General features: G+C 38.8%; 2 protein-coding genes across 11 annotated transcripts; one reads left to right on the top strand and one right to left on the bottom strand.

The window, feature by feature from the left end:
• The first annotated feature begins 389666 nt into the window (after nucleotides 1-389666).
• Nucleotides 389667-933029, top strand: KCNIP4 (potassium voltage-gated channel interacting protein 4). Of its 3 annotated transcripts, none has more exons than XM_058722968.1 (8): nucleotides 389667-389859; nucleotides 819296-819420; nucleotides 898746-898815; nucleotides 906613-906683; nucleotides 926771-926878; nucleotides 928951-929055; nucleotides 929665-929727; nucleotides 931536-933029. In XM_058722968.1, the coding sequence occupies exons 1-8, from the start codon at nucleotides 389760-389762 to the stop codon at nucleotides 931581-931583; spliced, it is 690 nt and encodes a 229-aa protein (XP_058578951.1). In that variant the 5' UTR covers nucleotides 389667-389759; the 3' UTR covers nucleotides 931584-933029. The 3 variants fall into 3 exon arrangements, with proteins under 3 accessions (XP_058578951.1, XP_058578950.1, XP_058578949.1); XM_058722967.1 differs by lacking the exon at nucleotides 389667-389859 and adding an exon at nucleotides 705418-705949; XM_058722966.1 differs by lacking the exon at nucleotides 389667-389859 and adding an exon at nucleotides 796288-796420 and having other exon boundaries at nucleotides 819300-819420.
• Nucleotides 929197-952803, bottom strand: PACRGL (parkin coregulated like). 8 transcript variants are annotated; one of them, XR_009259695.1, is made up of 10 exons: nucleotides 950303-950548; nucleotides 948490-948557; nucleotides 948207-948361; nucleotides 944913-944980; nucleotides 942827-942917; nucleotides 939748-939882; nucleotides 939170-939277; nucleotides 937345-937425; nucleotides 934393-934519; nucleotides 929197-933660 (listed from the first exon to the last, which is right to left on the bottom strand). XR_009259695.1 is itself a non-coding variant. In XM_058722971.1 (10 exons), exons 3-10 carry the CDS (start codon nucleotides 948539-948541, stop codon nucleotides 934463-934465), a joined length of 747 nt encoding a protein of 248 aa, XP_058578954.1. In that variant the 5' UTR covers nucleotides 948542-948557; nucleotides 950303-950548; nucleotides 952667-952803; the 3' UTR covers nucleotides 933731-934462. The 8 variants fall into 8 exon arrangements, 7 of the variants coding, with proteins under 7 accessions (XP_058578954.1, XP_058578952.1, XP_058578958.1 ...); XM_058722971.1 differs by lacking the exon at nucleotides 929197-933660 and adding an exon at nucleotides 952667-952803 and having other exon boundaries at nucleotides 933731-934519; XM_058722969.1 differs by lacking the exons at nucleotides 929197-933660; nucleotides 950303-950548 and adding an exon at nucleotides 952667-952787 and having other exon boundaries at nucleotides 933731-934519.
• Nucleotides 952804-983553: the final 30750 nt, after the last annotated feature.

A 983553-nucleotide genomic window follows, 5' to 3' on the forward strand; every position in this document is an offset into this window, starting at 1 on the left:
GGGTTTGGAAAGAAGTAAATTCTCAGAAGGTATTTGTAAATATACTTACACATATACATTTGTAAATGAGCTCTTACTTGTCAAGAAGGAGGGATGCCAGGCACCCTTTGCTCCTATCAACAAAGCCATTAAGATGTCAGGAATGAGTCAGGACCAGCATTGGAGGTGAGGAAATTTGAATGGGTTAAATCAGACTGGAAGGCAGACAGTGGGATCCCAACTGACTCACTTATTGGGGTTAACGTGCCCATCAGACCATCTTATAATTATTTTCCCTAAGTTTATCTCATAGCGACTCCTTATTATGGGATTTCAAAGAATCAGAAGTTTCTGCCCCTTCTCAGAAACTCAAGACTGATTTATATTGCTCCCATGTGTGCAATGAGCCATTTTGGCTAACAGAGCTGGGCCTCCTAGTCAACTATGTGACCATTAGAGCTGACCAAGAGTCATTTGTCTCTTTCTTAGCCTTAGCTGCTCCCTATAAAATTGAGATCATTACAGAAGAGGCTTTTCACATGGCTATATTAATAAATTTCAAACACTAATTCCCTCTGGTTAGATAGATCCCAGGTGTCTCCACTTTAATGCTGATCTTAAAGAAATCAGAGAAGTTGTATCAAAGTAACCTGATTTTACAGTTCCTTCTTTAATAAATGTGTGAATGAATGAGTGAATGAATAATGTAAGAGTCAAGTGAAATATTTTGCAGTTATGTTACCAGAAGCACAAAGAAAAAATTGAAAACCATATTCTGAAAACTGTAGGTCTTTTCAAGAGGAAAGCAAATTAATTTTTATAAAATAACTTTTCCCAGTTAGTACTTTTATGACTGATGCATCTCACCCCTGACATTTGCAGTGCTAAACAACTTGAGAGCAGATATAGTTCTTCTACTTCTTGGGCTTGATAGAGGAAAGCCATAAGACACCCAACCCACATTTGTTAAACTGAATTGAAACTAATTTATCTCATAGCAGAATAGCAAAGGTACACCATCTAACATCGTATCAAGACAAAAAAGCAAAAAATCTAATAGAAGGGATTTTGTTTCGGTTCACTAAGGGGAAGATGTTGTCTCATCCATTCTCCAAAAAAAAAAAAAAAAAAAAAAAAAAGGTTGGCAATAGATAAAGAAGCTGCACACATCCGTGTACGGTAACTTGCTACTATAAACTATAATACTTTAAAAAGAAATCACTAAAACATGCTATATCATTTATAGGTAATTATAAAATATCATTTCTAAGTAATTTTAAAAGCTGTGGACCAGGATACTCTCCATTCTTTTTCTCAGAGAAAATGTGCTGAATGAGTAAGGAAGTTGAGAGAGAAGTTTGGGAGAGACATCTCTCAGATATCTACATATTAACATGCTGAAAGCTACCATGTTACAATCTCTCTTCTTTTTCTCTCTCTTTCCTTCCGTCTCGTTCTCACCCCCTTCCTTCTTCCTCCTTCCTTCTTCTCCTGTCTTCTCCATCTCTGTGAATGACTCTATAATCTGTTTCCTCTTCCTCCCATCCCTCTCTTGTTCTCTTTTTTCTTATTTGTCTGTGTCCTAGATTGGCAGGAGTAAAGAAAGGCTTGATGTTATGACCTTCTCACAAAGAACGAGGGAGGTTGTTGGATAGATAAATGCTAGGGGAGATTGTAAAATAGTCAGTATGCCCAGAAAGACAGAAATGGACCATTTCCAGCCTCTATGAGTAAGAGATTGCCACTTATGATTTTTTTCAAGTTTTTATACAATTATCAAAGGGGACAGTCACCTCAAAAGATGACAAAATATAGCACTAGACTATATTCTTTAGGGCATAAATTTGATATATTCCTCAGGTGTCTAGGTAAAAAAAGCTGATGACATAAATTATTTACCCCAGTATATCTAGTATGGAATCATATATTATTTCCTATTAGAAACTGTTCAGACTTGAATGAAAGCTCTGAACTCTTTTATCAAAAATGCGTACATACTCATACAATTTTCATTCAATTTTATAATCTTTTTTAAAGTTTATTTATTTTGAAAGAGAGACAGTGACCAGGGGAGAGGGGCAGAAGGAGAGAAAGAGAGAGAGAATCATAAGCGGGCTCAATGCTCAGCACAGAGCCCAATGTGGGGATCGAACCAGTGAATTCTGAGATCATGACCTGAGCTGAAACTGAGTCAGAAGCTTAATGGACTGAGCCACCCAGGGACCCCCAATTTTATCATCTTTTGAAGGCTACCCATGGTTCTATCCATGCTTTTGTACTAAAATGTACACTTATTCTGGTAATTTTTTCCCCCATTGACTATATAACCAATGTTTACATGATAAAATAAAGAATCCTCATATCATCTTCCATTGCCTACAAAATGTTAATTAATTCAAATGGTACTACTATTATCCAAATAACAACCTCGCCAGCATTCAAGAAGATCCCCCTAGGTACTTAGAGGGACTTTAGAGCTTTCTCCTGACTCTGCTATTTGCTTTAGAAAGATTTCCTTCTCTCTTTTGGATCTAGTGGTTAACAGTAGCCACAGCATCTGCCATTGATGAACTATCTCCTAGATACCAGATATTTTCCAATGTGTTTTATGCACATTACCTTATTTGATTCTCATAAGAATTATATTGGGTAGGACTACTATGGACATTATTAGTTCACATCACACACATGATTAAATTGAGGCTTAGACACTTTTCAGTGATCTGGCCAAAATCATGGGTGGTAAGTGACAGAGCTGGCATAGGAAGGTCACATGGCCCGTGTCTTCGGTCTTTGCTCTTTCTAGGGTGTCCAGTGATTGAGGGAATGATCATGCAACCTTAGCTACAGAATCAAGAATGCTAAGAAATAGGAGGAAAATGAAGAGGAATTTGGCTAATTGATGTTATTGCCAGAGTTTTCTAAGTCTCTAAATGAAAAAAGAATTGCTCTTAACTTCCATACAGTGACTGCAGTCCGCGGCTATTTGTCTGTGAGTTCCAGAGCAAACACTTGTGGAAACAAATCTGTGTTTCAGCAACAAAATGAAATGGAGATTGTAGGTTCCCCTCAGGAGAAAGGTATGGAGAGTTTATCTGGGGAGTAGGCTCCAGGAGAGAGGTCTCAGGAACGATAGTATAAGAAAAACCGATCTGTGCTCAGAGACTGTGGGTGAATCTTCAAAATGTGCCCCAAAACTCATGAAATAGTAAGTTTTTTGTTAAAGGCAAAGTTATAAAAAATATGGAAAACATACTTCTTAGACTGATGAAAGATTGGGGGAATGGACCATTTCCAGGTTCACTGACACACAGGAGTTATTTTATAGAACCATTGATAGTAGACTTAACCCGATGAAATACATAAATCCTGCTCAGTATGTTTAAGCTATGTCTTCTAAAATTCTTAAATTATGGATGATACCTAGGCCCCTATATAAATTAGTTTATCTATGAAAAATGTTTTAGAAAAGGATGGTATTATTCAATAATATTTGTTATTATTTTTGTAAGAAATTATATTAACTTTTGCTTTGAACACTTTTAAAATTTAGGGCTTATCTGTTACAGATTTAATGACTCCCATAAGTAGAAAAGGGGGGATTCAGAATTCTAACCGAAATGATTATCTCATGTGGATCGTTCAGGCTTCACGGGGAGCAGTGAGGTGAGTTATCACATTCACAATGAATTTAGGAGAGGTAATCTTTCTCAGCCTCAATTTCTCCGTCCTTTTTGGGGCATAAGAAGATCTACCTAAAAAATCTCTCCCAGAGATTAGATAACTCAACAAAGTTTTTCAGAATGGTGCCCTGCCCATAAAGCATGTTTGGTATATAAATACCATTGGTATTTTTCAGGCATAGAACCTCGAAGGGGAGTTCATAGCACAGACTCATTATTTTTCCTTTTGTCTATATGTTACCTTTTTGCAAAAGCAGTATAAAAATACTCCAAGGAATTCAAGTGAAAAATTGCCTAAATTATCGCTTAATGAGATTAATGTTTTCCTTTAATCTGTACATATTTCTCATAGAAATAGAATTTTCATAAATTTCATAGCTTTATATCGTAGGTGTTAGCATGCTATCATGAGAGCTTATGTTTTGCTGAAGTTTACTTTTCTTAGACCGTTAACTCTCCCCCTCCCCCCCCCCAGTGACCTAGGTTGTCATTCTTTGCAAAGGAGATATGCATATGTAGAGAATGTGGTTTTATTTCACAACATTAGGATTATATTATATACATGTTTTTGTAATTTATTTCCTCACTTAAACTAGTATGTGGTAGGCATGCCCCAAGTGAATGACACAGACCTATAGAAATATTAGTAAATGACAGTATGGTCTTTGGCACCCGGACAACTGAAAGCCCCCTAAATATCTGTGGGTGCAGGTCTGGGGAATGGACTGAAGGAAGTCCATACTGTGGAACATTATGTGGCTATTTAAAATATATAGAGAGAACTCCTTTTGGAGATATTTATGTATTTATTTTGAATGGGAAAAGAAGGCAGGAGTTATTGAATCCATTGCCTTTCTTTTCTTTCTTTCTTTCTTTTCTTTCTTTTCTTTCTTTCTTTCTTTCTTTCTTTCTTTCTTTCTTTCTTTCTTTCTTTCTTTCTTTCTTTCTTTCTTTCTTTCTCTTTCTCTCTCTCTCTCTCTCTCTCTCTCTCTTTCTTTCGAGTGTGAGAGAGAGAGAGATTTCAAGGAGGCTCAGCACTGTGAGCACAGAGCTTGGCATGGGGCTCAGTCCCACGAACCTTGAGATCATGACCTGAGCTGAAATCAAAAGTTAGATGCTTAACCAACTGAGCCAGCCCAGCCAGGCGTCCCCCCTCAACACCCCGCCCCCGCCCCAATGCTCTCATTTTGCAGACAGGGAAATTGGGACCTGGGGCAACTGAACCATCTTTGGCCCTTGAAAGATACAGAATGCAGGCCTGGCTTGGTCCATCGCTCATTCTGTGGCCGCCCCCACCCCCACCCCCACTCGTGGCATGTCACCTACAGAGTTCACATGGCACAGAGGGCCAGCTGTGGAGGGATCTGAATACGCATTTGCAGCATGCATTAGGAAGGCTTTTAGGATGACTTCTACAGGGAGAGTTTAATAGTGCATTTCCTGTGCTGGAGACTGTGCAACACGAAAACTGCTTTTGGTGGTTTTCGGTTACAACACATAGTGTCACCCGTTGTCACGCATTTGTTCTCTGACTGATTTTCCTGGAGCAGGTCAGAGCCCTGCATTAGTTTGCTTGCACCACCATGGCAGGATCCTGAATATTTAATCACGTTGCTCTGCTGAGACGGGGGGGGGGGGGGGGGGGGGGGGGGGGGGGGGGGGCGGTATGGCAGGCAGTTCCAGGGGAGCGTGAGCGGTGAGCCCGTCCTCAGACTGCAGTTTGGAAATGAATCCGTAGGGCACACTCAAGGACATTCAAAAGGCACAGTGGATTCTGAGACATTCTTTTCCTTTAGCTAGTCAAAATTGAATTTAGAATTGGGAGACGAAGACTGGAAGATGTATTTTCAGCGTGATCTAATATTTTGCTTTATGTAAGTCAAGACAAGAACGTATAGTTTTGGGATAATGACAGCAGTTGTGTTTCGTCGTTGTTATAGCGCTTTGTTTTCCATAATGGCATACTCATTTAATCTGAGACTTGCCTCTTCCCGCAGCTCTGGTGTGACGTAGGTAATTATTATCTGCAGGGCTAGGATATGTGCTGCTGTTTAAGCATCTGGTCATGGTGTTAGTGTGGTTATAAGAGCATCAGCGGAAACTTTAGCAGGAACTTTGTGAAAGCGATTACTCACACTAAAGAGAATCATAACCTGGTATATGACAGAGTAACTTTGCTCCTCTGATCATCTAATGACATTGCGTCTAATATTTCTGTTTACGTAAGTGAGAAAATCCTTTTCTGTTGAACAAATTGAGAATATTTCCATTTTAATATCACCGTTCTCTCTTACAGTCTTATAGACTAGTTCTTTTTTATATTTGTTTTTGTTTTTGATTTTAAGCTCTTCTCTGATTTTTCAGAATTTGCATCTTTTAAAAAAAAATTACCTGTTTTGTGATAAGCAGTATAAGGCAGTTCAGTCTTGAATGAAAAGTAGGGCAAAGCCATTTATAACTGAGACTGTGTGACATGAGCCTTGTAGGTCACCTCTGTCTCTGTCAGGGGTTCATTCCATCTATATTCAGTTTTAACTGTCACTTCTACATGGATGGCTTCTAAATGTGGCCTCCAACCTTGACCTTTGTTCTGAATGCTAGATCAGAATTTTAGAATGTCCAGTATATACCTTAACATCATCTGAAACTTGATTCTTGACATCAGCCTGGGAAGTGAGAGAAACCCAGTAAAAATTCCCTAAATCAACACATCATTCATTTACATTAGGTAGGAGTTAGGGGAAAGCCAACATATTTATTGCTTCTTTCAATTTTTTAACAATTCTATACCGCCCTTCATTTAGTTACCCCAGACTCCAAATTGTCTTTTTCTGACATCTCAACTCACAAGAGAATGAGGCAGAAAGTCCCTGTGCCTAATAAAACAAAACAAACAAAAACAAACTTACCACACTGGCTGGAGTTCACCTCACTCATAATCATATTAACCAAATTGTGTAGGTATAGCATGATAATTGAAGAAGAAAGAAAGGCTAGTCTTCCAAAAAGTGTAATAGAGGAGGGAAGAGAAGTAACATATGGTTTGAATCACGGATGTGGCCTGTTTTTAAATACATGGGCCATTCTGGTAAAATGGTAGAAAAAGGCTGTGTCACCAAGCCTACGTGCGTCCATTAGATTCAGACAGACACCACAGGACTGCTTATGGTTGATGGCTTTTGCTGAAGCCAAATGAGCAATCTGATTGTTTTGAACCTGCCTATTGATTGCCTTTGATAGAATTGAAAATGCAGCTTCCTTGACACTTGTGCTTCCTTTTGAAATATGCATTACCAAGACCACATCCCAACCTCACAGCGACTTCGGGTGGCTTTGGGCTGAGCTCTCTGATAGATTATCAGAACTTTTATTGATCAGTAATTTTATCATCTTTAAATTTCAATTTACTTCTTCTTTGACTTTGCATTCCAAGAAGGTAGTTGACTTAGGTTGCTTAGATGATCAAAATTCTTTGTTTTTGAGAACCCAGGAAATACTAACTTTCTAAGATTCCTTGCCCCATGCTCAAGGATTCTATGTTTGCAGATTGAAGGTGGGGGCCACAAAATCTGGATTTTAAACAGGTAACCTGGGTGGATCTGATGCAAATAGGCCCCAAACCATACTTTGAGGAAAACCAGGTAGGAGTGTGGTTAATATTGATGTGGATAAGTTCTAGAGATCTCAATAAAGAAAAAAAAAATGTGAAAACTTTAAAATTACTATATAATTATAGGATATTGTTTTAATACTCCCAATAACCACATTTTTTTTTTAGGAGGGAGATTACAAGGCTCTTTCATAGCTGAGCAAAATGAGTCTGAGTAAATAACTTGGTATTTAATTCCAGTGTAAATTAGAATGCCAGTTCCTTACTATATATGCCTCATCAGAAAGTGGCAAAAACTAATAATAAATCATAAAGAAAATAAGCTAATATAAATTCTTTCAGGACACAGTTTTCAACCTAATTTCGTGGAAGAATGGGCCTCGGGACCCGGCAATTCCTTTTTTTTATAATCTGGGCATAAATCTGTGCCTGGGAACATGGCACCTTTCCTCCTGATGGCCCTCTTCTACTGTCCTTCAAATGTGCATGCTGACACAGAGCACATTTCCATGCCCACGATCTCGGCCATATCTCTGCTCGCCGGGACTCTCCAATATACTTTTATTTTCTTTTAAGTAGTATGCATTCATCTTATTCTGACTCTGGAGGCTTTTCATCAGTGAAACGCATCTGTTCCCAGATCCCATAACAATAACAATAAGGCTTTCACACAGGGCTCCAGGTGGGTGGAACCCCACTGAAGGAGCCCTCAGTTCCAGCTAGTACATATTTCCAATGGATTGTTTCCCTAAAATATATGCTTATGACACAAACATTTTTTACTTCTCTCTGAACACTCATGAGGAAAAAATTCTCCCTCTTAAAAACAAAAGAGCAAGAATATCATCTTCTGGAAAAAAATTTCACTTCTTCAGCTCCCCACTTTTTAAAAGACTCTTGTAATTTGTATTCATGGACCTATTTGCATGTAAATATTTGCCTGTATTAAGTATACATAATTTTTGTATTAATAGTTTTGGTCTCATTGTATAAGACCATTAAATTAGGGTAGAATACCTGAAAACTTGCATTATCTAGGTATTAATCTAGAATAGTAATTAGATGGTTTTTGGTTGGTTTAGACCTAGGCACATGAGAGAGGGACTTCTCATGCCAGTAAGTTCAATTTTGACTTGCTTTGTGTTCACAAAGCTGTTTCCAGACTTGCTGCAGAAGAGTATGTTGGCATGCTCCTTATTTATTGAAGTAGGTGAATGGTGATGTTTCTGGAATAATAATGGACCTGGCATTGGGACATTCCTCTCTAATGGACACTAGCTAGTCTGAAATTTTATCAAGACCCACTTTCAAAACCTGTGACTTTGCCGGGAGGCTCTGCTCCGCTTCTCTCTGCAGCCCCATGGTGAGCTATTTTTAAGCTGCACATGTTTGATTTTGCAACTTGTGACAATTTGAAAAGCATAACAGTGTCTGTTCCCACTGAGACACACAGAATACACCAAAATGCATTGGGAGGAGCAGACTTGCGGGGGGAGAACTCCGTGGTGGCAAGTCTTCTCTGCAATCACTGGGTACTCTCTTTCTTGAAGGAAAGCCAACCCACTTCCCTTAATCAATCAGTCATGTTTTTTCTTCCATTCTAAGGAGCAAAAGGTGACCCAAGTGTATTTAAGAATTGCTTTTCTTGGGCTTGGACTTCTCAAAAAGATCTGATCAAAAAAAAAAATTTTTTTTTTTTTCATCCAGAATGCAATGAGGAGAAATACATCTCGAAATGAGCCTGTGTGTTTGTGTTCCTCTGTAACTTACCAAGACTAGTGGTTGTAGTGGTTGCTTCAGGAATCTTCCCTCACAGGAGCTTTGGTTTGTACCACATTGCATGCCAGTTTGTCTTTAAATTAAATGTAGCAGTAACTTGAACCCAGGAAATGTTAGCAGCCTCTATACCACGTGGGGGAAAGGTGCTAAGTGATTTGCTCATCTGTAAAACCTTTGGGCTTTGTGAGCTGTTGTGAAGTTCACTCACATTTCTCCGTGAGTGACCATGGCTTTGCACAAGCATTTCTGAAACATTCAGGACACCTGTTATTTTTGAACATGCCACTTTGACTACTGATATTGTTGGAGGTAATGGTTATATTAGTCAAATTAGCTGATAATTAAGAACATTTTTCTTTTTTATTTTCAGATACTCTGTAGCATTTTTGTATTTATTGTCTTAATTTTGTACTGTGTTCTCCTAAGGATAGCATTAAACAACAATGTTTCTCCTACACACCTCCCAGTAATAAATAGATATAGGCAGTGGGTTCCCCAACAAAATCTGCCATTGTGATTGCTTTCCCTAGAGAAAAGATTGACTAGACTAGGTGCTCTGGGCTTCTGCATCAAAATTGAGCCTGGAGCCCCTGGGTGGCTCAGTCAGTTGAGGGTCTGTCTGATTCTTGATTTTGGCTCAGGTCATGATCCCATGTAGCCCCACGTAGGGCTCCACATTGGGTATGCAGCCTGCTTAAGACTCTGTCTCTCTTTACAAAGGGCTGATTTCAAGAAAGTTCCTCAACAGAACGAATGGCAGGTTATTGGTAGAATGTCCGGAAGCTACAGAAGGATGCATATCCAGAGAAGATTCCCATGCATACATGTACTCTAGGTATCTACATGGCTCATGCCTGCATCTCCTTCAAATTTTTGCTTAAATGACAGCTCAGCAAAGAGTTTCCGGATCACCCCAATTTACCTCCACTGCTGTCCCCTCCCTCATTCAGCATATTCCATTCTTGCTGTATTTTACTCTTTCTCCCTATTGTGATGTAAGTTCTGTAAATCACCGGTTTTGTCTGTTTGGTTTATTTGTGTATATTCAGAACCTAAAACAGTAATGCACCCTAGATACTAGAAAGGTATTTTTAAATATTTATTTACATTTTGAGTAAACTTTTGAGATAATTGTAGATTGACGTGCAATTGTAAGAAATTATGCAGAGATCCCATGATAAAGTATCCAGTTTGTCCCAGTGGTAATATCTTGCAAAACCATAGTAGAATATCACAGTCAGGATACTGACATTGATAGCAGTCAGAACAGTTTCCTCGTGTTGCACTTTTATATAGCTACATCCCCTTCCCTGTGTCCCTTACCATTTTCTTAATCTTTGGCATACACCAATCTGGCTTCTATTTTTATAGTTTTGTCATTTCAAGGATGTTACATAAATGGAATCATGCAGTGTGTAACCTTTTGAGGTAGGCTTTTTCCACTAAACATAATCCCCTTGAGTTCATCCAAGTTGTGTATATCAATAGCTCATCGTACTGCTGGGTAGTATTCCGTAGTATGGTAGCCTCATAGTTTGTAGCACCATCCCCTCTTGAAGGACATCTAGGTTGTTTCCAGTTTGGGGTATTAAAAACAAGAATTCTGTAAGAATTTATGTCAAAGTTCTTGTCTGAATATAGATTTTCATTTCCCTGGGATAAATGCTCAGGAGTGCAATTGCTGGGTTATATGGTTGATGTATTTTTAGAATTTTAAAGAACTATCAGACTGTTCTTCGGAGTGGCTGTACCATTTTTCATTTGCACAAGCGATGTCTGAAAGTCCCAGTTTCTCTGCATCTTTGCCAGCCTTTGGTCTTATCGCTATTTTCTTTTTTCATTTTACTCATTATGGTAGATGTGCAGTGATCCGTCATTGTACTTTTATTTTGCATGTCAGTAATGACTAATGAGATTGAAAATCTTTGTGTATGCTTATTTGACCTCTGTATGGATCTTCTTCAACTTATGATGGGCTGTGTTCCATCCTAGGTTGAAAATATGGTTAAGTCAAAAATGCAGTTAATACACCTAACCTACTGAATGTGATAGCTTAGCCTAGTCTACCTTAAACTTGCTCAGAACCCTTGTATTAGCCTACAGTTGGGTAAAATCATCTAACTTAAAGACTGTCTTAAAATAAAATGTTGAGGGTCTCCTGGGTGACTCGGTTGGTTAAGCGTCCCACTTCAGCTTAGGTCGTGATCTCTCGGTCTGTGAGTTCGAGCCCCGCATCAGGCTTTGTGCTGACAGCTCAGAGCTGGAGCCTGCTTCAGATTCTGTCTGCCTCTCTCTCTCTGCCTTTCCCCCACTCACACTCTGTCTCTCTGTCTCTCAAAAATAAATAAAACAATAACAATTTTTTAAAAATAAAGTGTTGAATATGTCATGTAATTTATTGGATACTGTCTTGAACCTGGAAAACCAAATGCTCGTGTGGGTGTGGGATGGTTGAAACCATATTGGTTACTTACTACAGTGACGGCATGGCTGACTGGCAGCTATGGCTGCCCAGTATCACAGGAGAGTATTGTACTGTGTGTCACTAGCCTGGAAAGGGATCAAAGTCAAAATCTGAAGTACAATTTTTGCTGAATGCATATCACCTTTGCACCATTGTAAACTCAAAGAATTGTAATCGAGGGACCATCCGTGTATCTTTTTTTCAGTGAAATGTCTCTGCTTGTCTTTTGTTCACGTTCTGGTTGCATTGTGTGCCTTGTACTGTCGAGTTTTGAAAGCTCTTTCTATATTCTAGATGTTAGTCCTTTGTCAGATATGTGGCTCACAAATATTTCCACCTACTCCATAGCTTGTCTTTTCATTATCTGAACAGGGTCTTTTATGGGTGAGTTTTTAAATTTGATGACATTCAATTCATCATTTTCTTCTTTATAAGTAATGTTTTTTGTGGGATGTCTTAGAAATCTTTGCCTAGCCCAAGATCTTGAAGATTTTTCTCCTAATTTTTCCTTATAGTTTTACATTTGAAGATTTTTCTGCTATGTTTTCCTTATAGTTTTACATTTAAGTCTGTAGTTCATTGTGAGGTAATATTTGTATAACGTATGATGTATTGGTCAAAGTTCAGCTTTTGCCTATAGATGTTTAATTTCTTCTGGTTCCACTTGTTGAAGAGATGTTTCCCTTCATTGACTTGCTCTTGGCATTTTTGTCAAAAATCAGTTGTGCATATTGTATGGATCTGTTTCTAGACTTTGTGTTCTGTTCCACTGAACTGTGTGTCCATCTGTCTACAATTAGCACAGTCTTCATTACTGTAGCTATCTACCTCTTAAAATCAGGTAGAATGATTTCGAGACTTACTCTTCTTTTCAAAATCGTTTTAGCTATTCTGGCTCCTTTGTACTTTCCAGTATATATTTAAAATAATCTTGTCTATATTTAAAAAAATCTTAATGCAATTTTGAGATTGGAATTTTTGACATTATGTTAAGCCTGTATATCAGAGAATTGACATCTTTACTATGTTGAGTCTCCCAGTACGTGAACATGCTGTGTCTCTCCATTTATTTAAATATTCTTTTATTTCTTTCATCAGTTTTTATAATTTTCAGAACACAAGTTTTACTCATGTTTTGTTAGATTTACACCTAAATTTTCATTTTTTGGAGCAGTTGTAAGTGATTGTATTTTAAATTTCAGCATCTGTACGTTTATTTCTAATACAATTGATTTCTCGGTAGTACGATTCAGTGTTCAGCTAGTATCCTGTGGCCTTGTTGAACTAACTGATTCTAGTTTTGCTGTCGCTGTCGCTGTTGTTGTTGTTGTTGTTGTTGTTGTTTTAGATTTCTTGGAATTTTCTCTCATTTCCACTCCAGGCAATGCCACCATCATGATGGTCCTCATAGGTGTCTCTTCTTCCACTCTTACTGCCCTCCAATTCATCCTTTAGATAGCAGATGGGTCTATAATTTCCCTACTCCCAGGAATGACTTTCCAGCACATACAGACTAGATCCAAACTCCTTACCCTGGGCTGTATGGCCCTGCACGTAGACTCTGGCTAGAAGCCCCATGTGTCTCCATGAAATCATCTCCTGTAAGTCTCTTCTGGCTCAGTATGCTTCAGCGGCCATACCCTTCTTTCTGTTCCTTTAGGATGCAGAACTCTTACTCAGCTTGGAGTATTTGTATAAACTTTTCACACCATTTGACATGTTTTTTGTCTTAAACATTTCATGGCTGACCATTAGCTCCTTATTATAATTTTACATCTCAGCTTAGTTGTCTTTTCCTAGAGATGTCTTCCCTGACTACTCACTTTCTATTCTACCAACCTGGTTTCATAGTCTCCATAGCACTTATCCACATGTGATATTTTCTTTATTTTTTGCTAATTTGTTTTCTGTACTGAGGTGTAAGCTCCATGAATACCATGTAATTTATGTAGAAATTACGTACTGAGCGCTTGTTATGTTCCATATGTGGTTCCAATGCCAGTGTTTTGTCTTTCTCCCTTACTGTTGTATCTCCAGCACTAGAATCATGTATGGAATGTAACAAGTGCTCAGTACATAATTTCTACGTAAATGAATGAAAGTATTGTATTTAATGTCATCTCTACCGTATCTTGTTTTACTCTTTAAGAAATGAACAGAATACCCAGATCCACATTTTATAGATAAGAGAATGAGGCTTTAGAATAATGAGCCCAACAATGGAACTATAATAGTATATTTCTTCTGCCTGTTTCAAACTTGATGCCGTTACTCATGGCAGATATATGTGAGCAAGAACTTCAAAACGTATGTTGCTAAACTTTGTGTATGAAATTGTTTCTATCTCAGACACTTTGAACTGAAGTTCTGAAAATTCCTGGAAAGCACGTTCCATTATTGCATTCAGATGATTATACCACTGTTTCTGGGCATGTGGGAGAGTTCTAGAAAGAGTGTGTTACCCCTAAATCTGTTTATGATTCTTGGAGTGCTTCTTTGCTTACTGTAAAAGAACATCATTTCATGCATCATATTGTTGGGAAATATTAGTTCCAACTAGGATTGTTACAACTGACAAGGAGAAAAAAAAGTCTTATCTAGGTATTTAAAAATTTTTTTTAATGTTTATTTCTGAGAGAGAGAGAAAGAGAGAGAGAGACAGACAGACAGACAGACAGTACATGAGTGAGAGAGGGGCAGAGAGAGAGGGAGACACAGAATCTGAAGCAGGCTCCAGGCTCTGAGCTGTCAGCACAGAGCCCGATGCGGGGCTCATACTCACAGATCTGGAGATCATGACCTGAGCTGCAGTCGGATGCTTAACTGACCGAGCCACCCAGGTGCCCTGTTATCTAGGTATTTGAATATGAGGGATGTGCATTCTGTGTATACTAACTCTCATGGAGATAATACTTATACAAAATAAGCAGAAACAAATATGCACCCTGGGAATACAAATTAGAGTGTAGACACATCCTAGAAACCACCCAAAGCACTCAAGAATAAAAAACAACAACAGCACCTTCTAAGAAGGCAGGCATGTAGTTTTCTGGCTTTCATAGCAACTGCCTACCTCTACGACTGTCTTTAATAGAAAAGTACTTTGTGAAAATTGCGAACTCTCACACTTGTTCTCACTATTCAAAATAAGTCAGTTGGTAGAGAGCTAGCAAGTGGCATTTTGGCCTCTTAGAAATATGGAGAAACTGAGTCTAGTCTGTTCTTTCTGTTAGGATAATGCAGTAAATTAGTTTTGGAGCTCTGTTGCCTAGAGGCAAAGTACAGGGGCTTAAGAGTTCTGGATTCCAGACTGCTGTGTTTTGAAAGAGACTGATTTTTTTATTTTATTTATTTAATTTTTTAATTTCCAAATACTTGAGCCTGGACGGTGCCAAAAACACAACCAAATTTAGGTAACAGCTTCTCTTCCACCTCTTTGCCCATGAAGTGGAATATATTTATCTGTGACAAAACAGCCTTGCCTCCATTTGGTGGTAAATGTTTAACTTCGTTTGTTTAGAGTCAGGGTCAGCTCCTCAAATGTACCTTTTTGCTGTTTAGGCTTTCTGAGTCTGATTAACACTGTATCAGGGAATTGTCTGATGTCTGACCTTGAACAGCATGCTTTTCCACTTCCTTTTTTTTTTTTGGCGGGTGGGAGGGGGGAGTCATTTTGTACAGCTTTAGACACCGAGATTCTCCCCCAGCAGGCTTGATTGCATTAACAGACTTTTTTAAAAAAATTTTTTTATTGGTACCCGAAGGGTTTCAGCCCCAGTGACCTGTCATCTGTCCCCTCACCTGCTTACATGCTGATTCATTGATGAGCTGGCATCACAGTCCCCGCCTCCCCGTGAATGGTCTGTGAGGTTGCAACTGCTCCTGGAGAGGGGATGCTGAGCTGAGCCACAGTGGGGTACTACAAGTGGGAGCCAGCAGCCTATCTGTTGCCACAGAAGAACTTGGTGACCATACTGGGAAGCAGCCCCTTTTCACCACCCTGTTACTGTTCTATCCGTATCCGGCTGCTCTAGCTTTTTAAAAGAATTTCTGATTCAGGCACTAACAGCTAATTCCACAGGAGTTGTAAGGCAGCCTGTGACATAAACTGAGACAGAAGTTTCCCCTCAGAGACTGTCTTTTTTTTTTTTTTTTTATTGGCAAAGACTTCTGGCTCTCATCAGAGGAATACCTTGTTGCTTAAGATGAGTGGCTGTAGAAAACGGTGTAAACGTGAAATACTGAAATTTGCCCAGTACCTTCTCAGACTATTAACAGGTTCTCTTCATACAGGTAATGACTTTTTTTTTTTTAATAATAGAGGCTGATAGAGTATGGTAATGAAGTTGAAACGGACTAGGAAAGGCTCACTATTTCTGTGTTGTGTTTATTTTTAATGTTGTCAATAAAATACAATTGTGAGTGTTTGCTGGGACTCACGTTTCTAAAAATGTGTGCAGTGCAGCTCTAATTTTGGGGTAGAACTGGATGCTGTGGATGTATCTTTTATGCCTTTTTGGCAGTGTTGCTGTTAAATGTGCCTCAGTCTGAGGAAGCAGTGTCTGCAGAGTAGATTTTTTTTTAATGCATGCTTGCGTGAGGGGTTTCTCCCTCTCTCCTGCTTGCTGCAGTTTGGTGGAAAACCACTTATCTGTTTTCTTCTTGCATGTATTTAGAGATTCTCTAGAACTCTTTGATCATTATAAGCCATAGATTATTTCTAGGATTTGATACCTGAACTAGGCAGTGAAAGAGTTAAGGCCATTCCTTTTGGATTTCTCAGTTGCTTGCAAAATGTGAGCAAAATGTGAAAACAGCTAAAGAGTAAAATGTCCATGAGAGCTTTGATATTTGTTTCATTGCAGTTATTTCGATAGTCAAAATTTTGCACTATTGAAATAGAAACTCTATTTAAATCTAAGTGTTGATAGCAAGAAAATATTTTTAAGATGTTCCAAAACTGTGAGCCTAAACCAGCAGTTTTCCTACCCATGAGGTTCCTAGGCAATGCCGTTATTAAGATACTGACAGGTGGGACCCAAACTACGTCCACTGTGACAATAGATATTTTTAATGGGCCATCAAACTTCTGAGAGGCGAAGCTGGCTCAGTAGCATACTATAGTTTGATTCTGCCCATGAAGAAGTATTGGTAGCTTTATTTTTTCAACTTAAATTTGTTTTCTTTAAATAACTAGAAAGAAGGGCTAGCAAGTAAACCTATACATTATGATGCAGAGGTTGAGGGATGAATTTGAGCAACATTTGCTCTAGGAAATAAACTCTTTAGTGTTAACAACAGAATTACATATATGATTCTGTCAATAATCCGATAAGGAAGAACACTTTTAAGAGAATAGCTGTGAAAATCAATCCATTTCTTGGAGAATCAAGTATTAATAAACATCAATAGAATTGTTATCAGCTGCTAATCTTCAAGCAGTGCCGATCGTGGTGACTTCTCATGCTTTGAAGAGTGATCACTGACAGTCTGTACCTGACTTTTGTTAACTTTGAGTTCTGTTGTATTTTCCACCCAGTTTTTATATTTCTGTTACCAATACATAGTCCCATCAATATGACTTCACTTGATCGATGATATTAATATATTTGCTTTAAGCTTTCCGTTCAGGATGGTGTGCCATTTGTGATATCGTGTCTCATTGGACAGTGCTCAATATGTGGTCTTTTATCTTGCTCTGAAATTAGAGAAATATTTTATAAAAGAAAGCTTTCTAAGAGGTTTCCATGGAAGTCTGTGTTTTCCTCTTTGATAAAGCAATTTTAAGGTTTTACCTGTTTCTTACTGGATTTAGGTGGATTGCTCTGCCTTTTTGCTCGGTCCATGTATAGTTTCCTTAAACTTTCATTTTCAAAGGATTTTATGAGGATGGTAAGTGGTTGCGAAGTTGTAAACCATAAATATTGAATCTAAATTACAGTGGTTATCCAATGACTGGATGGTAATTTATAATATGAAATTTATGGGAAGCTGGTATAGCAACAATTTTTCCAGACTTATTTAATGCATATTTAGAAATCAGTATAGGTGGGATTCCTTTCTGAGCCACAACAGAAAAAAAAAAAAGAACTTTGAGAAACAGGACAGATCATTATACAGTAGTAAGATAGATTTATGACCTCAGAAATGTGATTATAGCAACTTCTTTCTTGTAAAAATCTTTTCAGCTCAGGCTCTAATACTAAACATTGTAAAATCTAGCCAGAATCTTTACAACTGCTCAAAATGCAACTTGGAAAAGCCAATTTATGCATTTACTAGATGCTGTGATAATATACACTGTTCATATTGCAGAATCTAATGTAAAATTCATTAGAACACTTTCAAGTCCCTTGGCTTGTAATTAATGAAGGAGTAGGAAGCAGAGTTGAATTAGTTTAAAAATTTTGCTTTAAGGTTGGATATGCAAGCATTTGTTAATTGTATCCTGAACAATCAGCATATGTCTTTGTAGTTATCAAAATTTTAAAACAATACCAATATGTCTCGGATGATTTTTTTTTTCTTCATCTTACCAACAAGGTCTTTATTCTCGCTTTTTCCATTAAAGATGTGATCTGAGGAAATAGTGATTTTGTTTTACATTTGAAAACAGGTTAATTCTGAAATACATAACCTGTATTGTTGGGAGTTGCCTTTCATTGATATCCAGAATACACATGCCTTTATACAAACACAGAAAATTTGAAGTAAAAAGAAATTTTCATGGATACAAACTCCGCTTTGATGTGTTTTATTGGTGTTATAACAAGTTAGAGGAAAGCAGCTATTTTTTTTTTTTTTCTGAGAGCTTTTCACGTAAGTTTTGGCAATGCCTAGGATTGCTTATAAATAATTAGTAATTCATATAAAATAATCTTTGCTAAAGAGAATATAAAATGGTAACGATTTGTCCAGGTAATATTATTTTATTTTACCAGAAACATTTTACATATTTTTATCATGGCAAATCATTTTTCAAAGAATAGATTTTACAGACACAAAAATGGGCTTTATTTATGAAAATAGAAGCGTTTTAAGGATCCTTTGTTATGTATAATACTTGTCAGAGATCCATAAGCAAATACTACCTGTTAATGGCATGTCAGTGTAGTGTAGTGAAATACAGGATTAACTGTCCTAATTCCTTTTTGATTTGAGACCTGCATCTTCATGTACCATTCTATACCCAATTCTAGACGTGCTCATAATAACCAATATATTCTCACACATCTAAATAAATCAGGGTGATTTATGAGGATTGTAATATGACAATTGTAATATGACACTGGTAATTTGAATGGGCGCTTCGATAGGCAATTTGTGTACCATAGGAACATCTAAAACACCCTCTCACATAAATGCTGACCTATTAAGAAAGGGAGAATGATATCACAAGCACCAGATTTTGAACTGTTTCTTCTTGATGTGTGAAATTTACTATTGGAATGTTTTATGGAACTTATTTGGGGGTTGTTTGGACATTTATCAATTCTCTATACATAGTTTTCTTGAAAAGTCAAGATCTGTAGTCACTTTCTTATTAGCAAGTATACCCCAAACATATATCTTAGGTGGATATTGCCTAGCGCTCTTTTTCAGGCTTCAAGACAGCAAGTTACAGGTGTGGCCAAGTTTGACTCTCCACCCAAGGGAACCAAAAGCAATTTAAACCAAAATATCCTATTAAGCATTGAATTACTATTTAACTTGTGGGTTAAAGTATTTCAAATTTAATGAAGTTGTATTATTAAAAACATGAAGTAAACATTCATCATTTCATCAAGTAGAAAATTTCAGATTGAGAGAGAGAGGGTGTGCAAGCAAGCACATTTATTTCCCAAGTTTGCGTGGTTTCCAGCCTTACATTCACTGTTGAAGTTACTGTGAATCAAGCCATCCACAGGGCTAGTGATATAAAGATTGAGATATTTTTATGTTACATTTTGCAAGTGTGAAGTGAAAATAAAGGGTGAGCTGTAGAAAAATTGGAGAATTAAGAGTGCCTGTTTCTAGCTATATCTACTTTCTTTTGCTTTCCCCTCTTTCTTCCTCACGGTTACAAGTTACAGGATCGAGTCTTCAGTCACCTCTGACCCTCTCTTCTGTCCTCATCACTGCCACGTTTGAACACGGGCAGACACATCTCTTGCAAAGGATATGTTCCTGAAGACCTCATGTGTATAAAAATCCACAAAACGCAAGTTTAATTCTGGCAAAAGGTGACAGGTGTTTCTGTTTCCCAGTTCACATGGCTCTGACATGTGATGATGGAACAAGCAGTTTCTATTTGCTTGGCCTGCTGACTCTGAAATTATGCTGTTCACGATTAAATTTTTATTTTTTAATTCATTCAAATTTTGCTACAAAGTGAGATTGCACTCCTTATAGACTATGTAACACTTGCGTTACTGAAATGCACATCAAGTGTCGCCATGATCTACTTCGCTTTCTTGTGCTGCTTCTTTTTCAACGTTTTTTTTTTTTTTAAATTTATTTTTGGGACAGAGAGAGACAGAGCATGAACGGGGGAGGGGCAGAGAGAGAGGGAGACACAGAATCGGAAACAGGCTCCAGGCTCCGAGCCATCAGCCCAGAGCCTGACGCGGGGCTCGAACTCACGGACCGCGAGATCGTGACCTGGCTGAAGTCGGACGCTTAACCGACTGCGCCACCCAGGCGCCCCTTCTTGTGCTGCTTCTATTGAAACCTCCCCTCAGGTGAGAAGAGAGCAGAGAAGGAGGATGTTGTTTACAGTTGACTTCCAAGGAAAAAAATGTCATTGTGTTGCTTTTCCCAGCAGAGTATATATTTGAAACTCTATCAGAAGAATTATTTTGGCCTCTATTAACGAGTTGGACTTTCATTCAGGATCCTCAAATTCTGCCATTACAGCCAAATCTAGTTATAGGATCCCTGAACTCAGTGGGAAAAAACACCTATATATGAAGACATATACTGACTACCCTTTTCATTTCAGAAGAAAACCTGCATGCTAATGTTTAATAGCCTTGTATTTTATGTTCCTTACCATATAGTTAGTCTATGAGGTAAACTTGTAGGGCTTGAAGACTCTATAAAAGAAGACTGTTTAATCATTGTGAGAACTCCAAACTAGTCCATGATCCCATCTCAGTCTTAGATATGCTAAACTCTTCAAACTCATTTGTTGACTGATGGGCAAAATGAATCAACATGTAACGTGCAGTCTAAAAGGAAGAGCTAATATTCATAGAAGCAGCTGTTTTTGCCACTCTTGGCTAGGGTAATCAGAGCTTTCTTACCAGAAACTTCAGCAATTAGACATCAACACTTCGTTGAAGTTCTGGAAGAAATATTGAAGCTTTACATCATAGGACCAAGACTGTTGAGGATATGATATGTTGATTGTGATATGTTAAGAGTTATGTTTCCTGGCAGAAGAGAGATATCTTACTCAAGAAAAGGATTTGATAAAGGGACTGTGTATGTGGGTAGGGTATAAGGGAATCAACAGGGGTAATGTGTGCTCTGAAGCGAGCAACAGCAGACCGCTGAAGGGCCAAGGGAGGGGAGCCCTCTCTGAAGCCTGGAGAGGGAAACTGTTTTCCAGGGGCTGCTTGATAGCAGACGTGGCCTTTAGTCCAGGGACACTGCCAACTCCTGGAGACCTGAGAGGAAGGGAGTTCCCAGGGCAATAAATAAATAAATAAATAAATACATACATACATACATACATACATACATACATACATACATACATAAATGTTGCTTCTCTTTCTTCCTACCTTCAGATTTATTGCTACTGCACCCACTGGCTGACCCCATTCTAGAAGCTAGTGAGAAAACCACTCCAAGTAGGGGAAATATGCTCATGGCTGTATTTATTAGTTTATTTTAACCCACCACAGGTATTACCACTGGCAAGACTTCCTTTGTTTACAATTACTAAATTGGTTGTGTCACTTCCCCTCAGAAGATACTGAAAGTGGCTTGAGCAAGCTAGTCCTCTCCCTGGATGACTCCTAAGGTTTCTGTCATTCTATCACATCTTTCACCATCCTTGTTTATCTTTCATTTTGACCCCACAGCTTCTGTCCAAAATTTCTCTGTGTGTTTCTTAAACTTTATAAGTAAAATAAACTTATACCTTCAAACCAATTGTTTTCCGAGGAGACGCCACTGTCCTCAGTCAAATTAAATGGCACGAGAAAACAATGAAATGTTTGTTACATGAGAAGACAGTATTGTAACCAGTACAATGTGGCTATGGATTGTGTATGCTAGGTATGATGGTGGATTTTATGAGGTAAAGTATATTTCCTCTCCAAGCTCCGTTTTCCAGCTTTGAGATATAATTGTGGGTTGGTTGGTGGGGAGAGGCAAAGATCTCAGGAACTGCCTGCCCTACCTTGTGGAAGAAGGCAAATTCCAGCTGGCCATGATAGACATCAGCACCGATATAGTTTTGACAGTATCCGCCAAGCAATTTGATAAACCAACTAGTTTTTATCAAGCCTCTGCAATGAGTGGCCCCATGCCTAACATTGTCCATTTCTTCTGATTGAGATACCACAGTAACACCAGAATGTCTCAAAATGTTTTCTATTTGAGGCCTATGTTTACTTTAAGTTTTTAAAGGTGGTTGCTTAGGACCGTGCAGCAGGATAACATGTCGAAATGGCTGAGGAGGGGCAATAATCATGATAATAATCAGAGAGAACTGAGTGGGTAGCCAGGGTGGAAGAACTGTACCAAGTTTGGTTGGAGGAATAAACTCTGTAAAAAGCATTCCATCATTTGACAGCCTCCTTTATGTGTCTCGTGTCGGGCTCACTGTCTGGCTCTGTTGTGCTTCCCCTAATGTCTTTTCATCAACGGTCTTCATGACCGTAACATAAATATATTACATTAAAAATGAAAAAAAAAAAGACTTCTGAGAACGTGTCCCAGGAGAGCTGTTCTCCCTGCCCAGCGCCCGGCTGTGCTTCTGGAAGGCAGTGGCATGCACAGAGGAGGAGATGGGAACCTCATGTTGGAATTTCAGCCCTATCCCTCATCCTACAGTTGTTAAGTCACCCAGCTGCTCTGAGTTGGGTCAATTCATCTGTCAAATGGGAATATCCCTACCTATATTTCTGTTATTGTGAGGCATTTAGCAAATGGTAACTTGTGTCATTATTACTGATCTGGTATCTGTAGGATGTTCTGTTTTTGTTTTCATTTTTTTTGTTGTTGTTCGTTTCAAATTAAATTTTCCCCAAAGGTAATTGGATACCTAGTCATCCTTGTGCTGCCTGGTAATTAGAAATAAAGAGGAAGCAACCTGTATAAATTACTGCAATTTTTAAACTCTTTTGCTTTTGCTTTTATTAGTTTTTAGTAACTATAATTGCCTCTTATTCATTCAACTAACATTTATTAAGTGCTTGTTAAGGACTGAGCCTTGTGGTTTTATAAACTATTTCTTCACAATTCCTTCCTTCCCTATGTTACCCTGCCAGTAGAACCAATAAATGCAGGGCAATTAACTCAAGAAACCAACGTGTACTAATATTTCCAGAAACAGAGGGGAGCTGTCCTGTGTGGTTTTAGCCAAGAAGAGGCAAGAACAGTGGGCAACCTAAGGGAGACGATAAGTCTTTAAGATACGTTCTTCTGAAGGAATTAGAAGGAGAGGCTGGTAAGGGAGGAGCCAAGCAAGAAAGGTGAGGAAGCAGCGGGGAGGGAGAGGATCAGTGGGGTTATTTGTAGAAGGAGGAAGTTTTGCTAAAAGGTGTCGGGATCGCTGCAGAAACGACCAGATCGCTGCAGAAATCAGCAAAGACCACTAGAAGGTTCTATTACTTTTCCAGATAAATACTTCTGTGGCTTATTGAGCAATAGTGAATCTTGCATTTCTGACCTTCCCCTGGGATCTGTCTTCACTGATGTGCACTGACTTCCGTACTTTTTGAACTCTCATCAGCCCTGTATTATTTAACAGATTCAGGTGTTAGAGTCACAGCTCAAGTAGATCTGAATCTTCTAAAAGACATTTAAAAAATTAATTCTCCAGCTCTCCCCTAACACTGTCCACTCGATGGTATCTGCTTAAAAATGTAGTTTTAAGGGAGGGTATCATAAATAAATATGTTTCCTCATATAATTTAATGTGTTCCTTTCCCACAGAGAACTTATCCCAAGGTGCCACATCCAAGAAGTGGTGGGGCTAAGGTATAAAACTAGATTTTTTAGAATCCAAACTCTACCTTTGTTTCAACACACCGTTCTCCTTACTCAAACTCAAACTCACTCTGAAATGCTCTATGATGATTTTAATTCTCAGGTCAGATACCACCTTAGTGAGCCATTTCCAGCCCAAAAGAGCCCTCCCCCTGTCACCTGTAATGACTTTCTTGTATATCATCTTTTTGAAATTTATGAGGTAGATAGGGTGACCAAAACTGAGGCACTTTTCAGAGTAAAAAAGAGGCATTCCTAAACACAGCACAAATGCAATCCCGTCCCAGACAAACTGGGATATTTGGTCACCTTCCCCGGGGAAATGTCCACCATCTAAAATAATTGTGATTATTTACAAGTGTCTGCAAAACTAGAATGTGAATTCCTTTTTAGGACCATGTTTGTTTTGTTCACTCTTGTAATCCAGTGCCTAGACCGTGCCCAGCACATAATAAATGCTCAGTAAGTAGTCATCAGATACATGACTGCATTGCACACCAGTGCTTTCTAGGGACCAAGGCTACATCTTCTGCTTCTGTTTTACTGCATGTTTTCTCCCAGTTTGACAGGATTGTTATTGTTTGCCTCTGTCACTTCTTGTGATCTGGGTAGTGTCAGCTCCCCGTTCTAATCTCTGCTGTTGTTCCACTTTTTCTTATCTCTGCCCAGTTCTTCTTCCCATTATAGAAACTGTTACAGGTAATCCAGAGCCCCGTAAGTCTGAATTCTCTCTAATTGTACACAGAAGAGGTATAACTACCCATTTAAAAATAGGGGTAGGTACTGTTTACTTGCCAATTTGCTTCAGAAGTCATGTATCCTACGAGTGATTTATGTATACGTGTCTATGTATTTTCTCATTTTTCTACAGTGAGCATATTATATGTATAATGATTGCATTTGAATATTTGTCAGGTAATAAAGTAGAAATTTATAAGTTCTTCCGGTCTTCAGCTACAATAAACCTGCTCGAGATGAAAATATGCCACCTTGGATATACTATAAATTTAAGAGTATTAGAAAAATATATATTATCAGGATTTCAGTTTTCTGTTTTTTTATCTACAGTTTTCTCTTCAGCTGCCTTATTACTTTGAGAAAATTGTAAGTTCCCTTAGCTCAGTATTATCACCTCTACAATGGGAAGATTTCTGTTGTGCAAGGTCACCAGGTTAGGACAAGAGGCTTAAAGCCTGCCAAATCAGTCAAGTTCCTCTTCTATAATACATTGTTAGGATACATAGAGCCTGTTTTATTAAGGGGTATACATAGAAGAGTTTCCTACCATCTTATAATTCCCTGAGCCAAACAAGTCAAAAGGCGTCAAAGGGCTATGAAGCCAGTTCTATAAAAAGCTTTTAGAACTTTTAAAGATCAGTTTTATGCTGTGTCTACTAAAGTCCCCCAAGGGAAACTATACAGCCAACTGCTGGGCATTTACCCAAATACATGCAATTGTGCCTTCCAGTCAGGCCTTCCTAGCGTGTCTCCAAGCAGAAGCATAGTCTATGATCTCTGAAGGTTAAGAGATTTGTTGGAGCTCAATCAGTGAAAGTGCACAGCACAATGGCATTAATAAAGATATTGTTATGTATGTCATACTGCTTGTAGAAATAGTTGTGTGGAATATGTTATTGGCTCACAGGTATGTGAACTCTCAATGGGCCATAAACTCTCCATTGGTCTAACTTCTTTTCAGAAGAGAATATTGGCGGCCGAGTTACTGGAGTGATTTTTCCAAGGTCATGAGACCAGTTAGTCTTAATACTAGTCAGTCCATTATACCATCATTCCAGAAGCACATTGTTCTGTCAGCTTTACATGGTGATAAGAGCCTGTGGTAGTGGCTTGGTCTGAGAGAAATGCCTGGTCTTGGTGGCCAAGAAGTCCTGAACTGAAGTCTTAGCACCATTGGTGTTAGTAGGAGACCTCAGGCAAGTTTACATTCAGATATCCCGTGATGTCTGTTTCCTCATCAGAAAAATTCAGTGATCCCACTTCAAGCTTCCACCAGGGACTTTTTGAAGTCAGCATTTTTAAGGGCAATAGTTGGGGATCAGTATTCATTCAAACAGTCTGAAGCCCTGTTTTGGATACTGATAAACCTCGTGAAACTTAGCAGCTAAGTCGTTCAGTTGTTTTGGCCAAAGTGTGTTTGGTTTATATCGATTTAAAAATTTCAAGAAGTAAATAGAATACCTAACTTAAAGATCTCCTTCAAAAATGATACAGTGTAAAATCTGTATACTTAAAGGGTTACACTCAGTGATGCTTTTCTTTTTTCAACGTTTTTTTTTTAATTTATTTTTGGGACAGAGAGAGACAGAGCATGAACGGGGGAGGGGCAGAGAGAGAGGGAGACACAGAATCGGAAACAGGCTCCAGGCTCCGAGCCATCAGCCCAGAGCCTGACGCGGGGCTCGAACTCACGGACTGCGAGATCGTGACCTGGCTGAAGTCGGACGCTTAACCGACTGCGCCACCCAGGCGCCCCAGTGATGCTTTAATACTCTCACCAAAAATCCTCTCCGGCCTAAAATAAAAATTGCAGGCAACTTGTATATTGCTACAATATGTGCAACATATATGTTTTTGCTAAAAATTCGTGAGTATGAAGTACTTAATTTTTTTAAGTTAGTTAATAAAGCTTTTTTCTTCATCAATGGATAAAATTAGTAACTGTACCTATCCTGCCTATTTCCTGGGATACAAAATGTAATAGAATTAAAAAATAATGGGAAGTAGAAATTATCTCTTTCAGAAGTCAGTATTATGAACCTGATGATTTCTTAAATTCCTTATGAAATATTATAAGGGGATAGGAGGTGTACATTGATACTAAAATCCTATATTTAGGAAAAACCAAATTTATTTAATACAATTCATTTATGTTTTAAGACTTCAATTATGAATGATAAAATAAGATTAATCTTGGAAAGTATTTTATTATGAAATAATGAAATTTAAAATCTCAGAGTCTGTATATAAATTTAAGGATACACAAGGGCTATACTCTTAGGGTTCAGAACAAGAAAAGCAGTCGTTAGAAATGTGAAGTCAGCCCATTCAAGCCTCTAGAAATTTAGGTAAATGATACTTCTTCCTTTGTTTTTGTTCCATTTAACATACTAAAATTTTTATTTCGAAGTAAGCACTTTTTTTTTTCTTTTTTACTTACTCCAGATACTGACCTCTACATAAGGACAGTCTTGTGCTTGAAATCTGTCTTCACCGGTCATTAGCAGTATGATCTTGGCAATTTTCTTTACCTCACTCAGACTCAATGACCTCATCTGTAAAAGGGGATAATGACAGGGCCACCTTCAAAAAGATTTTGCCAAACATGCAGATAATATGCAGACTTAAGATAGAGTCTGACACAAGGTAATTGTTCAGTGACATGATTTTATAATAATAATGTGTATAAGTTCATCAGATGTTTATTGGCTTCTAGCGTGTGTGATACACTAGCAGGCATGGTGAGGCATATGAACATTCATGAGACACCAGCCCTACCATAAAGAAGCTTAACATTTACTAGAGGAATGAGAAAATACATAAAAAAATGTGAATACAGACTTTAATAAGTGAAGTGCCAGGAGAGAGGTTCAGACAGTGTGTTACTAGAATCCAAAGAAAGGGTTTCCTTCATTTTTTGGCAAGAGAGTCGTTTTAGGGGTAATAACATGTGAGATAGGTTTTAGGAGCTATGGGTTTGGAGATGCTGAGCTAGTGATTGGACTTCCCAGGAAAAGCAGAGAAACAGAGGAAGGGGAGATATAGACAGAAATATATTGCTAGGTTTCATTCATCCAGCAGATAATTGTTATGTACCTACTCTCTTCTAGGCACTATTCCGGGAACTTAGAAAACATACATCAGTAAATGATGATTTATTGCTGTCATGGAGCAGGGAAATAGATAATAATCATACTGAGTTGATTAAACAGCATGCCAGTGGGTGATAGTTACTCTGCAGAACAGCAGAACAGGGTAAATGGGTTTGGGAGGAATGTGGAAGTTGGGGCAGGTATTAGTTTGCTTCGGCTGCTATAACAAAATACTGCAGATTTGGTGGCTTAAACAATAACAATTTATTGTCCCAAAGTCCAAGATCAAGGTGTTGGCAGGTTTGGTTTCTTCTGAGGCCTTTCTCTTTGGCTTGCACATGGTCTTGTTCTTAGTGTGTCCTCACACGGCAGTTCCTCTGTGACGACATGGCTCTGACATCTTCCTGTGTATCCAGATTTCCTTTTCTTATAAGGATACCAGTCAGATTGGATGAGGGCCCACTCTAATGGCCTTATTTGATGGAATTACCTCTTTTTTAAAAAAATTTTTTTTAACATTTATTTATTTTTGAGACAGAGAGAGGCAGAGCGTGAACAGGGGAGGGGAAGAGAGAGAGGGAGACACAGAATCGGAAACAGGCTCCAGGCTCTGAGCTGTCAGCACAGAGCCCGACGCGGGGCTCGAACTCACGGACCGCGAGATCGTGACCTGAGCCGAAGTCGGATGCTTAACCGACTGAGCCACCCAGGCGCCCCCAGATTTCCTTTTCTTATAAGGATACTAGTCAGATTGGATGAGGGCCCACTCTAATGGCCTTATTTGATGGAATTACCTCTTTTTTTTTTAAATTTGTTTTAACATTTATTTATTTTTGAGACAGAGAGAGACAGAGCGTGAACAGGGGAGGGGCAGAGAGAGAGGGAGACACAGAATCTGAAACAGGCTCCAGGCTCTGAGCGGTCAGCACAGAGCCCGACGCGGGGCTCGAACTCACGGACTGTGACATCATGACCTGAGCCGAAGTCGGCCGCTCAACCAACCAAGCCACCCAGGCGCCCCTGGAATTACCTCTTTAAAGACCTGATCTGCAAGTTCAGTTACTTTGTGAGGTTAGGGGGTTAGGACTTCAATATATGAAATTTAGGGGAACACAATCAGCTCATAACAGAATGATGACAGTTTAAATTGAGTGGTCAGGATAAAGTGGTTAGGTCAAAATCCTGAAGCAAGCAAGAGAGCCATAGAGATGTATGGAGAAACAGATTCCAGGCAGAGAAACTTCCAGTGCAAAGGCCCTAAGACAGGCTTGCGTTCAGTGTGTTTAAAGAACAGAAAGGAGGTCAGTTAGCTGGGGCAGAGAAAAACCAAAGAGGGTAATTGGAGACAAAGGCAGACAAACAAAGGAGACCAGAATATATAAGGCTTTACAGGACATGGTGAGAACCTGGGCATTTGCTCTGAGTGGCACTGATAGCCACTGCAGGACTCTGAGCAGGAGTCAAATTCAATCATGCTAATCTCTGGCTGCTCTTTTGAGATGCACAATAGAGTAGGAGTCACCTGACTACAGCCCATGGGCCAAATCCAGCCCATTGCTGGGTTTTGTATGGTCCATTAGCTAAGAATTATTTCTACATTGATAAGTGATTGATAAAACCTCAAAAGAAGAAGATTTCATGACACAGGATAATTGTATGAAATTCAAATTTAGCACCCAGAAATGAAGTTTTAGCTGGACTCTACTCATTTAGTGACATGTTACCTGTGGCTGCTTTTGTGTTACAGTGGCAGAGTTGAGTAGTTATAAGGCCACCTGCTTGGCCTGCAAAGCCTACAGTATTTTCCATCTGAGTCTTTCAGGGTAAGTTCTCTGACCCCAATGCAGAGGGTCGAGGATCGAACAGTGGGGAGACTGGTGGCTCTGATCAGGACTGTAGCAGTGGAGGCCTTAGGGGGGGTTGGACAGTATTGCTACTGAGGCAGTGTGTTTGGGCGAAATGATGGGGAATGTGGATTGGGGAGAGGTTGTGGACTTGAATGCACTGCAGTTAAGCAGCTATCCTGCAGGCCTTTGAACACAGATGTGCCGCCATTACTCCAGCTTTGCTTTAAGAAGACTGATTGGCAGCTGAAGTCCATGAGGGGCTGACAGCAAAGGTCAAGTCAATAGGTATGTCTGTGGCCTGGAAATGGAAAGATGAGGATGAGCAAAAGGTAGATTCAAGAGTCCCCTGAACACATCAAGCAGCTTTTCCATTTTCTGTGCCAGTAAGGAACCTTCTGTGATAATATAGCAGTTTTGCAACAACTCTAAAAATATCTTGAAGTGCTAGAATACTAGTATTCTAATTATATACCCTTTGAGTTAAAATAGAGTTCTTCAAGTGAATCAGGCCGGATGCCTTTTACAATTTAGGGCTTTGGATGTGTAATATTGAAAATATGAACTCAAAAGAAGAGCATCAGGAAAAAAAAAAAGAAAGAAAAAAAAAAAAGAACCATCGGTAATCCATAAGTGGTCAGAGGAACTCTCAATCTGGATTTCCACCTGATTAATTAGCATTTTTTGGTCAAAAGTAAAATTCTTGAACTTTGCATTTCTATTTTGTTGTATGAGCTACTTTTATAATTTAGATCTTCAGCCTTAGTTTTAAAGTACTTCTCTAGATGTCCGTTATCTTTGCTAAGATACCTGAGTCATGTTCTTTCCAATATATACTTGGAAGATTGAAGGGTGAAAAGACACTTAATTCAACTTTATGTGTTCCTTAAATAATCTCAATTACATTTTTCACATAGAGATTTGCCTCTTCCTTAAAATAACTCTTTATCATGATAAAAGGTGGTTATAATATTAATTCTATAATCTTAACTGATATAGTTAAAGCAATGCTCAGCGTTTCATATATTATGTCCAAAGGTATCCAAGTTTACTTTGTGACATATATTTTCCAATCTTGACTTTGTCCATCTTTCCAATTCAGGTGATGATGAGTAAGGCTAAAACACAAAGCAGTCGAGATATAGGAAGAACAGAGTGGGCTAAAATCTTATAAATCTTTACGAAAGAAAGAGTTATATAGCATAAAATAGACTTCAAACCCAGAATTGATTTATTCATATATGAAGGAGTACAGCATTCCTTGAATGAATATATTTCTGTTGACAGGATCTTTCAGACATAGCTATATTCTGAATTTGGACTAGTTAAAAGAAGCGTGGAATATCTCTGCTGCAATGAGGAGAGGAAAGTAGGATCTCCTGTCCATCTAAAAATAATCATTCTTTGCCAAGAATGGAGAGGTGATTGAGTATCCTCACTAGAATTTCCAAGGAAAAAATCATTTGTGGACAAGATTTGAGGGTGACTTACCCAGATTATGATTTAACTTCAGAAATGTCACTCAAGTATATATGCAGGTAATTGAGTTAGGAAGATGGTAAAATTAATTTGCTATCTTCTGGTTTATTTTTCTTAAAAGGGGAGTCTTTCAGACTCTGAGAAGTAAAAGACCCAAGTTTCACAAATAGAGCTGGTGAAGACAATGAACTCCAAAGTGTAGTAATGGGTGGCAGTGACTCTTGAATCCATTCCTGTCATTTTTCAGAGGAACCCAAAACCCCAGAAAGCCAAGTTCATTGACTGCCCTTTAGCTAGGCATTGTTGTCTCAGTATATATTTGTGGTTGGGCTGGATTTACCTAAAAATTCAGTGGCCATGTTTGGCCAAGAACCCCTTTCTCTAGCTAAGAACCCCTTTCTCTTTCTGCTAGAGTCCAGATTATAATTCTCCCTGGTGTCTGATGCCGACATTGGTATAAGTAAGCTAATTTTCCATGGCACTTAGACTTGGCATTAAACAGCAGTTGGGTCATATAATAAGAAAGTAGCCCTTTCATAATTTCTTCCATTCTTTTGATAGAATCAGTGGACACCTTGAGCTCCTGCAAATATATCTTTATTACCACTCAAAAACTTGTGACTCTGTTTTTAACAGCAGAGCAGATCTGAGGTTCAGTCTTCAGGAGGGCAAGAGGAGTAACCTAAACTTTGAGAACATACCCACGTTTGGTTTAGAAGAAGGTATTTTCTATGGATTTATTCCATTTATGGCTAAGTAATTTTCTTTTCATGAGAGAATGCACATTTTTTATTTTACAATACTTTTATTTAACTAAAACTGATTCATTTTAAAAACATAGATCCAGAGGTTACATGGGTATAGTACAACTGGTTAAATAAGTACTGGGTGTAACACAGATACTGCACAACCATGAACAGGGTCCACAGATGACTGAGCTTTGAAGACATTTACCCAGGCACGACCACGGCTGCCATATCTGGGGATATGAGCAGCAGAGAATATGGTGAAAACCCATGGAATAAAAGCAAGAGGACAAATTCTGTTTTTTTTTTTTTTTTTTAATGTTTATTTATTTTTGAGACAGAGCATGGACGGGGGAGGAGCAGAGAGAGAGAGGGAGACACAGAATCCAAAGCAGGCTCCAGGCTCTGAGCTGTCAGCACAGAGCCCGACATGGGACTCGAACTCACGGACCATGAGATCGTGACCTGAGCCGAAGTCGGACGCTTAACCGACTGAGCCACCCAGGCGCCCCACAAATTCTGGTTTTTGATTTGTTGGGTGAGGATACTCCATCCAAGCTTCATGTGTCAAAAGTACAATGAGAAAGATTACAGTTGGAAACAGTTGATGTACTGCAGCTCGGCATTGTGAAGTAACTTTACAAAAGTGAGAACACTGTAGTCTCCAAGATGTAATATTCTAAACAATTAAGGAACATTACCCACTCATCATAACCATTAGGGGCTAAATTGCCCCAGTAATCACCATAGGCTATTACCTCTTCAAAGTTACTTTTACCCGGAAGCATACAAATCAATTTCACCCAGCAGAAAGCTTATTTGAATTACTTGTAGAGAAAGCCCACACCCATTATCCTATAGAAGAGGTAGAAAGGTACATGCTTGTGTATCCATAGATACATGCGTGCACCTGTTAACTCCTGCTTGTTATGTGAACTTCCACGTCTGTCAGAGCCAAGTTTCTGGTTATTACCCTAAGAAGAGATATAGCTATTCTGTGTCTCCCTCTCTCTCTGACCCTCCCCTGCTCATGCTCTGTCTCTCTCTGTCTCAAAAATAAATAAACGTAGGGGCGCCTGGGTGGCTCAGTCAGTTGAGCGTCCGACTTCGGCTCAGGTCATGATCTCTCACTCTGTGGGTTCGAGCCCCGCATCGGGCTCTGTGCTGACGGCTCAGAGCCTGGAGCCTGTTTCGGATTCTGTGTCTCCCTCTCTCTCTGTCCCTTCCCCGCTCATGCTCTGTCTCTCTCTGTCTCAAAAATAAATAAAAAACATTAAGAAAAAAAATAAATAAACGTTAAAAAAAATTAAAAAGAAGAGATATAGCTAAGGATCGAACACAATAAATGCAGCAAAAAAGCTCTATTACTTTAACTCAGCTGATAAGTCATTAATATTCTCCATTCTAAATCCAATTTGTTAGAATTTCTAATGCTTAAGTATTTAAATACTTTCCTTTCTGTTTTTAAATACTCCCTACGAGGCATAAGAATAGGTTCTGGTGTCTTTTAGTCTAAAAAAAAAAATGAGTTGGGATGTTTAAAACCAAATATAAAAAAGCATGTGTACAATAACTTGCCAATCAACTTCATGTAAACTTTAATTCTTTAGTAACATTGACTACAACTCAGGTAGATATGATAGGCCAAGTAATGATTTCATAATGTTTAAAACTTCTGCTGAAATCAGATGTTTAGGTAGAAAAGAAAAGCTCTTCAAAATTGGCTGTTTACTTGGAAGAGCATAGGAGAAGAGTTCATTATTCATTTATCATCAGCTCATTAAGTAGGTACAGTACATTAGAATAGCTGGCTCAAGATTAGAATGATAGTTTTACAGATAGTAAATTCAATGACACTACAGTCCCACTTGTTTTCAGTTTATTTTTTAAAAATTTTGCCAGAGGCAAAACTTAAATTTTTAGAACCTGAGATTTGGAATAAGATACAATAATATATTTTTAACTAAAATTTCACTTTTTTTGGATCTTCCATTTTTAATAAAAGTTTTCTTATTCTGATAGTTTGAATTGATTTTCTGCCTTCTTAATTAAGCATTACATTTTGTTTATATTTTTGTTATTAAAAGTCAATCCTGTGACTATTGTAATTTGGTCAAAATTAAGCTAGGTAGTGTCAGGATAGAAGATGGTATATTTTGATCAACTAAGAGAAGGAAGAGGATGTAAAGAAAATAATGTGAAGTTAACATGCACTTCTGAATCGTTTTGAGGACACACTCTTGTAATTGCAGCCATGGGCAAGTAATTTAAACTCTCTGATTTCTTCATAGAATTGTTTATTTGTGAAAAGTGCTTTATAACCTGAGAGATGCTAGATAAATGCTCTGGCCTCCAGTGATTCCCACCTCCTGGACTCACACACATTTGGCATCACTGCCCATGTTGTACCAATGTTGATCTGTGTGACTATTCGAATGTAGCAGACATGATGATGTGTCACTTCCAAAATGAAGTTGTGAAAGGTACTGTGGTTTTCATTGTAATCGCTCTCAGTGTCCGTTGATCACTTTGGGGAAGCCAGTGGTGAGGAAGCGAGGCCCCTGTCAATGGCCATGTAAATGCACCTTCTTGGAAGCAGATCCTCCAGCCCAGTCGGACCTTCTGATGCCTGAAGCCCTGGCCTCTTGACTGCTCTCTCATGAAAGACCCTGCACCCAAACCACCCTGCTAAACCACGTCCAAAGTTATGACCCACCAGACACTGAGATAAGTGGTTACCACTTTTTTGTTTTGTTTTGTTTTGTTTTGTTTTGTTTTGTTTTGTTTTGTTTTTCTTGGTGTTTTTTAGAGATAGAGATCCCAAGACTCGGGGATCATGACCTGAGCTAAAGTCAAAAAAGCTAGACGCTTAACTGACTGAGGCACTAAGAGCACCAAATGGTTACTGTTTTAATCCATTAAATTTGAGGATAACTTGTTATACAGCAACAGATAACTAGGACAGTGTTGTTGTTATCCCAAAAGTCACCTTCCCCTCCCACTATCCCTTATAAAGAGCCTATGGTCCATTCATGGTACCTGAGCTAGATAGAACAGATTAAAAAACAAAAAACAAAAAAACCAAAACTACTCATAAATATATGCTAGACTGATAAAAACAAAACATGTATTAAATATACACTGACCCTTTTTCCCCCCAAGTGATAAGTAAATTTTGATCAGAAGATTATTACCTCAGTTAAAGTTCCCAGCAGCTCTGGGAATGGGTGTTTCTTTCCCCCTTCTCAAGAGAAGAAACCAAAATTGACAGAGGTTAAGGAATGATCACAGGGCAGATGTGTTACAGAGCCAGTATCTTAAATGAGATCAGTCGTATCCCGCTTTGTGTATTAAGTAAGCATCAATCAACCTCTAAGAGAATGTCTGTGAAGCACACAGCTTTACTGCACAAAGCTTTATATTTAGGAGAATTTGTTTCCTTTACTTGAGGCTTCAGGACTGGGCTCCAGAGGGATGTATTTTCTTGAAGTAAGATACTTGAGTCAAAGGGGCATTGCTGGGGTATAATTCAATTGTGAAGGTATCTAATTTTCTTCTTGGGAGCCATTAGACCTTTACAATGAATATTTATTCTTGCAAGCCAATCGGGTTCTGTGCACTGCAGCATAGATTTCAGGCTGGTCCTCTGGTGTGGAGCTCAAAACATCATAACACCCGAGCTTCTGAGTAATGGTAGCAGAAGGGGACCCATAAATCATATAGATCCATTAATAGTTAGATAAAATGGTGAGGGATAGCCAAGAGAAGAACTGGATTCTGCTGACACTTGAAATGTGATGAAGATTCTGTGAAGCAGAGATAACGTAGGAAGGATGTCTATGTAGAAAACCATTCTACATGTGCCAGTGGTGGGGATTTTCTCCACATTTATTTGGCCTCCATTACAATTCTAAAGTAGATTCAAATCGCTTTGTGATGGGAATTATATCAGACAGCATGCAGAAGGAAGAGTCTTCCAAAAACAGGCTACTGGCTTCTGAAATATTGGTGTGGTCTCTATCATGGCAATTCAGAATCTTCTAGATCCCTGTAAGAATTCCTTAACTGTGGCTGGCTACATTTGAAAAATATTTGTTTGCCTTTATAGCTAACCATGCTTGTTAGATTTTTGGAATTCAATAAGCCCTGACTGTTCATAATTCAATATTTTAGTGACACATTTTTAGGTTTCTAAATCAGTTTTATGAGGCATGTGATAAAAATAAAATCAAAGTCTGTTGAACACTTATGGTGCTCAGTCAGTTCTGAATATGACTTGTAAGAAACAGAGTAAAAACAAAATGACACTGAGTAAGCCATTTTTACATCATTTTTATTAAAAGAAAAAGAATGACTAAACCAGTGGAAAACATAACAAGCTACTAAAACGTTTAAAAACTTTTCATTCACGAGATTCTGTGTACATATTTTATCAGATGGAGTTGGGGTGCAAAATGTAAGTTACCTATGATAGACTGTATTCTCTAAATCTAATGACATGTTACAATTGAGCATTCAGAAATACATTTGATGTGTTGGTTCTCATCCCATTTCAGATGTGTGCCTTGTTCAAATAGGTCGCAAATCCTAAGTGAGGATATTATTTTTCTACCAAGTTATAAATGGAATCTTATCTTTCTTGTTGTTTAGAGATCTCATGTATACATGTGTGTATGAAATAGTTTATTTGTTCCAAACTTGACATTAGCTCTCAAATCCAAGCAGATTAGCAGACCTTATAGCCTTCCCTCCGTGATCTCTCAATTAGAAAAACATGTTCTTCTTCAGCTCTTAGAGATTAGTTGACTGAGGCAGATTACTCAAAAAAGGTTACTGTTATTTAGACCATGCTTCTACTTAATATTTTAGAACTACCATGGCTTATTTTGAAAGGTAGTATCTTCTTTAGTTGCATTGTCCTTTGAATAATTGAAGATATATTTTGACAAATGACTATGTAACTGCTCGACCTCTTGCAAGTAGGTTCTTTATGAATGCATTTTCCCAGGCCCTTTCTTCAATCTCATATGGAAACAGTAGAACACAGATTTGACATCTGCCTGAAGTGGTTCACTGTGATCAGTGACCATGGATATCATACTGTTGGTTATCTGCCATGTCTCTCTAGATATAGATATAGATACAGATACAGATACAGTTACAGATACAGATACAGATATAGATATAGATATAGATATAGATATAGATATAGATATAGATATAGATATAGATTAGATATAGATTAGATAGATATAGATATAGATATAGATATAGATATAGATATAGATATAGATATAGATATAGACAGATGCACCTGGGTAGCTCAGTCAGTTAAGTATCTGACTCTTGATTTTGGCTCAGGTCATGATCTCACGGTTGGTTTGTGAGATCAAGCCCTGCATCTGGCTCTAAGATATAGAAGGTAACACTGTGTTTAGCAGTGCAGAGCCTGCTTGGGATTCTCTCCCCGCTCTTCCTCTCTCCCTTGCACTCTCTCTCTATCACAATCAATCAATCAATCAATATTTCAAAAAGGAAATAGATATAGACAGATGTCAATACTCCTTAATTTGTGTTTATTTATAAATTATACCCATACTCTACTAAAATATCATAGAAATTATACAAACATATAAACAGTAAAATGTAAAATAGTGTGATAGATATAAATATTTAAACATTTTTATTAACTAACAAATATCAAACTTTTTAAATTAAAATGTAAGAATGATATATATTAAATTATGTTATTTCTACTTGTATATAATAACAATGTATATAATAAGTTTAGTGAGAAAAATCATTATCTTTTCTCAGTTATTTTTGAAAATCTCAATTTTACTTTTTCTTCTTTTTCATACTTCAGTTCCAAGCTTAGTTCACATATTAAGGAATGTTTACTTTCAATGGTTGGAAAAGTTATTACATAAGCATGTATATCAACAAAGAAGAAGCACATAGTACCTCCTGCTTATGGAGTCATAATATATATTTTCCCTCCAATCCATGCTTTGATACAGCAGTTGTTAAAGGTCCACACAATTTATACAGGATGAAATTCATTTTTAAGGTATAGAAGGTAACTGATATCTGATGGCATCTTCATAATTTCACATTATCAGAGGCTCATTCACACCTGACCTGAATACATTGTCACTTCCTTTGCCTGCCATTTGACTGACGATGAGGCCTGCCAGGGAGCAGAAGCATCCCCTCTGTCGTGTTCATGTCCTGGGCATGCACTGTGAACATTGTTTGCAGTCTAAGATTTCTTTTGATGAATCATCTGTTTCTGTCGTCTCTTTTGTGGGAGTGAGTCAGAATGGAATAACCCTAAACAGTGTGTTCTATAAATCTACCTAACCAGACGCACACTAGTTCTGATGTTGCAGTATGTTGGGTGTGGACTAATGTGTGTTAGTGTCTCACTGTGTTTAGCCTGGACCATGCTAAGAATTTCTCTCCTTCCATTGAATACTTCTTTTACTTTAGTGACATACAATCAATGTGTTAAGAGTTAGTACAACTTAATTCCCTCTAAAAAATAAAAGCATTATTCATAATATTTTGGAATATTTTCTTCCAGTATTTTATTCCATACCCACTGTGGAGATCATCACTTTATGGAATAAGGAAATGATAATTATCTCATCTTTTTTGTGGAAAAAGGCTTATCTGTGCCATTGCACATAGCAATCTTCATGGATTTGGAATTTTAATACAAAACCATAAAATCATGTCTGGATGCATTGTTAATTGAGTAGATTTGCAGAGCATTTTGGGCAAACTCCTATCATAGTACTACTGTGATATTCTATCCTTACCCTTTCTCCGGTGTCCTAACCCACTCTTCCCAGCCCCAAGACTGTGAGCCCAATAAGGTTAGTGATTACATTGTTTACGTACTGTGTCTTTAATCTTAGCTGAGCATAGTGTAGATTTTCAATGGAAGGTTTTTGGATTAAAGAATATGTGAAATGGGGGCGCCTGGGTGGCTCAGTTGGTTAAGCATCTGACCTCAGCTCAGGTCATGGTCTCACTGTTTGTGAGTTCAAATCCTGCGCCAGGCTGTCTGCTAACAGCTCAGAGCCTGGAGCCTGCTTCGGATTCTGTGTCCCTGTCTTCCTCTCTGCTGCTCTCCTGCTCATGCTGTCTTTCTCTCTCTCTCAAAAAAAAAAAAAAATTAAAATTAAATACATGAAATAGAGACTAGAGGTGGTTGGGGCTACAGAGGAATATATGCTATCCTGTAAAGTGTGTAAAAGAGAATTCGAAAGCTAACATGAGATGGGCAGGAAATGTTAGGGTCTGGCTGTTTGTGTCCATGGCCCCATCCCTCTACCCCCTGTCCAAATGCATGTTGAAATCCTAATGCCTGGTATGATGGTATTAGGAGGTGGGGACTTTGGGCTGTGTTTAGGTCATGAGGGTGGAGCCCTCAGGAACGGGATTAATGCTCTTTATAAAAGAGATCCTAGAGAGGTCCCTAGCTCCTCTCTCAGGAGGCACCAGGAAGTGAGCTGTCAGTAGGTGCGGCACCCAGTCTGCTGGCACCATGGCTTTGGACTTCACAGAACTGTGGGGGAATAAATGTTTATGTTTATAAGGCTCCCACTCTGTGGTATTTTGTTATAGCAGCCCGAAGAGACTAAGACAGGGCTGTAGGATCTTGGAAGCTTTCTGCAGCTTTCCCCTTTCTTGTCCTACCATCAATTCATCCCACAGTTGTTGGGTTTGGGGTTGGCTTTGTCTCTCTCCTCTTCAATTGTTTCCTTGGGGGGTGGGTACAGCAGGGGGAGTATCACTGGATTTTGTAATGATGTAGTTGTCTTGTTTTCCTCCCAGAATTTTTGGCATGATGATGATGTTTGTTTGTTTGTTTGTTTGTTTAATTTTGTTGTTTTACATTGATGAGTGGTTGTCCAGTTTTCCTTCTTCTTCTTGTCATTCTCTTCCCTTCCCTTTTTATGTCTCCCTGGCCAGTGGGGTTTAGAAAAGTCTGGAGCTGAGGAGAAAGTAAAGGAAGAAGAAAAACCTATTCACTCCCCCTAGCTGAAGTATATCCTTTAAAAAGACCTGAAGGAATGTCTAGAGGAGTTTCCATTAATGCCTTTTATCTAAAAGACAGCTTTGGCATTTTCACTTAATGTCTGTAAAACTGCTCTGAGTAAGTACCATGTGAAACACAGAGATTAGTATTGTTAATTTAATGCAATAAGCTTCGAGTCTTTATAAGATACAATCTCCTTTTGAACTTTATGTTCAAATCAGTAGAGACCAGAGCAGAGTTTTTCCGAGGCGTATTAAGTTTGCTGCTTCATATGTTAAGCAAATAGAAGAGCCGGAGAAAATACAAATACTCGGGCTTTAACACCGGCATAAATCATACTGATGTATGGGGAAGTAGGCCTTTTTTATTTGTTTTTTTCTCATAAACTGCTAGGGAAATTGGATGAACTTCCTCTATAGATAATGGATACAGTAATGTGGAGAGATGATCTGTTGCAATGATGTACTTGGAAAGCCTCTAATGAGGTAAAGATCAAGCTCAATTGATTACTAAAAAAAAAAAAAAAGCCAAAAAACAAGTTATTATGGACAAAGTACTGTATATTTTATCATCAAGCTGTTCCTCTAAATCAGAGAATGTTACCTCAGTAAGTGCATTATGCTCTCATCTTAAAAAAGTAACAAAGCTGAGACATCCCAATTTTATTTTTATGTATTCCCTTTCAAAGGTTATCTTTTATTTTGAGAGAATGTTTGAAAGGAATGTAATATTCTTCTATAAGCAGGGACAACAGCTGTATATGTACAGTCAGAGAAATGCTTGCAGCAACATGGCGGCCAAAGAAAAACAGAGGATTTAGTCAGTGATGTTTTTGATATTACTAAATCCATCTTTTAAAAAATATATTATTTACATTTTTTAATGTTCATTTATATTTGAGAGACAGAGACACAGTACAACCAGGGAAGGGGTAGAGAGAGACAGAGAGAATCTGAAGCAGGCTCCAGGCTGTGAGCTGTCAGCACAGAGCCCAACACGGGGCTTGAACCTGTAAGATCACGACCTGAGCTGAAGTCAGCCACTTAACCAACCGAGCCACCCAGGTGCCCTTAAATCTATCTTTTATTACATAATTTTTTTTAAAAGTTTATTTTGAGAGAGGGAGAGAAAAGAGCACATATGCTCATAAGCAGGGGAAGGTCAGAGACAAAGGGAGAAAGAATTCCAAGCAGGCTCACTGCTGTCAGTGAGGAGCCTGATGTGGGGCTTGAACTCATGAACCATGAGATCATCATGACCAGAGCTAAAATCAGGAGTCCAACGCTGAACCGACTGAGCCACCCAGGAACCCCTACAATGTAAATTTTTAATATATGTATCTTTTACCATGTTTTACTATGTTAAAATTAGTTTTTACCTTCCTCCATCCATAATAATTCAAAATGACAAAAGACCCAAAGGGGCTCCAGGTATTGTCAGGGGCAGAATGACAACTTTAGGGTTATATGCACTTGGCTGCAGCTGAGTGTGCACATGGAAAATGCAGACCTGGATAAGGAGGGACTTCTGCTTCCAGCATAGTTTGGAGTAACCACACAACTTCTGCACAATGGCTGATCTGCCTTTATGATTTACCTTCCTCTCTATTGCAAGTAGCACTGCGTAATGCTTGTAAAAGAAATTCCATCATGCGCTAGGCCATCAGGCTATGTGCCTACTTATCATGGGGATACTCCATCATAAGTTTTCCTCTGCAATTTTCTTGGAACCGTGACTTACATTTTTGACATTCATGTCGATTAGCCTCTATAAAGAACCTGGGTACGTTTACTTAAAATATGGTGTTGAGGGTTCTTTGATGAAAAGGGTAGCTTTTCCTGGCTTCTTTCCAAGTTTGCAGTTGTATTTTGGAGTTAGGTTTATAACTATGTACCACTTACTATGATATTTTCAGTCCCACACATTGTATCTTTAAATGTCCATTTCTGTCTTTTATGGCTTCTCTGCCCACTATCCCCAAGTATTAAAGAGAAAGAAGAGTTAACAAGAATAAATCTTCCTCCATCATATCCAGAGAGGTTGTAGGCATGGGATAGGTCTACAGAAGTTTATACAATTTTCACTTACTATCCCTTTCCTGATCTTTGGCAGTATGCTGGCTAATAGGAGAACCAGTAGTAAATCTTAAAAAAACAAACAAACAGACAAGAACAAAACAAAACAAAATTTACTTTCTGTAAAAAGACAACAGCAGCAATTGATTGAGGGCCCACTCTGTGTCAAGCACTGTGCTGGTCCTTCATATATGCTATTTTATTTAATCTTTACAAAAAATACTGTATGGTATGCATTAATAGCCAACCGTGTAATAGATCAAGAAATTAAGCAGCAGTGAATTTAAGTCAAGACTTTCCAAGGCCTTGAATGCCAAGGCAAGTCCTTTTTTTTTTTTTTTCTTCCCTCTCTAGCTTCAGGATGTTGGGATATTAAAAATCAAATAAGGTCACAAAAATTATTGTGATGATTTTAAAATTATATGTGTAATAAAAAACTTTTTACACAAGAACAGTGCAATAAAGTCTAATGTACAGAATGTATGATAAATTAAAAAAATTAATCCAGAGTGTATTACAGATGGCTTGGTTAGATAAAGGAGCCAGACTTACATTTGTATGATGAATGTCATTTTTTAGTCTCTTGTGTGTATCTCTGGGAAGCATTTGAAACACAGGGGGATTAAGTAACCTGCCTGTGGCCATACAGCTAGTGAACAACAAAGCTAAAAAATGAACTGAGGGTTCTGACCCTAGAGTTTAATGCTTTTAATGACTCTGTTAGGCTATTTCCCTAGGTAGACATGCATCCCAAATTTTTTTACTTACCATAAGCAATTTCCAGCTTTCGACTAACAAGATAAATAGAAATATTTATTTGGCTTAACTATATTTTCACAATAAATACTTTCTCTGTTTCCTACCAGCTTTATCCCTGTTTAGGTACTAGGTTATGGAGTATTTCTTTTGGGTGCTTCTGTTTTTATTGACAGATATACCTGCTGAAGAGTGTTCCTAGAGGAGCTTAAATGTAACCGGCACACAGAATCGTAGTGCACTTCAGAACTACCAGGAATGGATGTGAACTCGGAATACCTGGGTTTGAATCCTGGCTCTGATTCGTGTGCCTTGGATTTCTTACCTACAAAGTAGTGGTGGTGTGGGAACAACATTTCAGAAGCTATCGGAGCGTGTCTTACAAAGGGACTTCAATATATTAGATGTCAGGCTTTTCTAGAATAGATTTGCTTAGAGGCGATCACAAAGTATGTGCAGAAGTACCTGGAGGGAGGTTAGTAGGTTCTAAAGGAACTTTCACTTTTAGAAATTACGCAATGTTATACCCAACGCAAAGGTGTTAGGCCTTAGAACAAGCAAGATCGTGATCATAGGTTCAAGACCCATGTGGGTCAATTTGCAACACCCGGAAGCTAGTTATAAGACCATTCCTCTGCCTTTGAAGGCATGCAGAACACAGGTAAAATAGCCTTTATTTAATCTCGCTGGCCTCTGAACAGACAGAGGCATTCACCATCACAGTGCTCCCCAACTCTTGTACCTCCCTTTCCCTCACATCCCCGTTGTGTGCCAGGGTCAGCTTTTCATAGTCAGGAGACTATTATCAAAACTCCATCTGTACACTTTGCAAAAAAGGGTTTTTTTAAAAAGAAGGTGGCAGTCAGCTCGGTGTGCACTTTAATGTCATCTGCGTGTACTTTCTTTTCTCAGAAGCATCAAGACCGAAAGTAAGTTAGAAACCAGTACTGACAAGGGCTATGCTAACAGTTTGATAACTGATTTTCAATTATTTTATATATCTTGTTGACACTAATAGCTTTTTCTTTTTCCCTGATAATTCTAAAATAGCCCTCACTCTGGCATCTTAACCTTCTCTCACTTGTCTGCCCCAAAGAAGACTGTTTGGAAACATTTTCTGCCTCGATAGCTATTATAACAACATTTTAAAATATAGTCAACATTTCTTCTCTTTCATAGGGCTTAAATTACCAATGCAGAATGTATTGACTTTATGTTTGATTTTCTTTTTTGAGCCCTAGGAACAAATTATTAAAGTTACTGTTTAAGTTTCCTATTAGAAAAGAGAAAGTACAGAGGATGTTGGTATAACCTTTCTCCTATTCCTCCTGGCTCTTTTCAGATGTAATAAACATTTATCTGTGCAATACCAGCCTGAGTGTTTTCCTTGGTTAACATTTTAGTCCTTCTGTTAGTTCTTTGTATAGGATCTGTGGGTTTTTAGAGTGAACATATGTAATTGCAAAGCTGTTACAATCATTTTTATATAGAAACAATTATTTTAGACCACAGACCAAAATTACATGAAATGTTACGTAGGAGGCCTAAGGAGAAAGAAATAGGGTCCTAATTAATGCTGCCTTTGTGCTGTTATCATTATTCTGGGTGGATTACATAATGTTACATTTATAACAGGAGACAAGTTCCTAACGCTGTTTAGCAAATCAATTTGTAGGCAGATGTGATGACATCCCATCTTTCAGGGCAATGGGCAACTTTTATTTTATTCTGTGGTGTTGGTGGGTAGGGAAGAATATCTCTTTGTGGACTGTGGGAAGAGAAATGTGTATTCAGATAGTAAACCATGTAACTCTGGAAATTTTTTTGTGGGCAAAATGAAAAATGACTATGTAGAAATAAAGAGAGGCCATATTTTCCATTACTGGAAAAGGTTTTTAACAAAAAAACAACAAATGTCAATATCTCTACAAGCTTAAGAGGCCTGTAAGTCAGAAATCCCTCAAGGCATTCCCGACTCTGGTTTCCGTTCTTTAAACTTCAGGATGGAGGTGACGATATGTTTCAAATACCAGAAAGAGTTGCACTCCGGCTAATAGCCATTGGCCCAAGCGGGGAGAGGAAGCCCTAAGAGACTTCCGAAGAGGTGCTTTGGACTCAACCCTTCTTTTGAAGTGCCTGCAAACTACTTGGATTGCATTGTATCACCCCTCACCAGGAGCTGAGAATTCTCCTTCACAGCTGGACAACTGTCCTTGCTCAGTTTAGACCTAAGATGTTCTTTGTCCCTTGGGAAATAAAGGCTTTTAGTAATTTATCACACAAAAATCGGTTGGTATTTTTTTTTTCCTTTTGTTTTTGGGCAGTGGTCTAAGATTATTACAGATCTGCTATTTAATGTTTTTTATTTTGTCACCTCTCAATAATTCAGGTATGCCCATTGTAATATTGACGATATGAAGAATCTTTTGCGTGTGGTATAGCAGAAGGAAGGTGGGAATTGGGAGTCAGGAAAAGAGTTTTTGTCTGGAATCTTTTATCCTGTGGCTGTGTTAGTAACTTTTAATTTGGTTAGTCGCAGGGTCTTTATAGGCAAGACAGATTTATTGACCACTACCACACAGAATGGAATTGCAATGCAAATGGGAAAGTGAAAATGGTACACCAATGGGAATGATAAGTATCATTATGTTTCATCACTGCAGCCAATACTAGGAAATGGAACTAGGTTTCAAGAATAGACCTTTGAACCTCTGGTTAGGGACAGGATTATCAAGTTAAAAGTGATGGATGATGAAACCCACACCCTATGAGTCAACTCTGACCTCCATGTCCAAGTTGACAGTGCTGTCTTTTTACTTCTGAGATTTTTGTTTGTTTGTTTGTTTGTTTAGTGCCAGAAGTGGAGTATATCAGTCTGCTCTTAAAATTCCCTCAGCTACACTTACTCTGATCTCCCACTGTATTCTGTGCCACCCATGTTCCCACATCTTCAGAGAAAATTTAAAAAGATGTGTGGGTTGATCAATAGCAGAAAGTTAAATATGTTGTATATTCCACCTGCTGTGAGATCGTCCTAAAAGCAGAAATTACTTTAGATGGGAAGAAAGAAAGGGCTTATATAATAGAGTCTAGAATGTATAGAAAAATCGTAATACAGCTAACTGAAGTTTATAGAATGGTTCTTCTGTGCAAGGCACTGGGATAGTTAATTTAAGAGACATGAAGGGGAATAACATATCCCTGCCTCTTACAGTTTTCAGTGTAGATAAGGGAAGAGGTATATATAAATATGGAGAATATATGCAAGTGTTATATTTGGTATGATACTGGGAGACACAGAGACAACAAAGATATTTCTTAGGAAAATCCTAGGACTTGCAATGAGGCAAACATTTGAGCTGAACCTTGTATGATGGGTCAAGTATCCATAGATAGAACTACAGGAGTGCTAGGTGAAGGATTAGTCTGAGAAGAATTTTGATGGCAGGAAAGGAACAGATACAGTAAACAAATGGTGATTAGCTTGGAGCTAGAGTATAGAGTGCATACAGGATGAAAGAGAAAGGAAACAAACTCTCCTTGGTGCTTTTAACTAAATTACTCTCATCAATTAGTTAATCTAATTTCATCCTTTTATCAGCCCATCATCTATGCTCACACTTTACAGATAAATCAGAGCCTAAAAAGATTAATTAACCTGTCTGAAAACAGAAAGCTGGCAAGTTAACATTTAGGATTTGAATCCGGGTTTGTTTTTGTTATAGTAACTATACTCTTTCTAGCATTGGGACCCAACAATAACAATAATAAATAATTGTGATTTATTGAGTGTGATTTATTGAGTACCTACTGTGTGCCATAATTTTTGTTTTCTGTAATCCTCAGAAGGACCTAAAATATAGCAATTATTATACAAATAACCAGATGAAGAAACTTGCTCATGTTTATTTGATGTATAAAAGTAACAGAAGTTAAGAGGGAGAAGGAAAAATGAGGAGAGAAAAGGGATGGGCTTGAAAACTGGCAGAGGAGTCTTTATTTCATATGAAAACTAATACAGTGATCATTAAATGTATTAGTCCAAAGAAAGCAAGATCAGAGTCATTCTTGAAGATTCATCTGTTGGTTCTATCAGGACCAAATAAAGAGGTAAGAGATCCTTAGTAAGATTTTAAAAATGGATTAATATCCTGAATAGGCAGAGAGCTCTTAAAACTCAAGAATAAGGGCAGAAAAAACCTGATTTTAAAAGATGGGAAGACAGTTTGGCAGTTTCTTACAAAACTGTAAACATACATTTGCCATATGATCCAGCAATCATGTTCCTTGGTATTTGCCCAAAGGAGTTAAAATTTTATATCTGTGAAAAAAAATCACCTTAATGTTTTTAGCAGCTTTATTCATAAATGCCCAGACTTAGAAGTAACCAAGATGTCATTTGGTAGGTAAAAGGATAAATAGACTATGGTACAGACAGTAGAGTATTAATCAGTGTTAAAAAGAAATGAGCTATTAAACTTGTGAAAAGACATGGAGGAAACTTAAATGCATATTATTAACTGGAGGAAGCCAATTTACAAAACATTAGATATTGAATGATTACAACTCTATGACATTTTAGAAAATGCAAAAATATGAGACAATAAAAAGATCAGTGGTTACAAGGGATTTGGGGGGGGGGGTAGCACGGAGTGGGGGACAGGAGTGGGATGAACCAGCAGAGCACAGAAGATTTTTAGGGCAGTAAAAATACTCTGTATGGTACTATAATGATGGATATATCTCATTACGTCATCCAAACCCGTAGAATGTACAACACAAGAGTGAACTGTAATGTAAACTGTGAGCATTGGGTGATTATGATTTGCCAGTGGAGATTCATTAGTTATAGTGAGTGTATGTACCACTCTGGTGGGGGGGGGGATGTTGATAATGGCAAAGGCTGGGATGGAGAGGGGAGGCAGGAGTGTTTGTGGGAAATCTCTGTAATTTCCCCTCAATTTTGTTGTGAACCTAAAGCTGCTCTAAAAAAATAAGTTCTAATTAAAAGGGAATGGAAAAAAAAAAAAAGTGATGGTCCAAAATGTTGGGAACCAAATTTCATCCTCAGGATTCAGGTTTTAAATATATTTTAAAGTTATTTTTAAACTTAATAGGTCTAAATTAAAATATAAACTAGTCTTGCATTCTTATCTTCTCTCTTACGTGATTAGGTAATGAGATGCTCCATTAGGCTAAATATGTGCACTGATATGCCAATCATATACACATTACCAGTTTTTAAAGAATATATGTTACTTATCTTCTCCATAACCAGTTTTTTGAGTATCAATGGCATGTAAATTTCTCTGCTGAGTATAAAATGTGATAAGATACCTGGCTTCCTAAGGATGTAAGATCTCAGCATTTCAATAAAAGTTGTTGATTGAATAAATCAATGAGTGAGTGAATCAGTCAATCAGTCAGTGAATCATTCAGTCAGTCCCTGGTTCTGGTGATTGTCTTTTGCTGAATAGTCATGTTCTCTTCTCAGTGGTATTGTCAACTCAGGAAAATGAGGTATCATCACACCTCGGAACATAAATATGTCATTATCTTCCCTGTTTATGAGAATTATGTTTTATTTTTTTAAGTTTATTTACTTTTTGAGAGAGAGAGAGAGAGTGTGACTGAAGGTGGGGCAGAGAGAGAGAGAGAATCCCACTCGAATTCATGACTCATGAGATTACGACCTGAGCCAAAATCAAGAGTCAGATATTTAACCAACTGAGCCACCTAGGCACCTGAATTATATTTTAAATAAGTCCATTTTATATGCCTTTAGTTATCAAATACCAATTAAATGGATTCATAAAAGGCCCAATGGTAGGTTTAAAAAGAATGTATTTTTATTAACAAATGTTAATAATGAGCTTCTGGTGTGTACCATGCTGATGAAATCTTCAAGCTTCAAGGAATGTTAAATTTGACTTAACATTAAGTCAGCAGTATTTTTAAACTATTTTAAGAAGTAATTTGCCATATATGTCAATCTAGGCCACAGTGTCTAGCTCATTAATTTCCTTTTTCACTTGCTTTCATATTAAAATACAGCATCTAAAACATTTTCTATAATGTCTTAGTTCCTTTTTTTGTGCTGAAATGAAGAGTTTGGTATATAGGCTCTATTCCATTTCTTATACTCACTCTTCATTATATTAAACCACCCAATTGATTGCAAAGCAGCTAAAGCTAAATTCTTTTTCAAATAGATTTTCAGGTGATATTTGTGAGGCTAATCTAATAATCAATGGACTACTTTGTGAGCTGCTGCATGAAAATTATACACATTATTTTGGAAGACTTTGGTCTATTCAGTAGTTCAGTTTTGAAAGTAAGATACTGCAAACTGACTGTTGTAATTCTTTTGCATTACCAACCGCTTACTGGAGAACACTTATCGAATCATTAAAGCCCTAAAGCACAAGAGAGGATTTAGACCAACTCTGTCATTTCACCAGGGAGACAGAGGTCATGTGTCAATACACTGAGAAAATTTAGGCCTCTTTCCCCCAATCTGGTGCTCAGGACACTATGCTGCCCCCAAGCCTGCCCATTGAGACCAAAATATGTTGTATGAAAGAATACGTATTCTGTGGATACTTTCTTTATAGACTTGAACTTTATTATGTCTTCCTGTATGTAGTATAGCACAGGTCACATTACTTAAGATAAAATGATGGGTTCTTCAAGTTAAATAAGCAACCAGCTTACCTTCCCTAGAAGTAAAGTGACACTGTGTTTAATAAAATCTTTCAATGTTTGCTTCTGGAAAGTTTATTTGATAGTTATAGGATTTTCCTTGTTTTCAATATTTATCTGTATGCTCATGCATCTTAAGTAAGACTATGTTTAAAGATATTTGATAATATATTAACAACACTGTGCTACAGATTCAAACATCAAATTATGGGCAAAGGCAAGCCAAAAGAGATTCGAAGGGATGCCAGTGGATTTCACAGGATTGTGCACAAAAACTCGCATATTGACTCACAGAAAGAGCCTCATTCAGAGTCCAGTTATTCTCATGGTACAGATAGGTCCAAAAGATATGCTTTTCTCCTTTTGGTGCTGCAGACTAGGGGAAACATTGTAGACTAAAAGAAACAGTAATAATATTAGTTTTATACAATAATTATAATCCTAATTAAAATAATTATTAAATAATGAGTTCCTGAGTACTTGTCATGAATCAGGAATTATCCTAGGGGTATATGTAACTCTCACATCAACTGTACAACCTGAGGATTGTATAATTTTCAAGAGCAGGAGTGTGCATGGAACAGGGGGCAGAGAGGGAGGGAGGGAGGGAGGGAGGGAGGGAGGGAGGGAGAGAGAGAGAGAGAGAGAGAAGAGAAGAGAAGAGAAGAGAAGAGAAGAGAAGAGAAGAGAAGGGAAGAGAAGAGAAGAGAAGAGAAGAGAAGAGAAGAGAAGAGAAGAGAAGAGAAGAGAAGAGAAGAGAATCCCAAGCAGTCTCCACACTGTCAGTGCAGAGCCTGATGCGGGGCTTGACCCATGATCTGGGATCATGACCTAAGCTGAAATTAAGAGTCAGATGCTTAACTGATTAACCCACCCATATCCTGATTTTAGACATGAAGAAATAAGGATTAGATATGTTTTGTCTTGCCTGGGATCAATCACAAAGAGTAGAATGTAGAATGTGACTCATTAGGATGATATCAAACCTATAGATCTATTGTTGTGACCAAATATGCACCCAGAAAATAATAAACCAACAGAGGTAACACCCTAATGCTCAGGAACAGCCTTAATTTTCTTTAATTAAAAACAAAATAAAAATGTTGTAAGACAAATAAAAAGCAAATAAAAAGCAAGTGATTGCAGAACAGGGTTGGAAAGACTCAGTAGTGCTTTCTACCACTGCTACTTGGTCCAGAGAAAGAGAGGGAGAGGGTGAGAGTGAGAGAGTGAGCAAAGGAGGACAGTGAGAGAGAAAATCCCAAGCAGGCTCCATGCTGTCTGCACAGAGCCCCCATGTGGGGCTCCATCTCCTGAACTGTGAGATCATGACCTGAGCTAAAGCCAAGCATTGGATGCTTAACCAACTGAGCCACCCAGATGCCCCTATTTGTATTATTTTTCATAATATTAGCTGACATTTGTTGAGCTGGGCCAAGGAATGCTTCTTGTTGAGGAGAAATAGTAACAATGACCCAAATGATTAATTAGTCAATTGAAAAGAGCTTGGGAGAGAGGGAGACGATGGTGGGCAAGTGTTCTAAGTGTGGAGAACAGATTGCATAAAGGCACAGGTATGAGACTGTTGTGGGTTCGTGTGTCCCACAAATTATATGTTGAAGTTGTAAGATCAGAATGTGCCCTTATTTGGAAATAAAGTTTTTGCAGATGTAATTAGTTAAGACAAGGTAGGGTGGGCCCCTAATCTAATATGACTAGTGTCCTTCTGGAAGGGGGGACCTTGAGACACAGACACACACACAAAGAGAGCAACATGTGAAGATGGATATAGACAGAGGGGTGATGTGAGGCATCCATAAGCCAGGGAACACCAGAGATTGCCAGCAAACCACCAGAAGGTAGAGGAGAAGCTTGGAACAGATTCTCCCTCACAGCCCTCAGAAGGATTCAACCCTGCTGATGTCTTGATCTTGGACCTCTAACCTCCAGAACTGTGAGTCTAGAAATTTCTGTTGTGTAAGCCACTCCATTGGTTCCAGTAGCCCCATCAAACCAATACAGAGACTAAGGAGTAGCAAGGAACACAGATCGGCTCATAACTCTCAGTCATTAATAAAGGGCCAATTGCCCTCTCAAAACTAGTGAGATGGCAGAGAGATGGCCAGAACATTTGAAAGCTATTCCATTCACAATAATAAACATATTAAAAAAAAAAACAAAACACCCGGACTAAAAGTTATGCACCATGATTTGCTAAATTCACTTAATGACCAAAAATTGATTTCATTGTGTTATATGGTTATTCAGCAAACAAGTATTTAGCGTCTGTGATATGCTATGTTCAGTAGGATGGTGGTCAAAGGTTTCAACTGTCAACTAAGAGTAGGGACTCCACAACTTAGGATGTAGATTTTGGAAAATATCCTGCCCTCGTGAGGCATCGTTGTCCTCATCAATTCCCCCAGTGAGAAGGGATAAATAAAATTATAGTGGTAACATATTCAGTAGACTGCATGTTTCCTCACAAACGCACTGTAATGGAACTGTACCATTATTGTTGTTGTTATTTTATCATTTTTGTTAGGGTGGGGAGATGTTCATTTTGCCCTCCTGTTCCTTTGGGCTCCTGCTTTCTCCATGCCTGCGAGATGCGTTGGCAGTTTCTGGCTCCGTTCCCTAGCTCCTCATTGCTGGCTTTTGATGGGGCGTGATGATCAGATGGCCATGATTAGTTCTTTGGCTTGCATTGCAGATTATCTATTAAGTAGCCATCTCCTCAGCCACTGAGGCATATGGTCAGCACTTCCAGGGCTTAAAATAAATCTGCATTTTAACATGTGGGATTTTATTATGCAAAAGAGAGCCCACATGGGGTCTAATCTCGTTATCATGCTGCAGACGTCTACTTGTGCATTCTGAATGGAATAGTACATTAGGCCCCAGGCCTTCCATTTTATGACATTGCATAGATATTCTTGGTGAGGGCATCATAGGAAGTAGCATCATCTCTGAGCTGTGGAAGGTGCAGGAAAGAATAGAAGGGAAAAGAGTAATTTTCTCTTTCTTCTTTTTGCAGACCATTGTTTTGTTTTGTTTTGTATTGTTTTTATTTTTATTTCATTTTATTTTTTTAGTATAATTTATTGTCACATTGGCTTCTGTACAACACCCAGTGGTCATCAGATATTTATTTAGGACCCGCTAAGCACCACCTGTTTCCCCAAGTACTTGGGGTGAGGGTGATCCAGATGGTACAGCTGTGGATGCAAGGTGTTTGTTAGGAGAATCACCCCTTCATGCCTATCAGAAAAAACACACCCCTTTCTCCTGGATGATGTGGCTGTGTCTCAGGACACCCACCACTGGGAGTGGACTATGAAATGGATTTCAGATCACACCCTTTTGACTAAGTGCCTTTGCACCAGGCACACCATTAAGGCAATTAAATGGACAATTAGTAAAGAGCATACTCAGCAGATAACAAGCACGGTGGCTAATTCTAATGGCCTGAGGGCGGCTGGGTTTGGAAGGGGTGTGTGTATCCCAGAGAAGTTTGTTAAATTTTATTCTGTACCCTTAAACTATACATTGACTGTTTCTTATGTGAATAGGCAAAAAGTAATGGTTTATGCAGCATTTGAGCCAATACCTGTGGTTTTACCTTTTAACTCTAGCCATCCTTTGTTCTAAGACTTTGGCAAACATGACTATTCTGGGATCTAAAGAGAAGAGATTAATGGCAAATAAGAGATTGCGTTGTAGAAATTAGCTCAAGTGTATCTTCTTGTATTAATAGAAACGTGTTTGAGACTTCTAAATGAGGCGTATCTTTTCAGATATGACATGTCGCCTCAGTTAATAAATAGCGCAAAGGTAAAAATAACAACAAGCAGAAACATTTAGTCCCTGGAGATTGAAAGAATTGGATTTGAAATCTAATTCCAGTTATTCCACCTACTCGTTTTGTTACCAAGGGCAAGTTACTAATGTTTAATAGGGCTCATAATAATACTTCATTATTTGGTCACTGTAAGGATTAAAAAGGGTAAAATAAGTAAAGCATTAACCACAGCCCAGCCCTTAGTAAATATTCAATACGTGGGTGCTTTTGTAGTTATGCTGCTGGTGCTTTATAAAATTCATAAGGATTTGCAACATGTAAACTAGCATTGATCAGGACAGTTGGTTTTCCATTTACCTATAGAGAGAGAGATGTGTCTCTAAAGCCATTGTTTTGTACGTGCACAATTGAGAGCATATTTACTTCTGTGGCATTGTGAAAATAACATTGGCTAACATATGTGACTGCCAAGCTCTGTCCTATGGACTCCCTAGTAAGTACCTCACAGCATCCTTATAATAATCCTGTGGATCGATTCTATTATCACCATTGTGCAGATGAAACACTGAGGCCCCAAGATGAGCACACATAGCTCTTGATCTTCAGACGCGGAATTTCAACTCAGGCAATCTGCCCAGCTTTGTGTTTTCAACATCAATGATATTCTGAATTTTAGCGATAAACAGGCTAATGTTGCCTAATGCGTGAAGACTTGGTAGAATATTTCTTTCCCGATTCTTCTCCTGAGGTCTGTAGCCAAGCTTACACTTTTCTGTTTGTGGTTCCCTTTTCCACAGCAGGCTGATTGAATTAGAAGCATGTCCTGAAATCACTGTTGCACTATATGCTAACTAATTTGGATGTAAATTAAAAAAAAAATTATAAAAATAAATTAATTAATTAAAAAAAATAAAAATAAGCACATCATACGCACAATGAGATACTCAACTGAACTTCTCTCTGTTGCCCAGCAATGGATGACTGTTCCACATTGCTTGAAGTTATGCTTAAGCACATCCTTAGGCATTATTCTCCTTGTTTGCTTCCTCTCTCCCCACTCAAGTTATTTGTACAGTGGCTGTGTATCCAATTACGTATCATCGAGTGGCAGAAGGACGACATTAATATGAATTAACTGTTTTCTGCAAGCTCTTTGGTGATCTTTGGCCTTCAATGCTGAATAAAATGATGTATCAGTTAAAATGTGTGCCTGGATGCACTTAGCAGAAATCTGACTATTGTAGCTTAACCCAATAGGCATTTATGCTCCTCACACATCAGGAAGTATAGGGACACCCTGTCAAACATTAGTGCAGCGATTCTCAAGTCCTCAGTGTCCCAGGTTCCTTACGTCTTTCTACACGGCCATCTTTTGTTTACGTCTTTTCTAGTGTATACCTCCAAGCCACAGAAAAGCTGCTCCATCTCCTAACTCACAACTTCATTCCAGTCGGCAAAGTGCCAGGTATTTCCCCCCTATATCTTTTGGACAGGATTGTACCACAAGGGACGGTGGATCAAGGGGCCTGGCACCCTGCACCCCCAAACAAAATCCATATCCTGTTAGTAAGAAGCATCAGTGTGAATTAGGCAGTTGACAGTGACTGCCATAACTGAAAACTCATACCGCAGAAGTGATTTACTGTTCAGGCAGATGTGATATTTAAGCAACTTATTTGTCCAAAATGTCCCCTATGGGTCTAGAGGGTTATAGATCAGTGAGAAGTACGACTCTCTTTCCTTATGAAAACCTGCCGCCCTAGTGCACCTGACTGGCTCAGTCAGTAGAACATGCAACTCTTGATCTTGGGATTGTGAGTTCGAGCTCCACACTGGACGTATTGATTACTTTAAAAATACAAAATAAATACATAAAATAAAAATAAAATAAAATAAAATAAAATAAAATAAAATAAAATAAAATAAAATAGAAAAGAAAAAAAACTTACCACCCAGAAGATTAGATGGATAGGCAAGAAAATAACTACAAGGGGCTATGATAGAGACATACCTATTGGAGTTTTGAGATATCAGTGGTAAGGCCGAGATGTACGAACTTTAGTTCTGGGTAGTATGCAGAGGAATATGAACCACTAATGGTAGTAATAATGACTGGTTTTTCTTGCATATTAACTATGTCAGGCATTTTAAACACATATCTTTTAATCACACCAACGTGATCTTTCTGTCTCCCTATTTACAGCCAAGTGATGCGAGGCAAAATTAAGTGGGATAACTTTCCCAAGGTCAAATAGCCAAGTAAATTCAAGAACTGGAATTGGAAGTCACTCTACCACCATAGTCCTCTTAATTTGCACTCAATACCGAGGATGCTGCGAACACTTCACTTGGCTCTTTGTTTTGTTGTTGTCTTCTTTAAAAAATAATCCAGAGGGGTGCCTGGATGGCTCAGTCAGTTACGTGTCCGACTTTGGCTCGGGTTGTGATCTCACGGTTCGTGGGTTTGAGCGCCGTGTCGGGCTCTATGCTGACAGCTCAGAGCCCAGAGCTTGCTTCGGATGCTGTATCTCCCTCTCTCTCTGCCCCTCCCCTGATCATGCTCTGTCTGTCTCTCTCTCAAAAAGAAATAATAAACATTAATCCAGAAATTTCTTTGGATGTTGCCAATGGTATAGAACCCTTGACTTATTCAGCGTTCATCATATTTCATAAATTGGATTATCCAGGATTGGCAGATTTTAGCTTGGTCACCCAATAGCACAGAAAGTCGCTGTGCTATAATCTTTTCAGTTAGGGAATGGTAAGTGACAAATATTCATATTTCTCTAAATATTATGAAATAGAATACTTTTCACTGTGTCATTCCTTTTTCAAAATATCCCATTTTAACCCCTAAACTTAAGATTTAGTCATCATTCATCTGTAATCATCTGTATTTCCAGAGATGCTGTCTTGCTGCTCGTTCTGGACAGCCCTCCGGGAGATAATGGCTTACCTGTCTTGGCTCAGGCTTTGGATTTTTTATGTTCCCTTCAGTACCTTATATGGTAGACAGAATTCTAATATGACCCCTCCCCACCCCCAGAGACCCAAATCCTTGTATAACACCCTTCCACTGAATCTGGGAGGGATCTGTGATGATAATGTCATATCACAATATCACTCCCATAATTAGGTTTTGTTACTTGGAACAGTTAACCTTAAGAAAGGAGATTATGCTCAGTAGACCTGACCTAATCAGACCAACCCTTAAAAGGGCAAGGTTCTTCCTGGCAACAGAGGTTCAAAATGAGAAAGGAATTTAACAGAAGGGAGGGTCTCTATTGGCAGCTTTGAAGATAAATGAGGGGACACAAGGAAACGACTGTGGATGGCTTGAAGGAGCTGAGAGTGGTCCCATGCTGACAACCAGTAAAGGAACAGGGACCTGAGTCTTATGACTTCAAGGAATTAAATTCTGCTGTGAACAAATGAGTTGCATAAGGATCCTAAGTTCCAGATGAGAAGAGAGCCTAGTTGGCTCTGTAATGTTGGCCCCATGAGACTGTCAGCAGAGAACTCAGTTATTCTGTCCCTGTATTCCTGACCAGTGGAAACAGAGATGATAAATCCATGGCGTTTTAAGCTACTAAATTTTAGAGAATTTATTATGCATCCATAGGTGACTAATACACCTTGGCATTGATTCCAAGTATCTAACACTTCTTCCTTGACTTCAAATGTGCATAGGTAAAGTCACGCAGGTCATTTAGTGGGTACTAGAATGGGTTTTGCTCAAACTGTACTAGAGGCATTACCATCATGGTGAGGAATAGGTGACCCAATATCATTGGAATAAGTGTGCCGACTTTTATTACTTTACAGTGTGTACTGGAAAGATTTTACCCGTGTCCTCTCATGTGCATACCTCTTAACACCCCCTACTGTTAGTACCGCAAAGATAAAAATAAACACCATAGGATACACTGATTAAAAGTCACAGTTCAGTGGAACAAGGACAAAGTCCAAGGTGAAAGAAAATTAAAAAAAAATAATAATAAACAAAATTAGTAGACCAAGCACTAAGAGTTTTCTGCATAGTGAGAAACACAATTTGATGCCCTTTTCTTGCTGAGTGAAGTAGAGTCCCTGTGGATTGGGCTGGGAAAGAAAATAGTTTTTCTATTGGTTTCCGATTCATGGAGTACTCTAGCAATCCTTTTAGTTTTCATTAACATATGAAGATTGAGTTCAGGGTTAAAACATAGTAGGCATCATTTGTCCAGAATACACAGTGGTTCTGCATGGGGCTAGTAAGGCCAAAGATCTGTGGTTGTATGCATTTTTTGTAACTGTTTGTGAAGTTGGAATAAGGCACCTTCCTGTGATAAAATATGACCCTCCCTCACTCTTGTAAATTGCTCTTGCCCATTCACATTTAGAGGTCATTAATCTTGTTTCCCTTTATGGATGGACATTCAGCACATTCCCCACAACTGATTTAACTCTCTAGTTCAGAGTGGTATAAAAAATTCACCAAGTGCAGTTGGAGAAAAATGTCACATTACAAGGGTCCAAATAAGAAGGGCTACCTTTATCTTATCTTTGGAGAAACGTAGGCATTTCCTTAAAGGCCTGTGAAAGGATCACAGGAACAAGACAAAAATAGACAATCAGTAATCATAAGTTCTTTGCCTGGAAAGGACTTGTTACATCCTACACAGCGTAGGAATTCCCTTTGCACTACTGATGAGGAAATAGTCCTATAACATATGATTGAAACCATCCTGAATGTAGGGAAACTAGCTTATAAGACATTCCATTCTTTTCATGATCCCTTTACCACCCAAGACAGATGCTTACTTTGAACATATGTTACATTGCAGTTGTGATACTTAGTTATATTTCTTTCTCATTTTCATCTCTTCCTCATGTTCTCAGTATGTAGTAAAATACACTGAATGTTTGTAGATATTTTTGCTGAATGCAAATTTCTATTCAATTCTGGCTCCAATGATGACAATTGTAGATACTGTCTACTTACCATTCACACGACTATAAAAAAGATAGTGAAAAAATAGTGCTGTGCACGTAGCTAATATTCTTTGTATGATCTTTTTTTTCTGATGTTTTTCCTCCAGACCGTTCACTTGACAATTATGTCTCTGGTGTACCTGAAGGCCATTCAAAAATAAATGTGAGTTAAAGTATCTCTGGTCACCTGGAAGCAAAAGTGCTTCAGACTTTTAAGACATAAAGTCAGGAGGGGCAGGAAGGAGGCTTCAATCTCCTGTTCTTCTTTATCTTCCATTTAAATCGGTTGAGAATGTTAAGCTATTATCAAGTCAATACTGAACAAAAGCTAGAGTATATTAATTACAACAAAAGTAACATTCCATAAAGTGTTTAATCAGGGGAAGGAAGGGTATGTCATTGAGCAAACACAAGAGAATTTAGAATAACATCAGAATCAAATGAATAAATATTTGACTTTCTGTGATGTGCAGGCTCTGTTCTCACCGATGTACATGGAAAATAAATGTGGGAAATATGACAATTCCCCTCTCTAGATGACCTTACTTTGCTACTGCAGTCAGGACAATGCATGATTACCATGATTTCCTTTAGAAATGGTCTATATGTCAACCACAGTGTTGACAAACAATTTTTCAGCCAGTTTCTGTTGTCTGTTGGATTTGTCTCTAATCGCTACCTTTCATGTTTAAAATTGATGTGAACTCCTGGCCGAACACAGGTGTCTTTCAGAAGTTGGGAATATGGAAGGTGTGTCTGATGGTTCTTTCCACTTGTGGCAAGGTATGACCATGTTTGCTAACTTCATCTCCCGTAATTTATAACAGTAGAGGTTTTCTTACACAGTTTCTTTCTTTTTTTTAATATATGAAATTTATTGTCAAATTGGTTTCCATATAACACCCAGTGCTCATCCCAAAAGATGCCCTCTTCAATACCCATCACCCACCCTCCCCTCCCTCCCACCCCCCAACAATCCTCAGTTTGTTCTCAGTTTTTAAGAGTCTCTTATGCTTTGGCTCTCTCCCACTCTAACCGCTTTTTTTTCCTTCCCCTCCCCCATGGGTTTCTGTTAAGTTTCTCAGGATCCACATAAGAGTGAAAACATGTGGTGTCTGTCTTTCTCTGTATGGCTTACTTCACTTAGCATCACACTCTCCAGTTCCATCCACGTTGCTACAAAGGGCCATATTTCATTCTTTCTCATTGTCAAGTAGTATTCTGTTGTGTATATAAACCACAATTTCTTTATCCATTCATCAGTTGATGGACATTTAAGCTCTTTCCACAATTTGGCTATTGTTGAGAGTGCTGCTATAAACATTGGGGTACAAGTGCCCCTATGCATCAGTACTCCTGTATCCCTTGGGTAAATTCCTAGCAGTGCTACTGCTGGGTCATAGGGTAGGTCTATTTTTAACTTTTTGAGGAACCTCCACACTGTTTTCCAGAGTGGCTGCACCAATTTGCATTCCCACCAACAGTGCAAAAGGGTACCCGTTTCTCCACATTCTCTCCAGCATCCATAGTCTCCTGATTTGTTCATTTTGGCCACTCTGACTGGCGTGAGGTGATATCTGAGTCTTACACAGTTTCTCAAGAGCCCCACACAATTTCAGAATCTTAGCTCTTGGAAATGTAGCATATTTATGCAAGATCTTTCCACTTCTCTGCATATTTAAATGTTCATTTTACATAATAATTTGATGGCACATGGTACATAAATTAATGAGTGGATACACAGACCTAGAGCTTGGGCTGAAAGGTTGAGAAAAAGAGATTTTTAGTCTACACTCTGTGTAGGGGAAGATGGGAGGTAAGATGAAAACCTGGGAGGAAGATTTGGGAAACTCAGGACTGAAATTGAAATCTCAGAGAAGAATTTGACAAATCTTTTCTGTGATGTGCACTGTGAGCTCATTTTTCCTCTCTTGATAAATTTTTCAGCCAACTGTCCACTTCTTAAGAGTGACCTGTAAAGACTAGATCTTCTAGAAAAATAGAATAAAATGAGGATTATGATCAAATATAGGCAGAGAATAAAGGTCCATGGAAGGTGCCCAAACTTACCCCTCATCATAATCAATCATATTGGTCTCAATTTGGATCAGAACAGGAGAAAATGATTTAAAAAATATGATTTATGATAAACTTATTTTTAGAAAAAAAAATTAGGTGAAATAATTTCCCTGGAGAATTCTGGAAACATTTGTGTGTATTATCATTCTGAAAAAAAAGTATGTGTATGTGTGTATTATGTTTTCCAGTAAGGTTAACAAATATGACATTATGGCTAACTAAGATATAATTTTTTTTTAATTTAAATTCAAGTTAGTTACCATACAATGTAGTCTTGGCTTTAGGGGTAGAACCCAGTGATCATCTCTTACATATCACACCCAGTGCTCATCCCAAAAAGTGCCTTCCTTAATGCCTATCACCCACTTAACCCATTCTCCCCACCCCCTCCAACAACCCTCAGTTTTATTCTCTGTATTTAGGAGTCTCTTATGGATTGCCTCCCTGTCTGTTTTTAAGTTATTTTTCCTTTATTTCCCCTGTGTTCATCCGTTGAATTTCTCAAATTCCACATATGAATGAAATCATATGATATGTGTCTTTCTCTGACTTATTTCACATAGCATAATACCTTCTAGTTCTGTCCAAGTTGTTGCAAATAATTAAGACATGAGATAAATAGTGGCTTAAAGAGAATGAGATTGAAAGTGTTAATATTAAATGTATATTAAAAAAGTGTGAAATTTAATTTTTGTTTTAGAATATAATTCGGAATTCATTTTGAAATCAGCTTGTTTTGTCTTATTTTTCCCCAAAACTTCCAAGCTCTTTTGATTCTACAGAAATAGGAATGGGAGAAAGGAATCAGAAGAAAATAAAATTTCAGATCTGACCTTTATCTTGTCATGTGAGACTGTGCCTTCTGAAGAATGATTCTTCAGTTTGCCATTCAGTGAGAGAATAAAGTTGTTCATGGTTAATGCAGTGGGCAATAGAATGGCGATTGATTTGTCATAATTTTAACCCATGACATGTGTTATATAATGTCCTATCCAGGGGCGCCTGGGTGGCTCAGTCGGTTAAGTGTCCGACTTCAGCTCAGGTCATGATCTCGTGGTCCGTGAGTTCAAGCCCCGTGTCGGGCTCTGGGTTGATGGCTCAGAGCCTGGAGCCTGTTTCCGATTCTGTGTCTCCCTCTCTCTCTGCCCCTCCCCCGTTCATGCTCTGTCTCTCTCTGTCTCAAAAATAAATAAACGTTAAAAAAAAACAAAAAAAAAACAAAAAAAAAACCCATAATGTCCTATCCAGTGCCAGAGGGAGTACTGTACAAAGCGAGTGGGGGCCACCATGGCTGGGTGCTGGAGAGCACATCACGTGTCACATTGTCATGCATTGTATCCACGTTCTTGTATTTACTCTGTTATCCGGCCCAGGGCTGCATACCTGGGTTCTTCAAAGGCTGTCAGATTGCAAATGTTAGTATAACAATATCTGAGAACTATTTATTTCTTTTAAGTAGTGTAGAGAAGAACATCTGATCACCAACCTAAATTTATGCTTGGGGATTTTTCCTACAGTTATTCAATACAGGGATTTGCTATCTCTACTCTAGTCATCCTACAGATTTACTTGTGCTTCTTACTTCTCCTTACTTGTGCCAACCAGGACAACAGCCTCAAGTCATTAATGAGATGGACAGGGCCAGAGAGGAATTAGGCTTAGCTGGAGTAGGGAAGTGCATTTAGTAGGACAGCAAGAAAGTAGTGGGATTGGGTAAGATGCTGGTGTGGGCAGTGGGAGCTATTTAGGCCACTTACTGAAATTGGAGTCAATTCAGTATGGACAGCATTGTAGAGTCCACGGTGTATTTACAGTCTACTATGCACAAAGCCCAGTGGGGGATTCTAATGTAGTCTTTACTCTGTAAGAGATTATCATCTGGATGGAGAAATCAAGACAAAAAGCAGATTAGGGTGATAAACATAGTGATGTGAAAATTGCTCATTACAATGCAAACTAGGTGATTTGGTTATAGGAATGAGAAAAGGTTTCATGGAGTGGGTGAGCCTTGGCACATTCCTGGAGACTGGGTGATATGGGGACAAATAAGAAAGTGCATCTGAGGTAGTGTGGACATTGACAGCAAAGACACAGAAGTGTTTTAATGCAAAATGTGTGATCAGATTATTGGAGTTAGTCATCTAATCACATAGTCATCTGCTCTTCCTTTAGTACTCAGTGGTACAAAGACTTACTGGTTGTGGCCTTTACTACCCATGGCAGGAGGAGGCAGTCTCTGCTTTTGAAGAAGGCCTGATAGGTCTCAATTGAGCAGAGCATCCTGAGCAGAAGTGAAGTGCTAATGAACAGGCCCTGGGTGGGGCTTTGTTCATGAACTGAGGACAGCACGGGGTAAAAGGCACATATGAGGTCTCAGAACACAAGCTGTCCCAAATAAAACCCTAGCTAGAATAGGTCTGCTGATCCCAGCCAGAGAACTGTTGGGCTCTGTCTTGATTCTAACTAGCTTTCTGTGGCCACATTGGCATTTCGGGGGTTTTGTAACAAGAGCAAAGTATCTCAGATGCTAGATATTCTCTTTTTGTTGAGTAACATGATCAAGTATTTTTTCATTTGGCTTCTACTTTTTAGAATATATACAATGTTGGCATTGGATTTGCTGGTCAAATTGTTCATTTCTTAAGAGAGGATAATAACTATGTATACCTATTAAAGAAACTTTTTATTACTTAATTCGGTGGTTGGGGACACAGACTTAGGAACTAGTTACTGGTTTGAATTTCACTTCTACTGCTTATTAGGGTGGACCTTTGGCAATTTGTTTACTTCTCTGCCTCAGCTTACTTATCTGCAAAATAGGATCAATAATGGTACAACCTTATGGCGTTATCTTGAGGATTAAATGAATTATTATTTTTTTTTAATTTTTTTAAACGCTTATTTATTTTTCAGACAGAGAGAGACAGAGCATGAATGGGGGAGGGTCAGAGAGAGGGAGACACAGAATCTGGAACAGGCTCCAGGCTCTGTCAGCGCAGAGCCTGACGCGGGGCTCGAACTCACAGACCGTGAGATCATGACCTGAGCTGAAGTCGGCTGCTTAACTGACTGAGCCACCCAGGCACCCCATGAATTATTATTTTTAATATACTTAAAACACTTCCTGGTTTATAGGAAACATCATATGAGTGTTTACTTTGTAAAAAATAAAATATCTCATAATTACTAATTATTATGACTTTAAAGTAAAAAAGATAATAGAGTATCTGTCATATAGTAACATTCAATAAGAATTAGCTCTGGTATGGGGCCCCTGGGTGGCTCAGTGGGTTGAGCATCCGACTTCGGCTCAGGTCATGATCTCACAGTTTGTAGGTTTGAGCCCCACATTGGGCTCTGTGCTGACAGCTCAGAGCCTGGAGCCTGCTTCCGATTCTTTGTCTCCCTCTCTCTGTGCCCCTCCCCCACTAACACTTTGTCTCTCTCTCAAAAATGAATAAACATTAGAAAAAAAAAACCAACAATTAGCTCTGGTACTCTGGGATAATTTTATTATTTAACTCAAATATTCTCTGAGTCCAGTTTCAGGAAACTATTAGTAAATGATTGCAAATTAAGATTCTTAGCAAAATTAATTATCTAGATCAATTTACAACTGATCACAGTATTTTTATTTCAGGAATCTTAAGATGTTTTAAGGAACTGTAAATCACAGTTCAAAAATCAAAGTAAAGTCTTCTACAAAGTAATGATGACATTTTAAGGACCAGAATGAAATAAAGCTAAGAACATAAGACCTAAGACCCAGATAGATTACTAAACCTGCCAAGACAAGTGTGAGAAAATGTATAAGATTAACCCAGGATTTCAGAGGACACTGAAATGCCCACAGGAAGCTGAGGCCTTACTTCAGTAGCCACATAGCAGACATGGTGTCAGGATCAGGGGAGTTTTGAATGTGGGTATAACCTCTTCAGTGTCTCCTGATTTTACCCACAGTAACTCCCTCAGCTTTCAGATGAGAAAATCAGAGCTTAGAAATAGGAAGTCTTGGGCGCCTGGGTGGCTCAGTCGATTGAGTGTCCGACTTTGGCTCAGGTCATGATCTCACAGTTTGTGAGTTCGAGCCCCACGTCGGGCTCTGTGCTGACGGCTCAGAGCCTGGAGCCTGCTTCACATCCTGTGTCTCCCTCTCTGTCTGCCCCTCCCTCACTCATGCTCTGTCTCTCTCTGTCTCAAAAATAAATATAAACATTAGAAAAATTAAAAAGAAAAAGAAACGGGAAGTCTTAAAGTCATAAAACTTTCTGTGATTCAGCCCGGCTTAAATCCAGGCCTTGCTCCTCCCAGTATGCTTCCCTGCCCACTAAACCACACCGTGCCAGCCATCCATCTAGTGTCTTCAACAGTTAGTCCATAGTGCCGTTCGATAGCATGGGTTGGTCAAGAGTTGTATAAATTTGTCCCGTTAGAATTCCCCAATTCTTTCTCTCCGAAAGTAATATTAGATTCGATTTGTCATTTATCAGGTGGAAGTTTATCCTGGTTATGTATTTGTTGTTCTAGAATCCAAAGTGACCCTGGACGTCTGTAGATAGTAATTGCATTGCATATGTTCATTCAGTTCATGGAGATGCTGGAAATGGAAAGATTGGAACATTCAATAATTCTTGCGAGATTTGGTTTGATTTTAAAACACCAGGAAAGAAGAGGCAGCTGGGTGGCTCAGTGGTTGAGCATCTGGCTCTTGATTTTAGCTCAGGTCGTGACCTCGAAGTTTGAGAGTTTGAGCCCAGTATCTAGCTCCACCCTGTCAGTGAGGAGCCTGCTTGGGTTTCTCTCTCTCTCTCTCTCTCTCTCTCTTGCTCTCTCTCTCTCTCTCTCTCTCTCTCTTACTCTGCCCCTCCCACCTGTGCATATGCTCTCTCTCAAAATAAGTAAACTTAAAAAAAAAAAAGATTAAAAAATAAAATTAAATTAAAAAACCAGGAAAGAGTCCCTGTGGTGACAGCTTAGAAGTCTCTTTTCTGATATACATTTGACCTTTGAACAATATGGGCATTGGGGCACCAAACTCCTTTGCAGTGGAAAATCAACATACAGCTTTGGAGTCTCCAAAAACTTAACTACTTAAGTTCCACATGAGTGAAATCATGTGGTATTTGTCTTTCTCTGACTTATTTCACTTAGCCTTATACCCTCTAGATCCATCCATGTTATTGCAAATGAAAAAATCTCATTCATATTTATAGCTGAATAATATTCCATGTGTACGTCATGTAGGTATAATTTAAGAAACAAAACAAATGGACAAAGAAAAAAAGGGACAAACCGAAAAACAGACTCTTAACTATAGAGAATAAATGGATGGTTACCAGGGGAGGTGGAAGGGGGGATGAGTGAAATAGGTTAAGGGGATTAACAGTATACTTATCATGATGAGCACTGAATAATGTATACAATTGTTGAATCACTATATTATGCACCTGAAAAAAAAAAAAGAACAAACACCTTAACTACTAATAGCCTACTGTTGACTACAAGGCTTACTGATAATATAAACAGTTGATTAGATATATATATCTATATATATCTATATATATATAGATATCTATATATATCTATATATATATGTATATATATTATATACATATCTTCTGTATTCTTATAATAAAGTAAACTAGAGAAGAGAAAATGTTATTAAGAAAATCATAAGGAAGAGAAGATACGTTTATAGAACTGTAGTGTATTTATTGAAAAAAAAAGTCTGTGTGTAATTAGACCTTCAGAGTTCAAACCCATGTTGTTCTAGGATCAACTGTATAGAATTAGAAAAAAAAAAAAAAAGAAAAAAAAAAAAAACATCTAAGACTTAATGAGTAAACCATTGAGAATTGGGAGACATGTATTAGTCAGGGTTCTCCAGAGAAGCATGGCCCCCCTGCCATACTTCATTTGCTGTGAAGTGGGTTCTGTGATGAGACATAGTGCCGTGTGGAATACCAAGATGGTGGATAAGGCATTATATAATACCATGGATGGTAGTTTGGGTAGAAGCACCCTATGCAGGGGAGGCAAATCCTAGCCAGAGTGTCTATTCCAATAGGAACAAAATGCTGTTTTTTCATGATGGAAGTGGTCCATTATAATCAATCTGCCCCCAGGTAGCTGATTGATCACCTCAAGGAATGGGGCCATACTGGGGACTCAGGACAGTCTCTACTGCTAGCAAATTGGGCATATAGCAGTGGCCATAGCAAGATAGGCCTTGTGATTGGAAGCTCGTGTTGCTACACCCTTGCAAAACCATAATCCCTGTCTCCATAGCCACTTTGTTCATGAATCCTATGGGCCATGATAAGGGTCAGTGGGGAGAGTATGACTGGGAGCCACAGATTGGGTCATCCCATACATTTGATGATTAAAATCTGCCTTCTTTCCTCTCCCTTTGGTGAACATTCACATTGGACACAAATATTTTCACACTTCTTACCCACTCATAGAAGCCTAATCCACATACTTCATCCCCTGACTCTTTGTCATCAATATTCCAATCATGTACCTTTAAGTCCCTGATTGTCTAGCCAAACTATTAGTCACAAGCCATGAATCAGTGTATAGTTACACATCTGGCCGTTGCTTCTTCCAGGCAAAATGAATAACCAGGTGCACTGCTCCAAGTTCTGCTTGTTGGAAAGGCTTCCCTCACCCCTGTTATTCATGGATGTCCCCCAAAAGGGTTGTGCAGCCATCCACTCTTGGATGGTTGCTACATATTGTGCAGAATCACCTGTACACCAGGCCTAAGTTTTCTCTGTGAACTGGTCACAAGACTCCTGTTAAGGTTACATGTGAAGGCTGGGAGAAACAAGGTGGTATAGCAGGAATGGGGACCATGGGCATTTGGGTCACTTATTCACATAACTTGCTTGTATCTTCAGGCCCTGCTTAAGCCCGATCGCACATACATTGCTTTTATTGAATGCTCATGTGCTGCTGTGCCTGCCCAACTTTGTGGCTCACTTTTGGGGGTGTTATTGATCCAGATAACACCCAGATGATGACAGGAAGTCCAGGTCTCATAGTAAGTTGGTGGCCCATGGATAAGTGTTGAGTCTCTAGTAAGGTCCAGTAGCAAGGCAGAAGCTGTTTATCCAAAGGAGAGGCAATTATCTGCAAAGGATAGCAGGGTTTTGATCCAAAATCCCAAGGGCCTGTGTTACAGTTTACCTATAGGGCCTGCCAACAACTCCAAACAGCATCCCTCTCTGCTGCTGATACTTCAAACATCATTGAATCTGCTGGGTCATATCGCACAAGTAGCAGAGCAGCTGGTACTGAAGCCTGAACCTGGGACAACCTTCTTTTGTTCTGGGCCCCACTGAAAACTTACAGAGTTTGGGTCATTCAGTAAACAAGCCAGAGTAACACCCGCAAATCAGGAACACGCTGCCTCCAAAACCCAGAAGTCCACCAGGCAGACATTATAGACTCGTTGTTACAGTTCAGGAAATTTGATCTGTAATAGTTTGGTTGGTTTGTTGAAACATGGACCAAAAGGTGGCCCATAGTAAATTAACTTAAAATGCTAGATAGAGCTGCTCTGGTAAACAACAGAAGGGATTCAAAGGTTTAGGAAGCTTGACATGTTGTAATGGATTTGTCAATTAATATCTGCTAGCCCACCCTACAAGAGTCCAGAGGATACACCTTTCACCATGACTTTGAGAAATAAATTTGTGAGGGGGACACCAGAAACCTTGAAGAGCTTTCTGATCACTTTTCTCCATAGGGCAGAAAACACAATGGGAACTGCTCTTACTGAATTAGGAAACCAAAATAAGGTGGGGGTAATTGGATCCTGGGGTGGCAAGAACAAAGTGGAGGCACTCAATGGCCCAAGGCAAGATGGGTGTGGTTTCCGTAATGATAGGTAGAGTCATGTAGCAATCAGAGTAGTCTGGTTCACAGAGACCTCTGGCATTGGCTCATTGATCATGGTGTTTCTAAAAATTAAAATATGGGATGCCTACTAAATTCTTACTTGATCTGTATAAAGAAAAGATTTTTAGGCCAACTGAACCAAAGTCTAACTTGAATCATACAAACAGTCATGGTCAATCCTCAGATGTGAGCCGGTTTTCATGCTCAGAGCCCCTTGAATGAAGGTGAAGTGGTCCCCTTGTGAAAGGACCTTGCCATATTAGCAAAAATTTGTTTTGTTAATCTTTTCCCATCCTTTCCCAAAGTGACCTTTGACCTTTTTACCACAGTAAGTGAGCATTGGAGCAAAGGAAATATTCAGGCCTTTCAGGGATTATTGGACACTGGCTCTGAATTGCCGCTAATTCCAGGAGGCCCAAAATGTCACTGTGGTCCACCAGAGTAGGGGCTTATGAAGATCAGATGATGAATATAGTTTTCACTCGGGTCTGTCTCACAGTGGGTACAAGGATCCTGGAACCCCTCTAGGTCCAAAATACACAATTGGAACAGGCATACTTGGCAACTGGCAGAGTGCCCAAATTGAATAAGAATTTAACCCTCTGCTTAACCCTCAAAGAACCCATGAATTTAAGAATGAAGCATTTTCTCATCTGTGTACAATGGGGTATATAATATTTTGAAGGGTTTTTTTTAATGTTTTTAAGAGAGAGAGAGAGAGAGAGAGAACAGGATGGGGGGCAGAGAGAGGGAGACACAGATTCTGAAACAGGATCCAGGCTCTGAGCTGTCAGCACAGAGCCCTATGTAGGGTTTGAGCCCATGAACTGCAAGATCATGACCTGAGCTGAAGTTGGACACTTAACTGACTGAACCACCCAGGTGCCCCATATTTTGAAGTATTTTAAATTCTGGAATTCATTACAAAATTTTCTAAAATTTGGTTATATTATCTTTGAAACAAGAAGAAATTTTATTTGCAGTTTATCAATATTCTTGTCAGATTGATGTTTTCTCGTTTAAAGTTTTGTCTGGTTAATGAAGGAGAACTCTAGAGTTTTGACATATAATTAACAAGTATTTGATGGAAAGGTAATTAATTCTTCCCAAATTAGTTAATGACACAGATTGCCTCTTTTCACTGACAATTATATATATTTGTTGATTCTCAATTTCTTAGGAGTTTCCTGTCCTATTGTTGTGCTTCAATTTTATCATTGCCATTTTACAGTTCTGTAATTAGTTTTGCTGGTATTTTTCTTCAGTTGAATAGTTAAATGTGATTTGAACTTAATATGATTAAGTCTAATGGATTGCATTTCCTGCTGCCTTCATTTGATTGGCAATGTAGAGAAATAGAAACCAATGCAGTTGAGGAAAGAATTCAAATCATCATTTCATATCCTGGAAAATCTCAGCGTCTAAATTTTCTTACGTTCTCATTTCTTGGCAATATTTCTATCAAGGACTTCAAATTCAAGTCCTAATTTATATCATGTTTTTACCCAATTAATCAGCAGAATAATTTATATTAGTGGCCTAACAAACCCCATAAAATGATTTTTTCCCTTTTTTGTTTCTTAAAAAGATAATCCTTCACTTAACCAGTGTATAAGTGAATTTAGGTTATTTTAAGAAAAAAAAATGTTATGAGAACGTATGCATAATACCTCAGAAGCTCTTGCTTGGTTTGCTATGCTATCACAAGTGACTTGTTTTCCTTGTGCCAAAAAGTCTCTCACTCAAGGATCCTTCTTTCAAGACTGGTGAAATTTTTGGGGTGCCTGGGTGGCTCAGTCGGTTAAACGTCCAACTTCAGCTCAGGTCGTGATCTCACAATTCATGAGTTTGAACCCTGCATCAGGCTCTGCTGACAACTCAGAACCTGGAGCCTGCTTCAGATTCTGTGTCTCCCTCTCTTTCTCTGACCTTCCCCTGCTCACTGTCTCTCTCCGCCTCTCAAAAATAAATAAACGTTAAAAAAATTTTTTTTAAAGTGGCAAAAATGCCTGTCTCGTGATTTCACACAATCAGACGTCCTGGGCCATAACAGAAAAAAATATGTGCGTTTAGACGGAGAGTTTTTTTTAATGAAATATAAAGAATTCCTTCCAGCTGATCTGTTTGGCTGTCAAAGCCTCAATTACAACAACCTAGAACAGAGCTTCCGAAATCCAAAGTGCAGAAATTGAAATCTCTGGTGCCGAATGTCACTTTTCTGGGACTGTGTGTGTATTTGCAGGAGAGGTTGCCAAAATCATATTAGAATTTGCCTTGTAAGGGTAGAGCTTTTACTACTGTAATAAAAATATGGAAACATTAGATGTGGCAGGATGTTACTGCACTCTTTTTTATTAGGGTTATACAATTTTCTATTTCCAAAGGATGCCTAACAAAGTAAGTGCAGTCAGAAAAAAAAAAAAAATCTTTGAACCTGGACTGTGTGTTGAATGCCATCTGAAACAGACCCAAATCTAGAAGACATGTTGCACTGCTTTAAATTACCTTTGACTCCACACTGACTGTGTCTTGAGTTGCTGATGAATTATCATTGGTCTTGATATGATCCTGACTGGGGAATTTATTACATAAGGATCTATCAGGATGGATGCAGTTCTGCTGTCTGAAAGCTCTTTTATTCTTCCAGAAAGCATTTCTTTTGGCTATTGAAATGGACCTTTTAGTTCGGCTAAATTATGATCATCTTTTGAACCTCCCAAGGCGTTAATATGTTATAGCATTATACCGTTTGGAGAATTGGATGAGTGGAGGAGGAATAATGGAAGTGTGTATTTTACTGTGGTTGTTGTTTTGAATTTCAGTGTTTTTATTTTGTCCCTGAGTTATGTAGAGGCAAGAGCATGGGCATTCAAATTATCGGGCACTATGGAATGGTACTTAGAGGCTTGGAGTTCTGGTGTCAGCCTGCCTCAGTTTGAATCATTGTTCAACTCCTTATTATCTATGTGATGACAGGTTTTTCAATAAATCTAAATTTTTGTTTTCTCATCTTTTTTTTTTTTTTTTTCAACGTTTTTTATTTATTTTTGGGACAGAGAGAGACAGAGCATGAACGGGGGAGGGGCAGAGAGAGAGGGAGACACAGAATCGGAAACAGGCTCCAGGCTCCGAGCCGTCAGCCCAGAGCCCGACGCGGGGCTCGAACTCACGGACCGCGAGATCGTGACCTGGCTGAAGTCGGACGCTTAACCGACTGCGCCACCCAGGCGCCCCGTTTTCTCATCTTTTTAAGTGAGTAAAATGTCCAGACCTATTTTGTGTCATTATGGGGCAGATTCAATGAGACGGTCCATGGAAGTTGCTTGGCTCGGCCCTTGGCGTGTCATAAATCCACGGGAGCAATTAATTATGCTGTTGGAGCCCCAGTCCCAGCAACTACTAGCTGGGTGACCTTCCCCAAAGTATTTACTCTTTTACCTGTTTGCTTATCTTTAAATGAAGATAACGGAGCATCTGGGTGGCCGAGTCGGTTGAGCGTTCAGCTTCGGCTCAGGTCATGATCTTGCATTCGTGAGTTCGAGCCCCGCATCGGGCTCTGTGCTGACAGCTCGGAGCGTGGAACCTTCTTGGGATTCTATGTCTCCCTCTCTCTTTCTGTCCCTTCCTTCCTTGTGCTCTGTCTCTCTCGCTCTCTCAAAAATAAATGAACATTAAAAAATTTTTTCAAAAAGTAAAATGAAGATAATGATGCCCCACCTGGAGAATCCTTGAGAATCAAAACTGGTAGAAGGTTCCAAGTATTTGACATTTAGTAGTTGATCAGTATAGACTAGTTATAGTACCCCTCTTCACTGCCTCTCACAGTAACAACAGAACAACAATAGCAACAACTACTATTTAAATGCTTTGAAAGTTGTCAGTCACTGTATATCCTATATAAAGACAGACACCATTGTGCTGCTTGTAAAATAATACGAGTCAGTGGCATGATTCACAGTTTTGTCAAATTTCTGGGTTCTGTGGCTTTGTATTAAGTAATTTGTATCTTTTGCCTTGAACCCATGTGCAATGGTTTCCATTAAATTCTTACTCGCCCATGATGAAAAAATCAATTTTTTGTTCTCTTTGCTGTCCAACTTCTGCTAGAAGAAAAAGTAAAATATGATCTAAAGCCTTGACTGAGGTTATATGCCTTTTCAAGGTTCTTTGGTGAACTTTCTACCTCTACAGAGGGAGGGCTTTAGTAGACCCTGGAGCGTTTCAAATAGAATGTCAATATTACATCTCATTGTCTTCTGCTCAGCAGGAAAAATTGTGGACCCAACATCAGGTGTCTAAGTACAACGTAGAACATAAAGGTTTCATTTTCTGGTGCTGCCTGGGTACTTGCAGCATTTTAAATAAGAAGAAAATATTAAATCTTTATGGATAAGTCATTTCTTTGAAGATTTTCAAGTAATAGTTTTAGAAAAAAATATTACTTTCTCATTTCTTGGCAAGAGTTCTGTCAAGGACTTTGAATTCAAACCCAAATTTACATCAGATTATTTTAAAACCCAATTAACCAACAGCATAATGTGTTAAAAGAAGCAAATTCTGATGACTGATTTCCTTGCAGCCTCCTTTCCTCTCCAGGACTCTGGGCTGTCTGTGTGGACGGAAAACAATGGATTGATTAACGTATCTGGGCACTTAACACAGAACTTTAATAAGTATGTCGAAAATTGCCATTAGAAAGGATGCTGCCATTTATGTGTTCATTTCCCAAGAGCAGAAACTCTATTACAGTGATTTGAATAAGTTTCTATGAAGTATGGAAAGGCACTGGGTTTCATGACCTGCTTGTTGGGTCAAGGAGCCAATTTGCCAGAACAACTTATTTTAAAATAACTTTATGTACGTGTTATATTGTTGTGACAAAAGAAGATGAAATTTCAGATTATTGATTTTCCCAGCTTCAGATCTCTTAGGTTGTAGGTTTCAAGAAGCTGAATGAAAGTGAGTAGGATTTGTAACTTCGATTATTATGGACTGTCCTGAAGCTTTGCCTTTATTTTTGGATATAGCACCCAGCAGTTTCTATTCTTACTAATTTGCTTCAAAATGGGAATTATCAATTTGCTACAAAAATTTGAGTTATTTCCAAGGCAATACGATATAGTGGGAATCACACTTGATTCAGCATTGGTAAATCAGGTCTTTACTGTTTTGTGAATTTAGACAAGTGATTTTATCTCTCTGAGACCCTGTAGCTTTTTCCTACGAATAAGATAATTAGGTAGATGAACTCATGGCTCCTTACATTTTAAACTTCTAAAAATCAATTTTTTATATCCTTGAGGGTATAGATTTATATCCCTTGAAGTTTTAAACTAAGTGTCACATTAATGAATGATGTGTGATAACTTCGCAGACTCCATTTACATTTCTACATTGTTTACTTATCACATTCATGGTGGCCTTGTAGAAGTCCCTTACCTTCCCCGAGTTTGTGCAATCTGAATGTAAAAATGAGAAATTTAAACAATATGGTCTCTAAAGATCCTTCCAGTTCTAATCTTTTGTTTCTAGTGTACACTTACTGAAATCAGATAAAATATAAGTTGTGTGGTTCTCAGTAATATAGGAGATAGAAAGTCAACAATACATGGCATCTTCCCTAGGAAGAGTTTTTGGCTTCCACTGAATCACACTTGTGGTCTCAGTCCATCTGAGCTGCTATAACAATACCATAGACTGGTTGACTTTTAAAAAACAAATTTATTTCCCAAAGTTCTGGAGGCTAGTAATCCAAGATCAAAGTGCCAGCAGTGTCTCTGTCTGGTGAGAGTCTGCTTCCTGGTTCATAGACAACTGTCTTCTTGCTATGACCTGACATGGCCAAGAGGTAAGGGATTCCTCTGGAGGGCTCTCTTTTCTGAGGGCACTAATTCCACTCATAAGAACTTTACTCTCATAACCTAATTACCCCCTGCAAAAGCCCTATCTCCAAATATCACCGTGGGGGGAAATAGGTTTCTGCGTACAAATTTGAGGGGGACACATTGAGTCTATAGCACATGGGATTCATGGAGCCATTAAGATTATGTATAAAATGTTTTCTTGTGTTCAGTTTTGGAGAAAAGGATTCGTAGCTCTCATAAGAATTTTGAGTACTACATAATAAATAAAACTAGATGCTCTTTTTTCAGAAATCTAGTATAGTGGGTCTTAAATTATGATCAGTGAAGGGTTAGGGGCTTAGACACTTTCAGGCAGTTCAAGAAATGAAATATATTTTCATAGTAACACTAAGATGATATTTTCCCTTTTCATTTCCATTCACTAATGAATGCACAGTAGGGTGTTTCAGAAACTCCGTGATGTATGATATCGTAACAGATTAAATGCAGAAGTAGATGTGAGAATTCAGTTATCTTTTATTAAACCAGACAGACGTTAAAGATAGTTGCAAAATGTAAAGCAGTGTCATTCTTTTCACTAATTTTTGTTTGTTTTGGAAATGAGCATATAAAAATGGTTATTTTGAAATTAATAAATATGTTTTAGAATTTGTCTCATTTTAAATTCTAATCTGCTACATATCGACAGATAAAATCCACAGAAACAGAAACTCTTTGGAGTCCTTAGTAATTTTTAAGAGTGTCAAGGGCTCATGAAACTAAAATGTTTGAGAAATACTAACCAGCCTTCATTAAGGTAGGTTAATCTGTAGTAGTAAACTAAGCCTACCTTGCTAGTAACTTTACACAAAGAGGTTTATGTCTCTCTCACCTAATTATCTAAGTAGGTGTTCAGTTAGCAGAGTAACTTCTGAGCACATGGTAATCCGGGGATCCAAGTTCATGGTGTGGCTTTGCCATGTTCAACCTTGACCTTCAAATTTGTTCTGAAGCTGACATCTCAGTCATCTGGAGAAGGGAATGAGCACAGAGGAGAAGAAATGGTTCATTGTTACAGCACCCAAGAAGCATCACTCATCATGTTCATTCACATTGCACTGGCTAGAACTGTTTCATGGCCTAAGCCAACTGCATTGAATGTAGCTCAGCTATATGTCCAGGAAGAGAAAAGAAGTCATAATCAGGAATAGCTAGCAGTCTCCCTCATACCTCAATTTTTATCTAGGTCTGCTATGTACAAGTTAGTAAACATGGGCCAACCACATAATAACTAACTTTTAGGTAAACACAGACCAATTGCAGAGCTATTAACTTTTAGTTTTCTCATGTATAAAATAGGTATAATAAATACTATAAAAGCTCCCAACTTTAGAAGGTTTTTGTGAGGGAGCCTGTGCAAAAGTGCTTAAAAATGGCTAGGTAAACATTTATCAAGTGACTGTGTAAGTCCATGACCAAAATAACGTTAAAATCAACCTGCTAGAGGAATTTAATATTTAGAAATAGATATAAACTTGTAATAACTATACTATAAGAACATGTGTCCCATAGGCAATAAAGACTGTAAACTGGGGGCATCCAGAAAGATGAGACAGTTTTTAGTGAGTGCTTTCATGGAAGCTCTTGAATTGGAAGTTCTTGAAGGGTCTTCCCAAAATATCAAATTGATGGTTCTTTGCTCTGGAATTCCATCATCCCTTCTAGATACCCTTCTCGTGGCACTTATCTGACCTTCATGTAATGCGAATTTTCTTATCTGCTTCCTTCATTAGCTTCTAGCTCTTATTATGGCCATCGGAACAGGATTTTTATCTTATTGTACTTTGTATGTCTTGAACTTAGCATGGTGCCTGGCCCATTGTGAGCCCTGAGGTAGATATTTATTAAATAGATAAGTTAGTTTCATTAAGAGAAATTGCATGGGGAGCGCCTGAGTAGCTCAGTCAGTTAAGCATCTGACTCTTGATTTGAGCTCAGGTCATGATCTCATAGTTCGTGAGTTTGAGCCCCACATCGGTCTCTGTGCTGACAGCGTGGAGCCTGTTTGAGACTCTGTCTCCCTCCCTCCCTCTCTGCTGTGTCTCTCGCCCACTTGCTCTCTCTCTCTCTCTTTTCTCTCTCTCTCTCAAAATAAATAAACATGAAAAAAGAGAGAAATTGCATGAAAGGCAAAGAGGAGAAATGGGGAAATTAAGAGTTTGTGATTAAAGAGAATCTGTGAAGTTTAAAGTACAGGCTGGTAGGTAACTAAAGAATAGCAATAATGCAGGACGTCAAGACACACAGAATCTCCATGTTAAATGAGTCCTCACTGTGAACCAACCAAGGCCATTAGAAAGAATGGGAAAGAAAGGAAAAGTGATATATCCTAAGGTCATTAAAGGTTGAGGGAGTTTCTAGTGACAGGAAAAAATGGAGCAAGGCTGATATAAGACGGTATCAACCCTATTGACAAATCATAATGGGATAGTAGTTTGAAAGTAGCACCTCAAATGCTTTTTGAATGAGCAGATGGTGGGTAGAGATGTACAGATGATGGAAAACCATCTTTCATTTCGTTAATTGATCCTCAAGGCACAAGGTGTTAGAGGAAAATCAACTCTTACTTCATCGTGAGCAGATTGAGCATGGTTACTCAGGAGTTAGGATCTTTGGAGGGCTTGATTCTACATGAAGCAACTCAGTTGGCCCAGAAGGTGGGCACACAGAGAGAGAGTGGAATAGGGCTGTCTTGCCCTGAGTAGGTGGTATGAGAGGAAGTGGTAGGGGGTTTTGCATAGAGGAGAATTGTGGAAATTGTTCAAAGAGATACTAATATTAGAAGAATAGAAGTTGTTTATGAAGTGTTTGTATAATATACTGAAGCCAGTTTTCCAATTGGAGTCCTGGCTATGATGATGTGGACCTGTCCACGTTTCTATCTGTAATGCTAAGTTCCTATTGATTTACTTTTTATATTAAGAAGAAAATAATTTATTTGCAAAGTGCCTGTTCAATAGGTCATCTTTTTAGTTAATGTTTACATAACTACTATTTTTAGTAAAAGTGTGCTATTTAAATAAACAGAATTAGGCAGATACTGCTCTCAGAGGTGTTTAGAAAAGTGAATTGGGAGATTCTACAGCATATAATTAAAGGGCATTATAGCAGCCTGTAGTTATGGCACAGTTGAATATTTTTGTGAGTTTTTTTTTTGCTGTTGTTAAAAATATCAATAATCAAATAAAAACATGGCCTGTATTTGCGTTAACTTTTTTCTCTTAAGTACATTGGTTCAATCTACAAGTACTTATTGAGTGTTTACTATGACACAGGTTTTATCCTGGATTCTAGAAATAGGAAGATAAATGCAACAAAGCTCATGCCTTTGAGAGTCTCATATTTTGGCAGGTGAAATATATACATGACAAATGAATATGTAACTTGGGATATAAGCAATCAAGCAAGAATTGCTAAGATACAGAAGTAGTATATTTACCTTCTTGAAGATAGCAGGCAGGCTTCACAGGATAGTATTACAGCATGCTTTGAAGGCTGAGCAGGAAGTTGCCAGATGAGCTAGGGACAAAAGACATTTCAGAATGAGCAGGTTACATGCAAAAAAGACACGGGAGTGTGATAAAGCATATTGTTCACGGGGGATGTGTTATTTCTGAAAGGACAGTGTCAGGAGCATAGCAGAAGATGATACTCAGCGCATTAGACAGAAGCTGGACCCACCTTTCATGTCATGCCAAGAAGTTTAGATTCTTCCTTGCGGGTTCATGGAGCCTAGTAAGGAAGCAAATGTTTATTGGATGAATGAAGAGGACATAATTGAAATATTTTAGATAAGAAAGGGTTGGAATCATGTTTGCTTATTTGTTTGCTTTTTAATCATTCTGTCTGCAGTGAGGAGAGAGGTTTGAGAGAAGCAATAAGGAAATGATTGCAATAAATGGGGCACTTGAGGACTTGAAAAAAAACCTACAGAGTCAGGGGATGGAGAGATGAGTTCAGTGCTTGGCATAGAGAGAGAAATCCATAGAAGTTATGATGAAGATCAGGGCAAACTGAAGATGGTGATGGTAAAGAAGAGGTGAGCTCGAAAGGTGTTTGAAAGAAAAACCTATTTTGCTCACGTCAGAATGTTAGTAACTCTCACATTGGAACTCCCCAGGAGGATGCTGTGTGCTGTGCCAAACATAACCCAGAACAGAAATGTTCTGTAAATTCTCTGTAGATGTCCAGTTGTTTCCAAATTTAAAGGAGGTTTTTTTTTTTTCATTTTTTGAAAAATCACTCGTGATGTCATCAATCACACTCATTTTTGATGTCTCATTAAAGGACGTCTTGGCATTTCCCCCTAATTAAGATACGATGGCAAAACCCAATAGTGTCCATGGCATATTCAAGCTAAGAACACTAGCAGTGAATTGGACTCTAGGAGGGCATCGGATAAGGACGTTTCACATCAAAGTGCCTGCAGCTGGCAGCCTTCTTGTTGCTTTGACAGTAGTATTATTACTTCCTTAAGGGGCCATAAAAGTAGACTCATTAATTCCCCAAAATAATTTTCTCGTACATTAGCCTTAGTGATGCAATATAATCAGTTACATTGATAAAGTTGATCACTGATTTATTATTCTTTCGGGGTGCTGAAACTCCCAAGTCTCATTGTGACAACTGTTGACAGTCTGCCTTCCTTTTTTTTTTTTTAATTTTTTTTTAAACGTTTATTTATTTTTGAGACAGAGAGAGACAGAGCATGAACGGCAGAGGGTCAGAGAGAGGGAGACACAGAATCGGAAGCAGGCTCCAGGCTCTGAGCCGTCAACCCAGAGCCCGACGCGGGGCTTGAACTCACGGACCGCGAGATCGTGACCTGAGCTGAAGTCGGACGCTTGACCGACTGAGCCACCCAGGCGCCCCAGTCTGCCTTCCTTTAAAATAACTTCTCTATTTCCAGCCCAGGCTGCTCTTCTGCAGTTCTAACAACAATTGGTGTTAACACCATGACATAACACCATGGTGTGTGTTGGGGGGGGGTGGGGCGGGCATTGAAGAAATGAAATTTTATTATCTCAGGTCAATTGGAACTCTTCCTTTTTAATTTATTTGATTCTATACTTCAGATTTTCTCAAAACCCACATATTCCTACAATGTTTGTGTAATTAAAAACTAAGTGTCATTTTAAATAAAGTATTTTATATGAAAATGCACTGTAAACTTGCAGGTGCTAATCAAATGCAAGTAGGTAGTCAGGTAATTATATGGCATCAAGTTTCAATGGTGATATTAGCACTACTTTCTGTTTACTTAGAAATGTTAGTCTTGTGGAGGCACCTGGGTGGCTCAGCCAGTTAGGCATCCGACTTCAGCTCAGGTCATGATCTCATGATTCGTGAGTTTGAGCCCCGCATCGAGTTCTGTGCTGACAGGTCAGAGCTTGGAGCCTGCTTCAGATTCTGCCTGTCTCTCTCTCTCTTTCTCTCTTTCTCTCTCTCTCTCTCTCTCTCTCTCTCTCTGCCTCTCTAAAAAATAAAAACATTGAAAAAAATTTAAAAATGTTACTCTTGTGTGACTCATTATTTTGGTAGTGAGACATTTGTTTCTGTTCTGTTGTCATAGAGATTACCTTAAACTTTGGGGCACAGTGGATATTAGTTAAAAGGATAAATGTAATTATGGTCAGCTTAAAAGGATATAGAAATGTCAGAAGGTAACACAACTTTGCAAGGTGATATTCCTTTAGATGGAATGTTTTGGATGGGAATTTAAGCCCAAGACCCCAGTATATAGAAATGGTTTTGCTCTCAGCCACTTACTGCTATAGTATTCTGAGTGCCTGGGTCATTGTGCTCACTGTAGAGTCCCTATTTATTTGTTTGTTTGCACATTGAACATATCAAGTACCAGCCATGAGCTGGGACTCATGCTTTTGAAGAATAACAACCACACCTTGCTTTTGAGAAACTCCTTGGGTTAGCATGGGGATACAGCCCAGCAACGTGGTGATTGCAAAACAGCAGGATAGAGGGACGCACAGGGTATGGGGTGATCACAGCTGAGGAACACGCCTACTCTCAGCTCGTTAAATCCTGTTTGATAGTCAGAATTTAGAATTTTAGAGGAGGTGAAGAAGCAGGCTGAAGGAAAGTAAAATGCACTCGTTGGGGAAATATCTTTTCCTAAAAAAGTGCAAAGGAGCCATGAATTCAATAATGAATTTGAAATGAAGTAAAGTAAGCAATGCTTAAGGAGGAAACCGGGCTCCTGTAACTTATAATAAACCAATACATACTATTCTTATGTAAAATGTATCTATTTTGGGTGGAAGAACTCAACCAGAGTCAGTTAAACAAGCATAAGCGCATACATATTCTCTCCCATTGGATCTGTAAAAGTTGAGTAAATGTCATTCTTTGCGTAATTCTGAAAGCTTTTCCTCTCAAGAATCATTTCCCTTCAACTTTTACTATATAAATGTGCTTTGCCTAAGCCATTATCATGTTTTGAAAGGTTTCATTAATGATCAACACTTATTAGACTCAGCAACCATCCAAGCAAGCGAATTTATTCTCTGCATATAAGCTGAGGGCCAAAATGAAATCAGCTTTGGAGTGAAAAGATCAACATAGAGGCCTAAAGTAAATTTCATAAAACACAATTCTTTCTAGAATATGTTTTTGCAAGTATTTTCTGGGAAATGACTTCAGGCTAATTTTATATTTTTTTTCCAGGCAAACTCTTTCTCTTGTTTTCATCTTAGATTAATAAGAGGGTAAAACTCAGAAATAATTTCACAAATCAGAAATAATTGAGTATATCTCAGGCTAATGTCAGAAAACAAGCGACTGCTGATGTAGGGAATATCTGCTACATGTTTAGCACTTCCTAATTATGCTTTAAGGCAACTGAAAAATAAGTAAGAGTTAGTGCTTATTGTGTGTGTGTGAAAGAGAGTGAGTTTGGTAATCAGAAAAAAAAAGGTCAGGAATGAGACAAAAATAAAACTTCGGTTTATAGTCAAGAATTTAACTGACTAGTGGAGATTGAATTGTAGAAATCCTGCAAGGGTCACTGTGTGTGTGTGTGTGTGTGTGTATAAGTAATTGGAAAAGTTTATTTTAACAAGGTACAGGTGTACATGAAATGTGCTGAGGAATTTGGAAATCCAGGCTTCAGTTTTCCAGCAGTTCTAGAACAAAAATTTTTTGAAGGAGAAAAAAAATTGGAATTCAACATTCAATCAGAAGCCCAAGGTAATTGCTTTCAGTCTTGCCCGAATCCACTGAACTCACTGTCAGGTGAAAACATTCAAGGGGCCATAGAGAAAGGGGCCATAATTGATAGGCAAGGGACCTGTGTATGTAATCCATTATTGGTGGAATTTGAAAATGAAGGCAGCTTATAAGGCTATATAACAGTGTCTAGAACCTGGAAAGATGTGGTCTAGGGATAAGTAAAATGAAACCCAGTTTTGGAAATGCACAATAAAAACATGGAAGCCGAGGGCAGCCAATCACGTGGAAACACTTAGAAGTGAGACACGGAGAGGAAAGCTGTGTCACTTCTCTTCTGCAGACAGTAGTTCTGCTAGGGGTTGGACATCCTGGAGACCCAAGAATTTGGGCAGAGAAGGGCTATCTGCACAGTGTGGTTTTCACCGTTGGTGAAAGTCTTGCGTGAGACCAGGATGTAGCTGCTCCTGACGTGAGTCACGGTACTCAGTACTTCCATCTTGGTGTGGTCAGGCTGCTGGCACAAAATACTGCAAACTGGTGACTTAAACAACAGAAATTTACTCCTCACAACTCTGGAATTTTGGAAGCTGAAGATTAGGGTACTGGCAAGATAGGTTTCTTCTCTTGAAGCCTCTTCTCCTGGTTAGAGACCAGCCACCCTTTCACTGTGTGCTCACCTGACCTCTTTGTGCATGCAGAGAGAGAGAGAGTGAGTAAGCTCTCTGGTGTCTCTTCTTACAAGATGCTAATCCCACTATGAAGGCCTCACCCTCATGATCTCATCTAACCCTACTCATCTCCCAAAGGCTCCCATCTCCAAATAGCATATTGGGGCTTAAAGCTTCAACATGTGAATTTGTGAGGGGCAGAAATATTTAGTTCATAACAACTTTCTCCCTTGGGTAATCATCCCTGAAAAGGAAATTTCAAAAGTAGACCACTGCTGGGTAAAATCCTGAACAGCCAGTTAAATTTGAATATCAGGTAAAAAGCAAATAATGTTTTAGTATAAATATGCCCCCATGTAACATTTGGAACAGACATATACATATAAAAGTACAAAAGTATTTGTCACTTATCTGGAATTCAAATTTCATTGGGCAGCCTGTATTTTTGTTTGCTAAATTTGACAATTTTATCTCATTTATTGGTTGAAGGCTTTTGCTGGACTAACTAACCAATTATTCATCCAGACTGAGAAAAGGTTGAGATGCACAACCATGACAGCTATGATCACTCCGGCTTTATAGATTGGTATTTGGATATTGCAATGATTTACTGTCAGAGAGACAGTAATTTTTCAGTCTCAGGCATTGACTACTGACGGTGCCCATTATTTCTTCTCTCATTTAGTCTTTGGAATGCTTGAGGATTTTGCTTTAAATACATTTAACTGAAAAGCAGAATTATTTCTCTCTGTCTTATACTTAAAACTGACTTAAGGAGAGTGGAGGGCCAAACATTTGGTGAAGACTTCTCTGTGGGCATTTTTTTTTTAATTTTTTTTTCAACGTTTTTTATTTATTTTTGGGACAGAGAGAGACAGAGCATGAACGGGGGAGGGGCAGAGAGAGAGGGAGACACAGAATAGGAAGCAGGCTCCAGGCTCCGAGCCATCAGCCCAGAGCCTGACGCGGGGCTCGAACTCACGGACCACGAGATCGTGACCTGGCTGAAGTCGGACGCTTAACCGACTGCGCCACCCAGGCGCCCCTCTCTGTGGGCATTTTTAAAAAATGTTTATTTACGTTTGAAGGAGGGAGGGAAGGAGAGACAGAGAGAGTGAGGGAGAGAGAGAGAGAGAGAGAGAGAAAGGAAGAAAGGAAGGAAGGAAGGGGTAGAGAAGGGGGTGGGGAGAAGATCTGAAGCAGGCTCTGTGCTTTTAAAGCAGAGAGCCCAATGTGTGGCTCGATTCATGAACCATGAGATCTTGACCTGGGCTGAAGTGGACACTTAACCCTCTGAGCCACTCAGGTGCCCTGAAGACCCATTGTGTTAAGGTCATTGATAGTTCATTCTTTGGTGGGTGGCTCAGCCAGCTTCCAGAATTTCTCTAAGATAAGGCTTTGAATTAGGGCAAGAACACATGTAATCAGAGGACTGGGATTTACATTCAGGTTCCTGAGTGGAACTTCATACATGTCTTCCTGCGTGGACTTCAAGAATTATCAACCTTGTCAAATTCAGCTTTCACAGCTCTCCAACTCGGATACCAATACACCCATTGCCCCAGATTTTATTGATGGGATGATAGTAACAGCAGACATCCTGATGTCCCCTAATGTGTGCCAGACTTGGGGGATTTGTTAACTTAATGTTCGATATACAATGTGGAGTTGGGTACTATTATCTGAATTTTATATATGTGGACTGGAGGTGCAGAGCAGTTAAGTAGTCTTGTAGGTACACAGAGATTGTTTAATGTGTATTATTACTTTTATAATCATCATCATCATGATTTTAGTGCTTTGAAAAGAAGAACCAAAAGCCATGATTGATTATTTAAAAATTAAATTTGTTCCTGAAAATACTGTTGGTTTGCTGCTTAATCATTTGGAACCTCAAATTGTTCAGGTTAAAATATGTATATATATATATACATATATACATATATATGTGTATATATATATACATATATATATATACACATATATATATGTATATATGTATATATATATATATACACACACATACATATATATAACATATGTACATATGTATATGTAAAGCATGGCTTAATTGCCACATTCTGTCAGTAACTTTGTCACAAAGTTAGGCAACTTTTGAACTAGCAGGAGGGAAACTAGTCTCAGTCAATTTCAGTATATTCAGGTTTTTATGAAGTCATTGGCAGGTTGGAGCATTCAAAGCCTAGAAGTTGGAAGGTGGGAAGAATATGAGGTAAATAAGAAAGTTGACATTCCATTTCCAGTGTCAAAGAATCTTCTACTTTAGTGTTTCTCCTCACTCGTTTTCACATTTTATACTTTCTCTTTTATGTATGAAAAACAGAAAGAGCTATTCATTATTTTCTAAGACTCCAGCAAAAAATATTATTTCCAGAGATTTTGCACTGACATTTTAAGAGTCAAATCTTATATCTCTTGAAAGGCGAAATGTGACAAGTATTTGGTCACACCAAGTTGATTTACGTTCAACTGACAATATTTAGCAAAATTCTGTAGCAACTTATAGCTAGGTTGCTATAACAAAAATACCACAGCCTGGATGGCTTAAACGGCATACATTTATTTCTCACGGTTCTAGGGGATGGAAAGTCCAAGATCAGGCGTTGGCAGATTGAGCATCAGGTAAGAGCCGGCTTTCTGGTTGATAGGTGGTCGTATTTTCCCAACATGTTCTCGCATGGTAGAAAAGGCAGGAGAGCTCTCCAGGTTCTCTTTTCTAGGGGCACTAATCCCAATCCCAACGCTCCACCCATATGACCTAATCACACCCCAAGGGCAGTACCTCCAAACACATCAGATTGAGGGTTAAGTTTCAATATATGTGTTTTGGCAGAGAGGACACAAACATCCCATCTTTCACAGTAAATAAATCCTTGTGAATCATAGAGTCGTTCAATCCCAGCTTAAGAATGAAAGCTAAAGGTCATACATTTGACATTCGCTCACTTTTTAGAGTCACGATAACATTTTCACTTAGAGTACAAGCATATGTAGTTCATAATACAGTGATTGCTTCTTTAACTTAGGGTCTTTAGATGGAAAAAAAAGGTAGTAGTTACAGTTCTGAAACATCTGGTATGAAAAATAACTGATGTCACCCCCCCATAAAAATCACCACCACCACCACCACCTAGGAGCTAGTTGTTACTTTCCCTGTTTTGTGTGTTAGGAACCTGACTTGGGAATTTAAATCATTCACACAAATTCACTCTTGGTAGGTGTAGGAGGCAAGATTTCAAGTTCCTTTGGTTTGTCTCGTCCTATGGCCATGGTCTTATCTACCATAATGCATCACCTCTCTGGCAGAAAAGAAAGGGTTGATAGCTGCCTGGAATGAATGGTCCAGGAGAAATGTCATTTCTGCATAGATCTTATGTTTGTATGCATTCACCTGTGATCATCCCTCCACCCTCACTAGGACAGAGCAAAGAAGCCGACTGTCTTTCAAACTCTACTCTGACTCATTATGTACTGAATGGTTCTGACCACTACTCCAAAAAGAAAGAACTGTTGGTAATTCCTAAGACAGTATTGCTCAACTGTGGCAGATGGGCTACTGCTCCTTGAACCTCTCTAGTACCAATTGAAAAGAATTTTGAGAGTAGAGGTTGGCAGAATATAAACTCCCAGGTGATGCTAAAGTGAAACTAAAAACTAAAGTTTGAGAATATGCTGAAGAACTAGGAATGAGAGAGAGAGAGAGAGAGAGAGAGACAGAGAGCGAGAGCTGAGTTATATTAGAATCCATTTAAAGTGCCATTCCATTCAACATTTGTTATTTACCATTTGCAAAATAATGAGCTGGGCTTTGTAGGATACAAACAGAAAAGATGAATAAGGCATTATTTCTGCTCTCAAAATTAGGATCTTCTTTCACATAATGCATGTCTTACATTTAATACTTTTTCTAGCTAGTAGAATGATGCCATTCCGTTTCTGGTCTATTCATACTTGTTTAGTATTCAGACTTGACTTGGTATATGATATAATTCAACATCTATAAGCCATTCAAAATTTCTAAATCTGATTTCCTAATCTTTAAAACAGAGACCCACACTCTAGCTGACCATATCTTGGGAACTATAGTATTGCACAGAACATCAGGAATCATTTACTGTTAGTACTGTACTTGGCTAAATTGAAACCTGTCTAATCCCATTTAAGTAATTATAAAAGGCTTATCATATTGAATGTTAAATAGTTATACAAAAATGTGAATGATTAAGTATTTTCATCAATTCTATTTGAAAGTTTTCTCACGTATTTAGTTCTTTTTTTTTTTTAAGTTAATGTATTTTGAAAGAGAGAGACAGACAGACAGACAGACAACATGAGTGAGGGAGGGGTAGAGAGAGAGGGAGACAGAGAATCCCAAGCAGGCTTCATGCTGTCAGTGCAGAGCCTGACACGGGGCTTGAACCCATGAAAACATAAGATCATTAACTGAGCCAAAACCAAGAGTCAGACACTTAACCAGCCAAGTCACTCAGGCACCCCTTAGGTGTTAAGTCTGAGTGAAGATGCTAGAAATATAAAAATACAAGTCAAGTTCAGAAGTTGATTTGAACTTTCTAATTAGAACTTACCCTAACAATTCAGGTATAGCTCTGCAAGTTTCAAGTTGTGATATCCACGTGACCCATTCCTTAGCACAAATTATTTTCAAGCTATTTTCTAAAGTTGATGCCTTTTTTTTTGGTTTTGGTATCTTAAACATGGTAAAAGTGACGAATTATGCAGCTTCGTAAATTCGTTTGAATCAGTTTTTTTTTTGCCCTGTCTTCCTTTATATGCAGGATTCATGCTCCAGTGATATAAATAAACATGTTAAATTAACAGTTATCATGAATACATTTTTTTGATTTCATACAAAGCTCTGCCCAGTGACTCACAGGCATATCTCCCCCTAACATCTGGAAAATCAGGGATGTGTTCCCTTTTCTATAGCACTCCGGGGACTCAGATTTTACTAGTAAAAAAGAACACATATATTTAATAAACTTGGTTTTTAATTGGGAAGGCATTATGGGTTAGAGCAGCAAAAGGTTGAGAAAGTCATGGAAGAACTGATTATAAATATCAGCCAATTATGGCCTCAATTAGTATGTTTGTAAGGTGTTTTTTTCTTACCTCAGAGATAAAATGAGTTAAAGTCATTAAAAAATGAGTAACAAGCAGTTTTTAATTATACACCATTTGTACATCTGTGAATAATTACCTGGCAATTGCTACCTAGGTGACAGTGATTGACAGGAAGCTACCCATGTTTCCAGGCAAAGGACACATCTTTAATAACAGGAAAAGACGCACACTTCAGCTGCATGAAAAGAGTGACAGAGAGCAAGGAAGGAACCAGTGCTCAAAATTGAGGGGCAAGATTTCCTGATGGGGTACCCCATTGCTAATGGCTGCCCCTAATTATGATGAGAATACCTTCAGGGTCTTCTTAGATGTGTGCCATTTGCCATTTTTATGCGTGTAGGAAGGTTATGCCCTCTTAGGTCCTTCTAACTAATTGTTATGCTTGCTTGTCCCGTAGAAGAAAAGTACTGGCACCAACCTCAGAACATTTCAGAGTGTCAACAGTAGTGAGCAAAATAGCTATTTCCTTTGTGTGATGTAACCCTAGTGGGCCATCTTCAGGCATCTATGCCGGAGGTCCCTGGATCTTAAGAAAACCAGCTTAGGTCTTACAGTCTATTGTGAAAACCAGTTTAAGTCTTCTAGTCTGTTAAAAAAAAAATGATAATAATAAGATAGCACATTTTCTTTCTTTTTTAAAAAAAAATATGAATTTATTTTAAGAGAAAGCATGCAAGTGAGAGGGGAAGGGGCAGAGAGAGAATCCCAAGCAGGTTCCGTGCTTTTAGCGCAGAGCCGAATGTGGGGCTTGAACTCACAATCCATAAGATCATGACCTGAGCCGAAATCAGAAATGTTCGGATGCTTAACTGACTGAGCCACCTAAGCACCCCAGATGGGACCTTTTCATATGAAAAGCACCCTCTTTGGTCAGAGGCAGCTGCAGATTCAACTGGAGAGACCCAGGCAACCTTAAGTGTTTATCCAAGGGTTGCAGACTGAGCCCCCAGGCTTGGGGACATGTGTAGTTTGGCTGGAATGCCATTTTGCCTTTTTACACTGAATCTGAATATCTTTGGGTGGCACATGGCTACTCTTTGCCACCACTCTGAAACTTCCTGTGTGTTGCTTTTTCCTTGGCCCACTTCACATCCTCTGTAGGCATTTGTCTGTGTTCCCAGTTTTATATATTGTGAGTCTTGGCAAGATTTTCTTTCCAGATCCTGGAATATCTGCATTGATGGGAAGAAGTAGGACGTTTGTTTGTTAAACCACTGGAGTCATGGTCTGCAACCAGGTAGATAGCTGGTAGAGTACCAAGAGAGGCGTGGGGAGGACTGATTAGAAGCCAGCCCTGAAAGATGAGGGGATGACCAGAACCCCAAACCATGGACAAGAGCATGCACAAGAGATGTGTGAACTAGAGCAAGAAAAGTAGGGTTCCCCTGGGTTCCCTTCTCAGATTTAAGGTGAATCACAAGACACTTTGGGACTAGCTGGGACATCTGTTTAGAGCTAGGTAGTTAACTAAGCAAAACATTTTTTAAACTATTAATCATTAATGCTTCCCCCCGCCCTGTTTTTGTTGTTTCTTTCTTCTTTCTTTCTTTCTTTCTTTCTTTCTTTCTTTCTTTCTTTCTTTCTTTCTTTCTTTCTTTCTTCCTATTCAAGTAACAGCATTTGAGGACAGTTTAAAAAAAATTTTTTTTAACGTTTATTTATTTTTGAGACAGAGAGAGACAGAGCATGAACAGGGGAGGGGCAGAGAGAGAGGGAGACACAGAATCTGAAACAGGCTCCAGGCTCTGAGCTGTCAGCACAGAGCCTGACGCGGGGCTCGAACTCACGGACCGCGAGATCGTGACCTGAGCCGAAGTCGGCCGCTTAACCGACTGAGCCACCCAGGCGCCCCAAGGACAGTTTTAGAAACAAGAGCAGAAGTCTTAAGAACTTTTTCTACCATCTACCATATTATTCATTTACCTGTCCTTTAGTTACTTAAGATTTCTTTCCTTTTCATCTTCACTATTTTTAGCTTTTTTTTTTTTTTTTTTTTTTTTTTTTTTTAAACTCACATTCTAATTTCTATTACAGATCTCTTTCTTGGATCTCCAGAGTTGATTACTGAGGGGCCCAGGCCCGATGCCGCTTTAGGCCAGAATGCCTGATGCGTTCTGCCTACCTGTAGTTTCTCAGGAAAACACTGAGCCCTGAACTCTTTACATTGCTTCATTTCATTCCTGCCACAATCTTGGGAAGGAGGTATTCTTATACCCATTTTACAGATGGCAAGAGGAAGTCTTAGAGAACTTTAATTGTACACCTACAATATACTCTTACGTTTTATGAATAAATTTTATAACTCTGAAGGGACTAAGGTGTCACACCTTCTAATTTGGACTTTCATCTAGCTTGGGGTACTTCGGGACTTTCTAATGAGCTGCATCCTAATCCCATGCAGTCTTTTCAAGACCAAAGTAATCATTCTGAATTCCTAAAGTATTGGAGTTTGTATGTCATGGCACTCTTCACTATCTCTGACTTACTGTGTGCTGTATCCTCTGACAGACTGAAAAACTTGAAGACAAACTTCCTCATTTTCATATCCTCTATACCGAGCAGAGCCCTGGTTCATAAGTAGGGGGTTAATTACTGAGTAGACGATGAAATGCAAGATTTGATAGCAATCTATGTATTTGATAAATACAATTCACAGAAGGAGCCTGGCCATGGGACCCAGGCATAATATTTGGTTTATTTCAGGCGCCGTTCACCTAGAATTGTTACTTCTCTTGGGCTTGAAAGGTATTAATAATCTGAACGACACCAAACTGAAATTAGAATTTGGACTGTGTGATTACATGTCTTGTAATACGAGTTAACAACTAGGATATGAACAAAGCATATGTGAATAATAAATACTGCTGATCATTTTTCTTATTCTGCTCTAAGTCAGCTTGACTGCCCTGTTTAATATTTGCTGAAACAAACACTAATTTTTTTAAGTTGTTTCTACATTAAAACATTTTAGATGGATAATCATATGTGATCTTTTTCTCTTGTTTCTTTTTTTCTTTTTTAATGTAGGAGGCATCATTATGACTCGTTTAACTTCTGAATTTGGAAACCAACATCTAAGCATTAAATGTAGGATACATGATACAGTGAAACTAGTTCTGGACTAAGTTGGTGAGGGGCAGGGAGAGGGAGGTCAGAGGCTTGGAAACTGAGCCTCACCTCTGCTCTTATTTAGTCATTCAGCAAACATGTACTGAACCCCTATTATGTTCTGGGCATCATATCAATTTAAGTGATTACACACAGATAAATGAGATCTTGGCATCATCAAGTAACGTCCAGATTAGTAGAAGGAACAAGTGAACAGATGGTAATAATATAGAATATATTAATACATATATATGTGTGTGTGTGTGTGTGTGTGTGTGTGTGTGTGTGTGTGTGTATAAAGAGGGAGAGGGATAAGGAGGGGAAGAAAGAAAGAAGAGAGAAGATGAAAGAACCAAGAGGAAAGAATGATGGACTGACTTTCCAGGTGCAGCAGTAACTGTTGAGCTGGGGAGTCACTTACCTCATTCTAAAGTCAGCTTACCTGCCAGATCAATGTTTCCTAAACTTCAGCAATTTTTGGTACCATTTTCATATATTTGATGGATCTAAGTGTTGCTTTTATACTATCTGTTTCTTTTCAGCGGACATGAAATCAATTCACTTTTTTTTTTTTTAAGTGGCATTGTCTTAACAGCATCTGTGAAATCACAGACTGGAAGAAATACTTCTTTCTTATACATTTGTATTGAATTTGGTAAAACACCCCACCCAAACCGGGAGCTCTACAGACTAACTTTTTGAATATTTGGTTACCTAGGCAAAATGAATTAATACCCATGTAAAACAAATACATTCTTATTAAAATCAACTTTATAAAACTACTTACTTATTTTTGGAGAGAGAGTGCAAGCAGGGGAGGGGCAGAGACAGAGGGGGACAGAGGGTCTGAAGCAGGCTCTGCACTGACAGCAGCAAGCCTGATGCAGGACTCGAACCCATGAACCGTGGGATCATGAGCTGAGCTGAAGTTGGACACTCAACTGACTGGGCCAAAATCAACTTTTAAATAGGGTGTTACTACCTCAAAACATCCTGTGTGCCATCATTGGCACCTGACCCATCATAATGTGGAACATTCTGGACAAGTTGTCTCTTCTAAAGTTTCTTCTGCCATTAGCATTTTAACTTCTATAAAAGTTTTGTTGTTCAAAAAAAATGGTATCTTCCTATTAGCTGTCAGGTAATTCATACTCACAGAGGCCTGAAGGAAGAGAAAACCTTTCGGATTCCCTGTACAACTTTCCTAATGTCAAAAGTTAATACAAATAATCAGAAGTCAAGGTGGGAGCTCTTCTTGCCTGTAGGAATTTGGAGATAGGAAGAGGAGGAGATTACCTTTTGAACATTTTTATTCAGACTATGGAGGATAGAAAAAGGTATTCTCTAGTCCTAACTCCACAGGAACTTTTCTTTTTTGCTGAAAACTGGTGTCTGTCATAAATATCAATATTGAATTAAGGAGGAATAGGAGACATTAAAGTAAAAAGCGGGGAAATCATCATGGGATTTGGAGAATAATTATGCTATAATTTGTTTATTTATGAGGCAATAATGATTTATTATTTAGTATTCCAAAAAGAAATTATGGTGGCATGTGATTTAGAAGTAAAGCTACTGCCGGTTAGGGATATGAGAAGAAAGTGTATTTCTGCCAATGAACAAATACAGCAATAATTGTCATTAAAGCATGCTGGGGTTTTCTCTCATTGACTTGAAGATTAAAATCACTGTGGTTGCCATCTTATTTTCTGAAACTGAAGCCCATTTTCAGATTTTCATAGCAGATGGAATATGGGGTGGTGGTATGTTTTATAAAACATATTGAATATTGTAACTGAAATTTACATTAAAAATCATGATTCCTATTTTGTAATGTAAAAGCGATATTAAAAGAAGGAATAATACACAATGTCTTCTTGTTTATTAAAAAAGGACATGTGGTAAAATACCTTTGAACTCAAAAGTCACTACTGAGGCAACTTTGTTTGCCTTTTTATTTTATTTTTTTGAGAGACAGAGAAAGAGAGCATGTGCACACACCTGCAAGGAAGGGAGGAAGAGAGGAAGAGGGAGAGAGAGAGTCCCAATCAGGTTCCACCGCCCAGCACAGAGCCTGAGGTGGGGTTTGATATCACAACTGTGAGATCATGACCTGAGCCAAAACAAAGAGTAAGAGGCTCAACCAGCTGAGCCAATCAGGCACCCCTTGTTTGCCTTTTTAGTTGATCTGTTCACTTGGATTTACTTAAGCCATAGGAAAGGACCTTCCTTCCACATCATCATTAGCCAAAGAATATTTCTAACAACCTGTGTCACTATCATATGTCCATTGATTCATTTAAAAATACTTTTGGAAAAAGAATATTTTGGCCATTTCTATGGGATGGATTTTGTCCCCGCAAAAGATATGCTGAAGTCCTGACTGCCAGTTCCTCCATGTCACCTTATTTGAAAATAGGGTCATTTCCATTTCTTTGTGTTCTTCAATTTACTTCATAAGCTTTCTATAGTTTTCAGCAGTTTTCAGATCTTTTACATCTTTGGCTAGGTTTATTCCTCGGTATTTTATGGTTCTTGGTGCAATTGTAAATGGAAAAGAAATGGAAAAACATTCCATGCTCATGGATTGGAAAATAAATATTGTTAAAATGTGAATACTACCCAAAGCAATCTACCTTCAATGCAATCCCAATTAAAATTGCACTGGCATTCTTCTCAAAGCTAGAGCAAAAATCCTAAAATTTGTATGGAACCACAAAAGACCCCAAATAGCCAAAGTAATATTGAAGAAAACCAAAGCGGGAGGCATCACGATCTCAGACTTTAGCCTCTACTACAAAGCTGTAATCATTAAGTCACTATGGTATTGGTACCCAAACAGACACATAGACCAATGGAGTAGAATAGAGACTCCAGAATTAGACTCACAAATGTATGGCCAACTAGTCTTTGACAAAGCAGGAAAGAGTATCCAATGGAAAAAAGACAGTCTGTTTAACAAATGGTGCTGGGAGAACTGGACAGCAACATGCAAAAGAATGAAACTAGACCACTTTCTTACACCATTAACAAAAATAAACTCAAAATGGATCAAGGACCTGAATGTGAGACAGGAAACCATCAAAACCCTAGAGGAGAAAGCAGGCAAAAACCTCTATGACTTCAGCTGCAGTAATTTCTTACTTGACACATCTCCAAAGGCAAGGGAATTAAAAACAAAAATGAACTATTGGGACCTCATCAAGATGAAAATCTTCTGTACTGCAAAGGAAACAATCAACAAAACTAAAAGGCAACCAACGGAATGAGAAGAGATATTTGCAAGTGACATACCAGATAAAAGGCTAGTATCCAAAATCTATAAAGAACTCACCAAACTTCACACCTGAAAAACAAATAATTCAGTGAAGAAGTGGGTAGAAGACATGAATAGACACTTCTCCAAAGAAGATACCTGGATGGCCAACAGACACATGAAAAGATGCTCAACATCACTCATCATCAGAGAAATACAAATCAAAGCCACAGTGAGATACCACCTCTCACCTGTCAGGATGGCTAAAATGAACAAATCAGGAGACTATAGATGCTGGAGAGGATGTGGAGAAATGAAAACCCTCTTGCACTGTTGGTGGGAATGCAAACTGGGGCAGCCGCTCTGGAAAACAGTGTGGAGGTTCCTCAAAAAATTAAGAATAGAACTACCCTGCAATAGCACTGCTAGGAATTTACCCAAGGGATATAGGAGTGCTGATGCATAGGGGCACATGTACCCTAATATTTATACCTGCACTTTCAACAACACTAAAATTATGGAAAGAACCTAAATGTCCATAAACTGAGGAATGGATAAAGAAGCTGTGGCTTATATATACAACGGAATACTACTTGGCAATGAGAAAGAATGAAATCTTGCCATTTGTAGCAATGTGGATGGAACTGGAGGGTATTATGCTAAGTGAAATAAGTCAGGCAGAGAAAGACAGATACCATATGTTTTCACTCATATGTTGATCTTGAGAAACTTAACAGAAGACCATGGGGGAGAGGAAGGGGGTATAAAAGTTATAAACAGAGAGTGAGGGAGGGAATCCATAAGAGACTTAAATACAGAGAACAAACTGAGGGTTGATGCGGGGTGGGGGAGAGGCGAAAGTGGGTAATGGGCATTGAGGAGGGCACTTGTTGGGATAGCACTGGGTGTCGTATGGAAGCCAAATTGACAAATTATATTTAAAAATGAAAATAGAGTCATTAATTATATGAAAAAATAGATATAACTAAAGCAGTGGTTAAGATGATGTCATGCTGAAGTAGGGTGAGCCCTTAATGAGTGTGACTGCTGTCCTTGTAAGAGAAGAGACACAGACAGAGACAACCAGGGAGGGCATCGTGTGATGGTGGAGAGAATGAAGTGCTTCAAACTAAGGAACAGTAAAGATTGTTCCTGCAAACAACTGGAAGCAAAGAAGAGACAAAAAAGCTTCTTCCCATAGGCTTCAGAGGGAGCACGTACCCGCTGACACCCCGATTTCAGACACCTAGCCTCTGGAAGTATGAGGCCATATTTCCATTCTTTTAAATCACCTGGTTTGTGGTAATTTGTTGTGACAGCCCTAGGAAATGAATATAGGCACCAACAATATGCCCTGGAACTATTTTAGACATTTGAGATACATCGGTAAAAAATATGGACAAGATTTCTGCACTGGTGGTGTTTAGATTCTTAAAAGGGAGTAAAAACAATAAGTAAATGGGAGTATATGTGAGATGATAGTAAAGAGAATCATAATTGCAGAATAGAGGTGGAAGGAGGGGAGGGTAGGTTAGCAGTATTGAAAAGTGTGGCCAGATACAGCTGACATTTAAGCAAAATGTGAAGATGGTGAAGGTATTAGCCTTATTAAAATAGGGATAGGAAGAATGTACCAGGGAGCAAGAAGCCCCTAGTACAAAGCTTAAAGCTGGAACACGCCCAGTCTTTTGGGGAGGCCAGACTTCGTGATGGCCCAAGTGAGCAAGAGCGGGAGTAAAAGAAGCTGAGGTTAGGGTGGTGACTGGGGAGCCAGATCTTCCAGGGCTTTGCGTGATTTTATGTCGAATGAATTGGGGACCCATTGGAGATTAGTCCAATGGACTAATGGACGCATGGTCTGACCGACGTTTTTAAAGAATTAACACTTGTAACCCAATTACACTTGTAATCGACTGTAATGGGCCAGGATAGAGTCAAAGGACCAATTCATGGGCTATTTCTACAATTCAGGCAAGAGATAATGCTTAGACCAAGGTGGAGACAGTGAAGGCATGAAGAGTGGTCAGATTCTAGAAAGAGCCAACAAGATCTCCTGGCAAATCCCTCCTGGTGTGAGGGATGACTCCTGAAGTTTTGGTCTCTAGAGGAATGGAATTGTCATCTCAAATGTGGGGGCAGATTGAGGGGTGGGGTGCAAAGGACATCTTTTGTTTTGGAGATATACTTTATATGCTTCCTTTCCTAATGCCTTTTATTTTTGTCCCTTTGTTTTTTGATAATGACATCATCAGTTTCATTTTTTGGTATCTAGGTTTATTGCTTTCACATAATAACTCTTTCTAAAAATTTATTAAGACCTTAATTTTTAGAGCAGTTTTAGGTTCACAGAAAAATTGGGAGGAAGGCACAGAGTTCCTATATGTCCCCTAACCCCACACATGCATAGCCTCCACCATTATCAAAACCCCCAAACAGAATGCTAGATTTGTTATGATTAATGAACTTACATTGACATATCATGTGAACAAAGTTAGCTTTATTTCTTCATTCCCAATCCCCCCATGTATTATATACATTCTCTCTCTCTATATATATAATATATATACACTCTATCTTTGTGTATGTGTGTGTGTGTGTGTGTATATGTATATATATATGTATATATATATATATATACATATATATATACACACATATATATGTACATATGTATATATATATAATTTCCAATTCTTATCTTGCTGCATTAGTTAGAATTTTCAGTATGATGTTGAGAAGTGGTGAGAGGGGACATCCTTACCTTGTACCTGACCTTAGAGGGAAAGTTTTAAGTTTCTTAACATTAAGGATGACATTAACTGTATGTGTTTTTTGTAAATAACCTTTTTTAAGTTGAGGAAGTTTTTTTTCTATTCCTAGTTTACTGAGAGTTTTATCATGAATGGGTGTATGATTTTGTCAAATGCTTTTTTCTGCATCTATTGATATTATGTGATTTTTTCTTTTTTACTGTGTTGATGCAATCAATGACATTAATTGATTTTTGTATTTTGAACCAGCCATGTATACCTGGAAAAAATCCCACTTGACTTTTGTATATAATGATTTTCATATATTTTTGGATTCAATACCCTAATATTTTATTGAGGGTTTTTGCACTCATGTGTATGGAAGATTGGTCTGTAGTTCTCTTTTCTTGTAATGCCCTTGTCTTAGGGTAATGTTGGCCTCATGGAAAAAGTTAGGAAATATTTGCTCTGTTTCTAAGATGTCTATTTTTAATGTTATTATTTTTGCTTTATTTTCCTCTGATTACTAATCTTCTTTTTCTTTTTTTTCTATTTTATAACGTCCATCTCCAAAGATTTTCCTTCCTCTTTTCCCTCTCCTTTCTTTCATTCTTTCATTCTACTTGTATTACTCTTAACTTCCTAGTTTTTAACAAACTAGTTTTTAATCAGGGAACCCATCCCATGGAGGTGGCCACACTCCGAAAGGGACAGCCTAATTCTTTATTTCCAGGAGTCACATAGATGTGCTCTCCCTCAGAGAGATGTGGAATGGCTGTGGCTTCAATGTTCCTTCCGTGTAGTAAGACCAGTGGTTGTATTTACTTAAAACCATTTGGCACCATGGAGTTTCTTTTTTTTTTAATTTTTCAATGTTTATTTATTTTTGAGAGAGAGAGAGACAGAACGTGAGCACAGTGGGGGACGGGGGACGGGGGAGGCAGAGAGAGAAGGAGACACAGAATCTGAAGCAGGCTCCAGGCTCTGAGCTGTCAGCACAGAGCCCGACGTGGGGCTCGAACTCACCAACTGTGAGATAATGACCTGAGCTGAAATTGGACATTTAACCGACTGAGCCACCCAGGTGCCCTGGCACCATGGGGTTTCTTAATGATTAAGAAATCAAAAGTCAATGATTAAGACTCCTTTCCCAGAAAATGCCCATAGGAGTCTTGAAATTAATTCCTTGTTAGCTTTTCCAATGGGTGTTATTAATGTATGTTTTTGAGATATTTAGATTTCACATAATCAAGCTTTTTGTCTTTTCTTCTTTTCCTTTCTATCGGGGGCGGGGGGATAGTCACTAATGAAAGCAGGAGTACCTCCATTTTCTATCAACTGTAAAAGAGCGGGTGAGCTTGCCTGACCAGAATATGCTTTTCTGGCATGGTTTTATGCACTGGCAGGTTGTATATCATATGCCTTAACACTTGCATCCCTCATGTCAAGGAGAGTGTTGTCTGCATAAATCCAAAGTCACACTCTAATAATCATTTTAGTTTGCATTTATTCTATTCAGCTCAAGGCTGAATTAATTTTCTCTGAACAGCAGGAGAAATGAAAGTGTTGATGCGGCCCTACCTGGATCCATTGAGAAATGGATGAACTGCTTCCCCATAGAAATTCTTCCAGAGACAAATGTAAATATGTGTACGGAACATTCCTTACCACATACATTTATGGAAATAGGTCATATTTAATGACAGTTCTTGGGCAACACTGAGGGATTTCAAGAGATTATTTCAGAGTTAGAGTATATTAGTGTATTAGTTACCTATTGTCACATGATAAATTACCTCAAGATTTAGTGGCTCAAAACAACATAAGCATTTATTATCTTTTTGCTTCTGTGGTTCAGGATCCAGGAATTTAGCTGTGTTATTCTGGCCTGGGACCTCTCCTGAGATTATAGTCCTCTCAAGGCTTGATTATCTGGAGCATTGTCTGTCAAGGTAGTTTGGTTTTTTGGTCAGTAACTTGGTGCTGGCTCTTGCCCAGAGACCCCGGTTCCTCTCCATGTGAAGTTGTCCGTAGGGCTGTTTGAATGTCCTCATGCATGGTGGCCGGCTTTACTTAGAAAGAGGCTGCAATGTCTTGTATGACCTAGCCTGTCATGCCACACACTCATTTCTATAATATCCTATTGGTTAGCATACATCAGCCCTATTTGGTGTGGCAGATGTCTGTTCATGAGAATAGAAACTGTGATGTTGACTCACTGCGGTCCCTGATGGGGTAGCAGTCCATCATAATGAATGTAGGATATCCTGGATTGAGGAAGAGGTACTAATTAGCTCTCTCTTTACAGCTCAGTGGAGTTGTCCCTGAGGCAATAGGTACTCAAGATTAGATTGATGGGGCAGCTGGGTGGCTCGGTTGAGCGCCAACTCTTGATTTCAGCTCAGGTCATGATATTACAGTTCATGATTTTGAGCCCCACATTGGGCTGACAGCATGGAGCCTGCTTAGGATTCTCTCTCTCTCTCTCTCTCTCTCTCTCTCTCCCCTTCTCCCTCTTGTGCTCTCTTTCTCTCGAAATAAACATTAAAAAAAAGGGAAAAAAAAAGATTAGACTGACAAAAACAAGACCTAGGAACACTAAAATGGGCATTTCCTCCTCCCCTAACACTCTACTTATGTATGATTTGCTTGCCATCTCTTAAACTAAGAACACCATTACCTCTACAAGGAGAAAGACTTTCCTGATATCAAGGCAAGATATACCTCCTCTGTTTTTCATAAGATCCTTTACACAGTGCTTCCCATGATTTGCACTAGCCATTTATTATGACTTATATTGTGGTCACTCTTTCTTCCATCAAGCCACTGTTCTTCAAGCCATTGGCTTTGATAAAAAGTGACAATATTATTGAAAACTTGACTAAGTTAATCAGCTTTGATGTTGCATGTCCCTTTCTGCCCCATCTATATGATTAATAATTGATCTGCCAAACATAATAACCAAGGTTTTCATTAAATGGCCATAATGTATTCGGTGCCAGTCTAAAATATGCTGATATGGCTTCACTGTTTTTATCAAATATATTCTATCTCATTGAATTAAATTAAGTGCCCACCAGAGACAACCTAAAAAGTCAGCCTCCGGCATTGACATTCTATGATTTAGTGGTTTGAGTGTTTAGCCCAACTCAGTGCAGTGTTATCAATATGGTAGTTTTCTGTACAACAATGCTGTTTTGTTTTCACTTTGGGACATACAGTGTGATAGAACCCAGTTCCATTCATTCTGTTCACATAATTTTTCAACTAAGTCCAATCCTGAAAGCCAACTTCAGCCTAAAATAAAATAAAACAGAAAAGCCTGCTGGTTTAAAAAAAGAAAACTGTCTTTTTTCTAACAAAATAAATAGAATGAAAGTGGAATGTTCACCCCCACTCTGAGTTGACAGGTCTGTATCCCACATTTTGAAAAGCAGTTATTTAAAATGCAATAATGTCATCATTCTCCTAGTTGGGTATTCTGAAGGTTATCTAATGAAAGGTTAGAGCATTGAAAAAAGTGAAATCATGCACTTGCTCTGAGTTTATTTTACTAAGACCGCAAACAGTGATTCAGATCTTTATCCTATATGTAATATTTGGAGACATTAGAGTCTTCCCTTCTTGATCGCCTCTCCCTGAATGTACCTCTGGGCATGAATTGGCCCAAGAAAAGCCCAATGACACTGAAGAATATCATTTCTCAAGAAATATATTTGGTACTTCTATTTAGCTGTTCTTAGGTTTGTAGAATCAAGAGTCAGAACATTTCTTGATATGGAAAAAAATAGCTTAAACCATTTGAAGATATAGAGAGACAATATTAGTGGCTATGTATCTGTCTTCATCAGTAATGTTAATAGGCCACAGCCGGACCCTGTTAATTCCTTGATTGCTTATTTACGTAAATGACTCTATGTTCCTATTGGTATTTATTGAATTCTAATATACATTTTGATTTCATAGAGATAAAACTCCTAATGTGATTATTTCTTCCTTTATGTTATAGGTTGAATTGTGTTCCCTCCAAAATTCATAACATCCTAACCCGCAGTACTGCAAATTGTGACCATATTTGGAAATAGATCTTTACAGAGATTATTAAGTTGAAATTAGGTCAGTAGGGTGGGCTTTAATCCAGTACCACTTATGTCCTTATAAGAAGAGGAAATTTGGACACAAATATGTACAGAGGGAAGACAATATTATGATGCAAAGAGAACATGGCCGTCTACAAACCAAAGAAGGATCTGTACAGAACTTTTTTCCCTCATGGCCTTCAAAAGGAACTAACCCTACTGGGACCTTGGTCTTGGGTTTTTAGCCTCCAGAACTGTGAGAAAATAAATTTCTGTTGGTTAAGCCACCAATTTGTTATGGAATCCTAGCAAACTAATTTAATATACTGCGCTTTTACGTCTCTGCACTCTCTCAGAGTGGAAATAATGCATTTTTCTGATTCATTTCTCCTCTTATACAAACATCCTTTACCAATCTTTATCTCATTCTTTTGCCATCTTTGTATCTGCTGTGTTGAGACAGGGAACCCCATTCTCCAAAAACTTGCAAATGACCCTTAGACTATGGCCTATCATAACCTGCACCATGACAGTGGTTTGTAGGGGTGCCTGGGTAGCTCAGTCAGTTAAGCATTTAACTTCAGCTCAGGTCATGATCTTACAGTTCATGGATTCAAGTCCTGCATCAGGCTCTGTGCTGATGGCTCAGAGGGCTCCCTCATTCACTCTCTGTATCTCTCATAAATAAATAAACATAAAAGTAGTGTGTAGTCAAAGTGATTTTAGAATCTAAAGGAGCTCCATAGTGTGGCAATGGTGGTATCTACTCAATATATTTTATCTGAAAGGTTGTAACAGTTTCTAGATAGTTCCTGCACATCACACACCATGCATGCCAATATTCTTGGCATGACATGAGGGATAGTAGAAATGGGATTATGTTTCAAATCAGATAGTTTTAGTTCAAAGTTCACCTCTAGAGGCACCAAGATGTTTACCTCACTCTTCTAAATCTCAATTTCTTCATATATACAAAGGGAATAATAAAACCTATCTTGTAGAGATTTTTCAAGCATTAAATATAATAACCACTAGGCTACTTCAATTATTTCAACTTTGGCACATAGTATGGTGTTCATTACACGAACACCTTGTTCTTGCTTTAGTTTTCAGGCCAGTATAACTCAGATTATTTTTCTATAACTCCTGTCTCTAACCATTGTTCATATTTTGATTAGATAATATTCTTTTTCTCTATTTTACCCTGGGGACATCTTGTTAAGAAAATCATCTACCTTTTGGTTACATATTGCTGTAGTTTTTCAAGGTCACTTTCAAATCTAGTCCTGTTTTATTTAGCAGTAGTAAGTTTTCCTATCTTCAGGGAACTCTAAATTAATGGGTATATCCTCTAATTGTTATCCTAATCTTTGATTGAAAGTAGACAAACAGGTAATCCTTATTTTAAACTATAAGGACTGAACTATAGTAACTGAAACTCATGAAAAATGAGAAATTGGCCAATATGAATGCCTTTCAGTTAATATCGTTCTGGTTGTACAAAGAGAGGATTACGTGTAACTCTATGTGAAAGAAGTACCTATTTTACCCTGTCAATCAACTGAAAATGTTCATATGCCTGATTTAAACATGAGTATATTTTTCTCCAAAATTTATTTTTCTCCAAAATTTATTTTTCTCCACATCCATGACCATGTATTTCCTCTTCTGTTTGCTTACAATGATTTCTCCTGTCCGTTCCCCTTCATCCTACTCAACTTTGTTCATACTTCAAAGCTCAAATTAAATGTAATCTCCCAGAAGCCTTTTCTTTAATTCACTCAGGAAAGCCAGTGTATCTGTCATCAGTTCTCACAGCACTTTGTGTATCTCATAATATGGGTAAAGCTATGGCTTTTGGCCAGGTGTGTGGTGAGGCCAAGTTTTGGCTGTTGGAAAGAGCCACCCACCCCCAGCCCATGTGCTCTGTGATGAACTGACTTCAGTTGCTGCATTCTTAGCTGTCATCTTAGCTGTCACACACTGTTCAGGGATGCTAAGAGATGCTCAGCCATATGCCTAGATTCTCATAGAGAGAGAGACTCTGTGGGAAAGAACTAGAGCCAGGGAGTTGAGACATATATATACCTATTGGACTAGCAGGGGCAGGGCAGGTGCTTGACTGCATAATGGCCCCCAAAGAGGCTTTAATCTCTAGATCCTGTGAATATATTGCATTACACATGCAGAGGACTTTGCAAATGTAAGTAAGGTTATGGAACATGATATAAAGAGATTCTCCTGGTGGATCCAATGTAATTGCATGAATCTTTAAAAGTACTAGAGAAAGGCAAAATAATGAGTCTGAGAAAGATGATGTAAGAAGGAAGCAACCTACCATTGCTGCCTTTGAATATGGAAGAAGGATCCACAGGCTCCTTCTGTGGGAATCTGAGGGTGGCCTTCGCTGACAGCCGGCGAGGACACATGGACTTCAGTCTTACCACAACAAGGAACTGAATTAAGCTAGCAGTCTGAATGATCAAGGAAAACAACATTCCCCTAGACAGCCCTGGCAACACATTGATTTCAGCCTTGTGAGATTATTATTTTTTTTTTAACATTTATTTATTATTGGGAGACAGAGACAGAGCATGAGCAGGGGAAGGGCTGAGAGACAGGGAGACACAGAATCTGAAGCAAGCTCCAAGCTCCGAGCTGTCAGCACAGAGCCTGATGTGGGGCCCAAACCCACAAACTGAGAGATCATGACCTGAGCCAAAGCCAGATGCTTAACTGACTGAGCCACTGAGGTGCCGCCCCAAGCCTTGTGAGATTCTAAATAGACACTTATTAGCTGAGCCTGCTAGACTCTTCCGACCTATGGAAAATATGAGACAATAAATTAGTGATTCTTTAGCCTGCTAAATTTATGGTAGTTTGTAATGGCAGGAATAGAAAACAAATATAGGAATATAGAGGGAAAAGTCCATAATAAAGACCACTATGGAAAAAAAATATACTGAGGACCTTAAAAAGGAAAGTACCATGAATGTAAAGTCTGGCATAGTGGACTAGACTAAGCATCCAGGTTGGAATTAGAACCTGGCAGTGGTTTTAGGCACCTTGCATAACTGTTTATGACCATCACCTGAAGCATCTCTGTTCCCCAATTCTCAGAAGCCTAGTTAGCACGTGAAGAAGACAGTTGTGGGACAGTGGAAATCATTATATAACCAGGGAGCACATCCTCTCTGCTGTGGGAATGCTTTTGAAAACTCCTCGGTAAGCACAGGTTTTCCAGTGGCTCAGAAGAAAGGCAGGCTGAAGCATGGTTGAGAGGCTAGCAGTACCATGGGCAGTGGCTTGAGTGGCACCCTGTGGGCGGCTGTGAGGCAACCATCAATGAGAAGGACTAAGAATTCAGTAGAACTGCATGGAGGCACTGCTTATATGTGAGCCATCCTCCATGTTCCAACATTCCCAGAATGAACGAATGGCTTGGGAGATTCTGGGCACAAATTAGGTCTTTGCTAATTATGTCCATGGGCAATGGAGTGTTGACATATGAACAAGCCCTGTAAATGTCTGTTCTCTACACCTGCAATCAAATCCCCCTTTCTGGGTCAGAATCCTTCAGGTACTCACTATACATTTAATGATTTTGCATTTTATCTTGAAAAAGCAGATGGACATCAGAACTGTAGAGTTTAATCAAGCACTTTGTAATGTCCTAAGCATTACATTTCCAATACTCATTGAATCCTTATAAGAACCCGCTGAGATAGGCACTTTTAAAGCCACATTTTACAAATAAGGGAACTGAGGCATGGAGAGATCATATCATTAACCCACAGTTGCCCAGCTAGTATGTGGTGGCACTGGGGTTGAATGCAGACAACATGACTCCAGACATCGTGCATCTCATGCTGCAATGGTGGACAGAATAGAGACACCCAAAGATGTCCACATGCCAGTCTCTGGAACCCATGAATATGTTACAGTGCATGGCAAAAAAAGAATTAAGATTGACCTTAAAATAGAGAGTATAACCTGTGTGGACCCAATATAACCACAAGAGTCCTAAGACGTGGAAAGGGAAGATAGTGGAGAAAGCTGGAATGATGTGATGTGATGTGGCCATCTCGGGCTTTGCAGATGCAAGGAGGTGGTAAGCTAAATAACCAAAGAAAGGGATTCTCCCCAGAGCCTCCAGAAAGGAACAGAGCTCTGCCAACACCTCCAGTGAGACACACATTAGACTTCTGACCAATGGAAGTGTAAGATAACAAATCTGTCCTGATGAAGGTGTGCGTTTTGTGGTCATTTGGTAAAGCAGAAATAGCAGACTAATACATCTGCCAACTACTGTTCTCAGGGTATGTTCCTTTCTCAGAAAGGAAACTTCCCTCATCTCTACCATTCTCAAGGCTTTGCTAAAAGTACTTACCTTATATATGGAGTCTCAAGATTAATAACTTACTCTAGTCCCTAGCCAAATGACTACTATTTAGACATTATGAAGCTGCTTTATCTAGGGATATCCTTTCTCTGAGTTCCCACATCTGTATGACCACCACCCCAGCCCATCCTCCAAATATTCTCTTTGGCTATTCATGCAAGGTTTTATCTCTCCCATAAACTTGTCCAAAGTGCTGGTTTTAATGTTTAAGAAATATTATAGACTTTCTACATATCCCCTCACACTTCCATCACAAGATAGTAGAAGGAAAGAAATTTATTGGACAGCATTTCTAGGACAGCAGAGCAGTGGCTTTCTCCAGCTTGGAAGAGACTCGGCTTCACTCATTGCTGCCATCTGTCCCCTCCTTTTTATTCTTTCCTTTTACCTCTTTCTTTCTTTCTTTCTTTCTTTCTTTCTTTCTTTCTTTCTTTCTTTCTTTCTTTCTTTCTTTCTTTCTTTCTTTCTCTTTTCTTTTTTCTTTCTTTTCTTCTTTTCCTTTCTTTTTTTCTTTTTCTTTTCTTTTCTTCCTTTTCTTTCTTTCTTTCTTTCTTTCTTTCTTTCTTTCTTTCTTTCTTTCTTTCTTTCTTTCTTTCTTTCTTTCTTTCTCTTCCCTGTCTTTTTTTCTTTCTTTTCTTTTGCTTTGTTTTCTTTTTTCTTTTTGTCTTATTTCTTTTCTTTTCTTTCTTTCTTTCTTTCTTTCTTTCTTTCTTTCTTTCTTTCTTTCTTTCTTGGTGGTGGGAAGGTAGATAACCTATCTTTATACACAAAAACAAATTCACTTTTCTGGTGGGGAAGTGGGTAACTCTCTTTGTTGTCATATGAAAACTAAGTTGTAATGGTTTTTAAAGTCAGTAAAGTATGCGTTTTATTTATTTTATTGTTTCAATGTTTATTTGTTTTTGAGAGTGAGAGAGACAGAGCACAAGCAAAGGAGGGGGCGGAGAGAGAGGGGGGCACAAGCAAGCTCCAGACTCCGAGCTGTCAGCGCAGAGCCATGTTGACATGGGGCTCGAACCCACAAACTGCGAGGTCATGACCTGAGCTGAGGTCGCATGCTTAACCGACCGAGCCACCCAAGCACCCCAGTAAAGTTAGCATTTTAAAAGAGAAGATTAAAACTAGAATGTTTTGATACTGAGCATATTAATCATACCTGGGAAGCTTTTGGCCTTGACCTGTGGTAGAGCCTGGCATTGGACTGAATCATTCAAAGATATTTCATAAGGATTCATTTCTAAAATTCACTTGCCTCTTAGTGCATTTTGCTCATTTACTCCAGGGAAGAGCTTGTCACCTCCAAGGAAAGCTTATTCACCTCTGAGCCATAATGCTGGCCTTTCTTAATATGCCACTTTATTAATTTTTTTCCAACGTTTTTTATTTATTTTTGGGACAGAGAGAGACAGAGCATGAACGGGGGAGGGGCAGAGAGAGAGAGGGAGACACAGAATCGGAAACAGGCTCCAGGCTCCGAGCCATCAGCCCAGAGCCTGACGCAGGGCTCGAACTCACGGACCGCGAGATCGTGACCTGGCTGAAGTCGGACGCTTAACCGACTGCGCCACCCAGGCGCCCCTCTTAATATGCCACTTTAAACAGCCCAGACTAACAGAATGAATGAGGACCTCAGGAGTCTGTTACTTCTGACAAGTGTGTCTATGACAAACCAGATGGCACTGTCCCCTGGAGGAGCTGGTGTTCATGTTTGTGACATACCTGGCCTCTTAGCTTCTGAGCCCTAGGCAGGGCTCATTTCAATCACGGCAAAATTTGCCTTCCAGTACCCATCTCCCATAAAATCCACCAAAGAAGGCCTGATATTCTGCCCCCAGAAACACTCTTTTAAAATTTAGAGAATATTAAAGGCATAACCCATAGACTAAGCTACCTGGGTTATAATACTTGTTTATACTAGAAGTGCTCTAATATAGTTGCAGATATAGTGGGAAGTTATTTGACAACTTTGAGGCTTTTGAAATAATTGATCAAAGTGAAAGCTGTTTCTACTCTGATCCTTTCTTTTTCTGAGTTTATCTTTCAATCTCTGTCCCATGGTGACTTTAAAAGGATTTGTCTAAATTCAGTGTGCTAAGAGGGATATCAAAACTCATCTTAATTCCTGGAGACAAGAGCGAGCTGAGCCTGCCCCTCCCGCCCCTGTGCACCTTACCAATCCACCCCAGCTAATACACCAGATCCCCAGCACCACAAGACTGGCAGTGTGCAAGTAGCCCAGACGGGCCACACCACCCCACAGTGAATCCTGCCCCTAGGAGAGGGGAAGAGAAGGCACACACCAGTCTGATTGTGGCCCCAGCAGTGGGCTGGGGGCAGACATCAGGTCTGACTGTGGCCCCACCCACCAATGCAAGTTATTCAAGACAGCACAGGGGAAGTGCTTCGCAGTCCTGCACCACTCCAGGGACTATCCAAACTGACGAAACGGAAGAATTCCCCTCAAAAAAACGTCCAAGAAATAACAACAGCTAACGAACTGATCAAAAACGATTTAAACAATATAATAGAAAGTGAATTTAGAATAATAGTCATAAAATTAATCACTGGGCTTGAAAAGAGTATAAAGGACAGCAGAGAATCTATTGCTACAGAGATCAAGGGACTCAGGAACAGCCAGGAGGAGCTAAAAAATGCTATTAATGAGCTGCAAAATAAAATGGAGGGGACCACAGCTTGGATTGAAGAGGCAGAGGAGAGAATAGGTGAACTAGAAGATAAAATTATGGAAAAAGAAGAAGCTGAGAAAAAGAGAGATAAAAAAAATCCAGGAGTATGAGGGGAAAATGAGAGAACTATGATGCACTAAAGAGAAATAATCTATGCATAATTAGTATTCCAGAGGAGGAAGAGAGAGGGAAAGGTGCTGAAGGTGTACTTGAAGAAATAATAGCTGAGAACTTCCCTGATCTGGGGAAGGAAAAAGGCATTGAAATCCAAGAGGCACAGAGAACTCCCTTCAGACGTAACTTGAATCGATCTTCTGCACGACATATCATAGTGAAACTGGCAAAATACAAGGATAAAGAGAAAATTCTGAAAGCAGCTAGAGATAAACGTGCTCTAACATATAAAGGGAGACCCATAAGACTTGTGACTGATCTGAATGAAAATGGAATTATTACGATCAATCCCTCAGAGATACAAGCAATTATCAGGGAATACTATGAAAAATTATATGCCAACAAATTGGACAATCTGGAAGAAATGGACAAATTCCTAAACACCCACACGCTTCCAAAACTCAATCAGGAGGAAATAGAAAGTTTGAACAGATCCATAACCAGTGAAGAAATTGAATCAGTTATCAAAAATCTCCCAAAAAATAAGAGTCCAGGACCAGATGGCTTCCCAGGGGAGTTCTACCAGACGTTTAAAGCAGAGATAATACCTATCCTTCTCAAGCTATTCCAAGAAATAGAAAGGGAAGGAAAACTTCCAGACTCATTCTATGAAGCCAGTATTACTTTCATTCCCAAACCAGACAGAGACCCAGTAAAAAAAGAGAACTACAGGCCAATATCCCTGATGAATATGGATGCAAAAATTCTCAATAAGATACTAGCAAATCGAATTCAACAGCATATAAAAAGAATTCTTCACCATGATCAAGTGGGATTCATTCCTGGGATGCAGGGCTGGTTCAACATTTGCAAATCAATCAACGTGATACATCACGTTAATAAAAGAAAAGATAAGAACCATACAATCCTGTCAATCAATGCAGAAAAGGCATTTGACAAAATTCAGCAATGTTTCTTAATAAAAACCCTCGAGAAAGTCGGGATAGAAGGAACATACTTAAACATCATCAAAGCCATTTATGAAAAGCCCACAGCTAACATCATCCTCAACGGGGAAAAACTGAGAGCTTTTTCCCTGAGATCAGGAACACGACAGGGATGTCCACTCTCACCGCTGTTGTTTAACATAGTGTTGGAAGTTCTAGCATCAGCAATCAGACAACAAAAGGAGATCAAAGGCATCAAAATTGGCGAAGATGAAGTCAAGCTTTCACTTTTTGCAGATGACATGATATTATACATGGAAAGCCTGATAGACTCCACCAAAAGTCTGCTAAAACTGATATATGAATTTAGCAAAGTTGTAGGATACAAAATCAATGTACAGAAATCAGTTGCATTCTTATACACTAATAATGAAGAAACAGAAACACAAATAAAGAAACTGATCCCATTCACGATTGCACCAAGAAACATAAAGTACCTAGGAATAAATCTGACCAAAGATGTAAAAGATCTGTATGCTGAAAACTATAGAAAGCTTATGCAGGTAATTGAAGAAGATATAAAGAAATGGAAAGACATTCCCTGCTCATGGATTGGAAGAATAAATATTGTCAAAATGTCAATACTACCCAAAGCTATCTACACATTCAATGCAATCCCAATCAAAATTGCACCAGCATTCTTCTCGAAACTAGAACAAGCAATCCTAAAATTCATATGGAACCACAAAAGGCCCCGAATAGCCAAAGTAATTTTGAAGAAGAAGACCAAAGCAGGAGGCATCACAATCCCAGACTTTATTTATTTATTTTTTTTTATTTTTTATTTTTTTTTTATTTTTGGGACAGAGAGAGACAGAGCATGAACGGGGGAGGGGCAGAGAGAGAGAGGGAGACACAGAATCGGAAACAGGCTCCAGGCTCCGAGCCATCAGCCCAGAGCCCGACGCGGGGCTCGAACTCACGGACCGCGAGATCGTGACCTGGCTGAAGTCGGACGCTTAACCGACTGCGCCACCCAGGCGCCCCACAATCCCAGACTTTAGCCTCTACTACAAAGCTGTAATCATCAAGACAGCATGGTATTGGCACAAAAACAGACACATAGACCAATGGAATAGAAACCCCAGAACTAGACCCACAAACGTATGGCCAACTCATCTTTGACAAAGCAGGAAAGAACATCCAATGGATAAAAGACAGTCTCTTTAACAAATGGTGCTGGGAGAACTGGGCAGCAACATGCAGAAGATTGAAACTAGACCACTTTTTCACACCATTCACAAAAATAAACTCAAAATGGATAAAGGACCTGAATGTGAGACAGGAAACCATCAAAACCCTAGAGGAGAAAGCAGGAAAAGACCTCTCTGACCTCAGCTGTAGTAATTTCTTACTTGATACATCCCCAAAGGCAAGGGCATTAAAAGCAAAACTGAACTACTGGGACCTTATGAAGATAAAAAGCTTCTGCACAGCAAAGGAAACAACCAACAAAACTAAAAGGCAACCAACAGAATAGGAAAAGATATTTGCAAATGACATATCTGTCAAAGGACTAGTATCCAAAATCTATAAAGAGCTCACCAAACTCCACACCCGAAAAACAAATAACCCAGTGAAGAAATGGGCAGAAAACATGAATAGACACTTCTCTAAAGAAGACATCCGGATGGCCAACAGGCACATGAAAAGATGCTCAATGTCGCTCCTCATCAGGGAAATACAAATCAAAACCAAATTCAGATATCATCTCACGCCAGTCAGAGTGGCCAAAATGAACAAATCAGGAGACTATAGATGCTGGAGAGGATGTGGAGAAACGGGAACCCTCTTGCACTGTTGGTGGGAATGCAAATTGGTGCAGCCACTCTGGAAAACAGTGTGGAGGTTCCTCAGAAAATTAAAAATAGACCTACCCTGTGACCCAGCAATAGCACTGCTAGGAATTTATCCAAGGGATACAGGAGTACTGATGCATAGGGGCACTTGTACCCCAATGTTTATAGCAGCACTCTCAACAATAGCCAAGTTATGGAAAGAGGCTAAATGTCCATCAACTGATAAATGGATAAAGAAATTGTGGTTTATATACACAATGGAGTACTACGTGGCAATGAGAAAGAATGAAATATGGTCCTTTGTAGCAACGTGGGTGGAACTGGAGAGTGTTATGCTAAGTGAAATAAGTCATACAGAGAAAGACAGATACCATATGTTTTCACTCTTATGTGGATCCTGAGAAACTTAACAGAAACTCATGAGGGAGGGGAAGGAAGAAAAAAAAAAAAGAGGTTAGAGTGGGAGAGAGCCAAAGCATAAGAGACTCTTAAGAACTGAGAACAAAATGAGGGTTGATGGGGGGTGGGAGGGAAGGGAGGGTGGGTGATGGGTATTGAGGAGGGCATCTTTTGGGATGAGCGCTGGGTGTTGTATGGAAACCAATTTGACAATAAATTTCATATATTTAAAAAACAAACAAACAAACAAAAAATAATAATTAATTCCTGGAGACAAAATAGCACCCAATTTCTGTTTTTCAGTAGTCCTTGGAAAAGTTGGGTTTACTTTAAATAGTGCCAGTGTATGAAAATATGTGTTGAAATAAAAAGATCAATGACAGTCATTGCTCACTATTAGAAAAAGTCAAATAGCAAAAGGACCCACAATTTACTTTGATTTGCTAAAGTTCCATTTACGTCTGACACTTGAGGAGAATGACTTTTGTGTTAAATAAGATAGAGGTGGCATTACATTTATCGCTGGATTGTGGTATTTGAGCACTTTACTCTGAGATGACACAACTCTGAGTAAAAAGTTTGATTCCCAAAATACTTAGGTGTGTAAATGTGAGCAAGTAAACTACTTGTTCTCTAGTTTGTTCGTTTATAAATGGAGACAGTAAGAACAACGATCTCCTAGAATGATAGAGGAATAGCCCTTGAAGGACTGTCTAGCAGAGAGTAAGGGTGGCCATGGTTATCATCGATGTAGTTAATAAAATACCAAGAGTACGGATTTACTTGGCACTCTTAAGTTTCTGGGCACTTATTTGGCTTGAGGCAAAGAAAGACAATTTTCATACTACAGCAAAAGATTCTGCTATTTAATTAGAACCAATATGTGTAGTAATACATCTATATTTATAGAAGTAATATATTTTACTTTATTTTTAGATAACTGACTTAAACTTTCCTGTGCACTAAATAATTATTGTAAAACCCCCCAAAAGTAACCACTTACAATCAATGAATTAAAAACTTTTCTTCAATCTCCGATTACAACACATAAGCTAAAATTTCAACACAATAATCACATATCTGTGTCTGTTACTTAATTTCATGTTTTGAATTGTAATACAGTACTATCACTCCAATAGATCAATTATTTTTTTTCACCATTTTACGGACGTACTTTGCCTGAAGGTGCAAATTTGTTGGCATGAGAAATCAATTCTATAACTTTATATAAGTTTAACTTTGTTAAATCTTTTTACTCTTGATTTTATATCTTCTCTGGGATGAAAGATACATTCCTAGTCAGGTAGGCCATTACCATTCCTGCACTCAGGGGTTATTATTATTATTTTTTAATTATTATTGAAGTAATTGACATTAATGACATACAATGTGGACATTGTATGTTGACATACAAAATTGACATACAATATAATATTAGTTTCAAGCATCCAAGATAACATTTCAACATTCTGTACTTTACTCAGTGAAGTTATTTTCAATCGCTGCTACTTAATTCTGATTCTCTTAGGGTTAGACGATGAGTGGGCCACTCAGGGCATGCCTGCCCAAATGACTGAGGTTTGGACCCAGTGATTTCATCTCAGCCGATAGGGTACATGGACTCGCAGGTGTCATGGGCTCCAAAGGACTTGCCCTCTTATTCACTTAATGTCTGTCTGTGCTCATCTCCTAACCAAGTAAATCACTTGATTGGATTTTGCATTTCCTTCTTTCTTGGTATTCAAGGTCTTGCATTTTTACCTTGTTCTTTCTTTCTTCCCTTCCTTGTTTCCTCCTTCCTTCCCTTCCTCCCTCCCTCCCTTCCTCCTCCCACACATGCTTACGTGTATTCAAAATATCTGAATAATTTCTATTATCTCTATGATTTTATCCAACTTGGGGATACAACTCCACACCAAAAGTCATCTCGCTGACACAGCAGAGTGATTCAAAACATAGAATTTAGAAAGCTAGAGAGAGACTGTAAAAGTTAGTATATAAATGCCCAAATGAGCTTATCCATCCATGTAATGAAGGAGTGATAGAAAATGTCTTAAAGCTCTTGGCAGTAGCAACAGAGGAGAGAGGATCATGAGTCTCTTGAGGATTGTTAAAGTCGTATTCTGCCCCCCGCCCTGAAAATAAATATATAGAATGCAAATGCCAAAAAGAAAAGATAATTGAAACTGAATATGTTTGTAGATGCAAGCATACATTTAACATTCATAGGAATGCAAATAGACACGGGCATTATTTTGTATCCATTAACGGGATTCATAAAATTTAAAATGGAAGAATTTAAATCCAATAATTAGTTCCCCACAGCATGTTTTCATTTATTTATTCAATTAAGAAGCATTTTTAAGCACTTCTGATGGACTATGTATTATAATTGATTCTTACTCTTCCCTCTTCATTGTAAACCTATCATTTTAGAAAAGTATTTATATCTATAAATCAACAAGATGAATATCTATAGCCACAACTTATTGTAGACTCAGCAGTAACTGATCAAATATATTTAGAAATATATTCTATATAATATGGGGATTAATAATATATAATTTCTCAGATGGTTGTACTTGAGGATTATCCATGTTTTAATACCTGTGTATCTTTAATATATATTGAAAGTAGGGGAGCCTGGGTGCCTCGGTCGGTTAAACATCTGTCTTCAGCTCAGGTCATGATCTCATTGTCCATGAGTTGAAACCCCACGTCGGGCTCTGTGCTGATAGCTCGGAGCCTGGAGCCTGCTTCGAATTCTGTGTCTCCCTCTCTCTCTGCCCCTCCCCCGCTCATGCTCTGTCTCTGCCTCTCAAAAATGAATAAATGCTAAAAAAAAAAAAAAAAAAAAAAAAGAAAGAAAAAGAAATACACTAACACATATATACAGAGAGAGGCTTGAAGTTCAGCTTATTTATTAGTTTTAGGGCTATAACACTTTGACCATAACAGTTGTGACCCTGTCTTATCTACACCATGGTATGAATAATGGCAGCAAATTTATTGTGCTATGCAGAGGATACTACGATGAATAAGTCCCTATTCCAGGGAGTCCTAGTTAGGGTGAAGGGCATGCAAAGAAATAGTTCTGAAACATTTGGATGGTGTAATAGAGGCATGGGCCTTACATATCAAAGCCAGAGCTGCATATGACCACCTGAATTTGTGAAGATTAGATTTCCATGCAGAAGAGCTGTTTGAACAAAGGGTTGAAGTGTAGTCAAGAACCGAGCAAGTAATCAGTGACCAAATGGGAAACCCATATTTCAAGCAGAAGGAATAACCTATACAAAGCCATTAACATTCAGCAAAGGATTTTTGAGCTGGTGTTTTGAGCTTTGGTAAGCTTATGATTGAATAGGGAAGGGGCATAAATATATTAGTAAGCTAATTAATTGACGGCGATTCTGCATAATAGGAAACACTGTAAAGAAAATAAAAGAGTAATGTAACGCAGAGTTACTGGGTGGTGGGGGAGGGGCAGCTGGCATTTGCTGGGTGTAGTCAGGGAGCACTTTTCTAATGAGTTAACAATTGAGACCTGAATGAGTAGAAACCACACCTGTGGTTCATGGGGGGAAAGCTACAGGAGGGTTCCAAGTGTAGAGTTCCTGGAGAAGAAATTAGCTTGGCTCATTTCATGTTCAGAAAGGAAGTCAGTTTGGTTGGAGTGATTTGAATGAGCAGGAGACTGGAAAGAAGAGGGCAGAGAGTAGGTAGGAGTCAGACAGTATAGGGCCTAGAGACAAAGGGATGGACATAGCTGTTTGTCTAGTACTTGGTCAAGAATCTAGGCAAAGCTAGAAAATAAGATGAACCTTAAAAGTCAGTAATTCAGAAAGTTTGGGCAACATTGCTTAAAACTTAGATTGTTCTGGATCAAGGATCTACGTACAAAACACAGACAGTTCTCATAAGCTCGTATTGAGCCAACTCCTTGGCTCAGCCTGCACGCTTTGCATTGTCGTCTGCTTTAGGGAGAAAGCGATACCTCAGTGTGATTGAGGCCAGGCCCTCCTAGTGGACTGAATGGGAGGACCCGGTGAGCAGGGAGAAGAAAATGCCGAGAGATGGGCAGTTTCAGACAGTTCTATTTAGATCCATATTTTTTTAATGTGATCTCAAGACCTCCTAAAACCAAATCACTAGGAATTTCTGTTACAAAAAGAAAAAAAAAAAGTACAATCCTTAATACTACTGACATCTACTTAATCAACATCTCTAGGCATGAGCATACAGCTTCTTTGTAATCAACTCATATATTTAGTATTCCCTAGAACCTTCTTTGAGTCTGCCCCTGATTTTTATAGGTTAGTTCAAAATCCTGATCTCTTAAAGTCAAGTCCCCTAGCACCTGGAACAATTCACCTTTGGCAGGCAAACAAGGTAAGGGAAGATGGTAGGCAGCTTGGTCGGAGCAAGTCTGCTCAAAATAGTTAATGAACTCACATTAAAAACCCAGACCTGCACTAGTAAAGTACAAACAGTAGGTATCATTTGATAGAAGAAGCAAGTGAGGATTGGCAGGCAGAACAGTTTGAGCCACGCCCACTTACACATCTGCCATCCGAGCTGCTCGGTGTGATTGTATTTTGCTCATGGGGTTTCCCCTGCTTTTGTTTGCATACAAAAAAAATCAATGTCTTTATGGAGCTAAATATAGTCTGTGGCACCTGTTAATACTTAATACATGGTGGCTTCTATCATTTCTTCTTTCTTCTTATTTGAATTTTTTTTCTCAGTGGAAGTTGTGAACTTGGAAAGCAGGTAAAGAAATTTCTGGAAGTAAAGTACTATACAAATAACAAATCATAATTATAACAGAAACCACATAAAAGCCCCTCTTGATTAATTTTCCCTGTCTAAGAAAGGAAAGTATAGATGACTAAAAGATGGCGTGGAACTAAAACATAATTTTCAAAAATGTGTAGTAATTTCAACATGTGTTGTTTTAACATGTGGTTAGGGGATGGGATGAGTATTCAAAGCAGGATATGGGAGATACCAGAACATTTTCTAAGGGGTCCCTGTCCCCACATAGGAGCTGAGTAAAAAGAGGGGCAAATAGATAACAGGGATGCCGAAATCATGATTTGAAGAATATTGGCAGTGAAATGATAATCCAGGTGGAGGGCTGCAGGGACAATGCCGTTAATCAAATGTACCAGCTTTATAAACTCTGATGTGTTCTGAGAGCCCTGTCCCCTGAAGTGAAGTCTAATAAACCAACCTAATATGCCTTCCAGGAACCATAATGTGGCTCTGTTTAATAGAAAATCAGCTCGGAGGATGTTTGCACGGATTCAGAAACTGTGAGAAGAAATGGAGACAGACTGAAAATCCATAATTAGTTGAGTTATGAAGTCCCACGGGTGCGTGAATGAGAAAGAACCAGGGCACAGATGCGAAGATTTGCAAATACTTCATTTACTCAGTTAAACCTCTTCAACTAAAAAAATCTCAAATCCGTCCTTTTTGTGGGGAGGTATTGTCTAAACAAAAGAGATAAAACAAGGCCTTCAGAATTAGAGGCCCTGCGATGTGTTAGTGAGGTGGGGGCTTTGTCACCATCATGTCGCATCATCCAGTACAAGTCACATTAGGTCTGCTGCCTGCTTTTGTGAATAAAGTTTTATTGGCACACCGCCATTACTCTCATTCTTACACATTACTTGTGGCTGCTTTCGTGCTGCAACTGCAAAGTTGAGTAGTTACCACAAGGAAGGATGACCAACAGAGCTTCAAATACTTACCATCGGGCACTTTATAGTAAAAGTGCTAAGAGCATGATTTTATATATAGCCTGGCATAGAGTTAAAAGTTCAAAAACTCTTGTTTGCTTAAAGTTTATTTACTTATTTTAAGAAAGGGAGTGTACATGGGGGAGGGGGCAGAAAGAGAGAGAGAGAGAGGGAGAGAAAGAACCCCAAGCAGACTCCACACCGTCAGTGAGTGGAGCCAGATGCAGGGCTCAAACTCATGAACTGTGAGATCATGACCTGAGCCGAAATCAAGAGTTGGATGCTCAACTGACAGAGCCACCCAGGTGCCCCAGGACTTTGAAAACTCTTAATAAACTGAAGGTTGATGGGGAGTGGGAGGGAGGGGAAAGTGGGTGATGGGCATTGAGGAGGGCACCTGCTGGGATGAGCACTGGGTGTTGTATGGAAACCAATTTGACAGTAAATTTCATATTAAAAAAATAAGGAAAGAAAACTCTTAAGTGGACTTGAAAAGTATACTTGCTATGTACTTTGGGAGATCATACATAATCTCCTCTGAGATTCAGTTTTTCTCAGTGTTAGAATGGATATAATGATGCCAATCTTACATCATGATCTTTGCATATTATAACCTGGTGCTTGGAGTATGGCTTGTGGGTAAAACATAATATTTCATTCTTCTGCCTCTTCTCCCTTCACTTAATGGTGGCAGGTGCTGCTTTTATCCAGAATAGTTGGTGACATGCTAACTGGTGATTTTACAGCTTTCTAAATTTTCAGACATAACAGAGATAATTTACTCTTCTAACTGAATCAGGAGTTTATAATTATGACTGTCCTGATTCAAGATGCATTTTTTTCCTTTTCTCTTTGTTTGTCTTCTTTTTCTTTCCTTTTCAGCAAAGTGTTTGTTTCTCTGTAAATCAAATAAACCCTCTTTATTTTTATATTTACCACAGGGAATCTAATTCATTTCTGCTGAAAGACAGCATCATAAAAGCCTATGATGTCTGGGCACCTTGCTGTTGAAGCAGTTTGGGAAGGATAAGGGGTTTGCCTGTTTGCTTGTTTCTTTCTTAGAAAACTTCCTCAGCATTTTACTTTTGGTCACCCCCAGTCTGCCAGGAGAAGGAAACTCTAAGTGGATGCATACAGTAGCCTGGGACAGAGTCCCCAGTGAGGTGTGGATAATGAAGGGACCAATCAAAAGAAAAGTCTTTTTTATACTTTAATAAAGTCTGTGGACTGACGGGCGTTGCCCTTCAGTGGCAGGCTTTGTGGCCTTCCCCTCAGTTTTCGGAGGGAAGCCTGGCTTTCATCCTGTGTTAATCTTAAAGCCGGCCCTCTTCCTAGAAAGTTGTACCAAAGTATTTATGAGCAGTATTGTATCAGAGATACTGTAGGTAGGACAGTTTCATATTCCCCACCGCACACCCACCCCCGTCATTCATTACTTGATGAAATCACATTAGGCACCTCTTTTCCTCTCAGAATCCCACAGGTGCCTTCCCCGCCCTCCATCCCTCCACCCCCCTCACCTTCAGGTTCCCTGCTCCCAAATCTGCCTGGAACTGGCTTTCCATACCTTCTTCACAATAACTTGGTTCTTTCTCAGCTTCTAGCTGCATACCTGGCACCTCCTGTCCCTCTTTAGTATTATTTTAGGTAAGGCTTTTATTGAGGGGAAGATGTGGTTTGTTCTGAGCAAGCAGAAGGCCACCTCTGGCTAGGCCCCATCTTTTAACAGAGTGATTCAGGGATAGAAATAGCAGCAATAACAAAAGCTTTGTTCTTCCCTGGCTCAAAGCCAGGGTGAAGGCAGCTTTGTTTTTCTTTCTTCTTTCTTTTTTTAAATTTTTAAAAATTTTTCTTCCCAGAAGAGTAGATGGGGCAAGGGGGATATCAGAACATTGCGCGCGTAATTTGATACGGTAATGACTTTAGCAACATTCTGAGTTAAATGGGGCCATCTTTATCCCAGGAAGGCGGGGCAATTCCCAAAAGCATCAATAGGAAAATAAATGCAATTGTAACAGTTGTCACCATTTATTGAGTCCGGAGACCTCTCGTGTTTATAAACGAAGCATGAATGATGTTGCTTTTGAAAGACAGTTATGGCTTATTTAAATATCTGCCCATTAGAATTAATCCAGTTGAAAACTTTTAGCGTAAAATTGCAAAATGTAAGTATGGATTGGATTAGTATGATTATAAACCAATTTACAGTATGGTCCAACTATCTGTCTTCGTTTGAAACTCCATGAGGTGTGGACCATTGTGTTACACAAGGAGCTGGAGTGAGCATTGGACAATTAGGAGAGCTAAGCCGTGGAACAACATGTCCTTATTGCCAAAGGACAAATCAGTCCTAATAACAATTGAATATTTGGGGATTTATTGAGCCAGCAATCTGAGGTGAACCTCTTAGTGCCTCAGCACAACCTTCTCTGCAAAGTGGATTCAGGGGCCCCTTCAGCTGCTCTGGTGCATCCCCATGGGCTCCTGAGGATTCTGTTTTGTAGCACCATGGAGAGGACTGAGAATCATCACTGAACACAGTGGCCAGCATACAGTAGGTTCTCAAATGTTTTTCAAGGGAATAGGTAACACAGATATTCCAAGACAGTCTGTTCCATTGTACAGGGAACAATGTACAGGGAATAGGTAACACAGATATTCTCAAGACAGTCTGTTCCATTGTACAATTGCACACCTTTTTTTTTCCTTATTGTATTGCTAAAATCATGAGTCTTAGGGTCAGATGACTTAGGTTTAATTCCCAGGTCTACCGTTTCAGTTAAATATTTGTGAGCAAGTCGATGACCTGTATAAACTGAGACAATCAGTTTATACATCTGTGAAATGGGAATAATAATAATAGTATCTATTTCATTGGGTTGTTGTAAGGATGAAATGGGATGATATGTGGCAGTAGCTTAAAATAGTTCTAGACCCATAGTAAAGTCTTCATAAATTGTTATTATTTCTGGTGTTCTAATTCACATTATGAATGTATTAGAATAGAATAGGCCATGTTGTGCCCCCAAATCAACCCTGAAGTTTCAGTTTGATAAAGCACAAGGGTTCAATGCACATTCGTGGCCTATATCCATCACTGACCATTGGGGGAGCTGCATTCCACACAATCTCTTGTCAACTCAGGCTGATCACTCCTTCCCCATTTTGAAACTGGACAATCTAGAACATGGGACTTCTTCAGTTATCCAGACAAAAAAGAATTTGCTGCAAAGTCTTGCATCAACATTTAAATACTTTGGCCTGTAAGTGACAGGTTTTACTTCTACTCACAGCATGATGGCCAGAGTTAGGTGAATGACCTCACCTGGTTGTAAAGGGTAACCTTAGTAATATTCATTGAGCAGGTTGGTTAATGTCGCTGCTCCAGTGAGTAAACTCTTGTGTGTTAATTGTGTTTGGCTATATTTCTGATCTTTTCAGAGCCCATATCTTATCTTTATATCTCCCACAAGGCCTAAATACTGTTCATAATAGATGGCTCAATAAATGCTTGTGGGAGAAAGGAGGACGGAAGAAAAGAAGAAGGTGTGCTTTATCTTATTAAACTCAGCCATTGGAGGAGGGCATATGCAAGAGTCAGAAAATGGAAAAACAAACAAAACAACAACAGCAACAAACTGTGGGTCTTAGAAAATAATTAACTGCTTTTAAAAAATGATTTTACTTTACCTACACAGAAAAATCTGAGACTGAATATTGTTGACCAACATGTGATATACTTGACGCAGGAATAAATCTGTTGCATAAGCCAGCATCTATGAACAGAAGACAGGAGCGGTGGTGTTTTTGTCTGTACCTGAAGCTAAAGTTCCTTCTCTGAATATTCATCACTTCCAGATTAATGTTAAGTGTTATTTCTCTTTCTGTTCTTGTTCCATTTCACTTGACTCTTTTGTTCCATAAATGGATTTCCCTTCAAAGACCAGAATTGTCTCATATCAAAAGCCTGAATTAGAAATGATTTTTTACTCTTCCCTACTTACTCCTGAAAGGAAAGATGGATAGAAAGGTGGCAATAGGAAGAATTTGGTAGGAGTTGAAAGACTGGCCCAGGATCAGATCTAATATATGCCAGCTGAGTTACGCATCATTTTGCTCAGAAACTAAAATCTGTTCAAAGTTACAACCCAATCAAAACAAAGCCTTTGGGAATCTAGAATCTCTAATACTACCTTAGTTTGTCCCATTTATTTACTTATAAACCTGATAAACTACCACAGTTGCTGGAACACCTGTTATCCAATGGAACAAATGGAAGGAAAAAAGGAAATTAGGAGTTGTAAACTCTAATCTGTATGAATGTGGACATAAAGGCAGTTTAACACTTTGGGAAAAACAAAGTTTCCAGATCTAGATTATCTGGGTTCATGCTCCAGGTTTTGTGTTTATCAGCCATGTGGCATTATATAACTTGCTTAAACTCTTTCTGCCTTAGTTTATTTCTCTGTGAGATAGGAGGAACAGTAGTACCTACTGTATAGGGCTCAGTGACTGGTAAGTGAGTTATTGCAAGTAAAGTGCCTATTTCTGTCTGGTACATAATTAAAGCTCAGTAAGTGTTTGTTATGACTACTGGATGCTTCACTATGTGGTCTACACAGATTATCTCATTTTATCCCAGATTTTGGAGGTTAGGCATTTTACTCAAGGTCATACTGCTAAGAAAATTGGCTGGGAGAATTAAAACCTAACATTAATCCAAAGCCTTGGCTTTTTATGGTTTATCAGGGACCTTGGTCCTAATGAGAAGGGCAAGGAGAAAGTCAGGATAATTGGCTTCTGAGACTGTTATTATTTATTTGCTATTATTTGTTTAAATCGGTGTTACTTTTTAGAGCAAATTTTGGTTTGTGGCAAAATTGAGAGCGGCTACAGAGGGTTCCCATATATCGTCTACCCGCACATGTGCACAAACCCCCCCACTGTCAACATCCCACACCACAGTGGTGCATGTGTTACAATTGATGTACCCACATTGACACATCATAATCACCCAAAGGACATAGTTTACACAACGGCTCATCTTTGGTGTTGTATACTCTATGGATTTGGAGAAAAGAATAATGACACGTATTTGTCATTATGTATCATGCAGAATATTTTCACCACCCTAAAAATTCTCTGTGTTGCATGTATTCATACCTCCCTTTCTCTACCACCAACTCCGGGAAATGGATGATCTTTTTACTGTCTCCATAATTTTATCCTTTCCAAAATGTCATATAGGTTGAAATCATGCAAATAGTAGCCTTTTCAAATTGGCTTCTTTCACTTAGTAATATGCATTTGAGATTCCTTCATGTCTTTTCATGGCATATCTGCTCTCTTTTAGAACTTCTTAGTATTCCATTGTCTGGATGGACCACACTTTATTCATCCGTTCCCCTCCTGAAGGACATCTTGGTTGCTTCCAAATTTGGACATCTGTGAATAAAGTTGCTATGAATGTCCACGTGCAGATTTAAGTTTTCACTTCACTGGATTGTGTGGTTAAGAGTATGTTTAGTTTTGGAAGAAACTGCCAAACCCTCTTCTAAAGTGGCTGCACCACTTTGCATTCATGTTAGCAATGAATGTGAGTTCCTGTTGCTACACTTTCTTGCTAATATCTGGTGTTGTCAGTGCTTTGGACTTTGGCCATTCTAATTGGGGTGTGGTGGATCACTCTTTTGTTTTAGTAATTCCAGAATAACATATGATGATATCAAACATCTTTTAATGTGCTCATTTGCCTTTCGTTATCTTTGTTTCATACTTCTAAACCTTTGTGGGACAGTGCACATGTTTTTTTTTGGCTTCCTTGCATTTCTTTTATGTCAGTACTGTGGAAACTTCCTTGGAGAACCATCTCTTCTCAACTCTTAGAGTCTAAGTTTCAACTGGAGTTGATTATGTTTCTTTCCTTATTCCAAGAATGAATACAGAAGTGAGGCCTGGCCAGTCAGAGAATTGAGTTCTCTGGTCACTGTGATTGCTTCAGGGATAGGCACTTGATTCTTGCAGCTGATGACACAGGATGAAATTTGCATTGACATTGTCAGGAAAGTAACAGGTTCTCTTTCCTGCTGAACTTCAATGTATATAAAGTTAGAGCTTATTTTGGTGTCCTGAGACTCAGTTTCTAATGTGTGGAGGGTGGCTTTGCTTGATACTACCAAGCAATTCTCTGGACCCCAGATAGGTTTCCTACAAGTTAACTCATTTCTGACACTCTACCTGGGGATGGCATCAGATCCCGTAGGTTTAGAGTTCAGTCCTACAACACTCCTCTCTCTCTCCCTTCAGATGCCAGTCTCAAGCCCAAACTGTTACCTGTGCTTCAGGCCAGCTGGCTACAGATCGGGTATTCCCATCACTTCCTCCTTGGACTTCAGATGTCAATCACAAGTTCAGGTTCTCACCTGTACATCTCCCTTCTAGCTGTAAATCAGAAATTCCAAAAATCTCTTCCTCAGGTTTGATTAATTTGCTGAAGTGACTCACTGAACTCAAAGAAACATTGTATTTCCTAGTTCACCAGTTTTATTATCAAAGGATATAACTCAGGAACAGCCAGATGCAAGAGGTGCGCAGGGCAAGGTATGGGGAAGGGGTGTGGAGCTTCTTTGCTGTTGCTACGGACATTTCTCCACTCCAGATCATGTGTTCGTCATCTAGAAGCCCTCCTAACCCTGTCCCTGGGTTTTTCTGGAGGCTTCATTACATAGGCATAACAGATTGAATCTTTGGCCACTGGTGATTGATTCAACCTCTAGCCCCTCCCCTCTCCCTGGAGAGAGGGCGGTGACTAAAATCCTGACCCTCTAAGCAGGGGGTTAGTTCCCCTAAGGACAAGCCACCAACCGTAGGTTCCCTGAGAACTTTTCAAAAGTCACTTCACTAACATAACAAAAAACACTTTTATTGCTCTTATCATAGGAAATTCCAAGGTTTTTAGGAGCTATGTACCTGGAAGAAGCCTGAGACCAAGTATGTATATTTATTATAAATCACGATGTCACAGAGCAGAGCTGGAGCAGTCAACTTGCCACCAAGAGGTGAAGGAGAAAATATCTGGATCTCATTTATTCCAGCTGTGGCATTCTGACATGTTCATTAAGTGGTTTATGATACTTGAACTTTCATTATTGCCTTGATTCTTTTTTTTAACGTTTATATATTTTTGAGAGAGAGGGAGATAGAGCACAAGACGGGGAGGGCAGAGAGAGGGAGACACAGAATCTGAAACAGTTTCAGACTTTGAGCTGTCAGCACAGAGCCAGACGGGGGACTCGAACTCACGAATGGTGAGATCATGACCTGAGCTGAAGTTGGACACGCAACCTCCTAAGCCACCCAAGCATCCCCATTATTGCCTCGATTCTTACCTTTTGTTTAGAAGTTGGTGTTCCCATCAAACCAATGTACTACACAAATCCAGTCAGTTTCTTTACTATTTTTTTATTTAAAAAATTTTTTTAGTTTATTTTTTTGAGAGAGAGGGAGAGAGATAGCGAGCAGGGGAGGGGCAGAGACAGAGGGAGAATGAGAATCTCAAGCAGGCTCTGCACTGTCAGTGCAGAGCCTGATGTGGGGCTCAAACTCATGAACCATGAGATCATGACCTGAGCTGACATCAAGAGTAGGAGGCTTAATGGACTGAGCCACCCAGGCGCTCCCACAATTTCTTTTCTATTTAAGGTATCCAGCCTCTTTCTATGGTGTCCAACTAAAGCCATCTGGTAAAGTGCATGTGAAATACCACATTTCAACTTTCCTGTATTTTAGAGGAGAACTAGACTCTTAGAAGAAATCTGACAGTTGCTGCACTGAATAGAAAAAATATTGCAAATGGAGCTCTTGACCAGACAAAGTGGACTTGAATTCCTGCTTTATTATAGAGATATTTTTCTGCATTTAGACTCTGATTTGATTCTAGTTGCCCCATTGGTTAGATGGTCTTAAAAGTGGTAGGCCCTGAAGGAGGTAATTAATGAGTGTTTCATTAGTAGAATACTAGACAAAAGCAAGCACCCTTGCTATTGCCGTAGTTCCTGAGACTATGAAAAAGTATCCTTAGTTTAAAATTTTATTAACATGAACTATTGCAGAAGACACTCCGTCTAGGCAGCTTCCTTCAGGATATTCTCTTGGCTAAGAGGCAGTGAGCCTGGCTGGGGATTGAGGAGACAGACAGTTCTCATTTCATTAGGTATTTACGCAGTGGCTATCATGGTAGCAGCCAACTCATTACAGAACAGGGCATATCAAATTATTCTGAGTCAGTAAGGCTCCAGTGATGAGATACTCCAAGGAGAAACTGGGAGGAGGAGGGAAAGAACTTTCAGAGGAGGGCATTTGTTGTTACTCTGCAAGGAGGAAGTCAAGAAGCATCTTTTCATTTTCCTCAAAGCTCAAACTGTACCCCATCTGAGTTCCCCAAAGACTCCATATTCCGTTTGCCAGGTGAGCTGATGGAAACAGAAGAGTGAGCTTCTTTCTTAATAGTAAACAGTGTGCCGAGTGTATTGGATACCTCAGTCAGGAACGAAGTGTTGACATAGTGATGGTGATATTGTGCAAAATGATTTTGCCGATATGTCCATCTGGACCCAGAATTCCACAGTTTACAAGGAAGTGAATTCAGAGTTTCTTTTACAACTTCTTTTCAGTGAGAGAATCTCCTGACTTTTGCCATACAAATCGTGATAAAGCCATTCATGGGTGGTGATTAAGTCCGAGTGTTAAGGATGTGGTGCATTTACCTCCTCCGACTGGCTCTTCTCCTCTCATACATCAGGTTAGTGATCCTCAGTGTTAGACACTGTTAGCAATGGTGTATGGCCAGGATGTTTGACATTGTTTTCAGAGTCCCCCAGGGGATGCTGGCAGCATCCAGCATTGAGCACCACCAATCTCTAGGCACTGTATCTGTAGCACTAGTCCAAATTTTTAAATATTTCCTGTTGGTTTTACCAAATGATTTTCAGGGTTATCAGTGTAGTCGTTATATTATGTGAAACTTTTTGCAAATATGATTTATGCTTCAGATCAAGATCAAGATGATGTCTTACCACTCACTGGCTGATCTCAAGGAAACCTATCAGCCTTATGGCAGGTTCATGAGCATGTATATTCTTACTCTGAAACTGTGCTTGTAGTTCATACTGAGAGGTACACTGACATGGAAGGTTTATAGCTCACAGGCTGCAGAATGTTTAAGTGTGAATGTTACTAGTAACAAAATTCTCTTAATTAAGCTGAGGCATTGAGCAATGCACATATATATTCTTAGAATAGTAAACCTGTCCAAATATGAGAGCTTGCTTCGTAAGTCAGAACTGGGGAGAAAAACCAAATTTGGGATGGGAAGGTAATGAATGTCTAAATATGAATGTAATTCCAACAAGGAACCAGAAGACTATAAGTTGTTTACCATTTATAAGGAACTGTCAGGGAGATCCAACTGTAAATTTAGAGACCTAATTTAAAAAGCACAAAATGTATGTAGGTAAAATGCATTGAAAAATTTTTAGAATGTATCATGAAAACAATCCATTTGGTATAAATATTGTCTTGCCCTAGAGACACCTGGAATTGGGCCTTTGTGTTGTGATGCATTTCAGCCTCTAAGGGAGATAAAGAGACCAGGTGTAGCTGTAGGCCTGTAACCTTATTCATTTTCAAACCCAAATTCTCAAAAGATGTAGGGACATCTTTCATAATATTTGGAAAGTGACTAGCCAAACTCTGAATAGAAGAGAGGGAGAATGTGAGAGGTCTCCAAATGTGAGACCTTACTGTAGCTCATAAAGCCCAGTCGGGTAGGACAAAGAAGAATTTTGTGCAATACACATGGGTCAGGTCATTTTGGCTGCTATATGTGATACACTCAACTCCCGGAAGCTACCTAGCCTTGGTCCCATCTGGTAGTTTGTTTCTTTACCAATATCCAGTCAGACTTATGTACATAGTTAATTCCTTCTAATATTTGCATATTTCTGATATTCTATAATTATAAGCTATCTTATGTTAATGTGGTCCAAATTTCAGATTAAATGCTAAACACCATGGGAAGAATAATGGTACACTCACATGTTCTGATTACTGTTGTTTCCTCTGCTCCAAATAATTGGTACTGATAATTGAAATTGACTTGGCTTTTAATTCTGTTAATGGTTATTTCTTATGTGCAGAAATTTTAAATTTTTATGTGGACACTTTCATTGATTTATTTTTAAATCACTTGTGATTTATTCCATTAATTTTAAGCTTAGGCAGCATTTTTCCTTCCTGAGATCAAATAATCACCCATATTTTGTTCTGTTCTGTTTGATTGACTGATTGCATTTTACTGTCTCCCTTTTTCCTCCTGCATTCTCCTATCCTCATTGTTAGAGTTTCTAATGCTGTTTTCCATTTACTAAGGACTTACTTACTGTCAAATATTGCCGTAAGCATTTTGCATCTTAAACGGCCTACCCATCAATCTTGCAGGTTGATACTATTGTTGTTTACATAAAGGTTAAATCTTGCTCAAGGTCATGAAGTAATTAATCATATATTTCTCACCCAAAGCCTTTGCTCCTAACTATTATGCTGTCTTTTCTTGCTATTTGTTGTTTTTGTTGTTCACTGAATTATCTTGCAATCCTGACTGATAGCTCATTAAAAAATTGGAATCGTTTATTTCCACATCTCTAGAATAGTACTGTAACCTACCAATGAGGTGTAGCCCAGAATTCTACGAGGCAGTGAATTTAAAGCACAGAATACAGCTTCTTTCACAAAACAAATACAACTCCCTTTCTTTTTTCACATTGTTCCTGTCGAGTTACTTTCAATCGCAAGAGACTTGGTGTCATATCTTTCAAGTCGCTTGAGCTGTCTCCCTCCAGCTGTTCCACAAACCTCATTTTCCATCCTCAGGCCAAGCACACACATATAGGCCCCCAAGATCCTACTCAATAAGCATATTATTCAGTGATAGATTTTTAAAAGCTATTTTGAACACAGATGCTTCCTATTTCACTTTGAAACCACGAGAAACGGATTCTTCGGCTCGGAAGAACTGCCTTAGTAATGACGCACTCTGTGACAATTCCTTGCTTTATTTCTTGTTTGTGGACACAGCATTAATGCTGCTCTGGAAGAAGAGTTTTCCACATCTCCATGACTAGCAGATTTGCACAAAATGCCCTGTTTCAGGTCTTGCCATAGCTCCGCTTCAGGCATGTATGTGTCGGAAAAAAAAAAAAAAAAAAAAAAAAAAAAGCCCTCTGAAGCAAGGTTTGGAAACTTGCACCAGCTGGTTTGAGTGTGCTGCGAGGCGCGGGGGACAGCTGGAACTATGACCTGGCCTGGAGATGGCTACAAAGGCTGCAGTGCTAATGGGTGACAGCGGGGGAATGCAGTGGATCATTCTATGAGCAAGGGGTTAGCCATGTTTATGCCAGTTCTGGAGACCATCATAGTTCAGGCAGCAAGCCTCGAATTGAGAATTCTAATTAAGGTCAAGAAAGACACGGGCCACTGACAGATTGTCAGCACCCGAGCCCAGTGCCCAGACCACAAAGCCGCTGGTGGCTCCCACTCTGTCTTTGCTTTTGGTAGATAATAAATGCATCACATATTTAATTCCTGCAATTTGAGGGTAAAGATAACCAGCATGGGCATTTGGCCCAGTAGTGGCCACATTAGTTAAAGATTCCATTCTTGATTTTACAGTTTCGATGTTTACACAAACACTCTGTTCCTTGCCCCACTACCTGTGGAGTAGCAGTGTCTTTTTTGTTGTTGTTGTCTGTTTGTTTTTCACGTTCTAAAAAGAGCAAACATAACTTAAATTGCAAGATGAATATATACAATGCAGCATTTTAGAGGAGATAAGAAGGATTTGGAGAATGATTGTATATTACTGCTCAGAAACCTTGTATAATATGATGATGTCCGTAAACTCATGTGCTTTTCCTTCCTAGTTCTCTTGCTTTAGTTGCTGTCTCATGTAACCATGAGATTGTGTCTTGGAGGAGAAAGTAAATGACTTCCTCACTACAGATTGTTGTTTCTTCTCTGCCCATACCAAACACCAAAAGATTACTCGGAAATTTCCTCTTAGGTGTTTGCCATCTCTTTCATTAATTTCTTTCTTGCTAAATCTCTAAACAGAAATGAAAATTATTAATTTGGCCTGCATGTTTGCTTTGTTAGAAGCATTAGAATCATGTCTTTCTCAGTGAGATTGAAGATTGAAGGTGCAGCTTTGTTTTCTAAGTGTGTGCCTTACAAAGAGGATGAACTCAAGCATGAGGTTGGATTCAAGAATTCCTAGAATACAAACAACCTTGAACAGAAGTATTGAGAGCTCCATTCAAAAGAAGTCAAAATACCAAAGTTCTTCTTTTTACCTAAGAGTGATTATTGACCCTAACTAAGCTATGTGGGCCTTTTAAAACTCCAGTCAGTCAATCGATCAATCATTCTCTCTCTGTGTCTGAGAACTATTGAGAATAAAATGAGAAATTAAAGGACAAGTCAATGTGTTTTATAGTAGAATACTTATCAGTACATCGCCATAGTTCTGAGACGAGCAATATTCCGTGGGAGAGTGAGACATTTATTGGATACTGTTGGTATTTATTTAGCTTTATATATTGTCACCTGATTTTGAGGTGAGGCTGGGGACCAATTTTGTAAGGGTAGTCTTACTGATGTACTAGTCCAAACACGTGTAGTTCTCTTCTCTATAAAACAAGAAACTAATAATAGTGTGCATCAAAGACAGCAGTAACCTATTAGAATTATGTATTAGTGAAACTTGAAAATTATGCCAGACCACGTGATTTAGGGTTATTTTAAAATTACATATATCCGTGTCATACATTTTGAGTTTATAGTCAAATAAAATCCCTAAACTTTTTCTTTTTGCTGCTTTCTTCCCTTCCTTCCTTCTTCTCTTTCTTTTTTTTAATTTTCATTTAGATGTTTATTTAGTTTTGACAGAGAGACAGAGCATGAGCAGGGGAGGGGCAGAGAGAGAGGGAGACACAGAATCTGAAGCGGGCTCCAGGCTCTGAGCGGTCAGCACAGAGCCTGACGCAGGGTTCAAACTCACCACAAGATCATGACCTGAGCCAAAGTCGGACGCTCAGCCAACTGAGCCACCCAGGCGCCCCCTTCTTCTCTTTCTTAATATGGAATGTTTGCCAGCAGGACCAGCTTAATGGGTGTTCAGCTTGCGCTGAGGAGTGAAGGGCTGGTGCTTATTTTAATGCTCTACCGTCACTCTCTTGAAATGACGAATACTTTTTAAACAAGATACTTTGAGATTTGTTTTGATATGGGTCTAGCAAAATCTGTAGCTATTCCCATTCACCAAATCAAGTGTAAGCTATCCTATCACAAACAGTTGTTTTCTTGGTAGTCCTTCCTTTCCTCCGTCCCCACCCCTCAGCGAAAACACTTTAGGATAAGGCTTCATTCCTTTCCAACTAGATTGAGTGAGACAACAGCTAGCTGGCTCTTTACTTGACTCGAGAGACTCCCTCTTTACTTCATTTGGCATTTAGGACCCGATGAAACTCATAATTTACCTTTTTAATCACATCACATGTACACTAAAAAAAATCTCCACAATGTCAGGTCTAAATTCTGCCTGATCTACAAACAGTAATCTCTCATCTTCTTAATCCTTTCTTAATTCCTGCTGTTTCCCCAAGTTTTATTTTTAATATGCGTAGTGTTATCAATTTACTGACACATGAATAGGTTACAAAATGTCTCACATTTTTTAGCATCTCTAGCTAATCAGTTCATTAATTCAATCATTCAACTATTTAACAAAATTTAGCAGACACACATTCCTTGACAAGTACTATGCTAATAATGGCAGCAAAGCAAAGGAGAACAAAACATAGTTGGCTTTTGCCCTCATGTAATTTACAGCTTAAAAGGGGATAGAGATAGTTAACAAGTAATTACCTATTTGTTAAGAATCTCATGAAAGGAGATAATTAGTAATTATGGGAGACAATTAAAGGGAACATAATTTGCCTCTGTCCCCTGACTATTCAAACCTCATACTTAGTTGAAAAACCAAGTAAATGGCTACCTTTCACATGTAACTTCTTGTTACTTACCTCCCTTGCTTATAGTATTTACAATCTGCTTATCCAACTCAACCCTTTCATTAATATTTTATTTCTTGTTTCCTCAATTAGACTGTGGTCTAGACTATGCCTCATGTGCTTTTTTGTCCTTCAAGACTCAACCCAGCTATTACCTTCTTTGGAACCATTGCCTAACTGCCCTTTTCTCCCAACCATAATGCAGTATAATTATATGTATGTATATATAATATACATATATATATATATACATGTATATATATATATATATATATATATGTATATATATACATGTATATATATATATATCTCCTTTGTGCATTCATTCTATTGGAGACCATCTTTTATTTTTTCTCTCAGTGCTTAGCTTAGCTCCAGGCTCATAGAAGGAGATGCTCAATAGCTTTTGAAGGGATGAAAAAGTGATTAGTTCTACTAAGTCTGCCATGCTTCTGAATTTAAATGTTGGGGCATATTCCAAATATGATTGCAGAATCCTGATGTATAGGATGCAATTGTAAATATTGTAATATACAAACAAAAAATAGGAATATTCACATAAACAGAAAATCTCATTCTTGACTAGGTATCTGACAATATTTCTTAAAAACAAGGTATATTTCAATGACAACTATTGCATATTATGTTTTTATTATTTATCTTATTATCAGCTAAATGTTTTAGAGTACCTCTGTTAAGGTAGAAGGCCCCTTTGGTTGGGCTTAGCTCCCTGGAGGTAAAGATTTAGAAGATAGAAGTATCCTGCATATGATATTTCAAATCTAGGTAATATAGTGTCTGATATAGGACTTGGGAAACTTAAGGTTCTAATCTTGGCCCATCTGAGATGGTATTATATACCATGGAATATCAGAAAAGGAGGTAAAGTTTTAATTCCTAATCAGCATCAGAATCTTTCCTCTTTCCTCTTTGGGTTGAGGGTGGCTTTGATGAGGTGAGAGGGGCACATCAAGGGCAATTTATTGAGAATAAGATGTTTTTTATGACTTTCCCTTACTATAACAGCCTTTGATATAACAATTGCCTATCACCCACAGCATGGTAGATACATATGGCCAATAAATACAGCTATTTGAGAGTTCATTGTATAGACAGGGTTCTAATTTTCAGTAAAATTAAATAGATGCTCATTAAATAATTTTTTATTTCATTGGCAGAGACTAGCAATTATCTACATAAAATTTATTTTACTTCTTTTTTTGTATATATGAAAAGAGAAATAATGTTGATAGTTATTTTGGTTGTTTTAATGAGGAAAAGAACTAGCTAATAAATGGTGGATATTTTAAATATTTAAAGGCTATCACAGGGAATAGTTGTTTGATTTGTACGATTGGACCTCGAAAGGTACAACTAAGACCAATAGATAGAAGCAACAAGAAACTAGATTTCAAGAAAATACAGAAATGACATTTTAATAGTCAAACGCATAAGAAAAATTAAATGCAGCTGGTCCACAAAGTCGTAAGTTCCCCCATACTTGGAGGTGTTCAAATATTGATTATGCAGACATTTAATTGAGTTAGATGAGCTATTGAAACCTGCATGATTTTGCTACGATAAGTCAAATTCTTAATTTCTTCATCTTGGTTTATATACTGGACACTTTGGTACTTACCTCATTGCTGAGAAAATTAACTGACACAATGTAGGTGAATGCTTAGTACCGTGTCAAAAATGTGCATTATCTTTAATCAATGATATTATTATTCATAAATTAAAAAGTAGTTTTTCTTCTTCCCAAGGTCTGGAGACCCTCTTTTTAGTTAAATGTCCCTTTTATCAATGAGCATTCATTGGCAATGATTTGATTTAATGTTCATCATGGTCCATTGCAGTCTTTCAAACTGACATTCATTACCGGTATTTCTTTCTTATGTGTCTCTATTCCATTATCTCAAAGTTTTGCTTTCCTTTCAATACCCTCATTTTATAAAAAATAACAGTCAATAAATTAAGCTTCTTGGAAGTTCCTTTTATGATTTCTGGAATAATGGGTTTTATACACTAATACTTTTACTATATATTCAAACACAGCTGTTTTTTATGGCAAATGCTTCCTGGAATATATGTGAACTGATGAACTTTCAAGCGTATTTTCCATTTTTCCTGACAGCCCCTCAGTGTGCTGTTTAAAGAGCAAAGAGGAAGCTTCACATCTGCCAGCCCCAGTGGTCGTCAGTCTCATGATACCATGAAATATGTTGCAATTCCTTTCCTTTGTTTCCACTTCATTTCAATTGTGTAAGTGGTAAAAGAAATGTATCTTTGATAATAAACTTAAAAAAATTCGTTTTAACATTTATTCATTTTTGAGAGACAGAGCAGGAGAAGGGGATGGGCACAGAGAAAAAGGGAGACACAGAATTGGAAGCAGGCCCCAGGCTCTGAGATGTCAGCACAGAGCCCGGAGTGGGGCTTGAACTCATGGACCTTGAGATCATGACCTGAGCCCAAGTTGGACGCTTAACTGACTGAGCCACCCAGGTGTCCTGATAGTAAATTTTTAGAACAAAAACTTGTTTTAGGAGTAATCGGAATAAGCTAAGAAAGTTGTGATTATTCCATTCATTCAGTGAAGCCTGGTGGGTAGTAACTGGGGATGTGAAGCCTGAGTTCCTGGGTCAGGCCAGATTCTGCAAGAGCAGGTTCTGGGACACGAGCATGTTGCATATGCTTTCTGAATGTGTCTCCTCATTTCTCATGGAAAATGGAGATAAGAATAGCATCTCCCTTGCAGCATTGTCATGAGGAACATGTCCATTAATACATGCAGAATACTTAGCCGGTGCCTGGTACATACCAAGAACTCAATGCTTACTTGCTGTTGCTGTTGTGTATCCCAGGAATATTTATTAAGCACTTACATTTGCCAAGTCCTGTGCTAAGTATAAGGATTTACTATGTTAATCTTTTGTCCAATGGCTATTTCTGCCTTTGGGCCACTTGCCTTCTCCAGCATGTTTGTTTTCTTCTTAAAAATGAAATAAAATGAAACTCAGTCAGTCATAGGAAATGGTCAGGCTTGCTTGGAGAAGGTAATAGATTTTGCTCTTCTATAAAAGTTTAAACCCCTTCAATTCATTCCTTTATCTTTCCTTCAAATTCCTGTTTCTCTCATCACTAATAATCAATTTCTTTCTTTCTTTCTTTCTTTCTTTCTTTCTTTCTTTCTTTCTTTCTTTCTTTCTTTCTTTCTTTCTCTCTCTCTCTCTCTCTCTCTCTCTCTCTCTCTTTCTTTCTTTCTTTCTTTCTCTCTTTCTCTTTCTTTCTTTCCCTTCCTTCCTTCCTCCCTCCCTCCCTCCCTCCCCCCCCCCTTTTTTTTTGTTTTTTGGATTTTTTTTTCTTGTTTAGTTCTTCCAACGTCTTATTCCAGCAGTGAAGTATAGTGGAAAGAAATCAAGCTTTGAAGGCTGGCAGACCTAGGATTGAATTTAGGATATGCCCCTCCTTGGTTGTATGATCTGGAGCAAGGCAAAGTCTCCAAGCTTGAGAATGGCTCTCTCTCATTTTTGGAGAGAAGGCCTACTAATTAGTTACTTTAAGGGTCAGTAAAAATGGTGTAGGTATTTAGGTCAGTACTTGGTATTTATTATTAATCCAGGCAATTTACTGTCTACATTATCCAAATTGCCATTTGATTATACTCTGCCTAGTCATTTTACTAAAATCTTTTAGTGTGTATGTATGGATTTGGATTTTGGGTTTCTTGAAGGCAGATTCTGTTACAGCATGTAAATTCGTGATCACTAGAATAATTTTGGGTAAATACACAGGGTAATTCAGGGTGGTATGAGGCAGCCCTCTGTGAATTAAACAAAATTTAAAACTTGATTACATCTTTCAAAATTGATTTTATGTTTTATTTTTTAATTTTTTTAAAATTTTTTTAACGTTTATTTATTTTTGAGACAGAGAGAGACAGAGCATGAATGGGGGAGGGGCAGAGAGAGAGGGAGACGCAGAATCTGAAACAGGCTCCAGGCTCTGAGCTGTCAGAATAGAGCCTGATGCGGGGCTTGAATTCATGGACCGTGAGATCATGACCTGAGCCGAAGTCGGACGCTCAACCAACTGAGCCACCCAGGCACCCCTCGATTTTATGTTTTAAAAGAGAAATAGACCTTTTGGGCCTAATATCTAAACACCCTGGGAAGAAACATACTCATTGAACTTTATCTTCACTACAGGTTAACTGATAGATAATGAGGGAAAAAAAAATAAAAATGAGAGTAGTTATTTACCCTCTGGCTGCCCGCTAACCATGGGGTAGGCAGATGGTCCAGCAGTACGTCCTGGTGTAATTATTTCTATATATCATATATCAGTGTCATTTATCTCTCACTCCAGTGAGTGTCAGCTATCTGCCACGCATTGTGGAGACCCCGGGGATCTGAGGATGAGTGAGGCATAGTTTGCCTTTGAAGTGGACAAGTGCAGGGAACGAATAGAAATTTAACTACACAAAAATAATCTTACAATGAAATACTTATCTGGAGTCTTCATTCCATGAGCTGGTGTTGATTTTATGTGTAGGGACCTCTTCCTGTGTCATGATAGCACAATCTTAGTTTCTCAGAAGTTCATGAAATCACATCATCTACTCATTATGTTTCTTCATCATTTCTCTCCTACACAGAGCTCAGAAAGAATGGGTAAAATAAAAGCATTTTTGCAATGGGCTTTGGTCAATATTTCAGCCATGAACATTTGTCCTTCCAACATAAATCCATATTACAATTGCATTAAAATAATACATCTTGATTTTAAATGCTGATGTTAAAATGTTTTGACTAATATAAGTTATTTGGTAAAAGGCCAAGTATATAATCTTGGCATTCTACCAAGTAGCTAGTTCCTAGGATTTGTTTATGATTATTCTCACACTTAATAGCTACCAGCTATTGAGCACTTATTATATATCATGTCCTGATACAACTGTTATATATATATATATATATATATATATATATATATATATATATATATGTGTGTGTGTGTGTGTGTATACATACATATATATATATATATATATATATATATATATATATATATTGTTTTATTTAAGCATCACTTCTACTCTATGAAGTAAATATTGCTATCCTAATTTTACCCATGAGGATACTGAGGCACAGAAAGCCTAAGTAATTTCCCAGAGTCACAAAGCTGAGAAATAATTGAGTTGGCATTTGAACACAGACTTTTTAGCTTTAGATTTATCGAATTCTAAAATCGTTGTCCCTTAAATCTGATATGCAGTCTTTAAGTTTTTATTTAAATACCAGGTAGTTAACATGCACTGTATGTTAGTTTCAGGTGTACAATTTAGTGATTCAACACTTCCATACGATACCCGGTGCTCCTCAGGACAAGTGCCCTCGTTCATGCCCATCTCTGGGGGCATGCCCATCTCCTGTTTAACCCATCTCCCTACCCACTTCCCCTCTGGTAACCATCAGTTTATTCTCTATGTTGAAGAGTCTGTTTAAAGAGAGAGGAAATCTGCTATACAGTCTTGTAACTAACAGGCTTATAAATTGTTCACAGTGCTTGATTTGTAAGCTCAGCTTTTAAAGATGATGGATATGCATTAAAATTCACTTTTGGTTTTTTCTAAGGGCAGTTTTTTCTCAAAGGGGAATATCTTCAAAGGGGGAAAATACTTCAAGCATGTACATGGGATTTATTTTGCAGTTGGGTTCTCTCTTACTAGTTATGGCAGTTACAGATTTTTAGCTAAGGGCCTGCTTTGAGACAATTCCTAGTGTTATGAATATTCCTCGAAGCTACCCTGATTTCTCTGAAATTATGGAGAAAGAAAGACAATGAGGATATTTGAAACTAAGAATACTGTGATCTGGGAAGGATATACACATTAATTTTAACATATTTGATCCTCTTTCTTCTCATCCTTCCCCAAAGACTATTCGTATCATGCTTGAGTGACTATCTAAATATGCAACGGAAACTTCTCGGTTATCTTAGCGGGAATTATATTTTTATACCAGATGCCCTGTTTACATTATTTGTATCATGTGTTCATGGTTTATTTACAAGGTGGATATAGATTTGTGTTGGAAATGTTTTCCTTTGAAAATGCATCTCTGTAGATAAATATTTTCATCCAACAGATGTGAAGTCATTATTCTAAGATTACAAATAAAAATTCCAGGTCACTGAAATTTTTAAACTGCTACTTTTGTGCTATTCTTGGCACAGAATATATTCAGCAATGATTATATTCATTTTTCTGTGGGGATGGAGTGGGAAGGGCCATGATATGGTACTACTAACATTTGAACTCTAAATTATATACATTTCCATTAATGAACCAGTAAATTTAGTTAATAAAATCACCAACTTATACAGTCATGTCTTATTATACTCTAATTCCTATCATACTAAATGACTTATCCTGCTTAGAAGTCAAAGGGAGGAAAATGCTTGGTATTCACTTCCTATTCTGTGGGTCATGAGCATAGAGTAGACAAGATTAATTGCCATGTGGATAGTAGAGCTCCAAAATTTGGGTATCATCCTGTCCAGTGCTTCTCAGATGTTTTTGACTATCACCTAGTAATAAAATATATTTTAGATTACAATTCAGCATGCACACACACAGGCACACACGTACATGTACTCACTAACTGTAGTAAGAAGTTTCAACAATAATCTTCACCTTTACTGTGCGTGATGTGCTCTGACAGTGCCTAGTCTATTCCATTCTGTCACATTCTTTTTTTTTTATTTTTTTTTAATGTTTATTTATTTTTGAGACAGAGAGAGACAGAGCATGAACAGGGGAGGGGCAGAGAGAGAGGGAGACACAGAATCGAAACAGGCTCCAGGCTCTGAGCTGTCAGCACAGAGCCCGACGCGGGGCTCGAACTCACGGACCGCGAGATCGTGACCTGAGCCAAAGTCGGCCGCTTAACCGACTGAGCCACCCAGGCGCCCCATTCTGTCACATTCTAATTCCATTCTTTCTTCTTTTATTTTGAAGTCTGAGCTTTAGTCACCATTAAATTGATTTCTTGACCCATTAGTGGACCATCACCTAGAGTGTGTATATGGAATAGTAGGTAATTGTAAGAGGTGAATGAACAAGAGGAAGACATAACAAAAGTTTGGCCTGTGTTTAGGATGGACAGACTGAAAGAGGCAGTTCTCCAAGAGAGATGATGTGGGTCTGAACCAACCAATATGAAGAATGAGAATTGAACAATTTCATTTTGAATGCCCTATGAAAAACTTTGCTTTGAGTGCATTCTATCATTTAAACCCTTTCACAACCATCTACATGTAATAGGTGTTATTTATTATCGCTGGTTCGTAGTCATAAAAGCTGAAGCTTTGAAAATACTTTTCCTACCTCCACATTGCTTATAACTGTAAAGGCCAGGCTTAGAACCCAGACTTTCATTACTGGAGCCCAAACTCTCATCGATTTCATTCCTATCTCCCTTCCATCTCAAAAATAGGCTATCTTTTATCGTGCAGAGGTCAGCGCATTTTGTTATGGATCAGTAACACACGGCCAAAGAAATGTTTGCACTCCCTTCCAGATTTCTCAGGAGAGGCAGCCATGGAATCTTTCTAACAAGAAAGACAGTTTGAATTTAGAATTGTGAATTATTCAAGTTGTCAGCTCCCTTTAAAATCACAAAATAAACCTCCCGCAGGTCTATTATTGTGTCATCTCTCCAACAAGGTGTGCGTTTTCATTTGTTTAGAAATATAATAGTGTTTCATGGAAACATTTCACAAACAGATATTATTTCCCTACAGGTCTCTACTTAATGTCAGCATGCAAGGTGACAGGGTGAATGCAGAAGATAAAATAAGTTGAATGTGCACTAGAGTTCATAACTTGAGCTCAGGTTGAGTGTCATTTCTCATGCATAAACTCTCTGCACACACATTGAAGTTGGTCATTCGATCCCTGAATGGGCTGATATGTCCTTATAAAAGTACCAATGTTACCGGCTTGCCTTTTCTCTTTCATTCTTCACCGTTATGCTCAAGAAAGGAAATCCAGTTTCTTTATAACCCTCTTGCGTGGCCCTGCCTGATACTGTAGAAAGTACTTGTTGACGTGGTGGCTGAGTTGGGAGTTCACTATCTTTAATGTAAGAATATTCTTTAAACGAGTACTTCGCAACTGTAAGATGATGAGCTTGGGAGAACTTTTAAGCATTTGATTACCTTGCATGAAACCTTTTACACAATTGCATAGAGTAGAATATCTATTCAGTACTACCCTAGGGTAAATATAGTTTTCATTTAATAGTTTTTGTTAGTCTATCCTAATAGTATTAATCTCATAAAGATGTAATTCTTCATTTTGTAGGAAGCTATTTAAAAAAATCTTGATCAGAACTTTCTTATACAAGGAAGGCTAGTTTTAAAATAAGACATATCTAGGGTTAAATGTAGTTTCTGTCGCCTGTTAATGGGGTAACCTTGGACAAGGTGTTTAAACTTTCTGCACTGAAGTGTCTTTATGAGGAAGAGAGGGCAGTGATACTCAAAGGGAGTACTGTAGATATTAAGTGAGATAAATAAAGCCTAAAGGAGTTCCTGGCTCAAGGTCAAGGCTGAATAAAGATTCATTCCTTTTTATTGGCAAACATTGTGAACGCATATACTTAGAACTCCTGTAATTTGAAAGTTACCCATATAAAATTTAGTGGTAAATAGATATTGTCACATTAACCACATAAATAGAGATATTTTATTATAGCATAGACTTACACTATTATTATTATAATTGGAATTGACACATTTAGTTGTAGTTGGGTTTGGCTGATGATTCTTGTAAAATGTAATAGACCTTCCCTTATTTAAGAGTTCTTGCATCAGAAAGTAAGCTCTATTGAATAGTGTCCAACTTAGCTAAAAAATATATTTTTCAACAGTAATTTTTACTGTATTATATATTCTTGTTCTGCTACATGAGTCAGGATAAGATGGAAACATTTAGTTAAAGTAAGTTTTTATCTCTTTGCTGAAAGCAGGTTTATAGAGAATAATAACTAGAATGTCATTGCATTCAACATGTACTGAATTATCCATTGACTTTGAAGATATACAGAATATCAGTAGGGTTTACCCTCCATAGAGGATGAGTTTTCAGACAGGAAAAGCCGGGTGGTTGAGGGGAGTTGATCCTACTGGGCCACTGCATCCAGAATTCTAAATGTGGAGGGATGCTCAAAATTTATCCATGGAAGGATAAACAAATACTTAAACGAATATATGTAATTCAATTGAAATACATTAATAAGCTGCATAGCAAGCAATTTACAAATAAGATATAAATAAGTAAGATTAAATCAATATTTAACATGGCATGAGAGAATCTGAATAGAAGCAAAGCATGCAAAGGATGCAAATTATATTCTTAATGTGTTTTTCTTGCATGAAATAAATTTAATGTGACAACTTTTCTCCAAAGTAGTTTTCTTTCTTTCAGACACATTTGCAGGTTCATCTTGTACTTGTGTTATGTTCAGACAGCACTATGGCTTTAAGTGTGTTTTTCTGTATTATCAGAAGATACAACACAACTGTGTTCTGGCTTAGTGCTGATGTGACCTTGGCTTACGACATGCGTAGGCAAGCCATCATAAGCAGCAAAGCAAAGCACCAGATTTTCATGCTTCTTGGGTTTCTACCACATAAAAGATACTTTATATGAAACAGCTTTAAATCAGTTGATCCCTTAGAATCTTTGGTGTAGGGTTGTTTAAGTTAGGGAAGGAAGAAAAACTAAGAAATGGAGGCTTGCATGAGCAGAAGCAAACATTGATGAGTAGTAGTATTTATTTATTGACTACACCATTCTATAGATCTTTACTGAGAACGTGCACTATGCAAAAGAGTAGGATTCTGAAGTCAGAACTTAAACTTCAGAAAGGTGTGATGTCACAGACGGAGAGACTGCCTCTGAATTATTCCAGCTTGGGATGTATCATCTCCATTCTGGAAGAAAGACCATCATTTTCTTTGGTCGAATACAAGATGAAGTCATTGGGTTTTCCAAGAGGTGGAAAAAATCCACATGATTTAAAAGTAGAATTATACTGGGGTGCCTGGGTGGCTCAGTCGGTTGAGCGTCCAACTTCAGCTCAGGTCAGGATCTCATGGTTCATTAGTTTGAGCCCCGCTTTGGGCTCTGTGCTGACAGCTCAGAGCCTGGAGCCTGCTTCAGATCCGGTGTCTCCCTCTGCCTTGCACTTGCACTCTATTTCTCTCTCAAAAATAAATCAACATTTAAAACATCCCTTTTAAAAGATAGAACAGTTATACTCAGGACTAGAAGAGGCTCATATTGTGTGAGGTCCCAGAAGCTGACATGACATGGGTGAGCAGCAGAGTGACCTTCCTCTCTCAGGCTCACCCACCCTTGGTCATTCACCTGAGTGACTAGAATGGCGTGTTAAAGAATCCACCATATTTAAATCCTTTCTTCTCAATCTCTTACTTTCTGTCTCTCCTCCCTACTTGATTCCCTCTCTCAGTCACATACATGGAAACAAGCAAATATGTGTTTATTTGCATGTTGGTTTACCTTAACATAAAAGATTCTGGGGTTGAGGAGCAGACAGACCTTGTGTAGAATCAAGAGGTATTCATGTTTATCTAACATGAGCTCTAAGAAGCTAGTAGAACAAATAGGTTAACTTTTCTTGCCTCTAAAATATGATAACCACGTTAAACTTATGAGTTTTCTGGAAGAATTCTCTTGAATATGCCTAAACCTCTAGTTTTGTGTTTGCATATACAATATGTAGCATACGATGTAAGAAGCAAGTAGGGTCCAAAAGAATCGTACCAAGAAAAGAATGAGAAATTCTTCCATGGAAAGTATCTTCTGAACAGTTCCCAAAGATGGAAAGGAGCTAAAAAGGTGGCCAAGGCACAGAATGGCAACTATGGCAGAGGAAGAAGTATGTGCAAAGGCATAGAGGCCAGGGAATAGAGTGTATTTATGGAATCCAATTCTGAAAGTAATAGGGGGCAGAGGAGTTAAGCCAGACCAGATCATGAAGAGTCTTGAAATCTGCAGTCTTGAGAAATTGACATTTGACAGAGATTATTATTACTTTCCTTGTAAGAGTCCAGGGTTTGTCAGACATGCCAAAATGCTTGACTAAAGTCACAGGATAAGCATCCAGCAAAGAACATGTAGGGTACAGGTAAACTCCTTTCAGCTAAAGAGATTTGTTAGTGCATAATGCAGGTTATGACGGGAAGAATAGCTTGACATTAGTTTAAAGAGCAGAATTTATCAAACTAAAGAAAAAAAAACAGGCAAAACCTCACTGGGTATACAGCTGATTGATTGTTTTTAATGAAGATAACCATAAAACTAATGTTTTAGAAAAAAAAGCATGCTCTATAAATAATAAATTCTATTACTATTATCAAAACCATCAAATGATAATGGGGTAATCAGAAAGTAAAAATATAATACAATAGTGTTTTAATTAACCTAATTAAGTCTACAGTGGTTAAAACTTTTAAGTGTTTCAGTTGAGTATAATCACTAAAGAAATTAACATATTAATATGAGATAATTATCATCATAGCACTTTAAATGTTATGGACTCAGGGGTTAGAGAACAATGTATTATTAAAGAAAGTAGTAATTTGATAAAATGAATAATCAAAATTAAATAAATTACTTTGAAATCTTCCAAAAGTTTAAAAATTTTGATAAATTACTAATCAGAGACTTATAATTCACCCCTGAGATATATTTCCAGAAACAGCTTTGGGCAGCATTTCAAATCATTTTGAGTCCATTAAGTAATTTTAGGACTTTGGTTTTTAGTCAGTGTGCAAGCCGGGTCTAATGTTTCTACTTTGGTATCCAAGTTTTTCAAGGGTTTTGGATTATTTTCAGCCAGAAGGCATTCTTAACCTAATACAATAGGTCTGTTTCTGTGAGAGACAAACTCAGAAATTTCAGTAGTTTAACCAAATAGAAATTTATTATTACTTATTTCACTTGTCTAAAGTCCAAAATTATACTCAGTTGAACGGCTGTCCTCCAAGTGGTGGCTCAGAGACCTCAGCTCCTTCTATCTTGTGGCTCCACTATGTTCATTAAGTGACAGTTAAGGCCACTCTAGACGTCATCTGTATTGGAAAATCACATGCAGGAGATTTTTATGGGACTGTTTGAAAGTGGAATGCATCGTATCTGCTCACATTCCCTTGGCTGGAATTCAGTAATGCGGCCACTCCTAGAAGTCTGGTAGATGCACTCCAATTCCATGCGCAGAAGGAGGAAAAGGCAGGGGTGGTGAAGAGCTTGTCTGCACCAGCTACTCATTCTGGAATTCGAGTGCATGGAATCTACACATGCCATGTGGGGCAACAGGCATGTTCCCTCATCCAGTGTTCAGTGCATAGCAATAAAATAGGCGACATCTCAAGAAACTGTTTTATGGCACTTATTGCAACATTTAAAGACAAGAATCCACTTTACGGTTTGTCAGATCATTTCATCTTGACGTCTAGTAGCAGCGTAGGCTTTGGAAAATCAACTGTCTTCATTTGCAATGCAGCTCTGCTGTTTCCTATTTGTGTGACATTCAGCATATTAACCTATTTAAGTTTTAATATTTTTGTTGACAAACTTAGAATTTTCACATTCCGTTTTCATTTTTCCTGGCACAAAATGCTCAATAATTGAAAACTAGCATTTATTTTTTCCAATCATATAATTTGTGATATTTTTCACACTATCCAGGCCCCGTGTACCTATTCTATTATTAACTAATGAAATAAAGTTGGCTTGCTATAAACTGTGACATGAAGATTGTAATATAAAATGTGCTTTGGGGTGCCTAGCTGGCTTAGTTGGTAGAACATGCAACTCTTGATCTTGGGGTCATGAGTTCGAGCCCCATATTGGGGATAGAGTTTACCTACAAAAAAAATTAAAAAACAACATGCCTTGACAAGTATCAGTATAAGGCAATAGATCTAGAGACTGTATGAATGTAGTCCCTTGTGGAGGTGACAAATTGTGTACATAATAAAAAACTCATGCCTGAATAGCTGCTAATAAATAATCAATGGAGGAAAAATAAGGAAGCACATTATTGGACATTAATCTCTTTTAATAGCTAGATTGTTCTTGGATATAAGAACCTATAGATAGAAATATTTTCTTTCTTAAATTCTTAAAAATATGGCCTCTAATGTAGAAAGTGTTGACTTTAATTCAAAACAGAATAAGTGATTTTTCCCCTAAACTTTTCTGTCTCAAGAAGACTTCCAGATCATCTTGAACTCTTAATTCAACAAGCGTTAGATCCCTAGCTTCTCATCTACTTATTTCTACTTATTTCAGGTGGCTTATAATTCAAGCCCCATGGCTCAGTCACCTTCATGACTCACCTCCCTGCAGTCAGCCTCAGGGCAATACCCCGTCTACCACAGGTGCCAGACTAAAACATTTACTGATTATGCAGTGTTTGTAAAAGGCTTATGTACAAAGGATAATTTTAGAAGATATATAGACAAGCTTTTTCTTAACAATCATATTTAATGGCATGTATATACATCATATCATTCCATTGTTTCATGGATAATGTTACTTAAAGCAATGCTATGTAAAGAGTGAATTGATATGAAACCGATTTCAAGAAAGTTGTTAGGTTAAAAATTGTAGATGTAATTATCAGATACTCAAATGACAAAAATCTAAGGCAACAATAATGGAAATGCTGAAGCAAGGCAGACACAGGAATAGAGTAGAATGACTGGACATAAGGGTTTGTTCTGTTTTAGAGATACTTCCTTTTGATTCCATCCTCAAATCTAGTCTTCTGTTATTCTCCATTTATTTCTTTCAGTTCCTCAAGTTGATATTCTGCCTTAGATTCCTGGCTTGAGTGTCCACTTTCAACAACTAAAGACAATCAGTCTCCTTCAAATCTCGTTTTCTCTTTCTCTAATTTTTTTCATCTTCTCCTAGGATTACGGAATTTTATTTATTGTCCCATTTAAAGACTAGCGAGGGTCTCCTAAATGTAGATAAGGATTCTGTTCCCTCAAAAGTTGGAAACCACCTTCTTTTCAAATGCCCATGTATCCTTGACAAAACTGGCTACTTTTAGAGCCACACACACACATACACACACAGACACATATTTCAGTAGATTTTTTAAAGTATAATGTAGACAGTATTCGTTGGTCCCTATATAATAAAGCCACAAATTAAAAGCAAAGCTGGAAAGCAAAAGGCCAGTATAACCAGGGTTGTGGAATCGAGACCCGAGTCTGCTTTATGAGTTCTACCACTGTAATACTTGTTCTATTACTGACTGTTCTTACCATTATTGTCCAACCAAACAGTGCTGGTGATACTAACTTGTCCAGGATACTCTTGGAACATCTGGGATGGAGAAGTCAGAGAAGCGTTGCTGAAAAGATGAAAATCAAACTGAATTTGGAGTCCAATTAGGAAATGGGGAAAAGGTAATGAGAGAACAGAATGCACAGAAAGATGAGAGATCACAGTGGACCCATACGTCTTTCAGTACTGTTATATATAACATATGCACAGAGGTTAAAAGGAAGAAGACAAGAAATGAAGTGATTGCACGAATCAGGATGCATATATTAAGACATGAAGACCCATTTTGGCAAATTTGTTTTATTGTGGTTTTTATTGGCCTATCTGCGTGACATCTCATATGCAATTTTAAAATGGCATATGCCCTGCGTATGTGCTTTAAATTTCTTTCACCCTAGAGTTTGAATGCACTACAGGATGGAAGAAGAGGCTATAGTAAATGTATTTGAAACTCTTCAGGCAGAACAAGCTAAGGGTATCTAAAAAAAAAAAATAAATAAATAAGCAGCAAAACCCTAGAGGTGAAAGCAGGAAAAAAACTCTCTGACCTTTGCCGCAGCAATTTCTTACTTGACACATCTCCGAAGGCAACGGAATTACAAGCAAAAATGAACTATTGGGACCTCATGAAGATAAAAAGATTCTACACTGCAAAGGAAACAATCAACAAAACTAAAAGGCAACCTACAGAATGGGAAAAGATATTTGCAAATGACATATCAGACAAAGGGCTAGTATCCAAAACCTACAAAGAACTCACCAAACTCCACAACCAAAAAACAAATAATCCAGTGAAGAAATGGGCAGAATACATGAACAGACACTTCTCTAAAGAAAACATCCAGATGGCCAATAGGCACATGAAAAGATGCTCAACGTCACTCGTCATCAGGGAAATACCAATTAAAACCACAGTGAGATACCACCTCACATCGGTCAGAGTGGCTAAAATGAACAAATCAGGAGACTATAGATGCTGGAGAGGATGTGGAGAAACGGGAACCCTCTTGCACTGTTGGTGGGAATGCAAATTGGTGCAGCCACTCTGGAAAACAGTGTGGAGGTTCCTCAGAAAATGAAAAATAGACCTACCCTATGACCCAGCAATAGCACTGCTAGGAATTTACCCAAGGGATACAGGAGTGCTGATGCATAGGGGCACTTGTACCCCAATGTTTATAGCAGCACTTTCAACAACAGCCAAATTATGGAAAGAGCCTAAATGTCCATCAAGTGATGAATGGATAAAGAAATTGTGGTTTATATACACAATGGAATACTACGTGGCAATGAGAAAGAATGAAATATGACCTTTGCAGCAACATGGATGGAGCTGGAGAGTGTTATGTTAAGTGAAATAAGCCATACAGAGAAGACAGATACCATATGTCTTCACTCTTATGTGGATCCTGGGAAACTTAACAGAAGACCATGGGGGAGGGAAAGAAAAAAAAAAGTTAGGGAGTGAGCCAAAGCATAAGAGACTCTTAAAAACTGAGAACAAACTGAGGGGTGATGGGGGGTGGGAGGGAGGGGTGGGTGGGTGATGGGCATTGAGGAGGGCACCTGTTGGGATGAGCACTGAGCGTTGTATGGAAACCAATTGAACAATAAATTTCATAATTAAAAAAAATTAGCAAATTTTGTTGAAAGAAGAACTTCAAAGTGCTCATAACATATGCACCACCAAAGCACATATTTGCCAGAATCGTTGACAGATAGTGGGCTCTTTCAGAAGTAGGTGGAGGTGGTTTAGTACACTGGTTTATGCTTATAAGTAATCTAGCTATTTCAGGTGGAGAGAAGTCCAGCGATCAAGACCTGAGATATGGCGGTTTGTTATACGAATTACCAACTTAGTTCTAGATTCAAATTCTCTTTTTAAATCTAATTTGCCTTATATATAATATCTATATGTTTCTAAAATATATGTTAGGAAAGGTACTTTATATCTCTAAATTAAGTTTCTGTGTCAGTAAAATTGTATGCTATATGTATACATACCCTATGGGTTTGATGTGATAATCAGGTGTTAATGTAAGCAAAACACTCAGCCCAGTGTTTGCCGGAAGTTATTAGGATTATCACAACTGTTTACCTTTTCGCTAAATCATTTTGCATTTGTTTGGGCACTCCCCATTAAATCTTAAACTTTCCAGAGTTCACAATCTCTGGATCTTCTTTCAGGGCAGTTGCACCCCTTGTGCGCCTGGGCTCCTTCCAACTCTGGGTAATAAGTGGCCCTTCTGAAAGCCGAATGAGTTGGAATTTAACCCGCCTGCTCAACATTACCTTCCTCCTCCCACGTTCTGCCATGAAACCGATGGATGTGTGCTTCTGCTCGGTTTAGCACTTGCATAATATCTTGGCAAGATAATACCAGTGCACCTGCTGCTTATTTATTTGGAGGTTTTGTCTAGTGTGCTTATGTGTGTAAGATGAAGAGCCAAACCGTTAAGGCTTGGGAAAAAGAACAACTATAGCCCGTATGTCTGCATTTCTGACTTTAATTGTGCTTTCTTCTGAACAACTGTGATCAGGTATGCATGGGTGTGCGGGCACACTGGTAATTTTCACATATGTTGAAACAGCTGGGGCTGCTCTCTCCCAGATGCATCTTCTATGAACCTGTTTGTGCCCACTGCTGGCAACCTCTCATCCTTATGAACTTTATATTACCTCATTCTTGTTTTTAAGTGTTTATTTATTTATTTTGAGATAGAGGAGAGGGGAGGGGCAGGGAGGGAGGAAGGGAGGGAGGGAGGGGGGGAGAGAGAGAGAGAGAGAGAGAGAGAGAGAGAGAGAGAGAGAGAGAGAGAGAATCCCAAGCAGGCTCTGTGCTGTCAGCACAGAGTCTGACATGGGTCTCCATCCCACGATCCATGACCTGAGCCAAAATTAAGAGTTGGGCAGTTAACTGACTGAACCACCCAGGTGCCCCTATGTTATCACATTCTCCTCACCATTGTTTAACTGTCATCTCTGAGGACTGTGACAAACCTTAAAAAGTGAGAAGGAGAGGGGATACTTAGAGGGGATTATATATGACCTATATATGAGCTGAGCTAAGAGTGTGCAGAGGTGGCTCAAGCTGCTAGGATGTACTTGACTCTTGAAGTAACCTTTATGGCTAGAACATTTAGAAAGAATGTGGAGTGTGGACGACTATTCTGAGACAAAGTAGAGTTACAGTGCTTAAGAGAAAGGGGTTTGGAGTCTGACGTGGATTGGAATCTAGGTTCAGCGGCTTATAATCAACATGACTTTGACCAAATAATTTATGTTCTCTCATCTTCACTTTTTTTCCATATAAAACATATAATAAATTAGTGATGATGGTGATGATAAAATAATACATTTGAGTATTAGGAAAATGTGAATCTTTTTTTACTCTGAATTAATGCTGCTAACTCACGGACAGACACAAACCACTGAAGTTAACCATGATTTACTGACTTATATGTCCTTCTCCCTTAGGATGTCCCAGGCTATCCAGAATACGGTCTAGGTTTTTCTTCTCTTTTTTTAGTGTTACTTCCCTACCACACATTCAACGCTCAAGTTGAATTAAAGAATCCACGAATCTCTGTTGTCTGCTTTGTTCACCTTAATATCTCCAGCATCTAGACTCATTCCTGACATGCATCGGGGAATCAGTATATTTGACTGACCTTTGCATATATTCCAGATGCTTTGCCTATGTGCAGACACCTCAGAGTGCAGAGACTTCAAATACCACTTTCTACCTTCTTTCATTTTTTTTTATTCTAGTGTAGTTGACATACGGTATTCTATTAATTTCAGGGATACCATATAGTGACTCAACAGTTCCGTACATTACTCAGTGCTCCTCATGGTAAGTATTCACTTGATCCCCACTCCCTTTTCCCCCACCCCCCACCCACCTCCCCTCTGGTAACCCTCAGTTCTCTGTAGTTAAGAGTCTGTTTGGGGGTTTGTCTCTTGTTCTGCCTTTGTTCGTTTGTTGCTTAGTTTCACATATGAGTGAAATCAGATGGCATTTGTCTTTTTCTGACTGACTTCTTTCTTTTAACCAAAATGTTTGCATCTTTTCCTCTTTCACCTATTTCACCTTAACTCCAAGCACCACCTCCCACCACATACACACACACACACACACACACACACCCCTAATCTAGTTTTTTTTTTTTTTCTGAGAAGCTGAGATTGAGACCCTGAAAAATACATTTCCCAGGATCCATTGCCAGCCAATTTCTAGGTAGGGTTTGCCAGGAGGGAACATTGACAAGGGATTGGAAGGAGGCAGGTTGGGAGGCTGGACTTTTTTATCGCCTCCAGGTTGAGTCTCACTCTCCATAAGAGGCAGAGAACTTTAGCTTCAGCCCCCAACTTCTGTGGAAATTTACTGACTCGGCTTTATTCCACCTGAGATGGAAGGAGTATCAGTCCTTCTAGCACTCAGCCACGCCCCTCTGGGTGGTCTGAAAATGTGGTCCAGCCCCCCTGTGGTCCAGTACCTGCAGTGCATGGCCCCCTCTGTGACAGATCTGACCACCAATTGCAGGGAGACCCGCCATCTGAATTTTCTCTCTCTGTCTCTCTGTCTCCCTGTCGCTCTGTCTCTGTCTCTCTCTCTTCTCTATCAGCCCGGGTAATGGTGACTGCTTCCTAAAGCTTTTGACCTCTGAGGTATATCAGCATGGTGGAGAAGACCTCATGGTCTTATTTAGCTCTCAGAACCCGGATAACCAATGCCTAGGAGCGAATCCCCTCTGTCTGAGGCACCTGTCACAGCTTCTGTTTTCCTGGCTGGACCCTGACTGATGGAACATCTTTCAGAGCTGTTCTCAAATGCCACCTCCTTTCCTGACCCCACAATGGATTCTTACCCTCCTTTAACCCCATCTAGTTCTTATTGTTACATCATTTACTGAATTTTATCTCCTTTGCTTTGTGCGCACACACACACACACACACACACACACACACACACAGCTCTTTCTTAGTCTTTGAAAACATATCCTAAGAACTTCATGAATCCTCAAGTTTCTATGATACCACCAGCTCTTTAAACTTCTATGCTTTCTATTGAGCTCTTGCAGTAGCACTCATTGTTGTCAATTTTGAGGCGGGTTGTTTCCTTTTCAAACAGTGAAGTTCCCCAGTCTTTTACTCCCAAGTGTTATTATGTTGAAATAGAAAAATTTCAATGTACTCACTAGCCAAGTTGTTGAGGACATGAGTCATTAATGCATGTGGTTTGTTAGCAAACAGATTCCACTGAAGTTTGTATTAGTCTGCTAAGGTTGCCACAACAAAGTACCACAAAATGACTATCTTAAATGACAGAAAATGTACTGACTCACAGTTTGGGAGGCTGGAAGTCTGAGATTATTGAGGTGTCAGTAGTTTGGTTTCTTCTGAGGACTGTGAGAAGAGTCTGCTCCATGCCTCTATCTTAGCTTCTGGTAGTTTTCTTGCAACCTTGGGCATATCAAGGGATGTAGAAGCATCACCTTCATCTTCCCACGATGTTCCCCCTGGATGTGTGATATGTCCAAATTTTCCTTTTTTACAAAGACGGCAGCCATCTTGGATTAGGAACTCACTCTGCTACAGTATTACCTCATCTTAACTAATCATATCTGCAACAGCCCTGTTTTCAGATAAGATCATATTCAAATAAGATCAATTCATAAGATCAGCATGTGAATTTTGGGAGATCCAATTCCACCCATAATGAAGTTACTCGTAAAAAGTGGAAGCCATAGGTATTGAATTCATGCAAGTTTACTTATATTCCAATACCACTTGTATTATATCTTTCTTCTTAGGAAGCTAGGTTTTAAAGTACTGTAGTATTGTTTCTCACCCATTTCTCTCTCATCAGGGCACCTCATTAAAGGAGAATATTTGTTAACTTGAAAGCTGCATAGCGACACTCGTAATGGCTGTAATATATGCCATCTATTGTCAAGTACTAGTCTGTCTCCCTTTCTGTTTATAAAGTGTTTGGGAGTAAGGATCATGTGTTTCTTCCTCACTGGTACCTAGAAAAATATAGGACTTTAAGATACCCTGAGGCTGATCACTCAAGTTTATGGGATAGTGTGCTCACTCCTTATAATACTTAGCATTGTTGTAACTACAAATAAAACTTCTTCCCTCATCCATTTTTCGGTTATATTAGACTATTTGGGGGAAATTTTAAAAAGTACTGCTTTTAGAATTCTGTCCTCTGTCCTGTGATCTCTCCTACCATTTATAAATTTTACTTATCTTTCCTTTCCTTAGCTCTAAGCATATGGCTGGCTCTATCACATATTAATTACTATTGTTTGCACACATCAGAAACTCCAAATAACATTAGCTTATATGAATTAGTGCTATATCTTTTTATCATGTCTACTAAGGTCAGCAGTAGGCTGGAACAGGCTGTTATCGAGGACTTGGGTTCCTTTCTTTTTGCTCTGCAAAGATTAGCGTATATTTCAAATCTTTAATTTTTTTTTTAACATTTAGTTTTGAGAAAGAGACAGAGTATAAGCAGGGGAGGGATGGAGGCAGAGAGGGAGATACAGAATCCCCAGCAGGCTCCAGGCTCTGAGCTGTCAGTACAGAGCCTGACCTGGGGCTCGAACTCACAAACTGTGAGATCATGACCTGAGCCGAAGTTGGATGCTTAACCGACTGAGCCACCCAGGCGCCCCTGTGTATTTCCATTCTTGAGCTCTGACCCTTACACATAGAGCCTAAGAAGCAGGAAAGAGGCGTGGGTGGAGGGCAAAAGGGCCCCATTTCCACAGAAGTCTAGCCTCTCTAACAAGTTTCCCCAGATGCCCCAGATGCTCCTTTTATATTTCATTTGCCACACCTAGCTTCCTTAGAGAATGGAAAAACAAAATTCAGCGTCTTGCCGGTCTTAACAAATCAGCATTCTGTTCTTAAAGCAGAAGCAAGAATAGATACCAGATTGGTAACTAGCTATTTCTGCCATAGTGATTATAAGAGGTAATTAATAAATGTTCATTGTCCATAACTGAATTCTGTTGATATGACTTTTAAAAATGTAACAGGGAATATCACCTTCCTGGATGGACGGTTATCATGGTATTCATTGTGGAGGTGGTTGGTGAGCCTGGCAGTTCCTTACTGATTTGCACAAATCTGACCTGACACAATATGGAGATAGGTTGATGCAGTGTCTTTGCGATTTGTCTCCAAGTCCTGTATGTCTGTGAGGCTACATTTGTGGGCTCCTTGATGATCCATTCAGAAAGTCTGACTCTACCCCAGCAGCAAATGTCTTTCTGGTTTTTTTTATTTTTCTGCAGAACTTAATCTCTTGATCTGCCCTCAAATGGGGGCTTTAGGTCCATTGATCCAGCTCACTGGGTCATTTGGAGGATCCACAGAAAAAGGATTCAGGATCTTTTTTGGACAAGTTATACAAATCTTGCTAAACATTAATTAAAGCCACTGTTCTTGCAGAGCTAGTTAAATCTATAGCCTAATAATAAGAGCTATCACATATTTAATTGTGGGACATTATTTAAAACTTAATGTAACTTAGAACCCTACTAGCTTAAGTTAGGCATGATTTGCACCCGAGAAATCTAGGACAAGAAGTCCAGTTCCTTCTTATTAACATGAATTGGGCTAGGCGCCAGGGAAAAGTGGGAGGAAGGCTAATAGTACTCCAAATAATTAATCCTCCTTTATATATATTTTTGGTTCCATCCTTTATTTCATCATATGTATAGTTTCTAAGACTAAAAATGTTAACATTTTCTTCTTTCTCTTGCCTCATATGCAGTCATGAGCCTATATTGATTCTATCCCTAAATACCTCCCATTGTTACTCATTCTTGTTTCCACTACTGTCTTGAATCCATCAGTTTTGTCTAATTAGTCTCCTTGATGCCAGTCTCTCCCCAGCCCTGCCTTCACACTGTGGCCAATATTAACTTAAAAATACTTTTGGTTTTCCCTCATATGTTTATTGTGGCACAAGAGGACTCTTTACAACCCGGAGCTCGACTGTAATTACCTTCTTATTTATTTTCCCTTCCCTATATGTGACTGCTGCTCCAGTGGTTACGAATGTCTTTTGAGTTTCCCTGAAATTCTTAGCTTGTTCCCACATCTTTTCTTAATGGAGACTATTTTTTTCTACCTTGAGAATCCTACCCCCTTTGTTCTAGCTAGTAAAGGAATTCTAGATTCACCTGAAATGTCACTCCTCGTTGAAGATTTTATTAACTCTCTCAAACAGAAATCAGACACAAGTTTCCTCCATGTTATTATCCCGTTTTATATTCCAGTAATTTCTTTAGAGTACTGGCTACTCTTCACCATCCTGTGAACTTCTCAAGGGTAGGGACTTTATGTTCCTTATCTCGTTATATTCTTTCTCCTCTCGTGAGTACCCAATATAGTGCCTCACACATAGGTCCTTTGTAAATGATTATTCAATAGGTTTGAGACTGCAATGGATGTCATTGATATACAAATCAATTGCTTTAGGTGCATATTGTAGGAGATGGTAGCGACGTGGATATAAAACACAAAGAGCCATGCAACACAAATAGTCGCCACTTTGGAGTACTCATATGCAAGGCTTAAGGCTAAGCAGTGCACATACTCATATTTAAGAAAGCTGCAAATGACCCTATGGAATTTTTATCTTCAGCTTATGTATCATGCCTCAGGTCATACAGCTAGTAAGTAGAATTATGACTTTCTTTCACATTTGTTTAAATTAAAGCTTATGCTCCTCATGAATATACTCTGGTGCCTCACTTATAGGACCATGGGCAGGTATGGGAGCGAGCAGGAACCTGAGTGTGAGAAGGGCAGGTGGAGGGCTTCTCAAATTACTCTGATTCTAGGGGAGCATGGAAGGGGAGTCACATACTCATCCTTCTTCAAGATGCAAGGGCTTCTCCATCTAAATCAACGATTCAGTCCTTTGAGGAGTGGGTGGTTGGAGGGCCCAGCAGGTGCGTGTGAATGCTTATTTCTGAACTCTGATTCATGCCTAAGTCTACTGAAGAAAGACCTCTCTGGTCAGCTTGCTACTTTTCATTTGAGCATATCTCTGTGATCATCTATCAACCACGTAACACAACAAAGTAAAAAGTGTTGCAGGAAATAAAATAACCACAATCTACTCGCAAAAGGGTATAATGGGGTAAGATGGAGTAGAGGGGCATGATCTTAGATTCAGGTAATTCTTGGTACACTTTCAAGTTTTTAATCCATAGATAAACTTAATAATAATACTTAATAAAGTTGAGGTGCTAGATAACAACACTTAAGATCTTAGGTATATTAATTGTTCAGTAAAGGGTATTTGATCATCCTATTTCTTATTCTCTTCCTTCCTTTTCTGCTTTTCTTTCAGAAGCTTGAGGTGATTTCCCTCCGTCAACTAAAGAGGTGAAATGCATGCGGTATGACCTTCCTATCTCCACAAACTCGTAACCTCCTCCCCAATCTGCTCTATGTCTTCTCATCTGAAATCTAGGTCCTACGACTTACCAAGACCCATTCGAAGTTGTCTTGCTTCGTTCTTCTGGTCTTATTTTTCCCTAGTCAAAATTATCTTTTCCCTCCCTTAAATTCCCATAACAATTGAGCTAAACTGTTCTTATAGGAGTTGATATATTTTATACTTCTTCCACTGCCAAATTTGAGTATTTTTTCTGAATCATCTCTGTATTTAGTACTTTCTCACTAAATATTTAAGTACTAAATGAAGAACAGGGCTACCCATTAATTTAGCATTTTGTAATTTTTACTGCCTTTCATATTTATTATTCCCTTTGGTTCTCATATCTTAGGGATATCTGTAATGGAAGTAAAAGCATTCTCAATTTGGAGATAGTAAGGACCAGAGAGGTCAAGCAGTATGCCAAAATTCACACAGTAGTGTAGTTATAGACCTTAAATAAAAATTAGATTTTTCCATATTCTCTTTCCAGTGCACATTCCATTATCATATCTGTCCCATCTGGAGAAATACTTTGAACACGTAGAAAGTACAATGCATTAAGTTGAGAAAAGTCACCTTGAGTTTAGATCAATGTTTAGTATACTGATTACCCTAACAATATATACCCTCAAGGTATTAACCCTTGAGGGAAAATACATCTATATTTAAAATAATTTAATAATGGGGCACGTGGGTGGCTCAGTCAGTTAAGTGTCTGACTCTTGGTTTCGGCTCAGGTCATGATCTCATGGTTTCTCATGAGTTTAAGCCCCACGTCGAGGTCTGTGCTGATGGTGCAGAGACTGCTTCAGATTCTCTGTCTCTGCCTCTATCTCTGCCCCTCCCCTGCTCATGCTGTCTCTGCCTTTCTGAAAATAAATAAATGTACTTTAAAAGGTTAAAAAAATAATTGAATAATAGCATTGCACAATCATGGACTTACCGAAATATCCTTTGAGGTGAAAACTGGTTATTTTAACATCTCTTATTCATTGAATCACACGTATTTAAAATATCAGACCAACCAACAAAGAAGTAATGTTTTTAAAATCTCATAAAATCTAGCTGACATTAATGAGAAATTACAATTTCAAATGCATTACCCTTGTAAGATAAATCAAAGGTAACAGTAATTAAGATAATTGCAAAAGATATTTTGGGTTCTGTGTATTTGCGCAAGTGTTGAGAGGTGGAATATAAATGTGAAAGTATTTTTGTTCACTTTGGTATCTTGAGCTCAAAATAATTTTTAGACCACAACATCTTTTTCATACTAAGTCAAAATCTGAAATTTGTTGATGCAATCTTCTCTCTGTATGTGCACACATTCTCGAATTTTAAAACAAAATACTGACTAGAGAGAGGTTTGTTGTTGTTGGTCTTCTATAAAACATAAAGTTTTCTCTGTGATTTATTTTTTTTATTTTATTTTCCTTTTGTGTTGATTAGGAAATTTTTCTCTTTTCTTCCTGATGCACATAAACACGTGATTCATTATTTGCTTCTGATATTAAAAGTCATCAAAAATTGGACCACTTTTTTACACCATACACAAAAATAAATTCAAAATAGATGAAAGACCTAAATGTGAGATAGGAAGCCATCAGAATCCTACAGAAGAAAACAGGCAGCAACCTCTTTGACCTCGGCCTCAGCAACTTCTTACTTGATATGTCTCCAAAGGTAAGAGAAATAAAAGCAAAAACGAACTATTGGGGCCTCATTAAGATGAAAAGCTTCTGTACATCAGAAATGATCAACAAAACTAAAAGGCAACTGATGGGATGGGAGAAGATACTTGCAAATGGCATATGGGATAAAGGGTTAGAAGCAAAAATCTATAAAGAACTTGCCAAACTCAGAACGCCCCAAAATAAGTAATCCAGTGAAGAAATGGGCAGAAGACATGAAGAGACACTTTTCCAAAGAAGACATCCAGATGGGTAACAGACACATGAAAAGATGCTCAACATCATTCATCATCAGGGAAATACAATTCAAAACTGCATCGAGGTACCACCTTACAGTGGTCAGAGTGGCTAAAATTAACAACTCATGAAGCAACAGATGTGGCGAGGATGTGGAGAAAGGAGAACCCACTTGCACTGTTGGTGGGAACGCAAACTGGTGCAGCCGCTCTGGAAAACAGTGTAGAGGTTCCTCAAAAAATTAAAAAGAGAATTACCCTATGACCCAGCAATTGTACTATAAGGAATTTATACAAAGGATACAGGGCTGCTGATTCAAAGGGGCACATGCACCCCAGTGTTTATAGCAGCACTATCAACAATAGCCAAATTATGGAAAGCCCAAATGTCCATCAACTGATGAATGGATTAAGAAGATGTGGTGTGGGGCGCCTGGGTGGCTCGGTCAGTTGAGTGGCTGACTTCAGCTCAGGTCATGATCTCGCAGTCTGTGAGTTCGAGCCCCATGTCGGGCTCTGTGCTGACAGCTCAGAGCCTGGAGCCTGTTTCAGATTCTGTGTCTCCCTCTCTCTGACCCTCCCCTGTTCATGCTCTGTCTCTCCCTGTCTCAAAAATAAATAAAACGTTAAAAAAATTAAAAAAAAAAAGATGTGGGGTGTGTGTGTGTGTGTATACACACATATATATACACACATATATATACATGTATATATATGCATATATATAGGGAAGGGTAGGAAAAATAAGATAAAAAAACAGGGAAGCAAAGCATAAAAGACTTAAATATAGAGAAAAAACTGAGGGTTGATGGAGGGGAGGTGGGTGGAGGGCTTGGGAGAATGGGGATGGGCTTTGAGGAGGGCACTTGTGATGAGCACTGGGTGTTATATGTAAGTGGTGAATCACTGGAATGTACTCCTGAAGCCAAGACTACACTATATGTTAGCTAAATTGAGAATAAAAAGAGTCATCAAACCATTATTAAACCCCCAAATATTACATGTCATTTGATTGGAGGAATTTCGGCATGAATGGTTATTGGAGATAAAACAATTAACACTCTTTTAGGGTAGATGTGGTTTCTAGAAGCTCTCCAAAGTGACGTAAGGAGCCATTTAGATATAATATGCACATATGTTCATTCTTAGTAATAACTCTTTAATATCAGTGGTAAATGGCTTATCCAACTCTGTAAATTAAATGATAATAATCGCCACTTAAACTCTAATCATTCATTGTGACTCTTCTAGAATTGCATATATGCTTTTATAATACTTCTATAGCCTTATGTAGCCCAGGGCTCAGCACCTTTTCAAACTAAGTACATTAAAGCTTCAATTTATTTCATTTGCATGTAAAAATGATTCACCCATAGTTGTTTTCATGGTGAATAAGCTAGATGCTAGTATGACTAAAGGGGCTGACAAGAGAGAGGAAGGAAATACTTTACTCGTCATAGATCCACAGACGACCAGAGGATTGTCACACCGTTGAGCAGTTTCAGGCGAAGTCCCAGGATTCTGTCACACTGGCCAGGCTATAACGACATGCTCATTTCTGAACTAATCATTATCCTAGGGTTCTTATTTACCATTCTTGGGTCATATGTTCACCCTTCAGCCAAGGGATGGGTCTTCCTCATAAACAGTATAGTAGGCAGTGTGATGTTCCAAAAAGCAAGGATGAATTCTTTTATTAAAAACAAAACAAAATGAAACAAAACAAACAAACAAACAAACAAAGAAACAAACAAATGATTTGAGGGAGGCTGACACAAAGGATTAAATGTTATAATGTACGTGAAGCACTTCGTACCACTCTTAGTGAATAATAACTGCCCCATCCATGACAGCTATTATAATGATTTTCTTGGTGATGATAGTATATAATTTAATTACCTTATTATTTGCTTTTTTAATGATTTTTGTCTGATTTTTCTGGCGGAACACCTAGTGCGCTTCAAACTGGCTCAGTCCCCAATACTAGTGGGACCACTGCCGTTCATAGAGTTTAAATGACCTAACTGAAAAGGGAACTTTTATGAGTTGTTCCTGAGATTATTTTTGAGGGCTAGAGGAACATTAAACAAATTCCAGAAGTTTCTTTTAGTGTTTGGTGTTAGGAAACTATTAAACAGACTTTCCCATCTTAGTGGTGTCTATCTCCTCTGTTTTCCAGTCTTTAATAGATGCTCTCTGTAACTCCCTTTTTCTTTTCCTTCCTATTATAGTGCTTACTGTCCACAGTGGGCAATGGCTGGCAAACAGACACTTTGCTCTTCTTTATGTCCCCACCAATCTTCTAAAAGGTCCTGAGGATATTGAAGATCCCCTAATGGGAAAGGTTATTTCCTTACTAATCTGTATTTCCTCAACTTGCTCCAGTTCACGTAACTATTAAGGGTGCAATCCAGACTCTAGCTGTGGCAAAGTAGCACGCTCCTTGTAATGAGTTCTATTATTTTTCCACTGTGCAATTTAATAGACCAGTAACTTTAATACAAAAAAAATGTTTCTAAGACAAATCAAAATGTAGTTCTAATTGTATCTCTTGTGTTGTTTTCCAGCATCCACTTTCCCCCCTCTTAATTATGTAGTATAATCTATTTAGTATCAATAAGAGCAAGTCCTCATTGTTCGTTTGTGGAGGCATCCATCTAAATGTTCCCTGCTACATGCAGCTTTGTGCTTGTTGGCTGAACCCTTACAGAGGATTACAGAAATTAAAGCTTGCTTTCTCTGTGAATTATCATAAAAAGAAATATGCCCAAATGTATTAACCTTCTAACATGATGAGAATCAAGTCAATCAGTGAAGTACATAAACCCAGAATGGTATACTTGCTGATGCATTCAAATAAAAGTGATATTAGGTGGTACCTTACCATTGTCTAGACATTAACATTACCACAGAGAGCTGTATTTTGTGAGTTGCCCAAATAAAATAAAGCAAAAGAAGTTGCTTAACATTAACACAGTGTGCACACTGATGAAATAACTAAGGTTATTAGGTACTAAGATTAGTTGGCTCTTAGTAATTTTGAGTCTCTGATTTTGTAAAATGAGCTGTATTTGTGAATATTTTACTTTCAGAACTTTGATCTATAATAGGCACTTATGTATTTATGAATACACTTTAAATTTTAATAAGGCTCAATTGCAAAAAAAAAAAAAAAAAAAACCCAGCTATGGTCCATTTGCTGCAAGGGCCTTTAATCAGAGTTATGATAAACATGGAGGTCCAATAATCTGAAAATCAGATGCAGAGTTCATTTTACAATTAGAATAGCCCAATGGGGTGTGACCTTAATGTCAGGACATTGTGCATAGGCAATACCAAGTGAAATAAAGGTCAATTAAGACCCCTGTGAGGTATCCTTGGAAGCCCATTTGCATTTACATTATTTGCTTGTTTTTAGAATATACATAAATTAGCTCTCCAGGGAGGAAAAACAAATTGCTATTTACAAAGAGAGAATGAAATATTCTCAAAGGAGCATCACCCGATTAAGAAGGGAAAAGTCAAAAGAACATCAAATCTACAAATAAATGCATAAACCAAGTAAGAGAAAAAAATCCATTAAAAAAATGAAGAAACTAAATACAAATTTGTCCCCTGTGGTAGAAAACTGCTGGTTATTTCTGCAACTTACATATTACTTGTTTGGGAGAATGAAAGAAAGAGTGGTACTTTTCACTCATGTGTGGAATTTAAGAAACAAAACAAATGACCAATGGTGGTGGGAGAGAGAGAGAGAAGAGAAGAGAGAGAGAGAGAGAGAGAGAGAGAGAGAGAGAGAGAGAGAGAGAGAGAGAGGTCAAACCAAGAAAAAGGCTCTTAATTATAGAGAACAAACTGATGGTTACCAGAGGGGAGGTGGGTGGGGGGATGGGTGAGATAGGTGATGGGGACTGAGGAGGGCGCTTGTCGTGATGAGCACCAGGTGATGTATGGAAGTGTCGAATCACTGAATTGTACACCTGACACTAACATTACACTGAATGTTAACTAACTGGAATTTAGATAAAACTTAAAAAAAAAAGAGGGCACATTTAAAGAGTAGACATATTAGTAAATATGGGTCATAGGAATAGAGGTTTAGTCCGAACTTTGCCCCTGATTTGTTATGGGACCTTGGTCAACTGATATATATATTTTTTCAATTTCCTGGTTTTCTCATGAGTAATATGGAATCCACACTACCTCTGCTTGTCCTGCAAGGATATGGTCCACATTGCTCCTTCTCTTCCTTAAATACCCAATAAGTCACCACCTTTTCTGTGAAGTGACTTTCATTTTAGAACCATTGTTTCTTCTCCGTCAACACTGTTGATACCTCCAGTGCATTATGGGATGCATCATTTGGGCCATTCCCCTACTGTATCCTCTGAACTCAAGGGACAGATGTCATTGGTTCTCAAATAAATCTGAGTATGAATAGTGTATGTTACCTTCATGGTAAGAGGTATATTTTACCTTCATGGAGAATGTATATACTTTGAACTGCCACTGCCTACCCCAGAGCTTGACAAAAGGTGTGTCTGCAATATATTGTTGAATACCTTTTTAAAAGTGCTTTGAAAGTGTTTAGAACTAAGCAATGCAATGTCCTCATTCAAACTGTGAAACATTTGGATTGAACAAACTCTGAGTTCCCTACTAGCACTCTTAAAAGTAGGCAATTATTGGGGCGCCTGGGTGGCGCAGTCGGTTAAGCGTCCGACTTCAGCCAGGTCACGATCTCGCGGTCCGTGAGTTCGAGCCCCGCGTCGGGCTCTGGGCTGATGGCTCGGAGCCTGGAGCCTGTTTCCGATTCTGTGTCTCCCTCTCTCTCTGCCCCTCCCCCGTTCATGCTCTGTCTCTCTCTCTGTCCCAAAAATAAATAAAAAACGTTGAAAAAAAAAATTTAAAAAAAAAAGTAGGCAATTATTATTATAATTATTTATCATCATTTATTTGCTGTTGATTCTGTACCACATAGTGTTCTAAAGCTTTATAGTCATTCCATTTAGCCATAAATAGACCTGTTTAGGTAGCTTTTATTATCCCACTTTTTATAGATGAGAAAGCCGAGGTTTGGAAAACTTGATTGTCTTATTCACAGCAGATAGTAGAGCTTATAAGCTCTGTAAATTAACCCCCTCCCCCCCCCCCCCCAGATTCCAAAGCCCATGTTATCCTCTGGTAGGTGAAAAGATGCAGAGAAAAACCCTTATGCATGTGGGTTCAAAGTAATTTTATTGACTTGATGAGATACACTGCATATAATGGCAAGGGTTTATTAGGAAATCACATCATCAAAGAATAAATGGCCAAAGTAAGAGCTGCTTATACCACTCACAAACTGCTCACTTCTTTTTTTTTTTTAATTTTATTTTTTATTTTTTAAAATTTACATCCAAATTAGTTAGCATATAGTGAGACAATGATTTCAGGAGTAGATTCCTTAATGCCCCTTACCCATTTAGCCCCTCCCCCTCCCACAACCCCTCCAGTAACCTTCAGTTTGTTCTCCATATTTAGGAGTCTCTTCTGTTTTGTCCCCCTCCCTGTTTTTATATTATTTTTGTTTCCCTTCCCTTATGTTCATCTGTTCTGTCTCTTAAAGTCCTCATATGAGTGAAGTCATATGATTTTTGTCTTTCTCTAATTTCACTTAGCATAAATTTTATAACCATAGTTTTAGCATCACAACAGAAAAGCACAATCTACATGATCTTTGCTTCACATTCCAATTCATTTATTATAATGGCATGGCTCTGAAAAGGCAAGAGATCATTGTTTCCCTTCAATCCTCACTTTTGATTGTGGCATCTAAATATATGGCATTGATGTCCTTTGTCTTTGTACCTAGATACTTTTTAATATCACCTAATAAGGTGGCACTCCCTAATGAGGCTAACGATGTGTGGCTTGTAGTTCTTTGCTAAATCTGAGTCCTGTAAAATGCAGACTGCATCTCATTTATGGTAACAAGCATGATGCCTGCAAGTGTCCAGAGTAAAGCTGATTTGTAGAACTGCCCTTGGATGCAGGGCACTCTGGTTCATGGGAAATTCCTGGCCATAGACACTTCCGGCCACAGCGTACCTCTCTAGCTACCTTTTAAAATCAGATGGCATCAGAACCACTTTCCGTCCCCAGTAGCTTCTTTTCAGACTCTCAGCCAGGAACCTCAGCATCGCCATTCAACATTCTGTCCTCTTTCTCCTTATCCCTGATTCCGAGGTGCACCTCTCCATTGCTGGTCCAATACCTGATCACTTGTGGCAGAAGAATCTCCACTCCTTCCTTTGTATCTTACCATTCTCTGCATCTTCTCTGGTTTTCTTGAGATATAACTGATGTATGACATTGTATTAGTTTAAGGTGTACAGTGTAATGATTTGATATGTGTATATAATGAGAAATAATCACAAGAAGTTTAGTTAACATCCATCAAATAGTTACAAAGTTCCTTTTTTGGGAGGGGAATGGGGACTTCTAAGATTTACTCTCTTAGCAACTTTCAAATATACAATACAGTATTGTGAACTATGCCGTGCTGTACATTACATCCTCCTCCCCAGAACTTATCTTAGAACTGGATGTTTGTACCTTGTGATCACCTTCATCATCTCCCCCACTTCCCCACCTCCCTACCTTGTGCTTCTAGAGTTAAAAAACCCAGAAGGGAAATTGAACTCACCATGTCCTAAATGTGTCAATTTAAGTCATTTGGTAAGCATTTGACTCTGGATTCTAAATTGGAAATGAGAACGAAGATGCCCAGGATATTCCACTGTCTCAAGGACATCCTCCGAACACAACCAAGTAGTATATATAGTCAGCCAGGGACTGGTGCTACTGGGATGTGAGTGGTGGATTTGAAACTTGGAACCAGTTTCCTATTCTCCATTCCATGACACCAATATACATTGTTGCCTCTAGTTTTCTGATTTTAAGATGCAAACCATTGATTATCAGGTAGCTTCAAAGAGAAGTTTTCATAAAATCACTGGATATTAAATATTATTGGAGTCATAATATAAGTTCTTTTATGGGACGTTTTTCTTCCTTTCCTTTCTTCCTTCCTTCCTTCCTTCCTTCCTTCCTTCCTTCCTTCCTTCCTTCCTTCCTTCCTTTCTTTCTTTCTTTCTTTCTTTCTTTCTTTCTTTCTTTCTTTCTTTCTTTCTTTCTTTCTTTCTTTCTTTCTTTCTTTCTTTCTTTCTTTCTTTTTCTTTCTTTCAGAGTTTATCTCCACACCCAACGTGGGGCTCAAGCTCACAACCCTAAGCTCAAGAGAGTCGCACCCTCTATGGACTAAACCAGCCAGACATTCCTATACAGGACATTTTCCTACAACCACCTTAAAGACTAAGTAGATATGGAGACAATTTTCAATTTTATTTCTGTTTTTTTTTTTTTTCCCAACATTGCATTTGACTGTCCTGATCTTTCTTGACATCTCAATGAGTGCGAAATAATGCGATTCTGGTAAAATCCACGGTGAGACTAGCCAAGGTAATTACATTGATGTTGTCACAGTATAATTTGCTGTACATTTGTATACATTTCCTGTCATGTATATTAAATGTAGAAAGGACTATTGCTATAGAGCACTAAAATTTCCATTAGCAAAGCATTCCCAAATATTTATCTAGGATAAAAATAAGAACAGTCATGTGGTCAAACATACTTCAAGTGCTGTGTACTCGAGCCACTACTAGAAAGTATGCAATGAATATATTTATCTTTAAAATGGTGGTAAGTGCTGCAGGAGAGAAATAATATTTCCCATTGCTGAAACCAGAATTTTCCTGGATGATTTTTTAATCTTGTTTTGAGTAATGTCTACTAACATATTGTAGAAGTAGTATTCTGTGGAAGATCCTTGGCGGTAAACTTATCTATAGAGTTATTTCAACATGCCTGGCAGTTTGAGAAAGCAGACATGGTAACCATTTCTGAGATCTTCTGGGAGAAAGAATGCATGCCATCTTGTCCTCGAGGAGGCTCACCTGTCTTGGGAGGTTTGACTTTTTATTCCCATGTAAACCAGGAGACCAAAGACTTGAGTCTGTGTCCCATCTCTGACACTCAGTTAGCAATTATGGGAACTGGGGCAGGTCTTCTCTAGACCGGATTGTCCTGGTCTTTAAGTTGGATATAGTGATAGCTGAACCATGTACTATTCGTTGATAAAACACTTCATAAAATGAAAGAACTATATAAAAAAGAATTGCCATTGTATTGACATCATTGTAATTATCCTTTAAAGGCTCTCCGACTTGAAAGCCAATAATCTGTGAACATTTCATATTTTTCTCAAACATCCATTTTCATTCATGTGTCGTTTTCATACATTTCTCATGCCTTAAAACAATATGTTGGCTTTCCAGATTTGCCGAACAAAACTTACTTAACTCAATTGTTTATCGAGACACAACAAACCAAAAGATACTCTTTGCCTTGTAATATTTGGGATCTGAAGTCATTCCTGGGTTAGCTAAGCATGCATTTTTATATAGCATACAGCTGGGTCCACAGACACACCTGGCCCAGTGAGCTTCCAGCCTCTGATGGACCAGTTAACTTGATCTGGAATTGAGATATGAACTCTGACAACTGTGGAATAACTGGAGACGTTGGTCCCAGTGATCCTATTTTTGTCCAAATATATAATGGAGGCCTCTCTGTTTTACATGCTTATGATAACTGGATATATTCAAAATTTATTTAAAGGAAAATATTTTCCAAACATGACAGAGAAGTCCTTCTGACATGTTTCTTATGCCTACCCATATTTGAGAATATATGTTGTCTAAATGGTTCAAGTTTCCCTGTTGTGGGCTGCACCTGATTTGGTTCTGTGTTCTTGTTTCCTTGACTATCACACTTTGCCACAATTGCATGGATTCAGCTTTGAGGTTTCCGTTAGAAAAAGTCCAATTGGGAGCATTAGACACATCAAAAAATTGAATATTGTTAAAGACCCCATTGCCCTAGAAATCTCACCGAAGGCCACAGCTGTTAAATCCATTCATGCTGGCATAATTGAAGGAAGCAGATACTTTTCACTGCTTCTATGTGTATGTGTGTGAGGTATGGTCCACAGATTTTATTGATGGTTCAGAACTCGTGCATGACAAAGACAGCACAGCTCAGTGAACTCAGTGCAGGACAGGGATGGAAGAAAAGCCCCCTGAATCACTGTTCTGGTGCAGTGATTTGGTGGACAGGTTAATGCCCCTCACTCTGTCTCTGTTATCGCAGGTAACACAGGGAAAACACCCTCCTTTGCTTCTTGAGGCATTTGCAAGGCAAGGACAATAGGCCAATACTTGAGAGCAATTCTAGTGAACAGTTAGAAAAATGTCTAGATTGTATTCTGGTACTAACTTCTACAAATTCATTAGCTACCAGAAGAGGATCTGTGTTTAATTAAATAGTGGGATGGAATAAATAAAGCCAGGCAAAATCACACCAAGACCAAGATTCATTTACACATTTCATGACCATTTATTCAGTGCCTATTGTAGCATGTGCTAGTTTCCAGGAGTATCCGGATGAAAAAGGCATAGATGTGACCATAGAGAATGATACAGTCCGGTGGGGGTGGCAGCCCGGTAGACAGATGGTGAAAGTACAGTGAAGGAAATGCTCAGGGGAATACGTGCTCTGGGGCGCGGAGGAAGGGTGGGTGGGCTTTTCTGGGGAGTTGAGACAGAGGACCGGCAATAGCAGACAGGGGAAGGGCAGGCAGGCAGAAGGAATCACTTATGCAAACGCATGAGGTGTTCAGCGAAGCACGAGATGATGAAAAGAAATGGTAGGGAAAATGGAATTTGGTTTCAATATTGGCAAAGGAGTGCTCTTGGAGCTTTGTCTCATTCTTAGAGCCAATTATTTGAGAATGTAATATTTTAAATGGTTCAGTCTGTGTCTGAGGTTTGGTTGGAAATAGAAGGTCTGCCCAGAAGACGCAGATGACTGCGGCTCTCAGCCTTGCTGTGGCTCCACGTCAAACTCAGAATAAAATACATAATCCTCCCTGTGACCTCCATGCTCCTGCTTTAGCTCAGGCCGCTAGAATGGAATGCCATAGATTGGGTGGCTTGTCAGCAACAGAAACTTATTTCTCAGAGTTCGGGGGGCTGGAAGTCCCAAGATCAGGGAGCCGGCACGGTCAGGTTCTGGTGAGATACTTCCAGGTCACAGATGGCCCTGTCTCTATATCCTTCCATGGCCGGGACAGAGGCAGGTAGCAAGCTCGCAGGTCTCTTACAAGGCACTAATCCCACTCCTAAGTATGGAGCCTAAATTATCCCCCAAAGGCCCTGCCTTCTAATACTACATTGGGAGTTAGGATTTCAACATATGATTTTGGGGGGACACATGCATTGAGGCCCTGACAACGCCTTCATCTCTTTCCCATTTACTGCACTGCTTTCTGCTGTGCTTCCGGCCACCCTGACTTTGCTGATTTTCCTGTCATAGGTCTTTGCTTTTACTGCTCCCTCAGCCTAGAACATATGTCCCGTTTATTTGCCTGTCTTGCTGTCTCCAGTATTATTCAGCTCTTGGCTCAGATGTCAGCCTCGAGAGACCTTTACTGACTACTCTCTCCAAAGAGCATCTCCTCCTTTATCCCTTTTTTTCTTTAGAGCACTTATCACTCCTTGACATTCTGTAATGCATCAAGTTACATGCTTAGCCTCTAACTTCCTGTAGTGGCTTGAACTGTGATCCTCCAAAAGATACCCATTTCCTAACTGGGGAACTTATGAATGTGACTTTATTTGGAAAAAGGGTCTTTGTAGATATAAGGAAGGTTAGGACCTGGGGATGAAGTCGTCCTGGATTTAGGGTGGGCCCTGAATCCAACGACAAGAGTGTTGAGAAGAGAAAAGGAGAAGATAAAGCTCTTGACTCTCTTGCCCTATACTAAGGACGATGATGATAAAGATAAGAGCTAATGTTAACATATGAAGAGATTTGATTTTGTTTTCTTTTTAATGTTCCTAACAATCACATGAGATGGTGAATTATTACAGTCTCACTTTGTAACTAACCGAATTGAAGCTCACAAAAATCTCAATGACATGCCCTGAGGTCACATAGCTGCTACTAAGACGCCTCATCAAGTGGAACAGGGTCTCAGATGGGACACCTGCATCTCTGTAGGCCTCGAGAGTGGTGTGGCCCGGCTCCAACTCTGTGCTCCTTGTAGATCTGTGCTTTCTAGCCTTGGCATTGGTAGTAGGGAAGAGAAACCTCCATCGGGACTGTATGATATGCAAATATTTTAGTAGGTATTTTCTCCCTCATCAGTCTTCCTGACATTTCTGTGAGGCTGCCAGTATTGGCTTCAATTTACAGGCATGAAAACGGATATTAGCACAGAGCTGAAGAGAGATGGAGGGACTGTAAAGTCTGCTTGGTTGACCCAAAAGTTCCTGATCTTTCCACCACAGACAACTTTCAGACTTTGCGCACCTGTGCTATCAGTGAGTTTATGCTGACTCTTTTGTGCCTCAGTTTGAGCTTTCAGGTGCAGTTTCTCAGAGTTCTACCACTATGCTGCACTCACCACCCTTTTCCATCCTTCCTCTCTCGCTCCTTATAAGAAGGGTTTTGTTTTTCCCATCAGTCGCCACCGGGAGCCTGAGATTCTTGCTGCTTTCTTTTCTTTGGACAGCCAAGTAGGATGTGAGCCAAAAGTTGTAAAGCCACATCCGGGGTTTTAGTGTCTCCTCTACACTCAGTCTCCCTCAGCTGAAACTTTATTTTGCTTGTATATTTTTTGACCCCACATCCCCTTTATTTTCCGACACTGCTTTTTCATTGCTTTGGGAACCCCAGGAGGCCTGAGAATAGAGCTCTGCAGAAAGATAAGCCGCCCTAAGGAAAGGTCAGTCTCCCAAGAAAAGCCTGGAAACTAGGTATTAATAAAGTATGCTTTGCTGTGGTGAGTGCAGATAACACTGTGTCCTTCACATCCTCCTCAACCTCTGTCTTCTTTGAAAATAAAAGTGTTCCCAGTTCTAGAGACTTTATGACTCCATGGTTATATCTGATTAGGGTAGGTGCAAGAAATAGTCCATAGGCAGGGACTATTCATGCTCTGTAATAACAGGAGAAAGGATCCCAGTGCTCCCTGTACAGTGTTCATTCCGTCTTCAGTTGATTCATTTTTAGATGCATAAAATGCTTCCTCTAATGTAAAAGTAGTAAACTGCCTCAACCTACTGGGTTAATTTTAAAGGAAAAAGACTAATGTCTTTCATTATTTTTTTTTTTCATATTAGTCTTTTACCGGTATTTCTGTTATATCTGATAACATCATTTCTGAATTAATTAATTGATACTTTTACTCCAGGATCTTATGTTTGTGGTTTGAAGGCAGTATCACTAAATGGTAAGGTCAGCAGCTTGTCTCCAAATAAGTGGAATTTGGGTAATCAGTCATTGAATTGACCGTTCCTAATCACACAATTCATTAACACAATTTTGCACTAATTGCATACCTATTAGTTGTAAAAATAAGAATACTTAATGGTTTGTAACATATATAGGCTTAAAAACAAAGTTTCCCCTGTCTTTCAACCTACAGAATAACCCAGTGAACATATAGAACCAGACAGGATTAAGCCACTTTTACAAACAAGGAGACAGACTCAGCCAAGGAAGGAACTTGCTTGGAGTATCTATCTGAATATTTACCTACAGTGAGAATCTCTTAACTGGTATCTTTTCTTACAATCAGCATTTCTTCCATCCTTCCATTTTGCACTGCTACCTCTGGTCTTTAGAGATGTGTTCACATTTAGAGAGGAAAGAAAACAAAAAATTCTAGGGCCAATGAAAGGAAGGAAGGTATAAAGGCCCAGTTTGTGCTAGGCCAGGCTAGCTATTTTGTGGATGCTATTTCCTCCTCATGAAAAATCCTAGTGTGCCCTCTCCAAGAGAGAAAGGGAGAATTCTAAAATCTCCACACTTAACAGCTTTTGGCAGGGTTGTATCCTTTCCATTGAAAGAATAATAATTAATTTTTTATCAGCCTGTCAAGGATGTTTAGTCTTTTGGTAACAGTTCACAGCACTAAGACGCATAGGACTGTCACATTTCTATAAACTGTAGCCAACTCCAAAGATCACTGAATAATTCAGCAGGGAAAGTTCCTAGTATATTAATGACAAGGAGATGTGAGCCTGGCTATGGATTGGGCACAGGTAGAAATCACAGTTCCTCACCAAGGGAAAAATGTATCATTAAAAGCTGGAGGAACCAAAGAGTTTCAGTTAGACATCTGTCAACTTTATTATTTGCTTCATTGCATTCCTCTTGAATAATCTAAGTGTGTTTATACATTTTACAAATATAATCAGGACCTTATTAAACATTTATTACAAATATTTCAGAATTTGAAGTGAAGATGTGGAAAAGCATTTATTTTCCAGTTTTGTATATCACCTAAAGGATACATTTTATATGCAGCAATTATTAACAAATATATATATCACATTTTTGTGACAACACATAGCTATCACTTGTGTGTGTGTGTGTGTGTGTGTGTGTGTGTATAACTGTGTCTCATGTTTGCCTGTTTTTTTATTTCTAGTCTTTTAAATCTTCAAGAACGTACTTGGGTTATAAATTATCTGAATATGCAGTAAGTGACCATGAGTGACCCTCTGAAGCATTTTCAAGTGTGGTAATGCATCTAGGTGTGACAGAGGACAGAGGAAGGGGTCTTTGGGATGAGACATAGCAATGTGGAGTTTCTGGATGAGAAAGATTGAGAACTCCATTTTCCTTTTAAGATGTTAAAAATTTATGTTTATAGCCTACTTTTGCAAAATTTCTCTGTCAAAAATTATATTTAGTAAATTCAGGATGTAGTTCTCCTGGAATGCCCTATTACATAAAAGATAGTTTACTATGTCGGTAATCATATAGAACTTTGTTTTTCCTTTCAGATTTATGAGAATCAATGTGTGGGATCATGTCTGTGGGTAGGGATGTTATGTGGTCAGGAATTTTGACCCATCAGGGACAGATGTGGTGATGAACCATAAGGAATTGTGTGACATGAGCAGTAACTAAAAAAAAAAAAAAAAAGAGCTGGCTAGAGCAGCAGCTGAAATGGTTTCTTGAGGGAGGACAGAGGCTAGAGATAAACTATTAAGAGATACTGCTAGAGATAAACTCGTAAAGAGCAATTTTTGGTGAGTTTATGGAATGGAACTTAGCATATTCTTGTGCACTGTAATCTTCTAATTAGTTGTGAGCATGGGGGTTACAATAGTCAATTTAGGTGAGGAAACTGCCCCCTTCTTCCAGTGTTCATTATTAATTTAATTAACACCCTTTGGCTGATCAAGTCTTTTGGTACTTACTTCAGTGTTGATTTTCACGGTCATCTGGCCAGCAATTAACTCTTTTCTCCTACTGGCTATGCAGGAAGGGAAAACTTACGTGTATTCTCTGCAACCTTGTCTGTGATTGGCCATGACCTTGAAAACCTTGAGATGAGATACATGGAGAAATTTGTAAGACTGTTTTACAAGCAGCCTCTCCTCCCTGCCAAATTTTCTCATAGCAAACAGGTTTAAGGGGATATATGTCCTAAAACACCAAGAATTTAAGTCGGGGAAGATGAATGGCTGCCATTGGGAACTGGGCTGCTGTAGCTGGACATTGTCTGATGTGTGGTCCGCTTGCCTGTATTGAAATGAATGTAACAACATAGATTTCACTGTGATTTAGTGCTCACAAATTGTTAGCAGTGGAAGGGTCCTCTGAGGTCACGTAGCTCAGTTTCTAGATTTAGCAGATGAGCAAAGAGAGCTCTTAAGAGATACTGCTCAAGTGTGCAAGGCCCAGCTGGAATCCTGATGTCTCAAAGCCCATTCCATTTGAGACTTTCTCTCCATAAGTCCCACTGCCCTGTGTTCAAATCTTGGCTCTACTTACTACCTGAGCAACCTCTCTCTGTGTTTCAATTTCTCATCCATAATATACAAGCAATAATAGTATATAAGGCAAGTAGCTTTATGAGGAGTAAAACGAGTTGCAATGTGTCTGACAAATAGTAAACATCATATTGTGGCTATTTTTGTGCTTGTTCTTAGCGTCTAGTATTAGAAGAAAGAGAGAATTGCATTGTGTTTCTCTAGATCGATCATTGGTTCTCAACTTGGGGAGATTTACCCCCAGGGGACATTTGGAAATGTTTTTGGTTGTCTTAGCTCAAGGTCAGAGGGTGCGCTGCCATCTATTGGTAGAAGCCAGAAACGTGGCTGAGCATCTCTCATAATGAGCTGTGTTGCTGAACATCTTATAATGAATTCTCCCTACTTTTAAAGACTGTAAGATGTATTTCCACAATGTCAACACCCTTCATTCTTCTCCAGCAATTAGTTGTTATGATCTCAGCAATTTCAGATGATCCAAGTTTTTTTCTTGACACATAAGTTTGCAAGAAGGTATACATTTTAGTACTGTGTATATTGGTTATTCACTTGGATTATGTAGAGTGTTGCTATGCATTGTTTTTGATTTCATGTTGAAATAGAAAAATAAATCTTAGGGTCAGAAGTCTTAATAGATGGTGATGTCCTTTTACAACTGTTGAAATAGAAGAAGGCTTTCCCAACCATTGACATTTATTTCAATACTGTTTTTAAAGTTTCTCCCTGCCCCAGTATTCTTTTTTTTTTTTTTTAATGCTGTATTGGTGCAAGGGGAGAGTTTTGACCTTGATGTAACCTGCAAGTATTTTTCTCTTATTTGTAAAAATGAAACATCAAATCTCACAAAATTAGATGTAATATATACCTGAGATCATGTAGAAGGTTATAGCCTTTTCAAAAAGCAGTTTCCTGTAATGCCTATGTTTATAGAGTTATAAGATCCCTTTAAAATTGTGAATAACCAGGAGAATATAGTGGCTGATAGCCCAACAGGGAGAGCTGACAGTTCCAGCTGCCTTGTGTTACATTTCATTGTGAGCAACAGTATCATATAGAGACCTCTTTACATATAAATTTTAGCATGACAAGCTCTCCCAAAGGGAGCACTTTTATAAGTGTGATACACTTTTAAGAAAAGACTATTCACACACATACACATATATGCTATATCATAGATACAGTGTGTAAATGTGAGATAGAAATATGTATATATTAAGCTGAACTAGATTTAAATCTAAAGATGCATCTCTAGATTTTTTCCCTTACTTTCTCTTTTATGTTAGTCAACTAGGTTGCAATAATGCTGTGTAACAAACTATCCCAAACTCAGTGGGCTTGCAACAGTAAATATTTATCCTCCAATTCACATTTCTGCAGGTGACTCTGGTTCAGTGGATATAGACCAGGTTCAGCTGGGAGGCTCAGGCTTGTCAGGTGTCCATATCTATGTGTCCTAGTGTGCAGTTTGAGACAGATTGGTTTTATCACAGTGGATAAGCTAGAGCACAAAAGCCAAGTCAAACCTCACAAATATATTTAAGGCCTCTTTTCAGATCCTAGTCTCTAAGGTTCTGTTGGCCAACGCAAGACACATGGCCAAGTCCAATGTCAGTGGACTGAGAAAAATATTTTTCCCGCAGTGAGAAAGAAAGGGGGATTTGAATACATATTTGTTCAAAACTATTTCCAATGATCACCTTCTTATTTCAGGTCATGGTAAATTTTCTCTGTTTCCTGGGGTTATGTTCTCTGCCTCTTCCCACCCTAAGATTTGAGGCCAGTTATCAGAAAAGCAAGCCCTGTGCCTATGCACAAGATCTGTGCCATATCATTTAGCTTGACATTCTATAGCACACATCTATGTTTTTCCTCATTTGTAATGCTATGTTAATGTATGCGTGGATGTGGTTAATTTGTTTGAGACAATAATTTAATTACAGACTCAGACATTCCACAGCATAAACAGCTTAATAGGAAAGGAAGACATAAGAATGGCTGAAAACTTCAGATTTGGTACCAGAGTGGAATTATGAAATGACACACCAATTAGGAGATGCAAATGAGTTTTAAGAAAAACAAGCATTTTGGAATGTTTTATGTCTTCGAGAGAGAGCATTAGTTAGCAAATCAGAGAAGAAAAATAGTACACAGTATTGCAGGTCATGACAGGTCTGTTTCATTCTTCTTCACTCTATCAAATTACATATTTTCTTGTCTCTTGTTCTCTCTGACTTATTTATTTAACTTTATATATACCAGGGTTCAAGCTCCCAGCAAAACAGTTAACTTTGCTACCCCTTGACATATGCTGTGCATACAAGAGGAAATCATGTAACCCCAATAGAATGTCTGTGATAGACACAATGGCCCTCAGTGACCCATCACCCTTGTACAATCCCCTCCTCTTTGAGTGTGGATGGCATCTTTGAATATGATGAGTTAACATTCCTGTGATTATATTGCATGTCAGAGCTGACCTTAAATTAGGGAGATTATCTGTGTGGACCTAATATAATCACACGATTCTTTGAAAGGGTAGAGCTTTCCCCAACTGGTGGCAAAAGAACAGGCCAGAGAGCTTCAAAGCATGAAAAGGACTCAGTGTACTGTTGACAGTTGGAGGATGAAGAAGGCCACGTGGAAAGGAATGGAGGACAGACAGCCAACGCATCAGAGCCACCCTGAGAAGAGACAGACAACGAACAAATGGGGACCAAGGACCTGTCACCACAAGGTACTGGATTCTGCCAGTAACCCGAATGAGCTTGGATGTGGATTAGTTGCTGGAATTTCTAGATAAGCACACAGCCAGCTGATACTTGGAGTTCAGTCTTCTGGGATCCTCAGTAGAAAACGAAGGATGAATAATATGAACAATAAATGAATAATGTTTTCAGCTGCTAAATTTTTGGTATCTTATTATGCAGAGGTGTAAAATGAATACCGTATCTTAAAACTTTTATACCTGTGTGTTTCTGTTTATCAGTGTCAATGTTACCCTCCTGATATGTTAAAGATGAAACATTAGCTCTGACAAATCAAATTACATAGACTTTGCTATTTTTAGATTGGCCTTGGAGTTTACTTAAGTCATTTAATCTTGCCCTTGTAAAGAAGCAGATTTAGATTTTGTGGGGTTTGAAACTTATATAATTTTAGGTCTCCCTTTAAGAAAAAGATTACATGAATAAAATATAAAATTAAGTGTAAAGTTGAAGAAAGTTTATTTAGGATGAGATATTATAAATTTCAAAATTATAAATTTTAGAAAGTTGATAAGTTACATAAATATAAAAAACTAAAACAGTAGCATATTTTAAATGTTACCTGCTTTATTGAACTGTGTAATATTTTTCTTAATTCACTTACATACTATTAGATAATTTTGCAATATTTCTTGCACAGAGAATATAAAGGTAGCTCAGATTTATAGCAGAGTTAATAGAAATTCATTTTAAATTATAAATAAGAGATTTTCCCAACCTATTATTTGTAATAATATATAATTTTTTTAAAATTATTGCCAAATACGAGACAATGTCTATTGATTTACTTTCATATCTCAAACTTTGTTGTGCATTAATAGTAAATCATCTTTAAATTGAAACACCAGTTTCTCATTGGTGTTCTTGTGTTAGTAGTATATTAAGAGTTATTTTCTCAGTATCACTAATTTGTGTTATTTTAATGTGAAATTGAGTATTTTATCCAATGTATTCATTTGATACATTATTTATTTCTCTTCATTACTTGAATTATCAATCCAAGAGCTCATACATTACTTCTGGCCAAAATATATCTCTTCTACTTATGGCCATTCCTTTTATGCAAACTAATTTGTTTGTTTTTTTTTTTTTTTTTTTGGTATTTTCTTCATGTCAACACAATTTCTAAATTGGTAATTTCACTTTTCACTTTTATCACTATTATTACTGTGTATTATTTTTGCCTTCCATTATTTTTTATTGAGATATGATTGGCAAATAACATTGTATTGTTTTAGGTGTACAGTATCATGAGTTGATAAGTATGTATATTGTGAAATATACCCCGATAAATATATTGAACATCCATAATATTTTATCATTATTATCTAAATTTTATTCCATTACTTTAATATGACATTCTATAAATGACAATAAAGGTAATTTCACATACATGCTAATCAAGATCTATAATTTCTCACTGTGTTATTGAAATGTGCTACAACATGTTTTCAAATTGCAGCTAAAATGGCATATTTGAGCTCTCAAGCTTTCGAATATTTTACAAGCTTTTCCTTTTTAAGTTTTTCTTGAAAATCTATAGAAATATATTTTTGGAGAGCCTGGTTGGCTTAGTTGGTTAAACATCTACCTCTTGATTTGGGGTCAGGTCATCATTTTGCCCTGCTTTGGGCCCAGTGCTGACAGCGCAGAGCCTGCGTAGGATTCTCTGTCTCCCTCTTTCTCTGTCCCTCCCCCACTCATTCTCTCCCTCTCTGTCTCTCTCTGTCTCTCTCTCTGTCTCTCTCTCTCTCTCTCTCTCTCTCTCTCTCTCTCACACACACACACACACACACACACACACACACACACACACCAAATAGACATTTAAAAAATAGAGATATATTTTTGATGCCTAAAATATCTTTGACCCCAAGTTGTAAGTTGCGAGCCTTGAACAGTTTTGTAATGAGAGTCCATCCAGTATTCATATACTTTCATTGCTGGGGACTGCCAGAGGCGTTCATATCACCTTTGGGTAACCTTTATATCAAGACGCCAGGGAAGTTCACGCATTAGGTGGTAGTCAACTTTGAGGAAGCCTCTCCTATCCTAGGACAATCTTCTGTAACTTGACTACACATAAAGTATGTTAAGGAACCACACAAATCGACCTGTCTATTGGCTCAGTGGAATCTTTTTCTTTTCGTGAAACTTCAAAAAGGAACCTATCCAATGACACTTGCTTTTGCCTCCTTTTGAGGATGATGTGGAAATGTGACATTGCATTGTCATTGAACAGATCCACTGCTACAGCCTTATTTGGTGCTTTTCTACAAAATTTTGCACTGCTTCCCACATTTTACAAATCTTCCTAATCCCCTTTGAAGTGAGGGATTCCTCTGCCTTTTTCTCCTCCTTCTCTGCAGACAAGATCTCCTCCATAACCTCTTGCTGTTGCTTGCAATGCAGGTTCATCAGTTGTTCAGTGGTCAGCTCTCGGCCCTGTTCCTCCACCAGCTTTGAATGTCATCCTCAATCACCTCCAGTCCCCTGGTCTTCCCAAGGACACAATTTCCTTGACAACTGGCAGCTCTTGTTCGTGAGCAAGCCTCTCTAAGTCATGTCCAAGAACGTCATGAGGCCACAGTGTTCTCCAAGCAGAATTGAGGGTTCTCTTGGTGACCCCATCCCATGTTTTGTCAATGATCTTGAGGCAGTTCATGATGTAGAAATGTTTTTTCCAAAACTTTTGGAGAGTAAGGTTGGTTCCTTTGGGCACCTCGAAGCATCACTAAAATAGTGCTTTGGTATAAAGGTTTTTAAAGTTCAAAATGACCTGCTGATCCATGGGCTGGAGGATTGGAGTGGTGTTGGGAGGGAGGAACTTAACCTTAATGAACTCGAATTCCTCGGGTAAGTTGTCTTCAAAGCCTGGAGGATGAGCAGGAGTATTATCCATAAACAGAAAGGATTTGAGGGTAAAGTTCTTTCCTAAAAGCTATTTCTTGGGGCGCCTGGGTGGCTCAGTCAGTTAAGCGTCTGACTTTGGCTCAGGTCATGATCTCCTGGTTTGTGAGTTCAAGCCCCACGTTGGGCTCTGTGCTGACAGCTCACAGCCTGGAACCTGATTCGGATTCTGTGTCTCCCTCTCTCTGTGCCCCTTCCCTGCTCATACTCTGTCTCTCAGTCTCTCTCTCTCTCTTTCAAAAATAAACAAACATTAAAAAAAATTAAAAGCTATTTCTTCACTGCAGGACTGAAGGCCTCATTGATCCACTCAATAAACAGGATATGAGTGACCCAAATCTAACATTTCACTGGCTCTCTGCACTTTGCATTTCCTGAAGGCTCCTGGATTCTCAGAATGATACAGGAGCAGGAGCTTGACTTTGAAATCCCTGCTTGCATTAGCACAAAATAAGAGGGTGAGATGGTCTATTATCACCTTGTATTCTCTTCTTATGTAATGTAAGTCCTCTTTGGCATCTTTTCCCAAAAAAAGCCCTGTCTCATCGCAGTTAAACACTGGCTCCAGCAGGTAGGACTCAGAAGCCATGAGCTTATGGAACTCGGTAGTGAATGTCTTAGCTGCCTTAGTGTCCAAACTTGCAGCCTCTCCATGCCTCACAACACTATGGATGCTACTTCTCCTCTTAAAGTTATCAAATCATCCTCCGCTTGCCTTGAAACCTTCTTTGTTTTCTGTTGATGTACCTGACAGTTTACTTAGGAGGTTGGTATACAAGGCCTTTGCTTTCTTGCAGGTAGAGTTCTTGGTCATGGTATCACCTACTAGTTGGTTCTCGTTTATCCAAACCAGAAGCGACTTTTCTACATCTTCCAGAACACACATGGCTTTTGCTTTGATATTGTCATGAGAAATGATTTTGCTGCATTTAGCCCCCTTATTTCTTCTTTCTTCTTTAATATTGTGCAAATGTTCGATGTAGACTTCTTATAAAATGTTGCAATTTCAGCCACTTGCTTACCTTGTTGGTACTTCTTGATGATTTCCTTCTTAACTTCCACCATAATCATCTCCTTCTTCTTACTACCTTTCCTTTCGACCTTTTTCTGCATGGGGATCATTGTATATGCTCACACTGGTGTTGACCACAGTACAGTATTAATAAACTCTTGTCATGTACTGTATTTAATGAAATTGGCAATAGGCAGCAGAGGAAGGAGCCTATATCTGCAGACAGACTAGACTAGAATGAAACAAAGCATTCCTGCACTTACTCTTGCATGGAAAAGCAAAGGACTGTCCATACTTGCTTTGAAGTGACAAAAAAAATACACTAGTGCCAGTTGTGGGCACCTTCCAATGTTCTGAAAAATTACTGATTTCTGCCAAACACTACGGCCTGAGACTAAGCATCCAAGCAAGATTCCACCCACAATACCACAGCAAGAATTAGACAGAGATAGAGAGAGAGAGGAGAGCCATTGGCTTAGTTGTGATCATGTGACATTCAGCATCATGTACTACTCGTATTGCAACATATCACTCATTTGTCAAGTTAAAATTTATTAGAAATATTTGCTCATCTTGTGGAACACTCAAAGAAGAAATTACTCACAATCCAAAGTTTTACTGCATATCTTAAAATCTGGCATTGTGATACCTCCAACTTTGGTTTTCTTTCTCAAGATTTCTCTGACTATCCAGGGTCTTTTGTGACTCCATGCAGACTTTCATATTATTTGTTCTAGTTTCGTGAAAAAATGTTATTGGTATTGTGTTAGGGATTGCATTGAATCTGTAGGTTGCTTTGGGTAGACATTTTAGCAATGTTAATTATGAAGTAGGCACTTTAACAAAGATTGGAGACAGCATTACTTAAAATCCTCTTTTGTTCCCTCGACAAAGTATATTTTGGACCCACATGTAAATAATTTTGGAAGTTCGGTGATTCAAGAGTGTAAAAAACATTTTCTTCATAACCTGGAGGAGAAGTATTACTCTGAGCTAAGCTTGTCACTATGGGCAGAACTTTTCAGTGTTCTTCATTAATAGATGGTTTTATCTAAGGTCAGTGTTACCCAAATGTAACTCTGTACTCAAGTGTCTCTTTTCACCAGAGATGTTAATCAGTGTTAAACTGGAAAAAACAAAACAAAACAAAACAAAACAAAAAAAAAACAAAACAAAACAAAAAAAACAAAGAAACAAAATCTCAGAATCTTTGACTGAATTACTTTTGGAAACCCTGGGTTTAACAGTTTCCTTTAATGCAGAGCTTTTCAGAGTCTTTAATGTGCCAAAGCACATCATAAATTTACTGCAGAGTGATAGAATACGCAGTTTCTAAAATTTATTTGACCACAGTAATTTTGTGGGGAGTCAGATATGCAAAATGAGCTTATTAAGACTTAGACACCCTAGATTTTCTTGTAGCACTCTTTGGGTTAGGCAGCTCTGTGGCTGTCATCCTTTTACTGTCCAGATACCTCTCATGTATCCTGTTCTGGAACACACTAGCTCCACTGTCTCCAAGTTTTCTGATTCCTGTGTTCCAAGGTATTCTTTTGATGTTGAATTATTGTTTACATCACATTTACATCAGAAAATCCTTGATTTCTAGAGGAGGCCCCTGACATGCTATAGCTTCTTTCCATACTTTGAGTTTCTGATTATCCCTGATGAGCCAGCGGCCTCCCCCTTGCACATAATCACCTGATGTGAGCCTTGATGTCAAAGTACCAGTACTCACAATTTTAGCCATGGCTCATTGTTGGAAAACTGCGATTTAAATGCTGTGTATGTGTGAAGTTGTCTATTTTTGTTGTTAAAGGTTGTCAGGTGGCAGTGTGATTTTATACCATAAACCGTAAGACTTATTTTCTTCTTTATTTGGCCATGTGCCCATTCTGTATTCTCTCATGATAACATGTGCTCTAGGATTTGTGTGAAAATGTATTTGGGGAGGGCACATGGTTTAGTGGAAAGAACATTTAGATTTTCAAATCTGAAGATCCAATTAAGTTCAAGGCCCAGCACCTCTATGTATTATAATGGTGTATGGCTATATACAAATTATCGAAGCTTTGTTGTACACCTCGAATTTATCCTGTGTAATTGGGCAAAATTGGCAATGAGATTCTCGTAAAGCAAATACAAAGGTTTCTGGAGCAGTGTCTGAAATGGAAGAGACACTCACGAATGTTAGCTCAATCCAAACATTAGTGTTTCAGTGGTCGTGTAATTTTCTGTGAGGTCTGATATAAATCTCTAAACACAGTCATTGGATATTATACACAATTAAAATGTTTCCTTAATTTATAGCACCAAGGAAACCAATGTTAAGAATTTGAAGAATCCTTGAAATTCACCCATTATCAATGTTTTCTTTCTTTTCCCTTTCAACCTTCCTTTCTTCCATCCTCCCCCTCCTTCCCTCTTTCCTTCCTTCCTTCCTTCCTTCCTTCCTTCCTTCCTTCCTTCCTTCCTTCCTTCCTCCCTCCCTCCCTCCCTCCCTCCCTCCCTCCCTCCCTCCCTCCCTTCCTTCCTCCCTTCCTTCCTTCCTTCCTTCCTTCCTTCCTTCCTTCCTTCCTTCCTCTAAATGGGGTATGTTCTGGTGGTTCTTTTAATTTTAGAAGCTGCTAGCTCCTATAAAAAAGTAATCCCAGAGTTTGGGAGGAAAAAACACTTTAGCTGTTGTGATGGAACTGGGAAAACTGGAAAACATGGAAGGCATATCTGAATGTTGTTTTTATGCATTGGATGATTTTAAGAGCTATTTGTTTTACTATGTGCTTAATGGTTTTTGTTGTTGTTGTTGTTGTTGTTCTTGTTTTTGATAATAGTTTTGTGTCCTTCATCTCACCACAGTCATGCGGGGCATACACCTGCATTACAGGAGCTTGAATGAGATCTCACGTAACTCAGGTCCCGGGACACAAGCCTTGATAAAACCGGGAGGTCATATGTGCTCTATGTGCAGCATGTGTTTCCACTTTGTGCCATTTTACTATATTGCAGGGAAAACACAGTTATAAGGCATAAAATATTGGAAACAGAAGGAAATCCTAGGAACTCCACTATATAATAAGCTGTAGCTGAGGAGGCAAGGAATAATAAGGAAGAGAAAGGAAAGGAATAATGGCTTGTGGCACTTTGGAAGTAAAAGGCTAGAACTGAAAGGGAGAGGAACACTTTTGAGCTTCCTCCCTACACCTACAGGCACTGATATGGACCACAGAAGCCAGGCTTAATTCTACTCTTCTGTATTCTCAAAATTGAACTGGGAACCTTGCATATCACAGGTGATATTTATGGAAGATGTCTTAGTTTCTTAGGGTGATATTACAAAGTACCACAATCGGGTGGCTCAAAACAACAGGAAGCTAGAAGTCCACAGTCAAGGTGTTGTCAGGGTCATACAGCCTCTGAAGTCTCCGTGGAAGACGCCTCTTCTAGCTTCTAGTGGTTTCTGGAAAACCTTGGCATTCTTTGGCTTGGAAATGCATCACTCAGGTCTCTGCCTTTGTCTTCTCATGGCCTTCTTTTCTGTGTCTCTGTTTCAGTGTTCAAATGTTCCTGTTCCTATAAAGACTCCAATCATATTGGATTTGGAGCCCACTCTAATCCAGTATGACCTCATCTTAACTGGATCACATCTGACCCTATTTCCAAATAAGGTTGTATTCACAGGTTCTGAGTAGACATGAACTTTTAGGGGGCACTATCCAACCTAGTACAGAGGGTTTTATTTGTTAGTTTGTTTGTTTCTGCAGTATGCCAAGAGCTATGCCAAAACACACACAAGTTGATAAGCTTCTGTACTTTAGGATATAAAGTTTAAAAGTATCCTACTGCCCTTTTAGTACCATGAAATTTAATGCATAAACAGTACTTAATCATGTGCAGCAATGTGCTGTGGTACCACTATTCATAAACTGATGTTTAATAGCATGTTAAAGGCAACCTTCCACAGTATCCCGTCCAATGAACTTTGATGAAGAATAGAAGTTGGAAAGTGACAAGAAAATGTTGAGTAGCTTTTACAGGAGCCAGAACCTCAATTGACTAAAGTTTGGGGAACCAAAGATTACCTGAAATATCTGTGCCAATTTAATCCTCAATGTGTGTTGCTCAGAGCAGACCCAGATTCTTCACTGAATACATATGCACTGTGACCATGGAGAAATGGGACTGTTGTGTGGCTTTAGAGGAATTCTCTGTCATTACTATGTGGCCTCAGTGTAATTTCGTAGTTGTTTTCTTTAAGTGCTAAGTAGTTGAGAGGAAGAAATGGAAGCAGCGTGGTGTAACAGGAAAAATGAAAAGGTTTATTTTAATTTTAATTTTTTATTTTTTTGCCTTGGGTGTAATAGGGCTCAATATCCACTGCCGAGATTTACTGACTTTGAATTAGTTTTTTTTTTCTTTTTTTGGGGGGGGGGCTTTGTTTTCTTTTTAAATATAGAAATTAACAATATCCTCTCCTCAGAGAAGCTGTGCTGATTAAATGAGGTAATAAATGTAATCGTGGTAGACGCATAGAGTGTCTTTTTCCATCTTTCACTTAAGGGTTGTCACTTGTTGAAGTCAAATTTAAGATACACAGTAAAACAAACAAAACGATACTAAGAAAACAGAATTAGCAAATGCAGAGATGCAGTACTGAATGGCAATTTCCTTTTTTGGTGTCAGAGTCTGCATAACACGTTAATTTATAATCATCCGTAGCTTGCAAAATCTCAAATGCCCAGCCTCAGCAGGACACCAACCAGTCTCATGGGTGTTAGCATTTATGTTCTGTTGGACAGAGTTTTTTCTTCTTGACTTTCTGGAATTAATGAAGCATTTACCAATCAATGACTCTTCTGCACCTGGGCCTTCCTTGCCTCACAGTGCCTAATTCGTGAGAGTGTATTTAGGTGAGAGTGCCAAGATATCTGTCAGGCAGGTTAAAGAAAGCTCATAGCACCATCCCTGAATTTAATCACTACTGTGGTGGATTACAAAGGCTGGAGGGTGAGATTCACTAAGAGAGATTATTTTCGAGACTGAGCTACTGGCTCCAAAGATTTAGGTTTTCAGGAATGGGGTAGAATCCATGAATAGACATTTAAAAAACACCCCAGGGATTGCTGATTTAGATAATATACAGACCTATCTTTGAAAAACTCTAGAAGAAGCAAAGATAATATGTAGTCAGAGCAGTGAGGGACCCCAAGATTGAAATACATCCCCCAAAGTAAAGAACAGCATAAAACATTGAGTTCATTTTGTTTCTTCAGTCAATTCATATGGAAGTATGGTTTGTAAATGTAGGGTCAATAAAATTAATGGGGCTTCTCGAATCTCTGTTAACATCAAACAGGATGTTTCAGAAGAATAGAGAATGCTTACAAATGAAATGATGGTGTTTGAACTCCATTTGTCCTAAATAACTGAGGTCTTTGCACTTTACAGAAAGGAGGGATTGGCAAAAATTACAGGAAAACATGATTCATAAAAAAATCTAGCAGTGATGGTGTAGCACCTTCAGGAGAAAAGAGAACCCTGATTTGAAATTATAGACTCTTGGTCTTAGTTTGGAGGTATCATCAGCATAGCAAAATACCCCCTCTAGTTTTCATGGTTCGTTGGAAATACACCCTGAAAACATCTTATTTTTCCTCATGAGTAAAGTCCCCAAAGAATGAAGCCTTTTAAGTATATTTACCTACTAATAGGAAGAATGCTGTGAGTAAATCTGGTTCTAGAGCAAGGAGTATTTAAATTATTTTCCAATGTGTTCCATTTCACAAATTTAAATATGTTGTAAATTACTAAATTAGTTTTTGGCTTGGTAAACCTATTGATTAAATGAAGCTTGGTCAGCCTGAGAGTTCCTTGAGAGCAAATTCTAGTTTTATTCTTCTCTGTAACAGAAGTTGCTTCTTAGAGATTCACTTGAGATAAGTAGTCAGTAAGTTTGAATAGAATGGATGGGGATGGAGTGGAGGGTTGTGAAACAGACTGGAATATAAAAGAATACAATGGAATGGGAAGGAAAAGGTTGAAATGAATGGAATATGGAATGGATGGAATGTGGAATGGAATGGATGGTGTGTGGAATGGAATGGAATAGAATGAAATGGAAAAGGATGAACTGGATGGAATATGGAATGGAAGAAAGTGGAATAGAACAGAATAGAGTAAGTGGACTGGCATATAGTATTGGATGTGTTAGAGTTTTGACGTTGATCAACTCTGGATGAATGTAATAGTCAGGAGTGTGGGCTTAATATCAGACAATACGGTTTTCCTTGTAGACTCTACCACAATAGCTGTAAACTCAGGCAAGTTATTAGAGTTTACTCAGCATTTATTTCCTCACCTGTAAGATGGAGATAAGAGTATCTACATCAAAAATGTTTAAATGAAATTAAAATAAAATCTATGTAATGCCCTTAGCATAATCCCTTTTATTGGTTAATGCTATATTAATGTTAGTAATTATTTAAAGGACAAGATGCCACTAATAGGACATTCCAATGTGCACTGGTATTTCTAAAGACAACATAGAGCTCTCTCTATGTCTTGCACCACAAAACCACAAGCAGGCTGTCTTCACATAAATCATTAGCGCTAACATTATCTACATGATTATTGTAAACACAGGACTGTGTTAAGTACTTTATGTGTACTTAGTCATTAAATGGTCACAGATTCTATGCAGTGGGTCCTCTTCCCATTTTATAGAGAGGAAACTCCATGCACAGACGGTAGACAACTTGCCCAGAGTCACATATTTAGTACATAGCAAAGCCATAATTCATAAATTCAGCAGTCTAGACTCTAAGCTCATACCCAACTACTCTTCTGTACCACTGTCACGATCATTTAAGTTTCCATGAAGTTTGCCACCAGAGTCATCCGTCCTCTGCTTGATCTGCTTCCATGACTTCACAAAGCTTCATGGCTACTCAGAGAATTTGCTTTATTATGAGGGTTTTTTTTCTTGTAATTTCCTAATGCTTTGTAAAGTTTGTTCCGACTTTCATTTCTTTTGCATCACTTTTGTCTTCCCGGCTTCAATTGCTTAAGTGAATGGGTTTTATAGGATTCCCTGAGGAGTAAATGCAATACCTAGCTAATACATGCCTGTAATAAATGAGGCACGTATCAAGATGTTTTTCTGCTTTCTCCGTACTATTCATCCCTACTAAACTCCAAATCAATTTTAGCCAATTTAAAATCAACATGATTTTCTGTTCTCCAGAAAGTCATTATTGATTATTTATCTTCCCATTGGATATTAAATGTGTGCTTGGATATAACAGATGAAAATGGTCTCAAATGAGGTAGGACTATTAAGCTGGTTAGCAGGCTAGACAAGCTATTGGTCCTGGACCACTTCTTTCCTTTTTTTTTTTTTTAATGTTTACTTATTTTTGATAGAGAGAGACTGAGTGCGAATAGGGGAAGGGCAGAGAGAGAAGGAGACACAGAATCCGAAGCAGGCTCCAGGCTCTGATCTGTCAGCACAGAGCCCAACACAGGGCTTGAATTCACCAAACATGAGATCATGACCTGAGCCAAAGTTGGACGCTTTACCAACTGAGCCATCCAGGTGCTCCCAGTCCTAGACCACTTCTTGATGTCATCCTCAATTTACCTTTCATATTCTTTAAAAAAAGTTAGTCAATCGTGGGGTGCCTGGGTGGTCAGTCGGTTAAGCATCCAACTCTTGATTTCGGCTTGGGTCATGATCTCACAGTTGGGGAGTTGGAGCCCTGCATCAGTCTCTGTGCTGATAGCATGGAGCCTGCTTCGGATTCTCTGTCTATACCCCTCCTCTGCCCATGCGTGTGCTCGCTCTTTCTCCCCGACCCCCTGACATCAAAATAAACACATATCAAAAAATAAAAATTAGTCAAACCATCAAGTAAACAAGCAATTTGCTTTCACTCCTATTAGTAATACTTTAGTGAAAGAGGAAGAATTAGAGTAACAAACAGGACATGAGTGAATAGTGTAAGTGTTAGAGAGCCACATGATCTAATAGGACAAGCAAGCATAACTTTGGAGTCAGGCGCACTTGAGTTTGGATCCTTGGATCTCTTCTTTGCTGCTTTGAGACTTTGCACAAGTTATTCTTGGTTGCTAGCTCCAGTTCATCAGAAAAGGGGTGAGGTGGGGTATGGAAGACAGGGTAGGGTGATCATCAGTATGTCCTGGTTTGCTCGGTATGATATTGCTGGTTTTACCGGGGGACACCCTACTCACTGGGAAACACCTCAGTGTCAGACAAATGGAGATGGTTGGCGATCTTGCAAAACTGATATGTGGATTTAGTGAGATGACAACGTGAAATGCCTGTAAACTGGGCTTTAAGCAATTCTAAGTATCATATTAATTATTTTGGCATGGGAACCTTCTGTTCTAGGTTAGGTACTGCAAAATCAAAGCCTGAGCTGGGGATTCTTGTGCAGTGATTTATTGTGTGTTGAGGCGAACACATCAGGGAGGGAAGGAGGCTGTGGAGGATAGGGCTAGGCAAAGGTGGAAGTCCAGCTAAGTTCCACCTCAGCCTGCTCCTATGGAAAATTCTGGCTTGTGAATGGTACCACAGTATCGTCCTACTTTGTGACAAAAGGGCTGGCCATTTGTATCCCCATATCATCCATCATTGGCTGTAAGCTACTCCAGTAGGATATCTTTAACCAAGGGAAATTCTCAGGAAGGGGGCACAGCTATGCACTATATACTAGAGAATGGGTGTGCCAGCCTGTGAAGAGGATCTGGGCAGAGGCCACCAGTGTCTGCTACAACTGCTCAGGAGTTTTCTCAAAGAACATTCTAGCAATCAGTTGAAGTGAAGGAACCCACAGTCATAACAGGCCATTACTTCCATAGCTTCCATTTTAATATTTAGATGTCTTACCACCTCGCTGATTTACAGACACTGTAAACATTTATGATTGGTCATCTAAAAGGGATTTTCAACTGCTTTGGAAGAAGGTACGACATTGTTATAAACAGTAATATTGTTGTATCAGGCATGTGTAGAAGAGGGTACTTTGTTTGTTTGTTTGTTTGTTTTAGTTCAGTAGCTTCCAATGGGAAATCTAACAAACTTGAGATGCAAATTAGGAAAGAAATGAAAGACGATTTTAAAATCTTGGATAATATAATATAGTAGATTCCTGTAATTTAGAACAAATGCCAAGTTAAATAGAATGCATCTTCTCCAGAGAGCTATATAATTTGGAAAACGTTTCAATTAGTCAGCAGACTTAACATTGCTGATTGCCCATCAGCAGCTGCAAAAAAAAAAAAAAAAAAAAAAAAAAAAAGGAGAAAGAAAGAAAAAAAAAAAAGGCAGAAAAAATACCCTTAAAGGCAAAGTGCTAAATTAGCTCATCAGTAAGTTGATACACATAGATTGATTTTACCCTCCTCAGATTTAGATATTTTCCAAAAAGAAAATTATATTAAGCATTGATAAATTTTAATGGAGGAAAGTGTATGCTACCTTGTGTTGGCAATATAACTGATATCCCGTTTATATTTCTAATAAATTCCCCCCACCCTACATATTTCCTGCTTCATCTTTTAGCATGCACATTAAGGGAGGGAAAATCACCCCATGCGTTCTGAAATAACTTGACGTTTTAATCAAAAGAGTGCTTTATCATAATAGAAAGGTAAGAATGTTAAATATGGGAGAAAATTCTATCATTGTAAAAGCCTATGAACCTCACCTGAAAATGGGATAATTGCATACATGGATTTGCATTTGAAATGAAGTTGCATTAAACACCATCTTCTACTTTGTTGTTCAATGCCAAGAAATATATATAGTCATTAATCTTCATATAATAATTATTAGCCTCAAAAAAAGACTCAATTTTTTTTTCAATTTTTGAATTCTTTTGCTATCTGTGTATTTTTATACACGTATTCCTATATCAGTATGACAGTGATTTCATATTATAGTTGAATGTGCCAGCAATGTGCCAGTATAACAGCACATTAGAAATAAATTTCTGAAGATATTCAGAAAATATTTGCCATACACTGAACAGTGTTACTGAAAATAGCAGTGCACCCCAGTTTCTACCCATGTCATTATTAACTCACGTCCTGTCATCCTCTGCCACATCAATGTTTGAAAGAACAGGAAGTTGTTTTACTTTGACTCGCACATTATATTGTTACTGACCATTGACTACGTGATGCATATCTACCTGAAATAGCACAAAATGACATATTTTAAATAAAGTATTTTTGGTATAACATTTAGAAAATAGGAGACCAGCAAAAATCCCACCCCCCATCGTAACTGTTTCTTTCATGTTTTGCACATTTGCTATTATTATTTTTTCAAAGGCAAGAATCCTGCTGCCTCCTAACCTGACAGTAATGACAAGTGAAAGCCACTGCAGTTTTCAAAACCACTTTCCAATTTCCCCTCTTTCTCCTCTAATTCTCGATGAGGCAAGACAAGCAGGTGGATGTTCACTTGGAAGCCTCGGATAACAAGTTCAAAGAGCAGGTGGAGGCTCCTGACTCTGTCAAAACCATATGACCAGCCCTCCTCTTCTGCTCACGGTCATGGTTCTTATCATGACTCAGAGCACTGTGCTTTGACATGAGTCCTTGAATCATAGTTTTCAAGGATTTCAATGCCAGCCTATAAACTTTGGACCTGAATGCACACCTGCCTCGTAGCCTCTAAGAAAGTATCTCTGGAGTCTTTGCATACATCCAGCCCAAATAGCCCAGTTTCTTCCCTGTAGCCTAACCCTCTGTTGTCTTCAATATGCTGAATGTGGACACGGCTTCCTGCTGACACGCAAGCACCAAGAAAACAGACTTGTTGTCTGTCCTGTTTAGAATGGTTGTTAAAAAATTATCGAGTGAATAAACAAATTGTTGAATCTACTCATTTTACTGTGATAGTTTCATTACCTAGAGGCTTCTGATAACCCTTTATTCAGTGATCTAGAATTAGTATACAATGAGTCCTGTGAACCTTTTAAGACATTTACAAAGAGTTGAGAGATCTTGTGTTCTATTACTCCCCCCCCATGCATTGATTTATTATAATATCAAAAATTATTTAACCAGATTGTCAGCAGAATTATTGTTAGTACTTTAAATATTGTGATAAGCTATGCTGTGTTTATCAGACTGTGGTTACTAACCCCATAGATCTGTCACAACATATAAAGATAAGACAGATATTTAAGGAATAGAAGTTCTAAAAATAGTTCCTAACTAAAACTGAATTGTAAATAAAGTATTCTAAAGAATATTGCAGTCGTGTTTGTGACATTTAGTTACTCTTACTTTCAGGTTTGTGTAGGACTCAGAGCTGCACATAGGACTGCATGACCCCAGTGCCCAAGGTATATTATATATTCGCCAGCAGATTTTTTTTTTCCTACCAAAATCACAGTGGGAAAAATGGTGGCTCCAGAATATTCTTTGAGATTGATCAGTGCCTCATCCAAACGGAGTCTTAGGGAGGTCAAGGAACTTGTCCTTTGCCACTTAAGATTCTGTTTGAAAGACGAATGTGGTAATGACTCCTCATATTGGAATTGCAAGGATTAAATGAGTCCAAGCGTAGGCAGTGCCTCACATGGTGCCAAATACCTAGTCCGTGATCAGTGTGTGCTGGCTATTAAGTATTACTTGGTGGATTGATAACTAGAAGAGAAGACTTCTGAGTTTCCTGACAGTTGTAAATTGCAACAGTGAGGCTGAGTAAAATCTCAGTTGTCTCTGTTCACTCGGCACAATCAAAGTGCAAGTTTCCAGGACACATCATGAGGCATTTAGCGTGTCGTAAGACCAGACATCCTCAGATTCACAAAGCAGCAACCCTCTTGTCTTGTATCTCCTAATACCTGGGATCATGCATCAGAGGCCATAATGTTGATGGTAATGCCTCTCTTGATGGTCATTCCCATCTCTTTCCACTTAACACCCTGCAGAGCAATCTCAGGATTTATTACTGACAAAGTGACATTAAAAAGTGTCATGAGCCTGGAAGGAGGCCTGAAAATATTTCATTGTAATAAACCTTCTTTGAGAGAAAATAGGAGATGAGAAGACCAGAGAGATTGATTCCTGTAAAATTCTATAATGCATTCCAGTAGTCCTGGCTTTCAGTCACCCCTCTCTTGTCAAAACAAAGTTCTCTCAGCTGTGGAACTTTTCCAGTTCCTGAACTAATCTGAGGAAGTATGCTTGAACCCCTGTCTTGAACTTATATCCTTGCTGCTCTTTGCCCCATCTCTGGGTGAGCTGTGGATGCTGGGGTTCTAGGAAGCTTTCATGTACTTTTGCACCTTATTCCCCTCCACTGTGTTTGCTCAGTTTCTGAAGATCATTGTTCTTCCCATTCTGGGACAGATTATGACCGGAGCCTAACTCATTTGTCTAGAGTGGGCTCAGCAAACAAAGACTGTGGGGCTCTGACACAGTTTGCATTCTGTCCCAGACTTCAGTTTCCATCCTCACAATTCCAAGCGAGTTGTTGCCCTGTACCCTGTTTCCAGGGTCTAGGCAGGAGGGAGGAACAAAAGCAATATGGAGGAAGGTGCCAAGCTTAGGAAAGGACAGCACAGCTTTTACAGAAACCCTCCACAGGCTTCTATTTCTCATTGGCTAGAGCAGTGTCGCATGGCCACTTGCAAGGGCAGCTGCGACAAACATGTAGTGTAGCTGGGCATCTTTGCCACACCTTTGCCACAAAATTGAGATCTTGTTTCCATGGAGGGAAGCAAAAAGTGGATTTTGAGTAGTCAATAAGGAGTGTATAATCATTAACAAAATAAAACCAGGGGCACCTGGGTGCCTCAATTGATTAAGCATCCCACTCTTGATTTCAGCTCAGGTCATGCTCTCATAGTTCATGGGTTCAAGCCCTGTGTCAGTCTCTATGCTGAAAGTGTGGAGCCTCCTTGGGATTCTCTGTCTCTGTCTCTGTCTCTGTCTCTCTTTCTCTGTCTGCCCCTCCCCTGCTTTCTTTCTATATCTATCTCTCCAGAAAATAAACATTAAATAATAAATAAAACCAAATTATTTTGTTTGAGCCACAGATGAGTTACTAAAGGAAGCCTTGGATTAAAGCAATGCAGAGAGGCACAGCCAACTATTTAATCTAAAGAATCACTGATCTGGGATCAGTGAAAGCAATGATCTCTAATAGCTAGGGGCAGCAGAGGGTGCCATTCAATTAAATACTTTCATTAATTATTTAAAAGATCCTTAGTACTTGATGACAAATGTATTAAAATTAAGTGCTCATTGGGGCTGACCCAATAGCAATTTCTTCAGAAAGTTAAAAAAAAAAAGGTTTTATTTAGGCAATATTTTTACCCCCTTGATGTGGGAGTACCTGGGAGGACACCTTTTCCTTGGAGGAAACAGAAAGCATAAATAGAAGCAGGCAGTGGCTGGACCCTGTGATATAGGGGTTAAAAGATGCAGTGTATCCTCACTAATTTTGACTAATTAGAAAGGCAGATTGACTGTGAGAAGTCTGATTGTATAATGGCTAATATGAGTGTCCTGCTGCTACATTTTATGATTATACAAATATAGTTTTAGGATCTTATGTAGTAGAAATTTTCATTTTATCCATTACAATTTTCTTGTGCAACTGATATGACTGGCTCAAGGCCAGTCTTTGAGAGACACTTCTAAGATAATTTAATGCTTTTTTAAGTACAAGCTAAAACAAAAGGATTAAAAAAATTATCAAGACATAACTAAAAATGAGTAAGTAAGAAAAGATGTCTTTTATATCACCATAACATCTAACTTTGGATTCAACTGAAATGGACATTTACACCTATAGAAGGAGCTCAAGAAACTAGGAATAGGAACTACAGGTAGTCAGAGAAAAAGAGAAGGGATGTCCTGCTGCTGGAGATGGGCTGGCCTATGTTGCTGAGAATTAACAAAGAAAAACCTGAAACCAAAGCAGGGGCTTGTGACAGAATCCTTTCTGTTCTTGTTGCCAGCTTCAGTGGGACAAGTCTGCCTAGGGACACAGAGAATGTGACTTCTCCATCACTGAGGAGAGAAAGGGGTCCAGCCCAACTCTGGAAATAATGCAGAACCCAGCCTTCTCCAAACCAGAGCTGCCATTTTGATCTTGGTTTGGGCTATATCAGCTCTTGACTAATCCAGAGTGACTGGTTTTCCTGCCTCCAGGCTCAACCTCCTTCAGTCTTCTCAACACAGTGTGGCCAGATTGGTTTTCAAAGTGCCAAACTGATTATTGTAGTTCCTGTCTCATAATATTTCAGTAGTGTCCCACTGCCCAGAGGAAAATGTCCACTCTTCCTCTAAAGCACATGTGAGGGGCACTTGTGTGGTTCAGTTGGTTAAGTGCTGACTTCGGCTCAGGTCATGATCTCACCGAGTTTGAGCCCCACCTTGGACTTGGTGTTGAGATCTCGGAGCCTGGAGCCTCCTTCGGATTCTGTGTCTCCCTCTCTGCCCCTCCCCACCTCTTGCTCTCTCTCTCCCTCTCCCTCTCTCTCTCTCTCTCTCTCTCTGAACAATAAATAAAAGTAAAAAAATAATAAAAAAATAAAACTGCTATGATGTAGATGTAACTCAGTATTTGTGAGCACGTACTGTATGTTTTATCTCAGTCTCGTCAGTTGAAAGACAGAACATCATAGGGTAATGCTACTAGAAATATCAGGGCCAGGATTTGAACGAATTTCTTCTGCTGTCCAAACTCGTACCTTCTCCAGTATGCTGCACTTCCTTGTATGAGCTAAGGTGTAGTGTATGCCCAGGACTCCACAGCTCTTTATAGTAGGAAGGATTGCCTCTTTTGTCTGTCTCTCATTGTTTATTTAAATATATATATTAGGATGAGGAGGTAAGGATAGAGGAATATCAGTAACTGAGGGACTATCTTAGAGAGTTCTTTTCAGCCTTGTATTTATTTTTATTATGCTCCATATATCAACTTAAACACACTCATCATTAATTTGGGAAATGTACATTCATTTACTACCATTGACGGGAATTTTCCTTGGAAAGAAACTGCAGCCTAAGCATTTTATGAATATCACAACCCTCAAAAGAATGATGTCCTACTAAATGAGGCTCAAAATGCTGTAGATCAAATTCTGTTCTCTTATGTACACAGATATATGTAAGAAAAGCCTAAGTGACATCAACAGCTTAAGTGCAACGTTAGTTCTGTCCCCTGAAAACACTATTGAAAATAACCTCTTTGGGCGCCTGGGTGGCTCAGTTGGTTGAATGTCTGACTTTCAATTTCAGCTCATGTTCTGATCCCAGGGTCTTGGGCTCCAACCCTGTCTCAGGTTCTCTGTGCTGAGCATGGAGCCTGCTTAGGATTCTCTGTCCTTCTCCCTCTGCCCTTCCACACACACACACACACACACACACTCTCTCTCTTAAAAAAAAAAAAAAAAAAAAAAAGCAAAACAAAACAAACCTTTGTGATTTGTAGTGGGTTATATCCAATAAGGAAAAAGCATCCCCCCAAATTGCTCAATCATTTCACTGAAACACATCTTATAGTGGAAGAGTGACTTTCTAACATTTTATTGGCAGCATGGAGCCCTCTTTGCGTCCTTCAGGAACATGTCTGGAAATTATTGATGTTTACTTTTTTTTGTTTGTGGAAAATCCATAGAGTTAAAAAAACAGGCTGTAAGCTTAGTTTCTATAAATATCACCTCCATTTTGCTAGAATCTGAGCCCCCAGATCTCATAGAAGTCTTACTCTTATTTCCAACTCATGTGACACGATGTTTGGGGTATTGGATAATTCAGGACTGTTAAAATGAACTCAGATCATGTGACCAATCAAGGAAAGGCACATCACTTCAATTTTCCTACATGCAGATGAGAATGTTATTAGATGCTTACTTATATATTTGTCTACATATTCTTCCTTCCGTACATTTATTTATCTACCCATATATTCATCTGTCAAGAAATATGCCAGTAAAAAAGAAAAAAAAATCCTGGCTAATTTGTTGCTTTAGTAATATGAAAATTGCTTTATTTTTCTTTGTACAAATATCATTTATAAGATTAATATAATTTAATTTTCGAATCAAGAACAACTTTTTCCCGGTCACTAATGATTATAATGATTAGACGGGAAATAATTACTGCTGATTTACTAAAATATGTCACAATAACTTGAGGATTGAATTGCTATTAATTAATTAAATTGTATAGCAAGTTTTCCCCACTTAAGAAGGAAAGAATCATGTTCTGTGATTCCTTGATACATTTGTCAATCCTCAATTTAGGGTGACCACAAGCACAGGGATACACATTTCACTGGGGATAACACTGTTGTATTTGTATTTATTGCTTAAAGAAAGGGAAAAAAATGCCTTTCAGGTTTTAGGAAATGAGGTGTCTCTTTGACTGACTATCTAAGATACTGGTTATTTGGTGAGGCATCTTTCATTTTCCTATGTTTATGGGGATATAGGAAGTGGTTGGGTATATTCCCTGAAGTTAAAAATGTAAGCCTCTCTACTGTCCTTTCACATTTGAGTTTATAAGTGGCACAACATACATAGTTTACTTCATTTGTATTATATCCAGTATCTAAGGTAATATTATCTGTAATATAAAAGCTCAAAGTTAATTCAGGATGTTTTTATGAATTATCTATAAAGCACCTAACTATTACTAGACATTTTAAAGAATACAGAGCTTGGGGCACCTGGGTGGCTCAGTCAGTTAAGTGTCCGACTTTGGTTCAGGTCATGATCTTGCAGTGTGTGACTTCGAGCCCCACATAGGGCTCTGTGCTGACAGCTCAGAGCCTGAAGCCTGCCTCGGATTCTGTGTCTCCCTCTTTCTGCTCCCCCGCCCCCAGCTTGCACTCTGTTTCGCTCCAAAATAAATAAATACTAAAAAAAATTTTGGAAAAAAAAAAAGAATACAGAGCTGAAGTTAGAACTTTTGACCTTCAGAATCTTTTTGTATCACTGAAAAGATGGAATACACAAAACAGTATAATGGCATGAAGTGGTTTTTCTTTTTTTCATATATTATGTCAGATTTACACATAGCTATAAGATTTGGCATAGAAATTTCCTTTTGAAATATTTTGGGTTATATTGCTCCTTTTTTAAAATCAATAGTTCTTTATAGATAGTCTCTTTGCTAGTTATTTGTCAGATGCAGCATGGGAATTTATAAAGCTAGTGAGAGGAGAAGATGAATATCTGATGGTTCCAAGCTGGATTGCTACTGGGTATATTGGAAAACAGTCTTCCAGAGGGTAAGGGCACATGACTTTCTTAGCAAAGTACCTTCTTCATGCATAGTATATGATAAAATGATGGTGGTTTAGTTCAGTTAAGACGGAAGTCATCAGGGGCACCTGTGTACCTCAGTCAGCTAAGCATCTGACTCTTGGTTTCGACTCAGGTCATGATCTTGCAGTTCATGAGTTCGAGCTCTGCATCAGGCTCTGTGCTGATGGTGCAGAGCGTGCTTGGGATTCTCTCTCCCTCTCTCTCTCTCTGCCCCTCCCTCACTTGCACTTGCTCTCTCTAAAATAAATAAATAAATAAATAAATAATAAATAAATAATAAATAAATAATAAATAAATAAATAAATAAATCAATAAATAAATAAATAAAATTTTAAAAAGGAGAGAAGTCATTCATGGATCCAACAAGTATTGACTTCATTAAGTGTCAGACACTGTGCATGGTACTAGTTTGGGCCAACGAACCAACAGTGTCTTAACTTTTATGGAGCTGACAATCTGGTGATGGAGGCAGGCAGCAAGTGATTCAAAAAATAAGTGATAGGAAAAGACAAGATGCTATGAAAGAGAATAATAGGGGGCTTACTTAGAAGGTTTCTCTGAAGAGTTGATATTTGAAATAAAACCTAAAGAATGAAAAAATTTTAAGTATGTGAAGAATGGGAAGACAGAGGAAGAGGAATAGAAGTTGTAAAAGCTAGAAGTGGAACAGAATTTGAATTGTTCACAATGTTGGGAGGGGGAGAAGGAGGAGGGGGAGAAGAAAAGTCATAGTGGCTGTACCATATATCAGAAAGGGGCATGAGACAAAGTTTGAGGAACAGTTAAGTGCAAGATGCTGCATTTCACAACCACGTGAACTATTTGGGCGGGGGGACTCCAAGGGGCTACTCAATTAATAGCACCTCATCCCTATCTCAATCTGGACAAAGTGAGACAATGCTAGGGTGAATATAGAAGCCAAAACATCTGCTTGGTGTGAGAGCCAAATGGGCCCACCCCCGGAACACAAGAATGATAGGTACTGCCAGCCTGTTCATAAGAAGGATTGCACCAAGGCCACCCAGCTGAGGGACAGGTGCAAAGGGCATCAAGCACAGCAGAGCATGCCAACCTGTTCTCTCACTTGCCAGTCAGATATGTATCATCACCTTCCTCAGGGTGTAACAAATTAAGGAGCAGGGGAGAACCAGGGTCACACCGAACCTCAGTCCTTCATAAGCAGGGAACCTCATGACGGCAGAGAGACATGGCGGGTATTATACACTTTGGCTGTTGTCGGAAATCCACTTTAAGGTTGTAAGGAAGGTGTACATGATCCTGTAAGTCATTACATATAAATAAAGTACCTTAGGGGCTTAATATAAATAACTACATAGGAAGATTATGAATATTATTTAAAACTAAATCATATCAAATCACCATTATCAATGCAATTTCATATTTACTATAGCAGAGATAAAAATAAAAAAGCAAACATCATTTACTATGTGCTAGGAAGCGTTCTGGGTGCTTTATAAGTATTAACTCATTTAAGGCACTCAATAACCTAATGAGTTAGGAGATTATTGTTTTATCCCGGCTTTATAGTTAGAGATATCAAACATTATAATATTTGAGAGTATATAGCCTGAGGTCAAACAGGTAGAGGTAGGAATTGATTTTAAGGCGTCTCTTACAGATGCATGGGGTAGGGGGAGGAGAATTTAGGGACCAGTTTGCATTTTCTTTGTCTTACGTTCTGTTTCACTGCTTTGAGTAGAGAGAATTAGTCATATCCCAAGTATGCTGTGATGGGTGAAAATCTATTTTACTTGATTCACAATTGCTTAAAAACATATTACAATATTATTGCTTTGAAAAGCATTAATAAAGAGGTTCAAAATTGCAGTGGCTACTGTTGTTCTTTCCTGGAGTCTCTGAAGGGTTAAGTGCAATTCCTTAGTCAGTTGGATTAGAACACGATAATGTGTAGACTGAAGTAAAATACCCTAATGCATATTATATTAAAATAGTCTTTGGGGCGCCTGGGTGGCGCAGTCGGTTAAGCGTCCGACTTCAGCCAGGTCACGATCTCGCGGTCCGTGAGTTCGAGCCCCGCGTCGGGCTCTGGGCCGATGGCTCGGAGCCTGGAGCCTGTTTCCGATTCTGTGTCTCCCTCTCTCTCTGCCCCTCCCCCGTTCATGCTCTGTCTCTCTCTGTCCCAAAAATAAATAAAAAACGTTGAAAAAAAAATTAAAAAAAAAAATAGTCTTTTATTTTGCAATCACCTGTCAGGTCATTTACTTCTATTAATTCAGTGTTAACTATGATAGGCACAGGTTGAAGTCATTAGTGTTTAAAATGTCTCTCAAAAGTGTGTTACATTCCCATCATCCCCGAGAGGAGGTGGACATATTGATGCAGTATCTTGAAAGACAGTGGGCTTCTAAGAAGTACTTAAATGGGCCAGGCGTTTGTCTGTTTTTTTTTTAAATAATGTTCATCACAGGTGAGTGTGGTTTTTCAATTTGCACATGTTTTCCAGATTGCCTGGAACTTCTGAAAAAGACACATCATTGAAACAATTTCCATCTATTTCATGATAGAAACTACTCTGGCAGCTGGGGAGAAGAAAGGTGGAAGATGGTTAAGAATGGAAGTGGAGAGAGCATTTTGTAAGCACTCTCAGGGGTCTGGACTAGAGATTGTGGTGCCTAAGATAGTGAATAGAGCCAAGATACAGTTGAGATCAGCATTCTGAGACTTGCTGATAGATTGGGCGATGCAAAAAAGGAAGAATTAGAGGAATCCCTTCTCTCAGGTTCAGGATATGAGGTAGATGATGATGATGATGATGATGATGATGATGATGCCGCCATTCCTGAGTAAGTGAAGACAGGAGTGGGTGGCCTGACAGATGATCTTGGGGAAATGGGATGATTTCCACATGTTAATTTTGAGATTCTTGTGAGACCTCAAAGTAAAGAACTCAAAGTAAAAGAATAATAAAAGCTAACGCTGCATGGACTACACTGTGTTCTAGGTCTGTTTTCACAGTTTATATCATGACTTCACTGAACCCTTACAGCAACCATATGTGGTCATCAGCAGGACTACTGTCATACCCATTTTACATATAGAGACAGTTATACATAAAAATGAGACCCTCTAGGTTGAAGTATACAGATCAGTGTCAGGGACTAAGAAAATACTCATTAAAATGTATCCATTAAGTTTCTTACTTGGAATACTCACTGATAATATTTTGGATGCTGTCCGATGCCCCTGCTGGATGCCGGATTGTTGAAAAAGTGCTGTATTTTGAACCTGGGTACAGAATTAGATGGTAATTAGAGGCACAGAATAGCTAACACTCTGGAGGACAAATGAATTAAAGAAGATGCTGAAATTATGACAAAAAGCACCGGCTGACAAATTCTATGCTCCAACAAGTTCACGATTCTACTTCACAAAATGATAATAGAGGGCAATTTAATTAAAAGATAATGGAATAAATTAAGACTGCTCCAGTATCTCTGTATGCCTTAAGAGCATACGTATTCCCCTCATAAAAGTCAACCCAGAAATCTTTCTTACCCAAATGGAAGCAGTCTATAAATATCACACATTAAGGTTCAACTATATTGAAACAAAGCTGGTGGAAATATTTGCTTAAGTTTTCTCAAGTAGGCATATGGCATTTTTTTTTCATTTAAAAATGAACCGAGTTAAAAGGAAAAGCGCGAACAAGTTGTCTTGTAAAATTTCGACTTCTTTCTTAACGTATTATCTATGGAGTGCCAAGAACCGTGCTGAGACATCATGCCGAGAGTTGAGTTCACCTCTTAATAGATAACCCCACGAAGGTAAAGATTCTGTGAATTCTAAATAGGATCTGTGAGAGCAGAGACCTTGTACTCTTCAGTGTAATATGATGGTTAGAAGCGAGGGATTGAGGACCCTGGGTTCAAATCTCAGTTCTACTAATTCATAGCTGTGTGGCCTTAGACACATTCTTCAACCTTCTTGTTCTTCAGTCTGCTCAATTGGTTAAAGGAATGTCATAATGGCATTTCCTCATAGGCTTGTGTATTACGTGAATTAATAAGTATGAAAAGTGCTTTGAACAGTCCATAAGAGGCACTCAAAAATTCTCAGCTGCTACTAAATCTAAACCTTATTTAGGACAGGATTCATATTCTCTTTTCTTGGGCACTAGGAAAATTAGGGGGTTGTTTGGTATCTGTTTTAGTGTCCCCAAACATGCCCCCAAGTGGCGGATAGGCCGCTTGGAATTGGCTGGTCTTCTCTGACCACATGACAATTTACAAGGGATTCTACTCGTACTTTCAGATTCAAGCCTAATTTCTGACCTAGACATAAGACCACTACACCTTCTGCACTACAAAATCTTTGCAGATCCTGAGAATCCTTCTTGGGGCTAAAGAAGTGCTGTCTTTAGCTGTACATCCTGGTACTTTGCCAAACTTAGTTCCTAAGGACCTGTGTTCTAGCAAATGAAATAGTGTCAGTCTCATAAGAAATAGGACCACTGCTGAGCATTAGAGAGCCAGGTCAAGTACACTATTGGTGATTCCATTGGAAATGCTGTTCTGCAGGTTCCTTTTATGGCCTGTCTTCTCCACCCATAGGTAGGACTTTCCACCTTCCCTAGTGAGGGCTCATCTTTTGAGTCTTATCAGGAGGCCTCACTGAGTGGACAGATTGAGAACTAAACTTGAACTGTGAGCTGCAGGGTTCAGGAAGTGATTCCTTTGCTCTGTGCTCTTCTGGTCACCGTTACTTGCTGCCACTGCTCTGTTGTGCCTCCCATCTGATGGCTGCTGTTCCCCCTCTACATGTACCCTTGATCATTAGGGAGGGTTAAATTCCCCTCCCAATGAAAATAAAATGCAATACTTTACTTTGGGTGTCTTAGAACTGATTCCTGAGGAAAAAAAATAGATAAATGGGGGGATGGCATTTTCCTTTAACTCTTCAGAGTGAGATTGGATTTGAGTCCTAAATATTCACACTTGTTAATGCATTTACCCAAGCCAGTTACTTGGTTCCATGGAAAGACAAGGAATGTTTGATGGAATGAGTGGGTGTATTCTATTTGATTATATTCAAAATTCAGAGAAAAGGCACTGTGGAAAATGTGGGAAAGTGGCAATAGGCACAGGATTTGGAATCAAAAAACCTGGGGTGGGAAATCCTATGTTCATATCTTGTAAGATGTGTGGCGTTGGGCCAGGCTCCTAAGTTCTCAAAGTTGTAGTTTTCCTATGTGTGAGTTGGAAATAGTAATGCCAGGTCGTAGAGTTTTATGTGGATTAAATGGGAATGAATGGAGTATGTCATTGTGAAGTGACATACACTAGTGGTGGCATTGTATTTGCATGACTTGATGTTTCCTCAGCCTTCAGTTAAGGGAAATTTGAATTATGTGCAGTGTTCTTCATTCAATCAATATGTCAGCAACAGGGTTAAGTACTGTGAAGAAATTAGTAAGACAAAATCCTTTGCCCTGGAGGAGAATAGGAACACATTAACTCACAATGGGCAAGATAAAAATCAATGATAAATAGAAACGTAAAATTTATCGAAAAACCTCAACTCACTGGGGTGTAACAACGAAATGATTTTATGTCTCTCCATAACTGCCTCATTTGCAATATGTGCCCTCCCCGCCTTCTTTCTATTCCTTAATGACATCTCAGGAATCTTCTAGAACTTTCTGACCAATGTCAGATATTAAACATGAGTACTTTGAAACTCCTTATCACCTTTTTTATTCAAAATACTCTACCTCCCCTCCGTGTGTGTGTGTGTGTGTGTGTGTGTGTGTGTTTTGTTTGTGACCTAGCTCCTTTGGTTTGTGACCTAGATCCTTTAGTATATGAGGCAGAGTGAAGGAGAGAGAAATATACTTCATTTCTGTGTTTATGGTTGTTAATGGGAAGAAAGTCCCCCTCTAATGTAGTTGTTTCTCAGTGTGTGGTGCTCATGGTTTTCCTGGGTGTTGATATTCAGCTTCCATGGTCCTGCCTTAATTTAGAACCCTTATCTACATTGGACTTATCAGCTCTTTAGGCTGCCCCAGAACCTCCATGATCCTTCACATGAAGGTGTGAACATGACTGAAGTCTTCTGTGACATTCTCTGAGTGTCCTATGGACTTGGAATAAGTTGTAGCCATTTTTCCCAGGCACACAACCCCATATTCTCTGCAAGTATGGGCTCCTCTTCCAATTCTTCAATCTTGGGTATTCTGCAGACTATAGCCAGGCATCAGGCTCCATTATCATGCATGTTCCTAAACTCCACGTCTTCACAGGCATAACTCACCAGGCTCTTCTCCGACTTGCTGGTGGTACTAAGGTAGACCTGTGTGTTCTGCAGCTAAGCAGCCTGTAGCAGAATAAATAGATATAAACCTGGATAGGCACCCCAGATATTGACCAGTGAGTCATGGGTGTCATCAACCAGTTTAGTTTGAGGGGCTATGAGAGAAGAGCAGGAAATTCTATCAGTCTTGTCTCTGCTGTCTTTTTTTCCACAAGTCCCCTCTTTAGTTTTCAGTGGGTCGAAGGGAAGGAGGGATTGTAGTTGACAAGACCTATTTTGTTCTTTTGGTATGCCCATGTGATGGTATCTAACCTTAGTTATAGGTGACTCATTAGAGTTGAATTATTTAGCACCTACAAGAAAACCTCTCAACATCAGAGAACAGATACAAGTATCTTTTTTTTTTATGGCAATGAAGAGGGGCAATGACTAATAAGTTTTCTGAAAATATTTAGGAAGCCTCCTCAGTCTCTCTCTTACTCCCTTGCTTCACACAGCACCTTGCTCAAAGTTAAAGCTTGTTGTAGATTTTTTGTTTGATGTTTTTCATTCATTGACCAGTCTTTTCATATGTGTCTTTATTCTCATATGCAGCAATCATGTATCAAGCTACTACTCGATGCAACTGGTCTACAAGAAGATGATAACACACAAAAGAGAGGACAGATAAAGCCCATTGAAGGAGGCACTTACAAGTGCAATGAATATGATCCTTGAGAAGTAGGAAGTTCTTACAGAGCAGAAGCACTTGTCCCTGAGACCCAGCCTGGTCAAGGGGCCTCTGGAAAACGTCCTTAGGGAAGAGATGGTTAAGCAAGAACCTGATGGTAAAATAGAAACTAGTGAGGCAGAGAAGGTAGCAATAGTTTCTAGATCAAAGAAGGGGCTTCTTCAAGTCACTGAAAGAAATTTAGAATGGTTGTAAGGTAAAGAATGGGCTGTGTTAGGTAATATTGGAAAATAAGTAGAGGCTAAATCAAGCAGACCTCATAGGTCATGTTTAGAATGGAGGTCGGAATGGATGAATGAGCGAATGAATGAGAGTTGAATGAATACTCTTCTTTCAGGCACACATCTCCCCTGAAAGGATGGATAGATAGGTCAGGTTTACCTATGCATAATGATTGAAAGCATAATGATGCTTTCAATGCGAAGAAGTGACCCGCCTACATCCTTCACCATTTTTCCTGAGGGGTGTGAGGGTAGACATTTGGGAATAAAGAAACGAAAAGTCTCTGATGGGGAGACAGCCTTTCTTTCACCAGGGCCTTTTCAGCTATAATTTAATAGCCCCTTTCTATTTCTATCCCTCCTTTTACTTTAATATTTCTTTCTCTTTTTCCTTGTGTCCCATCTCTTCTCTAACCCTCCAGTGACCCTGTGCTAATTAGGTTTGCTTATCTATCAATATACTTTTAATTCTTTTGAGGAAAGAAAAGTTATCGTCATATATTTACTGTTTTCCCCATTAGCACTGTCTTTGTAGGCTCCATGTTCTCTGTGGAAACATACACTCTGTTTGAAGTGGTTATATTTTATTGTGTGGATACCAATAATCTGATGATGTCTTTTCTAAAATATCTGCCCTTTTCCTCTGTGTACCATGGAGAAAAACATTAGGCTTGTAGCGATCCAATTGCCTTGAATTAGTGACAACAGGCTTTTCTCTACTGAACTGAAAATGTTTTCACCTTGGGAAATATAACTGAAGACATCATGTCACTGTGCCATTTTTGAAGGCATAAATACAACTTAGAAACAACATCAGTGCATGCAAATCACTCCAATGCCTTATTTCTGAGGCTCTATCAGGGAAGCTGCCTTGTCTCTAAAGGGTCAGGATGTAGCTTACAGTTAAGATTTCTTTCATTTCAGGGCTCTGACAGTCCCATCTTAGAAATATTAGGTGACTACACAAGGCTAACATCTTCACTTTTCACAGGGGCTTTCTTATTCCCCGTGATTTATGAAGCACCTTTGTTGAGAGGACCTACATCTATTTCAGGAAAGAAAACCAGACTTGGATGTGTTTACAATTTTTAGCCTGTTTTCTTGTAGCTGAGGTGCCCCATTTGCATCTCCATTAAACTTATTCATAAATCAAGCTCTCCTAAATCTTTCTCCTACCTCCGGGTCTCACAGATAGATAGAGCTGGCAACATGGACTAAGGTTTTTCTATACTATTGTTCAAGCCAAAGATGTGGTTTCTTTTCATCTCTTTTATGGTTATCTAAATGAGATCTAACTAAAAACAGCCAGGTGGCAAAGTTGAAAAAGTAGCTAGCAGGGAGTAACGAACATGATAATAAAAAATGTATTGGCCATTTAGTATATGTCATGTAAAAAGGCCAAATTTAATGTTCACAACAAGCCCCTGGGAAAAGACTATTGGTGGATGAAGAAATGTGTTCAGAACTGCTTAATAAATTGAATAAAATCCCACAGATATTAAGAGAAAGATCCAGGATTCTAACACTTGTTTTTCTGATTCAATTATACCAGCATTAAAAGATTCATATGTATATTACATGGACCCCTGAATATATTTTTTTTATTTAAAACAGGTTTATATGTTGCTTAAGTTTGAAAAAATGCACTATGCTATACTGCTTTTTTTTTAAGTTTATTTATTTGTTTTGACAGAGAGAGAGAAAGAGGACATAAGCTGGGGAAGGGCAGGGAGAGGGAGAGACAGAATCCCAAGCAGGTTTGGTCCATCAGTGCACAGGCTGATGTGGGGCTCGAAGTCATGAACCACGAGATCATGACCTGAGCTGAGATCAAGAGTCAGACGCTTAACCAACTGTGCCCCCCAAGCACCCCTATGCTACACTACTTCTTACAAAGAAGTAAGTATATTACTTCTAACAAAGAATTGTTGCACCAATCTTTCTCTTACTTGCTATGTGATAGTAGGTATTGCAAACACTCCCTGAATCTCACTTCCTCATCCGACAGCTTTAAGGGCTTGAAAGTCTCTTTTGGTAACAAATCACTCTTTAAAAAATAACCTTATTAGTCATTAGGTATATTTATACAACAATTTGTTTCATTAGTATGAGGTTGATTACTCTTGTAAGTACAAAGTAAACTACAGAATTGGTCTCATAATGATGTCTTCAATGTGATATCATTTGTCTTATTACAGGACTTGAGTATGAGATACTTGTTCTAATGAGAAAGGCCCCAAATATAAAAATGCCTCCATATATCTGAAAATATGGACATTTCAAGGAAAATTAATTCATCCTCATTTTATATATGTTGCTTTGTAGAACTTCTCTGTTCCATATCTACTCCCTAAATGTCACCAATATAAAATGTTGATGAGGCAAACGTGAGTTTGTTACGTGCCCTGGTATGGAAGAACACTGCCTGGGGAGAGGTTTGGCGATGTCTCTGAAGAGGGCCTCAAGGTCAGATTTTATTAAGAATTTCAAATTCGGCTTAAGGCTGGTCTTTCAATGAAGAGCCTTGATTAGGATTGAGTAAGGATCATGATACAACCAACCAAGATTGGTAGAAACAGCAAAGCAGAATTTTGAGCTGAAGGTTTTGTATGGTCTCAGGGTATAAGCTGTTGACTGATGCCTCCTGGGGAAGAGTTGATGGATCTTTCGGGAGGTTCCTTTAATGAACTATCAAGTCACTTGCTTGGACAAGAATCTCCTGGAACACAAAGATATGCTAACAGAGACAGCAGCATAGTGAATTCCTGTGAATGTAGACAGTGTGTTAGGGGTGGGAAATAAGTAGTTTCCATTGTCAGGGTTCATCTTGCATGTGGAGGTAGATGGCTTTGTTCTCATAGCTCATAGTGAGAAGGGTATTTAATTTTATTCTTGTCTCTACTGCTGGAGAATGAACTCTTCCATAACAGAGCCATCCTGCTAATCATTCGTGTTTCTCCACAAATGACTTGTATGTCTCCACCTGGAACAGAGTAGTACCCTAGTAGTAGAGAAGGGTTGGTGAAGGCAGCATATATGGTAATGCTATAATAGCTTTTCTCTGCTGCTCACTCCCCCCTTGCCAGATGTCCTGCTATGTACTTCCTGGTGAGTTATTTCATCCACTCTTTATAACAAGCATATGTGATTGCTTCTATTTTCATTTCACAGATCTGTCATTGAGAGAGATTGTTTTCTTTGTTTAATGAAGGGTTGTTACAACTAACTGGGCATTCTTTCAATAGATTCGTATCATGGAAGTCGGTTTACTGTGTTTATCTTTATTCACTCCAACACAAATTTTAGCATTATCCACAGATTTGCATATTATCAACAGATTTGCAAAGCTAAGAGGGAACGTTAGCCATTAGTAATGTCAGTGAGTATCTTACAGTGATGATAAAAAAACTCATTAACCAATATTTCTTTTGTCAGAGTTTTTAGCACAGAAAAATTGATTGCCATTTGATTCCCATGTATATCCTTCATGAGAATAGGTATCTCAATATTCTGGTCTCCCTGAATCAGACCCTTGAGTTGAACCCTCCCCAGCTTGTGGCTTTTCCAACTTTTTAAGTCTCTGCTGCCACACTGTGGGGAAACACAAAATAAAACATCAGCTTTTTAGATATTGTTTTCATCTTTGTATTATGGAGCAATTGTCACTTACAGTGCCTCAAATTCAATTGAAAACCAAGTGACATTAAAGTAAAAAGCATTCAGACAAAGGATTATGTTAAGTGAAGTCATTACAAATTGAGGCAGTGATGGTACTATTATTAATAGGGTTACTTTATTGACTCCTTGGGTAATGAGTTCAATTCAAAATGTGGTCACTTTAAGAGAGGAAGCCTGGCATAATGAAACAAATATAAGCTTCAATTCTTACTATATCAAAGAGACAGACCTCCTTCCTCACTTCCTTGGTTTTTAGTTTTCTTTTTTCCGTTCCTCTTTTCCTTTCTTCTTCTACTAAAATTTATTGAGTACCTACTACCCTGTGCCAGACATTATGCTGAATGGTACTAACACAAACTCAAATTAGGCTATGTCTCTGAATCTCAGTAGGGATGCCTTTTAGTCATAAAGGTATATCAAATGAAAATTAGAATATAAAGCAAGCTTGAGAGAATTCTGCACAAGATATCATGGGACTATGAAAGAACAGCTTCCAAAGCCACAGTTTGAATTATTGGCAGCGAATTTTGATACTTTCTTTTCTGAGTCAGAAATGCCATCATCCAATGACTGTGACAGCTATTATCTGCAAATGGCATGAGCTCAAGTTACCTTACTTACAATGAGACCGATTGTTGTCATCTTTGGTTGAAGGCAATTGGAATATATGGGGATTAAGGAAAAGTGATTGTTAAACAGACCCCTTCAATATAATCAGTGCATTTCAAAGTAGTTGAAAGAGCTGTAGATAAAAAGGTGGAGATCTTTTCAATCTCCTTAGAAATATGCTGCTTTTTAATCACATATATTTCATCATGGATATAATGCAATACTGGTATTCCTCATCTGCTTTCAAGCATTTCTAAGCAGGAACACCTAGAATGAGGATATCCACTAGGGCTTAAAAAATAGAATGCTTAGGGGCGCCTGGGTGGCACAGTCGGTTAAGCGTCCGACTTCAGCCAGGTCACGATCTCGCGGTCCGTGAGTTCGAGCCCCGCGTCAGGCTCTGGGCTGATGGCTCGGAGCCTGGAGCCTGTTTCCGATTCTGTGTCTCCCTCTCTCTCTGCCCCTCCCCCGTTCATGCTCTGTCTCTCTCTGTCCCAAAAATAAATAAAAAGCGTTGAAAAAAAAATTAAAAAAAAAAAAAATAGAATGCTTAGTATTGCTTCAAAGAGCCTACAAAATGACATTATAATATTCAACCTCTACTATTCCTTTAAGTCATAAAAGTGGTAGCTATTTCCTAAAAATGAGCTTTATTTATTTTTCTTTAATATACTGTTTCCCAGCATCAAGAGCCTAGAAATACCCATATCTATTTCAAGGCTTAGCAAACCTGGGAAGCAAGATTAAAATGTTCATGTTAGTTGAGGAGATTCAATAAGGGAAGGATACAAATTATTATTTTTTGAGTGTATATTATTCACAGGCATGTGTCAGACAATTTATGTCTGTTAGCACCTCAAAAATAATTTTAAAAAAAGGTTAGTGTATTAGCTCTATTTCCGAGATGAGGAAACTAAGGCTTTGAGAGGAAAAGCAACATGTTCAAGGTCTCATAACTAGTAGGTGGCAGGACTTGGGTGAAACCAGACCCATAATGTCAATTCCACCATCTGAAAGGAAGCATTTATATATTTATATCCAAATGAAAATGTACATTATTTAAATTTGTCTGAGTTTAGTTTTTAAGAGGAAGATCGTATCAGTGGTATCAGGAAGATAAATACAAAGATGTTGTTTTAAATCACATGAAAATGTATTTGCTTATCGTTGAAGTGCACATTTTTTTTTTTATTAAGGACATTTGAAATTAAGCCTTCTTCTTGGAGGTAAAAGAAAACTGTAAACTAATTTAAAAGTCAGGAATCTGAGTTCTTTTGAAGTGCAGGTTTTCAGAGCCAAAATTCATTAACATCAATTCGACGGGAAAATCAAGTCAAATAGTTTAATGCTGAGTCTTTTTATGATGTGAAGCAGATGGTTGCCGTTCATAAATCCAGGGGAGATTTATAGTCCAGTAGCAATGGAAAAAAACAAACGAAAAGTAGAAGGTGGGGAGAGTCTGTTTTGGCAGCTTGATTTGGGCTCAAGGACAAAAATCTGGCCTCCTAGGAGCAAAGGTGGGAATATGCAATGCGGTTTGCTAAGGAGGGAACAGCTTGATCAGTGGATGAGGCTGGCATGCTGCTCATAGACTGAACTTCACTTTCCACATCTGTAATGGGGATAATAGTGGTATCAAGCCATAGGATTACTGTGAAGATTGAACAGAGTAATGCATGTAAGAATCTTGATTCAGCAAATGCAAATAGCACATAGCACATAGCATTATACTTGTTTGATAAATGTTAATCTTTATTATCCCTACAGGCAATAGAATTAAGCAGACATAACACAAGTTACCTTATCACCATATCAGGTCTCCAGAAGCAGGTTTATATCATAATGGGTGCATGACATTCTAGACTGACTTAATTTTACCAACATTCAATTCTTGCCTTGTAAAAAGGGAATATTAAATACCTACTGTGCAAAGGTGTTGTGGGGTCAGATGAAAGGGTCTTTGTGAAAGGCCTTTGTAAAATGTACTCAAATGCTGGTTGTCATCATTATCTCTTTCTTCCTAGTTTTCATAGGGATCTCATCTTTAAATTCATTAGTGAGATTAATTCATCAGTGATCAGGAATAATCTTATTAATATAACAATAGTATAAATATGTTCATTAGCTGGGATTTACTCTTCTAGCTCTCTGCCATGCATACCGAACTATGATGGGGAAAAAATCTCTGAGTTCGCCAGTTGATAACACAGAACTCTGAGGGGAGCACATACAGATTCACAGTGAACCGAGGGAAGTAAAATGGCAGCTAGGGAACAGAAGCAGGGCAGGTGCATATGTTAGGAATCTATTTAGCTACGAGTAATGTAGTGTTCAACTAACAGTGACCTCAATTTATGAGCTAATGCTTTATTTTTTAACACGATTATGGGATGATGGTTTCCTAGTCTTGGATCAGCTCGTAGCAGTGCTGTCTGAGCCCCCAGGATCTCTCTTTTCCACTGCTTATCGTTTTCATCCCATACTTGGTATCTTGTGGCAGCACATGGCTGCCACAGCTGCATTGTCCATGTTTAAGGCAGGAGGAAGGGCAAAAGAATGGTACCAGCAATTTCTGTCCCTTACAAACAGAGCAAATGCTGTACCAAGATCCCCTGGCAAACTTATGATATTTCAAAGGCCAGATGATGTCAGATGGCTATTCCTGGCTGCAACCAATGCTGGGCAAATGAATATTTAATTAGGTACATGTTAAGTCTGAGCAAAATCTAAGCTTCATTAACAAGGAATATGGATGAAAGAAATTGAAGAAGACACAAAAACATGGAAAAAAAAGATTCCATGCTCCTGGATAGGAAGAACAAATATTGTTAAAATGTCGATATTACCCAAAGCAATCTATGTATTCAATGCAATCCCTATCAAAGTAACACCAACATTCTTCACAGAGCTAGAACAAATAATCCTAAAATTTGTATGGAACCAGAAAAGACCCCAAATAGCCAAAGCAATCTTGAAAAAGAAAACCAAAGTAGGAGGCATCACAATCCCAGACTTCAAGCTATACTACAAAGCTGTAATCATCAAGACAGTATGGTACTGGCACAAGAACAGACACTCAGATGAATGGAACAGAATAGAGAACCCAGAAATGGGCCCACAAACTTATGACCAACTAATCTTTGACAAAGCAGGAAAGAATATCCAATGGAATAAAGACAGTCTCTTCAGCAAGTGGTGCTGGGAAAACTGGACAGCGACATGCAGAAGAATGAACCTGGACAACTTTCTTACACCAGACACAAAAATAAACTTGAAACGGATGAAAGACCTCAATGTAAGACAGGAGGCCATCAAAATCCTCGAGGAGAAAGCAGGCAAAAACCTCTTTGATCTTGCCTGCAGCAATTTCTTAACACGTCTCTGGAGTCAAGGAAAACAAAAGCAAAAGTGAACTACTGGGATCTCATCAAAATAAAAAGCTTCTTCACAGCGAAGGAAACAATCAGCAAAACTAAAAGGCAACCGACAGAATGGGGGAAGATATTTGCAAATGACATATCAGATAAAGGGTTAGTATCCAAAATCTATAAAGAACTTATCAAACTCAACACCCAAAAAACAAATAATCCAGTGAAGAAATGGGCAAAAGACATGAATAGATACTTCTCCAAGGAAGACGTCCAGATGGCCAACCGACACATGAAAAAATGCTCAATGTCACTCCTCATCAGGGAAATACAAATCAAAATCGCAATGAGATACCACCTTACTCCTGTCAAAATGGCTAACATTAACAACTCAGGCAACAACGGATGTTGGCGAGGATGTGGAGAAAGAGGATCTCTTTTGCATTGTTGGTGGCAACGCAAGCTGGTGCAGCCACTCTGGAAAACAGTATGGAGGTTCCTCTAAAACCTAAAATAGAACTACGTTACAACCCAGCAATTGCACTACTAGGCATTTATCCATGGGATACGGGTGTGCTGATTCGAAGGGACACATGCACCCCCATGTTTATAGCAGCACTATCAACAATAGCCAAAGTATGGAGAGAGCCCAAATGTCCATCGATGGATGAATGGATAAAGAAGATGTGGTATATATATACAATGGAGTATTACTTGGCAATCAAAAAGAAAGAAATCTTGCCATTTGCAACTACGTGGATGGAACTAGAGGGTATTATGCTAAGTGAAATTAGTCGGAGAAAGACAAAAATCATATGACTTCACTCATATGAGGACTTTAAGAGACAAAAAAGATGAACATAAGGGAAGGGAAACAAAAATAATATAAAAACAGGGAGGGGGACAAAACAGAAGAGACTCATAAATATGGAGAACAAACTGAGGGTTGCTGGAGGGGTTGTGGGAGAGGGGACGGGCTAAAGGGGTAAGGGGCATTAAGGAATCTACTCCTGAAATCATTGTTGCACTATATGCTAACTAATTTGGATGTAAATTAAAACAAAATAAAAAAGAAAATTAAAATTCATAAAAAAATAAATAAAAATAAAAATTCAAAAAAAAAAAAAAAACAAACCACGAACACACCAAGGAATATGGGAAGAATGGGTAGGAATAATGACACAGCTATCAGTCCCTGTCACAATGCAGTTCTTAGAGCTGGTGGAGAAGGGACCATTCCCAATTAAAGGTATAGGAACTCCAACATAGTAAGCATGATGGCATTTCCAATGAGGTTGGAACCTTGAGTTATTTGTGTATGTGTTTTTAGGCTGAGAGACAAAGAACATATAGAATAGATGGAGATTGAATTTTGAATTAAAGAAATGGAGTGAAGAGTTTGCTTTAAGTATCAGTTCCCTTATAAATTATTTCTCTCATAATTGATGGAAAAATAATATGTGTACTTGTCATGTGCTATATCCTTAAGTGAAAATATCACATTTTTCCTAATCCAAGTATTTTTTTTTCCTGGCAAAATAAGTACTATCTACTCTGACTCTCTGGGACATTTGTCATAGTTTTGATTCTGTGTTCAGTGTTGTTCAAGACTGTAACTAAAAAAGAAAATTGGCTAAGGAAACTATATTTCTAAGCAAATGATTTAACCACCCTAAGTTTATAGGGATAAAAAGAGATTTCATGAGACACAACCTATCTGGTGAAATTCAACTCATTATAAAAGTAGTTTCTGAGAAATCTGAAAACCTCATATCCTTGCACATAAAATGGGTGTGGCAAACTTCAGAATATCTTTTTTGAGGAGAATTGAGATTTGCCTGATTTTTGTTGTTGTTAGCTTCTTAAGATGGTGCTTTTTAACCCATTAACTAATTATAATTGTTTTTGTAGACCTTGGAATCAGCATAGCAAAGAGACAGTGTACTCTTAGACTCAACAAGATCAGTTTAACAACTTTTATTTAAGAACAGTATTTGGTTCCAGCACCACCCAGTGACAAATCTAAAAATTGCACGTTATTGAGTTGGGAGGACGTCTTCGTCTTATGAAGCCATTGTCTACTATACAGGCTCTTGGCCATGGGCAGCCAGTGAGTGCTTGTAAATGTGGCTAGTTCTAACTGAGATTTGCTGTGAATAAAATGCACATTGGATGCCATTAATAATTTTTATATCGGTTGCGTATTAACATGATAATATTTAGATATATTTGGTGACAATAAATATATTCAAATTCATTTCATTTAATATCTTTAAAATTATTTTTAGTTTGGCTATTAGAAAAAAAAAACTTAAACTATATACCTAGTTGGTATCATATTCCTAGAAGACAGTGCTAACTTAGAGACTCATTTGGGTAGTTTTGTCCAGGTAGGTCATTTGGTAGAAGTGTGTGGGTAAAGAAGTTGATGTAAACCATCTAAATTTGTTCAAAAGAACGTATTGGATCATAAGTAGAGGTGGCCAGAGTGAATATACTCAGTTTTTTTTTTCTTTTCTAAGTTCATGATCACAAAGAATTAATAATGTTTGCAGATTTATTTCCTAATAAAGTACCTATATTGTGAATTCAGTAGGTGCCACGCATTTTTTAAAGAACTCTGTGCACATTTATTCACTCAATTCCCACAAAAATATTCTGGGAGGCAATTACTGTTATTTTCTTCATTTCATACAAAACAGAGTGAGGCCCATAGAACTGGTCTTGTCCAAGGTCACATGACTATCAATAGATAAAGCCAGGATTTGAAGAGACTGCATTGTTGTCCTCCTACTGAAGAGAAAATGCAGATGAAAAATAAAAACCACACTGGGCATAGAAAAACCATTTTCGGTATGTCTACCCTTGAAATTAGAAAGTAGTCACAGATTGTTGCTAAATTTTTAGCTATCGCATTCTTATCAATAAAATTCAAATGCGTTTAGATAGTAATGTGGTCATATTTAAATACTATGTTTCAGGTTGACCATTTAGCATCCTTTGCAGTGAGGAGACACCATGAGGGTCCCAAGATAAGTCAGACACATGATTTTCCTTCCAGGTATCCAGGAATTGGATCTATAAACAGATAATATATACATATGAAATATGCAGAAGAATGGCTCTCGGAGGAGATGGCATTTAACCAGAAGTTTGGAGGAAAAATAGGATTTGTCAGGCAGAAATAGGAAAAACTTGGAACGGACAATCTAGGTAAAGTTATATAATCATGAAACAGCATGGCACATGCAGAATGGTAGGAACAGTGCAGTATCGCTTGAGTTTAATATTGTGGGGAGAAGTAAAGGAGTTAGTCTAATGGGACAGCCATGAAGGTCTTTTACACCCCCATACTGAACTCAAAAATGTGCCGGCATGATGACCTGAGTAAGAGAAAATGATTCTGAATGGGAGATGATAGGTCCTGAGTTTGGTTTGATCTATTTCTCATTTTTTGCTTTCATGTTGCAATTTTATGTGATGAGATAGATGCCCTGGGGAAGGAAATCTCTGAACCCACCGTCACAGAAGTAGTTCAAGAACTTGTCTCTCTAAACTTTGAATGCTCTATGGGTCTTGTGAAGATCAAATGAATCCATATGTATGACACTGCTTTGAAAATAGCCCAGTGCCATGTAGTGTATGACTGTAGTCAGCTTGGGGCTAAATCAATCAGGTCATTTAAAGGTCTAGAGCACAGTTATTTAAAATTTAAAAAAGAAAAAAAAAAAAAACTTTTGGATGCCCTTTTTATTCGTTGTTACTATAGTGAATATTTTTAAAAGTTTTATTGGCTGTGTGACAACACAGGTGATGGTTCATTTTCCATGAGGATATTTGAGGCCACGATAGACCAGTACATTGATTTTGATTAAGATGAATGGAAAATTTGGTAAAGTGATCCAAATGCATACATATGTACACAGACTTAGACTAATTGAAAAGTAATCACAGGTTGGTCTTTTTCATGACTCTTTTAAAAAGAACTTACTAAATATACATAGGTTTTGTCTGATAATATCCCATGAGACTCCCCTGGTCCTTTCAGTCTCTGTTGAGAAATGAGAAAGACTCAGCATAGAATGCCCTCAGACTGAGTTAAAGGTCAATTAGCCTCTCTAAAGAGAGACCCCCAATCGAGACCAGCAACTAAGAGACACAGGTCTCTAATTCCATCCTCACAGCAGTGTTGCCCCGGAGCTGTGTACAGACAGGTGCAATGTCTGATGGTGACTGGATTAAGTCACCCCAGGGATGTTTAAAATGCACATCTTTGAGTCCCATAGAGGCAGATAAGGAGAGTCTGTGGAGGTGGGGCATGAGGACTGGTATTTTCACCAAACATCTTTGATGATTTGAATCTGTTTGCAAGTTTGAGAGGCTTAGGATCAGATTGTGGTTTACAGACAGTCAGTTCAATTGATCATCAGTCACTGTTCTATGGGATTCTCACTAACTACTTTTCCAGAAATCAAGAGCTGAGAGCCGTGGCTAATATAGCTTCTCCCTTAGCAAACTCTAAGATACTGCTGGCACGAAATTTGAAGCATAGCTCAGTCAATGCTGTTCTGATTTCATCTTGCAGTCTGATTTCATCTTGTCTCGGCATCCTAGGGAATTAAACTAAATCGTCTCCCTGCTGACTTGCTCCATGACCATTTGGCAAGTCTTTTCATCAGTCACTTCCTTGCCACAAAAAAAAGAGAAAAGTGGTAAGAGAGTATACCTTAAAATTTCTCATCACAAGAAAAAAAAATATAACTATGTGTGGTGAAAAATGTTATCTAGATTTATTTCAGTCATCATTTGACAATTGTGTGTGTGTGTGTATAATTATTTTGTGATCATTTCACAATTTATATATATATATATATAATTTTATATCTACATAATAATTATGTTATATACCAAAACTACTGTAACATGTCAAGCATATCTCAGTGGGGGGGGGGGGGGGGAGGGAAGGAAGAAAAAAGAAAGAAAAAGAGGCTTTCTTTTCTTCCATGGAGAAATTCTGAAATTCCAGTCACTTAGTATATATTCTGGAAAGGAAAAAAAAATATTATTTCAGCACATGATTTGAAATGAACAATTCATGTAACTTTCCAGTTTACCAGTAAGTGAACGGATCCATTCTGCATGCCTGATACTTCCAGTGTGAAGTACACCAGATTATGTTTCTTATCATAAAAATAATTGCTATTATACAATTCATGATTAATTGGGATGATTGAGGTGTATGATGACAGTTTTATTTGCATATTTACCTCAAAGAATTACAGGTGATACAACATGTATGTTTGTTTTGAATCTCTCTCCACCCCCACCCCAAAAAGCTAATTGTTATGACTGGTTTATACAGAGGGAAAGGAATATTAAGGAGAATGTGGTTAAAGGAGCCAAAATTTGTGACAAGAAATATTAGAAAGATCACTTGTTGAGAAAAATGGTGGGTATAAATTACAATTCAGTTTACATTTTGCCTTAATCTTCTTTCCCATAAAATATAATCCTCTTTAAAGAAATGAGGTACAGAAACAGCATACTTTTTTTTTTTCAAATGTCAGATTAAACCCAAATTAAGACAGTGGACTGGAATTTTATCACATCAAGTAAGCCCCAGTTCTCTTGACCATATTCATCCCTTGCCACTGGTATATGTGATTATAAAATCACTTCCAATAATAAAAGATGCTTATTCAGAAGAACTGGTAAATACAGATTCCACAAATTACAGGTATATATTTTTTTTTACAAAAAATTAGAATGCGTCAGCCACTATGTGCTTTTACATGGGTACCCGAGGACCTCTTAGGTGAAGTTAAGGGTTACAGTAAGTCCCATACTATGGGCAAAATGCAGTCGGGTTTGTACATCTTAGTTTAAATTATGCCAGCTTTCAAAGCCTTTTCATAGAAAAACAACTTCCCTTATTAAAGGTAAAACTCAAATTTCTGATTTTATAATTTATTCCAGAAAAAGACAATACTGGAGAATAGAAGTAGTGCCTTTTCAATGAGAGAGAATTTTGTAGGGAAAGTTTTAGAGAAAGGAAGGAGCATCATGGATTCAGGGGACATTGAAGAAACAATCTTGGTTAAATCAGAAGATCTGAATGGAAAAAAAGTTATAAACCTTGAAAAAAACTTTCTTCCCACTCAAAAACTGAGACCCTGTTTGCATATTCTTAGGAAAAAGCCTGACAATGGCAAAGAATTGTTTGATAATTTCTTTTATAATAACTGTGCAGTTTCAATTCATTTAGGTAAGATCTAACCTATTTTTGTGTCTGATGATTAATTCTTTCATAAAAAGAGGGCTCCCCCCTCACTCCAGTTTTCTCACTCTAAACGGTGCTATTAATTAGGGGAAAATGCTGATTTCCATTTTCAACATGTATCAGACCTTGAAATAGAGATGAGTGTGCCCTGTTTTCAGCTTCTTCTTGATAGTGAAGGGATTTGAGCTACTACAGCATTATAATTTTCATACGGAGAATATGTCCTTTATGCTGCTTTCATAATTTTGAACCTTAGTTTAGAGATCCAGGGAGAATTGGGTAGATTCCATACTTAGAATCGTCAGCAAGCCTTCTGCCTTAGGCTGCAGTGTGTGTGTGTGTGTGTGTGTGTGTGTGTGTACACGTACATTATATAAAATTCTCTCATCTATCTGTGCATCTATCTAGAGAGACAGAGTACCAGAGAGAGACAGAAAGGCAAGTTTTTTTTTAATTTTCAGCAAGTGAGAAGTTGAACCTAGTATATGAGAAAGGGGGTGCATTACAAATTCTGGAATAATGCTGGTAGCGATATTTAGGCTTATTTAATCTAGATGTTCATAGACAAAAGGTCTACATGGTATTGGATATAGACCTCCTCTCCTAGGAAAGCACATTTGTGCATTTGCAAAATGTGAGATTTGAGGGTCACAGCACTTAAACTTAACTGAAACAAAGTTGAAGATCATTGTGATCCAGGCTGGGAGGATGGCTGAAAACTTTGTTCATTTCACCAGAATGGTTTCCCGCCACCTGCTTCTTTTCTAAATGGGAAATTAGAGAAAGTTTAACATGTCAGGTTCATGAACAGAAAAATTGAGACATCTGGGACATGAATGCGAAGATGACGGATGTGATGGTGAAGGTTTTCATTCAAATAAAACCAAGGAGACAAACTCAAGGTAAGGGTATGGTGTCCATTCCCAAATGGGATTCTATAGCTTTGTTCTTACAGGTGCAAAGCCATGAAAGGCTATTTGTTTGCAGATTGTTTAAACTGAGATGTGCACAAGTTAGGGCAAGGGTGTGTGTGTGTGTGTGTGTGTGTGTGTGTGTGTGTGTGTATGCACCAGAGCAAGAGGGATCTAAGAATAAATTAGTCCACTGAGAGTGATGTAAAGTAGTGAGGCCGTTGTCAAACTAAATAGCTTTCATACTTAAATACTGTCACTGACTCAGAATTTAATGATTAACTGTAGAATTCTAACATCTTGGGAAGACACGAGAACATGAGATTATGTGGCAAGAATGTAAGGAATGCAAAAATGCATTGAATGTAAGAAATGCAGAAGTTAGAGATGAGAGGTGTTGTCTAAATGTTATGCTCTCATTTGTATTCATGTGCCTGAAAAACTTTTCTTTACTTGGAATGATACAAACAAAGCTTTGGACACTAGAATGAAGAAGATGAAGAGAAATGGGAATCATCATGCATGTTGACAATAGGGCCAAAGATGTGACTAGTGTCATCATCATTTGGGAGTCATGATATAATTTTCGACTTTACATAGTCAGCAGTTTTAACCTGGATTCCGTGGGCTTAACAGGTTTAAATTTTGACAAGGTCTCAAGTGAAATTTGAAGCCCAGATATTCAGCTCAGATGAAGGCTTACAGGCATTTTAAAAAGGATTCATGATAGTGATTTTACTGTTGAGATAAAAGAAACAGTAACACACTCTTTATTTCCTAGATTTTTTTCTCCATACATTAAGACAGGATTTAATACTGTGATAAACTTATAAATCTCTACTAACTCAGTGCCCTTATATTTGCATGCACTTTGCAGTAACTAAAGAGTAATGATTGAATTTTTTATCTGCTCCATATACTGTGTTTAGTTTAATCCCTTTGGAGCAAGGAGAGTGGCTAATGTTTTTGTTTGTTGTGTTTTTTGTTTAAGGAATGTTTGCGAATTTTTTTTTTAGTGTTTATTTTTTGAGAGACAGAGTGTGAGTGGGAGAGGGGCAGAGAGAGAGACACAGAATCTAAAGCAGGCTCCAGGCTCCAAGCTGTCAGCACAGAGCCCAATGCAGGGCTCAAACTCACGAGCTGTGAGATCATGACCAGAGCCGAAGTCAGACACCTAATCAGCTGAGCCACTCAGGTGCCGCAATGAATGTGAAATGTTCAGTTTATTGCCTTGTATATTTTGAAAATGCACATCTGGGCAAATCAGTGGGACTAAGGGGTTTTGGTAAAACATAAATCACATCCCAGGTTACAATCCTTTTGCTCACTGAGCTGCTCTCCTTGGCTTGTGAATTCTGGCCACTTCTTGAAAAGGTGTGGGAGATTAGGTGAGATCAGCAACAGGTAGGTCTCTTGATGACCCTGAGCGGATGTGCTTCAAGAGAACTTCCAGACAGTCTCTATTCAACAGAGTAGCAGACACTGCTTTGCCTGTGGGTTAAGAAAGGTGTGTTGATCTTCCTCTCTCCTTCATGTTAGATAGTCCTCTTGACAATAGGGTTGAGTATCTTATTTAAGGCATTTGACTCTTAAAGCATACTGAGGATTGTGAGTCTGTGTCCAGGCAGCCCAGTCAAAGGAATTACACACAGGAGCCCCTCTCTAGGAGAGGTGAGGGTAACAGCCTTCAAGGGGCATGTCTCTGTCTCTCCAGGTAACCGAGTAACTAAGGCTCAGGGAAGTACTCTAAGATGAAGTTGCCAAACATCAAATAAACTAATAAATGGTACATTTCAGAAACCAATTTGACTAGGCCATTTGACTCCCCAACCAGTTTTCTCTCCTATACACATGTCAGATGAAGAAGGTGATAAAAGTTATAAGTTAAGTGAAATTTTCTCTTGGTAGTTCCCATCATGGTCTCCTAGAAGCACATGTTTGTAAGATGAACACAAAGACATAAAACTCTTTAGAAGTATTGGTAGCATAGAAATTGAACACTGAAATACCTATTGGTTGGTTTTATTTGCTGTTGTAGTTGTAGCTTTTGTGGTTTGATTCTTGCATGTTGGTGTTTATAAAAGAACCCAATATTAGTGACCTTGTATATGAACTTGAAGTTCTGATTATCTCAAATTTTACTAACTTGTAAACTACTGTCTATGTTCCTGGATACTTTGTTTTCCAAAAATTTGAGACCAGGATCTGTTTTGTGAATATTCATTTGTGTGTGTATGTGTGTGTGTGTGTGTGTGTGTGTGTTTGCACACGTAAGATAGAAAGAAATTGGAACTTGGAAGATAAATCAGCTTTTAAAAGTAGTGGTTACAGTTATAAACTCTGAAATCAAAGTGGTTCTGCATTATTATGTTCTATCTCAAAGTAACTGTATAATTATCAATTTTAATAAGCTTTCTGAAAATGAAATAGCTCTGTTACACTGCCCATATGCTCATAGAAGCCCTCTATACTCAAAGATGTAAGATTCCTTATACCATACCTAAGTTATTTTCCACCTTATATAAACTTCTATCTCATGTATTTGTCAAATAAATGTAATACTAAGATATTTCTGTGAAGGAAAAAAGGGAAAGTACTTTATTCGAGTTCATTTTTCTCAATGATTTGATCTACACATCACTTGTGCTATTACACAGTTTTATTGGCTTTGAATTATTATCAGTACTTATGTAGTATTTCCAAGACTTTTAAATAATATATGCAAAAGAAAGTTTAATAAAGAAAATTATGATATTATGTAGCCTTATAAGTAAGCCAGCCCTCCCGCCTTCATAGAAGCAGTGACTTCATTGCTTTGGTAGTAATGGAAATTAATTGCCCCTTTCTTGGTTTTGAGTTTGACATTTCAGTTTTGGAATCTGTTTTCTTGTGCGTCAGAGTCACTGTTGGCTTTCCTGTCATTTAATATGCTGTCAGCCTCAAATTGTCAGGAGACAATAATTAAGCAGAAGTATTTATTTGGGATCAAAGAATTGCAACTTGGGGTACACAGATTTGGGTAGCAACCCAAATAGTGTCCCATTTGGGAGCAAAGGTCAGGGCTTTTTAAAGACAACAGGGAATGCTTGTAGAAGTTGTTGGCAAAGACTCTGATGGGTGTTGGTGGCCAGAAAACTATTCTTGGCTAAATGTAATTGGTTGTTGGGGTTGTCACTAAGCAAAAGTCTGCTACTGTAGCTCATAGCAAGTGTTCCTACAGAGTCCTTGGAGTATTTGTGGTTTGGCCCCATTCAGGTTCAAGAGTTCATGGCTCCACCTGGGGAGGAGATGGCTTCCTCCTGAATGGCTTCCCAACTGCATTTTAAAACCCCTCAACGTAAGCGAGCCTGTTTTATTTCCCCTTTCACAGCACGGTGCACTGCTTTGTGAGACACAGGTGTGTGATTCACGTTAGCAGCACAGCCACCCCCCAGCTCCAGCTTCTGTCACTTGTGTGCACAGTCGCTATTCCGGAGAAGCCAAACCCAAGTGTTGATCAAACCGGTTTTGCTGTCAGTTGCTGTGCCTTCAAACTGTTGTCATAAGAGATTGAGAAGTGAAAAAGTACTACCCATTGAGGGGCTTGCCCAATTTCCGGTTACCTAATTTCCACCCAGCTGAACTGCCTAAATAGATCAGCGTATCACAGTACTGATCGTGACCTGGCTTATTTATCCATCCATTCGTGATTTATTTGGTTGTTTAGTAACATAATTATTTATATATCTGGGTCAATAGAAATTTTAGATAAATTATTTTTAAAAACCCAGAAATTAAAATAATAAGGTATAACCTAGAGAAGGGACAAGAGGAAATTCAAAAGCGAGGCAACACTATAACTGTAAAGGAATGTACAGATAGCACAGTGTAAGGACTTGAGCTGTTCTAAGGGCTGAGGCACATATTTGTCTCTGATACATCTACTGACCAAAGACAATTTCATAGTTCTTAATATCCAATAGAAAAAGGTAGTAGTTCTTTGGGAGGGGGTAGTCAACTTTTTTCCCAATTGTTAATTTAAAGAATATCTTTCACACTACCTTCATTCCAGCCTGTAAACTTCAGTTCTGTTTGAAATTTGAAAATTTGAAAATTCGGCCTCCGTAGACAAACGATACTCAGGTGAGCTTTTTATTTCCCGTGAACTCTCACTCTGCTAGTCACTTAAATTTGTAAAGATCTATAGTTTCCTTCTCCCCTTTAAAGTCAAGGTTTGAATTCAGGGCTTTCTGAAAGATTGTGGCAATTTAAGAATCATTTGCTGAGATGGCCAACATCATAAAGCCCAACATTATAATAGGTGCTGAGGATATTATTACAGATTTTCCCATACCTGAATAACTTTTATATATCAGTGCAGAATTTCCCACCAGAGTGCAGGTCACAAATGAATTAACTGGTAGATGAACAAGGATTTTTGTTGTTGTTGTTGTTGTTGTTGTATCATAGTTATTATTTATTTTTAGCGTAGTGTGAACTAACTTGATAATTTATAATAGTTATACAAAGTTCCCTTTGAAATGAATTTAAATAAGCAAAATTGAGAGTTGATTTCAGGAAAAATTTTCAATTATGGTAAAGGTCTATGAGGATACGTCATCAATTTTGAAGGTGTACAAATAATGGCATAGTTTGGGACATACTTGTCTCATAGGAGACTGTAAACTAAAAGACTAGTATCAGTACAGATGATCTACTGTAACAATAGAGTCTTGGACTTAAGGTAGCTTTAATGAAAGGGTGGGTATAAAATTGGGTGGAGTCAGGGAAAACCACAGGGAGGAAACATCTGAGCCATAGCTTGAGGGGTAAGTAGGAGTTCATTCCTTGGAGAAGGGAGGTACATTTGGACTGAAAGATCTTGGTGCTGAAGCCTGAGGTAGGAAACAGCATCATTTAAAAACCACACATAACTTGATAAGGATGGAGAATAAGAGTCACATAGAGAAATGACAGAGGGATAACGATGATCACAGTCAGCTCTTACTGAGAGCTAACTGTGTGCCAGGCACTATTGTACATATTTCCTATGCACTAAACTATTGAATCTTCTTGACAATCACATGAGGTATGGATCGTCAGGCTGCTTCCTTGCTCTGATCCAGGGGGTGCTTTTTATTTCATTGCTCAAGTGAATGGTGCCCCATAGAATTTCATGTGTCTATTTTATAAATGAGAAAACTTTAGCACCAGGAAGTTCAATAACTTGACCAGTATCACACTGCTGTGAGTACAAAGGCTAGATTTGAACCTGATTAGTCTACTTTAGATAAATGAGAAGTAACCTATTCCACATGGCCTTTAGAGAAAGAGTGGACATTATCCTCTGGGCAGTGGGACACTACTGAAATATCATGAGACAGGGACTACAATAATCAGTTTGGCACTTAGAAAATCAATCTGGCCACACTGTGTTGAGAAGACTGAAGGAGGTTGAGCCTGGAGGCAGGAAAACCAGTCACTCTGGATCAGTCAAGAGCTGATATAGCCCAAACAAAGATCAAAATGGCAGCTGTGTTTGGAGAAGACTGGGTTCTGCCTTATTTCCAGAGTTGGGCTGGGCCCCTTTCTCTCTTCAGTGCTGGAGAAGCCACATGCTCTATGTCGCTAGGAAGACTTATCCCACTGAACCTGACAACAAGAACAGGAAGTAGCTGAATCACTCCTGTCACAAGCCCCTGCTTTGGTTTCAGGTTTTTCTTTGCTGATTCCCAGCAACATAGGTCAGCCCATCTCCAGCAGCAGGACATCCCTTCTCTTTTCCCTGACTACCTGTAGTTCCCTTTCCTAGTCTCTTGAGTTCCTTCTATAGGTGTAAACTTCCATTTCAATTGAATCCAAAGTTCTTAGATATCATGGTGATATAAAAGGCGTCTTTTTGGGGTGCCTGGGTGGCTTAGTTGGTTAAGCGTCCGACTTCGGCTCAGGTCGTGATCTCGCGGTCCGTGAGTTCGAACCCCGCGTCGGGCTCTGTGCTGACCGCTCAGAGCCTGGAGCCTGTTTCAGATTCTGTGTCTCCCTCTCTCTCTGCCCCTCCCCTGTTCATGCTCTGTCTCTCTCTGTCTCAAAAATAAATAAACGTTAAAAAAAAAATTTAAAAAAAGGCGTCTTTTCTTACTCATTTTTATTTATGTCTTGATTATTTTTTAACCCTTTCATTTTAGCTTGTAACATACAAAAGCATTAATTTATCTTAGAAGTGTCTCTCAAAGACAGGCTCTTGGGAAATACAAGGGAGATCTTGACTTCTGGATTGTGTAGGGATCCAGTCTGCATTAGAAAAAGTGAAAGAAAAAAAAGTCCGTGTTTAGCAATGTTACTTCTCATAATAATCATCACAGAATCCTAAAGCTACCCGTCGTCCATCATCATTTGGCATCTTCTCACTCTAAGCTTGTTTCCATATTCTGGTTTGATCCAATTTTCTGCCCTCTTCCAACCTCACATAGTCTTCCACTATGTCCACTGGATTCAGAGTGTGCCTTTGGCAAGATCCCTTCAGTTCACAATGTTCTTCCACTTCTCCTTCAGTCTTGGGAAAATGGTACTGTTCTCTACTCCTCCCTCACCAATACCACGGAACCAGTTAGGGTGTTTTCCTTCACCGTGATTTCTGCTTTCAAATCTTGTCCCCTTTCCTTCCACAAAACCTCAGGTGCTTTGGGACGCTTGTGAATCGAACTGTCTCCCAGTGTTGAGATCCTGACCTTGTTGAAAACGACCTGGTAGTACCTCTAGGGAAAGCAACTCATGAAGTGTTCCCATAGGGGCTTTCTACTAAAGAACTGCCCAAGAAGGGCTCTGGAGGGAGCAGCTGGCTGCTGTGTCCCATGGGAGCATCGTGCTGCAGAAATCATGTGCACTGTGTATTTCTGTTCAGTAAGCACCCCAGAACCAGGAAGGAAACTCCTTTCTCCTAGAATGCCTCTCTAGTACCCCCTATTGACAAAGCTTACCATCTGGCCCCTGACAATGGAATAATACGTACTTAAAAGAACTGCCTGAGAAGGGTTCTGGAGGGAGCCGCTGGCTGCTGTGTCCAATGGATCCTGCTTCAGATTCTGTGTCTCCTTCTCTTTCTGCCCCTCCCCTGCTCACTCTTGTCTGTCTGTCTGTCTCTCTCTCTCTCTCTCAAAAATAAACACACGTTAAAAAAAAAGAATTAGGCAAAACTTAAATTAATTTTTCAAAAAATAAACTGTAGTCAGCCAAGAAATTTAAAATCTCACTAAACTTATCCAAGTTCATTTTTTCTCCCAATCAGAGAACTTCGGGATGTCACATCTTTTTTCATCCAGTCTGGAAGAATGTGTCACAATCTCATTGTTTATACAGTTTGGCTCATTCTATGAACAGTTTGGGAATAAAAGCTCCTGGTGATAAAAGTTGCCCATGTTCTGAGTGTACAGAAAGCTGGTGACATCTTTTAATTAGAGGACAAACTCAGGATATCTACCCTCCAGTCCTTTGCATCACCAAAGCAATTTCTAAAGATGGAATTGTCTGCAGAGAAGTACAATGCCGTTAAATGTGTTCATGATACATCATGCAGAAATTAGAGTAAAACAGAAACGCTTAATAATATAATTCCTTACCTATAGGTCTCTGGAAAATAAAGATGTAAGATGCTAGTGAACTACTTGTTAATGGGATTGTAGGATAATAGGATTAATTAAATGCCCTAATATAATTTATTTTTTAATCATCGATTTTAGTCCTTGCAGATAGATTACTGAATTAGTTATGATTGCAGCAATTAAGGTCTGAAAAAAAAAATCATTGGAAAAACGAATATACCGAAGGCCCACCTTCTTAATCACCTGGAAGGGCATTGCTTTAGTGCTGGAGGGAGGGTGGTTTCTTTTCTTCTTCTTTTTTAAACTCTGTTTATAAACCCTCAGTGTCCGGGATTCTCTCTTTTCCTTTGTTCTATTTATTCAGCATGTACTCGGTTACTGCTTATTGCCAAGCACAGTGCCGAGTGTTGATCAAAAGGAACTTGTCATGGGCCTTGTCCTTAGAGACCTCACTCTCTTGCTTGCAAACATATAAACAAATAATTACAATAGTGGTGAGAACAATCTGTGAGATTTGGATGAGGAACCCCGATCTAGGGCCTCAGCGGCTTCTTGGGAAAGAGCTTTGTGTTGGATCCTGAGGGACATTACTCAATGCTTAAGATTAGCCAAATGCTCTTAATTTCTTGTTGATTTTAATTAATATTTAGACTTTTCTTCACAGAATCTATGTAAAATCCCTAAGATAAAGTACTATGAGACCTTGTACCTAGAGAGCATCAACTCTTTCCCTGTCATAGATAGAGATTCTGAGATCCCAACCTTTTGGCCCTTCCCACTTTATTTTCATTACCTCTCCAAAGCTCTGTTTAGCTGGTTGTTACTCTTTTTTTAGCTTCTCTCTGCTTTCTGGAATCTGTATTTTCCTGGTATGGGTTTATTTACCCACTGCCAACACTCATGCTTTTTGTGTATTTCTTAATTCCTAGGACTGCTATACATATATACTGGAATTGAACCGTTACATAAACAGATGGTGGCTGGGAGAGCCAAGTTACTTACTTTTGAGGGAGAAGTTATAAATAAGCAAAGGGAGGAGACTAGACTAATTTATGTGGTGATGGATTAGAGCTGGACATATCAATAGAAACTCATGTTTAGCTCAATATAGATACAGGTAGTTAAATGTAGAAATAGCCATATATATGGGTATACACACAGCTTAGTACCAGACACGTCAGCCAAGAGGTCCTAAAATCAACAAACACCCCAGTAGCAATGATCACACCTAGTACCTAGAGTTTGGTAATTAATACCATTCTTCAATAAAAGGAACCAGGGCTCCTTGGAGAAATAGTTGATCCTAGGACTAAGACAGAATATACATAAGATGAGTTTTAAAGTAAGGAAATACTAAATTAAAAACACAAGCCAAAACACTAAATTAAAAACACAGTATGTCCAAGGGACACAGAAACCAACTGAGTTAACTTCCGCTGGCCAAAGCTGGAATTATTTGACCAGAGAAAAAAGGTGGTAGTTTTATTACAATTCAAAATATAAAATAAATATCCATGATTTCATGTTGAAGTCAATGATTGAATAAATTAATAAAGGATGACAGGAAAATATCCATGCGGAAAAATTCCAAATAATTTTTTTTAATTTTTTAATGTTTATTTATTTTTGAGAGAGGGAGACAGAATGTGAGCAGGGAGAGGTAGAGAGAGAGGGAGACACAGAATCCGAAGCAGGCTCCAGCCTCTGTGCTGTCAGCACAGAGCCTGATGGGGGGCTCAAACCCATGAGCTGTGAGATCATGACCTGAGCCGAAGTTGGACGCCCAACCAACTGAGCCACCTAGGCACCCCCCAAATAATTTTTGTAGGTAACTTTGCTATCGTGGAGATGGACTGCATATAGTGACTTCCTTCTAAAGAGCACAGTACGGAAAAGGAGAAAAAGAGAATAACTTCACACCAAAGAAGCCTGCCAAACACTACCTTAGCCTGGTGATCAGAGTTATCCTCAACAGTGATAGGTCATTTGATACAGCATGCATCCTTGATATGATATGATGAAAATAGCACTTTACCTCTGTGGTCTTCCTGCAGAGGAAAATATATAATCCTGGTCTAATCGGGAGAAAACTACATGACAAATCCCAGTTGAGAGGCATTGTGCAAAATACCTGACCAGTTCTCAAAAATAGACAAGGTAACAAAAACAAGGAAAGTTTGAGAAACTGTCACAGCCAAGAGGGCTCCTCTTGTCATGTCTGCTTAAGCCTAAGCAAATGTAATTTGCTATCCTCAGTGGGATCCTGTAACGGAGAAGGACTTTGGAGAAGAAGTAGAAAAGTCTGAATGAAGTATGGACTTTACTTAATAAATATGCATTAGTACGGTAATAAATGTGCCAAAGTAATAGGAGGTATTAATAACAGGGGGAACTGGGTGTACTACATATGGGAACTCTCTGTACTAACTTCAAAATGGTTTTAGTTATATACAAAAATGTTCTAAATTTTAAAAACTTTATTTGAAAATTAGAATATAGTCTAGTTGATAGGAAACGACATAATGGGAGGAAGGAAAAATCTGAGGGAGAAGATTTACAATGATGTAATTGAGAAATATTGTCCTCAGCAGCAGAGATTTTAGAAGAGAAAAAAGGGCCTTTATTTTCTCTTAATAATTTTTATTTTATTTTTTTTAATTACCGAAGTTCACTATTTATTTTTGAGAGGGAGAGGGCTCGAGTGAGCAAGGCACAGAGACAGAGGGAGAGAGAAAATCTCAGGAGGGGCAGAGAGAGAGGGAAAGAGAGGGAAAGGGAGAGAATCCCACGCAGGCACTGCACTGTCAGTGAAGAGCCCGAAGCAGGGCTGGAGCTCAGCTGATGCCCAGTTCGAACTCATGAATCCTGAGATCATGACCTGAGTCACCCAGGTGCCCTGCTCTCTTAATAATTTTAAGTATTTAGTCAATAAATGAGGTAGAACTGGAATTACACAAAATACAAACATGAGCAGAACTCACAGTTCCACTGATGGTTCTTGAAATGAGTCTTCCCATTTCCTTTGATCTTGGGGGATAGAGCGCTAAAATTCTAAAACCACCTAAAATACATTACTTATTTCTTATCTCCTATGTTCAGAGCATCTCTCAACTTACAAAGTCAGCTTTTATCTTGGAGGTTGCTTCTGAGTTGTGGAATTAGTAAGTCTGTGTCCTAATCCAAGCCCGAAGCATACTTCTGAGCCCCTGAACCGCCTGCAGCTTCCACTCAGCATTGCAAGAGGAAGTGAGTAATCTGCTGTAAGAAAGAAGAGACACATTGGGTCATTGCGCTGCCATACTGCCCAGCAGATTCTTTGTCATGATCAAAAACACCAACGCTAATAAAAAAAAAAAAAGTAGATTCAGTTCATTTTTGCTAAGTTTCCGGGAAGCTGCCCTAAACTGACCAGCAGTTATAAAGCATAGTCATGGAGAAAACAGAGGGCTAGATCTTCCTGGAATTCTTTCCGTGAGTTTCCTTCTTATGCCACAAGGCAAAATAAGGTAAAAACCAAATCCCAGGCCGTGCCCAGCAGTGGAAGGCAGCAGTGAAGTTTTTCCAAGGGGAACTTTTCTCAACACTAGTGATTGGGAACAGCCTGAACCAGACCGTCCTGTTTGCCCGTCACCTCTCACTGGTTAAGTGGCTACTAGGTGCCTGCCAAGGCTATCTGTCTTGGATCCTGGGGATTCACGAATAAGCGAGACTCAGCCATTTCTTTCAAAGGGGTGAAAGGTGGATGGGTCCTGTGACAAATAGTTACAAACATTGTGATACATACCGTTGAGTTGTACACCCGGGACCATAACGGTTGCAGACAAGGAGCCCATGATTCCTCTGGGGCTAGGGAAGGAGTTGTCACAGAGGATGCGAAGTGGCTTTTAAGCTGAGACTAAAAGTATGAATAACCATTTCAAGTCGATGAAAGTAGGAAGGACATTCTCGGCTGAGTGACAGAATGTGCGAAAACCTAAAGTTGTGAGATGATCCCAGGAAATACGATTGGATCAGGGCAGCTGCACTGCAATTGCAGGTTGCAGAGTGTCTGAGTATTTGGTGTATGTCTGATGTGGCATGCGTGGGAGGGGGAATACGAGGGGCTGGCGGATGAACTTCGATAGACAAGAATCAAATTATCAGTAGCATTGTAGGCCTCACTGAGAATTTTGGACATTAGGCAGCGAGGAGTAATTGGATGGTTGTAAATGAAGTAGGTGTTTTAATAATTTAAAAGAACACAGTGATATAATTATATCACTTGCTAACACTTTTATTTGCAGTGCCACAAAACTTAATGTTGCAGTATTTATCTATGATGTCTAATAGTGAGGGCTGATAGGGGTGTTTTACTAACTGTAAAGATTTTATAGCTGAGAACTGTCTCCTTGCTAATTAATGTGTGAAAAGACAGCTGCAAATGCTTTCGATTCTTCTATGCCCTCCAGTAAATGTTTGATAATATCGCCAAATGGGAGCAAAGAAAATCCTATCTTGTGTGTTGCCACCCAGTAGAGTCTCTCTCTGGGCCTTCTTATTCATTTATTCAACCGGTGTTATTAAATGCCTACTACGTATCAGACCCTATGCCAGGAACCATTTATGCAAAAATGATTAAGACTTTCTGAGCTCAAGCAGCTTGTAATCTGATAGAGAAGCCAGATGAGTGAATCAAGAAGCAAGAGGCGATGTTAATGTTGTATGAGAGTAGGTTATGGATGCGACAATGGCAGGATGGAGAAGAAAGTGGTCACTTGTACCTTGTTGTATGTGCCAGAAGTGGGCCAGGAAAGACCTTTCAGAGGAAGGAGACTTTGGATTGAGTCTTGAATGCTAAATCCATGTTCACAAGGTAGATGGGGGAGGTGGGGAACGGAGGTGGGGAACACCTTAATGAGTTTAAGGAACTCTAGAAGCCTGCTGAGTTCAGTTGTATACCTTGTGTGCAGTAACACCCTGGGGGACATAACTCACGTCAATGTCTATGAGAATGCCACCTCTCCCCCAGTGCACATAATCAGTGGAACTGTGCAGTGCACAAGCTATACAACTTTATATGGCTGTCCTACAAATCAACTTAATGTAAGCACATTGTGCAATTAGTTATGTAATTAACTGTGAAATGGGAATAAGAGTACCTAGCTTGTAAATTGGAGTGAGGATTGAATAAGTCAATATACATAACCATTATTATAAGTACCATATAAACATCACTTATTATTATTAATTCACACGCAGAACTTGAAACATTTTATATGGTCAAATTCAACCATTTTTAAATATATGGCTTTAGGTTTAGGCTTTATCCACCCTGATATTACACACTTATTTTCCTATACTTATAATAATATTTTTATCTGGCCTGAGATGTGTGCACACATATGTGGTACATGGAAAAAGTGAGCTTATGATCTGTTATATATCTGAGCCAAAGATGACCCCTATATATTGGCCCTGAGTTGTTCACTTTTTCATAGCAGTCTGGGACCCTTTAGCCCAAAAGCCCACCAGTGCCAAATTCCAAGTGTTACATTTCCAGTTGTTTGTTTGCTTTTTGAGTTTGTTTATTTATTTTGAGAGAAAGAGAGAGTATGAGTGGGGAGGGGCGGAGAGAGAGGGAGAGAGAGAATCCCAAGCAGGCTCTGAGTTGTCACAACAGAGCCCGATGAGGGGCTTGATACCACAACACTCAGTCACATGTCCCCTTTAATGTGCATTACTGATTGTACGTGAGTCTTGCTGTTTGAGAACAAGACCATGTGAGACACATCTGCCTTCCCACAGAGTTAAGCACATGGCCCGTGCTTAGCAAATTGTTTTTAATTTATTGTCATTGTCTACTCTGTTCTGTCACATGAGCCTTATCTCATATGTATTTTCTATTTTGCTTCAATCTGTTGTCCTTCTGGGGCAGCAGCAGGGTAAGACCGAATAATGAAAAGATAAGGAGTTGGTAAGAGTTGAGTGTCTTCTATCTGAATGGTGCCCTACACATCCTGGGTTTATCCACGTTTCTGTTCCTTCTACATCACAGAGGCTTACAGAAAGACTCACCTCTAGTTCAAACTCTTCAAAGGCGAGTGCTAAGAGGCATAAAAGATCATCTACGGCATGATGTAACTGGCATATTGTTGTCCTTATGTATTTGTGGAAATAATGACGTAATAGGTGGGCCCTCTGCCTTCTACTTGGAAGTTAGAAAGCTGAGCAAAATAAGCACAAATGTCAAAACTTGAACTCAAGTTACCTAACTCTGAAATCCATGATATGATATTGCCATTCAGGTAATCTAATTTTGCTGAACCTACTAAAGGTTCTTCAGGAATGTAAGGGATTTACACTGAATCTATAAACCCTGTGATCAAACTAGAAAAATCTGAAACCTCTCCTGAAAACCACAATGCTTATCATTATTGCCCTCACTGTCTCACTTTCTCTTGGACATTCCGATCCTGAGAGAAAATGAGAGATGACCAGAATCAAGGCCATTCCCTGCATCAAGGGAAGAGCAGTATCATAGGGGCCAAAATAACTGTGCCATTTGGAATCTGAATGGTAACCACTTGGGGGGTAACCTGATCTTTTTCTCCTCCCTTCATCAACAATTTGGAAAACATCCTTTGATTGCTAAACTGTTGATGTGTTTTTGTTTTATTTTGCTTTGTTAGTTTCCCTACTGTCAAGGAAAGCCTTGCTGCCTAAAGATAATTGTTTTTCTATACAATATAGATTTTTTGGTACTACTGCCATAGAAGGCATAAAGGAAATTGTGCTTTTAGGCATCAGAGAATCTGATTTTATCACCCTATTTTTTTAAGTTTATTTATTTTGAGAGAGAGAGAGAGAGAGAATGCATGTGGGAGGGGCATACAGAGAAGGATACAGAGAATCCCAAACAGGCTCCACACTGTCATTGCAAAGCTCAACACGGGGCTTAAACTCATGAACCATGAGATCATGACCTGAGCCAAGATCAAGAGTTGAGTGCTTAACCGACTGAGCCACTCAGGTGCCCCTTTATCACCCTATTTCCTCATTTAGCAGCAAACAGGAAGTAGTTATTTACGTCTTCCTTGGGAAGGTGAAGCAAAAGTACATGTGCTAGACTAAGATCTGTCAACAGGAGGACAGCCTTTGAAGTTTGAGACCAAGTCCTACATGGAAAAAGGACGTGAGATCTTCACTGAGACAAACGTTGTGTAGGAAATAACAGAGAATCAAACAAATAGACAATAAAAACAACTTAGGACCTTCAGTCACTCAATGTTATTTTGAAATGTTTAAAAAATAGAAAGTTAATTCTAGATTATGGGACAACAATAAGACACGTTGACCAGTAGCAACAATAAAAAAAATACATAAAATTCCACCCTTAAAAAATGAGAAGGGCAAAAGTTTTTCTAAGAAATAAGAATGGGGTATTTGTTGAATAACACCAAGATATGTTGACAGTTTGATACTAAACAGTCAGAGACGTTGAAGGCAGACTTGGATTAATCAGTTTGTTTTATAACAACATTTCAAAAAGGAAAAAATAAAGGGGCACCTGAGTGGCACAGTCGGTTAAGCATCCAACTGTGGCTGAGGTCATGATCTCACGGTTCATGATTTCAAACCCCCCATTGGGCTTTGTGGTGACAGCTCAGAGCCTGGAGCCTGCTTTGGATTCTGTGTTTCCCTCTCTCTCTGCCCCTACCCCACGAGTGCTCTCTTTCTGTCTCTCAAAAATAAATAAATATTTAAAAATTTTTAAAGGAAAAAAAAAAAGAAAATAAATTGTGAGTGAAGGTCATAATAACTCATGCAAGAAAATACCTTTAGGTTTATATTTCTTGGGCTAAAATGCTCTTTTGTCCCTGTAACACTTAGGGGACATATCAGAGCAGCTTGGAGCCAGGAGAATGAGTCTCCAGTGGGTCTTACACACCTTTTTTAATACAGTGCACACATAGGAAATTAATTATAACATACTTCCACTAATATTCTTGAGAGAACATCATGAGAACTAAGGTAATGATTTTTTAAAGTAGCACAGCTTCTTGTTTCTGTCATAAATGAGCAAGTTTGGAGGGTCAGGGAGAGCCATCAATGCTCACATTCATCCACAACAAGGCTACTGGTTTTGCCATCATGACACGCTTCAGGAAACTCTGGAATCGTGGCCCCTGTGATACATGGGTTGGTTGATACTGTTGACGGGGATGTTCTACCCAGAAAGGGGCCATTTTTAACTTCAGAATTCAAGAAAAGTCAATAGCATTCAGTGGGAATTAGTTTGGGTCACTGGATTTAATATTTTCATCAAGATCTAGAGGAGAAGCTCGAAAATGAGCTCATTAAATTTGCTTCTGACACTGAGCTAGAGGTATCGAGCACAATCCTGAGAAATAGCTTGGCAATGCAAAGTTGCCCTCAGGAGCTGCAGAATATTTAGTAAAGACAGTTGTTTGCAAAAGAAAAAAAATTGAATAGATGAACTGAAGAATAATTGGCTCTAGAAATATGGCCAAAAAATTTATAGGGTACTCGTTCATTATATCCCAACCATGGGTCAGAGCTATGGTACTGAACTTTTCAAAACACAGATGATTTTTTTAAAAAAATTATTCAAAAATGGGGCACCTGGGTGGCTCAGTCAGTTAAGTGTCCGACTTCAGCTCAGGTTATGATCTCACAGTTCATGGTTTCAAGCCCCTTGTCAGGCTCTGTGCTGACAGCTCAGAGCCTGGAGCCTGTTTCAGATTCTGTGTCTCTCTCTCTCTCTCTGCCCCTCCCCTGTTCATGCTGTCTCTGTCTCAAGCATAAATAAACATTAAAAAAAATTTTTTTTAATTATTCAAAAAATATTTTTTCAAGTGAGAAAGTGCTGGTGACACACCCTCAGCTAGTTCCTCCTTTGGGGACAGGGACTGTATTCAGGGTGCTGTTCCACCCTCAGCACCTGGAGAAGTACCTGGTGTAGAGTCCTGCTTGGATCCTTCGTTCAATGAGGGGGTAGGGTGCGCAGGAACACAAAGAGCAAAAGTGCCCCACACTCTAAGGACAGAGTACCTCAGGGAGAGGGGCAGACACACACTTCCTCCTAGAGTCTAAAGGAAAATGCAACTCAAGTTTGACTTTCAAATTCTCTACGTTCTAGCACATGGGCCACAAAAAACTCATCTCTGTGTTTTAGAGTCCTCACATTTAAAATAAGGCTAATAAATTCTACTTTTACCAATGCTATGAGAAGCTTGAGTAGCATTGAATGGATGGATGGACAGATGGATGGATGGATGGATGGATGGATGGATGGATGGATGGATGGATAAACAGACAGGTAGATAAACATTACTTTTCTTCGCATTCCCTCTGTAAAATATAGAATTTAGTTGACTCCCAAAGGAAGATATAAACACCTCCAGTAGGGCAGCTGGGCAGCTCAGTCTTTTGGGCATCCCACTTTAGCTCAGGTCACCATCTCGCTGATCATGAGTTTGAGCCTTGCGTTGGGCTCTGTGCTGACAGCTCAGAGCTTTGAGCCTACTTCGGATTCTGTCTCCCTCTCTCTCTGCCCCTGCCCTGCTTGCGCTCTGTCTCTCTTAAAAATAAACATTAAAAAGAAAAGAAAACAAAGGAAAGGAAAGGAAAGGAAAGGAAAGGAAAGGAAAGGAAAGGAAAGGAAAGGAAAGGAAAGGAAAAAAGAAAGAAGGAAAGAAAGAAGGAAGGAAGGAAGGAAGGAAGGAAAGAAAGAAAGAAAGAAAGAAAGAAAGAAAGAAAGAAAGAAAGAAAGAAAGAAAGAAAGAAAGAAAGAAAGAAAGACCTCCAGTGAACCCTTCCTTTTCCTTTTTGGTTGGACATGTTTATTAAGTAACAGATTTGAACTAAACTCCATTAATCTAGAAGGCAGGATGCTGGGTCTTCATATGAAAAGCAATGGGAGAATATATATTTTTCCCTTTAGAGAACTTATCTGTATGAAGGCACTGCAGGAATAAGAATTTAATGGCATAGCACTGAGGAGAAAGATGCTTTTCATGATAAAATGGTTTATGCATTTTAAAGTGAGGTTTGTGGAAATTAAAAATTAAATAACATGGCTACACCACCTAGAATATTTTTAATCTTCTAGAACTGGGTAAAAAATATGAATGTAATTTTTTACTTGTCAAAATTAGAAATTGCCAGTGCAATGGAGATGAATAGTTTTAGCTTTAATATCAGAGTTTCACAAAGCTTACATCTCTGCCGCTTCAATATAGCTGAATTTTGCATTTCAAGAAACATACTGGAGCACAAATTTGAATTTGAAATGGAGAACTTGTTTTTCATTACCCAAAAAGGGTCTTTGAAAAGTGTACCAAGGCTGGTCAGTATTAAATATATGGTTGGAATGTTTCCTGATCACTGGACAATTAGTTAAATCATGTTTTTCAATGATCCCATTTTAAACCTTTACTTGCATTTGGTAGGAAATGCCAGTTAATGGAGAATTGAAACTCATCAGGTTCTCAATATTGGTTCCATGGGTAGGTGATGGTGTTTCCCGTGCCATATGGGCTATGGATGTGGTGGCCTGAGTTGCACCTTACTTCTGTCGTGTCTTTTCCGAGCATTTTTTTTTTTTTTGTAAGATGAAGATAAGCGTCAATCTTAATGCAACTCAGTGTTGCTTTGGGAGTTAAGTATATTTCTAATGTGTAAACACTTGGCAAATTATAAAACATGTTTAAATAAAAATACAGAAGGATGTATTCTCCAAAGTGTGCTTTTTAACAGCATTTTAGAAAGAATAGATTGGTATGGTGTCTGTTAAGCCTCCCAGTAAAATACACAGTGCATAAGGAAAGCTGTGATAAACATAAGGAAGAAAGCATAGAGCAGAGCTTTTTTTTAAAAATGTGCTTTCTTCCTCCTCACACAAAGGCTTTGCCCCTTTTCCTGCACTGCCACTGCCATGATCCGACCCAGGCCAGCCTGTGCACAAAGGTCTGATCATTCTAGATGATGTTTTTGGGAAAAGGTATTCTTTTCAAGCAATCTTACCAACTGTGGGAGGGAGGAGAGGGAGACTACCATAACATATATTGTTAAAGTAACTCTGTGGTTTTGCAAAGAATATCCATAAAGTAAGAAAATAGCCTGTGGCATGCATTGCCTGCGTACTGGGAGTTCAATGACTTTATCTTCTTTGATTCACTGTGATTATAGTAAAATTAGAATGAGAACATTCCTTTTTTTATCTACAGACTCTGAGTTAATATGACTCTGTAGTAGTAAAATGCTAGGTTAAGCGTGGCAGTCCTCCCCCCCCCAAAAAAAAAGAGTAATAATAATGGGAAAATTTGAGTAATTGGCAAAAGCTTCAATGACATTTTTTTCATCTTGCTTATCCTTCAGTGGAAATTCAGCTAAATATTTCTCATGATTATAATTCACAAAAGTGAATCATCACTTTAATCATCATTAAAGGTACTGTTTTTATCTTGGCTTCTTTCTGCCGTTTTTCTGAGAAATTTAGAATTGTTCTGCAGAGGTTCAATTTTCTATCAAGTTCTGTTATTCCACAGCCCTGTTAAAAATTCTGAGCCTTCTACACTACCTCCATATGACTTCTCCAAGTGCTGACTTTGCCTCATTGTAAAATATGAAGTTCTTATCCAACTTTTCCTTACTGCTCACTAAAGTTAGATAGCCTAATAAAATGCTGTAAATTGAATTTCCACAAAGTCCTAATTTCTATTTATTAAATATGAACTTCCAAAGGACAGCATGGAAATCAGATCTCCAGGTGTTTTTGTTTTTGTTTTTGTTTTTGTTTTAACCATTTTTTTTTTCAACGTTTTTTTTATTTTATTTTTTGGGACAGAGAGAGACAGAGCATGAACGGGGGAGGGACAGAGAGAGAGGGAGACACAGAATCGGAAACAGGCTCCAGGCTCTGAGCCATCAGCCCAGAGCCTGACGCGGGGCTCGAACTCACGGACCGTGAGATCGTGACCTGGCTGAAGTCGGACGCTTAACCGACTGCGCCACCCAGGCGCCCCTGTTTTAACCATTTTTGACTACCATCAGAAAATACTTCATTCTCTGTATCACAATTTCTTCTGAAAGTGAGGTAGGGCAGAGCTTACATTGTTTTTTTATTAGTGGTCATTCATAGGAGGCAAGGAAGGAAGAACAAGGAAAGTGCTAGACTTCTGGTTCTTGGTGACAAGTTTAACAATTTAAGGAGTTTCCCATATTCTCTGATTGAGAAATATATATTTAATCCATTTGTCAGAAAACCTGTGTTGAGCTGCAGTAACAAATGGCCCCCAAATCTCCATGTGTTATGACCAAAAAATGTGTCATCTGTACCATTGTGGGCCATTTGTGGCTTTGCTGTACGTCATCTACTTTTAGGATCCAGAGTTATGGAGTGATTTCTAGTTAGAACACTGTCAGCTGTTTTATCAGCTGATTTTCAGCAGAAACTTTGCAGGCCAGAAGTGAATGGCATGATATATACAAAGTGCTGAAAGAAAAAAGCTGAACTCAAGAATACTTTATCCAGAAAGGCTATCATTCAGAATAGAAGGTTGGGTGGGAGGGAGATAAAGAGTTTTGCAGACAAACAAAAGTTAAAGGAATCTGTAACCACTAAACCAGTCTTACAAGAAATGTTAAAGGAAACTCTTTGGAAAAGAAAGACCATAAGCAGGAGTAAGAAAAGGAGGAAGCACAAAAGCAGTAAAATTAAGTATATCCATAAAAATCAGTCAAGGAATGCACAAAATAAAAGGATGTAAAGTATGAGACAGTAGACCTAAAACCAAGGAGGGTGAGAGGAGTAAAACTTTAGTGCTCTTAAAATGAGTTAAACTTAAGCAACCATTAATTTAATGTAGAGTTCTATATGCATATGCATAAGATGTTATGTATAAACCTAATGGTAACCACAAATCAAAAATCAGTGATAGATATTCACCGATAGATAGAGAGAGAGAGGGAGAGAGGAATCTAACTATATCACTAAAGAAAGTTAGCAAACCATGAGAGAAGAGAGCAAAAGAAGAGAAGAAGAGAGGAATAGAAAAGAACTATACAAACATCCATAAAACAAGTAAGAAAACAGAAATAAGGACACACCTATAAATAATTACTTTGAAAATAAATGGAGTCGATACTCCAATCAAAAGACATAGAGTGGTGGAATGGTTTAAGCAGCAGACCCATTCATATGCTGCCTTCAAGAAATTCATTTTGTATCTAAAGACACACACATATTGAAAATGAAGGGATGGGAAAGCATTTGTAAAAAGAAAGCCAGGGTAACAATACTTATATTGGACAAAATAGACTTTAAAACAAAAACTGTAACAAGAAACAAAGAAGGACATGACATAATCATAAAAGTAAGTAAAAGAAGATACAATAATTGTAAATAAGTATGTACCAGACATGAAATCACCCAGATATATAAAGCAGCTAATAACAAATGTAAAGGAAATAATTACTAGTAATACAAAAATAGTAGGGAACTTTAACACCATACATCAATGAACAGATCATATAGACAAACTCCACAAGGCTTTGAATGACATATTGGACGAGATGGATCTAACAGATATATTCAAAACATTCCATCCTAAAACAGTGAAAGGCACATTCTTTTCAAATGCACATGGAATGTTCTCCAGAATAGATGACATGTTAGGCCACAAAACATGTCTCAACAAAGTCCAAAGATCAAAGTGACACCATGTATCTTTTCTAACCACAATGGTACAAAACTAGAAATCAACCACACACACACACACACACACACACACATACACACACACACACACACACACACACACACACACAGTCTGGAAAGAACACAAATACATGCTATTTATACAGGTTAAATAACATGCTATTAAACAATGAATTGGTCAACCAAGAAATCAAAGAGGAAGTCAAAAAGTACATGGAGACAAATGAAAATAAAAACACAATAGTACAAAATCTTTGGAATACAACAAAAGCTGTTCTAAGAGGGAAATTTATAGCAATTCTGGTCCACCTCAAAAAGCAAGAAAAATCTCAAATAAACAACCTAACCTTACACCTAATAGAGCTAGTAAAAGAAGAACAAACAAAACCCAATAACAGTAGAAGGAAGGACATAAGAACGATTTGAGCAGAAATAAATACAATAGGAACTAAGACAACAGTAGAACAGATCAAGGAAACCCTGAGCTAGTTATTTGAAAAGATCAAGAAAATTTATAAACCTTTAGCCAGAATCATAAAGAAAAAAAAAACAGGGAAGGGGGATTCAAGTAACAAAATCAGAAATAACAGTGGAGAAATAGCAACTGACACCACAGAAATACAAAATATTGTAAGAGAATATTATCAAAAAGTATATGCCAACAAATTGGACAACCTACAAGAAATGGATAAATTGCTAGAAATGTATAGCCTCCCACAACTGAATCAGGAAAAAGTAGAAACTTTGAACATACCAGTTACCAGCAATAAAATTAAAATGGTAATCAAAACCTCCCAATAAAGGTCCAGGTCCAGATGGCTTCACAGACAAAGCCTACCAAACATTTGAAGAAGAGTTAATGCCTATTCAAATTCATTCTGAATTTGATACCCTGATACCAAATCCAGATAAAGGTTCCACTAAAAATGAGAACTGCAGGCCAACATCTCTGATGCACATAGACATAGAAATCCTCAACAAAATATTAGCAAACCAAATACAACAATACATTTAAAAAATCACTCACCACGATCAAGTGGGGTTTATTCCTAGGATACAAGGGTGGTTCATTGTTTGGAAATCAGTCAATATGATACATCATATCAACAGGAGAAAAGATAAAAACATATGATCATTTCAATAGATGCAGAAAAGCTTTTAACAAAGTGTCACATCTATCCATGATAAAAAAAATACCCTCAACAAAGTAGGTTTAGAGGAAATATACCTCAACAAACAAAGTCCATATATGAAAAACCCAATGAGGAAAACCTGAGAGTTTTCCCCTAAGGTCAGGAACAATATGAGGAAGTCCACTCTTACCACTTTTATTCAACATAGTACTGGAAGTCCTAGCCACAGCAATCAGACAAGAAAAATAAATAAAAGCCATCCAAATTGGTCAGGAAGAAGTAAAACTTACACTATTTGCAGATGACATGATACTATATATAGAAAACTCTAAAGACTCCATCAAAAAACTATAAGAATTTGAGGTGCCTGGGTGGCACAGTCGGTTAAGTATCTGACTTTGGTCAGGTCGTGATCTCATGATTCATGATTTTGAACCCTGCATCTGGCTCTGTGCTGAGAGCATGGAGCCTGACTAGGATCCCTTGCCTCCCTCTACCACTCACACAAGCATGTTCTCACCCTCTCTCTCAAAAGTAAATAAACATTAAAAGAAACCCACTAGAACTGATAAATGAATTTAGTAGGGTTGTAGAATACAGAATTGATATACAGAAGGCACCTGGGTAGCTCAGTCAGTTAAGTGTTGGACTTGGGCTCAGGTAATGATCTCCTGGTTTCCAAGTTCAAGCCCTGTGTCAGGTTCTGTGCTGACAGCTCAGAGCCTGGAGCCTGCTTTGGATTCTGTGTCTCCTTGTCTCTCTGCCTCTCCCCTGCGCTCACTTGCTCTCTGTCACTCTCTCTCAAAAATAAACAAATATTTTAAAAAATTAAAAACAAAAACAAAATTAATATACAGAAATTAATTACATTTCTATATATTAATAATGAAGTAACAGAAAGAGAAATTAAGAAAACAATCCCATTTATAAATGCACCCAAAATAATAAAATACCAAGGAAAGGAATAAACTTAACCAAGGAAGAGAAAGACCTGTACTCTGAACACTATAAGACACTGAGGAAACAAACTAAAGATGACACAAACACATGGAAAGATATCACATGTTCGTGAATTGGGTAGAGTTAAAATACCATACTACCCAAAGCAATCTACAGATTCAGTGCAGTTCTTGTCAAAATACCAATAGCATTTTCAAAAAACTGGAACAAATAATGCTAGTTTGTATGGAAACACCAAAGACCTCAAATAGCCAGAGCAATCTTCAAGAAGAAGAAAACTAGAAGTATCACAATTTAAGACTTTGAGATATATGACAAAGCTATTATAATCAAAACACTATGGTACAGGCACAAAAATAGACACATAGATTAATAGAACAGAATAGAGAGCCCATAAATAAACCCACAATTTTATGGTCAATTGACCTTCAACAAAGGAGACACAAATATGCAATGGGAAAAAGACAGCCTTTTCCAAAAATGGTGTTGGGATAACCGGACAGCTACATGCAAAAGATGAAACTGGACCGTTTTCTTACATGATACACAATAATAAACTCAAACTGTATTAAGGATGTAAATGTGAGTCGTGAAACCATAAAAAATCCTAGAAGAAACACAGGCAGCAATTTCTCTGACATTAGTTGCAATGACATTTTTCTAGATCTGTCTCCTGAGGAAAGGGAAACAAAAACATAAACAAATTATTGGGACTCAGCAAAATAAAAATCTTCTGCACAGCAAAAGAAACAATCAACAAAACAAAAGAGACAGCCTACTGAATGAAAGAAGATATTTGCAAATGACATTTCCAATAAGGGTTTAATGTCCAATACATATAAAGAACTTATATAATTCAACACACAAATAATCCAATTAAATAAATGGCCAAAAAGATATGAACAGATATTTTTTCCAAAGAAGACATAATAGATAGCCAACAGACACAGAAAAAGATGCTCAACATCACTAATCATCAGGGAAATGCAAATCAAAACCACAGTGAAATAATCACCTCACACCTGTCAGAATGACTGAACTCAAAAACACAAGAAACAACTGATTTTGGCAAGGATGTTGAGAAAAGGAACCCTTGTGCTGTTGATGAGAATGCAAATTGATGCAGCCACTGTGGAAAACAGTACAGGAGTTCCTCAAAATATTAAAACTAGAAATGCCATATGATTTAGTAATTCTGCTATTGGCTATTTACCTAAAGTACACAAAAACACCAATTTGAAACGATGCGTACACCTCTCTGTTTATTGTAGCATTATTTACAATACCCATTATATGGGAGCAACCCAAGTGTCCATTGATAGATGAATGGATAAAGATGTGGTATATGTATATACAATGGAATGATCTAGACGGATCCATGAGTGGATCTGGAGGGTCTGATGCTAAGTGAAATAAGTCAGCCAGAGAAAGACAAATGCCATATGATTTTACTCATGTGTGGTCTTTAGGAAGCAAAGAAAATAAGACAAACAAATATATTAGAGAGTAACATATAAATCTATAAATATTAGCAAACTGGAGGGAAGGTGAGCGGCGGGATGGGTGGAATAGGTGAAGTGGATTAAGAGTACACTTATCATTGTGAGCACTTAGTAATGTGCAGAATTGTTGAATCACTAATTGTGCACCTGAAACTAATATAACACTGTATGTTAATTACACTGGAAAAAAAATACTGTCAGCCATCGTATCAGAAATAAAAGAGATCAGGCTGCAACTTGCAAGTGAGAAATCTTTTTCACTTACATTTCATTAACCAAAGCAACTCACATAACCAAACCCAATGATAATGGGGTAATAAAGAAAGTATAATTCTCCCCTGGGAAGTATCAGCAAATATTTTTGAAAAACTACCACCAACTGTTAGTATGATCTATGAGCTAGGCACTGTACTAGGCATTTACGAATATTCTAATCTTGATAATAATGTTAGAGGATGGGGACTTTTAACCTTTATTTTGTAGAAGAGGAAAGAAGCTCATCTGTTTGTCTGTGCTCACACACCTGGAAATGGAAGAGTTTAGAACTAGATCCATATCTGTCTGAGCTGTACCTCAAATAGTGCATTCACTGTAACCAGCATTCTTTTTGAAGAGAAATAAAGAAAGTGGGGGGCAACCCATCAGGCTCCTCAAAATCTGAGCCAAGAACCTGGCTCATGAAACTCTGTGACTCACACTTTTCCAAACATGGAAGTACCCCTCAATAAAACTTATCATCTAAGAGAGGAAATGAAACACATTAAGTAGGGTGTTGGTACTTGTAGTAAGATGCAAACCTTCAAATCTCAGCAAATTCACACCATGAAATTGGTTTTCTTCCTCACGTAGCTCCCTAGTGTGAGCCTCCCTGGTGACCTGGAGGCTTTCTTCTTCCTCCTGGTTCAGGAATGAAGGTTGTGTCTACCTTGTTGTTTCTCCATCTCCTAGGAGTTTAGGATCCTCTGCACTCAGTGGATGGGGAAATAGAAGGTGAAGGCACACATGTTTCTCATCTCCCTCACCCTAGATGTGACACACATTACTTCTACTCCCATTCTGATAGGAAGAACTAGTCATGTGGCTCCACTGAGATGCAAGGATGGTTGGGAAATGTAGATCCTGACTGGGCAGCCACTGCCTATAACAACTCTTTATTATGGAAGAGTATTCATGAAATTTTGGTGAACTTAGAGGCACTTATGCCACATAGAACATTGTCATGTTTTGTGATGATACAAACTAGAACACGAATTAGTTCCCTGGAGAGATATAAATCTATTTCAGTCCATGAAGTATTTGTTTCTTTGTTTCCTTTTTCTAAGTGCAGTCAATAAAATTAAATATAACATGCTTTTGCTAAGAAATCTATTAAATTACCTTCAGATGTTTTACTGGATAGTGTTAGGGATATAAAATCAAGAATGATACGTTTTCTTCCCTCAAAGGGACACCACGGGCTTCTCCCATTTGAATGTCAAATCCAAGGACAGAAGGAATTCTGTTTGAATCTCATCCACAGCTGAGCAAGTAGCTGGAAGAAACTGTATCTCACTTGTGAAATGGAAATAATAACAATATACCTGTCTGGGGGTGCCTGGGTGGCTCAGTTAGTAAAGCACCCAATTCTTGGTTTTGGCTCAGGTCATGATCTCACGGTTCGTGAGTTCGAGCCCTCATCGGGCTCCTCTGTGACAGCACAGAATCTGCTTCGATTCTCTCTTCCACCCCCTCTCTCTCTGCCCCTCCCCTGCTCTATCTCTCTCTCAAAATAAAATAAAATAAACTTAAAAATAATTTAAAAAATAATATACCTGTCTGGTAGGGTTAAAATTAGATAAGGATTATAAATTCTCATGAAGAAGGGCATTAAGGTACTGTTTATTTTCTCACTTTCCCTTCCACAAGCCATAAGAACTAGCATATATGAATATTGGCAGAGCCTGGCTTCTGAACACAAAATGCAAATTTAAGGAAACCCATTGAGTTCCATTTACATAATCATGGCAAAAGGTAAAATGCTCACCTTATAGAATTGAAATGTAGAGAGAAAGATCATCAGTAATTTGTTCATTATTCCTCCCTAATTCCCTTAGTCCCTAACTTGCGCAATTCTTTCACTCTACTCAGAGTTAGGAAATAAAGCCTAGCACTCCGGGAATTGGTAGTCTACTGTCCTAATTTCAATCCATCTACAGCTGAAATGAGAGAAGAGAATATGAATTACTAGGCCCAGCTCTAGGGGAAAGGAGTATATTTTATTAGGTCTATCGTAAAAGTTTCCCCTTGATACCTAAAGCGGGCCCCTCAGACACACAGGTCAATAACAGGAACCTAGAGCATGTACGAAACAAATGAAAGGACTTATCCGAACTTGCTTTTCAAACTTGAGCATGCTTCTGAATCCCCTCCAGAGCTTACTAAAAGCAGATTTCTGGGCACTGCCCTCAGAGATTCTGATTTAATGGGTCTGGGGTGGAGGATACGGAGGATTTACATTCATAACAATTCCAAGGTGATACTGATGCTCCTGGTCCGGGAACCATGTTGTGAGAACCACTGAGCTGAAAGCCTTGGTACTCTGCCCTGGCTGCTCATCCCAGTCGCCTCTGATGTACATCTCGAGTTAAAAGTACTGCCCTAATGATTATAGGCTTCCAGAGCAGACAAATTTATTATTATTATTATTATTATTATTATTGTTATTAACACTTGGACTTGCATCAGCCATTTGGCCAAGGAACTTTGTTCCTTATAAGCGTCTTCGCCTCCTGCTCTCTCCCTGACTGGGACCCAGAAGGTTGTTTGGCCAAAGTATTGAGAGGTGCAAGGTAAGCAGTGTCTAGTTCAGTTGCCCTTCCTTTTTTTGTGCTTGGCTCTACCACTTACCATCTATATGACTAAGGCAAACTATAATTTTTTCTGAAGTTCAATGTTCTCACCTGTTAAATAGAGGTTCACATGTTTATGTGAACAAATAAAAGTACTTAGTGCAAAGTAAGGGCTCAAAAATATTCTATATTGCCTTTTCTTGTCTGCTTTCTTGTTTCCTCATTTTCCTTTTTTCTTCCATTCTGTTGTTTTTTTTCCTTCATTCCCTGCCTTGCCTTCAATGTAAAGAACAGATAAGAGATCATCTCTCCCCATTTCCTACCTCGGCCAAATGGTTCCACGAGGCCTGCTTTTTGCCAATATCTTGCTTTCCTTCTCTGGAACATGCTTTTTATCCTCAGGTTCTAGAAATCCGACCAAATGTAAAGCCCTAGGATCTCACTCTGTTCCATTGTACATTATTAAAATGATATCATAAAGCAACATAATTCTTAAATGTAGTTTTATGTATTATTTCTTAACAGACATTCTCATTATTACCTATACTGTCCTCCATTTTTTCTTTATAATATATCTCTGTCATAATTATGGCATAGGTAAATGTTAAAACACAAAAACCCAATATATGAGCATCCGAAAAGGACTGAATAATTTCAAAACTCAAAAGTCCGGCTACTTGTGTGTTAGGTCATGTATTAAAATGTGAATAATATAACTTAATAACTCTGGCATTGGGGATAAGATCAACACCTATCTTTAAAGTTCTTTATTCTGTGTCAAGTCTAGTCTTAAATTTGTCCCTTACAGTGAAGCAGTTGTGTTTGAGCACACTGAGGTAGGACCAGAAACTAAGAACTCTGATTCTCCTTTGGTCTCCATAATTCTGGTATTTCAATGGACTAAATTACTTTCCACAAAGTAGAGCTGTTATGCTGTTCTTGATCTGTAGAGGGCAGTAGAGGAGCTGTCTGAAAAAAATCCCTCTTTAACCAGGAAACACATTTTTCTTTCCCAAGTTTTTCTGCAAAGCTTTCTCTTTGGAAGGAAAGTAAGGATTCTCACAAGTGAATACATTTTTAAAAATGAATAAAGTATATCCTGGTATACTTCATATATAAGCACATTTTCCTGTGAAAAATTTACCTTCTGCTGATTATTAACATGAGGAAATCCAAAATAAATTTTAAAAAGGGAATTATTGGCTATAAAAAACTAATGTAGGTTTTAAGTATTTTTTATTCCATTTATGTGGTTTTGCATTATGTATTTAGAAAGACAAAACGTTTTGGAAGACTGTGGCTTTGTAAACAGTAAATAGATAATGTTGACATTTTGAGACATATAAACTTGTAAAAAAAATACTAATTTCCAAAGGTAGTGAGAAACCTGTTTTTGATTTAAGAATTTAAAAGCCAACAAATGAAAATATGAAACAGGACTTACTTTTGGGGATCCTTCTAAATTAGATTTTGTTAGCTAGTGAGACTTGCATCTGAATTTAGCCATCATACTATTTAGGAGAAAATTATTCAGAAAGCGGTTTCTGAGATCTTACTAAAGGCTACAATGAGAAATGCTCATCCTGGATTTCCTCTTGTTCTCTGGGTGACCCCAAATCCATAGGCACATAGCCACCATGATGATTCATTCCAGTCCCCATCAAGTAGAATACTGTTAGGGTTGAAGTGCCATCTACACCACCTAGACCATTCTATTTATGATTTATTGCAAGTCTATGATGCAAGACAATAGGGTGCACTGCGTAGTATGAGTGATCAAAAAAAAAAAACAAGCTTATTCAGCTTTCTCTTGGTCTGAAATGTTTCCTTTGGGGATTGGGTCCTGCCTACCTGCTTTGCACTAGTGACAGATGGGGGGCTGCTCACAGCTGCTTCTCTCTCTATACACACACACACACACACACACACACACACACACACACACATATATATGGTTTTTTAAGTTTTATTTATTTATTTTGAGAAAGAGAGCATGAGCAAAGGACAGGCAGAGAGAAGGAGCACAAGACAGAATCCCAAGCAGACTCTGCACTGTCATGCAGGCTGGATGAGGGGCTCAAACTCACAAATTGTGAGATCATGACCTGAGCTAAAACCAAGAGCCAGGTGATGAACCCAGTGAGCCACCCAAGGATGAGTAACCCACCTGCTGCTACTTTTGCAGTAGAAGCCCATAGTTCACACCTTGCCATAGAAGCTTCCCTGCCTGCCTTGCGCAAATTCTTTTCCACTGCTCTGCAAGAGTTGGGAGCTCAGGTCTTTCTCCCTCCTTTGAGATGTTTATTGTCCTTCCTTTAGATTTTAATTCTTCTAGTAACCCTTTGATCATTTCCCTTCATCCTCATCTTCTGGCTTTCTTCTTTCTTTTGACTTTTTATCTGGGAATATATCTTCTCAACCCCTTATAACCTGGCTTGTGAGAAATGAGGCGTGTGATTGGATAGCCCTATATTTTCTCCAGTAAATGTATTGGATGGTGGTCACTCCATCTTGCTTGTAACTCTCACAGGAGACCTTCTGGGGCAGATCTTCTGTCACCATCACTACCAGCTTTCCGTATAGCAGGGTCATTCAGGGTGTGCTGATGCTACCCAAGGCTCTCTGCCCACACAGACGAGATATCACGACATTTGCTAAAGCTTTGTGGTTCTTATTTTTCAATGTAGTCATATTCTCCATGACCCTGAGCCAGCTGGTTTTAAGAATTTCACTTAACCAATGTAGCATGACCATTTGACATAATAAAGTGGGAAAGGACCTCAGAAACTCCAAAAAGAAGTCCTGATGGCCTTCAAACTTTTAAGAAATGTCATACTCCCTTAGTTGAAAAGTCACAGTCAATATGACAAAGCAGAATTCCAAGAGTCTCAAAACCCCAATTCAAAAATGATTTTCACGTATTCATATATCCTCCTTGGGCATGTGTGTCTTCAGTGAATTCTGTGAGGTGCTGTATCTAAGCATGTGTTCATGAAGATACCCACCTTCTGTTGCTTTTTTCCACTCATAATTATGGAGAGGGAAATGGCCTGGGTGTTGAGGGCAGCCTGTTCTTTCTAACCCAGTAGCTCGCAGGTGGCTCCATCTTCACTGAGAAAGGGGTGCCAGTGCCCAGGGGTACCTGCACAAGGTGAAGCATAGTGTCCATGAACAAATAGCAGGCTGTATACACCTCCCACAGCAAATCAAAATGCAGAGAAAGTTTACAAGTTGGAAAAACATTTCACTCATGCGTTTATCACATTTCCTCTCTTAGTCTTCTTAACCCAAAATACCCTGCATGCCTCCCATGTACCCAAGAGGCTACTCAACATGTTGTGGAATTAATAATCTTTAAGCAATACAAATAAAAATAATGTGAAACCTAGAAGGAAAGTTATTATACCAGGATTTTTTTTTCCGTGTAGGTTCTTGCGATGCTATATTGCATAACATTTCTAATTATTCTGGAAAGCCTTATGGCCAGGGAAAAGGAAGTTTGTTTCTTTTTAAGTGTAGGATGGTCATTAAAATAACAGTGACCGATGTGCTATTTCTTAGGGGATTTTGCTCCATGTCTACTGACCACTGCCCAAGATGGGTACACTATGACTTTAGGATACAGATAGGATCACACTTCTTGGAAAAGATCCACCCAACCCTAAGTATGTTGGTTTTCATGATATTATATGGGAGCCCCATTAGGAAATGTTATGTGGGGTGTTTCTACAGGTGGGATGGTGTCACTAGGATATCACAAAAATGATGCTCTTTGTGCCTTTAATCTTGTAACTATGCTCAGCATGATTTGCCCTCTCAATTTCACGGTCTTTCATTCTCTCTTAGTTTCACTTTTTGTCTCTCTCTGTATTCTGAAGTGATTTCGGAATCTTTTAGTACCACAGGTTATCACTGTGACAATTAATTATCATTGAACTGGCAGCGAAATGTTAGTTAATGGATGGTATTTGTTGATAAAATGCCAGATAGCAGATAATTAATTATAATAGCTCATCTTGGGGAAAAACAAGTCCATCAGAATGAGGATAATGATCCATTTGCCATCTGGCCTAGATTAAAGGACTGTCTGGGTCAGTGTTGAGTCACTGTAAGTTCCCTGAAGTGTCTCAGTACAGGCCAAATGCATCCACTGCATCTATGAACATTGTGGCTATGATCCTGGAGTTCAGATTTTGCCGTCCATTTTGACTGGCCCTGAGTTCAAAGGGGTTTGAGTATTTCAGAAACCTGAACCAATGGGGAGAAGAGGAAGAAACAGAAAAAGTAAGCAGAACAGTGAGCCCGGATTCAGGGAGCAGCGCATGCAAGGGGACGTGCACGGATTATAGAGGAACATGGTGAACTTGAGTGTTGTGGGAGCAAGTTGCTGATGTCCAGCAGCAGCTTGGGACCAGGTGACAAATTCATTCACAGCAGAATTCCAGCTTACAGCCGGATAGATAGGAAGAGGGGACACTTTACTCTTACCCATCCTTGCCCCACTCCCCACCCCCCCCCCCACACACACACCTCCAACATGAAAAACATCAGTTTTTTTGCAGGTGCTGGATAGGACGAAAAGAACAGGTCAGCGGTCTTGACTTCAGAATGAACTCAACCAGCTTAGAGTTTGATTGTTGGCCAGAAAACAGAGTGAGAAGCTAAGAATTGTTATTGGTATGTTTTAAGCTACCATTTGTAGAGAGTGCCTATTATGTGCCAGGTACTATAGTGTCATTATCATATTTTAAAATACTTACTATTTTGTGAAATAGGTGTTTTCATATCTGACATGCAAATTAGAAGACCACAGAATTTAGGCAAATCGCTCGATGTCCTGTATCTCGTAAGTTCCAGAGTCAGGTTTTATAGTTTGATCTGTCTATATCCAGAGATCGTTCTGCTTTAAGGCAGCAAGCAAGATAATTTAATGGGGATGAGAGGGAAAGTTGCATCTTGGAGGTGATTGGGGGAAAGAACAGGGCACATTATCCTGGACAATTGACAAGAGTTAAGTAAACCTGGTTCTACTTCCAACTGACTTGGAAGAAACGGGATGTGGTTAATCCTGTAGGCAGAAAGCAGCCATATCCCTAGCTTTATCTGGAAAGAGAAAGCTCCTACACCTGCTGATCATGCCGGATTATTACTCTTAGCTTCTTTCTGTGGGAACAACCTCAGATTTCTTTTTGGTTTGTCTTATATAATAGTTAAACCAAGTATAAAACCTGCTGTGAGTATTCTGAATACCTGGCTCACACTAGACATTGAATTCGTTCCTCATGAATGACTAAATAAATGTGTTCATTTTCCAAACTAGCAAAGGCAGTGTGGCACTCCACGTATGTGTTTTCCCAAGTGCGGCTCTGCTTAAAGCAGGAGACGGGCTGGCAGTCTACCTTGTACGAGCAACCCCCAAATAATTCTACTGAAGTGAACCTTCAGAGAGTCCTTAAGTGAAGGCATTTGGGGCTTTCACATTCTGTCACAACATCTTCAGTTATTGGTATCCATGTTAGAGACTTTTTTTCCTGGTGGTAAAAGGGTATTGCTCGTACTACTTTTATGAGAAACAGAAAAATAAGACGAATGCTTTTAAAGATATATTAAATTAAAATTTAAAATAAATACTGAAATAGATCAGCAAGAAACTAGAAGACTTGAACGACACCTTGATGAGAAACAATGTCTTGATAAGGACACTGCATCCCAAAACAGGAGAATACACATTCTTTTCAAATGTTCATGAAACATTCTGCAGGGTAGACCACTTTCTAGGACATAAAATAGGCCACAGTGAATATAAAAGGATTGAACTGGGGGCACCTGGGTGGCTCAGTCAGTTAAGTTTCTGACTTCAGCTCAGGTCATGATCTCACGGTTCTTGAGTTTGAGCGCCGCCTGGGGCTCTGCGCTGACAGTTCAGAGCCTGGAGCCTGCTTCGGATTCTCTCTCTCTCTCTCTCTTTCTCTCTCTCTCTCTCTCTCTTTCCCCCTCCCTGGCCCCCTCCCCACATCACACTTTGTCTCTCTTCCTCAGAAATAAATAAACGTTAAAAAAATGAAAAGCATTGAACTCATACAAAATATCTTCTTGGATGACCATGGAATGAAATTAGAAATCAGCAACTTTTTTTTTAAAGATTTTTTTTTTTTAAGTAATCTAACTCACAACCCTGAGATCAAAATCTTCATGCGCCACCAACTGAGCCAGCCAGGTACCTCAAGCACCACATTTCTAAATAATCAGTGGATCCTCCCCCTAAAAAAAAATCACAATTAAAATTAGAAAATACTTTGAGATAAATGCAAAAGAAGAAATACATAGCAAAATTTACCAGATGCAGCTATAGCAGCGCTTAGAGGGAAACATAACTATAAATGCCTATATTATAAAAAGAAGAAGAATCTCAAATGAATAAACTGTCAACTTAAAAAGAAAACTACAAGTGGAGGGGTGCCTGGGTGGCTCAGTCGGTTGAGCGCCGACTTCGGCTCAGGTCACGATCTCGAGGTCTGTGAGTTCGAGCCCCGCATCGGGCCCCTGTGCTGACAGCTCAGAGCCCGGAGCCTGTTTCAGATTCTGTGTTTCCCTCTCTCTGACCCTCCCCCATTCATGCTCTGTCTCTCTCTGTCTCAAAAATAAATAAACGTTAAAAAAAAAAAAAAAAGAAAACTACAAGTGGAAACTTAACCCCAAAAAAGCAGAAGAAAGTGAAAAAAGAAATTTATAACACAAATAAGTTTAAAAGAAACTAGAAAATAAAAGCAATAAAGAAAATCAATAAAACCTGGTTGGTTCTGGAAAAAAAATCAACAAAACTGGCAAATATTTATCTAGATTTAGCAGGAAAAAAAGCCTCAAGTTAATAAAATGAAGAGTGAGAGGAAAAATATTACTCCTTACCTTATGGAAATAAAAACTATCATAAAGGAATGCTACGAACATTTGTATGCCAAAAAAATTGGTAACCTGGATGATATAACAAATTCTTAGAAAGACACAAACTACCAATACTGACTCAAAGTGAAATAAAAACTACCTCCATATCAAGTAATGAGATTCATAATTCAATAACTTATTAAAATTGGTAAGATTCAATTACTAAATTAAAACTCAGACCCAAATGGCTTCATTGATGAATTCTACCAACATGTAAAGAGGAATTAGTTACAATTCTTTACAAACTCTTCCAAAGAAAACAGATGTGGGAATAAGCTCCAACCGATTCTGGGAGGCCAGAATTATCCTAATACCAAAATCTGATGAAGACAACAAAAGAAAAGAAAACTAGAGACCAATATCTCTTCTAAAGAGATGCAAAATCTTCAAGAAAGTATTGATAAATTCAGTCAATAACATATGAAATGATTATACATCAGGGACAAATGGGATTTTTCCAGCAATGCAATGTTAGTTTAATACACAAAAATCGATTAATGTAATAACATATTAATAGAATAAAGGATAAAAACCACATGTTCATTTCAATAAATGTAGAAAAGGCATTTGACATAATCCAACATCCTACTCCTACTAGGAGTAGAAGGAACTTCCTCAACCTGATAGGGGACATCTATAAAAAACCCACAACTAACATTATACTTAACGGTGAAAGAGATAATGTTTTACCTCTAGGTTAAAAAAAAACAAAAACAAAAACAAGAACATCTGTTGCCAGTTATATATGACCTTTTATACAAATTCTAGTGAGGACAATTAGGTAAGGAAAAAAGAATATATTCAGTTTGGGCAGAAGGAAGTAAAATCTCTATTTGCAGATGACATCATTCTGTATTTTGAAACTCTTGATGAATACACACACACACACAAACACAATATTAGAGTAAATAAGTTCAGAAAAGTTGCAGTATACAATGTCAATATACAAAAATCATTTGTATTTTTATTGAACGATTCATTTATGACAGCATGAAATGCTTAGTAATTGGCTTAACAAAAGAAGGGTAAAACATAACTTACACTCAAACTAAAAAAATTATTGAAAATAAGTAAAGAAGATTTAAACAAATTGAAAGACACCCTATGTTCCTGGATCAGAAGATAATATTATGAAGATGGTATACTTCTCGAATCAATATATACATTTACCACAACTCCTATCAAAACCCCAGCTGGCATTTTTTTGCAGTAATTGACAAGATGACCTTAAAATTCATATGAAAATTTAAGACACTAAGAATAGCTAAAGCAATCTTGACAAAGAACAAAGTTAGAGAGATCCTGAATTTTAAAACGTACTAAAAAGCTACAGTAATCAAGAAAGCATACAATAAAAAAAAGAAAAGAAAAACAAAACTTAAAGGGGGGGCACCTGGGTGGCTCAGTCTGTTAAGCATCTGACACTTGATTTCACCTCAGGTCTCAGATCTTACTGTTTGTTGGTTTAAGCCCTACATTACGCTCTGTGCTGCAGCACAGAACCTGCTTGGTATTTTCTCTCTCTCTCTCTCTCTCTCTCTCGCTCTCACTCTCTCTGCCCTCCCTTGCTCAGGCTCTCTCTAAAAATAAATAAGTAAAATTAAAAAAACAAAAGCATGCAATAAAGTATGCAGCTAAGATAAGGAAAAATATATAGATAACTGGAATAGAATTGAAAGTCCAGTGACAGACCTTCACATTAATGGTCAATGATTTTCAACAAAGGTGCTGAAACAGTTAAAAGGGGAAAGGATAGTATTTTCAACAAATGATGCTGGACAAATGGGTATCCACATGAAAAATAATGAAATTGGATTCATTCCTTACAACACACTCAGATGAACTCAAATGGACCAGCTTCCTAAATACAAGATTCTTATGGGAAACTATAGGAGTGCATGTTCATTACCTTGCTTAGGCAAAGTGTTTTTAGAAATGACACTAAGTGGTGCCTGGGTGGCTCAGTCAGTTGAGTGGCTGACTCTTGATTTTGGCTCAGCTTCTTGATCCCAGGGTCATGGGATGGAGTGCTGAATCGGGCTCCATGCTGGGCATGGAAACTGCTTGGGATTTTCTCTCCCCCTGGCCCTCTCTCCCTGCTCGCTCTCGCTCTCTCTCTCTCTCTCTCTCTCTCAAAAAAAAAAAAAAAAAGACACTAAAAGTTCAAGTGACCAAAATAATAATAATTAATAATAAATAAATAAATTGATTAATTAATTAATTGGTTGGCCTTAAAATTAAATGTTTTTTTTTTCTTTAAAAAACATCACCAAATAAAGTCAAAATGCAACCCATATATTTGGGAAAAATATTTGCAAATCACGCATAGGATTGTGAATATCTAGATAGCATAAAGAAGTTTTAAAAATCAATAAAAGTGAATAATCTCATTTTAAAATGAGCAAAAGATCAGAATAGACATACTCCAAGAAAAATATATAAAAATGGTCAACAAACACATGAAAAGATGCTAACGCTGATTGTCTATCAAGGAAATTCAAATCAAAACCAAATTGAAATAATTGCACACTCACTAACATAACTGTAATCTGAAAAGACAGAAAATGGGGCGCCTGGGTGGCGCAGTCGGTTGGGCGTCCGACTTCAGCCAGGTCACGATCTCGCGGTCCGTGAGTTCGAGCCCCACGTCAGGCTCTGGGCTGATGGCTCAGAGCCTGGAGCCTGTTTCCGATTCTGTGTCTCCCTCTCTCTCTGCCCCTCCCCCGTTCATGCTCTGTCTCTCTCTGTCCCAAAAATAAATAAACGTTGGAAAAAAAAATTAAAAAAAAAAAAGAAAGAAAAGACAGAAAATGACAAATGTTGGCAAGGATATGGAGGAAGTGAAACTCTTCCTGTATTGCCAGTCGGGATGTTAAATGGCGCAAACTGCTTTAGAGTATAGACTAAGAGGTCATGAAAACATTCAACATAGCCTTACCATATGTGTTAGTTTCCTAGGGCTGCCATAATAGATGTCCACAAATTCTGTAGTCTAAAGCAACAGAAATATATTCTTACACCATTCTGGAGGCCAGAAGTCTAGAACAAAGGTATCAAGAGGAATTCACTTCCTCTGAATTATCTACCTGAGGCTCCTTCTTTGCTCTAAGTTTCTGGTAGCCCCATGTGTGCCTTGATTTATGGCTGCATAAATCCAAACTTTGCTTTCATGTTCACTTGGCCTTTTCCTCTGTTTTATCTTTTTCTGTCTCTTACGAGGACACTTGTTTTTGGATTTAAAGCCCATACAGGTAATTCAAGATACCATCTCCAGATTTTTAACTTAATTACATGTGCAATAATACCTTATAGATTCTGGAACTTAGACATGGACATATATTTTGGGGGCCATAGTTCAACTGATGACATTGTATGACTCAGCACTTCCCTCCTAGATACATGCTCAAGAGAAATGGGAGTATATTATGGTGCAGAAACTTGTATATAAATGTTTATATCGGTATTGTTTCTAATAGCCAAAACACGGAAACAAACTAAATATTGGTCATCTGATGAATGAATAAGTAAAATATGGCATAGCCATTCAATCGATTATTAGTTGACAATAAAAAGGAATAAAAAGTAAATGCTACAGGGTGGTTGAAACTTGAAAAAATATCATTCCAGGTAGAAGAAGCCAAGCAGCAAAGATCACATATTGTACAGTTCAATTTATAGGAATGTCAAGAACAGACTTCTCTATAATAGAGACAGAATATATTAGTGGTTCCCCAGGGACAGGTGTGAGATGAGAGGGAAAGGAAAGCAATTGGTAGTGGGTATAGGATTTAGGGAGATAATGAAAATGCTCTAAAATTGATTGTGATGATGGTTACACAACTCTGTGAATACATTAAAAGCCACTTAATTGCACAGGTGAATTATATGGTATGTGAATTATATCTTAATAAATCTGTTTAAAAAATACATTCCAAATAATTATTTAGTAGGTGTCGTGTTCGCTAGAGAGTAAACTCCCAAGGGCAAGAATTTGGACTTATTCACATCTGCCAGTGAGACTATAGGTCCTCACATACTATCAGCAGTCAATACATGTTTGTGGTAAAGAGAGAGGCATCAGTTTTGGGACAAGCCTACCAGATTGCTGTGGGAGTACAGGGAGACAACCCAAGTCTGTAGAGAGGAATCTGAGGTTTCTGCACTGAACCCTGACCCTTAGGAACTGAATTTTGGAGGATAAATTGAAGTGCACCAGCAGGTGCGGAGGACAAAGGCTTAATCAGGCAGTTGAACAGCGTGGATTGATGTTACGCACAGACGAGCAAGCTGACTCTGTTGACATAACAGGTTGCAACTGGAGAAATGGCAGTTTCGTGGCCTAGAAGTGAAAGTGGTAGCTGCCTCTTGAAGTGCTCTTTTATACTTTTGGATTTCGACGCACGTTCTCCAACCAAAATGTTCTCCAAGGAGTTGTTTCTTGAACTGTCTGGGGGTAAGGACAGGATTTTTTATTATTGATTTTAATACTGATTAATTTTAATCAATCATGAACTGATACCTTTTAAAAACATAATAATGAATTACTAGAATGATGAAATGAGAAAAAAGTAAAACACAAGCCCGCTGAGAGTTGCTCTTGGCAGCAGCATCAAGGTGCTGTAAATTTTTCTAAATATTTACTCTCAATTTCTGTATTTTTCTCATTGCAGACAAATAATAAATGATTTGTGAACTAGTACTGCTTCACAGACCACATTTTGAGTATCACAGGTATAAACAACACATTTCAGAAAATGCCCTCACATCACAGTGACCAAATGTGTATGGGGTACATTGGGTATCTTATCTCCCTCGTCCTCCCCCAGGAGATGTGTAACCTGCACTGTAAAATTAAAAGAGCCTTACGAAAATCTTGCAGTAAATAAATTTGCTTAAACTGGCCTAAATTTACAAAATGTTCCTTTCTTTATTCATGAATGCGTTCATCTCATCTTTCATTGATCAAATGTTTGTTGAGCGCCTACTGTTTGCCCAGCAATGTTCCATGCACTGAGGATACAGACAAAAGTCCCTGTTCTCATTTACCTTGTGTCTCAGAGGAGGAGACTGACAAAAAACTGAATAACTCAGGAAGATTCGAGCGAATTAGATACTGGTAAGTGCTGGGGTGACCAGTGAGGTCCAACAAGGGATGTAGGAGTTAAAGGTTTTCACTGAAAAGATGTTATGTAGGTAAAAAAACAAAGGTGAGACAGCAAACCATGCAGATGTGGGCTGGGAGGAAGAGTGATCAGCCAGAGAGAGTGATACGTGCAAGTCCCCTGAGGCAGGAGGATGCCTGTAAATGTGAGTGAGAGCTAGAACGGAATGAGTGGAGAGAAGAGAAATAAGAAACGAAGAGAGGTAGGAGGGAACCAGACTGTGCAAAGCCTTGTAGATCTTTGTCAGGTTTTGGCTTTTACCCTGAATAGCACCAAAAGCCATTGGAGGATTGGATCAGAGGACTTGTATCATCGGACTTGTGTTTGCACTGGACCACCCTGGCTCTGCTTCAGAGAAGAGATTAAAGGAGACACAGCTTTAATCAGGGAGACCAGCAGGAAAAGTTATTTCAGTAATTCAAGCTTGCAGTGGACAAGGCTCAGAATCAAGTGAACGTACTGGGGTGGTGAAAGTAGTTAGATTCTGAATGTACTTTTCCGGTACTTCTGACAGGATTAGCTCATAGATTGGATGTGGAGTGTGCGAGAAGACAGGGAAATGATGCTACTAAAGTGGTTGACCTCAGCGATTAGAATTGACCTGTACTGAAATGGGAGAAAGCTCAAGGAGGAGGAGATTTGGGAGTGTGAGTATCAGGAGTTCAGTTTTGAACGTGATGAGTTTGAGATGCCTGGTAGACATTCTGGCAGGGATGCCAAGTAGGTGATTGGATATGTGAGTCTGGGGAGCAAGAGGTGAAGATCTACCTTGGGGAGTTATCAGCATTTACAGGGTATTTAAAGCCAACAAACTAGATAAGACCCCTAAGGCAGTGAACGTAGACAAAGAAGTCCAAAGTCTGATCCCTGGGGCACAGAGCTTGTACAGATAAGAAGAAAGACCAAATAAGACAGGAAGATCATCTGCAGAGGAAACAGGAAAACTAATATAGTTTGGTGTCATGGAAATCAAGTAAGGGATGTATTTCTAGGAGGACAGGGTGTTCAACCTTATTAAATACTGCTGATGGTCACGTAAGCATAAGATTGAGAAACAGTGCTGGGATTTAGCAAAGAGAACATCACTGGTGACTTTAACAAGAAAAGTTTTAGTGACGGTGGAGGTGAAAGCCTGGTCAAAGTATGTTTAAGAGGGATATGGAGTAACGGAATCAAAGAGAGAGACCACAAAAACTCTTTTGAGGAGTTTGGGGCAGTAGCTGGAGGGGACATGAGAATAAGTGAAGGGATGATGGTGATGGTGATGGTAATTGATGATGGTGGTGGTGGTTGGTGGTTATGAGAAGAGTAACAACATGTTTGTATGTTGATGAAAAATGTAATGCTTTCGGTGGGGGGAGAGAGGAACACCATCAAGCGGGTGAGAGGAAATAGAGTCTTGTGCATAGCTGTAGAGACTGGTCTTACTAAGGGCAGTTTCGGAAAGGAGAGAGGAATTTGAGCATAGATGAAGGTAGGTGAGCAGCTATGGTGGCAGAAGCCAGAGGGGCTTCCTTTTTGATTGCTTCTCTTTTCTCAGGAGATTTTAAGCTGAGAAGGAGAAAAGGACAAGTATAAGAAACCTGAAATGAGAGTTAACATGAGTCAGTTGGCCAGGGAGTTGGGGGGGGGGGGTGAATGTGAGTAATGTGCTTGGTGGCCAGGCAGCACTGAGGGCTCTCTTAGAAGTGATCATGGACTTACTGTGAGGCCTGTCGGCATGGCCGTGTGATTGAAGCACACACACTTCCCTTTTTCATGTAACACTTCTTGCCAATCAGCTGAAGCTTTTGTAAAGTACCCACTGTTCTAGATCATAGGTGGAAGGAAGGTTTTAGGCAGGACATAGACGTGGTCAGATTTACATAGAGGATCACTGTGGCCTCAGCGTGTAGGATGGATTCATGGAAATAAGATGAATAATTTCCCTAAGGGAAATTATTTCCCTTAGGGAAATCTTATTTCCCTAAGTTCTGAACTTAGGGAACTTAGGGAAAAGCCTACTGAGACAGTTAAGCAAGAATTGACAACCTGCATATTGATTGTTTCATTTTTGGGTCTATATGTGGTTCAGAGATTGTCATATTTAAGAAGATATCCTCTTTTTCCAGATAGCAGTGAAGAAGCATATGCCCACCAAGCCTCTATAGCAGATGATTTTGGTATTTGCTTTTGATTAACCTTATTCTGGGGCTGCCATATGCCAGCTCTGCATACCCCAGCATTTCCATCTGCCTTTACTCTCTACAAGAGGCAGGTTTACAGGAAGGAGCGATGCTGGCCAGGTAGTGTGATTTTGTTTGCATGAATGAACTGGTTTTGCATTGTTACACGCCACTGTTTTTTTTAGCCCCATGACTCCCAAGACCAGAAGAACTTTCTTATAAGATGAAGCCATTTTTTACTGTCTTATGGAGTTCTTTTTATGGAGGGAGAAGCTCAGAAGATGAGGAATTGAGATAGTAAATGATGGTGAAGGATTATCTGAGAAAATTTCTCATTGAGAATTGGGAGCTGGAGATTTGATTTTTTTTTTTTTTTTTTCGTATCTCATTTTGGAAAAATGCTGAAAAAAAAAAAAAAAACATAGCTGGCCTGCTAAAAGGCAGTAAACCTGGCAGGAAGGTAAAGAGAAAGGGCCAGCAAGCTGCCAACAAGGAATTAAAAGAGATCATGGAATACAGCCCAGAGCTCTGTGAGGCTGCTAGGGGCGGTCCAAGAGAAGCGGCACCACATAACAAGGGATCATAAGCTGAGTCCTGATTCATTCAATGGGAAATGAAGATGGAAGCAAAGAAAGGAGCCTAGCCTCCGCTAAATTAAAGATGTCTTTTAGAAAGCAGATGTAGTAAAATGGAGGGAGAGCAAGAATGCAATTTAGACACAATACATAGGATGGTTTTTCACACAGCTGAAGAGGGTACGTGCCAAGGCCACGAAAAATCACCAGATTCAGAATTTGACTCATTTGAAGTGTTCCAGCAGAGGAGAAGACGTTGAAAAAAGCTCCAGACAGCTCGGATCCTGAGTGAGCAAGGGGTGTATTATGAAGAGGTATTCCTTGGAGTTCTTGAACAGCACATCTTGAGATCTTTGGGGATCTGCAAATTCACAAATAGCATCGTAGTCTATACTTCATCCTGTAAAGTGAACTAAATATGACTCTAATGGAAAAACAGCTCTGGGTGTGTGGGCATAAGGAGAGCTACCTGGCAATAATCAAAGAGGAGCAAATTTACATGGAGCTGGAGGGGCTGGATGGGGCTAGCTTACCCCACAAAAAAAAACTCACTGAGCTTATCTGCTTCTCTTGGAAGTTGATTCAAACACATCCTAAGAATGACTCACAAAATGAAAGTGGCGAATGTAGCATTTCCCCAGACCAAGAGTCTACTGAACTCCCTTCTTTAAATTTATTTGGATTTACAAAGTGACATTACAGAAAAGAAGAAATCAACTTTTAGCAAAGTTGATAGAGAAAACTGTATAATAGGAAAATGACCATTTTTTATAATGTTTCGCAATCTGAACCTGTATTTATTTTAATGTGTTTTAGAAACTATGTCACAAGTGCATCACATCTATGGTTTTATGGATATTATTACTAGGACAAGATGTAATTGTCAAGAGTGAGTTGATTTAAAGAAATATAAAATTAAAAAAAAAAACCTATACGAGTGAGTAGTAGATTGATATAACAATTGAGCCAAGGTGTATGGCATGATTGTACTTATAAATATGAGTAACAGCATAACAAAGAAAAGTTATTTCAATAGAGAGAAATAATGTGCCATCATCCAGACTTGCTCAGACTCAGAGGATATGTAAGCATATCTTGATTCTACTGCAAAGAGATAGTTTGGCAAACTGGAAAGATGAAATTTTGGGGGGCAGATGGATCTAGATTCAAATGTTGGCTCTGCTACCTGTCCCCCACCCCCCCACCCCCACCCCCACCCCCGGCCTTTTTTTGCTTTTTTTTTTTTTTTTTTTCCTGAATGGGTTTAGGGAAACTACTTAATGTCCTTGTGACTAAGTTACTTTATTTCACTGTAATACCATACAAAGTGCTCAGCAAATGCCTTACCCAGAGAAAGCACTAAAGAAATTCTATCACCATTATTGCAGATATAAAAACAAGGTCAGTTTCTTCTCTCTGGGTTAACCAGCAGATAATAAGGCGTTCAAGTCAGATGGAGTGATATGATAGAGGAAAAGATGTATAAACAAAAGATTTGGGTTTAGTCTGCAGAGTCAAAAATTTTTCACTTAATAAATGTGCAACTTAGCCATTCATTTATTTTCTATGAACCTCATATAGAAAATCCAAGTGGGAAGGGTACAAAATTACCCCAACAGGAGTATATCTATAAGATGATGTCTATAAGACTATTGTATACATATGGCTATATATGGAGACAGGGGCAGAGAGCACGAGGGAAAAGGGGAGGATGGGAGGATAAGAAAGAAAAGGCTATTGTGGACAGATAGTTGGCTTAGAGCTCAAAAATGATTTGATTCATTTGTCCATTTGAAGAGGAAGGAAATTTCAGCTTCCTTAAACATTAAATAAATGCAATAGAACCTCCATCAGTGGGTTCTTTGATAAATTATCTACCTACCTATCTATCCACCTATCAATTAGTTTCACAAGGTAAGTGCTCAGTGGATTTCAGTCACATTTTAGTTGTTTCTATCACAATTAAGCTCTGTCCTGTGATCTAGGGGAGCATGGCTGATTTGAGTGGATCGTGCCTCCCTAGTACATTTGTAAAAGCAAAGCAAAGTTGAATTTATAAGGCAGTCAGAGACACTTTCTGAGAGATTACAATAGATACCCTTTGGGGTCATTGCTTGGATCCTGTCTTCTCTGGGAATTGATCTCTATTTCACAGGAGGGGGCACTTACCACTGAGTGGGGGTGGTGATGACACAATTTGTTCCTTGCCTGTAGTTGACTGGGCCAGGAATAGACACGCCTGACCCAAGCCATTCCAATTTGGAGAAAGACAAAGAATGGGAGCAATTGAATCAGACTCACCTTGATTGAAAAATAAAAACCCTACTGCAAGGTCTCTGCTAGGGTGATCAACTCTCCCTGTTTGCCTGGGACTGAGGAATTTCCCCAAAACTAAAAGTGGGACAATCCCCAGTAAACTAGGGTGGTTGGTCACCCTATGAACTGTCCTAGTCACTGTCCTAATCAGAGACCAATTATTCAGATCTTGCATGGATTCCTGCCTCTGTATCCTTTCAATAAACTAAATTTTCAAGCTTAAACTATCCAGAATTAAGTCAAAAGAATCTTTTTTAAAAAACATTTATTTATTTTTGAGAGAGCGAGACAGAGAATGAGCAGGGGAGGGGCAGAGAGAGAGGGAGACACAGAACCTGAAGCAGGCTCCAGGCTCTGAGCTGTCAGCACAGAGCCCGACATGGGACTTGAACTCATGGACTGCAAGACCATGACCTGAGCCAAAGTTGGAAGTTAACTGACTGAGCCACCCAGGTGTCCCATGAATCAAAAGAATCTTAAAAAAACATAGTGCTGTATGCAAAAAAAAAAATACTGAAAGACCAGGAAGAAGAAAAGAACATCGATATAAAATGGAAACTGTTAACTCAAGCTGTCAACCTTGAATGGAATTCTTTGTTGCCCGTAATATTTGTGCTAGAAAACTACTGCTTAGTTGGGTTTGCAAAAAGGATGCCTTTTCTAATCTCCTTAATATTCAGTGAATTATGTTAGTAAATTGAGAAGGATTATCTACTTACTCTGTTTGGAAAATTGACTCATTACCTCTGCTACAGAAAGGGATGAGGGTGTCTTAGCATCAGAAGCATTTTACCCTGAAGTCATGATGATGAATCAGGAATTCGATCAGGCTGTGTCTCCAGTGAATTGCACTGTCAAATAATGTTAATAGAACCAACTAAAGCTTCTCTCACGGCTTTCTCAAGCTTTACTGTGCCTTAGAATCTCTTTGAGAGTGAGTTAAACATTTAGTCTCTTGGGCCTCCTTCCTAGAGTGTGAGGCAGGGCCCCTGAATCTGCTGTTAATAAAACACTCTAGTTCATTGCTACTCAACATGTGCTCTGGTCCAGGCTCCAACTGTGAGACTGGGAGAAAAGTAAAATCTCAGGCCCACCCTAGACCCACTAAAGAGCATAATGCTTGAGGTGTGCTGTGCTAGGAGATTCCGAGGCAATGTTTTAAGGACCACATGTTGAGAAAATATATTCTAGTATCCTCTGATCCAACAGTGACAACAACAGTTAATGTTTTTGAGTCCTAATTATGTCCCAGGCATTATCTTAATACTTTAACATGACTTAACTCAGTGGATCCTCATGACAACACTTAGAGGTCATTTTTTTCAGATGAGGAAATGGAAGCCTTCACAAAAAGAAGGTTCTCAAGCTCACCAACAGATGAGTAATAAATAGGGCCTTGCTTCAAAGGCAGAAGGTTTGCCAGCTGGAAGGAGATGGGTACCATGTTCAAGCAGCACTTAGGGAAGACATTCCTTGTGGCCTGAAAATCAAAAGCTGCAAGGCAGTGTTTATTGTGTTGCTAATAATGAATGCCAAATATGGTTTCTGGGGATTCTGCATGGACTCAGTGGCCTCACCTGTGACATGTGGATGACATACCTCAGCTCATGGTGTCTTTGTGAGGCTGGAGTGGGCTGCCTGAGCAAAGGGCAGGGAGAGGGCAGGACAGGTGTGGACATGGGACTCACAATGTTTCACTACGTGGGAAGAGTGAGGTTGAGATTCCGGGATGGGACCCTCAGTTCTGCTAATCATTTTTTCCTGTGCAAAAATGTCACTGAACTGTGCTTTAGTTTCCTCACCTGTAAAATGAGGTTTAAAAAGAAATCTTCTTTATTGTCGGAGGATTTCAATGAGACATGTTCATTAGGTACCTATCTACCAGTTCCATATAAAGGATCCAATAAATGGTTATTACTCATGTTTTCCTATTGTAATAGTTTTCACCCTGAATTTTAAGCCATTATCCTCTGCCAGATAATTATGAAGTCTCAGCATTGGAAGGGATTTTAGAAGTTGTAAAATTTTTCTCCCAACTTTTCACCCTCAAGCCTTCACACTCTATGAGACAGCTGACTCACACATTACAAAGCAATGAACCTCTGCTTCCTAAACAAGAGGACCTTCTCTTTGAATCTGTGGTTCTCAAGGGACTGCCCCAAGGCAGTAGAAACTAATTTATTGATGGCTAAAAGTTACCTAAACTATGGGTAGCCCCCAGTGTCTCATCTATGAAAATGATTTTTCCTCTTGAATAAGCCCATACCCAGAATGAGGCAGGTTTATTAGTATTAATTAAAACAAGAATGAAAAGTGTGCATTCCCTTCATTAAGCCTCTCTTCACACTGGGAACTTTCATAGTATTAACTATTTTAAAAGACTTCACAAAAAAGTATTTTTTTTCTTAGAGATAACAGCTTTGGCTTTCTTCCTCTGAAGGAACAATTCCACATACAGGACAAATAATACTACTGATGACGACCATGAGGATGATAATCACAGCAGTGTCGACATGGTTATGATAATGGTACCTGGTATTTCATGTATTTATTTCATGCAAGGTGACGTTTTGAGCACTTTTTGCTTCAGGCATTTGTTCAAACTGTGAGGAGAGTATTGTTATTGTTACCCCCATTCAGGTTAAGTAAGTTGCCCAAGACCATTTGTATGGAAGCCAGGATAGGAACTGGACAGTGTGATGACAGAACCCAACTCCCAACCACCAAGCAATGCCAGCTTGGGTAAGAGAGATACATCCCTTTCCAGCAATTTCTACCATCTCGTCTCTAGGAGTCTCCTGGCAACTTCTGACTTCCTTTTCCCCACTTCCATGTACTCTGGCTCTTGGATGTAAGGAGTCTCAGCTGCACACCAGAATTTAAAATATTGAATTTTCATTGCAGTGGCATCATTTGGTAGAATTCTACTTTTTTTTTAAATTTTCTTCTTTTAAATTGTTAAAATTTGAAATCTTCTGTTTTCTTTCCAACATGTGCAATGATCACAGATTCTCTCAGTGCCTAAATCCCCTAAGGTTCAAACCAAATGGTTAGGCAAACACTTTTGCTTTCTGGAAGGTTAGAGAAAGAATTCTTTTTTTTTTTTTCTTTTAGCTGTCAACATATTAAGATCTTATTTCAGTAAGCTTAGTTTCAATAAGAAATGATATTCTTTTTAATATTTTTTAATTTATTTTCAAGAGAGAGAGAGAGAGAGAGAGTGAGAGAGACAGAGCATGAGCAGGGGAGGGGCAGAGAGAGAGAGGGAGACACAGAATCTGAAGCAGGTACAAGGCTCTGAGTTGTCAGTACAGAGACCGACATGGGGCTCGAACTCACTAGCCGTGAGATCATGACCTGAGCCAAAGTCAGACACTCAAGTGACTGAGCCACCCAAGCTCCCCAGAAATGATACTCTTGTAAATGACTAAGAATCCTCAACCATCTTGAATGTTAGTTTAGTCATATGCTGTAAGAATTGCTCTCTTATGATTTTCTTTTTCTTCAATCCTCACTTGACTTTGGGTCTGAAAATGGCCTTGAAAGCTATTTGGTACATCGTTACCAGCAAAGATGTTTTCACAATATTTTCTCACATGTCCTTTTGTAAAAATTACCTTGATCACCTTTAGTATTTTTGATTACTGTTACCACACCACTGATGTATTTGGTAACACTTGCCAGTGTGCAGTGTGGTTTCATTAAGGAATCTTTCATTTGTCATTGTGGAGGGGGGGAGATGATCATTGTTGAGTTATCTTCCCTGCCACAAAAACAGCAGTAACCACTAATTTCTTACAGTATGCTAAAAATGAAAGGACATTCAGATGCTTCTGATTCTTCAAACAACTTTGCAGAAGAGGGGTTATTATAGTTGTTATTATGTAAATAAGGAAAATCAGGAACCAAGAAGATAAATGCCATATGTCTATAAGTGAAACCAGAATTCAAAACCATTTTTTTCGGGACACCTGGGTAAGTCAGTCAGTTGGGCATCAGACTTCAGCTCAACTCATGATCTCGTTGTTTGTGAGTTCGAGCCCCACATCTGTGCTGACAGCTCAGAGCCTGGAGCCTGCTTCAGATTCTGTGTCTCGCTCTCTCTCTGCCCTTCCTCCTCTAGTACTCTGTCTCTCTCTGTCTCAAAAATAAATAAAAATTTAAATTTAAAATTAAATTAAAAATTAAAAATTAAATTAAAATTAATAATTTTAAAAAAACACCATTTTTTTTTCTGATTTAATCTCTTTACCCCATGGAGTTGGATTCACTTGCAATTAGAATGTTTTCTGGGATATTATGCCAGCCTGGATGTTTGAGTCTGTGATCAGAGTTTACAAATGGCATAAACCACTGTTTCTTACAATTGACATTTCACCTTCTGCTAGTGTTATTCTCAGCTACAAAATGCCAGATGGGAAAGCAATCTTGTTACTCATTACTCAGGAAAAGCAATAACTATGGAATGAAAACTAGCTTCAGACGACAAAGAACCACTTGCTGTTATCACAGGTCTAAGAACATTCGCCCGTTTCCTTGCGATTAGGACTTTGAATCTCCCTTATCCCCAAAATGTTTGAATATTCTTTTAATTTGATGAAACACCTCTCTTGTGCCATTTACAATCACTGTTATGTTATTTTTGCTCTGTGTCTAAAACCACCCATTTATCTTCATATCTGTAAGCAGCATATGTGCTGAATGCTCACTTTTACAAATCTCAAAGTATTCCATGATTTTGAAATAACTGTGAATAGTGATTGGCACATGGTAGAATCTCAACAAAATATCTTCATGAACAGTAACTTAGATTTGTAAAGCAATTAAAATGTCAATGTCTTCACATGCTTTTATTTGATCCTTACAATACTCCTACAAATAGGCCAAGGACGTATAAAATTCGTTCTGTCTATGGTAAATGGAGGCACAGACATGAGAAGTAACATCCAAATCCACTGAACTATTATCAGGTTTCAGATTGGGAAGACCGAATGGAAACTAATTTAAAGGAAAACATCAAGAATTTAGCAGTGGCCATGCTAAGTTGTAGTCCCTATTAAATATGTGAGAGGAGTTTGATACGAATCCTGAAATGTCCAGGACATGGAGAGGAAGTTGTTAGAATACCAATGGATTTAAAGCTATGGGTCTGGATAAGGCCACCAAGAGAATATGCCAGGATAGAAAAAGAATGAGTTATGAAAGAAAACTGGGGGTATTCCAAAATTCAGGGGTGGGGAAATGACAAAGAATCAGCCAGGAAGAATAAGAGGAACTTTCAGTAAGAATGGAAGAAAGTAAGTAGTTGTTTCCTGGAAGATAAATAAGCAAAGATTTCTATGGAAAGAAGGTCATAATGGGTTAATGTTCCTGATATGCCAAATAAGATAACAACTGAAATTAATTCTTATATTTGGCAACATAGCAATAACTGTCAACGTCACTAAGAGAAGTTTCAGACTGGAATAAAAATATGACACAGGACAAGAAGCAAGGAATTAGACACAGTAAATATAAACAGCCTTATTGAAAAACAAAGGACAGAGACTATGGGTCCCCATTCTTGAAGCATAGTTGATTCTTATGTCAACATGGACATAAGAGCCGCTCAGCGCTCTTGATATCAATGGTGATGTCATGAACTATAAGTTCTAATGAGGGAGACATATCCAGGGACTCCTGGGGATCTCTGCAGGCTCTGGAGAAGAAGGTATCCATGGTAGCCTCTAATGCAATTTGTCAGGTATGATCTCTCACTGGCAGGGCCTGGAGTTGAAGTATTATTGGAGAGAAATTTCCTGATTTCAGCAATAATTCAAAAGGTTGAGGGAGGTTTAAAGTTTAAAAACTAAAGACAAAGAGCACAAAGATATAGGAAATAAAAATAAAACATAAGTTGGTAAGCAATAGAAAGTAGGATGGTCTTGGGGCGCCTGGGTGGCTCCATCGGTTGAGTGTCCAACTCTCGATTTTGGCTCAGGTCATGATCCCAGGGTGGTGGCATCGAGCCTCTGCTCAGTGTGGGCCCTGTTTATGATTCTCTTTCTCTCCCACTGCCCCTCTCCCACACTCATGCTCTCTCTTTCTGTATAAAATAAAAATAAGAAGGAGAAGGAGAAGGAGAAGAAAGAAAAAGGGAACCAGTCTTGAGTATCTTACCTTTTTCAATAGGTATTTGCAGGTACTTTTTAAATGAAGTAACGACATAAAGTCAGTAGATTTGATATTCAATAAATATTAGATCTTTTTCCAGAATCCTGAAACCAACCTTGCTGTTCTCCCTCAGATCCTTTGTCTCTAGTGTATCAGACAAAGTATTTGAAATGAAGAGGAATTGCAGTAGATTTGAAAGTAATCATAGAAGGATGAGTGGTTATAACAAAAAGATATAATGGGAGAAAAAGTCTCTGAGTAGCCCTTGATCTTTTTTCATTGGGGGTGGGGAGAAAAAAAGGTTCAGGAAGGTTACATAATTTGCTCAAGTACTGTGCTTTCTGACTCTTAGTTCATCCTTCTTTCAGTCAATTCTATTTTGGTATGAAAAGTCCTGTGAATTAGATGAACTCCAGTGAATGGACAATAGGGGAAGGGAAATTGAGAAAGGCATTGTAAACAAGGGCAGATGGAAGGCCCTGAAGCGGTGAGAATAATTTAAATTTGATACAGAAGGTGATAGGCAGCCCTGGAGGATTGAGAAAGGAAAGAATGTGGTCAAAACTATGGGCAAGGAAGATTATGTTGACAGCCTTTGGTACTGATTGGACATTTCATAATATAAAACAGTGCTTGAGGTCTTGGGAAAAAAAATATCTTATATCCGTTGATTTTTTTTTTTGTATTTTTCCAGTATTACATAAATTACCATACATTCTAGGAATTAGGCTCTTTGTTTTGCTTCGTTTAAGGAGGTCATGCAATTGAGTTATGCGACAGCACTAAATAGCTCAAACCCAATCATTTCATTTGGCTTAGCACAATTTTCACAATATAGAAATGATTCTGATATTTATTCAAGCTGAATAGAGATGTATGATCCCATCAAGTTAATTATTAGCAAAAGAAAATGAAAGTATGATGTTGTTTAAATAGCAAATGTGTTAATACAGAGTAATTATGTAGACTGAAAATGAGCAGTTCCATCAGGCACACGCCCAATTTTTCCCCTACCAGTGTCAACACTGAATGTCTTTCAATACACCGGAAAATTACTAGGCAGATCTGAAATAACAAAGCAATCACTGAAGGCTTTGTTTAAAATTCCTCTAGAGGGGCGCCTGGGTGGCTCGGTCGGTTAAGCGGCCAACTTCGGCTCAGGTCATGATCTCGTGGTCCGTGAGTTCGAGCCCCGCATCGGGCTCTGTGCTGACTGCTCAGAGCCTGGAGCCTGTTTCAGATTCTGTGTCTCCCTCTCTCTCTGCCCCTCCCCTGTTCATGCTCTGTCTCTCTCTGTCTCAAAAATAAATAAACGTTAAAAAAATTTAAAAAAAAAAATAAAAAAAATAAAAAAAATAAAATTCCTCTAGAGAATAGGACAAATAAAATGATTACAGTGATTTGAATCATTGGAATTTTATAGCCATTCACTTAGAAAAACAGTCTCCCAATTAGTTGACAATTGATAGCTTCTGATATTTCCTGAAGTGGTTTCTGCATTAGGAGTATTGATCTGTACTTTTATTCAGTAGGTTACCTGAGAGAAGGTTATTCTAATTGTAGTGAACACACATAAATGCTGCACTTACCAATACACATCTTTTACTATTTCAGATTTATGATCCAAATGTCTTACCTAGATATGAGCTTTTATTGCTTGTATTGTTAACTATTGTACTATTAATTATTGCAACGTTATTATGCAGGATATTAGTGAATTTAGAAGCTTTATTTCCTTCTAGTTGTCTCAACTAGAGTTCTGAATTTAATGCTTTTATTTTTCCTTTGTAATTGGGGCAGAGAATAAGCAAGTTCACTGGATTTTTTAGCTTGAGTGTTTGAGAAGTCTGAACATGGACTGTGATTTTCTAAGGTTATGTATCTTAGAGTTAGAAGTAATCACAGGGGCACCTGGGTGGCTCAGTCCGTTAAGCTTCTGACTTCCGTTCAGGTCATGATCTTGCACTCCATGAGTTCTAGCCCCACATCGGACTCTGCTGACAGCTCAGAACTTGGAGCCTGCTTCAGATTCTGTGTCTCCATCTCTCTCTGCCTTTTCCCCACCCACACTCTATCTCTCTCTGTCTCTCAAAAATGAATGAATGTTAATTTTTTTTTAAATAAAAAGTATTCAGATATTTGCTTATAAGTGAAATTGGTGGATTGTGGATTGAATACTCTGTTACCAAGTATATTAGATAGGTACTTCATGTATAACAGAAAACCAAATTAGCATGGCCTTAAACAGGTAGAGCTTAAGTTTCTCACATACCAAGAAGTTTGAGAGTAATTTTATTTTGGTTTTGTGAATCAATCCCATCCTAGCCATGGCTTGGTATCTCTTGTGAGGATCTTTCACTCATGCTCACAAGATGAATGCCTGAATATCAAGCATAATATCAAAAGTCAAGGCAGGAAGAAGAGAGAAAGGAAGTGTCAGTCCCCTTTATCACAAAGCACTATATTTGTAATCCAGCAGACTTCTGTTTGCATCCCATTGGCCAGGACTGTACCACGTGACCATCCCAACTTGCAAGGCAATCTGAGAAGATGTGTAGTTTTATAGTCTCTCTAGCAGAGTCAGGCCAGGAAGAGAGTTGAGAGTGAACATTGCATTAATTAATTAGCCAGCCATATCGGCCACAATCTGAATAATATGGAACCCATACCCAGAGTTTCATTTGTTTTGCTATAGTTAATTCTATGTAAGAATCCACTGTAAGGGATTTACTAATGTAGATGTTCAGGTTTCATGTCCAGTGGGACATATATAAACCTGGGTTTGAATTATTCACCTGCATTCCCACAAGATACAAGATACACTGGCAAGTTGAGGTCAGGTCAGGATGTAGACTTCTGTCTTATTGGCTCCTTTCTCTACTTTTTGATCACTTCTAGTATTTGTTAACATAATTTGGCTTTATCCCTGGAATTCTCCTAAAACCATGTGAAAAAAAAAAACAAAAACAAAACAATGTTCTCTAAATTATAGCCTCAACTGCATATTTAGATGAGCATGACCATGTGAAACACCTATAATTGGTAAAATATTATGTAACTCTCTTTCAATGTCAATTAATTTTATTTTTATGTGCATACTATTTAAATACCTACTTTATTGTATTTCATTCATACTTTGTGATTATATTTCTAAGTTTTTTATATAATCATCTAGGTCTTTTATCAAAATCTTATTCTGATTTTATGTATTTACTATACAACATTGGTATCTCAATTGTGCATTGACCACTCACTCACATTTACAGCAACTACCCATTCTAGAAAAAAAAAGCCCTAAAAAGGCACATTCGAGTCACATTTTTGCACAGAAAAAAAAATTACTATAACACATAGTATGCTAAATGTTTTGTAGAAATGATAAAATTCTGACCTTAACCTAAGCTTTTAAAAGATCATATATCTCTACGTAACATATTGCATAAAGATGTCTAACTCTATGTACATATATCAAATAGCAAATTGGGTACAATTGCATTCAGAATCCTCAGAGAACTTTCACTCTAGAAAAATGTTACCATCACAGCACCATCACAGGCTTATCATGTCTCCTTACACAAACAGATGTGTAAGATTGAGAAACATCACTTTTAGATGAACTCATGCTTTGAAAATATCTGGCAAGGAACACCGTCTAATAATCCCAAAAACAAAATGTTTCATCATCATAACAAGATTCAAGAAATTCATTACTGGAAAACTGAGTTAACTAGTATGAGCTAAGTTAACAAGCACATAAAAATCCGTGCTCTCCTTCAGACTAGTAATCAAGAAAACACACACACACAGAGGGCCATGTGTAAAATAAGAAGCCATAAAAGCTTAAGTCCCATGGACTTCATGTTGACTAATCACTTTAGTCACACAGCTTTAATTAGAAGAAGATTAAAAGTAACAAAAGCTGTATCAGCCCTTTTTGTTTCAAAAGGAGTTAGTTTTTTGTTTTTGTTTTGTTTTGTTTTTTTGTTGTTGTTGTCTTGCTTAGGAACCCTATCAGTATTTAGTTAAACTAGTTTAGAAGATCCACAGTACTTCCTTTATTTATGCATTTCAATTTCCCTTCTTTGAAAACTGGACACAGTTCTCTAGCACATGGCAGGAAGTTAGGTTACTGGAAGTTGGGGCACCCAGAATTATTGGCCCCAAGACAGTGGATTTAAAATGCTCACCAGAGGGGCGCCTGGGTGGCTCAGTGGGTTAAGTGTCCAACTTGGGCTCAGGTCATGATCTCACAGTCTGTGAGTTCTAGCCCCTCTTCAAACTCTGGAATGATAGCTCAGAGCCTGGAGCCTGCTTCAGATTCTGTGTCTCCCTGTCTCTCTGCCCTTCCCCTGTTCACTGTCTGTCTGTCTCTTTCAAAAATAAATAAATAAAATAAAATAAAATAAAATAAAATAAAATAAAATAAAATAAAATAAATAAAATACAAATGCTCACCAGAATCCTCAAAGTTCAGCAAAACTTCCTCTGGATCTTAGGAGAAAGGAAAGTAGCTGTTTGGTAGATTCTTGCTTTTGAAATCCCTGGAGAAATTCTAGAACCATTTTTTAGTTGTGGGCTTCCGTAAAAGATTTTGTTTGAAGAAAGTTTGTCTTGCTTTAAATTTTTGTTGTTGTTGTTGAAAAATTGTGCCAAGGGAATACAGATGCAGGAAAGAAGAAAAGAAGGCCTGAGCAAGACCCAATGGAACCTCCTGTGAACCTGTGCTTTCTTTTCTGACACAAGAAAATGGCATCCAAAGAGAAAATTAAATCCGAGGAGTAATGACCTAGCATTTCCACTGCCTACCGCTCTAATGCGCTCAGAGGATAAGACAAATGGAGTAACGTGTTGGGGGGATATAGCTATGGTAGGAAGAATACTGCACTTAAATTAGAAAATTCGGTTTCCTGACTTGATCCCACCTGGAGTCAAAGGCCACAGCTTCCTTAGAACTTGGACTCACCAGTTTATAAAATGGTGGCACAGTTCTTTGCAAAGTACCTGTGTACCAGGCACTGCGCCAGGTGCTGAGGACCCAGACATAAATGTGACCTGCTGCCAGGCCCTGAAAGAACTTACAGATAGTGTATTCATCTGAATAGTAAAGTGGCTAATGAGTTCCATAATTGTTCTGGGTCACGTAATGTCCTAAGTATTTTTACAAGAATTATTATTTTTTTTTTATTTTTTTTCAACGCTTTTTTATTTATTTTTGGGACAGAGAGAGACAGAGCATGAACGGGGGAGGGGCAGAGAGAGAGGGAGACACAGAATCGGAAACAGGCTCCAGGCTCCGAGCCATCAGCCCAGAGCCTGACGCGGGGCTCGAACTCACGGACCGCGAGATCGTGACCTGGCTGAAGTCGGACGCTTAACCGACTGCGCCACCCAGGCGCCCCTACAAGAATTATTTTTAAAATTTTCGTAGCGATCCCACTAGTTACACAACACACTTATTCTGATTTCATAGGTATGGAAATGAGGCATTGATCAGGTATAATTTTCCCCAACTCACATTGCTAGCAAGTGCAGAGATGTCTCTGAGCATAGTTCTCAGAATGCCAGATCCTGTACTCTAAATAATTTAATTTTTTTGCTTTCCCTGAATCAAGGAGATATGGAAAAGGGAAATAGGTAGTGGTTCTGTGAAAGTGTTTTGGAAACAATGGTGTTCTGTGTAAGTGTTGGTTATTGTTAAACCAGAAGAGATAAATAAAAGTTATATAAATCACAATTAGAAATGTCCAATAATATGTAAAGTTGTAAGTTAAATACGGAAGAGTTAAGAGGAACTACCTCAGATTTCTAAGATATAAATAATACTTTATAAATTATTCCTGTGCCTGATTCAGACTCCATGGTGGGTTAAATATCAGTAAGGACCAGATATTTCCCAGGCCCTGACTATGTATGTATCATTCTCAGCAACCCGCAAGACCATTCAAATGTAGATACATTTGATTTTCATGGTATTGAGTTGATCTACTCCAAGAAAGGACTTGGTTTGGGCATCAGTAATGAAGAAATAAATCCTCTTTGAGCTAGAGGGTGAACATTTTAAGTGGAGAAATCTACTGTCCATACAATTCCACATGTGTCTCAGAATTAAGCAACTCTGGCATTGTCGAGATAAATAATAAGGAAAGCTCAAGGTGTATGCATTTCCTTTTCCTGTCGGAGCCTGGATTGTGTCCTGCTATTGTGTCTAAACTCTGTTCTCTCAGAACCTCTATTTGCAGAAACCACATTTGTAAATAAAAGCAGATTATAGTAACTTAAAGGTCAATGGCAAAGCTGAAATATAACCAACATTAAGCACAGCTTCTACTAGAAGACATTCTTAATAACAAGGTCCCCGCAAACATCGGAGGTGAGGAATTGGCTTTAATTCCACTAGTGGGGGAGAAAGAAAGAAAAATCTTGTCCGTATTTGTGATTTAGGTATAGCTCTTCACTTCTAGAAAATGTGCCCTTTATTAAGAGCATGAAAATAGACATTTTAGAAATTTGCTATCCAGTGTCACTCCTCAATTAACTTCTATTCATTCAACCAGCAAGAATCAGTGTTCAGCCCATTAAAAATAAGAGGCTTCCTTTTCTATTCCCTTTGCTGTTATTGATATTGTTAATCATTTTAATTAGTGGCTTCCCACGATTCCAATCAAGCCCAATTAGACTCAAACCTGATAAACAATGAAGAGGTAAAAACAGCAGCTTAAAACATGGATTAATCTCACTAGTACAAAGTGGAAAAGCTGAATTTTAAATTGTTTCTGTTCACCTTTAAACCAGGGCATTCCTGGTCTCACTGACTAGAATAGCATCTGGATGTTTATATGAAATGTAATCCATGGTTATACCTTCCAAAGAACCTTCACCTTCTGTGTCCCCTCATGCACATATTTGCTTATCCACGTATTTTCCATCATACCCTGGTGTGCATTTTTTCCACACCAACTACCACAACAGTTTACATTTCTTGGGCTTTCTCTTTCTTTCTCCCCTTTTATGTGTGTGTTTGCCTACCTTTCTCTGACCTTAGAAAGGCCCATTCTTTAGATAAGAGTGATTTCAAATCATTCTCAATGATGCTATGGAAGTTCATGGCATGTATTTTTAGGTAACCATAATGTATCTACCCTGGTGCTAAATTATTTTATAAGACACTTAAAGTTTGTTAATGTTTATTTATTTTTGAGAGAGAGAGAGAGAGAGAGAGACAGAGAGACAGAGAGAGAGAGAGACAGAGAGAGAGCATGAGCATGAGCAGGGGAGGGGCAGAGAGAGAGGGAGACACAGAATCCTAAGCAGGCTCCAGTGTCCGAGCTCTCAGCACACCAACTGCGGGATCATGACCTGAGCCAAAGAGGTCAGAAGCTCAAACAACTGAGCCACCCGGGTGCCCCTATAAGACACTTTTTATTTAATTCCCTCAAGAGCTCTATGAGGTAGTTACTTCTGTTAGCCTCATTTTACAGATGAGGAAATTGAGGTTTCAAGAATCGAAGTAACTTCATCAAGCTAGAAAACGTTATATCAGGATTTAAACTCAGCTCTATATGGTCCCAGGGGCCAGTGTCGAACTCTTAAGTTCAGGCTTATTCAGGTCTTTCCCTTAGGAGCAGAGCAAAGACCACCTCCCAGTAGAAAAATGTACAAACACTAAAAATTCACCATTATTCTTCAAGTAGATGCAATTAGTAATATTACTTTTTAAATAAGAATTGCCAACCCATCCTTGCTTCTCTGACCATATTTGCCAAGTGATACGGTGCATACTATCTTTTAGGTGAGCCCAGAAATGTTATCAGTATTCCTAGCTATGCACAGTAGACACTTTTATCTCTTGGGAACTATTCAATTGTAACATCGACGTCTCTCTCATTACTCAGAATTGCATGATCTTTCCATTTTAAATATTTGATATGGAGTAGCCTAATGAGCAACAGTTGGGTTTGAATCCTGGCTTTAGCATTTAACTGTCTAGAATATCTCAAGCAGGTTACTTACCTTTTTTGAGCTGAGGGCCTGGAATATAAACAATAATAAAGAATTAATGAATTAGGCCCAGAAAATTACAATCATAAAATCTGCCTTGTAACATTTTTTTTTGCAATTTTGCAGAATTAAACCTATATTTAAAGGTGCTTGACCTATAATTTCTTCTTAATAAATCAGTGTTGATGGCCATTTATTTCTATCATATGTAAATCATTTTATGATTTTTATATATTGAAGCAGGTGGATGGGAGATTTCATCTAGGCAGAATATCAAGAGAGTATGACAGCTAATAGCAAAATCCAACCAAAGGGACACAGAGTAGAAAGGAAATTGTGTACATTAGGGCTTTAACCTGATTATTGGAGATAGAGTAGAAAGCTAGGCTTGATTCAAAAGAGGAAGGTAATTAAAAGAGCAATTATTAACACTCAGAAGCAAGTGTCTCAGTCAGCTATTGCCATAGTAATGCCAAGAAATAACCCACAGTACAATGCTTATAAGAGCATCTCTTGCACACTCATTTTGCCTGATCTAAGACAGCTCACCTATATATCTCATGCTATGGGTCAGCTAGGCTTAGCTAAAGATGGAATTTTGGTTTAGATATGTTCCATGATTTTTTGTTCTGGAGTCGTTTCCAGAACACTAAATAACAGAGAAATCTCAATTGTATATGCACATTTCAAACTTTTGCTTACATCAGGTCTTCTAATATCCTGTTGACCAAAGCACATCATATAGCATCGCATAGTGAATTCTGTTCCAACCCCCATCAGACAGTATATGGACGTACAGTTTTATTACAGAGGGATGAAGAACTGGGATCAGTAAGTTAGTCTCCTACCCGAAGGTTGAATTTGAGGTGTCAGTGAGACTTTAGAGACTGCTAAGCCTTGGAGCTATTGATCTAGAGATTCTTTTGCCCCCTTTGCAGAAGGTCCAGACTTGTTCCAGAACTGCGACCTGAAACTTAGGCTTGGCTTGTGAGACATGAACTCAGAATGGAATGAAAATTTCCCTAGTGAAAGAAAAAATCATCCTGTTTATGCCTGTGGTTCAACTATTTGATGTAGCCCACATAACCTTCTATTTGTGGGATGCCATCCTTAAATGCCTTGCTTTGGTCTTGGAGTTTCATTTGTTTGCTTTTCTCAAGGTTGCTGGTATACATTGATGGAGCTATTGATTACACACCTATTTGCCTTCCTAAATTATTTTCTCCAGGGACTTCATGTCTAACTTTTGATTTTCCATTTCCTGAGCGGCATTTGTAAGCACAATGCAGAAAGTCTGTTATTTCACCATTGGTACTGGGATTTTTCCCAAATGACAATTTGAATAGTGATAGTGAAGACTCAATAAAATTGTATCTCCTTGTTTTGTGCTTATGGATAGATGCATTCTTTAAGGCTGTTAAACATCATAACTTCTGTTACACATTTGCAGTGTGTATCTTCCCCAGAATCAATATATGTGGAATCAATTCTAATTTAAGTGCTTTGCAGGTACCATTATGTTTCGCTAAATTGAGATGCTTCCTATGGCCAAGGAATGAGAAGCAACTTAGACTAAGTTTTATTGGGAACTTTTGCTGGCTCTTGAGAGAAATGACTGTCATTATTCATTGAGCAGCTTGAACCTAATCTGGAGTTTTTCTGCCTTTGTTTAGAGTTATGTGATCTTACTGGCATAATGCCTTCTTAATGTGGTTTTCTCCAGTAGAAATTGAGAATAGCGTCCCTGCCTCCAGATGTCTGTGCCTCCTATAAGAATTTTTATATATGGCACCTTGCATGTATTGTCGGTATTCTATCTCTGTTCCCTAACAAGATTATGAAAGCGATATGGCAGATACAGGCCGTTTATTCATGGTGTGCCCAGTACCTGACATATTTATCAATTACATTTTATTAAAAGGTTCATTGTTGTGGTTTTAGGTGCACTTTACAAGACACTATGATCAAGACTTCAAACACAAGTCACATTCTTTTTTCTACAGGTTTCCCTATCAGTCTTTCTCATTTCATGGAAGAAGTGGTGGCTCGTGGCCACTAGTCTATCCTACAAGCTTGTAGTTCAGTCTTTAATATTTTAATCAAGTGACTGTATCTTCATACAATGTTTTAATCTATCTTGAGAAATGGTCCCTATTTGAGTCACCTCCCTGTACTTTCCCAGACATTTCCATTCTTTATCATTTTAGTGCTGATTCTTTTTCTAGATCTCTCTGGTAATAATTACTCTTCTGTGGGTGGTACTGAGATACACACAGCACATAATCTATAGCAAATTACCTTTTAGAGTAGTTTTGAGTAGGGAGCAGTTTTGAGTTTATTATACATGTCTCAACATCATTTACTGACATTTTATGAATGCATTTCATTGTTGTCTTATGGTAGGTATACATTCATAGCATTCAGTCTGGGAAGAAAAGTCAAAGCAAACCAGAGAATTGTGGACGGTACTCCGTGGTTATAAAGATCAGTGTTTTGTCCACGTCCTTTTTATATTTATTATGTGTTCCTGATTTTACTTTTTGGTGATTGGAATGTTCTGAATGAGAACTTTCTTGCATTAATTAATTCTTGCATTTCCTTCTGTCCTGCAGACTCTTAACTTTTCCCTGAATTTTTCCTCGTCCTTTTTTATATTCTTCTGTATCTTCTTACACAGTTCTGTATTCTTTATCCTTCATTCCTTTGAATGTATTGCATGCCCTGGCCCTTCTCCTCTGTTCTTTAATTCAGTATATTTTATTGGAGAAAGGCTCACATCAAGTTGACAGCAATCTGCCTCATCTCTCATATCTCCTTGTATCTGATGAGGTTGTTCTTGCAAGAAATGTGCAGCAGAAGCACATCACATTCTATGTTTTACATTGCGTAGATGCTTTGTTTGAGTTTCTTAATATCTTAAATCAGTGCCTTTCTTTTGAAAGTCTTTGAATCTGTTTGGAATAGCGTGACTATTTTTATCTTTGGCTCCACACTTATATTTCATGATCCAATTTAGAAGCAGTAGAGTAGTGTGTAAAGAGCTGGATTTACTCAGCCTGAGGTTTTGAATCCTAGGTCAGCCACTTAACTGGCTAGGTGACCTTGGGTGAATTACTAATCCTCTCTGAGACTCAGATTTCTCACCTATTAGTCTTCTGTTATCACCTATAATGCCTTTAACCCTCACAGGCTATTTTGAGGATAGATAAAGAAAAAATATCTGGCACATAGTATACCTTCCATAGGTGGTGGCAAAATGATGCTGACATCCACTTGAGGGACATTCAGAAAATTACTCTGAGAATTAATGTTGAATAGATTGATTTCACTGAGGCTTCTTCACTCTCTTCGACGCCATCGCGCTGTGTTGATAATGGGTATGTGGCAATGCTCCCCTGAAGGTGATTGTACCACCTCCCTCATATTGGGCTCATCTCTTCCTTTTTCATAGTAGAATACTTCTGATCACTTTTCCTCTTCTGTTTACCTTTCCTTTGAAGGAAAGCTATTCCGGAGAGCCTTTATCACTTTGAAATATTTGTTCAAATCATTAAAATATGTGCTAGTAATTATGGAACGTGATGTCAGCATAGACCACTGTGGAGCCATTTTAATTTCAGCTTCTTAGGATAAAAGATATGTCAACAGGGAAATAAATTGTACTAAATTGAAAAAGCAAACGGACAAAAATGCAGAAGAGAAAAGAGCATCGATTCTAAAATACTTATGAGAACATATTATGTGCAAGATACTGTTTTAGGATTGTCAGGGATACCAAACCATTTTAAGCCTGTCAGCAATGACGATTTTCCCGGTGGAAATTCTCCTTCCAATGGAAGTTCCTTTCTCATCCTCACAGGGACTGATAACGGATGCAGAATATATACCGGATTGAAGGACAGATTGGAGCTGAAAAAGGCATAGCTAATGTTACTTTGGAGGCAGCTGGATTGGAAAAGTTAGAAGCATTGTTTCAGTAAGAGTAGATGATCAGATAATAAGAGATGGGGGTTTTAAAAATATTACACTTTTCAGTCTGGAAGTTAAGAAAATAAACTTCTAGAATTATAGGTGGCCCAAATTAAAGAGATCTCAGAGATGATTCTAGTCTACTCTCCTTGTTTTAGAGATTTAACTGAGCTTAAATTTATACCCGAAAAATATGCGCCTATTTCTGACCATTTCTACCATAGGGTGTCACCTTTCATCTTGGCGAATTAGCCAGAAAGCATACCACTGGTCAATTTGAGTTATTTCTATGGGGCTCCCATTTGTAGTCTAAAAACTATTGTGGATTCCATGATAGCTTCCTCCTCTCCACCAAGCATGACTGTGGGCCACATGTTTTCATGTCAGCTGTAGTGGTTTTTGAAGATAAAGACTGATTTTAATGCTGGTCAAAGTACACGCAAGTTATATGAATTCTTCTTATGGAAAAATATCAGCTTTTCTTTTATTTTGGTTGATTTTTCTGGCTCCTCTCACTGTGGCTTCTCATCAGTGTCAGGCCTGATGTCTACACTTGTACAATTATGTTGCTGGCAATGCAGGATATTACATTTCCAAGGGAGAGTATACAAATAAGCTCGGAACCCTTCAGTGTGTTTCCTTTAAAAATGACAATATAATGTGCTTGTCTGATTCACAGCTAGCAGCATGAGAAAATAATAGAGTCAGCTCTTCACTTGTAATAATAGTTCCATTTGCCATCCATTTGTCTGACCCCTACCTGTATAAAGGCCCTCTCAGATACATCCCAGCACCGGTTCCTCCTTCTGGGTTACCAAATCCATTGTTGCTCAAACATGTTGCCTCATTTTCCCTGGAAACAAAGACAGCAGTCAGTCCTTACCTTGTTTTATGTTTCTGTTAGAAGGAGAATTCATGTTGATTGCCAGTTAATGCCTGCCAATAAGTTTCCTTAAGAACTTTGAAAAAGAGGACAAGCTAACTCTTCATTGAAAATGCTCTCCTACATCTGATTCTTGATTTCAACTCAGGTCATGATCTCGCGCTTCATGGGATCAAGTCCCACATCGGGCTCCTGCGCTGACAGCTCAGAGCCAGTTTAGGATTCTGTCTCCCTGTCTGTCTCTCTCTGCTCCTCCCTTGCTTGTGCTCTCTGTCTCTCTCTCAGATAAATAAATAAACATTAAAAAAAAGTGTTCTCTAGTTTCTGCGGTACCTGGATAATTTTTATCCATAGATATAATGTTAAAACCTAGCTCCCATCCACTCCTAGGAGATTCAATTTCTTCCAATTCCTTATAATCCTAAAGTACTATTCATATCCCTCCAACCACATGCCTCAGGATTTTTAGGCCTGAGAATCTTCACTTTAATGAGTCTGCAGGTAGGTTTTATGAACCCCGGATTTGAGAACCAATTCTTCTCAGTCAGACCACTCTGAGTTACTCTCAAAGTTTAGGTCTCAGCTAAAGACTAAGCCTGTTTCCCTGCAGTGAATCCCCTAGAAGTCCTAACTATTATGATCACTTTATAGTTCCCTCTACTTTTGAGCTCACCATAAAGGAGGTACAGTATAAGAAAGGCTGTGCTTGTCTTCATTAGCCTTTCCAAGGCGTGGGCACCATCCATTTTTAAATCACCTATAACACAATGTAAAAAACCATGAAACATTACCCGACTAAAGATTTGGAAGTATTGGATTGAAAATGAAAGTCTTAAAGTTGAATTTTTTTTCAGTTTTATCCCAAGATTTAATGTTTTATCCTTAAACCATTACATAGCCCATAGTAGATGCTCAATAAATATTTGTTAAATACATGCTAAGTATGACTATTCCCAAAGAAAATAAATTAGAACTTTACCTAAAGTTTCCTCATAGACATACTCGTTTCCTAGCCTAAAGTTCCTATGTTGAGGCCCACTTTTCTTGTTTAGACTCCTAAATAAGCATTTTCTAAAAATGAAGGGGAAAAATAAAGAAATTAATAAGCATTTTTTAGTTGATCTGCCCTCAGACTCACTTAAATGCATTTTGTGAGAACAGAAAGATAATGATTGGTGTGAAAGGTATTGGGGGTGTGATTTGATATAGTGTATCATGCTTGATTGAAATGTTTCTTTAAAAGCAGTTTGGATTTTAAAGAAAATAAACCTAATTCATGCCGTAAGGCATATTTAGTGTTGATTCCTTCTCTTTATCAAAGGATATGTTTTTCTACATGTTAACCAAAGAGAGTTACATGTTTAACTGTTCATGGGAAATTCAGATTTAAAAAAAAATATATGTGTTCTAGAGGAATAACAGCGTAAGAATGAATGTTTCCAGATTTCCAAAATCCTGTTATTTTATACTCTTCTTCTTTCTGTGTAGTCTAAATGTTTCTTCATTGAAGAGTGAAAGTACAGATTTTTAAAATAGCTTATTAAAGTGCAATTTACAGATTATAAAAATAACTCATTTTACGTATACACTTCAATGATTTTCATTAAATTTACAGAGGTGTGCGTCCATTACAACCATCTGATTTTAGAATGTTTCCATCACACCCCAAAGATCCCTCCTGCCCATTTGCTGTCCCTCTTATCTCCAAACTTGGGCATTGGCAATCACTAAAATACTTTCTGTGTCTATGTCTTTCCTGTTGTAGAGATTTCATATACATTAGAACACGCAATACATCATCTTCTGTGTCTGTTTATTTTACTTAGTGTGATGTTTTTGAGGTTCTTCCATGCTATAGCCCATATTAATATTTTGTTCCTTTTATTGTTGAATAATATTCCCGCAGATTGCTTTCTAATATATGCTAGCATGTAATGCAGCATTGAAAGCAAACGTGTTTAAAACTCTGAAGAATTTCTTTTTTTTAAGTAATGTATGTTACCATAACGTCTGAAAAAATTATAATGAAGCTTAATAATATATAATATAAAATATAATATATAAATGCCATATTGTATATATAATCCGAATATACAGAAAAATCTTCCAAATGTTTATTTTATTCATTCATAATTCATTCTTTAAAATATCACCTTTAGTTAAATTCTTCTCACTTAATTTGCATACACACTTAACAAATATTTCATTTCAGATATGAAGTGTAAAAAGATGAGGGGGAGTTAAGTTGTAATGTTTTCTAACTCATGTCAAGAAAAATGAGAGACTATAGTGTTAGTATCACAGACTGTTTTTAATTGTCTCTTGACAAGTCAAAATATTTAGTGGAAAGTACTTGAGATAAAATTACTTGGGAAAATTAGCTATTTGTTAATTCTACAATATTGAACTTTAAGTTATGTTAGAGAAATATAGTATTTTATGCCTCATTATTTTATTTCATTAATAATTGAAAAGAGGTAAAGCAAAATGGAAAAAAGACTAGATACAACCAGAGTTTTTCAAAGGTCAAGCAAAAATAGATTTTTGAAGAACATGCTGTTTCCTTCAGCCTTCCTGGGTTTTCACACCTCACTCCCAATATCTCCTCCTCCATCTTTTTATTATTCATCTGTCTCACTCAATAAATTTCTTCCCTTTCCTTTTTCCAAAAAGAACTTTGTTGTGAGGGACAGGGGATTTGTGAAAAGTCATTACAAAATAAAAATTAAATTAATCTATGTGCATTTGGGTGCAGAATCTGTTCTACCCAGACATCTTTCCCTCTCCCAGTATGTAGCACTGAGCATATTCTATCTGTAAGACATTTGATTAATGTTTACTAATTTGAAATGATACATCAGAGGAGACATGAAGAACTTCCCGTGATATCCTAAGTTCTACTTTTTAATGCTTGAATTTGCCTCTCTCTTAAATTTTAATAATCTTAGGAATGTATTTAGTAGGAGTGTTGTAAAATGGTTCTAAAGAAAAAGGAAACTTCCTTCGCTATTTTTACTAAATATGTGTTATAATACATTATAGAGTCCAAATGTAGAGACCTTGTTCATTTAGTGGTAAAAAGTTAAATATGCTTTTTCACTTCTCTTTACCACTGTTCCATCCTTTTACCTTTCATCACTGAGTGAAAAAAGACATCTCATAGATAACATGGCTCAAATATAGGATGCTGTACATTCCCATGAAATACCCTTGCTGTTAGGGTGGTTTTCTCTCCATAGATTTTGGTGGAAACACATCATCTCTGACATCAACAACTCTGTAAAATTACAAAAAAAAAATCAACTAGGTTGAAGAATGTGTCCCGGACTCAGCATACAGAGATGGGAGGGGCTGAAATAGCGATTGTGGGAAATAAGGAAACATGTTAGAAATTAATCACTCAATTGCTCTTTCCTAATTAGCATTTTTCCTTTACCTTTTCATTCAACATATGTTTACAGGGCATCTTTTTCTGTATTACATACACAAAAATGAGCTATAAGGACACAGTTTCTGTAAGTAGACCAAAGTGAAAATTTAGAAACTGCATCTTAGCTAAGTGAACTTACATTATTCTCACTTAAAGCATCACCCCCAAGAGGGCAGAGTGAACATCTAACCTCCCATCTCTCTTACATGTATCTTTCTCTTGATAGCAGAAGGCTGTCTAAGTCCTCTTTTCGACTTATGGAACCTTCTCTTAAATAAGTCAGGGTATGTCTGTCTAACTTTTTATTTATGTAATAAAACACTATTGTAAAAGTAGACTACAGATCCTTTAGAATTAAAAAGAATCCCTTCCCATAATTTCAATGCTTTGACTTTTGTGATTATGTTCAGGCTATGAACTTCATAGCTCATAGGAAGCCAAAAACTAAACACGCTTCCTTTTTCCTTTCATTCCTTCTGATCTTACCTATAGCAAAAGGATACCTCTCGTTAAATAGAGGGGAAGTGAAGTGCAAAAGAATTGATACTGTCACACAGTCTGTTAGAGACTCCAGATGCTATGTAAGTGATGTCATGTAAAGGGAGATATGATAGAGGGGATATAGATTCCACCAGAAGGAGTGGCAGTTTGGGTAGGTCCTGCATTGCTCTAGAATGAAGAATGTCTTCTCAGAGAAAAAGACACGTAAGCTCTAAGTTAAAGTCTTCATGTTGAATAGCAGTCATTCCACTTAAAAAGGAATTACATATTCCAGAGGGGAAACAAGGAAAAATGAAAGATGTGTGTGATAGTTAGAGGGTAGAATGTCAGGGAAGAATAAAGGATACTAAAGAGAAACCAGGCCAGGAACTGTAAGACCTCCTAAGGCATATAAAGGATTTTGGACCTCCATAATGGGAGGATACTGAAGGCTTTTCAATAAGATACTGACTTTCACTGATGTATATGCCACAGATTCCTTCGTAGAACAGACCTCTTAGAGGCATGGACTAGAACAAGACCATAACGACGAAAATCTATATGGAGCAGGATGATGATGATGATGATGATGATGATGATGATGATGGCATGGTGGCCTAGGGAAGGGTGGAAATATAGAGATAAAAGATTTAAATAAGATACATTTAGCCCATTTAATTTCATTTTTTACAGTTAAATTGAAAAAAATAAATCCCCAGATATCTGGTACAATGTGTTCCTTGATTATGATAATATTTTGTTATGTTTCTCTCGATGGAACTTGGGGCCCTGACAATTAGGTATGCATTGTCTGTCTGCTTCTTGAGGTCACACAGGGCCACTCTTACAAATAGACAAAAGTGAGGCTACAGGACTAGCGACAGGTCTGACCCAGCTCCTGCGCAGTGTCAAAGCTACAAGTGAAACCTCTGTGCTTGTAATTATTTTTGATCTTGGAATGACCTCTGTGCAAATGCAGAAGGAAAATCAAAGTTACAGCTCCTCTGTAATTATCCAACCATCTCTGTCCAAATCTAACAGTGAGGCAGTGCAATTTCTGCATCTACTAGGATTCATTTGGGGGACTTGGTGTCATAAGCTTTTCCTAAATCTCTTCTGCACATCTCATCTCTTCCTGGATTGGTGATAATGGCAACTTGGCGAGAAGCAAAGCCAAATAGAATAAAATTTAAAAATTCAATTTTTCCCCTTCCTTTGCTTGCTTGTCCTCCTATGTTTTACATCCTTTTTAAAAGGACATTCATGATAAATAACAATAGCTAATCATTTTTAAGCCCTGCTAGGTGCTAGACACTATGCTATATACTGTGCACACGTGATTGTATTTAGTTATTCCCAGATAGTTATTATTTTATTAGATACAATAGATATTATTATTATTTCTACTACTTAGGTGAGTAAACACAGACCCCTAAAGTCAAATAACTTCATGACAAAGATGGAATTAGATTCAAGCCTCTCTGACTCAATATAACCATCTGGTTGTGCTCTTATACTCTCCATTTTGTTCCACCCAAATCATCATCATCATCATCATCATCATCATCATCATCATCGCCTTTGTGTATGTGTTACACCCTGGAAATCAGGAATACGCTCTATGAAAGTGTCTAGGAAGCTATTGCTTGGAATGGAAGGAGATAATATGCTCGATCAATTTTTCCACACATTTCACATTCCAGATACTGTGCTCGGTGCTACTGCTGAGAATGCAATTGTGAGTAAGTTTCTGTCTCCTACTGGGGAAAACAGGTGGGATGACAATTTCATCAGAAGGATACGCCAGCCTGGATTCAAATTCTGGGAATAGTGCATGCTGGAGGGCAGGTGAAAACTCCTTGGTGGGCGACCCTGTAGCCCTCCCAGGAGTTGAGGCGAGTGAGCCCCGGCTTGTTCTCTTTCCTGTCTTGGCCTTGTTTGCCTTTGTTTCTTTCTCTCCATCTCTGAACAATCTCATTCTAGCTTCCAACCATACTATGAGGAAAAGAATTACTATTATTCCTACTCTTGTGGAGAAATAGCTCTCCATGAATAGTCTCATGTGTTGTGTGGTTGGGGCTTTCTGAGCAAAGAAAACTGGCACTTGGGTTGAAAGATGATTGAGTAGCAACTCTCAAGGTAGAGAGCTCCAAGAGAGAGAAACTCTGATCTGCCCTGGAGACATTTGATTACATCCCAGGATGTTAATATATAGCACCCGCCTCCACTCCCCAAATGGAAGCTTTTATATCATGGAGCAAATGTCCGTTTTGATCTCTTCAAAAGGACAGAGGGACATATGGGAAAGCCATCCTGTGTAAGGTCCAAGTTTCATAATTCTGGGCTTCCTTTCCTATGATACAAACCCCAGTGTATACACAGGGCACACCAGACTCTCACTGTATCATGTTCGGAGTGAAGAACTCACATAAGCTGCTCTGTGAGTGAATAAACACTCTGCTGATCCAAAAGTCTTGTGTTCGTGTTAGTGTGTGTGTGCATGTGTGTACATACATGTCTATTTGTAGATATAGATCAATCACAGGTGCTTCACAGTTTCAAACTTATCATCCCTATAATGAAACCGAGGCGAGAAACATATTCTCTTTACTGCTTTGTCGAGTAATTCTTTTGTTCTATTTTTTCAGTTTCTGTAGGGAGGTCCCAAAGGCACAGTTCAAGAGTGTTGGTTCCTGCCTCTACTTCCTTTTAAATACTCACTTCTGTTTAGCTGACATCATGTCTACCTTAAGTCACACTGAGGAGCAGATTTCTGGGAAGGAGGGGCCATCTCAGAAAGGTGTGCCCTGGCCCAATGGCCTCAACTCAAACCAGTGGCCTACAGTAAAAGTGGAATTCTTTATTGTTCTATATGACCCTGCTATATCAGTCAATAGGTGTAGGAAGGCCCTACTTTGTTCTCCAAAGAAAGAAGAAAACTCAGAAAATTACTTATGATCTCTCGCGCTAAGGGAAAACTTTTCCAGAGCACCCTCTCTTGTCGCAGGTCACATGACCTGGGTCAGAGTGACCTTCCACCAGATTCAGCTCTGACTGAGTCCCTCCAGGAGATCATGAGCTCTTCTCTGTCTACTTTTCAAAACAGAACAGAGACAGACTTGGAAATGCCACCATATTTCACCAACTTATTCCTTAATGCCACAAAACTAGGAAGAATATCATTTTAGACCCTTAGAGATTATCCTCCATGGAGTTTCCCTTCTTGTTTTTTTCTTACCTTTTCACGAGCCCCTTGTCTGGTGTCCCCTCCCTCCGGCTACCTTTCAGGGTGCTTTAACAGGTATTGGGAATGCAGGCCCTGAGTCTCTCACCTTTCTTGTGCTTTGCCATTATGCTCTCCTGATGTTTGGGCAGCATGAAAAATGTGCCTTCCCGCCTCTAGACTTTGCTGTCCTCAGAGGGTGAGAGGGAGTTGGGAGCCTGATAGGAGAGAATGACGATGAGTATACAGTGCCTGTTCAGACTTTCAAAGAGTGGAGACTGCCCTCAGTTTCCTTATAAAACACCAAGACACACATACTTTGCTGCAGCGAAGATGTTTCTTTTTTATGTTTTTTCTTTCTAAAGGAACACAGTTTCACACAGGGAAAGCATCTTCCTCCTATTAGCATGACATTGACCCTACTCATTTCAGGTAATAACCTTGGCTTCCCTGTTTCAGGAACACATGACTCTGGCCCCTGGCTGAGTACACTAGACAAGTGGAATTCTTCTCAAATTCAGTTCTACTCAGCCGTGACTGACAGGTATTCCCCTGTCACAGTGGGAGATGGAACCAGAGTACAAATCCCTCTCAGTGAGCCTCCATATTCCATAGGATTCCTTCTTTGCTTCTGCAGTTGAAATCAGCTCCTTAAAGAAATATGGGTGTGTGCTAGCTTATGTTTGTGAATTTGGGCAGCTTTCAATGTGTTTGATGTTCCATGTGCTTTGTTCCGTTTCCTTTCTTCCTAGCTTCAGACGTTTCTCTTTTGTATGTTTAAATGATGGTTAACTATGAAGAAGACCAAAATAGACAAAGTAATTGCCACTTGTCCCTTTGTCTCTCTGTGGCTTGCTGTGCTATAAATGTATTTAATCTAGACCAAACTGGGGAGGTAAAACCTAATTTAATAGCTATCAATCACAGGCAGCAGGTCTGCAAGAGTAGAGAGAGAGAGAGAGAGAGAGAGAGAGAGAGAGAGAGAGAAAAGTGGTTCTATTATGGAGTCCTCTCTCCGGAAAAACAAAGTGAAACATTAGACACTCCATATCTTTACAAGACGGCTTCTAATCCCTCTACCAAGTTACACATCATTCGAAACTCTGTGTTTTCCATTTCCACTTGTATGCCAACAACCTTATATTAAAAAGTAGGTGACTGACATGTGAGCTAAAATATTTCATAGGAATTAAATGCATTGAGCTTTGTTAGAAGGAAACAGAGCAACTTGATATGAGACCCAAATACTAATTAAATAAAGCCTCCCTCTGTGGAGCTAAGCAACTCCTTTTCTTAGCTCCAGAATAATGCATGTGGCTGTGCCTTCCCACCCTCCAATAGTGAGACTGTCGTCCTGTGTTGTTTGTTAAATCCTTCCAGAAGCTTATCAGTTTCCTTTTTTCTTTTAAGTTCATTTATTTATTTTGAGAGAGAGAGAGAGAGAGAGAGAGAGGGAAAACACGAGCAGGGGAGGGGCAAAGAGGGAGGAGAGAGAGAGAATCCCAAGCAGGCTCTGAATTGTCAGCGCAGAGCCCAACCCAGGGCTCAAACCCACAAACTCTGAGATCATGACCTGAGCTGAAATCAACAGTCAGATGTTGAACTGACTGAGCCACCCAGGCACCCCAGAAGCTTCTCAGTTTTCTCTGATTAAAAAGCCAAAGTCAGACAAGTTCAGTGGCTTACCGATCTGCATTATTTCTCTGATACCATCATCCCCTGCCTTCCTTCATCACCCCCTCCTCGCTCATTCTGTTCCAAAAACCCTGGCCTCCTGATTTTCCCTTTCACACACCAGGTGCTTTCACATCAGAGTCTTTGCACTTATGTTCCCTCTCCCTGAACACTTTTTTCTGAGATGTGCACATATCTCCCTCACCTCTTGCAGTTGTCACCATGTCGGTGAGGCTTTCCCTGTCGCTCTATTTAAAATTGTGTTCTGACCACCTCCAGAACTCCCTGCCCTAGTTCCTTGTTTTTTCTTCATAGGGCTTATCACCGTCTAACATACTCTATATTTTACCAATCATTGCGTTTATAATTTGACTCCCTCTGCAAGGACATAAGGGAAAGACTTCTGTTCACTGTCTTATCCCCAAACGGATGACTAACACAAAGCAGGCATTTGGTTAATACTGCTGAGTAAATGAATGAATGAGAGTAAAAGCAGTCTGTTGTGCAGACGCTATAAGTAATTTCAAAAGGAAATTGAGTGTAATGGAATTGGTAGAAAGGTTACTTGGGGGCAGAGACTAATAATCCTGTTATAAATAGGTTGAGACACTGCAGACTACATTTACCAATCCAGACACTTTACTTAAACTCTAACTTTTCCCATCTATTGGACATAACAGTTTTTGTCAAGGGATGAAGTAAGGAAGACGGTGAAGGAACCAAAGGTTCATTCGTTCATATATTGATGGCTTCTCAGAAAACCAGGCACTGTGTTAGGCTCCAGGGATATAATGCTGAACAGGACCTAGCCTCTGTCCTTACTGAGTTCATAGGTACTGGGGAAACAGGTAACAACAGTTCATTACAACACAATGCTTTCAGTGGTTGGTATGAGTGCTATTAAGCAAAATTCTGGGGGACAGAGAAAGGGTCAGTGAGCTGACCTGTCTGTGGGGATTTAGGAAGGCATTACAAAGGAAATTAAATTTTATCTGGATTTTTGTTTAATACACTTTCAATTACAAATAATGAAACACTCAGCTCAATTAGGCTCAAGCAATGAAGGAAATGTATTAGCTCAAGTAGCTGGGAACACTCAGAGGTAGAGGAGAACGCAGGGCTAGAAATCAAAGCTGCATAGCCACCTCTCTGTGAGTTTCTCAGGTCTGATCTCTTCCATGTGACAGCTGCATTCTCAGGCTGGCTTCTCTCAAATGTGGAAGTGGTCCCATCAGTGCCACATCTCATATTAGTCTACCCTACTGCCATCCCGTCCACATCAAGAGATGAGTGTCCCCCGAATATTGAATAAAAATACAGTGGTTAATCTAGCTGGACCACCGAAGGTTACTGCCTGCTCTTGAACCAGTTGTGGCCAGGAAATGCCGGCCACATTGACATGACAGCTAATTGACATGTAGCTGCGTTACCTGCCAGGCCTACACCCAACACAGGAGCAAGGGGAATGGAACTAGGGGCTCTGGCTTGCAGCAGTGATGGTCCGCCTTTGAAGGAATATGTTGTGGTTGCTCGTACACAACCACAGAGTAGTTATACAAATGGGAAAGGAGGTGAATTCTTGCAGAGCAACTTCGATATGCCCTATAATCTTAAGGGATGAGTAAGCACTTTCAAAGAGATGATGGAGAAAAGTAATGTTGAAAGGAGAAGGAATGCCAGATGAAAAATCATAAAATATAAAATGGCATGCCCTATTGTGGGAAAATTGCGTTGGACACAGGGGCAAATGGACTGTCTAGAAATAAAACCCAAATGTAGGCTATAGACAGATTGGAATGACTCCTACATATCATAGAAAGAAATAGGATGATTCTGAGAATAACTTAAAGCTTTGGTGTTATGAAACAAAATAAACATATATTTCAAAAAAAGATTGCCTATATCAGCAAAGTATAGAGGAAGTCATAGAAGCAGAAGTTATGGTCCCTGTTCTCCAAAGGCTATGGAGATAGTCAAGTTGGTTAACTAAAGTACCAATCCAAAGGGTTTCATCATCAAGCTGTGTGTCCATAACTCTAAGTTAGAGGTTGGAGAACTGGTGGCTAGAGGAAGACTTCAAGGAAGAGGAAAGAACCTGGGGAAACCTTGGAAATTGAATCCATGTGGAGTTGAATAAGTGGAAAAGAGCCAAAAGATTTCTTCAGGAGAGGGAATCAGCATATGATCAGGTGAAAGGTTAGGTAGGAACATTGTATGAACAGGAACAAAGAGGAGAATGGTGACTGGTTGTGTATATATAATGTGCAGCCATCAAAGAATCCTGAGATGTTAAGAACAAAAGGTCAGACTTTAGTCTTTAGCCCAAGCTCTGGACAATTAATTTATTTCTCTTACACTCAATTTTCTCATTTATACGTGAGGATAAGCATCTCTTTATTAATGGTACTTTACTTAGGAGTGAAGAGAAATTGAGTATGGCTAGCACCCCATACATGGAGATAATTTGTGATCAATACATGTACCTTCTCTTTTCTCCTCTGATGAAGAGGATAAGGAATAGGAGGCTCGTGATGATGATGAATGAATAGAAGGCCAGATTGTAACTACTTCATAAGAACAAAATAGAAAAGGCAGAGAAAATGGTCAGAAAATCCTGACTTTTCATTGACAAAAAGTGAGGGAAGACATTTCTTTGGCTTTCACTGTTCTTCGATGATATCAGTGGTGTTGATCTTCATTTACTGTTGGTAACATCACTAAGAACAATCAGAAAAAGGTTTATTGATAGATTCCCATCATGATTGACCTGAACATGGCATAAGAGAACCAAATCTGGCTAAATATTGATCAACGTTCCTCACTATCCAAAAGTTACCTTGCCTACTTTTTTTAGTGTAAAAAATTGACAATTACATCAAAGTTCATTTTTGACTAACATAGACTCTTTGCCCCTTCTCCATCCTCAAGGATCCTAAATTTTACTCTATCCAAAACCAAACTCCTCTTCCTAAGCACCTAAGAATTTTTACCTGAGACAGTATCAACCACTAAGACACTCTAGTTCAAAAACGTAATGTCATCCTTGAGTAAATAATTCCTGACATTTGTAAGTTTCATCTTTTATTTTTCTGTCTCCTCTTCCATTGTCCTTCTCCAGGTCACCTCTACTCTGGGAGACTAAAATAGACCCAGTCACCTTTCAGTATCGTCTGTCTCCTGGCCATCTGATTCCTTTCTCAGTGTTGCCAGACTATAACTGCCACATTGGCACCATCATGGTGACATTTCAATTATTTATAGAGTGTCTGAAAGGTTAAAACACATAGGGTAAATTTATTTTTAAAGAGTATGTTTCCATTAGTTATTTATTGATGCCTGAATAAGTACCACACAACTAATTTGTATAAAATTATCAACATTAATTATAATCCAGAGTTTCCCATGGTTCTGGAAACTGGAAGCAACTTGACTGGATGGTTGTGGCTCCATCTTTCGTAGTGTTGCAGTCAAAAGGTTGGTTCAGGCTTCTGCCACCCAAAGGTCTAAATGTGGCTGGATGGGCCACTTCACTTATGTGCCTGGAAAGGTGGTGCTGGGTTATGTCAGGAGGCCTCAGTCCCTCTCGATGTGGGCTTCCCTGTGGGATTGCTTGAATGTCTTCACAACATGAAAGCTGGCTTCCCCCTGAGAGGTGGTTGCAAGAGAGCCAAGCAGAGGCTATATCCCTTTGATGACTTTGCTAGTCACATAGCGAGTCACTTCTGCTACATTCTCTGGTTAGAAGGGAATCATTAAGTTCCAACCCACATTCTTGGGGAGGGGACTTAGGCATATCCTTTGGAAGAGAGAACTGCCAAAGAATTTGCAGACCTATTTTAAAACCACTGTAACCTTAATTACATTTTCCAGGAATATGCTCAGTACAATTTTCTTCAATCTCCAGCACCTCTCAGGGAACAATAACTCGAAATTTAAAGGAGTAAGTCTCACTCTTAATCTGAACAAAGTATAGTAACTGTACCATTTCCCCTGTGTTTCCAGGCTTTTGAATACTCTGTAGTGTATTTGTTGTACTCCTATAGAAGGAGTCATATCAGCTGCATTTATTACAAAATGTGTTTATTTGCTTTTTCTTTGACTTTTCTAAGATGTAGTCCATCATGAAAGGCTGGCTCTACTCCTCCAGTTCCTATGTTTTTATCACTGCCTCTATAGCTTTACTGAGACCATTTCTCATTCCTCTCTTCTGCCTTTTAAACCCTTGGCACCTATGACAGGCAAATTCAAGTCTCACCTTTCCATGAAGAGTTGACCACTGTCTTTGCCACGCACGGTCCCCCAAGTTCTGACAGTTCGTATATACTCATACATGTCTTTACCTGAGTATATCCAGTTCAATATGATTTTATCCATATCTGTACCTGTAACGTAGCAAGTACACATTAAATATTTGTTGAATGAATATTAGATTAAAAGATTTAATTTAATCCATGTATCGAAAATATTGTTTCAACATGTAATCAGTATAAAATTATTAATAAAATATTTTCCTTTTTTGTACTGAGTTTTCAAAATTTGATGTATCTTTTACATATCTCAATTTGTGTGCTAAATTTTCACTTCTTTAGATTTCATAAAACATATAACTTAAAAAAGTAGATTTATATACATGTTGCCGCAAAGTACTTAGAAGTTTTCAAATAACTGGGGCACCTGGGTGGCTCAGTCGGTTATGCTTCCGACTTCGGCTCAGGTCATGATCTCACGGTTCGTGAGTTCAAGCCCTGCATCGGGCTCTGTGCTAATATCTCAGAGCCTGGAGCCTGCTTTGGATTCTGTGTCTCCCTCTCTCTCTGTCCTTTCTCCACCCACTCTGTCTCTTTCTCTCTCAAAAATAAACAAACATTTAAAAAAAAGTTTTCCAATAACTAAATTGAGTTTTCCAATAACTAAATTTTTACATTTAAATGAAATAACATAAAAGTTATGTATTTTAGAGTCACTAGCCACATTTAAAGTGCTCAATAACAATACGTGACTGGTGATTACCATATTGGACAATTTAACTCTAAAATCACAGAACTAAGAAACATATTTGGGTGTCACTGAGTTGTAAACTAACCTTTACTAAAAGGAATGCTAATACGAGTGGAAGAAAATGTAGCTTGTGTCAATGCTATGTATTTCAAACTTCACAAATGAAATTTTGTTGGAAAGCCACTGTAATAAGAGTTATATTGGGCCTTTTTATGACAAGGATCCATATATTGGTGATTGCATCTATAATTTAAAAAAGTGGGGTGCCTGGGTGGTTCAATGGGCTAAGCATCTGACTTCAGATCAGGTCATGATCTCATGGTGTTTGGGTTCAAGCCTGGCATTGGGCTCTGTGCTGACAGCTCAGAACCTGGAGCCTGCTTCAGATACTGTGTCTCCTTCTTTCTCTGCACCCCCGCCCCGCCCTTTCTGTCTGTCAAAAATAAATAAATAAACCTTAAAAAATAAAATGAAATAAAATTAAAATAAAATAAAATAAGTAAAATTCCAAGTGCGACCTAGCATAGCAAAGTAATTTTTCTTTCATGTTATTGCTCAGAATATCACATTGCAATGAACACAAACACCTCCCACATACTCTTTAAGCCCTTTCTCCCCAAACCCAAGTGTATCTCCTTTTTGTCCCCTCAAACTCTCCTCAGAAATCCTGAGCCTATGCTTTTCTGGCTTCTCCTCTTCCTCTATGCTCCCTTCCAGAAGCTTATTGTGTAAGTCAACCTATATTCCTTTCTTGTACTTTGTCTCTTTACACGTTCTCTGATTAGCAAAACTGGCTGTCCCCCAAAACCTGAGCAGATCAACATTGAATTCTCCTTGGGGGAGCAGAAAATTAGGACAAAAGATCTGGGAAGTCTCTGAATGCCAATGTTTTTGTCTTCTTATATTAATATAAAGGATGAACCTTAACTTGTGTTGTTTTTAGGACTGAAAGACACCCATTGTTCTCTGGTTAAAAAATCTGTATAAAAATGATAGTACAAGATTTTGAAATGGATCAGAAAGATAGCTTGGGCATCTTCAGTGTCTGCAGGCATTTGTCTTGGTTTTCTGATTCTATTGGGTCTCTGTGTGTTTTGAGCTAAATTATTCATAGAAATTCAAAATTGTGTCCTGTGGAGATTCTGTTGTTCTTTTGCCCTGTGAATATTGATCAGTTTGGCCAATTTTGCATCTAATGAGCAAATTTATTTCAGCATTCCTGATGGCCTATGTTTGTGCAGTTTATAAGTCTCCTTACAAATGACTAGACTCTTTCTTTCCTTAAAATATTTGGAGTGGAAGACAACTTATCTAACAACAAAAACAAAAGCAAAACTTTTAAACTTAAGTTATAAATATATGGCCTGAAATAAAAGTTGGCAAGGGAAATGGGGAAATGAGTACTTCCAACATTTTAGAGAGTTCGAAATGTAGACTGGTAAATTAGTTAAGAGTTTGGATGTTGGCACTAAACAGTTATCAATTCCAGTTTTGCCAACAAAAAACTTGGTAAGTTTGCTCAAGGTGTTTAGCTCCTCTGCCCCTGAGTGTACTAAAATTTTAAATGTTTCATTGATCTGTTCATTCAACACCTATTTATTATGTAGTATGCCCCCAGGCATTGTTCACGGCTCTGGCAAACAGTAGGAAACAAAAGAGATAAAATAAACAAATTTCCTGCATCACAGAGGTGACATCTCTTCGGGAAAACCCAGCAACACTTAATAAATGTGTTAGGGAATGACCCCAAATTATAAGCACAATGGGGAAAATTGAAGATTTGGAGAGAAGCTGCTTTGGATGGCACTCTCAGGGGCAATTTCTCTAGGAAGGGAATATTTATAGAGATCTGAATGAAGTCAGGAACCTGCTGTGTAGTTCTGTGTTCCTTAGACAGAAGGAATAGCATAAGCGACATCCAGAGGCATGTTAACCAAAACAAAACGTAAGGAATCCAGTCTTGTTGGAAGACTGAACAAAGAGGAGGTGACAAGAGTCACTTGTCACAACCATGGAGAAGTATAGTTACTCTGGAAATCTATTCATTCCATCTAGGATGTTGGATCTTTTTACCCATACATGATATTGTGGCGCCATGTATTGGTCATTGGGAAAATACGGATTCACAAAGTTATGCGTGTTTTCCAAAAGTGATCACATTTTGTTATAAAGCATTAAAAAATCACATTCATTAATATCATCACCAATTTCATCAGTAAAGGTTTGAACTATTGCAAAACTACCAAGTTCATAGTAGCAGATTGGAGTTTTTAAAATTCTAATTTTTATTTGAAAGCTCAAATTTTATCATTAGCCACCAATTCTGTCAGTTGTTTCCTTGAAGGAACAGGCTCACTGTTCATTTTCAAGAAGATGTCTGCCAAATACCCAAGTCTACATGACTGTAGTTCGTCAGTCATTCTCGCAAGTAAAAAAAGGTGACTAATTCAACTCACCACTCAGTTACACAAGTGCCATTCACTGAGACAAATGTACTTACGTAGGCAATAGGAGTACTTCTGTATACCTATTATGTCACAAGGAATATCAAAAAACATGGCCTCAAGACCTGAGACTTAATAAAAGTAATAATTTTATTGCTTATTAAGTACATTCAGAACTGAAACTGGCCTAGTTGGTTTCTGCCCGTGTGTGATGGTAAAGAACACAATGAACATTAATGCTGTTTGGTGCCACAGCAAAGAGACTAGCAGTTTCACCCACCTCTGATTTTGTGCAATTGGTGTAAATATCAGTCCGGTGAAAAAAAGCAAATAACATGTAGTATAATTATGAAAACATTTCTATCTTGTTGATGCTACTGTTTACATCCTCTGGATTATTAGATTAGGAGGAAAATGCATGAATGAATAAATAAATAAATAAATAAATAAATAAGCATTAAGAGGGATTAAGAGGAAAATTCAGAAGAGGATCTCAATGTCCCTTTTTATTTTTTTTATTTAAAAATTTTTAATATTTATTTATTTTTGAGACAGAGAGAGACAGAGCATGAACAGGGGAGGGGCAGAGAGAGGGAGACACAGAATCCTAAACAGGCTTCAGGCTCCAAGCTGTCAACACAGAGCCCAATGCGGGTCTCGAACTCATAAACCGTGAGATCATGACCTGGGCCAAAGCTGGACGCTTAACTGACTGAGCCACCCAGGCAACCCTCAGTGTCCCTTTTTAAGGAAATTTTTGGGTTTTTTTTTTTTTAACCCAAGTATGTTTTCACAAAGTCCTCTAAGTTTCCATCTCTCAGCCAAGCCTTTGTCTACCAGCCACTTATTTGCAAGAGAGGTTGAGAAATGTCAACTTCCAGGTGAAGAGTAAGGCCTTATGTCTTTAAGGTCTGAAAGATGACAAGCCACAATGGACTGAGACCTCCCTATTGACAAGAGGGAAGGATCTCATGCAGGCCAACAAACCTTAAGCCATTTACATATTTGTAGCTGATACTTGAGTTAATAGTGGTAACAATAGTAATGACAATGGCTGACATTTGTTGGGTCCTTTCATGTGTTAGGCATGATGTGTGGTCTGTTATATTTTATTTCATTTTAATTCTTTTGAAGTGAGAAAGGATGTAAGGTGCTGAGCCAGTAGGTAGTTGAGGAAAGACTCAAGTTCACATCTGTGTGACTTCACAGACTGAACTCTTCACTTCACCACTTTTTGCACTTCCTGGGCAAATACCTTGGGGTCCTATGGTTGAAAGGAAACATCTGCTGGGGTGTCTTCCTGAAAGGTTCTGGTGTAGAGGGTATACTATCAGAAGTTTTTGTTTTGAGTTATAAAATTATTACAAAAGACTTAGGTATCTTAGAGCTATGACATAGGGTAGTTATCAGTTTCTCTCTTTGGTGCATGGCTAATCGACTGCAATCGCCAGTTCCAGGCTAATATTGTACCCTCAATCTAGAATCCTTTCTCATTAAAACCATGTATATAATTCACTTATAATCTGGTTTCATATAACAACAGCTAGTAATTGCTTTAACATTCTTAGGTATGTCTATTGTACCGTAAAATGACAACTTTTCACAGTAGATGTGATGCGTGTGTACATCTCTGTGTGGATATAAACTTACATTTATGTGTGTGTATAAGATTGGGATACTTGGAAACAGAAGAAGTACTCAAAATCTAAGTGAAGTTCAGTGGTATCTTGAGGCAGGAAGACAGATACACATGATGTTGTATCACAGAGATGGAGATTCATTCAACCACAGGTATTTTCTATGTGACTAGCACTATTCTAGCCTTTGAAGGAACAGAAGAGAGTAAAACAAGTCCCTGCTGCCATGGAGCTTGTAGCCTAAAGGAGGCAGAAAAACACTAATAAGTAACTGTTGTTATTGTAATAAGTGCTATTATAATAAGTGTTATTGTAATAAGTGCTATTGTAATAAGTGTAATGAAGCAGGTTGAGGGGAATGTAGAGTGTTAGGACTAGGAGGCACAACTTCTTGCATGATATCTGGGATTTTCGAAGGAGCAAGCTGCACAGATACCTGCCAGGAGAGCTCTCCACACAGAGGACTGTGTGAGAGCAAGGACCACAGATCAAAGTGTCCTTAGCATATGCAGGGAACGGGAAGAAACCCATTGCAGTTGCTGAGGACAGAGTGAAGTACAGGGAGTCATTCTGTCAGGTCCAAGAGATGATGCGGAGGGGATCATGTTGAAATTTAAATTTTATTCTAAGTGAAAAGTAGACTGATGCATGTCCACTGGGTTTTAAGCACAAGAGTACCTGACCTGACATATTTTAAAAGGATGGCACTGGCTGATGGGGCCACTGGACAGAGAACAGACTGGAAGAGGCAAAAGTGGCAGCTAGGCCACTTCTAAGGAGGTCATTTTGATTGTACAGATGGGAGAAGATGACGATATGGACTAAAATGATAGCAGTAGGAATCTTGGGGCTCAGCTTCTGGATATATTTTAAATGCATAACATAACTTGGGTGTGAGTGTACATAGACAATAACAGAGGTTTGAGGACAGCACCTGGGGCCTTCTAGTATGTAAAAGATCAATAAACTGATAGTTAATAAAAAATAGAGGTGAGAAGGAATAGCCTAGAGGTGAAAAGAGAGCCAATAGCTTACTGAAGCCAATGAGGGAGAAATGTTTCCAAGAGGAGAGAGCTTTTAGCTGTGCCAAATGCTGCTGCCCTGTCCAATAACATGAAAACTGGGATATACCACTGGATTTGACAAAGAGGTTTATTGAGTGATCATGACAATAGGGTATTAAAGACTAAATTCTGACTGGGAGTGAGCAAATGGGATCTTGCATGAGTAGGAGGTGATGTGGAAGCAAAGGGGTTTAACTGCAAAGGGAGACATGAAATCTCTGTCTAGAAAGGGAGGGGGGTGTAAGGAAGGCTTTGTAAAAAGTGAGATTTATTGTAGAATGCCTGTATGCTAATAATCCAGTGATGAGGGAAGAGTGATGGTGTAAGGGAGAATAGGTGCATCCCAGAGAGAAAATGGGATCCGGAGCAGGAGGACAAGAGTAGGCCCAAGCTCCAAGCCTGGCTGTACATTATTAATGGGAGGGAGCACTCCGTACCAGCAGGTGCAGGTGAGAGATTTTGTGGTGGGATGGCATGGACATTCCCTCTTGAAGTTTCCATTGTAGGGCTGAAGACTTTTAGAAAGAGCAGTAAAGGGTGAAGGGAAGAGGAAGAGTTTTAATCTTGTCTATGCCTTTTAGGAATGGAGTCATCCTACCCTACAAGGAGGCACTGAGTGATTGATGAGGCCTATTGGCCACTTAATGCTTTGTCTTTCTCTATGAACACAATTCCACGAGGAGACAGTCCTAGTCAGTGTGACCATATCATATCCATGATTATTATGGTAATATGAAGAGACAGGGCAGTGGAGGGAAATTTGCTGTGATTCATTTGCTCTTCAAGAAAGAAATAGCCATTTATGCCTCCATTGAAGAAATTTAAACTTGCAGCCATGACAAGGCTATCTTTTTTGAATAACTGCTTTCTTAACAAATGTAGTATTCATATTTGGGGAAATTGAAGTACATCCAGAGAATCCATTTAGCCAGTGAATCTGAAGAAGACAAGTCTTTCTCCCCCCTTCACTCTGCATTTCAGAGCAGTTAAGAATGTGTTCACTCTAAGTAACCTGGAGGATAAAGTATATGCTTTTGAAAAATGGATTTAGATCAAAGACCCTTTAATGCTTCATTTTAAATTAATAGACCATGACTTTCTTTTTCATCTATGACATGCTGAAGGATCCTTTCCATGCATGGGAAAGTATGTGCTTCTGGGAGAAGTAAAAATGAGCACCATTCTTTTATTATTAAAATAGTAGGAGCTTCTGAAACACAGAGACCCAAATTCTCTCCTCATCAAAGGACTACCCTCATGCTTCTCTAGCACCTCTGTTTTCTAGAACTTGCCCTCCCTAGAGAAAGGCCCCAGAATCTTGCTAGATTATATAATGTGCCCATGACATAAGGATAAAGAATGAGCCATGAATTAGCACATCAGTCTCATTTTCACTGGTAACCTGATTTTACAGTGTGCATTGCATTGCTATAAGTAAAATCAGAAGGCATCCTGTGCTCTTTAATTTGCTGTTGCTAGCCTTTCTTAAGCAAATTAGTCCAGGTTTTGTAAGAAGCTGAGTGACTTCCTTTTTTTGCTACATTCACATCTGAAATAGGGAAATGTCGACTAGCCTCCAGTTTGGCAGACCCAGTCCAACAAGCTTCCCACTTGCTGCTGACTTTTTCGAACAGTGGCACCTTAATAGGTCTGCCCCAGAAAAAGACAAATAGAAGTGTTTGGGGAGCCCCTTGGGTTTCCCTCTGAGCAGGGGCATAGGAGATTTGTAAAATGGGACAGTCCTCACTCATCGTCATTCCTTAAAGAGAAAGTCCATGTTTTTCCTTATTTGAGAAAAGTCTAAAAGATCATTCTAGGCTACTGGGGAATAAAATGAAACTCAGCTGTATATCTTCACAAGATAATCGTCAAAGGGGGAGAAGAATTGGGACATAAAGAGCCTGCTGGTTAAATGCCCTCAAGTAAGGCACAACAAGCGATTCTAGAATAACCACACTGAGCTCTAGCCCCAGATCTGCAGCTGGCATCAGTGACCTGATCTCTCGTTGCTGTCTCACCTGTACAATCAGGGGTTCCAGCTCTGAAGTCCTACACATTTGCTGAGTGCGGATCTCATAGAATTTGAATTCTGTATTCATGAATCCTAAGCAAACCAGCACCACTCGACTCCACTCGACTTCACGCCCACTGTTGGCTTTGCCCTTGAAAATACATCATGATTATTAGAAAAGCAGGGGGACTGAGGGAAGAAAGGAAGAGCAAAGGGGAAAGAGAAGAGAAGGAGGAAGAAGAAAACAGGAATTGGTAATCTCTTACCAATTTGTTCAAGATGAGCACTCCAGCCCACCCTCCTGCATGCCATACCTCCCCACCAAAGTCCCACTTGGATTCCGTCTCCTTTTTTTTTTTTTAAATCTTTTTTAACGTTTTTTATTTATTTTTGAGACAGAGAGAGACAGAGCATGAATGGGGGAGGGTCAGAGAGAGAGGGAGACACAGAATCCGAAACAGGCTCCAGGCTCTGAGCTGTCAGCACAGAGCCCGACGCGGGGCTGGAACTCATGGACCGTGAGATCATGACCTGAGCTGAAGTTGGACACTTAACCGACTGAGCCACCCAGGCTCCCTAAAGCAGGGGGATGGAGGGAAGAAAGGAAGAGCAAAGGGGAAAGAGAAGAGAAGGAGGAAGAAGAAAACAGGAATTGGTAATCTCTTACCAATTTGTTCAAGATGAGCATTCCAGCCCACCCTCCTGCATGCCATACCTCCCCACCAAAGTCCCACTCAGATTCCATCTCCTCCAGGAGTGGCATTCTTGTCTTCTCTATGTCAAAATAATAGGTGTTATCATTCTCTTCTTTTTGCCTATATTTGTCCCTCTGGAAAGACTGAGGCCTTTGAAGTGGAGGAATTGGGACACCCTTGCCCATGTTTCCCGACGATGCTCTCCATAGTGTCTGAGGCAGAGGCAGCCTCCTGTGAATGCCTGCCTGGGGAGAGAAAATGAATTAAAGTGAACCCCAAGAAAGTCATGCTTAATATAAAGGCTGTTACTACTACCTTCTCTGGTGGATGAATCCCAGGACCTTGGGTTTAAAGTCAATGTAGAAACAGGGGGAAAAGAAGGGAATTTGGAACACAAGTTTGATAAATACCAAACCTTCTCTTTTCCCTATTATGCGTGAGAACTAGCCTTTATTCCTCCAATAGAAGTGGATAGAACACCTCACTACATCCCATGATTTATTTGTCTCTGTGCAGTGGTCACAGCCTCCTTTCTTTGTCCACTGGCCTTGCTCAGCATGTGGAAATAGCTTCCTGTAGGAGTTAGGATCAGGGTTGTCAGACTTCCCAAATAAGTCTGGGACAGCATGGGACATACTTATACTGAAAAGCTGTTTGCTTTTGTCTGAAATTCAGATTCAACCAGACATCTTGTATTTTACCTAGCAACCCTAGACAGGACTCAAGTGGCTTGCAACCCAGCTCAAACTGGCTTCAACAACAACAACAACAACAATGACAACAACAACAACAACACAACAAGAATTTATTGGTCCACATAACTGAAAGGCCCAGGTGGTAATTCTGGGCTTCAGGTGGGACTTCATTTAATAGGTCATTAAGAATCCATTTAATCTCTCAGCTCTGGCTTCTGCCTTAATGGCGTGATTTTCTGGTGTCCTGTGGTGCTAGGTGATTGCAGACAATGCCTGCCTCATATCCTACCACGGTCAATCTCACAATCGCAGTGGGTATGAGCCACTGCTTCCCGCCCAGCAGCTCCAGCAGAAGCTGCCTGAAGCACATGTCCCTGGGCTACACTCCCAAAGCTGTACTTACATCCTGGCCGGGGCAACACCATGCTCTGCCCGATCAGACCTGAGCCCCATGTCCCACCCTTAAGCCCCTCTGCAGGTATGTGGGCTCACCGTGGGAGACGAGTAATTCCTTACAGACTAAATTGGGGTGCCCACATTTTCTCAGACGAAAAATGGATGCTGGGTGGCATATGTAAAAGGGGGAAAAAAACAAAAAAGAAAACCTGCTAACTACACTTACTATGGGTTCCTACACCTCATAATTATTTTTTTTTAATTTTTAATTTTTAATTTTTTAATATATGAAATTTACTGTCAAATTGGTTTCCGTACAACACCCAGTGCTCATCCCAAAAGGTGCCCTCCTCAATACCCATCACCCTCCCTGCCCTCCCTCCCACCCCCCATCAACCCTCAGTTTGTTCTCAGTTTTTAACAGTCTCTTATGCTTTGGCTCTCTCCCACTCTAACCTCTTTTTTTTTTCCTTCCCCTCCCCCATGGGTTTCTGTTACGTTTCTCAGGATCCACATAAGAGTGAAACCATATGGTATCTGTCTTTCTCTGTATGGCTTATTTCACTTAGCATCACACTCTCCAGTTCCATCCACGTTGCTACAAAAGGCCATATTTCATTTTTTCTCATTGCCACGTAGTATTCCATTGTGTATATAAACCACAATTTCTTTATCCATTCATCAGTTGATGGACATTTAGGCTCTTTCCATCATTTGGCTATTGTTGAGAGTGCTGCTATAAACATTGGGGTACAAGTGCCCCTATGCATCAGTACTCCTGTATCCCTTGGGTAAATTCCTAGCAGTGCTATTGCTGGGTCATAGGGTAGGTCTATTTTTAATTTTCTGAGGAACCTCCACACTGCTTTCCAGAGGGGCTGCACCAATTTGCATTCCCACCAACAGTGCAAGAGGGTTCCCGTTTCTCCACATCCTCTCCAGCATCTATAGTCTCCTGATTTCTTCATTTTGGCCACTCTGACTGGCGTGAGGTGATATCTGAGTGTGGTTTTGATTTGTATTTCCCTGATAAGGAGCGACGTTGAACATCTTTTCATGTGCCTGTTGGCCATCCGGATGTCTTCTTTAGAGAAGTGTCTATTCATGTTTTCTGCCCATTTCTTCACTAGGTTATTTGTTTTTCGGGTGTGGAGTTTGGTGAGCTCTTTATAGATTTTGGATACTAGCCCTTTGTCCGATATGTCATTTGCAAATATCTTTTCCCATTCCGTTGGTTGCCTTTTAGTTTTGTTGGTTGTTTCCTTTGCTGTGCAGAAGCTTTTTATCTTCATAAGGTCCCAGTAATTCACTTTTGCTTTTAATTCCCTTGCCTTTGGGGATGTGCCGAGTAAGAGATTGCTACGGCTGAGGTCAGAGAGGTCTTTTCCTGCTTTCTCCTCTAAGGTTTTGATGGTTTCCTGTCTCACATTCAGGTCCTTTATCCATTTTGAGTTTATTTTTGTGAATGTTGTGAGAAAGTGGTCCAGTTTCAACCTTCTGCATGTTGCTGTCCAGTTCTCCCAGCACCATTTGTTAAAGAGACTGTCTTTTTTCCATTGGATGTTCTTTCCTGCTTTGTCAAAGATTAGTTGGCCATACGTTTGTGGGTCTAGTTCTGGGGTTTCTATTCTATTCCATTGGTCTATGTATCTGTTTTTATGCCAATACCATGCTGTCTTGATGATTACAGCTTTGTAGTAGAGGCTAAAGTCTGGGAATGTGATGCCTCCTGCTTTGGTCTTCTTCTTCAAAATTACTTTGGCTATTTTGGGCCTTTTGTGGTTCCATACGAATTATAGGATTGCTTGTTCTAGTTTTGAGAAGAATGCTGGTGCAATTTTGATTGGGATTGCATTGAATGTGTAGATAGCTTTGGGTAGTATTGACATTTTGACAATATTTATTCTTCCAATCCATGAGCAGGGAATGTCTTTCCATTTCCTTATATCTTCTTCAATTACCTGCATAAGCTTTCTATAGTTTTCAGCATACAGATCTTTTACATCTTTGGTTAGATTTATTCCTAGGTATTTTATGCTTCTTGGTGCAATTGTGAATGGGATCAGTTTCTTTATTTGTCTTTCTGTTGCTTCATTGTTAGTGTATAAGAATGCAACTGATTTCTGTACATTGATTTTGTATCCTGCAACTTTGCTGAATTCAGGTATCAGTTCTAGCAGACTTTTGGTGGAGTCTATCGGATTTTCCATGTATAATATCATGTCATCTGCAAAAAGCGAAAGCTTGACTTCATCTTTGCCAATTTTGATGCCTTTGATTTCCTTTTGTTGTCTGATTGCTGATGCTAGAACTTCCAACACTATGTTAAACAACAGCGGTGAGAGTGGGCATCCCTGTCGTGTTCCTGATCTCAGGGAAAAAGCTCTCAGTTTTTCCCCGTTGAGGATGATGTTAGCTGTGGGCTTCTCATAAATGGCTTTTATGATCTTTAAGTATGTTCCTTCTATCCCGACTTTCTCCAGGGTTTTTATTAAGAAAGGGTGCTGGATTTTGTCAAAGTCCTTTTCTGCATCGATCGACAGGATCATATGGTTCTTCTCTTTTTTTTTATTAATGTGATGTATCACGTTGATCGATTTGTGAATGTTGAACCAGCCCTGCATCCCAGGAATGAATCCCACTTGATCATGGTGAATAATTCTTTTTATATGCTGTTGAATTCGATTTGCTAGTATCTTATTGAGAATTTTTGCATCCATATTCATCAGGGATATTGGCCTGTAGTTCTCTTTTTTTACTGGGTCTCTGTCTGGTTTAGGAATCAAAGTAATACTGGCTTCATAGAATGAGTCTGGAAGTTTTCCTTCCCTTTCTATTTCTTGGAATAGCTTGAGAAGGATAGGTATTATCTCTGCTTTAAACGTCTGGTAGAACTCCCCTGGGAAGCCATCTGGTCCTGGACTCTTATTTGTTGGGAGATTTTTGATAACCGATTCAATTTCTTCGCTGGTTATGGGGCTGTTCAAGCTTTCTATTTCCTCCTGATTTTTGGACGTGTGTGGGTGTTTAGGAATTTGTCCATTTCTTCCAGGTTGTCCAGTTTGTTGGCATATTAATTTTTCATAGTATTCCCTGATAATTGCTTGTATGTCTGAGGGATTGGTTGTAATAATTCCATTTTCATTCATGATTTTATCTATTTGGGTCATCTCCCTTTTCTTTTTGAGAAGCCTGGCTAGAGGTTTGTCAATTTTGTTTATTTTTTCAAAAAACCAACTCTTGGTTTCGTTGATCTGCTCTACAGTTTTTTTAGATTCTATATTGTTTATTTCTGCTCTGATCTTTATTATTTCTCTTCTTCTGCTGGGTTTAGGCTGCCTTTGCTGTTCTGCTTCTATTTCCTTTAGGTGTGCTGTTAGATTTTATATTTGGGATTTTTCTTGTTTCTTGAGATAGGCCTGGATTGCAATGTATTTTCCTCTCAGGACTGCCTTCGCTGCGTCCCAAAGCGTTTGGATTGTTGTATTTTCATTTTCGTTTGTTTCCATATATTTTTTAATTTCTTCTCTAATTGCCTGGTTGACCCACTCATTAGTTAGTAGGGTGTTCTTTAACCTCCATGCTTTTGGAGGTTTTCCAGACTTTTTCCTGTGGTTGATTTCAAGCTTCATAGCATTGTGGTCTGAAAGTATGCATGGTATAATTTCAATTCTTGTAAACTTATGAAGGGCTGTTTTGTGACCCAATATATGATCTATCTTGGAGAATGTTCCATGTGCACTCGAGAAGAAAGTATATTCTGTAGCTTTGGGATGCAGAGTTCTAAATATATCTGTCAAGTCCATCTGATCCAATGTATCATTCAGGGCCCTTGTTTCTTTATTGACTGTGTGTCTAGATGATCTCTCCATTTCTGTAAGTGGGGTGTTAAAGTCTCCTGCAATGACCACATTCTTATCAATAAGGTTGCTTATGTTTATGAGTAATTGTTTTATATATCTGGGGGCTCCGGTATTCGGCGCATAGACATTTATAATTGTTAGCTCTTCCTGATGGATAGACCCTGTAATTATTATATAATGCCCTTCTTCATCTCTTGTTACAGCCTTTAATTTAAAGTCTAGTTTGTCTGATATTCGTAATTATTTTTTAAAGAGATTTTGAAAGAAGAGATGGCATCAGAAGTTCTGGGCAATAATTCTGATGACTACAAACCTGTTCAAGTTGCTTTAACTTTGTGGATTAATACCCACACATGTAAAAGGAAGAACTAAGTGGTAGGTGGTTTCTGAAGTCCTTACTAGTCTAATACTTCTCAGTACTGTGAATAGTAGTAGAGGGAGAATATAAGAAAACTACAGAGAATTCTAGTGCATCTGATATGTTTAGGATCAAATGCAGGTCCTAAAAAGCTATAGTCTTAATATAAATGGAATGAGTTTTATTTATAGTTATTCAGTATGGTTAGGTCTCTGTTTTTGTGGCTTCTTTTTTGAATACTTAAAAAATAAATGTAACTCTAGGCAAATGTTTGTGTGTGTGTTTGTGTGTGTGTGTGTGCATTAAAATTACTGTTCAATCACTGACACCAAATTGGTTTTTCTCTCCAAATTAATTTATTAGAGAGGAAAAAGAAACTGAAATCTCAGAGGAATGATCAAACTCTTGTGATTTTATTTCAACATAGCTACCATTAAAATGACATAGATCATCTTTGTGTCATGGGATTAATAGTAATTTGTGAGCTTTTGAAAGCCCTTTGAAATGTTCAAATTAAAGGAATTAACTTCAATTTGAAAATAACACATCTAATTATGGGGTTTCCTGAACATTCAAATGAAGAAGAAAGTCATTTTTCCCTTCCTCCTTCCTTCAGATAGTTTTTAAATTTGTTCTCTTACAACAGAGCCTTTAAGTTCAAAGGCAGTTTTCATCATTTCGGCTTCAACTCTGGGAAAACAGACCTGAAGAGACTTGGCCAGACTTAACCTTGACAAGAAAAAAAAAAAAAAAAGAAAAAAGAAAAAAAAATTGAGTCCAACAGCCCAGGCCTTGGTTAAAATTGCAGCTGTTTGTAATAAACTTGTGAGGTCTGGTTTTTCAGCCTCCTTCAGCCATCTCCCCAAATCATCCCTGTGGGGATTGACCCCATGGTGTGTATTATTGTGCTTGTCTCCAAGTTTTGAAAAATTGTTTAAGTAAGTGCTGATGCGGAGCTTTCTGTAGACTGCCATCTTGGAATGACATGTCATTTTTATGATGTTTAATCCATCATCCCCTTCAATTTGTAGGTGCAAAGCAGAGAACCATTTAGGGAAGAATGACATACCCAAGGGCAGAGAGCTACGAGAGACATGAATTCCCACTTCCATTTTCATGTCCAGCTCACATTCTTTAAGAGCAAAAGTGGAGGCTCCTGGGTGGCTCAGTGAGCTAAGCATCCGACTTTGGCTCAGGTCATGATCTTCTAGTCAGTGAGTTCGAGCCCCACATCAGGCTCCGTGCTGTCAGCTCAGAGCCTGGAGCCTACTTCAGATCCTGTGTCTCCCTCTCTCTCTGCCCTTGCCCTGCTCATGCGCGTGCACTCTCTCTCTCTCTCTCTCTCTCTCTCTCTCTCTCTCTCTCTCTCTCTCTCTCAAAAATAAACATTAAAAAAACAACAACGAAAGTGATCACCAATCTGCCATATTTAGTTTTTTGACAAGATCATCAAATTCATTAAACTAATTCTAGGTCATTGGGTAAGACAGAGGCAACATGATATTTGAAAAAAATAATTAAACTATTTATTAGCACTGAATATTAATTAAATCCTCTTTAATATCTTACTTTGAGGAATAATGAAAAAATGATTTAGGGTGTTATTGATACGTGTGACAGTATGGTTTCATGGGTGAAAGTATGAATCTCAAGGTTTTTCTCATTCCAGGTATACTCATGATCCTTTGAAATAACTTAAATGCCAAGGGAAAATTTGAAATAGGCTTGAAACTACAGAGCCAGACATGTCGATGTTTTACAAAAGTTGTCCCCTAGCTATTTGGACATAATTTATTAACCCTTAGGTATTGAGTTTCTTTTGTTTCAGATTTAATTTTTAAGAAGTCTGAGTATTAACATGTGGTTTTGTCTTCCATATTCTTTTTTGTTGTTGTTGTATTTTTTTTACCTTTTCACCTCAGTTAAAGGTTCAAAAGAAATACCCCCAGTTGAAGAGGCAGATGCCATGTAAATACTGTCTTTTATTATACATGTGCAATTGTATTCATTTTCTTTTTTTTAATATTTATTTTTGAGAGAGAGTACAAGCAGGGGCAGAGAGAGAGGAGGACAGAGGATCTAAAGTGGGCACTGCACTGACAGCAGAGACTGTGGGGCTTGAACTCACTAAACTGATATCATGACCTGAGCAGAAATTGGGCACTCAACCAACTGAGCCACCCAGTTGCACCTTGAATTAGTTTTCTATTGTAGTGGTAATAAATTACCAGACACCAAGTGGCTTGAAACAGCACAAGTTTATTCTTCATAGTTCTGCACATCAGAAGTTAGAATTAGTGTCACTAGAACTAGACTAAAATCAGTTGTCAGCGGGCTGGGTTCTTTCTGGCACCTGCAGGCTAGAATCTGTTACCTTGCCTTTTGTGAGTTTCTAAAGGCCTCCCACATCTCTCAGCTCTGCCATAGCACCTGCTTCCAATGTTCCAGCTCCTTCTCTGTCCCTGACCAGCCTGCCTCTCTCTTGTAAGAATCGTTGTGATTCCCTTGAGCCCACTTAGATAATCTACACAGAGTTGTTGGTGACTTTGACATGACCTGGCTCCACCATTTATCATCTATGTAACTTTTGATAGTTCGCCTACTCAATTGTCAGTGTCAGAATCCTCATTTTAAAAATGAGATAAGAAGAATCGCCCCCTCATATAGCTTGGGGAAGAATTAAATGAGATTATATATATGTATGGTCTTCAGAACCAGTTTTTTACCATGAAGGACATGTGAAATACTATATATCAGTCATCCGTGTAAAGCGAAAAGTCAATAAAAAAGCATGTTTCCATACTGAGAAGTTCTTGGATGAGATGGAACTGAAGTGAAAGTATATGCAGAATAAATTTTATTTTAGGCCAAATAGGTGCTTTAAAACTTTGAAATGATTTGAAGTATCAAATTAGGATTCATTATAGTTTCTTTGAAGGTTACTTTCCACTGTGTCATTTACAAGGAAGTGCTTCGATAATTTGATGATGATGATTAGCTTCCTAATATAAAGATTGTAGCTTATTTTTTTTGTGAGCCTTGTGCTTGGCACAGATGTTTAATAAATGTGAATTCAATAAAAAAGTGCCAAAGCATGCAAACCAATTTATTCAACAACATTAAAGGACAAGTGTCAGCCAAGACTCAATTATAGGGAAAAACATAACTGAATCAAAAAGGGAATTTATTAGCATATATTAATAGGAAGTGCATTGTGGCTGGTTTAAATCAAAGAATGATCTATAGAAACTAGGAATCTGTAGATTATAATTGGAACTCAAATTAGCAGGACTCTATCAATCTCTTATCTTTTGTTTTCTCTGTTGCCCCTTACAATAGATCCCCCTTATCCATGGGGTGTATGTTCCAAAGCCCCCAGTGGATGCCTGAAACTATAGACAGTACCAAACCTTATATGTGCTATGTTTTTTCATATACATATCTGCCTACAATAAAGTTTAATTTATAAATTAGGCACAGTAAGAGATAAATAATAATAACATATAAGAAAATTGAACAATTGTAACAATACACTGTAATAAAAGTTATGTGAATATGGTTTCTCTCTCTCTTTCTCTGTCTCTCTCTCTCTAAATATCCTATTGGGCTGTACTCATGCTTTCTCTTGTGATGGTATGAAATGAGAAAATGCTTATGTGATACAATGAAGTGAGGTGAATGACATAGGCCTTGTGACTTAGCATTAGGCTACTATTGACAGTCTAATGATCTGTCATAAGGAGAATCATCCACTTTAGACCTAGGTTGACCACAGGTTACTGAAACCACAAAAAGTAAAAACTCAATGAGGGGGGAATTAATGTATATGTTGGTGTTGTTCTAGCCTGCTGTAATGAGTATTCTTAAGTAGCAAGGAACAAAGGGGTCTCATATTCCCAGGTTAGCAACCTTGCAGGATCAGAGAACATATTCCCTCCGGGGCCCCTATGAATAATGCCAGAGGAGAACACTGATTGAACATGAATTTTTCTTTCTCTGATTAATCACTGATCCCAGGAAGATAGAATCGTCTGGTCATTTCTGGATCATATGACTATGTAGTTGTGTGTGTCAGAGGTAGGGAGAAGTTGAAGAAATACAGATAGGACTGTCTAGAGAAGAAAATGGAAATAAAAAAGACTGCCACGCACTTGGTACTATGATCTATTATAAGAGTTAAGAAGTAGTGATTTTTTTAAATTTTAAATATATTTTTTGTAGGGTTGCCTGGCTGGCTCAGTTGGTAGAGTATGTGATTCTTGATCTCAGGGTTTGAGTTTAAGTCCCATGGTGGTTTTTAGAGATTACTTAAAAATAAAATGTCCACAATATGTATATATTTCCTTTTGATTTAGTAAAAGAAACCTTGCTTCTGTGTAAACACTGAAATAATACATTGCCATTATGGAACCGTGGGTTTTTATTTTCTTCTCCTAAATATGCTCAAATAATCTAAAACTTTCCATAGGTTCATAATATTCCCCTAAATGCTATTCAGTTGATAAACATAAAGCACAAATTTGTTTTAAGGGAAATAAATGATACTTTGCAAAGCAGGCTGGTGGGAATTCAATACTTATAATTACATAGATCATCTAGACATTTTGATCAGTGGATTTGGGACCTTAAATCTTCATGTAGATTTGTGTAGGTTCTGAGTATCTATATGATTAACTATTTGACTGTAATCAGCACTTTATTAAGGTGTCTTAAAACTTAGGTACCTAAGTATAAAATGGTTTACGTAGTAGATCAGTGGAAAATTTCAGTTATGGCAGTAGGGAACCAAATAATTGCAACTAGAGAAGAAAATCATGTAACATTCTAAAAATGGCATCACAAAATGGTTCAAATAGTTAGAAAATTAAGATAAGTTTTTGATAAAAATATAAGTTCTTCATAACTTGAACTTCTTGGGGTTCAAATCCATAGTTTGTTTTCATTGGGCTGTAGCACAGCTTTGTTTGTGGACCAATGAACTAATGATATCAGGCCTGGGATACTGAATAACGTGCAGCATAGATTTCCAGTCACTCATTGGGCAAAGAGCCTTCTTCCTTACTCTTTATGATAGACTTTCTATAAACAACCGCCCCTGTACAGTTATAGGTAACTGTGCCCAGTGGTGTCCCTTCCTTCCTTTGCTTCTCTGTAGTCGAATTTTTTTCCATACTGTGAACTTTGTTGCAAATTTTGAAGATAAGATGTCAGAGTTAAATTAATTGGAAAAATATCTTCTAGATCTTCTTCTAAGGAAAAGAAAGAAAGAAAGAAAGAAAGAAAGAAAGAAAGAAAGAAAGAAAGAAAGAAAGAAAGAAAGAAAGAAAGAAAAAATGCAACTCTCAAGCATTAAACTATCTTTGACTTGACTTTTAGGTCACATGGTATGCCTCGCTAAGGATAAATATCTATCCTGGTGGACATTTGAAAGAAGTTTTCTAATAATGATCTGACAGTCCTTTCTAACAAATATATTTCAGGATACACTTTCATGTCCGCCTACTGATTACATTTTTTCAGGAGAGAGAGACCAATCTTTGAACAGTGCATCATTGCAACAAATTTGATTCCATTTTTATGTTTATTTTTCAATGACAGGCCTAATACCTAAATCAATGTGTTTAAAAAGAAGCCCCCTTAGGTTTCTTCAAATGATTTATTGCCTTAGTTACATTATTGCTTCAGGTATAATCAGGAATATTTGTCTTCATGTCATTGCAACGGAGATATGGGATAGAATATGCTAATGTGCCTGTCTTTGTACATAATGTTTTATTAGTCTTTTGTTTGTTTCAGTCTCTTAATTAGTGACAGTCATTTAAAGCCATCCATCTTTGTTCAAACTTATGCAAATATTGTAAGTTCGTAATGAGAGCTTCAAAGTACCCTGTTTATCAGCCCGTATTTTGAGTTTGTTAGTCTGTTTGTTCATCTAAACAAAATGTCTTTTTTAAAGCTATAAAGCTCAAATTCATCAATCAAATAATTATTAAAAGTTCTTTAGGATAATTTTATGTTTCACATCAGAATACAAATACCATGTGTGACATGTAGCAGCTCTTCAAATATCCCAATATTGCTTCTGCCTCGATGCAGCCCCCATCCGTCGCTTAAGTGACGACTTAGGAAAATGATAAGGTCCTGTTAATATGTACTCCCAAAATGGCATCTTGAATGTATTGACTTATTGCAATTTAAAACAGAATCCTTGTAGTTTACTAATGGTAATTGGAGTTAATGCTATAGAGGTTGATTAAAATGCTTGTTGGTACTATAAGAAATTCACCCTTAATTATAATCTTCATAAGAGTTAGCTCACAAAATCAAGACAAAAATTATCACTTAGCTTACAGCTTTGCATATTCATTGTGCACTTACACCTTCGTATCTGGGTTATTACATTGTTTTATCTTAAAACTCATATGGCAGATAGCTTAGAAGTACTAACATGCAATTCTCAGCAGTATATTGCTGGGGTCTCTTCCCATTTATTGTTATTATCAAGAATCTATCTTCTATGGAATGTAGAAAGATCAGTAGTCCCAGTAAAATGTCAGAATTGCTTTCCTTAAATCCCAGATTTTCCCAGAGACTGTGCTTGGTAGTGAGTTTAATGATATGATCCTTGGGCTAAGAGTATCTGCAGGATAGTGGTGAAAACAGACACAAACTAGACTTTGAACTCTTTAGGGCAAGGGATTGGACATTGTCTACTATTGTATCTCCTCCGCTTTGCACGCATCAGGAACATAATGGTTACACGAGTATTGCTGGCTGGATTAAGAAGAAGTATATACACAGAGTAGGGAAAGGAATGTAACTGCAAGGGGGTAAGGAGAATGACAACTTTTGAGCAGATGGCCTGTAGAATCAGCAGAATTCTCCGGGAGACAGAAGAGTACAAACTTCCTTTACGAAACTGGGAAACTTGTGGTTTTCCAGATGCATGAAGTGCAGGGTAAGGGAATGACATAGAATGAAGCTGGGATGGTGGGGTAAGCCAAGAATGGGAAGGCTTTGAGTGGCAGGCTGAAGTTGAATGCTATTCTGTGTGTCGGAGGAGCCATCAAAGAGGTGCATTCAGGGAACATTCCTGATAGAAGTTGCAGGATCAGAGAAGGTAGCCCACAGAGGATGAGCTCATATACTCCACTACGCTCAGGTGGTCAGCTAGCATCTGAAAAACCACCATGCATCCTGTGGTGTTAGCTAAATCTCAATCTGCCACATGTTCAGCTGGACAAAGTGCCCCATTCTCTGCTCTTTAGTGCTCTAATCTAAAAAGTGGGAGTTGTAATACCAATTTGCGTAATTACTATTTAAATATTTGATACTATAAATATAAAGGACTTGGAACATAGTAAGTGCTCTTTAAATACTGAGAAGGCATAGAAATGACTCCATAGTAATAATATTTAATACCCAAATAATCCAATTAAAAGAGGGCAAAGTATCTGAATTGATATTTCTCTGAAGAAGATTTTAAAAATGGCAAGATGTGCATGAAAAGAATTCAACATCACTAGCTATCCAGAAGATGAAAATCAAAACTCCATTTATATAGCACTTTACACCCACTAAGATGGCTATAATAAAAATAAAATCAATACAGATCACAAACAGATGTTGGCAAGGAAGTAGAGATTTTATAGCCTTCGTGAACTGTTGCAGAATGCAAAAGGTTCGATCACTTTAGAAAAAAGTCTGGCAGTTCCTCAGAAGGTTAAATATTGAGTTCCCATATGACCTAGCAATTCCTCTCCTGGGAATATACCCAAGAAAAATGAGAAAAGATTTCCCCACACAACTCTCACGAGAATGTTCATAGCATTGTCGATAATAGCCTGAAAGTAGAAAACCCAAATGCTGGTTCAAATGATGAATAGATAAATAAAGCGTGTTACATACCATGGAATATTATTCAACAATAAAAAGGGGTGATGATGACACAACATGGATGAACCTTGAAAATATTGTGAAAGGTGAATAAAACCAGTCACACAGACCACATATTGTATGATTCTACTTAAATGAAATTCATATGAAATATCCAGGACAGGCAATTTTAGAGAGTGGTCATCCAGGTATGGGGTGTTGGGGAGAAGTAGAGGGTGACTGCTAAGGGTTAAGTACAAGGGATTTTTTTTTTGGTGCGGGGAAGGAAGAAAGATGTTCTAAAACTGATTGGGGTAGTTGTTGTATACCTGTGAACGTATGGCACACCACTGCGTTCACTCAATACAATTTAACGAGTGAATTATTTGGTACGTGGATTATATTTCAATAAAGCTGAAACAAAAAAAGTGAAAAAGTAATAATTCATGCATTGAGTACTTATAAGATACATGAAAAGTGATATACATAAATTACCTCATTTATTCACGGAAGCAGACCTTTTTATGAAAATAGGGACATTTTTAAATTCCACTTTACAGGCAAGAAAATTGAAACTTACAGGTCCAGTTTGTCAGTGGGATAGTTGGGGATTTTATTCATTATATTAAATATGTATAGCATGTTGTCACATATGATATGTATTCTATACATACACTGCATATATAGAAAATATTATACTATGAAAATAGGTTCATTTTTAAAATAGTGGTAAACAGTATAGTTTACTTACCTGTAGCTAATTTACTAGCTTCCGTCATTCCTGGTCAGGAGCATATTCTCAGGCAACAGTGGCCCTCTCCAGCTCTCCCTAACATTGCAGTTTTGTGTATAAATGCCTCTGAGCTCATCCCAGAGCAAAGGATGTATCTGGCTTTCTCCCTATTCACCATTCTGAGCTGCCCCTGATATCTGTTATGCAAGCCAAGATAGTCAGGAGCAGAGAAGGTCCATGGAAAAAGTGCTGCTTAGCACAACACCTGTCGCTAGTAAGCAATTTAATAGCAGTTGACATTTTTTAATGTTTGTAAGTATCAAGCATTACTATGAAATGCTTTTGAGAAGCATTCTTTCATTCAATCATCATAACACATCTATGAAAAGAGAGGTGAAGTGACCAATACATCCTCGTTTGCTGGGGACTTTCCCCTTTTAGCACTGAAAACCCCATGTCCCTGGCCCCCCTTAGTGCCTGACAAACCAAAATGGTTGATCAGCCTCAAGAAAGGATTTATATTGATTGGCTTTCTGAAACGGGAATGTGACGGTGTGTACTGCTCTTTTTTCTAAACGTGGAAAAATTTTAGAGTGTAATTTCTAATTCTCATCCTATTTTACAAGTTAGTTTTGATGACATATCCCTCATTGATTGGATCACCAGGCTTCATGAAGGGAAGCTGAAGACATTCTCAGAATAGTAACCGAGTGTATTTTAGGTGACATCCACCAAAAGGTTGATCCATTAATTAGCACACCTGAAATCTGGTGCACAATGTAATTACATGTTGCATAGAAACTTTTATATTGAACCAAAGAAAAACATGTCTTCTATTTAAAATGTCAAACTTATCATTGTTCCTCATTTTTTCTCTTGGCTATAGAGCGACATTTTCATGAACACTCACTTCTGGTGTAGTGATACAGCAAAACATAATAGCTATTACCAATTATTTAGTTCCTACTGAGCTGTCCATAAAGGACATCTGAAAGCAAGGGCATCAATTGATATTTCTACTCTTCGCATCTCCTGCCTGCTCTATTTCAAGGTAACACTTTCCAGAGCTTGGCATGAAATTAATCTATCCTGAGGTGCTGGCCTCCAAAACGAAGTTTCTATCTTCACCTCCTGCATCTCATACCACAGGGGAGTTACTTCTTTGGGGTCATCCACAAAAATGAGAACTAAAAGTTTAGGCTGTGCAAGAGGAGAGGTAGTGTCTAGGAAATGAACTTTCCACAAAGGTTAGAGTTTGCGGAAATTATTTCCTCAAAGACAATAAGGCCAGATAATAGGCAGCTACATGGTGAGCTAACTAGCCTGGGTATACTGCGAGAATAGGCTGGTTTCCTAGCCTTCTGAATATTTGCACAGCATCTAGCATGGTGCCTGGCACATAAGTACTTAAGAAATAACTTTCCTTTCCTCACTTGAGGGATTAAAGATTAAGTACTTGGAACTCAGTACTCCGTGTTTGTGGCAGCTACTAAAAAAGTAGGATTCATGAAGGTAGGGACAAAATTTCCCTGTTCGTTGTAGCCATGGCATCCCTTAATGGTGTGCAGCTAATACTAACCCCTAGGAATATTTTACGGATTAAGGAATAAATTAATAAGTCTCTTTGTCAAGGTGTTTCTCATTGGGGGGAAATTGTGTGGTTTGATAGTAGGTGGTATAGAGAATGTGGAGAGTAATTTCCCCAAAGTTTTTAAAGGCAGTCTCTTAAATCTACTTATATCTGGTTGAATTATAAACAACAGTCAAATTGCATCTTGAGCTGTAGATCAATTTAAAGGCCAGGTGGTTGAGGGCAAACAGAGTGGAATAGAGATAGATCATCTGTCCCATGTACTCTTTGAGGAGCTTGATGTCTATTATTTGGGGAAATTTGTTGTTACAGCAGCTGTTCACTTTCATCATTGTCTAAGAGATAAGTCAATTCTGCTTCAAGAAAAAGTGAGGAATCGAGAACATACATGAAAAATGCAATTACGTATAAACCACCAGGTTCTGAAAAACAATTGTCAACTTCTTTATTGTTTTTAGAGTATCTGCTAATTTTTTATTAGTGTTTCTTTAAATTTATTTTGAGAGAGAGATTGAAAGAGAGAGTTCAAGGGAAGGCAGAGAGAGACTTATAAGTGTAGAGCCTGATGCAGGCCTTGGTACCACCAACTGTGAGATCAGGACCTGAGCCAGAATCAAGAGCCAGACTCTTAGCCGACTATCCTGCTAGGCACCCCAGAGTATCTGCTATTAAAGTCATTCCCCAGAATTTATATCATCAACTACAGACTAAAATATAGTTTTAGAAAGAGTTTAGAGTAATATTCTTCCTCGGTGGATGAGTATTAAATCATCAAAATCCCATGGCATGGTTTATTCTAGTTCTCTCAAAGTTGCATCCATCAATCCCTTGTGTGATCCGCTTTTGATGTGTTCAACAAAATTGTGGAGAAACTGGACACAATTACTTAGCGGCACTTGGGATGGAGTCGTTTCACCAGTAGTTGTTTTAATCTGGCATTCCATAACTAAATCTCGTGGCACTGGATTTACATTTGTGGTTGGCTCCATCCAGCACTTGACCCAACTAAGCACCATCCTCTCTAAGCTTCACAGTTTGAATTCAATACTTTGATGATGGTGATGTTGACTCTGATGGTGGTAGTGGTGATGATAATGAAAAACAACATATCCTAAGCACTTATTATGAGGTTGAAACTTACCTAGGCACTTTAAATATCAGAATCATTTTACCCTTCATGATCATCCTATAGATTCTGGCATTGCTCCCTTATGGAGATGAAGAAACTGAATCTCAAAGAAGTAAAGTCAGTTGCTTGAGGTCACCCCACCAGGACATGGAAATTCAAATGCAAGCATTTTGGTACAGGAGCTCACATTCCTAACCATTGCACTATTTGATCTTCATTCTGATGCTCTTATTTCTTGCAAGACCAGTATCCTTCAGGGAGTGACAGACACTCATATGGAGCATGTTGCTTAAGTCCTATCCCATCTCTGCCCAGTTGCTCCTAGTTCTATCTTTCAACCTTGAAGGTCTCTATCAATGAAGTCCCAGTAAACCTTGCCTCATTACAGCATAGAAGTTATATAGATGGAGATTATCTTCAGGAAAGAGCCAAAGCACCCCTCCCAGTTCCAGGACTAACTCAGTAAATCATGTTGCAAATACAGAGTTGATGATATTTAGCTGCAATCTATTGCATTGCCGTTCCCAATTTTATCCCCAGGGAGCTCAGCTACTGAAAACAAAAATTCCATTACCTCCTGAACTATTTCTATGCTATAAGAAACAGTATTGTCACCCATAATTTACAGAACACTTTATATTGTTAAGTGTCTTATTCAGAGTCAGATGACAATGCCAGTTGGCAAATCCTTTGGATCAGTTCTGTCCCTTTTGAATCACTGTGATTTGTGGGCACACATGAAATGTGTAATATATTCTGCTGGGCTTCATAACGTGCCACATGCTATTCCACAACTATCTGGGATAAGATTTTACTGCTACCTTTACCTTCTTGTACCACAGGGTTACATTTGTTTCTGTTCTCTAGGAGTTCAAAATATAGGGAAGTGATGAGTCACTGGGTTCTTCTTCTGAAGGCAATACTACACTGTATGTTACCTAACTTGAAGATAAATTAAAAAATAAAATTAAAAAATGAATAATCATCCCACTGTTTACTGTATCATGTTCAAGATGGATGATGTGAATTTACAATCGGAGTCAGTTTGGATGATTTAACATTATTAATTTAACACATGCTTATATCGTATTTCCAGTGTGTCAGTCACTGCTAGCAAAAGAAGTGAGCAAATAGATGAGACTTCTATTTCCACAGGGCTTAAATTATAGTGTGGGGGAAAAGAGGGATGATAAGGGAAGAGCTTAAGCAAACACTGTGGTTTAAAATAGGATAAGTGCACCCCAAAACCAAATAATCCAGTTAAAAAATAGGCAGAACACATGAATGAACATTTCCCCAAAGAAAACATCCAGGTGGCAAAGAGACACATGAAAAGATGCTCAACATCACTTATCATCATGGAGGTGCAAATCAAAGCGACAATAAGATATCACCTCACGCCTGTCATAATGGCTAAAATTATAAACACAAGAAACAACAAGTGTTGGTAAGGATGTGGACAAAAGGAATCCTCCTGCACTGTTGGTAAAAATGCAAATTGGTATGGCTCCGTGGAAAATAGTACAGGGTTCCTCAGAAAATTCAAGATAAAATTTCCCTGTGAAGCTGTAATTGCACTAATATAGGGTACTGAAAATATAAAGACACTAATTTAAAGGGACGAATGCTATGTTTATAGCAGTATTATATACAATACCCTCATTGTGGAAGCAGCCCAAGTGTCTATTGATAGATGAGTGGATAAAGAAGATGGTGCATAAATAAATAATGGAATATTTTTCAGCCATAAAGAAGAATGAAATCTTTATGACAATGATGGAGCTAGAGTATTATGATAAGTGAGATAAATCAGTCAGAGAAAGACAAATGCCATATGATTTCACTCATATGTGGAACTTAGGAAGCAAGACAAACAAAGGGGACACAGAGAGTCAAACCAAGAAACAGACTTAATTATAGAGAACAAATTAATGGTTATCAGAGGAGAAGGTGGATGGGTGAAATAGGTAATGGGGATTTAAAAGTATACTCATCATGATGAGCACTGAGTAATGTGTTTTTAAAAAATAGGATAAGTGCTATTAAAAAAAAACTACAGTAATAGAATAGATATAACCATGAAGGAATAGAGGAAGGTTCATTTAGGTAAGTTAGAGAGGACTCTTCTGAAGAGGTGATGTTTCAGGTGAGATGTAAAAGGTAAGAAGGAGATGGATACACTAAAACCTGGTAGAAGACTTCTAGACAGAAGAAATAGCAAGTGCAAAGACCCTGAGGCAGGAGTGGATTTGGCTTTCTCTTGTGGAGCAGAAGGGAGCCTGCGTGGCTGGGGATGAGTGAGGTCAGGCGATGGAGAAAGGAATTGAAGGAGGTGTGAAAGGTAGGCGTGTGATAGATCACACTGACCTTTGCAGGTAAAGATTATTTATGTACATCTTTATTTATTTGCTTAATTGTAAATAGTGTGAAAAGTCTCCGAGGCTCTTTAAGGAGGGCAGTGACATTACCTAAATCAGGTTTTTTAAAGACTCTCCAGGCTGTTGTAGAAACGCAGGGGAGTAAAGAACAAGAATAAAAGCAGGGAAATCAATCTGGAGGTATTTTCATTAGTCCAAATGAAATCTGAGGCAATTTTAACCACGTTTAATAGATAAGCCCATAAAAGAGTCAGCAAACACACGTTGAGTGACTCATCTATGCCAGGTGGTCAGGTTCTTCCAATTGTCACACTGTTTTCTGGGCTTTTCCACACATGCTTGCACACATTCTTGTGAAACTCTACCCTCTTTGTTGCCTTGTTACTCCTACTTAGGCTTCAACCTAGATTTCAGTCTCTCTAGGGAGCCTTCCGTGACCCCTGAATTAAGATTAGTTACCCCATTGCACCCTCAATTCCCCTTATCATGGAACTTATCTTCTCTTTGTATCTTTGCTTCTGTCTGTTCCCATTTGGACTATAATCTGCTTGAAGAAGGTTCTACGATTTTGACACTGTATTAGTTAGCTAGGGCTGCATAACAGGATACCATGGACCAGATGGTTTAAACAACATAATTTATTTCATTACGGTTCTGGAAATCTGAGATAAAGGGTTTAGCAGGGTGGGTTCCTTCTGAGATCTCTGTCCTTGGCTTGCAGATGGCCACCTTCTCACTGTGTCCTCAAGTGGTTATTTCAATGTCACACACATGCTTGGTATCTCTTATGTGTCTGAATTGTCTCTTCTTATAAGGACTTCAGTCATTGGATTAGGGCCTACCTATGTGAACTCAGATTACCTTGATCACCTCCTCGAAGGCGCTATCTCCAAATGCAGTCACAGTCTGAGGCACGGGGAGTTGGGATTTCAATATTTGACTTTGGGGGAGATACAGCTCAGTCCATAATAGTCACTGTTGTATACACGATATCTGGAACATTGTAAGCTTTCAATAAATATGTGTTGATGAAATGTATTTTATAATGTCTTAATAATTATATTAAAGGGTGTATGGTGATGTCTCATTTACAACTTCAGGTATTTTGATTTGGGGGTGACCAAGGGTTTGAGGCCTGGATACAGCTTGCTTTCCAATAAATAAAACAATTAAGTGGTAATAGTCTTCTTTATTACCAAGATTCATAGATCATTGCAGGTGAGGATGTTACTACATCTTGGAGCCTTATACTAATGTCCCACTTTTAGATCAGGATTCTAAAGTTTCAGCATCAGTGTGTGTTTTTTGATAATAGACTAAACCAGATTCTCTCATTTATACCCTGAGAATGTATTCATTAACTCAAATGGAGACCTAATAATTTTAATTTTTACTTTGAATTTATTTGTATGACTCTCTTTAATCATTATAGTGATTCTTTGAAGCTATCAATACCATCCATAATTGTATTCAATTTTAAGTGAACTCTTTCAGATGTAAACCTGGTCAGATCAGTGCTTTGCTGAAAATTCACCTATGTTTCCCATTGCTCTATGAATAAAACTGTCATCACCATAGTCTAGATGCACTGAATGCTTCCTTTTACCTCACTGGGCTCTTGGCCCACCATCCTCTCTCCTTGTATTAACTCTGGCCTTGGCAGACATCTCTGTCCCTAGATCATTCAAGTGTTACAGACGTTAGTATGTGCTGTTATCTCTGTCAGAAAATCTGTCCTTCTGTCAGTTTTCATCCTACATTCATTTTCAGTTACATTATGTTTCCTTATGACCACTTTTTGAGATGTCTCCTCTTCCCTCAACCAGGTAGATAATGTTCCATTTGGTCTAGGCTGCCTTAGCTCCTCTTAATTCTCTAGCCACCTTCATAGCACTTTGATACCTTCAGTTACTTATTTAAATATGCATGTGTTTGACTAATGCATACCTTCACGCTAGACAGTCAGAACCCTGTGGGAGTTACTGGGTCTCTCTTTGTTCTCTGCTGTCTCTCCAGGGCTTATCTATTTAATACCTGGTGCTCTGTGAATAGCTGGTGACAGAAAATAAAGCTGGCTGTCATGGAAACATTAATTTACTCCTTGGTTATTCCAAAGCGGTAAGAAGACTGAAATTCCAAGCCCCCAGTTCCATTGCACCCTCCAACATGGTTATAAATAGATCATCTTTGGGACAGTATGAAACCCAAGCTAGAGTTTAAAACTGAAAATAAATCAACCTTAGTGAATTCAAATTTTAATTCACCTACACTGATCATTGGCTTAGCAGGAGAACTCTATTACACATGACACATGATTTTTCCCAAAGTTCACATTTTACCTTTTATCTTTATCTTGGGGGAAAAAGAAACAAGATTAATAGAATTAAAATTCTCACCCTCGTTAATTTCAGTGGCAACACTCACCAAGATTTTGGTGGGAACAATGCTGTATTATTTCTACATACATGAGTCACTCAAGAATGCCGAGTACTTTTAAAAGCTAAGTAAAAAATGTTAATCAGAGTGTGGAATCATATGAATGATAAATCCAGCCCCAAAATAGCATGTGTCATTGCTAATCATTACAAATCTACTATCTGCCTGCAATGCTGTGAAAACTATCCATTTCCTGTGACTTTCCTCCTGAAGGGATACAAAGATCTTAAAGCAAAATAAAAGCTTCAAGCTTAATTGGGTGACAGTGGAAAAGCAAAGAACTATAGTTTTAAAGCCGAGTTTTCAATAAAGCCAGAGGATAACTGGAAGAAATGACATCTTGTACCTTCTCTCCAGCTGACATTTAGTTATTAATGAAGGTTCAGAACACCTCTTAGTTGTTTACTTAAAACTATTGCCAAATCTGTAGACATTGACACTGCGGATCTCAACCATAGCTGCCTTTCACTATCTGTAAACAAGAGCTCTGACCCTTCAGATTCAAAAAGCAAAAAAGCAAACACACTCAGGTCTGCATCGCAGGTTTAACGGGGCTGAGCTGAGAACCTGCACCTTCACAGAGCTCATCAAGTACCTCTTTCTGTGTTGGGAAAGTCAGTGGGCTGTTCCTCAAGTCAATCAGTATGTCTGTGTATCAGTGACACCCATGGAAATACTGTGTAACTATCAGTGGGGGGAAAGGTACGAAGAGGACCTTTGGAGATTATGTATGAAGAAAGTAGATCTGTCCAATAAGGTAAACAACAATCTATACCTAAACATGTGATTATTGATTCAAGTTGAATATGTCTTTCTTCACTCACAACCCCTGGGTTGGAGTACATTTTAAGGCATCTGGGTAGCTCAGTAAATTAAGTGTCTGACTCTTGATTTCAGCTCAGTTCATGATCTCACAATTTGTGGGATTGTGCCCTGCGTCAGGCTCTGTGCCCGAAGCCTGCTTGGGATTCTCTCTCTCTGCCCCTCCCCATCTCTTGAGTACAGGCCATACACACACACACACACACACACACACACACACACACACACACTCTCTCTCTCTCTCTCTCTCTCTCTCTCTCTCTCTCTTTCAAAATAAATAAATAAACATTTAAAACATTTTTAATGTTTATTTATTTTTGAGAGAGAAAGAGACAGAGACAGAGACAGAGTGTGAGTAAGGGAGGGGCAGAAAGAGAGGAAGACAGAATCTGAAGCAGGCTCCAGGCTCTGAGCTGTCAGCACCGAGCCTGATGTGAGGCTCAAACTCACAAACCATGAGATCATGACCTGAGTCCAAGTCGGATGCTTCACTGACTGAGCCACCCAGGTGCCCCAATATAAATAAACATTTTTTAAAGAGGTTTAAAAAAAAGATATACCATCTTTCTCAATATTTCAGTGATTCATTTCTGGAGGCTAATTCATCAATAATCATCAAAACTCCATACATTATAGGTGATCTGTACTTTATGTTGGGACTGGGAGCAATATATACCATCTTTCAATTTCTCTCCCTTCCTGTCTTCCTCTTTCCCTCTCCTCCTCTTTCTCTCTCTCATGCTACTTAAGAGTGAAGGACAGATGAACTGTGTTTTTATTCCAGTTGTTGAGTCTGCCTCTACTTAAAATTCTGATCAAAGAAAACATTAACAAAAGTTGGCATTGGCTAAACAGAATAGAATCTAGCAATGTTTGCATAGCATCATCTAAGGAGGTTATTCAGGAAGCACCTCCTGTGCAGCAGACAAGGAGATAGAAGAACGTGGTAACTTGAGGTGAGGTTTTAGCGTCTGGACTTTTTATACCACAAACACTGCCTTTTCCTAGTTCTGTAATCATGGCTCTCATTTTTTTCATCTGGAGAGTGGGAGTCATAGCAATAACCCCTCACCAATAGCAAGTGTAAATAGGCTGCATGGGTAAGAAAATTGCCCTGTGCTTGATCATGGATTACCTCAAACTAGAGAATTTTCATTTTATCTTCTTACACAGTAGGATGTAATTGAAGACCCAGTCCTGAGGTCACGTAGTTCCGGGGGTGCGTTGCAAGGGTGAGGGGGTGCACAAAAATATATAATTATAATACGAACTGCAGGTGCAATAATAAAATTATTTACAATGCCCACAGTGAAAGAGCAGGCACGAATCTTACGGAATGGGATATATAAGAGGAGCTAAGCTGGGTTGGGGATGGAAGGACTGTTTCTTGGAAGATGAGGAGTTAAATAAATAATTATTTACCATCTATTGTCTCCAAAGCCATATGCCAGCATGCTCCAAAGGCATACAATTGGTCTACACATTACTGGTGTGATCATAAATTGGTATAATCACTTGAGAAAGCAATATAGAAGGATCCAGTAAAATTTAAAATACTGTATGATTTGGTGTCTAAGAAACAGAATTTCATTGATAGGAATTTACTTAGAGAAACTCCCACCTCGGAGTAAAAGAAGGTTCTGTGCAGGATCCAAAAGATGCTAGAAAAAGGCATTAAAAGTAGGCAGTGCTAGTGTTTTATTAACCAAGAAATAAAATATGTGGAAGTTTGAAATCTTGAGATTTTGAAAAGCAAAAATGAGTGGAAGGAGCTCAATCTGAATGTTCTACTAGGTTTAATCTAAAAGAATTACCTAATAATTTGATAGTCATCCAAGAGATTGGTTTCTAGATCTGCAGGCTATGAAATGTAACCCAAAGGGTAGTTCAGGAGCAAGTTTAAAGCATGTGAAATACTTGGAGTGAAGTGAATGTTTGAACACGCTGGATAAGCCAGAATGTTGATATGAACGGTTTCCTGCCTCAACAGCAATCCCCAGCATCGCCATCATCACTACCACCTCATACAAATAACCATCTCCCAGGGAAACACCAACTCATCAACCTTGGTTTCTCCTGGCACTTCATTCAAACTGAAGGTCAAGAACATGAGGTGCTATGGTTTAGTACTTTGGTTTAGTGAAATCAGTGGATGGATGTGCAACTCACTTCTCTTTCTCACCAGCATCCCAACCAGAGCAGTTATAGTATGTAATAAGCTCTAAGGGGCATGAAAAATGATCATGCTACCCAAGTTTTGTCTCAGGTTCTGAATCTTTATTTTCATGTGGCATTAATTTACCACTTCCTTTTCTGTGTGCTTAATATGCTGACAAATTGCCTGATAAACTTGGATGCTAACAACCAGCAATGAGGCAGAATGAGGTACCGATATTGTGCAGTGATACAGTGCCTATAAGATCAGACTTGAGTTTTTCATTTTTTTTCTCCTTCAGCAGAGCCTTGCACAAAAAGACTTGATACAAATATCGTGTTTTGGTAAATTACCTGTATATTCACTCTATTATTATTTAAACCTTGTTGATAATAAATGGTCAAGTGAGCGAAAGCAGGAGTCTCTTATTATTTTTCGTAATCGTCTCTCTATGCCCTATCACCACTTATTTGTCACAGCTGGACTTGATCTATAAATAGCTCTGTGACATGATGGACAGTTTTTAAGGCTTGTTGGCATGGAATCAATACATGGCAGAAGGGACCATATGAATCAATTACATCGTCCCTGGCAGGGTTACCATGGAAGCCTTAGCTCCTCATAGCACCTTACTTCTCTTGTCCTGGTAGTACTCTCTGTGTATCTTTAATTAGAATGGATGCAATTTATTTAGTAATGGAAAGCTGACTTGAGCGAGTTCTGTGAAGGTGTCAGACAGAATTCAACCAGCCATGCATATTCAGAGAAGACTAATGTGAAAATGCAAATGATTCTTCTAATTTAATTCCTTACTTAAAAAAAGAAAAAGTCCCTCCTATCTTGGAAGTAAGCTTTCTTTGATTGTAAAGAAATTATGTTTGATATTCTATCTTTACTCAGACACAAAACAAGCAGCAGTTCTTAAAATAACCTCTTCTGCTGTAGATATAATAATCTGCTATACACATTTATTCAGTTACTCTCTGGCATTTCTTAGTGTCAGGGTTGCCTACAACAGCTTCATGTTGGGCACAATGCACAGGGGCAAATGGGAATCATTATTGGGTCCCCACTGTGTGCGTGGCCCACACGCATCTTGTTCTTGAGGCATGAGTTGGGGAGACAGTCACACAGGCAAATCTAACAGAATAATAAGCTTCGTGGAGCAGGTCTACAGGGAATGGTTTAACTAAACAGAAGAAGATGTGGGGGATGGGGACATGTAAGACATGCTTTTCTAAGGACGGAGTCCTTTGTATGAATTTTGAAGGATAGGCAGCAACTGCGTAGCTTGATCAGGTGGGGGAAAGACAAATGACCAGAAGGACAAGTACATGAAAAGACACAGATTACTGAAAGACCTGGCTGTGTGTGAGGAACTGCAAATACGTGGTCAGGACTGGAGAAATGCATCCTAGGGTCTGGCACTGGAAGTTGGGCACAGATCATGAAAGTTGCCTATTGTCCTCAGATTCTGTTTTATTTTGAAGGCAGTGGTTGGGAAACTTTTTTTTTTTAATATTTATTTATATTTGAGATGGAGAGTGCATGTGGGGGAGGGACAAAGAGAGAGGGGGACAGAGGATCTGAAGTTGGAACAGGCTCAACTCTGAGAGCAGAGAGCCCTATACAGGCCTTGAACTCACGAACCCTGAGATCATGACCTGAGCCCCAAGTCCAACGCCCAATGGACTAAGACACCCAGGAGCCCTGGGAACATTTCTACTTTAAGAAAGAGTAAGGTGTCATCATGTGGAATAGAGTATACTGGTTTTACCAAAAACAAAACAAAACAAAAATAAAAACGAGAGAGAGAGAGTGAAAGAGAGTGTGTGTGCTCATGCATGGGAGGGGCAGAGGGAGAGAGAGAATCTTAAGCAGGCCCCCCGCTCTGCACAGGAGCCCATCCTCCCAGGGCTCACAAGACCCTGTGGTCATGATCTGAGCCGGAATCAAGAGTCTGATGCCCAACCAACTTGAGCCACCCAGATACCCCAGGTTTTAGCAAAATTTTGCAAGTGGCCAGTTTTTGGTAATGTTATTATTTTTAAAGTCCTTTTAACTTAAATTTTTAATCCACAGCAAAGGTTTCAAGATATGGGGAAAAATAAATTACACAATATTAATTTTGGCAGAAGACATATTTGTACTTTTAGCGAGAACACAAAAAGTTTCCCTGGGGCTTTAGATATTGCCGAGTAGAAACTAAAAGCCAAAGGATGAGACTGATTTCCAGGAACTTAGACACCCTGTGGAATGTGTGTGCCTATTTGTTTTTGGAACCCTCCTCCCTCAAGGAGGACACTAATACATGGCAAGTACCTTTTTGAACATGGGACTTTTTCACTTGCACAAACTCTGTTGACAAAGCTAATGATGAGGCACCTGGATGGCTCAGTCAGTTGAGCGTCTGACTCTTATTTTCAGCTCAGCTCAGGATCCCAGGGTTGTGGGATCTAGCCCCGTGTCCACTCAGCACTGAGCTTGGAACCTGCTTAAGATTCTCTCTCTTTCCCTCTGCCCCTCTCTTCCGCTTGCACGCTCTCTCTCCTTAAAGGCTAATGATAATATAATGATTTACTACACTCTTAATAAGATGCACTGTACTGGACTTAAGCACTTTACATACATTATCCATGTCACCTCCCCCACTATGCTGCGAGCTCATTGCCCCTCAGTTTATGGTTGAAGGAACTGAAGCTCCGAAAATAGAAGTAAATGGCTCAAGATCAGTGGGCCATCCTACCTGAGAAGAGGTAAACCTGGTATTTGAATCCAGGTTATTTTTACTTCAAAGCCCTTATTCTTATTCCACTGTGGAAAAACTTGGCTTCCACAGATATTCTTCGAGGTAGTTGAGTACATGTGCACCATTCTGTTAGTATGACTCAGGATTGGAAAGAATGTAAAAGAAAACAATAAACATAAAAAGCTACATCCTGTGGTCTTTATGACTAATGTACCTCCAGAAACGTCTGCTTTTGAATACTTGAGTAACCCATTTGCAAGCTGTTGGGAAATTTAAATCCGTAACACACACTCCTGAAATTAACACACTAAGTGCTTTTTGCTCCTCATTACCTCCGAATTCTGTATCACTTCTTCTGTGTATATGACATTTGAGGTTACTTAAAAAAATATAAATGCCAAATAAGCTGTATTTCTTCTGTCATTAGGGCAGTGCACAATCCTGAGGTAAACATGCTTTGGGCAAGTGGTTTTATCTCATTTACAAAAGGAAAACAAAATTACCCTCAATGGTAAAAATAACTCCCAAGAAATGCTTTCCATATCAGTGCCTACTAGACATGAATGGTGAGTGGGCCTAGGACTCTCTACCCGAGCCTGGTTCAAAGGGAATGTCAAATGGGCATTAATCTGATCCCTCCTTTTTTATAAGATACATTTACAGTCCTCACATCAATAATGAAAAGGCCATCCACTGGTCAAAGTAAGCCGCCATCATTTTTTTAAACGATCTGTTGAGGTATCACTTACATACCATACAATTCACCAATCTTTGCCTTCACTGTTTTTTACTTGCAATAAAACTTGCCTATCATGGTTGGTCATGCTGGTCTGCATTAGCAGGCACTCCCTAGGTATTCTTCACACCTGTGTAACAATTCTTTCTCATGCATTACTTATGTAATCCCCAAAATAACCCTGTGAGGTATATTTGTGTTAGGGTTTTGTGTTAGTACTGGTATTGGTTTCAGTCTAAAAATGAGAAGCCAAATCTTCATAAAGTTTACATGATTTGCCCAGAGTTATCCTGGGCCAGAGCCTAGCCATGAGCTCAGTCTGCTGGTCTTGTGTCCTTGACCTTCCTCTTGAGTCACACTGATACCAAAATAACATGACAGTGCAAAGTGTGGGAGGGGTAGTTTCCGTAAGGAAAACCCAGTTACCAACCTAAAATAGATGCTGAGAAGAACCAAACACTAGATATCCATCATACAGACTTCCTTAGGTCCCCCAGATCATTTTCACTGCTCGTTGTATTCAACTAACTACTCTTTCTAGCTTTACTTTCTAAAATTTCACCAACAAATTCATGTATCACATCTTTGTATTTGAAGGATATTCTCATAGACTTATTTGTAACTAAGAATAGTTATAAATAACTCTTCAATGTAATATGTACAATGAGCCATATTATCCAGTCCGTTATGACCAATTAATGGAGAAATTATATTTAAATTTTATTTTCTGCTTAAAATCTGGTAGGCTTCCATTCATTTCAATTGAATCCTATTAACACAGTCATATGAAGTGCATTTTCAGAAGTTAAATTTCCTCCTGCGTCTAGCAACCTGTCAACTTGGAAATAATTTGTTTTGCACACTGGATTAGTACTACTGTATTCACTCCTTAACATTTTGGGATGTGCAGTATTTTGAGAACTGAGAACAAAGCCTCTGCCTGATAACTACTATCTAATTGTTCCTACAGTGGCCTCTTGTGATTTTTTTTTTGTTCCATATTCCTTTTGGTTTTTCTTTATCAAGGGATGACATTTTATGAAATTACTTAAACTGTTCAACATCTTTGATGACAGTTCTCAATGCTACAAGGTAAATCTGTTATTGCATACCCAAATCAGCATCTTTTCCTGCTTTTGGTTGCAGATATTAGCTGATAGCCCCAAAGAGTAGAACCTTATGATTACATTTTAAAAACCTACCTGCTGTGATCTTTAATACATAAAACAGCAACGGAATGATAAGTGAAGTTCTTTCTCAGAGAGAGGCAATATCTATTGGTACTGAACCAGAAAACTATAAAGAGAACTAGAGAACCCTATCCAAGTTGATTCATAAAGCATATATTAACTTTAAAGGAAAGAAATTTGAAGATAAAATTAAGAAACATGTAGGTAGCAACCTATTCCTGGGATAGGTGAGGTAAGATTCAATTTATAATTTGGGGCTCTTGTCAATATAAAGACCATTTCTGAGGTAGGGTAAAGTATAACGCTATGTTCTCTATGAATTCTTCAGTGTGTCGAGGCCAGCTGTCATATTCAAATAAGTCTTATTACAGAGAAATGACCATCAATCATTTTTCTGAAGCACTGAATTTTGTTCCCAGACCATTTGAGTTCATTAAATATGAAAATTTGGCAGCAGTAGGAAGATAGGCATTGTGTTTATTTTAAATGACATACCTTTTTTTTTCAAGTTTTAAGAGCTCCTCATACCCTTCTATTTCCAGAGCTTGGACTTACTAATTATTAATTTTTTAGAACTATTCTGACCTCTGTATTATCTCAAGGGTTTAGCCTAGATGAATCCTGTTACAAGCCTTGGCCTTTTAAATTATGAATTTGGATATTAAGGATCAATATTTAGATTTATATAATGTAATCAACCTCCTGAAATTATATTGCCTCCAATCATGCTTCCTTCTGTTATGGTCCTTGAACCTGGGGCCAATCTCTCATATACTCTCCCAGCTCCCAAGGCACAACATATCATAACAGCTAACATTTTGTGAGAATTTACTGTGTGTGAGGTACAAAAGTAATACTTTATCCATATTATTTAATTTAATAACAGTCACAAGGGAAGTACTTTCATTATCCCTATTTGTGTAGGAGTGATTAGATAAAGAAAAATTAGGTACCAGGCCCAAGGTTACAGGGATAATCTGTGTTAAAGTCTTGACCTAGTAAGTTCCAAAGCTTTCCAAATATAATGCTGATTTTCCAGTCTTTTCTCAGAAGGACATGTTATTTACTGGTTTCCTATACTCCAGATTCATCCTCATTCCAGGTCATCACTATTGTTGACCTTCTTGTCTAGAATGTTCTCTCCTCTACCCTCTCATAATTCAAATCCTATAAATGCCTCAAAGTTCAGTGCAAGTCCTACCTTCCTGGTGAAGCTCATTAGAACATTTCATTCCTGTGCCTAAAATACTTTAAAGACCTCCATTTCCAAAAGAGAAGTCCAGATATCTGAGCCTGGCATGACCTGGTCCCTACAAAACTGTAATTGAATGTAAGGCTGGACTGCCCTATTTGGCCTCTGTCACTCCCGCTCCATTACCCCTGCACACATTTTCTACTCCAGCCATGCTTGGGAACTAGATGCCTGCCCTTTCCACTACTCAAGGATTTTGTTCTAGAATTCTCCTCTTTTTCTCCCGAATCACCAAATTTTTGTTTTGTTTTGTTTTCTCTATGTTCAACTGGCAAAGTTTTTCTTCACTTTACTTTGCTGCCCAAGTCATTCTTTCCTCCATAGGGTTACCTAAGTATAGTATCTCGTTTTTCTACCCATTTCTTTCTTTTTTTTCATAATTTTTTTTAAGTTTTTTTTTTTATGTTTGAGACAGAGAAAGACAGAGCATGAACGGGGGAGGCGAAGAGAGAGAGGGAGACACAGAATCGGAAGCAGGCTCCAGGCTCTGAGCCATCAGCCCAGAGCCCGACACGGGGCTCGAACTCACGGACCACGAGATCGTGACCTGAGCTGAAGTCGGACGCTTAACCGACTGAGCCACCCAGGCACCCCATCTCCCCATTCATTTCTTGAGCTTTCTTTTATCTGGGTTTGCTGACACCAATCTCCCTGAAATGCTCCTGTCAAGTTTACCGAGGGGCTTCCATGTTGCTAAATCCAGCAACTCCTGTCTATTCCTCAGCCATGCCTGTCACCTCCCTCCTTGGGGCTTTACAGACGCTATCTCTTCCACTTAGCAGACATTCTCCCTAGCTGTCCCAATGCCTCACTCCCACCCCCTTCAGAGCTGGACTCTTCTATCTTGTGTTGGGCTATCTCTTCCCTGATTATCTGTTTAAAATAGGGAAATTTCTCTGCCCTCAATGTATTCACCTCTTTCCTGCTTCATTTTTCTCAATAGCACTTAGAATATAGGTTTTATACTTTGGTGCATGTTTTTATTTTTACTGTATTCAGGACTTCTTGTTTTACTTGAGTGTGTGTGTGTGTGTGTGTGTGTGTGTGTGTGTGTGTGTGTTACTTTGGGTGTCTCTATTCTAAAGAATAGATAAGGTCCACACAGGCAAGAATTTCAGTCTATGTTTTACAACATCCAGTATCTAAATCAGCCCCTGGCATATAATAATCCCTCAATAAATAGTCCTTGCATCAATACTCAATCACCCCAAATTCCTTCAATGTGTCCCGTGGTTTGATTTCTTTTTGTCATTGTTCTTACCGCTTCCTGTGTACTGAATACCCTCACTACCCATCTGCTCAAGAATGCCTCATAATGTTTTAAGACTCAGCTTAAAGCCTGCTTTGTTAATTTTTTACATTAGGAGTAAATTGGGTTAAGGTCTCAGCTCTTCCCTTTTTAAGTATATGATTCTAGGCACATACCATGATTTCTCTAAGTCTTACTTTTTTTATTTGTAAAATGAAGATAATAATAGAGTCATCTATTCTTAGAGTCATGATGAGAATTAAATGAGCTAGTAAGTAGGGGGTCTATCTTAGTGCTTGATACACCAGAAAATTAATATATGTATTATTATTTATTATTATTATTTATTATTATTATTCCATTCCTGATTTCTCTATACCTAAACCTTGTAGAATTAACCATTCCACCTTTATCATACTTATGCCATGTCCCTATTAGACCATTGCATTTCCGAAAGGGCAAGAACTGTGTCCTTTCCATCTTTATATGTTCAGAACGTAACTCAGCACCTGACATATAAGAGCCTGTTGATAGGCATCATTTCTTATGTTTAATTTTGTGCTAGATACTGTGCTTAGAAGCCTACAAACATCATGTTATTCAATTCTTTTAACATCCCCATTAAATAGTACTTTAAAAAAATGTATACTTTAGAAAGTTCAATTAGGTTACCTTACTTCCTCAAGTTCACAGTATTATTAGTAAGGGATAAAACGCAAAACTAAACTTGAGGCCTACCGAACTCTACAATTTTGCTCTGCATCACTTTACTACAATCAGAAAGTTGGTGGATGGTAGATGGATAGATGGATGGACGGATGGACAAATGAATGAAGACTGTTCTTGGTCATTCTAAATTAACTCTCTCTTCCCATTCTCTCAACTGTGTGGTTTGGAACACATATAGACTCTGCTGCAGTATTTTAGTAATTAACAACACAGAGAGTAGAATTAGTATGTCAGGTTTTTTGTCCACTTTTCTTTTCAATTTAAAACCCTGAGGAAAGACTCTTTAGTTACATTAACACTATAGAGGGCTTCTTTTAATCCAACAAAGATGGTTGACTATTTAGGAAAGGCAGAGGAAGGACAGTTCCATAAATAAATGCACAGGCTATACCAGACTTCCAGAGTCCACTGAGCCACACCCCTGACTCTCTGTGTAACCTTGGGCAAATTACTTAAATCTCACTGGGACTTAGTTACCACAACTGCAAAGTGAAGATAATATTTGAATTACAATCGGACTTAATATAAATGGCCGATTTAATGCATGTAAATTGTTTAGAAAAGGATCTAGCACATATTACGTATCATATATTTTACCTACTTTTCCTTTGGGCATGTTTCTCTTATGCACAAGTATTAGACATGCCTTGGTTAATCACAATTTAGGTGCCACTAGAAAAATAAGCTTACACCACAAATTGGAGCTTTATTCTTATGTATTGTTCAGTCGATACTATTGTCATTATAACTAACCATGCTTTTCTTTAGAGAAAGCTTCTTAAATTCTAGTCACTTCAACAAGACTCTTATACCTTATTTCCATTGATCCCACCAACCTCAGCAGGTATTACTACCCCAATCAAAGTCTGTGTACCATGCAGATTCTCATACTGACACTGATAGAGCCTGAATTCAAACTTACATCTTTCTGAACCCAAATCTGGCCTTGTTTCTACAGCTCTATGCTGACTGGTTTGAAATGGCATTTCATCTCAGCCTAGCCAGGAGGATTTGAGAGTTAAAATATATATATATATATATATATATATATATATATATATATATATATATATATATGTGTGCTTGATTTCAGAATCTCTGCCAGTTACAAACAATGGCTACGAGCCTGCTTGTTTAGAGAGTCTTTGGGGAATCACGTGCATTTTTACTATCTCAGATCAAATGTTGCAGACGCGGAAGGATGTCAGATTGTGAATTCTCCCAGTGGACTCTGTGTTTACAAGCAGTAACAGCCTTGACTTTGCATATGTAGACTTAAAAAAAATCCCTGAAGGGTAAAATGTAGCTATGTGTCTTCCTTTTAATAGGACTTCCTACACAGATGCATTTCTACATTTCCACTATTTGAAGCTCCCTGTGGAGCCACAGATTTCCATCATGTGTCTGGGTTTTGATACAGCTGCACTGGTTGGGAGAAATTCTTATCAAAGCCTTTTAGGAACAGTGAATATTCAAGTTGTGAAATGCTTCTGACTATAGAATGAATAACCTGGCCAGTCTTCGTTTTGATCACCACCACCTTTTATCATCACCATCTTTTAAGCTTTTGAAAGGCAATGAATGTATCCAATTTTGTGGGGTCTCTAGCATGCATAATGATGCTTGGCTAGGGTCCTGATAAAGAGAATAAAAGATAGACAAATAAAGTAAGCAAAATAAAACAAGAAAGGATCAGACAGTGCGGCTATAAAAAGTATAAGAAGGACAAAACAGATATAAGAAGCCAGGTGATGAATCTCCTTCCCCATCCATTTTAGGTAATTTGGCCAAATGTAAGATGCCATGTAGTTGCCATATTGTTTGTTTGAGGTATGACTGAGATGCAGTGAACTGGAACCCATCCCTTCCTCCTCCCGTGTGCATGCATGCGTGTGTGTGTGTGTGTGTGTGTCTTCTTTCCCTCCCTCCTTCTCTCCCTCTGTCTTTCTCTTCTAATCTTTTATTTTCCTGGGTAAAGATCAGAGACCATAGGGTCAGGATTCTTTTTTTTCCTCTTCCTTCTCTCTAGCCTTAAGGCTTACAGATTTTGAAGGGTGAAAGGGAGATTTTCCTCAACCCAAGGATAAAGCTACCTTTCACAGCTCAAGGGTGGGCTGTGTAACTTGCTTTCTTCCCTGTCTTGAGCTAGCCAACACAAGACTTGCTACATTCTCAACTTTAGTGTTCTGCCTTTCATCCCTGACGGTGGCCCTAGAAGCACTAAAGCAAGAATCTTGAGCCCCAAACCTCTGGAAGTTCCTTCTTGTTTTCCCTCCAGCTTTGCTTTTCTTTTGAACACAAGGCTACGAGGGAGATTTCCATATGAGGAAGACACGATTGCTTGAATGGCTAAAATTTTAGAAGGATTCATGATAACTGCATTGCAATGCAGCATCCCATGGAGGTTGTGGGCTAGAGTACAGGTGACTCTTGAACAACATGGGAGTAAGGAGCATTGGACCCCGTGCACTTGAAAATCCACGTATAACTTCTGACTCCTTAAAAACGTAACTACTAATAGCCTACTATGACTAGAAGCCTTACTGATAACAGAAACAAACAGTCCATTAACATATATTTTATCTGTTATATGTAGTAAATAAAGTATTCTTGCAATAAAGTAAGCTACAGAAAAGAAAATGTTTTTAAGAAAATCATAAGAAAAGGAAAATACATTTACAGTACTGTGAAAGAAAATCTGTGCATAAGTGGGTCTGCACAATTCAAGCCTGTGTAGTTCAAAGGTCAGATGTGTTTTAAAATGTTTAAAAAGAGGGTGGCTCCTTGTTTGCCAAACCAACCAGGTGATAGTTTCTTCTCTGTCACCCCTGGGGTAGCTGGCTGAGTTTCATGTATTCACCAAAAGCAAACAAACCTTTTGTATTTGAGGGCGCAGCTGATCATTAAGAGAAATAGTGGCTGTGTTTAAAGATATGTATGGAAAATGCAATACTGAAGTCTTTAATGCTTTTATCAGAAGACTGCTTTATGAACATAAACGTGGTTATACATTTTACACTAGACAGTCACCTGTTTCTGGTCTAGGCTCAGCCAGAAAGGTCGGCGTGAGAAAAATAATAGAATAAAAATTAACCTTTGCAATTTTAGGTATTTCAGAATGTAAGTATTCTTGAGTTTGGTAGATGGATGTGAGCTAGTTATAACTGAGGTTTGAATGTTTCTGTAATGGACACAAATATATTATTCAGATCTCAGGTTTCAAGTTATTGCTAATCTGAATCATTTCTATTCTGGAGGCATTTTAGATAAATGTTCGCTGCCAAGGTTAATCATGACAACATAAACCGAATGAATAGCTATTGGGTGAGAAAACAACATAGAATAAGAAACAAATTGCAGCTGATTTCAAATCAATCACATGTAAATACAATAGAGAAAATACAACTGTTTTAGATATGGAAAAGGTTTGAGTTTTTTCAATATAAACTGGAAAGGAAAGGTAGTATTAACCGCATGTTTGAGCTTCAGGGAATCACAGTAGTCCTTGGCCAGAAACACTTTAGCATCTCTCAGTTCCCCACCAAAAAGTCCAAACCCTTAGGAGAAAACACCTCTCACTTAGTACAAACCGATCTTTCCAGTTTTCCCTTCCACTGTGGCATTCCTGTCAGGTGGAAATTATTCCATAATTCCCACCTTCTTTCCTTTCTCTCCTATTTCACATCCACCCCCAGCGTTTTTTCTGGACTTTGTGCCTTTACTAAAGTTCCCCTGCCAGCCTGCAAATTCCAACTCATGTACTTTTCCTTCCAAGATGGATTCCCCTGACAAGTAGTACTCTTGATGTGATGAAGTCATCTCAATTTTTATTTATACCTTTCTCATTGTTCTTATCTCATGTTATCTTTTATTATAGTTAATTTGGTTTGTGTCTCCTCCAGATCTACTTGCTTATCTGCTTCTTGAGATTCTCCTAATCTTTCTTTGTTGCTACCCTTCCCATCACGTAGATGTATTTGCTTGTCCTTCATGGCTTCATTCATTCCTATCATATAAAATAAGTATGTTATATTGTAAAACTTCAGTTTATAATGAGATGCTATCTTAATTAAGATTCCATCTACAACCGATAGATTATATATTCTTTCCTCCAACTCATATTATTGATGTGTCCTATATATATATATATATATATATATATATATATATATACTTAGTCCAAATCTTTTTTCCCATAACAATTTCTACACACTACTCTTACAGCTTTTATCACACACAATAATATACTGCCTTCCAGAAATCCTAACATATCCCTCTTGTAGCAACTGTGTAATTTAGTTTTAAACTCCCAGCCCCTAGCACTTAATAGGCTCTCAATAAATGTCTTTTCAGTAAACATTTGGTTGGATGCATGGATAAGTACAAGAATGAAGGCATGAATGAATTCAAGAAAAAGGAAATTTTCTTCAGTAACATGGTTGCTGTGGGCATACTATATTTGGAGGCAAAAAGTCCAATTGAGGATATACTATTTTTGATATAACATTACTAAATGAAGTGTTGACAATGAAAAGTACCAAAGAAGGATCATTAAAATGTAGAGATCTAATTGGGTCTCATATTTTCCTGATCTAGAGATAGATAAGTAACTGCTGCCCTACTAGCATAGCCCCGCTCCACCCTCCCTGCCACCACAACCAAAACACTCATATTTTATATGGCATCTAGCCTCTGGACTCCAAATGATAGCCAACAAGAGAGCTCTTCCTGCACCAACTATTTACTTTCCGATTTAGGAAATTAGTTTACCAGCATTTAGGCAGTATGGTGCTGGATCCTTATACATTTCTAGGGGTTGCAGAAAAGGAAGGGAGCTGATTCCTAATATGCTCTTCAAATCCCGAAGAATACATTTTACCTCAGCCCCTCAGGTGATAGAAGGGGCTACCTTCAGCTTTGGGCTCTCTTTGTGCCCCTGCTGTTCACATTGATAGTGATGATAGTCAAAACCATCATCTTTGAATTGCAAAGACCAGAAAGTGCATATCAAAAAAATCAGTAATGATATTTTACAGCACAGCTTGCAACCGAGAATTTGAAAAGTTCAATTTTCTCATTTCCAGAAGAGCTATATAACTTGTAAGCGTAGTGCAGATTTTCATTTTACAGATGAAAAATGTGGGCACCTGGTGATTTCCCTAATGCTGGTACACTTGGTAATAAAAGCAGGTGGCAAACACTCCTGGTTCACTGTTTTATGTAGATGCATGCACACTAGCTAGAAAGACAAGCCCCACAAGACTAGGGCAAGGTTTGGAAAACATCTTTTATCCATAGTCATGGGTGGGGACTTGGAACTGGAAAGGAAGCCTGGAATAATGTTCCAAAGAGAAACTCAGAGCTACAATTTGGGAAGCATATCCAGCTGTGTAATTGGATCAAGCAGGGCTCATCAGAGTGCAAGGCCCAAGGATCAGAGAGGCCGGAAAGATGAGGAGAAGAGAACATAGACTTAGATAAGTAAGCATCTAAATCATGGCTTCACTACTCGCTAGCTACTGTGTGGTATACAGCAGGTTATTTAACGTCTCTGAGTCTCTGCTCATTTGAAGTCAGGAGATGAAAAAGAAAACCTGTTCCCTAGACTACAATGGGAAGTAATTAAAATAAGAAGCTATCATTGGAAGAGAGGAGGGGCAAGGGATCAAAGCATGGAAGGGATGTGTTTTGTTTTGCAGAACCAACACTTCCAGGCAAGGAGACACCCAACTAGATGTTTCACCTGAAAGCCCTTTGCTAGATGTGTCTTCCCTGATAGCCCCTACGTGAGACAGTTTGAGCCAGATTGGAGCTGAGGACCTGAGCAGAAGCCCCCTCTGAGTAGTCCTGAAGTTGCTGCTAGCCCGTTACAACACTAAGATCTCCTCCTATGGGCAGAGTTTTCTGCCAGTGTTTTGAACATACCATGTATGCACGAGCAGACAGACATATGAGGCATGTGCTGTGGAGCCAAAAGTGCCTATGTGAGTTCCTTGTTCCAGCCCCCTAATCCACTGAATAAAAGCTTACTGTGCTAGCCCCACAGGGAAACAATACTTGAGAACTATCTCTCTGTCTCCTTACTTGTAATAGGTAATAAAAAAAATGTTGTTTGCAGCATTCCTTGGGTTATGTTCATTTAGATGCACCCCAAGTGGCAAACCCCTTGAGTTTGGTTATAAACACTCCTCGAAAGCAACTGTATCAATTCAATGAGATTTTAAGTATACAGTGTTTACACTTTGGTTCAATAAATGTTAGCTGTTATCACCGTCATCATTAATTATAATACAATAGGTGAGTTGGAGATCTGGCTGAATAGCAGATACAAGAATGAAATAGTCTTTGTTATGCCCCATTGCATCTCTGAGACGTGTTCTATGGACAGGTGGGGCCAAATTAAATGACTAGATAAGAGTAACCCAGTCTGTAGTTTTTAACTTCAATTTCATGTGTAGAGGAGGTGTTTTAGGCTCATTAGTTGGGGCACCATAAATTAGATGAACAAAAAACAGATTAACAAGAGAGAAACAAACAAGTTTATTAACGTGTGCATTGTCCATACATACGCTTGGGAACATTCAGAGACAGTAACTCAAGGGGGTAATTAGAATTTGGGTTTACATAGCATTTTAACAGAAGAACTGTATTTTTATAGAGAAGTGGCAAGATAAAGAAAGACTTTGAGCTCCTAGGAGTGGCAAATTGAAGGAAAGCAAACAGTGTAGGTAAAGGCTAGCTTTAGCAAGGTTTGTTACATGGACTCCTCTGGTTAGTGTCTGGACTGATGAGGACCTAAGAGTTGTCAACAGTGATTAACTTCTGTCCTTTCCGGTAGAGAGGGGAAGATGGGGATGCCTTTACAAATCTGGAAAATTAAAAGAGGGCAGGAAGGTTGTTTTTTTTTTTTAGTATCTGCTTCCTTTCACTTGCCTTCAGCTGAAAAACAATCCTTCTGTCAAAGTGGTACACCTTGGGGTAGCATATGATGCTACCCGTTACACCCACTAGTGAAACAATCCATGGAAACATTTCTTGCTGTTTATGTGCAGCGGGAAGATTTGCATTGTTTCCAGAGGGATTTGGTTGTCTAGCATGTTTTGTTCCTGACTCATTGAGATTATTTTTGTAAAAGAGGGGCTGGGGCATATAGATTAGAATAAAAACTGAATGTGTATGACTTGGGGTTTGAAGTCTTTTACCAAATCTTTATCCCAACCTAAGAAATAGGTATTAATAATCTCATTTTCCAGGTAACAAAACTGAGGCTGAGATATGAAATAATCTACTCAAGATTACCTAGCTAGGAGTTTACATGGCAGATCCAGAATTCACACAAAGTGCATTAGATCCCAAAGCCCATGTTTCTTCTAATATCATCACTTTGGGATAGTTAGTGATTTTCCGTGGTTATTTCTTCTTATCCTCAATTCTTACCAACAGCAGTTTCTAGAATTGCAAGTTTTGGGTCAGGAGAGGAGGTTCATTGCTTTTCCACGATAAGGTCCATCTCCATCTGGATCCAGGCTCTGGGCTATTCTGTGGCTCCTTCTTTTATTATGTGGTGTCTCATCTGCATACATTCCTGATAATTTATACCACTTTGGCTGCATTACATAGTTGTTTGTAATCTGGAACTCAAGATGTCTCAGGTTGAATTTGATGTATCCCGTTTCAAGAAGACAGAACAGCAGTTGAATGTACAAGTCTGTTTTCTCTGAGTCATGCATGTTAGCATCTTCTCCTCCAGTTTTAGCCCCTTCCCTCTTCACTTTCGCATGAGTACTCTTGTTGACCCCAACAAATATTTGATTCATGAGCTATGAAGCATGCTTCCTTCTTGGGCTTTGCTGTGTGAAGGGAGGCAGAACAGGTGAATTGACAAGAGAAGGGAGAGTTTGGGGGCTCATTGTTTATTTTACTCCTGGAGGGTAAGTATAAGGTAATACTAGTTTTAGTTATAAATATGAACTATTTATAGTTATGCAAAGTGCAACACAGAATATTCATATTATTAAATATTGTAACTTGTAAATTTTATATGATTACAACACTCAGCATTCATGTAGTTCATTCTATAATCCTTTTGTGATTTTTGGAAACTGACTCAGTTGCAAATGCCAAAAAAAAAAAGGAACAGAAAAGTAAAAACCAATTTGAAAAACCTCAGGGGTTGAGATCATAGCCAGTGTAAAAGTTGTACTTGGTTCTCTAGGCAAAGTCAACTTAGGCAGTGATTGCAACTCAAATCCTTTTGGGAGCCAGACCATAAAAACAGTTAACATTTTTTTAAGTATTAATTGTATGCCAGATAATGTCCTTCTCTAGGTAAAGTCCATAATAGAGGGGTTTTAAATGCATATTTCAGGGAACAGACAACAGCAATGGCTAACACGTCATAAGCATTTCTGTGTGCCAGATAGTGTTTGAGGCACGTGTAGGTAGTATCACAATTAGTCCTCACTACATAAAACTAAAGGCAGGACTATTCTACTGATTTTATAGATGGGAAAATTAAAGCATTACAAAGAGAATTAAACAGCTAAGCAGTGTTGGACCAAAGTTGTAAACTAAGGCATCTGACCCAAGAGTTTCTGTCTATAGCACTCAGCTTTATTCCCTTCTGTTCCCTTCCAAGTATCCAGGAATAAGCCAGTCATAAGTAATTCAGGTAGTAGAAACTAGACATGTACCCAAAGCATGTAAATAAAGTGACAAGGATGACAATGACAATGAGAGTGAAAAATGTGTTAGCCAAATAAAAAACCTACCTCTTTGGTCCAGTTTCTACCTCTGGGCTTTCAGTTTCAGCAGGATGCTGACTTAAAGCTGAATTAAAGAGATTTATGGAGTTGAAACGTGACAATGATTCTGGAGATATTGATACTTGGCCCTTGATGGAGAGAATTGAAGGATAATTGCTCTTTTATCTAACCCTGACCTTATAAGCAGAGAGTCATACATTCAGTCCCAAAATTCTGATTGAGTTTTAGACTGCTTCACCTACATTTATGCAATTAACATTATTTTGAATGTACATATATATTTTTTAAAAATTTTTTAGCATTTATTTATTTTTGACAGAAAGACACAGAGCATGAGTGGAGAAGGGCAGAGACAGAAGGAGACACAGAATCAGAAGCAGGCTCCAGGCTCTGAGCTGTCAGCACAGAGCCCGATGTGGGTCTCAAACTCACGAGCGGTGAGATCATGACCTAAGCTGAAGTCAGACTCCTAACCGACTGAGCCACCCCGGTGCCCCTGGAATATATTTTTTAAACATTTTTTTAAACTGGTGGTACAACTGTGAGGAGTTTTTAGAAACACAGTATCCACTTTCCATTAAAGGCTGTTATGGAAAATACAATAAAGTACACGGAGAAGGTTCATTGTTAGTTTAAAGAAATTCATTAATTTACATTGTATTCTTGTACTTTTGAAAGATAATGATGCACTGGCGAGGAATACTTACTGGACAAAAAAAATAAGAAACAACAAAAAAACCAATTAAACACAAAAAGGTTTTTTTCACAGCATGTCAATTCTTCAGAAAGAAGCCACCAAGAAACCAAAACCAAAATCAACATTCTCTTTTAAAGCTCTGAATGACTTTTACTTGAATGGATAAGCAAGCCTCTTCATATTCTTTTTTGGAACTAGGTGAGATACAAATAACATTTATTATGAAAATGTTTTAACTTTCTAATATATTCATAAATAGAATTTAATGGATAATTTATCAAAATTATTTTTCTTACCCAAATAAGTGGAACCAATGATTCATAATGATTCCCGATTATTTGATTCACATTTTTCTACTAGATTGAAATAAATGTAAAGTCATGTCAATCAATCAGTATGAGATTAGATACCTTACTTCTAAATTCTGAAAAATAAAAGAAAACAAAGTTAAAAAAAAACAGTTTAAATTTTGAGACAGTGTTACCTGTAGTAGGGATCAATGAAGTGTTTTGGATGAATGGATAGATGACTGAGTTAAGTGAGTAAATGGATCTGTAATGCAAACTATTCGCAAATTCTTATTCCTGCATAGAATTTCCTTTTCAGATTTAAATTTTTCCCCTTCTTTTCTTGATACTCAATATTGGCAACTGGTAGTATAATGACCAATTTTCCAAATGTTATCTCTTTAGCTAATGTAAATTGCAATAAATACAGAATGAAAATAATTCATTCATCTGATTTCTTCATGGTGCCCTCTAGGAACTGTTTGGAAACCCAAGACTGGTCTGATTGCCAGGAACACTATGTCATAGTGTGGTTACAACTCTGTCATGAGCTGATTAAGTGGTTAAAAGTCACAAGAAACTCACACTACTGTAAATAGTCACTGCAGGCGTTTTAAAGGTCAATCGCCTTCAAGACAATGGTCTTGAAGCACTTTAAATGGTGTTGAATGTTTAGGGGCACCTGGGTGGCTCCGTCAGTTAAGAGTCTGATTTGGGTCCAGGTCATGATCTCATGGTTTGTGAGTTCGAGCCCGCATAGGGCTCTCTGCTGCCAGCACAGAACCCACTTCAGATCCTCTGTCTCCCTCTCTCTTCCTCTCCCCTGCTCATGCTGTCTCTCTCTCTCTCTCTCAGAAATAAGTAAATATTTTAAAAAGTAAAATAACTGGTCTTGAACGTTTAGAGTGTTACAGTATATGCTTTCCTAATTCATTTTTTAACATCCAAAGAGAGAACCAGGGCACAGTGTTCACATAGTGATAACTATCCCGTAAAATACCTGTATAAATACCTATGACTTCTCCAACCTTCATTTGGTTCATTGTGTCTATTGTAATTAGGAAGAATATCATGTGCTCATCCTTAAGAAACTAGGGTAAAGAATGCTCTTCAAACTCAGCCTTAAAGATAAAACCCTTTCTATTAGTTTGCTAGTGTTGCCATAACAAAGTACCACGAACTGTGTGGCTTAAAAAAAGAAATTTATTGTCTCACAGTTCTGGAGCCTAGAAGTCTCAGACCAAGGTCTTGACAAAGTTGGATCCTTCTGAGGGCGGTGAGAGTGAATGGGGTCCATGCCCATCTCCCACATTCTGGTGGTTTGCTGGAAATCTTTGGCATTCCTTGGCTTCTAGAAGCATCAGCACTGTCTCTGCCTTTGCTTTCACATGGCATTCTGTGTGTGTCTGTGTCCAAATTTCCCCATTTCATTAGGGCAGCAGTCATTTTGGATTAGAGCTAACCCTAATGACTTCATTTTAACTTCTTACTTCTGTACAGATCCTATCTCCAAATAAATTCACATTCTGAAGGACTAGAGGTTGGGACTCCAAATATATCTTCTTTTAAGAAGACAAAAATTCAACCCATTTACATCTTTAAGAGAGAAATCTCTTAGGATATCATATAGTGCACACACACACATGCGCACGCGCGCGCGCACACACACACACACACACACACATAAAACAAACAAAACAAAACAAAAAAACAGGGCTTACCATAATCCAGGCATTTATATGTTATATTTTTTTCAATCCCTTGACCACCTAGTGAGGTAGGTGTCATTTGCTATTTCAACAAATAAGGAATGTGAAGTTTGGAGAGATCAAATAATTAGGGCAAGAATGCCCACTAGTAAATAGTGGGGCCAACATTCAAATCCAGGCTAAAAATCTATGTGCTTTCACTCTACTCTGCCTTTACAGAATGTGAAGCCCATATAGGCTAGGCTTTTTATATATGTATTCACTATTATATCTCCAGTATCTGGAACAGTGCCTGTCACCGAGTACACACTCAACTAAGTATCTGTTGAACAAACTAATAAGAAAAGTTAACTGATTTGTTCACAAGTGATTTTCCTCCTTAAAGGATGGAAGGAAATGGAAACCTATCTAGTATGTGGCCTTCCCACAAAATGAGGATTGTCGTTATGCACCATCGTTAGTCAGTTGAGATGTGGAGGGCCTTTTTCATTCTCAACAAGACTCTCAATCGGTATTGGAGAAGGAGCACACCATAGACCATATTTTAAAGTACACTCACACACAAAGACACACACAGAACATTTATAATAGGAAGATATCCTTCACCAAGTATGTGGTTCCCAGATGCCACAAAAACCTAGCCAGAAAGAGCATGGCTCTTCAATGGTTAGGCTATTTCAAGAATTTTGTAACTCACATGCAGGAATATTACCTGGAATATTATCAGAGAACCAATGTGTAGTGCTTGCTCTTGATTTTAGCTGAAATAATTTCTCTGTCAAATGATGAGTGGACTGGAAAAAAATGCAAAAACAAGGTCAGGCTCACCTTTAAGATGATAAAACTGCTGTGAATACAAAAAAAAAACATTTTCTAGTCTGAGCTTCATTTTAGTGGTATTAAAATTAAAATATATTAATCATAAGGAAAAACCTGAGTCAATACCTGACAGAGAAATTTTAAGAGAAATCATTGAATAGAAGATCTGTTGATGATATAAAGGTTATGCATATGTCTGCAGAAATACTTCCTAGCAATAATAATGAAGTTGAGAATGGATGAATGAATGAATGAATGAATGAATGAATGAATATGTGAGGGCAGGAGTTACCTTTCTTGATGATCCTAGGGTATCACATCTGATGCTGCTTCTCCTCCTATACTCTATTCAGACATGTAGTTAGTTACTTGAATGACTTCCCTAAAAGAAGCCTTTTTTCAAAAAAATAATAATACCAATCAGCATCGACTGCTTTGTAGTTTGCACATCTCTGTTTTGATCTCATGTGAGGTACACAGTAACTCAATGAAGCAGCCCAACTATTACTCATTAATTACTCAAGTATTACTCAATGGTCCTCTTGAATCAAAGGACGTTCAGAAGATTCATTTGATTCAGCTCAACTCAGCATGTTGTTAACTAACAAGTGTCAGAGACAGGACCTGAACTGGCCTTAATTTTGTTTAGGGTTTATTGTTAGCTGCTGTTAGACAGTTGAGCGAAGAGGGGGAAAAGACTATATTCCCTGTGCTTTATGGGCAGGGGGCTATTCCAAGCCACAGCCTCAAGCAGTTCATCAACTCTTCAACCAAGCAGCCTCAAAACCCACCAATTCTATGCCAGAAAGCATTTCATAATGGGATTAGGTTCAAGGCTGATATTTAAAAGAAAATCACTGTAATTAGTTATATTAATTTGCGAAGGCTGACATAACAGATGCCACAAGCTGGGTGGCTTGAACACTTTATCACAATTTTGGAGGCTAGAAGCGCAATATCAAGGTATGGGCAGATTGGCTTCTCCTGAGAGATTGCAGATGATGTCCTCACACGGTCTTTCCCACATGCCTGAGCGTGTCTGTGTCCTAAATCCCCTCTTCATATAAGGACATTAGTCATCCTGGATGAAGGTCCACCCATATGACCTCATTTAACAAAGGTAAAATTACTTCTTTAAAGGCCCTGTCTCCAAATACAGTCACACTCTGAGGTGCCTGGAATTAGGACTTTCACACATGATTTTGAGGGTGGAGAAAACTCAACTTATAACAGTTAGAATGACAGTATATTTTGATTTGCCAGGAGAGTCCTTTTTTGACACCTGTTGTCTCAGTATAATTATCATCAATTTCCTATCCTACTCAAAAGCTTTCCAATTGGTACGATAAATTACACGGTTATTTTGCCTATAGTCAAGATAATCTTTGAATCTTCTTCACAATCACCACTAAAAGCATAGTGTAGATGTACTATTTCTCAGTAACTCCTCCCCAGCCAGGTTTTCTTTCATTGTCAGATACCATTTCTTCCCTTCAGTCATATTAAATTAAAATGCATATTGTTAAACACTAGACATATACGCAGTCTGGCAATATGCTCTCGTTCTTTTTTTTATATTTTTTAATGTTTATTTATTCTTGAGAGACAGAGGGAGACAGAGCACAAGTAGGGGAGGGGCAGAGAGTGAGGGAGATACAGAATTCAAAGCAGGCTCCAGGCTCTGAGCTGTCAGCACAGAGCCTGACGCTGGACTTGAATTCACGAATGGTGAGATCATGACCTGAGCCAAAGTTGGACACTTAACTGACTGAGCCACCCAGGCACCCCAATATGCTCTCATTCTTAAAGGCATGTGGGAACTGAGACTGACAGAGAAAAGCAAGTTCCCTTCTCCAGGGTTATACACATTTAGAGGTGAGTATTGTGATGATGAGTAATGCGGCTTCAGCAGGAGGATATGGAGATCCTTATCTCACAGAAGGGACTTCAGTCCCTTCCCCCCAGGAAAAGTAACTGACCAAGGTTGTCCTGCAGGCCCATGGGATGCCCTGCCGCCACCAGTGGGTTAGGGCTTTCTTGTCTATGCAGGTTAAAATAATCAGATCTACAACTCAGAACTTCCCTGATGCTTTAAGTGACATTCGCCATTCATATTTGTAGTGTTCCTGGAGGACAGATTATAAAAGTCTGTTTCATGACTTCTGCTTTACCAGAAAAACTGCTGCTGGGAGTGCGAGACAAGGAAATCTGCAGAAAATGGAGTGTGGATAAGTGGGAAGAAATTATGGAGGAGGACACAGCAGTCTTTGGACTTAAAGTTCTTAATGAAATTGTTAGTGATACCTGTCATGTCCATATCACTTTTCTGAGGTTTTCCAAATGATTTTTACTAATGATAAGGCACCAGAATTGATGAATAATTTATTTTAAATAAATTTAGAGTCGTTATTCCTCTAATTATAATACACTTTCATTTTGATGCATGTTATTGAGTGAGAGAGACAGAGAAGGACGTGGAGTTATAAATTACGTTCAGTAGGTTGAACATAATATTGGTGTACCCACAGGAGTGTTTCCTAGACTAGAAACTCTTCATTATGTAAATCAGCACAGAAACATAAGGTTGAGAACTGCTGCTGCTCTTTAGAGCAAAGTTAATGTCCTTGAGAACGCTATCCCTTGGATTTGCTTCCTCCATGCTTTATTGCCCTGGAGGACTAAGAGAAACATCTCCATTATCAGCCCCTTGTCATGGCAGTTTTTTACCCTTCCCCCATTTTGAGTCAAGGAAGGACTGGAAAACCTGTTCCTGCACACTCCCCCCTTAAGTACGCAGAAGTTCTCAGGGCTCCGGTGGCTTGCCATGTTAGCAATCCATACATTCTACAGAGTGAAGTCAGGTACCAGTGAGAGTCTCCAATACTTGTAAGGGACCCCAGATTTATTGCTGTGTGATTAAATGCATTTTTGTGCCAAGAGATTCCTCCTCTCAATGTTCTCTACTGCTTCATCAAAGGTTTATAAAAGAAGTTGCTGAATGACATGGTGCGTGCACTATACTTCTAGATTCATCCTTAAAAATACTCCTCATTGTGCCCCTGCTCAACCCCAGTGCCTCCAATAATACCTGTTTCAGCAGGGGAGTGTCTGGAATCTGGCCTATGGTCAAGGCATTTAATATTCCGAGTGAGGTTGCTCTTCTGTCTTCCATATGGCAAGTACTCAACAAATGTCTATTGGAGGAAGAAATACACTCTGTACTTGAGTGATAAAATAACAATAACTAAATATTGACTAATGTTTATAATATGTTAGGAGGTTTCTATGTTTCTTTGATACTTAACAATAATCCCATGAGTCAGGTATTAGAATTATTCCTATTTTGCACTTGGAGAAACTGGTTAAGTGACTTGGTCCACATGATTTATTAACTTACTGTGTGTCAAAGCCAAGGTTCTAACTTGGCCAGACTGGCTGTGGAGTTCAGGCTCTGGAATCCCGCCTTGTAGTGAGTCTCTTGCTGATCAGCCAACTCTTCCATTACCACAGCAAGCCTTTGTGCAAGCCCGTCTCCCATCCAGGTGCACCCTTGCTGCTCATGCCACCTTGGCTAGCCCCAAGTGGCCCATCAAAACCCAACTTGATCCCCACCCTGCCATGGAGACTCATGAGTCGTCCAACATGCCACTAACTCTCTTTCTTCAGAACTCACTATGCTCATTTTCTGCACCAATATTTTTTTTGGCTCCCAGCATATGCCAGATGGTAAAGTCTCTAGGATTGTTGCTTTGTATTATTTTTTAACTCAATGAATGTGTAATGAGTAAATAAATTCTTACAACGAGGCTCTGAAGTCTCTTGGAACTCCATTTTGGCTTCTCGCTTACTAATACCTCAATGCTCTTTCTCACATACTCTTTGCTGTTCAAACAGGTCTATATTCAGATGAGTTGGTTTAAGACTAGAATGAGTTAGCTAAAGCAGTGACAGTCATTGTCAGGGAGAGCCTGTTGTATTCAGTATGGGTTTTGCTTGCTGACTCCCAAACAAGATGAGCCAGGATGGAACCATGAGACAGAATGCTGCATTTTTCTCTGCTGTATGAACACAGGCCAGAATATAAATGGGCTTGGTTATGTTTTCTTCCACAGAGGAGCTATATGCTAGCACTTCAATTTCTTTGCAGTATAACCTAGCAGAGACATCTGTGTCTATTTTGTAGGCTTTTGATGACTTAACTTGGGGAACAAATCTACTGAGGACAACTGTTCTTTTCATCACTGAGGATTGTTAGTGCTACAGTGTTTTTATCAAATAACGTAGCTTCTCAGTTTTGGCCACGACATCTGGAAAGGCATGCAGGCCTGGTCCTAGTCAAGAGAGAAAACGATCAAATTACCAGCCAATCTCAACACTCCTGAAGTTCAGAACAAGATAACATGTATACCGGTACATTGCACTCGATCAGTCCATGCAGTCAACCTTAATGGGTGAAGGAGAGTACCTTTCCCCTTTGCCTCCTTCCCTCTGTCTTTTCTCCCCTAAGCCCTTCATTTCTTCACACCCCTTGTCTTGAGCACAATCCAAAATAGAGTCCTCACAGTCTCCTGTTTTGAGTGTTGCTCTGAGTGCACCTCATTGAGAAGCTGTAGGTTCTTACAGTGTGCCTAGTAGAAAGCCTCTCCGATTGAGTTTTATGGATGAAACAAGCAGATATTTCCCCTCTTAATACAATTTCTCACAGCATCATTTTAATGCATTATTATATTAATAATAATCTGTATCTAATCTCCCTAAGACTCCACGTACCAGAAGGAAGATTGGTGATAGGAGAGAATGGGATGAGAGACAAGGTTGTCATACCACACAAAGATGATGATGGTGATGATGACAAAAGTAATATACCAAGCCACCTATTAAGGGCATTCTATGTAAAACATTTCATTTCTGTAACATAACCCCCACATTTTACACCTGTGTGTGCACATATTAGGTGGAGAGTTAGAGTGTCAGTAACTTTCTGTGCCGGTCTTTTGCCACTTTGCTCTCAGATCCACTTTCTGTCTTCCCTAGCACTGATCTATGTCACAAGGAACTATGTTTCAGGCTCTCTTGCTGACAGTTTCAGTGCTACTAAGTTCAGCCCATGGAATATTCCAGAAGTGATTGAAAGGTGGGTAGGAGTAGCCTGGGTATCTCTCTACTCCTGCCTCAGTAGTATCCCTGGCCTCTGCTCTGTGGCTCCAGCTTCCCTGGACAGTCCCTTGCCCTGGGGTGCCAGCTTCTGCCAGGCTCCTGCAACATCTAGTGCTCCTTCTGTCCCTCCAGGCATAGGAAACATCATGGTTTCTTCTATCTTGCTATTGTTATCCTCTCTGTCCCCTTTGTTCACTGGCTTCTAAACATTACCATTACCTGAGTCATAAATTCCCTATATTGAATCTCTTTGGATTAAAATACCTAAAGTGGTTTTTGTTCTTTCTTGGGCTCTGATTCCCTGGCACCAGGTCACATAGCTAGAATATTGCAGAGCCAGAATTCTAATCCATGCACATCTAACTTCAGGGCTGGATTCTTAGCCACTATTACTTATGTTCTGGAAATTAAATTTAAAAATCGGTGAAATAAAATTTAATTTTATGCCTAGATTTGTGAATTTTACTATTAAATATCATCTTGATTTGGTGAAGTTTGGTTGTAGCTAAAACCTAAAGCCATGAGGCACAGTGTTGAGTCATCTTCTGCATCATAGAAAATGCACAGTTGCTCTCGTAAATTGTGTAGATTAAAGTTTTGCTACTTAAAGTGTGGCCCGGAGTTCCAGCAGGATTAATATCACCCGGGATATTTTCTAGAACTGCAGAACCCCTGGTCACATCACAGACTATTTTAACAAGATCTCTAGGTGATTTGTATACACAGTAAAGTTTGAGGCACACTGTGCTAAAATAATATGATTTGAGTGAAGAATAAAGCAAAAGCATCCTTAAAATGGAAAGGAAAACACCATCCAAAAGCTTGTTTGTGAGTTCCTGGTTTCCCAAATTTAACAGCCACCGTGTTTCAGCCTTTACCTCTGCTTACAAATGGGTGATGTTCAAAATCCTGTTTGTTGGTACAATTGTAGAATTCATTTCCTCACAAAAATTATGTTCTGGATCTTGATTAGGTTTACAGGCTAGCCCATTAGAACTTAGGCTAAATTATGATGTGATGAGCACCAGATTAATTTCAAAGTAGAAGAAAAATGCCTCTTCTCTTTTCTCAGATACGAAGCTGGTGAGAGGCACTTTGTTGTTGTTTTTACATTCTCAGAGTTACACTGACATGATGCTGCTTCACTTGGGGAAACTCTCTCCCACTTTATCACCCCTTTCCCGAGGATCAGCCCACTGTGGACCCTTTCCCAGGACCACCATGTCCCGCAAGTACTCCAAAATGAGCTAACACCATGCCACTTTCATCAAACCCTGCATTTCTCAGCATTGGTCATTTTTGCAAAGAGTTATGGAAGTGAGTGAATTTTAATTCAAACTGATGAATGGTTAGTTAACCATTTAAACCCTCAGAAGACTTCAATTTGTAACAAGATGGTTCTGGGCTCAATGAAATCTTTAATTTGTGGAGTTTCACCTAGTATTAAAAAAGGAATGAGGAACAAGTTCATCAGCGGGGAAGTGACCTGGTGAGGAGTCCAGCTATTCCTGGGGGGCCTACAGTGGAGCCCACTCCAGTTTGATCTCCTCGATGATCACCGCTTCTTTCCTTCAAACAGCTTTCACGTCATTGCGACTCTTTGTCTTTTTGCAGAGGTTCCTTTGGAATAGAGCAAAAATTCCTGTTTGAATATGTGCTTTGCTTATAATCAGGATTACCTGTAATATAAAAATTGATTGGTTCCCTACTATATTAATTATCACTCCTACATGACAAATTACCCCAAATCGAGTGGTTTAAAAAAACATTTATTTTCTCACAGATTTTGTGAATTATCTGGATGGATCAGATTCAGAGTCTCTCATGAAGTTGCAATGTCACTGGTGGAGACAACAGTCAATTCAGTACTTCACCCTAATCTGTTGGCATGTCTCAGTTCCCCACCACATGGGCTTCTCCAGAGGCTGCCTGGGTGTCCTCATACATGGTATCTGGTTTCCACTCTCCAGGGCTGCTGTGTGACATGCTGCCCTAAAAAGCACAGATTCAAGAGGGAGAAAGTATGAGAGAGTGCTACCACCCAGGAAGCCCAGGTCTTTAATAACCTAGTCTTAGAAGTGACATCACATCCACAGTGTTCTTTCTAAAAGCAAGTTGCTAAGTCCAGCCTACACTCAAGGGGAAGTGAATTAAGCTCCACCTTCGAAGGAGAGGAATATCAAAAAATGTGTGGGGACGTATTTCTAAAAACAAGACACCTACATAATAAGTTGGTGCGGTGACACCAGAACTTTCTGTCAGACTTCAATTCTTTTGTGTTTCTGCTCCTGGGTATGTCACTATTTGAAGAGGGCACTAACATAGGAGTCTGGAGACCTGTTGTTAGTCCCAGATCCTACATTTACTGGCAATGTGGTCCCAAGAATTACCTGAATGTTTTTTGAAGTTGGGCGGAGATGTTGCTTTTATTTTCCTTTCTGGAAATTGGGAATATTGATGCTTATTCTACCTAAATATCAGGAATAGTGTGATGCTGTGATGAGACAATGGGTTTGAAAATACTTTGGAATATGCCAGGCTAGCATTCTGCTGAGGCTGGTTTGTTCCATCTACTCTCCTTCTTGATCCTATCTACCTCTTAGTAAATTCTGTTTTCTCTTTTGGTTTAGTGGTTGTTCCTTTTAGATTCAACAAATAAAACTTCCCCATCCCTCTGTTGTGTTTCTTGTTTTCAAAGATTAGTTTTTAGAGAAATTTAAGGTCAAAGCAAAATTGAGAGGAAGGTACAGAGATTTCCCATATATGCCCTGCCTCCACACATGCATAACATCAGAATGGTGCCTAAATTTTGTTATCAAGGATGAATCTATGCTGATGTATCATCATCACCCAAAGTTCATAGTGTACCTGAGGGTTTACTGTTAGTCTGTCCACTATGTGGGTTTGGACAAATGTATAATGCGTGTATCCACCATTATAACATCATACAGAGTATTTCACTGCCCTAAAAATTCTCTGTGCTCTGTCTATTCTTTCCTACCCTCACAATGACTGATGTTTCTATTGTCCCCATTGTTCTGTCCCACTGTTTTTAGTCTCCACAATTGGAGATTAATCTCCACAATCTCTTAATCTCCACAATTTCATCTACAAGCTCTTTGGCTATTAAAAATCCAACTAAGGAATGTATTTATGAATCTAATGCCATATTCACAGATAGCCTCTGGGATTATTTATTCCTTAGCCTCTGACACAATTCTCTTGACCTTGTATTTTCCATATTGAAAAAGCCACATCAAGCCCTTACTCTCTTTGACAACTTAATGTTCTTTTCATAGTCCATATTAGATGGAGACTAATAATTACACCCTTCACCTATCATCCAACTGCCCTTTGAAGATTGGTCCTCTAGACTTACCAGGTTCTATGGTTAGAAAGTTATCTCATTCTTATTGGCTGAACTTGGCTTATTCTTCTTGATCCTTTGTCAGTACATGTCTTCTCAAATAATTGTATGCTTCCTATGTGCTTTTCTGCTCACTTATCTTACTAGGCATCGGTATACCTACATGATGAAGCAGAAAGGGTATGGCAATGGATAGATAGACCAGATACTTAAATCCTGGTCATTTACTAACTGTGACTTTAACCAGTATTCCCATCGGTAAAAGGGAGTTCATAGTTTCTTTCTTGGAGTATCTTTGTGAAAATTTAATGATTTAAAACCTCCAGTTTCCTCCTCTTTATATGTTTCAGGTGTGGCAAGTAGGACTGGTCTGAATCAGAATTAGCAGGAGGGCTTTTAAAATGGGCATGTTTGAAACTTCCCCTAGGAAACGCTTTGGGAACAGAGTTGGAGAGTGTGCATTTTGTGCTCCTTTGGTTATTTTCATGGACAGTAAAGTTTGAAAATTATTGCTCCTTGGGAAATGACCTGGGCTCATGGGTCCTGGTAAACAGATTCATATAAAAGCACCCTTTTTATTTTATGGGTTGAATGGTCCCAGTCAATAAAGAACAAGCTCATCATGATATAAGCCATTTTACTGACTAAAGAGAGATAATACACTTGGAAGAACGGGATGTATAACTCCCCAAAGAGCTACCTTTCCTGTCCAAAGTAGAGGTTTACCAAAGTACATAGATTTCTTTCTTTCTGATTATACTCTGTCCTCTCTTTCCATTTTTCTAAGGAGTTATGTACCTAAATATATCCTTTACTTTTCGATACTTTTGCTTTCAGGGAATTTGTGACCTCGTTTACCACCTTAGCTCCAAGTACATTATGTACATTTTTATTGACTTTGGACCTGCCGAACTCTTTCTATTTATCATAGACATAAAAGCAGCTTCTCAACTTCCTTGCTGTCACCACTATTATAAGAAAATGCAGACTGCTGTAATTGGGTCCATCTTTCAAAAACTCTTTCTTTCTCTGTTCACATATTGCTGCTTCTAAGCAGGCTGAAGCACCACCTTACGGAAGTGGATGGAAAGAGGTAGACTTTACAAGGAAAATTCAAGGCTCAGAAAAGATGAGCAGTTTTTTTTTCCCTCAGAATCTATCAAGCTACCCACCACCACTATCTCTAGGCTCAAAACGCCATTGCCTATTTCCTCTGTGCTAAGCAGATGAACAAGATGTGTTTGAACCTTGACATTTAGGGAGGACTTGGACCAGGAAAGGGACATTCCAGAGGGAGGAACAAAGTACCCATGTGTTTGTGGCAGGATTTTTTTTTTCTACAAGAGGATGTAGCAACTGCTGAGCCTAGCAGCATAATGAAATGTTTTATAGATGACATGAGTAGAGAATAAGGAGGGAATAGAGTTTTTAGGTCATATTATAAAGATACTTGAATGGTTGGGTAAAGCATTTATAATTTTACTCATCAGGTACTCACATGGTAGTAAAAAGATAAATCAAGGGTCTTTTATGACAATAAACTGGAAAGAGGACAATGGATTTATAGTCAGTAGAAGTGTGTTCTAGGTCTAATGTTAGCAGTTAATAGTCGTGCGTCCTTGGGCATGTTATTTAAGCCTTTAATTTCCTCAAATGAGGAATAGTGGCAATGCTTTATTCACGGGCTATTTAAAGGATTAAATGAAGCAATGTGAAGACTGCTTTGTATACTCTAAAATAATACTATATTCCTATATATGGAAAAATGCAAAATATTCAATTCCTTTATCACTAAGTGATGAGTCAGTCAGTTCCCTGACTCTCTCCCATCCTATTCCCTTGCCCTTGAGAAAGATCATCTTCTCATAACTTGCTGGGCCTTCACCTGCCTAGGTCTGTCCCTTTCTGGATCCTTCTTCTATGCTTTTAAGTCACTACTTTTGCTTCATTTCCTCTTTCTCCCTATGTAGTCCTACCTAATTTTTTTCAGGGGAAAAAGTAATCTCTGCCAGCATGTCTGCAAGACTTCACCTAGGTGGCTTCTCTAAATTCTTCATTCTGATTGGTGTGGGGCAACCCTTTGTGTGAACAAAAACACAATGAGGACAATCTGATCAATACTACCCAATAGCACCTTGTTGAGTAAAGATCTTTCATTCTTCACCATATCAAATTTGAAGTCAACTACAACTGAAAGCAGGGGAAGACATCAGACCAAAGATTAGGTCAGTGATCAAAGAGAATTGTGGATCTGGTGCCATCAGAATTGTGGTGATAGCAGAAGACCCAGAGGGCAGACAAGCCCACCCTGGAAGGCCCACAAGGCTGAGGGCCAAGAACTAAAAACAAAGAGAGATTGTAGGAACCAGAAGCACTGAGGAAGAGGAATAGTCAGGAAGACGGAGAGGATACTGGTTATTAATTGTTTCAAGAAGGAAATAGGACCAACATGTCTTCCTCTTCTTATTTGTCCCTTGGGGGCCAATAATTTGTATATCTAGGGATGCAATAGGAATTGGTAACTAAAAGAAACTATTAATAATGGCATTTTAAAGTTGATTAGCATTTCCCCCAAATTGTTTTGATTTTAAAACATTTTTGACTGAAGGCATCAAAACACATGTATTTTATCAATGCATTTGCACAACTACTTATCAAGTATATAGGAGGAGGGTGAGTGTGGAGGTGGTATCACTCTGAATCTGCCTCTGACTTTGTAAGGGAAGCAAATAAATTTAGAGTTGTCAATTTGTCATGTAGAGCCTGCATTAGTTTCCCAGACTGCCCTAACAAACTGGGTGGCTTCAAACAACAGGAATTTATTCTCTCTCAGTGCTGGAGGCTAAAAGTCTGAAATCAAGGTGCCTGTGGGGACATGTTCCCTCTGAAGGCTCTAGGGCAGAATCCTTGCTTGTTCCTTTCCAGCCTCTAGTAGTTTCTAGTAATCCTTGATGTTCCTTGGCTTGAAACTGCATTGCTCCAAATTCTGCTTCTATTGTTATATAGCCCTCTTCCCCCTGTGTCTTCCCACACAATCTCCTTATAAGGATTCCAGCCCTTGGATGTCCGCCATGTGGGGCTCAGTCTAATCCAGTATGACTTCATCTCATCTCAACTAATTTCATATGCAAATACCATGCTTCCAAAAAGGTCACACCAATAAGGTTCTAGGCAGACATGAATTTTGAGAGATGCTATTCAACATAGTGCATAGCTTTTTATCTGCCGTATGTCCCTTAAATATACACAATGTAATGTATAGAGCTGGCTATATTGAGGCAAACCTGATGAATCCACTTAATGCTTCTTTCTACAGAAGATTCAGTTCCCACAGATTTGGCTGTTGAATCTCATAATGGACTGGAATTTTGTGTACTTGAGATATTGCATAAAAACATAGATACATTTTTTTTTCTAAGACTGTTTTTCTGGTTGTGTGTCAGTGGGGTAAGTACTGATTATAGACAGAATTCTAAAATGTTTGTGCCCTTTAGATGCCCTTAGTAGATGTGTGTGATCATGAATCTTAGTGACAGTTATTTCGTAGATTTGCACCATGCTATAGCTGCTGTGAGATCCTGCCAAGTTATTATTCTATACATACTAGAACTAACCAGAGATAATATAAATCAAGTTCTGATCTTTCATGTGCATCAAATTTGAATTTAAATAACAGATGGCTTCAAATAGTTTTCTGAGATCAGGCCTACAAGAATAATTAGAAAGAATAATCTGGTTAATACTGATAAGATTTTTGAAATGTAAATGGACTGTTTTTAAATGAGAAGGAATTCATTAAAAAAACTCTCAACAGGTGAGATAATAGATCTTAGAAAGTTTTAGCAGGTCATAAATCTGTAAAGAAGAATTACAGTTAATTTTTTTTTAATGATTTTGCTCATTGACTAGGGGAGGGAAAAAAGTTGATTAACATTTCCTTTTGAATCATCACTAAGGAGAAAACAATAGGAAGGAATGTAGGCTCTCTCTGAGACTGTTTCATTTTTTTAAATGGGAAAAAATACTGCCTGCATTGTACAGTGATTACTGGTTGGAGGGGTCATGTGAAACAGCATTATACAAAAAGAAGTTGCAAGTTTGCAGAATTAGATGTATACAAAGAAATTGAGTAATTGATGAACATGAGGATATAACAAGACTAGAGGAAAATATTGAACATTATGAAAAATGGCAAAGGACTTTCTATACTGTCAACTCTGTTCTCACATCGGTACGAGTTATGCCATTCCAAATTCTGTATGTATTCTGAGAGATATTCTACTGGCATATCATACTCAACATATAGATGATGCAACTTCTTTTCTTCCTTCCGGTGGCTGTTTTGTTTCATGTTAGCTCGTTACTTCTCATGACAACAATTTAGCCAAGGTTGAAATCATAGGGGATCTTGAAAGCTTCCATCTTTGCTTACTAAAAATTATCTTTAATTGGCATTTCCTCTCTACCATTCCTTTCTAATTCTCTTACCTATTCCCTTTCTGTCCATCTCCACTTTGGATCCCATTTTTAGATCTATTACCTATATTCAGGACATCATTTTTCTGCTTTCCTTTTCATTCAGCATACCAGATGAAACCTCCAAAGCCTGGTCCTGACTTTGTCATGTGATTACTTAAATATATTCAATTTCTTGATAAAATTGCTTAGTTTTCTGCTTTTTAAGCTGCTAGGAATTGCTTTTCCATATCCTGTGTTCAAACTAAAGCATACTACCTGTCATTCTATGAATTAAAACTATGCATTACTGCTTTTATATTGATTCACAACATTTACTCTGAAATAATTTCCTTCTTAGTCTTACACGGTACATACTCAGCAATATTAAGGTGAAAAAATAGTTATTTCTGTAATTAGGTAACACTGAGCTATCATATTGTCATTTGGCCAAAGTTAACTACTTACGTGATTCTGACCCTGTAGTCAAAACCAATAATGCTTTATCTAGCAGCAAAACACCTCACCTGTATAGGGTCAATCCCTTTGCGGATCTCAGTAGAAGGCAGGGTGGGAAGCTACTCTCTGTTTTAGTAGCTAGCAGAGCACAAAACACGCCCTTGATGTTTATTCTCATGAAACTTCTTTACGTTTCTGTGTTTTTCAGAGGCTAACTCTCTGGCTCTCTTCTCAATTCTACAATTCTGTATCCTTTTCTGCTTGTTTGTCAGATTGTATTTCATCAAATATAATGAATAAGTTCTAAGTAGCAGAATCAGAGAAGGATCTTAATAGGTATGGCATTTGATTTGGGCTGTGAAGGCTTAACATATCCTTGAAGGAATAGACATAACTTTATTAATCATACATTAATATAATTATTTTGAGGTAAGAGTTATCGAACAGTTACTTGTATGCTAAGACTTCCATTAATTTTCTTTTTAAATTTCAAAGTAACTCTTTAATGATAATATATAGTAGGCACTGTTAGTTACCTATCAGCTATTCATTTTGACATCTTTCTTGCTAAGAGAACCCTGATTTTGTCGGGGAAAGCAATATACTTAGCAAAAAATCTTTGGTCTTTCAGTTTCCCATGGAACAAGGTATAATCATCTTTCTTAGTTTTGGCCAATGGACCTAAGTGATAGTCTCTGGGGTACAATGTCCTTCTGAATAAAATTGTAAAGTCTTACAAAGGGAAAGATTCTGGACCCTTTCCTTTTTGTTTCTGCCTCAAACTCAGAAGCAATGCTCAGTTGTAAAGGAGTGATCTTAAAACCAAGGACAGGAGTTACATATTGAGAATAGTGAAAAATGTCTGTTCAGTTCCTTTGCCCATTTTTAATTAGGTTGTTCAATTTGTTTGTTTGTTTTGTTTTGGGTTTTTTTTGTGGGTTTTTTTGTTTGTTTGTTTTTTGTTTGTTTTGCTATTGAGTTGCATGGGTTTTTTTTTTTTTTTTGTATATTTTGGATATTAACCCCCTATTGGATCTATAGTTTGCAAATATTTTCTCCCATTCCACAGGTCACTCTTTTAATTTTGTCAATGATTTCCTTTGCTGTGAAGAAGCTTTTGAGTTTGATATAGTCACATTTATTTATTTTTGCTATAGACATTTTTCCAGGGAAAACAGGTAAGTGGCCAACAGGTACATGAAAAGGTGTTTAACATCAGGAATCATGAGGCAAATGCAAATCCAAACCACAATGATATATCATCTCACATCTGTTAGGATGCTTTCTATCAAAAAGATAAGAGGTAACAAATGCTGGGGAAGAGAAAAGGGCACCCTTGTGCACTGCTGGTGGGAATGAAAACTGGCATTTTCACTATGGAAAACAGTATGGAAGATCTTCAAGAAATTAAAAGTAAAACTTCCATATGATCTAGTAATCCCACTTCTGGATATATAATCCATCCACAGAAAATTAAAACATTATTTTGAAGAGATATCTTTATTCTTATGTTCATTGAAGTGTTATGCACAATAGCCAAGGTACAGAAACAGCCTAAATGTCCATCAGTGGATGAATAGATAAAGATGATGTGGTATATAATAGAATATTATTTAGCCTTAAAGGATATCATGTTATCCATGGATGAAACTGAAGAGCATTTTGTTAAGTGAAATAGGCCAAACAGAGAAAAACAAAAACAAATATTACATGGTATCACTTAGAAGTGGAAACTTAAAAAACAAAACAAAACAAAAAAAGTTGAACTCATAGGAACAGAGAATAGAATGGTGGTTGCCAGGGTCTAGAGGAGTGAGGGAAGCCGGGAGAGGCTGGTAAAAGGTTACAGACTTTCAACTGTGAGATGAATAACATCTGTGGATCTCATATATAACAGTGACTATAGATGATAATGCCATATTCTGTATTACATAATACTTTATTGAGATTTGCTTAAGAGGGGCACCTGGGTGGCTCAGTTGGTTAAGCGTCCAACTTCAGCTCAGGTCATGATCTCGTGGTCCATGGGTTCGAGCCCCACGTCGGGCTCTGGGCTGACAGCTCAGAGCCTGGAGCCTGTTTCAGATTCTGTGTCTCCCTCTTTCTCTGACCCTTCCCTTTTCATGCTCTCTCTCTGTCTCAAAAATAAATAAATGTTAATTTTTTTTAATTTGCTTTAGAAAGTATAACTATTGTTCACACACACATACACACACACACACACACAGATATACAGATGGCAAACAGATATGAAAAGAATCCACATCATATGTCATCAGGGAAATGGAAATCAAATCAACAATGAGATACCACTACATGCCTATTAGAATGACCAAAATCTAGCACTCTGACAACACCGAGTGTTGAACGTGCAGCCTTGGGGACTCTAACACACCAGGTGGCAATGCAAGATGGCACAGCCACTTTGGAAGACAGTTTGGCAATTTCTTCCAAACTGAATGTACTGTTACCATACAATACAGCATTTGTGCCCCTCAGCATTTACCCAAAGGAACTGAACACTTACGTCCGCACAAAAACCTCACACAAATGTTATTACCAGCTTGATTTATAATTGGCCAAACTCAGAAAAAACTGAGATGTCCCTCAGCAGCTGAATGAATAAACATTGGTGTCTACGTGGAACCACAGTACCAGCCTTGAGCTGCCTGTCTCTGATTTATTACAATATGGGGAAAATAAGAAACTTAATCACATAGGGATTAATTTAGGAATCTGGCCACATGGAGCCAAATGCAATTCTAATATAGAAAACTGAGCTTCAGTACTTTACTTGAATGTTCTAGTTTATAATGGGGTTGTCAAGATTTGAACCCATGTATATTGCCTGCCAGGTCTGTGTACTTAACCAACACTAACTTAGTTTTTTTCAAAATCAGATGCATTAATTATTTTTCAAAGTGCAATTCTCAGCCATTTTAGCCATTCTGAAAAAAAAAATAGCTTCTTAGAAGGCATTTTTTTCCCTTCCAGAAATGATGTTTATTTTGAATATTCAATTTAAGTTTTTTTCTGGGAATACTAAGAATTCCATTAGGTTCTGAGTTTTCTATTACCAGGTATAACTGTCAAACCATGAACTCTTTTAAACCAACCTACTGGAATTCAAAAATCAAAGGAGTGTGTTTATTCAAAGTAGTCACCTTCAGAGGCTACAGTCTTATTTCTGCAATGTGCCCTCCTACTTCTCAAAACCCCTGGGCAATCCTGTTTGAGAAGTGACAATCCAGTCAGTCTGCAAGCCTCACAGAAATGAGTTTTATGGCTTCATTTTTAAAATGAAAATCAAATAAATGACCATCTGCCTTGGATACAAATTTGATTCCAAATTGCTTTGGGAGGTTTTAAAAATCAAATCATCAACAAAATGATGAAGATTTATTGCACTTTGACATAAAAAACACAACAGAGCTGGCCTCACAGCCCAGCACTTACCCTAACACTTGTGCTTTCGCCACAAGTACCTTTGTTGACTTCACCCTCCTGCCTGTAGAACTCCACCCAGGGGGCTTCTGAGTGCCTCAGTCAGTTAAGCATCTGACTCTTGATTTCTGCTCAGGTCATGATCTCATGGTTCATGGATTCAGGTGGGGAGTTCAAGCCCCCTGTAGGGCTTTGTGCTGTCAGGTCAGAGCCTGCCTGGGATTCTCTCTTTCTGCCTTTCTCTCTCTCAAAATAATTAAATAAACATTAAAAAACCTTTCTAAAAAACAAAAACAAACAAACAAACAAACAAACAAACAAACAAAAACAACGAACTCCACCCAGGCTCTTTCCTCTTCCCAAATTTCCTTACCACCATCCAGTGCTCAGAGTATCATCCACACCATTCTGGATACAGCCCCTCTGAACCTCCTGGAGAAGATATTTCCAATTCTTCTCTCTTTCCTACTTGGATTCCATCATCTATACTTTCCTAGTACCTTATTTGTGTATTTTGCAGGTGTTAAAGTTACTTATGTGCATGTTGTTTCTCCTACTTGCTTGTAAGCTCCCACCGGCATCATAGAGTCACGATCAGAGGCGAAGAGGCCTGGGAAATGCTCTTGTCTGGTCCTTAATATTACAAAAGAGGAAACTGAGGCTACAAGAGATTAAGGGACTTGCCCAGGTTTTCAAAGGTGGCAGGAATGAGGCCTCAATGGTAGGTTCCTCCAGTTTCAGTGTAATTTTGTCACCTGTTGCTCTGCATTCCATACTGAGCCAAGCACAGTGATGCATCCAAAGGAGACACTCAAAGATTATTAAATTTGATTTCTAAAAATCAAGTTAGTGATCAGCAAAATTTAAAATGTTTAACAACACTAAGTTTTGGGGGAGTGTGGAGCAATGAGAATTTTATACCCTCATAGGTAGGATGAATGTTGGTGCAAACATTTAGGAGAAAACTTAATAATAAATAGTACAGATGAAGATGTCAATTTTCCATAATATAGAAAATCTATCCCTAGGAAATAAGCTGGACAAACCCTCTGATGTGCACAAAGGTGATAGACATAAACATATTTATAGGTAAAGTGTTTGTGGTAGCAAAATATTGGATATCACCTAAATATGCATCAGTAGGAAATAGGAAAAATCGTTGAGCTTTGTTTTTTTTTTTAATGTAATGCCCTACAGTATGAATATTGACGAAGTAGAATTCATATTACTGTGGGTAAATAACATAATACCGAGGGAAAGCAGCAGGTTGCTAAAGAATACTTTGAGATATACATATATATGTATATCTGAAAGAAGACATTGCCATATATTACTTAGTACAACATATATAGAGAGGGAAGGATAAATATATGCATGGGGATAAGTATGTTCCAAAGCACTGGCACTCATTTATTTTAAAGCTTTGTGATTGGTGCATGCATGTTCATTTTATTATTCTTTATACTTTTTGCTATATGTTAAGTATTTAATAATAAGGCTTAAAGTGAATTTGAAAAAAAAAAAGCCTAATCCATTAGTTTAGAGGACAATTCCAAAGTGAAATAGCCTAGATACTAGCTCTGAGCAATGTCAGAATAAATGAAAAAAAAGTGTATAGTCACTGAGATGACTGTTTGGAAGGTAATGCGTGTTACTTAGATTCATATAATTTTAAATGTTTGATAAAATAATCTACCCTATTCTGTTGTAACGATGTTTGTTTTATGGCCAGTTAACTTTGAATGAAATAACTGCCTTAACAAAATATGGCCAGAGAAATATAGCAATATGCACGAGAACCTCAAAAGCAGAAGAGGCATATTTATAGTATCAACTTGTGAATCCTGGATCCTACATGCAAAAATAGTAAACAAATACTTTATCCTTCACTTTCTGTATCATTTTTTTGTAACTATTGCTGGCCTCCCACATAGTGCCCGGCCCTAGAATATGCCAGAGGCAGGGGAGATGATTTATTGAGTGTATTTTTTTTTTTGCATTGGTTTTAAATTCTCTAGTAACTGTAAGTATTATATGCTTTTAAGGTAAAAGACGGTTTAAAGAACATCTATTTGCTGTGTTTGGTTCACAAATGGAGACACCTAGGTATTAAAAGTTATATTTCTCTCCCAAGGTCACAAAGAGACTCAGGAAAAGAAAGAACAGACAAAAATTGACATGCTTTTTTCCACTTCATTGTATGAGCTGACCATTCAATAATCATTAGTGATGGAATTCGAACTCTTCTCCTCTCCCTAACTAGTTGCACTGGAATCCTGTCAGGGGCAGATCCTTTACTTAAAGTGAAGGGGAAGTCATAGGAATCTACTCAAAAGAAATGAAAACGTGTCTAGAAAAAAGACTGTATGTGGGGCATCTGTGTGGCTCAGTCAGTTAACTGACTTTGGCTCAGGTCATGTTCTCACAGTTTGTGGGTTCGAGCCCTGCATCGGGCTCTGTGCTGACAGCTCAGAGCCTGGAGCCTACTTCAGATTCTGTGTCTCCTTCTCTTTCTGTCCCTCCCCTGCTCGCACTCTCTCAACAATAGATAAATGTAAAAAAAAAAAAAGAAAAAGAAAAAGAAAAAAGGACTTGTATGCAATCGCTTACAGTAGCATTATGTGCAAGTCAAAAAGTGGAAACAACTCAAATGTCAGTCAACTAGGGGATAGAACAATAAAATGCAATATATTGATAGAATTGAATACCATTTAGCAGTAAAAAGGAAGTAAGTACTGATGCATGATATCATAGAGCTGAACCTCCACCTTATGTGATATGAAAAAGCCAGACACAAAAGGCTAATATTGTATAAGTCAATTTATATGAACTATCCAGAACAGTCAAATCTACAGAGACAGAAAATAGGCTAGTGGTTGCCTGGGGCTGAGAGTGTGAAGGGTAATGACTACAAATGGGCATGAGAGATCTTTTAGGGATGATGAGAATTTTCTAATGTTGGATTTTGGCAATGGTTGTGCAATTCTGTAAATTTGCTAAAAGTCATTCAAGGTGCGCATAAATTATATTATGCAAATTACACCTCGATAAAGTTGTTTTAAAAAATGTGGAAGGAGCACAGTTTCTCCTGAAAAAAAAATATTACTTAACTCCATTCATTCCACTCACTACCCTATTACTCCTCTCCACCCCCGCTAAAACTTACATTCTCAAGATTCAGGATGCCTTAAACTTTTGCCCCATTGGACACATTATTCTGCGACAAAAACTAACATTTCTTGAGATCTTTCCTACACCGTTGGCATTTCACTCGTTTTGTCTTTTATTCCTCATCACAACCTCATGAGATTGTCATAATGTAAGCCCTATTTCAAGGATGAGAAACTGAGCCATTTGTCAATGTCATACAGCTCATACAAAGCTGAGGAGAGACTTGAACTCTTGATTTCCAGAGCCTAGACTCTCAACCACAATGCCACTGCTTGCCACAATGCCATCCAGATGATCTATGAATGTTTGTTGGATGACAGAAAGGTGAGTTTATGTGGCTGCTTTCCTGAACTGGCTTTGCTCCAGAGAGTGGGCAGCTGTATTACAAACCCTTTCTGTCACAGTCTTGGTACATTTAGGAATATAATGCCTTATTATTTCCTGAAGTTTATTTCTAAAGTGAAATGATAAAGTAGTAGTATAAAAATGTTCAAGGTTTTTGGACTGAATTACTAAAGAATAAGCAGGTTATTGCCTTTCTCTTTTGGCCACCAGCCATTAGTCTTATGACTGGAAGGATCCATTTTCTCTAACACATCTTTAATTTACTATTGCGGGCTTACATAGGAGATTACTATCCATGAGGTTTTTGTTTGTTTGTTTTCCAAGAGACGGTGACAGTGTATGCTGTCATGTTTTTTTTGTTTGTTTCCTCAATTAAAAAAAATATATACATTTACCTGGGAGAACAAAATTTTATAGTGAAATGTCAGCAGGAGGTAGAAACTAGTTTTTAAATTAAACAATGATTTTGATGAGATAGAGTATAAACAAAGCAAATCGCTGGAATTGGATTAAGGGACTTAGGTTAATACCTGAAGATGGTTACAAGCACTTTGAGAAAGTTAACTTTCCTTGTTGGTTAAATAAGAATAAGACTATGTACCTTACAGTGCAATCGTGAATATCAGTGGGGTATGAATGTGGGGATATACCTCTGTGCCGAGAGTGTGGATGCTCGGTTAGGGCCCATTGAGTTTATCTATTTTTAATTATTAATGTATTTGCTGTTTAACACATAATATTTTAAGTGTTTTGCTCCATACTGGTTCCTAGGGATACAGTGGCAGGCAAGAGAATCAAGAGCCTTTACTTTAAAAAAGTTTATATTTTAGGGGCGCCTGGGTGGCTCAGTCGGTTAAGCGTTGGATATCGGCTCGGGTCACGATCTCGCAGTTTGTGAGTTTGAGCCCCGCGTAGGGCTCTGTGCTGACGGCCCAGAGCCCAGAGCCTGGAGCCTGCTTTAGATTCTGTGTCTCCTCCTTTCTCTGCCCCTCCCATGCTCATGCTCGGTCTCTCTCTGGGTCTCAATAATAAATAAGCACTAAAAAAATTTTTTTTAAGTTTATATTTTAGGGAGGAAGGTAAGTATGACCCCCCAAAAGAGAAGTATTATTGTGTTAACAGTTAAGAATCAAATAAGATAAAAACTGAAGAATTCTGTGTTTCTGCAAGGTTGAGGGAATGGCTATTTAAATAGCATGGTTAGAGAGGTTCTCTCTGAGGAGATATTATTTGAAATATTATTTGAACAGAGAACACAATTCTGAGAAGAAACCAGCAATGGAAAGAGTAAGAGTGAAGAGCATTTCAGGAAGAAACATGCGCAAAGGCTCTGAGCAGGTAAAGAACTTCCGCTACGGGAGCTCAAAGATCACGGAGTCTGGCACATCGTAGGAACTAGAAAGGAGGGCTTGTCAGTACTTGATAAGCCATAAAAGGAGTTGGAATTCTATTCTAAATAAAATGAAAAAAGCACTGAATTCTTTTAAGGAGTAGGATGATGCAATATATATTTCAAGAAATCCCGTCAGATTGGAAGGACTAAGAGAAGAAAACAGGAGGGTAGATAGGAAGTTGTTTCAGTACTAAAGAGAAGAAGTAATAGGAATCGTTACTAATGCAATTCATTACAGGGGATGGATACAAGGGTTTGATTTATTTTGGGTGAAGACTCAGCGGGGCTTATTAAGGGTTGGACGAAAGTGGAAGGAAGAAAGGCAGAGTCAAGATCACATCAAGGTTACTGTGCCTGGGTTTCTGATGTGAGATAGTGGATGGAGCCATCATAGTGATGGGGAGACTTAAGGGTAAAACAGGTCCCTTTTGGACCTGTCATGGTTGAGGTGTCTCTGAGACATCCCAATGGAGATGACTTGTACAGAGATGGAGAAGAAACTTGGAGTGCACGGACTTCTGAGCTGGAGTTACAGAATAGGGGTCATTACCATAAAAGTGGTAAAGTTGAATGGTTGTAGGTAATTAACTGGGACTAGGTAAATAGCGCTAACAATAAACAATCAGAATCCTTGGATTCAGCTCCTTAGAGTATACCATCTTAATTAACTTATAATATCTACTATGTCTTGTGGCAACAGAGGACATCATATAAGTCCCCAATGGGTTTTACAGTATGTTGCATTTTAGGAGATGGGACAATCAAATGTATTATTTATGATTCTGTTCTTCTTTAAACTGGTCTGGACTAATGCTATATCGCTTTTAAAATGTTGAGAGATCCCTGGAATCAGGGATCTGGTTTGGGCTTGCTTATGGATAGCAATGCTAAACTGCAGGATGTTGATTTTATACTAAATCCTATACATGCAGATCCTCAAGGTTATTATCATACTTACTGTTGGTTGAGGACCTACTATGTGCAGTGCATTGTTAAAAGTACTAGGGAGGTAGAAATCACATCTCATCTCACTGAGTGAGTCTCATTGGGAGAAGACAGATAGGTGAGCAAGTAATTACTATGAAATGTGGTAAGTGCCATATTCTGGGGGTGATATTAAGGAGAAGAAACTGGTTATCTTCTAAAGGCTAGAGAATATTTCATGGAAAACCTGATATTTATGTTGAATCATGAAGGATGAATAGAGATTTCTAGGAAAACAAGATAGAGGGTATTCCATGAAAGAGGTATGTGCATGGCAGAAAAGGTGAAACAGAAATAGATCGTGTGGCTAAATCGAACGTTGAGTGTAGTACTTAATAGAAGGCTCAGGACATATCAGGCACTCAATAAATATCTGTTGAATAAATAAATGGGTGAATGAGCCCCCAGATTTTACTCAGTCAATAATAGCCTCCAATGTCTAGGAAAAGGAAATAGGAAGATTCCTTGTGTATAGATTTTATATAGTGTTATGAGATACAAACTATGTAATTACATATGAAATTCCTAAAGACAATATAAATAGATATTTAATAGTGTGGTAAATGTGCATATGTTTGTGTGTTCAGGAGAGAGAGAGAGAGAGAGAGAGAGAGCAGGGAAAGAGAGAGAAAAAAAGGAAGGAATGGAAAATCAAAAATCACTTTAAAAAAGCATCTTGTGGGAAATGAGCACTAAAGGAAATTGCTCTAAGATGGCAATGGGCAGAACTTGTGAAGTCAAAACCATGAACTACTGAGTTCAGGAAGAGAAAAGCCTGCCTAAATATTGGTTTTAGCTGAAGGAGCCAGAAGCAGTAAGACTACAGTCAAAGTATGTGTTAGGGAATCAAACTGAGAGCCTCTGTCTACCAAGGAGGAACAGGATACAGCTTTACAGAGGAGCCAGGCCAGATTATGAGGAACTGAGGAAACAGGGAAGTCAACAGGAGAGTGGCCCATGGAACATGTCAAGAGTTAACCCAGTTTAATTATAGTGCCTGATTCAGGTTTGACTTTGAGGAGACAAGTCTTAGTTTTCTGAACTAGCCATTTTGGTGTCTGAGCAACTGAGCTCTTCCAGAAGTGGTGGGCAAGGGGCAGCTCAGAAAAAAAAAAAGCCTCTTTTCAAAAAGCAATGAAAGAAATAAGGATAAGTAAGGACACTGCTGAAGATGGAGTAGGGAGATTCTGCTAAAATTCATTTGCAAAAGGTAATTGGAAGTAGGAGTGACCAAGTTCAATGACAACAATGATTATGTTGGAAGAGGAAGGTAGAAGGTGGTTATTCTTTAAGGACATCACATTTTTGTGGAAAATCATTCATGTGGTATGTTCTATCAGGTTCCAGTTAAATTTGTTTAGGATTGAAGGTGAAATTATTCCTTGTTTTCACTTCAAGAGATTTAATACCTAAAGCCCCCCTTGACCTTATAAATTGACAAAATGAATGCCATCGCTCAGTTTTCTAGTTGATTTTTGCACGAAGGTGGATAGTGTCACTGTTTAATTCCTGGAATTCTTATAATCAGAATTCTCTAGTCACAAATATTATTGTCTGTGATTCCTTAACTTTGATTCTATTTTATCTCTTACAGGCAGTACATCAAAAGAATACTTCACAGCAGTATTCCTGAGATTCTATGACTTACTCAGATTCAGAAATTTCTGTAATATATCCAGGCTGATCAATTTATACATTTTTATAATTGTTTACTTAAAAGGAATGATTTTTACTTCTTAGCTTTGTATTAATCAAATGTCCCATGATGCCTCTGCAGCAATTACAGTTAGTTTGCAAGAAATTGGTATGCTCTTGAACACTACTGAACACTCAGATTACATAATAGATGGTTTATAAAATGTTAATAATGGCCCTCATATATTAGATATGCTAACCTAAACAGGAGGCATGTTTTAGCTTATGTAGTTTGAATACATTGCTTTTAATAAGTTCTCCTACAGTGAAGAAGGGAAATTTGCAATATATTTGGTTGGGATGTTAACATTCTGCTTGAGATGGCCTTGAACTCATCACAGTATTTATTGATATTTAAGTAGACTTGAAAAAAATCCAAAATTGAAAAATTTTAGGTAGTATTTATGCATCCTCCTGATCAAATATGAGTAATTTTGCGAATAATACTTTCTTACCACAATCTGCCATACTCTTCTGTTATCTATTATCTTTATACCTGCATTGACTGGCATATAATGTTCTTCCTTCTGGAAAACTCTTATCCACTGCTCAAGAACTATTGTGGGCCTCGTCTCCTTTAGGAAGTCTTCCTTGATAAAACCTTCAGGCTTGCTATCAGCTGATTCAAATCTTTCCTCTTCTGCATTCTTTAGAGTCATATGCTTTCTCTAAATCACTAATGTTGTTTTATAACTGTGTGTTAGCAAATTTTCTCCCTCACTAGCCTGTGGGGTTCTTGAGAGATGATCCCAACTAATATTTTTTATTAGCAATGCTTTGTCCAAGTTCTGGCACATAGAAGGCATTCGATAAATATTAGTTGAATGAAATCTATTGGAGAGAAAAATCTCAAATGGCTGTTTCAATTTTATTTACCTTCCCATGAATTTATGTTTTGTCTCCCAGTGGACTTATAAGCTCTGTAAGTATAGGGACTGAGTCTCCTATTTCCAAGTATAAGTATTCTCTTAGGAGCACATAAACAGCATTTTTATATTTATGAAATCAAATATACTAGATATTGATTGTCAGTCTTATTTCTTAGCACAACATCGTACAAGACATGAAGTGATTATGTGGATTGTTTTACAAAAGTTCAGCATCTCTTGAAATTATCCAAATATTAGACCCGCTTTATATGACACGGAGGAAATCTAGCATATTTTGTGATAATGGAAGTAACAAAGAAGGGAAAAGATTTTTGTTCTCAAAAAAGGCCATTTTATAGATACGGACATAATTGGCTCTGACCTAATTCAATAGTTGGTGAAAATCTGGCAGCGTTTCAACAACTCATGGCCAAAGTTGTTGGAGATGCTTTCCTGATCTCAGTTATACCATCAATTCCCTCCAGTTCAATTTAGCACATCTTAATTGAGTGCTTACTATGGGTTATGCATCAGGCAACTTGCTGAGTGTTAGGTATGATGGAAACACTGAGTATAAGCTGACTGGAATTATATTTATTCCTGGCTGTTTCTCATACTTTAATTGATTTAGACAACATGACTTCACCTCTTTGACCTCAGAATATTTTAATCTGTGACATGGAGGGTATGAGTCTCTACCTCATAGGAGGTTATAAAGGGGGTAGGGCTGGCACAGTGTTTGGCACGCAACTGCCACATGTGAACCTTGTGATTTACCTTTTTCACCGGACTTTGACCAGTCTACAGTAGAGGGAGGAAGCATGAAGGACTCCATAAGAAGGCAGGTGCCAGCTACAAAGAGGCAATTGGACTATAGGTTGTTTCCAGAGGTCTTTATTTTAGTAGCATTATTATGTGTTGGATTTTTAAAGGGGGATATGTGCCAGGGTAGTGTTATAATTCAATTTCAATTACAGTAACTGTTATGTGTAGCAAGCTAGCCAAAGGTTGCCAAGTTCCCTGTGCCCAGGCCCTGAATTTAATAGCAGTAATGGCTTTGCACAGCGACTTTAACTCCCCATTACTGTCTCCTTTTGATTTAGTGGCAGCCTTCTCCCCTGAGGTAGAGCACTGATGCCGTCTTCTCAACTGGCTCAAGTTTCTGGGGAGATGTTCATTCTGCCTGAGACCTGCCAGGAATCTATTTTTTAATTTCCTGTTATTAGATATGGTGGAATAAGACATAGTTCCTTCTTTCTTTCTCTTTTTCTTTCTTCTTTTTTTGGTACCCTCTCCCACTCACACCAAACAGAGCTGTTTTACAGAAGCTTTCCTTACACTGTAGGGATTCTATATGTGGAAAATCACCAGTACACATTTATATATTAAAATTATTGCATGACTGAGTTTTGTATTAAAAAAAGTCTACACAAAAAACAATTATCAATATTGCTGGTGTATTTTATAGAGAAATACATACAAAGGCGGACTTGAAATGTCTTGCTATCCTTCCTTTATTCCTTCTATCCTTCCTTATACCCTTCATTTCTTCCTTCTTTCCTTTCTCCATTCCTCCATTCCAGTTCTTCATTTCTTCCTTCCAAACATCATTCATCTATCCATCATTCCTTTCTTCCTTCCTTCCTCCATTCAATCCTTCATTACTTTCTTCCAGCCATCATCCATCCATCCTTCCATCCATCCATCCATCAATCCATCCACCCATCCATCCCTCCTTGCTTCCTTCTCTTACCCTACTTCTTTCACTCCCTTCTTCCTTCCTTGCCTCCCTCCTCCTTTATCCCTTGTTTTTTCTTCTTCCTCATACTCCTGTGCTGTTTTCTATTCTTCTTCCCTTCTCCTCCCTCCTTTATGTTTTACTCCTTAACTTAATGAATCCTTTTGCAAAAACCCCTCTTCTTATTGTCTACAGTTTCACATTTTCTTCCTGTCCATTCCTGCTAGTTCTGTCTAGTATGTACTTAGAAGTCCTTTGTATCACCCATATTTTTATCCTCCCAATATTTGTAGATTCTTATCCTATCCCCTGGTTGTCAGTTAACCAAATAATATGCATGTATCTCCTTTAATCTGGCCTCATAAATCAAACCTTTCTTTTCCCTAATCTTTTTTTTTTTTTTTTTTACTTTTATTATTCCCTATGGTTTCCAATTTGTCTTCATCTTTCTGGAATGGAAATGCCTCAAATTTAACACAGGACTCCAATTGGGGCTGAAACCTCACTGGCTGAATTTTGCCATTTCTTTTCCTCTGAACAAACATTTCATGACAAACAAGTATAGTATGGTTCTTTGTCTTGCCAATTGATTGCTTTGCAAATTCATGCAGAAAAGTCTTTACTGAGGTTGTCTGAAGTAGATTAAAAAATGCACCTTTTCCCAGGAGGCAGGGGGACAAGGGTTTAAACCCAGATTCAATGCTGTTTGTGACACGTGCACTTAAATTCTGTGTGACTAGAGTTCCTAATATCTAACACAGAATTAATAATGTTTGTTCTCATGAAAAGATCCTGGACCAGTGTGAGGTGAGCAAAGTGCGCAGAGCACTTGCAGGACCCTGAAGAATGAGTACCCCCTTAAAGTGCGCCTCATTTATTTCATCCAAGTTCCAGTCCTTCTCATGACAATAAAATAACATGTGTGACAATGCTCTGAAAAATGTGAGCATATGGACAGATATAAGGTACTGTGATCATTGTTCTTTACCAGTGCTGTTGAACGTGACTCATTAACAGTGGAGTCATTGCACATGCTCAGCACCCTTTGCCAAGTCCCTCCCTCTGGTCTCAGCATGTCATTCCTCCCGGCTCCAGGTGCCCTAATTATGTTAGCCCCTGCCTACTTAGGCACCTCCAGGCTGAAACTAGCCCAGTGTACTGTTCATACACAGGCTTTATTATTTCTTTATCTTGACATCAAAATGTACTCATTTAGATTCCCATTCCTTTGGAGTTCTGCTTATCTGCTTTCTTGAAAATAACAAGCTTATCAGATGAAATTGCATTTGTCACTGTGTCTATAGGGAAGGACTGGTTTAATGTGTGATCCATCTCAGGTCACAAATTTGTAATTTCATTAAGGTGTTTTGTAGATACAGTGCCTTGCTCTCCAAGAGCTCTAATATATGGCTTATAAAACTATTTGATCATGAACTACAATAAGAAGTGTATTTTTTAGCATGACCCAGAACACACATGAAAACAATTAGAAAAGAATTTCACAAGATACTACTGACCCATTCTACTGCTGAAGATTTATGTATCCTAAGACAAGGATTCCATTTTCTTTCCTAGTGTACTCAATTCTAAATTGAGGATCATGAACTCATTAAGTTGATTTTGCTAGCCATTAATATGACACAATCATTCTTGAAAAAAGCAACACTCAAAAGTGTTATTTTTTCCACTGGAACTGGGCAGATGGCTGTGACATAGATTTTTAACTGATATTTGTGTGCCTATGTGTATCTGGTTATGCCTAGGTAAATGGTAGAAGACAGTGCTTGTCTGACTTCACCATGGACATTAAAGAGTTCGCCTTGATGGGGACATGACTGTCTCCTGTGCACTGATAATTAACAGGTTACTAGGTGATTCAAGCAAATTTTGTAAGAGGCCACGAGGCTCATTATTGGGTAAATAGCTAGAATACCACAGTGGGGCATTGAGGAGAAGGCAATCTCCAGAGATCCAGGGAGGCAGCCAGCATTTGGGGATTTCCTAAACAGAAAGAAAAATCTGGCAATTGAGAGGCAGGTATTAGAGGTAAACAGTGGATTTAGATATAAGAGAGAAACTAGTTACAACTGTATCATGAAATCACAGTGTGGCTTCAGACAAGGCTCATTCCACACTATATCCTATGTCGGTCTGTTGGCTTTCTGCACCTTGTATCCCCCTTTACTTCACCTATGACTGATGCAGCTACATGCAAATAGAACCAGGAGATCAAAGCTATAACGGAAGCCAGTCCGAAAGTGCAAAGAATGAACAGTGCCTGGTAGATCCTGGGAAGCCAGTCGGCCTTGGACCCTTAGACTTTTGTTTTGATTTTCCTCCTTTTGCCTGTGAATAGAGCAGGCCCTGAGTACCACATTAGAATATGTACCTCTGTGAATGTATTTTAATGAAGTTTTTTTCTGACTTATCAATTCTGTCTTCAAATTGCTCTGGTATGCCATCTACTTGGAGTTGTGCCTCATTCTTCCCAGGTGTGCACAGCCATTATCAAATTCATAATATTTCAGAGTTCATTTTTTTTTAACATTTACTTATTTTTGAGAAAGAGAGAGTGAGAGAACATGAGGAGCAGAGAGAGGGGTAGACAGGATCCGAAGTGGGCTTTGCTCTGAAAGTATATATATATATATATATATATATATATATATATATATATATATACACATACATATGTATATATATATATACACACACATATATATACGAACACACACGTATACATGTATATGTATATACATGTGTATATATATATATATATATATATATATATGTATACGTGTGTATATATATTTTTTTTTTTCCTAAACAATTCCTGATTGAATGACTCTTCATATTTCTGATGTCCAGGAAAAATATAACCTTGTGAAGGTTTTTTCTAACCTTATAAAATTACAGGATTATCTACATGAAGAGAAAAATAAGCTCCTCTTTATGCCCAGGCTCTTTGAGAAAATGAATCCCAAGTTCATGTATAAACTTGCAGTTACTAAGGACACATATCAGGGAGCAGTACAAAAGTAACAGGGTTTGAGAAAGAAAAAAAGTCACAGAAGAATGTGTCATTTTTTTTTTCTTCCGCTATTTGGTGCTACAACAGTAACAAAGTACTTTGATACACAATGCATAAGTCTCAAGAAATATAAAAGCAAATAACTGATAAAATATATAGAAAAATGACCTTTTCAAAATCCCATTTCAAACTTTCAAAGTCAGGAGCTTAAGTGAATGATGAATGTAAGATGCCTTTTCCAAGTAGAATAGAATTGTAGAGGCTCATTTCTACCCTGGGTAGCAAGAAATTATTAGGATCACCCTGACTCACAATGATGCTGTGAACTTCTAATTACCCCAGGTAATGTAGGCATGGGTAGTACATAATTGAAGTTCAATGATAACACAAAAGGCTTCTTCTAACCATGCATTTCAACCTTCTTTCCTAGCAAACATTTGTGTAAGCCAATGAAAAATAGCCAAGTTGCCCTCTGTGTCCTTTTACGTCTCTTGCATATCTTCCTTTTTGGTGATGCTGTTTGTAAGACATAAAGTAGTCAAAATGTTATGAAAAGAGGCTATGCCTTCCTGTGAGTTGGATAAAGCTTGAGTTATTTTTCATACTGATGGCAGTGAGGATACATGTAAGGTTCAGGAAGACTCCAGGTTCTATTGATTAAACACACACAGAAACAATCTGCAGGTGGAAACTTGGCCAACCACAGCAAGCTTCAGGAGCCCATGGTTGATGGTAGCCACATATGATGTTCATGGTGAGGTGAGACAAAGAAGCTACCATGTGAAGCTCAAGCAGCTGCCAAGATGCTCATCACATCTCCAAGGCCTACAGGCATCCACCATGGGAGCCACCCGCCATTTACAGAAAAGCTTGCTAATAAGATATGGCTCTAAAAATGCCATCTGTTCTCATTTTCACTGATGCAGAGGATTGAAAGGTTTGGGCCTGATGGCAGCCAGAATTTAAAGGGAATTCCCCAAAGGGGAGTTCCAAAATATTTGAGCAAGGGCAGCATCATTAGAAGCACTGCATAACTTCCCAACACGGCTTCTTTGAAGGGTAGAGGCGCCATTGGATTCACAAGTCCTGACAGTGAATACTCACACATACTGGCACTTACTTTATATCTTTTATAGTTAGAGCTTCCCTTTATATGTATAATAAGAATGGATGTTTGCTTATTTATCAGGTTGTTGAAATTATCTAATTGTTAAAAAAACCTAGTTGATGGAAATATTTACTTTCCTATTTGATTTCTTCCATGAATATTAGTGTGTGTGTGTGTGTGTGTGTGTGTGTGTGTGTGTGTGTGTGTGTGTTTTCCTTCCAAAGGAAAAAGAGTCATATAAAAATGATTAAAAGTGTTTTTTTTTGTTACTGAATAGCAAATATATTTTTATGGTTATATGTTAAATAATCAGAATGACTCACATGCTCATTAATAAAAATGTGTTGATTAATTTTATGTTAAAATCATTAGGGTTTAAAAATTATGAAAAAGGGACTGTTGGCATCTGAATTGAGTTTGACCAAATTCAAGATATTGTAAAAGCAGTGTGAATATTCAGTACCTAGATCAGATGCAAATTTTTCTTCTTGCTTATGACAAACATTTCCATCCCACAAGAAGCCTGAGCCACCTTTCCAGTGTCTCCGGAATGGTTGGCCATCCACAAAGAGTGAAGGCCTACACAGATCACAAGAGCAAACTGATGTTACCCTGGAGAGTACCACATGAAGCGGGGGGGGGGGGGGGGGAGGGTCCTAAAGAAAGGGAATATATGAAAGCTAGTCATTCCCAGTTCAGAAGCTGACCACTATAGAGTTGCTTTAAAAGTTTGGGAGGCTTCATCAATGAAGTGAGGGTAGTGGCCAGTAAATTATTATTTCAAGAAAACAAATTTGTTCAATACAGTAAAAATTTAATAGAAAACAGGGGGAAAAGGCACAATTTTGTGGATCAGTGATTGTCTTAAACCTCCGGATGGTTTTAGAATCACTCCGAATTTTCCAATTTGCCTAGCTATTCCATTGGATGAGCTTCATACTTGCTAAGAGACTGGTTCTTAAAATATCTCCTTCTTCATGCATTAGTGTCATCAGGCATCAAGTTGTCAGGTTTCCAGTGGTCTCACTTTTCCTGCACAGATGTGATGAATGAAACTCTTTTCACGCCAAGGTGTTAGAGATTAATTTTTTTCTGCCATTTAAGTTCTTTTTAGGACCCCTGGAATACTTAATGTGAAAAAAATTAAATCATTAATGGTGGGGTCCTAGATATGGTGATTCTTTGTTGGAGGCTTATGCATGTGGCTTAAATCCTGCCCTACAGGTAGCATACCATTTGTTTCTTCCTTCTTTCCTTCCTCTCCTCCTATCCTCCTTTCTTTGCTATAACTTTTACTGATCAACCAATGTATCCCAAGCACATGAATAAGTACTGAGTACAGAAGGATGGATATGATCCCTCCTCTCAAGCACTCATAGTTTCATAGAGGAGATAGTTATGTCAACCAGCTCATAAACCTTGAAATGATCATAATTAAGTACAAAGAAGAAAGAAGAAGGGGATCAATCTTGTTGAGGAAGGGACTTGTGAGAGACCCCACTCAGGTGAAAACATTTAAGCTGATTCTTAAATGATGGAAAAGAATTTCTCAGAAGGAAAAGGGAGGGATTAGAGAAACTGGCCTGAGAGTTTGGCGACAGCAATAGTTCAGCATGACTTGAACACAGGGTGTGAAGAAAATATGTCAGGAGATGAGGTGGGAGAGCTCCTCAGAAGGTTGGGAGGGACTTTGTGGGCCTTGCTATGGTTTGGAGATTCCATTCTGTAGTCAGTGACATACTACTGAAAATCGAAGCCAGAGAATAACTTGCTTCTATCACTCTGACAACAATGTATACTGTGGATAGGTCAGAAGAGGAAGAGGATTAACAGAATTTTATCATCCTAAGAGGGACTATCACAGGTGAGCCTAACCTAACCAAGCAATCCCTGAAAAGAGGTCAGCAAGATTTGAAACATAAGAGAGATTTTCCCACTAGCGGTGACAGAGCAAATTGCCATGTTGTAGAGAGAGCAAAGAACCAAAGCAGTTTCTGGGGGCTGAGAGTGGTCCCTTTCCTACAGCTAGCAAGAAAACAGGGACCTCAGTCATGCATCCACAAGGAAATGAATTCTGTGAACAACCAGTGGTCTCAAAGCAGATCCTGACAGAGCCTCAGATATGATCATAGCCTCAGCTTAAACTTTAATTTAAGCTTAAGTAGAGGGCTCAGATAACCCATGATCAGACTCTTCATCCATAGAACTGTGAGATATAAATTTGTCTTGGTCTAAGTCAGTTTGTAATCATTAACCATTCAGCAGTGGAAACCTACTACATGCATGTACTAATGGCACAGTTCAGAGAGGTGCTGTCCTCAAAACCAGCAGGTATCGCTTGACTGACTTTTTTTTTTTCTTAGAGAGAGGTTGTATGCACACGCACGCACACGTGCGCAGGGGTACAAGTTGGGAAGGGGCAGCTCAGCACAGTGCCCAAAGGCTTGATCTTAAGACCTTGAGATCAAGTCTTGAGAGCTTAACCCACTGAGGCACCCAGGCACCCCTTGACTGACTTGTTTTGATGACCCTTCAAAAAAGTTTTAATCTGTTGATGGCTATATATACATTTAACATAGTGTGCATTCAGTTATCTATAAAAGTTAATCTTTCATTCTTTGGGGCCATTTTGTTATTTAAGAAACTATATTTCCATTACATTGATGATAATTTTTCTTTTCAGTGTGGTCCTACTAATGGCAAGTCTGTATGTGTGTTTCACATGAAATATACACTTGATTATTGCGCAAAATTTGGTTCTAGCATGATATAAATATTATGGCTATTGTATTTGAAATATTCTTTTTGAAAAACAAGGTTATTAAAAAGTAATTAAGTTGGATTTTTTAGTAATTAAACTACAACATAAAAGTAACATGAATAATTGTCAAGGAAATTGTTGTGTATTATTTTTCATATTTTTATTTCTTTGGTGCAGAGAAAGAAAATGACAAACCATTTTTATACTCTATTACTGTGAAGAAATACAACATATCAACTGTAATGAGGAATAATTTGTTGGAAGGAATAATATTTGGAATGAAATCTGGCTAAATATATATCTCCTCTAAGATTTCCGTTAAGCAGGGCTAAAATCTGTAGAAATTGCCCTGGGTTTAATGATCACATAAATAATCCTGTTTCAATTATCTGAGACTTAGATAATTTCTTAATAAATGAGTTAAGCATCAGACAAGTTTGTGTCTTTTGTTACTTTACAGTATTGATCTAGATAAAGATTATCCACAGTGGAGTTATGGGAAGAGGCTCCATGTGGCTGCTGTTTTGTATTTTTATTAGATTTCCAGCTAAAATATCTACTTTATCTAAATCAGCTTCACGCTTCTGAACATCGGCATCCATCAATTGCTATTTATTTCACTTTGCTGGGTTATTAGGATGACTGTGTCTCAGTCTTGTCCCTCACTTAGGTGCCTGCATTTGGAGCTAAAAGAGGGATGTTTAGGGGTAGATTCAAGAAAGGAACTAGGATATGTAGCAACGCAGGGAAGCGTGAAAAGGTTTATCGTCCTCTCTCCATTTACGTTGCATCTGAAGCTCCCTGGTGAAAGAAACTTGCGATGGATTCAGAGAATGAGTCATCAAACAATACTTTGACAACATGGAATGGAAACGTGTATCTGTTCACAAACGATTTAAAAATATCTTACTTCTGGTAGAAGAACAAACTTTGTAGAGAAGTTTGAGAAACTGATGGAGCGCCTATCTATTCTTAACCATGACGAATTTGTGAAAGGTGTGAGTCGCGGCTAGTTTTTAATAAGCTGGGGAAATGTCTTCCTGGAGGCTGTGTTACTTACTGGGTGAGAGTGTTTGAGCAGATTAATGCAGTGTTTCTCATGGTGTGGTCCAGAGAAGTCCTGCATTAGAATCATTGAAATGTTTGATTGAAAAGGAGATTCATGGGCTGTACCCAAGACCTACTAAATCAGAATCTCTGGGGAAAGTCTGAGGATTAATTTTTTTTAAGTTTATTATTTTTGAGAGAAGGAGAGAGAGAGAGAGAGAGAGAGAGAGAGAGAGAGAGAGAAAGCACAAGTGGGAGAGGAGCAGAGAGAGGGAGGCACAGAATCTGAAGCAGGCTCCAGACTGTGAGCTGTCAGCACAGAGCCTGATGTGAGCTGAAACTCAGAAACCCTGAGATCATGACCTGAGCTGGAGTCAGATGCTTAACCGAATGAGCCACCCAGGCACCCCATGAGGATTCACTTTTAAGAGGATCTCTAAGTAATTCTGATGCACGCTAAATTTTGAGCACCACCAGTTAATATATACATATAGCAGCTCCCTGTTCTTTCTTGCCATTGCTGGATACTATCACTACTATTTACAACTTCCCCCATTTACCCTCAGTCCTGTAAAGATGCGCTAAGGTACAGCTTCACAGTGTATCTGAATCACTGCCTATTGTTCCTCCTTTTAACTACCTTCAGCCACTTAGTAGATCGCTTCTGCTATTCATCGTGAGGTCAACGTTGTCTGGTGAAGCCTGGTATAATGTTGCTTCTTTACCACTGAGGATATTGCCTAATCATGGAATGTTGAGTGTGATGCATCGGTGGAGTTGATGAGACTGACGGAGGAGAATATGTCCTTGAAGGGGAATTTCCTCAGCAGATGACAGAACCCTTAGAAAACACAGATGAACCTGAGTAGAGTCTGTAGTCTGATGATACACTGACACATCACTGTATCTGTTCGTTATGTGGAGTGTTCCAGAAGGGAAGATGACTAAGATGTTGTCAAAAACCAGTGCCCAGGAAAGTTATTTCAATGCTGTGTGTGTATGTATGTATGTGTGTGTGTGTGTATTTATATATATAACTATATATATAGAGATAATTATATATATAGATAATTATATATATAACTATATATATATATAAAATTATCTATATATATAATAGATCCTAATCTTAATATATCATCTTAATATAGATAATTATATAGATAATATAAATAGATAACAATTATATAGATAATATAATAATATATAGATATATAATATATATAATATATTATATATATAATAATATATAATAATTATAATAATATAGATATATAATAATATAGATAATAATTATATAGATAATATAGATAATTATATATATAACTATATATATATATAAAATTATCTATATTTATAATTTGCAACAGGGATACCTGGATAGTAGTTTTCTTAAGAAGAGTTATTTAAAAGCCAAGTTCATTATAAATGGATACATTATTCCTATATTACTTGTGGTGAAGATGGTGGTAATCTCGATGGGTGACTGTGAGCAGTGTGTTTTCTTTAGAATCCCAACTCACCTGAAGACACCTCACAACTTCTTATCCACATCGTGGCTAGAAATAATAACAGTATTTAGCTAATTAAGTTGTTCTGTGGATTTATTGAGATAATTCACGGAAAGCAATTAGAACAGTACTTGAGGGGATCCTGGGTGGCTCAGTGGGTTAAACGTCAGACTTCAGCTCAGGTCACGATCTCACAGTTCCTGAGTCTGAGCCCCGTGTCCGGTCTGTGCTGATAACAACTCAGAGCCTGGAATCTGCTTTGGTTTCTGTGGCTCCTACTCTCAATCTGTCCCTCCCCTGCTTGTACTCTGTCTCTCTCTCTCAAAAATAAATAAACATTTTTAAAAAATTTAAAAAAAAGAACAGTACTTGATATGTGACAAGGACTCAATAAATATTAACAATAATAGGTACCATTTATTGAGCATTTACAATGTGCCAGTGTCTGTCCTGAGTGCTTTGCATGAATCATCTCAGCAAGTTGCCCAAAGTCATGGAGCTCTAAAATGGCAAAATTGGGATTTGAACTCAAGCATGCTCCTAACCTCTGCATTATCCTTCCACTTCCATGAATGTGGGTCATTATTCCTTCACATTATTACTGAAATAAATTCCTCATTTGATGCCTTGCTGCTTGGTTTTACTTCAGCTCATTTTGAAAATCCAAATAACCTCCCTATTCACTCAGTCACAGGATTTAGCCAGGCTTCTTGTGGATCAAATAACTACCAAAGAAGGGAAATGAGTTAGAGGCAGGCAAAGGGTGCTCATTTTGCATGTCAGAATGGGAGATGGCCTGAAAACTGAGAGAAGAAATGTCATGAGGGCATTGGGACAAGTGAAATGGCTAGCTTTGAGTATTTTCCAGGCTCTGGGCAAGTTCTCTGCCAAGACTAGTCTTATTCCCCAGGGGTCATGCAATGCAGACTGCCCTTGCTGTGGAAAAGAAAAAAAAAAAAAAAAAAAAAAGTCACCACCTAATATGTGTATGGTGTAAGCCCTATGCAGTAAAGTTGATCTCGGTTCCATTCTCCAACCTCCCACTGCCACTCAAACCTAAGTGGTACTTTCCATATTTGCTTAAATGCTTCTACCAGATGCTGCCATGGATTTTATTTATTTACATTTATACTTAAAACACTATCTGATTATGATCTCTGGGGTCAGCCCTGAGTTTAAATCCTGGGTTGGATATTTCCTGGTATGATCTACTAAACCGTCTGTTCCTCAATGTCCTCCTGTAAAATGGAAACGAAAATGGCACCCATCTCATAGGGTGTATATGAGGATGCTGTGAAAGAATCCATATAAAGAGCTTAGTTCACTATTCTGTGTCAAATAGATTTTCCTAACAATATAAGCTATTATCATCTAAATTTTGTTTTAGTAGATTTTTAAGCTTTGCAAAGACAGGGGAGAGGATTTCTATTGCCCATACACCCTTGTATGGTACCTAGACCAAAAATCTAACAAATAAATAAATGACAAATAATCAGAAATAAATGGAATGAAGTTTAGTTTTGACCAGGCCAACTAATTGAGGCTCTGAGACTAGGGTATGGAGAAGCCTTTCTCCCCTTTCCCTCCAGTTAATGCCATCCCCAACCTGCAATAATAAAAACCACAAATAAGCAGAATCTCTTGCTTCTCTGCCTTAGTTCACAAAAGGGCAGCCTCATCTCTCATTTTAGAAGGAAACATTGTTTTCCTTCCAAAAGACATATTGCAGAAAACAAAGCAGAAATGGGTTCATTTCTGCCAGGAACTGGTGATTTTGAATAAACTGCACTTTAGTGATATGCTCTGAAGTGCAAAAGTGTCTCTAATTAAGTGTGTTTATTTTTCTGGGGCCAGGCCAAGGAAATCTTCGTGTGACAGTAGACATTGAGCGACTCCCCAACGTTGTTTTGTTGAACCCTCTTTCAAGCAGTGGGACTGAATCTGCCTCTCACCCTCCTCATTAGTTTCTTGAGAGAATGCCATGCAGAAGCTTTTGGCAAATTGTCATGCCAGCGTTCCCTTCTCTCACTTCTGCATCACCTCCATCCCTCCCCACTCCACTCTCAGGGCTGGGGCACTTGCATCTAAAATTGCATCAATCCAGGAAGGGCAAGCAGTCTTTTCAAAGCTCCTAATAAAGTGTTGGCTACTTACCTCAGTGATGTTTATATGTCAGTGAAGGGAAGCATTTATCAAGTTCTTAGTGTATACCTGGTTGCTGTCAAGTCTTTCCCATGGGGAAGGTCCTGAAAGTCAGTATACAGCTACCAGCCTGAATGGTTTCTGATGCTTTGGGACGTGGAACAATGTATCAACTCTTCCCAAGGCTCTGTTTCTTCATCTGTGACCGTGAAATCTGGATCTTCTTCAAGGAGTTGTTGTGAGGGCAGGACAGTCAATGTGCTTAGCTCAGTGCTTGGCAAAGTGTGTGTGTGTGTGTGTGTGTGTGTGTGTGTGTGTGTGTGTGCATGCTTATCACATTTTCTCCATTCATCCATCAACAGACTCTTAGGTTGTTGCCATGTCTTGGCTATCGTGAGTAATGATGCAATGAACATGAGAGTGTAGGTGCTGATGAACTGATTACATTTCCCTTGGATGTGTACCCCAAAACAGGGATTGCTGAATTATGTGGTGATTCTATTCTTAATTTTTAGAAGAAATTTCATACTGTTTTCTGTCATGGCACCACCAATTAGATTCCCACCGACAGTGCACAAAAGTTCTCTTTTCTCCACATCCTTGCCAACACTTGTTATCTTTTATCGTTTTGATAATGCCTGTCCTAACGGGTGTAAGGTAACACCTCACTAAAGTCTTCCTTTGCATTTGCCTGGTAATTAATGATGTTGAGCATCTTTTCATGTGCCTGTTGATCATCTGTATGTCTCCTTTGGAAAAATGTCTATTCAGGACTTTTACCCATTTTTTTAAACAAGTTATTTGGGTTTTTTTCTATCTTTCTTCTCTTTCTTTTGCTATTTAGTTGTATGACTTTCTTACGTTTTTGAGATATTAACCCTTTATCAGATATATGATTTGCAAATATTTTCTCCCATTATGTAGGTTGCCTTTTCATGTGTTGATGGTTTCCTTTTTGGTGCAGCAGCTTTTCAGTCTGATGTAATGCCACTGTGTGTAGCTTTGATTTTGTTGCCCGGACATCAATTTTAAATATGAACATAAAGGACCTGATCATTGGCTTTCATTTACAGGGCAAGCTGAAGGGCTCTACTGGGTTCCCTTGGGTAGAAAAAACTTAGAACAAGCCCCTCTGGAGGCCAGAGGTGATATATGTTTAAGTAATGATAATCCTGTGAAAAAGCAGGAAGAAGGGTCCAGGAATTCACTTAACTACTAGTTTGGAAACTTCTTATGTTGCAAAGTCATAGGGGCTGGTGGATTAATTAGAATGTCACAGAATAGTTTGCAAGGATCATTTTGGGTACAACCTGCATTTCTGGGCTGACAACTATTTGTGCCGATGTTTGGGTTTTTAATTGGTTTAAAGCTGTGTAGAATAATGGGAAAAATATTGGGCTTTGAGTTGAACGATCAGAGTTTGAATCTTGGTCCTATTACTCACCAGTGGTATGACCTTGAGCCTGCTATTTAAACTCTCGGAGGCTTAGTGCTTCTCTATAAATCTTATCTAATTATGCCTGTTTTCCAAGTGGCTAAGAGGGAAAAGCAATGTATGTAAAGGATCTGGTATATGGTAATTACCCAATTAATAGTTGGATACTGTTGTTATCCAACATGTATCTATTCCATTCCATATGTCTGTGAACTATAAAGTGCCTTCCACGGAGGCATGTGAGGAACATAAAGGTAAAGAAGGCATGATTTCTGCCTTCTAGAAGCTTACTCTTAAATTGTGAAGATGTGTGCTCGACTGTAATATAACGTATCATAAGAGGAAAAGGTACTGTAAAAACACACAAAAAAAGGAAGAGCTTTCCTACAATTCTGCGTGAAGTTTTCTGGGAGAGTTTTAGTAACTTGACAGGCAGAGAAAGGACTTTCCAGATAGATACCGTGTTTTGAACAAAGGCTGGAGACGGAGAAGCTCAGAGTGAGTTTGGGAGAAGGAAGCTGAGCTGTCAGGTAGGGTGATATACAGAAGTAGTGCCCATGAGGTGCGATTTTCCAGCTGGTCTCAGATCATAGAAGGACCAGGATGCTGTTCAAAAGAACTTGGACTGTTTTTCAGTAGGCGACTAATCCCATGGAAGGTGTTTGATTAAGGGAATGATAAGATGAGGGCTACATCCTAGAGTGACTACTTTGGCAACCCTGTGTGGTATGAATCGAGCGTGGAGAGACTTGTGATAAAAATAAGAACTGGTAGTGATTGAACACTCTCTCTGTTCTGGAAGTATTACTCATTAAGTCCCTCAACAGTCCCATGAGAAAGATGCTATCATCATCACCTTTTATACAGATGAGCAGATTAAGGCATGGAGATGTTAAGTAACTTGTCCAAGGTTGCACAGCTAAAAAGGGTAATACATGTGATCTAGGCATTCTGGCTCTGGAGTCCAAACTCTGAACCATTATACTACGTTGCCTTAAAAGCCAACCAGCAGTTAGGGACACCTGAATTCTACCGTGTCCTGCTTTTGTCTGCCCTTCCGTGCTCTTTCTTGGCCCTCAGTTTTATTCATCTATGAATTGGCTTTCTGAGATGCTTTCTAACTCTTGTTTCTGTTTTTGTTTTTAAGTTCTGTATTTTAACGTAGGCCTGATCTATATGGGCAGTAATGGGGTGGAAGGGGAATGAAATGATTGTGCAAGATAAAGACAGAAACGCCAAAGTTTTGTTTCTGATTTTTTGGTTGTTGTTCTCAAACTTTTTCTGGCTCTAAATTTATCTAAATCAATTAAAAAAAAACAAGCATAGGAAGTACACATTGTAAAGAAGTATATATTTTGTCATATCGAATAGCGATGGGCTAATGCATAAGATAACTGCTAAAGTCTAAAATTTACAAATATTAGGGATATTTATTAGTTTATTATACTCAGGCTTTGACACAGTATGATAGGTATTATTCAAGTGAGAGTATTAGTTCACAATGACTCAGATCGAGTCCTAGCATAAGGCATCTCTTTGAGAAGAAAGTAAATCCTGAACGACTCTCTAAAGCCCCATTTCTCTCTGCACTCAGCTAGTTGGGGCAAAACACACACTTGCTTTTCCTGACTAGTAAACAGTGTTTCTGAAGCAGCCGAATCCAAGCTGTCACTCTACCTCTCGGCATTTTCAGGCTTTTTCTTCCTATTTCAAGATGCTGAGCTTGGTGGCTGTCTGCAATGGGAGTTCTGCCCTTGCTTAGTTTCCGTTTCCAAGGCAACTGACCAGCCCAACAAAGCCACCAGCGGGAGCGCGGGTCCTGGAGCTGCGGAGCCATCACTGCCGTGCGCGTCGTCTTTCCTCGGGACCGTCCTGGTGACCTCGGGGTCTTCGGGTGATCTGCGCGTTACTTCATGCGTGACTGTCTCTCTGTGTAAGAGTGATAACAAGGAAGCCGATAATTCCGACAGGCCCCACTTAATCCGGCTGCCACTTCTGGCCTCTGCTACAGTAGACAGGATGGATGCATTTCTCTTATTCACGCCCTTTCTCTCAGCCTCTCCATCTCGCTCTCTCTCTCTCTCTCTCTCTCTCTCTCTCTCTCTCTCTCTCTCATCCTCTCTCTCTCTCTCTCTCTCTCTCTCTCTCTCTCTCTCTCAACCTCTCCTCCTCCCCTTCCCCTCTGGCAGTAGCCTTCTTAATGTAGTTTAATGGCTTTACAAAGAAAGCCAGGCAGAGGAGCACTTCTCACTGGCTGTGGTCGGACCATGACCTAGCTGACCATGAACTTGGAAGGGCTTGAAATGATAGCAGTTCTGATCGTCATTGTGCTTTTTGTTAAATTATTGGAACAGTTTGGGCTGATTGAAGCAGGTTTAGAAGGTAAGGGAGTGCTTTTTAGTGACTTCTAAAAATTCTCTGTTTTGCAATAAAAATTTCTTAAGTGAATGTAAAAGGCACCTGAAATGAGATCAGAGAAATGTTACTCTGGGATGGACAGGCAGACAGGCAGGTCTTTCAGAGTAGGGAAGATGAATAAAATAAACTTTTTGTAAGTTTCAGTAATGTTTTCAGAGCAGAACATTAAGACTCTGAGAACCACTTTGAATCAAAATGTGGAAACCAAAATTGAGGAAATTAAAGGTTACTGATTGGTATGTCTGTTATATTGAGAGCATCTAGTCCATATTGATGTTAGACTTTGTTTAATCTAATATCCCCTTTTATTGCATCAGCAATTTTATTTGAGTATGTTGTAAGGTCTGGGTTTTTTGTTTTTTTTTTCTGCTGTTGTTGTTGCTAGGCAAATGCATTCATCAAATGAAAATAGACATTTATTATAATTTCTTATGGTTTAAGATTAGAGCCTAAGAATGACAAGCTTTTTGTAAGGTTGTCTTGAGAAGTATTTACAATATTACCTTTTCACATTTCAACGTAGAGGCTAAGGGGAAGAGTCCCCAACTTACGAAGGACTTTAACACAGATTCCAAACGGCCAATGTATTTCAAGTCTTGCTGTTTACATTCATCAGAGGCTCATTCTCCTATTCTCCTTAGCAATCATCTCTTTCTTAAAAAAATAAGGTGTGTTCTTGCCTGTATTTTTTCCGGATTAAATGTTTCTTTGAGAATCTGAGTAAATTTAGATTATTGTTTTCTTATTGCTCGCAACACATTTGAGAGCATGTTTGCATACAGCTAGTTAACTGTTTCTCTAAAGTTGTCAAAGCAATTTCCAAAAGCATCCTTGGGTGATATTTGGCATGGCTATGCTTTGGTATTCGTGTTGCTTCAGATTTTAAACTTGAGCAAAAATGCAAATATGTTGTAAATGTATTTATATCCACAACTAATCCAGCCCTCCAGAGAAAGACTACCACATGTGACATGATTACATTTACAAATAGCAAACATCAAATTACAGTATATGTGTCACTCTGATGTAGGTTATCAGAAACCTACATCTGTAACTCCTTGTGGGGTAAGGGATGGTGGAAAGCAAGGTTTGCTAAAGTAATTTTAAAGTGAGTTTGCAGAATACTTCTTGGAGCCTTCTGTGATGGAAACTTTCATAGTGCCAAAAAGAAGATAATTTCTAAATTCCGGAAGTGTGGAGAGTTCTTTAAAATTGACTTTATCTTGTTCATTGTTATAAAAGCAATCGCTTGTTTTGGCTTCTCTGTTCATTTCTATGTGTTATTTTACCTGGCAAATGTGACAGGGACCTCCCATTTTAATGGACTAGTTTGGGTTTGTTTGTTTGTTTACGTTTTTTGTTGTGTTTTGTTTTATATTCTGAGTCTGACAGGAACATGAAATAGTGTCAGTATTTCTAGCCACATTGAGGGATTTGTTTTACCTGATTTTATAGATGGTGTGTGCCCATTCTTGAAACTCTTTTGTTGAGGGCTTTTACTCTGGATTTGGGGATGAAATCTACTGTAATATTAGTTTTGTTTCAGGAGCACAAACATTCACGCTCCCAAACGAGACCAGGTGTTTCCTTCTTCTAAAGGCTTCTAACCTCTAAGAAACTATTTGTTTTTCCTTTTCTTTATTACTTGCATTCCAAATTGTACTGATTCGTATGAACTGTTTCTTTCTTGCATTCTATCTATATTTTACCCTATCAGCATTTTCCAAGCTAATATTGTACTAATGGTATGGAGAGAATGTGCTCTGTCATAAACTTCAGTAAAAATTTATATCTGATTTGTGTCCACTGTTTTTAGAAAACATTTTGAAATGGCAAAACGTTGATAACCATCTGAAGGATGAATTATATTTAATCTGTAAAATTTGATTGAAACAGAGAGTAATAGTGCTTTCCATTTCGAAGTTTGTATAGGACTTATATCCCAAGTGAATGTGAGAATCAGAAAAACCTTCAAAACAAGATTTAAGTTGGCCGCATACTTTGCTTACTGGAGATGTAAAACAAATGAATAGACTGAATTGTTATATTTTATTGTATATAGTGTGAATCTATAGATCAGAATGTGTACACTCTAAAGTTACAGCCCAATATTAATTAATGAAAATGGTAAACAGTATTTAATATTAAAATAGCCTCCTAACAGATTCTCTAGAGCTTTCTTAGAAACAAACACTGATGCTCACTTCATTCAGGTTTATTTTCACATAGGAATTTTCTTCCTTGCCCACCATTTTACATATCTAGGTTGGGGATAATGATTTCTTTCACCTTTCTTCGTTCTGTCTGCTCAAGAGTCCTATTAAATAAATTTGAATAGTAAGTAGAAAAATCTGAACCTAACTTAAAGCCCTGTGAGGATGATTTTGATTTTTCCCCCTAAACTATTAAACCTTTTCTTGTAATGTTATAACTGTTCTACAATGTAGTTATCATTCAGAATGCAGTTTTTTTTTCTTTTTGTGTTATTGTATATGCAACACGCATTGTGTTCTCAAGGGCACATATAATACTATGTCTGCATAATGTAGTTACTATCTTGCTTTAAATATAGAGAGAGTAAATGGACTTCAGAATAAATTGGTAACATTAAAGTCTGAAATATTTGTATTTGGTTGTCTTGGAGTACTTTGAGTTCTCATTCTTTGTGGAAGAACTGGGGATTAGGTCCTGGATGTCCTAGGTCCTTCTGTTCCAGTCCATGTGTGATGTGCATAAACACATAACGCTACACATATATCCATGGCTTATATTTATAAACAAAAAAAGAGTTGCATTTAGCAGGTGACATTATTTAACATGAGACAATGAAACAACAGTAAGAATACAGATTCTTACCCCTCCCCTGCCACACGCTTGTTTTCTAACCTTGGATAAGCCACTTTACGTCTTTTGTTGTCTAAACTGAGAAAACTGGAGTTGAAAATCTCCATGGAACTTTCCATTTCAAAAAGTTTGTGAGTATCAGGTAATTAAAATTGTTCATTTACGTAATACATATCCTTTCTTATGAAATAGGTATCAATGGCCTACTTTGTAATTGATATGAAGTGCAACCATGAGACTGGTCTTTCTTCCTCTTCCATAGTGGGATAATTCATCATACCTCAGGGAGATTTTCATTGTATTCCAAATGAATAGAGAAATGTCCTTTCCTGTAGCTCTAGACTTTGACATTTGGGACTGCTATTTTAGGCATCCTTGTGATAGAATTTCTCAAATCTTACATGGAGTTCTAATAACGAATAAACACATCGTGTTATGATTTATTAACAAAGGTCAGTAGTTTTATGTTTTGGTGTTTTGTTCTGTTTGTTGTTTTTTTGTAATTCAGTTAAATTTCCATAAGTTTTTCCTTTTTTTTTTTTTTTTTTTTTTTGTAAGCAAAGTAAGTAATCTTAATACCAGGTCAGTATGCATACAGATAATAGGTTTAACTTGAGCAAAGTTTTGAGGCTATCACAGAAAGCCAATGTTTTGAATTTTTAAACTTCCTCTTCTTAGTGAAGAATTTAGGCAGCTCGACTTATGTTGCTTTGGAATACTCCTAATACCCCACAACAATAAATTGCCTCTTTTCCAGCTATAAAAATGAAAGTGGTTTTCTGTTAACGCATTCCAGGGAGAAATTGAATCAAAATTTTAATGGCAAAGCTATTTCATTATCTCTGTATGCAACACTGGGCTGTGAAAATATCTACTTTTCATCCAAATATGCATTAAATCATGGTGAGGTAGTTACTGAATTAAGAAAGAACCATCTTTCTCCCTTCTACCAACCTTAGTAAAAGGCAAAATTTTACAAAAATGCAATCACACACATGGCTTGGGAAAAAAAAATCACTTTTATTGGTAATGGTCTTCAATAAAAAGACAAAAAAAGAAATTAACTGATAATCTAAGTCTTTTGTAGAATGTATGCACATTAGAATTTCTTGTGTACTTATTCAGCTCGCTTTATTTATCATATATCTGCAATACTGTAATACAAGTTTCCCCAAGAGTTCTAAACTCTTGGGGTTTGTGTATATTAGCCATATACACAAAGATGGATTTTTGGAACCCAAGTTCTTAATTATCCTGTACTGTTGACAGAAGTGTGGGTATGTTGGGTCTGTTAATAAATTGGGTCAACTGGAAAACAGTACTGACTGTGTATACATTGGATGTTGTCTAATGAGGACCAAGGGGCTGGAGATGCCTGGAAGGGGGCAATTATTTCTGTCTCACATAGCTTAATTGAAAGTCATAGAGCAGACTCTTTTTTAATTCTTCTGGCATTCTGCTTTCCTAAATGCAATGGGATGCCAAAACCGATGTGTATTTGGACTATCAGAAAAGTTTTGCTTAACTGTAGTGTTTAAGAAATATAAACGTAATATGTGGTGATATCATAAAATGGAAGCATACTCTTTATACCACTTAAGAATGGAATACAGGGAATATTTATATTATTTGAATTTCTTTAGGGTGTTTTATAGTTAATATGTGCTTTATCTCAAGAATATTAATGTCTAAGAAGTGACTAAGGAAGAGGACTTAGTATATTCAGAGGCAGTATATTCTCACAGAGAATCTAGAGTTATTTTGCTTGGATTCTGATCACAGTTTTGCCTTTTGACAGTCATGTGATTTGGGGTTATTATCTTTTTTAATCCATAAGATTAAATAATGATAAATAATATTAATGTATTGCTTTATTGAAGATTACCTATATGTAAGGCAAGTGTTAAACATGATATACTATAAAACTGTGCATAGCATTGTATTACCATAGTAATATCTTGTTAATCTACACCATAGTCCTCTGAGGTAGGTACTATTATTCTCAGTTTAAAAGAGAAAACTTACACTTGCAGAGGCTAAGTAACTTGGCTCAAGGTTACTCAACCAGTAAGTCACAAAGCTGCAGGTCAAATGCAGGCCACAAGGCTTTATATCCTAGTCTATAACTTTAACTTCCTGGACATTTAAAGCATGATGGCAATGGCAAAGGATTTGGTGAAAAGGATAGAGCGTTAGGTCAAGTATCTATCAACTTTTTCTACTAGCCTCTCTTGAACACATTCTATATGCAGAATACCCTTTAATCACTCACATTGTATAATACACATAAATATCCATTCTGACATAGTGACTGTACTGTTCTAACTACAACATAAAGAATATTCTAAAGACCCTATCTTATAATTAAGACAAAATCTTGTAACATAAATGAATCTGCATTAAATTCCAGTCAAGTCAAGTACAGTCTTTCATTCAGCTTTGAGGTGAAAAATGAGGAGAAAGTAGATATACATATTTGTTCTCAGACTGAGCCTAGTTTCTGTTTGATTTGTCTGTGGCTAACAGGTGGGACAGCTAGAAATAGATGGGACAGAGAAGGTCTGGTGATTCTGGAAAAAGGAGAAAACTCAACATAAGATACTACAGTGTAAAGAAGAGACCTTGAATCTGGGAAGGGGATTATTTATGAAAGGGTCTGAGATTTATGGAGGGGATTGATTGGAACACAGACAAACAAAGGTAGTAAGATGATTTATATTGGAGGAGGATTTGGGGTTAGGTGCATTCAGCGATGATTTAGAGCATCACATAAGCTTCAATGGGGTTTTCAGCTTGATTGGGATGGTGGTCAACAGAAAATGTATTCCAGCCTTTATCAGCAAATATAAAGAGTAGAACACAGGTTATTCTTATGGGGAGCAGAGGGCAAGGGAGGAAGAAAGCTTGCTTTAGTTGAGGATCTATAGGACAAACCAGGTGAAAGAAGGGTTACATATGCTATGCCCTGGAATTATCGTATCAACCACACCAGTTTGCAGGTGTTACTTCTGGTTTGCAGGCAGATAAACTGGAGATTCAGAGAGGTTAATAATTTGCTCAAGGTCACAAGAGAATAAGTGAAGGAATCTAAATTAGTTCCAGTATCTTCAGAGTGGCACTGATCCAAATGGTGTTCACTATGACTACGGAAGATAAATATTCAAAAATAAGAAGAAAATGTACACAGATAACTAAAAGCCATACCAAATATAAAACCTATAGACTATTAAAAAAAAACAGTTCCTTTTTAAAAATTTTATTTCTTTTTTTAAACTTTTTTTTTAATCTTTACTTATTTTTGAGATGGAGACAGAGTGTGAGCAGGGGAAGAGCAGAGAGAGAGGGAGACATAGAATCCAAAGCAGGCTCCAGGCCCTGAGCTGTCAGCACAGATCCCAATGAAGGGCTAGAACTCACTAACCGTGAGATCATGACCCGAGCCAAAGTCGGACACCCAACCAACTGAGCCACCAAGGCGCCCCGAAAAAAGATTTATTTCTTTTTACTTCTGTGGAGAGGCATTTATATCAAAACACGACTGTGACAATGAACCAAAATAAATGAAGAAAGAAGGGGAAAAAGGGAAAGGCATATCTATAAATCACATATTGAAGTTCTAACTTAATCAAGACTTCATAAAATGGAAATTCTTCAGAAATTACAAATTCTGAATCAATCATTTTGTCGATGAAAACACTGAGTCCCAGAGAGATTAAGCAATTTACCAAATGAGTTGTTTTTGACAGAAATCTTCTCTACAGAGAAAAAATTCTAATGGGTTATACTCCAAAAATAAACTTTGAATATGACCTAAGTTCCACAGAATATTTACCCAAAATAAGGATAGCTCTCCTAAGTTAGTTATTTTGCTAGCAGACCAATAATTGTAAAGTTCAAGGATTCTAAGATTTCGTTGATGGTAAGTTCATTTCCAGCATAGTTTTATCATTTGAAGTATAGGTAGTACCGGGCACTGGGGTGGCTCAGTTGGTTAAGTGTCTGACTTTGGCTCAGGTCATGATCTTGTGGTTTGTGAGTTCGAGCCCCGAATCAGGCTCTGTGCTGACAGATTGCTCAGAGCCTGGAGCCTGCTTCGGATTCTCTTTCCCTTTCTATCTGCCCATCACCCACTCACACTCTGTCTCTATCTCTCTCAAAAATAAATAAACATTTGAAAAATTAAATTAAAAAAAATTTAAAAAGTAGGTAGTACCACGAAGAATCCTTAAGCTGAGGAACTTGGCTGTAAATTAAGGTGTTTTCTATTTGATGATTTGTCTAAGTTAGTGGTAGACGGTATTAACCACCTGACAGCCATTCAGTGTCCCAGTGGATGAATAACAGAAGACCCAGGCTTAATACCCAGTAGCAACATATACAAATCACAAGGGCAGGTATCCTAGTTGTTCATCACTTTGATTATTAAAAACGGAAGCTAAACTCCTTACTTTATTCGCTGCTTATACTCTCTCACAGAGGCCTACCTTGGCCTCTCTGTTTGAAATTCACCCATACCATCCAGGTTTTGGGATGTAATTATTTGAAAAGCATTTGACCAGGTCAGGAGACTCATCATCAAACAAATCTCACTGCTGAAACAGTACCAACTGTATATTTCAGTTATTACAGAGAGATCTTGGAGTATAGACATTAAGAGCACAGACTCTAAAGCCCAAAATAATTGGATTTAATAATAATTAAGTCCCAGTTCTAACACATATTAGCCATCTTGGGTAAACACCCAAATCTTCTCTACCTCGGTTTCTTTATATCTTAAGTGGGAATAATCATAGCATTTCCCTCTTCTGTTTGCTGTGTGGTTTCACATGAGTTTGCGAGCTTAGAACCCTATCTAGGATGTTATAAGCAATGTGTGTGTTTTGCCATTATGGCAAGGCACCGTCACCTTTCTTTCCAAAGAAAGCAGGTGACCACTCAATATCTGAAACTAAAAGTTGAATTCATTGCTTGCTAAGCAAGTGCGAACCATACTTATAGGGTGCAATTGCTTGGAGCCAGACACTGCTGATGTTATACAGGGTTTTGGGCTTTCCACAGAGTGGTTCCCACTAATAAGAAGTTGTCTTTGATTGATTTGGTTGGGTTTAAAACTGGTTCTGGTGCTACTTGTTGCTGTAATCAAAAAACCATTCACTTTCTGTCTTGAAACTATTGTATAGGAACGTCTTATTTTCATGGTGAATAACATTTATGATTATTTATTGAGCAGCTCCCAAGTGCCAGTCACTGTTCTAGACACTGGGGATGCAGCCCTAAGCAAAAACACAGAACTTCCTTTCTTGCAAGTTAACCTGCCAAGTTTTGAGATACAAACTATAAATACTACAAAAAGGTATGGGAGGCAGAATAGTTATAGTAGAATCCATTCATTCATTCATTCATTCACTCATTCACTCACTAAATACATGATCCATGTAGACTACTACAGCGACTACTATAACCCATGCATTGTTCTAGGCACAGTAATGAACATAATCCAAGTTTTGTGGAATTTATGTACCATTGAGGAAGCAAGCCACAAAGGTAAACAAAGGGATATATAATCTGATGTTTAATAGAGACAAGCACAAAATATAGTAGGGGGTCAGAAACAGGGGTGTTGTTTATAAGAGCGCCTGGGTGGTTCAGTTGGTTGAGCGTCAGACTTCGGCTCAGGTCATGATCTCGCAGTTCATGGGTTTGAGCACCACTTTGGGCTCTGTGCTGACAGCTCAGATCCTGGAGCCTGCTTTGGATTCTGTGTCTCCCTCTCTCTCTGCCCCTCCCCCACTCACTCTCTGTCTCTCAAAAATGAACAAACATTAAAACAAAACTTATAATAGGGTAGTCAGAGAAGGCCTTTCTGAAGAACTGACTTTTTTGCTAATACTTGAAAGAAATGAGTGTGTAAGACATAGTAGAGTTTGGAACAAAAGGATTCTAGGTAAAGAGATGACCATGTACAAGAGCCTTTGACTAAAAGTATGTTTCATGGGTCCAAAGAGCACAGGGAGACTTGTGGACCTGGAGCAGAGTGAGCTAGTGAGGGTAGTGGGAGCAGTGGAGGCATGGCCAAGGTCATTTCGTACCGGGGGATTATAGGACTTTGAGTCTTATTCTTTTCCTGCTGGGAAACCATTGAAAGATTAGGGTAGGAAGTCGCTACGAGTCTCCCATTCCAGCTTCTTTTATAAGCCCTGATAACAGTTTCTAGGCCATATATGCCTACCACAGTCTCTGCATGGGGTAGGCAGAAACCCCTTTTCCCTGCTTCAGGCACCTGCCAGGGCACTGATTCATTACCTTCTGTCAGAACTCTCTTCCCCGTAAAAACTCCTTGTACTTCCCATGACCGATCTTCCTCATGTGCTCAGGCTAAATGATTCATTCCTCATTCCTTGTTGTGTGGCCAGGTCTGCCCATCTACCAGCCACCCGGGGTGGTGAGCTGGTGAGCAAGTCGAGCTCACCAGGTGAGCAAGTCGAGTCTTTATTTCCCGTTACCAGAATGCTTCAAGATCCTTGGACATAGGGGCGCCTGGGTGGCGCAGTCGGTTAAGCGTCCGACTTCAGCCAGGTCACGATCTCGCGGTCCGTGAGTTCGAGCCCCGCGTCGGGCTCTGGGCCGATGGCTCGGAGCCTGGAGCCTGTTTCCGAATCTGTGTCTCCCTCTCTCTCTGCCCCTCCCCCGTTCATGCTCTGTCTCTCTCTGTCCCAAAAATGAATGAAAAACGTTGAAAAAAAAAAATTAAAAAAAAAAAAAAAAGATCCTTGGACATAAACCACACTCTTAATTGCATCTATAGGACTGTTGTAAATTGTTTTAATAAGACCTTACTAGAAAAGACATTTTTAAAAATTCAAATAACACACCTTGAGCACCTGCCACAGTGGGAGTATTATGACAGTGAAGGCAAACAGGCAAGTTCCACAAAAGAGAAAGTCATGTTGTTTTCCTTTGGGTAACTCCTTCTCCCCCACATATTAGCTTTAAATTCAAGTTGGCATATCCCACACTGAGAGGAGAATAAAACATTTACATTCCAAATATTTGTAATAATAATAAGTTTTCTTTGTAACTAGCATGAATTGTGGAGACTAGTCCAACCCCCACGTTTTATGAGTAAATTGAGGCCCAGGAAGGTTAATTGACTTGTTAGAAATGACAAAACTAATTGGTATCATTAGACACTATAATAAGTACATCATCTATGATAGAATGATAAACCATATTCTGGGTGAGGCACTAATTTTACATATTTATGGCATCCAATTTTTATAAAACCCTCTAAGAGTAATCGTATTAGCCGTAATTCCAGGAATTCTGGTTCTTTATTTACTTAAGAATATATTATGAACACTTTTTCATCACATTCCTATTTTCTAGTTTTAATGCCTTACGCCCAGGAAGATGGGGGAATTTTCTGGTGCACAGGTAGAAACAAGGCTCCTGAAAAAACTGGTGATGTATGCCACAATGTGATCCACAAGAGTGAAAACAGCAAGTTAAATCCAAAGTGCCTAGTGTTCAGGCATTCAGGCAGCCATCAAATGAACCAGAAGTGGGGCCTCAGGTAGAGAAGTCCCAGACCAGGTGAACAGGAAGATGGTGTCAGTTGCTAAGAATACCAGTAACACCTGAAGGAGCACTTTGTTGAGTAAGTGTCAGATACTGTGGCCAGCATTTTGTATGCATTATTCACATTGAAAACAATTTTTAGGAACCAATTATGTAATTGAAGATTTAACAAATGATAAAGTATTTGTTCCAGAAGTTTTCATCACTTGTCTGAAATCTAGAAGTGGTGGAGTTGGGATTCAACAGGTTCTAAGCCTAAGTACTAGATAGGGCTAGGTTATGGTCAAAGACAGAATTATCTTGAGATAAATGAAGCTTAAGCTACAGAGTCCCTCAAGTGTGTGGGCCCTTTCCCATTCCCATTCCAAATAAATGTTCACTTCCATGCCAAATTTTGCATACGTGATGTTTTTATTCTTTTCTTACGGACTTTTCTCCCCCAAATTATATAAGGTTCAGGCCCCTTAAAACCAAGATCTGCCCTTATTGTGAGCTTCGAAGAAGTGCCTTCCTTTCTATGATTAACATTCATGTCTGGGGACACAGAATACTTTCTGTGTCTATCCTCCAAGAGGAAGCTGGCTATGAAGTTTCCATTAGGGGTTCTCATGTCTCTGCCTATTTCCACGGCTACTCAGACTTCATGCCTGACTGACAGGGTGAGGATGAGATCATCTGGCAACATGATGTTTCCAGGCCTCGCTGATTATAAAGAGAGTGCAGTTCCTTTTGCCACAGAACGGACTCAGAAACTAGCTGGGTGTGGGCCTGCCGGAGGGTTTCAGGAGCCAACTGGCAGCATGGCTGAGTGGAGAGAGCATGGGCTTTCACATCAGACAGATGTGGATTTGAGTCCTACCTCTTTCACTTACTAGTTGACCTTGGGAAACTTACTTGATCTATTTGAGCCTCAGTTTCAACATATTGTAAGCTTGTCATTGTTGTGAAGACTAACAGCAATGAATGGATGGTGCCTGGCTCCATTACTGTGGTCTGTAAATGTGGTCATTAGTTGTTAGATCCAGTGTGAAAGCCAGACAGGATGAAGACTAGGGAAATGAAACACAGGTAAACATCATGTATTATTTACCATTTATTTTATATATGATTATCTAGATATATGCTACAGATTTGGATACCACCATGGATATATTTATGTCTGCCCTTGTCCTCCTCATCATTTAGGACAGATGGACCCTTTCATATTAATAAACATTCATTCATTCATTCATTTATCCAGTATTTACCAAGTTTCTACTGGATGCTGTTCTAGGGACTGAGCATATGAGAGGGACAAAAACACTGAGGCCCCTGCTTTGGTAGAGGAGTTGGCTTTGGTTGCAGCAGGGACTCTCCTTCCTTATATTATGTGTTAGGAAAGGCAAAGAATACTGGTATAGATGTGGTTACATTCATAATGAGAAGTTGAGAGACATTGTGTCTGATTGTTTTCTTCTGTTAATATGAAATGGGATGAGGTAAAAAACATTTGTGGGGTGGCAAGTAATGGATACTTAAAGGGAACAGAAAGTACAGTATGGTCTTTTCAGAGACTGGGGGGAAGTGAATTTACCAAGCAAATGTGAGAAGATTGCCCGGTGGTGCTTAGTGACCATTTGAGGCCAGTGGTCATAATTTTAAAAGAAGATGCTCCCTGACTTGGATGCACTAAACACTTTCATGGGTACATTACTTCAAGATCACTCTTTCCAAATATGTTCAAGGAGAAGGATTAAATGGGATAGCAAGTGTAAGAATGGGGAAAATAGCAAGGAGATTAGAGGGAGTATGCTTAACACAACCTCCAAATATGCAAAAACAGATATAGAGGCTCAGACTATGGAGGTCCAAAAACAGAAGACTTGAAATCGAGCCAGCTGGGAACTGAATCCTCCAGTTGTAGGATGAGGCAGAGACCAATGATTGAAAATCCCATTTCTCAATCGTGTCACTATAATGGTAAACTATAAATCAAAATAACTAGTAAAATTGCTCAGGAAGGGAGGCACCTGGGTGGCTCAGTCGGTTGAGCGTCCGACTTCGGCTCAGGTCATGATCTCACGGTTTGTGAGTTCGAGCCCCACGTCGGGCTCCGTGCTGACAGTTCAGAGCCTGGAGCCTGCTTCGGATTCTGTGTCTCTCTGTCTCTCAGCTCCTCCCCTGCTCATGCTCTGTCTCTCTCTGTCTCTCAAGGTGGATAAACATTATTTTTTTTTAATTGCTCAGGAAGGGGATCCAACAAAGTGTTTACAAATACTGGTTCATCTGTTATGGTGAAAATACTTGAGAAAATACTTTCAGACTGCTCTTCAAACAACTGATGAATTCCATAAAGTTGTGTCTGCACTGTGCCTTCATAAATGGAGTACAATTCAAATACAGAGAGAGGGATTTTCTGCCTAAGTTCTGAGTTTCATAAATAAAGCTTTTTCCATTAGGTTTTTAAAGATGTTTTTAATGATGATGCATTTGCACATTTATTTGTTTCTGCAACTTTCAGCCACCAATCTCTTACTAGCTTTTAGAAGATTCAGTATCTATTAGCCACAGATATGATCCCTACATTCAAAAATGTGTGTTCAATGGCTGCCAAAATTAATGAGGTATGTAACTTTGTATGTTCGTGTACATATACCCACTTGTGCACAAATATGTTTGTGTAAACATATACTGGACTTATCAGGGCATGTGCTTACACACTTCAGACATACACATACATACACTCCAAGAACATAAGCTATGAAATTTATCAGTTAATGTAATAGGCCACTGTGCTCATTGAAGAAACGGATTCTTGATTCTTTGAACCAAGGCCTGTGAAGATCCCTCACGGGGTAGATTTATATTTAACCATTTGTATGAGTACAAAGGAGAAAAGGGGGCATAGTGAAAAAAAGAAAAGCGAGAGAATGAAGCTTGAGTGTGGGCTCATGTGGAAAATGCTATGCTTTGGAATAAGAAAGCCCTACAATCTCTAACTAGTTGTGTGATCTTATCCAAGTTATTTAACCTCCTGATTCTTCTCTAAATGACTCCCCTGAATCTAACTCACAGACTAGTGTCAGAAACAAATATATATTTAATAGACATTAAGTACTTAGAATGACTAGTTTTGGTCCCTAGTAAGTGCCCAGGTGAGTGTTCTCACCTTTGCCTGATTCTTGGTCACCAGGTCATGTGCCTCTCTCCTTGAGTTTGGAAGGGTTCTGTTTGTGTTTTCCTGGATGCTTCTTCTGGGTCCAACCTGCTGCCGTTCCTAAGATTGGGGTCCTCCTTCACTGTTTGGTGGCATCTCCCTTGGCCACACTTCAATTCTGAACTTTGTTTGGGCAAGAGCCTTATTTCGTCTGCATGCTAATAAATTCCCCCATTTACCCAGCATATGTCCCATGAGACTGGCACTGTTGCAAAGATGTTCAGAATATATTTCTTAAGTTAAAAGAACAAGTTTCAAAACAGGATGCAAAATAATGATCCCATTTAAAAAATACAGAGGGTGGATGGAGAATGACCTTGAACTTGTACATTTTTGTTAGCTTTTATATAATTTTTAGAGGTTACTTTTAAAGGGAAAAGAATATCAATATGAAATGCACATTTTTTTTCCAGTAGAAGTGCAGTGCCCATTGGAGCAGAGTCATTTATCAATTGAAAATGAAAAGCATTTTTTTTGATCCAGAAAACATATTTAAAAAGGAAACGTTCTGTTTGTTTGTTTTATCTTTAAAAATAAGATAACTCAGAAGACATATCTTGGAACTAAGGACAGAGTTTCATACCTTGAAGTCATTTTTCAACTTCAAGTCAAACATTTTCCTCAGTGGTTGATAAAGAGCTGTCTCTATAAATATTCCTATGTCAAAGAACTTATCAAGGGACTAGGATATTGATATTTTGCCTAAGAGCCTCACTTACCTAAAAGAGGAACTCATTTTCTGCACCTTTTACGAGGAATTGCAGTTTTATGATTCTTGGGCATAAACTAGTTCACTCTATTGATGTGTTTTGCTTCATTTCCTCTGAAAGGGGAAATTGACCTGGGTGTGTGATGTGTGGAAAAGGGCGGGGCAGAGGGGAGTGTGCAGGGGACCATGGTTGCTGCTACTTGGCTGTTCTCCACAGCCTCAGTAATTTTCTTTCTTGAACAGCAGCTTGCTCGCGTCTGAGTGGGCACCATTCGTGCAAAAGCTTAGGTTTGAATTCTTTAATATGGGAACAGATTAAAAGGAAAGAAGTGACAGGAAGAGCCTTCAAGAAGTACAAGGAAGTATTTAAGACCCGTGCAAAGATTCCATGACATGAGCCCCTAGCAAAGAATTATAAGGAGTTCTCACACATTTTTTGTTTCTTTCAAAAGTACTTTATAAAATTTGGCCATAGAGATCATCCACCTAATTTTCGTTTTTCATTACTAGATTTTTTTTTTAATAATGAATGTGAAGAAGACTAGGTTGACCTTGATTCAAATCAGTGCAGTTTGGAGCATAAAAAACCCTACTTTGAGGAGCTAGGCTGAAATCTGGGGATGCAAAGGAAAATATGATCAGCACCTTTTCAGAATGTAAGTCCAAGAATGATTCCCCCACATTGTGGATGCCATGGAAGGAACACAGCATTGGTTTCAAACAGTCTATATTTTCTTTTTCTTTCTTTTTTTCTCCCTCTCTCTCTCCCTCTCTCTTCCTCCTTTTCTTTCTTTCTTTCTTTCTTTCTTTCTTTCTTTCTTTCTTTCTTTCTTTCTTTCTTTCTTTCTTTCTTTCTTTCTCTCTCTCTCTCTCTCTCTCTCTCTCTCTCTCTCTCTCTCTCTCTCTCTTTCTTTCTTTCTTTCTTTCTTTCTTTCTTTCTTTCTTTCTTTCTTTCTTTCTTTCCTTTGTGTATGCTTCCAGACTCAGCTTTACTAGTTACCTACTAGTTAGTTTTTCTTCTCCAACAGGTTGAGATCAGATCAACCCCAGTGCATTCCTGTGAATACTGCTGTTTCTACAACATCACTTGCAGTAGCCAGCTGAGAAGGACCACTCAACCAACACTTGTTACACCCTGTATCACAGGTGGCCTGATGGTAACAGGAGCATGCACTCTGGGATCTAATGCCCTGAGTTCAAACCTCAGTCCAGATGCTTACCTGATTTGTAATCCTGGGCACACCACTTTTCCTTTCTGTGCCTCAGTTTCCTCATCAGTAAAAAGGAGATAATAGTATTCATATTGTATATAAAGCGTCTGAAGTCCCTGTCTCAAAATAAGCACTGTGTGTGTATCTGCCTTCCTTGTTTTTAATAATTGTCAATTCTTTTTCAAAATCGAGTCTAAGTGGTTAGTCCATTCTTTTCTTTTTTTTTCCTTTTTGTAATACTCATAGTGGCTTCTACTTACCTCAAGTTTCTTTGATTTTACATTGTTTTGCATGTGTTTTTCCTATAGCCTAAGCACACATCTGTACATGGTTAAACCTTCACAGAAAAAAAAAAAAAAAAAAAAGGCAGGTGACAGGCTCAGTTAGCACTGAGCAGGGAGCCGTGCTGTGATCCAGTGCTCAGTTCATGGCTCCCCCCGGGCTAGCCACCATCCAGCTGTACATATGCCTCTGGGCACAAGCAAGACCTCCTGAGAAGCTGCGTATGAGTCAACACAAATCCTGCCACTGAGGGAGCATACCCAGCTTCTGGTAGCCAAGCAGCTTTCCTCCCCAGTAGAACCAAATATCTTTCTTCAGGCAGAAAGTATTTAACATATGCTTAAATCCCCTGCAGCAGTACTTAATAGATACTCAGCAAATGGCTATGAATAAGGAAGTCAGACAAATGACTATAAAATACTACTTTTATATTGCTAAACCAAGTTTATAGTTTTTTATTCTAAAATATTTTTATAGGGGCACCTGGAAGACTCAGTCAGTTAAGAGTCTGACTTCGGCTCAGGTCATGATCTTGCAGCTCGGGGGTTTGAGTCCCACGTTGGGCTCCTTGCTGACAGCTCAGATCCTGGAGCCTGCTTCAGATTCTGTGTCTCCCTCTCTCTCTGCCCCTCCCCCACTCACATTCTGTCTCTATCCCTCTCAAAAAATGAATAAACATTAAAAAAAATAAAAAATAAAATATTTTATATATTACATATAATTCAACTTATAAATGTTAAATAATATTATAAAAATTATAAATACTTTTAAAGTTACAAATTTTATATATAATTCCCAGTAATGAAAGGGTAGAAGGTAGGGAAGATGGGGGTAGAAATTTAGAGAAGGGAAGTAAAATAGTGGGAGCCCTTATTAGTCTTTACATAGCCTAAAGAAACCCTCCAAAGACATCTAGATTCTTTTGCAAAATAGGTTTAAGTGCGGGTCATAGCAGTATAGAATTCTTGAAAACCAATTGGTACCAGGTTCTGACACATACTTGCTTAGACAAGTCACTAGTAGGACTTTTGAGAAATAGATTAACTTACCTGTACCCCCGGTTCCTCATCTGTCATGTGGAGCAAATAATGTTTTCTCAGAGGGTTGTTGTAATGATTAAATGGATTAACATATACCAGCCACTTAGAACAGTGCTTGGCCTTATGTAACTCTGTTTGTTATTGCTTTATTATTCTAATACTCATCAGACATTACGTGAATATGTTATTTTTTTACATGAATATAGTCTCACTTCTGTCTTTACATAGTGATCATAAAGCATATGGAACGTTGTTTAGTGCATCTTTATTTTCATATATTTATAAATGCACTCTAATGGGAATATACTAGTGTTATTAGCATTAGTATAATTGTATTATATTGCTTCATATAAATTATACTTTGTTTTTTTTCCCCAAATTAAGGCAGGTTCATAAAATTTGGGGCAATGGAGAAGTCTGTGAAATAAAAATGTAAGCCCATTGGGTACCTGTTCTCTCTCCTCTCCTGCTGTAGAGTACTGCTGGAGTAACAGTACTTTCTTGAGTATTTTCAATAGAGTTTGAGGTTCAGGCAGGACAAGGTCTCTAAGGTCATGGAGTTTTATAAACACTGAACTGTAGGCCCCCGGGGCGCACACAGAATACACTTGGACATATTAAAAGTGTTGAAAAGTATTGTAAACAAACTGGCCTGCCTTTGTTGAACCATGAACAATGCTTACCTCCCATTAACATCCAACAGAACACATTTGGAAAATGTTGTATAAAGCTATAGTCAGCATGAAAGAGTGGAAAGTCCATGAACTTCTGGGTCAAAAGGGTCTGGCTTTGAATCTAAGCTCTGTCCTTTAGTGAATCTGTGTTAATTCTTTTACTTTCTGTTTCATTTTTAACATAATTCAGTTTTCTTGTCAGCAAAATAAGGACAATGTTATCCCCAAAGGTTCATTGTAAAAATTAAATACCAGATGAAAAGCATAAACATACGTCACAAATATTACCCCCCTTCTCTTCTCTCCAACGAATGGAAAGAAAGTTACATAGAGGTTTCTGACAGACATCAGGAATCCCTGGGGAAGTGTTTTGCAAATTGCTCATTGAAGAGAAATGTTTCTGGCTGTGGTTTAAAATCGGATATAAGATGCCTCAGTTTATGAGAATCCCTTTTCAGAGAAAATACTTCCAGGTTCTTGGTCTTGGCCTCATACTTCCTTCACCCCAAAATAATATACCTTATCTCTTCATTTTGTCACTTTCATGGCTTAAGATATAGCCAGTTGGGGTGCCACTTATCACATAATAAGCTCAAGTCATGTTAATTCTCACCTACCCAACCAATGACTATGTCCTTTTAACAGGGCACTGTGGCCTTATCAAATGCAGGCGTCCAGAGTAGCATTGTATTTTTCTTGAAATGCACACACAGTCAAATATTCTATTTACTTCAAATGTTCTGAATTCTTGGCTACTTATTCTACAGTTGAGAGCTCCGAGCCTGGTTTTCAAAATAAGCAAAACAAGAGAGATAAGGGGGAAAAGAGAGGTATGCATGATAAGTGGAGGACAGAGAAATCCCTTTGAATATCTGCATTTAAATGGAAAGGATGCCGAATTGGGGGAAGGACAGAAATGGATGAATATAGGCTCTAAGGGCTCAGATGAGCAATTTTCATTTAGAGTTTGTCATTCTTTATAAACAGCTTTGTAGTATTGCAATAAGTCATGCCTTTGTTGGAACAAAGCCAGTTCTTTTGTACAATGCTGGATAGCAGGCATTATGCCATGGTTTGATTTTGTTTGCTTGTTGTTTAGATTGTAGTTTCTACCATCAAATTTCCCTGGCCTTTATGATTTTATTTTTGATTTAAAAAATTTTAAAATACAGAGTAATTTCTCTGAAGTTCAGACTGGCTCATTTGGAATGTGTAGTGATTGGGGCATTGTCTGAACCAAGCTTCTAAGCAATTCTTTATTCATAGAGAGTTTTAGTCTAAAGAAGATTTGGAATAGGAAATATTTAAAATGCTGGAAGAAGTCAACTGCTTTCAAGCAACATTCAAGTTCCTCAGACGCTATTTAAATAATGCATGTAATTAAAAATTATTTTTATCTATTCATTAAAAGCAAGATTAAAGAAGGGTGTCAAATAGTCTTGACTTTGTTATCCTAGTTTGAATTAATATTTAGTTTAAAAATAGATGCTAATGGATCGACCTAGGCCATAACTGGGAGGGTTTGTACATTTGTGTGTGTGTGTGTGTGTGTGTGTGTGTGTGTGTGTGTGTGTGTGTGTTGTATGCTTTAAGGACAGAAAATAACAAAATGTGATGCTAAAAAAAAAGGAGGTAAGAGTACTGATGTAGAGATCACAATTATTGGGGTTTGAATCTGAGGTATTCTTCCTAAGGGTGTGATTTGAGCCAAGAGCTTTAGCAGGTGTTATTGGTACCTACCCAGGGCTCTCAGAGCCTTTTTTTCTGGTGATAGTGCCTATCCCCCAGCTGTGGGCACTCCCTAAGTGCTCATAACTCTGACTTTCTCTGGAGGATTACCCTTGAGTGATTGTAGCCAGGGTGCCTGGGAGTTATTACCATCCCCCCTCCCCCCCCCCCCCCCACACACACCCAGACTATCTGGGACAGTAGGTATTTAAGCCTCACTCCCTTGCCTCAAGACAGGACAGACTGCTTTCCTCTTTATCTTGCTCAGCTCCCCCTGGATTAGACTCCTTCTCCTTTCCTTTCTTGCTCCCTACATCCATTTTTAGTTTCCCTCCCTAAGCCATTTGCATGAGAAATGTGCCTCAGGCTCTGTGTCATCCAGGACTCACAGCCTAAGACAAGTGGCTTAACTTCGCTGTGTCTAGTTTCTCTCTCTGGAATAATATCCACAGAATGAGAAGCACGTGAAGTAAGTGTCTGGTACGACGTTGCTGCCTTTGCTGTTGTTTTTATTACTCCTTGAATTGGTAGCCGATAGGTTGAGATATTAAACTACTTTTTAAACTTAAATAACAAAGGGTAAATTCTTCATTTCAGAGCAGCCAACCTAAGAATACCCACCATGGGACATTTGCACATGTATTTTCTTTACCATTAACCATCATTAAATAACATTTGCATCCAAAACTTAGATTCACCAATATTTTTACATGGAGGAGTCCACTATAGTTTGTATCTACAAAAACTTATAGTCCAGTAAGGATATTAGAGAAATACATTACAAGGAAGGGTTAGAAGGCACACAAAAGGATCCAAGAAATATAAAAACACAATGTGTGTTCTTTCAAGAAAAGGAAAGCTACATTCAGATTGAGGCATGAAATAATCTTGAAGGAAGGAAGAATGGATGAATAGATGGATAGCTAATTGGCTGACCTTCTGGCTGGAATTTTTAATAATTTTAAATGAGGAATAATTTATATTCCACAATATAAATTTACCCATTTTAGGTAGACAATTCACTAATTTTAGTAAATTTATCATGTTGCCCAACTATTCTATCCATACAGTTTTAGAACATTTCCATTATCCCGATAGGATCCCTCCTACCCATTTACACTTAATCTCTATGCCCACCAGTAGCTCCAGGGAACCAGTAATGTTTCTGTCTTTATAGGTTGTCCTTTTCTAATGTTATACAAATGTGTTCACATAATATGTGGCCTTTTTACCTTTCTTTTTTATTTAATGTTTGAGATCCATTTATGTAGCATATGTCACTAATGTATTCTTTTTTCTTGCTACATAGTATTCCATTATGGCTATACTACATCATCTTTAACCATCCACTTGTTGGTGGACATTTGGATTGTTTCTATATTTTGGCTATTTGGGGTACAAATATTTGTGTAGAGAATAGATACATTTTAACAGTTGAATAGAGCTAGAAGTCAAGGAAATGCTGTGAAAAAGGAATGGAGATGAAAAATTTGTATTGTGTTTAAGAAAGAGTGATTACTTATTTAGCAGAAGCAAAGAGCATCATAGAGGCATAGAGAATAGAAAAAAAGGAAAAAATAGCACAGTTTGTCAGTATGTATCAAGAGAAATATATATCTTATGGTATGTTCTACCTAGAAAATATATCATGCTCAAGACATTTTGCAAAATGCTTGATCACATGCCCCTCTGGGAAAATAGCAATCAATTCTCATTAACATTTTAAAAATTCTGAAAAGTCCTGTAGGGAAGATAACAATTTTTTAAATATATTTTTAAAATATCTAAATTTTGTTTAATCTGGCATCACACACACACACACTTTAGAATCTATTTTTATTAATTAACTGTATTAATATTTCATGAATCTCAAGTCCTATGGATTCACTGTGGTTAATGCATATAAAATAGATACACAACAGATTCTCTATGAAGGCCAGGATAGTAATTATGGGGAAGAAAAAACTACTCTCTATAAAAGATAATGTGGACATTTCTAAAATTAACGTAGCTCTTTGATTCCTTACCATCTTTTAATTCATACTTCTGTTAAGGCAAATTGCATCCCAAATATTAAAATGGGAATACCACCACTCTAACCTATTCCTCCAAGTTTGTGTTTTACAAACTATTTGTCATATGCCATTATTGGATTAAGAAGTCATTTGTGTGCATTTTGAATGAAATAGAAAAAATATCAGAGTGCACTGCGTATGGTTAAGCTAAGTATTGTTTCACAAAACTTTTGTTTCAATTATGTGTGTGTTAGTGTATCTGTGTCTGTGTGTTGTCCCAATTTATGAACAGTGTGTTATAGTTAAGTAAAAAGTGAAAGTCATTGTTCTAAATCATGGTTTCTCAGAGTATAAGGAAAATATCATGATGATGCAAGATGCTTTTTGGTGATATATGGACATCATATTAGTAAGGAGGTATTTACACCCTTCCTAATCCTAGTTCAACCCTTTGATTTTAGAAATGAGACGATCTCTTTTTCGTACTGGTCTTTAACACACCAAAAGCAGTTTCTTATGTATCTTCTTTGTACAGAGATAACAGTCCTGAGATCAGACCTAAAACTCCAAAACAGTGTTGTTTTATTGTATTTGTATTTATAATTACCTCCTTATCACAAATGGTACTTATCTGCAATTTGATTGTGATATAATATTCCCTTGTAAGTAGCATTGTACGTGTAAATTATAAGTAGCATTTAAGTATAAATTAAGTGAAGTAATTAAAAAAATAACAATTGTGTAAGTGAAATAATGGATTTGGGTAAAGATATTAAGGTGTTTGTGAACAACTGAAATTTTGGAAACATTCTAAGCTTTACCTAAACTGATAATGTCTTTTACTTAGGAAATCTTCCATGATATATATTTTTAACGAGTTGTTTAATGTCTCTTTGGTGATCACATTCTGATACCTGGAAACCAATCATTCCATTTTAGACGCTACCCAAGCAAACAACAAGGAATGCTCTAGAACTTAAAGTTTGCTGGTGAAAGAGGCAGACATGGCTTTTATAGAATTTGTTTTTCTTCTTTCTTTGCCAAGGAATCTGTAGAAAGACTGCAGCCTGTCGTGAAAGGCCCATAGCTGTTTTCCACATCCCTATCTCATTAGATGAAATCAACTCAGTTGTCAATGCCAGGGTGTTTCGCTTAATCCGATATTCAGATCATTGAGAAGTTGCCATATGTACATAGACTACCAATTTTCAAATAATTAGAATGCAATAAAAATAGAACCAGTGCTCTCCTGATGGCTGTGTATAATTTAATCTCTTCTTGTTGAATCGCAATTGAATTCAGGGTCTGAAAGACTAATGAGAATATTAATTGGATTTGTATTATATATGTGCAAAGATACCACTTAATCAAGTTGCAATTTATTGGATGCCAGATAAGAGTTTGCTTGGGCTCTGAGTTTGTCTGCCACCTTCAAGAGGGTCCTGTCTCTTCTAAATTTGACACATCAAGTCAGTATCTTAATTCAGTCTTATGTGTCTGCTCTATGAGGAATCCAAACAACTGTGGCCCGCATCAGCTTCTTTTTCTAACTTCTCAAAAGGTCCTTATTCACACAACTTGTCCTGGGTCCCAGGATTTAATTGTTTTCCAATGTTCTGATTGTTTTTTGGGTCGATCTTAACAGCTAACAAGTCACTGAGGGCAAGCATTCAGTTCTACATATGACCCGAGGATCACTGGTGATTGATTAATTAATTGATTGATTGATTGATTCTTGCATTCAACAAATACTTTTCTAGGTTATTGCAGGGAATTTGCCCTTATGGGGAAGACCATGAAGGTTTGGGACAGAAGAACATTATGATATAGCTTATATTTTCGATAAGTTATTCTAGCTGATGGCTTCGTGGAGTAGGGGACAAAGGAGAAGCAGGAAACACAGTCTGGAGGCTTTTGTGATTACCAAGCTAAGATGTGATACTGGCATAAACCAGGGTGGTGGAAGTCACATGTGCTCGTCTTGTACTTTGTGATGTGCCTGGTATTTTTCTCTTTCCAATAAGTTTTTTAATAAGTATATGATAATATATTCCTATCTGCCATATACCTCCCCACTTTAAAACTCCTGACCTTCCAATAAATATAAAAAAGGCTTGTCTCTGCATATTTACAAAATAGTCTCAGAATTCGAGTTGGTGGGCAGGGAATTGGGATACATTTTATAGCTGCTGTGTTCAGCAGAATCATTCTTTTGCATCATATGCAGTTGAGTGCATTTTGATTTTCAATAGTTTTATTAGGTTGTTTTTTACATAGGCACAGGAAAAGAATGGAATTGATAGGACTGCAGAGGCTACAAATATCAACATCAGTATTTAGACAAAATCGAGTGACTAGATGCAGAATTGGGCAAGCTGCCTTTTACGACTAAAGAGAAATGTGGTGATCATTTTGTGATGTTGGTGGCCTCGTCCCCCAATAGTTCAGTTTTGAATGCCAGAAATAATTGTAAACTTGACTCTTTGAATGTCAAAGTAATGCTTTGTGAGATGCTTTCTTTAGCACAGGAAAATTCTAATCTGGACACATCCCCCAAATTCATTTTACAATATTGGGTGGATAATATCATGCCCACTTGACAGATGATGAATCCAAAACTCCAATAGAATACCTGACTTGGTCAAGGTCACACTATCCCAACACTCTCAAAATAAAACCTTGATGTCAATGGAGAGTGAATATTATGAGAGTCTCTTGTGTTCACTGCTGTATCCCCAGCACCTAGACTGGTGCTGGCTGAATAAACAGTTGAAGAAAAAAATGACTGACTGAGGGAATAAATGAAAGTCACAGAACCAAGATTATGATAAGACCTGACTTAAAATATTAAAAGGGGAACAACTTGATAAAGGTGTAGAAAATATGTGTATCCATAGCAGTGATAAACTAGAAACAATAACTGTTATTTTACTTCTTATTCTTTAATGTTTATGTATTTATTTTGAGAAAGAGAGAGAGCACATACATACATATGCGTGCACGCACACACACACACACACACACACACACACACACACACACATATACAGGATAAACATCTCAATGGGATTACTCCATAAGGAATTAAGTAATTATATACAAAAAGGGATAATTCAGGTGATTGTCAGCTGTAATTAAGATTCCCAGTGGGGATTCTCTTCCCTCAGGCATTATGTTAGTTTGCTAGATTGGCCACAACAAAGTACCACAGACTAGGTGGTTTACACAACAGATATTTATTGACTCACAGTCCTGGAGGCCAGACATCTGAAATTAAGGTGTATAAGGAGTTCTTTACCTCTGAGACTCTGAGGGACCATCTGTTTTATGCTTCTCACCTAGTTTCCAATAGCCTCCGATATTCCTTGCCTAGTAGTGGGTGTTCTTCCTGTGTCTTCACGACATTTTCCATCTATATGTGTCTATCTCTATGTCCAAATGTCCCCTACTTATAAGGACACAATCATGTTGGACTGTGACCCATCCCCATGACCTCATCTTAACTTAATCCTTAGCAAAGACTCTATTTTCAATAAGGTCACATTCACAAATACTGAGGGTTAGGACATCAACATATTTTGGGGGGCCCAATTTCAAATGGCATGTTCCTTTTGTTCTGTAATTCCAACTTGGACAGATATTTTTTCCCCTGGCACCATAGGATATCATGGTTTTGCATACTCCTCCCCCTTTCTTCTTGGTTGGTCTCCATCAGAGCTAAGGAGCCTCTACAGAGGTTGCAGGTGTCACTGGGAGAGATGGGGAGTGGTTGTGCTAACACTCCCTTGCTTCCTGAGGATGATGGTGGAGGGTTTCAGTGTGCTGTTAATATTGATTACTATTTTCCTGACATATCGTGTCATTCTAGTTGGGTTGAATGTAGCGGCACCACTCACACATGACAGGGGAAGGTCAACAGTCATAAAGTCCTGCTGTCTTCCCCCTCTCCCCTGCCCCCCCCCCCAACTGCCCCTGTGCCTAAAGAGGAGGCCTAAGTCCTCAACATTCTACAGAGTGGACAGAACAGAGTTTGAATCCCAACCATGTATTATTGTTCATTAAGTTGTGTTAGAGTTGCCTCCTCAAAGCCCCTTTTATCTACAAAATGAGAACAGCAACTGTGACTTCTCATAGGATTTTAGGAAGATTGGATGAACTCTTGTGTTTTGTTTGGACCTACCTGCCTTCACTAAAAGTATTAATAAATTGGAGTTGTGTTAACAAGTGTCATAACTATAAGCATGAACACTTGCATGATTTGAGTGTCCATTTGCTCATTCTGTCCCACTAGGCTAAATTCTATGACTTCAGGTTTCCTGTTTTATGTATCTGCCTATCACTGTGATCTAATGTGGCCAATGGCATTCAGTATGGGCTCGAAAAGTATATGTTGAACATAGACGCTCAGGTGTGTGACCTTCTAGGATGCAGCGACTGAAAATAAAAGGAACACTGGACTGGAAGTCAGAAGACTTGGATTATGATCATAGCTTTATCATGAGTCAGCTGGGAGAGTCCAAAGGGCCTGGGAAAAGTATTTTTCTTCTCATGATCGCAAATGTTTTCATATATAAAGTGAAAAGGCTCAATTAGAAATTCATAGACACAAATGAGATTCACGTGTTGGCATATCAAAATCAATGCATGCCTATTAATCATACTAGATCCTAGGATTTAAGCCAATGGGATCTAGACCATTCTAGACCAATAGGATCTGAATATTAACAGCAGGACTGAGATTAGTTTTCCTTTAGGAATTGCTCCAATTTTGAGTACAATGGGATTCAATGATCAAATTCTTTTACATTTTGGAATTCTATGAATCTAGATTGTCACATTCACTTTTTTTAAAGTTCCTTAAAAGTCATTTGTTAAAGGGAGTAAAAAAGTCAAATTAACCATCTTCATAGTGATTTTTAAGCAAGATCCCCTGTTTTCTAGAAAGCAAACACAAAAGGGACATCAAGTATAGACCCCAGCTGAGTGAGTTTGTTGGGGTCCATACATTTAGAACTCTTGCTGAAACATTTCAATATTAGGACTTTGGCTCCTAAGTTCTTCAGATGTCATGAACTTGTGCTTAGAGAGAATATATGTACTCACCAAATCATTCACAGCACTTCATACCTTGGAGATACTAGGTTCAGATCCAGGCCATTGCATTAAGCAGGTATCACAATAAAATGAGTAGCATGATTTTTTGTGGTTTCCCAGTGCATGTTAAAGCTAAGTTTACATTGTACTGTAGTCTATTCAATGTGAAATAGCATTATGGTTTTAAAACAATAGATATGCCTTCATTTAAAAATACTTCATTGCTGAAACATACCAATCATCATGTGAGCTTTTAGCAAATTGAAAGTTTTGTGCTGGAAGAGGATCCTGTGTCCATGCTGATGTCTGTTGACTGATAAAAATGGTGGCTGCTGAAGGTTGGGGTAGCTGTGGCAGTTTCTTAAAGTAAGACAACAATGAAGTTTGCCACATCTGCTGCTTCTGCCTTTCGTGAATGCTTTCTCTGCAGCATGCACAGCTGTGTGATAGCACTTTGTCTACACTAGAAATTCTTTCAGGATTGAGGTTGGTGCTCTCAAACCTGCCACTGCTTTATCAACCAAGTTTATGTAACATTCTAAGTCCTTTGTGGTCATTTCAACAATCTTCATAGCATGCTCGTGAGGAGTGTATTCCGTCTTTAGAAGCTACTTTCTTTGCTCATCCAGAGGAAGCAATTTGTCATCTGCTGAAGTTTTATCATGAGACTGCAGCAATTCAGGTATATCTTCAGGCTTCTCTTGCTGTTTTCACCACATCTGCAGCTGCTGCTTCCACTGAAGTCTGGAGCCCTTCAAAATTATCTATGAGGGTTGAAATTAACTTCTTCCGAATTCCTGTTAATGTTGATATTTGGACCTCTTTCCATGACTCATAAATGTTCTTACTGGCATCTAGAATGTTGAATCCTTTCCGGAAGATTTTCTTTCTTTTTTTAAAACTTTTTAATGCTTATTTATTTTTGAGAGAGAGAGAGAGAGAGAGCGAGAGAGCGAGCGCAAGTGGGGGAGGGGCGGAGAGAGAATGAGAGGGAGACACAGAATCTGACACAGGCTCCAGGCTCTGAGCTGTCAGCACAGAGCCCGCAAGATCATGACCTGGGGTGAAGTCGGAGGCCTCACTGACTGACCCACCCAGGTGCCCCCAGAAGAGTTTTGATTTACTTTGCCTGATCCATCAGAGGAATCACTCTCTATGGCAGCTATGGCCTTCTGAAATGTATTTCTTAAATAATAATACTTGAAAGTAGAAATTATTCTTTGATGCATGGGCTCCAGAATGGACGTTGTGTTACAGGCATGAAAACAACCTTAATCCCATGTACATCTCCATCAGAGCTCTTGGGTGACCAGGTGCATGGTCCATGGGCAGTCGTATTTTGAAAGGGATCTTTTTTTCTGAGCAGTAGGTCTCAACAGTGGGCTTAAAATATTCAGTAAGCCATGCTGTAAACAGATGTGCTGTCACCTAGGCTTTGTTGTTCCATTTATAAAGCACAAGGAGAATAGATTTAGCGTACACTCTCAAGGGCCCTAGGATTTTTGGAATGGTAAATGAACATTGGCTTCAATGGCATTAGCCCCTAACAAGAGAGTCAGCCTATCCTTTGAAGGTTTGAAGCCAGGCGTGGACTTCTCCGTAGCCATGGAAGTTGTAGATGGCATTTTTTTCCAATAGAAGGCTATTTCATATACACTGAAAATCTGATGTTTCATTTAGCCACCTTCATGAATGATCTTAGCTAGATCTTCTGGATAACTCTCTGCAGCTTCTACCATTCACACTTGGTGCTTCAGCTTCACTTTTATGTTATGGAGATGACTTCTTTCCTTAAACCCAACCTCTGCTAGCTCCCAACTTTTCTTCTGTAGTTCCCTCACCTCTCTCAGCCTTCACAGAATTAAAGAGAGTTAAGTTGTTGCCCCAGATTAGGCTTTGCTTTAAGGGAATGTTGTGGCTAATTTGATCTATCCAGACCACTAAAACTTCCTCCATATCAGCAATAAGTCTGTTTTGCTTCTTTTCATTTGTGTGCTCATTGAAGTAGCACTTTTAATTTCCTTCAAGTTTTCTTTTGCATCCACAACAGTGTGGCTAACTCTTTGGTGCAAGAGGCCCGGCTTTTCACCTGTCTTGGCCTCCCAACATGCCTCTTCACTAAATTTAATTGTTTCTAGCTTTTGAATTATAGTGAGAGACATGTGAGTCTTTCACTTGAACACTTAGAGGCCAATATAAATTATTAACTGGCTTAATTTCAATATTGTGTCTCAGGGAGGCTGGAGGAGAGGGAGATGGGAGAATGACCCCCTCAGTGCAGTAGAGCACAGACTATATTTATCAATTAAGTTCACTGTCTTCTATAGACACAGTTTGTAGTGACCGAAAACAATTAGAGTAGTAACATCAAAGATCACTGAAGGGGCACCTGGGTGGCTCAGACGATTAAGCATCCCACTTTGGCACAGGTCATGATCTCATGGGTGGGTTCGTGAGTTTGAGCCTCGGGTCGGGCTCTGTGCTGACACCATGGATCGGGCTCTGTGCTGACACCATGGATCCTGCTTCGGATTCTCTATCTTCCTTGCTCTCTGCCTCTCTATCACAAAAATAAACATTAAGAAAACAAGAAAACATTAAAAAAAAAAAGATCACTGAACACATATCACCATAACAGACATAGTAATGATGAAGAAGTTTGAAATATTGTGAGAATTCCCAAAATGTGATACAGAGACATGAAGTAAGCAAATGAAGTTTGAAAAACAGGGCCACAAGCTTTCAGTTTGTGAAAAAATGCAGTTATCTGTGAGGCACAATAAAATGACGTATGCCTGTATTTGAGGAAATATGATGATTTTCATTACAAATGAAGACATTATAATTCTGTGCTATTTTAAGTAAAGCCCATTAGGAGTCCCTAGTAATTGAATTTTTCCATTGTAGTAACCTTTTAGATATATGACCTTCTACATTGAAGTTGGAAGTGATTAGTACAAGTGTTCTCAATTTCCTCTTAGCTCTGTTGTCTTAAAGGATTCTAAATTAATTTGTTAAATGTCATATCCCAAAGGGAGAAATAAAGATTCTCCTTTTTGTGATTAGAATCCTAAACCCTTTCTAAAACTGTTGATTGTTAACTGAGACATGGTTTCCAAGAGTAGTTTCTCCTTCCTTGTTTTTCCTTTATTGGGTCCACAGTATTTTAATCTCTCACACGTGGCACTTCACAGCATCTAGATGGTTTTCACAAATCTTTTTTTAGTTTGATTTTCACAACACATCTGCTTCCTAGGACATATATTAATATGTAAAATAAATTTATGGGGGATTCTTTTTTCTTTTATTTGAGATTATTTATTTTGAGAAGGCGGGGCGGGGGGGCGGCAAAGAGAGGGAAAAAGGGCAGAGAGGAAAGACAGGAGAATTCCAAGCAGCCTCTGCACTGTCAGACCAGAGCCTGACATGGAGCTTGATCTCACAAATTGTGAGATCATGACCTGAGCTAAAATCTGGAGTCAGACGTGTAACCGAGACACCCAGGTGCTCCTAATATGTTAAAAAAAATTTTTTTTTTCAACGTTTTTTTTGTTTTTTTTTTTTATTTTTTATTTTTGGGACAGAGAGAGACAGAGCATGAATGGGGGAGGGGCAGAGAGAGAGGGAGACACAGAATCGGAAACAGGCTCCAGGCTCCAAGCCATCAGCCCAGAGCCTGACGCGGGGCTCGAACTCACGGACCGCGAGATCGTGACCTGGCTGAAGTCGGACGCTTAACCGACTGCGCCACCCAGGCGCCCCAAAAAAAAAAAAAATTTTTAATGAAAGATTCAATCAGGTAGAGAGGAATTAAGTGATTTCTCCAAGGTTATGTGAGACCTGTAAGCAAAACCTTAGTCTGTTCTTTTCTGCCTGTCATCTGTTTATTCTGCAAGAATTTATTGAGTACCTCCTGTCCTACCACATTCCAGAAACTGTGCTGTACATTTGGGATTCAGATGTGACTAGGACCTTGCCCATGGAGAGCTCCAGTCTTATGGAGACACACACATACACACATGTGCATGCAAATACACCCACACACATATACGTGCATACATGTACACAAACACACAGTATAGGAAGTGCAACGGTAGATGTATATACAAGGTATGCCTGTGGACTATGGAAACGAGTGATCAACTCCCCAGGGGGTTGGGGTTTAGTAAGAGAAAAAATTAGAGGAACTGTGGCAGCTTCAGATTCCATTATAGGTGGTGCTTGGGAGCTCTGCAGTTTGCATGGAAATAGATATTACATTGTTTGTCTTAAATATATCAGGAAAGAATTTATGTAAGATCAAGGAAATGTCAATTATCCATATTTTAGCATACACAGAATATGATGATGCCAGTAGGCATCCTTTGTTTCTGTCACTGTCACTGTCTAAAGATGACTCTCAGATTCCTGGCCTGAGTGACTGCTTGGACAGAAATGGCTTTCACTGAGATAGGGTAATACAGACTTTCTATGGGAGATAATTCAGCAGTGGTCTCTCCATTACACAATATTGCCTCCACCCAACATGCTTTCCATTAGTAACAATCCACAACAGAAAAAGGACTGAAGTAGTTAGATCTATAAATGGACTAATTAGGCAGGTGCTTGAGGTATAGTGGGTAGACACTTATGGAGGGTAGACACCGATGGAGTCAGAGGGACTATGGGGACCATGTGCTTCTCAGTTGAGTTTGAACTAATGGGAAAAATTTTTATTCAATTATCCTTTCCAACTTTTGATGTACTATCAGTAGTAATTAAGAATAACAATAAATAGTGGCAACAGTATTATCAACAAAGCGGCACCTTAAGAATCTGCCTGTATTGTCCTTGGCAATGAAATGAGATGCTGTAGTCTAGTCATGTCATTCCTAAGGGTGTTGCCGCTAAAATGCTTCATTTAAGCGAAGGCGATACCATTAGGAAAATATAGAAGTGAGATTTCTTAGTCTTAGAATAACTGCTATAGATAATTGACAACTGACTTTAAAGGAAAAAATCAGAGAATCTTAGAACTTCATTAGCATATATGCCTTTCATCATCCTAACAGCACACAAGAAGGGTCTGAATAAAATATTTATATGTACAAATTGCCTAGTAAAATAATGGCATTAAAGTGAAATACAGTGAGCACAGCATCATGGCTTATGGAGGTATGAATTGTTGAGCTGAATTAAACAAGAATAGTCTGCCTTAATTCTTCTTCTTCTTTCCTTGGTTTAGCCATCTTTTTAGTGAAGTACATTTATTTCTTTAACTGTTCTACAAGATGGAGATATTTGAAATGACTGGAAAAAGAAGTTCAGAGTTCATATTCAAGAGCTGGCAAAATGTAATGATAAAGCACGTCAGGCCTAGGGTTTGCTGCTCAGTTTCTTGATCTGTAAAGTGGGGATAATAAGCCTTCTGCCTAATAGGTTGCCATGGTGACATACTTGCATGATATCTGACTCACAAAAAGCACTCAGTAAATATCAGCTATTATCGTCAGTTAGCGTTGTTTTACAGATGACTAAATAATAATAGCCAACTCTAATGTAGTATTTATAATATGCCAAATGCTATTCTCAGTGCTTTTCATGTAGTAGCTTATTTGCTTTTCCAGCAACCCTATGCAGTGGGCACCACTACTATCCCGAATATAGGTGATGAAACAGTGGTACAGAGGTTAAGAAAAATGTCCAAAAAATACCTACCTGAGAATGGAGCCCAGTGGTCTGTCTTTGAGACTATGTGCCTGACCATCATGTGATAACCTCCTCAAGATAAATTGCCAGTAATGCAGTTATCACAAATAATAATGCTATTTGACCAAAAAGAGGTATTCTTCATATTCTGCCATTTCCAGATAATGATGGTTCTCTTAAAAAAAACAGCAAAATAAGTCAAATATATGGGGTGCTGATGGAGAAAGACCATACACACTCTTTGTGAGTGCTTCTAATAATTTTACCTCTTTGCCTTGCCCTATCCTGAGAGCTTTTCATGATTGCTAATGATTTCCCCGTCTGGAGAAATTATTGCCAGACTACTTGATAATTCTTTTCCTTTCCTGTTTTCACCAGTAGTTTTGGTTCTGTTTTCTTTCATTGTGAGCCTTTTAGCAACCTGCTGCTTTGTTTACAGAAAGGTTTTATTTCTCCTGTTGATCCCAGCCTTCTAAAGATGCTGTTCGAAGCACCATGCAGTGATTATGAGGCCAAGACCACTGCCCTGTTTATCCCTCCTCCCGCAGGCTGGTAACCAAACAGGAAGTCCCCCTCTAGGCCTCTCCTTTTGGCCCCATCAATCCTTTGGACAATGCTAGTCTAGTTGCTTCCAAGAAGTCTTTATGAGCACTGACACCCTAAGAGTCATAAGTAACACAGGTGCAAAACGCAGATGAACACAGGTTGCATGAGCCATGCCACAGTCCAGAAATTGAACATCTCAAAGCATGAATCGGTTCTTTTGACTACCACAGCTTCTGCTTCGTCCAGATGGTAAGCTCGATATTTAGAAACGAGAGGCATTTTGTTTTCCTGTCCGATTGTCTCCATTCCACCCAGAAAGACAGGAGTAAAATAGATGCTCATCAAAATATCTCCAATTCATCAGCTCTATCAAAGCCAGGAGGAAGTGTTCTGCCCTGAATATACCAGACTAAATATTCTGAGTCTGTAGTGTCTGACCATGACCTGACACTGTTGCAGAAAGATAAACAGGCAAACAAGTAAACTTTTGGTTAGTGATCCCATGGAAGAACCTCCTGTATGCCTCAGATTTTATACATCAAAATCAGATGGCCAGATTAAAACACTGATCCTCAAGCCGTATTCCTGAGAAGTGCTAGTATTTCAAGCTGAATCAACATGCTTCTCTCCACCCTAAATTAAATAATGCAGCCATTCCTCATTTGTCAGGGGAAAAATATATGGATAGAACTTTTGCAACTTTAAGCTTTCTTCTACGGTCTATCCTTAAATTACTGGTGTCTGCTGGAAGGTTCTGGAGGGAGATAAACTGAATGGGCAAGTAGCAAACATCTATCAATGCAGAAACTAAAAAAGACTAGCTGATCATATTTTGATCTTTGGATTTCTTCATGCATATAAATGATGATTGAATGTGAAATATTCCTCCCTTCTGCAATTAAAACTGACCTTGTCCATTGGATAGAAGGAATGCCATACTGTTAATGCCATAGTTTCTAGGTGCTCTGGTGTCTGAGCATTCTTGAGCTGCTATCCTTCCCTTAGCAAAAAGCCACCTCTCAGGCCTGTGAGTATGAGTGTGCACATCAGTGATGCCTGTGGTTCCTGAAGAATTGCTATGTCATGGGAGATGAGAGAGGACCCATCATCTGGGCCCTCAGAACTTCCTCAACTAAAACAGCTGTACTTTTCATCCTTTGCATGGTTGGCCTTTTGCATTTCCATGTTAAGTGCTAATTTGATTTTTTTCTTTAAATGAGTGGCTCAATTAGTTAAGTGTCTGACTTTAGCTCAGGTTGTGATCTCATAGATCGTGAGTTTGAGCCCTGCCTCAGGCTCACTGCTGTCAGCATGGAGCCCTCTTTGAATCTTCTGTCCCCCTCTCTCTGCCCCTCCCCTGCTCACACTGTCTTTTTAAAAAATAAACATTTTTAAAAACCTATTACTACAAAATGTTGAGAACCACTGCCCTAGCCAGTGTGTAAGATAACCCAGAGCTTGAAAAGTCTTTGTGCCAATGAAACTTGCTGGTGGCCAAACTATTTACCAGAGTATGACAAGTTACCACCCACATCCCACCCCAACACACCTGACTTAATTGTCAAGTGAGGTGCTCAACACGATAAACTCAGATGAGCTTTGCTTAAAAATGGGAGAGTAACAGGGTAGAACTAAGGCAAGTTCCATTTAGGATCTCTTGCCAAACTATTTCTCTTTAGGTCATGTCCAAAACCAAGGACAATTACAGAAGTCATGCAGATGTTGGGGACGGTGCCTCATTTGAGCTCTGACTCCCAGGGTCCCAGTTCTTTTCATGTAGCCTCAATCTTTTTTTTTCCTCCCCCAAATTTGGAGGGTCTATTTTCTCTTTCCTCCTTACAAATTTCTAACTTCGTGCATGTGAGTCTTGGTTGTCATGGCAGTATTCACCCAGGCCACTCTAAAAAGGGAATGGGAATGAAAGAGGCGGTGAAAACCTTATAGATGGATTCCTTGGATTTACTCCGTAGAAGCAGTCCCTGTGGCCCTTATTTGTGATAGCAGTCAATCACCAAACCCTGTCTGTTGGGTGTCCCAATTATCTTTTGATACAATATATCATCTCTATGCCTTCTATCACTAGAAAAGCATGTTTCACTTGGATCATTAACCTTCTAAGATGTTTCCTTATCTTCTTTTAGCTTTTCAGCCTTTCTTCCTCATCATACACAGGTTGTGATTATATCACTGTCCTTTATAAAACCACAGCTGGGGTCCTTAACAGGGCAGACAAGGCCCTGGTTCATTGTTGTGATTCTACCTCTTGATATACGATCTTGTAAACTGTATTTTCCAACCAAAACGAAGCACTTGTAGATCCCTAATCAAGACCGACTCTACCTGTACATGGCATGCACAGATGCTATTTCTCCTTCCTGATAGACATGCCTCACAACTCACCACACCACCCCCACTAGTTTCTTAGGTCAGTCTTCCTCATTTTCCATATCTTAGTTTTAACCATGACTTTTGTCCAGGAAGCCCTCCCTCACTATCAATCCAAAGACTGGACTGGATATCCTCCTATGGCTCCCAAACCATCTCTGTCATGACCATGAATACATTGGATTTTAACTGCCTTTCCTATTTAAACTCCCCAATGAGGCTATAAAGCCCTTGAGGGCATGGACTGTTATATCTTGTGCATTCACTTCTCTCCTGCCTGCCCATCCCCACCTTAGGCCTAAACATTGCCTGATACAAAATGTGTGTTCAGAAAGTATTGGTGAATGAATTGCCCCTTAGTTCAAATATCTCACGACCTTTTCAAAGACCACATGTAAAAGAAGTATTCTTCTTCTCCTTGAGTGAAGCAGTGACTAATACATGTCTATAACTTCCTGTTCTCCCCTACCTCCCTCAAGACAAAGTCAGGCTCATTAATTTAGAACCCTGCCAGTGATCTGTGTCTTCCAAAGGAACATTAATGGCTAATTAGTGAAAGAAAGCAGTAGTATTGGTGTTAAAATGAGAAAATATTAGAATGGGGAATGGCATCCCTATACAACATTCATAAACGTTGAGAGCACTCTGTTTCACTTGGTCCCATTAAAAGATCAGTAAAACCTGTTTATGTGCAGCCAGAGACTCTGTTTTCATCTAAAAACATGATGCAGATAGTCATTTCAAAATACACACTGAGACTTGAATATTTATTCAGTTAGTTTAAGAAAATTCTGCTGTTGAAATTCCAGAAAATGTAAATGTAGAAAGATTGATACACGGAAAGCCCAATTCATTAAAAGTGACCTTTTAGAATGGGTTGCAAAACTTAGCTGCAGGATTGTTATGTTGTATACAGGATAGATGGTATAAAAATAACTCCAGAAGAGATTTTTTTAAATTCACCTTTTCCATTCAGGACTTGAGATTAGTCAAACATAAGGTTATGACATTATCCTCATAAGAGAATGAAAAGGCAGCTTAATGCACTCTTCAATGAAAAACAAATTCAATTAAAAGAACATATAAAACAGTAGGAAACTGCCATGATGAATATTATCCCAGCTAGGCAAATTCAATAATACAAATTTTTTGAGTCAGTCACACTTGGGGAAAAAAAAAAACAACTAAACTTGAAGCAGTATCCATAATGTTCGTCATCGCTGAACTAGTCCTTCTGCCTGTGTCGTTTCATTGAATGTCAAAACTAGCCTGCATTGTAGTCACTGTCACCCCCACTTTACAGATAAGGAAAGTCACTATGTGACTTGCCCAGTATCTCATGGATAGTAAGTGCTAGGGCTGGGACTCAAAGTCCATCCTGGCTGACTCCAGATCATCCAGTGGTCAATAGTGCATTATACCCCTTTCTGCCAACAGGAGCCTGTTGCCACAGGGTCATTTTGTGTTGTCTTCAATCTTTTTTAAACTTAGTTTGCTTGGCATTTTGTATTTAAGTAATAATTTGTTACTTTAAGTCAGATGCTGGGCCTCAATAAAAACATCATTATATGAAAATGAAAGCATAATAATTTGTATTATTAAATCCACTGGCATAGGAAAAACGATGCCTTAACCATGCACAGCAAGCTTTGGGAAGTAGTGTGTTCATTTCCCTAAAAGTATACCTGAGCTCAAATTCATCAGTACAAGAGCTGACACCACAGACATCATCATTATGGACTCCTAACATTCAGAAAGACTTGTGTTCTCACTCTGCTACTTGATATCTCTGTGACGTTAGGGGAGTAGCTAAATACATTTAAACCCATATTTCTCATCTGTGAAATGGGACTAATAATGCCTATCTCCTTGGATTATTGACAAGACTAAATGAGATAATATACATAAATCGCTAGTATAGTGGAAATGAGTAAGTGCTCAAGAAATTTTGACAATTATTATTACAGTCTCACTGAATTAATCCCTGAATAATTATTTATGGGAATTACCGTAATCACAGATAAATTATCTTATTATGTAGGAAATTTATAGAACTCCTTAGCCCTTTCAAACATAGAATTGTTTCCAGCAGCACCTGGGTGGCTCAGTTGGTTGAACATCCAACTCTTGATCTCAGTTCAGGTCATGATCTCACCGTTTCATGAGTTTGAGCCCCGCATTGGGCTCTGAACTGGTGATGTGCAGCCTGCTTGGGATTCTCTCTCTCTCTCTCTCTCTCTCTCTCTCTCTCTCTCTCTGCCCCTCCCCCACTCATGCTCACTCTCTCTCTCTCTCTCTCTCTCTCGTATAATAAATCAGTAAACTTAAAAAAAAATCTTCTAACATGTAATTGTTTCTTTACTGTTCCAGGTAACATAAAAATTGACAGTTTATTCCATGAGTTCAAAAGTCAGAAATAAACAGTGTGCATTTAACTGCATTCCGTGTATCAAACAGGAGACGACGGCTGACTTTTAATTTGGAGCACCAAGTTCTGATTTGTGAAGCTTATTTTTGATTGTGCTTTTATCTCTTCGCCTTCAAGGTCAATACCTTCACTCAAAATAAGCTGACTACAAATTTGACCATAGCAAGCAAAATTGGTTTGTCTGTCGCTATTATTCCAGGCTCTTGCCATTCTTGCCGGGCTTTTACGCCTGCAGCCCAGTAAATGGTTTTCACGCTCCCAACTCCACTCAACAAAATCCATCCTCCCCATTGTGGTCAGAGTGATCTTTGTAGATTGCAAGTCTGATCATGAAATGTTTCTTGCTTAACATTCTCTAATGGTACTTCATACATAACATAACAAGGCCCTTCATGGCCTGGCTCCTCTTAGCCAATCATCTTATGCCTCACTCCCCTCTCTTGTTGCTCCTTGTGCAAACACACTCAGATACATAGCAAGCAGTTTCCCATTTCCCTGCTGTTCCTTTTGCTGGTCTTTCTCTTTCCCTCCCCTCTTTCATTGGTGATTTCCAGGTCCTCTCTTAAGAGTCACCTCAAATGTTACATCTCTGTGATCCTTTTCTGGTCCTGTAGACTCAGGCCAGGTGCAGTCAAGTGTTTCTTCCCTGCGTACTCCGTAATATCTTGTGTCTATTTTATTCTAGCTCTAATGTATTCCTTGTACAACTTTGATGTCGCTCATTGTGTGTCAGGCACTATTCTAAGCACTTTACAAATATTAACTCCTTTAATCTTCAGGACCACTCTGCTCAGTGGGTGTAGTGTTTTTATCTTCATGTTACACATGAAGAAACTCATGCACAGAGAGATTAAGTAATATTGCTAATATGTGGTAGAGCCAGCGTTCAGATTCAGCAGTGAGCTGCCTGCATATACGTGCTTAGCATATGCACTGTGTTCTTAGCCATTTTGCTAACCAGCTGTGTCCCACGCTAGTTTTGGGAGGAATCTTTCCGGTTCTTATTTCAGTGTGTCTTTTTCCTATCAAGCGCATACTTGCCATATGTAGGTGTTGTATATTTGGAAGTAGTTGAATACATTCATCATTCAGTGCTATCCCTACATCATTCCATTGGTTTTTCAGGCCTTTGAAATTATTGTCTCCTTGGATCACAAGGCTTCCATTTATTTTGTGGAATGCTGGGTATCAGAACAGATCTTCTAAAACCCCCCACTTAGCCACTCATGCTCGTCATCCATTCTGAGTTTCCACAATTGTTCCTATGGCAGAGAAAGCAAAAAAAAAAAAAAAAGCTCCTTACCCTTAGTACCCCCTTGTCATTGGAGCTGAGTAGTTGCTCAAAAAAAGTCATAGAATTCTAGGATTTGGCCAGCTAGATGAAGGCCCAGGAGCTTATTCTTTTCACTTGATTAATCCCCAAGAAGATGACTCAAGCTAAGCAACCTAGAACAGAAGCAGCATGATGAGAGTTAAGAGCATGTGTCTTACAATAAGACTTGTGTTCTCATAGAGCCTTTGCCACTGACAAGCTGGGTGAACTTGTGCACATTCTTTAGCTCTAAATCTTAATTTTCTCTTCTGAAATACATAGATTTGTTTTTTAGGAACTTTTTCCATTTCTTCCAGATTTCCTGATTTGTTGGCATATGATTGTTCATAATATTCTCTTATTGTTGTTTGTATTTCTGAGGTGTTGGTTGTGATCTATCCTCTTTCATTTGTGAATTTACTTATTTGAGTCCTTTCCTTTTTCTTTTTGATCCAAATGACTAGGGTTTTTAAATTTTATTAATTCTTTCAAAGAGCCAGCTCCTGGTTTCTATGCTAAGTGAAATAAGTCAGTCAGAGAAAGACAAATACATGATTTCATTCATATGTGGAATTTAAAAAAACAAAACAAATGAACATGGGGAAGGGAAGCAAACATAAGGCAAAACCAGAGAAGAGACAAACCATAAGAGTTTCTTAAATACAGAGGAAAAACTGAGGGTTGCTGCCAGAGTATTAGGTATGGGGGATGGGCTAAATGGGGGATGGGCATTATTAAGGAGGGTGCTTGTTGGGATGAGCACTGGGTGTTACATGTAAGTGATGAATCACTAAACTCCATTCCTGAAATCATTATTACACTATATTGTAACTAACTTGGGTTTAGATTTTTAAAAAATGAAGACAAATAAAAACAATAAAGTAAAATAAAAAGAAATACATAGATAATGTATCTGCCACACCAAAGTGTTTGCTAAAATTTAATAAAATATTATATCTCTACCTTAGTTCTACCCAGCAAATAGTAAACACTCAAGGGATAATGACATGTTATATCAACTAGAAATGTCACATGGACAGAATACTTATGTCACCATGACACAAGCATATCACCAAGACATGCTACCCTTATAGTTAAACTCCATGAAAACCTGGATCCTAATCAGAAGCTATTTGATGGAAGCCATGGAAACCAGAGAAGGGGCAGGTATTTCAGCCTTGATTATGAGCGGCATCAGGAAATGTTTTGTTATTTTTTCAATCATTCACTAAACAGATGTTAATTAGACACCTACTATGGGTCAACCACTATACTAGGTGCAGAGGATACACTAGTTAAAGAGAAGGGTAGAGTCCCTGCCCTCAACTTGCTCACAGTCTTATAGGAGATATAGATAAGACACAAGTGAACAAGCAGATCAATGTGAGATAACAGCTTTGACACATGCTACAAACAAAATTAACTTAGGGCACTGATGGAGAATAACTGGGTAAGGTTGAAGGGCTGGCTTAGCTGGATTTCCCGGATGCATATCCTGAGATGAGATTTTGTGTCAGTGTGATTTATTAGAGCATGTTCCCAGGGAAAAATGGTAGGAAAGTGGGAATAGGGCAAGCAAAGGAAGGAGGGCACGCAAGAATGCAATATCAAGCAAAGACTCTCAGAGGACAACTTTGGCTCAGTCCTGCAGGAGAGCTCCGAGGGAATTGTATTTCAGCTGCAGAGTTGGGCCCATCATCCACTGAGGGAGCTGGAGCATTTTTACTCTTCACCCACCAGACTTTGGTTAGGGTTGCATTCCAGGGCAGAGAGAAATAGAAATCAATAGACACTTCTAGCTCTCCAAGTGGTCACTGAAATTCATCTGCTGACAAAGATACACAGAGCTGACTGTTGGGAGTGAAAGCTCAGTGACAGTTCATGTTCATGAAGACACAAGCGTGGCCCAAAATGACATGGGCAGAGTACCAGAAGCACCTACTATGGGGATTGTCAGCTGGCGAGGTGATGCTAACCAAGGCCTGAATGATGAGAAGCATCCAGCCTTGTGAAGAAGAGGGAAGCATTTTCCAGAAGAAGGAACTGTTTGTAGGAAGGCATCAAGATAAGAAGAAGCATAGTGGCATAGTGTGTGTAAGGAATTTGAAGGATCTGTATATTGGCAGTGTCACAAGTGAGATGAAGAATGTTATAAGACTAAGGAAGTATGCAGGGGTTTGAAATTTGTAGGCAACATGGAAGAGCTAGGATTTATTCTGACTGCATCAAGTTTCCATCTGAAGGTTTCCAGCCTTGGAGAGACATTATGTTATTCAGGATTTAGAGAAACCTCGCTGACCGTTATATGGAGTATAGATTAGAGCAGGGGAAGAAGAGCAGGAATAGAGCTAGCATTCTGCACTTTATTGTTGTAGTCAAGGTGTGGGGAAGAGTAGCATCAACCAGGGTGGAGAATAGCAAAACCTGGAAGAGGTAGATGGAGATAGCATTCATTGTAGAGGTAAATCCAGGAACTCTTGCTGATGAGTTGGGTGTGTGGGTGAAAGAATGGAAGTAGGTGAACATAAGGCTCAGTGTTTCTGGGTATAATAACTGGGAAGGTGTGGTGGACATTTACCGATAGCAATGCAAGACAGATGGGGATAATGCTAAATGTCCAATCATCGAGATGACATTCCCTTGGAAGAAATGAAAGCAAGAGTTTTGTTTTGTTTGTGTTTGTTTGTTTGTCAGACAGAACCAGGGCAGTCAACACCCGGGGTTGTCACCCGATAGAAGTTGCAAAGAACTGAGGCTGAAGTATAAAAAGACCAAATCCCTTATGTGTTTACATCGGTCTTTCCCCTACCTGTCTGTAAGATCCTTAACATAATGGACCGCTTTCTTCTTTTCTATATCTATCATGCTCAAAATGGGCCTACTATGTAATAAGATCTGAACACGTGTTTATTGAAATAACAAGAGTTCCAACATCAAAACTTGCAGCCGGAGGCAGAAAATGAGATGAAGAGTGGAGAGGGGTAGAGGATTAGAGGTGGGATTAAATGGTATTAGAATTTGAGATTGCCATCAACCTATCTGTCACTAGACTTTAAACCAGGAAACTGAAGGCGTTTTTTATTTTCCAGCCATGTGTATTTACACTCATGTAGACCAACAGAGCATCTATAAAATGTATATAGACCCACTGTGTTTGACCCTATGAACTAAATGAGTCTTCTCAATGCCTGTACCATTAGCTCTGATGACAGGCATTTAGCGGTGCGGTGGTAATTACCTTAAGGCAGGAGTCAAAATGCAGTTAATTCATGAGTTTTGGAGTCTAACAGTTCTGGATTCAAATCTTGGCTTAACTGCTAAACTGAGTGTGATTTGGGAGGTTACTTAAACCCAGTGAGCTGTAGTTCCATCATTACTAAAGTAAGAACAATAGTATCTCCCTCAGGGCTGGATAAATGTTACCATCCATGTTAAAGCATCGCGATAGTAGGAGCTCAAAAATTACTTGCTATTACTGTTATGATCATTGTAAGTGTCATTAATGGTTCAGTGTATCACTGAATGAATGTCCTGAATGAATGTAACTAAAGAATAAATAACACTCTTTTTTTTTCCTTTGGTTTTAAATGTCTATTAGGATAAAAACCAACTAATTGTGTTTAGAGGTTTTTAAGCGAAGCTAAGTCAGACTATATTTTGGAAGCACATTGAAAATTCTACAGCTTTAGGCAAATATAGGGATGTTTCATTATTATCACGCATCTGGTAGGCTGAAAGCATTCCAGTAGAAGAGGGATATGTCTTAGGTTTAAAATAAAGAGAGGCAGATAACATTGGCAAGAAGCAATTACAAGGTGAAGGACATGTTGCCAGGTTTTTGTTTTGTTTTGTTTTGTTTTGCATTTCTTAGGTAATTCAAAACAGATCAAAATACAGAAGCATTGAAACACTTTCAAATTCACAATCGACAGTATGAGAAAAGTAAAGGCATCAAGAATTATAGAAACTGTATCAATTGTCTTAAAGAAATAGGAAGAAAGTGATAGTTAATAGCTTCAGAATTTAATTTATGTCTCTTCCCCAAAACTTCCATGCTTCTGGATCACGGGTCTGGATAATGTTGCCAAATGTGATGAGCTGGTTAGTGGATCTCCAATTAAAGAAATGCTCAGGCTGATATATTATTCTTGTTTATTTCCCTCTCCCTCTCTCTCTCTTTTTTTCTTTTTCCTTTTTTTTTTTTTTTTTTGTTCCTTTTTGCTGAGGTGAGTCTGCATTTTCTTAGAACCTGCAGTCTGCAGTGTCTGTTTCAGGAATTACTAACTCAGTCAATGAATATTTATTTAGCATCTATTTTATAGTAGATAGTGCCTGAAAGTTATAAGGAAAACTCAAGACTGAGCTCTATTCATCCCATATTTACCAACAGTGAATTTTTGTCTCACATCTGCCTAAGCCTGTAATGTGAACATCAATAAATCACCCAATGGGACAGTCCTAAATATGGTCATATGTGGCGTGGGGCTAGAACTCCCATCTCTACTATTTCATGGCCCCTCCAAAGCTAACATTAAATGACAGAAGAGAAAGTGTTTTGAAATGCTACAATTATGCTTGGGAAGTTGTGTTGTTACCATTGCCATATAATTGAAAAAGAAAACATTTGATTCTGGACAAAGTAATTCAAGGCTGATCGATAAAGCAAGACTTGGTGAGAGCCAAGAAACATAAGAGCAATTTGTTAGCTTGAACAGTTCCCCAAACCCTCCATTGACTATTCAACTCTTTCTGATGACTGTAACTGACAGTGGTTTAGATGAGTGGTTCTTCAATTTGAGTGTGCATGACAGTCATGAGGAAGGAATGAGGGAGGCATGAAGTCATGTGAGAGAGAGAGAGAGAGAGAGAGAGAGAGAGAGAAGGGAAGGAAGGAAGGAAGGAAGGAAGGAAGGAAGGAAGGAAGGAAAGGAAGAAAGAAAGAAAGAAAGAAAGAAAGAAAGAAAGAAAGAAAGAAAGAAAGAAAGAAAGAAAGAAAGAAAGAAAGAAAGAAAGAAAGAAAGAAGGAAGAGAGAGGTCAGGAAGGAGGGAGGCAGGGAAAAAGGGAGGGAGGAAGAGTGGGAGAAAGAAAGAAAGAAAGAAAGAAAGAAAAGAATGAATTCTAGCCCTAAGCTCCATATACCTGTAAGTATTTACTTTCTAAGAGGTGTCTTATATCTAACATACCCAAGATGGAGTGTTTTCCACCCACAAACGTGTTCTTCTGGTCTTTCCCACCGCAGTTGACAACACACTCTCAACACAAGGGCTCAAGTCAAACACTTTGGAGTTTATCTCAGCACCCACACCCAAGCCATTTATTCATTTATTCAACAAATGTTTACTTATTTAGCATCCGCTGTATGTCAGGGACAGTTCTAGATATTGGGGGATAGAGCAGTGACCAAAAGTAAGCTTGCAATGCTCAAAGAACTTAAATTCTGATATGTAAAATATAAAACACCAAGTAAATAAATAAGTATATAGTATATAGCATATACTGTAACCAAAATATGAGCATTTCACACCATCTTCATTGCCACTACCCCAATATCGGCCATCACCCTCCATCTGGTCTACTGAAATGGACTCATTACTAGTCCTCCTGCTTCTGCTGTCCCCCAAGCAGTCTATTATCCACACAGTTTTTAGTTGATTTTTTAAGGTATTTATCAGATTATGGCATTGTCCTACCTTAAACCTCTTGGTGACTTTCCTTTGCATTTAGTGTTATATCCAGATTCCATAATTAGCAGGGCAAACAAGACCTCTCCAAACTGTCTTACTTGTCTCATCTCTTCACCATTCAGAAAGCTCCTGTGGCCTTCTTTCTGCCCCTCTGAATGCTAATTTCATTCAGGCCTCAGGGCCTTTGCACTTGCGCTTCTTCTTCATGTAAGTCTCTCCTAAATATCTGATTCTCATTGTCATCATTTAGGTCTTAGACCAAATATCACCTCCACAGAGAAGTAGTTTCTGACCCCACTTCCAGCACACCTCACTGCCACAACTCTGTGTCTTATTACTTACTTGTTTTTTTCTCTTGTGACATTTACTGTTCTCTGACATTATTTTGCTAGCCCCATGGGTAATTGTCATGAAAATGTAAGCTTCATGGGGACAGTGACTAATTCACATTTGCTCATTGTTATGTCTTCAGTGACTAGGTAATTGCTTGACAAATCATAGGTACTCAATGACAATTAAATGAATAAATGAATGAAAGAATGAATAAAACACTATGACTAATTGTCACGATGTCTCTTCAGATCACTTTGAAGTTGCTTAAGGTCATTGACTTTGCCTTTCAACTTTAAACCCGTGTTTGACACAGCACTGTGCATACAGTAGATACTCCACTGGAGTGTTGAATGAGTAAATAAATAGACATTTGACTTCCCTGAACCTCTGCAGCAACATTCTGAGTTAGATGATATTTCTTTATTTTAAAGGTAAAGATTCAGAGGTTCAAAAAAGTTGAAGGGACTTGCTTAAGCAGAAGCAAAGAATAAGAAAAACAAAACAAAGGTAGATCATCCCAGAGGCTGAGGGAGGGGAGAGTTTAGGAAGATTAAATGTCAGAGGACCAGATGCTGTGGAGGAACTGAACATTGACAAATGGATTTGGCCTGAAGATGGATTTTGATAACTCTGAAGAGGATAGTGGAGCTGAAGGAAGGGGTATGAGAAAAGAAAGAGCATGGGTATAAGAGAGGGTGTTTAAGAACACAGACAAAATTTTTTTTAAACTCAGATGATATTATTATTTGGATATGCGGGTAGAATTTAAACATATTTGAGCTAAGGTGAAATTATTGCTAGCGAGAAGGGGAAAGTCCAGGTTGGGGCGTGAGTTTAGGAGTGAGAGTGCCAGGCAGTGAGAAAGGTGAGAAAGGTTGGGATCCCAGAAAGGCTGTTTCTCCCTCCATAGTTGTGGGAAAGCTGGGCAGAGGCAGAAGCCAGTACATAATGCAGTACACACAGCAGTAGGAAAAGAGCTTATCCAACACTGGCTTGGTTTCAGTAAGATGTGATGGGGCAAGGGTGAGAGGTCACCTTCCCCTGAAGTCAGAAAGGCCTGGAAGTTTCATGAATGATTATTGAAAATGGTGGTTCATTTGTGGATGAGTCCAGGGATGGGTAAAAGGTACAGAGCATTTTAGGGACCATATTGGAAGATGGAAGCAATGGGGTATTGAGAGGCCAGTAGCTGATAATTTGGGGGGGATAATGTGATTGTCACAGAATAAAGTCTTAAAGCGTTTTTAAGAAAAAATAAGTCTTTGGTTATTATAAATAAGCCAGTGTGGTTACTGGTTTTACCCTTTGATAAATGTGTAATCTTGGATGAGTCATTTCCCCTCTCTACACCTTCATTTCCTCTCCTGTGGAAGAGGATTACTGCCATTTGTGAAGATTAAAAGAGATTATATGTACTCAACCCTTACCAGAGGAGCTGGGTCAACAGAAAAACTCAAAAAATGACTGACCAGCAAGAATAAGGAAAGGTTCAAAGAGGGCCATAGATATCATTGGAAAACTTAATATACAAGAATACATCGGGAAAATAATTTTAAACACATAAACTTGCCTGTCTCCTGCTATGAGATTCTGGGTCTGTAGGTCTGCAGTGAAGCCTAGGGATATGCACTGTAACAAACCAACACTCTAGCTGATGCTCTTATGGGCAATCCATGAGTTGTGCTGAGAAGAACCTTGAGAGATGGAGTGGTGATTGGTGGAGTCGCACAGGAGGGAGCCAGCCCCATACAGCTGCAGTGACATTGGTGTAATAGCCATGTTTGACCCTCTAGATCAGGGGTCTTACTTAGTAAATAATGGAAAACCATCCGTGTATTTATTTATTTGTTCATTCATTTGATATAAAGTGTGGTATATGCACCATTTTTACCTAATTTCAAAACAGTTCCATCACCTCAAAAGGCAAACCTGTACCCATGAAGCAGTTGCTCCCCATAACCCCCTCTCCCTTGCCCTTGGAAGTGACCAATTTGTATTCTGTCTTTACGAATTTACCTGTTCTAGATATTTCATATACACGAATCATAACAATATGTGAATATTTGTGTCTGGATTCTTTCACTTAGCATGAGGTTCATCCACGTTGTAACATATATCAGTACTTCATTCACTCCTTTTTATGTCTGAATAATACTCCATTCAATGCATATACCATGGTCTGTTTAGCCATCGATGGACATTTGGGCTGTTCCCACAATTTAGCTATTGTGAATAATGCTGCTATGAATATAGTTGTGTGGAGACTCTTAAAACATCTCTCTGCAGAGGCAGAGATTTAACCCACCTAGTTGAAATCACTCAGGTAATCGTAATATGGAGCCAGTACTGAGAACCTCTGTTCAAGATGTTGACTTGAAGAAAGATTTGAATTGCCATATGATTTTAGCACTATTTAGCAGGCAAGTTCCTCTTCTAAGACTGATGAAACATTCCTCTAAAAGGCTTAGTACACAGGTAGTACTCAATAATGAAGGTTGGATAGCTGGAGAAAGAGATATGATTCCAGACTAGGTCAAAGTGAACAATTGGTGTGAGTGAATTAGCTGTGTCCTGCCTCAAATGTGGCCATAGCACATGGAGTCACAAATGACCTCCTGGAATGTATTCTACTTTTCTCTCCTCAGACGATTGCTTTCTAGCAATGCCTAAAGAGAGAGGTAGGGGGTAACACATTTTATACCTGTCAGCTGAATAATGCAGCTGAATGAGCCAAAAATGAGCCTCAGAGACCCCTCACAGTGATCTGAGAAGGAGTGTTGGGATTTGTCAAGGCTGCATGAGAATAATATCCAGGTAGGAAAGAAAAGAAATTGCTGTGGCAATTATTTCAATGAAAAGGAACACTCAGTGTCAGGCCTATACATTATCCTATCCCTGAACCACTCTTGATGTCTCAGAAAGGTATGAGTGTGTCCTTTGATGCAAGGGTTTTGTACTTCTGTAAAAGCTTACTTCTGAAGAGTTCAAAGTGCCTTCCGTGGACTCTCTCGTAGTCTCTTTCAACCCCTTTGTGGGGTAGATGGCAAGTGCTATTCTCATCTCACAGATGATAGGAAAGCTGAAACACAGAGAGGTTAAGGGGTGTGTTCAAGGCTTATCCTCAAGTCTTTTAGGATGGGACTCAAGGCTCCAGGTTTCCAGAGTCCTCACGGTTGGCCCTGACACCCCCTTACCCTTTCATCACAAGGTCAAAATATAATAGTTACTTAAAAAAAAAAAAGAAAAGAAAAGTATCTGCCAACAGGGGAAGATGGATATTTTCAATATAGTACCATCAACTGCCTGAGTGGAGTTTTCTGTCAGGGTCACAGTATCATTATTGATTCATAGCATGGGGAAATTTTTTACCTTCATTGTATTATTATTATTATCATCATTGTTATTGGAAATCAGACAATTGTGTTAGCATTGTTGGTATTTCATCAGGTCTCATAAGTTGCTGTCCTTAGATGGGGGCGTGAAATGGTACATTTTTTTTTTATCACACTTCATTTCATTGTGACAGAAAAGGTATTATAAAGCCACCTCAAGCACATGATCTACTTGAAAGATAATTAAAGTGTGATCATTTCTGAGTATATGACAAATATTTCCTTCCCTGGAGAAAATTTCGAGTAATATTGTTGTCTGAACTCTGATTAGACCTTAGTATAGCACCCAAGCATTATAGGAGGCCCCTAGTGTTCTTACCACGGGACAAACATCAAAACATCAGAATTGCTTTTACACTTATAATTTACTTTATTATATTACAAAAGCAATACATAGAAATAAATATTAAAGGAATAAAATTCAGCTCATAGGGATTTAAGATGAAACATAAATACCTCTTTCTTTGTATTATTTCCCTAAAATTTTCTGGATTATACTATAATATACTATATTCTATTGGATATCTTGGATAGCTTTTTGAAAATTCATTTCAACTTTATAAATCTAACATTTAATTTCTATTATGTGGTATTCCATTGTTTGGCCATATAATAACTTCCTCAGTATTGGACACTTATCTCTAATTCTCCAATAATTAATAAGAAGCTGTAATAAATAAATATTTCCCTATATATGTAATTTTTGTGTCAAAATAGAGGATATTGCAGAAAATGAATTTCTAGGATAAAGCTTAGATATGGCTTATATATGTTTATTTTAAAATCTATAACATATAGATATATATGAATATAATACATGTTTATTACATATATTACATATATTCATATTTTTTAGAATGTGCTAGATATATATTGCTACTGTTCTCTGAGAAGATTTGAAACAAAAAACACAACTTCTCAAGTCCCAGCATAAAGCACCTCTTGGATCAGAATCTCCCAGAGTATTTGCTGAATATCATTTTTTGTTTGTTTGTTTTAAAGCCAAACATTTAATTCTGAATCACAGTTCATTTAAATTCTCCATTCCATAGGATTACCAGCCAAAAACATAAAGGTCAATTTGAGTCTACAATCCATGCAAAAATCTAACTTTTAAAAATTATAAAGACTAGGGACACCTGGGTGACTCCGTTGGTTTCAGCTCAGATCATGGTCTCACAGTTTGTGAGTTCAAGTCCCATATCAGGCTCAGGCTCTGTGATAAGAGCATGGAGTCTGTTTGGGACTCTCTCTCTCTCTCTCTCTCTCTCTCTTTCTCTCTCTCTCTCTCTCTGCACCTTCCTCCCTCCCTCCATCTCTTATCGACTGTCTTTCTCTAAAAATCAATGAATAAACTTAGAAAGATTATAAAGACCAGGTCTATTTTTATATAACTATTACTCTTGATAGGAAGATCCGTGCCAGTTTTTGTCTTGAACATTGTCCCAGGAAAACCAGTGTGAAAACTCAGCAAAATAATAGGTTGCTGCTTCACAGGATGGGCATTTTTGGTGACTGGCACTTACTGGAAAGATTGGGTATCCACTTGAGCAGAGCACTCATTGTCATTTTCTCAGGTTAAAGTCACAGAGCTGAATAATAAATGAACATTGTTATAAATATAGGGAAGAAGTTTCATACTACATACAACTTTCCAAGTCTAGAATTTCTGTTTGCTATTTTTATTATGATTATCAGCATTTTCATGCATATATTAATATTTTGAACGCTTGGGATTTTGAACAAAGAGTATAGTTGTCTAGAATCTTTTATGACCACCTGTGTTCTTACAGAGAAATATTCCTGGAAAATAAAAATGCAAGAAATAAATGGGATGCTTCAGGCTTTGCAAACAGTTTACTGCTCCCTTTACACTTTTAGAAAATGTGTTGCTTGGATAAGATCTCTACTAAAAAGCCTTAAGGGATATCAAGAAATCACCACTCTGAACCCTTCCTTATTAAAAAATACATAGAAACCAGCTTTGTCACAAGGCAGTGCTTTCGGTTATCGAGAAGCTATTATGCTTGCATAAAATAATTAAACCACTGGCTGTAAGCTTATTGAATACTTCAAAGAGAAAAAATTCCTCCATAGAAAAATATTGCACAAATCTTAACATAATCCATGTTATCGGCACAGTTTTTCATTACCAAAATGTTGCTACATTTTAAGATACGCTGCTGATTTGAAGAGCGATCAAATTTAAATAAAGATAGGTGTGCACATTATAAATGAACACTTACAAATCTTATCTCATTAATGTATTTAACTCAGAGAAGAACAAAATATGTGTGTGGGGGGGAGGGGGGGAGTGGATATTGGATCAAAGGGGAAGGTAACTATTACCTAAGAAGAAATCCTAGATTATTTCATGTTTCACTATCAAGAGTGACGACACAAATTCAAGAATTTAGAGTGCCTGTAGCTACCTTAACTATGTCTAATCTGCCATCATCTGTTGTTATTTACTACTGTACCAAGGTTTAAGTCTCTTGGCGGAGAAACAAGTTCATGTTCAAGCGCCACAATTTATCAGACAAGTTAAACTTGGACAAGTCACATAATCTTTCTGTAGTTCAACTTCATTGTCTGTGAAATGGTTAAAATAGCAACTCTCTCACAAGTTTGCTACGAGGCTTAATTATTATTGGACATGCAAAGTTCTGGGCACAATGTCAAATAAATAGGAGGCATTCATCGTCACCCTCAATTAGATGTATCTCTCGGGCCATTGTGGTTAGTTGACCCTACAAGAATTGTCTCCAGTCCCTGTGCTTTGAATATGCTCTATGAGCAAAGAATCAAGGAAAAGAAAAGTACCCACTCTGTTCTAAACACTCTGCTAGGTACTTGATACACAGTATTTTATTTAATCTTTTCACCAGTCTTTACAAGGTCAAGAAAATAAAACTTAAAATGATTATAATTTGCCAAAGTTCACAAAGTTAGCACGATATGGAGCAAGTAGTTTAAGCATAGTCTGGCTACAAGGTTGGAAGGTAAGAGACTCAATACTTACAGAGATACTATTGACTTCATCTTCTTCGAACTCATTGTATCTCCAATACCACCACTAATTTGTAATGACAAGGACTGCTACTTGGACTTTTGACACTTCCATTTCAGACTACAGGCTTTCTTTTTTCTTTTCTTTCTTTCTTTCTTTCTTTCTTTCTTTCTTTCTTTCTTTCTTTCTTTCTTTCTTTCTTTCTTTCTTTCTTTCTTTCTTTCTTTCTCTCTCTCTCTCTCTCTCTCTTTCTTTCTCCCAGACAGGTTTCTATTATCTAAGTCTACGTTTTTTTATTTTTATTTTTTTAATATATTAAATTTATTGTCAAATTGGTTTCCATACAACACCCAGTGCTCATCCCAAAAGATGCCCTCTTCAATGCCCATCACCTACCCTTCCCTCCCTCCCACCCCCCCAGCAACCCTCAGTTTGTTCTCAGTTTTTTTTTTTTTTCAATTTTTTTTTTCAACGTTTTTTATTTATTTTTGGGACAGAGAGAGACAGAGCATGAACGGGGGAGGGGCAGAGAGAGAGGGAGACACAGAATCGGAAACAGGCTCCAGGCTCCGAGCCATCAGCCCAGAGCCTGACGTGGGGCTCGAACTCACGGACCGCGAGATCATGACCTGGCTGAAGTCAGACGCTTAACCGACTGCGCCACCCAGGCGCCCCTTGTTCTCAGTTTTTAAGAGTCTCTTATGCTTTGGTTCTCTCCCACTCTAACCTCTATTTTTTTTTCCTTCCCCTCCCCCATGGGTTTCTGTTAAGTTTCTCAGGATCCACATAAGAGTGAAAACATGTGGTATCTGTCTTTCTCTGTATGGCTTATTTCTATCTAAGTCTACTTTAAAGATATATCTATCTATATCTATACCTATATCTATATCTATACCATCTATATCTATATCTGTTACCATGCTGGAGGCATACCCAATATAATAGTATGATTACCCCAAGGATTGAAATTTTCAGCCGCTTTCTTTCTATTGCATTGGCTGCTGTCTACATGATATCAGAAAATCTAGTCATTTCCACTCTAGAATTAAAGAAAATAGTTTTTTAGTCTAAACTGAAAAGAAAATTTGTTCATTAGACTGTTCTCTGTTGTATGGAGAAGGTATGTAGTACTTACTAAATTTTTCACTTATTGACAACTTATATTGGATTCATAGGGGGAGCTACAATAGCAAAAGCATTGACTTTAAAATTATTATATGCATGTTCCAATCACACTCAACCACATAATGGATGCATGACTTTGCAAGTTATTTAACCTGTTTAAAATAAGTTTTCCAGATGAATTTGAACAATAATAGTACCTACCCCATAGAGTGACTATTTGGACAAGGACTATTTGGACAGTACAAGGGCTGTGCCTGACTCACATTAAGCCTGTTAGAATGGTACATGACATCAAGAACTGCTGAGCTCCCCACCTCTCAACTGGGCTTTGTTAACACCTATAATAGGGGTAGATTAATCTCAGAAGGCAGATTTGATTCTCAAGCACTCCTATGAAAGACAGAGGACACAAGTTCATATATACCATTCATACCATTTGCCTGGCTAAAAAAATGCAGTATTTGGAAATTCTCCAGTTATCAAGGCTTTGGGTAGGCTAGGCAATCACTGGTGAACCACCAGATGTTCAGAGAAACCCAGTTAACAACTATATGCAGAACTTGTGTGAGCACAGCTTAGGGGAGTCCTCTGCTTCGAGTCTCATAAGGTGGCAATCAAGATATTGGCAAGAAGTGAGTTCTCATCTGGAGGTATAACCAGGGAAAAAGCTGTTTCACTGCTTATATGATTATTGACAGAATTTGATTCCTTGTGGCAACAGAATTCATGGCAACTTGCTTCTTCAAAGCCAATAATAAAGAAACTCTAGCAACATAGACAGTACAGCATCACATGATGTAATCATGTACACTGTATCACAATTGCCATATTCCCTTGGCTACAATCAAGTCACAGGCCCTGCCCAAACTCAGGGGAGAGTACCATACAACAGCACAAATTTTAGCAGGCCAAGGTCAAGGAGGGCCACCTAAATCATCTCTCTGCCACATGGCTTCTTCAGGTGCTCTAATTCTTGATGTGGTCTCAGTTACTTCTTTCAAATTTCCAGTTTGAACTCTGATATATTCTACTTCTCCTCATCTGACTCCTAGTACTGGTTTTAGAGATTATTCTTTCCTCAAAAACTTATCACACATGGTTCACAGGGATTTCACGTTTGTTCACTCAACAAATGTTTGTTAAGCACATGCTATATGAAGGTGCCATGAAACCATGGAATATACAAAACTAAGCAAAAATAAGGAGACAATGTAAAGAAAAGCAAAGTATTGCATTCATAGAGCTTACACTTAGCGCTCCATGAATTTGTGATACCTATTTACTTACCTGTATTAGAAATGAATAGACACAAATGAGCGACTGTAACTCATCTATGTGCTGTGAAGTGTGGACAGTGGATACGATGTGGTGTCTTCAGGCAGTCACTGAATGCCTGGGGGAAAGAGCAAAAGTTCAGAAAGCCAGTCTCTTCCTCATTGCCTAGAGAAAGTCAAGGAAATGACACTTATTTTCTCATTTTAACCTCATAGAAACATAATAATTCATGTTAGCAGCCACATTTAATAAAAAGAAAAAAGCCGAGAGGTCAAATAGTTTAGATCACAAGTGTGAGATTTGAGATGAGATCTTCATATCACTAATATCAGTGCCCCAGGTTGTTATTCATATAGGATAGGGCGGGATTTGTTTCTTTTTCTATCCATTTTATCCTTAATTTAGAAATAGCCTTCCTGTAATAAATTTGGGCAAGTTATCAATCTATACAAACTTATGATTCATTAACATTCAAGAACTTTTTTTTTCTAAAATAAATTTGAGGGGCATCTGGGTTGTTCAGTCATTTAAGTATCTGACTTCAGCTCAGGTCACGATCTCGAGGTTTGTGAGTTTGGGCCCCGCATTGGGCTCCATGCTGACAGTACAAAGCTTACTTGGGATTCTCTCTCTCCCTCTCTCTCTCTGCCCTCTCCCACTTGTGCATGCTGGGTCTCTCTCTCAAATAAATAAATAACTTTAATAAAAATATTTTTGAATAAATTTGAATTTTAGTATTGCATAAACAATATTCAATTTATCATCTTATTAGTAATGAGATGGAAGCATTAATTATTGTTATTGAGGACTTAGCAGCTTAAAGAATCAGGGCTCAGAGACGCATCTCATTTAAATGTGAATTTTAATAAAGCATTTGTTTTAAATGTTGAAAAATATCCTAATAGTTTCAACTAACCTCGAACTTGAGTATTTCGTGATGCATTTAATGGAATATTTTTAGAATCAGAATTCATCAACATTGGTGCCGAATTAACATTCTGTGTCTCAGTTTGATAGAGAATTCAACTGGAAAGACATTTTCCTCTCTGTGGGATTAGTAGGTTTATATTCAGTATTATAAATAGAATAGATACATAGCCACTCACAAACGTGTTCTTCCCAAACAACCTCTTTCTACTGGTAGAAACATAAATGTGAACTGTCGATGTGGTAGAGCTTTATGGCTAGTAAACATTTGTCTATCCAAAAAGCAAAAACAAGTATTCAGATTACTGAACAATGTATAAGGAAGCCATTTTAGAAGTGGCTTTGGTCTTTAGCCATTGATAGCCTGGTTTTGGTGGTAAGTGGTACAGAGGGAAACTGTCAGTATGTGTTAATCTTCCACAATTAAGAGAAACGAATGAACAGTGAAGATGAACTTTTTATTAAAATATTGACCCAACTAAATGGGCTGATGAAAAGTTTCTTTCTCCCAGAGAAAGCCATTTCAGCACTAACAATTCCTCCATGTTTTACAACACGCTAAAGCTCTCCATATGTCAATGAATTCAGCAAATCTGCAGTCAAGTCTATCCTTGTGGTCCATGGGGCTTGGCATGTGTCATTTCCTCCAAAAAAAAACTGACCAGGGATCTTCTCCAACCAAGGTATTCATGCACTAAAGCACTCTAAAGAACAGGAGGCTTGTTTTAGTTTTGATTTGGTTTTATAGCCTCAGGAGTATTTTATGCTCAGACAATGAAAAGGTATAAACAGGTTTATAAAACCAGTTGCTGAAGGACCAGAGTAACTAAGGGATTTAACTTCATTTGCTTCTGTGTTATTTCCTGCACTGCAGAAAGTATTTATAATTTTTTAATGTTGATTTATTTGAGAGAGGGGGAGACTGGCGGAGGGGCAGAGGGACAAAGGGCCAGAGCCTCTGAAGTGGGCTCTGTGCTGAAAGTATAGAGCCCCATGCACGACTGGAACTCACAAACTGTGAGATCATGACCTAAGCAGAAGTTGGTTGCTTAACTGACTGAGCCACCCAGGTGACCCTGCAGAAATATTTAAGGTAACTGTTAATTGCAGGTGGAGAGTTTCTAGTTCCTGGATTTGCCCATGTGAAGATCTCATACATAGATTTATCCATAACTCCCATAATCTATTCAAACTCTGAGATTGCCAGGCTCCAACCACTCCAGGATGTATTGGGGATTGTCCTAGTGACAAGGAAACAAACCTGCATTCTTAGCAAACCCATTAGCAAGTGTTATGTACAATGCCATTTGCTTAGAATTTGTTAGCAAAGACATTTCCACAGAAATATAAATTTCTTTCATTATTTTTATCTGTATACAGAAAAAAATAACTCTTCGGCCCACACATAAAGTTCCTGAAACAACTAAATAGATCTCTACTTTTAAATCATCCTTATATATTTTTATTATTACCATTAATTACTGAAAATGCCCTCTATCATATAGAGTGTTCTCTATTATTAAGCCGTTACTTTTGCTCAGAGAATAAATAAATATAGCTTAGGAAAGTACCAGTTACTTCTATGAATCACCTTGAGGAAAGTGCCACATGCTTCAAGAATAATGGTTATTCTTGGGGCGCCTGGATGGCTCAGTGGGTTAAGCGGCCGACTTCGGCTCAGGTCATGATTTCGCGGTCCGTGAGTTCGAGCCCCGCGTCAGGCTCTGTGCTGACAGCTCAGAGCCTGGAGCCTGTTTCGGATTCTGTGTCTGCCTGTCTCTGACCATCCCCCATTCATGCTCTGTCTCTCTCTGTCTCAAAAATAAATAAATGTTAAAAAAAATAAAAAAAAAAAAGAATGGTTATTCTTGACTAACAATAAGCACTAAACACTCACTAAACACTCACTCACACTTAGACACTCTGCTCAGTATTTTATATACATGAACACATTCAATCATTGTAACAACCTATGAGGTGGTGACTATTATTATCCTCATTTTACAGATGATATCACAAAGGCAGAGTCTCAACAACAGTACAGTATTTGCTCATGGTGTCTCCTCAGTGTAGTGTTTATACATTTGAAAGATTTTTCTTACACAGGATTTGTTTGGTTAGTTGTTTGCTTTGGATCTGTGATGGCCTCCCAACAACCCTTAGAGGTGAAGAGGACAGAGAAGTCATTCCTACGCCCACAGTACATGTGATCACATGGCAGTTTTAGTGGCTAAATGCCCTGTACAGAGTCTTGGAGTTGAACTGTGTGGCTTCCAGTTGGTAACTCGAGGCCCCGTGTGGAGCTTAAACCAATATAAATGCAAAGCCCCAGCCTATTCCAGGGAGTGACAAAGCCTCATGAATTTCCACCCAATATAAATAAAAGTCCCAGTGGCTAATTCTTAAGGTTTCTCGGATTCATTCATGTCATTTCCTGACAGAACCCCTCTTCCCCCATCTGGCTCATTCCCCTGCAACGACTGGAGTTCGTCGTCAGCTCCGTTCTGCACTGCCACCTTTAGTCCTTACCTGTTTTACCTCAAGACTCAGCCACAGGCCTCTGACTTGACTCTAACCCTCACTTAAGTGACAAACAATGAACCTGTGTCTCTTCAACAAGTGTTCACCACACAAAAAGATGTATTTTCCTGATTATAAAAGGTAACTCATGCTTGCTTTAGAAAGTTTTGGAAAAAACATGAATAAAAAGTTGTGTTTTTTTCAAACTACTCAATTTACCACTATTAAGTTATGGGAGATAGATAGATAGATGATAGATAGATAGATAGACAGACAACACCGCACATACTGTATGTAAACTGCCTTTTAATTTTCATCTAACTACATACCATGCACACACTCCCACTAAATATTCTTCTGCAACATCACTTGTAATGGCTCTAAAGTATTCCTCATATATAAACATATAAGTGTGTGTGTGTGTATATGTGTCTGTGTGTGTGTGTGTGTGTGTGTGTGTGTGTGTGTGTGTTAATGTAATCTAACCAGTTCCATATTTTGGCCTATTTAGATTCTTATTTTCAATTTTTCAATATTATAAATAACAATGAGATGAACATCCTTATGGATAAATAACTGATTGCATATCTTGTTATTTCCTTTAGGCAGACTTTGACAAGAAAAATGCTATTAAAGCACACATGCAATTTTAAGGGAAAAATGTTTCAACATTCATTTAAGGGATTGCTGTCTATAAAGTGACATTCTTCCACCTGAAGACTAGAGAGGAAGGCATTTGGAGATGGCTGCCCTATTTGGAAGTGATTGTTCTTCCACTGTCACCTTTGATTTCCCGACTGTTCTCGTTTTAGCCGCCCCTGTTCTCCAGTTTAATCTACCACCACCTTCCAGACTTACATGGAAGCCAGAAAGCCTTTCCTAATTTACTGTACCATGCACTGGGCTTCTCAGACAAAAATCACATAACTTGAGGCTAAGGATAGCCAAGTAAAAACAGACGAAAGGGGATGAATAATATTTGGAAAATCTTGTTGATGGAGGATTATACTGGAATGAGTAACTTGTTGGGAGAGATTGGATTTTAGAAAGGTAATATTTGCATCATGGGATCTGTTGTAGGCTGCATCTGGCCTCTGTAAAAGATGTAGGAATTTCTCTTGCTGCTACTTTTGAAGTGTGAGGGCTTGGTTGGACCAGAGATTAAACTTCAATTGCTTTTATTCTAAGGGACTTTGAAGACCTATATGGATCAAATCCCTTTATTATTCATTTTATTGTCTTCATAACACTCGTAAGTACGGGAATTCATTCATATGCTTGTTGTTATCTATCCCCTTGTTAGAAGGTAAACTCCAGGAGATGGCACCTTGTCTAATTTGCTCCCTTTATAATGCCAGCACTCAGCACAGCATATGGCATTGTTATGATCCCAAATAATATCGGTAGGACAAATGAATGCAAGGATTGTTATCTTTCTCTAACCCTTTGTATACCTACATTTTTAGTATGTAATATATCATGTACTGATTTTTTTGTCTTATATAAGGCATCAGAGATTTTCCTCTGCATATGCACACCCTCATGGTTTTCTGTTATGCTCTTAAAGGACAAAGGGGCATAACTGAGAGAAAAATGTATACCAACTGAATGCCTATTTTAAAGGACAAGCTTAATGACCACTTATTAGATATGTGTTTGCTAACTAGAGGCTAATTAAAATTATGTCAATTTCTGATTTTCAGTACCACCTGTAACTTACTGGATCTGGCATTTTCAGATAAAGCTTGCTGACATTTATCTTGAAACACTCTTTCAATCAGCATAAAACCATGCCTGTCTCAAGTCTGGTTATATAAGAATTTGAATGAGGAGAAAACCATTTCAGTGAGGAAAAAAAGCCAGTGGCATCAGTGATTTGCTGGTTGAGATTCAAATGTTACATTTCCCTTTTGATGGATTTGAATGCTTGTAATATGTCTTAATGGAAACATGAATCAAGTTTTCCTTATGAAAAGTAATGTGGTTCTATCAGTACAAAATGCAGAGCCCATACCACCTGCCCGGTTCTTTGATAATAGAACTCATCTTTGGAACTCTGTTATTTATTTTGCCAACTTTATGTTGCTTCTTAAAAAAAATTCTTAATTAATGCAGGGCTTAGAATGTAAAGAGCAAATACAAAACCAAGACCATTAAAGTATGACTGAAAAAGCCATTTATTTTCATTAAACATGACTTGAGACCTTCTAGATTGGAACCTAAACATCTCTCCAAATGAAATGTTTCATATTCTTCTTTCCTTCTGTCTCTGATGATTTTAAGATGGTATCTATACAATACCTCCTCCTTGGAGCTGGCCTCTTCTCTGAGTCCCCAGGACATTGGGTTTGCCCCATCTAAGCACCTACCACAGCTTGTTGAAATGATCTGCTTCAACAAATGTTAACTGATCATGCTGTATGCCAGTTACTATGAAGTTGAGCCAGAGACATCCCTGCTTCATAGAACTTGCATTCTAATAGGCAGACAGATCCACGATATATTACTAGGTAAATGGATGTTGTGAATTGAGAAAGCAGGTTAAAGCAATACAGGAGGAAGGTGGGCACTCTTCTAGGGTCTCTGAGGAGGAACATTTGATCAGGGACCTGAACACAATGAAGGAGCAAGCTATAAATATCTGACGAGACTGTTATAGACAGAGGAGGACATGGCAGGTATAAAGGCCTTGGAACAGAAGCCTGCCCTATGTGTTTGACAAAGAGCAGGAAGGCTGATATAAGGAGAGCAGGATGTGTGAGGACAGGAATGGAGGAGATGAGGCAAAGTGACAGAAGGCAGTCAGTTCTTCCCAAACTGCCATTAGCACAGGTGTGTTAACCCGGGCAGGTGGACCAGAGCATTCAGGGGGTCAGTGAACTGGATAAAAAGAATATTTTATATGTATTTTCATTAACCCTAACTGAAATTTAACATTTCACTTAAATATAAATGCAGAAAACAAGCCACAGTATTATTAGCAGCATCTGTGACTTCATAACCAATAGACTTTAAAATATTTCATATCACATTGTAATGTGAATATCTCAAAATGCTTTTTATGTTCTTTGCTACTTTAAAATTATGCTAATTATTAGATCTGTTGCTACTGTGTCTTTTTTTTAAATTTTTATTTAAATCCAAGTTAGTTAACATACAGTGTAATAATGGTTTCAGAAGTAGAACCCATGATTCATTATTTACATACAACACCCAGTGCTCATCCCGACAAGCGCCTTCCTTAATGCCCATCACCCATTTAGCCCATCCCCTTACCCACCTCCCCTCTAGCACCCCTCAGTTTGTTCTCTGTAGTTAAGAGTCTCTTATGGCTTACCTCCCTCTCTGTTTTTATCTTATTTTTCCTAACGCGTCTTTAATATTTTGATAACTCTATCATAATAGAGCTGATTTGTTTTGTAACCTTTTTAAATATATTATATATTATATAGTATATAATTTATATATTCAAACAACATTTTTCTGAGGTATGTATAAGCTCGACCACACTACCACGATGTCATAGTACAAAACAAGTTTAAGAACCCTTGCAATAGTAATAAATATTGCACTTCTTAACCAGATGTTTTTAATAAAATGGAATAAGGTGAAAACACATAATAACACACAATGCATGTCACATACTAAGTAAAAGTGTATACCAGGTAGAAGTTTGGTAAAACTTTTGGGTAAGATGTCTGTGTGTGTGTGTGTATGTGTGTGTGTTTTGCATCATGATCTAAGATGTGTTTCTTAATATTTTTTAATGTTTATTTATTTTTGAGAGAGAAACAGAGCCAGAGCATGAGTTGGGGGGGGGGACAGAGAGAAGGGGAGACCCAGAATCCACAGCAGGCTCCAGGATCTGAGCTGTCAGCACAGAGCCGGGTGATGCAGGACTTGAACTCAGGAACAGTGAGATCATGACCTGAGCTGAAATCAGACGCTTAACCGACTGAGCCACCCAGGCATGGCAAGATGTGTTTCTTAATGTAGGATCATAACTTTAAAAAGGATGAAGTCAGTGGGTGAAGGTGGGAGCATATGAACAAGAGGCAGGAAGATTCTGACACATTTGTGAATCTCTGTGAGGAATCTTACAGTCTTCAGAACATGGAAGTGCCCCATAAACATTTCTTGCCACCACTTGCCTAAGGAGCTGCTTTGAGGCTCATCCCTGTACCAGTGTGTTCGATTCCTGCCCCCACCCCTCCCTCTCCTGGGCTCTTGCTCTGTCAGTGTTATTAACTCCCCTCAAATCATGGCCCTCTTTCCCAAAAGCCTGTACTCTCTCCTTTCTTGTATTTATGTTACATATTATGAATGTATCCACTCAGTAGTAGGAGACAATGCTTAACCTCGAATCTGAAAGATAATTAGAAATCTGCTAAAAGAACATCCAAGACAACAGACATTCTAATGAGATGAGGAAAATGTGAGCAGTGAACGAGAAAAAGGAAATATTTACGAAGCACCATCTGTGTTCAGGCATGGTGAGCGATGCCCTGTCTTCTGGGACCCACAGCCTCAGAACCCATTATATTCCAGCTTCCTTCCCTGACTTCACTGAAATAATGTCTCAGGTTACCATCCTGAACTCATCCTGAACTCACTGGAATATTTGCGGTCTTTGTCCTACTTGACCCTCACCTATCTCTCTGTTCCTGATCCCCACGCCTCTTGAGTTCATGCCTTCCTATCAGTGATCTCAAACTATTTAGTTACCTAATTTTTCCTGTTTCCTTTTTCTCATTCACTGCTCACATTTTCCTCATCTCACTGGAATGTCTTTGTCTCAGATGTTCTTTCAGCAAATTTCTAATTATCTTTCAGATTCCAGGTAAAGTGCTGTCTCCTCAGTGAGCTCTCCTGCCCCCTTCATGCATTTCTGCATTCCCCTGAGCTAATTACCTCATTCTCTCTATCGCCAGACCTCATATATTATATATATCATTATTATATTTGCATTTTAACCAGTTATCTTCTTTTCACCTTCTGTGCTAGCCTGGGGGGTTTCCCTGAAGACGAAGAATAACTCTTTTTATTGTTTTGTTTTTTGTAAGTTTATTTATTTATTTATTTTGAGAGAGACAGAGACAGCATGGGTCAGGAAGGGGCAGAAAGAGGGGGAGAGAGAGAATCACAAGCAGGGTCCACACTGTCAGTGCAGAGCCTTACACGGGGTTCAAACCCACGGAACCATGAGATCATCACCTGAGCTGAAACCAAGAGTTGGACACTCAACTGATTGAGCCACCCAGGTGCCCTGACAAGGAAGAGCTCTTAACATAATTCTTTGCACAGTGTATGCACTCCAAGAATACTTTTGAGTGACTGGATGACTGAATGAATTCATAAATAAATGAAAATAAGTAATCCTTCTATTCATTCAACAATAAACTCTAGATCTAGGGCAGTGCCTAAAATACACAGTGAGTTCTTAATAATAATTTATTGGATAAGATATTTCACTCATAATAGGTAGACATAAAAACTATTGAATGATATGTAAGAAGTAATTCTTCAATTTGGATATATTTTGCTTATAAGACACATGTCCCACAGCCAATTGTTATTACCAACTGTTACCCAATTCCTTTTACTAAGTTCTCCTTTATCCGTAATGTAGTCATTGATAAGGAACTGTTTTATAAGTGGATTAAAATATTGTCTTCATTAAAGCGTTGTATATAATAAGTCTGATTGTGCAATTCAGTAAGTCAATTGCATTGCTATTCTGTGTGTTCAGCTCCTTCAAAGTGACACTGATGCTTTCCACTACTGAAGTTAATGCCTTTGTTAGGAAATTTGTACCTGCGCTCACCACGGGAGAAAACAAAAATAATATCTCCGACAGATGACAGGGTCTGAACATAGGCATTCATTCTACCCAGCAGTTTATCAGCAACAGTGGATCAAGGCCCCTTGTCAAAAACAAGCACTGGGGTAAAGAACAGGTCATTTCACCATAATGATGAGAGCATTATTAACCTGCTCATATTCTTTAAGTGTGCCCTTGCCTATCGGGCAGCTTCCTTTCTCCCTCTGATTGAGTGCATGTGGTTATCTGTGTCTTGACATTGACCACAATTGGGAAAGTCAGGCATCTGTGCCACAAGGTTTGAACACTGGAGATAAATGGACTTGAGAGGCCACAAATTATTGATATTATTGCAACACCAAGTGCCACGCTTACCCTCTCCCTCACCTTCTGACAAATGGCTTCCCATATTTGTCATTGAGATGGATGCTAACGTGGTACTCTCAACAGTAGGCAGAACCATTTAAAGAGAAGTGTAATCATCTCAAATCTTCCTATAAATACACATGGTAGCCCACTGAGAAGCACTCAGTCATTATCAGAGAGAGGAGTTACAACAACCTATTTTTCAGGAAAGAGCCAACTCATTATTGAGGCACAGTTCCAAGATATACTGGGTCATGGAGAACCTTCAACTCTATCAAGGAATATGCACTAGTAAGCTGTATCTTTTTTTTTTTTAATTTTTTTTAACGTTTATTTATTTTTGAGACAGAGAGAGACAGAGTATGAACAGGGCAGGGGCAGAGAGAGAGGGAGACACAGAATCTGAAATGGGCTCCAGGCTCTGAGCTGTCAGCACAGAGCCCGACGCGGGGCTCGAACTCGTGGACCGTGAGATCATGACCTGAGCCGAAGTCGGACGCTTAACCGACTGAGCCACCCAGGTGCCCCGTAAGCTGTATCTTATACATACGTTCACAGGCTTGGATAGTTTATCTGCACAGGTTACTTGTTCTTAATCAATTAAACAACACACCTTGGGAAACAGCACCTTGTATAGATGTGACAAATATGTCCTGAACCTGGAGCTACTTTATATGACAAAGACCCATATATACAAAGAGCATCAAAGTTTTGTACTCGGAACACGTGATGAAACCCAAGTTTATTTAAAATTAAATGAGATTCATTTACCTAATTTTAGTGGATTTAGAGAACGAGAATAAATTCATAGGCCTTTAAGAGAATCTGGCCATGCCTCCGATGTGCAAAATTTCAGCAGAGTGCTCCATGGAAATGAAGTGTCTGAGGCTGGAAGGGAGAAGATGTTTCTGAGATGATTGGCCAAATTAAGGAAGAGTTTACGTCTGATCTATTTACGTTGTTATATTAGTACCCTAGGGATGCTGTAATAGCCATAAACTTGGTGGCCCAATGCTGTGGACATTTCTTCTTTCATAATTCTAGACACTAGAAGTCTGAAATCAACATGTCATGAGGACCATGCTGTCTCTGAAGGCTCTAGGGGAGAATCTTCCCCTTGCTTCATCACCCCTGTGGTTGTTGGCAGTCCTCGGTAGTTCATGCCTTTTAGCTGCACCGCTGAATTCTCTGCCTTTTCTCCACAGTGCTGTCTTCCCTCTGTGTGTCTGCCTCTGTTTTCAAATCTTCCTCTCCTTATAGGGATGCCAAATGATTTTGGAGCTCATCTTAATCCAGTATGAGATCATCTTAACTAATTTTATCTGTAAAGACTTATTTCCAAATAAGTTCACATTATGAGGTTCTGGGGACATGTGAATGTAAGGGGTTGGGGGAGTGCTCCATTCAATCCAATATAGTTGCTGGACTGCTTTATTTAGAAACATGGTTGGTTGAATGACTCTTAGCCATGGCCAACAAGAGAACTGCAGGGGCCTATAAGTCCACAAAGAAGTCTCAGGGAATAAACTAGAGTTAGACTCTCAGAATTGCACCAGGGAGCAGAATCAAATGGGAAAAGCAATCAGATAGCTGTAAAATACCAGTAAGTCAAAATGGCTATGTGAATATTAGCATTATGTATCATTCCTCACTACTTTTTAATATTCTTGGGGTTTGTGTTTGCTTGTAAAACCAATCTGTTTGCAAGAAGCATTGCTTTTTTACATACACTCGTCCATATGCTCCATCTTTCTAATTAGCCACCTCTCTCTCTTTATTCTCTAGTGATGGGACCTGCCTATACCTACTGTGTACACCAGACAGCTGTTTCCTGTCTTGGAACCTTTGGGGTTCCAAGGGGGACAGCCTGAACACTTTCCCCTGGCCCCCCTCCTGCGTGCCTTTCTGGGGCTTGCTTATCTGTCTCCGTTGGCACCTCCTGAAGAATGACTCCCTAGGCACCGTGCTCACCTTTATTCTGAGCTGGGCATCCTTCCTCCCATCTTCTATATTGCTTAATGCAAAACACTCTCTTTGCACTTACCGAAAACAGCTTGATAATTACCTGTTAATGTATCGGCTTTCTGCCAGCACACTGGGAGTTTGGGGATGGCTGAGAAGGTATGGCCAGCACTTAGAAGGTTCAGAAAACTGTAGGCAAATAAAAAAGTAAATAATTGACTGAGGGTCAAACAAAGGCTAAGAACCTACTAGGAAGGAATAAGGCACTAAGTGTGACCTCAGAGAGCTTGCATGGATGATAGGTGATAGGTGATGTGCCTACAAACCATGTTTTGAGACAGTCTGTAGTGCCAGAAACGAGGCAAATGGAATAGATTAGGAAATTAGCAGATTGAGTAATTATTCCAACTGTGGGATGATCTTCTGAGATTTCATGGCAGGTATGGTATGGTATTCAAGTTGGGCATTGAAGAATAGCTATTTTCTGCAGAGAAAGCTCAGTGGGGCTGGAGAATAGTAAAGGGGGGGGGGATTTTTAAGGCAGAAGGAAATAAACATGACTGAAGGCATGAAGGTGTGTGAGTCCAGGACCCATTGGAAAACAGTCAATAATTCAACTTCGATGCAGGGCTGCTGACATGATGAGTTTGCTGTGGCAAAACAAGTTGACAGGAATTAGATGCAGAGGCCTTGGGTGGCGGCACAAAGAGACTTTGCATGAGCATAATAGTGGAAGGGTGTGTTCAGACCTCTGTCTGCCTTGGTGTAGTGAGTCCTACTCCCCAGTCACAAAGGCTCTGAAGAAGCGAGTGCAGGAGTCAGTGGAGAGTGTAAGGATAACACAACACAGAGGGACAAGCCATGACAGGAAAACGGACAGGAGGAAAAACATGATATAAATAAAAGAATAGCAGTGTGTTTTAGGAGGGAGTGGGTGACTGGATCGATCTGATGGAAGCAAGTGGAAACTAGACCTTCAAGTAAGCAAAGATGGAGGAGGAAGCGAATGAAGAAGTGGGTCCTTATGTTTCTCTGGGAGACTGCTTTCATGCCGCAGCCAGGATGAACTGAACACTCACGTGTTTTCCAACTGCATCTTTTTTACGATGTTTTAACAGAGTGCTCTCAAACTGTTGTCTGCAGAAGGAGGTGTTTTGCAAACTGTTGACTGCCCACTTGTAAGGGCAAAGCACAGAAATTGAGCATAAGCAGGGCACCTGGGTGGCTCAGTTGTTTGGGCGTCCGACTTCTCAGGTTATAATCTCACAGTCCATGAGTTCCAGCCCCACATCAGGCTCTGTGCTGACAGCTCGGAGCCTGGAGCCTGTTTCAGATTCTGTGTCTCCCTCTTTCTCTGCCCCTTCCCTGCGCAAGTTCTGTCTCTGTCTTTCTCAAAAATAAGTAATCATTGAAAAAAAAAATTTTAAGAATTTGAGCATAAGCATTTAAAAACTGTTGCAACAATTTGCTATCATCACAACAACTTTAAGTGCTATTTTTTTATTATATAAAAGTATCTGTGTACAATGCATTGGAAATTAAAACAAAACTGATCCTTCACTGTAGATAGTTTGAGAAGCACTGTTCTATAAAACCAGTCATTCTCCCTAACATAAAGGGTAGTTTATGTGTCTACTCCTCCAATAGCTTGTCAGTTCTCTGTAGAAGATAGAAGAATGTATTTGAATCCTTTATGAACCTTCAACTTTAAGCATGGGAGAGAGCACAACACTCATGATCGAGAAATAATTAGGGTGAAATTGATCTTGATAACAAGACAGTCATTTTTTTTTTTTTTTTTTTTTTTTTTTTTTTTTGCTGTTGAGAGGTAGTATCAGGTTGGCTATTTGGGGTAAAAGCCACAGAACTAGAATTTAGGAAATAGGAATAGACACAAGCAAGAATAAATACAAATACATAAAATGTAAGCAGGCAAGAGAAAATTCACAGTAGATGCCCCAAAAGAGGGATGAAGAGTGAAAGGCAGCTAGAAAAGGTGAACAGTGGTATGCTTCAAACTTTGGGGAAAATGGGCTCAAGAAGAATGGGCTCACAATGTGGACAGAGAGGAGAGGCTAAAACTGAAACTGTCTTCAAAATCACAGCGCACAGTGAGGTCCAAATGGTGAACACATTTCCCTTCTGAGACTTTTGCTTTCTGTAGAATCAGAAAACTGCTTCTGGTTTCCAAGATCCTAAGCATGAACCATCCCCAGTAGGCAACCCAGTGTCCTTGACCCAACAAAACTCTGCTGCCAGTGATAACTTAACCTAAGAAAAACAGATGATTACCAATTTCACTGCAACACACTGCGTGTTGTTGACAGACTGAAGCCGTTCTGGACTAAGGGTCTGCTACAGGACTGTGCAAGCTTTTGCGGTTACACTTGATCTACCTAAAGAATTTCAATTAGTTTCCATCTGTGAAATATAAAACTGCATTCTTCTGAATGCCCTGAGCACTTTCTAAGCACCAGGCTATGTTGCCAAAGTGACAATTTGCAAGGAATCTAGGCCATATTTCAGAGAATCAGAATCTGGTCAAACTTGAAAGGATGTTAATGACAATCTCCCCAAGCTTTCATTTTATAGAAAGGGTAAGAAAGGCACAAAATAGTAAAATAACTAGTTCAAGCTCATGTGATGAGTTATTTCAGACCAACTGGAATAAAGTTTTCGGTCTTCAAAACCCTAAACACTTTCCAGTATCTTCAGTTCTTCTCTGTCAACTATACAATCATTGCATTATGGATTTCCCATTAGGAAAAAAAAAATATTCTCTCAAACCCCACAACCAGTTGATTGTTTTGGAAAAAACAAACAAACAATTCTTATGTGTGATTCTTGTCACTGACCATTAACCACAGAGCACCTTCCTTCGTTTCAAGATATTGTAGCATTTCATGGTGATTAAAAAAGGAAATACTAGCAAATAGGAATTAACATTTGCCAAATAAAATTCATAAAACTAAAGCAACCTTTCCAACAAAGAAAGCCTTGCAAATTATTTAGATGTTTCAAGGACATTTTGGACTCTTGTGTTCTTCAAGCACGGACCTTAGGGTTCTAATTGTTTCGCCAAAATCCTCTACGATCACCAAAAACTTGTTAGGAGGCAAGAGACTGGATTTTTGACTACACAGCCTTGCAAGTCTCATCCTCACAGTGAAGTTCATGGTGCTTACCTTCTATAACTCTTGTAAACATGATTTAAAGTAATACATGGACGATGCAAGTCATGATGCCCTCGTCATGATAAGCACTCCATACATGTTAACCACTCATCATAATCAGGAGATGGCTTTGTCAGGGATGTTGCAGGGAGGTTTCTGTATGGTGGTGGGGTGGATTGGATTTGAAAGTGAGGAAGATCTTTTCTGTTTCTGAGATTCTGTGATTCTGCTGGTCCTTTCTAGCTGTGGCAAGTTGACTGAGTCTGTGTTTCCCTCTCCGGCTAAATCCTGCTTTTAAGTACCTTCTTCTAATACTAATTAATCAATGGACCCCACAATGTTTGCATCTCTGTTTTTAGTTTAAGGCGCTCAGTCATTACTGGAAGGGAAGGAAACTCATTCAGAGTGAGCATCTCCTGAGTGCCATGTTCATCATTCATGTTACTTAATCCATCCAGCATCCTACAGGGGAAATAGTGTCACTTCTTTTTATAGATGAGGAATAAACTCTCAGATATATTAGGTGAGTCATCCAAAGTGCAGGATGGAGTGAATGTATAATTCATTGTGCAAACCAGGACACTTTGAAGAGTAAAGGGGGCACTATTAATTATTCTGGGTCAATAATTATAAATTAGGACTTTTCCCAGGTAAAGTGGGACAAGTGATCTCTCTCCCCTGTGAATAAGTTATAGAGCCAGAATCAAAACACAAGACAATCTCTAATATCCTGTGTTTAACTATAGTTATGTTAAAAACACCTTCCTTGTTACCATTTTATTATGTTGGGCTGAGGCCACTGTCCGAGTATAAGTGAAAACTGGGGCACATATGAGAACCTGCTGACCTGAGATAGATAAGGAAGGAGTCATTGACACTTATGGCATTTGGTTGGTAATTTGTCCTTTTACCAAACGCTAAATATTTATTGAGACCATAGGACATGCCAAGAACTTTTCTGCATGCTTTGCATATATTTTCAGATTTAAACTATGCTGTGAGGCAGGTGCTGTTTATCCATTTTACAGATCAGGAAACTGAGGCACAGAGGGGATGATTTCCTTTCCTGAGATCTTTCATATGCAAAGCAAGCAGATACGTTTCTTATGGCTACTGGAAGGAATGACCACAACCATAATGATTTAAAGTGACACAAATTTATTCTCATACATAGTTCTGGTGGTCAGAAGTCTAAAATGGGTTGACAGGGCTGATTCCTAATGGAAGCTCTCAGGGAGAATCTGTTTCTTTGTCTTTTCTAGAGTCTGGAGGCCTCCTATGGTCCTTGGCTCATGGACTTTTTCTCCAATTTCAAAGCCAGTAGTATAGCATCTTCCTCTCTCACTCTCTTTCTCTCTCCCTCTATGCTTCTGTCATCATAATGTCTTTTTATGACCTTGATCCTCCTGCCTTCCTCTCATAAGGACTTTTCTGATTCCATTTGACCCACTGAATAATCCAGGATAAGTTCCCCATCTCAAGGTACTTAATGTAGTTATACTAGTAAAGTTGCTTTTACTACGTAAGATAACATATAGTATTCTGCCTTCCACAGCAGGGTTCAAGCCCTTCTGGCTTCCTTAAACCACTGTAATATAGTGTCTGAAAATTCATAAATAATTTAACTTGAGAATGTGTTATATGCCAAGTACTTGCCTCATGTTTTATAGGAATTGAAAAAAAAATACGATGATCCCACTTTTATGTGCAATGCTGGCATTAAAAAATATTCAGTCACTGTAAAAAATTGTGTTATGTTCTATAAAGTATGTGTGCTATGGAAAAGGACAATGAAGACAAGAAAGGATCCATGTTACAAATTAGAAGTTAAGGAAGACTTCTGTAAGGAAGAGACATTTAAGCAAAACCCAAAAGGTGAAAAATATTTGCATAGATGTGTTCGTATAAATAATATTCGAAAAAAATTTTAGAGAGTATTTACATTTGGTTATGTTAAGAGATTAAATCAAGGAAGTGATTGCATCCTTCTTTCTGTGTTTTTGTTTCCTCTTAATTTTCCAAAATTTCTAAATTGATTAACTTTAAAAAAAATTTTTTTAATGTTTATTTGTATTTTGAGGTAGAGATAGAGACAGAGCATTAACAGCAGAAGGGCAGAGAGAAAGGGAGACACAGAATCCGAAGCAGGCTCCAGGCTCTGAGCTGTCAGCACAGAGCCCAGTGTGGGGCTCGAACTCATGGACTGTGAGATCATGACCTGAGTTGAAGTTGGATGCTTAACCGACTGAGCCACTCAGGCACCCCCAAATTGATTAACTTTTAAATGAGAAATATTACCTTTAAATTAAAAAAAAATTGAAAGAAACTTTAGTTTATGAAAGATGTGGCTACTGTGTTGCTTTTTAAGACTGAATCTATAGAAAATATCCTCAATCATCTATGAACATAGACACTCAGCCTATTTCTAAACTGCCTCTCATTCAAATACATTCAAGTTTCTTTAAGACCAATACTTCCTTAGATTATGCATTTCTCTTTTTATTCAACATTGTGCTACCATGAAAGAAAGTATGAGGTCAACACTCTAAAATACAACAAAAATTGAAAAATATTTGAGATGTCTTTAAACATTTATTTCTTATATTATGGTGTATTAATTTCAAGCTTGCTTCTATTTGTAGTATGGAATGGACACTTCTGATACTAGAATCCATTCTAGTCACTTCTATTGCTCTAAGAAACATGCTTAGTCTATATTTGAAACAACTGACTCAATAGAAAAAAAAGAAACAGGCCTCTCTCATTAATGTTTGATCTGATAGATGCATCCAAATGCTGGTCAGCTTTCCACTGAATGTTACCATGGGGAACGGTTTTAAGAACTTCATAGGAATACAAGAGAAGAGGAAAAAGAAATACTGTATGAACATTCAGCTGTGTGGCCATGTCCATTTTATTCATGTGGCTGTTTATATTTAGATCTTAACATTTTGTTGATTTATTTCTCTGAGCCGTTATCCATTCTTCTCTGGAATACTGAAATGCATACCTAATTGGCTTCACTCCCCATTGCTCCCTCTCCCATCCCAGTCTTTCAGCCCACTGCTGCCAGAGTAATCTGCCACATTCTCTCACTGCATCCCTCCCTGCTCTAAAAGTCAATGTAATGCTACAGCTATTTACTATGTGACGTGCATTATGCTGGGGCTCACGAGTCTGGCCGCATGAGTAAGAAATAGCTTCTTCCCCCAAGAAAACTCAAGGAGTTTTCATTTACAATCTAGTGAAAGAAAGAAACATTTGAACAATGAGCTCTAAGACAGAGCTGGGTAACATCAATGACAAGTGTAGTCTCTGGAGTAGGTTTTAAGAGCACAGTGAGATGAATAATGAATTATCTAAAAGCCCAAGCTCTAGCTAATTAGAGTATCTCTCAGAGCCCTTTGTTTTCTAGTTCAGATCATTCTAGATTTAGCCCATCTTTTGCCTTCATGAACTTTCGTCTCTACCTTGGCCTTCTCCATCAGCTACTAAAGACTTTTTTCCATGAGGACTTTTGTTAAAGGCAAGTTTAAGAAAATTCACATCATACCAGTTTAAATAAAAATGATAACATATTACGTACCTGGAAAGTTTAGAGATACTTCTATACTTTTAGAAACTATCTAAAAGTGAAGCTTCAGGTAAAGTTTAATCCAGCAAGTAAAATGATATCGCATGAGTCTTGGCTTGCCTCTCCTTTCCTATGCCTTTCAGGCTGAGGACCTCTAGCCATTCTGGGCTCAGCCTCAAGTTACAGCAAAGGGGCTTAGTGCTGGAAAAAAGGAAAAGTTTTGTTTCCTAGGAGTCTAACACAGTCTTTGAGTCTTATTCTCATTGCCTGGAATTGAGCTGCAGCTCCATTCATGAATCCAGTTATCCTCACTGGAGCATTGTATCAATTATCTTAGCCCAGTTTGGGCCCATCCCTAGAGTTGGTGGTGGTGGTCATCTGTTAGCTGCATAGTGAAAATGGGGGAGGAGCACTTACCTAAAGGGAGAGTGTGGTAGTGATTTGCGAAAAATGGGTGAATAAACGGGATGGAAAAATGCTAAACAAGAAGGAAATTAATGAATTAAAAACTGAGTAAACGGTAACTTTTTGAGCCCTCATGATTCTTGGGTAATATTTTCCATAATGTCTTCCTATGCTGTTGAAGGAATCTTGAACTCAAACATTGTTTCCTTTCATCAAGTTTGTCTTATATGTTGCATTTTCCCAACAAAACCTGGCATAATATTTTGCACAGAACAAGCACTCAATATGCTTGTTAGCATTCTTCAATTCAAAAGTTTTCACTCTACCATTCTACTGAAATTTTTTTCTTAGAATTTGACCAATGTTCTCTCCGATTTTAAAGCAAAAGTTTCTTCCGTGTTTTGTTTTTTTTTTTTCATGGCTTCATTTCTTTTTGGCTCATTTATTTTTAGCACTGAGTAATATTCCATTGTCTGGGACTTATCCATTCACCTACTGAAGGACTTCTTGGTCATTTCCAAATTTTGGCAGTTATGAGTAATGCTGCTATACACATCCATGTGCAGGTTTTTGTGTAAGATTTCAACTCCTTTGGGTCCATGCCAAGGGACATGATTGCTGTATAATCTGGTAAGAATGTTTAATTTTCTAAGAAACTACCAGACTCTTTCAAACTAGCTGTACCATTTTGTATCCCCACCAATAATGAATGAGAATTCCCGATGCTCCACATTCTCACCTTTGCTTGGTGTTGCCAATCTAACTACAGTTTTTTGAAACCAGTTCAACTCATTAATGAGAAATCATGTTTCTAGAACTCCTAAAAATACTGTCAAGATTTGCAGTAGCTATATCTGGAATTTTAACTCCTGACTTGGATCCTTCAAACACGAACCTGCTATAGGGTGAAAATTAAAGTTAACTCTCATACATACATATATTTTATTGAGACATTTTAAAATAAATTGTAAAAAAAATGTAACAGAAATCCTAAATTTAGGTCCTTCTCAAGGTTTTCAGTGAGAGAAACACTAACTGAGCCCAGAGATTTTTGTCTTGAATTCCATGGAGACTAATTCATAGGCCTCAGGGCATCTGAGAATTCCCTGTCATTGTATGAAAACTTGTATGTGTGCCTTTTCTAAGAAGATAGTTCAGAGGTTTCTTTGTTTTCCTAGCAGTGCCAATGCCCTATTAGAGGTAAAGAACAAATTCTCTATCACGGATATGAAAATACTCATTCATTCGCACAGGAAATAAGCACTGAATGCCTTCTATATGTCAGGCATTATTCCAGGACCTGGGAAAACAATGGTGAACAAAGTTGAACAAAGTCCCTATAACTATGCAAAGATGAATACAGGAAATAGAAAGTAAAGACAACTGTTGGTATCATACAGAATTTGAGGGACTGAAAATTCTACCACGAATCAAACAATCAATCAATCTATCTACCTATTATCTATCTATCTATCTATCTATCTATCATCTATCTGTCTATGCAAAGTGTGAGTAACCACAAGCTACTTTGGATACAGTGAGTAACATTAAGTGAACTAATATTACCCAGTTCTGGAACAATCCAAAATCTGCAATATCAACCTGTCTTTTCTTCTAGTGGGCTATCCCAGTCGCACAAATTTGTAACAGCCTGCTGGACCATCAGGTGTATGTCACATTGACTCCTGTAAATCAGAGTTTCCCAGAACATGGTTAACATTTTCCTCTCATGACCCCCTTCCATGCCTTTGACCCAGCCCAAGCCCATTTTTATTACTTTGCACCCTATTTTTATTTAGATGACCCCCCAAGTCCCAACCCACTTAAACTCAATTCCTCAAAACTTATTTTGTGCACTTTCTGCCCCCCCCCCCCGCCTCGGGTCCTATGCAATCACTTTCCAAGTCTAGCTCAATGGTCTCTCAATCCCAAATGTGCGTTTCAAACGTGCGCTCTAAAAGTTGTGTTCTAGTTAGGTTGTATACTATAAAATGTTTGTTCCATGGTAGTTTCTCAAATTGACCCCTTCTGGACTTAATGTGCCTGCACTCTGCACCCCATCCTGCCTTTAACACATACCCCTAACCGCTCCCAAAGCTAAGCCCTTTCTGTGGGCTCTCTGAAGACTTCTCTGATGTTGTTCTCGGTAGTCGCCCTTTTGCACCTTTGACAATAAAATGACTGTGAAGGGATAGTCGCCTTTATAATTATTGTTGAGCATTTCTCATGAATTTGACGCTGAGCTAAGAAAGTACGTTGCATTTATGAAGGGGAGTTCAGGTAACACAGTGCTAAGAATTTGGGCTTTGAATCCCGGCTCTGCAGCCTATTTAACGCGGGCAAGATGCTTAAATGGTACACCTCGGTTTCTTGCTCGACTGAATGAGAGACAATGACAGCCAATTCATAGGTTGTGGTGAGAAGTGGTTAAGATCATGTAGCCTCACGCCCTGCCTGATGTACGGTAATCACTCAGTGAATGTTGATTGTTAGTATCGTCATTAAAATTCATGACAAGTATTCAGAATAGTTATTATTGTCTCTCTTCCTGCTTGAGACTTACTGGAAAGATAAATACCGCCTATTCTTCTGGTAGATAGCCTCCTTCACATTTCGGCAAGTGGGAAATCTTTGCATGTTCCTTGCAACCTTCTCCACAAAGATTTTAATTGATTTCCCTCCCTTAAATATCATTATTCGTTATTTATACCTGATGTATGCTATTCTTCACATAAGAGGGATATGTGTCTGTGCGTTTTATCTTCCTCAGATAGTAATTCCTTTGGGAGCATGTACTAGAATTAAAGAAGCTTGAGGGCTTCAAGCTAAAGGGCTTGAGATAAAAGGAACTGGTTTTGAAGTCTGGCTCTGCCATTTCTCAGCAAATGGCTCAGTCTCTCTGTTCCTCAGTTTTCTAATCTCTAGAATGGGAACACAAATGTTTCCTTCGGGCGTGTTTGTGAAAATTAAATAAGCCAGTGGAGGAAGAGCACCGGATACAGTGTCTGACATGCGGGCAGGGTTCCGTTCAGAATAAATTCTCCTCTTACAGTGTCCTCAAGAGGATACAGTCCTCAGCCTCCTATTCTCCACAGCAGTCAGCACACTTTCTTGCAAATATTTGGTGCTGAGAAAATTTCCAAAACACTGAATTACTGTTGCATCTGGTGATAGCAAATGGCAATATCAACAGTGAGGACACATCACAATATAAATATACTAGTGAGTATATGGTTGCTATAAAGTTATCTTCTTCTTACGATGTAATAACTGCATATCAGAATTATCCCTGGGGTTATTCTTACAATAACTCTCACAAACCATTAGTCTGGAGAGTTTGTTTTTGTGAAATCGTCACCACCGTGAAATGACCTCACTCGTCTCTGCATTCATCGCACTTTGGACGTACCTTGGTCACAGACTTTAACCCTTGTGTTGTACTTGTTACTTTACATTTCCGTTTTTCCTACTGACCTGTGATCCCTCAAGGAGGAGCTCCCCTCTTACTTGTCTTTCATCCCTAGTCTCTGACACAGCATCTCGTCTGGAGAATGTGCCAGGCCACACGGCTTGGTCCTCAAGGAACTGATGAGATAGAGGATGATGATGAAGTGTAATCATGCTCCCTCCTGCATGAGGGTCCAGGTGAGCACAGAGGAAGAGTCTCCATAGAGGGAAGGATCCCACGGAGGCTTTCTGAGGAAATGAAGCATTCACTAAGTTTCAAAAAAAAATGAGAGAGAAGAAAGCACTAATAAGAGAAGAACACTCATTTGGTGGAATGAATGAATGTGTCTTTTAGTTAAATCTCAAAGAAATGTAGCTTATAACATTGACTACTGGACTGAACCATGAAAAGCCTCACGTTTTTTATTAGCACAAAGCTGCACCATTTGCTAATTGAATTATGTTCATTAATCGGAAAAAAAAATACACCAACGAAATGAAGAGACTTTATAAGCCATGCTTTATAAATCAGATCCTTTTAAACTCCTCTAAGATGTTTCACTGTTTCAAGCCCATCCTTGAAATGATCGAATAGGTCTCCCTGAAGATCTCCAAAAGCATGTCAGAATGAAGATAATACACTCTGTTATCACTCAGTTAATTTGTGAACGTGAGTAATTAGAGAAATTGGCTGTCAATACATACCTGTAGGACTGAGCTCTATTACAATCCTGTGGGTAATGGCTGCCAGCACACATTGCTTGGCTATCAGCACAGACTTTTCTTGCAGATACTGGGAGGCTGGTGCTCTTGGGACTTATAACAGAAGGTTGCAAGATAAATACTATAAATCTTCTGAAAAAGTCCACCCAGCGCATTTGCTAAAAATTAGCCCCGGGGCACTGGAAAGACTATGTAAATGAATCACGTCCTGCTTGTCTGTCTCCAAAGCTCAGCCTCCGTGTATGCAAATGGATGATAATAAATGAGAAAAACAGCATGAAGAAAGTAACAAGGATAGACTGTAGAAGACAGGGGCTGAGATATATTTTTTATATGTAAAGTAGTTTTTGCGTACGTACCTAGATGTATCTGAATAGTTACAAGGTAGTCAAGTTTTAAAAGTACAGAAGATAAATTTGTATAAAATGGTAAAAATGTATGTCTCAGCTTTAAGATATGAGGATAAAATGCTGTATCATTTTTTATATATAGGTGAGAAGAGGAAGTCTATTCATGCAACACAAGTAATCCAATTGTATCAATTGGAACAACAATCATCAAAAATCTTTATTTTAGGTACTAAACATAGAAAATTATATAAGACAAAAGATCCTCATTCATATGGAAGTTAGGAGTAAAGGAGATGGTCAGATAAACTCACCACTCATTACACAGTGTAAAAAGCACAACAAAAGAAGCGGGAGCCAGGAGCAGAGTCAAACTGACGAGAATGAGGGTAGGACTTCTTTCTGGAGATGACATCTGAGCTGGGATTCTTGACTTTTAATGTGGCACATACTGTGTATTGTTCCAGATCTAAAGAGACAATGAGTTAGTTGTTGACATTTTTACATTTTCACCAAGTAAACACTAACAGCCAGGCACAGTGAAATGTTTTACCTGTTGTTTTTTTTTTTTCTTCATGGCTAAAGAGAGAGTATACATCAGCATTCCCACTTTATAGATAGAAACACCGCGGCACAAGAAGAACATAAATCAATTATACTCAATCGTAAGTTTCAGGGTCAGGATTCAGATCCAGGTCCTTGTAAATAAATGCAACACCTGTGTTGTAAGGCACCTGTGCAGGGACATCAGAACTTTCCAGAGGAGAAAAGTAGATGTAAACTGGAAAAGTCAAAGATTTCTTGGAGGTGGGAAATGGGACTGGCTCCTGGCAGATGGAAGGATTAGGAAGGCAGAGTGATGGGGGAGGGCATTTTGTGTGGAATGGTGAGCCCGTTGAAGACATGGTTTACTTTTGTATGGGCCAAACCAGTTCCCTCTGATTCTCTGATTGTTTAGAATCTTAGTGGCTTGATCTTGCCAATTCTTCCCAACTTCCAGTTCTTCCACACTTGGTTTGGATAGCATTTCAGCACTCCAGTGCCGGGATTGTCCCCACTCTACCCCATGTGTTCTAGGATAATATATGGCGATCATACCGTCCTCCGTGGCTGAAGCAGCTGAGAAACAATGATTCTTACTTGATTCTGACCTTGCTGAGAACCAAAGCCATTGTAAGCTTAGTTCACTGTAGTTATATACTCTCTCTTCCTATGCCAGTGTTGCTCAACTGTTTTTGTTATTGTTCTATTAAAATGCCTTTTTAGAAATTTTTGTGTAATCACCACTGATTAAATTTTAATACCCAGATATGTTGTATATTTAGGTATTATATGCAAATCTGTGCTTTATGCATAAAACGAGTAAGATTTTTTTTATCATGAACCAATTTTCGTCCCCTTGGGACTGATAAAGCCCCTGATGATAATGAATGCCTTATGCTATGCCTTGTTCCCTATTTTGCATTCTGATCTTTTGGGGACAAGGAGAATGATGAAAACAGACAATCTGGAATCAAACTACATTCCAAGACAGGTTACCTAACCTTCCTTCATGCAAATTTCTTCTGTGAAAAATGGTAATAATAATATGTACCTAGGGAAGTTTTATTAACAGATTAAAAGAGATAATCAGAAACAAAGACATAATAGGAACTTAGAAAATACAACTTTCTCCCCTTTCCAATGCATAGTTTCTTTCAAACTCTGCCTTTATACTGCATTTTTCATCTGCTGATTTGCTCTTTTGTTCAAGAGGATAGAAGTAAGGAGGCAGAATAACCCCAGAAGGATTTAGGACATGGAAGAAATAGAAAAAGCCTCACCGGGGAAATTTACAGAGCAGGTGTACTGTCACAGTTGTCTGAAGAGGGAGAGTCAGGAGTCCTCTCTCTACACTGATGGGCAGGTACCTTTATCAGGAAGGTGTGTTCCTCCCGGAAGTGAACTCTCACTTTTATTAACCCTGCCTTGGAGGAGAAGCTCTCCACTGCTGTGTGGTGAAGAAGAGAACAGTATTTGAAGAAAATCTAGGCAGAAGTTAACTGTGCTGTTTGTGCTCTGACCTGGCCAAGTATTTAAATGCTTCCTGATCTATAAACTGGCTTTAAAATGAATACCTGAGTTAGAGGATTATTTTGAAAATTAAATAAATTAATACCCATTACAATACCTGGCACATAGTTAGGTGCCCAATATCATTTATGCTGTTTTCTCTCCAAGCAGCTTGACTCTCTGAAATGCCATAGGGTACAATGATTTCATATACATGAGGGATTAAAAATGTACACTTTATATAACAATAAGTGTAAGGATAATAATAGCTTACCCTTCTAGAGTACTTCATAGATATATAATATTTTCTCATTCATATTCTGCAAGAACACTTGGTGAAATAAGTGTGAATGACATTATTATCCCTATTTTAAAAGTCAGAAAACTCAGACATCATGTGACCAACCGAAGGTCATAAAGTAATAGATTATATAGCTGGAATTCAAATCCAATTTCTCTGATTCTAAATCTAGAGCTAAACCTCACTGTTGCTTAAAATTGCTTATAAATCCTCACTTCTCAAGCATGAACTCTAGTGAATTTTTTAAAGTTCTTAAAATCTTTAAGTAGACCTCACTTGTTTCAATTTTAATAATTCTCCATTGGTAAATGTTAAATTTTTGTGCATTTTACATATGACCCTACCCATAATTTTCATTGAGGTCTCATTAGGTCTTTGAATAATGTTTGAAATTCAGTTTAATTCTCCATTTAAGAAAGGATTTGAGAAAATAGGATCTCTTATCATGGGCTTAAGTTGGAAAGATTGAAAATTGTAGCCCTTTCGGCAGGTACTTGGAAGAAATACTGAAAGAAAGGTTTTATAATAATACTTACACAGCTTTGCACATATGATGCAATCTTGGGCAATAATGATCAAACTGGTTTTTTTTTCACCTAAGTTATTACATAAAGCCTGTCTCTATTTCTTGCAAATGTCTTAAAAAATAATTTTACTTTAAAAGCCAGTGGTAATTATTTTAGATAAAACGTCTTCCTTTCTGTGCTTGGATCTATGCAAATAATAGATTTCTAGCTTTCAATCTCACTCGGAGCCTAGTTTTAATCTGTGTGTTAACTCTCTAGACAATTTTGATGGTGGAAAATTTCACCAAGGGAGAATGCCTTTCAGAATACTAAATTCCAAAAGCACAACCTGTCCTTCCATATTGGATTTGGCAGTTTAATAAGAGCAGGAGCTAAGTACAGAACTGCTCAGAAATATTTAGAGCAGTGAAAGGAAAGAGGCAACAAATCTTAATGAGCCCACAGTCTTTACCAGGCAGCTAGTCCACTTAAGCTAATTTTCCCATTATTCACAAGTTCTTGAGAGCACTACAATATAGGTTCCTTTATTAATAGCTCTTCTGTCATCCATTATTTAGGCGTCTTCCATATTAAATCACCAGTGCGTCAGTCCCCTAAAGCAATACACACAAGAGTTTTAAATAACCAATTGACAGGAAGTTGTCAGGAGAAAAGTTTATTTCAACTAGTTAAACATTTCAGCACCAACAATGCTTTGTTTATAGAGAAGACAAAATAGATGAGAAATTGGTTATTAAACTTTGCTTAATTAGACAAAATCTTGCACTAAAAAATTGCCTTATAAATGATGGAATTGTATTTATTTGGTGGAGGATTAAATTCAATTAGTTATCATGAACCTAAATATAATTTAGTGAAATTTTATCAAGCATCTTCTATATTCTCAACACCTACACGGCACTGATAGGGATATAAATAAAATATAGATTATTTCCCTGACTTTCAAACATTTAAAGTTTTGTTAGGGAACCAAAGTACACATAACACATCCACACCCACACCCCCTATATATGTATATGTAACATTAATATCTAATAATAAAATAAATCTTATTAATGATAAAATATATGATAAAGATTTGCATTACTAAAGGATAATTAAAAAGAGTGAGTTTACAGGCACCTGTGTGGCTCAGTTGGTTGAGTGTCCAACTCTCAATTTTGGCTCAGGTCATGATCCCAGAGTCATGGGATTGAGCTCCATGTCAGTGTGGAGCCAGCTTAAGATTCTTCCTCTCTCCCTCTGTCCCTTGCCCCTGCTCGTGCATTCTCTCTCTCTCTCTCTCTCTCTCTCTCTCTCTCTCTCTCTTAAATAAAATTTAAAAAATTAATGAGTCCAGAACTCATGGTAATTGCAGAAAGCTTTGCAGAAAGCTTTGGTAATTGCAGAAAGAGATCCCACTGGAAAGAAGATAAGCAGAAGAATAGATGAAGACTGTCATCAACCAGAAAAAAAAAATAAGAATCAAAACACAAGACCAGAGACTGAGCAAGGTCAGCTTATGCAGCTGAGAATGTTGATGTGTTAAGACCCCTGGGAAACATGGTTTGGTGTAAAAGTAACAGAACCAGATTATGAAGAGATTATTCTGTAACTATTTTGGAAAGGATCTACAGATAATGGGGAAATTACCATCTATACTCAAAAACCGCCATGACCCACATTATTCTTAGAGAGTAATATAGCGGCACTGTGTCTGTGGTTGAGAATCATGAGGTCATCAGGAGGGAGGACATTTAGGAAACTGCATAATAATCTAGGAAGAGGGAGAAAAGGTCTTGGCATAGAAAATGGAGGACAAAACGAGAATAAAGAAAAGAGGATGCATCTTACAAATTGTAATTTTTTAATTAATCCACTTAAGTTGTTAGTAAATACAATTCTTTTAAAAAATAGAAATAATTAAGTGATTGAAATAGGATCTTCCCCTGAAGACATCCTGTCATATTGTTATTTAAAAGGTACATTACCTTAGGAAAACATTACACTGATGATTTACATGGAATAAGGTTAAAAATAATGAATGACACCAGAGAGATTAATAAAAAGACATACATTTTTTGATGCCTCCATTGCCCGTGAAGTTAGCCTACTCTAGAAGGCTGCCACAAAGTAAATTTCTGTCTGAGTTGTTAGCTAACCAAAGATTGCTTGATGGTTTGTGATTTACTTAAAACAAGGCATTGTGTGTGTATGTATTAAATTTTTACTGCACAAATACCCCTTATTTATTGTGAAAAAGTTAGCAAAGTTTAAAAAGAGAAAAGAAATGAGAAATTCTGCAATCCCACCACCCACAGATAAATATCGTTAACATTTTGGAGTATTTTGCTCTTGTAGATCTTCTGTGTAATAAATATATTTGCTTGGCTTACCTTTAGTTCTTGTTTTCTCTTTTTGTCTGTCTCTTTTATTTTTATTTTAATTTTTTAAGAGATAGACACAGAGTGAGCACAAATGGGGGAGAAAGAGAGAATCATTTTTTTAATGTTTATTTTTACCTTCTTTGAGAGAAACAGTGAGTGGGAGAGGGGCATAGAAAGAGGGAGACAGAATCCCAACCAGACTCGTGCATGTCAGCACAGAGCCTGATGTGGGGCTTGAATTCATGAACCATGAGATCATGACCTGAGTGGAAATCAAGAGTCTGATGCTTAACCAACTGAACCATCCAGGCACCCTTGTCTCTTTTATTTTTAAATACACTTATTCTAAATCATCATAACCTATAAAAATAAAATCATCGCATTTCTCTTAGTCTCACAATATGGAAACACAGCATCGCTTATTTTCGGTATGGAGTGTCTGGGAGACTTGGAAAGGAAAGAGCATGAGTCTTGCCTTTGTTCAGGGTCTGGGTTGTTTTTGTTTGCTTGTTTGTTTGTTTGTTTGCTTTTACTTTAGAGGGTGGACTCCTGTATGTGTCCCCTCAGGCATCCAGGAACTGGTTACAATGAAGATGAGGGCCTGGGTATTATTCCTTAGAGCCACAGGGCCTTGGCATGGAGATGCCTACAGGCAGGTGGTCTGGCATGCACATGTGATGGCTTCCTCCGGTCATTCTCACCTGGTCCCTCCTTAGATATTATCTATCCTAGAGGATCATTAACTCCTTATCCCTTGCAAGGAGGACAGTATGAGGCATGGGTAAAGTGGGGTGAGGGTGCAGGTCCTAGCAAGAACAGAAGCAGGAAAAGGAGCAAACGCAGATTATTATGGGGTCCTTCAGTTTCCCTGAAAGTTGCAATAGGCTACCATAAACCATGAACATTAGACATATTCAGGAGAGAAATGGGAAGAAGTGGCGACACCAAAATGCACTAAGTCTCCAGGGACGATGAGTCATTAAGGTGGAGAGCTGACCGGCCCTGGTTTCCCAGCTGCACAAGCCCTGTGGGAGTCCCTGCTCCATTTCTTAATAGCTGTGTTGGGAATGTGAGCATATTGCTTAACTTCTCAAAGGACGGTGTTCCCGTCTGTAAAATGTGAATAAAACATCCATCCCATAGGTTTGTTCTAAGGAATAAATCTGATATGTCATGTGCCTGCCACAACACCATCCTTCAAGTCTGAACAATGATGCCGTGCTGATGCAATATAACCGTTAGAGCAGTAAAGCGCATGGGTTTCAGAGCAGGTGAGAGACAGCTCAAGGTCACGTAATACATCAGTGGCAAAAGTGAGATGTGTGGAGGCCTGGTTCCCAGTCCAGTTCTGTCACTTTAGAAGGAAGCCATTCCATTCCCAACAGATGGAGTGCATGTTGGAGTAAACATTCAGAAAGCCTCCTTGTGCCATTTCCCCCAGTTCAGGGAATCGTGGAGCCCTGCATCCCAACCGGAAACCTCTCTCCATGAGGTATTCACAACTATTTAAAGCAAAATAAGAACAACAATGAAAACCCCTCTCAACATAGTCTGTTTGACTGTTAGGAAAGGTCACAGCCACGTAGTATGACTAATTTGGACTGCAATCTTTTAGTTACTGCAGTATCCAGAAATAATTTATTATCCTGACATTAGGTAAAAGAAGGAAGTACAAAACAAATATTGCAACTGGCATTTTATAAGATGTCAGTGGAGCAGATCAAAGAGTCCCTATTCTTTATTTTATATCAAGATGAACCTGTTTGGTACCTGTCATGGAGTGAAGCTTATCTAGAGGCAACAGGAAGCAAAGGTTATCTTGAATACAATGGAAAAGGGCAAATGAATGTTAACGTTTAATTAAAGCCACTGGAAAAGAATGGCCAAGTGCAGGTGGGTGCTGGAAAGAATGGTGTGTTGGTGCCTGAAGGAGGCAGGCTGGCTGAGCACCCACCGGGAAAATCTGTATGCAGCCAGTTGAAGGGACAGCTCTCTTGGGGTCACTGATGTTACAAGACAATTGTTTGCCTTCCGAAAAGAGCACACAAGAGAAAGAGGCCATGCAGTGTGGTGGTTAGCTGCAAGAGCTTTGAAATCAGACTTCCTGGATTTGAGAAGCAAGGGCTGGGAGCCAGACCACCTGGCCTCAGACACCAGCAGTGACCATTTACCAAATGGGTGACCTCCGGCAAGTCACCGAGTCTCTGTCTCTTACTTTCCTCTTTTATAAAGTGGGGATAAAACTACCTAGTCACAGTAATTAAATATTTAAAAATAAGGTACTATTTGTAAAATACAGGGCAAGCTTTATATATAAGTATTTATCAAATAGAGTCCTGAGTCCTTGCCCACCATATACTCCTAATAGAAGTTACTTCGACTTCTAAGCCTCAGGCCCCTCATCTGGAAAATGGGTCTAATCACAGTCCCTGGCTTACACAGTTGTGAAAGCTACATGAGATCAGGCACACATACACCTAGCATACAACCATCAAAGACTTATTATCTTGGTTTCTATTTCACCAACTAGACCAGAAGCTCCCTGAAGCAGATGTTCTGTCGTGTTCTTCTTTGGGTCTGCTTCAGGGATTTCCTTATTAATGTTTGTAAAATGAGCAAAAAGATATAAAGACCCAGATAAAATACTCTATTTACATGTAATACAGACACATTCGTGCCCAAACTTAGAACATGCCCTCAGAAAAGAATCACATGGACACCCTCTAAGACATACATGGAATTATACTCAGATAATTGTAAAGAAATGAGATTTGATCTAGTAGTCACATAACACACTGATATTTTCTCTTGCATCCTTGACAGATGGTCTCCAACCTCTCTCCAAAACTTCCAACAAACAATCCATAATCACGTCTTTCATGGAGCAAATATATTCCCTTTTCTCTTACATCCCAGTGGAGCTTTTAAAAATAGCTCTCTTTGGTAACCATGAAAAAGTCTCATTATTGCAGTCAGTTTTGAGCCTGTCTCCATCAATGAGTTGTAAGTCCTTTGAGATAGAGGATAAAGGAGTGCCAACATTCTCATTTTTCTGTCTCCCAGCTGCATATAAAATATTCTTATGCCCCTAGTAGATGTTCAGTAGCTATTAATTTAACAAGTGAATCAAATGATTAGAGATCCCATATGATGTTTCCCTTTCTAAGAAGATAGCTTATTTTAAGTAAAATATCTCCTAAATCCAATCTGCCCTTCTGTTCATGTATTATTTATCATATTTAAAATCTTGAAATCTATAAGCGATCAGTCTTTATTTCCTGACTCAGGGATCAGGAATTTAGATTTTTTTAATAGCTGACATTTTAATGTTATGGATTATTAGACCTCTAAGGGGAGTCAAAATTGCCTCCTCATTTTACATATTGGAAATCCAAAGCCAATCATTAGCCAAGCCAGGGTTTAAGGCTGTGTCACATGACTCTTAATCCCACATTTTTTTTTCTACCCTACCATTCTGCAAGCGCTTTATTATTTACAAAGTTCCTTTAACCTGCAAAAAGCTATATAGCTTTTTGATCCTTAAATCTATGCGATAGAAACAACACATTATGCTATTATGTGTCAGGGAGAAGAAAACAAAGTCTAAAATGTCCAAGGACATCCTGCCTCAGGGGAGTAGTAAAGCTGTAAGAGTACCCAGATTCAACTCAGGTTTTGTTTTTTTTTTCTTTCATGGGAGCAACCAGGAAAATGTACATAAAAGAATGGATATATCTTTAAAAATGGGGAGAGTAGAGAAAATAAAGGTATATCCAAAGTGGGTGGTGATAGTCAATGTCAAAAGGATTTCCTGCCCACTTCCCTCATTAAAAGCAATGGGACAATTCTGGGGATTAAAACAACTGAGCTCTGCATGGAAACCAACTGAAGGGTGAGCACAAAGCAAGTTTCCCCCTCACTTCACGCATGAGAATAAACCAATGTTTTCCACCACTGAGGAGCCATCTTGGGATAGAAAACAGGAAAAAAGAGAACTAGCCCTTGCAGAGAGTTGGACTTTGGATAATTTGTCTTAACAAAAAGAGAAAACTGAGATATGTCCAATTAGTAAATTTAAATCAACACACCACCTCTCATTTTCTGCTCTCTTTATATCATTTGTGTCATTAAATTACATGAAAATCCTTTAAGACATTCAGGAGAAACATATGCGGCTGCCTCATGGGTGTGATATTTGGCATAAGGTCCCTAGAAGGATGTGTGCTTACTTACCTTGCTTCCCTGCAGAAGTGGTGTCTGATCCCTACAGAGTGAGAGCTGGCAGGAGTGTGGACAGGGCAGTCCCCTGCCTTTCGGTCCGCTGCCTTTCAGAGGCAGGAGCTCCAGAGGAAGCATGCAGGTTCAGCAAGCCGGAGACGTGTGTCAACCCAGGCAGAAAGAAATCACAACCTTCTTAACCAGGCATTGCAACTTGGTTGTTCTCAGTTGGAATCAAAGGAGGGTAAGCTGGAGTTGTCTTGTAGATGCTGAATAATTAGTGACTCTGAGGAATAAAATAAAACCATGATTATGGCTCTTTTCTTCCATTTCTGGAATGATCCCATTTATTGCAATGCTTCTCCTTCCTGCAAATCAGCTAGTCAGTAAACATCATCTGAAGACCCACAGGCACCATGATTTTGAGGGGTCTCTTCTGGTCTCTTCCAGCTGTGCCCCTACCTATAGGACCAAGGACACCTGATCACCTGAGCCCACACTCTGCCTCTGTTCCACATTCTGAGCACCCAGGACCTCAGAATCACTGAGGTAGCTAAATGGCCCACATCTGTTTTCAGGGCCTGCATGAGCCACTCTCCTGAGTTCAGCTTATGAATGGCAGACTGCACAAGGGTATGTGCAATTCTAGCCCGGAAGAAGAGCCACTGTTGGTGAGTTCACAGAGGGTGTGGAGTGAGATTGGACTTATGGCCCGGAGTATCCACACATATGCATGCAGGGCCCGTTACTGTGCAGGACTGAACTAGGGATGTGACTAGAAGAGAGCAGGCCATCAGCCAAGAACTTCCACGTGTATTCTTGTCATGGCCCACCAATGAGACAAGTGGGCCCAGAAGCTCTTTTACATGTTATATTTAGTTCCTTGGTTTTCTATTTAGTGACGTATCAAGCACCTTCACGAAGTTGTAGGGAGGTACTGGCAAGCAGGACAGTAACCTGGCCCATTATAGGGTTTATAAGTCGATGTGTGTGAATTCATTAAAGTCCTGGAAGCATGAACGGATATGATGGAAGAAGCAATGTAAACAAGTGGGAAGAACAGTGTTCGAAAGAAACAGATCGACACCCAGGTTCTGACCTGCCACTTCTTACTTTGGGGACCTTGTGAAAATTACTTAGCCTCTCTGAATCATGGCTCCAAATGTCTGACTCTAGATTTCGGTTCAGGTCATGATCTCATGGTTTGTGAGATTGAGCCCTGTGTCAGGCTCTGCACTAACAGCACAGAACCTGCTTGGGATTCTCTCTCTCTGCCCCTCCCCTTCTCTCTCTCTCTCTCTCTCTCTTTCTCTCTCTCTATCTGGGGGGAGAAAACCTTTAAATAAATAAATAAATAAATAAATAAATAAATAAATAAATAGGGCTTTAAATTTTACCTACCTTCTAAGATTATAGTGGCAGGAATAGATGTGAATACAATACATTAGGATACTTCACCTGCACAGTAAGCATTTTATAAAGGTAGTGATTTTGTAAGTGTGAAGGGTAATAAGAAAATAACGTTTGCAACACAGAAAAGACCTAGGATGCAGTGGGGATAATTGATCTCAGAAAGGTTTAGATTAATTGGAAGATGACATCTACTGAAGGTCAAACACAATAGATATTTCTGTTTTGAGAAAACTTATTTGCCTAAACATTCAGTAAAAAGTATTTTACCCATTTTAAAAGACTATAATAAATGGACAGTGGATGCTTACAATTCAGAGTGCAGCTGTATAATCAATGAAAGTGTGTGAGCACTTAGGGGTCCTGAAGGCATCACTTCTAAATTCTTCTCTGACACTTAATCATGTGTTCCGGCCCTTTTTGTGTATCTTTCTCTTTCATTACCCTTTACTTGTTGTCCTTTTAACTTGAATGTTTTTAAAGCATGTCAACCTCTGGACTGCAGCAATTAAAAGATGTGGGTTAACTTACACAAATTAATGCCTCAGGTTAAAAGCATGTCGGGCAGGAATAGACATTGCTAGAATAGAAGGCTTCATGAAGTTCATATTTGGAAACTATCATATAGGCATAGGCAGTCTTATGTAAATCCTTAAAACATATTCTCTAATAAAAAGGTGTGACATAATAAAAGTTTATAGGAGAAAAGTATAAAGAAAGTCCATATTTGGAATGAGAAAGATCAGGTTTCTATACAGTTCCACATATCATTGTTAATAATTCCTTTAAAATTTTTTCACAAGATGGGGTGCCCAGATGGTTCAGTTGATTGAATGTCCAACTTCAGCTCAGGTCATGATCTCACAATTCATGAGTTCGAGCCCTGCTCGCTGCTGTCAGCGCAGAGCTGGCTTCAGATCTTGTCTCCTTCTCTCTGCCCCTCCCCCGCGCATATTCACACTCTCTTAAAAATGAATGAACATTAAAAAATAATAATGAAAAAATAAAAATTAAAAAATTTCGCCAGAATATCTTGATGTATTAAATGAAGTGGTTGAAATTGATTCCTTACTCTAAGGTTTGAAGCAACATATTGAGGTTTTCTTTCCTAATTAGTGAGACTCAAGCATATTTGTGTTCCTGGGATCATCAAATCCAAAGTTCAGATATTTTTAGAACTGTGAATAAGTAACCTAAAGGAAAATGTTCAGAAAAAATATAGATTGCTTATATAGGTTTTTGTTTCTAATGGGTGAGATAGTCATAGTTCAATTTATATTTTTGGAATATTTATTAAGCATCTAGTATGTGTCACTCATTTGAATTCATGCTCTCCCAGACCTTTCTATGGCTTTCTTGCATGACTCCTCTTTAATATGTAAGTACAATAAAGTCATATAATTTGCATATCAATCAAACTAAATTAGTATCAGATCTAGATTCGATGTCATTGGTCTGGTTGTAAATCTCAACATGGAAAAAAAATCTGAGAATTGAGAGAATTTTCTATCTCAGAAGGTTATCTATCTCAAAGGTTTTAGAAGATCTAAATATGTGATGGAATGCAACATTTATTTAGTTAAATGATCAACTCTTGTTCTCAGCTCAGGTCATGATCTTACAGTTGGTGAGTTCGAGCCCCACATATGGATACATGCTGTCAGTGCAGAGCCTGCTTGGGATTCTCTCTCTGTCCTTCCCCCACTAACACACTCTCTAGCTCTCTCTCTTTCTCTCAAAATAAATAAATAAACTTAAAAAATAAGTTTTAAATGATGAAGGCATGGATAGAGCACTATAAAATGTTTTCACTTTGGGCATGCAAAAGCCAATACTTGGGGCGCCTGGGTGGCTCAGTCAGTTAAGTGTCTGACTTTGGCTCAGGTCATGATCTCACGGTTTGTGAGTTCAAGCCCCGCATCAGGCTCTGTGCTGACAGCCTGGAGCCTGGAGCCTGCTTCAGATTCTGTGTCTCCCCCTCTCTCTGCCCCTCCCATGCTCATGCTCTGTCTCTCTCTGTCTCTCAATAATAAATAAATGTTAATTTTTTTTTTTAAAAGTCAATACTGGTTTCTACTAAAGCAAACATAAGTATACACTGTGAACCAACAATTCCCCTTCAGGTGTCCATCCAAAAGAAAAGTGCATACATCCATCAAAAGACACGTGAAAGGATATTCATAACACCCTTATTCATAATAGCCAAGTATTAGAAACAACCCAGATACCCACAATAGTACCATGGATATATTCATATAATGGAGCACAACACAGCAATAAAAAACAAACAAACAAAACAATAAAAAACAAACAAACAAAATTCACCAGATCATGGTGAATTGCACATATATAACGATGAAAGAAAACAAAACCAAGCACAATAAACTACATTGTGTATGATTCCATCAATATGAAGTTCAAAAACAAGCAAAATGAATACTTTGGTGATATGTCAGAATAGTGGTGGCTCCTGTACAGGCAGATATTGACTAGGAAGAAGTATGAGGGGCACATGAAGAGTTAAAAATGTTCAGTATCTTGAGGTGGGTGGTGGTTATGTGTGTGTGTTCACGTGCATGTATATGTATGAGAAAACTTACCAAGAGATACACTTAGGATTCGTGTACCTTACATATTTTCTACCTCAGTATTAAATTGTATGAAGAGACAAGATTATACCTGTTTTTCCTGAATAATGAGCATTGTGTAACATGTGAACCTATGTCTTTGTGTTGTGATATATATTTGCATAGAGATAGGGCCAGTGTAAAATGGAACTGCTGCTCCCTTGTTTAAATATTAAAAATTTTAGGGGCGCCTGTGTGGCTCATTAGGTTGAGAATCTGACCCTTGATTTTGGCTCAGGTCATTATCCTGGGGTTATGGGATTGAGCCCTATGTTGGGGCTGTTTGGAATCCGCCCCCCCTGCTTACGTGTGCTCTCGCTGTCTCTAAAATAAAATTTCAAAACTATTTTTAAAATATTAAGAATTTTATGACGGCAGTAGCAGAACGTTAAGCCGAGTGTGGGAACCTCTTAAGCACAAGGCTCTAGGGCACACCTGTGATGCCAGCCCTACACAGAGATACTCAGAAGATAGTCTGAAAATCAAGGAAGGTTGCTAAGATCAGGCATCTACATGGTGTAAAATGAACGGTGAAAATTCCTGGTTCTGCTGGGAAAGCGTAGTTCTGGGTTAAAGAGGTTATGTCCCATTGAGCTGGATGGCTAAGACGTGCTAGTACTCTACCGAAAGGCAACAGGATAAAAACTTATTATGGGAAAACACACTAAAACGGAGATTAGATAGAATGCCTTAATTAAGAGAAATCTATGTGAGAGTTATGAATAGAAAACATGTGTTCTATTAAAATGAAACATTCAGTGCTCTCCATGCCAGAAGAGAAACACTGAAATTGTACAGAGATAATAAGCTAGAATAGCATGAGTGCTAGTGATGACTTCGGCTTCACTGATTGAAAATGTTTGACGCTGTATTTATATTACTTTAATCATTAAATACACCAAAACCCTTTGGGAGATTCATGCCTCTGGGGTGGAGTATTGGACCTATGAGAACAAGATGAGACCATGAAAACACATTGGAAGCCAAAGGAGGCTGGGAGGCTTGGGGATGCCCAAGTAGCTGGACATGGACTTTGTTTCCTTACAGGATTTTGTTTTCTTCTTACAAAGTGAGATCCAGCCAGCTGGGTGTCACCAGGCTTTCAGAGGCAGGGTCCATAAGATTAGCCCCAGGTTTTAGCACACTGGAGAGTGAGAATCTCCCTGGACAGAAAAAGGTCGCAACATTTTAAAGTTTGGTTTTTTTTTTTTTTCTTATACTGATTTCTTTTATTTAAAGTGTATATCATGGTGATTTGATATACACATATGCTGTGAAAGGATTCTGCCCATCTAATTAACACATCCACCACCTCACATATTTATCTTTGTGTGTGTGTGTGTGTGTGTGTGTGTGTGTGCGTGTGTGAAAACATTTATGTTCTACTCTTAGCAAATTTCAATTATACCATACAGTGTTATCATCTCTAGCCACCATGTTTTACCTAAGATCTTTAGATCTTATTCATCTTATGGCTGAAAGTTTGTACCCTTTTACTAACCTCCCCTTCCTATTTGTCCCCTACCCAGCATTTGGCAACAGTTTTCTACTCTCTGTAAATTCGAGGTTGGTTTTGTTTTGTTTTTGTTTTTGTTTTTTGTTGTTGTTTTAGATTTCACATATTAAGTAACATCATGCAGTATTTGTCTTTTTCTTCTGGGTTATTTAACTTAGCATAGTGCTCTCAAGTTCTATCCATGTTGCACATGGCAGAATTTACTTGTTTATCGTGGCTGAATAATATTCCATTGTATGTAGATACCACATCTTCTTTTTCCATTCATCCATTGAGGAACACTTAGATTGTTTCCATGTCTTGGATATTGTGAATAATGCTGTAGTGAACTTAAGGGTGCAGATTTTTCTTCAATATCCTGTTTTCATTCCCTTTGGATATATACCCAAAACGTGTGATTGCTGGATCATGTGGCACTTCTATTTTTTTTTTTTTAATAACTGCCATACTGTGACTGCATCGATGTGCATACTTTTTTATTTTTTGAAGGACCTCCATACTCTTTTCCATACTGGTTACACGAATTTGCATTCCAAAAGTATACCAGGGGTTCCTTTTTCTCGACATCCTTGCCAACACTTGTTATCTCTTGTCTTTTTGGTGGTAGCCATTCTAACAGGTGTGAGGTGATACCTCATTGGGATTTTGATTTGCATTTCCCAGATGATTAGTGATGGCACACACCTTTTCATTGGCCATTTGTATGTGCTGTTTAGAAAAATGTCTTATCACTTCCTCTGCTTATTTTGGTTATTGAGTTGTATGGATTCTTTGCATGTTTTGGATATTAACCCCTTATCAGATCTGTGATTTAAAAGTATTTTCTCCCATTCTAGAGGTTACCTTTTCATTTTGTTGATTGTTTCCTTTGCTGTGCAAGAGTTTTTTGATTTTTTTCTATTTTATTGACTGGTAGTTGACATATGATGTTATATTAGTTTTGGGTGTACAACATAGTGATTCAACAATTCCATACACTATGCTCTGCTCGCCACGATAAGTGTAGTTACCATCTGTCCCCATACAATGTTACTATGATATTATTGACTATATTCCCTATGCTGTGTTTTTCATCCCAGTAACTTATTTATTTTATCATTGGAAGTTTGTACCTCTTAATCACCTTTGCCTATTTTGCCTATCACCCCAACACTCTGCTCTCTGGCAAACACCACTTTGTTCTTTATATTGATGATTCTGTTTCTGTTTTTTGTTTGTTTTGATTGTAATAACCTTTAGGTCCATCCATGTTGTTGCAAATGACAAAATCTCATTCTTGTTTATGGCTGAGTAATATTACAGTGTATGTATGTATGTGTGTGCCTGTGTATACACAACACATTGTTTTTATCCATTCACCTATCAGGGGACACTTAAGTTGCTTCCATGGGTTGACTATTGTAAACGACGCTGCAGTAAACATAGGAGTGCATATATCTTTTCAAATTTGTGTTTTTGTTTTCTTTGGGTAAATACCCAGTGGTGCAATTACTGGATGATATGGCATTTTTATTTTTAATTTTTTGAGGACTCTCCATCTGTTTTCCACAGTGGTTGCACCAATTTACAGTCCCATCAATAGTGCACAAGTGGTCCCTTTTCTTCACGTCCTCATTTACAATTGTCATTCCTTGTCTTTTTGATAGTAGCCATTCTCACAGATATAAGGTGATAATGCATTGCGCACAACATTCTCAGTAAGGCATTGCAACCCAGCTGTTCTCAGCTGGAATCCGAGTGAAGACAGTTGTCTTGTAGATGACAAATAACTGTCAACATTGAGGAGTGACACATGACAAAGCTCAACTAAACTAAAATAGCCGTTATTGGTTTTTTTCTTCCGTTTCTTCAATGACAACTAATGTTCCCATTTACATCAATGCCTCCTTTCCAACTACACAGCGACTATAAGGGCCTCTTGAAAATCTAGTGGCATAAAGCAAGCACTCCCTTAAAATTAAAGTGAGCTCACTCTGAGCTGCATGGGTTAACAAATGAATGTGGGTCTTAAGACCTTTTATAAAAATCTTCATAACTTTTGAATGGATGGCTATATTGTCAGTAAGTCATTCTCTAACATTTGTAACAGCAAGTTTCCAAAAGCTTACAAGGCTGCTGATATAAATAAGACTTTATTTGTACTGGCATACCTTGTTTTATTTTTCTTTGCTTTATTGTGTTTCACCGATACTGCTTTTTTTTTTTTTTTTTTTTACAAATTGAAGGCTTGTGGCCACCCCGTAATAAACAAATCTCTCAGTTGTATTTTTCTAACAGCATTTGCTTGCTTCATGTCTGTGCATCACATTGGTAATTCTCACAGATTTTTCAAACTTTTTCATTATTTTTTTAATGTTTATTTATTATTTCTGAGACAGAGAGAGAGCATGAGTGGTGGAGGGGCAGAGAGAGAGGGAGACACAGAATCCGAAGCAGGCTCCAGGCTCTGAGTTGTCAGCACAGACCCCGACATGGGGCTCAAACTCACAAACTGTGAAATCATGACCTGAGCCAAAGTCGGTCACTCAACCGACTGAGCCACCCAGGCACCCCAAAACTTTTTAATTATTATTATGTTCTTTATGGTGATCTGTGATCAGTGACCTTTGATGTTGCTGTTGTAATTGTGTGGGATGCCACAAACTGCATTCATATGACAGCAAACTTCATCATAAATGTGTGTGTTCTGACTGCTCCACCAGCCAGCTGTCCCCTCCTCCCCCTCTTGGGGCCTTTCTATTCCTGAGACATAATAATGTTAAAATTAGGCCAAATAATAACCTTACAATGACCTCTAAATGTTCAAGTGAAATGAAGAGGTGCATGTCTCATTGTAATTCAAATAAATAATTAAGAAACAATTAAGCTTAGTGAGGAAGGCACATTGAGAGCTCAGGCTGAAAGCTAGGTCTCTTGCACCAAACAGTTAGCCAAACTGTGAATGCAAAGGAAAACTTCTTGAACGAAATTTACTCTCCAGTGAACACGCAAATGATACGAAAGTGAAAGGGCCTTATTGCTGATATGGAGGAAGTTTTAGTGGTCTCGTTACATCAGACCAGCCATAACAATTCCCTTAAGCCAAAAGCTAATCTGGGGCAAGGCCTTAACTCTCTTCAATCCATGAAGGCGGAGAGAGGTGAGGCAGCTGCAGAAGAAAAATTTGAAGCTAGCAGAGGTTGGTTCATGAGGTTTGGGGAAATCAGCCATTTCTATAGCATCAAAGTGCAAGGGTGAAACAGCAAGGGCTAATGTAGAAGCTGCGACCAGTTATCTAGAAGATCTAGCTCAGACAATTCATGAGGGCCGCTACGCTAAACAACAGATTTTCAATGTTGCTGAAATAGCCTTCTACTGGAAACAGATGTCATCTAGGACTTTCACAGCTAGAGAAAAATCAATGCCTGGCTTCCAGTCTTCAAAAGGCAGGCTGACTCTCTTTGTAGGGGCTAATGCACTTGGTGACTTACAGTTAAAGCCAATGCTCATTTACCATTCCAAAACTTCTAGGGCCCTTAAGAATCATGCTAAATCTATTCTGCCTGTGCTTTATAATTGGAACAACAAAGCCTAGATGACAGCACATCTGTTTACAACATGGTTTACTGAATATTTTAAGCCCACTGTTGAGACCTCGACTGCTCAGAAAATAAAGGTTCCTTTCAAAATATTACTGCTCATTGACAGTGCACCTGGTCACCCCAGCAGTTCTGATGGAGACGTATGTGATTAATCTTATTTGAATGCCTGCTAACACAACACCCATTTTGCAGCCCATAAATCAAGGAGTAATTTCAACTTTCAAGTCTTATTATTTAGGAAATCTATTTTGGAAGTCTGTAGCTGCCATAGAGAGTGATTCCTCTGATGGATCAGGTAAAGTAAATTGAAAACCTGCTGGAAAATGTTCACTATTCTCATGTCAGTAAGTGCATTCTTGATTTATGAGAAGAGGCCCAAATATCAACATTAACAAGAGTGTGAAAGGAGTTGCCTCCAACTCTCATAGATGATTTTGAGGGACTCAAGACTTCAGTGGAAGAAGTCTTCAATGGAAGATTTCAATGCAGATGGGCTGGAACTAGCAGAAGGAAGAGAATGAGAAGTGGAGTCTGAAGATGTGATTGAAATGCTGTGATCCCATGGTAAAACTGAAATGAATGAGACATTGTTTCTTACAGATGAGCAAAGAAAGTGGTGTCTTGGGACAGAATGTCCTCCTGGTGAACATGCTGCAAAGATTCTTGAAATGACAAAAAGGATTCAGTAAACTTATTTGGTCAAGAAGCAGCAGGGTTGGAGAGGATTGACTCTAATTTTGAAGGAAGTTCTACTGGGGGTAAAATGCTATCAAACAGTATCCCATGCTACAGAGAAGTCGTTGATGGAAAAGAGTCCATTGGTGTGGCAGACTTCACTATTTTCTTATTTTTAGAAATTGCCACAGCCACCCCAACCTTCAGCAACCACCGCCCCGATCCGTCAGTAGTCATCCACACTGAGGCAAGACCCTCCACCGGCAAAAAGATTACAATGTGCTGAAAAGTCGGATGATGGTTAGCATTTTTAATCAATAAGCTATTTTTAAATTCAGTTATGCACACTTTTTACATATAATGCTAACACACACTTCATAGCCTACAGTGTTGCATAACCATTAACTTTTATGTGCACTGGAAAACCAGAAAAACCATTCCACTTGCTTTATTGAGATATTCACTTTATTGCAGTGGTCTAGAGCCAGATTTGCTGTATCTCTATGTGTGCCCATATTAATATTTGAACGTAGCCACACCTGTATCACATCAACTCTCAGTTATCTCTGGGTGTCCAATAGGGTGTTTCATGTGGACTTACCTGCACTTCTGCCCTGGCCTCCTGGTAGATGCCCACAGGTCCTGAGCCACTTTGAGGTCATCGACGACCTTGTGGAAGGAGACATTGTGGCAATCCCTGGGGGAGTGCGAACAAGAAAAGTCAAATGATGCTAAGGAGAATATAGGAGAATGTCACTAATCAGGAAGTAATACTTGTGCTGAGATCTAAAGGTTAGGTAGGAATTAGCAGGGCACTATCAGAACAGTAGGAGCAAAACTGTTAGGAGAGAGGGAGCTTGGTGTGGACAAGGGAAATATGTTAAAGAGAAAATGTCTGCCCTAGCAACAACAACAACAAGCCCCGAAACATTACTTCCTTAACACCACGGCTCTTCATTCCTGGCCTCCATAGTGCAGAATTGCAGCAGGTGGCAGTGTGTCTGTCACACAGTCTTTGGGGAACGCTGGCTGGCAGTGATTGGATACGCCTCCTTGGACACTTGACCTTCCATGTTATTTTGTGCATTGACAATACAGCTGCCGAAGGACAAGAGAAAAAGCATGGCGGGGGGTGTAGTGTGGGGAGGTCTGGAAAAGCCATATAACATTTCCACTTACATTCCAATTACTCTGTCTCAGGAACATGGCCACAAGGGATGGTCAGATCTATGGAGGAATTAAAATTTTTAGAAAATAATTCATAGTTCTGAAGCATCATAGATTATAACTGAGACCATAGAATCCAAGATTATTTATTACTGTGGCTGAGTTGAGATATAGGCTTATTCCTTTACTCATTCATTCACTCTTTCACCCATTTATTCCTTGAACATTTATCAGCTACCTACATTATACTATGGGATTGGTCAATAAACCACATTTTCATGCCGTGATTAATAAGGTGGACAGGTTATAAACAGAAATGCCAGAAGGAGACATGGGCAAACTTTTTTCATTTCATATTCTGGATAATCATTACGGAGAAAGCTGTAATTGCTCGTTGGTGCCTAAATGAAATTCTTATGAATATAAAACAGGTAACATTAGGGAGAAAGTTTTTAAGTAAAGAATTCATTTAAAAAAAAACATTTGATGGGGGGCACCTGGGTGGCTCAGTCGGTTGAGCATCCGACTTCGGCTCAGGTCATGATCTCACAGCTCATGAATTCAAGCCCCACACTGGGCTTTGTGCTGACGGCTCAGAGCCTGGAGGCTGCTTCAGATTCTGTGTCTCCCTTTCTCTCTCTCTGCCCCTCCCCCGCTCGCACTCTGTCTCTGTCTCTGTCTGTCTGTCTGTCTCTCTCTCTCAAATAAATAAATATTTAAATAAATTAAATAAAACACTTGATAAACTAAAATCTGTGAATGTATGTTTATGAAATTCCATTGTTCCATTCTCATCAATTGTTCTGTTTTAGATGTCTCAGGTATTGTCACTCAGACCGCAGCACATAACCCCCCACATTTTATGCACTGAAAGACTCAGCAGTTTGATTTGCTTTAGTAATTGTCAAGTAAGATGTCAGAAAACATGTAATGATTTTTGCCATTCCCTTAAGTAGTTTTAAAATACATTTTAAAATTGCAGTTTGTGATCAATACTGTATGATTGCTAGACAGGGATTTGCAGACCCAGAAGTTACCCAGGCAGAGGAAAATATGATATTTCTCCATATTTTTGACTATTTGGAGTCAGGTGGCTGATAAAACACTTTCCTAAGCAGGAGCAGGACCCTGCTTAAACACCCTGCCAATCATCATAGCTTATTTTACATTGACATTTAAAGCATTTCTCTGCTATCTGTACTTTAAAATCCTTGGCTCAGTTGTGACACATAAAGATAGCTTTAAAAGAAGTGTGAGGGGCGCCTGGGTGGCGCAGTCGGTTAAGCGTCCGACTTCAGCCAGGTCACGATCTCGCGGTCCGTGAGTTCGAGCCCCGCGTCAGGCTCTGGGCTGATGGCTCGAAGCCTGGAGCCTGTTTCCGATTCTGTGTCTCCCTCTCTCTCTGCCCCTCCCCCGTTCATGCTCTGTCTCTCTCTGTCCCAAAAATAAATAAAAAACGTTGAAAAAAAAAATTAAAAAAAAAAAAAAGTGTGAGTAATTAAAGCAACAAGCAATTAACTAATTGATCCTAGAAAAAACGATAGCTTACACAACACCAACAGTGTAATTGTAGCCATTTTGTGAGGCAGCCTGGTCTATGATCATGTATGAGTCTCCCTTGTTAATTCTTTTGCAACAAGCAATCAGAGTGAAAATACTTACAAACAAATTTCCACTGGGATTGTAAACCTTTGGACCTGCTCTCATTTGCTATCTCCCCACTGTGTCTCTTTCCTTGTTCCTCTGCTTGGATGTCTCCCATCCCCAGTCCTCCTATGCCACTTAACAGATGATCCATTGCTTGTATGGGAAATCTTCCCTTATGTCCTCTTCTGCCTTCCAGAGAATCTGTGTAGACACTTGTGCTGGGCTTCTGTAGCCTCTCGTTAGGTCCCATCATAGACAGGACCAGTGAAATAACGTTCATGCCCAGTGAAAGATGAAAAAGCAGGGCCCATGCTGACAAACTAAAAAGAATTTTTAAATGGTGACATCAGAGCAGGAGAAGCAGGAGATCAAGCCTGGAGGCCATCTGAGATGGGGGGTTGGTAGGAGGCGTGAGGAGGTGGGGGTAGGGGACCCATGGCACTGCAGGGATCGCCTGCTCTGTGAAGCCAGTTCTGTTCATAGCCTCAGCTTGGGATTGCTGCTGTCTTTGCCTGTGAGGGTAACACTGCACAAAGCAGGAGCCATAGTGTAACTTGTCTGTATCGCCATCAGCCACAAGTGCCTGCCTGGCCCCGGTAGGGTTAAATGTCATGATCTGCAAGGCATTGTTTAACTTGGATGTCTTCTATGATTACATCAACTCCTCTCTAGCTCACTCTCCTGGAATCTCACTTGCCTTACTGAATATTCACTTTGTCTCAGGGCCTTCAACATGTGCTTTCCTCTTCCCCCAAAAAACCATACGGTTCTGTAAATCTTCAGGTCTTGACGCAAAGCTTCTTTCCTCAGAGAGCCCTTCCCTGGCCACTGCTAACTCAAGTAGCCTCCGACAGCCACTTTTCTGTTGCCCTTGTTTATATTCCTGCATTGATTATTATTTTAATTTATATATGCTGCATTTCCATTCCCTGTCTCTTGTCTCTAAAATGGAAGTTCCATCAGGGCAAGAACTTTGTCTCTCTTGGTTTCCCCTGTATCCTCATAAGGAAAAATGAAATACAGAGCCTGATACCTCTAAGTACTTGTTGACTAAATGAATACATAAGTGGGGCGCCTGGGTGGCTCAGTCGGTTAAGCACCCGACTTTGGCTCAGGTCATGATCTCGCGGTCCCTGGGTTCGAGCCCTGCGTCGGGCTCTGTGCTGACAGCTCAGAGCCTGGAGTCTGTTTCGGACTCTGTGTCTCCCTCTCTCTGACCCTCCCCTGTTCATGCTCTGTTTCTCTCTGTCTCAAAAATAAATAAACGTTAAAAAAATATATATATATAAAATAAATGAATACATAAGTGAATGTATGTTTAAAAACTGCTTTTTATGGGGCGCCTGAGTGGCTCAGTCAGTTGAGTGTCCAACTTCAGCTCAGGTCATGATCTCACACGGTTCATGAGTTCTAGCCCTACATCGGGCTCTGTGCCGACGGCTCAGAGCCTGGAGCTTGCTTCGGATTCTGTGTCTCCCTCTCTCTCTGCCCCTCCCCCATTTGCACTCTGTCTCTGTCTCTCTCAAAAATAAACATTAAAAAAATTAAAAAATAAAAACTGCTTTTTGTCTGATCTTAATTATTTGGCAAAAATTTGAGAATAAAAACTGAGTTTCTGTTACCCAAATGCCGGGTGTCCACAACCACAGCCCAAAAGCCAAATCTAGCTCACCTGTTTTGGTAAAGATTTACTGGAACACAGCTATGCCCATTCATTTCCATCCTATCAGTATCTACTTTTGTGAAACAGTGACAGGGCTCAGTAGTTTCAGCCGAGACTGTATTGTCTGTAAAGCCTATTTTCTCTCTGGCTTGTAGAGAAAGGATTTACTAACCTCCGGCATAGTGCACACACCATTTGAGAACATAAGAAAAAGTTACCTGTTAGGGCAGGACCTGGGTGGCTTAGTTGGTTAAACATCCGACTTTGGCTCAGGTCATGATCTCACGGTTTGTGAGTTCAAGTCCCTGTCTGTGCTGACAGCTCAGAGCCTGGAGCCTGTTTCGGATTCTGTGTCTCCCTCTCTCTGTGACCCTCTTCCGTTGTGCTCTGTATCTCTCAAAAATAAATAAGCGTTAAAAAAATTTTTTTTGAGAAAAACTACCTGTCAAATAGTTTAGAGTCATCTCCATTAACAAAACAAAAGTAAGCCAACTGCAAAAAAAATTCATTTTCATTTTAAATGAAGAATTCTCACATTTATCTTCCTTTAAGTGAAAACAGCTCCATGTGAGTCTGTTCAATGAATACAATGAATCCACTGGGTGCTTAGCTAACTATTATTTAGGAATGGAGAGAGCAGGAGAGGGGAAAGAAAACAAAAGTGAGAAGGCAACACAGAAAAAGACAAGGCATTTTATTTATTTTTTATTTTTTTTAACATTTATTTATTTTTGAGACAGAGAGAGACAGAGCATGAACAGGGGAGGGTCAGAGAGAGGGAGACACAGAATCTGAAACATGCTCCAGGCTCTGAGCTGTCAGCACAGAGCCCGGCGAGGGGCTCGAACCCACAGACCGCGAGATTATGACCTGAGCCGAAGTCGGCCGCTTAACTGACTGAGCCACCCAGGCGCCCCAAGACAAGGCATTTTAAAGAACAAGCCAGGTGGAGACTGAAAGCACACTAAAAGAAGAGTTGGGTGGAAAATCCTTTGGTGGTTCCTCAAAAAGTTGAACAGGGAATTACCCTGTGGTCTAGTAATCCCATTCCTAGGTGTGTACCCAAAAGAATTGAACACAAGAATTCAAACAGATACTTATACATCAGTGTTCATAATAATACCCTTCAGGATAGCCCTAAAGGAGAAAAAACAAAGTGTTCTTCAACACATGAATGGATAAGCAAACTGTACTGTATACACACAAAGAAACACCATTCAGCCAAAAAAAAAAAAAAAAAAAAAAGAATGAAATTGTGACATCTGCTACAATATGGATGACCCTTAAAAATGTTATGCTGAGTGAAGTAAGCATTTTTTTTAAATACAAATATTGCATGATTCCACTTACATGAAGTGATGTAGCCCAATTCACGGGAACAGAAAGTAGAGTATGGTTACTAGGGACTAGGGAGGGGAGGGAAAGGGATTATCACTTAATGAGCATAGAGCTGTTACTTGGGATGATGAGAAATTTCTGGAAATAGATGATGATGATAGTTACACAACATTGTGAATGTACTTAATGACACTGAATTGTACACTTAAAAAGTTTAAAATGGCAAGTTTTATATCATGTGTATTTTACCACAACACCAAAAAATTGTTTTAAGAATAAGAAACAAGGGCGCCTGGGTGGCTCAGTCAGTTAAGCATCTGACTTTGGCTCAGGTCATGATCTCACAGCTCATGGGTTTGAGCCCCGTGTCAGGCTCAGTGCTGACAGCTCAGAGCCTGGAACCTGTTTTGGATTCTGTGTCGTCTTCTCTCTCTGCCCCTCCCCTGCTCACGCTCTATCTCTCTCTCCTTCAAAAATAAATAAACATTAAAACATTTTTAAAAAAGAATAAGACAACAGAGACTGGCAGCAGAGATACCAGTCTCCTCTTTGTCCCTAATGCCATGCACAATTCTAGACAAAAGGCATATAACCTTGAGACAACAGCTTATGGAAAAGCAAAGGGCATACTGCATGTGGAAGCTAGAACTGATGAGTGACCAAACTGGGTATTTAGCTGGGGAGATTTCTAAGCGAGATGTTGAAGGAACAGCTTGGTAAGAGATGAGAAAAATGAAGACGGAATTGTTGAGCCAAAAGGGAGCAGGACTTAAAGATTTGGAAAATTCTCAGCCTGTCCACATTAAAAAGAAAAGTAGAAAGTGTGTGTGGAAGACAACCCTAAAGGTGTGGAAGAACCGACCATTGGTCAAAGAGATTCGTGTGGGGATGAACCACAGAATTCATCAGCCACCCCAGCAGGAAACTGCCAATTTGAGCTGAGCGCGGAGGAGAAGGGACCTAATGGAGGAAAGCTGCAAATGGGTGTTTTTACAAGACAAGGGAAGAAGGCTCCTGAAGGCAATTCAGAGATCATCAAGGCCATGGTTTGGGTTTTCGTAGGCTCTGACAGAAGCTCTGTGGATAGGACCACTCAGAGCCCTGGAGCACAGTCCGTGCCTGGTAGAGAGCTGTAGTGTGGGCAGGATCCGTTGAGTTGCGGGGGTGCCATTGCCACCCCAGGGAGTCTGGAAGGTAGAACACTGAGCCAAAGTAGATGGTTGCCAGTCCTAAGATCTCATGGAGTTTGCCTTTCGAGGTGTCGGACTTACTTGGGACCCATCACTCCTTTCTTCTTCCCTGCTTCCCCCTTTTGGAATGGGAGTCTCTCTCCTCCATCTCTCCCATCATTGTGTTTTTGAAACATATAACTTGTTGGATTTCACAGACTCTTAGCTGGAGAGGAACTTTGTCTCCGGATGAATCCTACTTCCAATCTCTCTCATATCTGATTTAGATATTTAGACAAGACTTAGAGTTTAAAATGGATGCTAGAACAAGTTAAGATCTAGGGACTCTTGGGGCGAAATGAATATATTTTGCATGTGACAAAGACATGAATTTTGGGGGGCAGAAGGGATACAAACATTTGATCCACAGCATTCCACCAGACTGCTATGTATGGGTTGTTTGTATGTCTCCAAAATTCATATGTTGAAGCCCTAATACGCTGCTAATTAGAGGTAGAACTTTTTGGAAGGTGATCAGGTCTACAAGGTGAAGCTTCCATGATGGTGTCTGGATCTTATAAGAAAAGGAAGACAGCATGGGGTGCCTGGGTGGCTCAGTCAGTTAAGCGTCCGACTTCGGCTCAGGTCATCATCTTGCAGTTTGTGGGTTCGAGTCCCACATTGGGCTCCGTGCTGACAGCTCAGAGCCTGGAGCCTGCTTCAGATTCTGCGTCTCCCTCTCTGTGCCCCTACCCCACTCACACTCTGTCTCTGTCTCTCTCGTTCTCTCTCTCTCAAAAATAAATAAACATTAAAAATTAAACCAGATGATTTCTAACTGATCTGTACATTGAATGGAACATTTTTATCAGGAACAACACACACACACACACACACACACACACACACACACACACACACTTGAGACTCATCTGATGATGTCCCTGAAAATTGAGGTCATCACAGAATTAAAGCAGTACAACATTTTGATGAAACTATTTACCTATAAGAAAATGTTGATGTTATCCTACTGGTAGAATACTCTACAATTAAATTTCTCTCCTTAACCGCAATAAAGTTGCCCTCAGAGTGTCACTGGATGGCTGCTTGTAAGTTACAGGTCTAGACAAAAGGATTCAACATTAATTCATATCTTTAAGATTATTATAAAACAATGCGAAGTGGATGAATATTAGGGAGAGTTATGAATTAAGATCTCTATTTAGAAGCATAAAAATGAATCATGTGTTGAGGTCATATGATTCTAGTAAGAAAAAGATCATAATAGTAGGAAAAATAAGGATTTCTACCATTCAATGTATGTCCACTGTGTGCCAAGCTATGGACCCTTTGCTTTACATATATCCAAACAGTCAATAAGGAAGGTATAATAGAACTGATGAATCAGGAATAAACACACTGCTTCCTTTTACATGTTTTAAACCATATTATTTGAGACTAACTCCGCCACCTTTAAATTGGTTTCATCCATCATTTAAGAGTCTACACTTAATATTACATTACTAGATCTTTGGAAAAATCTGTTTCATCCATGAGGGATTGTTCATTTTCCAAGAGCAATACAACTGTGTTTCATAACCAGGTCCACTGGCCGTGTTACATGGGGATCCCTGGTCCTCATTTCCTAGTTAACTAGCATTCTGTTGTTGCACATGTGACCACCATCTTTTGGCACTAGGGAACATCTCCTTGACGTGTTCAGGAAGGGGATTACATGGCACCAGTAAGACAAATTGGCCTGTGGCAGCACCGGGTTTGTGGTTTCCTTGCAGCATAAAAATTTTCAGAAGACCTATGCCCACCTTCTCTCATTACGCTGTATGCAATATACAAATTATTTCCAGGCCCTAAGTATGGAACCGTAAGATGCTGCTCACAAATTCCACCCTATCCAATATCATGTCCACCCTCCCCAATAAATCTGATTTCTTCTTCCTCTGCTATCAATACACAAAGCTGTCAGATGAGGTGACTCAGAGTGCCGGAGTAACAAATGTTATTTGTTCCTCCATGTTTTTGCATGCTCTCAAATTCTATCTTTGTTCAGAATATCTCTGTGCTTACTGCAAACAATTCTCTTTTGGACCATTTTGCTTCTTACTGTAACAAATGACAAAGAAATGGAATTCATAGAGGTATTGCTTGGAAAGATGATACTAGCAGATTGAATTTCAGGGCAAAGCTATTATTTTGAAAGCCACAATTCTCTGATCTACCAGGATTTGCCTTTCTTTCCCTATCCAGGGAAGGATTACTGCTGACAAATTGTAACTCCTTTTCAAAACATTTACTTTTTCCTTTCAAGGCCTCCTTATGAAACCTTTGAAACTCACAAATAAACACTGTGAGGCAGGAGTAACAGCAGCTGTGCCACCTAAATGTAATTACACATGTAATTTGCATGGGACTTGGTTAGGTAGAATATGTAAACAGATTCTTTGTTGGTCATTAGGATTTCTTTCTTTTTTTTTTTTTCTAATCTCTCTTTCTTTCTGTCTCTCTCTTTTTTTCTTGGAAAGGCAAATAAAGTACAATGTCCTTAGGTTTACTTTTCAAGCCTGTGGAGTTTAGGATGTTAGTTGATAACTGTTTGCTAACCTTTCACTTTTGGTTACTGTTCATCTTTCCTGGTTTATCACTGAATCTCTGGCACCTGATCCCATGTCTGAAACGTGGGATCTCTGGCACGTGATCCCATGCCTGCCCACCCGCAACTCCCAGCAAAAAGAAACAAAGAGAAATTGCACTTAGTTCAAAAAAGTAAGAGGAATGTGACACACACCACATTCTTTTTTTTTTTTTTTTTTTTTTTTTTTTATTTATTTTTGGGACAGAGAGAGACAGAGCATGAACGGGGGAGGGGCAGAGAGAGAGGGAGACACAGAATCGGAAACAGGCTCCAGGCTCCGAGCCATCAGCCCAGAGCCTGACGCGGGGCTCGAACTCACGGACCGCGAGATCGTGACCTGGCTAAAGTCGGACGCTTAACCGACTGCGCCACCCAGGCGCCCCGACACACACCACATTCTTAATGGGCAGTGCTTTCCTACACTCCTGAAATCATGTCAACCATTGCAGCCAAAGAAAGATTAGGCTGCATCTTTCCCCCAGTTAGCTGAAGGACGGGGAGTGAGGTCTGTGACCGGCATGCCCCAAAATTGTTTAGTAGATGGTCCTTATAATGGTTATCACAGTATCACCATGACGGTAATGAGAAAAAGCCGAAAGGTCTTCCTCTTTGTATCCTCTTACAGGAGAATTGTAGTTTTAGAATGAGCAAAATTCATATTCAGAAGTGTGAAATGGTCAAAGCCATTAACACAGACACAGGAATTTTGAAATCTTCTTTGGCACTTTTTTTCTCATATATCTTAAGAATCATATTTCTTCAAAAGGATCACATTAGGTTTTTATTTTTTTCTCCAATATTTAACCATAGGAATGGACTTGAACTACAAAGTTGTAGACACTCAGAAACATCAATGGTTTGATGGTAAAGCCTCACTGGTGTGGCTAAGGACATAAAATGCAAAAAGGAATACAAAATTCAGAAATAAAATGAAGGGTAAAATGAAATCCCTGAATTCAATCTTTTACTAGCCCTCTGGCATTTGAATGAAGATTGTATCACCCTGAATAATTACTATAATAATCATTACAAAGCTGAATAATTTTATATTCCTGATAGACACAAAGTGCTGCTAACAACAATATATTTTGCCCTTCAAAATATTAATTGATAACAGGATTGGAATTAGACTCTTTACAATATTACATTTCACTGGCATCCCATTTGGTGTTGTAAGATAAACTCTGTTGACGTTTCAGAGGGACCAGGAAGATGGATGTAGATTTTAAAAAGGTGTATGGATGGAGTTGTAAAGTGGGATGATGAATTTGAAAAGCTTCAATAGTACCAAGCCTGATCCTCGTTCCTCACATTACATAATCAATTCTACATGTATCTACTATGTTAGAATTATGATTGATAGCAATTATTATGAAACATTTGACACATATCAGATAAAATCTTCTGTGTTTGAAGTACATTATTTTTTTACACTTTGTAAATGTTTATTTTATTTGTTTTGAGAGAGAGAGAGAGAGTGCAAGCAGGGGAGGGGCAGAGAGAGAGAGAGAGAGAGAGAGAGAGAGAGAGAGAGAGAGAATCCCAAGCAGGCGCCACACTGTCAATGCAGAGCCTGATGCAGGGCTTAATCTCACAAACCATGAGATCATGACATGAGCCAAAATCAAGAGTTGGACACTTAACCCACTGAGCCACCCCAGCTCCCCTCTTTTATGCTTTATAATAGCTCTGCAACATAAGTATGATTCTCATTTTATCAAAAAGAAAACCAAACTCTATGCAGAGTATTGAGTTTTATCCAGGTTCAAATCCAAGTCTTTCTAAATCTAAAGGTGGCTCCTTACCATGGTCTGTTCAGTCTCTCTAAACTTTTCTTAAGGGTCTATGTGCTCATCTCCTTTCTTAATTTTAGGAATGAATTAGTGAATGGGCTTGACTCCTACCCTTAAAGATATTGCCCTTTAGCTAGTGAGTTAGATTTTTTAAAATTTTTTTTAACATTTATTTATTTTTGAGACAGAGAGAGACAAAGCATGAATGGGGGGAGGGTTAGAGAGAGAGGGAGACACAGAATCAGAAGCAGGCTCCAAGTTCTGAGCTGTCAGCACAGAGCCCGACGCGGGGCTCGAACTCACGGACTGTGAGATCACGCCCTGAGCTGAAGTCGGACACTTAACCAACTGAGCCACCCAGGCGCCCCAAGATTTTAAATAACTATATTAGCATTTAATCCATTACCATGATGGTTAATATTATGGAGGAAAAGTCCAAGATGCTATTGTGGGTGGGGGCATGGTCCTCAAAATAGACAGAAAGAAGTCTTAAATATGGAGGAGTAGGAGTTATATATATCAGGAAACTTTTTTAACTTAGTTTTCTAAAATCATCAATTCAGGGCACTTGGGTGGCTTGGTCAGTTAATGTCACGATCCCAGGGTTGTGGGATCCAGCCCTGCATCAGGTTCCATGCTGAGCATGGAGCCTACTTAAGATTCTCTCCCTCTCCCTCTCTCTCTCTCTCTCTTTCTCTTTCTCTCTCTCTTCCCCCCTCTCTCTTTCTGCCCCTCTTTCCCACTCATGCACTTTTTCTCTAAAACAAAAAATAAACATATAATCAATTGAAAATATTCTTTTCATAACATGTGTAATTATTTTTGAGGGCTGAGCTGAATTTCCTGGCAATTCTCTACAGATAATAAAGGTATCTTTTTTAAAAAACAAAATAACATAAGAACCCTTATCTATAATATATTATTATCACCTTTAACATTTTTCCATGCTAATTGAGAAGAAAGGAGGAGAAATCACACTTTTGGTCAATGTTTTGATTCAAGTGCATGTTTGGGACTTTTGGCCCTTGGTTGCTTACTTGAATTTAGCAGTTTAAGTGAGTAAAATCAGGGTATTGTTAGCCAGGAGGTTTTGCTTTGAAGATTTGCTTTTCCCCTTCTGATTTTTTCTTTGATCCAATGCAAAAAAAAAAAAAAAAAAAAGTGTCCTTTTATAAAACTACATCTACAAGGCAATTGCAACAGAGATTCTTTGGAACAATGTTGTCATCATTCAAAACTCATGATAAAGATAAATACCAGACACAATTGTGAAATATGACAAGCCTTTCCTCCACCTAGAGAAGTAATATTTCCTGGCTGCGAATGAGATGGCAGGTGCTACATGATTTTTAAAGGTTTTCTCATTTCACTGTCACAGCAACCTGATGAGCTGGGAATTAGTGCCATTACTGCTGTTAGTAAGGTGAGACTTGTGACAGATGCGAACACTGAGTTTCAGAAAAACTAAGTGAATTTCCCCAAGCCAAAGGCTAGTGAAGTGCACAGTCAGGTTTCAGTTCTGGGGTCATCGGACCACAGAGCCTCTGCTCCGTCCATTGTAGCTGGGACGTTATTCTGTATTTGATGTCATTTTCTTTCAGCCCAGCTAGAATAGGAGCAGCATGTTTTCAGGATATATCAAGCACAGAGAGGGTTCAATCTACAGGCAGAGCTAAAAACTAGAAAGAAGGAAATGCTAGAGAATGAGGAAGGATAATCTAGCTGCCCTAATGCCAGACTCAGCAGGTTGCTGCTAAAGACTGACTTCCATGCAATACAATCCTGTAACATGACACTCTTCTGTTCTCTTAATTAATCAAAACCCTATTAAATTTCTCACCCACTTTCTGCTGTGCCTAACAGAGGACAAGCATGCATACTGAAAATAAGCAAAAATGTGTTTCAATAAATTAGGTGGAAATCTTCTCACTGAGGATGAATGAGCAGGTCTCACTCTTACAGGTTATGCCCTTCGTAACTTGCCAAGGTCTCTTGGCTATTCTTTTGCCCTTAATAAATATCAGTGATCCTATTATATATTTATTACCTCAGCCATTAGACCATCCATTTGAATGCAACTGTGTACAGCCACGCATGGTTAGCTTTCCTTGGGATTTCATATCTGTTTAGTTTGGAAGGGGAAACTTAAATATACATATAAAATTGATGTTTAAAAAAATAAATCTCAAGCTGTGGTCTTGAGGATTGTCAGAAATGGACCATATACCCATATAAATGATAACTTTGACTTTTATTGGCTTCGGCTGAGCTATCCCTTAGAGGTATAACAAAATAAATGAATTACTTATTGTCATATTGCCCAGAAGAAAATGAAATGAGAAAATACCCACGTTGCCTTAAGCCAAACATATGGAGTCTAGAAAAAAATAAAAAGCCATGCTATCATAAAATATGATGTTTGGTGGCTGCCTTTTGCAAAGCCTGTTAAGTTGAGCTAGTAAATGGGTTGAGAAAGGCAGGAAGGGAAATTCTGTGCTTTCATTTTAAGGGTATAAAGTGGCGCTAGTTTGTTGATCAAAATCCTTCTTTAATTATTGAATTTTTACATAAGATTAGGAATTTGAACTGATTTCACTAAGAGATGCTTGATAAGGTGAAATGTACTCTTTAGGAGAACCCATTTTACCTCCACTTATCTCTCCCTTATCCCACCTTGACCTTGGGTCACCTATCTACTTCCCCAGAAAAAGAAAACTTTAAAGAACCTCTGATATAATGAAATGTTTCTGTGGACACAGCAGAAACCTTTGCTGGAAATAGTTGTAGGTATTTGCTAGGTGTTTCAGTGCAAGCAATTGGGCTAAGCAAAGTATACATTTCTCTCATAAAATCATTGATTCTTTTTGGTAAATTAAGCATAATCTCTCTGATAATAACAGTTTGGAGCAGAAGATTCTCAGAAAAGTAAAGAAGAACAGAGAGAAAGGAAAGAGGAGATAAAATTTTTAGAAAGAATATTGAAGATCTATGCTTGGAAAAGTGGACCTATGAGCAAGAAAGCAAATAGAGGTGGACAGTTACTCAAACTAGATGTAAGAGTTGGGCTATTTGTGTTTGAAATCGAGAAAATAAGATGTCATTTAATTATCTCAATGAGAGGGAAAGTCTGTATCTCAAAGCCCGTGTTGATAGATGCCCTCAGCTTTGAACAAGTAGTAGTGTCATCAAAGGGTCAGGAATGAAGAGAGCCTTATAAAAAAATAAATAAAAAGTGACAAAGAGCTTGTGTTCAGCCAGTGGAAATTATTTTTTCTCATGATGCTTCTTGTCGCTGTCTGCCGGCATTGCAGATGGCTAGCGTGGACCCATTTGCCATTGTAGAAATGGTTGTAAAGGGGATTACACTCGTCTCAAAAGCAAACAAACGAAAAATGACCTGGAAGTGTTTTGTCCCTAAAGATCAGTTGAAAAGGTCCACAAGGATGATAGCGACAGTGATTAACATTGACATGTTTTCACACGTGTAGAACCTGGTATGGCACATATTTCTATCCCTGTTTCCCAGATGAGTGAATGGAGGCAGGCAGAAACATGTAGCCATGAATCAAGCAAGAAAAGTCAAAGAAGACAAGCTTCTGGCGACGTGCCAGGTAAATGTCCCAGGGAAAAGGTAGACTTTTCCTGGAGCCCTGAAATCATATGACTCACTGAGCAAAACATAAAGCTTCCCTGATATGAAAATCCTAGTCACAGAGACATGACGTTTTCTCCTAAATCTCAGCACAATTTGAATTTTAGAGGTAAACAAACATCTTAAAAGTCCAAACCAAGAATTATGTGTATTCTGTCCTCCACGATATTTATATTTCTAGAAATTATACTAAAGGAAAACAACTTTTTGTGACTCTAAGCAATTGTGTAGATAATGAGCTTGCACTTTCCTGTTTGGCTGTGCTTACCTAGTACCACCTGGTGGCAGCTAACGTTATTTCAGGACAGGAGAAGACTGTAAACATTCCCAATTTCTCAAATTCCAGCTTCAGTCTCAGGCGGGAGATGTTCAGCACTGGCAATATTATTGGTCTGGGATCCCAGGTGCTAGGGAGTTGGAACTCGGTGGAAAGGTAGCACTGAAATCTCTTGTCATGTTGCCAAGGCCAAGAATCAGCCCACTATTTATTAGGAATGCACTTCCAGATGAATTTTCCTTAGTCACCACGGGAGGATGTTTATTTCTTTGTTCTCTTTCTTCCTGATTCCAGACATCGATGCATAAGGCAGCTTAATAGCAGTGGGAATGCCAAGTAGAGGGTCACAACGGAGAACAGACCTAAGTGGAACATACAAAGGTGTCAAACCTATCACCTTGTCCTCATTAATATCAGGTTACAGCTAATTGTGCTAACAACACGTTTCAGTCTCTCCCCTATCGTTATGTAATAATGACTTTCTTTTCATCACTGGCTTAAATTGCTTTTTTAGGTCTAGTCCCCTGGAAATTTCTTATGTTTCCCTAGACGCTCCACTGTAAAACATTTATTCAACCAATATTGATTTGAGTATCCACTATTGCCAAATGCCTTGCTAGATACTAGGGATTTCACTTCGAACTAAAGGATTAAATTCCTATTCGTACAGTTCTGATGGAAGAGGCTCCTGCTACTGCAGCTGCTACGATTACTACTGGTACTGCTACTGCTTTTCCTACTGCTACGAACTTAGTGAAAGCTGTGCCAGGCTCTCTTCTAAGTGATTTATTTTCATTGGTTCATTTAACTCTCACAACAAGCTTATGAGGTAGTTACTATTTGTATCCCAGTTTTATTCGTGAAGAAATCAAAGCCCAGGGAAATTAAGCAACTTGCCTATAGTCACCCAAACAATAAGTGGTAGAGATGGGGTTCAAACTCAGGCCGATTCCAGAGTCTCTTCTTTTTAAAAATTTTTTTTAACGTTTTTAATTTATTTTGTGAGAGACAGAGACAGAGTGCGACCAGGGGAGGGGCAGAGAGAGAAGAAGTCACAGAATCCAAAGCAGGCTCCAGGTTCTGAGTTGCCAGCAGAGAGGCCAATGTGGGGCTCGAACTCAGGAACCCCTTGACATCATGACCTGAGCCAAAGTTGGACGCGCAACCCACTGAGCCACCCAGGCACCCCCAGAGTCTGTTCTTAACCACTGCTTCTCAATAAACAAGAGAAACAACAATCAGCAGAAACACTAATAAACAGATTTACAATAATTTACAATAGCAAATAATTATAATTTATAATAATCGTAAAGTAATTTACAGTGGCAAAATGAGTCATAAGGAAAATCTAACGTAGCCACGAGGATACCCAGTGGATGGTCTGGGGGGAGAGAAGTGAGAATAGAGGGGCTCCTCTAGACTGAGTGGCCAGAGACATTTCTGAACAATAAGAGAGGATCCATTCTGCAAAGAGGGAGTGTGGGAAACTCCCAGGAAGAAGGAACAGCAGGTGTAAAGGCAAGAAGAATGTTTGAGAGGACTCAGGCTGGGGAAAGATGGTTTCTGCAGTTGGAGGTTAGTGAACAAGGATGTGGAGGAGATGAAGTTGAAAAGGTATCAAAGGCCTGATCCTGCAGAGCCTTAAATGTCAAGGCAAAGAGTAAGAAAATGTGTGGTCTCCTACTGCGGACTCTGCAAGTTCCTCTGAAGAGATTCATTCTAATGACAGTAAGACGTCACTGGGTGGCCTTGAGCAAGGAAATAATATGATCCCTTTCATCATCGTGACTGCTTCTACTGAAAGGCTTTCGCCTATTCATAGCTTCTACAGTTTTTCTCAAAACATTTCGCCAGGCACATAGGAAACCTATATCTAGTATCCCAAACCTCCTTAGCTGGGTTCTCTCATTGAAAGGTCAACAGCCTTCTTTCTCTTGACCATTCTTCGAGACATTCTTCTTTCTAATTGTTCTGAATGTCCACTTACAGCGTCCGATGTCAGTGAAAGTAGAGCCATAATTACATCTCCTCTGACTAAGGGCTCCAGTAGAGGCATTCCAACAGTGCTGAAAGCAGATGAAATCATGTTTTATTGCTAGAAACTGGAGATTGTTGGCATTTAGTAAAGCAACTGTTTGACCGAAGGGCACTATCATGCTAGTGTTAATCATGAATCTCTTCTATGTTTGTTTTATTAAGTTTCAAGATTTTACTATCTGATGAATAATATTCCCACAGTGGGTGTTAAGGGTCCAAAGGAAAGAATTATGGCATCTATAGTAATGGTATGGAATGGATGCAGTGAGGTCAGAAGAAAAGCTGTCTGAAAGGAGGCAGGACATGTGCTTCTTCAAATACATGGTGTCTCAACTTCCTCAGCATTTCATATGTGCTTCCCATACGTGTTTGACTTAGGCTTACTTATTAGATTGAAAAATCTCTAATTAAGAAGTTTTATAGCTTTTTATTATCACAAAATCAAGCATGACACAACACCTTGTAGTTTATAAGGTGCATATGGTTAGTTGGATGGATGTGTGAGTGGGTGGGTGAATGGATGGATGGATGGATGGATGGATGGATGGATGGATGGATAGATGAGTGGATGAATGGATGGATGGATGGATGGATGGATGGATGGATGGATGGATAGATCGATACATAAGTGAGAATTCAAAGGTCTTGACAGAGTGCAGTCCTGGTAATGCTTCTTCCTTGCAAGTCAACCTTGGTGATGACCAAACCAGATGAAGTAACATGTGGTCAGGAACTGAAATAGCACTGATAGTATGTCTTAAGAGAAACATCAGCTTTAATGTATAGAGAATGGCTGAGTTTTAGGTGTCGTATTTCTAACTGTGGAGCCAAGCAAGTCAAGGGCATTTAATCTAATGATATTAGTGCAGGACAAAACTTGTCAACCTATCCTAACCCCCTTTTAGACTGGCTAACACCATAGGTTTTAGATTAAAGGTCTCTATGTCACTGCCTTCAGGAATATATTCCTTACCCCCATGTAGATTAAGTGCCCATCCCAAGTCCTTCTACTCCACAAGAATATATTGTAATTTCAATGTAATGTGTGTCGTTTCAAGTTATATCCTCTGTGTTTGAGGCCTTGTATATACTAAAATGACCAAGGATGTTGTTTCTTAATGAGTGAGTATAACTCCTTCCAGTATAAATCCTTAAATATATTCTTATAATCAGTAGATTAAGATATTATTGCATAATCACTTTATGGTCAGTATTATGTTCACTACATAAAGATACTACAAATAGGTAGGTAGGTAGATAGATAGAGAGATATATGCATTTTTAATTGATAGAGGCTATCTGTGAAGATGTAAAATAATCATTCTTTTATATATTTGCCTACATATACTCGGGTGGGTGGGGAGCACTTGGACAATAGAAGCCATTTAACTGACCAACATTATCTCTTTCTCTCTTTATTGAATTTAAACAAGAAAAGCAGTACAATATTTGTCATTTGAATGCATCAGTCAAAGAGACACCTGGGGCACCTGGGTGGCTCAGTCGGTTAAGCCTCCGACTTCGGCTCAGGTCACGATCTCGCGGTCCGTGGGTTCGAGCCCCGCGTCGGGCTCTGGGCTGATGGCTCAGAGCCTGGAGCCTGCTTCTGATTCTGTGTTTCCCTCTCTCCCTGCCCCTCCCCCGTTCATGCTGTGTCTCTCTCTGTCTCAAAAATAAATAAAGGTTAAAAAAAAAAATTAAAAAAAAAAAAAAAGAGACACCTGGGTAGCTCAGTCGGTTAAGCGTCCAACTCCTGATTTTGGCTCAGGTCATGATCTCACAGTTGGTGGGATCGAGCCCCACATCAGGCTCTGCACTAACAGCATGGAGACTGTTTGGGATTCTCTCTCCCCCTCTCTTTCTGACCCCCGCCTCTGCTGGCTCTCTCTCTCTCTCTCTCTCTCTCTCTCTCTCTCAAAATAAATATAAAACATTAAACAAAAAACTTAAAAAATGAATATATCTATAAAAATAGGGACTATGAAGTACACTCAAAGTTGTTAATTTTAATCATGTTATATATATATATATATATATATATATATATATATATATATGTTTGTTTTGTTCTTGTGCTCTCTTCCATATGACACCTCATTAATTTTTTCTCTTATCCATTTTTTTTTAATTTTTAGAGAGAGAAAGAGAGAGCAAGCAGGGGAGGGGCAGAGGGAGAAGGAGGGAGAGAATCCTAAGCAGGCTCCATGCTCAGTGGAAGCCCCATGCAGGGCTCAGTCTCACAAACTGTGAGATCATGACCTGAACAGAAGTCAAGAGGCAGACGTATAACCAACTGAGCCACCCAGGCGCCCCTTTTCTCTTATGCATTACTTCAAATATACTCAAGATCAGCTACCTCCATTTTCCTGCTCATTTATTCTTTATATATTTTTGTTTTATTGGCCTTTTATTTAGTTTGTAAGTTTTCACTAATTAACATCTATTACTTTTTCATCAAAAATAGATATTAATATATCTACAGTAGAAATCTAAGCATACAAATATTTATGCTATTTGTTATTATTGTGAATCATTGTTTTTTATTTGTAGGCAATGAGAATGAAAAATTATTATTGGAATTCTAGTTATAAACTCTGGAACTGAAAGTCTGATTCATGCAATTAATCTGGAATTACTTTAAGAGCATTTCAACTATTTGTCCATGGATTTTGGAAGGATGCAGAGGTCAGATTTATGAGAGTTTGGGTAATTGTGCTTTTAGGCATTTATTTAAAGTGGTGTCATCTTAAACATTTCAGTGTATTTATGTTCTTTATTGACTTGGGTCTTGAGTAATTAAATGCAATGGAAGAAGTACTTGGTTTCTTAGCAGCCTGTTATAAGCCCTTGATAGAAAAAAATATTTATTGCCTGAACTGTCTCCTCAGCCACCACTGTCATTATAACCTCAGCGACCTACTCTGTACTTTGTATGGTGCATGATGCCTAGTGGGGGCTCCAGGAACTGGCATGTGACTGAAGAATAAATGAGCTAAAAGAAGTGGAGAGAGATAATGTAGACTGTACTTTAAGGAGATGGCTAAGTGAAAGAAAAAAATAAATGAGGTGTCATTTGGAAGAAGACACAAGGACAAAAGAAGCATTTATAAAGACCATTACTTTCCCACCTGTTATAAAAGCCACATAAATTAGTTATAAGAAATTAAGAAAATTCAGAGAAATGCAAAGAAAATTAAAGCCCTGCCTAGTCTCATAAGCTAGAAATAACATTTTAATTTATTTCGCTGTATACACCCACATGTACACACTACCACACACTCATTTATAGGAGTTGAATTTCCGAATTTAATTTGGAGAAGTATATGGTATTTTACTCATGACTAAATTTTCCCCATGTGATTTGTCATTTTTCAAAACATTCCATCCTACATATCTATCGATCCACGTACTCTACTCTTTTATTTCTGCCTGAGTAACTACTGAGGATGCATGATTACTATTCCTGGAAATAAGCTACATCTATGAGCCTACCCTCCCTCATATGAACGGCAGTAACAATAATGGAACTGGCATTAAGTGACACCAGGTGACCCCTAGAAGCACCATACTCGGGTTTGAAAAACAGTGCTCTGGACAAGAGGTGCAAGAAAGACAATGAAGTCTTTATTCCTATCAATATTTATGGCTTTCAACTAGAGAAACAGGTGATAGAACTTGCGTTGACTTTCAAGCACATCTTCTAACTTATAATTGCATATATAATCAAAATTAAGCCTTGAAGCTGTCTTATGCCCTTTGGAGCCCCCAGACTAACCACTTTCATTAAGAGGCTGGACCTTATTTCTAAGGCAGATAATTAAAAGTTGTTGTAACAAAGATGGAAATGATAGTGTCTTATGCTAAATCCATGGGGATTTGTAGCTGAAGTAGGTTGAGGCTTTAATAGTGAAAAGATGTTTTTGACAAAGCTGCCTGGGGCATGCTAATAGATAGGTCTTTCTGAATTTAATTTGGAGAAGTATAATAGCTTGTGACATGTGGGGACATTGTTGGAAACTTTGTTGAAAGTTTGCTTTTTAAGATGTGTTATAATTTTATTGCAGGAATTTGTTTTTAAATATTCATTCAGGCATTAATGGCCGTGTCAGAGCTCTCCTGATACGTGCAAGGTGCATGCAGGATGGAGGGTCAGAGAGAAAAGATATAAATATGAACATAAGCTTTCCTACCCTTGGGAATCTCAAAATCACCTGTTCCCATAATGCATGGTCTGATAAGACGTCACGCACATAGTTTATACTTGAAGACTTCCTGATGCCCTAAACTCCAAAGCACCTAACCAGCAGTCCTACAGTTTAAAATTTCGAATTCTGAGAGTGTTGAGGAAAGGCAAATATCTTCCGCTAGATTGTATTGTCCACGAGGTCAAGGGCATTTTAACTTCACTCTACACTGAAACCCGTCCACAACGGCTACATGCAGTATACAGTAGGCACTGAATAATTTGAATCAATAGGCCAATTGCACCAGGCTTCTTGGAACAAGGATCTGGAATTCCCATTACTGAAGTGATTGTGTTATAGATTTGGACATTATATCCAAAGTATAGCTGACTAAAATGTAAATATGTATTCTCTGAGGGGTAGCTAATTACTAGATGACTTTTTTATCAGCAACAGTATTGGATTGATATATGAAATAACTGAAACTTTGAGAGCAGACCCTGGAGAACAGAGAGAAGTGCTGAATTTGCTTTGCTATTTTACCAGGGGGCTTGAGGTCTGGAAAGAGCCTCAAAATGTGAGAACTAAAACAGCCCAGAGATTTCTAGATGTGTCTCCCAAGGCAAGGAGAATAAAAATAAATCACAGGGGCTACAGGTGTCCATTGACAGATGATTCAATACAATGGAATACTATTCAGCCATAAAACAGGAGGGTACCTTGACATTTGTGACAACATGGATGGACCTAGAGAGTATTGTGCCAAGTGAAATAAGTCAGAGAAAGACAAATACCGTATAATTTCACTTATATGTGGAATCTGAAACACAAAATGGACAATAATAGCAGAAACAGACCCATAAACACAAAGGACAAGCTGATGGTTGCCAGAGGGCAAGGTGTGGGGGATGGACAAAATCGGTGAAGGGGAGTGAGAGATCCAGGCTTCCAGTTATGGAATGACTAAGTCATGGGAATGAAAGGTACAACATAGAAAATATAGTCAATGGTACTACAATAGCGTTGTATGGTGACAGCTGGTAGCTAGGCTGGTGGTGAGCACAGCAGAACGTATAGACTTTGAATCACTAGGTTGTACACCTGAGATTCACGTAACATCATGTGTCAACTATACTCAAATACAAGAAAATGAAAATGCCCATAAAAACACCAGACTTTAATTTTACATTTTTTTTCAGCTGCAGCATTACCTGTCTTTCAAATGAGGTCAGAAGAGAACCCACCCGATTTATTTTATTTATTTAAGTGTAGATGATCTCAGAACCCTAACCGAGGCTCTTTGTGGTCCCATTTCTCTTGTTCATGGAGGCTTGTGGGGGAACTGCCAGATCCACCTATGAAGCCAGGAATCTTGTCCACCTTCCTCACTTTCCAAAGAGCAAAATCAAGGCTATCTGAGTTATATTACTTTTGCAAGATAATGTCCTTCTTAGGATAAGAATTCAGATTACCATCTTGGTCCTGAATCCCACTCAAGTCCATATGAGAGGAGCACCTGTGATCTTAAAATCTCAGCTTTGCCTTGTCTGGTTGGTGTCTGTGGGCCAGTGCTCCAGTGGAAAGTTAAACAGAAAGAAGGCTTTATTCAAGACTGTCGCAATAGGGGATCAAGACTATTGCAGTAGGGAAAGAGATTGAACCCAACTCCTCTGTATTAAAAAAAAAATGGTGAGATGATTTTTTTTTCTGTATTAAAAACTGCTTCCTTGGTCATTTTTTCTGGTCTTAATTTCTATATTGGGCCTCCATGCACACATAATAAAACTTTGATATTTTTTCCTCTCAATATGTCTCATATAGACTTAATTCTCTTTTACTGAGATAAAGTTGATATACAATGTTACATTAGTTTCATGTGTACAACATAATGATTCAAAGTCTATACGTTCTGCTGTGCTCACCACCAGCCTAGCTACCAGCTGTCACCACGCAGCCCTATTACAGTACCATTGACTGTATTCCCTATGCTGTACCTTTCATTGTGACTTTTCATTCCATAACTGGAAACCTGTGTCTCTCACTCCCCTTCACCCATTTTGTCCATCCCCCCACACCTTGCCCTCTGGCAACCATCAGTTTGTCCTCTGTGTTTATGGGTCTGTTTCTGCTTTTGTGTGTGTGTTCATTTGTTCATTTTGTCTTTTGGATTTCATGTATAAGTGAAATTGTATAGTATTTGTCTTCTCTGACTTATGTCACTCAGCATAATACTCCCTAGGTCTGTGCGTGTGGTCACAAATGGCAAGACATCATCTTCCTTTATGGTTGGGTTATATTCCATTATATTGAATCACCTGTCGACGGACACCTGGGTTGCTTCTATATCTTGGCTATTGTAAATAATACTGCAATAAATATAGGGGCTCATATATCTTTTTAAATTAGGGTTTCAGTTTTCTTTGGGTAAACACCCAGTAGTAGAATTACTGGATCACGTGGTATTTCTAATTATAAGTTTTTGAGGAACCTTCATGCTGTTTTCCACAGTGGCTGTAACGATTTACCATTTAAGGTGGGGGAATTTTAAACATTGAGTTGAGCAAGTGGTAAAGTATTAGAGAACATTAGGGAGTGGTTGGTCAATGTTATTAGGTCATCTGGGTTTGCTAATTGTTACTCATGAAAGTTAGTCTCCTACTCTCCCACAAAGACTTGGAAACATGTGCTCTTTCTTTATTGATGATTACAGTTCAAAGGGGATATAATCAGGTCCTTGAAAAAGAGGTTTTTGGGCATAGGAGATTTACATCGCCAAGGGTCAGAGAAAGAATTTATAATCTCAACCCTTCCATAGTAAATACACTAAGAAAAATAAGATTAGGAGCCTATATTTAGGAAGAAATTTGTCTCAAGGTTAGTCAATGTGATGGGACATTAAGTGCCCTCATCTCTAAAGAGGAGGTAGCAAAATCATATCTTAAGAAAGTTTTTGGAAATCACATGAGTTAATGTTATGAATGCATTTTTTCTTCCAAGATTTTATTGAAATTCAAATTAGCTAACATATAATGTAGTATTGGTTTCAGGAGTAGAATTTAGTGAATGAATGCATCTTTATATGTAGAACTTAATATCATGCAAATATCAAGTACCAGAGAGCCTATGAGAGCTTGTCACATGAGACCAGCTTTGGGTAAAGGATGTAAAGACAAAACCAATACTTCCTCATGTATAACAAGTTCTTAATGAATGTTAAGTACCTATTATGTTCAAGCCTCTAAACTTTATCCTTGTTTTCATTTTGCAGGGAAACAAACTGAGTCACACAAAGTTTAAGTCCTTTTTTCAAGGTCAAACACCAGCAGGGGTAGAGTTGTGATTCAACCACAGGACTGTCTAAACTCTAAGCCCTTGTTTTTTGTTTTTGTTTTTGTTTTTTTTTCCTCAAATACCAAACTTCTTTTCAGAAACTTTATCAGGCCTGAGGCCAGAGAAGACAAACCTATACAGTCTTTTTGTACAGAAAACTGAGAGGTCAAACTTACTGTTATTTTGTTCCCAAGTTTTGTTGACTGTGAGTGTTAAAATGAGAGGCAAAGATTGAGTGGACCTATTGACTGGACAATAGACCCATTCAACTAACTGCCAACTAGGAGCTATAAGGGTGCAATTTGACATTTTCTCGGACAGGCCATGTGAGCACTTAAGGACATCAGTACCCCATTAGGTGGAAGGCAGGTGACCTTTTCTTTCCTTGCCTTCTATACTTGGCATTAGCAAGAAAGGAGTGGGGTGTGCAGAGACAAGAAAAGCTCTCTGTCATAAGCAAGAGCCTTTTACCTCCTTGGGTACAGCTGGGCAAGAAGTATTTTATAGGAGCCACACACAAAATAAAAGCTTTCCTTTTTTTTTTTTTTTTTTTTGTTTAGACTGCAGCACGCGACTTTCTCTTCCACTTTGCTTATCAAGTCAAAGAAAGTCTGTTCGATAATTCTGCTGGAGATGTGATTTAAGAGGTGAACTCACCTAGCTGAAGTCAAAAGCTCTTTGCAGATAGTACTGGACCTATTGTCACAGGCTTGGGTTTTAAGCTACTTTCACTAAGAGGTTATGACCATAGAAAAAGCAGTATTTTTTTTTTCTCTGAGCCTCAGTTTCCTCCTTCATAGAAGAATACAAACTAAATCATTCCTGTGGTTGATTTCTTAGTCTTTAATTAAGATTCTAGGGAGCTGTCCAAATAATGTTTTTCCCAGGGGTGTTTTGGAATCACCCTAGCCAGAAGAGAACCTTTTTTCTCTGAAATCCCATCCTGCTGACTCTCTGGACCTCTCAAATATACTGCCTTTGTTTGTGTAGGAGGCACCCTCAAAACAACATCCAGAGACAGGCAGATCTGTGCCTATATGCTCACCCTGATGCTTACTGCTTGCATCATGTGGAATAAATGATCTAACCTCTGAGCCTCAGTCTCCTCATCTGTAAAATGGAGAAGTAGTGGATATTTTCCTATTTTCCCAGCTAGGGGTCTTCCTCTCCAAATTTAAAGCACACACTCACTTTTCCAGCTTCCCTTGTAGTTAGGGCTCAGTCATCTGACCAAACCCTCCATCAATCAGATACACAATCTCAAGACTTCAATTGAATGTGAGGAAGCAGATGCCACTAAGAATCCATGTCCTGACAAGGGCGGTAATAGAGTCATTCAGGTCCCAAGGAGAGAAGTACTGGGATTTAGATGTTCATGCTAGCCACGTAGGCTGTACTGCTGCTCCTATAGCCATCCTGGGATGTGATTGGTGTATGAACTTGACCAAGAATAATCCAAGAATGATATGGCAGCTCTCTCAGAAATTCTCAGAGCTAGTGACTATCCTTGAATGAATTCCACTGTTACTCAAACTCACTACCGCAGCCATCTCTGTTTACAACTGGAATTTGCGACTGTTACATGTGGTGCCAAATCAGTTTAAGGGTTAAAATCACATCCGTAATGTGCTGAACTTAATACCTGGAACAGAGTGGGTGCTTTATAAATGGTATTGTGTTTTGCTATCTTTGCATATTCAATCTCCTCTACTAAATGAAGAATTCCTTGTAGGTCAATATCCATGCCATATCAAGGCACCAGGTTGAGTGCTTTAGAGGGCATCAAAGAGACATTCATAATTATCGTTCCTTTAAAGACATTACATCTCAGTAGGAGAGGCAGGAGAACATGAGCTCGTGTGTTAGACTATCTATATTCCCATCCCATCTTTTGCAGCACCTAGCTTTCCCACTAATTTTGCAATACAAGGCAATCCTATACCTGTGTTATATTCTTGGTAGAATAATCTATTATTTTCTCCCTTATACAGTTTATGTAAATACTAAATGAGTGAATTTGATGAAAACATTCAGAATAAAGCCTGGTACCTAGTAGGTGTTTCCTAGATGTTGGCTCTTAGGAAAGTGAGATACCTATGCTCAGTTATATTGCTTAAAAGATCAGAGTGTGCAAAGCACAAGTTCCCAAGTGCCAAAAGCACTGAGGCAAGCACTCATGGCAACACCAGGAAGCTCCCAGAGTCTCAGAAACTTCTGAGAGCCACCATTAATTGAGTGTGTACTGAGAGCCAGGTGCTCTAAACCCCTTACACACACATCATATTTACTGTTCCCCAGAAACATGGAGCTAACGATGACTATTTTTATTCTGAAAATAAGCAATTGCTTGGTGAGTTGGTCAAAAGACCCAAGATGGAAAGAAGGGCCAGGACTGGATTCCAGGCCTTCTGATGCTAAACCCATGTTCTTAATCCCTACACTGCAATTTTTCTGAGTCCTGGGTTCTCCTGACCAAGTGATTCTGAGTGAAGTTTGATCTCCTCAGTCCTTCTGAAAACACTTGCATTTATGTAGTCTATGGAAACGGGTTACTGCCCATTATTTTAGGACGTGTAATGGTTTGGAAACTGTCCACTGAGAGGGTGGTTCCTGCTTGAGTATAGCTATCCAAGAGCAGCACAGATGTAGTGTTCTGTCTCTGACAAAGAAGGAATCCTCTTTCAGCATAGGGCACTGTTTTAATTACAGAATCTACTTTTATTGACTCTACATAGCTCACCATCTGTCTAGGACCTTATTAACAGTTGTTTTAGGAAAGTATTGTTGACAATTTCCTACAGGATAAGACTCATTTTCTCCTCTACCCCAATGGTTTAGACAAAACTCACTTTGTCATCATGCAGTTGGATTTGGCCATTTAACCGTCTAAAAGCATAATTAGAAGTTTTCAAAAAGAATCAATAGGGAAAATGGAGGCATTTATGTAGATTTATTTGTAATATAAACCTGAACCAGTTGAATCCTCAGTTATTGAAGTCAACTGAATTGAAAAAATGTTACCACTCTCAGAATACAAGTTAAAGAAAGCTAAGGAAAGCAAAGTAGTTGGCATATAAAGCTTCCTACGTCACAACCCATTTCCTACTTAAAAATTAAATTTGCTATGGGTGGCTCAGTCGGGTAAGCATTCGACTTCAGCCCAGGTCATGATCTCAGGGTTTGTGGGTTCAAGCCCTGAGTCGGTCTCTGTGCTGACAGTTCAGATCCTGGAGCCTGCTTCAGATTCTACATCTCCTCTCTCTCTCTGCCCCTCCCCTGCTTGCACTTTGTGTCCCCCTCTCTCACTATCTCAAATATAAATAAACATTAAAAAAATTTTTAATTAAATCTACTCTGATTAAATACAGCTGATTGAGAGTTAAGAAACATCTGACACAGGGAATTAAAAAAGAATTAGAACATGAATCAGACTTCCATATCTGTAAAAAGGGAAATTTACCTTTTATCTAAGCAAAATATGTTTCAGCTGATGTATAAGCAATAGATATGTTATTGTAAGTATTATCAGGGTATCTTAAAATTATTTTTTGGTGTTTTATTTTCCACATGTCACATAAAATCTCAGAAATTCACTTTAAAACACTCCTTCCTGCAATACATACCAAGTAATCATAATGCAGTTAAATTCAAGTTTTACTAGACTTTCAAATGGCATTTATTACAATATTGCTTTTTGTGGCCTGTATTCTTTAAAACAATGATTTTTTCTTTGCCTGCTTTCTGACTCAAATCCCAGGGATTAATAATTTAAAAGGAAAATATGGAAATTTCCTATTGGGGTAAAATTATTTTAGGTTTATTGACAGTCTCAAATATCACTTTTTCATGTTTATTTAAATTTTCCAAAGAGATTTGGGGGCTTCCACTAGTGACTGGCGACAAGGGCAAAATTTTTTTCAAAGATGTCTATTAGACACCCAAGCAAATTATGCATTCTACTCCATAGTTATGGTTATATTGATATAAAAAACATACTCCCCTCCATCCTGTAAAAAATAGTTTTATAAAATTAGCACTAAAGAAACATCTCCCATGTTTCACCTATGATTTTAAGTATTGCTCAACACAGAACACAGAACTCCATGAATGGGGAGCCAATTATCTGGCTGGGGCATCATGGCAGTATCCAAAATAAACCTCAGTGGTAAAGCTTTACTAAGTGTAATTTGATATCTCCTTAAAGGTACTTTAATCTCAAGAGTCCCTTTTTTCCTACAAACATCCTGTTTATTTGAACTCCTAGTCACTTAGACTCTAAATAAAAAGAATTTCCATTTTTCTGTCTTTAGAAATAGGATAACAAAGTAAGGGTGTTCCTCTTTGATATGTAGGGGGACTGTTTGCAGACATTATAGAATAGGTCTAACAGGGGTCTAATTGTTTACCAGAACAATGGTTTTTCTGGAATATAGCAAAGTAAGAAACATAGAAATGCACAAAAGACCCTTGAATACAAAAAATCAGGGCCAGAGGCTAAGAGAGTGTTTGAGGAGCACATGGGGTCAGTCATTCAGGGGTCTTTTAATTTAGGACCAGGTTCATATATCAGAAGCCTATGGGGAAAGGACTACCCTGAAAAGTGAATATAAAACATAACAGCCACAAAAAGTAAACAGAACCAACAAAAAACTTCCCAAGACTGTGACCAAATTTAGTAGCATTGGGCCCTTATTTATTCCATGAAAACTTCCTTTGAATATCTATTTTGCAAAACAAAAACAAAAACAAAAACAAAAAACAAAAAAACAAAAAAACCCCTACTGGTGTGGAATTTGATAACATCATTGAAGTGCTTTAATGTAGCTTCAATTCCTGATTTGGGGGCCATAGGGTTCAAATCTACAGCTATGGATTGACTTACACACTTACATCAATTCTTTATAAAGAAGAATTTTTTTAATAAATTTACTTGTGTGCACGACATCCCTGGTGCTATTGGCAGAATAGAAGTGGTTTCGCTGTGGTTTTTTTTTTTAATTTTTTTTTTTTAACGTTTATTTAGTTTTGAGACAGAGAGAGACAGAGCATGAACGGGGGAGGGTCAGAGAGAGAGGGAGACACAGAATCTGAAACAGGCTCCAGGCTCTGAGCGGTCAGCACAGAGCCCGACGCGGGGCTCGAACCCACGGACCGCGAGATCATGACCTGAGCCGAAGTCGGACGCTTAACCTACTGAGCCACCCAGGCGCTCCTCGCTGTGTTTTTATGACTATCAGCAGCTCTAATAACAGTCATAGATCAGAACGGGAATGAGCAAATAGAAAGAAACTGTCAGGTGTTTCCTGGTACCTGAGAAGATCTTACTGAGAGCACATGTGAGATATTATCAGAGAACTCCCAGAAATACTTGCAAGTCATGTTTAAAGAGGTGGCATAGCCATGGGGGCAGTGAGGACAAAGGCAGATATGCTGTTTCATGATTCTTGTCTTGACCCTACTTTGTTTTTTCCAGGTTAATGTGGCCTTGAGATATAATGTTGACAAATATAAAGTTCCCAATCATGTTGAGTATATAATGGGAACTAGTAAATATTGGTATTCTGAATCTATTGAAGGCCATTGAGATATTTTCTGAGAATACTGGAAATTATGACTCCATCTACCTTAGGATAATAGGTCTTTGGATATGAAGAAAATCTAGATGGTTTCTATAAAGCTGTCCTTTCTTTATTTGCATATTTATTTCTATAACCTGCCTAGGCTAGGAGTAAGAGAGACCCTGTATACCTATGCTTAAGAGAGTCTTTTCCCTGTATGGACATCTCTCTCTGGTATACCTGGGAATGAGAGTCCACCATAGCCATTAAGTTGCAAAAGGGAATGGAGAGAGGTTAGCGCTCTTTGTGGAAGGCTAAGGATAGTCGCCCTTGGTTCCATGCTACCATCTCTAAGTATCTCTTTGTGGTCGTTTCCCCCAGAGAAAATCTTCCCATTCAATACCAAACCATCAGCACACATGGCTGGAATGAAGGCAAAGATTAAAAGTATATAAGGGACGCAGAGAAAGACATACCATATGTTTTCACTTATGTGTGGATCTTGAGAAACTTAACAGAAGACCATGGGGGAGGGGAAGGGGAAAAAAAAAGAGAGAGGGAGGGAGGCAAACCATAAGAGACTCTTAAGGACTGAAAACAAACTAAGGGTAGATGGGGGATGGGGGAAAGGGGAAAGTGAATGATGGGTAGGGAGGAGGGCACTTGTTGGGATGAGCACTGGATGTTGTATGGAAACCAAGTTGACAATAAATTATATTAAAAAAGAAATAAAATTTAAAAAATAATAAAAATATATAAGGGAGAGGTGCCTGGGTGGACTCAGCGGGTTGAGTGTCTGACTCTTAGTCTGGCTTAGGTCATGATCTTACAGTCCGTGAGACTGAGATCTGTGACAGGCTCTGTGCTGAGATTCTCTCTGCCCCTCCCCCGCTCTCTCTTACTCTCTCTCAAAATAAATAAATAAACTTTAAAAAAAGTAAATAAGGGAGGATTGCTCTAGTACATGAAACTAGCCCTTCCTTTCTTCTTTCCTTCTTCCTTTCCTTCCTTCCTTCCTTCTTTCCTTCCTCTCTCCCTCCCTCCTTCCTCCCTTCTTCCTTCCCCTGCCCCTTCCCTTCCTTCTCTCCCTTTCATTCCTTCTTTTTTTCTTTCTTTCTTTCTTTCTTTCTTTCTTTCTTTCTTTCTTTCTTTCTTTCTTTCTTTCTTTCTTTCTTTCACTTTCTATCCGTATTTCTGTCTTTCCGTCTTTCATTTTTTTTTTTTTTTCAGAAAAATAATGCTCTTTTGAACAAGCAAATGGGCAAATGAATCCTTTTAGGAACAACTTTTTTTTTTTTTTAAATAATAGTTTGCTCCCTGGAAGGCAAGGTGGCTTAAAAGCAGGCTGAATTTCTTATGATAATAGCCACCGAGCTCTGAGACACTGATTTCCGAGGACACTGAGGTGGCTTCATCAGCGTGCCAGCAGTCTTCCCCAGGACCATGAATCACTGCATAATTTCTATACAAGTACTTTCTGTTCACAAAAGAAAATAAGTGAATACTGGCATCAGTAAGAACTGGAAATGGCAGTTCATCATCTTTGTCACCCTCCTTGTTAATCTTAAAGAAGTAATTAGAAGTGGGAGGTGGGCAGGACTTTCATTTTGCATTCCTTACTCTTGGGTACAATTACAATTTTTATTAGGTGTGAGCATGCAGTGCATTTATGATTTTGTAAATATGCATCAAATAAAAGTCACTATTGATGACCAGTGACCAACTTGATCAGTAAGGAGCAGTAATGCTTTTAATGTCAATTTGAAGACAATATTAGCAGAAGCATTTAGCATATAATATGTTTATGTCCACATAATAAAAAATGATTTTTTAGGCATGCCTGGGGGGCTCAGTTGGTTAAGTGTATGACTCTTGGTTTTGGCTCAGGTCATGATCTCCTGGTTCATGAGTTCAAGCCCCTCATCGGGCTCTGCAATGGCAGTGCTGAGCCTGCTTGGGATTCTCTCTCTCCCTCCCTCTGCCCCTCCCTCACTTGTGCTCTCTGTGACTCTCAAAATAAATAAATAAACTTAAAACTAAATGAATTTCTAACACTAGTAAGTGGAGAGACACTAATAGTTCCATGCCAACAGATCTTCAACTCTCATGCAAATGGTTGAAAGAATGATGGGAAGCAGAAAGTTTGATGAATTCATTACATGTCCTGAATCAGGAAATATCCCAAGTGATAATTATTTTTCTTTTATATTTTTACGTTTCTCAATTAAGGTAAATAGATATAAAAGAAACTGCACATATTTAAAATATTTAAACTGCACATCTTTAAAATGTTTAATACGTTTTCATATACATTACAAAATATATAAAGTATATATATAATTCCATATAAATAATTCCAATCAAAATAGTGAACTTATACATCTATCATCCTCAAAAGGTTTTCCATTTCTCCTAGTAATCCCTTATTCCTGGCCTTCCCTACCACACTTCCCCAGGCAACCATGGGTCTGTTTTCTATATTAATTTTGCTTTAATTTTACTTGTATTTTTAAAATTTGAGTGTAACTGACTCAGAATGTTATGTTGCATTAGTTTCAGGTGTACAACACAGTGATTTGACAGATTTATACATTATGCTGTGCTCATCACGAGTGTAGCTGCCATCTGTGACCACACAGTACTTTTGAATTATCCTTAACTATCTATATTCCTAATGCTGTGCCTTTTATTCCTGTGACTTAGTCATTTTATAACTGGAAGACTGTGTCTCCCATCCCCATTCACCCATTTTGCCTACCCCCTCCCCTCTGGCAACCATCCTACTGCTCTCTCTATTTATAGGTCTGATTCTGCTTTTTGTTTGTTTATTCATTTGTATGTCTTCTAGATTTCACATAAGAGTCAAATCATATGGTATTTGCCTTTATTGTCTGACTTATTTCCATTAGCATAATACCCTGTAGGTCTATCCATACACTGTGTACCCTTTCGTCTCGTTTCTCACATTTCGCATAATTCTTTTGAGATTTTCTTGTTGTGTGTATCTATGGGCCATTCCTTTTTGATTCCGAGTAGTATTCCACCATATAGATGTACAACAATTTATCCATTCTCTTCTTGTGGGATATTTGGGTTGCTCCAGTTTGGGACTATTATGAATAATGCTGATATTAATATTTTTGTACAAGCCTTTGTATGCCTGTGTATCTTCTTTCTTTGGGGCAAATCCCTAGGAGTGAGATGGATGGATGGTATGATAGGTATGTATGTTTAACTTTTTAAGAAACAGCTAAACTGTTTTCCGAGGAAGTAGGACCACTTTACATTCCCTGTAGCAGCTTTTGAGAATTCTCGTTGCTCTACCTCCTTACCAACACTTGGTATGATTAGAATTTTAATGTTAGCCAGTTGTGCTGGGAGTATAATGGTATTTCATTAAGATGTGAATTTGCATTTTCCTAATGACTAATGATATTGAGCGTCTTACAGACGTCTATATACCAACCTATATGTCTTTGGAGAAGTGTCTGCTCTGAACTCTTGCCCATTCTTTAAGCTGGTTGTTTGTTTTTTTTTCTATTGAGTCTCGAGAGTTCTTTACATATACTGGGTACAAGTTCTTGACACCCTCATATATGCTTTGTAAGTATTTTTTTCTGTCAGTGTCTTTCAAAGTACAGACATTTATTTTAAATTTGAGGAAGTCCAACTTAACGATATTTTTTTTCTTTAGTAGATTATGCTTTTGTTGTCATATCTACAACATCTTTACCTAATCTTAAGATCATTAAATTTTTTTCCTCCTCTAGGGGCGCCTGGGTGGCTCAGTCAGTTGAGCATCTGACTTCAACTCAGGTCATGATCTCATGGCTTGTGAGTTTGAGCCCTGTGATGGGTTCTGTGCTCACAGCTCAGAAACTGGAGCCTGTTTCAGATTCTGTGTCTCCCTCTCTCTCTGCCCTCCCCCCACTCACACTCTGTCTCTCTCTCTCTCTCAAAAATAATAAATAAACATTAAAAAAATTAATTTTTTTCCTCTTCTGGATTTATGATTGTAGATTTTAAATTTAAATTTAAATTTTAAAATTAAATTTGATGCATTTTGAGGCAATTTTTGTAAACTCTGTGAGATAAGGATTGAAAGAATTTCTTTTTTATGTAAATCAAGTTGTTTTAGTACCACTTGTCGAAAGACTGTTCTCAGTTGCTTTGCCTGCACTGTTATTAAAAATCAGATTTTCACTTATTAGGGGATCTTATTCAATTCTCTCAATCTGTTTTTCTGTTTTTACACTTATGCCACACTGTATTGAAAATTATAGCTGTATACTAAGTCTTGAAATATGGTAGCATTATTTCTTCAACTTTTTTTTTGATTTTGTAATTTCCTCAGCTAGTCTAGATTCTTTGAATTTTCTTATGTATTTAGAATCAGCTTGTTGCTTTGTACCAGAAAAAAAACAAAAAACAAAAAAACAAAGAGAGAAAGAAAGAAAGAAAGGAGAAAGAAAGAAAGAAAGAAAGAAAGAAAGAAAGAAAGAAAGAAAGAAAGAAAGAAAGAAAGGAAAAAGCCTTCTATGGATTTGATTCGGATTGTGTTGAATCTATAAGTCATCTTGGGAAAAATTATAATTTTATTGTCTTTAATTTTTGATGCTATTATAAGTAATTTATTTTAGTTTCTTATTATTCAACATCACTATAAAGAAATGCAATTACAAGAAGTTTAATTATTATCTCTAGTAAGTTTTTGTGCATGTTTAATTGGAATTTATACATGGATATGTCATCTTCAAATAGAGACAATTTTACTTCTTCATTTTCAGTCTTGATAACTTCCTTCTTCCTTCCCTCCCTCCCTCTCATTCTCTTTCTGTCTTCCTTTCTCCCTTCCTGCCTTCTTCTCTCCTTTTCTTCCATTCTCTCCTCCTTTCTTTCTCCCTCCTTCTCTTTCTTTCTCCTTCCCTTTCTTTTCTCTTTCTCTTCTTTCTTTCTTTCTTTTGTTCTTTCTTTCTTTCTTTCCTCCCTCTTCCTTCCTTCCTCCCTTCCTCCCTCTCCCTCTATCTCCCTTCCTTTTGTCCTTCCTTCCTTCTTACCTTCCTTCCTTCTTCCTTTCTCTCTCTCCCTCTCTCTCTCTCTCTCTCTCTTCCTGATTGCATTGGCTAGAACTTGCACTATAATGTTTAATAGAAGAGATGAGCAGGTATCCATCTCTTATTTCTGATACTGGGAGAAAGCTTTCAGTCGTTCACCATTAGGTTATCTGCAGGTGTTTCAAAAATGCATTTGATCAGGCTGAGGAAGTTTCCTTTTATTCTCTGTTTGCTGAAAGTTTTCATTAGGAATGGATGTTGGAGTTTTATCAAATGGTCTTTCAGCATCTGTAGAGATTATCACTTTTTTAGATGATCAATTTAGTAAATTACAGAGGTTGATTTTCTAATGTTAAAGCACTCTGCAATCCTGAGATAAACTGTACTTGATCATAGTATGTTGTCATTTTAATGTATCATTGAATTTGAGTTGCTAACGTTTGGTTTAGAATTTTTCTATGTTCATTGGAGATATTGGTCTGTAGTTTTCTTTCACTGTAATGTCTTTGCCTGGCTCTGGTATTGGGATAATGCTGAACTCATAGAATGTATTGGGAAGTCTCTTTTCTTCATTTTTCTTGAAGAGTTTGCTTAGAATTTCTATGGTTTCCTCTTTATTTGTTTGGAAAAATTGCCAGTGAAACCATATGGACCTGGAGAGTTCTATGTGAGAAGACTTTTAACCACAAAGTTAATGTTTTTACAGATGTAGAGTTACTCCGATTGTCTATTATTTTTTAAATTTTCAGTTTTATTGAACTATAATTGACAAATAAAATTGTAAGATATTTAAAGTATGCATCATGGTGATTTGATACCGATACACATTGTAAAAGGATTCACCCCATAACTAACATATGTATCTCCTCATATATTTATTTTTGTGTGTGTGTGCATGAGAACATTCAAGTTCTATTCTGTTAGAAAATTTCCATTTTTTAATTGAAGTGTAATTAACAAATGATATTATTTTAGTTTCAAATAAAAGCAAATTTCAATTATACAATACAGTGTTATCAACCATAGTTATCATATTTTACATTAGATCCTCAGACTTCATCTTATAGCTGAAAATTTGTACTCTTTTACTTATTATATTTTCAAATTCATTTGTTTTTTTATGCAATGTATAATCTACTGTAAACCCTGTTTACTGCAATTAACATCTCAGACATTGTAGTGTTTATCTCTAGGAGCATGATCTAGATTTCCTTATGTCTTTCATGTTGTTTAATGTTTTGAACATACAGAATAGTTATAATAATCATTTAATGTTTTTTTCTTCTATTTTTCTAACTTTTGTGGCAGTTCTGGTTTGGTTTTGATGGAGTAATTTTTATTCTTATTATTGGTTCTATTTCTGGTTCCTTGTATAAAACCTAGTAGTCTGATTGGACAATAAATTGTAGTGAATCTTATAATATCGTGTGCCTGGAATTATTTCCTTATTGTAAATGTTCTTGAGCTTTGTTCTAGAATTCAGTTAAGTTGCTTAGAATCAGTTTATTCCTTTTGGGTTTTGCTTTTAATATTTGTTGGCTAGAATGAAGACAGCATTTTGCCTATGGTAATTACTTTTTACTCTTGAGTCAAGACCTTTCTGCATACTCTAGCCAATGTCCTAATGTCCCATGAGCTATGGGTGTCCCACTCCCATAATTGAGAGGATAGTCACTACACCTGGTTCTGTGTAAATTCTGAGTCCCATCTCCTCTAATCTTTGGTAACGCTTCTTTCGCCAATGTTGGGTCATTTCTCACACACATATGATGATCAGAACTCTGACCAGTGATCAAGGTGGATGTTCTGCAGATCTGAGTGTTTGTCTGTGAAATTCTCTTTTCTCTGATGCTCCATCCAGTAAACTCTAGCTTTGTCAGTCTCCCAAACTCACAAACTCACCTGAGATTCCATTCTCAACATGGCCACCTGAAACTTCTCTTAAGGTAGCAAACTAGGGCAATTGTAGGGCTCACCTCATTCATTCTCAGAGATCACTATGTATTATTGCCTGGTGCCCAGTGTCTTCCAAAATATTTTATAATATATTTTGCCTGTTTGTTGTTATTTTAGGTAGGAATGTAAAGTGCATCTTTACTTCTCCATCTTGGAGAATTAGAAGTTTCTAAATGGTAATTTCTTCTATTATGGGATGCTAGGAAAAAATAAAATTAAATGGAATATGTTGTTGGGGCACCTGGGTGGCTCAGTCGGTTAAGTGTCCGACTGGCTCAGGTCATGATCTCGCGGCTTATGAGTTTGAGCCCCGCGTTGGGCTCTGTGCTGACAGCTAGGAGCCTGGAGCCTGCTTGGTATTGTGTCTCCTTCTGTCTCTGCCCCTCCCCCACTTGTCTCTGTCTCTCTCTATCAAAAATAAATAAATGTAAAAAAAATTTTTTTTAACTAAATGGAATATGTTGCATGGAAAGAGGCAAGAATTTTGTGTGTTTTGCTAATTATTGTATCCTTGGTGGCTAAAAGAACATCTGATGAATAGTAAGCATTAAATACATAGTTCTCGATTGAATTAAATTACGATCTATTATATACTGAATAATTCATTAAGATTTTTTTTTTTTCAACGTTTTTTATTTATTTTTGGGACAGAGAGAGACAGAGCATGAACGGGGGAGGGGCAGAGAGAGAGGGAGACACAGAATCGGAAACAGGCTCCAGGCTCCGAGCCATCAGCCCAGAGCCTGACGCGGGGCTCAAACTCACGGACCGCGAGATCGTGACCTGGCTGAAGTCGGACGCTTAACCGACTGCGCCACCCAGGCGCCCCCATTAAGATTTTTATCATTAGTATGTATTATCATCATCCTAAAAAGCTGGTAATTCTGTCTTTAGCAGAGGAAGACCCACAGCTCAGAAAGGCTGTATGTCTTGCTCAAGGTCATAACAGGTCATGTTTTGGTCCAGGTATTTCTGACTACTCAGCTCTTATACTTTCCCCTAGGTCATATTATATCATCAACCAGAAAAATTAGGAGAAATTATCCATTGAACTTGGAACAAAATAACAAATCCCATCACTGAACCTCTCAAAGCAAATGATACTTTTCCAGTGAAATGCATGTTACTTATCAGTAATTCATATTACCAAAATACCTGGTTATGGGGCTTTGCAAACATAGACTGCACACCTTGAAAAGTAGGATTTTATAATTTCTTTCTAGCCTATAAAAACAATTGCACCAAATTTTCACAAATTTGTGTAAGAGGGTGATGATGATTCTGAAGTAATACACTCCATGATCTAATCCCAGTTCTGACACTTAATATCTTAGGAAAGTTACTTAATTTTCCCAAACCTAATTTCCAATATATACCAATGATAATGTTAATATTTTCTAGTAGTATGTTAGTGAGGGCATGCCAGATTTGGCTCAAAAGTCTCAGTGGCTTAAGAAAATTAATGTATATTTCTTATTCATGTCACAGTTGGACATGTTCCAGATCACTGTCCTGGGTAACTCTTTTCCATGCAGTAACTCAGGGATCCAGAATGTCTCTAATCAGTTGCTACACCATTCCTTAGAATCTCCTTGGAATTTACCTCTAGAGCCTCAACATTTAGCTGGCTGATGATCAAAGAAAGACAGTGTGTTTCCTTATCACTTGACCCAGAAATGATAACACTCTTGCCCACATTTATTGGTAAAATCCAGTCACAAGGCTCAACATTTAGCTGGCTGGTGATCGAAGAATGACAGTGTGTTTCCTTATCACTTGACCCAGAAATGATAACACTCTTGCCCACATTTATTGGTAAAATCCAGTCACAAGGCTTCACCAAAATTTTATGGATACAGGGAAATGCAGTTCCTGGCAAGACAGCTTTTTCTTAGCTAAAATTTCACACTATTAAAGGCGAGCCTGAATTTTTGTTGGTAGCTCTCCTTCTCTGCCACACCTATGTCAAGGGATTTTTATGAGGACTACAGAAAAGATATATGTAGAGTTCTTAGCATTTGGCAAATATTATCTCATTAAAATTTTAGGAGTGTTACTCTTATTAAGTCAATATATTGATCCAGATAAATTAAAGAATATTTAGGTACAAATCAAGAACTGTTCTTACCTATTTATTGAAAGAGATTCAGAGATTTAACTAAATGATATAAAATTATATCAGATGATAGAAAATGTTCTGAGTGTTGACCCATTTATTGTTCAGTGAAAATAACTTAACAGCATAGGTTTACAATATAAGTCTTCAGTGTAGCTCATCTGTATAACATAAAGATAAGCAAGGCAGCTAAAAATAGTTACGGAGATTGAAAGACCAGAAATTTATTACCTATATGTATATCAGCCTTCTTCCTTCTTTTCTAATAGTTGAATACCTTTATTTAACAAATATCATTCTGTACATTCAGCCCCTAACTGTGGTATCTCTCTCAGAATTAAGTTTTTCTTTCTACTTTCATTTCAAACTTTTAAGCTTGATCCCTCCAGGATAATCAGCATGGAGCTTCTGTGATCTAGTCTGGAATACATCACTAACAAATGACTTTTTCTAAAATATGGCTTTGTTCTGTACTACCTGGGATTAAGAACCTACAGTAGCTCTTTATTACCTATTGGATCAAGTTCAAACTGCTCCGCCTGACTTTTAGATCTGTAATTAACTGTCTCCACCTGATATATCAATGAAATACTATTTATCAAAATGGCTTAACATAACCTTCTCAGCAAATTCTTCAATTTCAATGTCTCTACTAAATATGTCCCTGTAATTTTTTTTTCACAAACATGCTTTGGCTCATAATACTCCTGCTAGAGAGAACATCTTCTAAGGAATGTCTTCTTAGGCAGAGGCAATATGTGCGTTTCCTTCAAGAGAGATTTAATAGGATGTTTGCATATAATAGAAAACTCAAAATAATAGTAACTCAAACAGTTGGATATTCATTTCTTTCTCATGTAAAGAAAGTCTCTAGGTAGACAAAAAAAAAGGGTTCTGGCACCATTTCCACCATCAAGGGACTGTCCAATTTTCTCTTCCACCATCCTAGGTCAAGGCTCAGCTAAATAAAACTGATAGGCATATCTGGCCCATGACGGTTTTGTGTGATTTACAAGCTAAGAATGGCTTTTACTTTTTTTTCCTGCCACATATATGTGTTGCATCTACTTCTGGACTTTCTGTTCTGTCCCATTGACCTATATAGGTCCATAATTTCACTAATAATATTTTGTCATGATTATTGTAGTTTTATAATACATTGCAAAAAATGGATAGTATGTATCTTCTAACTTTGTTCTTCTTTTTCAAAATAGTTTTGGCTTTTCTAGTTTGCTTACTTTTCTATATAAATTTTAGAAATCAGCTTGTCAAATTATACTGGAAAAACCCTACTGGAAGTTAAAAAAATTTTTTTTGTTTATTTATTTTTGTGGAGAGAGAGAGAGAGAGACAGACAGAGCATGAGTGGGGTAGGGGCAGAGAGAGAGGGAGACACAGAATCTGAAATAGGCTCCAGGCTCTGAGCTGTTAGTACAGAACCTGATGCAGGGCTCAAACTCACGGACAGGAAGATCATGACCTGAGCCGAAGTCGGACACTCAGCCGACTGAGCCACCCAGGCACCCCCCTACTGGAACTTTAATTGGAATTGTGTTTAACCTGTAGATTATTTGGGGAAAACTTGATGACTTCCAATCCATGAACGTAATATATCTCTCCATTTGTTTCAGTCTCCTTTGATTTATCATTGTGTAGTTCTCAGCATGTAGACCTGTTATCTATGTATTTGATGGGTTTTGGTGCTGTTGTAGATGGTGCTTTTTAAACATTTACTTCACTTTCCAATTATTTATTGCCAGTATACAACATTCAAATGGATTTTTGGTATAATGACCCTGTATCCTGTGATCTTACTAAACTCACTTATTAGTATTAGTAGCTTTTTTGATAGATTTTGGAGTGTTTTCTACATAGACAATATTTTTCTTAATTTTTTTAATGTTGATTTATTTTTGAGAGAGAAAGAGAGAGAGCATAAATAGTGGAAGGGCAGAGAGAGAACGGACACAGAATCTGAAAGCAGGCTCCAGGCTCTGAGCTGTCAGTACAGAGCCTGACACAGGGCTTGAACCCACGAACTGTGAGATCGTGACTTGAGCCAAAGTCAAACGCTTAACTGACTGAACCACCCAGGTGCCTCCATAGACAATCTTGTATGTGAATAGTGCAATTTTTCCCTTTTCAATCTGTGAGCCTTTTATTTTCCTTGCCTTACTGCATTGCCTGAAACCTTCACTACAATGTTGAAAAAAAAATGGTAAGAGTGGGCATCTTTGTTTTAAGTCTTCCATTTGTGCTTAATATAAGAATGTCTCTCCTTCAGAAGTTTATTGCTAACATTGGTAGTTTGTTGCTTGCTAGTGAGGTAATGAGGGGTGGAGGTGTTCACATTTTCTATTCTCAGTAATCCTGTTCTTCTCTCAGCAGTAAGAGATCTCTTATAATCTGGACCTCCTCCTTTTTTTGGTCTCTCCCCCGTAGATCCTCTATTCTCTTTTCCCACCTGCACTAGATCTTTCCCTGTGCTCTGAACACTGCCCTTTCTTTCCTGAACAGCTTAAAGATTTGTTTGTAGTGGAGAAATTGTTAACAGCTTAAAATTTTGTTTGTAGTGGAAATATATAAGCATCTAAGGCAAGGCTGTGTGTGTGTGTGGGTGGGTGGCTGGGTGGGTGGCTGGGTGTGTCCACACGTGTGCATTCTCTGAAGTGGTTACTGTACATCTTTAAAGTAAAACAAAACAAAAACAGGAAAGAAAAATATGCAGTAGAGACCAGATGTAGCCCTCAGAGGGGAAAGCAGAAAGGAGAAAAGAAGAAAGAGCAACGAGGACATGCCTTCCAGTTGAAGCAGCTCCGTTTAGGGAGCTTTCCTGAAGTCTTACACACCGCTCCTTTGTTCTGTGCATGGGACTGAACTTTACCACTTGGCCAGATCCAACTACATCAAATCTGGAAACAGGAAGTCTTTAGGCTGAGACATTATTACTCCTAATAGAATTGACCTTCTTTTGTTAACAAAGGCAGATGTTGGATAGGCAAGTATCCATCTCTGTTGCACATCTGATAATGATCATATAAGCTCTCTAGGCTGCTGTTCCAGCGTCAATAAAGGAAGAGTCTTAGCAGTTATGAATGATAGAATGCTTATGCAATTAAAGTGAATTGTAGATTGAAGGGCTGGTCACAGTCCTGAAATAGGTTATAAGCACAATGAATAATGACTGTTCAGCACACACTTTGAGATCTCTTTTCCTTTGGATTTCTGTGTTGCTTGTATATAAACATGCATTCACTCTTGCTATACTCTGAGTTCCTTTAAGGACAGGGACACGTCTTGTTTATCTTGTTATCTCTAGAGCTCTTCAGTTGTTGTAGAGGTAAAATTGAGGTTTGGTTTTTGTTTTAAACATGCTGAGTCACGTTATTTTACTTTAAAATTTTTGCCATAAGGAGGAATGCACTTCTTCAGTAATGAATAATTACTGAGTGCCTGCTGCAAGCCAGCCCATGTCCTAGGTGATACTAGTGAATAAAACAGGAGAAAATCTCTGTTCTCAGGAACTTATATCCTAGTATAATGGAAAAAAAAAAACAATAAATATATAAATAATAAAAATATATATTATGGGGGCGCCTGGGTGGCGCAGTCGGTTAAGCGTCCGACTTCAGCCAGGTCACGATCTCGCGGTCCGTGAGTTCGAGCCCCGCGTCGGGCTCTGGGCTGATGGCTCGGAGCCTGGAGCCTGTTTCCGATTCTGTGTCTCCCTCTCTCTCTGCCCCTCCCCCGTTCATGCTCTGTCTCTCTCTGTCCCAAAAATAAATTAAAAATGTTGAAAAAAAAAAAATTAAAAAAAAAAAAATATATATATATTATGTTAGATGGCAAATGTTATCACAAAACTAAAGTAGAATAAACCAATGCTGGATAGGGAATTTTGTGTGTTGGGGGGAGTGGGGATTCATAGTTTTAAAGACCTGTTCAAGGAAGGCTTCAAGGATAACAGGTAATATGAACAAAAAAAGAAGACAAAGATGGAGGTGGAGGAGGAGGAGGAGGAGGAGGAGGGGGAGGAGGAGGAGGGGGAGGAGGAGGAGAAGAAGAAGGAGGAGGAGGAGGAGGAGGAGGAGGGGGAGGAGGAGGAGGAGAAGAAGAAGGAAGAGGAGGAGGAGGGGGAGGAAAAAGAAAGCAAGCCAGCCACATGGGTAGCTATATGAAAAGTTCTTAAGACAGGAAGGATTCAAATGCAAGGCACATGGTAGACATGTTCAAGTAAGAGCAAGGAAACTACGGGCATGATTAGAGCAAAAGAAGTGAGGGAGAATAGATTGAAAACTGATTGGTTGACGTGCAATCTTGTAAGCTATGATTGTGACTTTGACTTCAACTTTGAGTGTCAAGGGAAGCCATCGGAAGGTTTTGCAAAGAAAAACAATATGATCTGGGTGACCTTTCAGAAGTATCACTCTGCTCGTTATGGTGAGAATATATAGAAGTGGTGACGGACTAAAGCAGGGAGATTAGTTAGGAACTAATGCAATGATCTAGAGAGAGACCATGATGTCTGGGATAAGGTGTTAGAGGTGTTGGAGAGAAATTTCAGATCGTAGCTACATTGTGAAGGTAAAGCCAACAGACTCTGCTGATGTATTGAATATGGGAGTGAGAAAAAAGGGAAACAAAGATGTGTTTGAGAATTATTGCCTGAACAACTAGAAGATAGTTTTCTTTTACTGAAAGGATAAAGAATCAGTAATCCTACCAAAGAAATTCATTTAGAAGGATAAAAAACTCAGTAGAATACATTGAGTTGGACATTCCATTAACGGGCCCATGTATAGAGGTGACAGGAGAGACTGGCATTCAGTGGAGAGTTGCAAGATGGAATACAAGGCTTAGAATTGTTAGCATATTGATAGCATGATTGGCATCCAGGAAGCCATGTGAAGAAAGTATTTCAAGGAGAAAGGGTGATCGATTGTATGGTAAACCGCCAGCTGATCAAGTTAGATAGGAACTGAGAATTGCTTGTTGGATTAGCTACATAGAGGTCATGTTTGATCTCCACAGTGGAAATTTTAGTAATGTGTAAGGGGAAAAAACTTTATTAGAACAAATTGAAGGGATAATGTGTTCATATCACAGATAATGGAATAATCTCTTTAGTATATAAAGAGCTCAAAGAAATTGAGAGGAAAAGGACCAGCAACAGGAAAAGGCTTTGTGTATAAAAAGTATTAAAAAGTATTAAGAAAGAAATAACGACAGGTCTTTAATAATATGGAATAAAATGCTCAATGACACTCATAATTAAAGAAATGCAAATTAAAACCACACTTAAATATGATTTGTTGGCGCATCTATCAGTACCAAATATGACAATATGCTTGGTTGGCAAAGTTCCAGGAAAATAACAGTTTCATATGTTGTTGGTTGGAGTAGAAAATGGAGCAACTCCTAAGAAGTGAAAACTTGGTAGTAAATTATAGATGTATTTACCTTTTGAGTGAACAGTCTACTTCTAGGAAATTATTCTGCACAGACACTTGCACAAATAGGAAATGCCACATGGAGTATTGTTTGTATGACAATAACAAGCACATGTTCATCAAGAGAGGAATGGCAGAATAAATTATGACATGCAGCCATCAAAGAGATGAAACATGGGGCACTGGGTGGCTCAGTCAGTTAAGTATCTGACTTTTGGTTTTGGCTCAGGTCATGATCTCATGGTTTTGTGAGTTCAAGCCCCGCATTGGGCTCTCTGCTGTCAGCATGGAGCCTACTTGGGATTGTCTCTCTCCCACTTCCTCCCCGTCTCAGGCTGTCTCTGTCTCTCTCAAAATAAATAAATAAACATAAAATATTATTTAAAAATTTTAATTTAAAAAGATGAAATAGAATAAAGAAGTTCTTTAAACACTCACAGTGGTAAGATCTTCAGGCTATGTCTTTGAGACAAAACAAAGAAAGCACCAGACAGACTGTATAGTATACTGACTTCTGCAAAAGAAAGGATCAGAAAATTAGAAACCAACAGAATGGTTCATCTATGAATTGGGAGGGGCAGGAGCAGAAGCAAGATTTCTTTGTTTATAGTTTTCTATATTGTTTGAAGTTTGAATCATGGCATTATTTCTTTTTCAAACTGAGAGGATGGAGGGAGAGAAGTTAGAGTGCATATAGACACCTTACTTGGGGTGATTTGCTATAATGGAGAGTAAAGAAATGAGGCAGTAGGCCTGGAGGAGCAGGTAGCTCGAAAGTTTCCTGCATTTTATTTTTATATTTATTTGAAAGAAAACTCATAGTATTGTGTAGACTGATGGCACTGGTCCAGCAGAAAAAGGAAAATTGGGGATAGAGAAGAGAAAAGAGGACTTGAGGTGATATCGGTGAGCAGGAGGAACTCCTCAAAGCCAGTGGGCAAGGGGGTGGGCAGGCTTAGACAGGAGCCCACACCCTTCATCTTCAGGAAGGGAAGGGAAGGCTATCATAGAAGTACAGAGGGACTGCTACGGACTGCATTGTGTCCCCACCCCCAAAATTCATATGCTGAGGCCCTAGCCCCAATCTGATGGCATTTGGAGGTGGGCCTTTGGGAGATAAACTGGTTTAGAAGAGGTCAATTGGATGGAGTCCTGGCTATGGAATTAGTGTCCTTATAAGACAAGACATAAGAGAACTTGCCCTTTTCTCCCTCCATTATTTGTAGACATAGCTAGAAGGCAGCTATATGTAACCCTGGAGGACAGGTATCATCGGAACCAGACAGTGCTGGCATTCTGATCCTGGACTTCCTAGCCTCCAGAGCTGTGAAGAAAACTGTTGTTGTTTAAGCCACCCAGTCTGTGTTATTTTGCTGGGTCAGCCTGAGTAGTCTGAGACAGAGCTGAGGGCCAGATGTGACTGTAGGAGCCTGTGAGAGTCATTAGTTAAAGTTTTAACTTTAATAAAATATTCATGGTTCTTTTATACAAATTGAATTACTTAGAGTGTGATCAATGCTGTCATTGTCTCTAGGATTCATTTAAAATCAACCTCCAATGACAAACTGAATTTAAGTCTTTTAAGAAAGAAAAGTTTCTTGGAATTGTTCTAACAAAGGTAGTTTCCTTTAACACACATTACTAGTCATCAGTTTATAGTCTATAGTTCTTACAGTTATTGAAAAGAGATTTTTCAATATTACAGGAAGGCTCTTTGTCCTTCTTAGCAAGTAGATATTTAGATAGAAACATAACTCTATGATGACAAGGTACAGAAGGAGTATAGAGATGTAATTTAAATGTTATGAACAGGAATATAAATTTTATATTCATTAGTTTCTGTGTCTATTAACAAGAAGTAACGGCTAGCTCCCGGCTTGTCTTTTCAAAGCACCCAAGTGAACAGATTGCCTTTATTCCAAGTTCCTTCATTAACTGCTTATTAAGACTGATAGTCTCTGAATTGAGGTCTCCTTTTCTACCACAGCAGAATTACAGAATATGGGGCTTATACATTTCTGAATTGACTCCATTGAGCTCTCAACAATTTTCTTATTGAATGAGTAAACACACACACAACTTTATACTCACAAATTGCCTTGAAATAAAAACCAGTTGAATGATGTTGTGATTTCTTGCTCGGCTTATAATTATTCCCTCCCCATTGTGCACATTCACATACACACAATAACTTGACTATATTGAACACTCCTCCAAGACAAGGGGTGATGTCTTTTACCAAAGTCTCAACACCTGGTCTGAGTCCCCAGGTTGGGACCAGGCTAACTGAGATGACAGTCTGGGGAGCCCTTCCAGAAAATCAGAGTCAAGGGTGGTTTTGCAAATGATGCTTCCCTGACTGGCCTCATAGATGCTTCCCTGACTGGCCTCCCTGCTTTCAGTCTTCTCTCCCTCCAAGCTTGTTTCCACCGTGTATCCAGAGCACAAATGGAGTCAGGCACTACCCTGCTTATGACTGCCGTCATCCTTAAGTCAGTCGTCAATCCCAAACTTCCCCAAGTTCTGTGGATCCTAGGCATCAGCTGGAGCTCCCTCTCCTTGGAATCTTGAAGATTGACTCCAAATCGTGCACACTGTCGTATGAACAGTCTCACACCCTCTGCCACACTTCTGTAGGTTCACCTCTTACTCCTACACCCTCTCTCCATTAGAGTTCTGTTTTACTCTACATATTGATTCTAATACATAATTCTTTCTGCCCAACTCCACCCTGATATCCCAATAGATGTGGATTCTTTCTTTGATTTCCACAAGTTCAAAACAAAATAGTAAAAATCCTACAGGTCTTTTGTCTTTGTGGTAGACAATCCAGAATACTTCAGGGAGAGGTGATAAAAGGGCATTTTCAACACAGCAAAATGAAAAGATTAAAATAGCTGTTTTATAACTTCTTTGTCCCCTTTCATATTTCGACCCCTGCTTTTTTATCTCCTCCCTCCATCTCTTTTTCTCATGTCCTCAAACCATAAAAGCCAGTTTACTTCCAAAGCAGGTAGATCAGCTTTCTCTATTCTTGCCTTCACTGCTTGCTACCAGCCTCTCTTGAAGTGTTGCTCCTTAGCCCAAGTTTGGGTGTATCCCTAACCAAAGCTCATTTCCTTCCTCACAGGGATTTGGAGCCAACCACTAAGAATTTTTTTTCACCTCACAATTCTAAAAATTCTTTCCTCATCTTATTTCATGTCAACAATGCCCTCTGTAGAAACTTCACATCTGTTCTTGCCAAACTCAATCTCTTGGGATCCCGGGTGGTACAGGGCCCTCTTATTTCTGGCCTTTTGAAGATATTATTATCTTTCCTTGGAAATCCCTTCACTCAGACAATTCCTCTTCATCCTTCAGGTCTCAACTTAGAATTCATTTTCCAGGCTCCTCAAGAGTAGGGCGGAGGCTCCAGTTACTTGGTTCTGGTTCACTTAGAGCATTTTCAGGTATGTGGCCATTCCAATTACTCAGATGAAATCCTCTGACCTTTTTTATGTTCCTTGAAGACAGCAAAGTTTCAATATCTAATCCCCACTTCCTAAGACAGACTTTGCACTTAAAAGTATTTCAATAAATAGTAAAATGCATAAATGCATGAAGGAAGAAAAGACTGAAATTTAGAGTTTCGCCAAATTGTTTAGTCTGAAACTATAAAACTCTTTCTAATTCACTGCCAATGTCTTTGATCAGACTAGCTATTTTTCTTTGTATAATCCTCTTAGGCTTTCACCGCATTTAGAATTTCAAGAACATTTCAAATGTAGGAACCAAGACAGTATCAATTATTATTTTAGTTTACACACTTATGTGATTCCTCTTAAGAAAAGTAGTTGGTTCAAATAAAGCTACTGGAAAGATATTTCTAAGCTGGCAATTCATCTTTTAATGCAGTATATTCAAAACCAATTTAATTCACATCTTCTTTAACTGTATCCAAATTTGACATGTTAGAAGCAGTGCAATTTTCCGTTCAGCAAAGTGTGAGTGTTCATCAAAACAGATAGATCATTCATATTGCCTCTCAGAGATAAATAAAATAATTTAGCAAATTGAATTGTGATGTCTTTCTTAGTAGGGATAAGTTGTCTATTATTCGCTGTGATTTGTCACTTCCCTTGACTTTTCTTAATGTTGTTTCCTTCAGCTGTGTTTTGTTTTTGTTTTTGTTTTTTTTCTTCAGGAATATCACATTTTGAATTTGGTCCGACTCTCTTTTAAGACCAACACTGTTTGTTTATTTATTTATTTATTTATTTATTTATTTTTTGGGACAGAGAGAGACAGAGCATGAACGGGGGAGGGGCAGAGAGAGAGGGAGACACAGAATCGGAAACAGGCTCCAGCCTCTGAGCCATCAGCCCAGAGCCTGACGCGGGGCTCGAACTCACGAACCGCGAGATTGTGACCTGACTGAAGTCGGACGCTTAACCGACGGCGCCACCCAGGCGCCCCAAGACCAACACTGTTTAAACTGAAAAAAAGAAAAACCAATGATTAATGCATCTTGACAGCAGAAGTTATGTTAAAGTTAGTAAAATAATTAGCATATGGTGAAAGTATTAGATGGGGGAAAAGATATAAGCATGCTTTGATACTAGATAAAACACAACTACTATCATCAAATACATTACAGTTATTCAGGGAGGTAAAAAGGGTGACATTAATTTAGTCATCCAAATATGGTTTTGGTAGTGTCAGTATTCCATATTTCCATATATATTAACTCCATTAGTCACCATTTTGTCCAAGATCTTAGCAATTGTTGACTCAGGCATACTCTGTTTTTACTCTCTGTGGGTTGTTATTTTGGGGATAAATTGTTCTTTTATAATAAACAATGTTTAGAAACACATGGTTTCTTAGCCTAAAGGGTTTCAAAACAGTGTAACAAATGTAAACATTGCCATGGATTTAAGCTATTGAGCAAAAAGCATTCTATCGAAAGTTGAGTCATTAGCCAATAGCTTCCCAATTTTCATATTATGAAGAGATTAATTGAGTAATATTTAGTCTATGATTTGGAAGAAAATGTTGCTACTGATTGTATGGGCATAAAATTACTTAAAATGTCAGAAGTCATAGAAATATTATTTGATTTTATTTATCTCTTTTTTAAATGGACTAACCCATAACCTAAATGAAATATGCTATAAATCCATTTTTTAGTTCATTTACTTATTTTGAGACAGAAAGAAAGAGAAAGAGAGAGAGAAAGAGAGAGAAGGGGAGGTGCAGAGAGAGAGAGAGAGAGAGAAAGAGAGAAAGAGAGAATCCCAAGTAGGTTCTGCACTGTCAGCTCAGAGTCTGGCATGGGGTTCGAACTCACGAACCAGGAGATCATGACCTGAGCCAAAAGCAAGAGTCGGATACTCAACCAACTGAGCTACCCAGGCTCCCCACCATAAATCCATTTTTGAAACAAGTGAGAAATACGTACATCTTTTTTAAACTTAAATAATAAAGTAAGATACATTCTGTGTGAGAAGCTAAACAACTTTGAGAACATTTATAAGCAATAGGCTTACCACTATAATATTCACTAGATCAATCAGGGGCCAAGTCAGAAAGATATGGAATACATATTGGGTATGTGAGAAGAGTTTAATAAAGGAATTCCGTGCAAAGTATATAAAGAAAGCATAAGAAATGGTCCAGTCTCTCAGGCTACTACCAGCGGGACCAACTGGGCAATCCTGCAACCTGAAGAAGTGAAGGAGGAGCAGCTGCTAGAACCTGGTGGGGTTTGGGGGTAAAGGGGTGAGTGTACAGAGGGCAAGAGAGGTGGAAGTGACCTTTAGTCAAAGAGTGCACCCAACCGCAGCCAGGCCTCTGGGAAGGAGCTTAAACATTCCATTTCTCTCTTCTGCTCTCTCTTAACTCAAGCCAGGGCACTCTAAGGGCCGAACTCCACCAGAAGCTGGAGGGTTTGAGAACCTGGAGGGTTTGAGAGCCTTGACAGTTCCTGGTTTACCACCTGAGATCAAGCAGGCAGTGCAGAAGGACGCAAGGAGGGGCAGAGATGCACCTCCCGGTCACCATGGGGAGCAATGGAACGTGTGTTGATAGAGCAAACGAACAAAAAATATTTCTTTACAGCAACTTTCATTCCACTTAATATTAATCATATCCTATTTTGTTTTGAATATAAAAATAGTTTTAGGGGCACCTGGGTGGCTCAGTCGGTTGAGCGTCCGACTTGGGCTCAAGTCATGATCTCGCAGTTCGTGGGTTCGAGCTCCGCGTCCAGCTCTGTGCTGACAGCTCAGAGCCTGGAGTCTACTTCGGATTCTGGGTCCTCCTCTCTCTACCCCTCCCCCCACTCATACTCTGTCTCTCTCTGTTTCTCAGAAATGAATAAATGTTAAAAAAAATTAATAATAAAAATTAAATAAAAATAGTTTTATGTTCTGCTGTGTTTTAAAATCTCATCATACCAGTTACTGGAAGGAAGAACTTTCTTCTAACTTGCAGTATTTTCTTTCTTTCTTTCTTCTTTCTCTCTCTTTCTTTCTTTCTTCCTTTCATTTCTCAGAGTCTTGCCATGTGTAAACATATACCTCTGATAACAAATTTGCTGAGGGCCGTATCTCTGGGTGGTTATTTGGGGACTGTGAGACTGTGACATACAGTGACAGGAAGATTTATTCTCATCATTTTGGAAGTGCAGAGGACTCTTTAACCTGCATTTCATACTGGGTGGGTGTATGTGGTGGGAATGTAAACATAATGCTGGTGACTGATCTTCCCTGTCTGGCTGACAGAATCTGGATTTTTCATATCAGTGTCCCACTTGTAAGGAGTTTCCTCTTTCCCACCAACCCGTACAATTATTTAAATGATGGACTTTAGAAAGCCAGTGCATAACTGGGAATAACAGAATTTACACTTTAAAATGGATTGCATATACTGAGTTGAGCAGTATTATTTAAGCATAAAGACAGAAGGAGTAAGTTGCAAATAATATATAGACACACTTGCAGTGTAGCTGTGATGTTTATGCTCAGCCTCTTCTAGCTAAGGGTTCAGTGAAATCTTTAGAGATGTTGGAAACATCTCTTTTCTGGATCTGTCTGACTGCTCTTACACTTACGATTCCTGTCCTCATCACCTTTGAGTTACCAGGTCATTTTCTGGGCTATGGTGATTTTCATCAAGCTCATTGTTTTCTTTGAATCAAAGCCAATGTAGTTACTGCAAAGACAGAAAAACAGTTCCTTCGATTTTAGGCTTGAATCAAAGCCCTTTCTACCTGCTTTTTTTATGTCGTCTGCATTCTCTACTGTACAGAGCCCAGTGGCCAGGAGACGTTGGAGGACCGTTGCCCTTATGAGATTTAGCTGAGCTTGGAAACATAGGATCAGGTTACTTTGTGAGCTAGAGCAATGGTTTTCAAACTCGTCGTACATAGGCCAGTTGCATCCACTTCACCTGTGAAGCTTTGTGAAAAGCCCAGATCCCCTGAAGTTTTTATTCGCTTGGGCTGCAGTTCAGGAACACGTGTATTTAAAATCTCCTGTTTGTAACTTTCTCCACCACCTCCATGAAGCTCCAAACAACTTTCTAGACCTCTCATTGCACAATTTATGGCTTTTACTAAGAATGCAGAAACAGTTGGCAGAGGGCTCTGAAGAAGCATAAGGTTTAGGGCTTTATTTGCCTGGCTCCCATGAGTGCTCAAAGTTGCAGAAAGTTTGGAATGGGGAGGGGACCAGGTTACAGTCAGGAAATCATTTCTACATAAATGTTTCTGGTAAACTGCCATAAGAAATCTCAAAAAGAATGGGCATGAAGGTTTATGACTTTGCTAGTTTGCTGTGATGTCTTACCTCATTCTGAAAGAATATCTAATTTTTCTTCTTCCCCCTAAAGATGGCCCTCCAAATAGTAGAAATGCCAGGCACCCCAAACTGGATCTGGCTCTATTTGAGCTTCTATTAGTGTGAGAAGGAATGAGGATGATTGGAAGCAGAGGCAGAAAAAGGGAGTGGCTATAAAGGAAATGGTAGATGTTGAATTCACAGCCTTTGATAAAGGGAGGGAGGGAGATGAAAGGATAGAGTGCTTCTAAGTTGTGAAGCCTGAGTGACTAGGAAGATGTTGGCATCAAGAGTGGACTAAGGGGGGGCGCCTGGGTGGCGCAGTCAGTTAAGCGTTCGAGTCTTGATGTCACCTGAGGTCATGCTCTGTGTTTGTGAGTTCGAGCCCCGCATCAGGCTCTGCACTGATATTGCAGAGTCTGCTTGGGATTTTGTCTCTACGTCTCTCTGACCCTCCCCTACTTGTGCTCTGTCTCTCTTTCTCAAAATAAATAAACTTAAAAAAAAAGTTTAAAAAAAGAAGAATGGACTAAGGAGATGGAGGAAGAAGTGTTGGATATGGCAAAAGGAGGTGAGCTCCATTTGGCATTGGAAAACTATATGGCAAAATAGAAATGAGAGTAACTTCAAATTTCAGTTTGTTAAAATCTCAGCTCCGGGACTGCAAAACTGTGTGTTCTTCAATAATGTTGTGATATATCTGAGTCTCAGTTTCCTGATTTTACATGGGGACTCCTCTTAGCAGTCTTGGAGGTTTGTTGTGAGGAATAGATGAGAATTTAAGTATGGCATTTAGCTCTCCGCTGGTCTTAAGACATGAGATGAATAAGTATTTGTCCCTTCCCTATAACATTTGGAAATCTTCAAATAGATCACTGTTAAATGATACATTTCTAAATTAGTACTCTTATACAGACATAAAATGAACACGTTAAATATTTTATTTAACTCATCAATTAATAAGGGAACCAGCAGGATGTTACAACTGGATCAAAAAGCAATTTAGTGTACCACCCATATACAGGCAGGTAGGAAATTCTGAAATGAATTTACAAATAGAAGCAAAGTAGCTTATTCCTTGGGGTAGAGGGAGATTATATTTCTAATGGATAAAATTCATTTGCATGCCTAGGTCTATGGACAAAAAACATTTGTATTATGAATTATCTATGACTTACAGAATTATACAATAGTTCAAGGAAAATGAAAGGTACAGATATTCCATAACATAAAAACCCTGAGGGTTGATACCCATGTATTAGTTTTCTATTTCTGTGTAAAACTTATCACAAATGTAATGGCTTAAAATATACCCATGTAACGGCACCTGGTCTGCTCATTCAGTTGAGAGTCCAACGCTTGATTTCGGCTCATGATCTCAGAGTTCATGGGATCGAGCCCTGTATTGGGGTCTGTGCTAAAGTCCAGAGTCTGCCTGGGATTCTCTCTCTCACCTCTCTCTCTGCCCCTAACCCACTCGTGTGCTCTCTCTCTCTCTCAAAATAAATAAATAAATAAATAAATAAATAAATAAATAAATAAATAGATAGATAAATAGATAAATAGATAACTAAATAATTTTTTTAAAAAACATACCCATTTATTACCTCATAGTTCTACCAATCAGAAGTCCATCATGGCTTAACTGTCTTAACTGCTTGGGGTTTCATAAGAGTTGCCCAGCCTGGGCTCTTCTCTGGAAGCTCTAAGGAAGTCTTTTCTTTCAAGCTCATTCAATCCTTGGAAGAATTCAATTCTATTAGGTTGTAGGACTGAGGTCCCATTGTTTTGCTGGCTCTCGGCCCAGGGTTGCTTTCTGCTCCTGGAACCAGTTGTATTTCTTCTCATGTGATCCTCCCCATCTTCAAACCTACAATGGCTTTTTAAATCCTTCTACTGCTTTGAGTCTTTCTCCCTCCTTCTTCTGCAATCAACTGGAGAAAGCTCTCTGCTTTTAAGGACTTGTGATCAGAATAGGTCCAGGTAGATAATTTCCATATTTTAAGGTCAATGGATGTATAACTTTATCTTTTTTTAAGTTTATTTATTTATTTTGAGACAGAGAGAGAGACAGAGAGAGTGTGAGCAGGGGAGAGGCAGAGAAAGAGGGAGACAAAGAATCCCAAGCAGGCTCTGTGCTGTAGCACAGAATCCTATGAGGGGCTCGAACTCACAAACTGTGAGATCATGACTCGAGCTGAAACCGAGTCAGATGCTTAACTGACAGAGCCACCCAGGTGCCCCAAGGACTTTAATTACATCTGAAAAATCTCTTCATAGCTATTCCTAAATTAGTGTTGATTGCATAACCAGGAAACCAGAATCTTGGGAGGAATGAGCTTTAAGATTCTGCCCACCATCCAGTAATCTTCTTGGCTCATTTCAATATCTTGCACAATTTTTTTTCCTCACAAAGCAGCATAAAGAAATTGCTTTATGTGGTTTAAATTTTAGGGTCCTCTCCTATGTATTTTAGGTAGATATGAACTAAACATAGTAAGAACATGTAAATGCTTCCTACTTATCCATAGCTTCAGCCTGTTTATAATACCAATTTTCAATACCCAAACATTATAGGTCATCCAAGTATTCACAGTGTAATTCATTAATCCCCAAATCATTACATGGCCATTAGAGTTATTGTCACTTTCTAATAGCCTTGACTTTTCTGGGGAATGCATGCATCCCATTTGTGTCAGTATCATTTGCTCAGAAAGCGTGACAAAAGGAAGGGAGCTCCTGAGAAAGCTAGGCTGGGGGAGGGACAAGAAGAGAGCCTGGTGCCTCTGCCTCAGATCTCCACTGCTTACCTGCAGCTAATACATCCAGGAATCAGCAGAGCCCAAGGAACGTTGGTTAGAAATTACAATTCTGAGGCAGCAAGTCAGAGAGGATTAGAAAAAATCTTCCTTATTAAATCTCCACAATGGGGTTGCTAAAAGCCAAAGAACCACCATAAGCCAAGAATATGAAAGTTTTAAAATTTCTGCATGTAACGGGGGCGCCTGGGTGGCTCAGTCGGTTAAGCATCTGACTCTTGGTTTCTGCTCAGGTCAGATATCACAGTTGTGAGATCAAGCCCTGCATCAGTTTCCGTGTGGAGACTGCTTAGGATTCTCTACCTTCTTCTTCCCTTCTGCTGCTTGTACCCATGGTCTTTCTCTCTCTCTCAAAAAAAAAAAAATGCATTTAGAATTTCCACATGTAACTAACCCCTCCCATTTTTCAGTGTCATCACTAATTCCTAAAGCTAGCCAATTTATCACCCCTCTCTTGACTTTCATTGTGGTCCAAACTTCTTTACCTTTAAGACCAAACTATTCTCTGAGAAAATAATACAGAAATGTATTGAGTCTCCATCAGACCTTTCTCCTATCAAAGTATATTCTAATACCTACCAGTTCTTGGCAGCTTTCCTTTTGTTCTCTTGTCCTGAAGCTCTCTACACAGACCTATATTCCACTCCATTTTATCCCATTTATATCTAATGCCATAAAATGAGATTTTCTTGTCAAATCAACTCAGACTCATTTGAATTGATTATTTTCCATTTAAATATACATGTGTATTTCAATGAAAGATGGGGCATGCTTTTCCTAAAATTTCACTATTTTGCAAATATTTAGCCAACACCATAAACTACACATATTTCTACATTAAAAACAAGGAGTTGATATCTTACAATGAAGAGACAAAAATTCTCTTTGTTTACATTTTTTTTCAAGTCATAGCTGATAGTTTTTTTGGACCAACAATACAAAAAAGTATTATTATATAAATACTACCATTCAAAGGAAATCAATAGGTAGTTATTGCATATCTGTGATAAGAAAAACTAACTTCTATATTCCTTTCTATGGAAAAGGGATAAAACACAGACTCCCCCTCCTTAAAGCATGCACAATCTAGTTTATATGCAAGCCACAATTGACCAAGATGATCAATAACAGTGTGCAGTTCTTAGATGAGAGAGAAAAATGATTATTCTAAACAATACATGCTAGTAGGGGCAGAGATGGAGGCAGGTTTGGAGGGAAAAACAGCCTTCATGGAGAAACCGAGCTGAAAAGGCTTTAAAGGTGATACATAGAGGGACACCTGGGTAGCACAGTCGGTTAAGTGTCCAGCTTTGGCTCAGGTCATGATCTCCCGGTTCATGAGTTTGAGCCCTGTGTCGGGCTCTGGGCTGACGGCTGAGAGCCTGAACCTACTTTGCATTCTATGTCTCCTTCTCTCTCTGCCCCTCCCCCACTCACTCACGCTCTCTCTCACTCTCTCTCTCTCTCTCTCTCTCTCTCTCTCTCTCTCTGTCAAAAATAAATAAACATTAACAAAGAATTCAAAAATATGATACACAGAGAGTAGGGGGTACTTTCCAACCATGGAAACTAACTTGAGTGAATACATTCTTGCAGAAAGGAAGGAGGCCCAAGGAGTATGTTAACTTGGCTGGAGTAGACAACAGGAAGTCAGAAAATATACTGGAAAAGTGGTTGCAAGTCAGACGGTAGAGGATGTGTTATTCTTTGGGCTGCCATAACACCACAAACTGAATAGCTTGGACAATAGAAATTTCTTGTGTCACAGTTTTGGAGGCTAGAAGTCTAAAAGCAAGATGTTGGCAAGATTGGTCTCTTCTGAGGGCTAGAAAAGACAATCTATTTGATTCTTCTCTCCTAGGTTCTGGTGGTTTGTGAGTGATATTTTATGTTCTTTGGCTTCTAGACACATCACCCTGATCTCTGCCTTCATGTTCACATGGCACTTTTCCTGTGTGTACATGTTTTTGTTCCAATTTCCCATTTTTATAAAGGCATATTGTATTGGGGGCCCAACCTACTCCAGGATCGCCTCATTTAGATGATTACATTTACAGTGATCCTATTTCCACCTATGGTTGTATTCTGAGGTACCAAGAGCTAGGACTTCAACATATGAATTTTAGGTAGACACAGTTTAGCCCCAGACAGAAGGCACTGGAAAGCTGCCTTTAGTCTGGACTTGATCTGTTAGGCACTAAGAGACTATTTAAGGTTTACTTATTGCTAAACTTAAATGTTAAATTAAATGTCCTTATTGTTAACAACTTCTTGTTAAATTGGCTTTTAGAGCAGTGGGGTGCACTGAGAAAGAGAGAAACCTATTAATATGAAGTTATAAATTAAAATGTAGACACAGAGGTGGCATATCATATCGATAGTGTATGGTTCTTACAAGTTTATTAATTAATTAATCAACTACTCTAAGCACAGAGCAAAGAGAATATATCTATGAGGTTTAAATGAATTTTAAGCACTTCCTGAGCACCTAAAATGTATCAAACATTGTTCTAAGAACTTTACACAAACCGCTTAATTTAACCCCTTTCAATATCTCAGTGGTATATATATTCTTATGGTTTCATTTTCAGGCAGAGAGGCTATGGTATAAAAAGGGTAGGAACTTGCATAACTGGAAAACATGAATTCCAACCCTAGGCAGTCTGACACAGTAAAGTAACCAGCTATAAGTTGGAGATTATTTTTTGAAGGATCATATATTAGTTTAAAAATTCATCACATTTGGCACTCTACTCTGATATATATATTTTTTAAGTTTATTTATTTTGAGAGAAAGAGAGAGAGTGTATATGAGCAGGGGAGGGGCAGAGAGAGGAGAGAGAGAACCCCAAGTAGGCTCCACACTGCAAGCTCAGAGACCAATGTGGGGCTCAAACCCACGAACTGTGAGATCATGACACGAGCTTAGATCAAGAGTTGGATGCCTAACCAAGGCACCCTCTACTTGGTATTTTAAATCTGAAACCAGTGTTTCAAATTTCTGGCAATTGAAAATTTGCCCTGCAGAAGATACGCATTCTGTGACTTTCACTTGATGAAGTTCCAGGAGACATAAAGCCCAGTGTGAAAAAGTACATGGAGCCTGGAGGAAGACAGTGGCTCAATAAATGTGGCTTTGAGAAATTAGTTAACCTCTCCACACTCTGCTTTCTTCACTCTGGAAATTGTGTCACAAGTTGGGGTCCCTGAGAAGTAGCCCCTGAGAGACGTTTCGTATGCAAAATATTGATGGTGGGATGCTCTTGGGATCAACTTCTATGACAGGAGAGAGAGTAGACAGAGGAAGATGTTGAACTGTGATATAGTCTCAGTAGAAGCTTCAGCCCATCTCCTGGAGGGTGCTGGCAATAGAATGGCCTTCGGGGTTTCTGAAGTAGGGCATAATGGAAAGCTAATACGTCATTGGATGTGGGTCAGCCTGGGAGAGACATGAACATGGTCGGGGGGGCTATCTGCCCCTGAGGCCATCCCTAAAGGATGTAGTGTAGTCTGCTGATAGGTGTGTCAGCAGCTGGCTGAAAAGTCCTTCCTTGAAGGGGCATCTGGGCAGGGCATCCTAATTCATAGTTGTTCTAATGGCAAGTTTTACATGACAGGTGCTCAAAAACTTGTTGACTTTCTTCTCATTTTACCTCAAGTACTTCTGACTGGTACCATAAAACTGAAAGTATTGATTACTTTTGTTGACTTTTCCTTTTATGTCATTTTTTTCTTCTCTTTTTCTTCTCTTCAAAGCACAAGTCAAGTATTTGAAACAAATAGTGAGTTTATTACGGACTGAATGGTGCCCACTCTTCAAAATTCAAATGTCTGAGCACTCATCCCCCAAAACTCAGAATGTGATTGTATTTGGAGATAGGAGCTTTAAAGGAGTGGTTAAGTTAAAATGAAGCTCTTAGGGTGGGCCCTATTCCAGTTTGACTAGTATTCTTAGAAGAAGAAGGTATTTGGATACACAAGGACACCAAGGATGTGTAGTATAGGAAAGACCATGTAAGACTATGGCCAGAAGGTGTCCATCTTAAAACCTGAGAGGCCTCAGCAGAAATGAAACTTGATGACACCTTGATCCTGAGCTCCCAGCATCTAGAACTGTGATAAAATGAATTCCTATTGTTTAAGTCACTCAGTCTGTGAAATGTCCTTATGGTAACCTAGCAAACTAAAACAGAGTTCAAACTAATATAGCCAGTTCATGCTGCTGTTTCCCAGGTTCCTAATTATTGTTTTAGGGATGATATTAAAAAAAAAAAATCAAAACCTTGGTGTGATGTGGGGTACTTTATTTGAAGCAAAATCTAAAATAAATGCAAAATACAAACACAAGTTAAAAAATACCTAGTGTTGGAATGGAAGAAGTATAGTCGTTTCCTGCGGCTGCTGTAGCAAACACTACAACTTAGTGGCTTTGAACAATATGACGTTATTGTCTTAGAGTTGGAGAGGTCAGAAATTGAAAATGAATTTCACCGAGCTAATAACATTTTGGCAGAGTTGCATTCCTTTCCAGAGGCTGTAGCAGAGAATCTGTTTTGTGGTCTTTTTCATCTTCTCGAGCCTTCCCTGACTCCTTGACTCATGGCCCCTTCCATCTTCAGAATCAGCAACAGTAGGTCAAATCCTTCTCATCCTGCATCACTGGGACACCCACTTCCCTGCCTTCCTTATGACCCCTGTGAATTCATTGGACCCACCCAGATAATCCAAGATAATCTCCTATGTCAACATTATTAACTCTATCAATGTGCAGTCCCTTTTTCCATATAAAGTACAGGTCCTGGGAATTAGGACTTGTACATCTCTCTTTTTTTTTTTAATGTTTATTTTTGAGAGAGAGAGAGAGACAGAGCATGAACTGGGGAGGGGCAGAGAGAGAAGGAGACACAGAATCTGAAGCAGGCTCCAGGCTCTGAGCTGTCAGCACAGATCCTGACTCGGGGCTCAAACCCATGAGCCATGAGATCCTGACCTGAGCTAAAGTTGGATACTCAACCGACTGAGCCACCCAGGTGCCCCAAGGACTTGCATATCTTTAGAAGGCCGTTTTTCTGCCCCAGCGATGTGAGATAATTATGAGAGAACCAAAGAAAATGCCTTGTCTCTGCCCATGTTGGTGATGGGACCATCTTCAGAATTTGAGCTTTTGGTATTAGTAAGTAATTCCAGGGGGAATAAAAGTGAGGATCCACTCTAGACAGAAAGACCACAGCATAAAAAATCATATTTGTGTTTGGAGAAATACAGGAATATATGTTTTGTTATTCAAAGCAATATATAAGCACAATTAAAAAATATAAGACAATTAGATGGGAAATAGGTCATTTGAACTATGTTTCAAGGAAGTAATAATGTTTAATAATTTGAATGGGATCTGTAGGAAGCAATAATGAGAAGAAACAGGAAATAAAAAAGAGAATTCCACGTGGCAGAGACACTACCAGCAAAGTCATGGAGATAGTAATGCCTGGGCACATTCATTTTAACTCTGCCTTCAGGAATGCAAGAAACATACTGGGAAATACAATCATCAAAGTTTCTGGTAGACTCAAAGAGGCTTCAAAATTCCAAAAGGAGGTAGGATAGAGGAGACAATACTCATTTTAGAAAGATACCATTTTCATGAGACATTAATTCTAAACATGTACATCTTAACCTCCAAAGATTTCCATTACTATGGAAAGTTTTCCTATCACTAAGTCTTCCACTGCTATTTCCATGACTATGTCACATCAATAATCCAACCATAAATATCCTGAATCTAGTTCTTTGCCAGTGCAAGAGTAAAGGCTACATTAAGACTCATTGTACCCACGGAGCAGATGAAGAATAAAGCCTCCGACAAGTTAAAACATTACTGTAAGTCACCCAGAGACAGATCTGAGACATTTTTCTGAAAACAAAATTCTAATAGGGATTACAAGAAGTGAAAATAGTTTTGTCAATGTATAAAATTGCAGAATCAGAAGAAGCTTGCTTTTTTCCCCTAAAGATATAGTATATTCAAATGTAAAAGTAATGCATAAAAAAGATATCAAAGAAAGAAACAGTGGAAGAGGGAGGAAGAGAAAGAATCTCTTCTGGCTCTCCTGACTAGAAAGGTTTTGAAGAACCACCTGTTGACAGCTGGGAGTTGCCACTTACAGGGATTTAAGTGCCTAGGCTAGTTACATCTCTGGGGATGCCACTCACTGCTGTTCTCCTTTGGCTGAAAGAGTCACTTTTTCTTCAGGAAGATGCAGTGATTTGCTCTGTGATGGACAGCGCTTCCAGTGAGTAGTCAGGTCCCAGAATTCCAAAAGGACCCTGAGGTCTCCTGACCTTGAAAACTAACCATGAAAGTTAATCTTTTACCATGATCTACTCTGATCCTTATTGTTGAGATATTTCATCAAGATAGAGGGAAAGAAAAGAGACATTCACTCACTGTATTCATTCATTCACTAGGAGCGATCAAAGGGATGGAACACAGAGGCCAGTTCTGAGAACAGGTTAGAAGTTCATAGGGAACAAGCCAACGAAGAGGAATGGGAAGAACACAAACATAGCTAAGGTTGTATAATAGCAATGGTGTGAAGGTAGCAGAAGTCTTGTTGCGGAAGAAGGGAGCCATAAACAAATGGAAAAATTCTCAAGGAGAAGGGACCTGTGGTCATTAAGACACATCTTGCCAAATTAATAGTTTGTCTTGAATGAATTTTTATCTCCGAGTGGTATCAGGACTCAGGAGTCTGGGTCCACCCTGTTTTCTCCTCAGAATTTATCTTGCCGAGACCCCCCCCCTCCCCCAACATCAGCATTAGTACAGAACTTGATTATTTGGCCCGGATTGCAAGATGACTCCCCAGCATGTCTCTTAGATGCTTAGGTCTCTGAACTTTATGGCAGAAGAATTGTAATTAAAAGTAGGCTTTTAACATATTTGCTAAGGGAAGAATGGACAAGAGGAGGGGACACATCTAGAGCATTCTGGTTAGAATACATCTCTAATAATTGGATAGTTTCCTCAAGATTCAGCATACTGTAACTTCTAGCTTAAAAACCCAGTGACAACCTAATCCTTATTTACTCTACTAATAAGCATAGAACAACAGTCAAATCACATTTCTGTGTGGTTATATTTAAAAAGAAGAATGCATTGTTCGTTCTGTGTACTTTGTTGCTTTCATTGTTCCTTCTAAAAATTATTCTTTGCTAATTTTCCCAAAAGATTACTAGCTTCCTTCAGTGGTTGTTTGTTCTTCAGGCAAGTCATTAGGTGGAGAACAGAAGGTCAGAAAACAAAACACTTTGCACCATAGGCCATTAAACAGTGGTAAATAGAATTAAAACACAGAGATATGTTGAAACCTTAGGGCATGGCAAGCATTCAGAAACATTTTTTGTGGCTCAGAAAATTTAAGGCATTACTTTAAATTACTCAGTTAGTGTCGGAGCTAAGGCTGTGTTCTAAAAACATCTTTCTCTAGGTATCAACAGAGTGTATTTTAAACCTGTGGTAAAATAACTTTGCTTTGGACAATGTAATAAATTCTGTTAGGCTGTGGATTATAACATTAATGGTAACAGTTAAGATTTACTGACCATTTACTTTGGGCCAAGGACTGTTACACATATAATTTGGATATTTCAAAAAATATTTATAATATCATAATATTATAGATGAGGGGATATTATTGTAAATGGGGGTAATACTTTTCCCCCATTTGACAAAAGAGGAAAGTAGAACTCAAAGATATTCATGGGCACACAGGTGGCTCAGTTAGTTAAGTAACCAACTCTTGGTTTCAGCTCAGGTCATGATCTCACGGTTTGTGGGGACAAGCCCCGCATAGGGGTTTGGGATTCTCTCCCTCTCTCTCTATCCTTCCTCCACTTGTGCACATGTACATATGCCCTCTCTCTTTATCATAAACAAACAAACTTAAAAAAAAAGATATTCAATAACTGCCCTAAGGTAATGTGGCTAATAAGTGTCTAAGCCCCGAGTCAAACCTATTGTGTTAGGCTTTTTTTCTTTTTTAAGTTTATTTATTTAGTTTGAAAGAGATAGAGAGAGCAGGAGAGGGGCAAAGAGAGAGAGGGACAGATTGAGAATTCAAATTAGGCTCCAAGCTCAGCTCAGAGCCCGATTCGGGGCTTGAACTCATGAAACATGATATCATGACCTGAGCTGGAATCAAGAGTCAGATGCTTAACCAAGTAAGCCATCCAGACACCCATGTGTTGGGCTTTTTAGTCCATGTTTGTCTTCATTGGGCAGTTATTAGGGTGCTCTTGGTATGCAAATATTCTGGATAATCAAAAACTACCACTGACATACTCTTAAGAATAAGTTTTCAATAGAATAAGTTGCACAAATACAGATAGATAGATAGATAGATAGATAGATAATATATATATATATATATATATATATATATATATATATATATGTGTGTGTGTGTGTTTATATAATTAAATTTAACCAGCCTTTCAGCATTCAGAAAACATTTTAGGATTTTGCAATGTATCAAGGTCATCATCCCCAGTAGAACTTGCCGATTTTCCCGTAAAAATGCAAACATGATGGCTAACAGAAAGTTTTGTACTAAAAAGCGGTAACAGGTTTCATGCTTGCTGAAGTATATGATGCAGCCCATATGCTCTATTAATTAAAGGTTTACAAAAATGGGGATTGATCAGTGAGATCAGCCAGTCACAGAAGGACAAATGTAATATGGTTCCACTTGTATGAGGTATCCAAAAGAGACAAACTCCCAGACACAATAAAGTGGTGGTTAACAGGGGCAGGGAGGAAGGGACGTGAAGAGTTGCTATTCAAGAGATAACATTACAATGACACAGATGAGGAAGTACTAGCATTCTGTCATAATACTGTACCTATAGTTACCAGCGCTGCGTTGTGCATGTCAAAATTTGTCAAGAGGGTAAATATCTTGATCTACCACATTAAAAAAGAAAAGGGTGATTGATAGGACATCTTTGCTGTAGGGATCCCATAGATCCGCACTGAAATCGGTTTCTCTGCAAAAAATACGTATTGAAGCCTATGAAGTCATCTTAGCAACTACAATTGTCTAATGCCAGTCCATACCATTTTGAAAGCACTGTATCTTCCCTCTTTGACCCGTTCCACATCTCTGCTCATCTTAAATGAAAAGAATAATGCTTTTGACCAGCAGAGAGCAGCAATGACATACTTTATAGAGCAAGTCTGGTGAACCCGACCATCTTTTATTGTGTCCACGTTGTGAGACCGACACAGACTGTTTTGCATGATCCCAGTCTTTGAGGGGCATATTGTTAAAAGATCCCTGAGGTCCCCTGAGCTCGCTGGAGGAGGCTGTTCTGCCGGCCCGTGTTCCCATACCATGTTACATCCTACTGGTTCCATGGGTGGCGCTGGTCACTGATCGCAGCATCGCTTCTTGGCACTGCCAACAGGGGTCAGATGTCTTGATCAAAGAGTGCCACTCCATTGTAGTGGTATCTGACATCATTACTCAGTTGTGTTCAAGGCTGGAGGATGTGGTGCCTCACGATGGTGTTCCCTGTTGACTCACAATGTGGCCTTCTTGTATAAAAGACTGTTACGGATCTTAGGGATAGCGGAACAAATCGCATTGGTAGAGCAATATACAGGGACATAAGCTGGGGAGGCTGTATATTTTCAGAAAATAGGAATAAAGGAGATGGAATAGGAATCTAGAAAAAAAAGACAGAAAATGAATCTTTGAGTAGAAGCTAAGAGAAGAGATCATTTCAACAAGATGTTTGATTTCTAAATTTCCCTGGTGACGGTGAAAGTGAACTTAGCAATGTTATTGACTTTGGGAATAGAGGGACTTGAGGGACCTCAGAACAACCTTGGCCTCATTTTGAGGACTCAAGCTAGAGTACATGGGGTCAGAGGGAAGTAGTTAGGAAAGAATCATACAGAAGAGAGTTGGTGTCAAAGAAACTTGGGGAAGAGGAAAGATTCTTTTCCTTCAGTGCAGGAGGGAAGTAGAGAGCTATGAATAATGACACAGAGAGACTTTGAGGGGAAAAGGAAATGAGAAATCAATTATCTCAATCTGCTCAATAAAGCAAAAGGCTTTGGCTTCTAGAGTGTGTGTGTTTGTTTCTTTGAGGGTGGGTGGTTTGAGAACAGAAAATAGAAAATGAAATACAGCTTAATAAGAAGGATGCTGAAAAGTCTCCTAAGTCTCGCTGAGATCATGTAACAACCAATTGTGGTGGAACTAGATGAAGCTGAGATTTTAGGTAATTCGGAAGGTAATAGATGGTAAAATTTACTGAGTGGCATCGAGGAGGACGGTGGAAGGTGAAGGGGCTGATAAATCCAGGGAGAGGATGGTTGAATCACCTAACCTTGGATTCTAGGCAAGATAGAAGACAAATGGGCCTTGATGCTGGACTGGGGAATAGGAATTTAAGAAACCGGAGCCCTATTGGACTCCAGAGGAGCAGGGGATGCAGAAGAGCTGAAGTTTTTCTCCTCATTTCCCAACTGGCTCTCTGATCTGTCTGGAGCGTTTTTAATTCTTGGCACAGAGAAGATAATCAATTCATATCTGCTAAATAAATTAATCATTACTATTAAACATAGGCCGTCTATAAAATGAAGCATTACATTTGTATATACCAAGAAATAAGCACCTTTTGTTATAAATAGGACAAACCTAGAGACATTTAAAGTGAGAATATTTTAACTACGTGTCCCTCTCCGTAGCCATCACCCAAGGAGAGAAGTATTAGCATCATGTAATAATTACCAGTGAGGCAATTAATGAATTCCCTTCTGTTAAAAAAGGACTCTTTTTGACATTTTCAAAAAACTTCTTAGTCTGACATCCTGTTAATTACATGTGCTGCACGGCTGCAAACCCATAAAGGGGCTTTTGCCCGTCACTTGCACTGGCTCGTGGAATCCAGGCTCCATCTGCAGGTGCATAGATGGCTAGAGATCTAAAGATGGAAAATTCCTTGGGAGCAGCAAGACCGTATAATTTACCTTCCAAATCAAGACAACTCTGAGAAAGAAAGGGGACACTTTTAATACGTAGCCAAGTTGCAGTTTAAAGTGGAGAATGTCAGTAAATGCAAACCCCTGCTCTACATGAGAAATGAAGGCTCTGAGAGGGTTAAGTGGTTTCTCCTAATCCAGTGTCTCCATTCAACAAGGACAAGGATTTGGGTAAACAGCAGAAGATTCCCATGGTTTGTTGGGTGCTGTGTTACAAAAGCAAGTGGCAAATCCATTTCTGCCAAATGTGTAAACATCTAACGGCAAGTGGTACAAGCACAATACAAGCTGTTCTTACACACTTGGTGAGGTTCCTGCTCTTGGCCCTTTTATGCACCATGATAAACATTTTGCATGAAAAATCTCGAAGCACATGCAACAGAATTCTCTTTTTACATTTTTTCATGTTTATTTATTTTTGAGAGAGTGAGACAGAGCATGAGCGGGAGGGGCAGAGAGAGCTGGAGACACAGAATCCAAAGCAGGTTTCAGGCTCTGAGCTGTCAGCACAGAGCCCGACACAGGGCTCGAACTCACAAACTGCGAGATCGTGACCTGAGCCGAAGTTGGACGCTTTACTGACTGAGCCACCCAGGCGCCCCTGTTTTTACACTTTACATTATTAATTTTGAAATATTTCCAAACTCATAGGAAGGTTACCAGAACAGCACAAAAAAACTGTCCTTCACTTCATCCAGAATCCCCAACACCTGTCTCTCTCTCTCTCTCTCTCTCTCTCTTTCTCTCCCTATGTATGTATGCGCGTGTGTGTCTCATAATAGTTTTTGAATCAGGAAATCAAGATCAATACTTCCATTTAATCCAGTGACCTCATCCGAGGAGCCACATCTGGAAGGTAGATTCTTTCAAATGTTAATTTAGCATTCCGGAGATTAAGATAGAAATTATGTTATATACAAGTATACACTGTACTGTTTATACAAAAGTATTTTTTTAACTTTTTTATTGATGAATAATGGGTATACAGAAAAGCATACATATGCAGAGTTCACATCTTGGAGAGTTTTTACAAAGCAGACACTTTTACAAAGTAACCACCGACTACATCAAGGACATAAACAGCATCCCATACACCACCCTACATGTTTACTCCCTGTTATTATACCTTCCCTCTGTGATGACCATTCTCCTGATTTCTAATAGCAGGGATGAATTTTGGGGTTTTGGTTCTCTATGTAAATGTACAACATATGGTATGCACTCTTTTTTTAGTGCTCAAAATTATCTTCACCACCTTCATCCACAATGTTGCATGTGTTTATAGGATTCTTGCTGTTCATAGTATTCTATGAATACTAGATGTAGTATACATAGTCTGTGTGTGACTAGGCCCTAATTATTTTTCCATTCTACAATCTCAGCCCGTGTCTCCACTTTCAAGGAACTTACAGTACAGTGGGATCTACTGGGGATTAGGATGGACCATAAAGTGATGTTTTTAATACTAGAGAGAAAGACCGACATTACTCCTTGGAGAAGCTTCTTGGAACTAGTACCTTTTTAACTTTGAAGACTGGCTAGGAATTGCATAGTGACAAAAGGAAAGAAAAGGATTTTCAATTGTGCAGTGGTTCAAAGGCAGAATAATTAATGTACTGATTCTCAACCCATTTACACGTTAGAATCATCTAGAAAATTTTTAGAAATAGGATGTCTGGGCTCCGCCTCAGACCAATGAATTAAGAATCTCTGCAGGTGAGGCCTAGCTATCTGTAGTTTTTACAGTTTTGCCAGCGGATTGTCGTGCAAGGTCATGATTGAGAACCACAGGTTTGCAGATTTGAAAAATTACAGGTTTGTGCATAGCATAGGAGGGAGGGAATAGTAATCAGAATCCTGAAGTGGAAGGTCAACAGGCAGACTACCCAAGGCTTCCTCCTCGGACAAAAAGTTTGGTCGGGGGGTGGGTGGAAAGTCACATTGGCTCCTTAGGTAATGCAGCTTATACAGTGTGAAAAGCAGGTCTGGAGTGGTGTATGAGAATTTTCCTAGTCTGTGATGTTCTAAAACATAATTTACATTCACACTGGTTTAATTAGCATTTCTGCTTCTACACCCTTTATATTATCTCACATTTGTTGACACATTTGTCTCAAGAACATCAACTTATATCAAACAAGCATGTTTTAAATAGCAAACTTAGAGAATCTGTCCCCCCCACACCCAATATTTTACATTTATCGTGACCCCAGGCCAGTGTCTCTACTCTGAAGTAGGAAAAATTCCCCAAAGTTGAGGACTTCTGTAAATTCACTGCTTTTTAAAAGTCAACAACAGCCAGTTCACTACTTCAGAAGTGGGATTGGGGATGCCAGAAAAGCTGCTGTGTGTGTGTGCACAGGAAGCCAGACTGAAAATATGAGACATTTATGCCTGAAGTACCTCCCCTGCACAAGAGGCTTTAGAGTGGACAGAAAGACCGTGGTTTCTGTAGTTGGGGAGACCTGAGCCCTATTTACTGAAATCCCAGGGGGGTGATCCCGGAGAACGCCATTTAATCCTTCTGAACCAGAGTTTTCTCATCTGTAAAACGGCAGGGAAAGTAACAAGTATTTTGTTGAGTGTGAACTCTGTCTCCAGCATTGCATGCGTCCTTTGGACAAGTACAACCTATAGAATCCCTCAAGGAATAAATTCTTATAAGTAATTGGCATTAATGGCTCCGTTTTATCTATCAGGAAAAGGAAGCACCTGATTCCAAATCCTGATGTTTCACTTAACACACACCATTCACACCTTACCACAAAGCATATCCGGAAGTAGCAAATTCTCTTTTTTCTCGGGGGGGAGGTGGGGGGAAACCAGATGTAAAAAACTGCAGACTCACAGGGCCTCTTACCGATCCTCATATAAGTAAAAAATGAGCTGCACTGGTTTGCAAGTGATGTTGCAAGTGAGACTCTTTTCTCCCAGAAAAATGTAAGGAATTGTACCTTCTGTCCTTAAATTTTTTTTTCCTCAACGTTTTTTATTTATTTTTGGGACAGAGAGAGACAGGGCATGAACGGGGGAGGGGCAGAGAGAGGGAGACACAGAATCGGAAACAGGCTCCAGGCTCCGAGCCATCAGCCCAGAGCCTGACGCGGGGCTCGAACTCACGGACCACGAGATCGTGACCTGGCTGAAGTCAGACGCTTAACCGACTGCGCCACCCAGGCGCCCCATACCTTCTATCTTTAAATGGAGTGTTTGTGGAGCCTGTCCTATACGCCAGATCCTCTTCTAGGTGCCGTGTATGAGAGGAGGCTGGCAATAAACAGGCCAGTCTCCACATTCAGTACCCTTTCATTTCTTGTGGAGGCCAAGCATTTCGGGGAAGAGCATCCTCATCCTCAAGCCACAGAGCCCCTATACGGGCCTGGCCTGCTAGTGGGAATAAAACTGCTACACACGCTCTTTTTTGCTGAACGGGGTTTGTTTGTGTGTTTAAACAAACTGTTAATCGAAGTGTAACTCCGTTGTCACGTTTTGAAGTGTCAGCTGCTTCATAAGCTAATACGCATTTGATGTTTGCTTTGACAATGTATTTTTTTATCCGGGGAAAATGATCTCGAAAGCCATTGGTTTTTGTCCTCTTCATTCCGCGTGAGCATCTCTAAACACGAGCTCTTTTCCCTCAACTTTCCTTCTTCATCTCGCTGAAAGCTGTTTGTTCCTTCCTGTGTTTTTATGTTGTTCTAGCTTCGCCTTGCAGCTCTTTGTAGTATGAATGATTGAACAAGCCAATACAATTTATTCTAATTCCCTAGCTTATTAAATCAAGCACTTCAAGGTCACTGTCAAACCGAAGCAGACCAGGGGTTCTTTTAATAAGCGTAGATGGTTATGCAAAGCTAATGTGATAGGAGCCAAAGGAGCAGAGACTCCTGATTTAGGATGTCTTCAATATCTGCTTATAAATATAGATGGAGGAGAATAATGAACTTCTTGGCCCCAAAGCCTGGATTGATTTTTATATGCCTTTGTAAACTTTGGATTGTGCAGGACAGCATATTTAACAAAGGTGATTGATCAAGGAGAGGGTACAGAAATGGAAAGAACTAAGACACCTGATTGGGAATAAAGCAATAGGAGAATGCCCCAGTTCAGTAATTCAAGAGCATGACTGCTCATCGAGATTCCCCTACATTGACAAGTTGGAGAGTTTCTGGTATCCAGTGTCTTCATTTGTTCATTTTCCTCATTCAACAGGCATTGTGTTGAGCACCTACTATGTACTGAGTAATGTTCTCAATTCTGGGGATACCACAATGAACAGGTCGGGCAAAGTCAGACCACCATGATGTTTACAATTTTTTTAATGTTTATTCATTTTTTGAGAGAAAGAGAGACAGAGCATGAGTGGGGAAGGGCCAGAGGGAGAGGGAGACACAGAATCTGAAGCAGGCTCCAGGCTCTGAGCTGTCAGCGTGGAGCCTGATGCGGGGCTAGAACTCCTGAACCACGAGATCATGACCTCGTCAGAGGTTAGATGTTTAACTGACTGAGCCACCCAGACACCCCAGACTACCGTGATGTTTAGATTTTATTTTATTTTTTTTTAGTTTTTATTTTAATTCCAGTTAATTAACATACAGTATTATATTAGTTTCGGGTGTACAATATAGTAATTCAACAATTCCATATATAGCCCTGTGCTCATCACAACAAGCGCCTTCTTTAATCACCACCACCTATTTAACCCATTCCCCCACTGCAGTCCACTCTGGTAATCATCAGATTGTTCTCTCTAATTAAGAGTCTATTTCTTGCTTTCTCTCTCTCATTTTTTTCCCTCTTTTCTCATTTGTTTTGTTTCTTAAATTCTACATGTGAGTGAAATCGTATGGTATTTGTATTTCTTTTTTTTTTCCACTTTGCATTATACTCTCTAGTTCCATGCATATCATTGCAAATGGCAAGATTTCATTCCTTTTTATGGCTTAATAATATTCCATTATATTTATATACCACATCTTTTATATTCATTCATTTATCAATGGACACTTGAGCTGCTTCCATATCTTGGCTGTTGTAAATAATGCTGCTATAAACAGGGGTATGTGTATCCCTTTGAATTAGTGTTTTTGTATTCTTTGGGTAAATACCCAGTAGTGGAATTGCTGGATCACAAGGTAGCTCTATTTTTAAGTTTTTGAGGAACTCCATACTGTTTTCCACAGTGACTGTACCAGTTTACATTCCCACCAAAAGTGCACAAGTGTTCCTTTTTCTCCAAATCCCTGCCAACTCTTGTTGTTTGTTATGTCACTGGTTTTAGCCATTCTGATAGGTGTGAGGTGATTTCTCATTGTAGTTTTGATCTGTGTTTCCCTCATGATAAGTGATGATGAGCATCTTTTAACATGTCTATTGACCATCTGTATTCTTCCTTGGAGAAATGTCTGTTCATGTCTTTTTCCCATTTTTTACTTGGATCACTTGTTTTTTGGGTGTTGAATTGTGTAAGTTCTTTATATACTTTGGATATAAGCCCTTTATCAGATAGGCCATTTGCAAAGATCTTCTCTGATTCAGTAGGTTATCTATTAGGATTATTGGTTGTTTCCTTTGCTGCAGAAGCTTATTATTTTGATGTAGTCCTAGTAGTTTACTTTTGTTTCTGTTTCCCTTGCCGCAGGAAACATACCAAGAAAGAAGTTGCTACAGTCAATGTCTAAGAGGTTACTGCCTGTGTTCTTTTCTAGGACTTTCATGGTTGCAGTTTATTGCATTTAGGTCTTTATTCCATTTTGAATTTATTTTTGTTTAAGGTGTAAGAAATGGTTCAGTTTCATTCTTTTGCATGTTGTTCTCTAATTTTCCCAATACTGTTTGGTTTAACTTTTTTTTACTTTTATTTATTTTTGAGAGACAGAGAGAGATAGAGCATGAGTGGGGGGAGGAGCAGAGAGAGAGGCAGACACAGAATCCAAAGCAGGCTCCAGGCTCTGAGTTGTCAGCACAGATCCCAATGCAGGGGTTGAACCCACAAACTACAAGATCATGACCTGAGCCGAAGTCGGATGCTTAACCGACTGAGCCACCCAGGCGCCCTATTCCCAATACCATTTGTTAAAGATATTTCCTTTTTCCCATTGGATATTCTTTCCTGCTATGTCCAAGATTAATTGGTCATATAATTGCAGGTTTATTTATGGATTTTCTATTCTGTTTTATTGATTTTTGTGTCGGTATCATACTGTTTGATTACTATAGCTTTATAATAAAACTGGAAGTCCAGAATTGTGATACCTCCAGCTTTCCTTTGCTTTTTCAAGATTACTTTGCTTTTTCAGGATCTTTTGTGGTTCCATACAAATTTTACCATTGTGTGTTCCATTTCTGTGAAAAATTCTGTTGGTATTTTGGTAGAGATTGCATTAAATGTGTAGAATTTTTTTGGTTAGTATACACATTTAAATATTTGTTCTTCCAATCCATGAGCATGGAATGTCTTTCCATTGTCTCATCTTCAATTTCTTTCATCAGTGTTTTATAGTTTTCAGAGCACAAGTCTTTCACTTCTTTGGTTAGGTTTGTTGCTGAGTATCTTATTTATTTTTGATGCAATTATAAATGGGATTCTTACCTTACTTTTCTTTCTGTTGGTTCCCTATTGGCACATAGAAATGCAACAGATTTCTGTATGTCGATTTTGTATCCTGTGATTTTGCTGAATTTGTTGATCAGTTCCTATAGTTTTTGGTGGAGTCTTTAGGGTTTTTTTGTATATAGTATCATGTCATCTGCAAATAGTGAAAATTTTACTTCTTCCTGACCAATTTGGATGCCTTTGATTTCTTTTCCTTGTCTGATTTCTGTGACTAGGACTTCCAGTATTGTGTTGAATAAAAGCAAGGAGAGTGGACATCCTTGTCTTCTTCCTGACCTTGGGGGAAAATCTCTCAGTTGTTCCCCATTAAATATGATGTTACCTATGGATTGTCACAGATTTTCTATTTCCTTTATTATGTTGAGGTATATTCCCTCCATACCTATTTTGTTGAGGATTTTTATCACAAATGAATGTTGAACTTTGTCAGATGTGTTTTCTGCATCTATTAACATGATCATATGGTTCTTATCCTTTCTCATTGATGTCATGCTTCACATTGATTGATTTTCAAATTTGAAACTACTTTTGCAATCCTTTCTCATTGATGTCATGCTTCACATTGATTGATTTTCAAATTTGAAACTACTTTTGCAACCCAAGAATAAATCCCACTTGATCATGGCGAATGATTTTTTTAAATGTATTGTTGAATTCGGTTTGCTAGTACTTTACTGAGAAATTTTGCATCCGTGTTCATCTGGGATATTGGCCCATAGTTCTTTTTTTAGTGGTATCTTTATCTGGTTTTGGTATCAGGGTAGTGCTGGCCTCTTGGAATGAATTTGGAGATTTCCCTTTTTCCATTTTTCAGAATAGTATAAGAATGGGTATTAACTCGGAGTACCTGGGTGGTTCAGTTGGTTAAGTGTTCGATTTCAGCTCAGGTCATGATCTCTCAGCTCATGAGTTCAACCCCCTTGTTGGGCTCTGTGCTGACGGTTCATAGCTTGGAGCCAGCTTTGTTTTCTGTGTCTCCCTCTCTCTCTGTCTCTCCCCAACTTACACTTGCACGCTCTCTTTCTCTCTCTCTCTCTCTCTCTCTCTCTCAAAAAGAAATAAACATTAATAAAAAATAGGTATTAACCCTCCCTGAATGTTTTGCAGAATTTGTCTGTGAAGCTGTCTGATCCTGGACTTTTGATTACTGATTCAACTTCTTTGTTGGCTATTGGTCTGTTCAAATTTTCTATTTCCTCCTGTTTCAGTTTTGGTAGTTTATCTAGGAATTTATCAATTTCTTCTAGGCTGTACAAATTTGTGGCATATACTTTTTCATAACATTCTCTTATAATCGTCTTTCTGTGGTGCTGGTTGTTATTTCTCCTACCTAATTTGTGATTTTATTTATTTGAGTCCCCTCTCTCTCTCTGTCTCTTTTTGAGAAGTCTGGCTACAGGTTTACTGTAGATCAAAGTTTTGTTGATCAAAGAACCAGCTTTTGGTTTTATTGATCTGGTCTACTGATTTTGCAGTTTCTGTATTGTTTATTCTCCTCTAATCTTTATGATTTCCTTTCTCCTGCTGGTTTTAGGTTTTGTTTGCTGTTCTTATCCTAGTGCCTTTAGGTACAAAATGAGGTTGGTTTTTTTTTTTTTTTTTTTGAGAATTTTCTTTTCTTTTTGCTAAATTTTTTAAATGTTTATTTAATTTTGAGAGACAGAGAGACAGAGTGCAAACGGGGGAGGAGCAGAGAGAGAGGGAGACACAGAATCTGAAGCAGGCTCCAGGCTCTGAGCTGTCAGCACAGAGCCTCACGTGGGACTCAAATTCACAGACTGCAAGATCATGACCTGAGCCGAAGTTGGACACTTAACAGACTGAGCCACCCAGGTGCCCTGAGATTTTTCTTTCTTCTTGAGGTAGACTTGTATTGCTATAAACTTCCCTCTTGGAACCACTTTTGTTGCATCTCAGGCATTTGGACTATTGTGTTTTCATTTTCATTTCTTTCCATGTACTCTTTTATTTCTTCTTTGATTTCCTGGTTGACCCTGCCATTGTTTAGCATATATTATTTAACCTCCATGAATTTGTGTTCTTTCAATATTTTTTCTTGTGGTTGACTTCTGGTTTCATAGCATTGTGAACAGAAAATATGCATGGTATGATTTTGATCTTGAATTTGTCAAAGTTTGTTTTGTGGAGTAAATATAGTGTCCATAGTCCATAGATAATATGTGATCTATCCTGGAGAATGTTCCATGTGCACTTGAAAAGAATCTGTATTATGCCGTTTTAGGATGGATTGTTCTGAATATGTTTGTTAAATCCATCTGTTCTAGTGTGTTGTTCAAATCCATTGTTTGCTTGTTGATATTCTGTTTATATGATCTGTCCATTGATGTAAGTGCGGTGTCAAAGTCACCTACTATTATTGTATTATTATTGACTAGTTTTCTTATGTTTGCTGTTAACTGTTTTATGTATTTGGGTGGTTGTGTGTTGGGTGCATAAATATTTACAATTGTTATGTCTTCTTGTTGTATTGTCCTCTTTATTATTATATAATTTCCTTTCTTGATTCTTGTTACAGGCTTTGTTTTAAAGTCTATTGTGTCTGGGGCATCTGGGTGGTTCAGTTAAGCATGTGATTCTTGATTTCAGCTTGGGTCATGATCTCACCATTCCAGAGATCCAGCTCTGTGTTGACAGCATGGAGCCTGCTTGGGATTCTTTCTTTCTTTTCCTCTTTCTCTCTGCCCTTCCCCCATTCATGCTCTCTCTCTCTCTCTCTCTCTCTCTATCTCTATCTCTATCTCTATCTCAAAATAAATGAATAAACTTTTTTTTTAATTTAAATTTTTTTCATGTTTATTTTTGAGAGAGAGACAGAACGTGAGTGGGGGAGGGGCAGAGAGAGAGGAAGACATAGAATCTGAAGCAGGCTCCAGGCTCTTAGCTGTCAGCACAGAGCCCCACGAGGGGCTCAAACTCACAAACTGTGAGATCTTGACCTGAGCCAAACTCAGACACTTAACCAGGTGCCCCAACCTTTTTTTTTTAATTTAAAAAATAAAGTCTTTTTTTTTTTTTTTTTTATATAAGTATTGCTCCCCTGGCTTTCTTTTGACCTCCATTTACATGATAGATATTTCCCCATCCTCTCACTTTCAATCTGCAGATGTCTTTAGGTCTAAAATAGGTCTCTTGTTGGGTCTTTTTTTTTTTTTTAATTCATTCTGTCAGCATATGTCTTTTGTTTGGAGCCTTTAGTCCATTTACAGTCAAAGTAATTATTTATAGATAAGTATTTATTGTCACTTTATTACTTGTTCTGTGGTTGTTTCTGAAGACTTTCTCTGATCCTTTCTTATCTTTCTATCATGTTTTGATGATTTTCTTTAGTGATTAATTAGATTTCTTTCTCTTTATTCTTTACACATGTAATAGTGTTTTTTGAGATTTCATTACCATTAGGTTTGTATATAACCTCTTCTTCCTATAGCAGTATATATTAAGTTGTTGGTCATTTAAGTTTGAAACCATTCTTTTCTCCTCTACTTCCCACATTTTAGGCATGTGTTATTATATTTTATATCCTTTTTTGTGAGTTGTTTTAATTTTTACACAAATATTTATTTTTACTGATTTTGTTTTTCCTACTTTTATACTATCATTTTTATCATACTATTTCCCCTCAAATAGTCCCTTTTAATATTTCTTGCTGAAGTGGTTTAGTGGTCACAAACTCCTTTGTCTGGGAAACTGTCTATCTCTCCTTCTAATCCGTATGATAGCCTTGCTGGAAAGAGTATTCTTGGCTGCAGATTTTTCCCATTCAGCAATTTGAATATATCATGCCGGGGCGCCTGGTGGCTCAGTTGGTTAAGCGGCCGACTTCGGCTCAGGTCATGATCTCGCGGTCCGTGGGTTCGAGCCCCGTGTCGGGCTCTGTGCTGACAGCTCAGAGCCTGGAGCCTGTTTCGGACTCTGTGTCTGCCTCTCTCTGACCCTCCCCCGTTCATGCTCTGACTCTCTCTGTCTCAAAAAATAAATAAACGTTAAAAAATATATATATATATAAAATAAATGAATACATAAGTGAATGTATGTTTAAAAACTGCTTTTTATGGGGCGCCTGAGTGGCTCAGTCAGTTGAGTGTCCGACTTCAGCTCGGGTCATGATCTCGCAGTCAGTGAGTTCAAGCCCCGTGTCTGGCTCTTTGCTGACAGCTCGGAGCCTGGAGCCTGCTTTGGATTCTGTGTCTCCCTCTCTCTGACCCTCCCCCATTCATGCTCTGTTCTCTCTGTCTCAAAAATAAATAAACATTAAAAACAAGTTTTTTTTAATATATCATGCAACTCCCTTCTGGCTTGCAAAGTGTCTATTGAAAAATCTCCTGCCAGCCTTATGGGTTTTCCCTTGTAAGTTAATGACTTCTTTTGTTGCTTTATTTTTTTTTATCACTACATTTTGCAAATATAAATACAGTTATGTGTTGGTATCAGTCTGCTTTTGTCAATTCTGTTGGGGATCTTCTGTGCCTCCTGGATCTCAATATTTGTTTCCTTCCCTAAATTAGGGAAGTTTTCAGCTATTATTTCCTCAAATAAATTTTCTCCTCCCCTTTCTCCCTCTTCTTCATCTGGGATAACTATAATACGAATCGAATATTATTATATTTGATGGAGTTAGTGAGTTCCCTAAGTCTATTCTCATTTTGCATAATTCTTTTCTCTCTTTTTTGTTCATCTTGATTACTCTCCATTACTCTGTTCTCCAGCTTGCTAATTCATTCATTTCTTCCATCCTGCTGTTCATTCCATCAAGTGTGTTTCTCATTTCCTTTATTATGCCTTTTATCTCTGCTATGTTATTCCTTACCTCCATGCTGGAGTGTGTTAGGGTCTCACTCATGCCTTCCACTCTTTCATCAAGTCCAGTGAGTATCCGTATGATCATTGCTTTACATTCTGTCAGGCATGTTACTTATATATGTTTAGCTTAGACCTCTGACTGTAACCTTGTCCTGTTCTTTCATTTGGGATAAAATTTCTCTGTTTCCTCATTTTGTCCACCACTCTGTGTCTGTTTCTATGTGTTAAGAAAGTCAGCTGTGTCTTCTACAATTGAACGTCACAGCTTTGTAAAGAAGAGGTTCTGGGGGCACCTGGGTGGCTTAGTCAGTTAAGTACCCAACTTCAACTCATGTCATAATCGTGTGGTTAGTGAGATTGAGCCCTGCATTGGGCTCTGCACGGATGGCACAGAACCTGCTGGGATTCTCTCTCTCTCTCCCTCTCTCTCTCCCTTTCTCTCTGCCCCTCATCTGCTCATGATCTCTCTATTTTCTCTCAAAAAAAAAAAAAAAGTTCTGGAGTGTCCTGCAGTATAGTGTCCACTGTTGGTCAGAAGCTGGGACTTCAGGAGATTATCTCATGCCTGTTGCTTATGCCCTGCTGTCGTGCCTGAGTCATTTTTCCTTTCAGTGCAGTTGTCTGCACTGCCTCTCTGCCTCTCGTGGGCTTGCTCGCTCTCTGTGGTGTTAGTGGAACCCAGTCAGCCAGCTCTGAGGGGAGGCGGGGGGCATGCCTTCCAGGGAATTTGGGAACAGGGCGGCATAGATCACAGGGGCCATTAGCCCTGGGAGCGACCCCCTGAAGCTCTGCATTGGTTAGGAGTTTGGGGCTTGGGCAGCTAGGGGCACAGGCAGGGCAGGGCATGTGACATCAGCTGGGCACCCGGCAGCACACGAGCTGGGCTGGAGGCATAAGGGCGGGTGAGACACACAGCTCCCGCCGAGGGTGACCGGTTGGGTGTGGTCGTAGTGCGTGGCACACGGTGGTAGCTGTGCACCCACTGGCTGGTCAGGGCATCCATGAGGTTTAACAAAATTGCCTCTGAGCCCTGGTCCGAGGCTAGCAGGCTTGGAAGGGTGTGTCCTCAGCAGAACTTATGGGAGTGGTAAGACCCTCTGCTAGGGGGTTACATAGCAGTGTCTGTGCAGCCCCACCTCCCCACGGGTGTCTCTGGGCTTGTGCTGGGATCAAGGGAGAAAAATAGTGCCTGCCCGCTCCTTTGTTTTTGAACTCCCCGAACATGCTCTGAAATCTTATGAACAGATGCCTGTCCTGTTCTCCTCTTTGCCGCCCCCCTCCCCACTGCATCGTGTAAACAGCCATTTTTGTGTTGCCTCTCCACTCAGGCTGCTGTTTCTTCAAGAGCAGCGACCCAGCTGTCACTGCCCTCCCAGCTGGTCCAGTGCTGAGACAGCTGACTTTTAAAGCTCCAAGTTCCAGGTCCCACTGTTTTTACAAACTCATGAAATTCAGCCCCTCTGGTTTTTAAAGCCAAATGTAATGGGGATCAGTTTTCCTTGTGTGAATTCCCTGGTGTGAGGGCCCATGTCTCTGTACTCTCTGTATGCACAGCTCCCTCCCTCCCATAAGCAGCCTCCCTGCACCTTTCTGACCTCGCTGACCTTTCAGATGAGGCTTCTTCTCTATATTTAGTTGTGGAGTTTGTTATGCTAGTCTTTGGCTTGCTCTCCAGTTTATTGACTTGGATGTGGGTGATATCTAGTTGAAAACATGGGATGGGATGAGCTCAGCGTCCTCTGACCCCACCACAGATGTTTATATTTTACTGGGCACCTGGTCAGTGGGGTAGAGAGGGTTGGGAGGGATAGGAGGATCAGATAGGATGGCAGTGTAGATGATCTACAAGTAAACAGACTAAAGTTAGACACTTTTAAATAGGAAGTGGTGCTATGAAGAAAATAGTTATGAAGGACAGGGTCAAAATGACTTTGTGTCTGGGTTGCCGTAAAAGCAGACCTTGACACAAAAAGGTGGAGGCAGGTGATTGATTGGGGAGTTGATCCCAATAAGTAAAGTGAGAAAGAAAGGAAGTGAGATGGTAAGATGATGAAAGGCAGTTGAGACTAGGGAGTACCCTCCCCTCCTCCTGGCAGTTGGACACAGAGAAACCTTGCCCTGTATGGGGACTGCCAACCTGCATTCTCAAGACAGGCTGGGGATGTAGTCGGCATTCACAGGTATCACACGGAGGGAGGACCTGTTGGAGGTCATCCTCTTGAGTTGAGACCTGAATTAGGTGGAAGACTTGGATCTGCAGAGATCCAAATGCAGAATATTCCAGGCAGACAGAATAGAAAAGCTAAGGCCTCCAGGTGAGGTGAGGTGAGGTGAAAACAAGTTTGGCCTGTTCAGGAACAGAAAGACTAATTCTGAGCCTAACCATGGATGGACTTTGATATCAGGGTGAAGATTTAGAATTTGATATCCATGCCTGACCTTGGCAGAAAGACCATGTGAAAGCCTAGATACCAGTCTTCCTTCTACCTTGATGGTTTGCCTTGGCAAGAAATAGATTTCCTTTTGTTTTTAATATCTCGTTTGATTGAGACATGTCAGAACATCATTGCCATGTGCTATGTGACAACAAAGAAACCATTCGGCAACTCTGGACATTGGTTTCCCCGTGTATAAAATGGGAATGTTAACTGGATCCCTTCCAAGAATACAATCATTCGTCTTCCCTAAAATGGAAGCACCACGAGGGCAGGGACTTTTTTTTTGCTGGGTTCTCTTCCTCTCCACAAAGTTGATGCTTAATAAATATCTACCGACTCAGTATTGATTATGCTTCCTGAGGGCTGTGGTCTTTGGAGTCAGATATGCAATAGCTCAAATTTATGTTCTGCCCATTTGAGCTGTGTTCCCTTGGACAAGTGATTTCTTACTGCAAAGAATCACCAGAATTACATGACATACTATATGTAAAACGACCCAGCACAACACTGAGTGCTTACCTGATTTACTACTGTCCCACCTGTTGGTCTTGTGAGGCCAGTGAGAGCTAACCCCATGCCTATTACAATCTCCAGGGAAGGCTCTGACTGTCGTCCTGGTCTTCCAAAGGTCGATCATCATTTCAATAACATAACAGACGACATCTATTCTAATCACTAGAGTCTTTGATGTGGTGTTTATACTTGTTAAAAGTTCATGGAAAACAGAAGCTAAACCCAGATTGCAAAGCCGTGGGCTCAGTCTGCCCAGGACAGCTGCGGATTATTTCTAAACTCATGAATCATAAATCAAAGCCCCATATTCACATCTAATACTTCACATCTGAACTCTAATGACTAGGAAGGAATTGTTCAAATTAAGACTTTGGTCATATAATAATCCCTGCCATCCCTGTATGGAAGTCCTCTCCCTCTCCTAGAAGAAGTAAAATAGCAAATGAGCTTTTTAAAAATGTTACAATGGAGGACCTGGGTGGCTCAATGGGTTAAGTGACTGACTTCGCTCAGGTCATGCATGATCTCCCAGTTTGTGAGTTTAAGCCCTGTGTTGGTTGGGGCTGCACTGGCAGTGTGGAGTCTGCTTGTGATTCTCTCTCTTCCTCCTTCTCTCTCTCTCTCTCTCTCTCTCTCTCTCCCTCCCTCTCGCCCCCTGCTCCTTCCCTACTCACTTTCTATAAACAAACAAACAAATAAACACCTTCAAAAAATGTTATCATTTCTGTGCTTCTTACAGAATCCACCACCGGGAATAGCTATGCTAGAAAATGTAAGGGATGATGTGACCCTCTTACTTCACCCTTAATAATAAGAGGTCGGAATAGAACAGAGTTATATTATATGTAGCCTGATTACAGAAACATTCAGAGTCCAAAAAATGTGTTCTTTTCTTTTAGCTCAAATCACTTTCAGTAATTTACAGTGTGCGAATGGTTTTCAAAGTGTGGTCTGAGGTCCAGCACCCGGGCAACAGTATCATCTGCGAACTTACTGAAAATGCAAATTCTCAGGGCTTTACCCCAGACCAACTGAATTAGAAAGTACAGGAGTGGGCCTATAAATCTGTTTTAACAAGTCTCCCGGAGCTTCCGATGCACATTCTGATAACTGCTGCTTTCCTCATCTGGCCAAGCGTAAGGGCAGGGAGCTTCTCCGGAGCAAAAGGTGGGGGGCAAGGGCATCGTTCAGGACTTCAGAGTCCACCATCTACAGGTGGGGCAGACTTCCCCGGGGACTCCATTTGCCTGCTTCTTTTGAGACCTTGGATACTCCTAAACTACTTTGCTTCTTTATTTCTCTATCTCAAAGCCTCACCACTTGTGTTAAGCCTTGGACCTCAATAGCCAACCAGGATTTTCCAGGATGTGGATGAGGAGGATTGAGGTCATGTCGATGAGATCATGCTGGTGAGGGAGATGACAAATAACAAAAATAAAATCTGCCCTTACTAGTCCATTGTGGTGTCAGGACTAAGTCAGGCTCGTTCTCAAGGTGGCATGTTTCTAAAATAGCCCTGAGCTTTCTTTTGCTAAGAAACTGTAGCTTTTTCATTTCTGAGTGTCATAAACACTCCCATCCTTTGTCCTAGCTCAGTGGGCACCTGGCCCAGGCACTCCCCAGGAAGATGGGGAGGAGGGGGAAGCAAAAGAAGGAGAAGGAAAAGTCTTCTCCATTCAAATATTAAATGCTCCAGGGGGTGCCTGGGTGGCTCAGTAGGTTAAGTAAGCATCCAACTCCAGCTCAGGTCATGATCTCAGGTCTGTGAGACCTGAGCCGCGTTGGGCTCTGTACTGACAGCTCAGAGCCTGGAGCCTGCTTTGGATTCTGTGTCTCCCACTCTCTCTGCCCCTCCTCCACTCCCACTCTGTCTCTCTCACTCTCAAAAATGAATAAATGTTAAAAATAACTTACAAATATTAAACACCCCAACTCAAAGAGAGCAGCTGGGAAAGTCATAGCTGGAAACGATTTTGGCCAAAATTGAATCCAAACCACTCATTTTCGGAGGGAGGAAGCGGAGGCTCAGAGAAGTGAAATAAATTCTGAAGATCATAGGTTAGAACTCAGGTCCTCCAAAGCCACCTGCTTTTTCGGGGACACCAGAGGTTTTCAAAGCAGAGTCCCTGAGCTCCACTCCATGGGTCCCTGACACCCTTTCCAAGGTCCATAAAGTAAAAAAACTTTTTCATAACAATATTAAGAGCTAATGTGCCCTCCTCTCCCTTGTTCTCTCACACACAGACCCTGGAGCTTTCCATAGACTGCATGCTGTCAATACCACAAATTGAATAAAGACACAAACACAAAAATCTAGCTCTTCTGTTAAATCAGAGAGAAAACAGGTTTGCAAACTTGATGTCACTCTCCTCACTATTTGTTTCAGAAAATGTAGTTATTTTCCATAAAATATGTTATTTGAGGCATGTAATGGGTTCATAATTCTTTTTTATTTTTTTTGATGTTTATTTATTTTTGAGAGAGAGAGAAAGAGAGACAGAGCGTGAGGAGGGAAGGGTCAGAGAGAGAGGCAGACACAGAATCTGAAGCAGGGTCCAGGCTCCAAGCTGTCAGCACAGAACCCGACGCAGGGCTCGAACTCCCAAACTGCGAGATCATGACCTGAGCCAAAGTTGGACACTTAACCCACTGAGCCACCCAGGCGCCCCTCATTATTCTTTTTTTAATGTTTAGTTTTGAGACAGAGAGAGGGATCTTGAGCAGAGGAGGGGCAGAAAGAGAGGGAGACAGATGATTCGAAGTGGGCTCTGTGCTGATAGCATAGAACCCGACGCGGGGCTCAAACCCACGAACCCAGAGATTATGACCTGAACCAAAGTCAGTCACTTAACCCACTGAGCCACCCAGGCACCACACCCACCCCTGCCCCCATTTTGTTTTCGTTTGATTTGGGGGTTTTTGGTACCAAGTTTATCTTAAGATGCAGAGATGTGACCTGGAAAATATAATTTAAGAAATATGGCCCCATTTCCATTTCCACTTGGTTCAGAATTATCAGATGACCCTGAATAACTGGGTGAAAAAAAATCTTGACTCACAAAAATTGCACACTGCCCTACTTTCATCAGGTTGCTGTTTTGGTCTTATTTTGCTAAGAAATAATTTTTGTAAGAGAAACGTTCGGTCAGTTTACTAAACATTTCAGCCTCCTGGTAACTTGCAAGGATTGATGCTTCCTCCCCAAAGTGGAGCTCCACCTGACAGAGGACGTGTTCCTGTCACATCTGCAGAGCTTGCTGTGTGCAAGGCACGATGACTCTTTTTGTTTTAGTGCTTTGCACGCACTGTCCTCCTGATCAATTGTGTCGAGTGCAAACGTTGGCCATTGTCTTAGTCCATTTGGGCTGCTATAATAAAATACCAGCTGGGTGGCTATAAAGAAAAAAAGAATTATTTCTCACAGTTCTGGAAGCTGGAAGTTTGAGATCAGGGTGTCAGCACGGTCTGCTTGTGGTGAGGGAGGGCCCCCCCTCCAGGTTTTAGAGCTGCCAGCTTCTGGCTGTATCCTTGCATGGTGGGAAAAAGCTAGCCCTCATCTTATGAGGGTTCCAGTCCTACTCATGAAAGCTTCACCCTTAGGACCTGATTACTTCCCAAAAGACCCACATCCAAATACCATCATATTGGGCATTAGGATTTCAAAATATGACTTGGAGGAGAAGGGTGAGACACACACATACTGACCATAGCAGTCATTATCTGCATTTTAATATGGAAAAGTCTGGGGCCTAAAGAGGCCTCATAGCTCTGAAGAAACATTAAGTTGGGGTTACAATCCAGATTTTTGGAGTCTTTGTAAGGACCTTTTATTTTCATGACAATATAAGGGAAAGTTCTGGCAATCATATTTCCACCTGCATAATTAACCTAGAGAAGAAAAAGGTTATGTGCTGGGCAATGTGCTGGGCAATGTGCTTATTGTTTTACATGAAATATCTCACTTCTCCCTTACCTGATCGCATTGCAACCAATGAGGGATAGGCAGTTCAGGGAAGTTAAGTAACTTGTCCAACGTCACACAGCCTGAATTAGAGGTAGCATTTTAATAAAACACGTTCTAAGTCTTTGTGGATTCCACTGCAAGATACTGCCTTCAAAATGAGAAGACATAAAGACAGAAATATTACCTTTCACATATAATAAGACAGTGATTTAGGCTGGGGTGCATGATTACCCAGCATCAAATAATGAAATTAAAAAAAAAAAAACTAAGATGATTTCAAACCTTTAAGTAATTTAAATTGTCTAATCTGGAATGGTGGACTAGAGGAGAAAATCAGTATTTATAATACATCCATCTCTGCAATGTTGTGATCTCTGTACTAGGAGAAGAGGAGAGAAACTACAGCCTCTACTATCATCTGAATGTGTCGCTTCAAAGTTCATGTGTTGATCACCTAATGCCCATGATGAGGAGGTGGGGTCCTTGGGAGGTGACTAGGTGAAGAGAATGGGGCCCTCGCTAATATGATTGGTCCCTTTATAAACAAGGCCCAGAGAGGGGCGCCTGGGTGGCTCAGTCGGTTGAGCGTCCGACTTCGGCTCAGGTCACAATCTCGCGGTCCGTGAGTTCGAGCCCCGCGTCGGGCTCTGGGCTGATGGCTCAGAGCCTGAAGCCTCCTTCGGATTCTGTGTCTCCCTCTCTCTCTGACCCTCCCCGGTTCATGCTCTGTCTTTCTCTGTCTCAAAAATAAATAAACGTTAAAAAAAAAATTTAAACAAGGCCCAGAGAGCTCCCTGGTGTCTTCCACCATGTGAGGGCACAGTGACAAGTTGTTGGTCTGCAACCTGGAGAAGAGGCTTCACTTCCCTAGGACCCACCCTGAGCTCAGACCTCCAGCCGCCAGAACAGTGAGAAATGAATTTGTGTTCTTTACAAGCCATTCTGTGGTATTTTTTAGCCTGAACAGACTAAGGCAGCCTAACTAATTGGAATCGGAGGCTCCAATGCACAGATTGACCAGAGTCTAGACACAGGACGACCATCACCCACATGGCCGTCTTGGTGCCTCACCCAGAAGAAAAGGGACTGGGGATGCTGGAGGGGTCCCAGAGATGGTGCCTTACTCACTTACCCATCCCTCCCTAGAAGCACAGCGCACTCAACCCCTTCCTGTTCTGCTCCCTTGGGTGTGAGTTTTTTCTCCTCTGTGTTCCTAAACCACACAAAGCATTGGGTTGTCGCTGCGGACGCACTGAATAACACTTAATTAACGAGCACACACAAGTCTAGCACCTTTTACTAATTAATTTACCCCAAGTTTAATTTTATTTGCCTCTCGGTTTCTAAATTCTAACTAAACCTGCTAATTACTTTGTGCTAATTCTGTTGCATTCTGCTGGAAAGGAGATTAAAAAACTCTTACAAATATCAGTTTGGGAAATAAAGAGGGACAATGAATTTCATAAAAGACCCAATTTCTGTTTAAGGAATGTAGGTTAGGTGGTAGGGAAAGAGTTGTTATTGTTGTTGTTAGGTAGTAGGAAAAGACTTGTTGTTGAATTTAATAATTAGCCTTAAAATTTTTTTAAAAGCCTTAACAGCTTTTCTCGGTGTTTGGTTATGCCTATTTTTTTAACCACTCACATGTATTTAATAACTGTAGAAATCAGAAGAATCTCCACATCACATCTACGAGGCTATGAGTGAACTGATAGTCTATGGTTGGCAGGAGATGACTGGGGGGCGTACCTTGGTGTCTTTGCTCCCGCTGTGCTGGTTCCAGCAGGAGATCGATGTCGGTGCAGTCACCGTGCTGACTTCTGTATTATGTTCATCATGTGGGCTTATTCCAATAAAGCACCTGTACTAGTGGCTCTGGGCCTTAGAGGAAGACCACAGGTACGCATATCCAAATCCTTCCCAGCTTTCATGGCCTGCTCAAGATGCTGTCTCCTCCATGAATCAGGCATTGAGATCCTCCCTTTACCAGGGCGTACTGTCGTCTCCCCCACATCTCTAAGAAGCCTACTCAGGTTAGCACCACTCAAGTATTCAACTGGGCCAAAACAAACCTTATTCTCTCCTAACTGACCTTGATTTCTATCTTCAATTTTCCTTCTGTCTGATCTTAAAGAAAACAAAGCCATCTTTTTTTTTTTTTTTTAAGTTTATTTGTTTTGAGAGAGAAAGAGCATGAGCAGGATAGGAGCAAAAAGAGAGGGAGAGAAACAAAGAATCCCAAGCAGGCTCTGCAGTGTCAGCACAGAGCCCGAGGCGGGGCTTGAACTCACAAACTGTGAGATCATGACCTTAGTGAAAATCAAGAGCCCGACGCTTAACTAACTGAGCCACCCAGGCGCCCCAAAGTCATCATTTTTAGGTAAATTCACTTGATGGTGTGATTGTTCTCATATCAAATACAAGGGTGATTAGATTCACGATTTCATCCCTTTTTTGAAATTGATGCTAAGGTTCGAGGTTTTTACTCAAACGCCACTGTGACATTGACAAGAGGTCAAGTCTCTGCTTCCTCAGGTTGATCCCTCTGGATTTGATGCGGGTCCCAGCTACCCCTTCTGTCATAGTGCCTGTCACCTCCCTGAAGGCATCTTCAAAGGGAAGCAGGGGGATTTCAGGGAAACATGAGAAGGCCACCCTGGAGAGGGTGGGCTCAAACTTCTGAGTCGTCCCTCCCCTTGTTCTATGGAAATAACCAAAGACTATTCAGTGAGAACGAATGGAGATTATTTATTCAGAGCTTGCTACATCTGAGTAGTCAGCACCATCACCGTGCTTGGCAGCGGCTCCAAGGCAGGCAAAGGAGTGGGCAAGTTTTATAGTGAGAGAGAGGAAAGCTTCATGTATGCTCTGGTTGGAGGTTGTTGGCTCTGGTTGGAAGTGGGCTTAGTAGAAGTGGAGCATCTTCTGTGATTGGCTCAGAAAGCAAATTTAGCTTTCTTCGGTCGGTTCTGAGTTGGAAGGAGGGCAAAAATAGGGCAGCTGATAGTTGTTCAAATCCCACCTGCTCTGGGTTGATTGCTATAGGGGTTGTTGTTTGTCTGCCTGGATTGTTTGCTGCAGCGTTGTGGGTCAGAGTTTCATTGTCGTATATGGTCTGGCCATTATCTGTTTATATATTGAGTCTCCCAGCTCGAAGAGGAACAGGTAGGACCAGCTGAATACGGCAGTGGATCTCAAGCGTTAGCGTGATCAGACTGAATCACACACGCTGAGACAGACACGCGTACTCACAATCAAGTGAGAACTTTACAACCCATCTTGCCCCATTTGTCTGCAGGTCCCCCTGCAAAGTTATTAGCTCTTTGGGAATTTCTCTAAGTCATTTTATACTGTCACTGTAGTGACTAACACCTAGCAAACTGGTGCATAAGAAGTTATTTTTAGTTTGGTCTCTTTTATCGGTATCTTTGGTTTGACTGTGACTAATAGAAAAAATTTGGCTCCAGAGTAGAAAGGAAAGCTCCTGTTGCCTACTTTGAGTGCTAATTGCCTGGAGTGCCGTGGTTCCCCACTCTGCAGCAGACAGGCAGCATGCAGGGACGGTGACACATTAAGGATAATAGGGTGAGGGAATTGGGGAACATAAAACAATGAAATGGACCAAGGAGCCCATTCGAACAACTTAAGTCAGTTTGATGCGCTCAGTAGCTTCCCCAGTGCATCCCTGTCCACATGAAAAAGGGAGTTAGACTGAGCTGGTCATTTACGGAATCTGCTCACTGCCTCTCTCTGGGAAATAGCAGTAACTCTTTGGCAAGTGGTCTGGTCAGAGTAAATCAATTTTGACAAAACTCGTTTCATTATTTTCTCTGAGTGGCCAGTTAAATGCTATTATTATTTTTGTCTCAATGAAACTGTCAATATGTATTTCTTACAAAACATAGAAAATGAGGCGATAATGCATTAATGCCAAAATTGTTCATTAACTCATTCATCACCTAATGGTTAATGGTTAATAACTTAGTTTGTACTACAGCAGTTATCAAGCTTGGCTGCGATAGTAGAATCACCTAGGGAGATGGGGGGGGGGGCGGGAATCTCATCTCTACAGGCTGTGCCTCAGATCAATAAATCAGAAACTCTGAGGGTGGAACACAGGATATTGAAAACTCCTCAGGCCATTCCAACATTCAACCAAAGTTGAAAGTTGCTGATCTAGAATTAAATTTCCTGATTTAAATCCCAGCAATTTGCTTAACTTCCCTAAGCCTTAGTTTCCTCGTCTGTAAAATGGTGAAGGTAGTAGCATCTGCCTCAAAAGGCTTTAGAGAAGACTAAGGAAAATAATACATGAAAATACTAGTACAGTTCCTGACACATAAAAAGTTGTATGTTCATTGCATTTTTTATTTCAATGCATATTGTAATGACATTATTTCTATTATTAAGCCCAATAGAAATACAGAAATCATGAAATAAAAATAAATATTTAAATAATTTTAACACTGGGAAGAATTCTATTTCCTGGAGCTATGAAGACAGAATCATTGTGCTGGAGAAAAAGAAAAAAATAAAAGCAGATTCATGGAAGGCACCATTGAAGTAGGAACAATTAGTTGGCTCTCAAGTTTTTTCTTCTAATAATTGGATCTAGGAAGAGGAAAACAGTATCCATTAATAGCTGAATTGGCAATCTTATTTTAAACTGAAAAGAACTACTCAATTTGTTTTTTTGTTTTGTTTTTGTTTTGTTTTTTGGTTAAGTATTTCATTTTTGTTATTGATACAGCAGACATGAATGGGGAGCACAGGAAGATGTATTTAAATGTTGGGTCGTATTACACTTTTGGAAAATCCCAAGGAGAAAGAAAAATTGGTTAAGTTCATGATGTACCTAGCTGCCTGGGTAAATAGGGCTAAACCCCATGTGGGACAGCTGAACAGCTGCCACAGTTCGTTCTTTTCTGAGGGAAGACCCTCTGCCCACAGTCCCGGCCAAAGAGTTGGAATTGTCAACAGCATTTTCTACACAGATAGGCTGGTTCTGTCCACATAGCATCATGCCACAAAGCCACCCTTTGACCATCTTATCTGTAGGCAGCCAATTTCTGGCTGGAAAATGGTCTGCTGGGTGGTCTACTCTGAAAAAGTTGGCCCAGTGAAATTAACTTATAACAGAGACAATCACATGCCTTTCTTGGGAATGGTAAACCAGAGATAAGAAGAAGTAAGTACTCATAGCAAAAATTGAAAGATGAATGGAGGGAACCATGAAGTTGCACAAGACGGGTACAAGCAGAAGCCATAAAGTATAGAAAGATATCCAGGGGAAAGCGTGATATAAGTTATTAGTGACAGAAGCTGAAGAACAGGAGACCAGAAGTTATAGTCATTTTAAAGATGTAAGATTGATGATTTCTACCTGCCAAAAATGTGATTAAATAGCCTACTGCCTAAAGCTTCCCTTTTCAGTATCCAGTTCTGGACTAGGTCCCCAGGCCTGCAAGGTCCAGAGCTATCCCAGTACAGCCTGAAGTCTGACTGCCTGAGGCTATTTTGTTTATTTCCACATTTCCTCAACTGCCATTCTTCCATATAGGACAGGCGGCAACAAGAAGGAGTCTCTGTTCCTTGGATGAATGAATGAATGAATGAATGAATGAATGAATAAACCTAAGAAAACCAGAACAAAGAAAATCTTTGCTAAATGGAATCTTAAAAGTTTCATGGATTCCAAGGGAACACATGCTTGTGATCAAAAGTCAAACCAAGGTTTGTGGGACTGAAGTTTGAACAGTTTGGAGGCTCTGTTTAAGAAAAGGAATTTCAGGGGCACCTGGGTGACTCAGTCAGGTTAGGCTTCTGACTCTTGATTTCAGTTCAGGTCATGATCTCCTGATTCATGAGTTTGAGCCCTTCTTGAGCTCTGTGCTGACAGTGTGGAGCCTGCTTGGGATTCTCTCTCTTCCTCTCTCCCTGCCTCTCTCCCCCTCTCCCACTCTCTCTCTCTCTCTCTGTCTCTATCTTTCTCTATCTGTCAAAATAAACACATAAACATTTTTTAAAAGGAATTTAAATAATCTTATTAGAATGAAGTGGGGCATGAGTTTAAAGGAGGCCCTAAAGCTTCAGCTTCATTAGATTCATGATGAATCTGGTAGAAAGTGGAGGGAAGGGACACCTGAGTGGCTCAGTCGGTTAAGTGTCTGAGTGGAGCTCAGGTCATGAACTCGCGGTCCGTGAGTTCAAGCCCCGCATCGGGCTCTGTGCTGACAGCTCAGAGCTTGGAGCCTGCTTCAGATTCTGTGTCTCCTTCTCTCTCTGCCCCTCCCCCACTCGCACTCTGTCTTTGTCTCTCTCTCAAAAATAAATAAAACGTTAAAAAAATTAAAAAAAAAAGAAAAAGAAAAAGAAAGTGGAGGGAAAAAGAATGAAAAGGATGGTCAAGTGTTCCTGACATGGTCTTCTCCACAGTTTGCCTAGACCTGACCCTGGCAGAAACTTTGGAAATTCTCATGATTCATTGCTAGTCATTCTAAATGATTTTATGACTTTAGCAGTGGGATTGGTCCTCTTTCAAAAACTTCTGGTGACACTTGTGTACTTAAAAAGCTTATATCTGGTGGGGTTATTATTGTGCATTGAGCATTTGTTTATCTTGCTGAGGTTCTATCACATCTTACTGCATTCCAATGAAATATGACATTGATTGTAAAATAATTTTGTTTACTCACTAGTGTTAGCCCAGAACATCTTTACTAAGGTTTGCTTTTCTTTTTGGTACCCATTTATCCCCAAGGGTTAAAAATCCAATTTGTTATTATTGATCATTCAGCACGGTGCAGAAATGTGTTGGCTTAGATTTTTTTTTCATCTTTGCTTAGTTTAGTTTTATAATTAAACTCCCACTGAAGCTGAATTGTCTAGCATTTCAGTAAATATTGGAAAGATATGTGTTTATGCCTTTTTCTATCATTTCAAAGTAATTTAAGCCAATGTGAAATCTCTAGAAAATTCATGTAATACTTTATTTTGTTTGAAATTAGTTCTTATTTATTTACTTACACAACAATTATTTATTTAGTCTTCTGTAAGTTTAAAATTCTGTTTGGAGGTAAAAAGACAAATTGGGAATCCACTGACCCATAGGTAAGTGTTTGTTCTAGATAAAGTAGGAATGAAATCTACAGAAAACCAATGATTACCTATAGAAACTTAAGTATGGATGCTTGTTCTTTTGCTACTGTATTGGCGGTGTGTGGTTTGAGATGTGACCTGGAAGGTAATACGCGGAGAGAATAACAGTGGCACTATGGAAGGAGAGACAGGAAATGCATTTTGCAGAAAACACTGTGAAAGAAGGTGACAAAATGTATACAGAGCCATGGCACATACTTCAAGGAAAATGGCTTGGGGGATGGAGATCCAGGTAGAGGACAGGTGAAAATAAAGATAACATTAATAAGAAGCAGCCAGATCACTGGAAATCTTAAGGTTTTCTCTTACTCTTGTATAGGACATGAAGTCATTGATGATTCCTGAGTGGGGGAATAAGTTTATTATGCTGCCAAAGATTTAATAGCTGAATTTATAGTCAAAGAGATCTGTGTTTGATTCATGTCTGAAACTTACTAGCTGTGTAACTTTAGGCAAATTCCCTAGCCTTTCTAAGTTGAGTTTCTTCATCTATAAATGGTGGTATTAATTAACAGTTGTATGTTTCATAGTGCTGCTATGAGTTTTTAACAAAGTATCATAAATAGTCGTGGCATCTGAGAACATAGTAAACATGCAATGCATGATAACTTTTGCCATGATTTCAAAGTTAGAGTCTAGTGTGGTTAGTATTCTAGTGCTGACCATCGCCCAAATGGAAAGACTGTGAAGGCTTTTGTTTTGTTTTGTTAAAATCTATTGAATTTAGGACAATAATGAAGTATGTAATTAGGTAGTATAAGTAAAAACAATATATACGATTTTAAGTCGCATTATTTTATTTAGAGCACTGGATAATCTACAATAGTATGTGGTACTCTAGATGGGCACCACTGTGTATACACATGAAGGCGAAATGAAAAATTTAAACAATTAGCAAATTAATCTTGGCCTTGATTTGTACTTTTGGCTGCATCCTATAAAACACTGATGAGTTGTGCTTGTTTATTTAAAATGAGTCATTTGGATGATTGCCTTGACTCAGAGAATAGTAGAATCTGTGTTGAGAGAGGCAAAGGAAGAGCTTCCGTGGTGGACATAAGCACTTCTGTATAATTACTTTCCCATATTCTAAAGCTGTGAGGGTAGTTTTACAGATTATGGAAAGGGATCTGATAAGATTGAATCAGGGATAGGAAGCAGGCTACAGATGCATATGGACCACATTGAATTCTCCGGCTTTCCCATTTTAGCCTCATCAATGTGACCAGCCAAAGGAAAGGGTAAAAACTTCTAAATTCTAGACTTAGATCAAAATGAACTCATTTTATTTTTTTGATGGAGAAAGAAAATAATTATGAAACATTAAAGTTAAGTAAAATGTCCCCTATTTCTTGGTATGGTTCAGACAATATATCTGTGTGTGTGTGTGTGTGTGTGTGTGTGTGTGTGTGTGTGTGTTTAAATGACTTAGTGTATGATTTTATTTCATTTTACACAAATAATAATTAAATATCCAGTAGTCAGGCAGATGACAAACAGTAGGAGACAAATTCTTTAATGAGATTACAAGTAGAGTTTCTCAGATTTTTAGTATATCTAGGAATTAACTACAGAGTTTGTTAAAGACACAAATGTGTAAGCCAAGTACCAGGTTTTAATTTAGTAGGACTGAGATAGAGCCTAGGAACCTGAAAATTATTTATTTTTAAGTTTATTTATTTATTTTTAAGAGAAAAAGAGACTGAGAGAGTGAGCATGAGTGGGGAGGGGCAGAGAGAGAGAGACAGAGAAGGACAGAGAGAGAGAATCCCAAGGAAGTTCTGAGCTGCCAGCACAGAGCCCAATGCGGGGCTTGAACCCATGAACCATGATATCATGACCTAAGCCAACATCAAGAGTCGGATGCTAAACTGACTGAGCCAGTCAGGCAATCCTAGGAACCTGAAAATTATTGATCAATTTAATGACTCTGATAAGAGATAAAGAGATTATTGTAGAGTTAAGCTTGTCCTTATTTCTGGTTTGAACTGGACAAATAAATAGATGATGGGTAGGGTAGAAGAACACCGTTAGGAAAATTAAAGTAGAGGCAAGAACAAGGCAAGGTATTTTAGCCTAGCTTAAAAGGCTCTGATTAGAAACAACTTCCTGTATAAAAATCAATAAAAACAAAACAAAACAAAACAAAACCTGAGGGTTAGAATCTTGAAACCATTGAAAGTTTCAGAATTGGGGACTAATAAGACTAATTTTTAGTGGAATGTTGATTTGATGGGATGAGCTAGAAAGCTGGAGAGCCAGTTAGAAGGTTTAGAATGTCATCTTATATATTTTTCTTCCTTCTTTATTTAAAACAACAGCAACAGGGGTGCCTGGGTGGCGCAGTCGGTTAAGCGTCCGACTTCAGCCAGGTCACGATCTCGCGGTCCGTGAGTTCGAGCCCCGCATCAGGCTCTGGGCTGATGGCTCGGAGCCTGGAGCCTGTTTCCGATTCTGTGTCTCCCTCTCTCTCTGCCCCTCCCCCGTTCATGCTCTGTCTCTCACTGTCCCAAAAATAAAAATAAATAAATAAATAAATAAAAAATAAAAATAAAACAACAGCAACAACAACACTAATACTAATGTTTGCTACTCAAGCATCGAGCATTGGTGAAAATACCCGTCTCTTATACATGTTTGACTTCAATCCCAGAATAGTCCCATATGTCCACAATGGGCTCTAGCTATGTAATTGTTTTCAGTGCTGAAAGAAGACATGTTGGGCAATCTCTCCCCAACCAAAGAGCAAATTGTGATTTTAGAATTCCTTAGTTTAGATTAGGTCCCAGTGAGACCAACTGAAGTGATTCTTCCATCCCCTCCACCGAATACATCTTTCCCTTCTCTCTCAAATAGATCCGCTTACTCCCTTATATTTCGTCCAGCCTTCTAAGCAAGGGAGAAAAGCCAAACCATAAACAAGAGGAGAGGAATCATTTTGTCAGAAGTAGACAAGGAAATGATATTCCCCGCTGTTTGCCTCAGCTGAATTACAGCCCCATGTCTGCGTGAAATCCAACCTGATGAGATTTTCTTTGTCACTGTTGCCGAAAGAACCTGTTGCTGAGGAGTCCTGCCTGGAGCTAGATTGTGCTGTCGCCACCTCCAGAGTTCCTCATCTCCTCACATGCTCAGGAAGCCTCATTCCGCGCCCTCCTCCCTGTGCAGCTCCCCTGTGCCTTATCAGTTATTTCCCTGGGATTTGAATTCAGGAGAATAGATATTGTCAAACATGTCAAAACTCTGATTGTTATGTTTTAAGAGTTGATGGCATGTACAGAATAGACTAAGTATAGAAGACATTCTCCCTGGGAGTTTATCGTCTGGGAGAAATTTGACAACAAACACAATCAAATCTCAAAAACGGTAGCAGATCGGCTATTTTCATATCAGTACGATGAGGCTCTTCTTCTTCTGCGTCTGTTAGAGGAAACGGAAAGAAGAACATACCAATCCCTATGGGCTAGATGAGTAAGGAAACAAGCTTCCCTTTTCTGTATTTCTGATCGATTTGAGGCAAATAAACTACAGATTGTATTTAGGGGTCTGGGAGACTGCCTCAGTTTCTCTAGATGACTGAGAAGTAGATAGGCCCAGTGAAGTTCTGCCCCAGAACCACGTGGCTCTGGGGCAAACCTCAGTGACCCAGGAACCATTTGCCAGGGCACAGTGGTATCAGTAACCACAACATTGACACATTACTGGGAGATGTCATGATTATGCATGAAACCTCTCCCCTCTGCCTTTCTTCTTCTGTGGCAGGTCGTCCACCCTTATATATCACTGTCTGTAAAGTGGCACAAATGCTTGTCCTTACTTGGAGGGTATTGGAAAACCTCCCATTCCTGGCCCACTGTTTTTCCCCTCAAACTCCATTCACATGCAGAGTGGGGACCAGCGCACCAGCCTTGCTTCTGCATTAGAACTCTGGCATGAAGGCTGCACCGTAGGACCAGGATTAAAACCCAAAGGTCCAACATTGTAGAAATTCAGGGGTAGTTGGAGCAACATGCGTCCTCAAGGATTTTGGTCTTTGAATCCCTCTAATATCTACTTTTCTCCAAGTTCATTTTACCCTTTCCACTCCCATCCTCAAAGATATCTGGTGTCTTAAACTCTACTACAGTCTTAATTTATTGAGTCTCAGTCCACCAGAAACTTCAGATAGATAGAAAAATGGATACAAGGATACGTGGGTAGATTCATGGATGGATGCATGGATAGAGAGAGATTTGTTACTTCTTTATACTTTATTTTGTATGAGAAACTTCATTTCTATTTCAATTTTCTCAACTATGTATCAGAAATGTGAATGAGCATCCTCTCCCCAACCCTTTCCCTTTACACAGAGCTTATTAATATGAGAACCTGGTGGGAGCTGGTGGTTATGGGATGCGGATGGGGATCATATCTGGATCTTCATTACCTCTGTACTGTCCCCACTGTGTCCTGCCTCACTCCTGTCTGTAAAATGTCTTCAGGTCAATGGTTGTCTGAGCCAACCCACCCCACCCCTTCCCCACCACTGGAGGGTAACAAGAAGCATTCTATGTTCCTGAAGCAGTGGTGGGCTAACGTAAACCTATACTCAGAGCCCCTTTGGGCATCATCTAATTCCTCTGGTGCCAGAGAATCTGAGAAGCTGTGAGACTGATTCAGTTCAGCCCATGTGCAACCTTGGCAGGAGCCTTTTCTGTTCCCACCTCTGCTAGACATAGACCCCAGGGGATTGCTAATTGCCTGGGTTTTATGTGGAGATGGTTGCCATGTCCCTCATAAACTTCATTCCGTAAACCTGTCTGGGATTTTTATTGTTTCTCTTACTTCCCTACCTATGAATTCAGTGTGGTGGAATCTTGACTTTATGTGAGGATGGGGTTAAAGTGCAAGTAAACATTTCTCTAATCATATATTCTACTAAATCTTTTGTCTTATGTCAGAGCCTGTGCTATTTGAACCTCAAAGCGAAGGATCAATTCTTTTGTTCTCTCTTTCTCTGATGTTCTCTTTTGGCTGGCTGCTGCTGAAGCAGGAAAACATAGAGCGATAATGAAATGCTGGGAATCAAAAACAGAATTGATGAATAAATCAAGATATTATCTCTCTGTATAGTAGTTACTGAGATATTAGCAAATTAGAGCAGTGTTTATAATTCTGATGATTAGGAACCGTTTTAACACCAAAAGCCCATCAGACTCAAAGGGGCAAAAAGAACTAACATTTCAAGTCCCATGATTTCCACTGCAAAAACAAATGAAAATATGTTACTAATGTCCTTTAACCTTCAAAACAAACTTCTGAGGTATGCAATTATTTTTCCCAATTTAGAGATGACCAACTTGAGGCTCAAAAAGGAAGCAGTTAGCTTCCACACAACTAAAATGTGCTAGATACAGAATTAGATTTTTGATCTGTCAATTGGGCTTCAAAGTGCGGACTCATTCCTGGTGCCACACTGGGTGAGTAAATGACTAAGCTGCATCCAATTCAGGTGGGGGAAGTTATATTTGTAGCAGTAGCAAAGAACTTTTGAAGATGGAATTGTATTTCATTTTGTGAAATAATATTTAGTAGGCATTTGATACACATAACATCATGTCAGATGATGAGAAGGAAGATAAGAAACCATCTCTGCCATGAGGGAACTGATAGAGACAAAGACGACATGGAAAGGATACATGTAAAGCACTGTGACAGATGCCGTTATAGTGGTACACGTTTTGTGAAACAAAGGGAAATTGATCCTATGCTTTATCTGGAGGAAGCAGAGAGGCCTTCAGAGGAAGTTGCTGCCGAGCTCGTTTGAACAATAGAGTCCATTAAGCTGAGGGAGGTGAGTCTAAGAGATGTGAAGCCATGGGATATATGCATTAAGTCAGAAAGTTTCTAGAGTGTATTTAATAATATTCATTAATTGGATTAATAAATATAATTAATTATATTCTAAGCAACTTGTAAACATTTTTTATGTAGTTTTCTAATGTTTGCATTTGTATTTTAAGTTAATTTTGGTATCTACAATGGCATCAATATGCTTTGAGGCAGTAGTCACAAGAAGACATACTTATGTGGTTCCCAAGAGTCCTTCGTGAATCATTGAGAAAAAGGCAGGAAAGTCATTCCACCCAAAGGGAGCTGCTGCTTCATTACATGTTGTTAAATGTGAAAAGGATTTTGGAAATGTTTTAGTTCAATGTTTCTATAGCTTCAGTAAAGTAGAAAACTCCTTCTAAAGGATAAAGTTCTCTAGAATGTCAACTATGAAATCGTATTTATTAAAATGTTATTTAAATGTGTACAAAGAGAAAGCATAAAACTCTTTATGTTTATAGATTTTTTTAAAAAATTCTGTTTTAGAGAATGAGTGAGGGAGGGGCAGAGGGGGAGAGAGAGAGAGAATCTTAATCAGACTTTACACTCAGTGGGGAGACTGACACAGGACTCCATCCCATGATCCTGGGACCATGACCCGAGCTGAAATCAAGAGTCAGATGCTCAACCGATGCAGCCACCCAGACACCCCTATATTTATAGATATTAAACAACCTCAAAGGCTAAAGTAAAACATGATCAGCCTCATTTATAGATAAAATATAAAAAAGTACAAGGCCAGAGAAATCTGAAATAACTGGCAATAATGTGACAGAAGATTATGGTACTGACTGCCAAGAGCAGGGTCAAGTTTGACATGTTTATTGCCATAGGTCATTGTTAACTCAATTCTTTTTTCATTTTTCACTTCCCAAACTCTGGGAGAATTTTCAGTGGTACAATGAGCTGAGATAATGTTCAGGCTTCCCTGTTACGGATGTACCATTTAGACATGCTAGTTCCTTCTGTCTTCCTTAGTCCCACAAAAGTAAAGTAACATAACCATTCTGGTGATGCAGACTATCATTTTATTTATTTATTTTGGCATGGTCATGAAAATGTAAACCCAAATCTAAAATTCACAGAAAAAAAGAGCAGCAGCCAATAAACTTCTAGAGACCTCAATTCCAATCTGACTATTTTGGACATGGAACTAAATGATTGGTGCCAGAAGATTAAATATTGGACCCCAAGTACGTAATTAAAAGTAGAGCTGGAACTGAAGGCAGATGTCTTTGTTAGGTTTTAGAATGTTAGGTTTAGGAATGTGCCATCCCTAAATGATGAATTTGTGTAACAATATATAGATATGAACAATAACATCTGTTTTTCTTACACATTTTTTCTTTAAAAAATTAAGTTCTTGAGTCCTTCAAAAAAGAGTAGTTTCAAGTAAGCCAACAACGAGTTTCTAAAAGCATCTAAGATCAAAGGGGAATGCTAGAGGGAAATTACAGGGAAAAAATCCATTTTAAGATGTGTCCAAAAAACTTGGCTACATTGAAATTTTGTGGGAAATGCATCTGAATAATGCCTCCTCTGGTTTCAGATCCCATTACATGTGGAAAATAATGGTATAATTGAGAGAAATTTCCAGAATTATCCTTTCTACCATCTATGAAGGATGAATTCATCAACCAATTTTCTTAGGTTTATATATTTGATCTCAGGTTACCCTCACCAAAACCCTACCGAAGACATACATATATTTCAGTTCTATGGATGAAGAAACTGAATTTCAGAAATATTTTGTAATTTACCCAAGATCATAAAGCTAGTGAATGGAAAAAACTGTTGTTTAAATCAAAGTTCACTTGATTCCAAATCATAGATCTGTCACCCTATAATTTACCCCTTTTTGATAATATCTTAATAGGTTAAACATTAAAGCTAATATTTCAAATGCTACATAGCAAGAATGAGTGGATTTATATTGAATAAATGTAAACATTTCATAAGGGAAAAACCATTATACCATTTTTCTTTTTTCCTACCAACTGCTCTGTAGATGGTTCACATTTTTTCAGACTGTGGAAAGCTCAAAAGGAGTGTATTGTAGAAAGGTAATAGTGTGAGAATAGAAGGAGAAATTAATAATTGCAGAGTGAGTCTGTCTCAGAGGGACTTTTGCATGGTTGAAGGTAATTGGAGAGAACAGAAAAAGTTCTCAGAGCCAACAAAAGCAAGCTTTATTTACAGCCACTATTGTTCAAAGAAAATGCATTATGGTTGAAGATTTTAATAGTATCTTATTCAGATTTAAAATCAGCCAGGGCGCCTGGGTGGCTCAGTCAGTTGAGCGTCCAACTTCGGCTCAGGTCATGATCTCGTGGCCTGTGAGTTCAAGCCCCACGTCGGGCCTGTGCAGACAGCTCAGAGTCTGGAGCCTGCTTCCGATTCTGTGTCTCCCTGTCTCTGCCCCTCTCCTGCTCATGCTCTGTCTCTCTCTCTCTGTCAAAAACAAATAAACGTTTAAAAAAAAAGTTTTAAAATTAGAGCCCAAAATAGAACTAATTACTTGGGAATAGTTTCTGTATAGCTTAAAAGAAATTGATTTGTTATTGATTTGTAAGTCATGGACACCCATGAGTTAAACTACACTGAAAACTTCCAAATTTATATCCTTAACCCAAAACCTTATATTGAGATATAAGCCAAACAGCTCCAAGTCAATGGGATGAGGTCCTCTTAAATAAATTCCATACGTCCAAAATTGACCTCATTAGCTCTCACTCGTACCCCAAACCTGCTTTTCATCCAAATTTTCTCACATAGCCCATGCCCATTGACCTTGAATTATAATATAGCATGTATATGTAATAATTCAATGTATAGATAGTTGAATAGTTTTCCTATTTGTCTATTTTAACGAATATTTTTTGAGCATGTACTATATGCCAATCAGCAAAGCTGATTTACATTTCAGCCTCAGCAAACATAGCATATAAAGTAATGATGTGCAGGTAGAGACTTCTTTCCAATATTTTACAAATGCTGGGGATTTCAGATTAGAATCAAACACCAGAAAACCTATATTGTATTACATTATCATTTATCAACCTTTCTCCTAAAGAGATTTTCTAATTCTTATCCATGTGTGTATATAAAGGTCATGGTCTGCAAAACAAGCCACCCAGCTCGTTATTGTGACCCTGGAACTGACCTGGACAATTCTTTTGTGCCCCAGTCTTTCTATCACCCTTAGCTTTCTATACATCTTTTTTTTTTTTATCAAAAGGAACTTTGGTTACTTAAAGATCAGCATACACTTAATCATAGTTTCTACGTTGAAGGCCACCTCTGTATGTGATGTGAGCATATAGATTATAGACTTTCAATAACCACAGCAATGTTGGTTTTATGACTGTTTATGCTATTTGTTTTTTAATAACTTAACTGAAATATGATTTATATCCCATAAAATTCACATTTCAGTGTATAATTGAATACATTTTATCATAGTTATCTAGTGATCACGGCAAAGCAACCATGTAGCATTTTTATCAGCTCTAAAGGAAGCCCTTTGTTGCATTTGGTTGCTACTGTTCGTCCTCCTTCCCCAGCCTTAAGCAACCACAAATCTACTTTCTGTCTCTGTATACACCCCCACACTTTTTTTTTTTTTGACATTTCATGTAAATGGAATCATACAACATGTGATATTTTGTGTCTGGCTTCTCTCATCAAGTATAATGTTTCTGAGACTCATCCGTGTTGTAGCATGTATTGAAATTTTGCTCTTTTTTATTGTTGAGTAATGTTTCCTTGTATGGATATACCACATTTTATTTATCTCTTCACCTGTTGATGGGTTGTTTCCACTTTTTGGCTGTTGTGAATACAGTTGCTGTGAACATTTGCATACAAATCTTGGTGTAGACATATGTTTTCATTTCATTGCGGAAGATACTTAGGATTGATTGATATTGCTAGGTCCTATGTTCATATGTTAAGTCTATTTGTAACTTTTTAAGACATGCTATTTTTAATTAGTAGAATTGTTTGTTGTTTTGTTTTAATTTTGAGGCATTTGGAATTTGGTGGCCAAATAGAAATTGACAAAACCTTCTTAGAAAGCATGCCACGTTGTTCTGTTGTTCTTTCAGCTTTGAATTGCCTGTATGTTCTCAGGACTGGAAGGGTGTTCAGGCACAGCATCCTTTGAAAACCTTCAGACATCCCTGCTCCTAAGATGTTCTGATCAGTTTCCTAGCTATTTATTTACTGCACAAAGTAAACCTGTAAGAGGCTTTACAAGACAATTAGAAATTGTGTCTTCTTTTTAAGTTAAAGTTATTTGGAGGTGACACATGAACACGTCAAGAGGAAATCAAAGCTATATTGATGAATGTAAATATTTAATATCTAAAATGTGAAATACAAAGCAATCCATTTTCTACATTCAAAACAACTATTTTCAAATGAACTCTTGAAGATCTAGCTTTAATGTTTTGGATTGTGGTATTTGTTGGCTTCTACGATGGAAATTGATGTTTGGTGTCTATATGAGTAGCTATCTGATGAAGACAATGCATAGTGACGGAAAACATAAAAGCTAAAGATGCCTAGAACAAGCACGGTCCGTTAATCAGCCTATTACCTGCGTAGTGAGCATTAGGGTCCATTTAGAAATAAATGTGACTATTATTACAATATCCAAAAGGTAAACGGAGGATTCAGCAACATATTGATTGTTAGAATCTTTTTTTTTTTTTTTCATGAGCATAGGAAATGGGAGAAAGATTGCACGGCACTAAGAAATGAGACGAAGTCATGAGATGGGCAGTAAAGCAAGAGTGGATGATAGAGCAAGAGTATCCACTCATTACCAGTAGGGTGGTTAATTGCATCACTCCAGTTATTGTTCAGTATGTTTTGTCCCCCTCTCATAAAAGCTATTCAATGTCTCGTTCTGCATTTTTGTGTATGGTAAATTTAAATCTCTCCAGAGACTCTCTGTGTTTTTAATTTTATTTTAGTAAAGTACAAAGATAAGCCAAGTGACATATTCAGGCTTGTAAATACATGCAGTAGAATATCATAGTGTATACATTATGTATTAGGATTTGTCCAATTTCACTTTTGCTGGTTTCTTGGGAATTTTTGTTGTAGCATCTGTGCTGAACTTTCTTGGCCATTAAATGCAGTAGTGTATTACAACTAAGCAGCTGTGGATACATACAAAACTCTTCCAAAATCACACCTGCAGGATCTGCCTTTTTGTAGCTCTCCAGAGAGAATCTTATTTATTAAAGGGACTTATATATTACAATGAAATAAAGTCACATACCTGGAGTCATACCAGAATTTCCCTTGGTGGTTGCTAGCCAGGAGAGAAAAATGGAGAAAACGTTAATTCTCAAACTAGAATTTTTTTTTTTGTTACACACCAATGAAGCACTGGGTATACATTCAGAGTATTCAGAGTTTCTATTCTAGTTATCACAAAGAAGCCAGTCTAATTATTTTTTATTGCATTGATGTTTTAACTGAACTAATTTGTTTGGATTTTATTTAACTGTCACTTGCTTTCTAAGAGACAGGTGTTTTGTTGTTGTTGCTATTTTAATTTTGGATCATGCCCACATCTAGAATGATAAAGATATGGTCAAAAAAAAGTGAAGGGGAGTGAGGAATTTTCTAGCCTTTTATCAATCCCCAGAAAGAGGGTAATATAAACATTTTCATTTGAGAGAAACCATCTTTTAACCATATGTTAGTGGAGTGAAACCCCTCTGGAATTTTCCTTGCCTGGAAAACTCAAATCAGGGATTTTCCACACTAGCCCACTCATTACCTTCCCTATGTATCTACTTAGTTCTCCAGACTACTCCATGAGTGAGCACGCATACGCACACATCGCTTTCCAAGCTGCTAGTATCTGATCCCCTCATCTTCATTAATATCCCTAGTATCCTCCCTGTTATGCGTATCTGAAAAATTAGATCATTTTTAATCTTCCCCTTGCCCTCTCTCATATCTCATATCCAACTAATTTCTGAATTTTAGCATTCTTTTCTGCTGTGGTTATGTTTCATACGAATACCAGTACCTTTCTGTCCTATGTCTTCCATCAAGAGGCAGTACCTAAAATGCTTAAGGACACAGACTCTGGGTTCCGAACGCTAGATCCGGTACTCCCTAGTTGTGTAAACTTGAGCAAGTCCTTTATCCTCTCTGCCTTAGTTTCTTCATCAGTACAACGAGTAAGTTGATGCTGGCCCTTGGCACGAGGCTTCATTTCTTGTCCGTGGGAACCTTCCAGTAGGATTGCTTGAGTTCTCTCACAGGTAGCAACTGGCTTCCCCCAGAGCAAATGATCCAGGAAAGTGCAAGGCAGAAGCACAAGATCTTTTATAACCTGGTCCCAGAGGTCAGACAACTTCATTTCTCTGAGAACCTATCGGTTTCATAGGTCAGTGTGGGACATCTCCCATAGGGTAGGGAACCAGGAGGCCAGGAACATTGTGACTACCATGGAGGCTTGCTAGCTATTCTTATTAACAGCACTCTGTCCTGCAGCTAGTTTTCCTTTCTTTTCTTGTGTTATGCTCTCAATTGACTTTTCCTTCTCATCTTGTGCATCTCCAAAAATTTTCCAGTCATTACCAACAAAAACTGCTTCATACCATTTTCTATGAACGTCTTATACAATTAAGATACTAACTCTTCCTCATATTAGATGTTAATACCTTCTATAATCACATCCCTTTGCTTTAAATAATAATTTTCATTGTATGAAAAAGTTTTAGTCTGTCTGGAGTCAAATCTGTCAGTACTTTTGTTGTGGTTTCTTCTATCCTTCTATAAAAGTACTATTCCTCCAAGAAGCTCATACCTATAGTTCTATTTTGGACTAGAATGCTATCTATTATTTTCAGCTAAAGTTTTGATTCATTTGAAATTTGTTTTGCCATCCGTTACAATGGTGTAGATCTAAATTAATTTACTGAACAAGCTCTTAAAAAAATTGTGTTACCTCTCTGCTTATTTCCATTTTATAAATTCTACTGGTCTCTATTTTCTTTTTATAAGCAGAACATTAATTATCCTTTATTTAAAGACTTTGTCACTTTCTTTATAATGATCTCATAGTGTCTCTAATTCAGTGTCTCTGAAAAATTTAAAGTAGGTTTATAAACATGTATTTGATTGAACTTGGTGAAATAACTGAGTTTGTGTGTGTGTGTGTTTTTGTTTTGTTTTCTTTCGTTTTTATTTATTTATTTATTTTTTTTAGCATCTCTCCCACTGAGATCACAAATCTTGAAGTTAAATGGGCTCTGTAGGATACACCTAGATGTTTTGGTCCTGATGAAATTTCCTACTTGTCATCCTGGGGTACAGTGTTACTGTTAATTCAATTCTTTTTCTAATTTTAGAAGGCAGTTTGCATTCAGCTTATGTTGACCTTTAAATCAGGTGAAAATGAGAGTCCATGCTTTTATTATTGGAATGCAAGTTAAGTCACATTCTGATTGTAATTAAGGGCCATTAAGAAGGTGACTTATTTTCCTGCAGATTTGATGCCAGTCATGCCTCGATTTGCAGACACCATATTACCCACTATGTAGAGCAATGGCCAGTTTTATGAAGTCACGTACAAAATACAATTTGTTTTTTAAGCAATGTTGCCTGCTCAATCTTGAGAATTTTATGGGAGCAAATCTCAAAAACAGCTCTCATGGTAGAAAGCAAATTATTTTTTCAGGGATAAGCTTTTCTGAATATGTACATATAGCCTTTTCAATGATGTATCTTCACTAACAACATTGCCTCAACATCTGTATGTTTTTTGAGGTCTTCTGGTGGCAGGGTGCTTATATGCTTTTGAATGATGAGTTCTAGCCTCTATCCTACACTTTTGTGTACTAAATTCCATCCTGGTGCTTTCAGATGATTTTGGCTCATGTGTCTGTAATGGCGCTCATCACACTATATGACATTTAGTCATTTGTGCCACTGTTTCCAGACTAGGTTACAAGTCGGCACTTACTTGAGAAGTTTGATAGGAAACTGGCTAGTCATTGCTTGAGCCTGGATGTTTGTTTATTTCCATCATGAAGCCATGCTCCCTGTCACCATCTACAATGCCCCTTATCTGGGACTGTGAGGACTGAAAGGGGAAGCAAACCACATTGCTTGCTCCTTCATTGGCTCTCTGTCCTTGTACTAACAAGTATTGCCAGAAATCTCTACGTGTGGTTGAGGATGGTGGTAGGAGAGGAGAAGTCACAACAGAAATTTAAATAGATGGCTCTGATCCAGATACTTACTTAAGTTTATTCTTTAGCTGTAATATATATTTGCAAAAAAAAAAAAAAATAGATAGGAAAGAAGAAAATGTTGGCTACTCTGGTCTTGAAACTTGTAATGAACTATATATGTGATTAGAAAATGATATGTTTTCTGGCTGGTGAGTTAAGTAGATGACTGTCCTTTTTAGACTGACCCCTGCTGAGGCGTACAGAGACATCAGTCCTTTGACTCTTCATCTTTGGGACAGCAGATTGCACTCAGTATGCTCATCGTATAGTGGTGCCTACCTAGTGTTTTGTGAGGATTAAAACGTTGAATCATGGAAAGTACCTTTAAGGAGGGCCTGGTACATAGCAAATGCTGAAATAGGGGTAGATATTTATAGCCATTAAATTATTGCACAGATATATGGGCTTGAGTAAACTGGAATAGACAGGAAGCTGGGGAGAGTAGACATTGTATATAGATTGCAGAGTTGGACAAACCTGAGTTTGAATTATAGTTCTGCCATTTGCTAACTTGTTAACTCTGTAATTTGGGCAGTTATGGAATCTGCCTGAGCCTTAGTTTCCTCAACAGTATATTGACAATAACAATTGTTCTTTTTCATGGTTATTTAGGATTCCATGAGGCTTATGTAAACTATGTATCCATATGTAACATAGATGGCATGGAGCCTGAAGCACTCAGCAAAGGGAAATTTGGGGTATAGGAATTGGGAGACCTGAGTCCAAACCCCCATCTTTTCATTCATTATCTGTGAGAACTTCGTGAAACTACTTTACAGTAAACACATGTGTTGACTCTACCACTTAGCCATTTTTTATTAGCACTTTCTTTTGAAAATAGAAGTATTGGGGTTTTTTTCTTGTCATATTTGAACTCTTAGAGTTATTCATCTTTGCATATCCGGAGCCTAGCACAGTTCCTGGAACATAAAATTTGCTCAGTAAATGGTGAGTAAAAGAATGAATGAATGCATGAGTGGAAGCTTACGTATTTTTGCAAGAATGATGCATGAGCAACATTCAAGGACAGAGAAAAAGTGACTGCCCTCATTTCAAGCTACAGCCAGGCGTTAGAAAATTAGAAGTTGGTTGAGCAAAAAGTCCCCCAGGATATTAAAGATGAATAGCTCTTTCCTCTACATGAAACTATTGCCAACACAATTACATGTGTCAAAATTAAGTTTACTTTTACTGCCATTGCAGTGTGAGATGTAATTGGCATTGGTTCTATTAAAATTGGTCTGTTTTTGCTCTATAATTTTTGTAAGGTTAGCACACTAATATTTTCTCAGTCATTTACCCAGTTTTTTCACAAACAAATTTGAGGGGAAAAAATGTCATTTGCTATGTTTTAACCTTGTAATACACATTTGATATCAAATCTGATTACTTTTCAAACTGTAACACAACAAAAGATACTGAGTTTCATAAATGCAAAAATCTATTCTGAGGTTTGCGTTTTTTTAACAAAAAATAAAACAAAATCATTGCTATTAAAAAGATCTATGACTACAAATAATTTGAAAATATCTGGGGGAAAAATAAACCTCGGTAAGTAAAATGCGTTAAAAATGGAAGGCTCTACCCTTTTATTTTCATCTATCTACTATTTAATCTGAAATAGTATATTTCACAAACATTTGTCTTTAAATAACATCTTTTGAAGTAAGTTTATCTCTGTCACCTACCAAACTTTTGGGGATATATGTTATTCTTTTTTTAGAAACACTCATATGCCTCAGAACTCTGCACTGGTTTTCTATTGTCCTTGTTTCAGGAAAATGTGTCTGCTTCATTGCCTCATTCATTCAATAAGCAATCATTTAGCAACAAGATATGCATCACATTCTGGTATATGAAGCCAAATGACATCATCTTGATGGCTGCCCTTCTGGAGCTCAGAGTTCAATCTAAGAGACAAACATTACACAAATAAACATATAAGTAAATAATACAAAGACAACTTTGGATGAGAACACAGTGTATGTTTGAAAAAGAATGGTGGCAGGGGCAAAGGGAGGGAGACTGCTGATTTACAATGGCAGAATTGCAGAACATCTTTCTGAGGAAGGGAAGTCTATACTGACCCTTATAAGATGAAGAGTTGAAGCAAGGATTGAGGGTAGTGAGTTGGAGAATATTCCAGGTAAAGAAAGAGGGGAGCATATTTTAGGATAGAAATTTTAGGTAGGCATATCAGAAGGATAGAAAGTAAGGAGTGTGTGTCTGTAACAGAAATAGTAAAGATGGGGTTAGGCACGGTTTCGGGCGGTGTGATCACATTTGCATTTTGAAATGATCACTCTGGATGAAATGTGGAGATTAACAAGTTCAAGCCTGCAAGGGAAGACACCATTTAGGAGACCACAGCTTCAATAGCCCAGGAACGAGGGGATGGCTCCATGGACCACCAAGGGAATGGGGGTCTAAAAAGAAGTATGCAGATTTGAGATATGTTTTGGTACTTGTTACCTTGTGGACTTCCTCATTTTCTTCATTTTTTAACATCAGAAAACTGCATGTGTCTTTTAGTCAATGGCATTTCATGGTTTATTTTCCAGCATTATTTTTATGTCTTAGTTGTACTTAAAATAATGACACATTATATTATTGATGATATCTTAGATTTAATGGAATATGGTAAAACTTGCTAAATTTTATGAAGGATAATGGCCTCAATTCCCTTCCTTAATATAGTTTCATTTTTAATTGAGATATCTGAAGTTATAATAGGATGTGACATCATACAAGGGAATTTTCTATTACCAAATATTCATTCATTTCAAAAGTATTTATGGCATCCCTGGCACTGAGAGAGGTTCTGGGGATACAATGGTAAGAGAATAAAATAAGAATACCGATCTCTTAGAACTTCTAGTGTGGTGGGGAAGACAGGCATTCGATAAATAATAAATTCTTTTGAGTTCTGTGAGGAAATATAGCATCCTATGGCAGGGAAGAGAACATGTGCCTGATCTTGTCTTGGGTGAAAAAAAAAAAAAATTCTTAAGGAAATGACATTGAATCTGAGACCTGAAAGATAAGGAGTTAAAATGGAGAATGAGGAAGGGGAAGTCATTCAAATATTTCCTGACACATTTGCATAATGGAAATGTTAGTATGGCTGGAACCCAAAGAGAGAGACGACAAGTGATGAAGGATGAGGTGGTGGAACAGGTGAGGGCAGATATCATCTTATGGATGGTGAGAAGGGATAGAAGAGGTTTATATAATAATCTTGTTTGTCATTAAGGTCTTGCGATCACAACGTGCAGAAAGCATTTGCAGAAAGGGAATGGAGAGTAAGAGGGGATGCATGAAGCCATATGGAGAGACAGTTGTAGTCCTGGGACTGGAAATAACCGGACAAATACAAGCGATACTTAGGAGGTAGAATCCACAGGACTTGGCGGTGAGCAACTATTCTGATTTGACCAGTAGCATCCCAGTTTTAACAATATTTAAAGTTCTACACCCCAGGAAATGCACCAGTCCCAGGTAGAACAGGATGTTTGTTCATTCTAGCTGGGAGATTGAGAAATCTTATTAGCCTCCTATCTTTCTGGCTTGAACAATGAAGTAGATTCCGGTACCACTCCCTGTGTCAGGATCCTGAAGGAGGCCAATTTGGAGTGGTAATGGCTAATGGATTTGAGTTGCCAGAGAAAAAACAAGTACCCATTTGAATAGAAATGTCTGGAATCAGAAGCAAGATCAGTTCAGTGATAGATATTTAGGACGTGGGGATTTAAGTAATGAAAGAAACCATGGAATTGGGGGGAAAATGAACTAGTGAGATTATATTGACTGAGAAGTACATGTCCCAAAGATTTTCAACTTTAAATGTCTGGTAAGGAAAATCAAGGGGTGGGGGTGGGGGGAGGAACATTGAGGAGAGTGGCTACAGAGAGGAAGAAACAAAGGAAAGCAAGACACAATGATCACTTCGAGGGAGTACTGAATTGTGTTGAATGTTGTTAACACATATATGCGATGATAAGTGAAATTCATTGGATTCTGATACAGTAGCAAGAACAATGTTTATAGATTGATTGAAATATAAGCACAGTTGGGGTGTGATTGTCTTGTGAAGTAGGGGGGAGGAAATGGAGAGCAAGTGAAAGCTATTTAAAAGCCTTTAACTATAACAACTATAAAGAAGCTGTCACCTGAAGGAGTGCGGGGAGAATTATCAGTGGTTGTTTGAGGGAAACTTGAGCCAACAGAGATGGAGAATTTGAAAGAATTGAAAGGAGAGAGCATAGGGTCTTAGAAAAAAAAAGAGAGAGAGAGAGAGAGAGAATCTAAAGAGAGTATAAAAGAATTTCTCTTAGCTGTGAAAAGGGATACCTTCCGAATTGTAACAGGAGGGAAGGAAGAAATGAAAGGCACAGGGATGCAATTCAGGGCCATGTTTGTATATAAAAGCAGGCTTCGTAAGGAAATGTTTCATTACGCATTCACGGGCAAAAATATGCTTTATACGGAAAAGTACAGTAAGCAGCCCAGTGAATGATTTTTATACATCACATATTCAGAGTTGTATCTACTATCGATTTACTATCTGATCAATTCTTTTTCAAATTTTCAGTGACATGTATCAAAGCAAATTTATTGTAAATCTAATACCTGCCAAGCATTCGTGGTGCCATCAAGGCCTTGCGGTGTACTGATGGAAATGGTACAGACTGTAATGTAATCTGACAGGAGGTGGGACTACAGTGCAGTGGACGTAGAGAGCAGGGAACAGTTTCATGAGTCACATGAATTAAGATATGGGGTTAGCCACCTGATTAAGGCTGAAATATCGCTGGCTTTGCCATATAGAGTTGTTTTTTTTTTTTTAATTTTTTTTCAACATTTTTTATTTATTTTTGGGACAGAGAGAGACAGAGCATGAACGGGGGAGGGGCAGAGAGAGAGGGAGACACAGAATCGGAAACAGGCTCCAGGCTCCGAGCCATCAGCCCAGAGCCTGACGCGGGGCTCGAACTCACGGACCGCGAGATCGTGACCTGGCTGAAGTCGGACGCTTAACCGACTGCGCCACCCAGGCGCCCCATAGAGTTGTTATGCACTCCAAAGGTGGGTGAGTGGAAAGACTAGGACTGCTCTGCTCTATGAGGTCATGCAGGGATCCATATTTTTATCACTTGCTTGCTCCGTTATATCTAGATGATGGAAACTGGCTCCCTACCACCATCTTCTTGTGTCAGTGCACAGGAAGTGAGTAGAGGCAAGTGAGGGTGTCATCCGGGTGTTGAGCACATCATTTATGCTCAGATCCTGGATTACCAGCGAAAACTCTTATTATCATGGGAGATGAGGAGAATCCCACCTGGGGACAAACCAATCATCTGTCACAGGTGGTGGACATTGATTTAAATCTTCAAGGACATGAGGAGTTTTCAAGGACAAAAAGAGGCTTCTGGGTTAAAGGACTAACATATGTAAAGGCTAAAGTAATAAAAAAATTAACAACCATATGCCACACATTTTATAGTAGACTCATCCAGTGCCTGCATCACCTCCCTTAGAGCATGTCTAATATCGGCAGCAGGTGTGGTGGACAATACCACAGGAGCTCAGACTCAGCTTTTAATACCAGGGTTTTGCCTCGCTGTTCACTGCATATCTCTCTGATTCAGCCTCCTGGCCTGGTGTGATGTCTTGGGAACTCCCTTAGACTGTCCTCAAATACAGCCTGGAGGTGGAAAGAAATGAACAGACTCAACCCCCATGATGGAAGGATAAAAGCTGTATCTTTCTGGATAATTCTGGGAGCACTGAGTAGGCATCTCAGAGGTCCCCACATATTTGAGCTTCTGATGCCTCAGCCGCATCCTTGGCAAGGCGCATTTTCCTCCAGCCCTGTATCACTCACTGCTTTCTCATTTCTGCTTTTATTTTTTTTTTAATTTTTTTTTAACATTTATTTATTTTTGAGACAGAGAGAGACAGAGCATGAACGGGGGAGGGGCAGAGAGAGAGGGAGACACAGAATCGGAAGCAGGCTCCAGGCTCTGAGCCATCAGCCCAGAGCCCGACGCGGGGCTCGAACTCACGGACCGCGAGATCGTGACCTGAGCTGAAGTCGGACGCTTAACCGACTGAGCCCCCCAGGCGCCCCTCATTTCTGCTTTTAAAGATCACCCCCTCAAAAAACTACTAAACTACTTGTATCCGATTCCTTGTCTCAGGCTCTGCCTTTGCCAGAGCCCAAACCCCCCAATCAAACAGAGCAGATGCCCTGATCCATCAGAATAGATATCTGCTGCTTTGGTCTCACCAGTGTATCCCTACTCAACAGCAGCTATGTGTGAAAACATGAAGCTGGGAAGTTGGTGGTTCCAAAAAGCCATGAGACATGTGTAGAGCTCTAACACAGACTCCATTATAGGATAAGGCAGAGGAGGGTGCAGAAGTAGATGAGGCTCAAACTGTGAAGGCATTTTAATCTAGGTATTATACACTCACATAATGTAGTTGCTATATAATATGGATGCAATATATCTAAATGTATGACTGTATATATTTATGTGTGCACACACACTTACACACATATATATAGTATGAGATCTATATTTAATCCTGTGGAATGACAGGAATCCAACAGTGGTGAATTTTTTTTTCAGTTTTTTTCTTTGTGTATTTATGCATTTTAGTAGAGGAGTTAGATGTTTGGATTGGGTTTAAAGACAGTTTGTGTTGAGAATAAATTATAGGGAACAGTTCTGTAGGAAGAGGGATCTCTGAAGAGGCTATTTTGGGCACGCAAGTGGGAGACAAGGATCCAAACAGTGGCAGACTGGAGCCACAACACTGGGATGGAAAGAAGGGAATATGCATTCTAGAGAAAATGGATAAATTGAAATGATGTTAAAAATATATGATTCCTGGTCCTACGAAGCACCAACTAGCAAGACTGGATTTTACTGTAGGGCCCCAGTACGACAGAGCTGGTGCATCCTGGCTGATTAGCAGCTTGGATGATAAGGGTCCTCACTAACTTTCCAACTGACATAGGAGAATGGAATCCTAGCCCTATGTGATGCCATTTAGATGTATGTACTTGCCCACAATTCCCATTTCTCACATTTTAAGGATTCCTGGATAATTCTATTTTAAGATATTAAAAAATAGCAGTGCACCTTTGGTGACTAACTCATGATTGCCACCACACCTTGAGGCCTGTGCACATTAACCATTTCATTTCTCGCTTACCTTTTCTTTTAGCACGTCACAGAGGCTAGCTAGTTCTGACATGCTGATAGACCTAAACGCATGTGAGAGCAGGTGTTAGCACGCTGATGAGAATTCAGACAAGAATTAACACTTCTCTTAGGATAAATGACCTTATATTCTTTTCTAAAATGTTCCAGTTCTGCTAGAGCTACTGAAAAGTCAGGTCGATTTGCTCAACGAATATCCATTGACCGCAGGTAATATTCCAGCAATCAGAAGATGTTTGGGCACAAAGAGTAGAAAAAACCCAAACTGTATGATCATCAGGAGCTTTACAGGCTTATGCAGAAGGAAAATGCCCCTGTCTTTCCTAAAGTTTATCTATGTTTTCTACTACCCACAGGGCTAGAGTGAGCATGCAGTGTTTTCACATTACAATTTCCCCTGCCACCAATTTCAGAATTTAAAAGAGGGGAGTAATAATAGTTTCTGTGCCCGCCGTGACAAATTACCACAAACTTCAAAGCTGAAAACAACAATTTGTTTTCTCATGGTGGTGGAGGCCAGAAGTCTGAAATCAAGGTATCAGCAGAGCCATACTCCTTCCAGAGGACCTAGGAGACAATCCATTCCTTGCCTCTTCTACTTCTCCAGGTAATTTCTTGGCTTGTGACTTCCTGACTTCAAGCTCTACTTCTGTGGTCATATGACCTCCTCTTCTGTGTGTCTGTCTCCCTGTAGAGAGAGAAATCCAGAGGGAGGCAGATATCTTTATCTCTCTGATAATACATGTCATTGCATTTAAGGCCCATCTGGATACTCCAGAATAAGCACTTCTTCTCCAGATCCTTAACCACATATGCAAAGACCCATTTTCTGAATAAGGTAGCAGTCACAGTTTCTGGGTTTAGAAGCTGGGCACATATTTTAGGGGGGCATAATTCAGTCCTCTAAAAAAAAAGATAACATATTTTGAGAGAGTGAGAGAATATGAAACTTCCATAAGAATAAAATAATCTGATGAGACAAAGAAGTCTTTACCTATAGTCAGTTCCTACCTTTGCCTGTGTTAAGAAACACAGAGAAAAGGGTCATCTGTGTGGCTCAGTCAGTTAAGTGTCCAACTCTCGATTTCAGCTCAGGTCATGATCTCAGGGTTCATGAGACTGAGCTAAGCATGGAACCTGCTTTGGATTCTCTCTATCCCTCTCTCTCTGCCCCTCCCCTGCTCTCACTCTATCTCTCTCTCTCTCTCAAAATAAAAAAAAATAAACTTTAAAAAAGAAGAAACACTGAGAAAGGAAATACAGAAGAAAAATGAGTAAGACCAATGTGATGTAGCATAAAGACAACATACTTTGAAACCAGTAAGACCTGCCTCCATATCCCACCAAAACGATTTACTAATGGTGTTACTCTGGGAGCATCTTTAATGTGGCAATGATAATGCCTAAATGCAGAGTTAGTTTAGCACTTACATGAAATTATATATATATATATTTTTACATGTGTTATAATTTATATTTTTACATAATATAATTACAATAAACTATATGATATAATAAATTATATGTAAATAACTTACATGAAATATATATGGCCTGACACAGAATGTGACACACAGCTAGGATCCCCACACAGTCATTTTTCTCAAGAGTGTTCAGTACACATTAGGTATAAGCACATTTTCCTTCTGAGGGAGAACAGATTCAGAGCCCTCTTCTTCGGCTCTCACTGAATTAATAACACGGGCTTAACCCCTTGCTCATCATTTCTTCATTTCTGATAATGACCTCATGTAACTTTTCTTTTTTTTAAGACGTTATTACTTCTGCCTCTTGCCCCAGAAGCTGTAAATCCCAGTGGTACCCAAGAGAAGGGGAAGTACGATAACTCTTCGAGGCAGATGCCTGAGATATTGCCATCATAAAGCAAGTTGTTGGGTTAGCATATTACAGAGGCTAAGTTCATCACAACTCATGAGAATCCAAATGATCTGTTAATGGAGTGGCTCTTTGAGTTCTGTATCATTTTAAAATATGGGGCAAAGGGTACATCAGAGTCTTTACACAAATTCTCTGGGGTGTGTTTGCTCCTAGTAGCTTTCTTTGCTTAAGTGCCCCTAATGACACCCTCCGATGGAAATGGAAGTGTTTGGCTAATGCATTCTCAAAATGGAAGTTGTCAACTCTTAGGGGAGTCTTGTGTGCCTTGATGAGCTATCAACCCTTGCTTTCCTTTAAACACTTAAAAATCAGCATGAGAAAAAATCATTACAGTTATTTCTAACACAGCAAAAGAGAAATTTAAAAAAAAAATCGCTAACACCAAAAGCTAAACAAATATGAGAAAGCCAGTTTCTGCATTAGCAGGATCAATTCAGAGCGACTAAAAAAGAGTAGACTGCTTGTCTGTGAAAGCATAAACAACCTACCTTTTCAAAGGAGAATTACTTTTTCAGTATGAGGCTAGTGGCATCAGAAAGGAAGGTCTGTCTCTTCATTTGACATAGATAGGGTTTTGAAAAGTTTGCAAGCTGAAGACATGTTTCTTCATTTGTAATGTATGCTGTTTTCAAAGGTTGTCCTCTTCGGCATCTGAATGTATGAGCCTCCGCGTTTTCTGCTTTTACATAAAAAATTCCCTAATTATTGTAACTCTCAAGCCAGTGAGCTGTTCGATGGAGTTACTCTTGCCTCAGTATAGCATGCATAGGATGTAAGTAAAGACTTGTTTTTATATGTCATTAAATTACAAATATTTTACTGGAATGTCAAAATAGTGACAAAAAGCAGAGTCATGTAAATTAGCTTCTTATTACAGCCACTAAATCAGAGTTTGTATGGTTTAGAAGATTGAAGTCCCCTCCTTCTCAATAAGTAACTTTCCCTTCCACAGTTTAAAAAAAAATTGGGACTGTTGGAGAATAATTTCAAAAAATACCACCAAGGTTAATGACAGTTGGTTTTAATTGGATTTCATTTCTTGTGCTGTGCTAGGATAAAACCTTACAGTAATTATCAGTGTTTTGAGACTTACTAGATGTGTGCAAAAAATGAACATAAAAACTAACGAGAATATTAATTTTAATATTTAATATTAATTTTAGAACTTAAAATATTGATTTCTGTGGTAATTATGTTTGTACTTTTTCACCCCATATCTGAAATACTGATCAGCTGACCACTATTAACAGAAAACCCTCTGAAGTCAACTTTTTAACAACATACCACAGTCTTAATGGAAAGGTTCTAGACATTCAAAAATGAGGTCTCCTGTCATATCTTTGCAAAGCACTAAAACTCAGTCCCCACAGCATCGTGCTTCAAACTTTCAGAGCAGACTTATAAAATATACTTTAGGGGAGAATTAATTAAAAAGAAATCTTAATCTGACGTGATTTACATTAAGGTTAACATCTAGAGTGAAAGAAAAACAAAATCTGAATCCTATCAATTACCGTGGAGCACATTTTCTATGAATGTAGTGACACTCTTGTTGGTTTTGATTATTTCTCGATACAGATGTTGCTAACCACCACTTGGTGGGTGATTTAGTTTGTTTTTTGAAAACACCATTCGTAGCTCAAAATATGTTTCTCAAACACTTATAATATGCAAAAACTGGCCCCCAAACTGTGGAAATAATAAGATTAATGTAAACAAACAAAACACATATCAGTAACTAACTCTTTGCAAGATTTTATAGCTTAGAGATGATTCAACATGCATGAAGGTGATTAAATAAAATTTAAATTGCCAAGGGCAGAAAAAAAATTATAAAGGTAAAGTTCTCTGTGGATTTAAGGAAGTGAGATCTTATTGCCCAGGAAAGGAGAAGGGATAGGCATGTTTTTGGTGAAAGAGATGACATTTGAACTGATTATCAAATCATTTGTAGAGGGAGATATACTACTGATAATAATAACACCCACTTTTGTACTGTTTATTGTGTACCCATTGCTCTAAGTGCTTTCATGTATATTAATTCATTTAATCCACTCAACAACCCTACAAGGAAGGTATTATTAGAATCCCTATTTTGTAGATGAGGGGCACAGAAGTTAGATAACTGGGGTCACAGAGCTAGCAAGTAGAGGAGCCAGAACTCCTCTCTGGAAGTCTGGTCGATGTCCGTGCATTTATAAACTCTCACTCAGGGAAGAGAGGAAGAACATGTTGGGTTGGGTGAATTGCAGAGGATATTAGTTTCTCGTTATCGCTTTAACTAATTACGACAGATGTAGTAGCTTAAAACAACACAAATTTATTATTTTACAGTTCTGTAGCTGAGACGTTGGAAATGGGCCTCACTGGAATAAAATCAGATGTCATAAGGGTGCATTCCTTTCTGCAGGCTCTAGGGAAGAATTTGTTTTCTTCACCTTTCTCATCTTCTAGAGGCTGCCTTATCTTGACTGGTGGTCCTCTTCTATGTTCAAAGTCAATTGCATCACCTTGCCCTCTGCTTCTGTCATCACATCTTCTCCGACTGACTCCTCTGCCTTCCTCTTTCACCTATAAGGACTCTTGTGATCACAGTGGAGCCACGCAGATAGTCCAGAAAATCTCTTTATCTTAAAGTCAGCTAAATAGTAACCTTAATTCCCCTTGCCATGTACCAACGTATTCACAGGGTCAAGGAATTAAGATGTGGAAATCTGTAACTCCACTTACCACACAGAGCATAAGTTAAGTATCGGTGACAGGAAGGAGAAAGATCTATTAAGGGAAAGGCAATCCAGCTGGTAAAATTGAAAAGGGGACAGTTCGTGAATTATGCATGAGGAGTACAATAAATTAATATCTCTAAATCTTTCTAAAACAATCTCTAAATAGAAGATAATTATTTTCCCCATCTAATTTGAAATATGTAAACTCCATAAATACTTACAGAGCAGTTATTATGTGTTATGGAAGATATACAAACATATGACATGCTTTATTATAGTTGGCTCAACATTTAATAATTTATATGAGTCATTTTTGTGAGATGCTAAAATAGGGTCTTAAATGTGTTGTCAAAATTACAGAAAGGTTCAGGAAGATAGCTTGTTGGAATCTGAGAAGTCCTATAAACCACATCTTTCTTTCCTACTCCAATACTAAGAAATCTGAGAAATGAGGAGCAAGGATGGAAGTCAAACCATGACTAATTTGGGACATGTAACTTACAAATGTGTGTAAGTGAGGCAGCTAGTTTCAACCAGGAACTACGCTGGACTGGGACAGCATGGCCCCCAAAGGGCAGGTTCCTATGCAACCTGAAAATCTACATTGTGGCATAAAAGAGCACAGATCTTACTCTCCACAGGCAAGTTGCTTCCTAATGGAAGAGTACCCCTGCCAATGTTACTCTTTCCAGTTTTACCTCTCAAATGAATCATTCACCTTCCCAGAGGCAAAGTGCATAAAGAAGAGAAGCCAGAAGTATCACACTAGAGGAATTTTCTCTAGTATGGACATATGAGAAGTAGGAAGAAACATTCCCCGAAATACACCTCAAGTTCATCCCGCCTAAAGTAAACTCATCATTTCTTTATGTACTTATCTAAACTAGACACCCTGAGAATCACCCTTGACTCTTCCCTCAGAATTGGCTGATTCCAGTATTTCACAAAGTGTGACCTTTTCTCAAATGGGTATCTGTCCCATCTCTTCTAATGTGTTGTCATTTTACTAGAATAACTCACGTTGGTCCTTAAATTATACGCTCCACTCAACCACATTCCTTCCTGCTAGCCTTACCCAAAATGTAAATGTAGGGGCACCTGGGTGGCTCAGTTGATGAAGCTTCTGACTTCAGCTTAGGTCACCATCTCATCCTTTGTGACTTGGAGCCTTGCGTTGGACTCTGTGCTGACAGCTGGAAGCCTGGAGCCTGCTTCAGATTCTGTCTCTCTCTCTCTCTCTCTCTCTTTATTCCCTCCCCCCACTCGCTCTCTGTCTTTTGTCTCTCTCTCAAAAATAAATAAATAAATAAAACATTTAAATCAATTACTAAATAATAAATGAATGAATGAATAGAATAGAAAAGAAAAGAACAGAAAAGAACAGAATAGAACAGAATAGAATAACAGAATGTAAATGTACCCAAGCCAACTTGTCTCCGTCAATGACTTTTTTTTTTTTTTTAACATTTTTTTAATTTATTTTGGGGACAGAGAGAGACAGAGCATGAACGGGGGAGGGGCAGAGAGAGAGGGAGACACAGAATCGGAAACAGGCTCCAGGCTCCGAGCCATCGGCCCGGAGCCCGACGCGGGGCTCGAACTCACGGACCGCGAGATCGTGACCTGGCTGAAGTCGGACGCTTCACCGACTGCGCCCCCCAGGCGCCCCCCCATCAATGACTTTTCATCTCTAAGACTCATACCAGGCATGCTCTGCTGCAGGTATACTTTCTCATACCCAGGTTTTGTGAAGTGCCCTCTTCTACACTACTTTGGCATCTTGGTCTAGTTCTAAAACTTTATTAATTTCATTATGTTTTAATCAATAATATATCCCCTACTCAAAAGTTAAGCTTAACGGTAATGATGATTGAAATATAATAACAATACTATTATATTATGTTAAAAACGGTGCTCGTATACAGAGTAACTTATTCTTTAAAATCTTACATGTTTTTCTTAACAGTTCTAATAAGATTATGTATGTGAACAATTAGGTTTCACAATAATCCTGAGAAATAGATATTGCTTTGCCAATTTTTCCTATCCATGCAGAAACTGAGACCATTAGATTTACTTAGAGCCATATAACTAATAAATAGCAAATATGGAGTCTAAATTCACAGCACTTTAATTATAAAATATGTGAACTTTGTTTTTGAGGTGTTTATCCAAATACCAGCAGATAAAGGACTAAAGTGGCCAAAATGATGTATTTTGAACATTCTTCAAACTGATAAAGAGATCCTTGTGACAGACCTCATCTTTATGTAACTTCTAGAGCCTCTGACCTATAAGTGAGAATGTTAAACTAGATGATTTCTAAGAATTCCAAATCCTAATGAAAGCCTCTTGTCTTAGTCCTGTCTGGATCTAGTCCACGTGTGAAAGAGGATAATATTCCATGCAAATTAACCCTTTGTATCACCTTGATTTATTGCGAGGATAGGACACCAAATGGTTGACAGCAACACAACTTAAGTAAATAGTGAAATAAATCACAAAGACCTCTTTTTAACTAATCTACTTGGTAGGTAGTGATGACTCATTCCAGAACTCAAAATGTAAGCAAGCTCTTTAGGATGGCCTTTTAGTTCATCACTACTGTCTACTCTATCAACTAGGTATCTCAGTAACTGCCAGAACCCAGGTATACTGAATAAGTTTACCACTCAGGGTAATTAATATAGTCATCTTTGGCCTTCTTGTTCTCTGTTCTTTAATACTGTAGAGGTACAGAGTTATAAAGAGCCTAGAAAACTCATATGGTCAATTATTTATTCTTTGAGTAGCTCTTATGCGGTCATGTTTTCTAAATGCTGAAGGAGAAACAGAAGCGCGTGAGAATTGGTCCTTTCCTAAGAATTTACAATTTAGCATGAAAGAGAAGATATCCTTGACACAATTAGAAAACAGCACAAGGAAATATATAATTAAGTACCTAATTTTGTGGTGCAGGCAATGAGATTTCAGAACAGGACTGAGAGTAGAGTAGGATGGAATTGTCAGAGGAAGTTAAACAGGGGAGGTAAGAATATTGGGAGATCCTGAAGAATGGATAGGAGGGAGTAAAGACGAACCCTGAGAATGCAAGCAGGAGGTATATTTAGGAGACTGGCCTGAGAGGAATAGATGTCCCATGTTAGAATGAAATGGGAAACAAAACTGACTCTTTGCTTTCTTTTTAATTCGTGTCATGTCTCTAAACTGCATTGGATAATAAATCTAAGTATAAAATTTCCAGAGAAAGAAATTCTCAACTAATTTCCTTGTTTTATGTAATTGCATGTAATTCTTTCTCACATCCATGTGTGTATAATACCACGGCCTTACAAATAATCTTTTACATTTATTGGATCTATTATACTTGCAAAGCCTGTGAGCATTATGATTGCTGATGCTTCCCTCCCTAAGCTTTTTGTGTCTTATTGTCTTCTATTTTGCTGTGTAAGGAGAAAACTCATAACTATCTGAGTAATAATGATGGAGATAAAAATAACATTTATGTTCATAAATAACAACAATTTAGAAAATATTTACACATTTCCTAACTAATTTGATCAATACAATAATTCTGAGAAATAGGCAAAGCACGTGTTATTACTACTGTTTTACAAATTTGGAAACTGACACCCAGAAAAGTTAAGTGACCTGTTCTAAGAAAAACAGCCAGACATTAGAAGAACCAGGACTCTTAAATCTTCTGTCAGAACTTAGAAAAATATCTCCCGTTGGCATATTTCCAAACATAGAATATTTTCTAACTCCTATCGTGATCCAGTATGACTTTTTAAATGTTACAAATGGTCAGTTCTGAGTGTTGGGCACATGTATGCTTGTTATATTGTTCCATGGACGTTTCTTTCTTTCTTTTTTTTAAGATTTTCTATGTAAGGAATCTCTATACCCAACGTGGGACTCAAACTCATGACCCTGAGGTCAAGAGTTCCATGTTCTTCTGACTGAGCCAGCCAGCCACCACCAGTATGATTTTTTTTAAATGATTTAATGACAATTTTATTCATATAAAAAGAGCCTATTCTTTAAAACCGAAGAGTTTAAATTTTAAAAATATAAACATTTGGTACAAGAACAGTTCCATGCACAAACTGACCACGTACAAATGGATAAGGCACTTAACTTCCTTGTCCAACGTTCTCATAAGTGGAATGGGGTTAATACCTGCCTTTTGTAATGATCTAATAAAGCTGAAAATCGAAACACACATTGAAAAATAGTAGCACTTCTCTGTAACTTTTATCTTCTGCTTCCAGGAAGATGAAATTCATGTACCCTGTTTCTCCTGCTGGACAGTTAAAAACCCCAGACAATATACATAAAACAAATACAAGGAGACTCTAATAGATATAGAGAAGGCAGCAGACCAGTTAGAGATCACAGGACAAAGGAATGACACAACGAGGAACCCAGCAACTTGGAACCAATAGATACAGACAGAAGAAGCCTGCTCTCTTCAGCCAAAGAATCAAAACAGGACTATCCAAGCAAAACAGGAAACTTCCAGACAATACTTCTATTTTAGCCAAACACCGCCAAAAACACCATGGCCCCACTTCCACCCTTGTCAGCAAAGGGCTAGTGGAGAGCATAGATTTCCATGCTTGACAGGCTATAGAGTCACCCCAAAACTGCCAAGGTGATGTCACAGAAGGTCCATTGGGGAACCCCACCCCCCACAGTATCAATGGAGATAACATAGCACCATCCAGCCCCGTCTGGCTGACAACCACAAGATGCTGATGAAAGAAACTGAAGAAGATCTAAATAAATGGAGACACATACCGACTGGGATGACAATACAGTAAAAGTGCCAATTCTCCCCAAGTTGACATACAGTCTTAACACAAGTTCTATTAAAACTCAGGCAAGATATTTGTACACATAACAAGACTAATCCAAAATTTATATAGGAAGCCAAAGAAACTATAATAGCTAAAATCATCTTGCAAAAGAAGAATAAAGTAGGTAGAATCACTAGAACCTGGGTTTAAGACTTATTATATGGCAACGGTAATCAAGATTCTGTCGTATTGGCAGGAATACAAACACACAAAACAATGAAACAGAATAGAGAACCCAAAAATAGACACATGCAAATATACTCAAGTGGTTTTCAACAAAGATGCAAAGGCAACTTAACAGAGGAAAGATAGTCATTATCAGACAGTGGTAATAGTAAAAAAGGAAGAAAGAACAAAAGGAAAAGGGGAAGAGAAAAAAGAACCTCAACCTAAAGTTAATGCCTTGAAGGGAAGCAGAGCGTGTCACCCCCAAATATGCCGCTTAGGCACATTGATTATTTCGAATGAAAGTGACTTGGTACAAGCAGAACACTCTGACCTTTTCTGTCCCCCTGAAGTAGGAGATAAATCTCCCATGTGAGAGGTACCTTCCCTCTACCTGGAGACTAGAAGGCAGCCTTGCCACCAGAGATTTAGGGCTGAGAAGGCTGAATAAGGCTGGTTGCTTCTTTATTGATTTGCCAACCCAAACCCAAACCCTCTGTCTTCTTCACTCTTCACAAATTTATCATTTTCTTGTCTAAAGATCTGCCTGCTTTGATCACTTTTTTGAGTCTCACATCTTATGAGGTCTTGTATGTATGAAATTAAATTTGTCTTTTTAGAGTTTTTATTTTTTTGAGAGACAGAGAGAGTGCAAGCAGGGGAGGGGCAGGGAGAAAGAATGAATCCCAAGCACGATCCATGCTGTTGGTGCAGAGCCTGATGCAGGACTTGAACTCAGGAGATCATGACCTGAGCTGATATCAAGAGTCAGACACTCAACTACCTGAACCACCCAGGTGCCAGCAAATTAAATTTGTTTTAATACTGATAATCTGTCTTATGTCAATGTATTATAGCAGCCAAAGAATCTAGAAGAGAAGAAGGAAAGTTTTCCTCCTCTACAACCTCATAAAAAATTAGCCTAATACAGAAGATTTTTTTAATGTTTATTTACTTTTGAGAGAGAGAGAGAGAGACAGCGACAGAGAGACAGAGAGACAGAGAGACAGAGCTCAAGCAGGGGAGGGGCAAAGAGAGAGGCAGACACAGAATCCGAAGCAGGCGTCAGGCTCTGAGCTGTCAACACACAGCCCAATGCAGGGCTGGAACTCAAGAACCGCGAGATCATGACCTGAGCTGAAGTCAGACGCTTAACCAACTGAGCCACCCAGGCGCCCCAAGATTAGCTTAAAATGAATCATGGATTTAAACGCAAAATATGAAACTCTAAAACTTTTAGAAGTCAACATAGAAAAAAATCTTTAGAACTCAGGAGTTCTTAGATATGATCCATCAAAGAAAACTATCAGCAAATGAACTTCATCAAACTTAAACAACTCTTGCTCAATGAAAGCCCCTATTAAGAGGAAGAAAAGGCAAGTAACAGACTAGGAGAAAATATCTGCCAACCACATATCAGATAAAGGACCCAGATCTAGAATATATAAAGAGATTTCAGACCTCAACAGTGAACACAAGCAAATAAACAATGCAATTAGAAAATGGGCAAAAAAACACAAAGGTATTCCACAAAAAAATATATATTGGTGGTAAATAAGCCTATGAAAAGATGATCGGTATCACTATTATGGAAACTGGTCTGGATCACCCAACGGAAGAACCAAGTGGTACTCAGAGATCTTGGAAGGTAGGAGGTTTATTTTACACAGGCGGGTTCAGAGGAGATCGCTTTCCAGAGGTCTGAGTCCCAAGCAAAAGCAGAGAGGACAATTTATAGTCTGTTCATGCATGGCAAGTGGGGTGGGAAGAAAAACCTGGAAGGGGAGTCTTCGGGCAGGGACTAGAATTCCCCTATCAGTCCTGTTGGCCATCTTATAACAGATTTTTTCCTATCATCATCAGGCATCAGGGAAATATAAACTAAGATGACAAGGAGACAACACTACACCTGTTAGGACAAACTAAGACATAGTGACAATAGGAAGCTAAACTAATGCAGCCACCCTAAAGACTCTTCAAAGCTATACAGTTACCATTCAACCCTGTAGCTGCCCTCCTGAGTGTTTATGCAAGAGAAACAAAACCTTGTGTCTACACGAAAAGCTGTGCGTGATTGTCCATAGCAGCTTGATTTTTAATAGCCCAAGACTGGAAATGATCAAACTGCCTCATAGGTGAGTGGTTAAATTAACTGTGGTATATCCCGCCCATGGAATCCTGTTCAGCAATAAAAGGAACAAACTGTTGATAAATGCCACAATGAGGATGAATCACAAGGGCATTATAGTGAATGGAAAGGCAATCTCCAAAGGTTACGTACAGTATGATTCTATTTATGTAACATTCTCTAAATGGCAAAAATGTAAAAAAGGATAACAGTAGGTCGATGATGGTTAGGAATGGTAGAAGAGAGGAAGGTGGTAATGATAAAAGCATAACACAGGGGTATCTTTGTGGTAATAAAATATTGATTGCTGTATCTCGAGGCAGGGGGAACTTGAATCTCCCCCAGCACTAAAATGACATGGCCCTCTACATGCGTTATACTGATGTCGAATTCCTGACTTACTATTATTAAGTACTATATAGGATTTAACTACTGGGGAAAACTGAGCGAGCATTCTCGGGACCTCTCTGCAATTTTCTTTGAACTTAGAATTGTTCACAACGAAAAGCTTAAAAAAAAAAAAGTTCCTCTATATCCATGTTGCTATTTTCCCACGTCTCCTTCCCATGATCCTGATCCTCACCAGTGGATGTCCACGTGCTTCATTTGTCTTCTGTCCTCCTCCTCTACAGCCCCGGTCCTCCCCTCGGGTCAGGTCCAGGTGTTCACAGGCCTATGCTTGGTGCAAAGGAAAGGCAGTTGCTAGAAGAGGGCCCCATGAATCCTCTCAAAGGCCTGTAGACTGAAGTCACTTGAGTTGAGTACCTCAGATTTTAGATTAAGACCCTGGGTCCAAATATCCAAATTGACACTTAAGGAATAAACAAATTGAAATTGTCAGCAGTTTCAGCGGCTTCGAATGATATACTGAATGTGACAAAATAAAGCTGATCGATAGAAAATTCTATAGTTGGCCCCAAAAGGCAACTGCAGAAACACAAAAAGATCAAGCTGGCAGTTCCCAGCCGCACACATAAAAAAAAAAAAAAAAGACGTAGATTTTTTACCTTGTACAAGTGTAATACACATCAATGCTATAGCTGCCCCAAACACTGAACATGAGGCTGAATTTACTACTCATCGCAAAAGTTACACAGCACTTATCATCGCATTGTACGCAACTGTTTAAATTTATCTCATCCTTCCAATAACCTTAAGAAGAAAGTAGCATTCTCATCCTCATTTTTTTTTTAGATGTATAACGTCAGGCCAGGAAATGTTCGTTAACCTGTTCAAAGTCTGCCAGCAAGTGCAAATCAGCAATTCAAACCCAGGCTCAGGCTCTTAGGTCTCCGTCACATGGCACATCACAGCTCTGGATCTGCTATTCGGTAGCCAGGCATACATCGTGCACACATTCGTTCAATACTACTTAAGCACCAAACGTTGCTCTGAATGCGATCATTAAGGTTGCTGCTACTGTGGGCTTTATCTCATTAGGGGAATAGACTATAAATAAACAAATGACAATATATTAATGACAGCAAGTACTATTACAGTATTAAAATAGGGTGACATGGGGTTCCAGAGTGGCTCAGTCGGTTAAACCTCTGACGTCAGCTCGGGTCATGATCTCAAAGTCTGTGAGATCGAGCCCAGTGTGGGGCTTTGTGCTGACAGTGCAGAGCCCGCTTGGGGTTCTCTCTCTCCCTCTCTCTCTCTGCCTCTCCCAACTTACACTTTCTCTCGCTCTCAAAATAAACAAACTTTTTGAAAGATTAAAGAAAAAATAAATAAATAACATAGGGTGACATGATTGAAAGGAATGAGAGAAGCTATTTCACATTCTGTGGCCAGGAAAGGGACACGTAACCTGACCTAGAGGACAAGGAGGAGGCAGCCATGCAACTGTGTGCTGAAAAGGCTGCTGTGCAAGGACAGTCCGGGCAAATGCCCTAAGGTGGATGCCCTTGGCCTGACTGAGACAGAAGGAAAAGATAAATGTGGCTGGAGCACTGGGAGTGGTATTAGGGGAGTCTGAGGTAGGTGAGACTACAGAGATGACACATGGCAAGAAGTCGGGATTTCATTCTCCTTGTAATGGGAAGTCTCTGGAAGGTTTTCAACGGAGGATGACTGGACCTACTTTATGTTTGCAAAAGAGCCCTTTGGCTTCTAAATGGAGAATAAACCGGAAAGATGTATGAGGGGAAGAGGATGACCAGTTCAGAGCCTGTTCAGGCTGCACAGGTGACAGACAATTGTGATGTAGCCACAAGAAGTGCCAGAGGCCAGGGAGAGAAAGCAGGCAGGGAAAACAGGAAGTCGCTGTCAGCTCTGCTCAAGTCTTGGCATCATTCACTGAAAGGATAGGTGACAGGATAGGACAGGGAGGAGAGCCTGTTAGAATAGCCAAAGAAGTTTCTTATGTATATTATCACACTTTAAATATTTTAACAAATGATCCCTCTTTTAATATAAAATTTTTAATTTTAGTAATATCAACATTTTTTTTGAGCAATAAGCAAACCTCCTCTTTCGTATAAAAACTGTAAGAAATAAAGCTTGATAAATTATGCTGACGGGGCTAATTACAGAAAAGACTGAGAAACCTCAAACTGGGACTTGGTCGGAGGAGATTCACCTGGGTGGTGAGTCAGAGCCTTGTTCTGGGCAGAAACGCTGGAGACATTGAGTGCTTAGTCTAATGAGAAGAAAGTTGAAACTAGATACCTTCCTTCTAGTGGTTAGAAGACTAAGGAGGTAAGGAAGACAGAACTCTTTTACTTAGCACCAAGAGGAAGACTTGAGGAGCACCTGGATGGCTCAGTTTGTTAAGGGTCCAACTCTTGATTTTGGCTTAGGTCATGAGCTCATGGTTCCTGGGATCCAGTTCTGTGTTGGGCTCTGGGCTGAGTGTGGAGCCTGCTTGGGATTCTCTCTCTCCCTCTCTCTCTGCCCCTCCCCCACTCACAAACTTTCTCTTTCTCTCCAAATAAACATGAAAAAAAGGAGGAAGACTTGAACTTAATGAATAGAAGCTACCGGTAAATAAGTTCCTGCTTAGCGCAATGGGACCATTAGAGCTGTCCACAAAGTAATGGATTCTTGAATATTCCACATCAGTATAGTTTATCCTGTAAATAACCCACAAGGGTGGGGAATGAAGCAAAGGGTAGGGTTCTTCTAGATTCTATTAGAAAAATAGGAGAGGTAATTAATTATTAATTTCCAATGTATTTTTCCCTATACTATGCTATTTTTCTTTCATACTCTTAAAAGGAATTTCACAAGTAAGCACCTTGGTAGGTAGGCACTATCAAAATTCTAAAAATCACAAATATTAAAATACACTATTATTCTTCCAGGGTCATACTGGGAAGATCTAAGCCATATTTACAGTCTAAAAATAAATAGTAAAATATAAAATTCATCTTAATTCATTTGATGTTTGATTTTACTGTTTTTAAAAGTAAAATTCTGATGTTAGATAGATTCCAACAAGTAATATCAACTTATAATATTTTATTGCAGTAACAGCCAGTATAACCTGTTATGCTGCAGTTTTAATGCTCATGATATTATGCAGTCAGCAAGTTGAAAAGATAATATATTTGCGTTATTTATGCTTGTAGAATTTAGAAAGAATTCTTCTTTAGTAGTGCATTAAGAAAATCAATTAATAATGAATTAAAGCAATTAAATAAATTGTTTTAGCATTTGAGATGCTAGAAGCACTGTTACCTTATGCTGTAAATCAAGCCAATTTCAGCAGTAGATGAGTTCGGTCATGTGTATGAAAGCCTTAAATGCAATTCCAGGACATCTTAGTACCATTATCTAACAAAACCTGGGCTCTCAAATTGTTTTTCCAAGCCCAAAGTTGTGCCAGGTACTCATTTTCATGGGAGCCTTTCAACTAGAGTTGGCACTTTGCTGGCGTTAAGGAAGCTTAATCTTCTTGAAACGTTTGTAAGTTACCCACAAACCATTCTGCTAAGAGTGCATCATAAAGCCTTCCTAGAAGGTCAGACATAAAAACAGGAATGAGCTTACCTTCAAAGGGAAGAAAGGTGTGACTGTGTGCTTGAGAAACAAAACACGGGGTGGCTACAAAGGCTGGAAAGTGAATCCCCAGAGCATCGTGGACACTTGTAAATCTTTGTTGAATGCATGAATGAATGCATAATTGAGTTAATTGATTAACAGGTACCCAATGTACTCAAGATTAAAATATTGGCAGTATGGTTGTTGGATAAAAGCGGTAACTTTCTGAAGTTAGATGCTGACACATATTTTGCTTTTGGTTTTGCTTTAGAATGTTATTATCGTTTTTTATTTAAATCCAAGTTAGTTAACATATAGTGTAATAATGATTTCAGGAATAGGATTTAGTGATTCATCACTTACATGTAAAACCCAGTGCTCATCCCAAGTACCCTCCTTAATGCCCGTCACCCATTTAGCCCATCCCCCCACCCAACACCCCTCCTGCAAACCTCAGTTTGTTCTCTATATATTTTTTTATTTTTTTATAAATTTTTTTTTAACGTTTATTTATTTTTGAGACAGAGAGAGACAGAGCATGAACGGGGGAGGAGCAGAGAGAGAGGGAGACACAGAATCGGAAGCAGGCTCCAGGCTCTGGGCCATCAGCCCAGAGCCCGACGCAGGGCCCGAACTCACGGACCGTGAGATCGTGACCTGAGCTGAAGTCGGACGCTTAACCGACTGAACCACCCAGGCGCCCCATGTTCTCTGTATTTAAGAGTCTCTTATGGTTTATTGCTGACCCACACTTTAACATTAAATTATTTTTGAGCGCATTGCTGATGACTTTATTGACAAAACATTCTTGTTTTTATTTCGAGTTTCTTATTTTGCAAAGTGCATTCACGTATGCTATCTGCCTTTTTACTTCACAACACTGTTTGTGAGGTCTCAGAGAAGTACGGCTTCCTCATCTTTATGTCCCCCCTCCCCAGCCTAACACTTGGCCCTGAGGAGTGCCCAGTAAGTAATGATTATAAAAACATCAAAGAACGACTATTCATCACTTACCTGATGTTCCTTCTACCTAACTTTCCAACGAGCTGCATGACAGTAGTCCCCCTTATCCATGGTTTCACTTTCCACCATTTCCATTACCCACAGTCAACCAAGGTCCAGTAGCGAATGATCCTCCTTTCTGATGCACTGGCAGCAGGTCACTAGTAGCCACAGTGTCTGTGTCGTTCACCTCCCTTCAGCTCATCATGGGGGCATCTTAGCATCTCACATCCTCATGAGAAGAAAAATTAGCACAGTACAATAAAATCCTTTGAGAAAACTACGTTCACGTAATTGTATGACAGTACATTGTTAGAATTTTCTTACATTGTTTATTGTTAATATTATATATTGGTCAGTATATTCTATTTTATTAGTTATTGTTAATATCTTACTGTGCCTAATTTATAAATTAAACTTCATCATAGGTCTGTATATATAGGAAAAGACATAGTATATGTAGGGTTTGATACTATCTGTAGTTTCAGGCAACCGCTCAGCATCTTGGAACATACACCCCCATAGATAAGGGGGTATTCAATCTTTCAAAACACCTTTGGAGGTGAATACTCTTCATGATCCCATTTATAGCTGAGACAATTATAACATAAGAAAGTAAACCACTTTCCCAAACCACAGAGCTAGTTAATGGAAAATCCAAGATGTACGCCCTGCTCTACCAGATTATAATGCACATACTGTTAATCCCTGTGACCTACTCTTGTAGCATTTTCTCTTATTTTGTGTGTATGTGTGAGGGAGAGGGATATAAAAATGCCAAAGCACTATTTTTATTGATCAGTGATCATAAAACATTCCCTTTGAATGCTTCTACAAAAAGTTTGGAAGCCACTTGTCAGTATAATATATTTAAGAGAACATTTCTTTTTCCAAAGCAAAAACATAAATCATTAACTAAAAGCCATATTTCCTGTCAATGTATCTAATTTCCGCTTGGAAATGTTTGTATTGAAGTGTGTAAAGCAGTAATGTGATAGTAAATTCTCATGATGACAGGCTGTCACCAGGAAATTGTTGGATTAGCAAGAGGAGAAAAAATTGCTATTTTAGTGACAATCCTTGAAATGGAAAGTGAAAAATTATACAGCTTAACAATTAATTATGTCTAAGCTTCCATTCAATTACAGTTTTCTAACACTGAGATCTTAGTATAAATCTTTAAACTTGTGGAGATTTAAACACAAAGCTGTTTCCTTGACATTGACATGTGGATCATAGATGTTCCGTTTGTGAAAAGATTAAAAATACTTCATGTTACTACAGACTCAGGAGCCATTTGATTAAGAACATCATTCATAAAAACATGTAATTTCATACTTCCTTTCCCCCAAAACTATTATGAATTCAGAAGTTCTTTCAAAATACTTCAACTGTTTGTCTTTTCCCTTCTTTAAGTAACCCAAAAACTTACTTTCCAGAATCAGGACATCTATTTTAAAATCCTGGGATTTGGAGTCAGAGTGGATCTGAATAATATCATGTACTCTATTTGATATTTCTATCAATACTCAGTCAAGAGTTGAATTTTCTTTACAGCTCTTCTGATAATCATAATATTCAATGACATAATACTGGTGATGATTATGATGATAACTTTAGCCTTTTTGTCTAAATGTCCTGGGATAAGGAAAAAAAAAAAACAAAACTAGCACAATCTTAGATTATATTCGAAGTTTTTTCTCCAATCCTTATAACTTAGACAAAATCTCCTTTTTATGTTTTCTCATAAAGATTGTGCTATATTTATTGTAGTTTAACATAATGCAATATTTTTTCTTATTAACGAATCCCTTCCCCCTCACATACACAGCATGGAAAACAAAGAGATTTTTTATGCTATTTAGTCCAGGGCTCTAATCTTACCTTCTTTCATATTGAAAATGCACCCCACCCCTCCATCCTGGCCCCACCAATAATAAGAGATTTGAAAAAAGTGAGTTATCCAGATTTTACTTACTGATGGTGCTGGTTGCTGTAGAAGGTATCTGAAAACAATTGAGTTTTCTAAAGTACTTGTTTGGGATAAACAAAACAAAACAAAGCAAAACAAAACAGAGAGAAAGCCATCTTAGTTTATTCCAACATGGAAATCAGATCATTGTGAGAATACTGGGGTTTTAGACTTTTGTAAAGTTAATAGTAGTCTCCTGTTCTTATCTACCACAATATAATAAATAGGGCCACTTTCTAAATCTAGACAGGTGTGTCTTTGCAAGTGTAGAGAGAAAAAAAAAGAGGCAGGGTTTATAAAATAATAAGACAAGTAGTTTTTGTTTTTAAGAGCAATTAAATATTGGGTCACCTGGGTGGCTCAGTTGGTTAAGCCTCCGACTTCGGCTCAGGTCATGATCTCAGGGTTTGTGAGTTCGAGCCCCGCATCAGACTCTGTGCTGACAGAGCCTGGAGCCTGCTTCAGTTTCTGTGTCTCCCTCTCTCTCTGCCCCTCCCATGATTGCACTGTGTCTGTCTGTCTGTCTGTCTCTCTCTCTCTCAAAAATAAATAAAAATTTAATTTTTTTTTAAATAGCAATTAAATATTCACCTGGAAATGGGGAAAACAAAGAAGAGTAGGTTATTCTTAATAAACAGCAAAATGCCATGAACGTTGGATTGCTACCTCCTTCAATATTGTTGTTTCCCACACATCCAGGAATTGTTCAGTGAAAAAAACAAGACAAAACAAAATGATAAGAGAAACACTTCTCCATTCTTTCTTCTCTTTGTGTTCCCAAATTCTTCTAAAGAGCAACTAGGGATCTTCTATTTTTCTCCCCTACTGATAAGTACTTTATTTTGTGATTAAAGTTAACATAGCCCATCTGGCCTCTTTGATCTTCTCACCCCTTAACGTGTATTTAGAGGTGACATTACCTTTAGGATTTATTTTCTTTTGCTCGGCAGAATATAAGCAACTTTAATTTGAAATTAAATCGATGCTGAAAATAAATCAGCATCAGATAATTATTCCATGTCTTCCCAGGAACTACATCACACTCAAATCTGAGATTGGCATCTCCTGCTCAGTGGCATTTGTCACAACCTCTATGGCACAATATAAAAAATAGGGATGAAAATACTCAGTAAGGATTGGTTGAAAGAATAGAGGGTATGTTCATGAATGGCAGATAAAAGAAAATAAATAGTACAAGACTGGCATGGCTTATTCCCCTAGCTCCAAATGTCAAGCAGCAGGGTTTATTTACTGATTCCAGAATTTAAAATATTTAACCTTCATTGTGGAATGGATGATGTATTAGTTTGCTAAAGCTGCCATAACAAAGTTCCACAAACTGGGTGGCTTAACCACCAGAAATATCTCAAAATTCTGGAAATCAGAAGTTTGAAATCAAGGTGTCCGCAGGGTTGATTCTTTCTGATTATGCTCCTATGGCAAAAAGATCTTAAATACAGTTGAATAAAAAAAAACCACAAAAGTTTACTTATCTCTTATGTAACAATAGTTCAGAAGTAGTCAGAAGTCCAGTGATTAACAGCCTTTGCTTTGTAAGGTCATCTAAACACCTAGGTCCATCTATCCTGTTGCGTTTCTATTCTTTCAGGTATGATTCTCATTGATACAGTTGAGACTGGCTCACCACATTGCTTTCACTTTGCCAGACCCAAGACTAAGCACTTTCACATGTATATCATTATAATTGTATGTTTTAAATATTGTGTCATGAAAAAGAAAAAAAAAATTATTAATGCATAGTATAAGTGAGTAAACTATTCGTCTTGCCTTTCATCTCCAAATGGGAGGGTCTAGAATTATTTAACACATTGAGTACATATAATGCTCTCCCCTTTAATGACATAACCTGACAACACGTTAGAAGCTATGAACATATATTCAGATGATCATTTGCTGAATATTGATGCATATGCGAAAGCCAAATTCCAAATTACAAAATGTTAATCTTCAAGAGAATGAAGATTAAGCAGTTTCTACTTATCCACCCACTTACAACATCAGATCAAGCCACAAGTATGTCGCTCTTTTAGAAATTTAATTTGCCTTACTGAGGAAATGTTACAGTGTTAAATTCTATTCAATCGTTTAAAATATGCATATATTTTAATAGACTTGTTCTATTGGACCCAGTTTCTCATTAACATATGTTTTTCCACCTTTCCATAGGAAATTCTTACATTCAACCTCAGGACTGTAATATACTTAAGATAATGCATGCTACTGTAACAAATAAACACACACATAGACAGAGATTTCTCACTCTTGTAAAGCCTAAAGAGGTATTTCTGATTAGTGAACGGTTTTGTTTTTTGGGGGGTTTTTTTTGGTTTTTTCTTTCAAACAATTCTTCAAGGACCCAGTCTCTTTCCATCTATTCCTTTTGTCATCTCCCCGGGGTTCACGGCCTTTAGCTAATCCTTGCTTCTGAAAGAAAGTGGAAATGTTCTCACTGCTTCTTAACCACTTTTGCTCATGAACATTCTGTTGGCAAAACTAATTATGTGACCCTTTTATATGCAAGGGGTACAGGTAATGTGTCCTTGGCTGGGCAGCCACTTCCTGGCATTACTCTGCCCTGGAGAAGGAGCACAGGTGTTTGATAGAAGGTTAATCATCCCTGCAACAAACATTCCCTTTAATTGAGCATTGCAATGACCTTATGTATCTTATTGGAACAATATCTTGACATCACGTCAGATGCATATGATTTCTCTATAAATAAAATAGTTATTTTGTGGAGAGAAGCAATTCTGAGTTGAGCCAGAAGATACTATATACTGAAAAATCTTTCTTAGTTGTTCAGTTAATATATATTATGCATCTAATTATTTTAAGCCTGTTGCCAATCAGTTCAAATCTTTGGGCAGACCAATTATTAGAATAGGTATCCAAATCCTCTGGGAATGTGTGTGGCCAATGTTGTCAATCGTTATTGTAAAAATTTTAGCAGGTATTTATAACACCCAAACAGAACACTAAGAAACTGGAACTTCAGAGATTTAACTATAAAAACAGAATTTAACTATGAAACAGAATTTTTATGGTATTCAGTAACTAATCTTAAATTGTTATAATTACAGTTTGTCCCTGTTGTTGTGAAACAAAATTGGTTAGGACATAAAAATTTGATCTGGCATGTATATAATAAGATATAGTTATGTTGGATTGTAAGATAATGAGGCATAAATGTGAGGTTTTTGTTTTGTTTTGTTTTGTTTTGTTTTGTTTTGTTTTGTTTTTAAGACAAGGGCCAGGTTTTAGTTAATTCTCTGTTCTGGTATCTAGTACAGTGTCTAACCTTGCATATTTTCTCACTTACATGATATTGATGACTAAAAGAACAAATGGCTGAAATGGAAAGAGGTTCATATAAATGAATAATGATTATTTATTTTGCTAAGTAAATGTACTTTAGTGGTATTTATTTTTCAGTTATTTCTCTAGTTCTCTAGAATCTACAATTAATATCATAATTTATCATTTTCCTTCTTTATCTCATAAATGCACTCTCATTAAAAGCACAAGTTCCAAATCAGTAATGTGATCCACATCCCCGGTACTCCTTTGCCCAAGACTTAGGACCCCCACTGTCGTCCTTTTCTTATATGGCCCAGACTGCTCTTTCCAAGTTGTCCTAGAACAGTATGTCAGAGGATTCCTACTGCAGGCCTTGGCCCAAGAGGATCTGAGGTACTGAGGGTCATTAGGCAACTAAACGTTAAAGCCGTGTAGCTTTGTGAGTATGAGAAAGAAATGAAGCACTGGATTTCTGAAGAAGAGCTGGAATGGCTGAACCCTACCAAGGAGACTGGTTCTCCAGGAGTTTGGTGTACAGTGATTAAAAATCAACATCTCTAGAAGAGGGAGGGTGGACGTAAGATTATGGAGAGAAGAAAGTCTAAGTATTGCAGAACCACAAAGTCTCAACCAACCCCATAGAGAGTTCTGGGGCATCAGAGCTATCCTGTGATGGCCCAGAAGAGTTTGGGGCTTTATACCCATTCCAACTGGTCCTTGGGCGAGGCAGCTCTGTGCGGATGAGTCGAACCCTGAAGCTGCTGATAGTCTGAGTCACTCTTCCAGGCTAGAGCAAACGTTTCTTCCCCTGAAGGAGGAGAAGGGCAGCGGAACTCTGTATCTACCACATAGATCAAACACATAACAAAAGAAATCAGTTTCTCAATTCATCTATGTTTGATTCAATCATACATATCCATGAACTAATGACATATTCTGGCTTCTTAGTCAAAGTACCAAACAACTGCTGCCCCCAACTCCACCCATCAGAACCAACACCATCTAAAAAACTCCATTTGGCCCTTATCAGTGTGATCCCCCTGAGTATCAACCACTCATGCAACACCTTTGCAACTGAAACAGTAAATTTGTTCAAATCTTCAGTGTTAAGAAAAGAGTTTATCATGGGGAAAAAAAAAAAAAAAGAAAAGTTTGGGTAACTGAGCTTATTAAAGGATTGTTAAAGGCCCTTATCTATTTTTATTAATGTAAGTGAACATTATGGTTGGACTCCACGAGGGCTTGGTAAATGCCAGGCATTGTGTTCAACCCTTCGATGATCTTATGTAACATTCCCAGTGCTATGAGACAGGTACCATTATGATCCCTTTTACAGGTGATGAAATTGGATGTTAGGAGTGACTGAAATGCTCATGGAAAAACTTAATATGCTTTAGAGCAAGGTTAGGAGTCCATATTCATCCAAGTCTAGAACTTGACTCCATTGACTGCTATGCTGCTCATTTAAATTTCTGAACATTCATGGATTTCTCATTCCCTGTGTCTATTGCTTGCAGAAGAGATAGGATTGTGAACAATGACAATGCAATTTCTTCTTATTCAATTTAGTTTCTTCCTTTTCTGTTTCTCTGGGCCACCAATCTTTAGATTTACCACACACTGCTCCAAAGTTTTTCCCTGACTAGCCACTGAAAGTTTGCATCTTTCCTCTTATGACTTTGCTAACCCCTAATTAATTAGAGTGAAGAAAACCAGAGGATCTGAGTAGTTTTTTTTTGGTTTTTGGTTTTTGTTTCAAGTTCAGGTCATTGAATTGTGGCCCTAAAATATATACCTACCAAATACTGACTGTCTTTAGGCATACTTTTATCTCTTTTCCATTCTTCAACTTATCTTTTCAATGTCTGTGAATATAAAATATTGTTATGATAAGTTTAAATAGCATGCAATGCCTGAAACTCTTTAAAATTTTCTTTCTTGTTTGGAAGTCACTGTGACACTTTTAAACTATGCCATTGAATAAGATACAGATAACCAACATGCCACAATAATGAGAACCTCAGTTTCTAACATCTTCATATATTTTAGTTGTTATCATTGCAATTCTTATGCACTGGTTTCCAAACAATAAATTGAAACACATTAGTAAGTCATGAGAATTTTTCTGTGAAATGTAGCCTAAGAGAGCTAATAAAAACAGATAATTCTCACCTCAAAGATAACCACTATGCTATGAGTTATTTTTGAACCATTTAAAAAGAAGTTAATTTCAACCTTGTAGCAAAAGTCTTTTTCAAATGGAGATGCTATTGTTTGAGTCTCACAGAGTATGACTGTAAGAAACAATTGTTAATCCTTGTTATGAAAAATAGATTTAAGTCTATGTTCACTCTGGGAAAATTTTGAGGTAATCAAATAAAGTTTAAAAGTATTGTGTTGATATTTTTTTCTTTGAAAAATAATTGCTACAGCTACATTTTAGGCTGACAAAGTCTCCCTTCATAAATGATGTGCTGAGAAAGGATCACAAGTGCTTTCTAAAATAAATGCAAATGCAGAAGTGATTGAAAATCTACTGCACAGCAGACCTGTGTGCTTCTTTTGAATCCTAAGAACTTTCCACAGGAATAGTGGCAATGTAGAGACATGGTATACAAATTATTGCTGGTCCCTAAGTGGTTCTCCACACAGATATGCAATGGTAACAACCAATTAACAGAATCCATATTGCAAAATGCAGGAAGATCCTCTTAATGCGTTATAACTAATTACGTGTGAAAATGCGTAGCCAAACAAAAAATATTTCTGAATGTTCTCCATGTGTAAGTCACTCTCTAGATGTTGTATACTTAGTTAGCTGGGACTGCTATAACCAAATACCATCAGCTGTTTGCCTTACATAACATATACTTATTTCTTACAGTTCTAGAGGCCAGGAAGTCTGAGATCAGGTGCCAACATAGTTGGGGTCTGGTGACGGCTCTCCTCCAGCCTCCATATAACTTCCTTCTTGCTGTGTCCTCATAGGGCCAGGTTTGGGGGAGCAAGCGAGCTCTAGTCTCTTCTTGTAAGGAAACTAATCCCATCATGAGGAACTCACCCTCATAACCTCATCTAAAGCTAATTATTTCCTAAAGGCTCTACATCCTAACACCTTCACTTTGAGGGTTAGTGCTTTAATACAGGCATTCAGGGGTGACTCAAACATTCAGTCCATAACACTATGTCAGTAGGAGATGTCTTCTGAGGGTTTCAGCTCTCTGTCAACAGTTTACTGTTACCCTTTTGATGAATTGATGTGTATGGATGTACATTTATAGTGATCCCTGGAAGGACAGAAATAGTATTTTTTTCCTGGTGTCATCTTCAGTGCCAAGTACAAGAATACAGAGTAGGGAACAGGTATTTGTAGAGTGAATGAATGAATAATGAAGAGAGATGAGACAGACACATGGATGTTAAAAAAAATAACAGCAACATCAAAAAGAATATCTTGTAGGCAAATACATCACACTTGGTCATATATGTGGTAGAGACATTATATCTAAAAGTCCTATTAGGAAGGGGTGTCATTATGGAGGGATAGCCTGGGCTTGGTGAAGAGGTGGGACAGTGAAGAGAAGGAATTCTTGAGGAAGTAACTAAGGAAATTTTATAAGAATAAGCCATAGATAGGAAATTCCAGGGCATCGACCTAGGATACTGAATAGTCTATATTTACAACAAAGATGGTGGAAGGAATTGGGGAATTCTGCCGTAATTGCAAAGTTCATGAACTTGGGCCTCTAGATCCCACATTAGCTAATGTTTGTTTATTCTTTGTTCTGTACTCTTTTAAATATTTGTATTAGTTGTCAATGCATACATGTTGGAAAATTTCACATAAAAATCTAAATTCTCAGCTTTTCATTAAAATTTTGTCATTTAACATTACTCTCACATCCAATCAGTGAGATCAGTGGGAATGAAGAAGCAGCTGGCGAGACTGTCCTCCTGTTGTTTACCATTGACCCCACAGGATCATTTCTCTCATCTATGCTTATCTGTCTGGCTCCTTACAGTTTGAGAGGTCTGATGAGGATGTGTTTTGAGATCAAATCTCTCTCTCTCTGAATATGCACCTGGTTGAATCCTCATGAGCTTTAACTCTTCCAACCCTAGAAGCTGACAGCTGTTCTGATAACTCACAAGTGGCAATGTGAAGTCGGCAATCGTCACAGCTCTGAATGTGACACGAATTCAACAGAAGACCCTCTTAAACCTGAGAAAGACAGAGGAGGTCCACGAAGTATACGTTAGAGAGGTTAGACTTTAGATTCAATGTTGAAATTCTTCCAAGGGATGGGGAGTTATTTAATAAAGAATGCCTTATAAAAGGAGGGATTCGGTGGTCCCTCTTTTGGTGACTAGTTACCTTCAAGAAATGTTTCTGCACATTCCTTAGAAGTCTTAACTGCTGCTACTTCACAGCGTTTAAAAAACATATGTTCTCAACGGTCTGGAAGATATACAACTTCCCAAATTCAGAAGGGCTCCTTTTGAGCATATGTAAGAGTCATAGGCCTTAATCCCAGGAAAATAAATAACAGTTTTGCATACAATTTCAGGAGGTTCAAGGGATTCTTGAAAAGACCCTTCCTTGGCATCTTAGTTGTACATACAAATTCTAAATTAAAGGCATTTTGTTCAAGGATATTACCAAAAGATGATCTGAAGGTTAAACTGATGAAATTTGGAACTCTCAGCAAAGGGTATGCATAAGACTTTCAATTCCAGACAGTTAGAAAACTGGTGAGATGTATCTCAAATGTGAGGATCATGGATGAGAGGTGACAGCTTGATAGACTAGGAGAGGAGAGGGGAAAATAGAAAGAGACAACTGGGATAAGAGATGGGTTGGTGCCTGGATGACTCAGTCTGTTAAGCATCTGACTCTTGATTTCAGCTCAGGTAATGATCTCACAGTTCATGGGATTGAGCCCTGCATTGGGCTCTGCACTGTCAGTTTGGGAGTGTCTCTCTCCTTCTGTCTCTGCCCCTCCTCCACTCATTCTCTCTCTCTCTCTCTCTCTCTCTCAATAAATAAGGAAATAAATAAGCAAACAACAAATAAACAAAGAAACATTGAAAAAAAGAGATACTGGGGCGCCTGGGTGGCTCAGTCAGTTGAGCGTCCGACTTCAGGTCAGGTCACGATCTCACAGTTTGTGGGTTCAAGTCCCGCATCGGGCTCTGTGCTGACAACTCAGAGCCTGGAGTCTGCTTGGGATTCTGTGTCTCCTTCTCTCTCTGCCCCTTCCCCACTGGTGCTCTGTCTCTGTCTCTCTCAAAAATAAACAAAGAATACAATTTTTTTAAAAAAGAGAGAAATACTGAGGAAATAGAGTCTGACTGATGTTCCCTCTTTTTACAAATTCCAATGTATGGAAATGTGAGCCACATCAGGGACTAAGACCTTCTGATATCCCAGCGATTATATATTAACAATATGAAATGTTCCCAATTCTTTCCAAAGTCAGCCTTCCCTGTAGCATTCACTTTCTTTTTGAAACCTGCCTCTCTCTCTTGTGATCTAAATCTTATTTCATGTTGTAAAAATTTCAAACTAAATTTCAAACTAGATTAAACTGGAAGAGTTTAAAATTTAAACGACGAGCCGAGTTCGTCTTAATCTTCCATGCATCTTCTCCGATGTGCTGCACACTCTCGAGTTTTAGCTGCAGCTCAATAACTTTATTTAATAAGTCAAAGATTGTAAGTAAAGTTATGTTTTAGGGTCCAAAAATTTCAAAACTCAAGGGACAAGCTGCTTTGTTTTCACTTTAATACTGAGAATGGCCAAACATTTTCCATTATGTATAAAATAAATGAGATAGAACTAGACAATATTTAGACAACATTTATACCTGTACTTAATGATTCAAAGGAATGAGTTCTGTTTTTCCACAATACCTCACGCAGTGACAAGTACATGGTAACGTGTAATTAAGGGAAGCTTAATTACCATTTTTAGTTTAGAATAACTGTCAATCATGAAACCAAATGGACCTCAAAATTCAAATAACTGAGAGCTACAACTGATACCATAGCAGAAGAGAATTTTTCCTGTTTTCCTCCTAGACTTGTGATTTATTTCGCTCATCTGTCAGACTGTAAACCTATTTCCCTTAACACATGAAATGACTTACAAAGATCTGTCCTAGGAAAGGACATGGATTTAAAAAATAAGTGAAACAGAAATGACACTTTTTGATTTCGGCGTTCAAAGAAGCCAGGCCCGAGTGCCGTGCCCCCCAAAGGAACAAATGTGAAAAAAACATGTGCTCTGCATCTTGAGAAGTTTCCAGTCTGGCAGAGGAGCTAATGCATGGAAAGAATTGCAATTCAGAGGGGAAAATACAGAATTCCCGGTGCGTGCTACAGGAGCCCTGAAAAGAAGAGATGCTCTAGGAAGAACCTGAGGAGCCATTTGTGAAACAGCTGGTGTTTGAGCAGGTCTCAGAGAATGAATCGGGTTTGGATACAGCTCTCTTTAAGGGAGTGCTAGGTGTGAGCTAAATTACTGGGAATGGAAGAGGCCAGTAAATGAAAATCACTCAGTGACATTCTTAACTGGATGCGTGCTTCTGATCTCCAGCTGCTCAATTTACCATCTAGCTTTTCCTAATTTGAATGTGTTGAAATAAATATGATATTTTTGAACCTAAGTAACTGACCACAGGAAAATAACGTTTATTACTATGATCACAGTACCACCATGATTTGATCCTTTTGTATTCTTAGTGTAATTATATTATGATTGCATTGCAGCTACAAATGGCTTGAATGTGAAAGAAGAAAAGAAAGAAAGAAAGAAAGAAAGAAAGAAAGAAAGAAAGAAAGAAAGAAAGAAAGAAAGAAAGAAAAAGAAAAGGTTTAGGAATAATTCCTAAATATTTATTTTCAGCTTTGTATGTCATTGCCAATTTTGTTTTCATTTATTCACTTTTATGCATAAATATTCTCATTTGCTGGCTACCTCAACTGGGTAACTTCAGACTCAGGGATAAATCATAAATCCTCCCTATAGGGAGCCTTAAGCGTTTTACAGCTAATAGGAACAGAAATGCTCTTCAGCTCATGAATATATTAAAGCAACCTCTGTTGCCTCTGGTTGCTGGATAAGTTGGAAAGTCAAGATGGAGTTCAGTTATAAAGCATGCATACAAGTAAATTTAACTAACAGTAGCTTATGTGAATGATTGGCTTTTAAAATTATTAATACATGGGAATGAGTTAAAAGCAATCTTTCTGACACTATTGCCCTCATTCACTGTGTTTCACATTGTTTCCTTGGGTGGAAGATAAGAAATGGAAATGATAGAGGCCCTTAAAATGGGCACTGGAATGTGGCCCGGGGTGAGCACACTGGCTATGCAGATGACAGCAAATAAAAACTAAATATGCAGAAGTAATCAGGTGTCCTGAGTGTTGTGAGAGATGCACGTATACAGAGCCTTCAGGGTGTAGAAAAGAAGACAGTCTTCAAACTCATAGCAGAAGAAAGATAAGGAGTTCACTGAAAAGGAACATTTGTACGATAACATGAAAAAGCTAACATCTTTTGGAAAACCTTGAGCCCGAGGTCCTGAGAGGTAATGCGTGCATTAGGGCCAAGACTGCAGGTATTGAGGTTGAACAGGTAAGAGTCAGCCACCCACGACCAATTAGTGCAATTATCTGTTGCAGTATATCAAACCACTCCAAACTTAGTGGCTTAAAAGAGCACTTATCAAGACCACATATTTATTTTGTGGGTCAAGGATTTGGATGGGGATGGTGTGCTTCCGCTCCACAATGTCTGTGACTTCAGCTGAGATAAGCAGAAAGTGCTGAAAGAGCTGGGGGGCTATTAGGACATCTCTGTTTCTTCCTCCATGCAGCCTCCCCAAATGGCGAGCTTGTGCTTGCTCACAGTATGGCCATCTCAGGATTGTCAGATCCACTTTATGGGGGTTTAGGGCTCCTCTAAGACCAAAATGGAAACTGCCAGCTCTCCTACAGGCAAGACCTTCAGCTGGCCACAGTGTTACCTCCTCCGTAATATACTGGTCAAAGTTATCATAGGCCAGCCAAAATTCAAAGCGAGGGGACACAGACCCTACTTCTCAAGGAAAGAAGGATCAAAGAATTTGTCACCTTCTGTAATCAATCACAAATAATCTTTCAATTAATATCAAGTGTTCACTGCCTACCAGCCACTGTTCTACACTTGATCTTGTTTCCATGACAAATAAAAGAAAATCTATAACGATATGGAGAAATTTTCTAGTGAAAGGGAGAGAGCGGAGAAAAGTAAATAAATACAAACACTAGTGTAGGGTAGTGTGGCAGTGATAATGTTCACTAAATATACATGAGCCACTCTAGATGTCCCAGCCTTGCTTGCGGTTAGTTGAGAGCCAAGGACTCGTTCTGGTCAGTGTACTGTGAGAAACAGTAATGTGGGTCACTTTCACCACTTTCAAGCCGAGCCAATTAAGATCCAACATGCCTCTCTCATCCCTTCTTATCCTTTTGTCTTTAGTGTTTCCATATGCCAGATCATATAGCACTGACATGGAGGGGGGACATCTGGCCTACCTCAAAGTGATGGAAGATGGAAAAAGCCTGGTTGTGCTAACCCACTGGGGTTTGGGGTCTTTATTACTATCGAATGAGGTAGCATTAGTTAAACTGACTAATGTATATAATTAGAGCTATGAAGAAAATAGCTCAGCAAAAGGAACACAGAGTAACTGTGGAGACAGGAGCATAGTTACAGGCAGAGTTGTCAAGGCAAAAATTAAGAAACATTACTATAAGAATGTACTAGAACTTTTCAACCCAGTTCCAGACTTCCTCCACCATGCCACACTGTCCCCACATATATTGGACAGTTGTAGATGTCCTTGATAGTTGAATATACATGATACAACCATGAACTTAAAAAAAATGATAGTAAGTGGTCTGTTGAGCTTTAAAGGGGAATGAGGAAAGATGAGATTGGAATTAACTGATGGAGAAAGATCTTGCAAGACAGACTGTGGAGGCCATATTATTTTAGCAAATAAAGTTCTACGCTCTTCGACATGGGGATAGCCTTCAAACAACATCTGGCAATTTTTTGGGCATGTGGAATCAGTGTGGTTTGGCAAAGCTTACTAAAAAGAAAGTGGCCAGCACAAACTTTCCTTAAAACACGGTTTTCTTAGATAGCTACTTCTCCAGCACTGAGGTGTTGATGGATCTGTTTGGAACCAGAGAAAACAAGGCTCGTCTGTTTACTATTTCTATGACATGAGGCTCACCAGGAACTTCTCTGAGACTCAATTTCCTCATGTGTCAAAAAGGAAGAATGATGCCTTCTTAGTTGGGTTATTGTCATAAGTATCAATTATATGTGTACAAAACTTGCCAGAATGCCTGTCAAAGAGGGATTTTCAATAAAATGGTAGCTACCATATGATTATAATTAATGTTGTAGACAGGGCAGATACTAATCATTTTGTGATAGGCACTGTGGAGGGTTCCATGAATTCCTGGACATAGTGCTCATTCTTATGCTCAAAATCTTAAGACAATAAGAGAAAAAAAACACAAAGAGATAGATTTTCTAAGGCACGAAAAGCCTTAGCAAAAGAGATGCCACAATACACTAAATACATTTTAATATGATGGATACCATATATATTTTGTCAGTAAGAAGATCATCTATTTTAGAACCACTGAGATTTTCTGTTGTTAATCTTTAAAGTATGTTATTATTAATAAGTGGCCATGTAGGTATTTTCCCAGGTAGAGAAAGTGACTGTCCTAAGACTGTGCCTTTTATGTTTTGTTCTTTAAGGCTCATGCTCTTATAGTGGCAGAGTACAGTAGATATCATCTGAAAATAGGCTTCAGTGAAAAATATATATAAAATTTATCTTTAATAAATTAGCCAGTAACTCTCTCCCTCCAAGATCTCTTCTTTTTCAAACGGAATATTTTCTGACTTGTTTTAAAAGTCTAGATTCTACCATCTTCTACTCTGTTTCCCACTCTGAATCTGAAACTCAAAAGAGAAATGCCAAGGCAGAAAGAAGTAACATCTTCACAGCCAGGACAAAAATTGAGTAGGGAATGACAATCCATATGTTATAACATATTTCAGCAAAATAGTAAGGACTCCAGAGATTTGGGTGGGTCAGCCTTTCTCTCTACCAGTGCAGGGCTTTGTTTCTTTTTTCCTACGAGGTCCATTTTGGATCATTTAAATATGCCCAGTCTTCTATTTGTGATTCTCCTCAATCCTGGACACAGACTGAACAGCGGTGTTTTCCTCCTAGGAATGAAGATAATTCTGTGTTATGTTACTCTTTTCATTTGCATTGCATTCAAAATAGGTCAGTGGGAATGAATACCTTTCTGACTGTCTTTTGAATTTCAATCATCATAGGTAACCCCAATAAATGCATTGAAAATTTGCTGTCATTGTGACAGCCCCATCAGACATCTTGTGAGCCATATCAAATTAAAATTTCTCATTCTTCTGAATAAATCACTTCACAGTCATTGAAAGAAATACAGAGATGGTGTACAGCATAAAACAAAGGCAATAGCTGTCTGAGTTTATCAAATTACACATATAATCAATCACTCATTTCTGGAGTATTTCGTGAGTCATGTAATGATATGTCTGGCACACGGAAAGTGCTTAATAAACAGCATAATAAATATTATTTCTATTGAAGAGTAATTTGTATTTTTAATTCTTTTTTTTTTTTTAGTTTATTCAATTATTTTTGAGAGAGACAGAGACAGAGTGAGCAGAGGAGGGGCAGAGAGAGAGGGAGACAGATAATTCCAAGCAGGCTCCATGCTGTCAGCACAGAGCCCGACGTGGGGCTTGAACTCATGAAACCGGGAGATCATGACCTGAGCTGAAACCGAGAGTCAGATACTTTAACAACCTGGGCCACCCAGGTGCCACTGTTTTGAATTAATTATTCATATTTTTTCCTCTGCAGTTTCCTCTATTCATTTTTCCATGATTCCATTTCCCTAATAATTAAAATATGCACTCAAGGGTTATGACTTCACGTCAGCTGTATTATCTAAGAATGTCTTTTTTTAATCTAAGAATACGTCTTAAATGTTTCATTCATCTAAACTTATACACAATCTACTCTCAGTGAAATTGAGGAGAGAGTAGTACAGAGAGCCAAAGGAATTGTCAGCAACTTTGGGTTCTGATTCTCCCTTTAATTGCATGAGATTTATTACATAGGAATCAGAGCTTTGGCCAATCGGTAAAAGGTAGTGAAAAATGAAAGAATGGAAATATTTTGAGACGAAGCAGATTATAGAAATTAGAAGTCATTTGCAAAGTTCTCATGTTTTGCTACTCAAAGTGTGGTGTGTGAACCAGCAGCTTCAGCATCATCTGGGAGCTTGTTAGAAATACAGAATCTTGGGCCTTACCCCAGACCTGCTGGATCTGTCTGCATATTATCAAGATCCTCAGTGGACTTGTGTCCATTAAAATGTGAGAAGCACTGTGCTAAGACACACAAGCATTAACCTCCATGTGCATGGGGGGACAATTCAAGGAGAAAGGCTTCCCATAAAGTTAAGGGAACTAGAATTGAGCTGTGTGGCTTGCCAAAAGTCATACGGTTGTTAAGTGGTGAAAGCAGGATGTGAATGTAAATCTCAGTTGACTTTTGATCTTTCCCTACATCACCTTGAGAAAGAATTTTATTGGTAATCTCTAACAGTAATATTTCCTTTCTCTACTTTTAAAATTTAAATGATGATGCCAGTGTGCCTGACTTAACTTTTTAAAACATTTATTCCTTCTGGGTATTAATGTAATGCCTATTAATTCTCATACCACAAATGTCCTTTTCACCATCTATCTGGTTCCATCCTTTTCATAATTTTGTGCTTTTCTTGGCGATTTCCCTCTTTAATATGGTCCCCGTGCAGGGGTACCTGGGAGGCTGTATTTGAGCAACCAATTCTTTATATAGGCTCAGGTCCTGATCCTAGGGTTGTGGGACTGAGTCCCGTGTCAGCTTCTGTATTGAGCATGGAGCCTACTTGAGATTTTCTCTCTGCCCCTCCCCCTCTCCCTTGCTCATGCTCTCAATCTCAAAAAAAAAAAAAAATTAATTAAAAAAAAATGGTCCACATGCATAGGGCTAAAGTGCTGTCTAATCTTCCTATGCTTAAGAAGCTGTGAAGTGCCTTATGGAGAAAACATGTGTACTAGATAAGCTTTGTTCAGGTGTGAGTTATACTGTCATTGGCTGTACATTCAATGTTAATGAATCAACAATACAGTAGTCCACCCCCCCATTTGCAATTTCACTTTCAATGGTTTCAGTTACAGTCAGCTGCATCCGGAAACAGATGATCCGCCTCCTGATCTATAGTCAGAAAATCAATAGTAGCCTCATGCCGCATCAGAATGCCTCTTCATTCCCTTCACTTCATCTCATCACACTGGCATTTTGTCGTCTCACATCATCACAAGAAGAATCGTGGGTTACAACAAGGTATTTTGGGAGAGAAGGGCACCTGGGTAGCTCAGTCGGTTAAGCATCTGACGCTGGATTTCCACTCAGGTCATGATCTCACGGCCCCGCATTGAGATCTGTGTTGACAACGCAGAGCCTGCTTGGGATTCTTTCTCTTCCATTCTCTCTCTCAAAATAAATAAGTAAACTTAAAAAAAAAAAAAAAAAGATATTTTGAGAGAGAGACCACATTCACATGACTCATATTACAGCATAAAGTTATAATTGTTCTATTTCATTATTAGTTATTGTTAGTCTCTTACTGTGCCTAATATATAAATTAAACTTCATTGGGGCGCCTGGGTGGCTCAGTCAGTTAGGCATCCAACTTCGGCTCAAGTCGTAATCTCACGGTTCATGAGTTCAAGCCCCACATCGGGCTCTGTACTCACAGCTCAGAGCCTGGAGCCTGCTTTGGAATCTTTGTCTCCTCTCTCTCTGTCCCTCTCCCCCTTACTCTGTCTGTCTTGCTCAAAAAATAAATAAATATTTTAAAAATTTTAAATTAAACTTTATCAAAGGCATGTATGTATAGGAAAAAAATATAGTATATATAGGATTTGGTACTATTTGCTGTTTTAGGCATTCACTAGGGATCTTGGAATATATCCCCTGTGGATAAGGGGGGCCTATTATGCATATTAAATAAGGTAACTTTAAACAGAAATACACATATACCAAAGTGATATATTGATTAGTTGATGAAAATCATGTGACCAGAGGTTTGTAGGAACTTAATTCTGTATTTCCTCAAAAGCAGTGTTTCAGTATTCACTAATTCAGTGATTTCAATAACTTTACAGAACATACATACTGAAAATCATGAGAATTGACTATATATAAATGTTTTTGTTATTAGGAATATGTCATATTATTTTTCTGTGCCAATTATACCTGAGCATCTATACACACTATTATATATATATATATATATATATATATATATATATATATATATCACACTATTGTATATTTATATTTATAACATATACACACATACTTCATATATATGTGTGTGTGTATATGTGTATATATATATATGTATATATACACTTTACTTTTTATGCCTCTACATATTATATAATTTCTATATCTCTATACATTACTTTTTGTTCATGAACCATTATATCTATCAAGAACATTTTTCAGGCATTAATTTCCCTCAGGAAATGACAGTTTAGTTTGATAATGTGGTATATATATATATATATGTATATATATATATATATATATATGATAATTATGTAATATAGGCAATTAGGGTTCAGGACAGAATAATGAGTATTCCTATTGGGTTACTTGAATCAATAATGGCTGGAGTCCTCATAAAAGGCTCCCTAATACAAGTGTAGTTTAAACCCGACACTGATGAAGAAGTGTAATTGTCTTAGTTAATTAGGAAGAGGTCACAAAATCTATACATGAGAAACAGGAAAAGTACCAAGGTCAAAGCTGGCAGGTTCTAGAAGAGTACAGGGGATAAGAGGAGGGATAATAAGAACAGGATATTTGTTCAAAGTCAAAATTAGGGGTAATGAGACGCAGACAAACATGGAATTGTATATTCTAGAGATCTTGGAAAACCCCTGCCAAGAGACAGAGATGCTGTGTGAGAGAGGAAAAAATAAATTTACCTCTACTCTTCTGAGTTCTTAGTTAAGACCCCTGTGATAAAAGATTAACCAGAGGAAAACAAGTTTCTGTTTATTAACAGATATACCTCAGCAGGGAAAAATCAATAGCCCAAAGAGATAGCTTAGAACTCTGGCTTATATTGCATTTTTAACAAAGAACAATACATTTATGAAGAAATGATAGGACACAGGAAAGCAGTTTTAGGCTTCTAAGGGTGAAGATGAAGGGTAGCTAGTAAAGTGTGTTTTATAGCTGTTTCTGGTTCAATCTTCTGGCTGCTAGGGTCAAAAGTTGTTTCTGATGATTAACTTTTCTCCCTCCTGGTAGAGAGGGAAGGAGGGACACCTTTGAAAATTTATGTCCTACTTTTAGGCAAATAGAAAAAGGCAGAGATCTTTTCTTATACTGCTTCTTCTGAATTGCCTTTCAGCTCAGAAAAACCCTTACATTAAAGTGGCATATTTGGGAGTGGCATGTTACGCTACCCTTACTTGTGTCTTTATAGCGAAATCTAGAACTTACTAGTTTTCAAAAACAAAAGAGGGACTTAACATGCCTTTATAGAACACACTACAGATATATTGTTTATAAAAGAGCATGAAGGAAAATAGAATAAAATAAAAGAGTAAAAATAAAAACAAAAATTATGCATCTCCTTTGCTGGGAAGTGTGTAAGTCCCATAATGAATAATGAGGCTGTCTTATATTTGTATATATCTTGAAAATCCCATTCCATTTGCAAGATCTCATTTATTCTCACCACAAACCTGGGCAGCATGCATTGTGATGATCATCTTAATGCTTTAAAGGTGAATCCTAGTTGGATAAAAAAGCAGGTAGTCCCAAATCTAATCCCTCAGTAGTGTTGGAAGGTGGGGGAATACCCAGGACCAGTACCCAGGATGAGTCTGTGGGGAATCCCTCCAGACTCATCAAAGTGACTAGATAATAGAAAAAGGTATGAAGGAGAAGACAAAAGAAAAGTCCTGGCAGCAGGGGGTGGGGTGGGGGGGTGCTGCAGAATGGATTTGGCGGTAAACATTGGCAGCTTTGCGGATTGGATCTCTTCCTATAGGGGAATGTGGGGGCAAGTCTGCCTTTCTTTTAAATGGACAAAGGGAAGGAATGCAGGTACCGTTTATTTAGGAAGTAATTATTGGTGAGAAAACTGAGGCAATAAAATCATTTACTAGAGAATTTACTAGAGAATTCAAATTAGAATCCTACAACAATGATGTGGAGAAGGATTTGGGGAAGATATGAGTGAGCTGAATGAGTAGAAAGGTAGCCACTGTCCCTTCCAGGAGAAGCTATGGATTCCACGAGAGATTCTATTAGGATCACCCAGCCGTGGGTGGAGCCAGACATAAAGTTCTCAGCAGGTGTTTGAGGAGGTCATATCTGCCAGCACCCAAGAGAAGAATTTCTACTCCAGAATTGTAAGACTGATAACTGACCGAACTCCACTATATTCCTAATCCATCCGATGGAAACTAATGTTAAGTGCTCTAGACAACATAATATAGTAATGAAATGCATGGGTTTTTGTGTCCAATGGATTTGACTTTTGACTATTTTCAGTGTTTCCCTTTCTGTGCCTCAGTTTCTTCCTATTCATATGAAGACTAAATGGCATAATGTACACAAAGCACCTGGAATAATACTTGATACATAGTTATTTTTGATATTATTTACCTGAAAAATTAGCACAGTTTCTGGCACATAGTAGCATTCCAAAAAACATGGGTTCTATTTTCTTCTACTACTCTGTATTCAAAAAACAACTACAAAGCAAAAGATACCTCCAGAACGCATTGCTTATCTCAGTGTCACAATCCATTTGTATTCTTTTGGTGGAATTAAATAAGAATCTTTTTCCACATTATGTAAAACTGAAGCTAACAGAGATTGTCCTACTGTCATTGGCCAAGATAGCTTTCTTTCCTGACAATCTGGCTCTCTCCTGGTATTTAGACAACTGTCCAGCAACCACGTGCTAAATCATCTCCACAATGTCATGGAATAGAAAACTATATTGAATGTCCTCCATGTAGCCTACTAAAGCCTTTAAACAGTGGGCAAGATCTGAATCAATTTGCCTGGACAGAAAATTCTCCATTGTTATGATACATTTATATCACTTAGATCTCTGACTTCTCCTCTTAAGGAAAAAATCTTCCCTTCCCCTTTCTAGGATCATAATGTTTATCACATTCTCTCCCCCACAAAAAAAACAAAACTGTAGCATTATGAAGTCACATTCTAACCCTCTTTTTGGAATCATAGGGAAACATAGAACACCCTTAAGGCTTTTCCCATCTCACAGATGGGGAAAGGGAGGCCTGGAGTGGACCAAAGACATATGCAAAGGAGGGAAGCAGAGAAAGGAAAATGTTGTTCACTGAGCATCTACCCTGAACCAGCTTTGTGGCTTGTGTTTGTCCATGGGTCACCTAATCCAATCCTTACACAAGCTCCCCAAGATCCTTATGTACTTTATCTGTATTTTACAGATAAGGGCATAGCAGCAAGGGGCAGGACTAACATCAAACCCAGTCCTCCTGATTCCCACTTCCTTTACTTCATGCTGATTTCATCATGGAAGCCGTTGGCTGCCAAATCCACAATATGTTTCATTTAGATAAAATAATATTTGCCTCCAGACGTTTATACCATGCTGTGTGCTTGTGTTCCCATGTTTTCTCCAAAGTTGTTTTTCCTCTAGTTACTGTACAGACCAAAAGCTTAGTTTTTTGTCATCACCAAGAAAATTGTTTCTAGCTTCTTTGCCTTTCCCTGGGATGAGTTCCTGTCTGGCTGCAATTATACTGTGGTCAGCAGCAAATAAAGCACAGGGAGAAACATTTTATTGGTGTCTTTCCCAGATGTGGGATTTTGCAAATAAGAACAGTACCTTATTTGAAAATGCCCTTCTTCTGTCTTGCTTGCTCCATAATCCAAATTCAATTACTTTGATTTGAATTTGCATTGCATGGTTAGTTTTTTGAAAAGTGAAGTTAAATCTTTAAGATAGAAGCTGCTTAAGAAACTTCTGATAGAAAACTTCATTGAGCAAGGAAAGTGGAGAAGGTGCACATGCTGCTTGCTAGTTCTAGATAATGGGTCAGTTTTCATGAAATATACTGGCCAAAAGAGAGTCGATGCAACTCATCCATTTCACAGAGTCAACAATGTATCTAGAACATGGTAAATGTTCATATATATTAGCTTAATTCCTCACTATCTCACTGTACGATATCAATCCTCACTATTTTATATCTGCAGGTACTCGTATATTATCAGAAATCCTTGCTACAAATCTTGCTATCAAAGAGTTTTGGGAGTTAAAGGCTGAAGCTGAGAAAAAAATAAAGACGTGTAGAACATTGATTGGTCTGGTTTTGTATGATAATTTTGTCTTCTTCAAAACTCAGTTCCATTTCAGGTAAAATAAAAGTGCATTTATCTTATCACATGAAGGAAGTTAACCAAAATAATAATAATAATATATTATTAGGATTATTAGCATATATTATATATATGTATATGTATACATATATATATAGCTAATAATATATTATTAGCTATATTATTAGCATTAGGGAATACACGCTACTTGAAAAAGAACTTCACATGTTTTTGGACAAGGCATTTGAAAGCCTGTCTTGTCAGTTCCATCCACACACTGTAGATCTGTTTGTGAATTTTCAGGTGTGTGAGGTCTTATTCATTAGTCCTTAGTAACTTGAAATTTTGATGTAGTCAAAGCTAAGCTGAAGGGCAGATTGTATGGATTCTTCCAAAAAACCTTCATTTTCACATATATCCTGCCTAAAGTAGCACTACAATAAAGAAGATGATTATATTGAGCAGGTATTGCTTCAATCCTAGGTCTCAGGTATTGCTTCAGTCCTAGGTCTGAGATAATTTAAGACATTCAGTGTTAAGTAGAATCAAGAGGCACTTTTAAAATGTGACCCTGTTCGGGGCACCTGGGTAGCTCAGTTGGTCAAGCATCGGACTCTTGATCTCAGCTCGGGTCACAGTCTTTTGATTCAGTTCCTGAATGGAGCCCTGTGCTCTGTGCTGACAGCAGGAGCCTGCTTGGGATTCTCTGCTTCCTCTCTCTCTCTCTCTCTCTGCCCCTCCCCCACTCACTTGCACGTGTGTGCTCTCTCAAAATAACAAAATAAAAGAATAAACATTTTAACATGTGAACATTTTCCTTTCTGTAAGAGGATCAGCTGCAATATTTTGGTAGTGAACTTCCTTCTAAAAGCCCTTCCTTCCAAAGCCCTAAGCCTGAAGCCCCAAATCACTGTTCCTCTTTAATTATCTTTAATCCTTTCTAGAAAATAGCCAGTTGTGACCTTGTGTCTCTTGAAGTTTTCGGGGGAAGTAGCCACTAGTGGAAAATGTGATACAGTCTATCTCTCGTTATAGGAACATCAAATGTTTCAAAGAGCAAACACAGAAAAGCTCGGTGGCTCCCGTTTTAATGAAGACAATAGGCCTTCCTTTGAGCTACCATTTCTACTCTTCAGCAGTCTATCGGAGCGCTTCATTGACAGGTGCTCCATATGTTCATTACTCCATTCATTCATTAAATGGGTGCTCATTGCGTCTCTAAAATCACGCTAGAGATTAGGCATGTAAAAATGAATAGGAAAAAAGCACCACTCCCAGGGCTTTACAGTCTGTTAATAAAAGCAGACTCAAATAAATAAGTAATGAAAAGTTATCATTGAATTACCGTTGAGTCACTCGATTTCCTTAATAGCAGTTATAACAACCTGAAATTGTCCAGTTTATTTTGTCTCTCCTACTAGAATGTAGGTGCCTTGAAAGCAGGGATCTAATAAATGTAGGCACCCAGTGAGAATCAGTTTAAGAAATCGAATAGGACTAAAAAAAAAAAAAAAGGTAGTATAGAATGGAGCACTAAGTCCTTATGAGGGATTCCAGGGCCTGTGAGTGATTAAGTCTATCTAGGGTTACAAAATATTCTTTGCTACTCTCTCCTGAAGCGAGTTTCTGCAGATATACCTGTCTACCTGTCCTGTATCTGCCACTTCAAGCTTCACTATCACTCTTGAACATTTGGAAAAAATGCCTCCACTCGCCTACCTAAACATGAGGATGATGACCTGGAGAAGTGGCTGTGGCCTCTGCACAAGGTAGCCTTTTCCATCTTGGACCCCTGAGCCCAGGGGTCCATCATAAGGGAACTCAGGCACTGAGCTCCACCTGGAGACACATGGCTTTGAAGCTCAGCTCTTTCACGTCCTGGAGTGAACAGGTCATAATGCTCTCTGACTCTCAGACGCCTCATCTGTGAAGGAGGGAGTCAATCGTACTTTCCTCACCAAACTGATGTGCACAGAATGTTTGGCATTTCACGTGCATTAGCTGAATCTGCATTTGTGCAACTAACGTTGAGAGATGATCGTCCTGTTTCCTGAGAGCTTCATTCCTTGGAAGTCATTCCTCCAACTGTGTGGTAAGGCTGCAACGTTAACAATTTTACCGCGCCCCCCCCCCCACACACACACCTGATATTGGTGAAGAGATTAAAGCCCTTCCACAGAAGGTGAATTGGGCAACGTTTGTGTGTCTCACCTGAAGCTCTGGGGAAGTGGGAAGGAGGTGGCCAGTCTAAGAGTCACAGCCCTCCTGAGGCTGTTAGCAGTGCTTATTGTATGAGTCATAAACAGCCCTCCAGCTCTGGCATCTCTGAATTCCCCAAGCACCAAAGGTAATAAAGAAAAAAAGCAAAAGACAATGGAATCTTTTGGGTAAAGCTAATGACAATCTAGGGGGAATGTTTTATTGTGGAGGTTGTGGAAAGCATTTCTTGTATTTGCTTTCAAGGCTACTTTATAAAACTAATTTTGTCAGGAGCACAGTGGAAGTTATTAATGAGAAAGACCAAGCTAAATACTAACTATAATTCCATCCACTGGAGGCCATTAATCGGAATTAATTTGCTATTAAAAATCCAAGCTGAAGGTTTGTGGGCTTTCATCATCTTCTGCCAAGTTTCTTAACTTCTCTGGTGAGCAGCAAAGGGTGACTTTATTGATCTACTGTCTGCAAAGATTTGTTTCTAGCAAAGGCCATGTTACTGTGAATCTAGCAATTTCTAATTTAAGTACTTTATTTTGAAAAGTAGGCTGAGGGGTGCCTAGGTGGCTCAGTCGGTTAAGCATCTAACTCTTGATTTCAGCTCAGGTTATGATCCCAGAGCCATGGCATGAAGCCCCATATCAGGCTCTGCACTGAGCGTGGAGCCTGCTTAAGATTCTCTCACTCTCCTTCTGCCTCCCTTCTTCTGCCCTCCTCCCTCATTCATGCTTACTCTCTCTCTTTCTAAAAAAAATAATAATAATAAATAAATAAATAAATAAAAAGAAACAACACACACAGGACTTTTTGAGTCTCACTTCCAATGTCAAGAGATATGCTTAATTCTTTTTTTAAGTTTTAATTTAAATTCCAGTTAATTAACGTAGTTTCAGGTGTACAATATAGTGATTCTACACTTGCACACAACACCTGGTGCTCATTACAACAGATCCCCTCCTTAATCTCCAACACCTATTTAATCCATCATCCCACCCACCCATCCCATCCCTCCCCTCTGGTAACAATCAATCTGTTCTCTGTAGGTAAGAGTCTGTTTCTTGTTTTGCCTCTTTTTCCCCCTTTTACTCATGTTATTTGCCTCTTAAATTCCATGAGTGAAATCATATGGCATTTGTCTTTCTCTGAATAATTTCGCTTAGCATTGTACTCTCTAGCTCCATCTATGCTGTTTGCAATGGCAAGATTTCATTCTTTTTTATGGCTGCGTAATATGCTTGATCCTTGGTATTTTTTTCAACCAACACACTGTGAACCTGTGCTTATCGTTTTCCTTCTCAAATGATGTCTTTTCAGTAAGTAGTTAGCATTTACATCGTGCCTAATGTGTAAAAGCCGTCTATCTGCAAGTGCATTTATTCCCAAAATAGTATTTATGCATTTTATACCCTTTGCCTGTGCTGAGAATGGAATAAATAAATATAAAGTGATAAAACTAGGGTTCAAAAGGCCATACTTCGACCACCTAATGTCTCTATGATTTTGGGCAGGTTAATTAGAATCTTTGATCTTCAGTTTCCTCCTAGATTGTGCGAATCATATGCACAGTATATATAAAAAGGCATAGCATATGTCATAAATGAAAGCCATAGCATATATAATATACACAAAAGGCATAGCATATGTCATAGAGTATACATAAAATGGACAGTGTAGCACATCCCAAGCCGACCCTGAGACAAGAGTCTTGGGCAAGGGATTGATTAAGGTAGTGATCCCAGGAGAAAGAAGGAAGGGAGTGGGAGAAGGCAGACTGGGAAGGAGAAGAATTTAAGCAGGGATATGACTTCAGCAGATCCTAGAGAGAGGAGCTTTGTTGTGCAACTTATGTTTCAGAGTTTCCTATCACTTAAGGCCCAAGAGCTGGGCCTTCTTCTTCCCTCCCATATCAATCTGGCTACAGAATAATGGCCATAAATCTCAGGCACATCCCTCTCTGCTTCTGTGGGAAAAGTCTCCAGCAACCTGAGGGCCAGCCTCCCAAGCTGAGCCATAGATTCATGCCTCTGATAAAGCCAAAACTTATCGATGGGGTGCTATAACCTGGTAACAGGGACCCAAGGGGACCAGGCAGAGCACCAATGGTGTCCACTGTAATGATACATAGTAAAGTCTCAATAAATATTAGTTCCCTGCCCTTCCTTTTCCTAAATAGTCTCCACTTCTCTCATATATGCTAGCCACCTACTTAATGAAGCCTTGAGGTCAGAGATTGCATACTTTTTGACTTTCCAGTCACTACGCATCACAACCAATGAGACTTTGCTGGGCCTACAGGAATATGAACATGAGTCATAACATGTGAGAGTAAGATCATTATGCATTTCTGATTTGCTTTAAATCTCAGAGCCACATAGGGGTGGTGGGCAAAAATGGTTTTTACTTGTCGGTCGTTGGCTATAGAGCACATGACAATTTTAACCACTCTGCTTTTTTTATTTGAATGATTAGTGAGATGTCATACTCTAATCCCCAAATGCTTCTGATACATACTAAAATGAGCTGTGGCAATTGCAGACAAGGTTACAGATTCAGTGTGTTGGAGACTAACAGTTCTGACAAATTCATCAGAGAAGCAACTGTTTTTCAATACATTAAAGATGAAAACAAGAACCGACGTGTAACTAAGAAATGAAGCCTGATGCTCTCACACAAAACATTGCATCTGAGAAATTTTTGGTAACTGACAGCCCAGACTCACGTCCGTTAAAAGCAAATGTAATGGAGAGGCAAGGATAAGAGGAAGGAATTGCTTTGGGCCATTATCAGGTTGTTCTATCGATCGATCATGCTGGACGGCAATGTGCTGTTTGTGGATCTCTCGCAGGCTTCCTGCCTTTAGTCTGTGCAAATTAATGGTAGGAGAGAACTATCCAGTGATCCCTACCATAGGGGGCAGCTGAACTATGAGGTTCTCCAGATGTGAACCAGGTCTGAAAGCACCCCATTGCCTAATTCCAATAGCTGTCACTAAGGCAAAAGGAAATATTTTCCTAAGCTGTGTTTACTGGGCTGAGTTTTAGGAAGTGACATTTACTTTTAATTCATTCACTAACTCTTTTTCTGGCATATAATCTACACAAATGCTTAGGATAACAGCTGGAACTTGCATTGTGCCTTGAAATTTAATATGGCCTTCCACTGGTGACTGACAGAGGAAAACCATCCCTTGTGACTAAAGATTTCTAAGCCTGTGCCCTCAATTTGGAGAAGTATCACAGGGTACCACGCTCAGGAAGACCAAGGAAAGACAGGAGTGGCCCTTGATCTTAGGACATGAGAGACCTTCACCGAAGTTAAAGGCCATTTTAATCTTCTGCACTTTGCATTTGAAAGTGGAAGCAAAGCAGAAGAACATATGTGGCCCAGACAAAATGTTCTCTATACAGTTTGTGCTATTAAAGAGGCAAACTGTATCCTTCCCGCACAGCTAAGGCCTCCGGGCTGATTTGTTTTTAATACTGATCAGTAAACAAATACAAGGGATTCTCTTCAAGCTTTAGGGTGATATGCAATTTGGTTTGGTTCTGCTCTATCCTAGAACCCTGGGGTCCAAGAGACCCAAGTACAAACAGTAAGTATGAACTGTATCCCAGGGATAAGATGGTAAAAACTTCACTTTCTCTTCTGACAACTGGTTAGGCTTTACATGGAAAACATAGATATCTTTTTTCGCCACAGCCCTTTCTGCATATATTTAAAACACTTACTACTCAGAAAACCAAATGGAATTATATTTGTTTATCATGTAATTATGTGTTTATGACACTGGCCATACAAAGTAACTTTCTTATTAACATGAATTCACTAGCCAGAGAAACCATATGTAGTTTCCTTCAAAGCCTGAACAGTAAGTATAAATCAGTATTTTCCACTGTTAGTGTTGTTGTTGTTTATTAATATTTATTTAATTTTGAGAGAGAGAAAGAGAAAAGAGAGAAGAGACAGAGCACGAGCAGGGGAGGGGCAGAGACAGAGGGAGACACAGAATCAGAAGCAGGCTCCAAGCTCTGAGCTGTCAGCACTGAGCCCTACTAGGAGCTCAGAGTCACAAAAGGTGAGATCATGACCTGAGCCCAAGTCAGATGCTTAACCCCTTAACCATCTGAGCCACCCAGGTGCCCCTAGTGGTTTTAACATAAGCAAAATCCCTGCTTATTGCTTTAAAACTTTCCACTAGAAACAGTTTTCCCAAATTACCTGTGTGTGTGTGTGTGTGTGTGTGTGTGTGTGTGTAATATACATAATATTTATATATATAATTAAATCAGATGATGTTTGTTTCAAAGTTCTTCTTTTATAGAAGGCATCAATATAGAATGTATAGAATAATAACCTCAACCATTTATTTGGCTAGTAAATTTTAATGAATACCTGCCATTCCTGATTTACATTTGATGCTGATAACATTGGATTTGTTTGTATTCTCTATTAATACCTGCCTGCTTTTCATTGTCTTCTCTGACTCTATTTAGGAGAATTTCAGCTGTAAAGATGCATAAAAATCTAAAAGTCAGGTGAGGAAACAGCACAAAGAGTTTGCCCCTCAGGCCAAGATGTACTAGGCCAGTGGGTAGGAACTAAAGGTTTCCTTTTGTTCCTGTCAATAAACACAGCTTGACTGTGTTTGGCTTGACTTTTTTAAGGGTTTGCTTGTTAATGATGACTAAAATCCTAAACCTAATGGCTATTCCTTGTGAATGAAAAACCTATGGAGAATTTTCTACCCTTTTATTGAAAGTTGGTTGTAAAAATCTACCAAGAATTAAAAGGTTTCCTATTTGCCAATGAAGATGAGGATATACCAGGAATGAGAAGGGAAGGAAAGAGTTCTCATTTAGAATGTATCAAAGACTACTTGTAGAACATTGAAAATCTTAAGAGTTAGAAGAAATTGAAATATCTGTTGCCCAGTGGTTTACATTTTATTTTCTTTATTTTTAAAAAATTATTTGGGGCACCTGGGTGGTTCAGTCGATTGAGCGTCCGACTTCAGCTCGGGTCATGATCTCCCAGCTCGTGAGTTCAAGCCCCACACTGGGCTCTATGCTGACAGCTCAGAACCTGGATCCCACTTGCGATTCTGTGTCTCCCTCTCTCTCTGTTCCTCCCCTGCTCGCACTCTGTCTTACTGTCTGTCTCTCAAAAATAAATAAAGAATACAAAAATTAGAAAAAAAAATATTTTAGTAGAACATTTTCTTCAAAGGAAAGCATTTTAAATATCCAATATGTGCAACAGGTGAAAACAGAGCTTCTGTAGATCAAGGAGGAGGTGGGCAAAAGGTCAAGGTGTGGAGTCCAAGAAGCTTGTCTGGCCTCTCCCTCAGTTCTGTCTCACAGGTGGTAGGTGGGCTACCTAAAGCCTGTTTGCTCAAACCCTCACAGAATGCAAAATCTCTAAGCAGTATCAATGGTGAGTTGTTATTCAACTTCTGCTTGATTGCATCTAATCACAAGAAACTCATTGGTTCACAAGGTAGCTTATTCATCTTTTTATACCTCTGAGATACTTCTGTAAGTGTCCTGTACTCCCATGGTTACAGATTACCGGTCCAGGAAAGATTTTCAATAAAAGTGGAATCTTAAACGGGGTGCTGTGGAAAAAAACCACCAGATGCCGAATAGAAGCGAGGCAAGATTTTATTCACGGCCGGGCCAAACCTGATCTCCTGATCTTAAGGAGGAAAGTGCAGAGAATGGCCCCGAAAAAAGGCAGCAGTGAGCTTATATGGATTTTAGCAAGTCAGAATACGTCATTATTTGGTTAACCGATTACAATTTACAACATTTCATGGTAGCCGATTATATTGTGACACACAGACGTTAGTTTTGGCGGGAACCTGTCAATTTAAAGGTCTTTGTCCTAAGAGGGTTTAAAATGACCAAGCATAGTTAGACACCTGAGATACCGGAGGGCAGCGAGTACCTGACTTTTTACATGTTGGTGTTGCCTAGGCCAGACGTTGGTAGAAGGGATGGGGGAGCGTTTTGCATCCTAAGTTATCTATTTAGCAAGCAGGCGAGGTCACAGAAGCGAGATAGGGCCATTAGTAATTTCTGATAACCCTAATAGGGAACTACATAAGCCTTCTATCTCAACTATTCATGAAAGGTGAGTTTAAGCGGAACTTATATAAAATAGGTTTCTGATATCTTATAAGTTGACCTATTACAGAATCAGAAATAATGTTAGACTATGTTTATTCATTGTCGGCTCAGAAAACCTACTAAAAGTTCACGCATGAGGCAGCAATTTCTCCTTAAGGATTTTTTGGGCTCCCCGATGCAGACTCAGAACTTTCCATGGGAAGTTTCTCCAAAGAAATGTATCCCTTGAATAACATCAAGCATGCTAGATTCATCTTCGACAAAATGTTTGTTCTGAATCCTAAGTCCTGTAAAAAAGCTTGGTGTTACAGGGGTTATAATGAAAATGCCAATAATAGACCCTTAGCAAGCAAACCTGTTCAGAAACTTTGTTGAAAAGGAAAGCGCCTCTGGGCTGATGGCTCGGAGCCTGGAGCCTGTTTCCGATTCTGTGTCTCCCTCTCTCTCTGACCCTCCCCCGTTCGTGCTCTGTCTCTCTCTGTCCCAAAAGTAAATAAAAAACGTTGAAAAAGAAAAAAAAAAAAAGAAAAAAAAAAGAAAAGGAAAGCCCATCCCCAATGCAATATTTATATATTCTCCAGCTCTCCAGAGGACAGCACCATTCAGTATTGACTGTTCTTGGCCTTTAAGCCCAGCACAAACACAAACACAAACCACTCTCTGTCAAACAGAAGCCACTCAGATAGGCTCAGGTAAGAAAGACACAGAAAAGCTTTCCTTTTTCTTTGTCTCTGTGAGGAGCTCTATGAGAAAGACCTGCAAAGTTTCTAGGAGGCTGGTGAGACAGAAAATAAAAGCACTGTTTGGAATTTTCCTGTCATCTCTCATCTGCCACGTCTTGACACAAGAATCTTAGAGAACTGTTTTCTGTGAGTGGAGAACCAGTTGCTTGCTGCCTGTTTTTGTAAATACATAGTTTCAATGTGGTTTTGCGGTGGTGGGGGTCCTCAGCCCACAGCTAAGAAAGAATTCTTTTCTTTGGTGCAAAAAGGTGATTTTATTAAAGCATGACGACAGGACCTGAGGGCAGAAAGAGCTATACTGGGGTAGTGAGGAGTGATTGATTACATACTGAGGAGTGGGGGGAGGTAAAGGCCAAAGGGAGGCTTCCAGAGGGACTTTCATATGCTAATGAGGACTCCTAAAACACTGGGGGCCTAGCTATTGTCAAGCTAAGGTTGTTTCACCTCTAGTAAGGCGTTAACATTAAGACAGTGGGGGGGGGGTCCTATAGGATTGTTATATTCTGCCTGCCTCAAGTATTTGTCCATGGGCTGCAGGTTCTAAGGAAATTTAATTTTACCTTCAATTTCCTTCTTGCCTTTGTTCCCCACATCACCATGGAGGGGAGGGTGGTGTTAGGACTCCAGGAAACCTAGTCTGTTTCTGGAGATTAGGCTATTAGTAAGATTGCCTTTTTCTTGTAATTTACTAAAACACTTGTAAATTGACAAGAGACTCATATCCTGCATGAATGTGATCTCAATCAGTTACTTGTTTTTCCCTTTCCTTTATTCTGGGGCAGCCAGGAGTGCCTGAGGATGTCGCACACAGCCCACCTGGTGGGGGAGGGGGCGGTGTTAGCTAGTGCTTTGCCCACAGCTGGCCACTGGCTCCCTCATCGATTTCATTGGAAAATAGCCACACTCATTTATTTACATATTGTCCTTTGCTTCTTTTGAACTACAATGGCTGGATTAATTGCAGCAGACACCTTACTAACAATGATGCCTAAAACTTTTTCTATCTGGTGCTTTATAGAAAAAATTTCACTGACATCTGCTTCAAAAGTGGTTATAAAGAGAATTCAACATAAAACCAAAACAAAACAAAACAAAACAAAAAAACTAGTGGAATTGGCCAGAGAGACTAGACTACAAAGAACTCAGACTTCTGTAACATTAACTTTTTAATAGATCCTGAAGATCATGGAGACCAAGGATTTTTATTTTCCATTTGAGGAAACTGAAGCCAAGAGCAGGGAGCAGGTGAGTGGGGGAGCCGCTGATGGGAGATTTTCCAGGGTAGAGGAGGGTTTTTCGCACGTGTCAGAACAAAAGGACACAGCCTGTGTCTTTTAGGCCAAAACCCACTCACCAATTTGAATTTTGGGGAGTGTAACTATGTAACAGCAGTTAGGCTCTGTTCCTTTTACTGATCAAAATTCACAGAATTAGTGACGGTAGAATAAAATGGTAAAAGCAATAGGAAAATAGAAATGGACTCTGGGCTTTGCTACCTATTATGATTTATAAATTATTCGATTAAACTCTCTGGACTTCAATTTATCATCTGTAAAATGGGTATTGTAGTGATGGGACAACTGTTTCTGAGGACTCGGACATCATAAATGAAAGATGTCTCACCCAGAGCAGAAATTCAATAAATCTCAATGAAAAAAATGAGCAAATAAGTGTCTTGGTTAAGGTTTCCGTCTCTGTGCCCCTGAAATCAGATGCAAGGTAAGCCTGTAGATGCAAGGAGTTTGTTTGGGAAATGCCGCCAGGAAGCCATGTGAAAAGAGAGAAAGAGGAACAAGAAAGCAGTGAAAGATAATAAAGTAATTATGGTCCAATGTGGCTCAATCTCAAGGAGATCCTCTCAGGGACCATGTGGAATCTGCCACCAGGTTGTCCCCCTGGGATGGTTCCTTGTTGGATCAATGCTGCTCTTGTTGGATGAATGTTCCCTAGTATACATTTCACTGAGCTCGGAAAGCATCCTCAGGCAGAGACATGGGAAAGTGCTACTGTGAAAGGAGCCATCTTAGATGGCTTCCACTGTAGATCAGGGGGTGTGCTTAAGACATCAACCGCGTTCGTTACAATAAGCAAACAAATGACACTGCATGTCCCTTTATTGTAGGTCAGTCACACAATTTCTAATCAACAAACCTTTCATTTTTGTAGCAATTACTAACTATATACTTCATTGAGCTTCTGAAGATGTTACATCAAAGTCTAGTAATTTATTGTTATTATTAGTGTGATTATAAGAAATAAGAATCTTAAAAGCAAACCACAGAAGTCCTGAAAACATTTGTTAAGTCAATCAATTTATGTGTGGCTTGACTAAGAATAAGAAACAGACTGTTCAGTGCCTTGGGTATTAGATGAAGTCTCTAAATGAATCACAAAAAAAAAAAAAAAACCTAAAAAAGTATGAGCTTTACGTCTATGGAGAGAGGTCAGTAATGAGTGTTTTGGATGTAGAAATTATGTAATGAATTAGGACTGAAATTTTTTTATTAATGGAAATTCAGGTAAAATACCAATAAGAATATGAGATTGAGGAGAGTCATTATTTTAGCATTTCTTGCAGTCAGAGACCTCTTGTGTAATTAAAGTTTCCCACATCCATTTAAAAACATAAGGGCCGGGGCGCCTGGGTGGCGCAGTCGGTTAAGCGTCCGACTTCAGCCAGGTCACGATCTCGCGGTCCGTGAGTTCGAGCCCCGCGTCGGGCTCTGGGCTGATGGCTCAGAGCCTGGAGCCTGTTTCCGATTCTGTGTCTCCCTCTCTCTCTGCCCCTCCCCCATTCATGCTGTGTCTCTCTCTGTCCCAAAAATAAATAAAAAACGTTGAAAAAAATAAATAAATAAATAAATAAAAAATAAAAACATAAGGGCCAACATGGGGAAGGGAGGGCCACTCACGTTCCTTAAGGATGCTCACCAACCAGTGTAAACAGAGACATTTCTTTTTTTTTAATTTTATTTTAATTTCAGGGTAATTAACACGCAGTGTTACATTAGTTTCAGGAATAAAATGTAGTGATTGAACAATTCCATACCTCGCCCAGTGTTAATCAAGATAAGTGTACTCTTAATTCCCATCACCTATTTCACCCATCCCCTACCCACCTCCCTTCTGATAACCATCCCTTGTTTTTTCCTTTGTTAATTTGTTTTGTTTCTTAAATTCCAAATATGAGTAAAATCACATGGTACTTGTCTTTCTCAGACTGGCATATTTCACTTAGCTTTATACTGTCAAGATCCATCTAGATCTATCATATTTCTAGATCTATCTATCTATCATCTGTCTATCCATCTATATCTAGGCATATTTCACTTAGCTTTATACTGTCTAGATCCATCTAGATCCATCCAAAGTTGCTATTGCAAAGGGCAACTTTTCACTTTTTATGATTAAGAAATATATATACTATATATATATTCGCTGATGATGAGCAATGTTGAGCATCTTTTCATGTGTCTGTTTGCCAGTTGTACGTCTTCTTTGGAGAAATGTCTGTTCATATCCTCTTCCCATTTTTTAATTGGATTATTTGTTTTTTGGGTGTTGAGTTATATATGTTCTTTATATATTTTGGATACAAGCTCTTTATCATATAGGTCATTTGCAAATACTTTCTTCTATTCAGTAGGTTGTCTTCTGGTTTTGTTGGTTGTTTCCTTAGCTGTGCAGAAGTTTTGCCTCAAGAAATATATCTAGAAGAATGTTGCTATGACCTATATCAGAGAAAGTTGCCTGTGCTCTCTTCTAGGATTTTTATGGTTTCAGGCCTCACATTTAGGTGCTTCATTTTGATTTTATTTTTATATATGGTGTAAGAAAGTGGTCAAGTTTCTTTCTTTTGCATGTAGCTGTCCATTTTTCCCAACACAATTCATTGAAGAGATTGTCTTTTTCCCATCGCATATTCTTACCTCCTTTGTTAAAGATTAATTGACTAGATTGTGGGTTTATTTTGGGGTTTTCTATTCTCTTCCACTGATCTTTGTCTATTTTTGTGCCAGTAACATACTGTTTTGATTATTACAATTTTGTAATATAACTTGAAATCTGGAATTGTAATAGCTCCGTTTTTTGTTTTTTGGTTTTTTTCAAGACTGTTTTGACTGGGGTCTTTCATGGTTCCACACAAATTTTCAGACTGTGTGTTCTAGTTCTGTGAAAAATGCTGTTGATATTTGGAGAGGGATTATGTTAAATCTATAGATTACTTTGGGTCATATAGACATCTTGACAATATTTGTTCCCTAATCCACGAGCATAGAATATCTTTCCATTTGTTTCTGTCATCTTCAATTTCATTCATCAGTATTTTACAGTTTTCTGAATGCAGGACTTTCACCTCTATGGTTAGGTTTATTCCTAGATATTTTATTTACAGTTCAATTGTAAATGGGATTGTTATCTTAATTTCTCTTTCTACTACTTCATTATTAGTGCATAGAAATACAATGGATTTCTATCTTGTGACCTTACTGAGTTCATTTATCAGTTCTAGTAGTTTTGTGGTGGAATCTTTAGGGTTTTCTGCATATAGTATCATGTCATCTGAAAATAGTGAAAGTTTTACTTCTTCCTGATCAATCTGGATGCACTTTATTTCTTTTTGTTGTCTGATTGCTGTGGCTAGGACTTCTAACACTTGTTGACTAAAATAGTGAAAGTGGACATCCTTATCTTGTTTTGGACCTTAAGGCAAATGCTCTAAGTTTTTCCCCATTGAGGATGATGTTAGCTGTGGGTTTTTCATATGTGACCTTAATTATGTTGAAATATGTTCCCTCTAAACCTACTTTGTTGAAGGTATTTATCATGAACAGATGATATACTTTGTCAAATGCTTTTTTATTTTTGCATCTATTGAAATAATCAAATGGTGTTTTCCTTTCCCTTGTTGATGTTATATATCATGTTGATTGATTTATGAATGTTGAACCATTCTTGCATCCAAGAAATAAATCCCACTTGATCATGGTAAATTATTTTTTAATGTACTATTGGATTTGGTTTGCTAATATTTTAATGAGGATTTTTGCATCTATGTTCATCAGAGATATTGGCCTGTAGTGCTTTTTTTTTTCCCTTTTTTTTGGGGGGGGGAGGGTCTCTGGTTTTGGTATCAGGGTAATGCTGGCCTCATAGAATGAATTTAGAATTTTTCCTTCCTTTTCTAGTTTTTGGAAAATTTTGAAAAGAATAAGTATTAACTCTTCTTTAAATGTTTGGTAGATTCATCTGTGAAGCCATTTGGTCCTGAACTTTTACTTTTTTGGAGTTTTTGATTCCTGATTCAATTTCATTGCCGGTAATCAGTCTATTCAAATTTTCTATTTCTTCCTGATTGAGTTTTGGTAGGTTACATATGTCTAGGAATTTACCCATTTCTTCTATGTTGTCTAATGTGTTGGCATATAATTTTTCATGATATTCTACTATAGTTGTCTTTCTGTGGTGTTAGTTGTTATTTCTCCTCTTTAATTTCTGATTTTATTTATTTGAGTCATTTCTATTTTTTTCTTGATAAGTTTGGCTACATGTTTATCAGTTGTATGGATGTTTTCAAAGAACCAGCTTTTGGTTTCATTGATCAGTTCTATTGTTTTTATAGTTTCTGTTTCATTTATTTCTGCTCTAATATTTACTATTCCCTTCCTTCTGCTGGTTTTAGGTTTTATTTATTATTCCTTCAGGTGCAAGTTTAGGTCGTTTATTTGAGATATTTTTTTCTTCTTGAGGTAGGCTTGTATTGCTATAAACTTCCCTCCTAGAACCACTTTTGCTGCATCCCAGAGGTTTTGGACCATTGTGTTTTCATTTTCATTTGTTTCCATGTACTTATTTATTTTTCTTTGATTTTCTAGTTGATTCAGTCATTGTTCAGTAGCATGGTATTTGACCTCCATGTATTTGTGTTCTTTCCAGATTTTTTCTTATGGTTGACTTCTAGTTTCAAAGTATTGTGGTCAGAAAATATGCATGGTATAATTTCTATATTGAATTTGTTGAGGTTTGTTTTGTAGGCTAATATGTGATCTATTCTGGAGAATGCTCCATGTACAGGTTAAAAGAATGTGTATTCTGCTGTTTTGGGATAGAATGTTCTGAATGTATCTGTTAAATCCATCTGTTCCAGTGTGTCATTCAAAGCCAATGTTTTCTTGTTTATTTTCTGTTTAGGTGATCAGTACCTCAATCGTAAGTAGGGTATTAAAGTTTTAAAGTCCTCTATTATTATTGTATTACAATAGATTAGTTCCTTAATGTTTATTTTAACTGTTCTACGTACAGTATTTGGGTGCATAATTATTTACAATTGTCATATCTTCTTGTTAGATTGTGCTCTTTATTATTATATAGTGTCCTTCTTTGTCTCTTGTTACAGTTTTTTTTTAAGTCTATTTTACCTGATAGAGTACAGTAAAACCTTGGATTGTGAGTAAATTGGTCTACAAGTATTTTGCAAGATAAGCAAACATTTCTAACTTTAACTTGGTAATGAGCAATGTCTTGGAATACCAGTGGCACGTGACACCGAATATCACATGATCACAACTGAGCCAATGGTTCTTGAAATTCACTTTGATATACGAGTGCTTTGGATTACAAGCATGTTTCTAGAACAAATGCTTGCAAACTAAGGTTTTACTGTATTACTACCCTGGCTTTCTTTTGACATCCGTTTGCAAAATGTTTCTCCATCCCCTCCCTTTCTTTTTTTTTTTTTTAATGTTTATCTATTTATTTTGAGAGAGAGAGTGGGGTAGAGGCAGAGAGAGAGAGAGAGAGAGAGAATCTCAAGCAGGCTCTGCACTGTCAGCCCAACACAGGGCTTGATCTCATGATCCAAGAGATCATGACCTAAACTAAAATCAAGAGTCAAATGCTTAACTGCCTGAGCCACCCAAGTACCTTAATACCCTCACTGTCAGTCTGCATGTGTCTTTAGGTGTGAAATGAGTCTCTTGTAGGCAGAATATATATGGGTCTTGTTTTTTTATCCATTCCTTCACCCTAGGTCTTTTGATTCGAGCATTTAGTCCATTTGCATTAAAAGTAATTATTAATAGGGGCGCCTGGGTGGCTCAGTCGGTTGAGCGTCCGACTTCGGCTCAGGTCATGATCTCACGGTCTGTGAGTTCGAGCCCCGCATCGGGCTCTGTGCTGACCGCTCAGAGCCTGGAGCTTGTTTCGGATTCTGTGTCTCCCTCTCTCTCTGACCCTCCCCCGTTCGTGCTCTGTCTCTCTCTGTCTCAAAAATAAATAAATGTTAAAAAAAAAAAAATTAAAAAAAAAAAAAAAAAAGTAATTATTAATAGATAAGTATTTATTGATATTTTGGTACTTTTCTGTGTGTTTTTCTGTGGTTCTTTTCTAATACTTTCTTCTCTTTTGGTCTTTCAGTTTGCTGGCTTTTTCAGTGATACACTTGGATTTATTTCTCTTTATTTTTTACATATCTATTACTGGTTTTTGATTCGTTGTTACATTAGGTTTGTATATAACATCTTCTGCACATAGCGCCTATATTATGTTGGTGGTGGCTTAAGTTTGAACACAATCTATACTCTCCCCTCCAACCTCCCCACATTTTACTTATATTATGTCATATTTTACATGCTTTTATTTTGTTAATCCCTTGACTGATTTTCATAGATACACTTATTTTTATTGCTTTTGTGATTCATACTTTCCTTACTCTTACTTATGGTCTTTTCCACTCAAAGATTCCCCTTTAACATTTCTCGTAGGTCTGGTTTAGTGGTCATGGACTCCTTTAACTTTTGTTTGTCTGATAAACTCTGTATCTCTCCTTCTATTCTAAATGATAGCCCTGCTGGATAAAGTATTCTTGGCTGCATATTATTTATTCCTTTCAGCACTTCAAATTTATCATGCCACTCTCTTCTGGCTTATGAAGTCTCTGCTAAAAAAATCCACTGACAGTTTTATGAGGTTTTCCTTTTATGCAAGTTATTTCTTTTTTCTTGCTCCTTTTAAAATTCTCTCTTTATCACTATTTTTGATTATTTTAATTACTATGTGTCTTATTGTAGACTTCCTTGGGTTGATTTTGGTGGGGAATCTCTGTGCTTCCTGGATCTGGATATCTGTTTCCTTCACCAGATTAGGAATTATTTTTTCAGCTATTATTTCTTCAAATAGTTTCTGACTCCTTTTCTCTCTTTTTCTTCTCCTGGGATAACTATAATGTGAAGGAGTATTATGTGTTATATGTGTGATGGAGTCGTTGAGTTCTCTAAGTCTACTCTCATTTTGCATATGTTTTTTTTCCTTTTACCTACTCAGCTTGATTAGTTTCCATTACTCTGTCCTCCAGGTTGCTAAATTGTTCTGCCATTTCCTCTAGCCTGGTATGTATTCCATCTAGCATATTATTAATTTCATTTATTGTGTTCATCTCCAATTGGTTCTTTTTTTATCTCTTTGTTAAGGGTCTCACTGATGTCCTCCAATCTTTTCCCAAATCCAGTGCGTATGTTCATGATCATTATTTTAAATTCTGTATCAGGCATGTTACTTGTATTTGTTTCACTTAGTTCTCTTGCTGTGGTTTTGTCTTGTTCTTCCATTTGGGACGTATTTCTCTGTCTCCTCATTTTGTCTAACTCTCTGTGTCCGTTTCTATGTATTGGGAAAGTCAGCTACATCTCTTGCTTTGAAAGCAATGGCCTTATGAAGAAAAGATAGTATCCTGCAGTGCAGTGTCCCTGTTCATAGGAGCTGGTGCTTCAGCAGGTGTCTCCTGTGTGTGTTGTGTGTACCCTGCTGGTCTGTCCTGACTTATTTTCCCTTGAGTCCAGTTGGCTGCACAGGCTCTCTTTTCTTGTTCTGGGCAGCGTTTGGTCCCTGGCTGGGGTGGGACACATAGTTTTAACAAGGTGCACACCAGTCTATTTGCAAAATGAGACCTGTTGCTGCTGCAGGGACTGGGGCTATTTGAAGTGCATACAGTTTTAACAAGGTGTGCCTTAGGCTTCTGCAGGCCCCACCACTGCCACCACTGTAGTGACCAAGGTCTTGCAGAACACACAGGTCGGGAGATGTGGTTTTGACAAGGTTTTTGCATATTCTCTGGGGGAGGAGATCCGCTGTGCTGGGTCTGAAGCAAATGTGACTGGGAAGACTAAAATGCTGAAGCCCATGAGAAGCTGGGCATGATGTTAGCAAGTTAGGCAGCGAATGCTAACACAGCACTGTTTCTTACAGGGGCCTGTGAGTGTATGCTGGGGTGTGGGGGACATTATGCCTGCCAGCTCCTTTGTTCTTGGAGAAGTCCCTCAGCTAATCCTGCCCCTCCAGGACATGCTCTGACACGAGTAAACTATTCTTCCTCCTGTATGTCCCTAGGTGTTTTTCAAACTGCTACTTCTATGCTGTATTTCTGGGGGCTCTTTGTCCAGCTGTCTCTTTAGGGAAGGGCCTGAGCTTCCCATAGGCCTCCATGTTCTCCCAGAACTGAGCCTGCTGATTTTAAAAATTCTAGTTTTTAATTTCTTCTGGTTGTAACACCTCACAAAATTCAGCTCCCCTCACTTTCAAAGCCAAATATTGTGGGAATTTCCCTTCCCCATGCAGACTCCCCAGTGTCATAATCTGTTTCTCACCCTTCTCCATGCCCATAGCTCTCTCCTGCCCGTGGATGGCCATGGTTTACCTCCCTACTGCGTCTCTTCCCTTCCTACCCTCTCTGATGTGGCTTCCTCTCTTCCCTTAGTTGTGAAGTTTGTTCTGTCAGTCTGCAGGTTGTTTTCTGTGTTATTTACAGAGATGTGAGTATTATCTAGTTATGTCTGTAGGATGAGGTCATCTTAGGGTCTTCCTGCTTTGCCATCTTCCTAGCCTCCAATAGATACACTTCTGAGAGCAACCTCCCTAAAGGAATTCAGCAGTCTCTAACAATGGAGGCCCAGGTGGCAGGAACTAAATTCTATAGTTTGTCTCCAATGTGATTAGTTTACCCTTGCCTTTATAAGGCAGGAAAACATTTCAATCCACCTAACTGGCCACAGAAACCTTTGTCTCTGATCTTCAGAACAGTTAGGTGATTTTCTACTGCACCTTAACCATCCAGTTTCAACTGGACCATTTAGGTCTATAACATACAATATATCAAAGGATAATGGATTGGCTATAAGGCATAAGAGAAACTAACATAATACTCCCTAGTACATCATACAAAGTGTTCTACATGTTTCATACATTATCATATTTAGTTTTCAAAACAATCCTGTGAGGTAGAAATTAATATAATAACTTTGCATGCAGGAAATGTTTAAGCGAGAGTCACTTGTCAGCTGTGTGCCCTAGGGTGGATTTCTTAAGATCTCTGTACTGTCTCCACATTAACATTAAACTTACCCTCAGATTAGAAAGAAGGCAATCTAATAGAATAATTCAACTAAAATGTAGGCCTCTCTTGGAAGGACTGCATTTGCATTTTAAAGGTATGGATAATTAAGTGAAATCTATTCTTGGAACAATGTTTGTGACTCAAGTTGGGAAGCATTTTTTAGAACTGCCTTCGTCTTTCCAGGTCCTAAAAAGGGCAGGACCAATTCTGAAATATCAGCAGCTCCTATTTTAGCTCATATGCGTTATTACCACCTGTAAATACTCTCTTCGCATATGATGGTTTTTCTATTACCTATTTTTATTTTTATTCATTTATTTAGTTTTCAAGATTTGGCAGAGCTGGAGACCTTTGGGTCTCTACTCTAGCATCCCTTTTGATTCGTAAGCACCTATGCCATACAGAATACTAAACGTGTTTCATATTACCTATTAATTAGCACACAAGACATTTCTACAAATTTGTAAGAGATCCCAAGTATATCGAGAAATGTTGACTATTGTAGTAGCATAGAGGAAGCCAAGGCTGCAAAAAACGTTTTTCTAACTTCTTTCACCTCCACCCAAAGTAAGAAGTACCTTCAGGAGAGACAGTGCCTATCTACATATATGCCTGTGTTTTTATATAACTAAAACAAGTTTTAAAAAGCAATATATACCCTTACTGCATGCAGGACACTCTGATATTTTCTCCTCTATTTTTTCTACTTTATCAAGTATAATTTACAAAAGTGTAAGATATTTAAAGTGTATATTGTGCGATTTGACATACATATACATTTTTAAAGGATCCCCGCAGTTAATTAACATGTACACCAGCTCATGTATTTATTGTTTTGGGTTTTGTTTGTCTAATCGTTTGGGTGAGAATATGTAAGTTCTGCTCATCAAATTTCACTTGTACAATGCAGTGTTATCAACTATAGTTACTATGCTATACATTAGATCCTCATACCTTATTCATCACATAGCTAAAAGTTTGTACCCTTTTACCAACCGCTTTCTATTTCCCTGACCCATCCAGCTCCTGGCAACCATTTTTCCATTCAGTTTCCGTGAGTTTGGCTTCTTTTCCCTTTAGGCCCATCCACGCTGTTGCAAGTGGCAATATTTCCTTCTTTGTAATAGATGAATAATATTTTATTATATATTATCTTCTTTATTCATTCATGTGTTGATGCATACTTAGGTTGTTTCCATATCTTCGCTACTGTAAATAATGCCTAACTGAACATGACAGTGCAGGTATTTTTGATATCCTCTCTTTATTTCTTTAGATTAAAAGAAGTGGGATCGTTGAATTATGTGGTAATTCTATTTTTAATATTTTGAGGAGTCTCCATACTGTTCTCCATAGTGGCTGTGCCAATGTACATTCCTACAAGCAGTGCACAATAGTTTGCTTTTCTCCATATCCTTACCAACACTGTTCTCTTTTATCTTTTCAACGATAGACATTCTCACAGGTGTGAAGTAATATCTCATTGTGGTTTTAATTTACATGGTGATTTAATTTCCCTGATGATTAGTGGTGATGAGCACCTTTTCACTACCTATTGACCATCTGTATCTTCTCTTTGCAAAAATGTCTATTTAGTTCTTCTACCCATTTTTTAATCAGATTGTTTGACATTTTGGTATTGAGTTGTTTGAGTTCTTTATATGTTTTGAATATTTACCCCTTATAAGATATATGACTTAGAAATATTTCCTCTCATTCTGTAGGTTGCCTTTTTATTTTGTTGATTATTGCCTTTGCCGTACAGAAGCTTTTTCACGTGATGGAGTCCCACTTATTCATTTTTTCTTTTCTTACCTTTACCTTTAGTGTCAAATCAAAAAAAAAAAAAAAATCACTGCCAAGACCAATGTCAAGGAGCTTACTTCCAACATTTTTGTCAAGAACCTCTACTGTTTTGGGTCTTATATCTAAGTCTTTCATCCATTTTGAGTTGATTTTTTGTGTATGGTATAAGATAGGAGTCCAATTTCATTCTTTGTATGGCATAACATAGGAGTCCAGGATCATTCTTTAGCATCTGATTGTCCAATTTTCCCACCACTTTTTATTGAAGAGACTATTCTTTCCTCATTATATACTCATGGCTACTTTATCAGAAGTTATTGACCATATATGCATGAATTTCATTCTAGGTTCTGTATTCTGTTCCACTAATCTATGTGTCTCTTTTAATGCCAATACCATACTATTTTGATTACTATAGATTTGTAATATAGTTTGGAATCAGGAAGTATAATACCACCAGTTAGGTCTCCTTTCTCAAGGTTGCTTTGGCTACTCAGGGACTCTTAGAGTTCCATACAAATTTTAGGATTGTTTTTCTTTTGCTGTAAAGATGCCATTTGAGTTTTGATTAGGGATTACACTGAAAATGTAGATAGCTGTAGGTAGTATGAGCTTTTTTAAAAAAATGAATTTTTCCAATCCATGAGCTAGAAATATCTTTCCATATATTTGTGTCTTCTTCAATTTCTTTCACCTGTGTCTTACAGTTTTCAATATACAGATCTTTCACCACCCCCTTGGTTAAATTTATTACTAGCTATTTTATTCTCTTTGATGCAATTATAAACAGGATTGTTAATTTCTTTTTCTGGTAGTTTATTGTTAGTGTTTAGAAATGCAATTGATTTGGTATATCTATTTTGTATGCTGAAACTTTACTGAATTCATTTATTAGTTCTAACAATGTTTTAGTGGAGTCTTTGGGGTTTTCTACATATAATATCATGTCATCTGCAACTAGACACAGTTTTATTTATTTATTTTTTCTGGTTTGAATGATGTTTATTTGTTTTTTCTTGACTAATTGTTCTGGCTAAGATTTCCAGTATTATGTTGAATAAAAGTGGCACGAGTGGGCATTATTGTCTTATTCCTGATCTAAGAAGAAAACTTCAGCTTTTGCAACTGAATATGATGTTATCTGTGGGCTTGTCATATATGACATTTGTTATGTTGAGGTACATTCCCTCTATACCCACTTTTTTGAGAGTGTTTATTATGAATAAATGTTAAATTTTGTCAAATGCTTTTTCTGGATATATTGAGATGTTTATATGATTTTTATCCTTCATTTTATTAATGTGGTATATCACATTGATTTGTAGATGTTAAACCATTCTTGCATCCCTGTAATAAATCTCATTCGATCATGGTAATTTTCTTTTTTTGTGGTGTCCTTGTTTAGTTTTGGTGTCAGGGTAATGCTGACCTCACAGAATGAGTTTTGAAGTAGCCCGTCCTCTTATATTTTTTAGAGGGGTGTGAGAAGAATTGCTATTATTTCTTATTTAAGTGCTTGGTAGAATTCACCAGTGACGATTTCTGTTTGTAAACTGCCTTTGCTGGGAGATTTCTGATTACTGATTTAATTTACTACTAATGGTTTGTTTAGACTTTCTGTTTCTCCCTGATTCAGTCTTGTAGATTGTATGTTTCTAAAACCTTATCCATTTCCTCTAATTCTTCAATTTGCTGGTGTATATTTTTTTTATAATAGTTTCTTCTGATCCTCTGTATTTATATGGTATTAGTTGTAAATGTCTCCTCTTTCATGTTATAATTCTGTTTGTGTCTTCTCTCTTTTATTTCTTGGTAAGTCTAACTAAAGGTTTGTTTATTTTGCTTATATTTTCAAAAAACACTAGCTCTTAGTTTCATTGATCTTTTTAGTCTTTTCAGCATTTTTAGTTTCTATTTCATGTATATTTCTGTTCTGACCTTTGTTATTTCCTTCCTTCTACTAATTTTGGGCTGAGTTTTCTCTTCTTCTTCTAGTTCCTTGAGGTGCAGTTAGGTTGTTAGTAGAACTTCTTTTGCTGCATCTCGTAAGTTTTAGTATATTGCATTTTAATTTTCATTTTTTTCAAAATATATTTTATTTCTCTTTTAATATCTTATATGCCCCATTGATTATTCATTAGCATATTTTTTAATCTCCACATTTTATGAATTTTTCAGTTTTCTTCTTGTAATTAACTTCTAGTTTCATACCATTGTGGTCAGAAAAGATTATTAATATGATTTCAATTATCTTAAATTTACCTATTTTTTTAAATGTTTATTTATTTTGAGAGAGAGAGAGAGAGCGGTCACACATGAGAGCAGGGGAGGGGCAGCGAGAGAGAGAGAGAGAGAGAGAGAGAGAGAGAGAGAGAAGCCCAAGCAGGCTCCAGCTGTCAGCACAGAGCCTGATGTGGGGCTTGAACTCACAAACTGTGAGATCATAACAAGAGCCAAAATCAAGAATCAGATGCTTAACTGACTGAGCCACCCAGGTGCCCCTACCTACTTTTATTAATTGTGTTTGTGTGTCTACATGTATCAAATACTTAATGTCCTGGAGTAGGTATAAGACTAGAAATTTAATATGGCCCTTTGTAGCAACGTGGATGGAACTGGAGAGTGTTATGCTAAGTGAAATAAGCCATACAGAGAAAGACAGATACCGTATGTTTTCACTCTTACGTGGATCCTGAGAAACTTAACAGAAACCCATGGGGGAGGGGATGGAAAAAAAAAAAAAGAGGTTAGAGTGGGAGAGAGCCAAAACATAAGAGACTCTTAAAAACTGAGAGCAAACTGAGGGCTGATGGGGGTGTGGGAGGGAGGGGAGGGTGGGTGGTGGGTATTGAGGAGGGCATCTTTTGGGATGAGCGCTGGGTGTTGTATGGAAACCAATTTGACACTAAATTTCATATATTTAAAAAAAACAAATAAATAAATAAAACAATTGTTTTACAAAAAAATAAAAATAAAAAAAAATAATAAATGAAGCTCTGTCCCTAGCTAGAAAAAAAAAAAAAAAAGAAAGAAATTTAATAATGAATTTTGTTGCAAAGAGCATTAAGAGAACTACTTTGAAATATTCCATAGAAGCTTGCAGAATGTGTATGATGCCTGTTTTAGGAAAGACTTACAAAATATTTAGATTCTTCTTCTAAAAAATTGGACATAAACCTACTTTTTTTACACTTTCTCTGTTTATTTCTCTCCCAATATATAATCCACTCATCATATATTTTAATTGTCTTTATAATTAACATTTCACAAGAAATTATCATTAATGTTTTATACAGAAAATATGCATTTGGATTTATCTCTGTTTATTTATTTATTTTTTCAATACATGAAGTTTATTGTCAAATTGGTTTCCATACAACACCCAGTGCTCATCCCAAAAGGTGCCCTCCGCAATACCCATCACCCACCCTCCCCTCCCTCCCACCCCCCATCAACCCTCAGTTTGTTCTCAGTTTTTAACAGCCTCTTATGCTTTGGCTCTCTCCCACTCTAACCTCTTTTTTTTTTTCCTTCCCCACCCCCATGGGTTTCTGTTAAGTTTCTCAGGATCCACATAAGAGTGAAACCATATGGTTTCTGTCTTTCTCTGTATTGCTTATTTCACTTAGCATCACACTCTCCAGTTCCATCCACGTTGCTACAAAGGGCCATATTTCGTTCTTTCTCATTGCCACGTAGTACTCCATTGTGTATATAAACCACAATTTCTTTATCCATTCATCAATTGTTGGACATTTAGGCTCTTTCCACAATTTGGCTATTGTTGAGAGTGCTGCTGTAAACATTGGGGTACAAGTGCCCCTATGCATCAGTACTCCTGTATCCCTTGGGTAAATTCCTAGCAGTGCTATTGCTGGGTCATAGGGTAGGTCTATTTTTAATTTTTTGAGGAACCTCCACACTGTTTTCCAGAGCGGCTGCACCAGTTTGCATTCCCACCAACGGTGCAAGAGGGTTCCCGTTTCTCCACATCCTCTCCAGCATCTATAGTCTCCTGATTTGTTCATTTTGGCCACTCTGACTGGCGTGAGGTGATATCTGAGTGTGGTTTTGATTGTATTTCCCTGATGAAGAGCGACGTTGAGCATCTTTTCATGTGCCTGTTGGCCATCAGGATGTCTTCTTTAGAGAAGTGTCTATTCATGTTTTCTGCCTATTTCTTCACTGGGTTATTTGTTTCTCGGGTGTGGAGTTTGGTGAGCTCTTTATAGATTTTGGATACTAGCCCTTGGACATAAACCTTTTAGAAAGATAAAATGTTTAACTCTTTTATCGTGGGTGCTAAGGGTTAAAAAAAAAAAGGTATTAATTTTAAGTGAAAGAAACATACCATATGTGTGCCTTTGGTTGTCTATTTCCCTGGGCATCCTAGCTTATTTGAGAAAATCACCAAGCTTTTATTGCAGTTTGGTTCTCAAGTTATCTTTTACTCTGCAAATCATTTTAAAGAGGTATTCATTAGAACAAGTGATTTCAAACTTCTAGATTTTGCATCATTTCAGGATGGCAATGTTCCCTATAACCATTATCTTCACTAGCTCATGGGAAGAAAAAAAATGAAAAGAATTTATAATGTTCTTGAACTGTGGCAAAGAGGAAAATAATTCAGTAGTTAACTCACTTCCCACACAAGAGCATAGACATGGTTACTGTGGAAATAATTTTACTGTGTAGAGATACCTACAAGTCACTAGATAGCTTAAAATACCTAGGTCCCTCCAGATTACCTAGGTTCAGTAAATTTACATGGTAAAGGATCTCTGTCCTTGGTTCTGACATGGCATTCTTTTATTGCATCCCTTCATTCTATGTCTGTATTTATGACATTGTTTTGCATTGGTTGGTACACATACCAGTTTTCCCTACTGAATGGTTAGTTCTTGTTTTTTATTGATTTTGCTATCACCAGCATCTAGCAATTACATAACACATAGTAGAAGGTACTAAATGTTTTGCCAAATGAATTATGCCAGGAAGGAAGGAATAAAGGAAGGGAAGAAGGAAAGAAGGACCAAGGGAAGGAACAAAGAAAAGAATGAATAAAGGAAGGAAGAAGGTAGAGAGGGAGGAGGGAGGGGAGTTATCGCAAGTCATCTCACTAATTCTGCCCTAAAATCACGTTTATTTCCCACTCTTCTATTATAGTATACCTGGAATAGGAACATGTTCATTCAGAGAAGCTTTTATGGTTGCAATGGAGTAAAGAGTCAGAAGAATAAGTGGAGCTCAGATTATTTAATGCCTTGTAGACAATTTTAGGGACTTTGAGTGAATGACACAAGGTTATTAATGGGTTGTGAAGTTATGTGATATGAATTCCATTTTATTTTATTTTATTTTATTTTATTTTACATATAAATTATTGTCAAATTGGCTTCCATACAACACCCAGTGCTCATCCCAACAGGTGCCCTCCTCAATGCCCATCACCCACTATCCCCTCTCCCCCACCCCCCATCAACCCTCAGTTTGTTCTCCGTATTTAAGAGTCTCTTATGGTTTGCCTTCTTCCCTCTGTAACTTTTGTTTCCCCTTCCCCTCCCCCTTGGTCTTCTGTTAAGTTTCTCAGGATCAACATGAGTGAAAACATGTGGTATGTGTCTTTCTCTGCCTGACTTATTTCACTTAGCATAACACTCTCCAGTTCCATCCACGTTGCTACAAATGGCCAGATTTCATTCTTTCTCATTGCCAAGTAGTATTCCATTGTGTATATAAATAATGTCTTCTTTATCCATTCATCAGTTGATGGACATTTAGGCTCTTTCCATAATTTGGCAATTGTTGAAAGTGCTGCTATAAACATTGAGGTACAAGTGCCCCTATGCATAAGCACTCCTGTATCCCTTGGGTAAATTCCTAGCAGTATTGGGTTGTAGAGTAGATCTATTTTTATTTTTTTTGAGGCACCTCCACACTGTTTTCCAGAGTGACTATACCAGTTTGCATTCCCACCAACAGTGCAAGAGGGTTCCCATTTCTCCACATCCTCTCCAGCATCTATGATCTCCTGATTTGTTCATTTTAGCCACTCTGACTAGCGTGAGGTGGTATCCCAGTGTAGTGTTGATTTGTATTTCCCTGATGAGGAGTGACATTGAGCATCTTTTCATGTGCCTGTTGGCCATGTGGATGTCTTCTTTAGAAAAGTGCCTATTCATGTCTTCTGCCCATTTCTTCACTGGATTATTTGTTTTTCGCGTGTGGAATTTGGTGAGTTATTTATAGATTTTGGAATCTAGCCCTTTATCCAATATGTCATTTGCAAATATCTTTTCCCATTCCATCGGTTGCCTTTTAGTTTTGTTGATTGTTTCCTTTGCAGTTCAGAAGCTTTTTATCTTGATGAGGTCCCAATAGTTCATTTTTGCTTTTAGTTCCCTTGCCTTTCGAGATGTCTCAAGTAAGAAATTGCTGCAGCTGAGGTCACAGCGGTTTTTTCCTGCTTTCTTCTCTAGGGTTTTGGTGGTTTACTCTACTTGTTTGAAAATAAAATATAGGTGGCAAGACTAGAAACAAGTACGCCTGTTAGGAAGCTCTTGCTGGAATTCAGGCTACAGACGATGACATCTCTGAGCAGAATGGCACCGATGGAGATAATGAGAGATAGGGAAACTCTTGATATGATCTGAAGGTGGAGATATCAGAGTTCCCATTGGAGGAATCTGGTGTTGTTGACTTGAATGACTGGAAGAATGGTGTTTTTATTAACTGAAATGAGAAAGCTATGGGTAGAGCCGTTACAAGGGAGGTTAGGAATTCGGGTTAGTTCGTGTTGACTATGACATAGATATCTGTTGGACATTCATGTGGAGATGTTGACTAGGCAATTAGGTATGAGCCTGGAGTTTCAGAGCTTCATACTACAAATATAAATTGTGAGTTGTTGACGTATAGAAGTTATTTAAAGCCACGAGGTTAGAAAAGATCAAAAAGGAACAAATATATATAAATATGAGGACTGAGTTCTGAGACACTCTAACAAAATTAGAATAGTGGTTCTTTCCTTCTATAATTTTCTCCACTTTTATTCTTCAAAGGAGATGCTAGATCTATTAATCAAAACAAAAAAGCAAAGGAAGAAGTTTTATTCAGCATTGGAATGATTTGATGCCAAATTCAAGAAGATTATAGATCAGAATGGTGATAGATCCTGTCTGGAAAAGCAGTACAACTGTCAAAACCAACATTGAATAAATGTGACTGTGTCAAACACAGAATTTATGAAAGTCTTTCCTACAGCCCAACATTCTTCCAGTAAAAACAGGCCTTTGGCATTCCATCTCCACTACTGGAAATTATCTTGGTGCCTCTTACTGTCTCCAAGCCAGTAACTCCTGTATTAATTTCTTCCTGGTACCATAACAAATTACCACCAACTCTCTCCACCACTTTTGTAGGGCTAGTGCCTTTCATTGGTTGAATCAAACTGGAAACCAGAAGGCAAGGGACCCTGAGAGAAGCAGTCTGTAGAAGTCAGTTCTCCTTACATATTCTTATAACAACTATTTCCCTTCTAACACTTTTCATGATGTAATATTTTTATTTTCAGGATTATTAGATTAGTATTTCTCTTCTCTTAGAATCTACACAGCATGATGTCAAAGTTTATGCCAGTGTTGCTGACAATTATATCATCAAATCCTGTCCTAGGCCTCTCATACTGAAGGTACTCAATAAATAGTTATTTAATAGTTGAAGGAAAGAAAAAATTCAGTCAAGGAACTGTTTTCAGTTTTCTCTCTCAGTTATTCTCACTTCATGCACCATAGTGGTGTCTACTTGGCTTCTGGCAACAGTGCTGTCTTGTCTCTCTTCTAAGTCCCTTGCTAACCACTTGGACTTAAGAACAAAATGTTATTCCAACTGCTTTGACAATTGGTCCATCCTAGGACAAGATTTCTAGCTCCTCTGTTCATTTGGTTCTTGTTCACCTGATGAATTATGACAAATGGCAGCAGTTTAAATGATAGTGACTATATGACTTTAGCATGCTAAATTCTCATACTTCTCTTTTGTTAGGAAACTGTTCATAACCTTAATTCAAAAGTTCTTTTGGCTTTTCCCGTAGGTCTCTTCTCAAGTTCTACTTGGTCCCATCCCACATTCTCAGAGTTCAGTGAACTCGACATATTTAAATGAATACATGTTTCACATGAAAAAAAAGTTACCACTTTTCTTTTTCTTCTTAAAATTTGTGGGGAAAAAAATGAATAAAAATGTCCTGTGAAGGATTTGGCACTTTAAAAAAAATAACATGCTTACTAGGTCCAAAAATATATTTCCTAAGATTTGAAGTAGATTTTTTTTTCCATGATAAAGTCAGTGACAATAGGATCTTATTACACAAGGCTGATTTAAGTGTCTTGACATTCACTAAATGCCAGCAAGTAAGGTTGAAATTTTGAAGAGACCATTAAGGAAAACTTTCTACTCAGGCCAAGTATATCCAATTAGTAGGAATAACAACAGATTTATTGTTTTGGGTTTAGTGATTACCATAGAAAAGGTATTAACACATAGGGATTTCTTTGGAAATATATGCAGATGAAAATGTAAGCTCTAAAAATCCTACTATAAACTCTACTATCTGACAGGTTTGTCAGATATTTTAGTTGTCAGAAATAACTATAAATACTATTCAAGGTTTGCCAATTTTCCCAGAATAAAATGACTTAACAAAACATAGTATGAAATAGAATTCAGTGTTTCATTCATGGTTCAGAAGGAACTTCAGGATAATCTCCACTTCTCATGTCAACTTTGTTGACGTTAACTACCTTGAACCAGAGAATCTGTTAAAGAGAGGATTCTGTCCACAAGAGATGGCTAGTAGTAATTGATATTTGAAGTCTAATCATACCAGTTAATAAAATTATAAGTCAAAAAGCATTAACATATTTGTTTTCAAGCCATATTCAACTGAAAATATGTAGATGTGATTTCATCAGTAAAATAAATTTTGTCAGTAACGTAAATGAATTAAAAGTGGACAACAGAAACCATGATATAAAATCACACGTGCTAGATCATGAGGTACCTCTTCCATTTAACTTGATTACTTTAACTTAGTTATTTTAACTTTAGTTAAGAATTGTCAGACTTTCCAAAGAAGCTTAACCATTTCACCTTCCACCAGCAGGGTTTAAGGGTTCCATTCTCTCTTCATTCTCACCAGTCCTTGTTCTTATTTGTCTTTTTTGATCACAGCCATACTGATGGGTGTGAAGCAGTATCTCTTTGTGATCTGGATTTGCATTTCCCGATGGCTTACAGTTGTTGAGCATCTTTTCTTGTGCATATCAGTCATTTGTGTATCTTCCTTGAAGAAATGCCTATTGAGATCCTTTCTCCATTTTTCAATTGGGTTATTTATCTTTTCATTATTGAGTTGTAGGCATCATTTTCCTATTCTAAATATAAGCCCCTTATCAGATAGATGATTTACAAAAATTTTCACCCATTCTGTAGGTCATCTTTTCACTTTCTACTAGCAGATTTTTCATTTTGGTTGTCATACTTTCAACTGAAGCATTTTCATTTGGTTCTTTTAAAAAAATAATTTCTATATCTTTACCTGAGATTTTCCACTTTATAATATTGTCAGCATAGCTTACTTCTATAAGAATGATTTTTTTAGGTCTTTGAATATTTTCTTAATGGCTAAAGTCCTAACCATTGTTTTAGTGTTTTCTTTCTTGAGCCACTCATTTTTCTTATTCACATTTTAGGAGTAAATAGGGGATAAAAAAAAATATGGGTTAACAGGATAAGAATCATTAAATGATGGTCAGAGTCACTGAGACCCAGTAATTCATGATTTTTAAGGAAAAAATTAAAAAAAAACTCTAGAATTCGTTTGTAATAGTTTTAGTAGGAATTTGAGGAATACCTTTTGAATTTTACTTATTGTATTTTTGTATATATACCATTCCTGACATGAGAAAAGAAGGAAGAAAGAAAGAAAGAGAGAGAGAAAGAGAGAAAGACAAGAAAGAAAGAAAGAAAGAAAGAAAGAAAGAAAGAAAGAAAGAGGAAAGAAAGAAAAGAAAGAAAGAAAGACAAGAAAGAAAGAAAGAAAGAAAGAAAGAAAGAAAGAAAGAAAGAAAGAAATCAAATTGCTTTGTTCAAATGATCCAATTCCAGGTTTAAACTTTTTTTGTATTTTCATCTCAGGCTAGGGTGTGCTAAATTCAGTGCAAAGATGTCACTTATATCTAGTCAATATAGTCAAAATTATCTAGAAAATCCTTTAAGTATTAACCCCCTAAGCACCTCCCAATCCCAATATTCTATGGCTTTGACATTCTGTACCAACAGATTTTTTTAATAGTGTCAGGTGAAGTGGTTGGATTTGCCTAGAGGCCATGGAGTATGAAAAATGGGTTTGAGTTTGTTTATTTTTGAGATGCTTGTATAGGCTGAATGTTTATAGGCTTAGGTGCACATATGATGCAGTTTGACCAAGTATGACATGATCTTCCACTCTCCAATGGTCAGAGATGCTATGAGAAAATGTGGAGTGATTAAGAAAATGGCAACACCAATTAGAGTTATGTTAAGCCCCTTAAATGTGTTTGAAAGATTCAACAGGTCTTTTCTGTAGTGATTTTCCATTCCTGACAGACTGAAATGATTCGGTTTTCAGAAAGACAAGATAGTAACCCTTCCTCTCAGCTCCTCTTTGGATTTGCTACTCCATCATACAAATCATTTTATTCGTTTTCTTAAATTGACTGCCTTCACACAACATTTTCATACCCATCTGGAAGGCTGAACCATGATAATAGCTTTCAGTTAACTTCTAGACTTGATAATGAAAAATAATGCGGTCAAAATTTGAAAAGTGCTTTATTTTCTTGGATACCAGATACTGAAGTCATCTTTTTTAAAAAAAGCAAGCTCATATATCTGAAGGATGATGGAATGGCAACACTATCAAGCATCCACAAGAAAAAAACTTCTCTGTGCACTCTGAAGATCATGTCCTTTCTGGGTGCATAAATCATGAACAGTTTGGCAAATTTAGGGTGCAGAGGGTACTTACCTAACTACAGACAGAAGAGGGAGTATCATCCCACACATGCTAAGTTTCAGATTGAGTGTGCATGTTGAAAAAAGACTTGGCACATCACTCATTATTTTGTTAATTAATATTTATTGGTGACCTAAGAACAGCCTGAGATAAAGGTAGGAGGAACCAATGGATGTTGGATGAATGTGAGCATTTCTAGAGGACAGAACACCAGAGGCACTTGAATCTCCTGCAGCTAATTCAGGGAATACGATAAAAAATATGTCCTTTTCAGAGTAGCAGCACATCTGAGCCTATGGTCTGAACTTCAATGTCTGCTAACTCAAAAGACTTTAAGGGATCAATATTGTACATGTGTGATGCAGCCGTGTGCTAGGGGTACAAGTGGACCTCTGGAAAACTACAGAGACATCTTCTATTTAGGGGCTTTTCTATTCTTATTTGCAAAACAACACACATCTATAGGCCAAGTTTGCCTCTTAGCTGCCAGGTTTTGAACTCTGGGTATAGCTCAAATAAATACACCAGACTCAGGATCATCAAACTGTGACAACATAAACATGAAGCTCATGATCTGAATTTTAAAATTCTTTCTGTTTCCTTTTCAAGTTTATCATATAATTCTACTTCATATAACTATTGGATTATACAGCTTCTATATAATTTATTATTAAATAAATTAATGGACAATGGTTCTAATATATGAGGGGGTTCATAATGAGAAAAAAAAACTATAAAGATTGACTTATGTGTACGAGTGACATTATATATGCAATTGTATTTATTGTACAATTGTATTAATTGTAATTAATAACCCTGGCTCAGAGGTATTGGCTAGTGTTATGGGCAAAATGACATTTCCCCAAAATTCATATGTTGAAGTTGTAACTTTCAGTATCTTAGAATGTGACTGTATTTAGATGTAGTTCCTTTATAAAGAGGTGATTAAGTGAAAATGGGTCCTAATTCAATATGACTGACATCCTTATAAAAAATATTAGGACACACAGACACATAAAGGGAAGATGGTGTGAAGGTGCTAGGAGAAGATGGGCATCTACAAGCCAAAGAGAGCAGACTTAGGTGAAGCCACCCCCTCTGAACACCTTGATCTGGACTTATAGCCTCCAGAACTGTGTGAAAATAAATTTCTCTTGTTTAACTCATACATATTTTTTACTGGAGGCCATAGCAAACTAATACAGTTAGTAATTCATAAATTCAACTCAATATTGTCAGAATTCAGAATTACCTATACCCCAAACTCCCATAAACAAATTCAGCTTGAAATAGCTCTGACATTTCTGTAGTTCTCATTACTATCCCCTGTGTTAGTCTAGACTTTCCAGGAAATAGATCTCAAGACAATGTTAATTGTGCAAAAATGTTATTATGAAAATCCCTATGAGGGGCACTGGGTGGCTCGGTTGAACGTTGGTTAAGCGTCTGACCTCAGCTTAGGTCATGATCTCACAGTTTGTGGGTTCGAGCCCCACATTGGGATCTGTGCTTCCATCTCCGAGCCTAGAGCCTGCTTCAGTTTCTGTGTGTCCCTTTTTCTCTGCACCTCCCCTGCTCATGCTCTGTCTCTCTCTCTCAAAAATATTTCTTTAAAAAAAAGAAAGAAAGAAAAGAAAATGTTCATGAAAGAAAATGGAGACAGCAAAGCTGGGATAGCCATTAAACTGTGATACAAGTTTGACCCCAACTGAAGGAGATATGGAAGGGAAGTTGAAGGAAGCCATCTAGACTGCTGTGTAGTGTAAGTAAGATTCAGCAATCTTAAGGGAAATCCTGAAACCAAAGTTAGCTGTGAAAGAGTCCCTTGCATCCTAGACATAAGCCTGCCTTAGTATCCCCTATAAGCTCAGTCAGTGGCTGAAAGAGTCTGTGCGAGGTGTGGCCTTGGTGCAGACATACAAAACAGTGTAGCAACTATGACTCAAGCTATACCCACAGTTCAGAAACTGGTAGCTAAGAAGCAAACTTGGCCTGTACATGTGTGTTGTTTCCTTAGAGTGTTTTAAAAATCAGTCGACTACCTCCTTGTATTTGGAGCTCTATATGATGCATTCCCATGAATACTGTTAAAGAAATAATATTATAATTATTGAAGAAAAATATTCAATGATATTTGTTAAAGCAAAATAAGGCACACTTTATTCTCAGGAACCCATGGCAATAGGTGTAAGGACCACAGCAATGGGATTGTGCAGTGAGGGAGAAAAATATTGGACTCAAGTCTGAATACAGCATGAGCAAGTGGGAATTTATAGCCAAGAAGCAGACTGGTGATCTTTGGATAGAAAATTACAAAGTGGAAACATCAAAGGGAAGAGGGAATTTTGGCTAAACCAACCTAACAGGATTCTTGCTGAAGACAGGGTGATCAGGTATTACCAGGGGGATAGTGGAAGATGAGAAACCCAATGAGATATAGAGAGTGAACAGATAAGGAGGATGGGAGATTCTGGCTAAACCAACTGAGCAGAATTCTTTCTAAAATTGGACAATGCAGAGATAAACACAGAAGTTCAAAAGTCCGGGCATTGTTGAAAACTTTAGGAGAGACCAAACAGAATTTGGTCAAGAGGAGAAGATTTGTCAACACCTCACTTCCAAATTACCTAACTGATGAAACAGCTTTGACTTTAAGAGAATAGATTATGTGTGTCATCTCTGGACCAACACTATATTTAGTCATCAGATAGTTGTTGAGTATGTGATGAGGGCTTGACAACAGTCAGGGAGCTAAGGACCATAAAATGATAGCAGCAATGAAAGAAAGTCATTGCTTTCAAACCATCTACAAACTTGCTGAGCAATCAGAGTTGTGCCTGGAGAATAATTTAAGAAGCAGTAAATCATACAATTAAGGTTAATTTCCCTTTAAAGCATGATATATATGCCACATGGTGTAGGAAGATGACTTCAGGTGATACATAGATGAGCTTTTATTTTAATAGCTAGTCATTGATTTCAACATACTAGGGGAAAAAAAGGAAACAACACATCAAAACTGCCATTTAATTGACACTACAGCTTGAGGTAAAAATGAACTTAATTGGACATTAGGACAATGAGTCTGTGGGTAGAGCAAACAATACACAGATGTTATAAGACTCATTAGAGTTTGGAAAATATTGGCATGATGAATTGTACGGTTCAGATGTAATCCTTCTATGAGTCATCAAATGATAGAATCCATGACAAAAGGAAAAAAAACTGGCTCTTACTGAATTTCAAATAGAAATGAGACCTCTGGAAGACAACATTTTGGCCCTTATGTCAAAATTAGCATTTAATTTTTTTTTTTTAAGTGTGGACCAAATGAGCTTTAAGATTCCTTCTAATCTTGGTATTTCATGTTTTTTGTTTGTTTGTTTTTTGTTTTTTTAAATACCTACTTCCTCTTGAGAGTTTACTGCATGCTAGGCATTGTGCTTAAAAAATACAGGCTGTAAAAGACTCAGTTCTTTCCCCCAGGAAGCTCTCTATTTTATGAGATAGTCAAAACCAGATAATCACAATTCAGTGCACTTAGGATAAAGGATAGGTGTGGACATTACCGGTCAGTGAGGCTGAGCCCTTCATCCAATTCCTGAGGGAGCATGGAAGGAATGCTGGAGAAGTCCTCATGTGTCAGGCTAATATGGACAGGGTGACAGGGTGTATAATGCAGATGAAGATTGTATGGGTGATTATAGAACCGCTGGAGTCCAACGTGTGAAGCAGGAAGTTGCATGTCATTAATTTTTTTATTGTTCGTGTTATATATATGACAAAATTTACCATTTTTACCATTTTTAAGTATAAAATTCAGTGGCAGTTAAGTACACTCACATTGTTGTACAGCCATCACCATAATCTATCTCCAGAACATTTCTATCATATTGAGCTGAAATTCTATACCCATTAAACAAAGATTCCCCACTGGCCCTTCCATATAGTCACTGGTAACACTATTATTTCTGTCTCTATAAACTTTCCTATTCCAAATACCTCAAATAAGTGGAATCATACAATATTTTCCTTTCGTATCTGACATTTCGCTTAGTAGAATGTTTTCAAGATTATAGCATGGATCAGAACATCATTTCACTTTACATCTGAATAATATTCTTTTATAGGTGCATTATACCATATTTTTTTTTATCTGTTGGTTAACGTTTGGATTATTTCCACATTTTGCTTATTGTAAATAATTGCTTTGAACATGTGTCTTTTGAGTCTCAGCTTTGATTTTTGGGGGGTATGTATCTAAAAGTAGAATTGCCGGGTCATATGATAATTCTATGTTTAACTTCTTGAGGAACCACCATGTTGTTTTCCACAGCAGCTATACTGTTGTACGCTTCTATCAGCAGTGCTGTTTTCCAGTCTCTCCACATCCTAACTGTTTTGTGACTTTCTTTTTTTAATATTTATTTATTTTGGGGGGAGAGTGCAAGAGGGGAAGGGGCAGAGATTAGGGGACAGAGGATCTGTAGCAGGCTCTGCACTGACAAGCTGACAGCAGTGAGCCCCATGTGGGGCTCGAACTCATGGACCATGAGATCATGGCAAAGTCGGATGCTCAACTCAACTGACTGAGCCACCCAGGTGCCACTTCTTTTTTTCTTTTTCTTTTTTTTTTTTAATAATGGCCATCCTAATGAGTATGAAGTAATACTTCATTGTGGCTTCACTTTGCATTTCTCCAATGAATGGAATGTGGTTTTGAATGCTATTCTTTAAGGAGATATTGATCAGTTATAATCAGTGCTTTCCTGTGTTTCAGGGGTAGGAGAATATTTGCATTTAAAAAACTCACCCTGGCTTACAATATAAATGTTGGATATAAGGAGAGGACTGGGGCATGAAGACCAGAATGAAGTTCAGTTCAATAGTCTGGGAGAGAGTTAGAAGAAATAAGACCCATTCGATCAGTAATGTAGTGGTCATGGGAGCTGAACTTGACAAATTAGACATGATGGGCTTTGAAGGAAAATGAGAAGTCAACACACCTCCTAAATTCTTAGTATGGCTGACATGGGGTGTGTGGTACCCCCACAGCAGAAGGAGGTTTTGGATGCGAAGATAAGTCCTGATTAAGTTGCATTTGAGATATCTGATATCTGTAGGATACTCAGAGCCAGAAGTTAGAAGTAGTTATATAATTTTGAAGATCCGAAGTCTGGACCAGAGGCAAAGATATAGTTGTCTTCCAAAGAGAGATATGACTGGAGGAAGAAGCGTGGGTGAGATCACAATAGGGAAAGAGAGGGCAAAGCATGAATTTCCAGGAATAGCAGCATTTTTATAAGTTGGGAAGATAAAAAGGAATCCATGAAGAATTCACAGAAACAAAGAGGCATTGAGAAGATCTCTGTCCCATGGAAATTGACCAAGGAAGGAGTTCTAAGGAGTTCATAATTTTATTGTACCAAATATAGCAAGGATTTCTAGAAATATTAGAGCTGATCTTAAAAGAAAATCTAATTATAACCTAAACTAGAACCTAGGATTCTATCCACTGATTCATATTAGTATTTCTGCATAACTTCTAAGCCCAAATTCCAAGTCCAGGTTCAGAATAGACACTGATATCCGCTACATTAGCCTATTTGATGTTGTTCTACCTGACATAAATCCTGCGTAGTGAAAACTTCTCTGTGAGGCAAAGTTTGAAAGTCCTGAAGTGTTGTACTGTTTCAAGGGCTGATATAGTCTCCATCATAATTAATTCTGAGCCTAAGGGCCTGCTGCTATTTTCAGGGCTTCTTTTCAGCTACTGAGTGGGACTATAAAGAGCTAGTCAGCCCCTTGTCTGGTGTCTGGGAGTCAGTGGGTCACTGGGGGGAATTTAGGCCCGGAGCACCTTCATGAACATCAAGCTGCACCTTGTGTTCAGTAGAAGCTCAGCATACTTGACACCCTTTATCTGGCTTCTGGTGCCCAATGTCATTTCCCGAAAGTTCTGACCTCCTCTCCTAATACCTGCAATCCCCTTTTTCCTAGGGCTGGGTTTGATACCATTGCCTGTCACATCATCTCAGCTTGGCCCCTTTCTAGTCCTGCTGATGCTGAAATGTTATGCATATCAGGATTCTACCACTGCATCTTTCTATCTCCTCTGTTTAGACACCTTGCCTATTGGCTCTGGCCCAGAATTAGCCAGTTTACCTTGAATTCACTAAAAGACTACAAGCATCCATTTTTTTCCCATCTCACTTTATTTTGATTTCCCCAGTGAGAAGTTCCCTCTGGGCTCATTGCCCTGCGCCACGATATTCTACCTCTAAATTCTTGTAATTTCCAAGATTAGGAGGACTCACACCTTTGAATTAAAGCATTCTGTTCTAAGCTAACTGTGTTACATAGAAGAACAAGCATAGTAAGTTGCCATTGTCTGTTAACATCATGACATGTATCAAATAAACTGGTCATTATCCCATCACCAGTAAGATCTTGAGGGATAAAGGACAGAGGTCTTTTCCAAGATTGATCCATTTTCAATATGGAAGGTAGACATAATTTAGTCCTATTTCCTATGTGGTATACAAACCCCTACTTTATAACCCTAATCTGGTTTTCCAAGGCATTTTCTGTGACAAGGAATACTGAACATACAAAGCACTTATGTCTTTGGAGAGTCTAGTGGTTAGATTTGCTACTCTGAACTCCAAACCATTATTTCCTCCCCAGAAGAGCTTAGACTAAATTACCTTCAACAAATATTTATTGAGCATCTACTATATGCCAGGCACAATGCCAGGTGCTAGGCACACGAAGAGCCAGGGGGCTTGATCTCTGCCCTTTATGGTAAGTCCATGTCCTACCAAAATGTTGGAATGATGGGTAGAAACAGTATGTGACACTGTCCTTCAGTTTTGTCACGGTTGCTTCCTTACAAATTAGCTTAGCACATTCTAATCATGCTTCTGTTTGAGTATCCTTCTCTTTCTTTCTGAAAGACTCCAAACATCAAAACTATTTTGAGACCAGTTTGGGATTTTTTTTTTCATGATGAACTAGTTAGGAGATAATTCATCCAGCTTGTCTCAATTATGCCACAGAAGCTAAGTGATGAAATTAGATCCTGAAAGGAATAAACAGGAGCATTAACTCCACCCCAAAAAAACATCTGTTGAATCTAGGAATAGCGTGAAAGAAAGGGACTTTTTCAGAGGCACTTTGGAAATGTGGTTTTAATGGGATTGGTTATTGTTCTTTAAGGCCAAGTTTGGGAGAGCTATCTGTACAACCATTATCAAAAAGGGTTTAATTTTTGTTAACTTGGAGATAAGATGAAAAAGAGTTTTTCATTATAAATGTATTTTTCTATTTGAAAACTAAGAAGCAGAAGCACTCAGTAGGCACATATGTGCCCAGAGATCTGGTTACCACGAACATCTTCTATAAGTCTAAATTATAAATAATCATTTGTAGTGCAGAAGCAGGTGCAAAGTAAGCATGCAAAGCTGTTGTGATGATAGGTGCTATTTTTTTCAAGGTTAGCTATGAATAACACAATATTCTAGAAGATGGAAAAGTACTGAGGGAAATAATAGCATTGTCCAAGTATTCGAGACCCTCAAAATATTTTCAGAACAATGAAATCTTTAGAACGGTTACTCTTATGACTCAGTGATCAGAAGACATTTCAGAAACAAGGGTTGTCTGGAATCTTGACTCAGTCACATGGCATGCAAACAGATCTCTTGCAAAGCAACCGTGAAGTGAATATGATAGAAGCAGCACTTCTAAAGTTAATGAGGAAGATTCATGAGGCTGGGTGAATGTGTGTTTCACAAGGAGGCAAAGATGCCCATTATTTCCAGTTTTTCTAAGTGACTACATTCCCCCCCTCTTTTGCTGCCCCTAATTACAATCAAAATTATTATTAACCTTTTGCCCAGTTATTCCCTTACTGAACATATGTCACTCCGATAGCATCCTATCTTTAGTAGAATAAATAAGGAATATGTGCAGGCTATGTTTCCTAAAAGGTAGATCTCAGGATGGAATGAACCCACCCAAAGTATTCTTTGAACAGTATTGCTTTATCAGTCTTTGACCTGATGACATCAGATTCGCTAATATCAACTGAAATTGGTCTAATTTCAAATAAAAACTCAATTTTACAAAGACAATCTTGAAAAAAAAAACAAAAAAAATATTATAGCTTAAGCTTTCGAATGTATCTTGCCCTACAAATTTTTCACCTTAATCTACACATTTAATATCTATGCTATTATTGCTTAAACTCAGGAAAATATCTGTATTCTTGGAAAATATCTATATTGTAATTGGTGTCAAAACAAGTTTTTTAAACCTGGTAGTGGACATACCCATCACTCTATGGTCTTTCACAGTTTTGTTCCAAAGCAGAATTCCTTAGTGTGATCGCTTAACTTCATTGCAGATCTTGTCTCCATACACTTTTGTTATTTCCAAGAACCAAATCTATGGTGTAAAGGTCAGAGATTTTCCTGGCAGTAGATAGTCAAAAGAATATGTCACAGACTCTGCAGGCCTGTCTCATGGGGAATTCAAAGGGTGTTTGAGCCTCAGTAGCACAATTAAACTAAGTGTACGGGCACCCCAAGGGACTTCTTGGGAGAGCATCATATTTCACTTAGATATATAGATTCTGTTTTTAATTTTTTCCAGCTTTACTGAGATGTCTTTGGTATGAAAAACTGCACATAATTAATGTATACAATTTGGTGAGTTCAGAACTTTTAAACACTCATGTTAACATCATCATAATCAAGGTAATAAACATATCCATCACCTCCAAAGTCCCTTTGTTTCCTTTGTTGTTACTGTTGTTTTTAATTTGAAAATAAAACACATGACTTTATAGTCACATCTTTTATTCTTTCAGTGAACAGGAGGAGAAAAAAGTTAGACATATTTCTGTAAGACAGTATCCAAGAAAATGCCTGGTGCATTTTCAGGGCTGTTGGTGCTGGTGATGTCTGTGTCTTCTATGGCTTCTAATATCTTCAAGATCCTCTGTACTTAATAAGTGACAGAGACATGTCTAAGAAGCAGTAGGTGCGTGACTGTAATTACCCCTCTTGGACAAAGTCTACGGTTGGTGTATGCTCATTACTTCCTAGGGAGCCAGTGACGATCCCTGAAATGGTGTCTGTCAAGGACATCAAAGGTCATTGTTACACTTGAAAGGCAGCATCAGTATTTATTAATCTTGGAGAGGCAGTGGGGTGAGGTACAATGGTTTCCAAACAGGCTGTGAGTCACAATCCCCTAAGGAAGTTTTTTATTATTTTTTTAATTTTTTTTTTCAACGGTTTTTATTTATTTTTGGGACAGAGAGAGACAGAGCATGAACGGGGAAGGGGCAGAGAGAGAGGGAGACACACAGAATTGGAAACAGGCTCCAGGCTCCGAGCCATCAGCCCAGAGCCTGACGCGGGGCTCGAACTCACAGACCGCGAGATCGTGACCTGGCTGAAGTCGGACGCTTAACCGACTGCGCCACCCAGGCGCCCCTGGAAGTTTTTTAAAATGTAGAGAGAGGTGGCCCTATCACCAGAAGGCTGAATCTTTATAATAGGGGGTGGGTCCTAAATGTTGGTGTTATTTAAAGGTCCCCACAAGTGAGACTAACACATCTAATCTTCAGACCAGTTGGTGCAGCCACCTGAACGTAGTGAAAGGAGACCTAAGTGAGGGTCCCTATGCCACTGCTTCCTAACTATATGACTACGCACAAGTTGATTAACATATTGGAATCTCATTTCTAAAATGGGAGTCTGCATGGCCACATGTGATGATACTAAGATTTAATAAACCACATGTGAGATATATTTGGCACACAATAAGCTCTCAAAAGAATTCCTATTTCCTCTTCTTCCAACATTCCCCTTTCCCCTGGTCAGTAGGTGTTATTAACTGAATGTTTGCATCCCCCTAAAATTCATATGTTGAAGCCCTAACCCCCAGTGTGATGGTATTTGGAGATGGGGTGTTTGAAGGTCATTGGGATTAGGTTAAGTCATGAGGGTAAGGCCCTTATGATGGGATTAGTGGCTTTAAAGTAAGATGAAGATCCCTCTCTCTCCCTACTTCTCTCTCTCTCTCTCTCTCTCTCTCTCTCTCTCTCTCTCTCTGTATACACACTATGGAGAAGCATTGTGAAGAAATAGTGAGAAAGTAACCATCTGTAAGCCAGGAAAAAAGCTCTCACCAGGAACCAAATCAGCCAGCACCTTGATCTTGGACTTCCTGGCCACCTGTGAAAAGTAAATCTGCATTGTTTAAGCTACCCAGGTCAGTCTATGGTATTTTGTTATGGCAGCCTGGACAGACTAAGATATAGGCAAACAAGACCTAAAATTCCACAAGCAGTCAGGACAGTTCAGTGGAAAGGGGCAGTGGACAGAATTTCTTTCCTGAGAGTAAGCCCTATGTGAGCATCTTTTCAGAGTATATGTCTGGAAAAGTTCAGATTGGGCAGCCCATCTCAGCCACGGAGAGGAGCCTGAGCCAGTGCACTGCATGTGCCTTTGGCAGGACATGGACTCAGATGCCCCAAGAATTTATAAATAGAGGAAAAAATAATGTCTTCTGAGAATGAAGATAAATACATTATAGTAGATATGGAGGAAAAAAACAAGAGATGGTAATTAAATGCATTATAGAGTAATTTAGAATGACCAAATCTTCCATCATGGAAATCTGGAGTGATCTCTCTGGGAAAGGCTGGAAGTAACTATAATTCTCTGCATGGAAACTTAATCAACCATGCCATGGCTAGATTTAAATGGTGGTACAGGGAGGAAGGAATGGCCAACCATTAACACAGAAAAGGAAAGAGAGTTTCAAGGGTCAGAAAAAAATCAGGAGCATTTAGTTTCAGAATGGTTTTCATTCCAAGTGGAGGCTCTGAACCCATAGTTTATTGAAACTAGCCTTCATGGCCATCCAAACCCACCCTGCAATTTTGTTCACTCATTGATTCATTCATTCGCTCATTGAACATGTATTTGTTGAGTATCAACCATGTGCCATCCAGTGAGCCAGGCGTTGTGTATGCAGATCATGGAGCCCACTGTTTATGATCTGTGTAAGAGGGTGTGTGTATTTGACTTTTTTATGAACTTCCATACCTTTAATCAGATTTTCAAATGGTTAAGAGCCACAGAACAATGGGCAAATTAGCTCACTCTGATTATTATAATCCAGGAAACATCTGTTCCCTCATTATTCGTGGAAGTTTTTTTTTTTTTTTTTTTTTTCTTAGTGCACTAAGTTAGATGGTTTGCAAAATGCACAGGGCAGACAGAGAAATCCTGAAATCCCAATCTGCGTAAGGGGGGGTTGGTGAAAGGGATGTAGAAGCTGGAAAACAAAGGCGCTTAGAGTTAAATTATTTAATAGTTCCCCTACAGGAATATCCAGAGATCAGCACCTTGTAGATTTCTAAAAGGAAAATGTCCGTATGATGAAGTTGAAATTATTCTGAGCCATAAGTATTACCAATTTTGTAAATAAGAGGTTTATTTTTAACAAAGACATTTATGGCATAGAGCAGCTCTTTGGCAAACAGGCTAGAAAGCCTAATTTCAGGCAGAAACACTGGTTAAGACTCAATGGTATGGACCCCCCCAGATTATCACTCTCCAAATGAAAAACCAACTAGAAAACAACATGTTAAAGGTTTGGAGTTGGAGGGAGAGTGTGGTCTCAAACCTTGGGAAGTGAATGTAAGTCTACTCTGGTTTCTTTAGCAAAATATAATTCGCATGACTGGATTTTGATCTTTCTCTTTTTTTTTTTTAAGCTAGAGCAATCAACGGTTTTTCTCTCTTCTCATCCTGCCTGCAGGCCTCAATCCTGAGCAGTGTTGTTTGGTGCAAACGTTTTGGCAGCTCCCATATATTATAGGCTTAAGCAGGTTTTCAATCATCCCAGACAGAGGGGGGACATGTTATTTCAAACCAGAAGCAGGCTCTGAAATGGGAGACTCGTTAGGAACAAAAACAGACGAGCTCCAATTAAATGAACTGTTCTCTGGCAAACCCCCCGTGTCTTGGAGCGTAGCTGTTTAACTAAGGTTTACAGAACAAACAAACGTGCTTCAGGTGTGCTTATGGAAAAGCAAGTCAAGGCATGACTCACAATTGCTTTCTCAGTCAGATTACTTCTCATTTACTGTCACTTGGGACTGTTCAAAGTCAGCGCCCGCCCCCCCTTGGCACCACTGTTTTCTTCTGAGATAATTACTGAGGAGTGTTTGGGGCACCATTAAGTTCAGATCTCTCCATTAGACTTCAGAGCCTGGTTGCATAACCATTACATGTCTTTCATTTGTTTTACCTTGAAAATGACCTTTTTGTTTTGTTTTGTTTTAACCCCGGAACATGGACGCTGTTGGTTCGAGGACAAGTCCTTCCCAACTCCTTCTGTCGTGCGTGATTTCTTCCTGTGCTGGTTATGCACCATGTGAGATGGTGCATGTCTTCAGAAGAACTTAGTTTCCCTGCTGATACATCTGGAAGGAGTGACCCTCAACACTGGTTGCCCATTAGATTCACCTTTAGAAAACCTCCAGTGTCGAAACTCCACTCCCAGACCTTCTGATTTTAATTGCTCAGGGATTCTTTTCTTAAGAGAGAGAGAACATAAGCAGGGGAGAGGGGCAGAGAGAGGGAGAAAATCTCAAGTAGGCTCCATGCTCAGTGCAAAGTCCAACCTGGGGCTCAATCTCATGACCCTGGGATCATGACCTGACCCAAAATTAAGAGCCAGATGCTCAGCCAACTGAGCTACTCAAGTGCCCCATTGCTCAGGGTTTTTTAAAAATGTATTTATATTTATTATAAATGCCTCTAGTGATTCCAATGAACAGCCAGGACTGAGAACCACTGACTTAACCAGGGTACCTTCCACCCATTCATCAAGAGAACTTGGAAAGCCAGACAGGCACTGCCAGGAAATGCTGGCAGTGGAGCATTTTCAGGGACATTGTCCTTAAAAACAGAGAAAAGAACTTATTGCAAGGCCTTGCCAGCTAAATCATTTCCAGGTGCTGCATTTTGTTGAACTATCTCGTGACTCTCCGTTCCAAACCCTATGTTAGCTCAGTTGTGACAAAATACCCAGATAAAATCCATGTTCTGTCATGCCTCTATTCCATTTCACATGCTGTTCTGAGCCAGGCACGGCTCATGCCCACCACCTCCCTGCCCATGTCCCAGGCTTCTCCCTCCAGACCCAGCTGAGCCCCCACATCCTTTCCTGGCACACTTATTCCACCCACAGCAAACCTCCATTCTTCCATGCTTCTGTAGCATCTTGAACATATCTCCGTCATAGCTCGTGATATCTAATACCATCATTTATCATTTGACATATCTATTTCCACCCTTAGATGATGGGCCTTGGAAGGGCTATACTTCGGGCTCACAATAGGAAATGTGTGATTTGAAAGTTGGTTAAGAGCAAGTTTTTTCCTATGTCGGGGCCTTTATGGCTGCTCTTCCTTCATGCAGTATGTGTTGTTGCTGTAACTAGGGTAGGGAGAAACTCAAATGTTACCTCCTGGAAGAAATCTGCAAGAAGCAACTCCGTGGTCTGTCTCTATCACCGTGCCCTATTTTATTTTCTTTGTGGCATTTAGGGCATATCTGAAGTTCCTTTACCTATTTGTTTCCTCTAGTGTCCGTCTCCCTCCCTGGAATGCAAACAGCTTGAGGGCAGCTGCTCCACTAGCCTATCCACTTCTACACACCAGGTAAATGAATATTTGTTCTTGACCAGCTTTCAAAATCAGATAGACCTGGGTTTCCATCCTGGCCCTTTTAATTCCAGTTTATATCCCTAGGCACGATAGGTAACCTCTCTATGCCTCAATATCCCCCATTCTAAGGATCATTATTGCTAGGGCTCCTGGGTGGCTCAGTGAAGCATCCGGCTCTTGATTTCAGCTCAGGTCATGATCTTGCAGTTTGTGGGTTTGGGCCGGGAGTCAGGCTCTGCACTGATAGTGCAGAATCCTCTCGGGCTTCTCTCTCTCCTTCTCTCTTTCAAAATAAGTGTATAAACTTTTAAAAAAGGATAATTATTGCTATCCTGTTGGTATAACCACTTCCAAGGAGAAGAAATGAATACTGTATACCATGAGTGGACCAACCAAAAATTTCATGCAAATTCCAGTAAAATGTCAGAGGAAATAGTATGTTTTAGCATCATACTATTTCAAAATAATTGTTCACAATAATTGGATAATACTTCCCTAGCGGGGCGACTGCTGTGATTAAATAAGAAGGTGTCTGACACACCTGAAAAGGACCTGTACTCTCTTTTTCACTGTGTCCAAAGTCACTCTGTATTCAAACCATGCAAGAATGCTGGATACCAGCTCCCTCAAATTTGATTACTCCATTTTCAAAATAAAGCTGTGTCAAACTTTATTCATAGTGAAATTCATCAAACTTGCCCCATTGTTTAGCATAATTTGAGAATCATTTTGGTCTGACCTCTCAGGCAAGTTAGATGTTGGAAAAAGTTGTGTGTGTGTGTGTGTGTGTGTGTGTGTGTGTGTGTGTATATACACACACACACACATACACATATATACATATACATTCACACATATATACACACATTTGCTTACACATACACACACATACTATGTTTTAAGTAAATTTATTTAATAAGTAAATATTAAGTATAAATTCTCCAACCATCTGTATATTAGAGCTGAAGCAATTAAAGCTTTCTATGATTAAGACCTTTGGTATTTATTCCAAAAGCACTTCAATAAATGAGGGAAAATGGGAAGGGCCCAAGGATTACTGGTTTGGTTTACCTGCTATACCTGTATTGCCAGAGTATATTCTCCTCGTTATTCAAGAGATATGGAATGTGCTTGCCAAATCAGAGAAAGCATGTGGCTGGATTTGCCTTTGTACTCAAGTGAGGCACTGTGTGACCAGATGGGTGTCAGAAGAAAGTTGTTAAGTCTTTCCAGACATCTGATCTGCAGTTAATATTATAACGTAGGAATCCCTGGTGTTTTACAAGAACCCTCCAGCTGTAGTATAGAATTAACTCCCATAAAATTTACATGTTTGATATACAAAGGTCTATACTTACAGGTATTCATACAAGTTAACAAGATTTCTCTAAGCCAGAGCCAAATAGCGCCTGTTGACCCCTCCACTTTCAGAAATTCCCCCTCAACTGTCCCATATCTAACTTCTTTGTCTCTGCTGGCTCGCAATATGTTTATATGTTAGATGTTTAAATTATTCTGATCCTGCCCATGCTATCCTCTTGCCTTGGGCAGCCTCATACTTTGTGATTTTGGCTATGGGGCAGATGTGTCGACTGTCTCCAGGATGGCTCTGCAGTGATAATCCAATGACACAGTGACCTCGGTGCTGGGTTTACAATTTCCACATAGCCAGTGATATTTCTTCTTGCTCTCCCTGCCTCATCACCATTCATCAGTTACCCCAAGCTAATACTCCAGGAGTTACCCTTAAACCCTCTCCTTTCAATCACTAGTGATCAAAAAATCTTTGGAATCTTCCCTCTCTCTTGCTAGTAGAATTGACCTTGCACAGGCTATACCTTCTTTTGCCTAAAATATTATAAGTCTAACCAGCTCCACCGTCTTTAGTCTTGGATTCCCCTCCTCCCCTCCTTTCTTCACCCCTTAAATTGTTGTTTCATAGTCCACATTGCAGCCAGAAGGAGCTAAGATACAGATCTGACAATGTCAGTCTCTGGCATAAACTCTTTAATAGTTCTTTATCAATTTCAAATGCCCTAGAATGACATATTCAGTCCTCCATGACCTGACCACTCCGTATATCTCTCTCTAGCCTCCCTTCACTATGCTTTCTAAATTGCACTTAAAATTTTTTAGTAGTATGAAATTTTCTAATAGTTCCACAAACACAGTCCTTGATTCCAGAACCCCGTAATGTTGCTTGGGCTGTTGCCTTTGCCCAGAATGATCATCCCAAATTTATTAGCTTGAATAACCCTCATGCGTCATTTAAGATTCTCTTGTACCACAATTTCATCTTGCTTAGAAATGTCCCTTGAACATGGATGCATGGCTATAAAAAGGAATATTCAGTTTTATTTAATAACACCATATCAGCAATAGTACCAACTCAGGTGGGCAGTTAGATACATTCTGATCAGATCTTCCATGAACCAGCTATGTGATCTTGGACAAATCACATTGCTGCTCTGGTTCTAAATTCCCTTTTGCTTATAATGACCTTTTTAAGCTAGAAGCTTTTCAAAGATCTCTCCACCTTTCATTTTCTGTATCTTTTCACCAGGGACAAAACATCTCAGACTTGTCAATAAATCAGCAGTTTAATACAACTACAAGCCTTGTTTATTGATCACTCTTAGGTAAAGTGGCTTTTATATGAAGTCAATATATGTGTTAAATATATTCAAAGTAATTGCTTTATATACTTAAACAAATTGTCCAGTCTGCCTAGCCCCTTGTGGACTGCAGCAGTTTTTTGGGGTTTTTTTGTTAGTTAGTTTTTTTTGTTTTTTTTTTTGTTTGTTTGTTTGTTTGTTTTGGTTTTCCTTCTACTGAGGAAAGATCCCAAATCTGGGAAGGTAAACCTTGGCAGAAGGGAAGGAGCATAGATTTTGAAATCCGATCTGGATTCAAATCCTGACACTGGCATTTCCTTTTTGTGTGTGTGTGACCTGGAAGAAGTTACGTGACCTCTTTGTTTCGTTTTTTTTTTAATACTAAAATCAAAATAACTACTTCTAGAGGACGTATTTCAAACAAAAGTCAAACTCCTAAGAAAGTGCATGGCACACAGGAGGCACAAAGATATTACTGTTATTTTTGTTATTATGATTTTGATTATTATCATTATACTAGGTGGAAGAGCGAAGACCAGGCAATCATTGTTAGCCAAATCTTTTATTATGTGGCAGTCATTTATACCAGCATCAGCTTACCATAAGGTGCTCTAATATTATGTTACGAAGTAATTCAAGGAGGAGCCCCTAGGTAGCTCAATCAGTTGAGCATTGACTCTTGATTTTGGCTCAGGTCATGATCCCAGGGTCCTATCCCAGGGTCATGGGATTGAGCTTTATGACTGGCTGCATGCTGAGCATTGAGCCTGCTTAAGATTCTCCCTCTCTCTCTCTCCCTCTCTCTACCCCCACCCCAACCCTGTCCCCCACTCACATGTGCATGCTCTCTCTCTCCCATCAAAAAAAAAAAAAAAAAAGTAATTCAAGGATATTAGTTCAGCTCCTTTACAGATAAAGAAAAAGAAAGCCAGAGTGATTAAGTGGCTTATTCCAAAAGAATTCTCTATCAAGTATTGCTGCAGGGACCTGAATCCTACTCTCTGGGGAAAAGGTTACATACTTCCCTTTAGTTTATATTCTCAAACGTTAGCGAGCATCCCCATCACCAGAGTGTGCACAACACGGATTGCCGCATCTCACCCAAGAAATTCTGATTCAGTAGACCCGCAGTGGATCAGAAATTTTGCATTTTTAACAGACTCCCAGGAACTGCTGTTGCTGTCCTTTGAGGAACATTGCAATAGACAACTGTGGTTTGAATTGGCTAGGAGGATTTCTTGGCTTCCTTAAACGCCTCGCACTCCGGAAGTGGCAAAGAGAGAAAGATGAGGCCATATGCCTTGATGATTCCCTACCAGGTTTTGTAGGGGGTACAGTGCTGCCAAAGAATGGAGTCTGAGCTATTCTGCCGTTCTTGCCTCTTCCTACTACACTCGTAGACATGGAGCATTAGGTTTCAGAAAAACATGCTCCCAGATTTATTTTATAAAAATTGCAGTTTGTTTTGGCTGACATGTTTATAGTCATATTTGGAGCTTGCAGATGCACATTGAAATCTGTAGTGTCTGGGATGAGAAATTGGCTGTGGTGCTCCTCACTTAACTTCTGTGCAGTAGCAAATCTTGCAGCTTTGGTAGTTTGGTGGTGGGAGAAACTACAAGACCAAATGCTGTCTGGGAAGATGATACATGGAATGCGTTGAGGAATTGAACATCGTCACCTATTTATTTCCTCTCAGAAGAGGGAAGCAGATTACATCCCCAAAGTTCATTCGTTAAGTTGGCAGTTTAACACTCCTGGCTCATATTTCCATAGAAACAATCATGATCTTTTGGCTGTTTTCTGCCTTACAAAAGGTTTTAATTGAACTTACCTGGAAACCAAATTACCATTTGTGAGATCATTTCTGAGGAGAAATGTCTTCTGCTATGTGGCAAGAAGGAAAGGGTGGTTCAACGAACAAAGAAGGAACATTTCTTGGAGAAAGAGGCATTGTGGCAGATGAGGTTCAAACTCAAGCGCCAACAAATTCTGTGCAAAATCGAAAGCCCTTTAAATCTCCCTCAGGCTCCTTATCTGCTAAGAGCAGATAATATACACCTCACAGAGTCCTCGTGAGAGTAAACAGGATAATGTATGTGAAGGCTGTCTGCTACCTAACCAAAGTAGGCACTCAATAAATTACTGTTGCTGAAGGAGTGTGCATTCTCTGAGTTCTGTTTCCTCACTTCCATTGCTTTTTTCCCCTTTCTTGGGTCTGAGGTTTTTACCCACACAAGTGCAGTCACTGAAGACACAGGAAACAGAAGAAGAGATGGTGCTTCAAATCCTATCTTCCTCAATCATGCATAGCAATTCCGCTAGCCCAGTTCAAATCCAAATGTTATACCTGATTCTATCTTGGCACTCAAAAAAACAAAAACCAAAAAAATCAAAACAAAACAAAACAAAACAAACCTCTCCATTTCAGGACTCACCTGCTTTGAAAGGAGGCAGATTAGTGACCTTTTGTTTTTTTCCTTTATCACTCAAATGTTTTTTTGAACTTTAGTTATTTGTCATATTTTCAATTTCTGCATAAGCAATGTATGAAACAATTCCTAGGGTTTTTTCTTAGAGGAAACTGAGATTTTTTTTCCTATCTATATTCTTGTTACATATAAGTATAAAATATTTAAAGGTGATATAGTACATCTATTTGTGTTAATTAAGGGGAAAAACTGTGTATACTTAAGAATGAATGTTTATTGCTTTGGTAAATATTTCAGGAAGCATTCATCAACTCATTATCTAGCACCTAGTACATGTCAAGTCTGTCCTCAGTGTTTGGGATTGTGAATGAAGCTGATAAAAATCCTGTCCAAAGACATTTTGAGTCTAGTGGGGAAAACCACATAAAGAAAATACAAAGTCTATATGATGGCGATATTTTCTAAGGAGAGTAAAAGGGTTTAGAAGAGGTGAGGGGACATTGGGGGTGAAAGAATGCAGTTATGGATAAGGCAGCTTTCAGAGGTGACTAAGGTGATAATGGGATACTGACCTGACATTGTCAAGGGAGTAAATCATGTAGAAATCTAGATGAAGGTTGGTCCGGGTAGAGGAAACCACTAGTGAAAAGACCCTGAGGCAGGGGCATGCATGCTTAGGATGATCAAAGCACATTGAGACCAGTGTGGCTGGAGTCCATGAGTAAAGGGGAAGCAATGAATGCTGAGATCAGAAAGTTATCATGAAGACTCATACCACATTTTGCCTGGGTCTTTACTTTTTACTTTTAGACAAATGAGAGCTATTGGAAGATTTTGAACAAGGTTGTCACATGATTTATGTTTTAAAAGGTTTACTCTGGCTATTTTTTCTATAGACTCGAACATGGGAAGTCAAGGGCCCAAGATGAGAAATGACCTAGAGGACAAAAGTCAGGAAGGAAACGATGGCGATTTGGCTCATGGGGTGGCAGTGAGGTGCTGAAAATTGATCCAATTCTGGATAATCTTTAATGGATTTGTTAGTGATTAGTACAGTAACCTAAGAGCTTCCTACTTGGCATTACAGAATAGATAGCATAAATCTACCTGGAGAATACACCTTTCTGAGAGAGGAGGAGGTGGGGAGAGTCCAGCAAAAGCATTTGATTTTTAATGTCCATGAAAAAACGTTCTCAATTCTTTTACTCCATTCCTTGATAACAACTGAGCGTTCCAAAGGTGGAGGTGGATGCTCTGGGAAGGATTAAGTTGCTTAGATTACAAAATTCCAAGTTGTGATGCACATGCCTGATTTCCATCTTATCTCTAACCACTGTATTGAATAGTCACTAAACTTTATGCTTCTTGTTTCAAACCTGCATGTACCCCTTTGTTAGTCCTTTACAACATGAGTCATTTTGCAACTAATCCCAACTTTCAAGTAGAGGGGGTACATGTTTTTGTTTTTGTTTTTGTTTGTGTTTGTGTTTTTTCTGGAAACTTGCTCTTCCAGGATTCTCCCCATTCCTAGCTCTCATGGTTAATTCAGTTCTTAGTATCTAGAGATTCCATCACCTCCGTATCTCTCACATCTCCCCACATCTCCCCAGCTAGTTGGCCACATTCCTAATTCATCTTTCACTTGGAATAGCCTCTTATTAGTCTCTTTGCCTATAGTTTAGCTACACTTACTTCCCAGTCAATTCTGTACAGAGCAACCCCAGTGATGTTTCTAAAGGACAAATGTGATGATGTCTGGCCTCTGCTTACGATCTTCCATTGGTCCCCCAACGCTCTCAAGACAAAAAAGCAAATTCCTTTAGATGCTTAAAGAGTCCCTGGGATCTGGTCCTGCTTACTTCAGCAGCCTTATATCTTGAAATACGATAGTCCCCATCCAATCCATCCACTCTGTGTGACTCCTGTCCAAGCATGCCCACTCAGGTCACGGAGTTCTTGCTCATGTCTGAGACATTGCAACCACTGTTCCTTCTACCAGCAACACGGTTTCCTCATCTTTGTGTGGCCCTACTTACCCTTAAGATCTCAACTCCAGTAGAATCTTTTTTTCGAGGAAAAGTGTCCAGATTCAAATGCGGGTTAAGTGTCTGTCTAATGAGCTACCATGATGAACGACTGATGCTCTCACATTGTCTAACAACTGCCTATTTGCTTCTCTGCATTCCCCATTGGCCTGTAGGCTCTAAGAGGGTAGGGGCTGCCTCATTCATACACATATCTCCAGCATCTGTGTCAAAGTTGGGCACATACTGGATGTTTGGTAAGACTTGTAGAATTGTCTTGGCTTTAAGTAAAAAAGCATAAGAATCATAGTTGAAAATCCCATAAAGCATTATCTTTTTCCTTTCATCCCTGAACTTCAGTCCTCTGTAAATGTACACATGCCTACAGCTACCTCCCCTGCCCCCTCTCCACATATACACTTGCACTTTGACCAGTCTCAAATTAATTTGTGCTAGGATCACACTTTAATTTGGAGAATGACCGGGTTTTTCATTTAACACAACAGTTAACTCTGTACTTGAAGCTCTTTCTTCTTTTAACTCCCATGAATATACTACTTTCTGAGCTCTCTTTAGATTTCTCCCACCTCTCCTGTCTGGCATTCTAGAATGCCAGCATTCTAGAATGTTGACTCCTTGCTCTTGTCTTTCTTTCTCTGTACATCTCTCTTCCCTGAATATATCTCATTTACTCTTGTCACTTCAACTATCACTTACAAGGATTAATCCAACTTCTCTGTCTAGCTCTGGCCTCTCTCCCAAGGTATAGTGTCATGTTTTATCAACCCAGAAGCTCTACTTGAATCCCTACTGGCTATTCAAATGCAATTCTATAAAAATTATAATTATCTTCACCTCCTTACATGTTCCTGTCCAGTTTCACCCGGGGATGAGTTGGAGTAGCTGCCTGGACCCTCACGAGTTTCCTTTCTCCTGAAAGGATCCCAGACCACAGGAATGGGTCTTCAGTGCTCTTCAAGGTGACCCAACTCCTGGCTACAAAAATTGATTCAGAGATATTTGCTTTGACCCAAGGTGGGCCAAGCAGGGGCTCCCTTTTTGAAGTTTGAAATTTGGAGGTGGATAGATGTCATGGTTAAAAGTACCTGGAGATGAGGCATGTTAAGGGCAGCATGTTCAAAGTGGAGCTGTATGAACTATTGTTGTAGCCCCTAGCCCTGAGCTGCCTTCTTTCTGTCCTTTCCTTGATGGTTCTTCCTTCCAATTCATGAGTTTTATCCTTGCATCCTTTCAATCCATTTCCACCACTTTTTCCATTCTTGCACTAGTTAGAGCCAGGAAAATGTTTACAAATAAACCTCCATGTTTCACAGTCAGGTCAGATAACCTTTGACGCCTCCTGTCCTTGGTCTTGGCATCACTTGGTTCGGCCAAGTTCATCTTTCCATCTTTCTACCCAGGGATGTGACCTCTGGCTCAGACCCTTGCAGCAACCAACTCCCTGGTTTCCCTGTCCCTGATTTCTTTTCTCTTTTCTTTCATCGCTGTGGTCACTTTTGTTTTTATTATTGCCAGATGAAATAAGCAGGACACTACTGTCATCATGCCACTTCACTACCCAGAAACGTTAATTAGATCCTCATCATTCAACTCTCTTACAGATTCTTGTAATTCTTCATAGTCTGGCCTCTCTCACATTTCCAGTCTGGTAAATTTTCTCTGGAATCCACTGTGCTATAAAATGAAGCTAGCTGCTAATCTCTGATTGTGACCATTGCTGAGACAATTCATGTGGTTTCAAATGACCACATGTGGGGGAAGAACCTTGTTTTATGTCATTCATTCATTCATTCATTCACTTATTCATTCAACAAATAGTTATGAAAAGCCTATAGTGGCCAGGAAGTCTTCAAGGTCCTGGGGATACTGTGAGAAGATAGCATTTGCATCTAGAACAGAATTATGAGAAAGAGCAAGAAAGAAGAAGGGGCCACCTTGAGGGAAAGAGGAATCACGAAACACAAAGGCCTTAGGCAGGGATAATCTTGGCTTATTAAAGAACTAAAAGGCTATGTCAGGAGAGAGCTGTGGACACAGGGGGTAGGGGTTCAGAATAAAATTGGTCTCATTTGAGACCAAGGAGACGCCAGTGAGTGGTGAGGAGTTTAAATGTCATCCCCAGTGTAGCAGACAACTATTGAAAGGCCATCGCAGGGAAGTTGCATGAAAAATATACTTTTTAATCTGGCTACTGTGTACAAGCAGACTAGAAAGGTATAAAAGTAAAAGCAGGAAAATTAGATGAGAATCTGTTGCACGGTGGCTTGGGTCTATGGCTATGTTAGGAGGCTTGGTGACAATTAGTACTATAGAGGTTATATGTTAGAGTTAACAGAAGTTGATGGCGGGATTATATTGAGGGCTCTTGCATATTTTAGCACATTGTGGACACTCAATACATGTTGATTGAATCACTGAAGGAATGATTGAACTACTATCAATCAAACCCAGATTCCAGGAAGCATTCACTAATGACCTCCACCCACCTACTTCTCTATTCCTCTCTCTCTTTGAAATTCCCAGTGCTCTCAAAACATTTTCCCGTGAACACTAATCTTCTTCTGGGGATTTATGTGCACTCCTTACCTCCCCATCTATACTATAAGTTTCTTCATGATATTACCCCCCATAGTTCCTTGCATATTTGGCATGGCACATAATTAATGTCAACCTTTTTGAAGGATGAATGAACACATGCATGAAAGCAATGAAATGGAAATTATGTGAAAGTCAAAGTTCTCAAATAAAGAAATGATTACTGAGCTACATACAGCATCTGAAACCTGAGGACCTTTCCAGATGGATTAAACCATTCTGCAGCTTGGTTACTTTAGGCTCTGCCTTGCTTGAAAGCCCGGGACTAACTGAGTGACCCAGAGTGTCTCTGTTTCAAAGAACCACACCCAAAGAGGCAGAGCGAGGCTGACTTGTGTGAATCAGGATGGGTTCTCATGGCTGCCTCTGTCACACACCAGTTGGCGACAAGTCTCTAGCCATTCTGAATCATGGTTTCCTCATTTGTCAAAGAGGCCTAACAATAGAAATACTTCAGAGCTGGTTTGTGAAGAAATATTACCAAGTGCTCTTATGAATAAAGCTCTTGCTATGTGTCCTACAGTCCCCTGAGTGCTTTAACTGTACAATGTACTCACCTATTTATTGCTCTGGACAACACTAGCAGCTACACACTTTTATTAACCTCATTTTATAAATCACAAATATGAGGCACTTGCCACAGCATGCAACACAGAAAAAAGCAGTCTGTAAATACTAGACATGAAAAAAAGTTCAAAACTAGATATGCAGCCAGAACACATGGCTTTTAAAAACCAGGTTTGCTGCTGTTTTTGACCACAGATGAGGAAACATAACCTCAATTTTCTCGTTTTTAAAATGGAACAATACAAGGACTAGGTGAGACAAAGTCTGTGAAAATGCAAATCTATGTAAAATTATAACAAAATCCCGCATAAATGTAGGTGTTTGGAAAGTGTTAGAGGTGATTTTTAACTCCTATGTGTAAGCTACCAGCCCATTTAAATGCAGTGTTTTTAGCAGGAAGCATCATATGGATCTTCAAAGGGGAAAACTGCCCATTTGCCATAGTTTTGTTACTTCAGTGAACAGTCTTTGTGAGAGTCATGGTCTGTGACTTGTTTGTGTCCAGCAGATTGACAACTTTAAGTAAAATGAATACCTCGGTAGCTGAAGATGTAGGTTCATTTCTAGTCTTATCTATCGCAGGGCATCTGGGCCAGTTGGTTAAAGCATTACCCGTGAGTGCTCTTCCCCCACTTATAAAGCACCCCCTCCTCCATTATCTTTTGTGATCCTCCTGGAAATGCTGTAAAGAAGGAACATTATCCCAGTTCTTTCTTCTCCGAGGCTCCATCTCTTGTAACTCCTAGGTTAGTCCTGGGTTTACAGGAAACACCGCCTCTGCATCTAATTGCTTCTGACCACTAAAATGAAAATAGAGTGTCCCTCGATCTGATCATTAGCTATGTCTTCTAAATTGTTTCATGTTCCTTTTTAGTATTTTGAAATGTACTTTCTTCAGAATCCTTTCTTACTGAAAATTGGAAATTCAGAGATAGGAATGCTAATGAAAGCTGCCCTTTCCTTCCGAAAGAGAAGTTTCTTTTTCTGTACATTAAACATACACACACACACACACACACACACACACGGACATATCTCAAGTGACTTGGGCCTGATGAAGTAGAGTCTACCTTTGTGGCTTTAGTTTAGGGGGTAGCTTTTCTTTTCCTAATAAAAGCAGTGTTTCTTATTAAAAGCTATTCATATATTTTTTTTTTTTTTTATTTTTATTTTTTTTTTTTTTAAATTTTTTTTTTCAACGTCTTTTATTTATTTCTGGGACAGAGAGAGACAGAGCATGAATGGGGGAGGGGCAGAGAGAGAGGGAGACACAGAATCGGAAACAGGCTCCAGGCTCCGAGCCATCAGCCCAGAGCCTGACGCGGGGCTCGAACTCACAGACCGCGAGATCGTGACCTGGCTGAAGTCGGACGCTCAACCGACTGCGCCACCCAGGCGCCCCAGCTATTCATATATTTTAACTGTGTGGTGGACATAATAATGGCCCTCCAAAGATGTCATCCTAATCACCAGAACCCATGGCTGTGCTAGTGACATGGCAAAGGTAATTAAAGTTGCTGATGAAATTAAGGTGCTACTGAGCTGATCTGAAAATAGGAAGATTATCCTGAATAATCCAGGCAGGCATGATGTAATCACAGGATGAGGGAAAGAGAGAAGCAGAACAGTCAAGTTCAGAATAATGCCAGAGAAAGACTCAGCTGGCCATTGCTGGCATTGAAGTTGGAGGTAACCACAGCCAAGGCATGCAGGCCGACTCTAGAATCTGGGAAAGGTCAGGGAACAGTTTCTCTCCTGGAGACTTTTAAAGGAACACAGCCCTGCCAACACCTTGATTTTAGCCAAAGGAGACCCATTGAAGACTTCTAACCTTGACAGCTGTGAGATAGTAAATTTGTGTTTTTTTAAGCCATCAATTTTGGGGTAATTTTTTATAGTAGCAATAGGAAACTAATACAAACTGATTTCAGCATTAGAGTCATATAAGTGTAATGATAGAAAACAAGCAATCTCCAGCAGAGACAAACTACTGACCGATTATAGGTTCTGGGAAACATGTAATTCTCAGAAGAGGAATGATTCCCTTTCCAGCCCTCTAAGCCTCTGACCTTGGAGCTGGGATAGGGAGAAAAGTTTTCCCTTACCTGTCTTTTTTCCAAATGAAATTTAGTCCCTTTTACCAAAAAGATTCATTCGGATGAAGCCCCCAGCTTCACCAGCTGCTAGTTTGTAGTGGATATTGCAAAGAAGTCTTAGATGTGTCTGATTTGAGAGCACTACTAAGAGCTAGCACTCATGGGCAGTACCTGGACATATGTAACATCAGACTTGGCCTTCATGCCTCATTCGCTATGTCTTCTCTTTCTTGTGGATATTTCTGATCTCACTAGAAGAAATCTCCCTCTTCTATAGGGCACAGTCCCTCCTTGCTTCTGTCTTAGCTATTGTGCAGATGTCTTATCTTCCTGTTAGGGTGGAGAGAACACTGGACTGAGGGTCTAAAGACTTGGCTATGAATTCTAGATGTCAAGCCTGGGCCAGGCATTTAAAGAGCAATGCCTATCTACCAGGACCCACACCCTACATCCTAAACATTTACTGTGTAGGCATTCACTGAACATTTCCTGTTGCTTCTTCATCCCCAGCAGGAATGTGCACGCGCTAAGCTCAGTGTAAAAGGGACTTCTGTTTTCACTGTGGTCTCACCTATTCTGACTTTGCAGATGATAGAAATGACCTCAGTGATAATTGTGGGGTGTGTGTGTGTGTGTGTGTGTGTGTGTGTATGAGAGAATGAATGAACAAACAAACAAGGGGGATTTAGAAGTGCTTTCAGAGAGGGTCACCTGGGTGGCTCAGTCAGCTGAGTGTCCAACTGGCTCAGGTCACGATCTCATGGTTCATGAGTTCGAGCCCTGTGTTGGGCTCTGTGCTGACAGCTTGGAGCCTGGAGCCTGCTTTGGATTCTGTGCCTCCCTCTCTCTCTGCCCTTCCTCTGCTCATGCTGTCTTTCTCTCTCTCTCTCTCTCTCTCTCTCTCTCTCAAAAAATTAATAAATTGTTAAAAAAATTAAAAAAAAAAAAGAAGTGCTCTCAGAGAAGGACCTGGAGACTTCAACAAATATTCTTCGCAGAATGGGTAGAGCAATATCCATGGAGATGCCGTTCTTAGGCTTTTACAGCCATCTGCTCAATTTCCAGGCTTTGGTTGAGAAAGTGGAGGGAAAGAGACAGTCTGTATTGCTAGTTATAGGGACCCCAGAGCTTGATGGACCAGGGAAGAGGGATGAGTTCAGGAAGAATTAACCCTTTGCTCAACCCTTTCCTATAGTCTGGTTTACTTCTATTTTAGATCTTATGTCCCAGGAAGTCTGAAAATCTCACAAGCAGAAAACACATTCAGCTCTGTGTTCTTGACACTCACAGGGCATTGCTTACCTCTTCCCTCATGTCTCCCCCTTCTTTTTCTTCTCTTCTCGCATCCCTTCAATTCTTCTTCCTCTCCCTTATCTCCTGAGCCCCTTCCCTCATCTCATTTGTCTTTTCTTTGCCCTCTTGATCTCCTTTCCAGGAAAGAACTTGATAATAAGCATGTACATTTCAAGGTGAGGTAAGTGCCACACCACCTGCTACCTTTCTGGAAGCCATTTGCATTTTTTTGCCATTTGCATTTTAAATCTTGTCTCTCTTTGTTTTGTAGGGCCACAATAAAAACAAAATAAAACAAAAGTAGTGATCTTTACAAATGATACCCGATGGATGTAAGAATACTGAAGCTTGAGTGAGAATTTCTGAGGCTAAATCCCAGCTCCTTGACATCTAGCATGTAATTGTCAGGGAGGAAAAAATATTTCTTCTACCCTCTTAGGTTCAGTTTCTGGAGGCCTGCAAATTAGATAAACAAAAGCCATATTAATAGAAGAAAAGGCATACCGTTTTTATTTTATATGTGTGGACATTCACCGAAAAGAAGTAAAACTCAGAAGCAAGCAATTAGATTCCAAGGCTTATTGCCACTTTAACAAAAGAAAGGGAGTTTGGGCTTCAAGGGATGATAAATCGTGGGGAAATGACTAGGAAGTATATGAGGGAAACTAATAAAAGACAAGGCTTCTTTTAGTTAGGATATTTTATGCAGACTGATCATGGTGCTGACTCTCAATCCCCATTGATAAGAGTAGCTTTCTGATTCCTTGTACAGAAGGGTTGGGCAGCTTCACAAAGGGAAATTTATGCCACGGTTGGGGAGATAAGAGGAGGACTGAGAAATCTTGCATTTGCTGATTCTCACATGCCTTGAGCTCAACATAATCATTATGCCAAAGTAGCATATTTTGGAGTGGCATATTCTGATTTTTTTTCTTTTTATAATCTTGGGCAAGTTACTTAAGCGCTGGCATTCCAGTGTCCTCATCTATGAAATGGGATTAGTAATTATACCTAATGTTTGGTGGGTTGCAGTGATTCAATGAGAGAGTTTGTGTAATGTGCACAGTACAGTTACATGGAAAAGGAAACCAGCTCAGGCAAAAAGTCATAAACTGTAGGGAGATTATATTCTTGGGAATGTTTCCTGGTTGAATTTCCAAATAATATGCTAATTTGTTTTTATATACTGCATAAGTTTTGATTATACATGAGACCTATGTTCAAGATACATTAGTGCGATATTGCTAGAGATTTCTTAAAGTGGAAGCTATCCCCCCCCCCCCACTTGCGGACTCAATAGGCACTCAGGCCAGAAGATTGGATGCTTAATTGTTTAATGGACAAACATATACATATTTTAAAGAAATCCATTCCAGATGCATTTAGGAACCTTTCAGAATGAGCCCTGCAGCTAAGTGAAACAGCGTGAGTCCTGACATGTTTGAGTAGAAAGTTTATCCGGAGAACATTTAGGGATCTTTCCAAGTAATTGAGAAACCCCAAGACAGAGGGACGTGATATAGTTTGGGGTGGAGGTGAGCACTGGGGATAAAACTGAAGGCACAGGGAAGCGAATAGCTTTCGTCATTTTGGTGAGAAAGTCTTAAATTTAGAAGAGATACTGTCACACACCAACCCTGTCCTCATTACTCGCTCTATTAAGATGTTAAGAGGCCTCTTAACAACAATTTTCCAGCCCCATTTTTCTTCCCTGCTTCAGAGGCCTCAGTGCAGCTATGCACTATGAATTATGCCTTAATGTGTGCCCATTTCTACTCCTGGGAAAGTCATTCCTCCTCTCCTCATTTGTTTTTACAAACCTAGATTAGGGGCACCTGGACGGCTCAGTCAGTTGAGCATCTAACTCTTAATTCAGCTCAGTTCATGATCTCATGGTTTGGGAGTTTGAGACCTCAGTCCGCTCTGTGCTAACAGCATGAAGCTGGCTTGGGATTCTCTCTCTGCCCTTCCCCCATGCTTTCTTTCTCTCTCAGAATAAATAAATAAACTTCCAAAAATAAAATAAAATAAAACCCTAGATTAAGCTTCTATCTTCAGTGGAATCTTCTAGATAATGCCAACCCCATTGAGGCCTTGCTTCCCCTACATCCTACTTCCTGTGTGTGGAATCTGACACCCGGGATACCCAAGTTCAAATCCCAACTCTGCCAAGTCCTATCTACAAGACTTTGGGCTGATTGCTTAATCTTTTAAAGCCCAAACTTTCTCCTTGAAACCAGAGCAATAATATAGATCTCATAGAATTATGAAAAAATTAAAGTAGTTAATAGGTGTGAAGATTTTAGAATAGTGCCTGGCACTTACACCTTCTGCATAACTCTTAGCAGACATAATGGAATAAATCAGGTATAAATCATGGCTGTGCCGCCTTATTGAACATAACTTTGTAAAAATAATCTAAATGACCCTCAGCTTTATTTATTTTTATTTTTATTTTTTATTTTTTTGCAATAGGAATAATAACACTTCCCTTATTAGTGTAGGGTAAGATTAAATAAATTTATACATGTAAAATACATAATATGGTACTGGGCTTAGAGTCAGTGAGAAGGAGATGTTAGTTTATTCCTTTGACATTCTTTTCTTTTGGTATGGGAGACAGATCTTTGCTGGACATCCACCACAATGTGCAAAAAGGAGTGAGCCTAAGAATAAGGAGAGGAAGTCGAGGCATATTTTAACGTAACAAACTAGGTTGGGGCTAAGAAGCTAGTGTAATAAAATTATAGAGCCATCACCTGGATTGATTGATTGATTGATTGATTGATTTTTAACTTTTTTTTAGGTTTATTCATTTTTTGATACAGACAGAGTGTGAGTGGGGAAGGGGCAGAGAGAGAGGGAGACACAGAATCTGAAGCAGGCTCCAGGCTCTGAGCTGTCAGCACAGAGCCCGACATGGGGCTCAAACTCACGGACAGTGAGATCATGACCTGAGCCGAAGTCGGACGCTTAGCCAGCTGAGCCACCCAGGCGCCCCTGGAATTATTTTTTTAGAAACACATAGCCACTTGTTCTTTCCCAAGATTGCCCTAGAAATACACTCTTCCTCAGGTGTCCCCCAGTTCCCTAGACTGGTCAGATGATAATGAAACTCATAGTTGGCACTGTTAGCTTCCAGAATCCTGCTGTGGAGGGGTGCCTGTGACAGAGCCCCTGGCATTCTTGAGAGCCAGAAGATCCTGTAGCTGGAACTAACAGGACGAGCTTAGAAAACCAAGTGGTAGAGGTGGCTAATGCAGATGGGGGTCGGCTGGGCTGCCAAGACTCTCAGTTCATGGATCTCATGTTAGGAATGCCATCGTTCTGAAGCGAAGTCCTGCCTGGAATCAACAAAATTATGTCCGTGGGCCTTTTTGTGAATTTCAAAGATGGTGGGGATGTCTTTCCAGGAAAATGAGATGTGACAATTTAAAAATTCTTTGCCTAAGTCTATAAATCAAGAATTCAGTGGAAAACTATTTTCTGAAACCTGCTGAGGGGTGTAAAAGGAGAATCATGAATTTCGGAATCAGACAAAGCAGTGTTTAAATTCTGCATCTTGGGGCAGAATTCTGCATCTTGGATGGCTCAGTCGGTTGAGAGTCTGACTTCGGCTCAGGTCATGATCTCGTGGTTGACGAGTTTGAGCCCCGCATCAGGCTCCGTGTTGACAGCTCAGAGCCTGAAGCCTGCTTTGGATTCTGCTTCTTTCTCTCTCTCTGCCCCTCCCCCACTCATTCTCTGTCTCAAAAATAAAATAAACATTAAAAAAATTTAAATTCTGCATCTAGAGGTTTTTAGCTGTGTGACATTGGTCAGATCATATCACTTCTCTGTACCTTAGTTGTTTTTCTTTTTTAAACTTTAATATGACATTGTATAGGATTAAAAGACATAGTTACAGCTAACTTGACCTAATTAATTTCTCTATTTTTTTTTTAACCTTTGGATGTCCTATAGCCAAATGTTTGCAGGAATTTCAGAGAATGGATACTTAAAACGTTTCCTTACCAGTCATCTTCCAAGAACTGCTTCCCCTTCACTGGCTTGCTGACAAACTGAAAACAACGTGTTTAGATAGATAGGTGGTTGGGCAAGTAGACAGATATTGCCCATAAACATATAACCTAAAATGAAAAGCACCATCATAAAAGCCAACTTGGTGGCCCAAGTGTATTACAGGTGCCCAGAGAGGGTGCTAGGACCAGCGAGGAGCAAAGTCTCTTCATCTGTCTAGACCCACCAGAGCCTCTAAAGTGTTGGCCTTGCCACCTGCTGAGCAGGAACCTGACTCAGCTTTCCACAGGTAACTCTATTAATAACAAAAAGGGGGGCAGGTGCACTCCCATCCTGAACTTGGAAAACTGAAACTCAGAGATGCAGCGGCTTCCCCAAGGTCACACAGCAAGCGAGAAGTGACAGAACCAGGATTTAACCTAAGACTGTGTGCCCCAAAGCCTGTGTATGATGTGTAACTTCTAATAATAATGAGAGCTACCGTTTTTATGGTTACCTCTTCTATAAAGTCTCCCTCCCATTATCACCACCCATCTCTCCCCATGTGGAGCTGGCCCTTCATTCTTGTGCCCCCACTGTACTTCACAGAGAGATCTCTTCAAGTGCTAGTGCATTTATCAGTCAAGTTCGAGTTCATGCCTGCCTCCTTTATTATATCATACGTCCCCACAGGATAGGATTGGACATCATTTGCCATTTTATCATTCATGTACTGTTGCTCGTAGTACCAGGTTAATAAATGTTAATAAATAACAAATGAGTGAATGAATGCCTATTGCCTACCAAGCACTCAGCCCACCACAGCTTTGACAGGATAACCTCTTTATGGTTCAGTTTCCTTGCCTATAAAATGAAGATGATCATAACACCTACCAAACAGAGTTGTGGGGATGAGTTAATTGTTGATAAATTACATACTCTTGATGAGCACATACTAAATGCTCAGTAAATGTTAGCCATTATTACCACCACACTTAATTCCCACAATTCCCTTTATGTTTAAAAAAAATTTTTTTAGACTTATTTATTTTTGAGAGCTGGAGAGACAGAGCATGAGTGGGGGAGGGGCAGAGAGCGAGGGAGACACAGAATCCAAAGCAGGATCCAGGCTCTGAGCTGTCAGCACAGAGCCTGACATGGGGCTCCAACTCACAGACCATGAGATCGTGACCTGAGCCAAAGTCAGATGCTAACCAACGCTAACCACCCAGGTGCCCACCCCTCACAATTCCCTTTAAATTTTTTTAAAGTTTATTATTTATTTTGAGAGAGAGAGGGAAAGTGTGAGAAGGGCAGAGAGAGAGAGAGAGAGGGAGAGACAATCCCAAGCAGGCTCTGTGCTATCAGCACAGAGCCTGTCGTGGGGCTTGAACCCACAAACTGTGAGATCATGATCTGAGCCAAATGGAGAGTTGGAAGCTTAACCAACTGAGCCAGCCAGGCACCCCTAAATGGAGAACTTTAAATAAGGTATTATAATCTCAGTTTCACAGAAAAGGAACTGTTTTCAGAGAGACTAAGGTTCTTGCAGAAAATCACATAGCCAGAAAGTAGCAGAACCAGGAAATGTCCCCCAGGGTCTAAGATATTTTTCATAAACCCTTATTTTCATAGTGAGTTCCAGGGCCTAAAACCTCTTTTACATACAGGGTCCCAAATGATTCTCTTCACCAGCACTGTGGGCCTGGGCTTCAGCCTAGAGGAAGAAATTGGCAGGTGATTAAACCAATGTGGTCCTGATAGCCCAGAGTCCTAGACCATTCCACAAAGCTGGCTAGGATGTTTGGTGGGTTTTGTGGCAGAACACCCCATGGGATCCTTCAGGACACCCTAACCCACCCTTTCCTGATAAGAGTCATCTAGCTTCTTGTTCTTGATCCAGAACGCTCTCAATCAGACTGTCCACAAGAGAGCATTTTTAAAAAACACCCCTGGGTGATTTTTATGATCAGGGAAGTTTGTGAAACTTGGCTTTGAAAGGAGGATAGTTCAGTCCCCCTCCAGCGGGCAGTTACTGTTCCTCCAAGGTTCTGCTCTGCCCCCATCCTCCACCCCTTCATGTTTGTAAATATAAGGACTAAATCAGACTCCCTAAAAATGTTCTCCTGTGTCAGCGGGGACCACATAGCCCCAGTGGGGTGGCAGGTGGGAGGCGGCTTAGATGTTCCCGGGTGACAAAGACACTGAATCATGGTTCTTTTGCTCCTGCACTTTTCTCCCTAGAAAAAAGTGCCCACGGGCTTCCATGGGGGGCTTTCTGGAAGGGGCTGTAGGCAGCAGCCGAGAAAGCCGATTTTGTCCCAGCATCCCAAGAGGGGGCTGAGCTGTCTGGCGCAAGCTCCGGGAGGCGAGAGCCGCTGCTTTGGCGAAAAGGGGGCATTCGCCGGCTTCCCAGGCAGCAAACTAGCCCGCAGCCAGCCTGCCCAGCCCGCGCCGCGTCGTCAGCGCGTGGAGCGCGGCCGTGCTCTCCGGGGCAACTTTCCTGGGAGTGTCCCTCCTCTCCACGGACACAGCAAAGTCCCCCGTTCTCCGACAGATGCTCCCCTCGCAGCCCTAAGTGCAAGGACCCGCTGGCGGCCGCGCAGAGCCCGGAGGCCGGCGCGCTGTGGTTGGGGGGAGCCCCCTAGGAAATGCCAGCATCAGCATGAGAGGCTGGACTCCAGCCCAGGTCGGTCCTCACCCCGGGGGGCCGCTGCTCCGCCCGGTGCGTCTGCGAGGAGCTGCTCACTTTTCCCCCTCGCGAGTCTTTGTTCCAAGCCAGAGCTTGCTCGGATTCTCTAATTAACTCCCTCCGCTCCAAAGGGGGCCGGAGGCTGGGATGCTCTGCCAGCTTGAAAGATGTTGACTCTCGAGTGGGAGTCGGAAGGACTGCAAACAGTGGGTATTGTTGTGATTATATGTGCATCTCTGAAGCTGCTTCATTTGCTGGGACTGATTGATTTTTCCGAAGGTAAAGTGGTCGCTCCCACTCTGTGCGGTTGGTCAGGTCTGGTTCAGAACTGGATACAGACGCTGCAGAAGTTGAGGAGGCTTACTTAATACCCAAAGTCAAAGTTTTAAAATATTGCATGCTTGACATGGAGCAGCCTAGCACTGGACAGTTCCTTTCTGTTTACCGAGATATTTGACATTGGGAGGGAGGAGATACTGTACCCGCGATCTTTCTGTTTGAAAGCTATTGAGTGCAGGGTGATATTGTGGGTTAAATATATTTCCATGGTGCCAAGTTAGGACTCTACTCTGGGGTGGTAATACAGGTTGTTTTTTGGTCATCAAGTTCATGATGGCTACCACGCCTTAATGTCATTAAGAATTCCATTCTCTGGAGGAGTACCCTGATTTGTGAGGGAAATATCTGTGTGTGCCTCATTAGTTAGGAGGTGCGGGGGTGGAGCTGAGTTGTTGATTATGATATAAAATGGGTAAGCGTTTCGGTTAAAATTGAGTTAATGGGTGCTTAGCAAAAATGTGCTTCGAACACTTAATTTGCAAAAGTGTTTCATTTACATTTCCCAGTGAGCCACTTTGCTCATTTGTCTTTTGAGTGGGAGCTCCTATGCACGGGACATCGTTGTTGCTACCAACAAGTATTTTATCCACCTAATATAAATTTTACTACTCATATCAATTTTATTATTCAAGGATGGGGGTAAAAAATGTTGATTAACTTTGCTTTAACAATTTGAATAGATGTGTATGTGTGTGTGTATCTGTGTGTGAATATATATATATATATATATATATATATATATACACTCTATATATGCACATGTATTTTTTCATGAAATAGTTTTTCTGCTGAAATGACATACTTTGAATCATTTAAACCTCAGCATTCAAGATCAATTCTACATCTAAGTTCTCCTTTCTTCTCAAGCGAAAGAATGGAGTTCCTAAGACACTTGCTAATATTCCTTCTGGATCAGGATTCGATCTTCTATTGCCGAGTTATTTATGACTATTCACTTCTCACATTGTGTGTAATGTTGGAAGATGATGGAAATATTTAGCCTGCCCATGCTTAGCTAAAATGACATCATCCCAGACTACATCCGGTACACAGGTTGTTTCTGCTAATATGTTATAATGGTCAATGTATTTTATCTTTAGGAAGTCTTTTTTTTTTTTTTTAAAGTTTAAAATGTTTGTTTGTTAGGTTCTAACTGTTTAGATCACTATAAGAACGTAAGAAGTTCCCATTTGATTTTCATATCGTCTTGTAAGTATTCTCACTCTGTGGCAAGTTCTGTTTAGGCACACAATAGAATAATGAATTGGGATTAAATAAAACTTCAGAAATTAATTTCTTCCTTTTCTCACATTACACGGTGATTGTATTTAACCCCTGGAAGGAAAACAATGCATAAGCAAACTTCTTCAAGTACTACACTATAATCTTGCATTATTTTGAGATTCTGCCTCAGTGTACTAACGTTGTTATCATAATAAAATGCAGATGAGATCATTGCAATTTCTTTGATGGAAATAATTTCCTTCTGTTAAATTTTATCACTATATTAGTTTTTGTTCTCTGAACTAGGTTGAGCCATAGTCACCCAAATTAAGTGCATAATACTCAACATAGCTTGGTTTCATAGCTAGATGTAGCATTCGCTAAAGGAAAACAGCCATGGGGGTATTGAGGAAGTCAACCTTCACAGAGCTATGGGGTAGCACACAGTTCTTTCATTGCCAATGTTGACAAGGTACACGTTTAAAGTCAGAGTCCCCAGATTTAAGACCCCTACACATGACTCAGCTTTTATTCTTTAAGTTCATTTTTATGTCACTTAAAGTTGACAGTTTTCAGATGAAACCTTCAATTTGACTTCCAACAATATGAAAAGTAGAATTGTAAACCAGACTCCCTCAACTAGAATCACAGAATTTTGAGCTAGTCCAAATGTCTTTCTTGGGATGGATATCCATATTCATATTCTATTACTACCTATATCCATATATGAATCTATATCTCTTATACACACACCTACATATAGATGATGTACCTACACATTTATAGATATTATTTAAAATGTTGAATAAGCTGGGGCAAACTTGGATTCAATATGTAGGCCTTGATCATGTTAAAATACAAAGATATAGGTTACCATCATGCACGAGGTATAACCAATTTTACTTCACAAATCAATCCTTTTTTGTTATGAAGCTCATATTAGAAAATTCTGCTCGAGTTCAACTCTTTCATTTTATGTAGGAGAACAGCTACAGCCCAGAGAGGTTAACTGATTTATCAGAAGGCAAAACTAACTGAAGGAGAAACAGGACCAAAACTAAGGACTACTGAGCACTTTATGGTTCTTTTCCTACTATAACACCCTTTTTACTTATTTCTCTTCCCTAATATTGGAAAAGAGAGTTAATGAAAACACATGTGGGAAATGTTCTGAATTCTGGAATCTTGTCCTGAACTGTCTACTAACACGCTGAAGAATATCTGAGGGAAATACATTCACAAGAAATAATATTACACACTAGCCACACAGTTTCTGCAAGGCATTGAGCCCAATACAAGTGTGGGACCCAAGAATGGCATTTAAGTGAGCTATGCCTGACCACTGACTGTATCATAGAGTGAAGCCAGGATTAGAACAAAAGCAAGCCAACTGGGTCCTGATCGTCTTTGCCTCTAAGACTTGCCCAACATTTTGACTGTGACACATAGTCAATGGCAATGAATGCATAATCCAGGTAGAATCCAACAGTGAGATCAAATAAGACCATAAGAACTCTGGCCTAAGCCACCTGTCTGTGTTTTCTAAGGCTGTGGCATATCCGAGCAGAAACAGACTTAGGGTGTATGATCTCCAGCCAGGTGGAGGAATAAGAAAAAGGCACAAAATACAGAGAAAGTCACCAAATATCATCCTTTCTACCTGCAAATGATAAGGTGTCCCAAAGGGCTATCCCCATGTATACTGCTAAACTTTTCACTGACTACACTAGAAAATACAGCCCAGGATAAGGCCAGGGAACTAACCATTCTTTTTCATGGAGAAATGAAGATGAGACCCGGAGCAGAGCTGTGAGCTTTTAGGCCACGTTGAACTTTTATACTATCCTCATGGCAATGATTCTTCTCTGGTACAACTGTAGAGTATTTTATTTAGTATGACTGTGCATTGATTTACTTAGAAAGCAGTTCTGAGTCTGTTTGAATGAGAGAGTCTATATTAGTGTTGGGATAAAGCAATGCTACCTTAGTATCATCATCTCCAATGGCTAGTGAAAATTAGCCATGGGTAGAAAAGAATAAAGGGAAACATTTCTGCTCCCACCTAAATGAGATTCCGATTTTGATAAAATCTTATTTTAAAAATGTAATTCTCTTTCAGTTGAAATTCAACATTTAGAAAACAAAAGCAATTTGTAAAGAGGATTCAAAAGACTAGTGGGATTTTAATATGATGATTTGAGGTTTTCCACATAGCCACTCACTACTAAGGAGAAAAAGGAGGAACACTCCGAAAGTGAATCTCACTGTGTCATAGATTAGTCTATAATATATTTCCTTTTGAGTTCTAAACATGTGCAGATTTCTCTGTTAAGCTGAGACAGTAGAGAGGTGTGCAAGATGAGCATTAAAAGAATGTACCCTCAGTGAACTTACAGTCTAGGAAAAGAAACTAATTACCAAACAAGACAGAAGGGGATGAACTGACATAAGCAAGAAATGGCCTGTAGAGGCATAAATGGGGCGGTGCCTCTTGAAAGGGCTCAGAGGAAGGCTTCATGGAAGGTAACCGTTGTACAGGACTTTGCAATGTGAGAAGGACTTCCCAAATTGGAGGAGGGGAGAACATTCTAGGTTAAGCAAAGATCTTGAGCTGTGCCCCTAAGCACTGACAAGAGGTAGCTTTCATGGATAAGGGCAGTGGCTTTTGCACACATGGGTGTTGAAAGTTGAAATGGGAGATATAGCAGAGGGGGTGACTTGAAGCTCAATGCTAAGAGTGTATGCTTGCTCTTGAACCCGTGAAGAACCACTGATTCAAAGTCTTCCACTGTGGGGAAACAAATGAGTAACGTAGCAGACCACTGTTTTAGGTGGGTCTATCTGGGAGTAGGTGAAGATTTGTAGTAAAATAATGGAAGCAGATGCTAGTAATGCTCTTGGAATAATTCAGGTGAAAGACAATAGGGCAAAAATCTATAGATTCCCTTTCTCAATAAAATACATAATGTGAACTGTCAGTTTCCAGTTTTTCCAGAAATTCGTGTTTAGTATAACATCCTTGGCCTGCACTTGTTCCGGCACAGCATAATTATATTTTATTTTAGGGCAACGTTTTAGACTTTAAATATCTTTTTTAAGAGAAGAGAAAAGAAGTGTGAAGCACACAGAGGTCATAGTTATAGATACGGTAGTGCCACTTACCATAGGAACGTAACAGTTCTGATATGTATACTGACATCTTGCAAGGTCTTCAATTATTTTGAACTTTTTATTTTGGAAAAAGGCACAGAGAAAAGTGTAGAGAGTAGTGTAATGCACTGCCCCACACCCCTCAATAAAGACCATCACTTTGCCATTTGTGTTCCAGCAGTGACTTGCATTTAAAAAATATTTCTCTATTGTCTACAATATTCCAGGCACTCTGCTAGGCCCAGGATACCAAGATGAATTAAAGATTGTCTCTACCATCACAGAACTCTCATTTGTATAAGGAGATGGGAAATATAAACAAAGAAAAGGCGATGCATTATGGTAGACAGATCAACATAAGTCCAAGATATAGAAAAAGAATGGAAAGAAATTAAGTCCAAGTGGAAAGGCTAGAAGTGATCAGAAATGACTCCCTGGAGGAGTTGGCTTTTAGCTAGATTTTTATGGATAAAGAAATTTTATCATAGTCATATGCCAGCAATGGTGTATTCAGGGCTCTGGGTAAGGTAATACCATAGACCAACACAGGGACGTGATACACAATGTGGAATTCCTGGAGCAATAACAACAAAAAATGTCAGAGGGAATTAGCACAGGTTTATTCCTTCTCCTTGATGACGTAATTATCCGTGCTATCTACCACAATGCTTGGTGTATAGAAGACACTCAAAACATCACGGTGTGAGCGCCATTTAACTGTCACAGAAGAATGGTGCCTGTGCACTTCTACGTACGCTACATAATTGAGGGCCTCCAGTGCCTCTTTCAAGTTTCCATGGTAGCCTGGAAACTGTTGATTAGTTGACTACATTGTTTTATTTTTTTATTTTTTTCTATGAGGGAGATTTCAGATCAAAATCCCACTGCAGAGTAGAGATACCCATGTACCAGAGGCATCTGGAGCAGCTGTTCATTAGAACCCCACGGCCATGGGAAATAATTCCAAATGCGATACCCAGCAGTGAGTTGGAAAAGCCCAGCTTACATGGGCTTTGATTTGGCAGGGAAAGTAGCCCTTTCAATTTTACAACTGGAAAAAAAAAAACACATAAATGTACAAGTGAAATTGAACAAATATATATCAAGCACCTACTGTGTGAAGGAGGATAGAGGACAAAGGGGTATTTTACTGTCCTTAAAAGTTTTCAAATTGAGATTTTTTTTTTTCCAATTAGACTCCAAACATGAATAACAAATCCAAGACTAAAAAGGGTCTGGTGAGAGGGAGAAAGGGTTTTGGAAAACTTGAAGAGAAGAGCCTTCCCATCCAGTTGGAAGTTTTCAGGGAAGTCTGCAAGAAGACACAGTGTGGCATTGGATCGAAAGACTGACAGATAGAAACTGGAGGCTGTGAATTGTAATTTAGAAAAGAACAGTCACTTCCTGAAATCGTTGTTTGTAATCAGTTTCCTTCTAAAAGTCCATTAATCCATTTAAGACCCCAAGTGTCTGCTCTGGATCTGGCATCATGCTCAGTACTGATTGGTTTGGGGAATATTATTTTTCAGTTTTGCTTACTTTGGGAACCCATTCCCCACCCCAGCTAGAAACAGAGAGCTGGAATCTTAACGGGGAGGAGAGATGAAGGTGAAGAAGTTGTACATTTCAATGGCCTCTAGCCAAGGTCATCAGGAGCACACCTGTGGTTGAACAATTTGGCTTCGTTGCTCTTTGCAGAGATGGGGAAGACATACCATGGAGAGCAGTGAAACATCTCGGTAAGGAGGTATTAGAAAGGACTTGACAGTATTTGAGCTTGTGTCAGGGGATTATGATTTGGAAGTGGGGCTTTGCTCTGGATTGAATTAAGTCAAGAAGCCAGGCTAATTCCATGGTCCAGTATCTCAATAAATCTTATCTGTAAGCAGTGAAGACTAGACAGAGGCCAAAGCTGTAACTGGCAAAGAAACAAGCTATAGTAACTAGGATGGGGGTATTTGGTCATTTTTGTGGCTTACACAGAGTTCATATTTATGCCTCTTCTCACATACAATTACAGAGTGGTCTTGTTTTTGTCTTGATTGATCAAAGGTACAGAGTGATCTTGTCTGATGCTGATATTCTGTGAGATTGGACTTGCTTAAATTCACTAAGGGAACACAAAGGCCCAGTTGATAAAGCAGGGCAGCTCCCTCAGAATGGAAGGGGTCCGTTTTCTCCTCACACATGATCAGAAGGAGGGCAGAGTAAGGTGAGAGGCAGGTGTATAGGGTATATAGCAGACAGATCTAAGTTTAAAGTTTACCTTCCTGAGCTTGAGTTCCTTTTTCTGTAAAATGAGGCTAATAAATCCAACCTTTCAAGATTGTTCTACGGAATACAAAAATATAAGTGAAACATGTAGCTAGTGCCTTGAATACAAATAGGAGCCAATAAATAAATGCCTTGCTTGTAATTTTGTTGGGATAAGATGTTCAAATTCCTTGAGTTATACCAGTGGTTCTCAAATTTTACTGTGTATCAAAATTACCTACATGACTTGTTAGACCACAGATTGCTGGACTCTATCCTCAAAGTTTCTGATGCACTAAGTCTAGGTTAGGGTCTGAGAATTCACATTTCTAAGGATTTCTCACTTTAAGCTAACACAGCTGTCAAGGACCAGCGCTTGGAGAAACACCGAGTTAGGCAATAAACCCATAATGTGAGCAATGTGTTCGCGGAGTTCTTTGGCACCTGTTAAACTTTATTCTGGAGCAGTGATGAGACTTTTGTTCTATAGTAAATATTTTAGGCTTTGAGGACATGCTGTCTATTATAACTACTCAACTCCATTACAGTACAGAAGCAGCCGTAGGCAATGTACAAATGAATACGCGTGGCTATGCTCTGATAAAACTTTCTTGATAGACATGCAAATCTGAATATCATATAATTATTCTGTCACAAGATATCATTTTTGTAGTTTTATTTTTTAACCTTTTAGATGTAAAACAATGCTTAGCATGCAGAGAATGCAAACAGACAGCAGGATCAATTTGGCCTGTCACTGTAATTTGCCAACGCCTATTCTAGAGCTGGCAGTAAAGGAACCCATTGAGAAGGGATCTGAGGTTGAGGAGTTACTGCTTTTTGGAGACTTGTCTAGATTTTCTGAGCCCTCAGTCTCATTGAATGGAGAGGAGTCTAGTCCCTCTTTGGGGTTTGATGAAATTATCTGCCAAATCAGCAAATAATTTGAATTAGCATTTATGTGTTTGTCCAATAAAATGTGTTCTCTTCCCTGATTCCGCATATTCAGGCCAATGTAGAGGTCATTATATAAAGTAAGGCATCTGCATGATTTTGTCACACAATGAGTCAGCGCTGGGGCTAGACATTTTGGGATGCCCTCTTACTGCTTTTCATTTTAGGTATCGTTGCCTCTAGGACAGGTGGCATTATGCCCTTTCCATTTCTTGAAAATGAAAGATATTCAAATCCTGAGTAAGATCACATTTCTCGAAGTGAGACGGACCTGAAGTCACTACACATCTCTACCTTTCACTGGCCACATGGTCTCAGTCAAGGTTTATTTTCCACCTTGACCTCAGTTTTCTCACATGTAAAATGGGGAGAATAATAGTAACTACGTCATAAGAGTATTGTGAGAAGAAAATTAAATATCTGTTAAAATTCTGCTTAGCCCAGTGCCTGGAGCTGAGAGTTCAACAAATACTGAGTGTTCTAACATTAGTATCACGGCTGTCTTTGTTCTTCACACCCATCATACCTGTTCCTAAACATGGTCATTCATTCGGTCTGTTAAAGAACAAAAACTCAACTGAGTAAATAGGAACGTCTAAATAGCTTTGTTAAATGATTCATGAATCAGGCAGCGTCCCATCTAGCAAGCAGAGGGGGCTCTGAGGAGTTGTATGAAATGAAAGGTTTTTACGGGAAGGAAAGTGGGGCAAAGAGTTAATAGCAGAAGAAAAGAAAGGATTTTTCCAGGCAAAGTCGATTTCCTTAGGGGGAAGACCAAGGAACATTATCACACAGAATAAGTCATCTTCCTTTGAGGGATGGAGGGCACTCCTGTGACAAATTACTTCATTGGTGCTTATCAGAAAATTCCTGACTGACAGGTTAAAACTTACATTTCTGGGAGAGGTTGAAACTGCAGTTAGTTAAGGCATTAAGCCCTGGTTTGATGACTTGGCCTATGTGACACCATCTTGGGCATGTTCTGTTCTTTTAACAAATTATCCATGAAAGAAACGTTTTTAAATGTAATCCTTGTACCAGGCACTGTGCTAGTAATTGGGAACTGAAAGCACAGATTTGGTGAATAGGGGTTTATATACAAATGAACATGCAAACATATCAGTTTAGTAAATTGCCCCGGTCTCACATCTGTGCAAGGATGTGTGTGTCCCTCCAGGGACATACAGAAGAGACTGACTAGTCAGTCCTATTTAGAAAGGGGTGGAGGTTCAGGAAGGACTCGCAAAGGTGAGCTTTGAGCTAAATCTGGGTGACACTTTTAGCACTCAGTATCACTCATTCTTGAGAACTACTGACAATTGATCAAACCTATTTTCACATTTTCAAGGATAACTCATGTTGATCCCAGTTTCTAAATCCTGACTCACATTTTATTCCCTTTTCTCCCACAATGCCTCATTTACTCAAATACACCCATATTTCTTCATGTAAGCCCTCACTAGAACCTATTCCCTGTCTTCATATCCTAATCTAAATTCAGTCAGTCTTGATACATGTTATACAACATAACACTATAATAATAAACCTTCATGCACTGTTCACCAAATCACGTCATTTGTGTAATTCATTTTCTCTTCAGTTACCTCAGTACAGAGTCAATTTTCCTTGTATTTCCACTGGGTCCAGAGCAGTAGAGAGTAGTATTTAATGTAGCCTCAACAAATACTTATCAGTGGGTTTCTCAGCTCCTTTTTTGATGGACTCTTTACATCAATATACTTTTCCCATCTTATCTGCATTCCCCCCCCCCATTCTCTTCCAATCTGACTTCGTATTCTCACAACAGAAATCTCTACAAATATGGGGGGACTGAGATCAGGCTCAAGAGCCTTCTGTATCACCTACAACATAAAATCTCCATGTTCTTTGCATCTGATACAAAGATGGGATCAGACCAGTCCCTTCTCTTCCTCCTTCTGCTATTTCTTGTTCCAGGAGCACTGTACTGAAGTTACTTGAATAGCTTCACGCTGTCTCCAGCTGCCACATTTTTGCATATACTGTTCTTTCTCCCCAAAAGCCCTTCCCTCCTCATATTCCTGGAAACGACTTTTCAACCTTCAACTCTTGGCTCATATTCTTCCTTCTCTAAGAAGCATTTCTTGGCTTCCTCAAGCATCAAAAGACACTCTGACTGTGGGGCTTCTCTGCCTCTGTGCCCATTTTATGCTCCATTGCTATCAAACCTATATTTCTCAAGCGCTCTGTGCTGTTTCCTGCTTCATGCCTTTGCTTGCATGCTGAATGTCCCTCCTTCTAGAATACAAATCCCATCGGTCTTCACCTGATTAGCTCCTTCTCATTGTTTAAGCTCAGCTCTGGAGCCATCTGTTCCAGAAGCTTCCCTTGAACCACCTAGTTGGATTAAGTGTCCATTTCTGTTATCCTAAAGTACTCTATCTTAGCACTTCAAACTACATTAAATTCTTGATTTCTATGTCTTTCTCTTTTCCTAAATTTCAAGCACCACGTAGGCAGGCACTTACCTCTGTATTCTCAGTACCTTATGGAAAGGTTGGATAGATAATGGATAGACAATTTATTCAGAGGTCTTAGTGATAAACTTCTCAGAGTTTTCACAACATCTTTTTTTAAGTGTTTATTTAAATTCCAGTTAGTTAGCATACGGTGTAATACTAGTTTCAAGAATACCATATAGTGATTCAACAATTCCATACAACACCCCATGCTCATCACAGTAAGCGGACTCCTTAATCTCCATCACCTATTACGCCCATCCCCCCACCCAGCTTCTCTCTGGTAACCATCAATTTGTTCTCTGTAATTAAGAGTCTGTTTCTTGGTTTGTCTCTCTTTCTCTCTCTCTCTCTCTCTTTTGCTCATTTGTTTTGTTTCTTAAATTCCACATGAGTGAAATCATATGACATTTGTTTTTCTCTAACTTTGCTTAGCATTGTACTCTCTAGCTCCATACATGTTGTTGCAAATGGCAAGGTTTCATTCTTTTTTATGGCTGAATACTATTCCATTGTGTGTATATATACCCCATTTTCTTTACCCATTCATTAACCGATGGGCACTTAGGGTGATTCCATATCTTGGCTATTGTAAATAATGCTGCTATAAACATAGAAGCAAATGTATCCCTCTGAATTAGTGTTTTTGTATTCTTTGGGTAAATACCCAGTAGTGTGATTGCTAGATTTTAGGGTAGTTCTATTTTTAACTTTTTGAGGAACTTTCATACTGTTTTCTACAGTGGCTATACCAGTTTGCAGTCCTACCAAGAGTGTGTAAGTGTTCCTATTTCTCCACATCCTTGCCAACACTTGTTGTTTCTTGTGTTTTTGATTTTAGTCATTTTGACAGGTGTGAGGTGATATCTCATTGTAGTTTTGATTTGCATTTTCCTGATGGTAAATGATTTTTCATGTGTCTATGGCCTTCTAGATGTTTTCTTTGGAGAAATGACTGTTTATGTCTTCTGCCCATTTTTAGTTGGATTATTTGTTTTTTGGATGTTGCATTTTATGTTCTTTACATATTTTGGATACCAGGCTTTTACTGGATATGTTATTTGCAAATATCTTCTCCCATGCCATAGATTTCCTGTTAGATTTGTTCCTTTGCTGTGTAGAAGATTTTATTTTGATGTAATCCCAATAGTTTATTTTTCCTTTGGGTTCTCTTGCCTCAGGAGACATATCTGGAAAAAAAAAGTTGCTACAGCCAATATCAAAGAAGTTACTGCCTATAAGTAAGAAGTTACATACCTAGATTTTTCTAGGTCTTTAATCCATTTTGAATGCATTTTTGTATGTGGCATAAGAAAGTGGTCCAGTTTCATTCTTTTCCAGTTTTCCCAACACCATTTGTTGAAGAGACTGTCTTTTTCCCATTGGATATTCTTTCCTCCTTTGTTGAAGACTAATTGACCATATAATTGTGGGTTCATTTCTGGGTTTTCTATTCTGTTCTGTTGATCTATGTATCTATTTTTGTTCCAAAATCATACTGTTTTGATTACTGCAGCTTTATAATATAACTTGAACTCCAGAATTGTGATGCCTCCAGCTATGCTTTGCCTATTCTGGATCTTCTGTCGTTCCATATACATTTTAGAATTGTTTGTTCTAGTTCCACAACAGCCTTGAACTGATATAATTTTTAGGGTTTTTAACCTTGACACTATTAATATTTTGAGCTAATTCTTCATTATGGCTGCTCTCCTCTGCATTCTAGGACAATTGGCAGCATGCCAGGCCTCTGCCTATTAAATGCCAAGAGCACCTCTTCCTGAACTGTGACAACCAGAAGTGTCTCCAGGTGTTTCCTAACATCCCAGGGGCAGGAAGGCAGACAAAATCACCTCCTCTCATCTTGAGAACCATTGGGCTGAGGTCTGATCAAACATAGTGTATAAACTTTTTTAATACACATATTTATAAATCATAAAATTAAACTTAAGTTGGGGCACCTGGGAGGCCCAGCTGGTTAAGTGTCCAACTTTGGCTCAGGTCATGATCTTACGTTTCTTGTGTTTGAGCCCCATGTCGGGCACTGTGCTGACAGCTCAGAGCCTGGAGCCTACTTCGGATTCTGTGTCTCCCTCTTTCTTTCTGCCCCTCCGCCACTCATACTCTGTCACTCTCTCAAAAATAAATAAACATTTTTTAAAAAGTGAACTTAAGTCTAAAAACATCATAGATTGAAATTATTGGAAACCAAAACTGAGTGTTGAGGAGTATGTTTTTCATTACACTCATTATTGGAAACCAAAACTGAGTGTTGAGAAGGAGTATGTTTTTCATTACAAAAGTAATAAACAGTCATCATAGAAATCTTATAAATATATAAAAAGAAAGAAATATGAAGAAAGTACCCTTAGACCCACCAAAGGAAAACACTGGTAATATTTTCTATTTACTTTTAGTTTTTCCCACATAGACTTGTTCCTTTAAACTTCAAAATAATACTTAAAAATTATAAAAATTATAGATTTAAATTCAGTATTAGAGCAGAAGTATTTTTATATTAGCTCACAAATCCTTCATAAATATTTTAATGCCTACATTATATTCTATAAATGTGTGTGTATAAATTACTTACCCTGATTTTAGGACATGGAAATTATTTGCATATTTTCCAGTATTTGAAAATTTCTTTAATAAAATCTTTGTGTATAAATTGTTTATATAATTAGAATTATGTTCTTTTTTTTAAAATATGAAACTTATTGTCAAATTGGTTTCCATACAACACCCAGTGCTCATCCCAACAGGTGCCCTTCTCAATACCCATCACCCACCCTCCCCTCCCTCCCACCCCCCATCAACTCTCAGTTTGTTCTCAGTTTTTAAGAGTCTCTTATGTTTTGGCTCCCTCCCTCTCTAACCTTTCTTTTTTTTTTTTTCTTCCCCTCCCCCATGGTCTTCTGGTAAGTTTCTCAGAATCCACATAAGAGTGAAAACATATGGTATCTGTCTTTCTCGTATGACTTATTTCACTTAGCATCACACTCTCCAGTTCCATCCACGTTGCTACAAAAGGCTGTATTTCATTCTTTCTCATTGCCACGTAGTATTCCATCGTGTATATAAACCACAATTTCTTTATCCATTCGTCAGTTGATGGACATTTAGGCTCTTTCCATAATTTGGCTGTTGTTGAGAGTGCTGCTATAAACATTGGGGTACAAGTGCCCCTATGAATCAGCATAGAATTATGTTCTTAAGATAGGATCTTAGAAGAAGAATTAATGGGACAACAGAATGAAATGTTTCAAATCTCTGGACATATATGTAAGGGCAAATTGCTTTTTAAAGGAATTGCACAATCCACTTGCCCCATCGTAACATAGGTATCCCCAGTGGTTTGCACACTATCACTGTGCTATTGGTTAGGGGACATTTTGAAGGTCGACCCTAAAAACCATATTGGCCAGCTCAATGCTAAGAAACTGTCCTAGGGGTGAATTGCTAATGGCTTCTAAGCTAACATTAGGAATCTTATTTTGTGCAGACAGGAAATTTCCATTGTGGCCTGAAGATGTTCTTCCTGTTCTGTTGTCAATCAGGATGCTCTGTTGTATGAAACAGTACTAGCCTTTCCCAATCATCATGCCCATCTTAGCAATCAAATTCATCAATTTTTCTTAGATGAATTTAAATGGCAGGGAGGGAGAGAAATGTCTCTTGTTAGAGACATACTCAGCTCAAGGAAAAATTTGGTGTGTTTTGTTCATGTAACAAGGTCTAAAACCAAGCATTATAGATCCTTGTCTAAGAAGATATGAAAATCTATCCAGTCAAACTCTCTTATGTTAAATAGGTCATGATAAAGTAATTAGGCACATAGAGTCCCTTTGTGAATTAATGGTAGAGCTTGCTTGCCGAGGCAGAGCAATACTGAGGTTAGGAAACACTGAGCTTTGAAGACAGAAAAGACATAGGGTCAAATCCTGCCCCTGAAATATGCTGGCTGTGAGTCCTATGCAAATCTCCAGACCTGTCTGGACTTCCATTCCCTTGCCCACAAGATGGAAATCACCATAATATGAACTTCATAGGTCTTTAAAATTGTCCAGTAACTTTTTTTTTTCAACTTTTTTTTTTTTTTTTTTTTTTTTTAATTTTTGGGACAGAGAGAGACAGAGCATGAACGGGGGAGGGGCAGAGAGAGAGGGAGACACAGAATCGGAAACAGGCTCCAGGCTCCGAGCCATCAGCCCAGAGCCTGACGCGGGGCTCCAACTCACGGACCGCGAGATCGTGACCTGGCTGAAGTCGGACGCTTAACCGACTGCGCCACCCAGGCGCCCAGAACACTCAGGCACCTAAATAAATAGCCACATCCCACATCTGTCTTCACTATACCCAGCAATTCCTACATATCACTAGTGCATTGAAGAAGAAATTACCAGAGGCTTCTAAACATCACCTGAGTAAGAAGCAGGGTGAACACCTTGCTGCAAATGTTCAAGGAGACACGGAGTGAATTAGCCAAATGCATTCCTCATGACAATAGGTGATTGTCTAGCTAAAACTCTCTTTGAAAATGTACCTCATTAAAAATGTGCACAAAAGTTCTAGGTCCCTAATAAGATTTTAGACTAAAAATATCATGCTCCAAATAGTAAGCTGGCCTCAATATTGTTGTATATCTCTTTTATAATACATCAACAATGAAGCTCACACATAGCTTAGCATTTTATAGGTGTACTCGAGGGAAAACACAAAATCAGCGAAGAAATCCCATAGTTGCAAATTCTTTGTGAAGTTCAGAGTTGACCTGTCTAGTTAATGTATTCAAAAACACACATTTTACAATAATAGGAACTATTCTTGCTAATGGCTGTTTAAGGTGAGCGGGGAAATTTTTCCATGAAGACAAATCTCTTCACCCCACCCCACTCCAGAGGGACCTGAACATGTCTGTTTTTAAGGGGACAATTTAAGCCCCGGAATAATTATTTAAGGAAAGTCTGTCAGCTACTTTCAGTAAGTTTTCTCAGGCTGGGAATGGAGGGAAATATTTCAAGTGGGTAAAAGTGGTTTGAAACCGTGTTCCATGACAGCTACACCATGAACTGCCTCGTCTTAGAGAACTTTCCACTCACTTCATTTTGAATGGTGTCAGTGGGGGCGTTCCTTATGGTGCCATGTTCTTCGCTCTTGGACCTGGCTTATGCTTTGCATGGTAAGCCACAGACAGTCTGCTGATGTTTCAAGCACATTATGTATTCTGACATATCAAGAGTATTAGTCTGAAGCCAAACTCACAGATAAGCAGGGATAAAAGACAAGAATTGACTAACTCTGGTTATCCTTTCCTTGATTTGCTTCTTCTTGTTCCTTCTTCTGAGTGCTGGGGCACTGGAGTGGCTCAGTCGGTTCAGTGTCTGACTCTTGACTTCAGCTCAGGACACAATCTCATGGTTCCTTCATTCAAACCCCGCATTGGGCTCTGTGCTGATGTTGCAGAACCTGCATGGGATTCTTTCTCTCCCTTTCTCTCTTCCCTTCCCACCCCCCCCCCCACCCCGCCCGAGTCTCTCTAAATAAGTAACTAAGTAAGTAAGTAAATAAATAAATAAATAAAGCTGGGTTCTGATCCCATTAACATGTATCTATGGTGGGAGAGACTAGAGGCAAATCCCAAGTAGAGGGTTGATGGGGCGCCTGGGTGGCTTGGTCGGTTAAGCGTCCGACTTCGGCTCAGGTCATGATCTCACAGTCTATGAGTCGGGCTCTGTGCTGACCGCTCAGAACCTGCAGCCTGTTTCAGATTCTGTGTCTCCCTCTCTCTCTGCCCCTCCCCTGTTCATGCTCTGTCTCTCTCTGTCTCAAAAATAAATAAACGTTAAAAAAAAAAAAAGAATAAAACCTCCAAGCAGAGGGTTGAAAGTTAAATTAATTACATTATTATTTCATTCTTTTCACCCTCTGTTGGTTAGAGAATTTGATTAAATAGAATTAAATAGAACTATGTAGAATTATTTAAAGTGTCATGAAATTAAGTAAACAAATGAGAGATTTCCCCTCCTCTCGACCCTGTATGCTGCTAGAGAATATTTATGTACTGTACCTCCTAATTAAAATGATCTTCCCCCAAATTTTCTAGCATAATGATAAGTCTGACTCCATAGGTGAGAATTAGGATCCTTTACATTTCACTTGGCCCTGTCCCATCTCAGCATCAGTTACTCCATATTAGCTCTGTTTTTCCTTCAAAGATGAGAAAATATTTAAATATTTATTTCCGATGATATCAACTAAGCACTCAGTCTAGTCAATATTCACAACGTTACTGCTCAAGGAGAATAAACATGATGAGCACAAAACAGGCTTAACAAATGGTTCCAAATAATTTTTGTGCCAGAATTTTAACCCAGAGTAGCTGGAGAAATCATCAGAAAAGAAGATGAAGGCTAGAATGTTCACTTAGTTATTGCACCCCCACAAAGAAAAAAATTGCTTAGCTTCAGGCTGAAGAACACTCACTTTCTTTTTTTTTAATTTTAATTATATATTTTTTAAATTTACATCCAAATTAGTTAGCATATAGCTCAACAATGATTTCAGGAGTAGATTCCTTAATGCCCCTTACCCCTTTAGCCCACCCCCCCTCCCACAACCCCTCCAGTAACCCTCTGCTTGGTCTCCATATTTAAGAGTCTCTTATGTTTTGTCCCCCTCCCTGTTTTATGTTGTTTTTACTTCCCTTCCCTTATGTTCATCTGTACTGTGTCTCAAAGTCCTATGGGGCGCCTGGGTGGCTGAGTCGGTTAGGCCTCTGACTTCGGCTCAGGTCATGATCTCATGGTTCATGAGTTTGAGCTCCGCATCGGGCTCTGTGCTGACAGCTCAGAACCTTGAGCCTGCTATGGATTCTGTGTCTCCCTCTCTCCTGCCCCTCCCTTGATCACTCTCTCTCTCTCTCTCTCAAAAATAAACATTAAAAATTTTTTTAAAAGTCCTCATATGAATGAAGTCATATGATATTTGACTTTTTCTGACTAATTTTGCTTAGCACAATACCCTCTAGTTCCATCCATGTAGTTGCAAATGGCAAGATTTCATTCTTTTTGATTGCTGACTAATACTCCATTGTATATATATACCACATCTTCTTTATCCATTCATCCATTGATGGACATCTGGGCTCTTTCCATACTTTGGCTATTGTTGATAGTGCTGCTATAAATATAGGGGTGCATGTGCCCCTTTGAAACAGCATACCTGTATCCCTTGGATAAATACCTAATAGTGCAATTTCTGGGTCATAGGGTAGTTCTATTTTTAATGTTTGAGGAACCTCCATCCTGTTTTCCAGAGTGGCTGCACCAGTTTGCATTCCCACCAGCATTGCAAAAGAGACCCTCTTTCTCTGCATCATTGCCAACATCCGTTGTTGCCTGAATTGTTAATGTTAGCTATTCTGACAGGTGTGAGGTGGTATCTCATTGTCGTTTTGATTTGTAGTTCCCTGATGGTGAAGAACACTCTCTTTCTTTATTGCCAGATCAATATCTCTTTTCTTCTAATGATTGTTAATAACCTATATGGTCATATAGATCATCATAAGAATGATGATATAAAAATAATGAAATATTTGAATCATATATTTTCACTATGGTTGAGGTACGTTTCTTAGCTTCATGGCAAAATCTAATTTTCAACCCAATCAGTAGGTGGTGTGGCCAGAGGTAGACTATGTATGGTGGTCAAGAGTATACGTTTAAGTAGGTTTGGATTCCTGAGCATTGTTTACAAGATGTGGGGTCTTGGACAAGTTATTTCAGCTTTCCAAAATTCAAGCTTGTCTTATGTAAAATAGCAACAGACCTTCATTGGGTCGTTGTAAGAACTAAGGGTTGAGGAATGTGTGTGTGTATGTGTGTGTGTGTGTGTGTGTGTGTAAAATACAGATTCCAAAGTAAATAACGCTCAATAAATGGCAATCCTATAGTCATATATAATAATGTGTATCCAATTATTTTTATACTGAGATTATAACAAATTCAAAAGTTGTTTAAAGACAATCCAGAGAGGTTTTATAAGAGACTTTTTAAAGTCATACTTGTGCCACATTCCTACCAAAAACCATAACTGAGAAGTTGGCGTGCATGCTTGTTGAAATAGACCATGCTTCGTGAGCTGTTTACCAGAGGGAAGAAATCAACTTGAACAACTACTCTGGCACTCACACCATGTCCACTCCTGTCTGATTTTACCCATGTGTTCATCGCCATTGAAATTACCTGCCTGCTCTCCTCCATCTATTTGGGGCTAGGCTGACTTTAAAAGCAAGCCTAGTCCCCTTTTAATTTTTTAACCTCCTCTTTCCTTATGATTTTTACTCCACAAAGTCCACCTTCCTGTTCTCTTTTTACTTTTTGTTCCCAGTGTGTGTTGTATCATTCTCTTACATAAAAACTTCTTGACCACGGGAAGCGTGTCTTGTTCCTTCATTATCCATAAAACAAAAGGCACCTTTCCTAGTACATGTAGGATTTCCTCTATCAATCATTGCTGCTTAATCTGAAAAAAGTACATGTAGAAAAATTACATGATTCCTTGAGTAAAAAAAAATACCAAATTCCTGAATAATAGGATTTAATTCATAAAATAAATAATAATTCATAATAGCGTATTATTTTATTGTGGATAAATCACCATGATATGGACTCCCATTTTATTTTTGCCTTAGCTTTTTAAGAAGAGAGATAAATTTTTATTCCTATTTTACAGAAAAAATAAAGATTAGAGAAATTAAATGGCCTCCCAATGATATTCTGTCAAAATATTCTAACTATTTATGCTTTATTATAAGTCCAGATCTGATGGGTGATAGATGAATTGAAGCAACTTTGGAGATTTGGGTAAATGTCTTAAAGCTGAGATTGCATGTTAGTTATAAATCATATTCTCACTACTACAAATTTTTCTTTCTAGGCTTGTTTTTGGATAAAATGGGACAAACGTAGCTTGTTGGTTTCAGTGTTGGGATCGATGACTAATATTGCTACTCTGATATCTGCCCTTGTTCTGACTATCAGGGTTTTGAAGGGAGATGGATAAATAGCATCCCTTTTCTTCCCACCTTATTTTGAACGAATAACAAAGACAAAGGAATGGAAGAGAGAAAAATGTAGAAACCAGATGGAGGTTGTAGCTCCATGTGAGAGCCTCCCGGACTTGCTGACTGGATTCAAACTAGACAGACCTGGCCTCTCAGTCACAAGCAATGCTGCCTGTGATGGACCCCACCCCCCCACCCCCCGCCCGGACTCAACCTCCCCAGCCACAGTCTCTGAAGGGTGGTGCTGCCCAAGGGAGACTGAGGTTTAGAAGAATGCAGGGGAATCTTCCTCTATGTGGGGAGTTTACTCCCAGAAAAACACAATGGAGAACATGCACAGAGCAGGAAAGCTATTCCTCCTAGATTTACTAATCAGATAAGTCATTCCTCCACAAGGAGAGAGGGAGTGAAAACCAAGTGATGCCATGATGGTTTAGGGAAGATGTGTCATCATGGAAACCAAAGGGTGGGGAGGAGCTTCTTTCCTAACACTGACCTGTGGATAATCTCCAAATAGAAAGGGCTCATTTCAGGAGTTACACACATGGATTGTTAATTATAAAGCCACTCTTAATCAGAATGTGTGGAAATATTTATGGGTTGTGTGTGCAGTACTTTCATATTTCCTTATGCAGAAGTGGATTTTTTGTTTATTTTCATTGCATTCCAGGGGCAACTACATTTTGTCTGCGGACCCCTAGAATCCGAATCTCCAGGGTACTTGATTCTCATGCAGGTTCTCTGATTCTATTTTCAAATTCTAATCTTGAGAACTGAGTCTCCGCTTAGCAGTTTTAAGAAGCACCCAGGTGATTGCAAGACAATGTAAGTTTTTGAAACACTAACAGAAAGTTTAGTTATTGAAATCAATTTCCATTTATCCAAAAAAAACCTTGTATATTTCAGAGGTACACTATTTGTTCATTTCCAGCAAGAGTTTGAATTGTTGCCTCTGATGAGTTTTGGGAATCTTTCATTTTCCACTGGAGATCAGTGTATTCATTTCCCAAAACCATAAGCGTCTTTCAAACTCTCAGAAGTTGGAGCTTTATCCACAAAGAAGATTTTGTGTGATCTGTTGTAGAGTATGGAGGCTTGATGAAATTGAATAGCTTTTTAGTTTCTGATGTTTTCTTCATTTGAACAACCAAAGATGGTTTTAAACGTTTCCTTTGTTTCTTCAATAGTCCCAAACATAAAAATAATTTATTGCACATTTTGTGATCTGCTTTGGGAGTTATTATCGAAATGCTAATAAATAGAAACTTAGTTTTTACTGAATTCTTAAGTTCTATTTTATTTTTTCTTGGGCTCTTTTTGGTCTGAAGAATTCATATCTAGTTATACAGTGAAATAGCAATGGAAAAATGTTTCTCATTAGTCATAATTTGCTAAATAAGCAAATGATTAAGAATGTTAGTTTTCCATGACATAAGTTATACCAGAGAAGAGCAGAAGTCTGTTTTCAAAAATATAAAAACTCTTTGATATACATACTTCATGTGCATGATCCTAGTTTGTCCAGGCTGCTGTGATAAATTACCATAGACTGGGTGGTTTAAACACCAAACATTTATTTCCCACAGTTCTTGGGGCTGGAAGTCCAATATCAGGGTGCCAGCCCAGTAAGGATCTGCTGAAAATTCTCTTCCAAATTTCAGACTTCCATCTTCTCATTATATCCTCCCACGGTGGGGAAAAAAGCTAGTTAGCCCTCTGGCCTTTTCTTATGAGGGCACTAATCCCATATATGAGGACTCCACCCTCATGACCTAATTACTTCCCAAAGGACTCACCTCCAAATACCATCATATTGGAATTAGGATTTCAATATATGAATTGGGGGGGGGGACACAAACATCTAATCCATCGCACAAAATCCCCAAGTCTCCATGGGTTCCTCCCTTACCCTCACATCTAAAACTGCATATCTGCTTCCCTTTCTTTTAGGATCATCTGACCCCCTTTCCTGCTTTATTTGTCCCCATAGTACATCATTCCCTATAGACTTTGTTTTCTTTAAGGTCGGCTTAGTTGGTTTTGCTTTTTGGGTTCACTGTTTGCTTCCTAGCGCCTGAAATAATGCTGGAACTTTGTAGATGCTCAGTATTAGTTGGCTGAATTGGATACATTCCAGTCAGAGTTTCAGTGGGTTGTCGTCCCTGCTAGATGGGGAGCCTTCTCAGGATGAGGACACTGCTTTGCACGACTCTCCATTCCCTGCACATACTCCTGGCTCCCTGATCCCTATGTATATGGTGAAAGCTTTTCTGGGACGTTCACTGCCAGAGAGGTTCACCGGGAGGCAGAGCAGGGACAAGCACCAAGTGTCCGTGGCCAGAGCACGAGAGAGTTTGGCTCATAGAGTTTTCGGTGACTGGGAAGGAGCAGCTCCTTTATTGCTTCCCAGGCTGTACCTAATTTTGTCAAAGTGTTTCTGAAGAAAATCATTTAATACAAACCTGGTCATCCAGATCCACTGTTCCTTGCCTGAATTGTTTTAGAACTCTGTAGGGCATAAGAATGTTTACAAGTACTCTTGATTTCTTATAAAATATTTTAGGAAAATAACTGGAGGCTCATTGAAGAAACTCCAACGTCGGACAAGGGGGCAATCAAACTCAGTGCCTGAACACATACTTTCCTCATCTGCGCTCCTTATTTAACTCTAACCATTTGGAGAACTGACAAAAAAACCACGTTAGAAGTGCATTTTTGTTATGGAATTTCTTCTTCCTTTTTATACACGATTACAGTATGTCAATACTGACATTAAGCACGACAGTAGCGATCTTGAAAGAAAAAGAAATAATGGCAAACACTTACCTGAGCCTGCTGCTATTCAAAGCACTTTGTATGTTATTATCTCATTTAATCCTTGTAATAACTCAATGAGTAGATAGTCTAATTTTCCTCATTTTGCAAACAATTTTAAGGATTGTGCCTAAACTCACATGGCTGTGGAACCAGGGTTGGAACATAGGTAGTCTGGTTGCAGAGCCCATTTTAACAACCATATACCAACTTTATTAATGATTTGGTTTTCTTCCTAAAGGGTTCAAAGTTGGAAGAGAGATATATAAACAAAAATGTCATAAAACATGATAAAAGTGGTGTGATACAAAGAACGACAAAGCACCAAACTCTGTTTCCTGGAGCTGGGGAAAGCTTCTAAGAGAGATAGCACAGTGGGCTTTGAGGGATGATTGGAAGTTTTCTGGTAGAGGAAGGAGACAAAGACTAGGGATAGAAAGAGGAAAAATTTTAATAATCAGTCTCCTTTATGACTTTACTTATGCTAGTTTTAGTAATTCCCATCCATGCTCTTTCTTCCAGGTAATATTTGAGCATTTTGGAACTAAATCTTAACCTGTGTTTATTTGCTTTTTTGTTTTTTTTTTTTGTTTTTTTTTTTGTTTGTTTTTTAATTTTTATTCATTTTTGAGAGAGACACAGACAGACAGAACATGAGCGGGGGAGGGGCAGACAGAGAGGGAGACACAGAATCTGAAGCAGTCTCCAGGCTTCAAGCTGCCAGTACAGAGCCCAATGCGGGGCTCGAACACACAGACCACAAATCATGACTGGAGCTGAAGTCAGATGCTTCACTGATTGAGCCACCCAGGCGCCCCAACCTGTGTTTATTTGTAAATAAATATGTAGGTCACTATCTGAAACAGTAACAAGTTAAATGCTATCTAAGTGCACATCATTATAGGATAGCCAATGTAATAATAGAAGACAGTGAACACTTCCTGTTAAAGATAATTATTTAAAAGTATAGTCATTTTGACTACCTGTTGTCAGGAGCTGAGAGGTGGGTCGTGTTGTCCATTGGCCGTATGACTATCCACTCTTATGCTGTTCTTGAGTAATGGCCTTAGAGCACATGAAAAGTACCTTATTTTACACCCTCCTTCCCTCTTCAGTGTTATCTGCTAAACTCCGTGCAGCAGGCAGTAAATGAACCTTTTCCACCTGGCCAGAGTAATCGTATAGATATTTATATACACCTAATGATTTCAGTGTGTTCCATGATGGTTGGATTTCAGGTTTGCTTGGCTTCCCACAACTTGAAGGATTAATCCCAACACTGTTCCCAGAGATGCCAATCTTTTCATAGGCTGTGTGTGTCCAACAATTTCCTCCCCTAGTAAGAGGGTGTATGCAATTGCTGGTTTTCACACTAGTGAAAATCAACATACCTCTTTCCAGGCACTGTTTGATGCCAGAGACATGAGTAGGATTGAGTACCCTGATGCTTCTTGTCAGCTACAGATACTTGCTAAGTTGTCTCAGATTATGTTAGAGGTGTGCATGTCTCCCAAATCGTTGAGCTCCATGGGAGCCATCCTGTAATAAACCTCTAAAAAAGATACTATTGCTTATCTCTGCAAAATAAGTGGCATTTGGGAAATGACTGGTCCAAAGTCTTCTTTTCTTCCTTAATTCAGTTGAAAATAATTCTAGGTATAATGATACATCTACTGAAATCTGTCTAAAGGAAAGCCACACTTTGTTCCTCTTCACCAGTTTTTATTGTACAGGAAGAGGGAAAGAGTCTGCATTTGTTCTCGCCTCCAGAGGAATCTGTAACTTTTCTGGCTTACTCAACAGTGTGAAGTGGTTAGAAGATACAGTGGGTTTCAATTGCCCTTTGGCTTTAGTGGAAGACTTTCTTTTCCGTGCATTTCTCCCATAGGCACCCTATTTTCCAGCTGAGGGAATGAGCACAGTGATGGGTTTTGTAGACATCACACTGGATTTGTGTTCTCCTGAAGAGGAAGTTCACTGGCCATTAGGAACCCCGCCTACCACATCCTCTGGGCCATTAAAGTGAATCACCTGAGTCCAGTGAATTTCACACGGCTCCTTCTACAACACTAACATTGGATACTTTCCCATAAATGCTTATTGAGTAAGGTTCCAAACATATATACAAACCAAATCATGACTTTTAGATAATTCTATACTTTGTCAGTTTGGTTATTAAATTATAATTATTAATACTAATATATAAAGCCATTTATATGCTTACAATAACTATAGTAGTACCCCAGGGGGTTTCCACATGTATTTCACTATTTGTCTTCATAACCCTTTATGTCAGGAAAGGCACGGATCATTGTCTTATTTCCCAAGGTCATTGGCACTGTAGTACAAGAGTATAGACAACCTGCTCCAGGTCATGTGGTTGATTCGTGAGGAGACTACTGGCCCAGTAGCAGGACATGGGCTTTGAATCCAAACAAGTCTAATTTCTAATTTTTCTCTCTCCCTTTTTTCTGTGCTTTTAAGAATTGGAATGGTACTAATACATCTAATGCATACATCAGATATCTGTGGCTGAGGTGAACTTCAATGTATTTAGAAATGCTTTGTATTTTATAGATGCTTTACAAATGTTAGTAATCATTTGTGTTTTTCTGACTTCTGTTAGGTGCTCTTTCCCCATATAATTCTGCCCAGTTCTAGCAAAAACTGTCCTCTCAACACCTCATAAATTTATAACTGGTAACTCTTCTTTTGTAAAGGATTATGTTTTATGTCTTGCTTTGGCTGCTAGGAAGCTCAATACCCAATTTAAAACCCATACTGACTAAGTGTTGGGATCATTATATTTCCCTAACCTGGCTTTATTTTTTTTTACTCATCTTTTATTTTGCTTAATCTATTGTTTTATTCTTCTGCAGTGAATATACATTTTTGAACACCACCTCCAATGAGGTTGGAAAAAATTAACAAAACAATAACTACTTAATAGTAACGATGAAGTCAGAGAAAACTTAAAAGAAAGCACTCTGAATTTTAAGAAGAAAAGATTTTATTAGCAGATATTAGGGGGCAGTTGAAAAGGCTGGAGAATGCTAGGAAGCACTTCTAGAAATGACTCCCAGCTCCCAGACCCATCCCACGTCTGCTGTGATCAGTGAGACTAACCATTGCCGCATGAGTCCCCCCCTATCCAGGGGCTGAGGGCACAGAACTACACTGCTTCTGCCCCAGCCCTGCCTCTCTCCCCTCCACTCCAAATTCAAATGGAATGGAAATATGGAATGCTGACTGCAGGGGAGTCTAGATAAGACAGGACTTAACTTCTCAGTCTCTACAACAAAGGATGACTTGAGAAGGAGGTCAAAATAGATATTAGGTGAAACAATTGAGACTGTCTGCCAGAAATCCAGGAGAGTGCTAAAAAAATAGGATTAGGGGATCCAAGCCACATCATGTGAGGAACAATATAAGACAGAGATGACAAATAGATTTCATTTTGCCAGCCAGTTCTAGCTAATTGGCTGCCAAGAACAAAGAATTGAGAAAGATTTGAGAAATGCATCTGGGCCCAGCAGGATAAAGCCCAGTGACTGATTAGTGATGTCTGCCAGAAATATGGGCATGAAGCAATCAGAGTTGTATGAATGCCACATATATCCCGTACGTCAGTTGCTGCCTGATCAGCTTGGTTGCAGATTATCCCATAATGCCTTATGGCACTGTTGATGTTGTTGTTGCTGTTGTCTAATTAGATCTTGATTGGCTTCTTTGCCATGTCATGATGATCGTGCCTTATTGAATAAAGCAAACTATCAATTATTAGATGAGTTAATTATCCCCTCACCCTACATCTTACTTGATCTACATTAAGTTAGTATCTATTGATTTGATTTTAAAATCTCAACCATTCCATCAAAAATCATTAAATCGGTGTTTGCTTTGCACAAAATAGCATCATATGCCATGGTTTCAGGCTTAGTGAGACCCAAGTTTTTAAGGGATTTCCCCAAGCCTCCTCTTAAAAAGAATGTTTTGTCCATGTTTTCAGAATCCCAAGAGGTCAATTTGGAGCAACTTAGATGGTGTACTTGTTTATGGACCATGGCCTCAGTTAATAACTTTAAGTCCATCCAGTTTTTTTTTAATGTTCTTGTCATAACTTTATCTTGAGCTTCTCTGTTTACTTGAGCCAATACTTGTTCATAAAGATAGTTTTACTCTGAGAATGTGCAGACATGCATCACATAGAATGGATACACTTAGAACTTTGAACCGGGGCTGTTGATTTATTATTTCTGTAGAATATTCTTAAATACTGCACAGAAAGGCTGCCTACTTCTTGAGAAAGACAGGGAAGTATTCTGTGTGACTACTTACTAACTCGCATGGCCTGCTGTCAGTAGGGAAAGACTGAATCACATTCTAGGAGAAGAAGAAGAAACTGACCCATTTTTGGTGATTGATAATGACTCTCCTTCGATAAGTTCATGAAGAAGACCACTTGTTGGGGAACATTGGTAAAGTTAGAATGAATATTTGTGGCTATGGAATACAAAATGGATCTCATTAACACCATCCATTTACTGAATACATTACGGTGTAATTATTATGCACAATGTGTTTTTATTTTTTATGCATTGTGTAGGTCTCATGATATGGAAATCTCAAGTTGCATCTGGTCATTAGGGGTCTGACAGATACAATGAAAAGGTGGATGTGTAACAAATGAACTCTGCACCAAACCATTATGAGGCTCCTTGTGCAGAGACACAGAGCTCTTAAGGTGTATGGCAGAGGAAAAGGTAACTAACTTATGCCTCACTGGCTGAGAAGAAGAACCGTTGGGTTAAGCAAAGACTCAAATCCACACTTCACCATTTAACAGCTGTAACCTTGGCAAGTCATACAAGTTCAGGGTCCTCATCCCCAGGGACTGTTACAGTATTAAATCAATAATTAGTTTTTTGATCTGGTATAAAATCAGTATGACGAATTAGTAATTCTAAAGTTGTATGAGTCAGGTAAGGAGAAAAGTTATACTTTCTAATGTAAATCATTTCTAAATAAGAAAATATTGCTGAACCTTATATGGTTTTTTTACAGCCTTTGGACATAGCATTTTTGATTTAGCAAAATTCACTTCTTGTCAAGGTTTCTATTACTAGGTAATACAATTCTGTAGTTTTCAGGGTGATAGCCAGGGAAGAGTAAATGTAATAATAACTTCAGAACTTCCTATTGTGACCACTGAATTCTTAAATAACGTCACTGTCAGTGGATAAAGGAGTATTGAGATGATAATGAAAATGTTAATTCTAAATCTGAATAAAATTAAGTGCCCTTTGCTCCTTGCATGTTTGAATCCATGAAAATGCCTACCCATAATCCTCCTGTTTGGGCACTGGGCTTGGAGGAGGGAGGCAACCACTGACATTTTGAGAAAAAAAATACTTTGGAATAGATTATGGCAGAAAAGTTTGGCAATAATGTTTATTATTATAATCCCAATCTCTTCTGTGAAGTTTGTTACAGATAAATCATAAAAGCAAAAATTATATTTTTTCCTTATTAAAAAATGTGTTTGCAGTGCAATCAGATTATTCATTTACAATCACTCACTGGTACTTATTTATGAAGTGCCTACACCAGGCACCTTGTCACTTACACGATGTAACAGTTAGCAAAGCATACATTTATTATTGTTGCAGGAGGAGGTTGAGTTTGCTCTTTAAAAACTTTATCGTATATATTTTTAAAAAGAAGGAAAGAGCAACTGCTTTTTGAATGCTCTGTTTCCAAATCTATTGTGCTATCTTTAACTACTTAAGCAGGGCCAGATTTTCCTCCTCCTGTTTTCTGGCTTTCTTCCATCAGAAAAGTAAAGTCATTAGCTCAGTAAAACACAGTATTGCAGGCTCAACACTCAAATGAATAGATATATTGTTGGTCTGGTCTCAGTTATAGTGTAACTTCACTACCTTTAGGCAGAAGTAGATGATGCCTATTCAAAACAGGTGTATGAGGGTGTTTGTAGGGGAAGAAGGAGGAAGGGGTTAGTATTTAGTGTTCTATCAAACAGGAAAGTCCATGAGCAGAAGCTGCCAGTTCCCATTTGAGCCTTAAAAAAAAGATCATATGCTAATTATTTCTAGATGATCAAATGTTTTCTCCTCAGTATTAATTTAATATTAATTCTAATCACATTTGCAAGGATTTTGAAATAATTCATCTAACCCTTCTAACAAATTCATTCAGATATCCAACATTGCCCAGATCAGTTGTGGATTAGTCAGCTTAGGCTGCTCTGACAAAATACCACAGTCTGGGTGGCTTAAATAACAGACACTTATTTCCTCATAGTTCTGGAAGCTGCAGGATCAAGGTGTCTGCACAGTCTGATTCTGGTGTAAATTCTCTTCATAGCTTGTGGATGGCTACCTTCTCACTGTGTCCTCTGTGGGGGCAAGGAGAAAGAGAGAGGGCTCTCTTGTGTCTCCTTTTATACACGAATCCTATCAGACTGAACTCACTTAACCTTAATTACTTCTGTTGAGGCCCCATCTCCAAATACAGTCATAGTAGGGATTAGAGAGCTTCAACATAAGAGTTTGAGAGACATAAACATTCAGCCCATAATAAATAGATCCCTGTATCACCCACACACACAAAAAATAGGGGTTTTTGAAATGGAGAACAGAAAGGAAGTTCAGCAAAAACAACAGAGTGCAGTAGCAAAGCTGTGTACCTTGCCTTGAATGCTAGTTTTTCCTTGAGCATTCTGGCATCATCAAATTGTTTTGGAAAAGTCAAGTTGGTTTTGTAAGACTCTTGGAGCAAAAAGCCATGATTGCATTATTAACTGCAGAATTTGATTCGGAGGCTAAAATCTCATTGGCCTCAACATCACATGCCTCTCCAACTGCTTACAAAAACCAAGTCTGTGAACCTACGAAGGGAGAGGAGCCCATAATGGCATCACACTCCCCTGTACAGAGCACTGATTGCATCAACTTGGAGTTAAATTGCCACCAAAATCTCATTAGATCTCTTCTCAGTGACTTGGGAATTTTGACTGCAGCATGGCTGTGAGAGGAATGTTCTCCAGTATCAAAGAATAGCAATGGAGATGAAAAGGAATGCACCTTTACTTACTCTAGCCAGGACATATAGACAACGAAATGTCCACAGGTATCAAATGAACCTTTTGGCAAGTTTTTATGCTTTCTACTCAACAGTATAATTCAAAGTCAAGAGAAAAGGCAAAAGGTTAGAAGGCCAAAGAGCTGAGATAATGGAAAGTCACACTAGCTAATGGCTGTAGATCTTCTAGGTAAAAAAAAAAAAAAAAAAAAAAAGAAGACATTTCCCTGGGTATCTCTTTCCTTTACAGAGAAAGAAGCAGCATTTCCATTGGTGACAGATAAAATCTGCCCCATCCAATTAGTGAACCACATGGGCAGAAAGCCAAAATAATGACCCCATAGTCAGCTAAAGGATGAGCCCATAGCCAGCTCTGTCACAGAGTCTATTAGAATAACATATAGGGGTATCGGACCTATTTTTAAATGAGTACAGGCATACTTTTCATTCAGAACTTTCAAGACACTACAAAAACATGACCGGTGGCTTCAGTATTTACAAAGGATTTTATTCAGTGACCCACATCTCAGCCTCTCCCTTTCTTTCAAGCAACTAGAATTATTATATTTTATTCAGGAAGGCTATGAGGAATAATAAGGGAAAAGCCAGATTTATATGAAGACATGTGCTTAAAATATCATTACTGCTTACCAACTGTGTGACCCCTGGGGGAATTACTCTCCCCTCTGGCCTTCAGTTCTTACCATAAAGAGGATTTTTGAGGATTCAATCAGATGATTCAGTTAAAGGGCCTCACACACTGCCCCGGAATCTATTCTGTAAGGCCCATACTTCCTTCCTGTCAGAACTAAGGTATTAATACTTTATATATTACCACTCTCAGGAATATTTACTGTCATTGAAAAAAAAATAGATGAAAGCAAAGTGAATTATCCCCAATACTTGAATTTCAAACAATAGTGATGCTGATATTGAGAGGGAGACCAAAAGGTTTTCCTGATTCCACTTAAATAATATGCACCCCCTTCTCCTGGGGGATCTCCCAGACCTATGTCTGAAAGAGCCGCATCCTGAACTGTGTGTTTAGGCAAAGCTGTACGAGCCAGAACGTCTGTTTTCCCACGGACTATAATTCCTTTCCTTGGTAGCCACCAGGCTGCAGAAGCAGAGTGAATATTCTCCCTCCAGCCTTGGTGGGTGGGTCACACTCCACTCTGGGATAGGAGAGCCCCCTCAGAGGAGAGCAGCAGACATGAAAGCTGAGCAGTGGGCCCTGCCAAGTCCAGCCCGTTATTTGATTCGGGGAAACACTGGCTTAATTAATTGAAAAATAAAGGTTATTGTCAAAGCAAACTAGAATTGAAGGACCTTAGTCAATACTTATTGAATTTTGCTTTCCTGGGCTCTTTAGGCTTCCAATATTGCATTGAATCAAACTCTCTTTCACTTATGACCTGTTTCTGAGATAAGTTCACATTGAACCAGTAACTTAGAAATATTGCAATAAATAAGGTCCATTTCTGGAGCAGGAAAATGAACTATCTGTTGCTTTTGGAACTCTGGTGTTGCCCCAGAAACAAGAGTTACTTTCTACTTCCTAATTTTTATGTTTGTCCTTCTTTAACACTTGTTTACATGGCACTTGCTGTATTTTCTCATTTGATTCTCACAACTACCCTGGAAAAGAGAGAAGTCAAGGGTTTATTATAGCATTTTTGCAAATGTGTAAACTGAAACCTAGAGAGATTGGGAAGGGCCTACTCTATTGATCGGTACTTGAATTGAAACGGGGTCCAAGTTTTCTGAGAGCATTTCCCACCAGGCTGAGTCTCTTCAGACCAAATCCATGGGGCTGCAGGTAGGGATTTGACAAGGAGCAAGTCAGATTATTAAATGCTGCATCCATTGGCCCAATATCTGGCATCCACTATGTGTTCAGAACCAATTAGCCATTATCAACATCATTGGTTGATTATTGCTGTTGTGATTATTTCTCCCCATCCCAGAGGGAACCAGAATACAGCTAAAACACCCTTGCCTTTTGAGGCTTGTCTGTACTGATGCTGTTTTTATCATCAGTAATAACCATTTCTTACATCTATTCAGAGCAGGAGGCTAGGTACTTGGAGGATGAAATGATAAAAGATCAGCTCAAGTCCCCGAGGTACCATTCTCCAGCTGGGGTGGGGGTGGAGGATGACCAGTGAGGTCTTAACGCCCAGGAGTAGCACTCAGAGCACCCTAAGTGAGAGATGTTCCTGGAGAGTTGATAACGGAAGACAGGGACTTGGAATTGATCCCGGAAGACAAAGGGCAGTTGCCGGGTGTGGAGAAGATGGCAGGTATGCCTGAGGGAGCCTCAGGGAGGAGGCTGCAGATGATTCTTGGCACCACTGTGGAGAACGTTAAGCACAGGCAAGCCCACCCCTATAGACTTTTCTTCAGCACAGTCGGATGGAATCCTAGTTGTACCTGTTACAAATTCTGCAGTACAACAAACCAAAGTTTCTCTTAGCAATTCGGAACCACTGATTGCTTTGGAGTAGTGATCTGGCCCTAATCACAGAGAGGAATTGAACCTCATAAGAAAGTGAGTCAAATGTTCATGCTTGCAGAGACATACACAGTAGCTGCCTTCGTTGCTAACCACCCTTCTCTCTGTACCTGAGAACTCCCAAGTTCATTCTCACTTTGGGATATTGGTATTGCCTTGGAAGCTCTCTCCCTTTGTCTGCAGGTGGCTTCTTGTCCTTGAGATCACAGTTGAATTTTCATCTCGGAGGAGCTGCCTTGACCATCCAATCATAAGCAGACTCCTCCAAAGTACTTCAAAGTACTTCAAAGTACTTTTTATGACCCTAAGTTGTCTTGCTCATTTGTTTACTTTTCCATGCGTTTCCTGCTCCACCACAACTGCTGGCCCTAAGACATCTAAAAGAAGGATCCTTGCTGGCCTTGTTCACAGTATGTCCCAAATCCCTAGAACAGTGTCTGCCATATAGAAATTGCTCAGCAAATATTTGTTTAATGTATGATGGATACTATCAACAGGACCCTCCTCCCGACCTTTGTCCTCTTTCTCTCATTTGTTTTTTCCTATCTCGTTCTCTAAACCACATTTGATTTGAGTAGCTCCCAGGAATTCTCTTTTTCAAAAGAGGCTGTCCATCTCTCCTGGGTAGTTTTTCTACCTGATCCAATGGCCCCAAATCTAATGCCATCTGATATAAAACCCCATGATCTCAGGCTGCCTTGACTGTGGCAGTGGAAACATGTCGGGGAGGCCCAGAGGGCCTGTCCATTTTGAGATCCCTTCCGAGATTTAGAGGAGAGAGGATTCTTTTTTTGGCAACCAGTCTGAGAATTAGGTTACATTCTAAATTAAGTAGGGCAAAATTTTTCATATATAGCCCAGTTCTGTATTTGGAACTCCTGTGCACCTGCACACTCGCACCCATGAGTGCGTGCACACACACACACACACACACACACACACACACAATCTTTGAGGATTCAAATTAGTTTGGTTTGACATAATGACATGCATATTTGTTTGTGTAAAGTTTCTTGTTAATAACGTGCTTTCACAGATAGTATCACTTTTTATACCTTGAAGGAGGCAAGGGAGTTGTGAGTATCCCCATTTTACAGAGGTGGAAAGGAAGGCCCATAGAGGTCCATGATAGCATCAAAGGTTATTACGTACTGGCATCTAATCGGATTTCAAATGTGGGAGGTTCTGGAAAATCATTTAATTGAAGCTCAGTTTCTCTCCCTGGAAAATGAGGGGATTGATTGATCTCCAAGGCAATGTTTCTCAAACTTCAGTGTGTCATCAGGTCACCTGGGGCTCTTGTCAAACTGCAGTGCTGAATCAGTAGGTCTGGATGTGTCTTGCTACTCTGCATTTTTCACAATTATGAACAGCTCCCAAGTGATCCCCAAGTTACTGGTTCATGGGCCACATTCCAAAGAGTAAGGCAGTGGAACTAAATGGAGTGTTGATGGATCAAGATCCCTGAGATTTCACCAGCACATAGATGAATTGGAGAAGCACAGCTCTAAAGAACTACAGGTCTGACACTAAGGTTCTCCTCTCAGTTGCATCTCTGTTTGGGTTGTAATCTTTAGGGAAATCACTGGGTCTTGATTGAGCTGGCTCAGTGGGGAAAAGCAAGGCAAGGAAGGGGGTATTTGGCAAACAATGGCTTTGAAAACAGAATTATGAGCTCCCCAGAAGTGGGTGGCATTTTTATATATGAGTAAGTGACTAGATATTGTACCCACATCTTTCTGGCTTATCTTTATCTTGGTTTATTTGGGGATGAAGGCAGAGGGAAAGTTATCTGGCAACAGATAAACAGCCTAAGGCTTGGCCAGCCTCCTGTTTTTCCCGGAGCCATGCAAAGCCTGGGGGAAGCACGTAGGCTAACTTGCAGAATTCTTCGTCTCTGTCAGAATAAGTGTAGAGCACTGTCACAGTGAACTAGCCTTTGTGGATTTGCATTTGAGAAGAACACGCCTGGGCTAATAAAGAGAAAATAAATCACTGTATTTTACTTTTTTTTTTTTTCATCATCTAGTGATGCACAAGTAGATTTTCCATTATGCCTTGTCTGGACCTGAATCCTCAGTCACTGAGGAATGCCTGATTGTCCAGAGATACAGTGAATGAAACGGACAGGGCCCCTTCCAAGTGGCAGGTCAGTCCGTGGTCTAAGGAAACGGAGGTACAACCACGTTCAAGGTGTGCCTGTTTTCCTCCACAAGATCACAGCCTGGATCAGTATAGACATGGAGCTGTTTCTTCAGATGGCATGGGGTGGCCAAAGGGCCCATGCTGGGTCACTGCAGCTAAGAAAGATTGAGAATGTTAGATACAGGGTTGGACTAGGGGGCCATTGGTGAGTCTTGTGTATGCACAGGAATGGATTTGGGTGCTCTACTTATTTTCATACATTTGACCTTAACTACCCAATGAGTTAGGTCTGATTATTCCCATCTAATAGAACATGGAGGGAAGTAAGTCTCAGGTAAAGCAACTGGCCAAGGCATCCTATGGTTCCTTGGATTTACCTTGTTGATTCATTCCTTATTGCAGCTACCAGAATCAACACTTTCATCCTTCTCTCTGACATCTATAGTCTCCCTACCACTCGAAGAATATGTCCCTTTCATATTTCATCCTATGCTGGGCTGCCATGCAAAATCATAGTTTGGCAGAACTGAGGAAACAGTGCTTTGCTGAGCTTGTACAGGACCTGCATGCCTAGCCCTTATTACAGAGCTGATGCTGTTTCTTACACAGTCACATTACTTTCCCTGTTTAGTCCTGTAGTGTTATGTAGTAAGGGCAACAGGCTGTTAGATCAGAGACACCTGGGGTTCAAATGCCAGCTTTGCAGCTTATTAAGTGTATGCTACTGACAATTTATTTTTCCTCTCTGAGCTCAGTTTTCTCCTCCATGAAATGGGATTAATAATCTATTTTTGGACCATTAGGGGGATTAAATATAAAGGTTGTGGAATAGTCTCTGGCCCACAATGAGCATTCAGCAACATAATGAGCATTTAACAAAAAATCTGGAGTAGGCTGCAAATAAACCGTAATAAATTGCAGAGCAGGGATTGAACCTCAGCTCTTAATCACTAAAATATTGCCTCTGCCATAAATGGTAGCTCTGGCTATTAATAGATGTTCAACATCCATAGGAAGAGACTAAAGCATAATAGAGTATACACTAGTTGGCATGCACACTGATGCTTTCTGAGAGCATTTGTGGCTGAGGTTCTACAAACCAATATCTTGGCAGTGTCTTGTCTTCTGAAGAACATAGACTAGTATAACATCACTGGATTTCTCACCAAATATATTCTACCTTAAAGGAAATGTAATAATAAATGTCAACATAGAAGAACTTAATAGTTATAAATCAGATTAAAAAATGTAATGGTTATATTTGTACATTCTACATGTGTACTTTGGGATTTTATTATTTTTCTAGATGCATTTCTTAATCAGGCCCATTGATCCTGAAATCAACAACCTCAGGCAAAATATGTAAGCTCCTTAGATAAAATTAAATACCAGGGATTAGTTGTTCATTATGGATGTGCCATCACTTTGAACAAGTTATTTAACCCTGTATAATCTCAGTTTCGTTATCTGATCACTGCGGATAATAATAGCCCTACCTTATAGAGATGTGGTGGGGACTGAAGGAGATAACACACGGAAAACATCTGGTGCTTAGCATGATTTCAGTAAAGGTTAAGCATTATAGTTGCTAGTGACGTATTAGCCTTAGATGTCCTTAGGGATGCAATATTGCATAGGCTTTGGTTTGGAGACTGAATTTTTTTTTTAGTTTACGTATTTATTACGAGAGAGAGAGACAGAGAGTGAGGAAGATAAAGAGAAAGCAGAGGAGGGATAGAGAGAGGGAGAGAGAGAATCCCAAGCAGACTCCATGCTGTCAACCCAGAGCCCAATGCAGGGCTCGATCCCACCAAGCCTGAAATCATGATCTGAGCCAAGATCACGAGCTGAATGCTTAACCCACTGAGCCCAGGCAAACCATGGAGATTGAATTATTAAGAGTTTACTAGCTGAGAGCTCTGGATGAGTTCTGGGGGATAAAGGGAGTTTAGCCTGTCTTACAGGCTGGTTAGGAAAGGGGAAGTGAGATGGCATTTATCTTGTGGCTTGCCCAGCGTCCAAAACAAAATTCTGAGTTCTCCTCCCACTCACCCACCCCTGCAGCAGTGACCAGGGACAACAGTGAAGAGAGTTAAGACTGGAGCCACCACCAGGCATTCTCGCCTCTGCCTGAGTATCCACACATTTGTCCCCTCTTCTCACGAGGTCTCTCCTTCCATATAACCTCTGTGGACAAACTTTAGCTGACCCATTATTACTGTACTGAGTGATCAGGAAACAGGTGTTTTCAAACCCTAGCTTCTTTCTTCATAGCACTTGTTACTACAGGACACCCCGTTGTATTGATTTCCCTAAGGTGGGTCTTTCCCCACTAGAGTGTAACCTCCATGGGGCTAGGGACCTTGCCTATTTCGTTCATTCTCTTTCCTCAGTGTCGAAAGCAGTATGTGGCACAAAGTAGGCCCTCCACACATACATTTTGTTGTTTTCAAATCCACCTGGGGTCCGATCTGCGTCAACCAAAATAATTCTGGACTGAAGTCACTAGAGAAATGATCAAATGTGAATGTTTCAAGTGAAGGACCAAAAATCACTATAATTTTTTCTCGTATTTTTATGTATTGGACAGTTATAAAATAGTCCTGCCCCTTCTCTGGAACACGTATTCGTTTCTGTTTTGCCAGTAAGCTCTGTTTCAAAACTAATAACAATGACATTTTAAATACAAGAATACATAACATTCTTTAAAATAGTTAACCTTTCCTTGTGACATTTCATTGGATGTCTAATTAGCAGTAACATTTTGTTGTTTGCCGTCTTAAACGAGCAGGTCCTTAAGCCTCAAAAAACTACCTCGCTTTAAATCATCAATCTTCATAATGAGAGAATTTCTGTCTTTAAAAAGTTCCTCTCCTTTTGTCCTTCTTTCTCCATTCATTTGACACCAGAATGTTCCATTTGCAGCTTTCATTCTGTGCTAGACTTTCTATTAAGGCTATCACTCTTTTAGAACTTTTTCTTTGAGGTATTTTTTTTTTTTTTGGCCAATTAAGAAAAGTTCATCCAATTTCTACTTTCATATAGTCAAGGATAAAACTTTGGCAACCAGTCAAGCAAAGCAGAAATAAGTTCATTACCAAGATGGAAAAAAAAAAAATTGTATCATACTATCATTTTATGTCACTGATAGTCTTCCTTTTGAGAAACCCTATTTTTATTATACATGTTAATATGAATTAGAGAAAATGCAAATAGTTAAAATACTCAAACATTTATTTAATTCTCTTAGGCTCTCCTATGTAGTCCCTGCATACCAACTCTAAATGAAAGGGGAAATCAAATTATTATATTTTATGTTAATTTTAAAGGCATTAGTTTATGTAATCTCACAGTAATCCTATAGCATAGCACTTTATTTCCCTTCTTTTTTTTTTTTTTTGAGAGAGAGAGAGAGAGCACCCCCACCCTCCCAGTGCATGAGTGGGTGAGGGGCAGAGGGAGAGGGAGAGAGAGAAAATCCCAAGCAGGCTCTGCTGTGCCCCACAGAGCCCCACAAGGGGCTCGATCCCACAAACTGTGAGATCACAAACCTGAGCCAAAACCAAAAAGCAGACATTTAACCAACTGAGCCGCCCACGTGCCCCCATTTCCCATTTCAAAAGGGAATGGAGTGAGGCCCGCCGCGGTTGAGAAACCTGCACATTGTTACCGAGTCATTAAATGCCTGGCATTGGAGTCCAGTGGGTCCAGCTCTAAGCCATGTTCTTCCCACAGTCTTGCCCTGCCTTCCTACAACAGGGATTCAGTCAATGTAGACATTGTCTCCTAATAATTAGTCTTTGGAGGAAGCAGAACAACAGGCACACTGAGAGGTCCAAGACTGAGAAAAGAAATAATGATGAGAACAGTCCTCTGAATGAACAGTGGTGTCCTGGATAAAATACTTGCTTAAAAGAAAGTCTCAACTGGGTGATAATCTGCAGAAGTTATTTTCTAAGACATTTGATTCTCCTAAGAAATGAGCAAATCAGAATATCCTTTATAGGAAACTACTACATAAGACATTTCACAAGTTTTATTTCTCAAACGTATAAAAAGAAAGATTTGAAGAAAGTACTTATCCCATTAATTTCATCAGTCTCTGAGCATGAAAAGCACATCTTATCTCTGTTTTTCATGGGAAAAATAAAAGTGAAAGTGAATCACCTCCTTAATTGTCAATGTGATTTTTTTTTTCATGTCTATTTCGTGCCTGGCACCTTGCGAGATGTTGGGAGCACCTAGATGTTTGAGATACAGCCATTTCCCTCAAGTTGCTCAGATGCTGTTGGGGAGATAATTTTCAGAACAAATATAATGCAAACCAGTGAAGTGATGATTGAAATAATTGGTCACTGTAGATGTAGTGAGCTATGGTAACTCCTTCAACCTGGGAAGGGGAAGGAGGCTTCTAGAGGAAATTATGATGGGGCTTTTCTTTGATGGACAAATGAAAAAGAGCTGATGGAAAGTAGGACCAGAGGGGCATTTCAGGTGGAGAACATGTAAAACCAGAGGCACATCATTGTAAAATAGTTGGTGGATGTGATTGTTGATCTACATAAAGTGCGAATCAGGCACTTGTAAGAAATGCATCTAGTTGTAGAATGACAAAGTCGATTTTGTGTCTTCATGGAAAACCATTGCTTAGGGGTTCACATATGAGGATAAATAAAGCTGGAGATGGAGAGGTAAGTTAGGGTACTATAGAAGAAGTTATTGATAAAAGGCCTAAACCAGCGTAGTTGTCACTGCTGTGTCATCTGTAAAGAACAGATGGAGACAGTAAGATGGAGACAGTACGATTCTGTAAATATTTCAGAGGTAGAATTAAGAGCATTTTGGGGTGAGTTGAAAATGAGGTTGAGGATGGCCAAAGATGACTCCAGGGGTGCCTGCGTGGCTCAGTCGGTTAAGCGACTTCGGCTCAGGTCATGGTCTCGCAGTCCGTGAGTTCAGCCCCGCGTCGGGCTCTGTGCTGAAAGCTCAGAGCCTGGAGCCTGCTTCGGATTCTGTGTCTCCCTTTCTCCCTGCCCCTCCTTGCTTGCCCTCTGTCTCTCTCTTTCTCAAAAATAAATAAACATAAAAAAAAAAAAGTCACTGGAAAGAATGTTCTGCAAAATTGGAGAATATCAGAAGGAGATTTTGTTTTTGTTTTGTTTTGTTTTGTTCCTATTATGAAATGTGGGTTCCAGAAATCTCAGTGGAAAGTGTTTGATGGGGAGGCAAGTTGGAGGAATTAATGACCCGGAAGAATTCAGTGTGGGGAGGAGTTTAGACCTGGTTGTGTGATAAAGGCCAGGAGGGCCTAGTTCTGTGCCCAGTAACCAAGGACAGCAGGAAGGAGAGACATGGTTGGAAGAGTCTGCTTTTAAAGGGATAACTTAAAGTCTCATCATTTTGGTGCCTCAGCAGACACTAGTCATCAGAGAACAGTCACAAAACCCAATAAACTTTATAAGTATCGTGGTGAGCTGGTTATTTAGTGGTGACAAACACAGTGATATAAACACTGGCAGTATTGGATTTGGCTTCATGAAATATGACTAATCTCTGAGCCAGTCAATATCAAAAGTAAACAAATGGACTTTCATTGGCTCCTCCTTGCTTTGTCTCTCCTGATTCAACACAAACCTGTAATTGAGCAGTGAACTTATACTGAAAAATGCATTAGTAAAATCTTTTGTATGAGAAAAATCTAGGGAGGATTCAACTTAAGCACATCAAAAGCTCCATTTAATATTCAAGGTGACATTTGCATGAGCTCTGTCTCTTTGGAATCTAAAGATGTGTATTTATGAGAACGGCTATTCATGCTTGGTTAGCTGTTTCTTTTGTTGTGACTTAAAATTGAAAGCCACTAAACAGGATGTAGTTACTTGTTCTAACTTTTCAAAAATCTTCCCATGGTATCTTTGATAAAAAGAAAAAAGTAGAACTGTTTACCATTATGGTTAAGATTGTGAATTGAAGAAAAATTAAGCTTATGTGTTTATTAATTGGCAAAAATAATTGTGGCTTAGTTATTCATCTGTGACATACCTTGGACAGACTGAAAGCTAGGCTATAAACAGTGAAGAGTCTCACTCTGTGAAACTCTAACTTCTACTCAAAATCAAGGCCATGTGAAAATTTCCTAAAGCCTTGAAAATTTGAAAGGCTTTAGTATCCCCCCTTACATATTAAAAATCAATTCTAAATGATAAAATAAAGGCAACAGTTTTGAATGACATTCTGATTTTTTTCTATGATGATTAAAAAATGTGTTTTTTTTCTAATTTCAAATATAAAAATTCTTTCTAAAAATTCTTTGGGGTCACCTTTTACTTGTGCCCTGATCAAGTGCTCATGAGAAGTAAAGACCTTCCCTACAAGTCATGTAAGTGGCCACACTCTTTAGGCAGGGGGTTCACACCAAGTCAACTCTTGCCTGAAGAAGGCTTTGTCCCTCTTCTTTCATGCTGCCAAACTGTGCAGCAGAATAAAGCAGACATCAAGAAAAGAGCATCATTTTTTTTTTCCAGCTGACAGATTAGTCCACTGATATGCCTGCCTGAGATCATGCCCTAGATAGAGCTGAAGTCCTAGAGTAGCCTCAGGGAAGGCTCACAGGGATAACTATTATTCAGGTTTGTGTTGTGCACTCTGTCTTTAATAACTGTGGTTTTATTACTAACTGTTTTCCAGGTATCAGTCTTGGGCTAAATTTTATTTTAACTGTATTGCTTTGTTTGGCCTGAGTGGGAAGTAGTGAAGGATTAAAACAAAACAAAACAAAACAAAACAAAGACACACTTTTCCCACCAATTGCTTAGAGGCTAGTTTAGGACACAGTCCTATGCAAATATATGGGAGAATGAAGAGATGAGTGGATACAGGTAGGATATGGGCAATATTGTATGCAGTCTGCATACTAATGTGGTAAACTGCTACCATGTAGACTGAACGTTGAGATTATTTTTGTTTGTACCCATGAGACAACTGGACTTAGAGTGTTTAATAAATATTTGTTGAAGGAGTGAAAATTATTACTGAAAGAAATTTCACGAAGGAAGAAATCTTCAGTAAATGACTTTAAAAAAGAAATCTATGTAATCTCAGAGTCGGGCACACAAAAGATCCAAGAGGAATATTTGTGAAAAGAATGAATTATTGGAGGTGCCTGGGTGGCTCAGTCAGTTAGGCATCCGACTCGGCTCAGGTCATGATCTTGCGGTTTGTGAGTTCGAGCCCCAAGTTGGGCTTTGTGTTGACAGCTCAGAGCCTGGAGCCTACTTTGGATTCTGTGTCTCCCTCTTTCTCTGCCCCTCCCCCACTTGCATTCTCTCTCTCTCTCTCTCTCTCTCAAATCTTTTTTTTTTTAATTTTTTTTTTAACGTTTATTTATTTTTGAGATAGAGAGTGACAGAGAATGAACGGGGGAGGGGCAGAGAGAGAGGGTTAGGATGCGTAACCGACTGAGCCACCCAGGCGCCCCTCTCTCTCAAATCTTTAAAAAAAGATTTTAAAAAAAGGAATGAATAATTGGAACAATTTACTCCAATTCTATTCTTTCCTACACAGTGGTTGTATTAGGTAACCCTGCCTTAGTCAGAGGGGTAGATACCTGGATGGAAAGAACAGCTTTCAATACTGTTACAGGCTCAGGATCAACTTTATTGTGGACAGAACCTTTCCCTTAGGCATCTCACAGAAGATTATAAGGTGTGATCATCTTTGTCATCAAGAGTGTCATTGCTTGAAACCCTGCTAAGTGCCAGGGCCTGTACTAGATGTGGTTTTTTAAATTTGTTTTTGTTTTTTTAAGTTTATTTATTTATTTTGAGAGAGAGAGAGATGCAGGAGGGGCAGAGAGGGAGGAAGAGAGAGGGAGAATCTCAATCAGGCTCCACACTGTCAGCAGAGAGCCCAATGTGGGGCTCAAACTCACGAACCATGAGACCATGACCCCAGCCAAAACCAAGAGTCTGAGGTTTAATTGACTGAGCCACCCAGACACCCCTGTACTAAATGTGTTTTTTAATTAATCCTTACAATGACAGTTCTGTGAGGTGAAAATCATTAACACCAGTTTATAGGTAAGAAAAACGTACCCTATGTATGATCGAGGACCTTGCAAGCAACAGCTTAAGCTCTTACATTTCAATTTTCTAGTTTATAATATGGGAATCATAGCACCTACCTCATCAGGGTTCTTATGGAGATTAAAAGTTCCATGCACACTGTAGGCACACACAAATAAATACTATCAGGCACTTTGGTACTCACTGAGAGATGAGGGTGATAATTGGTGGTACAGCTAGAGTATGGCTGGTTTATGGAGCGTTTGGAGAGTTGTGGCAGGAGAGGATGGAGACTATTCGGTGATTCAGGATGAAAAAAGCCTTTGGAAAGCACAGAAAGGAGTTTTGAGTCATGAGAGCTCCTTTAGGAGCATCAGCTAAGAAAACCTGTGTGAAACATCTATTTGTTTGTAGGTGTCTATCTCAAATATTGGACAACTATTGAAGGATTTTATGTAGAGGTAACATGATGAGGTTCTTATTGTTGAAATTCCCTCAAAAGCAGTGTAGGAAATGGGAACTGGAACTTGGAAAAAAATAAGAACAGCCTAAATAAAGTAGTAGAATAGGGATAAAGATACCTTGATACACTTTTAGGAGGTAAGATTGACATGAGGCAAGGTTGCATGGGAGCTAAGAGTCTAGAAAAATTCCTAGATTCTTAGCTGAGGAACACGGGTCAGTATTTAAAAGAGGTCAGAAGCTGGCTGTAAGACGTCACCATAATTATGGTGACTTCCATTTTGAATATGTGGAGTTTGAAGTCCTATGAGCTACTTAGAAAGGAATATCTCAGTGACTTCTTCATTTTCTCCATGTATCCCTGCAACAATCTAGTCCCTATTGTGGGTGGATAGTGTCTCCAGAAAATTCATGGGTATGTGACTTTATTTAGAAATAACATCTTTGAAGATGTAATCAAGTTAAGATGAAGATACATGGGTTTGGATGGACCCTACATTCAATGACTGGTATCCTTATAAAGAAAGGGAGATTTTGAGACACAGAGGCGTGGATGAAACAGACACATAGGGAAAAAAAGACATGTGAATACAGAGGCAGAGACTGGAGTTATGCTACCACAAGCTAGTGAATTACTGGAGCCCCTGGAAGAGGCCAGAAATGATTCTCCCCTTGAGTCTTTGAAGAGAGTACAGCCTCCCGGAGACTTGATTTCAGATTTCTGGCCTCCAGAACAGTGAGAGGATGGATTTATGTTGTTTAAAGCCACTGAGTTTGCAGTGATTTGTTTGTTACAGAAGCCTTAGGAAAGTAATAATGCCTTCTTCCTAGCTTTCATTTTCTTTGCAGTACTTAGGGCACACTGATAAACAATTTTTTTAATGAGTATATTGTCCATTTCTTTTCACTAGAATTTAAGCTCCATGATGGTAGAGATTTTTATGTGTGTTTTTTAACTCATTGCTATATCAGCAATGCTTATATATGTGTGGATTAAGGAGAGAAACATATCAATGACAGAACTTGAGAGAAAATGAATATTCAAATTTAAGGGTAGTAGAAATAAGACAAATCCCAAGTACAGATCGAGAAAGAATGGACAAGGATTTGTGAGAGGAAAGCCAGGAAGATGTAGTGTAAATAAATCAAGAGAAGGGAGAAATTCAAGGAGGGAAGGTCACACGATGCAAAATGATTTGGTGAGCTGAGAAGAGATATGGAAAGTCTTGAGGAACTTTGGAAGAGAAGTCCAGAAGTGTGGTAGCCTGAACTTCTGATGCTAGATGCCAGCAGATAGAGGAATAAATTGTTCTAATTTGCTAAAATATGAGAGGCCTAAATGTGTGTACTTGGTGGGGGCAGGCAGGAACAAATGGACAGGGAAAACCTAAAAGAAGAGAAAACCAAGTAGATCTATCTTACAAGCTCCATTCCACTTTAAATGTTTACTCCATCTATATCATAACTTCTTAGATTTGCCTTCTAAAATTTTCACCATTTATATAGGAGGGGTCTTTTTTATGTATATTTTCCATACTTCAAACAAGTGCTTGTTGCTGATCTCTTAGATGACTCTTAACTTTATCAAACCTTTTTCTACCTGACTGTGTATATGCAAAGAGAGGGGTAGGAATGTAGTCCATTGACTGGGAAGAACCCATGATTAACGTGACCAACCATTCAATTTGCCTGGGATTGAGGGATTTCCTGGGACATGAGATTTTGAATCCTGAGATCCTGAGAGACCCTAGATAAACCAGAATGTGGCCACCCTAGCCATGAACATTGAGTTGAGTAATTTTATTCAGAGATAGCTAAATTTCTTTCTGTTTTCTGTTCTTTTTAGCTACATGTGGTATCTAAAGCTATAGAGAAAGGAAGGACTGGAGAATTAAAATCAATATGCTTCCAGCCTAAAGTAACCGTTGTTTGGGTTAACATTTTCAACATTTACCAATGTTGGATCTGCTACAACTTACCTTTAAGTTCTTATTCAAATATCATGAATTATAACTACATTGTGATATACTTGAATCTACGTAGGAATCCAATTTCTGTGTCATCCCTTTTGAAAAGCCTTTGTAAATATATCCCCTTCAACAGATAGAGTCAGGTGCCCCTTCTGTGGATTTCCACAGCATTCTTATTAACTTTGAACATTGTATGCCTCAGGTTGCATTGTAAATATTTATTTAATTGTATTTATCTCCCACTGGAACATGAGATTTGATCCAAGATTTATATTGTATCCATACTGGGCATTTATTTTTTTTTTTAATTTTTTTTTTAACATTTATTTATTTTTGAGACAGAGAGAGACAGAGCATGAACAGGTGAGGAGCAGAGAGAGAGGGAGACACAGAATCTGAAACAGGCTCCAGGCTCTGAGCTGTCAGCACAGAGCCGGACGCGGGGCTCGAACTCACGGACCGTGAGATCATGACCTGAGCCGAAGTCGGAGGCTTAACCGACCAAGCCGCCCAGGCGCCCCCATACTGGGCATTTAATAAATACTAGTTGGATTAGCTAGGTTCTACTCTGTATAAATAATCATTCCAAGTGTGGCAAAGGGTACTCTGACTATGAGAACTTCTCTAAATTGCAGTCACACTGGGGCTTCTGGGTGGCTCAGTTGGTTAAGCACCTGACTTCAGTTCAGGTCATGATCTTGAAGTTCATGAGTTAGAGCTCCACATTGGGCTGTCTGCTGTCTGCACAGAACCTGCTTCAGATCCTCTCTGCCCCTCCCCTAGTAGTGCATACATGCTCTCTCTCTCTTTCTCTCTCTCTCTCAAAAATAAATAAGCATTACAAAATAAATAAATAAATAAATTGCAGTGATACAGATTCATAATTTTTAAAAGCAACGATTATATTTTTCCATAATTAATTAAACATATAATGAGCTGGTAAAACTTCTGATTTATTTATATTAATTTATGCATATCAAAAATCTTAAAAATTGATTTATGTGAAGATCGTTAAAAGCTTAAAGTTAAAGTTATACTTAAGCATGTTTTGACAAGTAAGCTGCAATTTAAAAAGAATAAAATATGATGAAATTGGAACTGTCTTAGAAAATTTGTATTTTCTAAGCATAAGATAATATAATCTATAGGCTTTACATAGTTTTAAATGTGACACTAAAATGCCATTAATTAGAGCACATTCTGAAAATAATACATTCCTTTGAACATATTTTATGACTTATTCTTCTCTGTGTCCAATTACGCACATGCAAATACACACACACACACAAAATTCTTAGTTTTAGTTTTAATATTTCTTTCTGTTCCTTTTAGAATTGAGTAAGTTATTCCCCTGGAAATAAATCATGTCTTCAATTATTAAAAAGCCCTAGAAACAATAGACATTTTAATATAACACTGCTTAGAATTATAGTTTAAAAATATATGCTGCTGTATTGTCTTTTAGCTTTAAAAATACCAAGTATAGATAAATGTGGCATTTTCTGTGCCACTGAAACTGCTCAGCTGTATACAACTGAAATGGTATTAGGACATTATGACTAAATCCCACACATTTTAATTTAAACTGCAATAAATAAATACTGAAAACAAACAGCTAGAATTCAGTCTCAAATCCTCCTCCAGAAATCAGAATGCTGGCAAGAAATATTTTGCCTTGGCTTTTTTCTTTCATAATAAAGCTACTCCATGAAGAGGTTAATATTGCATCAAGGAAAAACCTTTTTACTTTTACCCACCTGTTATCATATTTCAAAGAGCCGCAAATAAAAAAAAATAAACATAATGGTCTTCAAAATATTTTAAGATAGGGATAAATAGCCTCAAATTCTAAACACTGTAGTCCCACCAGCTATAGGCCCTATCACAGCTGCAAGGGAAACAGCAATTTAAATATTTTATTCCCACATGCTTCTTTCTCCTGGTCTGTTCACTAAAATAATCACTCACTTTCTTGGATAAAGGCCATCCAGCCATAGTCCCAAAATAAAACCAGCAAGAATATCTTAAGAAAAACACAACAAGATTGCATTTTGATACTAATTGTTGATTTTGTAGTTTCTTGATTTGTTTAGAGAGGTGTAAGAGTTTATTTTTGGCCATACGGTCATTCCCAAGGGCCAAATGCTACATTATTTGAGCAGGAGAGACTAAGCCGAAAGCATAAATTTCATACTGTAACAAGAAATCCAGGAGACCCTGTTCTAGATTCAGTAATTTCTAGGAAAGTCAGTATGTTGGATTGATTCATGTAGAAACTCAACTACAAAAACTTCAAATGCCCCATGGCTGTGCCTTACTTTACAAAATCTCAAAAACACTAAATTCTGAACTTAGGGGATCAATGACTTAAGAAGTGAACTTTATAAATGGATTTCTCACTTTCCCAAATGGTTCTGCAGAGACTGGCTTTAAACTGTAGGCTTCAAAATTGATAAAACACAGGGACACAATATATGAGGTACTTTTCAGGAATGCAGCCACCGTTGTCTTGCATGGTATATGGATTTAAAATCACCTCTGATTCCTTTGTGATGAGCAACAAAATCAAAAGGTAAGGCATGCAAATGATGTTATTAACCCATGCATTATCCAGACTTCCCTTGCTTTCTGCCCAGGAAAGGGGAGGGGAGACAGAACCCCATTGTATTCTTCCTTTACTCTCTGTACTCCTCACTCTCAAGCTTTCCTTTCTTTATAAAGCACTGCAAAGACCCAGAAGCCCAGGCCTTTCTTACATGAACACTCTTAGGTGCTATGTAGAAAACAGTAATCATACAGTCCCAAGACTGCTCTCCATAGAAAGGCCTCCTACAGAGTTGACCCTGTCTGGTGTCTGGGAATGTGGATTTCAGAAGAATTCCCTTTATTCCCTAATTGCTAAGAATAGCTCACTGTTCCTGAACTGTATGAAAATTATGATTTATAGCAAACACCTAATTTCCTTCTAAGAGTCTGAAATCTTCGTATATCCCAAACTAGTGTCTATATGACCTGCTCCCTATAGAATCCTTGGGAGCTGTGTCTTTAATGAGCTTTCCAGGTAGACAACAATTCAACATGTTATCACAACTCATTCTGGGAAAACTAAGTGTGTCCCATATGACTCCATTGGGAGAGTCGGATGCTTGCATCTGGTTTTCTCTGGACTTTGCCCAAAGTCCCTTTCCCCTTTGTCAATTTTCTTTTGTATGCCTTTGTTGTAATAAATCATAGCCATGAGTACAACTATATGTTGAGTCCTGTGTGTCCTCTCAGTGGATCACCAAACCTGGGGGTGTCTTTGGGAGTTCCAACAGAAGTATCTGTGATAAAAAATGTAATTATATAATAAATAATGCTTTCAACCAAATCAAGGTAATTAGGCTCAAAGTGCAAAAGCTTCAAGACTGTGTCTCTAGTCATTGGCATTAAATGCCCCAATAATTGAAGATATACATACTCAAAATTCATTAGGAATATATAAAGCATTTTAATATATTGTAGAGTCAAATGATTGAAACCAAATATGAAGAAACAATAAGTCATGGGTTAAGTACCCCCTATGTTCTAGGAGCTACACAATGAAAATAAGATGCAATCTTTGATCTTGAGGAGGAACATGCAGTTGAGTATATGACAAGATACCACAAAACTACAAATATATTGAATATATTGGAGCTTAATTCAGTGCTGTTGTCAACTTTGAATGAAAGAAATGTTTAAAAATGCAGTGTTAAAGCTGAGTGAATCAGACAGGGCTAGACATTGCTTCTATCCGTTCTCTTTTCTTCCTCACTAACAGAACACCAATTTTAATTGGGAAGCAATGTGCCTACAGAAAATATACCATCATCTGGACTTTTTTGCCGTTAGAGATGTTCATATGACACAACAGCAAACAATGAGCTACAAGTGATAATCTGCTGGGTAGAATTTTCAGGTGCACTGCTGTTTTCCTAATTAAAATGGAAGAGTAGGAGGAACAGACTCATTCAAATGTGCTTTTCCTCCTTCAGTCATTCCCTTCTTTGTGAAGGCAAGGAAAGTGGGGTGTCTGGAGGTATGGTGGCCATCGTTAAGCATGGGAAAACCACAGATTAACATGACAGCCAAAACTAGAAGAAGGCTTAAATTGGACTGCCTACTTCTAAAGTTTGTCTTGTTGAAAAAAAGAAAACAAAACAAAACACAAGAAAAACACTTATTTGCTTAAGTCACTATGGTCCATATGAAGCTGGAAACTAAAGCTAAATCATACCCCCAATGGTTCTCCTGCATGTAATCCTTTGCTTCATTCAAATTGCTATTCTGAGAATGTCCGTCCTTAAAGCCATTTTAGAGTCACTCCTACACATTATAAGTTAAGTATTTGTGGGTGTTTTTGTGATGCTTCTATACAATGAAGAATCTAGACAACATGCCATGCAGAGGATTCTGCTGATTCAATACCCACTGCAGAGATCCCACTTTCCAAACAAGATAAAGTGACAAGAAGATGGGAAGGGTGGGGTGGAAATTCACAAGCTGACACAATAGTTGGGTTCCTTGTGTGAACCTCACATTTGTCTCAAATATGACCATGTCACTGGTCTGCTCATGGGTTTAGCTTTGTGCCAGGTATGATTTGAGGTGTTTTCTCTTGCAACTAAATGAGAAAATAAAAATGCAACTTGTGACTGTAGATACAGACAAGTTTTTAGCAAACACACTGGGATTTATACATGCAAATGATTCTTGGCCTTTAATGAGACAACCATGAAAAACTGTTCTCTGATTTTGATGACACTAACAGAATCTTTTGATAAATTACCCTTTTGAAATGGTCTAAAAAGCCAGTTTAAAACCCAAGGAGGAAATCCATCTTACTTCATATTCACACTCAAGGAAAAACAAACAAACAAACAAACAAAAACAATCCTCTCGCAAATTCAACTATGGACTATATATATATATATATATATATGTACATATATATATATTTCAAATGTTAACTGTTCTTTAAAAATATTTTTTATACAATTTATTTGATATGTTTCATTCTCCTGATGTAAAACTGTAAGGTATCTCTGACAAACTTAAGAAATGCTATCTATATCTATATCTATATCTATATCTATATCTATATAGATATATACACACACACACATATACATATTTTTATATATATATGGTATATATGTATATGTGTGTATATATAGCATTTCTTAAGTTTGTCAGAGATACCTTACAGTTTTACATCAGGAGAATGAAACATATCAAATAAATTGTATAAAAAATATTTTTAAAGAACAGTTAACACTCTTGAAAGAATTCCACATCTTGGCCTCTACAGATCTTGCAAGAAACATTTCTAGGTAGTTGTCTTATTTAGTTATTCCACATTTTTATTCTTATAGAGTGCTTTAGACTGTTTAAGAACATTTCCATGTGTTACTGTTAATTTTCATATCTAGTATCATTTTTACAGAGAAGAAAAGTGAAGCTCAAAGACATTTATGTAAATTTACCAGGGTCCCAAAACTAATAGTAGTCACTAAACTAAGCCTAAAATGTTGATCTGCTGCATCCAAATCCACTGTTTTTTTAACCAATGTTCTTTTATTTTCTCACATCCCCTAAAATAATTTTGAGCAATTCTGTAACATCTTTTAAATATATGAAGTTGAATCTAACTGCTGTAGCAAATTGATACCCATCATGCATCCATTATTTTTCTTAAGAGGTAGAAATGCTTATCTTTTTTCTTTACTTTTTCTGGAGATATTTATCTAAATATAACACATACATTTTTTATGGTTGAAAGACTTTTATTCATCATGCTATGATATTTCTCTGAAGAAAAATATGTATATGAAATGCAATTTTGTTTTAAATTTTTTCAACAGTTTAGTTGAATAACAATCATTAAGAGTATTGATCAAAATAATTTATTTAAAAATTTAAAAGTAATTAAAACAAAAGAACAAAATTTTCTTGGAGTGCTGTCTCTTGGTTCACATATCTATGGAAGACCCATACTAAATACGCGAATAAGGAAGGACTCATTATCAATCATAGTCCTCCTTTACATTCTTACGGATGGATGTAAGGTGCTAAAAATTTTGCTCGTAAATAGTAATGACACCTCAACTCATATAGTGCTTATTACTAGGCATAGATCCAAATGCTTGCTGTTTTGTTTAACCCATTTGGTCCTTACTACATAGCTCTATGAAATGTCATACTCTTTCTGTTTCCTTTATATAATTTTTAAATTTTGTAATTTTAAAATACTTATGTTTATGCTTATCATTTTGATCTCTCTGAGCTTCGATTTCTTAATGTAAACTGAGATAATAACATTACCTACCTCACAGAGTTATTGTAAAGGTTATATGAATTGATATATCTGAAGTGTCTAGATATTAGTGCTAGCTATTAGAGTTTAAAATCTAGGCATATAGAAGGTGATAACCTGCCCATGGTCACACAAGTAAGTAAGCAGCTGAGTCGGAATTCAGCCAGAGTCTGGCTCTGTATGGCCCCTTTAAAGTGCAGCAAGTAGATTGGAAAGGAATGAGTTTTGTTGAAATCATGTTATAATTGTTGGAACTCCAATTTATTTGCCAAAAATCACCTAATGATTCATCATAAAAATCAGTTTTGATGATTCTATCAGCTGACAATTTAGTTATATCCTCTATTAATTTTGTTGAAATGAAGAATTAAAAATTGACTTTGAAATGATGTGTTACCCTAGGAATTAGCATCCAATGGGGAATAATACAGTAAAACCTTGGATTATGAGTAACTTGTTTTGTGAGTGTTCCAAGATGAGCAAACATTTCTAATAAATTTTAACTTGATAAGTGAGCAATGTCTTGCAATATGAATAGTACCTCATGCCGAACATCACATGATCACAACTGAACCAATGGTTCTTGAAATTTGCTTTGATATATGAGTGCTTTGGATTACAAACTTGTTACTGGAATAAATTATGCTTGCAAACCAAGGTTTTACTGTATATGATATTGTCCCTGTAATTGACATTCCAGAGGACTTTACACCCCAGAGTCATACACCATAGTAAGTTTCTGGAATGGCCAAGAAAATGACTTATTTGTTTTTCAATGGGAAAATGGTTTATGAAGGGGAAGGCATGCAAGGAAAATCAAAACAACTGATTCTTTTAACACTATATGCACTCCCTAGGACATGTTTGTGTTCATCTCCTCACTCTAAACAACTATACAGTTTTCTGTTATGGCAATCAATGAGATAGAATATAAATAACATGACATGGTTGCCTGCACCTTATTTATTCCAGGTTGTGCCTTTCAGTGGAACAAATGTAACTAACTGGTTAGTGCTGCATTTCCAGAGGCCATCTGTCCTTGCATGGACAGAAGAACCCTTAAATTAAAAGTAGCCTATGTTTTACATAGATTAGTAAATGTTTTGAGCGGTCCTAAAGAGGAGTTCACTATTTTCCCAGGATATTTCTAACAGAATTTATTGGGGAAAAAAAAAGGAGAAAGTGTCATTCTTCTCTTCTCTAGATAACCAAAATTAGCATTGAGAGAGCAAAAGAATATTCTAAATATGGCATAAAACCAGATTTCCTCTTAGAGAAAACACAGTTGTATAAGAGACAGAATACATAGGGCAATGATCTATATATCATCATTTGTCTCTAGAAGAAATGTCTACTCTAACTCTACTACACATCCACAACTATTTGTTCCTTAAAATTACCACCTGAAGTCAAGACATCTGGTAGGTACATAACAATTAATATTTAAAAGACATATTCTTTGCAGATATCAATATTATAGACAACTAACCTGGATTATTGAGAATTCCAGTGGGTTAAGTTATAAGGATCTCTCCACTGTTACTCACTAAATTGATTACCTTACCACTGTGCTCTTATAAACTTGGAAAGTACTCAAATGAAAAGCCATAAATTTCAAATACTACTTTGAGGATGTCAAAGGGAAAGTTTTGGAGAATATCAAAATATTACCTAGATACACAGTCCAGGAAAATTAATTATGTGTCAAAGCAAGGTTATAGCAAAAGATACTTCATTTTGATTAAATCGTGGTGGGTTTTGCCATAAAATTCTACTTTAATAATTAGAAGATTAACAGATCATTATTCTAATAGTTGAAAATTAAGGGAATAGAATAAGATGTTTTTCAATACTTCCTTTTCAAATGGATAATGTTAAATATGTAGTTTGAATATAAATATGTCAAAAGATAAACTTTTTGAGCAGAACTATTCACTGATGACTCAGGGGAAATGGTGGTAACTGTCTTTGGTAAATGTCTGGCATCCATTTATTGATAATGTAACTGATAAGTTAATTTATTGATAATTTAATATTGATATCTCCTGTCCCAAATAGATATCAAAAGTCCCATAAAACAAATGTGGTAGAGATAACCATTCATTAATTTTAAATTTGTTAACATAACCACATGAACTTATCAACAGTTGTTTCTAGAAATTAATTATCATTTTTATTTCAGACGTATAACATGTTTCACAAGGACCATACACACACAAAAGAATATTGTGCAATTGTAATCACAGTTTTTTATCATTTCAATCCCACAATTCCACTTTCTAAAGCCAAATAGTGAATACGAAGAATTCAAATATTTCCTAAGTGTTGTGATTCCAAGTAGTTTTATTTATAAATATGACTTTCTCTATTTCACTGGATGTATTTAATAAAAAGGAACCTGATATAGTAAACACATACATCTTCCACTTATTATCAGGTGACCTTGCCAAGTAAATTGACTTCTCGGAGCCTTTGTTTCCTTATCTACATAGCTACCTATTTCACAGGATTATTGTGTGGCTCTAATAAAGAAATGTACTTAAAATTACTATGAACAATTTAAAACACTACAGAAATCTATACATTTAAATACTGGTCATCATAAATTCATACTGCATCTCTTTTGGTTCAAAAATTGCAAAATTGGTTTTAAAATGGCAGCTAAAACAACCTTATTTATATCACTCTCTATCTATCATGTCTTTCAAGTGGTTAACACTTGGTGTTATCTGAGATTCTTCTCCCTCCAGTCTTGTCAATTTTGCCTCAGGAGCACCTCTTGAATCTAGTATCTTTCTATATTCCCAATACCAATGCCTAGTTTACCTTTTCATCCACTCTTGCCTTGTCTGTAGACACAACCCCTTGTCTACTGTTCCTATTGCAATGATTTTTCATACTCAAGTTCTTCCTGCACCCTGCTGCAAAGGTTATCTTCTTAAAAATGCAAATAGATCATTTTTATTCTTACTATTTTCCACAGGAAGTAAGACCTGACTCTTCCATGTATCATTTATGTTCATCGAAATCTACCAAATTTAATCTTAGGCACACTTTGCCTCTCCTACTGGGTATCCTTTGCCCCAGCCATTTTGAAATTTACAATTCCACAAACTATGCCTTTTTATGATTTTCAACTTATGCTAGGTTATCCTTTCTATGTAGAATGTTCTCAATGTGACAGGATTGTATAAAGATAGAAAAGAAAGCATTTCAAGTTGAAAAGTACTGTAATATGAAATTATTATTAATGTTATTGTACAAATCTTAATAATTTCAAAAATCTTAGCCCACACATACAATGACAATTTTTTTTCCCTAATCTCTATCTGTAGGACTGCGCAGGAATAGTCTAGCAAGTCACTTAGCTCACCGGAATGTAACAATCTTATAAAATGAATAGTTTTAAAACTGAATAGCTTTGGCAAAATAGAATATTCAAATAGGCTTCTCCCTCATATCTCTTGAAAATTGCATATAATTGCATATAATCTGATGTTATAAATTTCAGTGCATGAAAATTACATTCTGAAATAATTTAATTAGTTAAGAATGGTATAATGATACTTTGCTTTTCATTTTTTATAATCCTTTTATTTAAAATGGCCTAAGGTCCTTTAATAAACATTTCTATGATAGAAATATGGAGGCAGCAGTTCCTCTTCAGACTTCAAAGCAAGGTCCTAGGAAACGAAGATGAGACTTTACTACACATATAGAGTGATGTGCAAGGTTGAAATTGAGTTTCTGAGGCCAGTTTCACAAATGATGAGTGATGGAGGAATGGAGCCAGGGATAATGATAATGCTTTAGGAAACATTCATTGAGCATCACCCATGCACTAGGGTCTTGAGAGTCATTTGACCCTCAAAACAATGCTAAGACATACGGATATTCCTTTAAAAAAAAAAATGAGAGTAAAAAAACGATGAGGGACCCAGCCCTGAGGCAGGAGAACAAGGAACTCTCTTTTCATTCAGAACCATCCATTGTATGGCTGCCATGCTCCAGTTAGTGCTGTGGCCTGGAATACAAATGACAGGTACCCCAGAGACCTTGCTCTCCAAGCACAAATGTCTATTGCCTTGACACTCAGGACTGCTTGGCTCCTTTTTCTTATACGGAATAAGGCATGTCAAATTGTAAAATATGATAGATCTGTTATTGTTATTTTTATTACTATTATTATTTTTTTCTCATTCATCTACCCTGCCGTTAATCCTGATGAACTTTACTTTCTTGAACATTTTCTGAAATAGAGTAAAAAAGAAAGTAGATAGAAAATAGAGAGGTTTTTCCTATTATCGGACCTTTACACCTGGCTGCCTTCTCTGAGCACCTTTGTATGACAGGACCTTGGCAAAAGAGAACATTAGCCGACAATATCTGCACTCCAGATTGTATCTTATTATACTTGGCCTACTTTCCACTGACCTTTTTTCTTACAGATTTGGTTTTCCCACTGTTTAGACTTCCCTTGTAGATTTTTTGGATTGAGCCTGGACTCAGTTATATACTCCCTGGTTTTGATGCAAAGTGCATTTTTGATAAGAGACTACCTTCTCCAATTCTAAACCATGAAATCTAAGAAGGAAGATTCAAGTGAGTGGAAGGGAGAATACAAGAAAGAAAAGGAGGCAAGATGAGACGACTCTGGCTAGACTGCAAGCTTCAGGAGGGTGGGGAATGTGGCTGTTGTGTTTACTACTGAATTCCCAGTTCCTAGCACAGCATCTGAAGCCATAGGAATTCAATAAATATGTGTTGAAAACAAAAGGCAAATCCAGAAGAGCCAATGGAAGGTTCAGGATTACAGAATACTTTTCATATTCTCAGAGGAAATACTCTGAAAATCCATGCCTCCTCCCAAAAAATTTTGAAAGAGAAAAAAAGAAAATGGATAGACTTGGTTCAGCATCAATCCATGCCACATACAGCTTGATATACTACTATATCTGATAGCCACGAATTCTTTAATATCAGAGAAGCCAATTTCTACCAAGCATATGAAGGGTTTCTTCATGTGTACTTAAAATAAAGAGTAATATAGACTTAGAGTACAAAAAAGAAGTAAGCTGGCTAATAATTTCCTGGTTAAGAGGTTATGAAGCCCTGGAACATTTTACAAAGGAAGCTTCTGTCAGATTAGCATCCCATCTCTTTGATGGTTTGGCAGAGTTGTCCCGTCTGGAGGCAACAGTGGAGGTGAGCCTGCTCAACATCACTTTCAACTCTGTGGCTTAGTGATTTTTGAACAATTCATCCTAATATAAATAATTCACAGAGAAGAAAACTTGCACCAAAAGTGTTTCAGTACTTTTGCCTTTAATAATGCCTGAGGTCTTTCTTGGACAAAAAGGAACATGAAAACTAAAAAGGATTACCTGCAGACAATTATAGATGTGTCAGTGAAAATTAGCCCCAATCCAGAGAGCAGGCCAAGTTGGCTATGTTAAAACAAAAGGGTTCCAACATGGTAGTCTTTTTAACATACTTAAGTCAGTTGGCTGACTAAAACAGTTTTTTTCATAGGAGAATCATACTTTAACTCTCTCTTTCTATAATTTATTCAAGATTGCTTGAATTTAGGGAGATGATCTGTTGAGCAGAGAACTCCCAAAATTCTTAAGTGGGTATTGCAAGTTTTCTTTTGCCTAAGAGAAAGCAAGATGGAGTTCTACAATAAAGCATATTTTTTATATAGCCAGCAAATATTTCTGAGTTGTTACTACTACACGTACTATGCTGGGTTTTAAGGGGAAGAGACCAAAGCATGCTTTCTGTCCTCCAGAAGTAACTAGTCTAGGAAAAGAGATACCCAAATAAATATTAGTTCATTCTGAGACAAATCTCTTTTTGGTTCATGGAAGGTAATTGTTATAAAACTGTCTTCATTTCTACAGGCTGTAGAAAAAAGCAATTAACATTTAGAATTAATATTATGAGATGTTTTTAGTGATTTCAAATCAAAGCCCCAGTGTTCCTTCATGTTAACAAAATTCCCACCTAGGAACATTCTTTGTGTCCCTCAAGTAGTTGAAAGATTGGTATCAACATGGCTTATTATCCCTAGACTTTCCAGTACTTTCTCATAAGTCACAAATAATAATTAAAAATCAACTCCCAAACCATCAGCAACAACAACAATGATATTTATTTAGCATCTTCTGCATGTTAAGCATTGTACTGGTACTTTCAAGTACTGTTTCAAATTATGACAAGAAATCTGCCAAATGAGCATTACTTCTTGTTGAATACAGACTCAGAGAAATTATATATCATCTCTGAAGTCATATATCTCAAAGGTATCAGTGCCAGAATTCAAATTCCAACTTACTTGGAATGTGCTCACACTGCACTGGACCATTCTACCTTTTCAGAATCTTCAACTTTTTTTTTAAGACCTGCTTGCCTCTTTTTCTTCTCTTATGCCCTGCTGTAGAATAGGCCCTCACTAGCCCCTTTAAGGAACAGAGGCATAAATAGAAAGAAGGAACAAGCTGCTTACTGATTTGAAAGCAGATCATTCCACAGAGAAGTCAGAGCAGGTGCTATTCCTATGTCAGTAGGATAGACAGAGGATCCAATAACTTGAAAGAGTGCTAAAGAGATTTCCATATAAAAGAAGGAGGGCTTGGTACAAGAGAACCTTTAACAATAAACAGAGTATGATTACTATCTCAACAGCAATGGAAAAGCACTGAAAGGGTTGGATTGAATTTGGGATGAGAATGAGTTTTAATCAGATTTGTCTTTCAAACATGACCTAATCAGCCCGGAGATGCCATTTGAGGCTTTAGACCATCTCCCAAAGTCCCAATCCTGGTTCATTTCCTTCTTATTCTTTCTCAGAAACCCTTATTTCCTTTCTTCCAGGACAGTGTCTCCTATGTGGTTTTATAAACATTAATGTGCATAAGTCACCTGCTCCTACTAGACCAGAGCTGGTCTCGATCACCTCTGCATTCTAGGGCAAGGCACAGAGGGTACTCAATGCATGTTTCTTAAAACAATGTGGAGAAAATTTTAAAACTACAGGTATGCACTCTCTGGTGAAACGAGTTGAAGCAAGAGTCCTTTGACAACTATAAATGATAAATAGAAGATAGTCAGTGGCAGAACCCTCCTCCCGACCCCACAAGTAGAAGGAAAAGAAAAAGGAAGAAAAGGGAAGGGAAAATAAAAAATGACTGGGGCTCAGCAAAAACAGTTTAGCTCAGGACATTGGAAAAGATAATCATATCAGACGATATTAGAAAAGGGGTAGTCCATTATGGATTGGGCTTAAGTGTTGCTGCAGGACAGTTAAGACTCAGAACAAAAGGCTTTGATAACTGAACAGCCATGCTTTCTATGAACAAGACTTTGCTCCAAGGGTTGGGGCAGCAAAGAGGAATTTTAAACTAGATTTCCATTTAGCTAACATAAACTGCATCTAGAACATGCTGTGATTGTAAGTACTGTTATTTCTGATTTTTTGAGTGGATGCTAAGGGCTACCAATTAAACTGAACTTCTGAAATTCTTTTGAACTCATCTATTCATGGAAAATTCATTTTCCCTTCCCCACTGTGTCTGTCTTCTATTTTATAGTACTATTTCCTCCCCTCATCCTTGGGTTGCACACAGAAACCACATATGTATTTTCTATTAGTGGGTGAATCTACTGAAGCTCTCCTGAGAGAAACAGGCAACATCACGACAATGTTACAGGATGAACCAAGTGTACCATGACAACCACAGAAAGATAAACACTTCTAAAAAGCCACTCTGGGGGCATCTAGACAGGAAATGTTAGTGGAGGTCAGAGAAAAGAGATCTTTGGGGCAGGAATAATCAAAAGAGCCTGAGGGAGTGGAGAGAACATATTATAAGAGAGGTGATTCTGAGCGGAGGTGGACAGAGCTGGTTGTGGTAGGACCACAAAGAAGCTTGATGGATGGTAGGGCCAGGGGAACACTGCAAATTGAACTCATTTATCCTGTGCCCTAAACTCTCTCCCTCAGGAATGAACTCAAGAATATATATTTGGGAGCCTAACAAAATGTCTTCCCCTTATCCAATTATGTGATAAAAGAATCTAAAAGAGGAAATTTTAAAATTTGGTTTGAAAAGGCTTTTCAACACCTGTGTGCCCAGAGAAATTTTTTTTTTCGCATTAAATAAATTCAATTTCATTCATTCCTTGCAATGTAAACTCAGGGAAAACACTTTATCAAGCTTCTGTATAAAGGAGACAAGATTAGAGTGATTTCACAATGACAAGTCTCTTCTAAATATTACATCTAAAGTCATAAAATCTTTACTTCTTCACTGATTAGTAGGATTAAATACTATTGTGTTTCAAATCCTATATGTGTGTGTGTGTGTACCCATACATACTTCTTTTTTATTCTACATTAGACAACACCAAATCCCTTATTTGACAAAGAAGAAACTTTATTTCCCTGAGTGGCTTGAAGCTTATTTTAGTGAAATGCTGTTTTAGAAAAATCTACCGACTATATAGGTATTTCCTTCATTTTGCAGAAAGAAAATTCATTTGTTGTATTCACTGATATATTTTTAGTATGCTCTCTGTAGAGCTTACATAAATAGCAATTTCTTCTTTGTTTCTTTTTGCCCAATCTGAAAATATATACCTCAAAGCAAATATTTTCATGATTTTAATTTTCTTTCTGGAACTCATCCTCCCTAAAAATAAGTAATGAGCCATTTTCTCATCTTGCTTTGCACTCCTGCTGGGTAGATCTGAGGGTGAACTTCAAAGAGCATTGCTATGACTCAGTTGTAAGAACTGGTGCATAGGACAGCAAACTGAACTCATTTGAGTGTAATATTTTCTTTCCTGGGGCACATAAGAGAAATATTCATGTTGAGAATGAACAACATTTGTTGGCACTTCAAAAAATATATGTCATGCTGGAAGATTATAAACTGATGAGTAAGAGTCGTTTGAAGAAAGAAAACTACAGGATAGGGAATACCAGCTATCATAGAACTTTTTTTCTCCCTAGACTCTGTCACTGCAAGGATGTGTAAGCAATCTTTCAGGGATATAAAAGGTCCAGGACTTCTCAGGGAATTATTATCTCTCAGAGCTTTCTGTTAATTCCCCAAAACTCTAGTATAAAGGCAAGTTTGTTTCTTTCTACACTCACATAAGCAAATGCATTTCTTAGAAGAAGCAGATTACAACATGCTGAGTGTATCATCCAACCAAAAGGGCTGGTCACCGTTTTGACCATTTCTATACTATTTGGTGAAACATGTTGTTACCAGACTACATTTGAACTCTTGACTCCTGAAGAGGCATGCTATGACTCCCATTAGACCCTGGGGCCGGTCATTTGGAAACAACAAATATCTAAGTGCCTATAGTGATGGAATATAGGATACAATGCCAAAGAGATATAGCTGATAATAATAATTAATGATAATTACAATATAATGTAATATGATACTATTGCCTTGTGAACAACAGTTAATTTATTACTTACTTATTAAATACCTGGTCTGTTCAGAGAGCTTTGAAAAGAACTAACTCAGAAAACCCTCACAATAACTTTATGAGCTAAGTATACCGTTATCACCATTTTACAGATGAGGAAACCGAGGCCCAGTGAGATTAAGTAACTTGCCTACAATCATTCACCTCGAGAGGAATCACCTAGAAAGGCACTGTCCCTACATCTCTACCACTCCACTAAATTGCCTGTAATTGCAAAAGCCGCAATGGAGTACTTGGGGAAGAAGTTCTGCGAGTGGGCTTAGGAATTAGGAAGGTTTGTGCGGAGAAGTTGGTAGATCAGCTGAGTTTCTTGTTCTATTGAAATATAATTCAGACACATACCATATATTTCACAATTTAAAAATGTACAATTCAGTGGGTTTTAGTGTATAAACAAGGCTGGGCAATCATCACCAGTAGCTTATTCCAGGGCATTTTCCTCACCCCCAAAAGAAACACCATACCCATGATCAGTCACTCCACATTCTCCCCTCCCCTCAGCTCCTGGTTACCACAAATCTACTATCTGTCTTTATGGATTCGCCTATTCTGGACATTTCGTATAAATGGACTCATGTGTGGCATTTTGTGTCTGGCTTCTTTCGGTTGGCATGATGTTTTCAAGATCCATCCATGTTGTAGCATGAATCGCTATTTCATCCCATGGCGTGATATTCAACTGTATGAATTTACCACATTTTGTTTACCCATTTATCAACTGATGGACACTTTGGTTGTTGACACTTTTTGACTACTATGAATAATGCTGCCATGAATATTCATGTACAAGTTTTTATATGAACATATGTTTTCAATTCTCTTGGGTATATACATAGGATTGGTATTGCTGGGCCATATGGGAACTCTATGTTTAACTTTTTAAGGAACTTTTAAACTGTTTCCCAAAGTGGCTGCACCATTTTACATTTCCACCGGTAGAAATGAGGGTTCCAATATCTCTGCATCTTCCCTAACAATCATTACTGTCTACCTTTTTTACTATAGCTATGCTAGAGAATATAAAATAGTATCTTACTGTGGTTTTTAAATGAATTTCCCCAATGACTAATGATTCTGTACATCTTTTCATTTGCATACTGACTGTATATCTCCTTTCAGAAAATATCTATTCAAATCCGTTTTCTGTTTTAAAAAATTAGTTTGTCTTTTTATTACTGAGGTATAAGAGTTCTTTATACATTCTGGATACTCGGTCCTTACCAGATATATGATTTGCAAAACTATTCTCCCATTTTGTGAGTTATCTTTTTTCTTTTTTCTTTTTTTTTTCTTTTTGATGGTATCATTTGCAACACCAAAGATTTTTTTTTTTTATGGCATTCAATTTATTGATTGCTTTTTCTTTAGTTGCTTGTGCTTTAGGTGTTATATGTAAGAAACCTAACCCAATGTCAAGAAGGTTTTCACCTGTATTTTCTTTAATGAGTTTCATCATTTTAGCTCAGATATTTAGGATTTTGTGTTAACTTTGGCATATGATGTTGGTTATGGGTCCAAATTAATTCTTTTGTATATGGATATATGGGTCATCCCATGATCACTTGTCAAAAGAAATTCTTTTCCCATTAAATTATTTTGGTATCCTTATAAAAAGAAAATTAAAAAACAAAAACAAAAGCAACTAAATGTAAGTGTATGGAGTTTCTTCTGGACCCTGGCTTCTATTCCACTCACTTATATGTCTGTCCTCTGGCCAATACCCCAAAGCCTTGATGTCTATAGCTTTACCAAGTTTTAAAATCCAGACTTGTGAGTCTTCCAACTTTGTACTTATTTTTGAAGATGTTTTAAAGGTATCTTGGGTTCCTCACATTTTCAGTTAAATTTTATGAGCTGCTTGTCAATATGTATAAAAAGCCAGCTGGGAATTTGACAGGGATTGTACTGAGTCTACAGATCAGTTTGGAGGTATTACCATCTTGGAAGTAGTGTCTTCTACTCCATAAATATGAAGTATCACTTCAGTTATTTAGGTCTATGATTTCTTTCAACAACATTTTATAATTTTCAGTGTTAAGTCTTTCACTTCTGCTGTTAAACCATTCCTAAGCATGATATTCTTTTCATAAAGAATATGTTTATTCTGTAAATGGAATTCTTTTCTTGATTTTATTTTTGAATTTTTCATTGCTACTGTAGAGAAATACAATTACATTTTGTATACTGGCTTTGCATGCTGTGACCTTGTTGGACTTATTTATTAACTGTAATTGTTTTTTGGTGGATTCTTCCATATTTTCTATACAGCAGATAATGCCATCTGAAAATAGAGATAATTTACATTTTCCTTTCCAATACCGATTAATCTGAGATTTGAAACATATGTAGAACTTAACCTGGAAGATAGGCAGAGAAGTAATTCTAATTAGAGTCACAAAAATATAAAATAATCTGCTTTCTTATAACTGTACTGCCAGGTTATGAAGACCCTAATTTAGAGAAGTGTGTAGCAGAAGATGAGAGTTACTAAGAACTAAGGGATAAAGTTAGGGAGGACCTTATTATGGAACAGAGGAGTGGTGTGGAGACACTGATGCGTTGTGATCTGGGTTAGGGTGTGACCAGATTACTGCTTTGGAAAACTCAATCTGGTGTCCACGTGGATAATTATTTGAAGGCAAAAATCTTTCCTGTCACGATTCCAGTGTTCTGGTTTCTGCAATGGAGGGGATAACAGAGTCATTCACAAATTTGTCTGATAGGCTTATAACCTTATTTATAAATACCTGAAATGAAAAAACTGTTAGGATTTATTTTCTGAGTCAAAGAATAAGGTGAATCCAACAAGTGAAGGCCATTTCTATATTTATTTATTTTTAATAGAGAAAAGGAAAAGTCCTTCCTAGGAGCAAAGCCTCAGTTAATCACTGCCAGACTAGGTCATTAAGATGTCAAGAAGATAGCAGCACAATGCAATCTAGCCTCACTGCACTCATCTTTTAAAATGAGTCACGGGATTAGACAACACTGAAGTTGTGAACTATTAACCAGAAATTTACCTGCCCTCCTCTCCTTCAGACATGATCTTTTAAAACTAATATAACCCATCTTAAGGCAGCAGACATAAGATAAAGTCAACCCTTTTTTTTTTTTTTTTTGGAGAGAGAGAGTGAGCAGGGAAGGGGCAGAGAAAGAGGGGGATAGAGGATCCAAAGCAGCTCCATGCTGACAGAAGTGATCCTGATCCGATGGAGGGCTCGAACCCACAAACCGTGAGATCATGACCTGAGCCAAAGTCAAGCACTCAACTGGCCACCCAAGTGCCCCAAAGTCGACCTATTTTTACTCACACTGGATTAGGGGGTCCCTTTATTCTATACAGTGTTTAAGCCAAAAGCGCATGGCTTTTGAATAATGAACCACAGAAACTGAACACCATGAGTAGAGTTAGTTCTATAAGCAAACAAAATTTATGTTACAGTTAAGTGGACACTTATTTAATATTATCCATAATGGTCATTGTGCTTTATTATAAATTTGGTCATAAAATGAGGTCATTTCTACAAACAGGAATAATTTGTAGGTTTCAGAGTCAAACAAGTCAAACTAGAGAAAAATTGCTTAGTAAGAGGAAAGGGTAACCCTGCAAAAAAAATCAGCAGAAAACCTCTGCTACAATGAATGCAGATTTCTGTTCCCTCTTTTTCCTAATCTAAGTTTATTAAAAATAGAGTTAGAAGGTTAGAAATAGGGGTTGTGCTCGAATTTACTCATTTTTCCTCTTTTTGAGTAAAAGTCTTCATCGTGAAGTTTCCAGAGTATTAAGAGTTCAGATGCTTTTCATTCATTTTTCCAGAGGAGGAAAAATCAAATTCTCAACTACAGCGAGAGGCAAGGCTTCTCTTACCTGAGTCCAAATGCTGCCCCAAGAGGTCTGTCACACCCAGAAGGGGCTGAGCCTGGCAAGAGGCTCAAGACAAGAACAAACAACTGTATCTTCAAGGTGGTGTAATCAGATTGCTTTCCAATCCGTAAGAGGAGCAGAGCTTTATTAGAGAGGTGGGATCGGAAGAGATAATTATGTTGGAATAAAGAGCTATATGCGGGTATGAATAAGCTGGGCAAGATACTGCAGGTTTTAGTGAAACCAAGGCTGCCATTAGATCACTGAACTTGTGGAGGGAGGGACCAGAGTTATATTAGAATTGGGGAGTGGGAAAAAAGAAGGGAAAAATGTCCTGACATTTTCTTGAGTCTTGTTTTGCTTCATTTTCCTTTGAGACCTAAATTAGGGTCATGATTCTTGCCAGACTTGGCCCCATGTCCTAACCCTGGCATGATGCAGAAGGAGGCTAGGTGGAAGGGGAGGAAGAAGTGAAGTTGACCTAGTGAAGTAGATCTGAAAGGTGATGGTGCTTGAAAGGGGCTGGTTTCACCTGGACAAATGCTGTTGACAAAACGTGTACATGATGATCAAAAGCTCACTCCCTGCTCTTTTTTTTTTTTTTTTTAATTTATTGTCAAGTTAACTAACATACACTATAAACAGTGTGCCCTTGGTTTGGGGGGTAGATTCCCATGATTCATCATTTACATACATCATCCAGTGCTCATCCCAACAAGTGCCTTCCTCAATGCCCATCACCCATTTTCCCCTCTCCCCTGCACCCCAATCAACCCTCAGTTTGTTCTCTGTATTTAAGAATCTCTTATGGTTTGCCTCCCTCTCTGTTTCAAACTATGTTTTTTTTCCCCTTCCCTTCCCTTTCCCCGGTCTTCTGTTAAGTTTCTCAAGTTCCACATATGAGTGAAAATATATGATTTCTGTCTTTGACTGACTTATGTGTACACATGTAAGACACACATGTGCTCCTTCTCTCCCTCTCTAAGTAGGAAATTCATCTTTTGGAGGCCATGTTTAGTACTCTGAAGTGAAGTGAACCAATAAGGAAAATTCAAGTCAATTAGAGAGGAAATAAAACATGATTATAACAAAACACTAGAAAAAGAAACCCAGTAGGGTCTGGTTCCCAGCTGGATTACTTAGGAATGATGTGTTGATTACAAATATTTGGGAGCTACAATAACTGGAAACACTGTCTAGTGGCTGCTTAAACCTATGGGACTTTACTTTCCTTACTTCATGAGAAGACTGTTAGTAGGAAGTTTTTGTCGGCATTGATTTTGTAGCTCTATAATATCAGGGCTGGCATCTCTGGGAATCCTTTGGCCTTTTGCTCATGGCCATAACTGCAATGGCTCAGTGGTATCCATTCTCAGGCAAGTGAGAAGGAGAGATATGCTGGCCATAATAGCCATTTTATCATGAAGCACAAGCCTCCCCCCCCACCCAGGAAAACAACACCATAGACATTGACAAATGTCTCATTGCCCCAATATTATCACTTCAACAATTATGAATGGAAAGAGGACAAATGATATTAGTATTAACTTCTTTTCAGTCTTTATAGTAGAAGCAGGCAAGAAGAAAGAAAGTTGGAATAGGTAGGTATAAATATGGCCAAACTAAAGTGTTCCAAATGACAGAGTGACTAAGGGGAACAGGGGAGCAAGTTTGTTTCTGGCGTGCACGTGCCCCAACTTCCCTAACAGAAGTGTCACTGGACCATTTAAAGGGGATGGTAATCTGTGTTCTGTATGTTTGTATTTAAGCAACTTAGTGGGAGCTGTGTGTATATTATAAAATCTCAAGCTGCTATGGTAGTGAGACAAGGGTGATACACATAGCCAATTCAATCATTGTGTGGATGTCTAATAATAGGAAGATTATATGCTGAGTGACAAGGGCTATACCTTTCTTATAAATAGGTTTTCTTAATAAAATAAACAGCACTCTTTGAAAACCATTGAAGAAAGCAGGAAAACACAAAGGTAAAATAAATAACAACAAAAGGGTCCCCAAATCTAAAGGTAGTGATTAGTCACATTTTGGTGTATGTTTTTCCAGTCCATTCCATGACTGAACTGTTTGTAGCCTACTTTCTTCACTTAGCAACAGACCTAGAGTATTTTTCAATGTCCACATCTATTCTTCTATAACATTATTTCATGGCTGCATATCATTTCTGTCATCTGGAGTTACCATAATTAATTCTCCCATGGTCTGATTGTGGACATGAGGTTGTTTCCACTTGTCAGTTGTCACAGTTTGCTGTGGTTAAAGCTTTTATCCCAAGAAGAATAACAAATATTTATGAGCTGTTTACGAAGCAATAGTCGCTGTGCCAAGAACTTTACATTAATTATTTCACTTAAGCTCTGAATGAACTCTAGAAGAACTAAATGAGGCAAATACTATTATAATCCTTGCTCAACCCATGGGGAAACCGAGCCTTATAGCTTAAGGAACTTGCCCAAGCAATACAGCTGTATGTGCCCAGCACGTGTATGTTACAAGCTCCACAAATGGCAGCTATTCCAGTAATAATCAGCTAATGATTGCATGGGAAGAGGAGTGTAAGGGAGGACTTCACTGGGGAGATGTCACTAGAACCTGGGTCATGGCTGCAAAATTGCCCCTGACCTATTCTCTATTCAAAATGGCAGAATATACACGATTCAATATACATCTTAATCCATTCCTCTGAGATAAATTCTCACCAGCTTTTACAAAGAAATATTAGAAGACAGCTTCGGACCCTTTGAGGAAACAAACCTAAAGCAATTTTCAGTGCAATTAGTAGGCTGGGAAACCTGTAATAACAATAGGTAGTATTCAAAGTATTAGGCTTTAAGAAAGAATGACGAGTGGACTCCCAAAAGAGATAAGAGAACAGTTATATCTAATTTGGTTAATTAGATTAATACTCTGCAGCATGTACTCGGGATATTACAAAAATGTACAGTGTTCTAAATCAGGAATCTCTTTTTATCAGAATCAGTTATTATGAGTAAGTAAATGTCCATGAAAATTAGCTTTAAAATGTTGATCATTTGATAACAATCCAAGGAAATTTGATTTTTTTTAAAAATTCCTTCAATTCTCACAACAGCACCAAGAGAAAAACCAGAGTAAATAATTAATTATATCCCTTAATTATCAAACTAGCATTCTCTCAAATTCCCATTGAAAATGCTTTTAAATAAATTCTATATTTTCTACCTGAATTTATCAAAAGCAGAGTTTATTCAGCAAAACTGTTACCTTTGTCATCATGATTACCTGAAATATACAATGATGTTTTTAGTTTTTAGTGGTTTTCCATATTTATTTATTTCGTTTACATTTTCATAATCAAAAATCACATGAGGTAAGATTATGTGTCTAGGTTCTATATAGATTTAAAGAGATCTAGTTAGTAACTTAGCCAAAGTTGTAAAACTAGTGACCAACAGAGCTAAAATTAGGGCTTTCTAATTTTTGGTCAAAATCCTTAGACTAGTATATGTTAATTGACCCAAAATTAATATTAAAGATTATCTTAATTTACATAACACCATACTCAATCTCCTTAGTTCTAACCTATGTTAGTATTTACAACTCAGTTTCCATTATAATGAACCCCAAGGATGAAATTACTCCTTTTGTGGTGCTGAGACATTGTTATATTTGTGTGTCTTTTAAATAAATGGGTGCTTACTGACTCTCTGATTTCTGACATAGCATCATTTCCTTGTTTATTAAGGACAACAAGCATATACTTATTAAACCAAATGAGTATTACTGTATGGCAGGAACTGTTGAGGGCACTAAATGTTCAGCAATAAAAAAATTAGAGCAATGTGATTCCGTGGAGCCTCCAAAACTGAACTCAACCCAACCTCAGATATCATACTTGTCTCTCATGTTTCTATGTCTCCATTGAGTGGTTCCTTCCTCACTCCTCCCAGACACCCAATGTAGAAACATTTAAAATGTATCCTTGTCCTTATTTCCAAAAAGTCTCACTACGGTGTGCCATGGTAGAGATCTAAAGATGCAATGAAAGAATACATAGGTGAGGGAGCAGATGGAAAGCCTGAGAGAGATTAGGGTCTATTGGCTATAAAATGCAAACTATATTTTGAAGATGAAAAATTGCCCTATATGAATACAGTAATAGGGACATTTAAGGAAGGGACACTGAAAAGTGGGTAAGCTGTAAGTACTGAATGCCCTTGAATGCCACGTTAAGAATTTTGGATTTTATCTGTTAGGCGATGGAATCAATGGAAAGTTTTGTCTGCTCTCTCTTGGATTTCCTGTGCCTAGTAGAGTTCTTGGCCTGGGCACACTTAGAAGTATGCATTGCCTGAATTAATGAGTGTTAACTGACTTGTCATGTTGGAACTGTGCTTCAGAAAGGTCAATCACACGGAAGTGCGAGACATAGATGAGAATGGGTGGCCAGTTATAGTATTATTATCATTCAATCAAGAGGGACTATGGGAATGACTGGGAAGGGGCAACATGACCTTCAGAACCAGAAGAACATTGACGCTTCCCATTTGCCACCACCTCATTGGATAATGTTGAAAGGAGCTCTCAGGATCATTTCGTTTCTCAGTAGACAGTCATTTGCCCCTCAGCAATTAGCAAGCACTTATTGAAAGCCTCCAGGTGTGGGCTACACTGTGACTCCTGCGAAATTTATAGGTTGAAGCCCTAATCCCATCTCCTCAAAATGTGATTGTATATGGAGATGAGCCATTTTAAGATGTTATTAAGTTAACATGAGGTGATAAGGGTGAGACCCTCACCCAGTATGATTTGTGTCCTTGAAGAAGAAGAGACATCAGGGATTCCGGAGAACAAAAGAAAGGCCAGATGAGGACACTGTGAGAAACCTTCTACAAGCACAGGAGAGAGGCTCAGAAAAGAAAAAAACCTGCTTGATCTTAGACTTGTAGCCTCCAAGACTGTGAGGAAATACATCGCTGCTCTTTAAGCCATCCTGTCTGTGGTATTTTGTTATGATAGCCCTAGCACATCAATACACCATCTATGTGTAGAATGACTCTTCACAAAAGAAAACATTTTTACTTTTTTTAAACATTTATTTATTTTTGAGAGACAGAGTGAGACAGAGCACGAGTGGGGAGAGGCAGAGAGAGAGGGAGACATGGAATCCAAAGCCCCCGGCTGAGCTATTAGCACAGAGCCAGACACCAGTCTCAAACTCAGGGACTGCGAGGTCATGACCTGAGCCAAAGTCCAACGCTCAACGGACTGCACCACCCAGGCATCCTTAAAACATTTTTACTCTTTAATTCTAATAACATTATTTCATGTTTGAGTTGGGCCGAAAAATGCCTTCCTTAAACCCCTTCCTCTAAAACAACTTCTTTTTCTCCTTCTTTCTCTTCTCCCTCCCTCTCTCCCTCTTCTCCCTCTTCCTCCTCTTCCTCCCCCTTCTTCCAAAAGCACCTTCTTACTACTGTCTCTCTACTGCTCAGTCCTCAGATGACTAAGGATAAACATGACTAGAATTACATCCTCATGGATTTGTTTAGACAGAAAAGAAATTTAATTTGAAGCAAGTGTTCTTGCATGAAATTCGTAAATTTAAAAATATTAATATTTAAGATTATATGATTAGTTTAACAATTTCTAATCAGGATGTAGGAAAAAAAGTTAAGGTTTAATTAAACAAGCTTTTTGTTAAGTACTCTCCAATCAAGGATACTAGAAAAAAATAGATGAGTTATTTCCATGCTATGCATTTAGCTAGATATGCTCTGTATTAATTTTAAAAATCTATAAAGTCCATCCATGTTATATTTAAGCACTTACTTAAAAAATAATATGAAAATCACAGTGTTATGCAATTATTTTTGTTGAGAAAATTCTGAATCATCAATGCATAATTGACAAATAGCTCTAATATGAAGCCTTGGCACATACAAGACTTTGCTAGGGTTCGAATAGTGTTTAGTTTTAAACCATTGTTACTAAACCAACATTCTATAAAATCAAGCATATAGGAGAACTTTTTTTATTTTTATTTTTTGATTCTTGAATCTTAACTCTGTGAGAATAGCTTAACTATGGGAACAGAGAGGTATTCCGCTAGACAAAGGTAACATATATACATAAATATAGAAAGTTCTATGTTTAGCTGATTAAGTTCTCCATTTACTTTTTACTCTTTGGACTAGAATGATGGAATTCTAACTGAGAAGGAAATTAGCTCAGTGGGTAAATGTGATTTTTTAAAATACTGCTTCCATAAATCTTTGGCAAACTGAGAGGAGCCCATCCAAGGAGAGTCAGCCACCACCTGCTGTGTTTGATTTAAAATTGATAATCTAATAGAGTGGGATAGCAAGGACTGCCTCAGGGCAGGGAAGGGCTGATGACAGTCTGCTCAAAGTAATCAGCTCGGGCAATTAAAGGTATTGCCAGTTGGTCGTGAATTTTCTAGATAAGCTCCAGGCTTTTCTTTCTTAGTTTAGCTTGCCTGCATAGATTTATGAGGCTGCATATCTTTGGTGTGTCTTAGGTAGTGATTGCATGACAGTCTGTTTAGAGATATCCTCCCCATGGTATCTGCCTCTTATTAACCAGTTGGTACATGATATGCCAGACATTGGGCAAATGATTGCTAAGGGCCCTGGATCTGGTGATAGATTACAAGGGTTCAAGTCTTGGCTGTACCAATTTACTAACTCAGTGACCCAGGCAGGCCGCTTAATATCACCCCAGGTCTCAATGTCCTCATCTATAGGTTGGAGTGATATTTTGAAGGGTTATTGGGAAGATTTCGTTACTGCATGGAAGGTCCTCAGGAGAGAGTCTGACACACAGTACTAGTAAATTGCTGTTTTTGTCAATAGACTCATATAATCCTTAATAATCATTATAAATCATTATTATCCTTTATAGGTTTTTAAGTGCCCCCTATGAGCCAGGTAATGGAGAACCAATGAGAGCGAAAAAGGCTTGAGCCACCTCTCTCATGGAGGAAAAATAAACAAGAGAAAGTTCCACCCAGACACAAGCACTCTTGTTCAGATCAAAGTTTCTAGGCCAGATGCCACTTTTATGATCACTCTTCCTGCCGACTGTTGTGAATTTAGAATTAAAATTAAATATAACACTCAACAGAAGAAAATTAGCTTAAAATCTTGTAAGATGATAAAAATTGAGTTATAGATGTTAAATATTTCCAAAATAAAAAGGCTTTTAAAATCTAAAAGAACAAAAAACAAAAAACTGAAACAATCAAAAACTCAATTAAAATGAGAGCAACTTAAGTTACTAAAAGCCTGGTCTTACTAAGAACAGTAAATATAAGGTAGAAATAAGAAATATGGATGATACATAAGCTATGAAAAACAAAAAAGGAAAAATAGTGAGGCAAAACTTTTAAAATAGAATAAAATATGTTGAAAAATGATTAGAAACTGGACCAAAATAAATAAATAAATAAATAAATAAATAGACCCAAGTAAAGCAGTAAAAGGATAAAATTAAACTTGATGTGATAAAACATAGTAATTTTTCAGTTAAAAATAAGCAACCAAAGGCACACTATAAAAAAAGTAAAATCTCAATAAGGTGAAAGATAAAAATGAATTCTTAAAGAGTTTTAAAAATGAAGGAAGATACTTCAAATTCAGCTAAGAAAGAAGCCACAACTAAAAGAGCATGCAGGTGAAACTATGTATTGACTAATTTATAATGATTTGAAGATGGCTCTCAGCTCTTTAGAAATATGGAGACAGGGGCACTTGGGTGATCTCAGGGTTCATGAGTTTGAGCCCCACTTTGGGCTCTCTGCTGTCAGTCCAGAGCCTACCTGGGATCCTTTGTGGCCCCCTCTCTCTGGCCTTCCCCTGCTCATGGTCTCCCTCTCTCTCTCTCTCTTTCTCTCAAAATAACATAAACATTAAAAAATGTAGAAAAAATAAAATATACAGAGACATACATTTTTAAAATTTGAATCTGTTTTACTTCATTTTTCAAGAAATAACTCTTTTCCAACTAAAAATAAAAACTTCATCTTTGAAGACTTAGAAAAAAATCTGTGACATCATTTTTTACTCACATTCTTAAAGTTCATGATGAAGAAAAAAAGACTGCTTTCCTTTCCTTTGGCTCATGAAAGCACAAAGTCCTCCAGTAGGAGGAAGGCACCGGGCTGTGTCGGAATGAGCAAACCAGGAAGAGGAGGAAGATGGGCTTTAAATTCCTGCCATGGCACTCATCCCCTCTGTTAATATTTGTCCAGTGAAAATCAGCAGGAAATTGGGAGTGCCAGATCAAGTAATGATGCAAAACAAAAACCCACAGAAAGATACGGTATTGTTGTTCAGTAGGAAGAACAAGAAGAAGAATTAAGATACTCCACTTACATTTCGTTTTGCATTGTTAAGTTCATCGCATGCCTTTGACAGTTTCTAGTGTTTTCAGATCTTTCTCCCAACCTTGTGAGGATTTGCTAGCACTATAAAGAGTAATGATTCTGTATCTAGTAACAGCATATTGGTATTAGCCTTCTATGTTTTTACCCTAGTCATTTCTGATATTTAATTTTAAATAGCACACCACACATTTTGAGATTATGAAATTCCTTCCACATGAGAAAAAGCACACAATTTTAATTAATAATGACTCATCCTGCTAAGCACATTTTAGTAAGGTATTTTCCATGTTTCTTGTCTCATGTGGAATAAAAGTCAGTTCTTCATACTACCTCTGCATGTAGAGACGACACAACCAGTTGGTTTATTCTTAGTACTTTACTATAAAATACCCCGATGGCACCAGCAGAATGGAGCTGGGGGACTGAGTTGAGGACCCCATGGTTCCTAGTTATCAGCTAACTCTGCTGTGATCAGCTCCTTTCCTAGAATTCAATCCCTATAGTGCCCCTGGATCTCTGAGCACTCCAGCATAGACAAACCCTCCTCTATCCTCTTATGTCCAGACCCCATAGAGAATTTATCCAAATTTCTTCTCAGTTGTTCCATGGATTTTAAAAATAATTTTTTAAAGTTTATGAAACCCTAGAAGGGCCAGATTTTCAGGTCCCAAAAAGGAAGAACTCATATTACCCCATTATATAAAATTTTGGCTTGTTAGAATGTGGACAAAAATGAACAATCCCTGGGATGAAAAGACTAGAAAATGTGCAAGGGTTCCTTCTGGGGCAATTCACTGGAAACCACGATGAACCTGTGCCTCTTGGCAGAATTCCGTAGATCAGAGTCAATGGGAAGGGAGTCTCCTTGATAGTGTTGAAAGGATTGACTTAATGAAAAGCCAAGAGAAACTCTTTGGAAGTTTTTTCCTTGGTAAGATTGACAGCTAGAGTGAATCTCTGTTGTGTACCATGCTTAAAATAATGAGCATTACTGTGTACTACTCAAGTATCAGCTCTGAAGACTCATATGATGATGTTCACAACAACCTCATGAGGTTGGTGTGCTTGTTACCCTCACTTCCAGAGGAGGAACTGAAGCCTCAAGAGTTAAAAAATGTTCCCAAAGCTTCACAGTAAATGGCAAAAGCAGTGTTCAGAGTCTCTAATCTTAACCCATACTATATTAATATCACTGGTGCCATCAATATTTAAATCTGATTATATTTTGAGAAGATTCAGAGATCGGTCACTTATTCTTATGATTGTGCCTCCACTTACCCTCCTTCATAACAAATTGAGATAATATTCCCAAACTAGAGGCATTCCGGATGAGTAATACAGCATAATGTATAAGATGCCTTTCACGATATAAAGCGCATACCAATCACCTGAGGATCTTATTAAAATGCAAATTTTGACTCAGTAGCTCAGGGATGGGTCGGAAGATTGTGCATTTCTAACATGCTCCCAGATGATGCTGAGATTCTGAATACATTTTAAGTAGCAAGAACATACTGGAAAAGAGCAACCCTGTTTGAGCGGATCTGGAACAGAATCTCAGCCAGGCAGCTGTTGAGCTGTACATTTTCTAAGCTTCCTGAAATTTCTCATTTGTAAATTATAGGCTATAGTACCAAACAAGCTTATCTCACACAACTGTTTTTGATGATCAAATTAGATAGAGCTTTTTAAAGTGCCCAAAAAATAATGGGGAGCTTGGGTGGCTCAGTAGCATCTGACTTCGGCTCAGGTCATGATCTCGCTGTTCATGAGTTGGAGCCCCGCGTGGGGCTCTGTGCTGACAGCTCAGAGCCTGGAGCCTGCTTCAGAATCTGTGTTTCCCTTCCTCTCTGCCCCTCCCCTGCTTGCGCTCTCTTTGTCTCTCTCAAAAAGAAATAAACATTGAAAAAATGTGTTTAAATAAAAAGGCAGCCGTTACTATCATTATTAACATGAAGCTCAAATTTGATTGGTTCAATGTCCTCCCCAAAGCCTACCTGAACCTCAGATCTATCTTGCCTATTAAAACATTTATCAGACAAATTTTTCTGCTCGGTTCTGTGCACATGTGATCCTGAGGTCACATTGAATTCAATGGCTTTAATCACTCAAAGAATAAGGACCCATAATTCCTTATCCACAAAGCTGTTTTTACAAGCTTCCTATGACATTATAGCCTGAGAAGACAGTATTACACACACTCTCTATGGATCTTATCTTAATTTCATGACTCTGGTCTGTTCCTGGGAGTGATCTGAGTGTGTTTTAACAGTGTTGTTATCTGAAGTTATTCAAGTTTGTTGACAATGTGGGTTTCCCACCAGCAGCACCTCCCCTTGCTTCCCCCCTAATTCCATCAATCACAGCCTAACACCGAGGGCCACCAAGTAAGGGCAGTCTCTGCAAAGTCTCAAGACTCAGCTTTCTAAACACCCTTGACTACGAGTGATAGGTTTGCCAGGATCTGGCATCTCAGATTGTCCCTATGAAAATGCTAATTGTGAAAATGCCAATTGTTTTTTGGAAACCTTGAAAAAGTCATGATTTACTCATAAATAAAGGAGTCTCCCTTTTTCCTGTGGAACTCAACCAGCATCTATTCATTCATTTAACAAATATGTGTTGAACAGCTGATGCTGGGCTTCGTGCATGACTTGTGGGAGACAAAGATGAATGAATCATAGATAGTAAATGTGTGACCTTAGTATTCAGACAGTCCAGGTTCATACACCCATTCCATTCGTTTTTAGGCTTCTGATCTTGGGCAAACTAAAAAGTTATTGAGTTCAGTTTCTTCCTTGGTAAATGATTTGGATGAAGCTTGTATAAAACAGTATTTATAATATGACTTTATAATATTTGGCCATAGCCAATTTCTAAAATATGATGGTTTGGGGTTACTAAGCAGTCCTATATGGAGTCCACGGAGATCTGGAAGATCCAGAGAATCTAATACATTCAATACAGTGTTAGGAGTTCTGAATCATAGAGAGAGGCACAAGATCGGCCTCCAGAGTAAAGTGATTTTTCTAAATTATTTTACTTTTATCTCTCAAAAGTTTACCTTCTTTTCAATAAAATCCTATGATCCCTAGGAAGAGAAAGCATCAAGGAGCATTTAATAAAACTAAAGCAGGAACAGACATTTGTAGAATTGAATTAAGTGATGCTAGGATTTTCAGGATTAAAATTTTTGTCCTACTGTATTTGGGATTCACATTTGGTTAATGTGAATTACAGAGGGATTATACTTCATTTGAAGAACATGTTCTTGAGGACCTCAAGCAATTTAAAGTCTTAAGTAGATGTTTCCATAAGGCTAAAAAGAATGACCAGGGTTTCTATTATAAGCATTAAAGAATATTGCCTTATCCTGGCTAGCTCACCATTCATTCAGCCTGCCAGCTTTGAAGTTATGAAATTCTTAACAAGTGTAACAAAAATTTGAGTATTGCCTTACTTTAAAATTTCACGTAGTGTGAGACTTTATTACTTATACAGTATTATTTCAAATTTGCATGCAAAATGTGACTACACTTTATGGAAGGGTAACTCAAAGCATTCTCTCAGGTAAGTAACATTTTGATGTGGTCAAGATGGTTACTTACAAAAAGGTATCGGACAACATCTGCCAGTTTGGCATACAATTAATTTTCTTTAGCAGGACATAGCCCCTCAGCTGCTGTGATAAATTTTAACATCAGATTTTCCTGGCTCAGTTTCTAATAAATAAAAATCCTAAGCATCAGACAAAGCTGCCTGTTTTCAAGGACAATATTTTACATTGTGTGTCAATCTAAAGCATTGCTTACTAAAAATAAATTAGCAGGGAAAGCCACTCATATCCATCTTAGGGACGTTGATTTGTTGCTCTTGATTTTTCTGTAGTGCTGATAGAGAATTTAGGATTAAAGTATTAGGGAATCTTTCCACTTACACAGTTTAATTCCACATGACTTATTCTGAACCCACATTGATATAATTTGTAGATATCACTTCTACCTCGACATGTACAATATTGTGACTAATGCATATTGACCATTTCAATGGACTTGTTGAGTTGGAAATCTGCATCTGTGTTCTTTTCTAACTGCTGAGAATGTGCAAATATCTTTTCTGTATTAGGAGATGCAGACCTGAGTTTAAATCCTTACCTACTTGCTGAGGGATAGAGAAGTGACCTAAAATCTCTGATATATTTAGGTTTTTGAGTATAAAATAGGGATCAAACCTAGCTTACAAAATCCTTACAAAAAAGGATGAGGGATAACATATATAAGATACCTAGCACTCGGCCTAGCATGTAGCAGGTACAAAATAATTGGAAATCACACTATGATCTTGTATATAAAGTCTTAACATACAGATCCGTGGGCATCAGCCACTCAACTACAGTTTACATTTATTTATTCAGCTTATTTTTAATTGAGAATCAACTATATGCCATACACTTAGGTACTGGGAATAAAGCAGTAAAAACAGAAAACCCATGCCATCAAGGAATTTACTATCTAGTGGAGTCAGGCAGACAATAAACATATAACTAAAGTGCATTGTATATTAACAGTGACAGGCACTATGTATAGGGCTACGAACGTGCTGCTGTACCTGGAAAGTCACTGTTTATGTCAATTGTCCTGGTATCATCATCATAATGCCCCCTTTTATTTTCAGTGGTGTTCCAGGTTAGACAATAGATTTTTATGATTAACTGTAATAGTTTCCCAGGGCTGCCATAACAAAAGACTGGGTGGCTTAAACAACAGAAATTTATTTTCTCATAGCTCTGGAGGCTAGAAGTTCAAGATCAAAGTGTCAACAGTTTGGTTTCTCCCAAGGCCTCTCTCCTGAGCTTGCAGATGAATGCCTTCTCTGTATACTCACATGCCCTTTCCTCTGTGCTCAACACATCCCTGAAGTCTCTTCCTTTTCTTCTAAGGACACCAGTCAGACTGGATTAGGGCCCACCCCAATGGCCTCATTTTAACTTAATTCTTTCTTTCAAGGCTCTGTCTCTAATACAGTCACATTCTGAGATACAGGGAGTTACGTCCTCAACATCTGAATTTGTGGGAGACACAAATCAGCCCATGTAATAAACCAATCGGTGGGGTAAAGTAAAGCAGAAAAGAGGAATAGGGAGTTGGGTGACAGTTCTGGTTTCAATAGGACGGCCAAGGAGGTCTCACTGTGTTGGCTGTGTTGGGAGTAGAGACTTGGAGGTGAGGGAGTGATCGTGAAGATATTTGAGGTGAGATATTACAGGAGCAGAGACCAGTCAGTGGCAAGTTCAGAATGAGAACAGTGAAATAGGAGATAAGATAGACAGATAAACTTTGGTGGGAGGACTGTGCACACTTTGTAGGTCGTTGTAAGGAGTCTGGCTATTGGTCTAGATGATATGGAAAATCATGTGATATTCAGTACATATCTGATTAGTTAGCTTGAGAAGGAAGCAGAGATCCTCACTTCTAGTTTAGTTCTTTGTAAATGCTTATCCTCAGCAGAGATTTACCCAAAACCCTGACTGCAGAATATAGAACATATCATCTCCAAAAGGGAGAAATCCATTCAATCATGGTGTGTCATAAATTAATTCACCTAGGATAAACATGCTTAGTGGGAGTTTGCAAAAACATATCAGTACTATTAAGAAGTACTATTAATCAGTGCTATTAAGAGCACCATGTCTTATATTTTGAAGGACTCCATATACAAAGGAAGTGTTCTAGAGGATGAATATATGGCCATGATACCATTTGATTTTTTCTGACATTCTTGAAAATTTGTTAATTGACTTCTGTATTAGTTTCTTATGGCTTCTGTAATTAATTACTACAAATAGTGGGGGTGCCTGAGTGTCTCAGTCATTAAGCATCTGACTTCAGCTCAGGTCATGATCTCACAGTTCATGAGTTCGAGTCCCACAGTGGGTGAACTCAAGCCCTGCTTCAGGTAAAACACAAGCCTTGGGTGAGCCCCACTTCTCTCTCTCTCCCTCTGTCTCTGTCTCTCCCTCTCTGTCTCCCCCTCCCTCTATCTCTCTCCCTCTCCCTCTTTCTCTGACCCTCACTCACTGGTGCCCTCCACCTCTCTCTCTCTCTCAAAAAAAAAAAAAATACTATAAATAATGAAAAGGTATTCTCTCACAGTTTAGGAAACCAAAAATCTGAAATTAAGGTGGCAGCAAATGTGGTTCCTCCTGGAGTTTCTGAGGAAGAATCTATTTCATGCCTCTCTTTTAGTTTCTGGTGGTTGATGGCAATCACTAGCATTCCTCGGCTTGTAGCTACAATAATCCAGTCTCTACCTCCATCTTCATATGGCCTTCTTTCTTAGGGCCCATTTGAGTTAGCCAATTCACTTGGTCAGGGGTGATCAGGCATAGCTAATGTTTAAGCCACCCTGGCGATTCTAGTGGATAGCCAGGGCCAATTAATTGGTATTCACAAAATCGTAAACACCTGAGCTTTAATGCATATCGTATCTGATCATCATCCCAAGTGCCTAACACAGGGTCTGCCTTATAATATATTCAGTAGATATCTATTGGTTAAAGAACAAATAATTTTATAGAATAAATGCCGTTTTGAACGAAGATTACATACAGTGACCCAAAAGAATAGGAAAGTAGTGTTTCACATTGGAAGTCATAACGGATTATATGTTATTTCTTCTAGCATTTGGGTTTTGCAGAAACAATTACTTCATCCATCTCCTAACTTCCTTGAGATTAGTAAATGTCACATATTATTAGCCCCATTTTTCAGATGAAGAAATTGGATCTCCTAGTGCAGCTTTCTCTTCAACTGCATTATTATTTTTTAATACCACAAGGAGTTTGATAGATGTCCTAAAGCAAATAGAATTAGAGGCAGCATTTCTAGTAAAGGAACATAGGTCACCAAGTTTTCAGTACTATATTCAAGATGGGATGATTTAAGAAGCCTAACTGAGGGGATGGGGGAGGAAATAGAAAACCATTCCACAAAGTGAAAGAAATATGCTATAGCAGAAGGTTCCACAGTTAGACCCAGTAAGGGAAATAGTCCAATGATCTATTAGAGCCATTATTAGTGTAGTAGAGAAGTCAGAATGTCTGACCCAGATTCAGACAGCTGGACATGTGGACATCCTGGGCCTGCCACTTAAAAGCTGCAGGCATGTCCCTACCGTCCATTCCCTTGGCTGTCATTTGGCTATCATGTTATTATCTGCCACATGGAGTTCTTGTGCAGGTTAAATGATACAATGCTTGTAAAGTGCTTGGCACATAGAAAGTCCTTCTTATTGTTGGGTTATAACACTGCATTTTAGGCATCATTTATCTCCTTCTTTCCTAAGGGCATGATCGAGTTCAAGTGAAATTCAGAGAACTTTCCTGTTTTACTGTTAATCCTGGCATTATTCTGCGTGTGACCCAGGTGAGGTCAAAGAGGCTCAGTGAGGTTAGGTTACTTGTCCGAAGTCTCACAAACAAAAGTGGCAGAGCTTAGATTCGAACTACTTCTTTCTGATTCCAAAGCGGCATGTCTTTCCACTACAAGTGTTATAATCAATTTGTCCCAAATTGTTTACATTTTTTTATGTTGGTAAAAATACTTAACATGAGATCTACCCCTTAAAAGATTTTTAAGTGCAAAATGCAGTATTGCTGACCAGAGACATTGTCACACAGCCCATGTGCAGAAGTTATTCCTCTAGCACAACGGAAACTTTATACCCATCGGAAAACATCTCCCGATTTCCACCTTCCCCGAACCCTGGCAAACACCAGTCTCCTTTCAGCTTTGAATCTGAGTACTTTATAAATTGAAATCATGCAGTATTTGTCCTTCTGTGACAAATTATTTCACTTAGCCTAATGTCCTCAAGGCTCATCCATGTTGTCATGTACAGGATTTTCTTCCGTTTGAAAGCTGAAAAATACTATATAGTATTATAATAAGATTGCATTGTATCCAAATAATTTCATTTTAGATCCCTGTTTCATTTTTCCTGCTAATTATAGCTATTTTTAAAATGAATTTCCATGTTTACATTATTTACCATGTAATGAAGTGGCCATTTTGTCAATAACTGCACATTATTCTACAGGAACAGACCTCACTGGTTGTTGCTAATGTAAGTTATCATCTTAAATTGGAACACTTTGGATATGAAGAGGGGTTGCTAACAGATGGAATGTTAAGACCATTGTCATAAATTGGTGCTGTCCTGGGCAAGCCCTACCCACAGAGAATTCCAGATAATTTCCCAACTCCCACACAAAAGATCTCACCACATAAGCAGTTTTGGTAATTTGTGCAAAGGAACAAAGGAAAATTGGGTTTCAATGATGAATTTTTTTTTTTTATTTTTTTTAATGTTTATTTATTTCTGAGACAGAGAGAGACAGAGCATGAGTGGGGAAGGGGCACAGAGAGAGGAAGACACAGAATCTGAAGCAGGCTCCAGGCTCCTAGCTGTCAGCACAGAGCCCGACACGGGGCTCAAACCACAAACCGTGAGATCATGACCTGAGCCGAGGTCGGTCATGCAACCGACTGAGCCACCCAGGCACCCCTCAATGATGAATTTTAAAGGAACCCAAAGAAAACTGACACCTTTTCCATGTTGTTTTCTGCTAGTATTCTCTGACTAGTTCTGCCAAGAGAATACGGCAGTCATGTGGACAACCACAAGCACTTAGTACTCATTTAGGAAGCATCACAGCTCGGGACGCCTAGGTGGCTCAGTCTGTTAAGCACACGACTCTTGACCTCAGATCAGGTCATAATCTCACGGTTGGTGAGATCGAGCCCAGCATCAGGCTCTGTACTGACAGCATGGAGCCTGCTTGGGATTCTCTCTTTCCCTCTCTTCTCTCTGTCCCTTCCCTGGCTCTCTCTCTTTCTCTCAAAATAAACTTAAAAAAAAAAAAAAAAAAAGCATTGTAGCTCTTGACCATCCAGTTGTTTACTAATATTTGCCTATGATAATGTACAATAATTATCCTGTACTCAGATAAAGCTTTCTCTAAATTTTTCATGAGGCATGCAGTCAACACAAAGGTTAAGATTCAGTGGGACCCTGTTTTGATTGAGAGACTGAGCCAGAGGCAGAGAGAGACAGAGAGCAGAGAAAGATAAAGGAGAGGTGCAAATAGAGACATTGAAGGACAAAGAGAGAGAAACCTGGGGCCAGAGAAACACGGAGGTGGAGAGTATATGGGAGACAGAGAGGTAAGGAAGTGACCAAGGCTAAGGAAGAGACGGAGAGGGGGAGCTGGAGAAAACAGAGGCAGAGAGAGACACAGAAGAGACCCCCAACAGCTGACAGACAGATGGGCATTCATTTTATGAGAAACAGGTGTCTTCAAGTAGCAGCCCTAAATAGAGGCAAATTTACTCTATTTGCATTGAGATTCTGTAGATTATTTCCAGCAAATTCAGGCACCTTGTAGCTTCTTTCTTCTGGATTAACTGATAGATAAAATGTAACTCTTTTACAGTCAGGGAAAACAAAACAGGTCAATTAAGAAGGTCAGTGCTCTGCCTCCAAAAGTCATAAAGTTCCAAATTAAATGTAGCTATTTCCTCCTCATTTGCAGTCATTAACCCTGATGCTGCCCTTCTTAAAGGTGAACAATTACAATCCGGGTTGACCGCGGGATCATTAACAATCGGTATGGATGGCAGCAATTTTCAGTAAGAATTATCACCAGAGTATGAACCCCAAATTATCTGGTCTCTGTTTTTTTCAGGAATAAATTTGGAAATACAAAATGAACTGCATGTGTGTGTATTTATAAGCTTTAAACTTATTTAAAAATAACTTATTTAAAAAATAAACACACTGGCAGAATAGTTTGCATTTGCAGCTAGTCAAGAAAATAGTCCGTCGCCTCAACATCAAGTCAATGTTCATACATCAGCTTGTCACTGATTCAAAGGAGGGAGACACAGATGGGATCACAGTACCACTGGAACTCCTGGTGATTTGGTCATAGTTATCGATTCCTGGGAAGACACCATGTCTATGGAAACATCATTAGCTATTTTTCTCCACCTGCCACCCACAGGCTGAGGATCTAGGAAGAAAAATACTGTCCATAATTCAAAAGCACAAGATAGAAGCTGATCAGGCTGTGAATTATGGAGTAGGAACCTTTATTCCCATGCAAAGCCACAGAAAATACTCATTTTTGCTACAGGAAGAAGAAAGATAAGCATAATTCTCATTGTGGTGAAATTACCACTTCTATTACCATCATCTTTACTTGTTCAATTCATAATTCATGACCCGTCACTCACCGCTGAAACCTGACATTTACATGTAGTGGTATTTCTTGTGGAACAGGAAAAGCAGTCAGTGAAAAATGACCACTGGCACATAGCTCTCCTGAAATCTGGAGGGTCACAAATACAGGGCAACCAGCCTGATACTGGGCTGATTGATTTTCAGTAATGTCAGGCTTTGTAAGATGAAACCTTTCCCACCAGGAAAAATGAATGCATTTCATCCAGTTATATCACAGTTTGAAGTGGCTTATGTATTTGCACACTTACTTTTTATTCTTTTTGCATTACTTTGTTTCGGGATTTTTGAAGTGCTGGAACTCTAGTTTGGTTTGACTTCTCAGTGCAAGAATAAGGGAGTTGACTTCATTTTGATTTCTCAGGCAATGAATTTATGAATAGATCCTTGGACTCGAGGTTTACATAGCCAATTAATTTAAGGTATCAATCTGCCTATCGTAGGTGCCCATAAGTATTAATTGAATAAACTAATGAATAAAGTTAATCACTCAACAAATATATATTAGTGCCTAATATATGTAATACATTGCACTAGTTGATAATAATGCTAGTAATCAAAACAGAGTAAGAAACTGTCTCATCTCATTAGATATGTTTTCTCAAATACCGCTCCACTTAATCCTTCCCTGGCAACCACATTGAAAAGTACCAGTTTACCCCACCCACCTCCCAACCCATCCAACAGAAGTCTCTGCTTTCTATCTGACAAACTTTATATTTTGCTATTTATTTTTGTTTATTATTTTTCCCTGACTATAATGTGTGATGAAAAAAAGTGGGAATTTTGTCTGTTTTGTTCACTACATTATTCCCAGCACCCAGAACAGTGTCTAGCACATTGTAGGCACTCAATGAATGATTTTTGAATAAATGAATTAATGAATGAACAGAATTCTCTCTTCGGTGCATTTGAGATTTAGTGAAAGAAACGTACAAATCAATCATGCAATGCAATAGGTCTTACAATTGATGTAGATGGTTGGAATCTGGAGAGCAGGGACTTTTTCTCATATGACTGCTATATATCCACAGATCTACGATACACGTTATTTAAATGTTTATAGCACAAGTGCTATGATAAATGCTTTTTAAATAAATGAATAAATATTTATGTGATGTCAGGTTTTTAATCTATCAAAGAGTATTTATGGGGGTAAAATGTCCTGCATACTAAGGCTCTCTGCCTGATGACCTACCTCACGCTTAATTTTCTTTTAGTGCTATTGGCTGGGGAATGCAGCCAGAATCATCCTGAGTGGAGAGCCTTCTTACACAGACATCTGTTTAGTGTGTGGGGAAGAGACTCTTCACACACTGTGAGGAAATACACCATGCAGATTTTAAATGCATCTGCTAAGTATAGACGTGCAGCTAATCTGTTTATTTTGAGACCTTCATATAACACAGATAGTCTGGTTTATTCTTTGAGCAGATATTGATTAAACACTTTTTACATAATAAGCATTATGCAAGGTAATTAGGATACAGTAGTAGATAAGACAGACTTGGTTTCTGATTTCATGATACGGTTGAATACAGTCCGCTGTGTTAGTATGCTCTCTCTATGCTTTTCTGTTCCTCTGTCCCTGACTTCTTTGGGGCTAACTGAATATTTTTGGTATTCCGTTTTAATTCCTCAATTGGCTTTTTAACTGTACCTCCTTTTACTATTATTTACTTGTTTCCCTAGCATCTAGAGTTTGTAATATGTCTCCTTCACTTAATCAGACTACTTAGCATGAATATTGTACCACTTAGTGTAAAATGTACTATCAGTAAAAGTTCCATTCACCTTCTCCTATGTCTTCTGCTATTGTCAGAAATTTTATATCCACAAATGTAACGAACTCCACAATACTTATTTTTGTTTTATACAAAGGAAATAAGAGGAAATAAGATACTATTTTATATTTGTTCACATATTTTCAGTTTTTCCTTTACTTTGCTCTTCACTTATTTCTACCTGTAGATGTTCATACCACATCATTTCCTTGAAGCCTGAAGAAATTCCTTTAGCACTTCTGGTAATGCAGCTCTGGTAGCTATGGTTTTTCTCAGCTTTACTGTATCTGAAAATGTCTTTATTTCACTATCCTTCTCAAAAGATTATTTTCACTGAATATAGAATTCTCAGTTGAAAGTCTTTGTAGTCCCTCAGCACTCATTCCATCGTTTTCTGGCTTCCATTGTTTCTGATGAGAAACCATTCTCGTATATTATTTAACCTCTGTATGTAATATGTCCTTTTCTTCTAGGTTTGGGGGTTTTTTTAAGTTTTTTTTTTTCTAATTTTTTTACCAGTTTGTGATATGTCTATGCATGAGTCATCCTGTATTTATCTAAATCACGGTTCAAAAAGTTTTCTGGATCTGTACATTAATGTTTATAACTAAATTTGGAATATTTGGGACACTTTTTTCAAACTTCTCTCTTTTTATCTTATTTTTTATCTTATTCAAGCTCATAAATCTTTTTTCAGTAGTCCCTGTCTGATGTTGTCCATCTAAAGAAGTGTTTCTATTTTTGATATTTTACTTCTCATTTTTAGAATCTTCATTTATTTCCTTTCTATAGTTTTAATGTTATTGCCAAATGTTTTCAACTGTTTACTGATTATGACCATCTCTTTCGCTAATGTCATTTTGACATCTGTGTCATCCCAGACTCTATTTCTATCGATTGTTTTTTCTTCAAATCTTGATTATGGGTCACATTTTTCTGCTCCTTTACATTTGTTCATTTTTGGTAGCATGACGGACATTATTACAATACATTGTAAGGAGTTTGGATTTTGTTATGTTCTTTTCAAGTGTGTCAAATATTTTCTGGAAGGTATTCCATAGTTACTAGTCCTTTTGGTCTTACCAACTTTCGTTCTACTGTTTGTTAGGATAGGTTAATTTTGGTTTTATATGTAGTCATGGGGTGTGGCCTTTACCCTGGGAAATGATCCTTACTCCAAGAACATAGTCTCTGAGCTCTCCAGTGAATGCCAGTGGTATTTAATGCAGCACTGCAGTTTACTCCTTCATTCCTTCCTTTCCTTTTGTTTTTCTTTTCCTTTTTCTTTTTCTTTTCTTTTCTTTTCTTTGTTTTTAATGAAGTCAGAATTTCAATATTTCCCAGCATGACATGACTTCTGGTATTTCCATTCAATTCTCAGCCCTTTAGCAGCTTCTGCCTCCTAAGTATTACGGAGTCTGATCCTGAACATGCATCACTCAGGCCTTGATCAGTGACTATATTAGGCAGGCTTCTCCAGAGAAACAGAATCCACTGGAGATAGATAGATAGATAGGTAGATAGATAGATAGAGATACAAAGAAAGAGATTTATTATGAAAGAATGGCTCACACAATTATGGAGGCTAAGAAGTCCCCCAATCTGCCATCTGAAAGCTGGAGGTCCAGGAAAATTGGTGGTATAGTTCCAGTCCAAACCTAAAGGCCTGAGAACCAGGAGCCCCAATGTCTGGGAGCAGGAGAAGATGGATGTTCCAAATGAGGCAAAGAACAAATTCACCCCTCTTCTGCCTTTTGTTCTATCCAAACCCTCAACTTACTGGGTGATGACCACTATCATTGGTAACGGTGATTTTCTTCACTCAGTCTACCAATTTGAATGCTAATTTCTTCCAGAAACATCCTCACAGATACCCTCAGAAATGATGCTTTACCAGCTGGGCATCTATTAGCTTAGCCAAGTTGAACACAAAATTAATCATCACAATGACCCACATTTAATCTTCACACAAATCCTCCCTTCTGACGCACATAGAAGAATCTCTCTTTTCCTACACCCTCTCCTGAAAATTCCAGTCCCTTTAGGAGTCCAGAATTCTGATGTCTGCCATTTCATCTCAGTAAGCATGGTCTCCACCTCTCGGAACTATGGAAAGGACAAGCCACTTGGCAGAGAGAGACAGGGCATTTGTGGAACTCAACTCTTGGGTTTCTTTTCTCTCTTGCACTACAGTTCTACATTGCTTGTTTTTCAGTACTTGAGAACAGTTGCCTCATGTGGCTGGACCAGTATTATGGATGCTTATAGTGGGATAACACATTCAGCAACATTTACTGTCTAAAGCTGGAAGTAGACATCTTCCATCTTACACCGCAGTAAGGAAGACATATGTCAAATATCTAATTGAGTCATCAATTGTTTTAATTAGATTCATGATAATGCCATGAAAGAGAAATATAGGAAACTCTGGGAGCATGTAATAGAGCTGTTCATAATCTAGTTCCATTCATCATGCAGGGTTTTTCAGAAAGTGATTATTGACCTGAAATCTCAAAGATGACAAGAGTTATCAAAGCCACAAGGAGGTAAAACAAAAGTTCAGTGAGAGGTAATAGCACCTGGAAAGGACCTGTGGCAGGAGGACCCAAAGAACTGAAAAAAAAAATTAATATCTAGCATCTATTGAAAGTACATTGTGAACAATCACTGTGTTAGATGCTTTATATTATATCATTAGATTCTAATAGATACTATTACTAATCCATTCTGTTGATGAGGAAACTGAGATTCAGAGAAATTCAGTAACCTTACCCAGTGCCATAAAGTACTGAGATCTGAATCCAGGTTGTTTTAATACAGTGCTTGAACATTCAACCACTACACTTTAAGGAAAAAAGAGCAGAATGATCTATAGCAGAGAAGGGGGTGGAGATAGGGGAAGTTTTATGATGTCTGCATCCTGACTTACAGAAGCTAAAGTTCTCATTGAGTAGAAAACACTGTAAAAACAAGGTAGATTAAGGAGTGCATGTTGTGATGAGCACTGGGTGACATATGGAATTGTTGAATCACTGTATTGTACACCTGAAATTAATATAACACTGTATTTTTACTACACTGGAAATAAAATAAAATAAAATAAAATAAAATTAAATTAAATTAAACTAAATTAAATTAAATTAAATTAAAATGTTTGCCTTTCCACATATTTTGGGAAATTTTATATTATTTTTAACATTTATGATAGATCATTTTCCTATTTATTTGGAAGGTAAAGCCCCTAGAGAATTTGAATAATGTCTGTAGTCAAATAAAAGTTGATTTATCCATCTACCAGGGTTAAACAAAAAAAGTTAGAAATTATACACAATTTCTATTTAAATATACTTCAAAACGGGATCTTTAAACTGTGTGCTTACAACCAAGATCCTTTAGTATAAATCCTTTTGTTTCAGAAAGAAAAGACAGAAACCCAAAGAAGTTTAATTATCTGTCCAAGGGCACTCAACTTGAAATAGTAAAACAGGGGACTGAAGTCTGGGACGTCTGACTCCTGATTAGAAACAGCAACCTGTCTACCTTGTAGTCCCAAGAGAATTTCAAAAGACGTTCCAAGGAAGAACATCATTAATTAGCAAATTGGGGTAGAGTCGGGGAGTGACCATTAATAGTTGTGAATGTTTAGGAAACAGGTAGATCCCTCCCTACACCCAGAGCTGAGGGTCCAGCAGCTGTCACATAGAGTGAGCTTGGCAGGTATCAGAATCCAAGGGAAAAAGAGGAAATCGAGCAAATGGTAAATATTTCTTGAGTGTTTGCCATGTGCCAATTTCAGGGATGATTGTGGAGTTTGGCTGGACATCAAGAAATCAAACTTGAAGTATAGGAGCTGGGTAAGAGGTACAACTACAGTCTCTCTTCTGCTGATAACTGGTAGAACCTTTTCTAATTCCTTATCATAATAGGGTCTCACTCTATAATAGGATATGGTACCCAGAATAGTAGAGTGTCAGCACAGGAGCAACAGCGAAGATGGAACAGAGGATGGAAAAGTCCTTTCCTTCAGGAAGGTTGGAGATACAACAGAGAAAGTTTACTGGAAGCAAGTGTGTTTGAATTGAGTTTTAAAGGCTGGATGGGCCTATTGAAGTTGATAATTGGTGGAGGGCCACTGGACTGTACATACAATGGCAAGGGGGGTTGGAAATGAAAGAGGAGCAGAATGCTCCTAGAAAGAGGAGCAGAATGTTCTACTTGGGACACTAAAATCAAGCAAAATCCTACTGACCCAGAGAAGTTTACAAAGGAGACAGCACTTAGATGAATGTGTCCCTCTTAAATGTAGAAGGAAGAAGCCACCTAAATGGTCTGCTTTATGTAAATCAGATTTATTTTACAAGTTTAAAAGCTTACTTATATACTAATCAAGGAAATGAAATCAGGTCTTGTTTTGGTATTGAAAGTAAATTTATTCACTCATTTGTCAGACATTTATTGATGTCCACTTACATGCCAGGCCATCAATTAGCACTTGGGATATCAAGGAAACAAGACATTTCACACCTTATAAGTGTCAAGGGCAGGGGAGAGATTTGTTTTGTGTGTTCCAACAAAGGCAAGAACAGCCTGGTTATTGGTTGATGGTCCAGTGCAAGAGGGTGGTGGAAATCTTGCCAAAATGGGAGACAGAGCCGGCAGAGCCGGACTGGGGTCCACGGTAGGAAGTGTGTTTTGTTCCTAAGGATAACGTGAAGGTTGTAGAGGGCTTCTAAGCATAGAAATGATATGATTTGATTTATGTATCTACTGGTTCACTGTCATCCCCCGTCACAAAAGATCTATCAGTTTTTTTTTACCCGGTTCCCACTGATGATGGGGTCGCACATCTCCAAAGGGAAATAAATTAGTAGACTTGTGGTCAGAGCTCTACAATTCCATTGGAAGACGGTCTAGCCTAGATTTAAATGGATTCTCTTGTTACTGCTTTATGTTCAACACCTTCTGAACTAATTTGGAGGGGGGACAATATATATGCATCGGCAGGCAAACTCAGGCTCTGGGCACTCCGAGTGGGCAAGCTGATGCTGAGCAGGGCAGCTGTGGTTCCTGACACCCAGAGTAGTTTCAAGCATTTACCAACCTGACCATCCAAGTGCTGTGGATTTTCCTTGATTCCTCCCCAACCATCGGAAGTGCTCCGTCTATTCCTGGGTTAACATTTTGAGAACACACCTTGTTTCCTTTGCAATTACTCCGCTTGAGTAATTCTGTCCATTAATGTCCACACGTGAAAAATGTGAAGGATTGTTGCATCCCTGGGCATGGCAGCTTATGCTAATGGATCTGCATATCAAGGACATCTATTTTCTCATTTTCAGGGAAGGCAAAGGTACTAACAGGTGATTGCAGTGTGAATGATTTATGCAGAGCATCTATCCCCTCTGTAATCAAAGATGGGGAGCAATGAGAACAGAAGATTGTCACGCGGGCCCTTAACTCTGGTTTGAATATAGAAATTTCAATCCAGTTAACTCTTTCAGTGCTTTTCCCAATCTAAGGCCAAAAAAAAAAAAAAAAAAAAAAAAAAAAAAAGAAGAAGAAGAAGAAAAAGCCAGGAGATTTTCCCTTTACTACTGGAAAGATATACTCACGAGATTCTATTCCCGCTTGCTAACGCACCATACACTTTAATGCAAGAGACAGAAAGTTTTGAACAGAAAACCTAAAAAATAAGAAAAACGGAGGGGAAAAAAAAGGATTGATTGATTGATTGATTTTTTTCCTTCCGGGGTCCCAACCCACTGCCTGTGATTGCCTGAGCAGATGGCTGCCTCCATACCCTGCCTGCCCAGTTTCCTGTGCTCAGCCGTGCGGCATGCCCGTTTCTCTCCGCAGACAGCATTAACAGCACCGGTCGCCTGTGTTCTAGGTTTCCTCTACGCCCAGAACAGCACCAAGCGCAGCATTAAAGAGCGACTCATGAAGCTCTTGCCCTGCTCAGCTGCCAAAACGTCGTCTCCTGCTGTTCAAAGCAAGTTTGTTTGTTTGTTTTCTCCCCCTCCAAACTGTTTGTTTCCTTCATGTAGGTCTGCATGCGCTGCAGTTCTCGCTTCTTAAAAAAAAAAATCAGTATGTTATATTATGCAAAACCAAGTGTATTGATGTACTCTCGTTTACCTAAAGACCCAGGGGATCTTTTGCACAGTTAGGAGGCACACATGCTGGAAGAGGGACAGCACAGTGTTAGTGACAAGAGCCTGGGCTTCAAAACACTTGGAAATCTGTGTGCGATCAGAGGGTGGGAGTAGACTCGGAGGGCTCTTGGGATTCCTATCCCCTGACTTGTTGACAGAGCGCACTTCAACCTGCATTACCTAATAGATTTCCTGATGCACGTGTATGCATTTGGTGTGTAATTTAGATAATGCCAAACCTCAGAAACATCACGACATTAGAAAAACTACTACACAGTGGAAACCGTTGACACAGACACAAGTTATTTCCTTTGTCCACTCTCTCTGTGTTAGTCAGAGTTCCGTCGAAAAATAGAATCAATATATACCATGCATACACACACACACGTATACATATGTGTATACACATATACGTATATGTATGCACATATATACATATACACAGAAACATGTATATAAAGGTGTTTATTAAAAAATTTTAGTATTTATTTGTTTTTGAGAGCGAGAGATAGAGACAGAGTGCAAGTGGGGGAGGGGCAGAGAGAGGGAGACACAGAACCCGAAGCAGGCTCCAGGCTCCGAGCTGTCAGCAAGGAGCTTGATGCGGGGCTCGAACTCATGAACCAAGAGATCATGACCTGAGCTGAAGTCAACACTTAACCAAATGAGCCATCTAGGTGCTCCCTAAAAATGTTAGTTTTAAAGAATTGGTTCAGACGCCTGTTTTAGGTGCCCCTAAAAGTGTTTACTTTAAAGAATTGATTCACATGTGGGCTGGCGTGTCTGAAATGCATAGGGCAGCCTGGCAGCCTGGAAACTCGGACAGGATTTGATGTTTTAGTCTGGAGGCAGAATTTCTTCTTCCCCAGGAAACCTCAGTTTTTGCCCAAGGCTGTTCAGCAATGGATGAGGCCTGCCCACGTTATCTAGGGCAACCTCCTTTATGTAGAGTCAACTGATTGATTGCAAATGGTAAACAGATCTGCAAAACACCTTGACAGCAATATTGAGATTAGTGTTGATTAACTAACTGGGTGCCTAACCTAGCAGAGTTTACACAGAAGACTAACCTTCACCGTCTCTGTCTTCTCTTTCTCTCCAGTTTTGTGACATTCTTAAGGAGTAGAAAGTAGGAGCTAGCCAAAAGTAAAGGCTTTATTTATTTTGTAAGGTTACCATATATAGTTTATAATAAACCTTTACAAATATTCTGTTTACCAACATTCTTTCATGCACAATTTTTTTCAAACATCAAACAAGTGTTAGAATGAGACAGAGAAGGCGGTGTTCTTTGACAGCTAGGAAACACAATATGAGGAAGCTGACTAAAACTTTTTCTAGGTGTGGGGCTATTATCCCTATCTTTGCCGGCTCTCTTTATATCCTGATGCACCATTTTATAGGAACTAATGGACTTAGTGATGTGAAAAATGAGAACACCCTAAAATGACATTAGTCTCCACAACACAAATGGAGAAAATATAGTAAGCACCTCAAACGACCAAATACATCCAGTCAAAAATCCCAGGATGAAAAAAACAAAAAACAAAAAACAAAACAAAACAAAACAAAAACCCATCTTATTTCAGTGGCATTGGTTAAACACAATATATCATGATAATAAGATTTAATTCACTTATTCATTCAACATAAATGTATTATATGTCAGTTCCTATTCTGGTTCTGGGAGATATAGTAGCTTTAAAATAGCCCTACCCTACTAGAACATTCTGTGGAGAATAAGGGCAGGACAAAATGACTTTTATTAGTGACAATCTGATGTACATTTAAATTATGTATATTTAAATTATGGTTGAGATCCATTGCTTTGATCATTTTTCCCCTCATTGCACACATTACACACACCATCTCACAAACAAAAACATAACGTGTCATCAGCAACCTAGAAGGCCATAATCCCAGAATAATGCCAAAGCCCTAATCCTCCACAATATTGAAGCTGCAGGCATTTTTATGGCCACCATTTGTCAGCAAATGTTTATTAGAACCATTGCTTTTCTCATATCAAGTTGGAATCAAAATTGCCAATTTACCAGAAATTCACTGCAAACGTAGTCATTTGTACACAGTAGACAGGTAAAATATAACTTTAGGATGGTTTCCAGTACTCACTTGGGAAGAACAAAATCGCCATGCCCTAATTGGTCTTCCTGCACCAATCCCTCGTAAAGCCATACCCCAAATAAACGTTCATGGAAAATGCAATGAACGTTTTAACTAAGCATGAAGGAAAAGTAAGGATGTTTCCTGAAAGGAAAAAATAAAAAAAAATATAAAAAGACTCCAAATAATGAGCAGAATAATACTAAAAACTGATATTTTTATAAAAAATGGAATTTCAGGGGTGCCTGGGTGGCTCAGTTGGTTGAACACCCCACTTCAGCTCAGGTCATGATCTCATGGTTTGAGGTTAAGCCCCATGTCAGGCTCTGTGCTGACAGCTTAGAGCCTGGAGCCTGCTAGGATTCTGTCTTCCTCTCCCTCTGCCCCTCCCCTGCTCATGCTCTATCTCTCTCTCTCTCTCTCCATCAAAAATATATAAAGATTAAAAAAATAAAAAATAAAATAAAATAAAAGGGATTTCATAAAACTGGCTGATATTGAACCCATGCTAGACTTGGATTGAGACCCAAAATTCTGCAGACATATCTCCCTTTCCCACTAGCCACCCTCTCCTCACTAGCCACCCTCTCCTCACTAGCCACCTGTCACAAGAAAGCTTCAACATGTGGAAGTAGATTATTTGGAAAGGAGATCACATTAATTGCATTGCTATATCAAAAGGGTGGTATTCATGGATCCCTATCCATCATCGGACCCTAAGCAGTTGGGCACAGACTGAAAAGATGATATGAAAACACAAGGCAGATGGTGAGAGCCAGGTGCCCGGAGTGCCAGAGGACCCTTAGGCCACCAGGATGAAAAGCATGGACACCAAATGTCTGCATGCCAGACCACAGAGAACCCTATGATGAGGTTTGACAATGCTAGTTCTAGGCTTGAATGAGCTGCACTGTGGCTGAGGGAATGAATATTCGCCATCAGATCCCATGCATCTTCAAAGCTAAGGGGCTGAAAGGTAGTTAACAAAGGGCAAATACTCGTTCAGAATTCCATTTTATTTTCCACAAAGGCAGGTAAGAAAGCGTCTTCATTCCTCAGGGCAGGAAAGTGAGATTTATCAATATTATGCAAATAACAAAAGAAAAAAATTTCCTACAGAAAGGGCCCTAAACTCCTGCTGAGTTATGGAGCACTTGGATCTCTATTTAAAGAACCTGAGGGGCACCTGGGTGGCTCAGTCAGTTAAGCATCTGACTTCGGCTCAGGTCATGATCTCATGGTCCTTGAGTTCAAGCCCCACGTCGGGCTCTGTGCTGACAGCTTGGAGCCTGGAGCCTGCTTCTGACTCTGTGTCTCCCTCTCTGTGACCCTCCCCCATTCATGCTCTGTCTCTCTCTGTCTCAAAAATAAATAAACATTAAAAAAAAAATTAAAAAAAATAAAATAAAGAACCTGAAAGTCTAAGAAGACTTGTAGCATCATCTCACATCTGGTTTCCAGACAGACTCCTCTGTCATCATCGGGGAGCCACGCTGCTTCTTCAAGGAGACACCCATTTGGTGGTTGCCGACTTTGAAGAGCATTCTTCCTCATGCTGTGCCCAAATCAGCCTCCTTTTTAACTTTCAACCATGTTGGTTCCAGTCCAATGCTGGAGAGTAATCTGTAGCACCTGCTCCTTCCTCCACAGGATGACCTTCCTCCTCTTCCCCCTTCTCCTTCAGAACTGGGAGGCTTCACAAAAGTCACTCCTATTCATGGCAGTAGATTTATAAAGTATAAAAAAAGATAAGAAATCACACACATACACACACACACACAACACATTCCTAGTCCTAGTATACCCCTCTGCCTTGAAGTAACTGCAAATAATAAATAATATCTTTTTCCATTGATGTGTGTGCATTAATGATATCATCTATACCAAATTTTATCCTTCTCTTACATTGCATACTTTCAAAATATTAACCTTGTTATTAAAACTATATTGTCATTCTTAATGGCAGCACATTATTACATTGAAAAGTGACTATATACTATCTTTGACCACATTCCCTGGCTTCTGAATATTTAGATTTTTTTCCCTTTTCCCTTTTTATCCCATAATATAAATAGCACTGAGATAAACATCTCTGTGTATATATCCGTGTATGTCTTTTAGATTATTTTTCTCCTGGATTTTGGAATTATTGGAGAAAAGCATTAAATTATGTGAATGCGAGCTTCCTCATGTATATTAGTAAATTGTTTTTTGCGTTAGCCTTTTAAATATTTAGACACATTATGCGTATTATTTGTTGAGGGTTTTTTTTGTTACATGGATATAATATCATCAATATTTGGAAACTATAGTAATTTTTTTAAATGCAGACTTGAAATATTTGTTCTGCTGTTTGCCCTTCAAATGAAAGCATTAAAAGAAGTAGCACATGACACAGAGTTTCTACATGAAACGTTATTATAGACATTATTAAATTTTTGAAAATCAAACATATTACTCATCTTTAACAAAAGGCAAAAATAATAAGCCCCGACCTTTTTGTGTGAAAGCACACATCTTGACTTTGATGCTTGTCAGGCAGATATCAAATTCTAAGTGCCTTGGAAAGAGGTTGGGAAACAACAAACGTGCCTCTGAGAAGGAGGTGGCAGATCGAATCAGGACAGGAACTGAGGCTGGAGACACCTGGGCTGTGCGTTAAGGATTCGCTTTCAAGTTTTGGCCCTGTGCCCAATTTCAAGACAAACTGTCCACTGCTCTTTGAGCACCCATCTCTAGGTGCAGAAAAGAGCCCTAGCCAGCTATTGGTGGCCTGGTCAGCTGCACCCAATCCCCCTCCCCGACTTTCTTGTATCATTCATTGGAAGCTGTCCACTTGCTGAAATTAAAATCAGCTTTCTTTCACCTTATGCTCCCCACCCACCATCTTACTAGCCACTAAAGTCTGGCCAATTTTCTCTTTGAAATATCTTTTAAGTGGACTTCTATTTTGTGCTAGGGCTCTTGCTCAGACCCTCGTTATGCCTTCCAAGAACTACTGAAAGAGGCAGATGGAGGCTGGGTGGGCTTTAATGTCCTTGTGGCATATATTTGAATTCCTGTTGTGCCTTCTACTAACAAAAATGGCCGGAGTTATTTAATTAAATTATTTGGCCCCTTAGTTTCCTTACTTGGTCATTTGTTTCACATTGTTATTATTATTATTTTGAGAGACCATGTTTTGCCCACACAATTCTAGGGACTGGCTTTATATTGGAGGATTAAGACACATTAATTCACTGCCTTCATGGAGAGTATATGGGGTGAAAGATTATAAACATGAAAAAAAAGATAATCTTAGATGATGTGTATTATAAAGAAAACCTGTGGCAAAATGATGGAAACTGAATGTTGGTAGAAGAGCTACTATGAGTCAAGGAAAGCTTCTTTGATGGGGTTACTTTTGAGACCCAAAAACAAGAGGAGGCCAGTAGCATAAGGGTCTGGAGAGAAAGTTCCAAGCAAGAGACTACAGCAAGAACAAAGGCTCTAAGGACAAAAGGAGCATAACACATTTGTGGTACAAGAAAGACCATTGTGATCATCAGAGAAATGGGTTGTTATGGGATGCAACGAGATAATTCATACAAAGTACTTAGTACATGAAACATCACCAGTATGAATATACAACAAGTATTAACTCAGTTGACAGTCCCGATCGCCTTCTGAGGCAGATGTACTGTTTTACTCTGATGCACTATTTTTCTCTAATGGCTGAGAAAACTGAGGCACAGAGAAGTTAGATAATTTTTCCAATCAACAGAGTTGGGATTCTGACTCCAGAGCCTGCTGTCTTCATCACTTTATCAAGCTGAGATTCACCAGCTACCCCTGATACTGATTGTGGAAGCCTCTTTAGGTGTGTAATTATAGCTCGGTTTCCTATTTTGAATTACAAATCTTCAAATAGGAAGGAATGGTGGGAAAGCATTAGGTCTGGCCCTCTACACCCAGAAACGTAGGTCGTACATCCCCATTTCACAATGGAGACCCCTGTGTCCTGAAAAGGTTTTAATGACTTGTGAAGAATCTATAACTAAGAAGTTGGAATAAACGCACACCCCAAATCCTCTTAGTCCCATGATACAGATGCACTTATTGAATGGCTGCAAGATATAGGACTGTCATAGCAATAGAAGAACTCTTCCGGAAAAAATTCAAGGAGAGAGTGAAGGGGAATTTCTGTCTAAGCAAAAGTTCATCTTATTTTACATGTTTTAAGTATTTATTATAACAATAGCAACAGCAACAATAGCCTATTACAAGGAGTATAGCCTATTTTATATATGAGAAAACTGAGATCTATATAAAAGAAAGAATTTTCTCAAAATAACAGAGCTATTAAAGAAATCTAAGAGGAGAGACTTGACTCAGGTCCAGTACTTTCCAACACTGAAATTCTGTGATTTAGTATCAATCAGAGTCCAGGCAGGAAACATAAGGCACACTTTAATAGGGCCATCAAAGGGAATTTAATGAAGGGATTATTTGCAAAGTTACGGGCAGGAATTGACCCAAGGAGGCTGGTGAAACACTCAAGTCTAGTAGGAGTGAAGTCATCATTTCTGTACTGTTACCAGAGAGGAAGAAAGCCATAGCTACAGCTATAACAAGCAGAGAGGGTTTCACAATAGGGATTCTGGCCCTTGGAAGAGGAAAGCAGCCACTATAGCCCAGTCTCCACCAAGGAGGGATCCCAGAGGGATTCCTCCTCTCTGATCTCCTGTTTGTGCTTTCCTTTGGCCAGAGGGTGAGAAGTTGAGATAATATCCATAAAGGCCAGTCTCCCAGACCTAGGACAGCATGTAGAAGGATAGAGAGTGGCTCCAGAGGCCAAATGGAGATTTTCCAGACTCTGTGTATCTTGGAAGCCATGGATTGGTGATCTACAGGACCAGTATCAATTCTCAGTCATGCTGTTCTACTCAGAAGTTTTGTTCCCAATTCCATGATAGGCTGACAACTGGCTGATAAAATCTGCTGGTATTCAGTAGACAATTTTAGGTTTAAGGACTTCAACTAGCTATTTCATGAACAGCTTACTATCAATAAATCCCAGCTCCTATACTCTGGGTAAGCACAAATACTTTTTTCTTAAAAAAAAAAAAATGCTGTCAAGTCTTTGACTATATCTCTGTATCTCCTTATCAGATAACTCTGGGTAATTTTCTTTGTCTCTCTATGCCCCAATTTTGTTTTTGTAAAGTAATCATTTTCCCTATTTATTCAAAGGACATTATGGTAACCAAAAGATTACTTACTAGACAATAATCAGGAACCAATGCAAAGATAGAATATTAAGCACTCGATTTTCTGTATTTATATTTATATACATGTTTTTATTTAAGTGCATTTCATAATATCTTCCCGGTAAATCTGGGCACCCCCATTCAATCAAAATGACTGATTCACTAAATGAAAGCTTCATTCCAGTGGCTTTTGTTGTTGGTTTGAACACAGGAGAGTGGATGCAACAAAATAATTTTGGGGCTAGACTACTCACAATCCAGAAGCCATAATCATCATATTACCTTGCATAATTGCAAAACATAATTTCCTAACTTTTACTTCAGATTTTGGTATCAAAGACAGCACAACATTTCAGTGTGTTTTGTTTTGCCTGGTGGCATATTGATGATCATGGAAAGTTTTAGATGTCTCTCTTGGCAGAAAAAGCATCAACACTTGGCTGTTGGAGAATTTGTTTTCAAAAAGTGACTTAAACTGCTAACATGCTGCCAATTAAAAATACAACAGTAACCTCCAGGAATTTTTTTTTAATGTGTAACTTCCTCACGATTAATTAACCTCATGTTAATTATTTAGTGACTTTAAGTAAAAACTCTGACTGGACATATAGCCGGGAAAATTTTTGGAGGAACAAAAGTATAACTCATGAAGTTTTGTAAACTTAAGTTGCAAGGAGAAAGCAAGGTCCTTTAATTTTGTTTTATATATGAGCCTTAAAAATGTTATGTTCAAATACTCAGATGTTATTTTTATTTATTTAACAAGCATCTAGTACTTACTATGTGGTTGGTACAGTTCTAAGCGCTTTGCACTGTTTAACTCATTGTAACTTAAAATAGTCCTATAAGACAGACTCCCTTTATTAGTCCCATTTTACAAAGTAGGAAAATGAAGGCTGAGAATCACATTATCAGTAAGTGGTGTGGGGGCGGGGGAAAAGGTTGACCCAGAAGTTGAGCTCCAGAGTCTGTACTTTACCAGTTCTCTAGTTATGTTCAATGTTTTGATTGGCTTTAGAGGGTTTTTTTTTTTTTCCCACTTACCTGCTCCAACATAATTTAACTTATGTTGGAGCACCCCAGATTGTCCAGAGAAATGGTGGTGGCCCCTTGAATGAGTTCTTTCTGCTCTCTGGACCTTAGTCTCACCATCTACAAAGGAGAAGCACAGACTGTGGCTCAAGTCTCCTTCCAGGTCTAGCATTGCAGGAGCCAATGAGATGGCACCTTTTATTCCTGGCTGTGACAAATGGTGGATGTTTCAAAGGTAGCATAAAATTTCCTCCTTTCGTGGCATTTCACCACCAATGAGAAGCAGGAAGTGGGAAAACTTAGAACTTCCACGTAACTCAGATTTCATACCAGTTGGCACTATCATTTACTTGCTGTAAACTATGTTTTACTAATCTGAATATTTGTCCCTTTTTTGTTTATTTTTTAATATTTACTTATTTTTAAGAAGGAGAGAGAGACAGAGTGTGAGTGGGGGAGGGGTGGAGAAAGAGAGAGAGAGAGAGAGAGAGAGAGAGAGAGAGAGAGAATCTGAAGTAGGCTCCAGGCTCTGAGCTGTCAGCACACAGACCAACATGGGGCTCGAACCCATGAGCTGTGAGATCATGACTTGAGCCGAGCAGAAGTTGGACACTTAACCGACGGAGCCACCCAGGAACCCCTGCCCCTGTCTTTTTTATGGTCTTTAATAGTTTCTAAAATTCTGTATCCTGATTATATCATTTCATCTTCATAAAACTCCTGGGAGAATGACAGATCACAAGGTTATACTCTCCATTTTGCAAACTAAAAAAATGGAGAGATAAAGTGGCTTATCCAAAGTCACATAAGGTATTTAGTAACAAATAGAAAGATGAGCATTCTTTTTCCTGGTCAATCATATATTTACCAAGAATCTTCATTAAACCATGAATGACTCTTCGTATAAGAAAGACAGAGACAGGAGTCCCAGCACAGCTGGTTTACTGGATTTCCTGTCAACGTGGCATACATTTATGGAGCACTATTTGAAAAGCAATACTTCCAGGAACAGGAACTAATATTACACTTATGTTAACCAGAATTTAAATAAACACTTTAAGCAAGCAAACAAACAAACAGAATCAGACTTGTGAATTTGGAGAACAAACTGATGGTTGCCAGAGTGAAGGGGGAGAGGATGAGCAAAATAGGTTAAGGGGGGTGGGAGACACAGGCTTCCACTTATGAAATTATGGAATGAATAAGTCACAGGAATAAAAGGCACAGCATAGGGAATATAGTCAATGGTGTTTTAATGGCGATGCATGGTGACAGATGGTAGCTACACTTGTGGGGTGCAGAGCATCATGTATAAACTTGTCGAATCACTGTGTTGTACACCTGAAAGTAATGTGACCCAATGTGTCTACTATACTCAAACAAAGAAAAGTTACTAAAATTAGTAGTGGAAGGGAGAGGATAGATGTGGGACACATGGTGGAGATACAGATGGACACACTGGGAAACAGTTGGTACCACTGAGGTAAGACAGGAAAGGGGCAAAGTGATTCTACCAAAAGGATAATTGGGGGCATTAAGCAAGATGAGGAACAGAGAAGGTCACAAAAATGGGTTAAGATGATGATTTTATTTTCTACAAATTGGCTTAAAGTGTCTGAAGAACAAAAACCGTTCTTGAAGCAAGCTTTATTTTTAACTGGTGTATCTTTTCTTTCCAGGTTACTTATATGATTAAGTCTGTTGCTTCCCACTGGATTTTTCTACTATTTTCTTACTGTTAATGTGGGCCAAAGGGGTAGAGTTATAACTATTCATAAGAAGTTACATAGAAGCTTAGATAACCAAAAGCCTTCTCTATTTTTTTCTTTTATTAATAATTTTAGGATTGGTCACTCATGCACTTTCTAATAGGAGTCATAAATACCTATTTTCCATTAGCGTTGACCTAAGAAGTAACATTTGGGCTGAACATGAATCCAGTCAATGCCAGTTTCTGCCTGTTTCGTTTAAAAAGTGAAATGGGAGCCTAACACTTCAGACTCAATTTTACACTCCACCAGGTCTATAAAATACAAAGCATTGCTATGTTAGCTGCTTAGATTGCAGGTTAAAGTTTAACTTTCTTACTTTCGAATTGCCTTCTGCCAGTGGATATAGAGCAGCAAGTGTGATAGGCAGAAGTACTTTACACGAGCATTGGTCCGTCTTCGCTTCCGTGCTTCCAGAAAAAAAAAAAAAAAAGAACAATAAGACAAGTTCTGGGGCTAAATAGGCAGAGGAACTTATTCACCTTTCAGCAGAGTTTGAGCCTTTGGGTAGAAAAAACAATTCCATGGTACATTGTAGTGTTCTCTGAATCTGCTCGACGGTAGACATTCTCCAGTGAGTGTTCCTGGAAGTAATAAAATCACATTTAATTTATCTCAGTGACAGTGAAAAATTAATGAACACTTTAGGTGAACAGATGTTAGAAGGATGAGTGGCAAAATCATCATCATAATAACAGAAAGCATGCATGTAGACTCCTATGATGCACCTTATGCTATGCAAATCCTTTGTATGTATTATTATATTTAATCTTTAGTTATTTTTCATTCAGTAGGAGATAGAATTATTTTGTTGTTGTTGTTGGCATTTACTCCCTTAGTGATATCACTGAGTTTTAGGGTCTTGTGTATGATTTATATGGTGATGACTCTGACATTTACATCTTTAGCCCTGACCATGATTCTCAACTCCGGACCCATATATCCATCCAGTCAGCTGACAACTCCACTTGGATGTCCAATTAGTGACTCTTCCATTAGAAGGAAGGTCTACATGAGCAAGGATTTTGTTGTTGTTGGTGGTGGTGGTGGTGGTCATTCTAGTGTCCATAGTGCCTTGAACAGTGCACCTGGCTCATAATAGGCACTCAATAAATAATTAAATGAATGAAAGAACGGACAAATTGTCTCTAATATCCACAACTATGCTAGACATTAGTGGTAACAACATAACCGGGATAGATCTCTTGTCTCCAGATGGTCACATCACAGAAGAAATGACAGATATCCAAGCAGGTCAATGATCTGAAGCACTCAGAGCTGAAAATAGACAACCATGCATGCTGCGTGGGAGTCTGAGAATGCCTTTGCTCTCGAAAGCCTCATCCATGTTGAGATGATCCTTAAAGAGAATAGAGGGAGAAGAGGAGAAAGAAAGGCAGATCCATGTAGAAAGAGATGGTGTAAGCTAGAGGATTAAAGTTGACAATGCAGGCTTTGTTCAGAGAATAGCAAATTGTCCAAGAGATGATGTCATAAGGTGTGTGGGGAAAAATGACAGGCAGTAAAGAGAAATTATTGTCTCAAATTCCATTCCAAAAACTGGTCCTTATTCCTTTGTTAAGACCAAACTGAAAGAGTATAAAAAGTCTATTTTATTTATTTTTTAAAAAAATTTTAAATGCTTATTTATTTTTGAGGGAGACAGAGTGTAAACAGGGGAGGGGCAGAGACAGAGAGAGGCACAGCATCCGAAGCAGGCTCCCAGCTCTGAGCTGTCAGCACAGAGCCCGATGCAGGGCTCGAACTCCTGAGCCGAAGTCGGATGCTTAACCGACTGAGCCAACCAGGCACCCCTAAAAGGTCTATTTTAAATGCTTTCTACACATTATTTCATTTCAATCTCTTGACAGTCCTCTGCAGTAAGTCCTATTATTGTCCTCCTTTATGGATGAAGAAACTGAGGCATAGAGAGGCTAAGGCACTTTGCCCAAGGTTACAGAGCTAACAAAAGTCAGCAAAGGGATTCAAACTCAAGAAGTATAACAACAGACTCCTCACTCCTGAAGATTCTAGAACAATGCTTCACTAGTAAGTGTGCAATAGTTATTAATAATCATAATTGCTTCCCTTTATTGATCACTGTATGTAATTCAAACAGTCTCTCAAAACAACTTCATGAAATTTATATGAATATGATTCCCAGTTTATAATTTTTAAAATTGAGGTTTGGGGAGGCCAAACACATCATCCAGGATCAGAACTGATAAATAGACTCAGGAGAGAGAAATTGGAGCAACTGAATAATTTGCTAGAACGAGTGCTCCCAGGCACCTTTCTTTTTATTGTAAGGGTGGCAACAGATGTTTCTGTCATTAACACTCGTAGTTCTACAAACAAGAACAATACTATTATTGTTTACTATGTGCAAGTCACACGTACGAGCTCATTTAATGCCCAAGGTCCCCCTACACTATACTATCAGGTGAGATTTTATGCTCACCTTTATACCATTGAACGTATGGCAGATGTAAGGCACAGAGAGTCTTGCTAACTTATCCTAGTCACACATAAATGCCCAGATGACATGTGGACTAAGCAATTGGCCTTTCTCTAAACCAAGAACAAGCTTAAACCTAGAAGGAACATAGCATAACCTAGATCACTGCTCAGTTTTCCTAATGCTCTGTTTTAAATAGGACCATGACAGATAAATGCTTTGTGGCAGAGTTACTGGCATCCCTGATATTAGCCCCAAAACATCCCCCCGATATGCCGCAAGATATGCAGCAAGAATTTATTATTACTAACCTTACCCAAACTCTTTTTAACTCCCTAGGTAATAGACTCCAGCTGTTTATTCTCTACTTACTAAAGCAACACAAAACCCAGTAACATCTTATGAATTGAACATTATATTTTACGTAAATAAAATTTCTATGTCTAGTTCATACCTGATAATGAATGTTAACTAGACTTATTGTGGTGATCATTTTGCAAAATATGCAAATGTTGAGTCATTATGTTCTATAGCTAAAACTAGTATAATGTTATATATCAATTATACCTAAATAAACAAATGAATACATAAAATTTCCATATGTTTATTCTTCTACAATGGGTTTTAAATTAATGTTTTAAAAATGTATCACCTGTATATTACCTTCTGAAAAAAAGTAAAGAGAATAAAGCCTTTTCCTAATGACCAAGATCAAAATTTGGTCTTACTTACTTACTATAATATGTGCCTTTCCAACTTACTATACTATAAGTTATTATTACTTACTATAATATGTGCCTTTCCAACTTTATGTTTCCTCCTGTGTTCTCAGCCAATCAGCTGTCACTTCTAGACTTTAGAGTCATTAAACTTGGGTTTAAGTCCTCACTTATAGCTTCCAACTTCTATGTCCTTTGTAAGTTGCAACGTTTCTTCCAACACTGATTTCCCTCATCCATAAAAGCAGGGTGACAATATTTGTGCATAGGGTAACCGTGAGGTTTAGCTATAATAATGAAACTGAAAATAATTTTGTTTACTACAAAGTACCAGCTGTCAAATGTTAGGTATTATTATTGTGACTCTGGGCTTCTTTTAGTTTGCACTCCCCCATCCTATCCCCAGCTGCTTCCAATGTGGAGTTAGAAGCGTATTCAAATTGTGGCTATAATAAGCATGGGGACATCCTTAATGAGATAGGACTTGTGACAGGCATGTGGCAAATTGCTGTACGAGGAGTCAAGGAGAGCGGGATCTAGGCCCAGATCTGCTGCCAATGTGCCCAAAGGCCTTTGACATACAACCAGTAGTGCTAACACTCTATATTTGAATATAAATTTACAAAGTCAAGGGGCCAGATTCAAAAGCTGTTCAATGCGAGGGTGGCTAGGTGGCTCAGTCACTTGATTTCGGCTCAGGTCATATCTTGCCTCAGGTCATGATCTCACAGTTCCTGAGATCCTGCACTGTCAGTGTGGAACCTGCTTGGGATTTTCTCCCTCTCTCTCTCTGCCCCTCCCAGCTCATGCTCTCTCTCTCTCTCTCTCTCTCAAAATAAATAAACAGAAAAAAAAAAAAAAAAAAAAAAAGAACTTCAATTCTAAGGTAACTCTATTTTCTGCCTAAAGCCCCTTTGCTACTAATTTTCTGATTCTAGGTTGGGTGTGTGATTTCCAGATAAGTGAAGGATCATTCTCCTTCCTTTTCTTTGGCAGGCGGAACAACACAATAGTTACTTATGTGAATCCTTGCACCGGACTATCCAGAGTTCATGCTCTGGCCGTGTAACCTTGGGCAAGTTACTTCATCTCTCTGTGCCAGTGTCTTCATCTGTCGAACAGAATTTAGTGTCCATAGTGTGCTGATGGGGATTTTAGGAGTTAATATAAGTAAAGTGCTTACACAGAGCAAACACTATAAAAAATGCTGTGTTATTGTTATTTGATTTTAGAGACGAACTAAAGAAACTAAAAGAAACTAAAAGAAAGTCTGTCAAACTTGAAGAGAAAATTTTTTGTTAGGCCATTTTTAATTTGGTGAGCTATCATGGGCTTTCTTCCTCTCTCTCCATGTTTCACTGTTTTTCAAATTTTCTCTTTGATCGTATTTCCTCTCAGCTGTTGACTTTCCTGGCTAGAATATCAATCTGTTGGGTCTATCTTTATGTGTAAGTTCAATCACATCCCTTGTTTCCTTCTTCCCAAACCCCAGCATTTCTACTGTAGATTTTCTCTCTGTGTATAATGACTTGCAATATAATTTTTACATTGCTCATTTACCAAAGAGCAAGTAAGACCCACCATCTAGGAAATCAGAGCTCCCATCATAAGGAGTCACGCATGGCTTGCTGCAGTAATAATATGGTTAACAGTAATAACAAGCGTTCCAATTAGGTGATTCTATTTTAAAATCTAAGCTTGTGTGAAGAGTTATTATTTATGTTTCTAAATAAGGTAGAGACAATCCATTCGTAAGTTCTGTGAAAAATATCTCCAGCCATTTACCTCTGAGTAGTTATATTTTATAAGTGCTTGAATTCGGTCATGAAATTGGAGAGTGATTCAAGCTCTCCTGGAACGGAGATTTCAGTGTCATTGCCCACAACTACCTCTAACAGAAGACATTCAAACTAATTGGCCATTTTGAAAATACTTTTCCTTTCCTATCTGATATATATTTACGTAAACGTTGAATAGTATAAAGTACTAATTATAAAGGGCTTTCTTGGTCCCAACATCTTTTCAGGGCCAGAACTGAATAAACACATGTCTGACTAACAAAAATTGGGGGGATTCTAGTTGTTCAGGGTGGTCTGGGATGTGCTAGGCCTCCCGCAGTGTTTTGGGTGGATTGATTGCTTTCTACTCCTGGTCTGTGCTCCATTAGCTTGGAGTTAATTGCTCATGTACTCTGCATGTGCAACTGAAAATAGCTCTGGGTGGGTGGATAGGTGTGTGGTCATGAACGCAGCAAGAGTCAAGAGGCTCCCAGATCTTCCTTTTTTTGAGATAAAGCATTTAATGTTGGCAAGGTTTAAACAGTTGCTTATAGCACTTGTCCCAGGTTTGAACTCCCCATCCGGGGAAGTCAAATGAACAGAAAATAGGAAGACAGGTTTGTGTCAGATCTCACCTCCCCCACTTATCAGCTCTGTGGACTTCAGCAAATTCCTTAATCCTGAAAAACAGTTTCCTCAACTGAGTACAAGGCCGGCCCCTCTGATACTGTGAAGGTTGGAGCTAAGGAATGGAGCCCTGGTGTATATGGCATCCTATCAATGCCTGTTCAAAGTTTCAAAATAGGAAGAAAGAGAGGAAAGAAATTCCATCGGTGCCATGTGCAATAGCTTTTGAAATCTTCACATGGACAGCTTTATCTCTGTCCTGCTGGGTCACATGTGAACATTAACGAAACAATAGCTAACATCTTCTCCTTATTCTAGCAGGTCTCACAAATAGTTTCCAATATGTAATAGTCAAGAATCTTCAAGCACTATTTAGCATAAATCTAAAACCTGGAGTAAAAATCACCCCCACCTCCAATAACTGCCGCCGAACCAAGCTTCTGTAAATCATTTGTAACATTATCATTAGGAGGTGATCACCCTCATCATGATTTTATTGCCACACTGATTAAGTCACAATTAAACCAATTTAATAAAGGGTAAACATTGGGAATAAAGACTCAAAGGTTACTTTTATACATGAGATAAAGCAATATAAGTCAAGCCAGCGGAATCTTTGGCTAGCCAAATCAATTTCAGCTCAAATAGAATTAAAATAATTTTTTTTTAATGTTTATTTATTTTTGAGCCAGAGACAGAGTGGGAGTCAGGGAGGGGCAGAGAGAGAGAGAGGGAGACAGAATAAGAAGCAGGCTCCAGGCTCTGAGCTGTCAGCACAGAGCCCCACAAGGGGTCAGAACCCATGAACCGTGAGATCGTGACCTGAGCCGAAGTCAGATGCTTAACCGACTGAGCCACCCAGGAGCCCCTCAAATAGAATTTAAAAGTCGTGGTATTTATGATTCATTTTATAATGAAAAATGGATACATTATGTAAAGAAGGGTCATGTTGTATTAAGAAATGGACCTCCTATAGATACATCTACTATGTTTGGGAGGCTTATTCATTGATTTCCCTTTTTTTTTTTTTTTTTAATTGAGCATCTTTAGTGTGCCTAACTAGATACTGTCAGACTCCTGTAGCCAGTGGTCTGGCAGGACCTAGGTAGAAGGAGGCAGTAGCCTCCCAGTGTCCATGCTATGACGAAGCAAGTCTCCTCTCTGTTTGCCCAGCCTGGGATCTAAACCAACTTTCCGAATGGAGTGACATTGTTCATAAAATGGTTTTATGTCAGCATTACAGCCTTTGTTTCCAAAAACCTGTTGTAGGGAGGCAGACCTCACACTCATATTTGTTTGTAAAGCAAGATGTTCTGTAGTTATGTTCTGGAGGGTATGGTTTGATCTCGGGTAGAGTCAGGTTTGCATAAGTGTAGGTCGGGCAGTAATAATCTTCTACTGTACTGTAAGAGAAGTTGTGAGAAGGAGGAGAAAGACGCCTATTTTTAAAACTCATTCTGTAAATTCCAATTTCCAGCCCACCTGAGTCACGACCTGAGGGGACTATTTACTCAGACGTAGGACAACCTTGGCCCTGAGAGAGTTAAATCTAGGAAACAAATAACAAAAAGAGACAGCTGGGAAGCTCAAGGATGTCTGGGTTTGGGAATTAGTTGTCTGATTAAAATTAAATCTGTTAGAAGATTCATGAATTAAAATGCTGTTTGTGTTCAGCTTGTCTCGGGATGCAAAAGCAGCACAGAATTAGCAACTCAGCAAGATGCCTGCCTACTTAAATCTTGGCAGAGGACTGAACATGATTCAGGTGCCCAGGGTCCCACCTGGTTCTGGTTTTAATCTCGGACAAACCACCCAGCCTTCTTGAACCTCCATTTCTCGGCAGCCAAATGTGTCAAGGCAAACAGACTTTTTGGTGTTTTTCCACCTCTGAGACAGCATCCCTTCCACACCTATTCTCTTTGTTTCTAAATCAGTACAGTTTCAACAGCCACCATGGTGATCTCTCGAAGGCACTCAGACATGTTTTCCCTGAGGTATGGGGGGTTCACTGGCAGCCTGAAACATTTTTCTGCTAGGATTTTAGACCAAAATATATAACTGTTGCCATCTCTAAAACCAGGGATCAAATCCGAGCTCTGTCCCTTACTAGCTATGTGACCCTGAGTAAGTTACTTAAGCTCTGTAAGTCCCAGTTTATTCCTTGTAAAATAAGGGCGAGAATAGGTCTCCCACAGCATTTTCATCAGTATTTAAATGAGATGATACACAGTCAGACTTAGAGCAAAAGCTCTCTGTAGAGTCATGATTTTTATTAACAATCTCAGCAGAATGCTTAAAAAGTTGGACTTTAAGGTGCTAAAGACACCTGTGTGCCTCATGACTAACCAGTGATTTGACCTTGAACAAGTTAGACCTTCCAAACCATAGTTTTCTCATCTATAAAACAGGGATGCAGATCCCTCTTTTGAAGGGTGTTGCAAAGATTAGATGATATCATTGGCTTCCCGACTGTCTTGTGCTCACTGAGCAAACTTTGCGGGTAACAAGACCCGCTTTTATTAGTGTTGTGGATCATTTGAATATATGTGGGTGTATCCGTTTCCTAGGACTAGCATAACAGACCGCCACTGACTGGAGGGCTTGAACAACACACTTATGTTCTCACAGTGCTGGAGGCTGCAAGTCCAAAATCAAGATGCCTGCAGACTTGGTTTCTCCTGACACCTCTCCCACTGGCTTGCAGATGGCTGCTTCCTTGCTGTGCTCACACACGGCCTTTCCTGTGTGTGTATATATTCCTGGTGTCTCTCTCTCTTCTTATAAAGACGCCAGTTACATTGGATCAGGGTCCCTATGACCCCATTTAATGTTAACACTGCCTTAAAAGCTATATCTCTAGGGGCACCTGGGTGGCTCAGTTGTGAGTGTCCGACTTTGGCTCAGGTCATGATCTCTCACCGTTCGTGAGTTCAAGGCCCACATCAGACTTTGCCCTGATGTTGGGGAGCCTGCTTCAGATTTTGTCTCCCTATCTCTCTGTCCCTCTGCTAGCTCACACCCACTCTCTATCTCAAAATTAAATAAACATTTAAAAAAAAAACTTTTAAAAGCTGTGTCTGTACATACAGCCATATTGGAGGTTAAGCCTTCAACATACAAATTTTAAGGGGACACAATTCAACCCACAATGGGGCCAGAAGTCAGAATGCTGGGATTAAGGAGAAAGCAGGAGGTAGAAAATGGGCCCAGTGGACCTAGACCACTTTTCTGAGACATTTGACAGTGCAGAAAGGAGAGGAGAAAAAAAAAAAAAGGTTATTTTTATCATCGTTACTTCTGTGTTGAGAGAGAATATGACGAAGTAGAAAGAACATTTGACATCATGGATTTGGGTGTAAACCCTGTGTCTGTATTTCTCCTATGTGACATCTGGTCACTCATTTTTTCACCTCTATAAGACTGAGTATCATATGTGTAAAAAAAAATGGACAATTCTGGGGTGCCTAGGTTAAGTGACCAACTTCAGCTCAGGTCATGATCTTACGGTTCATGGGTTCGAGTTACGCATCAGGCTCTGTGCTGAACGCTTGCTTAGAGCCTGGAGCGTGCTTTGGATTCTATGTCTCCTTCTCTCTCTGCCCCTCCCCTGCTTGTGCTCTGTCTCACTCCATCTCTCAAAAATAAATAAATGTATTAAAAATGTTTTTAATGGACAATATATTTGAGGTTATTTTGAGGACTTGAATTATATCAATGGAGCACCTAGCCCATCTCCTAGCACATAACAAAGGCTCAATAAATGTTAAGCACTGTATTAAAATCCTCCCAAATGCATGGTCTTAAAGTGAACTCTGGAGAGCATGGCATGATTCTGCACAGGAGGGTGAGGAGGCTGGAAGATTCCACAGGTTTCACAGTCCTGTGCAGAATCATGCTGTGCTCTCCAGTTTGCCTGCAGGAATCAGCCATGAGGGAGTGAGGCGGTGTTGCTTTTTTAACTTATGCTGGTGATTGCTGATGATTTCCGGTATGTTTTTAGAGCCTGTCAACTTTCTAGATATAGAAACAGCCCTTTGGCAGGTAGGAGTCATTAAGAAGTAAGGTACCAGTCAGCTGGGAGAACAAGAGTCCGCAGGCAGTTGCTTCAAGTGTGGTGCTTTGAATACTGCATGTGATGCCCATCCTATCACACACTTAATTCAATTACACTGACCCTCCGGCTCTGGGTTTTGTGTCTCAGTCTCAGCATCAGCAAGTCTGTGACAGCTGGAGGGAAACACTGTGTTGGTGATGCGGTTCAGATTGCTGTGTGGTTACAGAGGCCAAGGAGTGAATGCACTGTTTTGTTTCTTTCCAGTGGAAGGGTCAGTGGGTCTAGAGAAGGTTATGCTATGATTAAACGACTACTCTGAAAATATGATTAAAAATGCCCCTGCTTTTGCCTATACTGTGTTTCTCAGAACAATGCGTGGTGAACACAGTAATTCCAAAGAAGGCATTTAAGGTCTACCAATGGTCCACAAACCTCAGTTTGAGAAATGATTTTCTAGAGGGCAGCTAAGGTTCAAGAGGCTCCAGCGGAATAGAAACTTCAGTAGTAACATCATTTGCTTACTGATTCATTGATTCACCATACAATTCTTGAGTGACTATGGGGCATCCGACTCTGTTGGGTCCAGAGGATATACAGATCTGTAAGGCTTTGCCCCTGTCTTCAAGGGACTCACAATGCATAAGACAGGCATGAACAGGTCATAATGTCATGTTTTCAATGCTGCATGAGAAATACGTATGGTATGAGAAGTCTGCCTAGGGAGCTACCAGTTCTGCATGGTGGAGCAATCTGGAAAGGCTTGAGAGGAGGGAGTAGTATTTGAATTAGATCAGTATACACACACACACACATGCACACACACACAATATAATTATATAAATTATATTGTAAATGACACAAAGGAAGCTTACGTGAGAATATTTTTCAAGAAAGCGGAGTCTATCTATTATCTATTTACATTACATCTGCTCCACAGCTTTTATTCCTGCATTACAATATTTATTTATTTACTTACTTATTTATTCTGCAACTACAATAACAACAACACCGTCTAATTCATTGGATCAACAGAAATCTTAGGGAGCACCTCCTCGCTAAGCTCAGGACTTCTTGAGTAGAATCAACCCATTCCACTCAAATGTTCCAGTGAATGAAGGAGAAAATTGAAGGAGCCCCACTTGGGCTTTTTTGATTTTCCCCATAAAGCCGAATCTGAGGTCAATTTGTTAATGCCTAGCTGCCATTTCCCCACTACTTTCAGACCTTTGCACATCCTTCAGGTGCATATCTCGCTTACTTTCTCATCGATTTTATGCTTGTCAGCTCAAGGTTATTCTTGGGCTTCCCATCTTTTCATGTCCCATTTATTATTCTTATCCATCCGTCACTATTCTGCAGCTTTTCCATCTCACTGCTCCAAAATAATCTATTATAATATGAAAAGTACAAAGCACATGTCTGATTTTATCCCCTCTTCCTCATTTTGACAAACACATCCATTCCAAGTATTTGTTTGATCACAATTATGGGTCTTTTGCAAACTTGAGGGAAGTCATTAGGACATCCCAACATTAGAGTTCTGCTGAAACTAACTTTTCCCTGCTATGTGGTAGCTCTGCCCCAACACTGCACTTAGTGAGACAGGGCAGGAAGTAGGTACAGGTGTTGGCGAGAGGCAGCATTAAGTATCAAAATGGTGGGACTTTTAACAACAATGACATTTCCAACTGACACATGAGAGCTGGAATTGGAGCGCTAGTGGCCTGGGTGCAGAGCTAATGAAAAGGAGCTCTTCTCCTGAACCTCACTTGTCTGAGTTAGGAATCCATAGCTAAGAGGAAGGAATATAATGGAGGCTAGCAAGTCATGGTGTCAGAGCTGGTCCTGGATACTTCTGTCCCTGGTGAGTTATTTAGCTAAGGTGTCGATTGGACTATGGCAAGAAGAATTTCTTAGGCCTCCATTGGACCCCACTGCAAAGAAGGTAAAATTAATCAAGGATGGTATACTTTAAGACCTGAGCACCCAGATCCTAACATATTCCATCACCTCCCATCTCGTGTTCTACATAACTCTAGGGCAAATATGTAGAGGTTACCAGATGTGACTTGTGGGGAAAAGGAAAATGGAAAAATACCCTTTGGGGTCAATTGGGTTAAACAAAGTTAACCAGAATTGTTTATTGCAGGTCCTCTGGAAAATTAATTTCCACTGTTTTGGTCTCAAACTACGTTAATATTTACAGCATTTCCAAAATTTATATGGACACAAAATTGTTTTTACATAGAGCATCTTTGAAAAATTATAGTGTAAATATAACTCACAAAGCAAAGTTCAATATTTTAGAATTTATTTCTAGCTATAGACTCCCCTGGCTGCAGAATACAGTCTAGCCAGAAGTTCCCCCAGTCCAGTCCATCCAGCACCCATGAAGACTGGTTTTATGCCAGTCAAATCGGGGGCTGGTTACTCTATTCACTTCAGCACCCAACCTGACTATTTGTATCCCCAAGCCAAATATTTGATTTCAGTGGAATCCTCAGAGAGTATTTCAGAGTCCCACCTCATAGTTGTGTGACACATAGGGTGGAACTAATTGTCATTGAACTGAAATTCCATTTTATAACCAGTATTTGTTATATGCACAAATTTCTGGTTTTAAGGTTATTCGTGACTTTGTGCACTTTTCAAACTGTAGTATAAAAATCCTAGTCTCATAATACCTAATGATTAGAGTTTGTGGGGAAGAAAGATTATGTGGTATTGCCTTAGCTTCATTCTGTAAGTTATGGGAAATGTAAAGACTACTATTAGCCATATGAGAATCCTTCCTCTGGAAAAATCACAGACCTCCAGTAAATGTTTCATTGTTTTCCTGTGTTGTTGTGTGTAAGTATTGGTGAGCCATGACTGTTCTTCAGACTCTTTTTGGTTCTTCTCCACAGACAGCGTGGAAGATGAACTGGAGATGGCCACCGTCCGGCATCGGCCTGAGGCTCTGGAGCTTCTGGAAGCCCAGAGCAAATTTACCAAGAAGGAGCTCCAGATTCTTTACAGAGGATTTAAGAATGTAAGGACTTCCTTTTTGACTTTATTTTCACATTATTCTCAGCAAATATATGCTTCTGTGAGAGCCCCATCATATGCACATTTCGAACGGATCTTTCCTAGATATGAATATTGTCAATATCCATTTGGACTTTGAGTCATTTTGGCACAAGAATGCTCTACAATGTGGGTGGACATTCTTACTCAATTCAATTCTAAGTAGTTTTTTTTTTTCTTTTTTGGCTATAATTACATCATTCCAATAAGCTTCAATTATTTCTACATTACTGAACTATAGTCTCATGTTTGACTTGAATCTTGGCTATAGATTAAGGCCCATCAAACAACACCATTCCTAGCATTGGAGAAGAGTCACTATAAGTTTCTAAAAGACCATGCTACCAATGACTCTAGACCACAGGTGTCTGTAGGTCATCCCTGCATCTGGTTCTTTGTGATCCAGGTACACCCATGATTCTCCTTTCTGAGTGAATCATCTTCAAAAGCGGTGATAGTCCATACATACCAGAGGGTGAGGGTGAGAGACAATGAATGGTCTGGACAATTGAGCAGGGACATACTCTTATTGAATACTTGGTATGTTGTGTTCAGTATTAATCTAGATACTGTAGGTTATTCAAAAGTCAGAAAAGATATTCTTCTGTTCTCAAGCTCATGGTCTATAGGGAGAGAAGTCTTATCATGAATTTATGAATTTATTTATGAAAGCATTTCATCCTTAAAAGTATCAAATTGTTGTATATCAAATGGCATACATAGGCCGACATGTATTATGTACTTACACATATATAAACCATAGTAGCTACAGGTACCCTTTGAGATCCAAATTAAATTACATTGATGCTTCCTCAAGTCTTCCCCCTAACAGCACCGTTACATGGCCTGTGGACTCTATAGTGTCCAAAGAGTTCTGCTAATTCCATCCTCTTCCAATCTGACCTCCTCAGTTGCTACCTCTGTCCATCCTCATGAAGACCAGATGAGAAACTCCACCTCTTCTATGGTATCTACACAAAAATTCACCCAGGGAATTGGTAATACTGGTAGACTTTTCAGAATATTTTTATAGGGTGACATCATGCATATCGCACACATACTTCCAGCATCCCGCTGACTCCATGGGGTCTCTGTCCACCCCATTTCTGCTCCTCACTACTCTCCTTGCCTGGGCATTCTAAATCTCTGTCTCCCCATTACTAATCTGAAGCCTGGTTCTCTGCTAACACCCAGGCTTTTGTGGGGGTAGGCTGAGAGGGAAGGGGGGAGATGTCACGGAGGTAGGCACTTGCTCCACACAGACCGGACTCTCACTAAAAGAATCTTGATGTGCAGTCTCTCAAGATGACACATGTAAATCAACATGCATAAGGAGAAAGTGGCTTTGAAAATGAGGCTAGAGAATTATTAGTCACATCTATGCTGCACAGTTTGCAGAGAGAGCAAACACAAAAAGCAGCTGCGAAGACTACTGGCCACAGCAATCAGATACAGAATGGTTGTCAAATAAAGGAAAACTTAATCCAACCCCTCAGAATCCCTGCTACGTTATCACTCCACTGCTGTGACTGTAGGTCTCTCCATTTGGGGTCAGGCTGCCTTTCATCCCATTTGTTGCAAACTGAAATTATGATTACTGCCATCGTTAACCTCCAGAGGCAGCTTCTCTGCGGGTTGGTCTTCTCCAAGTGGCACTTCACAGAAATTGTCCAGGCTCTGACGTCTGCAGTCTTTTCTTTTTGTTTTTTATTTTATTTTTATTGCTCTCTTTTATTTTTGTTTTTGCCTACTCATCCTCTTTTCTTCCTCTTCGCCTCTCCTCCTTTTCCAAACACCTTTTCTTTCCCCATTTCCCACCCTTCTGATCTTTGCTCTATTTCTTTTTCCTGTGTTCACTCCTTCCTACCTCCTTTGTCTCTTCTCCTTGTTATTTCACTTTATTTCCTTTATTTCACTTCTCCCCTTTCCTTCCTCTTTTCCTATTTTTCTCTTCTCTCTTCATCAAGTTATCTGCTCCCCCCCACCATTTTGCCCCATGAGAAATTTCCATTGGACCTGAATGTGCCCAAAGCATATTCACATACTCCTTTACAACAAAGGACTCCACGATTTGCTCAGAAAATATTAATTGATGTCTCTGATAAATAAAACACAGTTGTTCTTTACATTTTGGTTATTTTCCCTTAGTCAAATGTACAACTCTAATAAATATACCCCAGAATATATCAAGAGAGGCATGAAAGCAGAGAAGTGGCACTCATGTTTTACAGGATGGCAGCAATCTGAACCAGCTTAGCATCAGAGAAAGCAAACCGACTACTCTTGGTTTCCTGAACACCAATTATCTTAAGCGCATAAAATCAAAAAATCATTTCCATGGAACAAATTGGGTTATTTATTTTCATTTATTTTTATTTTTTTTTAAGTTTATTTATTTTTTGAGAGACAGAGAGAGACAGAGCATGAGCAGGGGAGGGGCAGAGAGAGAAGGAGTCACAGAATCCAAAGCAGGCTCCAGGCTCTGAGCTGGCAGCACAGAGCCTGATGTGGGTCTCAAATTTGTGAACCGCGAGATCATGCGCTGAGCCGAAGTCAGATGCTTAACCAACTGAGCCACCCAGGCACCCCCCAACATAGACTGTTACTAAAAATTGGGAATGGGAGGAAGGAAAGATAGTAAGAGAAAATTTCTCAGCCTGTCACTCTGTCTTACCCACTCAATCACCCCTGCATTTTTAGTTCTCTTACCACCTGCTGAACTGAGTCTCAAATCTAAGCAGCTGATAGAAATGGAGAATGTAGTACAGTGTTTTTCAGCCTTTTGAGTGCCTTGCAATCAAATAAAGGTTTTCTAAAACACAGATTGCTGAGCCCCAGCCTCAAAGATTCTGATTTAGTAGGTCTGAGATTGGGTTGAAGAATTTGTATTTCCCATATTTCCCAGGTGATGTAATGCTGCTGGTTTGGGGACCACACTTTAAAAATCACTGTGAAGCTATCATAAGCTTTGGGGTCACTCAGACTCAGGTCCATATCTTACTTGTTTAGGCAGCTGCCTCTGAATCAGTGGCCTGTGTCCCTTATCTCTACAAATTGGGATAACAATATGTGCATTGCCTGAGGTTTGTTTCATTTTGGCTTTTTTTTTAATTATCTGTTTTTGAGAAATTCAGATAATAAAAATGAAGTTCAATAAAAAATAAATATTATAATATGTCTTCAAATAGTCAACCTCAGTTTTGTGTTCCATCAAAGTGGGGCAGTCATGGTTGGCCTACATACTCCCCCACAGTGTTTTGGGTTTTGAGCTACATAACTATGTATTAGAAAGGATGCTGAAAGATACAAGGTATTCTCTCCATTCAGCATCTTCAAACTTAACTGAAAGTTGAAATCATGCCAGGACCTTTAAAAATTACAAATAGTTTGGTACCATGCTTGGTGATTCTGATATAATTGCTCTGGGAAGAAGCTTGAGCATCAGGATTTATAAAGCTCTCCAGGTAATTATAATGTGCAGCCAAGATTCAGAAACAAGGAACTAGAAGCTCCTCGTCATGAGGTGCTTCTGTGATGTGACCTAATTGTGATGAGTCCTATAATGCCAAATAACAATGGTTAGACTAGCTACATTGGAACCTTATGATGTCCTTGGTGGGTTTCCACCCCTTGATGGGATGTATGTGTAGGTAGGTAACAGGTCTTGCCTCTGATTATTCTGACTCAGTTAAATCTGAGGTAATACTCAGTAATTTTTTCTAAACTTCTTAATTAAAAAAAATCCCATTTAATATATAACTAACATAAAACCACATTTGATAACCACTGACTCAGCAGATCATAGGAGTATCTAGATACATGATTCATAAACTTGATTTGCTGTTCTCTTTCAAAAGCAAGCATAACTTCAGTTCAGTTTTAAGTAATCATGAATGGTCTTTTGGGGCATTAAGTTTTAATATGGCTATGCCTCTTTGATATTTACTTTCATTAATTAATAACTTACAGCATATTCTTCCCATTGTTCAAGGCACGGGGTGAGAATTACAAGAAGTTAGACCTAATGCTTTGGACACCTGGGTCTTTCCTGCCCCACATCATTTCCTGCTTCTTTTTCTTTTACTACTTTGAACTATAATAGATCAATGTATCCATTAGATTCAAATATATCTTTAAGGTATCACTTTAATTCTTGTTAATGTCTTTTTTCCCTAAAAATGCTAATTTCCTTTCTACCTAAAAATGAAGGATGTTTGTATTAGTTTTTTATTGTATGTAACAAATTACCACATATTTACTGACTTAAAAAACATGCATTCGTCATCTCACAGTTTTGAGGGTAAGGAGTCCAGAAGCAACTTAACTAGATTCTATGTTTAGAGTCTCACAAAGCTGCAACCAAGGTGTTGATTAGGCAACACTTCTTTCTGGATCCTCGATCCTCTTCCCAGCACACATAGTTGTTGGCCAAATTCATTTCCCTGTGATTGTATTTTTGAGAGCCCCACTCTCTTGCTGGATGTCATCCTGGAGCCACTCACCATTCATCTCCTGGCGGCTGCCTCTGATCCCTTGCTGATGGCCTTCTTGCAGACTGGCTCAAAACATGGCAGCTCACTTCTTCAAAGTCAGCAACAGAGAGTCTCTCTAGTCTGCTAAAGCAGAGTCTTATATGATACAACATAGTCATGGGCAGGACATCTTATTCCACCACTTTTGTATATTCCAGCACTCAAGACAAGGAGATTAAAAAGAATGTGACTTACTAAGAGTCACCATAGAGTGTGTCTATCACAGCAGTGTTCCTGAGGAGACAGCAACCCCAGGAGCCCGCAGCTGAAGCAGCTGATTAAATCTGAAGTCACATCTCAAGCATGATTAATCCCCAACCTCGGTGTTGTACCTAAAATCCTGACACCTCCTTGGGGATTTTACCAGTAGTGGCACCAAACTTTTCCTTGATTTCTGCAAGAAGTTTGATGTTGTGGCCAAAGGAACCAGCAGGAGATAAATGTGTTTTGACGGGTTTTTTTCCTACACCACTTGAAGACTTTGAGAACTCATTGCATCTTTAAAAATAGATGAAGAGAACTGAGGATGAAATTATAGGGGTCTACATTTTTTACAAAGTACCTTTATATAAAAAGCCCTGATCCCACTTATGGTGGAAAGGGAGGCAGGAAGAGTTTAGCACATGCTTGAAAAAGAGCGGGATATGGTGTTTAGGATAGAGAAATAAGCTGCTAATTGCATAAGGCAATTGCTCTTTTGTTACGAGACTTTGGAGTTATTCTTGAGGCTTCACAGACTGATTGTGTAACCTTCAGTAAATCACTTCATCCCTGGCAGCTTCTGGCTCCCTGTCAGCAAATTAGGGATTAAGATCTTTTCTTCCAATCATGAAGGGGGGTGGGTAATAATTGGTTTTGTTCTGCTCTTGAAAGACTCAGATAAAAGATCTTCCTTAAGTGCAAAGTATTACTCATGTCCTTTAGAATCAAGGTATAAGAACAGAGTTAAAATGTTATTTTTCTTTGCCCTAGCAGAATTTTCTGTCAGACTTCCAGGAAGCAAGGCTTTCTGAGAAGTTTGTTTACCGGTCTCAGCAGATAAACATGGCTGCCCTTCTGACTTCCAAAGACTGGCATGGTACAAGTGCTTTACTGGACTCAAACCTTTCAACTGACATTTTCTACATTGGGCAGGTAGTTTAGCTTCTCTGAACATCAAATTCTCCTTCCAGGATTCAGGCTATTAATACCCACGCAAATGAGAAGACGATGAAAAACATGTTGCATAATTTCTTTCATTGACAGTGTGCTCAATAGGTATTAGAGCCCTTCAGCTCTTTCCTACTCATCCCACTAAGTACAAAAGTAACTAAAATCGAAATGAACATCCCGAGATGTCATCTTGAAGTACATTACCTTACACAAGAGTTTATATTAAATATATTCTGTGACATTTGGATGCTTCTTGCTTTATTTGTTTTTGTTTGTTTTGTTTTGTTTTCTTGAAACTAATTAAGTGTCATGCTAAACTTTTGAAACCATGTGAGGGACGTAAATTGAAATATGTACGTGTCTCATCTACAGTCAATTCCACCTTGTTGGAGAGAAGTACACTTAGCTTTCTTCTTTATTCCTTGACATATTTTTATGTGCACGCATTTCATTGTTTGCATAAGGATTCTTTTGACACAAATGGTTTTGACAATACCTGTATCCTACAGATTGATTATTTTTACTTAACAATGCGCAATTGTGAATATTTATTTTCAAGCAACCATTATATCCATGTTGGTCAGGAGGTCCCTGTTCAGGGACACTTTCAGCCTGACCTGGCAGATGGTCTAGTGGATCAGCACACCAGTTCTCAGCCTCCTCTTTGTTTGCCTGGGGAGTCCCATAGGGGAGGCAGCAGTTTGGGCACTGCCCTTCTACCTTATCCCTGTCCAGGGATTTGCCATTTTAAGGGCTGAACCAACCCTTCGCCACACCAGTACCCACAGCTGTCCCTCTCCCCACCTCCACCCCCCAAAAAAGGAGAGAGAAAGTGGACAAAGGACCTTATTTCTGTTCAACCTATGAGTTTCCTAAAAACCGTGTCCTGAGCCTAATTCATTTTGATATACTCTACTCCTAATGCCAAGTGTCTGGCCTGTTGTATCACTCAGTATCTGATTTTAGTATGAAAGTCCTAGATCCTGGTAACAGATAAAAGTCAGTTTGCATCACCCATATAATGCCTAACTTTGGAGTGCCTGGATGGCTCAGTTGGTTAAGCATCTGACTTCGGCTCAGGTCATGATCTTATAGTTCATAGGTTTGAGCCCCGCCACAGGCTCTGTGCTGAAAGCTCAGAGCCTGGAGCCTGCTTTGGATTCTGGGTCTCATTCTCTCTCTGCCCCTTCCCTGCTTGTGCTCTGTCTCTCTCTCTCTCAAAAATAAATAAACATTAATTTTTTTTAATTAAAAAAATAATAAAATAAAATACCCTTTACATTCATTAAATGAATATTCAGGATATATTCATTAAATATATATGCAGGGTATTTAACTCTTGTTTGTTGAGAAAACCTGTATTTTCTCAATAAGTGTTACCTTTCCATGTATCTAGTCACCTAGAAACTCAGATATCTTTCTGGATTCTTTCCTCAGAACCTGTTGCATCTAATTAGTCTCCAAGTTCAGTCAATTTTTTAGTCTACCCCTTCCTTTTCCTACACACAGCCCATGTCTCTCTGTTATTTCTCATCTGCATTGCCATAATGAGCTCCCAGTCTCCTGGAGTCCAGTCTGACCTTCCTCTGAAACAGTCTTCACAGTGTCACTGAAGGCATCTTTCTAAAGATCTTGTTGATTCCTACTTACAACCAATTAATGTCTGTCCATTACCATTAGGAGATAGACTCAAGTGTCTTATGCACTCATCCAACATATATTTGTTGAGTATCTACTATAAGTCCAACCCTGAGTTAGATTCTCTCTGTACTACAGTGACCCAAGTAGCCTTTGCTTACTTTTCCAGTCTTGTCTCTCACTATCTCTTACTCACTCTGCTCAAGTCATAAAGAACTGCCTGCAGTTGATGTGATTCCCTCTGAGGAGTCTTGACCTTCATTTTTCCTCCTGGAGGGAATGCTATTCTTCATGACTCCCTTACCTTTCATGAGACAAACTTTTATACGTTCTCCACATCTTGGCTTAGATATTTTCTCTACGTAAGTTTTTCCATCATTCATTCTGTGAGTGCTGAATATGAGCCCACCATTCAACTAGGTATTTAGGATATATTGACTAAATAGATGGGTAAGTTCTCTTGGAGCTTACATTCCAGTGGGAGTTGGAGGGAGGTGGTTAAGGGGAGGAAGAAGAAAATATGCAAACAATTAAGGAAATTCCTGGTGTGATCAGAACTGTGAGGAAATATAGAAAGGCATAACAGAGAGCTTCTTTTGATGGGGTGGTTAAAGAAGAGTTCCCTGAGGAGATGGCATTTAATTGAGTCTAGAATGTCAAGAAGGACACAGCCACATGAAGGACATTCCAGGCAGAGATTAACCACAAATCCTGAGGCAGGAGTGAGGCAAGAGTGTATGGAACCTAAAATATTAATTTATTTCACTATTCCTAAAGATATTGAGAAACTACTGGTTTTAAAAGGGTCAGATATAATATATAGTAATTATTTTTAACAGATGATTCTGGCAGGCTACTCTGAGAGAATGGAGTGCAGGGAGCCAATGTAAAACAGGGAGCTCCTTGAGAAAGAAGTTTCAGGAGAATAAGGAAAGAAGTATTGCTTAGACCAGGATGGTGGCAAAATATGGAATGTGGTGGAAGCTAAACTGATTGGACATTTTGATGGTTTGGATTGAAAAAGTGAGAAGAATCGAGGACTCAAATTAACTCACAAGTTTATGGTTCAAAAGGATTGTATGTGGGAAAACTTTATTTGACACCCTTGTAGGGTGGATTTGGAGACCCTCTTTTAAGTGCTCCTTACCATTGTACTGACGTAAGGATCCCTACCCTATTCTATAGGCTCCCTGAGGGTGGATACTGTATTTTCTTTATCTCCATATCTTTCACTCTTCAGACTATCCCTTGTATATAACATATAATCAATAAATGTTTATGAATGAGTGATCTCAATCAAAAAGTGCAGGGATTCATCCCAGATAAAAATTTTATCTTCTCTCATTTTCTTTTTAGTTCCCTCCACATCTACCTAGTAAGATTGAAGAGCTATTTATTGATTTGCTCTTGGGGAAAAAAAAATCCAATGATAAGGAAAGTGAAAGAGCATGACTTTTCTTATAAAAGACCTATAAAAATAGCTCGACACACTTACTGAGTTTATCAAGTGCTCCTCACAAATGTTAAGGGCAGTCTCATATGGTAACAAAGAACTACTAGTTCTATTACAAGTGTGTCCATAGTTTTCATCCAGTAGATTCTCATGTCTTATAGTGTTCGTCAAATATACTATCAAGTGAATAATATAATCTCTGTTGCTCAAGAATCCTTCTCATCTTAACAACATAGTTCAAAAATTAAAAGATATTAAATTTCCATATATATTAGAGTAGTTTCACTGCTATAACACACAGCCCATTATTTCAGGGGGTTAATCCAACAGAAATTTGTTCCTCTCTCGTCTCCCAATTCCAGATGGGTCATTAAAAGTTGTGTTCAAGTTGAGGGCTCTGCTTCACCTGTTCATTGAGGATACTCCTTCCACCTAGTGATTCCACAAATGTCTATGGCCTCAGCACCCTCCATTGGCCAACTGTGTCTGGTCCTTGGTCAAGAGAAATGACAGAAAGCAAAGAATACCTGGAACATGTTGGAGCTGTCTTGGATTGGCAGACATTCCTTCTGCTCATATTCCGCAGGTCAAAACTCAGTTATATGTCTCCACCCATCTTCAAGAGAGGCTAGGAAATATGTATTTAGGAAGATAGTAAAATTAAATTTCCTCCTAATTAGAGAATGGAATGGGAAAAAGTTATGTTAGAGTCTCCCAAGATCACCCCCAAGCTCAAAGATTTGCTAGGAGGACTCACAGGATACAGTATGTAGTCATATTTAATGCTACCATCTATTATGGCAAAAGGATACAAAACAATATCAACAAAGGAAAAAAGGTGCATGGGATAATTCTTGGAAGAAACCAGATGTGCACTTCCAAGAGTGCTTTCCTAGTGAATCACACAGAATGTGTTCAATGTTCTTAGCAATCAGTAGTGACAACATAGGTGAAATGCTGTTTACCAGGGAAAGTCATTAGGTACTCAATCTCCAAGGCTTTTATTGGGGTTGGTCATATAGGCACCCTCTGTCTAACATATACTGAAATTCTAGACCTCCAGAAGCAAAACAGATGTTCAAAATAAACCATATTGTTTGCACAAACAGTGTAGACACAGTGAGCAATTCTTACCAGGGTGGAAACTGTCCCAAACTCCAATTTCCCAGATTCCAGCTGTTATAGACTGAATTATATGTCTCTAAAATTTATATGTCATGGCAGTAACCTCAATGTGAGTGTATTTGGTGGTAGGGCCTTTAAATTCAAGTTAAATGAGGTCATAAGGATGAGGCACTAGTCCCATAGGACTGGAGTTCTTATAAGAAGAGGAAGACACACCAAGGATACAGAGCACAGAGGAAAGGCCATGTGAGGGCACAGCAAGAAGACAGTCAGCTACAAACCAAATAAGGGTAGCCTCAGGAGAAGCCAACTCTGTGAGCACCTTGATCTTGGACCGCCAGGCTCCAGACCTGTGAGAAAATAAATTCTTGTTGTTTAAACCACCTGTCTGTGGTATTTCGTGATAGTGTTCCTAGCAGACTAGTAGACCAGTTAAGGGTCAACCTTGCAAGTAGACTTTATTTTTTAATTTTTTAAATGTTTATTTATTTTGAGAGAGAGAGAGCGACAGAGCGTGAGCAGGGGAGGGGCAGAGAGAGAGGGAGACACAGAATCTGAAGCGGGCTCCAGACTCTGAGCTGTCAGCACAGAGCCTGACGTAGGGCTCAAACCCACGAACAGTGAGATCATGACCTGAACTAAAGTCAAACACTTACTGACTGAGCCACCCAGGTGCCCTGCATGTAGACCTTTCTAAGTCCAACAGTCTCAGTCCTGCGGTAACTCACTTCTATACAAAAGTATACACATTTTGGAGTAAATATGATAATGTAATTGGATTCCAGTTCTGGCTAGTGTTGGGCAAGATCCTTGGTCTCTCTGGGCTACACTTATCTAATCTGCAAAATTGGAGAAATCGCATCTCACAGATGATTTGCAAAGATCATGAATGTGAAGCACAGAGCACAGAACCTGTCTTATGATAACACTCAAAATGTACCTATCATTATTATTATTCCTATCATCATTATCATCATTAATAACATTGTCTTCATGCTGCTTCTCTGAACGCTATTACTGTCTGGAAGCTCTTAAAATGTCTTTGCCCCACACCCTAGCCTGAGGACAAATTTGGAAATAGTGCACTTCTATTTTGGTTTCATTTTACTCTGTCCTTTGAATTCTTGGAGCAACCGATACAGTATTTCTTGTAATAAGTTCCTCGCTGGGATTTTGTGGAAATCAAAAAAGATATAATTTGTGATGTTTTGAACACAAAAGGCAGTGTAGAGATGTAGATAATTTTTAAAAACAACTTACATAAAAGCAACCCTTATATAAAGCAAAAATTCACTAGAAACATTTCTAAAATCTTTGAGATTTTTAGCCATTTAAACACAACAATCCTGTAAGTAAGATAAAATTTTTTCTTTCAAGTCACAGGCGAGTGGGTCCAGAGTGATGGGGAGGTTAGGTTCCATCAGTGCATTCAGAGATGCAGGTTTCTTCCCACACACTGCCCCACACTATCCCTTTGCTTGGCTGCTGTCCCCATCTGCATTGTGTTAATTAGGTCACTCCCTCATGCCCGCGTCCTGAGGGAAGGTGAAAGAGCCATAAACCAGAGGTGACTTGTCTCAGTTTAGAGATAACACAAAAGTTATACATACCACTTCCGCTTACATCCCATGGACTCATTGGTCTCATGAACCACCCAGCTCCAGGGGAGGTTAGGAAATGTAGTCTCTCGCTGGACAGCAGTGTGTATATGTAGAAGGAGAAAAAAAAAATTGGAACAGCCAGCACTCTGCCAAAGTCAATAAAACCTCCTTCCACTGAAATTTTCTAGAGAATATCCTAAAGGTTTCTGAAGTTAGTTCAGCTAATCCTTCTAAGACAAATTTCTCAGTCTGAGAGCAGTGTGTCGACTGATAGATACTTCAACCTCCTATATCCGTTGAAGGATCAAGATTTTTAAAATAATAATAATAATAAATCTCTGTCTTCTGAATGCTTTGAGGTTTCCTACTTCCTCGGCACTGTACATCAGCATTGACTCCATAACAAGTTTATAAGCAGTTTCATCCAAGGAAGTTGCTGATACGTTTCTTTGTGCAAAGAACCCAGTCTTCACAGCCCAGAACCCAAGCAGTGGGAGGTGGTAAGACTTCTGTGTGCATCAACTTTTAACAGTATTACTCTTTCTCACTCTTTTTGGAAGAACTAACTTGTTCACACAAATGTGTCACCGGAAGTCTAGTAAATAATTTTTCAAATTCACTATGTGCTCTTCAAAGAGACTGCTGTGCAACTTTGGACGTTTTGGGGCTAATAGTAAAACCAAATCTGGGTACCATTCATCACTGCAAGCGGCTGGCAGTGACCCTACCTCATAAAGTCAGATCATTTTCCATTTTTTTTTACAGTTCCCACTTAAATGTGTTCATTAATACAAGCCTAACTGGCAATTATTCTAGTGATCCTGGCAGGCATTCAAGTCCTCATTAATATAAAATAAATTATGAAAACTTTGGAAATCTTTTCAGTGCTACATTTGAGTTGAGTATGTTAGGCTCTTGAGTATGTTAGACTCTTAAATCTGTGTTGATTAATTTAATTGGAGGGAAATTCATTTTTAATTTTTTTTCATTTTATATATTATAGAGAGAGAGAGAGAGAGAGAGAGAGAGAGAGAGAGAGAGAATGCAAGTGGGGGAGGGGCAGAGGGAGAGAGAATCTTAAGCAGGCTCCACACTCAGTGCAAAGCCTGACACTGAGCTAGATCCCATGACCCTGGGATCGTGACCTGAGCCGAAACCTGGTCATGACCAGATGCTCATGACTGATCATGACCACTCAACCTAATGAGCCACCCACACATCCCTAATTGGAGGGAAATTCAAAGAAATGTGTCAAAGGAAATTAGCTAGGATCTGTAATGCTTTTTATCTATGCACATTCTAATGAATTATGCCTAATATGTGACATTTCAACTCCCACAGAATTTTAGGAGTTTGAGTCACAACTTGTCATCTCAAGCTCTTCCTGGTTGCTAATCCTTTCCACAAACATATAGAACATCTCTCATTTACTGAGTACTTACTGTACTCCAGGTACTTTGCTAGTACTGGATATATATTAATGAGTAAAAGAGAATTGTCCTCAATTCATAAACACTGGAGTCTAGTGCAGGAAGTGTGAAATTAATAAGCAAGAAACAAATTAAGTGCAAATTGTAGTACATTCGAGGGAAAAAATAGAACAGGATTCTGTGAGAGACACTCATGTGGGCACAGGGGACCTAGAAGGTATGATGGTTAAATTCTATTTGTTGACTGGGTTAGGCTTTGGTACCCAGTTGTTTGGACCAACAGAAGTCTAGATGTTGCTGTGAAGGAATTTTGTAGATGTGATTAACATCTACATTCAGTTGACCTTAGGTAAAGATTACCCTTAATAACCTGGTCTGCATCATCCAATCAGTTGAATGCCTTAAAAACGAAAGCTGAGGTTTCCCAGAAAAGAAGGAATTCTGCCTCAATATTGTGACATAGAAATCCTGCCTGAGTTTCCATCTTGCCAGCCTGCCCTACAGATTTCAGATTTTCCAGTGCCCACAATCCTGTGCCAATTCCTTAACATCACTTGCTGATTCCTCTCTCCCTCCCTCTCTGCCTCCCTACCTCCTCTGTCTCTCCCCTCCTCCTTTCCCTCCTTCTCTCTCCTTCTCTGTCTCCGTCTCTCTCTCCCTCCCTCTCCCTTCCCCCACTTCCTTTTTTCTCTCTCTGTCTCTCTCTTCCTCTCTCTCTCTCTCTCTCTCCTCTCTTTCTTTTTCCCTCTCTTGGTTCTGTTTCTCCATAGAATCCTGACTGATACAGAAGGCTTTCCTTAAGTCAAGGTTTTTATGCCAGACCTAAAGAGAGAACCACTCTTCATGAGCAAGGAGAAAGTTATCCCCAGCGGAAGATAACAGCAAGTGCAAAAGCCCTAATGCACAAAGGGTTTATAACATCAAGGGAAGTAGTGAAGGTTTTTGTGGCTGTGGTTGAAGGAGAAGGGATGTCAGATGAGACCATCCAGGAGGACATAGAGGTGGGCAATGCAGCAGGTCACACAGAGTTAGACTTGATTCTGTGTAGTAGGAAGCCACTCATGGTTTAAGTAGGGGAGTGCTATGACCTATATTGTTTAAAAATTCTGTTTGGCAGGTAATGGGTTTGGTCAGGGGGAGGAACAATGAAGAAGAAAGTAGTAAGGAAGTTATTACAGTAGTCTGGCCAAAATGTGATGGTGAATTGGACTAAAAATTGTGGTGTCTGAGATGTAGAGATAAGGTCAGAGAAATACCTGTATCTTTAGAGCTTTTTGATGGGCAGCAGAAACATAGCCTGATTGACAGGAAAAGAAAGAAAAGTGCTTGGAAAGATCTAGGGCATCTTAGCACAGATTGAAAACAGGAGCACCCAGGCCTTGCAAGAGAGCAGGGTCTGGAAAGCTCCAGGTAAACAGAGGTAAAGCAATGGTGAAGGGCACAATATTGAAAGAGAGCTACATCTATGTCTAACATTCCTGGATATCTGCTTTGCCCCATGCTGGGCTTCTTTCACTTTACAAAGCACAAGTTCTTTTCAGAGAAGTAACCAAACTGTAACACCTGCAGGGGGCAATCTGGAGGCGGAGCCTATGTGCTGGGAGAGTCAGACCCTACCTACAGGGAATTCCTGGTGGCTAATTCTTCCTTTAGGACCTGCTTCCCATGATATGATATCTCTGGTCTCCCTCTTGTTTCTTTGTCCTGAGTTCTTTTCCATCCTTTTGTGAACACTCTGTGGGGGTCTAGACTCTGGATCCCCCACCAGCTATCTTCCAGGTATTCTGGGATTCCGGGACCTGCAGTCCTTAGCAGGACTGCCCCCCCACACACACCTTTTACCAAATACCTTGTTTTGGGGTGTTTCTCTGGCTCTGCTTGTCTGCAAAAAAAAAAAAAAAAACTGGAACGAGAATATACAAAGAATAAGGAAATGATGGTTCTGTTTTCAAGTGCTTTCCAAACTAATTACAAAATAAACATTACTAACGGAATTACTGAAGTAAAAATGAGTCTAAAAATTTGACGGCAAAGCCCTAAGAAACCCTTTAAAAGCAGTGTTTTTGAACTTATTTGCCTCATTGTAAGTGAGTGGGATAAGAGGCTAGCAATTCAAGAAAAGAGTCAGTATTTGAGCCAATTTGGTTAAGTAACTACCATATAAGTTATTTTGCATAAGTGACCAATTTACATGGTACCAAAGATCATGTTAGAGAAATGGACAGAAATGTATTAGAGTTAATAACTTACGGCAAACTGAAGGATTGGAAAGGCAAAACTGCAAAACAGCAGGGGGCAGTTAGGACCCTTAAAGGTTTTGAGAATCATCACTGAGCTATTAAAAAATAAAAAGAACCATGTCATCACATGTAGTATATTATTAATATGTTAATGAAGCTTGAAGTATAGTATGTACTATATATTATCATAAAATGCTTTCACATACATTGGTTCATATCACCGTAAAGCCAAATCAAGAGAAATATTGACATTTTGTGGAAGAGGAAATAAGGGGCAGTACATTTATTTCTAAGACTCTCCCAGAATGACAAGCTACTTGTTGACAGTACTCAAACAGTTTTGTTTTGTTTTGTTTTTTTCCAGTTCCATTTTGCCATAGAAGCCTCTACTCACCATGCACAAAACATTAAACACTCTAATCTATAAATAATACAAGGAAGAGTGCCTTTAAAACCACAGAGGAACAGCAAAGGAAGATTAATTCATGGTCTTCTTAAACCCCTTCCTTCTATTTTTCAAAAATCCTTGGTTGACAGAATCTAGACTGAGCTAAAATATCACCTACCAACTCCTTCATCCTGGTGGAACTTTTTTTTTTAAGCATCCAAGTAAGCCAACAAGGAAATTAAAAAAATCATTTTTTGCCAACGTGAATTTTAAACCACTGTATGTAGTCTAGTGTACAACCTAGTTTCTATTTTCATTTCTAATATATCACCTATTGATCACCAAAAAATTCTGAAATTTGCATAAGACACACATACAATATGACATCATGGATTCCACAACATTGAGAAAGGAGAAAATTTAATTTTAAAAAATGTACGTCAAGAGACTTACTGCAACTTGGTATCATATTTAGTCCTTAACTTTTCAGAAGCCAAGTATTCCCTCCCTTTTTAAAATATTTATTTATTTATTTATTTATTGCACTGGCTTTGCATAAATGGGTCAATGATACTGTTTCGTATTTTTTTTTTAATTCTTTTCAGGTCCTTGAGCATAGTTCCTATTTACATCACTATATCTATAAACCGTTATCTGGTTATTTTGTCTAGCTTGCTTTCTAAATCATTGTAGCCCTTCTTGTTTCATAAAGAGACATAAAAAATTATTTGTTGAAAGGTCTAGACAAAGGAGGAACAAAAAAATATTTCACCCAGAAAATAGCATAATTCCTGCAGTTAAAATCCAAGTTGTATCTTCTTACCAGAAATGTAGTCCAATGGAGAGCTCTTCATGGAAAAAAAAGAAGGAAGAAAGAAAGAAGGAAAGAAAGAAAGAAAGAAAGAAAGAAAGAAAGAAAGAAAGAAAGAAAGAAAGAAAGAAAGAAAGAAAGAAAGAAAGAAAGAAAGAAAGAAAAACATTAAACATTATTTAAATAAACAAATTCCGGGAAAAGATATGATTAAGTTGCTTTGTGATTTACTGCTAAAGCTTGTGGTCTGTAATTATTTTAGGACTCATAGTCCCCATATGTCATCCATGGTGATCAGAAGTGGGGTGAGAAATATAATTTTTCACGGAACTAATAGTAGATTAAACACATTTTAATGCACCGTATACAACTGAGTATTTTATTGCTTGTCATCATCAGAATCAAGGCACCATGTAATCTGCACAATGAAGCAAATGCTAGTGATGCCTACTTGGTTTCTTCTGGAACTCCAAATAAAACCCCATATTAATTCCCTAATGGAAGGCAAGCCTATTAGTGAACACACTTTGTATTATCTATTATCATTAATAAATGCTACTTATTTGTTAGATTACATTTATTGAAAACAGAATGGGAGCATACAGTTAATTACCAATTTTCCCTAATTAATTAGTGTTTTATGTGACTAGAATATTCTTCAGTTGATCATAGCACTTGCTGCTAGAGTTGGATAAATGTGAAGTTTAAGAGAGCCGATCTCTAGCAGTTCCCTGAACTGCCCTCTTTCCTTCATCACTAGTACTGGAGAGGTAAGGAGGATCCATGGGTCAGTGCAAAGATGAGGAATTAAGAGACATCCAACCTTGTACTGAAATCCTAGCTTTGATACTTAGTCATTTTACCCTGAGAAACCTCCCTGAATCTCACCTTTCTTATTTGTAAATGGGAACAATATTATCTATTCTAGAAAACAGTAGTTATTCTTATATTGGTGAGATGTCTAAAAGAAATAATTTGTAAGTGGAGATGTTGATATGCAATAGATACTGATGCTGAGTTCATAAGCCCTTCCATGAATACATCGAACAGAAAAAAAATTTTCCACGTGCACACTCTGGGTGTTGTGGTGAAGGTAAATTATACAGCCAGGTCTCTGTTAACATACCTTTGAGAAAACCAATCCCACCGTCTCCAAGTTTTGCAGAGACAAATCAGGAGATGTGACCTATGTGATGGTTATTTGTCCTGAAGTCAAATAATCAATGAAAGAGTCAATGAAATAATAAAATACCTGCTTCTTTGCCTTCAGGCCTTGTCTTCTGCCTCTCAGTTCTGGAACTGCCTCTGGAATTCTCAGGCATCTTGTCCATACTACATACCATATCATGAATTCAACCAGTCATTTGCACAAATTTGTTGAGTTTCTGCAGAAGGTAGAATTGCAATAAACACTTGAGAAACCAATAGTAAGCAAATAGATGTGATTCTTGCCCTCAAGAAGTGAAGGGACCTTGTAACTTGAGTTATTTTTTTAACTACATTATTACTGTAGAGCTTGGACCATCTACTGCATGCATAGCAATTTTTGGCAGAGTGAGCATAATATCCAGAGCTTTAGAAACTTCCCAAGGTTATACAGCTAATTAGTAGCTGAAACAGAATTATAAAAGACACATCTGAGTTTCCATCTCAAAATCCCAGCCTAGTATCCCAATAAGAACACACAGAATGTCTGAAAAAATAGAGTGCAAATAATTAAGAAAAAAATCTTGGTCCTAGACAAGTAGAATTTTCAGCTCTTTTGTCTGTCAACTAGGTAGAACCAGAATTTATAGTTCTGATTTGATTTAGCAAGCCACCTCTGAGGTAAACAGTGGATATTTGTTATGCAGATGCCATATGAAGTTCAAGATTACATGAAAAGGGGTTAATAAGGTAGTACAGCACAGGTAAGGAGTGTAGACTCTGGAGTCAGACTACCTGGGTTCCCATCCTGATTCTACTATTTACTCATTTGTAGATGTCACTGAGCTCTCTGTATCTCGGTTCCTATTTGTAGATAACTCTGACCCTTTTGTCTAAGCAATCAGAAGAATGCGTTGACATTCAGAAAGATTGAAGGAGGGCCACATTTGGAGAAGGTCAGGAACCCCCCCTGTTTCCTTGTTTGGGGATTTAGGATGCCTCGTAGACATCCATGCCTACTTATGCCATAGGTAGTAATAGCAAAAGTGTGTGTGTGTGTGTGTGTGTGTGTGTGTGTGTGTGTTTAGAGTTTAAGGGGAGAGATCTAGGCTGAAAAAGAAATATTGGTGACCTTGATATCTAAATCATATTTATCGCCATAAGACCGGATGAGATCACTAAGGGAATAAGCACAAGATATGTCAGATTTATGTTTTAGAAACATCCCTCTGACAGAGCCAAGTAAGAGGAACCAGAGCAGAGGCTCTTAGGGCAGCTTGAAACCTATTGCAGTAGTTCAAACTTGAGATTAGCCAAGGATGATAAACAACAGCCGTAACCATGGTAATAACAAAAATGAATTGTAATGCAATGTAATTGTAATGAAAAATGAATACGATACCAGTTACAATTAAAAAAAAAAAATACAGCAAGACTGCTACAAAGGCCGGGACTCTTCTCTTATTTTTGTGATCTGAAGCCAAAGAAGGCAGAGATGAGTTTGCCTCTTAGAATCTCTGTGGCTGGCCCCATGAGGAAAGAATGGACTCTCATCTTAAACTAACTCAGAAATGACAAATTTCACAATGTTTTAAAGAAGCACTCTCACCCATTTTTAGAATATATACTCTAACCTGTTATTGATTTTATCTTCCCTCACCCCTGCCATCACCAGCACAAACACCTACAGACAGTATAAAAAAGGCAGTGAGGGAAGTTTCTGATATTTACATTGTTTAGGGTATTGTCTACTGTCCAGAAAATTTGGACATTAGAAAAACCTATTTCTCCTATTTCTGAGCCCTCTCTTCTTTCAAATGCTTAATTATAATTCTTTATTCCTGTGTTCAGCAATTATGCATCAAAAATCTTTTCACAAAATTTTTTTAGCATTTATTTTATTTTTGAGAGAAAGGCAGAGCGTGAGCAGGGGAGGGGCAGAGAGAGAGGGAGACACAGAACCTGAAGCAGGCTCCGAGCTGTCAGCACAGAGCCTGATGTGGGGCTCAAACCCACGAACCGCGAGATCATGACCTGAGCCAAAGTCGGACACTTAACAGACTGAGCCACCCAGGTGCCCCATGCATCAAAAAATCTTATAGGTGTGGAGAGGTGGGAGTAGAGGTATGCATGTTTGTGTGTATACATTAAAATTCAATGAACAAGGTGCATAAGAAAATAAAGAATGGAATAGAAGAAACTGGAACCCATTGCTTAGAAAACAAAAGGAATAAAAGGGAGAGAACGGGTGATTCCGCTTTGGGGAATGTTTTGGAGTTCCAATTACAATGCAGGGAAACGGATAAAGAGGACAATTTTGTCAAGTCTTCCACACTTCCATGTAGATGATCCTGATTTTATTTGAAATTAGACCCCTCTCTCTGTACTTAAAATTAGTTGCATACAACAAGGTGGACCTATTAACGCAATTACTTAAACTGGCAACATTTGACTTTCTGTAGATTGTAAAGTTTCAGATTTGTGAACTTTCCAAAGGATGAACAGAACCTATTATAGAGGTGTGGGAAAATTAGTTTGCAATTACCTTTATTGCCCAAATTATTTGAAGTAAATCCGGGGAAAAACAGACATACAGAGTGGGCTCTGTCTATACATTATATACGACAATAGTATCAGAAGCCAGTGATGTTAGCAGGTTAATTTATTACTTTTATATATAGTAGCATAATCTCACGAGCTAGGCATTTAAAAAAATAATTTCACATGTCAAATTTAGTTCCATTAAGAGATGTAAATGTGTGTGTGTGTGTGTGTGTGTGTGTGTGAATTCCAGATAAAAGGGTGTTCCTGAAGCAGGAAAATGGTGATAGTGTTGGCACTGCTTTACCCCATATGCAGGAATGACCTTACATGAAGGGCGATTTTCTTTGTGAAGATACAAAGCTCTGAATAAAAACGGATGGATCTCCACCTTGTCAGTTCTGTGACTTTCTTGGTCAAGTCCGATTAGCTTCGGTACTTGTTTTGCTTTTCTATTGTTGCACGGAGAAGAGAGTAACATTCAGGTGCTCTAGATTTGGACTGTGGCTTCTCACAATTTTTCAAATGGGACAGGGCCCAAGCAGAAGTTCTGCACCTGGTGTTTGAGAAGCTAGAATCTCTGAGATGGCTTCTTCCATCACAAATCCATTCCTTGGCTGGGAAGATTGGAACAACTGGGGACTGGTTGAGAATCTCTCTCTGTCTCTCTCTGTCTCGAATGACCTCCGTGCATGACTAGTATTATGGGATGGATTGTGCCCTCCTCCCAAACCTCAAAACAATTGAAGTTCCAAACCCCAGAACTTCAGAATGTAACTGTATTTAGAGAGAAGGTCTTTAAAGAGGAGATTAAGTTAAAATGATGGGGACTTAATCTAATATGATTGGATTCCTCCCCCATAAGAAGAGAAAAAGGAAGAGAAATGAGGGTCATGTGTGCCCAGAAAACAACCACGTGAAGGGGTAGCAAGAGAGTAGCCATCTGCAAGTCAGGGAGAGAGGCTTCAGAGGAGGAAACAAACTCTGCCAACACCTTGAACACGACCTCTCTGGCCTCCGGAATTTTGAGAAAATAAATTTCTGTTGTTTAAGCCACCAAGCCTGTGGTATTTTGTTATTGCAGACATGGCAAAGTAATAAGCCAGATTGCATTTTCTCACAGTGTGGTGATTTCAGAAGAGGTGAACTTCTTTAAAAATGGTAGTTGACTTCCAAGAGAGAAGAAGGGGAAATCCAAAAGTGCTTGTAAAAACTAGGCCAGGAACTGGCATAACATTATTTCTGTTGTAGTCTGTGGAACAAAGTCATGAGTCCTGTCCATTTTCGAAGGGAGGGAAAATGGATTCCACCTCTTGATGAGTGGAGAAGAAATTGATGGTAGCCATCAGTGGAGATTGTATGCCAAGGGCTCTATCAAAACTTCACAATTCTCTTTAGCCCCTCTATTTAGGCATCTGTCCTGCTCACTTTAAGAAGATCTTGTTTCCTACTTCAGTTGGAACATTGACACCATCTAGTGTTAAAACTCACAGTTTTTATCCTCTACTAAAAATACATGGTAGCATCCATTGTTTCTTTTGCTCCTTTCTTCCAGCCCCTGACAGGAAAGAATTTTTTTCCTGCCTGAAGATAAATCATGCAGAGCACATGGGTGGTTCAGTCAGTTGAGTGTCTGACTCAACTCTTGATTTTGGCTCATGTCATGATCTCATGTTGATTTCGGCTCATGATCTCATGATCGTCAGTTGGAGACCCACATCGGGCTCTACCCTGAGTGTGGAGACTACTTAAGACTCTCTTCCTCCCTCTCCCTCTGCCACTCCCCCCTTTCAAAATAAAAATAAATAAAATAAAATTTAAAAATAAAAAAATATATAAATCATGCATCTGAGCCCCAAAATGTCCTTCATTCCAAGATGTTTTTCTGTAGCCATCACTCTCTTTCTAATCTTAAACTGGCCACTCTATCCACTCCTTCCACTTAGGCAAATATCTTTCCTGTTCCCAAAGTATGTTCCACCTTGGCTCACAATTTTTCAAAGTATACTCTTCCATAATATTACTCTTTTCCTGTTTTCATCAGAATTGTTAGAAGTGGGGCTTTCTTTCCCTATCTCCACATTATGTCTTAGGATTAGTTTCTCAACCCTCTATAATATTGCTTCTATCTCTAACATTCCACTGAAACTGTCCTCAAGGAATTTAAAGTGATAAATGAATAAATCAGCATAGTGTAGTTTGAGTGCTATCTCTGTCACTTATTAACAGTGTACCTTTGTTGTCTCAATTGTAAAATCAGGTAACAGTGCCTTCTATTGTAATATTTTGTGGAAGATTAAGTGGGATTATATATATACATGTATAGATAGATATATAGATAGATACATATATGTTATACATATATACACACATATATTATGTGCATATCTGTATAATATATACACACCTGTGTGTATATATTTAACAGATATACACACATATATTACACATGTGTGTATATATTATATATATACACATAATATGTGTGTGTGTGTATATATATATTATATATATACATATATAATATATATAATTTATATAATTATTAAGAGGGTGCCTGACACATAGCAAATAGCCCAAAAATATGAGATTGCCTTCTTATTATTATTCTGGGTCATTTACCACCATAGTTTTCATGAAAATGTCATGCATATTGTTGCAATAATCCCATTTTGTACCTATTGTAGATTGGGTTTAATTTCCCAAACAGTGAACTAACTCCAGCCTATTGGACTGATGTTATAACCGGAAGGAAAACTAGTAGAGTTCTCCCAGATGTGAGCAGCAACAAATTCCCTCACTGCAGCACTTCTGCCCAGACTCTGTGCTTGGGATACTCCTGAGAAACAGCCCTTAGCACTCAGAGAAGTGATGCTCTCACTGGTCAGCTACCTAAATCAAGAGGATTTTAGCTTTCAAGAATTGTGCCTCCAAGGGATGGCACTATCGTGAGAGTTGAGCCAACCCACTGGCAAGCTACACCAGAGGCTAGAGTTGGCTGCTTCTGAAAAGGATTGTGTTTCTTCTGGTAACCTGGGGCAGGAATTTCATCAAATTTATTTCCTAAAATAGTCTTAGTGCTACCTTTGTTTCATAGGCTTCCATATTGGCTTAAAAGTTTTGGAATCGATACTACCACTATTGCCAATGCACCAGCTTAGTCTTCTGGCATTGCTAGTACTAGAATGTTATGGACTGAGCGTTTGTGTCCCCCTCCACACTTATATGTTGAAATCCCAATTCCAATGTAATTATATTAGGAGGTGAGTCTTCGGGAGGTAAGTAGATCTTGGGAGTGGAGTGACATGAGAAGTGGAGTGACATTATAAGAAGTGACATGAGAGAGCTTGCTACCTCTTTCTGCTCTTCACCATGGGATGATATAAGAAGACAGTCTACAAAACAAGAATCAGGACCTCACCAGATACAGTATCTGTTGACACCTTGATCTCAGACTTCCCAGCCTCCAGAGATGTGAGAAATAAATTTCTGTTGTTTAAGCTGCCCAGTCTATGATATTCTCTTATAGCAGACTGAACTGATTAAGAAATCCATTTTTGAGGAACTCCCCTTTAGTTTAGCTATTATTTGGTTATAAATAACCATTATTTAGCTATTTGACACTCAAAACATCATTTGAACACCTCTGAAACTCAGATTCCCCATCTCCAAAACTGGACTAGTAATGTCTCATATGCAGCATTCTGACCATCAGATATCATGTTCATAAGCATCCTGTGCTGAGGAAGCCATATAACTTGTGTCCAATCCATGGTACTAACAGTATCATTAATCTTCAGTTAATCCTGTGAATGTTAACTCATCATGAATGTGTGTACATGGAAATAAAGAGTCATTTAGGGGTTTTGTGGGTTTTTTTCACAATTCAAATGATTGACCATTTTGGGGACTCAGCTTTTAGTTTAGGTATTACCCATTTTTCCCATCACCTGTCACCATTGGTTGGAATGAGCCATTGGATGGAAGAAGAATAACTTTTCAAAAAGACAGCATCTGATTATATAGCAAATGTAAGAATTTTATTTTAGATTTTAAAATCCACAGCAATTGAATAGTTATAATGACATGCTCATCCAATCATTCAGTAAATATTGGACATTGGGCAGGCAGATTAAAAAACGGCCCTAGGGCACCTGAGTGGCTCAGTCAGTTAAGCTTCCAACTTCGGCTCAGGTCATAATCTCATGGTTTGTGGGTTTGATCTGCATGGTCAGGCTCTGAGCTAACAGCAAGGAGCCTGCTTCAGATCTTCTGTCTCCCTCTCTCTCTGCCCCTCCCCCATGCTCTCTCTATCTCACATGTGTGCAGTCTCTCTCTCTCTCTCTACCTCTCAAAAATAAACAAACATTTAAAAAAATGTCCCTAAAAGAGCTTGTAATCAAGAGGGAGAGACAAATGGTAAAACAAGCTACTACAATAAACCACAATAAGGTAATAGTAAAGGTACAAGGCAAAGGTGAAAACAGTTAAGCTCGCCAAGCAGGACGAGAGGAATGAAAAGGGCACCTGGAGAAGATGATATCTGACTCAGAACTAAAATGATCACTGAGCATTCCCTTGACAGGAAAGGGGAATTGCAGCCATTGGAATGACCAGGAAGGCAGGGCAGGGGCAGGATGGAGTTGGGTGTATGTCAAGTGGGGCTCATGGTGAAGAGTCATCCAGTAGCAGCTAAGGGATATTGGAGCCAGAATATCATGGGGTGTATGTTCATAAGAAAGTTTAGGAATTTGTCCTAAAGGTAGAATTTAAGAATCTGGCTTCAGGTAAAAGACACTTTGGGCTAATCCACAGGCTCCATGGTCTCTCCAGAATTACAAGTATTAAAATTCTGACTGGCTCATATAAATAATGTCATCTTTTATGGACCCCCCGTCCTCTCCTAGTGACGATTGAGCCTTGATGACATTATTTTCTCAGCAGAAAATATTCCTGACCTAATGGTGTTGGTTCATGTTTGGAATGAATAAAGTATTGACTTATTTCCTTCTCCCCTTAAACTACTTTGAATGCCTCTAAATTACTACTCTCTAGGAAACTGGCCTGAACATCTGATGAGCATGAATTTTTGTTTCTGCATGGAATTATTTAGACAATCAATGTCTAAGTCCCCAGGCCAATGCAAATTTCAATTTCCAAAAGAAATGAATGTCTAGGAGAGCCCCAGAACTGACTCTCTCCTAAGAAAATATGAATTCATTCTAGAGTCTAGGATTTGAAAAATCCAAATGTTTTATGTAATCTCCACAGTCCTGTCAGTTTTGCTTAAAACTTTCAAGTAGAGAAAACTCCAATTACTTCCAAAAGGAAAATCTGCCCTTCCTTGAGTGCAAAAGGACAAAGTTACCAAGTCCTCAAGATGACAGTTTGCTGAAGGGCCTTCCGCTCTTCATCCAAGAACTAGTCAGTCTTCTTTGAAAATAATTCCCCAGCTCAATGCACTAGAAAATCATAATGATGTTGAGTTATGCTTGGCAATCAGGCACTGCCAGAGGTGAGGAAATTTCATTCCATGGCATCTGGAGAGGATTTTATCACCCTGGATCTGTTCTTGCAGGGCTTGATTTGCTGGGAAGTGTCCCCAGTGTCTTTCACCCTTTTACCAGTCACAGCTCTGAAGAAGGGACAGTTTCCCCTAAAGCATTTTCCCCACCTCTTAGGAAAGAAGCATATGGAATTTCAATCAAGTGGCATCTTGAGAAAGTCTTTGCTTCTACTTAAAGATTTGTTGCTAAAAGCATCTCCATGTGTTTTTGCTAAACAGAACTATCCGTGTTTGTCAGAGTGGTGAGCTGCAAACCTTAGGAAAGGTATCTCCTCTCTCAAATGTCCCTCATGTCAGTACTAAAACATAGGATATGATGACACATGTTGTACTTTAAAAAGCAGCTTGGTAAGCCTTGCCATCCAAATGGTGGTTATTATTATTTATCTTTAATGCTGATAATAAATATCTTCCACTGAACAATGTTGAGTATTTTACACATTCAATGATCAATCCTTTGATGAAAAGAGTTTGGAGTTTTCAAGAAGTCAGTGTCTCAAGAAGGATTCAGGTGAGTGTGACTAGTAGGTCTCTGGGGTTGTCTGCCGCCTGAGGTAAGGGTCTGCAGACTATGTTATAGGAGACCATGGCGGCAAGTGGGACCTAGAATTCTTCATTTTATAACTTGTTACTTTTGTTACCTGAGTCACTGAGTTGACCTTTCTGACTTTAGTTAGGACTCCTGTAAAATCTGAGTAGCAATTTGGTACATTACAGTCCTGAAGCGTGAGGTAGTCCCTTCTCTCCCTAGTGCCGCAGTTAACGTACACGACGTGTTCTTATGCGGCAGCTGCTGTTTGTGGTTAGCAATTGTAGGCATCATCAATTCTTCAGTTAATTCTTTGAACAGCAATCCATCAGTGAATATATACATGTTTGAAGACAGTATTTCTTTATTTTTGGTCATGATGCAGGTGATTGGTTTTCTTACAGCTTTGAGAATTAATTATTAGCTACTAAATTTGAATGAAAATATAGCCTGGGGTAGGAGGTATTACAATAATAATAATGATGTTGATTGTCCAGTAGTAATAATAAAAATAATCATAACCACCATTCACTTAAAATGTATTGCGTGATCAGGACTGTGTGGATTTAAGAAATTTAAGCTAATGTAAGCAGTTCAATTACCAGATGAGTAAAAGGCATTTTAAGGAACTCATCAGCAGCCAAGTACAAGTGAACTTCAGTAGACATAAGAATCCCAAATTGGAAAACTATCAGGAATTAAGGTTCATATTTCCAGAGTCATAGTGTTTCTGCTTTTTTTTTTAATTTTTTAAATTTTTAAATTTTTTTTGCATCTCTGAGCCCCTAGCTCAGAAATAATTTCTCCAGGTGTTCGACAACTCCTCTTTGCTTAAATACTGAGAGGGACAACTAGTGTCTCTGATTTCCCAATCCAGATGCTCCAGGGACTAGAGCTGACTGACCAATCTTGTTTTAGGTGCTCTCCCATAATGCCCCCTAGTGTCCTCCTCTGTTCCACTCAGTGATGGGCATCAAGAAAGAGTTAGCAGTTGCAAATAGGGCTGCAGAGTCTTGCTTGTGAATTGGGATAGAGGAGGCACAAACATAGAATTTAGTTAATTTGTCCCAGGTCAATTACCAACATGAAGCAGAATGTGGAAAAAACCCACTTTCATACTATTTCTTTGGGCTTTCTTGCTGTCCAATCACAGTATTAGATCACTGGTGCTCACTGGTGACTCAGGGTTGATTTCAGTGGGTCACAACAGTGAGGGACTTTGTGAAGCTGGGCCTCACCTGAGAACCCACATCTCATGTCATGAAAGAATGACAAGGAAGTGAGAGGGCCTTTGGGGAAGTGGTGAGTCATTGCCTATTGCACAAGATGGCTTCAGACAAGTCTTTAAGATCAGTGCCTCTAGAACATTAATGTGCACACAACTCGCCAGAAAGTCTTATTAAAAGGCAGATTCTGCTTCAGTTCTCCTTCAGTGGGGCCTGAAATTCTGCATTTTTAGCGAATTCTTAGGCGGTACCAATGGTGTGGGTCCTGCTCCAGGAGCACACTATGTGGAAAAGAACAAAAGAATCTGAAGCAGCGAGAATTCTACAGTTCCCTGGACCTAACCCACAGCTGTTCAGATAGCTGGGTACTTGGCAAGCTCGCTCCTCTGTGTTTGCCTTTCCACCCCGTCCAGTGACAGGATGAGCAACGACACCTTCAGCAGCTTGCTGGCCCAGCTAAATAAAGAGCATGTGCTGGCTAAAAAAACTGTTGGCAAATAATCAGTGGGTGCTGCAGCAGCCCATTTATTTGAAGTTTGTCTTGTTAAGATACACAAGCTATTTTGTGCCAGAATTTTTTTTTTCTTTTTCCCTTAATTCAACTTTGGAAAAACTTACTAATATGCATGGTGAGTGGAATTTTTGCACATTTTGTTGATTAAAAAAATATATGGAGTGCACTCAGAAGTCATTATTTGACATTATTTTGATGTGCGTGTGGGCTTTTTGGTGCTCCCCTTCCTGGTTCTGACAGGAGCTCAAGGCCTAATTATTGCTATATGTTTACTGATGCTTAAAATATGTTACATAAAATGGAAAATCAATTGCACATATTATCTCATTTTGTCCTCACAAAAACCTAGGAGCTATGTGCTATTTTTATTCCCATTTTAGCGATAATGAAACTGAGGGCAAACCATGTCATAGGAGGTGACCAGGAACAGTCTAATACTATTTAACGCTCATTTGACCTTCACGAAACATTTCCACACTGCCCTTGCTCTCCCATGGACCCATCCCCTTGGCTTTCAGTTGACGTTGCATTCCAGTGCCCACCTCAACTCATCTTCAATCCAGATTTTCTCTCCTTTTGCCCCCTCGTAGAGAGGTTGGAAATGTTGGGAAGCCATTTTGGTTGCATCCGGTCGCCGTTTATTTTGGGTATGCTTTATTGCTGCCTTCATTTGACTTATTTCATTAGCTACCATTCTCAGCATCCTCAATGGTAGCCCCTGATATTTTCCACACATCCCAAACCCAATTCCCAGATGTGAAAAAATGGATGCAAACTTTCCTAGAGTCACTTACATATAGTTTTTACTGTAAATATTAGAAAAATGCAAATTATTATTATTTCAACATTAAGAATACAAATCTCTCTCCAAACAGGAAACTGGAGGTAAGCAGTTTCTCAGATAACACACTTGGTTAATGTTGTCATTAGACTCAGATTTATTTTCCTCCATCCTGAGCATCTAACTCTTTGTCCTCGGCTTCTACCTCATAGTTACAAGATGGCTCCCTCAGTCTAAGCATCATGATTTCATACAACCAAGTTCAAGGGAGGAAATTTATTTATTATGAAGCAAAGTAATTCCCCAAAGCATCCTCAGTAGAGATCTCTGTAATGTACATTTGGCCCAAACTTTGTCGTTTGCCAAACCTCTGCCACCAACAGAGGGGAATGGGATAACCATGCTGAGTTTGGATCAAACATGGTTCATTCTCTGGGACTTGGAGAGGAATCCACCTTCCCTAAGCACGTTGCCACAGGAACAAAACTTATACGGTTGGCTTCTACAAACTGAGAAAGAAGGTGTAATATGGCTACTGAACAACAACCTATAGTGTCTAAATCGCTTCCCTCATCCCTTTTCTCCTTCTCCTGCTGCTTCCTGCCTACCTCAGAAGTGCCATGCGGAGTCAACTGTTCTCTTCAGCTTTCTGGTCTCTTCCTTTCCAAGTCCAGATTCTTCACCTCTCCTCCCCTCTCAGTCCCATTTCTTCTCTCATTTTCTTTGCCCCACCAATGATCACTTCTCCAGTTTTCAACTTCTCTTTCTCATTTTCTTTCAAATACATTCCAGTATCTTCTATAAGAATGAAAAAAAATTAAATTAAAAATTTAAAGAATTAAAGCAAAACTAAACAAAAAGTAGCCTTTTTCTTATCCCTGTAGTGTCTTTAAGCAGCTATTTTGGCTCTGACTTTTTTTTCATTAACAAAATCTCCAAGAGGAAATTGATACTCTACGCTTTTATTTTCTCTTCATTTGCAACCCTGCTTTTTTTGCCACACCAGTGAAAAGAGCACAGTGCTATCAACTCTGATCCAGTTTAACCTTTCTCTCAGGATCTATCCTGGTCTGGGAACCTTAGTCTTCCCTTGGTCTCTGTAGCTCTGCAAAAGTCTGCAACTATCCATCTCCAATCTGTCCACCCAGCCAGCCACTTCTTTGACTTGCTTATCTGTGTCTCATGTATTGGATCTTCTTTTACTAGGTTTGTAAGCAACTTGAGGAAACAGAACTCAAGTTTCCTCAAGGAAATAAGTCTTACTCATCATTATGACCTGCACAATGTGTGGGACAGAAGTTTAGATCAAGCCCTCCTCTCTTGCAAAACTACCTGTTTCCTTGACTCCTCCTTTTGCCTTCTCCAAACCATCCTGCTATCAGAGTTACATGTCTAAAAGTACAAATCTGATCACAGTAGTTCCTTATTGAAAAACATGAACTCCTTAGCATGTTAGCCAAATACCTTCACAAAACAACCCAAAGCAACTTTTTAACTCGAAGTCCTTCCGCTATGTTTCCCCATGAGACACACACACACACACACACACACACACACACACCATGAATACATTGTAAGACACTGTTTCTCAGAGAATGGTCCATGGATCACCTTCATTAGAATCACCTGGGAAATTTCCTTAAAACGAAATTTCTGGGCTATACTAGGGATCAACTTAATCAGAATCATTAGGATTGACTTAGGCGGGGTAAGTACATTTTCAATATGCATTCAAGGCAATCCTAAATACACACTAAAGTCTGAAGCCATAGCTTTATATCATACTTAATAAGCAAAAACTGACAGTTAAATATGAATTGCCCCATTTTTTCTAATTCCTAAGCATATATTATACCCAATTTAATTTTTTTTTTCAATTTTTCTCTGTGAGGATGGAAAAAGGAAGTCTCTAAGGAAGAGCTGAGAACTAGATCAAGTATCACTGGGTCAACAAGCTTATTAAAAACTTGTTTCTGTTAACAATTTAATTCACCTGAAGGAGAGTTCTGCATCATTGCTTTGGTTATCTTTGAACAAAGTACACCAGATCATTTGCCTTTCTGTCTGAATATTTTGGCAGTGATAGAATTTGAATACCTAATTTTTGAGAAGACTTATGATCTGTGATTTACTTTCCTTCTGTAAATTAAGGGAAGGTTCTGTCCTTCTGGGTTGGTTGGTGGCATCAATAGTAACACCAGCCATGGGTAGCGACTTGGTGTATTCCCCCATGTGTTGAGTTCATCTTCCTTATGCACTTTGTATGCACCAACCATTTCTACTGATGCTCCAGTCCCAGCATGATGACTTTTCATATCCCTGGAAGAATCAAATGCAATGGCATTTAATAAGCACATAGCTGTTTTTAATGAAAGCACTCCAAGTTTTCAATTGAAATTCAAATGGAAAGGTTTTTGAAATTTTACAAATGGCAAATCCGGAAGTTTTGTGAAAACTTATTTATTTCATATACTTACTGTAAAAACTCACTATTCAATGGCAAAAGACAATTTCTCTTCTTTTTTTTTTTTTCTGTTGGTTCTCTCCCCATTCTTCCTCCCAGATCCAACCCTCTGCATTCATCTTGGTGACCATGAATATGGGATAAAATATTAATGGATTGTGAAAACTGTGTTCATGTTAAAGATTGAAGCTGATTGTTACAGTGTAAACAGCATCAGGGTTAGTAAGGAAAATGGTCAGAATTCCAGATCCAACTGTAGTTATGTTTCCTTTTCATACAGACATAGCTTTAGTCTCAGTTGGTCTCTCTTTCTCTCTCTGCCCCTCCCCCTTCCATTTCCGTTGGCTTTCTCTTCTTCCATTGACTCAGATAAATAAACCCACCAAAACACGTTGCTTTTGATATTGTCTCTGACCTGAGGTCATAGAGAAAAGACTCAAAATGAAAATAGAAATCAAATCAGATCCATAAATGGATGCCAGAGGGGACGATAAAGGACAAAGAGACTGGTCCAAGCATCTCATTTTCTCCACCAAATGACTTTCAGCTTGAGCAATGGTTTGCTTTTGCAGTCTTTGCTCACCAACAAAACAACAAAGAAGAAAATTGTTTCAAATGATGAACTGTCCATGCTGGGAGCTAGAGAAAAGCAGATTGGCCCCAGTTGCCAAAGAGGGGCAAATATTTTCGAGTGCTGCAGTTGGACACAGACATCAGTGTTCACCTTGGTCTAAGTGAGTCATGCAGAGTTCACATAAGTTTATGTCCAGTGGAGTGCTGCTGAGGAAATCAGAGCTTCTGACTTCCTGCCCTAAACACCATGCTTGCCAGCACTCCAACAGGCAGTAGCTTCTGGATTTTAGGAACCAGGGCAGGGTTTCAACTTGCTTTGGAATAGGAAGGTTAGAAGGAACAGTGTAGATACAAGCAGCCTCCTGAGATGAGCAGAATTTGCATGCCACCTCCTTGGGGCAAGCCCAAATGTGAAGGAAAATTTTGTATGAACTTGGAGGAGAGTGAGTTTGTTACTCAAACATTCCTGATCTAGGAAAGCAGGATGCTGCACACTATAGCTAACAGAGTGACAGTGATTGAAACTCATCCTGATAATGCACTTGATGGCCGAGAAAGGCAGAAAGTATATAACCAGGTCATTGAAAATGTATAAATTCATTGTAGGAATGGAAAGAGAGAAGACAAAGAAAGTGAGAGCTATTGAGAGAGAAACAGAAAGAAAGAGAGAGAGAGATCAGGAGCTGGGTTCCAAATCTAGACAGAAGTTCCAGAGCCTCCAATGTTAACTTTGCACTGTGTAGCTTGTACTGTGGCCTCTCAACATGTGAAGGGATTTAAGCAGGTCAAACGACAACAATAACAACAACAACAAGAATGTATTCTCTAAAGGCCCCAGGTGTTTCTCCATCCCAGCTTTAACACCCTCTAACCAGTCCATTCAACTGCTGAATGGCACAAAGTCACGCATGCACTTTCCAGTTCTTTGTTTTCTTCTCCTAACAAAATTCCTAGGTCACATTGTGTCAGAGTGGTTCCCAATTCCCAACGATTTGCAGAGTATAGACTACTACTGCCACTGAAGGGGACAGACTACTAAATACACAAATGTGAGCTTGCCACCTCTGAAGGACTATAATACTAAAGACATAAGTTGTTTTTGCTCAAGGTGTCCTGGGTATAGAAGGTGTGGAGGGGACGGATGCAGCTTTACTCCATTGTGGGGATGGCTGCGGGAAGACAGATGCCAGCCTCTGACCCTAAAGAGCTAATTTTGCTTAGGCAGGAAACAGTCGATGCTGGGTAGATTATTGACAGCTGATTTTAAAATCAAAGTTGAATGGAGCTTCCAGAAAAAAAGTATTGGATGCCATGGTGGAGATGGGGGTGAATGGCTCCAAATAGTGATCTGAAATCTTCTCATAACTAGTGCACCCTTATTAACTCTGGACGTGGACCTGTTTGACAGAATAGAGAGTATAGTTGACTTTTAATCAATGATGACACAAACATCAACCCATCCAGCATATTAGAACAGCTACTCTTTCAATAAACAGCAAGGTGGGGGTTATCAGGACATTTCCCAAGCTGTAGGGGCTCTGATTTCATCATATTGACTGAACTAGCATAAAATATGACAAGACAGGGGTGCCTGGGTGACTCAGTCGGTAAATGTCCAACTTTGGCTCAGGTCATGATCTCACAGTTTGTCAGTTTGAGCCCCGCATTGGGCTCAGTGCAGACAGCTTGGAGCCTGGAGCCCACTTCAGATTCTGTGTGTCCCTCTCTCTCTGCTCCTCCCCCACTCACACTCTGTCTCTCTCTCTCAAAAATAAACGTTAAAAAAATAAAAATAAAATAAAATATGACAAGACAGGTGACTAAACAGTTACAAATAAAATATAAATGATTGTTTATAAATAAATTACTATGAATAATTACATTATTTTAAAGTACAGGAATTAAAACATACAAAGATTTGTCTCTTGAGAGAGCTGCATCAAGTTGCCTCTAAATGGAGGCAGAGATTTCATCTCAGCACTTACTGACATGGATGCCACTGCTGGGTCGTGGTCTCTGATGTGTCCTCTGTCATTCTTGCAATATATGAACAGAGGAGTTGTAGATCTGTTGCTTTCATGGCATCAGTAAGTGCTTTATTTATGTGTTTCATCTTATCCCCAGAACTTTGCATTGCCGTGCTCCCAGGAATACGCTGTGTTCTTTATGGGAAAAACATAAAATGGGTATGAAATTAACCTGGCAACATAGACAAGCTGACCTCCCATTGTGTGGCAGGGTGTTTACTCCTGTGTTCAACGCTCATCCAAGATAAAAGTATACTAAGAGAGATTTGCCCCATGGGCATCCAGTCTCTCCTCACTTCCAGGTCTACAGTCTAGTCTTACATTGAACCAGATCAATAAAAAGCTGAATACCTGACCCACAAAGTCCTTGGAAAATTGCCTTTACCAAATCAGATTTTGGCATGATGTCATCAGGCTATTTGTAGGTTTGCTATATAAAATGGCTCCGTAAAACTTGCTGTCACACACCAGAGAGACATCATTACATCCCATAGTGTCCTCTCCATGACAATCCTGGGAGTAATTCTGTCTGGTCTCAATACCAAGAACAGCTGTGCTTCTCCTGGGCAAAGGTGTGTCTGTGCTTTTATCTCACAAATATCGGACAATGAGTAACTGACCACATTTTCCAGTAAGTCGCAATGTGATTTCCTCCCTGGTTTCCAGAAATGTACCCCTGGGGGTACTGAAGCTTTCTAAAATACACTTTCCACATGATAATCTTTTTAAAAATTACATAAATACAGGAATCAGGAGACATTTTCTATAAATGAGCCAGATAGTAAATATGTTAGACTTCACGGGCCTCATGCATCTCTATCGTATTATATTCTTTTTCCAACCATTTAAAATGGTGGAAACCGTTCTTAACTCAGGGGCCTTGCAAAAATAAGGGTGCCTGGATTTTGCTCCCAAGCCATAGTTTACTGACTCATGTTGGAGGATCACTGGATGGCTTATTTTTGAAAACTGACATGTGATTGCAAGGCCTTCACAATTGTGTTTGTATTAACGTTGGTATTGGTGCCAATTTGTACTGTTAGCACTGACATGAGGTAGTAAGAAAATAAAGAAGGTTAACAGTACCTGTAAACGACAGCTTGGTCTAAGTGAAGGCCACTGTCATAAAGGCAACTGTACAAATGAAGATGTCACGTCATCCAAGGTTGGAAGAGAGCTAACTTAGCACACAGCTTGCTACCATGGCAGAGTCATGCAAACTCATAGGATGTGAGTTTGTTCCACATGGAATGGAATTCTATTCCATACTCACCCTGTGTGGGGCAATTTCCTGAAAGCAAATTAACAGGATTCATCTATGAAGTAAATGTTAGCTTGAAGTCAGTTAGCTTTTTAATTTTGTTTATGCTTAGCTTATTAATTTGGTTTGGTCTTACATCTGTGTAAGAATATTGCGCAACATCCACAACCACACTCCTTGGTTCAAAACCCAGCCCTGCAACTTCCTAATTAAGATTAATGTATTACATATTACATAAAGCTCTTAGAATGGATCATGCTGCCATTTTCTTGTACCTGTCCATTTATACACGTTTAAATAAGGAATAATAAAAATAATTTGAAAATAAGGAAGAGAATCAAGAGAAAAGTATACCTTTAGAAGAATTTCGTATATTTCTCAAGCTGGAGGGAAACCTTGAGTAGTCATGAATATGTGCATTTTATCCTCTCCCTATTTACTTTAAGACTTGAGCTGGGGGGGCACTGGGAGGCTTAGTTGGTTAAGTGTCCAACTTCAGCTCATGTCATGATTTCACAGTTTGTGAGTTTGAGCCCTGCATCAGGCTGTCTGCTGTCAGTACAGAGCCCCCTTTCTCTCAGCCCCTCCCCAACCCGCGCTCTCTCTCAAAACTACGTAAACATTAAAAAAAATACTGGCTTTGTTCTTTTATGCAGTCTCTTACCCTGTAACACCCTTGTCTCCCTCCTACAAACATGTGTACCCTGCAACTAAGGTATTTTAATTTTTAAATTTATTTTTAGGTAGTAAAAACAAAGCACGATTATGGTAACAATTCAAGAGTATAGGTGATAGATATTTCTCCCAATATAATCCTACTTCTTGGTCCCTTCTCCAAAGGAAACCACCATGAATATTTTCCTGAATTTCCTTCCAGAAGCTTTGAATTGTGTTCCATTTGCAAAAATACTATCTTTTTACATTTCAAAATTACATCTTTCAAGAAACCGAAAGGGCTAATTTAAAAATACAATGATTTTTGGTGTGGCACAGGGGACAGAGGGTTCTAAGAAACCCATACCTGATGTAGGGTGGCTATGGAAGACGAAGGAGACAAAATTGCTTTCTGAAAGGCCCCAGAGATCCATGAGAGCATGAACACTCAAGAAATACACACCTGTACTTATTGCCAGAGTGTGGGATGAGCTTGTGTTCTGAGGGGTGGGAGATTGGAGGTGAACATAAGAAGAAGCTAGAGGAGACAAGAGCCAAATCCCCGGTGGTTTTGAAGTCATGCCTTTTTATTCTACCCAGAAGACCTTGGGCAACCAGTATCCAATTTTAAGCAGGAAAATGATACCTTGGAACTGCACTTTTGAGAGAGATATAATTCCAGAAGCCGAGAGATGGATTCAGATGTCTGAGATATGATGGGACCACAGGTCACAACCCCACCTCCAGAACTTTGGACTCGGGTTTGGTGTGAAGTCTGAGCGTTTGCATCTCTGACAAGTTCCAGGGATGTGGATGCTACTGGTCCAGGGACCATGCTTTGAAAAACATTGGGTTAGAGAGATGTAGTAAAAATGGAAGGAAAAAAAAAGCAAAAACAAAAAAGTAGGTTTGGATGCCAAGTAGCTAGAACAAGAGGGAAGAAAGAGAGTTGGAAAGATTCAAGGCTCAGGCCAGGTTCTGATTGTAACATGCAGTCACTGAGGCAGGGAAGGGAGGAAGAGAAAGAATGTTTGCCAAAGACAAGATAATTAACTTAGGGAACAAGATAATGCTTTACCTTACTTATAACATGATTATGATGTATGAAGGGGGAATTACTAAGTTGGCAGATAATTGTATTTGTAGGTAAGAAGAGATGTCTAAACTAATAAAGTTTAAGGAATCATTATAATATAAGGGACAGCAATCACACCGGTTAATGAGAGAGAAATTGTAAAAATGAGAAGAAGGCCCAGAATAGATCATAGGTAACACTAACACAGATATTTTGAATAAGGTAATCCTATTTTTTAAAACTCTACTCATAAAAGAGATTCTGTGGCCTTCTTTTCTCTGCTCAAAATAGAAGGAAGTAGAATCTAATATGTTTACAAAATCAATTAGCTAATTACTAAAGTGCTACATAGTTCATATTCATAATTTTCAAAAGAAGAAACTGAATCAAAGAAAAACTAGCTTAAGTGACTGACAGAAGCCATTGCCGGGCCTCAGGATGAACTTGTTACTTAAAAAAATTTTTTTCATTAATACCTTGGGGCACCTGGGTGGCTCAGTTGGTTGACTGTCTGACTCTTGATTTTGGCTCAAGTCATGATCCCCGGGTTGTGGGATTAAGCCCTGCATCAGGCACCACTCTGGGCATGGAGCCTGCTTGAAATTCATTCTCTCTCTCTCTCTCCTCCCTCCCTTTGCACCTCTCTCCAACTCATGTTCACTCACTTTCTCTCTCTCCCTCTCTCTAAAGTAAATAAAATGAAAAAAATCATATTAAAAAAAAGATACCTTCAAATGTGTGATCGGGAAAAATCAGGACATTGGGAATGTCCATGAATAGGGAAATGGATTAACGAGTACACAACCTAAAAAGTGATCCAAAAGTTTTGGTTACAAATAGCAAGTTTCAGAATATGTGCATTATGATAATTCATGAGGAAATCACCAAAACAAAATATGTATTTTATTTGAGATTCTTTGCCAATTTGTTTTCTTCCCTCATTCTTTTATTATGAAATATATCATGCCTTACAAAGAGTGACTATAACATGTGTATGATTTAGTGAATGGTAGTAATAGAACAAATGCCCCTCTACCCAGCATCCAGCTTAGGAGAGAAAGCACCACCTTGATGAGCCCTTCTCCAGGCCCATCCCCCACCTCACACCAGAGGTAAACACTGTGCTGGGATGTGTGATGACTATTCCCTCCATTTGCTTTATTCCCTCCATTCTCAATATGTCTAGTTGAATCATTATGGAAACAGAATCATGTTGTTTATATTCTTTTTTTTAATAATGTTTATTTATTTATTTTGAGAGAGCACGAGCAGTGGAGGGGCAGAGAGAGAGGGAGAGATAGAATCCCAAGCAGGCTTCACGCTGTCAGCGCAGAGCCCAACACATGGCTTGAATTCATGAATCACGAGATGAGGACCTGAGCCAAAACCGAGAGTCAAATGCTTAACTGACTGAGCCACCCGGGCGCCCCTATGTTGTTTATAGTCTTATGTGATTTTCACTTTTTTGCTTAATATTATACTTGTGTATTGATGCATACACATGCATTGTTACAAGTTGAATTGTGCCCCCACCTTGCGATTCATTTAATCAAGTCCTAAACGAGGCATCACAATCCCAGACTTTAGCCTCTACTACAAAGCTGTCATCATCAAGACAGCATGGTATTGGCACAAAAACAGACACATAGACCAAAGGAATAGAATAGAAACCCCAGAACTAGACCCACAAAAGTATGGCCAACTAATCTTTGACAAAGCAGGAAAGAACATCCAATGGAAAAAAGACAGTCTCTTTAACAAATGGTGCTGGGAGAACTGGACAGCAACATGCAGAAGAATGAAACTAGACCACTTTCTCACACCAGTCACAAAAATAAACTCAAAATGGTTAAAGGACCTGAATGTGAGACAGGAAACCATCAAAACCCTAGAGGAGAAAGGAAAAGACCTCTCTGACCTCACCCGCAGCAATTTCTTACTTGACACATCCCCAAAGGCAAGGGAATTAAAAGCAAAAATGAACTATTGGGACCTCATGAAGATAAACAGCTTCTGCACAGCCAAGGAAACAATCAACAAAACTAAAAGGCAACCAACGGAATGGGAAAAGATATTTGCAAATGACATATCAGACAAAGGACTAGTATCCAAAATCTATAAAGAGCTCACCAAACTCCACACCCGAAAAACAAATAATCCAGTGAAGAAATGGGCAGAAAACATAAATAGACACTTCTCTAAAGAAGACATCCAGATGGCCAACAGGTACATGAAAAGATGCTCAACATCACTCCTCATCAGGGAAATACAAATCAAAACCACACTCAGATATCACCTCACACCAGTCAGAGTGGCCAAAATAAACAAATCAGGAGACTACAGATGCTGGAGAGGATGTGGAGAAACGGGAACCCTCTTGCACTGTTGGTGGGAATGCAAATTGGTGCAGCCGCTCTGGAAAGCAGTGTGGAGGTTCCTCAGAAAATTAAAAATAGACCTACCCTATGACCCAGGAATAGCACTGCTAGGAATTTACCCAAGGGATACAGGAGTACTGATGCATAGGGGCACTTGTACCCCGATGTTTATAGCAGCACTCTCAACAATAGGCAAATTATGGAAAGAGCCTAAATGTCCATCAACTGATGAATGGATAAAGAAATTGTGGTTTATATACACAATGGAGTACTATGTGGCAATGAGAAAGAATGAAATATGGCCCTTTGTAGCAAGTGGACAGAACTGGAGAGTGTGATGCTAAGTGAAATAAGCCATACAGAGACAGACAGATACCATATGTTTTCACTCTTATGTGGATCCTGAGAAACTTAACAGAAACCCATGGGGGAAGGGAAGGAAAAAAAAAGAGAGAGAGAGAGAGGTTAGAGTGGGAGAGAGCCAAAGCATAAGAGACTCTTAAAAAATGAGAACAAGGGGGGCCTGGGTGGCTCAGTTGGTTAAGCGGCCGACTTCGGCTCGGGTCATGATCTCGCGGTCCGTGAGTTCAAGCCCCGCGTCAGGCTCTGTGCTGACAGCTCAGAGCCTGAAGCCTGTTTCAGATTCTGTGTCTCCCTCTCTCTGACCCTCCCCTGTTCATGCTCTGTCTCTCTCTGTCTCAAAAATAAATAAACGTTAAAAAAAATTTAAAAAAAAATGAGAACAAACTGAGGGCTGATGGGGGGTGGGAGGGAGGAGAGGGTGGGTGATGGGTATTGAAGAGGGCATCTTTTGGGATGAACACTGGGTGTTGTATGGAAACCAATTTGACAATAAATTTCATATATTTAAAAATAAATTAAAAAATAAAAATAAAAATAAATTTAAAAAATAATAATCAAGTCCTAACCACAAGTGCCGTAGAAAGTGACCTTGTTTAGAAATAGGGTCATGTTAAAATAAGGACCAATGTTCTCATATAAAAGCAACATTTGGACAGACACATACACAGGGAGCAGTCCGTGGAGAAAAGACAACACAGGGGGAAGAGAACAAGCTGTGAGTTAAGTAATATCTGAGGCTGACAGAAGCTCAGAGACTCATGTTAGAGTTCCCTCCCCACTACCTCTAGAGCAGGCATAGCCCTTGTTTTTGGACTTCCCAACGACTGCAGAACTTACTTTATTTGAAGCTACCCAGTTCTTGTCACCTCGTTACAGGAGCCCTAGGAAACGAATGCATGTGTGAAAGCCAGTGCTCATCTTCGCTGCTTGTAGGGTATTCTGTCAAATCCACAGACCGACATTGTGTAGGCACCATTGTGTCAATGCAAATGTGAGTTGTTTCCAGTTTTTGCTTCATGACTTAGGCTGCTTTGGAAATTCCTGTACATCTCTCCTGGCGCACCTAAGGTAGACTACATCTAGAATATCTGCCTAGCAAGAAAGATATGCTGGCTCTTGGGGTTTGTACATTTTACATGGTAAATTGGAGTACCTTCCAGAGAGATGGCGGCAGTATATAACCCAGCAGCAGAGCATAAATGCTGGTCTACAGCTTACCCAACACTATTATGGCCTGCAACACTTTGCATTTTCTACAGGAATATATAAATTAAATGGTATTAAATTAGTAGTCTGGAAGGATACATAGCAAACATAAAATGTTGGTTACCTCTGAAGAAGGGAGGAGAGCATAACCGGAAATTTGGATAATTAAAAGCGAATACAGAAATGAGAAAGAAGGGGCACCTGCGTGGCTCAGTGGATTAAGCATCTGACTTCAGTTCAGGTCATGATCTCACAGTCTGTGGGTTCAAGCCCCATGTTGGGCTCTGTACTGACAGCTCAGAGCCTGTAGCCTGCTTCAGATTCTGTGTCTCCCCCTCTCTCTCTCCCCCTCCCCCCTCACACTCTGTCTCTGTCTCTCTCTCTCTCTCAAAAATAAATAAACATTAATTTTTTTTTTAAATGAGAAAGAGATGGGGAAAGGAAGAAGTAGTCAAGAGGGAGGGAGGGAGGGAGGCATAGAGGAAGATTTAAGGGTGAAGGAAGGAGGAAAGGAAGGAAAGAAGGAAGGGGAGAAGGAGAGAGGAAGGGAAGGAAGGAAGGAAAGAGGAAGAGGAGGTAGGGAGGGGGAGGGAAGGAAAGATAGAAGGAAGGGAAAGAAGGAAGGGAGCAAGGGGGAAATAAAGAATGCAAAAGAGAAAGGAGGAAGAGAGAGTTGGCAAGGAGAGAAAGTGAAAGAGGAGACATTCCACATTTTCCAGAATAGCCAGGGTACAAACTGATTAACAATGTGTAAGTGCAGGAATCAATCTGTACCCTGTCTTTTCAGCTACCTGCAGATGCCATGAAATACCTGGCCTTGGGCCACCTAAGTTTTTCTGTCGCTCAGGAACAAAGCTTTGCATGGAGCTGAGGTGTGTTAATTTGCTCTCCTTAGTCTAATAAGCAAAACCCAGCATAGGCCAGGGAGTTCCTTTCCCCAAAGGCATGTGATTTGCATAACGGATGGAGTGGACATCAGCACAGCTGGGAAGAAGGGTCTGACAGCAATCCCTAGGCAGGCTCCTATTTGCTTCCCCACCACTGTGGAAAAAAATAGTAATAATAATTGGTCTAGGGCACTGTGCTTGGAACTTCCAGGCATGATAATCATTGGATATCTGGAAAAGTACGAGGCAATTTCAGTAAGTATGTGAAGACAGCCAAAATAATTAGGCCGAAATAGTGCCATCTACTGCCTTCTTTTACAAATGATCGATACTTGCAGCTTTCATTAGGCCCACCAAACTTTCTAAGTGAGCCACAAAACTACATATTGAATTGTTTTCAGGTTTCCCTAGCTGCAAAGTGTCTGCATTATCTGTATTTGATCATGTTTGGAGACAGTAGATGGTATTACATTCCAGTATCCCAATAAGGTAGTTTTCAGGATTTGGGTCATGCAATTCTAAGTTTGAAACTCCTGATTAAGCTTAGAGCCTGGCACTAGGCTGGCACTTAAGGAACGTACTCACAAATGAAGGAACAGGTGAACAAATGAATTAATGAATATAAAATAATAAAAACACTTTGGGTAAGATCCAAATCATGTGCATTCATTTTCTATTACTGCATAACAAATTATCACAAGTTTAAGGGCTAAAAACAACACTCACTCATTAACTGACAGTTGTGAGCCTTAGGAGTCCAGCATAACACGCCTGTGCTCTCTGCTAAGGAAATCACAAAGCCAAACTCCAGGTATCAGCCAGGCTGAGTTATTTTCTCTACGGGAAAATCCACTTCCAGGCTAATTCTTGCTGATTTCAGTTCCTTGCAGCTCTTTCCATGAGTTTCTACCTCCTTGCTGACAAGGAGGGGCTCTCAGCAGCTGGAAGACTGCAGACATTCTCTGCCATGTAGCCCCCTTTCCTTTAAGCCAAAAATGGTGAGTCAAACTTTTTCTGCTTCCCGTTTCTGGCTTGGTTTTCCCCAATCAGCCAGAGAAAGCTCTTTGCTTTTAAAAGGGCTCATGTGATTAGGTCAGGCCCACCCAGATAGGCTCCCTATTTTATGGTTAACTGGTCAACTGTGCCATATAACATTTCCTATCACAGAGTAAAGTCCATCAAATTCACATACGGTTTGCACACACAAGGGCAGGAAATCGTGGGGCCACCTTAGAATGCTTTCTCCCACACCATGGAAGACTGCTGCGGTCGACTCCAGGCCACAGCACTGGACTTCTCTGAAGGCACCATTTGATGTTCCCAGGCAGGCTTGACTGTTATGTTGGAATACCTTAGGATTCAAAACCAATAGATCACTTTATTTTCCTTTTGTGGTCTTTTAAAACATATTTTCTAACTTTGCATCTATGTACCTCTGAAAGAGCTTCTATAGCAAATAGAAAAATCCCATTACCTCCCTCCATTAAATGAGTGGAATACAGATGTAGGCAAAACCAGAAAATATCCTCTTAGAAAAATCCAGTGACACTGGAACCCTTTACAGTTTGTAGCACTAAAGTTGAATTTTTATGTTCATTGTAAGTGTTAGCAAGAGGAAACATTATTATAGAACAGAGCCAGCTAGGGTGGGAGGGCTTGCCCTCATCTCTTTGATATTAAAGCAATGGAGGTCATCTTAAGGCTTGGTCATGAGAAATGGAAAATATAGAACTTGTTAATTTCAGAATTTTGCATTTGTAAAAGTTTTGTATTCTTTGAACACAAATGTTATTAAAATAGCTATTTATTGAAAAGGTTGCTATTTGGTAAACCAGTCTATGATGCAACATAGATTACTCCCATCTACTACTACTCACTGTACCTGTTTTATGCATTTTATATATTCCCTGCAAACCATTTGTATTTGGGGCCCCAAAAGCTGGGGGGGGGGTGGTATTTATAAGTCGTTTCCATCTTTCTTGTTTACTTTGCATCACAAACTTTTCTCAAATTTGAGAAATTAGACATGCTGGCTTGAGTCACTTGGGTCAAGAATACAAAGGCTATGACTCAAAGACTGCATTATTGAGAATAATCATAAGGAAATGAGTAAATTTTAAAAATTAGAATCAAAACTGAACATAGTTATTGTTAGTAATGAAAAAATATTTTTAAGAATTGCTATATTATTTAGTGCTAAGGACCTTAATCATTTTAACAGATCTGTATGACTTGATTTTCATAGCCACACTATAATTACTGATGCTCATTTCACAGAAGATATAAGGATATCTCTGTTTTTATGACTTTTTTGTATTAATTTAGTAATTGTTGTTATTTAATTTATCTTCCTTTTTTTGTCTTATTACTTGTATTAGTCAGGGATCTTTAGAAAAACAGAACCAATAGGATGTGTGTGTGTGTGTGTGTGTGCACCTGTATATGTGTATGTGGGTATACAGAGAGACAGACAGAAACAGAGAGACAGAGAGACAAATATTTCAATAAATGCTCACACAACTATGGAGGCTACCAAGTCCAAATTCTGCAGGGTGGGCTGGCAAGGTAGAGACCAGGTAAGAGTTAAGTTCAAGTCCAAAGACAGTTTGCTAACAGAATCCCCTTAATCTCAAGGGCAGTCAGACTTTTTCTTAATGCCTTCAACTGATTAGATGAGACAATTTGCTTTACTCAAAGTCCACTTATTTAAATGTTAATCCCATTCAAAAAATAAAACAAAAAAACCCTTCAAAGGAATATCTAGAACAGTGCTTGACCAAATATCTGGGTATGGTGGCCTAGCCAAGTTGACACATAAAATTAACCATCCCATTAGTTATCAAGTTTTCTTGTGTTGTTAGTAGTTCTATGGTTTAGTGGTTGCTTTAAGGTTTACAGCACACATCTTTCATTTATCACAGTCTATCCTCAAGTGATACTATTTTTTTTTCACATATAGTTTGAAAATCTTATAATACTATACTTTCATTTCTCCACTCCTGGCTTCCTCGTTGTTTTCAAGCATTTCATGTTTATATAAGATACAACTTTAAACAGTTGTCAAAGGGACTTCCCAAGGGCATCGGTTTAGGAGAAGAGGTATTCGTGTCCCTTTTTGCAATCTGGTACATAGTTTTAGTGCTCCTTTGGAGTTATGAAGATGTTGTCCTACATTACCTTAAAAAAGTTTGTTCTGCCTTTCCTCTATATGGAATATCTTTTTTTTTTTTTGAGTCTGTAAGGGTGTTTACCTTCCTTGTTTCTCTTACATTTGTCATCTAAGACAAATTTTAAATATATAAACTCTAGATCTGTCAAAGACTTCTTACACTATAGAAATGGTACAAACGTAACAAAAGCTTATTAATATTTATTGAGCAATGTGGTTCTTGAGCTGGTGTAGCAGTGTTCCAGCAAAAGATTTTTAACCAGAGGAGATAGCCCCTTTTAAATCATTCTTGAAATATGGGGGTCAGAGGAAGGGAAACTTCTTTCCCTCCTTTTTTTTCACTCTGAGCAACAGCTTTGCAGTTGCAATAGAATCTGTCTACCTCGTCAAAGTAGAAAACTCTAATAACACATGTAGAAGGTGTGTTTGCTTGTTTAACTTGGGCACCTTTGAGGGCTAGATGCACACTATGGAAGGAAGCCTTAATGCATGGCTCCTTACTCATTAACTGAAGTCTTCATAGAAACAAACTATTTTACTCAATGATAAAGGAATGGTCATATCAACTTCCTCTTCCTTCTCACTATGGAACTCTGAATTTAAATCCCTAGAAATCCTTTATTTTGTGCGGCTGAGAAAATATATTTTTCCATTTCCATTTGCTCTGAATTCACTAAATACTTACTGAATTATTCTCTGGATATCTCTTCTTCCTCTTCTTGGTAATCATAATGGGTTATTTTTTTTTTAATTGGAAACTTATAGCATTTGCTGAAGATCCATAGTCTTTGTTTATGCCCATGGTTAAAGTTGTTTTTGAGCATAGCTATAACTACATTGTTTGGAGTCTCTGCGTTCTTTCAGTATCCTCTATGAGATGCCGAATTCCAACAAGATCAACTATGCTGGACGACCTTCTCTCTCTGTTTTCTGAGAGCTGAATTTCTCTCAGAGGATGCAAGCTCTGGGTTCTCTGCTCATCTTCCACCATTCACAACAGTAATAGGTTAGGCTAGATTCTGCTCTTTTTGATGGAAAAACTGGCTTGCTAATTAGGGTCCAAGGTATTCTTCATTACATAGAAAAACAGCAATCAGGAATGTTCTAAACAATATTTTTAAATATTTTGTCTGATGTATTTCAGGGTTTTATTTTTTAACATAACATTTCATGTGGATTTTCATGGTATTATAGCTTCATGTATTAAATGCCTATGTTTTCCCTTGTCTCTTGCAGCTTACGGCTCATTCATTCATTCATTCAAAATGTTTACTAGTATGTTGTCAGCCACTTTGCTACATGTGGGAATAGAGCAGTGGACATGTGATATGAGAAAACTTCCTTTCCCCCACAGAACTTACAATCCAGTGATATGTGTGTATGTATATGTAAATGAGCTATCACAATACTGAATAAAAAGTGTTTAAGGGAAGAATAAAATACTTTGGAGGAAGCATGTAGTAAAATCTGTATAAATAAGGGGGAAAAAATGATCATTTTATAGACTAGTCCAGATATTAAAAGCTTCTTAAGAAAGCATAATCAGACACTCAGACAATTATATCACAGTTGCTTTATAATGAAAAAAAAATCGCAAATGTGAATTTCCATTAAAAAAAATTATGCTGGGAGAAAAAGTAAATGATTTTAAACAGTTTTAACATTTAAAATTAAAGGTGAATTATGGATAACATTCATTGAACTATTAATGACAAAAATACTCAAAAATCAATAAAACATGCTTACTGATTCAACATGATTTAGAATTTCAGCAGCAAATTAGTATTTCCAAAGTATTCTACACTAAATTTAAGTGCATTCTAAAAATGTCTGTACCTATAGATACGCCCTTATCTACCTTCATTTCAAAAGGGTTTTCCCCTGGCACTTCTTTAATGATGCTACAAAATAAAATCAATATGAGAAGAGCAGGAGAAAAATTCTAAAATGAAAATTAAATTATAGGCAGAAAAGAAAATCTTCAAAGTGCATCAGAAGTATAATATGGGTTTAATACTCTTATATAACAGTCTCAGGCAGAAACTCCAAAATGTTCAAATAAACTATTGTCCTCTGAGTAAAACTGTCTAAAAATTAAACTGCTGATAGAAAATCTTTTGTGAGATATGAACATTTGAAATGGAATTTATAGATGTAAATGTTATTATGAAACATGAAAACTGCCTTTCCAGATATTAAATGTGGGGAAGGATAGATATTACAGTTAGACCATTTCCAGTTATATATGTATCTAAACTACCCACTCATATGCTAACATAATTTCAGAAAGACCTCTTTACCAATTGTACAACAAGTATATCTCTAGAACAAGGCCCCTTATGTTGAGTCTCTAAACAGTATTTAAGACTATGAATAATTGTTCTTAAAAACAACTTATTTGGGGGCGCCTGGGTGGCGCAGTCGGTTAAGCGTCCGACTTCAGCCAGGTCACGATCTCGCGGTCTGTGAGTTTGAGCCCCGCGTCAGGCTCTGGGCTGATGGCTCGGAGCCTGGAGCCTGTTTCTGATTCTGTGTCTCCCTCTCTCTGCCCCTCCCCCGTTCATGCTCTGTCTCTCTCTGTCCCAAAAATAAATTAAAAACGTTGAAAAAAAAAAATTAAAAAAAAAAAAAAAAAAAAAAAAAACAACTTATTTGTGTATGGCATCTTGCAGCTTACAAAATATTTTCACCCCCTTCTAGCCACACTCTCTGGTAGATGGGGGATATATTATCAGGCCCACCTTAGGTTGAGAAAACAGATGATACAATAGTAAAAGAATTGTTTAGGGCCATATAATGGACAGGGAAAGAAAAGAACCATAATCTACACCCCCTGACTTCTAGTCCCATATTTGTCCCTCCTCATCATATCACCCCTCTTCTTGCAACTCATCCACTCTATCCCCAGGCTAAAAAAACACTTGCAAGAAATTGCCAATGACCACACATACTAGAATCCCACAGCGTAAGTTCCAAATGAGCAAGAAATAGCCTCTTTTTTTTTTCACCTTTCATAAGAGAACATGATGGAAACTTACAGAGGTAAATTTGTTGATGCAGTGATGATTTTATTCTTTTTATAATAATACTCTTATCTGTTTCTAACTATAAAACTAATTCGTGTTCATTACAGAAAGATGGAAAAATATAAAAGACTATAATGAAGAAAATTTAAAAATTACTAATTACATTCTATCCTTTATTGTTATTTTCTTTGAAAGATCAGCCAAAGCCTTGTCATTTTTTTTCCCAAATTCATCCAAAAATCACATTAAATAAAATATATTACCCTCATTGTGCTCTGAAATTGTCTCACTCAACTTAGAACCAGGGTATCTTGAGAATTCTACATGTTATCAAATCAACTTCTGATGATCTGAATTAATTGCCAGATTATCAGCAGAGATCATCCCAGATAAATGGTTTTGGATAGCATTGCCCTTCCATCTGAGAACACTAATACCACCTTTTAAAGTGATTTCTACATAGCTGGTTGAGAAGCAAGTAAATCATGAATCCATTTCCAACATTGAGAGCAATGGTCAAAGAAGCGTGGTATCAGAAAAAACAAAGAAGGAAAGTGCTAGTCACTAATCCATAGAGAAAGCAGTATGCATTTACATAGCCACCAGTTGGTTCTATGTCTCCAAATTCATGAAATCATAGTAATGGCCTGGCTCATTCACTCTGTTTTATTTCTACTTCTTCTGCCATCGTTTCTTTTTTTTTTTTAATGTTTATTTATTTTTTTTTTTTTACATTTATTTATTTTTGAAAGACAGAGAGACAGAGTACACTTGGGAAGGGGCAGAGAGAGAAGGAAACAGAATCCAAAACAGGCTCAAGGCTCTGAGCTGTCAGCACAGAGTCCGAAGCGGGGTTCGCACCCACAAACCGTGAGATCATGACCTGAGCCGAAGTGGGAACCTTAACCAACTGAGCCACCCAGGTGCCCCAAATGTTTATTTATTTTTCAGAGAGAGAGACAGAGTGACAGAGTGGGACAAAGGATCTGAAGCAGGTTCCGCTCTGACAGCAGGGAACCCCACGTCAGGCTGGAACTCACGAACCTCAAGATCATGACTTGAGCCCAAGCTGGACGCTCAACTGACTGAACCACCTAGGTGCCCCTACCTCTTCCACTATCTTAATCCTTTGTTGATTGAGGTGATTTGTTAGCCCCACCTTACAGTTGAGAAACAGATGCTAGAATAGTCCAGTGGTGTTTTCTGTCTACCAAGCATATCTTTTTCTAATTATATATCACTAGATACTGTGGAGCAGGAGGAAGGGAAACCAGCAGAAAATACTATTTGCCTTTACAGGTGGTAGTTCTTCATCCTGGAATGCCATTTCTTATTCCAAAATCTGGTAAATCTGTAACTAATCTTCAGGCATTTTCTCTCCACAAATCCTTCCCAGCCTCCCAGCCCTTAAACCTCTCCTCTCCAGAAAACAGTTCCACAATGGATGATAACATTCACAACACACTGTTTTATAATTATCCATTTACACATCCTTCCCTTCCACTTGATTGTGAACCCTGGAGAATGGGGAGTGTGCTTACTTATGTTTGCTTGTATCCCTTTTGCCCAGCACACACGCCCTACATGTCAAGTAACTTTGTGAATTAATGATTGTGTAATGAAAGAATCAGAGAAAGAATGGAAGAAAGTAGGAAAAAATGAAGGAGAGAAGGAAGATAAAAAGAAAGAAAGAATGAATTTGTCTTTTATTGTTCGAAGTTCTTCTATAATGAGAGTTCTAATCTTATAGAGCAAATCATCCTAAATTTGACTATTCAGGTAACCTAATAACCACAAACATAAAAAATGTATTTCCCATTATGGCTTGTATATTTGAGGAAGAAAGGAAGAGGTTTTAAACTTGGCAACCTTATATGTGCATCTTCTACAACACGGTTCAGGGGAACAAACATGAGCTCAGAATGATAAGAGAATTTTATTCCTCCTTGAGCAGATCATTCAACACTCCTTGCCTCAATTTCCCCAGATTGAAAATGACACACTTGAATATGTTGAGTCTTTATAACTTAAGCAAACTCATGTTCCGGAAATAATTATCAGTTATTTAAGCATCAAACTGGACAAGGATTAGGAATTCTATTTGGGGTGAGTAAAATAAAAATAAATGAGGCCATTTGAGAGACCCTTGTAGTGTTTTAGGACGCTCATGTTTGAATGTGAGTTTTGTCACTTACTAAATATAAAAAGTGACATGGGTAATCTTTATGACCCCTCAAAGGGTCCCCCGATAAGGGACAAGGGCCAGGAGCCAGACCTGCCTTTTTCTCAATGTATTCCTAGTGCGTAGCCCATTGCCAGACATACAGACAGGGACTCCAAAGTATTAATGGAATAGATCTTTGTATTTTCCAAATAATAGCATATGGACTCTTCTAATTAGCAGATAATGTAAGGAATTAAGAGGCATCTGAACTGCACTCACTACAGAATCTTATTTTTACATTATCCTCAATAGTTATTCATATATTTCAGACTATATTTCACTATGCCTAACCTAGTGCTTCTAGTTCAGTGTTTTACCACATCTTGTGTCTCAAATAAATTCATCATATTAGGTAATCATTAGGTCACAATGAAAAGTCATTGCAAATTGCTCATCTTATTCATTTTATATGTGCCTGGTTTACAGTAAGGGTTTAGTAGAGATTTGTTGAATAGATTTGACCTAAATAAGAACAACTGTGAAATTAGCATTTCTTGAAATTTCAAATGTTCTTGCAGATTAATTTGTTTCATTTGTTGTATATGTGTGCTTTTTTTCTTTTTCCACATCATTTCAGCTTCCTGCTGGTCTTTAAAATGATTCTCTAGAGCTCAAACCTCCTGGTTGTAAAAATGAAGTTCATAAAATAGACTAATACATCATTTCTTGTGCCTGGGGTCAGAGATTAAAACAATAAGCAAGAAAAATATGAACTCTCCCTCATTCGTCTGACTGTTATCTCCTGAAGAATTGATACACACCAACAAGAGAAACAGGGGACTACGCTTATTCTTTGTAGCCAATCCTGTAAAAAACAAAAAGCTGGGAAAAATATACAACCTGATATGGATTAGGATATTTTGAAATACATGTAATAAAAACCTAATTCAAAGTATTTTGAAGACTTAATTTTTTAGAGGAATTATAGGTCCACAACAAAATTGAAAGAAAGTTGCCAATATTTGCATATGCTTTCTATCCCGACACATGCACTATCTCCCTCCTTAGCAGCATCACTCACAAGAATGGTGCATTTGTTAGCAAAGATGTACCTACATGAACACATCATAAAAGTCCATCATCAATTTTAAGGTTCATTTTGGTGTTGTACATCCTATGGGTTTGGTACATTCTATGAGTTTTGTCAAATATATTTTAATGACAAAGCCATCATTAAAATACAATACAAACTATTTTCACTGTCTTCTGTGCTCCATTTTTCATCTGTCCCCAGCCTAATGTCTTCCAATCCCTGATTTGTTACTGCTTCCATAGTTCTGCCTTTTCCAGAATGACGTAGATTTGGAGTCGTTAAGATATGTAGTCTTCTCAGAATGGCTTCTTTCACTGGATAATATGGATTTAAGTTTCCTCCATGTCTTTTCATGGCTTGGTAGCTCATTTCTTTTTAGTTCTGAATAATAAAATTTTATTGTCTGGATGTATCACAATTTACTTGTCCATTCACCTACCAAAGAACTTCTTAGTTACTTTCAAATTTTGGCAATTATGAATAAGCTTGCTATAAATAATTTTGTGCAAGTTTCTATACGCACATAAATTTTCAAATCCTTTGGGTAAATACCAAGGAGTATGACTGCTGGATGGTATGGTCAGAGTATATTTCGTTTTGTAAGAAACTACTAGACTGTCTTTCAAAGTGGCTGTATGGTTTGCATTCCCACCAGCTATTTAGAGAGTTCCTGATGTTCTACATCCTTGCCAGAATTTGGTATTGTCAGCGTTCCAGATTTTGGCCATTCTAATAGGTGAATAACAGTATCTCATTGCCATTTTAATTTGCATTTCCCTGGTGACATATGATTTGGGCATCATCTCATATGCTTATTTGCCATATGTATATATCCTCTTTGGCGAAAAGCCCATTACAGTCTTTGACTCATTTTTTAAATCAGATTATTTCCTTACTGTCGAATCTTAAGGGTTCTTTGTACATTTTGGATAATGGACTTCTTTAGATGTGTCTTTTGCAAATATTTTCCCCTGATCCATGGTTTATTTTCTAACTCCGTTGACATTACTTTTTGCAGAGCAGATATTTTTAATGTTAGTGATTCTAGCTTATCAATTACTTCTTTTATGGATCGTGTCTTTGGTGTTGTATTTAAAAAGATATCACCATACCCAAGGTCATCTAGGTTTTCTCCTATACTTTCCTATGAGTTTTACAGTTTTGTGCTTTAAATTTAGGTCTATGATAATTTTTGAGTTCGTTTTTGTGGAAGTTGTAAAGTGTGTGTCTAGATTCTTTTGTTTGTTTGTTTGTTTGCAGATGAATGTCCAGTTGTTCCAACACTACTTGTTAAAATTTTTTTAACGTTTATTCATTTTTCTGACACAGAGAGAGACAGAGCATGAATGGGGGAAAGTCAGAGAGAGAGGGAGACACAGAATCGGAAACAGGCTCCAGGCTCTGAGCCATCAGCACAGAGCCCGATGCGGGGCTGGAGCCCACAGACAGTGAGATCATGACCTGAGCCGAAGTCGGAGGCCCAACCGACTGAGCCACCCAGCTGCCCCTCTAACACTATTTGTTAAAGAAACTATCTTTGCTCCAGTTGTATTGCCTTTGTGCCTTGTCAGAGATCAGTTAGCTGTATTTATGTGGGTCTACTTCTGGATCTTTATTCTGCTTCATTGGCCTATTTGTGTGTTCTTTCATCAATATCATACTATCTTGATCACTGTCACTTTATATTAAGTCAGGTAGAATCGACCCTCCAGCTTTATTCTTCTCCCTCCTGTTGGCTATTCTGGGTCCGTTGTCTCTCCGTATAAATTTTGGAATCAGTTTGTCATGATCCATAAAACGACTTGATGGGATTTTGACTAGGATGCCTTGGATTTATAGATGAATCTGGGAAGCACTGACATTTTGGGACTATTGAGTCTTCCTATCCATGAACTAGGAATGTCTCCCCATTTATTTAGTTATTTTTTATTTCAACCATCAGAGTTTACAATTTTTCTCATTTAGAACTGATACATATTTTATTAGATTTGTACCTAAATATTTCATTTGGGGGTGTGCCAATGTAAATGATATTGTGCTTTTAATCTCAAATTCCACTTTTTTTAATTTTTATTTTATTTCTGAGAGAGAGAGAGATAGCATTGGTAGAAGAGGTGCAGAGAGAAAGAGGGAGACGGAGAATCTGAAACAGCCTCCAAGCTCTGAGCTATCAGCACAGAGTCCAACGCAGGGCTCAAACTCGTGAACTATGAGATCATGACCTGAGCCAAAGTCAGATGCTTAACCAACTGAGACACCCAAGCACCACATCAAATTCCACTTTTTCATTGTTGCTGTATAGGAAAGCAATTAACTTTTGTGTATTAACCTTATAACCTTGCTATAATTGTTTTTTGCTTGTTTGGTTGATTCTTGCATTGACAATCATATAGTCTGAGAACAAAGACAGTTTTATGTCCTCTTTCACAATCTGTATTTCCTTTTCATGCCTTATTGTACAATTTTTAGTCCTCATGGCATAATTCAAAAAATTTTTTTTTAATTTTATTGACTCATATGACTTAGAGAAAGAAATACTTATAGCATCAGGCACAGCTGGATCAGGGCTCCAATAATATTATCATCAGGATTCTCTTTCCCCTGTCGTCCCTGAGAAAACCCAGGTAGCTCCAGCAAGAAAAGATTGGGTTTAGTCACATGACATACTTGAATCAATCACTGTGACCGGGGTAATAGAGAATTGTTCTTGAACAAGCCTGCAACTTTGACCTAGCCCTGTGATCTGAGAAAACAGAGGGTATTGGGATTGGGAGCCCCACCAATATCATGTAAATGGCGGAACTTCCTAAGGAAAACAAGAGTAGAACAGAACAGAGCCAGGGAGAGTCAGAATCAATGGATCTTACACTGTCATTCAACAGTCACCATTTCATAATCATTCAAGATTTTTATCTCTGACTTAAAAACCTTTTTGATTTCTTGGACTGAAAGCAACATTTATGAAGCTGACCTAACAGAAACCAACCTGAACTTCAGTGTTTGTTGACTTTTTGAATGCCATTATTTTCTTTTCCACTCCACTTTTCACTCAGATGGGCATAACATAGACTTCATAATTACCTGAAAGTGTGCAACTCCACAAATCTTAAAATCAGTCTCCCCTTTTCAACCGCAACCTTCCCTTTGTTCAACTGACTTGGACCCTGTCTCCCACTACATCCTGTGTATTGACTGTACAGCCAGAGAGTTGTCATCACCAGCCCTTCTGTAGTCTCACTGTAATCCAGACCATATGGCTTTGATCACCTGAAACACCTCTCGAGCATTCCTGCTCCTTCACTCTTGTTCTATGATCTATGATCTATGAACCAACCTGTGTTGGTTTCTTATGACTGCCTTCACAAAATATCACAACAAACATGGTGGCTTAGGACAACAGAAGTTGTTCTTCCACAGTCTGGAGGCCAAAAGTCTAAAACCAAAAACACTGAGCCCAAACCAAGATGTTGACAGGCCTGTGTTCTCTCCAGAGGCTCTAGGGAAAATCTGTGTCTTGACTTTTCCAACGTCGGGTGAGTGCCAGCATTAATCTGTCGGCTTGTACCTGCATCACTCCACTGTTTAAGACCAGCATCTTCAAAGCTCTCTGTGCTTCATCTTCACATCACCTGCCCCTCTGCATGTGAATCATATCTATCTGCCTCTATCTGATAAGCACACTTGTGATGGCGTTTAGAGCCTACCTGGGTAATCCAGGAAACTCTCCCCATCTCAAGATTCTTAAATTAATCACATCTTTAAAATATAGGATAATATACAAAGTTTGCAGGATTTAGAGTGAGGATATCTTTTGGGGTGTCATTTTTTAGCCCGTTACAAAGTACCTATGGGAAAAAGCCAACTCTGAGGTCAACAAATAATTTCTCCTTACTCCTTTATTCTTTGCTTGAAAGGAGAAAATCAGAGAGGGGCGCCTGGGTGGCTCAGTTGATCAAGCACCCAACTTTTGATTGGGGTTCCGGTCACGATCTCAGTTTGTGAGATAGAGCCCTGCATCGGGCTGTGCACTGATGGTGCAAGGCCTGTTTGGAATTCTCTCTCTGCCCCTCTCCCATTCTCTCTGTCTCTCAAAATAACTAACTAACCAAATAAATAAATAAATAAATATTATTAAAAACAAGAAAACCAGAGACGTAACAGTCACCACTAATTTACAAGTTTTATGCCCAATTTGATATTTTCTTTATTTCTCCATAATCAAATGTCTCTCCATCTACACTTAGCTAAAATTAGATACCTTTACATCACTCACAAGTCTCCTGGTTTTATTAATAAATGCATCTACAAAAGCATCTGTTCTTTCACAGAGAATTTTGACAATTACCACCACATCCTCAACTCCAAGGGTCTAGTACATAGTTGGCACTTGATTTATATTTATTTACTGTCTTATTCTTTCCAGTACAAAATAAAAGAACATTCCCTTTCCCCTGTATTCTTAATCTTATTCCTTCTGATAACTTGTTCCCTCTTTACTCTATATCTCTAATTTCTCTCCACATCCTCTCTCTCCTGGCTGCTTTCTTATCTCCTCTAAACCTACTCAAGTCTCTTTTACACTTAAAAAAAATGCATAGGAGTACATACTCCAAACCATCATAAACAATATTCATCTACAGAGTCCTCTCTATGTGTTGGCAAATTTTATTCTTATGCTGTTCTTATACAATTCCTAAAAGAATGGTCTAAATTCAATCTATAGTCTCTCACCTCCAACTTTTCCTCAGCTATAAACTTTTTCTTTTTTTTTTTTTTTTTTTATTTATTTATTTTTTTTTTTTTTTATTTTTTTATTTTTTTTTTATTTTTTAATATATGAAATTTACTGTCAAATTGGTTTCCATACAACACCCAGTGCTCATCCCAAAAGGTGCCCTCCTCAATACCCATCACCCACCCTGCCCTCCCTCCCACCCCCCATCAACCCTCAGTTTGTTCTCAGTTTTTAACAGTCTCTTATGCTTTGGCTCTCTCCCATTCTAACCTCTTTTTTTTTTTTTTTCCCTTCCCCTCCCCCATGGGTTTCTGTTACGTTTCTCAGGATCCACATAAGAGTGAAACCATATGGTATCTGTCTTTCTCTGTATGGCTTATTTCACTTAGCATCACACTCTCCAGTTCCATCCACGTTGCTACAAAAGGCCATATTTCATTTTTTCTCATTGCCACGTAGTATTCCATTGTGTATATAAACCACAATTTCTTTATCCATTCATCAGTTGATGGACATTTAGGCTCTTTCCATAATTTGGCTATTGTTGAGAGTGCTGCTATAAACATTGGGGTACAAGTGCCCCTATGCATCAGTACTCCTGTATCCCTTGGATAAATTCCTAGCAGTGCTATTGCTGGGTCATAGGGTAGGTCTATTTTTAATTTTCTGAGGAACCTCCACACTGCTTTCCAGAGTGGCTGCACCAATTTGCATTCCCACCAACAGTGCAAGAGGGTTCCCGTCTCTCCACATCCTCTCCAGCATCTATAGTCTCCTGATTTCTTCATTTTGGCCACTCTGACTGGCGTGAGGTGGTATCTGAGTGTGGTTTTGATTTGTATTTCCCTGATGAGGAGCGACGTTGAACATCTTTTCATGTGCCTGTTGGCCATCCGGATGTCTTCTTTAGAGAAGTGTCTATTCATGTTTTCTGCCCATTTCTTCACTGGGTTATTTTTTTTTCGGGTGTGGAGTTTGATGAGCTCTTTATAGATTTTGGATACTAGCCCTTTGTCCGATGTGTCATTTGCAAATATCTTTTCCCATTCCGTTGGTTGCCTTTTAGTTTTGTTGGTTGTTTCCTTTGCTGTGCAGAAGCTTTTTATCTTCATAAGGTCCCAGTAATTCACTTTTGCTTTTAATTCCCTTGCCTTTGGGGATGTGCCGAGTAAGAGATTGCTACGGCTGAGGTCAGAGAGGTCTTTTCCTGCTTTCTCCTCTAAGGTTTTGATGGTTTCCTGTCTCACATTCAGGTCCTTTATCCATTTTGAGTTTATTTTTGTGAATGGTGTGAGAAAGTGGTCTAGTTTCAACCTTCTGAATGTTGCTGTCCAGTTCTCCCAGCACCATTTGTTAAAGAGACTGTCTTTTTTCCATTGGATGTTCTTTCCTGCTTTGTCAAAAATGAGTTGGCCATACGTTTGTGGGTCTAGTTCTGGGGTTTCTATTCGATTCCATTGGTCTATGTGTCTGTTTTTATGCCAATACCATGCTGTCTTGATGATGACAGCTTTGTAGTAGAGGCTAAAGTCTGGGATTGTGATGCCTCCTGCTTTGGTCTTCTTCAAAATTACTTTGGCTATTCGGGGCCTTTTGTGGTTCCATATGAATTTTAGGATTGCTTGTTCTAGTTTCAAGAAGAATGCTGGTGCAATTTTGATTGGGATTGCATTGAATGTGTAGATAGCTTTGGGTAGTATTGACATTTTGACAATATTTATTCTTCCAATCCATGAGCAGGGAATGTCTTTCCATTTCTTTATATCTGCTTCAATTACCTGCATAAGCTTTCTATAGTTTTCAGCATACAGATCTTTTACATCTTTGGTTAGATTTATTCCTAGGTATTTTATGCTTCTTGGTGCAATTGTGAATGGGATCAGTTTCTTTATTTGTCTTTCTGTTGCTTCATTGTTAGTGTATAAGAATGCAACTGATTTCTGTACATTGATTTTGTATCCTGCAACTTTGCTGAATTCATGTATCAGTTCTAGCAGACTTTTGGTGGAGTCTATCGGATTTTCCATGTATAATATCATGTCATCTGCAAAAAGCGAAAGCTTGACTTCATCTTTGCCAATTTGGATGCCTTTGATTTCCTTTTGTTGTCTGATTGCTGATGCTAGAACTTCCAGCACTATATTAAACAACAGCGGTGAGAGTGGGCATCCCTGTCGTGTTCCTGATCTCAGGGAAAAAGCTCTCAGTTTTTCCCCATTGAGGATGATGTTAGCTGTGGGCTTTTCATAAATGGCTTTTATGATCTTTAAGTATGTTCCTTCTATCCCGACTTTCTCAAGGGTTTTTATTAAGAAAGGGTGCTGGATTTTGTCAAAGGCCTTTTCTGCATCGATTGACAGGATCATATGGTTCTTCTCTTTTTTTTTGTTAATGTGATGTATCACGTTGATCGATTTGCGAATGTTGAACCAGCCCTGCATCCCAGGAATGAATCCCACTTGATCATGGTGAATAATTCTTTTTATATGCCGTTGAATTCGATTTGCTAGTACCTTATTGAGAATTTTTGCATCCATATTCATCAGGGATATTGGCCTGTAGTTCTCTTTTTTTACTGGGTCTCTGTCTGGTTTAGGAATCAAAGTAATACTGGCTTCATAGAATGAGTCTGGAAGTTTTCCTTCCCTTTCTATTTCTTGGAATAGCTTGAGAAGGATAGGTATTATCTCTGCTTTAAACGTCTGGTAGAACTCCCCTGGGAAGCCATCTGGTCCTGGACTCTTATTTGTTGGGAGATTTTTGATAACCGATTCAATTTCTTCGCTGGTTATGGGTCTGTTCAAGATTTCTATTTCCTCCTGATTGAGTTTTGGAAGAGTGTGGGTGTTTAGGAATTTGTCCATTTCTTCAAGGTTGTCCAATTTGTTGGCATATAATTTTTCATAGTATTCCCTGATAATTTATAAACTTTTTCCTGCCATGTCATTTAAGCTGCCCTTCCCCAGGTCAAAACTTTTTTCCCCCCATGATTATGACTTTATTTTAAATTAATTCCTCTATTTTGAGATGACTGTAGATTCATATGCATTTGCATGACATAGTGCAAAGAGATCCTTATGCACCTTTTTCTTCTAATAATAACATCCTGTAAAACTGTAGTACACTATCACAATCAAGATATTGACACTGAAGCTACCATTGATCTCATTCAAATGTCCCGTTTTCCTTGTAGTCAATTGTGTGAGTGTCACACTCTTTTTCCTTTGCAAATGAATTAAATACTTTCCAATCTTGAAATCAATTAATTGCTTGATTTAAATTTAGTAAACATATTTAGTGCATGGTATGAACCAAAGACTGGCCTAAGGTTTTACAAATATTAGCCTGTGTCGTCTTTATATTAATTCTATGGGGTAAGTATATTATTGTTAGCCCCATTTTACAGATGAGGCAGCTGAGGGACAGAGAAGTTAGAAAACTTGCTCAAGACAGCACAGCTAGTATGAGTAGTAAGCCCATGTGGTCTGGTTCCAGAGTTTATGCTTTTAACCTTTCCTTCTCATGACCTCTTGTGTCCTAACTAAACTCTGCTAAGTTTGAAATTAGAAGTCATGAGCTCTTTAAATGTTCTTAGTTTCACTGGCATTGTTATCTGTTGCTTCTCCTTGAACCTCTGTGACTACTCCTTTTTGGACTACTGCTCTTATTCCCATCTTCTAATTGTTGCTGTTCCCCAAGACTGTGTATTGAGCTCCCTGATATGTTTCACTCTCTAGTTTCTTTGAGAGATCTCTATGCCTATCTGGTAAAGGCACACAAATCCATAGATAGAAGCTGAGACCTATTTCCTGAGCTCCAGACTCATTCCTGATTATTGACTCTCCATCTTCCCCTAGATGTCCACCAGACATTTCAAACTTCAGTTTGTCAAAAACACCACTAATCCATTTTTCCATCTTTTTCCCATAACCCACTTCCCCCCACATCCCCCACCAAAGAAAGTCTATTTCTTTGACCGCATTCTGAGCTTAAAGAATAACGCCTCCATTTATTCAAAACTAGTCTATAATTGCCGAGGCCCAGCCCCAGCAGGTCCAGGGGTTCCTGAAGGATGAACGGCGACGGCGAAAATAACAAATGGGCACAGACAACAGCAGTGGGTTGAACTGGCCGCTTTATTGTGGCAAACGTGGCATTATATTTGTCAGCAATTTGCTTGTAGCGTGCATCATCTATGTTTCTCGGCATTACCTAATTCTAAAAATGTCCCTTTGTGTAATCACCCATTAAGGAACATCATGATTATTTTCTTGTAACGTTGCCTCCTGCCCTTTGCTTATTGATTAATTTCTTCATACTACTTTTATTATGTATCTACACTTATGTACAGTCTATAAAGCATTTGCTTTGCTGTTTTCCTGAAAGGTCATCTAGCTTTTTACACCTCAAGTGGAACATTTACAGGGACATGACTTTTTAATTGTTCCTTTGAAACATTTGTGGTACAAAGAACAAAAGTATTCACTTTGGTCTGGGGTGCCAGGAGAGAGCCAAGAGGGCCCTGGGAACCCACACCTTATGCGCTCCCAGAGAGACAATGTATACCTAGGAACTAATGAACCATTCTGTACCTTAACCCACCAGGTCCAGTTATCATCTGGAATGCCTCCTGGGGGGGCAAATGGGCCTAGGGGTTGGAGTAACTTGTATCCATCGATACATTCCTTTGTTGCCGGAATGGAGATTTTGAACCCGTTCGTCCCCTCCTTGGCTGGGAAATATATGGGGCTATCCTTCCGTTAGGTAGAGGGGTCTTTATAGGGTGTGGCAAGGACTAGATGTAAGGCTGCATAATTTCCCTGCAGAATCTTCTTTCTTTCCCCAATGGTTCTTTTCCCGGGGGCCTGTCGTGGGCAATTCCCCAACCAACAAATCCCCAGGTACTTTCATTGGTAGGGGGGCTGCCCTGACCAATGCAAAGTCCAAATTACATAAAAGCAGGAATACAAGAAGCTTCACTGTTGGTTGGCCACCATGCAGTCCAGATCCATCCACCACCCGGGTCCTGCTATGAGGCTGGTTGGATAGCTTGGCTTCTGGCATATAATAGTCACAAAATGGAGAAATCATAATATAGGTAATAACTGATTAATTTGTATTCTACAATACCATTTGGTTCATATTTTATTCTGAAGTGATGAGCTGGATGAGTTTGCTTATAGTGCCTGACACAGACATAAAATGGAAAAATGCAAAAATCAAACACTTAAGAAAAGACGTGACAAATCATCTTCTGATGGTAGAATCAAGGAAATAGTTATTAAAGAAGGACGATACTAGTTGTGAGAATGAAAGTATAATTCAAAAAAATAGGTAAAATATAGTTGTTCCAATTGTCTGTGGGGAAAATTGTTCTTTTTCAATAGTGCATTGCAACTACCAGAGGAAATATTCTTTATCTTAATAGGTATGTTAGGTTATGAAAAAGCAAGAATGTTTGGATTATTTTGAGAGGTTATATAGAAAACAAACCCCCCAGACTTCTCATCTCCCGACAAAAATAGCAACAACAACAACACCAGCAAAAACGAAATAGAGAAGACGTGTGGGAAAGCCCTCATAATTTAAGTCCAAACACTAATCTCTCTTTGGGAAGCAGTAAGGTTAACAGCTGATGAGCAAGAAAATGAAAATATCTGTTAAGATACTAAAGAAAACATGTATTGTTTTCATTTCATTATGTGTCAGGAATATAAAACCTGTAGCTTTATGTCTTGCTAGAGAGAATAGAAATTGTTATCACAAGCTTATATAACATGGGTTTTGAAAAGGAAGTCTTACTGATTGAAATAATGCCTTCACCATACTTGCAAAATGAATATCTTAAGTAGCGATGAGCTCTAAAAATGAAATGGGTATAGATGTAAATGAAGAGTAAAAGTGGTCGTTTTTATGATTTGGTGATTCTTTTCTATGTCTGGAACACATTTGAAAAGTCAAGATTTTTCTATGTTAAATAAATAAAGGAATATGTAAGAATATATTAAATATAATAAGAGTTAGACTACTTCAGTCATTGAGGTAAATGTATCCATATAGCTACATCTAATAGGGTGCTAGACTTCCAGCCCTCTACAAGGATGCTAGGTCCCAGGCTCCTGGGTGGCTCAGTTGGTTAAGCGTCCAACTCTTGGTTTCGGCTTAGGTCATGATCTCACAGTTTGTGAGTTCGAGCCCCAGGTTTGTCTCTGCGCCGACAGCATGGAGCCTGGTTGGGATTCTCTCTCTCTCTCTCTCTCTCTCTCTCTCTCTCTCTCCCTCCCTCTCACTCTGTCCATCCACTGCTCACACACACTCTCTCTCTTTCAAAATAAATAAATAAAGTTAAAAAAATTAGAAGGATATTAGCTCCTAAAATAGTACTATTGCAACCTCATTAGCACTTATAATAGTATCAAGATCCACCCTAATCAGCATTCCCATGTACAAGTATGAATTGTAGACCTTATCATCATCATTATTATTAATTATTGTCAAAAGCAAAGAAAGATGCAGAAGTAACTCCTACAAACAAAGTAATAATCCTAAATTATTTACACTGTAATCTATGCAATGTGAGTTTATTCTGTGTTTGTTTCTTTTCTTTTTTCTTTTTTTTTTTTTTTTTCCAGTTTTTGGAGATGGGAGCAAGAGGGTTTAATCCTCAGCTATGTTGAAACTCTTGTTCAGGTGAAATAAATCTACCCACACACAAAGAACATAGTAGCTGATCAGTGGAAAACCTCCACCAGGACAAGACCATATCTGGTTTTTCTTTCCTGTTTGTTCAGTTTATAGCAGAAAGCCTGGTACAGAATAGATGTTAAAGAATGATGCATTGTAGAAATACCACACCAGAGTTAGAATTCAGCTCTGGTAGGACAAAAAGAAAACAGAGCAATATTGATTGTGTAGAATGTGACTTGCCCTTTTGCTGGGGACTTTGCATAAAGGACCACTTAATTCTCTCCAGATGCCTATAAAACAGTATATTACCTCTATTACATGAATGGTAAAGAACTCGATTCTTAACATATCTAGCAGGCCTGGGATTAACTAACTGGCTCTGAGACTATCACTCCCGGACATTTGCCATCTCTTCAGTCCTTGAAGTTTCGCCCGGTTTTGCACATGCCCTTGACCTCTCCCCCAGCTCTTGCTAACTCCTTCTCATCCTTCAGGTCTCTGCTTAAAAGTCACTTACGCCTGACGTCCTCAGGGAGGTCTTCCCTGTAACCCTTCCTGGATTAGATTTGTCTCCCACACTTCCTCTGGAAACCTCATCACTACCCTAGCTAAGTGATTATCTGTGCAGCTCCTTGATTTATGCATGCCTTCTCTGATGGATTCCAAACACCCCAGAGAGCTTCATCTGTCCTGGTGATTGTTTTATCCCCAACACTTACTACACTCTCTGACATGTATTTTCAAAAATATTTGATGAATAAATGAATGATGGGAAAACTCAGGCTTGCAGAAGTTAAACAACCTCTTCTTAGTCCCCAAAGTAGTGATTTGAGTAGATTTGAAGCCAGGGGCTATCAAATTCCAACGGTTACAATTTAGAACAATAAAAAACTAAGAAAAAGGAAGATGGGTTTAAGATTATAAAAACCCTCTGAGAGTAAATAAACAGAAGGCATCTGATAAGGATAAATACAATATTCTCCATTAAGGGAAAAAATAACAAATCTGAACAGGTTCATAGTGATCACCCCACCATTACAGAAATCATGCTCATCAGAATTAATGCCAGCTATTGCACTAAACATTGTATATGGGTTATCTTTATTCAAAACTCATAATAATCCCAAGATAGGTATCATCATTATTTCTGTTTTAAAGATTTAAAACTTTCCCCAGTAATAATAGCCAAGCAAACCCAAGCAGTCTGACTTCAGAACCCACATGCAGTTAACAGCAAATTTATTCGAATTTCAGACTTGGAATTTTTGTTGTCTTGCTTATTTATTTGCTTCCTTAGACCTACAACCTACAGATCTTTGATGACTAAAATTAAGGGTGATTCAAGTTCCAAAAAAGAGATTGCAATTTTATTCCAACTGTAATATCCAGAATGGAGGAGATTAATAGTCTCTGGGCCCCTTTCCCTGAAATAGTTAATGTTTATATATATATTCCTAATTTTGGAACAGGAGCTCACAGTCACCTTTCATAAAGGGCAAATAGCTTTCTGGAAAGAAATCTATCCAGACTTGCACCAAGTTTAGGGAAAGAACTCTCAGAGCATGAACTAGAAATCAGGTTTCCAGCTATCATGGAAGACACTGCTGCCCCCTTGTGTTTCCATATTGTAATAAAACATGCAGAACCTTTGAAACCCACTGACTGAATGGCACATCATCTGAGCTCCGGAGACCCCTTTGAAACACTCTGGGCAGCTGCCCCACAGTAACCAGCACCCAGGTCTCCTTCTGGGCCACTCCGCCCACAACAGGGAGCCTAGAAGCATTGCAGGTCGTGGCAGGGCTGTCCTCCCAGACAGTGACCCTTTCTAATTGTCCCCTTTAGAGAAGAACCTCTGAAGAATCACAAGAGGCAAAGAAGGGTAAAACTTCTTATGTATTTGCAGCAAACAGAATTTGATTACACAGAGTAAATATTCCTCTGACTTGTAGCCAAGCTTCAGAGACTCAGGGCTGCTCCTGCAACCTGTAGCTTGCTAAGATGCAAATACCTGAGAGAAGGACAAAAAGTTCCTTTCTTGGAATTAGTAATAAGAAAGTAGAGGTAAAGAAATATACGATAAAATATGTTTAAAGCTGGGATTGACCGTGTGCTATACCTTGCTCAGGAAATCAAATAGAATGGCTATCCTGTGTCTCCTCACCTGTGACATTTGAATTAATTCATGAAAAGTAGTTTGATTTTTCATGCTGTTTTGCCCTCGTGGGTTTTAATATGACACTTATTTGGGTGAATATTTGCATAATGCCTTACTTCTCCATAGACAGTAAGCTCCAAATGGGTGGAGACTATACCGGCTACTTTAGGAATACTTGTTGAATAAATGATTGATGATGTTTCTTTTTTGAGTGCGAATAAATAGGTTTGAAAAATATTGGATAAAAGTTCCCCATGAGTTTATTTTTCTTTTCTATCATTACACTTGCCTTTCACAGAGGCAGCTTAGTAAGATACAAAGGCTTTATAGTCAAACACCAGTTCAAATCCCAGTCCCAGGGCTGAATATCTGCCTAACCTTATGGAAGTTGCTTAAACCTCTCTGAACTCATTTCTTTCAGACCATGTAAGAAAATGTCTACTTCCTTTAGTTGTTATGAGGACTTAATGAGAACACACATCTACTATGCAACCTGGCTCAGTGCCCAGCAGACCGAGGGTGATTGTGAAAGGCTGCTTTTGTTCATCTTGCAAACTCTGCAGTGTCTCAAAGCTGAATATATCTTAAAACAGGTTTTTCTAAAATCTAGACTAGACAAATCTAATCAACAGCACATGCACACATACACACACGTCTATGCAATCTCTAGATTACACTTCTTTGTCCCGTAGAACTTCTACCAAATTTGCCAGCCAACAATAAAGTGCATTTTCATTTTCATTTTCCCATTCTGTAAACAGATATAATAAAATGACAACAGTGTCATTACTTATGTTAGCTTGTTTTTGACAAGTAACTGCAAACCAATACAGCAAAATGGTTTACACAATGAGGAAAATGTGTGATCTCACAAAGGAAGTCAAGAGATGATAGGCATTATGAAATCATCAAAGAGCCAGAATCTAGCCAATTTGGTAGGTGAGGACAATGAGACTAAGATTGTTGCAAAGCTCCAGAAAATCCATCCTTACAACCATACATATCCGTCTCTATGTTTACATGTATGTCACCATCTTAGTTTTTTATTCTTTTCAGTTGAAACATTGCACATTTCTTTTAAGTAGAATTTTCTTTTATTCAGTTGTGTTTCTTTTTTCAATATCATTAGGCTGATGTCATGCCAATTTGAAAGTGATCTAATCAATTCATAAAATCTGCATAATGACCTTGGTGATATAGAGCAGAAATAAATAAGGGCAGGGCACCCCCTCAGCAGATGGAATGTTATTCACAACATTCATAAAAAGAATATTCAATTTTGCAGTCACTGCTGGTCCTCTACACTGCTAAATACAGCCTACACAGGGTAGATTCCTTTCCAGTGTTGTCAAACCAGGGTTCCAAGTAGTGAGTTCTCCTGTAGAAAAGACTGTTAGGCAGAAACTGCTGTGAAACCACATTGAGAAGAAGCAGACTGTGGTTGGCAGACCTCTAAAGATGGCCCTGCTCATGATACCTGTCTCCTGGTTATTCAACTAAACACTAAGCAAGTTATTGCCCTGAAGAGATTTTACAGGTGTAATTAAGATCCCCTATCAGTTGAACTTAAGATACAGAGATGATCCTTGTGGGTCTGATCTATTCACATGAGCCCCTTTCAAAGATAAGGGAAATTTGAACTCAGGAGAAAGAAGCCAAGCAAGTCACCCAGCGAATAGCTCACAAGATAAAGGGGACCTCAGTCCTACAACCCGAAGAAACAGAATTCTGCCAACAATCTGCATGGGCCGAGAGGAGCCCCGCAAGGCCCAGAGGAGAACCAGGCAACCGACATGTGGAGCGTGAGACCCTGAGTAAAGAACACAGCTGAGCCACGACAGACTCTTGTCCCACACAACTGAGATCATAAACATGTGTTGTTTTAAGTCACTAAGTTTCTGGAAATTTTCATACAGCAATAGAAAACTAATACTCAGGACTTCTCTCCATGCACTGTCGTCTCCTCCCCCACAATGGTTTTAGATACCTGCAGAACTTAACTGTGTCAGAATTGACAAAATGAGCCTTGCCCAAAGGAACTCTCTCTTTGCATGTAATTGAGGAAATCCTTTTCTGAAGACTCGTAAATCAAATAACTTCATGCATTCTAATAAACGTTTAAAACTTGGGCCTGATCCCAGAAAGCCTTTTCTTGCAAAATTTGGGCAACTTAATTTTTGCAAAATGAGCATAAGTGACTTCGGGAATGTTAAAAGATACCAATATTTGCAGTTTCTAGAGTAGTACTAGGATCTTTATATACACAATGCCAATGAGTTATCATTTCCTCACTATAAGATTCTATTACTTTCTACATTTCATTGACTGAGACTTAGAGCCTGGGATATTTCAGTGAAATCTTTGTTAGCAGAATTGGAACTTGAGCTGTTTTGTTTGTTTGTTTGTTTGGGTTTTTTGTTTTGTTTTGTTTTGTTTTGTTTTAAACTGTAAATCTGTCTTTTCCCTCTTCCTTATACTTAAGAGAGTTTGAGGTGTGGAGAAAATTTGCCTTGTGCCTGGGATTTCTCCTTCACCCTGGATGACTGGAACATCACTGGGCTCAGAATGTACCTATATCCTTATGCTCAAGTAGCTGAATTGAATCTCTTTTATATATATATATATATATATATATATATATATATATATATATATTTATTTATTTCTGAGAGAGAGAGAGAGAGAGAGAGAGACTCAGCGTGAGCAAGGGAGGGGCAGAGAAAGAGGAAGACACAGAATCTGAAGCAGGCTCCAGGTTCTGAGCTGTCAGCACAGAGCCCAACACGGGGCTTGAACTCGTGAACCACAAGATCATGACCTGAGCAGAAGTCGGACGCTTAACTGACTAAGCCACCCAGTCATCCCCTGAATTGAATCTTTGCTCTCACCCAGCACTTATCTCTTTTCCAGCATTATGGAGAGAAGTCTTTCTCCACCTTTTTTTTTTCTGATATGAAATTTATATTTAACCCAAAGAGTGTATTCGGAGACTACAGAAGGTTCTTAATGCAAATTTTGAAAGCAGCAAAATATACCCATCATGTTGGTTGTATCCTAATGTTTTTTTTCTTTTTTTATACAGTGTCTATTTTAATTTTCAGTTGTTTTTTTTTTACATGTGATGTCAGTATTTCTTAGAGGTCATTTTACAGGTGAGGAAACTTCGATTGGGAGATAATAAATGACACTAGAACAGAAATTTAAAACCAGTTCTAGTTCTTAGTGATCAACTTTTATCAACTGAAGGGCCAACCTATTATTTTAAGTGAGCTTTTTGCAGCCCGATGGTTGACTACGGTAAGGATTTTACAATTCTTGTTGAAATAAGTTTGGTGTTTTTTTTTTCCCCTGACCCTAGTGGTCTCCTCTTAATTTCTGTGAACATGTTTATGATAAGCAGTAATGAGGGTTGGGCAGTGGAAACAAGATTTTGATCTCAAAAATTCTTCGTAACCATTTAATTGTCCATAGTGGTGGTTACAGACGGATGTGTGTATAAAAGAAAGAGATGACTTCGCGTAACACAGCACAAGACATCAAAAGTGTTCCTCAGCAAACCGGATACAGAAGAACAGGCAAATTACAGGGGACAAAATGTTGGGGAGTGCATGGGGTTCCAAAAATTTGCACTCAAGTTTTTCAAGGAAACTCCCAGAGCAAATTTATTTTCTAATTTCTTAAAAGCTAAGAGCTAGTTGAGGGGCAGCTAGCAGGATGAGTCAGTAGAGCATGGGATTCCTGATCTTCGGGTCATGAGTTTAAGCCCTACTTTGGGCATAGAGCCTACTTAAAGAAAAAAAACTAGGAGCTGGTTGAGTGTTTATCCATTCCAGGTAAACATTTTTAATATTCTCTGTTCTAAACATTGCTGGGTTGTATAAAGATCAATCCTTGCCTCCAGGGTATTTACCAAGTCTCAGGGGAACAGAGAATTCCACATATAGAATCTGGGGCTATCAACAGTACAAGTCATGACATAACACCATTTAAATTTTGAAATTCCCCTATCGTTGTGAAATAAACATGGCATAAACATGCCAGGGCATGTTTAAATTGTCATGCTACTCAGAGAATGACTTTTCAGAGCAACCCCATTCCTAATGAGGGAAGTGGGGAGTGAAATTTAATTTTTTAAATTTTTTTAAGGTTTATTAATTTTCGAGAAAGAGAGAGAGAGAGAGAGAGAGAGAGAGAGAGACTGGCAGGGGAGGAGCAGAGAGAGAGGAGACACAGAATCCAAAGCAGGCTCCAGGCTCTGAGCTGTAAGCACAGAACCCAACACAGGGCTTGAACCCACGAACCATGAGATCATGACCTGAGAAGAAGTTGGATGCTTGACTGAGCCACTCAGACGCCCCGGGAGTGGAATTTAATTTAAAAGAACGTATGCTTTCCCATTTGGATTAGGAATTAAACAGGGCACAATAATATGTAAAGAGTCATGCTTTCCTATTGCCGATCGCTGAAAATGAAACGTTCCATCCTTCATACTTATTGTATCAGTGAGTTCATTCTGTCTTGTGAAAGTAATCCCTACGGGAGGTGGTGTGGTGTTTTCTTTCAACAGTTTAGTCAACTAATCAATGGGAAATCCGAAAGAAAATCTCAAAGGATAAACAGTTTTCTTGGCTATGAAACAATTATGCTATAACTCAGCTTGAGATGTTCACATCTTGAAAATGAAGAAAATAAAAAGCTAGTATATCATTCCCAAATGTTATGATATATCTGTAGCATAGAACACAGCTGGACAAAAATACACTTGTTAAAGCATCCTCTGTAAGGAGTCTTCTTATCTGATTTGGGAGCACTGCAGGCACCAGAATCTTAACTCTAATAGAGTCCATGTGGTAAACATAGTGGTCATTTGAAAGTAGTTTTAAATTATGACTTTGTAAAATAGCAAATAATTAGTAAACTGTTGGATTCATACTCAAAATAAAAACTTCATAGTTTATTATTAAATTCACTTAGGTATAAACAAGTATATACACGTAAGTTCTCAGATAAATTTCAAATACCTCCTCACCATGTAACCAATAAAATTATTTAGCTATTATGGAAAAGGGAAGAATGACTTTTCTGTCCTCTCCTCGTGTATCAGTCAGAATATTATTTAGTAACAGAATCGCAGTGACTACAAATGTTAAAAGATGTACTTCTCATTCATTCTCCGTGTTCATCTCTGCTCAGCAAGGGTATTTTGCTCATAGATGTCCTTTAAGGACTTTTGTTAATGGAGCAGCCACCATCTTGCACATGATTGCCAAGGCAGAAAGAAAAGAGAGCTCTGGCACGTCTGGCATCTGCAATTATACGCTGTTTCCCAAAAGTGATGTGTCTAAAATGGTCTGATCACAATTCTGATGTGATCAGGAATTGATCAGGAATTCCCCTATAGGAGACTCCCCACACTACCAGGCAATTCTCCAACACCATCTTGGTGTTCTACAATCCAACTTAATTCGAACAGCCAGGCAGAAGAGATGCATAGGACAGTTTCCATGCCAGCTCCAAGCATGCCACTCTCCCCAAATCTCCATATGCTCACTAACCCAGTTCTCTGATCTTTGTCCTTTGGGGGTTTTATGGAGGCTTCGTTACATAGGCACAATTGAAAAAATCATTGATCATTGGTGATTATACCCAACCTTTAGCCCCTCTTCCTTCCCCAGATGTCAGACATGTGGAAGTGAAAGTTCCAACCTTCTAATCATATGGCTGGCTCCCAGGGCAACCAGCCCCCATTGTCAGGTGGGGTCCAGAAGTCACCTCATTAACATAACAGGAGAGACTTTTATCTCTCTCAACCTAGGAAAATCCAGTGGTTTTAGCAGCTCTGTGCCAGGGACAAAGACCAAATATATATTTCTTATTATAAATTACAATATCACAGTATCACTTCTCCTTTCCATTCATTGGACAGAATGTGTCATGTGGTCCCACCCAACCATTAGGGGCCCATCAAATGCAATCTTTCCACATGTTCCGAAGCAGGAAGAACTTGTTGATCAATCGCCCTGGAGTCTACCACACATGAAATCCTGTCTGCCTTGCCTTATCTGCTTCAGCTGTTCCCTTTCTGTGTATCTCCTGAGTTGTCACCCCGAATCCTTCTACGCGTCCCGATGCTCGCTAGTCTTTGCTTCTGACCTTGCACACAGTCACGTTAAGTGTGGTAACAGGAAGTGTACTGCTTAAGAAGGTAACTTCCTCTAAGAAGTGCCAACTTAACTGCCAGCTCTCCTTACCAGAGGAATGAATGGATGGAGACTCACCTGATTTGGGTAGTGATACGAGCCCTCCTCTTTCTTTGCTCTGATCTGAGTGTCCGGTGCCCAGCCTTTGTGTTCTGTTTGTGTAATTCTGTCCACAGTCTGCTGATCCTACTTCTCAAACAGGTGTCAGTCGACTTCCTCTGGAGAATAACTGAAAGAACAGCTGTCGGAAAAAACAAGGATGCCATGACATTTCTGTTGGTAGAAACTGAGGATTTTCAGTGGAAGCACCTCACAGCCGCCACCAACTATACTCTACTTAGCAGCAGAAGTAGTTGTGAGAGTTGATGAAACATATGGATGCTTAGGGGCGCCTGGGTGGCTCAGTCGGTTGTCTGATTTTACCTCAAGTCATGATCTCACGGTTTGTGAGTTGGAGCCCCGCATTGGGCTCTGTGCTGACAGCTGGGAGCCTGGAGCCTGCTTCAGATTCTGTGTCTTCCTCTCTCTCTGCCCCTCCCCTGCTCGTACTCTGCCTCTCAAAATAAATACACGTTTTTAAAAAATTTTTTAAAAGAAAATAATTCCTTTAGCAATTTCCGACCCGTGCATGGATCTCTTTCCAAATCACCGTTCCCAACATGTTTCATGGACTGCTGCATTTCTAACGTACTCGTCTAAGTATGTCCAGGGGCAACTTTTCTCTAAATCAATGAATAAAAGTTCTCTGGGGTTCTACTAACATTTATTTCCGATATAATGGCCTTTATTCTTCTCAGCTGTCATCTACAGTTGCAGTATTTCCCTGCCCTTGAGGGTGAACCCTGATGATATTGGAGTTGGTTCAATTTATAGTGCTAGAGGAGGAAACATAACTCATATTTGCTGTAAGCTCGTTGCATTACATTTTTTAAATTTTTGTAATGTTCATTTAGTTTTGAGAGGCAGAGCACAAGCAGGTGAGGGGCCGAGATAGAGGGAGACACAGAATCCAAAGCAGGCTCCTGGCTCGGAGCTGTCAGCACAGAGCCCGACGCGGGGCTCGAGCCCACAAACTGTGAGATCATGACCTGGGCTGAAGTTGGACGCTTAACCAACCGAGCCACCCAGGAGCCCCTATAGGCTCATTGCATTGTGTCAGACCTGAACTATACTAGGTTCAACTACTTTGATGAATACCAGTTAACTCTGGTATCTCTGCACTGATGCTACACTGTGTGTAATGGAGTTCTGCTTACCAAGTTTGAGATTGTTACTACCATACTCACGACTCCTATTTAATGAGCAAATATACAAAGAAGGCGTTAAGATAATCGCAGAACATACAGTATCTTATTAATTCTCTTAACAGCACACTGATGTCAATCGTTATCCCCATAATAGAGGGGAAGGCAATGAGACTCAGACTAAACCATTTATCCACAGCTATATAGCTTTGCAGTGGCAGAATAGGGGTTCAATCCAGTTATACTTAAGTTCAGAGCCCAGAAGCACAAGCATTTCACTAGATTATTCTAAATACTGCCAGGCAGAACATGCCAGCTATTGTTTGGACATGAAGGGGTTTCTGAAATCCATGCAGGAGCCTAGACCTCAGGAAACCCAGACGCAAGAAGGCTCAGCAGCCCTCCGTGTGCTAATGGGCAATTCCTATAACCTCAGCCTCATCTCCTCACATTTAAAATGAAGCCATTGAGGGGCGCCTGGGTGGCTCACTCGGTTAAGCGTCTGACTCTGGCTCAGGTCGGGATCTCACGGTTCATGAGTTGGAGCCTTGTGTCAGGTTCTATGCTGACAGCTCAGAGCCTGGAGCCTGCTTCGGATTCTGTGTCTCCCTCTCTCTCTCTCTGGCCCTCCCCTGCTCACACTCGGTCTCTCCTTCTCTCTCAAAAATAAATAAACATTTAAAAAAATAATAATAAAATGAAGTCACTGAACTGGGTTTTCTCTAAAGTTGCCTAAACATTCACATTTCTGGATTCTGATCAAGAGACTAATCTGCCATTTTCTAATGGTCACTTTGTATTGAAGGGTGTTTGCTTATCTGAAAAATGGAGGTATGCTAGCATCTATCGACATAAAGCATTTAATACAATGCTTGGAACATAGAAAGGGCTCGGACGTATTTGCTTATCATCATCACCATCATCATCATGTTAATTGTTATCAAAATCACTACTTCATGGGGCGCCTGGGTGGCGCAGGCGGTTAAGCGTCCGACTTCAGCCAGGTCACGATCTCGCGGTCCGTGAGTTGGAGCCCCGCGTCAGGCTCTGGGCTGATGGCTCGGAGCCTGGAGCCTGTTTCCGATTCTGTGTCTCCCTCTCTCTCTGCCCCTCCCCCGTTCATGCTCTGTCTCTCTCTGTCCCAAAAATAAATTAAAAATGTTGAAAAAAAAATTAAAAAAAAAAATCACTACTTCATTAGCATTGACGTTAGCAGTAGCAAAATATTCATCATACATTTGCAACTGATTTGGGCCCTCACGTGTATCAGGACACTATCCAAAGGAATTGAAATGGATCATCAAGGAATGCATCTGGAAGGCCCCAAAAGGCAAGTGTCTTTTCACCAGCTGACAAATGTATGGCAGTTGTGTGCTAAGAAAATCTCAATCTACATTTATTGCATACTGATCATATCATAGTGAGGGGTTTAAGGAGCAATAAAGGAACATCTCGCTGGTCATAGCAGATTAATGTGGCAGCCAGAAACTGCCGGGAAACTCTAGCTCCTTGACACTTGATGAAGTAGTTCATTTAACCTGTCCTAAACACTGGAACTTTTTCCAGAGCACTTTAGTGTCTAGCCATTCATAATTAGAGTAACTTGTATATGGTGAGGAGGAAGGTATACAGACCCTTGTTGGACTAAAGGCAATGATTTCTCAAAAAAAGAGAAACACAACCTTTGCCACAAATCAAACAAAGTGTAATTCACTATATACGTGTATGTGTGTGTATATGTGTGTGTATGTGCGTGTGTACATGTGTATATATATATATATATATATATATATATATTTGTAACCAATATCCCCAGTTTTGATTGAATGGCTTCCTTTTACATGGTGTTGCCTTCAACACAACCATGATAGGTGGTCTCTGGGAACAGAAACCACTGTGCGTCTTCCCAAAGTAAGTGTTTACACGGATGGCTCACCAGAAGGCCATTTCTTAAGTCCTGGTAGAAAAAAAAAGATAATAATCCAGAAGGCAAGACAACATCACAATTAAAGGTTAGGGAAGTATGAGTTTGATTCCACTGAACTTTAAATTCTATAAGAGCAAAACTGGAACTTTTTTAAACTCCTCAGTGCCTAGAACAGTGCCTGAGGCATAGAATGTTCTAAATAACTATTTGTTGAAAGAATTAACCAATGGATGAGTCTGTAAAACTGTGACTCCAACAAGTTACTTAATTGTTATTTCTCAACTTTCACTTTCCTCATCTCTAATCACCACCTTTCAGGGTTAGTGAAAATGTTAGAAGAAATAATGTATGTAAGAAGGCATTGAATATGTGCTCGATACATAGTTATGACTGTGGTAATGGGGTTCAGCAGATTGCCATTAAAGCATCCTCATCGGGGCGCCTGGGTGGCTCAGTCAGTTGAGCGTCCCATCTTCGGCTCAGGTCATGATCTCACAGCTCATGAGTTCAAGCCCCACGGCAGGCTCTGTGCTGACAGCCCAGAGCCTGGAGCCTGCTTGAATTCTGTGTCTCCCTTGCTCTCTCTGCCCCTCGCTGCCCTGTGCTCTGTCTCTGTCTCTCAAAAATAAATACATGTTAAAAAAAATGAAAAATTATAATAAAAAAACCATTAATTTAAAAAAATGCATCCTCATCTGCACAAAAAACACACACATCCCTTTGTCCCTCAGAGGGATCTGTATAAATGCCTGATGTCCACTGGTATTTTCCAGAATGATGATTAGATTCACAAGGGAAGCAAATTATTGCTATTTGTCGTGGGATTTGGAGCATGTCAAATCCCCATGTGATTCTGGTCAGCAGCCTGTCTAGATGTGAAGCTTTCTCCTAAACCAGCAGTGGTGGTATATATTGATGCAGTCTTTCTGGAAAGCAATATGGCTGTTCATATGAAGAGCCTTAAAATGGTTTAAACCTTTTGGTCTCATGATTCTCCTTCTGGATTATTCATAAAAAAAGAACTATAGGTGCAATCAGATGTATGTGCTAAAATATTAATTACATCATTATTCCTATATAGTCCCCCAATGCTAAAATCCCCTCAATATCCAACAATATGGGAAATTCAGTGGACACATAATTACGCAGCCATTAAAAATAATGACACGGAAAATGTTCCGGATGTTTTGTTAAGTTAAAAAAATATTAAGATTCAAAGTATATTCTTGTATTGTCCCAATTTTATTTGTGTGGCGTATTAATATATATGTAGATAAATGACCAAAATAGCTTTACGGTGGTATAATTATGGGCAATTTTTATTTTATTTCCTTATTTTTTTCTGTGGACAGCACATTTTGACAGAATAATCATTTTTTAAAGTTTATTTATTTATTTTGAGAGAGAGCAGGGGTTGGGGGCAGGGAGAGAGGAAAGAGAGAGAATCCCAAGGAGGCTATGCACTGTCAGTGCAGAGCCTGATTTGGGGCTCAATCTCACCAATCGTGAGATCATGACCCGAGGTGAAATCAAGAATCAGGTGCTTAACCGACTGAGTCACCCAGGTGCCCCATGGAGCATCTTTCAAATAAGCTTCTGAGACAAACACTGCTAACCATTCACCAAATCTGTGAATGGGCACGTGAGATTTGTCTCGTTGTTTGGGGTAGACATTAAATGATTTCTAACAAAATGAGAGTGGAAATTATGCGTAGCACTCTGCACTTAGAGACCTAGTCCATAAACACTTCCCACAGACACTACTCAATGATCGTTTTCTCTTTCTGGATGAGAAAATCACAGATTTTAGAAGCCACATGAAGATGGCCAAGATTCCATTAGTCTCTGTCCCTTAAAGATTCTGGAGAGAACCATCAAGTTAGATGGTTAGATGATCAAGAAATACACCACATTCTTTTAAACTTGTTATATTTGGGGGCTTGTTTGCCACAAGAGTTAACCTCCTAATATAGCTGCATTGTTGATCATATATATTTAGTTGTATACACCGCCTGATCAAATTTATTCTTGATGGAGAGGTGGAGATACTACTGTGCAGAAACCATTCCACAAAAGGGATGAGGGAAAAGTTAGAGAATAGATCGTTTGCACATTTTGTAAATCACTAGGGCCCTCTAGAAGTTAGTTGATCATTCTCACCTGAAGGTCGTAAAATGCATTGCTTTTCCATAAGAACTCTTTAAAACAAATACAAGATCCTGACTCTGTGGATCTCCTTTTATCTCTTTTGTCTTTTTTTTTTTTTTGATGTAGGCCCCATGAGGGCAAGACCTTTGACTTGTTTATACTGCTACTTCCCCAATTCCTTGAGAACTGTGAGAATAATCAGCATACAATATGTATTGGTTAAAGGTGTAAATTAATGTAATGAATGCAAGATGGGTAAAGACAAATTCACCTGGTGAGAATGACCACCCAAAAACTTGGCCAAGAGCTTTCAGAGGGCGGAGAGGGTTTTATCTGACTTATTCGTGTGATGGAACATAAAACAAACAATCTGAGACAGCCAATTTCTAAATTTGATTTCATGTTATAAGATATATCTACTGAATGCATCTAGCGATCAAAGGCAGCTGACAAGTTTGCTGAGGGCAGATGGCCCTTTACTTTCCCTCTTCATCTCTTGTAAGAGTCTACCTCCCAGGTAAGTTTCTAGCTGGACCTTCCACAAGTTGGCCACCTGGTGGCACAGCCATCTATTTGCTCTCTTCTTACCACCCTAAGCAGATGGCTCAGAGTTAAACAGCCAACAAATGACAATTTCCATGTGTCAGAGGACCCGACTGCAAGGTGCTTATTTACTCTTAAAATTGGTTCTGTTGCTGCCAACTGAAAGTCATTGAATCAGAACTTTCAAGTGATTAGCTAGATACACGCCATTTTCTTTTTCCTTTTGTAGTTGTAGCCGTTGATTGTTCACTCATTTATATCTTAGTTGGGATCCTCTAGAGAAGCTGAAGCAAGGGATGTGTATGTCAACAGTAAGAGATTTATTTTAATTGACCCACATGATTGTGGTGGTTTAGCCAGTTCAGAATCTGATGGTGGAGGCAGACAAGCTGGAGGCTCAGGAAAAAGTTGTAGTTTGAGTCCAAAGGCAGTCTGCCATAGAACCTAGAAAAGCCGAAGTTGCAAATCAGGTCAGAAAGCAGTGTGCTGAAGGATTCCCTTTTGCTCAGAAGAGATTAGATCTTCTTCTTCTTCTTCTTCTTCTTCTTCTTCTTTTTAAGTTATTTATTTATTTATTTTGAGAGAGAGAGAGAGAGAGAGAGAGTAGGGAGGAGCAGAGAGAGAAGAAGAGAGCCCCAGATGTGGGTTTCAAACTCATGAACCATGAAATCATGACCTGAGCCAAAATCAAGAGTTGGATGCTCAACCAGCTGAGCCACCCAGGCATTCCAACTTTCTTCTATTTAGGCCTTCAGCTGATTATATGGGGCCCACCCAGATTATGGAGGGCAATCTGCTTCACTCAAAGTTTGCTGATCTAACTGTAAATCTTATCCAAAATTCCCTCACAGAAATAATCAGAATAATGTTTGACCAAATACTTGGGCATCATGACCCAGACAAGTTGACACATAAAATTAACTGTAATAGTTCACTTGCTTCTCTTCTCATTCGTTTTTGATTGTCTTTTCTTTGCTCAAATCCTCTTAGGTCCTTGGGGGTGATTATTTTTAGAAGGGTCATCTAATCCCAAATCTTGTGGGAAAATCAGGAAAATCTCAAGCCCTCATTCCAGCTCCCCTATTGGCTAGCTGATTAAAAGGGAACTTGACCACAGAACCTCCAGTTCTGCTTCAGTGAATGTAGATACCTAAGTTATAGGTTTATTATAACGTTCAAATGGGAGAAATATGCATTGACAAGCTCTGTAAACACAAGTTCACATGGGAACCATTATTTTAAATTGTGTTCATATATCAAAGGCCCTACCTTTCAAACCAATGAATGAGAGAAAATAGAAAACTTCTCATGTAAAACACGTTACAGCTGTAACTGGCTCATTGGAATAAAGAAAGATCAAGTTAATAAATCAAGTTTATTCATGAGGGGACAGTGATTTTAAGGGTTAAGAGAAGCTTTAAAACCACATCAGATGATTTTTGAGGATCCCAGGAACAATGTCAAATTTAAAGTACATGGAATATTCCGTGTAAAGGCAGGGAAGTTAGCACACCTCTGATGCTCCCCCGTGAATCCTGGGGAGAGCCAGGCAGCATAGGAGCACCATGAGTCCAAAAGCAAGGGAGCTCAGATAATACGGGACTGTCCATGAGAAGCTGCTCAAAAAGATGGGACAGAGCTTCTCACTTCCACACATTCAATGTACAATTAACATCCCACATGTGACGTGATGTCAGATTATCACATGATTGTCAGTGTTCACTGCTCGAGGGGTCGCTACACATCAGATTCCTGACCAGACCATTCTTTAACTCCAGAGAGTGGAAGAAGTTTTGCCCTCATCTTTGTTTAAGATCTTTATTTAGTCCCCATTTTCAGCACAAACACAGATCTCTTCTAATATTTTATATTTTAGTTCCTTTTGTAGAAAATGCCTAATCTACCCTGGGAAGGGTAGTCTTTTCCTCTGGTCCCACCAGGTCAGTGATCTGACATTAGTAGAGTTCCCAAGGTCAGTATCCATCAGTCTTGAATAACTCCACCCATGGGCCAAAAAAGGGAAATCTTTACATTGAAACCTCTTTTCAGACCCTCCTCTCCAGAAATTAAACATATCTTGAGGTCCTGTCTCACTCAAGGTCATTTGTTACAATCCATGTTATTTTGCACTCCTGAACAAACTGTTAACAGAAATTAGGAACTATTCCTGCTTGGGTCATCTTAGAGCCAATGGAGCACACCATTTTCTCCCTGAACTACAGATTATGTGGGTCCAGCAAATTGCCAGAGAAACACAGCACCAAAATCCAACAAAGAGCATATCAAATCATCTTGCAATCATTGCTCTAGGAAAAACAATGTAATTTTCTCTTACCTTGTTGATAATAAGCATATGTGTTCTTAAAAGCAGCAGTGTGTTCTTTAATGTGTCAGACCAGCTTTAATATTTATAATATGCAAAGATTTTTACATCTGTAATTTTTTTTTTCATTCTGTGAGAACTGGAACAAAGAGAAATTTACTGTGTCCTTTTATCCTCTGAAAAAATGGATGGGTGGTTAACTTCCTTGGTGCTGCTTTGCACAGCAAAGCAAAGAGAGTTCTGTTTCAAAATGTGCAAAAAATCAGTTTTATGAACACTTTGCTCATATTGCTTCTCTATGACTTTCTTTAGGAATGTCCCAGTGGTGTTGTTAATGAAGAAACCTTCAAAGAGATTTACTCACAGTTCTTTCCACAGGGAGGTAAGTGCAAATGTGGACTTGTTAACATACTCTCCATTAGAATTATGCTTGCAATCTTGAGTATGGTTTAAGCTTTTATGGCATGATTCTACATTTTTAATCGCTATGTAAAAGAGTTAATACACAGCATACGAATGCGTATAATTTCCAATATATCATAAAAGTGAGCTACTTACAAGTTGTCAAATATCCAGGATTTCACTCTTCAGTTGCACGCAGAAAGGAGTATTACTGTGTGCCTCAGACTATGACTATCAAATGCACAAGCACTTTTGGACTACGATGGCTTGGTCCTAGAAATGCTGCAAAGCTCTTTAATGTGCGTTATAGGTATCATTTGATTCTCTGCACACGGAAAATTAGGACAAATATAATTATCATCCATTTTCACATGTGAAATCTGGGCTTTAGAGCAGCTAAATGGTTTGCTCAGGATCACGCATTCACTAAGTGGCAGGTATGGCTTAGAATCTAGATTTTTCTGTAAACTCACCTAGTGTTCTTTCTGCCCTTTCTCTTTTAGGACCTCTTACTATCACCTCTCTCCCTACATCTGAGAAAATTAATATCACTCTAAATAATAGTAATAATGATAACATTGTTGTTGTTATTATCATTATTAGAGAGGGGGGAGGGGCAAAGGGAGAGGGATAGAGAATCCCAAGCAGACTCCACACTCAGTGCAGAGCCTTTGCGGGGATCCATCGCACGACCCTAGGTCATGACCCGAGCCAAGATCAGGAGTTAGATGTCCAATTGACTGAGCCACCCACACACGCCTCTAAATATTATTTTAAATGGAAAATAAACAAGGAAAGCATAATGATAACACATACGTGTTAGGGATGAGTGGGAAACTATTTGCCATTTGACCTTACAGGTTCTCCTTTGGTCATTCAACAGGAGGCCTAGTCAAACTTGTTACACAGTCTCTTGTGTGCCCAGCTATGTGTTAGGTGCTGGTAATGTAAGAGGAATAAGGTGTGGTACCTGTCCAAAAGAATGTTCTAGTTTAATGGAGCAGATGGGAAATGTTGACGTAAGGTGTACAGGGAAGGTTAGGCTTCAAATCCCAGCATTACAAGAGCACCTTCAGGCACAACCACACCAGCTGATGAACAGGGAGGAAATAGAAAGGAATCTCTCCAGGTAAACCGACCTAGGCTGAAGTAGTTACCATCTGTGAGGCGTCGAACACGTGCCTGACCCTGGCATGCACTGTGCCCACCTCCCAACTCCCCTAGCTGTGACTCTGCCTTCTTGATAAATGTGGAAACCAACGTGCAGAGAAGTTCATCCATTTTCTTGTCATCATCTTTTATTGCTTCCCGCTTAAAGGAGCTCCATCATCTCACGCCAAGGTAACTGCAATAGTTTCTAAACTAGTCTCTGATTCTGACTCTTTCCGGCTCCCCCAGCAGGGGGGTTTCCTAACATGACCCAGAGTAATCCTGTTCAGCATAAGCCAGCTCTGGTCACTGCTCTACTCGGAACCTTCCGTCGCATCAGAGCCTAAGCCACAGCCTGTACACTGGTCCACAAGTTGTAACCCCTGGTCTCCTGCTCCCTCTCTGCCTCATCCTTCATCCCACACCCCTTAAAGGACCCACTATGTGCCAGCCACACTGGCTTCCTTGCTGTCCCCACCGCACACCAGTCATGCTGCTGCCTCAGGGTTTTTGAATTTGTTAGTCCCTCTGCCTGGGATTATTTTTCCATCTCAATGTCCCACCACCTTTGCTTTTATTCAAATGCAATCTTCTTGGGGCGCCTGGGTGGCTCAGTTGGTTAAGCATCTGACTTTGGCTCAGGTCATGATCTCCGGGTTCAGGACTTCAAGCCCCACGTGGGGCTCTGTGCTGACAGCTTGGAGCCCGGAGCCTGCTTCAGATTCTGTGTCTCCCTCTCTCTGTGCCCCTCCCCTGCTCATGCTCTGTCTGTCTGCCTGTCTCCCTCTCTCTCTCTCTCTCTCTCAAAAATTTAAAAAAAAAAATTTTTTTAAATCAAATGCAACCTTCTCAGCAAGACTTTCCCTAGCCACCCTATCATAAACCACAACCCCTTAAATTCTCTCCACGCCAGCTTTATGTTTCTCTTTAGCACTCAAGAACACCTAATAATACATATTTTACCTATTTTTGTTGTTGTTTATTGTCTCTTTCCCCACTAGTAAGAGGGACCAAAGGGTTTTGTGTTTTATTGGCTGCCATATCCACGGGTGGTGCGACAGTGACTGACAAGTAATCACCCTTGACACATATAGTATAAATGAGAGAAAACGTGCAGGGATGATGCATGAATGATGCATGAATGAATGAATGAATGATATGCATCTCAAATGGTGGCTGTAACGGGACAACGGAAGAATACTTGCAAAAGGCATTTTGAAAGTATAGAACACTTAAATATTAGCTCTTTTCAGACACAAATTAGATTCTCTTTTGGTTTTCGATATTTTAGGGGGTTAAAAACAATTTTACGCATGAATTGTCAAAATAGACATTTTCATTTAAGACGGCCCTTTAAAAAGAATTAAATTAGAATTCTGAGAAAACACAAGGTGACCTGTTATTACATGAATTTGGATCTCTCATCGGGACCAGTCCCCTTACCCCCTCTCATTAGTAACAACCCACAGACGGCTATTGGTCATGGGGCTGGATGCCTAGATTGCAATGGGCCCATTGTCTGCATTAACAAAGAACTTGGAACATCATTTCATTAACATATTTCTAAGTTATTTAAAAACCATGGAGTTTTTGAAGAAAAATCATGTTTACATTATATCTAAGTGTCTGTCCGCATATTGATGACCAGTAATATCAAAGCACCAAGCACAAAAGGAATTCTTTACTTTTTATTATCTCAAATGAAAGTTATTACATGCTACAAATAGGATAGAGTTCCACATTAAAAATTTATCTTTATTTGAAAAATAGCATTTTGGCATTGGAGAACATCTACTTAAGCACAATCCTTTGCAAATGATTCTTCTTACCAAATCTAAAGGGATTTGAGGAAAAATCACTTTTGCTTTCTTAAAAATTCTTTGATTATTCATGTTAATTGAATGGATAAATCTAAAAGTACCAGCCATTACTGAAGGAAGTGACATATCTTGAAGAATCATGACTTACAATCTAAGAAATTAACACCGCAATGCAAATTATATCTTGCAGCCCGGCTAGAAAAAGGGAAATGTCCTGAGGAAGAACATGATCTCTGATGGCAGACAAATTCATGTTATGGCCATGCTCACGGTTCTATAGAGCCATGTATTTTGGTCTAAAAGCAGCAGGTTTCTCCTTATGAGCGCTAACAATGATGGGTCCATAAATCACAACGTCTCACCGTTTCCTCCAGGAAAATACTTTGTCTTATCCACAGAACCTGCTACAATTTGTATTGTGTCAGGCTCTCAGTTTTCTCTACTGCTTAGCCAGATGGCTTTCCAAGCACAACTGGTGTGGTGCTCTGGATGTCGGCACAACTGACCTGAACGGAAGCCGCTTGTTTGTGGGGAATAAAGTGGGCCCCCTATAAACCAAGCTGAGAGGAAATGAATGGCTGGTTGGAGCTGTTACTGGTCTTGTTACAGCAATGCCTTTTCGAATCCGTGTACAGTGGAAGCTTTGGGAAGCTCTCGGCTCATGGAGCATTCTAAAAGCTCATGGAAAGTTCAGTTTCCTGGGCTACTCCTCCTCATGTAGTGGAGATTTTGCACTTACTGTGTCTATACCAGGCACCTGATAGCTATAGAAGGAGCAGATGAATTAGTTCCCGTCTGAAGACTTCAGCCAATAAACATTTATTGAGCAGTCACTGTATACAAGGCTCTTGAGGCACTTAGATGGGGTCAAGAGGTATAAAGATTTTTTTTTTTTTGATAACACCACTCACTGCATATCCTTCTTGTACCTAGGACAATATTTCTAAGAATTTTCAGGGTGATTTACAGAGGCCTTATTAAACAGAAACTACTATTCATGTATACGAAGCTGCCTTACCTCAGTAACAGTGCATGAATCATATATTCAAATGTATTAAACTAATTTTGTACCTTATGCTTGAATTCAAGTGGGAGTAGCGATTTATAGTAGGAAGAAGAAAATCAACCAGATTGATTTCAATCCACAGACCTGGAACATGATAACCAACTGCATTTGTCCAAATTCTCTGAAATGTATGTGCATTGATGACTTTTTTAATCAAGGGGTTAGTTGGTATTATCGGTGTGGTCTGGAAATAGTTGGGTTAAATTCACTAGACTAAGTTGAGTCCTGGGTTTGTGGATAGACTGAGTCACCAACAAGGCATATGACTCAAATGGTGTATTTCTCTGGGCCTCAGGTTGTTCCTCTGTAAATTGTAGAACAATACTTCTAAGACATCTATAAAATGTGGAACAAAGGAGCCTTCAGTTTTCTTTCTAGCATCCTTTATTCTTCCTAACATCCTTTGTTTCTCAGCATTCATGTTGGAATGTCTTGATGTCGTTACCAACTCTAGCATTAACTAATTAGGTGACCATAGCTAAGTTACTAATGGTACCCGTTCCTATTTTCTACCTTTGTTAAATGTAGATAACTACATAGAATCCAGGATACCTTCCTATGCTAAGCATCCCTAAATTTTGTCCCCCAACTATAAAATTTCCACATCTTTTCAACTTCACCAGTAAGATTGTAAAGAAACTGAGGCATTCTCAACATATCAAACTCAGTAACTGTTTTTTTGTTATCTGTAAGGAAACGTGGCCAAAGAAAGTCCATCAGGTCATGTGGAGAGAAGAGAGATCAATGTTATATCTTTTGAGTCCCAAATTGCACTGAAATCTAGAATCAAGGATGCCAGTTATTCACCATCTTAGGAAATATTTACCCAAAAATAACAATAATAAGGGGCGACTGAGTGGCTCAGTCAGTTAAGTGTCTGACTTTTGATTTCGGCTCAGGTCATAATCTCAATGTTCGTGGGATCAGGCCCCGTGTGGGGCTCTGCACTGACAGCACAGAGCCTGCATGGGATTTTCTCTCTCCCTTTCTCTCTGCCTTCCCCGGCTTGCATGCTGTCTTTCAAAATAAAGTAAAAAAAAAAAAAAAAAAAAAAAAGAACATTTTTTTTAAATCTTAAAAAAAAAATAAGATGAAAGTTGACATGGAAGTTTTTGTGGACAGCGTCCCTTTTCTTCATTTCTTCATTCATCCACCTCTGTGCCCAGCCAGATGCTCCCAGTGCCTCAGATCCTTCCTCTTGTCTAGTCAAAGCTCAGAACATCACTCCCCTTCTTCAGAAACTTTCACAATCACCAAATGCCTGTCAGAAAAAATCCAAACTCTATCAGAAGCTGCAATGCCCTTCATGACACACTTGCTTCTATTGGTCTTTATAGAGTGTGAAGTTGCATCAGATTAGAATGTCAGTCACCTAGACACGCAGTAGAGATTTCACAAGAACACAAGAACTTCTTCAGGTGGAAATGTACTATATCTGTAAAAAAATTACTCATATTTCTTTCAGGTGGCTTTGAAAGGATAATTATAACAATATTTATTGAACATTTATTATGTGCCTGGGACGATTGTAAGCACTTTGCATGTGGTATCTCATTTAATCTTTTTATGATGGCCCTATGAAGTACATACTGGTGTGGTTATTCTGTAGATGAGGAACCTGAGTCCCAGAGAGGTTAAACAACTTTCCCAAAGCCGTGCGGTTAATATTTGGGAGACCTGAAATTCAAACCTGACTTCACTCTGACTTCACTACGGTAGTAATGACTGCTCTCTGCATGGTATATCTGAGCTGGAAAACCAGCCAAAGTACATTTAGAGGAACAAGGAGTCCTCTGTACCACATCAGAGCAAACCTTGAGACTATATGTCCCACATGTCAGGCTTTAAAGCTAGAGTGACCCCATTTAAGAAGAAGGCTAATAATTGTATGTTCATGATAGCTTCTTTTTTTAATTAAAAAAAATTGCCAACATCGTTTGTTTTGAACCATTACTCATGTTGACTTCTGCTTGCTAAGGTAAAGGCATTTACCCTGATTGTCTAAACAGGATACCAGGAGACCTGCTTAATGATGCTCGTTATAAAATATACAGAACCTCTTTCTCTCTCCCCCGAAAGTAAGTTTAACACACCACCTGTCAACTTATATCACCATAAGACACTAAATAGTTCAAGAAGTCTGTGTCAAAGAACCGTGGAGAGCGAAACAACTTTGTAAATAAAAAATGGGCTGTCAGTTCTTGATAACTCTATCATGGAACTTCCTAGCAATGGCACTAAATTGATTAGAACCAAACCTTTGGTTATAATCCATATTCAAAAGGATTTCTTTCTGCAACTCATCAATACTATGTGAACATCCACTCGAGATACAATGATGGGACATACTATTTAGAACCAAATTTTGGTCCTGGCTTAGTTCATAGAAAACTGTGTTGATGATTCATATGTTCTAAAATAAGTGGTTTTTCGTATTGTGTTTAAAGGTAAGAGGCAAAAGAAAACGCCACCATCATTTTGAGAAACTGAGGCAGTGTACCGTCTACCTTATGAAAGATATGAGCTTCCATAGCATTTACCGCTGGTGAAGCATTCACGATAAACCATCCATAAATGGGCAATGGGTGCTTGAGACCTGCTTTTAGAAAAGCAATTTAAAAAGGAAAAGGTGAATAGAAGTTTTGTTCAAGCCCAGTAAAAATAAAGGTTAGAAGTTATAAAATAGAAAGAGTGGAGATTTTAAACAGAAGATAAAAAAGCTAGAGCCAATGAGCTTAAAGGTTACAACTTTTTTTTTTAATATAAAAAAGGTTAAGGGAAAAGCTAAAACCATGAGATGAAACATTTAAAATAATCAAGTAAATTTGATCAAGGGTCAAACACAGAAGCACTGAAAAATTAAAACTGCACTAAGAAAAGAAAACAGTAAGAAAAAATATAATTTTACCACGAAAAGCAGAAAGCTCTGAAGGGAGACAACAGAGAAAAAGTAGAAGGAGAAGAAGGAAAAATTAGAGGGAAAACCCCCTAGAAGCAAGCTAAGTGGAAACGTTGGATTTCAGAGTACTTCAGAGTTGTCAGGCAGCCTTGTGAGGTGCTGGGGGGACTGACTGTCCCAGAGCTGTGAATCCCACCCAGGGCCCAGGGACCCTCAGAACCACTCACTCCCACGGTGGCCACAGAAACTGCCTGGTTCATCAGGCCACTTCACTGGCCATGGGTTAGCCTGATTTTCCAGTCAGAAGGACTCAGTTGTGTCTCACGTTGCTCCTTAATCGACTGTGTGACGTTAGGCGAGTTTCTCAACCTCTCTGAGTCCCCGTCTTTATCTGAGTTGTAAAACTGATGAACACATTCACAATAACAACACTAAAAATACCAACTCACGTGCGTCTCACTATTAGTATCTTTATTATTTTACTTGTAGACGTAGCCCCTGACGAGCACTTAATTTTCAGACGCATCTCCCTTCGCCCTCACACCACCTACTCATCTTAGTGCCGGGAATACACCCAAGACTCCCATGTGTTCAGAGCATTTCCAGCCAGAAACTTACAGAGAATGTGTATCATCAATGCCCTGGGTTGTGGAGCGCTGACTCCCATGAATCTCAAATCACAATCCGCTACTGGAAGAAGGTGGGCAGCTGGGAAGAAAGCACAAGTAGAGGAGACAGAGCAAATTTTTCCAAATAGAAGGAGCCTTGGGCATGCTAGGCCAGTCTTCTGTAGGATATTGAAGTGCTTGCTGCATTAACGATACTCCCTTTTCAACATTTCAGACTCTACAACATACGCGCATTTTCTGTTTAATGCATTTGATACGGACCACAATGGAGCTGTGAGTTTTGAGGTAAGTCTTAGAATTTTTATATACATACATATATATTTATATATATATATATATATATATATATACACACACACACACACACACACACATATATGTGTGTGTATATATATAATGTATATGTGAATATATATATATGTATATATATGTATGTGATTTGACTTTAGACACACTGAAAGAAATTTGGTCTTATTTCCTGGGAAATTTTGAATTTGGTGGTTTAATAACTTTTTTTGCTTTTTGAGACTTCTATTTATTGTTATTATTATTATAAAATATTGAGCGTGAGATCTATCCTCTGAACAAAATTTTAAGAGTATATTACATTATTGTTGACTATAGGTACAATGTTGTACAGCAGATCTCTAGAACTTATTCATTTTGCTTAACTGAAACTTTATGTCAGTCAGCAAGTAACTCCCCATTTCCCCCTGTCCTAGTCCCTGGCAACCAACCACCATCCCACTTTTCCATTCTATGAATTTGACTATTTTAGATACCTCATATAAGTGGATTCATATAATATTTGTCTTTCTGTGATGGCTTCTTTCACCCAGCATGACACCAGTTTCATCCATGTTGTTGCATACTACAGACTTTTTTTCTTTTTAAGGATAATACATTTCATTGCATGTATAAACTACATTTTCTTTATTCATTCATCTATGGACATGTATGTTGCTTCCACATCTTGGCTATCGTGAATAGAACCACAATGAATATGGGACTCTAGTATCTCTTCAAGATCTTGATTTCAATACTTTTGGGTAAATACCCAGAAGTGGGATCGCATGGCGTTTATATTTTTAATTTTTTGAGGAATCACCATACTGGTTTCCATATAGTGGCTTCGCAGCTGTGCATTCCCACCAAGAGTGTGTAAGTGTTCCGATTTCTCCACATCCTCATCAACACCTCTTGTCTTTCATTTGTTTGATAATAGCCATCCTGATAGGTGTGAGGTGATATCTCGTTGTGTTTTTTATTCGCATTTCCCTGATGATTGGTGATGGTAGGCATTCTTTCACATACCTGGTGGCCATCTGTATGTCTTCAGAGAAATGTATGTTCAAATCTTCAGCCCATTTTTTTACTGGGTTGTTAGATGCTTACTACTGAGATGAAGGAATAGATTCTTATATATTTTGGAGATAACCCTTTATCAGATACATGGTTTCCAAATATTTTCTCTCATTGTGTATGTCGCTTTTTCAGTCCATTGATTGTTTCCTTTGAGGCTCAGAAGCTTTTAGTTTGATGTCATACCACTTGTTTATTTACTTTTTTTGCCTGTGCTTTTAGAATCATAGTCATGAAATCATTGCCAAGACCAATATCATGAAGTCTTTCCACTGTGTTTATTACTTCTATGGGTTTTATGGTTTCAGGTCTTATGTTTAAGTCCTCAGTCCATTTTGAATTGATAATTGTGTATAGGATTGGGTAAGGATGGAATTTCATTTTTCAGTGTGGATATTCAGTTTTCCTAATACTATTTGTTGAAGAAACTACGCTTTCCTTTCCCCATTGTGTATTCTTCGCACCCTGTCAATTATCCGTTGACTGTGTATCCATGGATGTATTTCTAAGCTTCCTATTCTGTTCCTTGGTCTATATGTCTGTCTCTGAGCCAGTACCATACTGTTTTCATTAGTTTAACTTTGTAACATACTTTGAAATCAGGAATTGTGATGCCTCCAGCCCTGTTCTTTCTTAGTATTGATTTGGATATTTATGGTCTTTTGTGGTCCCATATGAATTGTTTATTTCTATTTCTGTAAAAAGTACCACTTGGTATTTTGATAGCGTTGCATTGAATCTGCATATAACTTTGGGTAGTATGAATATTTTCACAAAATTAAGCCTATTCTATTATTTCCTATTTTTTATTATATTCTTTTTGATTCTTTTCGATGCTTTTATAAATGAGATTGTTCCTAATTCCCTCCTCAGAAATTGTTGGTGTATAGAAACACAACTTATTTTTGTATGTGATTTTGTATCTTGCAACTTTACTGAATTTATTAGTTCTAAAAGTTTTTTAGTGTGATCTTTAGGATTTTCTTTATATAATATCAAGTCATCCGATTTCTTTTTTCTTTTTTTTTTTTTTTTTTTTTTGCCTAATTTCTGTGGCTAGGGCTTCCAATACTATACTGAATAGAAGTGTCAGTATTGGACATCCTTCCTTTGCTCCTGATCTCAGGAGGAAAGCTTTCAGTTTTTCATCATTGAGCGTTATGTTAGCTCTGGGCTTGTCATACATTTATTTATTATGTAGAGATACTTTCCTTCTATTCCTGGTTCATTGAGAGGTTTTTTTTTTTTTCTTTTTATGATGAAAGAGGGTTAAAATTTGTCAGATGCTTTTTCTGCATCTATTGAGATGATCATGTGATTTTCCTTTTTATTCCGTTACTGTGTTATATCACATTAACTGACTTTTATATGTTCAACCATCTTTCCATCCAAGGGATAAATATTATTCGGACATGTTGTATGATCCTTTTAATATACTGTTAGATTCAGTTTGCTAGAATTTGTTGATGATTTTGCATGTATATTTATCAAGAATATTGGCCTGTAGTTTTCTTTTCTTGTGATATCTTTGTCCAGTTTTGGTTCCAGGGTACTGCTGGCCACATAAATGAGTTTGGATATATTCCTTCTTCTTCAATTTTTTGGAAAGTTTGAAAAGGATTGGTATTAGTTCTTTAAATGTCTGGCAGAATTGACCAGTTTAGCCATCTGGTCCTGGGTTTTTCTTTGTTGAGAGATTTTTGATTACTGATCAATCTCCTTGTTATAGGTCTGTTCAGACTTTCTATTTCTTATGATTCAGTCTTGGCAAGTTGTATGTTTCTAGGAGCTTATCCATTTTTTTCTAGGCCATCCAGTCTACTGTTCATAGTAGTCTCTTATGATTCTTTTCATTTCTGTAGCATTCGTTGTAATGTTTCCCCTTTCATTTCTATTTTTTGTATTGAGTCTTTCTCTTTTTTTCTTAACCTGGCTATGAGTTTGTCAGTTTGGTTTATCTTTTCCAAACACCATCAGTCAGAAGCACAGATGACACCTGGACTTGCATTTAGCATCTGAACTGGGGGGAGGTCAGTCTTGTAGGACTGAGCCCTTAACCTGTGGGATCTGGTTATATCTCCAAGTAGAAAGGGTCAGAATTGAGTTAAGTAGTAGGACAACCAGCTGGTGTTAAAGAATTGTTTGGTGGTATGGAGAAATTATACACACACACACACACACACACACACCTACATTGGAATTGGATGCAAAATCATTACTATATATAACAGAAACAAGGTAATTGGGAGTGGTACACTTTTGGGGAGTAGAGGGCGGTGCATCTTACATATGAGCAGAAATTTCAGTGAGTGCCATGTTAAAGGAAAGCAGGTGATGAATGAAATCAACAAGGAAAGGTACTGATAAGGCTGTGTCAAGGAAGCCTGCCTGTGGACTTGATGAATCAGGTGTAAAGGACAAGCACAAGCTGGTTAGTAGAATAAGGGCTCAGAATGGGAAGAAGCAGGGAGTAAGGCAGAGGCAGAGACAGAGGCCTGGGAATGAAGGGGAAGCAACTGTAAATCACCTAGAAGTTAGAATACAAAGGAAAAGGCCCAAAAAGGAAAACTGGATGAGGAGGCAGAGGCAGGAGGCTAAGGAGGCTGGATTCTCTTGTGGGAGGTGAGGAGTCCTTGAGGAATTTTCAGCAGCGAAGTTACGGGATCAGGGCTATGTTCCCAGAAACAAGAAGTTCACTTAACAGCTCTATAATCCAAGAATCCTGGCTGGAGCTGATGTAAACCCAAACTACAATTAAGGCATTGGAGATAAGGAAGAGATGAGTTCAAGAGATACCAAAATAAAATTGGTAGACTTACATTTCAACAAAACCTGTCATGTTTAGAAGGGGGAAAGTCAATGTGGGCATCGCCAGCTATCTGGAAGCAGGGACTTTGTGGAATCAGGATGAAAGAAGAAAGCACCGCCTTCAGAGATAGCACTCAGTCAATGGAGCCAGGGGCAGAGTTCTCAGGGGAGCAAAGTGCCTCCTCAAATATACTAGGTACTTGTGCTAAACTGAGTGCACCGAGAATGAAGACCCTGGGCCAGGAAACTCAACATGTCATCTATTGTAACTTAACCAAGAAATATCACAACCAAGAGAAGAGTAGAAGACAGTAGTAGCTGAGCATGTGGGAGACATGTGACAATGTCAAGGACAGCATCTGTAACATTTCTTCCATGGATGGCAGCTTAGGATCACCCCATGATAATCTCGTGTTAGCATCTGCGACACTTCACCAACAAGATTCATTCTGGTGCAGCCTTAGTTTAGCGAGAATATAGAAGGCAATGGCTCCCACTCACCTAATGAAATCAAAATGGGTTTGCAAAAACTGAGTAGGGCAAAAAATACTAACGATTTCATTACTCAAAGTTACTTACATATCAGAAAGGTACAATCAATTACCTATAGCATGTTGTATCCAATTTCACATGTAAATTGAGTCTGGTGTTAATGATATGGGACTGTGCACAACATTGCTATTATAATATTTATGTAAAATGCTGGTAATTGTGATGAATGTTGATTATAATTTGGAAATTAGTTGTAATGAATATATATTATAAGTGTGTTGGTAATATGTCTTTTCCTTTAAAAACAAACTAATGGCTGAATTAATAAATGTTAAACCAAAATCAAATTTAACACCAGGCTATTGTAATTATTTTTCTTCAATTGATCAGCTGCCTGGAAAGTCTCTAGACCACAGAAATGATTCAGCTATGAATGTATTTTGAGTAGCAGTGGCATTCTGGGAGGCATAGCAGAGACCATTTTGATTCTGTAATAAAGAGAAAAGAAGTTTTCTACTGAATTTGCTTAAACCCAAAGGACAGAGTGAATAAGATGTGGGAAGGGGATAGCATCTGGACCTAGCTGTGAATTGGTCCAATCCTCTTTTTGCCATTCAGTGGCTGTGAGATCCCAGGCTGAGTGTTTAAACTCTCTGGGCCTTGGGGCACCTGGGTGGCTCAGTTGGTTACATGTCCAACTCTCGGCTTCAGCTCAGGTCATGGTCTCAAGGTTTGTGAGTTTGAGCCCCTCATCTGGCTCTGTGCTGACAGCGTGCAGCTGGGATTCTCTGTCTCCTTCTTTCTCTACCCATTCCCCGCTTGTGCTCTCTCTCTCTCTCCCTCTCTCTTTCAAGATAAATAAATATTTTTAAAATAAATAAATAAGTAAAATAAACTCTGTAGGCCTTAGTGTTCATCTCTGTCAAATATCAGCAAGCAAAGCTACTTTATAGGGGAGTATGAACATGAAAAAGTAATAATGTCAGTAAAGGGCTTGGCTTAGTGCCTGGCACCAAATTCATGCTCTATATTTATTAGATGTTAGCCATAGCAGTTATTACACAGGAAATTTTTCTAACAAAGCCAATTAATTAATAATTACACTGGTCATCTTGTTAAACCATAATCATGTCATTGAACATATTCAATCAAATATTCAGTCAAAGGTAGACAGTTGTTCTTTCCCTGATGCTACGAAAGATCGTTCCACTGCTAATTATATGATAAGCACTTACCGTGTGTCAGTTACTATACTATTTAAAAATGGCATTAACAATAATAATAGCTGCATATAGTAATAATAATTGACTCTTGCTTAGAACTCATTTGAGCTTATATAAGTCAGGCAACTGTGCTGGCTGTGTTACATATACTAACTTCATTTTCATAGATATTATTATTATTATCTCCTTTTTTAGCATATGAGGAAAGGGATGAACAGAGAAGTTAAGCAGCCTGCCCAGGGTCACACAGCTAGAAAGTAGGAGAGCCAGGATTCAAAATCAAGGCAGTTTGGTCCCAGAATGCATCTCTTAGCAACTATGCTGTCCTAGCAGAGAGGTGTCATGTAGATCTCCAGTCCGTCATCTGAAATCCTCAAAGCCAGCTGAGTTTTATCATTCGGAGCCTTTCAGATTTAGTCAGGTAATGCCAGGCATATACTGTTCCATATTATTTAATGTCTCCAGCAGGGTCTGCAGGGTGTTATAATCAAATGTGTAATGTTTGTGCAGCGAAAATATGATAAATGATAAACATAGCAGAGACTGCTACTGATGACCAATGTCCATGTGCTTCTGATCACACCAGTAGGCCATAATCCCAGGCTGTCCTCCAAGTAGGTGGAGCCATGACTGAGATTTTATCAATGGGATATGGGTGGAAGTGACCACATCGCCTTCCTCTTTTCCCATCTGTGGGGACTATGAGGTCACATATTTCAGTTGGCTTTGCAACAAAGGGGAAGGAGCTCAGTTCTCAGAATGACTGCATGGAACAGAGCCCCCTCTCCTCTTTATTTCACTGTGTGTGAGTGACAAGTGAGATGATAAGGTGCTAAGCCACTGAGATTTGGAGGTACTGATATATCTGTTCGAGTCCTCTGCTTAATATGATATAGACTGATTAGGTGATAGGTACATAGATTTTTCGATGATAGGTAGATAATTAGAAATAGATTAGAAATAGTTTTATGTCAGTTCACTTCAAGTTTTGTCACCAAATGAATTTTGGCACCAAAATTTACCACCTCCCTCTGTCTTTACAATAATTATTTTTTCTTTTTTAGTTTATAAAAAAAGTTTTTTGGAGGGAGGAGATGAATTGCAGGTGAAAAATAAAGGGCCAGTATTACTGACCACATGGTAGAGATGAGAAAACCCAAACTCAAAGACGTTAAGTGACTTGTCCAAATTCATTCAGTTCCTAAATGGCAGGACCTAGATTGGACCGTAGATCTGCCTAAGTCTCTAAAACCTATGGTTTCAACCAGGGATCAGGCCCTTTGTAAAAGGCCAGATAGTAAATACTTTGGCTTTGCAGGCCATACAGTCTCTATTGTATTTACTCAAGTCTGCTGTTGTAGCACAAAAGCAGACATAGAAAAGTCCTACATAAATGGGCATAGCTATGTTCCAATAAAACTTTTTTTACAAAATCAGGTGGTAAGCCTATTTGACCTCCTGGGCCATAGTTCTCCAACCCCCATTCTTAACAATTATAATAGACTACCTTCTCTTGAGGTACTGAGCCAGAATGTCTGCTGGATGACATCTAAGGTCGCATTTTATGATCTGATTACTGAATATTATCACCAACTTTTACAATTACCAGTCAATTCACCCCATTCACAAAAATCATTGATTACTGACACAATTGTTGACTACACAATCAACCCCGAGTCTTTACCACCATTTCAATAATTACCTTCTATCGAACATTATCACCATCAGGGCAGTGCAATCCTCTGAGCATGTCCCAAATGGCAAGTTTACTTGAATTATTGAGGCTGGGTTAAAGGATATGTTTCCTTTGGAACAATTCTGGAATAGCTTCCTGCAGGTGACTGATGATTTGACATCAGAGACACAGTTCAAAACTTCAAGAAAATATCATTCACTGACAATCCAATTCATACTGAATAAAATGTTAGTGACACCTTCCGTAGACATTATAAACCTAAAAAGTAATCTCTTTGTCATTCACGGTGATGAGAAAAAAATCTTTTTCCCAATATATCATTTATGGTTATAGGAAAACTTTCATTCTGGGATGAGTCATTTTGTCAAAATTAAATAGCTAGGCTCTTTTGAGATGTCAGATGTCAGTGAGAATTATGTAGGCAGTGTTACCAAGAGGTATATTATTCTGATTTCATCACATTTATTAAGGTTTTATCCTTCATCTCTCAACACATACACACACACTTGCACAACCTGTACACATAATTCTGTTCTTGTCTATTGCCCATTCCAGGGAGCTATTAGAAGGGGAGGGAAAGGTGGCTTCAGAAGTTTTCTCATTTCATTTATTCATTTAACAAATATTTATTGAGCATTACTATGTGCCGAACACTCTTCAGGGTGCTGGAGACACAACAATGAACAGAAGACATGAATTTTTGTCTTCATGGTGCTTATACTCTCCCATTTTCATAGAATCCAACTGTTCTTTTTCATTGCCAAGTAGCATTCCTGTGTGTGTGTGTGTGTGTGTACACACCACATCTTCTTTATCCATTCATCAGTTGATGGGCATTTAGGCTCTTTCCACAACTTGGCTATTGTTGACAGCACTTCTATAAACATTGGGGGACATGTACCCTATAAATCCTCAATCTTGTATCTTTTGGATAAATTCCTAGTAGTGCCATTGCTGGGTACTACGGTAATTCTATTTTTAATGTTTTGAAAAATCTTCACACTATTTTCCATAATGGCTGCACTAGTTTGCGTTCCCACCAACAGTGCAAGAGTGTTCCCCTTTCTCCATATCCTCGCTAACATCTGTTTTTTCCTGAGTTGTTAATTTTAGCCACTCAGACCAGTGCGAGGTAGTATCTCAGTGTGGTTTTGATTTGTATTTCCCTGATGATGAGCGATATTGAGCATCTTTTCATGTGTCTGTTAGCCATCTAGATGTCTTCTTTGGAAAAGTGTCTATTCGTGTCTTCTGCCCATTTCTTCACAAAAGAATGCAATCTTGACATTGGCAACAATGTGGATGGAACTGGATGGTCTTCTGCTAAATGAAATGAGTCAGTCAGACAAAGACAGATATCATATGTTTTCACCCATATGTGGAATCTGAGAAACTTAACAGAAGACCATAGAGGAAAGGAAAGAAAAATGAGTTACAGACAGGGAGGCAAACCATAAGAGACTCTTAAATACAGAGAACAAACTGAGGGCTGATGGGGGAGGGGCAGGAAAAATGGGTGATGGGCACTGAGGAGGGCACTTGTTGGGATGAGCACTGGGTGTATGTAAGGGATGAATCACGGGAATCTATTCCCAAAGCCAGACTACACTGTATACACTGTATGTTAGCTAACTTGACAATAAATTATTTAAATCAATCAATCAATCAATCAATGGTATTTTTCTTTATATTTAAAGATGACATGACTGACAGTGAATACTATCTTTGTGTGTACTGAAGTGGCTAAGACAAGCATGTGACTATCACAGAGATAGTACATTTGGACAAGAATAAGAAGGCAGAAGATAAACAGGTTTTATCAATAATCTTTGTTACCGGATAATAACAGTGAGCCTTTACCTTCATTCTGTAGTGTCTACCTTGCAGGCACTTGCAAGAATGCAAGTTACGAGATATAAAGGATTAAAATAAACATCGATATTGCACAGTAATAAAAAAAATCCAACCATTCTCATTGTGAGGGTCCACCCATACCTTTGACCTGGGCACCTTTGACCTCGGCAACCTTTTTGTTGATTCCCAGGGAATGTGACCAGGCTGCATGTGTCCTAACTTTTGCTGGTCACCCATCATTCTGGCCTGCTCTTTCCCTTTAGTCTTGCCTAGGCTTTCTATGGGGTACCCAGCTCTTCATGTATTTGCTTACCACTCCCTGTGGGCCCCAAGGGCGTGTCCCTTAAACCCCTCATAGCACAGGCTATAATGTTTAATGAAACCTGGGGTAACAGAAGATGCTTATAAGACAGGCAAGAAATGCATACAATAAATATCTCTATCTGACAGACTAGAGGTCAGGTCTCGTTCTTAAAATTCATTCTTTAAATAAACTTTCTTATTTTAGACCAGTTTACATTTACAGAAAAATTGCAAAGAAAGTACAGAGAGTTCTCATATACCTCACACCCAGTTTCTCCTATCATTAGTGTCATACATTAAAATGGTATACTTGCTACAATTATCTAATATTGATGCATTATTAACTAAAGTCCGTGCTCTCTTCAGATGACTGTAGTTTTTACCTAATGCCCTTTTCTTGTTCCACTATTCTATGTAGAACACCATATTACATTTAGCCACTATGTCTCCTTAGGCTTCTCTTGGATGTGACAGTTCCTCAGACAGTTCTTGTTTTTGATCATCTTGACAGTTTTGAGGAGTAGGCGTCAGGTGTTTTGTAGAGTATCAGATTTCCTTGATGTTTTTTCTCATAATTAGACTGGGGATGTCTGTTCTGGGCAAAAAGTCCACAGAAGTAAAGTGCCATACTTTATCACGTAAAAGCAAGAGTGCCTGGTATCGACATGAGTTATGGCTGTTGACTTCCACCTTGACCACCTGGTTGAAGGAGGGCTGGTCATTCCCTACTGTAAAGTTACTCTTTCTTTTTTAAGTTTCTTTATTTATTTTGAGGGAGGGGAGGGGAGGGGCAAAGGGAAAGGGAGAGAATCCCATGCAGGCTGCTCCCTATCAGCTTGGAGCCAGATGCAGGGAAGACCTGAGCTGAAGTCAAGTCAGACATTAAACCAACTGAGCCACCCAGGCAACCCTAAAGTTACTCTTTTTTCCCTCTTTCCAAGCCATACTCTGGAAGAAAGTTATTATGCGCAGCCCATATTTTAGGATGGGGGGTTATGCTCCACTTCCTTGAGGATAGAATTTCTACATAATTTACTTGGAATTCTTCATGAGATATTTATCTCTTCTTCTCCTTTTATGAATTTATTCAATAAGTCACTTATACCAATATGGAATATTTATTTTGTATCTTGGATATTTATTTTGGATTTTGAGTTATAATCCAGTGTAACCCTATTTACTTTCTTGCTCAAGTTGTTACAGTTTGGCAACTGGGAGCTTTTTCAGTTGACTCCTGTGTCCCTTCGACATACTCCCATCATTGTGATTGTTTTTCTTTCTTGTTTCTTCCATCAAGTCCTTATTTTCTGGCACTACGAGATGCTCTGGGCTCATCTTACATCTTTCCTGCCCCAGTCCTGAATTTACCTCTAACTTTAACGCTCCAACCACTATGGAAGCTCCAGAAATCTCTTCTCATCTAAAAAGAACAGTCAGTTAATGTTGGTGACCCCAGTTGACATCTAGTCTCTGAGACTAGTCTCAGTCTCTGAGAATTGACCTCTCTCAGTCTGTTTCCGTCACTCTTGGGCTTCTGGACTCCTGGACATGTCACTCTTGGGCTTCTTAGCTGATCTTCTTAGAGCCGCTCATAGTCACACACATGTATTTGTATCCTGACACACTTGTTTTAAAAAAGAAGCTGAGGCTATTTTCTAATTCATTTATGCAGCAATTTTATAGCAAGAATTATGAATTCCTGGCACCTCCAAATGTTCTACAAATGTTATTAGTAAGCAATTGAATTGCAATCCGTATGAGTCACTATTTCACATCACCCCACAATTATATCATATAATACCAAGAGATATGACATATGTTTATATCATACTGTTCTGTATAAACACAGCCCGTTGCTTCAGTTCTAGTCCAAATGAGGCCTGGGCGTTGAGTCAGAGTTCTGGGTTTGATTTTCAGCTCCCTGCTCACTGGCTGTATGCCTTGGCTCGGTCACTTGTTTTCTCTGAGTCTCTGTCTCTAATTTAAAGACAATACCTACTCCTTATGGTTGCATGAGGCTGACATGAAATAATGCACAGAAATTTCCTAACATGATATCCCGTACACATCAATAAACTGTAGTCATTATTACTATTGAATTTCAGTGTTCCCAGGACCCAGGACTTCTACTCCTTTCCTAAGGAAATACGTGAGAATGATGGGAAATAGTTACAGAACAATGCTTACATAGCATCATTTATAATAGAGAAAAAATTAATTAATTTACATAGCCAACAATAGAAAGTATGGGTAAGTAAATTACAACATATCCATATGACAAAGCAGTGTTTCAAACTCCAGATTGCAATCATTAGTAGGTGGTAAAATTAATTTAGAGATTAATATCATGAGCATTTAAAAAATTAATAGAAGAGAAATGGAAATAATTACTTTCTGGTGTGTGTGTGTGTGTGTGTGTGTGTACTAGGTTGCCATTTAAAATACAATTATTGTGGGGCGCCTGGGTGGCGCAGTCGGTTGAGCGTCCGACTTCAGCCAGGTCACGATCTCACGGTCCGTGAGTTCAAGCCCCGCGTCAGGCTCTGGGCTGATGGCTCGGAGCCTGGAGCCTGTTTCCGATTCTGTATCTCCCTCTCTCTCTGCCCCTCCCCCGTTCATGCTCTGTCTCTCTCTGTCGCAAAAATAAATAAAAAACGTTGAAAAAAAAAAAAATTTAAAATACAATTATTGTGATTTGGGGTCCAAAATGTTCAAAAGCCACTGTAATAGTATTATTAGATTAAACCATATGAAATTATTATTCTTGAAAAATACAACAAAAATTATCAGCAATTTCATATGGTTCCATCTAATATGTAGCTATTTAAATGATGTCACAATGAATTTTCAGTGATGTGGGAAAACCCTTGTAATTTTAAGTGAGGCATACAGAATTATATGCACACCATATGACCATATCTGCTAAGGGGTGCATCAAAAAATGGAAATGTTCATTTTGAATAGGTGATAGGATTATGTGGTGATCACAATTTTCCTCAGAACAGTTTTCTGTAATTTGTTACACAAATCAGGCCTTATATTTATGTATACATTTGTTATATATTTATATTTATTATTTTTGGTTAAAAATGTGTTAATGGCCTTTAATGAGACCATACCAAAGAACTTTCTTCTAACTTAATTGAATGTGTCTATCATCACCTTTGAAAATATTAAATTACCTAAATACACAATATTGTATATCAAACAAGGTAAGTGTATTATCCCTTCTGTGAGATAAAATCAGACCACAAATCTTGGAAAATTTACTTGTTATTTTTTAGACATATTGATACCTTTTATTAGTTCCAAACAAACACAAACTTTATGTAATACTTGAAATTTTGTCCCTTTTAATATTTTAAAAAGTAGCTCAACTACTGTGGAAGTTTAACCCCAATCAAGAGAAGTTATACTATAGAAGATAAATAACCTTTAAAATTTTCATGAAAATATAAAAGCAAGCATAAAATAGGAAATATACCAAAGACATGTATGATTTTCCATATTGGATCTGTCACTGACTAGTTAACATTTTAAACCTGTCGTACATCATTTAATGTTGTTTTCCCAACTATAAACAGGACTGTTTGTTGCAAATACCCCCACATGCATGATTATAAGCCATGATGCTCTTTGGGCACCAGGCAGGAGGGGCAGGATGTTGGTTTGCAACCTCAGTAGTTCCTCTGGTGAAATTCCAAACCGGCCCCCTGTACTCAGAGAACAAGGAGAGACTGAGGAAAGAGGCAGGCTACCCTAGAATGGTAGGTGGCAGGTGTGATAAGCAAGGAACTTACCTGTGAGGCTTGTCTTGGGCAAACACAAGACAAGTAAATCTCTGTACTGGCCACCAGAATCTCAACAATTTTTATGGAGACCTTAATTGGATTCAGTCACATATACAGTCCAGATGGTCTCAATAAGATCTTACCTTCTCAAGGCTGCATATTTGAAGTGGTTCCTTGTCCAGAAATGGTGGACAGACCATCTATCACAAGGACAGGGGAGGGGTGAGAGCCTCGGATTGCCCAGGCCAGCTCATGGGTCAACTGGTGTTTGCATCCTTTGATGACCTCCTCCAACAGAGGAAGACTAGTGTCCCTGTCATAGTAAAAAATTAATGTACTAAGCAAAAATTGGATAGACACCTAAAAGCTTACTACTGAACAAGACTGGGATATTATGGAGTCAAATCTTTATGCCCTTCTTCCTTCTTTTGCTTTGATCCTAAAAGAATGGAAAACAGAATTCAGTATCATTTTCCTGCATTAGGGAACAGATGCAACCGTCTTTCACAGATAAAAGGTAATTATGCAAAGTACTCTGAGAGTTGTTTTTTTTTTTTAAGCCGTGTGACTCCTGCTCGGCAGATTTCAATTACCATTCAGAAAAGCATGGAGCAAAACCCACATTAAGACTCATTGAGTTTCTCATTTTCCTTTGCCACAAATAAGGAATCATTCCTGTTTGAAATGACTGTTTATTGATATTCTCTTGCAAGATGGTAGAAAAGTGCTCAAGGTCCACAGCCATCTTTCAATGTAAGTAGTTTGGGGATACACAGTACTTAAAAAGAAGATGTAAATCAGGTGTCAGCCTATGAATCAGGATATTTTTGTTGGCAAATAATAGAAAATCACACACTAGCAAAAACAATATGATGACTTTTTTGGCTCAAAGAAACAAAGAATCCAGAGATAGGGCTGGCTACAACTGAGGGTGCGCTCTCTTGTCATCACAAGAAGATGCCAACAGCTCCTTGGCTCCAGGCTTGTTCATGTCGAGCAGATGTGGACCGGGTTCATTTGCCTGCCACCCACAGATCCCACTGCCTTGACCAAAGGGCTTCTGTGCCTTCTGACTCTGCCCAGGTCATAGCTCCATCACTAGAGCCGGAGGTGGAGAGTACTAATGCGGAATTGGATGGAGCACCAAATGGAAATTAGGGTCTTACCAGGAACACAAACAACAGAAGTCCACATGTGACCTTAAAAGTGCTTTCACTGTTGCTCTGGTCTGCTCTGTTTGGTGATAGGGCCAATGCCACTGATTTCTGTAGGCCAGTGTTTCTCAAAGTGTGGTTCCTGGACCAGCAGGATCAGCACCCCTTGGAGTTTGTTAGGAATATATATTCTTGGGGCGCTTGGGTGGCTTAGTTAAGCGTCCGACTTCCGCTCAGGTCATGATCTCACGGTTCATGGGTTAGAACCCCGCGTCTGACTCTGTGCTGACAGCCTGGAGCCTGAAGCCTGCTTCAGATTCTGTGTCTCCCTCTCTCTCTCTCTGCCCCTCGCCTGCTAGCACTCTGTCTTTCTCTGTCTCTCAAAAATGAATATAAACATTTAAAAAAAATTTTTTAAAGAAATATATATTCTTGCACCCCAATAAATCAGAAAAACAGAGGGTGGGGCCCAGCAATCTGTGTTTTAGCAAGCCCTCCAGGTGATTTTGTAGCAAACTAAATTTTGAGAACAATGCTCTAAGCATGTTTTCCAAGACCTTGTATCCAGCCCCCTTTTCAACTAAGGGCATATAACTATTACTTTGTGATTTGAAACAACAGGTAAGATTTGTATTGACAACCATCAACCTCATCTGGCCTTTTAAACCTGTCCAGCAATCTCTCTCTGATGAGCCTACCTTCTCATGCTTGGCAGTGACTATTTTGTACCTTCCCAAATGCCAAATCTTATAGCTTGCAAGTTGTGTATTTCACATTACCTCTTAACCATAGTGTGTTGTATATTACAGGTCTATATAAATTACAACTTTCCAGGAGATAGCAAGGAAGTGTCCTGAGCAATGTCCACCTTCTTGTAGTTTGCACGAGTCACCTTATTGTCTAGTAGTGTGGCTGCCTCCTCCTTTCCTCAAACAGCTGGTCTGAGGAAATCCAACCCTTTCTGCCATGTCATTCAATCCCAAGCAGATGACATCCACTAAAGCTGTCATGTGGGGACTCACTACCCATCTTCCTGCTCTTATCAGCTGCTGGCATCCACAGCCTGTTCTCCTTCTTCCATGTCAACTGAAGAAATGTACCTCCTCCCTCCAGAGCTCGGACCCTCTACCTGCACTTGGATCTCTCCCCTCTTCTCAGAAGGATCAGTCCATTTCTCATGCTCCCCCCTCTCCCTCACACACATCTTTAGGAATTTTCTCTTCATAAATACTTCCCTCCAGTAATCAAAATGCTCACCTTCCAAAATCTGTCCTGTGATCCCATACTCCTGTTCATTTATACTAGCCCTTGTCCCTCTATTGTCATGGCCACCCAAGAGTTGTGAGTTTTCTACACACAATCTCCATCATTGTTTGCTTCCTCTATTCCAACAGAAAGTTCTCCCATCGGTCATTAGTGACCTCCATGCTGCTGATCCAGTGAACACTTTTCATTGCCAGCAGCATCATAGTATCATGATTAACCATCCTTTCCAAGGAAAATGCATTCTTCACTTAACCTCTCATACTTCTTCAGCAGTTTTATTTAGCTTACTTTCCAGATCCCTTGACAGCTTCTCTTCTCTCTGCCTGCTGAATATTGCAATTCTTTGTGGCTTTCTCCTGAGTTCTCTTTTATTTTCTCACTTTAAATTTGTACCCTGAATAAAGATGTGAAATAGAGTACAGTATGCTGGTTCACACAGCATCAATTGTTGAAGACACTATTCTCGCCCCACAGCTTGCTCCTGGCACCTTTGTTGAAAATCAATGGCCATAGGTGCTTATTTCCAGATTCTCAATTATATATGCATATATTCTCATATATATATATATATATATATATATATATATATATGCTACACCAGTGCTACACTGTACTGTAGATTTGTAGTGAGTTTTGAAATTGGAGTTTGAGCTCTGTAACTTTATCCTTTTCCACATTGTTTTGGCTACCTGGGGCCCTTTGCAATTCCATAGGAAGTTGAAGATCAACTTTTCCAGGTTTGCAAGAGAGTCAATGGTTATTCTTGATAATTTTTTTTAATAAAATGGAAATTGTCTACCTCCTTGGCATGACTAAGCCAGTAACATGCTTAAAGGAGAAAACGCTAGAAATAGTCTTATGAAATTGAGTAACAAAATAAGGATGGCTATTACTGTTGTTATATAATATTATTCCAGATATATTGTTCAATACAGTTAGAAAAAAGGAGGTAATTAAAAATGTAAAAATTAGAAAGAAGAGGTAAAGTTAATTCCATTTGCCGCTAATATGATTGTACCCATGAAAAACCCAGGAGAATCAATTGAAAAACTATCATATACAATAGAAACACTAAGCTGGTTGGCAGCATAAACAATTATTATACAGAAATCAATAGCTGTCATATGTACAAACAAATCTAATTTAGAATCTGTACTAGAATAAAATACCTCACTTATAACAGCAACAGAAGGATTAAAATACCTAGAAATAACTATGACTAAGAAATATGAAAGAACAATTTGGAAAAAACAAAAAGGCCTAAAACATACCAGAGTTTAGTGTGCTAGATAATGGTCCATGAACAATGTCTACACCCTAATTCCTGGAACTTGTGAATATGTTACCTTACATGGTGGAAGGAGCTTTGCAGGTGTGATGAAGGATCTTGAGATGGGGAAATCATCCTGGATTATCTAAGTGGGTCTAATATAATCACAAGGGCCCTTCTAAGAGGGAATATGAAGATCAGGGTAAGAAAGGAAAGATATGACAAAAGGAGCAGAGACTGGACTGATGTGCTCTGAAGGTGGAGGAAGGGGCCACAAGCCAAGCAATGCAGGTGGCTTCTAGATGCTAAAAAAGGCCAGGGAACAAACTGTCCCTCCACATCCCCAAGGTGTGCTCCGCCATATTGGTTCCAGGCCAGTGAAACCATTTCAGACTCCTGATCTTCAGAACTGCAAGATAATAAACATGTATTATTTTGAGTCGCTGGAGTTGTGGTAATCTGTTATAGCAGTAGCAGAACACTGATAATGTTCAGTGACAAAACTGACCCAGACAAGAGAAAGGTCTTTCACAGTCTTAATTAGGAAGACCCATCAACATGCAGCTGTATGTCAATTCTGCCAAAGCTTATCTGTAAATATACCTCAAAGCCTACAAATTCCCCAAAAGGTTATTCAAAAGATCTTGTGGAATATTAAGACAAACAAACAAAAAATAGAGAAAACAGCTGAAAAAGAAGACTGATTAGGAGAAAACTGCCCTAACATCTGTTAAAATTACTAAAATGCTTTCATAATTGAACTGATGTAGTAGAGGTGTATATATAAACAAGTTTACTAATAAAATAAAATAGTAATTTCAGAAATACAAACAAATCATAAAAGATGTAAGGATATGATAACCCTTGCATCTCATATCAGTGGGTCACAAATAATAAGTGTGAAAAAAGATGACTACCTAAAAATATTGGATACATTCCAAGTGGAATAAGGGTTTAAATGTAAACAAGTAAATTTTAGAAGTACTTAGAAAAAGGCATGAGAGTATCTTTCTATAACTTCAAATGGGGAAGGCCTTTCAATATGACATAAAGCAAAAACCTAAAAGAGTGACAGATTCTAGAATATACAAATAAAAAGTTTCCTGCTTTGCAAAATTCAAAATGAGAAAAATAAAAAGAAATAGCAAACCTGGGAAACAATACTTGAAGACACATCCCAGATAAGGGATAATTTCAGTAATATGTGAAGCAAGAATTTCTATAAATCAAGACATTTGAAAAAAAATGTTCAAATTTCTTTATAATAGGATACAAATGTAAGTAATCTGAGAAATAGTTTTCTATAAAATTGAAAGCCATCAAAGTTCGATGCCATATAGTGTTGGCAAACTATAATATTCTTATACATAAAAAATATTCTTATTCATAGAGTTTGAGAGGGTAATTTGAGTGCAATTTGGAAGTAACTCTAAAATTTACAAATGTTTAAATCCTTTAAACAAAAATTCCACATCTACGCATTTATTCTACAGATATATTTGTTCAAGTATGAATTATGTATACATGAGGTCACTCTTTGTAACACTGTTTTTAATAAAACTGGAAATCTTTAAATAGTCCTCAATGGAAGACTAGTAAACTGTGTTACATTCATACATACTATGAATGTGAAAAAGATTGGAATTATTTCTAAGATTGTTAGGTGGAAAAAAAAAAGTACAGAATATCCTGTCAGACTATTTGTGTAAAGGGAGGTGGAATATATATAAGCAAATATGCCTTATACTTGTATCCGCACAAAACTCCTTGTAAGTAAATTCAAGAAGCTACTAATGCCACCTGCTTATGGAGAAAGAAAAAGGGTGGCTGGGTCCAGGAATGGGAGAAAGATTTTTTTTTTTTATCAAACATCTTACATGTTTTTAAATTTTGAACTATGTGAATATTACCTACATTTAAAAGTAAAGAAATTAAAATTATCATTAAGAAACTGAGACAAGAAAACAGCTATAAAATGATGGAATATGGAAATGCAGAGAAAAAAGGAAATTCACCCAGAAAGCCACTTCTGCATGTCCCTTCTGCTCTTTTGTCCCTACCTAACAATGGATTATCAAATCTGTGTGAGCTCAGAATTAGCACATTGCAATGTTAGCTTTGCTTCACATGACAGCAAATATGTTCGTCTGCAATGCAGTCACACTAGCCTCACTGTGATACTGGTTAAGGGCTCCAACTGGTTGACAAACACAACCAATGCCCTTACTAGACACTGTTCCAAATAGCTTAACTCTCATAATCCTCACCAAAACTTTAGGAAGTGGATACTCCATCCTCCATATATAAAAATTGATGCAAAAGGATATTAAATTGTCAGAGGACGCAAAGCTCTCAAGTGACATAACTGGAATTTGAGTTCAGGTCATCTGGCTTCCAGCTCCATGCTCTAACCCACTGCCCACATGTGTGTTATAACTTGATTTCTAAGGAAGTTGGCCCATATCTTTAAGACAGACCATATTTCTTGTTAGCAGATCTTTGTCATGTGAAATGTGCTAGGTATGTGCTCGTGCTTGTATTTAATAAGATACAGTGTTACTAGATTTTTTGCAGTAGAAGAATTGTGTGCAATTGTGGTAAAAAAAAAAAAAAAAATACAACCTGGGGCGCCTGGGTGGCTCAGTCAGGTAAGCCTCCGACTTTGGCTCAGGTCATGATCTCATGGTTTGGGAGTTTGAGCCCCGTGTCAGGCTCTGTGCTGACATCTCAGAGGCTGCCTGGAGCCTGCTTTGGATTCTGTCTTCCTCTCTCTCTTCCCGCACCCCCCCCCCCATACTCTGTCTCTCTCTCTCTCAAAAATAAATAAACATTTAAAAAAATTAAAAAAAAACCCAATACAACTTAGAGCATGCATCCTGTCATTTGGGTGTCTGCCCTCATACAATTTTCAGTTCCACAGTTGATTTAAGTCACAGCTTCCAATTCAAAGATGAAAATGTTAAAGGTATGGAGTGGCTTATGCCCACAAAGAACTCTGAGAAACAGACGTCCAAGAACACATTACCTTACTAATTGTTCAAAATCGAGGGTTATAACCCTTGCTTCCATCATTTCAGAGAGACTTGTCTCACCCTTTGTGTTGTATTTTTTTTTTTTTAGAAATGTTGTATCAAATTATACTTTTCTTTCTAGGATTTCATCAAGGGTCTTTCCATTTTGCTCCGGGGGACAGTACAAGAAAAACTCAACTGGGCATTTAATTTGTATGACATAAATAAAGATGGCTACATCACTAAAGAGGTAAGGGATGCCTCACCAACACCACCCTCCGCTTTTTTTTAACGTCCAAATGTTAAACAATTGAATTTATTAATTTGAAAATAGCTTTTTCAGGAAATCTAAAATATTTTATGTGGTGGTGGTGAAATATTCTAGTAAAAAATGGGCAATGAAAAGGATTAGTTTTTGGTGCATCTTCAAGGTGGAAACAAATCACCTAAGAATTATACCCCAGTTTCCTAATGACATTTAAATAAATACTGTAAATCGGATAAAGACTGTGGTTGGAATCAGATAGGAAGAAAATACATTCAAGCCATGCTAGAATATTTGACCTGTGACCTTCCCCCTCCAATATAATATGGTCCATATGGAGACAATTTTAAAATTACATAGGCTGTGCAATGACCTGTATCGTGCAGAACAGGACCTGGTGCATTAAGGGGCCCCTAAACTTCCAGGCAGGCTATCCAAGAAAGAAGGCCCACAGACCAGATTAAGGTGCTCATATCAAATGGTTTGTTAAAGCAATTAAAACACAGTGAGAAGCAAGGGGAAAGGAATGAGGTAAATTAACAAATTTAGGATGGGGTCCAAATGGGGTTGAAGTACCAACTGAATCCTGGAGGGGGCGCTCAATATCCATACGTCCTTTCTCACTGCCTCACTTTCCTCCCCTCCGTTGAGTTTTGAGCATGAAGCCTCTTAAACAAAAGGTACCCTGGGCCAATGACCTGACCTTGCTCAACTAGGGACATAGGGACAAGTACACCTGATCACAGGTACAGTGTGACCATTGGCCTGTTCAAAGGCCATAGGTTTTGTGTTTTTTGAGCAGAATACACATGGGACCAGAATGGAAGTAAGACCTCATGAATGTTAAGTATTTGTGTATATTGAGCGTATCTTGAATAGTTAGTGCCTCTTATATCTTGTGTACAGTAATAAAGTAAGGTTGGTACTCAGATGCCTCAGGAATATTTGCTACCTCTTGGCCCTTCAATCCCTTTCTATCTCTATGTTTAACATATACATGCTAGTCTTATATTTCACACATTTCATGAATTCTGAAGTCAGACAAACTTCTTGCTACTTATCTAAACTCAAAACATCTTAAAATGTTTATGATTTATAAACTATAAACTCCTTCATCATTAATAATAGAATTGGATACTCTCATCTGTATTATCAGCTTAATCTAGTCTAGACTTTTATATGGGAATTTCATTATGAAGGCAATAAACGTGAAACAATAAATCTGAATGAGTAATTAGATATTATTCTTACTAATACTGACAATGGAAAGTCAAAAACTAGATTTTGTCTGAATTAAAAAATTAATGAAATTTCAAAGGATTTCTCAGTCATGATATCTTGACTAACCTACATGTGTAATTTCTTCACTTCAAGCCACAGTAGGAAAAAAAACAATGAAAATCCTCATAAGCTTTGAGACTTACCAGCTAGTTTTAGTATAATTCTCATGATATAGAGTTCATTCTCAATAAATGGAGTTCATGATATGGAGTTCATTCTCAATAAATCAACATGTAAGATATATAACAAATCAATAAAACAAAAAACAGTCTATGTGAAGTGTATAGAAATCCAAATCTCAAACCAGAACATTCCTGGGGTGCCTGGGTGGTACAGTCAGTTAAGCGTCTGACTCCTGATTTCAGCTCAGGTCATGATCTCCCAGTCCTGAGATCAAGCCCTGCCTCCGACTCCATGTTGGGGGTGGAGCCTGTTTAAGATTCTCTCTCCTTTTGCTTCTCCCTCGCTCTCTTTCTCAAAAAAAAAAAAAAAAAAAAAAAAAGTTTTAAGAAAAAACAAAAACCAAAACAACCAGAATATTCATTTCCTGATCATCTCAGATATGTGGGAATTTACTTCATTTTGAAACCAATATCAAAATTAGTTCTGACATTCTGATCCTGCAGCTTTTAAGGCACAAAACTGTTGTGTTTTCCTCTGGGACAACCAAAACTTAACAAATAATAAAAAAATTTTTGAAATTGAGTAGGAATAATGTCAGACTGGTTTCTTCATATAATGCATGAAGTCTCATGTGAGTGCCTTTTACTTTTCAGGAAATGCTTGATATAATGAAAGCAATATATGATATGATGGGTAAATGCACATATCCTGTTCTCAAGGAAGATGCTCCCAGACAACACGTCGAAACATTTTTCCAGGTAGGAATGCAAGTAGAAATCAGAGACGGGGGAAAAAAGAGTAAATTTCCTAAAGCTTGCAAAGTGTCACGATGATTCAAAAGAATGCAAAGGAAAAAAAAAAAAAAACTTTTACTGAAAGGGACAAAATAATAGACCATGAAGTATCATACTAATTTAATAATTTTGGATTTGAATGCATTATAATACTGATAACTACACTTAGTGAATAGTCACTATATCCTGCAAAGAACACCAAGGAATTGCCGTGTTTCACATGTTTGTTTCTGGGTTTGTTTTCAATTATTCTCACAAGAATCCTTAAAGTTATAAATCCTCATTAGCCTCAATTTACAGATGAAAAAAGCAAGGCTCTGAAAGTGTCCGCAAACTGCCTGAACTCTGTCAGAGCTAGAGTGCCAGATTTTATGTAGGGCAGCAATTCTAGATCTCCACCACATTCTTTTGAAAAGGGAACAGCTTAACAGCAGTTGGTCATATGATTCTTATCACTAAGAATGAAGCAGATCCTCCCCATAAAACAGGCAGGTGGATTTTTCATTCGCTTCAAGTGTCAGGGTAACAAGGGATAAGTCGGAATAAAGTTTCTTGTTCTTTTCTTCCAAACAGAAAATGGACAAAAACAAAGATGGAGTCGTTACCATAGATGAGTTCATTGAAAGTTGCCAAAAAGTAAGTTCATAGTAGTAAAGAAACTATCCCTTTTGCTTTCATAACAGCCAGACTAAGTCAAGTCAGCTAGCCACCATGAACTGAGCACAATATAAACTTTACCTAAGCTTACCATTCGTACGCAGCTAAGAGAAGCTACCACTCTAAAAACAATTGTCAACTTAATTATAGTTCATTAATTAACATTTATAGAGTGCCTACCCTTAGGAGAGCCACACAGAAAGCCCTAAAGATAGAACTATTACAAGTATACTGCATTTTCATTCCTTAAATCCTTTAGAGTATTCATTACTGAGGGTAAAACATACGTGAGCTTTGAATTGCTCCTTGCCTAAACTTAGCATATAACATATTATCTCCATAGATGTATGATTCCAGTACAGCCAAGTGTACATCACAGGCCGAGTTTGCATCCGATTTCTGAGAGAAACGCGTTGCTTGCTTTAACGTAGGCGCACCCGAAATGGCTCTTTGGCTGCGCCAGTAATGGCCCTCAGTCATAAAAAACAAAGCACAGAAAATTCAGAGGAGAAATCCAAGTGGTTCTCCATTGTCTGATGGGAGATTAGTTTTAGCTTACCTAAAGTTATTTGACTTGATGCATGGGTAGAGCCACAATTAAGAATGAGTATTTTTAAATAAATACAGAGAGGATGAGGTTTGTTGATCTTTAGCTTTTCTCTTCATTTTCAAGTTGATACACTTTTCCTTTGTTGGCGCCTGCTCGTTTCTCAACTCACATTTCGATGTGGCGGCCTTTGCAAGGATCAGTTTGGTGGTATCAGTCCGCTGATGCAGTTACGTACTTGGCTGATGCAATTACTAGCAGGGGAAGTCGGCACAAGTTCAGCTAGTTATCATCGCTGTCAACAGCTCACTGAGTGCCATTCATATACAATCTCCAAGTGCCCCTATAATGTCAAAATCTGTGCTCTTCAGTTTCTAGGGAATATGCTAAATTGCACACAGCCACTGTCCAAAGGTTGCTCTCAACAGTCCCTTCTCTGGCACTGAGAGACCATTCACTTTTTTTTTTTTTAAATGTTTATGAGAGAGAGAGAGAGAGAGAGAGAGAGAGAGAGAGACAGCAAGCACGCGAGCAGGAAGAGGGCCAGAGAGAGAGAGGGAGAGAGAGAATCAGGCTCTACACCACCAGAGCAAAGCCGAACGTGGGCCTTGATCCCAGCAGGGGAACCGTGAGGCCATGACCAGATCCCAAATCAAGAGTCAGACGCTCAAACAACTGCACCACCCACGCACCCCATGAGAACATTCATTTTTAAAGGCTCCTGAAGGCCATACAGATTTAGCCCTAAGAGACCCAGAAAGAGAGGTGAAATGACTACAAACATGTCTCCCAAGCCCCCCCTCCAATCCTGAATGAAGTTGGCTCTTGGCTCGCGCACAAACCCTGCTTCTTTCTACATGTACAAATCTCTGTGATTTGGCCTGTGATCTACCTGGAATGCCAAAATTTTGCATTTGCTCCATTTTTTTTTTTTTTCTTACTCTCTACGCCTCTCTAGTTTCCATTCTGGTTTTCTAATTTGAAGAAAAAAAAAAAATCCCTATTGACACCAAGTAAGATTCAAATGAAATACTGAAAGCTTGCAGACTTTACATTTGTAAAATGGGCTCTCCATAGTTATCTAGATGAAAAAGGGATAGAATGAGATCTGTATGTGCAAACACTTAGTATTTGAGCTTTTGGCATACGCAGTGGGGGGCGGGCAGTACTCAGGAGCAGAACAGTGTACTTGCCCTTGCAGCTACGCTTAATTTAATCCCACTGTGTTTCTCCCTTACAGGATGAAAACATCATGCGCTCCATGCAGCTCTTTGAAAATGTGATTTAACTTGTCAAATGCATCCTCAAACAGACAAATGTGAACTATTGTACCACACTTAAACTTGGAGCTACCACTTTTAGCATAGATTGCTCAGCTTTACACTGAGGCATATTATGCAAACAAGCTTTGTTTTAATATAAAGCAATCCCCAAAAGATTTGAGTTTTCCAGTTACAACTTTGCATCCTTTTCATAATGCCACTGAGTTCATGGGATGTTCTAAGTCATTTCATGCCCTGTGACTCTTCAAAAGTACAGAATCTGGCAGAGAGTTTTACTGATTCTTTAGCCATGGGATTATTCAGCTTTCCCATTACCAGTGATTTTAAAATATCAGTGTTTTTTGCTACTCAACTGTATGTATTCAGCCCCAGGATTTTAAATGGTTTTCTAAACTATTGGCATCTGCATTTAATTTCCAGAAATTAATTTTCATGTTTGTATGCTGTAATTCCATTTATACACTAAGTAAACAAAACAAGATTACTATGATTAGTAACAAGCAAACACACAGTCCCAGTTTCTATGGATTTGCTGCTTTCTGTTAAAGATATTCATTTATCTGGCATTTTTTACAACATGAAACAAATTAGTTTATCACCAGATGTCAGCATATGCCTAATAAAGCTTATTTAATAAGCATTTCTTAATTTTTCATAATACATATTATAGCCAAGGCCTACATGATATATATAATTTGGGATTTGTTCAATCCTACAGGTGGCCTATTTTCTATCTTGTCACTAAGTGGAAGTCCGTGAAGGTGTGGAACAAAGCAAGGATGTTTATAGGCATATGCAAAGGGTCAGGGTATCTGTCCTCGAGTTACATGGTAATGCTTAGTAACAAGTAATCCCTAACAGCATTGAGGACCTACTCCATCCCCTCTCCCTCGACTCCTTCAAGACACCTTTCTATTACATGCCATTCAGGGACAAAGAAACCTGGACTACCCCAAGGCCTACAGGGAACAAAGAGCAAGCAGAATTCACTTTGAAAGCATCAGTGACTCCATTTTATCAATAACTACCATACCAAAACTTCGTTAAAGATGAAAATAAATGCTAAGCAATTCATCTGGACTGTCTTATGATTTAGCTCATCGTAACACTCCAGCAATTCAGATTCTCTTCAATGATCTTAAGCCAAAATTGTCAAGTGGCCACAACATCACTTAGGATACACACACCTTCCCTACTTTGCAGAAATACCACAAAGACCGAGAGGCTACAGTGGGAGGAAATTAGCGACTGTCCTTGCAACACTCAATCAGGTATCTATTCTGGTGTAGAGATAGGATATTGAGAGCCGCCCTGCTATCACCAGTGTAGACATTCAGAGTAGTACAGTACATGTACACTGAAATCCGCCATCGCGTGTTTGTGTAAACTCAATGTGCACATTTTGTATTTCAAAAAGGAAAACTAAAAGCAAATAAAATGTTTCTAACTCTGCTGTCCATGTTGCAGGTATTTTTATTCTAACAAGCGTTAAGTACCAGATTGAAAATATCATGTCCTTCTTTTGGCACCGTCAGGTCATGTGCACGTTTGCCTCAGGGTGGGGCTGGGTGCGATGAAGAAGAGTAAAAGCAAGACCAGTGGGCTGGCGGGTGTTTTAGCTCATGTGGTCTGCGGACATGACGGGAGCAGAGACCTGAGGAAAGAGTATCCCAGACGGGGGGACTGGGAAGGACCAGAGCTCTGAGGGGCGATGGGCATTTCTGCACTTATGACTCCTTAGAAATTACTTGTGTTCTTTGACATCCCAGCTGTGAGACTGTATCTGAGGTGAGAACTGCAAAGAGGTCACTCCGTGTATTTGAGAGAAGGAGCGAGAGGGTGGTCTCTGATGCTGCTGAGACCGAAGACGGCTGCTCCTGCAGAAAGGAGTGATCCCCAATCTTCATCCCTCCCAAAGAAAATCTGCTTTAGATTCGGTGTGGTGGCTACTCATGTCCCCACAGCCTTTTCTTGCCCTCAGGATGGGAAGTCGTACTCTGGTTTTCTATTTCTCACTCCATTCCTTTCTCTTGTAGAGCGATCCAGGGTCAGCATCTACAACACCATCACTGAGGGCTATGCCTATAAAGTATGTTTTAAAAGCTTTTTTAATTAATGGTTAAACATAAGCAGGCACGACAAAATCACAGAGTGCATTTAAATGTTTTCAGATTTTAATTTCTAAAGATCTTCATGACATAAGTATCTTCAGTATTTTCAGACTACGGGATACAAAAATGACATTTACTTAAATAAAACCCAACACCTAAAGTTTAGGCAGTTTTAATAAGTTGTAATAAACAACATACTTACAAGAGAATTTACACATGTAAAAAAAAGTCTTAAACTAGAATATTCTGGCATGGACTTTTTCCAAGGATTCTACATCATAAGATGCATATGTACAGACAATAATTAAAGTGAACTCACAAATGTTTATCCATACTTTAAATTTCCATAGCTTTGATAAATGACAAAATGACAAAATGTCTAAAAATAAGCACACAGCTACAAACTGAGTGTGAAAGGGATATCATAAATACAAAGCATTAGAAAATAAATACAAATGCATCTACTATAAACCCAGTAATGGTTGTTTGCACTAAGCTGTAAATATATGAAAAACCGACCCCACAAAATTATACTACTGTAGAACTGTTTTTAACAACTCCCCATCACTGACCATTCTTTCTTGTTGATGGGTAACTTTTATTATGATTCAGTGGAACTAGGTTTACTCATCTTAAACTAGTAAGGAATGAATGGTGGCTGTGATTTACAAAAGAACAACCTGAAGTGAATCTGAAAAGGTACCATAGGTGCCCATGGCCAGCATTTCACAACTGTCACCAGGAAGTAAGGAGATTTTTGTGGGCTCCTTTCTTCAACAGCATATGGAACAATATGTTGGAATTTTAGATTTGATGATGATAAGGCTTCCCTGTCAACAGAAAAAAACGTAGCTTCATTAGTATCATGCAGGGTTCCCTAACAGGCATTAATTACACCTGTAGGAACAAGCCTAAAGAAGTGTCCAACACTCAAACCAAATGGAATGAGAACAGAATGATGGAATGAGAAGTGTAACATTTTTTCTGAGTTGAATACAGTATAGGTGGTCCTCTGTTTAAAAAAACGTTTAACTGGAGACTTAGTTAGGAACCAGATCACCAGTGTATGAATCCAGCTGCTGCCAGTCGCTTCACTGTCAAATCTGGGGCTAGTTCTTTCTTTGAGCCTCAGTTTCTAGGTCTTTAAAGGGGGATAACGACCAATTCTACCCCTGAGGGCTGCAGTGATGATTAAGTGGATACAATGTCTAAAAAGTACTCAAACTGAGTACCTGACAGGTAATCACTTCCCACGTGTTCGATCAAGATTGGGGTGTGTGCAAGTACGTACCTTTTCCAAGACAGATATGCCTATGATTTAGGATGAAAATTATATCAAGGTTGAGAGTGAACCAACTGCAACTTAAGGCAGGTAGTCAACTGATTGGTTATAAGAAAATGACACTGTGACTATAACTCACTTTCCTGTCTGCCCTGAAGCTGAATGTTTCCATCACTGTGGCACACACAAGCCCCAAGAAACGAGAAACTGTAATATTGAGAAGATTCTTTTAAAGACTCATCTTTGCAGGGGCGCCTGGGTGGCTCAGTCGGCTGAGCAGCTGACTTCGGCTCAGGTCATGATCTCGTGGCTCGTGAGTTCTAGCCCCGCGTCGGGCTCTGTGCTGACAGCTCGGAGCCTGGAGCCTGCTTTGGATTCTGTGTCTCCCTCTCTCTCTGCCCCTAACCCACTAGCATTCTGTCTCTGTCTCTCTCGAAAATAAGTAAACATTAAAAAAAATTTTAAAGACTCATCTCTACTATTTAGAGAAGGAGAAAGATATATAAACATTTGGTTTTTGAAGACAAAGAAGAGCACTTGTTAATTTCAGGGAGGATTACAAAGTACTGAAAGCAAAAGCATAATGGTAATTAGGCCAATTTTTAATAGCACACCAACAGAAAATCTCTGATCAAATATTATCAAATTATTGAAATATTATGCACGACAGTAGAAGTCGAAAACAAGAAGAGAAAAAGTCTGAAGGAGCAAACAATACTTAACTTCAAAATCTTTTTTTACCCTGTATTAGCAAGATTCAAAACAACGACATCGCGTGGCAACAAGCGGAGCTCCCTCGCTGCCTGCCTCGGGAGCTCCGGGCTGGGCATGTACACGCCTCTGTGTTCTCCTCCAAATCTCATGTGTTCTGTCTGAAGTTTATTTACTCGAAAACTATGCCCTCCTCCGCACACCTACTCATGAAATCTAACATGCTGGGCCTGCCCCTTTCTTCTTGCCCGATTCCACAGGATGTGTGTAAACCACCCGGGGAGAGTTTCAGACTGGAAGCTGTATCATCATTATTTAGCATCCGTTTACTTGCATTTCACAAGGGAGGAATTGGCAAATTATTTTGCATTCCAATTCTCAGAAGCACATCTATAAGCAAAAAGAAGTTCCCTTCTGCTGAGGACACTGGATTGGCTAGGGGATGGTTCTGTACCTCTCAACAAGGTGTCTGAATGCTAATCCTCCACACACAATAAAGAAATCCGTTACCTAGTAGTCTAGGGACTTACCTGCTCCACCTAAACTTTATTCTAGGCATTCATCACAGAACGAATATAATCAATTTTAAAAGTCACTGTAATTGGTCAAATTAGGTAACTTAGACAAAGCTTAAACTAACGTATCTGACATTTTAAAACTGCATATGATCACACAAATTTCCTTTATAATTCCTTTAGGAAGTAGCTGCAATGAAACTAAGTCCTGCAATGTTAAAACAGTCCCATGCAAAGCTATCATTAAGATCCGATTAAACGTTGGGGCGCCTGGGTGGCTCAGCAGGTTGAGCACTTGGCTCTTGATTTCGGCTCAGTTTGTGATTCTTGAGTTTGAGCCATGCTGTGCTGACAGCGTGCAACCTACTTGGGATTCTCTCTCTCTCTGCTCCCCATCCCCAACCTCTCAAAATAAATAAATAAACTTAAAAAAAAAAAAAAAGGATCTGATTACATATAATCTCCAAAACAAGATAGGATCACTGCTTTACAGAAATATTTCCAAGACTAGATTATGTGAACACTGCTTTAAATGATGAAAATTCACTTAACCTAGTTATTTGACACCCCACATATAATGAGATTCCCCCAGAGAGTCCCGCACATTCTTGCAAGTCAGAATAATTTGATTCATCCTTGTGTGTGTGCGTGTGCACACACGTTCTAGATAGCATGCACTTCGAGACATGATATTGCAGCCATCTGGAAATCTCATTTCAATCTTTGAAGATGGGAAAATTGTAAATTTTTTAGACAGAAAAGACGGGAAATGAAAGAAAAAGAAAAGTACTTTCTTCAACGAGCTCTCTGTATTAATCCTTTTGTTTTCTGAATTTTCCAATGGTCTAAGCAAGAACATCCAAACTAAACAAAAAAAACCTGTCAAGTCGCACCACATGGAGGGTATAGTCAGAGCAGAGGAAGTGAATGGCCGTGTTAACACAATCTGGTCCGAATCCCAATGCTTAGAAACCGTGTGACCTACGTAAGATGGAAGCTCCGAACTCTCAAATGAAAATATCAACTCCACGTGATAACTTGTGGTTGAAATAATAGATGTCATACAGTCAGTTTCATAGTATAAAAGTAAAAAACAAAGAAGCAAACAAACAAAAACCCATGACTTAAGGAATAAGGCTTTACTTACACTCCCACCATGCTGCTCTAGCTTCTGTAATGCACTGGTGATGGGCTCTTTGAATTTCTTATCCCTCAGTCTCTTGGAAAGCTTTTAAAATAAGATTGGGAGAATGACTTGGAAAAGTAGCAATATTCACCACAGGCACAAGTAAAACTTCACTAAGGAGTATGCTAACTAGAAATAAAATCACTGAATCCTTACCGTATAGTTAAGTACACAAACACCACTTAATTTGTTTTAGATTCCAAGGCTTCTTTTAGAAAATATCTCATTGAAATTTATATGCAATAGACACCACTATATTTGTTAAAACAAGTTCAGCATTATAGTTCCAGTGTCCAGCATAATACTTGGCACAGAACACAAAACAGAAGGGCAGAGAGCAACAGATTTGTCAAAATGTTGAATGTGTGAATGGAGTAATCAATCTAAAATAAGTCATTTTATATATTAGGGTGAAATTCCTGTGGCTAGTCAGGTACAACCTGCTGACCTAAAGGTTGTATAAGCAAACACCTGCCAGGATCCTCTTCCTTCTCTCCTAAGGCTTCCCATATATTAAGCTTCCAGAGTCTATTCCCATTGTGTCTTCTCTCCATCAAACACCTGGTGTTGGTGGGAATTCATCTCCCGCTATTCCTAACCTCAGCATGGCAATCCTGCTAGATTCACTCCCATCCCTACTCTCTATAGGCTTTGCCAGGTGTTCCCGGGGTGTATGGTCTCTCTGCAGAGTAAGAAGCTAAACATCCAGTTCTAGGATCTCTCTAAATGGACTGGTCCAAGAAAAAAACAGTGAAACTATGACTGAAATACATGCCTCAACTCTGAACTACAGAAGGATGCACACAGAGAAATGCCAGCTGTGGGTTATCCCAGCAAGGACTTTAATTTTTTATTAGTGTGTGCAGTAACGGATTAATTCCACCTAAAGAAAAGATCGGCCCTTGTCTCTGGCTCCTGGATGGGAACCTCTAAGCCCTTGGTACGATCCTGCCAGATAAGAGCGTCTTTGTTTACATGGGGCCTTGGGCCACATGATCTCAGCTCAGCTTCTGAAGAGGCTGGAGACTAAGGTCGACCATGCAAGCAGCCAGTCATGCTTGCTTGACAGAACCCTAATATGAACCCTGGGACACCACGCTGAGGGGAGTTTCTTAGGACGCAATACTCCATCTGTGTTGCCACATATACTTCTGGCTGGAGGAAGCAAGCGCTGTCCAACTCCAGTGTGAGAGAGGTCAACTGGAGACTCCACATTTTGACCTTCCTGGGCTCTGCTCTGTGCACCTCCTTGCTTTGTGGCTTTTACTTGGTAGCCCTTCACTGTAATGAACTGAAACCGTGTAACAGCTTTTTGAGTTTCCCGAGTCCTTCTAACTGTCCAGTATCCCAGTGTGTATCTGTCCTAAGGATTAAGCTACACATAACAGGGAAACGTCTCATCCTGAATACTGTTTACAGATTTACTAAAAACTTACAAGGAAAAACAAAGAAAATGATGAAAAACATGACTGTGGCAATGTACAATTACACAGGAGGGTGGATGAGCTGTCTTTATAATCCGTGCTAATCAACATGGGCATAAGACCATTGTACTGTTCATTAATTTTTGTCCCCTCCCCGACTCTCGCTCTCACTCTCTCTGTCTCTCTCTCTCTCTGTCTCTCTCAAAACTAAATAAACATTAAAAAAAAAGAAGAAGAAGAATCAGATCTTTTTTAGGATTTCTGAATCCGTTAACGACTAATTGGAAGCCACTGATCACGACAAGATACAGACAGTGCATGATACGCATACACAAGCACTCTGTCATCTTTTCAGTACTTACACTTGTCAGCAGATGTTTCAGATGGTCATTCAGAGAAGGACCAACGACGACACTTAGCTGCACGAGAGCATTCAGACCTCTTGCAAACACGTCATCATCCAGGTGTACCTGGGGGGTTAGACGGTCAGGGGTACAGGGACAGAAAAGGAAAGAGGAAAGACAAGTAAGAAGAAAGGGCAAGCAGGTGGAGAAAAAAGTAAGACTGAACATTCAAAATTAGAAGATAAGCCACTAAACCCTGAATCTAAAAAAATACCCTTTAATGTTATACCATCTAGAAGCAAAAAAATAAACTTCTGGCTTGACTGAAAGATTAGCTTAGCTGTATCACAGCAAGCAGCAAGGCTGATGTGAGGTTTCTTACTTTCTCTAATTACTAAAAATGTCCCCTTTTACCTTTCGGATATCCTCTACAGGTGTCTTCAAGTAAGTAATCATCTGTCCCTGAATAACCATGGCCTAATTTTGCATGCACATCAAAATCACAGGTAAAGGACTCATTTGCATACAATTTGGAAGAAAAAAAGACATAAAATATTCTAAATGTACCACAGAAAGTCCAAAGGAATAGAGGATACCAGAGCCGCCTTTAGCACAGGAACCAGTCTTGGAAGCAAAGGCACAGCTTTTTCAGGAGCTCCTTGGACCAAAAGTAATTCTCTAAATCCCTCCTTTGACACGAAGGTGTATGGATGTTTAGTCTCTCTCAAACCCTGCCAAAGACAAAAAACAAACAAACAAAACAAAACAAACAAGCAAACAAAAAAGATTTACTAAGCATCTGGTTATACTAACAACAAAATTGAATTCTTACTAGTCTAAATGAAAATCAAGTTTTATTATGGTTTTCCTAATCATGATCTATAATTTCAATAATTACAATTTCAATTAAACCCAGAAATTGTGGAACAAAGGACATACATGGGACAGGAAGAATTTCTACCCACAGGAAGGAAGGAAAAGATTTTGAACATTAAAGGAACAGGAAAAAGAAACGGAAAAGCAAGGAAAAATAAAGGAAATAAAGAAAAAGAAAGGGAGGAAGAAAATAAAAGGGGAGAGGAAGAGAGAGGAAAGGTAAATAATAAAAAAAAGAAAAAACGTATAAGAAACCCTCACGAGGATACTGAAAACATTTTGTGTGTACTACCAAATACTGTCTGCAAGCACAGAAAATCAGCCTAAAATGATGGTTTATAATTATTGGACCTCCTACCTTTACAGTGACTTTACAACTTGTTTAATGAGTTTCTAAAATATTGTATTTCCTTCATATTTAAATATTTTACATTAAGATATTTAAAAAACATCGTTTCCTATGAAAATCTTACAGAAAACCACTGTAAGATTTTAAATGTCATTTTTAACATTAGAATGTGAAATAAAAATATGAAGGGGAGCCTGAGTGGCTCAGTCACTTGAGCGTCCGACTTTGGCTTAGGTCATGATCTCATGGTTCATGAGTTCAAGCCCCATGTTGGGCTCTGTGCTGACAGCTCAGAGCCTGGAGCCTGCTTCAGATTCTGTGTCTCCCTCTCTCTTCGCTCCTCCCCTGCTCACACTCTGTCTCTCTCTCAAAAATAAATAAGATTGAAAAATATATATATATGAAAATAACCCGTATCATTTCTTTCACCCTAAATGCATCAGAAACTATTGGATAGTACTCTTTTGTGATTTAATCCATCACTTTGAGTCAAGACAGAAGAGCCACCTGACTTTTTTTGAAAACGTAATACAAAAAAAAGCAACAGCAATACTCCATCAGTTTGACTAATTATTATCTGTGAATAAGTAAAACTGCCTGCAAAGTCATGCCTAAAAATACTAATTTTCAACCAATTTGCTCTTTAGACCAAACTATCTGCTTCCAAACAGTGATCAAACACTTCTTTTCCTGGACCGCCAAGCACAGCAGCACCACTTTGGAACACAGCTTCTATCACCCTAAGGTTGTGCCTCTCCTGGCCATTGTAGAGATGAGGGATCAGGTCAAGAGAGGTGGATTTCCATAGTGGTGGTTCTGTCAGTACTTTTCCATTATTAAATAAGTAGAAGGAAAGGCTAATAATGTACCCAACACAGAAATAAAGGCATTGGTGTTTGGAAAATAATTATTTAAAGCACCGACTTTATATAATCTCAACTAAACACAGAGTCCCTTTAGGGACTCTCCAAATTAAAGAACTCCCCTCACCTTCCTCACTTTGTGATTAGCTAGAGCATTTTTTTTTTTTTAATGTTTATTTTTGAAAGAGTGAGTGGGCAGGTGCACCAGCTCATGGGGGAGGGGCAGAAGAGAGAGAGAGAATCCCAAGCAGGCTCCTCACGGTCAGCCCAGACCCAGATGCGGGGCCTGATCTGATCTCAGGTACTGTGCGATCATGACCTGAGCCGAAATCAAGAGTGGGATGTTTAATCAACTGAGCCACCCAGGCACCCCTAATTGGACCATGTTTTCAAAGGTGTCACTATAGTTGTGATTCATCTAAAAAATGGTCTGCTACCATATACAAAAGGTTTAAAAAATTTTTTTAAACTAATGAAACATTGATACATTTTTAAGTTTTTTTTTTTTTTTTAATTTTTTTTTTTTTAATGTTTTTTATTTATTTTTGGGACAGAGAGAGACAGAGCATGAACGGGGGAGGGGCAGAGAGAGAGGGAGACACAGAATCGGAAACAGGCTCCAGGCTCCGAGCCATCAGCCCAGAGCCTGACGCGGGGCTCGAACTCACGGACTGCGAGATGGTGACCTGGCTGAAGTCGGACGCTTAACCGACTGCGCCACCCAGGCGCCCCTACATTTTTAAGTTTTTAATACCAAGTTTAAAAGACTTTGATCAAAACTGAATTTCAAAATAGGCTACCCATAAAAATATGCTGTTATTAAACCAAAATAATCTTGTAAGCAGAGATATAAATTAAGAAAAACAAAGACCAACAAAAATGATCCTAACTCTTAAAAAAGACAAGTATCTGTAACTTAAACATAAGACAACTGGCTAGTTCATTTCTCAACTTGTGACTCTAAGGGAATAAATTTCACAGAAGAGATCACTGATCCACTTGAAGCTAATACTCTGCCAACTTTTTCCTGACATGGTAAAAAATATAAGGAATCTATGAAAAATTTTCTTAAAATCCTCTACAAAAATGATCTCCCTGACATTCGACTTAAAATGTACAGGTGGGCAAAAGCCCAGAGAATTTTCCAAAAGGATGTTTAGGTAGTTAGTATCAGCTCCCTAAAAAACATATCACATTCACGTTAAACATGACTGGTGGTATAGAAATAGATCAACCACCCATTGCTATCTGATGTAGTTTAAGTTAAACCACTGATGTTCTCCTGATATGACTCATTCAATATGATTCCAAGTACTTTTTTGGAATTAAGTGTGAATATTTCATCTACTTATCTACAAATCCCTGTGTAGACTAAGTTGTTTATAAAGCTGATTAATCAGTTTCTAATAAACATATACTGATCATAATTAGTTCCTAAGGGAGCGCTGGTGTTTTAATGACTTTCGCTTGGCTCTTATTCCAAAAGCATAAAATAAGATTTACTGATGCGTTGTGAAGTAACATTTAATACAGTTTTTAAGGTGTTTTTTTCCATAAACACTCAGGAGAAATGGAAATCACACATACCTCTGCTAAAGTAATAAGAAGAGGATCAAATGGAAGATTTTCAGGAGGACATTCCCACTGCAATCTGTGTTTCACTGAACCATGGACCAATCTAAAATAACAAACACTGGTAAACGCAACATGGACAATGTAATTATATATTAAACACTAATTCTCTAACACATTCAGACTCTTTCCAGAACATAATCATATTAGAACTATTCTGTAACATGTAGGAATATCATGGCTTGCAACGTTATTACGAAGGCATCTCACACAGCAAAGTCTGTAACCCCCACTCCTATCCTTTCAGCAAAACTGTTTCGCGGCAAAACTCAACTCCACACGTGTTCAGCCTACAGTGTTGGGAGTTCAAGCATGGTGCCATCTGTGAGTCTTAACACAAATGCTACACTTGACATGTTTAAGTCATAATTGTAACAAAATAGGTAACCTACCAATGTGCAAACAAAGAAATGTGATAATTAGAAACAGTAACATGTTTTATATGGAACATTATTTTTCAGATACAGATTCTTTAACCCTCATGATCTAAATACAAGCCAGATTTCCCCTCTGTTACACAAAAGAAAACAGAGGCCAGGAGGTGAAACAGCCCATGCAGGGTTACAAAATGGTAGCTCCTTGAATTGGTCACTGCTGCTGCTGTTGCTTTAAAAACATTTTTTTTTTATTAACAGCTTTACTGAGTCTTAACCAACGTGCAACAAACTGTACATGGTTATGAAGTGTAACATTTGATACTGGTTTTGATATATAAATACATCAACAGAACCCTCATCATAACCACGACAGTGAACTTACTCAAGACGCTCAAATGTTTCTTCACCCTTTTGTAATGTTCTCAACTTCTTGACACCTTTTTTAGTGTTATTTTCTTAATAGCAAGAGGCCTCGGTAACATTTTTACAATTTTAGCAACCATGATTGCTTAGAGTGGGGGGGGGGGGGTGTAAGAATATGTAAATATGGTTTTGACTCAGAATAAAATAAAAAACTAATAACAATAAAGTGAGGAATGCCTCTTGAGCTCATTTCTCCAAATCTGCAAATACCATTAAAAACTACATTTCTTGAATTTTAGAAAACAACAAAAATGATGTCGTGGTTATTCTTTCCACAATGAAAATGACATTTCCCATCACCCAGAACGGCTAAAACTGGATACACTGAGAAGAAAGAAATGTTTCTTGGTAGTGAAATCTTAAAATGGTATCATTCTATCAGTAACTATATCGTTTTCTTTAAAACACTTCTGATGTCTCTTACAAAAGGTGGCAAAAACTGTATCAAAAGTGAGGAAGAACTACCGTATGTACTCATTAATAAATATAATTTCAATAAATACAACTTTTTGAAATTTTTCAAATGTCATTTCAAAAACTAATGAAACAGGGTATTATGCTAAGTGAAATTAGTCAGAGAAAGACAAAAACCATATGACTTCAGTCATATAAGGACTTTAAGAGACAAAACAGATGAACATAAGGGAAGGGAAACAAAAATAATATAAAAACCTGGAGGGGTACAAAACAGAAGAGACTCATAAATATGGAGAACAAACTGAGGGTTGCTGGAGGGGTTGTGGGAGAGGGGACGGGCTAAAGGGGTAAGGGGCACCAAGGAATCTACTCCTGAAATCATTGTTGCACTATATGCTAACTAATTTGGGCATAAATTTTAAAAAATAAAAAATAAAATAAGAAAAAATAATCTCCATTAAAAAAAACCCAAAACAACAACAACAAACAAAAAACTAATGAAACAATCCCATTCAATTATAAACTTTCAGTTTCAGACTATTTATTTGCAACTCGCCCGAGGCTATGAATGCTTATATTGTTTCAGAAACTGGTTAATTCCATTTCTTAAATTACAGATCTATTTGTAATTCTATTTTGGAACTGAAATGATTTTCTTCAACAATGTCTCACGATCTACCCCAGTCCAACAGCCAAAGTGTAAATAAGTCACCTTTACTGCAACCTCCTAGTATATAAAATTTTCAATACATTTAAACTAAATACTGTTATTGATTTGACTCAGTTATTTTGAATAATCTGGTCAGTTATCCGTACTGATTTACCTGCAAGGAATACCTCCTTTAGAGTAAATAGCCGCAAATGCAGAAGGGGCTCGGGACTGTTCACCAAACTGAAAGAAAAAGACGACAGGAATGCAGTAAGTATACCATCACCTCCACTCTGTGATACCTGCCCGATTTTCATCCTGCTGAGGTCAGAGGCAAAGGGACATCCTGACTTTTCACCCACGATGCTGGTATCAAGTGCATCACTCGACTCGGCAACACACCTGAGGAAAACGATCAGTCCCCTCAGTACTGGACCCACAACCACAGCCACAAGCTGTGTATTTCTTTTTAGCCCCTAACTTGTTTCCGAAGGCGTGAAGGAGCTGGGATCACATATATAATATAGACAAATACTATTATACGAACATCATAAATAAATATAACAAAGATAATACATCTTTCTACCCTCCCCCACTGTGACCTCTCAAGGTGAGGGCTACATGGGGAAGAAGTGTTAGGTACAGGGAAAGCAGAATTGTCTTCAGTCGCCAGCACAACTCCTAATTGTCCTCCAGTCAAATATGGATGGTCTGGATGGTCCAGAACCTGTAATCTCTCCCAAATGGTTTCACGCTTCTACAAAAAACAAAGGCTTACGATTGGCAGGAGTGACAGAGCTGAAGGTGGAGCAAGGCTCTCCAAACATGTGCTCAGATGTGTTTGCTTAGATATATAACTTCACAATTTTGTCCACATATTATCTTAAGAATAAATTAATTCTGGGGGTGACTGGGTGGCTCCGTTAGTTAAGTGTCCGACTTTGGCTCATGTCAGGATCTCATGGTTTGTGAGTTCAAGCCCCACATGGGGCTCTCCGCCCTCAGCACGGAGCCCGCTTAGGATCCTCTGTCTCCCTCTCTCTCTGCCCCTCCCCTGCTCGCGCTCTCTCTCTCAAAAATAAATAAACATCAAAAAAAAAAAAAAGTTAAAAAACAAAAGAATAAATTAACTCTGTATCTATTCCCAAAGATCATTTAAGAGATGATCAATCACTTGGGGCGCCTGGGTGGCGCAGTCGGTTAAGCGTCCGACTTCAGCCAGGTCACGATCTCACGGTCCGTGAGTTCGAGCCCCGCGTCAGGCTCTGGGCTGATGGCTCGGAGCCTGGAGCCCGTTTCCGATTCTGTGTCTCCCTCTCTCTCTGCCCCTCCCCCGTTCATGCTCTCTCTCTGTCCCAAAAAAAAAAAAAAAAAAAAAAAGAGAGAGATGATCAATCACAATGGTTAAATAATCACAGCATACATGATTTCAATGCAGTTGATCCTTAGAGAATTTAGGCACAAAAAGTTAATATTTTATCACACAGTACTTTGAACATAATCAAATAAAATATAGTTGTCTAGATAAAATTATTTGTCAATCACTTGCAGTAATTTAAAAATATATTTAAGGGTATAAGTTTAGAATTAGCCTTTTTTCCTCTGGAAAAACACATGTTTGAAGTTAAAACACACAGGTGAAATGTCACTGACACATAATACTATAATAGGAGATTCATTTACAAAGTTCAACCCACATTCTGCATAATAATTCACAGAAATAGTAATGTTTCATTCATTTAATTACAATTCCTACTAAGAAAAATTTATTTTAAAAACTGTTTTCAAGTAATTGATATCAGATAAGGAAACTTGAAAAAGTGTTTGTTGAAGTGGGGGGAAAAATTAAGACAAATTAGGACTACAAACACTTTTTTAGTTCTACCACCTATTAGGAACTGATTTTACTTTTTGGACCTACAGATCATGTCAATAATCCCTAAATATCCAAAACAACCACCAAGACAAAATTTCTGATTGAAATTCTAAGCCACTCCATTCTTTTCCTTTAATTTGTGACTCCTTTTAGAGATAATCATAGCTTTATCTTCCAAGTCCCACATTATCAATTTTTTTTCTACCAGTGGGTTCATTTTATCAATCTTTACCAAATTTTACCAAAATTCCATTACCATGAAAAAAACTATAGTCCCTTCAGTTTTTAACAATATCATCACACACTAGATTTCAACTGTAAAATAATCAACATTAAATATACTTCACTATACTGAGTTTCAACACATGTAATTTTTGATCCAAGTGAAGTGCTCAAAATTTACACACAGTGAAGTGTATAAATTATAGGTACGTAGACCGGTGAATTCTCCAAAACAGTGGGGTAACAACATGCAGGTATGGAAAACCTGAATGTGACCGGCACCCTAGGAATCTCTGCCGTGCCTCGTCCCAGTCACTAACCACCTTTTTCCCTAATGGTGACTTCTGTCCTGACTTCTGACTGACTTACTCTGGTTTGGTAGCTTTTACAGATGTTCGACATGGTCTTGTCTAATATCCCCTATTCTCAGGTCAAGTCATTATTTCCCCAAACTTTCCTTAATTAGCAATAAAATTTAAGGTTAGGGCCACTAAATATTACTACTTTACAAAGTTCTTTCCCCAAAGAGAGGAAGAGAACAGAAGTGTCACCATGAATCTCTCAATTAAACGTGGGAAAAAGAAGCAAGAGCAAGGAGAGAGGAGGGCATTCTCCGGGAGTCCCACTCCTCTGACACTGTGCAGTTTACAGAAAGAAGCAAAGCAACACATATGCTGACACAATTTTTCACTTGGAAAGTCAGAAAATCTCCTCCCCTTGGCCAGTTCATCGTACCCTTTCTATGTTTTACCCGCCATCAAAATCAGTGTCTCAGCCATTCTCATAATCCCCTTTAAAGGCTGAAACCAGGATCATCTTACCCTACGCAAGGTTGGGCCACACACTGCCTGGTGTTGTAGCACACGTGTGCTCACCTTCTGGATAATTCAGTGATCTACACACTTAACGATTATCCTCTTTCATGCGCGTAAATCTCCTATTTGTGAAATGTGGTTAAACTGCTGTCAGAAGGCAAAGGGAGGCTGGTACTATTGAGGCAATTCCTGGGGAGCTAATTTATAAATCAAAGCAAAATAGGGACGTTTATGCCACTGTGGAAGCATGTGGTTCCTCCCACGTCAATTGAATACAAGTTTACTCACTGACATTAGGAAGTAGCAGAACTAAAGAAAATAAAAAATAAAGCTGATATGCAATTCATCTTACACTCTACAGTACTGCTCCATGAATGTGACAGCATACGCCACAACTGGTTATTCCCCATTTGACACCTTCTCATTTGCACACTTCCATCATCATTATTTCCATTCTTCATCATGATTACCATATGCCCTTCATCACTAGCCTAAATGTAACAAAACAAAACAAAACAATGCCTACAAGGCAGTCCTGACTGTCTTTTGTGCCTACCGGGTTAATTGTCTTAGGGTTAAGTTTATCACTTGGTCGAGGATGAGATTTTCTTGCGGACTCTGGGGAACTGGTTGATGATGAGGATTTGCCTTGTTGAACTGTAGTCCTATGTTTTATTTGTATGCTCGATGATGTCCTTTGATCACAGTTATCTGGAAAAAACGGAAGATCAACAACAACAAAAGAGGTGGAAGAGATAAAGTTCACTCTTATCCATCTGTGTAACAGAATGTGTCACTAACCCAATTCACCTCTTCATTTAAAAAGCAATGTTCTGTACCTGCCCCTCTGTTTCTCAGCTGAACGCCTCCGTGGCACTCTGATTTCTGCATTGCTTCCCTTTCACGCCTGCAGTTAAATGCAACTTGATTTCAGAATTTGGGGAGTAAGAGATGCATTAACAACATAAAGACCAAAACAGAACAGAGTAAATAATATAGTAAAAGACACACAAAAAAGATATGGCATGGAGCAAAATACCCCAAAGACCAATGAAAAAATACAAAATTATGTCAACTTCAGTATCAATAACAGTAAATGAAAAACAATCTGTAAAAAAAATGAGATAAATAAAATAAACATTTTTTCCCATTCAAACTGTCAAAATAAGCTTTTAGAAACTCAACTGCAGACCTCTGGCTATAGTCAGAAAACATGGACTGGATTTCTGAAAGGAGTAAGAGGTTGGCACATCCCCTGGCGTCTCTATCTTCTCTGGTCTCTGTATTTCCAAAGGCCCAAGTGCTAACACCTGCCTATCAAGTCCGACTTTTCAAGACATAATGACCTCCCCTAGTCAAGGGACTGAAGCTCCTTAACCTGAACATAACCAAAACTACGGTTATCACACTGAAGTTATGGACCTCTTGTTAATTCAAGGTACCACCAATTTTCTGGTCCCTCAGGCTAAAAGACTTAAGAGCACTGCTATCTTCTTTTCCTTCACTTCTTACAGACGTAATCAATGTGGTGTGATGAGGTGGAAGCCGCTTTAGGCTCAGATCTGGGTCTACACCCTCATCTCTACCAATTACCAGGTTTATGAATTAGGTAGATCATTTAATCTCCCCAAGCCTGGATTTCCAGACATTTTAAAAGCGGAGGATAATACAAGCCTATACAGGCTGTTACTGAGGAGTAAAGAAGGCATTATATCAAGTTGCTCAACCAGCCAGCGATGGTTCACTTCTCCCTCTTCCACGCTTTCCTCTTTTCCGCTAATGGGAGGACTCTAGTTCCCAGTGATGATTTTCTGCCTAATCATAAACTCCTATGTCTACCAAGCAATCCACCACACGCACCTGGATTCATATACCCAACTGCCTGCTGGTATTTCTAGGTCTGGCTCCAGTCCCAAATTCCATGCGGCCTTTCCCGATCTCCTGTTTCTCAAATGTATACGTCCATGGCACTCTTGATTTCTGCACTCTCTCCTTATTTCTACTTGATTATTCCACTCCCTCACTGCACAACACTCTAGTCATTCTTCCACTAGAGCATTTCCCACTCTAATCCTTTAGAATTGCTATTAAATAGATAACTACCCTGGGGTGCCTGGGTGGCTCAGTCAATTAAGTGTTGGACTTCTGATTTTGGCTCAGGTCATAATCTCAGAGTTCCTGGGTTCGAGCACCACAGCAGACTCCTCTCAGAGCCTGCTTGGGATTCTCTCTCTCCTTCTCTCTCTGCCCCTCCCCCCACACATGTGCATGCTCTCTCTCAAAATAAAGTTTAAAATATGTGTGTATAGGCGCCTGGGTGGCTCAGTCGGTTAGGTGGCCGACTTCGGCTCAGGTCACGATTTCATGGTCCGTGAGTTTGAGCCCCGCATCGGGCTCTGTGCTGACAGCTCAGAGCCTGGAGCCTGTTTCAGATTCTGTGTCTCCCTCTCTCTGACCCTCCCCCATTCATGCTCTGTCTCTCTCTGTCTCAAAAATAAATAAACGTTAAAAAATAATAATAAAATAAAAAAATAAAAAAAAATGTGTGTATATACATATATACACATATACACATATATACATATACACATACACATACATACATACACATACACACACACACACACGCATATAACTACTCCTCAACTACACTGTAAGATCTTCCTTTAAGGCAACATAGATGAAGTCTTCTTCCACTTCCAAATGAGTTTTTCAAATATTGGAGACACAGACTCCTTCGTTTTCTCTTCTTCAGGATAAACATTGATGCTTTGGCAAGTGATTCCTCATGAGATGATTTTAATCCACTTGCCAAATTAGAATTCTTCACAAGGAGGACAAAACTCCGTTAACTCAGCCCCAAGATAGTTCAAACATGATGTGACCACATCCAAGTGCCTTGCAAAGATAAATTAAATGTAAGATCGTTTCATAAACAGAACAATTTTCATTCACAGAACAATTTTCATTCACCTAATTTCCTCATCTTACTACCAGCAGATGACTTACTTCCCAATATCACACTTCACTTTCATTCTTAAGGCATTTACCAGAATTATGGTAATTAATGGCTCATTAAATTTGTCAGATAATATTCTAAGTCAAGATAAGCCAGGCTTTAAATATTTCAACCTAACACTGCACTTCAGTGAATATTCAACAAGTATTTACTATCATGCCAGGTCTCAGTTTTGAGAATCTCCTGATGGGAACAGCATGATCTAAGTTTCTGTATGTATGTATGCATATATATGTATGTATCAATCAATCAATCAATCAATCAATCTGTGTCTCTGTTTCTTCAACTCTATAATTGGGGACAATTACAGTAACTGCTCTTAATGTTGATGAAGACTAATGAATTAATATTTCTTTTGATCATAAATTGTAATAGCTGTCACAGCTGAAAATGAGGCATCACAAAGATCCTACCCACAAGCACAAAAAGAGCAGAGTTGGACACATGAAACCATGATGCATAGTTTTCAACACTACCTACCAAATCTACAAAAGTTTGTGCAGGAACAACTAAATTTCTATCTTCTTTCATGTGAAAAAGATGTTCCTGAAAGGTACCTGCAAGAAGGTGCTGCGTTATATTTTGAATGAATTCAAAGAGCCGCTGAAACTCTTCATTTTGAAAAACTTTGAAACGTGCCAGAAAATTGAGCCTCCAAAGGTTTTACACATACAGGGCAGTTTTTATGTATAATATACTTAGGTAAATTTCAGCAGTCATTTCAAAACACACATACACGATGCAAACATTTCTGCGTTCACTTTCAAAACACCCTAGAGACTTGCTTTCCAAAACAATTATTTTTCACCTATTATTAAAAGAATCCACCTTTACCTTACAAATTAAGTCTGCTCAATTTTTTAAAACGATGCCCATCTGGGAGCATACCACTGACAACAAAACCGGAACATGAGTTGTTTGTAAAAGAAAAAAGACTTAATTCATCTTACACTCAACAACTCTTTTAAGTATTTTTTCATTAAATAACATGAGGAGGGTGGTGTAAAGAGGTAATAATGGTGGAAGGAAGTGAAAAGGTAAGGACTGTTTCCTGCTACAAATATTATCGCAGTCACCTCTCATTCTTTTACAAAACAATAGAAAGATTCTAAACAGGCACTAGAATCCCCTTGACCCAAACATCTAAACTATGTCATAAACCAGAGAGCAAGCAAATCAAGCAGGGCCCCAACAGCAGAACCCTCATTTTCCCTTTCGTCTCCTTAGGTGCCGCGGATCATCCGAAAGGGGCCATAGACATCCGTGTCAGTGCTAGGAAAAGCACACTTTGGTTTTCATTGTTTTGGATAGCTCACATATCCTATTTCTTTCCCTATATGCACTTTCTTCCGGGACCACGCTTTGAGACCACCGCACTAAAAGGCTTGCTGAATTCTCAAGGGGCAGAGGCCACTTTTTTTCCTACTCTCTGATCCGTTGTTCAGAAAGTTCCAGAAGTGACAGGCATCCCACTGAAGAAGCCGTGACCCATCTCTAAAGCTCCTTCAAATTCCAGAGTGCAGCCACAGCGCCCAATATCCACCTATCCCTTTTTACCATAAATCCACAGGGCCAATATTAAGGGTCTTAAATTTGCTTTCCATTTTCCTACCCTCTTCCTCTCTAACACCACACTCTTCCAAACACTTAAGACCCGTTCAGGGACAGAGTGGTGTCAAAGTTGGAAAATCAGGAGGACGTGTAGGAAAAAAATCCAGAAAAACAGAATTGAGTGTTTTTGGGGTTTTTTGGCTTTTTTGTTTTGTTTTAAGGAGCCGGGGAGCGGGGAAGGTAGAAGGGCGGGCTACTTTCCGCCAAAGCCTGACCCCGGAAAAGGAAGGGTGCGCTCTCGGCGCTCGGCAGCTTCAAGGTCCTTAGCAACGAGTCCGGCGGCCCTAGAGACAGGCCAGCCCGGAAGCCTGCAGGGCGGAGACGGGGCGGGCGGCACGGCGGGATCCCCGCACCCCTGGCCCACGGCACCCCGTACCCGATCCTACCGCGCCACTCTCCCGCGGCGATGCGCACGCCGGCCGCCACGCCGGCTGGCACTTTCTCCCTGCGCCCGCTCGGCCAACTACCCCACTCGCGTCACCGACCGCCGGGGCTCGGGAAAACGAGGCTTCGCGCGGTCCCCAGATCTGACCGCGCCGCGCAGTGACGTCAGACGCACGCAGCGTCCTCTAAGCCTTTAGCAGGAAGGCTGCGGAGGCGCCGGGCGGAAGAGGGTTGTCCTGGCAACGAGGCGCCGGGGGCTGGCGTGCGTGGTGGCGAAGGGGCACCGTGTGGAGGGTCTTTGAGGACTGATGAGAGGTGCAGGGAGCAGAGGAGAGCACAGACTCCTAGTTCCCTGCACCACAATCTCTCCCTAGTCCCTGTACCTAACACTTAACACGTTTCTTGAACACTTAAAATTTTCTCCACCTGCCCTAGAACCTGAGCGCTAAGGATCCTGAACTCCAGCCCCAGGGTCTTCGGGAGAGAGAGCCAAAGCCACCTACAGGCCCAGCTGTGGAATTTCGTTTCCTGCCATAACTTCCTGATTCGCATGCCACGGCATTCTATATAATACATCCGTATTTTAAGAAAGTGGGTGTGGGGGCGCCTGGGTGGCTCAGTTGGTTAAGCGGCCGACTTCCGCTCAGGTCATGACCTCACAGTCCGTGAGTTTGAGCCCCGCGTCGGGCTCTGTGCTGACAGCTCAGAGACTGGAGCCTGCTTCAGATTCTGTGTCTCCCTCTCTCTCTGACCCTCCCTCGTTCATGCTCTTTCTCTGTCTCAAAAATAAATAAACATTAAAAAAATTAAAAAAAAAAAAAAGAAAGTGGGTGTGCTTTTAAACTTCAGATTATTTTAATAAAACTGATGCTGCAGGAAAATGAATGTCCCCATGTGTCATCCAAAAGCAATTTGGATTGTCATAGTAAAAAGTCCTTCAAACCTGTGCGCTGCATTCTTTTCCAGCGTCTTCTGTTGTCATCCATAGCCTTAGCTTTTTTGCTCAAGTAATAGCTAATTATACAGTCCTCATTGTCTGAGCCCTCCAGGCCCTATCATCCCTCCCTGCCCTCGGAGCTCCATTTTGCTTCCTGAGTCACTGCTGTGGAAGCTTCTCCCACAGACTGTGACTTCTTTATGACAATGATTACGCCTTTTCCCTGCGTTTCTCCACCTTCTGGCACAATGTAGCAGGACTCAGAAAGTACTCTTTGAATAAATGAAACAAACAAACGAATCCTATGTATATCTAACTCCTCGAATGTACTGTGAAATTTGCATACAAGTCTAAACTTTTAAAATTCATTATGTGTTTACCTATCTTCCCCATGTGACTGAAACTGTCTCTATCCCTTTGGTTTCCAATTAGCACAACGTGTGCTTGAGAGTAGTGTTAATTTTTTTTAACTTTGTTTTTGTTTTAATTCCTTTTGAGAGAAAGAGAGAGCAGGCAGGGGACCGGCAGATAGAAAATCCGAAGCAGGCCCCACTTGGGGCTCTATCCCACAACTGTGAGATCATGACTTGACCCAAAAAAGAGCCAGAGGATTAACCAACTCAGTCACCTAGGTGCCCCTTAAGTAGTGTTTTAAAAAAAAAAAAAAAAAAAAGGAAGAAGAAAAAGAAAGAAGAAAAAAAAGATCATCTTTCTTAGCTATTTTCACCTTATGATCTCCCTTCTTCAGATTCTCCATGCCTTATGATATCTCCTTGCCCTCTCCCTCCCACCTAGCATCCCCACTGATAGACTTAGCAGCACCTGGCTCATGGCCGGTTAGTCCCTCTGCCTGGAGTGTAAGAATAATTTGTATTCAGTATTGCAGAGAAGTGAAGTGCATGTATTCTGGAGTTAGGCCATCCAGGTTGGAAACCCAGCTCCATCACTTACAAGCTGCAAGACCTTGTGCAAGTCATTTAACCCCTTAATTTCCTCATCATAATAAGGTTCATGTAAGACTTAAGTAAGAGCACAAATAAAGTTCCTAACACACAGGAAAAAATAAGTATTCACCAGTGCAATTGTTGAGATGAATGCCAGTTGAAGTTTGCATAGAGTACACTGTGTTGCAGAAGTCTAGAGCTCTGTCTTGGTGTTAGTATAAGACCATGAATGGTGACATGGATTTTTCCAAATTTTAAAAATAACCAGAATTACTTGTGTGAGCCTCTCCTAATCATAATTAAATCAACCTCTTGTAAATTTGCTGTCTTCATTTTAGAAAATTAAGAGACAGGTGCATTGGCATTTTGACTTTGGATACTTTCCTGAACATACTACTTTGAGAAGCCTGTGAGACATCCAGGTGAAGGTGACCAGAAGACAATTGGATATACCCATCCAGTGCGGAAAAGCAAGACTTATGGATTTTATAGTAATCAGCGTATAGACAGTAACTGAGGTACTTCAGGGAGAGCATGCTGTGTGTGAGAGACAGAAAGCCAATAGTAGACTTCTGTCTCTGAATCCTGTTCTGGTTTCAGGTTTAATTCTCTATTTGGAGAGAGTACAGAGGGAGTGGTTGACCTATGTGTCTAGATATATGGCAAATTATTCTCAAAAGACAGTGAGTACCATACATCTTCCCTATTCCCCTACTAACTTACTCTCCGCTCTTCTCTATCTACTGTACACTCTGGGAGCTGATCACCATAGATTGGCATCAACAAGGCTCCCATGCCCTCCAGATCACACTTGGGCTTGGCCAATGGGGAAGCTTAATAACAAATTGTAGAATTTGGGGAGAGTGAAATCAGAAGATTTCATTCTTCTGCTTCATCTCCAACAGTTTCCCTGGAACTGGCTACATCCCTAAATGAAGGTCACAGCTCCTTTCTAAATAGCCAACTTCAGGACTACAGGTGTAAAATCTCAGGTGCTTCCTGCCCTTGATTAATGCACTCTCTGTGCAGTTACCCTATACTTTAAAAAATAGTCCCTTTGTAAACAAACCCTTGCCAAATCATCCTATGTTTAACGTATCACTTCATGTTGTGTCAGATTATGAAGTAGATAAATGTATTCAAAGCTGAAAACTGAGAATATTTTTCTCATCATTTTGATTTCTATTTCACTTGGGAGCACATCTTAATTATATTTATTTAGTCACCAAGCATTTTTAAGAAAATATCAGAGGTATTGTTGGTGGGGGCTTAATTACTTTAAAGAAAATCTGTTCCTTTTTGTACAAATTTCAGACCAAATGATCATTCCTGATTATTAGGAAATGAGATATAAGCCATTTTTTATGTAATTTCTAGTACACACTGTCAGGAAATGTTAGACATCACCATTATATAATCATTGCAGTGCCCATATGGAAAAATTAATTGCAATTGTAATTTTTTTTCCATATGGAAAACATTAAGCAGTGATAGTAGCTACTCAGGTGAAACCAAAGATCAACATGAATGAGGACGTCGGTCAGCATTTGTACAATAGAAATCTAATGTGAGTCACATATGAAATTTTAAATTTCCTAGCAGGCACAGTTTTAAGAAGTAAAAAAAAAGTGAAATTCAGATTAATACGATATTTTATTTATTATATTTTATGTAATAATTTATATTTATAATTTTATATTTTATTCATTTTATGTAATAGTTTATATTTATATCAATAAATATTTTGTTTCTATAAAACATGTCCAAACTATTATCAGTGTGCAATGATTAAAAAAATATTAGTATGATATTTTACATTCTTGTGTCATAGTAAATCTTCAAAATCGGGTACAGATTTGCTTCTCAATGCAGACACATTTCCTCAGTAGCCACGGGAGGCTAGTGGCGATCATACTGGAGAGTGTCATGGGAAAGCTGTGGCCTTACTTAGTGGTCCAAACAGAACCAAGGAAATACATGGATTGTATCAAATGGTTACAGAGTTCACGGTTTATGTACAGCATACCATTAGATGTTGGAATATCAGTGCAAAATCTAAAGAGATAACACATTAATTGATTATGAATCCTTGTAGAATCAGTGCAAATGACAACTTCCTTTAAGATTCTGAGTTGAGTTTAATTTCTTTTACAAATTCCCTTTTTGTCTGTGGAAGAGACTTAATCTTGTTCTCCTTGGAAATGTGTTTGGAGAGGGAGCGATGAAGCTTGGAGAGGTCAGGCGTCTGGTCCTCTGTTGTCATCTGCCTGTGTTGCCATCTGCCCAGAAGTACTCTGACTTTCCTGGTCCTCGGTTGGTCACATATCCTCTGTCCATGTGGATTGCTCATCCATCTCTCTCATTCCGCATTCTCATTCATAGTTAATTCCACTCTTCTCTTAAGTGCCCAGGAAATAGTCTATTCTTCCTATCTTTTTTTTTTTTAATTTTTTTTTAACGTTTATTTATTTTTGAGACAGAGAGAGACAGAGCATGAATGGGGGAGAGTCACAGAGAGAGGGAGACACAGAATCTGAAACAGGCTCCAGGCTCCGAGCTGTCAGCACAGAGCCCGACGCGGGCCTTGAACCCACGGACCGTGAGATCATGACCTGAGCCGAAGTCGGACGCTTAACCGACCAAGCCACCCAGGCGCCCTTCCTATCTTTTTTTTTAACGTTTATTCAGGTTTGAGAAACACAGAGCATGAGCCGGGAAGGGGCAGAGGGAGGGGGAGACACAGATGCTGAAGCAGGCTCTGGGCTCTGAGCTGTCAGCGCAGACCCTGATGTGGAGCTCGAACTCATGAACCATGAGATCATGACCTGAGCTAAAGTTGGATGCTTAACTGACTGAGCCACCCAGGCGTCCCAATTCTTCCTATCTTAAGTGAGAGATACTCATATGCTAGTTTCCACCCTTTGGAGATCATAGAAACCAGTGAGACTGTCTTTGAGTCCTTTGCCTAGCCACACCATCTGCCAATTCCTGTGATCCTGTGCCCTGCTAGGTTCAGGACTACCTAGAGGATATCGGGGCATTCGTTCTGAGACATTGTCCTGGGGGTGGGATGAAAGGTGGGAGAGGCAGGGCACAGTGTGTCTTTGTACTCAGCTCTAGGCCTTGACTCTGAATGATATACTGTTCTTCCAACTCTTCCAAATAATGACTGGTCCTTGGACTTGAAACTTCAAGGCCAAGAATTTGATTCTTGTTGTCAATACTTTTATGATGATATCCGCCTCTCTGAGGCAATACATAGAAAACACTCCAGTTGTAGTCTGCATGGAGGAAGTGTCATGAGGTAGCAGGAAATACTATTTTTATAGAAACTATTATATTCATTTATAACTGATTTTAGGATATTTTGTAGAATATTTTTATTCTGAGGTCTCAGTCAGAATAATACACTATTTAAAGAGTGTTTCATCATGTTTCGTTCAACTCTAGCCTATTAAATTGAGGTTTGGGGGTAGATAAGGAAGGAATGAGCTCTCACATGTCTATCAGAAGTTAAACCTTGTTCTGCTGCTCTTGGGTTAATGAATCCTCCTTCAGAAAGTCGTTTACAACAGGGCTCAAAGAAATGGAAATACCTGACAGGTGCCCATGGTGATGATGTCAGGTCATAATGGAAAACTTTTTCACATGATTTCATCTACGTAACATCAACAGCTAAAAGTACCTGGTACAGTCTTTTTCTGAGGCAATTATTTTGTTTGTTAAGTTTCTTTTTTTCCAGATGACTTAATTTCTGATCCATGACTTGTAGAAGAAACTGTATCCTTGCTACTCAGAGTGTGGTCCTCAGATCATCACCACCACAACCGCCACCATCATCATCATCATCATCTGGGAGCTTGTTAGATACAGAATCTCAGGCCCCACTGTAGGTCTACTGAATCAGGTTCAGCATTTTACCAAGATTCCCCAGATGAGGAAATGCACTTTACAGCTTAAAAAGTACTGATTTAGGCATGTGTGAGGGAGAAGCAGAAACTACCTCTTGATAGTGAAGAGTTTTTCCTGTTACATTATTGTAAAAACCTCCGTATCAGAATGAGGGAGAATGTAATTCTCCATTGAGTTATCATGCATAATACTTTTATAGGAATTTAGCCAAAGGTTACACCGAAAGAATGCTTTATGAACATGAGGGTTGTTAAGAGTTGATTTTATCTCTCCTAAATTTATATGTTGAACCAATAAGGGATCAATAGTCTACAGCTATTGATCTGACAAATGCCCTTTTTTCCATACTGGTCCATAAGACCCACCAGAAACAGTTTGCTTTCATTTGGCAAGTCTAGCAATATACCTTTACTGTCTAACATCAGGATATAATTTAATCTGTAATGATCATAATCACAGATCAAGGACCTTTCCCTTCCTTGAGATATCATACTGGTCTATTACATTGATAATTAATATACTGATTGGACCTAATGCACAAAAAGTAGCAACTACTCTAGACTTATTTGTAAGTCATTTGCCTCTACCTCTGAAATTTCTAGAAGTCCAGTAATGTAGAGCATGTCAAGATATTCCTTCCCAGGTGAAGCTACACTGTTGCATCTGACCCTTCCTATAACCAAAAAAGAGGCACAATGCCTACTGGGCCTCTTTGGACTTTGGAGACAACATATTTGTCATTTGGGTGTGTTACTCTGGCCCATTCACTGGGTTATCTGAAAAGCTGCTAGTTTTGAGTGGGGCCCAGAACAAGAGAAGTCTCTGCACAGGTCCAGGCCACCGTGTAAGCTATTCCAGTACTTGGGCCACCTTATCCAGCAGATCCAGTGTTGCTGGAAGTGTCGGTAGCAAACAGACCCTCTGACATAAAGTAATCATTGTATTGAGGTGGATGAGAAGCAGGTTTTTAAGCTTTTCCCAGATTCTCTCATATCCTTCCTTGTCCCTGCTGCACACTTCACCTAATGTGATAGTACATTTTATGTACCAAATTGCCTGGGCTACCATGCCTAATTGCAGTTACACAGTATTCTGGTTGTTTCTATAAGAGTGGTTTTGTTTTATTTTGTTTTGTTTGGTTTGGTTTGGTTTGCTTTGCTTTGTTTTTGAGAGAGAGAGAGCACAAGCAGGGGAAGGGCAGAGGGGGGTGGGGAACAGAGGATCCGAAGTGGACTCTGTGCTGACAGCAGTGAGCCCGATGTGGGGCTCGAACCCATGAACTGTGAGATCATGACTTGAGCCGGAGTCGGACGCGCAACTGACTGAGCAACCCAGGGGCTCCTGTAAGGATATTTTTGAATGAGATTAACATTTATGTTAGTGCTTTTTAAATAAAGCAGATTGCTCTCTATAATGTGGGTGGGCCTTGTCCAAATCAGTTGAAGACCCAAGTAAAATAAATAAACCGTCTTCTCCAAGCAAAAAGAAATTCTGCAGCAGACAGCCTTTGGACTCGAATTGCCATATCAACTCTCTCCTGGGTCTCTAGCCTGCCAGCCCACCCTGCAGATTTTAAACTTGCTAACCTCCAAAATTGTATGAGCCAAGTGTAAGTTACAAATCCCCATTATAAATTGGAGACCATCTTTATATTAATACATCTTATCAGTTCTGTTTCTCTGGAAAATCATAAATCAGATTTCTCCATGCTATGGAGTACTTGTCAGCTGCCTAGCAGAGCAGCCTTGGAAAGTAGTATCAAAGCTGTATAAAAAGTTGCTCTCTGATCCCAACCTCTAACTCCTGACCCTAGAATCTCTAAAATACTTGTTCTGTGCTAAAGGGCCCTGGCTGAATTTGGTCTCCAGCTCCCACACTGGTTTAAAAATTTTTTTAATGTTTATTTTTGAGAGAGACGGAGACAGAGTGCGAGTGGGTTGGGGGAAGAGAGAGAGGGAGACACAGAATCCAAAGCAGGCTCCAGGCTCTGAGCTGTCAGCACAGAGCCTGACACTGGGCTCAAACGCATGAACTGAGAGATCATGACCTGAGCCGAAGTCTGACGCTTAACTGACTGAGCCACCCAGGAGCCACCCACATTGGTTTAAACAAAGAGACCAACACTGGGAATACATTGAATAGCTCCAAAGAGCAGAGTGAAGATAAGTGACCAAGTTAGCTTCTTCAGTGATGTCTATAGATTTTCTGATTATGGTCAAATACAGTTAGAATGGAACATTCTTTTTTTTTTTTTTTTAATTTATTCATTTTGAGACAGAGAGAGACCGAGAGAGCAAGCATGGGAGGGACAGAGACAGAGAGAGGGAAAAAATCCCAAGCAGGCTCTGCTCTGTCAGTGCAGAGCCAGATGCCTGACCTGAGTCAAAACCAAGAGTCAGACGCTTAACCAACTGCGCCACCCTGCGCACCCCGAGGATGAAACACTCTTGATCAGCTGTCTTCACGGGGAAGACTGACAGATAATTGTCAATTTTTGCTTTCACTGTTTGCTCCACATAATCTTACCTGATTCAGTATTGTTGGGATTTGAATAGTGTAGTAATACATTTAAGTTTAATGTGTGTGATGGATATTAGAGGTTTTATTCAAATTTTTAAAAGAATCAAAATATTTTAAAATATTAGATAAAATGCCACCAGCGTTAATTTTTCTACCTATTTTTTAAATTAAAAATCCCTTTTTAATTTGGCTTTGATATATTATTTGTTCCTTTTAAAGTTTAGTAGTAAAACTTCATTTCATTCAGAACATGGTTGGCAATTGAGAGAAGGAGTAGAAGAGTAGTAACTGATGGGGCTTTTGGGTGATGGTGGGGGTCTGGAGCTGAGGGCCAAGAAAGAAGTCTTGAGAAGTCCTGGGTGCAAAAAGGTAATTTTACTAAAACATGGGGACAGGATCCCTGGGCAGGAAGGGCTGCCCCGGAGTAGCAAGGAAAGTCTGATTACGTACTTGGGAGTTGGGGGAGGTAAAGTCAAAAGGAAGTTTTCAAAGGGATTTTAATTTGCCAAAGAAGACTCACAGGTGACTGGAGGCCTAGCTATTGTCAGGCTAAGGTTGTTTTCCCCTCTAGCAAAGCATTAACATTAGGACGGTAGGGGTTCCTGGAGAAATGTTAAGTATTTGTCAATGGGCTGCAAGTGATGAAGAAACTTAATTTTATCTGCCATTTCCTTCTGCCTTTGTTTCCCACCTCAATCTCCCTGAATAACTTTGACCCTTAAATCTTTCAGGTTGCTGAGTGTGAAGGTCTTCTCTTCTGTAACTTCTTCCTCCTGAATAAGGGCGGAGCGATATCCCTGCCTATGGGTCAACGTTGGTCAGGTGGGGTATTTATATACAGGAGTTACCGATGGCAGAGGCCGCCAGTCCAAGGAAGACAACATAAATGACCCTCCTGGAGAAGAAAGGATCATCTATCAGCTAGAAGTTAGGGCAGCGAAGGAGTCTTGGCACCATGCAAGGAGACACCGGGAAAGACAACAAAATAAGGTTAATAATAAGAAAAAGAAGGTTGAATAAAAAAACAAAACAAACAAAAACAAAACAAGCAAACAAAAAAACTTTGTAAGTTAATGAAAATTTTCCTTTAGTCCTTTATTGTCCTTTGAAGAGAAATTGGACACCTACAGGTTCACGGGAATAAGAAGGTGTGTCAGCTGGCAGACTAGATTCCTGTGAGAAGGGTACACGTCTAATTCTTGATATGTGAGTCCCTGAGGAAAGTCCTGATGTTACTGCAGTGGGAGCACATAATATGACCCAGTAGGGGACGTTCTATTTATGTTAGAGCAAAAGGAAGATCCAAAAACTTTGGTCAAACTTTGGTTTACCCACTAGATGGCGCTAACTAACTATTTCTTCTCTTGCTTTGCGGTCTTCAGGCCCAGTTAGTGTTTTCTATTGTCAGCTGGCAAATTGAAGAGAGGAAAAATATAAAGGCTATTTACTGAGGATGTTGAACAAGAGAGAGGTTTTATTAATGGAGAACTGAACACATTTGGTAATTCAATTGCTAACGAAATTATTTTCTTTATTGTCATGTATTTGCACGGTTAAAAGCAGGAAATAGGATCAGCATTGAAACATGTACAAAGAATATGATCAGGCTAAATGCAATCAGCATTGACTGGGAATGTTTATCTTAACCAAATAATAAGTGGAGGGGAATGAGTATGACATAATACATCTGCTGAGCTGCTTGGAAAGATTGTTTTTGACCGCATATAATAGATCAATTTGCATTTTCATGATTCCTGCACCCAAGATCTCCTCTAGTAGATCTTACAAATGTCGAAAGAGATTGTTTTTCTGCTGAAGGGTTTTACCTCAAAGTAAAGAAAAATGGACCATGTAAGAAAAATTTGCTTGGGGGTCCAGGATTTAAATGTTAGCACTTTTTTTTTTTTTTTTATATTTAACACTAGACAGTTCCAACCTGTATAAAACCTTCCGTGTGATCCATAATGGCCTTTCAGTGATGTCCTGGTTATAAGGTAGAGCTACAGTTAGGAAACACACATGGCATGAATTTTTAAGACCTTTCAGAGGCTAAATTCTGAATTTAAAATGGATCGGGGGCGCCTGAGTGGCTCAGTCGGTTAAGCGTCGTACTTGGGATCAGGTCATGATCTCAAGGTTTGTGAATTCCAGCCCTGCATTAGGCTCTGTGCCGACAGCTCAGAGTCCTGAGCCTGCTTTGGAGTCTGTGTCTCCCTCTCTTTCTGCCCCTCCCCCACTCGCATTCTGTCTCTCTCAAAAATAAACATTAAAAAACTTAAATAAAATGGGTCAGGATCTGTGATAATATAAGTGGAGAAGATCTTGGGACTATCCATAATGAAGCAATCCAAAGAACCCTGGCTTTCCTCCCTAAAAGCTTAGACTAAGGACTATTTCAAACGACAAATGTTGAGCAAGATATTTGTGGGCCTGAAAATCATGTTTAAGCAATAGGGAAGGAAAGTATTAATGTTCATTAGAATGCTTCTCCAAAGAGAAGGAGGCAAGATACATCATTACATTTAACAGCATCTAACGTATTTGTTGGTATTTTTGGAGATCAGCTAGGGAAGATCATTTTTTACAACCAGGGCCCTCATAACAGCTTAGTGGGGACGGCCCCCAACCCTGAGCCTTCCCCTGCTCAGGGGAAGCTGAAAAGTTTCAGTGGTGTGGTCAATGCTCAGGATAACTAAGGTACCAGGAGCCAGACTTTTGAAGTATGTTGGGAAACTAGAATTCCCCCAGCCCACAACCCCATCCCATTCTTATCCATGAATAAGAATCTCTGAGGCTTCTTTTTAGAGCGATGAACTCATGCCCTTCTTTGGGACAACAATGAAGGAAACAAATGTATACATATTGGATACTATTTCCCAGATGCCAAGTCCGTCTCCAGGTGGTAATCAGGAAAAAGTTTTACCGAACATTTACTAATGGCGCCCTGGGAGTCTGAGTTAATTTCTCTCTTTAGACAATTACTACCAAAAGGTTACTTCTGGGAGGAAATCGGCTTTATTCTGTTCATAAAAGAGGTGAACCTGGAGGCGGAAGTGAGGTGGGGGCAGACGTGCATTGTTAACATCTTTAAAAACAGAAAATAATAGGATTCAAGAAAACCTCAATAAATCAAGGAAACGCCCTTTAAAAATAGTGTTATGTACCAGATGGCACACTCAGAAATCAATATTCTGAGTCCTTTACGGACTGGGTTTAATTCTTTGGGGTCCCCGTAGCATCTGACACAGAGATTTGGACTTAGTGTGTACCTAATATTTACTGAATCAGATTGCATTGGCCACACACATAGCGCGCGCACACACACACACACACACACACACCGGTAGACCACAGGCTGAAAAAATTGCTGATGCACCAATCTAACCAGGTATGGGCAAGTAATATTTCAGCTATAGTTGCTTAATTTCCATGACATTTGTGTTTCATTTTAAACTTTACAGTTTAAAACTTGAGTTGGCATTAAATGAAATAATTCAGAAAAATGACAATAGCATTATGTTAAAGGCATCATTCCACTCATTCATTCATTCATTCATTCACTAAACAAACCTTTTGTGATAACATAAGATAGGTAAATTAGCTGCCTCTGCCTTGAAGGTGTTTATAGAAGAATGCATGATTCTTTCGAAGCAAGTCCCTGCGCAGAGAAAAAAATGACAAAGACATTCTCTGGAGCAGGGCGGGCAGGGTAGGCTCCAAAGAACTCCTATAGAAAAGAATAGCCTCCCTACCCTGGTTCTGAGGCTCTGTCTATCAGCCTCAGTCTCCCTTCCACGCTCTTCTTTGTGAAGCTGGGGCTCGGTTCCCCTATGCCAGCCGGCTCCCTATTGATCTCCGCCCTTAGGGGGTGCTGGAGGGAGGTTGCAAGATGGCTGAAGTGGGGCCACTGGCCCATTTTTGCTGGCTTGCTGCTCCTTTCTGTATTGGGCCAGCTTTTTTGTGTGAACTTCACGACCTCATCCCACATTTATAGCCCCAGTCATCCTCCAATGCCTTGTGAATCCATTCCCTGTGTGACATTCTCGCTGTTAAAATTGCTGCTGTGTTTTTTGTTTCCCTAATCAGACCCTGACTAAGCACTGCCATCATTACATTTGTTAATGCCAGACACGTTGGCTCTCTTCTTATTTACTGTCCTCTACATCCATTTGGATATAAGTTCCATGAGAGCAGAAAATCTATTTTTGCTTCTTTACTGGAATGCCCAGCCCTCAGAACAGCTAGGATGCTCTATTTCTGCTTAGTATGCTCTCAATACATATTTGTTGAATGAAGGAATGCATGAATGAGAAATGATGAATGAATGAGTGAATGAAATAGCTAGGGCTCTTACCAGTTTACTGCACTTGCCCTCTACTCCCCACGACCCCATTGTGATCCCATTCCTGTGGCTCTGTTACTTTCCCTAGACTTACTGTTCACTGGTGCATGGATAAGACTCTCACTATTGGATAGTTCAGGCTAGTAGTTCTCAACTGTCCTCCCCAGGGGAAATTTGACAATGTCTGGAGGCCTTTTGGATAGTCGTGACCAGGAGGTAAAGGGCCTTCGGGCATCTAGTGGGTAGATACCACAATGCTGCTAAACAATGCTCTGGCCACCCCCCAAATAAAGAATTCTCTGGTTTAAAATGTCACTGGTGCCGCTATTTAGAATCTTCATTTAGGGACTAACCAGTTTAGACGGAAGGGATTCCTAAGATAATGTTTTTAAGCACCTTTTGGTCCTGTGAATTTATGTCTTTGCCTTTATGAGGTCAAATGTTCTCAGCGAGAAAAGATACAACTCACTCAATTATGGCCGAAGACCCAGGTGTTTTGTTTTGTTTGTTTGTTTTTAATGATACGTGGAATCCTGTGAACAGATCCAGATGACTGGCTAAGTATCCGGCTCTTTGGTTGGTGTCTTCCAAGTCATATGGAGCCAGCCTATGGTGAAAGGTAGGGACAAGATTGATAGCCAGGGTGGATGTTGTGCATGAAGGTGCATAAGCAATGTTTACAAGAGCAGTGTCTCCTTTTGATCAACTCAAATCCCTTAATAATAATTATAAGAGCCAGCTGGTTTTCCCCAATAATCTAGAGAAAAGCCATTCACTGGAGATGTGGAGTTTTAAAAATGACATAAATCCCTTGGGTATTTGTATTTTGAAGACCGTGTTGGATGAACCAGGTGGTTTCCTCCTAGACTTCAATTATCAAAATCTTTTCCCCTAAAAAAATAAAAAAAAAATAAAAAAGGAATTTGACCCACTTGGGTAATTGCTATTCTGATGAACTCCAACCCTATGCTGCTGGCTGCTCCTTGTTCTCCCACACTTCCTCACCCAAGTTCACTCTATCATCTTAGCTACCAAAATATCCAAGAGATATATTTTTCTTCTCCGTGGATGGCAGGAATCCCATCTAACTTATCAAGTGGAATCCAAAGATACAAAGTACTACACGACTGTCATAAATTTTTCCAGCACATTCCCAGAACCAGTACTTACTGGCATCCTCTTTCCAAAGTACATTTCCTAACTTGTTCATAAACACATTTGAGCCTTCATCTGTATTTCTTCTCCTTTACAGTATAACTCCACTAATAAGATAACTAAAGATGGTCGTTAAAAGGACATTAGTTGGGTTCCCATACTTGCTGCTAAATTACAGTTAAAAGTATTAAAGGGTATGTTCCAGAGGGTACCTGTGAAGTTTACCAGATAAACATAGACAAGTCCAGTTAAATTCAAATATCAGATAAACAACACATTTTTTTCAACATAAGTTGGTCTCATATAATACATGAGACATATTTGTATTTTAAAAAATTGTGGTTTATCTGAAACTCAGGTTGAACTCGGTGTCCTGTATGCTTACTGACTAAGTCTGACAACTGTAGTGCCTGTCTGTCAAGGGCCTCCTTTAATACAGAATTCATTTTAAGTGTTATTACCAAGAACACTCTCTTTTTATGTGATTCATGCACACTTCTCTTTTAATGAAGAGATGCTCATAAAATAATTAAATAAAATAAATGCTCATAAAATAATTAAATCCGTAGGAACCTTTACATCCTTGAAAGTAATGCAGTCATGAACTCTATGAGACTGAAGTGCTGACTACTGCGCTAAGGAGGCACCGTATGAACTGTAGTTTCACGTTATGGACCCGCGATATCCTGGAAACAGGCTCTGTGATATCGACCATTTGCAAAGTGCATAGCTGCTGATCCCTTTATGCTCTCATGCAGCTACGACTCCGTCTCCTCTCCCTCCTTTATCACAGTTCCGTGGGGAAAACTCAGTGATTCCCCTTCTGGTTGATGCTCAGTGGACATGGCATGTGAAGAAAATAACTCCTCAGCCATGTCACATATGGTCATCAAACCAGACACGGGCTCAGCTGATCTGATTACCTGAGTTTTCTCCTGATTAATTCTGAATGACACAGAGAAATCAATCATGAGGACAGCCAAAATTATCATCAGGTCAGGTGATTCACTTACATAAACTTGACCTCAACCTCTTCCTCTCAACCTGTGCTGATTTCAGAGAGATTTCAATCGGTATAAGAAAACTTACAGAGGTAATGTTTCTCTCAGAATCTGCTATCTTACATTAATGCCAGTAATTTGAACTGATTCTATTAAATACAATTTCCTAGCTATAGGAATCCTTTTGTTTTTCCTCTTACTTTCCTTTTTACTAAACAAGAACCCACAACATAAAATCTCAAGCACAGAAAACATCTACTCTGCATTGAAGACCACATACATACGAAGCAATTCAGCCCAAACTTCACTAAAACTAAAAACATTTAAACAAAAAATTTTCTAACAATATCCTGGTAATCTGTATACATGAAAAAAAAATACATCCTATTAAAAAATAAAGTAAAATGTTTTGTCTTCCCATTTCAGGGCACTATAACAGAAGTTTTTTTTCTGTCCTATGTGAAAATTACATCTGCTCTTCTCAATATAGATGTAAATATATCTTACTTTAAAATTCTAAAGACTTGATCCCTAAATAGCACTTATTCATTAACTCATCACACAGAAATTGAAAGCCCGCTTACATAGGGATTGAAAGCCTGCTGTGTGAAAACTATTCTTACTGAACCAGAGGTTGGAGACACTATCGTGAAGGGGAAGAAGAGGAAGAAGTGAGTTATCCAGTGAGGACTAAGTCATCAATAACCACAATAAGGAAGTTTAAAAGTAGAGCCAACAGGAAGATTTGAATATTTATACCTAAGAGGTCAAAGAAGTCTCCTGGATACAATGTATGGTTTGAAGGACAAATATGAGTTTGTGACCCAAACCAAGGAACGACAAGAACAAGGATATACACATCACAAAACCAAAATCAAAACCAAAAACCTCTTCACCGCTGCCCCCCACTAAAAAAGCCAGCCTATGTGCCATGGAAGTATGACACAAAGGTTGTGTTTGGAAACTCCAGGCATCTTAGGGGCGTTGAAACACCAAGTGTGAAGTGCAGAGTAAGAATGAGGCTACAAAAGTAAGAACAGCATTGACACTTCCATTTAAAGTATTGATGGCTTATCTACGGAATCTGGCCAATGGCTGAGCTGTCAGAGGGAACAGACGGGCTTATGGGGCTTAGGGAATGGTCGGCAATGGCTGGGCAAGGGAAAGGAGAACTAACTAGAAGCATCTACAGAGAAAGCCAAAGAACCCAGTGCATTTCAGAGGGGGCAGACACTCCAACAGAGAGAGGGAGTTTGCTTTGTGACATTTGGACACCATTCATTCATTCACCGAACATTAAGTAGCTGCCGTGTGCCAGCACTGGGCTGGGTGTTGAAAGTGGAAGACAATTAAAATGTTGTCTCCTTTCCTTAGTTTCCTATTCCTGCTTTAACAAACTAGGGTGAACAGTGACTTAAAATAACACAACACAGTTCTGGGTCAGAAGTCCAGATGTGTCTCACTGGCCTGCAATCAAGGTGTAGACAGTGCTGTGTTCCATTCTGAAGACTTGAGGGAAAATCCATTTCTTGCCTTTTCCACCTCCTAGAGGCAGCCCACTTTCCTTGGCTTGTGGCCACCCTGCCTACCCTTATAGCCAGCAATGGCCAGCCAGATCTTTCTCACCTCACCTCACTCTAAACAGATAATCCTGTCTCCCTCTTCCACTTTTAAGGGCCCCTGTGATTACAGTGGGCTCACCTGGAGAATCCAGGACTCTTCCCATCTCAAGGTCAGCTGATTAGCAAATTTAACTCCCTCTGCGATCTTTGCTGTCCTTTGCCATGCACCACATCACTTCCATAGGACCCAGGGGTTAGGACGTGAACATCTTTAAGGCATTATTTTGCCTGCCACACTTGCTTTAAAGGATTACGGTCTAGTTTCAGAAGACTCTGATAAGATGTGCCACCCACAGAAGCCACTTAAATCTTACTAGATATGCTTGAGATGAAGAAAATACCTGTTTCATTAACTGGCCTGTGGACAGGGTAGAATGCACAGCCCGATCCATTCAAGGTCACATGAGATCAAAACTGAGCATGGATACCTTGTGGATTTACTGGAAGAGAGGAGCAGATTTTTGCTTTATTTAAGTCTATCCCCCATTAGAGAGGGAGCAATCCAGTAAAGCTATGGGAGAAAATTCATCATGAGATAGAGTAAGAATAAAAGACCACGCAAGCTTGATGATCTTTTCCAGGTGGGATAAACAGTGAACTCTCAGTAGACAACGTTTTCCTGTTGCTGGGCCAGCTAGCTGTGGTGGCTGAGTTGTTTATCTTTAAGAAAACATACCTATATCTTTCTACTTGACAACTACAATATAATCTGTCTGGGAGTTGTTCATCATTTAAGAAAGGGTGAAAAAAGTCCTCTTCCAGAAAGTGTTTGAATCCATGAGCCGAAATGATGATAACATCATGAGAGGCATCATAATTTATCTGGAGCATGTAAATCACCGGGGGCCCCCCTGAGGATGCTCACCAAAATGATGAATAGCTCTGTGAGCTGTAAGATCAACCCCCAGGAATTCACCAGCGAGCCTTTGACAGGAGAGCCGCCTCCCTGGCTCCCAGTTGGGAAGAGGCAATGACTTAACAGATTTCAAAATTCAGTTTTTCAGCCACTTGTTAAAATGTTTAGTTTAAGGCTTTTTCCCATAAAAACACAGCCTGGAAAGAGGTGAACAATAATCCCAGGACACTGATCAAAATAGAAGCTGGTATGGGTAGTGCCGGCTTGCCAATATTTTCTTTTTAACTTGGTAATTCTGCTATGTCTCAACTTGCTGTTTCTTTGCCAGTGTAACTAGTCTTATAGCCAAATAACCTTGCATTTTCCAAGAAAATAGGTCTCTAATGTGTATGCATATCCCTGCTGCCTCCTGCATAAAGTTGAAGTGGAAATACTGGAAAATGGGAAATGTTTTGTGGGTTTGATTTTAGAAAGTTTAACATTTATAGTAAAAGGTTAATAGAGAACAGTATATTGAGGTTTATATTTACAGTACATTTACAGTATATTGACTGTATTATTCCGTATAGGTATGAATGATACATACATTTTTTTTCTGTTTTTGTAACTCTCATGGGTTGAATGTTTGTGTTCCCCCAGATTCCTATGTTGAAACCTTAGCCCTCAATGGGATGGTATTTGGAGATGGGGCCTTTGTGAGGTATTAGGATCAGATGAGGTCATGACCATGAGGTCATGGGGCCTGCATGATGGGATTAGTGCCCTTGGAAGAAGAGGAAAACAGAGATCTCTCCTTCTCTCTCTCTCTCTCTGTCTCTTTCTGTTTTTTTTTTTTTTTTTCCTCTCTCTCCACATTCATGCACAAAGAAAAGCCCATAAGAGTACACAGTGAGAAGGCAATTACCTACAAGCCAAGAAACAAGTCCTCACCAGGAGCCAAATCTTCCATCACCTTGACCTTGGACTTTCCAGGCTCTAGAACTCTGAGAAATACATGTGTGCTATTTAAGCTACACGGTTTATGGTATTTTTGTTATAGCAGCCTGAGCAGATTAAGTAATTTAAGAGTAAAAAATATATTATTAATTTTCATATTCATCCATCATAGTGCTTTGATATTGAAGTCACTCAGTATGATATTATTATTAAAATAGGGATGCCTGGGTGGCTTGGTTGGTTAAGTGTCTGACTTTTGATTTCAGCTTAAGTCATGATCTCACAGCTTGTGAGTTTGAGCCCCATGTCAGGCTCTACGGTGATGGTGTGGAGCCTCTTGGGATCCTCTGCCTCTCTCCCATTCTCTCTCTGCTCTCTCTCTCTCAAAAGAAGTATATAAACTTTAAAAAATAATTAGCGATAGTGATAAAATAACAAAGATAATGAATGGTGTTAAGAGTCATGCATTGAGTGCTCACTCTGTGTCAGGTGATTTGCTAAACATATTACACATTTTATCTTCAGTCTCACAGAAGCCACATGTGATAGGTATTATTATCTACCCATATTACATCTAGGGAAGTAACATGTGAAGAATTAAAACTGACCTTCTCAAAGTCTCCCAGCGAGGAAGCCATGGAGCGATAGTGTGACTCCATGTATCCTTGAGTCCAGAGTGCGAATCTGAATCTGTGCTAACCGAACTGTATTAAGTACCTAGGGTTGCCATAACAAATTACCACAAACTGGGAGCTTAAAACAAGAGAGGTTTATTCTGTCACAGTTTTGGAGGCTAGAATCGAGGTGTCAGAGGACCATGCTCTAAGTATGGAGGCTCTAAGGCTCTGAAGGCTCTAAGGAAAAATATTTCCTTACCTCTTCTTAGATTCTGGTGGGGTTGCAGCAGTTGCTGGCCTTCCTTGTCTTGTAGACCTGTCACCCAATCTCTCCCTCCATCTTCACGTGGCCCACTTACCTGTGTCTATGTGTCCTCTCCTCTTCATATAAGGACATTTGTTGGACTAAAGGTATATTCTAGTCCAGTACAACCTCATCTTAAGTAATTATGTCTACAAAGACTCTGCTTCCAAATAAGGTTACCTACTTAGGTCCACATAGGCATGAATTTGGCAGGGGGGATACTACTCAGCTCATGAAAAGAGGAATCTCATATTCCTCCATTTTCTGATCTGAACATCCTCCTTTCTTGACAAGACTGTCTCTCACTGACTTTTCTTATTCACTATGCACATTCCTCCTTTTACTTCCTATTAACATTATTACTTCTGAAAAAAAACATGTCCCTTTTGCTCATCCATACAGACATACCTTCGAGGAGCAGCTTCAAACCCAACCCTATGATGAAATGTTTATTTCTTGTTGTATCTATGTCACTTACTTGGTACAAATTCATGAGATGCTTCTAGAGATTTACATTCCTGACATTTTATTACTTTGCACCCTTGCATTGCTATTTAGAATTTCAAGTCTCCACCACTGGCTTGTTTGCTAGTTGGGATCTGGAACTTTTGAGTTTTACTCCCTGTTGTCCACTCTGTTGCTTAGCCTGGGCCCCAACAGAGACAACAAAATACATGTGCAGTGGACATTCATTGGGTGGCTAGATGGAGAAATGGGTGAATGGTACTTGTGCCCATTTGTCAATACGACACCATCTCCAAGTTACCTTTATAGTAACGAAGAAGAATGAGCCACTTGCACTGGGTTGGGCCCAGCAGGCAAAAGGCATTGCAAATCTGTGCATTCTCTTCCTTAGGAGGAACTATAAAGATGAAAAAACCAGCAAACAAACAAACACAGACTGCCATGGTGGAGGGCAGTTCTAGTTTGGGAGACAAAGGGAAGAGGAGGAAGAACAGTGTCTGAAGCCATGTCATAATCTCACCCATATATTTACTGACCATAAATCTAACAATAGCCCTTGATTAGCTAACAGCGTCATTCCATCCTAAGACAATGATTCAGAATTTTTAACTCTGAATTTTATGATTCACACAAGAGAAAAAGGTCACCTTTATTAAGACAAAATCCACGGATCTAGTTTTCAGTACAATGGAACTAGTTAGGCTGTAGTTGTTGAAAAAGCAAGCCCAGGACTTACAGTTTTGGGGAGACTCTTCCTAGCCATCCTCCATAAGGGGAGCCCTGTTCCTTGTATAGAACTCTGGACTTGACATCAACACAGCTCCTGCCCATGGTTATCTTTTTTTTTTTTTTTTAATTTTTTTTCAACGTTTTTTATTTATTTTTGGGACAGAGAGAGACAGAGCATGAACGGGGGAGGGGCAGAGAGAGAGGGAGACACAGAATCGGAAACAGGCTCCAGGCTCCGAGCCATCAGCCCAGAGCCTGACGCGGGGCTCGAACTCACGGACCGTGAGATCGTGACCTGGCTGAAGTCGGACGCTTAACCGACTGCGCCACCCAGGCGCCCCAGCCCATGGTTATCTTTGCACAAGTGAAGAAGGCTGGCTTTCTCAACACTGTGTTTTCTAAATTCCAAGGAATATAAGTAAGACAAAACTTCAAGTAAAAGAGAAAGGGAGAGGGAAAGAGACAGAAAGAAGGCAAAGGAAAGGAAGGAAAGGAAGGAAAGAGAAGAGAAGGGAGGGCTGCTTAAAAGTCTCTAAAATCACAGTGCACTGGATTTTAGTGGGGCTGCATGGTGGGCACCGCACAGGATTTGGGGTCAGACCTGGGGGGCTGTGGGACTCTGATTTGCCCCCTTCACCATGCCCTGCACATTTTGGACCAGCGTCCTTGGCAGTCTTGCTGCTTTTCTCGCCCCTCAAAACTCCCTTTCTGCCTGCATCCTGTGGGCACCACCTTCTTTCCTACTCTCTCAGAGTCAAGTGCCTAGATCAATCAGCATTTCTTCCAGCAAGCTCAAAAGGCCACGTGCTCTCTCATTTTCAAACATGGGTCTTTCCTTTCTCTTTCTGTTCCCAGCTGTAAGAATCTCATCTGGAGTGGCACCTGCCACGGTAATGATGGTGGACTGTGGCCTCATTCAGGTGCATCTGTCTGTCTTCGCTGATCTACTCAACTCTCCTGAATGAAGAATTTAGCTTGGTCCTGGAACACAGAGTCTAATAAGACAAATTCAGGATCTCAAGGTATTTAAAGTATAGGATGCAAAGAATTAAATTAGTAATTGCAGAGAAGGGCAATCATTTTGAAGAAGGAGGAGTGCACCGGCTCTTCAGGTACCAAAGAAGAGATTCATCTCAATGATTCTGGAGGTGGAGGGTTATGGAAGGCTTCTCAGAGGACATAAAACTCTCAATATGTTCCACACTATGATCAGACCTTCCCCATGTAGGAGCTAATGTTGTTTCAGTAGGAAATACACACCTGAAAATAAATGACTCTTTGATAACTTTCATTGTGTGTGTCTTACACAGAGCCAGTAGGAGGGGCATGTCTCTAACACCTGTCTCTCTGGGTTGTTCCTGTGGGAACCAGACAAATCTAGGAGTGTGGATTAGTCTGCATGGGCTGCTGTAACAAAGTGCCACAGACTGGGTAGCTTAAACCGAAATTTATTTCCTCAGAGTTGTACAGGAGGCTGGAAGTCCAAGATCAAAGTGTCAGCAGGACTGGTTTCTTCTGGAGCCTCCCTGCCTGACGTCTAGATAGCCGTCATCTCTTGTGCCTTCACATGGTCTTTCTTCCAAATTTCCCCTTTATATAAGGATACCAGTCATATGAGGGTAGGGTCCATCCAAATGACCTCATTTTAACTTAATTACCTCTGTCAAGACTCTATCCCCAAATACATTTTGAGGTCCTGAGGTTAGGACTTTAACATATGTATCTTGTGTGGACACAACTCAGCCCAGCACAGAGTGACTGAGAGACCATGGATCTCGGAGCCAGACCAACATGGATTCAGATCTTAGTTCTGACTGGGTGACCTCAGGGAGCCACCTTCACCTTCTGGCATCAGTTCTGCCCACTCTGAGAGGACAGATGAGACTTGTCAGGGGTCTGCTGCACTCAGAGCCAGTGCCTGCAGACAGCAGCCATTTGATAAATGGTGGCTGAGATTCCATGGCTTATGCCCAGTGTCATCAAAGACAGTGGGTGATGCTCCGCTGGCCAGCAGGTCCTCTCCCCCGGCTTCTTCCTTCTGTGCTAAGTTTCTTGCAACTGGAGGACCTTTATACAAATGTCTGCCCAGTGGATTTCCGCCCTCTTATCAGTAGAGCTGGGACAATGGGAAGTATTCTGGTCTCCCTTTTGTCTCAGTGCCAGGGACTGACCGTGCACTTTTTGAACCTTTCCTTGACTCTTACTGGAAATGAGAAAAAAATAAAAAGAGAGAGAGAGAGAGAAGTCTGTGGTCTTTGCCTTCCAGTAATATAATGGAGTTTGTTTCCTTGGGGTTTGGCAGAAAGAGGTGCTGGTGGCAACATGACAGGGTCATGCCCTCCTACCCACGGTTGATGTTCCAGTTGAGGACCCCTCTGGACACAGACTGAGGCCATGGCGAGCCCACAATACAACCTGTCACCAGGCAGCCCTGGGAAACACAAATCATATTTTGGAATAAAACAAACAAACATCAGCCTTTGACTACTCTCACGCCCAAGGTCATTTGTGTCACCCACGTGGCCTGTGGGACCCCAGAGAAATATGAAACCAGAGAACGGCCTTTTGATCTTGCACCTTCTTTAGAACGTTTATTTAATCAATTAACCATGAAGTCCCTCCGCTTCACTTATGCAAGCCTATATATAAAATGACTTTGGTCTAGCTGACACTTTCCTGCATCTGAGATCAAAGATTGGAGCAAATACCAAATTCAGCCAGGATAATTCTGAGCCTCTCCCGCCCCCCCGGCACACTCTCCACCTCCCCCCGACCTCAGCTCTCAGAAGCACCCTTCTCTCAAAGACAGAAAGGAGAGAAGATACATGCTGATGGACACACACAAAAAAGCGTCACGAGGATTTAAGGAGCCCATCAGGGTAAGAGGCCAGGTGGTGACCAGCAGAGGATGCCGGGATAAATCAGCTGGAACAAAGTCCATTTTAAAAGTTAAAAATGTAGGTGGGAGAACAAAAAGAAATACACTTTCTGGAGGAATTTTGAGAGTGGCCTCCTATTTAGGAAATCAGGACATAGCTGTGAGATGAATTAGATCTGTGAGAGCCGGCACCGAATATTCTGAACTCAGGACTGCAGTCGAACCTCATCACCTGCTATTAATGATCCACGGTACTGTCATTCTTAGGAAGAAAAGTCCTTCCCAGGCATGTGTGTGTTAGAGGATGGGGGGATACGACAATGGTTCCCACCATTTTGCCACAAAGGGGGAAAGAAAAAAACGATTATTTGTGGAGAGCCTGCTGTGTCTTAGGCCAGTGCTAGGAACTTTATTATCTCAATGTTCTCCATCACAATGACCCTGGGGAAGGCACAGTATTTTTTCAACATTCTCAGATGATGAATCCAAATCTCAGAGCAGTTCAAAGGCTTTCTGGTGGTCAGACAGAGACTCAAAAACCCCAGCCAGCCCTTTACTTATACTCACTTGTCACTGCTCACTTGTATAATTTTTTTCACCTGTGGGTGTCATTGTGTGAAACAGTTCATCACCACTCAACTGTATACCCCAAAATAATTTGTTTTCAAGTACAGACATCTGTAACTGTTGATCATAGCTTTTGGTCAGCATGAGCTAATCAGTGTCAGGACACCGAGCTCATAAATTCCCATTCAAAAAGGAAGAGAGTACAGACTCCTGGCAGGAGAATAAATTATACTGTCCCAAATAATTGAAAATAATCATAATTCTTTATCAAGCACTTTTTATATGCCAGTTGTGGTTCTGGGCACCTTACTCATCCGATCATTAATCCTTCCCACATCCTGTGACATAGACATTTGTATCCCCATTCTACAGATACAAGACCAAGGCTCAGTAAGGGGAAAACTTTCCTCAGCCTTTCGCAGCTAGTACCTTGGATTTGAATCTCCAGTCTCAGTCTCACATAGCTTCTAAATCTTTATTAATTATCTAATTAGAATATTGGGGTTTGAGAATCCAGCCTGGGAAGGCTTTGATGTAGAAACTACTATTATGATATTAAAGAAAACGTGATATTCTGCCAGAATTTGAAGAGTTTTATAAGATGAAATGTCTTCACCGGATCACTGTGGTCCAGCCCTTGACCTGGAAGTGCATGCCCAATGGATTTCCAACAGGCAAAGCTCGATGAAACCAGCACAAACACACTGAATTGGCCATTAAGTTTAATTCTTATTTCATATTCAAAAATATTTCCTAATGCTGGTCGCAACAGAAAAAGACAAAGGGCTACTTAGAAGCTTTTTGAAATAACTGGCTCTAAATACTGTCAAACGAAGCAAAAGAAAAATTACAAAGAGTGAAGTAAAAGAGGTTTTCAGCAGAATTTCAAGAAGAGTCAAGACTCAGGAGATGTACACAGAGTCCAAACGGGCTGAGCCACCATCATCACATGAAACAAAGTGGAAAGTTTGGGGTGAGGTTTGGAAAGGAAGAGAGCACGCCTGTGTGGCATGGGGATTGTGGTCCAGGGAGCTGGACGGAGAAAGAGGCCCCTGCTTCATGCCATACTTAACGACACATGTGGTGGGGATGAAGATTAGAAGCACCGAACGCAGTAGAGGAAGCAGATGTCTGTGTGGTCAGTACAGCAACTTAGTTGACCAGAAATTCTGAATAAACAGAAGGGTGGTTTAGGTTCATGATCCAGGAGGAAACCATTGAGGGGAGGTGGCTCCAACATAGCCACCGAAGCATTGGATGAAGATGCTCTCACATGTTCCTATTGGGTTTGGAATCCCCTTCTGAGGACAGAGCAACCATCTCAAAAAAAAAAAAAAATCCATTTTCAGCATAAACACTCTAATAGGGAATGAGACAGATTCGCTGATCATAAAAGCTAACATTTGTTGAATGTTTAATAAGAATTTAAGTACTCCATAATAGCATGCCATGTTACTAAAAGTAGCCATTTTTCTCTCACAGCAACCCTCTGGGGGGGGGGGCTATTTACAGATGAGGGAAACTGAGGCACAGAGGGGTAAGTTGACTGAATGAAGGTTACACAGTGGATGTATGCTGGAGATGAGGGTTAAACATCAGGGAGGCCCTGGACATCAGAGGCCACCCACTAGCCATCATATGACAATTTCACACCCTGCATATTAGAGTAGCAGTGTATTCAGATAGCTTCTTTTCACCCAGCAGTCTTTACGATAGATACGGGAACTTCACTCCAGGATGAGAAAGGGAATTGAATATTACTTTACCACAGTGTTTATTTTTTACCTGGTAGGAACTCTGTTCTCCAAAATATTGACTTTAGAGATCTTAGCATAGTCCTGATGTCATGATTAGATGATCACCTGAAGGGAATCATGTCAGCCAAATCTGACCAAATATTTCTCTGAGGAGAATCTGCTCCAGGGATGAATAAACGAGAGGCCCGGTGTCTGGGGGAAAGCAGCCGAGTCCTCAAGAACACTTAAGGGGAAGCGAGAGACCTACCCTGAGTACCTACTGTGCATTAAGCACCCAGTTTAGGGCACCTGCCTTCATTAACCTACATGCCATCCGCCCCATCCATCCGCTCTGTGAGGTCATCATTCCCGCTAGCTCAAGGACACTCAGCCGTATTTGACTGTGGTGGTATTTGAATATAACCACTGTATTTTACTCAATTATTGGTGTCTTTTTCACTTATCATAGTGCTTCCCCAAAGCAGGGGAAACTCAAAAAAATGAAAACCTTACAGGCTTTGGTCAGAGTACATAGCCTTAGTGGTCTGCTTTGCAATTTTCCTTAAAAGGTGAACTGAGGTAAAAGAAATAAATTCAGTATTTATGGACAATTAACTAAAACAGAGGTCCCCATGCTTTTTGATCATATAAGTTAAAAAGAAACACTTTTGAACATATTCCACCAATATTGGTATATTCATTTATTAACAGGTTGTATGCATGGAGTACTAGGAAAATACATATGTTGTGAAAAAAATAGAAACCGAATAGGATTGGATAAATACAAATGCAGCTGGGAGTTCAGTATTTTCTCTTCTTGCCCTCTGGATTGTTTCTGCATACATTCTTGTGTGTTGGTACCCCCTTTGGGTAGCAAAGGCATAAAGGATGTGTTCATTCATTTTTGTGGATGTTTGAGTGTTGTCTTTGGGTCAAGTGAAATAATCAGAATGCTACTTGGAGTCCATTTTGTTATTCCTTATAGAATTTAATGTTTTGGGATTTTTTCCTCCCCAAATTTGTTTTTGGTAGTGTGCCCATGAGAGAAATTATGACAATAAGAGATGGTTCTAGAACATTTGTTACTCATTTGAGGGCTTTGGTTGAGAATGTGACCCACTTCCTAAACCATTGTCCCTATCCTAAAATTTCTCTCAAGCTTCAGTGTCAGGAAATTCTGTTTTTGTTCCAGACAACTGCTATGTTTCCATGTTCTGTACATGGGCTACGATCATGTTTCCCATTGTTTTGGCTACTAAGTTTCTCAGAATTTAAGTTCAACCTCTTTACCATTTTTCAAAGTTTTAAGACAATCATGCATTAAATATTTTGACTCTCTCCTGTTAATTAAACCTCATTTCACCTTATTCTTATGTATCTAATAAGAGCAATTGCATCAAAAGAGCTACTATTTATTGAGCTTGTACTATGTACCAGGCATATTTCAGGGGGCTTTCTGTGCATTATCTAGTTATAATAATTACCCAGTAAAGCAAATACTGTTCTCTACAGTTTACCAATGAAGAAAACAAGATTATTATTATTATTTTTTAAATGTTTATTTATGAGAGAGAGAGAGAGAGAGAGAGAGAGAGAGAGAAGAGCATAAGCAGGGGTGGGGCAATGAGAGAGGAAGACACAGAATCCGAAGCAGTCTCCAGACCCTGAGCTGTCAGCACAGAGCCTGACGAAGGGCTGGAACCCAAGAACTGTGACATCATGACCTGAGCCAAATTCTGATGCCCAACTGACAGAGCTACCCACGAGCCCCAAAACCAGATTTATTGGTTCCAAAGCTAATGCTGTCTTTTCACTTTTTGTTACAGATGTAATTTGGTAAACTATCTCAAGTCCAGTTTGTATACAGGGGCTTACAAATCAAAAACTCAGTAAGGATAAACCAAACTGCCCCCAAATTTAAAACTTACGTATACAAGCAGTGTATAAATAAACAAAAAAAATCATTTTAAATCCTTCCTCTGGCATTCCTAGATCAAGCACAAGAATAATTGCCTGAGATGGGAGAGACCAGATATTCTTTTCATTTCCCCTACTCATTTTTTCCCCTAGGAAACAGCTAGTCTTCCTTTCCCAGCCCAGTTGAAGTGAGGTGTTGCCATGAGACTGTCTTCTAGCCAATGGGCTGTCATCAGGAGCTACAGGCAATGCTTCCAGGGCAAGCCCATAAAGCACTCCCTGGACAAAGCTCACCTCCTTTCTACTAGGGAGATGCAGATTATCACTACAGTCTTGTTGACCACGGCAGAGCCACAAGGTGGAAGGAGTCTGGGTCCTCGTGGGCCTTTGGAGGAGAACTCCATGCTCATGAAGAATACCCTTTTTCATTTTACTTGAGTAAAAAATTAACTTCTATTTCAGAAAGCTTCTGAGATTTGGAGTTATTTGTTAGTGGTTGATTTCATTTTCTATGAATTGGGGTATCAACTCCACAGGGTTATTGTGGAGACTAAATGAGACAATGCATGTAAATATGGTATCTGGATAGAGGAGGTGTTCCATTTGTTACAGTAATTACTGTAATGATTACTATGTAACTCAAGTGAAAACTAAATGAGACAATGCAGGTGAATATGGCACCTGGGATAGAGGAGGTATTCAATTCATTATGGTAATTACTGTAATGATTACTATGTAATTCAAGTGTCATCAAGCTGAAGAGCGTTCTGAGTAACCCTCCATCTTGCAGGAATTCTAGCCTTCTCTCAAGTGCCTAGGAGAATTACCTTTTCTTGATGATTATCTGTACTAGATTTCTTCCTGATTACCTCTGGTCATATCCTTATTTCACCCCTTGGTGCTTTAGCCTTCCCTAGTTTGCCTTACCCCACACTTTATTCAAAAGTCGGTGTTAACATAGAGCTGATACTGGGTATCACTAAAAACTTTAAAATAGAGTAAGTAAGGGAAGCACAACACAGGAAGAAAACTTTTAAGTTGCCTGTTAGACTTCATTTCTCTGAAAGTATCTCAGCAAGGTTTCATCTCACAGATTTCCATTGGGACCATTCCTATGTCTAGACCCGTATGAGCAGCCCCACTCAAATCAGAGTCCCCTCTCCCTCCAGTTTCCCCCCAGGACAAGGCCCTCAAATCCCTGTGCCAGATCTCCAGAGAAAAATCTAGAAATATATGAATAACAACCCCAAATCTCTCAGAATAGCAAAGGCCCACACTAACCAGAACCACTACTGCCCTGGGCTGCCATCCAAGTCTTTCATATGATTAAATAATTAACATTCTTGTGTGCAGTGTTTGCATTAGGATTTGATCATCAAAATGCAAGGCTACCATAAAATGAAAGCATAGATCCCTGACATATGAGCATGACAGCTGGGTTTACCAAAGTGAGTCCTTCTAGAAAGAAGGAAAGAAAAACTTGGCTCCTACTGTTAGAGTCACAAGCAAATTCCATGCACTTTTAGAATTTTCCTTCCCTCCCTCTCTCCAGCCTTCCTTCTATTCCTCTCGTCTCCTGCTCTTCTTGACTCAGAGCTTTGACACCAACTATCAGCCTAAACGGCCCTTCATTATGTTTTAACAGAGCTCTCTGGCATTCAACCCAAATGCTGCTTCCTCCCCCAAGGAACCACACAGGGCTCTCTCAATCTGCCCAGGTTCTAGGTACCCTCTGTACTTTACCAACCTGTTATTTTATAGAACTTACTATTATCTAAAGCAAGGATCTCCAAAAGAATCATCTGTAGTGATGGGAGTGTTCTTTATCTGCACTGTCCAATATGATTGCTACAAGCCACATGTGGACACAGAGCACTTGAAATGTGTTGGTTTCACTATGTTGTGCACCTGAGACCAGTGTAACATTGTACGTTGACTCTACTGCAGATAGATAAATACATACATACATACATAAAAATGTGCTGGTTTTAATATCTTACAAGTTCCCCAATTAACTAATATGCTAAATAAAATCTGTCATGTGTTCATTTTATACTTATATGAGAAACTTGCATTTACCTTTTTGAAACTTACACTGTGGTAGTAATGAAAGGTCTACAGTGAATTCATCGGAAACATTTCTCCTTGGAAACACACTATCACCCTTAATTCTAGACGATTACAATAGATGCTTACAACATTCTCAAGTCAACACAGACAGCAATGGGGACTTGAAATGAATCCTAAGTATCGAATTATCCAATCGAGCCAGCACTTGAATAGGCATGAAGGGATAATGATCATTCCTCCATTTTGGTAAAGCAGAAGACTCCTATGCACAGATGAAGCCTCTATAACAGAGACAGAAGAAAATAAAAGTGAGGTTGAAGTTGCCTTCACCGAAGTGGAAGGGTGGGAGCGGTGTGCTGGAAGTCAGCCTCTTCCCCGTTCAACCTCCACCCCCTTTGCTACCTTATACCCAATTCCAACGTGTGCACTGGGGGGGCAGGGTGTGGGAGGAAGGGCCCTATACCACCACACAATTCTGCAATATCCGCTGGGTATCCTGCAGTGCAGCCCAATTCTGACACTCTCTACATAGGAGAGCGTCAGATCCCATAGATTAAGGGCTCAGTCGCACAAGGCCGCTCCCCACCCCCGTGAGATGCCAGACCAAGTCCACGTGGTCACCTGTGCTCCTGACTGACTGGTTATAAATCAGAGGATCCCACACCCTCCCTACCTTGGAATCTATTCATTTGCTGGGGCAGCTCACAGAACTCAGGAAACCAATTTACTCCGTGGATGACCGGTTTATTAAAAAGATATTAAAGGACATGAATTGGCTTGATGAAGATATGCATAGGACAAGGTATGGGGAATGGACAGGGAACTTCTATGCCCTCTCAGAGTATGGCCCCTGAACTCAGTCCTTTTGGCTTTTTAAGGAGGCTTTATTACATAGGCATGATTGATTAAATCATTAACTGCTTGTGATTGATTGAACCTCAAACCCCTCTCCTCTCCTAGGAGGTCAGGGGGCGGGACTGAAAATTGGTTCCACTGAATGTTGGTTCCCCTGGCAACCAGTCTCTCCTTCCCAGGTGGGGTCCCTAACTCACCTCGTTGACATAACAAAAGGTACTTTGCCATTCGTACCACGTAGGAAATTCTAAGGTCTTTAGGATGTCTGTGCCAGGAACAATGGAAGGCTAAATGTCTATTATTATTAACCACAGTATCACACACTCCCACGGCTGCAGTTTAAAAACTACTGACCTCCATCAGCTTATGGGTGCCCACTCGGTATCTCCTACCCACATTCCTCAACTACTTCTACCTTTCCTTGGGTTGGGAAATCAGCCCCATTATGGCTACCTCCCCCTCCCTCCCGCCACCCCCACCGCCCCATTTATCACACAGTCTTGAAAGTCTACAATGTGTGAAGCAC

Source organism: Neofelis nebulosa, chromosome 3 (assembly GCF_028018385.1).
Source record: "Neofelis nebulosa isolate mNeoNeb1 chromosome 3, mNeoNeb1.pri, whole genome shotgun sequence".
In the NCBI taxonomy this organism is placed as follows: Eukaryota; Metazoa; Chordata; class Mammalia; order Carnivora; family Felidae; genus Neofelis; species Neofelis nebulosa.

Coding starts and splice junctions, on each gene's coding strand:
- KCNIP4 (XM_058722967.1), top strand. CDS start 705,838: ATGTTGACTCTCGAGTGGGAGTCGGAAGGACTGCAAACAGTGGGTATT. Junction 705,950..819,295: donor ACTGATTGATTTTTCCGAAG/GTAAAGTGGTCG, acceptor TCTTCTCCACAG/ACAGCGTGGAAGATGAACTG. Junction 819,421..898,745: donor TTTACAGAGGATTTAAGAAT/GTAAGGACTTCC, acceptor GACTTTCTTTAG/GAATGTCCCAGTGGTGTTGT.
- PACRGL (XM_058722971.1), bottom strand. CDS start 948,541: ATGCAGAAATCAGAGTGCCACGGAGGCGTTCAGCTGAGAAACAGAGGG. Junction 942,918..944,912: donor AAAGGAGGTATTCCTTGCAG/GTAAATCAGTAC, acceptor TTGTTATTTTAG/ATTGGTCCATGGTTCAGTGA. Junction 939,278..939,747: donor CTGTGCTAAAGGCGGCTCTG/GTATCCTCTATT, acceptor CTAACCCCCCAG/GTACACCTGGATGATGACGT.